This window comes from Dasypus novemcinctus, chromosome 3 (genome assembly GCF_030445035.2).
Source record: "Dasypus novemcinctus isolate mDasNov1 chromosome 3, mDasNov1.1.hap2, whole genome shotgun sequence".
Taxonomy (NCBI): domain Eukaryota; kingdom Metazoa; phylum Chordata; class Mammalia; order Cingulata; family Dasypodidae; genus Dasypus; species Dasypus novemcinctus.
The window spans coordinates 120,819,613-121,920,047 of record NC_080675.1 but is presented as its reverse complement, the minus strand read 5'-3'; the positions used below and the strand labels follow the sequence as shown (position 1 = coordinate 121,920,047).

Genomic DNA, 1,100,435 nt, shown 5'->3' with positions numbered 1-1,100,435 from the left:
GAAACATATTATCAGTTTACTTTGGCCCCATGAGATCCAAATAAGCTCACACACCCATTACAAGATCATCTGATTACAAATGCCAGGATTTATTTTGAACCTGACAATGAAAAGAGTGAGGGGCGGGTGGTGATGGTGGGACTCTAGGGGAATAATAACATTTGAAACCAGGGTTTCTTAACAAGGAGCCCATGAACTTGAATTTAAATTGAAAATGAACAAACAACAAACACATTACTCTTGTAGGGATGTGTTGGTGGGGGTGTGATGTATTTATTAAATAATACATAGTGTAGTGTGGACTTAGTAATGGGTCCATAGTTTTCACTTGACTGGCAAAGGAGTCTATGGAACAAAAAAGGTTCAGAACCCCTGTTTTAAATTTTATAAGAAAGCTATCACATTTTTTGGAAAGAAAAAGCCTTTCTTTTTTTCCTCTAGATTTGGGACTTAAGTTGGTAACTTACATTTTAAAAATCTCAGCCCACATTTTGAGTGATTATAGGGAATTACAAATTCTATTTTTCTGACTTATATCTGTAATATTTGTCTTTCCTATCTGCCTCCGGGTATTTATACCTACAAAGGAAAGAAAGAGAGAGACAGAAAGAAAGAGAGACAGAAAGAAAGGAATGGAGGGAAGGAAGCAGGAACAGATTAAAGGGTTACCAGTTATATGTTTCTAAAGGTGACGTACTCTGAAAATTAAATTTAATCCATCAAAGGAAGAAAATGAGATTGTGTTTAAGACTTACTAGCCAAACTTTCTTCATAGTCCATGTGAGATCAGGAAAAGCTTTCTGGAAAGGGGCCGGCAGCTCTGGCTTCTCATCACAGCAATGTCCCTGCCTTGTGTGAGCTGGGGCGTGCCACCTGACTTCTCTGGGCCTCAGTTTCCTCATCCATCCATGGAGAAATCAAACAGGAACCACTCTAGGTCTCTTTCTAGTTCTCATTCTGTGACCCATTATGGCCATTATTGTCCACTGTGTTCCTTGATTGTGGAGAGAGAGAGAATTAAATGGGTTGCTCTCTTGGTGGTGGTGGTGGGGTGGGGATCTGGCTCTTGTGTGGTTTGTATTTCTCTACAATAGCGCCCCCCCCCCTCCCCATAGGCTGCTGCCCTGGGTCTTCCTCACCTCACGCAAAGGTGCTAAATCCTATGGCCTTGCTTTGCCCGGATGAGTTTAACACACTTGGTTTCTTGCTAATGATTTTCTAAGATTTTATGTCACCCTATCACTTCTTTTCTATTAGTTTAAGAAAACAAAAATACACAGAAACAAAGGTAATGCACTCATACATGCCTGGTAAGGAGAGGGTCATTTCAAAGTCTCCTCTATACTATCCCTGGACACAGAGGAGTCTCCTTGGGCCTCAGCTCTCTCAGATTTTAGTCGAAACAACAGAGCTTGAGCATTTCTATTCATAGTTATAGTGCAATTTTTCAGCGTCTATATCACTTTACCCAATCCATGTTCTTTGAGCCTTACAACAGCTCTTGGTGGGGTCAGGGCATTCGTTTTAGGAAGAGAAGATTGAGGCCTAAAGAAGTGACATGCTTTGCCTGATCTCGCACAGTAAGTGGAAGAGCTAGAAGTCATTCAGCTCTGACACCAAATCCAGAGCTTCTTGCCCACAACTCCCCACTCTACGCCAAGCTCTCCTCTCCTCTTAAACTCTGGATTTCTAAATGGTCCCTCCTCTTTCTAAAACATTCTAGTCAAATTCTCAATTGCAAAGATTCAGGGAGTGAATGCAAATGTGAAAATGTTTTGAAATATATGTGAAGGTGTTCTTTTTCCCTCTCATACAAATAGCCCAAATTCCTTCCCTCCCTTCCTTCCTTTACCTTAGCACTTCATGGAGTTAGATGGACATGGAGTGCAGACAAGGGAAATAAACAAGTCTCAAACTATTTCTCAAAATCACCAGGAAATATAACAAATCAGAAGAGGATGGAATTCTGATTTTTGTGATAAGAAATTGCATAACTGTTAGTGAGAGAGTGAGAGCATGCAATGCCTCTAATTGATATGATGTAATTATATAAGTTAAATCACTCAGAATAATGGTTTTACGTTTTTAAAAAATTAAGCACAAAGTTTCATAGCAGAAGAAGCCAAAACCGATGATGCATTGGGTGTGGACTTTGTGGTTGACTTTTGCAGGCCAGGTCTCAGGTAACCGTGTGGGGCCACAATTTTCCAATTTTTATATTAACATCTGGTGTTAAATATCTGCAGTTTGCTCTACTGTGTCACATTTCATTCCTTAGTGAGAAATCATAAACTTTTGCAATTCTCTAGCATAAGCATTTCACTGAACTGCCTGGAAGCCAGAACAAAATGACCCATGTGTTTTAAAATGCTCATTGCAAAAGATTTGGAGGGCTTTGCAGGCTAGTCTGTAGGTCTGGAACTATGATTTAACCAGGAAAGGGGCCGATCTGTCCTCACATTTCAAAACTTCTTGGAAGATCCATTCCTGTAACTGGTGCAGAATGTGAATCAGCGAATCAGCCTGGAGCTGCACACATAAATGTCCAGAATTCAAGAAATAAAAATGATTGGTTGGCCAGAAATCTTCGGCTATGCCAATTCGGATTCTGGTAAGGGTTATTGGGACAACTTTAAATTACAAACTAGGACCCTGGGATTATATAAAAAAGTCTTAATGATCCAGGATACATGGAGAAATTATGGTTAAATTAATTTGGAAGTAAAGTAATGATCAAGGAGAAATCTTGTCCTTTCACACCTCATTGTTGCAAATATTTCTATACTCCCTGCCTTCTAGGTAAGCGAGAGCTGTGATGACTGAGCGTATGATATTTCTTTGAAGGCTGACAATTTTACTTCTGGCCCCCTTTCCTGAAAATCATTTCTCAGTGTGCCACACTATAAAGATAAATAAGTATAAGGTGATGATCAGAGATTGGACAGAAATTATACTGACTCCAGAACAACCTTAGGAAAGGTTTTGAATAAAATTCCTGTTACCAAACTTTCTTGAGATGATGTCATTTTCTTTAAATGGTGATTGGAAAATCGTAACTTTAAGGGGATATTAAAATTATTTAACAATCAGTTTGGCAGGTGCTCTGAGCAATATGAATGGGCATGAGCCGTTAATGACAGGTACTGCCTTACTGCAGATGCCAGCTGATGCTCAGCTCACATTCTAAGCCATGTAAGAAAACAGCATCTATTTTTCTTTATAAGGTGCTAACTTGGTCTGAATGAGATAAAAACAATAAGATATTTATGCAAGCAATCCATAAGATACCACAGAAGAGGTCAAAATATTTTCTTGGTATTGCTTTGCTACACCAGCTAAATAGTTTGTTTTCTAAAGCCATACATGATGATCTATTTTTAACAACAGGAACACTTTCTATCTGCATAATGTTAATGACAAAATATCTTTAGGTATTGTGAATTGTTTTGTATCTGAATAAATTACTGACATTATGGATTCAAAGATATTTTTTACCAATAAGTAAAGATTTATAAATAATTATGGTTTGAGAGTTTGGGAGATAACACACACCATATCTCATTGATTCTAACATGAAAGATGAACTGTTATTTTATATACTACTTTAAAACAAAATGCAGCAGTTTGACATAATTTATGAATTACAAAAAAGGATTTTATTTATAAACTGGTCTGTTTCTCTGGGTGTGCTCCCTTTTGATTGTATTAATTCACCTGAGATGCCTTTGATTCAATTACCTGTTAAGATTAGGATTTTGATTCAACCACATCAGTAGGGCACAATTCAGATTGAGTCCCTGCCCCCTTGGTGGGCTGATACAAATGGACACTTACTCAAGAAATCACACAGGAAGAGAGAATTCCATAGAAATCGCAGAGGAGAGAACTTTGATCCTGCAGCCCCAGTAAGATAGATGAGCTATTCACCTGATAGTGAAGCTGAGCCCCAAAAGAGAAAAGCCCTATGCCAACCTGTAGCTGAGAGGGGAAGGCTGAACCCTTGCAGAGATTGCCTGCTATCTTGCTTCAACACATGACAATAGACTTTGTTGAGAAAGCAACCTTGCGTTAAACTCTTTAGGACCTTGTAACTGTAAGCCTTTACCCCAAATAAATACACTTTTAAAAGTCAACAAATTTCTGGTACTTTGCATCAGCAACCCTTTAGCTGACTAATACACAAAAAATATTGTGGATTAGAGTTGTCAAGATGCCACAAGATGTAAGACTTTTTTCCTAATTTCAGATATGTTGAAATTTTTGAAATATGGCAAATACTGCATTGTAGGACGCTGAAAAATGACTAGTGAAAAAGTAAAGGCAATGAATGGTGACTACTCTTTAAGATGTTTGATGGTAAAGGAAGATAAGGATAATGGTTTGAAAATTATTAGGGGACAGGAAACATTTTTAATTTTTATGAAAAAACAAAAACACTGCACACGCTGAGCTCTTTTACAGGCCAGCAAAACAGGAGCTTGAGAGAATGCAGTAGCAAGAGGGTGCTCTAGAGGAACTTGCAGAGAGGCTCTTCCCCATGCATTAATGACACCAAGAACAATGAAGATGCTGCTGAAATTGTCTTGGACAGATCCTTCCCCTTCCAGACAACAAAGAATAAATGAGCCTTCAAGACAGCGCCTCAGAACCTCACAGGGTTTGCTCACTACTGAGAGACCTTCACATCCTTCTTAGGACACTGCTGCAGAGCCTGGAGTCCCTGGGATTTAACTGATAACATTTGGGCAAGTTAATTCATCTGCACGTTATTTTTTGCTGTAGAGCACTCACAAAAAAGAGAAAGTTACTTACTGATGAATTCATTTATGAATTTAATAGAGGAAACTAGAGTGGTGTGGTGATTATAGAGTCTGGGATCAGTGGCCTGTTTAGCTCCATGCCCTCAGGGCAACTTCCCTAACAAACAAGTTAAGCTTTACATTTTCCCCCCTTTATTAGAGAAGTTGTGGGTTTATAGAACAATCTTTTATAAAATATAAGATTTCCATTTTGCTGGTGTGAGTCTTTTATGGATCCCAGAAAATCATGTACTTAAAGGGAACCCATTCTTGTGTCTGTAAACCTATTGAAGATGAGACCTTTTGATTAGATAACCTCAGTTAAGGGCACTTGATTAGATTATGGGACCCAGGGTGAGTCTTAATCCTTTACTGGAGTCCTTTATAAACAGAGGACTAAAAAGCCACAGACAGATAGGAAAAAAGCTGCAGAGACAAAGAGAAGACAGGAGACACAAGCCAACACCACCATCGTGTGCTGCCATGTGCCTGATCTCCCACAGCTGAGCTTGGGGAGAAAGTGAGCCTGAGGAGAAGGCAGAGACTGGCAGAGCTGCCATTGTGTCTTGCCACGTGGCCCGAGTGCAAGATTGCCACAGCCTACCTTCCGTAAGACAGCATCTCTGATGATGCCTTGGTTTGGGCATTTTCTCAGCCCCAGAACTCTAAGCTTTTAAGCTAATCAATTCTGTTATATAGCTTCCAGCAGCCTTTATCAAACTAAAACACCGATATACCATTCCACCACCAACACCTTGCCTTGGTATGAAACATTTTTTACAATTGGTGACGGCATATTCTTATAATTATGTTATGAAATATAGTCCATGAAAGATAGAATGAAATAGTCACATTGAATCATTGAAACTTAAACTTCACTGTGTAGTGAAGTTCCATGGATTTGTTTTAAAATATTTTATTCTGTTATCACATATACAGTCCAGCATTTCCCCTTTTAATCATATTCAGATTTATATTTCAGGGCTGTGAGTTATGCTCATAATGTTGTGTTACCATCACCACCATCTATTACCGAAGCGTTCTCATCATTCCAAATAGGAACCTTGTACATTTTAAGCCTTAATGTCCCATTCCCTCTCTCCACCCTGTCACCTGGTAACTGTATCCTATCTAGATTCTGATTCTATGAGTTTGATTTATTCTAATTGTTTCAAATCAGTGAGATCATACAGTATCTGTTCTTTTGTTTCTATCTTATTTCATTCAACATGATGTCTTCAAGGTTCATTCATGTTGTTGCATGTATCAGGACTCATTCCCTTTTACTGCTGAATAATATTCCATTGTATGTATATATACATATAAGCTTTACTTCTGAAGTAATCTGACTGGAACAGTAATATTCACTACCAGGTATGGTTCCTGTGAGGGTCACATGAGACGTTTGTTGCAGAACACTTGTCATAGTGCCTGCCTTATCCGAAATAAACATGAGTTGTTGTTACTAGAAGAGCAATCACAGGTTTGTACCCCAGAAGACTGAATTTTACTTGCCCAAGAGGAGATTTAACAGGTTTTGTTTGGAAAATTTTGGTTCAGAGAGGCTAGATGGAGAGGATTGTTGAGAGAAGAAAGGACTCTGGGGGTTGAGGAGAAGCCCCATTGACTGAGTGCTGGGAAGATTTAGATTTATCAAGGCTACAAGATGAAGGGTTGGTGCATTCCATTAATCAGCAGAACCCTAATCCCACCTGCCTCCCAGTGCCCCAACAGGCAACTCATGGTGGGGCATCTGGATGCCTGGGGAATGATCAGCAAGCACCAAGGACTTCAGTGCAATGACCTCCTTCCCTTAGTTTAGCTGTGACTAGCAGACAGCTGGGAGAACATCTATGCCCTGAAATAGGGAGCCAGGCAGCAGGAGTAGCATTACGGGGCTCTTGGAAACAGTGGCACCCATCTAGGACTATGAATTAGCCTTCCCCTGTTTCCTGGGACCCGGTAAGACTTGAGATTTTTATAGGATCCAAGGGGGTGGAATGAGGAGACTGGAAGTTTAGAGTCAATCTATTTTGATATGGAAAGATAAAGGGACGTGACATTTCCTAACCTATTAAATAATCCCTTGACTTGATATTTTATGTGAAAGTCATCACCATCAGCTCATTTTGAGTAGGAGTTCTAATGAAGTATGTGTGTCCAGTCCAAGTCCAAGGTGACTGTAGGGCTCTTCCCTATCCCCCCACATGCTTATGCCCACATCATGGTGTTATTTCCTTAATCCATCCCTGCCCTTTCCTCCATAAGTGACCTGGGTACCTTCCCTAAAATAGCATCATAGAGTAGTCAGAGGGATTCAGTCAGTTTGCTGCTGAACAGCAGGTCTCACCCATAAATGTGGAAGTGGTTGAGTAAAGTATCTTTCCTCACCCTGGGTACCCTGCAATGGTTCCAAAGAAGAATTCCTTGGGTATCAGGGATGACTTGAGACAGGGTTTGTGGTCACCCCTCGGGCTGAAGTGTGGTTTGCTGGCCTGGCGGGGGAGCAGCCGTAGCAGGCCAAGCCGCTGCCCCCATAATAGGGTGGCTGGTCGGACTCACCGCCACCCCTGAAGGGAGCTCGGCATGGGCGCAGAGTGCCCTCGGGTCTCCCCTTCTCAGCAGCCATGCTTCCGCGGCCGCCCCTCCTCCCGGATGGCGCCACACGATGCCTGTGGGGCGGCACCCTTCTTCTTCTTTCTCCCTGCGCAGGCGCAGGGCAGAAAATTCCAGTCTGCCCTTTTCCCCTCCCCCAACAACAGCAATAGCCAGGCGTGGGTGGGAAACTCAAGTCTGCCCTCTACCCCAGCAACAGCAGCCACCAATCCCTAAACCCTGCCACTTCCCCCAGCAACAGCAACAGCCAATCCCTAATCACCACCCCTCCCCCGTCCAGTAGCGCCCACTGACCTTTCGCCAGCAACCAATCAGAACAGGGCGTGGCTTCGACCAATCAGCCTTCCCCAGCCCCTATAAAACTGTTGCCTCTCCCTCAATAAAGTGGACTTGCGTGTTTACCTTGTCTCCGCGGTAGTTTTTCTGCCATGCGCCCTCCAGTCCTGAGAGCCCCCGACAAGGGCCTGGCCTCCCTTGTCCCCAGTTCGTCGCCTACTTCTCCAGGCGACCCCTTCGTCGCCGGCTTTGTCGGGCGACCCCGTCAGCCGAACCGCGCAACCCCTGTGAGACCGACCCCTCGTCTGCTGCCGGACCGACCCCTCGTCCCAAGTGGGACCGACCCCTCGTCCAAAGCTGGACCGACCCCTCGTCCGCAGCCAGACCCCACCTCTACCGACCGAGCAAGCCGCCGCAAGGGTTGTCAGGTAGGTGGTTTATCTTGGGTAACCACCCTCTCTCTAGTCCTCACTCTTCTCACAACCCCACAGTCGCTTTCCCTCTGGGTTACTCTTCTGAGTCCGCCCCACTGTTCTCCCAGTTATCTGCTATAATCCCTGTAAAAGACTCCAGTTGATGCTCTTGCATTCTAGTAGGAGGCCATTTGTTTTCTACTTCAAGCAAGAATCCTCTTTAATAAGCCTACAGATGGCATTCGACTTCTACTCAAAATGTTCCCAATGATGCCGAGATCATGGGCTCCATTCAGCCCCACTGGTAAGGAAACTCTTCCTAGTCCTGATCCAAGGTATGTTTACCCATAATCACCACCCATTGCCCACTCCTACCTTGGAGAAGAGAATGAATAAGTCTCATCAAATAATTGAAAAAACTTGTTATATCCTCTCTAATCATTTCTTTCCCCAGTTAAATAGCAGCCATTATTGACTGCCTATAGTCTTTAAAGTAGCCTAGATATTGTGAGTTAGAATAGTCCCTGAGCTAAAAAATTTTTATCTTCTTTGGGACCCTTGTCTAGATCTGGAAGAAAGCACCTTGAGGCTGAAAAAATATGAACAAATAGAGACTAAGGAAAAGGTGATAGTGGGAGAAGAGTTTCCAAAGAATGGCAAACTGATGTCCAAAATGTCAAGGGTTTTCTTTCCCTAACATAACTGATTATATATGCCCTGTATATCTTTGGCATAAAAGACTTGAACAAAAAACAGCAACAGTACAAAAAACCTTCCCATGGTAAAGGAGAGACTTGAGGATCATGGGGCATCAGGAAGAGGGAATAGTTGGAAAGAAAGTCATAGAACAGATTGAGTTATAGGGAAAAAGTAAAAGAAAATCTGCAATATGCGTTGTCTGGCCTCTCAGGAAAAGGAGGGTGGTAAAAGGCGGGGAAATGGCTAACATTCAAAAAGTCCATCAGTTACCAGCTGTGGGAGTTTAGCAGAGATAGTTATTCCCGCCAAGCCCATTTCCCCACCTGGAAAATGGGGATCATGGGCTATTCTTTGCAGGTTTGTAAGGTGACATAAGAGAATGATTATAATATGGCAGCTAACATTTTTCAGCCTTTACTATGTGCTGGGTATTGTGCTATGCCTCACATGTGTTATCTAATTCAATCCTTACAGCAACCCAGTGAGGTAGGTATCATTATTTCCCCCATTTTCAAGTGAACTACACAGTGGTTAAATAATGTGCCAAAAGTCATATAATGGAGGAGCTGTGTTTCAAACCCAGGGAGTGTGTTTCCACCATGGCCTGTGCTCTTAACCCCACACCTTTGCACGTGGACACGGAGGTGTCATAGTTCCCAATGGCTTCATTTTTGGACACAAGCGCTCACTCTTTAAGACTCTTCCTTTTATCTGGTTTATTGAGACACTGAACACCCTTCAGTATTTCTAAGCTTTTTTTAAACGTTGTGTTTTTTTTCCTCAACTTTTAGCTTATGGGTTAATATAAATAGGAAAATGAAAGGTGATTTTCCTCAAGTGTTATCTTTCTGCTTCTGTTTAAGGGAAAAAAGAAAGTCAGCACCTACTTAGGGCAAATGCCAGGCATGTGTCAGTTTTCCGTGGAGCCTTGCTTTGGGAGTTCTCCAGATACACATACTGGAATTAATCACAGTAAATTCTAGTATGACGATTGCATTTCCTTATATTTATTTGTACATTTTTCAGCATTCATACTAATTCTATTATGGGCATTAAAGTGTTTTTCAAGCTAGAAGAGATGCTCCAAATTTTGGGGTCAAGAACCAGAACTCTCTGAAAAACAGAAAAATTTGGTCACTTTTGGCTGCTGGCTTCCAGTTTTTGGTGTTGGTCACTGGCAGACAAGCCTTCCATTTTAATCTATCTCAAGGTATTTGATTTTTGTTTTAAATGTGATCATAGGTAATTTGAAAGGATGGATCTTGTGCTAGAAATCTGACTTTGATCCAAAGACCCCTTTATCACATGGAGGATCTCTAATAACAGTATGACTGTGCCATATCAAGAACTTTGTCTCACTCAGCTGGATATCACAAAAGATTTTGCTACAGTCTTCGCAGGTTTTCTTACATTCATCCATCAGCTTTCTGCTGGCCACAAATTATGAGCTGGCATTGCTGAGTTTTGCCTGCCTTCTTTCTCCACACAATCAACTCAGAAAGATGGAGATCTAGCAGGTCACAGGGGTAGGTTATTTATTCTATGACTCCCATAGGTCCACTTGATTGAGGATGGTGCCCTCACCTCAGAAACTGCATCCTTGTCGATGAGAAGATGAGATACACCCCACCAACCTCAGTGAAATAGTTGCCCCCATCTCTGCTTCTGCAATCCCTCATGCATTCCTTTATGTCACACTTATGACATCTGTGCAAATTGTAAATTGACAAGTCTGTCTCCGCTTCTAGACAGAGAAGTCCTTTACGAAAGGACCCATGTCTTACGTGTCAGTTCCAGGGCGTTGCATAGTTCCTGGCAGACAATTTATTGTCACAATATTTTTTTGAAATGAATGAATGGTCATGATTCAGACTTATTGTTGAAATAAAAGTCCTGTTCTGCACAAAGCATTGACGTGGTTTGTTTGGCATCGTTAGACTTGGAATGCACATCTCCCATTTAACCAAGGATGCTTGAATATTGTGTGCTGACCACATCCTGGGAAGAAATTCTATAGTTTCATTGTTTTAATCATCCTGCATGGAGTGAAACCTCACAGGAATTACAGAGCCCTTAAAAATATCTCTTAGACTGAACCTCATTTATGGAAGGTCTATTTTTAAAAAAGTCATTTGGGCTTTAGGCAGTGTTTACTCTCCAACAAAGTATTTTTCTTTAGACTTTTATATTTACATTTTCCCCAGGCTTGGTTGTTTTTACTTGTTTATATTTTATCATTACTTATTGTATCTATGAATGTTGCATTTCTACCTGGGGAAATAAGATGGAATATGAATAAATAAATAAGACAAGACACTCTTTTGTCATTGGCAGATAACTGGGATTCAAATCAGAGATTTTGGGAAGAGGCATTTGGAGGGTGTCTTTCTCCCTTCCAGTGTTCCACTTGTGGTCATGGACAAGCCACTCCATTCACCATTGCTGTTTGCTTATGTTAGTTAATGAGCATTTCTGAAGTAGAGAGTTGGAAATCAATCCTTCAAAGACAGCAAGTAGGAGATTATTTTTTCCAGAGCAGTTACGCAGTCATGGCACTAAAGCAGAACCCCTAGTCATTCCTCCTGAGCAGTTCTTTCCAGCCCTGAAAGAATTGCTAGGGTTGTATTCTTCAGGGCTGTGGGGGGCCAGGATGCCTTGCCAGAAGATTCTTGCTGCTTTTTGGCAAATCAATTAATCAAGCAATAAACTGCATATCTGGAGTCTGAGGGGGATACTGGAGCAGCATAACACATAGTGTAAATCTTCAAGGGACTTCATGTCAGCAAGGAACAGAGCTTGGCACTAGGCAATGGGAGCCATGGAAAGGCTTGGAATCAGAACACCTGGGGTCCTGGTCAGGCTCTGGGATCTTGAGCCTTTTACCTAACTTTTTCAGACTTCATTCCCTTTCTTTTTAAATAAAGCCAATAGTGAGGTCAGAATTAAGTTAAAGAATGAACATCAAAGTAGTTTATAGATTACAAAATAATATATCAATAGTATATGTTATTATAAGGAAATATTGATTATATTTTATGCAATATGACACCTATGGACTTTGGAGACATCTGGAGTCATGTGTCCTTTACCAGCTGTCTGTTTTGGGTACTTGGCATCTATGAGCCTCAGTTTCTTAATCTGAACAATGGGTATATTAATAACAGTATCACAGAGCTCCTGGGAATATTGGTGACAAGATATGAAAAACAGAGTGCCTGGCACGTAGTAAGCACTGAATAAGTAGAAGCTTTCGTGTCATGATTACCACAGCATAACACTAGAAATGGCATATATGTTTTTCTACAGCCTGTGAGTACTGTACGAGTTCAGAGAAGAAGTACATCAGTCATATTTGGAGCTTTCTTAAAAAACTTTATGGAAGAAGACTGACTGGAGATAGGCCTTGAAAAGTGGGTAATAAATAGTAGCATTGACCCCAAATAGTCCTCTGACCACAGACAGGGTAGCTCAGTTAGGATTACATTTGCATTCTTCTTCAACCGTCTAAAATAATACCGAGCATGGGAGATTTGGAGTTATTTATGTATGTGCCTGTCCCCTTGTGAGCTCCTTGGAGGAAGGCATCACAACTTTCTCATCTTTATATTTCTTAAAGTGGTGTCTCTCAACTCCTTGTGATCCATGAGAGCTTTTAAAAATTCTCATGTTGGGCCCCATGCCAGATGCTTTAAATCAGAAGCTCAGGATGTGAGGCCTGGGTATAGGTGTTTCTGCAAAGCATCCCAGGTGTTTATAACATGAATCTCGGTTGAAAACTGTCTTGGTTTTCCTGGCTGCCATGATGAAAACCACATGGGTTGGCTTAAACAATGGGAACTTATTGTCTCATGGTTTTGGAGGCTAGAAGTCCCACATGAAGGCATTGGCAAGGCCATGTTTTCTCTCCAAAATCTGTAGTGTTCTGGCACTGGCTTGCAGCAATTCTTGGGGTTCCTTGGCTTGCATCTTTGGCTCCCATCACATGGAGATCTCTCTCTCCTTGTATCTGCTCTTCCAGTTTTTGCTGACCTGTGGCCTTCTCTGACTTCTGGCTTCCAGTTTCTTTTCCTTATAAGGCCTGCAGTAATATGGATTAAGACTCACCGTGATTCAGCTGGGTATACCTTGACTAACAATAACACCTTCAAAAAATCCTAATTACAAATAAGACAGATTAAGATTATGAGCATGTCTATTTTGGGGTACAAAATTCAGCCTACCACAAGAACCATTGCCTTAAAGTATCAAAGACATATGAGTACATGCAAATTCACTTGTTGGGAGGGCTGTGTGGAATGTATTATGTCTGAAAACATACTGCGATGGGATTGGGAATTGCAGGTTCTAGCTCCAGCTCTGTCTGAACTGTTGTGTATGCCAGTTGAGTTCTTTAGCTTCCCTGGGTTTTGTGTCTTCACCTGCAATTTAGGGAAGTTGAATTTTGTATCTCTTCAAGCCCTGATGGTCTCTGATGTAGCCAAGCAGGCAACATCCCCCCCTCTCTGGTTTGGAAGCCAGGCTTAGCAGTGGAATAATGTAGGCTCCTCTTGCCTCTCCTCATAAATATACTTCTCTCCTCCCCATTCCAGCCCCACTCAGGCATGCATCAGAGGGATCTCCAAGTACATTTGAAGACTGTTTACCTCTTTTCCCGAGAAATGCCATGACATCATCAATCTGTATTTGCTTTATTTCTAATAAAGGAAATGTGCCTTCTTTATTGGAAACACCTTGAGGAAGGAGGCGAGGGCCTCTCCCTGCAGTCTGGCAGTGAGAGTGGAGTTGCCGGCTGTGCCCCACCTGTCCCCATAGCCGAGACAGACACAGTCCCAAATGCTTTCCATACGTAAACCTTTGTGAAGTTTAATGTGGACACATTGCAGATTGGGCTCCAGTTGCTGTTGCTGGCCAAGGTAACTCAAACCACATGCCTGGAGGGGAATCAAGGCAAATGTGTCCCTCCAGAGGCTGAAAGTAAACAAGTGGTACCTTCTCATCCTAGTCATGGATGTCGCTAATGAACCAAGTATTGGCCAAACCTGAAAGTTGTTGCAAAGGTCAGTCCTAAAAACCCCAAAGGACTCAGACTGGGTCACCTGATGCTTCTTAAAATCTGGCCATCCTTTTCCACTCTTAATAAACAACAGAGGAGAGTAGAAATTAGAAGGTAGTGCACATGTGGTGAGGAATTTCATTCATGCAGCCCCTCCAGGGCCAGGAGTTGGAGGCATAGTCAGGTTCTGCACCCCGATCCTCAACCTTCCCTTTACCTCTGAAATGAACTTTAAAAAGCCATGCTGGGTGGAGCTGGGATGCAGGCTGGCTAGACCCACCTATGTGAGAGTTTTGAGGAGGGGCCTTGGCCTCTGGTAGGTTATGGCAGCAGCCATTCTGACAAAAGGCCATCTTGCAAGAACAGCAGTCCAAGATTTCTCTAGAAAACAGTCCTTGGCTATACTTCTCTTCTGATAGTTTGTAAATAATATTTCCTGTTAGGGACCTGTTTTAGTTAGCTAGGTTGCTTGAATGCAATACACAAGAAATGGGCTGGCTTTTACAATGGGGATATATTAACTTAAAAAGCTTACAGTTCTAAGGCCATGAAAATGAACAAATTAAGGCTTTATCAGACGAGGCTTTTCTCCCTGAAGACCAGTTGCCAGCAATCCTGGACTTCTCTGTACTATGGCAAGGTACATCCCATTTATAAAGGATTCCAGTAAGAGAATTAAGACCCATCCTGGGTCAAGCCCAACTGAAGTAATCTAATCAAAAGGCCCTTAACTGAAATAACCTGATAAAAAGATCCCATACAATAGATTTGCACCCACAGGAATAGATTAGCTCTAAGGACATGATTTTTCTAGGGTCCATAAAAGTCTGAAACTACCACAGGACCCCATTCAAACTTTGACTCAGTATGATGTTGTGGAAGGAGACCAGCCTCTGCAGTCAGAATGGAGTCACATTGTTCCTAACTTAGCTAATTGCTTCCACTCCCAACCCAAGTCATTTAACACCCTCTGAACCTCAGCTTCTTCTTTTACAAAATGGGAAGATCTGAGCATTGTGCAAGGATTAGCTCATGTATTTAAGCAGTTAAATGAATGGGCTCTGAAGTCAGGCTGCCTGGGTTTAATCCCCCTTGTGCCACATACCAGCTTTGTGACCTTAGGCAAGTTAGTTGTTCTCTGCCTCAGGTTTCTTACCTGTAAAATGGTGATACTGATAAGACCCACTTCATGTGGTGGCTGTGAGGATTAAATGAGTTAATACATGTAAAGTTTCTGGAATAGTGGCTGCTACATAGCATTCAATAAGAAGAAGAGTTAAGATGTATTGCACATTTTTATAGCCTCAAAGGCAGTGGCTGGCACGTTGTATGCCACAATGACCACTGGTTTACTAGTCTGACTATCAATCCATTCAGCTAAGGGAAGAAACATTGTCCTCAGCTCCCATTTCCTCCCTCATGACCTCCTGACATGATTCAGATGTGACTCCTTTGAGATGTCAACCCGGCCAAGGGGGAAGGAGAAGAACCTGTGGAGCCAAGTGAATAGGAATGTCAGGCTGAGCATTCCAGGCCCCACGGGAGAAGTCACACCCAGGATCCACTGACCTTTCCACAGGAAGAGAGGAAACCATATCAGTCCTCACTTTCTCTGAGCTCTTACTGAGTCATGTTAAGTCATGTTCCTTTGCTCCCAACCCTGTGAAGGAAGATGCCTCTGCCAAAGCCAGAGAGGGTGTGGCTAGGATCTCAGGCCCTGTGCTTTGGCTAGGATGCTCTTGTGGAGCTATCTGGGGGGAAGGGGACCTCTTGCTTCCAGACGTCTCCAAGTCCATCTGCCATCTGGTAGCCATGGAAAAGCCTGGGTACCTCAAAGAGGAATGCCCTCTTCAGGGGTCCAGAGGGTTGAGAGTAAGCAGTCTCACTGTCTGGCTCTTTAGTACAGTTGCTGTCTTTTTCTATAAAATTAATCCATGTCTTATTCCTAGAGAAAGAACCTTAATGCACTTTCATTTATTCTGCATATATTGAAGGCCCACCATGTGCTAGGCACAAGGCTAGTGAACATCCTCAAAGGGTTCACATCAAGGAAAGAAGGGTAGCATGAAATTCTAAATAACTACTAAATAATGTTTTAAGAATGTAATATAAATGGGTTCGAAGTACAATGGGGGTAAAATTAGGAGGAGATCAAACAAGACTCCACAGACTAAATTACATTGTGGTTGATTCCTAGAATCAGACACCTGAACCAAAATTCCACCTCTGCTATTTAGTGATTTTGTAGAAAGTTTCTTAACTTCTGAGCCTTGGTTTTCCCATTTGTGAAATTAGGATAATGACACTTTCTTTGAGGGGTCTATGTAGGATTGTGTGAGATAATGCATATAGAGAGGTATTCCAGGAATAGAGAGCCAGATGGAGGCCATTTTTACCAGTGAAAGTTTGCATGTGCCTAAAAAATCCATGTGGGCATTTTTACAAGATTATAGTGTATTTGTAATTTACTATTCAAGTTTTCTTTTCATGGATGGTTGCATATGAACCTAAAATCCTTAAATCAGGGCTGCTGAAGACCAGCAGAGTTGCCTGAGATTCACTGAAATTCAGAGTATTCTGGGTAAGAGGTGGATCCCCGCACACAGCATGATTAGTAGGACTTTAACTGAGGGACCCAAACAGACCATCTTTACAGGAAATCTTGAAGTTAGGGAGAAGAAGAGAGAGACAGACAGAATCTCTCAGTGGGGTTCAAGGTTACCTTGAATCCATAAACTTTATAATTCCTCCTATGGAAATCTCTGTACTCCCTGTGGGGGAAAGATTCCGGTGCGATGAATATTCCTTTCCCAAATGGTTCAGTAAGTGTTTATTGAGCATCAACTTATGCCAGGCATGTGAATCTCTTGCCATTCTTCTTCATTTCTAAATCAAATAAGCAAACTGGCTGCAAGTTCCCTAAGGAAACAGGGCCTTTGAGCCATTCAGCACTGAGTTCCCCAGAAGTATCCTTGGTTCCTTCCATTGGTTTCAAAACACCTTCTCTCCATTTCTATTTTTTGAGATCTCTTCCCACCCCCTCAAAAATTGTACCACAAGATGTCTTTGAATGGCCTGACAGTGGCTGGCCAAGGAGAGTTTGAAAGCAGTTCAGGGTAACCAAGAATAAGTGAGATTTCCCTCTCAGTTTTCTCTCCTTTCCTCTCAGGGTTATTTAGTACTGAGTTCTCTTTGGGCATTTAGGAATTTGGTCTATTTTCGTTTATGTACACTGTATTATTGTGACTCTAAAATTGTTCTTAATTTTTGTCATGTTGAGTCCGCAACTAGAATGTACACTTTTTGTTGTCAGGGACTATGTCTTCATTCTTTCACATTCCCCATTTCTTTTAAGGGTGTCACCAAAGTAAGACTTAAAAAACAAATCCCTAAAATAGGTCTAAGGACTATAATGATACCAGGAGAATGAGGTTGGAGTGCAAGAACTTTCTGGATATTCCTGACATGCTCATTATTCAAAGTTAGCCTAGAATAAGATAGGATCAGGTCTGGCTCTCGTCTCCTACTACTCTCCTCCTATCTCTTTATCTTCTAGACTCAGTGGCCCCCTTTAAGTACTTCAAAGACTCCACTTGGCACATACTGCTCCCTCTGTCTGGAATGCTTCCCTCATCCCTCCCCCACCCACTTTGCCTAGTTAACTCCTACCCACCCTTGAGAATGTACCTCAGTTAACACTTTCTCAGGGAGCCTTTCCTGATCTCCTTCACTAGGTAGCATCTCTTTACTTTTAATATTCCTATCGCACCATGTATTCTTCTTCAGAGAACCTATTGCTTAACGTGTTGATTTACGTAATTGATCAGTGTCAGCCTCCCTTTCCAGATGGTAAGTCCCATAAAGGCAGACCTCATGTCTATTTTTATTCATCATTACATCTTAGCATATAATATGTAGTCTATAAATCTTTTTTTTTTTTTTTTTTTGAGGTACCAGGAATCGGGGATTGAACCTGGGACCTCATATGTAGGAATCCAGTGCTCAACCAGTGAGCCACATTGACTTCCCTGGGTTGGTTTTTTTGGTCTGTTTTGCTTGTTGTTTGTTTTTGTTTTGTTTTGTTTTTTTCAGTAGGCACTGGGAACCAAACCTGGGACCTACCATGTGAGAGGCAGGCGCTAAACCGCTTGAACCACATCTGCTCCTCTATAAATCTTTTTAATGAACACATTTAATGAATGCTGATGATTATATCAATTCGCAATTATTTAATGAGCATCTAATGTGGGAGGATTGCTGAGACTTATTGAGAATAAATAATGGAAAAATGCTCTGAGCTATAAAGGTGCCAACAGCAGAAATGATGTTGAGTACTGCAGGGCAGAGTGGACTAAGGATCAGGCCCAGAGAATATGGAAAAATATACCAAGAATGTCTATCTGAGAGACCTGATGGAGAAAAGATAGGATGGAGAAAAGATAAGCTCAAAAGGCTTCAACCAAGATGTTGGCCAGGGCTGCAGTCTCATCTGAATGCTCTATTGGGGAAGGATCCATTTCTAAGCACACTTACCTCATTGTTGGCAGGATCCAGTTCCTCATGGGCTGTTGAGCTGAGGGTCTCAGTTTCTTGCTGCTATTGCTGGAGGCTCCTTAGGTTACTCACCATTTGGACCTCTCCATAAGGAAGCTCAAACCATGTCCACTGGCTTCATAAGAGGGAGCAAGTGAGAAAGCAGAGAGCAAGAAAGGGTGTTTCAGCAAGACAGAAGTCATAGCCTTTTGTAAGCTAATCTTGGAATCTCATCATTTTTGCCATATTCTATTACTTAAAAGCAGATTACTAGACAGTCAAAGGCAGAGGATTACACAAAGGTGTGAATATCAGGAGGTGGAGATTATGGGGGTGTATTTTAGAGGCTATTTTTCTCAGTCTGATTGAAATAGTCAATTAGAGCTAGGAAGAAGAGCAGGATTATTATGTTTATATTTCAAGGTTATGACTTGTGTTATGACTAATTAAGCAGGTACGAGAGACAAGGAAACCTGGGAGAGCATGGTTCACCCTCTTGCATATTGTGGAAGTTCAAGTGGAAGGCGGACCACTTTCACAGTGCATCACTTTCGCTTGAATCCTGGTTTAGGAAGTTCCTCCCAGACAGGAGGAGCAAATTATGAGAAATATGGAAATAGATTCAGAGAAGACAGGCCGGATTTTGATACCGGTGCTCTCATAAGATGTGTGCTCTGAAACAGTGAAGACAAATTACCTTGTTCTCAGCCTTCATGAGATTCCTGCCACAATTCAATGCTCACTATCTCCCTGAGCCTTCCAAACCTCTCTTGGAAGCCAAGAGAAGTCTAAGTCAGTGGTCATTTGGATATTTCTGTCATTAGTGACTGTATTTGGTTCATTAACTCTAAACTGAACATATGCTGATTGGGAACACAAAACTGTAACCAAGAGGGATCAAGACAGAACTGGATCACTTCAAACAGACAAGAGAAAGCTCTTGGAGAGAAGCATTGTTATTCTGATGACAATCTTTTTTTTATGCTGATTTATTCTTTCTGTGGAAAGGAATCGTGTGTAAATCTTTCTCCCCTAGCAGTGTTGTGGCTTCCCAGGGTTATCAGAGCTGGATCTAATTCAGATGAAATTTTATGCAGTGCAGCATGCAGGAGAGAATTGTAAACCGACATCAAAGGAGGAATTCAGAACACTTACAGGAAAATTGTGCTTCCTCCGTTTTTCAGCCAGTTGATACATTGGGTCACATCCTAAGGACATGGATTAAACCTTGGAAGATGAGTTTGGGGGTGGGAGTCTGCCCTCTGGCTTTACTGAGGAGTGGGTAGCCTGCAGGTTTTGAGAGGAAGTGAAATAAGATCAAATTTATGGTTCACTTCTCAAATAGTGGAGGATAACCTAGATCAAAGAGAAACAAACAATCCGCAGGAGCTTGCCTCCTCATTTTTGAGCCCAGCAGAATTCCGTTTATATTTTTTACAAGAGAGTAAAACAGTTTAGAACTTGAATGCTGTTCCCCTCTGTGGCGTGGGACTGTGCGGCACTCTCAGGATTGAACACACCAAACTCTTGGGTTCTTTAGAAGCTTTGGATTCTTTGCCCTTCAATCGCTTACCTCAGTCCCTGGGGCTTTTAAGACAAGGGTGTGGTTATGGGGGAAGGTGAATAGGAGCTCTGGGATTTGATTTCAGCTGTGCATCTATTTATAATGCAATCCTGGGCAACTGATTTAACTTCTCCTTTATTGCAGGTTTTCTTTCTGTGTAAAATAGGAAAAATAATAGCTACTCTGCAACCCTCCCAGGGTTACACTGGGGTTTAAATGTGACATTATAGGTAAAAACTTCTTTATAAATATAGTATGTGAGCAATTCCCCATGGTCATTTTTGCTTCACTTATCTTCACCCATGTATTTGTCCAGTCGTTTACTATCTCACCTGCTTTGCTACCCCTCTAATTGGGTATTTTCTCCTTCCATCTCTCATATTCATCCTTACTTTTGCCCACTTACTCCATACCTTATTTATTACCCTTTCTCATTAACCCTCTTATTCTCTTTACCCCTGAGTCTCTTCCAAAAGCTGTCCTGTTCTCCTGGTGAATTCCTGACCTCTATTCCCTTACTCTGTCCTGTGTTCATTTCTCTCTTTCCCAACGTGGTTTCCCATACCCAGTTGGCCAGAGCCATCTGCCCAATCTCACTGGGCTGGGCTGATCCTTGTAGAAGAAGTGTTGATTGTGAGCTGTGCATGAATTTCCTCATCTGAAAAATGAGTATACTCAATAACACACTATGATCCTATGACCTCATACTTCCTTTTTGCTGGTGAAAAGACCTATCAACTATATTTGCTGATAATGCAAGTTTAAGAAATCAAAATAGATAACTATGGAGAATTAAAATATGCAAATACCATTTAATTCATGTAATTATAATTATATTAAAATGGACCCTGTGAGGTAGATACTGTTTGAGGCTCAGATGTAATAAATAAACTTCCCAGGTACCTGTAGCCAGGATTAAAAGGTGCTGTACCTGATTCCTAAAACTAGAGGTAAGTAATACTTCACTTACCTCTGAAAACTGTTAATTTTGTGATGGACTAGAAATCATCTGTCAGAGAATAGTATCTGCAAAGATGAATCATGATCTTGAGAGAACCTTGGTGAGTAAGGAAATTAAGACAGGAGGATCTGTGTCTAGGAACCGGAATGGACAATAGAGAATAAGCTCAATTTGGAATTCGTTTACCTTTCTGCAGGACAAGGCTGCTGGACTTAGCAAAGAAAAATAAATGTTCCAAATATTGCATGCAACATATGTATCCTTAAAAAGAATTTGTCATTTCTCTAAATTTCAGATTTACCTAGGCAACCTGCACTTCATCCAGCAACGCTACTCAGACCCCCAAGCATTTTGCCTTTTCTACTATCACAGTGCTTACTTTGTTTTCCATTGCATTATAGTTAGTTTGTTACATATTTCTAAAGCCCTTAAAATCACATTGTAAGGCTTATGCCCTGAGGGGAGGGGGAAAATGGAAGAGAATGGATGGAAGTGGGAGTAACTGGGGGACAGTAGAATTGTTCCACAAGTTCGTGGGTTGATGATATAAGCCATGTTAAATTTCACCAAAAATTTATAAAAGTGTATAGTCTAAAATGTAAACCATAATGTAACCAAAAAATTAGAAAAGTGTACAGTCTAAAATATAAACCATGATGTAAGCCATAACAGAACCATGGTTAGTAGCTATGTTTCAATATCTGTATATCAGCTGTAGCAAATATAACATCCACATGTAAAAAGATCATTGATAGGGAAGTGGGAAAAAGGTTTGATGTTGGGATATGGGAATCCCCATATTGTATATGTGACTTTACTGTGATCTAAAAATTTTTAGAAGACAAATTAAAAAATAAATCACATTGTAAGGCTTAGGCCTTACAATGATTAGAAACCTAGATGCAATAAAAGAAAAGATTGAGAAATTTGATTACATAAAAATTTTAAAACCCTTGAGTGGCAAAACCACCATAATAAAGTCAAAAGAGACCTAATAAACCGAGAGAAAAATATTTACAAAATACAGTATAAATAATTGGTTAGTATACCTAATTTATAGATTCAACTTTTTTAATTTAAAAATTTATAAAAACATTTAAAAATTGAGTAAACCCACAAAATATTATTGTAAAGTAGGTAAAATACATGGACAATTAACAAAAAGAAAAATAAAAATGGCTCTAAACATGTAAAAAGATATTTAACTTCACTTTTAATATGAGGAATGCAAATTAAAACTACAGCAGAGATATTCTTACCTATCAGATTGGCAAACATTTAAAAACTTGACATTTTACACTTTCAGCATGGCCGCGGGGAAATGGGCACTCATACATTGCTGGAAGAATATAAAATTATATAATCCCATATAAAAGGGAATTTTGCAATATTTAATAAAACTTTATTATGAATTTACCTGATTTGGAGTTCCTACAATCTTAATTCTAGGAATTTACTCTGAAGATATACTACCAACAATATGAAATTACGTATGCACATGGTTATTCTTTGCAGCCTTATTTGTAATTATAAAATATAAGAAGCTATCTAAACATGTAAACATAAGAGCTTAGTTGAAAGATACATACATGTGATGGAGTAGTATGCAGTTGGAAAAAAGGAGGTGATCTCTACAAACTGATATGGAGTAATTTCCAGCAGATAATAGTAAGTGGACAAAGCAAAGAGCACATATAGTATGTCATGGTTTGTGTGAGAAAGATAGGAAAATAGTTTAGACTTTGGAAAGTATGTGAAGTTCTATATATTGAAATTTTCAAATCATATAAGCAAGAGAAACAAACACCTAAAACTGAAAGCACATAGAAACAAATGAACCTAATTATATTTCACTGAAAAGAAATGAAGGAAAGGTAGGAAGGAAGGAAGGAAAGGAGGGTGGGTGGGAAGAAAGAAAAGGGAGAAGGGATTGAGGAGAAAGAAACCAAATACAAGTAACTTATGAATAAAATATTTGACCACCAACCCTCAGTCTTGGTCAAGGTTGGGCATGAAAAATAGTGGGGAGGAGAAAAATTGCAAACAAATCCTGAACTCTTTTTTGGTATGATTTTTATTAGAGCGATATGGGCAAAGAAATTCTGAAACTAATTTAATTGTATTATAGGATTGAGCAAATGAATAAATCAGCTAATGCTGATGAGAGTAAGTGTTCTCTATTTGGAAGAAGGGACGTATAAATATAGCCTGAAAGAAGGCAAGAAAGGATTCCCCCATGAGCATCAGTCAGAACTGGAGATATCTGTGTGAACTGATGATTTCTAAATTATGTATATGCATGTTTTCATTTGTATGCATATTAAATATGTTTGTGTGACTATTTTGTGTGTTTATATGTACAGGTATATTTACATGTAACTATTTCCTTGCTGTGTCTGCTGAAAGGAGTAAGAAACATAAACACTGTAGCAGCAGTGAGCACACTTGAATCCAAATCTGGGTCTCTAATCCCATTCACCACTAAAAGGAACCGGTGCTCTTTGGAGAAATGGTTGATTCCAGTGGTGGGGCAGAGTAGGTAAAAAGATGATCCTGGAATATCTAGAATGTAAGAAAGGCTAAAAAAATTGATGTGGTCAGGTCACAAGGACCAAGATGCCAGTTGCAAAGAGTGTCCACTTGGCCAAATCTGGGATAATTTGAGGATTAAAATAATTAAGTATAGTTATGAAATACAAACCATTAGGAAAAATAAAAAAATTCATGAGGCTATACTGCTAACAAACAGATAAATAAATGTATAAAATATGAGGGAGAATGGATGGTTCTTGCTTTCAGCAGAATCCTGAAAGCTGGCTTGTAAATGCTGAATGGGTATGGGAGTTGGAAAATTATCACCAGGCAAGAATCATTAACAACTGCTAAATCTAGGGGAAAGCTTTGATGAAGAAAATTTTGCATGATCTTAATGATTATTAATTTTAGGGAGAAAATAATGGCAATAACACAGAGGAAAAAATCGGACAACATCTTGTCAGGGTGATCAAAACTAGCATCACCAGTGATGGAGATGAACCCTGCCTGTCTCCGTGTGATATCCTGAGAAGAATGCACCATCATCTACACAGTGTTTTGTCCAAGAATATATAACGTGAATATACCCATGGGGAAATAATTAGACAACTCCAAATGAGGAACTTTCTTTTAACTTAAAAAAGGAGGGGACTGTATTCTGAACAAAATGACCAAGAAAAGCTATGGAAATGTTTCAGATTAAAGGAGACTACAGAGATATGATAGCTAAAAGCATATCTTCCCCAAGATGGATCCTGTACTGGGGGTGGAGGGGTGGGGGGTAGGGGAGAGGGGTTTATCCTAAAGGACATTAATGGGTTGACTGACAAAATGGAAACATAAATTGTAGATTAGATGAAAATATTGTATCAATTTTAAATTTACTGGTGTTTATGCCTATGCTGCGATATAATATATAAGATAATATCCCCCAAATTTGGGAAATCCAGTTAGAACAAATCGTGAAGCAAATGGGATAAAATGTTAACAACAGGTGACTGTGGGTCAAGTGTATGTGTGTATTTTTTAGTACTATGTTTAATTATTGCACAAATTCTGTAAGTTTGAAATTATTTTCACTTGAACGCCACTTTGACCAGGTGATCAAAATTAACATCACTGACGAACAGATGGACATGATGTGCCTCCAGAAGGAATATCACGAGAAAGAGCATCACCTATGCAGTCAAGATTACATTATCTGAATCTAATCATGAGGAAACCTCAAACCAACTCCAAATGAGACATGTTCTACCTAAAAAAGAAGGTTATTTTTATTTACTATAATAAGATTTACACTTTACCAAAAAAGCACTTGGCAGTTGCATGGAGGAATGGGAAGTATTTGACCCCAGGTAGACCAATTTAGTAGGTACTGTGGCAACTCCTGAGAGATAATGAGGGACAGAATTAGACAGGGGTACAGGTATGGAAATAAGTCTTCACATTTGAGAGCAGTTTCAAATGGAGTACCACCCAGCTTGGCCACAAATTCAATTAAGTAATGGGGAATAGGCAAAAAGTAAAACATAACACACAGTTATTAGGTTGGCAAGATTTAGATAGACAGTGAGGACATTTGCTGAGAAAGGAAATCTTGGATCTGGAGGAGAGTAATAGAAAGAAAAGTCATACATTGATGGGGGAAATACTGATCAGAATAAATGTGCTCTTCACTCTGTTACAGCAATGTTTTGGCTCACTGGGTCCCAAGCATTGTGCCACACTGTGTACTTACATTATTTCCATGAGTCTCATTGTGACAAATTTTACAGATGAGAAAAACAAGATTCAGAGACAGAAAAACTTGTCCAGTATCATATAGCTAGCTAATAAATGGTTTTTATATATAGTAAGTTATTTTATCCAAAAATAGTGCTTTTTCCCCACTGTCATGCTGTCTCCCAAAAGTAAAGTATGGTTTCTGAAAAACAAACAAACATCAAACAAAAAACCACCACATAGAGGGTTCTTTTCTTGTCCTTATTCTTCCTAAGGGATGCAGTAAAGGGCTAAAGGTGATAGTGTATTTCCATGGCCAAGATAATAAAATTAAAACCATGATCTAAGCATGATTTTAATTAGTTCTCTTGGGTTTATAAACTATGGGGCCCCAACTGCTTTCAGCCTCCAAGTGGGATTTCCTACCTTTCCCTAGAAGGTGGTTAATTATACAACAGAGAGATCCTGAAGCCAGGAGGTTAGGTTCCATCCCTGACTTTGCAGTTTACTAGCTATAAAATGGTACCTTGCAGGTTTGTTTTAAGGGTGTAAATGAGATAATCTACTTACAAGTACATACAGATGTAGGTGAAAGTATTACTAGTTCGCGCGTACCTTTATGTTCCCCAACTCTTCCCTTGCCAAAGCAATCCCTTAGCTCATTAAAGACAAAACAAATTTTAAAACCAGGTCTATGAAAGCAAAGACCTCAATGAGACCCAGTCACCCTCACTGTTTCCCCCATCGCCACAACCATGTCCAAAATGGTCCAAGGAGTCAATCAACTGCAATTGGGCCAAGAATTCTAAAGCAGCAGAAAGAATAAAAGAGTAGAGGCTTGGCAGTGATTGTCTCAAAGTCCTCCAGTCACCAACCAGGTGAGGTTCATTTGCTTCAAAGGCAGAGGTCCTCTTCTTAGTTCTGTTGGTAACCACCATGTGACCTTATGCCAAAACCACCCTTCCTTGCTCTCAGTTTCATCACCTGTAAATGAGGGTCAGGTGCTATAATTTCTAAGGCAATGCTGACCATGGTCTTGTTCTTTGATAACCTATAGCCTCTTGTTAAAAAATGCAGATTTCCCAGGTCATATCACAGAACTCCCAAATTAGAATTCTTGGGTGAAGGATCTGGGAATTTTTAATTTTATTCCTTCCAAATAAAACTAATTCTATGGTGCAGGGTAGCACTTCTAAAACTTTAGTGAATCGGTTGGAGATCTTATTAAGATGCAGTTTCTGATTCAGGAGGTCTGTAGTGGAGCTTGATATTGTGCCTTACTAATAAGCTCCCAGGTGCTGCTGCTACTGGTCCCTGGGCCATTGATCTGGATTGAATTGTACTCCCCACATGACATGCTCAAGTCCTAAGCTCTGGTCCTGGGAATATGGATTTATTTGTGAATAGGATCTTTGAAGATATTATTAGTTATTACATTGCTAGGTGGACCCAAATCCAATATGACTGGTGTCTTTAAAAGGAAAGGAAATTTGGACATAGAGGGATAGAGAGAGAGATGGTCAGGTGACGGAGGAGGAGACTGAGTTGTACCAAGTCAAGCTAAGGAATGCGATGGATTGCTGGCCACAACCAAAACCCTACAGGATTCAGAGGGAGCCTGGCCCTGCAGACACCTTGATTTGAACTTCTAGCCTCCAGAACTGTGAGACGAATTTCTTTGGTTTAAGCCAACTAGTCTGTGGTACTTTGTTATAGCAACCCTGGCAAACCAAGACAACTAAGGCTTTATGTGATGTACAGCATCATGGTGGGCTAATTTACATTTTGGAATGAAAATGAATTAGGTAATGGCTAAAAGGTAGGAGAAAGACATACATCTGGACAGTGACTCTAGAGAATTGGTTGGCTTGGGTGGAGGCTTAGTTGACACATCCTTGTTAGATTTGCCTGGGTCTCTATAACACAGAGAACACATAAGCTTTGGAGACGGACTTAGTTCAAGTTCAAGCCACCACTTTGTCCTTTCCTAGCCGCGTGATCTGCAGAAAGTGATTTAAACTTTCAGAGGCTGAAGTTCCAAATCTGCAGAACAGTGATTTGCATAATACCCACCCCATCTCATGGAGTTGCCATGAGCATTCAGTGTGATAATGTATACAAAATTTCCAGCCCAGGGCAACATCATTCCCTGCAGATTCTTAAGCCTTTACTACATTCCCTGCAGGGGACTGCTCATTGGAAATGTCAGGCTCCCACATACACCACCACCTGTGGGGTAGCACCAGGAACCTCTTGGCGCATGAGTAATTTATCACAAGGCTGCTCTCCCAGATGTGGAAGGCTCACTGCAACCCTGCTAGAGACAGATGGGAGGGCTGGAGTACAGTCTCTTGACAGCAATGTTCAATGGACACATTTAAAAGGCTTTCACACTTTTCTGGAATCCTCCATGATTAGCTAGGCAGCAAAGGCAGCCACCTGCTGCACCCCACATTGCTAACAAAGAAAACTGCATACACATGTGCCAGCTGTGGACTATGGCACAGCTTCATCCTCTTTTACTGCTTTTTCATTACTCATTTCATGTGGTCATATTCAAAATACCACCTAACTTTTCGTGCCAGTTCCTTTTCATTTCTAAATTTTTTAGACAGGCATTGCCATACTTTCTTTCTCCCAAAATATAATAATTCACTGAACAAGGAATGACTTGCAAATATATGGACTCAATGTGAAAGGTTTTCTACTCTTTTCATAGTCATTCAGAGGGGCAATCACCAAATATTTCTTCAGCAATGCAGTGTACCTAGCAGCACCCCATGTGCCATCGGTGAAGTTGCTTTGTCAAGCAATGGGAAGCAAACCATGAAAATGGTTTTCTTTTTCCTCAGGGCAGCAGTCCTCAACTTTGGCTGTATATTGGAATCACCTGGGAACTTTCATAAAATGACTTGATGCCTGAATCCCAATACCAGAGATTCTGATTTAATTGATCTGGGATGCAATTTAGGCATTGGGATTTTTTTTGGAATATTTATTTTTATTTATTCCTCCCTCCCCATTGTCTGCTCTCTGTGTCCATTTGCTGTGTGTTCTTCCATATCTGCTTGTATTCTCATTAGGTGGTTCTGGGAACAGATCCTGGGAACTTCCGGAGTGGGAGAGAGGCAATTACTCTCTTGTGCCACCTCAGTTCCTCTGTTCTGCTACATCTTCTTTTTTCTCCCCTCTGTGTCTCTTGTTGTGTCATCTTGCTGTGCCAGTTCTCTGTGTCAGCTGGCACTTCTGTGCAGGGGTGGCTTTTCCTGCAGGAGGCAGCATTCCCATGCAGGGTGGCTCACCTGCGCAGGGCTGCATTCCCACATGGGTCAGCACTCTCTGTGAGCCAGCTTGCTATGTGGGCTAGCTTTGCCCTCACCAGGAGGCCCTGGATATTGAACCCTGGACCTCCTATATGGTAGACGGGAGTCAACTTGGTCGAGCCACATACATTTCCCAGCATTGGGAATTTTTAAAGCAACCAAGATTGAGAACCACTGTTTTAGAAATAAAGAAGATCTACACAGAATTTTTTTTCATATTGCCTCAATTTAAAATCACCATTTGGTTTCAAGACCATCCTTTACAAAATCTTTTCACAGAAGTCTTCTCTTCTAAGCCTCAAAACATCCATGTGAAGTAGTATTATTAGTCGCAATTTGTATATTAGAAAATGGGGCTCTGAGAGGTTAAGTAACCTGCCCGATGACAGACAGATGTTAAGAAATAATCCTTGAACTCATGGTCCTGACTCTCACTAATCTTTCCACCACTTTGTATAAAAACTGTCTCTCAAAGTCTGTCATTGAATGACCATTCATTAGAATGCAATACATCTCTACTTTGGATGGTGTGAACTTAAACAGAGCAGAACAAAACCCAAAACCTGATTTTCTTACTGTAAAGTTTAATTAATATTAATAAGGAAAGAGGGGCAGTGCTAATGAGAAGGTGGGGCCTTCCTTGTTTGGTGGCCAATAAATTGACTTGGCATATAGAATGTGTTACATGCCAAGAGACATCCAACACATGGCACTACTTATTGAGGAAGTTGCTGTGAGTACCTGAACCTCATCTCCCAGAGTCTTAAGTCACTTGGGAAATAGACCACAGCATTCTTCCTTCTTGATGAAAGATATTCAGAGTTCCCTGAAAGTTTGCATAGATTCTTGGGACCAAATTCCTGAAGACAGAATTATTGGTTGATTCCTATAAACATTGGGATTAGAGAGAAGGGTGAATTCTCTCCCAAGCTGGTGGAACAGCACATTGATTTGATGCCTCCATGCTGGAGTTATTTTTCACTTGACAGGAAATAATACAAAAATTTTGAAAAGCAATATTAACTCTTTGTGATTACAAGTTACCATTTTATCCATGTCTCCATGGGTGTGTTTTTAGCCCTTCCAGGATGGAAATGGGAAAAATTGGCTGACAAAAATAGATATTTAACAAAGACCCTGAACCTTGTTAGGGAGCCTAAAACTCAGGTATCCTCCATCTTAGACAGATGCCCCAGCTAATGGGAAGATAGTGGTCAAAGGGTGCCTATCAGATCTGTGATTCAGCATGGAACAGTATTTTAGTTTGCTAAAAGCTGCCAAAAGGAATATATCAGAAATGGATTGGCTTTTACAGTGGGGATTTATTAGCTTAAAACCTTACAGTTCTGAGGCTGAGAAAAATGTCCAAATCAAGGCATCTTCAGGTGATGCTCTCTCCCTAGCTGCTTGAGATCCTGCACTCCTATCCCATGGCAGGGTACAATGGCAGTGTCTGCTGTCTCTCCGTTCTCCTATGGGTCTAACTGCTTTCAGCTTCTGGCTTCCTCTGACTTTCTTTCTGCTCCTACAGCTTTTTCTCTCCTGGGTTCTGTTAATTTCAGCTTCTCTATCAGCATCTGGGGGTTTCTCCCTGTCTCTGTAGCTCCTTCTCTCTGTATTCATCTTGTTTGTGAAGGACTCCAATAAGAGGATTAAGACCCACCCTGGGTCATACCCTGCTGAAGTAATCTAATCAAAAGGAAAATCTGCCTGCAATAGATTTACAGCCTCAGGAATGGATTAGCTCTAAGGACATAGTCTTTTCTAGAGTTCAAAAAAATCTCAAACTACCACAGACAGCAATTTAATTAGCACAGGGCTGCTTATAGGATTGGACCAGTTAGGCTTCTAAAGCCATTAGAGCTGCATGAATACATCTAATCAAATCATTGACCATTCTGAAAATAGTTTGTTGAATTAATTCCAGCATACAGTTTCCAACCATTCTTTTCTTTGTCCAAATTTGCATATGTATGGGTAAGTCATAAATGAAGACGATCATGTGCACATTAAACCCACAGATGGCACTTGGACTGTTACAATTACTAAAATCACTCTAAAAGCCCAGGAGTTTTGAACTTGAAAAAAAAAAAATGACCCCGAAGAACCTCTTAACCAAATTTCTACCAAAATTATTCATTAACTAAATATTTAAGTGCAATGGAAACCTGCTTTCTCTTCATAGTTCCTCATTCTCAGACACCCTAGAAACCGGTGTCCAAGTGCAGAGCTCCCACATCCCATTTGAAGCCCAGGAGAAAATGACCCTTTGGCAGAACCAGCTACATAATTTGTGGGGCCCAGTGCAAAATGAAAGCTCAGGGCTCTATATTCAAAAGTATTAAGAGCTTCAAGATGGCAATAGCAGTGAATTAAACCCATCATGGGGTCCTGTGTGACTGCACAGACAGCACACCCATGAAACCAGCCCTATCCTTAGGGAAGTGGGATCCAATAGTGCTCTTCCAGCTGCCATTCTGTCAAGTCATTGTGAACAAGAGGTACTTCATGTTGGGTTACCTGTTGTTATGTAGGCAGGTGGTTCCCTGCTGTCCATGGGACATCAACAGAAGGAAAACATTATGGACAGTAAATGCACCATGTCTGTCAAGAGTAACAGTGGAAAGGCAGAGATTTTATATGACAGTTATAGAACTCTGAAAAAGACATTTGGCTACCAGAGACTAATTGATGCCAACATTTGCTGAGAGCAGCTCAGCAATAGGTCTGCACAAAGGGAAGGTGATGCAGAATTGAAGATATAAATGGACAGAAAGAAAGATACAAGAGAGGAAACAAAGATGGGACCAGGGGGTTCAACTGCTTCTGAAACTGAGAGCTTCAACCCTAGTTTCCACATCCTATTTATTCAGAAACGAACAATCAACTGTTTGCTATCAGAACTGCAACATCATCTACAATAACAGGAAGCAACTGCAAAATCTGCAATAAGGCAACATTTAACAATAACAGGAAGGAACTGCAACATCTACAATAAAGCAGCATTAACAATAACAGGAAGGAACAAATATGGAAACAGGTAAGCCAGTTGCCCACAACAAACATTGAATAGGGTGCAACATTGTACAGAGTAGAGAGGGCCTTGGACATTCCCATCCCTGAACGAGATTATGTGGCAGCATGTGTCGAGATATTGTTCATGTATCTATATCTGTATCATCTATGTACTTAAATCTCTATAGATCTATACTTAAATTTTTAGGTTTTCCAGCTTTCCATCCTATCTACCTAGTTAACAATTGACTTTGTCCTTGTTATTTCAGGGGAGAGATGTAGCAACATAAAAAGAAGAAAGTGTCATAATAGTTATCTTGGATTTATGTACACCAGCCTATGAGCCAGAGAGAGGAGTGGATGTGGGGTATAAAACATGTCTTGGCCAGAGCCATGAAGGCAGCATTTCCACAACCTAGAAAAGCAATTCTCCTGATCTTGAAAAGGATGAATGAGAAGGTCAATGTGTCCCTGATCAAGAGGACATGTACTCCACATCACAGGAAGGGCCTTCTGGGGGGTAGTCTTAGCCCTCCAGAAGAAACCACTTCATAGGTGACAGATTGATGGGAATACAGGCATGGCCTGGGGACAGTTGAACTCTTCCTGCATCCCATGAATAGCACAAGAACACCAGAAAACATGCTGGAAAGGGACAGAGGATGTCTCACTGGCAACTTAGATGGAGGATAAAAGACCACATGATGTGCAGCATGATCCCCACCCCTACCCCGTTCCTACATGCATGGCTTTGTAAAGGATTTTGGAACTGGCGGGGAGGAGATGGGAGCAAGAAAGTGACTGAAGTTAGGTTTCACAATAGCCTGGTGGGATGAGGATTAGGAATAGAAACTAAATTACAAAAAAGAGAATTATTTTTCCCATACACCTGTGTTTATGTACCACGATTCATTCTCATTACTCTGTGATGATGCTATTTCCGGCAATCATCCAATTCCCAGTGCTTTAAGTTGGCTCTCATGGAACAACCTTTTGATCTTTTTTCCTTTATTATAGAAGTTGTGGATTAATAGAAAAACCACACTAAAATACAGAATTCCCATTTATCACCCCACCACAGACTCCTAGCACTGGTGTGGAATATTTGTTAAAGCTGATGATAGCACATTTTTATATTGTATTATTAATTAAAGTCCATGCTTTAGATTAGGGTTCACTGTGTAGTGTAGCTCCATGTACTTTTTAAAAAAAATTACTGTTACCACCTATACAATCTAACATTTTCCCTTTTGATCATATTCAGACATATAGTTCAGTGCTGTTAATTATGTTCACACTATTGTGCTACAATCACCATCATCCATTACCAAAATATTTCCACATAGAAACCTGTATATTGTAAGCCTTAACTTCCCATTCCCTATCCTACCCTGTCCCCTGGTAACCTATATTCCTATATTTTAGATTCTGTCTCAATGAGTTTGCTTATTCTAATTGTTTCAGATCTGTGAAACATACAATATTTGTCCTTTGTGTCTGGTTTATTTCACTCAACATGATGTCTTCAAGGTTCATCCATGTTGTTGCATGTATTGGGACTTCATTCCTTTTTGTGGATGAAAAATATTCCATTGTATTGTATATATCAATTTTATTCATTCATTGTTGATGGACTCTTGGGTTGCTTCTATCTTTTGGCAATTGTTAATAATGCTGGTATGAACATAGATGTGCAAATATCTCTTTTGAGCCCCTACTGTCAGTTTTGGGATTTCTGGGTTATATGGTAGTTCTATAATTAACTTTCTGAGGAACCGCCAAACTGTCTTCAACAGTGGCTGTAACCATTTTACATTGCCACCAGCAGTGAATGAGTGTTCCTATTTTTTCTGCATTCTCTCTAACACTTGTTATTCTTCATTTTTAAATAACAATGTGAAAATGTATCTCATTGTGGTTTTCATTTGCATTTTTCTGATGGCTAATAATGTTGAGCATCTTTTTATGTGCTTTCCTACTATTTGTATATCTTCTTTAGAGAGATGAATACTCAAGTATTTTATCCATTTTTAATTGTTTTTATTTTTGTCACTTTGTTATTAAGTTGAAGGACTTATTTATATTAATATATACTGGATACTAATCCTTTATCAGATGTGAGGTTTCAAATATTTTCTTCCACTGTGTAGGTTGTCTTTTTACCTTCATGATAAAGTCTTTTGAGGAACAAAAGTTTTTATTTTGATGAGGTGCCATTTCTCTAGTTTTTCTTCTGTTGCTTGTGCTTTGACTGTAAAGTCTAAGAAACCATTAGCTAACAAAAGGTCCTGAAGATGCTTCCCTGTGCTTTTTTCTATGACTTTGATAGTTTTAGCTCTATATTTAGATTTTTTACCCATTTTGAAATGGTTTTTGTATATGGTGTGAGGAAGGGGGTCCTGCTCCTTCTTTATTTATTTATTTATTTTTTGCAAATGGTTCAGTTTCCCAACACCGTTTGTTGAAAAGACTGTTCTTTCCCAATTGAGTCATCTTTGCTCCCTTGTTAAATATCAGTTGGCCATAAATGTGAAGGTTAATTTCTGAGATTTCAATTATATTTCATTAGTCTATATGTCTGTCCTTGTTCCAGTATCAAGCTATTTTGATTACTGTAGCTTTGTAATACGTTTTGAGATTGATAAATAAGAGTCCTCCTCCAATTTCATTTTCCTTTTTCAAGATGGCTTTAGCTATTCGGGCCCCTTACCCTGCCATATAAATTTGAGGATTGGTCTTTCCCTTTCTGCAAAGAAGGTTGTTGGAATTTTGATTGGGATTGCACTGAATCTATAAATTTCTTTGGGTGGTATTGATATCTTAATGATATTTAGTCTTCCAATCCATGAACACAATAATCCTTCTATTTATTTGTTCTTATTTAATTTCTTATAGCAATATTTTATAGTTTTCTGTGTACCAGTCCTTTACATCCTTGGATATATTCCTAGATATTTGAGTCTTTTAGTTGGTATTGTGAATGGAATTTTTTTCTTGATTTCTTCTGATTGTTTATTACTGATTCTTGGGTGTTGATCTTGTACCCTGCCCCTTTGCTATATACATTTATTCATTCTAGAAGCTTTGTTGTGGATTTTTCGGGATTTTCTGGATGTAGGATCATATCATCTGAAAATAGGGAAATTTTTACTTCTTCCTTTCCAATTTGGAGGCCTTTTATTAGTTTTTCTTGCTTAATGGCTCTGGCATGAACTTACAGTCCAATTGTGACTAACAGTCATGACAGTGGGCATCCCTGTCTTGTTCCTAATCATAGAGGGAAAGCTTTCAGTCTTTCACCATTAAGCAGGTTGTTAGCTGTGGGCTTTTCATATATGCTCTTTATCATGTTGAGGAAGTTCTTTCTGTTGCTAGTGTTCTAAGTGTTTTCATCAAGAAAGGATGAAGCTTTTTCTGCATTGATTGATATGACCATGTGGTTTTTTCCATTCATTCTGTTAATGTGGTGCATTGCATTAATTGATTTTCTTATGTTGAACCAACCTTACATACCAGGCATAAATCCCACTTGATCATGGTATGCAATTCTTTTAATATGCTGTTGGGTTAGGTTTGCTAGCATTTTTATGATGATTTTTGCTTTTATATTAATAAGAGAGATTGATTTGTAGTTTCCTTTTCTTGTAGTATCTTAATTTGGCTTTTGTAGGGTGATGTTGGCCTTGTAAATGAGTTAGGGAGTGTTTCCTCCTCTTGAATTTTTTTGGAAGAGTTTATGAAGAATTGGACTTAACTCATCTTAAAGTGTTTAGTAGAATTCCTCTGTGAAGCCAGAGTCCTGAGCTTTTCTCTTTTGGGAGGTTATTGATTCAATCTCTTACTACTAATTAGTTTGTTGAGGTCTACTTCTTGCATCAATGAAGGTAGTTTGTGTATTTCTAAGAATTTGTCCATTTTGTCTAGGTTATTTAATTTATTGGCATACAGTTGTTCATAATATCCACTTATAATCCTTTTTATTTCTGGGAAGTTCTGTATTAATGTTCCCATTTTCATTTTGGATTTTTATTTGTATTATCTCTTTTTTTTCAGTCTAGCTAAGGTTTGTCAATATTGTTGATCTTTTCAAAGAAACAAATTTTTGGTTTTGTTGATCGTAATTTTTTTTCTATTTCATTTCTCTCTCTTCTAATCTTTGTTATTTCCCTCATCCTGCTAACTTTGGCTTTAGCTTGCTTTTCTTTTTCTAGTTCTTCTAATTTTGAGGTTAGGTCTGATTTGAAGTGTTTCTTCTTTTTTAAAACTTTATTTTTAGAAAAGTTTTAGGTAAACATTTACATAAAATTTATACTGAAAGTATAGGGAATTCTCTTATAAACACCCACACACATACTTATTCCTATTATTGAACTCTTAGACTAGTGTGGCACACTCGTTACAGTTGATGAATCAATACTGAAGATTTGCAAGCCTGAAGAAGAGGACAATAGGAGTTGTCTGCTACTCTGCTGGGATTCAGCGTTATTTTGACATTTGAACAATCTAAAGGTGTGAGTCTCTCTGAAATATACTTAACTGGTACATAGAAAATTACAGGTTCAAATGAAAGTAGTAAAAGAATCATGACTGGGGAAATAGATTATCAAGTATTCCCAGATAGGGCCCACCAAAGGGGTGTTGATTTCATGGTACTGTGAGCCTTGCCTCTGTGTGCAATGTCCTTAGTGTCCTTGGGAGCATCATTGATTAATTCTTGGTAATAATTCCTTGGTGACAGGGAGGCTGATCCCTGGGAGCCATGTCCCACATCAGGGGAAGGTAGTGAGTTTATTTGTAGGTTTTGGCTTAGAGAGGGGTTACATAGGCATTAATTATAATTAGGCTAAGTTTCATTTTTACAGTAATATGGTTCATACATGCAAGCATTAATATTGAGAACTTGGTGTATAGGCCTGTTTTCTTTTCTTAGGCATGGCTTATATATTCCAGATATTTTTGCCATTTTATTTGAGAAAGTAGTAGGGCTTCCCCAGGATGGCAATTGTTTTTTTTTTTTTCTTAATCATTCTTAATATTTTTTATTGTAAAAGCCATCAGACTTTCAAATGAATTAAAAAACCTTTCCAATATTGTTAATTAAAGTGTTAGGTGGTCATAACCAGGATAAATCAACATTCACTACTCATTTGCCATGTTCAATGAAAAATAGCATTGTTGTATGCTTGGAAAATCTTCAACCTCATTTTCAAGTGAGAGTCCATCATAATTTGTAGGGCATTTTCCCCACACAAATAAAAATCCTATTGTAAAGCTATAATAATTTTATACCAAAGCAATACCTACTTACATGCTTTAGATAGTTCCATGAAAAAATAATTCAATTGCTTCTAATCCCTGATGCGAGGCAGTTCAAAGCACCTGCACAAAACATCCATGTAAACATCAGTACAGTACATCATTTAAATAACACAAGTGACTTTCATACAGCTTGACCTAGACTTAAGGAAAAAAGAATTCCATCAGAGCCACACCTAAAAAGCATTTTAAGCTTTACATAAAAAATTTGCTTCTCTTATTATAAAGAGGAAAACAGGCCATATAACTTGCTGAAAAGAAAAAAAACAAAACACCTCATAAATATTTCATATTGAAAACAACAGCGTGATCCCTGAGTATGTAAGAAATCAAATATTCAGGTTTATTAAGAGTGAATGCAAGGGGAATTGTGAATACCCAGCATTAAAACCCACCAGACTTAGTAGTTCTTGACTACTTATAGCACCATGGAAAATGCATTAGAAAATCACAAAGGTATATACCTCAAACTAACCTTTCTATGAAGTTCACTTAGTCCACAGTAACAGATTCCAATGATGCAGAGAAATAATTTTTTAAAAGATCTGCTTATTAGATTTACTATTATTTTGTTCACTGCTCTGTGGTCCTTTATCTATTGAGAAAACACAACCAGAACAACACAATCATACTCATATCCCATAGAAATATGTTTTAGGTGCCTTTTTCCTCATATATCATCCCACTGTCAACCTTTTAAATGTAAGTATTTAGAGCTATAAATATTTCCTTCGGCAATGCCTTTGCTGCACCTATAAGTAATGGTATGTTGTATTTTCATTTTCATTCACCTGAATATATTTCCTAATTTTGCTTCTAATTTCCCATTAGTTTTTTAAGAGTATGTTGTTTAAATTCCACATATTTGTGAATTTTTCCTTTCTCTCACTGGTATTGATTTCTACTTTCATTCCCTTGTGCTTGGAGAATATATTTTGTATGATATCAGTATTTTTTAATTTATTGAGATTTGTTTTGTGACACAACATATTGTCTATCCTGGAGAATGATCCACGTGTACTTGAGAATAATGTGTATTCTTTTTTTGTTGGGTGCAGTATTCTATAGATGTCAGTTAGGTCTACTTGTTTTAGTGTATCATTTAAGTCCTGTACTTCCTTGTTGATCTTCTGACTAGCTGTTCTATCTATTATTGACAGTGGTGTGTTAAAGTCTCCTACTATTGATGTTGAACTGTCAGTTTTCTCCCTTCAAATCTGCAAGCATTTGCTTTATATATTTTGGGGCTCTGCTGTTAGGTGCATACATATTTATAATAATTACATCTTCTTGTTGAATTGTCCCCTTTATCAGTGTGTATTGTCCATCTTTGTCACTTGTAACTCTTTTTGACTTAAAGTCTATTTTATCTGATCTTAATATAGCTTCTCTAGCTCTCTTTTTGTTAGTACTTGCATGGCATATTTTCTTCCATCCTTTCACTGTCAACTTTTTGTGCCTTTGATTTTAAGGTGAGTCTCTTGCAGATAGTTTGGTCATGCTTTTTATCCATTCTACCAATCTCTGCCTTGTGACTGGAGAGCTTAATTCATTTACATTTATAGTCACTACTGATAATACAGTTCTTTCTTCTGTCTTTTCTATCTAGCCTTTGTAAGTCATATACCTTTCTTGTCCCTGACTTTTATTAAAGACTGCTTTCATATTTATTAGCTTTCTTGTGTTGTAACATATTGGGTGTCTTCTCATTTCTATCTGGATATATTTTTCATCTGTTTTCCTTCTGTTTACCCTAAGGTTAAAATTTATCATCCTAAATATATAACAATTATATTTAGTTTGATATCAACTTAACTTCAATAGCATGTAGGTATATTTTTCCCATACCTCTCTGTCCCACCACTGATACCAAACAATATGATACAATACTACTGGCATTTATAATTACCCAAATGGCTATCTTCACCACAGGTCTTTATTTCTTTATGCTGCTTTGAACCACTCTCCAGTGTCCTTTTGTTTCAGTCTGAAGAACTCCTTTTAACATTGTCTGTCAGACAGATCTAATGGTGATGATCTCCCTCAGCTTTTTTTTTTTTTAATCTGAGAATGTCTTAATCTCTCCCTAATTTTTGAAAGAGAGTCTCACTGGATATAAAATTCTTGGCTGGTAGTTGGTTTCATTCAGCACTTTAAGTTTTTCAACCTGCTATTTTCTTGCCTACTTGTTTTCTGATAAGAAATCAGCACTCAGTGTTATTGGGATTCCCTTGTATGTAACACATTTCTTTTCTCTTGCAGCTTTCAGAACACTTTCCTTCTCCTTTGCATTTGATAGAGTAATCAGTATATGATGATGTGCATTTTTCTTCATGTTTATCCTGCTTGGTGTTCTCTGAGCTTCTTAGATGTCCCTATTCACATCTTTTGCTAAGTTTGGGAAGTTTTCTGTCATTATTTCTTTGACTATTCCTTCTTCTCCTTCCTCTTTTTCTTCTCCTTCTGAGACTTCCATAATGCCTATATTGGTACCCTGAATGGTGTCTCATAGCCATCTTTGGCTATTTTCCTCCTTAGTATTTCTTTTTTCTTTTTGCTCCACAACCTGACTCATTTCAAGTGTCTTGTCTTCACCTTCACTGATTCTTTCTTCTGCCAGTTCCAATCTGTTCTTGAAACCCTCCCAGGTATTTTTCATTTCTGTTATTGTGGTCTTCAACTCTAATAGTTATGTTTAGTTCCTTTTTAAAATTTCTATCTCTTTACTACTTAGAATCTCATATTGTTCATTCATTGTTTTTCTGATATCCTTTTGTCCTTTCTCTGTACTTTCCTGCATCTCCTCAAGCATTTTTAAGATCTTTTTTAAAAAGATTTATTTGATCTTGCCCCCCCCATTGTTTGTGATTTCTGTCTGCTCTCTGAGTCTGTTTGTTGTGTGCTCTCTGTGTCTGCTCATCTTCTTTTTAGGAGGCACTGGGAACTGAACTCAGGACCTCCCATGTGGGACAGAGGTGCCCAATTGTTTGGGCCACTTCTGCTCCCTGAGTGTTGTGTCTCTCATTGTGTTTCCTTGTTGTGTCTCCTCATTGTGTCATCTTATTGTATCAGCTTGCTGTGCTAGCCCATCATGTTAGCTCAATGTCCTGCTTGTCTTCTTTCCGAGGCACAGGGAACCAAACCTGGGACCTCCCACATGGTAGGCAGGTGCCCAACTGCTTAACTCACATCCACTTTCCAAGACCTTTTTTTTTAAAGGCTTTGTTCAGTATGTCCACATTCTCATCTTTGTTGGTGTTTTCTGGATTTTATCCTCTTCCTTTGAATGGGCCATCACTTCCTGTTTGTCTTATATGCTTTTGGTTCATACTATACATGTTAATGTTTTAAAATAGTAACTCTAGGATTTACTCCCTGAGATGTCTGTTTCTTGATTTTGTAACCAGCTGGTGATAAGACAGAGATTTTCTTGAGTTCAGCCTTCCTATCAGGAAGGTCTGCCTAAGGCAATTGTACTGTGTAGGGATTTTCCTGTCTTTCTTAGCCTCTGTTTTGCCCTGGACTTTTGTTTATTAGTTGTGTTGGAGTTCTTATTTTTATAGGTGTTTGGTGGAGTCCTCTGTTTCCTGGGAACCAATCTTCCTCTCCCAGGTATCTGAAGCTGGCAGGTCTTTATTCTAAATTGTCCACTCTATTGTTTTTTACACTCCTTTTGTTGTTTCATGCTGCTTTTGCCTGGAGGGCAAATTCTGGGAGGAGGGTCACTCCAGGCTGGACTTTTCTAATTCAGTCTTTCCCTGACAAAACAAGGACAGGGACCCATGAAGTAGGTACAGACCGGCTCCAAAGTGCCTTGCAGAAAGGGTCAGGAAGGGCATCCAAATCTTCTCAGAGCTGAGTTTTCCTGACCTGCCCCCAAAATCCAGTTCTTCAACTACCTTTCTCCTGCAGTTCTGAGCAAGCCCTGCATCTTCAAATCTCCACTGTGTCTGCCCCTGTCTGGGGTGGAATTGAAACAGTAGCTTCAGAGCCAGGACCCAGTGGTCTGAATTTGCTAATTAAAAGCCATGATCTGGGAAGCAACTATGGCTCAATCAATTGGGCTCCTCTCTACCATATTGGAGGCTCTGGGTTCATGTCCCAGGGCCTCTTTGTGAAGGCAAGCTGGCCCGCACCCATGGAGAGTTGACAGCCTGCACCCACAGAGAACTGGCACAGCAAGATGACGCAACAAAGGGAGACAAACAGACACAGAAGAATGCACAGTGAATGGACACAGAGCAAGCAAGCTGCAAGGTCGGGGGTGGGGGAGGGAAGGATAAATAAATAAATAATAAATCTTAAAAAAAAAAAAGCCATGATCTGTGATCGACCATGCACACCCCTGTTCTTGGGGAAGATGATTTTTATGCCCCTTTCTGTTACCATTAGCTAGCCAGGTACTGGACTCCACAGTGGCCTGGCATAAGAGTACAGGGGGGACACTGGTATCCATTGCATAGAGCAAGCGATTTATAGTTCTTTAACATAATTTATCAGCCTCTTCCTCCTGCTTTTCTCTGGATTCTGTAAGTGTTCTTCTGGTCTCTGGAGTTTTAAAATAGTTGTTTCAGATAGTTCTTCCTTGTTTAATAGTTGTTTTGGTTGAAGGACTGAGCATTGGAGCTCCCTACTCTGTCTTTTCCCCCAGAAGTGTTACCTTTTGATCTTTTAGTTTGTTTTCCAATTTAGACTTTCCCAGTGGGAAGAACTTATTTAGATAGTCAAAAATATTCCTTTTCTCTTGGAAATAAAAGTTCTTGCTATAGGCCTTCCTTTAAGCCAAGCTCAGCAAATAAACTCACTACCTTCCCCCCAATATGGGGCATGACTCCCAAGGATGAGCTTCCCTAGCACTGAGGGATTATTAACTAATGGTAACCAGCAACGTATTCGGAAAGGCCTTAACCAAAAGGGGAAAGAGTAAGTAAAAAATAATTTTATGTCTAAGAGACTTCAAAGTGAGTCAGGTCATTCTGGAGATTATTCATATGGGTGTTTTAGGCAGATTTCACTAACTGCCACAGTAAACAAAGCCTCAAACAAGAGTGTTTCCAAGGGCTCTAGGGACATCCAGACACCAGAGGCAAGCCACACAGCTTCATGAAATCAGGCCCTATTTGGGAATATATGATGATCTATTTCCAATATGACAAGGCTATACTCATTTATAATTCCCCTAATCATTATTTTTCTACTCTTTTTACTTGAACCTATAAGTCTGAATATACTCATTAAATATATCTCTCAGAGACCCACATCTTTGGATTGTTTAAATGTCAATTGAGCTCTGAATCCCAGCAGAGTTGTAGTCAATTCTTACTCTCCAGTTCTGCAAGCTTGCCCTGGACAACAAACAAAAAGATGGTGATGGACAAGTTCCATCCCAAAAAACATAGTGTATCTACAACTGTAAGCAAAGCAATTCCCTCTGTCTGCCCATAATATCTAAGTGCCCTCTCAGCCTGAAGCAGTCAGAATGGACATCATCCCAAATCCCTCAAAACTGAGGAATATGCTATCTTAAAGGGGGATAGTTTATTCCACAGACCAAAGTAGATTTACTATTATTGTAGTTATTATCTTGTGTTAATGGAAGAACTTGTAGCATTGATATAAAGACAGTGGTTGACAGGGGTTCTGAAGGGAGGGAAAGGGATAAATAGGTGGAATACAGGGCATATTTAGGACAGTGAAATTGTTCTGTATGATACTGCAATGACATTATACATTCATCAAAGCCTATAAAACTGCGCAGAACAAAGTGTAAGGCATAATATAAACTGTAGACTTTGGTTAGTAGCAATGCTTCAATATTGGTTTATCAATGTGTGTGTTAACAAATGTACCACACTAATGTAAGATGTTAATAGTAGGGGAAACTATGTGTATGTGTGTGGGGGGGTGGGGTGAGTTATATGGGAATTCTCTATACTTTTGGTATAATTTTCTGTAAATCTAAAACTTCTCTAAAAGCTCTCTCTAGAAATGGACAAAATTGATATAGTTCCAATTTGTAAATAAGTCTCTTGTGAGTTTGGTTAACATGGCTCAGTATCTGGGACCTGGCCATGCTGGATGAACTGTTAAAATGGAGTTTATGAACTTGCTAAATAGAGGGTGCAGATATTCCATGAAGCTATGACTGAAAAGGCTACCTGACCTCTTCCTACTGGTATTTTCTACTGCAAAAATAATATAATAAAAAATATAAAGAAAATTTTAAAAATCTATATTGCATAATGTAGTAGTTAATAGTGTACGTTCTGTCATCAAACTCTCCCAGCTTATCATATCCTGGCTTTGCTAGTTATACTATGATTTTTGGCAAGTTCTAAGAAACCTCTTTTTTTTTTTTTTCAAATTCTATTCAATTTATTTATTTTTTTAAAAGATATTACATTAAAAAAATATGAGGTCCCCATTCGCCCCCACCGCCCCCACCCCGCCACTCCCCCCACAATAACACTCTCCCCCATCATCATGTCACATCCATTGCGTCTGGTGAGTACATCTCCGGGCATCGCTGCACCCAATGTCCCGTATTCCACACCATAGCCCACACTTTCTCACGTTCCATTCAGTGGGCCATGGGAGGACATACAACATCTGGCAATTGTCCCTGGGGCACCACCCAGGACAACTCCAAGTTCCGAGAATGCCTCCACATCTCTTCTCTTAAGAAATCTCTTAGTGATTGCTATAAGGAACAAATGTATTCATACATGTAAAGCATTTTGTTCCTTGCTTAGCATATGTTAAGAACTTTATAAATGTTAGCTACTATTTTTAATTTTATTGTAATTATTGGAAGTGCTCTTTTCCAGCCTATGTTCAGATACATGGGTATCTTTGCATAATGCACATAGTACTTTATATTCTTTCTTTTAATTTAACACTATGTCATAAATATTTTCTGTGTTTTTGTAGAGCCTTTATTATCATTTTTAATGGTTAGCATAATTCAAGTTAGTAAATAGTTGAGCACTTATCTCAAAACCAACTGTGCTATGTTTCAGGGATACCAAATGATGATAAATTAGAAAAATTGGCAAAGGTGATAAACAAGTAACACAACAAAAAATGAAATACAAATGGCAAAAAGAGAAGTTTACCCTCGCAAGAAGTCAGGGAAATGGAAATTAAAGTGCACATTAGATTAAAAGTTTTGATAATATCTACTTTAGGTTAGGATGTGGAAAAATGCTGTTGGAAACGTAAGCTAGCTAAGCCATTTCACTATTAACATTTACAATAGGCAGATCCTTTACACCCAATTATTTCCCTCTTCCATATCTGCCCTCCAGAAATAAAGACTCTTGTGCTCAAGGAAATAGAAACAAGTGTGTTCACTGCAACATATGTGATCATGAAAATTAAGAACTACATAAATACTCATCAGTACTTGGAATTGTTAGCCATTCTGTCTTCCTTTGAGTAGTTGTAGAAATATAGAAAAAATCATGCAGAAAATTCATAATTCCCATATACCATCCCCCTCACACACAGAGCTTTCCCTATTATTAGCATTTTGCATTAGCACGGTAGTTTTGTTACAATTGATAAAACAATATTATTGCAATTATATTATTAACTGTAGTCCATAGTTTATACTAGGGTTCACTGTTTTTGTTCTATAGTTCTAAGTTTTTGAAACATTTTTATTCTGGCATCATATATACACTTTAAATTTCCCATGAGAATCAATTTCAAATATACTGTTCAGTGGTGTTAATTCTACTCACAAGGTTGTGCCACTATCACAACCTTCCATTACCAAAACATTTCCAATAAACTGTGATATATCCATTTAGAAATTAAAATAATTAGTCATGAGTTACTTCTATCAGCAGTAACATGGAAACCTTCCAAGGCATTTTGTTTAGAGAAAAAAAAAACAAAAACAAATAGCAGAAACCAAGTATAGCAAAACAGTATTTTCATAGCACACACAGAAAACCAAATATGTAGTTTTATATATATATGTATATATTTGTTTATATGTATGTATTTGTGTATGTCAGTGTATACGTTTGCTTGTAAATGTATTGAAAAATGTCTGGAGCTGCTAAACCAAAATGTTAACAGTAGCTACCTTTGGTCAGGAAACTAAGCTTGGCCAAGGGGCACTTTATCTTTTTTTTGGTATTTTAAGTGTTCTTTACAATGACAATATTTTAAAGCATTCCTTGTAAAATAAGGTGAAATTTCACAAGTTAAAAGATTAATAAAGCAGGGTTCCTAAATCCCATCATTAGTATTCCATTCAGTAGATATATAACAATTTCCTTAGCTATTGACCTATATTTGACAGTTTAGGTTGTTTCCATTCTGATATATTATAGATCTTTATACACTGAAGCTTCCTTTTCTTCTCTTGACTTATTTCTCTAGAATAAATTCCAAGATGGGATTACTGGATAAAATGGTATCAACATCTTTCTGGCCCATGACATATTTTTCCACATTGCTTTCCAAAAAAGTTGTCCTTCTCCCTGACTGTCATTAGTTCAATAAAAGAAATGAGTGCACTCCCCTACCTCCTGGCACCAATCTCTCTTCTATTGCCATCTCCTGTTTCTCAGAAAAGTGCACTTTTCACCTCAGTTTTCAGTCTGTTTCAGAACTGGCATCACCTAGAGGATCTTTAGCTCATAATCTTCCTCCTGTCTAGCAAATGTATATCCCTGCAAGACAGATATGATTAATATCCCCATTTTACAGTTGAGAGAACTGAGACTCACAGAGGTCAAGTAACTAGCCTAGGGTCTATTTTGACCACTTCCTAGTCACCCTGTTGCTGAGGGAGGGATTTCCACCTTAGGTACAGAGATGGCCAAACACAGGACTGATGAGTTTGGCAACAGTTTTTTGGGGGGAAATTTGGGGGGAAGAGAGGAGAGGACACCACATGCCATGCAGGGCCACACAGGGTTGAACAGCATGAACAACCAGAGACTGTGGGAGGCAGGCTTTATGGTATCAAGAAGGTGAGGCACCCCACAGTTCCCACTGGAGGGTATGATTGGCTTGTTTGAATAATTCCTGGATCTGGAGGAACCTGGAAACCCCCTACTCAGTGATAATCAGTAAAAATACCTGGCCTACTTGATAAGAAGGGTTGTTTGTCTAGAGGGCCTTTATCCTCTGGAGCAGAGTGGGGAGGGAAACTTGTGGTCAGTTTCTTTGAGACCCTCCTGATTTCACCAGATGTCAAGGTAGCACAAAATATTGAACCTTAGCTTTAGTCTTTACACCACAGGTTCCCACAGCTTACAAGTGGTAGAGCCCATACTTCTAATCATGTCTCTATACTCTCTCCTGGCTAGATGTGGTTTTCCATCTGTTTAGTGGAAACACAGCTGAACCCACATATCAGTCTTGTTTACACATAGGTCCGCTTCTGGCATGGCTTTCCTGGCCTTTTGGCACCAGTCCATGCCTGCGTCCTGGTAGTGTCTTCCTGTGCTCTGCCTCCTGACCCAGTTCTCAGGTTGCCAACTCGTGTTTCACCTGCTCAGACTTCATTCCTATCTGTGTCCTCTAGTGTAACCTAAGGTACTAGACGGGTGGTTCTCAATCCTGGCTATGTACTAGAATCACTTAGAGACTTGAGACAAAACAAACCAAACAAGCTGGGGCCTGGACTCTATCCCCAGAAATCCTGATTCAGTTTATCTGGACTGTAGTCAAGGCCTGAGGATTTTTTCCAAGCTCCTTGGGGGATTCCAATTCATATTGAGGGGTGAGAACCTCTGACCCAGATGCTATCCCTGCCTTGACAGCTGCCCTGTCTCCCTTGGCTACTGCTACCACTTGTGGTTTTTTCCCCCATCTACCCCTTCCTCTCACTCTGCTTGCTCAACCCTGTTCCTCTATGCCTTCCCTTGGCTAAAGCACCTTGCTGTTCTTACCCTTGCCTGAAAACACTCTTCTTTCCCTTGTTCTAATCCTGTTGAACTGAAGTGTCACCTCCTCCACACAGCTTACTGTCATCACAACCCACACAAAGTGACTGCTGCTTTTGAACTCCTATTTCAATTATCACCTGCTTCATTCTAGTGAGTTTTCAGGTAGTGATGAAAGTGGTATGTGGATAGGGAGGGGAGTGCTCTTAATAGGGCTAAGAACACAGGATTAAGAAAAAAAAAATAATTAAAAAGAGAACACAAGATTGAGAGCTGGGCAGACCCATGTTTCAAATTCCAGGCTTTCACTTACTTAACTTCTCTGAGCCTCGGTTTTCTCATTGATAAAGATAACCGTAATTATACAAGTATATATATAAAGCAGAGTTTTATGATTGTACAGAAAGCACTTAACAAAGTACTTGCTATATGGTAAAAAAAAAATGATGTTAATTAGAAGTAGAACATAAAATAATAAGACTGATTTCTTTCAATGAAAGTAATGGAAATTAAGAATTTATGCCTCCAAATGAGGAATTTCCCTTAAAAACTCTCCCGTAAATATTTGTTATATGAAGGAATGGAAGATAACCACTTATTCTCTCTTTTCAATGCATATTAACTTTAATCAGATATTTCTTAGATTAAAACTATTGACTATTATTCATGAATATCTTTAATAATCAAGAAATTATAGAAGATTACTGTTGTTAAAGGTGAATCAATAATGAAGATTTTATGGATATATCTCTTTAGAAAAAGTTCTCCCAATTTACACAAATTTTAGTAAACCCACTTACCCAGACTTTTCAGAAATCCTCTTTTAGAATTTCCTACAGAATCAGTTTATGAGTCAGAAAGAAAAAGGACCAGTTACTCTATTCCTTCATTGTTTTGACCAAAAAAGGTAATAACCAGTTTCTTTGCCCACTTTATTCATCAGTTTTGTGCCAAATGAACTTTGCCTTTTTTTAAAAAGTTAAATCTACCCTGAGAGGACAGAGTCTACTACTTAAGAACATGCACAAAAATGTTATGGATTCTGAAGGGAATTTCACGATAGAAGTTCCCCAAAAAGTTCCCCCAGGAGTTTGTAACTACCTTATCTAAAAGCAGGGATTCTTAACCTGCAGTTAACTGGAGTTGGGTAGAAACTTTTATATATTTTCTTGGTTAGAGGGTCTGTAGCTTTCTTATTAATTTCAAAGGGATCTGGGACAAACAGGGGTTATAAATCCTGGTTTAAAAATATTTTGTAGGTGCCAAAGTTCCCAGGAGAGTGCTGTAATGTTACTGTAAGGGTCCATAGTTAAGGGGTAAAACTCGTGCCATCTTTCATATGCAAGAATAACATTTACTGTTATTATAGCACACATTGTTCATTTTAACAAAGGAGGATGGGTTTAAATTAAATTACAAACATTCCCACAACCTATCCTCCCTGGCTTTGCTTGTTGCTGTGTTCATGAAACAACTGCTAGGGTTCTAATGTGGAAAGTGTTTTCTCTCTGAATGAAGAAGGCTGGACTGTCGGGAACTGACACTGTAACTATTTGGTTATGTTAGTGACACATTCTAACACACGGGGTTAACCAAAACAAATCACAATGGAGTTACTACTTGAAAGAACTGAGAAGTAGCATTCTGTTGTTTTTCTTTCAGTTCTAAATTCCTTATTTATTTTAATTGGAGACAGTCCAAAAGAGACCATAGCCATGGTTAAGAAAACAAAATCAGAAAATTGGAACTGGGAGGAGGAACCTTTTACAATTGTATATTTTGCCTGGTGGTATGATAGTAAATGTGCTTTCTTGGGGAGAAAAAGCCCTGACTTATAGTGTTTTCCAATTTCTAAGGTGTAAATATTCCCACCATCATCAATTTCAAGCTACCAATGTGAGGTCACAAAGGTGGATCTGAGAAAAGATGCTTAGAGCTGCTTCTCATGAGCTAGTAGGAACAGACTCCATTGTACGTTATAAACCTGAGACCCAGAAGAGTTTCCAGGGAATGTTCAATTTTACAGCAGTGACCTTTGGAAGAAGTACAGTTTAACAGCAAAAGTAATTAGAAAAGCTTTCTGTTAGATTGAAGGAAATTGAAAGCATAGTTTAAAATATATTCCCCAAACTCCCTGATAAAATTCCTTCTCCTCTACTCCACGTCTCTAAGACTTTTCTCCCACATCGTTCTCTTCTACTATCCCCAATAGTACTACTACTATTCCTATTCCTACTACTATTTCCCCCACTATTCCTCTTCTATTATTCCCTTTAGTACTTTCTTTCTTTCTTCCTTCCTTCCTTCCTTCCTTCCTTCCTTCCTTCCTTCCTTCCTTCCTTCCTTCCTTCCTTCCTTCCTTCCTTCCTTTCTTCCTTCCTTCCTTCCTTCCTTCCTTCCTTCCTTTCTTCCTTCTTTCTTCTTTCTCCCTCTTTCTCTCTCTTTTTTCTCTCTCTTTCTTTCTTTCTTTCTAAAAAAATGTAGATTAACTTACTCTTCTGGCAGGAAAAGTGTTCTTTCTCTTTATGAGCTGATTGGAGGTGGATGGGAGAGGTGGATGGGAGAGGTGGTCTGTTCTTGGAAGGGCAGATGTGGGAGCTGTAGAACATTAATAATCTTTATTCTATCACATGACTTTCCAGTGTTTAAAGAAAGAGTCAAATTTGAGGAGGAAAAGTATAAAAGTAAGACTGTCTTCTTTTAGAGTTTATGGTTTGTGTATCAACACGTCTTTATAAACATTATCCTTTAGAGAAGAAAAAACAGTAAAAATACAAACCGTATCCTGTTATTCCTCTTCCATTTACTTATGGGTATTTCTTCATCTGTTTCTACATTTATAAACCAATTTGATCAAGTCTGAGATAAAAGTTAAAAGCCAGACCAATTTGTTGTTTAACCCAGCTGATTTTATTTTGGCTATCTGGGCAAACGCACAATGTGACCATGAGCAAATCATTTGGCCTTTCTGACCTTGAGTTACATCACCCGACAAACAACAGAATTGAGCAGAATGCTCTTTAAGATGTCCTCTAGCTATAAGAGTTTGTGGTACTTATATTGTATTTAAGAAGCAGTTTCACAGTTTTCCATGTTGTAATGAAATAGACTTTATTCTCTACTCTTAAAATGTTATAAACCAGCTATTTGAATAACTGGACTTATTTTATCTAGCATGACCAGTTAACCAGGACTCTTCTGCCAGTAGAAAAGAGAATTTATTCTTTAGGCTCCAGTTTTCTCTCTCTCTTTTCTTTTTTTTTCCTTTTCTCTGCTGCCTTCCCCAGACTTTGAGACTTCCCAAACTCATCTGGAGGAGGAAACTCCTCTGAGGTTGGAGGAAGTTACTGAGTATGGATCAAGGACCGCCCTGTATTAGTCAGCGAAAGGGGTGCTGATGCAAAATACAAGAAATCTGCTGGCTTTTATAAAGGGTATTTATTCAGGGTAAGCGCTTACAGATACCAGGCCATAAAGCATAGGTTACTTCCCTCACCAAAGTCTATTTCCATGTGTTGGAAGATGGCTGGCAGTGTCTGCCAGGATTCAGACTTCCTGGGTTCCTCTCTTCCCAGGTCTTGCTTCTCTCTGGGCTCAGGTTCTCTGTTTTCTCTACAAGGTCAGCTATAGACTATGAGGCTCTCTACACTTTGCCTTTCTCCACAAGGTCAGCTGTAGACGATTAGGTAAATGGCTCTTTCTCTCTTCCGTGGGGTTTCTGCCATGTCTAAGGAGCCTTCTCTATTCCTCTGTATTCTTCTCCTGGCTCAGGTCCTCTCTTCCTAGGGCTTGCTTCTCTTTCCTCTGTGAGCTTACTTCCTGGGGCTCCAGCTTAAGGCTTCAGCATCAGACTCCAACATCAAAACTCCAGCATCAAAAACCCTCAACTCTGTCCTTTGCCATGCCTTTTATCTGTGAGTCCCCACCCACCAAGGGGTGGGGACTCAACACCCTAATGACTGGCCCAATTAAAGCCCTAAGCATAACTTAATCATGCCCAGGTACAGATCAGATTACAAACATAACCCAATATCTATTCTTGGAATTCATAACCATATCAAACTGTTACACCCCCAGTTGTCTTCAACAATTTGAACTCTAGTCCTAGAACATCTGGCCCTTGATGATTTTTATTTTTTTCAACACACTTGATCCTCTATCTGTTTCCTTCTCTTTCCTTCTGTCCCCACCCCCACTCCCACCCTGATCTCAGGGCTCCTAGTTGTCTAGGGAAAGAATAGAGTGAATGGGCAATAGCCTTTCCATCCTCTTTGGTTTTGATTGCAATCCTTGGTTCTTGCCTATCATTCATCAGATGATACATTTTGCTCAGGAAACCCCTGAAAAATAATTATGGTGAACTCAAAAGCTAACATCTATTGAGTGATTATCATATGCTAGGCACTTTACTTTTAGTCTCTCACAACAACATTCATTCTAGCCCTATCCTACTCATAAGGAAACTGAAGCTTAATGAAGTTAACCCAATGCCAGAGTGAATGATAGAACAGGATAGGATAGACAATTCTAGAACTACCTAATTTTGCTCCCACCACTGACTATTCTATGGTCATATTCAAAGACCTTAAAACAAAGCTATGAGTGAAAAACAGAAGTACAAATAAAAGCCCTCAGATGAGGAGGGTTTGTTGGGAATTGGATTTCACAAGTTCTTCTAGCTAAAGAGACTTGGGCTGCTCAGGTGAGTGACCCACATACAGCTCTGAGGATTGCCTCCACTCCCATGGCTCCTTCAGAGCATCTTACCCTGGGGGACTACAGACTTGGCCCTGGGCTCAGGTTTCTCTGATGATCAGACTCAGCCTGGACATTTAGTGATAAGATTAAAGACTCCCTGCTCCATTATTCTAGCTTCCTCCTCCTACATTACTCATGCAGGTATGTGAAGACTCACCTGGTAAGTAAACTAGACATACCACACCACAAAACTATGCATGCAGGGTCTTCCCTGCTGGGCAGAAGACTGATCTTAGCACAATGAACTAATTTTCACCCTCAAAAGACTTAAAAACCTCAACCCAAGGAAAGGAAAACAAAACAATATTTTGCAGAAAGTACCCAGCCATTTGGGGGTATAAAGGCATACATCTTAAATGGCCCCTCCCTACATTTTTCAGATCTGAGCTAGAGGCTGGGCTATGGGGAAGCCTAAGGAGTTGTCCCTAAGAGTGACTTAACCTTCCCTCTGGACAGCAGCAGGCTTAGAGATAATGAAGTTACAGGGAGAAGCTGAATATCTGCGTTTGGGTCTAGATTTTTTTTTTTTTTTTTAATTAACAAGGAAACAGGATGGCACATGTGAACTGGGGAGGAAGAAACCAAGAAGAAAGAAAAACTATCAAGGGCTTCTTGATTTGTTTTTTTCTGTTTTGTTTGGATGAGTTGTCCTTTCAATGGAGAGACTCAAAGAGAAGGTAAGTTTGGTGCTTCCTTGATTGTATTTTGATTTTGAATGGTGTAATAGGTAAGAGAGGGTCCCAAGTGAGTAAAACCCAGGGTTCTACAGTACCTGAATCTTATCCAATTTAGGGGAGCACTTTTAAGAAAAATAATATGAATAAAAAGTTAGCTGTAAGACCTTGGAAGAATGGCATGCAAGTGAGGAGTTCTGAGATGAAATCTCGTTAGCTTCATAGAAAATCCTTTTAAGGATGAAGCAATTTACAGTTTTCCTTCAACTAGCTGGGAATATAAATACAACACTCTGAGACACTCTGGACTGAGAAACTAAAGGGTCAGGCAGAGAGGCCAAGGGGAGGGCAAGAAGAGGCCAAAAAACACCAAAGAATTACAAGGAGTTTACTAAGTGGTAGTGTGCACTCTTCAGGGAGATTTTACACACCAGGGTCTTCTTTGAGAAAAGGAAGGCCAGAAGTGCCCAGAGCCTCACAGGACCGTATCTATGACTTTCTTGCGTAGACTCTGAAAGGGGAAATAAGGAGCAATAGCTTCACAGCTGAAATTCCTTTCCACTCTCTCTTCTGATTTCTACTAATTTTTTTGTTTTATATTCTTCTTTAGCATGGGCCACACAAACAAACAGCCTGCAACATTCACCCGTACCAACCTCCCTTCTTCCTCTTTTTTTTTTTTTTTGTTAGTTATATCAATTAATTTTTAACCAGCCAAACACTTATATGTCTCAACCTGGGTAGTATAAGACATTTATGAGACATGTAGACCATTTTAAACTTTGAAAACATTTTAATCCCTATCAGATATTTTTACAACTATTTTTAGATACCTTAAAATGTATGGTAAAACTAAACTGGCCATATTCCCTTTAAACTCTGAGGCAATAGGAAAAAGAAAAAAAGCCTGAGATGGTGCCAATTGTCCAGACTGACCAGGGCTGTGGAAAATCCTAATTTGATGGAGTGAGGTTGATTTGGATAGACTCATTACTAGTCACAAGAATCTGAAACTCGTTTAACAGCTGACAGATCACATTTAAATTGGAAAAGACAGATTGTCAGAATCTTTTGTGGTAAAAGCACAATCCAGCAACAAATACTGCATGAGTTAAAGTAGTAGAAAAGATGATACCTTTAGCAGAAGAATTAATGGAACTCACAGAAGAGCCACTAAAAAACAAATATCTAAGCTTTAAAATATTTTACCAGAAAATGAATGACAAAATATACTGCAGATCAAATACAGATGGGTGAAGAAGAGGTTTTGACAACAGCAGTTTGGCAGGGGAATTTGGGAGACATGGTAATAGGATCTTTCTGTCCTGAAGAGGAGCCAGCAGAGGGCAGGAGGCCCAATTTCTCTGAAGATTGGCTCTCCTCTCCTCATAATCAATAAAAAGAATATTGGATGCCAAATCTCTGGTTCTGGTAAGATTGTCCAATGTGCCTTAGGCCAAGATGATTGTGCAGTGGGAATGGAGTATGAGAAAGACAGAAAAGATTTCTGAAGCCTCTTGAAATCCCTGGCCCAGTGCAGGGGAGAGGTCTCTTACAATGTCTTCTTTTGAGCCCCTTTTCCACATGGCCCAAGCAGGGGTGAGCCCAGGTGGGAGAGAGGCATTTTCCCACAAAAGAGCCACATGCAGGGCACCCTCAGCACGAGAAGCTTGAATGTCTCGGTAACTTCAGTCTGAAAGGAGACTTGGTGATCCTGTATGTGTGGTTTTTACGTTTAAAAGATAAAATAAGGAGGAACTTCCTTTTTTCTTTCTTTTTCTTTATATATATCATGTAATTGCTCAACTTCCAGATTTTGAGGTCATGGTTTTACAGAGTATAGGGCTTACCCAGTTCTCTTCCCATCCAGTTTTATGTAGGCACCAGTCTATACCAAGGCAAAGGAGATAGCCTGATCATCCACCCACTCTTTTCATTCATTAAACCTTTATGGATAGTCTTTTAGGCACAAGGTAGTATTTTTAAAACATCCTAAGATACAATTTCTGTCATCAAGGAATGCATGGCCTAGTTCAGATGCTAATACATCTCTATGCTAAAGTTAAATTATTAGGGGTCAAGTGAATGACACTGACCATATCAGGAGATCATAAAGGACTTGGAAAGACCATGAAAACCTTAAAAGGGCAACAGGGATTTAATCTTTAACCTGAAAGGATGGAAAAACTTTGAGTATCTTCCAGGATGGAGGGAAAAGTCTTCTGGGCTAGGCAGTGAATAGAGGCATGTATGTAGGGACTTGGGGAAACCCATTAGGGAGGAAAGTGGGAACTTGCGTGCTGGGGCAGATGAATTGCAAAACTTGTCACAATTATCTGCCCCTCCCTTTGTTCACATACTTTGCAATGTGATTTTGCAGCTTCTGTCATCAAGAGATGGATTCTATTTCCTCAGTCCTCGAATCTGGGCTGGCCTTGTGATTACATCAACCAATGGAATGAGACAGAAAATAGGGTTTTTTTTGTTTTTGTTTTTGTTTTTCTTAAATCATTTTTTCATTTTTCTTTTTTAAAGATACATAGATCACACAAAATGTTATATTAAAAAGTATAAGATGTTCCCATAGACCCCATTCCTCTCACCCCTCACTCCTCCCACATCAACAACTTCTTTCACTAGTGTAGTATATTCATTGAATTTGATTAATACATTTTGGAGCACTGCTACACAGCATGGATTATAGAAAATAGTTTTTAAGCCATGTTATTAACTGACATGAGTGTCAAGCTAAGAAGTTTGGGACCTTTATCCTTTAGGCAATGTAAGGATTTTTAGTAGGATATTGTGACATAATTAAAAAGGTGTTTTAGTAAGTGTTTAGTAAGGTGTTTCCTGTCAAAATTGTAGTAGTGGAGCTTAGTAATAGTTTTAGTCTATTTAATATTAATTTTTATTTTTATCAAAACAATAAATGCATGTAATTAAAAAGGTTAAATAGCACTACAAATTTTATAAAGGAAAAATGGAGCCCCAGGATCTCTTGCTACTCATACCCCACTACTGTGTTTTGAAAGTTTTCTTTTCCAGAATTTATTTTTTTTTATTTCTAAGTGCTATACTTATACTGCTATCTTTACAGTTACTTATTTTAGAAATTATCCATTGATTTCATGTTATGACAGATAAGGATTTTTCTGTCCTTTCCACTTCTCTTCCTTACCCCAAAATGCTTTATTCCAACTTTTCAATTTAATAATTGATATTATCAATTCAATAATATCACCTTTCTTGTTAAATGAATATTCAATATTTATATTATTATATCTTTGTAAATATTATTCACTGCTAGGCCAGTAAAATAATGTGATAATTTTTTTTTAAATTTTCTTTTTCACTGCATCAGTCTTTTACTTGCTTAGTTTTCTATGTCCCCATTATTAATTATTCCCATAATAATAATAATAAGTATGGAAAAAAATGCTTTAAGTTCTATTTTTCACATAGCCAAAAGCATCCATTTATTTTAGTTTTTTCTTAGAATTCTCCATCCTGGAGTCCTGGTACCTTGAACCTGGACTGTTTTTCTTTAGATACAGCCATCATTATAGGGTTTCCTGTGCTGGACTGTGCTTAAGTCTTCTTCTCTCTTATTTTAGTCCCTTACTGGGGGGAGGAGGGGGGCGCATATCCTCCAGTAGCTTCTTGAGAAAGGGAGCTTGCACAGCAGAAATTTCTTCCTTCTTCTTCAAGTGTAATTGTTTGACCAAGAATAGGAAATAATTTCCCCTCAGAATTTCTAATGTTCTTCATTGCTTTCTATCTTTCAAAGTTGCTGTTGAGAATTCTGATGACTTTCTTGTTCACAATCTTAAGCCTGTTGCCCACTTCAGTTACTTTACTGTTGTTTGGTTTTCTTCATTTTGGAAATTTAAGTGTCTGAAATTTTACTATGATATTCCTGTTGGATCTTTATTTCCCCCCCCCCCCCCCGAATCCTTCATAATTGTGGGAAACACAGTGGATTCCTTCAAATTAGAACTTGTATCCTTGTAGGCTGTAAATTTTAAAAAATGTATATCTATTTCTATTCTGCCTTTTTCTCTTTCTGGAGATCCTAATAGTCATATTTGAGCCTCCTGGCTTGATTCTCTTTTTTTTTTTTTTTCTTTTTCCTATTGTACTTTCTGGAAAATACCCTCAACTATATATTCCAATCCTTTATTAATTAAAACATTTATTTTGGTCGAATATTATTTTTCATACTGAGACTTTCTTGTACTCTGATCAACTTTTGTTTTTTCTTAAAATGTTATGTCCTTGTTCTGTGGATACAATATTTTCACTTATCCCTCTAAAGATATTTATTATCATTTCTTAGCATTGTCTCTGCTTCTTTCAAGTTCTTTTTCTTTGTGTTGATTTTGGTCTTTAATTTTCACTTTGAAGCTTATCTCATCATTTTTGACTGTCCATTCATATTTCAGACTGAAACTCTAGAAAGCTAGATGGTGGTTCCTTGTCTCTGTGCAGGGCCTGTCAACTGATCCTTATCCTAGGATGATGAGGCAGCAATCAAACTTATTTTTTTTAGGAACTGCAAATTTGATATCTGTAGGACTTTTTTCTGGGACTTCCAGTCTCTTCAGAGAGGAATCTCTGAATCTGCTGCTGCAGAAAGATACAACTACATGGAATGTTCTAAGATAAGGGTAAATGGAGTCTGGAGGGCATTTACTCAATAGACATATTTTTTGTATAATCCCTTATTTTAAACCCCATGGTACACCTGCCTACTCTGAGCTTGTTGTCTCAGTATTCAGACCCTCCCTTATTTGATTTCTCTGGAAAATAAACCTTTATTTCTTACAGGTTAGAAGAGATATTAATTTGGTTGCACATAATCATTATTTTAAATAAATATGCAAGTAGAATACAGTTAACCCTCTTTGGGAAGCCTCTGTCTTCAATATGTGCCATCTGTTGACAAGACTCACTACTATATCTTGCTCCTAAATAAAAATATTCATCTCTAAAATTTTTTACCAGTAACACTTTAAACTGAAGATTTTGAGGGTTGACAAAGAAGTGAGTTCATATCCCAGACATCCCACAAATTCCCCATTCGATATCTATATTCTTCCAAATTTCCTCCATTATAGAGTGCTGTCTCATCTCCCTTCTCTTGCTTAATTTCAACCTTGCAGACCACACTCACTATCTAGACAATAGGAATTTCCTTAGGATTCAGAGGAAGATGAAAGGGCAGGATAAACTTTTTCCCCCACCACAAAGAATTTAACAACTACTTAAAGCCATACCAATGAGAGTAAATTGAGAGTCAGCAGTAAAGTATTAAATTACAATGCCACATTGTCTCATTGGTAGATTTCTTTTCAGAGAATTGGGAAAGGCCCTTGAGGAGCTAGTGTGGGGTGATGATCCTGGTTATCTTCTTATTTATAGAACACTCCACCTAAATTAAAAGAATATATTTCTCTTAAAGAGCACATGAAACATTTCCCAAGATAGACCATATTATGGGCCATAAAACAAATTTTAATAGATTTTAAAAGATTCAAGCCATTCAAAGCATGTTATCTTACAACCATGGAATTAAACTAGGATTCAATTCCCAAATAATCTCTAGAAAATCCTCAAATATTTGAAATTATATCATACCCATAGAGGGTTGAATAATGTCCCTCCAAAATTAATGTCTACCTGGAACCTTATAATGTGACATTAATTTGGAGTAAGATCTTTATAGATGAAATTATTTAAGAAGCTCAAGATGCTATTATCCTGGATTTAGGATTGACTCGAAATCTTTCCTTTCTTTATTTAAAATTATTTTTTTTTATTTTTAAAGAAGCTTTCAATTACATAAATGTTACATAAGAAATATAGGGGATTCCCATATAATCCACCCCCTTCCTCTCCCACATTTTCCCATATTAACAACATCTTTCATTAGTGTGATACATTTGCTACAATTGATGAACGCATATTAAAGCATTGCTACTAACTGTGGACTATAGTTTGCATTATAGTTTATACCTTGTCACATACAATTTTATAGGTTATGACAAAATGCATAATGGCCTGTATCCATCATTGCAATGTCATGCAGGACAATTCCAATGTCTGAAAAATGCCCTCCTGCTATACCTAGTTAAAGTAGACTTATTATTCTATTATAGACTTAGTATTATTCTAGCAATGGAAGAAATTTTATCATTAATATAAAGGCACTGGACACCAGAGGTTCTGTGGGGAGGGAGAGGGAAAAATAGGTATAACATGGGGGCATTTTTGAGACCCTAAATCTTATAGGAGAAGATACAGATAGAGAAGAAGGCCATTAGAATGTCGAGATAGAGATTGGAATTATACTTCCAGAAACCACCAAAAGCAGGAAGAAGCAAGGGGCCTTGCCAATATATCAAACACCTTGATTTCAGACTTCTGGCCTTTTGAACTGTGAAAGAATATATTGCTGTCATTTTAAACCACCTAGTTTGTGGCAATTTTTTAAGACAGTCCTAGGAAACTAATATAGCATTCTTCTAAATAACCCAATGGATAAAGAAGAAATAAAAGGTATTAGTGTATTAATCAGCCAAAGGGGTACTGATACAAAATATCAGAACTCTGTTGAGTTTTATAAAAGGTTTATTTGGGGCAGAAGCTTACAGTCACAAGGCCATAAAGCTGAAGTTACTTCCTTCACCAAAGTCTGTTGCCACATGTTAGAGCAAGATAGCAGCCTAGGATTCAGGTTTCCTCTTCCTCTTAAAGCTCTGTGGTCCCAGCTTCTTCCTATATCAACTGTAGGATGAGATAAGTCTCGTCTCTCTCCCCAGGCTCACTTCTCTCCAGGCTCAGCTGCTCTGCTCTCTCCACAAGGCCTGCTGTAAACTATCAGGCAAACAGCTAGTCTCTCTTCCTAGGCCTCTTCCATGTCTAATGGAGCCTTCTCTTTTTCCTCATGCATCTGCTTCTTTGTGTATTTACTTCCCAGGGCTCCAGCATTAAAACCCCAAACTCTGTGTTCTCTACCATGTCGTTATCTCTGTGAGTCCCCAATTACCAAGGTGGCAGAAACTCAATGTCCTACTTATTTGGCCCAATCAAAGCCTTAATCATTATTTAATCAAGTAAAAATGAAACTTCTAAATCCAATATCTATTTTTGGAATTCATAAACAATATCAAACGGCTACAGGGAGTAAGAAAATATTTTGAGTCAAATAAAAATAAAAATACAACATAAAATTTGTGGGATGCCACTTAAACAGTATCTGTGAGGATTCATAACATTAAACACACATATTGGAAAAGAAGAAATGTTTCAAATCAAAGACCTTAGCTTGCACCTTAAGAAACTAGTAAAAGAAAAGCAAATTAAACACAAAGTAAGCAGAATAAAAGAAATAATAAATGAAAACCAAAAGCTGGTTCTTTGAGAAGATCAATAAAATTGATAAAATTCTCTTCAGAATGACCAGGCAAAAAAGTAAGGAGACACAAATTAGCAATATCAGGATCAAGAGAGGTGACTCAATTGGATATAGGCATGTTAAATTACATCAAAATTTATAAAATGTTTGGTATAAAATGTAATCCATAATGTAAACCATTGACTATGATTAGTAGCTATGTTTCAATATTTGTATATCAGTTGTAACAAACACACCATCCACAATAAAATGTTATTAGTAGGGGAAGGGGGGAAGGGGGTGGTATGTGGGTATATGGGAGTCCCCTGTATTCAGTACGTGATTTTTCTGTAACCTAAAACTTCTTTGAAGAAAAAATGAGAAAAGTAAGACACTGGGGGAATAAATGGAAGAAAATATCACTGTACTTATAGGACAACAGATCTTACAGTGGTGAAAGACAAAATATTTAAAAAATTAAATAATTTTTCAATATTTTTTACTACCACAAATTTTTAAAATTAAAAAAAATTTGTATTTTATTTCTTATTTTTAAAATTATTGTTATTATGTCATTTTCTTATTAATTGTATTTGGCTATTTTATTGACTTCATTTTTTTGAAGAAGTTTTGGATTGCAGAAGGATTACACCTGGGGCAGGGGAGGATCATTGGAATGGGATGTCAGTGATAGGGATACATGGGAGGAAGCTCACCTGCACAAACATATAAGGCATATAAATGTGTTCAAGTGTTTATGGGACATTGTCATTATGGGTGGATATTCACAAAATAACCAAAAGAATATCCAATTCCAATCCTGGGGAACTCTGCTGTATTCTCTAATGGAACAGCTAGAATACCCAAGCACAAGGGCAATGGCTAGTGAAGGAGAATGGACCATTGACAGACCCTTGATATTGATGACTGTACTTATGAACTTTTATTCTTCAAACTAAAACTTAGCCTAGTATTACAGGGAACCTAAGAGTTGTTCCTGGGAGCCTTCTTGTTGCTCAAATGTGGCCTCTAAGCCCAACTCAGCATATAAGTATATTACCTTCCCTCCAGCATGGTTCATTACTCCCAGGAATGAGCCTCACTGGTACTGAGGGATTACTACCAAGCACAAACTAGCAATGCAACTGGATAAAAGACCTTGACCAAAAGGTAAAGACAAATGAGTTTATATGGCTAAGAGACTTCAAAGTTAAGTCTGGAGGTCATTCCAGAGATTATGCTTAAGCTAGTTTCTGTAAGATTTGCCAAAGTAGATACTACCATAAATAGCTGGGATCCTCAGGGCACTGGAGACATCCAGATGCTATAGTAGGGCTGATAGCTCAGGAGATTGGTGCCTTGCCAGTGGGCCCTACTTTGGAAATTATGCTCCTCATTGTGATGGAGTTAGACTCAGTTATGGTTTCCCTACACATGGCTCTTCTGTCCTTCTATTTGAACCTATAATTAGTACTAGAGTTGTTAGGTATACATTCAAGAGACTTAAATCTTTGGGCTGTCCATCTGCCAGCTGGGCCCTGACTCTCAATGGAGTTGTAATACCTACCCTCCAGTTCATTGGTCTCACCCAGGACAATTAACAAGGAGGTGATGATGGACAAATATCATACCAAGGAATTGAGAGTGTTTACAACTACAAACATGAGACCCCCATCTATCAGCCCTATGGGATCACAATGCCCTCTCAATTAGAGATGGAATGGACATCACCATCCCAGAATCCTCAGGATTGGGTAATGAACTATGGACTAAAGTATACTTACTGGTATTCTAGTATAGGCTTATTGTAATTCTAGCAATGGAAGAAATTATATCATCGATGTGGAGGCAGTGGTCACAGGAGGTTCTGAGGGCAGGGAAAGGGAAAAATATGTAATATAGGGACATTTTCAGGACTTGGGATTGTCCTGAATGACACTGCAATGACAGATACAGGCCATTATATATCTTGCCATAATCTTCAGAATTGGGTGGGAGAGAGTATAAAGAACAATGTAAACCTTAATCCATGCTTGACAATGCTCCAAAATGTGTTCATCAATTGCAATGAATGTACCATACTAATAAGGAACATTGTTAATGTGGGAAAATGTGAGAGGTGTGGGGAGCAGGGCATATGGGAATCCCCTATATTTTTTATGTAGCATTTTTGTAATCTAAGTGCAGCAGTTTGATATTATTGATGAATTCCAAAAAGAAATATTGGATAATGTTTGTAAACGGGTCTTTTCCTCTGGGCATATTAGATTATATTGAATTCATAGGTTTGCTTGATTAAGTAATTTTGTAAACCTCTTGTGCCAGTAGGGCATTGAGTCCCCACCCTTTGGTGGGTAAGGACTCATAGATAAAAGATATGGCAAAGGATGGAGTTGAGGGTTCTTGACATGGGAGTTTTGATGTTGGAGTTTGATGCTGAAGCCTTAAGCTGGAGCCCCAGGAAGTAAGCACACAGAGGAAAGAGAAGGAAGCCTCAGGAAGGGAGGAGCCCAGGAAGCCTGAACCCTTGCAGATGTTGGCAGCCATCTTGCCCCAACACGTGAAAATTGACTTTGGTGAGGGAAGTACCTTATGCTTCATGGCCTGGTAACTGTAAACTCCTACCCTAAATAAATACCCTTTATAAAAACCAACCAATTTTTGGTATTTTGCATCAGCACCCCTTTGGTTGACTAATACACTAAGTAACTTTAAAAAATAAAATAATAAAATACATAATTGAAAAAAATAGTAAAAAACTGGAAACACATCAAATGTTCATAAACTGGGAAATGGATAAACAAACTGATCTATATATACACACAAAAGAATATGACTTGGTACTTAAAAGGAATGAACTATTGATATACATAAGAACATAGATGAATCTAAAATTAATTGTGCTATGGGAAGCGGACTTGGCCCAGTGGATAGGGCATGCGCCTACCACATGGGATGTCCGCAGTTCAAGCCCCAGGCCTCCTTGACCTGTGTAGAGCTGGCCCATGCGCAGTGCTGATGCACACAAGGAGTGCCCTGCCACTCAGGGGCGCCCCCGTGTACGAGACCCCCACGCGCAAGGAGTGCGCCCAGTAGGGAGAGCGGCCCAGGTGCCGTCTGCCCAAGAATGGTGCCACACACACACAGAGCTGACACAGCAAGATTATGCAACAAAAAGAAACACAGATTCCCGTACCGCAGACAACAGACGCGGACAAAAGAAGAACATGTAGCAAATGGACAGAGAGAGCAGACAACTGGGGCGGGGAGGGGTGGGGTGGGGCGGGGTGGAGGGAGGGGAGAGAAACAAATAAAAAAATAAATAAGTAAAATAAAATTAATTGTGCTAGGTGAAAGAAGCAAGACAAAAATTAAAAAATATAGTAATTCCTCCTATATATAAAATTATGTTTATATATTTGTGTAAAATTCTATAAAAAGCAAATTAATCAAAAGTAATAGAGAGCAAACCCATTATTGGCTGGAAATAGGAAGGGGAAACAGAAAAGCTCGAAAGGAGTTCAAAGGGGCCCAAGGAAAATTTAAGGGCTTGTTGGGGATTGACTCATGTCTCCCACAAAAGGCATGTTCAGATCCCAATTCCTGGTCCTGTGGGTGTAAATAGGAGTTGTAAATAGGATTTGTAAATTGAAGATGCTGTTAGTTAAGGTGTGCCCAAATTTAGTGATGGTGGGCCTTAACCCAGTGTTAATGAATTCCTTATAAGCAAAGGAAATTAGACACAGAAAAAGAAGCCACAGTGAGCAGCCTAAAGCTTGAATTCAATAGAAACCAGAAGAGAAAGGAGAAAATGTTGCCATGTTCATTGCCATGTGAAGGAAGAGCCAAGGAACCCCAAAGATTACTGGCCAGCCAGAAGATACCAACCCTGGGAGGAAGCAGATCTTCTAGGCTCTGAAACCATGAGCCGAATAATTTCCTGTTGCTAAGCCAACCCATTGTACAGTGTTTGTTTTAGCAGCTAGGAACTAAAACAGGGGGAGTAATGGATATGTTCAATAACTTGATAGTGGCGATCTTTTTTTCAAGTGTATACACATGTCCAAACTCATCAAATTATATGTTTTAAATACATGCACTTTATTGCACATCAATTATACTTCAATAAAACTGTTAAAAATGTGACAGTTTCATTTTCTTTGGCTTGGAAATCTCTATTCCTCTTTTTCATACCTTTGAAAGAAACATTTGTGTGATATCTCCAGGCAGCCTCTTTCTCTTCACTATATACAAGAAAGAGAAATTCATCACTGTGAAGTCAAATCTGAGAACATCATCTCAAAGGAATGAACACAGTACGTTCAAGGGTTTCAGCCTGACAAACAGAAGTGCATATTGCCTACATGTACACTGGCAGTGGAATTTGCTGAGGTTAATTTTCTAGTAACTAGAGGCCTGGAATTCAGATTGGGCCAGCCATTCAGACTCAAATGAACGTGAGAACCACATTTTTACTTAAAAAAAAAAAAAAGATTCCCAGTCCCCACACCTAGAGATTCTGATTTAGCAAGTCTGAGGTAGAGTTTAGGGAATCTGTATTTAAATCAGAATTAGAAACAACAGCACCTGGCAAACTTAACATGAAAGCATTCTTGCCTCCCTCAGAACCCTCCACCATCTCTCATGCCATGCCACAGTTGTTCATAGTACTTCTGTATTATCCTTTTAATATCTGTAGAATCTGTAGTGATGTTACCTTTCTCATTTCTGGTATTGGTCATTTGTGTCATTTCCTCTCTTACTTGCCTAGTTTCTTTCTGCCTCTGTAAATAGTGCATAATTTAGGACCCAACTATCCTAAACCCTACCTTTTCCTTTGTGACTGATGAGCTATCCTTGCTTCCGTTCTTCCCACCTGTCTCCAACCCCTGTAGTACTTCTTACCCTTAGGTTAAAATAACTTGAAGATCCCAGGTTAATCTCCATTTTATTACTCCATTTGTCTTGACTCCAGGTCAGGAACACAGAAAGAAACCACCCTCTACAGATGAAGTTCCCGGGGTTTCAAAACGAAATTTTGTTTATAGAAAATCAGCTATTCTGCATCACATAAGTCACTGGAGCAGAGTTCCCTTATGCACCACCAGTGTTTCTTCACTTGCTCACTGCATTGCACTCTGCCTTATTGACAACTAATATTATCTTGTTTTGGATTCAGGGAAAATTATTAACGCAAAGAGCAAAGTTGTTTCTTTTTTGCCATCCAAATTTCTGAGGAAAAAATGTTTTAGATAAGCAATTCACTATTGTCTTTAATCTCAGGCTATCAGCTTCAAAGTGTAACATTTAAAAATAATTTTATGTGGTTTCATTATTTTGCCTGCCTTGCATGCACTAAGACTCATTTTAAGATGTCTCTTCTGTTTTTAAGTATTTTTTGTAAGATGGTCAAGTGAGATGTTTATCCTTTGTGATAAAATTCAACCACTGCTTTATAGAAATATCCCAAGCTTTATGATTATTTTATCTGACAGTGGTTACATGAATGCTTTGTTCTTCTTTACATGAAACTTACTAAGGGTCCAGTGTTGATTCCCTCTTTCTTTCTGAAGGAGCACTGCCTGCTCTTCCTCCCACCCCCTTAGTAATTGTTCTTGAAGAAAAAAGATTCTACTTTGAATATCTGATATATTTGTGTGTCTGTCTGTCTGTTTGTGTGTGGTGGTGATTAACACTATTTCTTCTGCATGGTGGTGGGTAAACTTTTCTATTATTTTTGTCAGGTCCATGAAAAAAATGTGTGTTAAATGTAGAACATTTGGATGATATATTAGGAGAGGGAAATAAGTCAATGAAGTCCCAATTACAGGTACATAATTGATTTTCTTTTTCCTGGTTTACAGTTTGAGAGGCAGTACAAAGTAGTGGGTACAGTCAAGAAGCAGTAGTGACAGCAAATGTCTGAAGTTGGAGAGGCTGGTTTCCAAATGCTATTTCCAAGCTATGTGAGCTTGAGAAATCTCTTCATTATTTCATTTACTCATTTGTTCACCCCCACACGTATTTCTTGAGTGCCTTCTGCATGTCAGACATCATGGAAAGCACTGAGAATAGAGGAAAGAACATAGTTCTTGCTCTTATAGAGTATGGATGCTCCTTGCAGACCTTCAGCTATAGGAGTGTAATTGACCGAGGGCCTCAGCTTCTCTGTTCTGAAACCCAGTGCTGCATTTGCACCAAGTCAGACTTCCCATGGGCTGTTCCTTGCCAATGACTGATTGTGGGAGGGACACTGAAGCAAGCCCATTCCTGGAGACATGGGACTCCTCAGATGGGCTTTGGCCTGAGCACCTGGGGATGATGAGCTTGCTGAACATCCCTTAGACTTCACTAGACTTAGTCTGGTTCACTTTAACCCAGCCTTTCTTCCCTGTCTCCTTCACTCAAAGTTAGAGTTGCATCACATTCTGATAGCACTAGCTAATTTATCTGGCTTCCATCCCATTTTCTTTCATAAGCATTTTCCACAAAAATATCCTTGCACATGTAATCCCAACTTGGTGTCTATGTCTCAAAGAACCTAAAAATATGCATTATATATCTCAGTGAAGAAGTTGAAAATAAACAAATAAATAAGAAGGTAATTTCAGATAGTAATAATTGACTTAGGCAGTAAAATAATAAAGTGTGATAAAGAGTGATTGCCAAGGATGGCGGTGGGGGCAGACATTGCTCTTGAGCTTGCATGGGCAGGGAAAACTTCTCTGAGGAGATGGCTTTCCATCTGAGTGCTGAATATTGAGGAGTGAAGATAATGGGAAAGAGCAGTTGGGACAGTGCTGGAACCCAGCAGGACCTGCTTGTTTGAGGAATGGAAAGAAAGGGATTTTAGTAACAAACCTCCTGGAAAGCATTGCAGGACATGAGTTCAGAACGACAGCCTCAAAAGTCCAGGATAAAGGATCTGCATTCACTCGAAGTACAATGAAAAGCCATTGGTAAGCTTAAGCAGAAGGATGACATAATTTGATTTACATTTTTGAAAGATCACCTTGGCTACTAAGAGAGAACAGCCTTAGAGGGGGTAAGAGGAGAAATAGGGAGAGCAATCAGATTACAGAAACCTAGGAGAGAGATGGCACAGGTTTGGTAGGGAGGCTACTGGTGAGAAAATAAGTGCATTCAAGACATAATTTGAAGGCAGATCTGATAAAGCCTGGTTAACTTGATGTGCCATAATTTCATCATTTGTAAAATGGGGATAATAATAGTGCCTATCTTATAGCAAGGGTTAAATGACATATGATGTACAAAATGCTCAGCACAGGACTGGACATACACAGTAAATGTTAGCTACTCTCATTGTGGAAAGAATGCTGTGATGAAAAAGAATAGATCCATGCTTTATTCTAGTTCTGTCATGAACTCAGGGTGTGACCTCAATTTCTTAACCAGTGTGATGTTTGGAGGGGATGGTTATCATAGGGTCACAGACTACTAGAACTGTATGGAACCTTTAGGATTATTGATATCACCCTATCAGTGAGTGAAGGACAGACAGCACAGGAAGGGAACCATGTCCCAGAGGAAATGCTTGGCATAGACTCTGTGGTATCACGAAGCCTTTACCATTATGGACTCCATTATGGACTACCATTACCATTAGGGACTCTAATTGTTCCATAATGTCACTCAACATTATGAAGGTACTTTTGGGTTTTTGTTAGTGTTTGGGTCATTGTTCTCCTTTTCTGATCTTATCTGAGTTTACAGGTTTATCAGGAGCAGACCAGAGAATAATGTGACAAATAAAAAGTTCATTTTCTTTCCTGTTTCTCCATCACCTGTACATGCAGTGATATTCCCATTGACTTCTGCCAGGGGCTTCTACCTGCAGCCAGGTAGAGTGATCAATCTTAATATCACCAAAAATGTGAAACTAAACGTTATGTTCCTCTTTTGTCAAGCATTAAGAAGTACACAGAACCACCTATGAAGCATTATTTTTGTTTTTAAACTTTTATTATAGAAAATTTCAAACATATTCAAAAGTAGAGAGAATAGTATAAATACCTTCACTACCTTCAACAATTATCAATTTATGGACAATTTCCTCAGTGAGTAAATAGCATGGGGAGAAGTGGAACCATATTAGACTGAAAGAAACTTAAGAGGGTGTTCCAGCTTCCTGTAATGTTGAAGTAGGCTGGTTGGACTAACCCTCCCTCAGATAATAATTATAAAATCTGGACGATATATTTTTTAAAATTATGTTAAGGAACTGGAGAATGACCGAAATCAAAACTAGAGTTAAGTCTACCCTTGAAAGAAGAATTTGCAGAGTAGATTTTTAAGTTTTGGGGCTTCTGCTTACACAGTTGCATCAGCAGAAAGCCACCATCTTATTGATATGAGGATTCAGAAAAAGAGTTTGGAGTAGATGGAGCAGAAAGTTAGAGGGATAATCCTGGGAGAAAGGGAAGTACACAAGATAAGAGCCCCAGATATAAACACATATAAATCCTGCCTCAAACTTTGGCTATATTAAACTATGCATGCCTAGGGAAGATCCAGGGGTCCTGGAAAAACAGTAGAAGCTGAATGAACTGAGCTGATTTCATAAGTTGCTTACCACAAGGAATACAAAGTTGGGAGTTAGACTTTGAATTCAGTCAAATCAACTGAATGCTAAAATAAAAATTAATCTTCAGGAGAACCCAACAGAATTCAGGGTCTCTAAAATGCATAGTCATACTGTCCAGTTGCCAATCAAAAATCACTGAACATGTAAAGAAACAGAAAAAAGAAGACCCATATTCAAGTAAAAAAGGATTCAATAGAAATTTACCCTGAGGATATCCAGATGATGGTCATTGCAGACAAAGACTTTAAGATGGTCACAATTTGTCCAAGAACTTAAATGAAAATATATGCACAGTGAAGGAAAAGATGGGGGCATATTTCAACAGAATTAAAGGTAGAAAAAAAGAAAACACTTTCAGTTCTGATATCCTTTCTACCTTTCTAGGCTTGGGTACCTCTTCTAAACACTGAGCTTTAATTTACTCTCACTAGACATTATGGAAACATAATCACTATGGATCATAATAACCTACTTCATTTGAAGTAGGTCTGATCTTAGGGAAGGGGTGGATAACAGTATTGGTGGTGTTTGTGGTAATGGTGGTAGATAGCACTATAATTCTAACTTAATATCAGGATGTAGGAGGTAAATATTCCAATCTTGCTCAGATTAGGTGAGATTATATATATATATATACATATATATATATGTATATATATATATATATATATATATAGTGCTTCCCATGAGCTTTAGTACTTGACAATGTTCTGCATTGTATGTTTCCTCCAAAGTTTCTTGAAGAAGTTACTGATTTCCACAAATAACAATGTCAGAGAATACAAGACTTAGTTCAAAACCCTGACATTCTAACCAGTTCATAGACGTTAGTTACTATCCCAGGAAACTCTAGTTTTTTTCTTCTCTAAAGTGAGGGGAAACTTGGATGAGATTATTTCTTTGTAGCTGCAACATTATATCATTTAATGAATCCCATGCTGGAAATCTCTTATGTTGGCAGGAATAAAACTTCTGCTTATCCCTCAGAGAAGTTTTGAAGAACAAATGAGTCAATATCAATAACAGTAACAAAAGCTTACATTTAATGAGTAGTTACTCTTTTCTCAGGCATAAATCTAAATGTTTTCTTTACATGTATTAATTTATCTAATACTAACAACAATGAGGAAGGTACTACCTTTATTATCTCCATTTTCCAGAGAAATCAGAGGCCCAGAGGTTAAAAGGTTTATCAAGGTTACTAAGGAAGTAGAGATGGGATTCCAACCCTGGCAATCTGAGGTGAATATTTAGGGAATCAAACACTGTTCAAGCCCTGCTGTTGATAATCTAAATTGGTACAACCACTTCTGGAAAACAATATGTCAATTTGGCAATAATCCTATAACTAGATGTTTACTCTTGTGACCTAGAAATTCCTCTCCCAGGTGTGCACCAAGAGAAATTCTTGGACTTGTACAGCAAGAGACATATATAAATAATGTTCAGTGAAGCATTATTTGCAACTGAGAAAAACCAGAAACCTGTCTGGTAAATCAATTGTAGTATGCATATGCTGAAATACTCTATAACAACTAAATAAATATATATCAATATGAATACATCTAAAACTGTCCAGTATGGTAACCAATAGCCAAATGAAGCAATTGAGCACAGAATGTGGGCTAAGGCCACATTTTGAAATGATATTTGGGGTATATCGGGTTAAATAAAATTTACTATTAAAATTAACTTGTTTTATTTTACTTTTTCTTTAGGCGGCAGCTTGGAAATTTTAAATTACATATGTATCTCACATTATTTTTTATTGCATGGCATTGATCTAGAAATAGAATTTGAGTGAAAAAACAAGGTTTTGAAAGATAGATACAGTATGAAAGATTATGTAAACACTACAAAGTATGCATTGTTCATGGAGACATATATGCAATTAAAATACAGAAATATTGACAGATATGGTACTCCTCAAATTCATGATAATGGCTGCCTCTGGAGAAAGAGATAAAGGAATGGAATTGGGGATGGAAAGAACAGGAATTTCAACTTTATTTCTAATGCTCTGTTTTATCTATGTAAACAAAATCTCTTAAGCAAAAATGACTAAATAGTTAACATCTGATCATTTTTGAGAGTGTGTTCTTTGTACTTTTTAGTATTATTTTAAACCTTTCAAGAATAAAAATAAAAGTTTTTTTGGAAGATAATTTCTAAAAATTATTTTTAAAAGAATGACTATTTAAATGATAAAACAGAACAAAAGTTTTAAAATAAGACTAGAACTTCACACATGCATATATGTACAAATACACGTGTTTTCACCAATCCCCTAGTCATTAGGCACTATTTTTAACCATAGACTCCAGGAAAGACCACCTTGAGTATGCACAAGAAAGCATGAAGATTTTGAGGAGAGAGGCTGTTGCACACTGTCGTTTGGCAATTGTGTATATAAAATAATGCATTTTTATTTTAGAAAATTCAGATATTTTTGAAAAGTATAAAGAAAAATATAACAATTTCTGATAAGCCCATCACTAAGAGAAAGTCACTGGATATTTGGGTTTTTTTTTTTTTTTTCAGTTTGTTTGATTGTTTGGATATTTTACTTTTGTTATTATCTGGTAGATATTTTGAAACAAACTCCTGAATGAAATATAATTCTTTTGTATTTGATCAAAAGAATCCTTGCGGGGAGGCTCCAGATTGAGCTTATGATAAGTCTTTCTTTTTTAAAAATAAAAACAAAAATAAATGGCCAATAATTACTGAAACCTGTGCCCTGCATGTTAACCATGGAGCATGCATCATGTAATTTAAACTACTTCTGAGGTAGAAAATATTATGAGTCCCATTTTCAAAAAGAAAAATGAGGCATAGAAAGGTCTACTACATTGCCAAGGATGAATTAGGGGAAGGTGAAACTGGGATTCAAATCCAGAGAGTTAGATGAATCCAGAGCCAACACCCAGTCTTTAAGTCTCTGTGGCACCTCCCCACAGTGAGTCTTTGTTTTTTGTTTGATGGATCTGAGTGTGTTCAGTGAAAGGCATTAGGGGGTAGCACCAGGCACATTCTGCTACCACTGCCTCCCATTCCATAGTCTCTAGAGGCTCCTACACCTTTCTTTCTTTGACCTCAGAATAAAAGGTGCACCTGACCTTTCTAGCGCAGATTCACAGCTCAGATGGGATCAGGCCCAAGGCCAATCTGAACGTGCAATGGAACTCAGCTTGTGAAAATGTCCACTTGATGTTAGGGGAGGGGCAAAGTCATTCACTCAGATGTGCCTTTCGTTGCTATAGATTCAAAACTCTTTCTGCAGCCATTGTCCCACTCATTCATTCCTCAATAGGCTGCAATTGGAACAAAGAATCCTAGAGCCCTGGACTTATCAGTTTCTAAGTATATGTATTTCTTTCTGTGTCTGGGCATATGTCAATAGAAACATGCACCAGGGAAACTTTGTTATGGAAAGATAATTTTTTTTAGGTATTGGGACAGGGATTGAACCCTGGTCCTCATATGTGGGAAGCTGGCACTCAAGCACTGAGCCATATCAGCTCCCCTGAGTTGCTTTTTTCATGCTTATTGTTTTGTTTTGTTTTGTCTTTAGGAATCACTGGGGACTGAACCTGGGACCTTCCATGTGGGAAGCAGGTGCTCAACTGGTCAAGCCACATCTGCTCCCCTGGAAAGATAATTTTATCTAACATTCACTATTTGTTGAACTCTCAGTATGTGCAGATTCTTGGACTCAGTAATTGACATGGTTTACAATGTGTCATCTCATTTAACCTTCACAACTACACTATAAGGAAGGTTCTATTATGATTCCTATTTCAGCGATATGAAAACTGAGGTTTAGAGAGGTCAAGGTATTTGCTAAGGTCATAGAGCTGAGAATGAGGGAGTCGCCTTCACTTTCAAACTGAGAACTACAAACTCTTCAGAGCATACCATTTCTCTGCCCGTTATGGCTCCCCAGCATACGAAGACTTCATTATTTCCCTTTACTAATCAGTGTAATATGACAATGTTTAAGGCCAATTGGGGGAACATATTTGATACAGAATTCCCAAGACACTGATACAGGCAATCAGATGACTCTTATCTTTTATAAGGACATCTTTTCTTTCAGTTTTTCCCACAAGGCTTGCCAAGTTTGGATTAAGTCCCTGCTGCCAACTCCTGGTTCCACCCAGTTGGTGTTCAGGAATGGTTCGTAATCCAAAGAAACAGTGCTTCAAATGGCTTGGTTTTGTATTGCACATTGCAACCCTAGGAGGAAACTTGGGTGGTTACCAGCTTATAAAAACAAGGAAATCAGAACCATGTTTAATAGGAATCAGATCTGCCAGTGATCGAAACCAAAAATTAACCTTTTAAAATACAACGGATGATGAGGGGAAGACAAGAGTTTGGTTGGGGGAAGGATGGATCAGAGTGTGAAGGAAGCTTTAGCCAAAGGATTGATCAACAAACAGACACTGGGCACTTAGCAAACTCTAGTAACTCCGTAAGAGGTGGAGAAGAATATATCTTCAAGTTAATTTTTCATTAATACCTGTCCATTGACAATGGAGGAGCAGTTTGTTATCCCTGGGGGCCTCCACGTTTGAGATGGCATGCTGACTGGAAAGGGCCAAAGGAGGAATGGAAGTTAGTGCACTTGTTGCTGGGACCTGCTGCTCCATTGACTCTAAATCAGCACTCACCTTGGTAAACTTCCTGCTGTATTGTTGGTACAGGTCCCAATGTCTTTGGATTTCATCACTATTCCAGGTTCCCCTAAAGAACTGGGTCTGCATGATATTGTGTGCACATGATGAATGTTGATTAGCCCTGCCGTCCATGATGGAACTGTAGAACACAGTTCCTGAGGTCAGGGAGCTAGTGAATTAATAGGGGGGAGTAACCTCCAATCATATGTTAAATACCTTAATTATTGACACAGAGATGGAATAGGCACAAGAAAAAAGAATAAAATCAAAATAGAAGGGAACAAACTCCTAATTTTCCTACTCTCAAGTCCTCTAACCTAGATCAAGGAATGGGAATTGTGTGGTTAAAAAAACAAAAAACAAAAAGCAACTTTGTCTCAGCTGTATGTGTCTGCGTCAATTCTCTCTCCTGCCAAGGGAAGAGTATTGCAGGGAGAAGAATCATGTATTTTCTCGGAAATGAAGCCAATGCATTATTTTTTTTGACTGAGCTAAGGGAAAGAAGAATTAAAAAACGAAATGACTAGAAAAAAATTGGACAGTAGTGTATTTGAAATTCCTTTGCATACATTTTCCCAGGCTCTAAGAGCAACATTTGTCTGGGGAAGGCAGCCCTGACCTTCCACTCCACGTGCAGGGTTAAAACAAGTTTCCATAGTTATCCAAATATCATAAAAAGCTGTCCTCATTATTCCCACCCTTCACAAATGGGCCTGTAGGAGTGGAACTAAGTAGTCAGTCTGAGGCAGCCCTGCCAGTTAGGATGCTGACCTCTTTCTTGACAGGAAATGTTGGAATTTGCTGTGGCTCCTCCTTTCACAGGCAGAGAGGCAACTTTGTACCTGTACCTCCTCTGAAACTCTGTCTCTAGCAAGGACTCTGAGAATGGAAAGCAAAAAACTAATGACTACAAAATGGGACTATCAGCCAAATCCAGAACTGACTGAGAATACCAGCAACTCCCCTCTGTGACAACATGAACCTCCCAGCAATTAGAAAGTGATTAGACTAAATGGGCCCATATGTTCTGGACTGCTGAGGCCCCTCTGGCTTTACATTTCTAAAATATTTAGTGACTCACTTTAGATGTCAAAATAAATGGCATTTGGGATAAAAAAAAAAAAAAAAAAAGGCGGGGGAAGGGGGGTGACTTTCTTGTACCAGTGCAAGGCTGTATACTACCCAAGACGTTTTCTTGTATGGGGTAGAAGTTTGCACTTTTTTCGTTGTTTGGACTCCCCATCTCATGATCTGCTGTTCGGTGCTGACATTTGTAGCCATTCCTTCCACCTGTGTGCTTGGCATTGCTGCTTCTCCTTGAAAATGTTTGTAAGCACACATACTTTGAGGCTTCAATAACTTTATCCTTCTGCCTTCATTAGTAAGATATACTCTTGGAATTGAGTGGATTTGCTTATTTATTTAATTAGTTTAAATCAGGGGTTATAAAAAGAGGTTCATGAGCTTTAACTGAAATTCAAAAAAATGTTCTTGTGGGGACCTGTTGGTGCAGGTGTGATATATTTACTAAATAATACACAGTATAGTGTGGACTTAGTAAGGGGTCTGTGTTTTTCACCTGACGGCAAAAGGGTCCATGGAACAAAAAAGATTAAGAACCCCTGGTTTAAATAAATGGAAAGAAAATTATCTTTGTTACAGATACATGCTCTCTTTGTTCATCAGTTCTACCCATATATTATTATAAACATTCTACTGGGCTCTTGTATAGTTAAGGAAAATATTGCCTTCAGTGTCAAATTTTTATTTAGCACCAGAAGACTTTCTCTGAGGAGTAATAGGTAAGATGATGGGAAATTTGTTAGGTAAGAACTGGACTCTGGAGTTGGAACAACTGGCGTTCAATTCTCTGCTTTGCCACTTAAATAGCTGAGGATCTGGGGCAAGTTACTTAAAGTCTCTAGGTCTTTTACCTCATCTATAAATGGGCATAACACCAGTACCTCTCTCACAGTTTATTGAGAGACTTATATTATTGCCTCATCCATAATAAGAGCCCAATATTATTATTAATGGTTGGAAATAAAATAAAACATGTGCACTAATCTTGTGGTGTTCAAAGTCTATAAGGGGATGCCAGTCATTTAAATACTTAAATACTGATATCAGGACAAAAGTGATATAATAGGCAGTTTTTTTAAATGTACAGAGAAACAAAGGTCAGGTAGTATTCATTTTGCCAGAAAGGGTCAAGTGGGCTTTAGAAGGATGTGCTATTTGAGCACACCTTGCCAACAAGTGAAGACATCTCATTTTCGGCAGAGGGAATAACAAAGAGAAGAGGCAGAAGAGAATGCAGCCATTTAGAGTGGAGAATCAGTCCACATGAGAAGATCATAATCTTTCTGATTTGGGGGAAGAATTAACTCCTATTAGCTCTTAAGAGACATATTGAATAATCCAGTAGACACAGGGCATGAATTTTCTTTAGACTAAGGACCAGTCTATTGCAGATGATAAATTGGCAGGAAGGGAAGAGAGGGAATCACTGTGGAAGAACTGAGTCAATGAGTACCCACCCAAACTGTTTGCCTGACACAGTGGTTGAGTCAATTTGATTGGGCTTTTGACTCACTGAATTCTCATCCAAAAGCACTGCACCCTAATTTATGCTGTCATCCACTAAATTAGACTAGCCAAGAAAATAGGCTTGTTGGTCATATTTATCTTGCATTTGTTCATTAACAAATTCATTAGTTCACAGAACATCTTATTTGTCACACCAGCCCTCTCAATTTACTCTTTGTTCGGCCTATTCCTCCAGAAAGTTAAAGGCTGACTTGTCCATCATAACTGCTGAACACAGCCTGATTTAATTTTGTTTTTCAATGTGTAACTGACTATTTTCTCTTTGCACATATGTGCAAATATCCATTGAAAACATACAAATACAAGGCTTCCTTTAGGTAGACAGTCACAGAAATGGGAAGACATGGTGAAAATCAACTTGGAGAAAGTCAAAAGAGCTTTCTCTCCCTGCAATGCAGTACAGTGCTCAGTCCTTGAGGGGAGAAGCAAGCTCTAAAAATGTATGAGCTGATGTATGCAGAAAAAGCAAGAAAAGTTTCAAATGAAAGGAGGATTGTGATGGAGCCAAGGTTTTGCACATTTGTTCAGTGTTATTGAAGAACATGTTATAGTCTACTTATTGCTAAGCTTCTTTCTTAAACAATATTTTCTAGTTAAAATAATCTATTTATCAATTATTAGTTTATACCCACTGTGTTGAAGAAAAATACACTATGATTTCAATTTTTTATCATTTATTGGAATTTTATTCCAATATGGTATGGTTTTTTTGACAAATCCTCCATGCACATTTTAAAACATTGTGTATTCTGCAGTTGTTGACTGCATTATTCTACATAAATCAGTTAATGTTAGTTCATTAAAGAGGCTTCTAAATTGATTTTCTTTGGTCTGTACTGAAATGGGAATGTTAAAAACTCTAACCAAGATTGTGAATTTTTTTATCTCTATTTAAATCTGTTAGTATGTGCTTTATAATTGTTAAAGCCATTTTATTAGTTGCATATTAGTTTAAAGTTAAATCTTCCTTTTGAATTGATCCTTTTATGTCACTACTAAATAATAAAGTATTATTACACTTTATACTGACCCATTTTCTAGTTCACTAATCCTTTCGTCTTCTGTGTCTGTTATTAAATCCATTCATTAACTTCTTAATACTGTTATTTTACTTTTTCTAAAATTTCCATTTGATTTTTTTTAATATAGTCCAGTTTTCTGGTGAACATATTAATCACAATTATTTTAAGTGTCTATATTCAATAATTCCACTGTCTAGGTCACCTGTTGGTCTGTTTCTATAATCTGATTTTTTCTCTTGTTCCCAGTCACTCATTCCTTTTTCCTACTATGGCAAATAAAGTCTAATTGAAAGCTGGATTTAATTTATGAAACATTATAGAAATTTTGAATGATGTTATCGCCTTCCATAGAGGATTTAACTATCTTTTAGCAGGCAGATAACATATAGTCAGATCACCTAGGCTAGTTAAGGCTGGTCTTTTTAGTAAGCCCTTATTTTTTAATTATGGTGCTTTTAAGTGTTTCAAACTTGGGGTGTTTAGTTGACTTTTACTACTTAGAGGGCTCTGAACTCAGTTTTTACCTCCAGCACCATAAGTTACCAAAATCTCCGTATCTCTGTTTAGCATTTTAACTTTTTTGTTGTTGCTTTCTGCATTGTTTCTTGGTATCTTACCTTTACACATGAACACCTTAGGTGTCAGAAAATGTATCAAGAAAAATTGTATGCAGAAAGTCAGATTTACTTTTCTTTGGTTTCCTTTTTTCCAGAAACTTGGCCCTGCAAGCTCTGGAATTTTTTTTTTTTTTTTGTCTTTCCAGCTCAGTGAGACGATCACAAGCTCTGGGTCACCACTTTCTATGTACTTCTCATGTACCATGATTTGAATTGGCAATTTCCCTAAGGAAAAAAAGCAGTGGAAAACGTAGGCCTCCCTCAGTGCAGGAACCATCTCTCTGGAATCTTGACCCATGAAATGTTTGCTGCCTTGGTTGCCATGGTAGATTGATTAGTGTACCCCATTTGGATTTGTTCTTAGTCTTGGTCTGCATACTGATGGATGTGGACCTATTGTAAACAGGATCTCTTGAAGATATTACTTTAGTTGACGTGTAGTCCAACTGAATCATTTGGGCTTTAATAAAAATTACCACAGTCCTTTATAAGCTAAATGAATTTCAGACATAGTAGAAACCATGGGAAATAGCCAGAATCTGGAAGTCAATGAAACTTGGAAAAGGAAGAAGATACCTTCATGTGTACCAATTGCCATGTGATGGAAAAGTCAAAAAACCCCTGAGATTGCCTACTAGTTAGAAGATACCAACCCTGGGAGACAGCAAGTCTTCTGGCTTCTGAAACCATAAGCCAATAAATTCCTGTTGTTAAGGGTCCCCAGTGTATGGTATTTGTTTTAGCAGCTTGGAAATTAAGACAGTTTCTTTATCTTTACAAACTACTGTCTTATGGTATTTTATCTAGTTTTATCATTATTCTCAATCACTCTGTCACAGTCAAAAGTAGAAATTCATATTCTCACAGGAAATATTGATTTAGAATTTTAGTACCTTAATTGGAAAGTCACATCATTTCTGTATAAAATCTGGCGTTGATACCTGATCTGAACATAAATGAACCCTAGGATTATTCTTTATCTAAACCTTCCAGATAGATCCCTTCTTTTATCCTTTTATCTTTGAAGCTTTGAGAAGGGTTTTTATTTTAAATGGAATAAGGAAATAGATACTGTCTTTTCAACCACAACCTTACTGTTCCTTTAAAGATGCTTATGTCTCTATTCTTCTACTACAAAGAAGAATTTGATCTTCACCCTTCATCTTGTCTAGATTTTGACAACTAAAAAATGACCAGTTCAGTGCCTAGCACAAGGTAAGTACAAAATGAATTTTGATAATGAGAATAAATGAATAAATTAAATTATTTCATTCTGTGAAGAATGATTGAGACAGCACTTTGATTCTTCCCTTTCATTGTTAAGCCACACCTTATTGTATTTAAAAAATCACCTAAAGCATTTAATAACTTGAGGCTACTTTCCAAGGGTCTATATTTAGTGGGTTCAAGGAACCAATTTCAGAAATTCTAGTCCATTTAAAGGTATGCTGAAAATACATCTATTTACTCTTGGAATCATTTATTAGCTTGTCATGTATGTGCTCATCCAGAAATGATTTCTGACATAATCTTTTATATATATAGTTGGAAATCTTGACTGGTGTACAACTCTTCCACCATATGGATTTTTATTTGGGCATTTAATATAGTTGGTAGGAGATAGCTAGACTGTCCATTGCCTAATCTCATTTTTTAAGGTTTAACTCTCTCTTCGACCAAAGAAATAGGGAGTCATTGAGTTATATAATAAAATTCCTTCAGGGCCTGCTTTGTCATTTTTCTAGATCTTTGCACATTTTCCCTCTATGCCTTGAATTTCCTTATTCCTTTTGCCTGCCTTGTGAGCTACTTCATTCCTTTAAAATGTTATTTCCTTTTTAAAGCTTGTATATATCTTTTGGAGACAGGTCTATTCAAATCCTTTGCCCACTTTCAATTTGGATTTCTTGTTTTGTGACATAATTGTCTTTTTGACAATTGAATATGAATTGTCTTTATATTTTCTGTATCCTAGAACCTTAGAAGATATATGATTTGAAAATATTTTCCCATTGTATGTGTTATCTTTTCACTTACTTGATAGTGTCTTTCAAAGCACAAAAGTTTTTAATTTTGTTTAAGTCCAATTTATCTCTTCTTTCATTGGTTGGTTGTGCTTTGGTATTACATCTAAGAAAACATTGCCTAATCCAAGATCATGAAGGTTTACTCTTATGCTTTCTTCCAATTTTATGGTTGTAGCTCTTACACTTAGATCTTTCATCTATTTTGAGTTAACTCTTATATATGGTATGAAGTAGGGTTGTGGTGGTTTGAAGCTGTATGTGTCCCAGAAAGACAAGTTCTTAACTTTAATATACCCTGTGGGTGTGGACCCATTGTAAGTAGAAGCTTTTGATGTGGCTACTTCGTTAAAGTGTGACCCACTTCATTCAGGATGGGTCTTAATCAACTCTTACTGGAGTCCTTTATAAATGGAATGAGTACAGAGAAAGAGAAAGAAAAGCCATGGAAGGAAGAAACTTAAATCAACAAAAACCTGGAAGAAAAGAAAGAGACTATCAGATGATGCCATGTGCCTTGCAATGTGGCAGAAGAGCCAAGAATTACTGGCAGTCAGTCTTTAGAAAGAAAGCATCGCCTTGATGATGGCTTGATTTGGACATTTTCTTGGCTTCAAACTGTAAGTTAATAAATACCCATTTTTAAGCCAATCCATTTCATGGTATCTGTTTTCAGCAGCCTAGGAAACTAAAACAAGGGTTCAACTTAATATTTTACACATGGATTTCTAGTTGTCCCAGCACCATTTGCTGAAAATACTGTTATTTCCCTAATGAATTATCTTGGCACTTTTGTCAAAAAACAATTGCCCATAAATGCAAAAGTTTATTTCTGGACTTTCCATTCTATTTCATTGATCTATGTGTCTACGTAGCTTTGTAGTACATTTTGAAATTGGAATGTGTGAGACCTCCAACTTTGTTATTTTTCAAGATTGTTTTTGAGATTCTGGGTCTTTTGCATTTCCCTATTTTATCTTTAGGGTTTGCTTGTCAATTTATGTAAAGAAGCCAACTGGGATTTTGGTAGGGATTGAGTTGAATCTGTAGATTAATTTGGGAATTATTGACATTTTAACGATATTAAGTCTTCCAAAACATGAACACAGAATGCCTTTCCATTTACTTAGATCTTCTTTAATTTATTTCAGTGATGCTTTGCTGTTTTCAGTGCAGAATGCTTGCCCTTCTTTGAAATTTATTGTTAAGTTTATCATTCTTTTTGGTGCTATTGTAAATGGATTGTTCTTTGCTAGTGTATAGATACAATTAGGTTTTGTATATTGGTTTTGCATCCTGCAAACTTGGTGGACTGATTTATTAGATCTAATGTTTTTTTGTTTATGTGGATTCCTTAGAATCCCTTAAGAAATCCCTTAAAGTCACTCAGGAATCAAGATCATGTACAAGATCAGGCCATTTGCAAATAGAGATATTTTTACTTCTCCCTTTACAATATGGATCTCCTTTATTTGTTTTCTTGCCTAGTTACCCTACCTAGAATGTTTACAATGTTTAATTGAAGTGTCAAGAGCAAACATCCTTGTCTTTTCTTCACTTTTAGGAAGAAAGATTTCAGTCTGTCACCATTAGTGCAATGTTACTTGGAGTTGATCAAGTTGAGAAAGTTCCCTTTATTCCTAATTTATTGGATGCTTTACCATGAGCACATGTTGGTTTTCGTATTTCTCATTGTTGGGTCTGGTTTTTGAAATCCATTTTGCCAATCTCTTCTTTTAAATTGGAGTGTTTAATCCATTTACATATAATGTAATTCTTGATAAGGTAGAATTTGTGTTTGTCATTTTGCTTTTGTTTTCTATATATCTTATATTGGTTTTGTAACACCATTTCCTTTGTGTTAAATAGATATTTTCTAGTGTACCATTTGATCCACTTACTGTTTCTTTTATCATATTTCTAAGTTATTTTCTTATTGGTTGCCCTAGAGATTACAATGAACATCTTAATTTAGTAACAGTCTAGTTCAGGCTAATACCAAGTTTAATGACAATAGGGTAGAGAAACTTTGTTCCATTTGCCTGTGTTCTCCTATTGTCCTACAAACTACATCTTTATATATTGTATGCTATTAACACAGATTTATAATTATTGCCAATGGAGCTGCCTTTTACATAAGATGGGAAAGAAAAGGAGATATAAACAAAAAATACATTTATACTGTCATTTATAGTTACTGATGCTGTTTATTTACTAATGTGGATTTTAGTTACTGATTCATGTCCTTTAATTTCAGCCTGAAGAATCCTCTTTAGTATTTCTTATAAAGAACATCTAGTAGTGACAAATGCTTTTAATTTCCAGTAGTGAGATGTTTCATATTGGCTGTCCATATTTTTTGCTCAGGTATGGGAGGCATTTTGTCTGCCATTTCCTGTTGTGTAATTAGTTCCTCTGCCTTCTAGGACTTTCAACCATGGTGTTTGGAATCACATACTTTTGGTTGTTATCTTTTTGCCTAATTTGAGCAAATTTGAGAAAGATTAAGTTACTAGACTTTTGGAGGCATACTAACTCTTCCTGGCCACTCAGTCCACACATCAAATGAATTCAAAGTACTTTTTTCATAAGGCAAATATTTATATATTAAATTATGTCACCATTGAAATATTCTCTAATTCTTAAGATGTGATCCCATAAGAAAAAAAAAAAGATCTTTGCATACATTTAAAAATTTCACTTGAGGATCCTTGAAATGCTTTTCATTCTTGTTATTTTGTTGTGATAACTGTGTTCTTCTCTTCTTTATCCTCTCCAAACTTGTTTTAGCTCCTGTGTCACCAAAAAAGTTATTCAATTAAGTTAAATAAATAAAATTATTACTTTGGAGTTTCTTTTAATTGACTAAATGTTCTGCCTTTCAATAGCTATTAAAGCATAGAGTGAACAAAGCCTATCACATTTAATTCACCCATGCAATTAAGAGCATATTGGATAACTATTTACAAAATCTTCTAGGTCACCTTAAGAGCGCAGAAGGACTATCTAACTATTTCTCTGTTAAGTACTTAATTCTTACCTCATCGTCCCCTCATTTTTTTTTTATGGAATTTAACACTGAAATAGCTATATAAGCAATTTTATTTTGAGTATTTAACTCTATTCCAAATTTTTGAAAGAAGCATGGATAACTATATATTGAGGTATTTTTATTATATTTTAATCAAACATTCATTGTGGAATGTCTAGTTTTTTAAAAATACTACTATCTCCTTGTTGAGGAAACTATTCTTTGTTTTGCTTTAAAAGAAAATCAGCTGGATTCACTTCAATAAAGTGTGCTTTCTTAATTGATTTGGAAATTCCTTATAGGTAGTAACTTATTGTAAAAGGTGCTCTTACAGGAAATACTGTTACTCCAACTCTGTTTCTTTAAGGATTTATACTTATTCCATCCAAATAGATAAGACTAAGAGACCCAGACAAACATCTGTGGAACAAATTATTGTCTTCACCTCTTAAATGTGTATGGTCCAAACTGCTAAATAAATGACGTGCAAGTGGAGGACTTGGCCCAGTGGCTAGGGCATCTGTCTACCACATGGGAGGTCCACAGTTCAAACCCCAGGCCTCCTTGACCTGTGTGGAGCTGGCCCATGTGCGGTGCTGATGCACGCAATTTAGTGCCGTGCCACCCAGGGGTGTTCCCCGTGTAGGGGAGCCCCACCCGCAAGGAGTGCACCCCATAAGGAGAGCCACCCAGCGCGAAAGAAAGTGCAGCCTGCCCAGGAATAGTGCCACACACACGGAGAGCTGACACAACAAGATGACACAACAAAAAGAAGCACAGATTTCCATGTCACTGACAACAACAGAAGCGGACAAAGAAGATGCAGCAAATAGACACAGAGAACAGACAACCGGGGTGGGGGGGAGAAGGGGAGAGAAATAAATAAATAAATAAATCTTTAAAATAAATAAATAAATAATGTGCAAAACAGAATTGGTTTGTAGTGAAGATTGCTCTATGCTGTTCATAAAGTCCTCCCCTTTTGATGCTATGAAATCCTAAGGGTTAAATAACCTATATTTTCCAGATCTTGAAACTAGGGTGTTGAGAAATGGAAACCAATTTCATTCTTTTTAAGACAATTTCGATAGGATAGAAAGGAACAGACAAAACAAGCATCCTCTCTCTGTATTTCCTCCAAAGTTCTCACAGAAGTACAACTTAAGATTTGCTACAGTTCATACTCTTTGTAATAAGTATTCAAGTTTTAGTCTTCCTCAAACTGAATAAACATGTGACTGAGTGTGGTGGACAGAAAATTGACCTTGAAAAAAAATCAATGCATTTTATCTACTATGGTTCTTATTTGTTGAGTATTTTCAGCCAGATTAAGTAAATGTCAGGTCTCTCTCAGGACTCTAGGATAAAGAGGAATTTAAAAGCCTCAGGTGCAATCACAAGTTTTGAAATCTATTTCATTTGGGCACCACCAATTGCAGTAGGAACATGGAAACTCTCCCAGCAATTTCCTTCTCTAAGATCCTCAGAATGAAATAGAACATGATGAAGAGATATTAAAATTAGTGTCTTTTTGTATATTACTTTATGCCTTTAAAGCCAGACATAAATGCTGGGTAGGACCTTTCTGATATCTGAAATTTGGATTAGTATTTTTTGAGGGAATGAAGAAAATCTGCCAGCAACTGACCTACAGTTTCTGTGGAGACATTCATACCATATTAGAGAACAGCATGAAACATACCAGACCTATCATCAGAAGAACATAACTCAATTATGATAGTTACTTCCTTGGCTTAGATAGTTTTTTAATTAAATGAAAATATTATGAGTTTGAAATTTAACGTGACCAGTATTCCTAGACATTTTCAAATAATACCAAGAAAAGACTATAAAATTAAATTGTTTAACCAAAATAAGATACTCATCAAAGGAAACTTTTCCAACACAGATTATTAAATCTGTACATTTTTATTTTTCATTGAAAATGAGCTGATCGAGGTGAACCAAATGCTGTTGTTTTTTTAAAATACCTTGAGAAAACATTGCTTGTTCAACTTTGATCTTTACCCAGAATTACAGTTTGACAAAAGACAAGATTATTTGATCATGATCTTATAATTTTAATCAGAATCCTATGAAATATGCAATATAAATCTCTTTTCAGCTATTCTGGAAAGGGTGTAGAAGGATAGAGCAATGCATGATACCTATTTGATTCTCTTGGCTTATGGAGTTCCTGTAACTCACTGTGATGATTATGCTTATAGAGGCTAAAGATGGCAACTATTCTTTCTGCACATTTAATGGCTTCTAGAGCATACTCTAGCAAGAGAATGGGATCTTCATTTTCTGACATGGAAATTAATCATCAGATAAAAGTTGCCAAATAGTATCTGGATTTCAAATAATCATGCATCTCTTCCAAAAATTATTTCTGTTGTCATTGAGAGTTGATTGTTTCTGCAGAAAGCAACCTGTTTTATGTTTTGTGGAGGGTTAAAATCACTGGTTAAATTATTTGAGCAGCCCTGGTCATCAATGCCTTATGTTACCTTTCTCATACTGAGCCCTGCTGAATGTAGAACCAGATTTTTCATGATTTACTCTCATGCAAATACAACCTCAGGCCCAGACTTACTTTCCCCCTCCAGATGAGGAGCATGAAGGGACGACTGAGACAAACTTGCCTCACTTTTGCCTTGGGAGAGTCAGGATATTTTCCTGTGAGCCCTGAGCTGGGGCAGGTCCCACTCAGGGAGTCAATGACAGCAGTGTGCTCTCTGGATGGGAAGGACTGAGTTGTCCATCTATGAAACCCTTCAGCAGCTGAGTGCTCAATGTGTAAGGATTCCTCTTCTGCTCCATTCCCAGCCCTCCCACATAGCTCCAAAGGACTCCATGAAAAAAACCACTCAACTCATTATCATTCAGAAATAGTCACAGTATGAATCAGTTTAAGCTTGGAAATGATTCCAGAGTCATTTGGATCTGGATAAGGAATTCATTAAATGAAAATCTGAACTGGTTCAAATATTGGACCAATTATAGTCTGATGCTAGCTACATGCTGAAATGGTTTTAGATTTGACTCCTTTCAGACACTGAACAATTCAACTCAGTAAAAATATTAAAATATCATTGAAATATTTTAGGCATAACAAAAGGTTTCCCATACCAATCTTCCTCTTCGAACCCTCTATCATGATCTCTCACAGGTCATCATCATGACTGTATTGTCTCAAGGATACCCTGGAGCTAGATTTTTGTCTGTTCTGATCCACTCCCCAGCCACACCCTTCCACTAACAAGACACAAGGAAGCCCCATCATTCATTGACTTACATAAGCATTTCTTAACTGGAAGGCAATTTCTTTCCTTGAGTACTTGTTCACGTATTTGCAGAGGCTGATAGAATTCAAAAGCTTAAAGGGCTACAGGACCAAGAAAAGTCAGGGACTCAACCATTGGAAACCGAGCCACTTCAAGAAGCCCTGCCTTCCTTTTAGGTACAAAGCTGGGAAAGGAATTGCCTCATTTATCTCATATTTGGAAGGTCTTTCGTTTTAATCCGCTTTCTTATTCTTTCTATTCTCAGCTTAGAAGACCAATACATAGACCAGACTAGATATCCTTATGAAAAGCATTTGTAAGGAAAAGCCATTCTGAGGGCTGATCTAGTGTACAATTGCAAGATAGATGAAGACTGCCTAGGGGTGGTAGATGGCCAAGTTGTTTGGCCCCACCCAAGTTTCCATGAGCCACAGTCACTTTGGGTAGAGGCCTGGCCTTTGTATTTTTTTAAAAGTTCTCCAAATGATTCTGAGGTAGCTATATGAACATTTGGGAAATACTGGTATAAGGCACACTCTCTGCTCCATCTCCAACAAACAGGTACCCAGCACCATCTCTGGTTTCCAAGACTTCTCAGACTATGGCATTATATTGTGAAAGACCTCCCTGTCACTCTCCCTAGCACCTCAAATATATATTTATATGTATACACACACACACACACATATACACACTCAAAATTCTCAGCCCTTATCTAATAGTTTGAGCATAAGCCAATGGCACTACTTTATACTAAATTGTTGAATCCTCAATAAGCTTAATGTGTTAAATCCTTCCAGGTATAATTGCAGTTTAAAACAGGGAACCAAGTTTAGGGAAGACAGCAAGGAGAGGCATGTGGGGGAGAGATATTATAGGTTAGGACAGATTTTTCTAAGACCTAATCATACTGTGTAGAGAATGCTTACTCTAGCTATCTGCAACACTGACTCTCACCTTCCAAGTGGACAAGGTGGGCCCCAATCATTCACATTTAGGAAAGCCAGAACTGGCTCACCATAACAATATGAAATACAGAAACAGCTGTTACTCCTAATTAGCTCCATACAGCACCTAGCAGATGGGAGAGAACTCCAGCTGCTAGAACTGCCTAATGGTGCTTTGGCCAGTGGTTATGGCATATTAGCTGGGTTGGTGCCACAGCTGGAGTAGTGTCCTAAAGGTCATGCTTGTCTTTTTTGCTTAGCTTGCTAGCTGCCCCTAACTGCACAGCAAAGCTATGGCTCAGAAGCTCATTGGTTTGTGCAAGATTCAAGTCTCAGTTATCCCAGCACAAAAAACTTATGAATACAACTTTTATTTAATCACTAAGTAAGGAGCAAGAGGGCCCAACAATTTATTTAATTGGAAGGAAAATGGAGTATTCTCTGGGATCCTGAGAACAGTATGTATTTATATTATTGACCAGATTAAACCCACACTTATTTTTGGAACATAATAGAGAAAGCAGCTGCATAATTTGCGAAAAGTGATAGGCAAAACAGAGACCCTGTGTTGAGGAGTCTTCAATCAGGTGCTTCCAGGGACATCTCTCTTCCAAATTCGGAGAACAAGGTCCAGTACTGTTGCCTCTTGACTTGACCTTTCAGCTAAGCTTTCCAATGCCCTTAGTGCTCGTTGAGATACTAGTCTCCCAGGAACTGGATAGAATCCAGAGCTGAACTCATCATGACCACAGGAAATTCAATTTATGCTAATGATTTGTGGTGCTGCCAACCTGAATTAGACCTAAGCCAGAGACTTAGGAGCTAAATGTGCCACATTCTTCCACTGTCCTTCTAGTCACCTCCTTTCTTGATCTTCACTTGATCTTTCCCAGATGGTGATAGCCTATAGAATCCAAAGTCTTCAGCTGGGCTTCAAGATGAGAGAGTTGGGAACCAGTTAAATCTGGTATTCTCTTCCCACTCCTATATCCTGCACACTATCTTTCTCAATCTCTGTTTGCATTCATTTCACTTTCAGCTTATAGTGGTTTCTTCTAAGAAAAGTCAGCAGGAGTCTTCTAAATTCCTTGGACTGACTATAGCTGGTTACCTTATGTCTAGCTCCCTTAAATCTGGGTGGGCATCAGATATGTTTTGGAAGCTACTATATCAGAACCTCTGGGGTGAGGTTGTTTTAAATGTCTTATGTTATTACAACATGATACCCCAGCTTTTCTTCCATTAGGATTGTAGAATTAAGGTTGTCTATTTCAGACTAAGAATGGATTCTAATGGAATACTCTTGATTTCTAATCCCAGATTTGCCATTGAACTTGATATCTGACCTTGCCCAAGTCAGTTAGTCCCCAGAGAGTTCAATTTTCTTATCTATATTAAGGCAGTAATGGTGAGGATGGTGTGATGGTTAGGCTAATGTGTCAGCTCGGCTAGGTAATTGTGCCCAGTTGTTTGGTCAAGCAAGCACTGGGCTAATTGTAATACAAGGGCATTTATGTACTTTAGTCACCATTGACTTTACTGCAGTGGTAAATCATAGACAGCTGATTACAATGACATCAATCAGGGAGATTGTCATCAGCAATGAGTGACACTTTATCCAATCAGTTGAATGACTTAAAAGGAGAAGTGATTCCAGCATTGAGTGAGAATTTCCCAGCTTGTCTTTGAATAGCCAGTGCCTCCCAGAACTCATCAAGGGCCATTATCAGACTTTTATTGGAGCCCCTGGTTGCAGCATGCCTGTAGAACCAGGACTTGTTCATCTCATGTTGCATGCGAGACTCTGATAAAATCTCTTACTATTGAGAGATATCTCTTGTTGGGACTCTGATAAAATCTCTTACTATTGAGAGATATCTCTTGTTGGCTCTGTTTCCCTAGAGAACCCTGACTAATACAGCTTCGTACCAGGAATGGTTCTTGAGGTACAGAGTCTTAAACATGGGATGTCTGGTGGTTCTAGGAGTCTTGCAATTGGTTTTCTACTCTAATTGGACTTAAGTGTACTAATGATGCCACTCCCATTTCCACCCCTTGATTCCTGGACCCATGGATCCTGGTTATAGGAGAAACAACCCCATAGAGAGGATGCTGATTTAGCACATACACAGCCTCCTGGAGAACAATGTGCCAGCCCTGCAAGGTATTGCCACCTAGTTAGCACCATAATTAAGTCTTCAAAAGGCCATGCCACCATTTTATCAATCTAGCTGCTTCAGTGTGAAGGGGAACATGGTAAGACCAGTGAATTCCAAAGGAGTGTGCTTATCTTGCACATCATTTGCTATGAAATGGTTTCTTTGATTGGAAGCAATGCTCTGTGGAATGCCATGGTGATACAAAAGACATTCAGTAAGTCCACTGATGGTAGTTTTGGAAGAAGTGTTGCACGCAGGAAATGCAAAAACATATCTGGAGTATGTGTCTATTCCAGTTAAAACAAATTGCTGCCACTTCCATGGTGGAAGTGGTCCAATGTAGTCAACCTGCCACCAGGTAGAAGGCTGGTCACCTCGAGGAATGGTGCCATACTGGAGACTGAGTGTGGGTCTCTGCTGCTGGCAGATTGGGCGCTCAGTAGTGGCTATAGCCAAGTCAGCTTTGGTGAGGGTGTTGTAGAATTTGAGAGAGGTTCAATTATTTGAGTATAGATAGGCCAGGACTCAGGAATGATTTTGAGAAGGAAAAATGGTTTATTGACGGCCCGCCGGACTCGGGAACTTTCTGTTTCAATACCGAGCCCCAAACAAGATTTTTCAGTCTCTTTTATACAGAGAGGAAAGGCCAAATGGTCCTTTTGTTTCAGTTCTCAATAGGCTTGAATTAGCATATATTTCCACATCTTAGGTAAGCTTTTAGCATGGACTTCAGGCATTCCATAAGCTTTTAGCATATTTGGTTTGCATTTCCCCTGAATACTTAAAGTTTATAGACCTTGCATTGTTAAACTGTTTCCTGCTCACCAAGGGCAGGACTGCAGCCTTTTATCATCCCACACCCACAAGTCACAGATAGTTTAGGTTATCTCTGAAGAGACGAAGAGCCTCTCACCCGTAGCCCACATCAAGGGGAAGTCTGTGTGGCTGAGTCCATGCATAACCTCCATCCTTACCTTCATGGCCACTTTGTTCATGAGCCTATTGGGCAATGACAGGAGTGGCTGGGGAAAGAGCCTGAGCATTAACCACAGAGCAGGTCACCTTACCCACTTCTTTATTAAAATCTTCCTCTGCTAAAGTTACCCTCTGGTGAGCATTCACATGGGACACAAATATTTTCATGGTTTTGTCCCCTCAAAGGGGCCTGTCCATATACCTCTTCCCCAGACCTCTTTGTTGCCAAATTTCCAATCATGTTCTTTCCAATTCCCTGACCATCCAGCCAAACCATTGGCAACAGCCCATGAATTGGTGTACAAACACATCTCTGGCCATTTCTTTTTCCAAGAAAAATGAGCAACCAGGTGCACTGTTCAAAGTTCTGTTCACTGGGAGGATTTGCTCTCACCACTGTCCTTCAGGGGTGTCATAGAAAGGAGCTGCAGTGCTGTAGCTGTCCACTTTTGGGTGGTACCTGCATATCATGCAGAACCATCTGTAAACGAGGCCCAAGTTTTCTCACCTCAGTCAACTGATTATAAAGGACTCCCCAAGAGGAAAAAACTGTGGACTGGGAAAGAGAAGGTAACATGGCAGAGGTGGTGACCATGGCCATTTGGGTTACTTCCTCACGTAACTTACAGGTGCCGTCAGGATCTGCTCAAGCCCTATCTCATATATACTACTTTCACTTTATTATGTAGTGCTGCTGTGCACACCCAACTTTATGGTTTGGTGGGTCAGACAACACCCAGCTCATGATAGGTAACTCAGGCCTCATAGTAATTTTATTGCCCACAGTTAAGCATTCAATTTCTACTAAGGCCCAGTAGCAGGCCAAAAACTGTTCCACAAAAGGAGAGTAGGTATCTGCAGAGCTTTGTTCCAAAATCCTAAGAGTCTGCATTGTGGTTCTCCTATAGGGGCCTGCCAAAGGCTCCAGACAGCATCTCTATTTGCCACTGAAACATCCAGTACCATTGGATCTGCTGGATTCTATGGCCCAAGTGGTAGTGCTGCTTGAACAGCAGCCTGGACCTGTCTTGGAGCCTCCTCTTGCTCCAGTTCCCAATCAAAACTAGCAGCTTTTCTGGTCACCCAGTAAATGCACTGGAGTAGCACATCCAAATGAGGAATGTGTTGTCTCCAAAATTTGAAGAGACCAACTAAGTGTTATGCCTCTCTTTTTTTGGTGTTAAGAGGGGCCAGATGCAACAGCTTATCCTTCACTTTAGAAAAGATATCTCAACATGCTCCACACCACTGGACACCTAGAAATTTTACCAAGTTTTAGTTGGATTTATCTCCCATCCTCTCTCACACAAATGCCTTATTAAGTCTAGTTGCTACTTCTTGCTCACTAGGTCCTATCAACATGATATCATCAATATAATAGACCAGTGTGATGTCTTGCAGGAAGGAGAGATGATCAAGATCCCTGCAGACAATATTATGACACAGGAATAGAGAGTTGTTATACCCCTGAGGCAGGACAGTGAAGTTATACTGCTGGCCTTGCCAGCTGAAAGTAAACTGTTTCTGGTGATCCTTACTAATAGCAATTGGGAAAAGTCATTTGCCAAATCAACAGCTGCATACTAAGTACTGGTACCAGGGGATGTGTTGATTTGCTCAAGCAATGTTACCACATCTGGGAGAGCAGCTGAAATTGGAGTCACCACCTGGTTAAGTTTACAATAATCTACTGTCATTCGCCAAGATCCCTCTGTTTTCTGTACAGGCCAAATAGAAGAGTTGAACGTTGTTAGGTGGAAATATATATATGCATGCCTCTTATTGCTTTTACCTAGAGACTAAGTATGGTTTAAGATAATGTGATGGTTGCTGAGTTGACAAGGGGTGGACTGTGATGGTTAGGTTAATGTGTCAATTTGACCAGGTAATTTTGCCTAGTTGATTGGTCAAGCAGGTGCTGGACTAATTGTAATACAAGGGTATTTATGATCTTTAGTCACCATTGATTTTACTGCAGTGGTAAATCATAGACAGCTTATTACATCAGTCAGGGAGATTGTCATCAGCAATGAGTGATGCTTTAACCAATCAGTTGAATGCCTTAAAAGGGGAAGTAATTCCAGCATTGAGTGAGAATTTCCAGCTCACTTTGGACAGACAGTGTCTCCCTGAAATCATCAAGGACCTTCATTGGACTTTCATTGGAGGCCCTGGTAGAAGCCTGCCTGTGGAACCTGGACTTGTGCATCTCCAAGTTGCGTGAGAGGCTCTGAGAAATATCTCTTACTATTGACAGATATCTCTTGTTGATTCTGTTTCCCTAGAGAATCCTAACTAATACAGATGGTTAGACCATATCAGTAGTATTAAATCTGTTGCCCCAAGATATTCACTTTTGATACTTTTGAAAATTTTGATGTGATGATTCAAGATTGTTTCTCCTCAATTCATCCTCCTTCAGCCCTACCAGTCCCCACAATATTCCTGGGACTTGACACATACTGGGACTAGGATGACAGAAAGGGATTATCTTAGTTGGCCAGGGTTACTATGATATTATGACAAATACCACATACTGGATTGATTTCAAGAACAGTAATTTGTTGTCTCAGTTTTGGAGTCTAGAAGTCCAAAATCAAGCGTTTAGCAAGGTTATGCTTTCTCCAAAGTATGTAGTATTCTGGTGTAGCTTTTCAGAAATCCTCAGGGTCATAGTGATCTGTCTCCTCCTCTGGTTTCTCCTAACTAACTATGTCTGAATTTCCACTTCTTATAAGGATTATAGCCATTCTGAATTAATGCCCACCCTCATTCAATTTGAACTCATCCAACTAGGCTTTTCAAAGATCCTGTGTACAAATAAGTTCACACCCACAGGACAGAGAGTTAGTACTTGAACATATTTTTGTGAAGGACATGATTCAATACATAGCGGAGAAAGACATCCTTTTAGCATGATAATAAGTGGGAGCCACTCTTGCAGGAGGTTAATCTTGTCAGTGTGCAAGATTTTATAGCTATTCATACAATCCAGCTGAAGCTGGACTGGAGAATGAATGACTGTTTCTTCAGAGCTTGTTTTATGTCTCCTCTCACAAGTTCCAGAACTCTCCCAGCACAATAATATAAAGATAAATTATTGAATCTGGATGCAAGGGGGAGAGAGAGTTGCCAAAGTATATAAATTGAAGGGTCTTAGGAGAGGGGAAGAGGAGAAAAGAGGGCCCCAAGGAAAGAGGGTTCTTTGCTGATCAAAAAGGAAAAGGTCACATGGGTGCCAATAGAATTAAGGCTTTGCATACATTGGAGGGACAAGGGATGTTCATTTCCAGAATACAGTGAGAAAAGCCATCCACTGCCCTATGCACTTGCATGGGTTGGAATGTCCCCCACAAATTCAAAGAGCCATCTGTAACAGTCTTCTAAGTACTGTGTAAGTGTGGTAAGACTTTAAGGTCTTTTGATGTTGAAATGTGCAATCCACCCATAAGTGCTAGGTTACACAGGTGATCATTCCTGGAGAGATTCAATATGTCTGGAATGTTGCCCATGCATCTGCACATTTTTATATTTATGCAAGGTGATCTTGATACATGGCCAATACACAGCATGACTTTATTAAGCTAACTTTTATGTTTTCTTTCAACTTGTCTAATTTCTCACCATTCTCCCACCCCCACTGCCCAAGATCTCTCCTACCTTTTCGGGAAAAGTCACCCCTTCTCCAAGTCAGACTCATCCTTCTCCAGGGCAGTGGTTTGGCAAGTAAATCACAGGAGTGCTCAGGATTCATTTCTCAGAACTCTTCTCTCCTTTTTCCCCCTGGGTGATCTCATTCAGTCCTATGATTGAAATACCCTTTTTTTTTTTTTTTTCTGATGATGAGCTTGAAATTTGTGTCTCCAACTCTAACCTCTCCAGAATTTTAAGCTCTCCTATTAACCTATATACTCAACAACTCCACTTGGATGAGAATAGGCATCTCAAACTTAACATCTTCAAAATGAACTTTTTTCCCTCCCCAAGATTGTTCTTTCCACAATTTTCCCCACCTCAATGGGGAATCACTCCATTTGCAGCCTCTCAGAAATAAAGCCTTATCTCATTCTATACTTCCAATACATCAGCAAATCTATCAGCTCTACTTTAAACTATATCCAGAATCTGTCTTCCACTGCTGTCATCCTAGTCTAATCCTCCAGCATCTCTCCCCTCGGCAATAATGATATGACTGAGCTCTCTCCATCTACCTTGCTCCATCAGAGTCTATTTCACACAGCATCCAAAGAAATCATTTCACTGAGCAAATTCCTCCAATATCTTCCCATCTCACTTAGAATAAAATCAAAAGCTCTTCCCACGGCCTCCCTGGAATATAAACTAGGGTTTGTATGACATGTTTCCCTCCTACTTTCTCTCTGACATCATTCAGCTCCTTGCTAACTCTTCTCCAGACACACTGGCTTCCATGTTGTTCCTAAACTTGTCCCGTATGGTCTTGCCTCAGGGCCTTTGCACTTTTGATTCACTCTTCTCTTACTTCATTCAGTTCTTTGTTCAAAAGTTACTTTCTCACAAAGGGCTTCCTTGAACCTTAATCTAAACAGAACCTTACCCCTAATGCCCTTAACTCTTTATTTTTTTGTCTAGCTTTAGTTTTCCTGAAAGAATTTATTACTACCTGACATATTACACACTTAATTATGTGTGCTTGTTTGTTCTCTGTCTCCCCTCATTTGAAATTTTTTTAAAAGATTTTTAAAAATTTATTTCTCTCCCCTTCCCTACCCACCCCCCCCCCCCAGTTGTCTGCTCTCTGTGTTCATTCTCTGTGTGTTCTTCTGTGTCCGCTTGTGTCAGCAGCACCCAGAATCTGTATCTCTTTTTGTTGCATCATCTTGCTGCATCAGCTCTCTGTGTGTGCGGCAACTTTCCTGGGCAGGCTGCACTTTTTTCACACTGGGCAGCTCTTCTTACAAGGCGCACTCCTTGTGCATGGGGCTCCCCTCCATGGGAGTGTGACACCCCTGCGTGGCATGGCACTCCTTGCATGCATCAGCACTACACATGAGCCAGCTCATCACAGGGGTCAGGAGGCCCTGGGTGTGAACCTTGGACCTCCCATATGGTAGGCGGACGCCCTATCCGTTGGGCCAAATCCGCTTCCCTCATTGGAGATTAAGCTTGTAAGAGTAGCTGTGTCCCCAGCATCTATTACACTACCTAGCATATAGCATAGGACTCAACAAATTTTTTTTTAAAATGAATGCTTGAAAGAATGCAGGTGGCATAACAATCAAATGAGAAAATATATATGTAGGGTTTGATACAAGCTTGATACTTATTAGATACTCAGTAATTAGTCATTTCCTATTCACTTCTAGCTTTACCTTCTCCTTAAATATTTATTGAGCTTCTACTCTAAGCCACTCACTCTGCTATATTATGATGATAGGAAAAGTCTCATTTTAAAGGAGTGCATGTTCTAGTCACTACCTGCTAGTGAGAGAAATAAAGCTATGAAGAAATAACCACCAGACAGTGTGTTACAAGTTACAGAAGTGACAGTGTACTATGAGAAGATAGACAAGGGAATGCTTAGGGAAGGCTTCATAGAGCAGTGGCATTTAAACTGGGTCCTGAAGGATAAATAGGGAGTTTTAAACAATAAGGGGGAAGGATATTCTATTTGGAGGGGTCTCCAGGTACAAAAGCATGGAGATATGAAAAAGCACCCATTTCTAGATGCAGTTTCTTAGCTGCTTAGTTTAACATGTTTTTATAATAGCAAAGTGAACTGAAGAGAAAGTGTAGAAATTAAAGTCTTCTTGTTGACATCACTACTTTCTGTTCCTTCAGTTTTCCAGATAATATCTCATTTTTCAGCGTTCTTACACTTTCTACATTTCTTTTTGTTCTAACTACATCTATGGAAGCAGGTATTTCTTCATCGTACAGCTGAGGAAAGCAAGAGATTAAATGGTTTGCTTAAGGTCACATCGCATGTTCATGGCCAATTTAGGGTTAGAACTCAATATTTCTGTCTTGTGGACAGTCTCTGTAAAAAGAAGTAAAAGGCAAAAGGATTGTCTTTTCCAACTAGTTAAATATATTTCTAGAACTGTTTTCTATATCTAAGGATTTTGTGTTGGTTTTTTTTTTTTAATTGACCATGTATGGCTGCTTTTTTTTTTTCTTTTCTTTTCTTTTTTTGAGAAACTACTCTTCTAGGCACTGTACTAGTTTTGTTACATATGTTATTTTATCAGTCTTTCAAACAACCCGCTGGTGATGTTTCCATATTTTACAAATTAAAAAACTGAGGCTTAAAGGGATTTTAAGTGCCTAATTTGTCCAAAGTTACTCAACAAAAGAGAGGCAGCATCAGAATTTGGAATCAAATTTGTTCAATGCCAGTGCCCTTGTTCTTTCAGCTCTGTTGTATTTCCGAAATGAGATGTCTTCTCTAAGTTATCTATATGGTGGGGATTGGCATTTTTGGCCATGCTATGCAGAATTGTTTAGTCATCGGAAATTTCATCTTCCATTGTAATTTTATATTTATACACTCCTCTAGCCAAGTTATGCCACATGTACTCATGTACTATTTTTCTGCTTTCACTGCCCTATGTAAATGTGGCCACATGAATCAGTTTCATGTGTCCAATTATAACACTGCTAAATAGGAAAAAATGACCACAAATAGTAAAGTTAGTCTATTTAATATGGTTAGTCTTTGTAAAACCATAAACAAAATCAGGAAGAAAACATTTTCTAACATTTTTCTGACAGAACTTGTATAATCCAATAATCATAGGAGAAGATGAGGCATTTTCCTAATTTACACATATCTGTTCTTAGACTAAGAAAATATTAAAATCCTATTAACCATGAATCTGCCTCCAAGCAGACCTATTTCCTGTGATGAAGCCCAACTAAGCCCATATTCTTCAAGATTTCTTTCTTGTTCTTAACTTTGGAGATGTAGTGGAGACTTTTCTCCTATTATTCCAACATTGGTAAATAGAGCTGTTGACAGTGTCCATTAGAAAGGAATCAGAAGCACTGTCCTTCTGTAATATACCAAACAGATGCCAATGTTGAGAACTAAGTAGAAGGGCTCAGCCTTGCCCATAGTTGTGACTAAACTGTGGTCACTTTTTTTTATCAGGGTCGTCTTTCTTCACAGTTATTGCCAAGTTTTAAATTCGATCATGGCCATCTTCAGTGCCATCATGAAAACCACCCCAAATCCAGATTCACCATGAGAAGTTTTATGCTAAGCTGTTTGTATTAGTCAGTCAAAAGGGTGCTGATGCAAATACGAGAAATTGGTTGGTTTTTACAAAGGGTATTTATTTGGGGTAGGAGCTTACAGATACCAGGCCATAAAGCATAACTTACTTCCCTCACCAAAATCTATTTTCACATGTTGGAGCAAGATGGCTGCTGATGTCTGAGAGGGCTCAGGCTTCCTGGGTTCCTCTCTTCCCAGGGTTTCCTTCTTCCTGGACTCAGGGTTCCTGTCTTCCTGGTGCTTGCTTCTCTTTCCTCTATGTGCTTAATTCCTGTGGCTCCAGCTTAAGGCTTCTGCATCAGACTCCAACATCAAAAACCCTCAACTCTGTCCTTTGCCATGCCTTTTATCTGTGAGTCCCCACCCACCAAGAGGTGGGAACTCAACACCCTAATGACATGGCCCAATCAAAGACCTACTTAATCACACCCAGGTACAGACCAGATTACAAACATAATCCACCATCTATTTTTGGAATTCATAACCATCTCAAACTGCTACACCGTTCAATGCTGCATAGGAGATCAGTTTGGCTTCAAAAGAACTTCCTCCTCTTCTTCTTTTTCTTTTCTTCCAGAGAACAATAATAGCAACAACCTTTGTTGAGCCCTTAGGATGGACTAAACATTATGCTAAGACTTTACATATATTGAATCATTTAATTTTCACAAAAACCCAATGAAGTAGATATCACTATGCCCCTTCTCTAAGTCAAAATAAATTTATTATTTTTATTTTAAAAGTACACATTATAAAATTCCAAGCATTTGGTGAACTTCATTCTAGGTATCTTCAGACATGCACAAATATATAGGTAGAACTTAAAATGATGGAAATAGTTTTATACATAATGGTCTACATACAAATTTTAATACAATACACTTAAATTGTCAATTTTTCATTGATTTCAAACAGAAAAGGAAACTGAAATAAAAAACAATGAATTGCTGAAGTTCAAGTGAATTTTTGTTCATGACATGCTCTATTTTTGTCTCCTAAGCCCCACTAAGTTTTAAAATAATTATGAAAAGCATTCAAAATATATCATTACAGTTTTAACTATAGGGTTTAACATTACATAATATCGATCAATCCCTTTCTATGAGAGATGAGAAAATTAGCACACTGAAATTTTATTCCTACTTGCCATCTCCCAGTTACTGATTATTGTTAGTGTATGCTACTGTTATATTTTAAAGTTTGTAACAACTGTATTTTTTCTGTAACCATGTTTTCATAATTTTTAGTCAATTCTATATTTAAAACTATTTACTCCATACAACAATTTTTAAAATAATAAACTTTATTTTTAGAGAAGTTTAGATTTACAGAAAAATTACACTGAAAGTATAAGGAGTTCATGTAACACTCCCACACACACATACTAATACACCTAGTTCCCCCTGTTATTAACATTTTACATTAGTGCACACCACAATTTTTAAAACCACAGTTTCTTTATTCCTAAGTTTTTAATTTTAATTCATTTTTTTGGTAGCCTGGTTTCACTTTCAAGAAATTTTGTTTTGTTTTGTTCGTTTTTTCTCAAGAATAAATTATGGATGCTGTAGTCTTTCAGTTTTTGCTTACTTCAGAATCCTGTTGCCTTTATTTTAAAAAATTTATCTGTGCATAAAAGTCTTCAGTTGTACTTCCCTTTGGTTTTGTAGAGAATCTTCCACTATTTTCTGGTATAAGATTTGCTATGTATATATTTGATAAAACCCAATTTTCCCTTTTTTAGTCACAATTTTTTCCTGCTTGGATGCTATATTATTTCTTTTTCCTTAAAAATTCAGTAACTTCTCTAGAATGTGTCATGTTAATCTTTTTGTATTAATTTTGGGGGGGCACAGGGCATTTTTTTCTGTCTGCAGATTCAAATCTTGATTTTAAGAGAGTTTCTTCTACCTTTTTTCAATATTTTTGTTGTTTCTTTCTGTTTATTTTCCTGTTATTTAGGAACAGGAAGAATTTTGTGTAGTTTACATACCTATCACTTTCTCTATAGTATTTTTATATCTTTGCTCTTTTTCACTTTCTCTGTATACTTTTGATAGCCTATTTTCGCTATCCTAGACTTCAGTTTTAATTGTACTTATTCTGTCGTTGTTGTCTCATGGTTTTCCCCTATGCAATAGTTTTACTTTTCTTTTCCAACTTGCTCTACTAGTTTGCTTATCACCATCCATTGTCTTAATACTTTTTCTTTTTATTTCTTATTGATCTTTTTTAAGTTTTAAATTTCTCTGAAATTTTAAGTATTTGTTTAAATTATCTATCCTCTTTTAGTTAATTCTTTTTTCCTTCTTTTTGTTGTCTTTCCTTCCCCTTTTCTCTCCTTTCTGTCTCTTCTGATACGTGTTATTTGCTATTTGATTGAAGCCAGATTATTCTTAAAGAACAGAATGGAAAGAGATGGGATATGGACTTAGGCAGCCCACAGCTTTAATTCCACTTGGTCTGATGAAACTCCTCTCCAGATCTGATTTTCCTTCTCTGCCTGTGTAGTCCATCTCACTTCACTGTTCAATGTCAAGAGATTGAAGTGGTTCATAGGAAATCTTCCTCTCCCTTTTTTGGCCTTCTTTGTCTCCTAATCTTCCTTACCTAAAGGAGAGACTGCAGAAAACAATGAGAATGTCACCATGATTTCTCCTACAGCACTGCGTCCCTGCTATCTTCTTGTGCCAAGCAGGGGTCTCCAGCGGTTATCACCCACTTCTCTTGGGGCTGGCACATGCTTATGGATGCAGTTGCTCTAATCAGAGGAATATTGGGCATTACCTTTGGAACTTTAACACTCAATTTTAAGGAAATCTGTGTCCTGTTTGGAATCTGAGGGCGAAGATATTGGCTGTCAATGCCTTCCCTCATTGTAGCCCACACTTACAAACATTTGGAAAACATACTCATCATTATTTGTAATTTGGCTTTTTCTTGGCACTGATGCACAAAAGCTATGGTGGGTAAAACATCTGGAGGCTTAACATCAATCAAGGCTGTGTCACAAAAGAAGAAGTCACTGTTCGTCACCATCAGGCACTCAGTTTAAAATATGTCATTTTGTTTAAGTCTGTCCTACTGTCCTTGATGAAACAGTAGAAATTATTAATTTTTAAAATCTCAACCTTTGGGTATTATGTCTGACAAATGGGGAGTATATATAAATAAAGCAATTCTGTTGTATACTGACGTACAAAGGTTCTTTTCAAGAGAAAGCACTTGTGTGATAGTTTTAGTTGCAAACTGGACTAGCCTTTTTTCATAAACTAGTGACTGATTTACTGTGATTATTGAGACTTGAGTCTGTTACAGCATTATCTCAGAATGAAGTGAGCCTGTCACATCAAGGAAAACAACTGATGGCAAAATAGAAGTTTTCAAAAGAAAATTAGAACTCTTCGAAGACTGTATCTGTCTCTATGAATTTAATAGCTTCTCATTACTTAAAGACTTTCTGATAGATTTGTGGCAATATTAGGAAATGTAATTTTTTACATTATTTAATAAATTGTGTTAACACTCAGAAGTCTTGCAGAACTCAGAAAACTAATATTTTCCAAAAGACCAATCATGCGTGCTACAAAATCATACATGGGTAAAAACTCCATTCAGAGTCCAAGGGAAACTTATGGATTTTAATGTAACAGAGTGCTACGTTTATTGGTATTGTTTCAGATTCCACATAGTGATCAATCTCTAATTTAAGACACTACCATTTGTTGAGTTTTTGGGATAGTCAAGAAAAATATTTACAGTTATCTGCAAAGTCTTTAAATATACCCGTCATTTTTACAACTGCATATTTGTGTGAGGCCAGATTTTCTTAAAATATGTATATATTTTAGGCAGGCAAGGATGACTTTTTCAGGGGTCTATAGGAGCGGAGAGAGCAGACTTCAATTCTGTTGAAAGTAAAGGAGAGCAAGCTTCTTTTTATTCTAACACTCTTATTCACTTTAATTTTGTGAAAATCAGTATTTCTGTTGAAGACAATATTACAAAAAAGGGGATTTCACTAAAGTGTAAATGGAAGGATCATTAAACATTTTTGTTCTACTTACATGAAGAGGATATTAACAAAGCCAATCATTACTGTTTTACATAACAGTGAAAATTCCCCTCATTCTTCTGTTTGCTCTCTGCCTCCGCCAACCCTATCAGTAATCACATTCAATAGCATGCTGCATTACTCTTCACACATTTTTTCTATGAAAGTTAGTATTTGTTAATATATTACTTTATCTTTTCAAAATGTGCCTATGCTAAATACTCTGTATGAGTTACAATTCACTCTTGTCACTTCACGTTTATATAATATACAGTATATATCGATTTGCCTCTTTTTTTTTTTTAACTTTTTAGTTTAAAATACTTTCAAACTTCCAGGACAGTTACAAAAATAATACAAACCCATAGAGAGAACTCCAGCGTACTCCTACATCCCCAGAGACCCAGATCAATTTTAACATTCTGCCACATTTGCCATATCATTCTATCTACCAATCCATCCATCTTTGCATCTGTCTATTTAGCAAGCCATTTTCTGAACACTTGAGTGTAGGTTCTAAACTTTATGTTCCTTGAACACTTAATGGTATTGTGTACATTTCCTAAGAACAATGATATTCACTTATGTAACCACCCTAAGTGCAATTATCAAGTTCAAGATATAAAGCTAATAATCTATATTCCAACTTTTCATATGTTCCAATAATGTCCTTTTTTAACATAAACAATAAGTGTATAATAGCTGTGAACTTACAAAACAAACATATATAACATCAAACACACTTATATAACATCTCACCCTACCTCCATAACTTGCATTGTTTTTGAAACTTTTTGACTAATAATTAAAGACCATTGTCAAAATATCAATACTAAACAAAGCATTTTCCCCTAACCAGTCCTATTATTATCTTTATAACATTTATATATGAACATACATAAACAATTAAGTACATAGTAAAAGTTGTGAACTTACAAAGCAAACATGTATAATATCATGCAGGGGTCCCATACATCAACCCTTCACCAACACCTTGCATTGTCATGAGATGTTTGTTACAAATTATGAAAGAATATTGTCAAAATCTTACTACTAATCATAGTCCTTATCTTACATTTGGTGTGTTTTTCCCCCAACCCACCCTATTATTATTTTTTAAATATATTTTTTATGAGAGAAGTTGTAAACTTATAAAACAATTATGCACATATGCAGTATTCCCAAACAACACCCCTCCATCAACACACAATGTGATGTGTCATTTGCTACAGATAAAATGGTCCAGAGAGACTAATGAAGCTTCACATCCCTTTCTCCCCAGCCTGGGGTGGGGATGGAGCTACAGGTGTGGGCAGCAATCTATGCAGTGCAGGTCCAAGATGACTGCAATTGCCCTGGTAGACTTCTGATTTTCAGTCTATGCCAGCCAAAGTTACCTGCAGTTACCTGCATAGACTGGTGCAGGGCTCCTCAGCCTCCTCCCCACCAGAGGCAGGGCTGAAGCCTAGTCTAAGGCTGCAGGCTGATCTGCATGAAAGAAACTGGTTCCTGCCAACACTGAGAGTTTCAGTCAGCCCAGCTTCCGCTCAGGCTGGGGGTGGAGTCAGAATGGTGGCTACTGGCCTCTTTCTGACTTGAGCTGGTTCACACTCCAGCTGTTACCAGGGTTATACCTTAGTCAGCCAACTCTACCAATCAGCAGCTGAAATTGGCAGCCAACAGTCTGCTCTTCTCCCATTTCTGAGAAATGGAGCCTCCAACTCCAGGCACAGAATAGCCCCTGGGGCAGCTCGCACTGCCAGAGTAGGATAGTCACCAGCCTCTGAGGCTTGGCCGGTAATGTCCCAGAGAGGCTGGCACAGGTCCCCGCAGGTTCCTCCCTGCTGGAGGTGGCCCTGGGGCCTAGGCTAGACCTGCAATATGATCTGGATGGTAAGTAGCCAGTCCCCACCAGCACTGGGATCCTCAGTCTGCCCCACTTCCCCTAGTGCCAGGCGTGGAGTTGAGATGGTGGTTCCTGGCCTCTTTCTGACTTGGACAGGCTCAAACTCTAGCTGTTCTCAGGATTATACTGTAACCCACTGAATTTACTCATTGATAGCTGAAATTGGTGCCCAACCTTCTCTTCCTTCCCCACTTTGGGGAAGTGGAGCTTTCAATTCCAGCCGCAAAACAGCTCCCAACGTGGCTTGTGCCTCCAGTGGAGGATGGGCACCAGACTCTGCAGTGTGGAGCGCTCTACTTATGAGTCCTCTATGCAAATGGGCAGTCTTCTCCTTCTACTCCTTCATGGTCATTGCAGGATGCTCTTCTGGTCTCCCAGAGCCCCCAAACAGGTGCTTCAGCTAGCTCCAGAGAGCTCTAGGTGTTTGCCAACTGCCCTGTAGCAGGAGCTGACTCTAGGAGCTCCTTACTCCACTGCCATCTCACTGGTCCCTCCCAATAATGTCCTTTTGAGCCTTTTCTCCTCTCTTGTCAGATCTTGTCCAGGATCATGTATTGCATTGAATTGTCATTTTCTCTTTAGGTATTCCTTTTTAAAATTGTGGGAACATATATACAACATAAATTTTTCCGTATAAAGCACTCCTAAGAATACCATTCAATGAGATTAATCACTTTCCACATGTGTGGTTCCCTCACCACCTTTCATTGCTAAAACTTTCCCATCTCCCCAAACAAAAACCCTGTTTTTACTCTCCATTGCATATTAACTCTCCATGCACTCTATCTCTTGTCCCTGACAATCTGTACTATAATTTCTGTTTCTATGAGCTTTCATGTTTTCTGATATTTTCTTTGTAGTAACAATGGGGCTTCTAAGTTAACATGCTAGATCTATAACAACCTTGTTTGCTTTGATACCTCCTTAACTTCAATTTTATGCACAAGCTGTGTTTCTATGCCCATTTATCCCCCACGTTTATGTAATTCTTGTCACAAATAACATCTTTATACATTATGAGTCTAAAACCACTGATTTATCATTACGTTTCAAACATTTGCTCTGTAAGAAGTAAAAGTGAAGCTACAAGCCAAAAATCAAATAATATTGGCATTTATATTTACCCATGTCATCAGTCTTACCAGAGATATTTACTTCTTCATGCCACTTCAGTCTATTGTCTATTGTCTTTTCCTTTCAAACTGTAGAACTATTTTTTGCATCTCTTCTAGAGCAGTCTATGGTGACAAACTACCTCAGCTTTTGTTTATCTGGAAATGTCTTAATATCTCCCTTGTTTTTTAAAGTTTGTCAGATATACAATTTTTGGTTGGCAATTTTTTGCTTTCAGCACTTTAAGTATTGCATCCAACTGCTTTTTTACCTCCATGGCATCTAATGAGAAATTGGCAGGCTCCCTTATACATGACACATTGCTTCTCTCTTGAGGCTTTCAGAATGCTCTTTTTATCTCTGGTTTTCAACATTTGATTATAATATACTGTGGTGTGGGTCTATTTGGATTTATCTTGTTTGGAGTTTGCTGACCATCTTGGATGTGTATATTCCTGTCTTTCATTAACTTTGGGAAATTTTCAGCCATTTTAAAAAATATTATCTTTGCCCCTTTCTCCTTTCTTCTTCATGGACTCCCATAATGTATACATTGATATGCTTGACAATGTCCACAGGTTCCTCAAGCTCTATTTAGTTTTCTTCATTCTTTCTTCTTTCTTTTCCTCAGAGTGGATGCTTTCAATAGTCTTACCATCAGGTTCACTAATTCTTTCTTCTATCAGCTCCAATCGGCTGTTGGACATCTGTAGGGAATTTTTCATTTCTGTTACCCTGGACTTCGGCTCTGGTTGGTTCCTTTTAATAATTTCCACCTCTCTCTATTCATATTCTTTTTGTGTTCATCTATGTTTTTTTCTGACTTCCTTTAGTTCTTTGTCTGTGTCTTCCTTTAGCTCTTTGAATATACTTAGGACCATTTTAAAGTCTTCGTTTGGTATGTCTCAAGTCTTGTCCTCCTCGCTGATGGTCTCTAGTGCTTTAATCATGAAGGCCCTTTGCCTAGGTCATCACTTCCTATTTCTTGGTATGCTGTGTATGTTTTGTGACCTTTTGTCAAAACCTGGACATTTTGATATTTGAATGTGTTAATACTGGAATTTAGGCTCTGAGATGTTTTTTTCTTAAGCTTGTATCCAGCTAGTGTTATGACAGAGTTTTCATTGAATGCCAGGAGTCAAAAAAAAAGGAAGGAAAAAAGAAAAACAATTTTTTTCCAGTCTTTGCGGATTGAACTGTGTTAGTGCTCTCTTTCAAAGCTTATCCATACATTGAGTTTAGAGAATAGTTTCAGGCCAAAATGTAGAGGCCTCCTTGATCCTTTCTGTGCTCACATCTTTTCTTGGGCATGTGCATATGATCCCTGGAATTCTCCCATTAACAAGCATGTAAATATTCCCTCTTACCTAAGAAAAATCTTCCTCATGGTCTTAAGCACTATACTGTATGTCCTACAACCAGCCACACCTTGCCAGGGCAGGTTCTGGGATGGCAAGCCTGCAATGAGTATAATGGTTCCGTCCCTCAGGTTGCCCCAGACAGAATGTGCCAAACATACATGCTCCCAGTATATGCATGAGGGTTACTCAGCTTGCCCTAGAGCTTGGACCAGAGACCATTGCTGGGAGTGCAGACCAGCTCTATGCCAAGCAACAATGGACCTAGGGGGAGCCAGAGCCAGTCAGAGCACCACAATATTCTATTGCTTTTAAGTAGTCTTTTTCTTGATTCAATGCATGCCCTGTTTCTACAAGATTTTAACTCTTTTCTGAAGCTTTGAAAAGATGTTTCTGCCACTTCTTGCTGATTATTCAAAGCTTCTGGGAGGGGTGGGGAGGAGGAGCCCTGAAGCCTCTCATTTCACCCTCTTAATTAACCAAAATAACCTACAGCAAGAGATGGAATATAGATTGAAAATCTAACTGTTTTCTATTAAACAGTGACATGCTTCTCACTAATTTGTTTTGGTTTGGGAAATATGGTTAACTTTATAAAATATTTTATTTATATAAATGTATAATAGGCTTATTATTATCTTAACATAAATTAATAAATAATTATCTTAAATATTTCTTTCAAATTGCTAATATACAAAGTATTATAGATATAGACTCACCAAGCCAAAGCTCTTCTGGGTTCTTAATAATTTTTAAAGGTGTAAAGAAGTCCTTAGACCAAAGAATTTGAGAATCACTGTCTTAGGCGTATAACAGTAAGTGGTCCAGGAGTGCAAAAGTAGGAGAAATATTTGTTCCAGTGTAGGACGTAAGCCTTGTCAGAATGATTGAGATTCAGGTCAGAGAGACAGAGGAGAAAGAGTATAGAAGAAATAGTGTGAGAAAAAGGCATGGTGGTAGGAATAGTCATGGTATGTTTGCAGGATTGTGAGTCAAACAGGCTAACTGTTTTAGAAAGTTTTATATGAGAATGGGAAGATAAAATTGGAAAGGTAATTTGATCTCAGCTTGTGGAGGGTTGAAGATTTGCAGCTTACCTCTATAGGTAATATTTTGCCATGTGTATTAGTTCTATTGCTATCACAACAAATTACTGCTAATTTAGTGGCTTAAACAACACAAATATATTGCCTTGTAGTTCTGTAGGTCAAAAGCCTAACTTGAGTATCAGTATGCAAAAGTCAAGGCATTGGCAGTGCTTTGCTCCTTTCTGGAGCCTGTAGGGAGGATCTGTTTCCTGCTTATTAGGGTTGTTGATAGAATTCAGTTCCTTGTGATTGTAGGACACAGGTTATCCTTTTCTTGCTATCTGTAAGTTGATGGCCCTTCCAAGCTTTTAAAGTCACCACATTCTTTGGCTCAAGACTCTCTTCTTCCGTCTTCAAAGCCAGAAACAGTAGCTAGAGACCTTCTCACACTTCAAATCTTTCTTCCTTCTTCTTTTATCTCACCTGTTTAACCCTTCTTCCATTATCATATTCTCTCTCTCTCTGGCCACAGCAGGAAGAGGTTTTCCACTTTTAAGGACTTATGTGATTGGATTGGACCCACCTTATAATTCATGATGATCTTCCCATCTCAAGGTCCTTAACCATGTCTGCATGTCTACACAGGCTCTTTGGGCATGTAAGGTAACATATTCATAGGCTCTGGGGATTAGAATATGATATCTTTGAGGGTCTATTATACTGCTTACTACTCCATGGGTTATTTTTGAGCAAGCCAGAGGCATAGTGACAGTGGTATTGAGGTTAAAAAAAAAAAAAAAGAAAAGGAAAAAGGAAAAAGAAAATCTCTGAGTATGGAACTTATCTGGTGCCAAATTTGGGGCAAAGCATGCCTCTGTGGAAAAACAACTTTCATGTGTTTTTAGAGCAATGGATATGCTATGTCCAGGGGGACATCTGCTGATACTCTGGCAAGCAGATCACTTTCCCATTGTCCGTCTTGCCCACATTTGTCATCCAGGTCAGCAGATCACTTTCCCATTGTCCGTCTTGCCCGCATTTGTCATCCAGGTCAGCAGATCACTTTCCCATTGTCCGTCTTGCCCACATTTGTCATCCAGGTCACCAAGGAGCAAACATGCACAATTTCCTGAAGCAATTTCTCCTGTTATTTTCCTCTCTCTGAACTGTTCATTGAAAAGCAAGGACAAGGACTTGCCATACTAGATCCTAGAAGCCAACATTTCAGTAGGGCATGAAATTTTCCCCTCTTGGGAACTGGCATTTTAGGGGTTAACTTTCACCTGAAACATTTCATTAAATACTGTGGTTTAGTGACTTGAAGTCAAAGGTAACATTTGAGTGAGTGCTTATTGGTTACCACCAGTACTCTGAAGAGGGAACAATAAATTCAACTGCTATTGAGTAACAATTTATTAGGAAGGCTAAATTATGACAGATTGTTTGGATTAAACAAAAGAACCTACAAGATCGATGTAACTCAACTATTTTCCAACGTAAGCTTCTTTTTGAAAGTAATTTAAATGTTTGTCTGCTGTCCCATCACATTTATGTGTGATATGTTGAGTAATTAAGTAAGGAGGACAGAAAGGGAATCCTTGTGGTATAAATTCCAGTAACAACTGCAGACTCCTCCAAAGGTCACTTATAAATCACAACAAGCCCAAATTCATAAGTGAGCCTCAAACAAAACCAAGTATCCTATAAAAATGAGACAAGATGACAAAGCCAATATTTCCACCCCCTCAACATATTTGAAAAAACAGGATGCTGTTTCTTCAGTCAGGCTAATAACTTACCCAAGGCATTCTTAACTATTGTTGCTGAATATTACACCATAAGAATAAACTTTGGTATTTTGCAACTTGCGTTGTGCAAAGGATATCATCTGTTCAATTTCCTTGGGTATATGAAGCTCACTATTTTTGCCTACACTTCTTTTCTCAGGGAGAAGATGTCAAAGCTAGGACTGCTCTTAATCAGAACAGCCAATATTTGCCCCATCACTTTCTCGCTTCTCTTTTGCAAGATTTTCCTTTCCTGAGGAAGCCGTCAGAACTTTTCTTCCTGGAATCTACCATGGACACTCTTACCTAGAGATCCTTACTCTCCTGGTTCTACTTCATTGACATTTGACTAAAGGGTATTGCCTCCTTTTGGACCCAAGGTGTTTTCCAGCTAATGTGTAATGTAATGGGACAGTTGTGAGAAGGCTAGTCTCCCTTCCAGGCAATGTAACATTTATAGCCTACTAATTACCACCCCTGCCACAGTTTTCTAACTCGTAATTTGGACAGGTTTTGTGAATATGAGTAAGAGATGAGTTGGGTAGTGACCCCCAAGAATGGACAGCCAGGGAAAAGTGCCAAATTTGGTAACCCTGGGCATCTAGCTGGGAGAATGGGCGTACTGTGAAACATGATCCAGAAAGTATGTATGAGGATATTGGAAAGTGTTTCTGAAAGGGAAAATTAAATGTTATAAAGGAAAATTATGATGTCATAGATTTGCCTCTGCTTCTGGCAGAGTGTGGGCTTCTTAGTGTCTACCTTTTGCACTGATGGGGCAGTTATGCACTCTGATAGGGCCAGGCATGTGTTTAAATAGTTTGTGCCCCACCCTGAGAGCCATTTCTGCAAGTAATCGGGCAATTTCATTAATACTCATGGAAGTTCAAAAGGGAGAAACACTGAGCCTTGGGAGATGTGCACTTGTGGCGTACTACATTCAAATCGGCCAAAGAAAACTTCCTGTTACAACCTTAGAATACTTTGCCCAAGATATAGAATGGTCTGTATCTGTCATTGCAGTGTCATTCAGGACAATTCCCAGGTCTCAAAATGCCACCGTATTACACCTATTTTTCCCTCTTCCTCTCCTCAGAACCTCCTGGCCTTTATATATCTTGTTAAAACTCAGAAAATTGTGTGGGAAAAAGTGTAAACTACAATGTAACTATAATCCATACTTAGTAGCAGTGCTCCAAAGTATGTTCATCAATTGTAACAAATGTTTCACGCTAATGAAGGATGTTGTTAATGTGGGGAAATGAGGGGGTTGTGCACATGGGAATGCACTATATTTTTTATGTAATATTTATGTAATTTAAGTATCTTTTTAAAAAAACTAAAAAGTATAAAATGTTGCTATGGGGGAAGTAGTGGGGTGAGGGGGGTGGGGGGTATATGGGTACCTCATATTTTTTGAATGTAATATTTTAAAAAATGAATTAAAAAATAAATAAATAAAAGAATACTTTATCCAGCTATGGAAACCCAGAAATGGCAGATCAGTACCTTAAGAATTAATCTTGTATAGGTTAGTAGAAGACAGGATATACATTGAGAAGGGGGAGCTGGTATTGAATGTATGTAGAATGTTTAATAAAGCTGATTGTAAATATTGGGAATGGGTAGAGTTGATGGTAACACATTATAAGGGGTATAACTAACACTGCTGATGTATAAATGTAATTGTGGCTGAAAGGAGTTGTTTAGAGAGGTTCATGCTAATTGAAAGATGCTAGAAGAAACTCTAGGGACTGTATAAGAGAGTGATTTCCATGGTAGATGAGGATCGTGGTTAATAACACAAATACAAGAATGTTCCTCTGTTACAAGGTGTTAAGAATATGGTGATACATGGGGAAAATACAACTAATGTAACTTATGACCTATTATTAATAATAATATTGCAATATTTTTGTAGCAAAGGCAATGAAGTTACTTTATCAATGCTAAGGGTCAAGACAAGAATATGGGATTTAGTTTTATGAGATGTAAAATGACCAGCTTTTATTTTTTCATTTTCTTGATTAACCAGGAGAAACTTGGTCTTGTCATTTAACCAATTTGTGTTCATTTAGTCATCTTTTGGAATACTGGAGAAACAATTGAGTTTGAGTTTGTTTTTAGGATTAAATATGATAAATGTGCCTGGAAAGGATATGTTTTTTTAAAGTAATGCTTCCATAATTTAAGCTGCCTTTTGTTTATTTTATTTTTTGAGGTCAAAATGAAGTTGTTTTTTTTTTTTTAAAGAGCTAACCTTGTGTTAAAAATGATGTACAGGGTTTGTTCAATAGAGCCATATATCTCTGTTCTTTCCGACAGACATATATGGTTCTGCCTGTGTTCCTTTTTAATGCAAGTGTGCTTTGACTCTTCATATATTAATTCCCTTAGGTGACTTGGAATATGATTTATATATTTATTAGTGTTACACTTTGAGCATCTTAAAATTTTTCATGTAAATTTGTTTATAGAGCATAGTACTGAAGTAAGAGGAGGAAAATTTGGATTCTAATCTGTATTAGTTCAGGTAATGCTATCTACTGTAATAAACAATCCTCAAATCTATACAGGCATAAATCCAATTGAAGTTAATATTTCAATTGATGGGCTTTCTTCTGAGTGGTGATTCAGGGACTCTGTATCCTTCTATCTTTTTGTTTTGCCATATTCAAGATATGACTTCCAAGGTTGCTATTTTATCTGAATCAAACTGTATAAAGAAGAAGTTTTTTTCAGTTTTTAAAATGAGTTTTTTGTTTTTTCTTTATCTTTTTTTAAGGATTGATTTTTAGTTTTTATTTATTTATTTCTAACCCACCCCTCCCCCGCCCCCATTGTTCGGCTCTTTCTGTCTGCTTTCTGTGTCTATTTGTTATGGCCTCATCTTCTTTACAGGGGGCACCAGGAACCAAACCCGGGAACTCCCATGTGGAAGGAAGGTGTCCAATCACTTGAGTCAACTCTGCTCCCTGCTTGTTGTGTCTCTCATTGTGTTTCTTCATTGTATTTCTTCATTGCCTTATCTCACTGTGTCATCTCACTGTACCAGCCTGTTGCATCAGCTCGCTATCTTGCTCATCTTCTTTCGGAGGCATTGGGAACCAAACCTGGGACCTTCCATGTGGTAGGTGGGTGCCCAACCACTTAAGTCTCATCTGCTTCCCTTGAGGTGAGTTTTTATTGTCTGGACCTGAAAAATATGTATATCACTTCAGCTCACCATTCCCTTTGCTAGAACTCAGTATTATGGCCATACCTAACTGCATGTGAGATTGAGAAATTTAATCTAAAATTGTAAGGAAGGAAATGAAATAAGTTGGGTGACCAGCTAGTCAGTCTTTGCCATATTATCCTAATTCTTCCACTATTTGTTTTATCTTTCCTTTTAGATTATTATTTTCTGATAGCAAGGACCATTTCTTTCCCATATTTCCCACTCCTAAAATATTTAAAGAAATGACTTATACACAACAATACATGCTGTAGCAGTTTGATATTATTGATGAATTCCAAAAAGAAATATTGGATTATGTTTGTAATCTGAACTGCACCTGGACATGATTGAGTTATGACAGGGTACAACTCTGCATGGTAAAGAACAGAGTTGAGGTTTTTCTGATGTTGGAGTTTTGATGTTGAAGTTTGATGCTGAAGCTGGAGCCCCAGGGGAAGAGACAGAGCCGTTTGCCTGATAGTCTACAGCTGACCTTGTGGAGGAAACAGAGTTGCTGAGCTCAGAGAAACCCAGAAAGCCTGAACCTCACAGACATCAGCAGCCATCTTGCTCTAACATGTGGAATTAGACTGGTGAGGGAAGTAACTTATGCTTTATGGCCTGGTAACTGTATTTCTACCCCCAAATAAATACCCTTTATAATGCCCAGCAGATTTCTGGTATTTTGCATCAGCACCCCTTTGGCTGACTAATACACATGCTCATTACCTATATGCTTGCCTGATAGACAATAAATGAATAATCAGTGTTGAATATTCACAACTCTGACCTTCCTATAGCCCCAGACATTGGGTGCTGTTCCAGAGGACCGCAAAGTATTTCCTTGAAGGAGTCACAAAGTATCTATCCCAGGATCTCTGTGAATGTGGAAAAGACTAATATTAAAGGAATAGTCAGGTCAGGGGAGCTCAAGAGGAGGAACTGCTGTCAAAAACTGAATATCAAAAGGAAGTCTGATGATAGAATCAGTAACCAATTAGGGCAGGAGGACAAATGCTCCAACACTCTGCTCACTCTGTCAGGCTCTCTGAGAGAACAGCAACTGCTCTAGATGGCCCAGAACAGACCCTGGACCAGGTTTAGAGCTCCAACAACAAACGGAGATCATGAAGGTCATGAGAAAGCAGATCTATGGGAGTGTCAAAGCACGTAGAATTTGCAGCAGATTGCATAGCAATAATAAAACAATGATAGGGCCAACACGAGAGAAGATTTCTTCCAAAAACTACAGGTAATAAATACTAGGGCTAGAATCATGCTGCTCTCTACCTGTCTAGGCTTAGTATCTCTCTTCTGTGCCGAGTCTGTAGACGCCATCTTATCAGGGAAAACTAGTTGGGGAGTCAAGAGGCCTGACTATGTTCCCTCACTAACTAGCTATGTGACTTTGGGCAGGCAGTCTACCTCTCTGGACCCCATTTTCATCATCTTTATAAGAAGTGTTGGGTTAAATAAGTGATGACACATACATGGCCTTGCCCCACCCAAGCATCTATGGCAGACATTGATAATGAATCATCAGTCTTTTTTCTGAGCTTATATCTTATTTCAGGATCATTATCAACATCTCCTCTAGGCAGCCCCTACCAGTCCTCTAGAATTGAAACCTCTCTACCCCCTGAAGCAGATGATCTCCAGACTCTCTTCCAGCTATTTTTAAAATATTTTAATTTTAAATAGGAGATTATTGTGCTGACTTTAGAACAGATATTTCAGCTATAAGAAAGGGCTTGAGCTTATAGTAAAGAATGAGCCTGTGAAGCTGCACAGTCTATAATGCCAAGGGTTTTCTGAATCAGGAATTACAGAAAGAGAAATTCTACAGAAAATCTTGCCTAAGAGTCATTGTTTAAGTGGAAGAAGGGGAAATGTTGGTCCTGTTTTGGGAAATCTATCATTTTTTATAGCTGAAGGGTAAAAATCATTCCATGCACCTCTTTTGGATTCCTCTTAGCTTTTCTACTTCTCTTAGCATTTTCTCTTCTTTTCCTTTAGGTACTATGCAATAGGTGGTTTCCTCCTGTTAGTGTATGATTGTATAAATTTGGGTGTATGTTGGAAAGAATTGGGAGAACACAGATAAAATTAGTCCTTTAAAAGGCACATGGACTTTAAGGCAAAACACAATAAGTATATTGCAGTATATGAAGAATTAGATTAATAATGAAAATATTACTGAATATTTGCTGAATAAATGATCTGAGTTTGCATATAGTATGGACAATAATAATTCACTATTAAGTTTTAATCCATTGCCTCAACCTTCTTTGTCTTTACTTCCTATTTGAAAAATAATTATTCCAACCCCTCTCCAAATCCACTTCATTAAAACATTGTGAGAAATCCTTTGATTTTAAAATAAATCTGGGGAAGCCAATATAGCTCAAGTGATTGGGCTTCCACCTATCACATGGGGTCCTCTGGTTCAGTTCCCAGTGCCTCCTGGAGAAGGCAAGCTGGTGTGATAGGCAGGCCTGGCAAGCTGATTCAACAAGATGGTGTAACAAAAAGAAACAAAGAAGAAAGACAATAAGAGACACAACAACCAGGGAGCTGAGGTTGCTCTGGTGATTGAATGCTTCTCTCCCACATGAGAAATCCCAGGTTCGATTCCCAGCTCCTCCTAAAGAGAAGATGAGCAGACACAGAAAGCACACAGCAAATGGACACAGAGAGCAGACAGCAACCTCAAACAATGGGGGCGAGGGGATAAATAAAATAAAATAAAAAATCTGGAAATTGATTTCAGTTACAATAAAAATTACAGAGCAGGATTATATACAAGGCAAAATGCAAGCATTTGTGTAAGGGAATAAAGAGAAAGTGCATTTCAGTTCAAGAATCAAGATTTTGACTGAAGTTGTAATTAAAGGGTGTCAAAGTTATATTGCAATTAAGAAAACAATTTAGAAAAATTTTTCCAGAAATTTCTTTGTGAATTTTTGTTTTTGTTTTGTGTGCTTCTGAAAATGCAACCATTTACAAACCTCTGGTCAGTCAGACAAAATATATGTGAAATCCTCCAAAATGGGGAAGGACTCAAATTGAAGTAGAGTTGGCAGGACTAGTAAGAATTGAAAGAGGAAAGTCTCACCTTTTCCCCTAACCTACAGTTGTTAAGTGAAAGCTTCCAAATTTTCTAGAGAAAGAAGATGCCACTGACTCACATTCTGTTTGCCATTGAGCCTTGCTCAAAATAAAACATTTTCAAAACGAAAGGAAAAAAATGAAAGAAAGGTGGGGGAAAGCAAGGCCATATCAGTGGAATAACTGCTTAGTGTTGCCTTTGGGAATTCCAGGCCCTGAATCCTCTCCTTACATATTCAATTTCCATTCCCAAAGCATGCTCAAAGGCCTGCCCCCAAAATTCCCTGGTATTTTAGAATCTATAAAACAGATTCTAGAAGAAGGGATATTTGAGAGAAATTCCTCTTTCTGACCCTAGTTCTCATGTAAAGGCCTCCAAATGATTGGAAGAGGAGACTCCTCTCATTGCCAAAGGCGCTCTCCTTTGCTGATTGTGATGTAATCATCCGTAAATGCAATCAACCAACTAATGACTTAAATCCATCTATGAAATACCCCCTCAGTAACAATCAGGCCAGTGCTTGCTTGACCAAAACAAACGGACACCATAACCTAGCCAAGTTGACACATGAAATTAATAATCACAAGTAACAAGGGCCAAATGCCAACTTTCAGGGAAATCTTGGCCAGAAAAAAAGGTCAGGCAGCCCACTGTGGGGCAGTGTCCAGGTGCAGTGACTTGTTTTATAAGGGTAAAGAGTCATGCAACACCATCTGGAGAAGGAAAATATTTCCTTCTTTTCTTTTCTAGGGTCAGTCCACAAAAAGAGACTTAAATGTGGGGATGAATTGATTTTGCTTGGTCAGGCCTAAAATTGGGAAGACAACCAACATGTTGTATGATTTTAGTTACACCAATATCTGTCCATCTGCCCTACTTCATTCCTACTTCCCCCTCCTCAAATATCAATCATATTAACATTTTCTCATTCCTTTTTTTTATTTTTAGTATATTTTTATTAAAGAGTTATGAAACTACAGAACAATCATGCACATGTGTGGAATTCCCATACAACACCCCTCCAACAACACACTACATTGTTGTGGAACATTTGTTACAAATTATGAGATAATACCATCAGACTATTACCTCTAAATAAAGTTTATAACATATATTTGGCATATTTTTCCATACTCTCTTATTATTATTTTTTCTGTATTTATTTTTTTTTAATGTTACGTTAAAAAAATATGAGGTTCCCATATACCTCCCATCCCCCTCACTCCACACTCCCATATCAACATCCTCTTTCATGATCATGGGACATTCATTGCATTTAGTGAATATATTTTTGAGTACTGCTCCACCACATGGATAATGGTTTACATTATAGTTTACACTTTCCCCCAGTCCACCCAGTGGGCCATGGCAGGACATACAAAGTCCAACAACTGTTCCTGCAGTACAACCCAGGACAACTCCAAGTCCTGAAAAGGCTCCCACATTATATCCCTTCTTCCATCTCCCTACCCTCAGCAGCTACCGTAGCCACTTTCTTCACATCAATCCTACATTTTCTTCCATTACTAATCACAATAGTTCCAGACTAGAATATCAGTAAGTCCACTCTAATCTATACTCTATTACTCCATCCTGTGAACCCTGGGATGGTTATGTCCACTCCACCTATATATTGACAGGGAGCTTAGATTCCACCCTCTGTTTTATTGGACTTACCCCAGCCAGCTAACAGGGAGGTGAGGAAGGTCAACCACCACACCAGGGAGTCAAGAGTGCCTACAACTGCAAGCAGGAGAATTGCATTCATTATCCATGTGGAATCTCATTCCTTTTTAAACAGAAAAACATCTCTACTAGTTTTAAAGTGAGTATGTATAATAAAACACATAAAAATATTATCTATTAATTTAACCTCAAATTAGTTAATCAAATTTGCTAATTAGTTCCTGGTCAGGGCATTGACAGATAAAAAACAATTAAATTTTTTTTAAAGATTTATTTTATTTATTTATCACCCCTCCCTTGCCACTTGCTTGCGGTCTGTTCTCTGTGTCCATTCGCTGCACACTCTTCTTTGTCTGCGTCATCTTGCTGCACCAGCACTTCATGTGTGCAGGCCATCAGCTCTCCACGGGCATGTGGGCCATCAGCTCTCCCCAGGCACAGGCCAGCTTGCCTTCACAAGGAGGCCCGAGGATGCAAACCCAGGGCCTCCCATATGGTAGATGGAAACCCAATCGATTGAACCACATCTGCTTCCTAAACACAATTAAATTTTAATGAGGGAGAATAAAGAGGAAAAAGTTTTAAAAATTTAAGTTCTGACCAGATTCTACTATTTTGGAAGCCACTAAAACAGTGATGATTGGAGATGGTGGAGGGAGATTTAGGCATAAAACAAAAATAAGGCAAAAGGAGGCATAGAGAAGAGGTAATCCCTCTCCACTCTGCTGACACTGCTTTTCAGCTCTTGGTAAATTGTGAAAGGAGTGGGGGAATGGCCAGACTTTCTTATTTGTGACCCATGACCATTTCAGCTATTTTGGGGGGCCAGCCAGACCAGTGCCCACATCCTTCTGGACTACTTGGTTGGTCAAGAGGGAGGTTCTGGGGTCAGATTACCTGGGGTCAATTCTAGTTCCCTCTCTACTAACTGCTTGAGCTTGGGAAAGTCACTTAATCCCTGTGTCTTGGTTTCCTCATCCAAAGTAAAATAGGATTGTGGTAAGGATGAAGTGAGACAAGGTATTAGGCCCTTAACAAAGGACCTGGTATGGAATAAACAGTAGACGGAAGTGCACTGTTGATATTGATATCCTATTATTTTCTCTCCTCTTTGTTGAAGAGGCCAATAAAGATTCTCAACTGTTAGCCCCAAAAGACAGGGCTTTTCAGTCCTCTCTTTATTTGACCACTTCATTTTATGTGACCATCTTGACTATCTTCCCCTTGAAATGCATTCATCCTTTGACTTTCAATGGCAATATCCTTGTTAGTTTTATTCCAACATCTTTAGGGATTATTTTGGAATTCTTTGCAGGTTCCACATTTATTTTACTCTTCATACCTAAATGACCACAAAATCCTGTTTATTCTGTATCCCAATTATCTACAGAGGCTTTCCCCCTGGTCTCCAACTCCTTTCTCACTTCTTTGATTCAGCTGACCATTATTTCTTGCCTTCCTCTAACCCATTTTTCACACTGCTATCAGAACAATTTCCATATAACAGAAATATGATAAACGAAACTTCGCTGCCTGGAATATTTCCAGCCTGTGCGGTGGTGATGTCTCAAGAGACACTCATTTTCCCTTTGAGGCATCCTCTTCCTTCTTCCAATTATACCAATGCTCATACCACTCTGTACCAAACTTGGCATAGGTAAATTGGTCAAACTTCCACCTCCTTCACCTTTCATTTCCTGTTCAACAAACATTTATTAGTACCTACTGGTTGAAATCTTTGTATTTTTTCATAAGTCCTCACAAAAATCAGGTGGAGTGATAGGGAGGATGGAAAAAGACACAGAATTAAGGAGCTTCCTAAGGTTATAACCAAATAGATAAAAAATATGGGAGAACAAACAGGTTTCTATTTGCCTTTCTAAGTTGCTTGCCATTAAATCGTAAGATAGCCTTTAATTTTTTTTTTTTTTCAGATGTATCATTCAGGCAATAGGGGTTGAGCCCCTAACATCAGGAATCCTGATTAGAAAACTGGTTTTGCCCTGATGTGACAATAAGCAAGTTACTTATCCTTCCGAGCCTCCATTTCTTCATCCTGAATTAACTTAATTAGCTTGATTATTCTTATAATGATTCCCTTGTGGTAGACAGCATTCTAATATCACCCCTGTGATTCCTGTCCTGCTGGTATCCATGCCTTTGTATGGGAAGTGTGGGAAGACCTGTAACTTGCTTCTAACTGATAGAATATGGCAAAAATGATGGACTATCACTTCTTTGATTATATTGTGTTAGAGGTAAAGGAATTTTGCCAATGTAATTAAAGGTTCCTAGTCAGTTTGCTATTGGGTTAAAAGGGAGATTACCCAGGTGGGCCTGACCTGACGAGGTGAATTCATTAAAAGAGAATTTATTTTTTTTAAAAAGAAGGAAAAGAAAGGTCTTATGTCTTCCCTGAACTCAGAGACTCCAAGCAACACATACTCTCTGTCTCTCTCCTCATGGTACTGAAGAAGCAAACCATCATGAGTTCTACAGATGTAAGGAAATGGATTCTGCCAACATACATGTGACCTTCAAAGAGGATCCCAAGTGCCAGATGAGACTGCACCTCCTTTATTGCAGCCTTGTTGAGACACCTAGAGGGGAAACAGCTTATCTTTGCCCAGTCATGTGATTCATGAAGCCTGAGATAATAAATAAGTGTTGTTTTAAGCTAAGTCTGTGGAAATTTACTAAACATCGAGGTTACTAATACACTTCTTCCCTGTAATATCATCTCCAATTCTTCAAGAACACCACCACCCCCACCCCCCCAGTTCAAAAGGGGCTAGGGAGTTCCAGAAACAAAGAACAGGTTCTGTAGACCAGGTGGAGCTGGTTTGAAAGATATTAAATGATTGGAGCGGGCAGAATACATGGGAGAGTGAAATGGGGTTAGGACTGAAGACACAATATCCTCAGTAGTTTGATTCTTCCATTAACCAGCTGGGACATTAGACACTCACAGCTCCTTTCTGGACTTTGGTTTCCTTGACTGTCACATGAAGAGCTTGGATAGCCATTGGTTTTTTGTTTGTTTGTTTGTTTTATCACCCCCCCCCCCTTGCAGCTTTTTTTGGTGTGTGCTGTCTGCTCTCTCTGTGTCCATTTGCTATACATTCTTCTGTGTCTGCATTTATTTATTTCCCCTCCCCCCTAGTGGCTGCTTGTTGTCTGCTCTCTGTGTCCATTCACTGTGGGCTCTTCTGTGTACTCCCTTATCTCCCTTCTTTTTGTTGCGTCACCTTGCTGAGTTGGGTCTCCATGGTGTCTGCGGGCTGGGCAGCGCTCCGCAGCATGCCGGCGAGCCTGCCTTCGCAAGGAGGTTCTGGGATGCCAACCAAGAGCCTCCCATATGGTAGATGGGAGCTCATCTGATTGAGCCAGAGCCACTTCCTGCCACTGGATTTTTTTTTTTTAAGATTTATTTTATTTATTTCCCTCCCCTTCCCCACCACCCCCCGCCCCGCCCTGCCCTGCCCTGGTTGTCTATTCTCTGTGTCCATTTGCTGTGTCTTCTTTGTCTGCTTCTGTTGTTGTCAGCGGCACGGGAATCTGTGTTTCTTTTTGTTGCGTCATCTTGCTGTGTCAGCTCTCCGTGTGTACAGCGCCATTCCTGGGCAGGCTGAAATTTCTTTCGCGCAGGGCGGCTCTCCTCACGGGGCACACTCCTTGCAAGTGGGGCTCCCTTACGCGGGGACACCCCGGCATGGCACAGTACTCCTTGTGCACATCAGCCCTGCGCATGGGCCAGCTCCACACAGGTCTAGGAGGCCTGGGGTTTAAACCATGAACCTCCCATGTGGTCGATGGATGCCCTATCCTCTGGGCCAGGTCTGCTTCCCATGCCATTGGCTTTTAATATCTTAAAGCATACACTGCCTTTCTCAAGTGAAATATAGAAAACGGAGGGAAAGCAGAACTGTTCTGAGAGGTAGGAAACCAGTATAAAGACTCCTGCAGGGGATGAAAACCCTAAAGTCCCTTCTGGTTCAAGTGTCTTCTGAGGATGCCATGCGTCTCCAGTCAAGTCTGGCAGGGATATGGATTGGGAGAATGTGCACAGATTTAAACACAATGCCAATTTCATAGAGGCCTTACAAATGTGATTGGGCTGGTGGGAAGAGGAGCCCATATAAGAAAGCGAGCCTGCTACTCCTGTAGGGTCTCCAAGGCACACACCAAGAACAGACACAGTTTTCTCACTTCTAGCTACTCCTTTCACTAGGCTTGCAGCTGTTGGTGTCAGCCAGAACATTTTCTAATACTCCAAAAGCTGCTCTACTTCTGTGCCATCCAGAATTTTCTACAACGGGCTGTGCCCCTGACCCTCTGCTTTGTTGGATGGGTTTTAGAGTGTAAACATATCAAGTCGAGGAGTTCCTGGCCCTCCGAATGCAGATTAGGGTGGAACTCAAAGGAAGGCCTTCTGACACTTCTGACTGGGGTTACTCCTGCTCCTGAAAAATGGTTTTATGCCTCTGTGCAAATCCATTATCATTGGACAGTGTGGTCCCGGGCATAATGAGAGTCAGGTGATAGAGGATGATGGGGTGTGAGGTGTTATTTTAGATAGGGCAGTTTGAAAAGGCTTCTGTGAAAAGGTAATATGTGAATATAGACCTGAATAAAGTGAGGGAGTGAGTCATGGAGATTTCTGGAAGTAGAACATTCCAGAGAGAGGCAAGAAAATCTCCAAAACTCTTAAGACTGGAGAATGTTCGAGTCACATAAGGTCGTTGTGATTCAGCCACAGTGAGTAAAGGAGGTGGGTCAGAGGGTTGGCAAGGGCGAGATCATGTGGGCCCAGGTAAGAGACCTCAAGAAGGACTTGGGATTTTTGTCTGAGTGTTTGTTGGTTTTCCTGAGTGATATGGGAAATGAGCAGAGGATTTTGAGCAAGGGGTATTATGATCTGGCATTATTTTTAAAAGTCTCACTCTGGCTGTTTCGTAGAAAGCAGACAGTAGGAAGGAAGTGTGGAAGCAGAGCACAAGTATGACACTATTAAGATAACTAAGGCATAAGCCTAAAGTGGCTTAGACTAGAGTTTCTGGGGAGGTGGTGAGAAATGGTTGGACACTGGATAAACTTTGGAAGTAGAATTTGTTGAAAATTTGTAGGTGTGGGAGAGAGGGGAATCAAGGAAGACCCCAAAGTTTGTAAAGTTTGCAAATGTTTTGTTGCCTTCCCAGCACCATTTTTATGCACAGTCCCTGCCTCCACTGCCTAACTTTGTTTTTCTACCATCTTCTTCAAATCCTAAGGACTCTCACACTTCCCCAAGTATCTCAATATGGTTTCTCTCCCACCCCAGGTCTGTACTTTTTGACACTTCCCCGTTCTCTACTTCTAAATGTCTTTTTAAATTTTAAATTTTTCTATTCTGTGTCCTAGTCTGTGATTCTCTGTGTAGCAACTGACAGGCTTTATTGCTGTTTTGCTAAACTAACTGAGGGCCAATTGCTAATTTTAGAATGGCATATGCTTCTACCACCACCACCCCATACCTATCCATTTTTAATGTAGTACACCTTATCCCACAGTCACAAGGAATGTAGGAATTTTAGGCAACATAAGAGTGAATAGTGAGAGTTATGGGAGATGGGAACCTTTTTTAGCAGAAGCTACTTTATTTCTTTTATCTTCACAGTAACCTACCAGATGAGTAAGTGATGCTATTCTCCTATTACAGAGAGAGGAACTGAGGTTCCAAGAGCCTTGACCAAGAGCATGGCTGGTAAGTAGCAGTGCTGGTATCCATGGTACCCAACCCAAACCTGCCTAGTTCGAGAGTCCACACTCTTCCCTCCACCCCACACCTTGGTGGAGCAGATGATGTGCAATTTATGGACTGCAAGGACACCAAGAAATGGTCTGCTCTCTAGGTATGCCCAATTTCTGTTATTTCTAACCTGCAGGCTGGCAGGAGAGAACTCAGAGTCCACCTTGTAATTACGTTTGTTTCTGATGTCAAGACAGTTTTAGGAGCGACTCTCACTTCAGAGTTATACTCTGCCAATTCACTAAAACTCCATGCCACCTACTTCAGAGTCTAGAAGCCCCACCTATCTTTATGGGCACAAGTTCTAGGACAGTTTCAGTCCCTTGGAAAAAGTTTGTAGTGGATGACAGTAAAATGAAGGTAGAAGTTGAAGATGCAGATTTATTTTTTCACTAGATTTCTGGAAATCTAATACTATCATTTCTTGGGAAAAGCTTGAGACCTACATGCATCAGTCTCACCATGTGCAACTGTACCACATTAAGTCTGTTTTGAATCCCTTTATCCTTCATCTCTGTTTACAGGTTCAAAAATGACCCTGTCAATTGAATAGACCATGTCAGCTTATCTAGGCCTGGAAACAAAAAATCAGACCCATAGTTTCCTGCTGCCCATCTGGATTTCCAAACTGCCTTTTTGCAGTGAACTTTATTTTTCCTGATTAGGAACAGAGACATTACAGGGGAAAGGGGTTTGGGAAAGAGGAAGGAAAGAGTAATAACTCTTATCAAGGCACCTTCTGACCCTAGAATTATGTCATCCAATTAGGATATGGTGATGTAGGTAAGGATAACAATTGTTATTTGTTTTCTTTTCTCAGAAAATCCTTTGTATCACACTTGTTTTTCATATAATAGTAAAGTTTACTTATTAGCTGACATTGCTAGTCCATGTTATTTCTTGGAAAAAGTATACTACCATATATCAGTATTAAACTTTTATGTATTTAAAAGGTGATCTTATATTTTACTAAGAGTAACTTTTAAATTTACATATGCTACCATTAAACTTCAGCAAACAACCAAACAACCAAACAGAATTAGTAGCTATAGCTTGACTAGGGCTTATCACTCATATTAATTAATTTTTAAAAAAATAATAATAGAAAAATATTAATAATAATTTTAAGTTGCAAATAAATCTTCCTAATTATTTTTTGTTTTCCAAGACTGTTTTTTAAAAATCACAAATGAGTACTTAACGATCTTTGCTAATAAGGTGGAAAAATGGCATAGCAAAAGGGAATCAACATATATTAAGAATAATTGATGGGCTAGGCACTTCACTCATAATATCACATTTAACTCTCTGAATGATTAAGTACAATGCCCTGAGAAGCAATAAGATCTTCTGAGTACATTATGTGTTGGAGAATTTGCAACAGTTAATTTTTAAATTTCATTTTGCTCAAATTTAAAATCAATTGCCTACTTGCAATTCTAAGCATACTTAAAGCTTACGGTGGGGCACACTAACCTGAAACAGAACTATCATCATTTTTGCATTTATTCAGTAAATGTTTATTGAGTTACTACTACCTAATAAAACTTAGGGAATACCAAGATGAATCAGATACAGATTCTTAATTCTAGTAAAATTCTAATCAAATTCACCTTGTTTTTAAAATTTTTTAAATTTTTTTTATTTTTAAAGAAGCTTTAGATTACATAAATATTACATAAAAAATAGGGGATTCCCATATATTCCACTCCCTCCCTCCTCACACTTTCCCCCATTAACAACATCTTTCATTAGTGTGTTACATTTGTTACAATAGCTGAAGACATACTGAAGCACTAATAACTATGGACTACATAGTTTCCATTATATTATAGTTTACGCTTTGCTCTACACAATTTTATAGATTTTGACAAAATGTATAATGCCTCATATCTGTCATTGCAATGTCAAGCAGGACAATTCCAATGCCCCCAAAATGCTCCCCCCCCCCCCCCCCCCACCGTGTTGTACCTATTCTTCCTTCTCCCTCCTCTCAGAACCTCTGGTGGCTACTGCCTTTATATCAGTAATACAAGTTCTTCCATTGTTAGAATAATAATAAGACTACTTTATTCCATAGTTGCATTCATCCTTTATGTTTGTCCATTCCTCACTCTTGAGGATTTGGGAATGGTGATGCCCACCCTGTCTCTAATTGAGAGAGGGCTTAGATCCCATGGGCAGATGGGATCTGTCTTGCTTGCAATTGCAGACACTCTCTGCTTCCTGGGATGGGCATTGTCCACCATCATCCCTTTGTTAGTTGTCCTGGGTGAGGTTCAATGAATTGATGAGTAGCTGTTGCAACTCTGCTGAGATTCAGAGCTCAGTCAGTATATGAATAGACCAAAGATCTAACAAGAATATTGCTAATTACAGGTTCAAATAAAAGGGGCAGAGGAGATATGCATAGGGAAATTGTAAATGAGTCTAACTTTGTTCCATTGGGGAGCATATATTCCAAACTAAGGTACACTGACAGGGTGCCAAATTCCTGAGATTGTATACCCTCCCTATCATGTCTAGGTTTCTCTAGAGCCCTCAGGAGCCCCACTGTTTGAAGCACTGTTTACTGTGGCAGTCAATGAGATCCTGCTGAGACATGCACAAGCATAACCTCTGGAATAACATCCTAACTCTCTTTGAACTCTTTTAGCAATAAACACTCATTTGTATTTAATATTTCCCCCTTTTGTCCAAGGCCTTTTTCTAGTCATCACTAGTCGGTGCTTGATAATAATCCCTTGGTGCCAGGAGGCTCATCCCTGGGAGTCATATCCCATGCTGGAGGGAAGGTAGTATGTTTATATGTTGAGTTTGGCTTAGAGAAAGTCCACATTTAAGGAACAAAGAGGCTTTCAGGAGATAACTCTCAGGCAATATATAATTCTAGGCTAAGTTTCAATTTCACTATAAAAGGTTCATCAATATAATCATCAATATCAAGGGCCTGACACAATGATCTGTCCTCCTATACTGGGCACTCCCCATGTGCTCAGGGGATTCTTCCTGCTGTATTAGAAAATGTAGCAGGATTTCCCAGGATGGGAATTCAATATTCTTTCAGTTATTGTATTTGATTCCACCTACTGAGACAATACCCCATGACCTCTTTAACATATTCATATGCCATAGAGGCATGCCCTAGTTTCACCCCTCCCCACACATCCCCCCCATCACCAACACCCCACACTAGTGATCCTAACCTGCCACTGTTGTGGCCCTTCTGTGATCCAAAACCTTTCCAAAAACAAATCCCCCCCAAAAAACAAACAAAAATAAGAATATAAAAATAATAATTAAAAATAACAAATAAAATACAAAAAACAAAATAAAATAATTTTTTTCATAGGTCTTTCATCACTGTAAGATCTATTATCTTTTATGTACAGTAACAATTTCTTCCATATGTTCCTCCTCCAGTGTCTTTTTTTTTCTTTTTGCCTTTTCTTCAAAAAAGCTTTAGGTTATAGAAAAGTCACATAGAAAATATAGGGGATTCCCACTCTCCCACTCTCCCCCATAATAACATTTTACATGTATATGGTACATTTGTTACAATTGATATAGATATATCAAAGCATTGTTACTAACCATGGTCATTGGTTTACATTGTGGTTTACATTTTGCTGGTACACGTTATAGGTTTTGACAAAATTTGAAATGGCCTGTATTCATCATTGCAAGATCATGCAGAACAATTCCAATGCCCTGAAAATGCCCTATGTTCAATAAAATCATTACACAGAGCAAGCTCTTTCATTGAACTTTATATACTTACTTAAAATTTTAATGAGAAATCAGGAGTCAATAATTGCCAAGATCATTTTGCAGGAAAGGAACAAAGTGAGGGAATCCATCTATTAGATTGCAGACTTAGAATACAGATATGTATTGGTACAGGGATAAACAAATAGACCAATAGACCACAATAGGAAGCCAATAGACAGACTTTTACATACATGGAAACCTACATAAAAGCACACATATTATATGCAGATCAATTAGGAAAGAACAGACAATTGAATAAATGGTGGCAGGACAATTATTTATCCAGATGGAAAGAATAAAATGACATTCTTATCTTGCTTCCTCCACAAAAATCACTTTCAGGTGGATTAAAGGCCTCACTGTGAATAAAAAATCTGTAAAAAAAAGAGAGAGAAAAAACAGAAAAAAAGTAAATTTTAAAAAATGAAATACCTTTGTGTTGTCAGATTTTCTTAAAAAAAAATACAACAAAATCCGTAAAGATTATTATTAATTTGTTTAGGATAACATTTGGTTAAATAAAAAGGAAGTTTCTATATGAAAAGATACCATAAACTGTAAAATCACAAACTGGGACTAGCTTGGTATCTGGAGTATATGAAGAATTAATTCCTGCAAATCAGTAAGAAAACAATTCAGTTGAAATTGGACAAAAAGAGAATACCAATAGGTAATAACCTCAGGAAAAGATGTTCAGCAGTGATAATAGCAAATTGAGCCACACACTATTTCACAACTATCAGAGTGACAAAGATTTTAAAATCTGATGATAAAAAATGTTGGCAAGGATGTAGAGCCATGAAAACTGTTTTTTAGTGCAGGTTGAATTCACATAACAACTTCAGAGAACAATTTGGCAATACCTAATATAGCTGAAAATGCCAGTATCTCGTGAACTAGCAATTCCATTGCTAGGTATATAGCTGGAAAAATGCTAACAGATTTGTACAAGAAAACATGTAAAAGAATGTTCTTTATGGCACTGTGTATAACAGCAAAAAATGAGAAATAATCCCAAAGCACATCAACAGGAAAATGGATAAATTGTGGAATACACTACAAAAGTAAAAGTGAATAAACTAAAATGACATCTTTCAATGTGAAGAATTCTTACAAAAATAATATTGAATGAAAAAAGTAAGTTTAAGAATACACACAAAAAGAAAAAAAGAACACACAAAGTATCCTTATGTTTAAATGTATATAAAGTTTACAAAACATGCAAAACAATATTATATGTTGTTATAGATTCATACATATGAATTAAAATAAGAACATTAAATGGAACTATTATACTTCAAATACAGGGTCATTGTTTTCTGAATGGTGAGGATGAGGACATCTTAGTTTGGGTTTCCTGGAAAACAGGGCTAAAATGCTAATATTTGGGCAGTGGACTTGGCCCAGTGGGTGTGCAGCTGGCCCGTGTGTAGTGCTGATGTGCGCAAGGAGTGCCATGACTGGCAGGGGTGTTCCCTCGTAGGGGAGCCCCACATGCAAGGAGTGTGCCCTGTAAGGAGAGCCACCCAGCGTGAAAGAAAGTGCAGCCTGCCCAGGAATGGTGCCGCACGCACGGAAAGCTGACACAACAAGATGACGCAACAAAAAGAAACACAGATTCCCATGCCGCTAACAACAACAGAAGCGGACAAAGAAGACGCAGCAAATAGACACAGAGAACAGACAATTGGGGTGGTGGGGCAGAAGGGGAGAGAAAATAAATAAATAAATAAATATTTTTTAAAATGCTAATATTTATTGGGAGATGCAATCCCAGGGCAGCAAGAATGAGGGAGAACCAAACTGAGTCAGAGAAGGCTGGGAAGTGAAAGCAAAGTGATGTTTTAACTGCACAGGTGGTACAAAAGATGCATGCCTCAGAGCAGTCCATCAGAAAGAGTGAAGGAAAGGAAAGAAATCTTCTGAGTTCTTCCAGTCTTTTTACTTTCACTGGTCAGAGCTTACCCTATGGAAGATAACTCTCCCACAATTCCAGGTTCTGTCACCTGGTTTCTGTGGCAGCTTCTGTGGAATCCATCTCCCATGCCCTGTGGAATGGAGCTTCTTTAAAATCTGGAAGTGGTGAAAGGAACAAGACATTTTCAGGGTTTGCCTGGTGAGCTCTTGGCAATGGAACCTCTGCAGTGGCAATGGCAGCTGAGGTAGGACAAACAGCCACGGGTCTAGGAGACAGGTAAGGAGGAGAAAGCCTGAAGGGCTACATACAAAGTACCAAATACAGGGGGAGATGTGGTTGAGAGGTGTACATAAGGGAATTCAACTGTACTGATAATGTTTTATTGCTTAAACTAGTATCCAGTTCAAAGGGATTAATTTATGGTTTAATTATTAATGAACAATTTTAAATTAATGAACAATTTATAGTCCTTAGTAGGACTGTAGTTGAATATTCCCCCTATTCCTCTTTTGGGGGTGGTAAAGACCCATAGAACTTGTGAGGAAGTACAGATCAATTATATAAAAATAAAGGAGTTACATTTTCTTTCCATGACTGAATGAGCAATAAGATAATCTGCATCCTTCCTACAAATGAGACTTCATGGAGGAGGTGAATTTTGAAATTGGCCTTGAAAGATAAGGAGATGTAACAAAGAGTTGGGAGGAAAAGGAATTTCGTATAGAGTAAACAAACTAAGTAAGAGATATAGAGAACTAGTTCAGGAACAGCAAGCAATTCAGTTTGATAAGAACATTTGCTTTGTGGAGGAGGTTGTGGGATATATGGTTGGAAAGAGACATGAAGCTGGAATTTGAAATGCCTGACTATAGAATGTATATTTAATTGGCAATAGAGAGGTATTGCAACTTCACAGAGTATGGCCAGAACTGTGTTTTAGAAAGATTGATTTGAAAGAATTAATTATCCTTATATATACATACACACACACACATACATACACACAAATAAATCAGAATTAGGTTAGATTGATTAAAGTGGAGAAAAATATTAGGAAATAAGTGACCAATGGAACATCTTTTCTCTGTAGCAGACTTTAGGGAATATCAACATCCTTTTCTCCCTGTGTTCTTAGGTTCACATCTAAACTATATACCCCAGCCTTCCCTTAAGTTTGGTGCAGCCATATGACTGAGTTCTAGTCAATAGAATATGTAAGGAGGCTTCTCTAGGTCTAGTTCATGGCTCCCCCCTTATGATACACATGTTCTCTTTTCCCTTGCTTGCTGGACAGATGAGAAGATCCAATGGTGCTCCCTAAGGCCCTGAAAGATAGAAGAGCCATTAGATGAGGAAGCCTGGGTCCCATAATGACTACATGAAACATAAACTCTACTAGCCTCTCTGTACACCCACACTGGAGTGTGGCATGAACAAGAAACAAGGCTTCATTGTGTTAAATTAACAGTTAGTCTATCCTGACCTCAAATGTACAATCTTCCCTTTTTTTCATTACTAACAAAATTTGAAGCACAGTATCCCTAGGCAATTTTATGAGACTTTTCTTTTAATGATATTTTATGTATATGCTGTATTGAGTGCTGAGAGAACCATTAAACATATAATTAAAGATTCCCTATGGAATTTGAAGCTAAGATTAGTGGATCAAATTATTATCCAAATAGCCTTTTTCTTACTTATTCCCTTTCCCATTCTCCTTGACTATATATTCAAATAAACCAGAAAGCTCACAAAAAGTAGACATGACTATCTTCATTTTCAAATAAAATAATTAGCTATCACTATAAGCAGAAAGTTATGTATTGATTTAGAGTCAATTAGTATGACTACTATAGCTTTAAGAGAGAAATCAGAAAATTCAAGAACAAACCATTCATTCATGTGGATTTTCAGAAATGGGCAGATGCTTTACTTAAGAATGATTGATGACCCTTTTTGAAAAGAGCAAGTTTGGTAAATACATGACTCTTGGTTATCAGCAGTTTGTCTACCAGATTGTGCCTGACTGTCTCACTACTTCTCACTCTTCTCTGATCCTTATCTCATGTCATATTCATTCCTATGCTAAAGGACAAGAGTCAGGGATGGGATAAAGATGATAAGTTCACACATTTCTTAATATCAAAAAAGAGGTGAATTTTCCCTGAATATTTAAAGTTTATAGAGTTTGCATTGCTAAACTGTTTCCTAGGACTGGAGTCGTTGCCATGGTCACCAAGGGCAGGACTGCAGCCTCTTACAGTCCCACACCCACAAGTCAGGACAGACAACTTAGGTTATCTCTGAAGAGACAGAGTCTCCCACCCATAGCCCACATCAATAAATCTTGAAGAAAAGAGACACTTCTCTTTTCTTCAAGAGACACTTCTCTTTTCTTCAAGAAATGCCTTTGCAAGCTAATGACCTCAGGACATTCCCTTGCATTTTCTTCTGGTGAGACAGGATTAATCTCTTCAGGCAAGGGTTGGAAGGCAGTCCTCAGGGCAGACTGGAGACTCAGCAGTGCATGCTGGAGTTTGGCTGGTACAAGCCTCAGGGCTGGGAGGAGGTCCAGACACCCTGGGGCAGGCTGGATGACACAAGGCTGACAAGGTGTTGTCTGGACAGGGCAGGCCTTGACAGGCTTATCTGGTAAAGTCTCAGCAGAATTCAGGGTTCCAATGTCTCCTTCAATATCATCATCATCCCACGTCTCCAGCCCAGTGCTCTGGATTCCATTCTTTTCTAATCGCCTCCACTTTAACTGCAAAAACCCTGAGGGGTTGAGATTTTAGTTCCTTTTGTAACTCCGCTACTCCCTACTCGTACAATGAGAGTCTGAGTTTGGTTCTCAGATATTCCAAGCCTGTGGCTACAGGAGACAAGATTTTCTTTTGGAGCACACATAGAAACTTTTGCATCATCCATTTGATGTTTAAGCTTCAGATTTGAAGGCTTTAACTCATCTCTTTCTTTTGTAACAGTAACCAGAGTATCTAGGAGGAACCATCCAACATCATTATACTGTTTGACTCCACAAAACTCTGTTAAGGTGTTGAAAACACATTCACCCAGATCCTTGCTTCTTATAAGCATGGGATTAGGGGAATCCAGTGATGCTATTTTGAGTATCTTGATTGCCAACTAGTGCCATGGACTGTTAGCAGCCTTTTCACTATTGGAAAGGGAGTCATCAGTACCCTTGAGTCCAATTAGAGTAGAGAGACAATTGCAAAACTCCCAGAACCACCTCAGACATCCCATGTTTAGGGCTTTGTTCCTCAAGAACCACCCCACTCATAGTACCAATCTGTATTCGTCAGGGTTCTCTAGGGAAACAAAATCAATAAGAGATATATGTCAAGAGTATGTGATTCTATAAGAGTCTCCCATACAGCCATGGGGATGCACAAGTCCAGGTTCTGCAGGCAAGCTGCAGCCAGGGGCTCCAATGAAAATCCAGTGAAGGTTCTTGATGAGTTCTGGGAGATGATGGCTGTCCAAAGATGAGCTGGGAAATTCTCTCTCTATCCTGGAATCACTTCCCCTTTTAAGGCATTCAACTGCTTAGGTTAAGCGTCACTCATTGCTGAAGGCAATCTCCCTGCTTAATGTAATTATAACCAGCTATCTATGATTTACCATGACAGTAAAGTCAATGATGACTAAAGTCCATAAATGCCCTTGTATTACAGTTAGCCCAGTGCTTGCTTGACCAAACAACTGGGCACAATAACCTGGCTTAGTTGACACAATAGCCTAACCATCACAGGGAGGGAGTGGGGCATATGGGAATCTCAAGTTCCTTTCAAAGTGAATAAATAGGTATGTTTCAATATTTGTACATCAGTTGTAGCAAAAGTAACATCCATGTATAAAAAGATCATTGCTGGGAAAAGGGAAAGGGGGAGGACATTGGTTATACGGGAGTTTTCTATATTCTGTATGTGACTTTACTGTGACCTAAAATTTTTATGAAGAAATAATTTTAAAAAATGATGTAAGACACTGGGGAAGAAATGGAAGAGACTGCTTTGCCACTGTATATAGGACAACACCTATTACAGTGATGAAAGGGAAAACATCAAAAAAGACATTTTATGATATTTTTCAGTTTTAATACCCTAATTTATTTTTTACTTTATTTTAGTTTTTCTAAATTATTATGTATTTTATTTCTAGTGTTTAAACCTATCATTACTATTTCATTTTCCTATTAATTGAATTTGGCAATATATTTGGCCTCATTTTTTAAGAAGTTCTGGCTCACAAAGGGTTCAGCTATGGCAGGGGACGAGTATTGGTGTGGGTGTCATTGATGGGGATGCATGGGTGGGAGGGAGTTCGCCAGAGCATGCATATAGGGTATATAGATATGATTGGATATTCATTGGATATTGACATAGTCAGTAGAGTTTCACATGGCAACTGAGGGAGTGCTAAGTTCCCATCCTGGGGAGCTCTGTCTCATTCCCCAGTGGAATAGCAACAATCCCCCAACTGCAAGGGCAAAGACCAGTGAAGAAGGATGGTCCAATGAAGCCCTTCATACTGATGACTATGTTTATTAGCCTGTACCCTTGAAATTTCAACTTGAACTAGAGTTGTAGGCCTCCATGTTGCTCAAATTTGACCACTCTCTAAGCCAAACTCAGCATATAAATGCATTACCTTCCCCCCAGCATGGGCCATGATTCCTGAGGATGAGCCTCCCTGGTGCCAAGGGATTACTATCAAGCTCCAGCTGGTGATGCAACTAGAAAAAGACCTTGAACAAAAGGGGGAAACGGTAAAGATAAATGACTTTATATGGCTAAGGGACTTCAAAATGAGTCAGGAGGTCATCAGAGGGGTTGAGCTTACACACATCTCAGCAGGATCTCAGAGACAGTCAAATTAGAAACAACCCCAGGTAGTGGTGATCCTGAGGTGTTGATTTGGCAAATGCTTTTTTCTCAATTACTATTAGTAAGGGCCACCAGAAACAGTTTCCTTCCAACTGGCAAGGCCAGCAGTATACCTTCACTGTCCTGCCTCAGGGGTATATCACCTCTCCAGCCCTATGTCATAATGTGGTCTGCAGGGATCTTGATTATCTCTCTCTCCCACAAGACATCACACTAGTCCATTATATTGATGATATCATGTGATAGGACCTAGTGAGTAAGAAGTAGCAAAGACTCTAGACTTATTATTAAGGCATTTGTGTGAGAGAGGATGGGAGATAAATCCAACTGAAATACAAGGTCCTTCCACCTCAGTGAAATTTCTGAGTGTCCAGTGGTGTGGGGCATGTCCTGATACCCCTTCTAAAGTGAAGCTGTTGCATCTGGCTCCTCCTATGAACAAAAAAGAGGCACAACCCTTAGTTGGTCTCTTTGGATTTTGGAGATAGCCCATTCCTCATTTGGATGTGCTTTTCTGGCCCATTTACCCGATGACCAGAAAAGCTGCTAGTTTTGATTGGGGACTAATATAGGAAGAGGCTCTGCATCAGGCCCAGGATGCTGTGCAAGCTGCACTACCACTTGGGCCATATGATCCAGCAGATCCAATGGTGCTGGAAGTTTCAGTGGCAAATAGAGATGCTGTCTGGAGACTTTGGCAGACCCCTTTAGGAGAATTTTGGAGCAAATCCTGCCATCCTCTGCAGATAACTACTCCCCTTTTGAGAAAAAGCTTTTGGCTTGCTACTGGGCCTTAGTGGAGACTGAACGCTTAACCATGGGCCATCAAGTTACCATGAGACCTGAGTTGCCTGTCATGAGCTGGGTATTGTCAGACCCACCAAACCATAAAGTTCAGCATGCACAGCAGCACTCCATAATAAAGTAGAAGTGGTATATCCAAAATAGGGTGCTAGCAAATCCTGAAGGCACATAAGTTACATGAGGATATAGCCCAAATGCCCATGGTCACCACCCCTGCCATGCTACCTCCCAGCCCACAGCTTTTTCCTCTTGGAGAGCCCCTTACAATCAGTTGACTGAGGAAGAGAAAACTCAGGCCTGGTTTACAGATGGTTCTGCATCATATACAGGTACCACCAGCAAGTAGACAGCTTTCCCCTTTCTGGGACATCCCTGAAGGATAGTGGTGAAGGCAAATCCTTCCAGTGGACAGATGTTCAAGCAGTGTACCTGGCTGTTCATTTTGCTTGGAAGAAGAAATGGCCAGAGGTGCATTTGTACACTGATTCATAGGTTGTTGCCAATGGTTTGGCTGGATGGTCAGGGTCTTGGAAGGAGCATGGTTGGAAAATTGGTGACAAAGAGGTCTGAGGAAGAGGTATGTAGATTGACCTTTTTAAGTGGGCAAAAAACATGAAAATTTTTGTGTCCCACGTGAATGTTCACCAGAGGGTAACTTCAGCAGAGGAAGATTTTAATAATCAAGTACATAAGATGACCTTCTCTGTGGCTAATTGCATAGCCTCTTTCCCCAGTCACTCCTGTCATTGCCCAGTGGGCTCATGAATGAAGTGGCCATGGAGGTAGGAATGGAAATTATGCATGGACTGAGCAACACACACTTCCCCTTATCAAGGTTGACTTGGCTACAGCCACTGCTGAGTGCCCAATCTGCCAGCAGCAGAGACCCACACTCAGCCCCCAATATGGCACCAATTCTCAAGGTGACCAGCCTGCTACCTGGTGGCAGGTTGACTACATTGGATCATTTCCACCATGGAAGTGGCAGTACTTTTTTTTAACTGGAATAGACACATACTTCAGATATGGTTTTGCATTTCCTGCACGCAATGCTTCTTCCAAAACTACCATCCGTGGACTTAACTAAAGTCTTATCTACTGCCATGGCATTCCACACAGCATTGCTTCTGATCAAGGAACCCATTTCACAGCAAATGATGTGCAGGAGGAATGGGCACATGCCTATGGAATTCACTGGTCTTACCATGTTTCCCATCACCCTGAAGCAGCTGGATTGATAAAATGATTGAATGGCCTTTTGAAGACTCAATTACAGTACCAACTAGGTGGCAATACCTTGCAGGTCTAGGGCAATGTTCTCCAGGAGGCTGTGTATGCTTTAAATCAGTGTCCACTCTATGGTGCTGCTTCTCCCATAACCAGGATCCATGGTTCCAGGAATCAAGGGGTTGAAATGAGAGTGGCACCATTCAGTATTACCCCTAGTGACCCACTAGGAAAATTTTTGCTTCCTGTCCCCGCAATCTCAAACTCTGCTGGTGTACAGGTTTTAGTCCCAAAAGGAGGAGTGCTGTCACCAGGGAATACAAGGATGATTCCAGTGAACTGGAAGTTAAAACTGCCACCTGGCCACTTTGGGCTCCTCTAACCTCTGAATCAACAGTCAAAGAAGGGAATTATTGTACTGGCTGGGGTGATTGATCCTGACTATCAAGGGGAAATAGGACCACATCTACTTAATGGGGGTAAGGAAGAGTTTGCCTGGAATACAAGAGATCCTCTAGGGAATCTCCTAGTACTGTCATGTCCTGTGATTAAAGTCAATGGAAAATTGCAAAACCCACTCCAAGCAGGACAAATAATGGCCTGGAATCTTCAGGAGTGAAAATTTGGTTATTACCACCAGGCAAAGAACCATGGCCAGCTCAAGTGCTTGATGAGGGTAACGGAAACACGGAATGGGTAGTGGAAGAAGGTAATTCTAAATATGAACTTTGACCACATGACTAATTACAGAAACAAGGACTATAATGGTCATGAATCTTTTTTCCTTGTTTCATTATGATAATGATTGTATATGTACACAAAATGAATTTCTTTGCCTTCTTCCCCAAACTTTCCCCTTATCATATTATAAGTTATATCTGTTCCATGTCATAATATTTGAGGATGTCAAGTTTGAGAGTGAATATTACCCAGGAACTTGCACCTTAATCTGTATGGAATTAATGCGTTTTCAGTTGTATGCAGGAGAGTTGAACATTGTTAGGCAGAAATACATACATATGCATGTCTGCTATTGTTTTTACTTAGAGACTAAATATGGTTTAAGGTAATGTGTGTGGTTGCCAAATTGACAAGGGGTGGGCTGTGATAGCTAGGCTATTGTGTCAACTCGGTAGGTTATTATACCCAGTTGTTTGGTCAAGCAAGCACTGGGCTAATTGTAATACAAGGGCATTTATGGACTTTAGTCACCATTGACTTTACTATAGTGGTCAATCATAGATAGCTGGTTATAATTACATTAAGCAGGGAGATTGCCTTCAGCAATGAGTGACGCTTGACCTAAGCAGTTGAATGCCTTAAAAGGGGAAGTGATTCCAGGATAGAGAGAGAATTTCCCAGCTCATTTTTGGACAGCCAACATCTCCCAGAACTCAACAAGAACCTTCAATGGACTTTCATTGGAGCCCCTGGTTGCAGTCTGCCTGCAGAACCTGGACTTGTGCATCCCCGTGGCTGCGTGAGAGACTCTTATAGAACTGCAGGCTATTGACAGATATCCCTTGTTGATTCTGTTTCCCTAGTGAACTTTAACTAATACCATCTCCATTCCACACTTTCTCACATGAGCAATATCCTTCATTAGTGTGTTACATTTGTTACAACTGATGAACCCATATTGAAGGATTGCCACTAATCATGGATTATAGTTTACATTACAGTTTACACTCTGTCCTGTGCAATTTTTCAAGTTATGATAAAATGTGTAATGGCCTTTATCCATCATTGCAGCATCATGCAGGACAATTCCAAAGTCCTGAAAATGCACCCATATTACAAGCATATTTTCCTGTTCCTCCCCTCAGAAGCTCCAGTGGCCTCTGTGTTCACATTAATGATAATAGTTCTTCCATTTTTAGAATAACAAAAAGTATGTAGTAGAATTAAAATAGTAAGACTACTTTAGTACATTGTTCACTCCCCAATCTTGAGGATTTGGGGATGGGGATGGCCACTCTGCCTCTAACTGAGAGGGGGCTTAAATTCCATGGGACAGATGGATGGAACTATCTTGCTTGCAGTTGCAGACTCTATTACTTGGGATGGGTGTTGTCCATCATCATCACCTTGTTTCTTGTCCTGGGTGGGTCCAATGACCTGGAAAGTAGGTGCTGCAACTCTGCTGAGATTCAGGGTCCAAAGATTTAAGTCTCTTTGACATATACCTATCAATTATAGTACTAACTATAAGTTCAAATAGAAGGCACAAAAGAGCCATGTGTACAGAAACCATGAATGAGTCCAACATTGCCACACTGAGACACATAAATTCCAACATAACTTTGACAGGCTGCCAAACTCTTGAGCTGTCTTCCCTGCCTATAGTGTCTGGATGTCTCTAGAGCCCTCACTGAGACATCACTGGTGTTTGAGGCACTGTTTACTGTGGCAGTCAGTTAGATCCTGCTGAGACATGCATAAGTGTAACCTCTGGAATGACCTCCCAACTCACTTTGAAATCTCTTAGCCATAAAAACTCATTTGTATTTAATATTTCCCCCTCATGGTCAAGGTCTTTTTTCCAGATGCATTGCTAGTTGACACCTCATAATAATCTCTCAGTGCCAGGAAGGGTCATCCCCAGGAGTCATGTCCCACACATGGGGGAAGGCAGTGTGTTTATATGCTGAGTTTGACTTAGAGAGAGGCCACATTTGAGCAACAAGGAGGCCCTCAAGAGGTAACTCTTAAACAACATATAATATTAGGCTAAGTTTCAATTTCAAATGAAAAGGTTCATAAGTACAATCATCAATATCAAGGGTCCAGCATAATGGTCTGTCCTCCTTCAGTAGGCACTGCCTCTGTACTCAGGGGATTATTGTCCCATTAGAGAATATAGCAGAACTCCCCAGGATGGGGATTCAATATTCTATCAGTTACTGTGTGGATTTCCACCCACCCTGAGAATGTCCTGTGAACACTTGAACACATTCATATGCCTTAGAGGCATGCCCCAGAAGAACCCCCTCCCATGCATCCCCCCATCACCAACACCATACACCAAAGACCCTCCCCTGCCACAGTTGTGACCCTTCTGTGATCCAAAACCTCTGTAAAGATGAAGTAAAAAAAATAGCCAAGTAAAAATAATAAGATAATGAAATAATGATAGTTTAAAAAATAACATAAAATTTTAAAAATAAAAAATTTTTTAAATAATAAAATTTTTTACACATTGTCTTTCATCACTGTAAGATCTCTTGTCTTATATGTATAGTGACATTTTCTTCTGTATATTCCCCATGTCTTACTATTTTTTTCAGTTTATCTTCAAAGAAGTTTTAGGTTGTGTAAAAGTCACATAGAGAATATTAAGGATTCCCATATATCCAATACCCTCTGCTCTCCCCCTTTCCCCCTTTCCCATATTAATAACATTTTACATGTGGATGGTATGGTACATTTTTTACAAGTGATGTACAAATGTTGAAGCCATGCTACTAACCACAGTCAATGGTTTACATTATGATATACATTTAGGACCACATAATTTATAAATTTTGACAAAATTTTAAAAGGTCTGTATCCATTATTACAAGATTATGCAGAACAATTCTAATGCACTAAAAATGCCCTATGGTCCATCTATTCTATTCTTCCCCTCCCCTCCCCTTAGGGCCTGTGGTAACCACTGAATTTCACCATTTGAAGAGTAAAATCCATAGTTACTTGCAATAATATTGAGAGCTTGATATATTGGTCTCTTCTTTTATTAGGCACTGCCTGTGTTCTCAAGAGACTCTTGCCCCTCTATTTGGGAACACAGCATGACTCTCCAGGATGGAAGTTTAATATTTTCTTGTTTATTGTGTGAGTTTCCACCCACTGATATAACACACTATGACAAGATGAACACATAACATATTCCACAGAAGCCTACCCAGGTACATCTTGTATGTCCCCCTCTCCCCCCAACACATCCAAAACCCTACACCAGTAATCCCCTCCTGCCATATTTGTCAAAAGAACATTTCCAAGGTTGTAGTTTTAACCACAGACCTGCAAATCCCCAGAGTTCACCTGCTCTAGATCCACAGGTAGTCCAACCCAACCCCCCACCCTGCCCCATTCACGGAACAGCACCACTGAACCCAATAGCATCACTGAACCACTGTCATGCCCAAACACTGCATGACTACACCCTTCCACTATATCATAGATTTTGCCCACATGGGCATTGACTCACAACGCTGTACTCCCTTTCTGTCTTCTGTAAATCTATCTTCCAGGCTCTAGCTCTGTGAGTCTGCTCAGTTTGTTTAATTCATATCAGTGAAGTCATGTAATATTTGTCCTTCAGTGTCTGGTTTACTTCACTCAACATCAGGTCTTCAAGATACATCCATGTTATTCCATGTGTTAATACTGCATTCTTCTTACAGCTGAGTAATATTCCATTGTATGTATATACTACAATTTGCCTATCCATTCTTCTGTTGATAGACATTTGGGTTGTTTTCAACTTTTGGCAATAGTAAATAATGTTGCTATGAAAGCTGCAGTGGTCAAAACTGTGTGGTATTGGCAATATGGTAGACATACTGACTAATGGAACAGAAATGCGATTCTGATATAGATCCAGAGCTACCACAATTAGCAATTAGGGCAGAATAATTGTTATAAACTTATATAGACCATGTATTAATATGGCCTATGCATGAATTCAAACTTATCTAATTCTATATCCAAGTTTGCCTGGTTCCTGGAAAGCCAATTAAGTGACATAGGCTCTATAGGCTTTGAATATTCAGGAAGGATGCAGAATGAATGTGGATTCGAACTTACATCCAGACAGAATGTGGGCAATACATTAATTCAAGCTTTCCTGGAATGTGAACAATATGTTAATTAAAGCTTACCTGGAATGTGGGCGATATGTTAATTCAAACCTCCTGGTATCCAAACTAACCTATAAAACCCTAAGAAACTAACAAAGGAAGTCCTTTTTGCATAAAAGCACTGCTTGACTCCTCACTCCTACATCCTCTGTATAAAAGGGACCTAGAAATCCAATTCAGAGCTCAGTTTTTAGGACAGAAGTCTGTTGGGCCTGGCTGGCTGTTAATAAATCTTTCTTCTCAGAGATTTCGTGCATCCTGGCCTTCAATACTGTGATCACCCGACTTGTCTCTGCTATAACATCTCTGGGCACTCATCTGGAATTTCTGAGGAGGCCAGAGACGGCAACAGAGATTGCCCCTCTTGGACACCTCTGAGAAGGCCAGGAGGGCACAGGAGAAACCCAGCCCAGGGCACCCCTGGACTCCTTTTAGTCCAGAAAGAGGTTGTAGACTCCACCAGAGCTCTCCTGGAAGAAACCAGAGGCATTGGAGGGTTCAAAAGAGACACTGAGAATGAAGCAAGGAGCTCAGTATGCCAGAAGGGTAAGATCACCAGGGGCATAGTGCAGGAAAAGCTTAATTCTGAAAAGTTAGGAGGGGAACCTGATCTGCTCTTGAGAAGACCCCAGTACTCCTGAGGAGATGAGAGGATACCATCTTCTCTAGATCCGAGAAAGAAGAGGAAAGAGGGTGGTTGTGTGTGTATGATTGTGGGAACTGAGTGAGATGCAGAGACACACTTCTGCAGAGTCCCAATCCGTGGTTCCATGGTGACCTTATCTGGTCAAGGCTGGTCTGGGGGGCCTCCCTGCAAAGGGACCCTCTTCCAAGTTGGGGGCTTATACCAGCCCACTAAGGCTAAAAGGCCCTGTAAGTCCCCATGAGTGGCATAGCTGGAAATGGATGAAGCAAAAATTTAAGTGAGTGTTGTGTAGGGCTGACACAGGGTGGAAACATGGGGGAAACACAAAGTAGGACCCTGTTAGGTTGTATGCTGAAAAACTTTCCCCGAGCACTCCATGGAGTTGTATATGGCATAAAGTTCCAGCCAGGAAAGCTTAGAACATTTTGTGAATTAGAATGGCCAACTTTAGGCATGGACTGACCCCAGGAGGGCACCTTTGACCCTCAGATCATTTGTAAAGTCCACAACGTGGTAACCTGAAAACCAGGGCACCCTGATAGTTCCCATACTTAGATGCCTGGCAGGGCACTGTGAGACAAAGGCCACCCTGGTTAAGGAAATGTATGACTAAAAAGCCAGGATTTGCCTGATGCAAAAGCCAGAGGTGCTGTCCAAGCAACCAAGCCAAACAAGTGCCTTGCAAAGAATCCAAAAGAAGTGAGCCCCAAATCTAGTTCCAACCCACGCATTCTAGAAGGGCCAGAGGAAAATGACCTCCCGCCACCTTATATGGTTGCTTCTACCACACCAGTGCTGAGGAATGGGGATGAGCCCCCTTCCCCAAGCAACATGACCTCGCCATTCCCGGAGCTGCACCTGCCTGCATGCCCCCTGAGCAGAACACCTTGCCTTTTCCGCAACTGTTTTCTCCAAGCAATGCAGACTTTTTGCCCCTACAACCACTGTCTCTGCCAATCTCAGGCCCTGATAGCATAGTGCTGTGCTCCCAGGTAAAAGTGCTGATAATCAATCAGGAAGGACCCCCTGAAAGATGGCAACTCAGATCATAGGGAACCTTGGGGACAGGTGGAGCTGGGAGAAAGACCGCCCTACAGCTACCTCTTCATGAAGCTCGAGCTCCAATTTATTACAATACTGATGGCCAGATCCAAGGAGGAAACAGAACATTTGTGTACCAACCCTTCACTACCACTGACCTCTTTAACTAGAAAAGTCACACCCCACCGTACTCAGAGAAGCCTCAAGTCATGATGGACCAGTTCCAGTCTATCATACAAACCCACAAACCCACCTGGCCTGACTGTAAACAACTTCTCCTGACCTTACTCAACTTTGAGGAGAGAACGCTGAGTCATACAAGCGCTCTACCTTGGCTCAAAGAACACCCACCTGAGGGAATGCTGGACAGAGAACAATATGCCCACACACAGTTCCCAGACAAGGACCCCCAGTGGGATCCCAATGACATTACCTGGCTCAACTGACTAGTCAAAGGGTTCAGAGCTGGGAGTCAAAAGGCAGTAAACATGGCAAAGACCACCCAAGTCCTGCAGACTCTCAAAGAAAGTCCTGCTCAGTTCTATGAGCAACTGTGTGAGGCATTTCGTGTATACATGCTCTTTAACCCAGAGGCTCCTGAAAGTCAAACAATGGTCAATGCGGCATTCATTGCCCAATCACAGACTGACATTCAAAGAGAGCTACAGAAATTAGACAGGTTTGCTGGTATGAACATTTCCCAGCTCATCAAGGTAGCCACCACGGTTTATGTCAACAGTAATGTAGAAACCAGGAGAGAGGAAAGCCAGAAAATGAAAAAGAAAGGAGACCTTCTTACAGCAGCAATAGTCGAAGGAAGCAATCCCATGACAAGGAAAGTAAACTGGGACAACCCTGTCCCAAATCCACTCATTGGACTTATAGGAATAGAGGGCTCTGATGAGGATTATTAGGACAGACTGGGTTCCTATTCTCTCAGCCCCGCAGAGCTTATGGTCGGAGTCCAAATTGGAGGCTGCACCATACATATGATGGTTGACACTGGGGCTCAACACTCTGTAATGTCCAGGCCAGTCAGGCCATTATCAAAAAGACAAGCAGCTATTGTAGGGACAACTGATAAAAGCACCCAAAGGCCCTTTCTCCAAGCTGGAACCTGCAACATTGGGGATAAAGAAGTCACTCATGAGTTCCTGTATCTCCCAGAATGCTCAGTCCCCCTCCTAGGTTGGGACCTGCTGTCTAAACTACAAGCTCAGATTACCTTTGATGCCAAGGGGCAATCCACATTAACACTTGGACCACCAAAGCCTTTGACAGTAGCGTTAAACCTTCCTCTGCAGGAAGAATGGAGACTGTTCTGCCTCAATGAAGCCAGCCACTCTACAGCCACACAGGTCCCCTTTGAAGATGTGCCCAAAGTATGGGCAGAAGGTAACCCAATGGGGATTGCACATGCCATTCCTCCAATTATTGTTGGAATAAAGCCCACAGCCAGCCCAGTGAGCAAAAAGCAATATCCAGTTCCACAAGAAAGAATCCGGTTACATATTTAGAGTTTGCTGAATGAAGGCATACTAAAGTCGCATCAATCTCCATGGAATACCCCACTCTTCCCAGTTAAAATGGCCAATGGGGACTATTGCCAGGTCCAGGACTTGTGAGTGGTCAACTCAGTGGTAGTGACACTATACCCAGTGGTCCCCAACCCTTACACTCTCCCAGCTTCATACTCTCATCAACAGTCTACTTTTCATGCCTGATCTCAAAGACACCTTCTTTCAAATAGCACCACAGAGTCAACCAATCTTTGCCTTGACATAAGACAATCCAAGCTCTGGTGAAAAGCAACAGCTAACCTGGACATGGCTCCCTCAGGGACTCAAAAATACACCCACTATTTTTGGACAAGCCCTGGCCAGTGATCTCAAGTCCTTTAAATCAGAAAACCATAATTGTTTTCTCCTCCAATATGTAGATGACCTCATCCTCAGAAGTCCCACCTACCAAGACTGTGCTAGTGGAACCCATGCCCTCTTAAAACGTCTGCAACAAAAGGGTTATCAGGTATCTAAAAAGAAAGCCCAAAACTGCTTACCTCAGGTCACGTATCTAGGTTATAAAATCGCACAGGGGCTCTGCAAATTAGAAACTGAAAGAAAAGAAGCAATCTGTAGCCTCCCTGAGCCCAGCACTCATTGAAAGTTGTGAGAATTCCTTGGAGCAGCTGGATTCTGCTGCATTTGGATCCCCAATTTTGCAGTCCTCACGTGCCCTTTGTATGAAGCCACAAAGGGGGGAGATTGTTAACCCCTGCTCTGGGAAAGCCCACAGAAAGATGCTTTCACCACTCTCAAGTGGGGTCTGATGGAAGCACCAGACCTTGGGCTTCCAGATCTCAGTAAACCATTCTACCTTTATGTCCATAATCACCAAGGCATCTCAGTAGAAGTACTCACTCTGTACTTGGGTTCCTGGCAAAGACCTGTAGCCTATCTATCCAAACAACTAGATACTGTAGCTCAGGGATGGTCGTCTGCCTGCGAGCTGTAGCTGCTGCAGCAATGCTAACACTAGAAGCCATAAAATTAACTCCTGGGCAACCTGTGATTGCTCAGGTTCCACATGCAGTAGTCACAATCTTAGAAGCCAAAGAAATACACTGGCTTACTAACAGCCACCTGGTTAAATATCAGATCCATAATAGTGAAAATCCATCTGTCCAACTGGCACTCATAAAAAACTCTGAATCCTGCTACCCTGCTAACTATGAGCTGGGGGTTCCAATCCATAACTGCCTAGATACATTGCAAGGGTGTATTCTAGCAGGTCAGACCTCTAAGACCAGCCACTACCAAATCCCAACATGGAGTTCTTCATGGAAGGGAGTAGCTTTGTTCAGGGCATTGACCAGTGAGCAGGATAGGCTGTGTGACCTTCAAAACCACAGTGGAAGCCCAGCATCTCCTGGATAACATATCAGCACAAAAAGCCAAATTCACTGCCCTCACCTGAGCCCTACAACTTGCATCTGGGGCCAAGGTTAACATCTACACAGACTCCAAACATGCCTTCCTTACCCTGCATGCACTTGGAGCATTATACAAACAAAAAAGACTCATTAAATTGGGAGGAAAAGACATTAAATATGGCACCCAGATTCTGGAAATACTAGAAGCAGTTTGGGAGCCCACCAAAGTGGTCGTGATGCACTGCAAGGGACACCAGGACAAGACATAGTCCTGTCACTCAAGGAATTCAGAGGGCAGATGCTGAAGCAAAAAGAGCTACACAGGAGGATTGAGGACCTGGTCACTACCCTCATTCCCCAACCTCTGGATTATCAGCAACTCCAGTATACACTGCCTACTCTCATCCCCCAGCCTCTGAATCACCAGGAGCTGCAATATACTCAAGCTGAGAAGGAGTGGATATTCTCTGAGAGCAGGACACAAGGAGCAAATGGGCAGTGGACATTGCCTAATCACAGAATAGTTGTGCCTCAAATATTAGCTGCAACCATAGTTCAGGACTACCACGAAAACACACAATTAGGAAAAACCCACCTTAAAGAAGTGTTAGGAAGATTCTTCTATATCTCAAATCTAGCTGCTATCACCCATGCTGTGTGCCAGCGGTGTGTGATATGCAAAAAATAACCCTTGCCAGGGACCCACAGGAGCCCCATGAGTCCAACGAAGCAGCAATATGCCTCTTGAAGATCTAGTAGTTGATGTCACTGAGATGTCACAATCTGGAGGCTACAAATACCTCCTCGTCAACGTTTCCAACTTTTCCAGCTGGGTGGAAGCCTTACCCACGTGGACTGAAAAGGCTGAAGAAGGGGTCAAATTTCTCTCAGGGAAATCATTCCTTGATATGGGCTACCCCTCTCAATTGGCTCCAGCAACAGATTGGCCTTCGTTTCTGAAATCACTCAAAAGATTGCACATCCAATGGAAAGGGCACACCACTTACCATCCTCAAAGCTCAGAGAAAGTAAACCAAATGAACCGTACAATAAAGACTTACATTGCCAAGATTTGTCAAGAAACTGGGCTAACATGGGTGCAAGTACTCCTGAGTGCCCTCCTCCAAGTTCAAGCCAGCCCAAGCCGAAAGCTAAACCTAACCCCTTATGCCTCTTTTGGAGGCAACCCCCTGCTTAATCCAAAATATAGAAGGAAACCTCAGAGAAAGAGGAAACTTATCAATAGCTCAGCAAATGATAAGTTTAGGAAAAACCCTCCTACATCACTGGGTCCAAGAAAAGGCCTCCATTACCTTAAGCAGCTCCATACACCTGTACCAACCAGGAGATGCAATCTGGGTCAAACACTTGAAATCAGCTCCCCTAATCCCTCGATGGCATGGACCCTATCTTGTCATTTTATCCACTCCCACTGCAATTGAAGTAGCTGAAATCACCCCATGGATACACCATAGTTGGGTCAAACAAGCTGCCCCAGAGTCCTGGACCAGTATTCCAGACACCCATAACTCAATCAAATTCATCTTGTGAAAGAACAAGATGCTGAACCCTGCTCTGGTCACACCCCAGAAGCTGCCTGGTCCATTCAGGGCTGAGGTTGAGGATGGAACACCGAGTTCTGCTCCAATCACACCCTGGAAGCTGATTGATCTATGCATAGCCAAAGAGTTGGAATCCAGTTTAATCCCAGTTACAATGTCCCTTCGGTTATTTTCCCTACTCCCAGCCCTGACCCTCCCCTGATCCCAGGTCGGCACCACAGTGTGTGAGCCATGTATCCAAGAAGTGTGAATGGGGGCCTATGTCAATACTACATTAATCTATCATAGCCATTACACCTGTAAGGGCCATATAACCACCTGTCATTTCAAGGAATCTCCCATAGTGTCTGTAACATATTTGGCCAAATAACCTGCTTTGACCCCCAGGCCCCAACAGTCTCTCATCAATGGGAAATAAGAGTGTCTAATCAAGACAGAAAGCTACTTAACTCCACCCCAGTCACTAGCTGGAACCAATAAGTGTCCCTCCTATTTGATGCATGTCAGGTCATAGACTCTAGGACACCATGGAACACCAACTATGGAGGGCTCAGTTGGGAGCAGGAATATACTCATAACAATAAGTATTTGTGTGCTCCAGAAATGAAAAGTGCAGCCCAAGGGTAGCCCCCCCAGGTACTGGTACAAATACCTAGGTGCATACTACTGCCCCTACTGGTCCTGTGTCACCTGGGCCTCCTAGGCCATGGATAACAACTAGACAAACAGCCATCCTCACCAAAGGAACAGTCCCAACTAACTGTCAATGTAACCACTTAAACCTCACCATCCTGAACCTGGAATCCTGGCAGGCTCAGGGAGTCCAAATGGGCTCTGCATTGACTGTAAAGGAGTAGACTCAGGAGCCTACATCTGGGTTGGGTTTCGGGAACACCCACTCACAAGTAAAACCCACTCTGTGTTCCACTCCTTCTATGAAGAAATGGAAAGACCTTTTCCATTCTGCAAGTAGCAAAAAACCTCTTTATAAACCTAGCTGAGGTAGTAGGGGCAGCCTTAAGTGTCTCCTCATGCTATGTATGCAGGGGTACTAATATGGGAGACCAGTGACCCTGGGAAACTAAAGAATACAATTACAGTCAACCATATGACAATATTGGCCTCCCAGCCATCCCCTGGGATGGTATGTAGCACCTGCAAACTTCTGTCATAGGAAAATATTGCACTTCAAGGGTAAGCCTAAACTCCTCTATACCTGTTGGAAGCCTAACACATACAGGGGAGGATTCCAAAATCATACCACCAATACAATGAAGCCTTGGGGAACAAGGAATGAATCTAACCTCATTCTCATAAGTTGTACTTTCCCCAAATTAATCACAGTGTTGAACTCTACCACAAAGGGCCCCTTTACTGCCCCAAATGGTCTGTACTGGATTTGTGGGAAAGTTGCATTCTGAGAACTTCGGCGAAACTGGTGTGATACTTGTATGCTCAGTACAATAAAACCCTCCTTCTTCCTCATTCCCTTAGCAGAAGGGAAAGAGCTGAGCCAACCAGTATATCAAAACATAAGAGACAAAAGGGCTGTCACTATTGGGCAGATGAAGAATGGCTCCCTGAGCATATTGTCCAGTACTATGGGCCAGCAGCTTGGGCAGAGGATGGCATGTGGGGTTATTGAGCTCCTAGCTATATGCTAAATTGAATCATCTGCTTACAAGTTGTGGTAGAAATGATAACTAATGAAACCGCCCATGCTCTAACCTTACTAGCCCAACAGCAAACCAAATTCAAAAATGCTATCTAACAAAACCATCTCACCCTAGACTATTATCTCCTGGTAGCTGAAGGGGGAGTTTGCGGAAAGCTCAATCTCTCTAATTGCTGCCTTGAACTAGACAGCACCAGAAAGGTTATCGATGAAATTACAAACAAAATGCTAAAAATTGCTCATGTTCCAGTGCAAACCTGGAATGGTTGGAATTTAAGTAATCCCTTTGGAAATTGGCAGTCAATAGCAGAAAATGTCAAACTTGTAGTGGGAATAATTGTCTTCCTCGTAAGAGGATGCACCATACTCCTTTGCCTCCTCCCTTTCATCATAAGCAGGATACACACCCTAATAAATATTATAGTAAAAACACATAGAGCTGCCCATCTCATGGCTCTATATACATACCAGTCAGTCCAGAAAGACTCTGACAATAGTGATGCCAAAGCTTAACAACCTTAAGCAGGCACCAAAGGGGGGAAATAATATGGCCTGTGCCTGAATTTAAACTTATCTAATTCTATATCCAAGTTTACCTAGTTCCTGGAAAGCAAATTAAGTGATATAGGCTCTATAGGCTTTGAATATTCAGGAGGGGTGCAGAATGAACGGGTATTTGAACTTACATCCAGACAGAATGTGGGCAATATGTTAATTCAAACCTACCTGGTATCCAAACAAACCCCTAAAATCCTAAGAAACTAACAAAGGAAATCCTTTTTGCATAAAAGCACCGCTTGATTCCCCACTCCTATATCCTCTGTATAAAAGGGACCTAGAAATCCTCTTCAGGGCTCAGTTTTTAGGACAGAAGTCCACCAGGCCCAGCCGGCTGTTAATCTTTCTTCTCAGAGATTTCTCAAGTCTTGGCCTTCAATACCATGGTCATCTGATTTCTCTCTGCTATAACAATATGACTGTTGATCCATATATGATCAACTGATATTCAGCAAGGCCACCAAACCCACTTATCTGGGAGAGAATAGCCTCTTCAGCAAACGGTGCTTGTAAAACTGGATATCCATATCCCAAAGAATTGGAGAGAAACACCATCTCAACTTCATCACCATCTCATGCCCTATACAAAAATTAACTCAAGATGGATTGAAAATCTAAATATAAGAGCCAAGACCATAAATATCCTGGAAGATAATGTATGGAAGCATCTACAAGATCTTATAGTAGGAAATGGTTTCATAAATTTTATACCCAAAGCATGAACAACAAAAGGAAAAATAGATAAATGTGACCTCCTCAAAATAAAAACTTTTGCACTTCAAAGGAGTTTTTCAAGAAAGTGAAAAGGGAGCCTACTCACTGCGAGAAAATATTTGGTAACCATCTATTTGATAGGGGCCTAATCCCAGTATATATAAAGAAAATCCTATGTCTTAAAAACAGTAGACAAACAACCCATTTTAGAAAATGGACAAGTGATTTGAATAGACACTTCTCCAAAGAAGAAATACAAATGGTTAAAAAACTCATGAAAAGATGCTCAACATGACTAGCCATTAGAGAAATGCAAATCAAAATTACAGTGCAATATCATCTTATAACCATTAGACTGGCAGCTATTAAACAAAGGTCTGTAAGTGTTGAGAAGCTATGGAGGAAAGTGAACTCTTATCCACTGCTGGTGGGAACGTAGAACAGTGCAATAATTGTGGAGGACAGTTTGGTGGTTCCTCAGGAAGCTAACGAAAGAACTGCAATATGATCCAGCAATCCCACTGCTGGGTATATATCCAGAAAAATTGAAAGCAGGGACATGAACAGATATATGCACATTTTCTTAATATGTTTCCATGTATATTATTTATGTTGTGAATTTTACTTATGATTTCATCTTGATCAAGAAAAACAACTCCTGCCTCAAATGAAATGAAAGTTTTAAATAAGTTATTTGGGGGGAAAAAAGGAAAAGAGGAAAATGGTAAACTATGTCTATAATTCTGTTTACTGTCATGTTTACATTCATTTAAGTAACTTAATACACTAAAATATACATTTATAATTTTCTAATAATTCAACACATAGACATGGGGTTTAACGGTTTTTTCCAGGTCAGTCAGTTTCATTATGCAAGAGCCTCTGGCTTGCAAGATACAGGGCTATGATATCACAAGGAAAAAAAGGCACCAGTTCTGATCTCAAAGGAGGCAATGGAAGCAGGGAAAGATGTTTCTGTCATTAGAAACTTGAATTAGATGCTTGTGCAGGACTTAGTTAGTATGTTGAATTTAAAATATCTGTGGAATCAAATCTGACTCTTCAATGGAAACAACTTTACCATAGAAAGTCCAAATAGTGTCACTGTAGTTTGAATCGAAAGGAAAGTAATAAACAGCATAGAAGAGAAGTGGCAGTGTTTTTTTCAGAGACATTTCGTGTCTGCTCATTTAGTGCTTACAAATGCGAATGAAACATGTTATTTATTCAGAAGAAATGAAGCAGCAAACGAAATACTATCTAAACACATTCCATCACAGAAGGCTCTACATGCTGTTCTCTGTTGTTTGTTTTCGTTTGTTTATTTGTTTTTGAGTAAGATTGCCTTGCTCTAGATAGCCATACCAAGAAATGACCCTAAGAAAATACCCTGGGCTTTATAGCAAGATAGCTGAACAACCAGGATCTAAAAATAGCAGGGCAGCGGGGACTGAAAACATTTTTCAGTATGTTCCCTTGATGAGATGTGAAGACTGATGATGAATTGTTTTTATTATTTTCTCAAATAATTTATTTTCAATTTCAGAATGAGAAATGGCATTTTTTCAGAAAAACAATGTCCTAATGTTGATAAAGAATAGTTTTGAAAGAAAGGAATGCCCCATGAACAATTTAGCAGAGTATTTACTCAACAATTCTTTCATTTTCTATAATTCCCTATGTGACCTCATCTTTATTCAGTTTCCCCATTTTAAAATGGCTCAAACTATTAACTTCCTATTTCCAGAATAGACTTCTCCCTATATATCTATTTATCCCTGCCTTCTTGAATTTCCTGCTGAACATCCCCTAGGCACTTCAAACTCCACTGAATTTATCTTTATCATCTTCATTCTGTTTGTGGTAATTCTGAGAACTTTTGCAATTACCACTGCATTCTATGATAGCTCACCCTTAATCTACCCATAAACAAATCAAAATATCTTTATACCAAGAGAGGCAAACTGCTAATGATAATTTTAGGCTGTGTTCCTCAAAGTGATTTATCTTCCTTGTAACAAAGAAGTATAATCCTCTATAGCCTCTAAAATGTTAAAGAATAGATTGTGCTGGACTTTTCAGATCTGGTTGGTAAAACTCTACCTATGTGTTCATACTATCATCCATTAGAATCAGCTAGGTTGGTAGGTAGAGAATGGTTAGATAGATAGGAGGATTGAGGGACAAAGAGGTATCAATGATTTATAAAATAAAGGAATAAATGGGTGAGTGAGTGTGGGTAGAAAGACACCTAGTATGGAGCAAGCCAATCTCTCTGCTGAGGGTTTTGTGATTTATAAACATGGTTTAAGTTTGAAGAACAACGCTATTTTCAAATATCTCGTTCCATTATGATACCATCTATATCAATTTTAGTATGTGGGAAACATGGTGTAAGGGTATAAAGAAATGGTATTTGGTGCCTGACTTAGTTTCCCTTCTAAGTACCCACCCCACTTAGGCCTGTCCTAGGCATAACCGCAATTACTAAAGCCAGCACCTCTCTATATTTTGGTATGATAAAGGCCACCCCGAGCTTCTCCAAAAGACCCCTGTTAATCTTCTCCAACTGCCCCTTGCAGCTTCTGTCTTTTGTGCCATATAGTTTGAAACCCCCAGTATACACAGGAAAATCCCACCCCTCCCCCTCAAACTCAAAATAAAGGCAAAAGCCCAGGACCCATGTGTGCTCTACCTGCCTCTTCCTCCAAAGAACCCTCAAAGAACCCAGGTTAGATAATTCAGAGTCCCTCCCCCACCCTTATTCTGCCCTCTCCTCCCCCAGGCTTTTTGATCTAATAAAGATATCTTTTCATGTACCCACAGCTGGCTGGCTCTCTGTGTTTGCACCTCATCTCGCAAAAAACCTTCACATAACATCTGAAACACATGGTCACCAAGCTGATGGTTGAAAATGATTAACATCTGTTCTTCCATGCCTATATTAGGGTCTTTTCTATTTTCTTCGAGAGAAAATATATTAAATGTTCAACTGTAAGTCAACTTCAATTTTACAACTTTCCACTTTGGTCTTTTCTCAGTCCCCATCTTTCTTGACCTAATAGCATCGTTCAACAAAGTTGACCACTTTCTTTTTGAATATTTCTTTAGTGGGCTTAGCCATACTACTCTCTCTTAAACCTTCCTTTACGTCACTGCCAATCCCTTTGGTGTTCTTCCACATATACATTGACCTCTAAACATTGCCCTGCCCCAGGACTCAATCTTTGGGTGTCTTTATCTATTTACACTTTCTCTCTTTAGGTAAGTTCATGTGCTCTCATGACTTTAAATACGTTTATATGCCACTGATGCCCAAATTTATGGCTTAGCTTGGACCTCTCATCTGAAGTTCACTCTATCTATTCCAAATCTCCATAAGGATATTTAATATGAATTTAAACTTAATAGCTTCAAAACAGAACTCTTTGTGAAGAAAGCATCTCCTTGATGATGCTTTGACTTGGACATTTTTCTGCCCTCAAAACCATGAGCAAATAAATTCCCATTGTTTAACCTGACCCATCTCATGGTATTTACTTTCAGCAGCCTAGGAAACTGAAACACTCTCCAATAGTTTCCTGTCTTCTCAGTAAAAACCACTGACACACTATACAATCTGGCTGCCTGCTAGCTCTTGACTTCATCTTTTATCACTCTTGTCTTCATTCATTGCTTTTCCTTGAATACATGCCTAGCACTCTGCCATATCAGGGCCTTTGCATTGGCTATTTCCTATACCTGAACTAATCTTTCTCTAATATTTCAAAGTCTTAACTCTTATATCATTCAATTATCTGATCTAATGTCACCTTTTCAGAGAGACTTTCCCTGATCACTTTAATATGAAATAACTACACCTCATTTTCTATCATTAATCTTGGTTGATTTTCCTCCAAGATACTTTATAAGGATATGATGTATACTATATTTATTAGAAAGGAATGTGTCTTGTGTTATAGGACAAGGGAAGAATCTCCTGGGATATTATAACAGTGATGAGGCAGGAAAATAAAAAGGACCAGGAGGAGGCACTAGGGAAGAAAATTGTGGTTTGTGGAAAGGAGTTTCTCTGTGGGTAGAGCCTGGTGCTTTTGGGCAGGCCACTCTCATGGCTTCCGAATTATTTTAGTGACCCCAAGAGGGGTAAGTGGAAAGTTGTGGAGAGATGTGCAGGTTTATATTATTTGTACATGAGATGTCAGAGGTGGAAAATTCAGTCATTCTTAGCATCAGTTTCCTCCAGTATTTACCATTTTGAATGATAGCAATGCTCCAACCACAGATCAGGTATCCAAATGACCCAGGACAATTCCCCGATCAGGATGGCTTTTCCACATAGCCATATTCATATCTTATCATCTCTTTTAGGGCAATAGTTTCTAGGGAGAGCAGTGAGTTGTAAAGGCATATGAGTCCAGGAGCTGACAATTGGGTACCCCATGGCTCACCACTAAATCCCTAGGTCCCCTAAAGCTGCACACCCACTTCTGCAACACACTGGAAGAAACTACTTTGCATCCAGACTGAAATTTAGGGGATTTAAGAAACCACAGAAATAACTTCTTTCTTTCCATTTCTAAAAGTGGAAAAGTGGAAGGTATTTTTAATTTTATTTAATTTTTTTAACAAATCAATTTTATTGATACATATTTAAAAAGCATAAATCCAGCCAAAGTGTATAATCAATGGAATTTGATACAATCATGTATTTGTGCATTCATCACTTCATTCATTATTAGAGCATTTTCATTATTCCAATAATAATGATAAACAAAAAACAAACAGAACTCATCACCTCTCAATCTCTCTATGCTTCCCTTGCCCTACACGGCTGCTATTCTTTTTCCTTTTCTCTAGTATTAATTGTATTATATTTTGCAAAAACAGTCTTATCTATACAATATCACCCATATTTGTGTTTTACATGAGGTTTTACTGTCAAATACAGTACCATGTTACAGTTTTTAGTTTTCCTTCGAGTAATATACATGACTTTAGACTTTCCTTTTCAACCACTGTTATACACACACAATAGCACTACTAGTTACAAACACCATGATATGCTTCCACCATTTCTATTCATTTCTAAAGATTTACAAACAGCTTTGTACCAATTCTGCACAGATTAAACTCCTCAGCTTTCTATTCTCTAGGAGGGTATTTTTAAGGATAAGAAGATTTCTGGTTAAGTGGCTCCTTAACTAAGCCCTACTAATGGTGAGCAGGGCCAGTACTTCCTGTCACAGTCCTCAGACAGGATGGTAAAGGGCAAGCATTTTTTGGTCTCCTCCCTATGAGCCCTTTCCTCAACCTCTCCTTCCCATCCCCAAACAAAAATCAGTGGTCTTGTGCTCTATTCTTTCCACTTGTCATCCTCTCCCTTCCCCCAGCAAAAGCTACTCTAAGAGAGCAATTTAACATCAGTCACTTATCCCTTAAACTTAAGGCTATTTATCTTGTTTCCTTTAACTGTGGGATATGTTTTAGCATACAGCATTGTGAAGGTCACCATGAGCCGTCTGGAGGATGGAAGGAAAAAGTTGGGCGGGGGCGGCGGGGAGAGCATGCTGGGGAAAGCATGAGCCACATGTCAGAACCTTGTTAGCAAAGCAAAACCAGGACAGCGGCTATCTTGAAGCCAGACCAAGAAGCATTCATTTGGAAAAGGGGACAAATGCAAACATAATTTATGGGCAAATCCAAGATCAAAATGGGGAGAGGGTGGCAACGATTTTGTTTTTGGATAAGGCACCAGAAATAGAGTATGTATATAGTTGGCTTGGATGAATTCCCAGACTGGGAAGGTCGTCTTTGAAAAGCTAAAGACCCTTGGGGCATGACTGCCACTTGCACTGTTCTCCACAAAATGAACATTAACTGAGCACTTAATGCTAGACACTGTGCTAAGGGTTTTATTTGCATTATCTCATTGAATTCTTCTAACAACCCTATAATGTAAGGACTATGTTTATCCCTGTAAACATGTTCAAACTCTCAAAATAAAGTGTTGAATCCAAGCTTTGAATCCAGCTCTGATTCTAGAGGCAACACCCACTCTAAACAGCCATATGGCCTCCATATGGAAGAGCACTGGATTAACAAACAGCCTGTTTTTGACGTACAGCAACCATCCTCAGTATCTAAGTGGATACAGTGGATCCTCCCCAAAACTCTCCTGCATGTAAATTTGCTCCCTTGAGACGTTCAATGAGCCTAATGGTTTTGGGTTCTGTGATGATAAGTGATCTGTTTTGAGATCTCAGAAGTTAATGAACTAACCATGGCCTGCAGGATTTGGTATCTGGAATATCAGCTCTGGGATGAATCTAATATGCCTTTTTAATCCAACCCAGATGTGCCCAATGGAGGCAGCCTTAAATAGGTATCATGGTTAAACAAAACAAAACAAAACAAAACATCTATTACAAGGTCATGGATGGTGACAATTATAAATCTTATCAAGTCAGGATTTTTCTCTTCCTCTTTCTTGGCCACAGGTGGCATCTCAAGCAATAGCTGTTCTTTTTTCCTGGCCTCGGTTCTTGACGGGGCAAGCCATTGAGGTTTCAGTTACCCTGAGCTTTAGTAACACCAACTGTTTCTAGTCCAAGAGAAATATAGTGTGGGCCAAACATTTTTTTTTTCATTCTTTTGTAGCCATTTTTTAAAAACCAAAAGAAAAAGGTGAAATTGAATTTCAATACTATATTTAACCAAAAAAATCCATCAAATTATTATTTCTCCAAGTAATCAATATAAAATTATTGAGATTTTCATATTCTTTTTTTTCATACAAAGTCTTTGAAATCTGGTATGTATTTTACACTTCCAGCACATCTAGGTTCTGACTGGCCACTTCAAGTGATTAACAGCCATGTGTGGTAGTGACTGCTATAATGGAAAGCATAATTCCAGCCTTCTGGTGACAGTGGTTTCCTGCTTTGGTTATCTACAGATGGCTTCACCATCATCCCTTGTTTTGCTTTTGTTAGCTACTATATCCCCTGTGTAATTAATATTTTGCATTGAAATTCTCTCTTTCGCAAGTACTTGAACTGGTTTCTGTTTTTTTTTTTTTCATTAAAGACTGACTAAAACAAATGTGTTTTACAACACTAAAGAGGAAATACCAGAGGTTTAGTCATGGGAGGACAGAATGGAGGGCCACAGAAGCAAGTTTTAGCAGTGACCATCAAAACAGTGTCCAAAGGGAGCAATGTATGGCCATCAGGCTTTTAGAATTCTGATTAACAATATTATCAGTCATGCTGGGGAAGGGTGCCTCAAATTCTTTTACCAAGCAAACACTTATCATTCAACTCATACCTCCCCTCCCCCTCTCTTCCCCTTGCACCGTTTTTGCAATTCAATATGTACTAAGAAATCCTCATTACAATTTAGCTTCCCATGTAAATCTGCCGACCAGTAGAGAAACCACTACCAACACAGTCTCAAATACCTGATCTCTCTTTGTGGCCACGCAGGGCACTTGCATTAAGAAGACTCCACCCAGGATCTCCAGCATCTCACCTTTCAGGGCAGACACTGGCAGAAGTCTGCTGTATAACTTCCAGTCAGAAACCTGGAAGTTCTTAACTCTTTATATGTGGGCCTCCACCAACTATTCCTCTGTCAAATAAGAGGAGAAGGATTCTATCCAGCTTCTATATTCATAGAATTTAGAATTTTAGAGAACTGGAAGGAACTACTGATCCAAAACTATATTTTTACAGATAAAGTGAGGCCCACAGGAATTTAAAAATTTGCCTAAGGTCATACAGCAAGTCAATAGCAAACAGAGATTGTGACCCATGTTTCCTGCTTCTTGGAAAAATGTGTCTTTTATATTGTATAACATATTAGATTGTTACCTTAGAGTCTGGAAAAACATCCTCAAACTTGTGCTTGCATTTAGCTCCCCCAAATCAAAAACTCACATACTACTTTGTCCCATCAAAATAGAACGCTTTATTTGGAGCATGATGTGTGGCCTCTATTTGATACCAGAAATCAGATTAAGATGTGAGATGCTCTTTTAATAACATGAGTCTTTGAGCACAGTACACTAGGAGCAAGGTTGGTGAAAATGCATCACTCTCCAGGCATGTGTGATCCACCCTGTCTTTTGCTGGATGATGCTGAGAATGGTAACGCACTTGGAAAATGGAATGAAATCCATCTCATATAACAGACTGCTTTGCTTAGATTTGAAAATAGAATGAAGAAGATTAAAACAAACAAAATGTAGTAGGATTAGCTCAGTCAGTAAATATTTATTGAGAGTCTGTATGGAGCTAGGCAATGAGGAAAACAAAATAAGCAAAAGATTTCAAGATTCTACCCTTATGGGACTAAGATGGTGGTGGAGAAGACACGTGATAAACAAGTGTCAGATTAAAAAACATGATTATAGACAGTGATAAATACAGAAAGAGAATACCATTGCACTGAATTGGATAGGATAACTAGGGAAGGTCTCTCTAAGATGATGATACTTAAGCTGAGCCCTAAATGCCAAAACTTGTGCATGCTGTTAATAGGGGGAAGCATTCTGGGCAGAGAGAACAAGTATAAAAGTCTTAACGCAATAAGTTCTGGGATTTAACTATCCATGAAAAACTGGAAGAATTTGGAATACAGATAATTCAGTTTTGTAGTAAAATAAAATCAGTTGATTCAGATTTTACCATCACCCAGAAGTGAGAGAGTGGACACAATAGTGTGCCTGGCCACAAGAAACTGAGCTCATTTACAGCTCTGGCTCACAGGTGGTTTCCAGAAGTTTCCCATAGAATACCTGAAGGTTGGGACAGAAAACAAATAAAATAAAATAGAAACACCCTGGATAAGAGCACTAAAAACAAAAGGGAATGTTCCCTTTAATAGACTGCAGTAATTTTAGTGAAGAGCTAGAGTGCCTAGAGGGAAACGACACTGATCTCCCAAGCCATCTCCCTCTGATAGATCATTCAGACCTGTTACCTCTAATAGTAATTGGAGAAGGTGACTTCCATTCTTGAGTTGCATGCATGAATCTAAAGGCAAAAAAACAGGGCAGGAGGGGAAAAGTGCCATTCAGTGGTTCCGAATCCCAGCTATATGTCAGAATATACTGGGGGAATTTTATAAAAGCACAGATTTTCAGGCTCCTCCCAGACCGATAAGTCAGAATATCTTGGGATGAGTGTTAGAGAAAAAGCGGTGCTCTGGGACATGGAGGTTGACATAATTGCAAACAAGTTTATTGGGAAGCTATCCCAACAGAGGGGGTCTGAAGAATAGACTTCAGCATGCCTCTGGCAGAGGCAGTCATGAATTTATACAGTATATCTATAGGTAGGAACACACGTAGTGGGTGGGAGGAGGTTGGGGCTTGGATAAGACCCGAGGGCCTATAGGGATGGTGGGCTAGAGGTGGTGAATTCTAGGGATGCAGGAGGGGTTGGTTGTGTTATGTTGCTTCTTTGTCTATTCTTTTGAGGAAATGAACTGTATCTGGACATGTAGGCTCTGGATGGGGGACTGTTCTATGTCATGGGAATAGAAGTCACTATTTGTAAACCTTGTGATCAGTTGATCATTATAAACCTTGTAAGGGAGATATCTCTAACAGTGAGGACCACAAATCTATATATTTCAGAAGTCCCCAAGAAGTTCTTATGCATCCAGCCCTGGAAACCACTGCATGTGCTACTAATAAGTCTGTCTGTCTATCTATCTATCTATCTATCTATCTATCTATCTATCTATCTATCTATCTATCTATCTATCTGTCTATTTATCTATCTATCTATCCATTCTTGATTTTATTAGTCAAGAAAAATCTGAATAGATGAATTGTTGATAAAAATTGTGAGATTCTGTGTTTTTCCAGTTTGTGACTGATTTAAAAGTAAGGTATGTTACATTTGGGTACAGCTAGTAATACTCTGGGCTAATATGGAGGAAATTGTCAACAGATAAATGGATACAAAAAGAAATTCTATCCCCGCCCCCCCCCCACCCCATGGGGGCTCTGGGCCTGTAGGACCATGTTCACCAGCACTGGCTCGAGTGGTCTTTACAAGGCACCACTGTCCAGAGTCTTGTACTAGTCTCCAGTGCCCTTTCCCTTTTACTGATCCTCCTTTGCCACACTGTCAGAAGTTCTTTCAACATGACCTCCAAGCAGTCAAGAATGACTTCCAGATTTGGTGGTTGATGTGTGGAAGAATAATTTGCCTTGATTTGAAATATACTTTCTGCAGTAGTCTTCTTATTTGTAATTTTAGGATATTTGAAAAAAGATATGGCAACAGAAAATTTGCATCATTTTTGCTTGGTTCCTGGGTTTTGTCAGCCTTGTTTGACTTTATCCTCTCTGACGCTATGCAGTATTCATTTGGAATCACTGCAACCAGTAATTTGCCTTCTGGATTCCTGGCACCTGTGTTTGCTCTGTTTGTACCATTTTACTGCTCCATTTCAAGAGTCCAAGTGACACAGATTCTGAGCCAGTTTACCATTACAAACAAGACATTGATTTACATATTGGGTCTACAGCTTTTCATAACTGGTTCCTACATCTGAATTATGGCCATAAGTGGACTTATTTCAACAGCTATGTGTTAAAAGTTCATCCCCTGCTGGACAGCACACTTATTTTCTTGGATACTTGAACCCATCCTCTCATCTTCAGAACCCACCAACAAAACCAGAGTTGGGATGGAAACAACAGTAGACATCCAGAGACAACAAAGAATGGAGCTGCTTGATCATCAGCTCATATACTCTCAGTTTGCACAGGTGGGGCAACGAAGACAGCAGCAGGGAGGAAGGATCAATTCTAATTGTCTTTCCCTCCTTTACGTCAGTGATGAAATATAAACTATCAGGATGTTCGGCAGTCTGAACAACAAGCATGTCCTCTTCTAGAGGTTTCTGAAGAACAGGTTGCCTGACTCATGGAGATGGGATTTTCCAGAGGGGATGCTTTGGAAGCCCTTAAAACTTCAAATAATGACCTCAGTGTGGCCACCAGCTTCCTGCTGCAGCACTGATGGTCCTGAGGCCCTGGCCTGGGGACAGCCAGGTGCTGTGGGGTGACAGTGGGCACAGGCCCCACGTCCAGAGCAGCCCAGGAGGACCAGGCACCCTCTATAGCAACGATGTTCTCCTGAGTACAGGGACCACCCTGTCCAAACTCTAAGATTATTACAGTTAAGGTATCAAAAATGTTTGCCGGTAAATTAGCATGTGTTCTCTATCTTTATTTTTTTAATTGGATATTTTCCTTAATTTGGAGAATTATCACTTATTCCTAATGTGTGTTTAAAATGCATTAAAATCACATATTTCTGTAAGCAATCCAGATGGGAAATCACTACTGTTGTAATATTATTCTTTTTATGATGATTACTATCCTACGTAGTATTTCATCATCACATAATCTTGAAGGGGAAAGGGCAATGTTAGTTCAGAAAGGGCAAGTCAAATTATTTGTTATGGACATTTTTTACCACTATTTTTTTCTCAAATTTGTTATTAGGCCACAGTGGCTGTCCAGTACACAAATTTCACAGGAGATGAGCAATTTCTATCTGCTGTCCACAGAATTAACAAAGTCAGTGTGCTGAGAGAGAAACAAGGAACTAAATCTTGTTCTACTTTATTCCAGCCCATTCCAGTCCAGGAACTTTCCCTCAGCTACTTCTCCCCACTTCTATTAGAAATAATAATAAAGTACCAGTTCTGGGTTCTGGAACACTCCATGAAACTTGAGTTGAGTTAATTTGTCTCAGAATATCCAGAGCAAGCCACTCAAGCTACAGCATGAAAATGGGACACAGGGAACAAACAGAAGAGTGGGCTTCCTGGAACAGTATAAGGGCCCCGGTGGAGTGTTCAGGGGCTGCCCTAGGATGTGCTGACCCCAAGAGGAGAAGAGAAAAGATCTGACCCCACGTTTTGCCTGACTTTTGCCCGACTGCACAGCTGAAGTGCCTGGCCCTCACTGCTCACAGCCACCTCCTATGGACACAGGTTCTCTCTGCCACCTGGGCTCTGATCTTGATCCAAGGGTAAGGTAGAGTTTTGTAGAGTGTGCCCATCAGGGCAAGAAAGGAGAAAGGCAAGAGATAGGCTGAAATGAGCAATAAAAGAGCTAAAGCAAGTTGATTAAGATTTAAAGAAATTATGCAACTAATATGTTCTACAAAATGAGTAGAAATGTATCAGATTGATACAAATTTTGATGTGTGACATATTTACTAAAAAGTTTTTAAAGTGTTCAAAGAAAAAGAAGTTCTAATTCTGAGGAGTTGAGGTGGGTAAATAGTTTATTAATTGTAATACTTTATTAAGTCCAGGGGATAGGAAAGTGTTAGAGCTGAAATAAGTTCAAAAGAAATAAAACCATCCCAGCTGTATTGGATGGGGAATATATCTTCAATAATATTGGTACTCAGGAAAAGAGACACTTTGGCTAAAGATATTCCTAACTTACCAGAATGGCTTCTAAACAGTGGCTGGGAAATATATGAATTTAGATTCCAGGGCATAGATGAATCAGCAGAACACTGAGAAAGAACTTCAGTACACATATTAATATTAATAAATTAGATGTTTTCACCTGCAAAAGAAAACTATAAGTTTTCTAATTCCTCATAATGTGGAATTTCATATTCCACAGAGAATATTCTTTTCTGAATAGGCTAGTTTAACCTAGAGGAGTTTGCAAGCCTGGGTGGGAGGTTTTACAAGAGGGTCCCGTGAATACCAATGGGCTAGAGTTGCAGTGGTGAGTGGGGTGGGAATAGGGTGGAGTTGTTAAATGAAACATTCAAAATTTAGCTTATAAAATACTTAATCTCACATATTTCTAAATACACATGATAATTTAACACCCATGCACTAGTGTTATAGGTGGAGATTTCTCTTGGAAAAGTCATCAGGCAAGAGGGCAGGTCTAATAGGTTATTTCTAAATTATCCACTCCAATGCTCTCCTTGGAGGCAGACAGACAGATCTATATGACTCCCTGGAATATTGTCTTCATCACAGAGGCAGTTTAAAAATATTTGACATTCTCTGTGTTTCTTTTTATATTGTCTCCATTGCTCCTTCATAATATATGAGCACATTCCTCTGAGGACCTTTAGGTTTGAATTCAATCTTTATAACTAATATCTTTTCCATTATTGTATGTTATAGAAATACAATATATCAAATGCTTAATACAATGTCAGATATTGTCAGGGCTGCATAAGCCTTAAGTCATAGTTCACTTATTTCATAAAAATAGCTAGGAAGTCTTTACTTGCTAGTCAGAGAAAGTATTGCCAATTGAAGAAATAAATTCTTGCCAATTTTGTACTAATATTGCTGCCAATTTCATTTTGTTCTTAGACTCATTGAGCATTAGTCAATTTTGAACTTAATCAGCTCATCTTAATCTCATAAAGAGTTTTGGCTGTAGCCATAACATGAGAAAAAAATTCTGGCTTGCGTTGACCATGTATTATACATTCTTTTCTGCCTTTCTTTCTCCAAAATTTGCTGCAATAGACTTCTACACTCCTTGGAGAAACATAGGTAAAATCTTGTGTGTTTTTCCCTGCATGGTTTAGCTTCAAATGTGTGCCAAGCCCCAAACTTAGTCCTGGGATGTCCATAGAAACTCTGGCTTGGTTGAGGAGATAAACATGCAGACAATTTCAGCCGAATGTGTAGTGATAGGATGCTATACCAAGTATTATGGAGAAAGGAAAAGGCCTGGGTTAGGTGAGGGGATTGGTCTGGTGGGGCAAGGAATGCTTGAGTTGGGGATTGAAAATGCGTAGAAGTTGGGTAGGCAGAAAACGATTGTAGCACTTTCCAGGAAGATGAAAAACCTTGGTGTGAAGATGTGCCATGTCAGGTCATGAAGTAAGTGAGGAGTAATGCAAAGAGATGCGGCTGGGTTAGGACTTTATCCTATAAGAAAGGGAACCCTCTGAAGAGCTTCATGTGGTAGTATGAAGGACAAGCTGTCAGAAAGAAAAATATATAGATAGAGACACTAGTCTCAAGTTTTTATCTAAATGCTTTATAAGTATTAACTCATTTAAGTCTTAAAATGTCACTATGAAGCATGTACTATTATTGAACCCATTTTATGGATGAGAAAACTGAGGCACAGAGAGGCTAAGATTTTCTCACAGCTAATAAATGATAAAGTCAAGATTTGAGCCCAGGTAGTTTGGTTCCAGTGTCCTTCCTCCTAACCACTATATTATACTGCCTTTTTTTGTAGATAAGGAGTTCACTTTATGGCTTGAGTAACTAGGTGGATGGTGACACCATTTATGGAGACTGGGAACAAACACAGAAGGAGGAGGAGATTTGTTCTGGACAAGTGGAGCTAATGAGTGCAGTTTTAGAAATGTTGAATTTGAGATTCTTTTGCCTAATATTTTATCGAGGACTGAATCACAACAGACGGTTGTTGACTGTAGCCAATTGTTTCCAGAGCCCTAGACACCAGGCTGAATGTCAATGTCAATGCTGGTCTGAAAGATTTTAGGGATTTAGTGGTTTCAATGGAAGCTGAAAGCAGAGGCACACCATGGACACTGCTGGGACATGTGCACACACACTCTGCTATCTACTACACTACCCAACTCCCTTTAAATCAAGCCCCAACACGAGGCAAATCACTGAGAGCTGTAATATGGTGCAGTTTGGCAGAAATTCAGGAATATGCAGTTCTTTTCTCTTCCTTCCCCTTGCAACTGATGGCAAAAATAAAGAGCTTTCACACTTTATTGAGTACAATTTGAGCAAAGGTCACAGCTCAGGACCACTGAGTTAGGCTCATTGTGACAAAAATGTCAAATGAATAAGTATCTACAAGATTTCACACTTACTCATTTAAAATCAGGCAATGAAAATAGTATCTGCTTAAGAGAACCAAACTCAGTCCAAATTCTACCCAAATCCTCCAATTCAACTTCCACACCTGTCCAAACATATTTGAAAAAGGCAACTCAGGTCTATGATGCTTCATGGTGCCAGGGCTTTTGTCTGTTACCTGCTGTTGGTTTCATTTTTTTTCACTTGCCAAGGTCCAAAATTGGATACAAGACAAAACAAATTTTTGAAGCAGTTTTCAGATCTTTGAATTCCATTTCTTAATGTTATTGCCTCAGGAGAGGAGGAAAATAAACATTTCTCAATTAATAGGTATGACTTGACATTTTGTCCTATCATGCAACTAGAGGGGGAAAGCAAGTTGTTTCGTATTCAGATAAGAATTATTTCGCATGCAGTGGGATATCTGAGAATGTCTCTGAATTCATTCTGTGACTCTAATTCATCAAGACGCATACAGCTCTAAGTTTCCGTGATGTAACAGTTCATTCAATAGTTTGCCCATTGTCCTAGAACGCATTGAGTTCTCCCTTAATTTCTCCCAGAAGTTCACAAGTCAGGAAGTCAGAAAACGACTGCAGACAAACACTCCTAAGGTTTTGGCTAAGTGTGTAGATTACATTAGAGATATCTCTCTCCAAGTACAGACTGTACTCATAACAGAATGAGAAGCACACCAGAGACTCAAAGTAGTCCTTCCAATACCAACACATGGGCTTGTACTAAAATACTATATTGTTAACCTTGGAGTAAGTGAAGAGACTTTTCCTTTTAGGTCTTAATTATGAAAGTTATGAGTTGAATAAAACTTGTAGAGTTAGAAAAAAAAACAACACTGTAAATACAATTTCATCTTTTCCTCTGGACTCATGACCAATGTATCTGCTTGCACACAAGACATCTTCCCCAGATATCATAGATATTTCAATCTCAACATGTCTGACATCTTGTCCACAAGACATGCTCTTCCTCTAGGAGTTTCTACTTTGGTTAATGGCATCATCATGTACACAAACCAGAAATGTAAAAGTTCAACTCCTTCATTTCCCTGGTTTCTCGCACCAATCAACCAGTCCTGGCCTACTGTATGACTTCCAAATCTCTCTCAAGTATATTCTCCCCTCTTCATCACCACTGCCACAACTATTGCCTTATTCCTCTGGACAATTGTAATTGCCTCCAAACTGGTCTCAACTATTTCCATTCTCATCACCCATTCTATCTGTCATTCCTCCACAAAGCCATGGAAGCAAACTTTCTAAGTCACAAACTTATCACTACCCTGTTAAACACTCTTCAGTGGCTTCTAAATTCTTAGATAAGAAAGCCCAAGCTCTCTGGATGGCACCTAAGGCCCTTCAAGACCTGACCCCTCTAAACCATGTCCTCATCTTTCTTTATTCTCCAATAATGAGGTCTTCTGTTCTGGGATTTCCTTATGACTCTGACCATTCCAAAATGTCCCATGTCTCCGCTCTTGTCTAGACTGGGTCAGTTCCTTCATTTGCTATTGTCTGGCTAATACCCAAAGCCTCTAAAGAGCTCTTATGGCTCTAGCACAGGGAATTATCCAAGTCTGCCCCTACCCAGGTTCCTTGGTTCTCATCATGTTATACCCATAGTCTCCCTTTCTGTCAAGCCCCTTTTGCTGTCAATGCAGTTCTACAATCTGGTTAGATTTTTACCTAACGTTTCCTTAAATTAAAAAAAAAAAAAAGTTTTTTTTAAGATAGTTGTTACATAAATGTTACATAAAAATATAGGGGATTCCCATATGCCCCATTCCCCACACCGCCCACATTTACCCACATTAATAACATCTTTCATTAGTGTAGTGCATTCATTGCAATTGATGAACACATTTTGGAGCATTGCCACTAAGCATGGATTATAATCTACATTGTAGTTTACACTCTCTCCCACACAATTCTGTAGGTTATGGCAAGATACATAATGGCCTGTATGTGTTGTTCCAATGTCATTCAGGACAATTCCGAAGTCCCAAAAATGTCCCTGTATTACATCTGCTTTCCCTCTCCCTGACCTCAGAACCTCCAATGGCCACTCCCTCCACATAAATGATATAAGTTCTTTCATTGCTAGATTCACAGTAAGTCTATAATGGAATACCAATAAGTCCACTCTAGTCCATAGTTCATTCTGCATTCCTGAGAATTCTGGCTTGGTGATACTCACTCCACCTCTAACTGAGAGGGGGCTTCAGTGCCATATGGATGGGACTCTCTTGCTTGCAGTTGTAGTCCCTCTCAGTTCCTTGGTATGAAGTTGTCCATCATCACTGACTTGTTAGTTGTCCTGGGTGAGTCAAATGAATGGATGAGTAGGTGTTGCAACTCTGTTGAGGCTCAGGGCCCAGCTGGCACATGGACAGCCCAAAAATTCAGGTCTCTTGGATGTACACCTACCATCTCCAGCACCAACTATAGTTTCAGATAGAAGAGACAGAAGAGCCATATGTAGGGAAATCACAACTAAGTCCAATTCTGTCACACTGAGGAGCACAAACCCCAAAGTAAGACCCACTGGCAAGGCACCAAACTCATGAGCTATCTGCCCTGACCATAGTGCCTGGGTGTCTCCATAGCCCTCAGGAGCCCCACTATTTGGGGTAGTGTCTACTTTGGCAGTCAATGAGATCCTGCTGAGACGTGCATAAGCATAACCTCTTGAATGACCTCCTGACTCACTTTGAAGTCTCTTAGCCATAAAACTCATTTGTCTTTACCTTTTCCCCCATTTGGTCAAGGTCTTTTTTTCACTTGCATTTCTAGTTTTTGCTTGGTAGTAATCTCTCAGTGCCAGCAAGGCTCATCCCTGAGAGTCATGTCCCATGTTGGGGGGAAGTTATTGCATTTATTTGCTGAGTTCAGCTTAGAGGCCACATTTAGCAACAAGGAGGCTTTCAGGACAATTTTAGACAATAAATAATACTAGACTAAGTTTCAATTTCAAGAGTAAAAGTTCGTAAGCACAACCATCAATATCAAAGATCCATCAGTAGACCATCCTCCTTCACTAGCCATTGCCTCTGTACTTGGAAGATTCTTGCTCTTCCATTCGAGAATGTGGCAGCACTCCCAGGATGAGAATTAAATATTCTTTCAGTCTTATTGTGTGAATTTCCACCTACCATGACAATGCCCCGTGAATATTTGAACACATTTACATTCTTTATATATATACCCAGCTGAACCTCCTCCCATGTATCCCCCATCACTGACACCCCACACAAATGATTCTCCCCTGCCACAGTTGTAACCCTTCTGTGATCCAAAGCTTCTTCAAAAATGAAGCCAATAAGATAATCTCCTTAAATTTTATCTCTTGTTTTCTTATACCTGTTTCTAAGAATGTAAATCTGTAGGCAAGTGACAATCCTGTCATACATCTTACTGCAAGCCCTTCATGCTAGATTCCAACCAGGGTGCATCTGGAAAGTACAATGTACATTGTATAATGATGCACTCTGTCTCCTCTACTGATTATGGACACTTTCCATTGTCTTCAAAACTCAACTCAAATGTTACCAACTCTGGGAAACTTTTCCTGTCCTGTCCAGATTAAGTGAATCATTCCCTCCTAGGAGGGAGAGACTAAGACATTCTCAGATAAATAAAAGCTGAAGGAGTTCATCACCACTAGACCTGCCCTACCAGCAATGCTTAAAGGAGTTCTTCAGACTGAAAGGAAAGGACACTAGACAGTGGTTCAAAGCAGCTTAATGAAATAAAGACCTGTGATAGGGAAACAGATGTGGCTTGAGCAATTGGTCTCCTGTCTACCATATAGAGGTCCAGGGTTCGCTGCCCAGAGCCTCCTGGTGAAGGCAAGGTGGCCTGATTGGCAAGCTGGTCCATGTGGAGTGTTGTCCTACATGGAGGGCTGACCTGTCAGAGTGCTGCCCCATGCAGGAGTGCTGCCCTGTGCAGAAGTGCTGGCCCATGTGGAGAGTTGGCACAGCAAGATGATGCAACAAAAAGAGACACAGATAATAAGAGACACAACAGACCAGGGAGCTGAAGTGACGCAAGAGAATGATCACTTTTCTTCCACTCTGGAAGGTCCCAGGATCATTTCCTGGAACTGTCTAATGAGAATAAAAGCAGCCACAGAAGAATACACAGCTAATGGACACAGGGAGCAGAAACAGGGGGAGGGGGAGGACTAAATAAGTAAATCTTAAAAAAAAAAAAACCTGCAATAAAGGTAATCATTTGAGTAATTATAAATGCCTGTATTATTGTAGTGTATGTTTGGCATACAACTCCTCTTCTTACTTTCTACATGTGCTAAAATGTAAATGCATAAAAAGTAATGATAAATCTAAGTTTTTGAACATACAATGTACAAAGATATAAATGGTAAGAAGCACACACAAACATGCAAAGATGGAGGACAAAGGAGTATAGGAAAAGTATATGTGCATGCTATTGACATTAAGTTGGTATAAAACCAAACATTATTGTTGTATATTTAGGATATTAAATTTTAACCCCATGGTAACCACAAAAACAATAGATAAAATATATATATAGAAATAAATGAAAGACACTTAATATGGTGCAACACACAAGAAAACAAATAAATATAAAAGTAAGCATTAATTCAAGTGAGGGACTAAAGAGGCAAAAAACACACAAAGGCTAAATAGCAAAATGGCAGAAGAAAGTCCTGTATATGTTGGTAGCAACTTTATTTTTTGTTTATTTGTTTTGGTTTTGTTTTATTTATTTATTTATTAACTGTCTTTTTTTAAAGATACATAGATCACAAAAAAATGTTACATTAAAAAACATAGGAGGTTCCCATATACGCCACACCCCACCCCTGCTCAACCCACATCAACAACCTCTTTCATCATTGTGGGACATTCATTGCATTTTGTGAATACATTTTGGAGCACTGCTGCACCGCATGGATTATGCTTTACATTGTAGTTTACACTCTCCCCCAGTACATTCAGTGGGTTATGGCAGGATATATAATGTCCAACATCTGTCCCTGCAATATTATTTAGGACAACTCCAAGTCCCAAAAATGTCCCCACATCACATCTCTTCTTCCCTTTCCCTGCCCTCAACAACTACTGTGACCACTTTCTCCACATCAATGTTAAAATTTCTTCCATTACTAGCCACAACAATTCCGTAGTAGAATATCAGTAAGTCCACTCTAATCCATATTTTATTTCTCCATCCTATGGACCCTGGGATGGTGATGTCCACTCCACCTCTATATAGAGTGCGGGCTTAGATTCCATGTGGATGATGGATGCAATTCTCCTGCTTGCAGTTATAGGCACTCTCAGTTCCCTGGTGTGGTGATTGACCATCTTTACCTCCCTGTTAGCTGACCTGGGTAAGTCCAACAAATTGGAGAGTAGGACTTGCAACTCTGCTGAGGCTCAGAGCCCAGCTAGCGCATGGACGTCCAGAGATGCAAGTCTCCTGAGTATACACCAACCCTAGGGCCAACCACAGGTTCAGTAAAAGTGAAAAAAGAGGTATGTGTAGAAAGGTCACATCTGAGTCCAACTCCATCACACTTAGGAACGCAAATTCCAAAGTAGGGCCAACTGATACAGCACTGAGTTCCAGAGCCATCTGCCATGATCATAGAAACTGTGGATCTCTGTTGCCCCCAGGAGCACTAGTACATGGGGTTGTATCTACTTTGGCTGTCTCTGGGGTCCTCCTGAAGTGTAAGGGCAACCCCTCTGATGGCCTCCCAACTCTTTTTTGAAGACTCTCAGCCATATAAACTCATTTGTCTTTGCCATTTCCCCCTTTTATTTGAGGTCAAAAAGCAGTTTTTAATGCATGATCCTACATGCAGCCTGAGATATTCTGCTGGTCTGAGTTGACCCTTTTATTCAAGGTCTTTTTCAAGTTACATCACCACCTGGTACTTAGTAGTAATCCCTTGGCACCTGAGAGGCTCATCCCTGGGAGTCATGTCCCATGCTGGGGGAAAGGTAATGCATTTCCATGCTGAGTTTGGCTTAGAGTGTGGCCACATTTGAGCAACATGGAGGCTCTCAGGAGGTAACTCTTAGGTACCCTGCAGCTCTAGGCCTAGTTCATATTTCAGGCACACAGACTCTTAAGTATAGTCACCAATATCAAGGGCTCATTGTTGGACCATCCTTCTTTGTTGGTCTTTGCCATTGCACTTGGGGGATTGCTGCTGTTCCATTGGGGAATGTGATAGATTTCCCCTGGCTAGGAATTCAGCACTCCCTTAATTGTCACTTGTAAGTGTAACTACTATGAAAATACCCAACATATATCTAAACATTTAATGTACCCTGTATATATGCCCTGAAGAACTTCCTCCCAACCATGTGCCCCCCCATCAATAACACCCCACACCAGTGTTCCTCCCCTGCCATAGTTTAACCTCTCTGTGGTCAAAAATTTCTTCAAAAATGAGGAAGAAAATTGTACAGTCTAAAATATAAACCATAATGTAAACCAAAATGGAATCATGTTTGAAAGCTATGTTTCAATATCTGTACATCAGCTGCAGCAAATATAACATGAACATGTAAAAAGATCATTGCTAGGGAAGGGGGAAAAGGTTTTGATGTCAGATATATGGAAGTCTCCTATATTTTATATGTGAATTACTGTAATCTAAAACTTTTGTGAAGACAAAATTAAAATTAGAAAAAAAGAAAAAAGAAAGGATGTAGACACTGAGGAAGAAATGAAAGAAAGTCCCTTGCCACTGTACATACAGGGCAACACCTATTGCAGTGATGAAAGGCAAAATGTCAAAAAAAGCTTTATAATATTTTTCATTTTTTAGTACCCCAATTTATTTTTACTTTATCTTAGCTTTTCTATATTAGTATATATTCTATTTCTAATCTTTAAACTCATCAGTATATTTCATTTTCCTATTAATTGAATTTGGCAATATACTAGGCTTCATTTTTGTTGGTAGCAACTTTAAATGTAAATGGTTTAACTCGCCAGTCAAAAGGTAGATATCAGAAAAATGGATTTAAAAACTACTACCCAACTATATGCTGTCTGCAAGACATTCACCTTAAACTCAAAAAATGAAAAGACGGCGGGGGGGGGGGCGGGGGTGTGTGGAATGTACCATCCAAGTAGGAACAAAAGAGAGCTGGGGTAGTTATACTAATACAAGACAAAATAGATTTTACGTAAAACACAGCTATAAGGGACAAAGAAGGTCATTATATACTGATAAAAGAGATAATTCAGCAAGAAGATGCAACCATTATAAATACATATGCACCCAGAGCAAAGCTCCAAAATATATGAAGCAAATAATAACAGATTTGAAGGGAGAAATTGATCATTCTCCATTAATAGTAGAAGACTTTAATACAGCACTTTTAACAATGGTTAGATTATCTAGTTAGAAGATCAGTAAGAAAATGCGATTCAAATTATACTTCTAAAACAACTAGAACTAACAGACATTAAAAGAACATTTCACCCAACAAAAACAGAACACATTTTTCTTGAGAGCACATGGATCATTTGTCAGGATTAGGTCACAAAACAAGTCTCGATACATTGAAAAATACTGAAATCATATAGTGTTTATACTTGAACCACAACAAAATGAAGTCGGAAGTCAATAACAATGGGAGAAACAGAAAATCCACAATTATGCCAAAATTAAATGTCATACTCTTAAACAACCAATGGGTTAAAGAGGGAATTAAAGGCAAAATCAGAAATAGCTTGAGGTAAATGAAAATGAAAATACAACATAACAAAACTTATGAGATGCACAAAGGCACTGCTGAAAGGGCGAATTATAGGTCCAAATGGGTACATTAAAAAAGAAGATAGACTTCAAATCAGAGGCCTAACCTCAAAACTGGAAGAACTAGAAAAAGAAAAGCAAGTAGAAGGAAGGAAACACAAATATTAAAGTCAAGATAAATAAATGGAAAACAAATAAACAAACAAAAATCAATAGAGGGAATCATCAAAACCAAGAAGTGTTCTTTTGAAAAGGTAAATAAAGTTGACAAACCTTTATCTGGACTGACAAAGGAGAAAAGAGCACACAAATAACTAAAATCAGAAATGAAAAGGGAGCAATACTACAGACATTCAAATAAAAAGGACTATAAGAGAATACTTTGAACAACAGTGTACCAATATAATAGATAACCTAATAAAATGGACAAATTCTTAGGAACACACAAACTACCTACACTGAATCAAGAAGAAATAGAAAATCACAGCAAACAAATTACTAGTAAAGAGATTGAAACAGCAGGCAATAATCTCCCAATGGAGAAAAGCTTAGGACCAGATACCTTCACAGAGGACTTCTACCAAACATTCCAAGAATACTCAACTTCATTTCTGCTCAAATTCTTCCAAAAAAATTGAAGAGGAGGGAACACTCCTTAATTCATACCATAAGGCCAATATCACCCTCATACCAAAGCCAGATAGATATCAGTAGAAAATAAATATATATATATGGATATAGATGCAAAACTCCTCAACAAAACACTAGCTAACCAATTCCAACAGTATATTTTTAAAAAGTATATACCGTGATCAAGTGGAATTTATCCCAAGTATGCAAGGATGGTTCAACGTAAGAAAATCAATGCAATACCCTACATTAATGGAATAATGGGGGGGGGAGGAACTCCACATGAACATCTCAATTATTGCAGAAAGAGTATTTGGCAAAATCCAACAGAAGACACTTAAAATACTAGCAGAAGAAGGAAACTTCTTCAACATGAGAAAAGGATATATGAAAAGCCACAAAAAGCATCCTACTTAAAGGTGAAAGACAGAAAGCTTTCCCACTAATATCAAGAACAAGACAAGGGGGAAACGGACTTTGGCCCAGTGGTTAGGGCGTCTGTCTACCACATGGGAGGTCCACGGTTCAAACCCCGGGCCTCCTTGACCCATGTGGAGCTGGCCCATGCGCAGTGCTGATGGGCGCTCAAGGAGTGCCGTGCCACATAGGGGTGTCCCCCGCGTAGGGGAGCCCCACGCGCAAGGAGTGCACCCCGTGAGGAGAGCTGCCCAGCGTGAAAGAAAGTGCAGCCTGCCGAGGAATGGCACCGCCCACACTTCCCGTGCCGCTGACGACAACAGAAGCGGACAAAGAAACAAGACGCAGCAAAAAGACACAGAAAACAGACAACCGGGGGAGGGGAGGGGAATTAAATAAATAAATAAATAAATCTTAAAAAAAAAAAAAAGAACAAGACAAGGATGTCAACTGTCATCACTGTAATTCAACATTGTACCAGAAATTCTTGCCAGAGCAACAAGGCAAGAAAAAGGAATAAAAGACATCCAAACTGAAGAGGAAATAAAACTTTCCGTATTGTAGATGATATGTTACTATATATAAAAAATCCTAAAAAGAACACAACAAAATTATGAGAGCTAATAAACAAATTCAGCCAAGTGGTGGGTACAAGAATAACATGCAAAATTCAGTAATGTTTCTATACTTAAGTAATGAACATTCTGAATAGGAAATCAAGGGGAAAAAACCAATTTACAATATAAACTAAAAATTATTTAACGTATTGGAATAAATTTAACCAAGTATGTAAAAGACTTATATATGGAAAACTACAAAACATTGCTAAAAGAAATCAAATATACCCAGATAAATGGAAGGACATTCTATGTTCCTGGATTAGAAAACTAAATATCATTAAGATGTTAATCCTACATAAAGCAATTATAAATTCAATGCAGTTTCCATCAAAATTCCAACAATCTTTTTGCAGAAATGGAAAAGCCAATAATCAAATTTATATAGAAGGATAAGGAAACCCAAATAGCTAAGGCCATCTTGAAAAAGAAGAATGACATTGGAGGACTCACACTTGCCAATATTAAAACTTATTACAAAGCCACCATAATCAAAATAGTGTGATACTGGCAGAATGACAGACATATAAACCAATGGAATTGAACTGAGAACTCAGAAATTAGTCCTTGCATTTATGGCCAAATGATTTTGACAAGGTCGCAAAGACCACACAATTGAGAAAGAATAGTCTATTCAACAGATGGTGCTGGGAAAACTGGGTCTCCATTTGCAAAACTAAAACAAGAAGGAAGACCTCTGTCTCACACCATATACCAAAATCTGTTCAAAATGGATCAAAGAATTAAATATAGAAGATAGAACCATCACACTACTGAAAGAAAATGTGGGAAGCATCTTCAGGACCTTCTGTTAGAAATGGTTCCTTAGACTTTACACTCAAAATACAAGCAATAAAAGAGAAAAATAGATAAATGGACCTCATCAAAATTAAAAAACAGAAAAAAAAAACTTGCATTCCTCAAAGGACTTTATCATGAAGCTAAAAAGGACAACCTACACAACAGGAGAAAATTTGGAAACCACGTATCTGAAAGGTTTAATATTCAGAATATATAAAGAAATCATTTAACTTAACAACAAAAAGATAAACAATCCAATTAAAAAGGGCAAAAGACTTGAATAGACATCTCTCCAAAGAAGATATACATATGAACAGAAAGCACATGAAAAGATGCTCAACATCAACAACCATCAAGGAAATGCAAATCAAAATCACAAACAGAGATCCATGATGATGGGACAGGGAATGGCAGCCTGCACTCCTCTTCCAGAAAGTGCAGGAAGGAACAGGAGTGACTATAAGAATATAAATAAATGGAAACAAGTGTCAAAGAGGACCTTTAACACAAAACAAAATGAAATAAAACTCTTCAGTAGAAAGAGAAGCCGACCAACTGAATAAGTCCATCAAATTAAACAGATGCCTTGATACCAGCCAAACATTACAAGTCATACTAATAAACAGGAAGACATGGCCCAGACTAATGAGCAAATGAAAAAGCAGGAGAAGACACAAAACATGGAACAACTAATCAAGGATGTCCAAACAAATATCATGAATCACTTAATGAAGTGAAATTAGAGATAAAGAATATTAAGAAGACACTAGGGATACGTACAGAAGAAATAATAAACATACATAAAAGAGAATTGATCTGATGGTTATGAAAGGCACAATGCAAGAAATTAAAAATACACTGGAAGCACTTAAGCAGATTTGAACAAGCAGAGGAAAGAATTAGTGACATTGTTGATAAAACACCTGGAATCTCACAGATAGTAGAACAGATAGATTTTTAAAATAGAAAAAAATTAAGCAGGGAATCAGAGAATTGCATGACAGCATGAAATGCACAAACATACACATTATTAGGCTTCTCAAAGGGAGAAGAGATGTGAAAGGGGACAAAAGGCATGTTGGATGAAATAATAGCCCCAAATTTTCCAACTCTTATGAGGGACATGGATGTACATGTCCAGGAAGTGCAGCTCACTCCAAACAGTGTAAATCCCATCAGGCCTACCCCGAGACACATGTTTATCAGACTGTCAAATGCTAAAGAGAGAGAGAGAATTCTGAAAGCAGCAAGAGAAAAGAGATCCATCACATATAAGGGAAACTTGATAAATTTAAGGGCTGATTTTTCATCTGAATCCATAGAGGTGAGAAGGTAGTGGTATGACATAGTTAAGGTGTTAAAAGAAAAAAACTTGCCAGCCAAGAATTCTGCATCCAGCAAATCTGCCATTCAAAAATGAAGGAGAGTTCAAAATAGTCACAAATAAACAGAAATTGAGAGAGTTTGTAAACAAGAGTCCTGACTTTCAAGACAGGCTAAAGGGAATTCTGCAGGTTGAAAGGAAAAAAACAGGACAGAGAGAGTTAGAAGAGAGTATAGAAAGGAAGAGTATTAGTAAGAGTAACTAACAAGGTAAAAAGAGAAATATAAACAAAATATGACATATAAACCTAAAGAAAAAATGGCTAATATAAGTACTGCCTTGGCAGTAATAACACTGAATGTTAATGGATTAAATTCCCCAATCAAAAGATACAGATCAGCAGAAAGGATAAGGAAATAAACTCTATCTATATGCTGTCTACAAGAAACTCATCTTAGACCCAGAGATGCAAGGAGGTTGCAAGTGAAAGGCTGGAAAAAGATTTTACACACAAACAATAATCAAAAAAGATAGGAGTTACTATACTAATATTGGATAAAATAGACTTTAATGCAAAACTTTTGTAAGAGACAAAGAAGGGTGCTTTATATTACTAAAAGGGGTAATCTATCAAGAAGAAATAACAGCCATAGATATTTATGCACCTAACCAGGGTGCCTCAAAATACATGAGAAAAACAATGGCAAAACTAAGAGAAGAAATGGATGTCACTACAATTATAGTGGGGGACTTTAATACACAATTATCACCATTAGACAAAACATCTCAACTTAGGGTTAATCAAGAAATGGAGACTTTGAATAATACATTAGGGGAAGTAGATCTAATAGATATATACAGAACATTACACCCCAATAAACAGGATATACATTCTTCTCACGTGCACATGGGTAATTCTCCAGGATAGACCACATGCTCACTCACAGAACAAGTCTCAATTAATTTAGAAAGATTGAAATTATACAAAGTATTTTTCTCTGACTACAATACAATGGAGCTGAAAATTAATAAGCAGCAGAGAACCAGAATAGGAACAAATATGTGGAAGTTAAACAATGGTTTTAAACAATCAGTGGGTAAAGGAGGAAATTGCAAAATAAATCAGTTGCTACCTCGAAAGTAATGAAAATGACAACACCTATGGGTGTTGTCAAATCAAAACCTAAGGGATGCAGCTAAAGCAGTGCTGAGGGAAATTTATAGCCATAAAAGCCTACATTAAAAAGAACAAAGAGCTAAAATAAATAACCTAATTGCACACATAGAGGAACTAGAAAAAGAACAACAAACTAATCCCAAAGCAAGCAGAAAGAAGGAAGTAAAAGAGATTAGAGCAGAACTATATGAAATTGAGACTAAGAAAACACTATAAAAAATTAACAAAATAAAAATCTGCTTCTTTGAGAAGCTAAAAAAAATGACAAACCCTTAGCTAGACTAACAAAGAAAAAAAGATGATGCAAATAAATAAAATAAAAAACAAGAGAGAGAATATCAACACCAATCCCACAGAACAGAGTATCATAAGAGGATACTTTGAAAAACTGTATGCCAACAATATGGATAACTTAGATGAACTGGGTAAATTTCTAGAAACATACAAGCAACCTACACTAATGAAAGAAGAAAAAAAGGAACTCAACAGACCAATCACAATTAATGATTTTGAACTAGTTACCAAAAACCATCCAACCAAGAAAAGCTCAGGACCAGATGGCTTCACGGGTGAATTCTAGCAGTCATTCTAGAAAGAAAGAACACCAATCTTGCTTAAATTCTTCCAGAAAATAGTAAAGGGAATGTTGCCAAACTCATTCTATGGTGTCAACATCACCTTAGTATCAAAACTGCAGGAAGAGCCACAAGGAAAGAAATATACAGACTAATCTGTCTAGTGAACCTGGATGCTAAAATCCTTAACAAAATACTTGCTAATTATATTCAAGAACACATAAAACGAATTATATACCATGATCAAGTGGGTTTTATCCAATGAATGCAAGGAAAATCAATGAAATATGCCACATTAACAGGTTAAAAGAAATAAATCACATGATCATCTCTATTGACACAGAAAAAGCATTTGACAAGATAAAGCATCCTTTCTTGAAAAAAAAAAAACACTTCAGAAGGTAGGAATAGAAGGAACTTCCTCAATATGGTAAAGGGTATCTATGAAACACCCATGGCTAACATCATATTCAAAGGTAAAATGTTAATAGTTTTCCTTCTAAGATCTTGAACAAGACAAGGATGCTCACTGTCACCAGTCTTATTTAACATTGTATTAGAAACACTTGCTCAAGAGTTGGGCAAGAAAAAGAAACAAAAGGAATCCAAGTTGGAAAGGAAGAAGTAAAACTTTCACTATTTGCAGATGACATGATCCTATATGTAGAAAGCCCTGAAAAATCTACAACAAAGCTTCTAGAATGGAAGAGATCAACACACAAAAATCAGTAGCATTTCTGTATACTATTAATGAGCAATCTGAGGAGGAAATAAAGAAAAAAATTCCATTTAAAAAAGCAACTGAAAGAATCAAATATCTGGGAATAAACTTAACAAAGAATTTAAAGGACCTTGTCACAGAAAACTACACAACATTGTTAAAGGAAATCAATGAATACCTAAATAAATGGAAGACTATTCCATGTTCATGGATTGGAAGACTAAATATCATCCTATCCAAACTGATTTGAAGATTTAACACAATCCCAATAAAAATTACAACAGCATTTTTTACTGAACTGGAAAAGCCAATTATGAAATTTATTTGGAAGGGCAAGGCACCCCAAGTAGTCAAAAACATATTGAAAAAGAGCAAAGAAATTGGAGGAATCACACTACCTGTCTTTTAAGCATACTACAAATCTACAGTGGTCAAACTGCATGGTATAGATACAAGGATAAAAAATACTGATCAATGAAATCAAACTGAGTATTGTGATATAGATCCACACATATACAGCCAACAGATATTCAACAAGGCCACCAAGCCCACTCAACTGGGACAGAATAGCCTCTTCAACAAATGGTGCTGGGAGAACTGGATATCCATATCCAAAAGAATGGGAGAGGATCACCATCTCATGCCCTATGCAAAAATTAATTCATGATGGATCAGAGTCCTAAATATAAGAGCCAAGACCATAAAGACTTTGGAAGATAATGTAGGGAAGTATCTATGAGATCTTGTAGTAGAAAATGATTTCATGAACTTTTCACCCAAAGTGCGTGCAATGAAAGGAAAAATAAATACATGGGACTTCCTCAAAATTAAAAACTTTTATGCTTGAAATGAATTTGTTAAGAAAGTGAAAAGGCAGCCTACTCAGTGGGAGAAAATATTTGAAAACCACTTATCTGATAAAGGTCTAATATCCAGCATATATAAAGAAATCCTACATCTCAAAAATAAAAAGAGGGAAGCAGACTTGGCCAAATGGATAGGGTGTCCACCTACCACATGGAAGGTCCATGGTTCAAACCCTGGGCCTCCTTGACCCCTGTAGAGCTGGCCCACGTACAGTGCTGATGTGCACAAGGAGTGCTGTGCCACACAGGGGTGTCCCCCGTGTAGGGGAGCCCCAGGCGCAAGGAGTGCGTCCCGTAAGGAAAGCTGCCCAGTGTGAAGGAAAGTGCAGCCTGCCCAAGAATGGTGCCACACACATGGAGAACTGACACAACAAGATGACACAACAAAAAGAAACACAGATTCCCGGTGCCACTGGTAAGGATAGAAGCGGTCACAAAAGAACACGTAGTGAATGGACACAGAAGAGCAGACAACTGGTGGGGGGCAGGGTGGGGAAAGGGAGAGAAATAAATAAATAAATAAATCTTTTAAAAAATAAAAAATAAAAATAATAATAAGACAAGCAACCCATTTAAAAATGGACGAAAGATTTGACTAGACACTTTTCCAAAGAGGAAATACAAATGGTGAGAAAGCACATGAAAAGCTATTTATCATCACTTGCTATTAGGGAAATGCAAATCAAAACTATAATGAGATATCATCTTATCCCTATTAGACTGGCTGCTATTAAAAAACAGAAAACTGCAAGTGTTGGAGAGGCTATGGAGGAATGGGAACACTCATCCACTGCTGGTGAGAATGAAGAATGGTGCAGCCATTGTGAAGGATGGTTTGTTGGTTCCTCAGGAAACTAACTGTAGTACTGCCATATAATCCAGCAATCCAACTACCAGGTATATACCCAGAAGGACTGAAAGCAGGAACATGAACAGATATGTGCACATCAATGTTCATAGAGGCACTATTCACTATTGCCAAAAGTTGAAAGCAACCCACGTGTCCATCAGCAGATGAATGGATAAGTGAAATGTGGCATATTCATACATACAACAGAATAGTATTCAACTCTATGATGGAATGAAATATTGACACACCTGACAACGTGGATGAATCTTGAAGACCTTATGTTGAGTGAAGTAAACCAGTCACTAAAAGACAAATTTTCATAATCTCACTGATATGATGTAAGCATAGGTCATATTGAGCAGACTCAGAGATAAAGTCTGGAAGATACCAGAAGACAGAAAGGGAGTACAGAGTTGTGAGTTGATGCTCAATCTGGATAGAATTTATGATAAGGTTGAAGGGGGTGGTTTGGCAGTGGATATGAGTGATGGTGGTGCAGGGATGTGACTGGGGTCAACTGTGCTTGAGGGTAAGTGTTGGGAAGGTTGGATTGGACTATCCAAAGAACTGGGAAGAAGGCTGGAAGAAGGAGTAGGTGAACTCTGGGGAGGTGGAGGTCTGTGGTTGAAAATACAGTTGCAGGAAAGTTCTTTTTGCAAACATGTCAGGGAAAGGTCCCTAGTGCACAGTGTCAGTGGTGGAGGGATATGTGGGAAAGCGTGCACCTGGGGCATGCTTCTACAGAATATGAATGTGCTAATCTTGTCATAGGGTGCCATCTCAGTGGGTGGAGATCTGCACAATAAACACCAATATATTAAATTCCCATCCTGGGAAATCCTGCTACATTCTCAAATACAGAGACCAGAATTGCTCGAATACATAGGCAGTGCCTAATAAAAGAAAAAAGACCAATATATCAAGCCCTCAATATTAATGCACACAACTATAAACCTTATCCTCATAAAATTAAAACTTATCCTAATAATAACTATTGCCTAAGAATTACCTCCTGAAAACCTCCTTTTTATTCAAATGTGTTCTCTCTCTAAGCCAATCTCAACAAATAAATGCACTACCTTCCCCTTGGCATGGGATATGATTCCTGGGGATGAGTCTCCTTGGCACTGAGGGATTAATACCAAGCACCAACCAGCAAAGCATTTGGAAAAAGACCTTGGCCAAAAGGGGGAAACATTAAATACAAGAGGTTTTATGGCTAAGAGATGTCAAAATGAGTTGGGAGGTCACACCAGAGGTTACACTTATGCATGTCTCAGGCATATCTCACTAACTCTCACTGTGAACAAAACCTCAAACAGGGATGCGGTACTCCTGAGGGCTCCAGAGCCATCCAAATGCCATAGGCAAGGCACACAATTCCCTGAAATCAGCACCCTGTCTGTGGGCCTTACCTTGAAATATATGACCATCTATTTCCTCGATGTAAGAGCATTAGACTCATTTATAATTTCCCTACCCATGATTCTTCTACCCTTTTTATTTGGACATATAATTAGCACTATAACCATTAAATATATGTCTCAGAGACTTAAATCTTCCATCTGTTCATATGTCAGTTGAGGCCTGAATCTCAGAAAAGTTGCAGCCAACACTTACCTTCCAGATCATTGAACTCTCTGAGGACAACAAACAAAATCTACAATTGCAAGCAAAGCAATTCCTTCCATCTGCCCCATAAGTTCTAAGCCCCCTTTCAATCTGAGGCAGATGGGGTATCACCATTCCAGAATCCTCAAGGTTGAGGAATAAACAAACATAAGGGGGGAATATGGCCATGGACAAACTAAACTTAGTAATGGAAGAACATGTATCATTGTTGTAAAGATAGCGGATACCAGAGGTTCTCAGGGGAGTGGAAGGAATAAAAGAAGTAGTATAGGGCATTTTCCAGGCACTGGAATTAAGTGTAATATCCACTGTCAACAATAGACCACAGCAATGCTTCAATATTTATTCATCAACTATAACAAATGTACCACACAATAGTAAGATGTTATTTATAGGAAGATGTGGGAGGGGGTTACATGGAAATTCCTCATAATTTCGATGTAACTTTTCTGTAATCTAAAACTTCTGTAAAAATAAAGTTTATACATTAAAAAAAAAACAATTAGATACCATAGCTGCCATAAATTAAAAAAAAAAAAAAGGAAAATACAAGTCTTAAAGATATAGGAACACTTATTCATTGTTCATGGTAATGTATAAGGATGTAGCCACTGTGGAAATAGTGTTAACTCATGAAGTTAAGTATACAATTACCATATAACCTGGCAATCCCACTTCTAAGTATATATCCAAAAGAATTGAAAGTAATAATTTGAACAGGTATTTACACATAGATGTTCATAGCACCATTATTCATGATGGTCAAAAGATGAAAGAAATCTAAGTATCCATCAAATGGTGAATGGATAAACAAAATGTAGTCTATACATACAATGGAACATTATTCAGCCATAAAAAGGAATGAAGTCCTGACACATGACAACAGGTATGAAACTGGAAGATGTCATGTTGAATGAAATAAGCCAGACCCAAAAAGACCAATATTATATGATCTAATTTGAAACCATTAGAATAAGCAAACTCATAGAGTCAGAATCTAGAATATAGGTTACCATGGGTGGGCACAGAGAATGGGAAGTTAATGGTTAGATGTACAGGGTTCCTATTTGGAACAATGAAAATATTTTGGTAATGTATGGTGCTGATGGTAGTGCAACATTGTGAATGCAATTAAGAGCCCTGAAATATATATCTGTATGTGATTAAAACGGTAAATATTAGATTGTATATATGGTAATGGAATAAAATCAAAAGAAAGAAAGAATCCATGGAACTATACTACACAAGTAGTGAACCCTGAGTTAAACCATGGCCATTAATTAATAGTACCATTATAAAAATATCCTAGCGTCAATTTTAACAAATGTTCCACACTAATGCAAGGTGGTGGTGTTGGGATGGTGTATGGGAATCTGTATTTTATGCATGATTGTTCTGTAAAGCTACAACTTTTCTAATTAAAAAAAAATGAAGTTGTCCAATGAATTGATTAGTAACCCTCATTTGTTGAAGTTGTCTCTGATTCATGATAAACTGATGGCCTTACATCCATGTCTTATAAAGCATCTTTGTCCAAATATATCCCAATATCAGAGTTTCCTATGTAAACCAAATCTCAGGGAGTCACATTAGGATTGCCTCTAAGGGTGGTTCTATTCTAGGAGTGTAATAGATCCTAAAATCTGTTTTCTACCCTCATTAGGTCAATCAAGGTCACTTGATAGTCATCAGTCAAGGTCATCTCAGCCTTTTCTCAGTCCTTGTTCTTCTTGCCTGCTTGTGCAATTTGACATTCTTGAGACCTATCCATTTTAAACACATATAAAATATGTTTATTTGGCTTCTTCAATGCTGAGCTATTTAATCCTTTTCCAACATTGCTACTTTTGACACTCTTTTTCTTCCTTCTCTCTGTCCTCTCTCTGCTCCCTTCAGATGGCTGGATAGCACCAAATCAATAACTCCAGCCCCAAGCCTATACCAAGACCCAGTTTGGAATTTCTTTCTGCCTAGCGGATGTTTCTACGCAAATAACTCAATTACTTTAAACACAATATTCTGACAAAACCCAAAAATTGTGTTCCTTTCAAGAATAGATGTGCCTATCTCTGCTCATGATGCAACCATATTTTAGTCATACATAAATTTGATTTATGAACAAAAGTCAGAGCAATATCTTAAATACATTTTCCCCAGTTATCTGGAGAGCAGACAGGGCCAGAGTGTGCACTGTCTTTTTCACAATTTTATTTTACTTTTCAAAATTTCTATCATCAACAAGAGTTAAGCTTATCCAGGAAAATATTCAATTTAATAATTAGTTTAAAAACAATTTTTAAGAAAATATACCTGTTTTATTCTACTTTAAGGGGAAAATGGAAAATCATAAGATACAAGTCATAAAATTTTGTGCTCTTAGTTTTGCAATAGTGTGTTTACACTTTTATGGCAGGCAATTTTCATTATCAGTTAGGAATGACCTTTTAAGTAATGGCCTTTTAGGCTCCAAGATCTTTAATCAATGCCAATTTATAGAGCAAATTTTTCTAAAACAAGGAATTTGAGAGTTCAGTTTTACAAGCGTTTAAAATATAATAACATTTTTCTCTTGAATCAGGACTCACTAAAACAATAAGACTTTCTATCATTTTCTCCATGGTGCCTAACAATATCTTCCAAAGCTTTGTTGCCCTTGCTGGTGGAAGTGTGTGATCAGTTCTTCCACTTCTCCTCCAATCCATTAATATCATATGTGTAAATAAAACTCAAAATCAGCTAAACCTTCCTCATCTCATTGTTTAAACCTTACCCATGAAATGATTCCGATTGTTTCCAGTCAACTGCAAACTCCTTTCTAAATGCCATGTAGAAATCAATGGGGCCAGTTGTTAAAGCTACAAGAAGACCAAGAGACCAGAGAAAGTCTACAGAAAACAGATGGAAAGGAATAAGTTCTTCACAGATTCTCAAAGATGTTTGTGTTTTTGAATAGTTCCATGGAATAAAGCTTTAAATTAGGCAAATTCATGCTTTTAACATTGTAAGTGTACAAGGTCTTAAAATCCTAAGTAAAAATGCCAGGGTAACTGCAGAGGGTGATTATTGGCTTAATACAGAAAAAAATTTTTTTCTCCTTTTTAAAAAAATATTTTGCCTCCTTTTTCCCCCTCTAAAAATAAAAACAAAGGTGTCAAAAAACATGTCAAAGAATGCTGACCTGAAAGAGATAATGGCATTTATGGATTGTCTTTGTTTGATCTTATGGCTTTAATAATATTCAAATGCCCCTTCCCTTCCCTTCCCTTCCCTTCCCTTCCCTTCCCTTCCCTTCCCTTCCCTTCCCTTCCCTTCCCTTCCCTTTCTTTCCCCTCCCTATCCTTCCCCAGCATTACATAACCATTACTCTAATTTATAAATTGACTTATATTTACATTTTATATAAATGGATCATACAATATGTAGTACTTTGTCTAGTTTCTTTTCCTTAGGATAACTTTTTTAGTCTGATATTAACATCTTGTACTATTAACATACATTTGCTAAACTTCAAAGAAAAATGGTCTTAATATGCAATTTTACCCAGGCTGTTTTACTATGCTACACAGGTCCATGTTGTATTTTTTAGCTTTCCTTTTAATAATATACATAACCTTAGGCTTTCCCTTTCATCCACTTTCGTACCCATACTGCTAGTTACAAACATTATGTGAGGCTTTCACTTTTTCTATTCATTTCCAAAGATTAACACACATCCTTTTCACCAATTCTGCACAAGTTAACCCTCTGCTTTCCATTCTCTAACCTCATTCTATTTTCTGGTGACCCATATTCAAGTCATTAACTCCATGAGATTACACAATATATTTAGTGCAATCATATAGTATTTGTCCTTTTGTGTCTGGTTTGCTTCACTCAGCATAGTGTCCTTCAGGTTCATCCATGTTACATGCTTTCTGGCTTAATTTCTTCTTACAACTGCATCCATCATGTGAATATACCACAGTTTGTGGTTCATCAGTTGATGGACACCTGGGTTGTTTCCAACTTTGGCAATCGTGGATAATGCCGCTATGAACATAGGTGTGCAAATGTCTGTTCGTGTCATTGCTCTCAGTACTTCTGGGTATATACTCAGTAGTGATATTGCTAGGTCACATGGCAAATCAATATTCAACTTCTTTAGGAACTGCCAAACAGTCCTCCACAGTGGGTGTATTAATCTGCATTCCTACCAACAGTGAATAATTGTTCTTATCTCTCCACATCCTCTCCAACTTTTGTAGTCCTCTGTCTTTTTAATAGTGGCCATTTTGATAGATGTGAAATGAAATCTCATTGTAATTTTGATTTGCATTTCCCTAATAACTGGTGGTATTGAACATTTTCTCATATATTTTTATTATTTTGCCATTTGTATTTCTTCTTTGGACAAATGCCTATTCAAGTCTTTTGCCCATTTTAAAAATTTTAATCAGTTTATCTTTTTATTGTAGCATCTCTTTATATATCAGGGATATGAAACTCTTATCAGATATGATTTTCAAATATTTTCTCCAATGAGTCAGTTGCTTTTATACCCTTTTGACAAAGTCCAATGAGGTGCAAAAGTGTTTACTTTTAAGGAGGTCCCATTTATCTGTTTTCTCTTTTGTTGAGCTTGCTTTGAGTGTAAGTTCCAAGAAACCACCATCTACCACAAAGTCTTTAAGATGTTTTCCTACACTTTCTTCTAGTAATTTTAAGGTCCTGGTCTTTATATTTAGGTCTTTGATCCATTTTGAGTTGATTCTTGCATAGGGAGTGAGATGGAGGTCCTCTTTCATTCTTTTGGTTATGGAAACCCAGTTCTTCCAGCACCATTTGTTAAAGAAACTGTTTTGTCCTGTCAACATGGACTTAGTAGGTTTGTCAAAAACCAGATGGCCATAGAGGTGAGGGTGTATTTCTGGGCTCTCAATTCTATTCCACTGATCAATGTGTCTATCTTTATGTCAATACCATGTTGTTTTGACCACTGTAGCTTTGTAATGCTTCAAGGTCAGGCAATGAAATTCCTCCCACAGTGCTCTTCTTTTTTAAGATGCTTTTGGCTACTTGGGTGCACTTTCCCTTCCAAATAAATTTACTAATTGCCTTTGCTAATTCCAACAATAGGCTGTTGGAATTTTGATTGGTATTGCATTGAAACCATATATCAGTTTCGGTATGATTGACATCTTTACAATATTTAGTCTTCAATCCATGAACATGGAATATCTTCCCATTTGTTTAAGTCTTCATTAATTTCTTTTGACATTGTTTTGTAGTTTTCAGAATATAGGTCCTGTACATCTTTGATTAAATTGTTTCCTAGGTATTTGAATCTTTTTGTTGATTTTGTAAATGGAATTTTCCCTGATTTCCTCCTCAGATTTTTCAGTACTAGTTTACAGTATTGTAGACTGATTTTTGCATACTGACCTTGTATCTTGCCACTTTACTGAACTTGTTTATTAGCTCAAGTAACTTAGTTCTGGACATTTCAGAATTTTCTAAATATAGGATCATGTCATCTGCAGATAGTGAAAGTTTTACTTCATCTTTTCTTACTTCAATACCTTTTTTTCCCTTGTCTAATTGCTCTAGCTAGAACTTCTAGCACAGTTGAATAACAATGGCGACTGTGAGCATCCTTGTCTTGTTCTCTATCTTAGAGGGAAAGCTGTCAACATTCCCCCATTGAGTATGATGAAGGCTGTGGGTTTTTATCATATTGAGGAATTTTCCTTCTATTCATATCTTTTAAAGTGTTTTTATCAGAAAAGGATACCAGATTTTGTCAAAAGCCTTTTCTGCCTCAATTGAGATGACCATGTGGTTTTTCCCTTCAATTTGTTACTGTGGTGTATTACATTGATATTCTTGTATTGAACCTGCCTTGCACACCAAGAATAAATCTCCCTTGGTCATGATGTATAAGTCTTTTGATATGCTGTTGGATTCAATTTGCAAGTATTTTGTTGGGAATTTTTTCATCTATGTTCATTAGAGAGATTGCTCTGTAATTTTATTTTCTTCTAGTGTCTTTATCTGGCTTTGGTATTAGGGTGATGCTGGCTTCATAAAATGTGTTGGGTAATTTTCCCTCCTCTTCAATTTTTTGGAAGAGTTTAAACAGGATTGGTGGTAATTCTTCTCGAAATGCTTGGTAGAATTCACATGTGAAACCAGCTGGTCCTAGACTTTTTTTTTGAGGGGAGTTTTTTGATGACTGATTCGATCTCTTTAAATGTGATTGGTTTGTTAAGTTCTTATATTTCTTGTAGTATCAGAGTACATTGGTTGTGTATTTCTAGGAATTTGCACATTTCATCTAAGTTGTATAGTTTGTTGGTATACAGTTTCTCATAATATCCTTTTTATTTCTGTGGGGTCAGTCATAACTTCCCCTTTCATTTCTGATTTTATTTTTTGCATATTCCTTCTTTTTTTCTTTGTTAGTCTACCTAGGAGTTTATCAATTTTATTTATCTTCACAAAGAACCAGATTTTGTTTTTTTTAAATTTTCTCTTTTGTTTTTGTTGTTGTTGTTATTGTTCTCAATTTCATTTATTTCTGTTCTAATCTTTATTATTTCTTTCCTTCTGCTGGCTTTGGGAATGGTTTGCTGTTCTTTTTCTATTTTCTCCATCTGGACAGTTAGATTTTTTATTTTGGCTCTTTCTTCTTTTTTAATATAGATGTTTAGGGATATAAATTTTCCTCTCATGATTGCCTTCATTGTATCCCACAAGTTTTGGTAAGTTGTATTCTCGTTTTCATTTGTCTCAGCATATTTACTAATTTCACTTGCAATTTCTTCTTTGACCCACTGATTATTTAAGACTATATTGTTCAGCCTCCACGTATTTGCAAATTAACCCCTTTCCCACCTATTGTTGATTTCCAGCTTCACACACTATGATCTGAGAAAGTTCTTCAAACTTTTTATAGTTATCAAGAGTTGCAATGTGACTTAACATGTGGTCTATCCTGGAGAAATATCTGTGGGTACTTGAGAAAAAAGTATTATCTACTGAGTTTGGGTGTAACATTCTGTATATGCTGTTAGGACTAGTTCATTTATCATATTGTTCATGTTCTCTGTTCCCTTGTTGATTTTCTGCCTATTTGTTCTATCTAATGATGTGAGTATGTGTTGAAGTCTTCAAGTACTATTGTAGAGATATCTTTTTCTCCCTTCTTTTTTGCCAGAGTTTGCCTCATATACTTTGGGGCACCCTGGTTAGATGCATAGATATTTATGACCATTATTTCTTCCTGGTGGATTATCCCTTTTATTAGTAGACAATGGCCTTCTATATCTCTTAGAACTTTTTGCATTATTATCAATTGTACAAATGTACCACACTAATGAAGGATGTTGTTAAAGTGGAGGAAATTGCTAGGGGTAGGGAGTGGGGCATATGGGAATCCCCTTATTTTTTATGTAACAATTATGTAATCTAAGTATCTTTTTATAAAAATTTAAAGGTATATAATATAAGTTTTTTATTTTTTAATTTTTTTAAATTCTTATATTTTTATAATACATATTTTGTCTGTATTTTTCTGATATACCCACCCCTGCTCGTTTTTGGTTACTATGTGCATGGAGTATCATTTTTTTTAATCCATTCTGTAAGCCTATATCTTTTGATCAGGAGTTTAATCCATTCACATTCAATGATATTACTGTAAATGCATTATTTACTTCCACCATTTTATTCTTCAGTTTTCATAAGTCATAGCTTATTTTCATCTGTCTTTTTACTCTTTTGGTTATCCTTTCTGCTATTCTTGTCTTCTATAATCTTCTCCAAGCCTCTCTCTCCTGTCTTTTTCTTTCAGTCTGTAAGACTTCCTTTAATATTTCCTGCAAAGATGGATTCTTTTTTGTGAACTCTCTTGGTTTCCGTTTGTTTGTGAATATTTTAAATTCACCTTCATATTTGAAAAAATTTTTCTGGAGAAAGAATTCTCAGCTGGCAGGTTTTCTCTTTCAGTAGCCTAATTGTATCACACCCATCTTCTCACCTCTTGATTTCTGATGAGAAATCTGCATTAAGTCTTACTGTGTGATCTTTGTATGTGATGGTTTGCTTCTCCCTTGTGGCTCTCAGAATTTTCTCTTTATCTCTGACAGCTGAAATTCTGAGTAGTATGTGTCTTGGAGTAGGTATATTCACATTTATTCTGATTGGGGTATGCTGCTCTTCTGGACATGTAAGCTCATTTCTTTCATAAGAGTTGAGAAATTTTCAGCTTTTATTTCCTCAAATACCTTTCTTCCCATTTTCCCTATTCTTCTCCTTCTGGAACTCCCATGACATATATATTGCTGTATTTTGTATTTTTATTCAACTCCCTGAGACTCTGCTCAATTTTTTTCCCATTCTTTTCTCTTTGTCCATTTCTTTCTTCAATTTTAGCTGTTCTTTCTTCTATATCACTTATTCTTTCTTCTGTCATTTAGAGTCTTCTGTTGTATGCATCTAATGTATTTTTTTTTATCTCACTTATTGTGTCTTTCATTCCCATGGGCTCTGTTAATTTTCTATTCAGGTTTTCAAATTCTTATTTGTGCTTACTCAGTGTATTCTTTTTTATTTATATTTATTTTTAAAGAAGATTTAGATTATATAGATATTACATAAAAAATATATGGGATTCCCTTATACCCCACCACCTCCCCCCTCACACTTTCCCACATTAATAACATCTTTCATTAGTGTGATACATCTGTGGAAATTGATGAGCACATAATGAAGCACTGGTACTAACCATAAACTATAGCTTGCATTATAGTCTACACTATAACCCACAAAATTTTATAGGTTTTAACAAAATGCATAATGGCATTTATCCGTCATGGCAGTGTCATGTAAGACAATTCCAGTGTCCCCCAAATGCCCCATGTTACACCTATTCTTCCCTCTCCCTCTGCTCAGAACCTCTGGTGGTCACTGCCTTTATATCAATGATACAAGTTCTTCTATTGCTAGAATAAGTCTATAATATAATAATAATAGAATATAATAAGTCTACTTTAGTTCACTGTTCATTCCCCACATCTTAAAGATTTTGGGATGGTGATGCCCACTATGTTTTAGATTGAGAGGGGACTTAGAGCCCTCGGGGCAGATGAATGGATCTGTCTTGCTTACAGTTTTAGATACTTTCTGTTTTCTGGGCTGGATATTGTCCATTGTCCTCCTTTTGTTAGTTGTCCTGAGTGAGTTCAATGAACTGGAGAGTAGGTATTGACACTCTGCTGAGATTCAGGGCTCCAATGGCATATGAACAGACTGAAGATTTATGTCTCTGGGACATATAATTAACAATTACAGTGCTAGTTATAGGTTCAAATAAAAGAGGCAGAAAAGCCATGTGCAGGGAAATTATAAATGAGTCTAACTCTGTTATATTGGGGAGAATATATTCCAAAGTAAGGCCCACTGACAGGGTGCCAAATTCCTGATATTCCCTGCCCTGCTTAGAGTGTCCAGATGTCTCTAGAGCTCTCAGGGCCCACACTGTTTTGAGGCACTGTTACTGTGGTAGCCAATGAGACCCTGCTGAGATGTGCATAAACATAACCCTTGGAATAACCTCCCTACTCACTTTGAAATCTCTTAGCCATAAAAACTTATTTGTATTTAATATTTCCCCCTTTGGGTCAAGGTCTTTTTCCAGATGCATTTTTAGTTGGCACATGGTAACAATCCCTGGGTTCCAGGAAGGCTTATCCCTGGGAGTCATGTCCCAGGGCAGGGGGAAATTCATGCATTTATATGTTGCATTTGGCTTAGAGAGAGGCCACATCTGAGCAACAAGGAGGCTTTCAGGAGGTAACTCCTAGGCAATATATAATACTAGGCTAAATTTCAATTTCACTAGAAAAACTCATGAGCATAATCATCAATATCCAGGGCCTGATGTAATGATCTGTCCTCATTTGCTAGGCAATCCTCATGTACTCAGGGGATTCTTCCTGCGCGATTAGAAAATGTAGGAGGACCCCCAGGATGGGAATTCAATATTTTTTCAGTTATTGTGTTTCTCTATCCTCCAAGTCAATACCCTATGAACTCTTGCATGTATTCATCTGCCTTAAAGGCATGCCCCAGGTGCACCCTTCTGCACACATCCCCCATCTCCAACACCCTGAACCAGGAGCCTCCTCTGCCACAGTTGTGACCCTTTTGCAATTCAAAACCTACCCAAAACAAACTGAAAATATAACCAAATAAAAGTAATAAGAAAATAAAATACAAAAATAAAAATAAATTTTTCATTCTTGTGTTTTTCTTCACTGTAAGATCTATATCTTTTAATGTACAGTGACAATTTCTTCCATATGTTCCCTAAGTGTCTTATAGTTTTCACTTTATATTCAAAGGAACTTTATGTTATAGAACAGTCACATAGATAATACAGGGGATTTCCCTATACCCAACACCCTCCCCATCTTCCACTCTCCCCTATTAATAACATTATACGTGTGGATATAACATTTTTTACAATTGATTTACAAATATTGAAGCATTGCTACTAACCATGGTCATTGGTTTACATTATGGTTTACATTTCACACTGTGTACTTTTACAGGTTTTGACAAAATTTTAAATGGTCTGCATCCATTATTGCAAGATCTTGCAGAATAATCCCATTGCTATAAAAATGCCCTGTGTTCCATCTATTCTGTTCCTCTCTCCCTCTCCCTTCAGAACTTATGGTAACCGCTAAAGTTTCAATTTTTGAAGAATAAGGTTCATAGTTACATGCAATAATATTGAGAGCTTTACATATTGATCTGTTTTCTTTTATTATCAGTATTGTCTTGATGTCCTTTATATCTTTAGCCATGTTGTGTTTCAAGTCATTAATCTGATTTTGGAAATTTGTGTGCATCTCATTGATTAGTTGTCTCAAAACCTGTCATTTCCTTTTCTTGGGCTATTTCTTCAATTTTCTTAGTGTGGCTTGTAGTTTTTTGCTGATGTCTATTCACCTGACTAGGGTGGTAATTTATTCATATGCTTGATTTCTCTCTCTTTCATAGGATTTTAGTTGTGGGAGGTTGTGTGTTACAGCTGTTCTTTGATTACTGGTTCAACCTGTTCTGGATATTTAAGATTGTCAGTTAGTTGCTCAAATCTGGTCTCTGGACCCAGGAATGGGCTGCAGATCAGCTCCCTAGGGCATTGGAGAGGGAGGCTGTAAAGGTTGGAAAAAACCTCTTATTTATTTAAATTTCTTCACTGCACTTTCTTAGTATACTAGCAGATGGCAGGCTTTGACACCTTCTCTGTTCAGTTTCTGGTCGGTGTGTTTTTGCTGGATTAGTGTGATAGAGGATCCTGCCTGGAGATCAAGATCCTTGTAATTCAAACTTTCTCAGAGGCAGTTCTCCAACCTTTCTGGCCACCTCCTCCCTTTTCCCAGGGAGGAATTAATCCTACTTCCCTCCATGTCCTCAAAGACCAGTCCCAGTTAGTAGAGAGGAAGCTTGAGAGGATCAGAACTGTTTAGTCCCTTGCTGTCTCCCAAGGCAAACAATGGTGTGACCCCACTCAGCCTGGAAGTGCTCGTGGGACACAGCAGATCAAATTTGTGGGTCAAAAGCTGAGTCTACCTTAGGCTGTGTCCCTCTCTTTCACCTTTCCTGGGAAGGTAGATCCCTGGGGTCTCCTTTGTCTGTAGTCCCCAAGCTCCAAGGCCCAAGAATTCAGTGTCTAAAGGGTGGGGGAGGATGCCGGCATTTGCAGCTGTGGCTTTTATCTCACAGTTTTGCTGTCACAATTCTTTTCCTTTGCCTCTCTCTCTTCTGGGCAGTGTCCAGTTTTCCTCTGGTGTCCTAAACCCTAGAAGACTTTCCCCAGGCCATTTCTACCTGTTTTCTAGCTATATTTCTGGTTCACCATCTTCCCGAAAGTAGGGTCAGAAATTTTTGACTAAGCAAACTTTTCATCCAAGTGTAGCACTATAGAGTGCTTTAGAATGTCAGTTACCATGAGAGAAGGTTGTCCAAGCTAAGTCTGTGGTTTTGAATCCTGCCTGAAATGGAGTTTGGGTTTAGTTGTTTGTTTGTTTATTTGGTGTTCTGTTTTGCAAGGGTCGATCCATATTTTATTTTTAGTCTATGAAAGCATTCAGGCTTGGGAATTTTCTTGCTTTGATCCAAATAGCAGCCATGGCCATTTTACTAAAAGCTGTTGATATTGGACCATCTGAAGCAAGCGCATTAATATTTGGGGCCTAGTTCAAGTATCAGCAGAGCTTTTGATAAAGGCTCCCTACAGCTCCCTACACATTAGTAAACATCTTCTTCCTATTAGTATCCAGAGTATAGCTGAATTATATATTCAAAAAGCTGCACAAGACGTTATTTTTTCATTGTTTGTATTGACACAGGGTTATTCACAAAAAGTGAGTGGCTGAATTACTTGTTTTTAATCCTGATGTTATTCACTCACTTTGATTCATTTGTGAATTACTCAACTATGTTTTGTCAGGCATTTCAAGTTTAAAAGTTGTTGCTTTAAAGTAAAAATGCCTGAAAGAGGCAAAATGTGGAAATGTGCTTTCTTCATAGATGTCAGTTGATGGGGCTTATTTAGCAAACTTTATTCAGAACCAAGAAATATTTGTTACATCCTTCAAATATTTTGTTACTGTAATGTACTGAGTTGGGGAACTAAATACCCCTGTGCAAATGATACTGGTACTTGTTCATTCCATGGAGCATTCGTGTATATGTACGAGTATAGGGTACGTGAGAATGAAATGTTCCAAGGTTCAGGAATTCACGTGGTTGGGATTTTTGCTTGCCTGTTGGTTTGTAGTATGTTTTATTAGTTTGTCATTATCTTGCTTATACCATACCACTTTCCATCTAAAGTAAGGTGGCAAGCAGTAGGAGAGAGGTTAGAAGATAGTGACCTCATTTTAACCTGAAAAATTCAGTTTGGGGAAACTAGGAAGTGTTCATCTCTTGTTAAGCCCAGCAATGACAGAGTCTGCCACTAGCACTTTGACAAGGTAGGGGTTGCCAGATTTATCCAATAAAAATACAGAATGCCCAGTTATGTTTGAATTTCAGATAAACAATGATTAATTTTCAGTATCAGTATATGTCATGCAATATTTGGGAAATACTTATAATAAAGCTTATTCATTGTTTATATGAAATTCAAATTTAACTGGGGTTCCTGTATTTTATCTGGCAACCTTAGTAAGTGGCAGTTAGAACACCTTTCAAGTAGCAAGGAAGGGACTGTATCAATGGTAACTGCTGAAAATCCGCCCACATACCATCTTTAGCACTTATAGCATAAATGACTGATTTCCTGTCTGTATTGAGGGTGGATGTATAAGACCTATTACTTTATCAGTGTAGACTATTCTGTTTTTCACAAATGTAAGTGAAACATAAAAATACAAACCTCATTCTGAAATAAAGCAAATTATTCTGTCTGGGTAAAAACAGTTGCCAAATTGTGGTGTCTTTCCTTTTGAACATACACAAGACTCTTAAAAACATTTTTACTTTTATTCAATTGATTATCATACAAAGTTTAAGAAATCAAACTGAAGTGCAATAATGTAAGGGATAAGAGCTGTCTCCTGCCCTGCCATTCCCATTATGGAATCGCAATCCTCAAAGGCAACCACTTTCACCATATTCTGCTGTTTCTCCTGAGGATTGCTTCCATATTTCTAAATTACATGCATAAACTGCTATTGCCATTTTAGAGAATATCTATTAGACAGTATTTATTTAAGCAAGATCAATAGTTATATAGCTCTTACACAGCTAAGCCTTCCCTCCCTCCCCAATTTCCTTTTCTGACGTCCCATCTATTTTCTCAATATAACATAGTCTTTAGTTGAATAGACTAATAATTACTTTATTATTAAAATATGAATATGGTGTACAGAAGAATCACATTGTGTGCTGTAACACAATTCCTTTCTTGTACAATTTTTGTCTCCCTGGAGTTAATAGTGGCTTAAATTTGCAATGCTTATTTTTCTATGTACTAATTCTAGTTTATTCCCAAATTCTTCCAAAGAGTAGTAAAACCCGTTTCAATATATCAGACATAACAGAAAATATTCCTTTTTTAATTTTTTAATGGAAGCCTACATTTCTGGAGCCCTCTGACCTATTTCTATCTCAACTGGTTATTGTATAGTCCTGCTACTCAGATACTGTCCTAGGAATTTGCTCACAGTCATCTGGGCATTTCTTTGCCTCTTAGCTTGCCAGGATCACTGTAACAAATACCAAATACTGGTTAGCTTAAATAACAGGAATTTATTGTCTTGCAGTTTTAGAAGTTAGAAGTCCAAAATCAAGATGTTGGCAGGGTCATGCTTTCTCGGAAGTCTGTAGTGTTCTTGTTCTGGCCTGCAGGCAATCCACAACTCAATATCTGCCTCTGTCACATGGGCATCTCTTTCCCTCTCTGTCTTCCACTCCTGTAACCAAATTTCCTTGCTTATAAGGACTCTAATCTAATTGGATTAAAGCCCACCCTGATTCAGCTAGGACTTGTCTTCAAATCTCCTATTTAAAATGAATTCATTCACATGACCAGGGTTTAGGACTGGAACATGTCTTTTTTCCATAACATCTCTCTTGTATTGACTCCTTTATTTCCTACACTCCAGGTCTTTCTCTTTCTTGATTTAATCCCTTGTTTTGGTGAAACATTTTTCTTGATTTGGGAGAAAACACTGGAAATCTCATAGACTCCTGAGCACCACAGAGTCACATCAATCATCAAAACCAAACGAACAAACAAACAAAGTCAACATTGATCTTAACATTTTATGAGCTGGAAGAAAATTTTTAAACCACCTTTCATTTTACAAATGAGGAAACTGAAACTGAAAATGGTGAAGTAACTCTCAGTAAAGGTTCCACAGTTATGAGACCCATAAGACAGAATGTAAAGCTTAAGATTTCTGGTGGCTCCATCCATCTCCCTAGATAAAAATAAATATTGTGTTCTTTTGAGAATCCATATACCAAAGTTAAAAGAATCTTAAAGTTGCTATCCATTAAGCAATAAAAGATCTTTATAGCCCCTAAACAGTTATATTCAAGTAAAAGCTTCGTATCCTAGAATTTCTCCCAACACTAAGAACCATTAAGTAAGATTGGGGCTCCATCATCTCCAAGGATTCCTCTATCTAAAGGAAGAAAAGCATGCCATCCACAGCAATAAAAAAGATCTCTACCCCATGTATGAATTATAGAATAAGAATATTTTCTGTTTGGTCTAATGAAAATAATGTAGGATAGGACAATGCTTTTGTAACCCTTTAAATTATATTATGAATTACGCCTGAGTGTAAAAACATGGGCTTTACTTTAAAGTAATAAGAGTTCTTTAACTGTTATGCATTACCACCAAATTGAAGTATCAAAGAATTCTCAAAGTTGTCAAATAAAGCATCCATAATTGATCCACAGGTCTGTATAATGATTTGCACCTAATTAATTAACTAGAAAGGTAGTAGAAACTTCTACTACTATGAAATCTTTTCATCATAGCCTGAAGTTTTTCTGCATCCATGGAATTTTCTAAGCTTCTTAAATCATGTGTCAAAGTTTGTGATATGATGAATGCTATTTGTGACTTTTCTTTAAGCTTAAAAAGAAATAATTACATTTGTGGGCTTCACAATCAGAAAATTCTGGAAAAGGAGAAGGCTCAGAACTGAAGAGAGAAGAGAGAGTTTTTTCCTTTGACCTTTGAGATTATATCATGTTAATTGAATCTGAATTTCTTGTTAATAGCTATTTCATTGGAACATTTCTGGGAACTGAATTAAGTCAAATGTTTATAAAAAAGCAGGTGTTTTCTCTCATGTTTGTATGTCTGTGTGTTTTCGACACCACATCCATTTTCCCTTTTCTTCTCTGAGTAATCCATTCTCATGATGGGCTCCTGATATTTTATTTTGTAAAGCTTGAAGGAGCTTTTAGTGAAAAGTTCATTGTTTAACACTTATTTGTTGAAGAAATAAATTACAAAGAGTTGAAAATTTTAGTTCCCTCCCACTCACCCCATGAACTGTATTTGTAGCTTTGTCAACAATTAGTCATTTGAGCCATTGAATAAATAATTTTTATTTGAGACAACCCCTCATAAATATGGACTAGGGATTTGCAAAGTCTATGCCTAAATTTTTAAAAACTAAGAAAAATAGGTTTTATCCTTACTTTTATTTTAAACATTTTTGGTGCTCTTCATTTCTTTGTGTAGCCTGGAAGGAAAGCAGGTAGGAAATGAGAAAAAAAAAAAAAACATAAGAGAAGGCAGAAAGAGAATAGAGAGAAGTCTGTCAGGCAGCCTCTACTATGCTAGGATTTCTTTTCAGCTGCCCTGGACTATCTGTTGGTGAATATTTAAAACTCCTCTGTAAGTTTTCAACTCTTCTGATCCATGTGAAAGAACATTGACAATACAGACCCAGTGAGAAAGCAGACCAGTTCTAAGCATCTGGGAATGAGGTAGTGTGGGGTTGGGGAGAAGAACAACATTGTGAGGCTTCTGAGACAGACAAAGTTTTCCTTGAGTCCATCAGATAAATTAGCCATGCACAAGAGCTGGCCAGATTTAGCAACCAACCAACTAGCCTTTCTTTACATGGCTGGAAATCCATTTTCAGAAGTTAGAATAATACAGTGTGGGCAAAAAGCTAAAACCAAAGAGTAAATTGGGTGTGGTCTTTAGCACAACCAACAATGAATGGGACCAATCTTTGGTGTTACTGATGACTTGATAGCCACAGGTAAATCCTGTGAATTATCCTGAAGGGAGTGTCACAGTGAAATGTTCCTCAAGAGCATATTTGCTCCAATTAATTAGAATACAACAGGATGATTCAAGTTCAGTTTTCCTCTATGCTTTCCATTAAATACTAAACCTCTTCTGGAGATCCTAAGTCTCAAGTGGCTCAACTATAATCCCTTTATTTCTTCAGAAAACAGCCTTTAAGGATTAATCAGTCCTCTGATGTGTGTGGGTATAGTGCAGAGCAGCCAATAAAGTCCAAAGAAAGTTAATTTTTCCCCATTATCAGTATTTTATGATTCTCAAGTTCCATGATAATTCTTCTACTCATCTCCATTTTTAGTTCTACTGTTCAAGCTAAGGAATTAAAAGTACTTGTGTATACTTTTGGGGATTGTTGATGTACTGTTTCTGGAATCTTCTTGTGAACTAAATTTTCTTAGGTTGCTATGTCATCCTGAAAAATAAATAAGATGTGATTACAATCTGGCATTTCTACAGAGCTGATGGCTAGAAGTACTGTTGCTCCATTTAGTTTGATTTTAGTCTGAGCTTCTTCTGTCAGAAAACTCTGTCACAGATATAAAAATATGCTCTCAACTCACTGTGTATTACCTTGCACCTTCATTCTAGCATGTTTTAATAATGCACAACACATTTTCTGCCCTTTTGGATGGTGCCCAAGCATTCTGACTTGTTGTAAATAAGTCTAGATCAGGCTTCTTGCAGGAAATATCTTTGTAATCAGCTCTCTTATTCTGGGCTGGGATCAAGGCAGTATGAAAGCTATTAGGAAAGAAAAGAATAACAAGCTGATCAGATATTCTCTTCCTTTTGTAAGAATAGACTTGCGAAACTAAAGTTTAGTTGAAGTCATAGAGGACCAATATCAGCCAACCTAAGGCTTTAATATTTTCAAAAGTCAAAACACCAGAACCAAAATAGGTAGTACTCCAAGACTTGCTCTCCATTTTCCTTCACCCATAGGTGAATATAGCAAGACAGAATTTTGTTTTTTATTTGTTCATTTGTTTTGTTTTCTCTTTATTTTCTTTCTGGCCAATATACATTCAGAGTCCCCCCACTACCTTCTTGGGGCAAGGCAGTCATCAAGCTGGGATTATTAGAAGTGGTCCTCTAAAAAGAAGAAAAATAAAGTATTAGCAGAATGTCAGAAAAGGGTCATGTTTTTCCTCATGTGGGTCACTTTAGGCAGTGTGAAAACTCTTAATTGTTCTCAAGATTATTTTGAAAATGCTTGATCCTGATGACTAAATCTATGGGGAAATGAAAAACTATGAGACAGCCTATTCATATTTCGGCTCACTCTTCCTGCCCTCATCTCACTCAGCTGCATCCAAGGGGAAAATGTGATAAATAACAGGGAACCTAGGCCAAAGGCTGAGGAAATTGTTTAAGAGTCCTGAGGTAGAAACAGGTGGATTTAAGAGAATGAGGGATCTATGTAGGAGGGTAAGAAGAGATTCTTCATAGGAGAGGGGTTTCCACGTGACTAGAAGAAGGGAAACCACCTGGACAACCCCTAGAGGTGGAATGGAAGCCCATCACCCCTGAGGTGATGCTGGGAGACACCAAATAGAGAGCACGAGTCACTCCTCTTCTACACTAAGTCTGCATTCTAAATAAATGGCAATTGGTGATGTGAGGTTGAAGATCTATTTCCCAGCTGGATTCTCTGTGTAAAGTTTTTGGTTTGCTTTTTGTTTTTGAAAGAGTACTCTGTCTTGCCTTCTGACATTAAGAGGTTATATAGGAACTGAAAAAAGAAACAATAGAATTAGAAATTCTAGGAAGAATAATGGATGCATCCAGGCTGAGGATCCAAACGCAAAAGAATTTTGTCCCCCAACTTACCACACCCATCTCTTGCCATGCAGGGTTTGTGTCAAAGAAGTCACTTTAGTGAAATCAATGGTCAGACTAATTATTTAACACTCTTGACCAGGCAATTCATTTTCAACAGCTAATTTATAATATCCATGTTCATAATGAGCACAGGGAGCCAAACTACTCATAAATGAGAAAAAGGGAGATAACAAAGGAAAGATAGGAACAGAGGAATTTTTCTTTTGAAAAAAATCATCATTGCCACTGTCATGTCATTGCTGGAGGAAAAAACTGTCCTCTCTGGCTTCTTGCAGCTAAGGAGTAGAAGTTAGTTTTCGGTTATTCTTAAACTTATTTAAAAGTATATGCTTCCAGGGTAACTGATTATATATGAGAGCTTTATTATTAATTATAGCAATATTATTAATGTTCCTGGGATACCACGTCAGTTGGGCAGGAGCTGAGTAGCTCTGTTTCCCATGTCCCTCTCAATGGAGCCATTATCCATTTCTCATTTCAATCCTAGAACAGAAGGAGGATAGTTAGCCCACCTCTATTTTATAACTGTAAACTACTATCTGACAGCCATCCTATAAACTCATGCTCTATGTCACATAGTGGAACCATTCCAGAAACTGAAGAAATAATAGTAAGAATAAAGTCATCCCCACAATTTATTTAAACAAGCAGCTGTATGTGCCTTACAGATGGTTGGTCATCATGTCCTTTTCAGTTTGGTAAGTACAGATTTTCTACTGCATGCTGAGCACTGTGCCCAGTACTATTAGGTACACGGTGGCTTGCCTTTAAGGAGCTCAAATCATGTGGCAGGAATGGAGGAGGAGTAACGGGAAATAAACACAAATGGTTGTAATATAAGACATAATGTGATATGTACCATAAAATGACATATCAAGAAAGACACATGTAAAGATAATATATTATTGAAGTGACATAGAATTGAATCATCTCAAATTTATTTTCTCAATATTTTGTAATATATATCTATATATGTTGTTTTAGTTTCCTAGGTGCTAAAACAAATACCATTCAATGGGTTGGCTTAACAACTGGAATTTATTGGCTCATGGTTTCAGAGGTTAGAAGGCTTGCTTTCTTCCAGGCTCAGTATCTTTTGACTGGCTGGCAAAATTCCTTGACTTTTCTGTTACATGACAATGCAATTGGTAGCATCTTCTCCTTTCCCTTTCACGTTCTGTTGACATCTAGTTTCTGGCTGATCCCTGTGGCTTCTCTTCAGTTTCCAGTTTCCTGTGTTTTTAAGGACTTTAGCCATATTGGATTAAGGTTCACCTTAACTAATAGCATCTTCAGAGGTCTTCTTTACAAATGGGTTCACACCCATAGAACTGGGGGTGGAAACTGAACATGCCTTTTGTGGGAGATATGATTCAATCCCCAACATATATCTATAGAGAGATAAATATATATGTAAGACATGCCATCTAAGCTTATAACTTCCTTCTTCTTTATGAGTTGGTTTTGATGTACAAGAAAATAAGTTCTTTTAATTGTTAACACAAGTTTTTCTTTAGACCCCATGTTCATTTAGAGAAATCTAGGGAGTAAAAAATCTAAATAAATTCATACGGCTTAGTTTTCTCAGTCACAGGCCAGTCCCTCTTCCACCTTGGTAACATTCTCTATTCTCAGTTCCTTCATTCCTATGGCTCCCATTATAAAAAAAAAAAATAGATTTTGTGTTAGATCACATTACAGTTTTGACCTTCTACCAACAGATTTCTACTTAACATTTTCTTGAGAAAGGGAGCTTTCTCATATATCAACATTAGCCAACATGAAGCTACCTTGACCCCCAGCAGTTGGTACTTTTAGGATCTTACCAGAACTGATTGGAATATTTAGGAAGTATTCAGATATCAATCTGTCTGACAGTGACCTTGGTAGAGAGTAAATAAAAGCACTGAACTCTCCCCAGACCCCAACTCTAACAATAAGGAAGGTGCTTCTAATGCTTGGCTTTGGCATTCCTATAACTTACATTCCAATATATTAAGAGCTACAAATTTTTCATTTAATTATAAGCATGTTTGGGGGCATGTGTGCATTTAGAAAGCAAATGCTGTATCCAATGTAAAGTTCCCTAGAAGCAGAGCCTGAGATGGGGATTCTTGATTAAGTGATGTATTGGAGGAATGACCTCCAGTGAAGACGAGTGAGGGAAGCTATATAAGGCAGAGTGACAAAGTAGAAGCAATAATATTTAATGGGTAAGATGGTTCCTGTTTGACTAAGAACAATTCTCAGGAAAAAGAAACAGGAGTGAGTTGAGTTATTAACATCCGGAGGATGGTTGTACTGGGTGATAGAGGGTGCTAACAGCATCTCCTACATGGTACTGTTTCTAAAGGTGGTCAATCTTGGGTAAGAGAGCATAAACTGTGGGTATCAGATGTCTTTAAAATCTTGTCAAAATTATTGCACTGTGATTCAAATATACAATAAATTATCCTGGAAATGTGTTTGTCTATTGAAATTTTGCTTCAAAATGAATTAATTGGCTTTATGCCACCTCAAAAAAGTCTAATATGGTCTATAGGCTCTACTCAATGAACAGATACTGAACTTATCAACATTTTATATATATAAATAGGATGTCTAATATTTTACAGGGAAGAGCATGGAGGCTTCCTGGAGTTTTTCCATAGATATGATAGGGGTATACCTTTTGATTATTTGATTATTGAGGCTCACTTATGATAATGGTCTGAGATGTTTTACAAATATGGTGTATTATTATGACATTAATGGATGGATGGAGAGAGAGAGAGAGAGAGATGATGGATGATCAGTTATGGGAAAGGAATGGATAAAAAATGTTTCTCTATGTTTATGGTTTATGTTTTTTTAATGCTGTATATTGTCTTAAAGCTAGCTCATCTCAACAGTTTTTTGTTTTGTTTTGTTTTGGCTAAACATAGTTAAGGTAATCAGGTCCAACCTTGCTTTTTGAAAATGTAATTTAGGTAAATATTTCAACATCAGTGAGGGACCAGTAGTTTGAGCCAAAAACCTTGGCATCATTGTTGATGCCACTTATTCTCTCCTATCCCAAATCCAATTTGCCAGAAAATTCTGTTGGCTCAACCTATAAAATATATGCATAATTCACACATTTCTCACTGCTTTACATTTAACACCTTGGTACAAGACACTCTCATCTCTCAACTGGATATTTGCAGAAGTGTCTTTACCCATTCACCCCAACAGTGTATTCTCAACAGAGTAGCCAGAGTAATTCTTCTAAAACTTGTCAGATCATGCCATTCCTCCACTGGAAACCTCCAAGTGGCTCCCCCATTACACTCGAGTATAAGCCAAGCTCCTTATAGTGGTCTCAAGGTCTTCATGATCCCCATAACCTCCCTGACCTCTTCCTCTTTCTCCCTCCACTCATTGCTCTTCCCAAGATACACCCAGCACCACAACTGTAATGGACGACTATGAAAGTTGTCCAGGTTGTATACTAGCCAATGCTAGGGAGCATCATTCACATTTCTAGTCATTGTAGATGTGCTTGTATTTATTACCACAAATTTCTGGCAAGAGGCAATGAAGTGGGAAGTGGACATGGCTCAACTGATAGAGTGTCCATCTACCATATAGAGGGTCCAGGGTTCATTCCCCAGGACCTCCTGGCCCACACATAGTGCTGCCATGTGCAAGGAGTGCCGTGTCACACAGGGCACCCCCATGTAGGGGTGCCCCATGTGCAAGGTGTGTGTCCCGCAAAGAGAGCCACCCCATGTGAAAAAAGCACAGCCCACCCATGAGTGGCGCCGCACACACAGAGAGCTGATGCAGCAAGATGATGCAATGAAAAAGAGATGCAGTTTCCTAGTGCCATCTGATAATGCAAACAGATGCAGAAGAACACACAGCAAATGGACACAGAGAGCAGACAATGGGGGGAAGGGGAGAGAATTAATGAAATAAATCTTTGAAAAAACAAAAAGGCAATGAAGTGTCTGGGAAAGGGAAGGCTATTCGGACCAGCAGCAAAGGCTACCAAGCATGGTTCCACTTTAAGGATTTTGCAAAATAGTTTCTTCAGTCTGGAAATGTACATTAGGAAACTTCCTAGTCTCCTTTATGTATTTGTTTGAATATCGTTGCCTCAAGGCCTTCTCTAATCCTTCTATTTAATATTGCAACATAGACCATACATCAACACACATACACATTCCTGAAATCGCTTAGTCTGCCCTATTTTTTTAGCATAGCATTTGTTCCTGTCTATTATGATTTATTTTTTACTTGTTAATTATGTTCTGTTTATTGTCTGTCTCCCCAACTAGAACATAACCCACAAGAGCAAAGATTTTATCAATTTTATTCACATATGAATCCTAAGCCCCTAGAATAGTGCTTTCCATATAGTAATTTTTATATAATGAATGAATAAAAGATTAATGATTAAGACATTACCTTACCTAACCTCTCTGGGTCTCTTTTCATCTTATAATGTTGAACTGAGGATTCAGTGGAATCATAATAGTAAAGTACTTAGAACTTGTCTAGCACATAATAATAATAATAATAAAGCTTTTTTGATATCCTTTCTCTCTTTGAGTGTGTGTGAAAAGCAAGTGAAGGTTCCCAGAAAAAAAATGCCCAGTGTGCTCAGAGTCACATTTTCAAGACCAAGAAATCACATTTATTGTGAGGTTTGAAGAGTGGAACTTTTGAACTCCTGATACAAGCCACTCTCATGGTAGAAAGAGACCATTGTATACAGATATACGCATACTATCTTTCTCTCCCTCTTTCTTTGTCTTTTGGCAAAAGTCTTCTGTGTTAGCTTCATCCTCAAGCAAAGTTCTTATCTGAGGCAGCAAAGAGGGCAAGAATGGTTAATATTAAATCAGATAAAGTAGAATTTTAAAAGAGCATTAAATTGACAAATAGTACAATCCACCAAGAAGATATAGCAAGCATGAATATTTCTGTATCAAACAATATAACAAAAATATGTAGAGCAAGTAACCAAAAAAAAGGGAATTATAAAATACAATCTTCATAGTAGTCTTTAACACATTCTTTTCAGAAACTGATGGATCAAGCAAACAGGAAAAAGCAATATTATTGAAGATGTAAATGAAAAAATAAGCTATGATAGATAGATACATAGAACAGAGAATAGACTACTCAAATTCTCTTGGAACATTTAGGCCATAAGGTAAATCATAATAATTCTCCAAAGAAGAAATCTTTCAGACCACATTCTCTGACCAAAATGTAGCAAAACTGGAAATTAATGATAAAAGGACAGGTCAAAATGTTGACTTTGGAATTTCAATAGCAAACAAACACTGTACTTCTTGGGGTACAGAGAAAACCAAATTGTTTATAGTCTGTTTATAAATAAGACATTAAAATGTATGGATTTTGCATGTTTGTTGTATATGTGATCATTCTTGCTTTATTTGAGTTATTTTTTTTAGTTCAAGTCAGTCCATTCCTTAGATATCAAACTTTGGGGACTGTACTTGGAGCTAGTTACTAAGGCATAATAAGTTTGGCAAGGGGCACAAGTGGAGGGTAACAGCACCTCAGTGTAGATATCCAGAGTCTGATTTGGACGAGACACATTTGCCAGTCCTTTTTTCCCCTCTCCTCCCTGCAGCAATTCATAGTCACCAACTAAGCACAGTTACAGGATACCACTTTCATTTTCTCTGTTTTGAAGTTTTTCATTAATTTCCACAGCAAAATGGTGTGGGGCAGGAAAAGAGAGACAGTGTGCTTAGCCCAGGTAGGTGAAGAATAAAACTCTCTTCGTCAGGGAAAAAAGATGAAGTGGCTCAGCTGATCAAGGTAGGTGGGCAGCACCTTGGGAAGACTTTGGTCTTGAGATGTGAGAGGGAAGAGAATGCAAACCCTAAGGCTGCTGAAATGCATTCACACCAGAAGCCTGCATATTCTGAATCATCTGCTCAGAGGATGCAGGTTTCAGTTCTGTGAAGTGATGCCAGAAGTTAGGAAGGTACAGACACAGAATCATTGAGAAAGCCTATCTACTACTTCCAAAAATAATACCCTAATTTATTTGGCCCTAGATAGCCTTCCTCAGTGTCTCCCAGCAATTGTGAAGTGTTTTACAACTACAAGAACTAAGTTTTTTTAATATACTTTTTTATTTTTTAAAGATACTTAGATTACCTAAATGTTACATTAAAAATGTAGGGGATTCTCATATGCCCCACTCTTTACCCCTCCCACACATTAACAACATCCTTCATTAGTGTGGTACATTTGTTACAATTAATGGACACATATTGGAGTATTGCCACTAAGTGTGGATTATAGTTTACATTATAGCTTAATCCCTCTCCCACACAATTTTTAAGTTATGGCAAGATACATAATGGCCTGTATCTGTCATTGCAACATCAGTTAGGACAATTCCAATGTCCCAAAAATGCCCCCATATTACAACTATTTTTCCTTCTCCCTCCCCTCAGAAGATCCAGTGGCCACTGCTTCCACATCAATAATAAAAGTTGTTCCATTACTAGAATAACAATAAGTCTATAGTAGAATAACAGTAAGTCCACTCTACTCCATTGTTCATCTCTCATTCTTAAGGATTCTGGGATAGTGATGCTCTCTCCACCTCTAATTGAGAGGGGGCTTAGATCCCATGGGGCAGATGGATGGGACCATCTTGCTTGCAGCTGTGGACTCTCTCTATTCCTAGGGATGGTCGTATTCTATCATCACTTCCTTATTCATTTTCCTGGGTGAGCCCAATGAACTGGAGAGCAGGTGTTGCAACTCCATTGAGGCTCAGGGCCCAACTGGCATCTGGAAAGCCCAAAGATTTAAGTCTCTTGCGCATAAACCTACCAACTCTAGTACTATCTATAGGCACAAAAATAAGGGGCAGAAGAGCGATGTGTATGGAAACCACAACTGAGTCCAATGCTGTGACACTGGGGAGCATAAATTCCAAAGTAGGGTCCACTGGCCAGGTGCCAAACTCCTGTCTATAGTGTCTGAATGTCTCCAGAGCCCTCAGGAGATATTTGAGGCAATATTTACTAAAACCATGAGATTCTCACCCCTGTGGCTGGAAACAGTGGGTGACTAAGTCCCACTCTCAAGGCAAGAGTCATCCATGAACCCCCCTGACTCCCACCAGCCACCGAGTGGGGAGGAGTGTTCTTGGGGAGGAAGAGGGTTCTGATGAAGGGTGGAGAGGAGTTTGCTTTCTGTGGGTTTGGTTACTTGGGCCCCTTCTGAACTTTGGGGAGCATACCGTTGGCACCCAGGTGGCCCTGGGAAGAGGAAAGATGGGAATCTGCTCAGGCAGCCTGATGCACCCAGCTACCCTGGGAGAGAGGAACTTGGTTGGGGAGAGGGTGGAGACAACTCTCCTAAGGGAGGCTGGAGATAGGAAACCTCAATAAGCTTTCAAGGCCTACTTAGGGCTCCTTGGGAGGAGCAGGAGGGATCTGGAAGAGGGTTGAAAATGGTTTCTTTGCAGTGAGTTTGGTCACCAAGGTCCCCTTTGAATCTCAGAAGGGACCTCGACCTGCCCTGGGAGAGAAAGCAATTAGAATAGAAAGGGGGCAGGGACAGACAGGCAGGCCTATGGCCAGCAAAGATTCTAACCTGCCCAAGGGAAAGTGGACTGACGGCTCAGAAAGTGGGCTAATGGCTCAGAAAGACTAACTGACCCAAGGAGAAAGTTAAGCTCAGTGGAGCAGTTCCTGCCTTGAATATGCAAGGTCCCTGGTTTGATTCCTGACTCTTCTTAGAGAAGTGATCCACCCGGTTATCAGACATCCAGGTGATACTTTAGGACAGGGAACATATAGACATTCTTCTTGTATTTGCTTTTCTTAGATCTCTTATTTTTCTTAAAAAGTTTCCTTTTTTAAAATTTAACTTAGTTTACTCACTAAAACCCGGTTCAAAACCTGCAGAGGGCAGGCTGTAGGGTAAAATTGATTGATAAACTCCGGCAGCTTAAGAAGCTCCTTAGGGGCCTAAGAGGGAAGGCTTTTTTCCCATGGCTTTTGTTTGTTTGCTTGTTTGTTTGTTTTTTGTTCTTTTTTTTCTTTTTGTATCCTCTTTATCCTCCCCCCCCCCCATTTTTAAATTAGTTGCAGGTGTCTTGTTTGTTGTGTTTCCTCTTCCTTTGTTTCCCATTTTTTTGTTTACCAATTTTGTCTACCTATGCTATTTCTTTTCCTTCCTTCATCTTTCTGTCTTCTGCTTTCTGTTTTTCTTACCTTCCACCTCTTTTTGTTTGGTCTTCAATTTTTCTAGTCTTTATTTCTCTTTCCTTTTTTCTGTTTTCTTTCTTTTATTACTTTTTTTCTATTTGTCTTTTCTTTTTCCCTCTCTTCTCATCATTCTGGCCTTTTAATTCATTCTATATATTTTTCTCTATTCAGTTTTTCATCTCATTGTTTGTATTCTATTTTTTTTCCTCTGCACTTCTTACTCAAGTTAATTATACATTTTCCTAGGTCTTATAGGGTTTTCTACCTTTTACTATTATTACTACTATTATTCTTTTTCTCCTCTTACTTCTTTCCTTTACTCTGACCTCTGGCCCTAATTTTTTTTCAAAGAAACATAGACAACAGCAAGGAAACAGAATAAGAGAAATGAAATGTCAAAGTGAAAACTTACCACATGCAAAAAACAACATCAAAATAAAGCCCTAGATTAGAAAGAGAACTGAACAACTGAATAAACCCATCAAGATAAACTGATGCCTAAACAACAACAAAAAATTACAACCCAAAATAAGAAACAGGAAGACATGGTCCAGTCTAATGAACCAACTTAAAAACAGGAGGAGATGCAGAACATGGAATAACCAATCCATGTTGTTCCAACATGGAACATGTCCAAACAAATATCATGAATCAACTTAATGAAATGAAGGAAGAGATTAAGTACATTAGGAAGACACTCAGAGAACACACTGAAGAAATTATAAACATATGCAAAAAGATAATGGATATGATGGTGATGAATGGCACAATACAAGAAATCAAAAATATATTGGAAGCACATAACAACAGATTTGAACATGCAATGGAAAGAATCAGTGATGTGGATGATAGTACAACTGAAATCAAACAGATAGATAAAAAGATAGAAAAAATCCAGCAAGAACTCAGAGATTTTAATGACAACATGAAATGCACATCCCAGAGGGAAAAGAGAAGGGAAAGGGGACAGAAAGTGTGTTGGAGGAAATAATGACTGAAAACTACCCAACCCTATTGAAGGACATAGATATATATGTCCATGAAGCACAGCATACCCGAAACAGTATAAATCCTAACAGGCCGACTTCAAGACATATAATTGTCAAATTTTCCAATGCTCAGGAAAAGAGAGAATACTGAAAGCAAGAGAAAAGAGAACCATCATATACAAGGGACGTTTGATAAGATTAAATGCTGATTTCTCATCTAAAACCATGGAGGCAAGAAGGCAGTGGCATTACATAGTCAAGGTGCTAAAAGAAAAAACTTCCAGCCAAGAATTCTCTATCCAGCAAAACTGGCATTCAAAATTGAGGGAAATTTCAAAACATCCACAGATAAACAGAAATTAAGAGACTATGTCAAAAAGAAGCCTGCACTTCACGAAATACTAAAGGGAGTTTTGCAGGTTTAAAGGAAAACACAGGAGACAGAGAGTTGGAGGAGAGTAAAGGACAACTAAAAAGATAAGAAGAGAAATAAAAACAACATGTGGCATACATAAATCTAAAGAAAATAGGGCTAATGTAAGTAATTTCTTGAGAGTAATAACATTGAATGTTAATGGATTAAATTCATCAGTCAAGACATACAGATTAGCAGAATGGATAAGGGAATATGACCCATATATATATGCTATCTACAAGAAACCCACCTTAGACCCAGGGATGCAAGGAGGCTGAAGCAAATGGTTGGAAAACAATTCTACAAGTAAATAATAACCAAAAAAGGACAGGAGTAGCTGTACTAATACCTGACAAAATAAACTTTAAATGCAAAACTATTGTAAGAGACAAAAACAGACACTATATTTTTTTTTAAGAAGGGCAATCTATCAAGAAGAAAAAACAATCATAAACATTTATGTACCTAACCAGGGTGTCTCAAAATACATGAGGCAAACATTGGAAAAACTAAGTGGAGAAATAGATGCCTCTACAGTTAGAATGGGGGACTTTAATACACATTTATCACCATTAGACAGAACATCTTGACAGAGAATCAATAAAGGAGCAAAATCTTTGAATAATACATTAAAGATCTGAACCTAATAGACATATACAGAACATTACACCCAAATACAGTGGGATATACATTCTTATTGAGTGCACATGAATCATTCTCCAGGATAGACCACATGGTAGGCCATAAAACAATTCTCAAAGCAATCAAAAAGATTGAAATTACACAAAGTAATTTCTCTGACTGCAATGAAATGAAGCTGGAAATCAGTAAAGGGCAGAGAACCAGATTAGGCACAAGGATATGGAATTTGAACATCACACTCTTGGACAAACATTAGGTCAGGGAGGAAATTGCAAAAGAAATAAATAACTACCTTTGTATCAGTCAGGGTTCTCTGGGGAAACAGAATCAATAGGAGATATCTGTTAGTGTGTGACTTTATAAGGGTCTCTCACGTGACTGTGGGGATGCACAGGTTCAGGTTCTGCAGGCAGACTGAAAGCCAGGACTCTGATGAAAGTCCAGTGAAGGTCCCTGATCAGTTTCTGAGAGACATTGTCTGTCCAAAGACAAAGTGGAAAATTCTCTCTGAATGCTGAAATCATTCCCCTTTTAAGGCATTCAACTGATTGGATAAACTGTCACACATTGCTGACTGCAATCTCCCTGATTGATGTAGATGTAATCAGCTATCCATGCAGTAAACTCACTGGTGACTACGGTCCATAAATGTCCTTGTATTACAATTAGCCAAGTGCTTGCTTGACCAAACAATTGGGCTTGATTACCTGGATGAGTTCATACATTAGCCTAAACACCACAACCTTGAAATGAATGAAAATGACAATAAAGTGTATCAAAACCTATGGGATGCAGCAAAAGCTGTACTGAGAGGGAAATTCTTAGCCATAAATACCTATGTTAAAAAAGAAGAAAATATTAAAAAATCAAAGACCTAACTGCACACCTGGAGGAATTAGAAAAAGAACAACAAATTAAGCCCAAAGGAAAGAGAAAGAAGGAAATAACAAAGATAAGAGCAGAACTAAATGAAATTGAAATAAGAAAGCACTAAAAAAATAACAAAACCTGGTTCTTTGAGAAGATCAATAAAATTGACAAACCCTCAGCTAGACTAACAAAGAAAAAAAGAGAGAAGATGCAACTACATCTTCACTATCACCACTGACCCCCACAGAAATAAAGAGCATCATAAGAGGACACTGGAAAACTATATGCAAACAAGATGAATAATTTAGAGGAAATGGACAAATTTCTAGAAACACAAAAGCAGCCTACATTGACAAAAAAAGAAATCGATGAACTCAACAGACCAATCACAAGCAACAAGGTTAAATTAGTCATCAAAATCTCCCAACTATGAAGAGCCAAGAACCAGATGCTTCACAGATGAAGTCTACCACACATTCTGGAAAGAAATAACACCAATCCCACTTCAACTCTTACAAAAAAATAGAAGTGGAAAAAATATTGCCTAACTCATTCTATGATACCAACATAACCCCAAGACCAAAGCCAAACAAAGACACCATAAGAAAGGAAAACTATAGACCAGTCTCTCTAATGAACCTAGATGCTAAAATCCTCAACAAAATACTTGCTAATTGTATTCAACAACACATCAAACAAATTATACAACATGACCAAGTGGGTTTCAGCCCTAGTATGCAAGAATTGTTCAACATAAGAAAATCAATCAATGTAATACCACATAAACAGATGGAAAGAAAAAAATCAAATGATCATCTCTACAGATGCAGAAAAAGCATTTGACAAAATACAACACCCTTTCCTGATAAAAACACTAGAAAAGATCAGAATAGAAGGAAACTTGCTCAACATGATAAAGGGTATATATGAAAAACCCACAGCTAACATCATATTCAATGGAGAAATCCTAAAAGCTTTCCCTCTAAGATTGGGAACAAGACAAGGATGCCCACTTCCATTGCTCCTACTTAACATTGTGTTAGAAGTACTTGTTCAAGCATCTAGGGAAGAAAAAGATATGAAAGTCATCCAAATTGGAAAGGAAGAAGTAAAAATTTCACTATTTGCAGATGACATGATCCTATACATAGAAAGCCCTGTGAAGTCTACCACAAAGCTTCTAGAGCTTATAATAAGTTCAATAAAGTCAGTTTATAAGATCAAGGTGCAAAAATCAGTACCATTTCTGTACACCAATAATGAGCAATCTGAGGAAGAAATCAAGAAAAAAAATTTTCATTTACAATAGCAACCAAAGAATCAAATACCTAGGAATAAGTTTAACTAAAGATGTAAATAACTTATACAGAGGAAACTACAAAATATTGTTAAAGGAAATCAAAGAAGAGTTAAATAAATGGAAGAATATTCCCTGTTCATGGAGAGAAAAACTAAACATCATTAAGATGTCTATCCTACCCAAGCTCATCTACAAATTTAACACAATCTCAATAAAAATCACCACAGCATTTTTTACTGAAGTGGAAAAACTCACAATGAAATTTATCTGGAAGGGCAAGTTGCCCCGAATAGCCAAAGACATACTGAGAAAGAAAAATGAAATTGGAGGAATTACACTACCTGGCTTTAAAACATACAGTCAACTCATATTCGACAAGGGCACCAAACCCACTCAACTGGGAAAGAATGGCCTCTTCAACAAATGGTGTTGGAGAACTGAATATCCAAATCCTAAAGAATGAGAGGGGAACACCATCTCACACCTTATACAGAAATTAACTCAAGATGGATCAAAGATCTAAATACAAGAGCCAAGACCATATAGACTTCGGAAGATAATGTAGGGAAGCATCTACAGGATCTTGTAATCGGAAAGTGTTTCATAAACTTCATACACAAAGCAAGAGCATGAAAGAAAAAATAGATAAATGAGACTGCCTCAAAATTAAAAATGTTTGCACCTCAAAGGAGTTTGTTAAGAAAGTGAAAAGGCAGCCTATTCAATGGGAGAAAATATTTTGTAACCCTTTATCTGATAGGAGACTAATATCCTGCCTATATAACGAAATCCTACACCTCAAAAATAAAAAGACAAACAACCCATTTAAAAAATGGGCAAGTGATTTGAACAGACACTTCTCCAAAGAAGTAAAATAAATGGCTAAAAAGCACATGAAAAGATGGTCAACGTCACTAGCTACTAGGGAAATTCAAATCAAAACTACAATGAGATATCACCTTACACCCATTAGACTAGTGGCTATTAAAAAACAACAGAGGACTACAAGTGTTGGAGAGGATGTGGAGCAATGGGAACCCTCATGCACTGCTGGTGAGAATGTATTAATAGAATGGTGTAACCATTGTGGAGGATAGTATGGTGGTTCCTCAGAAAACTAACTATAGAACTGTCATATGATCCAGCAATTCCACTGCTGGGAATATATCCAGAAGAATTGAAAGCAAAGACATGAACAGATGTATGCGCACCAATGTTCACAGTGGTATTATCCACTATTAACAAAAGTTGGAATCAACCCAAATGCCTATTAATAGATGAATGGATAAACAAATTATGGTATATACATACAATGGAATATTACTCGGCTGTAAGAAGGAATACAGTATTAGCACATGGGATAACATGGATGAATCTTGAGGACCTTATATTGAGTGAAGCAAGCCTGGCACTGAAGGACAAATATTATATGACCTCACAGATACGAATTAAGCAAATCAAGCAGACTAGACTCTGGAAGATAGGTTTACAGGAAATAGAAATGGAGAAGGCTGTGAGCCAATGTTCATGTGGGCAAAATCTATGATAAGGTGGAAGTGTGTAGTTATGCAGTGTAGGGGCCTGACAGTGGTGCAGTGATACTTATGGTAGGCACTCCAGCACCATGCGGAAGACCATATGGACAGCAGGTGGGAGTTTTGTGGCACCTGGGCAGCAGGCATCATCTCCATGTTCTGGCTCATATCCAGCCAGCCCGCCTGTCATACAGCAGACAACAACACCCATGTTTGTGGCTCACCCACCAAAGACCTAGTGGTTCCTCTGCTCAGAGGCCTACTTGAAATACATTCAGGGTCGCAGTGCTGAGTCCAACAGCATTAGCAACTGTGACCAGACCCTGAGAGTATGAAGATGCAACATCCATTTATCAAAAGAACAGGAGAACAGCTTCCCCTCTCACTGACTGAAAAGTAAAGGGGCACACAGCACCTGGCAGATGCTCTCTGGTGCCTTCAGGATCTAATGCTCCAAGACCCCCTCAATATTCACCGAGCACACAACCTAGAAAACGTTTAATCACATTAATTACATTTCTTTCATAGAAGTATAAAGAGTTTTGTGGAACAGTAGTCATTTTAGTTACAGGGGTGGAGGGAAGGAACAAAGGAAAATAAAGTGCCCTCTCCCTCCAGGTGTCTGGGAGGGGCACTCACTGCAGAAGGATGCACAGCACTGACTTCAGATCTCTGCAGCAAGCCTCCTCCAAGTTAATACAGCAAATTGACCTGTGTCTGCCAAACATCTACAACCTAAATAACATCCTTGCAAAGAAAGTACTTCACTTCACCTGTAGGCAACAGCTTTTGTGGAAAGAGACTTAAGATATTCAGGCACATGAAGCAGATATGCCTATACTTACATCACAAGTCCATTTTTATACCAATCTTTTAATAAGCTATTTCAATTTGGTTTTGTTATATTAAATTGACTTTATCAAATATACAAAGAATTTTTTGCATATGCTTCCTTCATCTGAAAACAAGTTTCATAATTGGTTGTATATGTAGATTTGGAGTTTTATCTTTTTACTGTTGCCATGGAACTGAAACCTTCAAAAGTTTTGTCTTGACTTGGGATTTTTAGTTTAGTTTTGTTTTTTTATAAAATCACAAAATGGGGGTGGGAGGGACACACAGGAATTTACAGATTCGTTTGTTGACAATGAAATGTGAAATTGGTCCTAATTTACATCTTAGAGAGGGAAGTATAGGCATATCTGTTTCATGTGCCTGAATATCTTAGGCCTCTTTCCACAAAAGCTGTTGCCTACAGGTGAAGTGAAGTACTTTCTTTGCAAGGATGTTATTTAGGTTGTAGATGTTTGGCAGACACAGGTCAATTTGCTGTATTAACTTGGAGGAGGCTTGCTGCAGAGATCTGAAGTCAGTGCTGTGCATCCTTCTGCAGTGAGTGCCCCTCCCAGACACCTGGAGAGAGAGGGCACTTTTTCTTGTACTGCATTAGGTATCTGTGGTTTCAATTATTTTTCCAGAAGATATGCCCAACCCTGAATTATTTTTAGTCTTGGCAGGTGAGTTTAAGGGTACTTTTGATCTCTTTATAATAAGTTCACAATTTATGCCCATACATGTTAGATAGTTTAAAGTTTTAAACTTGATAATTTGAAAAGCATTGACATTCATCTTGAAGAAAGCATTGAATTGCACATATGGAGGCAATTTATTTTTAAAACAACACCTAACCTAAGATTGGGAAAGTAATGTGTAGCTGGATATAAACTGCATTAAATTTGAAAGGATAGGTTGCCTGCATATGCAAATATATTTTTTACTCTTAATTTCCTCCTCATGAGATGTCACTTTTTGTTTTCTTCCAAACTTCAGGGTTATAATTCTCAACGAGAAATCAAGACTTTCTAAACCATTTTTTATTTAGCTTATACTTAGGAGCTAAGAATCATAACTTCAGAAAATGCTCACTAAAAAGACCATTACAGATCCCAAACACTTAGGTTTGGTGACCTTATCTGTCCATATGACCCTAAAGTAAACATTTGGAGACAGTGCATGATGCTTACTTACTCAAGTAGGAAGTGTCAAACATAAAACATTATTTCACTTGGGTATGTTTTTGAAACCTGCTTTATTGTAACAGAGGGTTGCCATCGTGGTTGGAGCTTCTGTTGCTGTTTTAAGTGACTCTCAGAGGATACTTTTTTCTTTAATCTGGTATGAATCAATACCCAGAAGTTTAATTACTATCCTTACTAAATCACGAGAACAAGGACTGTAGAATGGAAAAGGGTCTCTTGTATCTAGACAATTTAAATACATGAGGCCCTTGTAACTTAATTGCTTGTAGTTAGCCATTGGATTTCAATTTGCATCAAGTATTTTAAATAAGTTTGAATTGTTAAAATGTATTACAGTAATATTTCAGTACCTTAAACTGAATCAGACAAAGAAATCCTCTGGTTCCTAGTTATTTGAGTCTGAATCAACATGGACTGTCACTGTATAATACAATCAGATTCTTATGCTTTTAGACATCTTTGAATTATACCAAAAAACCTGAAATTTAATTTTGGCTAAGTTATTTATTTCATACATTCGTTTCATTTCCTTTTTTAAGGTCTTGAGGTGATTCTTTGGGGAGCCTCTAAAAACTGTTCACTGTGGGCTACCTGGGGCATTAGAAGCTGACTCACTCCTCCTTTAGGCTGTTCTCCAGCACCATGAGGGGCTGTAGGAATCAGAGACGCAGCCAGAGCCTTCCCAAGGCAGTGCAGCGCAGGGCCACTAAAAAGGCCCTGAGCAAGTGTTTTTGCTTTAAAGAATCCTTATTTATTTGAGAATCACATCTTTCTGTATATTAACTCAGAGAACATCAATTAATATTTAGGATGTAAGATTTGAGGTCAGTCGTCTAGAATTCCATCCCTAACTCTAAAAATAGAAAAACAAAGTCCTGGTTTAAGAAAGTATAAGTAAACTATACATCTTTTCTTCATGAGTTTTAGGACCTGTAGTGATGTGGTTTAGAAAGTATAATGGCCTAAATGTTTTAAAAATGTAAGTTCATAAGTTCATGTGGAGAAGACTTGTTTATGTTGTGGGAAAACCTATAGGTTTATAATAATATGTTTGTCAACCAACTGATTAAAAAAAGCCTTTAATTGCTTTCCTTTTTTCTTTACCCACCCTTCCCTTCTATGAGGAAGAATTGGGGGTTGGGGGGTGGGGGAGGGAAGACACGCTTATTTGTGTAAAATCTCCAAATTGGTGTTGATTTTTCAGCTTGAACATTTTCAGTCCTGATTAAAAATTGATTTATTCTAATTTCTGTATCAAAAAAAAATGGCTTAAGTTAGGAAGTGGCTGTGGCTCAAGCAAATGAGCTCCCAATTACCATATGGAGGACCCAGTTTTGATCCCCATGGGCCTCCTTGTTAAAAATGGAAAAAGGCGTCCCAGACATATGTGAAGAGGCAGTGGCAAGAAGAGGCAGAGACCCATGTGGCAAAGCGAACCACCAAAAAGACGCTGATGCAACCAGATAGAGAAAAAATGTATGTGTCATGTTTGTTCATCTAAAGCTTTTAATCCAAATAAAAATGGAGTTGGCAAAGTGAAAAAAAAAAGCGTCCTCTTATTGCCTGCACCTGAGGCAGTCTGCTCCCACAGCATCCCTTCCTGGGGAAGTCCCTTCCCAGTTCTCACATAGATACCAAAAACTCACAGTAGGGAGACCCCAGAACACACTGTCCACTTTCACCAAACACTCCTCTAAGAGCTGCAAGTTTCATTGCTATTTGAGGAAATCTGAGTAGCCAACTCTTGGCTGCTTGCAGGTTATCAGGGAGGAATGCGTATTGCTTCTGAGTAGGAGGTTAGTCAGGTTTAGTTAAGCAGGTTAAGAAGGTTAATCAAGTTAGTGAAAAGAATTTAACCAAGACGGCTTTAATCAAGGTCAACAGAGTCCAGTTGAAGTTTTCTCTCAATAAACAGTATTTTCTTGATTTGATTTCACTAAAGAGGGAAGTAGACCCAATGATTGTTGACTTTAATGCATTATACTGACTTATATGAATGGAAAATCTCCCTCCTAGAATCAACAGACCTGGATACAGATCCTAACCTCACCACTGACATTTTCTATTATTTTAAAAAATTATTAAATAAGTATATACTCCAGCTTCTTCCCTGACTTGCCCAAAGGGTTGTTCCGTAACAATATGAAGATGATTGAAGAAAAGATGAGCAGTGTGGTGACAATAGCTGGACAGAACCTTGCCAGCCTTATTGCTACCAGGTCGATCCTGATTTAGCTGAGTCACACCTTAACTGATGTAGCCTCGTCAAAAAGTCTTATATACAAGCATTTACACCCTCAGGAACGGATTAAGTTTTAGAACATGTTTTTCTAAGGTGCATAGTTCCAAACCACCACAGAGTACACAGCCGAGAATGCTTCAGAATCTCAAAGGAGATAAAAACAGAAATACTGTCTGAGCGTAAGGTGAAGGGTGGTGGTTGATGAGGCTAAGGCAGAAAGTTGGGATCATATCACAGATGGACTTCATCCTCTGAAGTGTTTTAAGTATAGAATCAATATGGTTAGATCTGCAGCTTAATGATTTGGTTAGATCTGCAGCTTAATGATTTGCTTTCTTCTAGGAAGAAAGGCTCAATTAGAGAGGGTGGTAATGAAAGCAAGAAGATAAGAAATCATGTTCTCAGTGTAAAACTATGTCAAGCTTTTAGTCTTATGCACAATCTCATTCTCATTCTCATTCATTCTCCAACTCACTTCACCTCTGTTTTCATTGCTGCCTTTCTCCCTCCATATCCCTCTATCCCTTCCTCATATTTTATATAACACTATAGATATTTTAGGACAAATTGTAAAAATATCTTACATCATTCCACAGCCAATATACCAAACTCCAAAAACGTCTTAGTAAAAAATGAGAGGTTAATACAACCCAATAAAATCATGTGTCATGTTAATTTTCTCTATTATTTTAAGTGTCTTGAGAAGTTATCTGTTAAAGAGTAGACTTGTCATCTGGTAGCCACTTTGTTGGCTCTGCTTAAATGATGGCAGAGTTGGCAGCAGAATCAAATATGGTATCCACATTATAATAAACAGAAAAGAAAAAAGGTTTCTCATTAGTAGTGATATGTGCGTGACATTTACCCTGCCACAGAGCGCATGGTTAGCCTTCATTCCTTAATGACCAGCTCTAACCTGTCACTAGTTAGCCACATGGACTGACACAGATCATTCCTTTGTTCACTCTGTATGAATAAACTGGCTCCTTTGTTTCCTGCTCCCATCTGGAAGGCATAAGATTTATAGGGGAAGGGAGGAGACTATTTATAGTGGTGGAGCCAGCTCCATGTCTAGACTTACAGATGAGCTACAGCCTAACCAATTAGGGTAGCAAGAATTTGAGGACATTGTGAAGATGGCCAGAGGATTCCCAGGTGGACAGGTATAAATGAATCTGGTGGGGAGAAATATGTACTTACAACATGAAGCATCTCCCCTTAAGAAGTGTATATGGATCTCAGGAGAGGAAGGAATGAGGAATATTTAAAAATATGTATCTAAAACGATTATTTTTAAAGTTTCTTCAAGTCAAGTGTTTCATTTATTTTGAAAATTTGAATGTAATAAAAATAAAGTGTGGGATATTTGTGTTTGCCGAAAAGAGACATGGAATTTTTTTTTTAAGACTGGGAAATACTGTTAACTGTTCCTCTAATTCACAATGAATGGAAGGAAGCATGGAAGAGTGCTCAGCTAGAAGGATATAAACCCTCAATTTCAAAATCTGTTGCAGTAGCTTAGTAGATTTCTTTCCTTTTCTGTGTCTCAGTCTTTCCCTCCTTAGATAAGAAGAAGTAGTGTTTTAAATCTAAAAGGAAATGAATCCAGCTATTATCCTCTAAAAGAGACAATCAGAAGGGCATGCCTTTGAAAACTGATATACCAGGAAACATACAAGGCAAAATTGTATATTTCCTTAGTTGATATTTTTCCCTTTTAGCAAAAAATAAAATTTACTTAAGGCATTAAAGTGAACTTATGATCAAGAATTGTGTTGTAGAATCCTAAGAGACTTTTATAAGTAGTAATGTGTCATAGTAACATAATGGAAAGAGTACCAGCTTTGCATTCAGAAAAGTCTGTGTTCAAAATCCAACTTAAACTTCCAGTTCTAGACATGATACAATAAACTCACTGTGTTCTATCTCCCCCACTAATTATAGTTTAAAATTTAGGAGAGAATTTAAAAAGCAACTTCCTAAGGAATTTGAAAAGTGAACAATAGCAGGTGGACTGGGCAGGGAAGTTAAAAGAATAACTTATATAGCAATAAGTTTAGTCATGTTAAATTTTTTCCTTTATCTCCTAGTTTTGACTCAAGGATGGCCCAAGTCATGAAACTGCACAGAAGGTACACACAGCAGAAGTACTGAGAGAAATTCCTTTTTCATGGCCAGATGATTGGGAATAGGAGCCATCATGAGCTAGCAAATGTGAGGGGGAGCCCTACGTTTTATCTCTACTTTTTTTCTCCTGGTCCTGTGCTGAGGTCAGTCCAAAAAGTAGATCTACACTGATATTCCTGTGGCAATAGCAAGAGCATCCAGAACCCCAAGAGGAGACCCATCTCTTGCCAGAGGAAACAAGAAAAAGGCCCAAAGAGTGTAGGGTTAATCATTTTATTTTCTCTGTCTCTCTTTTCTTTCATGGCTTTGCCCCAAATGCGATAATAGCAGAAATTTGATTTTATAATCAGAAGACTATGCAAAAGTGGCCCCTGGAAGCTGTAGAGTATGGAGAAAATCATGTGGAGGAAAGAGATGATGAAAGGAATTACCCAAATCTGTATATCAACTGATACATGTCCCAGGCTCACCCCTGAGCTGTACATGCATGAAACAGACATAAGAAGCACAGCAAAGACTTTGAAAACTAAATTCCAGCATAAACACTACTGCCTAAGTCCCAACTAACCTTAAGTTGCATGTGCAAAGCATTGACCCAAACAGCATAAAAAGACTTTGAAACTAAACTGATATTAAAAACACCTCCATAAGAGGCAAGACAAGGCAGAATTGAGAGTCTGAATCTAATTGGGTTGATTGTTAGAGGGAAAAAAAAAATTACAAGAGGAACTTGAAGCCAACCAAAATCTCACAACATAATATACAGGATACAATAAAAAATTACTCAATATATAGAAACCAGAATATGACCAATTCTCAAAGGAAAAGAAAGAAGATGCAAATACTGAGATGACACAAATATTGGCATTATCAGAAAAGACCTAAAGTTCCTATTATTAGCAAGCTCCATGAAGTAAAGGTGGTTAACACTCTTAAAAATAAAAAAAAAAAGATAAGCAATATCAGCAAAGAAATAAAACTATAAGAACCAAGTAAAAATTTTATAACTGAAAAATACAATATCTGTAATAAAAATGTACTGAATGGGCTCAATCATAGAATGGACACAACAGATGAAAGTGTTGGTGAACTTGAATATAAGTCAATAAAAAATTATCTAATCTGAAGAACAGAAAGGAAAAAAAAGATTGAGTCTTAGGAACTTGTGGAACAATAGCAAAAGGTCTGATACCATGCCTGAATTCCAAAAGGAGAGAAGAGATAGGTGTAGGAAAAAAATGTTTGAAATAGTAATATCTGAAAACATCCCAATTTGGTGAAAAATACACGTTTAAAAACCCAATAAGTCAAACAATTCCCAAACAGAATAAGCCCAAAGAAAACCATTTCTAGACATTTCCTAAGTAAACTTCTGGAAACCAAACATAAAAAAAAAAATATTTAAAGCAGTTAAAGAAAAAAATACTTTACCTGTGGGAGAATTATGATTTGAAGATTGCAGATTTTTCATCAGAAACCATGGAGGCCAGGAGATAATGAAACATCTTTCAAGTAGTCAAAGAAAAGGACAATTCTCCCAGAATTCCATATCCAGCAAAATGCCTCAGTAATGAAGACAAAATAAAGCCATTATTAGATGAAAAATAGCTAGGAGGACTAAATGCCAGGATACCTGATTTTAAAAGACAAGCTAAAGGAATTTCTTTTGAAGGATAATGATACTATTCCTGGACCTTTAAGAATGAAGACTAAAAGAAATGGTAAACATCTGTATAAATATAATTGAATATTTTTTCTCTTAATTTCTTTTAAGTATGAATGATGGTTGAAAACAAATATAACATCAGTGAGGTTTTCATTGCATTTATTATATACGACAATTATAAAAAAAAGTTTGTAAAGTTTCCATATTTCACTTGAATACATGAACTTCAACAATTCACTTATTTTAAAACAGAAATCTCTCCAAAACTGTGTTATATGTACAATAAAGAGACATAGCCAAAAAAGTCAAGGGTTAAGTTAAAATAGAAAATAAAAAGTTTCCAAGTTTTATCAGACAGAAGAAAAGGGGTGGGGGCAGAGGAACAAAACAAAAACAAGCAAAAAAGAGGGTACCAAAAACCCCAACTATCAGAGCCCTAAATTTAGCCATATTAGTAATTATACTAAGTGAATGGTCTAAACATACCAATCAAAAGGCAGAGATAGTTAGATTTTCTAATGACAAAGCCCAACTCTATTTTGTATTTAAGAACCATACTTTAAATGTAATGCTTTAGATAGGTTAAAAGCAAAAGGGTGAAAACATTATACATACAAACATGAATCAAATCAACAGAAGGTAAAGTGGATATTTTAATATCACACAAAATACTCTTCACTGAGTATTCTACTGAGAGGAAACTCTAAACAACAACAGCACAACATGCTTTTTTTCCAAGCTCAGATGGAAAATTTGTGAAGAATGAACATATCCTGGGCCATAAAGCAAATCTTAATAAATTAAAAATAATTGAAATCAAACAAGGTATGTTCACTGATAAAAAGGAATTAAACTAGGAATTAATAAGCTCTCTGGAAAATCCCAAACATACATTCTTCTAAGTAACATACTTCTACATAACCCATAAGTCAGGGAAATCAGAAATGATTTTGAACTGATTGAAAACGAATGAACTTGCAGCATGTCAAAATTTGTGGATGCAGCTAAAGCAGAAGAAAATTTATAGTATTAAATGCTTATATAGGAAAAGAAGTCTTTCAAATCAATAAACTATATTTTAATCTTAAAAAATAGGAAAAAGCAAATTAAATTCAAAGCAAGCAGAAGAAAGGAAACGGTATATTGAAGAGCAGAAAGCAATAAAATTAATAAAAGAAAAAAATGGAGAAAATCAAGGAAACAAAAAGCTTGCTCTTTGAAAAGATTTGTTAAATTGATAAACTCTATCTAAATTAATCAAGAAAAAATAGAAGACACAAATTGACAATATTAGGAATGAAAAACAGGACATGACTAAAGACACTGTAGACATTTAAAAGGATAACAGGGCATATTACAAGCAACACAATGTCCATAAATTCTACAAGTCAGGTGAATTAGACAAATTACTTAAAATATATAAACTGCCAAAAATCACTCAAGAAAAAATATTTAAACTAAATTTTCTTTTATCTATTAAATAACTGAATTTTAGTTAGGGACTTCTCAAAAAGGAAAATACCAGGCCCATATGGTTTCACTGGCTAATTCTGCCAAACATTTAAGAAAGAAAGAAAATAAGACACACAATCTCTTCTAGAAAATAGAAGAGGAAAGAACACTTCCCATATCATTTTAGAAGGCCAGCACTACTCTTATACCAAAGTAGAGAAAGATAGTACAAGAAAACTATGGACTAATATACATCACAAATAGATGCAGAAATCCTTAACAAAATATCGGCAAATCAAATCCAGCAATATATAGAAAAAATGTTATGTAACAGCTAAGTGCAGTCTATCCTGGCATCCAAGACAGGTCCAACATTACAAAATCAATCAATGTTTATCACTGTATCAAGAGACTAAAGAAGAAAAACTTCATTATCATCTCATGCTATTGAAACAGCATTTGATAAAGTTGAAAATCCATTCACGATTTAAAAAATAAAGCTCTTGGCAAACTAGGAACAGAAGGGAAGTTCCTTAACCTCATAATGGGTAACACATGTGTGTGCACACAAACACAGAACTTAAAGCTGCCATCATAAATAATAGTTAAGGTCTGAATTATTTTCCCTAAGACTGGAAACAAGGCAAGGATGTCCACCCTTACTCACCTAGCCAACATCATACTGGAAGTTGTAGCCAGTTCAGTGGGGCAAAAAATAAAAATAAAAGGCATACTGATAGGAAAGAAAAAAGCCAAAACTGTCTCTATTCACAGATGATGTGATTATCTGTATAGAAAATCCCAAGAAAGCTAACAAAAAGCTCATATAACTAATAAGTGAGTTTAGCAAATTCACAGGATACAAAATTGATATACAAAATATCAATTGCATTTCTATATACCATAAACATTTGGAAATCAAAATTTTAAAAAACAGTCCCAAGCATTGTGGATATATATCTGGTATACAGTGGATGTTCAATAAGTGTTGGAGAGGATGTGGAGAAATAAAAGCACTCATTAATTGCTGGTGGCAATGTAAAATGGTACAGACGCTGTGAAAGACAATTTAGCAGTTCGTCAGAAAGTTAAGTATAGAATTAAAACATGACCCAGCAATCCCACTACTAGGTATATGCCCAAAAGAATTGAAAGCGGGTCTCCAAAAGATAAATATCTTGAATAGATATTTGCACACCAATATTCATAGAGTCATTATTCACAATTGCCAAAAGATAGAAGCAACCCAAGTGTCCATCAAATGATTAATGGATAAACAAAATGTGGTATATACATACAATGGAATATTTTTCAGCTAGAAAAAGGAATGAAGTCCTGACACATGCAACAACATGGATGAACCTTGAGAAGACATCATGTTGAGTGAAATAAGCCAGACACAAAAGGGCAAATATTGTATGAGCTCACTGATACGAAATAATTAGAATAAGCAAACTCACAGAGTCAGAATATAGAATATAGGTTACCAGGGGATAGGGTGGGCATAGGGAATGGGAGTTACAGCTTAAAATGTACAGGGTTCCTATTTGGAATGATGGAAATATTTTGGTAATGGATGGTGGTGATGATAGCACAACATTTTCAGCGTAGTTAACAGCACTAAAATATATACCTGAATGTGGTTAAAAGGGGAAATATTAGATTGTATATATGGTGACAGAATAAAAATTTTTAAATAATTCATGGAACTGCACTACACAGTGAACCCTAAGTTTAAATCATGGACTATAGTTAATGGTACAATTATTAAAAGGTGCTTTATCAATTCTAATAAATGTTCCACACCAATGCAGAGTTTTAATAGGGTGGTATGTGGGAATCCTGTCCTGTATTTTATGCATGATTGGTCTGTAAACCCACAATTTTTCCAATAAAGAAAAAAAATTAAAACAACAACAGCAACAGAAACAGTACCTAGAACAGTAGATATATCTGGGATATAGTGGATGCTTAATAAATATTTTTGAATGAATAGGTGTGCAATTTAAATTTCAAAAGTATTCTATTTTTGTTTTTTCAAAAAATTTGTATTTGAAGTTATGTTCTTCTGGGTGTTATTGGCATGGTCTAAGACTACCAGTCCTTGGGGAGAAAAGTATTGTCTGATGGAGCCTTAATGTGGACATTTTCACAGGCTCAGAATTGTAAGCTTTTAACCTAACAAATTCCCATAGTAAAAGCCAACTCATTTCTGGTATATTGCTCCCAGCAGTTTTTAACAAACTAAAACAGTGAGAAAGGAGAAATTTTCCAGGGAATTATTTTGGGAATGGTTTTTCTCATTTAAAATATATTGTCCATCTTCTGCTGCTGAATAATGCCATGCCTGGATGTGATACTCACAACTTTGGCAGCCATATTATAACCATGAAGTGGGCTAGCATAAGAAAGAAATCAACCTCCGAGAATGGCAAAATGGAATAATCTGGGTTCTTTGTGCTGTTACTGAGCCCCTCAACTCAAGACTTTTTTATGTAAGTAATAAACTGTCCTTACTGATTAAACAATTCTGAGTTTGGTTTTTGTCACTTGCATCCAAAAGTATCCTACTTGATTCAGTGACTTACATCTCACAGAAAATTCCTCCCTAAGAAGAAAAATGGACACATTATTACATAAAGTGAAAAGCTCTGGACTTTTAAAATTGTAGTCTGTTAATCCCAATCAGGGAAAATTTTCCCTTAGTAAAACCGAGTAATTTCTAGGTTGATCCATGTAAATAGGGTTACATATTTCTGTCCATACTCAAAAGAGATGTTTTGTCTCATTTGTCTCAAATGATAGGGCAGAGGATTTCAAGTTTTAAGTCTATCAAAAGAGCAAGAATGCACTCTATATTTAAGAAAATGTTATTGTTCGTGAAAATTACTGAAACTTGGTTTAAATTGTAGATTATAGATTATTCTAGGTATTGTTTCATAATGTATGTGAAAAATCATAAGCAGTCAACGACTTCAACATGCTAAACTGTCCTGATAACAATAAACATATATTGTGCCTTTGGTCATGAAATAGTAAAAAGCCAGCAATTGATTGCATGAATCTGAGATATACAGGTAGTTAAGACTACCTTCTTTCAATTCTGTGGACAATTCTGGCAAAATCATTTGTTTTAAAAATTGCAAGTGGACAGAGTCCTGGGACTGACACGCAAAGAGAAATATATAGTCTGAATAATCATATTAAGTAGGAAGTTTAGAAAATTTAAAAATTATAAATGGCATGCCTTTGGGGGGTGGAATGGTTAGAAATCCTGAATATAATAAACACAATTACTACTTATAAACATAGTATTTCAATTTTTTTTCATAATATTTTTGGTGGTAGTGGTTGTGTAATACATATTTTAATAACAGTTGTTCAATATAATAAAATACCAGCTGGTCAAAGATTATCAATTCAAAGGAAAACTAATATGGCAGAGGACATTTATTTCTTCCTTTTGTGAGAAATATAAAAATATGCTTCTTGAAAAATTAAAATAAAAAAGAAAAACTAGTGATGAATAGTAACTGCTCCCTAACAGAGAATGACCTAAGTGTGGAGAAAAACCTGAAGCATTAAACAGTCTAGAATGATGCTTGTTTTGGAAAAATTACTTTGGATAAGAAAGGAGAAGTTTTCTGTAGATAAGAATATAGTAGAATTTAAAGCTCATTTTAGAGAACAGTAAGCCCATAGATTGAGATCTAGAAAAAGAGATTTTAAAGTATGTAGGTAGAAAAAGGAGCTGTTCTTTATCTGAATTCACCTGCCCCTTAAAGATTCTAATTGGTTATTGTTTACTTATGGTCAGTTGTTCACCAATTCACAAAACTTCATATATATAATGATATACCTGCTATTTCATGATTTTAAGGAAATTAAATTTGAAATACCAAATATTTCTTATTAGTCCTAACATAAAGAAATTAAAGGAGATTTGTGGCAATTGGTAAGCCTCAATAAGCAATATGCTACTCATTATTTATATGTGTACATTACGTTTAAAAAAACCCCAATGTCAGCAACTTTGAAAAAAAAATGGGCAAACCTTGAGTTTTTGCATATATAGTAAAAGTTGTATGTATGATTACTTTCACAAAACAACAGAATTATTGACAGGATAACGAAAAAACATTAGTCAACTACCTGGTTGCATAATGTAGAAGTTATGTGGTATCTAGTTTAACCATTTTTAGTTGCTGCTTCAAGTGGTGTTACCAGGGGTTGTTCTTATGGCTGCATTTGGCGTGTGGCTAAGCTGAGCTAGGAGGTTCAAGATGGCCCTGCTTGCTCTTCTGGAGCTTTGGTGGTACTGGCTAGGGTACTTCAGATCTTCCTTATGCAGTCGCTCTCTCCATGTAGTGTCTTCAAGGGAGTTGCCACATGGTCCCTCTCTCCAGCAGAACAGCCTGGACTTCTGAAGATACCATGTTCCAGCTTTAAATATCTTTGGACATTGATTCCATCTGGGAAGTAAAATTAATTTACTTTTGGAATAGCTTCTTAACTCCCTTTGTTAAAATAGAGGTGCCCAGACTTAAATTTAGAAAACGATTTTAATCTGACAAAAGTATTTTCTAAAAGTAACCGAGACTTCTTCTGTTTTTTAAATACAAACAAAACAAAACATGTTTTCTGGGAAATCTGCCTTGGAAGGAAAAAAAAAAAGAAATTGTTCCCTAGGATTCTTGTTAAAAATTAGGCTTCCTTCTTCATTCGGGTTATTTCCTTCTTTCCTACCTTCTTCCCTCCCTCCCTCTCTATATCCCTTCATTAATTCTTCCCTACCTTGGTTTCTTCTTTTCTTTCCTTTCCAGATAGTGACTTAAAATGGGAAGTTATTGCATGTTAAAAGTATTAAAGTTTTCTCTAGTTGCGTTTCCTAAAATGTTTGTGAAATACTCGCGTGAGAAACTAGCAGGGAATGTACAACAATGATTTTGGCAGTAAATGAGTACTGTGGCTAATAATATAAATACAGGAATGTTCTACTAAAAGGTGTTAAGAATGTAGAGATACATGGAAAAATATAACTAACAACATTATAATGTTTTGTAGCAAAAGCAAAGTTGGTACTATATTAATGCTAAAAGTCATAAAAAGAAAATGGGATTTGGTTTTCTGCGATGTGAACTTGGTTAAGCATTTTTTTCTCTTCTTTATTTTTTTCACTAATAAGGAGACCTTGACTATGTTATTTAACTAATATATGTTCATCTGTACATCTTTCCAAACACTAGAGGAATAACTGAATTAGTTGGAATTAGATGAGATAAAGTGCCTGGACAGAACTTTTTAGGAGTAATCCTTTCATAACTTGTTGAGCTGCCTTTTTCTATTTTATTTTTTTTAATTTGAAATAAAGTTATTTTAAAAAAGAAACTAACAAGGTAAAAGGTTACAATAACAAACATTTAATAGTGAAAAAGAGAAGGAAATATTTATCGCAGTGGAAAAAATCCTCTGTAAATAAAGATTAAAGGTTAGGTAATTTTCTCTGAGAATGAGTGAAAACTAGAATTGTTTTTGCCTTACAAACCATTTACTCAGTCTTTAAAAGCTCTGAAAGCAGAAAAAACATTCATTTTTCTGACTCAGGCTGTTTATAAAATTTCAACATATCTGATCAATTAAAAAAGAAAGAATAGTCATCAATAATTAGGAAATTTGATTCAGTAATTTAGATTCCTCTTGAGTATTAACAAGGATATACATCTGTTAAATCATTACCCTGACAATAGATTATAAACATTAAATTATTAGTGTCTGTATTAGTCAGCCAAAGGGGTGCTGATGCAAAATACCAGAAATTGGTTGGTTTTTATAAAGGGTATTTATTTTGGGGTAGGAGCTTACAGATACCAGGCCATAAAGCATAAGTTACTTCCCTCACCAAAGTCTATTTGGAGCAAGATGGCTGCCAACATCTGCAATGGTTCAGGCTTCCTGGGTTCCTACGTTCCTGGGGCTTGCTTTACTCTGGGTTCAAGGTTCCTTTCTTCCTGGGGCTGGCTTCTCTTTCTTCTGTGAGCTTACTGCCCAGGGTTCCAGCTTAAGTCTTCAGCATCAAACTCCAACATCAAAAATCCAACGTCAGAAACCTCTTAACTCTGGTCTTCACCATGCCTTTTATCTGAGTCACCACCCCTTGGTGGGTGGGGACTCAATGCCCTAATCATGCCCAGGTACAGATCAGATTACAAGCATAATCCAATATTCCTTTTTGGAATTCATCAATAATATTAAATTGCTACACCTAACTCACCCAGCATGCTCTTGAAATTCATTTCTGCAGCATAGCCAAGAACCTAAATAAAATCCAGTAACACTAGTGTGAACTAAAAGAGAGGCAGTTCAAAATGAAAAGAGATGTCTAGACAGATGACTCTCTCTAGTTCATTTCTTGTTTCTTTTCCTTAATCCTTCCTTGACAAAGATTGCTGTATCAGTTATCTATTGCTATGTAATAAACTACCCCAAAACTTAACAGCTTAAAGTATTGATTTTTTTAAATTTCCCATATTTCTGTGGATTGACTGGTGGTTCTTCTGCTCTAAATGGTGTCATCTGGGTTGATTCATGTGGCTGCATTCAGATGGTGACTAAACTGAGCTAGAGGATCCAGGAAGACTCCTCTCATTTTTCTGGTACCTTCGTGCTAGTGACTGGAGTATCTTAGTTCTCCCCTATTGGCCTTTATCTCCAGGAACCCTCCACAATCCACATCTAATAAGATGATCTGGAATTCTTTCATGGTGGCTCAGGAATCCAAGTCAGTGAAAGCAAACACTGACATAGTATTAATCAAAGTAAGTTGTAAGGCCAGCCAACATCGAAGGGGAAGGAAAACAGACTTTGAAGCGGGGTGTGATATGCATTGCGGTGTGTGTATAGGTAGGGAAGAAATTTTTGTGTGTGGGGGGCATACTTGAAGACTACCATATTCTGTCCTCTGGTAATAATTCTTATCTTACCCATGAGCCAAAATACACTCACCCTCTACCCTAAAAAATTTTATCCCATTATGGCATAAGCTTGAATTCAGTAAATTATCATCTAAATCTGATCCAGATATGGATATTGATCTGATCAGATATTGTTCCTCAGGTGCAGCTGCTTGGGAACATCTTTCAGTCCAGGTTTTCCAGGATAGGAAAACCACAGAGACACTGCCATTCAAAAACGGGGGGTGGAGGGTGGGGGTGGGGAGGGAAATAAAAGATACATATCTAAAATTCTGGTCAGGACCACCTATCACAAACACAGGGGATATTCCTTGATTGTAGTCTATTTTATTTGTCTGCAAGGGGGTCACTAATCCATTGTTTTCTTGTTTTTTGGCTCTTCCCTCTGGGTTTTGGTCTCCACCCTCAAGTTATCCTTCCTTTTCCATAAGAAACGGGAAGTGTTGGGTTGGACACATTTCCTCTAAATTCTGCTTTAAAATTGAACGTTCTTTCCTTAACATATTTCTCTCTCTTTTTACATTGTCATTAACAGCTTTCCACTCTGCCTGGAAAATTCATTAATAGGTCTACATGTACACAAGGCTTATTTTTTATCTTCCATGTTACAGTAGGTAAAAGTATTTCCAAGCATTCTGTCACAACTTAACTCAGGTCCTTAGGTTTTTCGGCATTTAATAACAATTCTTTCTCGCCTTTCTACCCTCTACTAAGAGTTTGTTCACTATTGTTCAAGCCTGAGAATAGCATTGTACATGCCTCTTGGTATTCCAACAAATGACCACGAATTTAGCAGCTTACACAGCAGAAGTTTATCTTATAGTTCTGTAGGTTTAAGTCCAGCTCGGACCTCACTGGCTAAAGTCAATGGAGGCTATAGGGAAGGTTATGTTTCCTTGTCTTTTTCATCCTCTAGAGCCTCCTTCATTCCTTGGTTCATAGTTCCCTTTTCCATCTACAAAGCCAGCAGCAGCAGAACAAATCCTTCTCATATTGCCTCACTCTGACTGCTTCTACTGCCTTCCTCTTCCACTTTTAAGGAAGATTGTAATTACATTGGGTCTACTGGGATAAACCAGGATAATCTTCCCATCTCAAGGTCCTTAACTTAATCACATATGCAAATTCCCTTTTACCAGGGAAGGTAACCTATATCCATAGGTTCTGAGGATTAGGAGGTAGATATCTTTGCAGAGCCATTATTCTGCCCGCTACACTGCCTTTTCAACCACCACTAGTAGTCTCTTTGCTGCTCTTCCAATCTCTTACCTCTACCTAGTACTAAAGCCAATACCACATGTTTTAACTCTGTTACAGTAGCATGCAACTCCTGATACCAATTTCTGAATCTATTGCCGAATTAAAAATCCACTCCAAAGCTTAATAATGACTTATTATTTTCCACAATTCTCTGGGTTGACTGCTTATTTTGCTCCCCATTGTGAGCTAGGGTTCCTTCCGCAGCTGTAGTCAGCTGACCTCAGTCACCAGAAGTCAGAAGGGTATTACCTCAAGCAAAGTGCTCTCTTCAGTTGTTAAGGAAGACTCTGAAGATGCTGACAATTATTGGCTGCTGAACTTATTCATTGCAGCTCCGCAGCAAGTCCTTTCTTGAAGGTGAATTTGGGAGGTATAACTCTTTACTTATCACAGTACACTCCTTGCTTTGCTTGGATCTATTTTTCCATATACAGTTGGGGAGTAGCTCTTCCAGGATTCAAAAGGCCTCTTTCCCTAATGGAAATTTAGAAGATGGAAGTTAGTGGGACAAATTATAATCCCTGTTGTTGCAGTCAGGTTTTGTAATGAAAGAAGGATATATGAAAGGTTTAGGTTTGAGACCTTTTATGTCTTTATTCTGTACTCACATTTAATTGATTATTTGCCTAGAAATAGGAAGCAGTAAATTGTTTTCCCTTAGAATTCTGAAGGTATCACTCCATTGTCTTCTAGTTTACAATGTTTTATTTGAAAAGTGCAATGATATCCTGAATCTCAGTCTTTGTATATGACCTATTTCTTCTTTGGAAACTTTTAACATTTTCTATCGTAGTGTTCTTAAATTCCTTAATTATGAGCCTTTGTTTTTCATTCTAAAGATTTGTTTCCTTCAATTTTAGCAATTAAAAATATAATAATTTTCCTCAATTCTCACTCCTTAATTCCTATTATTCAGATGTAGAAATACTGAATTGGTCTTCAATCATATCTTTTTTTTTCTACTTCCTGTTTCTTTGACTTTCTGAAAGATTTCCTCAATTAATTTCAGGCAAGGTTTATAAATGAATCCAATAAAGAACTACTTTTCTTTTTAAGCTGACTTTTAGAAAGAAAGTCAAAATAAAGTACTTTAATGTTGTTTGACTAGATGGTTAATTCATTTGTTATGGTGGCCAAATCACCAAATAAAAATACTGAGGCATTGAGAGTAAATTAATCAGCAAAGTATTAGTGTGAACATTACATCACAGGTGACTGGATTTTCTCTAACAAACACAACTTTTTATAATAAATATGCAATGTGATAGATACTCTTTCCTGCAACTAACATATGAAATAAGATTGCAGGGAAGTAGATGTGGCTCAAGCAATTGGGCTCCCGTCTACCATATAAGAGGTCCAGGGTTTGATACCTGGGGTCTCCTGGAGAAGGCAAGTTGGCTTGCACAGAGAGCTGGCCAACATGGAGTGCTGGCCCATGCAGAGTGCTGACCCATGCAGAAGTACAGGCTCATGCAAGAGGGCTGGCCTGCATGGAGTGCTGGCCTGCGCAGAAAGCTGGTGCAGCAAGATGATACAATGAAAAGAGCCACAGAGGAGAGACAATAAGAGACACAGCAGACCAGGGAGCTGAGGTGGCACAAGAGATTGAATGCCTCTCTCCCACTTTGGAAGGTCCCAGGATCAGTATCCAGTGCTGTCTAAAGAGAAGACAAGCAGACACAGAAGAACACACAGTGAATGGACACAAAGAGCAGACAATGATGGTAGGGGGAAATAAATAAAATAAATAAATTTTTTTAAAAAAGATTGCAGTGATCACAGTCTCAAGGTTCATGAGTATATTCTACAGGGGAATTAGTTAATAAGGATATTTCATTGTTAAAATAATTTGCAGAAAAGAGCTTTGGCCCTTCTAGGTAATTCAGCCAGACACTCAGTTTCATGATGAAAATATGTGGTATATGGATAGACTTATATTCAGTGTATAAATAAAATTTCATTCCACCAAGCAAATGTTCTTTACTTTTTGAGAATTAATGGTAAGTGGTATATAAATAATATTCACCCACTTATCTTTACAATAAAGGGTAATGACTAATCTGATACTTAGAAACTTGGAAAGTTCTATTATCAGCAACTGTCGGTCCTGACAGTTTTTAAATTAAATACAATGGTAGCATGTAGCCTGTGGTTTCAATCACAACTTTTAACCAAGTTTGGACTAAAAAGTATTTGGAATTTAGAAATTTTCCATTTTTATACTGTACTTTATCATCCAATTCTTGTACTTAATTTTTATTTCAGCCATCACATTTGCAGTTTCCAGGATTTCTTTTGTTTATTGCTTCTTCTTTTTTCATACTACCACCTTCTCGTTTTGTGGATCCAATATATTTTCTCTTTTTCTGAGGATATTTGGTTTCCTTATTTTCTTTTATTCTCTATTTGCTTCAGATTTTTTCCCCATTAATTAGATAGCTCTTTTTTATTTAGATGTTGTCAGCAAGTGTTGAGTGATACCTGGCTGTTATGAATGGATAGTGATTTGAGGCTGGTGGGCTTCAAGGTAGGCAGATCAAGTGCTTAGCTGAACTTCATTAGGGTCTTTTAATTGTATTTGGGGCAAAAATTTTGTAAAATTACCACTTGTGGTAACATGCAAGAAAGAAAATGTAGTTCATGCACTCACGGTATTGGGTGAGATTTTGAGGCAGAAATTTGAAAGCATAAGCTGGGTGCCATTAGTTGCAATTAGTAAGGTATGGTAGCAGTTTGATATAGTTATGAATTCCAAAAATAGATATTGGATTATGTTTGTAAACTGATCTGTACCTGGGAATGATTAAATTATGATTAGGGCTTTGATTGGGCCATGTCAGTAGGGCATTGAGTCCCCGCCCCTTGATGGGAGGGACTCACAGATAAAAAGGCATGGCAAAGGACAGAGTTGGAGCTTTTTGATACTGGAGGATTTTGATGTTGGAGTTTGATGCTGACATCTTAAGCTGAAGCCCTGCGAAGTAAGCACACAGAGGAAAGAGAAGCAAGTCCCAGGAAGAGGGGAACCCTGAGCCCAGAGAGAAGCAAGCCCTGGGAAGACAGGAACCCTGAGCCTGGAAAGAAGCAAACCCTGGAAAGACAGGAACCCAGGAAACCTGATCCCTGGCAGACATCAGTAGCCATCTTGCTCCAACATGTGGAAAGACTTTGGTGAGGGAAGTAACCTATGCTTTATGGCCAGTATCTGTACACTCCTACTCCAAATACCCTTTATAAAAACTAACCAATTTCCGTTATTTTGCATCTACACCCCTTTGGCTGACTAATACAGGTACTATAAGAAATAAGCTCAAAAATAAGGATGTGGGTATGCAAATGGAATTGAAGGGGAATACGGTATAGACTATAGGATGTGTAGGGATGGAAAATAAAACTGCTTCTTGCCAAATCAAATGTGTGATCACTAAACACTGCCTTAGGACAAAGACCAAATCCAGGGCACTGCCATTACCATGGCCTTAAGGAAAAGACCAAATAAAGGGTGTAGCCATTATACTCTTTTTAAGATCTCTGAAAGGATTAAGGGAGTGCCTTGCAGCTTGAACAAAGGGTTTTAGAAAGATTAAGGGAATGAGAATCTTGATATACTTGTGTCTACAAAGTCACAGGTACTTTGAGCATTTCAGACTGAATTAGTAACTGTTTCTCTGAATCTCTTCACTGTAGCCTTCCAGACCTTTACTACCTCCAGAATCTCCCATATTTGTGTAAGCCCTAATTCCTAGATTAAACTTTCTTCTTCATGTAATACTAGAAGAGTCTGAGACAAAGATTAAATCTTACTACTACATTATGAAATGTAATCCAGGCCAGCAAGAATGAGAATGGAAGTGATGCTAGCTAGGAGGAGAATTCATTGAAGTTGATAAATTACTGTATTGTGCTTACTGCTGTTTCATGAAAAGTCATGAAGAGACACTGCTACTCACTTGGTAAGTACACTTAGCAACATGGTACATCTCTGGACCACTAAATGAAAAACTATGTCCCTAAATGGGCTATCATAATAAGGGAGAGTCTTTTAATCAGTTTGCCAAACAGGTAATTAACTCTATTGCATCACATAGTCCTTCTGACACTAACCAGAGAAGTCCTGTGACATGATATGCCCTAGATTCCAGAAGTGGTGGCACCAGCCATTCTGTGCATGTGGCTTGTTGGCCTCATGCAGGAAAATCATGCAAGCCTGCAAGTAGCCTGTCACTAGGCAAGCAGTTTTCAGGAAACAGTGAGGTTGAGAATCTGAGAAAGTGCTTAAGGAAGTAATGTCTGATACTGCATTCAAAGATGAGTTCTCCATTGTCAGAATAATGCTGCAAAACAGCTATAAAATTTCAGTGGCATAACAAAAATAAGTGTCCATTGCTTACACATCTGGAATCAGGTAGCTGTGAACTAGGTGGCTCTGCTCATCTTGGCTGGGATTCTCTACAAATCTGGGGTCAGCTGGCTATCAGCCAATCTAGATCAGATTCGGCTAGGGTGACTGAGGCAATGTGGCTGTTTTGTGAATGTCTCATCCTACAGAAGGCCAGGAGAGAAAAACATGTTCTTATGGCAAGAAGAGAAACACAAGAGTAAATAGAAATATACTAGATCTTTGGAAATTAACATAGTCCCGAATCAGAATGAGAGGGTACTTGAAAGGAACATGATAAAGGACCATGCACAGAGGGAGGCGGTAAGGAATTAGGGCCAATTCTGTAGTCTATATACCAAAGACAAATTAGACATGCACGGTCAATTCGTTGTTCTAACAGGTGTTATCTTCTTTTGGGAAGAACTTTTGAGATTTTAGGGTCTTAAATAAAGTATAGGTCATCTCTCTTACACCAACTGTGAGATGGGAGCAAACGATAGAACTTTTTCTTCTCTTTTAACTATTTTCTTTATGTGGTTTATAAAGCCAGTTAAATGGCAATAGATTTTGGCTCAGGGAAGTCCAAATTTAACCCTGAGAAATCCAACTGTGGCCCAGTATAAATCAATTCAGGCCTTCCTGTTTCCAAAGCCACATTCTAAACATGAAGAAATCCATTTTAATTCCCCTTTTGTAAAATAACTGTTATTAATAAATAGACAAGTCATTTCATTTGGCTGAGACTATGAGGTTAATAATGTTTACATCTTATATAATCCACTTCTTTTTATGAATAGCATAGTAAAATGTAACCTCACTGAACTAAATCAGAAGTCCCAGATTCCAGAACAGGTTCTGCCCCTTTCTAATTATATGACTTATGAGCAAGCTACTTAACTGCTTTAGACTTCAGTTGACACATTTGTCAGATTGCTCTAAATTACAGTATTCCAAAGTATGTGCTGTAAAACACTATTTCCATAGGATGCTAATAGCTGTTACATATTCAATAAATTCAAGACACACTAGTGTAAATAAACTTGAAAATGTTTATTTCAGGACTTTTCAGTCTTTAATATGCTAATGTGCCTTTTGAAGGGCCAAGAGGGAAATAGAATATGCAGCAAACTAATTTCATCAAGAATGCCACCCTCCCTCCCCCCCAATAAAACATATTATATGCTCCAGAGAAATAAATATCACAATTTTATTTTCCTCTCATCCTCCAATCTCCTGCTGGTGTTTCTCATTTGTTGAATTCAACCAGAATTCAGAAGGTAACTGAGCCTTCCTCATAAAAGCAGAGGGAAGAATGGAGAAGAGTGGAGGGTGGACCCAGAGGGGCAAACAGAAGCCATACAAAACAGTAGGGCTCCATGCAAGTGCAACTAGATCTGGGTGATTAAATTAAATCAAGTCCTCAGGACTCAGACTCTTTTCCTGTTTCTGTACTCTGCTTTCTAACTCAGGGTCTTGCCTCCTGGTAGCAAAGACGATTACCATAGCAGCTCTCAGCTACTATGGAAAGTCTTAGATACATTAACTTGTTGATCCTCATAATCATCCTATAAATTAACTACTATATTACCTCCACTTTACAGATAAGGAAAACTGTCATATGACTTGTAAGTGGAAAAGGAAAAGCTGGGATTTAGGATCCAGTTTGTCGTGCTTGCATCTGTGCTTTTAACCAACACACCATACTGCCTTTGGAAAAAATAACCCTATCTTCTCAAGCACTCATATCAATGCTCTTGGGACATGTACTCATCCTGGATCTATCACTGTGTACTTGGGGATTGGGGCACTCAGCTCTCTAAACTGGGTTATATAACCACCTACCCCATGGCAGTACCCCATGACTGCTAGCAATTCCCACACCAAAAAAAAAGTGCCAGGCAGATGTAAAAAGTAACAAATGTCCATCACAAGCTGTGTGGACTTATGGGAATAGCACTAGAGACTGGAGCTATAAATTCTAGTTCTGCCTACATTTACCACTCATCTCAAGCAAATCACTTGCTACTACTTTTTTGGAAAGGAGATTCTGACTCCATCTATTCCAAAGGTGGTGGTGAATATAGGGTGAAAAGATATAAATTATCACTACAATGAAAGTAATTACATAAATATAACATGCTATTACATTAAAATGTAATAATGAAATCGATATATTCTAATTTAGAGCAAATAAACTCTGAAATGTATTTTTCAGACAATACTATCTCTGAAAAACTCCCTTAGATATAACTTCCTTTAAAAAATATGAAATAAAATGAATGAAATCAGTATATTTTTCAAGTGGTCTTATAGACATTATATATTATTATTGCCCAAGAATAAACAAAGCACAATTAAATGTTTTTTTTTTATTTTTGGCAAAATAAATCAACACAAATGTCTTATTAAAAATTAATGGATACATTTTTTTGTTTCCTTGTCTGCAGGACATTTGGCATTCTTTATCAACTGGTACATAAAAGAATAGAAAAATAAAAGATTGTCATATTGTCCTTTGTATTTCTCTTTTAGTATATCAGTATGGTAGTCTACTAGAAAGTAGTAAATGGCTTCAATTGTGGAAAGGAAGGTATCTGGCTTTCCTCTTTGATGGCGCCAAAAGCAAGTTTTTCTTGTTTTCAACTCAACTTGTAACAACCCTGACAAAAAAAAAAAAAAGACATATGAATATTTCCTCTTAATCTCAGGGTATGACACAATGAGAATGATTTCTCTTAATTAATTTAAGGATTTTTATGAGCACAGATATGTTCCTTCAATCCTAATTCCAAACAGAATATTTTCTTAAATGCATTAAGGTATACCCAAGAAGCAATATAAGACAATGAAATGTTAAAAATGACAGTTACATCTAAGTCTTGGACCTTGTAGCAAGGGGTTAAAAGCAGTTAATATTTAAGATAATCATTTCTTTCTATCTATTACCAGTGTTATTGTTATTTTAATTTGTGACAGGACTAAATTCACCAATTTCCACAAGGGTACAAACTCAAATCTTTGCTAAACTGACTTTTATAACATCATTCTGAAACTCATTGAGAGAGACAAGCAGGTTAATGGCCATCAATATCAATAAAAGTTTACTTCTAGATTATCAGTTTTAGGCTCTTTTTTCATGAACAATGTACCTAGAGCTGTTTCTTTAATGTTCTGCCACATCTATGCAGCAGAGCCTCAGTGACGCATTGAGCAAGAATGTTTTGCTCTTGCACACTTAAAAGAGGAATTGATTCATGAAATCACAGAACAGTGCTCTCATCTCTCATAATTCAGAGGTCAGCATACAAACCCAGAACACTTTTAGCACCTCAGAATAGTACTTGAACTCATATTACTTAGATTGCCATACTTTACCTTGGCATATTTTATTTTTTAAAGTGGGAAATAAAAGTGAGAAGGTAGGATCAAAGGTGGTCCACAGACCCAAATTAGGAACCTATGAGTCATCAATGATTTCTTCTTAGCACACCCCATTTTTACTAAGAAGGTACTAAAATCTATTGATGCACTCAGAAATGCAGCAGAAAAGACAATGAATGAACAATACAAAAAGTATTAAGATATTAAGAGATAGCGGTTATATGCAGAGGGATGCACGTGGGGCATGTCTCTAAGGCAGAGAACAAGTTCAAGTGTTCATGTGGCATTGTCTTGGGAGGCAGAAAACGACACAACATACAAGAGAAAATTAAATTCCCATAAGAGTACTGCTACATTCTCTAACAGAGCAGCAAGAATCCCGAGTACATGGACAGTGCCTAGTGAAGGAAGACAGACCAATGTACCAGGCCCTTTTTTTTTCCTTTATTTTCTTTTAAATGTTCATTCAAAAAATATGAGGTCCCCATATACCCCTCACCCCACCCCTCCCCCATCAACAAACCCTTCCATCATTGTGGCACATCCACTGTACCTGGCGAATACATTTTGGGAGAACTGCTGCAGCACATGGACAGTGGTCCACATTGTAGTCCACACTATCCCCCAGTCCACCCAGTGGGCCACGACAGGACACATAATGTCCATCATCCATCCCTGAAGCACCACCTAGGTCAACTCCGAATCCTGAAAATGCCCCCACACCATATCTCTTCTTCCCTCTCCTGACCATCAGCAGTCACCGTGGCCACCCTCTCCATATCACTACTACAATTCCTTCCCTTACTAATCACAATAGTTCTCCAGCAGAACACCAGTAAGTCCACTCTAAACCATACTCTATTCCTTCACCTTGTGGACCTAGGATGGCTATGTCGAGTCCCCCTCTACATCAAGAGGGGGTTTAGATTCCACATGGATGATGGATGCAATTCTCCTGCTTGCAGCTATAGGCACTCTTGGCTCCCTGGTGTGGTGGTTGACCCTCTTCACCTCCCTGTCAGCTGGCCAGGGTAAGTCCAAGAAACCAGAGGGTAGGAGCTGCAAGTCTGCTGAGGCCCAGGGCCTGGCTGTCACACAGACAGTTCAGAGATTCAGGTCTCCTGAGTATACACAAACTCAAAAGCCAACCACAGGTCCAGACAGAAGAGGTATGTGTAGAAAGATTATATCTGAGTCCAACTCCATCACACAAAGGAACACACACTCCAAAGTTGGGCCAAATCGCATGGCCCTGAACTCCAGAGCCATCTGCCTTGACCATAGAACCTGTGGGTGGCTGCAGCCCTCAGGAGAACCAGTATCTGGCTTTCCATCTACCTTGGCTGTCTCTGGTACCCTGCTGAGGCATCTATGTGGTGTATTACATTAATTGATTTTCTTATGTTGAATCATCCTTGCATACCAGGAATGAACCCCACTTGGGGTTTGTTTAATGTGTTGTGTGTGGGGTGTGTTTAATGTGTTAAACAACACATTTGTTTAATGTGTTGTTGAATATGATTAGCAAGTATTTTGCTGAGGATTTCCGCATCAAGGTTCATTAGAGAGATTGGTCTGTAATTTTCCTTTCTTGTGGTGTCTTTGTTTGGCTTTGCTACTAGAGTAATGTTGACATCACAGAATGAGTTAGGCAATGTTCCTTCTGTTTCAATTTTTTGGAAGAGTTTAAGCAAGACTGATGTTCATTCTTTCTGGAATGTTTTGCAGAATTCACCTGTAGAGCTGTCTAGCCCAGGGCTCTTTTAAGTAGGGAGGTTTTTAATGACTGATTCTATCTCTTTACTTGTGATTGGTTTGTTGAGATCGTCAACTTCTTCTTTTGTCAATGTAGGCTGCTTATGTGTTTCTAGGAATTTGTCCATTTCCTCTAAATTGTTTTTATTTTTGGAATACAGGTTTTCAAAGTATTCTCTTATGACAGTCTTTATTTCTGTGGGATCAGTGGTGATATCTCCTTTCTCCTTTCTTATTTTGTGTATTTGCAGCTTCTCTTTTTTTCTTTGTTAATCTAGCTAAGGGTTTGTCAATTTTATTGATTTTCTCAAAGAACCAGCTCTTTGTTTTGTTTATTTTTGCAAGTGCCTTCTTATTTTCTATTTCATTTAGTTCTGCTCTGATCTTTGTTATTTCGTTCTTTCTTCTTCCTTTGGGTTTACTTTGTTGTTTTTTGACTAATTCCTCCAAGTGTACAGTTAGGTCTTCAATTTCAGCTCTTTCTTCTTTTTTGATGTATGAATTTATGGCTATAAATTTCCCTGTCAGTACTTCTTTTGCTGCATCCCATTAAGTTTGGATATGTTGTATTATTATTTTATTAGTTTCAAGGTAGTTATTAATTTCTTATGAGATTTCCTCCTTGACCCACTGTTTTTCTAAGAGTGTATTGTTTAACTTCCAAATCTTGGTGCCAAATCTGGGTCGCTGGCCCTTGCAGATTTCCAGCTTCTTTCCACTGTGGTCAGAGAAATTATTTTGTATGATTTCTATCTTTCTGAATTCATTGAGAATTTTTCTGTGGCCTAACATGTGGTCTATCTTGGAGAATGATCTGTATACACTTGAGAAGAATGTATATCCTGCTGTATTTGGGTGTAATGTTCTGTATATGTCGATTAGGTACAACTCCTCTAATTTATTGTTCAAAGTCTTTGTTTCTTTATTGATTCTCTTTTGAGATGTTCTGTCCAAAGTTGATAGTGGTGTAATAAAGTCCCCCACTATAATTGTAGAGGCACCTGTTCCTTCATTTAGTTTTTCCAGTGTTTGCCTCACATATTTGCAAGCACCCTTGTTAGGAGCATAAATGTTTATGATTGTTCTTTCTTCCTGATTATCCCTTTCACTAATATGTAGTGTCCATCTTTGTCTCTCACAATTGTTTTGCATTTAAAGTCTATTTTGTCTGCTATTAATATAGCTACTCCTGCCCTTTTTTGGTTATTGTTTGCTTGTAAGATTGTTTTCCAGCCATTCACTTTCAACCTCCTTGAATCCCTGGGTCTAAGATGTGTTTCTTGCAGACAGCATATAGATGGGTCATATTTCCTTATCCAATCTTCCAGTCTGAGTCCTTTGACAGGTGATTTTAATCCACTGACATTCAGTGTTATTACTTTCAAGGAATTACTTATATTAGCCATATTTTCTTTGGATTTGTGTTTGTCATATTCTGTTTGATTTTCTTTTTCTGTTTTTGTCTTTTTAGTTGCTCTTACACTCTCCTCCAACTCTGTCTCTCTTGTTTTTTTCTTTCTTCCTGCAGAACTCTCTTTAGTATTTCTTGAAGGGCAAGATTCTTGTTGGCATACTCTCTTAGTTTCTGTTTATCTGTGAATATTTTGAACTCCCCATCATTTTTGAATGCTAACTTTGCTGGCTAGAGAATTCTTGGTTGGAAATTTTTTTCTTTTAGTACCTTGACTATGTTGTGCCACTGTCTTCTTGTCTCCATGGTTTCAGATGAGAAATCAGCATTTAATCTTATGAAGCCTCCTTTGTATGTGGTGGTTCTCTTTTCTTTTGCTGCTTTTAGTATTTTCTCTGTCTTGAGCATTGGATAACTTGACAAGTATATGTCTTGGGGTGGGCCTGTTGGGATTTATGTTTGGGGTGTGTTGTGCTTCCTGGACATGTACATCCATCTCCCTCAATAGGTTTGGGAAGTTTTCAGCCATTATTTCCTCCAACACCCCTTCTGTCCCCTTTCCCTTCTCTTCTCCTTCTGGGATGCCTATAATATGTATGTTTGCAGGTTTTGCATTGTCATTCAGGTCCCTAAGTCCCTGTTGGATTTTTTCTATCTTTTTATCAACCAGTTCTACTATCTGTTTGATTTCAGATGTACTGTCTTCCACGTCACTTAATCTCTCCTCTGCTTCTTCCAGTCTGCTTTCATTTGCTAAGAGTGTATTTTTGATTTCTTGAATTGTGCTGTTGTTCATCACCATCATATCCATTATATTTTTGTGTATGATTGCAATTTCTTCTGTATTCTCTCCAATTGTTTTCTTCATATTCTTAATCTCTTCCTTCACCTCATCAAATTGGTCCCTAATATATGTTTTGGGATCTTTAATTACTTGTTCAATGTTCTGTTCCTCTTCCCGGTTTTTAGTTTGTTCACTGAATTGGGGCATGTTTTCCTGATTATTGGTTTGGTTTGTAGTTTTTTGTTGCTGTCTGGTCATCATTTTATCTTGACAGGTTTATAGCCAGTTGCTTAGCTTCTTTGTCTAGTTTGGAGTTTAGTTGTTGTTTCTGTGTGTGTGTTAAGTCTTCTCTTTGTCACTGTGTTCTTCTTATTCAATTTCCTTGATGTTGTCTAAGTTCACCTGAAGGAAAATATTGGAGCCAGAGAAAGCAAAAGGAATAAGAAAAGAAAATGAATAATAGTAGTATTGATAGTAAATATTAACAGAAGAACCATGTGAGATATAGGAGAATGGATATTAGACTCATATAAGGTATGTAGAGTTAAAACAGTAACAAAAGTAGAGTACCTAAAAATCTGAATATGGGGAGGAATACAGTGTGAATTAAAAGGCCTGAGTGTTCAGGAGAGAGGGAAAGAGAAAAGAGAGGACAATAATATAAAGAGTGAATATAAGGCAGAAAACGGAACAAAGGTATTAGTAATAAAAAGTAAAAAAAAAAAATAGGGGGGCAAACAGAGAGGTATGATGTAAGAGAAACAATCAATGATGGAGGATAGAAAGATGTAGAGGAAAGGGAATAGCATTGGTGGCCAAATCAATACACACAGAAAAGAGGAAATGAAGGATGAGGAAATACAGCAAATGTGAAGCTCTCCCTGCAGCACCTAATGTAAGAAGAATAAGAAAGCAGAGAAAGAAAGAGCAAAATAAAAAGGGACAAAAGGGAGTGGGGAAGTAGCAGGAAAAAGAAAAGGAGAAAGAAAGAAAAGAGAAAGGAAAAAGGGCCTTGAGGGGATAAAGAGGAAGGAAAAACAAAGAAAAACCAACCAAATACTAGGGAAAGTTTCAAGCAAGGAATCCTGTTTGTAGTTAAATAAAACGCTTAAGGATCTGACGTTTCCCCTTTTCTCCCTTCCTCACTTCCCTCTCTCCCAGGCAGCAGGAAAGCTTCCTGAAAGGTCCGGTAGGAGATTCAAGTGGGTCCTTGTTGAATCAGCTCCACACAGAAAACAATGACTCAATTTCCAGAGAGAGAGCACCCACACCTCACCAGGAACCCCAAGTATGCTATTGGAAGCTTGGAAAGCACTCCTACAGTCCCTCTCCTTTAGGTATGCTATGAGAGGTCTAGTTGATTTTCTGACTCCACCTTCTCCCAGGCCAAGTTTCCTATCCCAGGGTATTTAGGTGAATCAGGCTTTCTCAGCAGATTTGCCACTCCTTTCTTCCCAGACTCTCCCCAAACCAGCCAGTATTCTCCTCCCAGCGCAAAAAGAGAAAAAGAGAAAAGAAAAAAAAGGGGGGGGGGTGGGAAACATCAGAAAATCGAACCCACACTAGCCAGGGCCCCTACTGTACCCCCCACCAAATCCTTCCCACTCACAGAGTCAGTCCAAAACCGGAGGGCTAGGGCAATCCCAGACCTCCAGGAGCACTGGACTTGGGAAAGGGAAGTCTGGGACTCTGCAGACCATGCATCCAGGGACCACGGGGCCCAGGAACGCCACCGCACAACCGACAGATCTCAGGAAACACCGCAGCCGCCAGCCCCAGAGGGAAGGGTCCCACCAGTCCACAGCTTCTGACCTCTGTACTTGTAAGATGCAATTCTACCTTTAGCAAGCACCATCTCCGCCATTCTCTCTCCAAATTGATGTACACACACCCTCCGCCCTGCAAGCCTCCAAGACAGCCTGCTCCGGCAAGACTCCAACCCCACTAGGCCGCCTCTTCGCAGGAGAGACTGTAAGATGCACTCACTCAGATGCCATCTTACCCCGCCTCCCTGAGCCAGGCCCTCGATACATCATGACTGTACTCATGAACCTTATCTTGTGAAATTTAAACTTAGCTTAGTATTATATATTGCCTAAGAGCTACCTCCTGAAAACCTCCTTGTTGCTCAAACATGGCCTTTCTCTAAGTCAAACTTGGCATATAAATGCACTACCTTCAGGTTTCTGACTCCTGGGGATGAGATCCCAGGGCCCTGAGGGATTATTACCAAGTGATGCATTTGGAAAAAGACCTTGACCAAAAGGGGGAAATATTAAACACATATGAGTTTCTATGGCTAAGAGATTTCAAAGTGAGTCAGGATGTTACTCCAGAGGTTACGCTTATGGATGTCTTAGCAGGATCTAATTAACTGCCACAGTAAACAGAGCCTCAAAAACCAGGGCTCCTGAGGGCCCTAGAGACATCTAAACTCTATAAGCAGAGCAGACAATCTCAGTAATTTGGCATCCTGTCAGGGCCTTACTTTGGGATATATATTCCCCTATGTGTCAGAGTTAGACTCATTTATAATTTCCCTTCTCCTGGCTCTTCTGCCCCCTTTTATTTGAACCTGTAACTAGCACTATACTTGTTAATTATATGTCCCAGAGACTTAAATCTTTGGTCTATTCATACACTGGTTGAGTCCTGAATTTCAGCAGAGTTATAACACCTACACTCCAGTTCACTGGACTCACCCAGAACAACGAAAGGATGATCACTGACAATGCTCACCCCCAAAATCAGAGAGTATCTACAACTGCAAGCAAGACAGTTCCATCCATCTGCCCCATGGGCTCTAAGCCTCTCAATCAGAAACACAGTAGGAATCACCATCCCCAAATTCTCAAGGTTGAGGAATGAACAAAGATAAGGGGCAAATGCAACTATGGACTAAAATTGATTTATTAGTCTAGCAATGGAAGAACTTGTATCATTGATATAAAGGCAGTGGCCATGAGAGGTTCTGAGGGAAGGGAGAAGGAAGAATAGGTGTAACATGGAGGCATTTTTGGTACATAGGAATTGTCCTCCATGACACTGTAATGCTGGATACAGGCCATTATACATTTTGTCAAAACATAAACAACTGTATAGGTAAAGTGTAAACTATTATGTAAACTATAGCCCATGGTTAGTAGCAATGTTTCAATATGCGTTCTTCTATTGTAACAAATTACCCCACTAATGAAAGATGTTGTTAATGGAGGAAAGTGTGGGAAGGGGAGGGGCTTGAGTATAAGGGAATCCCCTATAAATATATTTTTAAGATATTTTTAGATATTTTTATCTTTGTTTTTTAAGATACATAGATCACACACAATGTTACAATAAAAATATGAGGTTCCCATATACCCTACTCCCCACATCCCTGACCCCTCCCACATCAACAACTTCTTTCTTTAGTGTGGTACATTCACTGCATTTGATGAATACATTTTGGAGCGCTGCATTTTTTATGTAACACTTATGTAATCTAAAGCTTCTTTAAAAATAAAAATTTAAAAATTTAAAAAATAAGGAAAGGAGAAAAAGCATGGACAGTAAAGTCAAAGCATAAACAAAGGAGCAGAAATAAATCTACATATTTAAATAATTCCAACACAAATAAATGGACCGAGTTTATCTATTCAGAAAAAAATATTTTCTGACTGGATAAATACATAAAATTCAGCAGTGTTTACAAGAGACATATCTAAAATTAAGGACTCAAAGCTGAAGGGAATTGGCCCAGTGGTTAGGGCGTCTGTCTACCACATGGGAGGTCCGTGGTTCAAACCCAGGGCCTCCTTGGCCCGTTTGGAGTTGGCCTATGTGCAGTGCTGATGCATGCAAGGAGTGCCGTGCCACGCAGGGGTGCCCCCGCATAGGGGAGCCCCACGCGCAAGAAGTGCGTAAGGAGAGCCACCCAGCACAAAAGAAAGTGCAGCCTGCCCAGGAATGGCGCTGCCCACATGGAGAGCTGACAGAGCAAGATGATGCAAGGAAAAGAAACAGATTCCCGTGCTGCTGACGACAACAGAAGTGGACAAAGAAGAACACGCAGCAAATAGACACAGAGAACAGACAACAGGGGTGGGTGAGGAAGGGGAGAGAAATAAATAAATAAATAAATAAATCTTTTAAAAAAAAGAAAAGATCAGCAAATACTAACAGCAAGAAAGCTAGTGTAGCTATGCTAATATTAGACAAATAGACTTTAGCCATTTTAATAGTATTTTATTACTGTAAAGAAAGTCAATATACAATGATAAAAGGAGCAATTCACCAAGAAGAGATAATAATTCTGAACTTATATTTAACCAATAATGCATTAAAATATTTAAGGCAAATATTAAAAGAAATTAAAAGGGGAAATTAACAAACCAAGAAATAATTTGGGACATCTGTACCAGTCATTAAATAGGTCAAGCAAACAAAAATTAGAAGACTTGAACAATCCAACTAACAAATTTGAAGCTAATGGGCATAACCTGTGTCTAGCACACATTAATAAAGACTGAATACATATTGGACCATCAAAAGAAAAATCTCAAAAATTACCAAAGAATAGATTATGTATTATTCACAATCTGATCACAGAGCATTAAATTTAGAAATCAATAACAAAATCTTCATATGTTTTGGAATATAAAAAATGTTTCCAGATGACCTGGTTATGAAAACAATAATACTTATAATAAAACAATAGAGAATAATAAAGAAAATACTATGCTAAAAACATAGGGGATGCATATAAATCTGTACTCAGAGGAAAAAATTTATAGTGTTAAAATGTTCATAATAGAAAAAAAGGACAGAAACTTAACTAAATATCAAATTCAAGACATAAAAGAACAATAGAATAACCCCAAATAAATTAGAAACAATAAAGAACAAAAGTTAATGAAATACAAAATGTAGCAAAAAATGGAGAACATCGACCAAATCAAAAGCTGGTTTGATTTGGTTGCCTAATTAAACAGTTGTCTAATTTTGACAACTGTTGGGAAGGTTAATCAAGAAAAAAGAGGTACAAATAACTATATCAGGAATAGAAAGTGTGGCATAACTATACATTCAGCAGATATTTGAAAAATAATGAGAATACCATAAACATATGTATGCCATTAACTTTAAAATTTAGTCAAAACAGAACAATTTCCAGAAAAATATTACTTCCCAAAATTAATACAAGAAATAGAGCACTTAAGTGGACCTATAGTCTTTAAAGAGATTGCATCACCACTTTACCATGTAAATGGTTTTACATGAAAATTCTAACAAACTTTTAAGGTACAAATTAATCTCAATTCATTACAAGTATTCTGGAGAACAGAAAAATGTCACTGAAATCTTGATACCAAAGTAAGAAAAAGGCAGTGAGAAATTATAGGCCACTTTCACTTATTAACACAGATGAAACAATCCTAAGTGAACCGATTAGTGAACTAAATCAGACCACATGTAAAAATAATACTTTACAAAAAATTGCATTTATTTCAGAAATGTCAAGATGGTATAGCATCAGATGAGCCAGCTATTGAAGTAAATCACAACATTGATAGATTAAATTAAAATTATATAACCATCTCAATAGATACAGAAAAAGCACACAAAAAGTTCAGTACCATTCAACATGACTTTAAGCACACAGAGCATGTTATATATCTTTGTATATATACGTAACATGTAACTATGTTTATATCAACATAAACTTGATAAAGGATGCACCCAAATCCCAGTAAGTATCATACTTAATAGTAAAATGTCAGAAACATTTTCTTTAAAATGAATAAAAAGAAAAGGATGCCTCCATAAGCATTTCCATTGTATCTTACACTGAAGGTCTTAGCTAGTCCAATAAGATGAAAAAGAAAGAGGAGGAAGTTAGGGAGGGAGGGAAGTGAAGAGAAGAAATATAAAGTGTTGGAAAGGAAATCCCAAATTATAATTATTTGCAGGTGTTAATGATTATCCACAGACAATCTAAGAGACTCTACAAACAGCTATTAGAACTAACAGCTGCTGGATAAAGTATTATCATACAAAAATCAAGTTTGTTCTTCAATGCCAGTAATAATTTTAAAATGTAGTTTTAACAATAATATCATTTAGAGTAAATAAATAAGATACCTAAGAATAAATCAAACAGAACATGCATATGACCTATATTCATAAATTAAAAACTTTTAATTTAAAGAACCTTAAATAAATGGAATGAAAACCATATTTATGCTCAATATCATAGAGGTAACATTTCCTCCAAATCAATATATACACAAAAATTCCAATCAAAATTCCTAAAGGTTTTTAGGGACAAGATGCTCCTAAAAATCCCATGGGAGAATGGGAAAGCATTTGGCTTAGAACAACCAAGAAAATTATAAATTAGAACAAAGTATATATGGGCAAGGGATGGGGAGTAGTAAGAGACTCACCCTCCTAGAAGTCAAAACTAATTATAAAGCTAAGGTATTAAACTATTTCAAAATTGGCTCCGAGACTAATAAAACAACGGAACAGAAGAAACAGATCAAAATCATTGAAAACTTGGTATCTAGAGGAAAAAGATGGACTGGACACTTAATAAATGGTATCAGCACCACTCTTTATCAATTAAAAATAAACATTTTACTTTATTATTTATTATAATAAAATTATATGTTAAATTATAAAGTTATTTATACTCCATAATCATTTACACACATACCTAGACACGCATACCAATTCCAGATAGATTAAAGACCTAAATTTGAAAAGAAGAACTTAATGAGTTTTAGAAGAAAACTTAAGAAAATATCTTGTATGATCTTAGGGTAGGGAAGGATTTATAAAACAAGGGAAAAAAGCAAAAATCATAACAAGAAAGACTGATACATTTGACTACATTTAAATTAGATACTTTAGTATAAACATGATCACAGGAAAATGATAAAGGTTAGCAGACTTGGCCCAATGGATAGGGCGTCTGTCTACCACATGGGAGGTCCACGGTTCAAACCCCAGGCCTCCTTGACCCATGTGGAGCTGGCCCACGTGCAGTGCTGATGCGGTGCAAGGAGTGCCGTGCCACGCAGGGGTGCCCCCCACGTAGGGAGCCCCATGCGCAAGGAGTGCGCCCCGTAAGGAGAGACACTCAATGCAAAAGGAAATGCAGCCTGCCCAGGAATGGCGCCGCACACATGGAGAGTTGACACAGCAAGATGACGCAACAAAAAGAAAACACAGATTCCCGTGCCGCTGACAACAGAAGCAGACGAAAAGAAGAACATGCAGCAAATGGACACAGAGAACAGACAACTGGCGCAGGAAGGGGGGGTGGGGAGAGAAATAAAATAAATGTAAAAAAAAAAAGAAGAAAAATGATAAAATACCCTAGAAAGTAAAAAATACCCATTTTAATAAGAGTTAAATAATTATCATGTTTTATTCATTAAGAAAACATATGACTTTATGAGTAATATTCTATATAAACAATTCTTATAACTATACATATCTCTTCCCACTCAGTCAAGTCTGAGATACCCCGGTTGTTAATCATAGAAAAAGACAAATGTATTAGGAAGTGCTATATTGAACGTGACCCTGGGAGGTAGAGTCTCTCTAGAAATATAGATTTTTATAAACTTGCATCATGCCTAATTCATACTCATACAATTACAATTACAATTACCTTAAATCAAAGCAAATATTAGAGGGCCTACTATGAGAAAGTCCAGAAATTCAATATAGAGACAAACTTAACTATATATCAAATTGATAACATAAGCAAGCAAAGAAAATATTTAAGGTATTTTTGTTCAACACAGCATTGTGTAGGATATAGCCTAAGTAGGTCTACTGTTATTAATATTAATATTATTGAATTAGAATTAATAATTATCAATAATCAGAATTTGCATTGAATTCTGAATCTATTTTATGTCTATCATAAGGCAAAACAATAAATAAATGTATTAACATTATTAGGAGCAACACTTTTCACTCTAAAAGAAACATACAAATCAAAATAAAATGAAAAGAAAATCTCCGTAAAGTTATATGTGAATTGGACCTATCAATGTGAATTCATGGTATTTACTTATTTTTCTTGGTTCTGTCCACTGAGAGTCTAGAAGGAATGACATCCAAGTAGTAATGAATTTATCAGATCTGGGTTTCTAATAATATTCCCCACAAGAGGAACCAAAGCTCTTTAGAACAATGATTGATTTCAGGTCTAGGGCAGGACAAAAAATTTAAGTGGAACTTGGGACATCTGTTGTATCAGAGATTAATGAGGCCATGTCAAAAAGCACTTCAAGAGGATCCTACTAGCAAAACTTGAGATCATTTGAGCATCAAAAAGAATACCAACAGTGATAGACTGTAACATATTGAATTTTTAAAAGCCATGAGACCACAGTGATATCAAAGTGGGAGATGGGGGAGGATGAGAGAATAAAAGGAAGGGGTGAAGAAAAGTTCTTCTTTACATAAAATGCCAGCGAACAAATGTAGAAGAAATAACAAAACTAGAAAATCACCATTTTGCAAACCTCAATGTATTTAGGCAAAGGTCATCAATGGATATTAAAGCCACTCACTGAAAGGCTGCTAGGTAACCCCACCCAGTATCAAAAGCATCACCACAGATTACTTACTCATTACGAAGAAGAAAACAAACCTTTATAATACAGAAACCTAGTCATGAAAAAGTAATCAAGTCAATAATGAATCAAAACATTATATACCTCCTGATTTGATGCAATAAGTATACAACTTTACCAAATGAATAGAGTAACCATATAACATATCAGCTAAACAGGTTCGTATCTGAGACTGAAAGGACATGCTATTAATAATTAAACCAACAGGTATAGACTATAATTGTCATGGACAACCCTGGATATATCCTGGTCAAAAACATTTATGCTGAATCTAACACAGATGAAACATTTAGACAATCAACCTGTCCTCTTCAAGAAAGTCTAACACAGGCAGACTGTTCTAGATTGAAAGAGAGTTCAGAGACCTAACAGCCAAGTGTGAGGGCTTTAAATGCTGCATTGGGGGGGAAAAGTTACAAAAGATATTTTGAGGACAATTAGGGAAATCTGAATATGGACTACATATTAGATGATAAATTGTGAATTTTCTTAGGAGTGATAATAGTTTTTCATTATTATGCAGGAGAATGTCTTTATTCTTAGCAAATGTATATTTAAGTATTTAAGAGTGAAGCCTCCAACTTACTTTCAAATAGTTCAACCAAAAAATGTATAAGGGCAAATACACACAAAAAACTAATGTGGCAAAATGTTAATGATGGGTGAATCTAGGGGAAAGGCCCATGAGTATTCAATACAACTCTCCTTAAATTTACCTGTTTGTTTAAAGTTTTGTAAAATGAAAGTTGGTGGGGAGGGGGAAAAACAAGCAAAAAAATCCCAACTTGTTTCTTACCTTGAAGTCGCTCATCAGTGAATATTTTGTTTGTTTGGTTCCAGGTGCTATCTATAAATATAATTTTTTTCAGTGTTATGCCTTTCCATTTACTGTCATTCAAATCACAGCCCTCTTCTCCTTCAGCTTTCTTGCGTTTAATAGATGGCTTGTCAGGGTCATCATTTTTACCTCTAATATTATCCTGAATCCTTTTTTGCAGATGTAAAGAAATGTCTTTTATTGAAACAGACTTAGGACCAGGAAAAACAAGTGCAACCTAAAGGAAAGAAATTTGTGTTAGCTATGTGCTTTTATGATCTTTAAAATGAATAAATACTAATGACTTAAAACTTTAAGAAAAAATTATGCTTACTATCTGAGAAATAAGCATTAGGCTTTATTGTATATGCTACTCTAATATGTATGGTTAAATCACAAGTAAAGAGATAGAATTATTCATTAAAAAGCTCCCAACTAAGAAGAGCCCTGGGCCAGATGGATTCACAGATGAATTCTACAAAACATTCCGGAAAGAACTAATGCCAATCTTGCTGAAACTCTTCCAAAAAACTGAAACAGAAGGAAGATTGCCTAACTCATTCTATGATGCCACCATTACCCTAGTACCAAAGGCAAAGACACCACAGGAAAGGAAAATGACAGACCAATTTCTCTAATGAACCTAGACGTAAAAATCCTCAACAAAACACTTGCTAATCGTATTCAACAGCACATTAAACGAATTATACACAATGACCAAGTGGGATTCATTCCGGGTATGCAAGGATGGTTCAGCATAAGAAAATCAATCAATGTAATACACCATATAAATAGACTGAAGGAAAAAAATCACATGATCGTATCTATAGACACAAGAAAAGCATTTGACAAATTACAGCACCCTTTTTTGATAAAAACACTGCAAAAGATCAGAATACAAGGAAATTTTCTGAACATGATAAAGGGTATATATGAAAAAGCGACATCTAATATCATTTACAATGGTGAAATCCTAAAATCTTTCCCTCTAAGATCAGGAACAAGACAAGGATGCCCATGATCACCCCTCCTATTTAACATAGTCTTACAAGTACTTGCTCGAGCACTGAGGCAAGAACCAGACATAAAAGGCATCCAAATTGGACAGGAAGAAGTCAAACTTTCACTATTTGCAGATGATGTGATCCTATACATAGGAAACCCTGAGAAGTCTACAACAAAGCTTCTAGAACTTATAAATGAGTTCAGTAAAGTTGCAGGTTACAAGATAAATGCACAAAACTCAGTAGCATCTCTGTACACCAATAATAAGCAATCTGAGGAGGAAATCAGGAATCAAATACCATTCACAATAGTAAATAAAAAAAATCAAATACATAGGAATAAATTTAACAAAGAGGTAAAAGACTTATGCACAGAAAACTACACAATACTGTACAAGGAAATCAAAGAAGACCTAAATAAATGGAAGAATATCCCTGTTCATGGATAAGAAGACTAAATATTATTAAGATGTCTATCCTACCAAAACTGATTTACACATTCAAATGCAATCAACACAGCATTCTTTAATGAACTAGAGAAACTATGAAATTTATTTGGAAAGGAAAGAGCCCTAAATAGCCAAAGACATATTGAAAAAGAAAAATGAAATTGGAGGAATCACACTGACTCCAAAACATACTACAAAGCTACAGTAGTGAAAACAGCATGGTTTTGGCACAAGGACAGACACACTGACCAGTGGAACCAAACTGAGAGTTCTGATATAGATCCTCATATATACAGCCATATGGTATTTGACAAGGCCACCAAACCCTCTCAACTGGAAGAGAATGGTCTTTTCAACAAATGGTGCCTGGAGAACTGGATATGCATATGTAAAAGAATGAAAGAGGACTACCAACTAACACCTTATACAAAAATCAAGTCAAGATGGATCAAAGACCTAAATATAAGATCCATGACCATAAAGACTTTGGAAAGCAATGTAGGGAACCATCTACAGGATCTTATTCAAGGAAATGCTTCATGAACTTCACACCAAAAGCACGAGCAGCAAAAGAACAACTAGATAAATGGGACTTCCTCAAAATTAAAGCCTTCTGCACCTCAAAGGAGTTTGTCAAGAAAGTGAAAAGAGAGCCTACACAATGGGAGAAAATATTTGGTAACCATATATCTGATAGGAGACTTATATCCTGCATATATAAAGAACTGCTATATCTTGAAAATAAAAAGACAAATAGCCTATTTAAAAAAAGGGAAAAAGATTTGAACAGATGCTTCTCCAAAGAAGATATACAAATGGCTAAAAAACACATGAAAAAATGCTCCAAATCTCTAGCTATTAGAGAAATGCAAATCAAAACTACAATGAGATACCATCTTACTCCCATAAGATTTTGGCAGCTATGAAAAAAACAGAAGACTACAAGTGCTGGAGAGGATGTGGAGGAATGGGAACACTCATCCACTGCTGGTGGGAATGCAGAAGGATCCAGCCATTCTGGAGGACAGTTTGGCAGTTTCTCAAAAAATAGCTATAGATTTGCCATATGACCCAGTAATTCCACTGCTGGGTATATGCCCAGTAGAACTGAAAACAAGGACACAAACCTATACATGCACACCAATGTTCATAGCAGCATTGTTCACTATTGCCAAAAGTTGGAATCAACCCAAATGCCCAGCAACAGATGAATGGACAAATAAAATGTGGTATATACATACAATAGAATACTACTCAGCTATAAGAACGAATACACTATGAACACATGTGATAACATGGATGAATCTTGAGAACCTTATGTTGGGTGAAGCAACCCAGACATTGAAGGACAAATACTACATGACTTCAATGATATGAAATAAGTAAAACAATCTGCCTCAGAGAGCTAGAGACTGGATGATAGGCTTAAAGGAATTTGGGGGGTAGGGGAAGGATGCAAACTGACACCTACCTGGATGAAATCTATGATATGCTGGAGGTAAATATTTGTACAGGAAAGGGATAAAATGGAGACATAGGATACCTTTGGGTGGGGTTTTGTGGCTTGAGGGGGGCTGGGGATGGGAGGATGGGTAATATGGCCCAAGAAATTGGGGGGAGTGTAGGGGAACATATGAACATAGGAGATTGTCAGGTACGTGGTTGAGAGTATAATGTTGAGAAAACTTTTTCAAAAATATAATAAGAAAGGTTACCTGTTTAAGATGCTTAAAGAGGAGAATCTGACACAGGACAGGCTTCTAGGGAATGTGTGAGTGCTCATTTTGTGATAGTGGGTTATATCATTGGATGGAGACCCATACAATGCGAGTGAAGATATACCCACATCCTGGGGAGGACTGATGTTCTCAAATAGAGGGAATTGTATCTCTCGAGAGAAATGGTGGCTCCCAATGCATTAGGGCAGTTGAGCATGTCAAGCCCTCAACATTTTGCAAGTATCTCTGAACATGGCCCTTCAAGCAATGAACACTGATTGTCACTGTGGGCCCTGAGGGGAGCAGGATAGAGGTATTGAATAGATGGAATCAATGTAACTGTGGGGCAATGGAAGTGTTCCATAAGGTTATACAAGGATGGATACAGGACATGTTAAATAAAACAAAAAATGTATAGGGGCCATAGGCTAAAATGTAAATTATAATGTAAAACATAAGATAACTAAAAATTCAGAAAATTGTATACCTAAAATGTAAGTCATAATGTAAACCCAAGTGTAAACTTGTTTGAAAGCTATTGTCTCAATATCTTTGTATCAGTTGCAGTAAATATAGTATGAACATGTAAAAAGATTATTACTGGGAAAGGGATAAAGTGCCTTATGTTGGATATGTGGGAGTACCATATATTATAAATATGAATTACTGTGATCTACTTTTCTGAAAACAAGCTTAATAGTTAGAGAAAAAAAAAGAAAGGACATAGACACTGAGGAAGAGATGGAAGAAGCTGCCTTGCCAATGTGCGTACAGGGAAACACTTATTACAGTGATGGAAGGTAAAACATCAAAAACAAAACTTTTTAATTTTTTAATTTTTTGATACCGCAGTTTATTTTTACTTTTTCTAAATTAGTATGTATTCTGTATCTAACCTTTAAACCCATCACTATATTCCATGTTACTATTAACGGAACCTAGCAAAATATCAGGCTTCATTTTCAAAGAAGTTTTGGATTACAGAGAGGTTCAACAATGGCAGGGGAGAATACTGGTGTGGGATGTTATTGACAGAGGTACATGGTTGGGAGGGAGTTCTCCAGGGCATATATACAGGGTACATAGAAATGTTTGGATATTTTCATAGTGTTTACAATTAAAAATGACAACTGAGGGAGTGCTGAGTTCCTAGCCAGGGGAGCTCTAACACATTCCCTAATGGAACAGCAACAATCCCCCAAGTGCAATGGCAAAGACCAAAAAAGAAGGATGGTCCAACAATGAGCCCTTGATACTAAGGACTATGCCTGTGAGCCTCTGCACCTAAAATAAGAACTAGGCCTGGAGCTGCAGGGTGCCTAAGAGTTACCTCCTGAGAGCCTCCATGTTGCTCAAATGTGGCCACTCTCTAAGCAAAACTCAGCAAGTAAATGCATTCCCTCCTCCCTGCCCCCGCCCCGTGTGGGACATGACTCCCGGAGAAAAGCCTCCCTGGCGCCGACAGATTACTACCAAGTACCAGCTGATGATGTAACTAGAAAACGACCTTGAATAAAAAGGTCAACTCAGACCAGCAGAATATCTCAGCCTACATGTAATATCAGGAGTTATTACATGTAATATCAGGAGTTAAAAATACTTTTTGACCTTGAATAAATAAAAGGGGGAAATGGAAAGGACAAATGAGTATATATGGCTATGAGTCTCCAAAAAAGAGCCGGGAAGTCATCAGAGGGGTCGCCCTTATGTACACTTCAGCAGAGACAACTAAAGTAGATACAACCCCAGGTATTGGTTCTTCTGAGGGCTACACAGGTTCTATGGTCATGGCAGATGGCTGTGGAGTTCAGTGCCTTGTCAGTTGGCCCCACTTTGGAGTTTGTGTTCCTGAGTGTGATGGAGTTGGACACAGATGTGATCTTTGTTCACAAGCCTCTCCTGTTACTTTTACTGGACCTGTGGTTGGCACTGGGGTTTAGTGTATACTCAGGGGACCTGAATCTCTGGACTGTCCATGTGATAGCCAGGCCCTGAGCCTCAACAGACTTGCAACTCGTACACTCTGGTTTATTGGACTTACTCCAGTCAGCTAACATGGAGGTGAAGGTCAACCACCAGACCCGGGAGCCAAGATTGCCTACAACTGAAAGCAAGAGAATTGCATCCATCACCCATGTGGAATCTAAGCCCCCTCTCAATATAGATGTGGAGTGGACATAACCATTCCAGGGTCCACAGGATGGGGAATAGAGTATGGACTAGAGTGGACTTAGTGATATTCTATTCATTAACTATTGTGATTAGTAATTGAAGAAAACGTAGCATTGACTTGGAGAAAGTGGCCATGGTAGCTGCTGAGAGTAGGGAGTGGGAAGAAATGTGATGTGGGGACATTTTCAGGACTTGGAGCTGTCCTGGGTGGTACTGCAGGGACAGTTACCTGACATTATATGTCCTTCCATGGCCCACTGGGTGGACTGGGGGAGAGTGTAAACTATAATGTGGACCATTGACCATGTGGTGTAGCAGTGCTCAGAGATGTATTCACCAAGTGCAATGAATGTCCCATGATGATGGAGGAGGTTGTTGTTATGGGAGGAGTGGGGCGAGGGGGTGGGGGGTATATGGGAACCTCATATTTTTTTAATGTAACATTAAAAAAAATAAAGACAAAAAAAATTGAAAAAAATAAAATAAAAATAGACACAAAGACTTAAAAAAGTTTGAAGGTATTTCAAAATAAAAGTTAAAAAAATTAATAATCCTAGTAAAAGTCTGAATGCGCAATTACTGAAATATATCCTTATATTTTCAAATTTTCTGTAATTGATGACATTGCCATGTTTCTTTTAAAAATAAATGCGTTATTACTTTAAAAAAAATGTATGGTTAAGTTTTTGGTTCTTTTCTAGTATTTTATAATCTTAATATACTAACTGAAAGTATTACTTCAAAATAAGTTATTCACTGATTAATAGAGCCAAGTTAATCACACCCTGAATTAAAAGCTAAATTATATAATATCTCACAAGATAAAGTATAAAGTACATGATACTTTCTGAAAAAACTACTGAAAACAGCTCAATTCAATACTATTTTCACATACATTATAAGCAAAGATAAGACAAAGAATATTCAATGTTGGTGAGGACATGGTATAATGGGCCTTTAATACCAGTAGGTATAATGCTTCATGAAAGAAATTTGTCAGTTTAAATGAAGAGTATTAAATGTTCGTACCCTTTCAATTCTGGGAATTTATCTTAATAAAATAATCCTAAATACATACACACACATATACACATACAATGCCTGAGAATATTTGTTGAAATACTATTACAGTGAAAACTGAAATTAAAAATCTAATATTCAAGGAAAATTAAATAAAGATGGTACCTCCTTTCTTTACAAGTGTTTTTACTGAGAATGATACATACCTAACCAGAGAAGGAAAAAAATATATTTGTAGATCCAAAATACTCAAATATTATATATACAACTCTGTATAGATTAAAAATACACACACACACACACACACACACACACACACATACATATACACACTGGAAAGGAAAAACTTACCAAGTTCTTTCTGTAACAAATGAATTAATATTTAAACTTGTTCCTAGATTACAGCAACAAATGGTCAAGAGACCTAAAAGAGTTCATTTAAATGCTTCTTAAAAAGTACCCAGGGCCTAAATTTTTGACAAAAGTGTGTAACATTTACTTTTCAGCAAGAAGACTAGTAATAATAGCTCCCTGATGTGACAATTTCAACTCAGTGAAAACTAATTAAGAATGTAGAAATGAGCAAGGACAGCAGTAAGGAGCAAAGGGAAATATTACAAAGGCCATGTACTGAAGCTCTTAATTTACTGGGAATTCCTGAAATCCCTTCTAACTCAGTCTTTCTTTTCTTTTGGAAATACTCTAACAAGACCTATAATCTGTTTTTCCAGGCTGGATCAGATTCAACCATCTATTTGTCATAGAGGCAAGAGAACAGACAGGGGAGAAAATAAAAGGCAAAATAATGTTGGCAAAGAGTAAAAATCTGAAGAAATATAGCAGAAAAACTTAAAAGGCAGAAAGACAAACTCAAAAAAGCATGAGTCCAGGACCAGTTGACCCTGAAGACCTCAATGAAATACACTATACATTGTTAAATGCAATGTAAGAATAATACCAGGTCATTAAGAAAAAACATTAAATTATGTTCAAGTAAGTTCAGGAAGGCAACGGAATTAAAATTCATTTTTAGATTTAATGTGAAGAGTTGTGAAAAATAAGTTGCCTACTTCATGGTCTTTATCTTCATATTCTGGAATACAAGGATATGTGTAAATATTTACAAATTCAGGTGCTAAGAGTTTTGCATGTATAGCAGTGCTTTTGCCATCTGTTTCATTTGGATGTTTAATGATGTCAATCTTCAATGGAAGCTAAAAAAAAAGACAAAATGAACAAAACAAATGTAAAAATTCTAATTTTCATGTTAAAAAATATTCTTTAAAGTTTAAATTGCAAGCTCACAATAATTTCTTATATATATATACTTAAGGATTGAAAGCCATACTTTTCTAGAGCAGAATATTAAGAATAGTGAGAAGTCATAGAGCAAACCCACATTTCTTTCTCTACTTTATTAATCATGTAATAGAACAATTATTTTCAACTGATTCAATGTAGAATATGCTCTTAAAGGAAAAACTCCAATGTCACTTTCATTCAAATTACACTATTGTTGAATCCAGTTCCTCACATTCCACTGTCTGTACCAAAAACATTTTATATAACTCCTATAAACTTGGTTTGTTGATTTTACACTATTTTTAAAAGAAATAAAGGCACAAAAACATTACATCTAAAATTCAAGTTAAAGTTTTGCTCCTTGTACATTCTTTAAGGTCAAAGATATTATTCTTTGGTGTGAACACTGTTGATTCTCAGCAGTGGCCTTTAACAGTACAAATGAAATAAGAATTATCGATTGGAAAAACAGTAACATAATAATAGGTCTACGAAGTACAATCTTTACATCAAAAATTACTCTACTTGAAATCATCTTGCCTAAGTATTTTTCTCTTAAAGTCTCATCACTTATTTGTTAAGGATTACGCCTAACTTCTGCAGAAAAAATACTCCCTTGTATTCCTTGAGTTAGATTTTTCTCTTATTTCATTTTGACTTGCATGACTCTCTATATAATGACTATAGAAGTCATGCATTCAGCCATGATTATGAAAATTACAGCCAAGTTTTATCTCCCCCACTACATATAAAAAGTCCTTCATTTGGTGGGTTCTTCATTTCAGACTCCAACTGATTTATTTGTTACATACATACTTCCATCATCTCTAACTCCAAACCCCACCCTAAGCAGGCAGGATTCTAGGTATTTATCCTGGGGTACAAACTATTTTTTTTTTAACAGTTTTATTAAGGAGATAAAATTTATATATTAAGCTGCAAACATTTAAAGAATACAGTCTAATAAATTTTAACATGTTTCATCTGTGAAGTCATCACCACAGTCAAGATAAAGAATATATCTGTCACCTCCCAAAATTTTCTTATGCTTCCGTCCTTCCCCTCTTCCTATCAACTACCACATCTAATGCTCAGGCAACCTTTGATCTGCTATCACTACATATTGGTTTATATTTTCTAGAATTTTATATAAGTGGAATATACCATTTTGTACCTTCTTTGTTTGGCTTCTTTCATACAGCTTCAGATTGACCCATGTTGTTGAATGTGTCATTAGTTCTAGAACTATTTCAAAAGGAAAGGAGCAGCTGCTGCAGGCTACTAAAAATGCCTATTTCATATATTTTATCTATTTCTGTATTATTATGTAGGAAGAGGACAATAAAAACAATATACCCCAGGACTGTAGCCCACAAATATGTACCCCAAATAGTTTCCAATTAGGGTCATATATCATGTTTCCTATTCCCCCCCACTGATAACACACAAGGTTTAGGCCTAATGATCATTTCTAAATTAGGGCCAGTTGCTTCAAAGTATCAAACCAACATCTAGTTATAGGAAATTTACTATTTAAGTAGGCAGTTCAGATATGATTTTACATCAGTCTATTTCTGGCTGAATTCTACATCAGACTTTCCTCGTGATGCTCAGTCTTAGTTGACTACATTCCCTCTCCCCAGGGTCTCTCAGGACCAGGTCAGCATTATCTTAGCCCAGGGAAGGTAGGAAAGAAGAAAGAAGTAAAAGAGAGCAGATCATGACAAAATATTCTTTACTAGTAAACCGACTCTTCTATGGCTGCTGAAAGTGTTGCAAATTCCTAAAGTGGATCACCAACATTTTGTATAAGCTAGTTATATTGAAGAATATCACTTATATCAAGAATACATGTCTGAGTGTTATTAAGGTATTTTACAAATCATATACCTAGTCTGTATGTAAAATTATGTGATGGAAAAAAAAACTGTATGGACTAAAATCTACATGTATAAGACAATTATGCAAAACTTTTGCTCAAGAAGTTTTTCCTGGTACCCAATTCAGGTATCCTTAGTTCTCCGGGAGCAAGCCTGAGACTTCTCATACAGAAGCAGAGAAACAGAGCAAATCATAAAAATACATGTCTCTATTCTAGTTTATACATTTTACAGAAATATGCTTCTTAAATAATGACAGTATATAGAGTAATACAACAACATTGACGAGATGGCAGTTTGAGTAAAGGTGTTCTGTAACACTTATGTTTTCTATAGGATATTTACCACAAATCTTTTTGCCCAAATTTATCAAAATGCCATTAGCAGGAAGCCTTATCCTATCAATTTTTTTGTTCAAAGAGAACAAAGGGAGCCTTTTTTAAAAATGAAGCTTTCATTTACTTTGTTTTCTCTCTCCCTGTTTAAAAAAACTTCACGTTTCTTTATCTTTCATGGCTTTGAAAAATCCTACCTTGCATTCAAATATAGAGATTTATGAATTAGTTCCCTAAGACTAAAATTTAAAGCTTGGGAGGAGTTACTCATGAAGTTATCCTCCCTTCACAAGCAGACTATCTAAGAGCAGATGTCAAATGATTTGTTAACAGTAAAAATTAGGCAGGAATTAGAAAGGAAATTTTATAGAGTTTTCATTACTATTAAAATATATTAGCATATCAAATTTTATACATGGTGATTAAAACAAACACTTGAGAAAAATTTGCACAGTTCAATAAGCTTTTTAGAGCTGATCAAATACTTGGCATGGTATTTTGAGTCATTTATATTAAATAGTGAACATCAGATCACTGATATGAAAAATCTTATTAAATATCTAGGAAACTATCAGTTCTGTCAATATATTACTGACTTTTATTATTCTGATCTGTGTTCCTTTTTTTTTTCTTTTTAAGACCCCCATCTATTTATTTATTTCTCTCCCCTTTCTCCCCACCCTGGTTGTCCGCTCAGTGTGTCCACCCCCTGCGTCCTCTTTGTCCACTTCTATTGCTGCCAGCAGCACGGGAACCTGTGCTTCCCTTGGTTGTGTCATCCTGTTGTCAGCTCTCCGCGTGCACAGCACCATTCCTGGGCAGTCTGCACCCTCTTTTGTGCTGGGTGGCTCTCCCCACGGGGCGCACCCCCTGTGCATGGGGCTCCCCCACGCAGGGGACACCCCTGCGCAGCAAGGCACTCCTCGCATGCATAAGTACCACACATGGGCCAGCTCCACACGGATCAAGGAGGCCCCGGGCCGAACCGCGGACCTCCCACGTGGCAGACGGATGTCCCAACCACTGGGCCAAGTGCCCTGTGTTCCTTTTTGAACACACCTTAAGATAAAACTTATAATGGGATACTTTCTTCATGTGACTATGATATAGACTGAAGATAGAATAATTCTTCAAAAATTATACTTTGAAATGTAACATTGCTATAATAGGAAACATATATATATATATTATCCTTAAGCCCTCAATTTATAGAGAAACTGTGAAGCTTATATTAAATTCCATGCTTCCTTATTTTGTCCAATGAACTTTCCATTAGACTAGCCAATTCGGAATTGTGATGTTAGAGCCCTGAGAAGACCATGGACTTGCCAAGATGACATATGGCAAACAACAAAATACGAATATAAAAAGTACATTTCTTACTTCAAATTTAAATGAACCTCAAAATCACCAGGTTAAATTTTTTAAATACAGTTACAACTTATTTTTTAACAGCAAGTTCTAAAAGACCACGTGTAGAGTTTAGTCTCTCTAAAGTCTTTATGGGCAGTCAAATGTTATATATTATTTTATTTACTCCAGGTAAGTGTTAGATATATTAACATATATGCAATAAATTCTTTTTGATTGGGTAGACATGATAGGCTATTGAATTTTTATCTACCTAAAAGTAGTCTTGGTAAGCAACAAAAAGTAAGCAATCAATTTAATCAATTTTTAAATCTGACTTAAAAACATTATGATTATAACAAGTGTAGGTCTCACTCTTTAAATTTTAGTTTAGTTTAGTCACTGACATCTGATCCATTTCTACACATAACTTGGGGCTAGTCTCAAAAGCCTAGGCAAAAATATCCCTATTTCTATTAGGATAGTGGTTTCTCAAAGAGCAGTCCAGGAACCTGAGGTAGTTTTTGAAGGCCCTTTAGGTAGTTTATGAACTTGTCTCTTGTAGTATTCAAGTTTAAACCATTCTTTTTTTTCTCTATATCATAAATAAATTATAATTGCTAATTAAAATGATTTCATTAAAAACAATACAAAGTGTTCTGGCAACATTTCCCTTTTTACAGACAAGAAAAACAAAAAGTTTAAAAGTCTGTAGAATTAAATTTTCCATAATACAATTAATTTTCAAAATGAAATTATTATGCTTGTCAGTTAGGGCAAACATATGAGGCATTTTTCTAAAAGACTATTTTCCTACTTTCAAACAATTTCTTACCAACCTTCACAAGTGGAATCTGCTCAATAGGTACATTTTCAACTGGGACATAACATGTATAGCAGTAGAACATTCTTGAACCACCACATTTGAGACACTTTGATCTCCCACTTTGTTGAGCTTTTTGAAGAACTTGTTGAGATGCTAAGCATAAATTTTGAAGGGGATCTTCTGAAGCTGTGGAAGTAGTTTGTGACTGTTTTATTTCCACAAAGTTTGAATTATTTTCTTCATGTTCCTTGAGAAATATAGGTGGATTGAGAGACATTTTCCATTCAAACCAAAGTTTGACATCTATTTCTAAAATGTATATAAGGGTTCTGCAAGAAAAAAAGGGGGGGGGGAAGCAAAATAAAAACCAGAAAATATTTTATTCACTGTTCTTGCAAAGAAAATTACTCAATTTAAATCACAATTGTGTGCCATTTTTAGGCTATATTAACAAATATTAATTACAACTTTAAAACCATTAAATTTGGCATGCTTTAAAAAATGAAATTAAAAAGCAAACTAAAAAACACCAAGTTATAGTTATTCTTTTGGGCAATAAAAAATAGGTGGTAACAAAAAAATTATTTCAAAGACAAGTTTAGGTAATTACAATGCATTTTTACATCAGGTACTGACAATGCCTTTTTTGTTCCAGAGGTGACAATGTTATTTTATATTAAGAATGTAATGGTTTCATATTAGTATCAGTCAGGAATGCAATCAACTCTGTAAACTGTCTTGAAATTTATATTACTTGGCATAAAATCTCAATCTGAACTGTAACGAAAATATAAGTTGCCAGTGAAATTAGTAAAACTTAGTTACACATACTCTAAAAGATGCATTCCTCTCAAACTTACACCAAAGATACAGACACATGCTAACCTAACTAAACACTCACCTAGCAATGATAATTTGTAAAATACCCCATAAGGTGAAATACCTACTCAGAAAAATAGTCTGATCATAAATATTAAATTTTCGCAAAGTAACATTAACGTCCACTCACTCTAAGAATTCATACTGCTTTTTAAAATATACATCATTCAGATTCTTCAGTATTAGAGATAAAATAGTAAAATAACTTTCCCACTTAATATTTTCTTCAAGGAAGGATAATGGCTGCCAAAATTGTTTTTCATATACCCCGAGAGCAAAATATCTTTCAAGGTCTAGAGACTGGGTCCTTTTCATTTGTTATGCATTCCACAGTTGTAAAATAATTTTCATATTATGAAGGTTTATGACATTGTGGTGTATAACTATGGGGCTTCAGGCACTTTGCATACAAACACTGACAGAAATGCTGCGACTGCAAAAGGAAACTTTCTGTGGTCTCACAAATATAGAAAGTGAACAAAAAGTCCAGTGGAACATAAAATAGAATATAAATTGCTAAGAAGAAGTTATTGATACTAATTTAATTACTCATCAGGAGCTTTTTTAGATTATAAATGCCAGTGATCTTGAAGTCCAAATAAAGAGACAAAAAGAAAAGCATGCAGGTCATTGAAGGAAAGTAAAATGTACTTGCCAATTTACCCAAGGGGAATAACAAAATACAGTAAATATTTTTGGTGTGTACTGATTAGACACAAGTTTAAATTCTGAGTTGCTCAAAGACACCACTGATATTTAAGGACGGTCCAATCTTTTCCGCCTGCCTTACAAATGGAAAACATTACCTACTTCTAACCCTCACTTCAAGTTAATGCCTAGAAAATGGCATCTACCTTTGTAAATATGCTCTCAACCACTAGGAGAGTGCAGGATATAGCTGCAATCTTTTGTTGAGTCTCAGATCATTTTAGGAATTGCACTTAAGTCTTGGACTTTTTCTCTAGAAAATAAATAGAGAAACACAGTATTTTGCACACAATTTCAGGGGGTTTCCAGATCTTCTATACCCCACCTACGGATCCAGGAAAACAACACTTGACAAAGAGAAAAAGTTCATTTTAAGAACAGAAACAGCTTTAAGAGTTTGGGAAGAGATCCTATTAGTCCCCAGAAATGGGAGCTACAGATTCCGTGTTAGCCAACAAAACGTCAACTGTCACAAACCAATAGAGGTCTAATCCATGCACTTGGTAATCTAAGTTTCACCTAAATTCTCTGGGTTTGGGTTTCTTCTGGTGCTACCTGAGGTTCTTACAGAGAACCATTTTTAGACTATATAAGTCCTGAATTATCTAGACCATGGGACTCATCCTAAAAGAGAAATTGGATTCGACTAATTCAACCTGATTCCACTTCCCTGGAATACCCTAGTAGCTACTCAGTGGATTAGCATGTGCCACCAAAGGGCACAGCCCAGTGGGGCTGAAGAATGCAGTTCCTAGGGTTATCAGGAAAGTCAACTCTCTGGCATTCAATGGAAAAAAGTATGGGCAATATCATGCAGGACAAATCCAATGTCCTAAAAATGCCTTCATATTACATCTATTCTTCCCTCTCCCATTCCTCAGAACCTCTGATAGCCACTGCCTTTACATCAGGCTATTGTATATTTTGTCATAACTCACAAAATTGTGTGGGACAAAGTGTATACTATAATGTAAACTGTAGGCCATGGTTAGCAGCAATGCTTCATTATGGGTTCATCAATTGTAATAAATATACCACACTAATGAAGGATGGTGTCAATGTGGAAACGTGTGCGAGTGGGAGGGAGTAGAGCATATGGGAATCCCTTATATTTTTTACTAACATTTATGTAATCTAAAGCTTCTTTAAAAATTAAAAGAAAATTAATTATATAAAAAAAATTACTGGCAAATTTCTGGAGTTATTCTAGGGCCTTTAAAGTGCATGCCTCATGAGATGCCTCAGGAATTTCCCCCTATATTTCACTGGCCTGCTGTCAATAAATAAATTGATATTAGCAAAGCCTTATATAAATGTTCTTCCTCTGCACAAATCAAACAACACAAGTACCAGGAGAGAGTGAAAGGGAAATATTTATGACTCCCTCCCCAGCCTCACCTACACACTGTCACTTATGGCTTAGGATGTCAGACATGAGGCCAGTGGTTGCACATCATGGGCAGCTCTCTCCAAAGGTCTCTGAAACCATATGACCACAGCATCTGTCCTGACCTAGCCAAAAGCCCGTCACTAATGTGACACACCGTTTGTGAATTTTGATTATTCAAAAACTTTATAACATACCTGTTAACATCAAATATGTGTAGGGAAATACTGCAACCATGCACACTGAGGTCATGAGAGTTAAAAAAAAAAAATAGAAAACCTCAAAAAACTTATTCCTAAGGAACTAACAGATACTTTTACTTCTATGGTGCATCCATCATTCTGCCACTCAGGCTGAAAACTACTCACTCAACAAGTTGCATCAATTCTACCTTGCATATAATCCTCTATTTTCAGTCTGAGTCAGGACTCATTAAATTCCTTATCAACTCATAGATGTACTACAGCAATACCTTATACCTCTTTACCTTTGAGTACTCATTGATTTCATGCTTGACAAGGAAAATGTACTTTAGTTTGGATTTAGTTTGGAGATAACTTTTAGTGAAGTTATCCCTCCTATCAGACAGTCAACTCTGCAAGAGCAGATTTCTTTATTGATATCACCTATCCTTATCTTATGCACTAGGAAGAATTCATCAAATACTTCTTAACCAAATCAAAACTCTTCTGAAAACAGGCAATCCAGAAGGCATATCGCTAAGCAAGTATCTGACAAACTAGCTTTATGGGCCATTGGCAACAGCCAAGCTCACAAGACACCTTGGCAGAACTTTTGCGAAACAGTAAAGTAAATGGCTCCAAGCTGCAAATAGGTAGATTCACTTCCCAATGGAACATTACCTAAGACTCCCATCCTGTATGTAGTGTAGACCAATTCAGTATGATATAATACTCACTTCAATTTTCTTTTTGCAGTTATTTTTAGTAATCTGATCACATAATAAGGGTCCAACATTCAGTTTTTTAAATCCAAGGTACCATCCTTTTTTATAGAGGACTAAAGGCCCCTCCCAAACCCCAACCACGTGGTAGGCAGAAGGCCCTGCCTCCTGCTTCAGCTTTCTTCCTTCTTTTTTTTTTTTTAAGTATATTGGGGTTAGTAGGAAGTAGTCCTTATACGTTGCGATTTTAAACCAAGTAGCGATTTTGTCATCCAAAAGCGTGAATATGGTACCCAAAAGAGTAAATTACTTTCCTTACTGTCCTACACGCCCAAGAAGTAATTCAGACATAAGAAACAATCTCCCTTGCTGTTACGTAACCATAATCTTAATATTTTCAATAGCGTGATTCCCAACCCCCCGCAAACGGCATACCAAAAAATAAAGACAGGGATTCTCAGGGGATTGACTTTACCAGGATAGACGTTCCTATGGGTGGAAAGTACCGAAAACAGTTGTTAGAGAAAAAAAAAAAAAGAAGAAAAATCTAAGTTCCTCCCCACCCGCCCCCAAACGCAAACGCCCGCGCTGGGACCGAGGTCCTAACCGGCACGCCCTCCGAGATAGCCCTGACGAAGAGCAGACTCTCCACGACCGCACAGCTCTGTCCGGGCCTACTGTCCCCAGAAAGGAGCCGACTGGCGCGAGGGAACAGTAAACTCGGACCTGCGCAGCCCGAGGGTAGTCACACAGCTCCCCGCGTCTTCCGTTCCGCCCGAGCTCGAGGACCGCGCCGAACAGCGTTCGCTCAAGGACCCGGCGGAGCGCTTTTCCGGTGACACCGGAGGGAGGAGCCCGACCGTTGCTAGGACAGTTGCTAGGGATGGGCGCGGCGAAGGCTTCGCGGCAAAGGTGAGGGCTGGTCTACAGCCCAGCGAAATTAGACACTATGTCCTGCTGCAGCGTCTTCACAACGCCGGTGGCATTGCCCTTCTCCTGAGGCTGTGGAGCGGATAGTGGCCCAACAGTCCTGCTAATCCCACGCTTAATGTACTGCCAAGACTGGCTGAGACCACTTATCTGCCAAGTGGTTCTTAAACTGTGTTCTCAGGTGTAGTTGCAGTGAGTTATGAAGAAATACTGATTTCACAGAGCACTTTTTCCTTTTACCAATCCCCAAAATAATTTAATCGTGAGAACTTGGTTCTGATACTCTTTTGTGGCTGTATCTGGAGACGCATTTCTTACGCTATATAGTAATGAAAGGTGTTAGAAAAATAATTTGTACCTTAATGATTTGGTTTGCTTAAAATCTGCACATGCACATAGAGTGGAACTATATAAGCTCTTTCAAGTTTGAAATTAAGCATAAAATGAAGATTAAACCATATCTCCTGCTTCCACCCAAAAGAAAACCCAAACTGGAGGAGTTCATATTCACAACTGTGAGATTTAGGAACACAATTAGCATATATTGAGTAATGTATTGATTGAGTACTATGAATTTAGCAAGTGAGAGATAAAGGACAGAACCTTGACGTACAGGAACTTGCAATATCAAGTTGAGCATGGGTAGTGCTGAAAATATATGACATAAATTGTAGGAATTTCAAAAGAGCTCAGAAGGGAGTGGTCAATGAAGGCTTAATGGCTAAATTTGGGTAAGTACTTCAAGAATGGTTATAGTTTAGGCCAGTTTGTTTGCTTTTGTTTTCAGCTGGAAATGGGATTGTGTGGGACCATTGATGGAGGTCTTGGCCCATTTGTAACAGGGAAATTTGTTCAAAACTAAATTTTAAAAAATGAAATAGTATTGAGAGGATATATGAGTGCATGGTACTTGGTAAGGTCAAGTGTTGTTTGATGGAGCTTCTAATTATGTATGTGTATGTATGTATGTATATATTGTACCAAGTCATGATTGTAAAATATATTTCTTACTGTATAATACTCTTTAAAAATTTGAAAGCCAGTGATTTAGGGGGGATGATGAGCTTTCTGAAAGGGTGGGCATAGTAGCAATAGCAAAGATGCTAAACCCGAAATCAGTAATCTACAACCATCTTATTTTTTAACTTAATTTTTAATTTTATCAAAGTAGTTAAGGTGCACAGATTGAGGAAAATGGTATTTATTAGTTAGGGTGAGTGTTCAGTTACTATTGCTATGTAATAAATTACACCAAAATATGGCTCAGAAAATAACCATTTTATTACAGTCTAAATTGTGTGGTCAGTAATTCAGGAAGAGCATAGGAGGACAGCTTTTCTCTGGGAGCTCAGCTGGGTAGATAATGAATGCTAGCATTCCTAACTCTGGCCTCTCCATGTGGCCTGGGCTTCCTCACACTTCGGCTGCAGGATAGTTGTACTTCTTAGTTTAGCCCTAGGACTCCAAAGTGTTGCCAGGAACAAGGCAGAAACTGCATGTCCTTTTTTGTCCTAGCCTCAAAAAGTGATACAGGGTCACTTCCCTCATTTTTTGGGTACAAGTGAGCCACAATGCCTGACCAGATTCAAAGCAAGGGGGCCTAAATCCCACTTATCAAAGGATTGTCAAAGAATTTACCAGGTGGCCATTTTTGTATAGCCACCACAGTGAATTTGCTGCTGTAACAGAAAACTCCCAACATTTGAGTGGTTTAGTGCAATAAACGTTAATTTCTCCCACAAAATCCAGTGTACATGTCAGATGGCCCTTCTCCATATGTTAGACTCAAGGACCCAGGTTTGTTCTCATGTTTAGTGGTCCTGCCATCCCCAGGGACTTGGGATCCACTGCTTATCTTACAATGAAAAAAGTTGGTTAATCACATAAGCAGTTTGAGGGGTTAACTCTAAAAATGGCACATATCACTTTGCCTGCATTTCATTGGCCACAATTTGGTTCCAAAGCCCCCAATTTAATTTCACGGGAGTCCGGGAAATTAATGTAGAAGAACACATACATATTGGTGAGCACTAACAGTTTGCCATATTCTAGATTTTTAACCAGAACCTTGTGGTCCCCAATCCTCCAATCTCTACTCTCAATCCTTTTCTCTAAAGAAAATTCTTTAAAGTCGTTTCAATATTTTTTCTATTTATTCCATATTACTGAAAATATATAAATTGCAATTTCTTGATTTTTAAATTTCATACCTTAACTGTTGACTTTCTCCTGTGGAAGACAATGATGTAGCTCTTTTACAGTAACACCACCAAGTACAGGAACATTCTCTGTCTCCCTACCCTCCACACTGTTCTTATTCCCTTCTCTCTCAATGTAGTGATACCACTATTTTCTATTAAATCAACATTCAGTGTTATCACTATTATGTCTAGGTAAATATCATTCAAGCCTAAGCTAAATAATAGGTTATGATAACTTTAACTTTTTAATACAACCTTTTGTTTTCCTTTATAATATTTTAATGTACCTAATAATATATCCCCAAACACTCTGTCAAAGTGATAAAGATAACAGTCAAACATATCAATTAATTTAGAAGATCTGTCTTTTTTTTCCTTCCAGATGTTCCTTTTAGAGCATTACAACCTATAGTACATATAGGATTGATGGCTATCAACAATCCATACTACTCTCCTGTGTTGGCTCTCATTTCCTTTTACTTTGTTTAATCCTTTGTTTTTATGAAACATACCCTCTAGTACCTTCCTGAAAAAGGTAAATGGGAATGTGGTAGACAGAATAATGGCTCTCCAAAGATGTCCATATCCTAATCCCTGAAACTTGTGAATATATTTCTTTATATGGCAAATGGAACTTTCCATATATCTTTTAATAAAGGATCTTGAAATGGGGAGATTATTCTGAATTATCTGGAAGGGCTCCATATAATCACAAGGGTCCTTATCAGAGGGAGATAGGAGGTCAGAAAGAGAAAGAGAGGTCACATGGCTGGCTTTGAAGTTAGAGGAAAGGTCCATGAGCCAAGGAATGTAGGTAGCTGCTAAGACAAGGAAACATTCTCCCCTAAAGCTTCCAGAACAAATACAGCCCTGCATACCCATTTTAAACTACTGACCTCCTCTATATTTGGTTATTAAAGCCACTAAGTTTGTGGTATTTTATTAACAGTAGCAACACGAAATGAATACAGGGAGACATTATAAAAATGTTAGTGTCTTGATCTGAAAAATGTCTTTATTCTATCCATACGATTAATGGTTAGTCTGTATTTAAAATTCGAGGTTGAAAATGATTTTCCTGGGATAATCCTCTAAATTCTAATATTGTTTTTAACATTTTGTTTTCCTTTCAGAAGATTTCTTCAGGCTTTTTTTCCACAAACTCTTGTTGAATTCCTACCTTATAACATTATAACATTATATTTGCGTTTTGCATTTTTTTCCTTATTCTCTATTCCTTTATTTATAACATGCTGTTTTGGTTACAGGCACGCATTATTATTATTATTTTTTTAAGATTTATTTATTATTTCCCTCCCCTTCCCTGCCCCCCCCCCAAGTTGTCTGCTCTTTGTGTCCATTTTCTGTGTGTTCTTCTGTGTCCACTTGTGTTCTTGTCAGTGGCACCTGGAATCTGTGTCTCTTTTTGTTGTGTCATCTTGCTGTGCCAGCTCTCTGTGTGTGTGATGCCATTCCTATGCAGACTGTGCTTTTTTCATGGTGGGCAGCCCTCCTTACAGGGCACACACCTTGTGTATGTGACTCCCCTACCAAGGGACACCCCTGCGTGGCAAGGCACCCCTTGCGCACATCAGCACTGCACGTGGGCCAGCTCATCACATGGGTCAGGAGGCCCTGGGTTTGAACCTGGACCTCCCATGTGGTAGGTGGACGCCCTATCCGTTGGGCCAAATCCACTTCCCTTAAAGACTTTCTGATGTTTTCTTCTGTTCCTCACATTGTCTTTCTTCCCAGATTTTATTTTTATTTATTTTTGGATCTCTGTGTTTTTTAAATTTTCATTTTCTGTTATGGTCATTCTTAAATGTCTTAGAAATGCTTGAATTTCTATTCCTATTGAAGAATAAGGATTAAAATGGTGATAGAAAGCTCAGTATCTTTACAGAGATTATCAGGCAGTGGACTTCACAGTCGGGTCAATTTTTCCATTGAACAATTCTCAAATATCAATAGAAGAAAAGGAACTAATGAATATAAGAGCAGACATCAATGAGATTGTAAACCAATGTCTGCTAGAGAAAAGCAACAAGGCCAGAATTTGGTTCTTTGAAAAGATTAATATAGTTGTTCAACCCTAAATAGACTGACCAAGATAAAAACAGAAAACTCAAAGTGCAAATACCATGAAATAAAAAGGGGACATTATCATAATTCCTACAGCTATTAAATATAAGATGATATTAAGAACAAATATTTTTGCCAATATATTTGACATTTTTTATTTTCTTTGAAAAACGCAATTGACCAAGACTGATGTAAGAAGAAATAGAATATCTGAATGATCTTATAGAAACTCTGAGAAATTATATCCTTCATTCAAAACTTCCCCATAAAGTTAATTCCAGGTCCAGCATCACCAGTAAAGTCCACCAGATATTTAATGAAGAAATAGTACTGATCTTTCAGATTCCAAATTCCTCCAGAGAATAAAGAACAGGAGCATTTTCCAACTCATTTTTCTGAAGCAGAATAACCTTAATTCCAAATCCTGACAAGGACATCCTTCTGGAGTCTCAAAAGGAAGGGGGGGGGGGGGCGGGCAGAAGGAAAAAAAATATTTGAAAAAAGAGTAATTGATAGTTACCCAAATTTATTGAAAACTATAAATGTATAGATTCAGAAAGCTGAACAAACCCAAACAGGATTAAGAAAGAAATGAAAAAGGAAAGGAAGGAAATAAGCAAGGGAGCAGCAAGTGTGGCTCAAGCAATTGGGCTCCCATCTACCATATAGGAGGTCCAGGGTTCAATTCCTGGGGCCTCCTTGTGAAGGCCCATGTTGCAAGCTGGCTCGAGGTGAGTCCTGTCCTGGGTGGAGTATTGGCCTGCACAGAGTGCTGGCCCATATGGAGAGCTGGTGCAGCAAAATGACGCAACAGAAAGAGACACAGAGGAGAGACAAGAAGAGACGCAGCAGACCAGGGAGCTGAGGTGGTGCAAGAGATTGAGCACTCTCTCCTACTCCAGAAGGTCCCAAGATAATTTCCCCGTGCTACCTTAAGAGAAGCAGGCAGAGATTAACACACAGCAAATGGGCACAGAAAGCAGACAGCAAGTGCAAAACACTGAAGGGGAGATAGAAATAAATAAAAATCTTTTAAAGAAAAAGAAATAAGGAAGGAAAAAGGAAGCATGATAGATAAGAGAAAGGAAACCCTTTTACTGCTGAAAACAAGAGATTAAGAGACTATCTTATAAGCAGACCAGAGAAAAAAGACACATAACATATAGTTTAGAAAGTATTGGAAGCAGATGTGGCTCAAGTGATTGGGCTCCCATCTACCATATGGGAGGTCCTGGGTTCTATTTTGGGGGCCTCCTGGTGAAGGCAAGCTGGCCCATGCCACGGAGAGCTGGTGGTCTGTGCCACAGAGAGCTGGCACAGCAACAAAGGGAGATGCAGAGGATAGTTAGAAACACAGCATACTGGGGAGTTGAGGTGGCTTAAGCAATTGCATGTCTCTCTCCCACCCTGGAGGTCCCAGGATTGGTTCTCCGTGTCTCCTAAAGAGGAAAAAAAAAAAAAAAAATGAGAAGAAAAGACAAGCAGACATGGAAGAACACACAGCAAATGGGACACCGAGAACAGACAGCAAATGCAAACAACAATGGGGCTGGGTTGGGGGGAAGGTGTTCCCTGCTCCTCTATTTTCTGCAGGAGTGTGTTTAGGATTGGTACAATCTCTTCCTTAATTCTTGGATAGAATTTATTAGTGAAGACATTTGGGCCTGGAGTTTTCTTTATAAGAAGTTTTTTCATTACAAATTCAATTTCTTTAATTGGCATGTAGTATTTATCTTAGGTCGTTACCTAAGAGAAATGAAAATGTGTCCATAAAAAGACTTACATGCAATTTTCATAGCAGCTTATTTTCATAATAGCTCAAATCTGGATACAACCTGAATATATTTACACAGAAACCCAGTGGAACAGTACTTAACATTAGTATGCGATGAACTACTGATAGCCTGCACTATCTTGGATGATTCTCAAAACACTTTTGTTTCTTTTGAGCAACATGAGTACATAATGCATGATTCCATTGATATGAAATTCCAGAACAAGCAATTATAATCTATAGTGAACTAATCTATAGTTAAAGAAGCAGTTCAGCATTCGTTTAGTGCCAGGTAGCCATGTGTATATGTGTGGAGTGGGGCAATGACCTCAAACAGGCCCAGGGAAACATTTTTGGGAGTGCTCTAAATATTCCACATTTTAATTGCAAGGGAGGTTACATAAATGTATATATTTGTCAAAATTCTTTGAACTGTCAAAATGACAATTATTATAAAACAGCAAGTAAATTATTGCCTCAATAAATTTGACTTAGACAAATCATTTCTATTTACCAGCAAATAACAGGAGAAATTGGCATTTAAAAAAATACCATTTTCAGTTAAAACATTTAAAAAATGCCATATGATAGAAACAAAACTCATAAGATACCCTGGGATGAATATAATGAAAGGTTGTTCAAAATGTCTTTAGAGAAAACTAACAAAACAGTACTGCTTTCATGGATTCAAATATTTAATATTTTAAAGATGTTGATTACCCAAATTGAACAGTATATGTTATCTAATTCCAATCAAAATTTCAATAGATTTTTGCAGAACTTGACAATTAGATTTCTAAAAGGTAAATGTAAAAGAATTAAAATAGTAATGATCATCTTGAAGAGAAAAAGCAACCTTGGAGGATGTAAGCCATCACATATCAAGATTTATTGCAAAGGTACAGTAATTGAAACAGTATAGTATTTGCAAAAGTACACAGAATTAGCCTCAGGAACAGAACTGAGTGTCCAGAAACAGACCATCTTTATACTCACTTGAATTTATGGCTAGGTGCCATTGAAATGCAGCTGGAAAATACAGTCCTTTAATTAATTGGGTCAATTGGAAATTTAAATGGAAACAATGACCTGTAATTTCTTACCTCACCCTAAACACAAACATCAATTCAAGATAGATCATAGACTTAAATATGATAGGTAAACATGGTCAGAGTTTGGCAATTAGAAGGTAAAATGGAATACCGTGTTTTTTACTTGGGGTAGGCAAATATTTCTTAAATAAGATGAAAACATACCTTAAATGTGCATTGGTTATATGATGAATAATTTTGTAAAAAAGTTAATCCATACTCTTAAATTTTGTGTGACTTAGTATCTGTGTGTTTTACTTTAATAAAAAGGCCAAGAAACACAAATAAATCAATGCGCAATCATATGTGCTTTGGGAAAAACAAGATGTAATAAACATAAGTGATTAGTATGAGTAGTGGTAGGGCTATAAAGAAAGTTATAAATCAAAAAGATGTTTAAAAAATGATTTTTGGAGATGGATATGGGAGATAATGGAGGAAGGAAGATAATTCAGACTTAAAACCTGGATGATTGCGAAAACCCTGACATTAAAATCAAGAAGAATATATTTATAGAGTAAGGGCATTTCAAAGGATTTCATAAATGTGTTTTAAAGTAATAGGTTTGATGTGAAAATGTTGTTATGTGAAATGTTTATGCTGAGGTCTTCCTTGAATCTTTTGACTGTAATGGCTGATTACATGTGTTACCTTGGCTAGGTTATGGTGTCCCAATTGTTTAGTCAAGCAAGCACTGGCCTGATTGTTACTGTGAAGGTAGTTCATAGATGGAATAGCATCTATAGTCAGTTGATTGCATCTACAGTAAACAAAGGAGCTTGCTCTCCGCAGTGAGGAAAGACTTCTTATCCAATCACTAAGCTCTTAAAGCAGAACTGAGGATTTCAGTGGTCAGAAAGAAAAATGTCTGCTTCCTCCACAGCCAGCCAGCTTCTCCTAGGAAATACAACTTCACTTTCATCTGTGCTTCCAACTTGCAACCTGTCTTTCAAAGTCTGGATGTGTTAGATTTCAGAATCACCTTTTTTGAAGTTTCCAGTTTGCAGTGTGCCCTACAGAATTAGCATTTATTAGTGCCCATGGTCATGTAAGCCTATTCCTATAACAAATCTTTTAACATCATATGTATATCCTTTTGGTTCTGTTTCTCTGGAGAACCTGACTAAATACAGATTTTGGTACCAAGAGGGGGGAAGTAGAGTAGGAAAATGGGAGGAAGATTTTCAAGGCTTCCTTATTTCCTTATTGGGTTCCAGATTTCCTGGATGATTTTCCTACGCTAGTTCTTTCTCTGCTATATTTATTTAATATCTCTTTAGTTAGATGGTAAAACATTCAACATTGTTATGTCTTCAAAATGAATTGACCCTTTCTCATTATGAAATATCCTTATTTATGTCTATTAATATTCCTGGTCTTGAAGGGTACCTTTTCTGATATGAATTTAGGCACATCAGATTTCTTAGATTAGTGTATGCATGGTTCCAGAATTTCCTGTTGTTTCTATTTTAGAGTTTTTTATTTTTCTCCTAAAATACCTATCTTTCACTCATTATGATTCACCTTATCTTGTAGCATCTCTAACATATTGATAATAATGATTTTAAAGTTCTTGTCTGCTAATTATAGTAACTTGGGTCTCAGTGAATTGGTTTTTGTTGTCTAGGTTTTCTCTTGATTATGGGTCCCATTTTTCTTCTTTGTATGTCTTATAATTTTTATTGTATATTAAAAATTATGTATAAAAATTGTGAAGGCTTTTCCTTTCTTTGGCACTTTAGCTTGAGATGGTGATCTTTTAGAATCTTCCTAGAGTTGGGGTGAGCTTTAGGGTTGGTTGCAGCTTTAGTTAGATTGAATTAACATGTGATGATCCCAGCTTCCAACCTCCTCTTTCATAACTACCTCGTGTATCTTGTCACTATTTGAGCTGGGAGGAGTTTGGATTGCATTTTTAGATATTTTTAATTCACCATTGATGTCAGCTCTGGTGGGGCACTGGAATCCAAGCACTATGAGAATGTGTTGGCCTATATAATTACTCTGTGCCTTCCAGCCCTTCCAACACTGCTATTTTCTTGGAAAAAATTCAGGATTGAAGTTTGGGGGTGTGAAGAGATTGTTTAGCTGAGTCATCTGTTTTTGCATTTGTGTGTTTTTCAGACTCCAGTTTGTCTGCCCAGCTTATGCTGATGCCTAAAGCCCAGTTGATTTCTCTTCATCTCAAAGTTACTGCACCATGGCAGGCCACCTCTTCCATCCACAGACACGCAGACCAAAAAGGTCTGGTCAGGTGAGGAAACTGCCACAGCTTTATGATCACCTATGAAGGCAAATTTATTTATATTCAGCATATATTTTAAACAATGTTAAAATAATGAAATATTTTGTTCAATTGCAAATGTGTATTCTTTTTTAAAAACATGGCCTTGTGATTTTATAATCGTGACCATTTTAGCTATTTATATGAGATGTGTGTTTAATAAATTAAATGTAATAAAATCTTTTCAGCCATGTCCTCATCAGACCATTGGAGTATTAAATTCTGAATTCCTCTTATTTTTACTTCTTTTTCACTGGTTTTTCATTCCCTAGAAATGCTTTTATCATTTTCCCTTATACCTACACATTTCTCCCACACTCTTGTAATTTTTTCATTAATTCATTCACATCGCAAGTACTTATTATGCCTTGACTGTGAGCTAACACTGTGTGAAATTTTGACATTTCAGCAGTGATTGCACCATACTTTGTGTCCTCATAGAGGCATGAATCTGCTGTGTGTAACCATTGAGAAACTTTTTGGGGACCAAGGAAGGCTTCCTAGAAAAAGTGACTTTTATTTTGATATTTGAAGTGAGAGTAAAGTAAGGCCAAAAAAGGACTGGAGAGAGAGAGTATGGGAGAGGGAGCTTTCTAGACAGAAAGAAGAATGCATGGAAAGTCTCTAATGCAAAGAAGAGCAAGGTGTGGTCTCAGAATTAATTTGTCTAATGGAAAAATACATTTTCAGTTCAGGAAGAACCTATTAATAAAATGGGATTATCACTTATTAGACTGAGATATAAAAGTATTTAAATTATTTTAATCATTTCCCTGTGTAGCTTTTCAAAACACTTCATAAGAAAGAAAAGAATTTATTCTATTTTTTGGCTCTGGATTTATTGTAGATATCATCCAATAGCCCAATATATCTTGTAAGAATTTGAAATGAGGACATTCAGCAGGATGTGGTGCTTTTCTAGGAGCAGTGTATAAGAGGGAAACCTTTTTACAAAATTTAGTTTGGTGGCTCAGAATTTAAATATATATCTCTGATTGTTTTAAAAGTACGGTGACTTTGAAAGCAAATTCTTTTACAATATCTAATAGCTCTGAAAATTATAACTTAAGTCCAATATCACATTTTATTTAAGTAAATTATGTGAATAACCATTATAAAAGATCTGAATTTATGTTAATAAGCAATGCTGGTTTCATTACATTAGAAAATGCAAGAACCTCCAAAGACCCTTGAAGAATTCTTAAAGTCTCAAAATTGGGTGAGTAGAGCAACCTATTTTATATGCCAATACTTGTTTTTAAAAATATCAGTTATGGAAATGTGCTAGGCTTAGGAAAAGACTTTGAGAATAGAGATTTGAAAAATGCATCTCAATGTGGGAAGTTTATAAATGTTTATTTCCTTTTAGTAGATTCTATTTTGTGGACAAATTCCATCTTGTCAACATTCTATTCTCTTTTTTTATATTTTAAAAATTTGAATCCTATATCCTATCAGAAGAATCACACTGCCATCTCTATATGACTTTGCTAATACTATAATATTTGTCTTAAATATTTATACTTTAAAGAATATATGAGGGAAGTGGACTTGGCCCAGTGGATAGGGCGTCCGTCTACCACATGGGAGTTCTGCGGTTCAAACCCCAGGCCTCCTTGACCTGTGTGGAGCTGGCCCACGCGCAGTGCTGATGCACACAAGGAGTGCCATGCCACACAGGGGTGTCCCCTGCATAGGGGAGCCCCACGCGCAAGGAGTGTGCCCCGTAAGGAGAGCCGCCCAGAGCAAAAGAAATTTCAGCCTGCCCAGGAATGGCGCTGCACACATGGAGAGCTGATGCAGCAAAATAACAGTAACAAAAAGAGACACAGATTCCCATGCCGCTGACAACAGCAGAAGCAGACAAAAAGAGCACGCAGCAAATGGACACAGAGAACAGACAACCGGGGTGGACGGGGAAGGGGAGAGAAATAAGTAAAATAAATCTTAAAATAGAAACAAAGAATATTTGACAGTTATGGTGACTTAACTCATTTATCCATGCATCACAGACAAGATTCACAAGTAATTTGTAGTAGTATTCTATCAGTGTTCCTGGATTGTTGAATCAAAGTCAAATATTCAAAATGTGTTTTCATGTTGTAAGCTCCATTTGTCATTGTTATCTATAACTAAAGACTTCTGGAGTTATTTGGCTATGCAGGAGTTTTCCCTTGAGTTCATGTACTTGCAGGTCTGAAGGTCAGGTTTGTTTTGCATTGAGTTTAAGTAAAGGCTTGGAAAAGACATCAATGTAGAAGGGAGAGAAAAGGAGACCTTTTCTTTTTTATGAGACATGTATATATGTGTATTTTTAGTGGATTGGAATTGAACTAATTTGCATCTACTTATACGTATGTTTGAATATATACAGAAATTGCTATGACTCAACTACTGACAATGTGATTTCAGAAATACTTATTTTTAAAAATCTATTTTATGTTGTTATATTTGTTTAAATAAATTTTTTTTCTCCCTTCAATGTTCTGGGAAAGGATTGAGTTCTCTTTAGGAACAAACAGAAAATGAAAACATTCCTAATTCACAAAAATTTATTTCAGTCACTGTTCAGAACCAAATATTCTGAAGTAGTTTTAGGATAAGCTTTTTACAACTATATTTTGAGTTAAATAATGATGGAAATGTTGGAAATGTCCTGTAGCCTAATGACAATATTTGAGGTCTTTTTTTTAATATCAAGGGCAAAAGATTACAGTTAAAATTAAGCCAAACTCAACAATTATGGAGGCCTTTGGTCCAAGACATCATACATGTTTGAGGACCTTCACTTTCAGATGAAAAAAATTAATTATTTAAAGTGTAAAATACATAATTCTGTTTAATTTGTGAATGATACTGGTGAAATAAAGATCAGAGTTTATTCCAGCCTGTCACCAAAGTCAAATCAAAATCACAACACGTCTTTTTAATGGTATGTTAGTAGCACCACATTTGTATGCAAAGGACAACAGCTGTATTTTATAGCCTTCAATTTTTATCACATAGCATTTGATAAAACTGCATATCCAGTTATACCATATTTATTATTTACATACTTATGCCATTTTTCACTTACAGTTTTATCTGTGGATCTTTTCTTATTGCCTGGATTTCCCCAAACGGAAGACCCCTGCCCTCATGTAGCTGCCATTCTTTTAGAAATTAGGTATATAATAAATGAATAAAACAAAATGAATAACGCAAAAGAGAAAGTGAAAATATATCCTAGATATCTTTTGACTTCCTGGAAAGCCTATCTATTTCATTTTCTTCTTTACTTCTAAAATATAAAGTAAGAGGTAAATACCTGCATAGTAGTGTAGTAGTTAAGAATAGAGGCTCTACTGTCAGGTTGCCTGGGTTCAACTCCCAGCTCTCTTACCCACTAGCATTTAGAACAGTTCCTGGCATCTAAATACTCACTAAATGTTAGCTGTGGGTTTCTCTTTACCTTGTACTTTAGCCTTCCTCTAAAGCCTTTACTTTTCAGCCAGTTCCTACCATTTCTATTATCTTTCCCTTCTCCCTATCTCTTGTTCTGTGTCCCTTGGCTGCTAATTGACTATCTGCTTTCCTTTCCTAAGTCTGCTACAAAGTTTATTTTTCAGATGATATTATATTCAAGGGATGTGAGATTGAAGGCAAAATTTAAAAAATGAAGGGGCAAAAATAAAAAGGATGAGGGTACAAGATTATCACTTGGTATCTATTTAATAACATAGCCACGAAGAATCCAGTAAAAGGATCAGGACTTATTTTAATATTACCTTCTTTGTATTAATAGCTTTGGAACACCAATTCATCCTTTAATTACCTTAGTGTAATATAAGTAATTAGAGAAGATAGAGTATTTTCAGGCTTGCAGAATTTCAGGATACTTTAATCACTTCATAGTACATTTCAGTATCACGGGAACAAGGATTGTGATATCTCAAGTCCAGGATACAGGGTGTGTTTTCATAAAGGTTGATACGTATTGTGAAATCTTTTCCCATTACATTTTGCCTCTCTCCCAAATCCCATAGCATTGGTAACATAAGACCCATAAGAATTGTGTTTTCAGGTGCACGTGTCATTCCAGATCAGTGTGTTTTATATTAACGAATTTTATCCTGTGATCTTATCTTGTGAGATCTTTGTTATTTTTTACCTATGATACCTAGCATTTATTGCTGGAAAACTTTCCCAGATGGTTATGTGTATCATTTAAGATATATGTTTGTAAGATTTGGGAGAAGGTGCTTACATATCCAAGTAATTTTTTTTTTCCTAATGGCTGAGAGGGCTAGATCCCTCTGGGGAAGATTTCCAGCATTAAAAGCTAGGTATTATTCAGGTACCTGTTAATCATTAGAAAACACAAATCATAAATAAGGACGTGTATGATGATTTTTAGAAGCTATTAAAGGAATAAAAAAGAGAAGCAGAATATAGACTGAAATTCCTAATCTGCAGATTTCAGATTTCTTCTTATTTAGCTGTATCTTCAGTATATCTTTCCCCAATTCCATTGAAGAGTTTCATCCTATTCAAGTCTCCTAAGACTCCAGAAAATATTCTGTCACTCATAAACTTTTGGTCATTTTTTGGATAACTTCCTTTGTTTTGCTATTATTTGGTTATATTGAAAGTATAATCTTGTACATAGTTTTACAAATATTATAATGTTGTGATTCCCCTCTACTCCCCTCCCTTCCACTCCCTGAACAAGGTAGTCCTAAAGCCATTCAGTGGGGTAAAACAATGTGGGTGTTCATGTCTGGAGAGAGGAGCACAATGGCCTAGAGTAGGCTGTCTAAACCCAACCTTAGTAAGGATGGTATCCTTGTTACACCACAGGATGTCAGAGTCTGATGTGATAAGGAAGGTATCCACATGTGATGGTATAGGGGAGAGGTGAGTTGTGGCCTTGTGTGGGAAGTCAGAGCCCAAGTGGGGGTGTAGGGTGTCTCTTCAGATTGGGCAACTTCGCCTGGGGTGTTGGAGCCTAAGAAGGATGAGAAGGGCATCTACACAAGGGGCAGGGTAGCAGTGGAGATGAGAGATAGGTTGCATAAAAGAAGTGATCAAATAAGTAAATATATTAAAGATAATGGGGGAAGCAATGTGGCTCAACTGATATAGCATCCGCCTACCATATAGGAGGTCCAGTTTTCACTACCCATGTGGTGAGCTGGCCCATGCACAGTGCGGCCGGGTGCAAGGAGTGACATGCCACGCAGGGGTGTCCCCTGTGTAGGGGAGCCCCATGTGCAAGCAGTGCGCCCTGCGCAAAGACAACGCAGCCATCCCAGGAATGGTGCTGCGCACATGGAGAGCTGATGCAGCAAGATTACACAACTAAAAAAGAGACACAGACCCCCAGTGCCACTGACAAGAATGCAAACGGACACAGAAGAACACACAACAAATGAGCACAGAGAGCAGACAATGGGGGGGCGGTTAATCTTTAAAAATAAATAAAGATATTGGAAGCTAGTTTTTATGCTGCTGGAGATTGAGATGGTAATTATAATATGGAAAGAGAGGAAACTACCATGTTTGAAATTAGAATTATAGTATCAGTATGACTCATGGTTTTAGATACATATAAAATATATAAATATAGATATAGGTATAGGTTCATAGAAAAATGTACCTCCAAATCTTAGTTTCTAAAGACCATTTTTCCACTAAAATGAACAAGAATTTATTGAAGAAATGGCTGATTCCAGGACTGGGACAGGAAATATACAAGATGAGCCTTGGAGCACCTGGCTATTGCTAGAAAGCAAGGAAATAGTCAGAGAATATGGGGGTATCAAAAAGACAAAAAGACAACCTGAAATGGCTCCCAGTGTCCAAATTGGGAATATTTTGTGCATCAGAATAAGTGATAATAGTACCAGATTATAAACCACTGAATAAAATAGGAAACTATAGATCCATACTAATATAAATAAAAATTAATAAATTGAAAATTTGAAAGGAAACAGAATATTTACAGTTTCAAAATAACTCTGCCTACAAAATATTTATTAATTACAAAGAGATAAAAGTAATTTTTCAGTGGAAAAGTCTAGCAAACAGCACCTTAATCAGGCGATCAAAGTTAACTTTGTTAATAATGGGTCAAATTTAAATTGTGTACCACAAGATAGAATACAATGAGAAGAACACAGAATCACTAGTATGATATTCCTGACCCCCAAAATATATAACCTGAATTTAATATTCAGAAAATGTTACATATCCAGTTGAGGAACATTCTACAAAACAACTGGCCTGTGATCCTCTGAAGTGTGAACATCATAAAAGTCAAGAAAACACTGAGAAACTGTTGTAGACTGAAGGGGATTAAAGAGAATAACACTTAAATGCAATATGTGATTCTGAACTACATCCTTTTGCTATAAAGGGCATTATTGATTTAAGATGGAACTTGAATAGAATTTGAAGATTAGATAGCATCAATGCTAATTTCTTGATTCTAATGGCTATATTGTGGTTATAAAGGAGAATGTTTTTGGTTTTAGGAAATACATGCTAAAGTGTTAAAGGGTGATTGAACATCAAGTAGGCAGCTTATTCTTATAAAGCACTTAAAACTTTTGCAAAGTTTGTGATTTTTTCAAAATTTTAAGAAACAATAAATCTGTGAAATAAAACCTCAATTTTAGCTCATTGGGTTTGAACTCTACTCTTTAAATTCATTGAAAATGATTTAAATTGTATTCTCTTTCATATTTATGTAGGATTATTGGCCAAGGGAAATCCATTTGGATTTTGATGCTAAATGGGAATATATTCTGAAAAAATGTAAAGAAGATTGTTCATTTATGTCAATTTATACACATCTATGGGTAAATGTTCCTCGAGTATATGATTCAGCCATTACCATGGACTCAAGATTAAAGGAATGTTCATTTCTTTTGGAAAACCATGCCTCCAGATTATTTCAGTGGGACAACATGATTTCCAGGACAGGTAAACCTTATTATTATTATTTTTTACTGGCAAAGGGGAATTATGATTTCAGATGGAATTAAGGGTGCTAAGCAGCTGACCTTAAGATAGGCTTTTTGCCTTAAATTTAGCATTCTCTGATATTAAAAGTATGTTTCCTGGTTTCTTTATATGAGTAATGTATGTGTGTCTGTCTGACTCTGTGTATTCTCATAAAATATTATAAAATATCTTAAATATCTTTTTAAAATATCTTAAAACAAGAATATAAGAATAAATTTGTTCTGTTTTAAACCTTTTCATTTCAAAATGGTCCAATACAAATTTTTAGTTCAACATGTGGATTCCAGTAGAGTGCTACTAGGTGCTAATGTGTTTGGTTTTTTGTTTGTTCACCCCTGAATTGCTTAGATTTTAATGGCTGTAAGGCTCTAGTTGTCCTTGGGATAAATTTTTTTGAACATTGAGAGCATTTCATTATTAGAGTACACCAAGTCCTTGGAGATGAGGGATGGTTCTTTCCTGCCAGGACTTTTGGCTTTTATATCTGATCATAGACTTCCTGCATTTGCCTTGTAGATTAGAGATTCAACTAGACTTGGGACTGTGTCCTTCACAGATCCCTTGAATCATACCTCAGAGTGGGCAGAAGAGACCCTCAACTTCTTTGTCATCACTCTCAGTTACATTCAATTACATTCAGTTTCATTCAGGTACATTCAGTTTCATTCTGAGAGTTGAGGCAGTTGTAAAATCAAAATGCAAGCAAAAAGTAAGGTTATGTTTTTCTGAGGCAACATCCCAAGGAGGAGATTTGGGGGCAAAAATTAAAAACAAGTGTATGTAGTGAACAACTATTATTTTTAGGTCTGCCAATCCTCTTGAATAGGCATTCTCCAATTGGGGAAATTCTCTCATAATGAGTTATGCTTTCCCAACCTATATATGTTGACCCTCTGGCAGCTAAGATTCAGGCATTTGATCTGGGTTCATTTGGTCAGATTCACACAGGAGACTGTGATTTGGATGTGGAATGAGCTCTGTGTGAAACTTGAATTTTTGACTGGGGAGGTAACAAGAGTCATGGCATTTGGAGGCAACAGTGGCCGCGAATGTGCTTCCCAGTGAGTACAAGTCACGTTCCTACTGCACAAATAATATTGTGTGGCAGTGAAGATAGCAGTTTCCACTAATATATAGAGGGCAACAATAGCAGTTTTTTGTTGTTGTTTTGTTTTTTCATCTAGTCCTCTCTATGATGTAGTTTTGGGTATTTCCTGGAGGCTTGGCCTCTATCCTGGTGTTTCAACTTTCCCATAATTTGAGGAGCTACCCAGCACCTTTGCATAAAATTCTTTCAGCTTATCCATTTGCAACTAAGAATCCTGTATACTATTCAAAGATGTAAAAGAGTTTAGAACTCCTTATAGATAGCTTTCTTTTATACCCCAGAATAATTAATCTAAGACCATTTAGCTATTACAGGTGTTTTTACTAGGTATGTCCAAATCCCCAAGGCACAGTAGAAGTTAATATGCCGCTTACAGTTAGAGCACAAAACCATAATTTAGGGTCCTCAGGCTTGAAATAGAAAGCTAGCAATATAAAGCATCAGAAGACACCCAAAATTCATTCTGTGGTAGAAAGTGGTTGCTATATCCAATTTCTAAAGGAAATAATAAGATGGCGGGGGGGGGGGAGCGGGGGGGAAGTCCAGCATCATTGGAGCAAAGTTGGTGTTTCTGCTCAGCAGTGTTTGCAGTGGTGTTCTCATGGAACCTATGCTGTGGTGTGATTTCGATTATTGCTCCTGGATGCATAGACTGCCAGATCCTCTGAACTTTCTGAAAATCCCATACCCTTTTCTTTTTAAATTAGTGGGAATTTTCTATTACTTCCAACTAAAACCCCTTCCAAATACAAGAGGGATGTACCTTAAATTTTAAAAGATAATGCCAAATTGCTTTTTTAAAAGTTGCATAAGCTTATAATTCTATTAATAGTTTATGAATACCTGTTTCCCTACTAACAAATACTGGTTTTATCAATTGTGCCAGTTATTAAGCTAATGATCTCTCAGCTCCAAACCTACTCTTCTCTATTCTGCTTTGTGATGCTTGAGGTTGGGACTCTGCAAACTACCCTTTTCCTTTGTTAACTGTATCCTGTAAGGTCTTGCCAATAGTTAGCAATAGAGGGTAACTGGAAGACAGGAAGAGAGTAGAAATTTATTCCTTCCAAATTTGTTTGCTTTTCCCATCAGAATTTAGCAATAACCTTTCATTTTGGCCACAGTAGTTGGTCCAGTCTCAAGCTTATTTTTTAGCAGTTCCAGAAACAACCTCACTTGCCACCAAAGTACTATCATCCTCCAACAGAATCTCCCCTCATTAGAGGTCTGAACCTCAGTTCCTCTGTGCTGTCTCATCCAGCTCCTAAAATATCAATACCAGTTGAGGATCCCCTCCTGGGAGATCTGAGTCTTAGCTCCATCAAGTCTTCTAAGTTCCAATAACTCCTATCTCTCCCTTGTTCCCCTACCACTGGGGGGAGTTAGCTGCTTCATGTAGTTACTATTTCTGTGTAACTGCAATGTCCCCTTTTCAATTATCAGTTTTCTAATATTGTTTTACCAATTCCATACATTTAGTTGTCTCTGTTGAAATGACTGGTGAGCTTTTGATTTAATCGCTAAACCCTGACCCATCAATGTTTTTAATCTCTGCCAAACTAAGAGATAATTTTATTTTATTGTTATTATAACAATTAGCTCTTTTTTGCTTAGGTGATAAACATATTTTCTGTAATTTATTTGCAATGTTATTCTGTGAATTATGTTTATATATCCTTGTCCATTCTTTTTTCTTGAGTTGTTTCTTTTATTGATTTAAAAGTAATCTTTGTGTTTTATTGGTCTACTTAACCTCTAGTATCTTACCTGCTTCTTAAGCTTCTAGATCTCTAAATATTTTTGGGTGGCTATGATGTTGATACAGGAAACTGTTGCTTTGGTGTATTTCATGGGGAAGAGAAAAATCAGAAGCTTTAATACAGGGCATGCAAAATTAAAAGAGCACTCAAAAAAGAATATATCGGTTTGAAATATTTGAAAAATATTTCTGAAGAGTCTTTAATTTGGACCTACTTCGAAGAACTCGGGGTTAACTTAAATGTTACCTCTTCTATGAAGACTTATTTGGTCTCCCAAGGTGCTATCAATCTTTCCTTCTCCCTTATTCCTATAGTACATCCGTGAATACATTATACTTAAATAATTAGGTACATGTTTTTATTGTTGCTCCTTCAAGAATGGAATCAAGTCCTATTAATATTTGTATTCCCAAGGCCTTACATAATGCTTGGCCTAATCCTTGATGGATATTAGCCACTAAATAAATGAAATTAGTGTTCAGTATTGAATAACTGAGTGAGTGAAAGGCATATCTAGAAGTAGCAATGATTTTTATTTTTCAGTATTTATACAACATTTTTCTTGTATAATTCTATTGATTACCACTTCCACATAGTTTGAAATACCAGTAGTGATTTCTATGTATTAAATAATTTTGATTATTTATTTAGATATTTAATATTCTCTTTTGGGGCTTCAATTTTTCAAAATCTTAGACATCTTTAAAACACTAATATTAAATTCACTAATACTTTAAAATTTTCTTATTGAATTTTTAATAATTTTGTATTTTAAAATATTTTTTCTAAATTGTACAAGCTATTTATACCTAACATCTTTCTGTAAAAGAATAAAATAAGCAGAGCAAAATGTGACTGTCTGCCTCCATACCTTCCTACTGCTCTAAAAAAATAATGGTTTTTATGCACACACATATATATGTATAAATTGTCCTCAAAATGTAATGTCACAGCTTGGATTCAAGTCTAAGTTATATGACAAATGACTCCAAAGCCCCCATAGTCTTTTATGGGGCCATGATACACAGTTCTGTACTTTACTGAATTTCATATGACCATGAAACAACCAAATATAAGTGGCTAAGCTATTTGAAAAATGTGGACTCAGTCAGTGGGTAGGGACTAAGGTAAAATTTTAGGTAGAGGTGTTAAGTACCACAGACACGTTAGTTGGAACATGACATTTCAGGAAAAAAATATGTTGATTAGTATTATTTCCAGTTATTCTTTAAATTACTATGTGTATCTAATATTATGCTTATCAAAATAGCTAATTAACTTCATTTAATAGATTTTATATAATTTCTTTAAAGTTTTTAAGTGTTTATTTTTGAAGGATATACATGGGTATGTTGTGAATTCTCATTTTTTTAAAGGTTGTTATGGATATTCAGATAAACATAAAGCATTTCTGAAGAAGAGCTATAGGAAAAAGAAAATAATGGTATGATATTTATATTTTCATCTTCCTTGAAATATTATATTTTCACAGAATATAGAATCACTTTAATTCCACAGATAAGCACTAGTAATATATTTTTAATTTCCTTTTGGTTTTTTAATCAATTATCCATCCATCTATCTATATCTATCATCTGTCTATATCTAGTCTATTGATCTAATCTCTAATTCTGTGTTTTTAAAATAGCTAGGCTCATGTACTTTTTTTCTCATTACTTATTAGGTACAGGTCCCTTATCCACTTCCTTTAAAAAAATAATTAACAGTTCTAATGATCTTTAGAACTAATTTGTCAATTTTTAAAAAATATTTTTAAGATTTTGTTTATAGTTATTAATATAATGTATTTTTGAATTACTTTCAGATACTAAGCTCTTTTCAAAAATACATTCTAAATGTATATAATATTAAACTATCTCATGTCACCAGTAGTCCAGCCACCTCATTTAATGTTATTTTTTAAATTTCAAAGTAACTTTTATTATTTTTTCTGATTATTAAAGACTAAGCTAATCATTTTAGAAAATTAAAAGAAATAGATGAGCACAAATGATAAAGGATAACAATCCTGATTGTTTTGTTTATAGATAAATTGCATGTATATCTCACTCGATAATTGTCATTTTTACATCATTTTAAACTTTTTAGAAAACTCAATTAAATTATAATATTTTTTCTAATTCATTAACTGGTTTAGAAAAGGAGAGAATAAGTCCATTGTGATGACAGCAGAAGCTACTTTTATCCTTTAATCTATAAATGTGGCAGAGTACATTGATAGCTTTTCAGAAGTTGAACTATCCTTATATTCTCTGGATATACTTTTTGTTCATTATGTAATTTTTAATACATTAGATTTCATTTGCTGTTGTTTTATTTGGATTTTTGCATCTATGTTTGATAAGATATGATTATCTTTTCCTGTATTATCTTCGGTTTTAGTATCAAAATAATACTAACCTCGGAAAATGAGTTAGCTTCATCTTTTTTTCTAGTCTCTAAACAGTTTGCTGAATATAGGAATATCATTTGTTCTTTGAGAGTTAGGTAAAACTTACCTGTAAACCTTTACTGATTTATTTATTGTAAAGTGGAATGGGTAGGTTGATAGAAAAACTTTGGAAATTAACTAATTTCTTATATATCAGCTTGGGTGGACTTAAATGTAACATTGAATGAAACAAAGTAAAGTTACCGAGTAGTATGTATAGTTGATACCATTTCTTTACATTTTAAGAACTCTCAAAAATCTTTATATTTTTCACATATTTGTATGTCTGTCTCTCTATCTATATCTTTATATGTAGAATTATTTTTAATGGAATGGAAGGTTTGCAAACCACACAAATGATAGTGACTAATTCAAGAAAGGGAAACACAGGAATTGAACTAAAGACTGTGGTAAAAGAAAGCTAAACTTCCTATTTTGTTATATACATACTTCATATTTTATTTTAAAAATATAGTCTTGAGGCAAATTCTAAAATATCAGCAATCATCCATGAGAACACTGGTAGTATCATATTATTCACTGTAATTTTCTATATATTTTTTAATTTTCAAAAGAATTTTTAAAATTCTGACCATTGGATTTTTTTTTTTTTTTGAAGAAGTGATTTCCCATTATTTTCTATTAAATACGTTGTCCACTGTAAATTTTCTAGAAATCCCCCAAGGGGTTTCTTCCTCTTTTTTTTTTCCATATCAAACATACAATTTATTACATTGCTAGAGTAACAATAGTTCTATAGTAGAATACCAGTAAATCCACTCTAATCCATATTTTACTGCTCCATCCTGAGGACCCTGGGATGGCCATTTCCACTCCACCTCTAAATTGGGAGGGGACTTAGATCCCATATGGCTGATGGATGGGATTCTCCTGCTTGCAGTTGTAGACTCTCTCAGTTCCCTGGTGTGGTGGTTGACCATCCTTACCTCCCTGTTAGCTGACCTGGGTAAATCCAACAAACCAGAAAGTAGGTGTTACAACTCTGCTGAAGCTCAGGGCCCTACTGGCACATGGACAGTCCAGAGATTCAAGTCTCCTGAGCATACACCGACCCCAGCACCAACCATAGGTTCAGTAAAAGTGACAGAAGAAGCATGTGTAGAGAGGTCACATCTGAGTCTAACTCCATCACACTTAGGAGCACAAATTCCAAAGAAGGGCTCACTGGCAAGGCACTGAACTCCAGAGCCATCTGCCATGGGTGTCTCCATAGCCCTCAGGAGCACCCCTACCTGGGGGACTGTCTACTTTGGCTTGACCATTGGATTTTATCAGATGCCTTTTCAGGATCTATTGAAATGAACTTCAGGTGAATTATTCTAACATGTTTTAGAAATTATTCTTATTCTGGAATATGTTTTCTTGGAATTTTTTGATCAGGATTGATCCAAGAGCAGTCCTTAATAAGCATTCTGAACACTAAACTTTGCCTCAGGTCTATTAACCACATAACCCAAACTGCAATAAGTAGTTTTTTTTATATTTATTTTTAGTCCTGATTTCTTTTTGTTTTGTTTGCTTATATACCTGACTCCTCTCTTGACTATGACTAATTTGAGGGAAAGGACTGTCTTTGTATTCCAAGCATTTATCAGAGCATTTAGGCCTCAGTGGGACATAATTATTTATATAAGTTAGGTAACTGAACACGTTTATGAAATATAAAAACATTCCTTAATTTAATATTTTAAAGATTTCTTTTTAAATGTTTTCCAGCTTTCAGATGAAATGGAGACAAAGAAGAATATAGAGGTATTTAAAATTTCTGTTCTGTCAGATTGTGTATCAAAGGTATTGCTGGGTAAAAGGTATCTCCTGAGTGAAAAACAAAGCTGCAATAATATAGATGTAGATATAGACAGGGACCCCAGGGGAGAGAGACTTGGGAACAAGTATGGAAGCTTTTTTTTTTCTTTCTGCCTAGTATATTTCTTTCTGTGTAGTCTTGCTGAAATTCTTGATCATTTTATTATAGGTCAACTTTAGTTCTCAAGTGTGACTTTGTTTTGTTTTTGGGTTTGGTGTGTGAATAAACCAGGTTCCTTAATTTCAGAGAAGCAGGAAATCTGAAGATTTTTCTTATGTGGGATAAATATTTTTCATTTAATTTAGTAAAAATAAGTAAAATGATTATTTCTTTTAGTGAATGATAATTAAATATTTATTGTCCAAGGTCATATGCGACTACTAATCTGAGAAGCATGAAATAATTACTGTTTTATGATATTTCCCTCTTTCTAGGGTTGCATCTTCTCAGGATTCAAAGCAAATGAGCTTACTCACCTACCTAGACATTTGGATGCTGAACAAATTTATCTTTTTATTTTAAAAGCCCATAACTTTAATGTACGTAAACATTTTATTTTTATTATTTGATAAACTTGGAGAATAAGGCTTATTGTATCTGAACTTTATTTAAAGCAATGGCAAATGAGGTGTTCAACAAGGTTTGATTAAACCTTTGGGCATTAAACCTGACAACAAGAAAGATCAATAATATCTATTAATAAGACCCTGATTACCTGAAGAGAATGTATTAGACTCTGCTACTACCAGAAGTCTGAGGTTGCTAGTGTGTATTGTCTTGGTATGTGACTGTAATAGGTACTTTTCCCTTCATGTTCTGCTCTGTCAGCTCGGTATGTTTTAACCTGCTCATTTTGTCCCTGAAATAACATAAGAGCCTTTCCTCACATCCCCATTGGGTGCTCCTTTTGAGACTCCAAGTGTCCTGGGGAATTCCTGAGTAGTGTCCTTAGAGGGTAAATAAGTGATGAAAAACTGTAGGCAGGCATAGAAAGGTAACTAGATCATAGGGCAGTGATTGCTAAGGATAGTGGGCTGGGAGAGGGGCAGAGCAAATGAGTAAGTAATAGTGATTTGCCACTCACTTGAATGATAGCTATTCAAGTAGCAAGGTTTCTGAAGTCTTGAATAATGCTCCTTGTACCCCCTCCAGGCAGACTTCCTTTCAGACTGCTCTCTGAGATGGAGTCCTAGGTTTCCTTGTCCTTATTGGGATCTGTTCCTCACCTCTCTGTTCCCCATCCTTCTTTTCCTTCATTCTCCCCTGCCTTCCTGTGATGCTTTTTATCCTCAAGACAGAAACCCTGTTGTTTGCTTTTTTCCTACTCTACTCCTCTATAGTTCAAAGGAAGGGATATATGATCAACCATTAAATCAGGATGAATCAGTTCCAGTCATTATTTTCTGTCCCTCTACTCCTCTTATCATGGTGTAGTGTCCTAAGAAGTAGAGTCTGGTTGAACTGATTTGGGTCTCGTGCTTGCCCCTCAGTTAGGGAATTGCAGAACACCTCAATTGACAGCTCCACATAGAATGTTTCAGTAATGGCACTCTTTCTTTTTTTTTACACATTAATTTAAAATGTTTTTCAATTACCTTGTACATTTTATGGGATTTGGTGAGAGGGAGGGCTTAGTTTGCCATCTTGACACAGTCATCTGATCTCAATTTTGTAGAGAAAAATTACAGATTTATGAAGATAAAAAGCGTGGAAAATGCTCATTATAATTATGCCTGAGTCATGAGCAATATTTATTCCTTTCTCTGATTATTTCTAGTTTTCCAGAATTTCCACAGGGAAAAAGTGTTATAGTTATAAAAATTAATTAATACAAATTATTGTTAAAATAATTTTGAGTGTTCTAGACAGTCTGTTTTTTTCTTTCTAATTCAAACATCATTCTGTGTTCTAAGATGAAACAGTATTTTAACCATGGATATAATATACACCCAACAAATACCATGAGGCGATTATATAGATGAGGCATAGAAGTACAGATATGAGCAAATTTGACTATAGGTAACTCAGAAGATGTTGGTGGTGTAGAAGTAGGAACAGAGGGGCGTATGACAAGCAGCTGGGTTTAGAATATTTTGAGTTTGTGTATGAATGATGTATCTGGGCATTGTGATACCACTGACTAATAAATGCTCCTGAGTAAAAGTTTTATTGAATTGACTTGAATGTAAAACAGCCTATATTATGGATATACCTGAGCCACAAGCATAGAGATATAGGCAAATAAAAATTCACAAGAACATTAGCAATAATTTGTCCAACCTAGACTCAATGTTAGGAAATAATGTTCCAAGTCAGACAATCTATAGATCTTAAGTGATGTTTATATGTACTTGTATCAAAAAAGTATCAAAAGGGGGGGGGACCGTTAGTTTTTTAATCAGCTTTTTAATTTTTGGTGGTCAATTTCCCATAATTCTGGGAGAGTACACTTGTTTTGACTAAATATAGATATATTTAGAAGAATTTAGAATTTTCCTGAAAAAAAGCCTTGGCATTACTAAACATAAGTGAAACTGAGAATTAAAGCAATCAAGCTATTAGTTTACACAAAAAAATCTTTATTTGAAATTTCCAAATAATGTAAATAATATTATTCAGTTTCCCCCCTGTATTTCAATTATCTAATTTTCACTGTATGTTTATGTACCTTATATATGTTCTTTGTAATTAAAATGTATTAAATCTAAATTGAAGCTATTACCAATGCACTACGTACTATACTTAGTGTCCCATGAAGTGTCACCCAGGATACCTGATAAATAATTTTCTTGGTATAAAAGTTTGCATGATGTCCTTTCTGCAAACTTGTACTTGAGGAACAGGAACTCAAACATATTGGATTTCATTTAGCAGAATCGTGAACTATACTGGATCTGGTATTTTTAAAAATGTAGTGAATAAAAAGATAAAATGATCAATTGAATATGCCCATGTAAGAATAGACTAATAGCCTCTAGTAGTCATGGTAAACAAACTTAACCTATGTGCCAATTTTATCAGTTGTTTGCGTAGGGAGAGCACTATGTTTAGACAGATTCTAGGTCACCAACAGGTTCAATGAAATACAATTCCATGATTGATTATTGATTTGTCTCTTCAGTGTGAAAGGGTAGAAATTGTGGCATGTATCTTACATTTTTGCTATTCTTTGTCTATCCTACACTGTCATTTCAATAGCTACTAGTCAAATATGGTTATTGAGTATATGAACTGTGGCTATTGTGATTGAGGAACTAAATTTTTTATTTAGTTTTATTTTATTTAAGTATAAATTTAGAAACTAATACTTGATTCAGCTATTGTAAGACCTTTAAGTATGATTCAAGCAAACATTTTATGAAATCTTAATACTCACCTAGTACTTCTGATGAAAATTTATTGTTCAAATTGAAATGTTCTGTAAGTACAAAACACATATAGCACATTTCTAAGACTTAGCACCAAAGAAGATTGTAAAATACTAATAATTTTATATTTATTATATGTTGAAATGACCCGATTTTTAAAATATTGGGTTCAATAAAATATTATTAAAATGAATTTCACCTCACTTTTTACTTATTTAATGAGGCTACTAGAAAATTTAAAATTACCTATGTGGCTTGTGTTAAATTTCTATTGGACAGCATTCGTCTATAACTATTGAATACCATACTCTTAATAAAGCCTATTTACATTAACATTTTATAATATATTTTAATTTTATCCCCATGTTTTTCCCCCCATAGGAAAAACTTTTTAAAATCTGGAGGACCCATTTTCTCTCAGAAGCCTCTATTGCACTTTTGCATGATTCCTTTTGGTGGTGGTTTCTCCATAAATTTAAGGTATAATGATAATTTTAAAATGCCTTTTTTTAAAAGTTGGTTTGCAGCATAATTAGTCATTCAGTAGAGAAAGTGCTAGTGTAAAAATATTTTTCTGGATCCTTTCATAGAGATTAGTTTTTGAGTATTTCACATATGTTAGAAATCCTGTGTGAAGTCTAGAGTTCTTCCAAAGGAGTTAAGACTTTAATATGGAATTCAAAGATCCTGGATCTTTCATTAGTCAGAAAAAGATTACTGAAATGAGATGTTGTGGTGAATAATAAGTTTGTAGCTTTACTCATTATTATCATGTGCTGGTAAACACTAAACAGAAAACACACGCAAATCAGTGACAATTATACAAGGAGTCCACAAACTGGATAGAAGTCTTCAGTTGATTCAGAAAGGTCAGAACTTTGATTAGGGATTGAAAAGAAAAAGCAGGGGTGGGAGAGGTATCAGGGAAACAACATCTGAAAGAAAAGAAACATGGTAATGGTAAGAGAAGGGAAATGAGCAACAAAAATGTCTTAAGTTTGCGAATAATTGAGCCTAGAAAAGTAAAGTATACCAGTGATGGCTGTGTACCCTCTGGATCAGGGAAGGCTGGAAACCGAAGTAAACCAGGAGATCACAGTGTAAGTATCAAAGGGTATACCACCCCATTAAGGAAGTCTGAAGATGAACTCAACACTCTAGCTTTCTAATTACCCACAAATTACCCACAGGAAATTGCTTACAGATTTCCCAAGAAATTTCAGATCATGAATAGGTGATACCAATTTTGTATACAAGCCATTGAGTTAGTGCTTAATGTTAGAATCATTAATGTAATTCTAGTCTAGAGTATTTGTCCTGTATTTCTGATATTGTTAGGAGTTGAAAGAGGCTGTAAGAAGTGGTATATCAACTCCACAAAAGTAAGTACCTATGGAAATTTATGAAAGGATTCTCAATCAGGAGGGTTTCATTAACTTAAAATTCTTTATCTTCATCTGGATCCTGAAGAATTGCTTTCCCACAGTAAAAGGGAAACATTATTTTGCCACTTAAATCAATTAGAACCATATATAACAAGTTTTTGAAGGAAACACAATCTAGCAATATCCCTAGTAACTCTCCTATTAGGCCATAATAACATCTTGTTATCTTGAACAAACATATTTAACACGAAAATATTTTTTATCTTCTATATTTTTAGAATTGTCCTTGTAGTCATGAGGGATTGGAACTTCTTTATCTTTAATAAAAATATTCTCTAGAAACTACTGGCTTCTTGAGACAAATTTAATAATTTAGTAATTTTTAAATGTTAAAATTTAATGGTATTTCCAGTATCACTTATGATTTTTTATATTTTTTGAGTAGCAATATTTGATTCAGCTGCATCAGTATTCTAGGGAATGGAACCAAGGGGACAACTCAGTATTCCGGATCAAATTAAAGCTGAACCTCCAGAGCTAGGAGGTACTTTTCTATGATGTAACCAGAACAGTTCCTCTTTCATCCGTTTTGTTCATTGCATTTCACCTGAGATTTCATTTCATAAATTTCACCATTGATTTTATTTTTCATTATTGAAAAATAATATTTTGAAGCCACTGAATTAGATAGATGACATGACCTGTTAGGTCCCCAACACGCCAAATAAATGTGGTGGGATGCAACACATTGTTATCAGCATTGTGTGGGAATAGTGCTTTCCCTGGAATATTTCAGTTTGTGAGGCAAGCTCCTTTTCCAAGATGTGCTACTTTCTCAGATAAATAAAAAGAACAAGTTCTATTTATACATCCACTTTGTAAAAAATAGTTACCATACTGATTCTTTTCATAATGCCATAGAAATCAGCAGTGATTTTATAATATGAATATAATAAAACCATGAGCTACTTGCACAATTTAATTACCAGTATACAATTTTCACATTGTATAATATGAATAAATATACAATCATCTTGAAGTATAGCATGCCTCAACATACTGGCTTCAAAATTGATTTCAATTGCTTTATGGTCAATATAAAAGCAAATTTCTTTTACTTATGACTTGGAAGATAGTGGTAGCTTGATACAATAGGAAGAATATTGGACTGGAATCCAGAAAATCAAGGTTTAAAATCTGGCTTCTCCATTAGTTAGTGTGAAACTTTGGACAAGTCAAAAAATCTCTTTGAGTTTTGCATTTCTCATCTGAAAAAAAGGTAGAAAATAACATATACCCTGCTTTTTTCCTTAGAGTTTTTGTATGTACCAAAGTGACATGAATATCAAGATACCTTGTGAACCATGAAATATATAAATAGTATATGGTACTCAATTAAACAAAGAGATCTAGCTTTTAAAAATAAGTTTATCCACTTAGTATCTATTTGTTCTTGAAGGTATTGACTTCTCTAAGTCTCTCATAAAATTAAAAAACTACCTACCTTATATGTTTGCTGGATGAATTAAATGAGAAAATGAATGCCAAGTTATTTGTTTACATGTAGCCAGATATAGAGAAGTGTTCAGTAGATGCATTTATTATATTATTGTTATTATTATTGTTACTGTTATTACCGTGGAGAAAGCACAATGTTCCTAAAATTTCTGGACAAAGTATAGGCTAATTAATGACAAAACTTTCCCTGACTTTATTTGACTAGAATCTAATCATTTAAACATGGACTATTCTAAAAATGTATAAAGAGTTGGGCCAAGCATCAAGGAAGATCCTTAACACAAAGTCAGTCAACAATTAAACCGTAGACAAAAGGGATAAACTTACCTTCAGAGTAAACTCATGAAGATGTTCAGATGCCTAGACATTGCAAAAAATTACAAACTATATTAAGAAACAGGAAGATATGGCTTAGTCAAGGGAACAAATAAAAATTCAGAGAAGGCACCAAATGTAGAACAGTTAAAGAAGTTCAAACAACTCTCTAAAATCAAATTCAAGGAGAGGAGGAGAATATGCATAAAGAGATAAAGGATTGTGTGAATATGGAATATGAAAGTGTTCATCTTGTCATAATGTATTATCTCAGTGGCTGGAGACCCACATGACAGACAAGAAAATATTAAACTCCCATTCTGGGGAGTCATGCTGTGTTCTTGGTTGGAGGGGCAAGAACCTCAAGAACATAGGCAGTCCATAATAAAAGCAAACAGACTGATATTTTAAACACTCAGTATTATTACATGTAACATGAACCTTATTCTTCAATATTGAAACTTAGTGGTTACCATAGATTCCAAGGGGAGAGCGAGGGAAGTATAGAATAGATGGAACATAGGGCATTTTTAGGGCATTGGAATTGTTCTGCCCCATCTTGCAATAATGGACAGGCCATTTTAAATTTTCATCAAATCCTTTAAAAGTGTATGGTCCAAAATGTAAACCATAATGTAAACCATTGAGCATGGTTAGTAGAATTGCTTCAATATTTGTACATTGATAGTAACATATGTACCATCCACATGTAAAATGTTAATAAGGGAGAGTGAGAGATAAGGAGGGCATTGGGTATATGGGAATCCCCTATATTTTCTATATGACTTTTCTGTAACCTAAAACTTCTCTGAAGTTAAAGAAAAAAAATAAGACTCTGGGAGAACATATGGAAGGAAATGTCAGTATACATAAAAGCCTATACAGTGAATAAAACAAGGAATAAACAATTTTTTCATTTTTTATTTTTTTTTTTAGTATTTTTATTTTCATATTAATTTTATTTGATTATTTTTTGCTTTGTTTTGGGGGTTTTAGGTTGCAGAAGTGTCACAGCTGTGTCAGGGGAGAGTCACTGGTGTGGGGTGTCAGTGATGGGATGCATAGGAAGGGGTGCACCTGGAGCATGCCTCTAAGTCATATAAATATGTTCAGGTGTTCATGGGATGTTGTCTCAGTGGGTGGAGACCCACACAATAATTGAAAGAATATTAAATTCTCATCCTAAGGAGTCCTGCAACACTCTCTAATAGCAGCAAGAATCCCCTGAGTACATGGGCATTGCCTAGTGAAGGAGAGCAGACCATTACATCAGACCCTTGATACTGATGATTGTACTCATGAACCTTTTCTTGTGAAATTAAAAGTTAGCCTAGTATTATATATTGCCTAAGAGCTACCTCCTGAGTGCCTCCTTGTTGCTCAAATGTGACCTCTCTCTAAGCCAACTCAGCATATAAATGCACTATTTTCCCCCTGGCATGCGAGATGTCTCCCAGGGATTAACCTCCCTGGCAATGAGGGGGATTATTACCAAGTGCTGACTAGTGATGCATCTGGGAAAAAACCTTGAACAAAAGGGGAAAATATTAAATACAAATCAGTTTTTATGGCTAAGAGATTTCAAAGTGTTTTGGGAGGTCATTCCATAGGTTATGCTTATGCACATCTCAACAGGCTCTCATTGACTGCCATAGTAAACAGTACCTCAAACAGCAGGGCTCCTGGGGGCTCTAGAAAGATATAGATACATAAGAAGGCAGACAATCTCAAGAATTCACCACCTTGTCAGCGGGCCTTGCTTTGGAATATATGCTCCCCAATCTAATAGTTAGACACATTTATACTTTCCCTACACATGGCTGTTCTGCCCCTTTTATTTGAGCATATAATTAGCACTAGTTAATTATATGTCCCAGAGACTTAAATCTTCAGTCTATTCATATGCCAGTTGAACCCTGAATCTCAGCAGTGTTGCAACACCTATTCTCAAGTTCATTGCACTCACCCAAGACAACTAACAAAAGCATGATGATGAACAATGCCCATCCCAAAAAACAGAGTGTCTGTAACTGCCAGCAAGACAGTTCCATCCATCTGCCCATGGGATCTAAACCTCCCCTTAATCAGAAACAGAATGGGCATTACCATCCCAAAATCCTCAAATTGGGGAATGAACAATGGACTAAAGTAGACTTACTATTATTCTTGTATTCTATTATAGACTTATTATTCTAGCAATGGAAGAACTTGTATCATTAGTGTGAATCATTTATGTATCATTAATATGATGGGAAGGAGAGGGAAGAATAGGTGTAATACAGAAGCATCTTGGAGACATTGAAATTATCCTTCATGACATTGCAATAATGGATACAGGTCATTATATATTATATCTAAACCTATAAAATTGTGTGGGGCAAAGTGGAAACTATAATGTAAATTATAGTCCATGGATAGTAGCAGTGCTTCAATATATGTTCATCAATTTTAACAAATGTAGCACAGTAATGAAAGATTTTAATGTGGAAAGTATGGTAGGGGAAGGGAATCCCTATATTTTAGATGTAACATTTATGTAATCTAAATCTTTTTTTTAAATCTTTAAAAAAAACAAAACCTGTGAGCCAATAAAATCTTGCTTTGAAGCCACACACACAAAAAGAGGGCAATGTAGTGGGAGCCACTGTGGCTCAGTGGTTGACTGCCAGCTTCCCACTTATGAGGTCCAGGCTTCAATCCCCAGCCCCCCTACAAAAAAAGAAGAAAAAGGACAATGTGTGAGCATAAAGAAGAATTTGATAGTATAAAAAGAAACATAATAGAAATGATGGGGATGAAAGGCTCAATACTAGGGATTAAAAATACACTAGAGGGAAGCGAACTTGGCCCAATGGATAGGGCATCTGCCCACCACATGGGATGTCCACGGTTCAAACCCCAGCCCTTGACCCATGTGGAGCTGGCCCATGTGCTGTGCTGATGCATGGAGTGCTGTGCCACGCAGGGGTGTCCCCTGCATAGGGGAGCCCACGTGCAAGGAGTGCACCCCATAAGGAGAGCTGCCCAGTGTGAAAGAAAGTGCAGCCTGCCCAGGAATGGTGCCACACACATGGAGAGAAGACACAGCAAGATGACACAACATAAAGAAATACAGATTCCTGGTGCCACTGATAAGGATAGAAGCAGTCACAGAAGAATACACAGCGAATGGACACAGAGAACAGATAACAGAGGGGCTGGGGGGGAGGGGAAAGAAATAAATAAAAATAAATAAATCTTTTTAAAAATGCACTAGAGTTACACAACCACAGATTTGGGGCAGAAAGAATCAGTGAACTAGAAGACAGGACAATCAAAATCATACAGTCGGAATAACAAATAGAGAAAAGAGTAGGAAAAAACTGAGCAGTGTCTCAGGGATTTGAGTGACACCAAAAGTGCAAAAATGTTGTGGATGTCCCAGAAGAAGAGAATGGAAAGGGAGCAGAAAGAATATTTGAGGAAACAATGACCAAATATTTCCCAACTCTCGAAAGACATAAGAAGTACAACAAATGCCATACAGAATAAAACCTAATAGACCTACTCCAAGACACTAACCAGAATGTCAAGTGCTAAAGATAGAGAATTTTTTTTTTTTTAGTTTGGCCAGTAATTTAATTTATTAAGGTAGGGAGGGAAGAGAAATGGGAGAAAATAACAGATCATGGGTCCCAAGTAGTGAGGAAAGGTTGAAAATTGATAAAGGAGGCTGATTTACAGACTACAATTCCCCATTATAGATTATAAATGCACAGGTTTTACTTGTGTGGTGACCATGGCAGGGAAAAAACTGTGATAGCTGGGCACAGAAAGCAGGAACAGGCACCTGTACCCGCACCAGGACAGGGCAAAGGCAAGAGAGCAGGAAGTCTTCATGCTTGCTTTTGTATATGTGTGTGTATGAAATTTTTTTTTTTGCTGTTTCAAAAGAAGTTTTATTTTTGTATTATCTTTTTTTAAAGATACATAAATCACACAAAATGTTACTTTAAAAAATATAAGAGGTTCCCATATACCCCACTCCCCACACCCCTACTCCTCCTATATCAACACCTTCATTGATTGCATTTGATGAATACATTTTGGAGCATTGCTACACAGCATGGATTATAGTTTTTGTTTTAGTTTATACTTTCCCAGTCCATTCAATGGGTTATGGCAGGATATATAATACCTTCATCTGTCCCTGCAATATCATTGAGGACAACTCCAAGTCCTGAAAATGCCCCAATATCATAACTCTTTCCCTCTCCCTGCCTTCAGCAACTCCTGTGATCACTGTCTTCACATCAATGATATAATTTCTTCCATTGCTAGAGTCACAGTAATTCTATAGTAGGACACCAGTAAGTCCACTCTAATCCATATTTTATTACTCCATCCTGAGGACCCTGGGATGGTGATGTCCACTCCACCTCTAAATTGAGAGGCAGCTTAGATCCCACATGGCTGATGGATAGAATTCTCCTGCTTGCAGTTTTAGACTTTCTTGTTTCGCTGGAGTGGTTGATAATCTTCACCTGCCTGTTAGCTGACCTGGGTAAGTCCAATGAATCAGAGAGTAGGTTTTGCAACTCTTCTGAGGCTCAGAACCCAGCTGCCACATAGATAGGCCATAGATTAAAGTCTCCTGAGCATACACCAACCCCAGTGCCAACCACAGGTTCAGTAAAAGTGGCAGAAGAGGCATGCCTACAGTGGTCATATCTGAGTCCAATTCCAACACACTCAGGAGCACAAATTCCAAAGTAGGGCCCACTGGCAAAGCACTGAACTCCAGAGCCATCTGCCATGACTGTAGGACCCAGATGTCTCTGTAGCCCTCAGGAGCACCACTACCTGGGGTTGTATCTACTTTGGCTCTCTCTGAGATCCTGCTGAGATGTGCATAAGCATGACCCCTCTGATTATCTCCCAATTCATTTTGAAGTCTCTTAGCCATATAAACTCATTTGTCTTTGCTATTTCCCCCTTTTATTCAAGGTCTTTTTCTAGTTGCATCACCAGCTGGTGCTTGGTAGTAATCAGCACCAGGGAGGCTTATCCCTGGGAGTCATGTCCCATGCTAGGGGAAAGATAAGGCATTTACATGCTTAATTTGGCTTAGAGAGTGGCCACATTTGAGCAACAAGGAGGATTCTGAAAGAAGCAAGAGTAAAGAGATTCATCACATAAAAGGGGTCCTCAATAAGACTAAGTACCAATCTCTCATCAGAAACCATGGAGGTGAGAAGGCAATGGTATGATATATTTAAGGTAATGAAAGAGAAAAACGTCTAGCCTAAAATTCTTGATTCAGCAAAACTGTCCTTCAAAAATGAGGAAGAGTTTAAAATAGTCACAGATAAACAGAAACTGAGTTTTTGAACAGGAGACCTACCCTACAAGAATTACTAAAGGGAGTTCTGCAGGTTGGAAGGAAAAGACAGGAGAAAGTGGCTTGGAATAGTGCGAAGAAATGAAGACTATCAGTAAGGGTAAATAAAAGATAAATAGAAAACACAATAATATTGTATTCTCAATATGCAACTCTATTCTTTAATTCCTTTAAGAGTCAGAATATAATTAATCAAGAAAACAGTATATTTCCTGATAATGTACATGCAAAATATAAAGTGATAAAGTGGGACAAAATCAACATGAAGGGGAAAAATAAGGATATGGGAACAAAGAAGGTGTATGGTATTGAATCAAGGTTAGTATCTTCAAACTAGTAGGTTATAGATGTAGGTTGTGTAATATAAATCCCAGGGTAACCACAAAGAAAGTACTATAAAAATATATAGTAATAGGATAGAAGAAGGGATCAGTAAGATATATCACAAGACATCAACTGTACAGAAAAGGAGATTGCAGTAAAGGAAAAGACAAAAAAAGGATATGACATATAAAAACCAAAGGACAAAATGGTTGAAGTAGGTAATGCTTTTACAGTATAATACTGAATGTTAATGGAGTAATCTCCCCAATCAAAAGACACAGAGGGCAAAATGGATTTTCAAAAGCATGATCTAACTATATGCTGTTTACAGAAGAGTTACCTTAAACATAAAGACACAAATTACTTGAAAGTCAATGATGGAAAAAAATATTCCATGCAAATAGTAACTAAAAATGAGTTGGTGTAGCTATACTAAAATCAGACAAAATAGACTTTAAGTCAAAATGTGTTATAATAGACAAAGGAGAAGACTATATATTAATAAAATGAACAATCCACCAAGGAAAATAATACCATAAATATTTATGTACCTAGCAATGGTGCCCCAAAACACAATGAAAACACTCATAAAACTGAAGGGAGAGGGAAGCAGTTGTGGTTCAACTGATAGAGCATTTGCCTACCATATGGATGGTACAGGGTTCAATACCCAGTGCCTTCTGACCTATGTGGTGAGCTGGCCCACACACAGTGCTGCCACGCATAAGGAGTGCAATGCCACACAGGGGTGTCCCCCATGTAGGGATGCCCCACATGCAAGGAGTGCACCCCAGAAGGAGAGCTGCCCCACACACAAAAAAGCACAGCCCACCCAGGAGTGATGCTACATGCAGAGAGAGCTGACTCAGGAAGATGATGCAACAAAAAAAGTGACACAGTTTCCCAGTGCCACATGACAAGAATGCAAGTGGACACAGAAAAACAAACAGCAAATGGACACAGAGAGCAGACAACAGGGGAAAGGAGAGAGAAATAAATAAAATGAATCTTTAAAAAAATGGAAGGGAGAAACAGATAACTCTACAATAATAGTTGGAGACTTTAATACACCACTCTCATCGATAGATAGAACATATAGACACAAAATCAATACGGAAACAGATAATTTGAATAATATCATTACTGAACTAGCCCTAACAGACATGTATAGAACATTGCAACCCCATACAGCAAGACATGCATTCTTCTCAAGTGCACTTGGATCAATCTTCAGGAGAGATCACATTTGGGATCACAAAACAAGTCTCAGTATATTTAAAAAGATTAAAATTATACAGAGCATCTTCTCTGACCATAATGGAAGAAAGCTGGAAATCAATAACAGGTGGAGAACTGGAAAATCCACAAATAGATGGAAGCCGAATAACATACTCTAAAACAATCAGTGAGTCGAAGAAGAAATTGCAAGGCTAATCAGTAAATAACTATCTAGAGACAGATGAAAACAGGAACACAATGTATTAAAACATGGGATGCAGCAAACGAAGTGCTGTGAGGGAAATTTACTGCATTAAATGCTTACATTAAAAAAAAAGACAGAGCTAAAATCAGAAAGACCTAACGACACACCTAGAGGAACTAGAAGAAAAGAACACCAACTAATCTCAAAGCAAGCAGAAGGAGAGAAATAAAGATTAGTGCAGAAATAAATGAAAATTAAAATTTTAAAATGGAGAATTAACAAAACCAAGAGTTGGTTATTTGAAATGATCAATAAAATTGACAAATCCTTAGTTAGAATGACCAAAAAAGAGAGGAGACACAAATAAATAAAATTAGAAATGAGAGGGGGAAGATTTCTACTAACCCCACAAAAATAAATAGGATCAAAAGAGAATACTATGAACAATTGTATGCTAACAAATTAGACAACCTAGATGAAATGAACAAATTCCTGGAAACACGTGAACAACTTACACTGACTCTAGAAGAAATAGAAGTCCACAAAAGATAAATTACAAATAAAGAGATTGAGTAAGTCATCAAAAACCTTCCAACAAAGGAAAGCCCAGGACCAGACTAACTTTACAGGTGAATTCTACCAGTCATGCCAAGAAGAATTAATACTAATCCTGCTCAAACTCTTCAAAATAATTGAAGAAGAGGGAACATTACCTAACTCATTCTTTGAGGCCAACATCACCCTAATACCAAGGTCAGATAAAGATACAACAAGAAAAGAAAATTACAGACCAATTTCTGTCATGAATATAGATGCAAAATTCTTCAATGAGATACCTGCCAATTGAATGCATTATATGGCATGATCAAGTGGGTGTTATACCAGGTGTGCAAGGGTAGTTCTACATAAGAAAATCAATTAATGTCATACACATTAACAAAATGAAGAGAAAAAAGCACATGATCATCCCCATTGATGAACAAAAGGCATTTTACAAAATCCAGCATCCTTTCTTGATAAAAAGCACATACAGCCCTGCTATTTGAGGTAATATTTACTTTGGCAGTCAGTGAGTTCCTGCTGAGATGTGTATAAGCATAACTTCTGAAATGATCTCCAAACTCACTTTGAAGTCTCTTAGCCATATAAACTCATTTCTTTACTTTTTCCCCCCTTTCGGTCAAGGTCTTTTTCCAATTGTATTGCTAGTTGGTGATTGATAGTAATCCTTCAGTGCCAGGGAAGCTCATCCCTGGGAATCATGTCCCATGCTAGGGGAAAGGTAATGTATTTATATGCTGAGTTTGGCTTAGAGACAGTCCACATTTGAAAAACAAGGAGGGTCTCAGGAGGTAACATTTAGACACTCTATAATAGAATGATAAGTTTCAATTTCAAAAGTAAAGGTTCATAAGTAAAGTCATCACAATCAAGGGCCTATCAGTGGTATAGCCTCCTTCGCTAGTCACTGCCCCTGCATACAGGGGATTCCTACTGTCCCATTAAAGAATGTGGCAGAGCTCTCCATGATGGGAACTTGATATTTCTTTAGTTATTTTGTGGATTTCCCCCCATCACAACAATGCCTCATGAATATTTGAACACATTCATATGCCTTATAGGTATGTCCCAGGTGAACCTCCTCCCACACATCCCCCATCTCCAACATCCCACACCAATGATACTCCCCTACCATGGCTGCAACCCTTCTGTGATCCAAAACCTCCTTAAAATTGAAGCCAATAAAATAACTAAATACAATTAATAGAAAAATAATATAATGATGGTTTTTAAAATAATAAAATACAAAAAAATTTTTAAAGTTTGAAATAATTAAAAATATTAAATTAATTTTTAAACATTATATCTTTCATCAGTGTAAGATCTGCTGTCCTGTATGCACAGTGACACCAGCCTCCATTTATTTGCCCAGTGTGCTATTTCTTCATCTTGTCTTCAAAGAAGCCTTAGGTCACAGAAAAGTCACATACAGAGTATACGTGATTCCCATATATGAACATCCTCTCCCCTTTACCCCTTTCCCCTATTAATAATATTTTATGTGTGGATAGTATATTTATTACAATTGATGTACAGATACTGAAACACAGCTACTAACTGTGGTCAGTGATTTACATGTGGTTTACATTTTGGATCATACACTTTTATAGATTTTGATGAAGTTTGACGTGTCTGTATCCATCCTTGCAGGATCATGTAGAGCATTTCCATCACCCCCAAAATGTCCTGTGTTCCATCTATTCTATTCCTTCCTTCTCCCATTGGTACCCATGGTAATCAGCAAGATTAATTCATTGAAGGGCCAGATTTATATTCAATGCAACAACATTGAAGACTTGACATACTGGCCTGTCCTCCAACTAGGCATGGCCCATGCTCCCAAGAGACTCCTGCCCCTCTACTTGAAACCATAGCACGACTCCCCAGGATGGGAGTTCAACACTTCCCCACCCATTATGTGAGTCTCCAACCCCTGCTACAACACACCATGACAAGATGAATGCTACACACTCCCCAGAAGCCTACCCCAGGTACAATCTTCCCTGAGTGCCCCACACATCCAACACCCTAAACCGGTAACCCTCCCCTGCCATACCTACCAAAAGAACATTCCCAACATTGCTGTCTGAACCACACATCTGCAAATCCCCAGAGTTCACCCACTCCTCACCCAACCCTTGCCCCATTTCCATGGGCAGTCCAACCCACCCTCCCCACCCTAATCTCCCTCACAGACCAGCACAGCATAGCCCAATAGCATCACTGCACCACTGTTATGCCCATCCACTGCACAACTACACTCCTCCACCTCATCATAGATCTGCACATTTGGGCATTGACTCATAACCTTCTTCTCCCTCCCTGTCTCCCATAAACCCATCCTCCAGACTCTGGCTCTGTGAGCCTGCTCAATTTGCTTAATTCATATCAGTAAGGTCATGTAATATTTGTCCTTCAGTGCCTGGCTTGCTTCACTCAATATAAAGTCTTCAAGATTTGTCCATGTTGTCCTATGTTTAATACTGCATTCCATCTTACAGCTGTGTAATATTCCATTGTTATGTATGTACCACAATTTGTTTATCCACTCATCTTTTGGACATTTGGATTGTTTCCAACTATTGGCAATAGTGAATTATGCCACTATGAACATTAGTGTGCTTATATCTGTTTGCATCCCTGCTTTCAATTCTTCTGGGTATATACCCAGTGGTGGGATTGCTGGATCATATGGCAGTTGTATAGTTAGCTTCCTGAGGAACCACCAAACTGTCCTCCATAATGGCTGCAGCATTCCGGATTTCCACCAGCAGTAGATAAGTGTTCCCATTCCTCTACATCCTCTCCAATCTTATAGTCCTCTGTTTTTTTAAATAGCCACCTGTCTAGTGAAAGATGATATCTCATTGTAGTTTTGATTTACATTTCCCTAATAGCTAGTGATGTTGAACATCTTTTCATGTGCTTTTTAGTCATTTTTATTTCTTTGGAGAAGTGACTATTTAAACATTTTTAAATTTTTTTTTACCAAATCAAGTTTTTATTTATTTTTTTACAAAAATTTTTCTTATTTTTTACCAAATTAAGTGTTTATTCATATTAATAAAGCGTAAATCCATCCAAAGTGTATAGACTATGGTATTCAGTGTAATCACACAATTGTGCATTCATCACTTCAGTCATTCATAGACCACTTTCATTATTCCAATAATAATACTAATAATAAACAAAAACCAGACAAAACTCATCACCACTCCGTCTCTCTCTGTTTCTCCTTCCATATATAGCTATTATTGTTTTTCCTTCTCTCTAGTGTATGTGTATTTATATTTCCTACAAACAGTCGTATATATGTAATATCACCTTTATTTGTGTTTTACATGAGGTTTTACTATCTATACAGTCCCATGTTACAGTTTTTAGCTTTCATTCTAAAAATGTACTTGACTTTAGATTTTCCTTTCCACAACTGTCATACCAATACAATAGCATTGCTGGTTACAAACACATGATATGTTTTCCTATTAATTTCCAAAGATTCCCATACAACCTTTTTACCAATTCTGCACAGATTAACCCTCAGCTTTCCATTCTGTAACCCTCCTATTTTCTGGTGACCTATATTCTAATTATTATTTTTTAAATCATTTTTCTCTCTTTTTTAAAGATACATAGATCACACAAAATGTTACATTAAAAAATATAAGAGGTTCCCATAGACCCCATTCCCCACACCTCCCACTCCTCCCACATCAAAAACTTATTTCATTAGTGTGGTACATTCATTGCATTTGATGAATACATTTTGGAGCACTGCTACACAGCATGGATTATAGTTTACACTGTAGTTTACACTCTCTCCAGTCCATTCAATGGGTTATGGCAGGATATATAATGTCCTGCATCTGTCCCTGCAATATCATAGAGGACAACTCCGACTTCCAAAAATGTCCCCATATCACATCTCTTTTTCCCTCTCCCTGCCTTCAGCAACTCCCGTGGCCACTGTCTCCACATCAATAGTATAATCTCTTGCATTGCTAGAGTCACAGTAATTCTATTGTAGAATACCAGTAAGTCAACTCTATATTTGATTCCTCCATTCTGAGGACCCTGGAATGGCAATGTCCACTCCACCTCTAAATGGAGAGGGGTCTTAGATCCCATGTAGCTAATAGATGGTATTCTCCTGCTTGCTGCTGTAGACTCTCTTGGTTTCTTACTGTGGTGGCTGACCATCCTCACCTCCTTGTTAGCTGATCTAGGTAAATCCAATGAACTGGAGAGTAGGTGTTGCAACTCTGCTGAGGCTCAGACTTGCCCAGTTTTTAAATGAGTTGTCTTTTTATTTTCAAGGTGTAGGATTCCTTTATATATGCTGGATATTAGGCCCCTATCAGATATATTGTTACCAATATTTTCTCCCATTGAATAAGCTGCCTTTTCACTTTCCCGACAAACTCCTTTGAGGTGGAAAAGTTTTTAATTTTGAGGAGGTCCCGTTTATTTTTTCTTTTGTTGCTCATGCTTTGGGTGTAAACTTCATAAAGCCACTTTCTAATACAAGATCCTGTAGATGCTTCCCTACATTATCTTCTAGGAGGTTTATGGTATTGACTCTTATATTTATATCTTTGATCCATCTTGAGTTAATTTTTATATAAGGTAGGAGGTGATATTCTCTCATCCTTTTGGGTATGGATATCCAGTTCTCCAAGCACCATTTGTTGAAGAGGCCATTCTTTCCCAGTTCAGTGGGCTTAGTGGTCTTGTTGAATATCAGGTAACTGTATATGTGAGGATCTATGTCAGAACTCTTAATTCAGTTCCATTGTTCGGTATGTCTATCCTTGTGCCAATACCATGCAATTTTGACCACAGTAACCTTGTAGTGTTTTAAAGTCAGGTACTGTGATTCCTCTGATTTCATTTTTTTTTTCAATATATATTTGGCTATTCAGGGCCCCTTGCCCTTCCAAGTAAATTTCATAGTTAGCTTTTCCAATTCAGTAAAAAAATGCTGTGGTAATTTTTATTGGGATTGCATTAAATCTGTAGATTAGTTTGGGTAGGATCAACATCTTAATGATATTTAGTCTTCTTATGTATGAACAAGGAATATTCTTCCATTTATTTAAGTCTTCTTTGATTTCCTTTAACAGCATTGTGTAGTTTTCTGAGTATATGGAGTCATCTCGATGCTACAGGTGGTGCAGACAGCTCAGGAGTTTGGCACCCTGCCAGCGGGCTCTACTTTGGAGTTTGCACTCCCAAGTATGATAGAGTTGGACTCAATTGCATTTTCCCTGTGCACGGCTCTGCTGCCCTTTTGTTTGAGCTGATAGTTGGCACTACAGTTAATAGTTGTATGTTCAGGAGACTTAAATATTTGGGACTTGGCCCAGTGGTTAGGGCGTACGTCTACCACATGGGAGGTCCGCAGTTCAAACCCTGGGCCTCTTTGACCCGTGTGGAGCTGGCCCATGCGCAGTGCTGATGCACACAAGGAGTGCCCTGCCACGCAGAGGTGTCCCCCCGCGGAGGGGAGCCCACATGCAAGGAGTGCGCCCCATAAGGAGAGCCGCCTAGCGTGAAAGAAAGTGCAGCCTGCCCAGGAATGGTGCCACACACACGGAGAGCTGACACACAAGATAACGCAACAAAAAGAGACACAGATTCCTGTGCCGCTGACAACAACAGAGGCAGACAAAGAAGATGCAGCAAATAGACACAGAAAACAGACAACCTGGGGTGGGGGGTGGGGTGGGGAGAGAAATAAATAAATAAATAAATCTTTAAAAAAAAATATTCGGGTGTGTGTCCATGTGCCAGATGGGCTATGAATCTCAATGGACTTCAGAACCTATTCTCCAGTTCATTTGACTCACCCAGGACAACTAACAAGGAGATGATGACTGTCAGTGACCATCTCAAGGAGCAGAGAGAGTCTTCAGGAGTTAGCAGGAGAGTCCTGTCCCATCTGCCCATGGGATCTAAGCCCCCTCTCAATAGGAGGTGGAGTGGGCATCACCATTGCAGAGTCCTCAGGATTGGTGAGTGGATGATGGACTACATTAGACTTACAGTTTTTCTACTGTAGACTTGTGATCCTAGCAATGGAAGAACTTTTATCATGGATGTGGAGGCAGGGGCCACTGGAGTTCCTGAGGGGATGGAGGGAGAAAGATAGGTGTAATTTGGGGGCATTTTCGGGACTTTGGAATTATCCTGAATGACATTGCAATGACAGATGCTGGCCATTGCGTATCTTGTAATAACTTGCAAAAATGTGCGGGAGAGAATGTAAACTACAATGTAAACTATAGTCATTGCTTAGTGGCAATGCTCCAAGATGTATTCATCAACTGTGGCAGATGTGCCATGCTAATGAAGGATGTTGTTAATGTGGGAGGGAGTTGGAGGGATGAGGAGCAGGGCATATGGGAATCCCCTATATTTTTTGTGTAACATTTATATAATCTAAGTTTCTTTTAAAAAATAAAAAAGTAAAAAAACAAAAACAAAAATAAGAATAGAAGGAAACTTCCTAGTGTGATAAAAAGCATATATGAGGAACCCAAAACTAGCACCATACTCAATGCTGAAAGACTGAAAGCTTTCCCTCTAAGATCTGAAAGAAGACAAGAATGCCCAATGTCACCACTGTTACTCAGTTTTGTACTGGAAATTCTAGCGTGATTCTTTTCTTAGGCAAGAAAAAGAAATAAAAGGCATCCAAATTGGAAAGGAAGAAATATAACTTTCAATATTTGCAGATGACGTGACCCTATATGTAGAAAGTCCCAAAAGCTACAACAAAGCTACCAAAACTAGTAAATTAATTCAGGAACGTGGCAAGGTACAAGAGCAACACACAAAAGTCAGTAGTGTTTCTATACACTGGTAGCAAACAATCTGAAGTGGAAATTAAGAATAAAATTCCATTTACAGTAACAACTAAAAGAATCAAATATCTAGGAATAAGTTTAACCAAGAATGTAAAGGATTGTGCACAGAGAACTATAAAACATTGCTAAAATAAATCAGAGAAGACCTAAATAAATGGAAGGACATTGGGTGTTCATGGATTGGAAGATTAAGTATCATTAAGATGTCAATTCTACCCCAAACTGATTTACAGATTCAATGCAATCTCAGTAAAAATTCCAACAGCCTTCTTCAAAGAAATGAAAAAGCCAATTATCAAATTTATTTGGAATGGTAAGGGGCCCTGAATAGCAAAAAATAACTTATTAAAAAAGAACAAAATTAGAGGACTCTCACTGACTTTTAAGCATATTAGTTTGCTACAGCAGTAAAAACATCATGGTACTGACACAAAGGTAGACATATTGACCAATGGACTCAAACTGAAAGTTCCCAAAATACACCCTCACATCTATGGTCAATGTGAAAAGACAGCCTATTCAATGGGAAAAATATTTGGAAACCACATTTTGGATAAAGGTTTGAATTCCATGTTACATAAAGAGATCATAAGACTCAAGGATAGAAAGACAAGCAACCCAATCCAAAAATGGGCAAAATATTTGAATAGACATTTTTCTAAAGAGGAAATGCAAATGGCTAAAAAATCACCATCACTAGCTGTTAGGTAAATGCAGATCAAGTGTATTTGGCTCAACTGCTAGAGCATACACCTACCATATATGGGAGGTCCAATGTTCAAACCCAGAGCCTTCTGACCCATGTGATGAGCTGGCCCACACTCAGTGCTGATGCATGCAAGGAGTGCTGTGCCATGCAGGAGTGTCCCCCGTGTATGGGAGCCCCATGCACAAGGAGTGTGCCCTGCAAGGAGAGCTGCCCCACGTGAAAAAAAAGCACAGACTGCCCGGGAGTGGCACCATACACACAGACAGATGACAAAGCAAGATGATCCAACAAAAGAGACATGGATTCCCAGTGCCGCTGGCAAGAATGCAAGCAGACACAGGAAAACACACAGCAAATGGACTCAGCAGACAATGGCAGGGGGCGGTGGGGAGGGAGGGGGCATACAGGGAGAGAAATAAATTTAAAAATAAATCTTTAAAACAACAACAACAACAACAATGAACTATCATTTCTTGCTTTATAGAATGGCCATTGTTAAAAAAACACAGAAAACTACAAGTGCTATATACAGGATGTGGCAAAATAGGAACACTCCTTCACAGTTGGTGAGAATGTAAAATGGTGTACCCTGTATTTTGGCAGATCCTCAGGAAGCTAAACATAGAACTGCCATATGATCTGGAAATCCCATTACTAGGAATATATTCAGAAGAACTGAAAGCAAGGACATGAACAGACATTTTCACACCAGTGATCACAGCAGCATTATTCTCAACTGCTAAAAGATGGAAACAACCAAAGTATCCATCAACTGATGATTGGATAAACAAAACATTGAATATACATATGAAGGAATATTACTGAGCTATAAGAAGCAATAAAGTCAGGAAGCATATGACAACATGGATGAACCTTGAGGACATTATGTTGTGTGAACAAATCAGACACAAAAGGACAAATATTGTATGGTCTCACTAATATGAATGTAATGCAATGAATAAACTCCTGAGTTATAAGCTATAGAGTATAGGTTGCTAGGAGATAGTATGTGGGTTTAGAAAGGGGAGCTGTTGATGAATGTATATAGAATGTTTAATAAGGGGGTTTGTAAATATGGGGAAACAGTTGATGGTAACATTATAATGAGTATAAGCAACACTGCTGATCTATAAATGTGATTGTGGCTGATAGGGGTCATCTAGGGAGGTTAATATCAATTCAAAGAAAGCTAGAGGGTAAGCTGGGGACTGAATAACAGTGGTTTGGATGGTGGATGATGATTGTGGTTAATAGTACAAATATAAGAATATTCCTCTAATACAACGTATTAAGAATAAGGAGAAACAAAGGAAAAATAAACTATTGTCACATATAGACTAGAGTTAACAGTAATATTTTAATTTTTTTGCAGCAAAGGCAAAGAAGGTACTATATCAATAATGGCAGATATAAGGGGATATGGGATGTATTAGTCAGCCAAAGGGTGCTGATGCAAAATACCAGAAATTGGTTGGTTTTATAAAGGGTATTTATTTGGGGTAGGAGCTTACAGATACAGGCCATAAAGCATAAGTTATTTCCCTCACCAAAGTCTATTTTCATGTGTTGGAACAAGATGGCTGCCAACATCTGTGAGAGTTCAGGCTTCCTGAGTTCCTCCCTTCCAGGATCTTGCTTCTCTCTGGGCTCAGAATTCCTCTCTTCCTGGGGCTTGCTTCTTCCTGGGCTCAGGGTTCCTCTCTTCCTGGGGCTTGCTTCTCTTTCCTCTGTGTGCTTACTTCCTACGGCTCCAGCTTAAGGCTTCAGCATCAAACTCCAACATCAAAAACCCTCAACTCTGTTCTTTGCCATGCCCTAATCATAACTTAATCACATCTAGGTAACGACCAGATTACAAACATAATCCAATATCTATTTTTGGAATTCATAACCATATCAAACTGCTACATGGGATTTTTACTTTTGGAGTAATGAAAATGTTCTCAAATTGACTGAGGTGATGACAGCATAACTCTATGGTGAAACTGAAAGGCACTGAGTGTACACTTTGGATGGATTGTACAAGGCATGGGACCATATAGCACAGTGAACACAGTGGTGGATGGTGGACTGTGGTTAACCATACAAATATGAGAATATTTTCTTAGAACTATAACACAATACAAATACTTGATGTTAATAGTAGGATGGTCTTAGGAAAAATAAACCGAATGTAAGCTATGGATTACAATTACCAGTAATGCTATGATAATGTTCTTTCACCATTTGTAAGAAGTGTTCCAAAACAATGTAAAGTGCTGGTGTTGTGTGATGTATAGGAATCCCGTACAGTAGCATGATTGTTTTGTAAACTCACAACTTCTCTAATAAAAAAAAAATCAGTTACTGCGTTTTTTCTGGGTCTAGATAGTGCCTCACAGTTCTCCAGGTGCTTTTCACATTTCACCCATTGTGAGAACATTAAAACAATCAGAATTTTTAAAAAGCATGGTACTGGTACAAGAAAAGATATATTGACCAATGGATTTAAGTTGAGAGTTCAGAAATAAATGCTCACATCTATGGGCAACTGATTTTTGACAAGGCTGCCATATCCACTCTTTAGGGAAAGAATAGTCTTTTCAACAAATGGTGCTGGGAGAAATGGATATCCACATGCAAAAGAATGAAAGAGGACCCCAGTCTCACACCATATACAAAAAGTAATTCAAAATAGATCAAATACCTAAATATAAAAACCAGAACTATAAAACTCCTAGATGAAAACATAGGGAAGCATCTTCAGGAACTTGTGATGGGCAATATTTCTTAGACTTTACACCCAAAACACAAGCTATGAAAGAATAAATAGTTAAATGGTACCTCCTCAAAATTAAAGCTTTTGTGTCTCTTAGGACTTTGTCACAAAAATGAAAAGGCAACTTACTCAATGGAAGAAAATATTTGGAAACCAATGACTTGTTAAGGGCTTAATATCCAGAATATATAAAGAAATCTTACAACTCAACATTAGAAAGACAGCCCAATTTAAAAATTGGCAAAAAACTTCAATAGACATCTCTCCAAAGAGATATAAAAAATGAATTAAAAGTAGATGAAAATATGCTCAACATCACTAGCTAATAAAGAAATGCAAATCAAAACCACAATGAGATATAATTTCACACCCAGTAAAATGACTACTATTTTAAAAAACAGAAAATTAGAAGTGTTGACAAGGATATGGAGGAATAGTTTCTCTCCTTCATTGCTGGTGGAAATATGAAATGCTGCAGCTGCTGTGGAAGATAGTTTGGCAGTTCCTCAGGAAGCTAAATATAGGATTACCATATGACCATGCAATCCCACTGCTGGTATACACACAGAAGAACTGAAGAAAGGGCCTCAAACAGATATTTGCACACTGCCGTTCATAGCAGCATTATTCACAACTGCCAAAAGATGGAAGCAACCCAAGTGTCCTTCAACCCATGAGTAGTTAAACAAAATATGGTATATATATACATTATGGGATATTTTTCACCCATAAAAAAGAATGAAGTCCTGATCTATGTGACAACATGGATGAACCTTGAGAAGATTAGGTTCAAAGAAATAAGCCAGGCCAAAAAGGACAAATATTGTATGATCCAATAACATGAACTAATACAATGACTAAGGATTTGAACATACATTTCTCCAAAGATACACAACTGACCAATACACACATGAAAAAGGAATCAACATCATTAGTATCATTAGCATCATTCCCTAACATCGTTAGGGAAATGCAAATAAAAACTATGGTGAGATGCCACCTTATACCTATTAGAATGGCTATTATTTTTTTAATGGAAAATATGTGTTGATGAGGTTGCAGTGAAATAGAAACACCTTGTACTTTGTTGGTGGGAATGTAAAATGGTGCAGCCACTGTGGAAAATGGTTCAGCACTTCCTCAAAAAACATAGAACTGCCGTGTGACCCAGAAATCCAATTCTAGGCTTTTACCCATAGAATTGAAAGCAGGCACTTAAATAGATATTTGTATACCACTCTTCATAGAAGCATTAATTACAATTGCCAAAAGTTGGAAGCACCCAAGTGTCCATCATCAGATGAATGGATAAACAAAATGTAGTATATATATATATACATACAATGGAATGTGACTCAGTTGTGAAAAGAAATTAAGTTCTGATAAATGTTATATCATGGATGAACCTTGATGATTTCAGCTTGAGTGAAAAAGGCCAGAAACAATGGACAGATATTATATGATTCCACTTTTATGAAATAACTAGAACACGCAGATTTATGGAGACAAAAAAGTAGGTTACAAGTTATCAGGGGCAGGACGGAGGGGGAATGGGGTGTTAATTCATAATAGGGACACAGTCTGTGCTTGGGATGATGGAATATATTTGGTAATGGATGCTGGTGATGGTATAGCAACACTATTAATGTGATTATTACCTCTGACTTGTATGCTTGGGGTGGTTGAGATGAGAAATTTTATGTTTGCATATGTTACCAGACAAAAAAAGAAAGACTAAAGAGAAAATTACAGTATGATCCTAGTCTGGCTCTAATAATGGAGGAGAAAATGTCCAAAAGGACACTTTTGGGACAATTGAAAAGAACTGACGTATAAACTGTATGCTATATTATACCACTATTATTTCTTGAACTTGGTAATTGTACTTAATGTGATTACATAAGTGAATATTCTTTTTTTAAAAAAATACACATGGAAATTTTAAGTGGTTAAGGAGTATAATGTATTTAGTCTCAAATATTTAGAAGGTGGATGGATAGATAGAGAGAGAGAGAGATAGAATATATAAAATGTAGCAAAATTTTGAAAGTTGATCTGGGTATATGGGTAGAGGATATATTGGAGCTCTCTGGTTTTTTTTTTTATTATTACTTTTTCAATTTTCCTTTTATTTCAAAATAAAAAGTTTTTTTAGAAATTGACAAGCTCATTCTAATATTATTATGGAAAAGTAATAGAACAAAAATAGTCCAAGCCATTTTGAAAAAGAACTAATTGAAGAACTCACAGTATTTGATCTCAAGGCTTAATATAAAAATAAAATTATTAAAATTTGGTATGCATGAAAGAATGAATATATAGCTCATTGGAACAGAATATAAAGCCCTGAAATAAATGCACACACATATGGTCATTTATTTTTTAGAAAGGCACAAGGACAATTTATTGGGGAAACTATAGACTATTAACAATCTATGCTGGATCCATTGGCTCCCCATGTAGAGAAAGAACAGAAAAAAAAAGATTGGGGAGAGAGGAGACTGAAAGGGAGAGAGGGGCAGGAGAGAGTGAGAAGGAGAGGAAAAGAGAAAGAGATAGATATAGATGGAAGGAAGAAAGGAAAGAAGGAGAGAGGGAGGGAGGGGAAGGAAGGAAGGATGGATGGAAGGGATGGAGGGAGGAAGGAAGGATGGATGGAAGGGATGGAGGGAGGGAGGAAGGAAGGAAGGAAGGAAGGAAGGAAGGAAGGAAGGAAGGAAGGAAGGAAGGAAGGAAGGAAGGAAGGAAGGAAGGAAGGAAGGAAGGAAGGAAGGAAGGAAGGAAATTTAAGATTAAATTAATAAAAGTAAAAGAAATTAAAGAAAGAAAAATAAGTGCACTTTGCTAGCAGATTAGCTACATCTGAAGAGATAATTAGAGTATTGGAAAATAGGGCCTGAAAAAGTGATAACATAATTGGCAAAGAGAAAGACAGGAAATATGAAAGGAAATGTAAGAAATGGAGGGTAAAATGAGAATGTTTAACATGAGCCTGATTACAGTAATAGAAGAGAATAGACAGAATGTGAAAGAAACAGTACTGGAAGCATATTGGCTAAAACTTTTCAGACATGATGAATGTCTGTGTTTTCAAGGAGCCCAACAAATCCCAACCAAAATAAAAACTCTAGTCTGTAGCTAGACACAGCATTTGAGTAAATCAGAAAAGACAAGAGATCATCTTAAAGGAACAATTAGACTGATAGATGACATCTCAGTGACAAAAACAGAAGCAGAATTACAATGGAGTGATACTTTGTGTTCTGAGAAACGAACATATCAATCTAAAATTTTATATTCCATGAACAAGAGTGGAAAAAGGCAGTTGTAGAGAAACAAAATCAGGAAATTTGCCATTTGCAGATTCTCTATAAAGGAAGTTTTACAAGTTTGTTTTAGGCAGAAATTAAATTATTTTAAATGTAAGGACTGAGATGTATAAAGGGCTTAAGATGTTAGGATTGATAAATATTTGGTAAGTCTGAATACATGATGACCATATAAAAGAGAATAATGTCTTCTGAGGATAAGAAAAATAAACAATACAATCCCGATAAAAATTCCAATACCCTTCTTTGTAGAACTGGAAAAGCCAATTATCAAATTTATCTGGAAGGATAAGGGTTCCCAAATAGCAAATATATATATATATATCTTAAAGGAGAAGAATGGAGTTGGAGAACTCTTATTTCCAGACTTTAAAGCACACTGTTTAGCTACAGTGGTTAAAACAGCATGACACTGGCACAAAAATGGACAGATTGACCAATGGAATTGAACTGAGAGTTCAGAAATAGACCAGTGATCTAATAAATCTATGATCAAGTTATTTTTTACAGGGAAGCGGACTTGGACGAATGGATAGGGTGTCCACCTACCACATGCGAGGTCCATGCTTCAAACCCTGGGCCTCCTTGACCGGTGTGGAGCTGGCCCATGCGCAGTGCTGCTGCGTGCAAGGAGTGCCGTGCCACGCAGGGGTGTCCCCCACGTAGGGGAACCCCACGTGCAAAGAGTGTGCCCTGTAAGGAGAGCCACCCAGCGCGAAAGAAAGTGCAGCCTGCCCAAGAATGGCACCGCACACACGGAAAGCTGACACAACAAGATGACGCAACAAAAGAAACACAGATTCCCAGTGCTGCTGATAAGGATAGAAGCAGTCACAGAAGAACACACAGAGAATGGACACGGAGAGCAGACAACTGGGGGGAGGGGGGGAAGAGAAATAAATAAAAAATAAATCTTTTAAAAAAAAGGTATTTTTTACAAAGTTGTCAAACCCACTCAGCTGGGTCAAAACAGCCTGTTCAACGAATGGTACTTGGAAAACTGTATATCCATACTTAAAAGAAAGAAAGAGAAACTTTATCAAAAATTAATTCAAAATGCATCGAGGACATAAATATAAAAACTAGAACCATAAAACACTATGATTAAATGTAGGGAAACATCTTCAAAATGTTGTCATCAGTAATGGTTTCTTGGACCTTACACCAAAAGTACAAGCAACAAAAGAAAATATAAATAAATGGGACAGCCTCAAAATTAAATCCTTCTGTATTTCAAACGATTTTGGTTTTGAAACAAATGGAACTCAATGGAAAAAAGATTCAGAAATCATAAATCTGATAGGAGATTGATCTCCCTGTTATATGAAGACATCATACAACTTAATGGCAAAACAATAAGTAACCCAATTTAAAAATGGGCAAAAGAATTGAATAGACATTTTTCCAAAAGGGAAAAATGACCAAAAGACACAAAGTTGTTCAACTATTAGGGAAATGCAGATCAAAACTACAATGAGGTATCATCTCACACCATACAGATGGCCATATAAAAACACAGAAAACAGTAATTGCTGGATAGGATGTGGAGAAATAGGAACACTCCTTCACTGTTGGTGGGAGTGTTAAATGGTGTAGCCTCTGTAGAAGATAATTTGGTGGTACTTCAGGAATCTATATGTACATCTGCCATATAATCAAACAATCTTGCTGTTAGGAATACATTCAGAAGAACTGAAAGCAAGGACGTGAACAGATATTTGCACACCAATGTTCATAGCGGCATTATTCATACTTGTTAAAAGATGGAAACAATGTAAGTGTCCGTGAATGAAAGGAAAAACAGAATGTAGTATATTCATACGATGGGATATTATTCAGCTGTAATAAGAAATCAGTTGGGGAAGTACATGAAAACATGGAGGAACCTTGAGTATATTATGTTGAATGAAATAAGCCAGACACAAAAATATTAATATTATGGTCTCGCTGATATGAATCAAATATGATGAATAGACTTATAAAGTTGAGCTATTAAGTGTACATTGGTGGGAGATAGAATGTGGGATTAGAAGGGGGAGACGATGCTGGATGTACAATGTCTAATAGGGTGAAATGTAAATATGTGGTAATGGTTGGGCTTGATGGTAGCACATTATAATGAATATAAAAGCTGGAAAATAATACAGGGAATGTATAACAACAATTTTAGCAGTAGGTGAGGATTGTGGTTAATAATATAAATACAAGAATGTTCTACCACAAGGTGTTAAGAATGTGGTGATACCTGGAAAAATAAAAATGTAATTTGTAGACTATAGTTAACCACAACATTGCAATGTTTTTGTAACAAATGCAAAATTGGTACTATATTAATGCTAAAGGTTAAAAAAGAAAAAAGAATATGGGGTTTCGTTTTATGAAATGTGAGTAAAATTAAGCATTTTTTCTCTTCTTCATTTTTTCTTCATTAATAAAGAGACCTTGACTATGGCATTTAATTCATCTGTGTTCATCTATTTATCTTTATGACCACTAGAGGAACAATTGAGTTAGTAGTTGGCATTAGATGAGATAAAAGTGAGTGGACAGAACTTTTTAAGAGCAATACTTCCATAAGTTGTTGAGCTGTCCTTTTCTGTTATTTTATTTTTTTTAATTTGAGATAACGTTATTAAAGAAAGAAAAATAAATACATAAAAGAAAATGGTACCAAAAGAGGGATGACACATTATATTATGAAAGTAAAAATATTGATGAACTTTGGACTAGGATGAATTAATTTTGTATGTTCAGTTTCCAGGGTTATCCCTAAAAGAATAGAAGTCAATTTTCTACTTCCAAAAAAAGTAAAAAAGTAAATTGATTGATGAAAAAATTTAATTGATGAAAATATCAAGGAGAGAAAACATGGAACAAATAAAACACATAAAATATGGTGGTAGTAATAAATCCAGCTAAATTTTGATTACAATAAATGTAATTATCCAAGTAAAATACAACAATTGTCACACGGGGGAAAACACCTATATGAGGTTTCCAGAAGTCAGATAAAATGTAAGGATATGGAAATATTCAAAGTTAAAGGTTGGATAAAGATATGCCAAACAAATACTTACCATACAATAACTGGTATAAATATCTATCAAACAAAATATAATTAAAGTGGAAAGAAATTGTTATAAAGAAGGCAATTGCATAAATTATAATATAATAATATAATAGAAAACCATTCTCATAATTATAAAAAGTATATTTCTAAACTTGTATGTACTAAAATATAGCCTCAAAATATGGAATGCTAAATTGACAGACTCACTAGGAAACAGAAAAATCTACCATAAAAATGGGAGTCTTTAACATAGCTCTCTCGTTATTTGATAGAGTGAGCAAAAATAAAAATCATAAGGATCTAGAAAGTTTGACTGCATGAATATTGATCTAATGGATACATAGGTAACACAAACACCCAACAACTGTAGAATTATATTTTCTTTCAAGCATATACAGAATACTTACAAAAAATGGCCATATCATTTGTGAATCTCTCTCCTGTGTAAATATGTATGGTGTGGACACAAGATTGATTCTTAATTCAAACATATCTTGGAACTTCCTGTCTTGGGTAAATTCATTTTCTCTTCTTCTTGCATGTTAAGTATAGATCTGTAGTGAAAAATGCTAACTTTCTTGAATAGTAAATTTCTTTTTGCTCTGACTTTTTAACATTATTCAAAATATTATTTTATCTGTATAAAGGGAATATAATTATATACCCCTTATAGAGTTGTGTGAGAATTAACTGAGAATACACACACACACACACACACGTACACAAACATTATTATCTATCCATTCCTTCTTACAACATACTTTCTTTGCTTCCAGTTTAGCTACCATTTTATTTACTAGTTCTGGTTATGGCTGTCTAACCCAAAAAAAACTACTTTAATTTCATACTGAGTTACTCATAATGAAAGAGTTGAAATGGTTAAAAAACAGTAGAAAGTAACTAAGCCAGTGATTGCCTTATGCATGCCAACTATTCTTCAAGAAACTTGATTAATTCAATAAACATTTGAGTGCTGTGTAACAGATTCTATCCTGAGTGCTTGAAATAACAGTCAAACAAAGCATGATCCCTGCCCTTATTTCATGTTACTACACTCCTTTAAGGTGTGTCTATATTTACTACTAATGGCATATAGTAAATATATTGGAACTTAAGTCACCCTGAGCAGCACAATAATGAATAATGGAGCCAGCATTCAATTCAGGTCTGCATGATGCCAAAACACATGCTCTTTCCATTTTATCAACTGATCTCACTTGTGAGGTTAAATTACTGATCTTTATTAGGCAAGAAAAATTCCAATTTTAAATTGTAGTATTAATAAGTTTTAATTTTATACTTTTTTTCTTTAGCCTGACAGAGAAAATCAAGATTTCTTGTTTGATAGAATTGCAGAAAGTTATGTGACACTTTTCATGAGCATACCCCTAAGTCGAAAGGATGCATTCTTTCAGGTAAACATATAGAAATTACATTTGTGCTAATTATTTTAGAGCTAATAAAATAGAAAACTCAATTTTATGTAAGCATATATGAAAATATATTTTGTTCCTTTTGAAAACAAAACTGCCTGATAAAAGTAATGGTTATATTTTAAAAGTTATGCTTTTTCCCTAGATTGTACTGCCTTGTCTAGTGGTCCTACACAGTCTTCTTAGTGATGTAGATATTTTGTTTCCATATTATTAATTTGAAAACAGTTGAGTTATTGTGTGCAGGTTCTTGTCTTTTTTATTTACCTATAAAATTATTTGTTATTTTTCTTTTACTTTATAATTTATCTTTTGATCCATTTAAGATGACTTACAAGTTTATGTTTTACCTAAGGACTAAGTACCTGCTACAGTAAATAACAGTGCGGAAATTTATGAATCAAGTGTATTTTACCCTTTTATTGTTATACTAACTAATGGTTAGGATTGATTTGTGGTCTTGAATAATGTGAAATGAAGATGTATAGAAATTTCATTAGGTTTTTTTTTTTAAGATTTATTTTTTATTTATTTCTCTCCCCTTCCCCCTGCCCCCAGCTGTCTGCTGTCTGTGTCCATTCACTGTGTGCTCCTCTGTGACCGCTTCTATCCTTAGCAGCAGCACCAGGATTCTGTGTTTCTTTTTGTTGCGTCATCTTGTGTCAGCTCTCAATGTGTGTGGCGCCATTCTTGGGCAGGCAGCACTTTCTTTCGCGCTGGGCAGCTCTCCTTATGGGGTGCACTCCTTGTGTGTGGGGCTCCCCTATGCAGGGGACACCCCCGCATGGCAGGGCACTCCCCGCATGCACCAGCACCGTCATGGGCCAGCTCCACACATGTCAAGGAGGCCCAGGGTTTGAAGCGTAGACCTCCTATGTGGTAGGCAGACGCCCTATCCATTGGGCCAAGTCTGCTTCCCTCATTAGGTATTTTTAAGTTTAAACATCTAGCATTTCAGATCAGAAGCCACATTTAAATACTTCGTTGCATTAGCATCTGTAAATCAGAATTACATAAGTATTTAGTCAGTAAATGCTTGCACAGGTAAAACAAAACAAAATATTTAATGTCCTTTACAATGATAATGTAAACAAACCTAAATTCACAAATTTGCCAGTTACTTATGTACAGCCCTGACCTACTTTACTTATTCACAAACACATATATAAAAAATGTGGTAGAAGGAAAATAGAGGACTGAGAATAAGGAGATGGCTTCATGTCTGGGATCTGCTATTAATTACCTGGGTAATCTTGGCAAATCACTCAACCTATCCGGTTCCACAGCTGGTTCTCTGTCAAACGAAGATTTTAAGTTAAATCTGTGATTCTTAAATTGTTGTCTTGTAGAATAATCATATTCTAAGAGATAGACTAGGGTTTTCACACAATGATATTTTCCAGGCACAGTTTGACAGTTGATCTCCTTTTCCCTTAATCTTCTGAAGGTGAGATAGTTTCAGAAAACTTTTAGAAGTTCCCATTGTTCATCTTATTAAACATTTTAATTTTGATCATTGCTATGATTTTACATATCACAAATATAACGTGATAGTTTCTGGTAGTGAAAATGTTCATAGTTCATTCAATACAATTAAATATAATATAGCAATATATTTAAGAATTCTCTACTCCTCTTTCAAAAAAACAAACAAACAAACAAAAAAAAACGACAAGTTTCTTCAAAGGAAACAGTCCCTACCAGCAAGTCTGGGCACTACTGGATTAGGTGACTATTAGTTTCTTATTTCTGCTTTAACAATTTATTACAAACTCTGTCCCTTAAAACAGTAGAAATTTATTTTCTTGTAGTTCTGGAGGCCAGAAATCCAAGATGAGTCTTAGAGGGCTAAAATCAAGATGTCAGCCTGGCTGGTTTCTTCTGGAGGCTGCAGGGGAGAATTTGTTCATTGCCTCTTCCAGCTTCTGCTGGCTGCTGGCATATCTTGGCTTGTGGCCACATCACTCCAGTCTTTGCTTCTGTGGTCACATTGCCTTCTCCTCAGCCTGCTTTTTATAAAGATCCACATAATTATTTCTGGGACCCACCAGATAATACAGGATAATCTCCCAATCTCAAATTCCTAAACTTAATCACATCTGTAGTGTCCCTTTTTCTGTATAAACTAACATTCACAGATTCCAGGGATTAAGATGTGAATATCTTTGGGGCCGTTATTCAACTTGACATAATGACTTCTAGGGTCCCTTCCCAATTCTGAAATTTTACATTATTTAGGACTTAGTGTATGACTGTAACTCATTATTTGAATTCAGAGTACCAAAATAGTGGATATGAATTGTTAAAAGATTTAAATATAAACATACAATATCTTTCTGTGTTTAGTTAGCCCTGAGAAAAATTTAGTAGTTTTAGAGATTTTTAAGGCAAATAGAATCCTGGCAGTGCCATATATATTATATTAGTTCAATTAAACAAACTTCACTTATTCAAAAATTGCTTTTTATGATCATGACCCATATGCATCTCTTTCTGAAAAAGGGTAACACAATCAAACTTAAATGAAATAAATGAATAATCATCAAACATCAATTTAATTGTTAATTTCATCTTTTATCCTAAAATTTTTTGCCCAAATGCTATCAGATAACCAAATTGACTGGCTCAGTTTTCAACTCTTTGCTCATATTCCTCAAGTAGATGTAATAAAGATGTAATAAAATGGCCAAAAGCAAGCTATTGGAGAAAAAGACCATGTATATTTCACAAACAATAATCTCTTTGGTAGTTTAGATGTAATATAAAATATAAAATTATTTTAATGACTCTGTTTTGGGTAGGTGTATCCTGATTGTTTGACACAAGCTATCTATGCAACGTTCCAGGAAGCATTTCCAGAATCCAGTAACCTCTTTAATGATGAATTTAAAGAAGATCTAGGGAATAACATTTTTCTTTGGTTGTCAGGTATGAATATATCATTTAAGTATTTGTCATTATTTAATTATCTAAAACTTTTGGATTGCAGTATTTTTTTCACCAGTCAAATAATAGGTAGTTCATTGCTTTGCAAAACATGCCATTTTGATGCCTATATTTTAAAATAATATTTTTTCTGAAAATTTTATTTTTTCAAAATTAATTAGTAAGGGAGAAGTCAAATAATTTTATAGGCAATGCAATTATTGTAGAAAACTGAATTACAACAGAAATAAAGTCACACCACATGTATTTTATATTTGGAAGATAAATATTTTAAGCTGTTGTTGAACTAATACTTATATTTTGTAGCAAATAATATTGGGTGGAGTAAATTATGGAACTAACTGAGTTCCTCATAGAACATACAATCAATTATTAATCAAGGAAAAATAATTTGACACTGCATGTGTGTAGGTGGGTTTGGTAGGACTGAAAGGCTGAAGGGAAATAAAATTCTTTCCTATAGAATTTAGCTAGATATTTGATACTTGGTTAAATTTAAAATATAAATATACAGTTTCATATTCATAGAATGACCTCACTAAATTTTTTCTAAGTCTGGTATGGACTATCAGAAGCTATTGTGTGTTTTCAAGTTGTTCTATAAATCCTTTAGTCAAAATATTAGCTTATTTTGGAACTTCTTTTTGTCAATTCTTAGTAGCCAAACTATTACTAAAAGAAAATATTTCATATTTTAGGGAGGGAGGCTTTGAGTGGTACAAACTGAAAAACAATGCTGAAGAAACCTCCCCAACTCCAAACACACAAACAAGAATATCCTGTAATTATATAGGAAAATCTAACTAATTCAAATAAAAGAAACAAAAGAGCATGGCATTCATACAAAGATACTATAAGAAAAAAATTTGGTTAAGAACAGAACAACTTTTCTTCAAACCATAAAATTCAATGGAAATAAGTTACCAGAAACAAATGAAAATTTTTACCCAACAACAAAAAATTGGAAAAGCAGATAAAAGTTATAGCGTAGCCTCCTAAGAAAAACTTCTTAAAATACAAATAGGAAGTATGAAAATTCAACTATATGCTGTATATAAAAAACTCACTTCAAATATAATGTCATATGTAGGTTAAAAGTAAAAGGATGATGCATTTATCAAAATCCATAGAAATTTACATTACAAAAAGTGAACGTTAGGGAAGCGGACTTGGCCCAATGGATAGGGCATCACCCTACCACATGCGAGGTCCGCGGTTCAAACCCTGGGCCTCCTTGACCTGTGTGGAGCTGGCCCACGTGCAGTGCTGATGTGCGCAAGGAGTGCCGTGCCACGCAGGGGTGTCCCATACGTAGGGGAGCCCCACGCGCAAGGAGTGCGTGTCGTAAGGAGAACCGCCCAACGTGAAAGAAAGTGCAGCCTCCCCAACAAGTCGCCTCACACTCGGGGAGCTGACACAACAAAAAGAAACACAGATTCCCAGTGCCGCTGATAAGGATAGAAGTGGTCACAGAAGAACACACAGTGAATGGACACAGAAAGCAGACAATGGGGAGGGAAAGGGAGAGAAATTTTTAAAAAAGAAAATGAACTTTATTGTATGCAAATTTTAGAAAATCAACCAGTAGGTAGGGAATCCCAGGATAGATTGCCGAGTGAAATTAAGTAATTTAAATGTCTTGTAACATGTATAACATCACTGAAAGGGGTAGAAGAACAAAAAGAGCTAACTTAAGTAACTTTGAAAATGGTGTTTTGACTAGAAATTGAAGACGGACGATAAAATAAACTGTATAAACACTGTACTGTAGTTGGTTTTCATACTGGGCATGGATTAACAATTCTAAATTTGCTTCAAATTCAAACTGGAGTTGAACAAATAATTAAATGGATGGTGGATGGTGATTTCTCACTGTTGGGCAACAAAATGAGAGATAGGTAGGGAGGAAGGCCAGAATGAACCATGTGGTACTGCATTAGAGTTGGAGACATCAATATGAACTCATATTTAGTGTAATACATATACAGATGGGTAGATATAAATATAATTATGTCTAGGCTAGTACGCATACATATAGTTCCAACTACAAGTGGCCAATCTCTAACCAATAGATTTAAAAGACTGTATGATTTATATCTCAGAAGTTTTGTAAAGCAACATTTTGGTTAGCATAAGTTGCATATTTTTGTCATAAGAATTTGTGGTTATAGCTGTGTAACTCTGTGATCTTAAAAAGATTCTTTACTTTCTTGGATCTATTTATTCTGTAAAATTATTCAGATTAAACTATGAAATGGTTTTCTTTTTTCCCCATGAATTCTAATTTTTATATTGATGATTATTGATTACTTTTATAATTAGGCAAAAACCAATAAACACTATTTTTAAAAAGATACATAATACTTCTGCATTTTGTATTACTGCAGAACAATTTATAATTCTCTTTTCCATAGTTTATTTTGCCAATCTTTCCCCTCCCAAGGAATCATTTTGTTTATCAATTTTAGTAGTTAGAATATTCTAATATATTAATTTTTATTTTATTGTCCTTATTTTAGTTATCTGTTTTGCTGTTACTTTTAGACTTAAAGAACTGAAAGTTTGAAAGTTTTGTGCATTTTTTAAAAATTTTTCTTGCTTAGTAATAGAAGCTTTTAATGCTATGGATTTATCTCTGAGTAAACCTTTAAGCATATCTCTTGAGGTTTAACAGTAATGTTCTAATTACAGGCATCCTTCATTATCTGAATCTAATCCATTCCTGAAAATGTACTGAATAGCGAATTTTCAGGTAGTGGGAACTTACATTCCATAGTTTAATTGGGAAGAATGATAATGTGAAATTGAAACAATCAATTTCCCTAAATATCATTGAAACAACTAAATATCTATATAATAACTCACTGAAGATTTCTTCATAATAAGTCATTTAACACACTTATTACCTACCTATATGTTTAACCATTAATGAACTTATTAGTGGAAGTGTTTGGGGCCAGTATGCAACAACATAGCACAGTATTGACCACAAATTATATTTGCCACCTTAATGCAGTGAGGAAGAGCTAAAATGTAAATGAACAATGAAATAATATGTTAAATATATTCAAGATACGATCTAAATTGAACTAGGATTTTTAGTGCCTTTGGGTGCATGACAGAAGAAAACACCAAAACCTTGGAGTACTAAATCTACATGCTAAAGACAGGGAAGATGACAGCAATAATGCACAACACTTTTATTTATTTATTCATTTTTTAAAGATTTATTTATTTATTTATTTATCTCCCCCCCCCCCCCCACTCCAGTTGTCTGTTCTCTGTGTCTATTTGCTGGGTCTTCTTTGTCTGCTTCTGTTGTTGTCAGCGGCTCGGGAATCTGTTTCTTTTTGTTGTGTCAGCTCTCCGTGTGTGCAGCACCATTTCTGGGCAGGCTGCACTTTTCTTTCGTGCTGGGCAGCTTTCCTTACAGGGTGCACTCCTTGCACGTGGGGCACCCCTACATGGGGACACCCCTGCGTGGCACGGCACTCCTTGCGCGCATCAGCACTGCACGTGGGCCAGCTCCATACAGGCCAAGGAGGCCCAAGGTTTGCACCGCGGACCTCCCATGTGGTAGACGGACACCCTAAACACTGGGCCAAGTCCGCCGCCCCACAACACTTTCAAACCACAAGACTTGATCCTGTTTGGAGAAGAACTGAGATATAACTGCAGCACTAACTATATGACTCACCCAGGCTCCCAAGCAATTTAGATGCTTTTAACAATGAATCAGTTTTTGTTGGTTTTTAACTCAGAAAGGGAATTTTTATTTTAAATTTTTGCAAATTGTTACAGACACTTCAAATCATGACAAGTTCTGATAGTGAGGGATATCTGTTTTCTTATTCCTTAAATATGTTATTATTGATGTTTTCATTTTCTATGATTTATTTTTTAAATTCTTTAATGAGGTCTAAAATGCATACATTACAGTATACAACTCTTAAGTGTTCATCTTGATTATTTATGTATATGTATTTTACATTTATATACATTAACCGTATATATCAAGATATAGAACATTTCCTGCTTGTAGCTGCAATTTTAATTTCCTATTTCAGCTAAGAGTCTTATTAATGGCAAAGTCTTTGTGTTTATACATTATTTGGTAATGGCTACTTTTTTGCATTATTTTACACACTGTGGCCTATGTCATATTTGTATTTTGAAATTTATTGAGGTTACTCTTATTATATAATAATACATAGTCAAATATTATAAATTGTATCTAGTGACTTTTTAAAAAGCCTGTATTCTAAGAGTGATTGCATGGAATACCATACATTTGTGTTTCTATGAGATCTTTGTATGTCCAGTAGTTTCCATATGTGTTGTCTTTAATCAATAAAACCCTCTTTTTTCCTATTAAAAATAATGAGTTTACAAAAGCAAGAAAGAGCAATATTCTTTTTGTCTAATATAAATCTTTACCTGATGCAGTTTAGATACATTTCTTACTCATTTCTTACTCTTACTGTTTGCAATGAAGAATTGTTAGGTATTTTAACTGCTACATATTTAATACTGGCTCAATTTTATAGCCCAAGAATAGGCTAATAGACAAATGGAAAAGAAGATCCAGAAACAGACTCATATGTATAGTCACTTGATTACAGTGAAAGCACCACCATACAGAGGTTGGAGGAAGTATGGTGCTGGGGAGAATAAATGCTACTGGATCAGTTGGATATCAACATGGAAAAAATGAACCTTGTTCCCCCACCCCCACTTCATAGCATAAACTGGTTAGATGAACCTATAAAGTTTCCAGGAGCAAAATATTGGCAAATCTCTTCATGACTTGGAGCAGGCAAAGATTTCTTAAATGGCACACTAATTCTAAAAGAAAATATTGATATATTTGACTTCATTAAAATTAGGACCTTTTCAAAAGACACCAGGAAGAGAGTGAAAAGGGCAAGCAATAGAGTTATCGAAAACATATATCAAATAAAGCATTTGTATTTAGCATATATACAGAATTTCTACATATCAATAAGAAAAATATTACAATTTTTAAAAATACACAAAAATCTGAATGAGTACTTCACAAAATATGATATCCAATTGGGAAATAAGCATATAAGAAGGTGCACATCATTAGTTACCAGGGAAAGGTAAATTAAAGCTACAATGGTATGCTATGCATCATCTATAAGGGCTAAAATTTAAAAGGTGACAATATCAAATGGTAGCATACCTTTGCAGCAATTGAAACTATCCAAAGCTGGTAAGGCTGTACAAGGATAATCACTTTGGGAAACTGGCAATGCCTATTAATTCTATGTATTCACCTGCTCAGAAATCCCATTCCTGGATATATATTCCAAATGCATGAACATATGTCCATCAAAAAGACATGTACAGGGGAGTGGACGTGGCTCAAGCAGTTGAATGCCTGTTTCCCACATAGGAGGTCCTGGGTTCATTTCTCAGTGCCTCCTAAACAACAACAACAACAGAAAAAAAAAAAAAAAACAAGCAAACTAATGAGAAAGCCCGCTCAGGAGGGCAGATGTGGCTAAGTGGTTGAGCGACAGCTTTCCACATACAAAGTCCCAGATTCAATCCCCGACCTGGGTACCTCAAAAAAAAAAAAAAAGACATGTACAACAATATTCTCAGAACTTTATTTATAATAGTCGAAATTGTAAACAAACCAAGTGTCCATCAACAGTACAATGGATATATAAATCATGATGTATTTGTAAAACAGACTACGACAGCCTTGTGCTGTCTAATTCAGTAGCCACTAGCCACATGTGGCCATAAACGTTTAAATTAATTAAAAGTAAATAAAAGTAAAAATTCAGTTCCTTAGTCGCACTGTCACATTTAAAATATTCAGTAGCCACATGTTTTGAAGAGCACAGATATAGAACATTTCCATCATCACAGAAAGTATTGTTGCATAGCACGGTAATAAAGAATAGTTATGTTATGTAAGTTATATAGTAACATGGACATACATTACACTGGATGTCCATTACACTGGAAAGAAGGCAGGCATAAATTTATATGTATTATTTAATTTATATTGAGCTCAAGAAGACAAGCTGAGGTCATAGAAATATGAAGAATGACTTTCTCTGGGGCAATGGCTCTGACTGAGAAGGATATAATTAATCTTTCTGAGGTGATAAGAAAACATATTATATCTTTCTTTTTTAAGGAGGTACCAAAGATTGACCCCAGGACCTCATACATGGGAAGCAGGTGCTCAACCACGAACTACATTTGTTCCCCAATAAGTGTTGGGTTTTTTCATTTATTTGTTTGTTTTGCTTGTTGAGCTATGTCTGCTTCCCAATATATTGTATCTTGATCTGAGTGATGACCCCTTGGATGTATATCATTGAGCTGTATATTTAAAGAACTGTGCACTTTACTGTATGTGTTATACCTCAGTGAAGAGAAAAAGTAAAATAAAATTTATGGAAAGAACAAAAGACCATGAATAGTTAGTAAATATTTTTTAAAATGAGAAACACAGGGGATTTACACTAAAGGTGCTTAGACGTATTACAAAGGCATACATAGAAAACAGTATGCTACTGGTGCAAGAACTAAAATGCTAATTAAGCGGAAGAATAAACTCAGAGGAAAATTGGTATATATATATGGAAGCAATATATGTAAGATATTGCTTTAAATCAATGGGAAAAGGAAAGATTGGTTGATGATGTTAGAAAAATTGACTCACTTATGGAGAAAAATATAGCTGTATCCCACAACACTATATACAAAGAAGTTCTCCAAATTGATTAAAAGTATAAATGAAGAAGATAAAACTATAACTTTATTGAAGAAAATGGAGAAAAGTATCTTTGTGACCTAGGATATGAGAAGGAACTTCATTTTTTAAAAATAACATAAAAAAATCACCCATGAATGTTAATTGTATTCCATCAAAATTACGGATTTTTGTTCAACAAAAGATACCATTTACAAAGTTCTTAATAAATAGAATTTGTTTTTTTTAATTCATTTTTTAAAAATATTACATTCAAAAAATATGAGGTCCCCATTCATTCCCGCCGCCCCCACCCCACCACTCCCCCCACAGCAACACTCTCCCCATCATCATGACACATCCATTGCATTTGGTGAGTACATCTCTGGGCATCGCTGCACCTCATGGTCAGTGGTCCTCATGGTCAGAGTCCATACTCTCCCACGTTCCATCCAGTGGGCCATGGGAGGATCTACAGTGTTCAGTAATTGTCCCTGCAGCACCACCCAGAACAACTCCAAGTCCCCAAAATACCTCCACATCTCATCTCTTTCTCCCATTCCCTACACCCAGCAGCCACCATGGCCACTTTTTCCACACCAATGCCACTTTTTCTCGATTACTAATCACAATAGTTCATGAATAGACTATCAGTAAGTCCACTGTAATCCTTATTGTATTCCTCCTTCCTGTGGACCTTGGATTGGTTGTGTCCATTCCACATCTCTTTCAAGAGGGGACTTAGATTACACATGGATACTGGATGCAATCCTCCTGCTTTCAGTTGTAGGCACTCTTGGCTCCATGGTGTGGTGGTTGACATTCTTCAACTCCATCTTAGCTGAGTGGGGTAAGTCCAATAAACCAGAGTGTATGAGCTGAAGTCTGTTGAGGCTCAGGGCCTGGCTATCATATTGTCAGTCCAGAGATTCAGATCCCCTAGATATATCTTAAACCCCAGCACCAACTACAATTCCAGTAAAGTAACAGGAAAGGCTTGTGAAAAGAGATCACATCTGAGTCCAGCTCCATCATGCAGAAACACCAGCTCCAAAGAAGGGCCAACTGACATGGCAGTGAACTCCATCTTCCATGACCATAAAACCTGTTGGTCTCTGTAGCCCTCAGAAGAACCAATACTTGGGGTTGTATCTCCTTTATCTGTCTCTGAGACTCTGCTCAGGTGTGCATAAGGGCAATCCTTCTGACAACCTCCAGACTCTTTTTGAGAGACTCATAGTCATATAAACTCATTTGTCCTTTCCATTTCCCCCTTAATTTAGGTCAAAAAGCATTTTTAACTCCTGTTATTATATGTAGACAGGGATATTCTGCTGGTCCACGTTGAACCTTTTATTCAAGGTCATTTTCTAGTTACGTCATCAGCTGGTACTTGGTAGTGATCCCTCAGTGCCAGGGAGGCTCATCCCCTGGTGTCATGTCCCACGCTGGGGGGGAAGGCAGTGCATTTACATGCTGAGTTTGGCTTCGAGACTGGCCACATTTGAGTAACACGGAGGCCGTCAGGAGGGAACTCCTAGGCACAGTGCTGCTCTAGGCCTTGTTCTTATTTCAGGTGTATAGGCTCACAAGCATAGTCATTAGTATCAGGGGCTCACTGTTGGACCCTCATTCCTTCCTGGTCCTTGCCATTGCATCCGGGGGACTGCTGCTGCTCCTCTAGGGACCACGACAGAGCCCCCCTGGCCAGGAACCTAGCACCCCCCCCAGCTGTTGTTTTTAATTGTTTCCACTATGAGTATAACCAAACACTTCCATGCACCCCAGACACAAGTCCATATAACTCCCTGTCAACCATATGTCCCCTGTCAATAACATCCCATACCAGTATTCCTCCACTGCCATTGTTGAACCACTCTGTGATCCAAACTTCCTGAAAAGTGAAGCCCAATATAATGCCAGGTTCCCTTAATAGTAAAATGGAATATAATGATGAGTTTAAAGGTTAGATATAGAATACATATTGATTTGGAAAAATTCTACATCCTACTTTTTTCTTTTCTTTTTTCCTAATTATTAAACTTCTCTTCACAAGAGCTATAGATCACAGTAATTCATATATACAATATATAGTACTCCCACATATCCAATATAAAAATCCAAAATAAAATCTTTTCCCTTCCACAGCAATAATCTTTTAACATATTCATACCATATTTACTGAAACTGATGTACAGATATTGAGACAGTAGCTTTCAAACAAGGTAACATTTGTGTTTACATTGTGGTTTATACTTTAGGCTATACAATTTTCTAAATTTTTCATTATCCTATGTTTTACATTATGATTTACATTATTAGTCTGTCGGCCCCTATGTTTTTGGTGTAATATTACATGCTTTATATCCATCCTTGTGTACTGTTGTGAAACACTTCTATTGCCCTCACAGTTACATTGGTTCCATCTATTCAATATCTATTTCCCCCTTCCCTTGGGGCCCACAGTGACAGTCAATCTTCATTTCATGAGGAACCATGTTCAGAGATACTTACAACAGTGTTGAGGGCTTGACTTGCTCAGCTGCCCTAATGCCCTGGGAGCCGCTATTTCTCTTGAGAGATACAGTTCCCTCTATTTGATGGCATTAGTCCTCCCCAGGATGTGGGTATACCTTCACTCTCATTATATGGGTCTCTACCCAATGGTATAACCCACTCTGGCAAAATGAGCATTCACATATTCCCTAGAAGTCTGTCCTACATCAGATTATCCCCTTTAAGTATCTTAAACAAGTAACTTTCCTAATTATATTTTGAAAAGGTTTTCTCAGCATTATACTCTCAACCAACACCTGACAATCTCCTATGTTCGTATGTTGCCCCACCCTCCCCCCAATTTCTTGGGCAATATTACCCATCTGCCCATCCCTAGCCCCCCTCAAGCCCACAAATCCCCACCCAAAGGTAACCCTATGCCCCCATTTTATCCCTTCCTTATACACATACTTACCTCCAGCTTTTCATAGATTTCATTCATATAGATGTCAGCTTATATCCTTCCTCTACCCCCCGATGTCCTGTAAGCCTATCTTCCAGTCTCTAGCTCTCTGAGGCAACTTGGTTTACTTATTTCATATCATTGAGGTCATGTAGTATTTGTCCTTCAATGCCTGGGTTGCTTCACTCAACAAAAGGTTCTCAAGATTCATCCATGTTATCACGTGTGTTTGTAGTGTATTTGTTCTTAAAGCCAAGTAGTATTCCTTTTTATGTATATACCACATTTTATTGATCCATTCATCTGTTGATGGGCATTTGGGTTGATTCCAACTTTTGGCGATAGTGAACAATGCCTCTATGAACATTGGTGTGCATATATCGGTTTGTGTCCTTGTTTTCAGTTCTGCTGGGTATATACCCAGCACTGGAATTGCTGGGTCATTTGGCAAATCTATGGTTAGTTTTTTGAGAAACCACCAAACTGTCCTACAGAATGGTTGGATCCTTCTGCATTCCCACCAGCAGTGGATGAGTGTTCCCCTTTCTTCACATCCTCTCCAGCATTTGTATTCTGTTTTTTTCATAGCTGCCAATCTTATGGGAGTAAGATGGTGTCTCATTGTAGTTTTGATTTGCATTTCCCTAATAACTAAAGATTGGGAGCGTTTTTTCATGTGCTTTTTAGCCATTTGTATTTCTTCTTTGGAGAAGTATCTGTTTAAATCTTTTTCCCATTTTTTAAATGGGTTGTTTATCTTTTTATTTTCAAGATATAGGAGTTCTTTATATATGCAAGTTATAGGTCTCTTATCAGATATATGGTTGCCATATATTTTCTCCCATTGTGTAGGCTCCCTTTTTACTTTCTTGACAAACTCCTTTGAGGTGCAGAAGGCTTTAATTTTGAGGAAGTCCCATTTATCTATTAGTTCATTTGCTGTTTGTGCTTTTGGTGTGATGTTCATGAAGCCATTTCCTATTACAAGGTCTTGTAGATGTTTCCCTACACTGCTTTCCAAAGTCTTTATGGTCTTGGCTCTTATATTTAGGTCTTTGATCCATCTTGAGTTGATCTTTGTATAAGGTGTGAGATGGTAATCTTCTTTCATTCTTCTACATATGGCTATCCAGTTCTCCAGGCACCATTTGTTGAATAGGCCATTCTCTCCCAGTTGAGAGGGTTTGGTGGCTTTATCAAATATTATATGGCTATTTTTATAAGGTTCTATATCAGAACTTTTAATTCGATTCCATTGGTCTGAGTGTCTCTCCTTATGCCAATACCATGCTGTTTTCACTACTGTAGCTTTGTAGTATGTTTTGAAGTCAGGTAGTGTGGTTCCTCCAATTTCATTTTTCTTTTTCAATATGTCTTTGGCTATTCGGGGCCTCTTTCCTTTCCAAATAAATTTCATAGTTAGTTTTTCTAGTTCCTTAAAGAAGGCTGTGTTGATTTTTATTGGGATTGCGTTGAATGTGTAGATCAGTTTTGGTAGGATAGACATCTTAATAATATTTAGTCTTCCTATCCATGAACAGGGAATATTCTTCTATTTATTTAGGTCTTCTTTGATTTCCTTGAACAGTCTTGTGTAGTTCTCAGTGTATAAGTTTTTTACATCTTTAGTTAAATTTATTCCTAAATATTTGATTTTTTATTTACTATTGTAAATGGTATTTGCTTCTTTTTTTTTATTGATTTTGTAAAAATATTACATTAAAAAAATATGAGGTCCCATTCAACCCTACCACCCCCACCCCACCACTCCCCCCCCAGCAACCCTCACTCCCATCATCATGACTCATCCATTGCACCTGGTAAGTACATCTCTGGGCATCTCTGCACCCCATGGTCAATGGTCTACATCATGGCCCATACTCTCCCACATTCCATCCAGTGGGCCCTGGGAGGATTTACAATGTCTGGTGATTGCCCCTGAAGCACCATCCAGGGCAACTCTAAGTCCCAAAGGCGCCTCCACCTCTCATCTCTTCCTGCCATTCCCCATACCCATCAGCCACCATGTCCACTTTTCCCACTCCAATGCCACCTTTTCTCTGTAGACCTTGGATTGGTTATGTCCGTTGCACCTCTATGTCAAGAGGAGGCTCAGATTCCACATGGATACTGGATGCAATCCTCTTGCTTTCAGTTGTAGGCCCTCTAGACTCCATGGTGTGGTGGTTGTCCTTCTTCAACTCCATCTTAGCTGAGTGAGGTGAGTCCAATAAATCAGATTGTAGGAGCTGAAGTCTGTTGGGGCTCAGGGCCTGGCTATCATATTGTCAGTCCAGAGATTCAAATCCCCTAAATATATCTTAAACCACAACACCAACTACAATTCCAGTAAAGTAGCATGAAAGTCTTGTGCAAAGAGATCCCATCTGAGTCCAGCTCCATCACGCAGGAACACCAGCTCCAAAGAAGGGCCATCTGATATGGCAGTAAACCCCATCTGCCATGACCATAGAACCTGTGGGTCTCTTTAGCCCTCAAAGGAACGAATACCTGGGGTTGTATCTACTTTATCTGTCTCTTAGACTCTGCTCAGTTGTGCTTAAGGGCAATCCTTCTGAAAGCCTCCAGACTCTTTTTTAGAGACTCGTAGCCATATAAACTCATTTCTCCTTTCCATTTCCCCATTACATTAGGTCAAACAGCATTTTAAAGTCATGTTATTATATGCAGACAGGGATATTCTGCTGATCCGCATTGAACCTTCAATTCAAGGTCATTTTCCAGTTGCATCATCAGTTGGTACTTGGTAGTGATCCCTCGGTGCCAGGGAAGCTCATCCCCGGGTGTCATGTCCCATGCTGGGGGGAAGGCATTGCATTTACATACTGAGTTTGGCTTCAAGATTGGCCACATTTGAGTAACATGAAGGCTGTCAGGAGGAAATTCCCAGGCACAGTGCTGCTCTAGGCCTTGTTCTTATTTCAGGCATATAGGTTCACAAGCATAGTCATTAGTATCATGCTCTCACTGTTGGACCCTCATTCCTTCCTGGTCCTTACCATTGCACCTGGGGGACTGCCGCTGCTCCCCTAGGGGCCATGACAGAGCACCCCCTGCCAGGAACCCAGTACCCCCCCCAGCTTTAGTTTTTAGTTGTTGCCACTATGAGTATATCCAAACATTACCATGCACCCTGGACATATGCCCTGTATAGCTCCTTGTCAGCCCTATATCACCTGTCAATAGTGTCCTATACCAGTATTCCTCCGCCGCCACTGCCGAACCACTCTGTGATCCAAAACCTCCCGAAAATTGAAGCCCAATATAATGTCAGGATCCCTTACTAGCAAAATGGGATAAGGCGATGGGATTAAAGGTCAGATACAGAATACGTGTTGACTTGGAAAAATTCTACATCCTATCTTTTTCTTTTTTTTTTTTCCTAGTTATTGAACTTCTTTTCACAAGAGCCCTAGACCACAGCAATTCATATATACAATATAAAGTACTCCCACACATCCACCATAGAACCTTTTCCCTTCCACAATGATATTATTATAACTTATTCATATCATATTTACTTAAAGTGATGTACAGACTCTGAGACAATAGCTTTCAAACAAGGCGACATCCGCGCTTACATTGTGGTCCATACTTTAGGATATACAGTTTTCTAAATTTTTAGTTATCCTATGTTTTACATTATGGTTTACATTATTAGTCTGTCATCCCCTATATGTTTATGGTGTAATATTACATGTTTTATATCCATCCCTGTGCACTCTCGCAAAACTCCTCTCTTACCCCACATTTACTTTGCTTCCACACTTTTAACATCCATTTTCCCATCCCCTTGGTGCCCACAGTGACAGCCAACCTCCATTTCCCAAGGAGCCACGTCCAGAGACACTTGCAACAGTGTTCAGGGCCCAACTTGCTCAACTGCCCCAATGCCCTGGGAGCCACCCTTTCTCTCGAGAGATACGGTTCCCTTTATTTGATGGCATTAGTCCTCCCCAGGATGTGGGTCCACCCCCACTCTCACTACTTGGGTCTCTACCCAATGGTACCACCCACTCTGGCAAAATGAGCATTCAGACATTTCCCAGGAGCCCGTCCCGCATCAGACCATCCCCTCTGAGCATCCTAAACAAGTAACCCTCTAATTATGTTTTGATACGATTTTCTCAGCATTTTACTCTCAACCAACACCTGACACTCTCCTATGTTTGTATGCTACCCCTCCCTCCCCCCACTTTTTGGGCAATATTACCCATCCGCCCATCCCCAGCCCCCCTCAAACCCGCAAAGCCGCACCCAAAGGCAACCCCTTGCCCCCATTTTATCTCTTCTTTGTGTTCATACTTACCACCAGCTCATCATAAATTCCACCCCTGCAGACGTTGGCTCAAATCCTTCCTCCACCCCCCGATTTCCTGTAAGCCTATCGTTCAGTCTCTAGCTCTCTGAGGCAGCTTGCTTATTTCATATCATTGAGGTCATGTAGTATTTGTCCTTCAATGCCTGGGTTGCTTCACTCAACATAAGATTCTCAAGATTCATCCATGTTATCACGTGTGTTTGTAGTGTATTTGTTCTTACAGCTGAGTAGTATTCCATTGTGTGTATATACCACATTTTATTGATCCACTCATCTGTTGATGGGCATTTGGGTTGATTCCAACTTTTGGCGATAGTGAACAATGCTGCTATGAACATTGGTGTACATGTATCGGTTTGTGTCCTTGTATATACCCAGCAGTGGTATTGCTGGGTCATATGGCAAATCTATAGTTAGTTTTTTGAGAAACTGCCAAACTGTCCTCCAGAATGGTTGAATCCTTCTGCATTCCCACCAGCAGTGGATGAGTGTTCCCCTTTCTTCACATCCTCTCCAGCATTTGTATTCTTCTGTTTTTCTCATAGCTGCCAATCTTATGGGAGTAAGGTGGTATCTCATTGTAGTTTTGATTTGCATTTCCCTGATAGCTAGAGATTTGGAGCATTTTTTCATGTGCTTTTTAGCCATTTGTATTTCTTCTTTAGAGAAGTGTCTATTTAAATCTTTTTCCCATTTTTTAAATGGGTTGTTTATCTTTTTATTTTCAAGATATAGGAGTTCTTTATATATGCAAGTTATAAGTTTCTTATCAGATATATGGTTGCCAAATATTTTCTCCCACTGTGTGGGCTCCCTTTTTACTTTCTTGACAAACTCCTTTGAGGTGCAGAAGGCTTTAATTTTGAGGAAGTCCCATTTATCTATTAGTTCATTTGCTGCTCGTGCTTTTGGTGTTATATTCATGAATCCATTTCCTATTACAAGGTCCTGTAGATGTTTCCCTACACTGCTTTCCAAGGTTTTTATGGTCTTGGCTCTTATATTTAGGTCTTTGATCCATCTTGAGTTGATCTTTGTATAAGGTGTGAGATGGTAATCCTCTTTCATTCTTCGACATATAGCTATCCAGTTCTCCAGGCACCATTTGTTGAATAGGCCACTCTCTCCCAGTTGAGAGGGTTTGGTGGCTTTATCAAATATTGTATGGCTATATATGTGAGGTTCTATATCAGAGCTTTCAATTCAATTCCATTGGTCTGTGTGTCTCTCCTTATGCCAATGCCATGATGTTTTCACTACTGTAGCTTTGTAGTATGTTTTGAAGTCTGGTAGTGTGATTCCTCCAATTTCGTTTTTCTTTTTCAATATGTCTTTGGCTATTCGAGGCCTCTTTCCTTTCCAAATAAATTTCATAGTTAGTTTTTCTAGTTCCTTAAAGAAGGCTGTGTTGATTTTATTGGGATTGCATTGAATGTGTAGATCAGTTTTGGTAGGATAGACATCTTAATAATATTCAGTCTTCCTATCCATGAACAAGGAATATTCTTCCATTTATTTAGGTCTTCTTTGATTTCTTTGAACAGTCTTGTATAGTTCTCAGTGTATAAGTTTTTTACCTCTTTAGTTAAATTTATTCCTAAGTATTTGATTTTTTTATTTACTATTGTGAATGGTATTTGTTTCTTGATTTCCTCCTGATCTTGCTCATTATTGGTGTACAGAAATGCTACTGATTTTTGCACATTGATCTTAAAACCTGCGACTTTACTAAACTCATTTATGAGTTCTAGAAGCTTTGTTGTAGATACCTCAGGGTTTTCTATGTATAGGATCATGTCATCTGCAAATAATGAAATTTTGAGTTCTTCCTTTCCAATTTTAATGCCTTTTATATCTGGTTCTTGCCTCAGTGCTTGAGCAAGTACTTCTAAGACAATGTTAAATAGAAGAGGAGAGAGTGGGCATCCTTGTCTTGTTCCTGACTTTAGATGGAAGGATTTTAGGATTTCTCCATTGTAAATGATGTTGTCTGTAGGTTTTTCATATATACTCTTTATCATGTTCAAAAAATTTCCTTGTGTTCCAATCTTTTGGAGTGTTTTTATCAAGAAATTGTGCTGTATTTTGTCAAATGCTTTTTCTGCATCTGTTTTTTCCTTCGATCTGTTTATATGGTGTATTACATTGATTGATTTTCTTATGTTGAACCATCCTTGCATACCTGGAATGAATCCCACTTGGTCGTGGTGTATAATTCATTTAATGTGTTGTTGAATATGATTAGCAAGTATTTTGTTAAGTATTTTTGCATCTAGGTTCATTAGAGAAATTGGTCTGTCGTTTTCCTTTCCTGTGGTGTCTTTGTTTGGCTTTGGTACTAGGGTAATTTTGGCATCATAGAATGAGTTAGGCAATGTTCCTTCTGCTTGGTTTTTTTGTAAGAGTTTCAGCAGGATTGGTGTTAGTTCTTTCCAGAATGCTTTGTAGAATTCACCTGTGAAGCCGTCTGACCCAGGGCTCTTCTTACGTGGGAGGTTTTTAATGACTGATTCTATCTCTTTACTTGTGATTGGTTTGTTGAGATCATCAATTTCTTCTTTCATCAATATAGGCTGCTTATGTGTTTCTAGGAATTTGTTCATTTCCTCTGAATTGTCATTCTTGTTGGAATATAGTTTTTCAAAGTATCCTCTTATGATAGTTTTTATTTCTGTGGGGTCAGTGGTGATATCTCCTTTCTCATTTCTTATTTTGTGTATTTGCATCTTCTCTCTTTTTTTCTATGTTAGTCTTGCTAAAGGTTTGTCAATTTTATTGATCTTCTCAAAAAACCAACTCTTGCTCTTGTTTATCTTTTCAAGTGCTTTTTTATTTTCTATTTCATTTAGTTCTGCTCTCATCTTTGTTCTTTCTTCCTTTCTTCTTCCTGTGGGGTTACTTTGTTGTTTTTTTACTAATTCCTCCAAATGTGCAGTTAGTTCTTCAATTTTTGCTCTTTCTTCTTTTTTGATGTATGAATTTATGGCTATAAACTTCCCTCTCAGTACTGCTTTTGCTGCATCCCATAAGTTTTGGTATGTTGTGTTATCATTATCATTTGTTTCAAGGTAGTTATTGATTTCTTTTGAGATTTCCTCTTTGACCCACTGTATTTCTAAGAGTGTGCTGTTTAATTTCCATAGCTTGGTGTGAAATCTGGGCCTCTGGCCCTTGCAGATTTCCAGCTTCACTCCACTGTGGTCAGAGATATTATTTTGTATGATTTCGATCTTTCTGAATTCATTAAGCCTTTCTTTGTGGCCTAGCATATGCTCTATCTTGGAGAATGATCCATGTGCACTTGAGAAAAATGTATATCCTGTTGTATTTGGGTGTAATGATCGTATATGCCAATTAGATCCAGCTCCTCTAATATACTATTCAAATATTTTTTTCTTTAGTGATTCTCTTTTGAGATGTTCTGTCCAGAGTTGATAGTGGTGTATTAAAATCTCCCACTATAATTGTAGATGCATCTATTCTTTCACTTAGTTTTTCCAGTGTTTGCCTCACGTATTTAGAGGTGCCTTGTTAGCATAAATATTTATGATTGTTCATTCTTCTTGAGAGATTGTCTGTTTCACTAATATGTAGTATCCTTCTTGTCTCTCACAATTGTTTTGCATTTAAAGTCTATTTTGTCTGATATTAATATAGCTACTGCTGCCTTTTTTTGGCTATTGTTTGCTTGTAAGATTGTTTTCCAACCATTCACTTTCAGCCTCCATGAGTCCCTGGGTCTAAGATGTGTCTCTTGTAGACAGCATATAGATGGGTCATATTTCCTTATCCAATGTCCCAGTCTGAATCTTTTGATAGGTGAGTTTAATCTGTTGACATTCTGTGTTATTACTTTCAAGGAATTATTTATGTTAGCCATATTTTGATTGGACTTGTGTTTGTCATATTTTGTTTGTTTGTTTTTTCTTCTCTTTTTGTCTTTTTGTTGCTCTTACACTCCCCTCCAACTCTGTCTCTCCTCTTTTTTCCTTTCTTCCTGCAGAACTCCCTTTAGAATTTCTTGAAGGGGAGGTTTCTTGTTGGCATACTCTTTCAATTTCTGTTTATCTGTGAATATTTGGAACTCTCCATCATTTTTGAATGCTAGTTTAGCTGGATAGAGTATTCTTGGTTGGAAATTTTTTTCTTTTAGTACCTTGACTATATCATACCACTGCCTTTTTGCCTCCATGGTTTCAGATGAGAAATCAGCACTTAATCTTATGGAGCCTCCCTTGTATGTTATGGTTTTCTTTTCTCTTGCTGCTTTAGAATTTTCTCTGTCTTGAGCGTTGGATAATTTGGCAAGTATATATCTTGGGGTGGGCCTGTTGGGGTTTATGATGTTTGGGGTGCATTGTGCTTCTTGGATATGCACATCTGTCTCTCTCAGTAAATTTGGGAAGTTTTCAGTCATTATTTCCTGCAACACCCCTTCTGACCCCTTTCCCTTCTCTTCTCCTTCTGGGATGCCTATAATATGTATGTTTGTTTGTTTTGCATTGTCATTCAGGTCCCTAAGTCCTAGCTGGATTTTTTCTATCTTTTTATCAATCAATTCTACTATCTGTTTGATTTCCGATGTACTGTCTTCCACATCACTAATTCTCTCTTCTGCCTCTTCTAATCTGCTGCTATTTGCTGCGAGTGTATTTTTGATTTCTTGAACTGTGGTGTTCATTCCCATCATATCTGTTATCTTTTGCATATGTCTGCAATTTCCTCTCCAAGTGTTTTCTTCATATTGTTAAACTCTTCCTTTACTTCATTAAGTTTGTCTCTGATATATGTTCTGAGATCTTTAATTACTTGTCCGAAGTTCTGCTCCCCTTCCTGGTTTTTAGTTTGTTCATTGGATTCAGCCATGTTTTCCTGATTACTGGTTTGGTTTGTAGTTTTTTGTTGCTGTCTGGTCATCATTTTATCTTGACAGGTTTAATCAGTTCCTTAGCTTCTTTGTCTAGTCTTGGGGATTAATTAGCTGTTGTTCTTGCGTAAGTGTTATATCTTCTCTTTGTCACTTTGTTCTTCTTATTCTAGTTTCTTGTTGCTGGCTGAGTTCACTTTTACACGAATCTTCTCTGTCACCGTCCCACCAAATCGATGTCCAGACACCTCCTGCCCTGCAAAATCCTGAAACAGCCTGGTCCTGAAGAATTTCCAATGCTGCCCAGCCGCTTCTTTGCAGGAGAGACTATAAGGTGCACTCACTCAGACACCATCTTGCCCCATCCTCCAATAAATAGAATTTGAGAAGATGTTTGCTGTATCTTCAATTTATGAAATTAAAATACAGACTGTACAACCAATTCATGAAAATAAATTAGAAAATTATAGTAACTAATAAAAATAGGCAAAAGATATGAACAGGCAATACAGAAAAGGAGACTCAAAAAGTGGATAAATGTGAGAGGATATGTTCAGATTCATTAATCAGAGAAATTAAAATTCAAACAACAAAGAAATCCCTTTTTAGCTATTATATTGGTGAAAATTTAAAAGATGGATAATGTCAAAAGTTAAAATGTTTAAAAAGTTATGGGAGACATCCTATTGCATAACTGGTGGGTATACAATGTGCTACAGACATTCTGGAGAGTAATCTGGCTCTGCTTCCTGAAATTATTTATATACATACCCAGTAATCCTGCACCTGGGTATAATTATCACAAAGAAATCCTCACATAGATCCATAAGGACATATTTACATGGATATTCTTTGCAGTATTATAAGTGAAAGTGTGGTATCTGTCCCTGGAAAAGTGGATCTAGATAGGCACATATGAATACTCTGCAACAGTAGAAAAAAGCAAATTAGAAGTATATATAGGGAAGCGGACTTGGCCCAGTGGATAGGGCATCTATCTGTCTACCACATGGGAGGTCCACAGTTCAGACCCCAGGCCTCCATGACCTGTGTGGAGCAGGTCCATGCGCAGTGCTGATGCACGCAAGGAGTGCTGTGCCACACAGGGGTGCCCCCATGTAGGAGAGCCCCACACTCAAGGAGTGCACCTGGTAAGGAAGAGCCACCCAGCACAAAAGAAAGTTCAGCCTGCCCAGGAATGGTACCACACACACACACAGAGCTGACACAACAAGATGACACAACAAAAAGAAACAGAATCCCATGCCACTGACAACAACAGAAGTGGACAAAAGAGGAACACACAGCAAATGGACACAGAGAACAGACAACTGGGGTGGAGGGAGAGGGGAAGGGAAGAGAAATTAAAAAAATAAATCATAAAAAACAGTATACATAGCAACATGGTTAGATCTTAAAAAGTACAAAAGGAAATGTGAGGTCTATAACAAAATAGCCACTTACATAAGTTTAAAATGTAATGTAAATGCACAATAAAAATAATACTTATTTAGTAAGAACACATAAAAATTGCCCATTAAGCACAACTAAAATCATCTCCTCTGCAGGGGGAAGGGAGATACTAGACTGAAAAATGTAAGAACTATTTAGAATTCAGTGGTTAATGTATATAGCTAAAAAACTAAATTAGAGAGCTACAAAATAAACTTCAAGAAAACATCAGGAAGAGATTTTTTAAAAGAATGAGAGAACATTAATAGACATGGATGATGCATTTAGATGTGATAATATCTTATTAATAGCAGTTCCAGAAAAAATGTAAGTTAAGGGAAACAAATATTTGAATTTCACAGAATTAAAGAAAGATCTAATACTGATGACTATGTTTATGAGCCTGTTTGCCTGAAATTTAAACTAGGCCGAGAGCTGCAGGGTGCCTAAGAATTACCTCCTGAGAGCCTCCACATTGCCCAAATGTGGCCACTCTTTAAGCCAAACTCAGCATGTAAATGCATTACATTCGCCCCAGTGTGGGACTTGACTCTCAGGGGTGAGCCTCCCTGGTGCCGAGGGATTACTACCAATCACTAACTGGTGAGGAAACTAAAAAAAGACCTTGAACAAAAGGGGGAAATGGTAAATACAAATGAGATTATATGGCTAAGAGTCTTCAAAAAAAGAGTCTGGAGGTTATCAGAGGGGTCACGCTTACACACACCTCAGGAGGATCCCAGAGACAGCCAAAGTAGATACAACCCGAGGTACTGGTGCTTCTGAGGGCTATGGAGACACACAGGTTCTACAGTCATGGCAGATGGCTCTGGAGTTCAGTGCCTTGACAGTGGGCCCTACTTTGGAATTTTGTGCTCCTGAGTGTGATAGAGTTGGACTCAGATGTGACCTTTCTACACATGCCTCTTCTGTCACTTTTACTGAACCTGTGGTTGGTGCTAGGGTTGGAGTATACCCAGGACACTTGAATCTCTGGACTGGCCATGTGCCAGCTGAGCCCTGAACCTCAGCAGAATTGCAACTCCTACTTTCTGGTTCGATGGACTTATCCAGGTCAGCTAACATAAAGGTAAGAATAGTCTACCACCACACCAGGGAACTGAGAGTGCCTACAACTCCAAGCAGAAGAATAGCATCCATCAACCTTGTGCAATCTAAGCCCCCTCTTGATACAGAGGTGGAGTGGACATCACTATCCCAGGATCCACAGGATGGAGGAATAAAATATGGATTAGAATGAACCTACTGGTATTCTCTTATAGAACTATTGTGATTAGTAATGGAAGAAACCATAGCATTGATGTGGAGAAAGTGGCCACAGTAGTTGCTGAGGGCAGGGAGAGGGGAGATGTGATGTAGGGGCATTTTTGGGACTTGGAATTGTCCTAAATGATATTGTAGGGACAGATGCTGGACATTATATATCCTGCCATAACCCACTGAATGTACTAGGGGAGAGTGTAAACTACAATGTAAACTATAATCCATGCAGTGCGGCAGTGCTCCAAAATGTATTCACCAAATACAAGGAATGTGCCATAATGATGAAAGAGGTTGTTGATGTGGGAGGAGTGGGGGGGGGGGTGGGGTATATGTGGGAAATGCTTGTAACATTTTCTGTGTTCTATGTATCTTCAAAAAAATACAATAAAAAAAAATAAGTGCTCAAAGAAAAGACTAAGACCTCAAATTATTGAAAGGGCCCATGATGCTTCATAGAGGAGAGATTAGAAAATATACAGGAACACATTATAGTGAAATGAAAAACATTTATTCACTTATTCAGGAAAGTTAGTATTGTGTAAATTAACACAAAATCTGTAGTTATACTACTTATTCAAAACTAGGCACCACCATTACTCCCTTTCTGTGTGACTTTGAACAAATTTTTAACTTTTTGGCAGCTAAGCTTTATTATTTGTGAAGTGTGAATAATAAAAATACATATCCCAGGTGTTATATGTTCTAGCACAGAAAAATTGCTAAGTGAGTGTCAGCTATTTTTAGTCAACAAATATATTAGTGGGTGACATCTATTTGTCTGACATTTTTTTGGAATACAGCAGTTTTAAAAAGGCATATTCCTGTAGATTCATATTGAGGAACAGAGAAACAGAGAGTAAACAAATGAACAAGCAATATATAGCATAGATAATGCTATGGAGAAAAACAAAATAGTGAAGGAGGCAAGAATGTATTTTGTATAGAAAGTGGTATTTTTTCTTTAATATTTTTATTATCCAATTCAGATAGCTTTTAATTGAAAGTACTACACAAATATTCATTTATTAACATCTATAAATGGGAAATATTTGTAAAATTTAATACAAATGCTTAATATCTTAAGTCTATCATCTGAATTATTCAATCAGCTCAATTAACTTCCCAAATACCAGGAGTTATCATTATAAACAAATGGCATCTTTTATGTAATCGTTCTCAATATTTATCTTGAGGATATATAAATTACAGATTCTTAGTTTGATGCAGGTTAAATTAAGTCATAATCACTGTAAGTTTATGGCTTTTGTCAGTGTCTGTACAGGTTTACTCTGAATTATGTTATTTCTTCTAGAACAATTCCTTCATTCCCCAGATCTCAGACATTTCTCCAAAATATATACAGAAATATAGACCAACATAAAGAATGAGTGTTGGTGATGGTTACAACTTACCTACTAGGCAAAACCTAAAGCAAGTGGATTGCTTACAGACGTTACATCAAGATACTATTGAAAACAATGCCATATGCTCAAGAGTAGAAGCCCAAACAAAATTGCAAGTGATTGCAGAACAGTATTTTAGTTAGAACTACTTCCAGTAGTTATTCTTTCAGCGTATACTTGCTGATAATATATATTTTCTTCACCTGAAAATGTCTGGATTTCCTCCTCCATTCTTGAAGGATATTATCACAGGCTGTAGAAGTCTGGGTTGACAGTACTTTTCTTTTAGCATTTGAAAAGTATTATTCAACTTCTTTCTGGCCTCCATTTTTTCTGATGAGAAAGTCATTGTAATTCAAATTGTTTTTTCTTCCCTAAATAATGTGCTATTTTCTCTCTCCCTGTTTTCAAGATTTTTCTTTGTCTTTAGATTTTAGAAGTTTGAATATTTTGCATCTCAGCATGGATTTCTTTTGATTTGTCCTGTGTGAGATTCACTCAGTTACTTAAACATGTAGGTCTGTGTCTTTTACAAAATTTGAAAAGTTTTCAGGCATTGTTTCTTTCAATAATTTTTTTTAGCCTGCTCTCTCTTCTCCTTCTGGGACTCCAATTATACATATTTTAAATACTTAACTATAGTCCCTGAGGGCTGTGAAGCTCTGCTTGTTTTTTTGTTTTTTGTTTTTTGTTTTATTTATTTCTCTCCCTTTCCCCCCCTACCCCAGTTGTCTGTTCTCTGTGTCTATTTGCTGTATCTTCTTTGTCCGCTTCTGTTGTCGTCAGTGGTGTGGGAATCTGTGTTTCTTTTTGTTGCATCATCTTGTGTCAGCTCTCCGTGTGTGCGGCGCCATTTCTGGGCAGGCTGCACTTTCTTTCGCGCTGGGCGGCTTTCATTACAGGGTGCACTCCTTGCGTGTGGGGCTCCCCTACACGGGGGACACCCCTGCGTGGCAGGGCACTCCTTGTGCGCATCAGCCCTGTGCATGGGCCAGCTGCACATGGGTCAAGGAAGCCCAGGGTTTGAACCGTGGACCTCCCATGTGGTAGATGGATGCCCTAACCTCTGGGCCAAGTCCACCACCTCTGCTTGGTTTTTTTGATCTATTTTTTCTCTATTGTTCTGATTGGGTAATCTCTATTATTGTATTGTCTAGTTCACTTATTCTTTCTTCTTTACCCTCCATTCTACTGTTGAACATATCCATTGAGTTTTCTATTTTGTTTATTGTATATTTCCCTTCTGAAATTTCCATTCGGTTCTTCTTTATATCTTATGTTTCTTTGCTAAGACTTTCTTTTATTTCATTTGTTTTAAATATGTTCATAATTGCTCATTAGACATTTTTATGATGACAGTTTTTTGTTTTTTTTTAAAAATATGGAACGCTTCATGAATTTGCATGTCATCCTTGCATCCATGCTAATCTTCTCTGTGTTGTTCCAGTTTTAGTATATGTGCTGCTGAAGTGAGCACTGATGGCAGTTTTAAATCCAGATAATTCTAACATTTGTTTTATCTAGGTGTTGGTATTTGTTGTCTTCCTCATTCAAGTTGAAATTTTCCTGATCCTATATATGAAAATTAAAACCTGGACATTTTGGGAAATATGTCATAAGACTCTGAATATTATCTAAATCTTACATTTAGACACTGCTCCAGTGAGGAAATGGGGATGCTTCCAGGTAGAGGGTAGAAGACCAGATTCCCCACTTGGCCTCCATCAACATATAGGAGGAGGTGGAGTGTTTACTCCAGCTCCCCACAAGGCCTCCCCTAACAATATCCAGGCTGTGAGGGGCAGCATTATCTTGTTACTGCTCACCAGGTGGCCATCATCCTGCAGAGGGAGTGACTTTGTTATGTCTGAGCATCAAAGTCCTGATGTTCCACTAGGTCTTCTCTGATAAAACCTTGGTAGGGGAGAGAAGACAGATTAAGGCACCACTGAAACCTGTATAATGGTGGAAGTATAAGTCTAGGCTTCTCACTCAGCTTTTTCTGATGGTTATGGAGATGGAGCTGCATTTTTTCTGTGGTATTTGACTGAAGTAGAACACTTATTGTCTAAAGTTTTCTGTCTTGCTAGATTATTCATGCTTATGTCCTTTGGCTAGAAAGAGCAAGGATTTCTTTGTTTAAAATCTGTCCTGTTGTCATTTCTGGGTTTCTGGCCTCTCTGACACCCAGTTTGCGATACATGAGTCTGAAAGAAAACCCTGGGAGCACACTGTTGTTCTCTTCTTTGGACCCTGAAGTCCCAAACCAATCTCTCTTCTTATCTTCACCTTTCAAAGTCTTCTTGTGTTTGTTTTATATATACCTCCAGTGAAGGTTGTGCTATTTTATATGGGATTACTAGAAAGTACTTTATGGGAAGGAAGTGAGAGAGTTAACTATGTGGATATCTAGGATGAAAACTTTCTAAATTGAAGCAACAGCTTATCTATCTATCTATCTATTTACTCCAAAATGAAAATGCATGCTTATTGTGTTTGAGAAAGAGCATGGAAACCACTTGGATAAAGTGGAGTGAGAGAGGTCTTGAGAAGTAGAGACATGAAGTGAAATACAGCAGCAGGAAGAATGTAGGGCTTTATTGCAATTTTCACCATGAGTGAGATGGCAAGACTGGATAATTTCTAGAACAGAGTGCTCAGAATCTGAAATATATTTGTAAAGGATCACTCTAGCTATTGGGATAGGAATAAATTGTAGAAAGGACAAAGGTAGAAGCAGAGAATGCAGTTGAATATAATTGTAGTAATCCAACTGAGATGATGGTAGATTAAACTAGGTTGGTGAGAAGGAGGAACTGGGATGTTATTAGATAAGTATTGTGGCAGAGTCATTGGATTTACTGATGCATTACTAGGAATGTTTTGAGAGAAAGGAAAGTGTCAGGAATGATGCCAAGATTGTTTGTCTGAGCTTTTAGACAACTACTGAAATGTGAAATACTGTAAGAGAAGAGGTTTTGATGGTGGGATCTTAGGCAATCAGGAGTTCAAGATGTATCATTCAGGAGTTTAAGATGTAACATTCATCAGTATTTTCAATTTAACATAATCTCAAAATTTTATTGGTTATACAAAATGAGGTGAGAAGATGGTGTCAGACTAGCAGGCAGGGCTCAATTCTCTCACAAAAGCAATGAAGAAAGAGCCAAAAGCTGTCTGAAAGACTTGATTTGGGCATCAGTAGACCAGGTCAGTGCTACACGACTTCCAGGACGGTGAGAGACAGAGAGACAAAGAATCTGAAACAACAAATCTGAATTACCAAACCCGTGCAGCAGACAGGAAGGACTCCCTTCCCCCACCCCCAAGCTGTTTAGCCAGGATAAGACCCCTGGTTCACTGCAGCTGACTGAGAGGGTAATAAATGTCTTCCTCCCTGTTAGTGGTTACAAGGGAAAAGGAAGGAGATAGTAGGGGTTTTTCTTCAGGGAATTCAGCCAGAAGAGGCTGCTTTGAATCTCATTTCTGCCCAGACCAAAAAAGAGGAAAACAGAGATTGAAACACATCCTTGAAAAGGTGTGCTGACAAGCAGCATCTGCTGGCTGGTCTGGAAATTGCATGAACAAAACCGCTTTTGGTCCTATCTGTACTGAAACTCATGGATGCACCCCATTAGTGAGTCCCTGGCCCAATCTTGATAACATAAGCTGGGGCATTTTTAAAGACTTAGAATAAGTTGGACCAATTATCAATGAAGAGTTGTGGGGGGAAAAAACAGTAGGCAGGAGAGAAAAACTGGATATCAGAGTAAACTCACCAAAATATTCAAATGCCTAGACATCAGCAAAAAATTACAAGCAATACTAGGAAACAGGAATAGATGGCCCAGCCAAATGAACAAAGCAAATATCCTGAAGAGATATAGGATTTAAGACAATTAATCAATGGTAATCACACAACTCTTCTAAATCAATTTAAAGAATTGAAAGAAAATGACTAAAAAGACAAAGGATATTAAGAAGACACTGAGTGAGCATAAGGAAGCAGATGTGAATCAAGCCATCAAGCAACTGTCTCTCACATGGGAGGCCTCAGGTTCTGTCCCTGGTGCCTCACCAAAACAAAGAAATAAACAGCAAACCAATGAAAAAACCAACTCAGGGCAGCCAGTGTAGTTCAGTGGTTGAATGCCACCTTCCCATATACAAGGTCTGGGGTTCAATCCCCTGCCCCAGTACCTCCAAAAAGGGGGGGGGGGGAAAGAGCAAAGAAAAGTAACAGACTTTATGGGACTGAAAGACATGATGGATGTGACCTAAAAAACTACATTAGAGGCACATAAGAGCAGATTTGAATTGCTTGAAGAAAGAATTAATGATTTCAAAGACAGAACATCTCAACTGGAAAAGAAAGAACAGAAAGAGAAGAGAATGGAAAAAATGAAACAGGGTCTCAGGGAATTGAATGAAAACATGAAATACACAAACATATGCATTATTGGTGTCCCAGAAGGAGAAGAAAATGGAAAAGGAGCAGAAAGAATATTTGAGGAAATAATGACCAAAAACTTCTCAACTTTTATGAAAGACATAAATATGAATATCCAGGAAGGACAATGCAACTCAAACATAATAAATCTAAATAGATGTGCCCCCAAGACACCTACTATTTAGAATAATAAATATCAGAGATAAGAGAGGATTCTGAAAGCAGCAAGATAAAAGCAAAGAAGTATATACAAGGGAACCTCAATAAGATTCAATGCCAACCTCTCATCAGAAACTATGGAGAAAAGAAAAAGATGGTATGTATTTAAGGTACTGAAAGAGAAAAACTGCAAACCAATAATTCTGTATCCAGTAAAATGTCCTTCAAAGATGAGGCTGAGTTCAAAGTATTCACAGACAAAGGAAATCCAATAGAATATGTTTCCGAAAGACCAGATTTACAAGAGATATTAAAGGGAGTGCTTTAGCCTGAAAGGAAAAAAACAAGGGCGAGAGACTTGGAGATGAATATAGAAATGAAGTTTATTAGGAAGGGCAAATTAAAGGGTAAAAGAGACAGACAGGGAAGCAGACTTGGCCCAATGGATGGGAGGTCTGTGGTTCGGACCCCAGGCCTCCTTGACCCATGTGGAGCTGGCCCATGTGCAGTGCTGATATATGCAGGGAATGCCCTGCCACGCAGGGGTGTCCCCCGCGTAGGGGAACCCCACGTGCAAGGAGCGCGCCCCATAAGGAGAGCCACCCAGCATGAAAGAGAGCGCAGCCTGCCCAGGAATGGCACTGCACACACAGAGAGCTGATACAGCAAGATGACACAACAGAGGGAGACACAGATTCCTGGTGCCACAGATAAGGATAGACGCAGTCACAGAAGAACACACAGCAAATGGACACAGAGAGTAGACAATGGGAGGGAGGGGAAGGGGAGAGAAATAAATAAAAAAAATAAAAAGACAATAGTATAATATGACACATGCCTTTACAGTAATAACATTGAATGTTAATGGCTTGAACTCCCCGATCGAAAGACATAGACTGATAAAATGGATAAAAAATCCATTATAGGCCATTTATATGTTGTCTAGAGAGACTCACCTCAGATGTAAGGACACAACCAGGTTAAAGAGGAAAGGTTGGAAAAAGATATTCCATGCCAGTATTAGCCAAAAATGTGCTGAAGTAGTGATAGTAATATCAGACATATTAGATTTTAAAGGCAAAACTTGTTAGAAGGGTTGAAGAGGGTCATTATATATTAATAAAATTGGCAATTCATCAAGAAGAAATAACTATGCTAAATATTTATGCATCCAGCCTGAGTGGATGCATAAATATACCACTCTCAGTATTGGATAAGAATCTAGAGAGAAGATTAATAAAGAAACAGAGAGCTTGGTTAATACGATAAATGAACAAGACCTAACAAATGTCTATAGAGCATTGTACACCAAAACAGCAGGACATGCATTATTTTCAAGTGCTCATGGATCCTTCTCCAAGATAGACCATATGTTGGGTCACAAGACAAGTCTCAATAAATTTTAAAAAGATTGAAACTATATAAAACATTTTCTCTGATCATAATGGAATGAAGCTGGAAATCAATAATGGATGAAAAAGGGAAAATTCATAAATGTATGGAGATTAAACAAAACACTTAAATACTTAGTGGGTTGAAGAAGAAATTATCATAGAATTCAGCAAATATCTTGAGATGAATGAAAATGAGAACACAGCATATCAAAACCTCTGGGATATCACAAAGGCAGTACTGAAAGGGAAATTTATAGCCCTTAATGCAGACAGTAAAGAAGAGAGCACTAAAATTGAAGATCTAACTGAACATCTGGAGGAACTAGAAAAAGAACAGCAAACTAATCCCAAACCATACCAAAGGAAAGAAATAGTAAAGATCAGAGCAGAAATAAATGAAATTGAGAACAACAACAAAAAAAGTGAATCAACAAAACCAAAAGTTGGTTGAGAGCAACAAAACTGACAAATCCTTAGCTAGACTGACAGAGAAAAAAAGAAGACACAAATAAATAAAATAAAAATGAGAGGAGGGACATTACCACTGGCCCCACAAAAATAAGAGAAATCCTAAAAGGATATTATGAACATATATGCCAAAAAACTAGAGAATGTAGACAAAATGGACAAATTCCTGGTAACACACAAACCACCTACACTGACCTTGAGAGAAATAGAAGATCATAACAAAACAATCACAAGTGAAGAGATTGAAATTGTCATCAAAAACCTCCCAAAGATGAAAAGCCAGATAGCTCTGCAGGTGAATTCTACCAATCATTTAAAGACAATCTAATACCAACCTTGCTCAAGCTCTTAAAATAAATTGAACTGGAAAGATTGCTACCAAACTCATTCCATGAAGTCAACATCACCCTAATACCAAAACCAGATATAGATATTAAAAAGAAAAGAAAATTATGGAAACCAGATATAGATATTTTTTAAAAAAAGAAAATTATGGACAAATATCTCTAATGAATATAGATGAAAAAATCCTCAACAAAATACCTGCAAACCGAATTCAAAAGCACATTAAAAGAATTGTACACCACAATCAAGTGGGTTTTATCCCAGGTGTGCAAGGGTAGTTCAACACAGGAAAATCAATTGGTGTAATAAACTACATTGATTAAGAAAAATCACATGAGCCTTTTGATGGATGCAGAAAAAGCATTTGGCAAAATCAAACATCATTTCTAATTAAAAACACTCCAGAGATAGGAATATAAGGAAGCCTTTTCAATGTGGAAAATGGATATATGAAAAACCTACAGCTATCATTACTCAACGGTGAAAGACTGAAAGCTTTCCTGCTGAGGTCAGGAACAAGACAAGGATGCCCATTGTCACCACTGTTATTAAATATTGTGCTGAAAGCTTTAGCTAGAGCAATTAGGCTAGACAAAAAAAGAAAGGGCACCCAAAAAGGAAAGAAAGAAGTAAAACTTGCACTATTTCGTGATGGTATGATCCTTTACCTAGAAAATCTTGAAAAATCCATAAAACTACTCGAATGATTAGACAAGTTCAGCAAAGTGGTGGGATACAAGATTAATACGCAAAAATCAATAGTGTTTCTATACACTATTGATGTGCAATCTGAAGAGCAAACCAGAAAAAATTTCCAATTAAAATAGCAACCAAAAGATCAAATATTTAGAAATAAACTTAATCTAAAATATAAAGGACCTATATGCAGAAAACTATAAAACATTGCTAAAAGAAACCAAAGAAGATTTAAATAAATAGAAGGACTTTCTGTGTTCATGAAATACTAAATATCATTAAGATGTCAGTTCTACCCAAACAGAGTTATAGGTTCAACACAATCCCAATAAAAATCCCAACAGCATTGTGGCTTTTTAAAAAGATTTATTTTATTTATTCTTCCCCCCCGCCCCAACCACCTGCACTTGTTGTCTGCTCTCTGTGTCCATTTGCTGTGCATTCTGTGTCTGCTTGTCTTCTTTTATTGTCTTTTCTTTAGGAGGCACCAGGAACTGATCCTGGGACCTCTGACATGGGAGAGAGGCATTCAATCGTTTGAGCCACCTCAGCTCCCAGGTCTGTCATGTCTCTCATTGTCTTTCCTCTGGGGCCCTTTTTGTTGAGTTATCTTCTTGCATCACCTCATGGTGGTGAGCCAGCTCTCCATGGCGTGGGCCAGCTAGCCTTCACCAGGAGGCCCCAGAAACCAAACCCAGGACCCCTATATGATAGACAGGAGCCAATTGCTTGAACCACATCCACTTCCCCAAACATTTGCAGAAATGGAAAAGCCAATCACCAAATTTATTTGGAAGAGTAAGGGGCCCCAAATACCCAAAAAATGTCTTGAAAAAGATACTTCCTGACTTTAAAGCATATGATTTAGCTACAGTGGTTTAAAAAAACAACAGCAGCAGCAGCAGCATGGAACTGGCATAAAGACAGATTAATCAATGGGGTCAATTTGAGAACTCAGAAAAATACCCTCACTTCTATAGTCAAGTGATTTTTGACAAGGATGGTGAATCCACCCAGCTGGGGCAAAACAGTCTATTCAACAAATGGTGCTGGGAGAATAGGATGCCATATCCATAAGAAAGAAAGAACACCCTTATCTCACACCTTTTACAAAAATTCACTCAAAATGGATCAAGGACCTAAATATAAAAGTGACAACCATAAAACTCCTTGAAGAAAATGTAGGAAAACATCTTCAAGATCTTGTGGTAGGTGGTAGTATCTTAAACCTTACACCCAAAGCATGAACAACAAAGGGAAAATTTTAGATAAATGGGACCCCCTCAAAATTAAAGATTTTTGCACTTCAAAGGACTTTGTCAAAAGATCAAAAAGACAGCCAGGGAAGCAGACTTGCCCAGTGGTTAGGGCATCCATCTACCACATGGGAGGTCCGCAGTTCAAACCCCGGGCCTCCTTGACCCGTGTGGAGCTGGCACATGCGCAGTGCTGATGCGCGCAAGGAGTGCCGTGCCACACAGCGGTGTCCCCCACATAGGGGAGCCCCACGCGCAAGGAGTGTGCCCTGTAAGGAGAGCCGCCCAGCAGGAAAGAAAGTGCAGCCTGCCCAGGAATGGCACCACCCACATGGAGATCTGACACAACAAGATGATGCAACAAAAGAGATGCAGATTCCCATGCCGCTGACAACAACAGAAGTGGACAAAGAAGATGCAGCAAATAGACACAGAACAACCAGGACGCGGGGTGGGGGGGGGGTGGGGAATAAATAAATAATAAAACAATTAAAAAAATAAAAAAGGCCGCCAGCTCAATAGGAGAAAATATTTGGCAATCACATTTCCAATAATGGTTTAATATCTATGACATATAAAAAGGCTAAATGACTCAACAATGAAAGACAAAGTACCCAATTAGCAAATGAGCAAAAGACTTGAAAAGACAATTGTTCAAAGAAGAAATACGAATGGCTAAAAAACACACGAAAAAAAGTTCAACATCACTAGTGATTAAGGAAATATACATTAAAAATACAATGAGATATCATTTCACACCTATTAGACTGGCTGCTACTAAAAAGTCAGGAAACTGTAAATGTTGGAGAGGATGTGGAGAGATGGGAATGCTTATTCACTGTTGGCGGGAATGTAGAAAGGTACAACCCTGTGCGGGACTGTTTGGCAGCTCCTAAAGAAGTTGAATATAGATTTTCCACATGACTCAGCAATACCACTACTAGGTATATATCCTGAAGAACTGAGAGCAGTGACATGAGCAAACATCTGCACACCGATGTTCATAGTGGCTTTATTCATGATTGCCAAAGTTGGAAACAACTCAGGTGTCCATCCACCGATGAATGGATAAACAAACTGTAGTATATTCGCATGATGGAATATTATGCATCTGTAAGAAGAAATGAAATCTTAAAACATATGACAACATGGATAAACCTGGAGGACATTATGTTGAGTGAAGAAAGGCACGCACAAAAGGACAAATACTGTATAATTCCACTTCTATGAACCAAACATATTTTGTAATCTCATGGAGATAATAACTTGACTATAGGTCACTAGAAAATAGGAGGAGGTTAGAGAAGGGTAAACCTTATGCAGAATTGGTTAAAAGGATGTGTGTTAATCTTTAGAAATGAATAGAAAAGGTGAAAGCCCAACATAAGGTTTGTAACTAGCAGTACTATTATGTGGGTATGAAAGTGGTTTAAAGGAAAAGTCTAAGGTCCTGTATATTATTAAAAGGAAAGCTAAAAAATGTAACATAGTAATGTATAGCATAATAAAACTGCATGTGAAATATGAATATAGGTAAAATGTATGTAAAACAGTTTTTCTTTGAAGCTGAGCAAATGTATGTTAACACTACAAGATGTTAATATCAGACAAAAAACCCACATTATGCTGAGTGAAAGAAACCAGACACAAAGTGCTACATATTGTGTGATTCCATTTACATAAATCAATTTATAAAGATGAAATTAGATTAGTGGTTATGTAGTGTTGTGGGAAACTGGCTTACCTGTTCCTTATTGTAAATGTTACACCTGTTCTATTGTAGATGTTGCAATTGTTCTCTATTATTGTAGATGATGTTGCAGTTCTAACAGCAAACAGCTGCTTGGTAGTTTCCAATAAATACGATATAGAAACTAGGGTCGAGGCTCTCAGTTCCAGAAGCTGTGAGTGTCCTGGTCCCATCTTTATCTCCTTTCTTAAGTCTGTCTCTTTGTCTTTCATAAAGTTTTGCATTGCCTTCCCTTCAAGCCACCCTATTGTAAACTGATTGCAGCGACTGGTGCCCAGTGTGGGGCCCAATGGGAAGAAGGCTTGCAGCAACTGAGACCCAAAGGGAAGAAGGATTGCCTGGAGCGAAACTGAAGTTGGTGTAATGGCGCAGAGACCCGAGTGGTTTTGAAAGCCTTCAATGTCCTCAAGGGTTTGCTTTTATTCCCCAGGAGACAGAGAACGTCCTGTGTGGGTACCAGCTCATTGGATAAAGCCATACCATGAATGCCAAGAGATGATGAACATTCCTGTGGAACCCAGAACCTCTGATCATGCAGATGGGGAGACAGATGCTGGAAACTGCATGACTGGGTCTCATTCTGAAGACTAGAATGGTTTTACATCAAAGTATCTAAACTACAAAACTTGTTCAAGCATGGCATCATAAAGCAAGTATGGCTTGGGGACAGAAAGAGATTAAGAAGGAAATTGAGAGGAGGAAAACTGGAAAAGAAATGTTGAATTATAAAAGGAAGCAATGAAGAAATTCTAGATTAATAGATTTGGAACCGCTTTTGTGTTTGTTCAGTGTCAGTGTGTGTGTTGTAATTGTATTGGTGTGGGGGGGGGGAAGGAGAAAAGTGAGAAAGAGAAAGAGAAAGGAAAGAAAGAAAAGATATAGAAAGAGAAAAATGAAGGAAAAAGAGAAAAAAAGGATGAGAAAGGGAGAAAAGAGAGGGAAAAAGAGAAAGAATGAGGAAAAAAGAGAAAGTAAAAGAGGAAAAAGAGAAAGAAGTAGGAAAAAACAAAGAGAAAGAAAAAGAAAGAGAAGAAAAAAGAAAAAAGGAAGAGAAAAAAGGAAGGATAAAATGAAAGATGTAAAAGTTAAGTGAATATTGAAAAAGGTAAAAAGTTTGTGGGAATGCTAACTGAAATTTAATAAGGTGTGTTTTGTCCTAAAATAAAATGGTTACTTTTATAAAATCAAAAATGGAGATAGTGGGACAGAATTAGTATGCATATAGCAAGTTGTAGAAGTATTGTGGTAGCATTCAGTGAGGTAATGTGTTTTGTAAAAGTAAAACAACCCTGAATGAATACAAAAAGTGCAAAAACTGTGTGAAAAGATCAGCAATGGACTTTTGCAATTCTTCAAGGCTTTCTGCCCTGACCTGATGACAATGAATCTGGTTGCACAGAAGAAACCTGTGGCAGTGACCCTACTAAGAAACATCAGAGACAATGGTATTTGGAGGGCCTGGAATAGGCAAACAATTGGGACAAGCTGTAGGGTCCCTGCCATTCTATCAAATTATTAAATATTTGGTTGGATAAGACAAAACTATACTCTCTGCTGTAATTGATAAAGTACAGTGTTTTCTCATGTTAATAGAATTTGTAATATTGTTGGAATACTGAAAATCTTATCCCTCACTGAGATGTGTTAATTGGGAAAGATCCTTCATGGGAGTAGGAGGACAGACCTCCAGCAGGCTGCTTTAAAAAAAAAAAAAAAAGAGGGAGAAGGTAGATATTGACTTAGCCTGTGAATTGGATGTGGCCCCAGGTGCAGTGAAGATGCTAAGAGTATTATACAAACCGGGGAAAATAAGATCATTTTTGATGGATTACTGGCCTATATAGCCTTGTTGGTTGGGAATCTTAAACCCATGGGAAATGGAAGTTTATTCATTAAACGTCTGCTAGTTGGAAGTCTTATTTATTGTTGTATAATCTATGGTAGTTATGGATTATGTATAAAATGCTTGAATATTAATCCGAACTTTAATAATGTAACATTGTGTACTTAAGTGATTTGATGAACTGTAAGATATATAAATATATATGTACCTTGTTGAATATATAAATCACTTGTTCTAAGTTTGAACAATCCTGGGACTAAATATATTGAGAAAAAATTTAATGAGTATTGTTCAAACCTAAAAGTGAAAATATCATGCAGGAAGCTTTGTTAATCAGTGAAACATCATTTGCCTAGGCTTAGCAAAAACAAAAAGGGGGAAATGTTGGAAACTGGCTTACCTGTTCCTTATTGTAAATGTTACACCTGTTCTATTGTAGATGTTGTAGTTGTTCCCTATTATTGTAGATGATGTTGCAGATCTAATAGCAAACAGCTGCTTGGGTAGTTTCCAATAAATACGATGTGGAAACTAGGGTTGAGGCACTCAGTTCCAGGAGCTATGAGTCTCCTGGTCCCATCTTTTTCTCCTCTCTTATGTCTGCCTATTTGTCTTTTATTTCATGATGTTTTGCATTGCCTTCCCTTCGAACCAACCCTATTGTGAGCTGATTGCAGCAATGTAAAACTGGGAGAGGATTGCTAAGGGGTGTGGAGTTTTTCTTTTTGGAGTAATGAAATTGTTCTAAAATATTTGTGGTGATGAATGCACAACACTGTGATTATACTAAAAGCCATTGATTACACTTTAGATAGATCATATGGTATGTGAATGTATCTCAAGAAAACTGTTTTATAAATAATTGTGCAAGAATAGCCAGAAATAGCAGCTATATACAGCATAGGAAGCATAGAAAGATTGAGAGGTAAAGAATTTTCTTGATAAATCTTTTTTTATTTATTATTATTGAAATAATGAAAATGCTCTAATAATAGTTGAAGTGATAAATCCACAACTATGTGATTATACCAAATACCAATGATTGTACACTTTGAATTGTATGCTTTATTAATATGTATCAATAAAATTGATACATTAAAAAAATGAGATGGTTCTGCTCTAAATTGTTTCAACACTATAGACAAATTACAAGCAAAAAAACAGCATATGATAAAAGCATTTGAAGAGGAAGAGGAAATGGATTGAGAATTCTTAAGGTAATCTTCAAAAGCCTGACAAGAATATGAATAGTTTTTGATGGAACAGCAGAACTACACTAGATGAATGGATGCCAAACTGATAATTGGGCAAGGAGCTAGACATATCATGTTTGTTCCCGTGAGAAGCGGGTCCAATTTACATTATACTGAACAGCAAGCAAATGTAAAATAAATCTACATTTATATACAAAATGCCATTTAAGCCTTAAAAATCCTTATGTAGTGTGGCAGTTTGATATTTATGATTTCTAGAAAGTAAAAAAAATTATGTTTGTAAACTGGTCTGTTCCTCTGGGCATGATAACCCTTTGATTGTATTAGATTCAGCTGAGATGTCTATGTTAAAATTAGGGCTTTGATTCAATTGCATCATTAGAGTGTGGCTTTAAATCATATTACCTAGCTACAGTGGTAAAAACAGCATGGAACTGGCATAAAGATAGACACATAAGGGGAAGCAGACTCGGCCAATGGATAGGGCCTCCACCTACCACATAGGAGGTCCATGGTTCAAACCCAGGCCTCCTTGGAGCTGGCCCATGTGCAGTGCTGATGCGTGCAAGGAGTGCCCTGCCACGCAGGGGTGTCCCCCACGTGGGGGAGAGAAATAAATAAAAAATAAATCTTTAAAAAAAAAATAGACACATAAACTAATGGAACCAAATTGATGGTTCAGAAACAGAGACCATTACATCTATCGTCAAGTGATCGTCAAACCTACCCAGCTGGAGCAGAACAGTTTATTCAATAAATGGTGCTGGGAGAACTGGATATCCATAGCCAAAAGAAAGAGGGGCCCCTATCACACACCTTATAAAATTTTAAATCAAAATGGATCAAAGACCTAAATATAAATGCTAGAACCATAAAACTCCTAGAAGAAAATGTAGGGAAACATCTTCAAGACCTGGTGGAGGAGGCGGTTTCTTAAACCTTTCACTGAAATTACAAGCAATGAAAGAAAACATGGTTAAATGGGACCTCCTCAAACTTAAACACTGCTTCAAAGGACCTTGTCAAGAAGGTGAAAAAGCAACCTACTTACTTGGAGAAAATATTTGGAAATCCTATGTCCAATAGGGTTTGGTTTCCATGCTACATAAAGATATCATTCAAACAAAAATAAAAGTGCAAGCAATCCATTTAAAAAATAGGCAAAAGACCTAGACATTTCTCCCAAGAGGAAATACAAATGGTAGTAAAGCACATGAAAAAGTGTTCAATATCACTAGCTATTAGGGAAATGCAAATAAAAACTACAATGAAATATCATTTCACACCACTTACAATGGCCGTTATTTTTTTAAAAAACTGAAAACAAGTGCTGGAGAGGATGTGAAGAAATAAGACACTCCTTCACTGTTTGTGGGAAGGTGGAATGGCGCAGCCTCTATTGAAGGCAGCTTGGTAGATCCTCAGGAAGCTAAATATAGAACTACTGTATAATCCAGCAATCCCTTTACTAGGAATATATCCAGAAGAACTGAAAACAGTGACATGAACAGACGTTTGCTCATAGATGTTTGTCAGCATTATTCACAATTGCCAAAAGATTGAAGCAGTTCAAGTGTCCATCAAATGATGAAGGGATAAACAAAATGTGGTATATACATATGATGGAATACTATGCTACTATAGAAAGAAATGAACTTGGGACATATATGGATGAAACTTGAGGACATTATATTGAGTGAAATAAGCCAGACACAAAAGGACAAATATTGTAATGTCTTATTAAAGCCTGGAATAGGATGAGGACCAAGAAGGGATACTGATGCATAATGTATGTAGAATTTTCAATTAGCTTGACCGTAAAAGTGTGGAAATGAATAGAGTTGATGGTAACACATTATAGTGAGTATAACTAACACAGTTGGTTTATAAATGGGATTGTGGCTGAAAGGGGTACTCTAGGGATAAGGGGTACTTTAGGGATGTAAGTGTCAATTGAAAGAAAGCTGAAGAATAATCTGGAGACTGAATAACAACATAGTGAACCCAGAGGTAAATGAGGATTTTATTTAATAATACAAATACAAGAATGTTCTTCTATGAATTAGAACAAATGTATGTCATTGTTATTAAGTGATAAGAATATAGTGATGCATGGGGAAAATACAATTAATGTAACTTATGAACTATAGACAACAGCAATATTGTAATCTTGCATCAATATCAAAGCAAGTACTATCAACACTAAAGGTCAATAATAGGAGCGTATGTAATTTTTTTCTTTTGGACTAAGGAAAATGTTCCAAGGTTTACTGGGATGATGATTGCAGAACTGTATGATGGAAGTGAGAGCCTCTGAGTGTACACTTTGGATAGAATGTCCAAATCATAGGACAGAAGAACACAGTGAACCATGTTGTAGAAGTTAGACTGTGGTTAACAGTACAAATATGAGAGTATTCTCTCATGAACTATAATAAATGTACAATATTAATACATAGTGTTAATAGGGTGTGTATGGGAAAAAATATACCAAGGGTAATGTATAGATAACAGTGATAATATTTTGATCATGTTCTTTCATAATCTGTTACAAATATTCCATAACAATGTAAAGTTTTGATGTAGGGGTGATGTACGGGAATTCTACACATTATGCATGATCGTTTTGTAAGCTCACAACTTCTTTAATTAAAAAAAAAGAGAGAAGAAGATGCATGCCCCAGCATATTATTGTAAAATCTCAGAATCCTGAGAAAAAAGAACAAAGAGAAAATACTAAAAACTTCCAGGGAACAGGATACATAACAAATGATCAAGAAACAGATTATCAGCCTTCTCATCAGCAACTTTGAAAGTTAGAAACAATGGAACAATGTATTTTAAATTCTAAGGAAAAGCTGTTTACAATTTAGAACCCTATATTTTACCACATCATCAAGTTAGTGGAAGGGGTAAATAAAGACATTTTCATATATGCAAGGCTCAAAAAGTACCTGGCATATATTTTTTCACATAAAGCTATTGGAGGAGATAGACCATCAAAATAAGAATTAAACTAAGGAGGAAAGAGGATAGCATCCAAGACAAGGAGAGTGGTAAATCCCCAAAATATTGGTGAAGGAATTTTACCAGATGACAGCTGTGCACCAAGTCTAATGAAAAATTCATTCAGATTAGAGCTCATCAGAAGACTTTGGAAAAGCTGGGCATTTATAATTTGTAATGGGAAATCGTAGCCTGTAAATCAGTCTGCTTTATCACTTTTCAACCCCTTTCTCTGTACCTGGGACACATGATCTGTTATTTTCTACCATTTCTCTTCCCTCCCTACCTTAATAAATTACTGGCCTAACTCACCCGACCTTCTCTTGAAATTCATTTCTGCAGCATAGTTAAGAACCTAGACAAAATCCGGTTACATTTTTAAACTTTAAGTTTATGGGTTTATATAGTTACAATAATGTAAATACTGATCAATTCATCCAATGAAAATTATACTGCTTTTGAGATTATGTAAAGGATAGAAAATGAGTGTTTGTGGTGTCAACAAGGAAATAAACTAAGCTACAAGGCAACAAAGGCATTTATCTGAGGTCTTAGAGGATCACAGATTCAGACAGCAACCCAAATAGTGTCTTTCCTTGGCATTTCCAGACAAGGGTTTTTTAAAGAAAAAGTTTAGATAAATTGTTTGTGGTTGGTGGATATTTGGGGTATTCCAGTTGTCCTTCAGATTAGATAGCCAACTGAGTTCTTTTCTGTTTTATTTTATATGTCTGGATGTCCTTGGGGTTTTAAGGAACACTGCCACTGTGGTTTTGCATACTTTGGCAGTTTGAAATATCTGGCTGATGTTTGCCTAAGAGTGGTGTTCAGAATGACTTTCCAACTCCATTTTAAATTTCTTAGCCATAGTAAATAACTCTATTTGTTTTATTTCTTTTTACAGTTCTGTTGGTGGTAGAGAAGGAGTGAGCGATTGCTAAATTTTCATCTTCCCTAGGGGGAAGTCAATAAATAATGCCTAAATTTAAATCATCAAGAAGTAACAATATAGCCTCTTTTTTTTGTAGGATATAGATGCATATACTATCCATATGTGAAAGTTGTTTCTGGGATTCAAGATATCATGTTGGACTTAGGAAACTATTGTGTTTTGTAATATTTGACCCTTTAAATTATGTCTGTATAAATTTAATGAAATAAGAATATTTCTTTATATTCTAATTGAATATTAAAATAGTCAATTAACAGGTAATTTCAAAGGTATTTTTGGGGTTCAACTACTTTGATTTGTATGCTATTTGTTTCTAACTCCTGTATAGTAAAAATTTCCTAGGAAACCCTGGAATAGATCCTTCCAAAGTTTAATTTTCTAAAAATTGTCAATAGTAAAGATATAAAGCCCTTCATTTGAGGGTTGTGGCCCTATATTAGTTCTATTCTTTGGAACAATTCCAGCTTAGTGATTAATTTGAATTTGTTATTTGTATATCATATTGGAATGCAGTCACAATTCAGTGGTTAATTTGGAAAAGAAGCAACAGGGAAACTAACTTATTTTAAGTGTTTATGGACCATGCACTATGCTAAATAATTTCACATCTGACTTGAGGGAAGGCAGAGACTATGTTGAATTGAATTTTGTGTCCCTTGTGTCAAGCACATCATTTAGTACATAGTAAGCCTTCAAAAACATTTGTTGAATGAATCAATGGGTTATTTCTCTTTATACATCAGTACCAAGTAGGGTAATCCTCAAAAATGTAAAGATTGTTCAATTGTAGACAATATATCAATAAGCACTCAAATAAATCAAACTAAATGCTTCTTAATATTTTATCTAGTTTAAATAGTGGCTAATTATATCTGAAAACATTTAGAAAATTCTAATTTGAGAGCTCAATATAGCAAATAACCCTTATTGAACACTTGCTACTGAAAAAATATTAGTTCTATTTATGACTATGTCAATATATAGTAATAGTGGTAATAATATTAAATCATATTTGTGTAGTGCTTTGCCATTACTGAACACTTTAACATGTTATTTCAATTGCTTTCATAACAACTGTATGAAGTACACAAAGGAATTTTTATTATTCTAATTTTTATTGCTGAGGACGTTGATGTTGAGAGGTTAAATGACGTATCCCAACTCTATATAGCTTAAAGCAACAATGACTTTTTTAATGAAATTTATTTTTATTACTTTTTGGGTAATATAAGTGATTGATATATGTTGTAAAAATTTTTGAAGAGACAGATAGGCAATTAAATAGAAAAATCAATAGGGAAGTGACTGTGACTCAACCAGTTGGGCACCTGCCTACCACACAGGTCTTGGGTTCAGGTTCTGGTGCCTCCTAAAAGAAGACAAGCAGACACACTCCCACTGCAATGAGCAGATGCCACAAGTCAGCAGATGCTGCAGCCCTCAGGGAGCTGATGTGGCTCAGGCTGTTGTTCACTCACCTCTCATATGAGAGGTCCTGGTGTCTCCTAGAGAAAGCAATGCAAACAATGAGCAGAAAGACAAGAGAACCATCTGGGGGAGGGAAGGGATAATTAAAGAAAAATTAAGTAAATAAAGAAATCTTTAAAAAAAAAAACCACAATAATCACTTATACTCAGAGACCCAGGTAAAATTGTTACTCACATAAAAACAGGGGTTTCTTTCTATGTTAATACATATTTACAAGACTATTTTAATGTCTACTTAATATTCACTGTATGGATGTAATATTGTTAGATATTTAAGTCCTTGCCAAGTTTTTGCAATGATTAATTTCTTCTTATGACCATTCATGAACTTGGCTAATTTCTTTTTGATAAATCATATCTTCGTTTTGTACTCAGCTCTTCTGACCATAATTACTTAAAAAGCACAGGTTCTGAGTCAGAAGATAACATTGAGTTTTGGCTGTTTTCTAATTCACTGTTTTACATTATAAGATGATAACACCTGTATATTGAAGTACTCTCTCTTGAACTTGAGGCTGAAAGTCCTTACAAGTCTCTTGTTCATAATCCTAATTTCTTTGACTAAATGTACATTTTATTTTAACAGGTTTAAAACCTCAGAAAGGCTTTTGGAACCACTGGAAACTGAAAGGACTCACCAAAACAACCATACACGGTAGCAAAAAAGTACCTCGAAAATCTGAAAAGGAAATTATTGTAAGCAGTCAAGAACGCATAATGGGTAGTAAGTAAATTCTCTGTAACCTACAGAAAGAAATAGCCAAAATCAATGGTATTAGGTTATTTATTAGCCATAATTTTCTAAATATTTTTCCTTTGGTAGAGATTTTTAAATACTTGATTTATAAATTGGTGTTATAGTAGTTTGAATGTTGCATCACATTTTATTTTTTCATTGTAGAGTGATACGTGCTTAAGTTATTGTTTCCATTTGCATGTTATTGTATTTTTAAAATTGATTTTTAGGAATTCTTTTTATGTATACTGCAAATATTACTCTCACTTTTAGATGTTTTGCTAACTGGTTCATAATGTGTCTTGCCATAGATAAAGTTAAAATTTTTTATTCAGTAAATTATTTTTTTTAGTGTTTCAGTCTTTTGGCATGTCAGGACTTTCTTACATTAGATTATTAAAATATCTACTTGGGAAACGGACTTTGGCCCAGTGGTTAGGGCGTCCGTCTACCATATGGGAGGTCCGCGGTTCAAACCCCGGGCCTCCTTGACCCGTGTGGAGCTGGCCCACGCGCAGCGCTGATGCGCGCAAGGAGTGCCGTGCCACGCAAGGGTGTCCCCCGCGTGGGGGAGCCCCACGCGCAAGGAGTGCGCCCGTGAGGAGAGCCGCCCAGCGTGAAAAGAAAGAGCAGCCTGCCCAGGAATGGCGCCGCCCACACTTCCCGTGCTGCTGACGACAACAGAAGCGGACAAAGAAACAAGACGCAGCAAATAGACACCAAGAACAGACAACCAGGGGAGGGGGGGAAATTAAATAAATAAATAAATCTTTAAAAAATATATATATATATCTACCTGTATTTTTATCTAGTGCTCTTTAAATTTTCCATGCTTGATTTAATCAATCTGGAATTTATTTTGTTATAAGGAGGGTGATTAGATTCAAGTATGTTTTTTCCAAGTATTACATTTAATCCAAGTAGATTAAATAGCCTATTTATAGACTATTTGAAATATTAATTCCCTTGGATAAAATATTTTTGTGTTCTCTCCTGTTCCCTTGAGCTACATGCCAAATTTCTCACCAGGACCAAACTTCTCAATTACTCTACATTAATAAACTCTACAAGGCAAGTTTATTTCTTTCTTTTCCATGCTGTATCTCCAATTCCTAACATAGATATGATGCTCATGTCTCATTTCTGAATCTCTGGGAGAAGAGTGAGACCAGGGCTCAGATATTTTGAAGTTCCCCAGACAATTTCAAAGTTAAGAACTACAAATGTAGAGGAAAATGTCTTTACAAATTACTCCTAGAAATAGGCTAAGAAATAAGAGGAACTAACCTACTCAGCCTACTCTTCTGGAAGCTGGTCTTTAGTTGATTTCTGATTTTAAAATTCATTAATTATTGCTCTTTGGATTTCTGTACTTTGAACTTAGGGAATCTCTGTTTGAGCTATGATTTTCACCACCTTTGTCCCCATAAATATAATCCTATATGATTTCTATCCTTTAGTACTTACTTGTTATTTCTTGTTTGCTAATGACATCCTTTGCGATTTTCCAGAATGTCGTTTGTATATTTTATTTTGGGAGACTTTTCAAGGGATTGTGAATGGAAAGGGAGGTAGTCCACTATCTTGTTCCATTCTTGCATATCTGTTTTCACTTCTTGCCCTCATGTGTGAATAAAAACTTGGCTGAATATAAAGGAATTTTACAGAGATTTTTATTTGGTTAAAATTTTAACTTAAAAAAAGTGAAAAGAATACTACAAGGAACTCCCATATATCATTTTCCCACTGTTTCAGTCTTCAGGGATGTCAAAAGCAATATACCAGAGATGTACCAGGCTTTTACAATGGGGATTTATTATCTTACAGGCTTACAGTTTTGAGGCTATGAAAAGTGTCCATACATGGCATCATCAGGCAACACTTTCTCCCAAAAGACTGGATGCCAGGAATCCTGGACTCCTCTGTCACATGGCAAGGCACATGGTGGCATCTGCTGGTTCCCTCCCTTCTCTTCTGTGTTTCACTGCTTTCAGCTTCTAGCTTCCTTGGCTTTCTCTCTCTCTTCATCTGAATTTCATTCTTTTATAAAGGACTCCAATAAGAGGATTAAGACCCACCCTGGGCCATACCATATTGAAGTAACCTAATCAAAATGTCCTTAACTGAAGTAATCTAATCAGAATGTCCTACCCACAATAAGTGTATACCCACAGGAATGGGTTAGCTTTAAGAACATAATTTTCTGAAGTCCATATAGCTTTAAACCTCCATGCCCACATTCACTAGTTGTTTATATTTTTTGCCCTTTGCTTATCATTCTCTATTCTTTTTTTGTGTAAGCATTTACAAGTCACAAATTTCCATAAGCACTGCTTTAGGTGCACTCCACACACTTAGTTATGTTGTATTTTCATTAACATTTAATTCAAACTATTTTCTTATTCCCAATTTAATTTCTCCTTTATATAGAAGTGTGTTGTTTAGTTTCCAAATATTGGTGACATTTCTTGATATCTTATTGCTACCAATTTCTAACTTAAAACTATTTTGGTCCAAGAAAATACTCTGTAAGATCTTTTAAAATATATTGGGACTTGTTTATGGTCTATATGGTGAATGTGCCATGTGCACTTGAGAAAAAAAGTATATTCTGAAGTTTTATAATTCTCATGTAAATCAAAGTGGTTGATAGTTTTATTCATATCTTCTATATTAGGGGTGAGCAAACTACAGCTTTTGGAACAAATCTGGTCTGCAGTATGTTTTTTGTTTTGTTTTTGTTTTTAATATTTATGGTCTTTATTGAATAATCTTTTCTTTCTTTGGTTAAAGTCAATAAAAAGTCATCTCTAAACTTTTCAGTCAAAGTAGAAACATTTCATTAAAATACAAGGTCATCAAGCTGTTTTGTTTTAATTAGAGAAGTTGTGGGTTTTCAGAACAATCACAAATAAAATACAGGATCTCCTATATCACCCTATTATTAACACCTTGCATTGGTGTGGAACATGTGTTCAATTGATGACAGTACATTTTTATAATTGTACTGTTAACTATGGTTTAACTTAGGGTTCACTGTGTAGTGTGGTTCCATTAATTTTTTTAAAACTTTTTGTTCTATTACCATATATGCAACCTAACATTTCCCCTTTTAACCCATATCAGATATATATTTCAGTGCCGTTAATTATGCTCACAATGTTGTGCTACCATCACCATCGTCTATTACCAAGACATTTCCGTTGTTCCAAATAGGAACCCTGTACATTTTAAGCCTGACTTCCCCTTTTCAGGGAGGGGGGGGGGTCAATTACACAATTTTAAATCTAGACTGAGGAAGCTAAGTGCTGCCCCAATAGAAACCCCGTTTTTTTTATTCTCCCTTTATTTTATTTTAAATGTTACATTAAAAAAATATAAGAGGTTCCCCACATATCCCCCATCACCCTCACGCCACTCCTCCCACATCTACAACCTCTTTCATCATCATGGGGCATTCATTGCATTTGGTGAATACATTTTGGAGCACTGCTGCACCACATGGATAATGGTTTACATTGTAGTTTGTACTCTCCCCCAGTCCACCCAGTGGGGCATGGCAGGACATACAGTGTCCAGCATCTGTCCCTGCAGTGCCACCCAAGACAACTCCAAGTCCTGAAAATGCCCCCCACATCATGTCTCTTCTTCCCTCTCCCTACCCTCAGCAGCTACCATGGCCACTTCCTACACATCAATGCTACAATTTCTTCTACTACTAATCACAATAGTTCTATAGTAAAATATCTGTAAGTTCACTCTAATCCATACTCTATTCCTCCATCCTGTGGACCATGGGATGGTGATGTCCACTCCACCTCTATATCAAGAGGGGGCTTAGATTCTGCATGGATGATGGATGCAATTCTCCTACTTGCAGTTGTAAGCACTCTTGGCTCCCGGGTGTGGTGGTTGACCTTCATCACCTCCCTGTTAGCTGACCAGGGTAAGTCCAATAAACCAGAGGGTAGGAATTGCAAGTCTGCTGAGGCTCAGGGCCTGGCTGTCACATGGACAGTCCAGAGATTCAGGTCTCCTGAGTATACACCAACCTCAGCACCAACCACAGGTGGAGTAAAAGCTAAAGAGGCATGTGTAGAAAGGTCATATCTGAGTCCAACCCCATCACGCTCAGGAACACAAACTCCAAAGAGGGCCAACTGACATGGTGCTGAACTCCAGAGGCATGTCCCATGACCATGGAACCTGTGGGTCTCTTTAGCTCTCAGGAGAACCAGTACCTGGGCTTCTATCTACTTTGGCTGTCTCTGGGACCCTGCTGAGGCATGCGTAAGCATGACCCCTCTGATGACCTCCCGACTCCTTTTTGGAGACTCACAGCCATATAAACTCATTTGTCCTTTCCATTTCCCCCTTTTATTCAAGGTCAAAAAGCAGTTTTTAACACCTGATATTACATGAAGGCTGAGATATTCTGCTGGTTTGAGTTGACCCTTTTATTACATCATCAGCTCGTGTTTGGTAGTAATCCCTCAGTGTCAGGGAGGCTCATCCCTGGGAGCCATGTCCCATGCTGGGGAGAAGATAATGCATTTACATGCTGAGTTTGGCTTAGAGAGTGACCATATCTGAGCAATGTGGAGGCTCTCAGGAGGTGACTCTTAGGCACCCTGCAGCTCTAGAACTACTTCATATTTCAGGCACACAGGCTTTTAAGCAGAGTCATCCATATCAAGGGCTCATTGTTGGATCATCCTTCTTTTTTGGTCTTTGCCATTGCACTTGGGGGATTGTTGCTGTTCCATTGGGGAATGTGATAGATCTCCCCTGGCTAGGAACTCAGCACTCCTTCAGTAGTCGTTTTTAACTGTAACCATTATGAGAATATCCAAACATTTTTATGTACCTGTATACATGCCCTGGAGAATTCCCTCCTAACCATGTGCCCCCCATCGATAACACCCCACACCAGTGTTCCTCCCTGACATAGTTGAACCTCTTTGTGGTCCAAAACTTCTTCAAAAATGAAACATAATTTATTGCCATGTTCCATTGATAGTAAAATGGAATATAGTGATGGGTTTAAAGGTTAGCTATAGAATACATACCAATTTAGAAAAATTAAAGTAAAAATAAATTGGGGTATCAGAAAATGAAAAAATGAAAAAGCTTTGTTTTTGAAAATTTGCCTTTCATTGCTGCAATAGGTATTTCCCTGTATCTACAGTGGCAAGGCAATTGCTTTCATTTCTTCCTCAGTGTCTACATCTTTTCTTTTCCTTTTTTTTCTTCTAATTATTAGTTTTGTCTTCACAAAAGTTTTAGATCACAGTAATTCACATATATAATATAGGGTACTACCACATATCCAACATCAAACACTTTGTCCCTTCCCCCAGCAATGATATTTTTACTTGTTCATATTATATTTGCTGCAGATGATGTACAGATATTGAAACATAGCTTTCAATCAAGGTTCCATTTTGGTTTACATTATGGCCATTTTTAAATGTGGCCCATGAGCTAAGAATGGTTCTTATATTCTTAAAGGATTGTAAAAAGTGACAACAAAACCAAACATAACAAAGAATAATATAACACAAAACTACATATATCCTGCAAAACACAAAATATTGACTATTTGGACTTTTACAGGAAAAAATGTTCCAGCCCCAGTTCTATATCCTTACTGATATTTTGTTTAATTCTTCTCTTGATTACTGAGAGGGAATATTAGATTTTCCAACTACAATTGCAGAATTGTCTATTTCTCCCTTAATTCTGGTGATTTTTGTTTTATATACTTTACATTATTAGGCACATACACATTTTAATGTTTTTCCTTTAATTATTTTGAAATTTCTTTTTTAATCTCTGATATTGTCCCTTGTCTTGAATTCTATTTTGTCTGATATTAATGTAATCACTTCAGATATCATATGCATGTGGTTTGCATTGTTTTCCTATCATTTTATTTACAACTTGTTTGTGTTATGTTTAAAGTGTAGTTCTTTTTTTTAAAGATTTATTTATTTATTTCTCCCCCCTCCCTCTATTGTCTACTGTCTGTATCCACTCACTATCTTTTCTTCTGCATCTGCTTGTATTCTCATTGGAGGCTCTGGGAACCGATCCTGAAACATTCCAGAGTGAGAGAGAGACGATCATTCTCTTGCACCACCTCAGCTCCCTGATCTGCTGTGTCTCTCATTATCTTTCCTCTGTGTCTCTTTTTGTTGTGTCATCTTGCCATGCCAGCTTTCCATGTGGGCCAGCACTCCTGCATGGGGCAACACTCCTGCGTGGGGCAGTACTCCACATGGGCCAGCTTGCCACACAGCCCAGCTTGCCTTCACCAGGAGACCCTGGTAGATGGGAGCCCAATTGCTTGAATAACATCTGCCTCCCATAAAGTGTAGTTCTTGAGAGCAATCTACATTTGGATTTTGCTTTTTTATTCTGTCTGACAGTTTCTTTCTTTTCATTGGAGTGCTTACTTAATTTAATGCAATTACTGATATAGTTGGTTTTATTTCTACCATATTTCTATTTGCTTTCAATTTTTCCCATCTATTTTTTGTTTCTATATTTCCACTTTTCTATCTTTTTCAGTTAATCAAATATTTTACTATTCTATTTTAATTCCTCTATGGGCTATTTAGCTATACCTCTTTGTATTTTTTGAGGTTGCTTTAATGATTACCAAATGAATCTTTAAATTATCAAAATGATACTTAAATTTAATATTGTCCTACTTCACTAAGAATGTAGAAACTTGGAGCAGTATAGTTACATTTACTCTCCCCTTATCCTTTGTGCTATTATCATTATATATATTATATCTATATAAATAATAAACCTAGTTTATATAATGTTATTTTTTCTATAAATGATAACTTGGCTTTTTCAGCTTTATTGTGGACTAATTGAGGCACAATATACGTATTTTAAATGTAAAACTTGATGAGTTCTGACATGTTTATAAACTTGTAAAGCCATCATAGCTCTAAAGATAGGGAATTTATCCATAACTTCCGAAGTTTCCTCATTTTGTTTCCATTCCTTTTTGTCACTTTTTGTCACTCCTTGTTGTCCCAACCCCAATTCCTAGGTAACAACTGATATGCTTTCTGTCACTAGAGGTTGGTTTGCATTTTCTAGAATTTTATTTAGATGGAAGCATAGCATATGTGCTCTCTTTTCATCTGGCATTTTTCATTCTATGTAATTATTTTGAGATTAATTCATGTAGTTGCATGTATTAATAGTTTGTTATTTTGTATTGCTGAGTGTAGTCCATAGTAAGAATAAATATACAATTCATTTATCCATTCACCAGCTGATGGACATTTGCATTGTTTCCAGTATTTGACTATTAACAATTAAGAAACTATGAATACTCATGTGCATGTCTTTGTATGGATATGTGATTTCATCTCTCTTTAGTAAATATCTAATAGTAGGTGGCATGATAGGTGTACAGTAGGTGTATGCTCAACTTTTTAAGAGCCTGCCATACTCTTACCTGAATTGGTTGCATGGTTTTACATTCTTACCAATATATGAGTTCTAGTTACTCCACATCCTTGCTAACACTTGATATGGTTTCTTTAATTTTATCCATTCTTCACTTTTATCCATGTAGTTGTATCTAATTGGATTTTTACATGAATTTCTCTAATGACTAATGATGAACTTCTTTCCAAATGCTTATTTCCCATCTTTTTATTTTCTTTTGTGAAGCATCTGTTCAAATATTTTTGCCTTTTTTAATTGAGTTGTCTTATTGAGATTTTAGAGTTTTTTAACTATATACTAGATACAAATTATTTATTGGATATATGTTTTGCAAGTATTTTTCCAGTCTGTGGCTCACCCTTTCATTTTCATATCAGTGTGTTTCAAAGAGCAAAATTTATTATTTGGTGAAATTCAATTTATCAAAATTTAAAAATATAGCCTGTGCTCTTTTGTGTTGTATTGAAGGATATTTTGTCAAACCCTATTTCACTAGGATTATCTCTGTTTTCTACTAGAAATGTTATAGTGGATTACTTTATATTTTACAGTTTTAGCTCTTACATTTAGGACTCTAAATTTGAGTAATGTATGTAAATTATGTGAAGTAAGATAATGATTATTTCTTTACATACTGTTACAGCATGATTTGTTGAAAAGATTATCTTCTCCCCATTGAATTGTCTTAGAACCTTTGTCAAAAACTCTATAGAGACAGAATTAGATTAGTGGTTATTTTAGGACTGGGGAAGGATAGAGAGATTGAGAGGTGACTGCTAAGGGGTATGGGGTTTTTCTTTTTAGAGTAATGAAAATGTTCTACAATTGGTTGTGGTGATGAATGCACAACTCTGATTATACCAAGAGCAAGTGACTGTACACTTTGGATGGACTGCTTGATGTGTGAATATGTCTCAATAAAACTTCTTAAAAAAGAACTCAATTGACCATATTTGTGGGTCTCTTTTTGTATTCCCTGATGCCAATACCAAACTATTTTGATTACTGTAGTTTTATAATAGGTCTTGAAGATGTTCTACAAAATTATTTTGGCTATTCTAGATTCATTGAATTTTCATATAAACTTTAAAATTTGCTTGTCAATTTTTAAAATACATTCTCTGGGATTTTTAAATTGTGATTATTTGAATATATAGCTCAATATAGAGAAAATGGACATCCTAATGATGTTGAGTTTTCCAATCCATGAACATAGTATAACTCTGCATCTATTTATTACTTCTTTAATTTCTTTCAGCAATGTTTTCTATTTTTATTGCACATGTATTTCATGTCTCTGTTAAATCCTGCTTTACAAAATATTTTAAATATCTGATTGTTCATTGCTAGCCCTTAGAAAACAATTTTTAAATATTGATTTCATAGCCTATAATCTTACCAAACTTATTTATTAGTTCTAGTAGCCTTTTTATAGATTTGTAAAGATTTTCTTCATGGATAATCATGTCACCTGAGAATGAAGAACATTTTACTTCTTCATTTCTAATCTATATGCTTTTATTTATTTTTCTGGCCTATGCCCAGGACTTCCAGAAAATGTTGAATATTCATAGTGAGAGTGGACATCTTGCCACATTCCTTATCTTTTAAAAACATTAGGTCATTTACTTTTAAGTAGTTTTTTGGCTGTAGGATTTTTCAGACTAAGGTAGTTCCATTCTCATCCTAGTTTACTGAAGTTTTTGTTTTTTAATCATGAATAGATGTAGGATTTTGACAAATGCTTTTTAGCACCTATTGGAAAGAACAGGATTTTTCTTCTTTAGTCATTTAATGTGATGAATTACACCAATTAATTTTTCAAATGTCAACTCAACTTTGCATTCCTGGGATAAATCCCATTTGGCCATGTTATATTAACTTCACATATACTTCTAGATTCAGTTTGCTAAAATTTTGTTGTCTTTTCCTGTAATATCATCTCATTTTAATATGTAATGACTCCTCCTCTTAGTTTTCCTAAAAGAGTTTCTGTAGAATTGGTTTTATTTCTTCTTTACATATTTGATAGAATTCAACAGTGAAACCCTCTGAGCTTGGAATTTTCTCTATGAGAAGAAGTTGATCTACAAATTTGACTTCTTTAAAGGATATGCGGCTTTTTGGGTGATCAGTTTCTTCTTGAGTTTTATGTGGATTTTTATTGTATTCTTTTCATTACATTTGAGTTTTTTCTGGATGTAATACAGTTATTTAGAAATATTTTGATTAATTTGAAGCTTATTTTGAAGTTTCATTAGGTGAGACCAGAGCGGCCTTTTGTCTAGATCTCACTCACCTCACCCACTGAGGCAATACCTTTCTTTGTACTCTACCCCATACCCTCCCTATGCGAGCCTCAGTCATTTTTCTGCCTGTTCTTTCTTATAGTTCCTTATGGCCTCAGTTCCAGATTCAAGGATAACACTTTGCATATCTCCAGAGTGCTCTCTCTTATAGCTTGCTCCTCTCCCATATTTTAACCTTTGAATTTCAGCATGCTTTGCCCTTCCTGAATTCTAAACTTAATTTCCTCAATTCATTCAGATCATGGGTTCAGTTTGGGTTGCCACTCCATGTATTGAGACCTGAAAATTCTCTTTTTGCCATAAACTGGGACAATGAAAGCACTCACCTCATTTGTTTCTCTTTCCTTTGTGATCAGTCTTTGGTGGCTGTTGTCCAATAAGTGAAAATTATTGTGCCATATATTTTGTCTAGTTTCCCACTTGTTTAAGACAGAAGAGTAAACTTTGGTCGTTGTTACTCATCATAGTTAAAAGTAGAAGGGATGACATGTATTTTAAAGAGATTTAAAAACTTTTTAAAAAGGTTCTTCTATATTTATTCACATATTTGCCATTCCTGTGTATTCATTTCTTGTTGTAAATAGTAGTTTCTATCTAATGTTATTTTCCTTCCACATGAAAACTTCCTTTTAGCAGTTCTTTTAGTTCAGATCTGCTGGCAATGAATTATTTCAAGTTGGTTTATCTAAAATACCTTTTTTTTGCCTTTATTTAGAAGGATATTTTTCCTGGATATAGACTTCTGTATTGACTTTTATTTTCTTTTAATATTTTAAAGACATTTTTCCATTGTTTTCTGATTTGTCTTTTTTCTGATGACTAGTGTTGGAGATTTGGGCCCGAAGGGTATCGGGAATGAAAGAAAGAGAAAGAAAGAGAGAGAGCTGGGATCAGGGGGCCTGCAAGTAGAGACTCATCAGACAACTTTTTGTTTACAAGGGGCTCTATATATACCCCAGTCTACATGAGAAGCAGCAACATGCAGTTAACTATCAGCATTACTCATAGTCTAAGGAATTCAAAAAATCTTATCTCAAGGTACAAAGTCTAAATGTTCTATTTACTACAAAAGGTATGTGCTCATCTTTTCTTTCACCCTTTAACAGCTTCATCCTGTTTGCCAGGAATTCTTTTTTTTTTAAAGATTTATTTATTTATTTATTTCTCTCCCCTTCCCTCCCCCCCCCCCCCCACCGAGGTTGTTTGTTCTCTGTGTCTATTTGCTGCATCTTCTTCTTTGTCCATTTCTGTTGTTGTCAGCAGCATGGGAATCTGTGTTTCTTTTGTTGCATCATCTTGTTGTGTCAGCTGTCTGTGTGTGCAGTGCCATTCCTGGGCAGGCTGCACTTTCCTTCATGCTGGACAGCTCTCCTTATGGGGTGCACTCCTTGTGCATGGGGCTCCCTATGTGGGGACACCCCAGTGTGGCATTCCTTAGGTTGCAAGTGTAGCCATGGAAACAGCACATCTCTCCTTGAGAGACCACTGTGCCTCAGTTTCCAACATTTCCCCCTTTTTGTTTTAGTCAAGGTGATCGTGCCTGTCTTAGGTTGCTCTCCTCTCAAGAGTCTTACCTGTCATTGACTACCAGCCAAATTCTTCGACTTGGGGAAATTATTGAAGTGCTTTTGCATGTCCCATGGCTGTCATGCTTTGTGATTTTCTTCGAAAGCACTGTCCAGCACAGGCGAGAATCATGAGCAATAGAACAAATATGATTAGCCCTATTCCTAAAGCTGATAGGAAATGCTGTGATTTCCACCAATTAACTGGGTTCAATTTTGTAATATGTGAAATCATATCTGAGAAAATATCCTTATCATTTGCTACATGAATTTGATTATGATGCATCTCTAATATTTTCCTTTGTAATTCAATTATTTCCAGAGAGATATTACTTTTATGACCTAATAAATTATTCTTAATTTTTTCCATACTGATGAATTATATGCAAGCAGAGTTATACAGAAATTACTTTCATTCCAATCACACCTCAACTCCCTTAACAAATTTAATATGTAACAGCTGATTCCAAATTGATTATTTAACTCGATTATTTAACTGTTCATATATATGCTCTTGACTATTCCACAAATCACCAGCACCTTTATGCCAATCATGCACTCATTGTTGTGCTTGTACTTTCATGTAAAGCCACCATAGCAGTAGCAGCAGCTGCAATGATCCCAGTCAGTCCCAAAATGCTTATAATAAGCACTCTAATAAAGCATTTAGTCCATTTCAAGAATTCTTATGCAGCAATAGTTGACTTTCAGGAGACAACTGCCAGATCCACATCATTCTCACAGGTATCTAGATGCCTTTTCTTCTTCTGATCGTCGCTATTGTTTCTCCATCCTGCAACACACTTTCTGATAGACATATATACAATGCACCATTTTCATAAAACAATGAGTCATTCCTAATCATTATCTTACCAATTATGAAAACAAATGGCTCTCTAACACAGGCTTTAAAATGATATGTTTGATTAAGCGTCAAATATCGTCCTGTCTTATTTATATTTCCCAACCATTCATAAGTAAGGGCAATTCCAAGAAATATTTTCCACCAATTCTTTTGTAGGTTATGACTATGAGTGTCATTAGCCCAAGGGGCCAGTATCCATTTTCCTTTGTAATATTAGCAGTTCCTGCCACAATAGCATAAGGAGAGGACACACAGGCCCAAAGTCCATAGGCAGACACAACCTGCAAGTTCACAGTTCCAGGATTTATAAAGTTAACGTGATGTGTGGCAGCAATTGCCACAGGTCTCAGTGAAGTATTTTAACCTCCAGCCATATTTCCATTTTTCCCCCTTTTTGTTTTTGTAAAGTAATAAATACAGCTCGAGTGGTTTTTTGTTGTATATTACTCCCAGAGGGTTTGAATCGTATTTCTGAGGGCTCATTCCTCTCAAGAGTAGGAGGGATCTGATGTCACAGTCATTGAAGTAAGCATAGAAGGAAGTTATGGGGGATGTCTATGAGCTGTTGGTGAGTAACAGGCAGCCAGAACTGCTGGGTTAGGCACCACAAGGTTTGGTACTCACGATGTTTGCCTTTCAGTGGAGCCATTTTTGCCTTTTCTCAGGTTTCAGTGGTAGGGCCCTGGATCTTCACAAAGGCATCTGCGTCAACAGTCCTAAAAGGGATGTTAGTGGGGTGGGCAGGGACATGACACACAGTCACCTGTTGCTATTAGCAGATATCCTGGATGCTTTTTCATAATCTGAGGGTGATTTACAACAGTCCCTCATTTCTGCCTTGCTTTTAGTATTTGCCATCCTCCCCTGGATAGGGATGGCAGTCTTTAGAGTGACCAGACACTTTTGGGTTAAGTCTTTCACGTTTAGCCGGACCTCCCATGCTGCACACAATTGCTTTTTTATATTTTGCTTTTGACCTTTTTTCAGAATTGTGATTAAAATCCAAGGGGTACTTGTTTAGAATTTTGCTTTTGCCACAAACTCCACCCAAAGCTAATATTGGTGCTTGCCACATCCAATTCATAGGCTAAGTTAATGTCCACAATCTACCTTCCTTTTATTATTACTTAAAGCAGCTTGCTGGAGGTTTTCCTACTTCCATGAAGGACTTTTCCCAATTAATACATACAATGGTTTTAATATTTGAGCTAAATGAGGGATGAAAGATTTTTAGCACTTCAACAATATCACAAACTCTATTAACAGGAGAAAACATTGCACTTTATTAATTAAAACAGAGGGCATAATTTTATCCCACCCAACCAAACAACATTTAGGAATTTAATAGAGCAGCAGGGACTTTGCAGCTTGTCCCAATTGTTTGCCTAGTTCAGGCTCTTAAGATAAGATACTATTGCCTCTGATGTTTTTTTTCATTCTGAAAAAAGGATTACTGGTTAACGTAATGTCATCAGTAGCATTTCAGCCACCGATTTTTTTCTATGCAGTCATATTATTATCACCATGCCAGTACAGATGGCTGGCCTATGCACACAGCCTTGGGGAGGCACTGCAAAAATCTGTTGTTGATTTTTTTACAGGTAGGAGAATGCAGGCTGGCTTGACTTGCCTAAGGAAATACTAAAAAAGTCTTAGCAAGTTTTAAAACAAAGTGATAGTGACATTGTTGGATATTAGTTTTTTGCAACAAACTAGCAATATTTGGGACTGCTGCATACTACAATGGTGTTACTTTAATTTACGATAAGAGGTTGTTTCTGTGACACACTTTTATATTAATTAAAATCATAATTAACCATATTGTATATTTGTTTAATATTATGTTGAAATATTGGCAAATTTATACACTCTTAAGCATTCATATGAAACTTTTACTCATACAACTTTAATTAACAGAGGGTTAAAAAATCCTGTTAATTTTATAACACCTTTAAACACCTTCCACTTAACGTATAATATACTAAATGATCTCAACTATTTAAATTTTCTTTCATGGTAAAAGAACAAATTTCTTATAATTAGTTTGAAATAAAACTGCTTTTCAGGATTTGATTTTTAGAAAGCAGGTTTGAACATTATGTTCCTTTAAAAGAGATAAGACCTTTTCTTCTTCAAACACTGAGGAAATGATGAGGTTAAAGCACATGAAGCTATTTTGATAAAATAGACTTTCTTTGTATACTGACTATTTAGGATAGAAACTTTTACCAAAACAGACTAATGACTTGAGAGACTTTGAAAAAACAAAATTTTTAACTTTGCATTAGTATACTACTTGATATTAAAGCTTTTAAAACTTTATAGATAGACCCATCAAATTTTATTTAACTTTAACCTATAAAATTTTTTATTCACGAACCTTTTACACTTTCTGTATTTATTCAGGTTTAGTCCCACATTTTACCTTTTCTTAGTAACCAATTATTTTATTTGCTTTTGGTCATTTTCTGGTACATTCAAATGGTTGTGTTTTTTAAAAATATTGTGTCAAGTGTTTGTAATTTTTGTGTGTAAGATAGTTAGAATTTAAATATTTCATTTAAATATTTCTTCCTTTAAATAAATAATAAAAATATTTAAATAAATAGAAATATTTAAATAAATATAAACACATTAAATACTGAGTTAACTTTCCAATTTAAATGTCAATAACCTGTTTCCTTTAAAACTATTCTTATTATTTTCTATTATTTAATCTAGTACAGAAGTCTAAAGCCAGTCTATATTTTTCTTCTTTTACAGTTTATTTTGAGGGTTTTGTTTTAACTTTTTTTAAAATTAATTAATTTATTTATTTCTCTTCCCTTCCCCTCCCCCACCCCAGTTGTCTGTTCTCTGTGTCTATTTATTGCTGTCTTCTTTTGTCCGCTTCTGTTGTTGTCAGTGGCACGGGAATCTGTGTTTCTCTTTGTTGCGTCATCTTTTTGTGTCAGCTCTCTGTGTGTGCGGCGCCATTCCTGGGCAGGCTGCACTTTCTTTCGAGCTGGGTGGCTCTCCTTACAGGGCTCACTCCTTGCGCGTGGGGCTCCCCTATGCGGGGGACACCCCTGCGTGGCACGGCACTCCTTGCACGCATCAGCATTGCACATGGGCCAGCTCCACACTGGTCAAGGAGGCCCTGGGTTTGAACTGAGGACCTCCCATGTGGTAGACAGACGCCCTAACCACTGGGCCCAGTCCACCACCTGTTTTAACTTTTTTATTAAGATGTTTCCAAGATTTTTATATTTGACTTTAAAATGTTTAAATGTCACTGTAATGTATCCTGACAATTACAGTTTTCATAATTTTTTTCCAATGCTAGAATTTATTTAGAATTATTGGATCTCCCCAGGCTCTGCACAGACCTGATAAAGTTCTTAGCTAAATATTTGAGATATAGAAACACACATGACCATACGAAGAGGAAGTAGATGTGCCAGTATTTCATAGATTTAAGTAAAAACACGATTGAATGCCTCCCCTGACATTGAATAAATAAAATCTATAGGGAAAGGTCTCATCCTGTTTTCACTTAGTGTACATTGACATACTAAAAGTTATCTTCTGCTGCAGCATGATTATTGAATATATTTAGGGATCAATTGGGGGGATGAAAAGAACACCAGCTCTACTCATTTGGTAAACACTGAAATGGCCCTGGGGGTTGGGGTGAAAGCAAGAAATGGAAGTCCCTAGGAAAGATCATAGTATTCTATATCATATTTTAGTCCCGACAGGGGCTTGCCAATTTACCAGGTGTCCCTGGACCGTAGAGGCAAAAATGACCTGAAATAATCCGATCTTTTCATTGAATTTCCAACTGAACATTTCATTTCATTGAAAATATTTCTTTTCCAAGTAAGTTTCTGCCAGTGGAGATGGGAGTCAGTCAAAATCTTCTCCTATGTACTTTCCCATTTGATTATGTGATCATCAAAGGCTTTTTAAAGAATTCAATCTTATTTCACTAGCTTCAGATATAATAGCACTTTTTATATTTATTTTCTAGTGCTGATGCAATAGTGATATTAATAACAAACAAAATAGATTTTAAATGCAAAACAGTTATAAGAGATGAAAATGGTCATTATATATTAATAAAAGGGACAAGAAGAAATAACAATCATAAATATTTATGCACCTAACCTGGGTGCTGCAAAATATATGAGACATACACTGGCAAAACTGAAGGGAGAAATGGATGAATCTACAATAATAGTGGGAGGCTTCAATACTTCACTCCCAGCATTGGACAGAACGTTTGGAGAGAGGATCAATAAAGAAACTGAGAGCTTAAATAATAAGGTAAATGAACTAGACCTAACAGACTTACATAGAACATTACACCCCAAAACAGCCACACTACACATTCCTCTCATGTGCTTATGGATCTTTCTTTAGGATACACTATATGTTGGGTTACAAGACAGGCCTCAATAAATGTAAAAAGATTGAAATCATATAAAGCACTTTCTCTGATCATAATGGAATGTTGTTGAAAATCAATAAAGGTGGAAAAAAGAAAAACTTACAAATATAAGGGGATTAAAAAACACAAATAATCAGTGGGTCAAAGAAGAAATTGCAAGAGGAATCAGTAAATATCTTGAGACAAATTAAAATGAGAACACAGAATATCAGAACAAATGGGATACAGCAAAGGCAGTGCTGAAAAAGAAACATATAGCCTTCAATACTTACATTAAAAAAGAAGAGCTAAAATCGAAGACCTAATTGCACACCTGGAGGAACTAGAACAAGAACAATAAACTATGCCCAAAGCAAGCAGAAGGAGTGAAATAACAAAGACTAGAGGAGAAATAAATGAAAATGAGAGCAAAAAACAATCAACAAAACCAAAAGTTGGTTTCTTAAGAAGATCAACAAAATTGACAAATCCTTAACTAGACTGACAAAAAAAGAGAAAATACAAATAAAATCACTAATGAGAGGGGGGACATTACCAATGACCCCACAGAAATAGAAGAGATCATAAGATGATACTGTGAACAATTGCACACAACAAACTAGACAACATAGATGAAATGGACAAATTCCTAGAAACACATGAACAAACTACACTGACCCTAGAAGAAATAGCACATGGCAACAAATCAACCACAAGAGATTGAAATAGTCATAAAAACCTCCCAAAAATGGACCAGATTCCTTCACAGGTAAATTCCACCAATCATTCAAAAAAGATCTAATACTAATTTTGCTCAAACTCTTCCAAAAAAATTGAACAGGAAGGAACACTACCAAACTCATTCTATTAAGCCAACATCATCCTATTATGTAAGCCAGCCAAAGATACTATGAAAAAAGAAAATTAAAGACCAATTCCTCTAATGAAAATAGATGAAAAGACCCTCAACAAAATACCTGCTAACCAATCCAAAAGCACACTGAAAGAATTATACACCACAGACAAGTGGGTTTTATCCCATGCATGCAAGGGTGGTTCAACATAAGAAAATTAACTAATATAATAAACCACATTAATAAATTAAAGAAGAAAATAACCTGATCATCTCAATTGATGCAGAAAAGGCATATTATAATATACAGATGCTTTCTTCATAAAAAAAATACTCTGAAAAATAAGAATAGAAGAAAACTTTCTCAACATGGTAAAGTGCATATATGATAAACCACAGCTAACATTGTACTCAATGGTGAAAGACTGAAAAGTTTCCCAATGAAATTGTGACTAAAATAAGAATGCCCACTATCACCACTGATATTCAGTATTGTGCTAGAAGTTCTAGTTAGAGACAGTAGGCAGAAAAAGAAATAAAAGGCACACAAATAGGAAAGGAAGAAGTAAAACTTTTGCTATTAGCTGGTGTTATGATCCTATACTTGGAAAACCCTGAAAAATCCACAACAAAGATAATAGAACTAATAGAAAAGTTCAGCAAAGTGGTGGGATACAAGATTAAAATGCACAAATCAGCATTTCTATATGCTACTAATGAGTAATCTGAGGAGGAAGTCAGAAAAATACCTTTTGCAATAGAGACCAAAATAATAAAATATTTAGAAATAAATTCAATCCAGGATATAAAGCACCTGTATTCAGAAATCTACAAAGCAGTGCTAAAAGAAACCAAAGAAGACCCAAATAAATGTTCATGGATTGGAAGACTAAATATTGCTAAAATTTCATGTCTACCTAACCTGAATTGTAGATTCACTGCAATTCCAATAAAATTTCCAACAGCCTTTTTTTTTTTACAAAAATTGAGAAGCCCATTATCAGATTTATTTGAAAGGGTAAGGGGCCCTGAATAGCCAAAAATGTCTTTAAAAAGAAGAAAGAAGTAGGAGGACTCTCACTTTCTGACTTTAAAGCATTTTACTTAGCTTCAGTGGTAAACAAACAAAAAACAGCATGGTACTGACATAAAGATATATATATATATTGATCAATGGAAGAGAATCAGAATTCAGAAACAGACCCTCACGTCTGTTGGCAAGCAATTTTTGACAAGACTGTCAAACCACCCAGCTTGGTCAGAACAGTCTGTTCAGCAAATGGTGCTGGGGGAACTGGATATCCATCCTAAAGTAAGAAGAAAGACCCCCTATTTAATACTTTATACAAAAATTAACTTAAAATGCATCAAGGACCAAAATATAAAAGCTAGAACCATAAAACTCCTAGAAGAAAATGTAAGGAAACATCAACCTGTTGGTAGGTGGCGGCTTCTTAAACCTTACACTCAAAGCATGAGCAAAGAAAGAAAGAAATAGATAAATGAGACCTTCTCAAATGCAAATGACTTTGTTAAGAAGTGAAAAGGCAGCCTCATTGGGAGAAAAGTTTTGGAAACCACATATCCAATAAGGGCTTGACTTCCATGTTACAAATAGAGATCATGCAATTGAATGATAAAAAGACAAGCAACCTAATCAAAATGTGAGCAAAAGACTTGAACAAAAATTTTTCCAAAGGAGAAATATAAATGACCAAAAAACACATGAAAAGATGGTCAACATCACTAGCTAGTTGGGAAATGCAGATCAAAACTACAATGAGATATCATTTCATACCTTACAGAATGATCATTTCAAAAAAACAAAATTATGAGTGCTGGACAGGATGTGGAGAAGTAGGAACACTCCTTCACTGCTGGTGAAAATATAAAAGGGTGCAGCCTCTTTGGAGGACTGTTTGGTGGTTCTTAGGAAGCTATATGTAAAACTGGCATATGATCTAGCAATCCTGTTACTAGAAATATATTCAGAAGAAGTGAAAGCAAGGGCCTGAAAGACATTTGCAAACTGATATTCATAACAACATTATTCAACAAAATGTGGTATATACGTATGCTGGATACTATTCTGCTGTAAGAAAAAATGAACTTGGGAGGCATGTGACAATATGGATGAACCTTGAGAATATTATGTTAAGTGAAATAAGCCAGATACAAAAGAAAAAATATTGTATGGTCCCACTAATATGAACTAAGTAAGATGAGTAAACAATGTAGATAAACTACAGAGCACAGGTTACTAGGAGATAGGAAGTGGGTTGAGAAGGGTGAACTGATGATGAATGTATGTAAGATGTTTAATAAGGGAGACTGTAAATGTGGGAAATGGTTAGAGTTGATGGTAACACATAAGCATCGCTGCTGATTTGTAAATGTGATTGTGGCTGAAAGGGGTAGTCTAGGGAGGTTAATGTCAATTGAAAGAAAGCTAGAGGATAACCTAGAGATTATATAATAGTGATTTTGGTGGTGGATGATGGATTGTGCTTAATAGTACAAATACAAGAAATTTACTCTAAACAAGTTGTTAAGAATATGGAGATAAATGCAAAAATACAACAAATGTAATTAATAAATGGACTAGCGTTAACAGTAATATTGTAATATTTTTGCAGTAATGGCCAAGAAGGCACTATATCAGTGCTAATGGTCAATAATGGGGGAGTGGATGTAAGAGGAAAAATTAAAAATGTACATTAAAATTTAGTCTTATTTCACTGGTTGCAGATATAATATCAATTTTTATATTTACTTTCAGGTGCTGATACAGTTTTTGTATCTATATGTTTTATAGTTACCTAATCGAGAGTTGAAGATAGGTCAAAAGTACCTATGATTATTCCATCACTTTACATAGAAACCTCTTAAAAATTTTTATTATTTTATTCAAACACACAGGAAGATATAGAAAATAATATCTCCTACATTTAAAAGATATATACATTTGCCATCATTACTTCAGATTTTTCTTTTCCAGGTCTTTTGTACCACACAGAAATCCCATCCCCTCCCTTATTCTCTCTCCAGTGATAATTATTATATTGAAATTGGTGGAAATCCTTGCTATCTATAATAAATAATATTCTTTTATGTGATTTTACGTAATAATATCTAACCATATGAAACTGCCCTTGATTAAAATTTAATAATTTATGCTCAATTTTGAGGAATCTACTGTTTGAAGCATCTGCTTGATAAACTGTATTTTAACTTATTAGAGCCTTATTGGGTAATATTCTCATGTGTTAGATGACTTTTATTATTATGCTCATTCTGTAAATGGGGAAATGAAGCACAGATTATGTAATTTGTTCAAGATCACATACCTGATAAGAAATGGAATATGAACTCAAATCCAGGAAATTTTGGTTTTAGATTCTAAACTCTTAACCACTTCACATATTGCCTCTCAGTTGTTTAATTTTATAGACTTGTAAGTATATTAGGGTTCAAAATTACCAGCACAGGATAAGTAGGAAGTTCCACTTACTATGAAACAAAATAATCATACACAATAATTCTTTTGATGTTCTCACCCTACTTCTTCCTCTCAATTCCCCACAATTCCCTTATTGTCCTCCTTCCTGCACTAAAGGAGATCATGGCCAACATCTTTCTAATGCCATCTCTCTGGAAAGTGCTCTAATTTTGCATCTTCATCCATATCCTCTTCTTATAAAAGTAAACTTAGCATATACATTGTTTTGCATAGAGTTTCTCTAAACTGGCAAGGAAAAAGTAACATTAAGGTTTTATTACCAATTAAACTTTAACTGCTTTAAAAGAAGGAAAAGAAACTAATTTTTTTATCCTCTCCTATGTCTTTGGTGATGTGTTAATTGCTTTTATGAATGATTTAGTTAATTCTGAACAACTTGAAGAAGAAGGTATTATTATCCTTATATTGTAGAGAGAAATATGAAGGTTCAAAGCAGTTAGATAATGGAAAGCAGATTTGGCTCAATGGATAGAGCGTCCACCTACCACATGGGAGGTCCAGGGTTCAAACCCAGAGCCTCCTGACCCGTGTGATGAGCTGGCCCATGCACAGTGCTGATGCACACCAAGGAGTGCTGTGCCATGTAGGGGTGTCCTCCACATAGAGGAGCCCCACATGCAAGGAGAGCACCCCATAAGGAGAGCCACCTAGCTCAAAAAAAGTGCAGCCTGCCCAGGAGTGGCACCACACACACAGAGAGCTGACGCAGCAAGATGACGCAGCAAAATGTGACAGATTACCGGTGCCACTGACAAGAATACAAGCAGACACAGAAGAACACACACCGAATGGACACAGAAAGCAGACAACGGGGGGGGGGGGGGGAGGGGAGGGGAGAGAAATAAATATAAAATAAATCTTTAAAAAAAAACAAAGAGTTTAGATAATGAAGAGTAAGGTCAACAATTGTACTTTGAACTACTATACCACTTTTTCAAAATGGAGGCTGCATTTTAGCTGAGAATAATTCCGTATAACTAAAGAAATTAAATCTCAATTAATGGAATTCTAAATCATTGGGGAAAATATTTTTTTATGATGGGTATAGTTTTTTATAGGTAACCTGTGATTAAACCAACACTTCTTGCTCTGTACTACCTGTAAGTCCACATTTGCCATTTGCAGTGTTCAACTCAACGGCTCTCTCTCTCCCCCCTTCTGTTTTGGTCTTTTGTACTGTCAATATTTCTTACTACTCCTTATTGTTACCTTCTGCTTCTTGTTTACATATAAGAGAGCAGAATGTTAGTGATCAATGTTTCCTCTAGGCTGAAAAAATAACTTTTCATAGAAAAAAATACAGTATAATAAAACAACATTTTCTACTTGTTCATACATAGCTGAAATAAACCATTATCCCCTTAGCCAAAATTTTAAAGTAAGTCACTTTTGGAGAACATTCAATTTTTTTCCCATCTCTGAATGTATCTACCACTTCTCTAGCTAGCTGTGCCTTCATTCCTTTTAGGAGTCAGGTCTTGTTTCAGTTTCTAAAGGCTGCCAATGCAATATACCAGAAATGTGTTGGCCTCTATAATAGGAATTTATTACTTTCAAAGTTTGCAGTTCTGAGGCTATGAAAATGTCCATTCAAGGAATCTTTAGAGCTACTGTCTCACCAAAGGGTGGCTGCTGGCGATCCTGGACTCCTGCCACGTGGCAAGACACAATGACAGTTCTGTGGTGCAGGTCTCTGCCTCCTTCTCCAGGCTTACTTATTCCCCCAGCTCTGCTGCGTGTGGTCAGGCATTTGGCTTGTCTCTCCCCTCTCCTCTGTACCCACCTTTTAGCTTCTTGGGGGTTTCTCTGCCCCTGCCACATTTTCTCTGTCTCTGCATTCAGTCCTCCGTTTATAAATGACCAAAACTCACCTAGTTCATGCCTCACTGAAACAGTCCAGTCAAAGACCCCCCAACGGAATCCAATCCACTCTAAGTGTCCCACACCCACAGGTATGATTAGCGCCAAAAACATGATCTTTTCTGGGGTCTACAAAAAACTTCAAACTATCACAGGTCTCATACTCTCTAATCCCAGCAATTTCATCATGCACAGTTTCTGAAGTCCCAAATCCTGGAGTTGCTAGGGGGGAAAAAAAGATTTTATTTCACCTGAATGAAAGTTTTTCTGTACTTGGTCAGTCCATTATATAATTCTTTGCTATTCAAAATGTAGTCGCCAGACTACCAATTTCACTATCAACTGCAAACTTATTAGAAATGCAGACTCTCAGGCTCCACCTAAATCCCTTGGATTAAAATTTGCATTTTAATTAGTTTTCCATGTGATTCATTTATACATTAATGTCTGAGACTCATGAATTTTTGTATTCTTTTTGAGGATCAAATTTTAATAGTTGAGAATGAAGGAGGAAATATTTTTGTGGAAGGGTCAGAGGGAAACAGGAAACTGGAAAAAAACAGTACTTTTTTCTCAGTCTTTTATATGGACGCTTCTAGAAATAGCAAGTAGTGGTTTCAGGAATTGGGAAACCTATCCTCTGAGTCCAAAGTGGTTCAGCGACACAATAACAGCAAAAATCTGAAATTTCCAAACCTCTGAAAGAACCTGAAGCCTCCATGGATGCATACTGGCCAACTACACACCACTGTTTTTGTAGAGGAAATTAACAGGACAATTATACCATATTCAAAAACACAAGGTTTGCTTAAAGAGATGTTTTGGTTTTTTTCCTCTGAAGTCTTGATGGGTAAAGTTCTGCTTAGATTGTGATGAGTTGACAATCTGTTTAAGGGAGTTTGTTTGAATCTATGTGTTGCTTTATTTGAATTTTGAGCCTCTTGTATTATTATAACACTATAATACTCTCAAAGCATTCTTCTGAGTTTTTATGTTTGTTAGTGGTCAGTAACAAGAGGCTTTCCTCTACACAGTGATTCAGGGAGCAAAGATACTTACATCTATTAAAATACTGTCTATCATTGTGTAGAACCGAGAATAAAAAAAAAAGGAGAAAGCACACACTCTTCTTTTGTTGTTTGTTTGTTTGTTTTTAAGGTAGATAAGATGAATTTTATTCTGGAAAATAGTCAATGAGATTTACACATATGGGAGGCATTAAAAATTGGTGCAAGGAGACACTTGAAGACTTGTTCTAGAAGGAGTGTGTTGGAGACTAATGGTTTTGCCCTTACCTTGTGATAAGGGAGTAGGCACCATGAAATTCTAGGCAGAAAGCACACTTTGATCTGTATACAATTCACCTCAGCAAGTATTTACTTAACATGTAGTATTTATTCATCACCATGTTGGATCTGTGAGCAGGCAGAAAGTAAGATCTTTGTCTCATAGGAGCTGACAGTGTTTCCCAGTTGAGCACATGTGAGCATGCAGGGGGAAACTCACCCTCTACTAATCATTGGAGCCAGCACCGGCCAGTGCTAGTGGGGTTGACAGCAAGTAATACTGGGATTCAGATATGGGAGAGAACTATGCTCACTAGTGTGCTTACAGTCAACTCAGGGAGAGGAAGGGCTGAAGGATAAGAAGTGAAGTGGAACCTTTGGATCTGGTGCCAGGCCAGAAAGAAGGTGCCAGAAATGGGAGCTTGGATGTGAGAAATATCTCACAAAGAAGTTGCTGTTCACAGGTCACATCACCATCACACCACTGTGTGCCCATCTGCCAGACCAGAGTTCAACATGGTTCTTGATGTTTCTGGCCCCTGGTTATCTGTAATCCCACCCTCCTCTGGTTCTTCATTCTCATTCTTGCCCAGTCAGTATTTCTAAATCATAAATTCAATCATGTAATTCCTTTAAGACCCTTCCTGGGAAGCTGCTATCTAGTGATAACTCTATCCTATGAAGGAGTAGGACAAATTTTGGGGTACAGCTAAATGTCTCTGCCAGTTATTCAGTGAAAGTATAATACATTAATCTTTATGTAATAATGGATTGCTTTTACTAAGACCAAGCCCCAAGAATTTTGGAATCAAAAGACTAAAAATTTATTTGCATGTGTGTGTGTTGGGGTAAGAGCAATTTTTGTTTCTGTAGATTTGGAGCTTCAAATTCACCTTTGGGGTTATGCTGTTACATTATTTAAAAGGAAAAACCTTATTAATGGACATTTTGTTTATAAAAAGGTAAAGCAAAGAAACCATAACGCTCCAAACTGCTATGCATAATAATACGAGGTGCATTTTTACAAATTATGTTTTTTTAGATAACTAGCCTCAGACTAAATCTGAGGAAGAAGTCTTATATTTCTTTTCTTATAGACTGAGAAATTAGGGGCTATGGCAGTTTGTGATTATTTATGAATACCAAAAAAGAGAAATTATGTTTGTAAACTAATCTATTCCTCTGGGTGTGATATCCTTTGATTGTATTAGATTCAGCTGAGGGGTCTTTGATTCAATTATGTTAAGATTAGGGCTTTGATTCAACCAGTCAGTAGGGTATAACTCAGGATGATTCCCCACCTCCTTCATGGGCTATATAAACAGATACTCAAGAAAGCAAAGGGAAGGGTCATTTCAGTCCTGCCATGTGTCAGAAAGGAGAAGGCTAAAACAGCTAAAGCCCAAGGAAGAAATGAGCCATTCACTTGAGAGTTTGTAGCTGAAGAGAACAGAGATGCTGAGCAACTGAGAATGCCCGGAGAGAATGAGACTTATGCCAGATACTGTTATAGGAAGCCCTGAGAAACCAAGCAGAGATCACCCACTGTCTTGTTTCAACATGTGGCAACTAGTTTGGTGAGAAAGAATTAATACTTCTTATGGTACTCTGAGTTGGACTTTCCACAGCCCTGGGACTGTAAGCTTTTACCCCAAATAAAAGCCACCAGATTTCTGATACTTTGCATCAGCACCCTTTAGGTGACTAATACAGGGCCCAATATGCCAAGAATGAGATGTGTGCTAAAAATTGTCAGGTGAAAAGAGAAAGAGGTGCCCTATGCAACTAAGCCTAGTGCTACATGGTACCTAAGAGTTACCTCCTGAGAGCCTCCGTGTTGCTCAAATGTGGCCACTCTCTAAGCCAAACTCAGCATGTAAATGCATTACCTTCCCCTCACCATGGGATATGGCTTCCTGGGATGAGCCTCCCTGGCACTGGGGGATTACTACCATTCACTAACCGGTGATTCAACTAGAAAAAGACCTTGAATAAAAGGCAGAAATGGTAAAGACAAATGAGATTACATGGCTAAAAGTCTTCAAAAAAAAGTCAGGATGTCATTAGCAGGATCACGCTTAAGCACACCTCAGGAGGATCCCAGAGATAGCCAAAGTAGATGCAACCTAAGATACTGGTGCTCCTGAGGGCGACAGAGACACACAGGTTCTATGGTCATGGTAGATGACTCTGGAGTTCAGTGCCTTATCAGTGGGCTCTACTTTGGAATTTGTGTTCCTGAGTATGATGGAGTTGGACTCACATGTAAACTTTCTACACATGCCTCTTCTGTCACTTTTACTGAACCTATGGTTGGTGCTGGGTTGGTGTATACAAAGGAGGCTTGAATCTCTGGACTGGCCATGTGCCACCTGGGACCTGAGCCTCAGCAAAGTTGCAACTCCTACTCTCCAGTTCTTTGGACTTACCCAGGTCAGCTAACAAGGAGGTGAAGATGGTCAACCACTACACCAGGGAACTGAGAGTGCTTACAACTCCAAGCAGGAGAATAGCATCCATCAGCCATGTGGGATCTAAGCCCCCTCTTGATATAGAGGTGGAGTAGACATCACCATCTCAGGGTCCACAGGATGGAGGAATAAAATATGGATTAGAGTGAACTTATTGGTATTCTACTATAGAACTCTTATGACTAGTAATGGAAGAAACTGTAACATTGATCTGTAGAAAGTGGCCACAGTAGTTGCTGAGGGCAGAGAGAGGGAAAAAGAGATATGATATGGGGACATTTTTGGGACTTGGAGTTGTCCTAAATAATATTGCAGGGACTGATGCTGGACATTATATATCCTGCCATAACCCACTGAAAGTACTGGGGGATTGTAAACTACAATGTAAACTATAATCCATACAGTGCAACAGTGCTCCAAAATGTATTCACCAAATGCAACGAATGTGCCACAATGATGAAAGAAGTTGTTGATGTGGGAAGAGTGAGGGGTGGGAGTACGGTATATGGGAATCTCATAATTTTTAATGTAACATTTTTTGTGATCTATGTATCTTCAAAAAAAAACAAATTAGAAAAATTTTTTAAAAAAAGAGAGATGCCTTATAGGAGTAGTCCTCAAAGTGAGTCTGAGGACTCCTGTGGGTCTATAAGACCCTTTCAGGGAGTCCACAAAAAATGATAAAATTATTTTCACAATAATACTATGTTATTTGCATTTTTCACTATATTAATATTTGCACTGATGCTGTAAAAATAACAGTGAGTGTTATGAATTAAATTGCATACCCCAAAGCATGTGTTGTAGTTCTAATCCCAGAAACCTCAGAATGTGACCTTATTTGGAAATTGGGTTAGTGCAGATGGAATTAGACAAGTTATAATGAGGTCAGACTAGAAAAGGGTGGGCCACTAATCCAAGGTAAGTATCCTTATAAAAATAGGACATTTAGGCACAGAGTGAGAGAACAGCAGGTGATTAATAAGACAGATAATGCCATTGATTGCCAGCAAACCTCCTGAAGCTAGAAGAGGCTTCAAAGAATTCTCTATAGGTTTTAGAGGAAGGATGGCCCTGCTCATACCTTGATTTTGAGCTTCTAACCACCAAAACTGGGAGACAATACATTTCTGCTTTTTAAAGTTTGCAGTACTTTGTTATATAAACCCTAGGAAACTAAGACATTGACTAAAATGGCATCTCAGCACAAATCAAGGCGGTAGCTACAAGCTTTACCAGTAATGCATACCATGTGCTCACAGTTTTTTAAAGAAGTTTCATTTAACTGGCATTGGTGTGGAGAAAGTGGCTATGGTGGCTGCTGGGGGTAGGGAATGGGAGGAAGAGATGAGATGTGGGGGCGTTTTCGGGACTTGAAGTTGTTCTGGGTGGTGCTGCAGAGACAGTTACCGGACATTGTATGTCCTCCCATGACCCACGGGGTGGAATGTGGGAGAGTGTGGTCTATGATGTGAACCATTGACCATGAGGTGCAGCGGTGCTCAGAGATGTATTCACCAAATGCAATGGATATCTCATGATGATGGAGGAGATTGTTATGGGGGGAGGAGTGGGGAGAGGGGGGTGGGGGATATATGGGGACCTCATTTTTTTTTATGTAATATTTTTTAAAAAAGACCAAAAAAAAAGTTTCATTTAAGAATGTCCTTCACAAAGCAGTAAAAAGCATTAACTTGATTCATTCTTGATCCTTGAATAAATGTTTTTAACATTTTATGTGACAAAAGGGGAAATATGCATAAAACACTTTTGCTATATTCTCAAGTATGATTTTATCTCAAAAGAAAAGCACTTGTTTGATTTATGACCTTAATTAGCTGTTTTGCCATAGAACATTATGTTTACTTGAAAGAATGACTGACAGGAAAATTATGATTATTCAGACTTGGTATTTGGCAAACATTTTTCCTAAAAATTAGTGAAATGAGTCTGTCATACCAAGGAAAACAACTAACCGTATTGTGGCCAATAATAAAACTCAAGCTATCGAACAAAAATTTTAGATAATTTATATCTTCCACCATAATCTTGACAGCTTTCCAATGCTTAAAGACTTTCTAATGAGATCACAAATGTTGGCACATTTTTTATGCAATTTCAAAATATCACAGTTGATACTATGTATAAAAATAATATACAACATTTATATTGTATAAAAATGTGTCAACATTGAGATTTGTATAACTCACTAAACCAATATTTTCCTAATGACCAATACATTATGCTAAAAACAATCATACGTGGGTTTAAAAAAAGCTGAAGTATAAGATGGACCAATGGATTTTAATGTAATATAAAATACATTGATGTGTTTCTAGGTTCCATATTGCAACCCACCTTTAAGAAACACCATGCCAAGCTTTTCATACAATAATCACAATTATATGAGAGACTTTTAAAATACTCTTGCCTCCTCCAGTTACATATCTAAGGGAAGCCAGATTTTCTTTACATACTTCAATCTAAGAAGCCTATTAGAATAAATGCAGAGGCATGTATTAGAACCCAGCTATCATCTATTAAGCTAACATTAAAGAAATTTTTAAAATGTGAAACAGTTATTTTTTCATAACTTTTTCTTGAAAATATATTTTTTTATAAAAGATTGTTTATCTTAACATTAAATGGGTTTATTTTATTTTCAAATGAATTAATATTTTAAATATTTCTCAGTATTAAAATCTAATATAGAAAATATTAAAGCATATAATAACCCACAAAAACAAAAGTTCTTTGGTGTCCTCAATGATTCTTCAGAACGTGAAGGGTTTCTGAGACCAAAAAGTTTGCAGACCACTGCCCTACAGGAAATTGCTGCAGAGCACCTTGGCTCATAGCATCTGACAGCAACCATATCCTACTTTTAGTTTTACTGTTCCTGTGTTGCTTATCCCCAAGCTGTACTCAGTCATCACTGAATTCCCTAAATGTAAGACACAGATTATTCATTGGGGCTAAATGTATATTTTGATTTGTAACTTTTTTCTGCAGTGTTTAGTGCTTCTTCAGTTTTGATATATTTAGCTTGCACTTAAAAGACTTGAATGTTGCCGCGCAGGTCATGTAACTCCTCTGAGCTTTATTTTTTCAGCTGTAAAAGGCTATTATAATAGATTTCTACGTTCCTTTTTCTGAAAATTTTGTTTGTTTTAATTTTTATTAGAGAAGTTACAAGCTTATTAAACAACCATGCATAACACGCAGAATTCCCATACATTACCCCACCACTAAAATCTTGCATTGTTGTGGAACATTTGTTAAAAATTATGCAAGAACATAATAAAAATATTACTGCTAACTATGGTCCAAAGACTTTCCCTAACATTTTGTTAGTTACATGACCTCTTTTCATAGGTGTTGAGTATTCCAAAGAAGTTGTAGGCAACTGAGGTAGAACTAGTGACAGGGACAGGTGGATTAGCATCCTTGATTTTAGAACTCTTTAACCTCTTTAACTATATTGTGGGGGGGGGGGGGTATGTGTCTGTGTGTATTAAACCTTAACCTGTGTGCTGAATAAAGGTCAAGAGCAGAACCAGAGTGAAACATGAGTATATAAACACATATGTGCATATATCTGACTTTGAAGGAATAGAATAATATGTTCTTTGTATATACTGCTGTGTCGGAATTGCTTCTTCCAACCTAAAATATACTTAAAATATAATTTCTTCTTCTTGAAATATGAGATGTTCATTGTCATGTGTGGTTAACTTCTCCAGAATTTTAATGAAAAGAACTTTGTTTTTAATGAAATAAACAGACAGCAGGCAGTTAAAATTTGCCTATCAAACAAAATGGCATAATATATCTCTTTTTATGACAGGAGTGTATGCACTTATAAAATTTAGTTATCTGGAATTACTCAAGTCCTATAAGCCAGTTCTCCTGCCATGTGTATTATTAGATTATTTACTAAATAATAAAGTGTTATAATACTGTGTATATTTATATGTTATATATTGTATGTAATATATAATAGAAATACTACTTTAATAATTTTAGATATTATATTATATATACTAAAATATATTAAAAACTAAAATTTTAATGTTCATTTCTCTTATTATGGAACAACACCATGTAAGCTTTTAAATGCAGATCATTTTACAGAACTATTTTTACACCTCTCATCCAATTTTTAAACTCAGTTTTTCCTGTTTATCTAGACTTTAAGGTTAAACATTAGCACAACCCATGATTTCTTTATAAGCTAAAGTTTAAACAACAGCAATTTTTTAAAAAACCAACACATTATTTTCAACTAACATGACACTTTTAAGTACCTATGTACATTGTACTGTATTTGCAGTTGGGGGAAGAAAAAAATTACACAAGTATCAGATGATATATAGAAATTACATATTATAGAAATATTCCAAATTATAATCAGATGAATTAGGAATTGATATCTTATAAAAAGAACTACTTGATCCTTTATTTGTGCCTATGTCATTTTGCTACTTTTTCACTGTTGACATCACTTAGACAATACAAAAGAACCCTTAGAACTTGGAAATAAGGTAGCTCTCTAAGAATTAAGTTAGTGAAATTTCCATCCACATTATGTTTTTCATTTTGCATCATGGAAAATAAATCAAGAAATTTGCGTGGTTAAAGAGTGAGGAACCCTCAAACACAGTAATAAGATTGTCACAGACACAAACTACCAAAGTGAAAATCTTATTGGTTGTGTTTTATAATATGTGACTAAAGACTGTGTGGGCAGAAGTGAGAATAAGCATAGAATAGAGAAAACCTAAAGTACAAGAAATTGGTGTTTTTGTAGAACTACACAGATTTGCTTGTTGTGGACTAGGCTTCACATTAGTTTGGATAATATCTTTCAAAACCATTTCACCTCCCTTTGCTTTGATTCCATGCTCATTAAGCACCTTTCAAATTAGTAATTTAGCTTCCAAGATAATTTTCCGTGACCTGCCAAAAGATGACCTTCAACCATCTCCCTTAGTTAGATATATTGATCAGTTGATTGGTAGCAATGGCCAGAGGTGCTGGATAGCAAGAAAATGCAGTGGGGTTCTATTATATTATGAAGTGAATTATTAGCATACTATATTGAGTGACATGAAATTGCCATCTTATGGGGAAGTGAATGACAGGAAAGTGAATTATATGAACACTTCTGGGAGATTTAGTCCCCATTACATACATAACAAGGTGGTACATTTTATTCATTTGAAACAACCACATTTGTGTCATGCTTAGATATTAGGAAAAAAAACTTTGTAAAGAGGTATGCTTATCATTCTGTCACTGAACTGAAATTGGTTTATTCATTCATTCAACAAATCAGTTCAGTTTATCTGAAGCAGAAATTACTAGAGGCAAAAACTGGTAAGAATGCTTAAATGGTAACTTCAACAAATTCCTAGCGTCTCATTGTGGACTAAGAAAGAATAAAACTGAAATGCCAGGAATGAAAAAAACACTGAAACAGAAATGAAAAATGCCTTTGATAGACTCAACGATAGATTGGACACAATTAAGGAAAGAATCAGCAATCTTGAAAACATGTCAGTAAAAAAAAAAAAGATTGTAAAGGACTCCACAGATATATAAATTTACCTTTGCATAGACAAAGATAAGATCATTTATGTAGGCATGGTGACTTGATTTCTGGAAATATATTTGTGCATACAATTTATTATACAACTTATCAATAGATTATTTGTTTAAATCAGTTAGTCAGCAAGTACTTTTTGAGATTCTATTTCCTTAACCAGATTCCATGGGGAATTTATAAAGAGGAATATCCTTTTTTATTTTATTACATTTACCATATATTTATCATACAGTGCCTGACATACACATTATAGATTCTCAATATATGCTTGTTTACCTGAAGTAGATGAAGACATATATTCATAAATCATTATGAGTGTAAATACATATATATGTCTACATGTGTGTATATGTTTATAATCAATTCCTAGATGGATGTCATAGACTAGTGCAATAGGATTCAGAAAAGGAAAAATAAATGTTAGGCAGGGATAAGTTTGAGAATAGCTTATCAAAGAGCTGGGTCTTGAGTTTTGTCCTTGAGAGCAGAGCAGGGTGTGGGTTAATAATAAGATGTAAAGACATTCTACATGGTAGGGATAATAGAGACAAAACTCAGGGATAAAATCAAGCATAATCTGTGTAAAACATTATAAACACAATGGACTAAGGAAACTATATGTTTATGTTGAACAGTGAGACAACTGGACAGATGAGAAAGAGCCAGTTGGTTGACAACTGTGGGTGCTAGTTAAGGAATTTAGAATAAACTCAAGATACAAAAGGAGCCAAAATAAGTTCTACAGTAGGGAATTGACATAGTCCAGGGGTCAGTTTAAGAAGATTATGGAATGAGGCAGCATCTGAAATGGGGAGAAACTTGAAATAGAAGAATGATTAGGGAGCTTTTGCTAAAATCTAGACATGAGGAATAAGGTTGTAGAAGCACCAAGAAAGAGATGACTCTGAAAGGATGTTGATAAAGAAGAGGTTAGCTTGTCTTCATGATTTTGGAGATGGTCAAAAGGAAGGAGAAGCAAGAAGAGTGAAGTTGACTAAATTTGAGGATGAAAATTAAAATGTTTAATCCTATGTACTGCTGGTCAGTGTATAAACTGGAAAAAAAATCCTGAAAATAAGTTTTTCAATTTTTATTTTTAAAAAGGTTTTCTTTTTTGGCCTAATAATTCTATTTCTTGTCATGTATCTTAAGAAAACAATCAAAATGTAAAGAAGTATATACAAAAATTTTCATATTTATATTAGTGAAAATTTGAAACAATTGAAATAACCAACACAAGGAGATTGATTAAATAAAGAATAGTAAAGTAGAAACCCTCTTATCTAACCTAGTAAGATCCATTAATCAATTAATGAATAGAAAAATTTTGTTAAAGTGAGAATCATTAAAATGATATATAAAAAGTTGTAAATATTTTACTTACCTCAAACATAGGCATGTATATTCATGTGTCAATTTTTGATGCAGGTCTACAGCCTTCCCCTGAGTATGATTCTAATAATTATATTGAATTTCAGTTTCATTTTCTCTAAAGTGAACTGAGAATTCAATGATATTTGCCAAACAATCTTGAGTTCATAATTCTTCTAGATAATTACTTTTTTCCTTTCACACCTAATTCAACAGCAAAGTTTTAAATAACTCACTTTTATCAAGTTTTTTTTCATGGCATTCACCTTACTTTTCATGAAACAGTCCCTTTTCGGTATACTTTGCAACCATCTGCAGTTTAAACACAAGAGAAAATGTTGGCAATATTATATGACCCTAATATAGCAGGATTCAAAAAGATATTTTTTCTAGGAAAACAATTGGTAGGAAACAATGAAAATGTTTATAGTGGTTATCACTGGTTAGTGAAATTGTAAATGATTTTATTTTCCTTTTATATTTTAAATGACAAAAATGTAATTCTATTTTAAAAATATATGACCCAATATAATACTCAAGTGCTATCTTCCCAGCCCATTGGTTTTCAGACTTTTTAGGTAAAACAACATTTTAGAAATGAAAACTCACATGCTCAATATTCTAAATGTAAAGCAGAACATTTTATTAGTATGAATTTATTTTATATTTTCAACTTTTCCTTAGTAAAAACCAACATTAACTTAATAAAAATTAATCTTTAAAAAAATCAACATGACATTGTCATGAGAAAGCATATTTAACATTTAGTTATTATCACACAACTAAGTCCACATGAGCATGTGAAAAGCAGATATATCTGAGACTTGCTGGACACTAGTGTGGTATATTAGCAAACTTTTTTAAATTAAATTTTACTTAACTTATATTGTACGTGCTTAACTTTATATGCCAGGGTAGAGTTTGAGTTTTCCTAATTGAATGAAGTTCAAACACTTGTATAGATAAGGCGGGGAAACCTTTATTTCTAGGTCTATGATAATATTAATTAATTAAAATTGTGGCATGTATTCCCTTTTATTGTGGTTTATAAATAGTTTAAATGCTTATTTTAAAACTGTTTGCAAAAATGTTTATAAAAATCATGAATTAATTCAGAGGAACCTTAAGAGTCCATAGAATACAGTTCTGAAACCATGGCTCTGGACTATTTATTTTTTCCTTTCCTTGATAATGAACTGTCCTTTTCCCTTTCCAATATCATTGCTTAGCCAGAATATTTTTTCATTATATTGGCTGAAGCAAGCATTCAAGAAATATTTACTGAGTGAATAGCCTTGTTCAGATCCTACCTCCTACATAAAACTCCACTAACTATCCTGGTAGAAGCAATCCCTCTGTTTTCTCAACCTCACATTATGTGTTGGTGAGAGTCATCTGAATTAAAAGTATTGCTTTATTTCATTATCAGTGTTGTCAAGTGTTTCATTGCATTCATACATCATAATTTATTTATCCATTTTCTTGTTGATGGGCATTTAGATTTTTACCCTAAATTTTACTATTATAAACAATGCTGCTTATAGGCTACTCTTAAGGATTTGGCTTCTATTCTGAGTGACTTAGAAAGCATAACAGAGTTTTGAACAGAGGAATTGCATAATCCGAATTATATTTTAACAGAATCATTCTGGGTGCACTTTTTGAGAATGGAATATAAAGGGGCATGGGCATTTTGTGCACTTTGTATTCTATAATCATTCCAATGCAGAAAGAAACAAATGTAGCTCCCGTTCTAGCACTGGCATTTCCTTTTAGCCCCGGCTGTGAATAAAAGAAATATGGAGGCATCTAAAAAAGCCGGTATCCCAGAATCAGAAGCACTCTTGACTTTAGGATCATATTAGAAAACATGAAATTAGGTGGGAAGCAAAATGAGTCTTTTCACAGCATTCAAAGGAAAGACAAAGATGAAGAAACATGTAATTCTGAGAGAGGTTTCTTTCATTTAGCTAATTGGTTCTCAATCATGGAAACACATTGGAAACTCTCAGGGATTTTGAAAATACCCTTGTGTTGAACATACCCCAGATATTCTGATGTAGTTGATTTGGTATTGGGTTTAGGCCTCATTATTTAAAAAACAAAAACAAAACAAAGCAGGTTATTCTAATGTTGATCCAATGTTGAAATCAATTGTTTTCAAGTCTTTTTTAGATCTTATCCTCAGATGGTTTGAGCAACTTTTAACTCATTGCCTGTACAATCTAGGGCAAAACACTATGGCCCAGTGGAATTTTTATTCTCATCTATGAATTTATTCTCCTGAGGCAGGCCAATGGATCAGAGGATTATCTTTAGGATAGGTCTGATGGCAAGGTCATTTCCTTCATGTGGAAATAAAGTGATATTGTTAGTTTAGCAGCTATATTAGAAATTCTACGGAGGCACACCTCAGGCTTATAGGCAGTCAAAAGACTGCATTTAAAACCTTTTTAAAATTATCCTGTGTGAGAATGGTCTATACGGTATCTCTGAGGAAGGACCAAAAATATTGCCACAAAGGATGTATGTCTAGTGCATCTCTTTCCCTGCTGAAATGGTTCACCACTGCAATTATGACTTACTCTTTTTAGGTCCTATAGAACCCCATCTTGTGGCTGTGGCTTTAAAAACATCCAGTTTATGATTTGTAGTAGGCAGCCTTTAAGATGGCCCCAATGAGCATGGCTTCCTAGTATTCACACCCTTGTCTAATCCATCCCAAAAATGTGGCAGAAGTGCTGGGATACCACTTTCAGGACTAGCTTATGAATGACTGTGACTTTCTTTTTGGAGACTCTCACATACGTTGTCTGATTCCTTGCTCTGGGGGAAACAAATTGCCCTAGTGAGTATCCTTACAGAGAGGCCCACAGGACGGGGACCTGAAGTGGTGGTATCTCCGGCCAGCAGCCAGTAGGGACCTGAGGTGGATCCTTCTCCCAGTTGAGCATTAAGATGACTGCAGCCCTAAGAGACAACCTGATTGCAACCTCATGAAAGACTGAGCCAGAGGCACCTAGCTAAACTGCATCCAGGTTTCTGATCCACATAAACTGTGAGATTATAAATATTTGTTGCTTTAAGATACTAAATTTAGGAGTAATATGTCAGGTAGGATTTGTCAAGAGAAGGGCCTGTCATCTTCAAGCTAAATGGTACTATTCATTTCACATTTCTGTTTTTAGGATATAGTACTAATGTTATGAGAGAAAATAAATTTTGTAGGTTCTCATGATTCCAACAATAAAGGTTTGGAAAATGAAACCACATAATGATTAAAAAGGAAAAGGAAAATGTGAGAGGTATCTTCTCAGAAAAAAGTAAATGCCTACCTCCTTGAGAGGTGTAGTTTGAGAAGGAAAGAATCAGGGATTGTTGGAAACAGACTGGGACTTTATAATTTCTTTCTTCTTTTCAAGTTCCTTCAACTCAGGAGAAAGTAAATTCTCTCGACAAACCATTCAAAGTTGGAGCATGAATGGGAGCATATGTGGGTCTGAAACACAAGTCACCTTTACTGAAATCAACACCTTTATTGAATAAATTTATCTCTAAGAGATGAAAACTCTGAGAGATCATCTCCAGTATTCCTCCCTACTGTCATTAAGTTGAATTTATAGTCAACAACTCAAATATCTTCACCTTGATCATTTATATTATGGTTTATCTATACCGAAATGTTTTAGTTCACTAGTTGCATCATTTTTAATTACTTCTTTTGTTAACATTTTATATTCTTTCATTTATTTCATTTATTTTTTTCCTTTCTAACTGTTGAAAGCCTATTTATTTAACCAATTTTCTCTTTCAAAGAACATTTTTGAGAGAGTTACTCTACTTATATAGGTGTTTTTGCATAATGCTTTTCATTCCACGTAAAGGGGAATACAATAGATTTGAAAAGGAACCAGGATTGGAAATTGCATTATTCCTTTGCTCCTTTGGAGTCAAGTCATTGTAGTATAGATTAATCATTGTGTGTGAAGTGAATTGTCAGAACATAGGTGACCTTTCTAGGTAAATGTAAAACCACATCTCAAGAGAAATGATTATAAAAGGAGACCACTAGCTAATAATTTCAGTAATCTAGAAGTAGGAAACACTTGGTAAGGGACATAATCTCCTTTCACAGCTGATATCTAACCAGCTTTGTGACCTCAATTTCCTCATCTGCAAATAGTGGGAAAGACTAAGGTCCCTTACAGTTTTAAGATTCTAGAATTCTAATCATGTGTGACTAATACCAATTTTATTTTCTAAATTTGCATGGTAAATGCAAAGGTAAATAATTAAAGACAAATGATTTTAGAAAGATCTTGTGGATGACCTGTAGAATTTGGGAATGAATTTACTGCCAAAGATTGATTTTGATTAATTCAGCATTGCTGTGTATTTTGATATTTATAACTCCATAGACTCTATTTGGCTCTAATATGGATCTTGTATCTTATATGTATAAACATTATTTCTATTTAAATTTATGTGTAATCATGTTTCTCCCTGATTTTTTTTGTTGTTGTTACAATTGATGAAAGCACATTTTTATAATTATACTAATAACTTTAGTCTATGGTTTAACTTAGAATTCACTGTCTGTGTTGTACTGTCCCACAGATTTTTTTATTCTGTTACTATCTATAACAAATTTCCATTTTTAACCGCATTCATATATATAATTCAGTGCTGTCAATTATGTCCACAGTATCATGCCACCACCATCCATTACCAAAAATGTTTAAATAAAGCTTAGTCTCATTATTAATTTTCTTTGTTATTTAAACTTTGGGTGAGTTCATATAAAAATTGACTATGGACAGATACTGTGACAGGCTAAGGAAACAAGTATGAAAAACATATGTTTTTCTCTGCCATGGAAATCTTCACAATGCTCCAGTCACAGAATGCTGATTGCAGATCCTAGGCTGGGAAGGTGCCCATGAATCAAGTGTTAGTTCAGAATATCATTCATTGAATCCCCCCAGAGTATAACAGAGGAAGGGCAGTTCTTTCTAGCTTCCTGTAGTCTGGTCATGTAGGTGAGCCACAAGAATATCAAATAAGTCCATAGTTTCTGTTGACTAAGCCTTTTCCTAGAACTCTTACCTATAAATATATTGCCAGATAATTTTTATGTAAAATAAAGGAACTTAGATGACAAATATACTGAAATTAAAAGCATAAAGGTTAGCATACCTATGGTTTAATTTAGATAAATGTTGGCCTCTATTGGAAAACATATAAAATGCTACAGAGTTCTGCCAATGGAAGAATTGTGAAGTGGAAGTTCAACTTTCTAATAAGCTCATTATTTAGAGCCTGACATCAAGCCTTCAGGGACCCAGAACCTCAACTATATTTTTTGCTCTAATCATCAAAAAGGAAAACAACTTTCATTGCTACTATCTTGTAGGATGGTAGAGATTTATAGAGATCAGAAAAATGTCTAACTTACACATATTTTCAAATACTTTTCTACTCATAAACTCAATATCATAACTTTACAATCCTATAAATTCTTTTATCTGCTATGATTTCACTTATATGATCCAATTTAATTGGTGAGAGTATGTCGCAAAACAGTTTTCATATTTTTGCATTGTTCCCTGAAAGACATCTATTGTGACCATTGCTGCAGGTTATCATTTTTGTCTGCCATCCAAGATTTGCTGGCCCAAGTACTGTGTACTAGGCTTGGTGTTGGTCATGGGGTGGCAGGGGGACTTGTAGTTGAGCCAGACGATTTTGTTATTCCTTTAAAATTAAAAGCATATGAAACAGATACAACGTATTAAGGTTATTTTTTATAAATAACATAAATTTAAATAACAAAACAATAAAGTTCAAATACAACTTAAAATAAAGTTTAATGCTGTAACCACAGAAAAATAGCATGATTATTTGCAGGAAGAACATTATAACATTATTAAAAGCCATATTCTCAAATATGAATTATACAAAAGATAATGTTAGTTGAAAAAACCTTAAAGATTTCTGTAATTTACTTTTAGGGTTTATAAAATGTCATTTTGTGGCAAGTGAGATGAAATACAGTATTATCATTATTACTATTTATATACAAGATTTTTGAAAATATCCTTTTAGCAATACCCTTTCCATATGAGCAGCATTAGAAATTTTGTTCTTTTTAATAGGTATAAGCATGCTCTACTCCAATAGTTTTTATAAAACTATCAATTTGATTCATTTCAATAACAGAAATTTGAGAATATTCCTTTTTTTCTGATTAGAATTTGAATGGATGGTAATGTTTCACTACAAAGCATTTCGAATGCTACTCATCTTCCCTAGCTAATTGACTTGATTATCTGACAAACTATCCCAGCAGCCTTTAAGTCTGACATATCTTATATAACATCATCTGCATTATTTTTATAGCAGCCATTTTATAAGCAGATAGGAATATTTAAATAATCATTACCAGATAATCAAATCTAACATTCTTAATTTAAAAAAAAATCATTACTATTACTAACACCATGATTGTACAGCCAGCTTTACAATTTTTTACAACTTTTAGTTACTAAATTTGATTTTTGTGTATATTTTTCAAACCTTTCTTTAATGTAGTCTCTTAAAATAAACAAGTGCGCAAGTCCAGCTTGATCAGTTTTTCAGTAGTTTTCCAGCCTTTCTTGGTAACTTTAAAAAAAAAAGAAAGAAAGAAAAGGAAAAAAGGAAGAAAACAGTCCACTTAAAGAAATCTCCCTGCTGGAACTGGTTTCTTATGTACCATATATGATTACGATATTGGTAAAGGAAGAAAATGGACTGTTTTTTGTTCTTTCTTCGTTTTTTTCCCTCTTACAGGAAACCCCTTTTGATTTAATGCAACAAACATTTCTCCTCCATTGTGTGTCCATTTAGCTGAAGCATATGTGTTGTAATGGTTTTCCAGAATTAATTCTTTGAAGTTGCAATCATCATTACATTCTTTCTGTTACAAATAAACAAACAAATAATATATTACAAACAAACAAACAAAACGATTTTTAGAAGGGCTTAATTAGACAAAGAATAAACAGGGAACATTGGTAATATTAAAACATATGCTTTTTTAAAAAAAATTCAAGTTGAGTGAGTCTAATGCCATTTATTAGATATAGGTATAAAATATTTGCAAAATTGATATTTAAAATTTTTTAAAGATTAAATGATACTCATTTTGTTATGTAGCATAGTGTCAAATATGTTGCTTTTTGGCAGTCACGTTCTACTGTTCTTTTGGTATTAGAAGCCATTTCCCCTACTTAGCAGCTCTCACATCGCTTTTCCCAAACCACTCATTCCCTACCCAATGCAAATTTGGTCTAGTTAGCAGAGCCTCTGCTCTCCTCAGATGTGGAACATATTTCACAAATTTTCTTCACTTATTACTTACTGCCTTTGATAGTAATGGAAAATAAAATGTTAATTTGATTATCTATCAAACCATTCATTCATTCATTAACTCAATTAAACATATATTATGTCATTAGTCTGGCAGGCTTTGTGCTCGGGAATGTGTGTGGGAATGCAAAAGAAATCCAGTTATATTTTATTATAGTAGTATAAACTGTTACATATTTTGCATGGTAATAAAGTGGGGTAATATGAATGCTTACATTTCAAAATCCTTGATTGTGAGATGAACTGAACATTTTAGGATTTTTTTTTCAAAAATTTTCATGTCAGTAGTGTTCAAAGTGGCAGAACTTTAACAAAAAGAGCTTTATACTGACAAACGGAAAGTTTAGATTTTAATAATCTAAAATGCACATGGAATTTTAGAGCTGGAAGGATCCTTATAGGTCAGCTAATCCAACTCACTTTACAGGTGAAGAAACCAAAGTTCAGGGAGGTTAAGCAATTTGGCCATGGTCACAAAGAAAATTTTTTTTCTTTATGCTGTGTAGAAAAGATTTTAATGAAATAATTAAAATATATATTGGGAGATAAATTAATTTCATTTTTACTTTCCAGAAAGGCAAATATCTTTGACAAAAATAAACTGAAAAAATTAAGATTAAGCTACCAATTATAAATACCTTTGCATAGAGTTTTCCTTCCTTGTTCATTGCAAGATAGTATTCACTCTCCACCCCTTTGATTGCCACAATTCCAACTGCCACTGTCTTGATTTCCATGATATCTGCAAGGAATCACAGAAAGATATGTAATACATACACTCAGCTTTTCAGATTATCCAACAATGGTTATATGGTCATTATTTATGCTTCATTTGGAAGCTGCTAAAATTATTTTTACTCATTCTGACACTCACTACCCATAACACATATAAACACCAGTGTAGTCCTTATTAAATATGAGGAAGGAAACTATCAATTTTTTAATAGAAAAAGATATCTGGATTCAAAAAATAGTTGCATATTCAAATTTAGCTTTTTATCCTCTAGAATTATATTTCTAATTTACAAAAATAATATTTATTGACGTCATGCCATATGCCAAGGATTGCTCCAGTGATCTTATATAATAGTAACTCTTTTAATCATCACCACAGCCTTTGAGGCAGGTACTGTTGTTACATATTATAAGAATCCACTATCTACTACCAGGTCTTGAAGATATTTTCCCTACAATTTCTTCTAGAAGCTTTATGGTACTTTTATTTTTAGGTTTTTGATCCATTTTGAGTTAATTTTTGGATAAGGTGTGAGATAGGGGTCCTCTTTCCTTCTTTTGGTTATGGATATCCAGTTCTTTCAGCACCATTTGTTGAATGGACTGTTCTGCCTGACCTGAGTGGGTTTAATAGGCTAGTCAAAAATCACTTGACCATACATGTGAGGGTCTGTTTCTGAACCATCAGTTTGGTTCCATTCATCTACGTGCCTCTTTATGCCAGTACCATGCTGTTTTTACCACTATAGCTAGGTAATATGATTAAAAGTCTGTAGATGAGAGTTTGCTTTTGCTTTTCCTTTTTAAGATGTTTCTGGCTATTCAGGACCCCTTACCTTTCCAAATAAATTTGATAATCATGCTTTCATTTAAAAAAAAAAAAAGGCTGGTGGAATTTTTATTGGGATTGCAATGAATCTGTATATCAATTTGAGTAGAATTGACTCTTAATGATATTTAGTCTTCCAATCTGTGAGCATGGAATGTTCTTCCAATAATTTAGGCCTCTTCAAAATTTCTTTTAACAAAGAGTTGCAGTTTTCTGAATACTGTTGCTTTACATTGTTGGTTAAGTTTATTCCTGGCTATTTGGGTTTCATCTGTCATATTTTATTTTCACCATTCTTTTGACACTTTTAATTACTTTTATTGATAGAATTTTCATTTTTAGATTCTCTTCCAGGCCTCTCTCTCCTGTCTTTTCTTTTCAGGCTCTAGCACACCCTTTAGTCTTTCCTGAACATCTGGCCTCATGGTTAGAAATTCTCTCAGTTTTTGTTTATCTGTGAATATTTTGCCCTCATTTCTGAAAGGCAGTCTTGCTGGATATAAGATTCTTGGCTGAATTTTTTCTCTTGTGTATCTTAAATATATCATACCACACTCTTCTTGCCTTCATGGTTTCTGGTGAGAAATCAGGACTTAATCTTATTAGGTATCCCTTATATGTTAGGCATTGCTTTTCTCTTGCTGTTGTCAGAATTCTCTGTCTTGGCATTTGACATTCTGATTAGTATGTGTCTCGGAGTTGGTCTATTCAGATTTTTTTCAGATGGGAGTATGTTGTGCTTCTTGGACATGGATATCTATGTCCTTCAATAGGGTTGGGAAATTTTCTACCATTATTTATTCACATATTCCTCCTGCCCCTTTTCCCTTCTCCTCTCCTCTGGGACACCAATGATGCATATGTTTCCATGTCTTTTGCTGTCATTTAGTCCCCTGAGACCTTGTTCAATTTTTTCCATTCTTTTCTTCATCTGTTCTTTTGTATGTTCACTTTCAGAGGCCATTTCTTCAAGCTCACCAATCCTTTCTTCTGCCTCCTCAAATCTGCTATTATATGATTTCAGTGTTTCTTAAATTTAATTTATTGTACCTTTCATTCCCATAAGATCTGCTATTTTTCTGTGTATGCTTTCAAATTATTCTTTGTGCTCATCCAATGTCTTCTTAATATCCTTAATCTCTTTAGCCATCTCACTGAATTTATTAAGAAGATTTGTTTGAACATCTATGATAAGTTGTCTCAACTCCTTTATGTCATCCAGTTGCTTATCTTGTTCCTTTTAACTGGGCCATATCTTCCTGTTTCTTGGTGTGGATTGTAATTTTTTGTTGGCATCTTGTCATCTGGATTGCTAGAGTATTTTTCCTAGGTGCAGTTTTTCTCTTTAGTTTAGGGCTTCTTGCTCTTTCTCCCTCTAGTTGTGCAGTATGAGCCAAGGATGTAGTTGGTACTATAAGCTGTGGAGGCTCAAGCTTCCCAGGGACTTATGTAGTTTCTCCCAACCTTCTCCTTTGCCAGGGGTAGGAACAGAGTCACAGCTGTGTGGAATAATCCAAGTTGTGCAGGCCTAGCCTGTGGTTTCCAAGAGAGACTGATGAAGCTTCATGCCCCTTTCTGCCCTGCCTAGGGCGGGGATAGAGGTGCAGGTGTGGGCAGCAATCTGTGCAGTACAGGTCCAAGATGACCACAGTTGCCCTGGTAGACTTCTGACCATTCAGTCTGTGCCAGCCGAATGTACCTACAGTTACCTGGATAGGCTGATGCAGGGCCCGCCAGTCTCCTCCCTGTCAGAGGTGGGGTTGAAGCCTAGGCTAGGGCTGCAGGCTGATCTGGGTTAAAGAGACAAGTTCCTACCATCACTGTGATTCTTGGTTCTCTGGGCTTACCCTCATGCTGCAGTTTGAGCCAAAATGGTGGCCTCTGGTCTCTTTCCAACATGGACAGTCTCAAACTCTAGCTGTTCCAAGGGCCACACTTCAGCCAGCTGAATTCACCTCTCAGTAGCCAAAATCAGTGGCGAACCATCTCGTCCTCCCCCATTTTTGGTAAATGGAGCCCCAATTCCAGCCACAGAACACCTCCTGGGGCAACCTGTGCCACCAAAGTGGGAGAATCCCCAGCCTCCACAGGTTGGCTGGTAATTTCCTGGAAAGGCTGGCACAGGTCCCCCCAGCTTCCTCCATGTTGGAGTTGGGGTTGGGACTTAAGCTGGAGCTGCAATCTGATCTGGATGGAAAGAAACTGGTCTGTACCAGCACTGTGATTTTCAGTCCGCCCTGTTTCTTCACATCATGCCAGGCAAGGAGTTAAGATGGCAGCTACCAGCCTCTTTCTGACTTGGACAGGTTCAAACTTTAGCTGTTCTCAGAATTATACTTTAGCACACTGAATTTACTCATTAGTAGCTAAAGTTGTTGCCCAACTGTCTCTTCCTCCCTCATTTTTGGGAAGTGGAGCTTTAAATTCCAACCACAGAACAGCTCCTGAGGTGGCTTGTGCCTCCAGTGGAGGATGGGCACTGGCCTCCATGGCATGAAAGGCTCTATTTATGAATCTTCTCTGCAGATGAGCAGTCTCCTCCTTCCATTCCTTCAGGGATGTTGCAGGATGTTCTTCTGGTCTCCTGGAGCCCCAAAACAGGTGCATCAGCTAGCTACAGATGGCTCTGGGTATTTACTAGCTTCCCTGTAGCAGAAGCTGACTCTAGGAGTTCCTTACTCTGCCATCATCTTGCTGGTTGTCCTCTGTTGTACCTTTTTTCGGTATTTCCTAGGTATAGGATCATATCATTTATGAACAGCAGAAGTTTTACTTCTTTCTTTACAATATGGATGCCATTTATTTCTTTTTATTGCCTGATTGCTCTAGCTAGAACCACTAGCACTGTATTGAACAACAGTGGTGACAGTGAACACCCTTGTCTTAATCTTTACCTCAATGGGAAAGCTTTCAGTCTTTCACTACTGGGTAAAATGTTACCTGTAGGTTTTTCATAAATGGCCTTTATAATGTTGGGAAAGTTTATTTCAGTTCCTATCTTTTGCAGTAATTTTATCAAGAAAAGATGCTGTATTTTGTCAAATGTCTTTTCTGTGTCAATCAACGGGATCATATTATTTTTCTTCTTTGATTTATTAATGTGGTGTATTACACTGATTGATTTTCTTGTGTGGAAACACCCTTGCATGTCTGGTGTAAACCCACTTGATCATGATGAGTAATTCTTTTAATGTGTTGTTGGATTCAATTAGCAAGTCTTTTGTTGAGGATGTTTGCATCCACGTTCATTAGGGAAATGGGTCTCTAATTTTCTTTTTTCATAATATCTTTATTTGACCTTGATATTAGAGTGATATTAGCTTCATAGAATGAGTTTGGTAGCGCTCCTTGTTCAATGCTTTGGAAGAGTTTTGTAAGATTGGTGTTAAATATTCTTTGAATATTTTGTACAACTCACCAGTGAAACTATCTGGTTCTGGGCTTTATATTATGGGGAGTTGTTTGGTGAGTATTTCAATCCCTTTACTTATGATTGGTTTGTTGAAGTCTTCTAGGGTCAGTATAGGTTGTTCATATATGCCTAGAAATTTTTCCATTTCATCTACATTGTCTAGTTTGTTGGCATTAATTTGTTTATAGTATCCTCTTATGAGCTATTTTATTTCTGTGGGGTCAGTAGTAACGTACTACTGAAAAAAATGTTCTCATTTTTTATTTTATTTATTTCCATCTTTTCTCTTTTTTCTTTGTCAGTCTAGGTAAGGGTTTGTCCACTTTGTTAATCTTGAAGAGCCAACTTTTGGTTAATTTTCTATTGTATTTTTGTTCTCAATTTCATTCATTCATACTCTGATCTTTGTTATTTCATTCCTTCTGCTTGCTTTGGGGACAGTTTTCTGGTCTTTTTACAGTTCCTTCAGCTGTGAAATTAGGTCATTGATTTTAGCTCTGTCTTCTTTTTTAACATAATCATTGAGAGCTATAAATTTCCCTCTCAACACTGCCTTCACTGCATCCCATGGGTTCTAATATGTTGTGTTCTCATTTTCATTCATCAAGATGTTTATGATTTCTCTTGCAATTTCTTTGACCCACTGATTCTTTTAAGAGTGTATTGTTTGATCTCCATATATTTGTGAATTTTTCCCTTTTTTTGTTGCGGATTTCCAGCTTTACTCCATTATGATCAGTGAAAGTGCTCTGTAAAATTTCAATCTCATTGGATTTATTGAGATAACCTTTGTGACTCAACGTATGGTCTATTCTTGAGAATGGCCCATGAGCACTTGAGAAGAATGTGTATCCTACTGTTTTTGGCTGCACATTTCTTTATAAGTCTATTAGGATTAGACAATTAATCATCTTATTCATGCTCTGTTTCTTTATTGATCCTCTGACAAGATGTTCTGTCCAATGCTGGTAGTGGTGTATTGAAGTCTCCCACTATTATTGTAAAGACATCTATTTGTCTCTTCAGTTTTTCCAGTGTTTGCCTCATGTAATTTGGGCAGCCTGTTAGATGCATATACATTTATGGTTATTTCATCCTCAATTGCCCCCTTTTATTAGTATATATATAATGGCATTCCTTGTTTCTAATAGCAATTTTGCTTTTGACATCTATTTCATCCAATATAAGTAGAGCTACTCCAACTTTTTGTTGTTGTTGTTGTTACTGCCTGAGTTGAATATCTTTTAATAGCCTTTTGCTTTCAATCTATTTGTATCCTTGGGTCTAAGGTGAGTCTCTTGTAGACAGATAGAGATGTCTTATATTGTCTTATCCATTCCACCACTCTGTGTCTTTTGATTGGGGAGTTTAATCCATTAACATTCAATTTTATTACTGTAAAGCCAGTTCTTACTTCACCCATTTGATCTTTGGGTTTTATCTATAATATGTTATTTTCACATTCTCTTTACACTTTTAGTTACTTTTACTGCTATAATCTTCATTTCTAGACTCTCTTCCAAGTCTCTCTCACCTGTCTTTTCTAGTCAGGCTGTAGCACTCCCTTTAGTATTTCCTGCAAAGCTGGTCTCTTGGTTACAAACCTTCTCAGTTTGTGTTTATATGTAGAATATTCTAAACTTGCTCTTCATTTTTGAGACAGTCTTGTTAGATATAAGAGTCTTGGCAGGCAGTTTTTCCCTTGAAATATCTTAATTATATCATGCCACTGCCTTCTTGCCGCCATAGTTTCTAAAGAGAAATCAACACTTAATCTTAGTGTGTATCCCTTGTATGTGATTCATCTCTTTTTGCTTACTGCTATCCATGTTCTCTTTTTTGCACTTGACATATTCATTGGTAAGTGTCTCAGAGTAAGTCTATTTGGATTTATTTGGTTGTGATGGCATCTGTAATGTTTGCTGGTTTTTCTTTTACAGATAGTCTACAAAATACATCTGTTGGATCATATAGTTATTAATTATGATATGTGGAAAACTTACCCTTCAGTTCTGATCATGACATTATATTCATATTTTCCCACCCTTAAATCCTTTTGCTCTGTCCCCTGTTTTTCCACTGCCCACTTTTTACTTTGTAATTTGTACTTTGAAATTCAATAGTTGAGAGACATTGGTTAATCTTATCCTTCCATATATTAGGATTAAAGATACAAAATATTCTTCTACATTTTAGGATTAAAGATACAAAAAAATTCTTAAACTAGGATGAGGATAAACTTGAAAATGGCCAGGTTCCTGATTCAGTAATATTCTGACATTAAAACAAAAAAATGTCTTTCACATGGGAAAATCTGAAAGACAAATGCTTAAAATTTAATGATAAATCAGTGGTTCTGGATTCATAATGTAATTGTGACAGGAAATACATAAAGGCATGGAGATATAGGAATATAGTCTCTGTATGCTACTGAAGTTGTTATCAAAGCAAGCAAGATTGTTATATTGTCATATGTCCCAATAATGTCCTTTTCAGACTTTTCTCCTCCTTTGTTAGGTCCCATTCAGGATCATGTATTGCATTTGCTGGTCATTGTCTCTTTAGTTGCTCTTTCTTTTTTTTTTTTTTTTAAGTGTGGGAATATATTTATAACATAAATTTTACCTTCTCAATCACTCCCAAGTATACACTTCAGTGGAAACAATTACATTCACAATATTGCAGTATGCTAAAAACCTTCCATGACTAAAACTTTCCCATCTTCTCAAACAGAAACCCTATACCCCTTATGCATTAACTCCCCATTCTCCCTGCCCCCAACAACCTGTATTTTAATTTCTGTCTCTGTGAGCTTGCATATTCTGTAAAATTTACTTTTTAGTTAATGTGGGACTTAAATTCAACAGACTTAAAAGTCAATTTGTTGGGGCTAAGACCCTGTTATACCCAGGCTAGCCCTTCCCCATTCCATCTCCAGCTCAGCCAAGAGCTGGCCAGTGCTCCATTGTGGGTCCCTGGTCCCAGACCCAGAGTGAGCAGAGTAATCCTCTACATACTATGAGCATGTATGTCTAGTGGCAAACTGGTGGACTGAACCAGGATACTCACTGCAGGCTTGCTATCCCAGAATTTGCCTTGTATGTGAAAGGCAACTCACAAAGCTCTTCTGTAGAACACTTTTGGAGGACAGTCAAGTTGTGGCTCCCTGGGGCAAGGGATTTCCAGCTGTCAGACATACAGGACAGTGCCTAGGACTCTGAGGTGAAGAGAGGACATTTCTATCCATGTAAAATTCCTAGGGCCACATACCTATGCCCAAGATAAGAAGTATCCTTAAGTAGAGTGGATGTAGCTAAAGTGGTTGAGTACCTGCTTTCCATATACGAGGTCCCCGGTTCAGTCTCCCATGCACAGAAAAGATCAGCAAAGCCCCTATCCTTTGGCCTGAAACTATTCTATAAACTCATTGTATGGACAAGCCCTGAAGGAGAGTACTCACACAGGTCAATCTGCAAAGACTAGGAAAACTATTTTCTTAATTCTTTCTTTTCATTCTGTTTTTTTCCTGAATTTAAGGAAAGAAAGCTCTGTCATAACACTAGCTGGATACAAGCTTAAGGAATAAACACCTCAGTGTAAATTCCAGTGATAACACATTAAAATAACAAAATGCCCAGGTTTCAATGAAAGATTACAAAACATACAAAGAAACAGGAAGTGGTTGCCCAGGCAAAGGAGAAGATTAAGACATTAGAAACGATCAATGAGGTAGATGGATGTATTTTAAAAAAGCACCAAAAGAGCTGAAAGACTACACTAACCAATTTAATATTTCCTAGAGAGATTCAATAGCAGATTGGCTTAAGTGATAAGTGATAAGGCCTCCGTCTATCATATAGGAGGACCCGGGTTCAGTCCCTGGGGCCTCCTGGTGAAAAAAAAGAAGAGAAAGTGTGCCTGCATGGCGAGCCAGTGCCCATGTGGTGAGCCAAGTGCCCATGAGGTGAGCTGAGTGCCTGCGTGACAAGCTGAGTGTCCATGTGAGTGACCACGTGATGAGCCAAGTGTCCGCATGGAGAACTGGGTGCTCACGTGAGTGCCCGTGTGGTGAGCCAGTGCCCATGCAATGAGTCAGTGCCCACGTAGCAAGCTGGGTGCCCTCACAGCAAGCTGAAGACCTGTGCAAGCTGAAGTCACACTGCAAGATGATGACACAACGAAAGAGAGACAAAGGGGAGAGTCAAGGTGAAGTGCAGCAGAGACCAGGAACTGAGGTGGCACAATTGATAGGGAACCTCTCTCCACATCAGAGGTCCCCAGGATTGAATCCCAGTGAATCCTAGAGGAGAAAATGAGAAGACAAAAAGAGAAGAAGATAAAAAAAAAATAATAATAAATAAATCTTTTTTTAAAAATAGATTGGAGCTGATAGAAGAATCATTATCATTGAAGATAAGGCAACTGAAATCATCTAGTCTGAGAAGCAGAAAGAAGAAAGAATGTAGAAAAGTGAACAGAGCCTGAGGAACTTGTGGAGAACCATAAAGTGTACCATTATACACATGATGGAAGTCCCAGAAGGAGAAGAAAGAGCAAAGGGAAAATAGAGAAGCCACATGAAGAAATACAGACCTCCAGTAAAGGTAAAATCATGGGTAAATATAAATTTTTGTTTTGTAACACCACTTTTTACTTCATACAGGATCTGAAAGACAAATGCCTAAAATTTAATGATAAATCAGTGGCTCTGGACTCATAATGTAAAAACATGTAATTTGTGACAAGAAATACATAAAGGTGAGGAGGTATAGGAACATAGTTTGTATATGCTATTGAAGTTAAGTTGTTATCAAAGCAAACAAGATTGTTATAGATATAAGATGTTAAATTTAAGTTCCATGTTAACTACAAAGTAAATATTAGAGAAGATGCAAGCTCATAGAGATAGAAATTAGAATACAGGTTGTTGGGGGCAGGGGAAATGGGGAGTTAAAACATAAGGAGTATAGGATTTCTCTTTGAGAAGATGGGGAAGTTTTAGTATAGAAGGTTTTGAGGGTACTACAACATTGTGAATATAATTTTTCCCACTGAAGCACATACTTAAGAGTGATTGAGAAGGTAAAGTAATGTCGTAAATATATTTCCACAATCAAAAAAAGAAAAAAAGAAAGAGCAACTAAAGAGACAATGACCATTGAATGCAATACGTGATCCTGAATGGGATCTAACAAAGGAGGAGAAAAGGCTAAAAAGGACATTATAGGGACATATTAAAATAAGTGGAATATGTTTGTAAGCTTTATATCAATGTTAAATTTCTTAAACTGGTTAATTGTACTTAGGTGGTTATATTAGTGATTATGCTTGGTCTTTGCAAAATACATGGCGGTATTAAGTTTTTAGGGAGCATGATGTATAAAACCTGTATTCACGTGTTCAGAAAATGGACTGATAGAGGGATGGGCAGACAGAATAGATGGATAGATAGATGGATCAATAAAATGATAGAATGATATTGCAAATGTGTCAAAAGAATAAAATCAGTGAATATGGGTATTTGGGGGATTGAGATATGTTAGGCTTCTCTGTATGAGGTTTCTATTATTTTTGTAACTGTCCTGTAAGTTTGAAAGTATTTCAGAATAAAAAGTTAAAAACAATTACATGAATCCTTTCATTTATATTTTCTTAAAAGTCAATTTTTGGGGAGAATATTAAGCAGTATTGGCAGAATAAATACCCCATCAACCCTTATTTTCTAGACTGCTTTGCCCTATATGCTTTATTCCTCTTTTTATTCATGTAAATCCCAAGAAAGAAGAAATAAAATTTACCAATCTATTTTCATGTGCAGAGCAGGGAGGGATATTTCTTTCAATATTCACAAAGATCTATAGAAGTAGTGAACTATATAAGATTATGAAACCCTGCCCTCCAAAACAGAAGCCAGAGTGTTGCTCAGAAATATAAAAATGTATAATGCATAACTATTACATTAGCTACCAAAATGATTGAAATGTACTTGGTCTTTTTATCTGTGGTATATCTGTTGTTTCATATAAAGCAATATAACAGCTTGCCTTTTTTATGGATATGTATTTCTGTTAAAGGAATTTATGTGTATTAGTAATATTCACAATAAAGTTATCTGCCAAATGTAGGGCATATGGCATGGGTATATCAGATTAACATAATGTCTGGTATGTTTAATGATAGAGTTCAAAAGAGAAAGAAATACAAGGTAACACAACAGAATATGAAAAATGAGACAATTATTTCAAGCAAATTGGCCATTTATCCTTGTCTTCACTAATAGTGTCAGTTCATTATTTAGGATGTCAGCCTTCCCAAATTAGTACTATGCCCTAAGTGGCTTCTCTGTTTCTTTTTCCTGTGGTTCAGTCATTCATGAAGTTATCTAAACCTTCTGTCTATTTACTGTCTAATCTTATTTCACAAGTAGGAATGGAAGTGAGGACTCTCTGTATAAATTACAGCTATTTGTTAAAAAATCCTCCAACATTTACTTCCAGATCATGTGTGAACCCCTAATGTCGTTGAGACTCCTTTGTTCTTATTACCAATAACATTTATGATGTTAAAGTATTTTAACTTTGCTGTTTGCAAAATTATTTTTCAGTTTCTCATAACGCTCAAATCCTGACCTCTTAGCCTCTTGAATATTTCTTTTCTCTAAGCCTTTTAAGCTTTATATTTAAAAGATTGGAATGGATGTATATTAGTATAGCTTGCTAACATGATCATCAAACATTATTTTAGAGTTTAAAAAAATTGGAGGCAGTGGTTTGATGGCTTTTTGCTCAGTCAGAACATTTAATGTTGTCCTCTGTCAAATGCACCTTTTGGGCATATTAAAACTGAAAACTTGTACCAAGAAAAAAATTGATACTAAATAACTTTTATGATTTTTTATTAAACCTAGATTGATTAGCAGAAAATCTTAACCATTCAATGTTTATATTACCTTTAAAGCTATAGATTCTGTAGAAGTTTAATATGGTTCACGAATTCCAAAAATAGATATTGGATTATGTTTATAAACTATTTGAGAAGATGGGAAAGTTTTAGTATAGAAGGTTTTGAGGGTACTGCAACATTGTGAATGTAATTTTTCCCACTGAAGCACATACTTAAGAGTGATTGAGAAGGTAAAGTTATGTCGTAAATATATTTCCACAATCAAAATTAAATTATGGGCATAATTAAATTATGATTAGGGCTTTGATTGGGCCACATCAGTAGGGTGTTGAGTCCCTTTCCTTGTTGGGTGGGGATTCACGGATAAAGAACATGGCAAAGGACAGAGTTGGAGTTCTTGTGATGTTGGAATTTTGGTGCTGGAGTTTTGATATGGAGCCTGGGGAAGTAAAGACACAGAGATGGCAGAAATCTTTTTATCCTCCTCATTATTTTTGGCATGTCTCTAATACTGCACCAGAGCAAAATTATTGGGATAATATTATATATACAATGAACTTTCAGTAGACAACTCTTTTGTCTATTGAGAATGTGAATTTTCTTGTGCTGCCAGTTATAAAATTTTTTATTAAAATGTCCATATTTCTGTTGTGTTTGTATTTATCTAAGACATAATTGCCTGAATTATCCAATTAGTGGTTCTCAAAGAATGGTCCATAGACCCTTAGTTGTCTCCAGCACCCTTTCAGAGTTTCTGTGGCATCAGATCTGTTTTTGTTAGACTGCTAAGTTTGATTTTTTTACTTTGTTGACATATGCCCTGGTCACAAAAAGCAATGGTGGGCTAGTATTCATTACATTCTTCACTGCCATGCCGTAAAAGTAGGGTGCCACTTCCACTTACGACTATCCTTGATAAAGTATTAAAAATTATTAATTTTATTACATCTCTGCTATTTAGTACACACCTTTTTAATATTCTGCGTGGCAAAATAGAAACTACACATAAAGAATTTCTGCTATATATTGAAGCACAATGCATGTGGGCTGTTTTTTCAAGCTGCAAACTGAACAAGCTGCTTTTTTCAAGGACACAATTTTTATTTGAAAAAACTGACAAAAAACTTTGATTATTCATATATATGAATTTGGCAAACATTTTCTGTAAAATGAGAAGAGCGAATCTGTCATATAAGGGAAACAATCAACAGTATTTCTTGTCAGTTATGAAATTAGAGCCTTCAAGCAAAAAGTAAATTTTTAAAATTTGTGTCAGTTGCAATGAACTTGCAAGCTTCCCAATACATAAAGACTTTTCTGATGAGAATGGTAATGGTATTAATAAATGTGATTTTTAAAATATTGCATAATGAAATGTGTCAACATTTAGGGACTTTGTGTAACTGATTGAACCAATATTTTCCAAATTACCAATGCATGATGCTAAAAAATCATACATAAGTTTTTTAAAAATCAGTTCAAGAGAGACCAATAGATTTTAATGTAGCTGGATATGAAAAGTTCATTGACGTGATTCCACATTGCAACTAACCTTTAGGAAACTATCAAGATTTGGTGCAATATTAATTTTCTGAAAAGACTATTACAATACTCTTCTTTTTCTAACTACACATCTTTATATACACATATACACATCGTCATATACTTCAATCAAAGCAATATAGTACAACAGATTAATGTGAAAATCTAGCTATTTTCTATTATGCTAGAAACTGAAGAGATTTTCAAATATATATTATAAAGCAATGTACTTATTTCATTAAATTTCTTTGTCTTGGAAGATATAGCTATTTTTCATAAGAAAGTTATTTGCAAAAATATAAAGCAATATAACTCTTCTCACTATGTTTTTGGAAAATACAGTTATTTTCATAAAATGTTATTTATATTTACTTGCAATGAGTTATTATTCTGATTTCTAAATGGATTAATAAGTAAATGCCTCCACATAAATTTCTAATACAGTAAACATCAATAGGTACAACCCACATAAATAAATACTCTTTGGAGTCCTCAATGACTTTTTGTTTTTTAATCCTCCCTCCCCCACAGCTTGCTTGCTGTCTGCTCTCTGTGTCCATTCACTGTGCGTTCTTCCGTGTGTATTGTTTTTTATTTATCTCCCCCCCCCCTTACAGCTTGTTTGTTGTTTTGCTCTCTGTGTCCATTTGCTGCGCACTCTTCTGTGTTTTCACTTGTCTCCCTTTTTGTTGTGTTACCTTGCTGAGTCGGCTCTCTGCATTGCTTGCGGGGCCAACGGCATTCCGGGACATGTGCGCGAGCCGCCTTTGCAAGGTGGCCCCAGGGTGCAAACCCAGGGCCTCCCATATGGTAGATGGGAGCCCAACTGATTGAGCCAGGCTGCCTGCCCCTCAATGACTTTTGACTGTAAAGGGACACCAAGAATAAGAGGTTTGAAAATAGCTTTTATAAATTAATTCCATTTTTCATGGTCTGTGTAGTTGCAGGTTGACCGTACTTTGTAAATCATGCCTTATATTTGTGGACTGACTATCTTTGGCTATTTTGTAAACCTCTATATGCATGGGTTTATAAATAGATACTCCATGACTTATGCATACAGAAATGTTCAATGTTCTCCAAAATATCTGGATAATTCTTAATATTTCAAAATATCAAGTTGCAAATTATAATTACATTATATAAGCAAACCACGTAAAAAATATGTGATTGATCAACTTGGTTTCTAGTTGAATGTTAGTATGGCTTTAATTAAAGAATTAGGCTATGATATGTATTTGAACTGCTATGATTTTCATTTACTGATACAATTATAAGGATAGGAAAATTTTTTTTCTAAACAAGTACCAGTTTTCAAAATAAAATCCTGTACTTCAGTTCTATATTTTTGACATAATTTGCATTTAATTTTGTTCCAATTATTATTGAATATTTATGTATGTTCACTATTGTAAATTCAAAATAATTGCATCTAAAGGGGGCAGACTCTTGATTCTATCTCCTTCTGCCTCTCTTGGACTTCTTTGGTACCTCCCTTCCTTTCCTTTTGGTTACAGGAATCCCCTTTCCGAAGTTATTTCTCAACCAGGGCTGTTTTAAGATCTTCATAAGGCCCCAGATACTATTTTTGAGACCTTAACCCTACATGGATCAAATATATTAAAATACATCCATAATTCTCATTAGATATATATTTTATAAAAAATTTAATGTTTTGTAAATTTTCCTTCTGAAATTATTTGGCTTAAAGTAACTCATTGAATTTACCATTGGCTATATTTTTTTTGCAGATATTGTTTATTCCCAGACATTCTTGCAAAGTGAAATATAATATCAAACGGTTTTCAAATATTTTAGAATTTAATAAATATGAAATTCACATAATGATATGTTTTATATACTAAATATTTGTCAATCTTCACTTTTCAAATTTTTACTGCCAATATCTTAGTTTTAAATTGTAAATATATATTAGTAAGCCCTAGAAAATTTCCTAGGATAAATTGGATAAAATATTCTTGTGCTTAGCCCTGAAATCATTTCAAAGGACTAATCATGGTTTCTTTATACTAACACCTAAATCTGTCTATTCACTTCAATTTATATCCTAATTTATATAGCCTAAGTCTGTTCATTTTTCCTCAATTTAACTCTTGCAGTCTAACTTTTAATCTTGTTATTGATTTTCTCTCATCAAGGTCATCAATAACTTTCCAATTGCCAAATCCCCTTTCATCATTGCATTCCTTCACATTCTTACGTTTCCCTTATTTTATTCCAAGTTCCCACTTGTTTCTCTAACCCTGCACTGCTGGCCATTAATTTTAGTAAAAAAAAATGATTATTTTTGTGTGTCCATATATATATAGATCTTTTCTCTGATAATTTATTACATTATTTTATGCTTTAAAGTCTTTTTTTCCATCCTGTCAAAAAATGTTTTATTCTCGTTTTTATAGTTTGAATTTTTTTCTGCTGTTTACAAGTATGTTTCTGAGTTGCAAAGATTATTTCACCTTCCCCAAGTTTTTAGAATTTCCTGTATTCCCCTTATTCAATCTTGGCTACCACAACCAGGCAGACAGGAAGTGCAAGGACCTTTTTTACTTGTATTTGTAATGGAAAACTTAGCAGCAGACATTACCTGCTCCAGTTTGTCAGAGATGCAATTTACTTTGAATTTTTAATATATATTTTTTTAAATTCATCTGGAATTAATTTCGGGATATGGTGTATAATGTGATTCTAAACTGATATTTTATTGCTGCAAATGGCTAACTAGCTTTTTCAATATTATGTATTAAATATTCTATTCCTTTTTTATTGATTTATGATGCCTTTCTTTTCCTTTTATCTTTATATTAACTATCTTGTTTTATCCTATTATTTGTCTGTCTCTCTGTCACTAATTCTGAAGGTGCTCATTTCATTTATAGATAACTCTGATAATGGTTGTTACAAATTGCTTTTGGATACCTCCTCTGAAGCTATACAGAATAAATCAATGTCTTTTCCACATACTAGCCCTTTTCAGAGAAGAAACATTGATCTTATCTGTCAGGCAAAGCACCAGTTGATTGTTCAGCTTTGCCTCTTAGGGCATGGATTCCAGGCTTTTCGCTAGCTATGCTATTTTCTTAAATCTAGTTTCTTGGGAGCGAATGTGGCTCAAGCAGTTGAGGACCTGCCTCCCGTATGGGAGATCCAGGGTTCGGTTCCCGGTGCCTCCTGAAAAAACAAAAACATATAACAAGCAAAACAAATGGATAAAACTAACTCAGGAAAGCTGATGTTGCTCAGTGATTGAGCACCAGCCTTCCACTTATGAGATCCTGGGTTCAATCCCTCCCCTGGTATCTCAAAAAAAGCAAAAAACAAAAAAGTAATCTCTTAGTGAAAACTGAACTGAGGTAGATATAGCTAGATAACCTAAAACAGATTAGTGTTCATTGTCTTCCTTGATATAGACTATAAACCTATTTCACAGCAATACAAACTCACCATTTTCCTTAAGAATATTTTAAATCAATTCATTATTTTGAAGTTTGGATATAATAAAAAGTGCACCTATCAAAAAGAAATTTTATTCTATTACAGATTAGTATGTGTTTCAAGGTTGTATGATAAAATTTGTTTTAATATAATAAATTGTGTTTTTAGACCTAAAGACAAATGTCAATTATCCCCTTTTAACAAATGATGAATGCTTCTTCGTTTTCTTTAAATTAATTATGTAAGAAAAAAGGCATGAATTGTCAACAAGTAAATTTCAAAATGATCCTATGTGGTGTTGCAGAATTGCAAGTGTGTTAAAATGTAAATTGAAATTTAAATGTCATAGCATCAAAAACAACATTCTTTCCTGCCCTGCTCTGATTATTAGAATCCTTCTATTTTATGTTTTAAAATAAATTAGTACATTTATTTTTACAATGTCATTTGGTTTCTAAATGATGAAATAAGAGAAATAGTTTTGTTTTGCTATTTGCAAGCAGAATTCTACAAATAAAATATTGCAAGTATAAATAAACTTTATACCACCCCAAAAGTGAAGCTAACTTGAACATGATTGTCATAATGTTTTCTGCAATAAACAGAATTATTTAACAAATGTTAATTGAGAGTGTCTACTATATAGGAACAAAAACACCACCTGTGCTTGTGTTTCTTTCATTTTCCTGTTCAGAACATCAGTGTCACTAGAAATATATTCTGTGCTTCTTCTGGCACTGTCATTTATTCTTACATGTGTCAGCATTCAGTTAGCTTGATGAATCTTTACGGGCTATCCTTTACATCTTGATACAAATGTCAGGAAGACCCTATGCCCCTAGTAAGCTATGTCAAGCCTGCTTTCAACTGCTCCAACAAACAGACTCACTTCAGCTAGCTTTTATGAATGCTTTATTGTTTTATAAAGCATAAAGCATGAAATGCTGTTGCCACTCTTCCAGAAGGACCAGATTCACCATTTTTTTGTTAGAACATCATGACTGTTCATTTGTGCATAAAGCAAAAAATATATTGGGCACTTAACTATGTTCAGCACTCTGTGTGTCTGTTTTCTTTCCCCTTTTATCAATTTATTCCATTTGTCATAATCTTAATGATGATATGGATTCTCTAGACTACTTAGATTTTTTTCCTTCTTAGTTTCATCCTAAATTAGTTTTTCGACCCTCTCCAAAAATACTTCATCTTTTCTAATAACCTGTAGCATAGAAAAGAATATCCCACACCTTTTCAAAAGGATATGCAAAGCAAATATGTTCTAAGTCACTGCAGTAGTTTCCTTGGTGTCCTTAAATCCTAGACTTTCAGTACGCTGCAGAATTTCTAGAAGCATTTCTTTTTATTCTTTCTGGCCAGTCCCCTAGTCATTACCTCTATACTTCACTAATCTTTTTTGACCACCCTAATATTAAACCTAGCTTCTTTCTGCAAAAATGATAACGAGCAAATATTCTACATATACTTATAGCAATGATACAAATCATTTCAGATGCAATTACTCATTCCCCTTGCTACGCCGATTTCCTCAACTTCCAGGCCCCTAAGTAATAGATGTTGTGGCCAAGTCTTCAGGAATTGGGGAAGTCAAGGATCATTTCAAGGCTGGATGACTGTGAGAATAAGAAAGAATGAAAAATAGAGGGTTGCTATTTTTATTGAGATGGGAATGCTAATGTGTTCCTCATCATATATATTGAGTTTAAGGTAATGACAGTTTTCTATACCTGTTCTAAATTTCACATAAGCCTATCACCTTTTGATATAAATCCACATTGAAATTCTAGCTGTGCTATATATGTTAGAGTAATGATTTTTTGTTGGCAATAAAAAAGAATTTTGGTTAGTGCCCAAAATATGCCCAATGTTCCCAGTGTTTAAGAGGAATATCTGTAGGTATCACCTTAACCCTGCTTCCCTCTTAAATAATTCAGACAATCTATAATCTTATCCCAGAGTTTCATCATTTTCCATGCTCCATTTGTAGTACTGAAGTGCTCAAAAGGTGGAGCAAACTCAGATTGCCCCATTTTGACTTGGGTTGCATTAAACTTTACTGATGGGAATGATGTTAAGAAACATATGGAAGCGTCATTACTATTTTTATCTAATGTCTGCCTCTCTTGATAAGATGGAATCATTGAATTTCCAATTGTACTATGAAAGTGAAAATTCTTTGGTTTGATGCTCTAGAATTTTAAAAGATTAAAAGATATTGGCAATATATTTCAGCCAGTAGTGTCTCTGTCACATGATTGCTTTTATAAATCACTTGAGAATGTATCTCTTCATTGTGACCAAGATCTTGGTAGTTAAGATTAGCTTATTCACTAATGGCAGTAGTTGTTGCAAATGAGGCCTTAGGCTACTAGTAGCCTGCCTCTTAGTAAAGTAAGGATATTTAAGAAAATAATTTCTTGAGTTCTTATTGATACCCAAAAATTTTGGTTTAGAAAGAAAATTGCTTTTTCCATTCTGATTTTAAGAAAGGGAATAAAAGTTGTGCTATTAAATGCCAAAATATTTTGATAGTCTGTGATTTTTAGAATGAAACAATAATACTTATAAGTCATATATAGTTTATTACAACCTAATATAAAATATTTTGATAATTAAACTAATTTTCATGCTGTAAACCCTTGGACAGAAACAGAATTACTTTTAATTTTAAGAGTATCCCTGGAAGCAACAGCAATAAATTGAGGAGAAGAAACACATTTTTTAGTAACAGTTTCATAGATAGATGGTATTCAGTGAAATGAATATGCTTATCTCTAGCAAAGAATGGATTCTTTAAAGCAAATCTGTTTGAAAGCAAAGTGATATAGGTCTCATACAAATCATTATAGAGAAAATTTTTGCAAGAAATATACCATCTTAAATTTATTTTAGTCTGAATTTATTTAAATTTATTTTTAAGATAGCTTAGCTTATGAGTCATTTTCTTTTAAACAACTTTTATTTAGGCATAATTACTGGTATCAAATACAACTGGAAAGTCCTGCAACAAGGGAACTGATTTCACACCATCATCATTGGAAAATAAATCAGTTGTAGTTCTAATCAATCTTATGTCTATTTTATAATGATGTCAAAAACCGTTTAAATGACTCCTCAGGTTAAGTAAAAAGAACAATGCCATTTATTCAGGGACCTATAAAGAAAATCTTTATAAAGTTCATCAGAATGTGGTACAGTGATGGTAATGTCTTTTTAAAGAACTTAAGTTGCAACAACTTGTTTTAGCTGGGTTAGAAGTGTGCTAGAATTAGAAACAAACTGTTCAGTTGTACAATAAATAAAATAATTACAATGGCATGCCATGAGGAATGCCATGGAAACATCATTGAAATGTATTGTTCAGACACATTTCTGTAAATATGCCAATTTACTAACAGCTTCTGTTATCATTTATGGCTTCCCTGGAACACAAGAGGATGAGTTCTCTCCTTTGGGCCAGGAAAGATATATTCCCTGAATCAGATAGCTTGAAATATTCTTTGTTATCCTGTGATCTCTATAAATTCTAAATTTTATTCAGAAAGAATTTTTTAATCTGTTCAAGTAGCCTATTTACATCTGCTAAATGCAACACTTTACTATTATCTAAAAATGGTTCCAAAATTAGCAAAATAGGTACAGGTAGTATAATCCCAGAATATACAAGAAAAATATACGATTTTTATGTAAATTAAAAATAATTGAAGTCATTTCTTCTCACCACCTAGAAAATCACTCCTGTTTTCTGGATTTTCCTAAAGTCTAAAATATCTTAAATAGGAAAACAAACTTTTCATTACATAAGATTAGAGATAAGGGTCAAAATACAAATATACCCAGGAGAGGTAACACCTGGACATAAATTTATATGATGAAATCTTATCTGAGAGCAGAATTTGATAGGGCTAGAAAGGAGTACACGAAAGGCACCAAGAGTGAATCTTAAAGGGGAGAATGGTCATATATGAAACAAGTTATAGAAACTCAACATTTTCTTACAACAGCTCTAGGAGTCAAGGCATCTTATGCTAAACTTCATGTAATTCATAAGACTACCAGCATAAACGGTAAACAATACACCCACTTCATTCCTCTATTTTAACAATGTGCCCTGTGAAATTTTGCTGTCTGGTGAATATGTAATGTAATCTTTCTTTTTTTCTCCTTTAACTTGTGTATATATGTTCGGCCACCCAGGAATCAAGATAACTTTAAACACTTTGGTATCAGATCATGCTGGTCATCAGCAATAAGGAAATTTAAGTGTAAGTTAAAGTTATTTTGACTTTCTTAGGAATTTTAAGACAGACGTTCTTTGCTAACAGCCTTAAGAATGTGTTCTGATGCAGAGTAGTTATATTTTCCACTGAAATGAAAGTGAAAGGAAAAAGATGAAGGAAAAAAAGTCTGAATTTACAAAGGGAGATACTTAATTAAGAAAAATAACTTCAAGAAACCCCAAGTTCTTTCCAGAAACTAACACAATTGTTCTCTTTCTATATTATCAACTGTGTTTCTGTCACTTCTCTTCTGTTTCCATTGCCATCACGTTAGTCCAGGTCTTCATTATCTTGTACCCTAACTATTTCAATAGTATCTTAACTAAATCCCTGCCTCCAGCCTCTCTGACTTTATATCTATTCTTAAAGTATTGATAAAGCATATGTTATAAAAGTTACACTTCTACTCCAAAACTTTAAATGAAACTCCCCATTAAAAAACAAAGCCAAATCTTTTTTACTTGAAATTCAGAGCACTCCCAAATCTGACTCCAGCCATCCTTTACAATTTTTTACCATTATTCCTCTACAGTCTACATGAGGGTTTGGCTCCAAATAAACAGATTCACTTAATGTCTTCCTCTTCCATACAAAATGCCAGGCACTTTCTCTGCTTCCCACTAGTTCACCTAATTACACAGAATTCTCTATTTCAGTGGTTCGCAAACGTTGCCTCCACTGCCAGGTGCCACATCTCAGTGAGTCTGATCTAGTAGCTCTGAAGCGAAGCTTGGGAATCAGGATTTAACAGCTTCTACTTTCCTGAGTAACACTTTTCTTTCAAAGTCAAATGAAAATTGAAATTTCTTCATAATATTTATCCAGTTTTCTAATCTGTTGTCATCTTTTTTAGTTTCAGCACATACTGCTATAATATTAATTAACACCAACTTATTGTTACTTATAAATTTAACCTCTTTCTTCATCTAAATTATAAACTATTTTGAAGAGGCTATCTTATGCCTTTGGGCATCCCCCAGTATTTAGTATAGAAACTTGTACGTGGCAGGCTTTTGTTAAATGTTGAAGTAGATAGGATGATTCATATATACATACTCACTAGTGTGTTATATTATAAATAGCAAATGAGAGATATAAATTATTTCAGGATTAAAGAATTAGTGCATGTCCTAATCAAAAGATCAGAAGAAAAACTAAGGTAAAAAGAACCAATTAACCATAAGTATTTGTTAAATTTCCTTCTAATTTTCATTACATTTTTGAAGTTTATCTAGTTATATAAGAAGCATGAAATTCCATAGTGGATTCAAAAAATAGTTCATCTCAGATTGTATTTCACGATGCCAACTCAAAAAGGTTACAAGAACTCCAAACATCCTTAGTTTTCTAACCAATTATAGGTTTTTCTTTTTTGGTTTTGGCTAATCCTCTCTTGGACTTATTTATATTTTTAGCATGTATCACTTATCTGGGTAACAACTTCCATATGTTTCCTGTTTACTATGTAATATAGCACATCTATTTATCTCTCTTGCTCCAGCACATTCAGACTTTAAGAAGTACACACTAGTTCTAATATTTCATGAATTGATTTACAAGTCCCTGTTCTTCTTATCCATGTTGTTATGATTTGTAAATATTGAATGTAGTCTACCTTAACGTTCAGTTTAATAAACATTTATTATTCTAGATGAGAGTCCAATTTTTTAGCCTATATTATTACATTTCACATCATTAGATTCATTCACTCTAATTCTAGGATGCTTCCATTTTGCTGTGTAGTCTTATTAAAATGCTAAGCAAAGAGAACTGCATCTGTATTCCAGATGCAGATATACCATGCTGTTTACACAGAGATATTATAATGTGTGCTGCTTTGTGTCTTACATTCTTCCTGATGATGCTTATTACTTTATTGGTCTTTTGACTACAACTGCACATTAAGATAGCATCTTTCGGGAAAGATCCAAAGTGATTTCTTGGTGCATTTTCCATGAGAAAGTTTTTGTTCAAGAGTGTTTTATCTTATTAGTATAACCTAAATTTTATCCCAAAATATATTACATTAAAACTCATCTGTCAGTTTTCTGCCTATCTATATACAAATGTTTTATCTTCTAGCTTGTTATCATCTTTAGCTTATCATTTCACTAATTTAAACACATCAGCATAATCTGAAAACCTGACATTTTTACTGTACATTCTCACTTTCAGATTATTTCTAAGAATGTCAACTAAGCTAGGTCATTTTATACTGAATCCTGAAGAATCTCAATGTTACCCATTTTCATTAAGAAATTTTTTTTGAACTGATTCCTTATTCCTTTTCTTCATCCATTCATTCTCACTTTAGGATAATGGAGTAGGGCTGTGGTTGGGGGACAGACATTGTTGGGCAAAGAACAAACTTCTTGGAAAGGTCATCAGAATCACTGGGGTTTTTTCAAACTACACCTACTCAATAGGAATTCTGATATTTCCCATCCCAGAAAAGCCATCCCCTGCCCAACCCATCCTCATGGGACTTAATGCTGTAGTTAACTAATACATACATATATATATATATATATATATACACACACACACTAATATAAACATTCTCTATAAAACAGGTATTTGGGGTGGAAAAATTAACAGTTTATTCTAAGACAGGTTTTTAAGAAGTGTCTCACCTCCTCAATAGAAATTATCAGCTTTGTTCTAGGATCACGGTTTGGCAAGAGACATGACCAATGAAGAGATGATAACATTGGTCTGGGATGAGCCACTGCCTACAGACCTCAAGGACAGTTTATGCCTTGAACCACATCCTGGATTTGTTCCCTGTACATGTATAAGGTCATTTTTTTTTTAAAGCACAAAATGATAATTAATGAATGGTGCTTCTCTCCACCAAAATTGGGTATCATTGTTTTATATAAATTTGGAAAGGTTTTACTCTAAATAGTTGGTTTTACCATAGTTGTATTTCTCACACTGAACTGGAAAGGTATTCCTGAAAAGAAGAGTAATATAGAAAAAAATAAAAGCGGTGAAAAAGAAATGCTTCTGAAAATGAAAGGTAGATCTACTTATTATGGATGAAGCATAAGGTGTATGAAAAAAATTATAAGCTGTACAGCACTATATAAATGTTAGTTACATATCCCCCAAACTATGAGCTGACATAAGAGCAAAATTTGTTAAATGATAGGGAAAAAAAGGAAAAGCACTTAACACCTGATGAAATGCAAGTTCTTTTTTAAAAATCACTTTTCACTTTTCTATCTCAAGAAAAAAAAAAGAAAACAGCACTACAATGTAGTAGTCCATTCAGAAAATGCATTGAATAGATTTATTGATTATGGGTGTTACGATTCTGAGTTTTGATCTGTTGTGGGCATCAAGTGGTTGTACTGTCCCTCCAGAGAGCACCTAATGCAGAAAGCCCATTGGGAACCTTTATGGTCAAAGTGGCCAGATTCCTCAGTCCAGCAGAACTTATACCCACATCCCAAGTGTAGTAGAGTAGGAGAAACACTTAAATACTTATACAGTCTCTCTCCTGGACAGAGATTGGAAGCAATTTGAAGCTTTCCAGGAAACTCATAAAATATTCTGTAATGTCTGTGTTCATACCACCAAAGAAGGAAGAGATAAAATCAAGTATTAATTATATGAGAGTAGTCTTTTTTAAAAAACACAGATTAAGGCTATTCAAAGGAATTTTCTTATTGGTGTGGACAGCAGATTAGTATTTTTGTAGTTAGTGGTAAATTTTTATCAAAAACCTAAATAAAAACATAAAGTATGTTTTATAATTGAACAGGGGATGCTGAGAAGCCTAGAAGAAATAAACAAAACACTTGTTCAGGGAAAACATAATTTGAACTTATCTGCAAGACATATTTTTGTCTACAAATTAAATTTGTAAAATAGTTTCCAAAATGCAATAATTTAGAAACTTTAAAAGTATACACAACTGTAACTAATCCCATTGTTTTTATGAAATAGTATATCATAAAATTGATTCTGAGTTTTGTCGTCTGATGTATCACATTTTCACTTTGCATGAGACTCAGAAAATATGGGAACATAAAGTTCACTCTGATTCCTATAAAGTCAAGAGTTTGGCAACAGTAAAAAGCAATTTCTAGTCACTGTTCTTAAAGAGATTCTTCTAACGTGTATTATCTTAAAATGAAATGTGTTGCATCCTAAATTGAGAAAGAGGGAACAGGAAAATCTTGGATGGAATGCTATCCCAATATAATTGAAACCGTTAAATGATAATTAATTAGAAGCACAAGTTAACTAGGCTGGAAGTGCATGTTTTTGAGTTTAAATGACTCTTAGGGATGTCTCAAAGTCAAGCAATAGCTTATTTATGGATTATGACTATCTAAATGTACTATATTTTTAATTCTTTTGTCTCAGAGAGTCAATAGTTTATGTTGGTAATTACAAATGCCTTGATTTATCTACTTTATGAAGCTGAAACCCTACCTTCGGCACCTTTAATTAAGTTATCAGGGAAATTTTACAAATGTCATCTCATTTGTTCTCCCCAATACTTTTGCTATGATTAAATATTGTGCTTAATGGAAAAACCAATATCAATTAAGAAAGTCTGCCTAACCAAAGACAAGACAAGTAACCTCAGTAATAGGTTTAATATATTTGATGTGAACATTTATACATATATATATATTACTGCATTATTTTAGTTGATAAATGACATAGATTGTTAGATATTAGGTTATTTTTATTATTAGATTTTATTTTACTATGGCAAATCCTTTCCAAACATTACATCACTTAATTGAAGATACACTGCATCATGCATTCTCTTAATTTTAAATTGTAAAATAAATAAAGCCTCAAGACCTGTCTTGTACTTTCTAAATACTGAATTACTACTACAATGGAAATCTATTGGTCATCGGTTCTTTGGGACCACTTTGAAGATTTTGCTTTAACAGTATGTTAGTTTTTTTCTTTTTTTGGAGGTACTGGGGCTGGGGATTGAACCCAGGATCTGGTACGTGTGAGGCCAGCATTCAACCACTGGAGAAACCCCAGATATTCTCCAGGGGCCTTATCATTGAGCCCTTTCGGGGGATTGATGGGTAGAGTAATCAATCAAAAGAGCCAACAGCTGCGACTCCTCCCCTATAATTAGCAAAGGGGGAGAATAAGTAATGGTTTAAAAAGCAAGGGCCAGGAAACGGACTTGGCCCAGTGGTTAGGGCGTCCGTCTACCATACGGGAGGTCCGCGGTTCAAACCCCGGGCCTCCTTGACCAGTGTGGAGTTGGCCCATGCGCAGTGCTGATGCACGCAAGGAGTGCCCTGCCACGCAAGGGTGTCCCCCGCGTAGGGGAGCCCCACGTGCAAGGAGTGCACCCCATAAGGAGAGCCACCCAGCGCGAAAGAAAGTGCAGCCTGCCCAGGAATGGCGCCGCCCACACTTCCTGTGCCGCTGATGACAACAGAAGCGGGCAAAGAAACAAGACGCAGCAAATAGACACACAGAACAGACAAGGGGGGGGGGATTAAATAAATAAAATCTTTTAAAAAAGCAAGGGCCAAAGCAAAACAACCCCTGCTCGCCTTCTTCACCCCTATTCTGGCCTTCTTCCCCATCCCACCACCACCATCACCACTCACCACTCACCCCCACCCCGCCTCCTCAACACACAAGTAAATCCGGGGATTTATAATCTGTAATGAGGGATTGTTGTCTGTAAATCAGCCCTCTTTATCACTTTTCAGCCGCTTTCTCTCTACCTGGGACCCTTGATCTGTTATTTTCTCCCATTTCTCTTCTCACCATTCCTTAATAAATTACTTGCCTACTAAAAAATAAGTAAAAAAGATTCTGCTTTGCGACCACAGTAACTTTGTGGACTAATTTTCCAGGTCTGCACTTTGTGGTGTCTTTCTTCTTTATAAACGGAAATGGAAACATTTCTGTTGTTTGAGGTATGTAGCAATACATTCATTGTAAAAGAAGGCTATTGCTGTAGTTTTTTTTAAAAGAAAAATGAATTATATTTTGCCAAATGTCAAGTTTAGTACTCTTAAGTTTCCTGTTTTACTTAATGCATCATAATTTTTTCAAATCATACAGCTTTGAAATTCCTGGGGTTTTTTAATCCTTATCTTCCTCATCTAATTAACACTTCCTATGAATTCCGTCTACAGGGTAATTTGCACATGGAACCCATTTTTTCCCCATTTCTATTATCAACACCATTGTTGCCTCAACTGGAATATTCCAGTATTAATTGAACTCTCTCTGTTACTTATGTATATCCCCTCTCCAATCTATCCAATAAACTGCTTCCAGCTTTCCTGAAGAAAAAATACTTTTTAAAAGACTTTTATCCCCAATGTTCATGAAATGAAACCCAAATCCCTTGCCTTATATTACAGAGTCTTCATATTTTGGCAACATTGTATAGTAGTAAAAATATATTGGCTTAAGGCATGGCTTTAAATTTAGATTCCTCTACTCACTATCTCTGTGACCTTGGCTAGGTGACTAATTTCTCCTAAGCCTGAGTTTCCTTCTCTGTAATATGAGGGTGATAGTATCATTTTTAAATATTAAATTAGATTGCATGTATAATGCAATTAACATAGTATCAAACATATTGTAGGAACAGTTAACTATCCTTTTTCACCCCTGGTCCTCTGTCAACATCCTGTTATTCAGAGCTATGCTCAAGTGCCTTCATTGATCCCCCATTTTTCCCTTTTCAGGAGTCTCTAAAATACATCACTCATTCTCATAAGAAAAAACACATCCTGTCTAGTTTTTTAGTTACTCATGTAGTTATGTCATCTCACTTTATAGAGCATTACCTTCTTTAAAAGGGAGAGGCCAAAAACATAATCCTTAAGTAGACTTCTTTTTAACACATGTATCTACCTCAATGCTTGCCTGTAATAGAAATATTCTATTTACTGAATGAATGGAAATATAATTTTTGAGAAATTTTACCTCAACCAAATATGTTACCCACATGAAATGTAATTATAGCAATTTTAATTGTCAGCCTGTCATATAAGACACCACCCAGCTGCTTTCTCTTTCCATTCTTTCAACTTCTAAATGTAGCTGTCTACTTCTTATTTCTTCCACAAGGGTGCTATTATCATTATCAAACACATTATGGGAAATAGGGTAATAATTCATATCTTATAGTTAACAGGTAAAAAATGAAACTCTGAAGAATTAACTTTGAAAGTATAGCATATCTAAAATAACTGGGGAAATTTCCATAAAATATGTTCAATCCAAATAGAATTTGTTAATTCAGAGTCTAGACATACTTAAAAAGTTTAGAATGTCTCCTAAGGGGAGGGGGGATATGATGAGACCCTTTACTAAGGCAATGTCAATGGGCCTGGATTGGTGGTGGTAGTGGAAGAAGAGAAGAAAGGGAAACAAATTAGCCTCTACTGAAAGTCACCTAACACTTATGTATACATTATACAGTTTAAACCTTATATGACCCATTTTACAAGTGCAAAAATTGACAGCCAGGGACATTAAATTTCTTGCTCTAAATTGTACATTAACTAAGGGACAAAGAAGGATTTCAACCCAAGGCCTGTGTCACTAAAGAACCTACATCTTTTCTATTATACCATACTGCCTCTCAACCATATCAACTTCCTAGCAATTTGAGGATCCAATTTGAGAGTTACTTAAGTAATAGCATAAATGATAGGACTCAGTAACTGAAAATAGGAGTTAGAGGAGATGGAGGAATGCAAGACTTCCAGCTTAGTCAACTGAGTGGTTGGTGGCATAACTCATATGTGAGGAATATAGGACAAGAGCAGGACTGAGAGGAAAGATCGTGAGTTCATTTGGGAACACTTTGAATTTAAAGTTCCTGGAGGCAGACAGGAGAGTTATCCAGTGACTATTAGATACATGGACCAAGAGCTCAAGACAAAGCTGAGGAATTAAATTCCAGATTTCAGAATAATCAACATGAATCATAATTGAAGTCAGGGATGTAGATATAATTACTCTGTGACTATATGAACAGAAAAAGACAATTATTTTGTAGAGAATATAAAATAGGGACTAAACATGGCTAAAACTTTTCATTGACCCCAAGGGAATATTTTAGGATGATTATCCAAGATTGTTTTTAAAAACTACATTTCCACAGTTTTAAGAGAAAGGAGAAAAGTCATTTTTATATTATTAGCATAATTTTTAAACAGAGTTAAGTTTTAAAAATTTAGGCACTCTGGAAACAAAACCAGCTTACAGTGATGAAAATCCTGACTATGGAATAATTTAGAATAATTAAAGAAATTTAGATTTTTCATTTTTTCATACCATAATAAGTAAGGTATATAATAAACATATCTTGAGTGCTTATATGTACCATGCCTTGTGCTATGCTTTATATACATTCATTATTTTAATAGATTCCAACTCAATAAATTCAATATTATTATCTCTGTTACTCTAGTGAAGAAAGTAAGATTCAGAGAGATTAAGTAATTTGCCCAAGGCTAATAGGACTTGTGCTAAACCTTGCATTCAAATCTAAGCTACGGTCTCTCTATTAGACTTCCTGAAAGGTCACATCCAGGAGAGGTACCTTTAAGTAACTTCCTTAAATGAAGGAAGGATAACTTGTAACTGCATAAAAATTTTATATAAACCTTTTCTTAAAGTGCCAGAAAAAAATTACATAGTTTTTCTAGTAGCTTTTTACTTATTAATTTATTTTAAAAACATCCTTTTTCACAGAAAATATAAAGGTAAATGTCAGTAAGGATTCATTTTAATTTTCACAAATATGAGTTAGATAAAATAACTGAGACTTAAAAATCTGTTTGGTTTTATTAAATCACATTTTAAATCTACGTCAAGTAGTGAAATAGGATATCTTATTGAAAGTTTTTCCAAATTTGCTTTTTTTCTTTAGTTATTAAACCCAGTCTTTCAATTTGAGAGGATCCTGGATCCTCAAACCATGAGTTGTAATTGGAAAAACCATATGTAAATTAAGTCATTGCCTAAGAGATTTCAAAATTTGCATGGGTTTTTTCTCCTAGACAAAGGATTTACTTAAAATCTTTTATTAAATATATAAGTATTACTTGAAAAAATTAGTCAGCAAGTACTTCAAAATAACAATTAGGACTATCGATCCCTAAGAAAGCCTTTAAAATTAGGGATATATTTCATGATTTCAGACATACTTAAAAATTAGAATTAGGTTACATTTATGATGTATTGCATTTCAGTTACTAAAAAATATCAATATAAATTAATCTCTTGGATAGTCCATGCAGATAAAGATAAATTGAAGAAGAATCATACTGTGTTTGGAAAAAAATGACAATATAAAGAATAAAATTTCAGCAAATTTAAGATTTCATAATTTAAACCCATTGTTGATGACATAATCTGATATATGCATAGTTATAGATTTGTTTACAATTATATTTTATAGTTAAACATATAGTTATAAATTGGAACTTTGAAATTTTTATTAAAAATACTGTGATCCATAACTATTTTAAGAAATAATGATTATTTTCAACAAGTTTTGATAGTTATCAAATTTTTTGTAAAAAATAATTGGAATCTAAATTGCTGAGAATTAAATGACAGTATTATTCATTTCATATTCTTAATTAATGTTTACTTCTATAGAAAGGAAATCCTACAGATTATTGTTTTCTGATATAGTTTTTCTAGATGTTGGGATTACATCTGACTCTTAAAATTTAGTTGGATTAAATTGTCTCTTAAAAAACTGTTTTGTAGAAACTAAGCATTTCCTTCTCCACCCCCGCCACCCTTCCCCAGCCACACGCAGATGGCACTGACCAGGGCAGTATATTATCCTGGTCTATTTAAAGGAGTTAATTAGTTGTGGGTATGCTAAGTACATCTTTAGATTCGTTGTGTTTTCCAAACAGGTCCACATTGCATGTGGAAAAAAAATAACTAGGTAGCTAAATTCTCCAATTGCCTCTAATAGATTTTACGGGAAAATAGGATGAGAATGATTTTTAAATATGCTGTCATAACAAGTTAAATTTTATTGTTTTTATAGAATTGGATTTAAATTAATTGAAATCCTGTGGTGTGGGAATCAAGAGGAATTAAGAAAGCTTTCCTTCTCCAAAATATCTCTGTTCCTTAAACACACACTTGCCTGCTACAGCTCCTGAAATTTTACCATTCCCCTACCTTAAGCATCATATCTCCAGGGACACACAACTGAAGAGCAAATACTCCTAGGAAAGTTTACACATTGATCTATCACATCAATTTATAAAATTGAACTCTGACAACACAGTTGGTTGGGAGGAGAGGCATGAAAAAAATGGCATTCAGGAAAGTTTTTAGGGGCAGGGTAAGGGATCAGTAACAACAATCAGAGACCTAGGCCCAGAGCAGGCAAAGGCAGAATAAAGATTCCAAGATATGGAGGAAAGGGATGGCTCATAATGACAGAAAACTGCTGAAAGACAAGGAGGAGGGTAATGAACATACACTTCTCCTACCAGTTCTGAGTCTTGACATATACACTACATTCACTTTCTACCATTCTAATTCCATTATGATAAATTTCTCTAAAAAAGCACGTTTTCCTATAACTTTATGTATCTAATTTGTTTCTTTGTCCTGTGGACTTACATAACCTTGGTGCATGCATTGCTGATCACTCCTCATGGATCCATGCTACTGCATTTGTAGGAATGTGCAATGTCATGATCTACTTTGTGATGAACATGACGTCCTCTTTTCATAAGCCTGTAGCGTGTTGCCTCCAAATGCTTCTAAAAGCCTGCTTCCCAAGTAAAAAATTATAACATTAGAAATGCACAGCATTACAGTATCTCTAAAGTTTAGTAATCCCTTTTGAATATCTGACTGCTTTCTTTTTTGACATACAACTTTATTTTTTATAATTGACTGGAATGTTGAGCTGAAGCCAATAAGATAAAATTTAAGAAAGAGAATGGTAAGGTGTTAAAATAAATATGGTTCAAAACATCAATTGCACAAGTACAGAATTTAGGAGACCTGAATTGACAACAATTCATTTGAAAGAGACCTGGAGCTTTCAATAGACAAGTTTAAGAAGACTGTACCCAACTTTTGCCACATCTACTCCAAACTATATTAATGGCAAGCTCAGGCAGCCTTAATAAAAGTAGAATGTGGGGAGCAGATGTAGTTCAAGTGGTTGAGTGGTAAGAGGTCTTGGGTTCAATCCTCAGTACCTCCTAAAAATAAAACAAGCAAAAAAACCAACTCTCATTGGGGAGCAGATGTAGCTCAGTGGTTGAGCCCTTGCTTCCCGTGTATGAGGTCCTGGGTTTAATCTCTGGTACCTCAAAAAAAAAAGTATAATGTATAATCCTGTTGTTCCTGGCTCTACTCTTCTTAGTTTGAAGCATTTGGTACTGGGTACCTTTATATAGTCTCTATAGAGGACTGGGGGTTGGTGAGAGATTGGGAAATCATATTTCAGGGTAACAGTTGAAGGAATTTACATTGTTTAGCCTAAAAAATACAAGATCAAATAGAAAGTACAACAATCTTTATATACTAAAATGAATCTTATATGGAAATGATTTACAGAAATAGGAGTAAATATATTTACTAATTCATTGTTTTATTTTAGATTATATATAAATTGATGCTATGATTTTTATATTCCATACAGAAATAAGTATTAGGAGTCCAATATGAGACAGTGTAGGTAGAAACTAAGTAGCAAGAAAAACCTGGATTTGGTAATGTAGACTGAGACAGCACTAGAAAGATTAAGCAATTCTCTGCAGATTAGAGGTATTCAAATCTCTATTCAAGTCGCTGATCTATTGACAGGCCAGCATTTAAAATAACCAAAGAACACTTAAAATTGTTGCAGAACCATAAGATTTTAGAGCTGAAAGAGATTCTAAAAATCACCTGGTTTAATCTTACAAGGAAATGAGTGTAAGAAAACTTAAACAACTTGCAAAGTTCATAATTCAAATCACAGGTAGATCAGGAACCAGAACTCTGGCCTACTGATTGTTGTCAAGTTTGTTCATTACACTAGCTAAGTAATTATTTAAATGGTATTAGGGGAATACTTTGCATTATATAACATATTAATTATAGAAATTCCTCACTTATTTTGAAATCACTGACCTAACATCTCAACTGAACCATGAAAAGTCAAAAAGTAAGCGGAAAGACCTCTAAAGCACAAAAATAAGATGCCCCTAAAACCTTACTTACTAAACTCATTAACTCTATTCATATTGGAAACTTCACTGGGGTCATTTATTCAGACACTAAGTCAATTCAAAGTTACTAATCCTTCTGAACCTTTATTTCCTCATTTGTAAAGGAAAAATAATGCCTGCTTCATTGCTGATCTAACCTTTAGAGATGACATGATAAGGACCACTCACTATGAAACTGTCTGAGATTGAGCCAACTCATCGTTGCTTTGATTTAATTTTCTAATAATAATCTTATTATAATAGCCTTAAGACCAGTACCATTTAATTGAATGTAATTAGATCCAAGAAATAAAACCTTTTGATGTGTTTAAGCATACACTTCAATGTTATTTCCTTGTCTACCCACTTCATATCCTAAAACATTTTATTTTACATTTATACTACAGAATAAAATCTGTCACTATTTCAACCAAATTTGGTGTCTTGTATTTTCAAGACCTTTGATAGTAGCACATTTTACAGAAACGTTTAAAATGTTCAAGAGAATAAATACTGGACTGAATTGCTGGATTGTGGGCTTCCATAATTATGGGCTTCTTGGTTTTCTCACTGTTTTTGGAGGGACCATAAATTCTGATGAGGGAGAGAGGATACTACAAGGAAAAATAAAACAGTATACATGGTTCTCATCAGTGAGTTTCCTACCATCCCAACAGTGCCACTGCCTGCCCCAACACTGCCCTAAATTCCTTACAGCAAGAGTGATTATGCATCCTCATTTGCCCAGAATGGTCTTAGTTTATGCCAGCTATCCTGATGTAATTATAACAGCATCCTCTTTTACTCTCAAAAGTGTTCCAGTATGGATGATAAAGTATATGCAGAATGTGCTGTAAATGGTTAGTAGCTGACTCTCAGGGGGAAATGTGCATATATATATATGCATATAAAAGTTTATTATAAATTTTTTAAAATAGAGGATGCATAGCACACAATTCACATAAAAAATAAAATATGCAATACTCACAAATTCTTTTGTTGATTTTTATTTTTTCCTGAAGTCAAAACAGTTGCAGCTGAGGAACAAATGTAATTCTGATCTAAATATTGGTTGATATTTTCATTTATGTCAATAGATAAGATGAAAGTGAATTAATGAAGATGTGTTATGGAACTTTACTCATTTGTCATTGATGTGACTATTAATATGGAAGAATATTTTCTCTTTTTTGTTCTATTTAAAATATAAGGGCTGTAGATACAAAATGTAAATTTAATCTGTATGATTAGCATTTTCTCAATCTCTTAAGCCTGGACAATCAACAAAACTATAAATCAAGCCCTGATTTATAGTGTTTCCTGATTTCCGTAGTATAAAATTTCTCATGATGGCTGGTTTTAAGCTACCAAAAAGACATTACAGAACAGAGTTTGGAAGAAATACACAGTAGCACACTATGAAATAATATTTCTACCACACAGATATATTAGATGTAAATAACCTCAAGAGCATAGATGACAGTAAAAGAATTTGGAAATGAGGAGTTTTGATTGTTATATTTTCTTTTTATATAATCTATTTAATTAAAGTTTCTATAATTAAATGTTTAATAATGGCTGTGTTTAACAATCTATTCACAAAATTTCTGAAAATTTAACAATTGACTCTCATGCCAACTCTAGCACAGCACTGAATATGGTCACTCTTCTTACAACTGATCCCCTCTATTCATTTTTTCATTGAGCAAATATTTTTAAGCACTTAATATGTGCCAGGAACTGTGCTAGTTTTGGGGGGTGCAAAAAGCAGTGTTCAAGATAGAAACTACTTCTGTTTTCACACAGCTTGTTGCGGTTCTATCTGCCTTTGACATCTCCAGTCTCTTTTCCTAATATAATTGATAGATGGCAAGGGCTGAGTAGGAATATAGGTGCCATCTAGGAACACAACCAGATAATCATTTTTAAAAGAAGAAAAGCAAAGGGTGGAGGATCTGAATTGTCTGGTCTAAGTAGCAACAAATTAGAAATGGATTTTCAATGGTGAATGCTTAAATAACTGTGCTAGTGGGTTTCCTTTGTGCAGCTTTATAATTTTAAGCAATTATAAAGGACAATTGATAAGGTAATTAGTGAGTAAACCATGCAAAGCATTAGCCTAATAACTGAGGTGGGAGGTGAGGTGTACAGAAAGCAGAGGTGGTGAGAAAGAAGTGAGAGAAGAGTTGATATAATAGATGAAAAGAAGTTTAACATTTCAAACTCCTGGTCTAAAGTCTAGAATACAATAATGTAAGAAAATAATAATAGCGATGCCTTATATTTGTATACTATTTTATAGTTTTCATGTTGTTACCCTCACATGGTAGGTACTACAGAATGTGAAATGGTAGACTAAAATGGCCAAGGGGACAAGGTAAATTATGTAAAGCACCCATCACTGTGCCTGGCACATAGTGAACACTCAATAAAAAGATGTTTCTTATTTCCCTATTTATCTGTTTGTTTTTTAATTAATGCATTAATTCTGTTCACTTTATTTTACTTAAGTGACTGTAAAACAAAACATTCATTTAGGGAATTTTATGCAACCCAAATGTTATATGGATGCTATTTCAATTAAGTGTTTGGATTTATGACATAGATGGCTTTATTTGTGATCTTGTTTTCCTAAATATATGAACAGTGGGCTTTCACATTATAAATACTCTGTAGCAATAATCTCCCCTCTCTGATAACCATTTTACTTGTAAAAGACACATCCATTTTTTAACATTTGGCGGGGGGGGGGGGACAAAAGAAGAAATGATTCAAATAGCAAGAACATATAAATAGAAGTTTGTTAATCAGATAAGCATTGGGCTTTACAAACCACAGTAATAATGCATATTGCAAACACAGTGGGTATAACTGGAAAATGCTGAACTGAAAACCAGATTTCAATTCTAGTCCCAACCAATTCTGCCACTCATTTCCTGATGTGATTTTGAAAAGTTATTTTACTTTTTTGTGACACTTTCCTCATCAATAAAATGAGCAGGATGGACTAGACCAGTGATTCGTAAACTTTCCTTTAAAATGCAGATACCTTTAAGAATCTGACGAAAACTTTGAATTCTCTCCCCAATATTTTTGTGTATAATTTTCTCTTACCAATTTCCCTTAGGGCCATTTGCAAATCCCATGACAAGATCTCTGGACTAGATGAATGCAACAGTTCCTTCTAACCCTTTAACTCCAAAATGGAATTGTCTTTTTTATCATACAATCAGCATCCTTTTTAAGCAGGCAAATAATCCAATTTCCTTCTCATTGTCAACAAAGTGGTGTATTAAAATGTGACATAAAGCTTCCCATCTGGGAGTTTGTAAGAGAAGAGATCTATATGCCTCCTAAGAAGACCGTAAGTCAGTTTGGCAGCTCCTATAAGGAGAGCTATCTATTCCTCAGGCTAATTTCACAATCTTATTTTCTCCTCCTCTATTGTTGCCTTAACTTAATCTTTGTTTACACTTTGATCCCAAATTCGACTAAAAGTTCTTCAGATATAGAAACCATATGTGGTAAGATCTTCAGAACCTGTGAGATAATGTTTGTTGTTTTAAACTGCTAAATATTTTGGATAATTTGTTATGCAGCAGTAGATAATATAATTTTTTTTCTTTTCTTCTCATGCTGCTTAGTACAATTGGCAACATTTTACAGATGAAATCTATTCAAGCAATCTGATTGAACCACCTCATTTTACATTAAAAAAAAATCTGAGTCTGAAAATGGTTATGTACTTGCCCAGGGTCATTCAGTTAATTTCTGAAATAAAAAAGATTGAAATCCAGGTCCCATAATATTTAGTACAGTATATTTCCCTATCTCTATGTTGCCTCTCACTTTCTAATCAATTCAATCTACTCCAAAGTGGCAAATAATATGTATTAATGTTTACACTAAAAAGTGCTATTAGTCTGATAAACTAAGACTGATAAATCATTGGTGAATTGTCCAAGCCTACTTTTTCTGCATTTTCTCTTCTCCAATTGACAATCTAGTCCATTCATAAACACTGTATCAGAGAGGAGATGGAACAGACTAATGAAGATTAATATAAGTTTATTTTGCTATTTGTGAGTAGTTCTGGTAAGAAGCTTTGGCAAGAAAAGAATTTAACTTTTTAATAAAACAAGTGTTTGGATTCTTAACAGATATTAATCATTCAGGTCATTTTTTTAATGTGAATAAATCACTACTTTTGTTTGGTTTTTGCTTTTATTCTTCTTCTCTAGTAACTCCCTATCACCTATGGGGAAAAGCCCATGTTTTCTAAAATGGGAAACAACTTTCCAAGATATTAGACTTTACTGCAGTCTTATTTCTCTCTACTCTCTACCTTCAACTTGATACTCCAAAAACACTAATTCCTATACACACCTACTGACTCACCACTCAGCTTTTCTTCATGTATTATTTTCCCAAAAGGGATACCCTTTCTTCCCAACTCCATTCCCCATTCTCTATACCTAATTCACTCCTACTAGCTCTTGCAGATGTGCTTTAGGAATCTTTCTTTGTCTCTCCCAAATTCTAATAAGTGCCCTGTTCTGTGGTCCTCTAACACTCTGAACCTATCTTTATTGCAGCACTTATCACAATGTGTTAAAATGGATTCTTTTGTGTTGGTCTCCCCAAGTAGAATGAAATTTTTCAGATAGTAGGTCTTTGTACTCCTCTTTGTATCTACAATCCATAACACACCATATGTGCTTAATAAAAAATGCAAGAACTCATTTCTTGTTACTGGAAAGAGCCACTGCAAGTTTAAAAATACAAACCTTCCAGGATATTTTTAAGACATTGAAAGACCCTGAGATCAATCAAGTCAAAATGTAAATGTTCAGTTTTCAGAAAAACATGGAGAAACAGAGTTATAATATGATTACCCAGAGTCACAAAAAAAATTATTTGAGAAAATAGAATTCCAGATATACTTGTCTTTGCACTAATTCACGATTTTTATTACTATTCTTTTGCCTCTTTCTTTTATTTGGGCAGAATCCTAAGAGGATTAGAAAAAAAAAAATGAGAATATGTAGTAATCGTAGACAAAAGAAAGATCAATTTGCCAGTAAACTATTTCTTTTTCAAGTTATTTTTCAGAAGTGCTTGTTAGAACAAACTCTTTGCTATTTCTTTTATTTGTTTTTGTGTTTGTTTTTGGATTTAGTGACCTTTAGAGAAGGAAACTATCTGACTGTACTCCTGAGACTGACTGATTTATTCTCTAAAATTAAATTGTATTTATGTATGTATTCCGTAATTGTACAGACCTTTAACTAATGAATAGAAGTATAAATACTTCTAATCAGTATCAGAAATGTGTTTAAAATACAACCAAATTAAATTTTGCAGCATCTTTAAGAGTTTGTGAACAAACTAAACTGAAAGTTTCTATGCCAACTCGAGGAATGACAGATGGAGATGTTTTGTACAAGGAAAGTTGGAGTAAAGTTTTTTTTTAATAAGGAGAAGATAATGCCAAATACTAATTAGGTCATATTGCAGAGAAGAAAGTTTCAGCTGTTTATAGTTATTCAGATACAAGTTATCCCACTGCATGGTGCAGTGTGTAAGGCCTCAGTAATGCCTATGATGGTATATAGTGACAAATGGTAATAACAAAAACTATGCTCTAGAGTAAAACCTACTTAGGTTCACATCCCAACTTTGATGGTTCCTGGATGTGTGAACTAGAGCAAATTATTTAACTCTCTGAGCCAAGTTTCCCTTATCTACAAAATAAGAATAACTGATGATTTTATGGGAATGTTTTGATATTTAAATTAGATAACTTATATAAAGCACAGTGCCCAAACATATAGTAATTACTCAATAAATTTAACTTGTTGTTGTAGTTGCTTTTGTTGTTATCTTGAAATATTAATGAACTGTGTTCTCTCTGAGAAAAAAATGGTAATTTAAAATTTCTTTTTTCTTTCACTTCAGAGTCTTTTAGTGACTTGTGTTGGTTATGAATAAACACTGGAGTTTTTTTTTCCCCAGACCTAAGGGTGTGAGACCCACCCAAGTCAGAAGCATTTATTGAGCACCCACTGTGTGCAAGTCGCTGTGTGAGGTGCTGGGAGAAAGTCCAGATTTGTAATACACATTACAATTCACAAACACTATCATAAACATAATTTTTAAAACTGCACAAGTCCCTGGTGAGGAAACTGAAGGTAAATCATCTTTGTTTTGCCTTAGAAGAGTTGACATGAGGCAGCTGTGCTGCTTTCTCTGAACTCTGGCTTTGCCCCCACCGGCTCTGTGACCTGGAAGCTTCAGCATCCTGGTTTACACGATGGGGGATTGACTCTGCAACCTGCATCCTTCTTAAAGTGCCCCCACCTGAAACCTCCACTTGCCAGACTAGAGGTGTGCAGGTTCAGTGAAGCTGAGGGGAGGCAGGCTGGTCTAGGGACACTGCCTCATCTCCGCATCCACAGAGCATCTCACAGGCCTGCAGGAATCGCTGTGTGAGCAAACAGTGGGCAGCTTGGGTGGGGGCAGTGTCCAGGAATCCCAGCTGTTCAAGACCACATGGGCAGAGGTCAGTCCTTGGGGATGAGCCAGACCCAAGGGGCAGGCTCCCCGGGTAGTGGGCAGGCTGGGCAGCTGGGAAGCCACTTCTGAGAGCACTGTCACCCCCAGGAGAACAGGACCAAAGCAGGACATCCAGGCATGGCTGCTCTCACCACTGCCCTCACAGTGTCCTCCAGCGAGCACCACCCACCCTTCAACATGTTTATTAAGCCCTACTATGTGCCAGACCCTGTCCTTGGCCCTGGAGAAAGAGCAATGGCTAAAAATCCCCGCCTTTGTGGCCTGCTGAGGGACAATAAACAAGAAAATGTAAATTTTCTTATATAAAGCATGTAAGAGGATGATAAGGGTCACTGGTTGGCAAGGCTGGTTTGAGGGAGCAGGTGCTTTCCTAATTAGGGTGGCCAGGGAAGGCCCCACTGAGAAGGTAACATTGGACCAAAGACCTGAATGAAGAGAGGGAATGAGCCTTGTGGAAATCTGGGAAAGTGTTTTCTAGGCAGAGGGAATGGCCAGGCAAAGGCCCTGGGGCAGGAGCATGCCTGGTACACTGGAGGAACAGCAAGGAGGCCAGAGTGGTTCAGGCAGGGTGGAGGGGGGTGGAGGAGCAAGTGTGAAGTTAAGAGAGGTGGCAAAAGCCTTTGCTTTGTCTTTTTTTTTTTCATAAATATTTAAGTGTATATTCATACATGAACATACATAAATAATAAGTGTACAGTAAAAGTTGTGAACTTTGCTTTATCTTTACTCCGCTACTGAACTCAGTTTTCTCCATGGCTAACCCTGTCTCCCCTGGGAAGCAGCCTTCCCTGGAGAAGCCTCCTCTCATCATTGCCTGTGACCAGACTCAGCTGCCCCTGGATCTTTTAAAGCTATATTCTTTCATGAACTTCTTGCTCTTTAATATGTAACAATGTTGATCATACAGTGAACTCATCAGGCCTACTATTCAAGAATCTATTTTTGTAGATATTAACTAACCAACCAAATATTTACAGAAAAGAATCAATCATTGCATGCAGAAGTTTTTTATATGATCATTTGAATCATCCACTAATTTTCAACACCAGTCTTTCTTAATTGAAATGACCAACAACTAAATAGGAGGCAAACCAGACTTAAGTGTAATTTTAAAATGGAACCTATATGCCAGAAAACGTAACAAGCAGGCTGATCTCTCCTGAGGGTTTTTTTCTTTTTTTCCTTTCCTGAAATGGACTAAGAGAATGATTGCTTGCTTATCGCAAAGGGATGTTTCGAGAATGAAATGAAGTATTCTGAACCAATTCAACTGTAATATATATTTTTAAAGAATTACATTTCAATTATCTACTTAGCCACTCAATAAAAATGCTCCCAGTTGTACACTATGTGGTTTTGCATAGGCTGAATTAGAATACCTATGACAACAATAACAAGCAAAATTTATTCCTACACAATGCAGTAATATTTTTTTGAAGGTCAGTAAAAAATTTATTGGGAAATGGGGGAAAAGAACAGAGCTTGCTGAGAAATGGGAGAGAAAGACAGAAATACACACTGAGATTTGGTGCAGGCTCCTCTAGGCAGAGAGAGGGAGCTCTGACTTGTGTGGTTACCTTTTTCCCTTTTCTTTTTTTTTTTTTCTTTTTCTTTTTTTTTCTCTCTTATTTTTTTAAATGTTACATTCAAAAAATATAAGAGGACCCCATATACACACCCCCCTCACCCCACTCCTCCCACATCAACAACCTCTTCCATCAATGTGGGACATTCATTGCATTTGGTGAATACATTTTGGAGCACTGCTGCACCACATGGATAATGGTTTACATTGTAGTTTACACTCTCCCCCAGTCCACCCAGTGGGCCATGGCAGGACGTACAGTGTCCAGCATCTGTCCCTGCAGTACCACCCAGGACAACTCCAAGTCCTGAAAATGCCCCCACATTATATCTCTTCTTCCCTCTCCCTACCCTCAGCAGATACCTTGGCCACTTTCTCTACATCAATTCTATAATTTCTTCCATTACTAATCACAATAGTTCCATAGTAGAATATCAGTAAGTCCACTCTAGTCCATACTCTATTCCTCCATCCTGTGGACCCTGGGATGGTGATGTCCACTTCACCTCTATATTGAGAGGGGGCTTAGATTCCACATGGATGATGGATGCAATTCTCCTGCTTGCAGCTATAGTCACTCTTGGCTCCCTGGTGTGGTGGTTGACCTTCTTCACCTCCCTGTTAGCTGGCCGGGATAAGTCCAATAAACCAGAGGGTAGGAGTTGCAAGTCAGCTGAGGCTCAGGGCCTGGCTGTCACATGGACAGTCCAGAGATTCAGGTCTCCTGAGTATACACCAACCCCAGTGCCAACTACAGGCCCAATAAAAGTGACAGAAGAGGCATGTGTAGAAAGGTCACATCTGAGTCCAACTCCATCACACTCAGGAACACAAACTCCAAAGTAGAGGCCAACTGACATGGCACTGAACTCCAGAGCCATCTGCATTGTGTGGTTACCTTTTAAACTATTAATTATTCCCCTTGCTAATGCAAAGGAGAGGGGCCCTGCCGTTATTGCCCAGCCCAACAATGGTGAGAGCAAATGGGGAGGACTATTTGGAATATCTGAGGCCAAGGGGAGATTCTGGAAAGAGGTGAGGGTCAAGGTCTCAACGGGGCCTCATGGCTATGTTGTCTTTTGGCCATGTTATGCCACATCTTTTCCTCGTTAACTGCCTTAATTCCCTCCTCTGAGAGTTCAGGCCCTTATTCTTAAGGGAAAGCTGAGTGGTAACAGTCATTCTTCAGTAGTTACTTCCCACAGTGCAGTAATTTTGATAGTAATGTTAACATGATTGCTTGATAAACTATTAAATGGTACTTTAAAGCATCAGAAATTTTATGTCCAAGTACAACTTAACAACGATATATAGATTTAAGCTCAACTTCTTTAGAATTGAATTATTATTCAATATCTGATCAACTTTAAGCCAGCTAACAGAAAATTTAAAGGCTGAATTTGGCCAAAATTTCTTCAAAATCAACAGCACATCTGTGTTTCTATTAAGCATCCAACATTATTCTATAATGCATTATTTGCACAGGAAAGGCGGCAAGTCCAATTTCTCAGAAATGTAGACACCTCAAGACATTTAGCTATATGGGAAAATACCCATGCTCCTGCCTATTTACATGAATTAGAGAGAGTAAAATTACATACTCTCCTTTTCTTGAGTATTCTAATTATGTGGCTATAAGAGGAGATCCAACTTTAATATTAACAAAAGTATATCATCTTAAAGTCTGTGACAGCCTCCATAATTTTGTCCTTATAGACTAAACATAAGCTTCAAAACCATTGTGGCTTGCACTCTTTAGAAATTGCTATGGAAAAAATCCTCCATAATGATAATAAAGCTTTTATAGTGAGTATTTGTGAACAGCTGACTAAAGCAGGTTATTGACTGAATAAGAAAAGTTTGTAAAGTTATCCAGAAAAAATATATATTATCCCAATTAGCAGAACTTTAATTATGCCTTTAAAGGAAATGCCACCCTTTAAAGGAAATAGCCAAATTTTAGTAAACAGCAGGCAGGCAAAGTCAGAAAATTAACAAAGAGAAATGCTTTCTCATTTTGTTAATGTTTAAAAATGTTTTAATATTTTTTTTAAATGTTGGTAAGTTTAACATTGGCACCTAGAAAGATGTTAGAATTACTTTCCATTTCCTAATCCTTTCACTACACTCTCTTATTACCAAGCATCTATATAAAATATTTCCTCCCCAGGGAATATACTGGCTCTCTCACTTATATGCTTTTCATCCTTTAGGTCTCAGCTGAGATGTCATTACCTCCTGAGAGGTCTTCCATGACCCCCTTCCGCAAGTCAGGCTATGTGCTCTAAACTTGCTGCTCTGTGTTGCATCTTCCACCCACAGCTAGATTGTTAATTCTCTGAGCACATAGACTGTGGAATTGTTCACTACTGTATCCCCAGTTTGGCATATGGAAGGTATTAATGACTATTTGTTGAATGAATGAAAGGATGAAAAAAAGGTCACCAGTCTTTCAAAGTTTTGTATAATGTCCTCATTATTCATGCCAACAAAGGTGGAAATGTCTACTGTCTATAGGTGATCTCCCCATCCACCTCAATGTGCCTCTGTATGAACCAGGCCTGTGGTCAGAAGTATGGTAAGAGATATCCAAAGATTCTCACCAATAGTGAGAATCACACTACTGGTACTAAAACAAATTAAGAGAGTAGATTCACCAGCTTTCCCCTTTTTCCCAGCTCTCTCTCCCTGACCATATGACCTCTCCTCCCTTTAATACAGGTTCACCATGGTCCAGGTCAGTCTTGCTAGTAGAGTGGCCCTTGCCCCAAAATATCAACCCAGTGTTAGTTTTCTATTATATAACCATGAAATTCTTAAAGACTTTTCCTCTCTCTCTGTACAGATAATGTCTTTTAATGCAGATATTCCTTAAGCTAATATGGAATTATTACCTTTTGATAAGCAGGGATTAGTTTGCTGTCAGATAAGAATAAGAATGGGTGCTGAGGAGAGCCTCAGCTCTTTCAGATTGGTCTTCACCATGCCCTGCCCATCTCCCTTTCAGTCACTGGTGGTACCTGCAACTGCTTAGATAGTTGGCCTCTGCAATTAAACAACTTTTCTACTAATTCCTTGAAATCACATAAAAAAATCTTAAATTGGTTCTGGAAGCAATACCTTTTTTGTTCATAATAGTGAGAGGTAAGTGAGTTATACTTCTCTTTATTTCAGCAAAGCTTTTAATATTGTCTGCATTAAATTCTCATGATAATGTAGTAATCCAAAGTTCTTGCCTATAACTAACCACAGATTTGTAACAACTTAAGGGAGAAATATATTGAATGATTTCTGTTCTTTCTCCTTTCTTCCACCTCTTGTGCAATTGGCTAGTTGCTGCTTCTTCTCCAAATGGAAGATAAAAAGAAGGGTAAGATATATTCAAAGAGCTAACATTCTGGTGAAGTTGCCAAATGCAAACAGAAAGTACCATAGATAAGGCAGATGTATTTTCTACCCATACAGGGTAGAAAAGCAATTGGGACTTTGAAGCCCTGTCCCTGTTTAAAACCTCTATCCCAATCACACTGGCTCCATCTCTGTTTAAAAATCTCAGTTAAGTGACCTCTTCAGAGAATATTGATGTGAATTTATTAAATTTGCAATCCTCCTTTCATGTTTTGCTAAATTCCAAATTTATCCAGTAAGCGAAATTTATTCTTTATTGATATAATTGAAATAACTGCAGATTTTACTGAAAACTACTCTTTTGAAAAGTAAAACAAAGTTTATTGCAATAAGTATATAAGATAGCATTTTTTCAATTATGATGGGACATTTCCCAAATGTTTTGGGAAACATGTTTAGGTTAGTGCATGGGAAATGTTTCTGGTCATTTTATATATTGCCCAAATAACAGTTGTTAGACCTCATTTTAAATTAGGTGAATGGTCTTCTAAAGCAGATCAGAACTCCAAACCAGGCTTAAATTTTACTGTTAATCTCTAGATTACAGCACATCATCCATGCCATATTTGAGTGTCCCAAAGTCAGTCCTTATTTAGGTGCAAGTGCTTGGTCCAATGTCATTCTTAAAATATTAGTTCAGATAACTTTATAGCCGTTTTATTTGAACCAAACAGTCAAGTAGAAGCTTTGTTTTGTTTAGTTCCTGAATACACCAAATACAGATCCCAAGGCAATAGCTCCCAAATAGCAGTTTAATGAAATTTAAATGTGCTACCAAATTGTGTGTGTGTGTGTCATCAAAAAAGGCAATGCTGTATCATCTTATCCTAAAGCATTGCCATTCATATCAGTGTAGTATAGGTTCAGATAAATCCTGCTGTAAAAGCTTGTTCAACTTTTTAACCTAATATTTTATAATCTGTTAGCCACAGAAATCACACTGCAGGAAAAACCATAACATCTTAAAGGATGTTAGTGTTCTAAGAAAGACAGTTTGGAAAATTCTCCCTTGAGAAAAATCTGCAGGTTAACTTAATTCTGAATTTGGTGTCAAATCTTTTTATTAACGTTATCTAAATTACATCTAAAGGGAAACGGACTTGGCCCAGTGGTTAGGGCGTTTGTCTATCACATGGGAGGTCCACGGTTCAAACCCGGGCCTCCTTGACCCGTGTGGAGCTGGCCCATGCGCAGCGCTGATGCGCGCAAGGAGTGCCCTGCCACGCAGGGGTGTCCCCGCGTAGGGGAGTCCCACGCGCAAGGAGTGCGCCCCATAAGGAGAGCCGCCCAGCGCGAAAGAAAGTGCAGCCTGCCTAAGAATGGCGCCACCCACATGGAGAGCTGACACAACAAGATGATACAACAAAAAGAGATACAGATTCCTGTGCCGCTAACAACAACAGAAGCAGACAAAGAAACAAGATGCAGCAAGTGGACACAGAGAACAGACAACTGGGGTGGGGGGGAGGGGAGAGAAATAAACAAATCTTTAAAAATAAATAAATAAATAAATTACATCTAAAGTTCAAACAGGCAGATTAAATGGAAAATATTACAATAGCTTTTAACAGAACATGATAAATACGGTATTTAAAGATGTAAAATATGCCTTGTTTCTCTACTCTTATGTAGGTTTCATAATAATCATAAATAAACAAAGATTATTATAGTCTTGAATGTCAAATTAATGGCTATGTTCAAACTTTGTTTGAATGACACATGCAATAATCTATTATCACCCTCTGTGCCCTATTATATCAATTTCTAATTAAGTCCAACATTCAGCATTTTATTGATTTCATGTGTTTTATTTTGCGCTCAGAAATCCTCTCTCTGTTATCTTGTCAGTCCACTGCATTCCACTGTCCTTATTCCTTAAGTGCATCAAAAAAGTTAGGGGAGCTATATTTTATGAGATTCCCTTATATTTTCCCCTCTGAGAATGGTGTCTGCCAAAAAAGCAAAGGAATTTTTTGTTTATTTGTTTTGCTTTTAGGAGGTATTGGGGATCAAATCCAGGACCTAATACACGGGGAGCAGGTGCTCAATCACTACATCTGCTTCCCCAAAAAGGCAAGGTTTTATCTCTCTCCTTTCCCACTCTAATCCCTTTGTCTTTATAAATTACTAAGTAAACCCATTCACACACCTAGCTAAATAATTCTAATGGCATTTTCTTTTTTAGTGAATGAGTTTAGTATGGATTCTCTACCTAAGTCAGGTACGGATATAATCTCAAATGCAGATATGAATCTTGGTCTGGAAATAGTTCAGTGGCTCTTTTTTTTCACTCAACCATTAAGCCACATTGGCTCCCCAAGTTGGTTTCCTCATTTGCTTGTTATTTGTTTTTGTTTTTAGGAGGCACTGGGAACCGAACCTGGGACTTCCCATGTGGGAAGCAGGCACTCAACCCCCTGTGCCACATCCCTTCTCTTTAGTGGCTCTTTAACATGGATTTCTGAACCTTGTTAAAAGCAGATTTTTATTTTCCAACCTCTTGCAAGTAGAAAGATTAGATATGGTTGAGGAATTCATGTGGAAACCCATTTTATTTAGCAAAAAATTTTCTCCAAATTAAGTATACACAATTCCATCCTTTTCTTTTATGTGCTATATATAAAATTGAAATATAGAAAAGTATTCTATTCCAGTAGTAGTACTAAGGGAAGTTATTATGCTACCAAAAATTATTTGACACAAAGAGAGAAAATTAGGATCCTTAGAAAATAAAGAAAACTTTGCCTTAATACTGGGTATTAATTCCAGATTTACAAAGAGAATCAACCTCTTGCTTCATAGCCATTGAGCTAATCTCAATAGACTCTCTAGACTTGGGATTTCTTCCTCCCTGGGTTTTCTAGACCAGAGTCTGCCACTTCAAATCATTGCCTTTGAACTTTGTGGGGTGGCTATTAGAGGGAAGACCCTAATCTTGGGACATCTGTGATCAGAATCATAAATGGGTCATTAAGTTTTGCTAAGCTGGCATTGATGCCTGTACTCCAGGTCCCCTGCTGCAGCATCCCTTGAAAGTATCAGAAGAAATGTAGTCCTTTCTGTCATTCTGAGAGTGGAACCTGTTTTTCCCTGTAGAGAATTCATCCATGAAAACAACCTTCTTAGATAGTAGCTATAGAGTTATCATCATATGTATTTCCTGGCCAGTTCATCAAATGTTGGAGCTACCAAGATTTGTCAAGGAGGTCAGATGGGCCCAAAAGAACTCCCTTAATGCATAATTCAGGGAACCATTTCTGATCAAGCTCATTTCAAAATCCTCCAGGATGCAAGTTAACTAGGAGGCTTCTTAGAGTTCCAATACATGCACAACACTTGAGGAGGTCCAAGCTGAATTAGAACATAGTCTTCTTAAGTTTTCAACCTTGACTGCACATTAGAATCATTGGAGATCTTTAACAATTACTGATGCCAGGATCCTCCCCACCTTCATGAGATTCTGATTTAAACTGAGTTGTGGTTTCCCCAGTAATTCTAATGTGGTCCCCTTAGGCCAGTAGTTCTCAGCCTTGGCAGCCCATTGGAATCATCTGAGGAGGTTAAAATTTATAATGCCCAAGATGCACCTAGATCAATTTAATGAGAATCTCTGTAGGTGAAACCTGGCATCCGTATTTTTTTTAAAGTTCCCCAAATGATTGCAATATTTAGCCAAAGTTGAGAACTAGACAAATCTAGAAAAGGCAGACCCTTCCATATATATAAAAGCTGGCTTCTTGCATTCCCTCCAATTCACTTGGGTCTATGAATGCCCTAAAACTATAGGCTGAAGAATACCCACCATTCAACTGCAGTAGAAGGAAAAATACATGAGCAGATGCATTCTAAAGCTCTGCATCCTTCCTCCCTGCCACTTTTTTCAAATAGGAAAGAAAACAAATTGCTTACTGAGAGTATGATTGTGCCTAAACTGTGCATTTCTTTCTGTGTCCTCACAACTGATTAGAAACAATAATCATAAATAAGAACATTTCTCTATACTTCTCACCAACTTTAGTTTGTAAAATGTTATGTAATTTGTACCCATTTCTAACAAATACACTTTAAAACTGTCCTGTGATTGATAATGAAGATTCACTCCTGATTCAGGCTAGTTTGGAGGACAGAATTAAGATTCAGGAGAATGTTCAACTATTGACCATTAACCAATGCTAACATGAGGACAGCCAATAGAATTACATGTACTTAGGTTGGAACTTTTAACTAAGTATTCTGGATGGATGTAGAAAAGAAAGTAATGGTCAGTTCAGATGAGGATTTACAAGAGAAGTAAGAGATGTACCTGTAACAATCAATGAAGTGTTTGAGCACTGAATAAGTGTCGGGCACTGTGTTAGCTAGAAAAGCAGAGAAAGACTATAAAATGAAAAACAATCCTTAATATAGGATTTTAAAAATAGCCAGTATTTCTGGATCTGTTCCCCACACAATTTATCCATCCTCCATAATTGCAAGCCTTGACAGCTTATTTCAGACAATGAGCTCACCAGTTCTACAGGTTTCCATCTTTGCAAAAATATCTAGGATTTGTGTTCAACTCCAAAGATATATTTCTTGTCTATTTTTTCCCCAAGGTGATAAAGTGAATTCTCATTCACCTAGATAACTTGCTAAGAACCAGTTGAAACATAAGCAAGCTTACCATCTCCATATTCAGAGGTGATATGTGTATTTACTACCTATTAGCTGAGATTATTGTCGAGTAGGAGCCTATCCAAAGAATTGTTGACAATTAAGTCTCTGAAGGTTTTGTGGCCAAAGTCATATCCAACAACACTGTGTTTATTTTCTTTTTGCCAATTGTTAGGCCATATCCTGTCACAGTCTAACAATCCAAAAGAGAATATTGCCAAATCATTGGCAAGTTTTCAAGATGGCTAACCCTTTTCTTGTTATGGAACTTACAATGCAGAATTACAACCAAATGAGGCATATTTCTTGTATCAGTGGTTTATGACAATTAAGGGTTTCTTCTTAAAAGAATGAGCAGTACTGACCATTGTTAGGAAGACCACAATTTTTTAGTAATTGGATGCTGAAAGCAAGAATACTATCCCGAAGGTTTGGGTTCTCTGTTCCACATTTGTCTTTCTGGGTGGTTGTCGGTTGCCCAGTACACTGCTGCTGTCTCTCACTCAGCACCTCAATTCCCAGCTTAAACAGCAGTGTTATTTCTGTCAAGTGTGGAGTGATTGCCTCTGTCTGCTGATGGCTGCCTGGTCCAACAGTTCTCTAAATTCACCCACTGGCTTTGTCCTCAAGGGAAGAGCTCTGACAACAGAAGAAGAAGTTATTGACTATTCATCACCAGCCCATTCTTTTGTAGAGAGCATGAATATTTCTTTCATTTTGAATGTACGCTTTGGAGTGACACTTTATGCTTTTATCACCATTATTATTAGTTAGGTTAGGTTCCAGCTTCATTACATAGAAACCTACTACAAGGCTAAATTTGGAACCACCAGAGAACAAGCTGAGAGGAGAGGCTTTCTTCCTCCTGGGTAAAATTGGTGTACAGTCCTTAGGACCGGTTCTCTAGGAAGGGCTCCTCCTCTTCCCTGAAGAGTCAGAAATACGGTCGGGTTTATCCTGGTCTCTCATGAGTTCCCAGATTTCATAGTTAGGTCTTGCTTACATGTCTACTAATAGAAGTCTTATTTTTGTTGGTTTCCTTGGAGCACTCTTTCTACAATTTTATCTATTCCGTTTGCAAGTTTCTAATCTAAATATAAAATATTCCTAAAAGTAACACTGTAATTAAGGTAAAAAATGAAGTGAGATCCACACAACCCAGGGTAACTTAAGTCATTTCTAAAATTCCCTAAAGACATGAGACCCCCACATCCCCACTACTCTCCTCTTCTATCTTCATCAACCTACCCAGCCCAACAACTTCTAAAAACAGAATTACGTACCCAGTTTTTTTCACTTCTCCTACTAGCACCAATTCATATCCTACCAATGTTATATAAACAACATTCCTACGCAGGAGCAGTGCTTCTGCTGGTAAAGTAAACAGTCTTGTAAGACCCATTAACAGCCTCAGGTCACTCTTCCTTTCATTCAAAGCAAAGGCATGAGGATGAACTAGGGACTTTCCTGTGATATTAAAAGAACGATTACTATGGTTCGCCCTTCCAGCATCTAACTTTTCTTGCAAAAGTTTATCTAAGACCTTAAAATCTATGTCATCATAAAAGACCTCCAATGAAAAATAGTTCCCAACCTGTTAGCAAATTTAATGTTATCAGAACGTTGAAAATGAAATTCAGAGTTTGCATTTAAATCTAGTAGACAACCCATTTACTTTCTACTCTCATTTTAATAAAAATATGAAGGAAGCATCATTTGTTCATTCATTTGGTCAATGAATGATTGTGAAATATAAATAATTTTCAAATTTTATAATTTCTATTTTCATCTTTGATATTTTCAAAACAAATTTTGCTGCACACATTCTTTGTACCTGGGTTTGCTAATAAAGTAGCTTGGATAAAAGCAGCCCCATGACTGCCGTAAAAGGGTAAATGATAGGTTTCAACCTCACATATGTCAATTTGTACTTTTTTTATGTATGGGACATTTACTCTTAAAAATTAGTAAAGATGCCCCTTAAATATTAGGAAAGGTTATCAGAATTCTCTTTTAATGATATTCTCCATATAGTCTTCTTTGCAGTATAGCCTTCTGTACATTAGGATTTCCTATAGACAAAAATGACCTCTCCTCTTTTAACTATGGAGAGGCCTGTTTGACTCCTTCTTCACGCAGGACAGTTTGACTATTTTAGGGTTTACTTAAGGGATCCCAATGCAAGTTTTCCTTGGCAGGAGAGTTTGTTACTCCAAAAAACCATTCCATATACAGTCTATGAAAAACCTTAGAAAAGAGAAGATTATTTGCATAAGAGCTATCAAGTCTTTCTACTACATTGATACTGTGACATTCTAATTTATAATGATATAAGATAACTTCCCTTTTTTTTTCCTGTAGAATTAGTGTTTCAGGAGAAATGGTATACCACATTGGCTTCATGGTTACTTAAGGTTAGCACTAAATTGTGTTTCAAAGTATAAACTAACTAGAATTTTGTGTGTGTGTACAAATACTTGAGTTTCATGGTTTTAAGAAATTTTATCCCAAATGAAATAAAATTACATCTGTGAATTTATTCCACTTATAAATATTTGATCCAAAATAATTATGCACATAATTCACTTTCACTGGATTTTTTATCTAATTTTTCACTTTGTCAATATTCAATAAAGCATTCAAAAAGAATTAGCATATAGAAAGTTCTACAGTGTTTATGTTTGATAACAAACTTACTACTACAATTTGAAATTAGTTTTGACAGTTCATTTTATCATTGAGATAATATTCACTTTCACCTCATTAAATGGGTGTGATAATTATAAAATGAGTCTTTGGTTTGTTCACCTTTATGTTATATATTGAGATTAAGAATAGAATATAAGAACTGAAATGTATCTTGGAGATTATCTGTACCTATCCCACGTTTCACATATAAAATAATTGACACTTGAGAATACTAAAAAAATTGTCCCTAAATCACTCACAAACAAGGGATCAGACCTATGTGTCTCCACTCCCACCACAGCACTGCCCTCTGTGCTGGGTTCCATTTTCCATTCTAAATCTCTATGATTTTTAAATAAACTGATTATTAGCCAAATTTTGTTGCTCATATAGGAGTTGATATCCACAAAACTTCCTTCTAAATATTTATTTACTTAACTAAACTTGCTATGACCAGAACAAGCTTCTAGGGCTAACATGATACCTTTATTAATAAAAGCAATAATAAAACCATAACTAACAATAATCCCATTAAAATGGCGTTAACATTCTCCCTACCGCACTTAAAAAGATTCTCTCATTTTCACATAAAATAACCCCCAAATCCCCATTTATTGGTTAATTAGTTTAGAAGATTAAAAGCCATTCATAAACAGGTACAAAAATTTTAAGTCTTCGCTGCAAGCCTGGCACTCTTAGGTACATGTTTATACCATCATGCTCATGTATTCTTTTTCAGTTGAATTTGACATGTACAAAATCATGAAATGATGTAACAATAGCATTGTCCAAGTGTTAGTAATGCAAACAAAATTTCTTTTCACTTAGAGATTTTTAAATCCTTAACATATATGCTGAGGTTAGTGGTATATTGTCACTCAAATAAACTTAATACTGTTGTAACTAGTTATTAATCTGAACTGCTGACTGGAAAAGCCAGTCCTGATATTTTAACATGAAAATAGTAACTGATACTTGGGAAAAGATAAGGATTTAGAAGTAAAAATTATCATATTAACATGTCTTCCAATTCTCTTTTATTTTCTCACATTTATATTTCTCTTAAGACAACATAGAACTTTTATGGCATAATGTATTTAGATCAAGGAAATGTTTTCTGCCTAGATAATCAAGCAGTCTAATACAAGCGCATTATAACATGAACTGATGAGGATAGAGCAAATACCCTTCTGTTTAATAACTACTCACTGGACACATTTTTGAGCACAGCTTAAGTACAACATCATGAAAATATTCTTTCACAGGAAATCAGATTAATAAAAAATAACATTTTGCTTAACCTGTGAGCATTTTGAGCTTAGGACATGGAGTTATATTTTCAAATCAACTTGCTTTATCAATACACCTATAAGATTAGAAGATTTTCCCTGTTCCAAGAGATATTTTTAGGGACAAAGTTCAACTGTCTCAATTTAGAGAAGTTTGATTTTTAGCTTAATGTTTTTTCTTTTAAAAAATAAAGGTAACTGAGAAAGCATCTCACCTGTAAATTGATTCTTTCACAGATTTTTAAGGTTCATAAGCAGTGCTTGAAATAAAAAACATTACTTACTGTAATTGTTCTTCATCTCTTGGGTCCCTTTTACTTTGCCTCGTTTATCAATCCTCAGATACCACTGTGTTCGACAGAATAGTCTTCTCACTCTTATATCCCCTCCTTCCATGTAATCATAACTTCTTGTATGTCGCTCTGGGCTGGAACAGTTCACATTTGTAGCCATTTGCTCTGGAGTCATGTCATTGCAAGCTAAAGATATAGTGCCCACTAGACAGATAACGTGAAAGAATGATCTGTAGAGCAAAGTTGGCAGGATCCATGTCAGTATCCATTTGTGCATTATAGTGTAGTGCTCCGGGTGTTCATGAATAACATAATGAAAACTGAATCTTGAGTTGATTGTTTCTCTTAGGTCATTGACCGCTTCCTATCTGTGAGGTGTAGATTGACTTAGGAAAAAGCCGCTGCTCTTTTCAAATTGTTAGCCTTATATTTTTGTTCCTGATAGCAAACAGGAGTCCTTCTTAAATAAATGTCTGTTGGTTTATCTTGATTAAAAAAACAGGTTGTAATCAACGCAGTTGCTGTGACGCTCTTTACTACTTGACTTCTGTTTACAATGAGAGATTTGGAAGGGGGAGGGAAGGAGAGAGGGAGATGAAAAATTGCATACATGTCAATGGGTAAATTTTATTATAATACGCAGCGCAGATTATACCGTGACGGTACATTTAAAACAGCTTTCACAGAGGATGTCAACACATTTAACATTCTGTGTATTAATTTTTTAAAGTTCGTCATTTGTAGAGACAAATCAGAATATGATTGTACTTTTCATTCCAATTGCTATTTTGTAAGAAGAAACACCCTACAATTAGAGCTATTAATTTAAATTTGTTTCTAAAATTAAAATTAGCAAAATGTAAATGCTTTCCCTAGATTTCTTGATGACATGCTCTTTACATTTGTGGTTAACCAATTCTCTTCTCTTGAAATGTTCACATTTCTCAAGTTAGATGTCAGAATTGCTCTGGAGAACTTCTTGTAAGTTCTACAGCATACTTGCTATTGATATATTTACGTATCTCAAAAATCTGATAACTTTACTTTTCCCTTCAGTACTAAAACCAGAGAAAGACATAAACTGTGAGAAAACATTCATCATTATTTTTAAAGACAAATAACAGTAACTTACTTGTTCTCTTGATAACAGCTGGATACACAAGAATTCCATGTCTGTTGTCTGCCTTGTGCAACTTGAGCCTCTCTACTGTAGCTACAAACTATTTCTCAGCTGAAAAAGTTTCCAGCAGAATCATAATTGTTTCCATAAATCAACAGGCAAGAGGATTTTCTGTGTGTGTAAGAGCGTGTGTGCTTGTGTGTGTATGTGTGGAGCCTTTTATTCAGGGCTTTTCGATAAATACCTTTGCTGACCTCATTGGAAGCAATTAAAACTTAACCAGTGAGCTGTTAGTTGAATACAGCAGCAAGAATAAAAGGAGTCTTGTATAGAATGAAACGGTCATCAGAGGGCGCTGTGAACATGTTTTATACTTAAATCTACAAGAGGGTACCTACTCTGCAGAAACCGATCGCTGATTCTGAAGTAGTTGAATGAGAGTAAGGGTTTTATGTTTGTTTTTTAACAACATAGCAGTTGTATATACTTTGAAACATATTCCTTTTAGCATATGCATGAAGTTCTTTTGTAATAGAAAATCTTTTCCATGGCCTTTATGCAAGCATGCATTTCTACTATTGTTACTCCTTTGTGCTCAGAATGTTAGAAAAAGCTATTAATATACATTAACTCATATCTTATGTGTTAAATCACAACATAGCTGACTTTAAGGGTTTATATCTTCATGCAGAGATATTTCACCATTGCATGTAACTTTTACATCATATTTCTAGACTAAAAGTGAAAAGACCTTGGTTCTTGTTTGAGTTGGTCCACTAGTTATCAATAAGGCCTTGGGCAAGTCACTTGAAGTCCCTGAATCTCAGCATTTGTAAAATTAGTGTGTGTGACTTGTGACTTATTGTACTTACTAACACAAGGACGAGAATGCATTAATTTTAAACAACTATTATTCTTAAAAATTAAAAATAAAAATGGTTTTAAATTAAGTAGCAATGTCTGACTCTTGTCTCAATAAGAACATCAGCACAACAAATAAATATTAATTTAGGGATGGAAATATAAGCACTGTAGCTAATGTAAATAGGAGAAAGCTAACTTACTTTCCAACATGGGTTATTCTTACCTTTACTTACTGTTCTAGCTTATATAGAGTAGTGTTCAAGTTTTATTAGGTATTTGATGCAGAATAATTGTCTTGTTAACGTAGGTCAAAATTCAGGCATTTATATTAAAATTCTCTTTCAACTATATATTCCCAACACATGTGTGCACACGCATGTGCACACACTTACACACACACACCCTTCTGCACCTCAAGTGCACTACTTAACCACCAGGTGGTGCATGTAGACCAAATAGGAAAAGGAAATTAAGTCAATTCCTTTGAAGTACAGCTTTTGGTGATTTCCCTTGTATCTTTGCTTTTGGAGAACAAAACCAAGAACACATAATAGTTAAAAAGTACCCAATTACTCCTTAGGTGCTGGATATTGAAAGTTCCAACTTTATTAGAGCAGGGGAAAGTGGGCCCTTCTATGATTCCATCTATTGAAAGTTAGATGACTTGCAAAACATTTTATCACGTATTTCTCTTAAAAAAAGGAAAAGTCGGAGGAAGAAAGGAGGGGTTGGGATGGGGAAGAATGTTCTGAATCATACCCCAATAGCTTTGAAGACAACAATGATGAGCAGGGTCAGAACTCTTAGGACTTGGATATTCCCTCTCAAAAAATTAAAATTAATCATTCACAACATAATGCTGCTCAAGAGCTACTAAAGCCATCTGTTGCACACTTATCCAAGATTCTAAACGAAGAAAGCAAGAGATTAAAAGTCAATACTGCTAGTAAAAATGCTTAAATAAAAGAAATAATTAGTCCATCAGCCGAGTAAAGGATGCTTAGTGCTTCCTTAAAATTTTGTTGTATAGGATTAAAGTTGAAAACAAAGCAAAAGTAAGAATTTTTATCTATGCATCTTGAGTGCATTAGATTCCATTATACCTCATGATTTGGGTGTATGATTCTAATAATATTAATGGATTCATAAATCTCATCAAGGGCACTATGTACTACTTAATATTTTGTTATGTTTCCTTATTGGAGAATAATTAATTAAAGACAGGCCCATGACCTGTTTCACTAGCACTACAGCTGCTATAGAGAACACCGCTTCAACTTCACTTATGCTCTTGATATACTTCAAGAGGGAATCTCCAGGGACTAACGGTAACTTCAGGTGTCTCCAGATAAAATAACCTGCTGTTTTTTGAGTTTTGTTTCTATTAAATTCTTAGCAGTAATAGCATTGACAACTATTTATTTACTGCTCTTGTGTAATACTCATTATAATTACAAACTAAGCAAAGAAATACTTTGAAGAATTCTTTCTTTTGTTGTCCTAGATTATCTTCATTTGCAATTGGAATATCTGCCATCTCTTTGGCTTTAGATTTCTAAAGCAAAGGATTCCTGCATCATTCCTAAAAAGTTACTTTTTGTTTGTTTTATTTCCTTTGGGAACAAAGATTAGCTCCTGGGATTCTTCATAAAGAAACAATGCTTAATACTTATTTTTGTTTGATTTAGGGATAGAATTTATGAACACAATACAGAGAATCTATTTCAATGAATATCATGAAGTCATAGGAAGTTGCTAAAGCAATGACTCTACCCAGTTTTGCATAAGCAACCTCTATTCTATCCCTTATCCCATTAAGAGATAAATGATAGAAAATAACTTTTGTTTAATGAGTTTTACTTTTCAATAATTAATTTTAAACCCATGCCTCATTCATTGTTGTGTATAATATAATCAATAGAAGGGAAGGGTATTAAACATTTTCATTATTTATATCCATACATTCTATATTGTTCTTCATCTTCCAAGGCCCCACTCCCTCCCAAAAATATATTCATTCTTATTAGTTTCTTGCGTCTCCTTCCAGTGTTTCCTTATACATATATGGGCAAATGGAACATGTATGTGTGTTGGTATGTATATTTAACTTTTCTCCTTTTTCCACAAAAGGTAACATACCATGCACGGTGTTCTGCATTTTGCCTTTCTCCCTTAATATGGATAAAAAATCTTTCCACCTCAGAATTTCGGAGTTCCATGTCTTCTTTTTTTATAGCTGCTTTCTTTCTTTTTTTTTTTTTTTACAGCTGTATTATATTTCACTGAATAGATATGTCATAATGTATTTCACCAGACCCCTACTGATGAACATTTCATTTTCTCTTGTCTTTTTCTGCTACAAAAATATAGGCTGCAATGAGTAAAATTATGAATATGTTATTTTGTACTGTGCAAGTATATGTGTAGAATCAATTCGCAGAAGTGGAATTCTGGGTCAAATGCTATGTGTATTTATTATTTTGATAGATATTGACAACTTATCCTCCATGGAGGTTGTACAAGTGTTACAATCCTACCAGCAGTGAATGAGAGTGACTATTTGTCCAAAAGATATATTGTCACACTTTTGGGGTTTTGCTAATCCAACACGTGAAAATGGATTTCATTGTAATTACCTTTTGCATTTCTCTTCTTGTGAGAGAAAGCGACCATCACTGTTAAGTACTCTAAAGCAGATAGTGCCATGAGTATTTATAATAGGGGGTTAGTAAGGAAGGTTTCTCTGCAAAAGTTCCAGTGAGCTACAATTTGAGGATGAGTGAGAGCTAACCAGGTGAAGTGGTACCTGTGCATGTACAAAAGTCCTGTGTTGAGAGAGAACATGTCCTTTTCAGAAACTGAAACACTAGTGTGGCCCTAGCAGAGAGAAGGACAGGGGCAGTAGTAGTACATGAAGAGGCTAGAGAGAGAAGCAGGGTCTAGACTGCGCAGAACAGTCGGTCGTGGGTAGGAGTCTGGTCTTTATTCTAAGAGAGCAAAAAGGGGCCATTATAATATATTAATCAGAGGAGTGGCATGATAGATTTGCACTCCCAGCCTCTGTTCTTGTGAAACTTATTTAATTCCTACTGGCAAAATAAGTTTATGAAATATTAAATTGTGTTCATTTATGTTCATTTTTCTGTTCTCCTTTTTTTCAAAAAGATAGCCCAACTTAGTAATTGGAAAGCAAAGTCAGGGAAAAAGTCATATGTGCTTTCTGACTTGGGTAAAGCCTGAATTCATTTGAAACAGTTGTATCAAGTGTCCTGAAAAGAAGGAAAGCATAAGAGTGTCTGTATCCCCTGGACTAGAAGTACAGATAGAAGTATATAGGACTCAAGCTCCTATATTTCTGGTAGCACCCCAGCACACAGGAGAGAAAGCAAATCTTCATATAATGACAATTGCATGTATCTAAACAGATAGGCCCATAAACTCCCCTTAAAAATATTTGTCATATTTCAAAAGTAATCTGGAATCAGCAGGAAGCCCAGACCTGAGGGCATGGTGTGAGCAGAGCCAGTGAACATCCCAGAAGTAACCAAGGTATGCAAATGACTTAACTGTCAGAGGCCTCCACCTTGGGCCTGCGTAAAACCCTAGAACCTTAACACCATCTTGAAGGGATAAGAGGGAAACACGAGAATAAGAATAACTGAGATTAAATTTTCCACCAACCAAGGAGGGTCATTTTCTCAAAATTGAAGCTAGGTTGATTTGTAAATATAAATTTATTTGTTACTTCCTGCACTTCTAAGATTGTGGTCCAAGATTTATTTCCACTAAATTTCCACAAATATCTTCATTTTATGAGTTTATCTTCATCTTTTCTTCTATCAGCCCCATTCTACAAATTTAGCCTCAACTCTGGACCACGCCATACAAACAAGCTTACCTCCTTGATGCATCCATTTAACAAATATTTATTGAATGACTAATTTGATGCCAGATGCTGTGCTAGCCTTTTGGAGATACAATGGTGAACATGCTGGAAGTGATCTCTACCCTTACTAAGTATGCATTCCAGTGAGAAAACAAGCAGAAACAAGAAGATCACACTGTGGGTGGGAGATAAGGAGGGATATATTAGGATACAAAAAAAATTAAAAGGTGTTGAAGAACATAATACAGGACTAGAAGAATTGACTTTACGTTGGAAGGGCCTAACTGAGGAGGTGAAATTTAAGCTTCCTGGAACAGGTAAGACTTTGGTGTGCTCTAAGAATCAAAAAAAGGCCAACATGATTGAAGCCCTTGAACAATAGGAAAAGTAAGGAGAGATGAATGAAGCTATAGAGATAGGAAGGGCCAGATCATAAACAACCTTGTAGGTTATGGTAATAAGAGTTTGGATTTATTCTAAGCATAATGAGAAGCTAGAATGCAGACATGTCTACTCCAGACCTGATGGACCTGATCAAAGACATCATTTTAAACTCTGGGGTAAGTTCCTAAGAGTAATTGACTCAGCACCTATAAATCTTCAGTTATATAAACTGTACTCACTCTTGGCATAGTGCCCTAACATTTTAAAACTAACTGTATATTCCATGCAAAGTCTGAGTCATATGCTCAAAATTGTAGTGAGCCTATGACTCAACTTTCTAAATATCTTAGTTTAAAAGTGTTACTTCACTCCATGTATCTAAGCCTATAAAAATGTGTTGACTTTTTTCTTTTATTTCAAAAGAAAAGATATTTCTAATGTGCTCAATAAAATCTTGGGAGGTAGATTAATATCATGACTAATTTAACTTTTGCTGTCAGTCACCTTCATACAGGCAATAAATAAATAAATAAATAATTTTTTTAAAATGTCTCATTTAATTTGATATTTATAAAAAGCTATCTAAATGTTCACCTAAAATTAAAGTCATTTGAATTATATTATTCATTTACTGAATTGTAGTACAACTTTAGACTGGAACACAAGATCTCTAACTGGGATTACTGGTTCTTTTTTTCCATTTGGACATTTCTATATAATAAAGGGATTATTTTAAATTCATTCTTGATTGCCTTGATTCCCTTAAATTAATGCTTACCTTCAAGAAAGAATCCATCACCTTGATTTAATGGTATACATTTGTACAGCCTAATCCCACACTAAAAGTTGAAAACTATTATAATAAAGTAATGAAAAACTGTTGTTTCAACCTTAGGAGAACATTCATGAAAAAACACAAAGACCCTGCGCAATTAGGGCTATTAAATTGTTTGAATAAACTGCCATTCTTTGGTTCCATATTCATTGCCTGCATAAAAAGGCAGCAAAAGGAGGGGTGAAACAAGCAATAGAAATTAAAAAAACAAGAACAAAAACCTGTTTCACAGATATCAATGTGGGTTTTTTTGTTTGTTTTTTTTAAATTTTTTTATTTAATTCATTTTTTAAAAAAATATTACATTAAAAAACATGAGGTCCCATTCAACCCCACCGCCCCCACCCCCCACTCCCCCCACAGCAACATTCTCTCCCGTCATCATGACACATCCATTGCACCTGGTAAGTACATCTCTGGGCATCGCTGCACCCCATAGTCAATGGTCCACGTCATAGCCCACACTCTCCCACGTTCCGTCCAGTGGGTCCTGGGGGGATCTACAATGTCCCGTAGTTGTCTGTGAAGCACCACCCAGGACAACTACAAGTCCCAAAAACACCTCCCCATTTCATCTCTTCCTCCCATTCCCCATACCCAGCAGCCACCATGGCCACCCTTCCCACACCAATGCCACATTTTCTCTGTGGACATTGGATTGGTTGTGTCCATTGCACATCTATGTCAAGTGGGGGCTTAGATTCCACATGGATACTGGATGCAATCCTCCTGCTTTCAGTTGTAGGCACTCTAGGCTCCATGGTGTGGTGGCTGACGTTCTTCAACTCCATGTTAGCTAAGTGGGGTAAGTCCAATAAATCAGAGTGTAGGAGCTGAAGTCTGTTGAGGCTCAGGGCCTGGCTATCATATTGTCAGTCCAGAGATTCAAATCCCCTAAATATATTTTAAACACCAACACCAACTACAATTCCAGTAAAGTAGCATGAAAGTCTTGTGAAAAGAGATCCCATCTGAGTCCAGTTCCATCACGCAGAAACACCAGCTCCAAAGAAGGGCCATCTGACATGGCAATGAACTCCATCTGCCATGACCATAGAACCTGTGGGTCTCTTTAGCCCTCAAAAGAACCAATACATGGGGTTGTATCTACTTTATCTGTCTCTGAGACTCTGCTCAGGTGTGCATAAGGGCAATCCTTCTGACAACCTCCAGACTCTTTTTTAGAGACTCGTAGCCATATAAACTCATTTCTCCTTTCCATTTCCCTCTCAATGTGTTAATAGCAAACCTGTCTTAATTTTCAGTTTGTGGCATTGGTGTGGAAAAAGTGGCCATGGTGGCTGCTGGGTGCAGGGAATGGGAGGAAGAGATGAGATGTGGAGGCATTTTCAGGACTTGGAGTTGTCCTGGGTGGTGCTGTAAGGACAATTACCGGACATTGTAGATCCTCCCATGGCCCACTGGATGGAACGTGGGAGAGTATGGGCTATGACGTGGACCATTGACCATGAGGTGTAGCGATGCCCAGAGATGTACTCACCAAATGCAATGGATGTGTCATGATGATGGGGGAGAGTGTTACTGTGGGGGGAGTGGCGGGGTGGGGGCGGTGGGGGTGAATGGGAACCTCATATTTTTTTAATGTAATATTTTTTAAAAATGAATAAAAATATATAAAAAAAAGAATTACCATTGTTCAACCTAAAGAACAGAGAAATGATTTACATATACTCTTCGTGTTAGCAACATGAAAGCAAGGAGAATTTCAAATTGAATTTAATTAATATAGCACTTCATCACTATAAGGTATTAGGGCATTTGCTCTAGGAACCAGTGCATTTTCTATACTGAATAGCCATAATTGGAGCCATATTGAAAGATTGAGCAAGGAAAAAAATTAATGAAGAAAGTTTTAGTCTCTCCTTTTTGTTTTCCATGTATTGTATAAGCTTTGCTTCTCAAGCTGCCTATTTGATTTAAAAAAATCATCTTGTCAAACACTTTCTTTTTCCTATCTCAGTCTCTGAAAAGCCAAACCAGTAAAAAGCCGTAGCAAAGGAGTCAGTTAAGTAAGTCCAAGGAGTTAATTTCCATTGTGTTTATTTATCCATTCTATTTCAAGTTTTCAAAATAATTTTTTCACTGCTTATTGCAATACTTGTAGATAAATATACTAAAAGTGAGTCAATTAGCACCTTATTCCACCCTTCTTATTTAGTATAGGTAATTTTTTTCCAGGACATTGTGATTTGCTAAAGGACAGGTACTATTTTCTATTTATCTTTGAATAGCCAAAGTCTATCTGAGTTTCTTAGTATATGTGGGGTAGAATAATATGAATTTGAAAGCCCAAGGGTTTTTCTATTTTAGGAACTTATAGGTAATGCATAAAAAGGAAAATTAACTGATTTTAGTGGTATATACAGGGGGAAAAAAAAGTGGTATTTGCAAGATGTAGTGTAAAGAGCGTTTTACCAAGAGGCAGGCATTCCCAGTTAGGGTTCCAGTTCCAGTACTAAATATATGACCTAAACTCTGTGCCCTTATTTTGTTAATTATTAAATGAGGAATAACTAAGATCCCTTCCATTCCTAAAATTCTCTTTCAGTGACATTTATAAAATATCCTTCCATTTTTAAAATTCTCATTTATAGATTTATTTAAAAAGTTACTAGGGGGAAATGGATTTGGCCCAATAGATAGAGCATCCGCCTACCACATTGGAGGTCTAAGGTTCAAAACCAAGGTCTCCTGACCCATGTGATGAGCTGGCCCACGTGCAGTGCTGATGTGAGCAAGGAGTGCTGTGCCACACAGGGGTGTTCCCCACATAGGGGAGCCCCACGCACAAAGAGTGCACCCTATAAGGAGAGCCGCCAAGCGCGAAAAAAGTGCAGTCTGCCACACACAGAGAGCTGACGCAGCAAGATGATACAACAAAAACTAAACACAGATTCCGGGTGCCACTGACAAGATTACAAGGGGACACAAGAAGAACACACAGCGAATGGACACAGAGAGCAGACAACTGGGGGTGGGGTGAGGAAGGGGAGAGAAATAAATAAAAAATAAATAAATAAATCTTTTTTTAAAGAAGTTACCAGGAAAACGTTAAGATAATTTCCTCTTCTTTCATACTTGTTTTAAAACTTCTATTACATTTTACTATTTCCATAATACATGGAATAAAAACAATGAATATATGTGTGGCACATTGTATGATGAACAGTATTTTCTTTTGGTACATGACACATATAATGGAGACTATCTAAAACAAATCCAAGAAGACCCAGCCAGACCATACTACTCCATTCTAAAGGCTGGACTCTGTAGTCAGGACCAAAGGAAAACCTAAAAATCTTTTCCCCTAAAGTTACCAGTCTAGGGAAGTAGAATTGGCCCAGTGGTTAGGGTGTCCATCTACCACATGGGAGGTTCAAACCCTGGGCCTCCTTGACCCATGTGGAGCTGGCCCATGCACAGTGCTGATGCAAACAAGGAGTGCCATGCCACGAAGGAGTGTCCCCCGTGTAGGGGAGTCCCACGCACAAGGAGTGTGCCCCGTAAGGAGAGCTGCCCAGCAGGAAAGAAAGTACAGCCTGCCCAGGAATGGTGCCACACACACGGAAAACTGACACAACAAGATGACGCAGCAAAAAGAAACACAGTGGTGCTGGGGTTTAATATATACCCAGGGGACCTGAATCTCTGGACTGACCATGTGATAGCTAGGCCCTGAGTCTCAACAGACTTCAGCTCCTACACTCTGGTTTATTGAACATACCCGACTCAGCTAACATGGAGGTGAAGTAGGTCAACCACCACACCAGGGAGCCAAGAGTGCCTACAACTGAAAGCAGGAGAACTGCATCCAGCATCCATGTGGAATCTAAGCCCCCTCTTGATATAGATGTGGAGTGGAAACAAACATTCCAAGGTCCACAGGATGGAGGAATAGAGTATGGATTAGAGTGGACTTACTGATATTCTATTCATGAACTATTGTGATTAGTAATTGAAGAAAATGTGGCATTAGTGTAGAGAAAGTGGCCATGGTGTCTGCTGGGGGTAAGGAATGGGAGGAAGAGATGAGATGTGGGGGTGTTTTGGGGACTTGGAGTTGTCCTGGGTGGTGCTGCAGGGACAGTTACCGGACGTTGTATGTCCTCCCATGGCCCACTGGGTGAAATGTGGGAGAGTGTGGGTTATGATGGGGACCATCGACCATGAGGTGCTCAGAGATGTATTCACCAAATGCAATGACTGTCTCTTGATGATGGAGGAGATTGTTGTTATGGGGGGAGGAGTGGGGTGAGGGGGGTGGGGGGTATATGGGGACCTCATATTTTTTAATGTAATATTAAAAAAATAAATAAAGACAAAAAAAAGAAAAGAAACACAGATTCCCATGCCGCTGACAACAACAGAAGTGGACAAAGAAGATGCAGCAAATAGACAAAGAGAACAGATAACCAGGGTAGGGGGAAAGAGGAGAGAAATAAATAAATAAATCTTTAAAAAAAATAAAGTTACCAGTCTAGAATCTCTTTAATAGGATATCTCTGCTTAGATTGGATGTCTCCTAAAATAGGCTTAGATCTATACTCCTGCTATGAACTTCTCTGTTCTGTGACATTCTCATATCTTTATTACCATAACCTCTACCAGACACTTGCCCTTTCTCAGTTGTGAATAAACATCTGTCCTCTAGGATCCTCAATACTCCCACAACTATATAAAGTCCTCCACATGCTTCCACTGTGGTTCCATTGAAGGCTATCTCACTAGGTTTGGAGTGAATGGTGATTCATATCCCTCCTTCCATTTCGAAGTAGGGGAGTAAACTTACAGATCTCTCTTTCAATGTCCTCTCCCTCCTCTCTCCCCTCTTTCTCTCTCTTCCCTTTCATAACTTCAATCTGGATAAGGACCCAAGAGGTAGTAACCAAGTATCAGATATTTCCTTTAAAATTTTACATATTGAGTTTTCAATGGTGCAATAAAGTCTTTGGTCCTCTTATTCTCTCTGTTGACACAGCTAATTACTTCAAATCAAGTTACTATGCATTCAGGTAATAAGCAATGTGATAGAGATACACTGTTCAATGAGATAATCAAGGCCGCTGACTTCCTGGAGCTTAAAATTATGGAAAGGGGGACATAATAACCACACAAAAATAACTGATGATATTGCAGGAAAAACTAGAGAGGAGCAAATAACAGAAAGAAGGGGATAACTGGTATCTGATCACAAAAGATTTTCTGAGGTGGTGACATTTAAGCGGTGATCTGAACAATAAGAGGAAACCAGAGGGGAGATAGAGCATTCCAGGCAAAAGAACAGGGAGAACAAAAGTTCTGAGTCGAGAATGAGCTTGGCGTGTTCTAGAAATGAAAAGATGGCCGTCTAACCTAGCTTAATGAGCAAGAGAAAAGTTAAGTGATATAAGATCCAAGTATGTGGGGCCTTGATAGCTATGGTAAAGACTTTGGATTTTTCTTTCCTAGATGCTTTCTTTATTTAAAAAAATTTTAAATAGGGAAGTTGTAGTTTTACAGAAAAATCATATTAAAATACAACATTCCCAAATTACTCCCCATTATTAACACTTTGCATTTGAACAGTGTACCTTTGTTACAGCTGATGAAAGAATATTAAAATTGTACACGTGACTATAGTCCACAATGTACATTAGAGTGCATGTTTCCCATATACAAGACTTTGGATTTTATCCTCAATATAATGGGTTACAGTCAGTGAGTAACATGGTCACTCTGAAATATTTATGGAGAATGGTTTGGAGGATGGCAAAAGTTGGAGTAAGGTGACTTGTTAGGAGACTATGGCTACAATCCAACTTGGTAATGATGACAATTGAGACTAGGATAATGGCAAGTGAGATGCAGTAGGCAGATATATGTTGGAGACAAGGCTTGATGAGACATTCAATATTAGAGACAAGGAGAAGTCAAGGTTAAATTCTAGATGTCTGTCATTTGTAACTAGTGAAAATACATAAATGAATGAATAAATAAGTAGTACCATTTGTCGAACTAAGGAAGGCTGGAAAAGGACCAGGATTGGAGGAGAAAACAAGTAACTAGAAAGTTCTCAAAGTTTGGGTAAGAGGGATGATTGTAACCTAGACCCCAGCTCATTGTACTAGACGGATCTTCCTCCCATGAAATGGGAACCAGGAAGCATTTCCAAATCAATTACCACAAAAATGTGGAAGCAGAAACAAACACTTTTTAAGGAAATCTGGTGTAAAGAAAGCTGTTTTTCAGGCAGTTTTTTTTCTAAATGTGAATGAGCATTTGCAAATTTTATTATTTTTTTGGCTTGACAATCTAGGTGCATGTCATTTGAGTATCTTTGTAGCTCTTTACAAGGGGCTTTTACATTCATTGTCTTTTTTTTAAGTGATTTTTTAAAATATTTTTTTATCTTTTTTTAAAGATACATAGATCACACAAACTGTTACATTAAATAATATGAGGTTTCTGTATACCCCACTCCCCACACCTCCCACTCCTCCCACACCAACCACTTCTTTCATTAATGTGGTACTCTCATTGCATTTGATGAATACATATTGGAGCACTGCTACGCAGCATGGATTATGGTTTACACTGTAGTTTATACTCTCTCCCAGTCCATTCAGTGGGTTATGGCAGATATATAATGTCCTGCATCTGTCCCTGCAATATCATTGAAGACAACTCCAAGTCCCAGAAATGCCCCCATATCACACCTCTTCTTCCTTTTCCCTGCCCTCAGAAACTCCCATGGCCACTGTCTCCATATCAATGATATAATTTCTTCCACTGCTAGAGTCACAATAATTCTATAGTAGAATGTCAATAAGTCCACTCTAGTCCATATTTTATTCCTCCATCCTGCAGTTTTAAATACGTATTTTGATGAAAAGTTTAAAGACCTTATTCTCCCTCATTTCTCTAATTAAGAATGTCTCTGACAACCAGAATATTATAGGTCTAAATATTATAATAGATGAACTATATCAAAGGTCAAACTGTTATGAGACCTTATAGTAAAAACCTAAAACAGTTTATTCTTTGATTTCAGTTATATGGGTTTTAAAGTTTTCAAAATACAGATTAATATATGGTACGTAGTGTTCAGTCAACTCTTGTGCCTGAGAAAGAAATTTTGTAAAAACAACAATGTTCTCATTCTATAAAGAAATCAATACTTACTACCTACCCTGCCTTATTTTATCTAAAAGAACATTACTTGATGTTCAGGTCTATAGAAAGAAAATATGCTAGTAGAGAAACGTAGTAATATAGAAGTTTAAATCAGTATATAAATAACACCATAGTGGATTATACAACAAAAAGAATATGTCAAAGGCTAAAATCTTGTCTTTCTAATGCCAAGAAAAATTGATTAATTTGGTGGAAAAGATGCAGCATATCAGTCATATGATAGTGGACAGAATAACAACAATATAAAACTGACTGATTTCTTGCTTTTTAATAGAATTTTTTTGGCTGCACACTGCACATGATTATAGCTTTGATTTCCTAAGTTAAGTAGGTTGGAAGTTGGAAACATTGTATCGTGAGTTTAGAAAGTTGCTGAATTACTAAAACTGTAGCATATTTTAAAAATGAAATGCAGTGTATTAATACCACACACTGTATGTGTAATAAATCCAACTGTCACCTAGCTTATTTGAATCAATAAGAAGAATATGGAAATAGCTTATCAGTTTGTATGCAACTGAACAGTCAAAAGTACTGAAGGATATTTGAAAATCACTTTCTCTCTTGAATATTTTTAAATTCCCCATAATAATTGATTTGTTCTATTAATTTGGATCACTTGGAAGTGTCTGTAAAGCAAAAGGACAAGCTTCAATCTGAACTCTATTTGATGTTTATAAATTCTGAATTAAAGAGATTCCAAATAAGGAAGAGATGGATGTGGAGGCATTTTCGGGACTTGGAGTTGTCCTGGGTGGTGCTGTAGGGACAATTACCGGACATTGTAGATCCTCCCATGGCCCACTGGATGGAACGTGGGAGAGTATGGGCTATGATGTGGACCATTGACCATGAGATGCAGCGATGCCCAGAGATGTACTCACCAAATGCAATGGATGTGTCATGATGATGGGGGAGAGTGTTGCTGTGGGGGGAGTGGTGGGGTGGGGGCGGCGGGGGTGAATGGGGTGAAAATACATTCATATTTTTTGAATGTAATATTTTTTTTTAAATGAAAAAAAATTAAATTAAATCTAAAAAACATGGTACTGAATAAAACCTGTGAAAAACAGAAGGAGTAAAATACCATTTATATAAATCACACACATTCTACATATTTTACAAGAGCCTGTCTGTATTCAGATGTTGGGGAAGGGAAAAGTGAATGGATATGGGAAATGAAGGGGAATAAAACTAATATTTAAAAAAAAAAAGATTCCAAATAAATGAAGTATTACTATATTTTAAGTTATCCTAAAATAAAATGGTTTATTAGGTAACATAAATTTTGTTATTTTTACTTTGGATAAATAAAATTGAAGAGGATATTTATAGTTCTTAGTATACCTAAAGGGATGAGGAAAAGACTAATTGTTAAATGGTAATAGAGTTATGATGTGCTCCTTAGCTCTCGATTGCCTTCTATTTTTTTCAACAATTTCTATTTTTTTTTAATTTCTCTCCCCTTCCCACCCCAACCCCAGTTGTCTGCTTTCTGTGTCCATTCGCTGTATGTTCTTCTGTGTCTGCTTGTATTCTTGTCAGCATCACCAGGAATCTGTGTCTCTTTTTGTTGCATCATCTTGCTGTGTCAGCTCTCCGTGTGTGTGGCGCCACTCTTGGGCAGGCTCTGCTTCTTTTGCATGGGGCTGCTCTCTTTAAAGGGAGCACTCCTTGCGCGTGGGGCTCCTCTAGTGGGGGACACCCCTGCATGACATGGCACTCCTTGTGCGCATCATCACTGCACATGGGCCAGCTCACTACAGAGGTCAGGAGGCCCTGGGTTTGAACCCTGGACCTCCCATATGGTAGGTAGATGCTCTATCAGTTGAGCCAAATCCACTTCCCTTGATTGCCTTCTTTATACCTTCCATTCTATTTCATTTCACTTGGGATGGTGACATATGTAGTAACAAACATACTTTATTTCTAATATAATAAATTATAAAACCAGGGAGAAATTTTAAAAACCATCAAAAGCATTATTGTTCTTTTAATCCCTCAAAAACAGTGGGAGAGAACGATGAAATATATACAATTTCTGAATTACTTTACCACACCAAGGACATGTCGTATATTAGATTTAAAAAGAAAATTTTTTCCTTTTCTTTGAATAATGTGCCTCATCTTAGTAGTATTTAATCTGTTCCTTTTAAACAGAGATTATCTTGTCCCTGTTTTTAACCACCTTGATTTACTGGTAAAATTGAATTATCTATTTCCTTAGTGGTACTATTTACAAAGATTTGGGGATTTTTTTGTTGTTGTTGTTCATTTTGAATTGTGAAGCTGTTTCTTATTCTCTCCTATCCATCGTCTTTTCCTTTCCTTTCTGCATTTTTCTCCTCTACTTTGTGTGTGTCTCCCTCTCTCTCTCTCTCTCTCTCTCACACACACACACACACACACACACACACACACACACACACACACAGTTTTTCGGTGATACACATGCTTCAAGTTTCAAGACCTCCTTAGGTCATTCTTATGTTAATTTTCTACTTGTTTATCATTTTTCAATCTAGTCTTGAAAACACATCTGGTTTCTATTCTAATCAGTGCTCCTTTGAGAATAACTTCATATTATAGAAGACAAACAATTTTCAAATAATAATCCATAATGATGCAACTGCTGGTAATTTTAAACTTTTATCCAATAATTTAAAAAGAGCTATTCATGCAGTCTAACTTTGCAGGCTTTTTTTTTTTTAAGATAAATTTTATGGAGGTGAGGTTTGTAAGGATAATCATTTTAAAGCAAGTTAATATTTAGAAGTCTATTTTTTTCAAAGTTAGAAATCTTGGAAACTAAACATGGAAAATGACTCACTCTTCTCCTAAGCCATACACTTTTGAGAATTCACAAGTTAAGTGACACCATACAAAGTGTTATAGAAATGGGAATATAGCAATGCCTATTTACTAAACAAAAAAAAAAAAAAACAGGAAGATAAAAAAATTGGAACCATTAAGAAACAGCAAATAGAGACTGAGTGAGAAAATGATTGGCAACTACTTACAAAACATAGAGCTGGGTGCATTATGACAGGATATGATGATTAGAGACAATGTAGAGCAAACTGGTTTGTGGAGGGCTTTCAGGATTTAGATGATATGTTTTCAATTCGACATACCTGAAATTGAATTATTGTTCTCTTTCTTAATAATTGTGTAATGTAAGCACATTACTTAACTTCTTTAAGCTGATAATATAAAAAAAGAATATTAATAATGCTTACCTAACTTATGGGTTGTTGTAAAAACAAAATAGTAAGTGGCACATAGCAATAGCTCAAAAATGGGTAGAGCACCTTCTTTTGGAAAAGCCTAAAGGATTGGGTGCCTTAGAAAATCTGAAGTAGAAGTAAAGTTTTTGAAATAAGATGATTAGTGGCAGCATTATAAGTATGATTCAGCAAGAACTCTTGAGGGCAAATAAGCCTAAAAGAAAATGAGAGCAAGGAGATGATTAGGGCCTGGATGAGCCTTATAAACAGTAAAAGCAGAGATGAATATAGTAGGAAAAGCAGAAAGAGACTAATTTGCTGACCTCTGTCTCTATTTTATATATCAAGTGCCTACATAGCACTCACTGCACGTCAGGAAATTTTCTATGCTCATTATAAAATTAAATAATGTATTTCTCATATGTTTGTACTATTTTTATCCTCATTTTGCCCTAATGATGAAACTAGTTTTAGGTCTAGTTTCCCAGAACAGATAGAAAAGGAGAGTGAAACTTAAGTTAACTTTAGTCCTCCATAAGAGACACTGAAAAAAAATTTAAAAGGAAGATAGTTCTGTCAGGAGGAAAACAACAACAATAGTAATTGCAACAATAAGGTTGATTGAGCCCTGTGCCAGGCCCTAGAGGAACAAGGCACAAGAGGATTTAAGCAGCTTTCCCAGATAATGGTGTTTGTAATTGGCAGGGTTGGGTTATTTATACAGACAGCCTAAACTTGAATCTGCACTCTTAATCATCACTGCTTTCAATATAGGATTTATTTTCATAAGGGACTGGGAGGAGGGTGCCCCTGATTCACCTTTTCCATGTATGCAGAATCTTAGAGATGCGTAGAGAACCCAAAAGAAACCCTTCAATTATGGGAAGAAACTTGCTGAGGGAAAAACTCCTACCTAACTCTAGAGGAATCACCTATATACTAAAATATTAAACCTAGTCTTTAATTTATATGTATGAACCAAATTTAATAAACATTTGGCGAAAACATGAAAGAAATGGATCAAGGTAAAAGCACCAAAAATTGATCAATGAGAAAGAGATAATCCAGGAAATATAAAATATCTTTATCAAATTTTAACTAGTATCTCTATACTCATACATTTAACAAATATTCATTCAACACCACTGTGTATCAGATTCACATAAAGAACTTGAAAGGCTCACAAACTACAGACCCTCTCTGAAAGAAATGCTACCATAAAATTAAAAATACTTTCAAGAGCAAGATGGTGGGATACAAAATAACTGGTGAACTACTACTCAACAATAAAAAGAAACCTATTACTGACATACACAGCATATGGATGAATCTCAAAGGCATTATGCTCAGTAAAAGAAGCTAGATCCACAACACTGCATACCATATGGTTCCATTTATATAACATCCTGGATAAGGCAAAAACTACAGTTACAGAAAACATTTCAGTGGTCACCCAGGTCTGCAGTGAGGGTGGGGTAGATTACACTGGGACATAGGGGATTATTTGGGTGATGAAACTGTCCTATATCTTGACTATGGTAATGTTTTTGTCAAGACTCACAGAGTTATACACCAAAAAAGTTTAAACTTATCGTATGTAAATTATACCTAATATATTCATAAGTATGTACATGCATGCATATGTATATACATAAATCCATGCAATAAGGGGGAATAAACAATGTAAAGCAAAGAAGCCAGTTAAATGTATATTTAAATGTCAGTGCTAAAATTTTTTTAAGTAACATTAAACTAAAATCCCAAATGATGACAACATTGGCAGTGGTAAGAATTTGAAGGTTAGGAATAGGAAAAAATAAAGTTTGCTGAGGTTCTTGCTTTATTTAGGGGAAGAATAGCAATATAAATATAGTCTAGATATTGTTAAAATTGTGCTTAAATGTTTTTAGTTTACCCCTCGAAAAATATAATGGGATTCATAACTTTCAAAGCAGATGAAGAAAATAGGAATAGAAAACAATCTAATAAGAAAAGAAAATAGAAATGACAGAAAAATGTAGTTAAAGGAATGGGACAAAATGAAAATAAGAGAGCAAAAATAATTTCAAACTCATTAGAATAAATGTGAATGTGTTACATTTTTTAACTAAAAGATGGACCTAAAGATATCATGCAAATTAAACACACATATGCAAACAAATATCCAGCTATACGCTGTTTACAAAAGACAGGCCTAAAATTAAATAACATAGAGAATGATCATCTTAATAGATTGAAAAAGAAATTATAATTGACATGGCTTTAACATTCATTCTTTATAAAAAGGAAACAAACTTACTTTGGTAAGACTAATAGGAAAACTTCTTTAATTTGGCACAGGGCAACTACAACAAATCTGCAGAATATCATACTTGATGAAATTAAAAGGTGATCCACTGATCAATCTTTCCTGAGGCTTGGTTGTGATTTTCCCGTCCATCACACTTTGAGACTCTTTGCTAATTTGGCTTTTGTCCATGAGTACATTCAAAAGCATTTTTGCATTGCTCTTAAGCAATGGCAAAATGCTTCCACATCCCTCATTGCTGTTCTGTAGCATAAATCAGATGCATTCTTCAGGAATGAAGAGTTTATGTTTTCTGAGTAAAAAAATAGCACTTTAAAATATGATTTAAGATTCTAAATCCAGGTGGGGCTGTCAGAATAGATCATTGTTTACTGACTACAGAGAAAATTAAAGGATCAAAGAATCAGCTCAGGTAAATTTTTAGTTCAGATATTTCTTTCCTTTGGCTCTTTTAGGGTACATGGAAGGGAAAAGGGAGGTCATAGCAGCAGGGATTAAAGAAAGGAAACAACATATATTGAGAACCACCTATTTACCAGGCACTTCATGAAGTACTTCACAAACATCATCTTGTATATCCCTCCAGCAATCCTGAGACTGGTATAGATGTTACCATTGTACAGCTGAGGATGAGTTCAAAGTCACATCATTAGAGAAGAGTCATTCCAGCTCTGTGTTCTCTATTCCTTTGCTACTCAAAAGATTTCCACAGACCAGTAGCACCATCAACACCTGGGATGTTATTAGGCCTCACCCCAGACCTACCAAATAAAAAGCTGCAGTTTAAAAATTCCCAGGTATTTCGTATGTCTTTTGATGTTTAAGGAACAATGATTTCTGCTCTTCTGTTCTTTCCCGTGGGCTTCTTACTACATACTATAGTGGTACTTGGAGTTGTCCTGAGTGCTATTGCAGGGACAGATGCAGGACATTATATATCCTGCCGTAACCCACTGAACGGCCTGGGAGAGAGTGTAAAGTTGATTCTTAAACCATGCTGTAGTAGCACTCAGTCTTTATCCCTGAGGAAGTATCATTAAGAACAGATCTACTCAAGGTACTAATTTAGAACGTCCATAAATTTTATTTAGTGTCTTGTGGTTTTGCAAATGAAGCTTCTGATGGTGTGCCTTCTCTTGTCATGATTGATTTGTTTAAGTTTGGATTCAGTGAGTCTTAGCAATCAGGATAGGAGCTTACTGGTAGCCAGATCAAAGAAATTGGTATTAGCAGCCTCCTAAGAGCCAATTCTTTTTCTAATCATACATTTTAATTATTAATTTCACTTAGAGCTTGATTTAATTAAAAGCAGAACCAAATTTTGCAAATTTTACCTTGGAATATGGACTTATTTTAAGGCTTATTGTTAGTGGAAAATACTGAGAATCCACCCAATAAAGAAGTTTGAGAGCCTATAATTAATTTTTTATATAATGGAATAAAATGCTATTACAGAAGTATGACGTACAGTAAACATTCTAATGGAAAGATTTTGGTGAAAGGGTGGGGAACTGACACTGCATCACTAGGACTCTGCTAGCATTTTTCCCATTAGAGCGCAATGGCTCCAAACAATGAGGAAATGATATGAGTGAACCATAGCACCCTTCACTTAATATTTGCACTAAGAGAAAACCAAAATGAGCTCTTGCAAAAGTTTTCTCCCCACTACTTTTGACCCCTCTACCCTCATTTTGAAAAAAACATATTTATTTCACATAACACATACATAACACGGACATCCTGAAAATGTGATTTCTTTCATTATTTCAGCTTTGAATTTTCAAATAAGAAATACTTCAATTTATTCCTCTATGGTATCAGTTATCATCTATGCATTCCTTGGCTTCTTTCCTCCATCAGTTTGATGATGGTAGAATTGGTCCATTCAGTTCCTATTAAAATTGACTGCACTTGGATTGGATGTGGCTCAAGCAGTTGAGTGCCCACCTCCCACATGGGAGGTCCTGGGGTCCATTCCTTATGCCTCCTAAAGAAAAAATAAACAGACAACAAGCAAAAACAATGAGCAGACAGCTAGTGCAAACAATGAGCAAAAACAATGAGGAAACAGATGAGGAAGCCATCTTGGCAGGGGTGGGGGGGTGGTTTGGGGACCAAGAAGAAAAAAAAATTGACTGCACTGGGCTGACAGAAGTTTGGAGCCTGTAGCAAACATTCTTAAATTGTTAGATGACAATTAGAAAAAGAAAAGTTGCTCTCAACTTTCAATAGACTATAAAGTTGCCTTTGTCCTTTATAAACAATCCTTAGGAAAATGAAGTTTATGAAAATTTGAAATAATTAGGCTACTCAACAACTTTATGATTTAAGTGATAAAACCACAGCACTTACAACATTGTTAAGCAACCACTTATAGTATGTAAATAAATTCATAATTACCCACCAATTATTTCCATCATCCTCAAAATCTGAGTTCAATGCATTATTTCCTCATGATCTATTTTAAAAATCTGCTCCATCTAAATCACTTATGCTCTTCTTCGCATTTTTAAAGTAAGAAGATGCCCTTTGCTGCAACTAGGGTGTTCTTCTCATGAGCCTGCTCAAATGTCTTGTTGCCCAACTCCACCTCTGCACATACTGTTGGCCTGAATTCTTTCTCCATGTCTGATCCCCTAAAATCCTATGAGTTTTTAAGATACTGAGCCATTTCTGACCATCTCATCCCATAGTCTCTGTCTTACCCAAGAACTTTTATTTATGGTACACTCTATTTGCTCCTTCATCTCATGTTAACTTTGTAACAGATGTTGAATTTTCCACAAGTATGACCTTTATTATATATGTTTTATCAATCTACTTAATTATAATTGGCTGCTAAAGCCAGAGACTGCATCCTCTACTTCTTTTGAAACTTTCAGGGTTTTTTGCACAATAGCTATATAAGAAATATTTCTTGAGGGAAAGCATGAAAAACTGAAGAAACCGAAAATAGCAGAGTTATGCTCAAGAAATCACTTTTGTGATTTTTCTCAGTTAATAGAGATATATTAATTTGACCTACTTCATTAAACACGTATTAAAATAATATAATTTTAATTGTAATTATTTTATTTAATTAATTTAATTAATACAATTTATATTTTCAACTATGATTTACTACAATTTAAATAATGTAATTTAAAATTTTATAGTTTATAATATAATCTAAAATATAATTAAAATTGTAATTAATATTATTTAAAATATAATTTACTATATTATAATTTAAAATAACTTTCATACAATTTGAACACATTTTTAACAACCTCATCTTTACCAATGAAGAAATTGATACTGAAGTAGAAATTGGGTTGCTGGAGATTACTTTTGCTAGACTTGGTCCACAGATTCGGATGGCTGCAAGTTTTCTATCTGCCAAAGCAAAAGGAATGGTAACATCACTTACATAATTGGCAGTATCTATAAAATAAAAACATGTAACTTTTTTTGTGGACTTCTGTATCAATCAGAATAGGCTAGATATTGCAGTGGTACCAAACCAACAAAATCTTAATGGCTTATACTAACAAAAGGTTGTTTCTCCTTCACACTATGTGTCCATTGCAGATGGGTTAGGCCTCTGCTAACCCACCTAGTACTTCAGTGACCCAGGCTGAGGGAAGCTCCATCTCATTCACTACAATCACAATGTAAAAGGGAAGCGAATTAGGTGAATTGCACATTGGTTCTTAAAGGACATCGTTTTTGCTGACACCTCATTATTTTTTGCCCATTGCAAGCTTCATGGCCAGATTGATCTGCCAAGAGGATAAAAGTGTACAGTCCTACCATGTACCTGGAAAGAAAAGGTGAATATTTCTTAACAGTCCAGTTGATTACCATGCTTTCCGTAGAAAAGCTCTACATAAAGTAATGAACTATATTAACCTAGAAAAATACACATTAAATACAGAGAGAGCTGAGTCTGTAACATTCCACTGTGTTGACTATTATCAGTCACAGTAGAGCAGTTTTAAATGATAAATTATAACAGTTTCTTTATAATTTGATTGGTAGAAATGGCATCAGGCCATCTAGTTAATATGACTTTTTAAGTAATTTGGCAGGTAGGAAACCCAAAAACACATTTTTCCAATATTTTGCAATTCCCAATTGACCTGCAACTGAGAGTCACTACGTTCTTTTGGCACTTTCATCTTTTCTTCTTCAGTAATGCTGTCATATGTATTGATTGCAATTATCTAAGAATATGTCTCAGACCCACCCTCACCCCCACCACAGATAATGAGTTCTGTCTTCTTCATTCTTATATCTCAGGCCTTGAGAGCACATAGTTGACATTCAGTAGATATGAATTGAATGAATATTGATAGAATTACTGATAAATTGAATGAATATTGATAGAATTACTGATAATAGCAGTTTTTTGCTGATAGTGCCCCAAGTAAATTAACCTTGAGAAACTGAGAAGTTAAAGGAAGTTTCTTGGTCAAAGTTCCTTTGATTATAATACAAATCCACTCAAACTGTGTTATAGGATATTAAAATGCAACTGTTTCTTAGTTTTTTCAGAATTCACAAAGGCTGATGACAAATCAATAGGTGACAAGAACTCCACTTTCTAATGAGAGATCCTAGACCAATTTGCAGGACTTTAGATCACCTCTAGCGTATTAAAGATGGGAGTGGGAGTGTTGATAAAGAATTCCTTGGGGGAAGTGGACTTGGCCCAATGGATAGGGCATCCACCTACCACATGGGAGGTCCACAGGCCTCCTCGACCCATGTGGAGCTGGCCCATGCGCAGTGCTGATGCGCACAAGGAGTGCCGTGCCATGCAGGGGTGTTCCCCGTGTGGGGGAGCCCCCGTGCAAGGAGTGCGCCCCATAAGGAGAGCCATCCAGCGCGAAAGAAAGTACAGCCTGCCCAAGAATGGTGCCGCACACACAGAGAGCTGACACAGCAAGATGATGCAACAAAAAAAAAAACAGATTCTCGGTGCCACTGATAAGGATAGAAGCGGTCACAGAAGAACACATAGTGAATGAACACAGAGAGCAGACAACTGGGGAGGGGGGGGCGGGGAAGGGGAGAGAAATAAATAAAAAATAAATCTTTAAAAAAAAATTCCTTGGGTAGAAAGGAGTTGAGTATTTCTCTCCTCAAGCCCAGTGACAAAGTGGTTGAGAAGTTAAAAATTCCATGAAACAGAAATTTCTGGAGAAGAGTTGTTGCCCTTCTTTCAATGCCAGGTGTCTCCTAGAGTTTGGGGAGTATGACAACTAGCAGGGAAGGCTGTAGCCCATCCACGGCACACGTGATTACATGTGAGTCTCAACAACATTGTGCTTTGTCTTTCTTTCCGTTAAAAAAAAAAAAAGATAGACCAGTGGTGATTTAATTTCTTTGTTTACTGGTGAAATTGAACATTTTCCCTGAAAGGATACTTGTCAGGTTTTTTTCTCTTTTATGGATTCACCAAACTTTTGTTTCGTTTGTCATTCTATTGGAAATATTTTCTGCAGTTTTTCATTTTTGCTTAACAAGAGTACTTTTTGCTTAATAAGAGTTTTGAAATTTTATGTAAAAAAATTTTTTTTCTATAATCATATCTTTTGTAGCCTTCTTGACTACCTATACCTATTTTTTCATTTATACTTCTGCATTTTTCCCATATTTATCTCTTCAATCCAACAACAGTCTATTTTTGTTGGAATGCCTGATTACATAATAGTGGGACACTTCAAAATGCTGGAACTAAATTGTTCTTTCCTGTTAATTATGCTCAGTATGTATGTAGGATTGTTATTTTTAAAAAGGTTTTGAAATTCATTGTCATTGTGGTAAAGATATCTTCAAAACCTTTATCAACTACCTTTTCTCTATAAGACCTCCATAAAATGAGAGCACCATCTGACCCCAATGCCAAAAAGAACTGGAATCTTCCCAGAAATTCTCTATCTTGTGGGCATTGTGATATGTGGAATGAATAAGATGTTCTTGTTTAAGTTGCCTGTTAAAAACAATTTGCATTTTGAGAAAGTATTCCTGGACCACCTTATTCCCACCATTTTTTTCTCAGTTCTTGCCCTCTACTTTTAATGCATGCTACTTTGAAGTATTTATGTACCTTTGTAAGTGAACTTGAATCATTTCTACATCAAGAGGGGAGAGTAAGGGAAAAAAAATTAATTTCAAGAAGTGATAAGAGGTAAAGATCTAACTTACTTTTTTCTAAGAGATAACGTTCTCCTTTGATGTTATTCAATTATTTATATTTTCATAATGATTAGGAATATCACATCTATTATTAAATTAATGCTTGTATCAAATGATAATTTATTTTATTCAGGTCTAAAGAGTTCTTTCCTTAACTTTATGTTGGCACCATATTTTTTAAATCATTATTGCCTTATCCATTTTGATATCTGAAAGTGAAATTGTTCCTTCATCTTTTTCACTATTTCATGCCTATTTTGCCCACAACAGATATTTTATATATCCTTTACAATAAGTTTTCCCTGTTCCCCTTCCCCCAAAGAAATTAATGCAGGATTTGTTTTGAATTTTTGTAATTCATAAATTATTTGAGGGAGAATTTATAACTTTGTGATATTTATTCCCCACATTCAGAAATATAAGATGTCTCTTTAGTTCGTAATTTACCCATCTAGGTCTTATGCATTTCTTAAGTTGTTTCTTCCTATATATTTTATATTTTTTTAAGTTAGAAATGAGATTTTAAAAATTTTATTGTCTGGTTGGTTAATCACTGACATTGAGAATAGCCATATATTTTTTTTAAGACTTATTTTTTATTTATTTCTCTCCCCTACTCCCCTCCCACTTGCCTGTTGTCTTCTCTCTGTGTCCATTCACTGTGTTCTTCTATGTCTGCGTATATTCTTGTCAGCAGCACTGGGAATCTGTGTCTCTTTTTATTGTGTCATCTTGCTGCGTTAGCTCTCCGTGTGTGCGGTGCCTCTCCTGGGCAGGCTGCGCTTTTTTCACATGGGCTGGCTCTCCTTGTGGGACACACTCCTTGCACGTGGGGATCTTCTACGTGGGGGACACCCCTGTGTGACATGGCACTCCTTGTGTGCATCAGCACCACACATGGGCTGGCTCACCACACAGGCCAGGAGGCCCTGGGTTTGAACCTTAGACCTCCCATATGGTAGGTGGATGCTCTACCAGTTGAGTCAAATCCACTTCCCCATAGATTTTAACATATTTGTATTTACATAACTAAACTTTCTCAATAATGCTCCTTACATTGGTTATCTTGCATTTTCTAGGAAGACAACAGTATTATTTGTAAAATATAAATATATATTAGTAATGTTGTCTTCATCATCCCAATATTTACAGTTCTTATGACTTTTTCTTGGTTCACTGAATTTCAGGTTAGAATTTTCAGAACGGTGTTCAATAACAGTTGTGACAGTGAAAATATCTACTAGGATTTCAATTGTCTGCAAATACAGAATACTTTATATTTATCACGAACAAGTAAGAAGTTAATTTTTCTCACATACTAAGAAATGTAAAGATAGGCATCACTACTCAAGGATGTGACCAAGGAATCATATTTCTTATATATTCTGCATCAGAAGCTTACCATATGACATTTATCCTCAATGTAACAAGATAGTTGCTGTACATCTAGGCATTTTATCCACATATCACACAGGGCAAAGGTGCAAGGACACCAAAAAAACTGCAAAAGTCTTTTCCTTCTCAGGTTTTGCCTTTTTATTCAGATAAACTTTCCCCAGAAGCTTCACATGGCCCAAATTGAGCTTCAGAGGAGATAAGAAACTGAAGTATTTGGCTAAAGTAAAAAAAGACAAATGGAAGAGGTTTAAGTAAATGTTGAACAAGCCAATTTACATGCCTACTTCAGGGAGAATCCAACTTTTGCCCCTGACATATGGGAACAGTTCAAATTGTTATTTCAAGTAGGATTTTGAATTTTTATCTCAAGATAGATATTCTTTATCATGTTAAAGAAGTAGCCTTATTTTCCTGATTTGTTTAGCATTTTATTTGGACTGGATACAGAATTTTATTGAACACATATTTTTAATCAGTGTGATGAATTTCATAAATAGCTATTCTAATATTAAAGAAAAATGAAAGCAGAAAGAAAGAAATAATAAAGATTGGAGAAGAAATAAATTAAATAGAGAATAGGAAAATGATAGAAATTATTGATGAAACTATATTTGGTGTATTCAAAAGTTCTACAAAATTGACAAACATTTAGCTAAATTAATCAAGAAAAAAATCAAATTATTAAAACCAGGAATGAAAGAGGGTCATCACTACCAATCCTACCAAATAAAAATGACTATAACACCATAAACAACTGTATGTCAACAAACTAGAAAATTGAGATGAAATGGAAAAATTACAAGACATAAACTACCAAACTGGCTCAAAAAGTAATAGGAGGGAAGCGGACACAGCTCAACTGATAGAGCATCCGTCTACCATATGGAGGGTCCAAGGTTTGATCCCCAGGACCTCCTGACCCGTGTGGTAAGCTGGCCCACACTCAGTGCTGCCGTGCACAAGGGGTCCCGCACACAAAGGGTGCCCACGCACGAGGAGTGCTCCCTATAAAGAGAGCTGCCCTTCGTGAAAAAAACACAGCCCACCCAGGAGTGGCACCGCACACACAGACAGCTGATGCAGCAAGATGATGCAACAACAACAAAAAAGGGCCGCTGGATAATGGAAGCAGACACAAAAGAACACACAGTGAATGGACACAGAGAGCAGACAATGGGGGGAAGGGGAGAGAAATAAATAAAATGAATCTTTTAAAAAAAAAAGAAAAAGAAGTAATAGGAAATCTGAATAAGACCATAACAAGTAAAGAGATTGAATTATGAAATCAAAAACTTCCCAGGTCTAGATGGCCACACTGGTGTACAAATTTTACAAGTACTTCTGAAAAAATAAAAACACGTCTGAACTTATCATATAAAGCCAATATTATCCTGATACCAAAACCAGACAACATCACAAGAAAAGGATACTACAGTCCAATATATCTTATGAATATAGACATAAAAATACTCAACAAAACCCTACCCCAGTGAAGATGATGGAGTGAGAAGCTTGAGGGAATCTTCTCCCAACTGAAGCTTTGAACAACCAGCAAGAACTGGCAGAAACGTCGTTTTCAAATCTCCAGAAAACAGTGAAAGGGCTGTAGGAACAGAGTGAGTGCTAAATTAAGAAAAAAGCACAGTATGTTCCAATTTTTGCTTCTGAACTCATTTAGTGGTTTGTTTTTTAATGTTTTCCATTCCATAGGAAAGATTTTAAATGGATCAATAGTTTCCTTCACTAACACCTTTGATCAGGTCTTAAGCTTAAAAGCTATTCTATTTTACAATATGTTTGCATTATTTCCCTCCACAGAGTTTTATTTTATAAATACACCAGTTCTTTATTTTAGTTGTCACTTTGATCCTCACACAAAAATCTTAGAAATAGTTAAAAACTAATCACTTGTGCCTTGCATCTATTACTTGTCTAAACAATGATTTAGTCCTTGAAGATACAGCTGTAATTCATATTAAGTAATGATATGAAGAAGTAAATCTCCCAAATACCAAAATATATAAATTTACAATATGAAATATTTCTTGGAAAACAAATGTGATGTGAATCAATCTTTTATCATAGCATAAGATCTTCATGTTCTTGGATATTAAATTTAGTTCAGAGTCGGTAAAACTAAAGAATGCTACTATAACCTAACATGTACAGAGCATTTCATAATTAATAAAGTATATTTATAAACACTTAAACACTATAACCTCTTTGTAAGCTATTCACAATTATATAGTATATATATATATATAACCTATAGTATATATATATATATATACATATATAAGGGTAATAGCACATTACCCCAAGAAGGAATTTACTTTTCCTTTTGAGCTATGTGAATAGTACTTAATGCTTCAATTTAGAACATGAATTACATACAGAAAGATGGGAAGATGACTCAGTAGGTAAATAGTTAGACATGTAGTTTGTCTCAGATATAATATATATTGAAAACAATGACTGGACCTGCAGATGGAAAGATTGGAGGGATTTGACAAAGTGTGTATGTAAGGATCTGAAAAAATCTGGGAAACATGGTAGAGAATATACATACACAAGACAGTAAGAAGATACCTGTAGATGTGCAATAATTTCTTTGAAATAAGCTTATCATTTTACTATATTACCGCAACAAAATTATATTCATATTTCATTTCTTATTTACCTAGTGGCTACCTGTGCTTTCTCTTTTCTTTATTTCCCCTTGCATTCTAGTACTAGATGAAAGTTTCTTACAGTTTTTTTTTTTTTTTTTGAGGTGCCAGGGGCCAGGGATTAAACCCAGGACCTTGTAGGCAGGAAGCCAGTGCTCAACCAACGAGCCACACTGGATTCCCTGAGTTGGTTTTTTCATTTGTTTTGCTTGTTGTTTTTTTCTGGGTTTTACAGGAGGCATGGGGAGCCAAACCTCAAACCTCCCACACCACTTGAGCCACATTCCCTCCCACTTACAGTCATTTTTTAAAATTTTTTAGTACACCTACCATACCTGATTTTTATTTGGGGGTGGGGGGATTTGCAAAGTTTTTCTTTGGCACTTTTTCTCATAAAATTTCTTTACCATATGTTTGTCATTTATGTCTTATTTTTTTTGTGCCTTGCACTTTCTCCTAGCTTAGGTCCTTTGCCTGATATTAATAAACACTATCTGATGACAATAATTCTGCAACAAAGATTAAGTGATTTAAAAAGGACAGTGTTTATTGTGGGTATATTGGACATGAAGTAGAGTTCCCTTTAATATAAAACTGTATCTGTTCATGGAGTATATATTAAGTGTCTTTCAAAAATGAAGGTGTATTCATGTGCTGTGCTGATGTGCGCAAGGAGTGTTGTGCCACGCAGGGGTGTCCCCCGCATAGGGGAGCCCACGTGCAAGGAGTGCGCCCTGTAAGGAGAGCTGCCCAGTGTGAAAGAAAGTGCAGCCTGCCCCGGAATGGTGCTGCACACACAGAGAGCTGACACAACAAGATGACGCAACAAAAAAGAAATGCAGATTCCCATGCTGCTGATAACAACAGAAGCAGACAAAGAAGACGCAGCAAATAAACACAGAGAACAGACAACCAGGTTGGGGGTAGAAGGGGAGAGAAATAAATAAATAAATCTTTTTTAAAAATGAGGGTGTATTTAGAATATTCACAGGTAAACAGAAAATGAGAGAGATTGTAAACAAGAGACTGGCTCTGCAGGAAATAATAATAGGAGTGCTGCAGCCTGAAAATACAAGACAGGAGAAAGAGACTTGAAAGAGGGTCTAGAAATGAAGATTATAACAGGAAAAGTAAGTAAAAATGTAAAAAGAGTTGTGAATGCAAAATATGACAGATAAAACACAAAGATCAAAATGGGTGAAATAAGACCTGCCTTTTCAGTAGTAACATGAATGTTAATGGATTAAATTCTCCAATCAAAAGACACAACCTGGGAGAATGAATAAGAAAATACAAATCATCTATATGGTGTCTACAAGAGACTCACCTTAGACCCAAGGATACAAACAGACTGAAATGAAAAGCTGGAAAAAGATATTCTATGCATGCAGCAACAAAAGAAAAGCTGGAGTAGCTATATTTATATCAGATGAAATAGACATTAAAAGCAAATCCATTATTGGAGACAAGAAAGGTTAAAAAACAGATCTCGATAAATTTAAAAAGATTGAAATGATAAAAAGCCTTTTCTCTGATCACAATGGAATATAGCTAGAAATCTGCAACAGGAAGAAAAAGGAAAAATTCACAAATATATGGAGATTAAACAACACAATATTAAATAATCAGTGGATCAAAGAAGAAATTGCAAGAGAAATCAATAAAAATCTCAAGATGAATGAAAGTGAGAATACAACATATCAGAACCTATAGGATGCAACTAAAGCAGTGCTGGGAGGGACATTTATTGCCATGAATGCTTACATTAAAAAAGAAGAAAGAATTTCAGGAAAATGGTGCTGGAGTAGGCAGGCAGGGCTCAACTGTCTTACAGAAACAAAAGAGAAAGAGCCAAAAGCTGCCTGAGGGAACTGCTTTGGGGGTCATCATAACAGGACAGTGCTAGACAACTCCCAGGAGGCTGAGGGAAGGAGAGAGATGAAGAACCCAAAACAACAAATATACTTTACCAAACCCCACAGTGGATGGAAAGTACTTCCCTCCTCTGTGCCCCAAGATGATAAGCCAGAGTAAAATCCCTGACTCATTGCAGCAAGCTGAGAGGGGAACAGACATTTTCCTCCCTGTCAACTGTTACAAGGGAAAAGGGAGGGGAAGATGAGGGGTTTTCCTCAATGAATTAAGCCAGCAACACCTGCTTTGAATCTTGGCTCTGGCCAGAACAAAATACAGGAAAGTGGAAATTGAAACATCTCTATGGAAAGGTGCCCTGATGAACACCATCTGCTAGCCAGTCTCAAAACTGCATGGACAAAAACTGCTTTGAGATGTCTCTTTATGCTAATTCCTGGGAGAAAATCTGTACCCCACTAGTGAGTCTCTGGCCTGATTTTGATAACTTAAGCTGGGCAATTTTTTCTTTGGCAAGGGAGTAAAAAGTTCAAATGTTTGTTGGATATTGTCATAGTGGGTAGTATTACACATGACAACTGAGAGAGGGCTGAGTTCCCATCCTAGGGAGTTCTGCCACATTCTGCAATGGAACAGCAACAATCCCCCAAGTGCAAAGGCAAGGAGAAGGAAGGTTCAGTGATGGACCCTTGATAATGATGACTATGCTTATGAGCCTTTGTGCTTGAAATTTCAACTAGGCCTACAGCTGCAGGGTGCCTAAGAGTTACCTCCTGAGAGTCTCCATGTTGCTTAAATGTGGCCACTCTCTAAGCCAAACTCAGTATGTAAATGCATTACCTTTCCCCCAGTGTGGGAACATGACTCCTGGGGATGAGCCTCTCTGGCACTGAGGGATTACTAACAAGCACCAGCTGGTGATGCAACTAGAAAAAGACCTTGAATAAAAGGGGGATATAGTAAAGACAAATGATGTTATATGTCTAAGAGACTTTAAAATGAGTCAGGAGGTCATCAGAGGGGTTGCGCTTACACATGGCTCAGCAGGATCCTAGAGACAGTGAAAGTAGATACAACCCCAGGTAGAAGTGCTCCTGAGGGCTTTGGAGACACCCAAGTTCTGTGGTCATGGCAGATGGCTCTGGAGTTCAGTGCCTTCACAGTGGGCTCTACTTTAGAATTTGTGTGCCTGAGTATGATGGAGTTGGACTCAGATGTGACTGCTCTGTGCATGCCTCTTTTCTCACTTTTACTGTATCTGTGGTTGGTGCTGGGGTTGGTGTATGCTCAGGAGACTTTAATCTCTGGACTGGCCATGTGCCAGCTGGGCCCTGAGCCTCAGCAGAGTTGCAACACCTACTCTCTGGTTTGTTGAACTTACCCAGGTCAGCTAACAGGGAGGAGAGGATGGTCAACCACCACACCAGGGAACTGAGAGTCTACAACCACAAGCAAGAGAATCCCATCCATCATTCAGGATCTAAGCTCCCTCTCAATTTAGAGGTGGAGTGGACAACACCACCACAGGGCCCTCAGGATGGAGGAATAAAGTATGAATTAGAGTAGACTTACTGGTATTCTATTAAAGAATTATTGTGACTCTAACAGTGGAAGAAATTGAAAGTGGAGACAGTGACCACAGAGTTGCAGGGAGAGGGAAGAAGAGATGTGATGTGGGGGCATTTTGGGGACTTGGAGTTGTCCTGAATGACACTGCAGGGACAGATGCAGGACATTATATATCCTGCCATAACCCACTGAATGGACTGGGGGAGAGTGTAAATTACAATGTAAACTATAATCCATGCTGTGTAGCAATGCTCAAAAAAGTATTCATCAAATGCAATGAATGTGCCACAATGATGCAAAAGGTTGTTGATGTGGGAGGAGTGGGGAGTGTTGATACAAAATGTATCATTTTGTATGATCTATGTATCTTTTTAAATAAAAGGGGGAAAAAAAACTTTTCCTACTCCCCCTTCCTAATGTTGGGGAGGTGCCCCAAGCTGGGCAATTTTAAAGACTTAGAATGAGTTAACCAAATATCAAAGAAGAGCTGTGGAAAAACAAAACAATAGGCAAGAGAGAGAAATTGGTCATCAGAGTCAATTCACTAACATATTCAGATGCCTAGACATCAGCAAAAAATTGCAAGCCATACTAGAAAACAGGAAGAGATGGCTGAACCAAAGGAACAAACCAAATATCCTTAAGAGATACAGGATTTAAGACAATTAATCATGATAATCACACAATTCTCCTAAATTACTTTGAATAATTGAAAGATATGACTAAAGAGGTAGAGGATATTAAGACACTGGGCAAGCATAAAAAACAAATTAAAAACCTGCAAATAAAATCATAGCAGAGTTTCTGGGAATGAAAGACACTATGTATGAGATTTTTACATTAAAGTCACATGAGCAGATTTGAATTGCATGCAGACAGAATTAGTGGTTTTGAAGACAATATCTGAACTGGAAAAGACAGGAGAACAAAAAGAGAGAAGAATGGAAAAAATGGAACAGGGTCTCAGGGAATTGAATGCACAGACGTGTGCATTATTGTTGTCCCAAAGGAGAAGAGAACAGAAAAGGGGCAGAAAGAATATTTGAAGAAATAATAACTAAAACCTTCCCAACACTTACGAAAGACAAAAATATCAATATCCAACACACCCAAACAGAATAAATCCAAATAGACCTGCCACAGACAACTACTATTCAGAATGACAAATATCAGAGATAAAGAAATATTCTGAAAGCAGCAAGATAAAAGCAAAGTATCACATACAAATGACCTCAGTAAGAATAAGTGCTGCCCTCACATCAGAAACCATGGAGGTGAGAAGAAACTGGTATGATGTATTTAATGTACAGAAAGAGTAAAACTGCCAGCCAAGAATTCTATATCTGGCAAAACTGCCCTTCAAATATGAAGGTGAGTTCAAAGACTAAACGAGAAACAAAAACTGATAGAATATGTTACCAAAAGACCAGAATTATAAGGTATACTAAAGGAAGTGCTGCAGCCTGAAAGGAAAAAACAAGGACAAAAGACTTGGAGATGAGTGTAGAAATGAAGATTTTTAGGAAGAGTAAATTAAAGGGTAAAAATATAAACAATAGTACAATATGACAACAGAAAGCCAAAGGACCAAATGGATGAAAAAAGCAATGCCATTATTGTAATAAGAGTGAATATTACTGGCTTAACTCACCTATCAAAAGACATAAAATGATAGGATGGATTTTAAAAATGAGTCATCTGTATTTTGTCTACGAGATACTCACCTAAGATGTAAGGACACAACCAGGTTAAAAGTGAAAGGTTCAGGGAAGTGGCTGTGGCTCAAGCAATTGAGCTCCCATTTACCATATGGAGGACCCAGTTTCAATGCCTAGCATCTCCTGGTAAAAAAGAAAAAAAGTCATCCCAGACCTGCATGGTGAGACACAGGCTCCCTCCTCCACATGGTGAAACAATGCACACACACAAAAAAAGGTAATGCCACGATCAGATTTAATTTTTAAGTGAAAGGTTGGGGAAGCAGATGTGGCTCAACCAGTTGGGCACCAGCCTACCACAAGGGAGGTCCCAGGTTCGGATCCCAGTGCCTCCTAAAAGAAGACAAGCAGACACATCCACTGAGGCAAAGAGCTAGATACCACCCCCACTGCAAAGAAGCTAGACATCACCTCTGCCACAGCAAGCCAGACGGTGCCCCACTGCAATGAGCTAGACACTACCCCTGTTGCAATGAGTAGATGCCACAAGCCAGCAGGCACCACAGCCCATGGTGAGTGGATGTGGCTCGGGCCATTGGGCACTTTCCCCCATGTGGGAAGTCCCAGTCTTGGTTCACAGTGCCTCCTGGGGAAGGTGAGCAAAACAATGAATGGACAGATGAGAGAACCATCAGGTGGTGGGGAGTAAATAAAGAAAAATAATTAAGTAAGTAAGTAAATAAATAAATAAATAAAAGTGAAAGGTTGGAAAAGATATTCCATGCAAATGGCAATCAAAAAAGTGCTGGGGTAGTGATACTAATATCAGACAAAATAATTTTTTTTTTTTTTGAGGTACCTAGGACTAGGGATTGAACCTGGAACCTCATGTGTGGAAAGCTGGCATTGACCACTGAGTGCCACACTGGCTTCTCTTAGTTGGTTTTTCTGTTTTGCTTGTTGTTCATTTTTGGTTTTTTTTTCAGGGAGCACCAGGAACCAAAACCAGGTCCTCCCATGAGGGAGGTGAGTGCTCAACCATTTGAGCCACATCTGCTCACATAAAATAGATTTTTTTTTTAGATTTATTTTTTATTTATTTCTCTCCCCACCCCCCACCCCCCGACCCCCGCCACCAGCTGTCTGCTTTCTGTGTCCATTCACTGTGTGTTCTTCTGTGTCTCCTTACATTCTTGATATCAGCACCAGGAATCTGTGTCTCATTTTGTTGCATCATCTTGCTGTGTCAGTTCTCCGTGTGTGTGGCACCACTCCTGGGCAGGCTGCTCTTTTTTTGTGTGTGTGCTGGGTGTATCTCCTTATGGGGTGCACTTCTTGGACATGGGACTCCCCTATGTGGGGGGCACCCCTGCGTGGCACAGCACTCCTTGCGTGAATCAGCACTGTGTGTGGTCCAGCTCACCACATGGGCCAGGAGGCCCTGGATTTGAACCCTGAACCTCTCATGTGGTAGACAGACGCTCTATCCATTGAGCCAAATCTGCTTCCCCAAAATAGATCTTTTTGTCTTTATTTATTTTTTTAATGTAATATACCCGCCACCTCCCTCACCCTACTCCTCCCTCCATAACAACAGTCTCCTCCATCATCAGGAGACGTTCATTGCATTTGGTGAATACATCTCTGAGCGCCACTGCACCTCATGGTCAATGGTCCATGTCATAGCCCACGCTCTCTCACAGTCCACCCAGTGGGCCATGGGAGGACATACAATGTCCAGTAACTGTCCCTGCAGCACGACCCAGGACAACTCCCAAGTCCTGAAAATGCCTCCACATCTCATCTCTTCCTCCCACTCCCTACCCCCAACAGCCACCATGGCCACTTTCTCTACACTAATGCCACATTTTCTTCAATTACTAATCACAATAGTTCATGAATAGAATATCAGTAAGTCCACTCTAATCCATACTCTATTCCTCCATCCTGTGACCCTTGGAATGGTTGTGTCCACTCCACATCTATATTAAGAGGGGGCTTAGATTCCACATGGATGCTGGATGCAATCCTCCTGCTTTCAGTTGTAGGCACTCTTGGCTCCCTGGTGTGGTGTTTGACCTTCTTCACCTCCATGTTAGCTGAGTGGGGTAAGTCCAATAAACCAGAGTGTAGGAGCTGAAGTCTGTTGAGGCTAGGGCCTGGCTATCACATGGTCCAGAGATTCAGGCCCCCTGGGTGTACATTAAACCCCAGCACCAACTACAGTTCCGGTAAAAGTAACAGGAGAGGCTTGTGAACAAAGATCACATCTGAGTCCAGCTTCATCACACAGAAACACAAATTCCAAAGTAGGGTCAACTGACATGGCACTGAACTCCATCTGCCATGACCATAGAACCTGTGGGTCTCTGTAGCCCTCAGAAGAACCAGTACCTGGGGCTGTATCTACTTTATCTGTCTCTGGGACTCTGCTGAGGTGTGCATAAGGGCAACCCCTCTGATAACCTCCCAGCTCTTTTTGGAGGCTCATAGCCATATAAACACATTTGTCCTTTCCATTTCCCCCTTTTATTCAGATCAAAAAGCATTTTTAACTCCTGGTATTATATGTAGATTGAGATATTCTGCTGGTCCAAGTTGACCCTTTTATTCAAGGTCATTTTCTAGTTACATCATCAGTTGGTACTTGGTCGTAATCCCTCGGCAACAGGGAGGCTCACCCCCGGGAGTCATTTCCATGCTGGGGGGAAGGCAATGCATTTACATGCTGAGTTTGGCTTAGAGAGTGGCCACATTTGAGCAACACAGAGGCTCTCAGGAGGTAACTCTTAGGCACCCTGCAGCTATAGGCCTTGTTCTTATTTCAGGTGCACAGGCTCACAAGCATAGTCATTAGTATCAAGGGCTCATTGTTGGACCTTCATTCTTTTTTGGTCTTTGCCATTGCACTTGGGGGATTGTTGCTGTTCCTTTAGGGACTATGATAGAGCTCCCCTGGCTAGGAACTCAGCACTCCCTCAGTTGTTGTTTTTAATTGTATCCACTATGAAAATATCCAAACATTTTTATGTACCCTGGATAAATGCCCTGTAAAACTCCCTGCCAACCATGTGTCCCCTGTCAATAACATCCCACACCAGTATTCCTCCCCTGCCATTGTTGAACCTCTCTGTGATCCAAAATTTCTTGAAAAGTGAAACCCAATATATTGCCAGGTTCCATTAATAGTAAAATGGAATATAGTGATGAGTTTAAAGGTTAGATATAGAATACATATTAATTTAGAAAAATTAAGGTAAAAATAAATTGGGGTATCAAAAAATTTTTTAAATGCAAAAGCTTTGTTTTTGATGTTTTGCCTTCCATCACTGCAATAAGTGTTGCCCTGTATGAAAATTGGAAAGACAACTACTTCCTTCTTTTCCTCAGTGTCTATGTCCTATCTTTTTCTTTTCTTTTTTCTAATTATTAAGCTTATCTTCACAAAAGTTTTAGATCACAGTAATTCATATATACAATATACAGTACTCCCACGTATCCAACATAAAACCCTTTTCCCTTCCACAGCAATAATCTTTTTACATATTCATACTATATTTACTGAAACTAATGTACAGATATTGAGACAATAGCTTTCAAACAAGGTAACATTTGTGTTTACATTGTGGTTTATATTTTAGACTATACAAATTTTCTAAATTTTTAGTTATCTTATGTTTTACATTATGATTTACAATTTAGCCTATCAGCCCCTATATATTTTTGGTGTAATTTTACATGTCTAATATCCATCCTTATGTACTCTTGTGGAACACTTCTATGGTCCACACAATTACATTAGTTCCATCTATTCAATACCTCTTTCCCCCTCCCCTCGGGGCCCACAATGACAGTCAATCTTCATTGCTTGAAGGGCCATGTTCAGAGATACTTGCAATAGTGTTGAGGGCTTGACATGCTCGGCTGCCCTAATGCACTGGGAGCCACCATTTCTCTTGAGAGATACAATTCCCTCTATTTGATGGCATCAGTCCTCCCCAGGATGTGGGTATACCTTCACTCTCATTATATGGGTCTCTATTCAATGATATAACCCACTATGGCAAAATGAGCATTCACATATTACCTAGGAGACTGTCCTGCATCAGATTATCCCCTTTAAGCATCTTAAACAGGTAACCTTCCTTATTATATTTTTGAAAAAGTTTTCTCAGCATTATACTCTCAACCAAATACCTGACAATCTCCTATGTTCATATGTTGCCCCACCCTCCCCCCAATTTCTTGGGCAATATTACCCATCCTCCCATCCCTAGCCCCCCTCAAGCCCGCAAAGCCCCACCCAGAGGTAACCCTATGCCCCCATTTTTATCCCTTCCTTGTACAAATACTTACATCCAGCTTAAAAATAGATTTTTTTTAAGATTTATTTTTCTCCCCTCCTCCCCCAGTTGTCTGCTCTCTGTTTCCATTCGCTGTGTGTTCTTCTATGACTGCTTCTATCCTTATCAGTGGCACCGGAAATCTGTGTTTCTTTTGTTGCATCATCTTGTTGTGTCAGCTCTCTGTGTGTGTGGCACCATTCTTGGGCAGGCTGCACATTCTTTTGTGCTGGACAGCTCTCCTTATGGGGTGCACTCCTTGCGCGTGGGGCTCCCCTATGCAGGGGACACCCTTGCCTGGCATGGCACTCCTTGCATGCATCAGCACTGCACATGGGCCAGCTCCACATGGGTCAAGGAGGCCCGGGGTTTGAACTGCGGACCTCCCATGTGGTAGGTGGATGCCCTATCCATTGGGCCAAGTTCGCTTCCCCAAAACAGATTTTAAATGCAAACCTGTTATAAGGGATCAAGAAGGTCATTATAGATTAATAAAAGATTATTTCAAAGACGAAATAGCAATACTAATTATTTATGCACCTAACCTGAGTGCCCTAAGATACATGAGACACACACTGGCAAAACAGAAGGGAGAAATAGATGGCTCTAAAAAAATAGTTGGAGACTTCAATACCCTAGTCTAAGTATTGGACAGAACATCTGGAAGGAGGATAAATAAAGAAACAGAGAGCTTGAATAATAAGATAAGTGAACTAGACCTAACAGACATCTATAGAGCACTGCACCCCAAACAGCAGGATATACATTCTTTTCAAGTGCTCACGGATCTTTCTCCAAGATAGACCATACATTGTGACACAAAACAAGTCCCAAATAAATTTTAAAAGTTTGAAATTATTCAGCATTTTCTTGGATCATAATGGAATTAAACTAGAAATCAATAATGGTTGAAGGGAAGTGGACTTGGCCCAGGGGATAGGGCATCCGTCTACCACATGGGAGGTCTGCAGTTCAAGCCCCGGGCCTCCTTGACCCGTGTGGAGCTGGCCCATGTGCAGTGCTGATGCGTGCAAGGAGTGCCGTGCCACGCAGGGGTGCCCCCCACATAGGGGAGCCCCATGTGCAAGGAGTGCACCCCATAAGGAGAGCTGCCCAGCACGAAAGAAAGTTCAGCCTGCCCAGGAATGGTGCCGCACACACGGAGAGCTGACACAGCAAGATGACGCAACAACAACAACAAAAAAGAAACACAGATTCCCATGCCACTGACAACAACAGAAGCAGACAAAAAAAAGAACACGCAGCAAATGGACGCAGAACAGATAACTGAGGTGGGGAAAAGGGAGAGAAATAAATAAATCTTTAAAAAAATAATGATTGGAAAAGGGAAAAGTCATAAATACTAATACTAAAGCCAGGGAAAGATATTACCCCCCCCAAAAAAAAAGTACAGACCCATTCCCCTAATGAATACAGATGCAAAAATCCTCAGCAATACACTTGCTAATCAAATACAACAATACATCGAAAGAAGTAGTCATCATGATCAAATGTGTTTTATCATGCAACGGTGGTTCCACACAAGAAAATCAATCAGCATAATACACTGCATTAGTAAATCCAAGAAGAAAAAATCACATGATCATCTTGATTAATGCAGAAAAGCCATTTGAAAAAATCCAGCATACTTTCCTGATTAAAAAAAAAATCACTAGAAAAGATAGGAATCAAAGGAAACTTTCTCAACATGACAAAAGGCAAATATTAAAAGCCCATAGTTAACATTGTACACAATGGTGAAAGATTGAAACCTTTCCCTTTGAGATCAGGAACAAGACAAGGATGCCCCCTGTTACCACTGGTATTCAATATTGTGCTAGAAGTTCTACCTGGAGCAATCAGACAAGGAAAATAAATAAAAGGCATCCAAATTGGAAAAGAAGAAGTAAAACTTTCACCATTTGCAGATGATATGAACCTATACCTAGAGAACCCAAAAAAATCTACAATAAAGATACTAGAGCTAATAAATTTATTCAGTAGACTGGCAGTATACAGTATTTTTTTAAAGATTTATTTATTTTATTTATTTCTCTTCCCCACCCCCAATTATTTGTTCTCTGTGTCTATTTGCTGTGTGTTCTTCTTTGTCCGTTTCTGTTGTCAGCGGCACGGGAATCTATGTTTCCTTTTGTTGCATCATCTTGTTGTGTCAGCTCTCCGTGTGTATGGCACCATTCCTGGGCAGGTTGCACTTTCTTCATGCTGGGCGGCTCTCCTTATGGGGTGCACTCTGCACGTGGGGCTCTCCTATGCGGGGGACACCCCTGCATGGCAGGGCACTCCTTAACGCACCAGCTCTGCACATGAGCCAGCTCCACACAGGTCAGGGAGGCCTGGGGTTTTAACCGCGGACCTCCCATGTGGTAGACGAACGCCCTAACCACTGGTCCAAGTCCACTTCCTAGTATACAGTATTAATACCAAAAAAATCAGTAGTTTTTCTATACACTAGTAATGAACAATCTGAGGAGGAAGTCAGGAATAGCAACAAAAAGAATCAGATATTTAGGAATAAACTTAACCAAGGGTGAAAAGCACTTGCATTCAGGAAACTACAGTGCATTGCTAAAAGAAATCAAAGAAGCCCTAAATAAATGTAAGAACATTCCATGTTTATGGATGGGAATACTAAATATCATTAATATGTCACTTCTACCCAAATCGATACACAAATACAATGCAATTCCAACAAAATTTTCAACAGCTTTTTTTAAAGAAATGGAAAACCCAATTATCAAATTCCTTTGGAAAGGTAAGGGGGCACAAATAGGCAGAAATCTCTTAAAAGGGAAGAACAAAGTTGGAGGACTCTCATTCTGGACTTTTAAAATCATAATACCTAGCTACAGTGGGTTAAAAAAAAAAGGCATGGTACTGGCATAAAGATAGACAAATAGAACAATGGAACTGAATTGATGGTTCAGAAACAGACCCTCACATCTATGGTCAAGTGATTTATGACAAGGCTGTCAACCCCAACTGGGGCAGAAGAGTCTATTCAACAAACGATGCTGGGAGAACTGGATATCCATATCCAGAAGAAAGAAAGAGGTCCCCTACCTCACACCTTATACAAAAGTTAACTCAAATGGATCAAAGACCTAAACATAAAAGTGAGAACCACAAAACTCCGAAAATGTAGGGAAACGCCTTCAAGACCTGGTGGTAGGTGATCTTACACCAAAAACACGAGCAATGCAAGAAAAAATGGTTAAATGGGACCTCCTCAAACCTCAACACTTTTATGCTTCAAATGACTTTGTCAAGAGGTTGAAATGCCATCCCACTCAATGGGAGAAAATATTTGGAAACCACATGTATAATAAGGGTTTAATTTCCATGCTAACTAAAGAGATCATACAACTCAACATCAAAAGAGCAGAAATCAGATGCAAAAAAATGGGCAAAAGACTTAAATATTTCTCTTAAGAGCAAATACAAATGGTCAAAAATCACATGAAAAAAATGTTCAATATCACTAGCTATTAGGGAAATGCAAATGAAAACTACAATGAAATATCATGTCACACCTCATAGAATGGCTATTAAAAAACAACAACAACAACCAGAAAACAAGAGCTAGAGAGGATGTGGCAAAATAGGAATATTCATTCACCACTGGTGGGAATGTAGAATGGTGCAGCCTCTGTGGAGGACAGTTTGGTGGTTCCTCAGGAAGCTAAATATAAAACTTACGTATAATTTGGCAATCCCTCTACCAGGAATATATCCAGAAGAAATGAAAACAGTGATGTGAACAGACATTTGCAAGCAGATGTTCATAGCAGCATTATTCATAATTGCCAAAATGGAAACAAACCAAGTGTCCATCAACCAATGAATGGATAAACAAAATGTGGTATAAACAAATGATGGAATACTATCCTGCTGTAAGAAAAAATGAAATTGGGACACATATGATAACAGGGATGAATCTTGAAGACATTTTGCTAAGTGAAATAAGCCAGACACAAAAGGACAAATATTGTATGGGCTCACAAATATGAACTAAATACGAAAACTAAACACATAGAATTAAAGTCTAGGCTTTAGGTTACTAGGAGATAGGATGAGGACTAAGGGGTACCGATGCTTAATGTATTAGAATTTTCAATTAGCTTGACTGTAAAAGTGCGGAAATGAATAGAATTTATGATAACACATTATAGTGAGTATAACTAATACGGCTGGTTTATAAATGGGGTTATGGCTGAAAGGGGTAGTCTAAGGATGTAAATGTCAATTGAAAGAAAGCTAAAGAATAATTTAGGGACTAAATAATATAGTGAGCCCAGAGATGTAGGAGGATTGTGGTTAATAATACAAATGCAAGAATGTTTTTCTATGCGGTAGAACAAATATATGTCACTATTACAGGGAGGTAAGATAGTGATGTATGGGAAAAATACAATTAATGTAACTTACGGACTATAGTTAATAGTCATATTGTAATATTCTTGCATCATTGTCAAACAAGGTACTATATCAATGCTAAGGGTCAATAATAGGGAGGTATATAATTTTTTCTTTTGGACTAAGGAAAACATTCAGAGGTTTACTGGGGAGATGACTGCAGAACTCTGTGATGAAAGTGAGCGCCACTGAGTATACATTTTGGATAGAAAGTACAAGGAACAGGACTGTATATTACAGTGAACAATGTGATGGAAGATAGACTGTGGTTAACAGGACAGTGAGTGTTCTCTCATGCGGTATAACGAAGGCACAATACTAATACATAGTGTTAATAATAAGTGGTGTATGGACAAAATATACCAAGTACACACTATGGACCATAGTGGCAATAATCTGATCATAATCTGTAACAAATGTTCCACAACAGCATAAGGTTTTTTTGGAGACATGATATACAGGAATTCTGCACATAATGCATGATTGTTTTATAAGCTCACAACTTCTCTAATGAAAAAGGAAAAAGGAAAAAAAATTCAATCCAGTGTCTTTCCTCCATTCAAGAGGTTTGCCAACAACATCACAACCCCTAGAGTTAATCAGTCTCCTTGGTAACTGATAATTTCAGGTTCTAGAACAACCTTTCAGATCACCTTTTTTCACTGCTCTATGTTAATATGGCCTTTATAATATAGAGTTTGTACTTTTAGGCTGAATGACATGGCTGGTTAAATCATACAGTTTATTCCTCTTAGTCAAGCCAAGATTTTTTTAGTACTCTCATGCATATTTATGGTGGTTTAAAGGAAAGATCAACAAGTCTTTCTTTTGTGGCTGTCTTGTCAGAATACAGAAAAGGTGGACTCTGACATGCAAAGGCCTAAGCATCCTGCTGCATTTAATTAGAGGGACATGGGAAGAGCTCTGGACTTAGGAGCAAAAAACCTAAGTTTGTAGATTCTCTCTCTACTCCTTAATAGATGGTGACTTTAAGCAGTCATAGAATTTCCTGCATTTTCATTTTCTCATCTGGAAATTGTGGGAAATGTTGCTCAGCTTACATAATTGCTTGTGAGGATGACATGAGATAATGTTAGTAAATAAATTTTACAAGCTCTGAAGTCCTCTATTTAATAATAATATGTGGTGGAATATTTATCATTTCCTCTGACTGGGACAAGCTATAATATCTCACCCTCTTCCATCTGTCTCTACCTTTTCGCATGTTTAGGAACCATTGCTAGAAGGAGTAAGAGCTAACATGACTTTTTGTGAAAAACAAAAATACATAATTTAAGAAAATATTGTATTTTCTTTTTTAGCCATAGACTTCAATATAACGAAAATTTTAAAGAATCCCAGAGCATATATGGCACCCACACCCAAGGAAGAATCAAGATTACCAAAACTGAAAACAAAGGTTTGGAGTCTAGTAATTACTCTCAAATGTTCTTGCTTATTTACTTTACGATGTATTTAATTTAATTTAATTGATCCAGTTTCACATAGGCAGTGTTGGTAATTACATTCTTGACATATAATTTGTGAAAAAATGTAATGATTTATTTTGTGTAGTTTTAATCTTTATATTTAAATGTTTTATTTTATTATGATAATATCCCTATCTCTAATGAAAACAAAAATCATAACATTTATATTTTCCTCACAACACTTCTGCTTCTTCTTGGATTGACATAGAAAGATTCTTCCTAGGTATTTTCACATGACTCTGGTCTCATCACCATCAATCAAAATTGCAGAAAAACCTTAAATGTCATATCAGAAGTGGCTGTCCTGCCCCCATCTCAAGCCACAGCCCTGGAATAACTGATCACATTTAGATACTATTACTCTCAAGTCTTGAAAGTTTAGCTTCTACACATTCCTGATGGTGTACTCTAAGTAGAGATCCCATATACTTGCCACCTTATATTTCTTTATTTTTTTTATTTTTTTATTTCTCTCCCCTTCCACGCCCCCCTCCCCCCGTTGTCTGCTCTCTGTGTGCATTCGCTGTGCGTTCTTCTGTGTCCACTTACATTTCTTGTCAGTGGCACCAGGAATCTGTGTCTCTTTTTGTTGCATGATCTTGCTGCGTCAGCTCTCCATGTGTGCAGCGCCACTCCTGGGCAGGCTGCACTTTTTCTGTACTGGGCGGCTCTCTTTTTGGGGCGCATTACTTGCGTGTGGGGCTCTCCTATGCATGGCATGGTACTCCTTACGCACATCAGCACTGTGCATGGGCCAGCTCATTACACAGGCCAGGAGACCCTCAGTTTGAACCCTGGACCTTCCATGTGGTAGGTAAACACTCTATCCATTGAGCCAAATCCACTTCCCTACCTTATATTTTTTTAGTTGAGGTTTGAAGAGCTTAATTGACTTGAAATTCTGGACTTGCTCTCTTAACTTTTAAGACAACTAGGCTTTAAATCTGTTACAGTGTTTATTATTAAAATTTTATCTGAATTATCTAGTTGGGTCTAAATATTGTTTAAATTATAAATTTAAATTTATACATTATGTCTATGTAAAAACCATTTTATGTAATGGTTGGTATTCAGGTATTTCCTGGTCTTTAATAATGCAGGTATATTAGAATCTCTTCCTATCTTATTCTACCCTTCACAATTCTGCCAAGATGGTTTGTGAATACTTAGGATAGAAAGTGGTGATTTGTAGGAGTCAGTCTGGAATCTATGACAGTGTCACACTATTTCCTTTTTGAGAAGGATTGTTAGATTTATAAATCAGGGAAATGTAATAGCAATTTTATATCTGGGCTTCAGCAAGCACTAAAAATGAATTCTTGTACCTTGTTTACAAATTGAAAAAATATGGATAGATGGGTTTGAAACTGACTGAACAATCTTTTTCAGAAGACACTGTTAAAGAATATAAAACAAATTGGAGATATGTCTTTGGTAGTACATCATATTGCTGCTCCATTGGCCCTGTCCCATACATACTGTTTTATCAACTACTGAGTAAAGATGTGGTTGCCACTTTTATTAGATAAAAATGTATAAGCCATAAAGTTTGGAAGAATCACAAATATGTTGGATGACCAAAAGCTCACAACAGACTAGAGTGATAGGCTTGATCTGAGAAGGTGAACTTTCACTGGGAAAAAAGTGTAAAGGACCAAAGTTAAACTGTAGATTGACCAAGTCTTAGCTTGGAAGCAGTATGCCTGAAAAGATTTAGGAATCATTTTAACAGTAAGTTCTGTATATGTCAATGGCAAAATATGGTTGATCCCAAAGTCTACTTCAATCTCAGGTTATTTATATATATAATACACACTTAGTGGCAATGCTCCAATATGTATTCATCAATTGTAACAAATGTACCACACTAATAAACGATGTTGTTAATGTGGAAAAGTATGGGAGGGGTAGGGAGTGAGGCATATGGGAATCCCCTACATTTTTAATGTAATGTTTATGTAATCTAAGTATGCTTTTAAAAATAAAAATTAAAAAATTTAAAAAATTTTAAAAAGTAGATAGATGGGGTGTACTCTGTGCTGGTCAGACAATTATCAGTGTTCATTCTGGAGCCCTGTATCATAAAAGGGCCCACCAAAAAAATGTTCTGGGCAGAAAGTAATCCGTTTTATGAAAGACTCTTAAACAATATTACTTGAGCAGTGGTAAATAAATTAGTAAATAAAGATATTTCCTCTGGGAAAGAAAAGATTCTGGAAGCCGTAGTAATTGTTTTCAAATATGTAGAGCGCTACTGTAGAAAAGAGGAATTATTTGGACTTTTTTTCTGTATGGCTTTAAAAAGGATAAAGTGAAAGCTCTGAGGAGACTGATTTTAGCTTAATATAAAAAGAATTTTCTAAGCATCTGAGTTGTCTAACTTCTGAATTAGTTCCCGTGGGTTCCCTGCCACTAAAAGTATATGAGCATTGGCAGGACACACACTCAAACCTCAAAAATCAAATAGTTTAGCTTTCTAGGGCTTGTCAGCAATTATCCTGTAATAAATTAGCAGAAAAATTGGGCACCAAAAACATCCGCTGAACTTTCTATTTCATTCCGTGTGACTTTTCCAAGGTTTGCAGGTTTGCTCAGTTCTTTAGATTTATTGCTAAGATGAATTTTGACTATAAAAGTCTTGTTTTATGAAATCTTAACTGCTTTGACAAGTTAAATATTTGGAATTAACAGAAGCAGTAGGGCTTCTATTAATTTTAGCTATTTGGAGTGTCCCTAGCAAGAGATCTTTGGGCAATTTGGGACTTTCTGCTTTAAAGCATTTGAGAAAATGGCTAAGCTGCCATGAGACAATGGTTTCTCGTTTAATACCGAATTCTACTCATGCCTGGTCAGACAACCCTTAAAAAGCTTGGATCTTCCTAGAGGATACAGGAGCTGGGAAAGTGGTTTCATTAACTTATGTGAAAACTGCAGAAAAGGAAAAGAAATTTCTGTTTCTAGAATTTTGGTAAGATTACAAGACCTAAGGCTAAAGCAAGAAAAAGATTACAAGATGTCTCCCTAAACAGGCGAGGTTGTTTCCATTGAATTTGGACTGGTTTTACACGCAGTTTAAAGACCAAACTGGATATAACCTGATGGGAATCGCCATGGGAGATTAAGATGAAGGAAATGATACACATCATAGAATACAGATCTGATACTGACATTAAGTTTTCACCATCAAAGAATTGCTTTTGGTTATGATAGTACCACAGTTTGACATAATGCTGGAGCAACTTTATAAATACACAGAGTATTTATAAAGACATGTCTAAGGAAAAATGGCCATCAGGAAAAGAAGCCCAAGGGACTCTCTGTATCTATAAAAGCATTTGAGAATAGTCTTATTTCCCCACAGGAAGTAGAATCAATAACATATCTAGATATTATAAAAGTCAAAGGACTTAAAATATGAGTAGCTGTTATACTATCTTTTCCCCCATAAGAAGTGAGTAATACAATCTTGGAGCAATTATATTTATAACTGTTGTTTCCTGGACATAGAATTCTTGCTTGACATGGTTTTTTTTTTCCTTTAGGCACTTTGAATGATGTCTCACTACCTTCTGGCCCCCATTTTCCTACTGAAAGTCAGTTGTTAGTCTTATTGAAGTCCCTTTGTATGTGATGAGCTGTTTTCCTCTTGCTGCTTTCAAAACTTTTTCTTTGTATTTGGTTTTCAAAACCTTGACTATGATTTGTCTAGGTGTATATCTCTTTAAATTAATCCTACTTGGAGTTCACTCAACTCCTAGGGTATTTTTTGTTTGTTTCTTTGTTTGTTTGTGAAAATTTGGAAAGTTTTTGACCATTATTTATACATTTATTTTTTCCTGTCCCTTTCTCTCTTCATTCTTTTTTTCTGTTCTTTAGACTGGATAGTCTCTATTGACCTGTTTCCAAGTATGCTGATAAATCAAAAGGCAAGGAAAGTCTTTCTGCACAGACTCATAAACTCCTACTTTAGTAAATTCCTTTAATTAATACAATGCTTTGTATAATTTTATTTCAATATATTAAGTAGTAATTTTATTTACAGTTATAATGCACTTATATTTCATTTATAATTTTTCAAGAATACACAGAGGTAAAAATGAACTTAATGCATTTCTTCTCTTTACAGTCCCATTATAGTAGCCCTGGTCCAGAGTTTAACCGTGTTCTCTTCAGTTTTGGAGGTCAGAGTCCACTGATTTTATACTATCTTAAGATGCATGAGCTAGCTGGTATTTCTAAAGCCCCAAAACAAACCAAGACTAAACTCACTGAAATATTCCGAGAACCATATCCTTTTTTAAGCTTCTCTTTAATAAGTTCTGTTTCTAAAATATTCAAAACTTTTTATTAAAAGAATTGAATGCATTTTTTATCAATGCAAATTAACTTAGCATTTATTTATGTTCAAAACTTTTGTAACAAGTTTAGCTAAAGTATTTTCTCTTTTAGATCTAAGGCTGTACTTTGCATGTAAAAATAAAGTAAAATAACCCAGAAATTTAAAAAATGTATATATTTAGCTCTCTTTTAAAACACTGTATTTACAACTTTACCATCTAATGCTCAGTTTCAAAGATCTATCAGAATTGTGAGTCATGGGCCTCCTAGGCTTCTCCAAAGGAAAATTTCACACATGTTTAACTGTGGAATCCTTTGTTTAAATTATAATTTATCAGAAAACTCAATATGTAAAATAAATAAAAGTAGAGTTTCTTTGTTTACAGTAGGGGAGAAGAGCCCAGAGTTCTGTCTACTTGTACTATCATGCACCCTCTGCAAACCCTCATCACAGTTCAGACCTCACTGGGGAGGTGGATGAACCCACAAGAGATTTAACTAACAGTGGTCTCCAAACAGGAGTGTGCACAGCCCTGGGTGGGAAAACAATTAGTAGAGTGTGTGTATAAATATATATAATTATAATAATAATTATTAAAAATAATAAGGCAGTTGAGCTTTACTAATATTTAGTAAATGGGTGCCCTACCTCAGTCAATATTTCAATCCGCACTCTTGTATGTTGGGGGATGTTCATTACATCTTTGCTCTTCTTTTGTTTTCTGAGTATCATAACATTGTGATACATGCTATATTGTTGTTTTCTTTGGTTGGTTAATGGGATTTATAGATATATCACCTAATTTTAATTAAACTAATGTTCACTCATGACTGACAGCTTGAAAGGGCTTCTGAAAAGAAATGTGGATTAATGATAATATTTATAATGCAAGAATAAAAGAAAAATGGCAGAATGCTATTTCCCCTAATCTTTGAAGGAACTCTTTTTCCAGTCACACTAAGTGGATGAAATGATAACTCAATTATTTCTGACGAGATGTAAGCTAAAAAATTTCAAAAGACTATTTGAGTATATACCAACCCTAGCACCAACCACAGGTTCAATAAAGATGACAGAAGAGGCATGTGTAGAAAGGTCACATCTGAGTCCAACTCCATCACATTCAGGAACACAAATTCAAAAGTAGGGCCCAGTGACATGGCACTGAACTCTAGAGCCATCTGCCATGACCATAGAATCTGTGGAACTTGAATCTCTGGACTGTCCAAGTGCCAGCTGGGCCCTGAGCCTCAGCAGAGTCACAACTCCTACCCTTTGGTTTGTTGGACTTACCCAGGTCAGCTAAAGGGAGGTGAAGATGATCAATGAACACACCAGGGAACTGAGAGTGCCTACAACTGCAAGCATGAGAATTGCATCCATCATCCATATGGAATCTAAGCCGCCTTTTGATATAGAGGTGGAGTGGCCATCACCATCCCAGGGTCCAGGATGGAGGAATAAAATATGGATTAGAGTGGACTTACTGGTATTCTACTATGGAATTATTCTGACTAGTAATGGAAGAAATTGTAGCACTGATGTGGAGAAAGTGGACAGTAGTTCCTGAGGGCACGGAGAGGGAAGAAGAGATGTGATATGGGGGCATTTTTGGGACTTGGAATTGTCCTAAATGATATTGCAGGGTCAGATGCTAAACATTATATATCCTCACTGAATGAACTGGGGGAGAGTGTAAACTACAATATAAACTATAATCAATGTGGGGCAGCTATGCTCCAAATATAGTCACCAAATGCAATGAATGTGCCACAATGATGAAAGAGGTTGTTGATGTGGGAGGAGTGGGGTGAGGGGAGATGGGAGGTATATGGGAACCTCTTATATTTTTTAAATGTAACATTTTTTGTGATCTATGTATCTTCAAAAACAATTTTAAAAATTGATGGGGGTGGGGGGTGGGGAGTGGGGTATATGGGAATCTCTTACAGTTTTTAATGTAGCATTTTGTGTGATCTATTAACTTTTTAAAAAGATAATTAAAAAGTAAAATAAAAAATAAAGACTATTTGAAATATGGATTGATATCACTATTATAAGCAATTAATCTATCCCCAAGTGTATGCTGTACTTTACAATATTTTATAATAGTATTATAATAATTAGGAAAACATTTAAAAATAGCCTGTCCAGAACATCAATACAATTATCTACAATTTGAGATTAAAAAGCTTTTCTGTGCCATTAATAAATGAAATAAATTAAAAATTTTTAAAGATTTATTTTATTTATTTATTTCTCCATCATCATTTTGTACTTGCTGTCTTCTCTCTGTTTGCCTTCTTTTTAGGAGGCACCAGGAATCAAACCCAGGACCTCCCACGTAGGAGGGAGGCACACAATCACTTGAGCCCCCTCTGTAACTGGATTTTGTCTAGGTTCTTGACTTGCTACAGAAATGAATTTCAAGAGTACATCAGGTTAGTTAGGCCAGTAATTTATTAAGGGAGGAAGGGAAGAAAAATGGGAGAAAATAACAGATCATGGGTCCTAGGTAGAGAGGAAGGGGCTGAAAAGTGATAAAGTGGGTTGATTTACAGACTACAATTTCCCATTATAGATTATAAATCCCCAGGTATACTTGCATATTGATCCAGGCAGGGATAAAGAAGGCCAGAATAGGGGCCCAAAGGCAAGGGAGAGAGATTCAGCCTTCGTGCTTGCTTTTTGAACCATTAATTATTCTGCCCCTTTGCTAATGGCATAGGAGGAGTCCCCACTGTTTGCTGTTTTGATTGATTACCCCACCCATCAATCCTCCAGGAGGGCCCAATAATAAGGCCCCTGGAGAATATCCAGGGCTTCTCCTGGCTTCTAGAAGAAATCTCATTCCGAACTGGATTTCTCAAGAGGGTCTTCCAGCAGCCATCTTGGGAGTACCAAATGACATGTGGACTTCTTGCCAGGCTCCAGATCCATCTATTGATTCCCTATCTTACTAGCCTGCTTAACTTCTACTCCCAAGATTTATTTTTAAGATATGTTTTTCATTTCACTCTTTTGGGTTTCTAGTTGCATATCTTCAATAATGTGCCTAATATACTTTAATACATATTAATTTATATATTATCTTAAAATGTAAAATTATGCATATATGGGGCATGCTCAAATATCTTTGACTAATGGAATGCACAATTACAAAATGTGAACACCACTACTCTAGCAGATTCTCAGTACTCTTCTCATTATACTCATTCACTTCCACTTCAGTCAATACAATTCAAGAGCCTCAGTGACTATAAGCACATGGAATTATCTTGGATGGTCCTGGAAGATGAGGAGAGAGGCAAACTTTAGGGTTAAATCAGTCTGTTCTCAAACTTGTAACTTAAGTAATGCTGCAAGAATTTTCATCCATCTTGGATAAAAAAATTTTTTTTAAGTTTAGCAGTGGATTTTGACTAGCCCTTGATACCTAAAATATTTCATAATAGATTATTTTTATATAGATTATTTTTATTTTTAACTAATTTTCATTGTGAGTAAACACAGTTTACTGTGTTTACCCTTTCTGATGAATTTGTTCAATGGCTGTGCAAAGATTCATACCACTAGATTACTGAGAATGTGGAAAGAATGTGAGTGTGGGAATACAGCAGAGTCTTTGGTTTCCTCAGCCATGGCTGTTTTCCTGTTATGATGATCCAGGCTAGCAATGTGATATCAATGGCTGGTGGCAGAACCCAATACTATTTTCTCCAAGATGTTGATTAACTGCTAATGAAATTTGCATTCATATTTCCCGTAATTACCTTTGATGGCCTATGATCGTTGAATTTATCTCTAACTCAGTCAAATTTTACTATTCATCCTTAGAACATGTTTTATTTAGTTATTTAGTTAGTTTTCTCTATTCTTATTGGAGTCCTGTGACTTTCCTGAAGTGAAGAGACAACACTTTAGAATGAGTGCAGCTATACATAATGAGGGAAGGGGAGAAAACAGAAAAGGCAGAGAAGGAAATATATATTATATATTATAGATATATAATAATATTTAAAAAGACAAATATAATTCATCACATTTGAGGTAGGCAGACTCTAATCTGGTTCCCAATGATGCTCATTTTCTGGTATTCCTGCCCTTGTAGAATCATTTCCCTTTGAGTGTGGGATAAACCTAGTGAATTGCTTCTAAGACATAGAACGTGGCAAACATAATGGATGTCACTTCTTGATTCCATTACAACAAGCCTGACATCCATCTTGCTGGCCTTCCCTTGCTTACTCAGAGTTCTCAATCAAGGCAAAGCCAGGTGCCAAGTTGTAAGCTGCATTATGGAGATGCCCACTTAGCAAGGGAGGGAGAAATCCTCCAGCCAACAGCCAGTGTGAAGCTGAGGCCCTCATGCCAATAGATTACAAGGAACTGAATTCTGCCAACAACCACACAAGTGATCTTGGAAGTGATGCTTCCCTAGTTGAGTTCTGGGATGACTGCAGCCTCTGTCCAAATTGATTAGAGTCTGTGAGAGCTAAGCAGTGCTTGGATTTCTAAGCCACAGAAACTATGCAAAAATAAATGTTTGTCATTTAAAGCTAAGTTTTGGGGTAATTTGTTATGCAGGAATATATAACCAATACAATATTTGAACAAAATTCTGATTTAGATGATTCCCTTCATTACTTCTGTAGCCTCCATATATACTAATCCAAATATATGGCACACTATATTGTAGCCATTTGTTTGTTTCTAGTTTACTTGTTTCTCACTCAACAGAGAAAAAAAGAATTATTTGCCTTTGTATCTCTGATACCTAAGAAACTTTATCTAGATAAAATAGGCATTAAGTAAATTTCTGATGGGTGGATATACCACGGTTTTGTTAATGGATCCAGTGGTCAGTGTCTAGGTTCTTGGCTTTATCTCAAGAAATAATTCAAAGATGAGCCACAAATTAATTGGAAGACCAAGAATGTATTGGGGGGGGGGGGGTCGGGGTAAAGCAGGAGAACAGAAGTACACACCCTCAGACATGGGGCAGGCATTCTAAAGGGAGAGAAATGCAAAGTTCTGCCCTGGGGACTTCTGTTTTATGGGGATATAGGACTCCAGGGCCTGTACTGATTGACATATTTGAGACAAAGCAGGGGAACTCTATTGGGTGATCTAATTCTCTTAGAAAGTTAGAGGTTGCTATCCAGTGGTGATTGGCTTCTGGCTGCAGGGCACGTTGGCTGGTGGTAATTAGTCTCTGGTCACTGTCCACAAAGTGTGAGGTAAAGTGGGTGGGTGGTGATGGTGGTGCCCCCCCACTCCTTCCCTTTTCTTTCCATGTAATGTGTTGCTGGCTGCCTTCTGGTAATGCAGCTGCTGGGTGTGTGCTGTGTGCTGTAAGTGTCAGGGTGTTTGTGCTGTAAATTGCTCCTTCCTAACTTATCTGTGTGACTCAGCAGGGTAATGTTTGTAAACAGGGCTTTGCCTCAGTTTCTCTTATTAGGTTTTCTGCCCCTTCCTCCTTAGGTCCCTATTCTATTCTGCCTCAATTCTAACTGAGGGAGTTGTACACCCTTAAACTTAAGAGAGAGTTGAAGGTAAGGGTCATTTTTCTGTATCTGCTTCCTGCTGGTTAGGGATTGCAGTCCCTGCTTGACAGGGTGTAAAACTCTCTTAATATACCACTGGGGCTAGGAGGAGGGATACTTGCTCTAGTGGCTGGGATTGGGTGATATTCATTCACGAGTAAAGACTTGTCTTTGTGTTGGAATGGATTAATCCTGGAAGAGATAAATTGAATTAGAAGCTTAAAAAATAGCTCTTATGCTCTTATACTAAGAGCATAAGAGGGATAGTTGAGAGGAGGCCTAGGCAGGTGTGGTGATTAGGCTAATGTATCAACTTGGCCAGGTAATTGTGCCCAGTTATCAAGCAAGCACTGGCTTAATTGTGATACAAGGACAATTGTGTGTTTTAGTCATCAGTGAGTTGGCCAGGGAGATTGCCATCAGCAATGAGTGACACTTTATCCAATTAGTTGGATGCCTAAAAAGGGAAAGTGATTTCAGCATTCAGAGAGAATTTACCAGCTCATCTTTTTACAGCCAATTTCTCCCAGAAACTCATCAAGGACCTTCACTGGACTTTCATCCGAGCCCCTGGTTTGCAGCCTCCCTGCGAAACCTGGACTTTTTCATCCCCGTGGTCACATGAGAGAATCTTAGAAATCTCACACTATTGATTCTGTTATCCAAAATAACTGTAATACAGAGGGTTATAAACTAAGGAGAGTGAGAGGTACAAGGACAGAGAGAATGGAGTGCTGCTGGCAGCATTTTTAGTTTGGTTGTCTTGTCTAGAGTCCTTCAGTTTTGAAGTACTACAGCTGCTTAAGAGTTGAGCTGGGTTTGAACAAGTTCTATGCTATAGCACCAATAAGGAGTCTCACAGATTTCAGGCTGTGAAGGTGTTGTTATTAGGTACTTAGCTTTTGCTTTTTGAAGAGATGTTTCAGGCTGTCCAATGACTGATGCTTGTATGACTTGGCAGGTTTTTCAGATGATGGCATTTCCTTGAACAGCAGGCTTTACTCAGGATAAATGCACCTAGCTGGCAATCTCTTTAATGGCCAACAGCCCATTTGATTGTGTACAGCTGCCTTGGTGGCAGCCTATTGAGGAAGACATTGGATGTGTTTATTTGAAGCAGGAAGATTAGCCTAAAGATGAAAACATAGTGTTTAGTTAGTACCCAGAGTAGGAGGCTTTCTCTAGTAAGTAAAATGACAGTTGAAGTTTCTCTCATAGGCTTTAAGACATGGGCCAAGCTCAAGGTTTGCAATACCACACATGTTGTTTCTCCATCGAAGCAGGCTTTAATGCCAATTGTGTACATTCTGTTTACCTTACTATGGTAATTATTGCTTCACTTAGAATGTCCTTCACACAGCTAGTATGCTGCAGTACTTTTGGCCCTGGGAGGGAAACTCCAATGGTTTACTGGCTTGGTGCTTAACACTCTTTGGCACCATGAAACATAGCCAGTCTAGAGGCAATGTTAAGCCATTGCTGGCTGGTAGGCCACAGGAGTTTGAAGCAGCAAAATAGTTTTATTTACTTCAGGAGCAGAACCAGAGGTAGCAGACACCTCTATTACTTTAGGGGTTATAGTGACTGTTTTATCCAATAACTCAAATGGAGAAACACCATGCATGGTACTGGGGACCTGCCTTAAATGCTCCAGAGTGTGGCCTTATGGATATATTTACTGCTATAAGAGCCATTTATGGCTGGAGTTGAGAACAGACCTTATAATTTTGTATGATATAAACTAGGTTAGAATACTTTATAGGAGTACCTTAGTTAAGCACAATTCCTTGGCAGCCCCTTGATGGTCACTCTTTTTGTATTGCCACAAAGATGCACTTTTTTTCTGCAGGGGTGGGGTAGATTATTCAGATAGACCATTTGTCTAGACCATTTGTCTCTTGATTCCCAGGCAGAGAGGTTGTTTCTGTAACATATAACATTTTAAAAATAATTAAAACCATGGTTAATAGCATTATACTGTTATTATGAAGAAAACATTGTTAAATGTCTAGGAACATGTTTGAAATATTTATATGAACATTTTACCTGTACAACTTTGATTAACAGAAGGTTAGACAATTCCTTCAAATTTTTATAACACTTTCTAAACACTTTTCATTCAACTGATAGCATATTAAATGAACTTCACTATTTTTATTATCTTACTTTTTTACAAGGCGAAATAACAAATGCTTTGCAATAGTTTGAAATAAAAAGGATACCTTTGTGGGTTTGACTTGGAGAAAGCAAAGTGTTAAAAGTTGTTAGGTTTGAAGACTTGTTTTCTTACACAATCAAAGGACATGGTAAAGATATCATACAAGTACAAGACGCTATTTAGATAAAACAGATTTTCTGCTTTATATACTGATTGTTCAGGGAAAAAATTTGATATAGCCTCCTAAAACAGATGGAAGCTTTAAGGAACTTTGTCACTTTTACAGAGAGAGAACCAAATTTTAGTTTTGCATTAATATACTACTTGATACTAATGTTTGTAAAGCTTTGCAAATAGACCTATTAAATTTTACCCAACTTTGACCACAAAGATTCCTTTCCTGTGAACTTTCTGTACTTTCTGTATTCATTCAGATTTCATTCTGCATTTTTATTTTTCTTAATAGCCAGTTGTATTATTTTAGGACAAAATTACTTTTAATTTTCTTAATAAAAAGTAAAAACACATTTTATATACCTTGCATACTTAAAATGATTTTGTAAACTGCCTCCAAGCAAACCTCTTACAACATATCATTATTATTAACATTAACAAACTTGTCAGGGAAGAGGACTTGGCTCAATGGATAGAGCATCTGCCTACCACATGGGATGTCCATGGTTCAAACCCAGGGCCTCCCTGACCCATGTGGAGCTAGCCCATGTGCAGTGCTGATGCACGCAAGGAGTGCCGTGACATGCAGGGGTGTCCCCCATGTAGGGGAGCCCCACGTGCAAGAAGTGTGCCCCACAAGGAGAGCTGCCCTGCACAAAAGAAAGTTCAGTCTGACCAGGGGTGGCTCTGCACACATGGAGAGCTGATGCAGCGAGATGATGCAACAAAAAAAGACACAGATTCCCAGTGCTGCTGACAAGAATACAAGCAGACAGAGAAGAACATACAGCGAATGGACACAGAGAACAGACAACTGGGGGGGGTGGGGAGGGAAGAGAAAGAAATAAAAATAAATCTTTTAAAAAAACTTGTCAGATTAAGGACTTAATTTGATTATATGCAAACATAACTTTTCTCATTTTGAATACTTAGTAGCATGCATCACTAGAGCATTGATAGTGCATAGGAAATAGTTTACAGAAATATGTGCTTTTTTTAGTTTACTACTTTATTAGTACTTTAATGAGATATATTATAAAGCGTTTACAAGGACAAATTTCTGAAACAGTTCTCTAGGGGCAGGGGAGGCTACTGTTATCAGGGCTAAGGCATTGTTGAATTGCAGACTTACAAAGCAGTCAGCATTTTTCTCTATATATATATATTTGTTTTCTTTAATAAAATTTCAAAATTGTGAATAAGTTAAAAACATACTGCCAGATTTTGAAAGACACCATAATTGTTTGATTTGTTTTAATCATAATTTAGAAAAATAGTGTCATAGATTTAAGGCCTTTTTCTTTACTCAAATGTAATGATTGGATTAGTAATTACTCTCATTTTAAGGCTGTTAAAAGTTTAAATTGGGAAATTGCAGGATGAACAATGACTCTTAAATTTCTGGCCTAGTAGATAAGAGTTTTAAGCTAAACTTGTCTTTCCTTATCTTGTCACACCCAGCTCTTCCCCCATAGTTCCTGCATAGAGAAGGACGCCCTGGGTGGGGAGTTGGGTAAATCAAGGAGCTTAGGAAGAACTTTTTTTCCTTTCCCAATAGATTAAAAAAATTTTTTTTTAATTTTTGCAAAAGAGCAACAATTTAACCATTTTAATGGTTTGTCTTCTGAAATTAGTTTTTTTAAATTTTTTTATTAAATTGCCTTTTTTAAAAAAAAGATACAGAGATCACAAAAAATATTACATTAAAAAAATATATAAGAGGTTCCCATATACACCCCCCCACACTCCTCCCACATCAACAACATTTTTCATTAATGTGGCATATTCATTGCATTTGGTGAATACATTTTGGATCACTGCTGCACCTCATGGATTATAGTTTACATTGTAGTTTACACTATCCCCCAGTACATTCAGTGGGTTATGGCAGGATATAGAATGTCCAACAACTGTCCCTGCAATATCATTTAGGACAACTCCAAGACCCGAAAATGCCCCTACATCACATCTCTTCTTCCTTCTCCCTGCTCTCAGCAACTACCTACTTAGATTTCTATATGACCTTTTTATCTCTTAGCTTCTCAAATTTGGACTCCAGGAATACAAATTTACATATAAGCACTTATTTTAACTTTTAGCAATTTGACTAGAACTTTTTTAAGGGTTTTCATTTGTTAATTTAATATTACCATTCTGAGGTGTGAAAATATGCACTGAGGAAGTAGGCAGACACAAATGGAGAGTTAGGCACAGAAACAAAACTTACTAACATTACTTAAAATTTTCATTTTTATTACAAGGTAAGTTTAACTGTAAAAGAGCATTATATTTTAAAGATCTCTTTGAAGTCTATATTTGATTATTTTAACCTGCACTGTGATCATGCGGTTTTGTACAAGAATTTTGTTCTTTTTAGTTAGTGGCTGTATTAATCAGCCAAAGGGTGCTGGTGCAAAGTACCAGAAATCTGTTGGATTTTACAAAGGGTATTTATTTGGGGTAAAAGCTTACAGTTACAAGGCCCTAAAGAGTCCAACCCAAGGTGCCATAAGAGGTACTTCCTCACCCAAAGTATGTTGCCACCTGTTGAAACAAGATGGAAAGCGATGTCTGTGAGGGTTCAGCCTTCCCCTTTCCTCTTAGGGCTCCATGGTCCCAGCTTCTTCCAATCTCAGCTTCAGTTTGCATAGGGCTTAGCTCTCTTCCCAGGACTCATTTCTTTCTGGGCTCAGCTGCTCTGGTCTCTTCACAGGGTCAGCTGTAAACTATCAGGCAAATGGCTCACCTCTCTCCCCAGGGCCTCTGCTGTGTCTATGGAGCTGTCTCTCTTCTTCTATGTATCTACTTTATGTATCTTGTGTTCTTGGTTAAGTGCCCATCTATATAACCCACAAAGGGGACAGGGACTCAAACTGAGTAACCTTAATAATATGGTAGAATCAAAGCCCTAATCTTAATTTAATCAAATGCATCTCAGCTGAATCTAATTCAAAGGGTATCACACCCAGAGGAACAGAACAGTTTATAAATGTAATCTAATCTCTTTTTGGAATTCATAAACAATATCAAACTGCCACAGTGGCTCATAACCAAATTGTTCTTCAATGATTTAAAATATAATTTACAGCATTTTTTTAGAGCTATGTTTATTTCCCATTTCAACTTTGACAGACCTTGAATGAGCAACGCAAACTGTAGTATATACTAACTGAGGTTATCAAAGTGTCAAGGAAAATTGTATTTTTCCCATGACTTGCTGCTTTTGTAGGATCACCTATGCTTGGGGTGGGAGGCTCCCCATACCTCAATCCTCAGAGATAACAAGACTCCAGTGGCCACTGGACTGGAAGAGTGGATGTCCAACCCCAAGGGGCAAGGATTTTACTGGGCAGCATTTTCCTCAAAGGTTATGTGGTTCCTCCAGGCTTTTGCTCTGAGAATGTAAATTGGAGTTTACTCCAAGATAGTAATGAGAGCAAGTAGGATTATTAACACTAGTGGAAGGATGGGAGACAGGGCTTTTTCAAATTTGTTTTCTCCCAGCCAAAGGGCGGGGCCCTAGGGAACAAAAGTTGCCATGGATTCAAACTCAGAAGAATAATTACCATACAAAGTTCTGAAATACCCACAATCAAAGGCAAACTCAGTTTAAAATTACCAACAAAATAATGAGACTAGGCTAAATCCACCCAGTTATAGCAATTTCAGATGTTATTCTTTTGCTACATTATTATATAAAGGTATCTATATAATGATCTTGTCTTAACTCTTAGTTTTTAGTAAATTTTCACTTGAAAACAAACAGGCAACTTTTTTTAAATTAAGCAACTAAAACTATTTTATTAGTAATAGTAATGTTGCTAAGTTTACCCACTTTTCCAACAGTTGAATTCCATGTAGTTTATTTTATTTATTTATTTTTTTAAAGATTTATTGTTTTTATTTATTTAATTCCCCTCCCCTCCCCCGGTTGTCTGTTCTCTGTGTCCATTGCTGCGTCTTGATTCTTTGTCTGCTTCTGTTGTCCTCAGCGGCACGGGAAGTGTGGGCGGCGCCATTCCTCGGCAGGCTGTTCCCTCCTTCACGCTGGGCTGGGCGGCTCTCCTTACGGGTGCACTCCTTGCGCGTGGGGCTCCCCTACGCAGGGGACACCCCTGTGTGGCACGGCACTCTTTGCGCGCATCAGCACTGCGCATGGGCCAGCTCCACACGGGTCAAGGAGGCCCGGGGTTTGAACTGCGGACCTCCCATGTGGTAGACGGACGCCCTAACCACTGGGCCAAAGTCCGTTTCCCTCCATGTAGTTTCTTTTATACATTAAATCTAATTGCAAGATAAAATTGAAATTTAAAGGCTCATTTTTAGGTTCTCTTTCACTGTTATTCAGTTTGTAACAGACAAATCCCAAATTTGATTTATGACTTCCTAGGCATGAGCAGACTGACAAAATTAAAGTAAGCACAGATTAGAACAGGGTAAAGAATTTTACACACTTACTTAGCATGGGGAAAGACCCAAATTTAGAACGACCTTCCTACAAAGCTTCCTGTGTTCACCCATGGCAGAAACCTTATTCCAAAACCCTCAGCTTCACTCCTCCAGGAGAATCCCTGGGCAGTTGCTAGGCACAGAGCTGGGGGGCTCAGGGAAACCCCAACCCTGAGGAAACACAAATTGGAGCTACATTTTCATTACTGGCCTCTCAGAACAGTTAAAATTCTGTGGGCGGCCTTTAACAGCTTCCTCACTGAGGTTACACTGCAAATGGCCTAGATTTAGATCTCCTGATTCATTGCCCCTATCAGGCAAGACTGGGATGGAGTGGCAGATCAGGATTGGGCAAGTGGCTTCTACGTTAATTAAGAAATTAATGATTTTACCTGCCAAAGGTCGAGGGTCACCTGAGGCTCCTCCAGGTCAGTGGTTTGCAGTGTTGACCAGGAAGCCAATCCAGGCCCAGGCCCCTGATATCCTACCCTGGAGCAAGGTCCTGATGGGTCCTGGTGGCAAAGCAGTTTGGGGCTAGGGGCCCACTTCTCCAAACTTGAAGCAGATTCCTGCTGACATGGAAGCCTGAATTCTGGGTGGCCCTGAAGGGGTGCCCTTAACAAGGTGAGCTTATCTCCAGGCATTTTGCTTGCCCCTCCTTACCTGCTTTCTCTCAGTGGCAGCAGGGTGTGGTTTCAATTTTTGAAAACTGCGAAGGCTGTTTTTAAAAGGTAGTTAATGAGTTTGGGAACCCAGGGGAAGTTTTGTAGCATCCTATAGACATCTGAGGCAGACTGGCTAATAAAGTGAGTTTTTTGGAGGATCTGTCCTTTTCTAGAGTGAAGTTCTTTTTCTTCTGACTCTGATTAATTTTCCTCAGCTTATTATAATTGACCAGTTTAGTAGTGCATCTCCTCTTCCCTTTTAGGAGACGTGACCACATGATCTCTGACCCTTAGATCTATCTGTTCTCGCCTTCTTTCATATACAGGTTTAATTAGAATTCAAGTTACTATACAGAGGCTACTCTTGACTGTCCCCTTAATTTGTACTGCAGCCATTTGGTACGGCAGGAAAGGATCCGTTTTTCTATAACCCCCTGGCGGACAGGATACCTAGTTTTTGAGAATGCACCCAAGTTGGGAATCTGCTAGTATGCTAGAGACCATGCCCATTGTTTTAGGAATAAATGAAGAAGAGTTTGTCAGTCAATTTGGCATCCTAGACTCCACGTTGATGGCTGAACTCTTGCCCTGCTCCAAACCAAAGCCCCTAGGTTGCCTAGGTCCTGCGGGGATGTTTAGAGCCCTTAGTCCCTGGCTGTACAAAACCGAACCCCCAAGTTGCTTAGGTCTTGGGAGCCATTTAGAGTCACTGCTCTGTGGTTCCCAGTGTCCCAAGGGCAGAACCCAGGCTCCCAGGTATCCCCATGATACCTGGTAACGATGCCCCCAAGCTGAAACTTTTCCCCAAAAGGAGGGTGGTCTCCCCCAGCAGGTTTTAATCTACTCTCTCGAGTAGTAAAATTTTGATCCTTGTCTAAATGGCTAGAGATTGCAGGTCAGGGACCTAGCCTGTAAGGGAACACAACTCTTCCATAGATCCTTTTCTACACTGCACTAGATCCTTAAGATAATCAGGACATAAGTTATACCTAGAGATGGGACCCAAAATTGGAGGGGCAGTTAAGAAAGTAGCCTAAGATTGGTTTCATGATGAGAGAAATTTCTTGGGCTCCCATGCTCCCACTGAACTCCTCAACTTGGGGAATGTCCCCAGTGAGGTTTCAAGGACGTGTCACCCATTGCCCAGAACCTTCTTGATCTACACAGCATGGAGGCTAGCCCCCACCACCTCTGAAGAGGCAGCCAGAGGACTCTTGGGTAAACAAATGTTATGAACTTTATGAGCAGGGCTAGAGACCCACATGGAAATGGAGACATAGATAGATGATAGATAGATAGATAGATAGATAGATAGATAGATAGATAGATAGATAGATAGATAGATAGATATCCAGACACACATAGACGGACTTTGGTTAGAAGCCAAAAACTCATCAGTCTTGTTGGACAGAAGAGGGGGTTACCAGAGATGATTATCTTCTGATTGGCTTGCCATAAATTGGACAGATTATGCCACTGCCTAATGTGGTTGCTATAAATTGTGCAGCACATATATGCTCAACAGTACATGATGGCCTTGACAACATGCTTTCTAGGGGAAATATGATGTATATTGGGAAACCTGTGTCCTGCAGTGGAGTTAGGATGTGTCTGTTCTCTCCTTTGCAGCTTTGCAATCCCATTCATCTCTACCTTTGGCTCTTCCCTGGGCTTTCCCCTCCTACCAACATCCTTATTTTGGATTGTAGACCTGTTGACTGCTCTAAATTTTATTATTTGCCATGTATTTCAAACCTTGCTTACAAAGGTCGTGATTCTGCCCTATTACCTGGCTATGCCTTTGGTACTTGGTTCCAGACTCTAGGCTGTTTCTTCTGGCTCGTTTAGTAAACATTTGCTGAAAATCTACTAAGTGTTGGGTACTGTGCTATGTAATGAGGATATGACTATAGGCTCTGTCTTCAAGTAACTCATTGTCCAATGTTTTCCCCTTACCGCAGCTTGTCAGCTCCACCCAAGACACAGTCTTTTTCTGGCCTTTCTTCCATGCTTGCCTGAACAACTCCTCTTTTCTCTCGTCCATGTCTAAAAGCTGCAGCTCAGTGGCCTTGGCCTTAATGAAAGGTGACACCAGCAAAGGTCTAAGGAAGCACAGAATCTACAGATAAAGGCATATAATTTTTACTTGTTCTGGAAGCAAGCATAACATTTAAAAACATAACTCAAATGTATGGAGTGTTAAACAAAGATATCTTAAACAGAATCTTAGTCTGGAAGGAAATGGAGAAAGGGCTCATCAGGTTGCCTTCTCTATAAAACTAGCCCCAAAGAGGAATTCTTGCTACAATTCCATGTAATTACATTTGTCTACATAATCCAGTAGATAATCTGCGATGTGGGAAAATCTCAGAAACAGGAGGCAAAACAAACAAAACAACAACAAAAAAGAGATCAAAGCACAGAAATGCACTGGGGCAAAAGAACATTTGTCAGTGTCAATTTTGGTAACCATTAGCAGTTACAATGAGGAAACAACTCACTGTATCTTTGGTTCCTACAACCCCAGAGGGCATTGTTAGGAAAGAAAAAGATATATCATCCTGGAACAAATGAAAGAAGTTTCTCAAGTTTTAGGGATTATAGAAGAGAATAGGAGTAGGAGGGCTCACTAAGGCCAGACAACTGGATCATGAAAAACCAAATCACTGCCCTTGTGGGGATTCTCAACATAAGTTATTTTAAGAGATGGACCATTTGTTCTTACATTGTAGGCTTGTTTTTGTGGAACTTGCTCATAATAGACAGTTATTTCCTTTTCCTCATTACTTTTATAACCCTGGTAGTTGTCTAGTTTTAACTAGATAGAGAGATGGTTTAGAAAACAAAGGTTAGTACATGAGCCAGTCAATGATACTTTTACAACATTAAGTAAAATGGTGATACATGCTGTTTAAACAAGATTTAAAGAAATATAAAAACATACATATAGTTAGGAATTTATCATGATTTTCATCTTTCTAGAGCTACACTATCCAATAAAGTAGCCATTAGCCATGCATGGCTATTAAAATTTAATTTGATAATATTAAAAATAAGCAAAAATTTAGTTCATCCATCACACTAGGCCACATTTCACTAGCTATATGTGACTAGTTACTACAATATTGAAAATCACATAGAACATTTCTATCATCAAGAAACATTCAAGGGATAGTACTGTTGAGTAAGAAAAAAAGTCTAATCTATTTCATAGAACTTGAGATGACAGTTTGGGAAGTTACACAGCCAACATGTATAGAGCTTTCTTTTGTCTTGCCACTTGCAGTCTTCTAATTTTAGAAGTTAAGGGCTTATGGGTTTTCACATTACAAGCATACTTTGTTTTATTGAGTTTTGCTTTATTGTGTTTCATAGATATTGCATTTTTTACATATTGAAGGTTTGTGGCAGCCCTGTGTTGAGCAAGTCTATTGGTACCAGTAATCTACATAAAGATAGCTGTTGTCACTTCTTATTCCTACTAGCTCCTTAAAGGCATATATATGTTTTATTCACTTTTGTGTCTAAATGCTTAGTAAAAACCCTGATAAGTTTGTTGAATGCTTTTAATTAAATATATGTTAAAATTTCCAGTTTTTCCTGAAGTTTGTAGATTATTCTATAGATCTGCTGCTAATTATATATCAAATATGAAACTTAGTAAAACAGTAACCCTATTTTACCCATAATAATCATTTGGTTAATTATAAATGCCAACATTATTGTATTGTATTGTTTGGTATTTAACTCCAATTCTTACTTCCTACAGGTACTAAAATGCAAATGCATAAAAAGGAATGATAAATCTATGTTTTTAGAGATAAAATGTACAAAGATATATATGGTAACAAGTACAAAAAAATGGTGGGTCAACAAAGGGCTATAGGAAAAGTATACGTGCATACCTTTGAAGTTAAGTTGGTATCAAACCAAATATAATATATAATTTTTATACATTTAAGATGTTAAAGTTTAACCCTATGGTAATTACAAGGAAAACAGATGAAAAGCATATCCTGATAGAAATGAGAAAGCACTCTATATGGTACAACACAAGAAAGAAAATAAATATAAAAGCAGGCTTTAAGAGAAGTGAGGAACCAAAAAGGTGTAAGCCTTATAAAGACTACCTAGCAAAATGGCAGAATAAAGTCCTATATTATCCATAGAGACTTTAAATGTAAATGAATTAAACTCCCCAGTCAGAAGGCAGAGATTGGCAGAATGGATAAAAAAGCATGAACTAACTATATGCTGTCTATGAGATAATCACCTTAAAGTAAAAAATACAAGTAGGATGATGATGAAAGGACGAAACAAAATATACCATGCAGGTAGTAAGCAAATGAAAGCAGGGGTGGCCATACTAATATTGGATAAATTAGACTTTAAGTCAAAAACAGTTATGAGGGACAAAGATGGCCATTATATATTGATAAAGGAGACAATTCACCAAGAAGATATAACAATTATAAATATATATATGCACCTAACAGCAAAATATATGAAGCGAATACTCACAGACTTAAAGGGATAAATTGACGGTTCTACATTATTAGTAGGAGACTTTAACACAGTATCCTCAATAATGGATAGAACATCTAGTCAGAAGATCAGTAAGGAACTACAGGACCTGAATGATACACTAAACCAACTAGACGTGACAAACAAATAGAGAATACTGCATCTAATGAAAACAAAATACACATTCTTCTCAAGTGCATGTGGATCATCCTCCAGGATAGACCATATGTTGGGTCACAAAATAAGTCTCAATAAATAAAAGAAATATTGAAATCATACAATGTATATTTTCTGAGAACAATGGAATGAAGCTAGAAATCAATAACAGATAGAGACATGGAAAATTCACAAATACATGGAAATTAATATATTTTTAAACAAACAATGGGCTAAAGAGGAAATCAGAAGTGAAATTAGGAAATATCTTGAAGTGAATGAAAATGAAAATACAACATATCAAAACTTATGGAATGCAGCAAAGGCAGTGCTGAGAGAGAAATTTATGCTTATATTAAAAAAGAAGAAAGACTTCAAATCAGAGACCTAACCTCAAAATTGGAAGAAGTAGGAAAAAAGAGAGCAAAGTAAACCCAAAGCAAGCAGAAGGTAGGAAATAAATATTTAGAGCAGGGATAAATGAAATAGAAAACAAAACAAAATAAAAACAATAGAGAGAATCAACAAAACCAAAAATTGTTTGAAAAGATCATTAAAATTAACAAAGCTTTTTAACAAAGAAAAAAAAAGAATACAATGAACAAAATCAGAAATTAAAAGGGGGACATGATTACTGACCCCACTGAAATAAAAAAAAAGTACTGACTGTAAGAGGATATTATGAACAACTATATGCCAATACTAGATAACCCAGATGAAATGGACAAATCCTTAAAAATACACAAACTACCTACATTGACTCAAGAAGAAATAGAAGATCTCAACATGCCAATTACTAATAAAGAGTTTGAATCAATAATCAAAAACTGCCCAGCAAAGAAAAGCCTAGGACCACATAGCTTCACAGGGGAATTCTACCCAACATTCCAAGAAGACTTAACTCCAGGTCTGCTTAGACTCTTCCAAACAATTGAAGAAGAGGCAACACTACCTAACTCATTCTGTGAGACCATCACCCTCATACTAAAGCCAGATAATGTTACCACAAGAAAAGAAAACTACAGATCAATATATCTTATGAACAGAGAAGAAAAAATTCTCAACAAAAATACTAGTGAACCAAATTCATTAGCATATTAAAAGAATTATACACCATGATCAAGTGGGATTTATCGCTGATATAAAGGTGTTTCAACATAAGAAAGTCAATTAATGTAATATACCACATTAACAAAATGAAGGAAAAAATAAATGATCATCTCAATGCAGAAAAGGCATTTGACAAAATACAGTACCCTTTCTTAATTTAAAAAAAAAGCACTTAGAACACTAGCAATACAAGGGAACTTCCTCAACTTGATAAAGAGCTAACATCCTACTTAATGGTGAAAGACTGAAAGCTTTCCCTCTAAGATCAGGAACAAGTCAAGGATGTCCACTATACACTGTTATTCAACATTGTACTGGGAAATTCTTGCCAGAGCAATTAGGCAAGAAAAAGAAACAAAAGCCACCCAAATTGGAAAGAAGTAAAACTTTCCCTGTTTGCAGTTGATATATTATACACAGAAAATCTAGACAATTTCACAACGAAGTTCCTAGAGCTAATAAAAGAATTCAGCAAAGTAGCATGGTACATGATCGATCCCCCAAAATCAGTAGTGTTTCTATACATAATCAATGAACAATCAGAAGAATGAATCAGGAGGGGGAAATCTATTCACAATAGCAACTAAAAGAATCAAATATTTAAGAATATAACAAAGGATGTAAAGAACTGGTACACAGAAAACTACAAAACATTGCTGAATGAAATTAAAGAAGAACTAAATAAGCGGAAGGACATTCTGTGTTCATGGGCTGGAAGACGAAATATTGTTAAGATGTCAAAACTACTCGAAACAATTTCTAGATTAATTGCAATCCCAATCAAAATTCAACAACCTTCTTTGCAGAAATGGAAAAGCCCAATCGTCAAATTTATATGGAAGGCTAAGGGGCCCCAAAGAGCTAATGCCTGGGAAATGGACTTGGCCCAGTGGTTAGGGCGTCCGTCCAGCACATGGGAGGTCCGTGGTTCAAACCCCGGGCCTCCTTGACCTGTGTGCAGCTGGCACATGCACAGTGCTGATGAGTGCAAGGAGTGCCACCCCATGCAGGGGTGTCCCCCGTGTAAGTCCCCCGTGTAGGGGAGCCCCACGCGCAAAGAGTGCGCCCCATAAGGAGAGCCGCCCAGCATGAAAGAAAGTGCAGCCTGCCCAGGAATGGCGCCGCACACATGGAGAACTGACACAACAAGATGACGCAACAAAAAGAAACACAGATTCCCATGCTGCTGACAACAACAGAAGCGGACAGAAAAGACGCAGCAAGTGAACACAGAGAACAGACAACTGGGGTGGGGGGTGGGGAGGTGAGGAGGGGAGAGAAATAAATAAAATAAATAAATCTTTCAAAAAAAAAAAGGACTTTAATCAATAGTAAAATTATTAAAATTTGCTATCAATTGTAACAAATGTTCCACACCATTGCAAGGTGCCAGTGGTGGGGTGGTATATGAGAATCCTGTAGGATTGTTCTTTAAACCCACAATTTCTCTATTAAAGAAAAATATTTTAAAATGTTGTGAAGAATGAAATCTCGAAGCCAGTTTTGGAAGTAAACAATGAAGTTTTATTTTGAAAGTATGCCACTCAGACTTGATTCATATCAAATGAAAAGTACAATTCATATGGACACTTATTCCATTCATGTCATTTAGACTGAATACAGTGTGATCAGATCTCTTAAATGTTATGTCATTTCCCGAAGACCACGTTATGTTTCTGAACATAAGTTGCCAAAACAATCAATTGAAAATAGGAAATTGCAGTTGATAAACTGGCAATTCAATAACAGTGACTATTTGACTATAACCCACATCACTATAGGGTTTTACTCCTGGAGTAAAGTGAGCTGCCTTCAGGGAACACTGAAAACAGGGCACAAATCCAGAGATAAGGTCTCCCTAGGAAGAGACTTTCTGAGATGGAATTCTTCCAGGCAATAAATAGGACTGTTTTGGGCAGAGCTATTTTCCTGTAAGTGAAGATACCAGTCACCATCTCATATTGCTCAACAGCCTCAAACAGAATTCTAGAAATACTGTATCTAAGATCATGCTGTCTCATATGTTGGCTGTCCAATAAATGTTAATTTCTTTCATCTCCTGCTCTCCCAACTACTGCCCCTCAAATACACTACTACCTCAAATACAGTATCTTCAAGGGTTCTTAGCCAACTTTACCCACACACAATGTTTGATATACTAACCAAGAAATATTTGATAAACTGATACAAAGCTTTCCTGGGCCCAGGCTTTGAATGGTGGGGAGGAGAAATGTGCTATCAGTCTTATGAGCAGACATTGATTGGACATGGGATGATTTATGTGGTAGGCCTCTCTGCCCAAAAACATCACCTCCACTACCTGGCTTGGAATTGTTCTGTTAGAAATTCCTTAGAGTCTATATTATTCCAGTCTTTCTCCCTGTTATTTGCTTCTCATTCAGGCTAATGCTGTGCCTACACATACATGCCCTACAAAAATTGCTATCCATCTGTGGCAATTTGATATTCTTGATGAATTCCAAAAAGAAATACTAATTGTGTTGGTAAACTGGTCTGTTCCTCTGGGCTAGTGAGACCCTTAGATTGTATTGAATTCAGAGGTTTCCCTTTTACTTGATTAAATTATGACTAGGGCTTTGATTGGGCCACATTAGTAGGACCAAAGGGGTGGGGACTCAAAGAGAAAATGATAAGGCAGAGGAGACTGAGTTTTGATCCTGGAGTCTGGGAAGTAAGAACACAGAGAAGGCTCCATTAGACACAGGAGAGGCTCTGGGAAGACATACAAGCCACTCACCTGACAGTTTACAGCTGGCCTTGTGGAGCGAGAAGAGCAGCTGAGCCCAGAGAGAAATGAGCCCTGGGAGAGAGATGAGACTTGTCCCAGCCTGTGGCTGAGACTGGAAGAAGCTGGGACCACAGAGCCTTGGGAGGAGGAGGAAGCCAACCCTTGCAGACATCACCCACTATCTTGCATCAACATGTGGCAACAGACTCTGGGTGAGAAAGTACCTCTTATGGTACCTTGAGTTGGACTCTTTAGGGCCTTATGACTAAGCTTCTACCCCAAAAAATACCCTTTATAAAAACCAACCAATTTCCGGTATTTTGCATCAGCACCCCTTTGGCTGACTAATATACCATCAATTTTAAAAGAGCAGATTAGCAGGGTTCAACTTTTCAAGTCACTCTGTTATCACATTGTCCTATTTTATATCCCTCACAGTACTCACCACTTTTAAATTATCATATTGGTTTGCTTATCTTCTGCCCCTGATATGTATGCACTCATGTGCACACATTCTCAACTATGAGTCATGTGAGAGTGGAGACCTTGTATATTTGTTCACTAGTAAATCTCAAGGGTCCAGATGCTCAATAAGTATTTATTGAATAAGTCGCCCCACCCTGTTTGATGACCCTTTTTTGGTCTTCAAATACCTTTATGACTCATTCAACATGCAGGGAATTTTGATCCTATTCAGTACAATACAATCATCCAGACCCTTTCAAACTATATGCTTGGTAGCATGTAGTCTGCTATCACTACACTTTCCTCTAGAGCCAATGATGCTGTTAAGGAGCCTGCTTTAAACAGGTTCTGTGGCAGGGCATGAGAATTGTTAACTTCTGACATCACTGAGAATGTACTCCTTAGTGCACAGAAAAGCAGGTGTTCTTTTCCTTGATTCTAAGACCTTGACATTCAAAATATAAATTATTGAAGATACTTCCTGAATAGTTTAAAGTATAATAGGAAAGACATATCTGATTCCAGTTTATTGTGAGAATCTTTATGGACCTGTGGTGGTTACAAGTTGTGTTTACAAAACTTAAAACATATTCTTAAATCTAATCCATTATTGTAGGTATGAACCCAGTGTAAGAAGGACATTTTGATGAGGTAACTTCAGTTGGGATGTGACCAACCTTAATCAGGATGGGTCTTAATTCTACTACTAGAATCCTTTATAAGCAGAATGAAATTCAGACATAGAGAAATTCACAGGAAGCAAGAAGCTGAATATCAACAGAACCCAGAAGAAAAGGGAGAGACCAGGAGACACCTCCATGTGACTTGACAGGTGACAAACTAAGGGCAAGGATCACCAACAGCCAGCCCCAGAATGCCACAGTCAGGAAAAATATATTGTCATGATGATACCTTCGTTTAGACTTTTTTCTCAGCCTCAAACCATGAGCAAATAAATTCCCATTATTTAACCCAAACTATTTCATGGTATTTATTTGAGCAGCCTAGGAAACCAAAACACTTTTTCTTCTGATTATCTCAATTGAGATGCACTTCTCAGGAAATAAAGGCCATAAGGTTAATTGCCTACATGGTCCTGTTTCCAGGAACCAAATCCACTGGGTCTCTCCTAACATTCTTACACAAGATAAATAAGATTAAAACAAGCATCAAGAACAGCCTTGAAACAAAATAAATTTTTAAATGGGAAAACCGCTTTCAAAGAAAGATAGGGATAATGTTTTTGGGGTGGAGAGTGAGACTGTAGGAGGACAGTCTCATCCCTGTACCTTGGTGATGGCAGAGGTGTAAGTGCTCCTAGTGTATCAGTGAGGCTAAGGTACTCTTTTAACACAAGCTGAAGGGGCTTCTGCCTTTAATCACTTGTTTATTTGCCAACTGCTTCTCCAAAAGGGAAGTATCTTCTTTGCCAGATGCAGGCATGGATTAAGACCAGGGATAGGAACACAGTCATAGGCTGTACTTCTGGACAAGAGCCCAGACTCAGTAACAGCACACTTGCACTTTCTGCTCACCACAGTTCTTCTGTGCAATGAGCAGAAGCCAGGTTAACTGAGGCAGGCAATGCATGCTGCCAATTACTCCAGAGCCTCTGGGGGTCAAGAGACATGTGGGCATCCTTTTTTTTTTTTTTTTTTTTTTTTTTTTTCAGTTTCTCAGTATATGTAAACATGAAGAAATGCCTAAATAGGATTACAAAAGTTTTGGTAAATGTTTACTATTGACATTTAACAAATTACTGATTTTAAGACACACAGCAAATAAAACACAAAGAAGATAATTAGAGCACTTATGAAACTATTAAGTCATAGCTCACTACAAATGGTAAGGTCCAGATAATGCAACACAAGCGTAAAGTGGTTTGATGAGTGCCATCTTCTTTCACTTCTTTCATTGTAACTCTGGACTTAATACTCACCTTTCATGACTGGAAAGCCCGAGCCAAATGGCCCTCTTGGTCCACCTGTGAAGTGCTGCGGTATTTTTTACTTCTCTCAAATATTCCTAATGGGAAATCTTTCCTTAATTATAAGCCTAGCACACCACCTGCTCCAACTTACCGTGATATTATAAAGGAAGCAAAAAGACAATTTGCAAAGAACCAGAAGGATTTTAGGATGTAAGTTCATGCCATATTATTGTTAATTATAAAACCCTAAACTTTTTTAGACCTGTTAGTGACTAGAAATCACCTAATTTCCATATTTTAGTGATGAAGAGAGTCATTTCCAAGCATCTTACTCAGGGATGCTGTTCAAGTAAGTATCAAGGGTATATTGTGCCCACAGAGCCATGGAGTGTCAGGAATTGAAGGAAGGAAGGAAACTTTGCTGAGGTATGGTTGGGGAGATGCACCCCAAGACGGAAAGACCAACAAAGAGCTCCAGGAAAGAAAGATTAGAGTATCACCCATTTACAAAGACCAGCCCTGAAAGAATAGAGAGGTTGCCTGCAATAGAAGATTCCTAGAGCTGGGGTAGCAGCTGAGGTGGTATTAAGGAAAGCAAGACAGGGAAGTATTTTCTGAAATGTCGTCTTGGGAAAACATTTTCAATTTTTTTGAGTTTAATGATTGCTCATGGCATCTTATATGCTAGGTATTCTTATATGCTAGGAGGTCAGGAATGGGTTAACAAGAAGATATCCATCAATTTTAAAAGAACATATTAGTAGGGTTCAATTTTTCTGTCCATGATATCAAGGTAACTACCTAGGGCTTTTATTGTCTTGGGGAGGATAAAAGATGGGCACCTTCCCCTTTGGGTACCTGTTGCCACTTAGGAAACAAATCAAAGGGAGGTAAATGGGAGAACTGCCTGCTAGGTCTTGTCTAGGAGGCAGAACAGGAATCTGAGCTAGTCCCCATGTCCTTTCCCTCTGGCCCTCCAACCACCCCCCTGCTGCCACACACACACACACACACACACACACACACACACACACACACAGAGTCCCCAGATCTCCTAGGCTTAGTAGGAAGAACAAGGCTGATACCCTTGATAGAAGGCCCATTGTAGAAGCAACAAAGGGAGTCTAGGCTCTACTCAACTGTCGTGGATGATATGTTTGACACGAGTTTTATAAGGGGATGTGCTGGGGGATTTCTCACACAAAGTAGTGCAGAGGGAAGGAACACTGAAGAACTGGTTCATAAAAGTCTCTTACTAATGTGTAGAAATTGCTGATATATTCTTTCCCAATTAGGACTGATTGCTTTATTTTAAAATTTAACTTCATACTTTGATTTTATAGAGAAAAGCACAGAATTAATGAAGAAATAAAAGTCCTCAGACAGCAACAGAAAAGAATTGACAAGGAGTTTGATAGGTTTGTCTCTTAATACAACTTTGTAGAGCTTAAAAACATTTCAATCAGATATTTGTTATATAAAATCACAATTGGTTTCTTATATAAAAAGACATCAACACAATTATCTGCAAAGAAATTTTCTACTCAATAGTTCATCTGGAGTAAAACTTTCACTTCCTTTGTCCACAAAATCACCTCCTCTGATAATTTAATGAATTGCTAACATTATCATCATTTACTCTTACTCCTCTGGTCATAGTTCTTCAGCTCAAGACCTTTTAAAAGTAACTTAGAGAGCAGATGTGACTCAACCAGTTGAGTTTCTGCTTCCCACATGGGAGGTCCCAGGTTCAGTTCCCGGTGCCTCCTGAAAAAAACAAAAAACAAAAAACAAAGAACAAGCAAAAGAAATGAAAAAAACCAACTCAGGGAAGCCAGTGTGGCTCAGTGTTTGAGCACCAGCTTTCCACACCCAAGGTCCCAGGTTCAATCCCTGGCCACCAGTACCTCAAAACAAAAGAACAACAAAAACTTATAACTATGCCCTGCCCTACAGAACATGTAACCTATAAATGACAACCTATTTAGCTGGTGTCTCCTATCTGTTTGTTCCCCTTCTACCCCTGCTGTTTCCCCTACACATACAAATATCTTTCCCCAATGAAGTAAGGAAAATAGACTTCATTTATTTTATAAATTAGACTGTAAAAGAGAAAACAATAATATAATATAATGAGATTAACCCACTTCTTCAAACCTACTCATACATGTGAGAGTGAGTATCAGACAAGTATGGCTCTTCAAACAAGCCCTCTTGGGAGAATACAACTTAGTGCCAGTCGTGATGCACACTTCTAATTACCATATTGGAATGTGCAAAGTCAGTTTCCCAGACACATTAGAAAATCCAATCCATTAATTATAATCTTACCGCAGTTTTCACTAAAAATCTTATCACCCAGCTTTTCCCTTTGCAACACCTAAGTTATATGATTCCAAGTAACTTTCACAAGTTTCCAAAAATCAGATTCACAAAGGACAAATTTCTCACCACTGAGGATATGTAGTGAATGTAGGACGGTTCTTAAAACAACTCTCAAGAAGCTTCTCAATATGTTTTATGTAATGGCATTGTTGAAGAAAGTGAAGGAGAAAATATCCATGTAGATATATACATAAATCCCAAGAGCCTGTTCAATTTATAGGCACAGCTTATTAGTATCTATCTGTAAACTTTAAAAAAGGAACACCCATCAAGAAGAAAGACATCAAGAAGGGAAATTAGATACTGGTGATGGTTGTACAACTTTGTGAATATACTAAAAATCACTGAATTGTACATTTTTATGATATATTGACATATATCAGTAAAGCTGTTATTAAACTTTTTAAAAACAAGAAAGAGGGGACTGTAAATTAAAAGAGGGAGTTGGAAGAAAGGGTTCATTTTAACAGTCAAGTGAAGCAAAGTCTAAGAGTAACTTGTAACTCAAGGAGATTCTAAGAGGGTATTATTGAGAAAGGGCATCAGAGATGTTTTGAAGTATGCTTAAATAAGAGTAAGAGATACAAACTCTAAGAGCCAGATTTGAGACAAATAGGGCAGGACAGATGTGAGATGGAGAGGGTAATAAAAACTGAGAGGAAAACCCAGGCTGAAGAGATAAAATACAAGGAAATACAGCAGGGAATGCATAGGGGGACATTTGTGAGTCTTCAAGAAGAAGAGGTCCCAGCTAGGCAGCTCTACTGTGTCCTGAAGTATACCCCAGACAACAGGTCAAGGAAATCTACAGTAGATTTGGGGGTTGGCTAATCTAAACTATTAGATGGCATTTAAGGTTTTCAGAAACTTTCCTTCCTATGATATCAGGAAAGAAAAATAATTTTTAAAAATTTCACTTGAAAATTGCGTTTTAAAAATTGAAACCAATAGCCTTAACCTTTTTCTTGTTTTTCTCTCATCTGTCATCTCTTTTCTCCCCTTCTTTACTTAGCCTACTTCTGCCCTCATCCTTGGATCTTGGGAAAGACTCCTGAATTCAACCAATCAACTCGTTCATAAATATTTCTTGAAGTTCAAATCCTCTGTTCCTTATTAATGATATGACTGGGGTGGTTTCTTAACCTATCTAAGCCCATTTCCTCATTTATAAAGCAGGATAATAATAGTAACTTTTTTTGTGATGGTAATTGAATTAGTCCATATAAAGTATTTGGCAAATGCCCAGCATACTGAACACTTTAAGTGTTGATTATTAGTTGGTGTCAATATAAAGACAATAGTTTGGTTACCAATTTTCTTTATTCCATGATTAGACTCCAAGCAAAGGCTGCCAAGAAACCTTACGACGTTATACTTGACTTTGAGAAGTTCCTACATAGACTGGTATGTTTCCTTTTTAAAATTAATTGGGAATTTTCTCACTAGCTTCTCTTATATAGACTGTACAATATTTAATAAGCAACATATGGTTTCATATTCAAATTACAGTGGCAGTACAGAAAACTTTCTTGTTATTTAATTATGCACATGGACATTTAAGACAATCTCTGTTTTGTCTGAGAAATAACCTCACAACTCCTTATCCCCATTCCTTGTTTCTAGCCAAGGACAGTTTATGCAAATGAAACCTCCAAAGGCAGTTAGAATCATAAGTTAAGAGAAAACTGTTGGTATTTGAAATAATATTTATTTTCTGTTAATAATTCAACACAAGTATATTGATCAGGAAGAAGAGACCCTTTGCTTTCAGCATGTCAGGCTTTCACTCAAAGGCCTAGCAGAGTCCCCATTGGCAACTGTATAAGATCAAAAATAGAGTCACATAATCAAATTCCTTCATGGGCCAGAAATATGAGAAAGGAGTGAAGCAAGCACCTGAGTGTTTAATATGGGAGAAATAAGACTATGCTTTACTCCCATGAAAAAAAAATTCTTTCTCCCATTTTTATTGAACCTATCTTTCTTATTATTGCTAAAAGGTATGGGTACAGAGAAACAGTTAATGTAAAAAAAAACTACAGAGCAAGTGTGCCGCTGGTAAATGGCAACTAACACTTGGCTTCAGTATCAGGGAAACTAGAGGAAGTTGTGGGAGCTGTAGCACACAGGACAGCCCATGCCTCATCTAAGCAAGGCAGCTACTAGCCCAGCTCTAGTTCACTGTTGTCAAGCAGGAATGTAGACCAAAGTGTTAGCAGATCTTTCAACCCAAGTCATCCAGATTTTTCTGTAAAGTCCCCTGATTTTGACCTCAAGTTTTTAAACATCTGTGGATCAAACTAAATGCATCTACAGATCAAATGTGGCCCATGGGTTGCTGGTTTGCAAATTTTGGTCTAAAATCCTGCCTAGATTTGGAGCTCTTCAAAACCTGGTTCCTGCCCCTTCATTCCCACTGTTTCATTTATAAAACAGGTTAATGATAGTACCCACTGAGCTTCCTGCACATACTATTTGTCTATACTACTATCATCCGCAATGTCCCTTCTTCCCACCATCTTCCATATTCTACTCATTCTTCCTCATATCCTTTCCAGACATATCTGGTATCTCTCATAACTTTTAGAACAACACTTGGTGATGGATGGATTAAGGAATAGTTCTTTTCTTCAAGCCAGAAGTCAAAACAAATACAGAGTAGACCCCTGGCTTAGAATGACTATGTCCCCCAAAGCAGAGTGCACCCTGGAAATTTTTACTCATGTATTACAAAGAAGAAATCACATGGGGAAAATTAAAATGGAATAGCTAAGCAATGGCAAGTGCCTTTTTTAAAAAATAGCAATCCAGGTATCTTTAAAGAATGCATACTTACCTCAAATCATTTCTTGAAAAAGGCAAGGTATTAAAAACCAAAGGATTATAAATTTTAAAAAAGCAGGTTTTATTAAAGTATCTTTAGTAAAGAAACTTTATTAAAGATTAAAGTATCTTTGATTTAAGTTGCTCTATGAAGTGATAGAAAGCTTTGGCCAAAAGAATTTCAAGTGATTTAAATATCACATGATTTTTTTTTTTAAAGTAAAGAAAATGGAACATTAAATGAGTCTAGGATTTTCTTTCTATATTCATCTTTTGAAAAAATAATTAAGTGACCTTTCCCATCTTGACAATTGGGGGAGTCTCAGATTCAAATGTATAATGTCCAAGAAAATATATGAAACCTTAATCATGTGTTATTTTAACAGCGTATTGAGGCTCAGGTTGGGAGAGAATTTATGACATCACTATCATCATCAACAACAACAGAAGACTACAGCTTTGAAGAAGAAGAACATCAGGAGAAACAAGAACTAAACTCTATTTAAGAATAATGCATACAATTCAATTTTTACAGCGTTGTACAGTTTAATTGTAGCACTGTGTTCAAGTCCAGTACATGAGAATTAGTCAGTATTTATGTTTTACCATTCATCTTTAAAATGCTCAAATCAATAAATCTCAGTAAATCATCCTTAAAAGACCTGTCCAGGCATAATCTTGGCTTTTATTGGTACAAAACATATTTTAAGATGGAAACATAATCATTATGAAGCACAGAGTGCTTTCAAACATTTCTTTGGAAATATATTTTGTTAATACCAACTGTTCATTATAATTCAAAACAGAAAGAAGATTAATTTACTGTAGCATAGGAAGTCCTGCCAGGTCCTAAATGCCCTAAATAGTTTCCCTGAGATTTTTTTACATTGTTTAGGCCTCAAGGAAAACCAAGGCCCCACCTCCAGGCTTGGTAACAAACAAACTCTGCTTCTCTTGTGCTAAGCTTCTAGTGTTCCTCTGGTAATAAGCTTCGTACACATCTGCTAGGAAGCTGGACAACTTATCAGCAGGTACTATTGATACTGTGCAGCCTCCCCATCCTGCTCCAGTAAGTCGTGACCCTTGAGCACCAAACTTCCTAAAAAGGAAAAAGAAGAAAGAAAAGAAAATCAAAACCTGTAAATGAAAACGAGAGTGATTTGCCTCGTGCTTATAGATCATGTAGCCTACCAAGTTCTAAGAAGAGAATACGTGTTTTGGTGTTGTCAAACATTTTAGGACATTAAGAAATTCATGCTGTTTCAGAAGGTAATTTGAAAGTTAATTCTATCTAATGCTAGGCTCTAGTTTTGGCTGTAAATGTTCAAAGTCAGCTGTAATCACTCCCTTGTAGTCTTGATTCCATGAAGAAGCAACTTGAAGAGCTGTGAATCCAGAAGAGGGAGTAGAAAGAAAATAGGGAATGGGCGTGATCAACATTATGAATCAAAATATCACTCCAAATGAGGGCAAATCAGCTTTAAAATGCTGTCTTAAATAAATGGGGCTTCATCTTAGCTGTGTTCTTATGGCTTGGGTTTTTTCACATAAAAGAATCAATCCTCTAGAACAGATAGCCTAGATTTGTGCTGAATAAATTTATCAACAATTAACATTTTATTGAATTCTAGGTCAGTTTATTTGTTTAATCCCTAATGGAAAATTATGAAAACATTTCCACAAAGAGATTGGTGGCCCCCACAGGTCCACCCATGTTCCTGTGTCTTTTGGAGCTGGTCTGACAATTGGACTCAGAATTTACCATCAGACAAGAGCAGTATGGTTGGTATGGATATTGCTATATAAACTACCATACAGCAAGAGATAATTTTAGTTGCCATCAACCAGGCAGTTTCAAATTTAAGATAATAACCAAAGTGAAAGAAACTACACAAAGTACAAGGATCATCCATTTATGGATGATGCAATTTACACTCACAATGAAATTTAACATGTATTTCCAATTCCTGTTAATAAAATTTACTCTAAATTAGTAGCAGATTTAAAATTCCTTAATTAATTTAGCACAAACTTGTTTCTTTTTCTCCATCTAAATGGACTTCTTTACTTCCTGGAACATATCAATAGACAATTACTTCTACCATTTAGGACATCAAAATTATTGCACATGAGTAATTCATTTTTCCCCTTAATGATTTTCTCAATTGATTTCCTTTCATCATCTGTTTTATTCATTAAAATACACTTTTCAAATGAAAAGAGATGATTGAGGAAGAAAACAAATACGTTTGCACAACAAGATTACTCATCTCTTCCTGTCCTTCAGACATTCATCTTATGGCCCAGTTGCTGAACTGAACTCAAATTCCTACCATCTAGGCTAGAAAGTCTCCTTGACCTTGGAACCCGAGGATTATTCTGAATTCCTAGGTTGACAAAGGACCTGTTTGTAGTTTGGTGATTTAAAAAAAAAAGTTGTCATATGCATTCACATCAAACTCTGTCTTGCATTGTGGATGGTGGGAAAAGTGAGGTGTCAAGAACCAGCAAGATGGCATCAGAGTAAGGAGCTCCTAGAGTCAGCTCCTGCTACAGGGCAGTTAGTAAACACCCAGAGCTCTCTGGAGCTAGCTGAAGCACCTGTTTGGGGGCTCCAGGAGGCTAGAAGAGCATCCTGCAACATACTTGAAGGAATGGAAGGAGGAGACTGCCCACCTGCAGAGAAGACTCGTAAGTAGAGTGCTCCAAGTCGCAGAGGCTGGTGCCCATCCTCCACTGGAGGCACAAGCCACCTCGAGAGCTGTTCTGTGACTGGAATTGAAATCTCCACTTTCCAAAAACAGGGGAGGAAGAGACGGTTGGGCACCAATTTCAGCTACTTATAAGTAAAGTCAGCGGGATAAAGTATAATCCTGAGAATAGCTAAAGCTTGAGCCTGTCCAAGACAGAAAGAGGCCAGTAGCTGCCATCTTAGCTCCTCGCATGGCACGAGGGGAAGTGGGGCACACTGAAAATCACAGTGCTGGTGGGGACCGACTTCTTTCCAACCAGATCAGACTGCAGTTTTAGCCTAGGCCCCAGTGCCACCTTAAGCAGGGAGGAACCTGGGGGGACCTGCACCAGCCTCTCCAGGAAATTACAGACCAAGCCGGTAATAGGATTGGTTGGGGAAAAATACTTTGGTTAGTAGTAATATTTTGACAATGCTCTTTAATCATTAGTTAAAAAGGTTTAACAATAATGCAAGTTGTTGGTGGTAGAGTAAGTTATGAGAGTCCTGTATGATGTTATATATGTTTGTTTTGTAAGTTCACAACTATTACTATACACTTATTGTTTATGTATGTTTATGCATGAGTGATATACTTCAATAAATTATTTTTTTTTTAAAAAGTGAAGTGTCATTAAAGCTTCTCTGGAAGACTTTAAAACCTGGGCATCAAAGTCAACCATGGCATGGTCTAGAGAAATGTGTCCTCTTACTCGATTTCCTAAGACCCAAACTATGCCATTTTGCTAAACTCAGATCTACTGGGTCGTTAAAGGTCTTCAGTGGATTTCCGGAACATTTTCTTTACACTTTCTCATTTGAACAGTTTTCAAAGGCTGTTTTCAAACTTGAACCTAGAGCAAACTGAGAGTGTTCTTTCTAAGCTGACTATAAAAACTATAGTAATTGTGCCAGGAGACCTAATTTCCTGAGATTGCTGAAGTTTCCAGAGAGCAGAAGCTAGAAGTCTTCCTAGGTAAATACATTTACTTCTGAACTTCCAGAGCTGCTTGTTTTGACACCGCTCTGCCTGCTACAGATGAAAACAGTCTGGATCACTTCATACCACATGGTATGAAACCATCAGAGCTCAAATTTCATCAAGAGAGGCCAATAAATGCTATTATAAATAGCCCTCAACACTTGTGATAAAAAATCGGGAGATTGCCTGCCCCAGCAGATGATCAGTAGTAGTTTGTGCAGTCTCTCTCTCTTTCTCTCTCTCTCTCTCACACACACACACACACACATGCACACAGAGTGAGGGGGGGAGGGGGGTCCTGTCTGCAGTGGATCCCACTGGTGCTTAATATGCCCTTTGGCATGAGCCATAGAAATGCTGAGAGATCCAAAAATTAGAATATGGATATAAGTTTTAAATTAAGGAAGAATAGTAGATGAACAAAGGATGTTCAGTGAACTTTTTAAATTTGCTTTTTTTTTCTAGGGGAACAAGAAAACATTAAAAACATATCACCTGAGTTATTGGGCATCAGAGAGGCAATATGAGAGTTATGAAAACCAAAACCGTAAAATCCCCCCAATTCCACTTAAATGATTTAGACAACCTGCTTGGGAATAATGTGGAAGGGTTGGCCAAGGCAATAAAAGAAGACTCTGCTTTATAAAGTATGAGCTACAAAACACAAGCTAGGGCAGATGAGAGATGAAGATTATAAGGAATGTGCTCTTTGATCCTTTTATCACTAAAAAACATAACTGTCTAGGTACCCAGTATAGCCTGGACTAAAATTTCCTCCTTTCAAATGAAAAGATTTGACCATAAAGCCCCTACCAAAGAGCAAAGGCACAGGACTCTGAGGAGGGTGAAGAGAGCATTCACAGTAAGACCCAGATTTGCTACAAATTAAAGAAAAAGAAAAAGTAAGGAATTGTGCCTTGTATTTCAATTCAATTTCATTTATTTCAAAATAAATAAATATTTATATATTGTTCCAGTGGATATCAAATTAATCATTTCAGGAAATCTTGAATTTTCGGACAGGTTATATCTACCTCTTTAACCCTAGAAACAACATAATTCCAGGCACTTGGTAGGTTCTAATAAATGGCTTGCTGGACTATTATATTTGTTTAAATATATCATAATCTATACCATGTATTTAGATATAAACAGAAGTATATTCTTTATCTAGAAGAACTTCTAGCTTCTACTTTCTGGAAACTGGAAGGAACCTCAGGAAAAGAGATCTTTCAGCAAAATTGCTGTTTTTTTAACAGTAGTTTAGAAACAGGACTTTGAGACTGCTTTAGATTCAAGAAATCACACATGCCTTGCGATACTATTCTAATGAGAAAGAATAAAAAGATATGCCTAGAAGTCAATTTAAGAAGTATAAACCATTAAAACCCAGTGACTACCAATTAGTTTGGGTCTGGCAAAAGTCATATTTTCTTCATTCTATTATCTTTGGTAATGGGTAGAAGAGAGAAACTCAAAGAAAACCCCTAAGGGTAGATGATATGGCTCGCTCCCTTTTTCCTGGCAGGGCATATAAATTAGTACATAAGGTCCTGAGAAAAAAAGCATACACATATGGATTTGCAGTTTATTCTTCTTCATTCTGGCCTGGTCAGGAGAATGGCTGTAAAAAGCTGACCAGCACAGCCATGGAATAAAGTTGTGGAAAGACTTCTGAGGAAAACAGAGCAAATTAACTTGTGTAACTTTTGTTGGTCCATTAAAATTTGTCATTTTTCTTCCTTAATAGCTTGAGCAATAATGTAGCAATGAATCCTCTTTAATTTCAACAAGTGTCAAAATGGAAATAAAAGGCATTGACTATCTTTTTCTTAAGTAAAACCAGGGAACCAATAACAAATGAGTTTTCCCAAATATAATTGCCTTGGGTTCAAAATTGTTTTGTGCTCTTCAATAAATTCTACTTTAAAATTTAGCCCTTTATTAAAATTTTGCATTTTTATTCATTTAAAGGAGTTATTTTATAAATGGTCAAGCATCATCTTTTTCTTTCATTATTGTATTTTGTCTCACATAATTGAAAGTTTTCTAATATTAATTTAATAAAAAATGAACAACCTAACTACATAAGTGTAGTTTCCTTCTTTCTCGTTAGTCCCTTTTGATTCTAAACTGATGTTCACTGGAAGAAAGTAAAAGGACCAACTGAAAAAAATGGCAAGTATTGGTGATCTTTATTATTATTTTTTATCCCCTTCTTCTCTCCACTTGGGTCACAATGTGGTTGCCTATGCTTTGTCCTAGGCCAAAATTACAGGACAATGACCTAAAGATGTCTTTCTAATATGGTCTAGTTCAGATCAAATTGAAATTTTAGCTTGTACAGAATCCTCTTAGTATTCTAGGCATTAGATTCCCTCATTTGCTCAATTAGTTCTCTTTCATCAAAATTGTTGCCAAGCAGACCTTCAGGAAAACTAAAGGAATTTTTAAGTGCCACAAGTTGGGAGGGTATCCAGATTGTCTTCAGTGGTGTTCCTCCCCAAACCCATTTCTGCTTCCCTCCTCCCTCCTTTGGTCTCCCTAAGGCAACCAACCTTCCCTGGTTGCATACCTTCCCCATTGGTGCTAACATTTTTTTAGGGGGTAGGGGTGTGTAGAAGTGGTGGTGGTTCTTAAGCAAGGTGGTACTCTATCAGAGATTGAGTTTGTGGCAGAAGTGATTCACTCTAGGCCTTGCCAGGACCTTTCCCAGCACATCCAACACTTTCTCTGCCTAGCCCCATGAGAGAGTCAGTCACAAGGCTTCAGAAGGAAATAATGGTTAAGTATATCTCCATTTTTCACTTGAACTTTTCCCCATGTTTACCATCTGCTGCTCTTCTACTATCTGTCTTTGCCTACTTTTTAACCATCCCTGTTCTTATTACCACTTCCCTCTGCATTGTTCTGCACTCCCCCCCTTATCAATTTTCATATATCTAAATAAAAGAAAGTGCCACAGCTTTTGAAAGAGGGGTTAGACTTCAATTTTACATGGGACACAAATACCCTATTGAAAAGCATTTGTTGACTGAAGGAAGGAATGACATCAATGACTGTATCTACTTAATTTTCCCTGGGCTACCCTCCTCTGAGGTTTCTCTGCCACTCAAGACCTTTCACAGTAACCAACAACCAACTGGAAATTTTAGCTAGAAATTTAGAACAATTTTATCTGCTGATCATAATGACAGCAAAGAAAAAATCATTCTATAAGACGCTTAGAGATATTGGACAGTTCCAGGAAAATGGCATCAGAGCAGGTAGGCAGGGCTCAGTACTCTTGAAAAACAGTGGAGAGGGGAAGAAACTATACAAAGGAGTTGCTTTGGGGATCTGCAGATGAGGAGAGTGCTGAGCATTGTCTGGGAGGTAGTGGGGACAGAGAGATGAAGAGGCCAGAAAGAAAACCATGAGTTACTTGCCCCTACAGCACCCTCAGGGCAAGCAGCCTTAGGAAAACCAGTGGCCAAAAGAGAGGGGAACAGGCATATTCCTCTCAGGGAAGAGGGAGGATGCAGTGGCAGGTTGAGTGTGGTTTCTTTTTGGTGAGTTTAAGCATCAGGGGCCCACTTTGAATTGCAGCTCTAACTGGCTTGGAAACACAAGCCAATAGAGGTTAAAAGAATCACCTCCATGGAAAAGCTCACCAAAGAGTGCCATCTGCTAGTAAGTCAAGAAAGTAACAGAAAACAAGAATTTTTAGAGTCTCTCTTGTCCCTATACCAGGCCCCCCGGGATCCAGTCTATGCCCCATTAGAGGGTCCCTGGTCCTGTTCTGATGACAGGATCATTTTAAAGTTTTAGAAAATGACCCACATTCAAATATAATGATATCTCAGTAATAGCCAAAAGAGAAAGCCGTGTGTGGCAAAAAAGAACATTGGCTTGGGAGCCATACTTTCCCACTAACTCATTGTGTGAACTTGTTCAAATCATTCAACTTTTTAGTGTCTTTTCTGGTCTCTAAGGTCCCTTCCTATTGTAACATCTTATGGTGCTGTAAGGTAATTATGATCCAGAAATGTGAAGTCTGGCTTCTAAAATGTGACCTTTAGAGAAAAAAGGAAATTTTTTTTCAGGCCAAAAACCCAGGAGTCATGTTGATTCCTCTTTCACCCAAAGAGTAAATGTCTTCACTCTTTCTTCAATGTATACCTGGCATCCAATCACTCAACACCTCCACTGCCACCTTTCTCTCCTCAAAGCTGGAGTTCTTACAATGGCCTACAAGGCCCATGTGATATGCTCTCTACTACCTCTCTAACTTTATCACCTACTACTCTCTACTTCTTTCACTGCCCTAAAGCCACACTGGTCTTTTGCTGCTCCTCACACATGACAGTCATGTACCCACCTCAGGGCTTATATACGTGCTGAGTTCTCTGCATGTGATGTTTTCCCTCCAGGTATCAGCAAAGTTCATTTCTTTACTTCTTCCATATCTCTGTTCAAATATCATCTCCTCAGGCCTTCTCCCACCACCTCATATAAAGATTACCCTCCCAACCTCGACACTCAGTCCCTTCTCATTTTCTTCATAGCTCTTTTCCTCTATACTGTAGCCTCTATAAGAGCAAGGGCTGATTGACCATCCCAGGAAGAGAACGTTCATTAGAGAATTCCAGGAGGCTATCCAATGTGCCTCCACTGCTTTTTAGCCACTACCTTCAAATTATTCCATTATCTTCCAGGAAAAGATGCTTCTTTCTGATTTCCACACACTCATTCTCATTTCCTCTTACCAAAACAGAACAATATTTGCCCACTTACTGGACCCTTGATATTCTCAGGACAGAATACTTATAATGAAACAAGCTCTGTAAGGCTTTTTGGCAATTAATGAACAATGACATCAGCAGAGTGATTTTCATCAGTGCTATGGTCCTGCCTCTCAGTAAGTTGGGTTATTTATGCCATGTATGATCATTTGAGCTATTTATTTTAAACCTTTCAGGCCGGGGGTGTGGCAAGGGGTGAGGTAAGCCACAGGCACCAAGTAACCAACTATATTTTCATTACTAATTGCACGCAGTATTATATTATCTTCTTTCAGTGGAAACAATATCTAGCCATTTGAGCATTCTACCAATTTCCCTTTCAGTTCTCCCAAGGTCAATGGGATTCCTCTGAATAAAGGGACTAATCTGCCTCTATTACCCCTATTCTCTAGCATTATAAGGAGGTTGTTCCCAGGATTTGTGAAATAATTCCCTCTTTACCCTGTCTCATATGACCATTTATAATTTTGATTTTCTTCAGTCCTTATATCCACAAACTGCCTAACCTAAACCTGAAATGCATGAAATGCCATCTGTCAGCATCTTCTCTCTACATACTGCTTTCAGGTTTGAGGCCTCCTTTCAGTTTTCTTCCTTCTTTTGAATAGAATTATTAAACTTAGAACACCAGATGAGAGTTGTTGACAGAGCAGTAATTTAGTGGGTACCATTAATTTTAATATGTAAGATGACCCTGGTAAATTTCCTATAAAACCCACCATCACCACTTAGATACAATGAAAAACAGGCAGAAACTGACAGAATCAACTTTCCCAAAACTCTGGAAAATGATGGAGGCTAGAAAACAACATAAGGAACACAGAATCAGGGGGGGAAAAAAAAGCCAAAAATTAGAAACAGTAGGAGAGCCATGGGACAAGTTTTCCTATTTGGGTCCCTTCCCCTCCCTCAGTTGCATGTCAGTTTGTGTGACCTACAGTGGTGGCTCGGTGGTTCATGAACATTTCAAGTGTAGGACCCTGGGGCCTGATTACTGGGAGCAACTGAACAAAATATTGGATGTCTTTGTATATGGAGCCCAAATGTGACTGGGTCCAATAACCCAGAATTTACCTGAATGGAAAAGCTGTGCAGAAAAGGGGAGTGGAGTTAAGGAGCACAGCCTACTATGGAATGTGCAGAGAAGTGGAACAGAGGCATGGAGAAAAGCCAGTGCTGAAAACAGGAGCAAAAACAATGAATGAAGTACAAGAGAGGAGCTGAGCTGACCGTAGTTGCAAAGAGCATAATCCAGATCTCTGGGAGGACAATTAGGTACATGCCCAGGACAAGACACAGGCTGAGAGAGATCTGAGAACAACTTAAATGTTCAACATGGATTATTCTAAAGGTTCAGTATAAACTGGACTAAACACTGAAAAAGAACCTTAACACAGAGCTAAGCTACACTAAAACCCTCCATGAGAGAATCTCACACCCAGAGTTAGAGTTAGCACATCAAAATATTCAAACACCAAGATTTCAACAAAAGATTACAGACATACAAAAAACACAAAGAAAACATGAAGAGATGTGATATTCAAAGGAACAAAATAAAACAACAGTGAAAGAACAGACATTGGAACAACTAATCAAAGATAAGTTAACTCTTTTAAGTAAGTTCAATGAGCCTGTAAAGGAAAACATGGACACAGAAGTAAGGGAAATCAAGAAGATGATAAAAGGAAAACGGACTTTGGCCCAGTGGTTAGGGCGTCCGTCTACCATATGGGAGGTCCGTGGTTCAAACCCCGGGCCTCCTTGACCCGTGTGGAGCTGGCCATGCGCAGTGCTGATGCGTGCAAGGAGTGCCGTGCCACGCAAGGGTGTCCCCCGCATGGGGGGAGCCCCACATGCAAGGAGTGCGCCCGTGAGGAGAGCCGCCCAGCGTGAAAAGGAAGTGCAGCCTGCCCAGGAATGGCGCCGCCCACACTTCCCGTGCTGCTGATGACAACAGAAGCGGACAAAGAAACAAGACGCAGCAAATAGACACCAAGAACAGACAACCGGGGCGGGGGGGAAATTAAAATAAATAAATAAATCTTTAAAAAAAAAAAAAAAGAAGAAGAAGATGATAAAAGAACATAAGGAGGAATAGATATTTTTAAAAAGAACCCCAACAGAAAGTTGGATTAAAAATACAATAACAGAAGTAAAAAATACACTAGAAGTGTTCAACAGTGCATTTGAACAGGCAGAAGAAAGAAACAGCAAACTAAAAGACTGGAAAATTTAAATTGTTCAGTCTGAAGAGGAGAAATAAACAAAGAACAGAAAAGTGACCAGAGACTAGAGGGGCCTGTGGGACAGCATTAAGTGTACCAATATACACATTATGGGAATCCTAGAAGGAGAAGAAAAAGGGGAAGTGAAAGACTATTTGAAGAGATAAGATGGAAAACTTCCAAAAATTGATGAAAGAAACGAATATACCCAAGAAACTCAACAAACTCCAAAAAGATTAAACCCAAACAGGCACACACTAAGACACATCATAATCAAACTGTTGAATGACAAAGATAATGAGGGAATTCTGGCACACACTAAGACACATCATAATCAAACTGTTGAATGACAAAGATAATGAGGGAATTCTGAAAGCAGCAAGAGATAAGTGATTCACTGTGTATAAGGGGTCCTCAGTAAGATTAAGTGCCAATTTCTAATCCAAAACCACAGGAGCAAGAAGGCAGTGGGATGACATTTACAGTACTGAGGGAAAAACTGCCAGCCAAGAACTGTATATTGGGCAAAACTGAACTTCAAAATGAGGGAGAGTTTAAGACATAAACAAAAAGCTGAGGAGTTCATCACTAATAGACCTGCCCTATAAAAAGAAAAAAAAAAATAGACCTGTCCTTCCAGTTGAAAGGAAAGGACACTAGACAGTAACTAGGAGCCATATAAAGTAATAAAAATCTATGATAAAGGTAACTGCATGGGCAAACACAAATGCCAGTCTTATGGTAGTCTCAGTATATATCTCTAGTTTTTATTTATTGATTTATTTTAAAGATTTATTTATATCTCTCCTTTTTCCCCCTATTGTCTGCTCTCTGTGTCCATTCACTGTGTGTTGTTCTGCCTCTGCTTGCATCATCCGGTGGCACTGGGAAACTGGGTCTCTTTTTTGTTGTGTCATCTTGCTGCATCAGCTTTGCATGTGTGTGGCACCACTCCTAGGTGGGCTACACTTTTTGAACATGGGGTGGCTCTCCTTGTGGGGCACGTTTCTTCTGCGTGGGGCACCCCTGCATGGCATGGCACTCCTTGCACGCAGCAGCACTGCACGTGGGACAACCCACCACACAGGTCAGGAGGCCCTGGGTATCAAACCCTGGACCCTCCTTATGGTAGGTGGATACTCTATCAGTTGAGCCATGTCCGCTTCCCTTATTTATTTTTTATAAGATCAAAAATACAAATGCATAAGAAATAATAATATTTTATGTTATTGAGCATACAAAATATAAAGAGGTAAAGTGACAAGAATAACAAAGTAGGGGAGGAAAAGTATAGGAGCAGAGATTACATATGCTATTGAAGTTAAGTTGGTATCATTTCAAACTAATCTGTTATAAATTTAAGATATTACTACAAACCCCATGGCAACCACAAAGAAAATGAATAAAATGTATAAAGAGAAGGAAATGAGAAAGGGATCAATTAGTTTCACTATGAAAGATCAGTTATATACAAAATAAAGCAGTGTTGGAGCAAATCAGGGACAAAAAAGGTATAAGGTATCCAAGAAACAAATGCCAAAATGGTTGAAGTAAGTCCTGCCTTATCAGTAATTACTTTGATTGTAAACAGATTAAACTCTCCAATCAATAGACATAGATTTGCAAAATGGATAAAAAACATGATCCAACTATACAATATTTATAAGAGACTCATCTTAGACACAAAGACACAAAGGAATTGAAAGTGAATGGATGGGGAAAATATTCCATAAAAATAGCCAAATGAGAGCTTGGATGGCTATTTCAATATTGGACAAAATAGACTTTAATTCAAAGTCTGTTACAGTTCTACAATAGTAGTTGAAGACTTCAATACACCACTTTCAATACTGGAAAGAACATCTAAACAGAAGATCAATAAAGAAAAGAGGACTTGAACAATACCATAAACAAATTAAACCTAACAGACATATAGAGAACACTCCACCCAACAAGAGCAGAATATACACATTCTTCTCAAGAACATGGATCATTCTCCAGGATACACCACATGTTAGGCCACAAAACCAGTTTCAATAAATTTTAAAAGATTGAAATCATGCAAAGTATCTCCTCCACCCACAATGGAATGAAGCTAGTAATGAATAACAGAAGGAAAACTGGAAAAATCACAAATATGTGAAAATTAAATACCACACTCTTAAACAACCATAGGGTCAAAGAAAATCAAAAAGGAAATTAAAAAATATCTTGACGTGATTGAAAATTAAAATACAATATACTAAAACTAGGGGATGCAACAAAGGCAGTGCTTAGAGGGAACTTTTTACCTAAGAATGCCATATTTTAAAAAGAACAATCTCAAATCAGTAACTTTACATCTTGAAAAATTAGAAAAAAGAAAAGAGCAAAGTAAACCTAAAGTTAGTAGGAGGGAAATAATAAAGATCAAAGTGGAGATAAATGAAATAGACAATAAAAAAAACAATTGAGATAACAAATGAGACCAAAAGTTGGTTCTTTCGAAAGATCAAGGAAAAAATGGCAAACCTTTGGCTAGACTGACAAAGAAAAAAAGAGAGAAACACAAATAAATATAACCCAAAATGAGGACATTACCACTGATCTTGCAGCAACATAAAGAAGTATTAAAGATACTGAGAACTATACCACATATAATTAGATAATCTAGAGGAAATGGAAAAATTCCTAGAAACATGAGTCAAGAAGAAATAGAAGGTAACAAGAGATAAATAACAAGTAAAGAATTGAATCAGTAATCAAAAGTCTCCCAACAAAGAAAAGTCCAGGGCCTGGCAGCTTCACTGGTGAATTATACCAAACATTCAAAGAAGAAATAACACCAATCCTTCTCAAACACTTCCAGAAAATTAAAGAGGAAGGGCTACTTCCTAATTCATTCTATGGGACTAGCATTCCTCTGATGCCAAAGGCAGATAAAGACATCACAAGAAAACAACAAAACAATTTCACTTATGAATATAAATGCAAAAATCAACAACAAAATACTAGCAAACCAAATCACACAACATTTAAAGATTTTTACACCATGACCAAGTGGGTTTTATCCCAGGAATGCAAAAGCGATAAAAACAAAACAAACAACACACACACACTCAGAAAACTAGGAATAGAAGGGAAATTCCTCAGCATGGTAAAAAGCACATATGAAAAACTCACAATGAACATTTTTTAAGACATGGTGCTACTCAAAGTGATTTACAGATTGAATGCTAATCCTATCAAAATCCCCACAGCCTTTTTGCAGAAATGGAAAAGCCAATCCTCAAATTCACATGGAATCACAAGGGGGTCAAAATATTAATAGCTAAGTCAATACTGCAAAAGAAGAACAAAGTTGAAGGTCTTACATTTCCTGATTTCAAAGCTTACAACAAAGCCACAGTAATATATCTGATACGGGTCTAATATCCAGAATACTTAAAAGCACTACAATTACACAACAAAACGACAAGTAACCCAACTTAAAAATGGGCAAAAGACTTTAATAGGCATTTCTCCAAAGAAGATAGATACACAAATGGCCATTAAGCAGTAAAAAGATGCTCAACGTCATTGGACATCAGGGAAATGAGAATCAAAACCACAATGAAGTACAATTTCACATATTAGGATGACTATTATTAAAAAACAAAACAAAATAAAGTGCTGGCAAGGATGCAGAGAAATTGGAATAAATGCAGTATACACACACAATGGAATATTATTCAGCTGTAAAAAGGAATGACATTCTGAGGCATGCTACAGCATCAATGAATACTGAAGATATCATGCAGAATGAAACAGGCCAGACATAAAAAGATAAATACTGTACTCTATTTCTTATATGAAATATATATACAATAAGCAAATTCACAGACAGTGAATTCACAGATTACAGATTGTCAGGAAATGGGGAATGAGGAGAAGGTACAGAGATTCTGTTTGAGGTGATAAAAATGTTGGGGTAGGCAGCGGACTTGGCCCAGTGGTTAGGGCTTCCATCTACCACATGGGAGGTCCGCGGTTCAAACCCCCGGACTCCTTGACCCGTGTGGAGCTGGCCCATGCGCAGCGCTGATGCGCGCAAGAAGTGCCCTGCCACGCAGGGGTGTCCCCCCAATAGGGGATCCCCACGCGCAAGGAGTGCACCCCGTAAGGAGAGCCGCCCAGTGCGAAACAAAGTACAGCCTGCCCAGGAATGGTGCTGCCCACACGGAGAGCTGACACAACAAGATGACGCAACCAAAAGAAACTACAGATTCCTGTGCCGCTGACGACAACAGAAGCGGACAAAGAAGATGCAGCAAATAGACACAGAGAACCGACAACTGGGGTGGGGGTGGGTGGGGGTGGGTGGGGGGAGAAATAAATAAATAAATAAATAAATCTTTTTAAAAAAATGTTGGGGTAATGGAGGTTGATGATGGTAGCACAATATTGAGAACTGTACACTTGAGTGGTTAAAATGGGAAATTTTGGGTTGTATTTATGTTGCCACAATAAATAAAGTTTAAAAAGTATTTATCATAAGGAAAAAATCACTGAGCCCATGCATGAAAACAGCTACCTCTCTGACAGGCCTAATCATCCAAAGATGGAAAATTCTTTATGATTTGAACGGCTGACTCCAAACCTGGATGCTCATAAAGCCAGGCAGCCAAGTCTAGAATCTTCCATCCTACAGATATGTTCAGCTCTTTGTCATGGGAGATCCCTCATTTAGGTCATGGGGAAGGATTTTTTTTCACATAGAAGATTATGAAAATATTGCAATTTTTTCCATTTATTTTAAACAGCATTCTTGAGCAGCCCCTCCCCGCCCTCTCTCCCCCACCCCCACGCTGTTCTCAGTCTCACCGACAGATGTCCACCAGCTGATCCAGCTCAGGGCAGCTGCACTCGTACATGTCCCGGCAGCTCACATGGCTCTGGTTCATTAACTCCCCCAGCAGCTGGACCACATTGTCAGGTGCATCTTCGCATATCTTCTTAAACTGGAGTACTCGAGCTGCCTCGCTGTACACGTGCTTCGCCCGCTGGTAGAGCTTGAAGACGAGCACTTCAGAAGGAAGGGAAAGGTAACAAGATTAGAAATAGTGACCGGGCAAACCAGTACAAAGAAAAATACAGTTATTGAGAACTTCCAGTTCTGTCTTCACTATAATTACCTTCGACTTTAAATTGAAGTCTTTATAGTCTAAATTGGTTTGTTTTCAAGTCAGCTTTACTTTTTTCTTGATAGTGAATAGGGTTTTTAAAGTATACTTTCTTCCCTTCATTTTCAGCACACCCAGACATGGGCTTGCATATGTGTGCAAACTAATACATCCCAAAGGAAAGGAGAGGTAGCATTTATTGAGCATTCCCCTGTATCAGGCACTTTAAAAGCATGGTCTCATGTAATTCTCATCACAAAACAGGGGAAAGGTGGTGTGGTCCCTGTTCAACAGATACATGAATGCGGCTCAGCAAAGCCTGAGGTCACATATCCAGGAGGTGGCAGAGGCAGATAGATCAGGGATGTGGGGCCCCAGAGTCACATTCTTTGCACTGTGCTCCAAAGAAAGGACCACTGGAAATGCTTAGTAATGTTCATAATTCTGTTCATAAAATTGTATCCTAGAGAAAAAGATAAGCACAGTGATTCATATATACAAGAATATCTACTGCAGTACTATTTATAATAGCAGAAAAGAAACAACCCAATTGTCTCATAATAAGGGTTTTTAAAAAATTATGCTATACCCATTTTAAAAATTACTGGTACTAAAACTCAGATTCTACGACAATTTACTACATGGGAAACTTCTCATGATATAGTAAGTGAAAAAACAAGATCTAAAACTACATGTATAATATATTCAAATTAAGCATACGTAGGCATATATTTATGTACATTTTCTTAGGGAATAAAAAAAACAATAAGAAAGCACCATAATGTTAACAGGAGTTATATCTGTAGTACATTATGGGTGATTTTATTTTCCTTTTGACACATTTCTGTATTTTCCAGATTATCCACAAGACTAACTTCAGTTACAGAAGCAAGTCCTACTGCAAAGGCTATGTCTATAATGTTCAGACATTCCCTTGACTATCAAGGCCTTTTCACCTATGTCAGACAGTAGCTGAGCTGGCATGCTGGGTCTGGGAAATTTGGGGAAAATACATGGAAATTACCTGGCCAGGACTGGGAATCCAGAGACCTAACATTTCTTCTTAGCTCTGTGTCAACTAGTTTACCTAAGTTGCTACTGCTACAGGGCTCCATTTCCTCTTCTTAAAATGAGGCTGAGAATTACTTCTATCCCCTTAAACTATCCCCCCAAAGTGTCATATTTTGTAAAGACAATGCTAATTGCGACTGTTGTCTTCCATTTACACCCCACTTCCACTCTTAGGTCTCCAAATTGGAGAAAGAGGGAGGATCAGCAGGAGGGGAGAGGGAAGTGGAGAGGAAGGCAGAGGATTCATTCTCTGGCTCCTTTCTTGCAGAGCCACCTGTACTAACTGCGTGCTTCCCCTGAAGGACACTAATAACACCTTTTGTTTTTTCATTTTATTATTATTATTTTTTAAGATACACAGATCACACAAAATGTTACATTAAAAAATATAAGAGGTTCCCGTATACCCTATTCTCCACACCCCCCACTCCTCCCACATTGACAACTTCTTGCATAAGTGTGGTACATTCATTGCATTTGATGAGCACATTTTGGGGCCCTGCTACACAGCATGGATTATAGTTTGTGTTGTAGTTTACACTCTCTCCCAGTCCATTCAGTGGGTTATAGCAGGATATATAATATCCCACATCTGTCCCTGCATATAACATTGAGGACAACTCCAAGTCCCGAAAATGTCCCAATATCACACCTTTTTTTCTTCCCCCTGCCTTCAGCAACTCCCATGGTCACTGTCTCCACATCAATGATATAATTTCTTCCATTGCTAGAGTCACAATAATTCTATAGCAGAATACCAGTAAGTCCACTCTAATCCATATTTTATTCCTCTATCCTGTGGACCATGGGATGGTGATGACCACTCCACCTCTAAATCGAGAGGGGGCTTAGATCCCACATGGCTGATGGCTGGAATTCTCTTGCTTGCAGCTGTAGACTCTCTTGGTTTCCTGGTGTGGTGGTTGGCCATCCTCACCTCCCTGTTAGCTGACCTGTGTAAGTCCCATGAACCGGAGAATAGGTGTTCCAACTCTGCTGAGACTCAGGGCCTAGCTGGCACATGGAAAGTTCAGATTCAAGTCTCCTGAGCATACCCCAACCACAGGTTCAGTAAAAGTGACAGAAGAAGCATGCATAGAGAGGTCACATCTGAGTCCAACTCCATCACACTTAGGAGTACAAATTCCAATGTAGGGCCCACTGACAAGGCACTAAACTCCAGAGCCATCTGTCATGACCATAGGACCTGGGTGTCTCCATAGCCCTCAGGAGCACCCCTACCTGGGGTTGTACCTACTTTGGCTGTCTCTGAGATCCTGCAGAGATGTATGGAAGCGTGACCCCTCTGATGACCTCCAGATATGACTCTCTACTGGGTCTGCTGCAGCTTCCTCTCCCCTAGGCCATTGCTACTTTTTCAGAAGTACTTTCCTTCTTCTACTTTTGAATGAATAAATTCTATCAAAGTTTTTTCCCCCTCAACAGCATGGTTCTCATAACTTCAGGAGATGGAGAGAAAGGCTGTCAATGAAGAAAGTTAATTGCCATGTTAAGATTTGTGTAAAAGCTTAGTAATTGTAAGCATTAGGTCATCTTTCCTGTAAATTAATAATGAAGAATTAAAGGTTTTCTTTCAAATATTCTAACAGTATTCTTTAAAAATATTTTTTATTGAAGTATATCATTCATACATGAACATACATAAACAATAAGTATATAGTAAAAGTTGTGAACTTACAAAATAAGCAAGTATAAACATCATACAGGGGTCCCATACACTACCCCTCCACCAACACCTTGCATTGTTGTGAATCATTTGTTACACATTATGCAAGAGCATTGTCAGAATATTACTATTAACTATAGTCCATATCTTATATTTGGTGTATTTTTCCCCCAACCCACCCTATTTTTTTTAATCAATTTTATTGATATATACTAATGAAGCATACAATTTATCCAAAAACACATGGTATTATCACACAGTTGAGCAATCATCACTTCAATCATTATTAAAGCATTTTTAGTATTTCAATAATAATACTAATAAAAACCAGACAAATGAACAAGAAAATTCCTCATCGCTCAGTCTCTCTGTTTCCCCTGCTGTACATAGCTGCTATTTCTAGCTATTCTAGCACAATTATTTTTTTGTTTGTTAAGCAGTTTTATTGAGATATACTCACATACCATATGATCTTTCCAAAATGTGTAAGTGGCTCTTTTAAAAGCTGTTAAAAAGACCTTTATTATAAAATTGTAAAATAAATAGAAAAAATAGATTGAAAGAAATTACAAATTTTAAAAGAGAGTGCAAGGCCAGCTTAGATTTAAAAATTATTCAGTGCAACTAGCAAATTGTTCCTGTGATCAGTATTCTGTAACTTTCTTCATAAAAAATAAACACTTGCTTTTAATTGAGGAGGACTGAAAAAGACATGTATTTTTGGATACTTCATTTTTCTTTAACCCTTTTTTATGCATACTCGTTAATTAAAATAATCCATCTGTATCAATAATGATTTAGCATGACTACTGTTTAAAAAGATTTTGAGTTTTTCTGCATCATAAAATTATGAGTTGGCATATTGTTATCTGCTGTAATTCATTGCAATAAGATGTGAAGAATCCCAAATAGGAATTTGATTATCCAGAAAGAATTATGGCCTATATGGAAACTAAATAACTAAACCAATAATTATTTCATTATTAGAAATTATATCCAATAGTTCTGTAATATAAAAATTATAATTATGTTATAATTTCTCTTATATTAGAATTATTTACATTTATAAATGTTTGTTGCTATACTATTTCTTTTTTTTTTTAAGATTTATTTTTTTAATTTATTTCTCTCCCCTTCCCTGCCACCCCAGTTGTCTGCTCTCTGTGTCCATTCACTGTGTGTTCTCTGTTCACATGTATTCTTGTCAGCGGCACCCGGAATCTGTGTCTCTTTTTGTTGCAACATCTTGCTGCGTCAGCTCTCCGTGTGCGGCCCCACTCCTGGGCAGGCTGCACTTTTACTGAGCTGGGCAGCTCTCCTTACAGGGTGCACTCTTTGCACTTGGGGCTCCCCTACGCGGGGGACACCTCTGCGTGGCACAGCACTCCTTGTGCGCATCAGCACTGTGCGTGGGCCAGCTCCACACGGGTCAGGAGGCCCTGGGTTTGAACCTTGGACCTTTCATGCGGTAGGCGGATGCCCTATCCATTGGGCCAAATCCACTTCCAACTATTTCTTATGATTGGTTATATTAAATGTAATCTAACAGTCATATCAAGTACATTAAACTTACAGTTAACTGCTTGCATCAATGAAATAATGCAAATTCATGTGATTTTCCCATTCTCTTTCAAGAGGACATATTCAGTCATGAAATTTAATTGGTTCTTCTATTCCAATAGGTCTTGTTATCATCCTTTCCTTCTATTTCTACTGTCATTAGCCAAATCTGTGATTTTAATCCCTTTCCAATCTGGACTGCTTTGCAGGGACATCCCATTTGATGCTCATCACGTCTTGGTCTCTTCTCCTGACCCTCATCCTCAAGGCCAACACTGTAAGAATAAGCTCCTAAAGCACAGCCATACTCATGATACTACCCAAAACCTTTACTCTTTCCTCCAGCATTTACCAGGTGGTATCCAAATTCCTGCACTCACCATACGTAGTCCCAATAGGGACTCTTTCCTTTAGCCAAACTGGCTGATTTGTAGTTATCCAAACACTCTTCGCTTCTGGGTATACTCTTTAGCTCCATACAGAAATAGCACCTTTTCCTTTTTCTCCCTGGCAGAATTTTACCTTTTCCTAAAAGTTTCTGTTTTAATGGTAAATTATCCAGGAAGCCATGATGGCCCCATCTGGAAATGATCTCTTGACTTTGAACTTGTACCACACTTGCAGTCCATGGCACGTATTTGGTGCTTATCATATACTCTCTATAGTAGCTCTTCTTCCTATCTCCCCAGTTTTGCAAACTGCTACAGACAGAATCCAGGTCTTCTCTTCATGAATCCCACCACAGCAATCTCTCTCACACAGCATCTCAAACAGTGTCTTTCTAGATTGGAGCTCAGTGGGTATTCACTGTTGAGTATGATAAGATTAGGACTTTATTTTTAACCCCAATTCAAAATCAAAAAACCTCCATCTAGGTAATGTTTTTGTTGTTTTTGTTGTAGTTTTAAGTAAAACTATAGTGTGTTTGGTAACTTACAATTTGGCAAATTGTCAAGGCTGAGGAAAGTGGACAGTAAGATTGCTTTTGCTATTGAATATGCAATTGCAGACCCTAAGTGTAAATGAAAAATAAGAAAAAAGAGAACTTACAAGTTAAATATAGGTGGGGGTTAAAGCACAATATGTATTGGTCGGTCATGCAAGTCAGCCCACACTGTAACATGAATTTATTATTTCTACCAATCAGTTTAGTTGAAATGGGAATATGATTTAAGCATTTGGGTATCAAAATACCTAAGGGTAAAAAGTCTTATCAATACCATACACTGGCATGTCAAGAACATACTGTCTACATAAAACATCATCGTGGGTATGACAATGACAACTCAAAACTCTAAGTGGGGAAGGAAAGAAGAAGGTGTTTATGTGCTTAAGATGGTGCCAACCAGCATATACATGATGAAAGAAACAAATATGACTTTGGTAATATAACTTGATAGTTCTTTTTTTAAAATTTGAGGTTGAAGCAAAATGTTCAAAATACCAGCCTCCAGATTCCATATGTTTCAGTTTTAGTTTCTTTTTAAAATTTTTATTAGAGAAGTTTACAGAAAAGGTTTACAGAAAAATTATGTTGAGCATGCAGAGTTTCCATATACCCCTTCCCTCAAACACAGTTTTCCCTACTATTAACCCTTTGTATCAATGTGTTACCTTTGTTATCATTGATGAAACAATATTATAATAATTATACTATTAACTATAATCCATAGTTTACAATAGGGTTTACTCTTTGTGTTATACAGACCTATTGGTTTTTTAATTTTGCTATTCTAGTAACATATATACAACCTAAAATACCCCCTTTCAACCACATTCAAATATATAATTCAGTGATGTTAACTGCATTCACAATGTTGTACTACCATTACCAGCACTCTCACCAAAACTTTTCCATCATCACAAACATAAAATTTTGTACCAATTAAATATTAACTCCCCTTATCCTACTCCCACCCCAGCCCCAGTAACCTGTAATCTGTATTCTAGCTTCTGACTCTATAAATTTACTTATTCATTGCATGTATATACCACATTTTGTTTAGCTATTCATCTGTTGATGGACACTTGGGTTGCTTCCACCTTTTGGCAATTGTGAATACTGGGGCTAAGATTGCCAGTGTACAAATAACTGTTCGAGTTCCTATTTTCTGTTCTTTGGAGTAGATTCCTAGAAATGGGATTGTCAGCTCATATGGTAATTCCATACTCAACTTTCTGAGGAACTGTCAAACTTTTCTACAGTAGCTGTAGCATTTTACGCTTCCACTAACAATGAATGAGTGTTTCTATTTCTCCACAATCTCTCCAACACTTTTTATTTTCATTTTTTTAATAGTAGCCATTCTAGCAGGTGTGAAATGGAGGCTCATTGTGGCTTTGATTTGAAATGGCTAAAGATATTAACCATCTTTTCATGTGCATATTGGCCATTTATTTATCATCTTTGGAGAAATAGTTATTCAAATCTTTTGCCCATTTTTAAAATTGGGTTGTTTGTCTTTTGTTGTTGGGCTGTAGGATTTCTTTATATATTCTAGATATTAAGCCCTTATTAAAGGGAAGTAGATTTGACCCAATGGATAGGGTGTCTGCCTACCACATGGGAGGTCCAAGGTTCAAACCCAGGGCCTCCTGACCCATATGATGGGCTGGCCCACGCGCAGTGCTGATGTGCGCAAGGAGTGCCATGCCACGCAGGGGTGTCCCCTGTGTAGGGGAGCCCCACACACAAGGAGTGCGCCCTGTAAGGAGAGCTGCCCAGCGCAGTAAAAGTGCAGCCTGCCCAGGAGTGGGACCGCACACACGGAGAGCTGACGCAGCAAGATGACGCAACAACAAAAAAAGAGACACAGATTCCTGGTGCCGCTGACAAGAATGAAAGCAGACACAAAAGAACACACAACAAATGGACACCAAGAGCAGACAATGGGGGGGAGGGAGAAGGGGAGAGAAATAAATTTATTTTAAAAATCTAAAAAAAAAAAGCCTTTATTACATATGTGGTTTCCAAATATTTTATCTATAGGTTGTCTTGATACTTTCATGATGAAATCCTTTGAGGCCACAAAAGTTTTTAATTTTAATGAAGCCCCATTTATCTATTTTTATTTTTGTTGCTCACACTTTTGGTATAAAGTCTAAGAAACCATTGCCTATCACAAGGCCATGAAGATGCTTTCCTATGTTTTCTTTCAGGATTTTTATGGTTTGGATTCTTACATTTAGGTCTTTGATCCATTCTGAGTTCAATTTTGTATGTGGTGTGAGGTAGGAGTCCACCTGCATTCTTTTTTTTATTTTATTGAAGTGTATCATTTATATATGTTCAAACAATAAAGGTATAGTAAAAGTTGCAAATTCACAAAATACACATGCATGTCATCATACAGGACTCCTATACATCACCCCACCAACACCTTGCATTGTTGTGAAATATTTGTTATAAACTATGAAAGAGCATCCGCAAAATATTATTATTAACTATAGCCCATATCTTACATTTCCACCTTCATTCTTTTGTGTATGGATATTCAGTTGTCCCCACACCATTTGTTGAAGAGACTATTCTTTCCCCAATGAGTGGACTTGGCACCCTTGTCAAAAATCAGTTGGTGACAGGGAAGATTTATTTCTGAACTCTCAATTTGATTTTGTTGGTCTGTATGTCTTTCCTCATGCCAGTACCATGCTGTTTTGATTACTGTAATTTTGTAATAAATTTTAAAATAAAGTGTGAGTCTTTCAACTTCATTCTTCTTTTCAAGATGGTTTTGGCTATTCAGGGTCCCTTACCCTTCCACATAAATGTGATAATTGACTTTCCATTTCTGCAAAGAAGACTGTTGGGATTTTGACTGAGATTGCATTAAATCTATAAATCACTATGGGGAGAACTGGCATCTTAACAATAGTTAGTCTTCTGATCCATAAACATAGAACGCCCTTCCATTTATTTGTCTTCTGACTTCTTTTAGCAATGTTTTGTACTTTTTCATGTATAAGTTCTTTACATCCTTGGCTAAATTTATTCCTAGATATTTGGTTCCTTTAGTTGCTATTGTAAATAATTTTTTCTTGACTTCCTCTAAAGATTATTCAGTTCTAGTGTATAGAAACCCTACCAATTTTGGGGTGTTGATCTGGTACCCCTGCCACTTTGCTGAATTTATTTATTAACTCTAGGAGCTCTGTTGTGGATTTTTTAGGATTTTCTGTATATGGGATCCTGTTACCTGCAAAAAGGGAAAGTTTTACTTCTTCCTTTCCAATTTGGATGCCTTTTATTTTTCTTGCCTAGTTGCTCTAGGTAGAACTTCTAGTACAATGTTGAATAACAGTGGTGACATAGGGCATTCTTGTTCTGATCTTAGTGGGGAAACATCCAGTCTTTCACCATGAGGCATGATGTGAGCAGTAGGGATTTAATACATGCCCTTTATCACATTAAGGAACTTTCTCAGTTCTACTTTTAATCTACTTTACCTTCCATAATAGGCCAAATTACAAAATCAGACTATGGAGGGACAGGAGACAGAGGGAAAGAGTATTGTTTCATTTTTACTGTAATGTTCCATGGATGAAGAAAGTGCCCAGTTTCCAAGTCTTCTGCTATTTATGGATGCACCAAAAAAGGCACAATAAAGCAATATCCACTATAATCATAAAGCTACATTATTTAGCTGACAAATCACATGCTCTAGTGTGCAAAGACTTTTTATAGCTTTGAATTATAAAAATTTTCAAACAAAGAGAAATTGGAGAAAATACTATAATAAACCCCATATGCCCATCACCTAAATCACCTAATATTTTGTCTTATTTGCTTCAGTTGATATTTTCCTGAAATATTTTAATATAAATTATAGATGTGACATTTCAACCCCAAATATTTGAGTATAAAATAGGATATTTTCTTAAATAACCACCATATCATTATCATACCTAACAAAATTACCAATGACTCCTTAGTATCTTCTCATAACCAGTCCATATTTAAATCTCCCCAGTTATTCACTAGTTTAAATTTCAGTTGATTTAAACCAGGATTCAAAGTCCATACATTATGTTTAGTTTTTATGTCTATTAAATCTTTTATAATCAAGAATTTACAGTGATTTTGATACTCAAAAGCACTTTTAGGGTCATATCCTATAATAATATTTAATAGAGTCAATTAGGAGGCATATACTTTGGTTTTCCTTTAAGACTACATATTCCTTTAGTATTAAATATTTTCCTTTAGGATTAAATATGCTAAAGTAAAAACTGTCCAGAAAGATGTTTTATATTAAACCTTAGGGCTGTTTTGATTTGTGACAAGAAACATTCAGAATGTGCCAAGCAGATTATCAGAACCTCACAAACCTGGCACCTTCGTATATGTATTCTCTATTTGCAGAGTAAGTGTTTTCACAGCAAGACTGGTGAATAGGTAGTCAATAGAGGACTCTTGTAGGGCATTCTGAAGGTGTGTGAGAGAGTGCCATGTCTCACACTTCCTGAACGGTAGTAATTCAGACAACAAGGAAAAGGGCAGAAAAGGCATCTGTTTTCAATTGTGACATAAAAATCTTGCCAAAAATTGCAACAGATTTGGAGACCACCCTTTGGGAGGGAAAGCAGTTCTTCATTGGCTGGATATCATAAATGCTCTCTGGGGCCAGCATTCTGGCTTATTAGGTGCTGGCAAATCATCAGGTCTCTGCTGTGCAGATATGAAAAAGAAAAATCCAAGAAAATCTGAAATTTTGTCCATAACAGCTTTCTTCCCTGTCCAGTTAACTCTATAACTGGATGCTCCATCTGTCTATAAATTTTTGCCCTCCTTGAGAGCAATTATTATGTTAAAGGATGAAGGAAGCTGTTTCTTACTGTGTTCATGGCATGCATAATTACTTCCAAGGCAAATTTAATTTAGAATGTAACACTAGATGCCATTTTCTGACAATACTATAGTATCCTATCCATGGTCAATCCAAGGCTTCAAAGCAGGATATACTATGCACACGTTGGAACGCTGACCTTTCTCCATTATTAATATTGGATAATTACTGAATCTAATCCAGAAATCATGACACAGATATTGAAATCTAAATGTTCATGGCCATATACAATTAAACTGCAAAAAAAAAAAAAAAAAAAACATTTCATGTTGTTGAATAATTTTCATTTGTATAATAAATTCTACTGGCTAGCTCTAAAATTTTCTTCCTTCTTATTTCACCTCTCATCACCTACCCCTCCTCCAATTACACTGGCCTCCTCAATGTGCCTCTAGTAAACACAGTGGACACTTGTCTCAGGACCATTACAGAAGCTATTGTATTGGCCTGCAATGCACTTCCTCATAATCTTCATGTGCCTTATCATTCAGGTTTCAGATGTCACAGCCTTAGGAAAACCTTCCTTCGACTCCAATCTCTTTTCCACCCAGCCCTTATCACCATCCAATATTTTATTGTGTGTTTATTTGTTCATTGGTTGTGGTTATCGCTCACCACTACAAAGCCATCTCTCGGAGAACAAAGGCCTTGTCTCAATTTTTCACCACTATATCCCCAGCAACTAAAGTAGGACCTGGCACATAGTAGGGATCTCTATAAATGTTTGTCAAATGAATGGTGGTCCTTTTCTTTGTAACAAAATAGCACCAAAACTCTATGAGTTTGCTTATTATAATTACACAAATACTGTAGGGAATATGGAGAAGACATACTATTTTGGCAATTTGGCTTAGTATCATCACCAAAAAGTAAGAAAAGTTTGCTAAAATAAGGTCTGGAGGCAATTTGTAAACTCCAAATACCCAATACTGTGATATTGGGTATTTATCACAGATGACTGAGAATTGTTTATATTGTATTTTGCTTCACAGATATGGAGAAAAAAAAGAGATGTCTAAAACACACAAAATGTGTTTCAAATAAAATAGAAGAAATAGAAAATAGATACTCATAACCAAGTAAAAATAAACTTTTTTTTCTTTTAGACAATCTTTATAACAAAGAGATGCCTCCCAACTCCTGCCTTAAAAAGATGGCTATATAGCATATGATCAGAACCCATTTCTAATCCAGGGATGTAAATCAGAGCATACACAATTGGTTACTTATTGTATCTTTGGTGGGAAAGAATAAGGAACAGCCTATGACTGATGAAACACACAGGGTACCCATCTTCCTCATAAAAGCTCTGAAAGGCAGCAAGTCAATAGTAGATGAAAACATGTCTATTCAATCACTGAAGAAACTCCACTGATTTGATTTTAAGTTCTGCATCCAGGAGCTGAAGGCCTCTTCTTTCTTACCTCATCTACTACTAAGTATGATGCCCAAAGCATGAATAAACAAAATGAAGTATATACATATGATGGAATATTATTCAGTTATAAAAAAGAATGAAGTAGTGATGCATGCAATAACGAAGATGAACTTTGAGGACATTATGTTGAGTGAAATAAGTCAGACGCAAAAGGACAAATATTTTATGATCTAATTATAATAAGCAAACTCACAGAACTGAAATCTAGAATACAGGTTACTAGGAAACAAATTGGGGTTATAGAGAATGGAAAGTTGATGCTTAAATTGTATGGAATTTTTATTTTGGTTGATGGTAAAGATTTGGAAATGGATGGTGGTGATGGTAGCACATTATTGTGAATGCAGTGAACTGTACAGGTGACTGGTTAAAAAGAGGAAATTTTAGGATATATATACTACTAGAATAAAAACTAAAAGATAAAACATAGGACTGTACAACACAGTGAACCCTGGTTGGACTATAGTAAATAGTACAAGTATAAGAATGTTCATTCATAAATTATAACAAATGTACAATACCAATACAAGATGGTAATAATTGGGTGATATGTGGGAAAAAATACACCTAATATAAATAATGGACAATAAATAGAATTATTTTAATAATAACTTTTCATCAATTGTAACAAAGGTAACTACTGTTAAAAGTAGTTAAAAGCAGTACAATTATTTTTTAAATGTCCTATCATCAAAAATAACTAATGTTCCACACCAGTAAAGGTGTTGGTGATGGGATGGTGTACATGAATCCTGTATTTTATGCATGATTGTTTTGTAAACTCACAACTTCTCTAATGAAAAAAAAAGTTGGAAATAATCCAGATGTCCATCAACTGGTGAATGGACAAATCAAATGTGGTATATCCAATCACATGGAATGTGATTAAAAAGGAATGAAACAGTGATACATGCAATAACATAGATGAACTTTAAGAAAATTAAGCTAAGTGAAAGAAGCCAGAGATCAGATCCCAAGTCTACAGAAACAAAGTAGTTTAGTGGTTAACTGGAGGCAATGAGGTGGAGGAAGGGAGTGACTGCAAATGGGCACAAGGGATCTTTTTTGGGTGAGGTGTTATAAAATTGGATAGTGGTGATGGCTGTATAACTAAGTTTACTAAAGTGAGTGCAAGTTATGGCATGTAAATTGTACTTCAAAAAAACTATTGAAATTTTTTTAAAAGCAAAAAAATATATATGGGCAAAAAAAAATGAATAAGATATGCTCTTTTCTCTCAAAAAGTAATAGTCTACCAAGAGGAACAGTTAAAAAAATAAATAAATGGCAAGAAGTGCTAAGGCAGCTTCTCACAGCTATAGTTGAGACTCACACCAAAGGCTAACTTGATGTGGGCTGTTGGCAGTGCTGAAATTAGATGGACAAGGGGATGGGGCACGGTGAACATGAGCATCTGCTATGGAGGATCAGAACAGGCTTTATGGAGGAGATAACAGCAACTGAGTCTTAAAAGATGAGTAGGAATTCAGGAAGACAACTAAAACGTAGGACAGGAGCAAAGAAAAACATTGGGAATGCTAAGGCAGACATCATCTCATGCTCAAAGACAAAGAGATTAAAAACTATGAGGTGCTTTTAAGAACTTACAGTTTTTTGTTGTTGTTGTTTTTGTTTTTGTTTTTAACCCGTAATATTTTAATGGGACTGGAGCACGAAATGGGAATGAAGAACATGAGCAGCAGGGAACATTATGAGAGAAAATCAAAGCATTAGGCAGGGGCCAGCTGGTAAGGGGCCTTGTATGTAATGCTAAGTCATTTACTTCATATCCTTCAGATATATGGTTCTTGGCCTTTTTAGAACTATAATACCTTTTGAGAATATAACAAAAGCTATAATCCCTCTCTCCTCATATGGATGCAGAGATTTGGAAAATTCTGCATATAGTATAACTGTAATAGATTGAATTATGTACCCAAACAAAGACATGTTCTTAATCTTAATCTGCATTCCTATGGATTTGACCCTATTTGTAAATAAAACCCTCTGACCTACTGATAGTCTATTTATGAACTATTGTGATTAGTAATCGAAGAAAATGTGTCATTCGTGTGGAGAAAGTGGCCACGGTGGCTGCTGGGTGTGGGGAATGGGAGGAAGAGATGAGATGTGGAGGCATTTTCGGGACTTGGAGTTGTCCTGGGTGATGCTGCAAGGACAGTTACCGGACATTATATGTCCTCCCATGGCCCACTGGATGAAACGTGAGAGAGTGTGGGCTATATGATGTGGATCATTGACCATGAGGCGCAGCGGTGCTCAGAGATGTATTCACCAAATGCAATGAATGTCTCATGATGATGGAGGAGATTGTTGCTATGGGGAGAGGAGTGGGGTGAAGGGAATGGGGGGTATATGGGGACCTCATTTTTTTTTAATGTAATATTAAAAAAATAAATAAAGACCAAAAAAAATCCTCTGAAGATGTATTATCAGTTAAGGCGTGGTCTCCTTTGTGAATAGGATCTTCTAAGATCCAATTTAGGTGTGGCCCAACTAAATGAGGGAGGGTCATAATCCATATGACTGGAGGCCTTATTAAGAGAGGAAATTTGGACACAGCCACAGAAGGCAGAAGCCAGGGGAAACAGGAAGAGAAGACACAAGGACAGAAAGACCATGTGACAAGTGGCAGAGATGCAAGCCAAGGACCCAAGGATTGTGGCAAGCCAGCACTAGAATGCTACAGACTTTAAGGAGACTTCTAGCCACCAAAACTGTGAACCAATAAGTTAATTTAAGTCAACCCGTTATGTGATATTTGGCCTAGTAGCTCTGGCACACTAAGACAATAACATACACACAAATTCTATAAAGCCCTCCTTGAATCCAGGTTAAGAATTCCAGCTTGAAATAAGAAATCATTACAGTTTTTAAGCAATTACATCAGTTAGGATTCTTGTTTGTAAAATAACAGAAACCTATACTGGGTAACTTAAGCCAAAAAAAGGAACTTGTTTCAAAGTTAATAAGGAGCTCACAAAATCTAATAGAATGTGAGAAAACCTGACAGAAAGTGGTCAGAAACCAAGGGAAGCAAGCAGTGAGGAACACTGCCAAAGTTAAGCCACAAGAATAGTCTGGATATGACCTTGGACTCTAGTCAGAACTTTTTCACCTGCCCCTATGCCTGTTTGACATATCCTCAAGACTCAAATCCCCAGGCATAAGCATATCCTAGGGCAAAATGAGCCAAGGACTTCTGTGTGGTGATTTGAAATTTTATGTGCCCCCAGAAAAGCATGTTCTTAAAGTTAATTCATTCCTGTTGTAAGCAGGATTTTTGCTGAGGCTACTTTGGTTAAGGTATGACCAATCTCATTCAGGATGGGTCTTAATCCTCTTACTGAGTCCTTTATAAACAGAGTGAATGGAGAGAGAGAAAGAGAAAAAGCCATGGAAGCACGAAGTTGAAAGCAACGAAACCCTTGGAAGAGAAGGGAGAGACCAGCAGATGCTGCCATGTGACTGTTATGTAGCAGAGAACCAAAGATCAAAGGCAGCTTGCCTTTGGGGAGAAAGCATTGCCTTGACAATGCCTTGATTTGGACATTTTCATGGTTTCAAACTCTAAGCTAATAAATTCTTATTGTTTAAAGACAACCCATTTCATGGTATCTGCTTTGATCAGCCTAGCAAATTAAAACACCTTGTTCATGCCCAGAGTAACTGGAAAAGGTAACTCTGACTTATCAGCTTCTATAATAGGAGGCAAGATCCTCCCTCTCACCAAAGTACATACCAGTAGGGGATTTCCCTAAAATATGAAAGGGGCATAGATTCTAAGTAGCCAAGACTATGGTACCTGCCAACTATGGCAGTGAAATACCATAGGTAAATTGGCATTTGAGTCTTTTCATCTCCAGACTAACTGCCCAGCTTCCTCACGATCTGATTTCAAAATTCCTTCACCTGACTCTCCACTGAATATACTTTATTCTGTGTATGCCTTTCCAAGAACTGAATGCAGTCCTCTGCAGGCAGTTTGATGAGTGCAAAGTAGAGCTGGACCATCATCTCCCTCATTCTAAATACAGTGAGTTTATTCAAATAGCCTAATAATATCACTAAGTTGCATAAAGGCTGTATGGATAAGGAAGAATGCAGAGCATTAGTTTTCATCTAACAAGCTAAAGAGAGATGAATATCTGAAGATCCAGACTTAGTGCAGATGATTTCCTCTTAGAATAATTATCAAAATAAAATAAATAAATATGTTGACCTGGGAGAATTCAAAATCTTTATCATTTAAGTGTATATTGGTCTTTCTAAGACTCTCATATCCCAAAAACTCTGTCCCACTGTTTGGATAAAGAGCATTAGCTATCTTTTTACAATCAGGGAGCTGCCCACTACCGGTAAATTCTCTGCAAAACAGAAAACTCTATTGGGCTAAATCAAGAGTTTAATTTCCAAGAACAGCAATCCAGAGGTAGGTGGGGAAAACCACTTCAGAATTCACCCCAGAGTCTGTTTTCCTATGCAACAAAGTTATAATAAGTCCCTGCTCTGAGGCATAGAATCTCTGAACTATTTATGCAATATAATAGAAAAAACACTATATAGTCCTCATAAAGTTGAACTGTGGTTTCAAATTTATTTTTCCTATAATAATATTTTTCATAAATGTGAAGTTTCTGAAATGGTCCAACCCACAAAAATTAAACTGCTATTTTCAGCCACATTAGTATCCCATTCCTGTGCTGCAAAAAGACCAAATTAAATTAGCATTTTGTATTTAAAAGGAAAAAAGTCTTTACCTGCTTTTAAAAGCAAAACCACTGATGAAAAAAAAAAAATATATATATATACACTTTCAACACAAATCTCATTAATCCATGGAAAACTACATTCCAAGAGGCATTTGTGAATATTTTCAAATCCACAGCAAAATGCCATCTTGTACATGGAAGGTAACAGCACCCCACATGTTTATAACTTTGCATTCTCAAATTTCTAAGAGCAGCAAGGGCCAGCACCATCTGTATCTTAACAAATTCTGTCGTCCCTCCAACCTATGTATTATACTCTGGTAATATACTAACCTCCCTTTAATAACTGAGGATCATTCGCATGACATATCAGACCCCACAGCTCCCTTCTTTTTCATTCTATCCACCCCATTTTAGTGCAGATTTTTATCATCCCATGTCTAAACAATTGCTTGAGCTTTCTAACTGGTCTCCCTCACTCTTTCAATCAACCTCTACACAGTTGCCCTACTAAAGTTCCCAAATCACCATTTTGATTGTGGCATTTCTACATATTTCCTGGCATATTTTCCCACTGCCAATAAGTGAAAGCCCCCACATTCCAACCCATCAAGACACAGTGACACCCATGAATGCACCCTATCCTTTCCTACCTCCTGTGGTGTTTTTGTGCCACCTCCATACTTGGGGTGTCCTGTTCCATCACTGCCTGTCCACTGGCAGCATTGAGTCCAGAAGCTGAGACCCTGGCATCAGCATCCTACCTAGACTGAGTCCACAAACCCTACATCTCTTTCAAGAACGGCCCAAATGTCACCACCTCCATGAACTCCATGAAGGTCTCCAAGAACATTCCAGTCAGAAGTTATCCATACCTCCCACATCAGCATACCTTTTTTTTTTTTTTTTTTTTTTTTTCATTTTGGCACATTCATTGCATTTGGTGAATACATTTTGGAGGAGCACTGCTGCACCGCATGGATAATAGTTTACATTGTAGTTTACACTCTCCCCTAGTACATTCAGTGGGATATGGCAGGATATATAATGTCCTGCATCTGTCCCTGCAATATCATTTAGGACAACTCTAAGTCCTGAAAATGCCCCCACATCACATCTCTTCTTCCCTATCCCTGCCCTCAGTGACTACCATGGCCACTTTCTCCACAGCAATCCTACAGTTTCTTCCATTACTAGTCATAATAGTTCTATAGTAGAATACCAGTAATTCCACTCTAATCCATATTTTATTCCTCCATCCTGTGGGCCCTGGGATGGTAATGTCAACTCTACCTCTATATCGAGAGGGGGCTTATATACCATATGGTTGATGGATGTGATTCTCCTGCTTCCAGTTATAGGCACTTTTGGTTCCCTGGTGTGTTGGTTGACCATCCTCACCTCCCTGTTAGCTGACCTGGGCAAGTCTATCGAACTAGAGAGTAGGAGCTGCAATTCTGCTGAGGCTCAGAGCCCAGCTGGCACATGGGCAGTCCAGAGATTCAAGTCTCCTGAGTATACACCAACCCCAGCACCAACCACAGATTCAGTAAAAGTGACAGAAGAGGTCACATCTGAATCCAACTCCATCACATTCAGGAACACAAATTCCAAAGTAGGGCCCACTGACAAGGCACTGAACTCCAGAACCAACTGCCATGACCACAGAACCTATGTGTCTCCGTAGCCCTCAGGAGCACGAGTACATGGGGCTGTACCTACTTTGGCTGTCTCTGTAATCCTGCTGAGGCATGTGTAAGCACAACCCCTCTGATGACCTCCAGACTCTTTTTTGAAGACTCTTAGCCATATAAACTCTTTTTTAATGACTATGTAGCCCTTTTTTATTTGTAAGTTAAATATTTTTTTAAGATTTATTTATTTATTTCTCTCCCCTTTCCCCTCCCTACCCCCCACCGTGGTTGTCTGTTCTCTGTGTCTATTTGCTGCGTCTTCTTTGTCCACTTCTGTTGTTGTCAGCGGCACGGGAATCTGTATTTCTTTTTGTTGCGTCATCTTGTTGTGTCAGCTCTCTGTGTGGGCGGCACCATTCCTGGGCAGGCTGCACTTTCTTTCGCGCTGGGCGGCTCTACTTACGGGGCACACTCCTTGCACGTGGGGCTCCCCTACGCGGGGGACACCCCTGAGTGGCAGGGCACTCCTTGCACGCATCAGCGCTGTGCATGGGCCAGCTCCACACGGGTCAAGGAGGCCCAGGGTTTGAACCGTGGACCTCCCATGTGGTAGACAAACGCCCTAACCACTGGGCCAAGTCCGCCGCCTATGTAGCCCTTTTTAATTACAGTTATTATATACTAGGAGGACAGGCCATGCCTCTTCATCGCTCCAGACCCCTTAAAACCTCTAGACTGTCTTGAACAGAGCAGGTTCTTTATAAATGTCATCTCTTTGCTCCTATCCCATCAGCAGGGGAAAATTCTGAAGATGCTCCCTGAATGAGTCACAATTTTATGTCTCCTTCTCTTTCTTGAGCGAACTACTTTCCCACTACTTTACCACCACTTCCCTGAAACTCTGCTCTTAGAAAAAGTGAAAGGAGGAGACAATCTCAAGCCATCTGAAAAGGAGCCTGAGAAGTTGGGAAGGAGCCTTGGTCAGTGCAGAACTAAATGAAAGACTGTGGCAATAATGGGCACACTGGCTGAGGTCTGTCCTGTCCTGGTAATTTTACATAAAAGAGAATGAGTTTCTGTCTTAGCTTTCTCCTATTAATTGAATTACAAAGGAAAAGAAGGCAAAGGAATAAAAGGAATGAAGGAGAAGCAAAGGAAAAATGGGTGCTTAACTAAAAAATAAGTTTATTTCTATCAGAACATTTTAAGAATTATTTTGTTGTCATCCCACAAAATGCTAAATTACAAGAGGGCAAAAACTATGCTAACCTTACAGATCGCTAATGCACAGTACCAAGCACAGTGGTAGAATAGTTGGACCTTAATCAGATGTTTGTTGTATAAGAAAAAAAATTAACTTTTAGTTACTTATTTTATCTCCCAGTGTGGTAAAAAAAAAAAAATAAAGTAGTTGTTTAACAGTTTACAGCAATAGTTTAAGCAATAGTGTGAAGATGTGTTATCTGCTATATAAAAAGTCCCAAATAGATTACATAGGCTGCTTCCCAGATTTTACTTTTGAAAGGCAAACAATGGAATGGACCAGGAAGCGTGATCTGGGCACTGGGCAAGGGATAGACTGAAGAAGCAGTTCTGATTCATATGCTAAACATGATCCTTCTCTTAATTAAGAGAAGGATCACATTTCTTCTTGAAAGAAGATATACCTACATTATACCTAGAGTTTCAAAAATTTAATTTTGGCAATTAGAGATGATAAAAATGTTTTACTTTCACAAACATCTAATGAGATGTCCCTATTCTCCAGGTGCTTACAGTGTAACTGGTAATATCAGATAAATGAGCATGCTTTTATTTCACAAAAGTCCATGATTACCTATGTGTGGATGGAGCTCTCTGGGAGCCAGGGTGGAAAGTAAGTGCACACGGGCATGCGTTTGTTTGTGGTTTCTCTGCATAGTGTTTATGTGACTCTCTGTAAACGTGCTCTGTGAACATATCAATCTTTCCCTTTTATCAGATTCTTTTCCCTTTCTCTTTTTCCCATATAACTCCCTTTTTATCATCATCCTCTTTGTCCCCTTTCCCTTGTACGGATAAAATACAGAAATAAAGCCTGAATCTTGCTATTTCTTATATTAAATTTAATTATATATTCCCTGTTTGGGGAACATTTTATATTTTTTCATTAAAAGACTAAATTATATTGCTCTTCTATGTAGGTGGTCTCTGGTCTTACTTGCTGTTGCATCAGTGGCTTGAGAGAATAAAGGCTTGGAGAAGAAAGGCTTCCCAACACTGCAGAGGCCCTAATGAACTGAGAGTGTTAATTCTTGTAGTTTCTCCCACTCCACTCCCTCCTAAAGAGTACTAAGAACTATCGTCCTCAAAACCTTTTTTTAAAGTTTATTCAATGTACCCTGAAACATAGACTGGTGCCCTGTCATATTTCATATGGAAACCTGCAGCATGAGTAGCGTCAAATGAAATCTGTGGGTAAAAGTATGAATGCCTACAAAGATAAAATGAAGCATTATTTTTATTGTTGTTACTCTTAATATGTGGCGATAACCTGCTAAAAGTCACTAGATCCATTCACAGTTACTTTTTTCTTACTCAATATGGAAACAAATGGCACAGTAGGTAGGAAGAGGTATATAATTTCTAATTTAAAGGTTCTTATTATAAACTTTCTTCCACCTGAAACTGGGCACTTCAAAAAAGAAAGAAAGTAATAGGAAGTGAAGAACTAACATCAAACATCAGCGGATGTTTTCCTGGGTCATGTCCTAAGACTAGGATGAAGGCCCCTGAAAAAAGGCCATGTGAATTCTATAAGACTGGAAAGAAAGTGACTATGGAGGTTTTCATCAGACAAAGCACAGACAAAATGCCAGCATAAGAGAAATGTGTGACATAAAAAGAGGTCACAGCATGTATCATTCTTGAGTGAAAATAACTTGGAATTTGGTGAAGAACAATACTCATTGTCCCACATATCTGGAAAGCAATGTCAAATTAAGATTTTTATATGAGAAAGTAAATCAATTCTAATTGGTATCCCTGAGATTTGGTGGGATGATACTCATAGCTACATAGCCCAGGGAAGTGTGGATGCCATTAGGACTCTTCTCAAGTATCTTAGTTGTCCTCACACACATTAAGACGGCACTCCCCCATCTCCTTAGAAGTTTGTCATGGCCACATGACTTGCTTTGACCAATCACATGAGTCAACTCCCTGGAAGACTTTAAGAGCCAGGGAGCCATTAGCAACCTTCCCTTCCTCCTGCCACAGTGACTGTGGACAAATAAGTTGAGATGCAGCCTCCCTGAGCCTATTTCCCTGAGTGTGTCAGATGAACTACTGCTGATCTGTGTTGGCATTAAGAGTAAGCAATTAATAAACTTATGTTGGGTCAAGACACTGGATTTGGGGATCCCTTGTTACTGAAGCACAATCAGCTAGAAATGCATCAATCTAGGAGAGAATCACTTTGAGCAAAATAAGCAGATTTAACTGTAAGAAAAAAAAAAGCAGCTTTGTATACAAAGAAGATATTTACTTATATGAAAACCTAAAAATGAAACAACAAAAAAAATGAAAGCAAAAGTAGCAAAAAAAGAAAAATAGGATGGCAAGATTGTGGCCTCTTAGGTAACCAAAGACTATTTTCCTAATCTGACCCAACAAAGGGGCAACAAAGAAGACAACAAGACTTTGGCTCTCCTCATAGCTGCAGAAGCCTCATTCTACTCAAAACAGAGTGTGAGACAAATTTGTAGCTCATCTCTCAAAAGGTAGAGATGCATCCATGATAAAATCAAACAAAGGGAATACAGAGTAATGTCAGTTATCTATCCTAGACTTAAGAAAATTAAGCATCTACAAAGTTTTCGAATTATCCTTTTCCTTCCCTTTTCTTCTCCTGAGACAGCCATGGCACATACTGTCTAAGAGGCAGTTGGCACTAAGGAGGTAGGCAGGGACTGAAGGGTCAGGATCAAGGAGGCTGGCAAAGCTGAGACCAAGGTGACAGGACTGAAATGCCTGAAGGGTACAGAGGGTGGGACATAATGCCAAGGCTAAAGAGGCAGTAGGGGCCAGCAGACCCAGGAACAAGGAAGCATCTGAGACCGAGAAATCAGGTGTTTATAGGGATAATGACCAAATAAGTAAATATGCTGAGAATGATGGCAGCATATACTCTTTATGTCCGAAATGTCTGTGTCACAGGCAGTGCCTGAGTTTAGTCACCCATCTGCTGGCTCACTCTGTTGGCATGGAGCAGCAGCCAGGCCACAGAGCCCCCAGGTCCTACTAGATTTTCCTTCAGCTTCTCTGACTTTTGGGCTAGGTGGATGTTTAGCTTTTCCTGCAGTCCTCGCACATCATCAAAGCTGAATGCTTGGAGGTGGTAAGAGTCTGACACAGGGGCCAGTCCATACTCATGGGTTCCAGCTTGTCCCTGTTCTACCCCACTTCACATCCATCTTCATTTCCTGGCCACCTGCCCTGTGGACATCAGCTCCAACAACAGAAGCCAAGATCAGTCTATGTTCTGTTCAGCCAGCTTCTATGTTCTGTTCAGCCAGCTTTCACAATTGTACCTGGCCAAATCTATAAAATAAATCCTTTTCTCTGATAGAATCCTGGCTAATACAAGCCCAAATCACACAGTGGTTAAGTCTGTAGTTGGAGGGTTCTTGATTCAGACTACCTTGTTGGAATCACTCTGTGCCTCCTATAAAATAGCAAAATATCTCAGCTTAACTCATGGGATGTTCCCAGTAGCAAAATCATCTGAAGCCAAACTATCCCTCTAAATTAAATCTATATAGCCTGTGCTATATTTCACTTATGTACAATTGAAATGTTTTAAGGAACAGCCCATTTGTGAATTCAAAATCTTAGAGGGGCATAGAGAGGCAAGTTAGAATGTTCTGTTGACTGGAAAACCTTGGTATTAAGCTTTTTTTTTTAAGAATGAAAAAGGAATATTCATTATTATGAATTAACAGTTATGTCAATAAATACAAACCTAATTAGAAATAAAATGGTCAAATGTACTTGCTTTACTCTTTTAAAGAGAATTTATAGCAAAGCAAACAAACAAAAACAACTTCCACCAAAAAATTATTTATTCCCTAGAAGCTGCCTAACTTTGGAGTTTGACTCTCACATCTCAATAGTGTGACTAGACTGGAGTGGGGCGGGGGAAGAGGATAGATGAATGAATATTTGACTTAGTGTCTGAATGCATTTATGACACAGTTTATAGCCTTGGAAAGCACTGTTTCATGCAGGTCTTCTAACCATAAGCACAGTGACACATTCAGAAAGAATCACATCTTCTACAGGGTTAGGAGAAACTTTGCTTTAAAGTCCTAGACCAACCAAAGCAAAAAGCCTGGAGCTCAGAATGGACCTAGGCAAAGACATAAAAAGATTTTGAGCCCTAAAGTTAAAGCTGAATGCTGAGAGAATTCAGCTGGAAATTTGGCTGAAGTGAGGTGGCTGGATTTAGAGAGAAAATCAAGTGACAATCTAGGATATTCCAGAATTCTATAGACTAATCTATGTTCAGAGATTTTTAAAATTTATTCATTCTAAAAGCAAAAGGGAAAACCTTCAAGGATAATAGAATTATAAAATGAATTCTTCATTCGATATATATTTATTGAGAGCAAACAAAACACAAGTAAATTATAACAAAGAGATGTGAGTAGGGCAGGAGGACAGTTATTTAAACAGATACATAAGACTAAGCATGTATCATTTGTACAAAAAAGCAGAGTTGCTATTCTTTGGAGGGAAGAAAAGTTAAATATATTTAACAATACATGCAAAGATGCTTGTCCTATACTTAATAACATATCCTTAGTGCTTTCCAAGGTTTTCTGGGAAATTAACTTATTCCAAAAATGCCAGAAGACGAAGGGGAGGAAAGACAGGCAGATGCAGAGAGAAATAAACCTGGATACAGAGAAAGAGAGTAGGCCGTGGGTTGAGAAGGACAAGGAAAAGATAATTGAGCTTTTAAGATAGATAGGAACACCACTTCAGAAAAGGGGAGAGGTCCATTCAGAAAGGGGCGGTGGTGTTTATGATTAAAGGCCCAGAGGCAAGATCAAGCTTGCAATTAATATGTGGAACGGCCAAGCCAAGTCAAAACTGTCCACGTAGGGATATATAGTCTCAAAAGGGAAAGAAGCCACTGTGGAGACTGTTTGGCAGTTCTCAAGGAAGTTGAATATAGACTTGCCACAGGACCTAGCAATACCATTGCTAGGTATATACCCAGAAGTACTGAGAGCAGTGACACGAATATACATCTGCACACCAATGTTCATAACAGCATTATTCACAATAGCCAAAAGTTGGAGACAATCCAGGTGTCCATCAACTGATCAACGGATAAACAAATTGTGTAGTATACATATGATGGACTATTATGCAGTGGTAAGAAGAAAAGAAATGGTGAAACACACAACAACATGGATGAACCTGAAGGACATTATGTTGAGTGAAGCAAGTCAGACACAAAAGGACAAATACTGTATGACTTTCCTATTATGAACTAAACATATCCTGTGAAATATAAATATATTATGTGAAATATAAATATGGATAAAACTGCATATATAAGACCATTTTCCTTGAAGCTGAACAAATGTAGGATAATACTATAAAATGTTAATCAGACAAAAAACCATTATACTAAGTGAAGGAGACCAGACACTGAGTACTACATATTGTATGATTCCATTTATATAAAATGTAAATATAAATCAATTTATAAAGATGAAATGGAGTAATGAAATTGTTGTAAAATTTTTGAGATTTTGACTGTACAACATTGTGATTATACTAAAAGTCATTGATTATACAGTTTGGATAGATTATATGGTATGTGAATATATCTCAATAAATCTTCTTAATAAACAAATAAGTAACTGTGCAAGAATAGCCAGAAATAGCAGCTATGTTCAGCAAGGGAAACAAGAATTGAGAGGTAAGGAATTTTCTTGTTCACTGTCTGGTTTTTGGTTATTATTATTATTATAGAAATAAGGAAAATGCTTTAATAATTATTAAAGTGATGAACACTCAACTATGTGATTATACCAAATACCATTAATTTTACACTTTGGATAAACAGTATGCTTTATTAATATGTATCAATAAAATTGATTTTAAAAAAAGGCAAAGATGACAGAACAGAGTTAAGGCTAGACTGAGAAGAAAATAACATCCATGTTAAGAAATTTGGGCAATGAGTTCATGGTGAGCCTCTGAATGGTTCTGAACTAAGTAGCACCATGAAAAGAAGACTTTATGAAGATCATGTGACAGGGAAGTCTCAACTTCTATTATGAGTTAAATTCTCACCTCTTTGCAAATAATCCCAGCATCTAGTCATATAGTTTTTTCTACAATTTTATTTAGATGACCTGCCATCACATCACACAAACTCAATACGAGATATATAAAAATAAATGTATCATTTTGCCCTCCCCCAACCATTTCGCACACTATAATTCCCTAACTATCCCAGCTACCCATGCCATAGCTCAGGCTTCCTTACCTTCTCTTTTTTCTTCCCTTCCATCCTTTCTGCCTGCCTTCCATTCCTAGTTACAGGCAATCACCAATTCCAACTGAGTTCTCATTTACAGAGTCTTAAGAATCTACCCATTGTGCTCTATCCACCAGGAATTCCCTATTTCAGGCTCCCATTATGCAGTGTAGAGGATAGCAACAGTCTTCTAATTGGCATACCTTTCACCATTTTTTTTAGTGTCCAACTCACAGTGCATACCACACCTCTTGGCATATGTTCTTCAATACTCCACAGTACCTCTATTTCTTTGCTCAAGCTCTACTCTCGTCTTTTCAGCCCATAAATTCCTTTCAAGACTCAGCTGAAATTCACGTCACCTTCTCCAGCATCTAGTTACTCTCTCCTCCATATTCCCAGAGTTTTTGATAAATACTTTTACTACAGCAGGTATTATCCACTGTGAGAGTTTTGTGGCACACTCCCCCATGAGATACTAAGTGACTGCTTGGCTTTGTATCCCAGAATCCAGCATAATATCCAGCTCAGGAAGTCAATACGTATTTGCTGAATTGAAGAAATCGGGCAATGTCTTACGTAAAAGGCTGTGCCAGAAGCTCTCCCTATCCAATGCCCTACCCAATTTATTCATTCAACATACATTTTATTAACTTCCCTATTACCTATAAGACACAAAAACATACAAAATGTTTAACAAGGTCTTTAGTGATCTGGGCCTGATCTACAAACTCAGGCTGATATCATATCACTTGCCCCTGTGCACATTATTTTCAAGAAACACTCAACTATTTGTACAGTTCTAATCCTCTCTTGCTCCTCTGTGTCTCCATACTTGCTGTTTTGGCAGCCTGGAATTCTTTCTTACTGCTTGTCTGCCTAGAAAATTCCTATTTATTCTATAACTTCTGGTTAGTTGCTATGGCCTCAGTAATGCTAGATCTTGCTTTTTTGTTTTCTGCTTTCCCTAGACCAAGTACTCTTCCAACACCACGCTCATCACTGTGCTAGAGCAGCTTTTTCTTTATCTGTTTCTACTGCTAGTCTGTAAACTCCTTGAGGATAAAATAGAACACTCTCATATTTATCTCCATGTTCCCAGTAACTAGATGGGGAGGAGGAGAGGGAAGGAGGTACTGACATTTCTGTCCTTCTCCAACATCAGGCATTATTCTTAGGACATTTCACATGTTACTTCTTTAAGATAGGTTTTCCAATTTGCCTGTTTTCAGGACAATACTGAGGCAACAGAAAGATTAAGAATGTGCCTGCTGTCACAAATCTCGTAAATGAAGGAGCTAAGATTCTAACCTAGGCAGTCTGCCTACAGAGTCTGCACTTTGGTGTGCTGCCTATCTGACAATGCTGGAAACCAAAACTCAGTCCCTGCCCTCAGGTGATTTAATATATTGCAAATTTGTCAGTAGTTGCAGCCTTTAAGAAATTACTTTGCAGGTAAATCCACTGTAGCTGCTCAATAACCAGCTGTAGAACTGAACTGAAAGGAAAGGAAAAGGGGCTGTGAGGTAATGGTATGGCTGATTTTCACTCTGTCTCAGTTGGATCTTATCTAGATGGCATTTCATCCTTTTCTCTAATACTGACTTCCCACAATAGATAATATTTACTCTCTAAGAATACTTTTTACTCCGAAACTCTGTTCTGTGCCTCCAACCTGTTCCTGGTCTTCATCTCAGGTTTCTGATGTTATAAATATAAAAAAATTACTTGAAAGCAATTGGCAAATAGAAAGAAGCTTCACATTAAAGTGGGCTACAATTTTCAACCTAAGCTGGGAAGACTTCCTGATGTCCAGAGAATTATTATGCAGTAGTTATGAAACACCACCCTAATACAGATTTTTTATATAAGTAATATAATAACCTGAAAAGTGGGGAGGGAAAAAATGAAAAAAAAGAGATGCTTATTGAGTTATGAATGTCTTGAGGGCAGGAACCATATCTTATCCACCTTGCCTAGGTGGAATACCTGATATAGAGCAGACCAGAATGTTGCTGAATGAAAGAATGAATGAATGGGTGAGTGAATTTATGAAGCCAAGGATCTAGATAATTAAGTTTCCCAAAAGATAAATGTTCTCTAAATTCCCTTGAGCATGCTTCAAAATCAGTAAGATTCATTGGGAACGGCGATATGAGATCACTTTCTCTAGCATACTTACCATCTTGAGTGTTTGGACTCAGAATTTCAGTCCGGAGCTTCTCCTGGCTAATGCCCAGACACCTGCAGATCTCCTCAGGGCTATAGGGCTCAGGGTGAAGGGCATCCTCTATGATCAACAGCATTTCTTCCAGACTGACCCCTAGTTTGGCCTGTACCTCCTCCAGCTGCAGTAGTTCATCCCATTGTAGGCCTTTGTTCTTAGCCAGGAGCTGCAAATTCAAACCAAGATAGTGGTCAGTTTTCATTTCAGAAATTGATATATACTATTTTTAATTAGCCAAATTAAACTTTACACTGGTTTTTAAAATTTTATTTATTCATTTCTTAAAAAAATATTATATTCAAAAAATATGAGGTCCCATTCACCCCCACCTCCCCCACCCCACCACTCCCCCCACAATAACACTCTCCCCCATCATCATGACACATCCATTGCATCTCGTGAGTACATCTCTGGGCATCGCTGTACCCCATGGTCTATGGTCCACACCACTGCCCACACTCTCCCATGTTCCATCCAGTGGGCTATGGGAGGACATAGAATGTCTGGCAATTGTCCCTGCAGCACCACTCAGGACAACTCCAAGTCCCAAAAATGCCTCCACATCTCATCTCTTCCTCCCATTCCCTGCCCCCAGCAGCCACCATGGCCACTTTTTCCACACCAATGCCACATTTTCTCAATTATTAACCACAATAGTTCATGAATAGAATATCATTAAGTCCACTCTATTCCTTACTGTATTCCTCCTTCCTGTGGACCTTGGCTTGGTTGTTTACACTGTTTTGTGGATTTTTGTCCCCCACTCAATCTACCCAAATTTTTCACCATTGCTTGGAAATGTACATTGCATTCAGATGTTTGTAATTAAATATGCCTATGTGACACTCACAGACTAGTCAAGTATTTGTCCTTCATTTAAAACAAACAAACAAACAAATCCCCCATTGAATTTTTTTGCCTGTCTCCACTTTACCTCAGGATTTTTTCTTTGAATAATTTTGTTTTTTTATCCTGATGCAGTTCATCCCTACCACACCCCACTCTATAAAATCCACAGAAAATTACTCAAATACCATGTGACCTAGGTCTGAGGTGGACACTGTATGACTGATTTCATTAGAATCCTGTTTACTCCATGCTTCTTTAAAAATGGCTAATGAATTTAAGCATCTGGACATTTGGAGTTAAGTTCCAGATTTTAAATGAAAACCTCATCGGTGATCTTACAAAAAAATCATTTCAATAGGTAGTAGTAGAAATGCTTTTCACTATCTTCAAGAAAAGAGTTTGTCTTCCACTTACATCCTGAAGGGCCCCTCTATCTGATGGAGTTGCTTAAGGACAAACCATATCTTAATAGCCAGCACTACTCATGGGAACCTCGATCCAGAAAATGTTTCTCTCATTCTCCCCAAACCACTTATTGAGCCCTTCAGAGAAACTGACAATCAAAACAGAGATGATTTCTCTCACTCTGAGGTCTACAGAATTCGTTTCCTGGGGGTGGGGACAGCAGGTGTAGACAGTACCAACAGCCCAAAGGGACAAGCAAGAAGGGAGAGAAGTCTTCAAGAAAATGTGTATCTGATTTACTCTTCTATTATACTGATGATTTGATTTTCTCTCTTTTTGACAGGAAAGAGGATTTACCAAAAGACCATTTTACTTTGGTTAGGGCCACTCACTTCTGAAGAATGTTAATAGGAGAAGTTCTTATATGAGTTAATCCTCTTTTAAAAGAGGATTTTAAGGCAGAACTGGGAAAAGAGACAATAGAATTATTTTTTTCTATTGAATTATTTCACAGAACATGGTGTCATTTTTAAAGCAGGGACATGAGCTAAGACCCTTCTGAACATGTTTGCTTAGTGTTTTTGTTTTATTATGTGTTTATTATGAATGCTGGGTTGATAGTTTCACAGACTTACGCATTCATTATTTTATTTCATTTATTTTCTGTGTTCCGATTTATTCCAAAAAAAAAAATTGAGAAAACTTATAAGTATACACAGGCTACAGAATTTATGTTATGTGGGAAAGAGGGGACATCAAGGATCTCTTAGAATGAAGAAGAGATGTGGAGGCATTCTCGGGACTTGGAGTTGTCCTGGGTGGTGCCCCAGGGACGGTTGCCGGATGTTGTGTGTCCTCCCATGGCCCACTGGATGGAGAGTGGGAAAGTGTGGGCTATGGTGTGGAACACGGGATATGGGGTGCAGCGATGCCTGGAGATGTACTCGCCAGATACGATGGATGTGACATGATGATGGGGGAGAGTGTTGTTGTTGGGGGAGTGGTGGGGTGGGGGCGGTGAGGGCGAATGGGGACCTCATATTTTTTTTAATGTAATATCTTTTTAAAAAATGAATAAATTGAGTAGAATTTGGGGAAAAAAAAGAAGTCACTACTATATAATTTTGTTAGTAGATTAAATCTGATGATTGCTGAGCAAATAAAAATGTTTTTAATTTAAATTTCTACCGTACAGCCAAGAACACAAAGGATAAATAGGGAAGTGGATGACAGATCACAGGATGCATGAAGTCTAATTGAAATGACATAAAAGATCATGCTTCTTGAAACTTCACACAGTCTATGTATACTAGGCTTAATTAGCTATATACTGCTATATTTAGAGGTCGTGATTATGGTATGGGTTTTTTCCTTCTTTATTTTCTTTTAAATGTTGCATTCAGAGAATATGGGGTTCCCATGTATCCCCCGCCCCACCCACCCCACCCCACTCGCATCAGCAACTTCTTCCATCATCACAGCACATCCACTGCACCTGGCGAGTACATTCTGGAGCACTGCTGCACCACATGGACAGTACAGACATGTAACATATTCCATTGCAAAGAAAGTTTTTATGATGATTACAGCCAACAGACATGACAAAAAACATCTAAATGTGTTTTGCTTGAGGGATAATATATTGTGTAGCAATTCAGTCATGATGACCAGATTTATAATGAGTATATTAAGTGCACCTTAAGAGGAGAGGGTATGAAAGACTATTAGAACTTAGAAATAATTTTTGTTAATTTAATTTTTAACTCAGGAAGGAAGTGTGCTGAAATGAAAACAGTTAAAGCTCTGCTTCTATCACACCCTAATGCTTTAGGATCCTCATTAATGAGACATAATCTTTTATCTTGGTAACATTCTCAGTAAAATTGAGGTAACCAGGCACATTCATTCCCTTGGGGCAACATAACATTGTTGTTGGTTTTTTGTTTTTTCTCTCTAAACTCTGGGTTAATGGCCCATAGCAAAAATGTGCATAATTTCATTGAAAATATTCAGAAGTTTCAAAAAAAAAGGATCTCTTAGAATGATGTTTTCTAGCAACACAAATATAGAATCCAACTGAAATAAACAATGAAGCTAACAGAAATAATTAACATTTGTATAATGCTGGATGGGCTAAAATGTACTTTTTATTTCTTTTAATCTTCAACAACCCTGTGAGATAAGTATTAATATTCCCCTTTAAGAAAAGAGAAAAAGTGGCTGTCCCAAAGTCACCTAATTAGTATGAAACAAGGTTGGACATGGACCCTAGGTCTTATATAGCTTTTTTCTTTCTTGCTTCCCCAGGGGCACATTCTCATTGATGTATGGGTGATATCTATGTCATAATGTTTGCATTAATCACCACTCGACTCTTAGAAATGGAGGCTAAGATTTGTGCTAGAAGTAAACATTCCAGTGACTTTAAAAACCTTGGTAGATGGGCTTCTTCTGGGAACAAACAAACAAACAAAAACTGGAAAAGTATCAGAGAACTGCCATAAGTGATTAGAGATGTCTCTTCATAAGAACCTTTCCATCAACAATGAACTTCAATTTCTCTCCCCTGGCCTCACATTGCCCCAGGCACTTGATCCAAGGTAAAAGAGCAAGTGATCACTGTATAGATAGAAAGTCTACAAGGAATACCTTCAACCTACAAGGTTCAGTTTACAAAGGCAGCTTCCCTGTGTGCCTGTGTGCTTTGCTTCTGTAGGCAGAGGCACTAAAATACAGAAATTAACATTAGCATTCACTCTGGCAATAACCCTGTTCACTGTTAGCACAACTATGCACTTAGCCTTCATCTGGAAGGTCCACACAGCCAATTTGGCATGTTCTTCAATTAAGAATGAAATCTGCCACATGCCCTCAATGACAGCTGCTTTGCCCAGGAGCAGTTAAACAGTTTACTGCATTGAGGGAGTAAAATAGGAAAACTATTTAAACTTTGAAATTTGGCTCGGAAAACAGAAATGAGTGGGTAAGTTCTCTGTTGCTCAGAGACAAAACTTCCTGAGGAAATTTGCGACTATGACCCTGATGACTGGCTTATTCACATTTGTAAAGTGGAGCTATGAGTCAGGGCTACAGACCATTTCATCACAAGTTCCTCAGTCTGTAGCAGGGGAAATAGGAAAAGTGGTTCTTTGTCAACATTCACTATTTTATTTACACCACTGCAAACATTATTACTCATGTCACACCACCTGTGGGAGACTCCTGAGCTCCACTCCCTACCTGATGGACAAGAAAGTAGGTAACAAGTGCTTTGCCCAAAGTCACAGAAGGAAGCACTGATAAATAGTGCTATGATCCTGTCTGAGGATGGCTTCTCCCAGAAGCAGACCTCAACAAATTGAGGAAAGTAGTGTGTTGGAGAGGGTGATCTCAAGAAGCACTGGTAAGGGAATGGAAAGTGAGACAGGAAGAGAAACCAACACAAGGTGTATTGAAAAGGATAAACGAGGCTGGCCCTGCTGGGGCCTCTGGGAGCTGCAGAATATAAACCTCAGATGTGTTCCATGGGCAAGAAGGCTGGGATATTTATCCACCAGCTCTTACCTATCATTGGTTGAGGGTTATTCCCAAGGGTATTGACTCCTAGCACTTCCAGGCTGCCCCAGGGGCAGAGTGAGCCTATCCTCAGGAAAAGCCCTCAGTCATTTGCAGAAAGAGGGTATGGAATAGAGACTGCCAAGATGATATGGGGAGAAGGAGACAAACAGTATCTGTTATCAACCCTAACTCAGGGGCCCACCTAGCACAATCAACCTCTCATTGACTCCTGCAGTGCATTTAGAAGAATTAACAAAGCAATGGAAAGAGTATCAAGTCTTCTCCCCACCAGGTTAACAAAGGATAAAATTTCTAATCCCTTCTCTGAGTTACCTCTAAAAACAATTCATTCCTACAAGTTGTTTTCCACACACAAAAAATCAGCCAAGTTGTTACTTCTGGTTATAGAAATCATGCAAACTTATTATAAAAATTTACAACAATGCATAAGAGTTCAAAGTATAAGAAAAAATACAAATTAAAAAATCTGAAATTATCCCAGCGAGATAACAGCCATTTTGGTAATCATACTTTCATACATTTCTTTATGCATACCTACATGAATATAATTTGATATAAACGGAATTATAGCATAGCTATTTCTACGGTGATTTTGTTTTTTTGTTTTTTGTATTGTTTTGCTTTGTACTTCTTCCCTTCACCTCCCTTCCAACTACACTAGAACCCTTCCCCAAATATTCTGAAGCCATCAATGACTTCATTGTCTTTGTTTCACTCATAACCATTCACCATGTTGATCTTCCCCAGTCTTGAATCATCCCCATATCTGAGTTCTCCATATTAAGTTTGTACGCCACAGAACAAATCTGAAGAAATCTACACAATTTTGCAGAATGGGCCTACTACAATCCTCCCTGAACTCTCAGCACAGCCTCTCTCTTTTCTAAGGCAACCCAACCGTTGTGCCTGGATTCCAGTTAATACTTACCACCTGTGGAGTACAATGGAAAGAACACCCTCTAAAACAGATCTGGGGGGCTTTTGGGGAACCTCGTCTATTTTTTTAATGTAACATTTTTTGTGATTTATGTATCTTCAAAAAAATACAATTTAAAAATGAATGGGGTGGGGGGTGGGGAGACAGGTATATGGGAACTTCTTGTGTTTTTTAATGTAATTTAAAAAAAAAACAGATCTGGACTCTTGAATTTGCTTAAAACAAGTCAAAACCTACCTTGGTCTGAAATTATCAGTATATAAAATTATCAGTATATAATAAGGGCTACTTCTTAGACTATTGTGAAAATTAAATAAGATAATAAAAACCTACCACTGTGACTGGGCCCAAAAAGACATGTTGTGAGGGTCAAGTTTCCTTCCTTTCTCACATTCTTATGCCTCTCTAGCTTGTTCTCTCTTATCTGAGACCTTTTCCTATGCCTTCAACCATAAACATATGTTTTCTGTCTGAAAAGTCCTTATTCCCAGAACTACTGCTCTCCATTTCTCCTTCACTTTTACTGTGCAACAACTAGAGTCAGTGGTCAATACTAACCTCTTCCAGGCCCTCACTAACCATTCTAACAATTGAAAATGACCTCTCAAAGATCCTTTCTTAATCTCCAAAAGCCACTTCCAAAGCCATTAGTCTAATCCTTAAGAAATCAGTGGCTCCTGACCCTCTTCAGTCCCCACCTTCAAACTCCCCATTTTCTGGCTTCTGTGGTATTGAATTTTCTTGGTTTCTCTCTTACCTCTCTAATTCTTATTCCATTTCCTTCCATAACTCTTTTTTTCCTTTCATTATTTAATTGAAGCTATCTCCCAAGCTAAAGCCATGGCCCTCTAATCGTTTCCTTAGCAACCTGAACTTAGCTCTTGGCCTCAACTAGTTCAACTAGTATCTCAAAACATTATATCTGGAGGCTAAAGCTCTAGTCATGAGATACATTGGCAGATGCAAATTTCTAACCACCTATAAGAAAATTCTATGGGGATTTTCCTTCCACTGTCTAATCACCTTCCATCCTACCATCTCTAATCTTTTCAATGAACTATATTTTCCATCATAGTCTTGAAACTGCATTGGCCCAACACTTCCTTCATCATTTAGGCTTGAAACTGCATTGACTCAACACTTCCCTCATTCATGTACTTCTCTATGTAATAAATGTTTACTTTTACTGAGTACCTACTGCTTCCCAGGCCCTAGGCAGACCACAGTGAATAAGGCACATATGGCTCCTGATTGTGTGAAACTCATCATCTAGTAAGAGAGACAGATTAAATAATAATTATTTAATAAAATACTTAATCCAATTGTAATAAACCACTATAATGGAAAAATACATGATGTGGTAAGAGCATATAAAAAGGTATTTAACCTAATCGGGAGGCAAGGACAGCGTTGGTGGTCAGGGAAAACTTTTTGAAGTAATGACGTAAGTGCGAAAAGGAAGAAAGAAATCCAATCATAGAGAACCTTCTACCCAACCCTTCACCAGGTCCAGTCATAGTTTCTCTACTACCCCTCCCTTTTTAGCCCATCCTCACGGACATTTCAGACCCAATTCTCTTCAATCAAGGCAAAAATCCTGTTGCCAGATTAATAATTTCTAAAATACCTTGATATAAAAATTAATGGCTTTCGACTGCTTCCCGGACCAAACCTGGCTAACCCTTAGCACAGCACTGAAGGTCTTGCCACAGTCTTATTCCACTAAACATATCACCCTTAGGCCCCATTATGTACATCCTCTGCTATCCAGCTGGACTCACCATTCTCTGAATATTCCTGACTAGATAGAGTCTTGGCAGAGTACCCTTCACTAAATCAACAGGCTGAGGGAAACTTGCAACATTGTTGGACGTTTGGTTTTACTCTGTCCAAATTCAAGGAAACTGCCAAAGCCCTGAGAATATTAGGCCAACATTCTATCACCGGACAGAGAAAAGTTCCACATTAACCACTAAGTGGCAGGAGCTGAAAAATGGATGCATGTTGGCCCCAGCCAGGCCCTATAAAGAACTGTAATATAAATTTTCCTTGAAGTGTCAAAAACCACATGAAACTCTCTCCTCCATTGTTCACATGGAGATCTGGGTATGCAAAAAGCAATGACATAATTTCTCTTCACCTCTTGACTTCCCATAACACTTATTATAGGAACCACATATTTTATCCTCAATATAATTAGGGGATATTCTCTTTTATAGACATAAAACATTTCTGGAAAATTTTAAGCCCCTAAATTTTTTTCAGAGAGGAGAGCAGAGATAGGAGAATAAAATTGTGGAAAATAAAAATATATGTAAAATACTAAAATTGTTGGACCCATTAAAGATCCCTGGTCACTTTTTTCACTTAGGAACATAAAAGTGTGCTTCCCATAAAAATATTATTTGGGTAAGTAATAATTATAAATTTCTATTGAGTTTGCTTTGAAGTGTTTTTACTTTCAGTTCAAATGGTTCTACAAGTCCCTATTAATGAATCTGTATCATTTGGATTTTTCCAGCTTCCCTGGGAGACTGGTAGAGAGGAAGAAAGAGAGACAGAGACAGAAAGATATACGGAAGGGGGGTAAAAGGGAGGGAGGAAGGAAGGAAGGAAGGAAGGGGGAAAAAGAGAAAAAAAGAAACTTCAGTATAGAAAAGGCTATCATATTAAAGGAAAACAAAAAAAAATTTGCTTTCATGGGTTTTGTGTATTTCCCTGTGCTAAGTAGATAACAAGACATACTTGTGTTCAAAAAAGAAGCTTGGTGGGATAGGAGGAAAGGAAAAATAAGTATTATTAATTATAACTTTACCATGTAAAACTCAATCTAAGCAGTCTCATTTCTAAGCCATCCTGATTAGCCATTTCTCCACTCTATTTAATTTTTACTATTGGAAAATAGAAAGTTTGTCCAGATTGAAACAGCTTCCTATCTCTTTTACATGAGAATTTATTTCCTGATTTAATGAGCCCATTTCCAAACAAAACTTAAATTCTTTCACGTGATGCCAAAAAAAGAAAAATGGAGCCATATTGAAAGAAAAATATGCTTAGCAGAATCTCAGACTATCTTCTTGGCAAAATCATATTCCTAAAATCAAGGTCTATGTGTACAATCTATACTAGAAGCTTTATCCTTTTTTCCCCTTTTTGTATGGACCCTTAGATTCCAATAAAATTCTCTTCACTTTCATATTTTAAAATAGAAAAATTCAGAATATGTAAACAATCAATTTTACTTAAGCCAACTGCAAGGAGTGTGTGACAAAAATCCAAATTAAGATGTCAATTTTGGTGACCAAAGTACCTATAAAATGGAATTATGTAGCTAAACTCAGAAGACAGCCTAAAGAACAATAGGTTCTAGAGTGGATAAGAACTTTAGCCACTACTGCTTCCTAAGTCTCTTTTCAACAGACTCTCAATGGATATTTCCCCTATTCTGACAACTCTCACTACAGAGATTTAGCACAATTTTATTCCTCATTTTCTTCTTGCATCTTTGAGGAGAGCTGTCACAACCAACATTTTATGTTTCACATGTGCTTTAGCTCACTTATTGGTATGGCAGAGACATCTGATTTCATGACAAAACTATGAAAACAATGCTGTGTATATATATAAGGTCTCTTGAGGAAGGCAACACTTACTCATAGGCCTCAAGATAAAAAGTTAACAAGAGTAAGCCCTCAAACAAACAAGATACTAACTTCTTCCATCTTATGAAAAAGGTGTGCTCTAAAGAAACAAAAGTTCTTGATATTGAAAATTAACCCTTGATACTGAAATTTTTACTTTATTGTGTCCTTTTCTGCATATTACACTGATCAAATTTAATGTTAAGATATTTCTTTTTCGTAATTTTCAGGAATTATCTTAAGGAATAAAACACAAATTTAAAACATTTAAACAACCATTTTCAAAGATGCATAACCCCAAAATTTTCCAGAAAAAAAAATGTTTCTTTATCTCACTCTACATATCTCTACTCTTCTCAAATTTTCCTACTTAAGGAGGCTGGAGTTAAAGAGAGAAGGAGTAAGTCACAAGGGATAATTACACTTCACAATATCTAATACAGTATTAGGCACACAATAGGCACTTATAAAAATTGTGAAATGGAGCCAAATGAAAAGGACAAAATAAATGACACAGGAATAGTCACTCATTTATCCAATAAATGTTTATCCCATGCCTACTTCAGACTTAGCACTAGGTCAGACAGCTGGATTATAAGAGTTAACAAGATAAGATACAGTCTTGGCTCACAGAAAAACTCTAATTCAGAAGGGAAGATACACATTAAATAAATAATCATAATAAGTATCATAACAGAGAAGTGCAAGTCCTGTGAAATATGAAGGGCACCCCACCTTAGTGTGCGGGGATGGATGGGAGGGGGAGGGCAAGGAAAATTTCCCTGAGTGATATTTAGAGACATTACACATGTGAAATCTCTGAGCTGAGAACTAGCATCATGGCTGATGTGTATGAGAACAAGTATCATGGCTAGAGTATAATGGGGGTAAAGGGTGCTAAAGATGAAGAGGATCAAGAACAGGCACCAGATCCTGCAGGGTTATCCAGGTGGTGGGAAAGACTTTTTTACTTTATTTCAATGAAATGGGAAGCTTTTGATACAGATGTTAAATTCAGGGGGACTACCTGATCAGATTTAAATGTCTAAACCATTGTTCTAACAGCTATTTAAATAATGACTGGGAAAGAGACAAGCATCATTTGAAGAACAGTAAGAAGGCCAATGTAATAGTTGATAAATAATGGGGGGGGGGAGGGATGAAAAATAAAGGCTTGTGAAGGGAAGATTGCCTTCAGTTTTAACAGGCTCAGTTTGTGAGTCTATGATTGATTCATGTAGAGATGTTCAAGAAGGAGTTGGATATAAAATGAGTTGGAGCTCAGCAGAGAAGGCCTGTGCTGAAAATATTCATTAGTAACTTATCAGCATAGAGACAGGAATTGAGGCTGTGAGAGGGCATGAGATCAATAGAACGAGTGATGCGAAAGAAGAGAAGGATTAGGACAATGCCTTGAAGAACTCCGATATTTAAAGGTCTGGTGGAAAAGAATGAATCCCACCATTTCCCCCTTTCTTAAAAACAAACAAACAAACAAACTCTCTCTCTCTCTCTCTCTCTCTCTCTCTCTATATATATATATATATACATATATATATGAAGGAACAGTCAGAAAAATAGAGGGGAAAAAAAACAGGAAGTGAGCTGTAATAGAAACAAAAGGAAGAGAATGTTTCAAGATAAGGAATTAAAGATGATAAGGAATAAGATGAAGACACAATGGATGAGACTAAAAATACATTAGAGGCACATAAGAGCAGATTTGAATTGGCTGAGAAATGGATAAGTGAATTAGAGGACAGAGATACCTGAACTTGAACAGAAGAGAAAAGGAGGGGGGAAAATGAACAGAGACTCAGGGAATTGAATGATAATGCAAAATGTACAAACACTATATATGGGTGTCCTGGAAGGAGAAGAGAATGGAAAAGGGGGTTAAAAGAATATTTGAGGAAATGATATCTGATAATTACCCAATCCTTAGGAAAGATATAAATATCAATATGCAAGAAGGTCAATGTACTCTAAACAGAATGAATCCACATTGAACTACTCTGAGACACGTACTATTCAGAATCTCAAATGCCAGAGATAAAGAGAATTCTGAAAGCAGCAAGAGAAAAGCAACTCATCACATACAAGTGATGCTAAATAAAATTAAGTACCAATCTTTCATCAAAAAAACATGGAGGTGGGAGTGGATATGGTTCAAGCCATTCAGTGCCTGCTTCCCACAGGGGAGGTCCCAGGTTCAGTTCCTGATGTCTTCTGAAAAAACAAAAATAAACAACAAGCAAACAAATGAAAAAACCAAATCAGGGAAGCCAATGTGGCTCAAGCCACCAGCACCTAAAAAATAAATAAATAAATAGCCATGGAAGTGAAAAGGCAGTGGTATGATAAATTTAAGATACTGAAAGAAAAAAAAAAACTGCCAGGCAAAACTGTCTTAAAAATAGGGTGAATTTAAAGTCTTCACAGATAAAACAGGAACTGAGAGAGTTCATCACCGAGAGACTGGATTTACAAGAAATATTAAAGGGACTACCACAGCATGAAGGGAAAAGACAGGAGATGGACGCTTGGAAAAGAGTGTAGAAACGAAGAGTATAAATAAGGGAAACTAAAAGATAAAAAGACAGATAATAGTAAGCTATGCCAAAGGATAAAATGGATGAAGTAAGTAATAAATTGAATATTATGAATTCAACTCCACAATCAAAAGATGAAGACTGGCAGGATGGATAAAAAATATGAGTATCTATATGTTGCTTATAAGAGATTCATCGTAGAAGCAAGGACACAAATCAGCTGAAAGTGAAAGGTTGGAAAAAGACATTCGATGCAAAAAGTAACCAAAAAAGAGCTGGAGTAGCTAAACTAGTAATGGACAAAATAAATTTTAAATGCAAAACTGTTAGAAGAGACAAAGAAAGACATTATATAGTAATAAAAGGGGCAATTCACCAAGACAAAATAAGAAAACTAAATATTTATGCATCTAACCAGTATATCCCAAATTACATGAGGCAAACACTGGTAAAACTTGTGAGAAATAGATGTCTCTACAATAAGAGATGGAAACTTCAACACACCACACTAATCAACAGATAGACCACCTGAACAGAGGATTAATAAGGACACAGACAACTTGAATAATATGATAAATAAAATAGACCTAACAGACATATATAAAACATTGTATTGCAAAACAGCAGGCTATACATTTTTCTCAAGTACATATGGATCTTTCTCTAGGACTAACCATATGTTAGGTCAGAAAAAAGTCTCAATAAATTAAAAAGTGATCATTTCTCTGATCATAATGGAATAAAGCTGGAAATTAATAACTGGTGGAGAAAAGGAAAATTCATAAATATATGCAGATTAAACAACATACTTTTAAACAATAAGAGGGTCAAAAAATATTCCAAGGGAAATCAGTAAATATCTTGAGACAAATGAAAATGAGAGCACAGTATACCAACATCTATCAGATAAAGTGGAGGCAGCAGTGAGGGAAATTTATAGCCCTAAAGGCTTACATTTTTAAAAAAAAAAAAAAAAAGGGAGAAAGGGCTAAAATCAAAGACCTAACTGCAAAGGAACTAGAACTAGAATTGGAAACTAGAACAAGGAAAAAACAAACAAAACAAACAAACAGCAAACTAATCCCAGAGCAAGCAGAAGAAAATAAATAACAAAGATGAGAACAGAAATAAATGAAATCGAAAACAATTGAATCAACAAAACCAAAGTTGGGTCTTCAAGAAGATCAACAAAATAGAAAAACTCTCAGCCAGACTGACAAAGAAAAGAGAGAAGGTAGAAATAAATAAAATCAGAAATAAGAGAGAGGGGACATTGCTACTGACCCCACAAAAATAAAAGAAGGTCATAAAAGGATATTATGAACAATTACATGCCAACAAAGTAGACAATTTAGATGAAATGGACAAATTCCTAATATACACAAACAACCCACACCTACCCCAGAAGAAACAGAAGATTTTAACAAATCAATCAAAAGAGACAGAAGGAGTCATCCAAAACCTCCCAAAAATGAAAAGCCCAAGACCCAATGGCTTCACAGGTATATTCAACAAATCATTCAAAGAAGATTTAACACTAATCTTGTTCAAACTCTTCCAGAAAATTGAGCAGGAAGGAATGCTACCAAACTCATTCTATGACACCAATGTCACCATTATAGTAAATCTAGATAAATATACAATGAAAAAAGAAAATTATAGAAAAATTTCTCTAATGAATATAGATGCAAAAATTCTCAACAAAATTACCTGCTAATTGAATGCAAGAGCATATTAAAAGAATTATACATTGTGAGCAAGTGGGTTTTATCCCAAGTATGCAAGGGTAGTCAACACACACAAAAAAAACAATTAGTGTAATACACCATATTAATAAATTGAAGAAGAAAAATCACATGACCATCTCAAATGATGCAGAAAAGGCACTGAGAAAATACAGCATCCTTTCTTGATTGAAAAAAAAAAAATACCACTCTGAAACATGGCAATGGGAGGAAACTTTCTCAAATCCTAAAGGGTATATATAAAGAAAACCCACAGTTAAAATTGTACTCAATGGTAAAAGACTAGAAGCTATCCTGCTGAGATAGGGAACAAGACAAGGATGCCCACTGTTAACACTGTTATTGAATACTGTGCTACTCTACCTAGAGCAATTAGGCAAGGAAAGGAAATAAAAGGAAAGGACAAAATGAAATTTTCACTATTCACTGACAATATGAACCTGTACCTACAAAATCCTGAAAAATTGAAAACAAAATTTCTAGAGTAAAGAAATAACTTCAGCAAAGTGGTTGGATACAAAATTAATATGTTAAAATAAGTAGCATTTCTATACAACTAGTGAGCCACCTGAGGAGGAAGTGAGAACAAAAAATTCCATTTACAATCACAACTAAAAGAATCAAATATTTAGGAATAAACTTAGCTAAGGACATAAAGGACCTGTATTCAGAAAACTAAAAAATATTGCTAAAAGACTTAGGTCTTCTAAAGAAGACCTAAATAAATGGAAGGACACTCCATGTTCATGGATTGGAAGGATCATTAAGATGTCAATTCTATGCAAATGGATTTACAGATTCAACACAATCCAAATAAAACTTCCAACAGCCATTTTTGCAGAAATGGAAAAGCCAATTATTAAATTTATTTGGAAGGGTAAGGGACCCTAAATAGCCAAAAATATTTTTTAAAAGAAGAATGAAGTTGGAAGAGTCTCACTTTCTGACTTTAAAGTATATTACTTAGCTTCAGTGGTAAAAACAAAACAAAGCAAAAAACAAAAAACAGTGTGGTACTGGCATAAAGATTGACCTACTGATGAAGGGAAATGAATGTTCAAAAATATACCCTCACATCTACAGTCACGTGAATTTTCAAAATAATATTTTATTGAAGTATATCATTCATATATAAATATACATAAACAATAAGTATATAGTAAAAGTTGTAAATTTATAAACCACACATGCATATCATCATGCAGGGCTCCCATACAACTCCCTACCACCAAACACCTTGCATTGTTGTGAAACATGTGTCACAAAAGATAAAAGAGCATTGTCAAAATATTACTACTAACTATAGCCCATATCTTACATTTGGTTTATTTTTCCCCAACCCACCCAATTATTAACACCCTGTATTAGTATTATATAATTGTTATAGTTCAATAGAGAATGTTCTCATATTTGTTCATCTTCCACCACTAGAACCCCTATGTTATACAGTCCCATGTACAGTCAAGTGTTTTTTGTAAGTCTGCCAAAACCACCTAGCTGGGACAACAGTCTGTTCAACAACTGGTGCTGGAAAAACTGGATATCCAAATCCAAAATTTTAATTTATATAAAAATTAACTCAAAATGGATCAAAGGTTAGAACCATAAAATTCCTAGAAGTAAATATAGGGAAACATCTTCAAGATTTTGGGGTAGGTGGTGGTTTCTTAAACCTTACACTCAAAGCATGAGCAACAAAAGAAAAAGGGATAAATGGGACCTTCTCAAAATTAAATCCTTTTTTATTAAAACTTCAAAGTACTTTGTCAAGAAGGTAAAAAGGCAGCCTCCTCAATGGGAGAAAATATTTGGAAACCACATATCCAATAAGGGTATGTGTCTATACATATTTTTCCAAAGAAGAATTAGAAATGGTCAGAAAGCACTTGAAAATATGTTGACTATCACTAGCTATTAGGGAAATGTAAATCAAAACTACAATGAGATATCATCTCACACCTCATAAAATGGTCATTATTAAAAAACAGAAAAAACAAATGCTGGAGAGTATGTGGAGAAATAGGAGCACTCTTTCACTGTTGGGGGGAATGTAGAATGGTGCAGCCTCTATAAAGGACAGTTTGGTGGTTCCTCAGGAAGCTAAACATAGAATGGCCATATGATCCAGCAATCCCACTGCTAGGAATATACTCAGAAGAACTGAAAGCAGGGAGGTGAACTGACATTTACACACCAATGTTCAAAGTGGCATTATTCATAACTGCTAAAAGGTGGAAATAACCCAAATGACCATCAACTGATGAATGGATAAACAAAATATGGTATATACATATGATGGGATACTACACAGCTGTAAGAAGAAATGAAATTGGGACATATATCAGATTATGGATGAACCTCGAGGACATTATGCTGAGTGAAATAAGCCAAACACAAAAGAACAAATATGGTACAGTCTTACTAATATGAACTAAATACAGTGAGTAAAATCATGGAGTTAAAATCTAAAGTACAGGTTTCTAGGAGACAGAATGACAGTTGAGAAGGGGGAGCTGATGCTTAATGTAGATAGAATTTTTAATAAGGTTGATTGTAAATGTGTAGAAATGGATAGAGTTGATGGTAATAGATAACTAGCACTGCTGATTTATAAATGTGATTGTGGCTGAAAGGGACAGTCTAAGGCCATAAATGTCAATAGAAAGAAAGAGGATAATCTAGGGACTATATAACCTAGTGAACTCGGTTGTGGATAAGGATTGTGGTTAATAGTACAAATACAAGAATGTTCTTCTATGAACAAGTACAAACGTACATCACTATTACAAGGTGTTAAGGATATGGTGTTTCATGGGGAAAACACAATTTATTTAACTTATTGAATATAGTTAACAGTAATATTGTAACATTTTTGCATCAATGGCAAAGAATATAATATATCAAGGCTAAGGGTCAACAATAGTAGGGTATAAGGAGTCATGGGAGTTTTCTTTTTGGAGTAATGAAAATGTCTAAAATTGACTAAGGTGATGAAATCCCAACTCTGATGAAACTGGGAGTCACCAATGGTACATTTTGGATGGACTGTGCTAGGCATGGGACTGTATAGTATAGTGAACTCTGTAGTAGATGATAGACTGTGGTTTAAGTACATATATGAAAATGTTTTCTCATTTAGTATGATAAATGTACAATACTAATATATGGTGTTAGTAATAGGTGGTTTGGGGGGAAATACACCAAATGTAAGCTACAGACTATAGTTAGCAATAACAATTAGATGATGTTTTTTCACCATTTGTAAAAACAATGTGTCACAACAAAGCAAGATGTTTGTGGTAGGGTGATGTTTGAGAATTCTGAATGGTATGCATGATTCTATTGTAAACTCACAACTTCTCTAATATAAAAATAAAAGATTTTTAAAAAGATGCATACAGCAATATTTTGGGTAGTTTAATTGTGAGAATGAGAAAAATAGAAATAAAATAGTACTTGGAAAGAAATGTGAAGTGTAGGGAACACTTCCTCAACCAGGATCAATTCTCAGTTCCAAGCCTCAGTTCTCTCAAATGTTCTATTCATACCATGTGCCATTCTGGGTCTTCTATAACATTTAACTTCTGAGTCACTGTTTGGAGAATGTGATCACATACTGTCTTATTTTCTTTAACCATTTCCCATTTTATAGCCCCCTTAACTCCAACATTCTATTCTCTACTCCTGTGTCCTCTATCCTTTTATATATGTTTATGCTCTTAGATAGCCAACAACTACTCAATGAACACTCCTAGACAGATGGATCAGGGGTTGAAACTGCCATTATTTTCGTTGAGAAATTAGACCAACTATGGTAACTTCCTATCAATTGTCCCTAACTCCCATCTTTCTCCACCCACAGACCTATCCCATAGCCTGTGATTCATAGATATAGGATGCCCTTTTCCCCACAAATGCCACCTCAGAAGATTCAACTCTGTAATTAATACAGCTTCCAAATACCTAGACTTAGAAGGGTCCATCTCTTAGTTTATCTCCTGAGTTTGGAATCATATTGCTTTTTATCCAAAGATCTATTGCTGCAGTCAGAATGTTACCCTAAAATTTGGGGAAATAAAGAAAGTGAAAGGAAACAAAGAGAATAAAGATAAGTGAAGTTGATAAAAATATCCAAAAGATAGTAATAGAAGGAAGCTATCTAAATACGGTAAAGTGCATACATCAAAAACCTACAGCTAGCATTGTACTCAATGGTGAAAAACAGAAAGCTTTCCGACTGAGATCAGGAACAAGACAAGGATGCCCACTGTCATCATTGTTATTCAATATTGTGCTGGAAGTTCTAGCTAGAGCAATTGGGCTAGATAAAGAAATAAAAGGCATGCAAATAAGAATGGAAGCAAGTGAAAGTTTCCACAGTCACTGATGATTTGCTCCTATATCAAGAAAATCCTGAAAAATCTACAACAAAGCTACTAGAATTAATGGACAATTCAGTAAAATGGCGGGATACAAGATTAAAACTAAAAATCAATAATGTTTTTATATACTACTGATGTGCAATCTGAAGAGCAAACCAGAAAAAAAATTCCTTTTATAATACTGACTAAAAAAGTCAGTATTTAGGAATAAACTTAACCAAGAACATAAAGGACCTGTATTCAGAAAATTACAAAATATTGCTAAAAGAAACCAAAGAGGACTTAAATAAATGTAACATCATTCCATGTTCATGGATTAGAAGACTAAATATTGATAAGATGTCAATTCTACCAAAATTGATTTACAGATTCAAAGGAATCCCAATAAAAATCACAATAGCCTTTTTTGAAGAAATGGAAAAGCCAATTATCAAATTTATTTGGAAGGGTAAGTGGCCCAGAATAGCCAAAAATGTCTTTAAAAATTTTTTTTAAAAAAGAGCAAAGTTGTAGGACTATCAATTTCTGACTTTAAAGCATATTACTTAACTACAGTGGTAAAAACAGCATGTTACTGGCATAAAGACAGACAGATTGACCAATGGAATCAAACTGAGGACTCAGAGATAGACCCTCACATCTACAGTCAAGGGATATTTTACATGGCCAGTAAGCCCACCCAGCTGGGCCATAACAGTCTATTCAACAAATGGTGCTGGGAGACCTGGATAGCCACATCCAAAAGAAAGAAAAGGACCCTTATCTCACACCTTATACAAAAATTAACTCAAAATGGATCAAGGACTTAAATATTAAAATGACAAACACAAAACACCTAGAAGAAAATGTAGGAAAACATCTTCAAGATCTTATGGTAGGTGATAGTTCCTTATACCTTCCACCCAAAGCACTAGCAACAAAATAAAAAAATAGATAAATGAACATCCTCAAAATTAAACACTTTTGCACCCCAAAGGACTTTGTAAAAAAGGTGAAAAGGAAACCAACTCAATGGGAGAAAATATTTGGAAATCACATATCTGATAAGGGTTTAATATCCATGATATATAAAGAGATACTACAACTCAACAATAAAAAACAACCTACTCAATTAACAAATGGGCAAAAGACTTGAAAAGACAATTGTCCAAAGAAGAAATACAAATGGCATAAGAAATACATTTTTAAAAAATGTTCACCATCACAAGCAATTAGGGAAATGCAAATCGAAACTACAGTGAAATATCATTTCACACCTATTAGACTGCTAACTATTAAAAAGTCAGAAAGCTGTAAATGTTGGAGAGGATGAGGAGAGATAGGAATGCTTATTCACTATTAGTGGGAATGTAGAATGGTACAGCCACTGTAAAGGATTGTCTGGCAGTTCCTAAGGTAGTTGAACATGGACTAGCCATGTGACTGGGAAGAGGAACCCAAAAAAACTGAGAACAGTGACATGAATAGACATCTGCACCAATATTCATAGTGGCATTATTCACAATTGCCAAAAGATGGAAACAACCCAGGTTTCCATCAACTGATGAGTAGATTAAACAAATTGTAGTATATATATACGATGAATATTATGTAGCAGTAAAAGAAATAAAGTCATAAAACATATGACAACATGGATGAACCTGAAAGAATTATGTTGAGTGAAGCAAGCCAGACACAAAAGGACAAATACTGTATGACTGCACTATTATGAACTAAATATATTGTGCAAACTCATGGAGTTAATAGTTAGAATATAGGTCAAAGAAAATAAGAGGATAGAGAATTAAAAGCCGATAGTTAATCTGTGCAGAACTAGTTAAAAAAAGGGGGAGGGGTTGTTTGTAAATCTTTGGAAATGAACGGAAATAGAGAAAATCATGGTGTTTGTGACTAGCAGAGCTATTATATGGGTATGACAGTGGTTGAATGGGAAAGTCTAAGGACATGTATATTATGAGAAGAAAAGCTGAAAATGTCACATGGGACTACATATTAATGAAACCTCATGTAAATTATGGACATGGGTGATATTGTATACATAAGACTTTTTTCAATTTTTTAAAATTTATTGAAGTATATCACTCATACATAAACATAAATAAATAAGTGTATAGTCATAGTTGTGAACTTACAAAATAAACATATATAACATCACACAGTACTCTTATACCTCACCCTACCACCAATACCTTCCATTATTGTGAAACTTTTTAAATTAATGATTAAAGAGTATCCTCGGCAGCGAACTTGGCCCAGTGGTTAGGGCGTCCGTCTACCACATGGGAGGTCCGCGGTTCAAACCCTGGGCCTCCTTGACCCGTGTGCAGCTGGCCCATGCGCAGTGCTGATGCGCATAAGGAGTGCCGTGACACGCAGGGGTGTCCCCCACGTAGGGGAGCCCCATGCGCAGGAAGTGTGCCCCGTAAAGAGAGCCGCCCAGCGCAAAAGAAAAGTGCAGCCTGCCCAGGAATGGCGCCACACACACGGAGAGCTGACACAAGATGACGCAACAAAAAGAAACACAGATTCCCAAGCTGCTGACAACAACAGAAGCAGACAAAGAAGACGCAGCAAATAGACACAGAGAACAGACAACCGGGGTGGGGGGGGAGGAGAGAGAAATTAAAAAAAAAAAAAGATAGAAAAATCTGAGTTGAGTAAAGTTTGACTTTAAAAAAAAAAAAAAGAGTATCCTCAAAATATTACTACTAACCAAAATATTTCCCCTACTCACTCTATTGTTATTATTATATCATTTATACATGAACATACATAAACAATAACTGTAGAGTAAAAAATGAGAACTTACAAAGCAAACATGCATAACACACATAGGGGTCCCATACATAAACCCTCTGTGAACACCTTGCATTGTTGTGAGACATTTGTTACAAATTATGAAAGAATATTGTCAAAATCTTACTATTAACTATAGTCCTTATTAGAGGTTTGCAATAATTAACAAGCTGTAGCTCAGTTTTCCCTGATATGCATTGGAAAAAGGCTAACCCCATTCCCCATAAGCCTACATGTTTAAGGGTTTGGCACTTCCCCACAGGTTAAATTAAAAAACCACATAGACACAGGAGTAAAGGGAAATGAAAACCTTCCCTACCTACATATCACAGGGAAATAAAACTCCTACAGAACAAAGAAACATCTGCTCCTTCAGCATTCCAAGAAACCATAACTCCCTAAACCACTATCTTCTAGTCACTGTCAGGAAAAGTTTTCATCTCCAGGGCTTCCTATTGGCCCCTGCACTTCACTCAGACCCTCAACCCCCTCCCACCAACTATCATTCCCCCGCCTAGGAAAGTTTTGTATAAATCCAAATCCCCCCCTTCCAGGGGCAGGCTGAAGTCTCTCTTCAGACCCCGTCCATTGGGAGAGCTTCTCAATAAATCTTTCTTTGTCTATAGTCATATCAGTCTCATGTCCCAGTAAGCACCATATTTTCTCCAACAGTCCTTATCTTATATTTGGTGTGTTTTTCCCCAACCCACCCTATTATTATTTTTTACATATATTTTTATGACAGAAGTTGTAAACTTACAAAACAATCATTCACATGTGCAGAATTCCCATACAACACCCCTATATCAACACACCACACTGTGGTAGAACATAGTTACAGATTATGAGATAATATCAGACTATTACCACTATCCATGGTCCATCTTATACATTTGGCACACTTTTTCCATACCCCCCCCCATTATCAACGCAGTACATCTTTGGCATAGACGCATGAATATTACATTATTACCCTTAACCACAGTCCATAGGTCTCTCAAGTTGTATATTTACCATACTTCTCCACATTCCCATCTCCCTGCATAGCGATGTACATCTGGTTTAGTTCACAAAGGATACTCGTGCCTCTATACCATCAATCACAATTCTCATCCACCTCTGAGTTTATTGTGTTATTCATTCTCTAGCTTTCTGCCAATTGGTATTTATAGCCCTAGACTATGCTTTTCAGTCACATTCCCATTTATAAACCCACTGTTACTCACTATACTGTGTTACCATTTATTCTATACATTTCTGCACTTTTACAGTAAAGTTAATTAAAACTTCTACATATATTAAACATCAGTGGTCCATCTCAGTCCTCCTCTTATCTCCTTTAAGAATCTACCACCTACCACCAAGTCTTGAAGATATTTCCCTACATTTCTTCTAGAAGCTTTATGGTTCTTGCTTTTATTTTTAGGTTTTTGATGGATTTTGAGTTAATTTTTTAATAAGGTGTGAGATAGGGGTCCTCTTTCCTTCTTTTGGCTATGGATATCCAGTTCTTTCACACTATTTGTTCAATGGAGTATTCTGCCTGATCTGGGTGGGTTTAACAGGCTAGTCAAAAATCACTTGGCCATAGATGTAAGGGCCTATTTCTGAACCACCAATTCCATTGCATTGGGCTATGTGTCTGTCTTTTTTCCAGTACTATGCTGTTTTTACCACTATAGCTAAATAACATGATTTAAAGTCCAGAAGTGAGAGTCTTCCAACTTGACTTTTCCTTTTTAAGATGTTTCTGGCTATTCAGGACCCCTTACCCTTCCAAATAAGTTTGATAACTGTGTTTTCCATTTATTTTAAAAATGCTGGTGGAATTTTTATCAGGATTGCATTGAATCTGTATATCAATTAGAGTAGAAGTGATATCTTAATGATATTTAGTCTTCTAATACATGGGCATGGAATACTCTTCCAATTATTTAGGTCTTTTATGATTTCTTTTAGCAATGAGTGGTAGTTTCCTGGATAAAAGTGTTTTACATAATTGGTTAAGTTCATTCCTAAATATTTGGGTTTTATCTATCATATTTTATTTACTCCACTGTTTTGACAATTTTAGTTACTTTTATTGACATAATTTTCATTTCCAAACACTCTTCCAGGCCCCTCGCTCCTGTCTTTTCAGGCTGTAGTACATCCTTAGTATTTCCTGCAAAGCCAGTCTCTTGGTTACAAACTCTCTCAATTTCTGTTTCTCCGTAAATATTCTAAACTAACCCTCATTTTTGAAAGACAAATCTTGCTGGATATAAGATTCATGGCTGGAAGTTTTTCTCTTGCAGTGTCTTAAATATATTATATCATTGTCTTCTTGCCTCCATGATTTCTGACGAGAAATTGGCACTTAATCTTATTGGGTAACCCTTATGTGTTATGCATTGTTTTTCTCTTTTCTCTTGCTGCTCCAGAATTCTCTTTGTCTGTGACATTTGATATTCTGATTAGTTTGTGTCTCAGGGTTGGTGTATTCAGATTTATTTGGATGTGAGTACATTGTGCTTCTTGGACATGGATATCTATTTCCTTCGATAAGGTTGGGAAATTTTCTACAATTATTTCTTAAATATTCCTTCTGTCCCTTTTCCCTTCTCTTCTCCTTCTGAGACAAATACGTTTGCATGTCTCTTGATGTCGTTTATTTCCCTGAGACCTTGTTCAATTTCTTCTATTCTTTTCTTCATCTGTTCTTTTGTATGTTCACTCTCAGAGGCCATTTCTTCAAGCTCACCAATCCTTTCTTCTGCCTCCTTAAATCTGCTATTATATGACTCCATTGTATTTTTTATCTTTTTTTAAAAGATACATAAATCACAAAAAATATTACATTAAAAAATATAAGAGGTTCCCATATACCTCACTGCCCACAACCCCCATACTTCCCACATTGACAACCTCTTTCCTTGGTGTGGTACATTCATTGCATTTCATGAGTACATTTTGGAGCATTGCTACACAGCATAGATTATAGTTTATGTTGTAGTTTACACTCTTTCCCAGTCCATTCAGTGAGTTATGGCAGGATATATACTGTCCTGCATCTGTCACTGCAATATCATTGAGGACAACTCCTAGTCCTTAAAATGTCCCAATATCACACCTCTTTTCCCTCTCCCTGCCTCAGCAACTCCCATGGCCACTGTCTCCATATCAGTGATATAATTTCTTCCATTGCTAGAGTCACAATAATTCTATAGCCAGTGTATTTTTATTTCATCTATTGCATCTTTCATTCCCATAAGATCTGCTATTTTTCTATGTATGCTTTCAAATTATCTTTGTGTTCATCCAATGTCTTCTGAATATCCTTAATCTCCTTAGCCATCTCACTGAATTTATTAAGGAGATTTGTTTGAACATCTATGATTAGTCGTCCCAAATCCTTTATGGCATCTGGAGGAGTATCTTATTCCTTTAACTGGGCCATATCTTCCTTTTTCTTGGTGTGGATTGTAATTTTTTTATTGGTACCTTGGCATCTGGCTTACTAGATGTATTTATTCTGGGTGCAGTTTCTCTTTAGTTTAGGGTTTTCTTGCCCTTTCTCCCTTTCTGGTTGTGTAGTAGAAGCCAAGGATATAGTTGGTGCTGTAAGCTATAGAAGCTCAAGCTGCCCTCATTGCCCCAGGAGCCAATGAAGTTTCTCTCAACTTTCTCCTTTGCAAAGGGTAGGGACAGAGCCACAGCCATGTTTAATAATCCAAGTCCTGCAGGTCTAGACTGTAGTTGCCCAGAGAGACTAATGAAGCTTCATACCCCTTTCTCCCTTACTGGATAGGGGTCAGAATTGCAGGTGTGGGCAGCAATCTATGCCGTGCAGGTCCAAAATGGCCACAGTGCCCAGTAGACTTCCAACTATTCAGTCCATGCCAGCCAAATGTACCTGCAGCTACCCAGACAGGCTGGTGCAGGGCCCACCAGCTTCCTCCCTGCTTGAGATGGGGCTGAATCCTAGGACAAGGCTACAGGCCAATGTCAGTGAAAGAATCTGGTCCCTACTGTCATTGTGATTTTCAGTTGACCCAGCTTCCCCTCTTGCTGTGGGCAGAGTTAAAATGGCACCTACTAGCCTCTTTCTGTCTTGGACAGGTTCAGACTTTAGCTGTTCTTAGGATTATACTTTAGGCAGCCGAATTTACTAATCAGTAGCTGAAATATGTGGCCAACTGATTCTTCCTCCCCTGTGTTTGGGAAATGGTGCTTCCACTTCAAGCCACAGAATAGCTCCTGAGTAGGATGATCACTGGCTTCTGCGGTATAGCCTGCATTTTCCCAGAGAGGCGGCACAGGTCCCCCTAGTTTCCTCCCTGCTTGAGGTGGGGTTGGGGCTTATGCTAGAGTTGTAGTCTTATCTGGATGGAAAGAAGCCAATCCATACAGCACTGTGCTTTTCAGTCAGCCCTGTTTCCCCTCATGCCAGGGCAGAGTTAAAATGGTAGCTACCAGCCTCTTTCTGACTTGGACAGGTCCAAACTTTAGCTATTCTTAGGATTATACTTTAGCCCGCTGAATTTACTAATCAGTAGCTGAGGCTGGTGCCCAACCGTCTCTTCCTCCCCCGTTTTTGGGAAGCAGAGCTTCCAATTCCAGCCATAGAATAGCTCCTGAGAAGGCTTGTGCTGCCAGTGGAGGATGGAGCCTATGGGGCATGGAATGCTCTACTTACGAATCTTCTCTGCAGATGGGTAGTCTCCTCCTTCCATTCTTTCAAGGATGTTGCAGGATGCTCTTCTGGTCTCCTGGAGACCCCAAACAGGTGCTTTAGATAGCTCTGTGTGAATACTAACTGCCCTGTAGCACAAGCTGACTCCAGAAGGTCCTTACTCTGACGCCATCTTGCTGGGTGTCCCACATATATAAGACTTTTTACAAAATATAAATACAAATAAACTAGAGAGAAGGAAACACATAGCAGCTATGTATTGCAGGGAAAGCACAGGAAGAATGAGAGGTGATGAGTTTTTGTGTTTTGAATGTTTGTGGTTTTTGGTTTTTTTAAAATATTACTATTATTACTGAAATAATGAAAATGCTCTAAAAATGATTGAAATGAGGAATGCACAACTATGTGATTATATCAAATACCACTGATTGTACACTTTAGATGGATTTATGCTTTATTAATATGTATCACTAAAATTGATTTATTAAAACAAAAAGATAGTTATCAAATTTCACTGGTTTACCAATTTCATACCTTTGCAGCCAGCCGACACTCCATCACCCTGACATTGAAATGAGAAGTTGCTGCCTTATTCATTTCCACACAACTGTTGGCAATCACAAATACTGCCCCACTCGGGAGTTTTACATTGGTTGCTCTCAGAGGACTAAATTCTATCAACTTGGCCTATGGGAAGGAAAATGACAGGTGAGATATATTTTATTAAAACTAAGAAAAGTTTTATATATTTATGCATTTATTTACCTTAACAGATTATTTCTCAAGAAATTCATTTACTCATTCATTCATTCATTTGTTTGTTCACTCAAATATTATTTATTTAATGTCAGGCACTATACTAGGCAGCAGAGATACAACAGTGAACAAGACACTGTCCCTGTCCTCATATCATCTGTAGACTTGTAGGAAAGACAGTCAAGTAGACAGACAAATATATGTCCTTGTGTTACAATGGTAGGCAAAACACAGGTTCTATATAAACACATAGTTGAAGCACTGGACCCAATATATAGCCTAGAATAGGCTCCTTTGAAAAAAGGGAAATGTAAATTGAGTCTGAAAGGATGGGCAGGGCAGACAGAGGATTTCTTTCCCCAAATAGGGTGTTAGGTAGAGGGAACAGCATATGCAAATCCAGAGACGGGAAAACATCCTGTGAGTGTTAATGGTGCTTTGGGTAATGAAATTTGACTAGAGCTTAGAGTTTGAGGAGTGAGGAGTGAGGAGTGAGGAGAGGTTAGGATGGATGGGGTAAAGCTGGGATCTGATCATGAGTGCCTTGCAAGCCCAAAGAATTTGGACTTTGTTCAGTTCCATAGCTAACTTATATAAACATCAGGACTCTTGCCATCATGTATGCTTGTCAGGTCCCATCTAAAACACCCATGGTATGTTTTTAGTATTAAACCAAATTTCTTCACATCTCATATCTTTGGCTTAGGGGAATCAACAACAACTATTCTTAATAAGAAGGAATCCAGGTATTCTTGAAAAATAGCCACGCCTGTAAGAATGATAAAAAACTAAGAAAAGACATTGAAGAAATATCTACTACTATTTTGGAAATGGAAAGTTTATGGGCAACAACCAAAACCTTTGCCAAGGGGAAGTAATATTTTACTAAGGAATTTATTCCCGGCTTAATGTCAACATTCTTTTTGCCACCACCATAGCCCCAAAAGTGTTTACAGAGAAAAATGATACCAAAGAGTAAATTATGAAAAGAGAGATTGCAAATACATGTGGTAAAAGAACTAACATTTGGGTTTAAAACCAACAAGAGATTATGAAAATGCCATGCAATGAAGTGATTTGGGATAGCAGTAGGAAAAGAAGACACTGACAACTATGAAATTGAGAAATCTTATCCTAAAAATGAAGAGAAATGGCAGGGAAGGTTGGGAGCAACACTAAGAATATGAATAAAATAGACTGAAGTATGATTCTGGAAGCTTAAGGGAGAGGTAATCAACATGAAGCAGTAGGTGAAATGATGATAGCCTTGAGCTACAAAGCTGGTGGGAAAACATTATCAGTGGAGCCTAATAAAGTAGGCTGCCCTTAGCCAAACATGCTCAAGATCTTAAGACCTTTCTTTGCATGTGAATTTTTCCTAGTTGAGATTACCAAATAGCTCAATGTCACGTACAGTTCCTTCTTCTGCAAGAAATGATATGGACTGGTCCATGCCTCCTCCTTCAGTGCCAATATAACGCTCACTCTTGGCACAGATTTCTGCAAGTTCCACCTGGAAAAGTAAAAACTGATTTGAATCGTTGAGTACATTCATAATCTATTTCTCATCCATTTCTTACCCCAGGCATGACAAATAGGTTTTAATTCTAGTTCCAACTCTGATCCATTGATATTAGTTGCCTGGAGCATTGTGTTATCAAGGATTCCAAGACTGCAGTTGAGCCCAACAGGAAAACAAACCAAGAAAGGACTCTACAGTGCAAGCAGTTTCTCCCATCTTTCTCCCCACAGCCACAGTGGGGATCATTCCAACTTTATTTTCCAATCCAAAAGTCATACTGTCTCTCTGGCACTTTCCTTAAAGAACTGGTGCTATATCATCAGACCTATCCTCCTCCAACCAAGATGAAGATGAAGATGCCCAATAGATAACACATTCTAATTCAAAATGAAAATTTCAATATAAAAAACTAGAAGAAAATAAGAATGTATTTTTAAGATCAGTTACATTCTTTAATTGTACCCAAACTCTTCCAAAAATATCATTTTTATCCGTTTAAGAATCTCCAAAATGGGAAACGGACTTGGCCCAGTGGTTAGGGTGTCCATCTACCACATGGGGGGTCCGCGGTTCAAACCCCGGGCCTCCTTGACCCGTGTGGAGCTGGCCCATGCACAGCGCTCATGCGCGCAAGGAGTGCCGTGCCACGCAGGGGTGTCCCCCGCATGGGGGAGGCCCATGCGCAAGGAATGTGCCCCGTAAGGAGAGCTGTCCAGCGCAAAAGAAAGTGCAGCCTGCCCAGGAATGGCACCACACACATGGAGAGCTGACATAACAAGATGACGCAACAAAAAGAAACAAAGATTCCTGTGCTGCTGACAACAACAGAAGTGGACAAAGAACAGAGAACAGACAACCGGGGCGGGGGGAGAAGAGAGAAATAAACAAACAAACAAACAAATAAATAAATAAAAAGAATCTCCAAAGACTGTTGATTAGTGAGCAAGTCACTGGGCTGGACAATCAAATCTTCCTCCTTAAGAGAGTCTTTCTCAAATACTCTTCCTACCTGGTGTCCCCTCTCTCTGGACTCCCACAATGCTTATGGTTAGTGTTGCTCATTTACTCCACTATTCATCCCTCTAGCCATTCATTCATTTTTTTCTTTTTTCTAAAACTTGATTCAGGCTCTTTTTTCTCACCTAGTTCACTGGAAGATCCTTCTAGAGTAATCATTCTGAAACACATATAATCATCTCTTGCCTCCTTGGCTGCCACCACTTTAATATTCATACTTCTCAGCATAGTACATAAGGTCTTTTTTTTTCCTTTCCCCTTCCTCCACCCCCGTTGTCTGCTCTCTGTGTCTATTCGCTGTGTGTTCTTTGTCCTATTGCATTCTTGTCAGCAGCACCAGGAATCTGTATCTCTTTTTGTTGTGTCATCTTGCTACATCAGCTCTCCATGTGTGCGGCGCCACCCCTGGGCAGGCTGCACTTTTTTCGCACGGGGCGACTCTCCTTGAGGGGCACACTCCTTGCATGTGGGGCTCCCCTACATGGGGTTACCCCTGTGTGGCATGGCACTCCTTGCACTTGTCAGCGTTGCGCATGGGCCAGCTCACCTCATGGGTCGGGAGGCCCTGGATTTGAACCCCGGGCCTCCCATATGGTAGGAAGATGCTCTATCAGTTGAGACACATCTGCTTCCCAGTACATAAGAACTTTAATGACATGTGTCTTGTTCACTTCTCCAGCCTGCTCTCCCTCCATTACCCTACGTAAACCCTAAGTTCCAGTCATCGGGAATACTGAACAAATGCTGTTTTTCTTTATCCCCAAGTCCTCCCACATCTCAGTGCCTTTACAAATAGGATTTTCTGTCTTCTCTTCTCAATACTCTTCTCTCCAGCATCCTCACTATTCATTTATGATCAATTCAAGCATCACCTCCTTATGGAAGCTGCACCACCCAAATAGACATATACTACATAACTCCTCCTCTACAGTCTCATATTAGTCTTTTTATAACTCTATTGTCATTTATCACAGTATACTTTAAGTGTGAGTTTTGTTTTTCTCCTAACCTACCTGTCTATAAGAGCCCATGCAATGCCTATTCCAGAACCTATCCCATTGTTGCCATGTAACTAATATTAGCTGAATCACAGTGTTTTATAATGTTCTTTAATCATATTATGTTTCAATCATATCTGTTTTCCTGAGAAAACTGTCAGTTCTGTGACATACTGGGTTTCTTTTGTGTTTCCTCCTCCCATCATGTCAGGAACATAGTAAATACTCAAGAAACACCTGTTGCTTCTACTTTCTGAGAATAGCTGGCCAAATACCATCTGACAGATTCTGTAAGTGGCATATTCCTTATTGGCCATGTGGATACACCAACATTAATTTTGCCTTGTGACAAGAGGTAAAGTAGGGATTTTGATATAATGGGCATTGCACATAACCTGTGTAACACACGGAGATAGTGACTTCTCCATAACAGGCACATTAAAAATAAATTAGGGGAGGGAAGCAGCTGTGGCTCAATCAGTTGGGCTCCCATCTGCCGTATAGGAGGCCCTGGGTTTTTATCCCAGGGCCTCCTTGTGAAGGTAGGCTCACCCGCAGGTGCCGCGGAGAGCTGCCTGGCCCTCAAGCACCACGGAGCACCGCCCGGCCCGCAGACGCCACAGAGCGCCACCTGGCCTACAAGCACAACAGAGAGGTGACTCAGCAAGGTGATGCAACCAAAAAGGGAGACAAGCAAAAACAAAGAATAGCGTACAGTGAATGGACACAGAGAGCACACAGCAAGCAAGCCACAAGGAAGGAGGGGAAATAAAATAAACAAATACAGACACAGAGGAACACACAGCGAATGGACACAGAGCAAAAAAAAAGAGCCACAAGGGGGAGGGAATTAAAAAAAATAAACTAGGGGAGCATGTATGGTTCAATGGTGTACGGTCTGCTTCACATGTATGTGGTCCCGGGTTCAATCCCCAGTCCTCATTAAAAAATAGAAAAAAATTAAAGGTATATGAATAAATTAGCACACAGAGGTGGATGAGGCATTTTCTCTTTTGTGAGCATTATCTCTTTTAAGTCCCCAAACAATCCTCTGTTTATCCCCATTATCCAGATAAGGAAAATGGGGTTTGGAGACATTTAACCAGATATGGAAGAGCCACAATTTGAGCCTCCTCTGTCTGACTTCAAAGCCTGTTTTCTTTTTACACTGGACTTAACTACTCTCCCCAAAATGGTGCTAACATAGCCTATTTCTCCACTACCTCAAAGGAATGTAAAAGGACAAAGGAGATCACTAAAAATTTAAATATCCTATCTCTTAAGTTGAAAACGTCAAAGGCTTGAGAAGTTCATGCTTACTAATTTTTTTCCAATCTCTTGATGTTTGGCAACAACTGTGTACTTTAATATATACAGGATATTAATTCTCCCAAATAATCTATCTGGACAAAATCCACAGTGAAATCCAGAAGTCCCTAGCACATCTGTGTCAAGGATATTCTACCTGCAGAACATTCTTATGCGTCACTGCTACCTTGCATGAGGAATTCCCAGTCCCATGACTGAAAATCTCAATCCCAATTCCCAATCCCATGACTGAAAAAACAATATTCAATCGTTTTAAATATAGGAAAACAAGATGAAAATTGAGATAAGAAAGTTGAAAGATGAAAGAAAGGATGGCTCACTTTCCTATCCCCCAGAATGCATATAGAATTAAGCAGTAAAAGTAGTAGAAAGAACCCAGTATCAGACAGCTCCACTGCAGATGTCCACTTGCACAGACCATTTTACATGCAAATACTTTAGTTCAAGGTTTACCTCCCCCCATGCCAAGATAGCTCCCTAGTCTGTTTGTTGTTGTTTTTGTTCATTGTCTGCTGGTTGTATTTTGCTCATTGTCTGCCGTTGTCTATTTTTTCTTTAGGAGGCATCAGGAACTGAGCCCGGGACCTGCCATGTGGGAAGTGGGCGCTCAAATCCTTGAGCCACGTCCACTCCCCATATCTTTTGTTGTTGGTGATGTATCCAAACATCACACTTTATTTGCTCAAAACAGACAGTAAATTTCCAAAACCATTATGATCATCAATACTGGTATGCAGGCGGCAGACTTAGCCCAGTGGTTAGGGCATCCATCTACCACATGGGAGGTCCGCGGTTCAAACCCCGGGCCTCCTTGACTTGTGTGGAGCCGGATCACGTGCAGTGCTGATGTGCGCAAGGAGTGCCATGCCATGCAGCAGTGTCCCCCGCATAGGGAGCCCCACGCGCAAGGAGTGTACCCCGTAAGGAGAGCCACCCAGCGGGAAAGAAAGTGTAGCCTGCCCAGGAATGGCGCTGCCCACACGGAGAAGTGACACAACAAGATGACACAACAAAAAAAGAAACATGGATTCCCATGCCGCTGACAACAACAGAAGCAGACAAAGAAGACACAGCAAATAGACACAGAGAACAGACAACCGGGGTGGGGGGGAAGGGGAGAGAAATAAATAAATAAATAAATCTTTTAAAAAATGCTGGTATGCATGGAAGTTTTCAAGTTCTTTCTTTTATTTTTATTTTTTTATATATTTTGCTCCCTATATCTTGATTTAAGCCCTCACTCTCCTGCCTACTAGACCTGTGACCTTAGATTGCTTAATTTTTCTAAACCTCTATTTCTTCATATAATATTAATAATAAAATAATTTTAGCAGGTAAGATTTACTGAGCACTTACCATGTGCTGGGTACTATTCTAATTGTTTCACATAAATTTATTATTTACTTCTCATAACAACCCTATGAGATATAAATCCCCCCAACTCCATTTTACATATGAAGACACTGAGTAAGTTTATTAGCTGAGATGAGGCTAGTAATTAGTAGAGCTGAAATTCAAACTTGAATATTTAACTCCAGGACCCATACTCATTCACCATTACCATATTACCTCCCATACATAATGTGGGGGAAAAAAATACCTGCACTCCCAGCCATGGACTTACTGTGAATTATAATGAATTAAATAAAGATACCTCATAAGCTCTAAAGCACTACATAATTTTTAATTTAATTATTTTTACATAATGAATAAGAAATCATTTGGTTTACACAAGAAAGTAGTTAAGTCCCAAGCCCACTCTAAAGACAGATTATAATTACTCTGCAATACAAGATCTTTTTTTTTTTAACAAATCAATTTTACTGATACATATTAATAAGAATATAATTCATTCAAAGTGTATAATCAATGGTATCTGGTATAATCACAAAGCTGTGTATTCATCATTTCAATCATTATTAGAATATTTTCTTTATTTCAATAATAATAATAAAAAAACAAACAAGAAAATTCCTCACCTATCGATCTCTCTTTCACTTGCTGTATATAGCTGCTAGAGGATCTTTTTAAAAGTGTTCAGGGAAAGACAGAACTTAAAAAATTCTGGATTTCCCTAGGACAGGCAATTCAACAATAGGAAGTAATAAAGCCTAAGGCAAACCAGAGAGTGTTTGCCAGTCTAAAAGCATTTTTGTCCACTGGGCAGGAAAGAGGATGGGGGCCCTGACAGCCAAATAGAGCATGGCTGTAGTTAAAAATTAAACTAGAAGCCCACCAGTTTGCTTGCCCTCAGGCCCCAGTGGCCTAACGACCCTAACCCTCCATTCCCCCCAGAACTTCTCTCATTTCATTACCTTTCTAAAAGTTAAAAGCCTAAATCCTAAATGGTTATGAAATATGAAGAACTAGAAACAAAAAATTTAAAAATCTCAAATCCTGTTTAAGGGAAAACTTGGATGCTTCTGATAAAAGCAAAATCAGAGCTGGGTCCACAGCCTAAGCTGGAGGTGGCATGCCTTGAAATCAGAAACTCACAAAACACCATGACATAAATGGAAGCAGAGAATGCCAGTCATTCTGGGAGATGTAAGGGAGACATGTGAGTCTGCCCACGCCTTTTCTGTCTTTTGGGGCACTGGAAATAGAACCATGCTATGTTCTCCAAGCACTATATTCAGACAGAGTGACTTGCAAAAGCATTAAATCAACACGGCACAGCTACTAGATAGATTTCAAGAAGATAAGAAGGTGCTATCAAAACACAGGAACAAATGTGTATGGAAAAGAAGCCTGTTGGAAGTTAGCTTTATGGAAAGTTCAAGATGAATTCAGGGACCCAATTCTATTTCCCTGACACCCAATGGATTCTGAGGTCCACCCACTCCTATTTCCCCTCTCTCCAAATGCTCATGCGCAGGGGCATGCACACATACACACAGCCTAAGAACCCTTACACAAGAACAGCAAAGCTCTAACAAAGAAAGGGTTCACTCCCCTCCCCACCAATGTACTTTTTTTTCCTATCATATACACTTGACCACTTCAAGAACACCAAGTATCTTGAGACTAGTCACTCATGGCACTGAGCATTCTAAGTGCTCTTTTGAAACATTAATGTCAGAGAATCATAAGGGAAGACAATTTTGACCACATGCAAAACTTTTCCAAAGTCAGTGGACAATAAGCTAAGTTTCTATTCTGACTCCTACCCTCTGGGAGATTTGGAGAAACCTGGCATTATTCATAGACCTTCTTTTAAAGACAGTTAATGAGGCTAAGTTAGTCCTAGTATGATTATTTTCTTGATGCAGCCTAGGAAAGAAACTAGAAGTCAATGAGCTCCCTAAATTAAACAGCCTACCCATCTGCTGGCAGTGGGGCTATGGTAGAGGAGAAATACAGGGTTAACTTTAATGGTCACTGAGAAGGGCTAAAGATTCATGAATGTATTGCCTAGCTAAATCCGGATGATTATAAAAATAACAATAATACAAAAAGACATCTTAGTACAGTGAAATATAACCCTATGTGTAGCAGTTTTAATAATGAGATTGTTAAAACACAAAATAAATACATAGGAACATTAATCACTTTGAGTCACTCAAACATGCCTATGGAAAGCCTAGCTCATCAGACCACAAGACACTAACCAAGCACCATCATCTAACTATTGTCAGCCACCCTAAGTGCAAGTCAAGAGGAAAGAAATAAACAGCCTTATTCATTCCTTTAGAAAGCACCCTAAAGATAACAAGTGGACAGGTCATTATCTGCCCTCAAGGAGCTCAGGATATTGATACTGTCTTCAGGTAAAGGAGTTTTATCAAAAGAAAAGGTAAAATCAGCGTGCCAGACAGCTTCTAATTGCCCCTCCGGAAGTTCTCTCCACTGATTTTCCTCCTGTTCTCTGCTAGGAGGCCCAGTATGTACCACATCACCAGGCTCTTATGTACTCTGCTTTCCTATCGGGTTTGGTCAACCATCAAAGAGTTTGTAGTAATTACGAGGGTGCATCACAAAAGAACAAAAGTGGACTTCATCTGTCGACATTGGCAAAACACAATCTACGGAACCTGGAGAAGGCTTGTACTTGAGAAATATGGCTCTTAAAATTACTGAGGACTCCTGGAGGGCAGAAGCCCAGTCTTTGAGTTGGCTCCCTCCAACCAGACAACTGAGAGTTTTCCCTAGCCTTACTGATAGGCAATCTGAGTTGCAAAGTGACCTGAATTCTGAGAGGAGGCATTCAGCAAGACAGGAACACAGCAATTTATATAAAACGATTTGGACTTCCAAGCCCATGGAGATCCTAAGGAAAAGTCTATGACAGGTTTCTTCCAGCCTCAAAAATCCCCACTTGTACTGGATGAAGAGAAACCTTCTTTACCCATCATAACATAAAAGTTTTTATATTTCTCCAAATGATGATCCTGGACATGCAAATGCAGGTAGCCTTGGATGTGGGTGGCAGGGGGAGCGGAGGGGAGTTACATATTAACATGAATCTAACTGGTAATAATGAGATTCAAAGTAAGGCAAGAGTACAGTACACTCTTGGCTACTCCAAGTGTGGGTCTTAGACATAGCACTGGTGTCACCTGGAAGCTGGTTAGAAATGCAGCATTTCAGGTCCCACCTGCTGAATTTATAGTCTGTATCTTATCAAGATCCCCAAGTGATTTTTATGCACATAAATTGGAAAGTATGCCTCTAAATGATCTCTTAAACTGTGAGACTTTCTTAATAAATTAAGCAGACAGGGAAGAATCAAAAGAAGGGAAAGATGCTAACAAATGTCAAATGCCTTCTAAGGGCCAGATACTATGCAGAATAATTTATAGACACTAACTTATTTCATCTCCAAAACTATTCTGAAATATCAAAATCATAATCATTATTTCATGGAGAAAGAAACTGAGTCTCCAAAAGGTAAAAAAAACTAACCTAAATTTACATAGCTAAGATTCAAAGTAAGACTGACTTGACTCCAAAGCCATCCAGGCCACCTTGTTCCTCCAGCCTCAGGGCACAACTGAGGCTATGCCCGGACACTGGTCTGGGTAAGCAGATGGAGCATGATCTTTGCATACCTGAACTGAACCTCCCTTTCATTAGATGGGACAATGGTGTTTAGTTTACACAAACTCTTGGATGCAGAAGTTTCTAAGCAATCACAACTTTAATCCATTTGCTACCTAGGTTTAAAAAAAAAAAAAATCACCCTATCTGGATCTTTGGGTGGTTGTTGGAGGGCTAGAGGGCTTTCTCATTATCCATCTCCAAACACAATCCCCAAATACCTCTTCCTCCCAAACAAACAGCTCATCATCCCATGTCCCAAAATGGTCTCAATATGACACCTTGGTATGGCTTTTGTAGCCCAATAATAATAATGGCACCTAACACATTGACTCAGACACTATTCTAAGCACTTTTCATGTAATATCTAATTTAATTCTCACATCTATGAGGAAGGTTTTATTACTGAATGCATTTTATAATGAAGAAACTAAAACATAGAGAGGTTAAGTAAATTGCCCACAATAATTTGGGTAGTAAGCGGTGCAGCCAAACTTCAAACTCAGTCTTGGCTCTATGCTTTTAACCACAGTACTATATTTTGATTCCAAGGGAAGAGAGGTTTCAGGAATGGACCACAAACCCAAAATTCAGGAGGCCCAAAAACCCTTCCGTGCAAATTTTTATGTCTTACTACTACAACTAATACAATTCCTTTCATTGTCTAAATTCTTAAAAAAACAAACAAACAAAAAAACCAGAAAAGAAAGAAAAGAAAAAAACAAAACCAGCAAACACATACCAAGGTAACTATTATTGGGAAATGGGGAGGAGGAGAAAGAATATCCAAAAAGAGTTGTGGCAAGACAGCAGGAGGCAGTAGCCTGGCCAGACTGATAGAATCAGACAAGGCTATGACCCAAGTCACTGCTACTAAATACCAAAGGGGCCTCCAATGCCTGTGGTAAAGGCTGGTGTCACTCCCTTGGCTGGCAGACTGCTTATTTTGGCTCTAACCTTCCAAAAATGTTAAATAATGATGATTATAATGGATGGGCAGCAGGCCTGCAATCTCTGTGGTTTGGCAAGTGAGTCCTGGAACTGCACGTCCCTTCCAGTGGTCAGAGGGACCCTCCCATTCCCCCAGGGGAGGGTTCCTCGTACTGTGTTATAAGCAGTCCTGCTTCACCCTTGAAGTACAAACTGCAGGAACTCTGAATGTAAACCAATCTGTATTCTCAGGAAGAAGGCAAAGAAGAAAAGAGCATTAGATTATTATTATTCCCACAGCTAAGAATAATTGTTAGAATTAACACTAGTTAACTTTCCTAAAATGATTTTAAATGCAAAAAATCATCCCAAATCAAAGAGAAAAAAAAAATAACTTAGATGAATCATGGTGTAAATCAACCAAATCTATTATTCATTGTAAGTACTTGCCTGGTAAAAAGGGTTCCATATGTACAATATTCAATTTACAAAAACTTTGACAAAAAGTAGGAAGAATGTTTAGGGTCAGGAAATGGTGGCGGGTAGTTAAAGAGCTGTAGCAATAAAATAAATATACTAAGATGTGTTCAAATGTTATGCCAAGGGCATCTGCTGAAGGTCATTATAAGAAATAGTCATGCGGAGTAGGTGTAGCTCAGTGGTTGAGTGTCTGGTTCCCACATTCAAGGTCTCAGTTTCAATCCACAGATCCACGGTACTCCCCAAACCCGCCCCCCCCCCCCAAAACACACACACACACACACACACACACACACACACAAGAAATAGTCATGAGAACACTAATTTGCATTTGTTTTCAGAATCTTCCAAAAATCATTTCCATTATGTTTTGTGTGCTCTAAAGAATCTATGTGAGAAGCATTTTTCAGAGTTTAGCACCCCCAAGAAATATATCACCTCTTCTGAAGAAATGAAATATTTCCTCTATTCTGATCATAAGACCTCTGTAACTTACTATGTTTCCTTTTTATCTTGGCTTCCAGGAATCTCAAAGTAAATATGATTAAATAAAACAATGATGTTAAAAGTCCATTGGCTGGTTTTCATTCTTCTTTCCATTGTCCTGGATTTCTATTTCTAAATTTTCAACCCTGTTGAATAAATGTTCTTAGTTGTATAATTCCTAGACTGCTTTCAAAATAAAGTATATACGTACATGATACAGATAAAAGAAAAAATTGAGACATAATAGGCTTCAGGTGGAATAGCCATATTAAGAGGGGCAATGATATAAAAGAGTACTGTCTAAGAAGGGGGAGTAAGAATGGTGAGGAGGTCTACTAACCTTATTATATGATGAATATTTAAAAGAACAGGAGGGGGACTTCCAGGAGATGGCAGACTAAAAAGGCATGGGACTCTCTTTTTTCCTAGAAAAGTAGCTAGAGGACAAGCAGAAACAGCCTGGAAAAAAATCTTCTAGGGCTTAGGACACCAGGGGAAGGTTGGACACTGCCCGAGAGAGAGAGGCAAAGGAAAAGAATCACAACAGCAAAACTGTGAGTTAAAAGTGGCAGCTGCATCTGCCAGCATCCTCCCCCACCCTATAGACATATTGAATAATCAGGTCTGACAGGCAACAGACAAAGCCGGGAGGGGCAGGGATCTACCTTCCCAAGAAAGGGAAGAAAGGGACACAACCTAAAGCTGGACTCAGCTTTTGACCTGCAAATTTGGTCCCATGCCATTGTTTGCCTTGGGAGCCATCAAGGGTCTAAAGAGATCCAACCCTTTCAGTCTCCCTCTCTACTAAACGGGCCCGGTTGCTGAAGACTCAAAAGGGAGTGGAATTTATTCCCTACCCATGAAAAGGGAGGTAGCTGCCACCAAAGGTTGAAGAATCATCTCTGAGAAAGTTTAAATTACGAGGCTCTTAGCCTCTAGGCAGGATCCTCTATAACTTTGATACTGTTGTGTTGTAGCAAACACACTGCAACCAGGCTTTGAACTGAGAGGGTTGCCAAAGAGCATCATCTGCTGGTGGGCCAAGGAAGTATACATGTGGAAATTAAAAGTAAATAAGCAAGAGGATTTTTCAGGCTTTCCCGCTTCCTTCCCTAAGGACCTTGGAAGCCAGTCTGCAACCCATGACTGCGTCAAGGACCCAGATTTAAGCAACCAACAGGGACAACCCTAAAGATCCACATCAAGTTAACCAAGAATCAAGGAACAGTAGTAACACACAGCCTCCTGCCACTAAATCCCTATGAAAGAGAGAAATTAAGCATCTCAGTAAACTCACCATCTTAATCAGATGCCTAGACATCAGCAAAAAAATGACAAGCCATACTAAGAAAATGAAAGAAATAGCCCAAGAAAAGGAATATATCAAAGCCCTAGAAGAGACAAAGGATTTGAGACAACTAATTAATGAGATGCACACAAATTTCCAAAATGAAATGACTGAGTTGGAAGACAATATGGCTAAAGAGATAAACAACATCAAGAAGACATTGAGCAAGCACAAAGAAGAAAATGAAAACCTGAATAGAAAAGTAGCAGAGTTCATGGGAATGAAAGACACAATAGGTGGGGTCAAAAATATTTTAGAGACATACAACAGCAGATTCAAAATGATAGAAGAAAGAAAAAGTGATACCAAAGACAAAACAGCTGAAATTGAAAAGAGAAAAGAATGGAAAAATCTGAGCAGGGGCTCAGGGAATTGACTGATAACATGAAACATAACAGCATACTTGTCATGGGTGTTCCAAGAGAAGAAAAGGGAAAGGTGGCAGAAAGAGTATTTGAGGAAATAATAACTGAAAATTTCCCAATTAATATGAAGGAAATGAACTTATATATATGCCCAAGAAGCATAGTGTACCCCAATCAGAATAAATTCAAATAGACCTACTCCAAGACACACACTACTCAGAATGTCAAATGTCAAAAATAAAGAGAAAATTCTGAAAGCATCAAGGGATACAAGGGATGCCCAGTAAGACACAGTGCAGATTTCTCATCAGAAACCATGGAGGTGAGAAAACAGTGGTATGATATAATTAAGATACTGAAAGAGAAAAATTGCCAGCCAAGAATTCTTTATTTGGCAAAATTTTCCTTCAAATATGAAGGTCAGTTTATAATAGTCATAAAGAAACAGAAACTAAGCGAGTTTGTAAAAAAGAATCCATCTTTGCCAGAACTATTAAAGGGAGCCTTACAGCCTGAAAGAAAAAGACAGGAGAGAGAGGCTTGGAGAAGAGTGTAGAAGGCAAGAATAGCAGGAAGGATAACTAAGAGAGTAAAAAGACAGGCAAAAATAAGATATGGCATATGAAAACCTAAGATTAAAATGGTAGAAGTAAATGCAGTTACAGTAATATCATTAAATGTGAATGGAGTAAACTCCCCATTCAAAATTTATAGGCTGACAGAACGGATTAAAAAAAAACATGAGCCATCCATATGCTGCCTACAAGAGACTCACCTTAAACCCAGGGATATAAACCAACTGAAAGTGAAAGGTTGGATAAAGATATTCCACGCAAACAATAACCAGAAAAGAGCAGGGACAGCTAAACTAATATTGGACAAAGCAGATTTTAAATTTCAAAAGTTATGAGACACAGAAGGCCATTATATAATAAAGGGACAATCCTCCATAAAGAAATAACAGTCATAAATATCTAACACAACACTTACATCATTGATAGAACAACTAGACAGAAGATCAACAAGGAAACAGAAGACTTGAACAATATGATAAATGAGCTAGACTGTTAGACATATGCAGAACATTGCACCCAAACTCAGCAGGTTATATAGTCTTCTCAAATGCTCCTGGATCTTGCTCCAGGATATACCACATGTTGGGTCATAAAGCAGGTCTCAATAAATATAAAAAGACTGAAATTATGCAAACTACCTTCTCAGATCATAATGGAGTGAAACTACAAGAAAAGAAAATTACAGACCAATTTCCCTAATGAACACAGATGTAAAAATCCTCAACAAAATACTTGCAAATAGAATCCAACAGCAGATCAAAAGACTTTGACAGAATGTCCAAGTGGGATTTAATCCTGGTATGCAAGGATGGTTCAACATAAGAAAATCAATTAATGTGATACACCACATTAACAAATTGAAGGGGGAAAAAACAACCTGATCTACTCAATTGATGAAGAAAAGGCATTCAACAAAATCCAGCATCCTTTCTTGATAAAAATACTTTGAAAGACAGACATAGAAGGAAAATTCCACAATATGATAAAAAGTCATGTTTGAAAAACCCACAGCCGAGAAGCAGATTTGGCCCAATGGATAAGGCATGCGCCTACCACATGGAAGGTCCGCGGTTCAAACCCCAGGCCTCCTTGACCCGTGTGGAGCTGGCCCATGCGCAGTGCTGATGCGTGCAAGGAGTGCCCTGCCACACAGGGGTGCCACCCGCATAGGGGAGTCCCACACGCAAGGAGTGCACCCCATAAGGAGAGCCGCCCAGCGTGAAAGAAAGTGCAGCCTGCCCAAGAATGGCACTGCACACATGGAGAGCTGACACAACAAGATGATGCAACAAAAAGAAACACAGAATCCCGGTGCCAATGATAAGGATAGAAGCGGTCACAGAAGAACACAGCAAAGGGACAGAGAGAACAGACAGCTGGGGGAGTGAAGGGGAGAGAAATAAATAAACAAATAAATAAATCTTAAAAAAAAAAATCCCACAGCCAACATTGTACTCAATGGGGAAAGGTTGAAAGCTTTCCCTCTAAGATCAGGAACAAGACAAGGATGCCCACTATCACCATTGTTATTCAACATTGTGCTAGAAGTTCTAGTTAGAGCAATTAGACAAGAAAAAACAATAATAATAAAAGGCATCCAAATAGGAAAAGAAGTAAAACTCTCACTACTTGCAGATGACATAATTCTATATTTAGAAAATTCTGAAATGTCTGCTATCTGATCATTCTACCCTTTCATCCCACATTTCCATTTTCCCATAGTTGGTTCTTTACTCCTCTCTATAAATGTTTTGCCTAACACTTGAGATGCTTGCAGACTGTACAGCCAGAGCATTCCCCCTATTTCAATAGTCTCTCTGATTCTATAGTAAAACTTCCTTTCCCCTCTTGCAATAATCATTTTGAATAAAATCTCTTTACCAAGTCCAGATGTGCTCTTTATTTGACAGGCATCAACCTCATAAGCAAAGGACAACACAGTTTATTATTTCTTTCCTGTTAACATCTCTAACTAGATGACTAGAGAATCCTAAAAGATCAAATGACTTTCCTGACTTCTATCAACACTACCTACCCGGGAAGAAAAGAAAGTTAATACACACATGAAAGCATGCATATGACAGGCTACACTCTTAAGTCCACCTGTTCCCTGAAGAAGCTCTGGTTTACACTCATCATTTATCTAGACAGGCTGCAGTAGCATTTTATAGTTTTATGTATCACTGATCAACCTCTTCTCATCTAACATAAAGCTTTAAAAAATCAAGACTGTGTAGCATAAACCTCATAAAAGGTTACAATAATTAGAGTTACTGAGACATATAAATATTTGTTAGTCAAACCAAATTCATGTTGTCTGGTATTTTCTTTGGAATCTGCCCATGTCATTACACTGAAACGTGATATACACAAACCTTGAGTGACTGCAAGTGAAATAATGTGACCCTATATACACAGTGACAGTTTAAAATGACATTTGCTTTAGTTATTTTTATGTTAGATATCTCAAACAGTTTATTCTAAGCTTGGTACATTTTGTTTCCTAAACAAAACAATGAAAGAGAACATAAAATTACTTACATAGTAGTGCAAAAATGAAGGATTTTAATTCCTTGACAAAGTTGAGAATTCGTGATTTTTAATCACCAGTGTTTTCATTCATTCAACAAATATGCATTGAGTTCTGTGTTTCTTATTAAAATATACAATAAAAAATCAACCAGATATGTTAAAGTATTTATTTCCTCTTTTAATGGATGTTTTTCCTAAGTATTAGTCTTTTATTAACCAAAAACTCAACTTTATAAAAGGGAATCTGTATCAGATGCTTAAAATAAGGCATTCTTATGGGTAAGCAGTAGGCCCCTACTTATCTATGTAATTTTAACAATTTTTAAGAATAATCATGTGAGGTGATTCATGGAAAAGTCCAGTCAAAAAAAAATTAATCTCAAAATAATAGTGAGGTAACAATCTTGCAAATCCAAATTGAGGAAATTCAACAACAAAAATTTGTCTTGCCTTCTTCAAAAACATCAATGTCATGAAAGACAAAAAAGGTTAAGGAACTGTTTTAGAATAAAGAAAACAATACATTCTGTATCAGGGGCAAAAATTAAGAGGAGAAGAAGAAAGGAAGAAATAAAGAGAAAAAGATGGGAAGAGAAAAACAGAAGAAAAAAATCAGGTAAAAGGTTGTAAAAGATATTATTGGTGAAATTGGGAAATTTCAATATGATTGCATGTTAGATAGTATTGTATCAATGTTAAATTTTCCAAGTATGACAGTTATATAATGATTATGTTAAAGAATATCTTGTGCTTAGAAAATAAATGCTGAAGTATTTAGGGGGATTATACCTACAACTAACTCTCAAGCGGTTCTGAAAAAATAAAAAAATAAAACAAATGTGACAAAATGTTTATGTCAATGTAGGTAAAAGATATATGTTCATTGCATTATTCTTGCAACTTTTCTGTAGGCTTGAAACTTTTTCATAATAAGTTGGAAAAACTTTTAAAGTAGTATATTAAGAATGCATTTAATTTTAAATCTATATAAATATTTCATTAACAATGTATGATATGTTATATTGTTATACAAAAAAGTTGAAGCAAATAAGTAATGAGAGCTTTACAATAGAAAGGCATTAAATAGATCCAAATTGTTGAGGTTAAAAACCAGGAGTAAATAAATGCAATATATATATATATATTTTTTAAGATTTATTTATTTATTTCTCTTCCCTTCCGCCCCCCCAGCCCAGTTGTCTGTTCTCTGTGTCCACTTGCTGTGTCTTCTTTGTCCGCCTCTGTTGTTGTGAGCAGAAAGGGAATCTGTGTTTTTGTTGCGTCATCTTGTTGTGTCAGCTCTCTGTGGGTGCGGCACCATTCCTGGGCAGGCTGCACTTTCTTTCGCGCTGGGTGGCTCTCCTTATGGGGCGCACTCCTTGCACGCTGGGCTCCCCTAAGCAGGGACACCCCTACGTGGCAGGGCACTCCTTGCGTGCATCAGCACTGTGCATGGGCCAGCTCCACACAGGTCAAGGAGGCCCGGGGTTTGAACTGCGGACCTCCCATGTGGTAGACGGATGCCCTAACCACTGGGCCAAGTCCGCCACCAACAAAATATATTTTTATTTTTTTATTTTATTTTATTTTTTTTTTAAGTAAAATTAGCTTTTTTTTTTTTTTTTTAATTTTTTTTTTTTTTATTGACTTTGTAATAATATTACATTAAAAATATATATGTGAGGTCCCATTCAACCCCACCCCCCCCAGCCCCCCTCTCCCCCCCCCCCCCAACAACACTCGTTCCCATCATCATGACACATCCATTGGATTTGGTAAGTACATCTTTGGGCACCTCTGCACCTCATATACATTGGTTCACATCATGGCCCATACTCTCCTCTATTCCATCATGTAGGCCCTGTGAAGATTTACAATGTCCGGTGATTACCTCTGAAGCACCATCCAGGGCAGCTCCATGTCCCGAAGACGCCTCCACCTCTCATCTCTTCCTGCCTTTCCCCATACCCTTTGTCCATTATGTCCACTTTTCCCAATCCAATGCCACCTCTTCTATGTGGACACTGGATTGGTTGTGTCCATTGCACCTTTATGTCAAGAGGAGGCTCAGATTCCACCTGGATGCTGGATGCAATCCTCCCATTTTCAGTTGTAATCACTCTAGGCTCCATGGTGTGGTGGTTGTCCTTCTTCACCTCCATCTTAGCTGAGTGTGGTAAGTCCAATAAATCAGATTGTAGGTGCTGGAGTCTGTTGAGGCTCAGGATCTGGCTATCACATTGTCAGTCCAGAGATTCAAATCCCCTAAATATATCTTAAACCCCAACATTAACTGCACCTCCAGCACATTAGCATGAAAGTCTTATGAAGGGAGATCCCATCTGAGTCCAGATTCATCACACATAAACACCATTTCCAAAGAGGGGCCATCTGCCCTGGTAGTTAACCCCATCGGCCATGACCATAACTCCCATGGGTCTCTTTAGCCCTCAAAGGAACCAATATCTGGGGGTTGTATCTGCTTTATCTGTCTCTCTGACTCTGCTCAGTTGTGCATGAGGGCAAACCTTCTGCCAGCCTCCAGACTCTTTTTTAGAAACTCGTAGCCATATAAACTCATTTCTCCTTTCCATTTCCCCCTTACTTTAGGTCAAACAGCATTTTAAAGTCATGGTATTTTATGTAGACATGGATATTCTGCTGATCCGCATTGAACCTTCCGTATAAGGTCATTTTCCAGTTGCATCATCAGTTGGTAGTTGATAGTGGTCCCTCGTTGCCAGGGAGGCTCATCCCCGGGTGTCATGTCCCACGCTGGGGGGAAGGCATTGCATTTACATGCTGAGTTTGGCTTCGAGACTGGCCACATTTGAGTAACATGAAGGCTGACAGAAGGAAATTCCCAGGCACAAAGTTGCTCTAGGCCTTGTTATTATTTTGGGTTTATCAGCTCACAAGCATAGTCATTAGTATCAGGGGCTCACTGTTGAACCCTCACTCCCTCCCGGTCCCCACCACTGTACCTGGGAGACTGTCGCTGCTCCCCTAGGGACCACGACAGAGCACCACTGGCCAGGAACCCAGTACCACCCCTACTGTGGTTTTTAATTGTTGCCACTATGAGTATATCCAAACATTACCATGCACCCTGGACATATGTTCTGTACAGCTCCCTGTCAGTCATATATCACCTGTCATTGGTATCCCATACCAGTATCCCTCCATTGCCATTGTTGAAACACTCTGTGATCCAGAACTCCCCGAAATTTGAAGCCCAATATAATGTCATGGTCCCTAACTAGGGAATGGCATATAGCGATGAGTTTAAAGGATAGATAAAGAACTTAGATAAAGAATGTTGACTTGAAAAAATTCCACATCCTATTTTTTTTTCTTTTTTTTCTTTTTTTTTTTTTTTTTTCCCCCCCCCCCCCCTAATTATTCAGCTTTTCTTCACAGGAGTCCTAGACCACAGCAATGTATATATATAATATACAGCACTCCCACACATCCACCAGAAAACCTTTTCCCTTCCACAGTGATACTCTTACGCCCTATTCATATCATATTTACTTAAAGTGATGTACAGAGTCTGAGACATTAGCTTTCTAACAAGGTGACATCTGTGTTTACATTATGGTGCATACTTTAGGATACACAGTTCTTTACATTTTTAGTTATCCTATGTTTTACATTATGGTTTACATTATCAGTCTGTCATCTCCTATATGTTATGGTGTAATATTACATGTTTTATATCCATCCTTGTGTACTTTCGAGAAACTCCTCTCTTACCCCCCATTTACTTTGGTTCCACACATTTAACGTCCATTTTCCCTTCCACCTTGGTGCCCTCAGTGATAGCCAACCTCCGTTTCCTGAGGAGCCACTTCCAGAGATAGATGGAATAGTGTTCAGGGCCTAACTTGCTCAACTGCCCCAATGCCCTGGGAGCCACCCTTTCTCTCGAGGGATACAGTTCCCTCTATTGGATGGCATTAGTCCTCCCCAGGATGTGGGTCCACCCCCACTCTCACTACTTGGGTTTCTACCCCATGGTGTCACCCACTCTGGCAGAATGAGCATTTAGACATTCCCCAGGAGCCCGTCCTGCATCAGACCCTCCCCTCCGAGCATTCTAAACAGGTAACCCTCTTTATTATATTTTGATATGATTTTCTCGGCATTTTACTCTCCACCAACACCTGACCCTCTCCTGGTTCGTATGCTACCCCTCCCTCCCCCCACTTTTGGGCAACGTTACCCACCCGTCCCTCCCCAGCCACCCTCAAACCCGCAAAGCCCCAAGCAAAGGCAACCCCTTGCCCCCCTTTTATCTCTTCTTTGTGTTCATACTTACCACCATCTCGTCTTAAATTCCACCCCTGCAGACATCGGCTCATATCCTTCCTCCACCCTCCGATTTCCTGCAAGCCTATCGTTCAGTCTCTTGCTATCTAGGGCAGCTTGTTTATTTCATATCATTGAGGTCATGTAGTATTTGTCCTTCAATGTCTGGGTTGCTTCACTCAACATAAGGTTCTCAAGATTCATCCATGTTATCACATGTGTTTGTAGTGTGTTTGTTCTTACAGCCGAGTAGTATTCCATTGTGTGTATATACCACATTTTATTGATCCACTCGTCTGTTGATGGGCATTTGGGTTGATTCCAACTTTTGGCAATAGTGAACAATGCTGCTATGAACATTGGTGTACATATATTGGTTTGTGTTCTTGTTTTCAGTTCTGCTGGGTATATTCCCAGCAGTGGTATTGCTGGGTCATATGGCAAATCTATGGCTAGTTTTTTGAGAAACCGCCATACTGTTCTCCAGAATGGTTGGATCCTTCTGCATTCCCACCAGCAGTGGATGAGTGTTCCCCTTCCTTCACATCCTCTCCAGCACTTGTATTCTTCTGTTTTTTTCATAGCTGCCAATCTTATGGGTGTAAGATGGTATCTCATTGTGGTTTTGATTTGCATTTCCCTGATAGCTAGAGATTTGGAACATTTTTTCATGTGCGTTCTTGCCATTTGTATTTCTTCTTCGGAGAAGTGTCTGTTTAAGTCTTTTTCCCATTTTTTAAATGGATTGTTTATCTTTTTATTTTCAAGATGTAGGAGTTCTTTATATATGCAAGTTATAAGTTTCTTATCAGATATATGATTGCCAAATATTTTCTCCCACTGTGTGGGCTCCCTTTTTACTTTCTTGACAAACTCCTTTGAGGTGCAGAAGGCTTTAATTTTGAGGAAGTCCCATTTATCTATTAGTTCTTTTGCTGCTCGTGCTTTTGGTGAGATATTCATAAATCCATTACCTATTACAAGGTCCTGTAGATGTTTCCCTACACTGCTTTCTAAGGTTTTTATGGTCTTGGCTCTTATATTTAGGTCTTTGATCCATCTTGAGTTGATCTTTGTATAAGGTGTGAGATGGTAATCCTCTTTCATTCTTCTACATATGGCTATCCAGTTCTCCAGACACCATTTGTTGAATAGGCCACTCTCTCCCAGTTGAGAGGGTTTGGTGGCTTTATCGAATATTATGTGGTTGTATATGTGAGGTTCTATATCAGAGCTTTCAATTCGATTCCATTGGTCTATATGTCTCTCCTTATGCCAATACCATGCTGTTTTCACCACCGTAGCTTTATAGTATGTTTTGAAGTCAGGTAGTGTGATTCCTCCAATTTCGTTTTTCTTTTTCAGTATGTCTTTGGCTATTCGGGGTCTCTTTCCTTTCCAAATAAATTTCATAGTTAGTTTTTCTAGTTCCTTAAAGAAGGCTGCATTGATTTTTATTGGGATTGCATTGAATGTGTAGATCAATTTTGGTAGGATAGACATCTTAATAATGTTCAGTCTTCCTATCCATGAACAAGGAATAGTCTTCCATTTATTTAGGTCTTCTTTGATTTCCTTGAACAATCTTGTATAGTTCTCAGTGTATAAGTTCTTTACCTCTTTAGTTAAATTTATTCCTAAGTATTTGATTTTTTTATTTACTATTGTGAATGGTATTTGTTTCTTGATTTCCTCCTGATCTTGCTCATTATTGGTGTACAGAAATGCTACTGATTTTTGCGCATTGATCTTATAACCTGCGACTTTACTAAACTCATTTATGAGTTCTAGAATCTTCGTTGTAGATCTCTCAGGGTTTTCTATGTATAGGATCATGTCATCTGCAAATAATGAAATTTTGACTTCTTCCTTTCCAATTTGAATGCCTTTTATTTCTGGTTCTTGCCTCAGTGCTCGAGCAAGTACTTCTAAGACAATGTTAAATAGGAGCGGCGACAGTGGGCATCCTTGTCTTGTTCCTGAGTTTAGAGGGAAGGAGTCTAGGATTTCTCCATTGTAAACAATATTGGCTTTAGGTTTTTCATATATACTCTTTATCATGTTCAAAAAATTTCCTTGTATTCCAATCATTTGGAGTGTTTTTATCAAGAAAGGGTGCTGTATTTTGTCAAATGCTTTTTCTGCATCAATAGATATAATCATGTGATTTTTTTCCTTCAATCTGTTTATATGGTGTATTACGTTGATTGATTTTCTTATGTTGAACCATCCTTGCATACCTGGGATGAATCCCACTTGGTCGTGGTGTATAATTCGTTTAATGTGTTGTTGAATACGATTAGCAAGTATTTTGTTAAGTATTTTTGCGTCTAGGTTCATTAGAGAAATTGGTCTGTAATTTTCCTTTCTTGTGATGTCTTTGTTTGGCTTTGGTACTAGGGTAATGTTGGCATCATAGAAGGAGTTGGGTAATGTTCTTTCTGTTTCGATGGTTTGGAATAGTTTTAGCAGGATTGGTGTCAGTTCTTTCCGGAATGTTTTATAGAATTCACCTGTGAAGCCATCTGGCCCTGGGCTCTTCTTAGTTGGGAGATTTTTAATAACTGATTCTATCTCTCTGCTTGTGATTGGTTTGTTAAGATCATCAATTTCTTCTTTTGTCAATATGGGCTGTTTATGTGTTTCTAGGAATTTGTCCATTTCCTCTAGATTGTCATTTTTGTTGGAATATAGTTTTTCAAAATATCCTCTTATGATAGTCTTTATTTCTGTGGGGTCAGTGGTGATATCGCCTTTCTCATTTCTTATTTTGTGTATTTGCATCTTCTCTCTTTTTTTCTTTGTTAGTGTTGCTAAAGGTTTGTCAATTTTGTTAATCTTCTCAAAAAACCAGCTCTTGGTCTTGTTTATCTGTTCAAGTGCTTTCTTATTTTCTATTTCATTTAGTTCTGCTCTTATCTTTGTTATTTCCTTCCTTCTTCTTCCTGTTGGGTTACTTTGTTGTTGTTTTTCTAATTCCTTCAAATGTGCAGTTAGTTCTTCAATTTTTGCTCTTTCTTCTTTTTTGATATATGAATTTATGGCTATAAACTTCCCTCTCAGTACTGCTTTTGCTGCATCCCATAAATTTTGGTATGTTGTGTTATCATTATCATTTGTTTCAAGGTAGTCATTGATTTCTTTTGAGATTTCCTCTTTGACCCACTGTTTTTCTAAGAGTGTGTTGTTTAATTTCCAAATCGTGGTGTGAAATCTGGGCTTCTTTCCCTTGCAAATCTCCAGCTTGACTCCACTGTGGTCAGAGATAATGTTTTGTATGATTTCAATCTTTCTGAATTCGTTCAGCCTTTCTTTGTGGCCTAGCATATGATCTATCTTGGAGAATGATCCATGTGCGCTTGAGAAAAATGTATATCCTGCTGTGTTTGGGTGTAGCGATCTATATATGTCTATTAGATCGAGCTCCTCTAATATACTATTCAGATGTTTTGTTTCTTTGGTGATTCTCTTTTGAGATGTTCTGTCCAGAGTTGATAGTGGTGTATTAAAATCCCCCACTATAATTGTAGATGTATCTATTCTTTCACTTAGTTTTTCCAGCGTTTGCCTGACGTATTTAGAGGCACCCTTTTTAGGGGCATAGATATTTATGATTGTTCGATCTTCTTGACAGATTTTCCCTTTGACTAAAATGTAGTATCCTTCTTTGTCTCTCACAATTGTTTCACATTTAAAGTCTATTTTGTCTGATATTAATATAGCTACTCCTGCCTTTTTTTGGTTATTGTTAGCTTGTATGATTGTTTTCCAGCCTTTCACTTTCAATCTCCATGCGTCTCTGGGTCTAAGATGTGTCTCTTGTAGACAGCATATGGATGGGTCATATTTCCTTATCCAGTGTCCCAGTCTGAATCTTTTGATAGGTGAGTTTAATCCATTGACATTCAGTGTTATTACTATCAAGGAATTATTTGTGTTAGCCATATTTTGATTGGATTTGTGTTTGTCATATTTTGTTTGTATATTTTTTTTTGTCTTTTTTGTTGTTGTTGTTGGTCTTATACTCTCCTCCAACTTTGCCTTTCCTGTTTTTTCCTTTCTTCCTGCAGAACTCCCTTTAGAATTTCTTGAAGGGGAGGTTTCTTGTTGGTATACTCTTTCAGTTTCTGTTTATCTGCGAATATTTTGAACTCTCCATCATGTTTGAATGCTAGTTTAGCTGGATAGAGTATTCTTGGTTGGAAATTTTTTTCCTTTAGTACCTTGACTATATCATACCATTGTCTTCTTGCCTCCATGGTTTCAGAAGAGAAATCAGCACTTAATCTAATTGAGCTTCCCTTGTATGTGATGGTTTTCTTTTCTCTTGCTGCTTTTAGGATTTTCTCTTTGTCTTGAGCATTGGATAATTTGACAAGTATATGTCTTGGGGTGGGCCTGTTGGGGTTTATGACTTGTGGAGTGCGCTGTGCTTCTTGGATATGTACATCTGTCTCTTTCAGTAGATTTGGGAAGTTTTCAGCCATTATTTCCTGCAACACTCTTTCTGACCCCTTTCCCTTCTCTTCACCTTCTGGAATGCCTATAATACGTATGTTTGAGCGTTTTGCATTGTCATTCAGGTCCCTAAATCCTAATTGGATTTTTTCTATCTTCTTATTGACCCCTTCTACTATCTGTTTGATTTCTGATGTACTGTCTTCCACATCACTAATTCTCTGCTCTGTCTCTTCTAGTCTGCTGATATTTGCTGCAAGTGTATTTTTGATTTCTTGAACTGTGGTGTTCATTCCCATCATATCTGTTATGTTTTTGCGTATGTCTGCAATTTCCCCTCCAAGTGATGTCTTCATGTTGTTAACCTCTTTCATTACTGCATCAAATTTGTCGGTGATAAATGTTCTGAGATCTTTCATTGCTTGTGCCAAGTTTTGCTCCCCTTCGTGATTATTGGTTTGTTGATTGGATTCAGCCATGTTTTCCTGATTATTGGTTTGGTTCGTAGATTTTTGTTGCTTTCTGGTCATCTCTTTATTTTGACGAATTTAATCAGTTCCTTAGCTTCTTTGTCTGCTCTTGGAGGTTAATTAGTTGTTATTTTTGCACAGGTGTTATATCTTCTCTTTGTCACTTTTTTCTTCTTATTCTAGTTACTTGTTGTTGGTTAAGTTCACTTTAGAGGAAAGTATTAGTGTTGGGGAAAGGCAATTGTGTAAGCAAGGGAAGAGTGTAAAGTTGTATTGGTGATGTATGTTAATAAAGCAGGAATATGAGATCTGGAAGGATGGAGGTTAGATTCATGTAGATTGTATAGAGTTATAGCTGTAGGTAGAGTACCTTTTATGAAGTTGATGACTGAATTTGGGAGGAATATGGTATGAACTACACAGCTATTGTTTTCATGAGAGAGGGAAAAAGAAAAGAAAGGTAATAGTTTCAAGAGTGGATAATAGACAGAAAACAGAACAAAGGTATTAGAAATTAAGAGTTAGACACTTTGTGGATCAAAGAACGGGAGGTGGGGGGTGGAATATAGGAGAGACAGTAGATGATAGTGGATATCAAGATGCAGGGGAAGGGGGATAGTGTAGGTAGCCTAAATCAGTTCACACAGAAATGAGGCAGTGGAGGATGGGAAAACCCAGCAAATGTGAGGTGTTCCCTGTAGCACCTATTGTGTACTTGAATTAAAGTAAAAATAAGTGGAAGATGAGGGACAAGAGGGAAAGAGAAAACCGAAAAAAAAAAAAAAAAAAAAAAAAACTTCCCTCCAAATCGATGTCCAGACACCTCCGGACCAGCAAAAATCCCGAAACAATCCGGTCCCAAAGAGTCTCCAACGCCGCCCAGCCGATTCCCTGCAGAAGACTCTAACAGGGATGTTCACTCAGCCGCCATCTTGCCCCCTCCTCAACAAAATATATTTTTAAATCTATTTTCACATTATCCTGCATTAAAACATAGTAAGTTTCTGTGAATTATTCCCAAAGGATGTTTACATTTTTTAAAAATTCTGATAAATTTTGCACTTTATCATCAATTCTTTTCCTAACCATAAGCAATCTTATTTGTAGAATTAAAATATTTTTAAAACCTGACAACAATTAAAATATTTTAAGTCATGAAAATAAACATAAGTGGAACTTAAATAAAGAAAATAAAAAAGGAGAAGCAGGGGAGGTCTCAAGTTTGATTCTCAGTGCCTCCTAAAGAAGATGAACAAGACAGTGAGCTGATGTGAGGGACTGGAGTGGTGTGCTGATGCAACAAGATGACAACACAACAAGGAATCACAATGAGACACAACAAGCAGGGAGCAGAGGTGGCTCAAGTGATTGGGCACAGACTGAATAGTCAGATACCTGGGGCTCCAATAGGACAGGATAGGAGCTATGTTTCCCTGGTCTCTCTGGGCAACTGCAGGTGCTTTGGGCCCACAAGAACTGGTTTATTGAGTGCCCTTGATTCCATCTCCAACCTTCCACTCTCACAGGATAGGAGGAAACTGGTGTTTCTTCAATCTCTCTGGGAAACTGCAGGTACCTTCATCCCACAATACTCAGACACCTGTAATTCCATCTCCACCTCCCAAGCAGGATAGGAGGGGAATTATGTTTCTTCAACCTCTCCAGGCAACTGCAGGCACTTTTGACCTGCATGAACTAGTTTTCTGAGCACTTTCAATTCCATCTCCACCAACCCCCCCCCCCCCCCCCATAGGACAGATGAGGGCTGGTGTTTACTCAACATCTTAGGGCAATCACAGGCATGTTTGGCCTGCATGACTTGACGTTGGGTACCTGTGACTCCACCCTCATCCCTGGTATGGCAAGAGCAGGGTGGTGTCTCCCCATCCTCTCTGGGTAACTGCAGGTTCTTTTGGCCCACACAGAGAGAATAGTTGGACAACTGTAGCTCCATCTATGCCCCAAGTAGGATAGGAGGGGAGTCATATTTCCTCAGCCTTTCTGGACAATGGTAGGCACAGTCGAACTACATGGACTAGACTGTCGGGTACCTGTGAATCCACCCCCACCTCACAATAGGGTAAGAGGGGGCTAGTATTTCCTCAGCCTCTCTAGGCAACAGCAGGTACTTTCAGCCTACAGGGAATGAACAGTTGAGTGCCTTGGATCAACTATTACCCCCTATCAGGATAGGAGGGGGGGTAGGGTTTCCTCAGCCTTTCTCAGCAATGGCAGGTACTTTTGGCCTGCAGAGACTGGACCACTAGGCACCTATGGATCCACCCCATTCCCTAAGAGGATAGGTGTTTCCTCAGCTTCTCTAGGCAATGGCAGGTATTTTCAGCCTACAAGGACTGAACTGTTGAGTGGCTGTGGATCCACTCCTAGCCCCCAATAGGATAGGAAGGGGATGGTGGTTCCTCAGTTCCTCTGGGCAATGGCAGGCACTTTCAGCCTACATAGACTGAACTGTCGGATGCCTGTGGTATCATCTCTACCCTATAAAGGGCAGAAAGGACAATACTCCCTCAGTCTCTCAAGGCAGCTGCAGGCACATTTGGCCTACACAGATTAGATTGTTGGGCACTCCAGAGGGTACATCCCACCCCTAGCAGGGGAGGAGGGGGACTGATGCTACATCAGTCTACCTGGGCAAATGGTCATTTTGGACCCACAAGACATAGACTGCTGCCCACACATGCAGCTCCATTCCCACCCCAGGAAAGGGAGGAAGGGGCATGAAGCTTCATCACTCTCTCCAGGCAACAACAAATAGAATAGGCCTGCATGACTGTTAACATGGCTGAGGCTCTGTCCCTACCCCTGATAGAATTAAAAGGTAGGAGAAGCTTCATCAGTTTCTGGGGCAACATAGACAGCTTCAGCCTTAACAGCTTACATTACCAAATACATCCCTGGTTCCATTACAGAACAACAAGGAGAAAGGACAAGAAAGCCCTAAACTAAAAAGAGAAATTTTACCCAGAATAAATACTTCTAGTAAGCCAGATGCCAAGACACCAAAAAAAATAAATAAAAAGACAATCCATACCAAGAAACAGGATATGATAGGCCCAATCAAAAGAACAAGATAAGCCTCCAGATGACATAAAGGAGTTGAGACAATGAATCATAGATGTTCAAACAAATCTCCTTAATAAATTCAATGGATGGCTAAAGAGATTAAGGCTATTAAGAAGATACTGGGTAAGCACAAAGAAGAATTTGAAAGCATACAGAGAAAAATAGCAAATCTTATGGGAATGAAAGACACAATAAATGAAATTTAAAATACACTGGAGGCATATAACAGCAGACTTGAGGGGGAAAAAAGAAAGGATTGTTGAGCTTTAAGACACAGTCTCTGAAAGTGAACATACAAAAGAACAAATGAAGAAAAGAATGGAAAAAAATTGAACAGGGTGTCAGGGAGATAAATGATGGCAAGAGACATGCAAACATATGTGTTGTGGGTATTTCAGAAAGAGAAGAGTAAGGAAAAGGGACATAAGGAATATTTGAAGAAATATTGGTAGAAAATTTCCCAACCCTACTGAAGAACATAGATGTCCACATCCAAGAAGCAAAAATATACTCTCATCCAAATAAATCAGAATGTCAAATGCCAAAGACAAAGAGAGAATTTAGAGAGCAGCAGGAAAAGTGATGCATAACATACAAGGGTTGCCCAATAAGATACAATTTCTCATCAGAAACCATGGAGGCATGAAGGCAGTGATATAATATATTTAAGATACTGCAAGAGAAAAACTTCCAGCTAAGAATCTTATATCTGGCAAGTCATTCAAAAATGAGTGAGAGTTTAGAATATTCACAGATAAACAGAAACTAAGAGTTTGTAATGAAGAAACTGGCTTTGCAGGAAATACTAAAAGGAGTGCTACAGCTTGAAAAGAAAAGAGAGGAGAGAGAGGCTGGGAAGAGAGTCTAGAAATGAAGATTATATCAGTAAAAGTAACTCAAAGTGTCAAAAGAGTGATGAAAATAAATTATGACAGATAAAACCCACAGGTCAAATGGGTGAAATAAGAACTGCCTTTACAGTAATAACATTGAATGTTAATGGCTTAAACTCCCCAATCAAAAGACACAATTGGTGGAATGGATAATATACACCTTCTACATGCTGTCTAAAAGAGACTCACCTTAGACCAAGGATACCAACAGATTGAAAGGGAAAGGCTGGTGAAAGGTATTCTATGCATGAAGTAACCGAAAAAGAGCTGGAGTAGCTATAGTTATATTGGATGACATAGACTTTAAAAGCTAAATTGTTATAAGAGACAAGGAAGGACATTATATATTAATAAAAGGGGCAATTCACCAGGAGGAAATAACAATCATAAATGCATAGGCACCTAACCAGAATGCCCCAAATTACATGAAGAAAACACTAGCAAAACTGAAGGGACAAACAGACATCTCTACAATAATAGATGCAGACTTCAATATATCACTCTCAGCATTGGATAGAACATCTGAGCAGAGGATCAATAAAGAAACAGAGAACTTGAATAATATGATAAATGGACTAAACCTGGTAGACATATACAGTGCACTGCACCCCAAAACAGCAGGATGCACATTCTTCTCAAGTGCTCATGGATCTTTCTCTATTGGGTCACAAAGCAGGTCTCAATAAAATCAACAAGATTGTAATTATACAAAGCACTTTCTCTGGTCATAGTGGAATAAAGCTGGAAAACAACAACAGGTGGGAAAAAGGTAAAATTCACAAATATATGGAGATTAAACAAAACTATTAAATAATCAGTGGATCAAAGAAGAAATTGCAAGAGAAATCAATAAATATCTTGAGATGAATGAAAACAAGAACACAACATATCAGAACATATGAGATGCAACAAAGGCAGTGCTGATAGGGAAATTTATAGTCCTCAATGCTTACATTAAAAAAGAAGAGCTAAAATCACTGACCTACCTACAGAGTTGAAAGAACTGGAAAAAGATCTGCAAACTATTTCCAAAGCCAGCAGATGGAATACAATAACAAAGATCAGAACAGAAATAAATGATATTGAAACAAAATACAAAGAGAGAATCAACAAAACCAAAAGTAGGTTCTTTTTTTTTTTATTGACTTTGTAATAATGTTACATTAAAAATATATATGTGAGGTCCCATTCAACCCCACCCCCCCACCCCCCCCTCTCCCCCCCCCCCCAACAACACTCATTCCCATCATTAAGACACATCCATTGGATTTGGTAAGTACATCTTTGGGCACCTCTGCACCTCATAGACAATGGTCCACATCATGGCCCATACTCTCCTCCATTCCATCCAGTGGGCCCTGTGAGGATTTACAATGTCCGGTGATTACCTCTGAAGCACCATCCAGGGCAGCTCCATGTCCCAAAGACGCCTCCACCTCTCATCTCTTCCTGCCTTTCCCCATACCCATCGTCCACCATGTCCACAAAAGTAGGTTCTTTGAGAAGATTAACAAAATTGACAAACCCTAAGCAAGACTAACAAAGGAAAAAAGAGCAGATGTAAATAAATGAAATAAAATATGAAAATGGGGACATTATTACTGACCCCATGGACATAAAAGAGATCATAAGAAAATACTATGAACAACTGTGTATTAGTTAGGGTTCTCTTAGGGAAACAGAATCAATAGGAGATATCTATAAATAGTATGAAATTTTCAAAAATTCTCTCACATGACCATGGGGATGCACAAGTCCAAATTCCACAGGCAGGCTGCAAACCAGGGGCTCCAATGGAGGTACTTGCTGAGTTCCCAACAGATGTTGGCTGTCCAAAGTAGAGCTGAAAATTCTCTCTGAATGCTGAAATCACTTCCCCCTTTGAGGCACTCAACCAACTGAATAAAACATCACTCACTGCTGATGGCAAACTCCTTGGCTGATTACAGATGTAATCAGCCATCTATGCAATGAACTCCCTACATGCTCATGTTATTAGCTACCCACAATAATACTCAATTTTACCAATAATTGGTGCTTGTTTTAATTGGAATTTTCACTTCCATACTTCTCTTAATTCTTTGTATTAATCATATAAACTAAAGCAGTCTCTCTTCAACTCATTCTCCATCATCACCAGGCATCATTCTACTTATAGAAATTAACCCTGTTTGAAATTATCTTGCTCATTTACTTGTTTCTTACATCTCTCTCTGTTATCTAGAATATAAGCCCTTGTCTTCCTTACTGCTTTTGCCCCAATTCTAGAATAGTGCTTGGCTCAGTAAACATTGTTGTTAAAGGAGTGAAAAGTAAAGTTCTTTTTAGTGTCCTAATTTATTTGGGGTTCATGGTCATTAGTAAAAAAAACAGAAAAGAATAAGTGCTACAGAAGATGTGGAGAAATAGGAACACTCCTTCACTGATAATGGTAATATAAAATGGAATTTTGCCTTTGAGGAAGACAGGTTGGCAGTTCCTCAGGAAGCTAAATATAGAACTGCTATGTGATCCAGCAATCCCTCTACTAGGAATACATCCAGAAGAACTGGAAACTGTGACGCAAACAGATATTTGCACAAGAACGTTCATGGGAGCGTTATTCACAATTGCCAAAAGATGGAAACAACCCAAGGTCCATCAACCAATGAATCAATAAACAAAATATGGTATATACATACAATGGAATACTATGCTGCTGTAAGAAGAAATGAAGTTGGGACATATATGATAACATGGATAAACTTTGAGGACATTATGCTAAGTGAAATAAGCCAGACACAGAAGGACAAATATTACATGGTCTCAATAATATGAAGTAAATACAAAGGATAAATATATGGAATTAAAACCTAGAGCATAGGTTACTAGGAGATAGGATGAGGACTGAGAAGGAGTACTGATGCTTAATGTATAAAGAATTTTCAATTAGCTTTACTGTAAATATGTGGAAATGGACAGAGTTGATGGTAACACATTATAGGGAGTATAACTAACACAGCTTGTCTATAAATGGGATTGTGGCTAAAAGGGGTAGTCCAGGGATATAAATGTCAATTGAAGGAAAGCTAGAGAATAATCTAGGGACTGAATAATACAGTGAACCTAGAGGTAGATGAGAATTGTGGTTAATAGTACAAATGCAAGAATGTCCTTCTGTGAATTAGAATGGTTGTACGCACTATTGCAAGGTGGTGGGAATGTGGAGAAGCATGGGAAAAACACAATTAATGTAACCTATGGACTATAGTTAACAGCAATACTGTAATATTATTGCATCAATGCCAAAGATGTTACTAATAGGGGTATGAAAAAATATGTCAAATGTACGCTAAGGATCATAGTTAGTGGTAATAGTCTAATGATATTATCTCATAATGTAACAAATATTCCACAACGGTGTGGTGTATTAGTGAAGGGGTGTTGTATGGGAATTCCAGACATGTGCATGATTGTTGTGTAAGTTCACAAAGTCTTTAATAGAAATATATGAATAAATAAGTTAATAGCCTGCCATGAGGAAAAAAAATTAATAAAAAGGAGCATTTTCATCTCTTTCAGTGTGCATATAGAGTCCTTATTGGTTGAATTTTTATATACATTTTACAAGGCAATAACACAATTTTATCAGAAGGAAAATTAATCAGGTATTCTATGGATGGCCTTGTTACCAAGGGAATCATAACCAATTTACCTTCCCTGTAATTTACTTAAATTGTAGGAGATATGGGCTTTGATGACCACACATAAAGGTCAACAGTGCTCTGCTTCCCTTGATTTAAGCAAACACAGTCAAAATTAACTGGTTAATAGCTAGAAATTTCTTCTTATGCGGGATGTTACCCAAGATCTTTGAAACAATTATATTTTATTTGCATGTTTAAAAGAATTAAATCAGCATTTTGATCAAAGAGTAACCTGGGTGGCACTCATTAAAATTTGCCATTTGAAAGCGATACCAAAAAACCAACCTTCTTGTATGCTGTTCTTAGTAAGACTAAAATGGCGCTTACATAAAGCAGGACACCCAGGTGTTAACAGAGCAACCTGAGGTTCTAGAAAATGAATTTTAAGATCTTGCTCTTTTCTTTACAAGAAATGAAAATGAAATGAAATCTCTGCTTCTGCTCCTGCTATTGCTCCAAAGAAATTATGATATTTCTTGGGAAAAAGTTTAATTACAGTGTAAATTATTTTAATATGTTTAATTACCAACCTAACAGTGTGAATAGCCTACACATGTGGAATGACACTTTAGTGAATGTTATCCTTGCTACTCAGATATCCAGGAAAAAAATCCTTCCAGCTCTGAAAAGTTTTATTTTTGAAAAGATTTTTTTTTCTATTCTTTTTTTTAATAATTTTTTTTAAAAGGAGCCTTAGATTATATACATGTCACATCAAAATATAGGTGGAAAGCGGACTTGGCCCAATGGATAGGGTGTCCGTCTACCACATGGGAGGTCCGCGGTTCAAACCCCCAGCCTCCTTGACCCATGTGGAGCTGGCCCACGCGCAGTGCTGACGTGCGCAAGGAGTGATGTGCCGCGTAGGGGTGCCCCCTGGGTAGGGGAGCCCCACACTCAAGGAATGCGCCCCGTAAGGAGAGCCACCCAGCACGAAAAGAAAGTTCAGCCTGCCCAGGAATGGTGCCACACACACAGAGAGCTGACGCAGCAAGATGACGCAAGAAAAAAAGAGACACAGATTCCCATGCCACTGACAACAACAGAAGTGGACAAAAGAAGAACATGCAGCAAAATGGACACAGAGAACAGACAATGGGGAAGGGGGGAGAAGGGAGAAATAAATAAAATAAGTCTTTAAAAAAAAAGAAAAGAAAATATAGGGGATTCCCATATACCACCCTCCCACACACACACACACACACACAAACTTTTCCCCCATTAACAACATCTTTCATTAGTGTGGTACATTTGTTACAATTGATGAACACATATGGAAGCACTGCTACTAACCATGGTCTATAGTTTATATTATGTTTTATCCTTTGCACCACATAATTTTATAGATTTTTAAAAATACGTATAATGGCTGTTATCCACCATTGTAATATCATGCAGAATGATTCCAATGTCTTGAAAAGATTTATTTTTTAGGGAATTTAACCAAAACAATAATAGGAACTCTAGCTTTTACATTCTTTATTTTAGTTATTTAATGTGGGATCTCTTGTCATATAACAGAGAAATAACTAGAAAAATATGAATAGTGAGTTAAGGGTGAAAAACAAATAAATTATATCATACTGCACAAGAGAACAGGATTTGGAACTCTGAGCAATTGGCAATATTTACACAACTAACTGTAACCTACGTCAAAGATGTGGACTTTTTTATAGATATGCTAAAAAAAAGTAGTCTTCTCAACCTAATGAAGACTCCAGTTTTACAGAAAGATATGATCTTTAAAATATTAAGCAAAAATTTGACTGGAAAACCCAATGAGCACAGTCTTTCTTCTCTAATTTTATTTTTTCCCTGAATGTTAATGCTGTACCCTAACAATGACCATCTATGATTCCCTAGGCAGAGTGAGAGAAATAGTAATTCTCATCTCCACCTAGAACTCCCATGAAAACTGGGAAAGGAGACATGACAAAGCAAACAGTTTGTAAATTTAATAGAAGATCTGAATCCACAAATGGAGAAGGCCTCCCTGAGGCTGCTCATTTCCACTGACTATTTTCACCTAACCTCAGACATCCCATAGGAGACCAGTCAAGGCTGGCAGAAAAGCCCACCTGCCAGGATCTTGGAGTATCCCATTCTACCACCAACTCTCTGCCTTAAAAGATGGCAGCAGATCAGCAGAATCAAGGAGACTGCACCAAAGGGTATCATCACTTCTCTGGAGAGAAAACCTTTACAAGTCAGCAAGTTGGGCCTTAATTAGAGAGGAAAAATTCAAAATAGCTAACAGTTAAATGTTCAGCAATATACTTCTACTTAATGTCACTCCCTACATGCTCATGTTATTAGCTACCCACAATAATATTCAATGTTAACAATAATTGGTGCTTGTTTTAATTGGAATTTTCACTTCCATACTTCTCTTATTTCTTTGTATTAATGACATAAACTAAAGCAGTCTCTCTTCAACTCATTCTCCATCATCACCAGGCATCATTCTACTTATAGAAATTAACCCTATGTGAAATTATCTTGCTCATTTACTTGTTTCTTACATCTCTCTCCGTCATCTAGAATATAAACCCTTTCTTCCTTACTGCTTCTGCCCCAATTCTAGAACAGTGCAACAGAAAACAATGAATAAACAATTTGAGAATCTTAATAGAGAGAAATTTTAAGAAGGAACCAAAGAGAACTACTGGAGTTGAAAACCACAATAACTGGAATGAAAAATGCCCAGAAAGGTTTCAACAGCAGATTGGAGGTGGCAGATAAAGAATCTGTGAACCCAAATACAAGACAATTGAAATGAGTCGGACTGAGGAACGGAGAAAAAAAAGACTTAGAAAATGTTAAAATAGCCTAAGAGACCTGTGGAACACCATCAGCATACCAATATATGCATTATGGGAGTCCCAGAGGTAGAAGGAGGAGAGAAAGCAGCAGAAGGAATATTCAAAGAAATAATGACAATTTCCCAAGCATGGCAAAAGATGTGAATATGCACATCCAAGAAGGCCAGAGAACACCAAACAGGATAAAATTGAAGAGAAATATGCCCAGGTATATGATAGTCAAACAGTCAAGTAGAGAGTTCTGAAAACTGCAAGAGAAAAGCAACGTATTATGTACAAGGGAGTCTCAATTAGATTAAGTGCCAACTTCTTAACAAAAACCATGGAGGCAAAGAAGAAGTGGGTTGAAATACTTAAAAGTGCTAAGAAAAACAATAGTCAACCAAGAACTATATATCCAGAGAGACACTCCTAGATAAACAAAAGCTGAGGGAGTTCACCACTAGACCTGTCCAAAGCAGCATAAAGAAATAAAGGTGTCTGACAAAGGTAATCATTTGGGTAATTATAAATGCCAGTACTATCATATTGTATTTGGGGGTTTGTAACTCCACCTCTTACTTCTTACAGGTACTAAAAAGAATATACATATAAGGTAATGAAAAATCAATGGATTTGAGCATACAATGTACAAAGACATAATTTGTAACAAATAGCAAAAAAAAAAAAAAACGGGATGGAGGGTATAGAAACAGTGTATGTGTGTACTATTGAAGTTGAGATGCTATCAAATTAAAATTTCTTGTTATATATTTAGGATGTTAAATCTTAAACCTATGGTAACCACAAAAACCACAAAGAACAGATAGGAAAAATATATGCAGAACAAAACAAGAAGGGACTTAAAATGATACAATAAAAAAAATCAAATAAATATAAAAGTAGGTATTAACAGAAGAAATGAGGGTCAAAAGGTGTTAGACTAGCAAAATGACAGAAGAAAGTACTGCATTATCAGTAGGGACTTTATGTGAATGAATTAAACTCTCCAGTAAAGGCGTAGATTGGCAGAATTGATTAAAAAAACATGATCCAATCATATGCTGATTATAAGAGAGTCACCTTAAATTCAAAGACTTAAGCAAAGAATGGGCAAATATATACCATGCAAGTAGTAACAAAAACAAAAACAAACAGACAAAAAAAAAAAAACGAGGGAAGCTATGTTAATATGACATAAGACAGACTAAGTCAAAAACTGTTCCAAGAGACAAATAAGGTCATTAAATACTGTTAAAATGGTCATTTTAACTAGAAGACCTAAGAATAATATATTTCCATCTAATAGCAGATCTTCAAAATATACAAAATAAATATTGACAGATTTGAAGGAAGAAATAGATGGTACCACTTTAATAGAATGAGACTTTAATATACCACTTTTGATAATGGTTAGACTATCTAGATAGAAGATCAGCAAGGAAATACAATTGAATGATACTCTAAACCAACTAGACCCAACAGACATGCATAGAACAGTTCACCCAACAGCAGTAGAACACATATTTTCCTTTAGCTCACATGGATCATTCCAAGGATAGACAATAAGTTAGGTCAAAACACAAGTCTCAATAAACTCAAAAGGATTAAAATCATACCACGTATCTTCTCCAACCACAATGGAATTAAACTAGAAATCAATAACAGAGGGAGAAATGGAAAACTCACAAATATGTGAAAATTAAACAATGCAGTCTTAATCAATGGGTCAAAAAAGTCACAAGGGAAATTAGGAAATACTTTGAGGTGAATGAAAATGAAAAGACAACATACTAAAATGTATTGGATGCAGCACAGGTGATACTGAAGGGGAAATTTATACTGCTAAATGGTTACATTGAAAAGGAAGAAAGATTCAAAACAGGGGGACATAGAAAAAGAAGAGCTAATTAAACCCAAAGCAAGTAGGAGGAATAAAATTACAAAGATTAGAGCAAAAATAAATGAAATAAAGAAAAAAAAACCAATAGACTCAACAACATGAAGAGTTAGTTATTTTAAAAGATCAGTAAAATTGAAAACCTTAAGCAAGATTGACAAAGGAAAAAAGAGAGGACATAAATAAATAAAATCAGACATGATAAAGACGGGGCATTACAAGTGACTTCACAGAAAAAAATAAAGAATATAAGAATACTATTAACAACTGTATGCCAACAAATTAGAAAACCTGTATGAAATGGATAAATTCCTACAAACACTTGTACTACCTACAATGACTCAAGTAGAAATAGAAGATCTCAACAAATGACAAACTAATAAAGAGACTGAATCAGTAATCAAGAACCTCCCAAGAAAGAAAATCTTAGAACAAAAGGGCTTCACAGGGAATTATATCAAAATTTCCAAGAATTAACTCTTCCAAAAAATTAAAAAGGAAGGAACACTTCCAACATCACCCTCAAATGAAAGCCAGATAAAGATAAAAGAAAATTATAGACCAATATCTCTAAGAACAGAGATGCAGAACTCCTCAACAAAATACCAGCAATTTGAATCCAACAGCATATAAAAGAGAATTATACACCATGGTCAAGTGGGATTTATCCCATATATGAAAGGGTGGTTCAACATAAGAAAATCAACTGATGTAATAAACCACATTAACAGAATAAAAAAAAAAAAAATCACATGATCATTTCACTTGGTCCAGAAAAGGCATTTGACAAAATTCAACATTTATAAAAACAATCAGAAATTGGCATGGAGAGAAATTCACTAAACATGATAAAGGACATATATGAAAAACCCACAGCTAACATCATACTTAACAGTGAAAAACTAAAAGCTTTTTCTCTAAGAGCTGAACAAAAAGGCTCAATATCACCACTGTTATTCGGCATTATACAGGAAGTTCTAGCCAGAGCAATTAGACAAGAAAAAGAAATAAAAGACATCCACATGGGAAAGAAAGAAGTAAAACCTTTCCTATTTGCAGATGACAGAATCCCAGTGTGGCAGTTTGATGTTATTTATGAATTTTTTAAAAAAGATATTTGATTATGTTTGTAAACTGGTCTGTTCCTCTGGGTGTGATGCCCTTTGACTGCACTAGATTCAGCTGAGATTAAATTATGCTAAAATTAGGGCTTTGATTCAATCACATCATTAGAGTATGACTCAGCATTGAATCCCAGCCCCCTTGGGCTGATAAAACAGACTCTCACACAAAAGTAGACATACAGAAGCAGATATGCAAAAAGTGAGTGTTACATAGACAAGGCCCCAGGAAGAGAGATGTACATGATAGTCTACAGTTGAGGTTGTGAAGAGAACAGAGCAGGTGAGTCCAGAAAGAAATGAGCCCTCGGGAGAGATGAGACTTAAGCCATCTTACAGCTGAGATCAGAAGAAGCAGACACCAGAGAGCCTTAAGAGGAAGGAGGAAGAACAAACCTTAACAGACATTGCCCGCCATCTTGTGTCAACACATGGCAACAGACTTTGGGTAAGAATGTTCCTTTTATGGTACCTTGAGTTAAACTCTTTAGGGCCTTGCAACTGTAAGCCTCTACACCAAATAATTACCCTTTATAAAAGACAAAAGAGTTCTGGTACTTTGCATCAGCACCCATTTGGCTGACTAATACAGAAGTTAGTACCAAGAATGGGGTAGTGCTTTTGCAAACACCAAAGTGCTGAAACAGTTTTATAAATGGGTAAGGAGTATTTTTTGGAGAAATTGTGAGGTGCTTGATGGAAAAGGCCTAGATTGCTCTGAAAAGACTGTTGGTAGTAAAATGGAGCCTAAAGTTATTTTTGATAAGGACCTAGAAGGAAATAATTGTGAGATGCTTGGTAGAAAAGACCTAGAGTGCTTGAAGAGATGGTTGGTAGGAATAGGGATGCCAAAAAAAACTTTTTATGAGGCTTTAGAAGTAAATCATGAAACTATTATCGGAAACTGGAGGAAAGGTAATCCATGTTTCGAAGTTGCAGAGAACTTAGCAAAATTAACTCCTGATGTTTTATGGAAAACAGAATTTGAAAATGGCAAGCCTGGGCATTTTTACCTGAAAAACTTTCCAAAGTAAACTTGAAGAATGCTGCTTGGATTCTCCTTGCAGTTTATAGTAAAATGCTAGATGAGAGATAAGCTGAGAACTGAATTGTTGGGCACAACAAAAACAAACTGATTCCAGAAATTCCAAGCTTCTGGCAATCAAGTCCCCAGACAACAGTGCCCCATTTGAGGAATTAACTAAACTTGGAACTTGTAAGTCAGAATTGAAAATGCAGTTATCGAGGAAAGATTCATGTAAAGTTTTACTGTCTGATGGCTTGGATCCCTTCTTCCTGCATGTTTAAGAAGCTTTTTGAGAGAGCTGTATGAACAGAATCACTGTCACCCTGGACAAAAAGAGGGGAGATGGAAGGGTAAATGGCTTTAAGAGGACAACCATGGAAGCTGAGATCTGGAATTAAGATATCTCCTTGAACCAAGAGAAGAACCCCATAGATGTGTACAGAGAGGGTGAGTTTGCTCTGGCATTTGAAGAGGGTGGATGACCCAGCCTGCTCTTCAAGGAGAGTTTTGCTACTCCAGGTTTCTGAGAGGGTGGGGCTCATTCCCCAAGGGTTGGGGAAAGTAAGGTCAACACTCCATAGGTCTGAGAGGGGTGGGCCTGCCCCTATAGATTAGGGAAGACCAGGACACCAACTCATCGCTCTGAGAGGGTTGGGCCTGCAAGCCAGAGAGTAGGGAGAATGTTGCCTGCCCCTCACTGTACAAAGCGGGTTGAGACTCTACCCCATATATTGGGTAAAGTGTGGCCATCACCCCAATATTCTTGGAGGGTGAGGTCTGGAGCTCAATCACCACCCAGATGCTTAATGAGGGTGGAAACAAGAAAATGGCCACTGGGTAAGCCTGTGGAAAGGATGGGTCCCCATGAGGCCCCAGGGAAAAGAAACCACCATCTTCAGAATGACTCTCAGACTTTGAAATCTAATGAAGTATGCCCTGCTGGTTTACGGAACTGTAGGGGACCAATGACTCATGTTTCCCTCCTAATTTCTCCTTATGGTAATGCAAATGTTTATTCTTTGTCTGTACCTTTGTATATTAGAAGCAGATAAATTATTTTCTAAGTTTCAGACATCTACAACCAGAAGGGACTTTGCCCCAAGACAAACTGTATTTCTATAAACTGATGGTGATGTGAATTTGTACTTAGCATTATTACTGATTTAAGGTGGTTTTTAAAAAAATATTGTAGTGTCTTCTTTAGAATTCAGAGGGTGGAGTGTAGCAATTTGATATTATTTATGAATTCCAGAAAAAAAAAAAGATATTTACTTATGACTGTAAACTGGTCTGTTCCTCTGGGCATGATGCCCTTTGACTGCATTAGATTCAACTGAGATGAAATTTTTTTTAAATTAAGGCTTTGATTCAACCACATCATTAGAGTGCAACTCAGCATTGAGTCCCAGCCCCCTTGGGCTGATAAAACAGACTCTCACACAGAAGCAGATATGCAAGAAGAGAGAGTGCTCCATAGACAAGGCCCCAGGAAAAAAAATGAGCCTGACAGTCTACAGCTGACCTTGTGAAGAGACCAGAGAAGCTGAGCCCAGAAAGAAAGAAGCCCCAGGGAGAGAAATGAACCTTATGCCAGCCAACAGCTGAGAAAGGAAGGGGCTGCACCACAGAGCCTTAAGAGGAAAGAGGAAGGCCGAACCCTCACAGACATTGCCTGCCATCTTGCATCAACATGTGGTGATAGACTTTGGGTGAGAATGTACCCTTTATGGTACCGTGAGTTGGACTCTTTAGGGCCTTTTAATTGTGAGCTTCTACCCCAAATAAATATCCTTTATAAAAGCCAAAAGAGTTCTGGCACTTTGAAACTGCACCCCTTTGGATGACTAATACACCCATATATAGAAAATCCTGAAAAATCCACAAGAAAGCTCCCAGGACTAAGAAATGAATTCAACAAAGTGGCAGGGTATCAAATAAACATGCAAAAATTGATAGTGTTTCTGATTGAACAATATGAAGAAGAAATCAAGAAAAAAAATTCTATTTATAATAGCAATTAAAGAAATCAAATATCTAAGAATAAATTTGACAAAGGATGTAAGGGACTTAAACATGGAAAACTGCAAAACATTCCTAAATGAAATCAAAGAACACCTAAATAAATGGAAGGACATTCCAAGTTCATGTCTTGGAAGACTAAATGTTGCTAAAATATCAATTCTATCCAAAGTGATTTACAGATTCAATTCAGTCCCAATCATAATCCCTACAGTCTTCTTGAGAAGATATTAAAGACAACTGGGGATGTCCAGGAAGATGGTGTCAAAGTAGGCAGAGCTCAACTCTCTCACAAAAAAAGCAATGGAGAAAGGGTAAAAACCTACCCAAGGGAGTTGCTTAGGGGATCTGCAGAACAGGAAAGTGCTACCCATCATCCAGGAGGGAGTGGGACAGAGAGACAAAGAGGCCAAAGGAAAACCATGAGTTACCCCTGTGGCTGGGAGGACAAATGCACTCCAACCTCAAGAAAAATAGGTTCAGGAAAAAAAACCCTGACTTACTGCCAACTGAGAGGGAAAGAATATTCCCTAGGAGGAAGAGGAGTCTGGTGGAGGGTAGAATATGGTTACTTTTCAGTGAGTTTGGCCAGATGAGCCCCCTTTGAATCTCAAAAAAGACCCCATCCAGCACTGAAGTGCTGGGAGAGGAGAGGGGGATCTAATCAGGCAGGCTGTCACACCCAGCCACTCTGGGAGAGAGAGGAACTAGGTCAGTGAGGGGGCAGAGATAGGCACCCAAACAGCTCAGCTCTGGCAAACTGTTAGAAGCCCAGCTAACCTGAGGGAATCAGGGTGGGAAGAGCCAGATAAGCTTTCAGAAGCCTAGTTAACCTGCAGAGTGGGTGTAGCTCAGTGTAGGGCTTCCTGCCTTGCAGATATGAGGTCCCTGGTTTGATTCCTGGTAACTCCTAAGAGAAGGGGTCCAGAGAGTGACCTATTGAGTTATCAGGTACCAATCTGGCACCTTAAGATGGGAAACATATAAACTGAGGGGTTTTTTTTCGTTTGTTTGTCTTAGATTTTTTTATCTATTATTTTTATAAGTTCTTTTTTTTTTTTTTTTCTCCTTTATTTTATTCCCTAAAACTGCACACCTCAACTGCAGAGGACAGGCTACAGGGTGACTGACTGATGGCACTGGCAGGCTGTGACGCTCCCTAGGGGTGTATGAGGGAAGGCTGTTTACCCTGGATTGTTGTTTTGTTTCTTGTTTTTTGTCTTTTCCCTTTCTTTGTTTCTTTTGTTTCTTTTTTTCTTTTACTTATCTTTACTACCTACTTTATTACTCTACTTTCATTCATGTGGCAGTTTGATATCATTGATGAATTCCAAAAAGAAATACTGATTATGTTTGTAAACTGGTCTGTTCCTCTGGGCTAGTGATACCTTAGATTGTATTGAATTCAGAAGTTTCACTTTTACTTGATTACATTATGATTATGGCTTTGATTGGGCCACATCAGTAGGACGGCAAGTCCCCATTCCCTCGGTGGGTGGGGACTCACAGAGAAAACAAGGCAGAGGAGACAGAGTTTAATGTTGGAGCTCCAGGAAATAAATATATAAAGAAGCAGATACATCAGGGAAGAGAGAAGGCTCCATTAGACATGGCAGAGGTCCCAGAAAGACAAGGCCCAATCTAATGAACAAACTAAAAAACAGGAGGAGATGCAGAATGTGGAACAACTAATCAAGGATGTCCAAACAAAGAATATGAATCAACTTAATGAAGAGAAAGAAGAGATAAAGGGTATTAAGAAGGCACTGGGGGAACATACTAAAGAAATTGTAATCCTACATAAAAAGATAACAGATCTGATAATGATGAATGGCACAATGCAAGAAATCAAAAATATGCTGGAAGCACATAGCAGATTTGAACAGGCAAAGGAAGGAATAAGTGGTGTTGAAGATAGTACATCTGAAATCAGATAGATAAAAAGATAGAAAAATCCAGCAGGGACTCAGGGATTGAATGACAACATGAAACACACAAACATACACATTATATGGCATCCCAGAGGGAGAAGAGAAGGGAAAGGGGAAGGAAGGAGTGTTGGAGGAAATAAAGGCTAAAAATTTCCCAACCACTTTTGAGGGAAAAATGGATGTACATGTCCAGGAAGTGTAGTGCACCCCAAACAGTATAAATCCTAACAGGCCTATCCAAGACATATACTTATCAACTTGTCCAATGCTCAAGACAAAAAGAGAATACTGAAAGCAGCAAAAGAGATATATCACATACAAGGGAGGCATGATAAGATTAAGTGCTGATTTCTCACATGAAACCAAGAAGGCAAGAAGGCAGTGGTATGACATAGTTCATTTGCTTAAAAAAACCAAACCTGTCAAACAAGAATTCTGAAGCAGATTTGGTCCAATGGATAGGGCATCTGCCAACCATATGGGAGGTCCAAGATCCAAACCCAGGGCCTCGTGACCCATGTGATGAGCTGGACCATGCACAGTGCTGATGCGCACAAGGAGTGCTGTGCCATGCGGGGGTGTGCCCCGCATAAGGGAGCCCCATGCACAAGGAGTGCGCCCCGTAAGGAGAGCTGCCCTGCACAAAAAAAGTGCAGCCTGCCCAGGAAGGGTGCCACACACACAGAGAGCTGACACAGCAAGATGACACAAGAAAATGAGACACAGATTCCGGGTGCCACTGACAAGAACAGAAGCAGACACAGAAGATCACACGGCAAATGGACACAGAAAGCAGACAACTGGGGGTGGGGGGTAAGGGAAGAGAAATGAATAAAAAATAAATCTTTAAAATATATATATATTTAGAGAGAAACAGAAATTAAGGAGTGTTTGTCAACAAGAAATCTGTCCTTCAAGAAATACTAAAGGGAGTTCTCCAGGTTGAAAGGAAAGAGAGAGGGTTAAAGTAGAGGAGAGTAGAAAGGAAGACTATTGGTAAGAATAACTAAAAAGATAAAAAGAGAAATAAAAACAACATGTGACATATATTAACCTAAAGAAAATATTGCTAATATAAGTAATGCCTTGAAACTAATAACATTGAATGTTAATGGATTAAACTCTCCAATCAAGAGAAACAGATTGGCAGAATGGATAAGGAAATAAGACTATTTCCTATTTCCTATCCACAAGAAACTCACCGTAGACCCAGGAATGCAAGGAGGTTACAAGTGAATGGTTGAAAAATTATTTTATATGCAAACAATAACCAAAAAGGGGGCAGGAGTAACTATACTTGGACAAAATAGACATTAAATGCAAAATTATTTTAAGAAACAGAAAAGGACACTATATATTAATAAAAGGGGTAATCTATCAAGAAGAAAGAACAATCATAAACATTTATGTACCTAACCAGGGCACCTTAAAATACATGAGGCAAACACTGAAAAAATTAAGTGGAGAAACAGATACCTCTACAATTATAGTGGGGGACTCTAATACACCATTATCACCATTAGACAGAATATCTCGACAGAGGATCAATAAAGAAACAGAGACCTTGAATATTATGCTAGAGGATCTAGACCTAATAGACATATACAGAATATTATACCCAAATATAGTAGGATATTCATTCTTCTCGCGTGCACATGAATCATTCTCCAGGATAGACCACATGCTAGGCCAGAGAACAACTTTCAATGAATTCAGAAAGATTGAAATTATACAAAGTAATTTCTCTGACCTCAATGAGATGAAGCTAGAAATCAGTAAGGGGCAGAGAACCAGATTAGGCACAAATATATGGACTTTAAATAACACTCTTAGACAATCAGTGGGTCAAGGAGGAAATTGCAAAAGAAATCAGTAACTATCAATACCTCAAAGTGACTGAAAATGACAATACAATATATCAAAACCTATGGAATGCAGCAAAAACAGTTATGAGAGGGAAATTTACAGCCATAAATGCCTATATTTAAAAAGAAGAAAGAGCTAAAACCAAAGATCTAACTGTACACCTGGAAGAATTAGAAAAATAACAACAACTAAATCTGAAAGCAAGTATAAAGAAAGAAATAACAAAGATTAGAGCAGAGCTAAATGAAATTGAAAATAAGAAAGCACTAGAGGGAAGCAGATGTGGCTCAAGTGATTGGGCTCCCACCTACCATAAGGGAAGTCCCCAGTTTGGTTCCTGGTGCCTTCTGGAGAAGTTGTATAGGACAGCAAGCTGGCAAGACAGGCAGGCACAGTAAGCTGATGCCAACAAGATGACACAACAAAGGAGACACAAAGAGGAAAGACAATGAGAGACACAACAAAGCAGGGAGATGACATGGCTAAAGTGATTGAGTACCTATTTCCCACATGGGAGGTCCCAGGTACAGTTCCTAGTGCCTCCTAAAGAGAAGACAAGCAGACACAGAGAGCACACAGCAAATGGACACAGAAAGAGAGCAGACAGCGGGTGCAGACAGCGAGTACAGACAACAAAAGCAGAGTGGATAAAAAAAATAAATCTTAAAAAAAAAAAAGAAAGCACTAGAAAAAATTAACAAAACCAAAAGCTTGTTCTTGAGAAGATTAAACTAGGATGAAATGGATAAACTTCTAGAAACACACAAGTAGGCTACACTGATGAGAGAAGAAACTGATGAACTCAACAGACCAGTCACAAGTAACAAGATTGAATTAGTCATCAAAAACCTCCCAACTAAGAAAAGCCCAGGACCAGATGGCTTCACAGGTGAATTCTACCAGTCATTCCAGAAAGACCTAACACTAATCATACTCAAACTCTTCCAAAAAGTAGAAGTGGATGGAATGCTGCCTAACTCATTTTATGATGCCAACATCACCCTGATACCAAAACCACATGAAGACACCACAAATAAAGAAATACACAGACCAATCTCTCTAATGAACAACACTTTTTAAAAATGAGAGATTTAAATAAACATTTCTCCAAAAAAGAAATATAAATGGCTAAAAAGCACATGAAAAGATGCTCAACATCACTAGCTATTAGGGAAATGCAAATCGAAACTACGATAGATATTATCTTACACCCAATTAGACTCGTGGCTATTAAAAAAACTGTTGGAGGAAGTGGATGTGGCTCAACTGATAGAGCATCTGCCTACCATATAGGGGTTCCTGGCCCATGTGGTGAGCTGGCCCATGTGCAGTGCGCAAGGAGTGCCATGCCGCACAGAGGTGCTTCCTGTGTAGGGGAGCCCCAAGTGCAAGGAGTGCACCCCACAAGGAGAGCCGCCCTGCATGAAAAATGCAGCCCACCCAGGAGTGGTGCCACACACATGGAGAGCTGATGCAGCAAGATGATGCAACAAAAAGAGACAAAGATTCCTGGTGCCTCCTGACAAGAATGCAAGCAGACACAGAAGAATACACAGTGAATGGACAGAAAGAGCAGATAACAGGGGAGAGGGGGGACGAAGAGTAGAAAAATAAAAATAAATCTTAAAAAAAAAAAACTGTTGGAGATGATGTGGAGGAAAGGGAACACTTATCCACTGCTGATGGGAATGTAGAATGCTGCAACCATTGTGGAGGACAGTTGGGCAGTTCCTCAGGAAGCTAACTATAGAACTGCCATATAATCCAGCAACCCCACTGCTGGTTATATACCCAGAAAAACTGAAAGCAGGGACACAAAAAGATATACAAACTCCAATGTTCATAGTGGCATTATTTACTAATGCCAAAAGTTGGAAGCAACCCGAATGTCCATCAACAAATGAATGGATAAGCAAACTGTGGTATATACCTACAATAGAATATTACTCAGCTGTAAGAAGGAATGCAGTAGTAACACACAGCATAACATAGATGAATCCTGAAGACCTTATGTTGAGTGAAGTAAGCCAGGCACTGAAGGACAAATATTATATGACCTCACTATGACTTAAATAAACTGAGAAGACTCACAGAGCTAGAGTATAAAAGATATATTTACAGGAGTAAAAAAGGGAGTAGAGAGTGGTGAGCCAAAGCCCATATGGACAAAATCTATGATAAGGTAGAAGAAGGTTGTTGGGCAGTGGATGGGCATGGGAGTGAGGCAGTAATGTGATTGGGCTTGACGGTACTGGTCTGTGAAGGGGAGTAAAGTGGGAGTGTTGGGTTAAACTATCCATGTAACTGAGGGAGGGTTGGGGGAAGGAACAGGTGAACTCTGGGGATTTGCAGGTCTGTGGTTAAACTACAATGTTGGAAATCTTCTTTCAGCAAATATGGCAGGGGAGGGTTCCTGGTGTAAAGCATTGGGTGGGGGGTGGATTTACAGGATAGGGCGCACCTGGGGCAGGCTTCTGTGGAATATGTAAGTGATCATCTTGTCATAGTGTGTTATGTCAGCAGATGAATTAACAAAGGGGATAAAGGACCTGTATTCAGAAAACTACAAAACATTGCTAAAAGAATCCAAAGACCTAAATAAATAAAGAATATTCTGTATTCATGGATTGGATCATCAAGATGTCAATTCTACCTAAACTGAGGTACAGATTCAATGTAATCCCAGTAAAAATTCCAACAGTCTTTTTTGCAGAAAAGGAAAAGCCAATTACCAAATTTATTTGGAAGACTAAGGGGCCCTAAATAACCAAAAATGTCTTTAAAAAGAACGAGGTTGGAGGACTCTCACTTCCTGACTTTAACACATATTACTTAGCTATAGTGGTAAAAAGTGTGGTAGTGACAGAAAGACAGACATATAGACCAATAGAACCAAATTGAGAATTCAGAAATAGCCCCTTAAATTTGCAGTCAAGTGATCTCTGACAAGGCAATCAAACCACACAACTGGGTCAGGACAGTCTTAAACAAATGATGCTAGAAGAACTGGATATCCGTAGCTAAAATAAAGAAAGAAGACCCCTTTCTCAACCTTATTTAAAATTAACTCAAAATGGGTAAAGGACCTAAATATAAAAAGCTAGAACCATAAAACTCCTAGAAGAAAATGTAGGGTAACAGGGTAACACCTTCAAGATCTTGTAGTAGGTGGTGGTTTCTTAAACCTTACACCCAAAGCATAAGCAATGAAATAAAAGATAAATGGGCTCATCTCAAAATTAAACACTTTTGTGCTTCAAATGACTTTGTTAAAAAGGTGAAAAGGTAGCCTACTCATGGGGAGAAAATTTTTGGAAACCACTTATCCAACGATGATTTGATCTACATGTTATAGAAAGAGATCATAAAACTTGATAAAAAGACAAGCAATCCAACTTAAAGTGGGCCAAAGACTTGAAGAAAAATTTTTCCAAAGAAGAAATGCAAGTGACCAAAAAGCACATGAAAAGATGTTCAATATCACTGGCTCTCAGAGAAATGCAGATCAAAACTACAATGAAATATCATTTCATGCCTTAAGAATGGTCATTATTAAAAAGGTGGCAAACTACAAGTGCTGGACAGGATGTGGAGAAGTAAAAATACTCCTCCACTGTTGGAGGGAATGTAAAATTGTGCAGAATCTCCAGAAGACAGTTTGCTGGTTCCTTGGGATCTTAAATATAGAACTGCCATATGATCCAGCAATCTCTCCACTAGAAAGATATCCAGAAGAACTGAAAAGGGTGACATAAGCATATATTTGCACACCAATATTCACAGTGGCATTATACACAATTGCCAAAGGATGGAAACAACCCAAGTGTCCATCAACCAATGAATGGATAAACAAAATGTGATACATACAGATGATGGAATACAATTCAGCTGTAAGAAGAAATGAAATTCAGATGCATATGACAACATGGATGGACCTTGAGGGCATTATGTTGAGTCAAATAAGCCAGACACAAAAAGACAAATATTGTATGGTCTCACTAACATGAAGTAAATACAATGTTTAAACTCATGAAGTTAAACTATAAAGTACAGATTAGTAGGAGACAGAATGTGATGCTGATTGTACATAGAATGTTTAATAAAGGAGGTTGTAAATGTGGGGAAATGGTTAGAGTTGATGGTAACTAATTATAGTGAGTATAATTAACACTGCTGATTTATAAATGTGATTGTTGCTGAAAGAGATATTCTAGGGAGGGTAATGTCAATTGAAAGAAAGCTACAAGATAATCTAGGGACTGTATAATGGAGTGAACATGGTAGTAGATGAGGATTATGGTTAATAGTACAAATACAAGAAGTTCCTCTATTATAAGTTGTTAAGAATGTAGAGATACATGGGAAAAATACAACTAATGTAATATATACACTATAATTAACAGTAATATTGCAATATTTTTACAGCACTGGAAAGAAGGTACTATACCAATGTTAAGGGTCAAAAATGGAGGAGTGTAAGGGGTATGGAATTTTTCCTTTTGGCTAACGAAAACATTCCGAAATGAACTAGGCTGGTGACAACACAACTCTGTGATGAAACCAAGAGTCAAAGAATGTATACTGTGGATGGATTAAACCAGGCAGGGGACCATACAACACAGTAAACCCTATGGTGAATGATGGACCAAGGTTAACAGTACAAATATGAGAATATTTTCTCATGAACTATAACAATATACAATGCTAATACATGGTATTAATAATAGGGTGATTTGTGGGGAAAATACACCAAATACAAGGTATGGACTATAGACAAATGTTCTTTCATCATTTGTAATAAATGTGTCACAACAATGTAAGGTGTTGATGGTAGGGCAATGCATGGGAATCCTGTATGGTATGCATGATTATTTTGTTAACTCACAACTTCTCAAATAAAAAAATTAAAAATTAAAAAAAATTTTTAAATCTAAACTGAACAGAAAAGGGGGTAGGGGGACAAAAAAGCTTCCAGTGAAACTAGCCTAGTCATTTCCAAGGACCCAGAACTCCTCAGCTGCAGAGAAAATTCACCTTCTTTTAACTGGAATGAGAATTTTGTTTTTAGTATTTTCATCATCATCATTATAATGACAACAATGATCATTAGGACCTATTATGAGTTAGGCATTTTTCTTTATACACATTGCTCTAATCCATACAATAACCCTACTGGGTAAATATTATTATTGCAATTTTATAGACAAAAGGACAGGTTCAGAGGAATTTACTCATGTGCCCAAGGTCACAAAACTCTTAAGGAAATGAGTTAGGATTCCAAGATCTGTTTGACTCTAAGAGTTCAAAGAGCTCTTTCTACCGTACCATGTTATACATTTCTGAGCTGAAATCATCTTCTTTCAACTCCATTCTTCAGCCAATGATCAGGCCAATCCTATCTCCAGAGCTCTTACCAGTTCCGTTACTATTAATATTAAGAAATGATGTCCATTCATCCAAATTCTAAACAATCTCCAATAGCACTTCCAAAGCATCTGGTATATTCATTAACAAAGGAAATTTTAATTTGTAAAATGTTGGTTTTCCATAGTCATTCATTTTGGGTATATCTGGATAAAATATTATCAAATTATTTTATATGCCTATGCCTTTATTTTTCACTGCCTGTTGGCTTCATTAAAATCTTCCTTAAACATATTATTTTTCTAGTTCCACTCAGTATTTTCACTTAGGATTTGGCTCCTGTCTTTTGATTTTATAATCATTAAAGGCCTTAGAAAAATTGATCTGGAAAAAGTCACAATAGCCGTGCTAAAAAGCGTCCAAACTTATAAGTGTTCAGACTTAATAACTGCTAAATGTGTTTAAGAGAATGAGCTACTAAAAATTTAATAGGAAAAAATAATCGAAAGAGAAAATTAAAATGGCCTCTAAAAACTAATCCTAAAAATTAAATTTGAGAAACCAAAAAACTTGATAAATGAGATTTTCTTCTGAATTTTTATTAGTAGTTTCAAAGATAGTAAATTAAACACAATCATCTCAAAGGTTGTGGGTATCTGCAAATTAGGTCAATGCACTTAGTTTTTTTTTTGCTTTTGTTTTTGTTTTTTTTAAAGATTTATTTATTTATTTAACCCTCCCCCGGTTGTCTGTTCTCTGTGTCTATTTGCTGCGTCTTGTTTCTTTGTCCCCTTCTGTTGTCATCAGTGGCACGGGAAGTGTGGGTGGCGCCATTCCTGGGCAGGCTGCGCTTTCTTTCGCGCTGGGCGGCTCTCCTTATGGGCGCACTCCTTGCGCGTGGGGCTCCTCTATGCGGGGGGACACCCCTGCGTGGGGAGGCACTCCTTGCGCGCATCAGCACTGCGCATGGGCCAGCTCCACATGGGTCAAGGCGGTTTGAACCACGGACCTCCCATGTGGTAGACAGATGCCCTAACCACTGGGCCAAGTCCGTTTCCCTGAACTTAGTTTTAATAGCAGGAAATATGCTGTGCAGCTTTGAAATGCTTCACATTGAGTTATGGTGTATCTGAAACTGTCCTTAGAGCCATAGGAAACTGGATTTCACTCTCAGTCTTGCCCTCACTTTTTTCTTTGTTCTTCTTTTCTTTTTCTTTTCTGTTTATTCATATTTGATTAAAATTAAGAGCACACTATGCAGGAGTAAAAATTGGTGTGCTCAAGTTCTTGGTTGCCCCAGTACCTTCATCTAGTGGTCACTGAGATTATAGAGCTTATTTTATCAAATAAATTGCTGATTGCCAAGTTTATTAAGCAAAATAATCATGGACAAAATAAACAGAAGGTAGCAGATAATTTCCTGGGGATAGAACTGTCCCTCAGCAATACAAGGAGAATCATGCTACATCCTTACACTATACCAAGTATCTAAAACGACAGTGCTCCTGTAGTTTTAAAGCTTGGATAAAGCTTCCGAGTGTTACAACCCAATAATGATGTTCGTGTCACTAAGATCTAGAATCTTGAAAAATCCGTTAGAAGGTTTAAATATCATATAACCATGAGTACAGTTATTATTATATAAACTCTTCAAAAAATTACAGTCTTAAGAATTGCTCTTGGGAAGTGGATTTGGCCCAATGAATAGGGCGTCCGCCTACCACATGGGGGGTTCAAGGTTCAAACCCAGGGCCTCCTGACCTGTGTGATGAGCTGGCCCACATGCAGTGCTGATGCGCGCAAGGAGTGCCATGCCATAGGGTAGCCCCACGTGCAAGGAGTGTGCCCCATAAGGAGAGTTGCCCAGTGCAAAAAAAGTGCAGCCTGCTCAGGAATGGCGCTGCACACACAGAAAGCTGACACAGCAAGATGACGCAACAAAATGAGACACGGCTTCCCAGTGCTGCTGAGAAGAATGCAAGCAGACACAGAACACAGAGCGAATGGACACAGAGCAGACAACTGGGGGGTGGAGGGGGGGGCGGGGAAGGGGAAAGAAATAAATAAAAAATAAATCTTTTTTTAAAAAAAGAATTGTTCTACCTCTTAGATCACAGACTTAACTGCTGAAAGGGACCTTAAAGATTTAGTACTCTAAATTTATTTTACTAATGAGAAAACTGAGACCAAGAGACAGTAAGCCTTCTTTTCAATTATAAAACTGGAAAGTAGCAGACGAGAATGCAGAACCAGGTCTGTTTTTCTTTTCAATTATAAAACTGGAAAGTAGCAGACCAGAATGCAGAACCAGGTCTGTTTTTCAGTTTCACACTCTCATGGTAAAAACAAATGCCTTCTCCAAGGAAGCAAATGCTTTCTTTGAGCAAAGCATTTTATGTGTTTCTTTAATTCATCCAACTATAGTACTAATTAATGATAAGGGAGAAAATGGCTGTTTTACAGATCATGGGGGTAATGATAATTTAATCTAAGTCAATTAAGTGCCTATTTTATATCAGGCATTGTAAAGATACCCGTTAGAAAATGATACTATCTTCCATTTATTCAGGGAGAAAAGCTTTAAGGTTATTTACTATTTGCCAAATTGGCTGAATTTCTTTTATTATTAACAGATTTACATGTCTTTCAAGGCTAACAAGTTATCTCCATTGTTGATTAGCAATACCTAACCCAAGCCCTAAAAGGCCTAAATGAGACTGAGTCCTCCAGATAGTTTTGTGCTGTTGCTTTTTTTCTTTGGTATTGTTATATCTTTTTTTTTTTATTAACCCCCTCCCCCCACGGCTTGCTTGCTGTCTGCTTTCTGTGTCCATTTGCTGCATGTTCTTTTGTGTGTCTGCTTGTCTCCCTTTGTTACATCATCTTGCTATGCCAACTCTCCACAGGCGCGGGCCATCAGTTCTCTGTAGGTGCAGGCCAGCTTGCCTTCACAAGGAGGTCCTAGGACACGAACCCAGGGCCTCCCATATGGTAGACTGGAGCCCAATTGATTGAGCCACAGCCGCTTGTTATAGCTTAAGCAGGGAAGGGTGGCATTAACACCTTATAAAAGTGAAATCTGCTGTATCTCTTTGATATAATGTAGAGTCCCAAGTAAACAATCCTATAACTAGACTCTGGTCTAAAAAGCTGGCAGTAGTACTTTACATACTTGAGTGGCCTGGCATATAAGTCATTGTAAAGTTCTTTGAAAATTTCCAAGTGCTAAACAAATGCTAATTTGCATTATTCATGATTCAAAAGTGTGTGTCTTCAATAAAGATGGACGGTCCAACGATGAGCCCTTGATACTGATGGCTCCAATTATAAGCCTGTGTGCCTGAAATATGAACTAGGCCTATAAGTGTGGGATATAACCTCCTGAGAGCCTCCATGTTGCTCAAATGTGGCCACTCTCTAAGCCAAACTCAGCACGTAGATGCATTGCCTTCCCCCCAGTGTGGGACATGACTCCCGGGGATAAGCCTCCCTGGCACCGAGGGACTACTACCAAGCACCAGCTGAGGATGTAACTACAAAAAGACCATGAACAAAGAGGTCATCTCAGACCAGCAGAATATCTCAGTCTGCATGTAATATCAGGTGTTAAAAACTGTTTTTTGACTTTGGATAAAAAGGGGGAAATGGAAAGGACAAGTGAGTTTATATGGCTAAGAGTCTCCAAAAAAAGAGTTTGGAGGTCATCAGGAGGTGGTCCTTATGCATGCCTCAGCAGGGTACCAGAGACAGCCAAGGTAGATAGAAACCCAGGTGCTAGTTCTCCAGAGGGCTGTAGCGACCCACAGGTTCTATGGTCAAGGCAGATGGCTCTGGAGTTCAGGGCCATGCCAGGTGGCCCAACTTTGGAATTTGTGTTCCTGAGTGTGATGGAGTTGGACTCAGATATAACCTTTCTACACATGCCTCTTCCGTTACTTTTACAAGACGTGTGGTTGGTGTTTGGGTTGGTGTATACTCAGGAGACCTGAATCTCTGAACTGTCCATGTGATGGCCAGGCCCTGGGCCTCAGCAGACTTGCAGCTCCTACCCTCTGGTTTCTTGAACTTAGCCTGGCCAGCTGACAGGGAGCCAAGAATGCCTACAGCTGCAAGCAGGAGAATTGCATCCATCACCCATGTGGAATCTAAACCCCCTCTTGATGTAGAGGGGGACTGGACATAGCCATCCCAGGTCCACAAGATGGAGAAATAGAGTATGGATTAGAGTGAACTTACTGGTGTTCTGCTGGGGAACTATTGTGATTAGTAAGGGAAGAAATTGTAGTAGTGATGTGGAGAGGGTGGCCACAGTGGCTGCTGATGGTCGGGAGAGGGAAGAAGAGATATGGTGTGGGGGCATTTTCAGGATTTGGAGTTGTCCTAGGTGGTGCTGCAGGGATGGATGCTGGATGTTGTGTGTCCTGTCATGGCCCACTGGGTGGACTGGGGGAGAGTGTGAACTACACTGTGGACCACTGTCCATGTGCTACAGTGGTTCTCCAGAATGTATTCACTGGGTACAGTGGATATGCCACAATGATGGAAGAGTTTGTTGATGGGGGAGGGGTGGCATGGGTGGAGTGAGGGGTATATGGGGACGTTATATTTTTTTAATGTAACATTTAAAAGAAAATAAAGAAGAAAAAAATATATAAGTGTATATCTTGCGGCACAATTGCTATTAGGAAAATATTCCTGCTTACAACAAATCAGTTGCATTTTCAGTTCCTCTGAGTAAGCTACTGAAGATATGAGGTCAAACATGGTAAACCAGAAAGCCATGGGGTTTATTAAAGGGAGAAGATGGCTTATTACTGAAAAATCCTAAATAAAACCCCTGATTCTGTCAGGCTATTTTGTGTCCATGTACTTTACTTCAAAATAAAATGAACCAAGGACGTATTTTCAACTCAAGAAGATAATATTGAACGCACATATAATAATCCCATCCTAATAGGCTAAAGTGACTTCAGAATTAATAGTTTAAAAGAAGTCAACAGCAAATTGGCTTGGAAGTGGAGGGAATATTTGCAACATATAATAGATAAACAGTTAATATATAAAGCATTTTTATAAAGCAATCAGAAGATGATGAGCAAACACTCCAGGAGAAAATGAACTGAGTGGAGTATACAGCCATCACCAAAAAATGCGAGTGATCAATAATAAAAGACATAGAAAAGAACACACAGTGTGAATGGACACAGAGAGCAGACAATGGGAGGAAGGTGAGAGAAGTAAATAAATAAATCTTTAAAAAAAAAAAAAAGAATATGTAATCCGAAGATATATATATTTTTGGCCTAGAATCATAAATCATTTCATTATGTAAGGGTGAGCTATAACTACCAATTAATAGTGCCCCAGTATTGGTCTCAGTCTAAACAGAACTTTCAACATCCTCTTGCTGTAAAATAAATGCTACACTGTTGTTGTGCCAAGAAAAAAAAAATACATCAAATAAATGATAAGCATCTCTGATTATGCTAGGGAGATAAATTATCCTTGTGTTTTCACTTTTTAGGTACTTTTATTGCATACAATAAATGTATTAGGTAAGAGCTATATGCGATATGATATACTAAATACCTACCTGCATTATTCAGGTTAATTCTTTAAATATTGGATAATATTTAACTTACTGCCAGATACAAGTCAAAGTTTGAAGACCTCAAAACACAGTGACCTAATAATGATAAGGATATAAGGATCACAAAAAAACAATCTCCAAAATCGGAGGCATGCATATTTGGAGCAATAGTGACATATTTGACAAAACCAGGAAGGGTTAAGTGTTAGCACTGTTCCCTACTTGGTCTTGAATGCCTTAGATTATGGTAAAGGTAAACATGTATTTAGCCTAGGAAAGGAAATGGGGGGGAAAAATTGACCTAACAGCCTCTGCAAAGCAAGTTTTCTAATCTGTAATCAATATCTTAGTGACATCATCCAAGTGAATCCAAATTACTAAAAATCATTAAATAAATGATTCAGTCTCCATTCCTACTCCTAAAAAAGAATACAAACACCGTCCCACATAACTGAGAGAAACTGTGTTCTTTTTTATTGGTAAAGCTATGCAAGTAGTTTATATTTATACACATGCTGCCCAGTGCTAACACTTAACCCTTCCTGGTTTTGTACCAGTAAGCACATGGCTTTGGTCCATGTTAACACTTAATTAAGAGATTCTTTTCAAAGCTGTATTCTGGATTTACCATCTTCTTAAAGACAGGGTTGCTACTGTTTATTAATAATCAACATCTGGTAGGAATGCTTTAAGTGGGCGGCAGACTTGGCCCAGTGGTTAGGGCATCCGCCTACCACATGGGAGGTCCACGGTTCAAAGCCCTCGCCTCCCTGACCTGTGTGGAGCTGGCCCACGTGCAGTGCTGATGCGCGCAAGGAGTGCCCTGCCACGCAGGGGTGTCCCCACATAGGGGAGCCCCACGCGCAAGGAGTGCACTGCGTAAGGAGAGCTGCCCAGCGCAAAAGTGCAGCCTGCCCAGGAACGGTGCTGCACCCATGGAGAGCTGACACAGCAAGATGACAGCAACAAAAAGAAACACAGATTCCCGTGCCACTGACAACAACAGAAGCGGACAAAGAAGAAGTGGGGCGGGGGGGAGGGGAGAGAAATAAATAAATAAATAAATCTTATTTTTTAAAAAAAAGGAATGCTTTAAGTTACTATTTTCCTTAACCATTGTATGGATGAACTTTTTGTTATTCTACGCAAACTGAGACAACTTCCTTGCATGGATTTCTAAACATAATTAATGATAGTGCAAATTGGTTTCTGATTTTCCTTATACCATATAGCAAAATGCTTTAAAACATACAAGTCAGTTTAAACATTTACATAATTGTGAGATGTTTTGCATTTTATAATGTGGACCATGACTGTGAAGCACAAAGTCTCATTCTGAAGGACAAAAAATATTTAATTTAAATTCAACTATATGCAAAGAAAAATACAGCCTTAAACCTTCTCAAAGAACCAACTCTTACAAACGCAGGAAGGGAAAAGGTACCCTGCACAGTATGGACTGCAAACTTCAAAAGCACTCTTCTGAAAAGAGTATCAACCCCTGTCTGTACAAATAATTTGCCTCAGAAATTAAGTTACCTAAATCTAAATCTGTTCAGGGACTTAAGGAACTAGAAAACAACGCTGTAGTCAAGTAAGTTTTTAAAAGGAATTTCATGAGGCTGCATAAAAATTTCTAAGGCTTGGCTAACACATATAAATTTATAAGTCTGGCTCAGATAACTGTTTTAGTACACTTATGGGTTCACTCTGCCTGAAATGACCTTGGGCCCCTCCTAGTACATTGTTTCAAGACAGTCTTCCCTTTCTTTAAAATTTTCTTAGAACCCACCACTTATTGGAAATCTTCCCTGTTTAACTTCACCAAAGACTCATACTGTCAACCCTATTCCCCAGTTACATACAAAATACCTCACAATTTCCATGAGATAGATGCCTAATTAATAAGCCTTTTGTTAGTACCCCACTAGGTAAATTTAAATTCCATAGGGTAATGGCCATTTTTTTCCTTACACTTAGAACAAAATCCAAAGAAGACTCTACACAGAGTGGCCACTGACCATGCACTTAGCTCACCTGATTATACTATGCCTCTTGCCCACTGAACTCCAGCCACACTAGCCTCTGCTATTCCTGGTCTATGCCCAAAATACTTTCATCTTAGGTTTTTTTTCTCTTGCTATTTCTTCTGCCTTTGATGCCCTGAATATTTAAGCAGTTGACTCCCTCAGGTCTCATTCAAATGCTCCCTCCTTCGAGAAGACTTCTTTCTAAAATAGTTTCCTGTGCCAAAGATACCTACACACAGAATGCTCCCTTACCCCAGCTCCCTCCATGCTGGTCATTTCAACATTCATCAGCCAAGGTAATAGGGGGTTCTTCTTTTTAGACTTCAGTATGAAGGATGCAGCTCAGCCCTACACTCCTCTACTATATCCCCTAGATACTCCAAAGTGGGTAAACTGAATATCATTTGCTCAGTCCACCATCTCATGAATTCAAAATCTACACCCCTGCAGAAGGAACAATTTATCAATAGAAGCCAGCCTAACACACCTTACCATCCAACACTAGCTTTTAGAGTTGCTCCTGTTGTCCAAGCCAGCCAGCTATCTCTAATGTAAGAGTCTTAAGAGGTACTTAACTCCTTTCCTCTTGGACTCCAAGGATAACTTCAAATACAAACAGAAACTGGACACAAGTCTAGAGCAACCTGAATCCTGAGTTAACAAAGTACAGGCATACCCTACAGAATACTTCACCAATGAACAGGTTCCTGGTGGAACACTTCTTGGTTTTTGATACTCAAACTTCAAAGAAAGTATTTATCTCTCAGTACTACACTTTTTGGCAGGTGTTTATACAGGAAAAAATATATTTATATCCAAAAACCTCAAAACAAAATGTTCAACAAAATATTGTGCATAGTGGGATACCGGGTGTTAACAGAGAGGATATTCAGCATATTACTACATGTAAAGTAAACTGTTTGTTAACAACCACTTAATTGTTTGAGGATCAAGAAACTAATTTCCCACAATGTTGTAAAAACACAGTAAAAATTCCAATACATAAATAACATGGAAGCAGGATATTAGTTAAAGGTTTTGAATCGATATATAATTCCTTATAATTTTTCCTTCTTAAAATAATAATAGACCCCTGCTTAGTGTTTTTGCACAGAACATCTGATTTTTTAAATAGACTACTACTAAGTGGAAGATGCCTGTATTTTCTTGGATCCTTTTACCCAAAACCCATCAACAAGCCTCTCCCTAGACCTTTCCAATTTGATTATGTTCCAGCAACTCATCTGGTCTCAACTGCTAGCCTTAACTCATTGAATCCTTTGGTGCCTCTTCATCTTGAGTCCACAGTCCCCCCAACTGCCATCATTGCTGTTGTCCACTACCTCTTTTTTCTTTCACTCCGTTCACACTCTCTCTATCCTTCTCTTTATTTTCAGTTACTTTTTACTTCATCAAAGAGATACATGTACATAATCTGAAAGGTCAAATGGAGCTAAAAGGCTTATAACAAATGAAAGCAACCTTTAGCCCTCACACCTTCATTCCCAGCCCCAGTACAGGGTCCCCCAAAGTCAAATGATTTCAACCCTTAGCTCTTGCCTCAAACTACCAAAATAATCTTAGTAAAATACTATCTCCTAGTTATTCCACTTTAAACTTCATCTATTGTCTTCCCATTATAGTAAATGAGAAATTTCAGCTCTCTTATACTACCTTCCTCTCCTCAGCTACACTCTTTCTCAATAGTTATGTCAAAATTTTTTATTAAATCTATAACCAGTATGTTAATTATGAAGTCTATTTTTTACTCTTGAGCCAAATAATGCAAAATGATTCCTTTTCTTTCTTGTACCATTTTCCCCTGTATTTAATAATTGTCTCATTCCACCATTTGCTTAGTTTTATTTTGATATCTAAGTCTTCCCACACTCTACAAGTACTTTAACATCTCTCCAATCCATTTTTCCACTAGTGAAGTATGTCTGGTTCATCAGTTCCTTATTTTCCTGATAGATTTATCAGTCCATTTTTTTCCTTCCCTATTCTAGTGTTAATCTGTACTGATTATTTCCTAGGTGGAAAAATGGATGTTATGCTGAGATTTTCATTTTCAAGTATCCTATAAATATATCTACTTCTCTCTCCTGTGCTGGTTTTCTCATTTTCTGGTGCCCATTTCATCATCTTTCTTGGATTACTTTCTGGTTTTTATGGATTACATCCACTAGGATGCACAGGAGGTAGATTGTTTTAGACTTCGCATATTTGAAAATGCCTTTATTCTCTCTTCATACTTGATCAATTTATTTAAACAGAGATTTTAGGCTAAAAATTAATTCCTATTTAATAGATTTAATGAAGGCATTACTCTATTACCTTCTAGCTTCCAATGCTCTTTATGAGAAATTTATTTTCATTTTTGAACCTTTGATTGAGATCTCTCTCTCTTTCCCTTTCTCTTATCCTCTCAATCAGCTTTTAGTATCTTTTCTATAACACTGTAGTTTGAAATTTCCAGATGATTTACTTTGTTTGGGTCTTTTTTCATTTATTATTATGAACAATCTGAGAAATTCATGTTTTCAGTATGAAGAAGTATTCTTTTTTAAAAAAATAGTTTTCTAATCACTCTTTCCATGTTTCTACTTTCTAGTTAGATATTGAATCTCTGGGATTGATCCATAAAATTTTCCTGTCTTTCTCTTATTGTCCATTTCTTTTTTTTTTTTTTTCCTTACTTTATCAGAGTTCATCCAACCCTTTTTTTTTTTCATTATTTTTTAGGAGTTACCAGGGTTTGAACCCAGTACCTCGTACATGGGAAGAAGGCACTCAACCACTTGAGCTACAGCTATTCCCTCCAATCCATTAAATGAATTTTTTGTTTTAGCTATATTTTTTAAATCCAAAAGCCCTTGCTTATTGTTTCCTTCTTTTTAAAATAAAATAACATTCTGTTCTTTTTTCAAGGATGTAATACTTTCTATTTATCTGTTTCTTTTTGTGTGTGTTTGCTTGGTCTCTCTGCTTTATCTTGGAGGCTTTCCTCCAAATTCTGATTATTCTTAGATGTCCTATGATCTTTAAGAGTAAGACAATAAAATGTTAATTAGAAGTTTTGTAAATTGAACTTCTAAAAGAGTCATAGAATAGCTGATCAATTTTGGGTGGAGAGGCTCACCAAATGTCTTTATCAGTGGGTCTTTTCTCAGTTCTATTTCTCCTAAGAAAGGATCCAACATCCTGGAGGAACATGGAGTGGCGAGGCTGCCAAATGTGGTAGAAAAAGGAAGCTGGGATTTTTACTGCTCAGATGGAGAATGTCCTTTAAGTCACATTCTCAATTCTTTTTGTCATCCTGCCTTTTTTCAGTGTTGAGGATCCCAAAAATCCAGGATTGTTGTTTAGAAACTCCTGCAAAGGTGAGGAAAATGGTTCTGATTCTGCCAAGTAATATCTGGATCTGAGGGTCTAAATGCATTTCATACTTTAAAATAAATTCCTGCCCACCATAACACCCTGCCTTCTCAGGTGCCTCTAATTCCTAAGCCTTTCCAAAGAGGCTGTGGGATGAGTCAGTTTGCTTCCCATCTGCATCTCTCTCCACAGGGATTTGACTCTGACCTTTCTCCACTGTACTAAGTCATGTATCGTACCATTCTTGCATCCACTTCCCATCTTTGTAACTTGTGGTTTGGGATTATTTATGTCTCCTTGATTCACCAGAGATGGGACTTGGTCTTCCTGTTCTTGCTTTCTCTGTTGTTTGGAGATAATTTTGAGAAAAGAAGATTGAGTGAGAAGTAGAGAAAAAGTCTTCCCTTTTTTTATAGGTCTTTTATCATACCACATTCTCTTCTACCATTCCTATTATGTTTCATAATATTTGGCTTCTAGACTTTCTGTGTGACTAGCCATCTTGTTTTCCTGGGTTCAGACTTGCAACATTTATTTATTAATGAATTAACAAGTTCTACATCCTGCCACGCAGGGGTGTCCCCCACATAGGGGAGCCCCACACAAGGAGTGTGCCCCGTAAGGAGAGCAGACCAGCATGAAAGAAAGTGCAGCCCACCCAAGAACGGCGCCACACACACGGAGAGCTGACACAACAAGATGACACAACAAAAAGAAACACAGATTCCCGAGCCGCTGACAACAGAAGCGGACAAAGAAACAAGACGCAGCAAATAGATACAGAGAACAGATAACTGGGGGATGGGGGGTGGGGGGGGTGAGATAAATAAATAAATAAATCTAAAAAAAAAAAAAAGGTTCTACATCCAGTTCATCCCATTTGCAGTAAATGCTGTCTGCAACTGAATAGGGGTATACCTAATGTACATATAAATGGGAGGAGATTTTTCATCAATTGGTGAGGAATTACTCACCACTCACTTGTGGGACTCAGTTTCCTAACCAAATGGGCTGGTTATTCTGTTTGCCCTCCTGCACCTCCATTCTCATACCTCTCCGAACCCCAGGTGTAGCAGTTTGGCATTATTTATGAATCCCAAAAATAGATATTGGATTATGTCGGTTTTATCCTCCCCCTCCCCCTCTCCTTCCTCCTCCGTGCTGTGTTTGCTGTCTGGGTGCATTCACTGTATGATCTTCTGTACTTATTTTTCTTCTTTGTCTTCTCTTCTTGTCTTTCTCCTCTAGGATTCACCAGGATTAGATTCTGGGGACCTCTGATGTGGAAAGAGGTTCTCTGTCAATTGCACCACTTCAGTTCCTGGTCTCTGCTGCACTTCACCTTGACTCTCCCCTTCATCTTTCTGTCATTGCATCATTATCTTGCTTTGCAGCATTTGCGAAGGCACTGGCTCACCACATGGGCACTTGGCTTGCTGCACGGGTACTCGGCTCACCATGTGGGCACTGGCTCACTGCGTGGGTACTGGCTCATCACGCAGGTACTCGCATGGGCACTCAGCTCACTGCACCAGCATTCAGCTCACCAGGCAGGCATGCACGTGGGCACTCGCCTCGCAGACGGGCACTCAGCCCACCAAGTGGGAACTTGGCTCATGGCGCAGGCACTTGGCATGCCATGCAGGCACTGACTCACTGTGCAGGCACACTTTCTCTTCTTTTTCACCAGGAGGCACCAGAGATCAAACCCAGGTCCTTCCATATGGTAGGCCTTATCACTTGAGCCACATATGCTTCCCTGGATTATACCCGTAAACTGGTTTGTTCCTACGGGCATGAAGATTATACTGGATTCCGAGGTTTCACTTTTACTTGATTAAATAAAGATTAAGGCTTTGATTAGGCAATTTCACTAGGACATTGAGTCCCACCCCCTTGGTGGGTGGGAACTCACAGAGAAAACTACACAGTAGAACAGAAGAGTTAATTGGACTTTTAAAGCTGGAGGGTTTTTTGTGTTTTTTTTTATGTATTATATTTTTTTACTGTCTTTTTAAAAAACATTACATTAAAAAACAAGAGGTTACCATATACCCCACTTCCCACCCCACCTTCACTCCTCCCACATCAACATCCCCTTTCATCAGTAAGGCACATTCATTGCATTTGGTGAATACACCCTGGAGCACTGCCAAACTGCATGGACCATAGTTTACATTATAGTTCACACTCTGCCCCAGTCCATCCAGTGGGTTATGGCAGGATTAACAATGTCCTGCATCTGTCCCTGCAATAACATTCAGGACAACTCCGAGTCCCAAAAATGCCCCATATCACACCTCTTCCTCCCTTTCCCTGCCCTCTGCAACTCCTGTGGCCACTGTCTCCACATCAACGATGCAATTTCTTCCATTGCTAGAGTCTCAACAGTACATACAGTATGTAGTAGAATACCAGCAAGTCCACTCCAATCCATATTATATTCTTCCATCTTGTGGACCCTGGGATGGTGATATCCATTCCAGCTCTAAATCAAGAGGGGGCTTAGATCCCACATGGCCAATGGATGGATTTCTCCTGCTTGCAGTTGTAGACACTCTTGGTTCCCTGGTGTGGTGGTTCACCATTCTCACCTCCCTATCAGCTAACCTGGGTACATCTAATGTACCTAAGAATAGGTGTTGCAGCTCTGCTGAAGCAGGGCCCAGCTGGCACATGGACAGCCCAGAGATTCAAGTCTCCTGAGCATACACCAACCCCAGTGCCAATCACAGGATCAGTAAAAGTGGCAGAAGAGGCATGTGTAGAGAGGTCACATCTGAGTCCAACTCCATCACAATCAGGAGCACAAATTCCAAAGTAGGGCCCACTGGCAAGGCAGTGAACTCCAGAGCAATCTGTCATGACCATAGAACCTGTGAGTCTCCATAGTCTCAGGAGCACCAGGACCTGGAGTTATATCTACTTTGGTTACCTCTGGGATCCTGCTGAGACATGTGTAAGCACAACCCCTCTGATAACTTCCTGACTCATTTTGAAGTCTCTTAGCCATATAAACTCATTTGTCTTTACCATTTCCCCCTTTTATTCAAGGTCTTTTTCTAGTTGCATCATCAGCTGGTGATGGTAGTAACCCCTTAGCACCAGGAAGGCTCATCCCTGGGAGTCAAGTCCCATGCTGGGGGGAAAATAATGAATTTACATGATGAGTTTGCCTTAGAGAGTGGCCATGTTTGAGCAACATGGGGGCTCCCAGGAGGTCAAGCTTGGTTGTCAGTGTGAGCCCTCAGAGGAGGGGGAGAGAGGAATAGAATGGATGGAAGTGGAGGTAACTGGGGGTGAGGGGCGGGGGGAAGAGACAATAGAAGTGTTCCACAAGTTCATGCAATCTTGGATATAGGGTATGTTAAATTTCACCAAAAATTTATAAAAGTGTATAGTCTAAAATGTAAACCATAATGTAACCAAAAATTTAGAAAAGTATACAGTCTAAAATAAAAATCATAATGTAAATCAAAATGGAACCATAGTTGGTAACTATGTTTCAATATCCATACATCAGCTGTAGCGAATATAACAACCACATGTAAGAAGATCATTGCTGGGGAAGTGGGAAAAAGGTTTGATGTTGGGTATATGAGAGTCCCCTATACTGTATATGTGATCTAAAACTTTTTAGAAGACAAAATTTTTTTTAAAAAAGGATGTAGACACTGAGGAAGGATTGGTGGAGATTGCCTTGCCACTGTACATGCAAGGCAACACCTAGTACTGTGATAAAGGTTAAACATCAAAAACAAAGTTTTATGGTATTTTTCATTTTTAATACCCCAATTTATTTTTTACTTTATTTTAGTTTTTCTAAATTATTATGTATTCTATTTCTAACCTTTAAACCTATCAATACTATTTCATATTCCTACTAATTGAATTTGGAAATGTATTAGGCTTCATTTTTGAAAAAGTTTTGGATCACAGAGGGGTTCAACTATGGCAGAGGTAGAGCACTGATATGGGGTGTCGTTGATGGAGGATGCATGGGAGGGAGGAAGTTCTCCAGGGCATGAATATAGGGTACATAAATATGTCCGGATGTTGGTTAGGTATTGTCATAATGGATAGATTTACACATGACAACTGAGGGAGTACTGAGTTCCCATCCTGGGGAGCTCTGTCGCATTCCCCAATGGAACAGCAACAATCCCCCAAATGCAAGGACAAAGATCAATGAAGAAGGATGGTCCAATGATGGGCCCTTGATACTGATGACTATGCTTATGAGTCTGTGTGCTTGAAATTTCAACTAGGCCTAGAGCTGCAGGCCTAAGAGTTACCTCCTGAGAGCCTCCATGTTGATGCTGGCGTTTTAATGCTGGAGCCTGGGAAGTAAGCACATGGAAAAGCAGAGAGAAGGCTCGACTAGACATGGCAGAGGCCCTGGGAAGAGAGATGAGCCATTTTCCTCTCTATGGCTGGTCTTGGGGAGATAGCAGAGCAGCTGAACCCGGGGAGAGGCAAGTGCTGAGAAGAGAAGAATGCAGGAAGCCTGAATCCTTATAGACATCGGCAGCCATCTTGCTCCAACACATGGCAATAGACTTTGGTGAGGGAGGTAACTTGCACTTTATGGCCTGGTAACTGTAATTTCTACCCCAAATAAATACCTTTTATTAAAACCAACCAATTTCTGGTATTATACATTAGCACCCCTTTTGGCTGACTAATACACCAAGAGACTGGCCTCTTTGGAAAACTCCTCTTTCCAATCCTCACTCACTATCATCTTTACCACCCTCATCCCACCCACCTCATTCTTTCCCTGCCTTGTTGCATTTCTGGTGATGTTACAGACTTTAGTCTCCCGCTGCTAAACCAAATACAATACAATGGGTTGGCTTAACAATAGGAATTTATTAGCTAGCCATTTCAGAGGCTAGAAGGCTTGCCTCTGCCTGAGGTCAGTATCTTCTTGCTGGCTGCCAATCTTTGGGGTTCCCTGGTTTTCCCACCACATGGCAATGCACATAGTGGCAGCATCTTCTCCTTTCTCTTATAGTTTCTATTGACTTTCAGCTTCTGGCTGCTACCCATGGTTTTTCTCTCTGTGGCCTTCTCTATAAGGTCTCTAATAATAGGATTAAGACCATCTTGATTCAGTTGGACAACACCTTAACTGAATTAACCTTATTAAAGGGTTCTATTTACAATGGATTCACATCCTCAGGAATGGATTAAGATTAAGACATGTTTTTCTGGGGTATGTAACTCCAAGCCACCACAGTCTAGACCCCAAAAAGACATGTTCTTCCTACATGCAAAATACATTCATTCTATTGCAACTTCCTAAAAGTCTTAAGCCATTCAGAAAAATGTTAAGCCCAAAGACTCATTAAAACCATTTATGGCTGTGGTCTGTCCTAGAGCAAAATTCCTCTGTCTGATGGACCTGTGAAACCTAGAAAATAATTTTCTCCATATACAATGGTAAGACAGGTATAGGGTAAATATTTCCATTCCAGAAGGGAGAAATTGGAAGAAAAACAAGGGTCATGGGCCCAAACAAGTCCAAAACCCAGCAGAGAAAACTCTGTTAGATTTCAAGATCTGAGAGGGATCTATGGATCAACACTTTGTCCTCTGGGCCTAATGGAATGGCAGCACAATTCTTCCAAGTACCTGCACAGTGGCCATGCTCTCCCCAAACACTAGGGTAAAGGGCCCACCATCTTTGAGCCCTGGGGTGGTGGCATTGTCCATGAACAGGAGGATGCAAGACCTGCTCCCTCCAGGCACCAGGGCAGATGGCCTGACCTCTCCACATGTAGAGACAAACCTCTCCTTTCCATATACATGGGTGAGCTTGCTCTCTTGACCCAAGGAGATCTTTTCAGTCCAGATCTCTGTTTCCATGGTTCTGCCCTTAAAGACATTCTTCCTTCATTTTATCCCTTCTCTGACCCTTTTAGTACAGGCTGGCAGTGGTTACACTCATACAAATTTTGGAAAAACCACGTTGGTTTCGCACACAGAGTTCATGCTGGTCCAAATCATTAAACAACAGAACTTCCCACATATCTTTCTTGGATATCTGTATTTCCAATCCTGACTTCCACTGAAATGGAGGACTGGATCCATATTCAGTCACACTGTCTTTAGCAAAGGGTTGTTCAGTTAAACTCTCATGTGGAACCCTGTCCTCTGGGGATTTACTTCCCAAAAGTTCAGGGAGGTCCCTGATAGAATCACTTCTGTCCCTACTCTCAGAGCATGCTACCTAGATAGGCTGATAATTTTCAAAATTATCAATTTCTTTTTCCTTTATGCTTAAGAGTTTAATTTTCAGCTTACCCCTTTCTTCTTACACTTTACTATAAGCTGCATGGAGAAAACAGGATGCATCTTCCACACCTAGTTTGGAAATCTCCTCAGCTAAATATGTAAGTTCATTTTAACTTCAGCTTTCAGTTTCTGCCTTCCATCCAACATCAGAACACAACTTTGCCAAGTTCTCTGTCATTTATAATAAGGATTGCCTTTCTTCTAGTTTCTAATACATTCATCATTTCCTTCTAAGGCCTCATCGGAATTACCTTTAATGTCCACATTTCTACCGAAAGTCTTCAAAGTAATCTATGCTTCTGCTATTAAGCATCACTAGTCTTCCAACTTCTACCCATTATCCAATTCCAAAGCCATTTCCACATTTTAAGGTATTTGTCACAGAAGCAGCCCACTTTCTGGTACCAAAAACTGTTTTAGTTTCCCAGCTGCTAAAACAAATACAATACAATGGGTTGACTTAGCAACAGGAATTTATTAGCTAGCTGTTTCAGAGGCTAGAAGGCTTGCTTCCTCCCAGTATCAGTATCTTCTGGCTGGCCAGCAATCTTTGAGGTTCCTTGGCTTTCCCATCATGTGGCAATGCACATGGTGGCATTTTCTCCTTTCTCTTCCAGGTTCCATTGACTTGCAGCTTCTGGCTGTTCCCCATGACTTCTTCCTCTGTGGCCTTCTCAATAAGGCCTCCAGTAATAGGATTAGGACTCAACTGATTCAATTGAGTCAAACATTAACAGAAGTAGCCTCATCAAATGTTCTATTTACAATGGGCTCATTCGCACAGGATTAAAATTAAGAATATGTTTTTACTAAGGTATATAACTCCAAGCCACAGCATTACACTATAGCCATAGCCTAAAGTATAATGGCTTCTGGCTTCACTATTCGTACATGGTTCCCCTGGCCTTGTCCATGCCTCTGTAAATAGTCCCTTTATTCTGTTCTCATCTGTTAAATGTGTCATTAGTTTCCTACCAGGATACTGATAAGTCAGCAGAAAAAGGATTTTGAACTAGTTCATCTCTAAAGTCTCTTGAGTTCTTGTGCTCTATAATTTTTACAAGAGTCACATATATTATTAGCTTAATTAAAGACACTGAGCAAATTAGGGGCTCCCTTTTAGTCTAGGCTTCAGTCTCACTACAGCAGACTCCAAACAGTCATGTTAAGTGCTTAGAAAATAAAAGCATTATCAGCACAATTTAGACTCACAAGGAAAGCCAGGATATTCATATCATTCCTTTAAGCTCTAGACATTGAAGTCAGATAATTCTGATAATTGCTATTTTTTACTTCGAAAATACATAGAGATGGCCAGAATTAATTCCAAAGATTCCAGTGTTTCTGTTTTTTTTTAACCTTCCTTTCTTCTTTCCCTTTAGGTATTTCATATCATCAGAAGGGACAGAAAATTGCAAAAAAATGAAGTTTTTCCAATTTTCCCACTAAAAAAGAAATGAATTCCTTGACTTCACACCCCTGCCCAGCACCAATGTCTCCTTTTCTGAGCATAGCCAGACTTTTTGTATTTAATGACCTTTTCTACTTTTTTTTCACCTCTCACAGACCTCTCAACCCAATTGTTTTAAACTGCTCTTGCCAAAGTTTAGTTCACCTTCCTTGTTGCTAAATCCCATGGGTACTTCTCTAGCCTCATCTTACAAAACTTCTCAGCAGTATTTGACACCACTACCACTGTTTCTTTGAAACATTCTTTCCCTGGTCTTGGCTTTTGCCTCGCCTTTCTAGATTTTCTGCTACCTATCTAACCATTCAGTCTTTTCAGAGGACATATCTTCCTCCGCCCCGCCCTCAAATGTTCATATTTGTCAGGGATCTATCCAAGTCTTTCTTATCTTTCCACCTACACTCCACCCTTGGATGTTCTTATCTACTCCTATGGTAAAAAAAAATTTAAAAAAAAAAAAAACAGTTATATACTAATGATTCTCAAATCAACCATCTCAGGTCCAGATCTCCCTCCTGACCTTCAAAGAATATTTTTAGTAACTAAATACTAGATAACTCCACTAATATGTCCACAGATTCCTTACACTCAGCTTTCCCTCAAATAAATCTATTTTCCCATCTATATTCCTCATTCAAACAAATTACACCAAGTCAGAGATCTGGCAATAATCCTTTTGTCTTCACTGCCTTCCTCCCCCATACCCAATCAATGAACAATGCTATTGATTCTGGCTGGGATGTACTTTGAATCTATCACCCAGTTTTCTCCATCCTCACTGCACACTTCCCAAGATCAAATAATCTCCCTAATGCTAATATTGTTATACTTAACTCCAGACTTCATAAAACCAAGTAGTCTTTCTAAAATGCAGATATGATCATGTCACCCACTTCCTCAAACCCTGCGATAGTTTTCCACTGCTATCAAGACAAAGCCTAAGTTCTTTAATATGGTTAAAAAGCCCAGCATCTGGTCTCCTACTCCATCATCCAAATTACTCCAGCCATAATAAAAGTATCTTAGTTCTTCCAACAAACCATGATCACTCTTACCTCTAGATATTTTCACACAATGTTCCTTCTACCTGATACATGTTCATCAGGTGTTTTCAGTGTTATCATGATATCAGTGTTACTTGACTAATATCTACGAATACTTCAATCCTTAGTGTCTCAGATTAGATGCTGTTTTAGTTTCCTAGGCTGCTGAAAGCAGATACCATAAAATGGGTTAGCTTTAAACAATGGAAATTGATTAGCTTACAGTTGAGGCTATAAGAATGTCCAACTCAAGGTATCATCAAGGTGATCCCTTCTTCCTGAAGACATGCTGCCAGCAATCCTTGGGTCTTCTGCCACATGGCAAGGCATATGGCAACATCTGCTGGTCTCTTTCTTCTCTTCCAGGTTTCATTACTTCAGCTCCTTGATTCCATGGCTTTTTCTCTCTCTATCTCTGAATTGATCCAATGTATAAAAGACTCTAGTAAGAGGATTAAGACCAACCCTGAAGTAGCTTCATCAAAAGATCCTACTTCCAGTAGGTCCATACTCACAAGAATGGATGAACTTTAAGAACATGCATTTCTGGGGTACATACAGTTCCAAACTACACATATCCTATGCTCTTTAAATCTGGGTTATATCTTATATTAGTCAGTCTCCAGGGAAACAGAAACAACAGGAAAAAAAATAGATTATTTATATATGTATATTATTAAATTTATTATAGGAATTGGCTTATGCAACTGTGGGGATGGGCAAGTTCCAATTCAGTAAGGCAGGCTCCAAGCTGGGGAATCCACTATATACTCCTCATCACACTCTTTTATAGTTGCCTATTCACTTGTTTCCATTCCCCTTTCAGATCATAAAGTGATGGTTAAAACTATATTTATTATATCTCCAAAGCCTAGACATGGCCCAGCACAAAGTAGCCACTAAATAAATAATGGTTGAATAGTTGAATGATGAACAAATGAATGAATCAAAAAATGAATGAACCATCAGATTTAAAGTAATACAAGGGAGAGCACATTTTACATATAGACTTCCTTTCCCCTGCTTTCTCTCCTCTCAAAAAATTAACAATAATAAGTTAACTACCATTCCCTCAAATAAGCCATCACTTACAAAGTGGTAACTAATGTATACTTAAACCTAAAGAGAATAAGTCTATCTGAACCTTTGCTTTCTCCTTCATTTCTCCCATTTACATGTAAAATTTCCAAACAAAAAGTTTAAACATGCTTAATAGAGACTAAGCATGATGTTCAGTCTCTGTTCCCAAACCATTTGTAAACTTGATAGTGTATATACATGGGGTAAAAAGAACCACTGACAAGGTTTTATTTGAACCAGAATTCTACAGCATTAAAGTTGAGCACACCTGCCCTAAACTTCAAAGTCAGAGATTTATGTGAACTTGTAAAGGCAAGGCTTTCTGACCTCTTATAGGATTTATGTTTTCTTTAAATAAGCATTTCCTCTTTGTAATGCAATATGTTTTTTAAGTTTATTTCAGTAACTAACCTGCTGGCATAAATATGCTGTCCAGTTCCTTTATTGCCTAATCTTTACCCTTCTGATTCACTGCTTGTCAAATATTTAATTTAATATTTTGGGTGAAAATAAGCAGGCCCAACTATTAGATCTAAAATTTCTTGCTGTAAATTTAACTAATGGAGTGATTAGAAAAAATATCCAGGGAAGTGGATGTGGCTCAACTGATAGAGCGTCCGTCTACCATATAGGAGGTCCAGGGTTCAAACCCAGGGCCTCCTGGCCCATGTGGTGAGCTTGCCCACATGCAGTGCTGCCACATGCAAGGAGTGCCATGCCACAGAGGTGTCCCCTGCATAGGGGAGCCCTACACGCAAGAAGCGCACCCCACATTGAGCCTCCCCATGTGAAAAAAAGTGCAGTCCGCCTGGAGTGGCACCACACATGCAGAGATCTGATGCAGCATGATGACACAACAAAAAGAGACACAGATTCCCAGTGCAGCCGAGAATGCAAGAGGACACAGAAGAACACACAGCGAATGGACACAAAGAGAGCAGATGATTGGGGGGGGGGGGGGAGGTTGCAGGGTAAGGGGAGAGAAATAAAATAAATCTTTAAAAAGAAAAAGAGAAAATATCCATGTTTATTAGTCAGCCAAAGGGATGCTGATGCAAAATATCAGAAATTGGTTGGTTTTTAAAAAGGGTATTTATTTGGGGTAGAAGCTTACAGCTACCAGGTCATAAAGCATAAATTACTTCACTCACCAAAGTCTATTTTCACATGTTGGAGCAGGATGGCTGCCGACATCTGTGAAGGTTCAGGATCCATGGGTTCCTCCCTTCCAGGGTCTTGCTTCCCTTTCCTCTGTGTGCTTACTTCCTGGGGCTCCAGCTTAAGGCTTTAGCATCAAACTCCAACATCAAAACTCTAACCCTCCAACTCTATTCTTTGCCATGCCTTTTATCTGTGAATCCCCACCAAAGGGTAGGGACTCAATGCCCTACTGGCACAAGAGGTTTACATAATTACCTAATCAAGTAAACCTAGGAATCCAATATAATCTAATATGCCAGAGGAAAAGGTCAGTTTACAAGCATAATCTAATATTTCATTTTGGAATTCATCAATAATACCAAACCACTATACCATGCATTCTGACGCATGCTTAATTCAAGAGCATTTTAATACATTTACAAACAAACCTGGTCACTGTTGGAAGGTATCAGCTACCTTATAGTGATTTAATGAAAGCAGAATTTGCTAATTAAAAATGCTTGCCCACTTGAGCAGTCCTTTAAGGTAAGTCAATCAAAGGAAAACATTCTGATTTTGAAAAATGGATACTAATGTCTTTAGAAACTAGGGAGAGACAGACAGACATAGAGAAAAAAGGAAGCCACCATATTGATCCTGCCATGTAAGAGAAAGGACTTCAGTTTCATCCACAGATGAGCTTCAAGGAGAGAAATCCCCCCTCCTCCAAGAGACTCACAGAGTGGAGGCCCACAGAGATATGCAATATATGCCTGATTGCTTGCAGTTGAACTCAGGAAGAAAGCAGAGGGGAAGGCAGAGATCAGCAACCATCTTGCTTCACCACTTGGCAGCTGAGAAAGCACCTCTGATGGTGCGCCAACTCAGACATTTCATGACCTCAAAACCATAAGCTTTTACTCCAAATAAATCTCCTTTATAAATGTCAACCCATTTCTGGTACTTTGCACGGCAGTTCTTTGGCAAACTAAACCAACATCTTAGTTTAGTCTTTCCATCCATAAACAAGGAATGTCCTTCCATATATTGCCCTTTACTGCTCACAACCATGGGCCAGTTATGCTTCTCCAAGCACTCTCACTGAAAGCCTAATGGTTTAGCCTCCAGCTTTGACAAGTTTTTTAAGTTCCGCATAGAAAAATCATATCTCAAGAAACCATAATTTTTATTCAATTACAGCTGAAAAAAGGGGATATTCAGGGGGCAGTATCTTCTATCAGTGATACATCAACAGACATTGAGAATGCCCCAAAGAGCATTGTTGTGCCAGGGGAAACAGGCATGAAAATAGTTTCATCAATGCTGTAAGAAAAGCCGAACTTGAAAGAAAAGGTGTGGCGCCCATCAGGGTGGTAAAGACAACTTGCAAGACAGCATCATCCCAACACCTGATGTTTCCTAATGTGACTTTCATGGGACCTTCCTGGCATTGGGACCACTAACTTCTAGGCAAAACAGTTTCTGAAGAAAGTGAAATTTGGCAAGTATGACTTCTTTATCATCATTTCTGCTACACACTTCAAAGAAAATGATGCACAGTTAGCCACTGCTAGAACTAGAAAAAATGAGGAAAAATTCTACTTTGTTCAAACCAAAACAGACCTTGATTTACAAGATGAAAAAAAAAAAATGTGTAAACCCAGCAGCTTCAATAAGGACAGAATCCTGCAAAACATTCAAAACCACTGTCAGGAAAACCTGCAGAAAGTCAATGTGAGGGAGCCTCAAGTTTTCTTAGTCTCCAGCACTGATGTGTCTGACTATATTTTCCAAAGATGAACACCACCCTTCTAGAGGAGTTCCCAGCTCACAAGCACTACATCTTCATGCTCTCCCTTACCAGTTTTACTTAAGCCACTATTGACAGGAAGGAGTCCCTGAAACAGAAGGTCTGGCTGGAGACTCTAAAGGCTGGAGCCTCAGCCACTATCCTATTCATGGACTTCATTAATGACAGTGATATGGAAATACTGGAAGAGACCCTCTATAGTTCTTACTTTGGGCTGGATGATGTGTCCCCTAGAAATTATGGCAAAGGATTTGGACATTTCAGTGGACTCAAGACATGCATTAAGTCTCTCCATTTTCTGTCTGAAAAATGAAGATGAGTTCTTAGGGGAAAAACTGTTAAAAGGTGGGCAAAAGTGTGCTCAGTTACTGGGCGACCCATTGCCACTGATCTTTATTTTAGAAAGACCTTATACTTGCAATATCACTTCCTTGATACAGTAGCAAGTGACGCTAAAAGTCTCCTTAAAAAAGAAGAGCTTTTCATATCAAAGGTAGACTCCATGCAGGTCTAACAACTCTACAGAATGGGAAAAATGAGGCACCCAGATCTAATCACTTCCTCAGTGTTGGCATGGCCTTGGAAACTGGACTGATGGAAAAGAATTCCTCTAAAGATTATTAGATCAGAGTCCACTTCAGTGATTTTCACTTGACAAAATGTACCATCAGTAATAAAGGCTCACTTAGACCAGCTCTCCCAGAGAAATTAGAAGAAGGGAATCTAAAATTCTATCCTGAGAAGTGACAACATTTCATAGTAACACTGTACACTGTGGCCAGAACTAGTCTTATTGCTATTATAATAATGAAAAAAATTGCTGTGCTCAATATCTGGCATCCAGTAGGTACTCAATAAATGTTTGATGTGTGGAAAAAAAGAAAAAAAATAAGGATATTATGAGGCTCACAACATACAAAGTCAGTTACCTTGGATAGGTTCATTCCCAGCACTGTGAGTGTTACCAAACCAGCACAACAGACCAAAGCACTGGAACTGGAGAGGCCAGAACTTGGTGGGATGTTTCCATCTACCAGACAATTCATACCAGTCAGGTTACTAAGACCAAAGTGCTCCTAAGATTAAAGGAGAAAACAGCACCAGTAACTTTAGTATTGGATTCAGGGAATAGGAGAAACATTCTTTCATTCTCATATCAATAGACTTATTATACTATTTATAGAAACTATTTGTGCAATTCAATTTAGTTGAGACCATACCAGCCTTTTTTTTTAAATGGCTCTTGGCTACAGGATAAGGTAACCTAAGAATACCTTTTATGTCTTCAGCAGAAAGCTACTGACCTATTTCCTAAACTTGCCTTGAAAGTTCTTTTGCTTGAATAGCAATTCATTTGAATAAATATGGAAGAAAATATAAAAGAATTATAATTTAATTTCTCAAGTAGCAAGTCAAGAAATACACAATTATTAGCAATGAAGTTTAAATCTCTATGTCGCACACCCCAATACTCTGTTATCATAAAAGTCTAACCCTAACAATGGCTTGTTTCCATGGACTCTTCCTTCAGAAGATTCTCTGAAGAAATAAGTGCCAAACTTTCTCAGTTCTGTTTTACTTATGGAAAAACCTAGGCACCAAGAAATTAAGAGACTTTCCCAGGATCACACTTCAAATAAATAAGGAGCTGGGAGTAGGGCCCTAGTCTCAGATTCCTGGTTAAAAACTTCTCTACTGCAGTTAAAACTTGGGCCAGCATACTGTCCCCTGTGATTAAATGTAAGTCAGTTTTATGAGAAAATCCAGATTTTTACTAGAGTTTATAGATAAATTTAGCCATTTGATAACTTTATTGACTGCCAAGTTAGAATATGCCATAAATGAGAATGCAAATTCTAAATGAAGCTAAGAAACTCTATTTCTACAAAGAGGAAAGCCCAAAGAATCAGATTCTGATTTAAGATGGAGAGCTCTACCTTACTTAAGATGCTACCATATTATAACCTTTGCAGTTTAGAATTAAAAATAAATCCAAGGCCACCTCCTCCTCAAAAGAAAGTACTGTGTTTACAAATTACTCAAAAGATTTAAGACAAAAGTATGAAATAATATTATATTACATAATTACATATTTCATCATATGTATTATTATTCTAGGGAGAAGTTTCAATAAGCTAGCTAAAATAGCTAAAGTAACAACAAAACTCTGCAAATTAGGGTTCTTTTTCTTTTTTTTTTTTTTTTTTTCTTATTTTGTCCTTTCCTCCTAGCTGGCAAAATTCCTGCAGCACAATAGAAGAGATTGAGTTGTATGTTTTTTTCTTGACTTCAAGTCATTTAAAAATTTTCTTTCCAGAAATACAAACAAAAATTATAAGCTGAAACACTGCTGCTGCCAATACCCTTTCATGAAGAATATTGAGCAGCTTGTTTAAAAAAAAAAAAAAAATGCTTGGATACTATATATTTAACCATAAACTGATCCACAGGGTATCTTGAATGTGAATCATACTTACAAATTCATCATGCAATGTTTAAATTAAAATGTACAACCAATTCAAAAACATAAATGAGTTTTGCCAAATCTTGTAATAGCTCTATCCCAAAAGGATAACATGTTCAATTTAATATAAACAGATTATCCTCTGGAATTTTCTACTATTTGAATCTCAAGGTTTCCAAACAGGCTAACATTTAAATTTCTTTAAATAAATAAATAAATAAATTTCTTTTAGTCCCAAGGTTCATTGCACAAACCTGCTTTTGCTTATGAGTTAAAAGGGGATGGGCTTAAGAGCTACAATGCTAAAAAATTTTAAAAAAAAAAGAGCTACAATGCTCAAAAATAACATAGAGCAACATGCATTATTTAGATCACTTTACCCATATTTTATAAAGAGGTATTTTGTTTAAGGATGATTGATTGTATTTGCCAGGCAAATGTCTCCAAATACTATAATTTCTACTAACGCATATGACAAGCCAGATTATTTGAAGATTTAAAACCTGCCAGTAAGTTACTACCATGTGTGCAAAAAGAAAAAAAAATTACAAAAGAAAGAAATTAATATGGGAACTCTAAACCAGAAGAACATGGTTAGAAAACAGAGCTACTCATCAGAAGTAGACTTGATGATTTCTGTATAAACCACTGAGTCCTAGGCTACTTACAACAAAATTTCAGATAGGACCACCAGGCAGTAGAGAGCATAGCTCACTAAAATATGGGGATTTTGTTGTATTGGCTTACAAAGTCAAAAGTCACCTCTTACTGTCCTTTACTTAAAATTCCACAAGAGCTTCTACATCTAAAAAAATTACTGAAATATAAAAGTGGCTTTAGAAACAGCAAATAATTTTCATCTTGTCCTTCATGCATTGTTAATTATGAAAGAAAGTGGAAATATTTCATTTTTGTGTTCTGATATATGACATTAGAAAAGCTTAAGGTTGTTATTCAATGTTTCTAGAAAAATGCATATACTAATAAATTTCACTATCATTTTTAAAATAAAATTCCAACTGAAGTAGTCATAATAATAATAATTATAATTACCATTTATTAAATGCTTACTATGTATCAAGCACTGTGTAATCCTTGCAACAACTCTTTTGGGAAGTAGCACAACCACCATTTTAAAGATAACAAATATGATATTTAAGAGGTTAGATTAACACAGTTGGGCAGAGTCCAAATTCAAATCTGAGACTCTCTGAAATTAAATTCCATTACAGTGTAGTCCTATCTATCCCAGAACAATATGTAATTAATAATAGTCAAATATATCCTTCAAATGAAAATTTGAGCAAAGAGTGAAAAAAACAAATAGATGTTTGTCAGATGCACCTGACTCATGAACCACCAGCTAAATGAAAGACCACTACTGCCCCGTAGGAACACCACCCAGAAACAGCCAGACTTTCTTCATTCCCTAAGACATATAAATTAGCAAAATAGGGCAGAAATAACAATTAGTATTGAAAGAAGGAAACATATGATACAGTAAATAAAATAAATTTGACATAATCCACACTGTAATTTCAACACTAGTAAGTGCCTTTTAAACAGATTTACCTGAATTCCTTTAAATCCACAAAGGAAATAGTTGTGCCAGAGATGCTTGGTTTTGTCAATGTGAAAGTTATTAGCACTAGTACTGAAGTCTCTACAAAAACAAAAGACAGCATTTAAGTCTGTAGGACCTGTCCTGCAAAATCAGCAGCTGACTGCTGCCATCTTGTGCCAAGATGCTGATACTGACATCTTTTCCATTAACTTTCAGTAACATACTTCACAGTCTACCGCAAAGAACATTTCAGGTATTAAAAGTTATGATAAAAAGTTGTAGTGACCTTAATGACAAAACTACGTCCAACTGACCCTTTCAATTTCCTGAAATAAACAGGAACGAATTTATTTTAGCATAACATACAACAATTTTCTTTCATGTTGGTCCATGTTAAGCTGGTATAAATCAAAAGGATGCTTATTCTCTGGGCCTGCTGTTTGGCATATGCCTAACTATAACAGGAGTACTCAAAGTCGTCTTTCCCCACACTCTCTGTCATCCATCCAATTTTACCATCTTCATTGTTTAAGACAAAAGAAGGAACTAAATAATTATTCTAATAGATTATAATCAATAAACTCTATACTGATAAAAATTAATAAATGAATAAATAGCTAAATGAAGGAAAAGGGAAAGCACTTATTTATGTTACAATGCCAGCTAATAGATTTAGAAGAAATGATAGAAATTGAAAATCACTATTTAGTAAACTCCACAATAATAACTGTTTCAAGAAAGAATCATCAGTGGATATTAAAATGGCTGGTATAAGATTGATGAGAAAAACAATATTTACATATATCCACAGGATTTCACCACAAGATACTTATTACTTGTCAATGGAAAAATTAGTAATGTTATGGTAGAGAAATTTGGTAGATACCAAATGACCAAAGTTAACATCATCAATAAAGGGACATCACCTGCCTCCTGATATAAGGCACTGAGGATACATCACTTCTACATTATTGTTAAAAGGGAATAACTGGAATATAATCATGATGGAACATTAGATAAACCCAAATTAAGGAATATTCTACAAAAGAACTAACAAGTAATCTTGAAAAGTTCTGAGGTCATGAAAAACAAAGAAAGACTGAAGAGCTGTGCCAGATTAAAGGAGACATAACAACTAAATATAATCTGGATTGCATTCTGGATGAGAAAAATTACATTAATGGGGAAACTAGCAAAATTTGAATAAATTCACTAAATTAGATAATAGTACCATAGCAATGTTAATTTCCTGATTTTAATCATTGTTCTAGGTTAAAATTTAGAGCACCTAGGAGTCAAAAAAGATGTTAAAATTAGGATATCTAGGAAAAGGTATGTGAGAATTTTTTTGTATGTTTTTGTGAGTTCTTACAAGTCAAAAGTTATTTCAAAATGAAAAATAGGGGAAACAGATGTGATTCAACCAATTGAGCTCCCATCTACCATATAGAAAGTCCAGGATTTGATGCCCAGGGCCTCCTGGTGAGGGTAAGCTGGTTCACATGGCGAGCTGGCCCATGCAGAGTGCCAGCCCATGCAGGAATGCCACCCTGCGTGGGAATGATGCCCAGCATGGGAAAGCCACCCCACACAGGAGTGCTGGCCAATGCAGAGAGCTGGCACAGCAAGATGATGCAACAAGAAACACAGAGGAGGGAAATGGACTTGGCCCAGTGGTTAGGGTGTCCGTCTACCACATGGGAGGTCCGCAGTTCAAACCCCAGGCCTCCTTGACCCGTGTGCAGCTGGCCCATGCGCAGTGCTGATGCGCACAAGGAGTGCCCTGCCATGCAGGGGTGTCCCCCACGCAGGGGAGCCCCACGCGCAAGGAGTGCACCCCGTAAGGAGAGCCGCCCAGCGCAAAAGAAAGTGCAGCCTGCCCAGGAATTGCGCCGCCCACACTTCCCGTGCCGCTGACGACAACAGAAGTGGACAAAGAAACAAGACGCAGCAAATAGACACAGAGAACAGACAACCAGGGGAGGGGGGAAATTAAATAAATAAATAAATCTTTAAAAAAAAAAAAAGAAACACAGAGGAGAGAAAATAAGAAGACGTAGCACAACAGTGAGTTGAGGTGGCACAAGAGAGTAATCACGTCTCTCCTACTACAGAAGGTCCCAGGATCGGTTCCCAGAGCCGCCTAAGGAAAATACAAGCAGACACAGAAAAACACACACCAAATGGACACAGAGAACAGACAAAAGGGGGAATGGGGGGAACAGGAGAATGGGGGGTGGAGAAATAAATAAAAATTAAAAATCTTTTACTAAACACCCACTATGTGCCAATCATTATAGAAGATGCCTTACACCCAATTTTTTTTAATAACATGGATACATTGTCCCCAACAACAAATATTTAATGACTACCTAAGTGTGCAAGGCATTCAAGAGAAAGCAAAGAAAAAAGGCTTGGGGCTCTTGTAGAGTTTGTAAAATGTAGCAGAAAAGACATGAACACAAAGCACTCTCAGACAGTACTGCCATGTGACAGTGTGTAATACAGGATGGGATATGAGGCTAAGAGGGAGTCTGTTTTGGTTTGCCAAAGGACTGCCAATGCAAAGTACCAGAAATCTGTTGTCTTTTATAAAGGATATTTATTCTGGGTAAAAGCTTACAGTTTCAAAGCCATGAAAAGTCCAAACCAAAGCACCATCAGAGATGCTTTCTTACCAAAGCCAGTTGCCACATATTGAAGCAAGATGGCAGGTAATCTCTGCCTGGTCTTTCCTTCCCCTCCAAGCTTTCTCTCTCAGGCTTTCTTCCTGATTTCAGCTGCAAGCTGGCATAGGGCTTGTCTCTTAGGGCTTACTATATCAGTCTCAGTTTTTCCACTCTCTTCCTAACTTCAGCTGTAAGCTATCAGGCAAATGGCTAGTCTCTCCCCCAGGCCTCAGCTGTTTGAGCATTCTCCTTTCTGATATGTGGCAGGATCAAAATGGCACAACTCTCTCTTCATATGTCTGTCTGAAAGTCAGTTAACATCAGGCCCAACAAGGGGGTGGGGACACAACCAGTCAAGAGCCTCAGTGATGTAGACCAATAGAAAGCCCAAAATCAATCTTTACAGGTAATCTAATCAAAGTCCCCTCAGCTGAATTTAATGCCACCCAAGGATATCACACCCAGAGGAATATATTAGTTTACAAACATCATCCTTCTCTTTTTGGGAGTCATAAAATAATTTCAAACTGCCACAGTCATTTCTATAGTCAGCATTAGATGGAGAGGGAAAGGTTTTCCTGAAGGCTTAGAGATATACGCAATCTGACTCCAGTTCACAAGCTCTTTACTATCACCCATAGAAATGAAAATACATGCTTACAATCAACAAGGGGTGACCATATTTGGAAAATAGATATGGCTGTTAGCAAAACTGAGTCTTATTCCAGCTCTAAGCACAGATCTTAAAAATCACCTCAAAGAAAAGAAAACCAGGACAAGGGGTTTATGGGGGATAGGGTGGTATATTTGAAAAAAATTGAAATCAGTACAAATGTAGTTAACTTGGTGAGAAACATGAAGGAATAAACTGAAAAGTACTAGCTCCTACAGAACTAGAGGGACTGCTCAAGTATGTCACTGAATAAACTGCCCTCCGTTATTTCATCTTTGTTCTTACCAGCATCCCTATCTTGCCCATCTGCCTAGCCTTCCTGAGGTTCAAAATCAGGCACTCACTTTCCTGTCAACCCTCAATCCTGCATGACATCACCAATATGCTTTCTCCACACTGCTCCTATATTACAGAATGTTATGAAAAAAGTCCTGAAAATGAGCAGACATGACTTACTACAGTGCTACCTTCTACTTACACACTTTGTTCATTAACTTGTTTTTCCAACAAATAGCTGCCCAATTTCTACCCTGTGCATGTCTCAGGCACTGGGCTAGACCGTTTACAATAAAATTGTATCAAAAAATATGAATTAGAATAAATCTGACAAAAGATTTGTAAGACATAGTGACGGTTTGAAGTACTTCTATGAATTCCCAAAAGAAAAAGATTTTGTTTAACTAATCCATTCTTATGGGTATTAGACCCTTTTGATTGGACATCAGTGAGGCGTAACTCAGGTAGAGTCTCTGCCCTCTTGATGGTTCTTATATAAACAGAGACACAGAGAGACAAAGAAAAAGGGAATGCTGCCATTTTTTATTCTGCCATAAGAGAGAAGACTCAAGGATCACTAGCAGCCAAAGATGAAGCATAAAGTCCCTGTGGCAGTTTGAGGTTATTTATGAATCCCCAAAAGAGAGATTATGTTTGTGAACTAATCTATTCCTCTGGGTGTGAGATCCTTTGATTGTATTAGATTCAACTGAGACGTCTTTGACTAAATTATGTTAAGATTAGGGTTTTGATTTGACCAGTCAGTAGGTCATGACTCTGGTTGAGGCTCCACCCCCTTGGTTTGCTGATATAAATGGATACTCACTCAAGAAGACAAACAAGAAGAGAGAGACACAGAAGAGGAGAGAACTTGGTCATTTCGGTTCTGCCATGTGACAGAAAGGAGAAGGCTCAAACAGCTAAAGCCCCAGGAAGAGAGATGAACCATTTACCTGACAGTTTGTAGATGAAGAGAACAGAGCAGCTCAGAGCTGATAAGACCTGGAAGGAAATGAGTCATATGCCAGACTGATTTTGGAAGTCTTAAGAGACAAGCCCTATGCCAGCCTACAGCTGAGAGGGGAAGAAGCTGTGCCCACAGAGCCTTAAGGGGATGAAGGAAGGAGAGACCAAGCAGAGATCGCCTACCATCTTGCTTCAACATCTTGCTTCAACATGTGGCAACTGACTTTGGTGAGAAAGCAACCTTGAGTTGGACTATTTAGGGCCTTGTAACTGTAAGATTTTACCCCAAATAAATAACTTTTATAAAAGTCAACAGATTTATGGTACTTTGCATCAGCACCCCTTTGGCTGACAAATACAGTCCCCAAGAGACTGGGCCCACAAAGCCTAGAAGATGAACCCAGTCTGAAGCAATAAGCCATATGTCTGATAGCTCAAACCTAAACTCAGGAAGAAAGTGGAGCAGCCAAGACTGAGAGAAGAGGCCCAGAAAGGGAGAAGCCTACACCTGATTGCTCATAGCTAAGCTCCAGGAGATGGTAGATTCTTAAGGGGAACCTCAGCAAAGATCAGAGGCCATCTTGCTTCACCATGTGGCAGGACCCAAGGATCACCAGTAGCTAAGTTTGGTAAGAAAGCATCTCGGCTGATGCCTTGATTTGAACATTTCATGGCCTCAGAATTGTAAGCTTTTGTCCTAAGTAAAATTCCCATTATAAAAGCCAACCCATTTTTGGTACTTTGCATCGGTAGACCTGTGGCAGACAAAGACACAGAATGTACACAGAAAACTATAAAACACTACAGGGAGAAACTGAAAAAACTAAATAAATGGAGAGATATACCATGTTCATGAATCAGAGGATTTGACACTGTTAAGATGCTAATTCTCCCCAAATTGATATATACATTCACTACAATCCCAATCAAAATCCTACCAAGCTTTTTCAGAGAACTTGACTAGTTGATCCCAAAATTTATATGAAAATGCAAAGGGCATAGATAGCCAAAACAATTTTGAGTAAGATGAACAAAGCTAGAGGACCTACAATACCTGATTTCAGGGTTTATTATAAAGCTACCATTATGAAGATTGTATGGTATTGGTATAAAGTTAGACAAAGAGATCAATGGAACAGAATAGAGTCCAGAAGTAGACAAACACATATATCGCCAATTGGTTTTCAACAAAGGTGCCAAGATAATTCAGTAGGGCAAAACATCTTTTTCAGATGTGTGTGGAATGGAGAGCCATATACAAAAAAAGTAAACTTAAACCCTTACCTCATAATACATATAAAAATTAACTCAAAATGAATCATAGACCTAAATATTAAAGCCAAAACTGTAAAACTTCTAGAAGAAAATTCTAGTGATCTTGGATTTGGCAAAGATTTCTTAAATACCATACAAACAGCATAAGCTGCCAAAGAAAAAATTTATTAAGCTGAACTTCCTCAAAACTAAAAACTTTAACCCTTCAAAAGGCACTGTAAAGAAAATGAAAACTCAAGTTACAAACTGGAAGAAAATATTTTCGAAAGACTTGTATCTAGATTATGTAAGGAAGTCTCACAACCAAATAATAGAAGACAAACAACCCAATTTAAAAATGGGCAAAAATTTTGAACAGACCCTTCAACAAAAAAGATATCTAGATGGAAAATAAGTATGGAAATATGTTCAGCACCATTATTTGTTAGAGAAATGAAAATTTAAAACTATAAGATACTATTCACAATTATGTTAGGGGGATGGTTAAAATTAAAACACTGACCATATCAGATTTAGCAAGGATGTGGAACAATAGCAATTTTCACACACTGATGATAATGTAAAATAGTACAATCACTTTAGAAAGCAGGCAGTTTCTTTAAAAGGTAAACAGATCTATGATATGACCCAAACATTCCACTCCTAGGTATTTACCTAAGAGAAATGACGCATATGTCCACATATAAATTTATAAACAAATGTTCACAGTAGTATTATTTATAATAGCCAAAAACTGGAAAGAACTAAAATATTCATCAACAGGTAAATAGACTTTTTTAAACAGTAGTATATTCATGCAAAGAATACTCCACATCATATGAACAATTCTGGAAGACAAATTGCAGATTTCCTAGAAGTCCTGGTAGAATCAAGTCCCTTGCATACTGCAGGGACCTTGGTAATTCACCACTGCTTTCTTCAGTCTCCATGTTCCTTTACTACTGTGTCTTGGGATCTTCATACAAATCTATCTCAGACTCTGTTTTGGTGGAAAATGAAACTAAAACCATGTTTACTTATCTGTTGTGAATAAACCATATTCACTTAACTATTAACAACAGTTAAGTGAATTTGTTTAAATAAATATAACAAAATACTGCATATCTACTTTAATACTTAAAAAGAGCAACAGTATTTGAGATAATGAAAAGTTTAAAGGGCCCAAAATACATGCAAGATATATTCTCTACCATGAAAAATAAAAATATAGATATTTTATATAGAAAAAAATGATCTTATAAGGTCTACACAAAAGTAAGGATTTTCTGTATCTTGTACAGCCTGGTATAAAGTCTGATAAAAACATGCATAATATATTTGCTTAATGAACAAATATCATTACAGGCAAACCATCCAGTGAAAAGTAAGTCAAAACTAAAACAATATGAAAATTTTATGCCAAAATCTTTTTTGTAATTAGCAAATCTAATCCACTATAGCACATTATAAGCAAGTGAGGCTTTTTCCTGGTATGCATTGAACATTAGAAAATCCATCAATGTAATTCAGTATAATTAAAAACAATAACAAAAAAAAAAACCCCTGATCTTCAATACTGAAAAGAAATTCAATAAAATCCAATAACCATTAATGAATTAAAAAAAAAAAAATCTTAGCAAACTAAGAATTTTTTAAAACTTACCTAACTTGGCAAAACATATGTATCCGAAACTTATATCTACTAAGCACCAAACCCTATGCTGATGCTAGAGTGTTGAAGAAGTGAGGCAATGGTACCTGAAATCACAGAGCTTACAATCCACATGGAGATTCAAATAAGTCAACAGATAGTGATACTACAGCATGATAAGATACTATACCAAGAGGATTATAGGGTGACATAGTAACATAGGAAAGGAATCAGACCTAACTTTCTTGGACATAGTTACTTCAATAGATAATACCTTGCAGGCAAGAACAGAGTTACTTTCATCTTTGTATCTCTTAGTACCTAAAGCAATGTCTATACCACATGGTAAGTCTTCAGTAAATGAACAAAATGAACAAACATCAAATAGTGACCTTAGATTCTTTTGGAAGTCAGGTACAAATTTCAATAAATTAAAAGATTATATATTAATTTTATGTCTACTAAAGAGTTTATTTCAGATATAAACATAATGCCACACACACACACATACACACATACACAGTGCACAAATACGCACACAGTAGCAATCTGATATACTCACGGGTATAAAGGGTTTGTATTGGCCAGTTGGATAGTGTGTGTTTTCACAGGTTCTACAGCTATCAGCATATCTTGTTCTACAGCCATAGGAAGAACAGAATAGCCACAGTAATCTATATGCTCTCCTAGAAAGAAAAAAAAAGAAACTATATTTTTATCATTAGTAGCATATTAAACAAAAAAACTTAAAATAAATCAACATTCAGGAAAAACTTGACCAAAAGCCAGGTTTTACCAGAAAATAAAAATACTATGGGCATAGAGTGATTCAGTTTTCTTTTTTATCAGACATCTTATGCAGTAACTTCTGCTAGCTATAAGTATATTATTTGTTAGTTTCTGTAAATTTTTGGTCTTCTTTAATCTTCACACAAGTTTTTTTTTTTCACTTTCTAATTTATCATACTCATTTACAAATATTTATACTTCCCTAGTCGCATGACTATCAAGAAAATTATCTTTCTCTGCTGTTCCTCTGTATTCACTTTTTAAATATTATCAACGAAGCACTTAGCATATATTCCCTTATATTAATTTATTTGAATCCTACTCTCTTCTTTACTAGCCAATAAGCTCACTGAGGGCAGACTTTTGCTTTATTTTTGTAGCCTCCCAGCCCAAACCAAATGCCTAGCAAATCAAACTAGGACTAAGTTGCAGGGTATATGCTAGTCATAGCTAGAAAAAGAATATTTAATCTGCACTGATTTATGTACAATCAGCAAATAAATGAAACAAAGGTCTCTTCTCTTTTTTCATTCTAATTCCTCTCTCTATGAATCACCAACAAGATTTTTTTCCTATTACACCATAAGTTTTCCCCAGATTACAATTTAAATTCAAGATTGTTAAGCTTCTTTATTTTCTTTTTTTAATGATACATAAATCACACACAATGTTATATTAAAAAATATAAGAGGTCCCCATATATTCCATTCCCTGCAAAATAACAATTCAAGAAAAATGGGCTACACAAGTTTATTTACATTTTCCCAGGAGAGATTTTTATATCAGATTGTTCCTACTGCAAACATTGGTCAACTAGGACACACAAAATACATAGAAGACACTTTAACTGTATAATTACATTTTAAATCAATATGGTTCTACATATTAGAGCTAAATATTCTATTTCTACATAGATGTGTTCTTTAAAAATTTTTTTATGGATAGACAATGACAAATGGAGAAGTGGTTTTTAAAGTTGACTTTCTCCCCCAACTTCCTTCAAAAAGACAATAATACAGAACAGTTTATTCACATTATTCAGATGGGAGTACATTGTGCTTCTTGACATATATATGTATGTCCTTCAATAGGTTGGGAAATTTTCTACCATTATTTCTTCATATATTCCTTCTGCTCCTTTTCCCTTCTCTTCTTCTTCTGGGATACCCATGACACATATATTAGCACATCTCTTGCTGTCGTTTAGTTCCCTGAAACCTTGTTCAACTTTTTCCACTCTTCTTTTCATCTGTTCTTTTGTATGTTTGCTTTCAGAGGCCATTTCTTCAAGCTCACCAATCCTTTCTTTTGCCTCCTTAAATCTGCTATTACATGATTCCAGTGTTTTGTTTTGTTTTTTTAAATAAATCTGTCCTTTGACTGAGGTACTCTTGGAATTTATTTTTTTTTTCAACCACCTCCCCCCCAAACCTGCTGTTTTTGCTCTCTATGGCCATTCGCTATGTGATCTTATGTATCTATTTCTCTTTCTGTCTTCTCTTGTTTTTCTCTTCTAGGATTCTCCAGGATTCGATCCTGGAAACCTCCAAAATAGAGAGATGTTCCCTGTCACTTGTGCCACCTCAGTTACTGATTTCTATTGCATATCGCCTTGACTTTCCCCTTTGTCTCTTTTTGTTGTGTCATCATCTTGCTGCATGGCTCACTGCATGGACACTGACTTGCCATGCGAGTCTCCACATGGGCACTGGCCTGCCATGCAGGTCACCACATGAGTACTAGCTCACCATGTGGGCACTGGCTCACCGTGTGGGCCTGGCTTGCTGCATGGACACACCTTTACCAGGAGGCCCTGGGGATTGAACCTGGGTCCTCCCATATAATGACGGAAGCCCAACCACTTGAGCCACATCCACTTCCCCCAATGTATTTTTTTTAAAGATTTATTTTACTTATTTATTTCTCCTTCACCCCCGTTGTCTGCTCTCTATGTCCATTCACTGTGTATTCTTCTGTGTCCACTTGCATTCTTGTCATGCAGCACCAGGGAAAATGTGTTGCTTTTTTTTAGTTGCATCATCTTGCTATGTCGGCTCTCTATGTGCGGTGCCACTCCAGGACAGGCTACACTTCTTTATGCAGGGTTGCTCTCCTTGCACATGGGGCACCCCTACACAGGGCACACCCCTGCGTGGCACAGCACTCCTTGCACACAGCAGCACTGCACAGGGGCCAGCTCACCACACAGGTCAGGAGGCCCTAGGTATTGAACCCTGGACCCTCCGTATGGTAGGCAGATGCTCTACCAGTTGAGCCACAACCGCTTCCCCCCTCAGTGTATTTTTAATTTCATTTGTTGTGTTGCACCTTTCATTCCCATAAGATCTGCTATTCTTCAATGTATGCTTTCAAATTCTTCTTTGTGCTCATCCAGTGTCTTCTTAATATCCTTAATCTCTTTAGCCATCTCACTGAATTTATTAAGGAAATTGGTTTGAACATCTATTAGCTATCTCAACTCCTTTATGTCAACTGTAGGCTTATCTTGTTCCTTTAACTGGGCCATAGCTTCCTGTTTCTTGACATGGATTATAATTTTTTGTTGGTGTCTTGGCATCTGGCTTACTAGATGTATTTATTCTGGGTGCAGTTTCTCTCCTTAGTCTAGGGTTTTCTTGCCCCTTTTCACTTGCTGATTGTGTAGTAGGAGCCAAAGATGTACTTAGTGCTGTAAGCTGTGGAGGCTCAAGCTGCCCTCATTGCCCCAGGGACCAATGAAGCCTCTCCCAACTTTCTCATTTGCAAGGGGTCAGGACAGAGCCACAGCCATGTATAATAATCCAAGTCATGCAGGCCTAGACTGTAGTTGACCAGAGAGACTAATGAAGCTTCACATCCCTTTCTCTCCTGCCTGGGGCAAGGATGGAGCTGCAGATGTGGGCAGCAATCTATGCCATGCAGGACCAAAATGACTGCACCACCCTGGTAGACTTCCGGCTATTCAGTCGGTGCCAGCAAAATGTACCTTCAGTTGCCCAGAAAGGCTGGTGCAGGGCCCACCAGCTTCCTCCCTGCTAGAAATGGGGCTAAAGCCAAGGCTAGAGCTGAAGGACGATCTGGGTGAAAGAAACCTTTCCCTATGGTCACTGTGATTTTCAGTCAGCCCAGCTTCCCCTCAGGGTGGTGGCAGAGTCAAAATGGCAGCTACCAGCCTTTTCCTACTTGGACAGAATCAAGCTTTGGCTGTTCTTAGGATTATACTTTAGCCTGCTGAATTTACTAATCAGTAGCTGAAGTTGGTGTCCAACCATCTCTTCCTTCCCCGTTGTTGGGAAGTGGAGCTTCCGATTCCAGTCCGGAAATAGATCTAGAGGTAGCTTGTGCGTCCACTGGAGGATAGGCACCAGCCTCCAGGGCGTGGAGTGCTCTAACTACAAATCTTCTCTGCAGATGGGCAGTCTCCTTTTTCTGTTCTTTCAGGGATGTTGCAGGATGCTCTTTGGGTCTCCTGGATAGATCAACTCCAAGATACATACTAATCAGAATGTCAAATGCCAAAGACAAAGAGAGAATTCTGAAAGCAGCAAGAGAAAAGCAATGCATCATATATATGGGATACCTGATGAGATTAAGTACCAATTTCTTATCAGAAACCATGAAGGCAAGAAGATAACAGTATGGTATATTTAAGACAATACAAGACAAAAACTTCCAGTCAAGAATCTTACATGTAGCAAGATTGTCTTTCAAAATTAAAGGCAAGTTTAGAATATTCATAGATAAACAGAAACTGACAGAGTTTGTAACCAAGAGTGTGGCTTCGCAGGGAATATTAAAGGGTGTACTACAGCCTGAAAAGAAAATACAGGAGAGAGAGGCCTGGAAGGGAGTGCAGAAATGAAGACTATATCAAGAAAAGTAACTAAAGAGTGGTGAAAATAAAATATGACAGATAAAACCCAAATATTCAGGAATAAACTTAATCAATGATATAAAGCACTTGTATTCAAAAAACTACAACTCATTGTTAAAAGAAATCAAAAAAGACCTAAATAATTGAAAGAGCATGCTCACAGATTGGAAGACTAAATATCATTAAGATGTCAATTCTACTCAAACTGATATACAGATTCGATGCAATCCCAATAAAAATTCCACCAGCATTTTTAAACTAAACGGAAAACGTGATTATTAAATTTATTTGGAAGGGTATGGGGTCTTGAATAGCCAGAAACATCTTAAAAAGGAAAAGCAAGTTGGAGAACCCTTATTTCCAGACTTTAAAGCATATTACCTAGCTACAATGGTAAAAAGAGCACGGTACTGGCATAAAGGCAGATATATAGACCAATGGAACCAAACAGATGGTTCAGAAACAAACCCTCACATCTATGGTCAAGTGATTTTTGACTAGCCTGACAAACCTATCCAGCTTAGGCAGAACCATCCATTCAATAAATGGTGCTGAGAGAACTGGATATCCTTAGCCAAAAGAAGGAAAAAGGACCCCTAGCTCACATCTTATCCAAAAATTAACTCAAAATGGATCAAGAACCTAAAAATAAAAGCAAGAATCATAAAGTTTCTAGAAGAAAATGTAGGAAAATATCTTCAAAACCTGGTGGTAGATGGTGGATTCTTAAAGAAGATAAGAGGAGGACTGAGATGGACTGATTGTTTAATGTATGTAGACGTTTTAGTTAGCTTTACTATAAAAGTACAGAAATATACAGTTGATGGTAACACATTATTGTGAGTAACAGATGGTTTATAAATGGGAATGTGGCTGAAAATGGTGGTCTAGGGATGTAAAAGCCAATTGACAGAAAGCTAGAAATCTTGGGACTGAATTTCACGGTAAACCCAGAGATGGATGAGAATTGTGACTGATAGTACAGATTTAAGAGTGTCCTTTGTGAACAAGAGCAGATGTACATCACCATGCAGGGAGGTGAGAACATAGAGAGGCATGGGAAAAATACAACTGAGGTGACTTATGGACTGTGGTTAAAAGTAATAATGTAATATTCATGCATCTATGCCAAAAATGTACTGTGTCGGAAAGCGGACTTGGCCCAGTGGATAGGGCATCCGTCTACCACATGGGAGGTCCGCGGTTCAAATCCCAGGCCTCCTTGACCTGTGTGGAGCTGGCCCATGCGCAGTGCTGATGCGCACAAGGAGTGCCGTGCTACGCAGGGGTGTCCCCCGCATAGGAGAGCCCCACGCACAAGGAGTGCACCCTGTAAGGAGAGCCGCCCAGTGTGAAAGAAAGTGCAGCCTGCCCAGGAATGGCGCCATACACATGGAGAGTTGATGCAGCAAGATGACGCAACAAAAAGAAACACAGATTCCCATGCTGCTGACAACAACAGAAGCAGACAAAAAAAGAACACGCAGCAAATGGACACAGAGAACAGACAACTGAGGTGGGGGGAGAAATAGATAAAAAATAAATAAATCTTTAAAAAAAAAAAGATGTACTGTGTTGATAATGGGGGAATATGGAAAAACTGTGCCAAATGTACGCTATGGACTTGGTAATAATCTGATATTATCTCATAATCTATAACAAATGTTCTACCAAATTCTGCACATGTGCATGATTGTTTTGTAAGTTTACAACTTCTGTCATGAAAATATATTTTAAAAATAACAATAGGAAGGGTTCAGGGGGAAAATACACCAAATATAAGATAAGGACTATAGTTAGTAGTAAGATTTTGGCAGTATTCTTTCATAATTTGTAACAAATGTCTCACAATAATGCAAGGTGTTGGTGCTAGGTTGATGAATGGACCCCTGTATGATGTTACGCATGTTTGCTTTGTAAGTTCACAACTTTTACTATATACTTATTATGTATGTTCACGTATAAATGATATAAAATAATAATAATAATAGGGTAAGTTGAGGGGAAAATACTTTGGTTAGTAGTAATAATTTGACAATGCTCTTTAATCATTGGTTAAAAATGTTTTACAACAATGAAAGGTATTGGTGGTAAGGTGAGGTATGAGAACCCTATATGATGCTATGTATGTTTGTTTTGTAAGTTCACAACTATTACTATATACTTATTGTTTATGTATGTTTAGTATGACTAATATACTTCAATAAATTTTTTTAAAAATACAGAACAGTCATTCTCAAGCAGAAAACACATATTCAAAAAAACGGAATTTCCAAGAAGGAGCACTCAAATTCTGTTGGGAAGATTACAACATAGATAAGACAGCTTTCTGAGAATAACAAGTATTCCTTCTGTCAAATTGATAGAAACACCCTAGGTGAGGGCCAGAGAAGAAACAGGAACTGCTGGCTGAGGGAGACCCTGGGACCTAGGCAGATTCATTTTCCTAACCTTACTGATAGCCAAAGCAAATATTTAGACCAGCTAGCATATGTAATAGTATGATCTGGGATGGTGGAAATGTTCTATATCTGTATGTCTAATAGGTAACCATTAGCCATATATAGCTACTGAACACTGAAATGTGACTGGTTAAACTGTGAAACTGAACTTTTTATTTTATTTCATTTCAATTAATTTAAACTTAAATAGTCACATGTGGCTAGTAGCTTCTGCATGAGACAGTACAGATTTGGATGATTTATATCCTTAGCAAAAGCAAAATAACTCTATTCAGCGTCTTCAAAGAAGGAACAGTAAATGAAATCATGAGCAATGCCCTCAATAGTATCTCCACAATAATCTCAATAATGTGTCTTGTATAATTATATCTAGTTAGCAACAAAGTACAACTTAGTGAAAGGAATTCTGTATGTGAAGTATATATATTTCTGAAATCAAGATTGATCCAGTATAAACCTAGAAGCTATCAAAATAGGTTCTACGTGTGGGAGCAGATGTGACTCAAGTCACTGAGTGCCTGCTTCCCACATGGGAGGTCCCAGGTTTGGTTCCCCGTGCCTTCTAAAATAACAAGCAAACAAACAATCAAGCAAACAAAGAAACCAACTCAGGGGAGGCTGGTGTGGCTCAGTGGTTGAGCACCAGTTCCCCACATACAAGGGTTGGGGGTTCAATTCCTGGCCCCAGTATCTCAAAAAAAAAAAAAAAAAAGATTCACTGTGTTCTCAAAACAATGCACAATAAATACCATTTATCTCCACAAGACTTCTGCTGAGACTTTTATAGGTAACAATGATTTTTATCAAACTTAGAAATATTTTTAAGTACAATATCCTTTTGAGAAAAATGAGCAACTTATCAAATCCTATAGAAAGGGCAAATTCTCCTACCTACTTCTTGACATCTTAAAGCAAAACAAAAACCTCAGCAGAAATAAACCAATAATACTGTCCTCACCTAATATATCTCTTCTTTATCAAAGTATTGGCTCTAATAGCAAAATAATGGAAATAACTTTATGTAAAAGAAAATTATTTTAATATAGAATGTCAACTCAGTAAGCTATTACTAATATTAAATTATTATAAATACTATGCATACAAATGGGGAAATATTTATGATATAGTCCATGAAAAAGCAGAATAAAAATTGTATGCAATCTAATTACAAGTTTATCAGTGGTTATATATATGGACATGGATGGTAGAGTAAGGTAGTAAAAAGCAAAACAACTCACAAACAAAAGAAAAGATATATATTAAGTGCAATGGCAAAGATCAACAAGGAAGGATGGTCCAATAATGAGTCCTTGATACTGATGACTATGCTTTAGGAGCCTGTGTGCCTGAAAAATGAGCTAGGTCTAGAGCTGTAGGGTGCCTAAGAGTTACCTCCAGAGAGTCTCCATGTTGCTCAAATGTGACCACTCTCTAAGCCAAACTCAGTATGTAAATGCATTACCTTCCCCCCAATGTGGGACATGACTCCTGGGGATGAGCTGAGGGATTACTACCAATCACTAACTGGAGAAGCAACTAGAAAAAGACCTCGAATAAAAGGGTCAACTCAGATGAGCAGAATATCTCAGCCTACATGTTGGATCAAGTGTTAAAAACTGCTCTTTGACCTTGAATAAAAGGGGAAAATGGCAAAGACAAATGACTTGATAGGGCTGAGAGTCTTCCAAAAAAAATTAGGAGGTCATCAGAGGAGTTGCGCTTACACACACCTCAGCAGGACCCCAGAAAAAGCCAAAATAGATATAAGCCTAGGTACTGTTTCTCCTGAAGGCTATGGATATCCACAGGGTACATAATCATGGCAGATGGATTTGGAGCTCTGTGCCATGTCAGAGGGCCCTACTTTGGAATTTGTACTCCTGAGTGTGATGGAGCTGGACTCAGATGTGACTTTTATACACATGCCTCTTCTGTTACTTTTACTGAGCTTGTGGTTGGTGCTAGGGATGGTCCATACTCAGGAGACTTGAATCTCTGAACTGCCCATGTGCCAGATGGGCCCTGAGCCTCAGCAGAGTGGTGACTCCTACTCTCTGATTCGTTGGTGTTACCCAGGTCAGCTAACAGGGAGGTAAAGATGGTCAACCACCATACCAGGGAATCAAGAGTGCCTACAACTGTAAGCAAAGGAATTGCATCCATCATTCATGTGGAATCTAAGCCCCCTCTTGATATAAGAGGTGGAGTGGACATCACCATCCCAGGGTCCACAGAATGGAGGAATAAAATATGGACTAGAGTGAACTTATTGATATTCTACTATAAAACTTTTGTGAAGAGTAATAGAAGAAATTTTAGCATTGAGGTGGAGAAAGTGGCCACAGTAGTTGCTGAGGGCAGGGAAAGGGTAGAAGAGATGTGATGTGGGAGCATTTTTGGGATTTTGAGTTGCCTTAATGATGTTGCAGGGTCAGATGCTGGACTTTATATATCCTGCCATAACCCACTGAATGTACTGGGGGAGAGTGCGAACTACAGGGTAAACTATTATCTGTGTAGTACAGCAGTGCCCCAAAATGTCGCACTCATCAACTGTGATGAGGGTGCTGCAATGATGAGGGAGGTTGTTGGTGTGGGAGGAATGGGGTGGGAGGGTGAGGGGTATACAGGAACCTCTTATATTTTTTAGAGTTAACAGTTTTTTGTGATGTATGTATCTTCAAAAAAATATAACTTACAAAAATGATGTGGTGGGGAGTGGGGAATGGGTTATATGGGAACCTCTTATTTTTTTGTTTTTTTATGTTCTTTAATGTAACATTTCCTTGTGATCTATTAATTAAAAATTTAAAAAAACAAACATAATAGTCAAATACACATATTTTTTTAAAAAAGAAATTAAATGGATGCCTGTTGGAAAAAAAAAAAAAAGATATGTACATAGAAGATCCTCAAAATCTGAACCACACTTGAAAAAGCTAGGAATGATGTGCTTTCCCAGTGCTTTTATAACCCAAGGGGTAAATGTAAAACCACCAAAATTACTCACCACAGTCAAAATATTTAACCTGTAGCACACAAAAATTATCTTCATCTTCCACAAATTATCAATCAGGTTTCAATGAAGTTACAGATTTTTAAAAATTAATGTACAATGTAAAATGTTATTAATAGGTGAAAGGGGAAAAGGGGGAGGATGTTGGGGATATGGGAATCCCATATATTCTATACATGACTTTTCTAAAACCTAAAACTTCTTTGAAGACAAAACGAAAAAAATAAGACACTGGGGGAATAAAAGGAAGAAAATGTCAGTGTACATACAAGACAACAGATCTTACAGTGATGAAAGACATAATGCCAAATTTTTTTATTTTACTTTTTATTTTTATTATAATTTCAAATTCTTTTTAATGTTTTATATTTTATTTGTCATTTTTAAAACTATTATTATTTCATTTTCTTAATGAGTTAGTTATTTTGTTGGCTTCATTTTTGAAGAAATTTGGATCACAGAAGAGTTACAACTGTTGCAGGGGAGGACCGTTGGTGCGGGGTGTCAGTGATGGGGGATGCATAGGAGGAGGTTCATCTGGGGAATACCTACAAGGCATATGAATGAGTTTAAGTGTTCATGGAGCATTGTCACAGTGGGTGGAGATCCACACAATAACAAAAAGAATATCCAATTCCTATCCTGGGGAGTTCTGTCACATTCTCTAATGGGACAGCAAGAATCCCCTGAGTACAAGGGCAGTGACTAGTGAAGGAGGATGGACCATTGACGGGCCCTTGATGTTGATGACTGTACTTATGAGCTTTTTCTTTTGAAACTGAAACTTAGTCTAGTATCATAGGTTACCTAAGAGTTGCCTCCTGGTGGCAGACTTGGCCCAGTGGTTAGGGTGTCCGTCTACCACATGGGAGGTCCACAGTTCAAACCCCAGGCCTCTTTGACCCGTGTGGAGCTGGCCCACGTGCAGTGCTGATGCGCACAAGGAGTGCCCTGCCATGCAGGGGTGGCCCTTGTAGGGGAGCCCCACGCGCAAGGAGTGCGCCCTGTAGGAAGTACCCACTAGTAACACAACTGGAAAAAGACCTTGACCAAAAGGGGGAAAGGGTAAAGACAAACGAGTTTATATGACTAAGAGACTTCAAAGTGAGCCGGGAGGTCATTCCAGAGGTTATGCTTATGCACGTCTCAGCAAGATCTCATTGACTGCCATGGTAAATATTGCCTCAAATAGTGGGGCTCCTGAGAACTCCGGAGACATCCAGACACTATAGGCATGGTTGACAGCTCAGGAGTTTTGTTATCCTGCCAGTGGGCCCTACTTTGGAATTTATGCTCCCCAGTGTGACAAGTAGGACTCATTTGTGGTTTTCCTACACATGGCTCTTCTGCCCTTAATAACTGAACCTATAGTTAGTATTAGAGTTGATAGGTTTATGTCCAAGAGACTTAAATCTTTGGGCTTCCTATATGCCAGTCAGGCCCTGACTCTCAACAGAGTTGCAACACTCTCCAGTTCATTGGACTCACCCAGGACAACTAACAAGGAAATAATGACGGACAATGACAATTCCAAGGAACAGAGACTCTACAACTGCAAGCAAGATAGTCCCAGGCATCTGCCCCAGGGGATCAAAGCCCCTTCTCAGTTAGAGCAGAGTGGGCATCACCATCCCAGAATCCTCAGGATTGGGGAATGAACAATGGACTGTAGTAGACTTACTGTCATTCTATTATAGGCTTATTGTTATTCTAGCAATGGAAGAACTTTTAACACTGATGTGGAGGCAGTGGCCACCGGAGGTTCTGAGGGGAGGGAGAGGGAAAAATTAGGTGTACAATGGGGGCATTTTTGGGACATTGGAATTGTCCTAGATAATGTTGCAATGAGAGATACTGGCCATTATATATCTTGTCATAAATTAGAAAATTGTGTGGGAGAGAGTTTAAACTATAATGTAAACTATAATCCACACTTAGTGGCAATGCTCCAATATGTGTTCATCAATTGTAACAAAGATACCACACTAATGAAGGATGCTGTTATGTGGGAAGGTGTGGGAGGGGTAGGGAATGGGGCATATGGGAATCCCCTACATTTTTTATGTAACATTTATGTAATCTAAGTATATTTAAAAGGTAAAAAATAAAATTAAAAAAAAAATGAATGTATGAAAGGTTGAAAACATGGATTGGGAAAGATGACAGTAAAATGTGTTCTGTATGGAAAAGTATAACTCTTTTTTTTTTTTTTCAGGAAGTACTGGGGATTGAACCCAGGACCTTATACATGGAAAGCAGGCACTCAACCACTGAGCCACATCTGCTCCCCTTTCTCTTTATTAAGAGAGATATGTGAAATATCCTATTTTTCCAACTCTGCTAAGAAAAATTAACAAAGAAATATATTAGTAAGAGTTTGTATTTTACAAAAGAAGAAGGAGAAAATTAAGAGACTTTTGAAATACCTATTATGTTGACTCTTCCTGGTGCTCGAACATAAAACTTGGGAATGGATCCAAACTTAGAATAAAATATCTCCTTCAGCTTCAACAATCTGAAAATGAGAATCAAATATTCCAAGAGTATTATTTAATAGAAAATTCATTATACACACACATTTAATATGTTGTCATAAACTTTTTCTAAATTTTTTTTAAAATCTTTACATACTTGGAAACCTCAGAAAGAAATAATATTGTAGTCTCCTAAATGACACAGGAATATAACTGAGCACACTAAAGCACAAAAAAAGTTAAGATTGATGTACCCAACACACTAAGCTATTTCATTCAATTATGAAAAATGTAACTTTCTGTATAATTTTTCAACAACATTCAGATAAAAATCTCTTTATATTAAAGAACTATCATGTGATAGTCAAATGTAAACTAGATTGAATATCAGGAGACCAAATTTCTGATTTTAATTGGGTCAAAGTTTGGCAATTCATTTGCTATTGTCTCTCTCCTGTAAAATTAGGGAAGTTGAAATGGATATTCCTCACAGGTCTCTTCCAGACCCAAAATTCTTAATATACATTTAATACTTTTTATACTATTCTATCATCTTGAGAACTTCTGTGAACACCCCCTGCCCCCACTGTTTTCAGTCCTACCTCATAATGTATCTGAGATAATACCAGGGTAATAAATGCTTATTAAAGCCTATTGTATCTTTTTTTAAGATTTATTTTAATTTATTTCTCTCCCCATCCCCCTCCTCCACCCCAGTTGTCTGTTCTCTGTGTCCATCTGCTGTGTGTTCTTCTGTGTCTGCTTCTATTCTTGTCAGTGGTACCTGGAATCTGTGTCTCTTTTTGCTGTGTCATCTTGCTGTGTCAGCTCTCCATGTGTGTGGCTGCCACTCCTGGGCAGGCTGAACTTTCTTTCACACTGGGCGACTCTCCTTATGAGGCGCACTCCTAGCACATGGGGCTCCCCTACACGGCAGTCACCCCTGCGTAGCATAGCACTCCTTGCACACATCAGCACTGTGCGTGGATCAGCTCCACATGGGTCAAGGAGGCCCTGGGTTTGAACCATGGACCTCCCATGTGGTAGGGGGATGCTCTATCTGTTGACTCAAGTTCATTTCCCCCTATTGTATCTTTATACTCACTCATTAATTGACTTTAAGGATTGCAAGAAACAGTAAATCACACTTACACACACATACACACACAAAAGATTTTTTTTAAAAAGGAAAGCTATTAAATGTTAGTAAGATATGTTGAATTTTGTTGGAAATTATTTGCGTTGACCACCTGGGAACAGAAATATTCATCAGAAACTCTCTATATCACGGTTTGACTCTGTTCCTTCCTCCCTCATTCTTCCCAACCTGCCAAAAACATCATTACTATTTCTCTCTGGTCAGTGTACTTTACATTGCAACTGCCTCTGTTATGCTCTTAGTTTCTGCTCCTTCATAAATTCAGATTTCATAACTTCAGTTTTCATGACACTATGGTTTCAATTCTTCAAGACTTATCAGAGCCTGTGTCCTATACTATCTGATTAAGTCTCTATATCCCTTAGCTCAAATTCTCAAATGAGATAATTGATTATCATATTTACAGTCATGAATCTATCCTGGTCTGACCATTTGAGGCCAAGAGTCAAAAAGGCCACTCTTTTTGGTTACAAGTATTGTCACTTGGATTCACTCCTTCAGTAAAGGTTAGAATGACAACAGCAGATGTGGACAGGGAGGCAATAATTTATATCTCTAGCACATAATTCCAGACACATATAGTGGACTCACATGTAGCTATAAATAATGGTGGCTACCTAAATCTGAGTCTTTCCATATATTCTCCAAAAAACAATTTAAGGAGAGTATATTATAGAAATGGCAGAGTAAAGAACTCCATGATACAGTTCCTCCACTGAAACTACAATAAGTTGGCAAATAGTGACAGAATCAACTTTTTGGTACTCTGAAATCTAATAAAAAATATTATAGCCATCAGGAGAGTACTAATGAAGAAAGGGGCTGTGAAATTTCAGCACATAAGGAAGCCTCTGTCAGATCTCTGTCTGACTGCTGAGATAAAGATTTCAGTGACCACACATGAAAAGAAACACAGTTTTTGCAAAAGTGATTTAGAAATGGAAATGGACAGCCCTCAAAAATCGACAATGGGAAGCACAGGGCAAAAGGGAGAATCTGATTTCCAGAGTTACCACATTATCATATTCAAAATGTCCAGTTTTGACCCCAAAAAATACAAAACACACAGAGAAACAAGAAAGTATGGTCCATTCACAGGGGAAAAAAGGAATTAACAGAAATCATTCCTGAGAAAGCCTTGGATGCACTAGACAAAAACTTTTTTTTTTTTTTTTAGGTACTGGCAGAAGGGATTGAACCTGGAACCTCATTAGAAGCCAATGCTTAACTGCTGAGCCACACTGACTCCTCTGTGTTGGTTTTTGCATTTGTTTGCTTGCTGTTTGTTTTCTTTTTTTTTTTTTTTATTTTAAGGAGGCATGGGGAACTGAAGCCAGGACCTCCCATGTGCAAAGCAGGCACTCAACTGCTTGAGCCATACCCATTCCCCAAAGACTTTTTAAAAATGGTCTTAAATATACTCAAGATGCTAAAGGAAACCATAGACAAAGGGAACCAGAGGAAGAATTATGAACAAATTGAGAATATCAACAAAAAGACAGAAATTATAAAAATTACTAAACAGAAATTTTGGAGCTGACAAATATAAAAGCAGAAATGAAAATTTCACTAGAGATGTTCAATAGCAGATTTCATCAAGCAGAAGAAAGAATCAGTAAACTTAGAGATAAGACAACTGAGATCATCCAGTCTGAGAAGCAGAAGGGAAAAAAAATTAAGAAAACCTACCAGAGCCTAAAAGATCCATGGGACACCCTAAGTGTACCAACAGGCAAATTTTGGAATCCAAGAAGGTAAAGAGAGAAAGGGGCAAAAGAATATTTAAAGAAATAATGATCAACAACTTCCCAAATTTGATGAAGGACATGCACCTACACTTCTAAGAGGCTCAACATACCCCAAGTAGAGTAAACTCAAAGAGATCCACACAAAGACACATGATAACCAAATTGCTGGAAAACAAAGAAAAAGAGAGAATTCTGAAAGCAACAAGACAGAAGAAAGGCACCTTAATAAAATTAGCAGTCAATTTCTCTTTAGAGACTATGGAGGCCAGAAGGCAGATGACATAATTAAAATGCCAATAAAAAGAAAACTATCAATCAAGAATTCTACAGGTTGCAAAACAAGCCTTTATAAATGAAAAAGAAATTAAGATATTCCCAGACAAACAAAAACTGAGGAGGCCATAACTAGTAGATCTGCCCTATAAGAAATAATAAAGGGAGTCCTTCAAGCTGATATGAAAGGACATTAGACAGTAACTCAAAACTGTAAAAAGATGAGAAACGGACTTTGGCCCAGTGGTTAGGGCATCCGTCTACCACATGGGAGGTCCGCGGTTCAAACCCCGGGCCTCCTTGACCCGTGTGGAGCTGGCCCACGTGCAGTGCTGATGCGCGCAAGGAGTGCCGTGCCACGCAAGGGTGTCCCCTGCGTGGGGGAGCCCCACGCGCAAGGAGTGCGCCCGTGAGGAAAGCCGCCCAGCGTGAAAAGAAAGTGCAGCCTGCCCAGGAATGGCGCCACCCACACTTCCCGTGCCGCTGACGACAACAGAAGCGGACAAAGAAACAAGACGCAGCAAATAGACACCAAGAACAGACAACCAGGGGAGGGGGGGGAATTAAATAAATAAATAAATCTTTAAAAAAAAAAAAAAAACTGTAAAAAGAAATAAAGAAATCCAGGAATGGTAACTATATGGGTATTGGTTTTAATGCTTCTATTCTTTACTATATGATTTAAAAGACAAAAAAGATGCAAATTGACAATAACAGCATAATGGGAAATTAACAACTACACATAAACAGCTAAGGGAAGAAACAACAACAGAAATTAGAAAATAGTAGAGATTAAAAAAAAAAAAAAACCTACCCAAACTAATAGGATACAACAAAGGCAACGTCAGAGGAGAATTTATAGCTGTAAATGCTTACAGTCAAAAATAAGGTCCCAAATAAATAACCTGAAGTAACACATGTAGGAACTAGAAAAAGAAGAATACCCAAAGTGAGCAGAAGATAAGAAACAATAAAGATTATTATTAGTAGAGAAAATAAAGAGAGAAAAGAAAAGCAATACTAAGAACCAACAAATAGAAAAGTTGGTTCTTTTAAAAGATCAATAAAACTCACAAACCTTTAGCAAGACTAATGAACAAAAAAAGAGAGAGAGGATACAATTAACAAAATCAGAAAAGAGGGTGGGAACATTATTACTGACCTCACAGAAATAAAACTGAGTCTGATAGTACGAGGGAAGCGGACTTGGCACAATGGATAGGGCATCCGCCCAGCACATGGGAGGTCCACGGTTCAAACCCCAGGCCTCCCTGACCCATGTGGAACTGGCCCATGTGCAATACTGATATGCGCAAGCGCCCTGCCATGCAGGGATGTCCCCCACATAGGGGAGCCCCACGCACAAGGAGTGCATCCCGTAAGGAGAGCCACCCAGCGCAAAAGAAAGTGCAGCCTGCCCAGGAATGGTGCCACACACACGGAGAGCTGACATAGCAAGATGACACAACAAAAAAAGAAACAGATTCCCGGTGCCACTGATAAGGATAGAAGCGGTCACAGAAGAACACACAGTGAATGGACACAGAAAGCAGACAACCAGGGGGTGGGTGGGGGAGAGAAGATAAATAAATAAAAAATAAATCTTTAAAAAAAAAAAGAAGCTAGTATGAAAAATTTTATGCCAACAAACTAGATCACTTACATGACATGGACAAAATTCCTAGACACACACAAATTACCTAAATTGAGTCAAGAAGATATAGATCTCAACAGACCAATAACAACTAAAAACTAATAAAAAACCTCCCAACAAAGAAAAGCCCAGGACCAGATGGCTTCTCTGGTCATTTAAACCAATCATTCAAAGATAATTAAGAACAATCCTACTTGAACTCTTCCCAAAAATTGAAGAGGAATGAGCACTTCCTAACTCACTCTATAAGGCCAGTATCACCCAAAATGCTTTGGAAGTTTCCTTCCACTATTTCTTTGAATATTCCTTCTGCCCCTTTCTCCCTCTTCTCCTTCTGGGACTCCCATAATAGGACTTTCAGATGAAAATAATCAATCAGGGAAACGGACTTTGGCCCAGTGGTTAGGGCGTCCGTCTACCATATGGGAGGTCCGCGGTTCAAACCCCGGGCCTCCTTGACCCGTGTGGAGCTGGCCAGGCGCAGTGCTGATGCGCGCAAGGAGTGCCGTGCCACGCAAGGGTGTCCCCTGCGTGGGGGAGCCCCACGCGCAAGGAGTGCGCCCGTGAGGAAACCCGCCCAGCGTGAAAAGAAAGAGCAGCCTGCCCAGAAATGGCGCCACCCACACTTCCCGTGCCGCTGACAACAACGGAAGCGGACAAAGAAACAAGACGCAGCAAATAGACACCAAGAACACACAACCAGGGGAGGGGGGGGGGGAATTAAATAAATAAATAAATCTTTAAAAAAAAAAAAGAAAGAAAGAAAATAATCAATCAATGCCTACCAACATCACTATCTCCACTTGCCTTTGTTTAAGTCCCATAAAAACCTAAGTTCTTTCAACTCTGGAAAACAGATTTTAGCTTTTTGCTCCTGTCTCCTTACTGGCAGCTGCATAATAAACCTCTTTCTCTCTTTGAAATCCTGGTGGTTCCTGTACACATTGGGCAGTGAGCCCAATTTGTCTAGCAACAATTTGGCAACCCAAACAGAACAAGGAGGTCTGTAAGGAGTCTGACTGCCTGAAGTAGTGGAGCATGGTGATGGAGCCTGGGTGGCCACCTAGATGGATTAGTCTAAAGGCTTAGTGACCAGGTTGCTTCTGTCCTGCCAATGCCCAGGCTCTTCAGCACATCTGAAGTTTCAGAGAAAGAAACACCTCTAGATCTAGACATCTGACTAGGTGAGTAGGTAATCAAGGCAAAAGTAGATTGGGAAGAAAGTTTGGGGTCTGACTCCATAGACCAGTGTTAATGTCCCTAAAATCCTGCTTCCCAGATGATCTCCCTTGCTCTCACCATTGCATCTTTCATTTTGGGTACCAGTTGTATTTGTATGAGGTTAGAGTCCTTGAGCAGGCTGCAGTCAATATTGTAAATTGTAATTACTGTGTTGTATTGTGTGCACTGTGAATTTTAATCCTTGTCGCTTTTAATTGGGATATATTTACCACAACTAGTGTAAAAAAATGGGAACTGCTAGTAACATTCCAGAGTACAACCCATTAGGTTGCATTCTAAAAAATTGGGAATTGTTTGGGTATAAGCCTATGAGAAACCATAAAGTCATATTTTTTTGTAATACATTATGACTACAATATGATTTGGATTCAGGATAAAAATGGCCTGAGAATGGTTCTTTATGAACGGTTCTATAAATATTAAGACTATACCACAGAATTATTTTGTAAAAGAGGAAAAATGAGATGAGATTATGTATGTTCATTCATTTTCCTTTCACAACAAAAGGTGCTGTAGAAAAGAAAAACGTAAGATTCTCACCTTGAAAGAGAAAAAGAAAGTCCCCCTTCTGATTCAGATTTGGAGACCTGCTAGACATTCTATTGAATTCTCCTCCTGTACCACCATCTTATGTTCAAGAAGCCACAGGTCCACCTGTTCAGGAGGTGTCCTCTGAAGTGCCCCTGAACCCCCCTCTCCAGAGGCAAGGGGGCAAGAAGTAGAATGGTTGCTCCTTCCTATACCTGCCAGGGTACTCAGTGTGGCCTGGAAAGCTCCACTGGACCTGTTTAATCAGAAAAACAGCCCTGCCTATAGGGAGGATCCCAAGAAAATGAAATTTGATTGATTCAATACTTGCAACTGATAATCCCAATTGGGCTGATACACAAGCTCTACTGAATACCTTCCTAACAGGTAAAGAGAGGAGGATGACAACAGAAAAGGCAAAACAAGAAGCCAATAAGAAATAATGGAACCATCCCAATAATCTGAAATATACTGGGGCAAACTTAGCAGTGCCTGTAGCAGATGTGAATTTAACCCAAACGAGGTAGGGGACCAAGCCAAGTTGGGCCATTATAAAAAATGAATTATTGCAGGTCTGCAGAATGAAGCCCCTACACTAAGAAACTTACAAAAAGTCCAGGAGATAACACGGCAAGTTAAAGAAAGCCCTTCAGCTTTTCTTGAAAGGGGTATTCAGTACCTATTGGCAATATATTGACATAGATCCTAAAAATGAAGAAAATGCAAACCTAATAAATATGACATTTATAAGCCAGTTACCCAGACAAACAAAAAAAATTATAGAAGTTAGACAGCGGACTCAGGCTGCTCATCTCAAAATTTATTGAGATTACTTTTAAAGTCTACAACAATAGGGACCAAGCCAAAGAAGACTGATATCTGAAGAGACAAGGAGCACTTATCAGGGCCATGACAAACTGAGAGGCAGAGTATCAGGAAAATAAGATCCCAGGGCCTCCTACGTGCGACAAAAAGCACTCCCAAGAACTGGGGACCAACCAGTGTTCATACTGCAAGGAGAAGGCATTGGAAGAGGGATTGTTCCAGCTTCCCCGAGGGTCAACCATCAAGGAAAGTTGGGCGGCACAAATTCCAAGTGCCCCAACAGGAAACCACAGACAGCAACTTGGAATGAAGGAAGCCAGGGGCTCTTCTAAGAAAAATGCCTCTCCTTCCAATCTCCCGCCAGGAACCTTTGATAAACAGGCAGGTGGGAAAACAATTGACTTTCTTGTTGACACAGAAGCAACATACTCAATGTTAAATGAAAAACCCAATGTGATCTCTAACCAATCATTTGCTATAACTGGAGTATGGTAAGAGGATTAGCTCAAGAGCCTTTAAATCAGACTGCTGAATGTAAAAATGCCTTCCAAATTATAAAAGAAAAACTTATGAGAGCTCTGGTCCCTAGACTCTAAAACTCAAGAAAGCCCTTTGATCTTTTATTCATGAAAGATAGGAAATTGGACTTGATGTTCTCACCCAGAAATTAGGGAACATCAGGTGTCCAGTAGCTTACTTCATCTGGATTTCACCAAATACCCCTTAAAAGATCCAAACTTAGATATGTATACTGATGGAAGTAGTTTCATGAAACAAGGACTTCCGAAGGCTGGATACTCTGTGGTGACTCTCCAAAAGATGCTAGAAAGTGAAGTCCTCCTGCCATGCATGTCTACACAACAAGCAGAACTCATTGTGCAGCCAAGGGATTTACACTTAGAAAAGGGACAGTTAATTAATATATATACTGATTCCAAATATGCATTCAACATGGGTTCATGCTCATGGAGAAATCTGAAAGAAAAGAGGACTATTAACATGAGAGAGAAAAGAAATTAAACATACAGACATAATTCTAGCCCTGTTAAAAGCAATAAAATTACCTGAAGAAGTAGTTATAATGCCCTGCTATAGTCATCAGAAGGGAGTAACAGACTTAATAAGAGAGACTAAGATTGCAGATATGGAAGCCAAGACAGAAGCCATGCTAAAAACTCTAAAGTCATGCCTGCTACTAGCCCTCATACTAGACATAGAACAAAAAACTTCTCTCCCCAATATTCAACTTGACCAAATAAAAGCAAATGAATAGGGCTTCCCTTTAGAAGAGAAAGAAGTCAATCATCGACCTGACTTTCCTTATAATGACACTTTTCTCCCCAATATTCAACTTATAACCTAGTAAGAGCAAATGAATGGAGCATCACCTTAGAAGAGACAGAAACCAAAAATCTGACTTTTCTTATAATGAAACCAAGGAAGGATGGTATTATAATAAAGATGGAGTAATTCTAATCCCAGAATATGTAATCTCAGAACACTACTTCTATCAGAGCACACATTTCAGAAGAGATGCTACTTATTAATGGCTAAAAGGCTGCATTATAGGACCATTTATAACTAAAGCTGATTCAAGCACCTGGCCAATCTGGTATCACAGATTGGTTACTGTGTGCATCAGGCAGTAAGCCCAATTTGGCCAGCAAAAGTCCATACTGATAAAAATAAAAGGAGGAAAAGGAAAAGTACTTCCTTATAGTAGAATTACAACCAATAAATGTAAAAGATATGATGGAATTAGAAAAATCACCACTTGACAACCATTATAGTAATAATTGATTAAGGCAAGAATCATCAATTGGTGCTAAAAGTAGTGGATGAATGTTTGATAAGAACTGGGATATTAACATATTCACAAAGTACCTCACCAAAAATACCTGTTAATTACAAAAAAGAAAATAGTAATCTTACAGTGAAAAACTAGGCAGATGCCTCCTTAACCAAGTGACCCAAGTTAACATCATTGGTAATGGGACAAACAGACAACATGTGCCTCTGATATGATGTACTGAGAACATGAAATCAGTTTCCTGGTATTCCTACCAAAAAATACATAACCTGAATCTAATCATGAATATTAGATAAACTCTTTTTAAAAAGAATAATTTTTTAAAGTGTAATCATGCCTCTTATGCTGCATTCAGAAAATTACAATTAGGGTTTTAAATACACTAGATGAGAAAAGGGGGAGAGGAGGCTGAAGGGTAATCAAGCCGCAGATCTTAAGGGGATTATATGCCACACTGAGGAACCTGGCCTTTAACACATAGGCAATGGATGTGGACAAATGGTTAAGGATGGAGTGACACTGTCAATTTTGCATTTTAAAAAGCTCACTGGGAAGAGTATTGAAGATGAATTGTAGGAAGGCAACACAGAAACAAAGAAATCTAATAGGAGACCACTGTAATAAACCTAGAAAAAAAATGCTGAATGGAAAGATAAACAGAAAAGGAGAGTTAGAGAAAGCTTTCCAATGAAGCAATAGTTAAACTGAATTTTAAAGGTTGATGTCAGTCAACTGGGGTAGGGTAAAGCATTCTAGACAAATGGAATGAAAAGGCTCAGCATGTGGCATGTGGAAAATTACAAGTAATTAGGATTTTAAAAACAATAGATGAGAAAAGGGGGAGAGAAGCTAGAGAAGGGTGAAAATTAAATTAAGGTAATAGTAAAGAATTCTAGAATTGGTAGCTAATTAGATGTAGGAAAGAGGAGGAAGAGTTAGCTCCCAATTTTCAGCTTAGAGCTCTCTGTGTAGAGGGCTAATGTTTCTGCCTATGAAAATTTTATACAGATGAAGTTCAATCTGAACTTGATCCTTATTAATTTACTTCTACAAGCCCAACAAAGACAAACAAGGTGAAGTGCCAGTAGCAGAATCAGAGTGAGTCTCCTAAACTGTTTTTATAAAATGATTTTGATTTTTATAAAATGATCAAAAATCAAGCTTTGTAAAAGAAACAAAAAAGAAAATCAAACGTCTTGACATTTTTCCAAACTACCTTGGAAAGGCAGTCTAGTGTCTTATTACAGCTGCTCCATTCCCTAGAGGCTTATAACAGCTTTACCTTTAAAATGCATGGAAGCTATAAAAGGAAACATGGAAAATATTTTTCTTTAATAAAGAACTGCTGTGTACAGTGCTTCTCTAAACTTTATGCCTAATCCTCTAATAATGAAGTAGTATGGGGAGTAGCTACACTTTTACCAGTCTGGGTTAGTCACCAGCAAATCTCTGTCTCTTAAAATGTAGTTACCGAAAGTTTTCCCAGTCCCCCAAAAGATTTTAATGAGCATTGTCAATATTGAGGGGAAAATGCTCTTACAAAGATCACATTGTTAAAGGGGAATTCGCCCAAGTATCTCTTGACCCAAATATCTCACTATGGTGCTCTGAATGCTCTTTTGACTTAAGGGTTTCTGTTTTTTGGGGTTTTTTTTTAACAGCAGCATTAATAAAAGAACATAAGAAACAAAATAATGATTGTAACAAATAAAATGGATTTACTGTAAGGACTGATAATCAGAGCATCATAGAATTACGATGTGGTTCACACAGGGATTGATCAAAGATGAATTAAACTGTCAGGAGAAAAAGACATGTATTTTCAATTGTACTTTGTGACCATGGGCAAGTCTCCTACTTGGTCTGTGGTTCTGTTTTTTCTTCAATGTCAGTATACCCAGTTTTGACATTATAGAAAAGTTTAATTTTTAATATGAAGTTAGTATTAATTGGTTACTGGTAAGTATTTTTATGGTAATTCATAGCACCTGCTCTATACCTCATTTTCCTCATCTCCAAATTAAGGATAATAATAAAACTCACCACAAAGGAGTGTTTTGAGAGTTAAATAGGTACTCAATAATTATTGGTTATTAATATTTTACTATAATATTTGAGAACTTATTATATTAAAACGGCACTTCAAAGTATGGATAATTGTCACTGAGGAGAAAGGGGGATTTGAATTCCTACTCTGCTTCTTTCATCACAATAAATTCCTCCTAGATCAGAAATTCAAATACAAAAATGAAATAGGGGAGCAGATGTGGCTAAGGCAGTTGGGTGCCTGCCTCTGGCATGGGAGATCCTGAATTCCCAGTGCCTCCTAAAGAAGACAAACAAACAATGAGCAAAAAACAATAAGGAGATGAGAAAAAAAATGAGCAAAAACACTGAGCAAGAGAATGAGCAAACAATAAGCAGACAATGAGAAAAAAACAAAACAAGCAAGGAGCAGATATGGCTCAAGCAGTTGGGTGCCTCCCTCCACATGGGAAGTCCTGGGTTTGGTTCCTGTTGCCTCTTAAAGAAGGAAACAAGTGGACATATCAGAGATAAAGAGAAGATTCTGAAAGCAGCAAGAGAAAACAAAGCATCACATACAAGGCAACCTCAATAAAATTAAGTGCTGATCTCTCATCAGAGACCATGGAGGCGAGAAGAAACTGGTATAACATATTTAAAGTACTGAGAGGGAAGCGGACTTGGCCCAGTGGTTAGGGCGTCCATCTATCACATGGGAGGTCCATGGATCAAACCCCAGGCCTCCTTGACCTGTGTGGAGCTGGCCCATGTGCAGTGCTGATGCACGCAAGGAGTGCCATGCCACGCAGGGGTGTCCCCCACGTAGGGAAGTCCCACGCCCAAGGAGTGCGCCCCATAAGGAGAGCTACCCAGTGTGAAAGAAAGTATAGCCTGCCTAAGAATGGTGCCGCCCACACAGAGAGCTGACATAACAAGATCACACAACAAAAAGAAACACAGATTCCCGTGCTGCTGACAACAACAGAAGGGGACAAAGAAGACGCAGCAAATAGACACAGAGAACAGACAACCAGGGCAGGGGGGTGGGGAGGAGGGGAAATAAATAAATAAATAAATAAATAAATCTTTTTTTAAAAATGAAAAAATAAAGTACTGAGAGAGAAAAACTGCAAGCCAAGAATTCTGCATCCATACAGGCCCTTGTATATCCTGCCATAGCCTATAGAATTGAGTGGGAGAGAGTGTAAACTACAACGTAAACTATAATCCATGCTTAGTGGCAATGCTCTAAAATGTGTTCATCAATTGCAATAAATGTTCCACATTAATGAAAAGAGAGGTTAATTTGGGGGCAAGTGGAAGGTGTGGGGAGCGGGGCATGTGGGAATCCCTTACATTTTTTCTATAACATTCTATATAATCTAAGTATCTTTTAAAAATAAATAAAAAATTCATTTAAAAAAAAGAATTCTGTATCCACCAAAATTTTTAAAAAAGAATTCTGCATCCAGCAAAACTGTCCTTCAAAAATGAGTTTAAGGGAAGCGGATGTGGTCAAACTGATAGGGTGTCTGCCTACCACATGGGAGGTCTATGGTTCAAACCCAGGGCCTCCCAACCTGTGTGATGAGCTGGCCCATGCACAGTGCTGATGCACGCAAGGAGTACTGTGCCATGCAGAGGTGTCCCCAGCGTAGGGGAGCCCCATGCACAAGGAGTGCACCCCGTAAGGAGAGCTGCCCAGCGCAAAAGAAGTGCGGTCTGCCTAGGAATGGCATCGCACACACAGAGAGCTGATGCAACAAAATGACGCAACAACAACAAAAAACAGACACAGATTCCAGGTGCCACTGACAAGAGCACAAGCAGACACGAGTACAAGCAGACACAGAAGAACACACAGCGAATAGACACAGAGAGCAGACAATTGGGGGGAGGGGGCCGGGGAAGGGGAGAGAAATACATTTTTAAAAATTTTTAATTAAAAAAAATGAGTTTAAAGTCTTCACTAACAAAAACGGAGTATGTTACCAAAAGATAAGATTTATAAGATGGGGAGTGCCGCAGCCTGAAAGGGAAAAAAATGGGTGAGAGACTTGGAGAAAAGTGTAGAAATGAAGATTACGAGGAAAGGTAGCTTAAAGGGTAAAAAGATAGACAATAGTAAGATATGACAACAGAAAACCAAAGGGTAAAATGGCTGAACTAAGTAACCCCATTACAGTAATAACATGGAATGTTAATAGCTTGAACTTCACAATCAAAAGACATAGACTGACAGAATGGATAAAAATGTATGAGCTATGGAGGCTGGCGGACTTGGCCCAGTGGTTAGGGCATCCGTCTACCACATGGGAGGTCCACGGTTCAAACCCCGGGCCTCCTTGACCCATGTGGAGTTGGCCCATGCGCAGTGCTGATGCGCGCAAGGAGTGCCATGCCATGCAGGGGTGTCCCCACGTAGGAGAGCCCCACACACAAGGAGTGCACCCCGTAAGGAGAGCCGCCCAGCGAGAAAGAAAGTGCAGCCTGCCCAGGAATGGTGCCACGCACATGGACAGCTGACACAACAAGATGACACAACAAAAAAATAAACACAGATTCCCGTGCCGCTGACAACAACAGAAGCGGAAAAGAAGACACAGCAAATAGACACAGATAACAGAAAACGGGGTGAGGGGGGAGGAATAGAGAAATAAATAAATAGATCTTTAAAAAAAGAAAAAGAAAAATGTATGAGCTATCTATATGTTGTCTACAAGAGACCCACCTCAGATATGAGAACACAACCAGGTTGAAAGTGAAAGGCTGGAAATAGATATTACATGCAAATAATAACCAAAAAAGATCTGGAATAACGATGCAAATTTTAGAAAAATAGAGTTTAAAGGCAAAACTGTTATAAGAGATTAAAAAAAAAAAAGGTCATTATATATTAATAAAAGGGGTAATTCCCCAATAAGAACTAAAAAATATTTATGCACCTAACCTGGGTGCCCCAAGATACATGAGGCACACTGGCAAAACTGAAGGAAGAAATAGATGTCTCTACAATAATAGTTGAAGGCTTCAATATACCACTCTCAGTATTGGGTAGAACATCTTGACAGAGGATAAATAAAATAACAAAATGCTTGAATACTATGATAAAAGAATTAGACCTAACAGACATTTATAGAATATTACACCCCAAAACAGTAGAATATACATTATTTTCAAGTGCTTATGGATCCATCCCCAGGATAGATCATATGTTGAATCACAAGGGAAGTCTCAATAAATTTTAAAATACTGAAATAATAGAAAACACTCTCTGTGATTGTAATGGAATGAAGCTGGAAATCAGTAATGATGGAAAAAAGGGAAAATTCATAAATACATGGAGATTAAACAACACACTCTTAAATAATCAGTGGGTCAAAGAAGAAATTGCAAGAATTTCAGTAAATATCTTAAGCAAATGAATATAAGAACACAACATATCAAAAACTATGGAACACTGGCAAGGCAGTGCTTAGAGCAAAATTTATAGCCCTTGATGCTTATGTTAAAAAAAAGAAGAGTGCGCTAAAATTGAAGATCTAACTGTACACCTGGAGGAACTAGAAAAAAACCAGTAAACATATCTCAAATAAAGCTGAAGGAAAGAAATAGTAAAGAAAGAGCAGAAATAAATGAAATGTAGAACAAAAAAAAAGAGGGAGGGAGAGAATCAAGAAAACCAAAAGTTGGTTCTTTGAGAAGACCAACAAAATTGACAAACCCTTAGATGGACTGACAAAGGAAAAAAGAGAGAAGACGCAAATAAATAAAATTAGAAATGAGGGGGGGACATTAACACTGACCCCGCAGAAATAAGAGAGATCATAAGAGAATACTTTGAACAACTGTATACTAAAAAACCAGACAATGTAGATGAGATTGACAAATTCCTAGAAACACAAGAACAACCTACACTAACTCTAGAAGAAATAGAAGACCTCAACAAACCAATCACAAGAAAAGAGACTGAAAGTCATCAAAAACTTCCCAAAGACAGTCAGACTAGACAGCTTCACAAATGAATTCTACTAATCATTCAGAGATGATCTAATACCAACGCTGCTCAAGCTCTTTCAAAAAATTGAACAGAAAAGAACACTACCAAACTCATTCTATAAAGCCAACATCACCCAAATACCAAAACCAAAACAGATACTATGAAAAAAGAATACTACAGACCAATTTCTTGCGACGGCTTGCTCGGTCGGTAGAGGTGGGGTCTGGCTGCGGACGAGGGGTCGGTCCAGCTCTGGACGAGGGGTCGGTCCCGCTTGGGACGAGGGGTCGGTCCGGCAGCAGACGAGGGATCGGTCTCACAAGGGGTTGCGCGGTTCGGCTGACGGGGTCGCCCGGCGAAGCCGGCGACGAAGGGGTCGCCCGGAGAAGCAGGCGACGAACTGGGGACAAGGGAGGCCAGGCCCTTGTCGGGGGCTCTCAGGACTGGAGGGCGCACGGCAGAAGAACTACCGCAGAGACAAGGTAAACACGCAAGTCCACTTTACTGAGGGAGAGGCAACAGTTTTATAGGGGCTGGGGAAGGCTGATTGGTCGAAGCCACGCCCTGTTCTGATTGGTTGCCGGCGAAAGGTCAGTGGGCGGTACTGGATGGGGGAGGGGTGGTGGTTAGGGATTGGCTGTCGCTGTTGCTGAGGGAAGGGGCAGGGTTTAGGGATTGGTGGCTGCTGTTGCTGGGGTGGAGGGCAGACTTGAGTTTCCCGCCCACGCCTGGCTGTTGCTGCTGTTGGGGGAAGGGAAAAGGGCAGACTGGATTTTTCCGCCCACGCCTGGCTGTTGCTGCTGTCGGGGGAGGGGAAAAGGGCAGACTGGAATTTTCCGCCCTGCGCCTGCGCAGGGAGAAAGAAGAAGAAGGGTGCCGCCCCACAGGCATCGTGTGGCGCCATCCGGGAGGAGGGGCGGCCGCGGAAGCATGGCTGCCGAGAAGGGGAGACCCGAGGGCACTCTGCGCCCATGCCGAGCTCCCTTCAGGGGTGGCGGTGAGTCCAACCAGCCACCCTATTATGGGGGCAGCGGCTTGGCCTACCGCAGCCGCTCCCCCGCCGGGCCAGCAAACCACTCTTCAGCCCGAGCGGTGACCGCAATTTCGCTCATGAATATAGAAGCAAAAATCCTCAACAAAATCCTTGCAAACCAAATCAAAAAGCACATTAAAGAATTATAAACCATGATGCAGTGCATTTTATCCCAGGTATGCAAGGACAGCTCAACACAAAAAAATCAATTAGTATAATAAACCACATTAATAAACTAAAGAAGAAAAAATCTCATGATACTCTCGATTGATGCAGAAAAGGCATTTGACAAAAAAGAGCATCCTTTCTTGATAAAAACACTCCAAAAGATAGGAATAGAAGGAAGACTTTTCAACATGGTAAAGTACATATATGAAAAAGCTACAGCTATCATTGTACTCAATGTTTCGGCTGAAAATTTTCCCACTGACGTCAGAAACAAAACAAGGATGCCCACTGTCACCACTGTTTTAGAAGTTTTAGTTAGAGCAATTAGGCTAGATGGATAAATAAAAGGTACCCAAATAGGGAAGGAAGAAGTAAAACTTCCACAATTCGCTAATATGATCCTACATCTAAAAAATAAAAAATTTATAAAGTTGGATGCCTCTCACTTCCTGACTTTAAAGCATATTACTTAGCTACAGTAGTGAAAACAGCACGATACTGGCATAAAGACAAATTGGCCAATGGAACTGAATGGAGAACTCAAATAGACTCTCACATCTACAGTTAAGTAATTTTTGAAAACGTTGTCAAGCCCATCCAGCTGGGCCAGAATAGTCTGTTCAACAAACGGAGCTGGGAGAACTGGATAGCCATATACAAAAGAAAGAAGGAGGACCCCTATCTCACACCTTATATAATAATTAACTCAAAATGGGTCAAGGACCTAAATATGAAGGCAACAACCATAAAACTTTTAGAAGAAAATGTAGGAAAACATCTTTAAGATATAAGTGGTAGTTTCTTAAACCTAACACCCAAAGCACAAGCAACAAAAGAAAAAACATAGATAAATGGGAGGGACCTCCTCAAAATTAAACACTTTTGCACCTCAAAGGACTTGTCAAAAAGGTGAAAAGGCAGGTGACTCAATGAGAGAAAATATTTAGAAATCACAAATCTGATAAGGATTTAATATCCATGATATAGTAATATAAACAGATCTCACAACTCAACAATAAAAAGACAAACAACCCGATTAAAAAACGGGCAAAAGAGGGAACAGATGTGGCTCAAACAGTTGAGCTCCCTCCTCTCCCACATGGGAGGTTCCAGGTTTGGTTCCCCATGCCTCCTGAAAAAACAAAAAAAAAAAAAAAAAAAGAACAAGCACAACAAATGAAAAAAAAACAACTCAGGGAAACCAATGTGGCTCAGTGGTTGAGCAGTTTCTTCCTACATATGAGGTACCGGGTTCAGTTCCCAGTACCTCAAAAAATAAAATAAAATAAAATAATGGGCAAAAGACTTGGATATTTATACAAAGAAGAAACACAAATGGCAAAAAAAAAAAAAAAAAAAAACCATGAAAAAAATGTTCAATATCACTAGCAATTAAAAAATGCAAATCCAAACTATAATGATATATCATGTCAACCTATTATACTGGTCACTATTAAAAAGTCAGAAAACTCTAAGTGTTGGAGAGATACGAACACTTATTCATTGTTGGTGGGAATGTAGAATTGTACAGCTACTATGGAAGACTGTTTGGCAGTTTCTAAGGTAGTTGAATATAGGTTTGTCATGTGACCTGGCAATACCACTACCAGGTACATAACCAGGAGAACTGAGAGCCATGACACAAACAGACATTTGCACATCAATGTTCACAGCAGCATTATTCATGATTTCCAAAAGAAGGAAACAATCCAGGTGTCCATCAACTGATGAATGGATAAACAAATTGTTGTATATACACATGATGGACTATTATGCAGCATTAAGAAGAAATGAAGTCGTGAAGCATATGACAACATGGATGAACCCAGAGGACATTATGTTGGGTGAAGCAAGCCAGTCGCAAGAGGACAAATACTGTGTAACTATGCTATTATCAATTAAATATATTGTTTAAACTCATGGAGTTAATAATTAGAAATATAGGTCACCCAAAAATAGAAATGAGGGTAGAGAATGGAAAGCTGAGGGTTAATCTGTGCAGAACTGGTTTTAAAAAAGGTTGCTTGTAAATCCTTGGAAATCAATACAAATGGTGAAAGCACATCATAGTGTCTGTAACTAACAGAGCTATTATATGGGTATGACATAGTGTTTCCAACTAACAGCTATTATATAGATATGGGTTGAAAGGGAAAGTCTAAAGACATGTAAATTATGAGAAGGAAAGCTAAAAATGTAACAAGGGATTTTATAACTTCATGTGAAATATGAATATGGGTAATATTGCATATATATGACTTTTTACAAAACAGGAATAAACTAGAGAGACGGAAACAATGCAGCCATGTACACCAGAGGAAGCATAGAGAGACTGAGAGGTGATGACTTTTTGTTGTTGTCTGTTATTATTTATTATGATTATTATTACTGGAATGATGAAAATGCTCTAATAATGATTGAAGTGATGAATGCACAACTATGTGATTATACCAAATACCACTGCTTTTACACTTTGGATGGATTTATCCTTTTTAATATGTATCAATAAAATTGATTTGCTAAGAAATGTTACAAGAGATAAAGAGGGACACTTTATAATGATAAAAGAGTCAACTTACCAGGGAGAACAATTATAAACATATCTGCACCTAACAAGAGAGCACCAAAATATATGAAGCCAAAGCTGAAAAAAGAAAAATATATAATTCAACAATAATAAAAAAAAATTCAACAATATCCATTTCAATAATGGATAGAACAACTAGACAGAAGACTAACAAGGAAATAGAACCCTTGAAAAACACTATAAACCAAGTAGAACTAGCAGTCATCTAAAGAACATCCTACCCAACAAGAGCAGATTCTTCTCAAATATACATAGAACATTCTCCAGGATATACTATATATTAGGCCAAAAAAAAGAAACAACAACAACAAAAGAAAAAATCCTCAATAAATGTAAAAGGACTGAAATAATACAAAGTACATACTCCAACCACAATGGACTGAAATTAGGAATGAGTTAAAAGAAAGAAATTTGGGAAACTCACAAATATGTGGAAATGAAACAAAACATTTCTAAATAAATAATAGGTCAAAGAAGAAATTTAAAGAAAATTAAAAATACTTTGAAATGAATAAAAATGAAGACACAACATACCAAGACTTATGGAAACAGCTAAAGTAATGATTAGAGGAAATTTGTAGTTGTAAATGCCAATGCTGAAAAAAGAAAAATCTCAAATCAATAACCTAATCTTTCACATTAATACACTGGCAAATAAGACCAAACTAAACACACTAAACCAAACACAAGGAAGTAAATAATAAAGGTTAGAGCTGAAATTAATGAAATAGAGAATAGAAAAATAGAGAAAATAAATGAAACCAAAATTTGGTTCTTTGGAAAGATCAACAAAATTGGCTAAGCTTCTGAAAGACTAAGAGAAAAAAGAAGTCTCAAATTACTACAATCAGAAATGAAAGAGGAACTATTACCACTGACCTTGCACAAATAAAATGATTATGAAGGAATACTCTGAACAACTGTATTCCAATGTATTAGATGAAATGAACAAATTCCTAGAAAGAGACACATTATTTAAACTGACTCAGGAAGAAACAGAAATTCTGATTATACCTGTAACAAATAAAAGATTGAATTAGTAATTTTTAAAACTGCCCAATAAGAAAATCCCAGGCTCAGATGGATTTAGAGACTATATTATCTAGAATTAACTAAAAATTAACCCTTCTAAAATGAATAAGTGGTGGCTAAAATAAATTTCTGCAAACAAAAAAATTGCTTGAAGCTAATTCTTGTATTGCCCATATCAGTGAAAAACAAGAAAATGGCACAGTATGTATTTATCAGACTTTTATTATAATCACATCATATGCCACATATATTGCATGATCAGCCATGAACAGCAGAAACATTGAATATTAATTTTTTAATGATTTAACTGCATTAGATTGGGGGGAAAATAATATGAAGTCTCAAGAAGACTTCTCTTCCAAATGGGAATTTAAGAGTATAATTTAGAAATATAGAGACAGAGACCAGAAGAAACAATTAAAGAGGAATTAAAAGTAGTTTTCTCTGGGAAGCGATTGGAAATCAAAGATTAGGAGTTAGTGAGGACTGAAGAGTCTCTACATAAGACTTGCAATATTATTAGACATTTTGTTTTATTCTAATGTTTTTTAAATATTGAAAATAACTTCAAAATATAATTTTCTAACCTGTTTAAAATTTTTCCACCCAAAAGACTTCAGTGGGGTTTGAATCCATTTGTTAACAATACAAAAATGCAACACATTCCAACTAGCTTATAAGAACACCAACATCATTTTACCAGCCAAAAATTGGGATTGAAAAATGAGCATCATAACTTACTACGTGCATCAGCAATGCACATCTACAATTTGAATCTATGTATCTTTGTGAGGTGTCTTCTTTTTGGCCATTAAAACCAAGGTCATAAAAATAAACTAAAATATATGTTGATCATTATGATTAAAATCATATAAAATGGAATCAGAAGAAATGTATATGTGAACACCTTCCGTTCTCTGTAAAAACTAAACTACAAGGGACCATGTTACTTTCATGTAACAAATTTCTCATGAATCTTATTTGAATCCGGTCTTTAACAAAGTCTTAATTCATGCCAAGAGTACTGCAAAAGGACCTCCAGAGAATAATATTAAGACACCGAGAGACATTCAGAAGTAGTCCGAAGCTGTGCTGGTCTCCGATAATAAATAAAATACTGCTTCTTTCTGGCAACTAAAGATACACCGTGTGCAGGCTTAAAGGTGAAACAGCATTTGTTGCAGACTGTCACATGATAGTAATAAAGCAGGAAGTAGTGAGAGCTTGAGAACTTGGTGTAAGAGAAGGTAGCCAAAAAAAAAAAAAAAAAGAAGTAAATGTTGGAAAGCAGCAGAGAAAGAAGAGAAAGAAGTCAACCAAAGAGAAACTGTTGGGCTAATTAACAGGTGAAAGACTTCACTCTAGGAGATTCATCTTACATGCCATTGCAAAGTATCTCCAAGAAGCTCTTAAATGAAAACATCCTTGGCTTGGTATCACTAAACTATTAATTATTCCGTAGCTAGGTACTGGCAGCAGAATGATTTCCTAAGTGGCAGTTTTAAGAGTCAGTGATTTTTTTTTAAGAGGGTGCAAAGACCAAGAATTTTGTTTCATTATTTTAAATAAATATTTATAAAGGGAATTTTAAAAGCACGATCAGCTGGCAGCTAACAAAGAAAAAGAGGTCATCATTGATTTGGACATTTCAGGTCAAGCCCAGTAGAAAGACTGTACTATTCTCAGCAGGAAAGGGGAAAGCAGGATCTGCAAGGATGCAGCAAACACTCAACCCTTAGGAGCAGTCAAGGTTAAAGTTGTCTGCGCAGTGGTCTTGCAAGCCCAGCCACGTGGCCTCATAGAATCCCTTACAGTTCTGTCTGCTCGCAGGTGCAGAGGCAGCACCCCAAGGTAGCAGCCAAAAACCGTGGACCCTAACTGCGCCCAGCCAACCCGACCAATCCCAAAAAGCAGCGTCTCTTCTCCCCCACCTCGGATATTCTGCCACCTGGACCCAAAGCGTGGCAGGGTACTCCGCAGCCATATTTAGCCAGATCGTTTTCTCTTCTGCAGTTTCAACTGGCAATAGCAAAGCTCCGGAGGCAATCACGAGACATCTGAGGCGGGGGCCTCTTTCTTCCGGGTGACACTAGCTCCCACCCTGCGGAAATCCTGCAGCTTCCTGAATCTGCTGATTCCAGTCTGTATGTCCCGCCTCCAGCTCCTCCTCTCCAGGATCCAGGACCTTGTGACTACTCAGCGACTGTCAGAGGCAGCAACCTTATTGCTGTGCTTATTACCTGGTACCCTTCGCACATCTTTGTCGTCTATCTCAGGCTACCTTTTCCCACTTCTCCCTTAGCGCCACGGAGGGAAGGTTGCTTTTGTTGTTGGTATAGTTGTTGTTAGGGCCAGCAGCAAACAACAATAAAATGCTTAAAATAGCTATTGCTTCTTACTGATTGTGGATTATTTTTTCTATCAGGCAGCATAAAATTAACGCAGCACTTGATTGAAATGTATTTGCATTTGTATCCAGAATAGAGGCATGTGGCAGTCTTTCTAGAACACAATTCATAGTGAAAAGAAGGAAATGGATTTCAATCTGCAAGAATCCTTAATACCCAGTTCAACCCCTTAAATATTCAATTACCTAAAGAAATCTCAGGTACCTTATCTAAACAAATACACAACTCCAACCTTTCTTTTCTTCATAATTCCCCTATTTATTTTCTTAGGTATTTATTGTCTGTCTGATCACCTCCACCATCACTACCACTAGAAGGTAAGCTCCTTGAGGGCAGCAGCCACATATGCCCAGCACCTAGAAGAATGCCTGGCAGATAAGTCTTTAATAAATAGGTAAGACGAACTGAATAAAAGGTAAAGTGACATGCCTAAGATCTCACCGCTAATAGGAATCAAAATGCTAATTAAAATTCAGGTTTATTAAACTCTAAAATCGACTGCATTTAGTACTTCAGAATGCTGAGATTAAACCAGGGAAGTCAGCTGGCAAAACATTTATTACAAAGTTTCCTAGTTGAAAAGGTTTGGGTCAACAGCCCAGCACAGTAGGAATAGTAGCATAACTCAGACGCAAGAAGTTGCCCCTAGAATCTGTGTGTGTGTGTCTGTGTGTATGTGTAAGAGAGGGAGGGAGGAAGGGGGAAAGAGGAGGGGGGAATCCAAAGTGTGAATTGACAATATCAAAGGGTTGCTAAGAGTAGAAGCCCCTTAGTATCCCCTTGGGTTGTTACAATAATTGGCACACCATGGAAACAAAGTTACTCTTGTCTCAAGGCTGCTTTCTATTATTTTAAACGACTCCTTATCATTTTCAAATGAAGCAATTTTATCTTTTATTTTGTAACTCACTTCCTGGTATGATGTATATTATGGTTTACTCTTGGATATGGGTAGGCATAAATGACTTCTTATAAATAATTTTTAATGAGGAAGGACCTGAGTAATATATATCTATAAATTTTAGAATCATCAGTAAATATAGAAAAGGACAGAATCATTTTTTAAAAATACACATTTGTTTCTAATACATCATTCTATTTTACATTAATGGAAATGTTTTTGTATTCCAAAGTTTGGAAGCTTTGCAAATTTTTTTTAAAAAGTCCAAAATAAACTCTTATGGAGTATGAAAAATGAACACGACTATGTAAATTGTTTCATAAAGGAATACTTCCTACTGAATGTGTATTTAATGACCAAACATTAAACTCTGACAAATAAAACCTGATGGCAAATCATAAATTTGGATCTTGGAAACATTTCTGTTGCAGTCTTAACAAAACTGATGCAAACTGATAGCATTTAGAAGAGGGGAGTACCTTAAAAACAATTAGTGAAACTCCCTTTTTTAAAAAATGATTGGCCCAAAATAAAAGAGAAAGGGCTAGAATTAAAACTACTAGTCTGGGGTCCATAGTACTTCTAAATGTGTGACCTTTGATGAGATTCCAGTACAGGTGTTCAAAAAACAAATGATTGAAACAATTATTCTTATACCAAAATTAAAATGTATATATTGTAATTTTTAAAAACTTTTTCTTAAAATAACCTGTTCTCAAACTACCAGAGGACCCCAAGTAGTCAACAACAACAACAAAAACCCACAAAACTAATAGTCCTTTCTTATACTATCTTTCTTATCCCAGGCCCCTTATTAAATAAGCACTTTACATATTTGTTCTTTTTTTAAAGATTTATTATATATATATATTTCTCTCCCCTTCACCCCTCCATTGTCTGCTGTCTGTGTCCATTTGCTGTGTGTTCTTCTGCATCCGCTCACATTATCCAACAGCACTGGGAAACTGCATCTATTCTTTGTTGCATTATCTTGCTGCATCAGCTCTTCATGTGTGTGGTGCCACTCCTGGGTAGGCTGCACTTTTTTCATGTGGGGCGGCTCTCCTTGTGGGGCACACTCCTTGTGCAAGGGGCACCCCTATACAGGGGCGCCCCTGAATGGCAGCACTGCACATGCGCCAGCTCATCACATGGGTCAGAAGGCCCTGGGTTTGAACCCTGGACCATCCATATGGTTGACAGACGCTCTATCAGTTGAGCCACATCCACTTCCCTACATATATTATCTCTTTAAATCTTGACAGTCCTAGGGGGTAGAAAAATACTCTTTTTGTCAATTTTAAGAATTATTCCTCTGGCTCACTAGACATTTGTGACAGTGGAAATGTTTACATCTTACAGTATTTTTATTTTCACAAATCTTGAAACTCTCAATTCTTTATTTCTTGCATGTGGGCACATTTTCAAAAAGTTTAAAGCCTAAATTATAAGCTAATTTCATGATAAACTCTTATGCAGAAATCTAAGCAATAAAAAAGAAATTGTTTCCCTTCAAAGGATATTCTCTCTGTTCAGAGAAATTACAATAAAACAAACAAAAATAAACAAAAAGTAAAATGAAACAAAACAAAAATTTGATCTAAGGGCCAAATAAAAGTATGTGTATCACACAGACCTGGCTAACTCCTACATATGTTTAGGTACCAGCTTAGAAATCACTTCTTCTGGGAAGTTTGCCATGTTCCTTGTGCCCCTTCCACCTTCAGAACTAAATCTCTGAGCACACTCTACTTGCCCAGACTTAGCAATTATTACATCAGTATTTAATAACCTGTTGTGTTCTTGTCTATCTATTCTAGAGCCTTGCTACTCAAAGTGTGGTTTGTGGTCACCAGTCCAGCTGTATCAACACCCCTGGGAGCGTAGTAGAAATGCAGACTTGAAGCCCAGCCCTATCAAGTTAGAATGTATAAGGCAAGTTAAATATGTAATTTTTACATTTCTCAAAGCCACTCTAAAAAAGAGTAAAACAAGTGAAATTAATTTAAATATGTTTAACCCAATATATCCAAAATTTCATTTCAAAATGTGTCAATTGGGGAAGCAGACTTGGACCAATGGACAGAGTGTCCACCTACCACATGGGAGGTCTGCAGTTCAAACCCAGGGCCTCTTTGACCCGTGTGGAGCTGATCCATGCACAGTACTGATGCATGCAAGGAGTGCCCTGCCATGCAGGGGTGTCCCCTGCATAGGGGGGTGCCCCATGCGCAAGGAGTACGTCCCGTAAGGAGAGTCGCCCAGCACAAAAGAAAGTGCAGCCTGCCCAGGAATGGTGCCACACACACAGAGAGCTGACACAACAAGATGATGCAATAAAAAGAAACAGATTCCTGGTGCTGCTGATAAGGATAGAAGCAGTCACAGAAGAACAAGCAGCGAATGGACACAGAGAGCAGACAACTGGGGGGGGGGGGGGGAAGGGAAGAGAAATAATTAAAAATAAATCTTAAAAAAAAAATGTATCAATTGGCAACAGATGTGGCTTAAGCAGTTGAGCTCCCACATCTCATATGGGAGGTCCCAGGTTGGTTCCTGGTGCCTCCTAAAGAAAAAACAAAAAGATAATGAGCAGACAATGAGCACAAACAAATGCGCAAACAATGAGCAAAAACAATGAACAAAAACAATGAGCAAACAAATGAGGGAGTCATGGAGGGATGTAATCAATATAAAAAATTACTGAGGGAAGCAGATTTGGCTCTACTGATACAGCGTCCACCTACCACATGGGAGGTCCAGGGTTCAAACCCAGGGCCTCCTGACCTGTGTGATGAGCTGGCCCACACGCGGTGCTGATGTGTGCAAGGAGTGCCATGCCATCCCCCGTGTAGGGGAGCCCCATGTGCAAGGAGTGCACCCTGTAAGGAGAGCCACCCTGTGTGGAAAAAAAAGTGCAGTCTGCCCAGGAGTGGCACTGCACACACAGAGAGCTGACGCAGCAAGACAATGCAACAAAAAAGAGATGCAGTTTCCCAGTGCCACTGACAAGAATACAAACAGACACAGAAGAACACACAGCAAATGGACACAGAGAGCAGACAATGATGGGGGAAGGGGGAGAAATAAATAAAAAATAAACCTTTAAAAAAATTACTGAGATTTTAATTTTTTTCACAATAAATCTTTGAAATCCAATGTGTATTTTACACATACAGTACATCTCTATTCAGAATAGAAGTGATTCACTGCCATACTGGTCAACACAGGTATAGAGTATAAGCTCCTTGAAGGTATGAACTACTTTACTCTGGTTTAACAGAATCTGACTCTGTGTCCAACAGGCACTCAGTGGATGTTTAATGAAGGAATAAATGAATAAACTGAGATTAGATTGGTTCAAACACTTTAGAGAAAATAGCTACTTCACTGAGTTGTGAAAATTTTTAAACCATCCCAACTCTTACCTCCAGTCACTTTTCATCCTCTTGAACCTGGTTTATGGATTTATAGCTATCTGAAATTAATTATTTATTAAGTTTTTGTTTATTACCTCTCCTCCACTAGAATTTATAGTCCTTGTTTAATCCTTTGGTCTATCACTATTCATTCATTGAACAAATATTTGGTTCAAGCAGATGAGCTCCCACCTACCACATGGGAGATCCTGGATTTGGTTCCCAGTGCCCCCTAAAGAAGACAGAAAGACAGTGAGCTGACACAATATGCTGACACAACAAGATGATGAAACAAAGAGATCAAGGAGGAAAACACAGTAAGAGTCATGACAAAGCAGGGAATAAAGATGGCTCAAGTGATTAGGCGCCTCCCTCTCACATGGGAGGTCCCTGGTTTGGTTCCAGGGCTTCCTAAAAAGACAAGCACACAACAAACAGACACAGCAAGTGCAAACAATAAGGAGGGAGGGGACAAATAAATAAATAAATTTTTTTAAAAAAACAATGTATTGCGTAGCACTATCCCAAACACTGGGGATACAAAAAATCAAATAAAAAATTCCTGCTATCACTGCAATTAATATTAGTTTATTTCTAAAAAGACGCAAACACTGTGTGCAGTACACTTAACATTGTTAAAATGAAATCTAATAAACAATTGGCTTAATCTGATTTTGAAGTTAAAAGTTTGCATTTCAGGGACACGGACTTGGCCCAGTGGTTAGGGCATCCATCTACCACATGGGAGGTCCATGGTTCAAATCCCGGGTCTCCTTGACCCGTGTGGAGCTGGCCCATGTGCAGTGCTGATGCACGCAAGGAGTGCCATGCCACATAGGGGTGTCCCCTGAGTAGGGGAGCCCCACGCGCAAGGAGTGCGCCCCATAAGGAGAGCCGCCCAGCGCAAAAGAAAGTGCAGCCTGCCTAAGATTGGCGCCACCCACACGGAGAGCTGACACAACAAGATGACGCAGCAAAAAGAAACACAGATTCCCATGCCACTGACAACAACAGAAGCGGACAAAGAAGACGATGCAGCAAATAGACACAGAGAACAGACAACTGGGGCAGGGGAAGGGGAAGGGGAGAGAAATAGATAAATAAAATAAGCCTTCAAAAAAAACAAGTTTGCATTTCAAGTTCATCGTATACAAGAGGCCATGGGAGCCAAACAGCACACTAGTTGCTCCAATTTAAAACTATATGCTGATTTGTCTTTTTTTTCTTTTTTTGACCCAGAAACTAAATATAGTGCCACAGATGTTCATATTTGACAATACCAATATTTGCCATAATATCCAATATTGTCTATAAGAAGTTTATTATTATAATCTTAAGCAATTATTTCTTTTTCTTTTTTTTTGATATACATTTGCAAGAGATCTCTGGTGACTGACACAATTCAAAGATTTTCCAGGAAAACAATAAGATAGCAATAACAATCTATATCATCAAACATTATCTTCTATAGAGATAACACAGTTTTAAAAGTTTTGATTCTCAGATCAGGCAAAAAAAAAATCTAAGTCATATAACAGCAATAATAGTACTAATAACTCACCCAGAATCCAGAGCTCCAAGCATTTAAACTAAATACTTAGTTGGGGGAGGGAGGAGTAGAGAAAAGGTAAGTAGAGATTCTGAAAAATAGGCAAAAACTGGGAGGAATGGTGAAATGGTCTAGTTAAAATGTCAAACAGTAGTCTCAAGCAGATTCTATTAAATAGAAATCTGGAGGTCTTCAAAAGGGAAAGGAGGTAGTATAGGGGAAGTGGCAAAGGAAGTGCAGCTACAGCATTCCTATGCACAAATTGTCAATTAAGGACTGTCTGTACTACTTTATTCCACAGGGGGAATCACTTAAGATTAAAGAAATTTATGGATTTCACTAAATGAAAGAAACAAATTAAATTACAGTATAACTGTGTCAGTCCACTGCTTTGCTCCCAAACCATACAATTTACTGAAAAGTGGGTTAGTTTCACAAAATTAGGGAGGTAAGGTACATTTTCGGTGGAAATAAAAACGGGTGGGCACTGGAGATAGCAAAATAGCAAATAATAAAATGGTGTAATTGCATCACAAAAAATAGATGCCCCATCTCAAAAAACACAGTATCTATAACTGTAAGCAAGACAGTTCCATCCACCTACTCCATGGACTCTAAGCCCCCTCTCACTCAGAAACGGAGTGGGCATCATTATCCCCATATCCTCAAGATTGAGGAATAAACAAACACAGGGGGGGAAAGCAATTATGAACTAAGGTAGATTTATTTATTATTATTCTAGCAATGGAAGAATTTGTAACAATGATATAAAAGCAGAGGTTACCAAAGGTACTGAGAGGAGGAGGAGGTGGGAAGAATAGGTGTAACATGGGCATTTTCAGGACAATGGAATTGTTCTTTCTGCATGACAATGCAATGACAGATGCAGGCTACTATACATTTTGTCAAAACTTATAAAATTGGGGAAGCAGATGTGGCTCAAGCAATTGGGCTCCCATCTACCATATAGGAAGTCCAGGGTTCGATGCCCAAGGCCTCCTAGTAAAGGCAAGCTGGCCCATATGGCAAGCTGGCCATCACAGAGTGCTGGCCTGCATAGAGTATGTGCAGAAGTGCTGCCCCGCACAGGAGTGCTGGCCCATGCGGAGAGCTGGCACAGCAAGATGACGCAACAAAAAGAGACACAGAGGAGAAATAATGAGACGTAGCAGGCCAGGGAGCTGAGGTGGTACAAGAAAATGATCACCTCTCTATCACTCCGCAAAGTCCCAGGATCGGTTTCCTGAGCCAGCTAATAAGAATACAAGCAGACACAGAAGAATACACCGTGAATGGACACAGAGAGCAGACAATGGAGGGAGGGGGAGAAATAAATAAATAATTTTTTTAAAAACCTATAAAATTGTGCAGTGCAAAGTGTAAACTATAATGTAAGCTATAGACCATGGTTAGTAGCAATGCTTCAATATTGTACCACACCAATAAATGAAGGATGTTGTTAATGGGGAAAAGTATGGGAGGGGAAAAAATCCCCCCTATATTTTCAATGTAACATTTTCATAATCTAAAGTTTCTCCAAAATAAAACATTTCCATTAAAAAAATGCATATTTACAAGGTAAATAGTTAATGTAAGGAATGTACACTTAGCATTCCTTGCCTAATCACCTCTGTTTGCATCTTCCTCCCAAGGCTCCCTTTGTTGTGTCTCTCATTGTCTTTCCTCTTTGTGTCTCCTTGTTGCATCATCATCTTGTTGCCTCAGCTTACCATGCCAGCCTGTCACACCAGCTCACTGTCTTGCTCTGGGAGGCAACAGGAACCGAATCCAGGATCTCCCATATGGTAGGCAGGAGCTCAGTCACTTGAGCCACATTTGCTTCCCTCATCCACCTATTTTAAATCACAAATTTCTCATCTATTATAGCAATCCTATGAGATAGGTTTATTATCCCCATTTTTCAGATAAGGAAACAGGGGCTCAATGAAGTTAAAGTAACCTTACAAGGTCACATAACTAATTAGTTACAAACTGGGATTTGAACCTGTGCTTTTCTCTAACCATTACACTAGACTGTGAACTGTTTTGCTCTATTTTCTGATGTATCCCATCTCCTTCATAGCCCCAAACCTAAAAAGTTCTGCTGGACTGTGGAGTCTCCCAAAGTTTGTGCTAGGTGCAGAGCAGTGGGATGGGGATATGATAATAAGTAAGAAAGATTCAGTCTGCCCACCCTGCCCTGCTCCCTCCAACTCTCTTGATCTTGGCAATAATGGGTCAGAAGAAGGAAGAGCAAGAGAAGGGAGCAGGGACTCTAAGCTAGGAAGCAGGACACTCTGACCCTGGGTTTTTGGTCATCTTGACTCTTCAGTCCTGTCTCTTCACCTTATTCTTTGGTATGTATTTGTGGGGTAGAAGACAGGGCCCAGGGACTGCAGGATTTTTATATGGTAGGACGCAGGGGTGATGGGTCCTGTGGCAGGTTCCTGGTACTCAGGAGGCAAATCCATCAGCAGGCTCCATGTGCAGGACGCGGCCTAGAATCCACCGACTTTTCCTCCCTGACATTGGACACACTATCTGCCCCTTCCCTCCCCTCCCCCCACCATGGGACGGTCATATTTTCACTTCAGGGGCTTTGGGTTGTTGTGGCTACTCTGTCAGGGCTGATGAAGCACAGAAGCCCCAGATGCTCCACCCCATGGCACAGACTTCCAAAAATTTCCAGAGTTCAACTGCTTCTCAACACTGCCACCAGTATTCCAAGCAACTGCCATCTCCCACTTATATTATTGCAGTGGCCATCTATGGTCTCCGTTAGCCATCCTTGCCCTTAATAGTCTATTCCCTGCACAGCAGCCAGAGCAACCACATTAAGGCTTCAGTCAGGTCATGATACTCCTCTGCTCCATCCCTACAGTGGCCTCCCCTTTCCCCCGTCAGAGTGAAAGCCAAAGTTTTGACAAAGGTCTCTAAGGCCCTACAAAATCCGCACATTCTTGTTCTCCTCACACCACCACCCCCACGATCCCTCTCCAACTACTCTCTCCTTGCAGGCTGGGGGTGGGGGTGCTAAAAAAAATCACTAAATCATTATATTGATGCCTTTACATTATAAAATTGAAAAAGGTTAATACCAGAAATTATTCATTAGCACCTTGACATTATAAAAATATTAGAATTTCCGTCTAAGGTGACTGCCTGCCTTTGCTTGCGCAACCAAATAAACTTTTTCTCTCTTTGAAACTCCAGTGTTTCAGGAATTAGCTTCAAATACACATCAAGAAGAAAGAACCCTCTTTTTTTGCTCAGTGTCAGGAAATAAAATTTGGATAAGTCACTTAGGTTGGGTGGTAAAGTCATGGAAAATGTTCCAGCAAAAATAGATGGTCAGGGAAGCAGCTGTGGCTCAATCAATTGGGCTCCTGTCTACCATATGTGAAGGCAACCTGGCCTACACCCATGCAGAGCTGACGGCCCATGCCCGCAGAGAGCTGGCACAGCAAGATGATGCAACAAAGGGAGACAAGTAGACACAGAAGAAGGTGCAGCAAAAGGACACAGAGAGCAGACAGCAAGCAAGCCGCAAGGGGGGAGAGGAGGATAAAAAAATAAATAAAAAGCTCACCCCAACCTGCAAAAAAAAAAATAGATGGTCACTGTATTAGTCAGCCAAAGGGGTGCTGATGCAAAATACCAGAAATCTTCTGGGTGTTATAAAGGATATTTATTTGGGGTAGGAGCTTACAGATATCAGGCCATTAAGCATAAGTTAATTCCCTCACCAGTCTATTTTGAGTGCTGGAGCAAGATGGCTGCTGATGTCTGCAAGGGTTAGGTTTCCTGGGTTTCTCCCTTCCTTGGGCTTGCTTCTGTTTCCTCTGTGAGCTTACTTTCCAGGGCTCTGGCTTAAGGCTTCAGCATCAAACTCCAATGTCAAAACTCTAACATCAAAAATCCTAAACTCTGTTCTTTGCCATGCCTTTTATCTGAGTCCCCACCCAATGCCCTAATCATAACTCAATCATGCCCAGATACAGATCAGATTACACACATAATCCAATATTTCTTTTTGGAATTCATCAATAATATCAAACTGCTACAGTCACCAATCTGCCTTTGAAGGAGAGAGAAATCCTCCTCTGGGAGAAGTATATCATTTATGCTACAGCTGAACTGCATGAGATAAGGTAGTGTTGTTAAATCTCCATTTGACTCCTGGATCCACTCTCCACCCTCCTCTTTGAGCCTGGAGACTGATCTCCATGGACTGCACCTGCACCTGCACCGTAGCCTCTGCCTTCTCGTTGGGTTTGGTCAATAGGAAGCACCAGCAGATGAGAGGGCAAAAGAACAGAGGTTGGGGTATTTATCCCTCCTCCCACTTCTCAGCCCACCTCTGCCATAGTTTTGGCAATGGCTGTGTTTCTCCATTAACACAGCTGCTGTTGGGAGGTCCATCTTCCATGGCTCTCACTCTTGCTGAAGTGTGATAAGACCATTTCTTCCCTTTTTTCCTTCAGGCCTTCAGGGGTGGTAATGACTTCCAGCCTATTGCTTGTGTCTGGGTGCTTCAGCTTCCATGCTGGTTCCCTTAACCTTGCCTTAGTCTCTGTAAATAGTACCTCCATTAAACTCCTTTCATTAAAACCCCAGAGTACGCCATGAGTTTCTTGCCCAGACCTTAACTAATACAAAGGGAGTCTCCTTTTCTGTCCCTCCAATACACAGTGCTTAGCCTCTCTAAATAAATACAGCAAATTTTTTTAAAGTTGATCAGTTTGAAAGGATACCAAATCATTAGCCTCTTTGGAGTAACCATATGTGTCAGTACAGGGTAATGAAGTCATGAATGCTGGACTTTTCTTAAATAAATCACATATTCATTGAGTATTTTCTATACGCAAGGCACAATGCTGACTTTCAGGGGATTCAGAGTTGTGTTGTCAAGGAGCTTTTCATTTAATAAAGAGTAAGTACCAAAAAATCATAATACAAAGTTATATAAAATTACTAAAAAAGCAGTCTAAAAAGGTCAAATTATGTTGGCACTCAAATGATCAACTGATTTTTGACAAAGGTACCAAGGCAATCCAATAGCGAAAGGACCTTTTCAAGAAATGTTTGAACAATTTGTTTAACCATACGCAAAAAAAAAAAAAAGGAACCTCCACACTTACCTCACACTAAATACAAAATGAAACTTGAAATGGATCAAAGACCTAAATGTAAGAGCTAAAACTATAGAAAACTTTTAGAAGCATGAGAGAAAATATTAGTGACCTTGGGTATGGCCAAGACTTCTTAAATACAACACAAAAAGGCATGAACCATAAAGGAAAACAGAAATAAATTGGACTTCACCAAAATGAAAAGTTTTTTTGTTGTTTTGGGGTTTTTTTTTTTGTTTTTTGTTTTTGGCACTCTACAAAAGACACTGTTATACGTCTTTTGCATATTAGGAGATACATGATGACACTGTGATTCCATTTATTTAAAATGTAAAAGGAAATCAATTTATAAAGATGAAATTAGAGGTTATATAGGGCTGGAGAAGGATAGAGAGATTGAGAGGTGACTGCTAAAGGGTGTGGAGTTTTTTTTTTTTTAGAGTAATACAATTGTTTTAAAATTTTTTTGTGGTGATGAATGCACAACATTGTGATTATACTAAAAGCCACTGATTATACACTTTGGGTAGAGGGTACAGTATATGAATATATCCCAATAAAACCGCTTAAAAATAAATAAATGTAGAAGAATAGTCAGAAATAGTAGCTATGTACAGCAGGGGAAGCATAGAGAGATTGAGAAGTGAAGAATTTTGTGTTTTTGTTATTATTATTGAAATAATGAAAATGCTCTAATAATGATTGAAGTGATAAACGCACAACTATGTGATTACAGCAAAAACTAAAGGTGTACACTTTGGATAAACTGCATGCTTCATTAACATGTATCAGTAAAAGTGATTTGTTTGAAAAAAAAAAAGACATTGCTATATGAAAAGGCAAGTCACAGACTAAGAGAAAATAGTACAAACCCTGTATCTTATAAAGGAATTGTACATAAACACATAAACAACTCTTACAATTCAATAATAAGACAACCCAATTTTAAAAAATTAGACAATAGAAGACATGCTTCATGGAAGAAGATACATGGATGACAAAAAAGCACATGAAAAAATGCTCATTATTCATTAAGGAGATACAAGTTAAAACCACAATGAGATACTCCCAGTACACAATGAGATATTCCCACTAGAGTGACTAAAATTTAAAAGATTGATCATACCAAGTGTTGGCAAGGATGTGGAACAACTAGAATGCTGATACAATACTGGTGGAAATATAAAATGGCAAAACCAATAAGGAAAACAATTTGAGAGTTTCTTAAAAAGTTAAGAATACACCTATCATATGACACAACTGTTTCATTACTAGGTATTTACCTGTATTCACATCTATTGCTGTGAATACAAACTCGCAGCATAAAACAACACACATTTATTATCTCACAGTTTCTGTAGTTCAGGAGTCAGGGCATAGCTTAGCTGGGTCCTCTACTTCAGAATCTCACAAAGTCTTATCTGAGGCTTGAGTAGGGAAGGATCTGCCTCCAAGATTGTGTGTTAGCAGCATTCAGTAACTTGTGAGTTGACAGCTTAAGGACCTTAGTTTCTTGCTGGCTGTTTGTTGGATGCCACCCTCAGTTCTTTGCCACATGGTCCTTCCCAACATGGACACTTGCTTCCTCAAAGCCAACAAAAGAGAAGGAATCTCTCCTAGCAAGAGGGGCTTACAATCTTGTATAATTTAATCACATACACATAATCATGTACATCACCGTTTGCCATAACTTCCCCATATTCAAGGAAAGGATAATCCAAGAGCATGAATAATGGAGCCACCACACTACCTAAGAGAAATGAAAGCATATGCCCACACAAAAACTTACAAACAAATATTCTTGGCAGCTTTATTTCTATGAGTCAAAAATTGAAAGGAGGCAGCAGGGAAGGGGACTTGGCCCAGTGGTTAGGGCGTCCGTCTACCACATGGGAGGTCCGCAATTCAAACCCAGGGCTTCCTCGACCCGTGTGGAGCTGGCCCATGCGCAGTGCTGATGCAAGCAAGGAGTGCCGTGCCACGCAGGGGTGTCCCCCACATAGGGGAGCCCCACGCACAAGGAGTGCGCCCCATAAGGAGAGCCGCCCAGCACGAAAGGAAGTGCAGCCTGCCCAGGAGTGGCGCAGCACAAACGGAGAGCTGACACAGCAAGATGATGCAACAAAAAGAGACAACAGAAGCGGGCAAAGAAGAACATGCAGCAAATGGACACAGAGAACAGACAACTGGGGCGGGGGGAGGAGGGAAGAGAAAGAAAATAAATAAATAAATCTTAAAAAGAAAAAGAAAAAAAAAAGAAAGGAGGCAGCAGACTTGGCCCAGTGGTTAGGGCGTCCGTCTACCACATGGGAGGTCCGCAGTTCAAACCCCGGGCCTCCTTGACCCATGCAGAGCTGGCCCAGGCGCAGTGCTTATGCGCACGAGTGCTCTGCCATGCAGGGGTGTCCCCCGCGTAGGGGGACCCCACGCACAAGGAGTGCGCCCCGTAAGGAGAGCCGCCCAGCGCGAAAGAAAGGTCAGCCTGCCCAGGAATGGTGCCGCACACACGGAGAACTGACACAACAAAATGACGCAACAAAAAAGAAAGAAACACAGATTCCCGTGCTGCTAACAACAGAAGCAGACAAAGAAGACGCAGCAAATAGACAAAGAGAACAGACAACCGGGGTGGGGGTGGGGAAGGGGAGAGAAATAAATAAATCTTTAAAAAAAAAAAAGAAAAGGAAAAAAAAAAAGAACCCTCAAATATCCATTAACAGGTAAATGGATAAATTGTTGTATATCTACATAGCGGAACATTCAGTAATAAAAAGAAACAGGGGAGTGGATATAGCTCAAGTGGTTGAGCAGCTGCTTCTGATGTACAAGGTCCTGCGTTGGATCCCCAGTACCTCCTAAAAACAAAACAAACAAACAAAAAAAACAACTCTGGTGTTGGGGAGGATGGATGTAGCTCAGTGGTTGAGCACCCGCTTCCCATGTATGAGGTCCTGGGTTCAATCCCTGTTACCTACTAAAAAAGAAAAACAATTGACACATGTAGCAATATGAACGAATCTCAAAATAATTATACTGAGTGGAAGAAGTCGGGCAAAATTAGCTTTATATGAATGTCTCCATTTACATAAAATTCCAAAAAATGCAAACTAAACAATAGTGACGAAAAGTAGATCAGTGGTTACCTGGAACAATAGAGGAGGGAAAGAATAATTAATTATCAAGCAGCAATGAGGAAAGTAGGAATGCTGAATTTTTTCATTATCTTGATTGTGATGATGATTTCATGGGTATATACATATGTCAAAAGTCATTGAATTGTGCATCTTAATATGTGAAGTTTGATATACCTCAATACAGTCATTAAATGAGGCCTCATTAAAAACTGTTTTTAAAATATTTTTTAAAAATATTTCAGCCACTTTCAGCCAGTGTACCACATCACACTAATGCATCTTGTTAAAATAAATATTTTTACAATTACTTACCATTGAATAAAATTGATGTCAAGAAAAATAAAAGCAGTATCATAGCTGCATAAAATATTCAGGATAGGCTATGTAAACGAAGTGACATTTAAGTGGATTTTTATAGACGAAAAATATTTTTTTTTTCAAAAAAAGAATTTGATGAGTAGAGATAGGGATGAGGGCATTCTCTGCACAGAAATACTAATTCATTAATGTTTTTATTCAACAAGACCTTCTCAATTGCTCTTACCGTAATAAATTTAATTTGGGAGTGGCCAAGAAGACTCAAAATTTATCGCAGTGCTCCTGTTGCTCCTAGCCAAAAACTAAACTGAAACACATCTTTTACCTCAGTAGAAGTAAAGAATTACATTAAACAACAGCAAACTATGTAACTAAAGTCTATGTAAATCAACATTCAGTTTTATATATGTGATCAGCAGAACAGGAAATCAATTTCAGAATTTCTATCTCGAGTAAAAAGCAAAAAAACTGTAGATGTAATTACTCTGAGCAAATAAGCCTTTAATTATTCTGGGATTCTGTTTTCTCTTTTAAGGAATTATGGATTACAGGTAGAGTAACCTTCTGACTTACTGCCCAAAATGTGAGAGTGATAGTGCCATTTATTATGCCAGGACAACAGTAGTAAACCAGGTTTGTCCCAGGCAAAAGAGCTGTATTGTCATCCCAGTTACAGGGAAGTTCTGTTTCCTTAGTTTTAAGGTTAAAACCCAGATCCCTGAGCTCCACCCAAGACCTATTGAATCAGAATCTCTGGTGGAATTTGGGAAGTTATAAGCTAATGAATTGCCATCATCAGGAAGCTATGGACTCTAAAAGATATTATTAAAGATTCTTAACATTTAAAATGCTATGTCTAATAGAGAAATTCTGAACAAGGACTGGAGATTAGATGATATTAGGGAATTATTAATTTCCTTATGTGTTTTAATGATATTGTGACTACATAGGAGAATTCCTTATTTTTAGGACATACGTGTAGATGCATTTAGGGGTGGTATGTCATGATATCCACACCTTACTTTAAAGTTTTTAATTGAGTCAGTGAAAATACATACACACATAATTAAATAAAGCAGATAGTGGGTATACAGGTGAAGACTGTATGATTCTTTTCCATTTTTCTGTATGTTGGAATTTTCCATAATAAAGTATTGAGAGGAAAAGACTCTATAAAGGGGGAAAAGTGCATTTATAGGTGACACAGTATTGTTATAAATATAACGATGACAAAAAGTTGTCAAATGAAGTGATTACTAAAAAAACCAAGCCTGTAATTGCCCTTATTGGACTTTTTCCTAAGGAAAAATAAAGTGATAAAGATATTCACTGCAGTTTTGTTTAAAATAAAATTTAAAATATTATTTTTGCAACATTCTAAATACATAATAATGGCATGCTTAAATAAATTAGTGCATTGTTACATTCAAAGGAAGGGTTTTTATGCAACCATTAAAATAATCACTGTCAAGAATATATTGTACACATAGTCCTAAATTGCTACATAGTAGGTGCAAAAGAGAATCCAATATTATATCCATACCATAGCTACATAAAATTCGGATGGACCGAACTTATGTTAATTTGATTTCAAGGGCCCCAAAGGTCAGTTCATAATTCGTTAAACAACTGAATAAAATTTAATGAGCCTCGATTGATTGATGACTACCTAAATTGTAATATCCACGGAATCATTTGCCAATTACATATATTAAAAACTACACGTAAATGTGTTGCTTGAAAGGTCTCAAACAGCAAAGGAACACCCTAAGTAATGTGTGGGCTAAATGCATAGATAATGGCATAAATAATACTACCTGTCACATATTATGGGCATAGATCACGGCATAAATAATACTACCTGTCGTATGTTACCGGCTTGTCAGCCATTTCTCCGCGAAACGCTTCTGGTGTTAGGTAGCCCCTTACTTTCACCATAATTATATGCTTCCAGTGTCCCAGGCAAGGGAAGAAACTGCTCTAAGAGAGAGCGAGGTTTCCGGGGCCCCTCAACGGAGGCCCGCAGCACTGGCACAAGTCAGCCGATTCCCCAGTTGCTAGGCTTAGTTGCTAAGGCACCAACCGTGTCGCAGGAAGAGGGGGCGGTGCGCTCCCTTTTGGCGTCGTAGCGAGTCCTCTCCAGGTCGAGCGCATTTGTTCCGGAAGGAAACATTCAGCTCCCTTAAGAGCGACGGGAAAACGAAGAAAAGCTGGGAGTGACGCCTCTGCGCCGCGGAGGATTGTGGGAGGAGGTTGTCTCCAATTTCTCCTCCCCCTCCCCCTTTCCCGGCCAAGATGTCTGACATGGAGGATGATTTCATGTGCGATGATGAGGAGGACTACGACCTGGTGAGGCACAGGGAACGGAATTCTGGCGCTGGAGGTGGTGTCTGGCTTTCTGAGTCGGAGATGGGGGCAGCTGGGGCCTCTCCCCGTAAAGCATGTGTTCCTTTCAGCCTCTCCTAGTGCAGTGACAGGACGGGTTTACCTCCTCCACGATCCCGCACTGGGCCGGGGCCTTGCTTTTCCAGCATGAGGGAGAGTTAAGGAGGCAGCGAAGGGGTTGCCGAGCAGTGCGCTCCAAGTCCGAATGCCTTTTCAGTTTACACGGACGCCACTGGCCCTGGCGTCTGGTTCTCGGTCCCGCCACTACCTGCTCTTCCTCTGCGCGAGCCGCGTTGGGGACGGTGCAGCGGTCTAGGCCTCAGCATTACCTTTTCGGGCCTAGGATTCCGGGCCCCTCTTAACACTTGAACTGAGCAGGTGCGAGATGCTGGGAGAAGGGACAGAAAATTATGGGAGCCTACTGCGCCTAGGCCTAACGGCGAAACGCGACTTGTTAGTCTCCTTGAGACATAGCTTAAAGTCTTGTCCAGGGCCAGTAGTTTGAAGTAAAGGTGCGATGGAGAGTTCAGAGCAAAGACAGCTGAAAAAAGAAACTAGTTGCACTAATTGTTCTATTCTTTAAAGAGAAAAACTAGGGAAGAGATTTTGCTTTGTTGTGTGTGTGTTTTGGGGGAGGTTTGGGGTGTTAGGAAGGTGGATCCAATGGCTTTTTCCTTGACTTAGAAAATTTTCCAGTTTTCGAAGTTGAAAATACCAACTGCATAGAAATTAACGAATTTTTCTAGCTGAATGCTGCGTTTGAAAGTATCAAGGTTAAATTTATGAACGGATTTACAGCTTCAAAAAATACTAACGTTTCTGGCCGCTATTTAAAAAGATTATCTGTTGGAACTAAGAAAAATTAACTGAACCAAGTATTAGAGTCAGCTTTGCTTTGTGTTTTGGGAACGTTTTGTGCATGGCTCTTGTATGTTACGGTGATGCTGCATTATCGTAAAGTTGTGAAGTAGCCGCTTAGGGAACTCGTGGCACATCTTATATTTTAAGTACTACAAATTCTCAATGCATGATTCTCAAATATATAACTTCCTTGTATAAGTATAAGCCATAAGTTATTTCCTGTTTATCTTTCCATTTTAAAAGAAGGGACCTTTTGCACTGTAATTAACTTGAAGATCATCATTAAGATTTTATGTAGGTATGACAGTGACAGTCTTATTGTCCCCATAAAGTACTCAATTTTTGTGAGAATCTTAATCGAACATAAAGTGTTTTAACTTGGCTACTTTTCTCTAGCCTTTTAGGGCTAAACTAGATGTGCAATATAATAAAGTTGAATATGTAGTTTTATCTTTTTTTTGTTTCTGAACAAAACGTAAGATATTACTCTGCTATGTAATTAAGTGAAATTTATTTTCAGGATTCCTTAAATAGAGTGTGTGTCTGTCTGTGTCTGTTTGTGTCCCTGTGCTCCTTTCTCTCACACTACTCTGGATTTCCAATCAAAAAAGTGAAAATTTTATGTTTCACCTAATAACAGTTAAACTCTTTAGATACCATAGAATTTAATTAGTAATTTGTTTTGACTTTCTTAGCCAATTTTCTTCAATCATGCTTTTTTTTTTTAAAAAAAAAAAAAAAGAAGGTTGAGGAGACTGAGTGCCAATTCATGCTTCAAGTTGCCAAAAGAGAAGTGATATTGTTGTTTTTAACAGTACTGTAGCCTGGCTCTTTTTCCATTTCTTAGGATTTAACGAGTCTGTAAAATTGACTTGCAGTTTGAGAGACTTCTATTTTTTTTTTTAATGTATTGTTTGTTGGAAATTTTGTCATCACTTCATTAAAGTCAAGATGTTAACAAAAGTCAAGAGTATTTTTGATGTCAGTGATATTCAGCATATCTTTTATAGGTCGTCCATTAATAAATGTTAATACCCTAAAACACTTTTTGTCCTTGCCCAATTTAGTGGAAGCAGGTATTCATTTCTACCTATCTCTAAAATTATACTGTTTGTATCCAAGATAGTAAATAATCATTTGTGCCCAAGATCTAAAAGAAAAGAGAACAGATTTGATAAATAATAAGAAGCAAATGTAGAAGAAATTCAGTATACTTGACTTGACGTTTATTCCTAAGATCTGTTTGATTTTTTATTAGAGGCAGAAGCAGGCATTTTCTAAGCAGAGTGATCTATGTAGAAGTAAATAAAGAGATAGGAGATGGTACTGGTAAATGACATTTAATCAATGTTATATATTACAGATTTTCAAGTTATTCACTGACGTAATTTTACTAAATAACTCAAATGCCATTCATTAGTTAAGTTGATAATGCCATTGAAAGTTAACTCTTAGAATTCCACAGTCCTACCATCCTAACATGAAGTTACTTAATATTTCTAATAGTCTTCTTAGAAAGGATTTAAGATAGATTGACTTCAAACCAAAAAAAATATTCTTCGGAAGGTCTGTTAATCCTTGTGTATTGACCAAGCTATGAGCCTCATTGTATTCCAGACTCAGAGTTGGTATAGTGAATGAATGTTTGCTAGTGTGGTTTTTTGCCTTGGCTTATTATAGTCAATAGTTATTGGGAAGCGGACTTGGCCCAGTGCATAGGGCGTCCATCTACCACATGGGAGGTCCGCGGTTCAAACCCGGGGCCTCCGTTACCCGTGTGGAGCTGGCCCACGCACAGTGCTGATGCGCATAAGGAGTGCCGTGCTACGCAGGGGTGCCCCCACGTAGGGAAGCCCCATGCGCAAGGAGTGCATCCTGTAAGGAGAGCCGCCCAGCGAGAAAGAAAGTGCAGCCTGCCCAGGAATGGTGCGGCACACGCGGAGAGCTGACACAGCAAGATGACGCAACAAAAAGAGACACAGATTCCCATGCCGCTGACAATAGAAGCAGACAAAAGAAGAACACTCAGCAAATAGACACAGAGAACAGACAACTGGGGCAGGGGGTAGGAGGAAGGGGAGAGAAACAAACAAAAAATAAATCTTTAAAAAAAATAGTTATTATAGTTTTAATGCCCTAAAAATGTTCTATTTTGTCTACTATTTTGGTGGAGGAGGAAGATGAGTCTCTGATTTTGGCCACAAAATCTTCTGTAAAAGATTTGAAATCTCTTTGTCACTATTTTAACAAAATCAACAGAGAAATGATGTGTTGGACTTTGTTTCCCATGTTATAAAGAACCTTCCATGGCTTAACAATTCAAAAATGACACTTCTTTCTTTTTTTGAAATTTATTTATTTCTCCCCTCCCCCAGTTGTTTGCACTTGCCGTATCTGTTCATCTTCTTTATTTCTTTTTAGGAGGCACTGGGAACCAAACCTGGGGCCTCCATTGTGGGAGGAAGATGCCTAATCACTCGAGCCATCTCCATTCCCTATTTTGTTGTGTCTTTTCATTATGTTTTTCTTCTTGTGCCTCTTGTGTCATCAGGTTGCTTCAGTTTGCTGTCCTTCTAGTCTTCTTTAGGAGACACCGGGGACTTCTGCTCCCTGCTCTCTCATGTTTTTTTCTTCTTGTGTCTCTTGTTGCATCAGCTTGCTTGTCCTGCCTGTTGCACTAGCTCGCTGTCTTTTTTAGGAGACACCAGGAACCAAATGACGGACTTGCCATGTGGTAGCCAAGATCCTAGTCACTCAAGCCACATCCGCTTCCCAACACTTTCATTTTTAAAAAGAGTTTTGAGTTGATGTGAATAGAACCTCGTGAGCCCATTTGATGAAGTGGTAGATGAAATAATGTGGGACAAGGACAAAAGAATAGCTTTTAGGGATTTGTGTGTGCAGTATAAAAAGCTTATTCATTGTGCAGATAAGGAGCTTGGAGCTTTTAATTTATTTTCCTCTGAGGCTATTGTCCCTATACCTTACTCCTTGACAAACGAAATGTTGGGGATCTTCAAAAAGAGATTTCAAACAGTAGACTTTTATAAAGGTCTGGGCCACTGTTTCCTGTGCTGCACACACATTTGGAATTCTGAATGTAGTCTTCACTGGGATGAGGCTTGATTGTACAGTTGAGGCTTTTAAACAACATGTTTCCACTTGGGCATTATATACTTAAAAATAGTCATCTGGGATGTTCATCATCATTATTTTTTACAATTTTAAATAATTAGGAAAAAAACTAAATGATCAGTAGTAAGAGAGTACTAATTCTAATCAAGAGGATGATTAGATAAATTATAGTTTAGCCATGGCATGGAAAGCTATGCCAGCATTTCATACTGTTCTTCTAAGGGATATTCAGTGACATGAAAAAATAATTTTTTTGAAAGCAGTTTTATTGAGATATATTCACATACCATACAGTCTGTATACTTATCTCACATACGATAGTCTATCCAAAGTGTACAATCAATGGCTTTTAGAATAATCAATGTTGTGCACTCATCACCACAGAAATTTTTAGAACAATTTCATTATTCAAAAGAAAAAACCTCTGAAAAAGTACTTTTGATAAATTATATCAGTCAGAACTCTTGGTTATAAGTGACTGATATACAAGTAAAACTAGCTTCAATGAAAAAGAGAATAGAACTACTTATATCACTGGGAAAGGCAATAATGGCTTGTGGTTTCATAGGTACAAATGATAGTGTCAGGTCTTTGTTTCAGCCTCTCTGCCTTGGGCTGCTTTCCTCACTGTGTTGGCCTAATTGTTTTCTTACTAGTATCTTAACCTCAAAGGCAAGAGAATTCTTGTTAGTTCTAACATGGAAATCCCAGGAAGTACTTATGTTGACCCAGTAATTAGATCTATGTGGCAGGCCACTCACTGTAGAGATGGGTTGCTGGCCCTTCTCTGTGGGAGGCACACTGTAATTGAAAAACCTTATCAAGACCACATAGAGAAAGGGAAGGGTCCATCACCTATGCTGGGCACACATGAATCCACTACAAATATTAAGCTTTTTTTTTTTAGGAGGTACGGGGGATTAAACCCATGACCTTGTACATGTGAAGCAGACACTCAGCCACTGAGCTATACCCACAAATGTTGAGTTTAAAAAATAATCTAGACTAATGTAATCTGTATTATACCAACTTCATTGGGTGGAAAGAATTTTTAAAATCTAGAACTAAATTATAGGTGATTTTTAATTTAGTTTTTAAAACTTACTTCTTTCAAATTTTTCACAGAAAGCCTATTTTACTTTTTTTTATTTTTTATTTATTTATTTTTTTTGAGGTACCAGGGCTGGGGATTGAGGCCAGGACCTTGTCTGTGGGAAGCCACCGCTCAACTGCTTGAGCCACATCTGCTCCCCTAAATTACTTTTATTGCTGGCATAGGGATGTGGATTGCAGTTTGCAAATGATGAGCAAAAGTGTTACCTTGGCCTTGGGAGGCCAAACAGTGATTGTCATTGCTCAAAATTTATTTACCACAGAGTTCCTCTTGAAAAATTTTCTTCAGAACCTGAAGTGTTTTTAACTTAGCTTTATAAATAGGTAAAACATTCATGTGGCTCAAAAATCAGAAGATATGAAAATGTATACATGAAGAGTTTTCCTTCCGTTCTTTTTCCCCATATGCCCAGTTCCTACCCCTCCTGATGAGAATCAAAAATACATTCCTATTCTCCCTCCCCCCCTTTTATTTTTTATCAGAGTAGCATATTATATATATATATGTTCTACACTTTGCTTTTTAATTTAATTTCTTTTAGAGGTTATTCCATTAATTTTGAAGAGAATTTTTACAGCTGCATTGATTTTATGAATATATCATACTTTATTTAACCAATTCCCTGTTGTTAGACATTTATGTGTTTTCTATCTTTTGCTGTTATAAACAATGTGCAGGGTTTTTTTTTTCTTAATAACTTCAGCTGTAGCCAGGCTTTGTCCTTTGGGTAGGTTTAGCTGAAAAATATATTCAGAATCAGGTATGATGAAATAAATTGGGCTGTCAAAATGGATGATGCTGTTTTAAGTTAGAAACTCCTAACTCTAATGGGATTAGTTTTCTTGAGAATTTTGGAAGCCTTATTAATCATCTGTGGCAATATCATTGGAACAATTTTACTACCTTTTACCACTACTACTTCAAAGAAAAATATTGATTTATAATATTAGTTTTGATAAGTACTTGAGTGACTTACCTAAATTTATAGCACAAGTTAATGGAAGAGTCAGAACTAGAACCCAAGTCTAATGACTTATATGGTGTTTGTCCTTGGGAAATTTAATTTGAAGACTGAATGTTTAGGACAATAAAGAATGTTCTGATTTACACCATAGCCAACAAATTACGATCTGTTAATTCGAGTGTAATGTTTAAAAGTTCAGGAAACTTTGTTAAACCACAAATGGCTATACAGAATTGGGTTATATCTGGTTATTGGGACATGCCCAACATCTGGTACAGTTGTCTAGGCATGGTCAAGTCTCAGGAAGCTTTTGTTAATGGTGACTCTTATTCTCCCAGAGCACATTTCTTAGGATCTCTATTGGCAACAGACACAGGAGTAAGTAGATGAATTATGGAACTGACCCCATTCAGTAGTGGCTCCATTCCAAAATATATTTGAAATTGTTCCCAGCTGTTGTATATTGTGTTATTTCAGAACACACTTCAAAACACTTTTTGTTTCAATTAAGCAAACATTGGTCAAGCATTTTCTATATCCCTAGGGCTGGGGATACCAAGGTGAATAAGGGAAATTTTCTGCTTTTGAGAAGATCACAGTGGGGCAGATAAAGAGGGATGGGAACAGCACACACAGTTCTGTGTTAGAGAAGTGAATAACTTAGGAGAACATTTATTTTGCTAAGAAGAGTTGGAGAAAAAAATAACAAGAAAGGTGATCTTTTCAGGTAATCCTTGATGAATATATTTCTGAGAACTGTTAGGATTGGGGGCATGGTAGGAGAAAAGTGGGAAAGTTGTTAGAAGGGGAAATGGTTTCGAATTCCTAGCAAAGAGAACAGTTTATGCAAAACCCCAGAGATTTGTGTAGCATATCTGGAGAAAGTATGGAAAGTATAGTATAGTATTGCTTAGGGGAAATATCAGGACATGAGTTACAAAAGTAGTTTGGAACTATTATTCAACTTTTGTGGGTTTTTTTTTTTTTTAATCCCTTCTACAGTATTCAAGTATTTGTTTTTCATATATTGTTTAAACTCTTTGGGTTTTTTTTTTTAAGATGTATTTTATTTATTTCTCCCCACACCCCCATCCCCCTGCCTGTTCCCTCTGTTGTCTGTTCTCTGTGTCCATTCACTGTGTGTTCTTCTGTGTCTGCTTGTATTCTTATTAGGTGGCTCCTGGAACCAATCCTGGTACCTCCCATAGTGGGAGAGAGGCGATTACTGTCTCAGGCCACCACGGCTCCCTGTTCTGCTCGGTCTTCTTACTTTCTCTTCTCGCTGCGCCAGCTCTCTGCATCAGCCAGTACTCCTGCGTGGGGTGGCTTTCCTACTCAGGGCAGCACTCCTGTGTGGGGCTGCATTCCCGCATTGGCCGGCACTCTGCATGGACCAACTTGCCCTCACCCGGAGGCCCTGGGCATCAAACCCTGAACCTCCTATGTGGTAGACAGGAGCCCAATTGGATGAGCCACATCCATTTCCCAACTCTTTGTTTTTTAAGGCATTCTTAATATAATGATTAAAATTCATTTTCTCTTTCTACTAAAACCATTTTGTTTAAACTTTTACAAAGTTTAGTTTTCTCTTGTTCATTTGATAATTCACATACCTCAGGCTAGCTTCTCCTCCTATATTCCCTGTTCTGATTAATGGCACCATATGTGACCAAGCCAGAATTTGGGTGTCATTATAGACAACTTTATTTCCCTTTATCTTGTGCGTATTTGGTTGGTCCCACTGATTTTACATCCTAACATCGTTTACCATCTTCTGTATTTATTCCATTCCCTTCCCTTCTTTTTCTCCCCATTTTATTACTTAGGATAAGCCCTCCCATCATCTTTTCACCAGATTCTTGTCAGAATACCCAATGAGCTACCTTAATTGCTGCCTGTCTATCCAATATGAGTTCGTCGATCATCAGTCCTTTCAAATCCAAATAAGGCTATTCATGGTTCTTCCAAATGTGTAAGGCTATTTCAGACTTCCGTGCTTTTACACACATTAATTGCACTGGTTTTTTAAAAGATTTATTTATTTATTTTCCCCTCCTTTCCCCCTGCCCCATTGCCCACATCCACCCACTGCATGATTCTCCATATCTACCTCTCCCCTTGTCCTCTCCTCTCATCCGCTCCCCCACCGAGGGACCCACCAGGACTCAATGTGGAGAGAGGTTCCTGCCAGCCTTACCACCCCAGTTCCTGGTCTCCCCTGCACCTTATCCTGACCCCTCCTTTCTCTTTTTGTTGTCTCATCATCTCACTGCATGACTCACCCTTGCGGGCACTGGCTCACTGCATGAGCATTCAGCTCACAACACGGGCACTGGCTTGCCCCACAGGCACTGACCCACCCTGCAGACACTGGGCCACTGCACAGACACGTTTCTTCTTCCTCCTTTCCACCAGGAGGACCAGTGATCGAACTGGTTCCCACCACATGGCAGGCAGAAGCCCCATAACCAGAGCCATATCCGCTTCCCTAATTGCTTTGTTTTAAATGCCCTTCCTCATTCCTGGCAACTCCTACTGTACTTCCAGATTTGTTCCAAGAATATTCTTCCTCAAACTCACTGAAAAGTAGTTGATTACTCCTTTTTTGGCTGCTACTTTATCTACTGTTTGTCTGTATTGTTTTCATTGTGTTATATTGCAGTTTTGTTTGCATATCTGTCTCTTAATAGAGGGGAGGTTAATTTGCATTTGTGTGAACAACAGTCAGTTGCTAGTATATACTGAAGATCATTATTTAGAGTATAAATAGTATAAATAATAGAAGACTAATCTATACAACAGGAGTAGTCTTCTAAAGACTTTTCAGAATATCATCAGTGTTAAAAACCATGGCATTGTAATAACCAAAGAATGGTTTTCTGTAGTACACAACTTGTATTGATGGTGATTAACTAAACTGCAAATGACAGTTGGTGATGGTGGCTAATTAAAGCCATATAAATATGATGTTGCAGATCATAACAAGGCCTGTTTATAAGTAACCAGTTGGTTACATACAATTGTACCAGTTCTCATTTATTTAGACATTTTAGCAATAACATTTAAGAGTTGGATTGCAACTATACAAAAATGTTATATATTCCATTTCTTAATGCATATAATATGAAAAAAACAAAAGAATATATTCAGAGAATGTTGAGGGCTAGAGCGTTTAATCTTAATCATTGTTTTCTGTTGGACTTAAAGCATGTGAAGTTTAAAAATATTGATCTGGAGCCTGTCAGATCCTAGTTTTGTTTATAGCCATTGTTGTACTATAATAGATGCTCAGTGATTGAATGACAAGGCACTGTGTCAGACATGGCAAGAAATGTAGAAGTTCCTGTTTTCAACAGTATTATAATTGATTCAGTAATTTCCAGATAATTGAAGTTAATTCCTAAAATATTTTCTGTTTCCCGTTTGCTGGCATCCCCACATTCTACTAATGTCTTATGTACCTCTCTCTACTTTTACTCCCCTCTCCTCATAGCCTGGCCTAGTTGTTTCCTTTAATCTGATGTGGGCCAAGGAATTAAAAATAAATGGGCTTTAAATGAGAGTCCAAATTTTAGACTTTATGATAAATGTAAATTGGAAATTTTTTTATTTTACCTCCAGGTTCAGGGCTACATTCCTGAAGGTTTGGGTAGCAGAAAAGCCAGCTTCTGATCAAACAAGCTATACCTATACCTTAATGAACAACTTTAAGTGAAATTTTGAGCCTTTTTAAAAACTTATTTTCTGTTAAATCCTATATTTTTTTAGAAATGTTTATATTTGTTCCAAGTTAACTAGACAGAGAAGAACTGTTTTCCTAAGGTGTAGAATAGATTTTATAGCTATGACACTCTATCCCAGAACACTCACAGAAGTTGGTCTTCTCTGAGCCTTTAAAATGAGATATAAAATGATATGCAGAATTTAACCAGATGAAGAGTGGTGGGAAGAAAAGGATATAGCTTGGAAAGGTGGGAAATAGTTTGCCAATTGTGAAGTAAGACCAGAGTGGCTGCACAACATGAATGAAGGAGAGCTTAATAGGAGATGGGACTCAGTTAGGAGTCATATTTTGATTATTTTAAGAGCAATGGAAGCCATTTTTGAGAAAAGGAATGAGATAATTAAGATTTTATAAAGATTATTTTGCCTTTGTAGCGTGAGAAGATTGAAGCTTGACTGGTTCAAAGAAGAATGGGAAGGCTATTGTAGTCAGCAGAAAAGTGAAAGTGGTTTGGTAGGTGAAGATAGCAGCAGGGGAGAGGGTAGAAATAGATAAATCTGAAATTTATTCTGGAGATAGAATCAGTAGGACCTTTTTTTAATTCTTAATTTTTCTTTTTAAAGAAGCTTTAAAGTATATAAATGTTACATAAAAAATATAGGGGATTCCCGTATGCCCCGCTCCACCCACACACACACACCCTCAACATCCCTCATTGGTACATTTGCCACAATTGATGAACATATATTGAAGCATTGCTACCAACAGTGGACTACAGTTTACTTTATAGTTTAAACTCTGTCCTGCACAATTTTATAGGTTATAGCAAAATATATAATGGCCTGTATCTATCATTGCGATATCATGCAGGATAATTCCAATATCCTGAAAATTCCCCCTTATTACACCTATTCTTCCCTCCCCCTCTCCTCCTAACCTCTGGTGGCCACTGCCTTTATAACAATGGTAAAAGTTCTCCCATTGCTAGAATAATAATACATCTGCTTTAGTCCATTGTTCATTCCCCAATCTTGAGGATTTGGGAATGGTGATGCCCACTCTGTTTCTAATTGAAAGGGAACTTAGGTCCCATGGGGCAGATGGATGGAAATATCTTGCTTGCAATTGTAGACACTCTCTGTTCCTTGGGATGGATGTTGTCCATGGTCATCATCATGTTAGTTTTCCTGGGTGAATTCAATGAACTGGAGAATAGGTGTTGCACCTCTGTTGAGATTCAGGACTCAACTGGCTCATGAACGGACCAAAGATTTAAGTCTCTGGGACTTATATTTAACAAGTATAGTGCTAATTATAGGTTCAAATAAAAGTGGCAGAAGAGCCATGTGTAGGGCAACTATAAATGAGTCTTAACATTGTTAAACTGGGAGCTTAAATTCCAAAATAAGGTCCACTGACAAGGTGCTGAATTCCTGAGTATTTCTGCCCTGCTCATAGTATATAGATGTCTCTAAAGCCTTCATGAGCCCCACTGTTTGAGGCACTTTTTACTGTGGCAGTCATTAAGATCCTGCTGAGACATGCATAAGCATAACCTCCAGAATGACCTCCCAACTCACTTTGAAATCTCTTAGCCATAAAAACTCATTTGTAGGGAAGGGGTATGGCTCAACCAGTTGAATGTTCGCCTACTACGTGGGAGGTCCTGGGTTTGGGTCCCGGTTCCTTCTAAAGAAGATGAGCAGATCCTGTACCTGCAGCAATGAGGTAGATGCCCCCACCATGAGCTAGATGGTGCATGTGTTGCAACGAGCTGGATGTTGCAGCATATGGGGAGCAGATGTGGCTTAGGCCATTGAGCATTCGCCTCCCATATAGGAGGTCCTGGCTTCAGTTCCCAGTCCTACCTGGAGAAGGCAAGGAAACAATGAGACAGAACTGAGAAAACCATCTGGTGGAGGGGGGATAAATAATAATAATAAAAGTAATTAAATCTTTTTTTTAAAACTCACTTGTATTTAATATTTTCCCCTTTTTGTCAAGGTTTTTTTTTTTTTCAAATGTAGTGCTAGTTGGAGTTTGGTAATCCCTTGATGCCAGGGAGGCTCATCCCTGGGAGTCATCTCCCATGTCAGGCGGGAGGGGGAAGGTAGTACGTTTATATGCTGAGTGTGGCTTAGAGAGAGAGCTACATTTGAGCAACAAGGAGGCTGACAGGAGGTAACTCTTAGGCAATATATAATACTAGACTAAGTTTCAATTTCAAAAGAAAAAGTTCATAAGTAGTCATATCAAGGGCCTGACATAATGGTCTGTCTTCCTTCACCTAGGCACTGCTCTTGTACTCAGGGGATTCTTGCTGCTCTACCAGAGAACGTAGCAGGACTCCCCCAGATGGGAATTGGTTATTGTGAGTCTCCACCCACTGAGGCAATGTCCCGTGACCACTTGAACATATTCATATGCCTTAGAGGCATGTCCCAGGTGCACCCCTCCCCACACATCCCCCCATTACCAACACCCCGTACCAGTGATCCTCCTCTGCCTCAGTTGTGACCATTCTGTGATCCAAAACTTCTCCAAAAATGAAACCAACACAATAACCAAATAAAATTAATAAGAAAATGAAATAATAGTTTTTAAAAAATACAGAAATATTTTTAATTGAAAAAAAATTTTAAATTTTTATACATCGTGTCTTTCATCCCTGAAAAATATCTCTTATCTTGTTTATCCAGTGACATTTTCGTCCAAATATTCCTCCACTGTCTTATTTTTTCCATTTTATCTTCAAAGAAGCTTTAGGTTACAGAAAAGTTATGTATAAAATATAGAGGATTCCCATATACCCCACACCCTTCCCCTTTTCCACTCTCCCCTATTAATATCATTTCACATGTGAATGGTACATTGTTACAATTGCTGTACAAATATTGAAGCATTGCTACTAACCATGGTCAGTGGTTTACATTATGGTTTACATTTTCTACCATATACTTTTATAGGTTTGGCAGTGCTTGTCTTTGAGGAGGAGTAGGGTGGGGGTGTTGGGTTGGAATATCCATGGAACTAGGGGGAGGTTTGAAGGAAGGAACAGGTGAACTTTGGAGATTTGCAGGTCTTTGGTTAAAAATACAATGGTGGGAATGTTCTTTTGGCAGATATGGCAGGGAGGATTACTGGGGTAGGGCAGCAAATAATATATGGAATAGGACACAACTGGGGCATGCTTCTGTGGAATATGTAAGCGTTCATCTTGTCATAGTGTGTTATCTTGGTGGGTAGAAACGCACACAATAAACAAGAAATTATTAAAGTCTCATCCAGGGGAGTCCTGCTGTGTTCTCAGTCAGAGGGACAAGAATCCCTCGAGAACACAGGAAGTGCCCAATAAAAGAAAACAGACCAATATGTCAAGCCCTTAGTATTATTGCAAGTAACTGTGAATCTTATTCTTCAAGAATTGAAATTTAGTGGTTCCATTGGTTTGGAGGGGAGAAGAAGGGAAGAATAGAGTAGATGGAACATAGGGTACTTTGGGGGCATGTGGAGTTGTTCTACATTTTAAATTTCTCCAGTAGGACTTTTTTACATTCCATTAGTCGGACTGCCTTTGGTTCTTCAGTTACCTCTCGTTTATCCTATTTTTGCATGTGCTTTTTTCTTTCCCCTTTCCCATTTTGTCTAGCAGGCAGACTCCCATTTATTTTTAAAAACCTACCTCAGAAGCTGTCACTATCACAGCATCATTTGATGTATAGTTCTTGAATTTTATTCATTCTTAATATTTTTTTTTAATAGGAGGTACGAAGTATTGAAGCTAGGACCTTATACGTGGGAATCAGGCACTCAACCACTGAACTATACTTGCTCCCCAATTCTTTAATTTTGCAGTTTCATTACAGTAAAACCTAGATTACATGGGTTAAGAAGTGAATGATTATAAAATTTATGTACCACTCACAGCTTGATCTCATCACTAAAAGTAGTATTCCAAGGAACTTTCATTTGTTAAACGTGCTTCAAGGAGTGCCAGCACTTCCTGTCCTCACACAGGAAATAATTAGCCTCTAGAGGGCATATGTTACCGAGCCACTATTTCAGTTCTTACTATGGCCAGACAGAACTTGTTTTACATCCTACATCCCCTTCCATCTAATGGTTATAGGGAAAAAATTTATCTTGCATTAATGTATCTTTGAAATTTCTGACACTAGTTACACTCATTGTACCTTCATTCGTACACGTGTGAAGCATTACAGACGTTTCCCTAAATACCTCTGTAAAAGAAATTTATAAACTAATTTGGATTTAGAAATAATTCTGTAATACTGTTCTTGTCTTTTTGTGTTTACTTCCATATTTTAAACTCTTGTTTATACTGCTCCACAAAATATTTGTTTCGTTCCAAATTTCCCTTCTGCCTTATTGTTCCAATACTGTTTTTCACCAAGAACTGAATTCGTGTGATGGAAGCTCATAAAATTATATAAATCCATTTAATTTTTTTATTTGTTCTAAAACCACATTAATAGCTATTACTATAACTGAACAGCTGTTGAGTAATGTAGAATGCAGATAACACAAATATTCTTAACATAATTATATTTAGAAATATAGCATTATATAATATGTAGATCATCAACCCTAGGTAGTATGGCCATGTTAGAATAATGACGTTTAGATTTAGGAAGAAAAGGAAATTACAGAATCAAAGATGAATACTTAGAACATACTTGCAATAAGTTTTTGCCAGGTTCCATGACCAGCAGTAGGTTAACCACCAAAGAATTGAGGGGTCATTAGCCAGTATTAGTTCTTTGCTTTATGCTTTGGTATTATTGATCCTATAGAAACTGTAGTTTTAATCTAAAAGAAATAAATTATTCTGTTCTATGCATTTGATTTGAGCTTTTTTCCCCTTTTAAAAATGATTGTTGGGAAGCAAATATAGCTCAAGGGGTTGAGTGCCTGCTTCTCACACGTGAGGTCCCAAGTTTGGTTCCTGATGCCTCCTAAAAAAAATGGCAAGCCACAAGCAAACAAACAGGAAAACCAACTCAGGGTTGCAGATGTGGCTCAGTGGTTGAGCACTGGCTTCCCATATATAAGTTCCCGGGTTCAATTCCTGGCCCTGGTACCTCAAAGAAAAAAAAAAAAAGATTAAATAGCAGCAGCCATTATGTATTCAAGACATGTATTCAATGTTTTGTATAAACATACAGGTTTGTTTTGGTTTTTTTCGTATTAACAGCATTCACTTTTTACAATGCAATGTGTGCATTTCTTACTTTCATTTTCATTTTTCTTTCTTTCCAAAACACAGGAATATTCTGAAGATAGTAACTCTGAACCAAATGTGGATTTGGAAAATCAGTACTATAATTCCAAAGCATTGAAAGAAGATGACCCAAAAGCAGCATTAAGCAGTTTCCAAAAGGTTCATATTTTTTCTAGTTCATTCTTTATCTTAAAGTTTTGTTTTTTAATGATGTCTTAAATAAGTCCCTAGTGATTTTATCCCAGAAATGTGTTTTGAGGACTCTAAGGTAAGTTTGCATTAGGAAACACAAGCAAATACTTTAAAAGGGTCATCCTGTTGATATTTTTCAGTTAAGCTATCTATGGAGCAGATCTGTTGTCTTGAAAAGCTGGCAGATTAACCAAAGTGATAAGCAGTAGATATCACTGCAATTCTATTTGTACTTTTCGGGACAGATCATATAACAATAGGTGTGTTTTACTATTGTTGTTGTTATTATTATTTATTATTCTAAATACCTTGGTTTCATGGTACACTTTTAGGTTTTTACCACCAAGCAGTTATTCAGGGAGGTGGGGAGTACTTCAGAAACTGTATTGTAATCAAGAAGTAATTCATACTTTATCTGAAAGAACTTCAAAACAAGCTTGCTTGTCGTTACATATTTTGAGGTGTTTGTTTTTTTTAAGCCTTTTAAGGGAGCATGTGTAGCTCAGTGGTTGAGTGCTTCCCATGTATGAGATCCTAGGTTCAATCCTCACTAGCTCCTAAAAGAAAAAACATTTAAAACTGAAATTAAGAAATGTTGGCATTCTTGGGGGAAATGTATATGATGTAAAATTAATTCAAAACATAGATACTATGTGTCATTAGAAAATAATGTAGTATTAAGTTGGTCTAAAAATGTCCTCCTTTTTTTTAGGTTTTGGAACTTGAAGGTGAAAAAGGAGAATGGGGATTTAAAGCACTGAAACAAATGATTAAGATTAACTTTAAGTTGGTAAGATTTTTTTTGTTTTTTTGTGACAGTTTTTTTTTTGTGTCTTAAAATCTATGCATATGCCTTACATAAACGTTATATATGGTACACTTTCCATGATAAGCTATGAAACTTAGCTCACAGAAGGCCTTGGTTTCATTATGTAATGCAAATGCTCAGAGATACACCTGGGAGAAAAGAAGCAACAGCTTTTTGTTTATTTCAGTTACTTCTGGATATATTTCAAATAATACTGATGATTTAGTGTTCAAAAAGCTTGTATAAACAAATTCAGAGTAAAGTTAGTTGAAGTATTAATAATACAATTTAATTATTTTTTGGTAACATATTCTATCAGTTTTTTTGTCCGTGAAAACTTTGAACTCACCCTCATTTTTGAAGGACAGCTTTTCCGGATACAGAATTCTTGGCTGGCAGTTTTTCTCTTTCAGTACCTTAAATACATCATGCCAGGTTCTTCTAACCTCCAGGGTTTCTGATGAGAGTTGGTACTTAATCTTATTGAGGTTCCCTTGTATGTGATGCTTTACTTTTCTCTTACTGCTTTCAGAATCCTCTCTTTATCTCTGATATTTGTCATTCTGCATAGTAGGTGTCTCGGAGTAGGTCTGTTTGGATTTATTCTGTTCGGGGTGCGTTATCCTTCAAGGATATTGATATCTATGTCCTTCATAAGGGTTGGGAAGTTTTCAGTCCTTATTTCCTCAAATATTCTTTCTATCCCTTTTTCATTCTCTTCTTCTGGCACACAAGTAATGTGAATGTTTGTGCATTTTGCATTGTCATTCAGTTTCCTGAGACTCCATTCCATTTTTTCAATTCACTTCTCTTTCTGTTCCCATCTTTTCCAGTTCAGAAATTCTGTCTTCGAAAACACTAATTCTGTCTTCAAGCAATTCATATCTGCTCTTATGTGCCTCTAATGTATTTTTTTAAAAGATTATTTATTTATTTCTCTCCCCCTCCCCCCCCCCACTCCAGTTGTCTGTTCTCTGTGTCTATTTGCTGTGTCTTCTTCTTTTTCCACTTCTGTTGTTGTCAGCGGCACGGGAATCTGTGTTTCTTTTTGTTGTGTCACCTTGTGTCAGCTCTCCGTGTGGGTGGCACCATTCTTAGGCAGGCTGCACTTTCTTTTGCGCTGGGCGGATCTCCTTACAGAGTGCACTCCTTGCGTGTGGGGCTCCCTTATGCGGGGGATACCCCTGCATGGCACAGCACTCTGCACGCACATCAGCTCTGCGCATGGGCCAGCTGCACACGGGTCAGAGAGGCCCAGGGTTTGAACCGCGGACCTCCCATGTGGTAGATGGACTCCCTAACCACTGGGCCAAGTCCACTTCCCCCTCTAATCTCATCCATCATGTCTTTCATTCCATAAGGTCTGTTACTACTTTTCTTTGCAGGCTTTCAAACTGTTCTCTCCCAGTGTCTTCTTATTATTCTTTATTTCTTTAGTCATGTTTTCTTTAAATTTTCTGAAGTGATTTAGAAGAGTTGTATGGTTATCACTGATTAATTGTATTAAATCCTGTATCTCTTCAGGATATTTGGTTTGTTCTTTTGGCTGGGCCACCTTTTCCTGTTTCCTAGTATGGCTTGTAATTTTTTGCTGATGTCTAGGTATCTGAATATGTTGGTGTATTTACGCTAATGGCTAATTTCTCTCTTGCCTATTTTTTTTTTCCACAGCTCTTCCTTGATATTTGGTTCAACTTATTCTCAGTCTTTAAAATTTCCCAGGTTAAGTTGTCAAAGTCTAGCCAGGGACTCACTAGTGGGCACAGATTTTCTCCCAGGAGTTGGATTCAGAGAGCTCCAACAATTTTTGTCCATGCAGTTTCCAGACCAGCCAGCAGATGGCACTAGTCTACACACCTTTCCAAGGAGATGTTTCAGTCTTGGCTTTCCTGTATTGAATCTCCAGATCAGAGATTCAGAGCGGGCTCTGCTGGCCAAATTCACTGAAGAGAAAAGCACCCTGACCCTTTTCCCTTTTCCTCCCTTTTCCCTTGAAACTGTTGACAGGGAGGAAGATGCCTGTTTCCCTCTCAGTCAGCTACAGTGAGCCAGGGGTTTTACCCCAGCTTAATACCTTGGGGATGGGAGAGGGAAGCCCTTCCCAGCCATCTCAGGGGCTTGGTAACTCACATTTATCATTTCGGCTTCTTGGTTTCTCTGTCTATTACCCTCCTGGGAGTTTTGTAGCACAGTCCTGGTCTGCTGACCTCCAAAGCAGGTCCCTCAGACACCTTTTTACTTTTTCTCCATTGTTTTTGTTCGAGCATTCAGCTCTGCTGTTAGTCCATCACCGTCTTCCCACAATTCTCTAATTAGGTAGGTAAAATTCTCATGGCAGGGAAGCAGATTTAACTCAACGAATAGAGTGTCCACCTACCACATGGGAGTTCCAGGGTTCAAGCCCAGGGCCTCCTGACCCATGTGATGAGCTGGCCCATGCACAGTGCTGATGGCGCAAGGAGTGCTGTGCTACACAGGGGTGTCCCCTGCATAGGGGAGTCCCATGTGCAAGGAGTGTGCCCCATAAGGAGAGCTGCCTAGCGCAAAAAAATTGCAGCCTGCCCAGTAGTGGCGCCACACACATGGAGAGCTTACTCAGCAAGATGATGCAACAAAAAGAGACACAGATTCCCGGTGCCACTGGCAAGAATACAAGCAGACACAGAAGAACACACAGCAAATGGACACAGAGAGCAGATAACGGGGTGGGGGTGGGGGGGGTGGACGGGACAGGAGAGAAATAAATCTTTTAAAAAAAACCACAAACCTCATGGCAGCAAATGTCATTATATCTCATTCTCTAAAACAGTTCTAGTGATATTTCCATATTTAGCTTGTTTTGTAGTTAAAACTACAGTTAAGTATATTCAATTAAAAATTCGGGGGGAAGCGGATGTGGCTCAAGTGATAAGGCCTCCTCCTACCATATGGGAGGATCCAGGATCGATCCCTGGGACCTCCTGGTGAAAAAGAAGAGAAAGCATGCCTGCACGGTGAACTGAGTACCCGCCAAGTGGCCACGTGGTGAGCCAAGTGCCCATGTGAGTACCTGCGTAGTGAGCCAGTGCCCACGCAGTGAGCCAGTGTCTGCACAAGTGAGCCACACAGCAAGACGATGATGCAACAAAAGAGAGACAAAGGAGAGAGTCAAAGTGAAGCACAGCAGAGACCAAGAACTGAGGTGGCACAATTGACAGGGAACCTCTGTCCATATCAGAGATCTCCGGGATCAAATCCCTCTGAATCCTAGAGAAGAAAGATGAGAAGAGAAGACAGAAATAGATACAGAAGATCACAGAGCAAATGGACACAGACAGTAAAAACAGCAGGGCAGGGGCAGGAGAGGAGAAAAAAATTCTTTTTAAAAAACTTTTTAATAGGGAAGCAGGTATAGCTCAGTGGTTTGAGCATCTGCTTCCCATGTATGAGGTCCCAAGTTTAATCATCAGTACCTGCTTTAAAAGAAAAAAATTTTTAATAGATAACTGTTGGAGATTTCACTATTAGTATTTTTTTTTTAGCTTTTCTTTTTTTTTTTTATTGACTTTGTAATAATATTACATTAAAAATATATATGTGAGGTCCCATTCAACCCCACCCCCCACCCCACCTCTCCCCCCCCCCCAGCAACTATTAGTATTTTATTGCTTTGGTTCTTTAATGTTTCCTGTAATAACCCAGAATAATACAAATAATCTTGCAAGGAATAGCAACATTAGACTAATAGCAACATAGAGCCTTAGCTGGAAGGACTTTTATTTACAAAAGGCTAAGTATCTGAGATTGAAGAGATTTTTCCACTTCGGGTTTTATGTAGAGCCATCTATTAATAGGGAGAAAAGAAGCATATAGTCTTTGCTGGATAACTATGGATTAAAGGGTAAATCATCAGGAGAGGACAAAACTGATAATCTGCATAACTGATAACAAAAGCGTTTTTTAAAAGTTGGAATTTTTTTAAATACCCCTTTCTTTTGAATTTTAGCTTTTTTTGGTGAATGACTATTTTTAGTAGTATTTATGATTTTAATAAATGTGTTCTGTAATGAGCAGTTTCTAAAATTTGGAAAATCTATAAATTGTATATTTTCCATAGGCTAACTTCATAAATCTGGTTCATATGTCTGAGTAGTCTCATCATTTCAAATTTAAGATAAAATGTTTGTAGTATTCCTAATATGTATTTCTTCTTATTATAACAAATTATTTTTCAGTTATGTAGTTATATGTGCTATAGTCATCATCATGTATACATATTTTTTATATAATCATGTATCTATAATGTATTTATTTTGACATTTTAGTTTTTCTCCCCTCATAGACAAACTTTCCTGAAATGATGAACAGATATAAACAGCTATTGACCTATATTCGGAGTGCAGTCACAAGAAATTATTCTGAAAAATCCATTAATTCTATTCTTGATTATATCTCTACTTCTAAACAGGTTAGATTCAGTTTTTTCCTCTTGGTACTTATTATTGTGTTCATTGTTTATTCTGGGAGATTTTTAAAAAGAAAAAAAATGCCTAGAGGTTGTATTTAAGCAGTTATGCTAGTTATAAGTGTGCTTTAAAAAAATAATATGTAGTATTTTCTTGATTATTGTACTAATTATGTGATACTTAAAGGTATTGACGCCAGCTTAATCTCTTGATATAATATCTTTAGATACTAAAATATCTGCAAACAACTTGTGAAGGCTTATATTCAAGTCCCATACAGTTATTATCACAGTTCTTTTTAATAAATGTCATCATCATTTCAACTATCCAGCCTGAGCTATTACTTAACACTGAATCACAGATTATTATTTGTATATATAGATTAGATTAAAGTAAGATCCTTGAGATGAAGAGCCTGTATTCATATCACTTAGTGCTTGGCTTTAACTCATTGGGTGTTCAGTAATTGCATCTAGAATGCATGAGTGGGTGGATGGATGATGAAAAAAAGGGCTGATGATGAAAGAAACTAAAATGGGCAGTGTGAGTGATAGTGCTTTTATTCTTTCAGATTTTAATTACTAAGAAAAGCAATGTTCATTTTATATTTGATTTTTTTTGCTGAGATAATTTTTAACTGAATTGTTTGCTCATATTCTTTTAATCAATATAGTCCTAAATTTCAGTATTTTTACTATTTAAGAATTTTGATACTTTTTATACTTATTAATAAGAATGTTCATATCATAATCAGCCTCTTTCATTCCCTGACTTTTCTACTAAATGTCATTCTACTAAATGTCATTTTTATTTCTTGAGGCAGTTTATTTTTATTCCTCAAATATAAAATGTATGTAATGGGGATAGAAGAAGGTAAACTTGCATGTTTTATTAGAACATTAGCACTTAATGGCTCTAATTCTAGAGTTAAGTTATATAGGTTATATATCATGGGGATTTTTTTGTGTGGGGGTGGAATGTTTTTCGAGGTTTACAAATTTAGTTTTAGCAAGTATTTTTATTACCCTGTTTATAAATGTTAAGCCAGTGATTGGGTTAGGGTGGGTGGCATAAATGATTTTAAAACTTTAAAGATGCATGCTATTTATATGTAAGCTTTTTGTCTTTAAAATAGATTTTGGGGGCGTGATACTCAATTTCTTCAGTATGCCATCAGCAGTCATGAATAAATAAGTCAACCTTTTCCTGAAAGTTTCCAGTTTTCCTATTCTCATGGCCCTCTTACTTCTTGATCCTATTAAGTAGAGATCTAGAGAAACAAATATACAAGCAAAAGCAGAGCCAGACCAGAAATGGAGAGGAGTAAGGGGAACCTTACCATACTGCAAAACAAGTAGCGATTTCCATAAAAAATATTCAGATTGATGAATTGGTGGTAGTTAGACAGCTACAATTATACTAGACTTTTCCACTCCACCTCACTCCAAAATGACTTGAAAATTGTCCAGTTAATTTATTTATTGTATTTGTAGAATTTTGGGGATGGAGCTTGTTCTTTTTTTTCTTTAGCAACTTAGTATTTGCCACACCGTAGTCACTAAATAAAAACTGAATGAATAATGTATACACTATTAATAACAATACAAGTCTGTGCATATTATTTACTTCTGTTAATATAAAATGAATTATTTGATTGGGAAGGACAAATTTATACTATTAGAACTCTAGACCTTATGGCAGTATTGTTGATATGGGAAAATGTTTTCTGAGGTTTTTTTTTAACTCACATAAAAACAGATCTTAACGCTTACCTTTTTTGTAAATGTGGTATGTATTGTGCTTAAATTTTGTTGATTTTGTGGCCTATAGAAGACATTTGATATGATGCAGATAGTGTATCTTATGTGTATTAAAGTTCAAAGATGCACTTTTAGTTTGCTCAAATTAACTTTATTAACAGGTACAAATTTGCTGTTTACAATTATAGAATTCTGATTTTTTATGTCAGATGGATTTACTGCAGGAATTCTATGAAACAACACTGGAAGCTTTGAAAGATGCTAAGAATGATAGACTGTGGTTTAAGACAAACACAAAGGTAACAATTACAGCTACTTAAAATTTTTTTCTTTTGAAAACTGGGTGGGGTATCCTTAATAAACTCTCTTAAAGATGCACACCTTTCTTTTGATATCTTTTTATTTTAATAAGTTTACTTTCTTTACAGCTTGGAAAATTATATTTAGAACGAGAGGAATATGGAAAGCTTCAAAAAATTTTACGCCAGTTACATCAGTCCTGCCAGGTAGCATTTTCTTATTTTTTTCTAAATATTTTGTTCTTTATAATAAAGAAGTCTAGAAATAATTGTGTTCAAAATATTGTATAGTAGTTTTTGTTCAAGCATCGTCTCAAAGTAAAATTTGGAAAATAAGTTACAAAAATGCCATTTTTTTTCTGCATGTTAAATTTCTTCTTGTTTTTTTTTTTAATTTTTTTTTTCTTATTTTCCCATGTCTTTTACTTTTAAAAAAAATTAATAGACTATTTTTAGAGTAGTTTTAGGGTTCACAGAAAACTGAGCCCATAGTACTTGGAGTTCCCACACATACCTTTACTCCTCTACTCACGGTCTTTAGCCTTTAAAATTTTAGAGCTAGGTATCTTTTGATTTGGGTTTAGTAGTTTTCCCTTCCATATCTAATTAGTGTTTGCTAGTGCAGAAAAAATAATTCTGACATGTTCAACTTGTATCCTACACCCTACTGAATTATCTTGGTAACCTCAGCACTGTTACTAATCTGGACTCTGTTGCATGAACAAGATAGGAAGCGACCTGCTCTCTTGCAGGTTATAATGTTGATGGGGTAGACGGAAAAACAATCAGAAGACAGAAAAACATCTTATGCTATTGAAGAGATATGACAGATAAAGGCCTACGTGAGACGAAGCAGGCAGATGTTTTATTATTTATCCTTTGTGAAATAAGGCAAATATTAATAAAATAGGCCATTTGTTAATACTTATTAAGAGTATGCCTTTCCTGTTTAGTTACTCACCCCATGGAAATATAGCAAGGATATAAGCATATATAATAAAGTTTTTTTATAATTAAACTTACAATGTATGAATTCTCTATAGTAGGACTGTCCAGTAAAACTTTATGTAGTGCTGGAAATGTTTTTTATCTGTGCTACCAAGTATGATAGCACTTCTACATGTGACTGTCCAGCCCTCAAAATGTTGGCTAGTTTGGCTAAGGAGCTAAATTTTACATTTTATTTAGTTTAATTAATTTAAATTTGAAAAGGTATATGGATTGGACAGCATAGTTCTATAACAGTTTTTAAGAGTAGGCTGTAATTTTGTGTTTACTTTTTTTGTATGGATCGAACAAATTTTTGATATGTTTAAATTTCATGTAGAAATAGTTTTATATATTTTAAAGCTCTTGTAATACCATGTACTATGATTTTAATTTTATCTATACCATTTCTATGAATAGGGAAAAATTGATAAGGAAACTGTCCTAAACTAATCATTTGCAGTTATTTTCATTTAATGGTTTTGCTTTATGAAGCAGATTAATCATTTATAAATTGTTTTTTAGTCATTCTTGCAACATTTTGATCTGACTCATAAGCAAAACTGTTAGTTTAGTTCCGTATGAAATGGAAATCATAGAGGAGACATTTGTGAATGAAGGAGGTCTTTCAGCGTGTAAAAAGGAAATATGAAAAAGCCCTCAAAAGAAATTTGCTTATTTAGGAATATAAAGGAAGTGCCATCAGGATTGTAAATAGCATTATTATACATAGTTTTTTGATATGATGGTATATGTTCAGTCAGAGATGTTTGATAATCTGGATGTTCAGTTTGTCTTGCAGCATATCATGCATTTTACTCTGGTTGTGATTCATTAGTTTATAACTAAAACAGAGATTTTAAGTCAGTAGATCCAGTAAATAACAATAAGTTTTGGCTTGATGTATGCCAGTGCTAGATATTTATGGATGTCTAATTGCTGACCATTTACTATTTTCCATGGCCTATGTTTTGTGGACTGTTGGTCATCTTTCAAAGTCAGGTTCAAATGTCATCATCTCTGTGATTCCTTTGACATTCCTCAGGAGAATTAGTCCCTGTGTCTTGTGTTCTTCTAGGCATTTGGTTCATACTTCAACTAGAATAATTATAAAAATTTGTATTCTAACTTTGTTAACAAATTAGTCTTCTACTAGACTGAACTTTTGGAAGCCAGAAACCTTGGCTTATTTAGCTTTGTATTTCCCAAAGATAGACATAGTACCTGACACACGGAATGCACTCAAGAAATGTTTTTTGATTAAATAAATGGATCTGAAGTGTTTTTGAAGGTTTGGGGAAGACCATAAATAATTTCCCAGGTAAAAACAAACATCGCAGCATTTTATACATACTGAAAAACCCTGGCCACATTTTCCTTATCCAATGACTAGAATATAGATAAGATGTGGTGAGTTCCTTTTTAGGCATTAAAGGTAGTGTTCTTAGTACTCTTGGTCCCAATTAAAATTTGTAATCCATTTTTACACAGAAATAATACTACAAATGTAAGGGTACTACAAATAAAAATTACTTGTGTTAGTATTCTCTCTCATTTACATTGTGGATTAGTAAGTTTTATCGGACCATTATATCAACCTAAAATATTTTTTCAGTGGAAAAAAAATTTACTTTCCATTCAACTGACTTTAAATGAGCTATATAACTATTATACTTGCAATAAAACCTATAATACTGTCTATGTGTTTATTTATTAAATAAGGTTGTCTAAATTCTATCTTGACTAAAGTTAAGAATTTGTATTCCTAGACTGATGATGGAGAAGATGATCTGAAAAAAGGTACACAGTTATTAGAAATATATGCTTTGGAAATTCAAATGTACACTGCACAGAAAAATAACAAAAAACTTAAAGCACTCTATGAACAGTCACTTCACATCAAGTCTGCCATCCCTCATCCACTGATCATGGGAGTCATCAGAGGCAAGTTTGGTTTTGTAAGGGTGGGCTATGAAATGGAAAGATATCAAGGTGTTATTGCAGATGATTAATTGAAACACCGAAAGTAACTGAAATAATTCTCATTTGATCTTTTTCAAGTAGTAGTCTTATTGTTATTACAGAACTGAAAATGTTCTGATTTCTCATACTTTATTCCTTACAGAATGTGGTGGTAAAATGCACTTGAGAGAAGGTGAATTTGAGAAGGCACACACTGATTTTTTTGAAGCCTTCAAGAATTATGATGAATCGGGGAGTCCCAGACGAACCACTTGCTTAAAATATTTGGTCTTAGCAAATATGCTAATGAAATCGGGAATAAATCCATTTGACTCACAGGAGGTATGCGTGTGCTTTAATTGTCAATTTCTTTACCAGCTATCATTTATGGAAATAAATGTTAGTCTTTATATATATATACATAGTTACTATTTATTTTACTGTGTTTAGGCCAAGCCGTACAAAAATGACCCAGAAATTCTAGCAATGACGAATTTAGTAAGGTAAGAGTCTATATTTCAGTTAAAGTAAATTTCCTTGAAGCAATTCATAAAGGATACATATATACACATAAACATACTCATTTATTTTTACATATTGAAACTAAAAGAAAACTTCCAAATACAGTTAATACTCGGCATTCTTTTGGACTTTGGTTTAAAATATATTGTTTGTGAAATTTTTATCTTCTGAAGTAAGTTATTTTGCTGTTTCTGTTAGTCACAAGATTTTATGAAGTATCTGCTCCTTTGTGTTATTATCCTTGTATATTTGTGTTTGTATGTTATTTTTCCATGCAAAACTGATTGTAGATGCTTTAAAGCATCCTTTCACAGTGTTTTACTGTTTCTGCTTTCTTAATCCAAAATGAGATTTATGAATTGGTCCACATAAACCAAGAATTTTCAGTAGCACAAAATTATTGCATAAACATATTTCTCTACTTATATATTTTCTCAGTGACAAGATGAAATATTTTTAAAACATGTACCCCAGATAATTTTCTGAGGTGGAGTAGGGGCTCAGAAGGCTCATATTGGTGAGAAACTAAACAATATTGAAGGCTTCTGTGAGGAAGATACAGGTAATGAAAATTAGCAACTTGAAGGACCCACCGTGATAAATTAATATTGAAATAGTTTAGAAGATAGAACCAAACAAAAACTCGAGAAGGCCTATGTTGTTGTTTTTAACATGGATTAACCTATATTTTTTTCCCTTTATTTTTGTTTTTTTACACTTTTTTTATTAAAGTTAATAAATCACAAAGAATGTTAGATTAAAAAACATACGAGGTTCCCGTATAACCTACTCCCCACCCCCATCATTTTCGTAAATTGTATTTTGAAGATATATACGTCACAAAAAATGTTTCATTAAAAAACATAAGAAGTTCCCTTATACCCCTCCCACCCCACTCCTCCACACCAGCAACCTCCTCCATCATTGTGACACACTCATCGCACTCAGTGAACACGCTTTGGGGCACTGCTGTACTACATGGATAATAGTTTACCCTGTAGTTCACACTCTCCCCCAGTACATTCAGTTGGTTATGGCAGGATATATAAAGTCCAGCATCTGACCCTGCAATATCATTTAGGACAACGCAAAGTCTCAGAAATGCCCCTACATCATATCTCTTCCCTCTCCCTGCCCTCAACAACTACTGTGGCCACTTTCTCAACCTCATTACTACCATTTCTTCTATTACTAGTCATAATAGTTTTATAGTAGAATATCAGTAAGTCCACTCTAATCCATGTTTTATTCCTCCATTCTGTGGACCCTGGGATGGTGATGTCCACTCCACCTCCATATCAAGAGGGGGCTTAGATTCCACATGGATGATGAATGCAATTCTTCTGCTTGCAGTTGTAGGCACTCTTGATTCCCTGGTGTGGTGGTTGACCATCTTCACCTCCCTATTAGCTGACCTGGGTAAGTCTAGCGAACCAGACAGTAGGAATTGCAACTCTGCTGAGGCACAGGGCCCAGCTGGCACATGGGCAGTCCAGAGACTCAAGTCCTCTGAGTATACCCCATCCCTAGCATCAACCACAGGTTCAGTGAAAGTGACAGAAGAGGCATGTATAGAAAGGTCATGTCTGAGTCCAGCTCCATCACACTCAGGTACAAATTCCAAAGTAGGGCCCTCTGACATGGCATAGAACTCCAAATCCATCTGCCATTACTGTATATGCTGTGGGTCTCCATAGCCTTCAGGAGAAACAGTACCTAGGGTTGTATCTACTTTGGTTTTTTCTGGGGTCCTGCTAAGGCATGCATAAGCGCAACCCCACTGATGACCTCCTGACTCTTTTTTGAAGACTCTTAGCCATATACACTCATTTGTCTTTGCCATTTCCCCTTTTATTAAAGGTCAGAAAGCAGTTTCTAACACATGATCCTACATGTAGGCTGAGATATTCTGCTGGTCTGCTTTGACCTTTTTATTCAAGGTCTCTTGTTACATCACCAGTTAGTGATTGGTAGTAATTCCTCGGTGCCAGGGAGGTTCATCCCCAGGAGTCATGTCCCATGCTGGGGGGAAGGTAATGTTTAGAGTTTGGCTTAGAGAGTGGCCACATTTGAGCAACATGGAGGCTCTCAGGAGGTAACTCTTAGGCACCCTGAAGCTCTAGGCCTAGTTCATATTTCAGGTACACAGGCTCATAAGCATAGTCATCAGTATCAAGGGCTCATTATTGGACCATCCTTCCTTGTTGGTCTTTACCATTGCACTTGGGGGATTATTGATCTTCTATTGGGGAATGTGACAGCGCTCCCATGGGTAGGAACTCAGCACTCCCTCAGTTGACATTTGTAACTGTACCTACTATGAAAATACCCAGCATATATCAGGACATTTTTATGTCCCCTGTATACATGCCCTGAAGAACTCCCTCCCACCAATGTGCCCCCATCAATAACACCCCACACCAATGTTCCTCCTCTGCCGTAGGTGAACCTCTGTGTGGTCCAAAACTTCTTCAACAATGAAGCCTAATACATTGCTAAGTTCAGTTAATAGGAAATGGAAATATAGTGATGGGCTTAAAGTTTAGAAGTAGAATGCATACTAATTTAGAAATACTAAAGTAAAAATAAGTTGGTGTATTAAAAGAATGAAATATTATAGGGAAACGGACTTTGGCCCAGTGGTTAGGGCATCCGTCTACCATATGGGAGGTCCGCGGTTCAAACCCCGGGCCTCCTTGACCCGTGTGGAGCTGGCCATGCGCAGTGCTGATGCGCGCAAGGAGTGCCGTGCCACACAAGGGTGTCCCCCGCGTAGGGGAGCCCCACGCGCAAGGAGTGCGCCCGTGAGGAAAGCTGCCCAGCGTGAAAAGAAAGAGCAGCCTGCCCAGGAATGGCACCGCCCACACTTCCCATGCCGCTGACAACAACAGAAGCGAACAAAGAAACAAGACGCAGCAAATAGACACCAAGAACAGACAACCAGGGGAGGGGGGGAAATTAAATAAATAAATAAATCTTTAAAAAAAAAATATTATAAAGCTTTGTTTAATGTTTTTTAGGCACTTCCTTTCATTTCTTCCTCAGTGTCTACATCCTTTTTTTTTTTTCTAATTTTTAATTTTGTCTTCAAAAAAGTTTTAGATCACAGTAATTCACATATACAATAGAGGGGACTCCCATATATCCAACATCACCCTTTTCACCTTTCCCCAGCAATGATCTTTTTACATGTTCATGTTATATTTGCTGCAGCTGGTGTACAAATTTTGAAACATAGCTATCAATCATGGTTCCACTTTGGTTTACATTATGGTTTCTATTTTAGACTATACACATTTTTAAATTTTTAATTTCCTTATGTTTTACATTATGGTTTACCTTTCAGCTTTTAGGCTTTTATACACTTTTGGTGTAAGTGAACATGTCCTATATCTATTATTACATGATCTTGTGGAGCACTTCCATTTCCCCCCAGTTGCCCTGTTTCCATCTATTATATACCTCTCTCCCTCTCCCCTCAGGGCCCACAGTGACAATCAATCTTCACTACTTGAGGGACCAGATTCACAGATCCTTGGAACAATGCTGAGGTCTTGACATACTAGACTGCCCTAACCAATTGGGAGCTACCGATTCTCTCAAGAGACACAATTCCTTGTGTTTGAGAACATCAGGTCTCCCCAGGATGTGGGTACACCTTCACACTCATTGTACGGGTCTCCACCCAATGATAAAACACACTATGACAAATGAGCACTCAGAGACACTCCCTAGAAGCCTGCCTCTCTACCAGATACCCCCCCCCTTAAGCATCTTAAACACATAATCCTTCCTTATTATGTTTTCTAAAGAGTTTTCTCAACATTATAGTTTCAACTATATACCTGACAGTCTCCCATATTCAACTGTTCCCCACAACCTTTCCCCCAATTCCTTGGGCCATCTGACCTATCCTCCCAACACTAGTCCCTCTCAAGCCCACAAAGCCCCACCCAAAGGTATCCGCATGCCCCTTTCTTATCCCTTTCCTGTACAAATACTTAACTCCAGTTTATCATAAACTTTACCCATATATGCGTCAGCTTGCAACTTTCCCCTCCGCCCCCAAACTCCTTTAAGCCTATCTTCCAGTCTCTTAACTCTCTGAGATAGCTTGGTTTGCTCGTTTCAAATTAGAGACGTAATGGAGTATTTGTCCTTCAATGTCTGGCTTGCTTCACACAACATAAGGTCCTCAAGATTCATCCATGTTATCACATGTGTTTGTACTGTACTCCTTACAGCTGAGTAGTATTCCATTGTATGTATATACCACATTTTATATATCCATTTATTGATGGGCATTTGGGTTGATTCCAACTTTTAGCAATAGTGAATAATGCTGCTATGAACATTGGTGTACATATATCGGTTTGTATCCTTATTTTCAGTTCTTCTGGATATATACCCAGCAGTAGAATTGCCAGGTCATATGGCAAATCTATAGCTAACATTTTGAGTAACTGCCAAACTGTCCTCCAGAATGACTGGATCTTCTACATTCCCACCAGCAGTGGATGAGTGTTCCCATTCCTCCACATCTCTCCAGCACTTGTAGTCTTCTGTTTTTTTGGTATCTGCCCGTCTTATGGGAGTAAGATGGCATCTCATTGTAGTTTTGATTTGCATTTCCCTAATAGTGGTTTTGAGCATTTTTTCATGTGCTTTTTAGCCATTTGTATTTCTTTGGAGAAGCGTCAGTTCAAATCTTAGACATAAAAGGCCTGTTTTGTTTTTTTTTTTAACAAGTCAGCAAGAAAACTTTACTTCATGCCAAAGGAAGGCCAGGAATAAGTGGAACCCTAGGCTTTAATGGACTTACTTTGTAAAAAGTACAACTTTGTTCAAGTTCTTTGTTTTAGATTGTACAGCCTAGTTTACCAATATGGGTATAGAGACTTAGGGCAGGTTATTTGCGGATATATGTAGATAATTTATATAACCAAACTGTCTCTTAGTAGGCTTTTTCAATTACAAAAATGTAGTGGTAGACTATGAATTATGAAAAACTAAGAATTACCTACATATAAATTTTATATATTTGGAGGAAATAGCTTATTTCATATTGTTTAAGTTCCTGTGTAAAATGTTCTCATTTACTTTGTTTTTAATTGGCATTAGATTTTGTAAGTTTATAAGCTTTATGTTTTAAGGAAATCATAATTTTAGCTGTGAAAAATAGAAATCAGTGTATATTAGGGGAACTAAGAACCCTAAATTCTATTCTAAGAAATAAATATCTTCTGTATTGTTTACTTTTTGTCTGTTTTAATATATTTGTTGAATTAAGTGGATTTTAGTTATGAAAGGAGACTTCTCCATTTATTTCAAACTATATTTCATCTATATTTAGCCATATTAAATGATGATTTGTTAGAGATTAACTTCATAATTCTTTTTTTTAAATTGCTTATAAAGTTAAATTATTAAGCAGAAACTTAAACTTTTAAGACTCTTAAAGAAATATTGAGGAAAAATTCCTAGACATTAAATGTTTTATCTAAATTAGTTAAATATATTAAAATGGATTAAAAGACTATATCCAATCTTTTTAAAAATAATAGCCATATTTATATATTTTACAAATATTCCAGTTAAGCCTCTACAGTGGAACTCAGAAACTTCTTTTTCATGGTAAATTTTGACTCAAGTAGCCCACAATTTTATATAAGATTTAAAAAAACAAACAAAAAACATACTTTGTAGTGGACAAGTGTCTCCTAGTTAAAATATATGTGTATGCAAATGTTTTCACTACTTGAATATATCCTCCTATAATATAGTAATGTATTTGGGATAGGTAAAAAAGTAATGCTTCCTAATTTTATCTTCCTAGTCAGTTGCCATCAGACTAGAGGAAAATAATTCCTGTTGAAGCTCTTGAATCACCTGTCCCTAAAATGAAGTTACATTGCGGCCCAACAGATGGAAGCACAACAGAGGGTGCACAGAATGGCTGATATGTCTTACATATAAAGCAGACAGTGGTGCCATATCCAGAAGGTTGGCTTCTTCCTTCTCAGCACCTTTAGTAATTCCCATAGTGCCTTACAGAATTCATTTCAAGAGTCGATAGCAGACAGTTCAGAGAAATGTGAACATAAATCAGCCTTTGGCCTTCTGCAGCAGGGTATCCCATCTGTCTCTAGTTGTGAGTGTACCCCATTTGGCACTTTCTGCCAGTGATGTTTCCACTATATAGCTCAGTTGAATTTTAGGGCTAGAGAGACTTCAGAATCAAATGTTCCCTTTGAAAAGTTTTGGGTTGCTGGTTGCTTTTTAGAAGACAAAAATTAGGAAGCTGAATTTTCTGAATAGCCTTCAGTGAAAGATATACTTTCTTATTAGAAAGATAAGACCAGACTCCTCTATACAGTAATGTGCATGAACCTGGTTTCTTTTTTTGAGAACAACTAGGGATTAAATGCACAATTTAATTTGAAAACATCAAACATTAAATAGTTACACTATCAACTCTTAATAAAATTAAGATTTTGAGATGATTTTAATTAGCTATATATAAATATGGTAGATAACCCCAAAAGATTTATTTAATCTTCTTTCCTTTAAAAAGCCAAATGCCTTAAAAAGGAAGTTCATCTTATTTGCAGAGAGAGATGTGTGTGTATTTAACTGATTTCCATGCCTTCTTTCTTCATATAAATTAGCCAGACTAATGTAACTTAGATTTTTTCACATAAAAATTGAGAAACAGGCTCCTTGGATTATCTGATTCAGTACATGACTTCATGTTTGACAAAATTTATGCTTTTCTTTTTCTGTTAGTGCCTATCAGAATAATGACATCACTGAATTTGAAAAGATTCTGAAAACAAATCACAGCAACATCATGGATGATCCTTTCATAAGGGAACATATTGAAGGTATGTACTTTCTGCTAAATAAATTATATTACTTTCTTTGCGACAGTCAAATAAATCCTTAATGGAACTTGCTGTTTTTCTTTTGTTTATTACAAAGTATAGAAATGTTTCTAAATGCTGTCATGGAATAGAATCTTACCATGGAATAGAATACTTCATTATAAAGCTATTTTAAAGAAATCATTAGCCAATTACACATTAGTACTATAATCAAGTTCATAAATGATGTCAGTTTCATTTAAGGTGGCTGTCCCTTTTACCTTTTTATATATAGTTGTATGTTTATTACTGTTCCTGTGCTTCAAAATTAATTTTTAGAGTATTTTTGATAGTTAACAAAAGCTTTGATAATCATCCCTTTGTTCTGGGGCCTGTTATACCCTAATGTTCCCGCCTATTATGGGACTATTTAAGGGTTTTTAAATGACTGTTTGGAACAGTTCATTTAAACATTTAAATTCCATCAGGAAAATCCGAAGAATACTTTGGAAGGAATGTTCTGTTGTTTCCCACCTTCTGTTCTCTTTCTTTCAATAGACATTTTTTAAGTTTCTTATATGCCCTTTGTGGATATAGGAAAAAGTAGAAGCCTTGCCCAGTCTCATAAACAACAACAACAAAAAACTCTTCTACGTGAAGAAAGTGGGGTGGGCAGGGGGAAGGGTTGTGGAAGCATTATATAAAATAAAATATAGGGTTTGAAGAGACTTATAGAACAAGGAAATTGTCTAGTTTAAATCAGAGTTTTTTGAAAGATAACTGTTTAGGATATGATGGGCCATGTAGTATATTGAGAAGGCAAGAGCATCTGTTAGGTAGTTTCAGCATGAGCAAAATCAGAGAGGTAGGAACAAGAAATAATTATAGGAGAGAGGCAGTCTAATGCTTGTTACATACATTATATCCTTCCAATCAGAAGAATGTACTTTGAGAAGATAAATGATAAAAGTAGTTAATTACTATGATTTAGAAGTGCATAATGATTCATAAACATAACATAGAGAAAGCGGATATGGCTCAAGCAGTTGGGCAACCACCTACCACATGGGAGGTCCTGGGCTCAGTTCCTGGTGCTTCCTAAAGAAGAAAAGTAAGACAGCCAGCTGATGCGACAGGCTGGCACAGCAAGCTGACAGAACAAGATGACACAACAAGGAGACATAACAAGGAAATATAATGAGAGACACAACAAGCAGTGAGCAAAGGTAGCTCAAGTGATTGGGTACCTCCCTCCCACATGGGAGGTCCCAGGTTCAGTTCCTGGGCCTTCCTAAAAAGAAAAGCAGACACAGAGAACAGACAGTGAGTGCAAACAACAAGGAGGGGAGAAATAAATAAGTCTTTGGGGGAAAAAAACAGCTTACAGGGGAGTGGATGTAGCTCAGGCAGGTTCAGTTTCAGGTGCCTCCTAGAAAAAATCCAACTTAGGGGAGCCAGAGTGGCTCAGTGGTTAAGCACTGGCTTCCCACATACGAGGTCCTGGTACCTCAAAGAAAGAAAAAAAAAGAGTATACAAATTATTAAAATGTTAACCTATTATTTTAATTTTTGTCTTTTCTTCCAGAGCTTTTGCGAAACATCAGAACACAAGTGCTCATAAAATTAATTAAGCCTTACACGAGAATACATATTCCTTTTATTTCTAAGGTACTTATATTAATTTTTTAAATTATATTTTGTAATTATAAATGTAATATACGTACCTTCTATTTAAAAGAGTAACTCTTCTTAATGTATTATAATATTACATTTTTAAAATTAAGCATAACTTAAGGTTTTCATTTTAATGTGAATTTTTCTGTTTTCCTTGCATAAATTAGGTTAACAGTAAAACTCTTTCAATATTTTAAAATAGAGAAATTGGAAACAACTAAATTTCTTTTTAAAGAGTCCTTTGGCCTAAGAATTGTGGAAGGGAAAGAGTGGCTAAAATATATGATTGATGAAGGGTTAATCTTAAGCATAGTAAAATTATGGGGAGGAAAGAATATACTTCAAAAAGTGACAAAGTTAAATCTTTATCAGGCTTATGTTCTAGAGATATTTTAATGTTTTTGTTTTTGTTTTGCCTGATATTAACATCTTGTAACATTAACATACATTTGTTCACTTTAAAAGAAAAAGTCTTATATATGCAGTATTAACCTATATTCATATTTCAGCTGAGGTTTTACTATGCTGTACAGTCCCATGTCAAATTTTTTAGCTTTCCTTCTAGTAATATACATGACCTTAGACTTTCCCTTTCATCCGCTGTCATACTTATATAATAGCACTGCTAGTTACAAATTCTATATTGTGCTTTCATGTTTTCTATTCATTTCCAAAGATTAACAAAACTTTTTGCCACTTCTGCACAAGTTAACCCTTAGCTTTCCATTCTCTAACCTTATTCTCAGATATTTTGAAGTGATAATATGTATTTAAAACCTTCTCTTCATTAATTTTCCTTTAAGTGGTGGAAGTAAATGTAAAATCAAAATAACTATATAAAAATCATGAAATCTTTCTAATGTAAATTAGAATTATAATGAGTCTTTTGTCTTAGGAGTTAAACATAGATGTAGCTGATGTGGAGAGCTTGCTGGTGCAGTGCATATTGGATAAGTAAGTTCTTTGCTATTTTTTATCACAAAATGTTCAGGACCGTATTTTAAATGGTGTTGATGAAAGTAGCAGTTGAATTCTTGATTTTCAAATAAAGGACCCACTGGCTATGATTTTTTATGATAAAAGTTGTGTGTGTGTATGATGTTTTAAATAAATGAATAAGCATATAAAACACATAATCAAGAAAAGTTTTGAATAGATTTTCAAAAGGATTTCTCATTGAGAATATGACCCATAATATAGCTAGAGAATTATTTAATGAATAGTTTTTCTTTACGGTGTTAAGTACAGGATATGTGGTACGTAACAGTTTTGGAATTATTTCTGAAAACTTCACAAGTGACCTTTGTTCTTGATTAGCTGAGTTAAGTCTATGCTTATTGGTTCATTTGGTGAAATTGATGAAAGGTAGCTGAAATCTGGTTTCTGTCTAGTGTTTGTATAAGGAAATGAGTGTTGTAAGTAGTACTGGATTCACTCATTTAGTATAGGCAACAGTTTTCCTTTTTTCATACTTATTGATATTATGAATATTTTATGAAATAGTATAGAAAATTAGCTTAGTGAAGGTGGTTTGTAGACACATCTTCTTTTATTTTTTCCAGCACTATTCATGGCCGAATTGATCAAGTCAACCAACTCCTCGAACTGGATCATCAGAAGAGGGGTGGTGCACGATATACTGCACTAGATAAATGGACCAACCAACTAAATTCTCTCAACCAGGCTGTAGTCAGTAAACTGGCTTAACAGAAAAGCTTTTACAGACATACTTAAGGCAACAGTGCAGAGATGTAATCCTTAAAAGAACTGGGAATGGCAAAACTACTGTCGGTTGATGTGTCCTGAAAATTATTGGAGTTATGGCAGAAGTGCTTTTTTGATCAACTGGTTTGTGTTTTGCTGCTGCATTTATCCCAAGAAAAACAGCTTTAATCTCCAGAAGAAAACCAAAATGCCATGGGATTTATGCTGTATTGACATCTTGCCCTAAACATACAGCATCATAGTAATTTGTCATGGGCAACATGACCAGAGAGAAGATTTTTGTCATGATTTTAAATACACTGACACGCTACTGTTGGTTAAATTTAAACGTGTTTTACCTGCAGAAATTCTCTCACAAATAACCTGCAATAACTTGAAATGCATACCCTTTTGAACACTTCCTTTTTCTCATGTATAAACTAAAATGTTTGCTGCATTTTGCAAAATGTCAATTCTCCAAAAATGTGTCCGTATATTTCTGTACCTGCAGTGTAGTAAAGGTTTAGATGAAACCCCATAATTATAGTGGCATACTGTCACTTAGGTTTCAAGCAGCAAAATAAACAGTGCAGCTCAGAAATTGTAGTTTGGTTCTTGATGTGTTTTTATTATATTTGGGGTTTTTGCTTTGTTTTTTAGTACCTTAGAAATTTCAGATTATTTTATCTTCTGTTAATGATTTTAAAAAATCTGAGGGTAAATAAGTTGGATTTGCTTTCAGGTTTTTGAAAGTAGTCTTTATTAATAAAGTAGGGAGAACTAATTTCTAACAGAACACTTGTATAGTACTGACTTTGACAGTGATGCTATAAAGGAATAAAATTCTTTTTTTTTAAGAATGATATTCCTTTTTAAAGGAATAAATTTTCACTATCAGAGTGTTCACTTTAAACAAATATGTCAGAACATAGACAGCTAAATGAATGTTACCCATAGTGATTATGCTGGAAGGTTATTTCCTAATTCCAGCAATCTACCATTGCCCAAAACCTCTTAGGTTTGGCTCTTTTAGAATTGCATTCAGAGCTAATTTGTCTCACACACTGTTAACTATATGAGTACACATTGTCTGTTTAAAAATATATATATATATAACAACCTTGAATGACCTTAACCATTATTTGGCACCAAATAACTTTTGACAATTTCCAAAAATTAGGTCTATCTTTGAGGCAATAAGAAAGCAAACAGCTGATTTTGAAGGCAATCCCAGAAGAGTTTTAAAGATATTTTGAGCAATGGCAGCATAGAAAAATGAACTGTGGCCTTCCAAGGTGACTGTCACCTTAAAGGAAACTCAGCTCATTTGAATGTATTGAGTTTTGGATGTATTCGTTTCATTTTTCAAAAGTTCACATTATTTTATAGCGTCAAAAAAGAACTAAGATTAAGATAATTTTTTTGTTTTTTTTAATTGCGCGTTATTATGTAAAAATTGAGTGGTAGTTCAGGAGGAAACTGTTGTAACCGAAGAGTGACAACCAAGAATTTTTGATCATTAAATCAGATTTTATAAGTAGTGGAAGGAGCATGGACTTAAAACAAGGCATGCTTTTTCGGTTTTGTCAAAATTTTACAAAAATATGTGATATATATTTATATTAAACTATATAATCCATAGATTTAGGAAAGCAATCAGTTAATGTCTTTAGCAGATTAAAGCAGTATTAACTACAGGTACAAGTTGGAAATTGTAGAAGACTGAAAGAAAACGAAAGACAAAATTTATGTCTTTGGTAGGGAATAAAAAAATTTAAGATATTATAAAAATTACGTGTATTTTCTTCTCTTTTACATAAATCATTTGTGAAAATTGTGCTAATTTTTTTTACAGGAATCATATTAGGGTTTATTTTTCAGTATAATTTGGAGGCCCTTTGTTACCCAAATAAAAATGACAAGTATCTGTGCCTGTATTAGAATATGTATGCATGTGATAACTATGGATAGCTAAAACTCTGCATAACTGACTTGATGGAATTAGATTTCAAAAGATTTGAATGATGTGATTTAACTCTTAAAATACTCTCCACCTCTTAAAATGTTTGGTTTTCCTGTGATATCATATCTGTGTGCAATAATGCATCTCCCAATTTCTAGAGACAAAGAATGCACTTGTTATTCTTAGGAAAACTGGGCTAAATATATATTACTATTCAAAGCTATACCATAATCTTTAATTTTCATGTAATTGTAAATGTATCAACATAGGTTTTGTTTTCTATAATCCTCCCCCATACAAGTTTGTTCATTTTTAAGTCACTTGTCTTAGAGCACAAACTTTTGATACACGTAATAGTCTGACTAACTTAAACAGTTTAATATTTTTTACCCTTTAGACATTTCTCTGTATTTTTGTGCAACCATTTGTGAGATGTGATTTAGAAATTTCTTATCAAAATATAACTGAATTTAAGAGAAGTAAAAAATTCATCAAATTCCTACCATTTATCTATTGATTAAATTTTTTTCCTCATTTGTGGAAACTATACAGATAATTGACATCATATTGTGATGTATTCATCTTGTTTTTCTTTTTACTCCTAAGCCTGGTTAAACTCACTCCATGGCAAGCTTTGACAGCCACAGATTCATGATAGTCTACTATAAGTGCTGAGTTTCCATTACTCATTCTTATTCTTACTTTAATTTAAAGTTGTTGATTAAACATCCTTTTTTTTTTAGTATGTATGTACTATTCCTTTCATTCCATTGCCCCTTCTAGCTAAGAATCAAGAAGGTTGTTAGATTTTCAAGACTACTGGGCATTTGATTTCACAATTATAAGTGTGAAGTGAAGCCTACTTTAAATGAGCCACACTATGGGTGATATATTTAGTACTGCTTATTACCTTATGATAAGAGAATTTTGTCCCAGAGTGGAAAAACTGCTATTCTTGATACATAAAATGACCACAATGGTAGAAATTAAAAAAAAAAAAAAAAAACTCTTTCAATCAGTAGTCTTTACAATTCTTCAATAAACACAGGTAAGTATACTACTTTGAGGTAGGGGAAAGTCTAATCAGCATATGAAGCAGCTTATGTTGATATAGAACAAGTCAGATTGGTCCATAAGGTAAAAGGGTATTTGCCTATAGATTGCTCTTAACTTCTTTAAGAGTCTCAAAGATACCTCACAACCAAGGGTTATGATATTGATGATGATCATCATGATTTTAGTTGCTGTTTTAAATAAACCTGGGAAGTTTTCATATGGTTCAGGTTTTTAAAGTAAAGCACATATAAAACTAATAAGCTGGGAGTTATATTCTTTATAAGGAATTTTTTACTATAAAAATATATAGCATTTCTAAGGAAATAAACATCATTTTCAATTAAGATAGATAATGAAATGAAGAATTGACTTTTAAGTATTTTTGTTTCAGTGTTAAAGAACACCATCCAGGTACTTAGAACAAGGGACCAGGTGTCAGATCTCAGACCTTGAAGGTTCAAGGCCTTTGGTTTTCATTTGTGTTACCATAATAAAACATTTCCAACTTTTTTTTCTTTTATTTGGAGGTTTTATTGTTTTTATTTGTTGTCTATCTTTGCTTTTTTTTCATTTGGCATTATATATTTGCTTTGGTCCATTTTAAGTAGAAATTTGTAAGAACTTTAATGTAAGCGTATCAGAGTTTCTCCTTATTCAACGCTAAATTTTACCATGTTTCTTCTAGGTACAGTGTGTGTCATTGATGACTTAGGTTTACCAGTGGTTCCAAATTTTATTTACTCTTTGAATCATTAAGTGAGATTTGAAAGGATATACATTTTGTAATTTCTGGGAAAGCACTAATTAAGTTAGAATTTTAATGCCATTTGGAGGATTTATGTTTTATTACGCTAAAGACAAAACTATATTCAACTGTCAATCATTGGTTCTAAATATTTCTCAAAAGTAAAATTCAGTATCACTTACTTTTGAATGATGAATACGTTTGTTTAATTCAGGTAATATCCCAGAGGAAACCAGTATGTGGTTCTCTGAATTTTTGCTTTTTTAGTGTCATGTATTACCTAAAAACCTGGAATAGTTAAAAATCAGTCTTATGCCATCAACTCTTTTGACATCAAAGGTAGATGTCAGCTCTACCTTAAAACCCTGTAGCAGTCAAGAAAATATTTCTTATATATATTATCTTAATATTTGTGAATCAACTTGGTTTCATCTTGGCAAAAATTTTAACCTTTGGTCAGGATTTCCATCTAACTGGCCAGCCAGGGCTATTTTTGTGGGCATATGTGTTTATGTATATGTGAATGAGCATACTTACAGGAGCACAAAATTCACTCCCCAACTTAAAACTCTAACCATGTAATTGAACTGGTTAGTGAGTTTATGTGAATTCGGCAATTAGAAAAACAACTTCTAGCAGTTTTAATCATTTCATGAAGTTGTCAAGTTTTGTCACACTTAATTTTATTGTATTATTAGCATAATAGTGCTGAGTATTGAATATCCAATTATTGTTACAATGTTCACCTATACCCTCCTACTGAACTACAACAATACCGCATCTATTTTATGCATCTATTTTAAAAAGGGTGTTAGGGATAATTAAAATAAATTTTCGTTATATTTTAAACAGAATGAAACAATAATGGATAATGCAAATTTTTTATTTTGCCATGTGTTATAATTGGTTCCATTATGAGTTTTCTCAAATTGTTTTGCTTAAGGTGTTATTAAAACTTACAAATTCCTTGAGCAAGCTCACACTAAACAGGTGGTAGAAAGTAGGTGTCTAGGAGTATATCAGAGGATGTCTACCTAGAATTGGAAGTCCCACAGGTTAATACTGAAGAATTGACTAGTATGTGCAGAATGAGTCACAAGATGCTAGAAGTGTTAGGTACCCCCAAAATTTCTGACTCATCTCAAAGTACAGGTTCTTTATGGTAATGAAAATTAACATCTACCTTTTAAGAAAAACGTACTGTCTAAATAATGACCACAATGGCATCAAAACAGTGCAATTTTTATGCACGTTCAGGTCATTCAATAATGTATACTTATGTAAGATTATTTTTAAGTGTTTTAAGAATGTTTCTCAGAAAATGGTACTGAAAATCTTGTTCCTTTGGACTGAAATACCAGAGTTTAAGCATTCTCCACTTGTAAGATTATCTCATTTTGCTCTGAAACATCTGTGGAGTAGACCTGACCTGAATGCTGTTTATCTGTCCTAGAACAGCTCATGTCACAAACTAATTTCTCTTAGGGATTCTTTCAGTATAAAATTAAGCATTGAATTTTCATTAAACATTCAATTAAACATTGAAATTAAGCCAAAGAAAAGAGTGGAGGAAGAAATGTATTCTCTTAAGTCCTTATTATGGTGCTTTAAAGTGAACCATGTAAGGGTTGCGACATCTAAGAAATCACTTGTGAATTTATTATAAATTCAAAGATAAGATAATGTTTTCTGGTGTAACCTTCAACACAGTGAAATGGGCCAACCCTTATCTCAACAATGATAATGCAATGATAAGCTTTTGAAAGAAAGAACTTTCAGACTGATAGCCGTGGAACCAAGGTTCCAATATAAATATCTAAAACTAGTGTCCTTTCTTTACATATTGAAAATCTTTTGGCATTCCAAATTGTGAGAGAAGGGGAAGAGTAATACAGATTAGCTACATTCTTTTTCAGCTATATTTCAAGCAGTGGTGGTGGGTGGTATATTGATAGCATTAGCCCAGCAAGTAACTATGTAGGCAATATACCTCTAACACCTTGATGTGCGTTTTTGTTGTATGTACGTAATCATTTTATGTTCCTACCTCTTTTAATTTTAGAGTAATGGCTGAAAATTTATTATTTTCTCCCTAGAAACCTAATACTAAGTTTTGTGTTATAATTGATCCTCTGTAGGTTAGCGGGCTTCAACTAAAGAAAGATGACCTATCTCAGGACATGTTTAAAGTGAATTATATTGTGAGTGAATATAGGATCTAAGCCTTACTTTTTTGGGTAGGATAGGGCCAGTTTTTAGAACTTGGTTACTCTGCTTTCTGATTGTCTTCTCCAAGAGGCCATTAGGGAAGAAATCCGAAAGAACTAGTATACTAGTGCCCTTTCTCTAAACCCTTCATCTGTTTAATGAATAGATAATTGTTGAGTGTCAATCACGTGCAACCGTTCTAAGGGTGAAGTATGCAATATGGAACAAATTGTCCCTGTTTTCAAAGAGAAGCAGATAATTTGTAACAGATTTGCACCGTTTGTTGAATAGACTGTTTTGTCCCAGTTAAAATGGATTTGGTAGGTTTGTCAAAAACCAGTTGGCCATAGAGTAAGGCTTTATTTCTGGACTCTCAGATCTCTTCCACTAATGGATGTGTTTGTCTTTATGCCAGTACCATGCTGTTTTGACCACCATAGCTTCATAATGTTTCAAGGTCAGGCAGTGAAATTCCTCCCATAGCAGTCTTCTTTTTTACGATGCTTTTGGCTACTTGGGTGCACTTTCCCTTCCAAATGAATTTGGTAATCGCCTTTTCTATTTCTGTAGAGTAGGCTGTTGGAATTTTGATTAGTATTGCATTGAATCTATAAATCAGTTTATATAAGATTGACATCTTAACAATATCTATTCTTCCAATCCATGAACACAGAATGTCTTTCCATTTGTTGAGGTCTTCCTTGATTTCTTTTAGTATTGTTTTGTAGTTTTCTAAATATAGGTCCTGGACATCTTTGGTTAAATTGATTCCTAAGTATTTGAGTCTTTTTGCTGGTATTATAAATGGAATTTTCCTCCTGATTTCCTCCACAAATTGTTCAATGCTAGTGTACAGAAACATTACTGATTTTTGTGTGTTGATCCTTGTATCCTGCCACTTTAATGAACTCATTTATCAGTTCAAGTAGCTTTCTTATAGATGTTTCAGAATTTTCTAAATATAGGGTCATGTCATTTGTGAATAGTGAGAGTTTTACTTCCTCTTTTCCTATTCCTTTTTTTTTTTTTTCTTGTCTAATTACTCTAGCTAGAACTTCTAACACAGTGTTGAATAACAATGGTGACAGTGGACATCCTTGTCTTGTTCCTGATCTTAGAGAGGAAGCTTTCCATCTTTCCCCATTGAGTATTATGTTGGCTGAGGGTTTTCATATGTGCCCTTTATCATATTGATCATACTGGGGAATTTTCCTTCTCTTCCTATTTTTCAAAGTGTTTTTATCAAGAAGGATGCTGGATTTTGTCAAATGCCTTTTCCGCACTGATTGAGATGATCATATGGGTTTTTGCCTTCAGTTTGTTAATGTGGTATAATATGTTATTGATTTTCTTGTGTTGAACCACCCTTGCATACCAGGAATAAATTCCACTTGGTCATGATGTATAACTCATTTGATATGCTGTTTGATTCTATTTGCAAGGGTTTTGTTTGTTTGTTTTGAGAATTTTTGCATCTATGTTCATTAAAGAATTTGGCCTATAATTTTCTTTTCTTGTATCTTTATTGGGTTTTGGCATTAGGGTGATGTTGGCTTCATAAAATGTGTCAGATAATCTTCCCTCTTCTTCAGCTTTTTGGAAGAGTTTAAACAGGATTGGTGTTCATTATTCTCACAATGCTTTGTAGAATTCACCTGTGAAGCCATCTGGTCCTGGATTTTTCTTTGTTGGGAGATTTTTCGTGACCATTTCAATCTTTTAAGATGTGAATGGTTTGTTGAGTTCTTGTATTTCTTGTACAGTCAGTGAGGGTGGTTTGTGCATTTCTAGGAATTGTTCCATTTCATCTAGGTTGTCTAGTTTGTTGGCATACAGTTTCTCATAATATCCTCTTATGGTCGTTTTTATTTCTGTGGGATCAGTCATAACTTCCCCCCTTTCATTTCTGATTTTATTTATTTGCGTCTCTCTTGTTTAATTTTGTTAATCTAGCTAAGTGTTTGTCAGTTTTATTGATCTTCTCAAAGAACAAGCTTTTGGTTTTGTTGTTTTCTCTGTTTTGTTGTTCTCAATCTCATTTATTTCTGTTCTAATCTTTATTATTTCTTCTACTTCCTTTGGAATTGGTTTGCCATTCTTATTCTAGTTCCTCTAGTTGTTTGGTCAGATTTTTTATTTTAGGCCTTTCTTCTTTTTCAATATAGGCATAGGGCTATAAGCATCCCATAATTTTTTTTGCTGCTGTTTTTGTTTTTGAGGTCCTGGGGCTGGGGATTGAACCCTGGACCTTGTATGTGGAAGCCAGTGCTCAACCACTGAGCCACATCAGCTCCCCTGAGTTGGTTTGTTCGTTTGCTTGTTGTTTTTTTGTTTTGTTTTCAGGAGGCACCGGCGGCTGAACCTGGGGCCTCCCATATGAGAAGCATGCATTCAACTGCTTGAGCCACATTTGCTCCCCCCATAACTTTTTATAAGTAGCATCCTAGATTTCATTCCTCTCAATATATTCGCTAATTTCTGTTACAATTTCTTCTTTGGTCCACTGACTGTTTAGGAGTATATTGTTCAGCCTTCACACATTTGCTAATTTTCCCCTTTCCTACCTATTGATTTCCAGTTTTATTCTATTATGATGTGAGAAAGTGCTTTGTATGATTTCAATCATTTTATATTTATTGAGAACTGCCTTGTTACACAACATGGTCTATCCTGGAAAAAGATCAATGAGCATTTGAGAAGAATGTATAACCTGCTGATTTGGAATGCAATGTTCTGTATATGTCTGTTAGGTCTAGCTAAGTTATCATATAGTTCATGTTCTTCGTTTCCTTGTTGATCCGTCTCATTCTATCTAATGCTGTAAGTGGTGTATTGAAGTTGCCAAATAGAGATGTCTTTTTCTCCCTTCAGTTTTTTGTTTGTTTGTTGTTGTTTTTCTGTGTGTGTAGCAGATTCATTGCATTTGATGAATATATTTTGGAGCACTGCTACACAGCATGGATTATGGTTTACATTGTAGTTTATACTCTCTCCCAGTCCATTCAGTGGGTTATGGCAGGATATATCGTGTCTTGCATATGTCCCTGCAATATCATTCAGGACAACTTCCAAGTCCCGAAAATGCCCCCATATCACACTTCTTCTTCCCTTTCCCTGCCCTCAGCAACTCCTGTAGCCACTGTCTCCACATCAATGATACAGTTTCTTCCATTCCTAGAGTCACAATAATTCTATAGTAGAATACCAGTAAGTCAACTCTAATCCGTATTTTATTCCTCCATCCTGAGGCCCCTGGGATGTTCTCCCTTCAGTTTTGCCAGTTTGCCTCATGTATTTTAGGGCACCCTGCTTAGTTGCGTAGATATTTATGACTTATTTTTTCCTGGTGGATTGTCCATTTTATTAATATATAATGACTTTCTGTATCTCATAACTTTTTTACATGTAAACATGGTCCAATGTTAGTATAGCTACCTCTGCTCTTTAGTTTCTGTTTCCTGGGAGTATCATTTTCCAACCTTTCACTTTCAGCCAATTTTTATCCCTGGGTCTAAGATGTGTCTCTTTTAGGCAGCATATGGATGGCTAATGATTTTGTTATTCTTTCTGTAAGCCTATGTCTTTTGATTGGGAAGTTCAATCCATTCACATTCAATGATATTACTGTAAACATATTATTTTCTTCCACCATTTTACTCAAACTTCATATATCATATCTTATTTTCATCTGTCTTCTTACTCATTTAGTTATCCTTTCTGCCAGTCTTGCCTTCTACGCTCTTCTCCAAGCCTCTCTCTCCTGTCTTTTTCTTTTGGGCTGTAAGCCTCCCATTAATAGTTCTGCAAAGGCAGATTCTTTTTTATGAACTCTCTTAGTTTCTGTTTATTTTTAAATATCTAATGCTCATCTTCATACTTGAAGGACAATTTTGCTGAATAAAGAATTCTCAGCTGGCAGTTATTCTCTTTCAGTATCCTAATTATATCATACTGCTGCTTTTTCACTTCCATGGTTTCTGGTGAGAAATCTGCACTAAGTCTTACTGAGTGATTCTTGTATGTGATGGTTTGCTTCTCCCTTGCTGCTCTCAGAATTTCCTCTTTATCTTTGACATTTGATATTCTGAATAGTATATGTCTTGGAGTAGGTCTGTTTGGGTTTATTCTGATTGGAGTATGCTGAGCTTCTTGGACATGTCATTTCATTACTTTCATGATAGTTGGGAAATTTTCAGCCATTATTTCCTCAATGCTCTTTCTGCCCCTTTTCCCTTCTCTTCTTCTGGAACTCATGCCATGTGTGTTGTGTTTCATGTTATCATTCAACTCTCTGAGTCTCTGCTCAATTTTTTCCATTCTTTCTCTCTCTCCAATTTCAGCTGTTCTGTCTTCTGTATCCCTTAGTCTTTCTTCTATCATTTTGATTGTGCTGTTTTTTTTTGAAGTACCAGGGGCTGGAGATTGAACCCACGACCTTGCATGTGGGAAGCCAGTGTACCACTACTGAGACACATAGGCTTTCTTGAGTTGGTTTTCTCATTTATTTTTCTCGTTGCTTGTTAGGACCTCCAGTGTGGGAGGTATGTGTTCAACCACTTGAGCCACATCCACTCTCTCTTGTGTTTCATTTTGTTTTCTAAGATTTATTTTATCCCTTCCCCCTTCCCCCCGCTGCCATTGTTTGTGCTTGCTGTCTGCTCTCTGTTCATCTTTTTTTAGGAGGCACTGGGAACCAAACCCAGGACCTCCCATGTAGGAAGAGAGGCACCCAATCACTTGAGCCACCTCTGCTCCCTGCTTATTGGGTCTCTAATTGTGTTTTTTCCCTGTGTCTCTTTGTTGCATCATCTCATTGCATCAGCCCACTGTGCCAGCCTGTCACATCAGGTCACTGTCTTGCTTGTCTTCTTTAGAAGTATCGGGAACCAAACCCAGTTCCAATGTGTTAGGTGGGCACCCAGCTGCTTGAGCTTCCCTGATCTTACCTATCTTGTCTTTCATTCTCATAAACTCTATTATTTTTCTATTCAGGTTTTCAAGTTCTTCCTTGTGCCTACCCAGTGTCTTGTCCTTTATCTCTCTTTTTTTAAAGATTTATTTTTTTATTTATTTCTCTCTCCCCACCCCATTATCTGCTCTCTGTGTCCATTTGCTGTGTTGTTCTGTGTCCGCTTGGATTCTTGTCAGTGGCACGGGGAATCTGTCTCTCTTTTGGTTGCGTCATCTTGCCACGTCAGCTCTCTGTGTGTGCGTCGCCACATCTGGGCGGGCTACACTTCCTTCACTCAGGGTGGCTCTCCTTACGGGGACCATTCCTTGCGCATGTGGCTCCTCTGTGTGGGGGACACCCCCACGTGGCAGGGCACTCCTTGCGCTCATCAGCACTGCAAGTGGGCCAGCTCATCACATGGGTCAGGAGGCCCTGGGGTATGAACCCTGGACCTCCCATGTGTTAGGTGGACCCTCTATCTGTTGAGCCAAATCCACTTCCCAGTCCTTTATATCTTAGCCATATTTTTTTAAATTTCTCTCCCCTTCCCACCCCCCCACCCCCACCCAGTTGTCTGCCCTCTTTATCCATTTGCTGTGTCTTCTTCTGTTACCGCTTCTATCCTTATCAGTGGCACCAGGAATCTGTTTCTTTTTGTTGCATCATCTTGTGTGAGCTCTCCGTGTGTGCGGTGCCATTCTTGGGCAGGCTGCACTTTCTTTCGCGCTGGGCGGCTCTCCTTATGGGGCACACTCCTTGCACATGGGGCTCCCCTACACGGGAGACACTCCTTGCACACATCAGCACTGTGCATGGGCCAGCTCCACACGGGTCAAGGAGGCCCGGGGTTTGAACCGCAGACTTCCCATATGGTAGGCAGACGCCCTATCCATTGGGCCAAGTCTGCTTCCCTTAGCCATATTACCTTAAACTTGGATTTTGGAGATTTGTATAAACCTCTTTAATTAGTTATCCCAAATTATGGGTCTCATCTGGGCCTTTGATATAGTCCTTTGCTTGGGCCATTTCTTTCATTTTCTTAGTATGGCTTATAGTTTTTTGCTGATATCTAGGTGTCTGATTATGATGGTGAGTTTACTCAAATGCTCAATTTCTCTCTTGCACAGGGATTTAGTAGCAGGAAGCTGTGTGTTATTGCCATTCTTTGATTCTTGATTTAACCTGTCCTAGTCTGTATGACTGTCCCTGTTAATTGCTCAAATCTGGGCCATGGACCCAGTAATGGGTTGCAGAACCGCTTCCAAGGGAGGCTTTAAAGACCAGGAAAAGACTCACTTATTTACTTTTATTTTTTTTTTAAGATTTATTTTTATTTATGCCCCCCCCCATTGTTTTCACTCTGTCTGCTCTCTGTGTCTATTTGCTGTGTGCTTGTCTTATCTTTAGGAGGCACCGAGAACCAAACCTGGGACCTCCCATATGGGAGAAAGGTACTCAATCACTTGAACCACTTCAGCTCCCTTCTTTGTTGTGTCTCTCATTGTCTTTCCTCTTTTTGTCTCCTTGTTGTATCATCTTGTTGCATTAACTTAGCACGCCTACCTATCATGCCAGCTCACTGTCTTGTTCATCTTCTCCAGGGGGCATTAGGAACCAAACTGGGACCTCCCATGTAGTAGGTGGGAGCTCAATCTCTTGAGCCACATCAGCTTCCCCTTATTTACTTTTAATTACCACGTGTGCACTTCCTTGTTCCACCAGCAGATGGGGCAGTGTGGCAGCTCTCTGAGTTCAAAGGCTAGTCACATTGCGTTAGCTGCAACACGGACTGCAATAATGTGGCAGACGATCCTGCCTGGATGATATGCAGAGCCTGGCAATTCAAACTTTCTCAGAGGCTGTTTTCCAACCTTTTCAGGCAGCCCCCTCCCTTTTCATGGGTAGGAAATAATTCCATTCCCCTCTGCATCCTAGACAACCAGTCTTGGTCAGTAGGGAGCATCAGATCTCTTTAGTCCAGCTGCGACTACCAAGGCAAACAATGGCATGGCCCTATGCAGCCTAAAAGTGCTTGTGAGACACAGCAGACCAAACTTGTTTGTCAAAACCTGAATGAGCCTTAGGCTGTGTCCCTATCTCTCCCATTCCCTGGGGAGGCAAATCCCTGTGGCTCCCTCTGTCCACAGCTGCCAGCCAGAGACCAGAGGACTCAAAACTGTCTTTTCATAGGGTGTGTGGAAGGGCACCAGCAGGTGCAGCTGCAGCTGTAACTCAAGTTTTGCCACCGAGATTCTTTTCCTGTCCCCCTTTCTCTTCTGGGTGGTGTCCAGCCTTCCCCTGGTGTCCTTAATTTGAGAACATTTTTCCCCAGGCCATTTCTGCCTGTTCTCTATTTTTCTGGGAGAGAAGTGAGGCCTATGTCTCTCTAATATGCCATATTCTCAGAAGTCTGCCTATCTATTATTGAAAATTATCTTGAAGCTTCTATTAATGTAGAACTGCTATTTCTTCCTTCAAATTTGTCAGTATTTGCTTTATGTATTTTTGGGCTCTGCCATTAGTTGCATATATATTTATATTTGTTATGTCTTCTTGCTGAATAGATCTTTATCAGTATATACTGACCTTTTTCGTCCCTTTTATCAGTTTTTTACTTAAAGTCAAATTAATCTGATATTAGTATAGCTACCCCAGCTCTCTCTTGGCTACAATTTGCATGGTATGTTTTTCCCATACTTTCACTTTCAATCTTCTTATGACTTTGAATGTAAGGTGAGCTACTTGTAAATAGCATATTTTTGGGTCATGCTTTTTTCATCCATTCTGCCAATTTCTACCTGTAAAGGCAGAGTTAATCCATTTACATATAAAATATGTATTGATAATGCAGGGCTTTCTTCTGCCATTTTGTTATTTGGTCTTTTAAATTTTATACTTTTTTTGTCCCTCAATTCTTCCATTTATGCCTATTTTTTATTTTTTGTTGTGTACAATTTTGAGTCCCTTCTCATTTCCCTATGTAAATATTTTTCAGATATTTTCTTTGTTATTACCAATGGGCTTAAATTTAACATCTTAAATCCATAACAATCATGTTTGATTTGATAATTTAACTTCAGTAATATGCACAAATACTGTTCCTATATCTCTGTCCCCCATCTATTTTTTGTTATAAATTATATCTTTATTCATTATATATCCAAACCATACCTTTATCATTACTTTTATACATTTGCATTTTATAACCTGCAAGAAATAACAGGTGGAGTTACACACCAAAAAAATATAATAGTACTGGCACTTATGATTACCCATATAGTTACCATTACTTGGGGTCTTTCTTTGTGCCACTTTGATCCACTGTGTAGTGCTTTTTTCTATCTGTAGAATTCCCTTTAACATTTCTTGTAGTATGGGTCTAGTCATGACAAGCTCCCTCAACTTTTGTTTATCTGGGAATGTCTCCATCTCCCTCTCATTTTTGAAAGACAGCCTTTCCAGATAAAAAATTCTTAACTGGCAATTGTTTTCTTTTAACACTTAAATATTTCAACCCACTTCCTTCTTGCCTCCATGGTTTCTGATGAGAAATCAGCACAATCTTATTTGGGATCCTTTGTAATTACACATTGCTTTTCTCTTGCAGCTGTCAGAACTCTCTCCTTGTCCTCGAAATTTGACAGTTTGCTTCTATTTTTCGGTGTGTTTTTCTTTGAGTTCATACTGTTTGGGTATTTGTAGGGCTTCTTGAATGGTATATTCATGTTTTCATTACAACTGGGAAGTTTTCTTCCATTACTATTTTTTAATATTCCTTCAGGTCCTTTCTCCCTTTTGCTTCTTTCACTCCCATATCACATATATTGGTATGCTTGATGGTGTCTCACAAATCTCTTAAGTTCTCTTCACTTTGTTTCATTCAGCTCCTCAGCCTGCATCATTTTAGTTATCTTGCCTTCAGGTAAACTGAGTCTTCTTCTGCCATCTCCAATCTGCTGTTGATACCCCCTAGAGAATTTTTCATTTCAGTTATTGTGGCCATCAACTTCAGCATTTTTGTTTGGTTCCTTTTACATTTTTTCTTTCTTTATTGAGAGTCTCATGTTGTTCATTCCTTATTTTCCTTACATCCTTCAGTTCTTTCTCCATGTTTTCCTTTATCTCTTTGATCATACCAAAGATCACTCTTTGTCTTGTAATCTTTTGTGAATTTTAATATTTTAATATCTTAACTCTGGAGTTTAGTCCCTGAGCTGTCAGTTCCTTACGTTCATGTCCTGGTAATTACATGACAGAGATGAATTTTCTTGCTTGTCTGTTTTTTGTTTATTATTATTATTATTGAAATAATGAAAATGGTCTATATAATGATTGGCATGAGGAATGCACAATTGTGTGATTGTACCAAATGCCACAGATCATACACTTTGGTTTATTAATATGTATCAATAAAATTGATTTGCTAGAAGGAGGAAAAGGAGGGGAAGGGGAAGGGGAGGGGGAAATGATCAGCCCAAGATGAAAGTGAAGTGCAGGGTCCTCTCCATCTTTTCCATGCCTGTGTCTTGTCCTGGGATTGTGCTGGCTCTTTGCCTTAGGAATTTCCCTTTTATAGGAATCTGAATATCCCCTCCAATCCCTAAGAAATAGACTTTACCCACTCTCATGAATGCAACTGTATGTCTTAAAGCTGGAAAGTTTTGACTTAATTGTTCCTTATGCCATTTAACTGCTTGCAGGCTGCTTCTGTGTGTAGGGCAAGTTCTGGTAGGGCAGGCCAGAGATGAGTTTCCTGATTCAATATTTCAGACTGCCACCTGATAGACTGACACTGATGCACAGGCACCTCAGTATGCACATAGTGGTTACTCTGCTCCCTGGGCCAGGGCCCCAGAATGAGAGCACAGGCTGGCTCCACCCTATGCTGTGTGTGTGTTGGGGGGGGGGGGGGCGGCAAAAAAAAAGGGACCAGTAAGGGTGCTGCAAGCTTCTCTACCATTTCTAAATTGTGTTTTATTGATTTGGCATCCATCCAGTTACTGCATCCCTTTAAGTATTTCCCAGTTTTAAGGAAGATTCTGTGGAGAAATTGCATGCTGTAGAATCTTATACTGTCATCTTGGTCAGCCCTAAAATGTCTTTGATTCTCCCTTCACTAATATGTTATTGAAGCCATCCATTAAGTTATTAATTTAGGTAATTTTTCATTTATAGAATTTCTTTTTTCATATTTTCTAAGTCATTTTTATAGTTTGAAAAGATATTTTTAAGGCTGTGTTACTAGCATCTACCTAGAGATAAAAAATATATTTTGGGAGCATTCAGATTTGTAAGGATACCGCTGACTTTCCTTAAAATTAGACCAATAGTAGTATAATGTTAAATTATTGGAGTAATTTTTTACTTGGGAAATGAACCATTACCAACAAAGCAAGAGAAGCTAATTAAGAATATTAGAGGGAAGTGGATGTGGCTCAAGCAATTGGGCTCCTGTCTACCATATAGGCAGCCCAGGGCTTGATACCCAGGGCCTCCTGGTGAAGGCAAGCTGGCCCACGCAGAGTGCTGCCCCATGCAGGAGTGCTTTCCCATGCAGGGGTGCTGGCCCACACAGAGAGCTGGCACAGCAAGATGACACAACTAAAAGAGACACAGAGGAGTGATAATAAGAGATGCAGCAGACCAGGGAGCTGAGGTGGTACAAGAGAATGATCACCTCTCTCCCACTCCAGAAGGTCCCGGGATTGGTTCACGGAGCCGCCCAATCAGAATACAAGAAAACACAGAAAAACACACAGCAAATTGACACAGAAAGCAGACAATGGAGGGAGGGGGAGAAATAAATAAGTAAATAAATAAATCTTTTAAAAAACAAGAATATTAGAGGGTGCAGGTGTAGTTTAGTGATTGAGTGCCTGCTTTCCATGTATGAGGTCCTGGGTTCAATTCCCAGCACCTCCAAAAAAAAAAAAAAAATACTAGAGATACAGAAATACAGGATATAGGGGGAAAGCAGCAAATTTAAGGGAAATAAATAGTTTCTGGAAAAGTTTTATTATGGTGACCAGATTCCAGACAACATTCACACTTAATTCACACACACACAAATTCATTTTACATTGCACAGTTACTATGCATACTAACAGGCAATGTTGTTTTTTACTGGCCATCTACTCATGAGTACTGCATTTAAAAATTTATGTCTTCGAGTTAATTCCTACATCCAAAGACAAAAAGTAACTTGGATGCTTGAGATGCACACATCTCAAGTAAAGCACACATAAGCTCTACTCAACCCACTGACGGTAATTTGAGGCTGTGTGTACCCCAGAAAATCATGTTCTCAAATTTAATCCATTCCTGTGGATGTAAACCCATTGTAAGTAGGACCTTCTGATGAGGATATTTCATTCAAGGTGTGGCCCACCTCATTTAGGATGGGTCTTAATCCTATTGGAGGAGAATGAAATTCAGACAGAAAAAAAAGCCAGAGGGAGCAGTCAGAAGTTGAATGTCAATGGAAACCAGAAAAGAAGGGAGAGACCAGGAGATGCCACCATATGCCTTGCCATGTGACAAACTAGGGGCCCAGAGTCTCTCTTTGGAGAGAAAGCATCACCTTGATGTTGAACTTTTTCCTAATCGCAAACCATGAGCAAACAAATATCCATTATTTAACCTGACCCGTTTTATGGTATTTGCTTGAGCAGCCCAGGAAACTAAAGCACCACTCAACTCACTAAAACTGAAAAAGCATTTCTCAAATGTCCTTACCCAGTATACTTTGTTATTGAGCCTTGTTCCATTCATGTTCTCTCCAAACCAGAATATATCAAAATTTAACAGAGGTCTATGACGAGTTCCATCAACTCTTCACCTGTAAAAGTTTCGAGGATACATTTCTAAGGCCTGGTTTAGTTTACCTCACCTCATTTCTCTCTCCTGAGACAACACTGATAAGTTTTCTATTCTTCTCCAACTTTGGCTTTATCTCTCTTCTCTCCATCCATTTCCCAGGAATTTCTTTTTCTACTTATCCCTAATAGGAGAGACCAAACATTTTACTATTGAAGAAAAAGTTCGTAGAATTATATCGACATGCTTTAATCTCCTGTCAAGGAACTCAAGATGAGGAGAGATTTTATAACTTCAAATATGTTGCTACAGTACTATACAGGGTTTGAATAATATTCACTGCTGATAATAGTTTAAAATTCTCAACAAATTGACTCAACTTTGTGTGGAACCCTACCACCAACTAGTCCCAGCTCCCTAAAGCCTCACTTCCCCAATATAATGCAACTTCCACATTATGCTGAGCAAACCCAAGTAAAAGAACATCCCCATTTGTCCCTATTTGTTTCTTTCCCTTCTCTGGTAAAATATTCCCTTGCCAGAACCCCTTTCTTTAGCAGAATCACCAGCTTACTCTTCTTGTTTCCTGACTGTCCATTGGCCAAGCTTGGGGTCTGCCATCCTTACCATTATTATAGCTTTTCTGTTTATAAAAAACTGAGCAGATATTAATAATTTTACTAGTCAGAAACCTGGAGTATACATTGTGAGAAAATTTATCCAAACAGTTCAATCACCTTCACGTGAGTCTTATATTTTGTATTTTCCTCCAGGTACTTGTTGATAATACTCATGCCAGGGACAAAAATAACAGCAAATTTTCTCTTTCCTGAGGCTTTGAACCAATACATTTAAGGGTTTCATTTTTTATAGTCTTCTTATCAGGGAGATCAAGCCCAGAGAAATAGATTGTAGGCTGGTTTTGGAATATACTGGGAAATACAAGTGAGACCTATAGATTTACAGTGATAGGGGTGAGTTTTTTATATTTTCTGTTTAATCTCCTTTGCAGAAGTTCTGTCCTCATTCAGTCCAGATCACACAAATAGGAGACGGTTCAGCAACACTGCCTTGTAAAGTAAAAGGGAGTTCATATAAATATAACCTGTGCATGAATTCAAAATTATCTAATTCTGTGTCCAAGCATGCCTAGAAATCCAATTAAGCAATATAGGCCCTTTAGACTTTGAATATTCAGAAAGGATGTGTATTCAAGGTTGCATCCAAATAGAATATGGGCGATATGTTAATTCAAAATCTATCTGATACTCAGGCAAACAATTAACTAACAAAGATAGTTGTTTTCTTTCATAAAAGCACCATTTGATTCCCCACCCTGTATAAAAGGAACTTGAAAATCTTGTTCGGGGCTCAGGTTTGGAACACAAAGCTCCTGAGTCTGGTCGGCCATCAATAAATAATTTTTCCTTCCCAAAAATTATTCCTGAGTCCTGGCCTTTCTATATGCAAATAATTAAACCTCTCGACTTCAACAATATTGGTCGAGTGGCCTCTTATTGTAACCCTAAACAAAGTGAAGCTTCCTGACCCATAAACTCTTCTCATGCTACCCATACATATGCTCACTTACTAAACTCCCCTTTTAGTTTAACATGTGGTCATTATCCATAGAGCAGTTTAAAATGAGGATCGTGTAAGGTAAGGAGCTACAATTTTCTGGATCATTTTATTTTGTAGGGCGAACTATTTACTGAAGACATTTGTAGAGGGTATATCTACCTGCCAACCTTAGAAGGACTGTCTAAGAGTGGCATTTTCTTGTCTTCTTTTCTTGAACTTTATTAAATTTTAGAATGCTTATTCTGACCTTAATTTGGACTTTGCTTGTAATACAATTTGGAGGTTTTTAGGAGAGCTCTAAGTGCATTCATTCTCTAGTTTAGATCACATATCATTAAACCCCCGTATCAAGAGACTTCTTCCCAGGAGATTTTCATTTTTCTTTCAGTTAAATGTCCACTTTTGTATAATAATGCAGAATACTTGGTTATATGCAACTTGTTTGTCTATTCTGACATAATGTCCAGGAATTGGGGTGAAGGTGCAGAATAAAAATCAAGTACTTAGAAATGTGCTTTTAAGACACAGGAGATCTGTTACCCTATGGGATATCTACAGCCTTTAGAGTTAAAATTCTTTAAAAAAAATTTTTTTTTTTAAATCTGATTCAGTGAAGGAAAAGTGCTGAGCAGAATTGAGTGAAGCAGTAAAGATGCATCCAGGTGGACAACAAAGTGATCCCTAATTTATCAACAAGAATTGTGGCTGGAACCTGCAAGTCTCAAAAGTTTCTTCTGGATTGAACTTGGATTGTATTATTTCAGGGAAACCTCCATGTGTACAGAGTAATTCTTGAAGTTCTTGGAGTAATTATTATCGGAAATTCCTTGCTCTTAACGTGAATTGGACTGTAAGTAACTGCCAGAATATTTTAGGAGGTATGCACACACACTTAAATATGTTTATTTTGTCTTTTATCTTGAAAGACAAACAATTTAAGGTAACAATTTTTTTTATCTCTTTTTCCTAAATTATGCCTAGAGCACTGAGAGCTACTCTTAATCTGGCAGTATAAATTTTTTTCTGTGTGTATTTTCATATGATTTAGAAAATTACTGTGGAACTAAAACATGCTAAAAAAAGGAAATCCAAGTGGGCTCAGAAGTATTTAGTGAAAAGTAAAATAACCCTGACCTTAAATATAATCACTATTTATAGATTTTTGTATTTCATTCAGAAATTATCCTTGCTGTTAAAACCATCTAACTTTTACATAAAAGGAGTCTGACTAAATGTTCCGACACTTGCCCCATCTCTAACGTGTATATTTTAAGCCAACATAAAAAGGCACAGCAAGGCAGTGCCCACCATGCAGTTTGACATTTCACAGAGTTATTTTCTTTTGTTCTTGACTGTAACATAAAGAGCCGTTAAAGTGACCTTTTGTTTGGTATGTATGGCAGGAACACAAGAGTTTTACAATAAACAATATCTCCCAATAATGACTCATTATTTGGAGGGAAAAAAAAATCCAGCAAATATCTTGGGGAAAATGTCATCATGCTCTTGGTGGTCAGCAAACTTGGAGTGGGACGCCTTTCTAGTTCTACTGCATTCCATATTCTGTCTCACTCACAAAGAATGGGATTGTGTGAAAATTCGTTTAACCAGTGGGATGTTTAACTAAAATATTTTTGACCAAGATATTCTTACTAGTCTCAAGATCTATAAGCTAATTCGATTTGGAAAAAAAAAAAGCTCCACAGAAGATTTAATGTTTTTTTCATTTTAGCACTGCAAACTTCCTCACACTGTGGGTTCACCTCAATCAGCATATAGGCAGTGTTAGCTAAAACAGTCTATTGCTTGTCCAGCCTTCCATTTGTCTCTTGTCAATTCCTCTCCTAGAAAGGCCTATCCTCATTCAGCCCAGACCACCCTAAAGAAGAGGGGTCAGCAGACACTGCCCATCAATGCAAAAACGGGAAGTTCATGTTGGCCAGGCGATCTCTCTTTCTATAAAACTGAACAAAGATGATGCATCAACTCTATGCCAGCTATGCCTGATTAGTATGACATATATCTGTAGAAGAGTGAAAAATGAGCATAAATTGGTTAGCAGAAGAGGCTGAAGAGAAACTCGTCACATCTGGTGATGAATCCTCTCCTGGGTTTCAGCAGTTTCGACTCTAGACTTTCTTCTTAGCTGCTCCACTTTTGACGCTTACTCCTACCTACCCAGTCTTTCTTTCACCAGCTTATATTGTAAGTTTATTCTTTGTCTTCTGCATTTGCATCCTTGAATTACTATTTCACAGATGAGTACAGGTACGTGCAAGCAGGTATGGGTGAGCAGGAGTACATAAGTGGAGTGCCTGTGTATGGATGGTTAAATGGTGTATTTATGTGCCTTTGATACAGATATATGCTCAATAGCTATGATGAACTAATAGAAATAAAGATGCAAAATTCCTTTTCTATAATAAAAATGTGGTAGTAAGTCTAGGGGATTCCTCTTAGCCTTTCTTCCCCTGACTAGCTAACCTCTCTATGCCCTAGTCAAGGTTTGCAACATCCTTACAGTCTAACTTACAAATTAGACCCCTAGACTTTTCTCTTTCAATTCATCCAGCATTAGATGAGAACTTGCAGTAAATCCCTTTCATTCTGACTCCATGCTCCTTAATGCCCTCTACCAAATTCAATCCCATTATAATTACTTAGTCTCATCTCCAACCTTGGTATTCTTTGCACTAGTCAAGTGTGACTCTTCAATGTTCCCTGAATACCTGTCTTTTTTTCCATGGTGGTCTCCCTTTTAAAATACACCCCTGCCAATCACTTCTCACCACCTCCATTGTAACCATCCTGGTTCAACTCCCCACCTTCACCTGAGATTATTTCAACAGCTTCTTGATTGGTCTCCCTGCTTTCACCTTTTAGTTAATCCTAAGTCTACACCTAGCATAGCTGCCACAGTGATTCTGTTCAAACATGCCCAATTATCTCACTCCTCTGTGCAAAACCTTCCCATGGATTCACATCTCACTCAGGGTAGAAGACCAAGTCCTTATAATGGACTCGAGGGCCCTTCCCAAACTGTTCCCATTGCCTTTTGATCTGATCACCTGCTACTTACTCCCTTGATCACTTTACCCAGTCACACTATTCTCCTTGCAGTTTCTCAAACTTATCAGGCATAACCCTTCCTGGGCATTTGCTGTTTCCTCTGCTTGGAAAACTTTATTTCCGTTGTATAGCCACAAGGCTGATTCTTTCACTTCCTTCAGGTCTTTCATCATATATATTATCTTCTAAGAAAGATGGCCCCTCTTAATTTGCACACACACCCAACTCCTTAGTCTACTTCCCTGCTTTAGTTTTCCGCTGTCACCATCTAACATACTATATATTTTACTTATTTTTGTTTATTGTCACACCCTCCTAGAATGTAAGCTCTCTGAAGGTAGGGCTTTTTATCTACTTTGTTCATTGCTTCATCTCCAGTGACTAGATCACTGCCTGACACATAGTAAATGCTCAATATGAAATTAAATGAATGCATGCATCCTGGGGCCTCTAGGCCTTTTCCTGTCTGATTTAATTTTTCCAGTACACCAACCCAAACCAACTACTGTCACCCCCACTCTGCAGCATCTTTAATTGTTCTCTGTTTAAATGGTGTTTAGTTTTGTCTTCCCACACTATTAAGTTTCTTTAGGATGAAGACAGCATAGGATTTCTGTTCTATAATTCACAGTACCTAGCAGAGTGCTGGACATGTAGTCAATATTCATTAGATTCTTGATTATTAGATTTTATCTAAAGTGAACCAGAGTCTTTCAAGTTGAGGCTCCTTAGTGGATTGTTATTTAAAAATTCCAAAGGTGCCAAGCAAGTGCCAAGGGCAAAAGATACACTTCCTTCTTGAGTTTTCAAATTCTTCTGTGATAGAAATTTCCACAGCCCAGAAATACCAAGTGGAGTGTCCATTATTTATTGGGAGCTTAAGGAAATAAGACTTCTATATAGGCTGCTAAGAAATCTTCAGTAATTTCTAAGACAACGTCTTGAGGGAATATAAGAATGGTTATAACTTTTATAATAGTCTACCCCTCAATACCAGCTAAATCTGCTGAATAGAGAATGGAAGAGGCAAACCCAGATGCCCATATATAAATGCAAAGAGGTGGATTTTAAATCCTGGAGTTGAATTTATATAAGTTATTACAGACACTTTGGAAAACAGCTTAGCAGCTTCTCAAAAAGTTAAACATAGAAGTACCACATGACCCAGCAATTCCACTCCTAGGTATCTACCCAAGAGAAATGAAAATGTATCTCCATAAAGACTTGCATGTAAATGTTCTTAGCAGCATTATTTATAAAAGTCTCAAACTAGAAACAACCTAAAGTCTATCAGCTAATGAGTGGCTGGAAAAAATGTAGTATATCAATACAATGGAATATTAAGCAATAAAAGGCAATGAACTATAGGCTTATGCTACATGAACGAACCTCAAAAACTTACTTATAGTAAGTAGAAAAAAACAAACACAGCAAGTACATATCATATGATTGTATTCGTATGAAATATCCAGATAAGGCAAATTTATAGACACAGGAAGTGGATTAGTGGTTTGTTGGTTCTGTGGGTGGTAATGGAGATAAACTATAGATGGGCATGAGGGATGCCAGTGGGAGATGAAAATGTTCTGAAACTGATTTATGGTGATGCTTGCACCAGCTGATAAGGTTCATCAAAATCATTGAATTGTTCACTTGAAATGTGTGAAATGAATTCAATATGTAAAATACACCTTCGTAAAGATGTTTAATCAAAAGTTAATGTACCTTTTTCTGACTGTAAAAAGAATGCCTACTTGTTTTAGAAACTACAGAAAAACATAAAAAAGAAAATGATCGGTACCTATCCAGAGATAACATTTTGCTTATTTCCTTCTGGCCTTTTTTTTCATTTATCTGTGTGTTTTACATAGTTGAGATCATTATATGCAATTTTATCCTGATTTATTGACATTTATATTATAAACATTATATATTATAAACATTTCATCTCTATTAAAATCTTTTAATAACTATCAGCATCAGTAACTGAATAATATTTAACCATGTGGATATATAATAATTCATTCAATGTACACCCCATCCCCCCACCCCCATTGCTGGATATTGCAATTTTTTAATTAACACATGCTGAAATATCTTTGTAAAAAAAAAAAATCACTAAGGCATATTTTACAGTCTAGTTTATCCTCAATTTTCAGTATATCTTACAAGGCTTGAAGTTGGAACATAATCTTTGAAGTATAGGCTTACCTTCATCCACTGGTGAAATAAGCCCTGCTTAAGTACAGAGAATCGCTCATGATTTCAAAATAGGACATGGGTGACAACAGAATGGGATTGATCAGCTAGGCCTCCCTGTCCCGAGGAGAGGGCCAATTAGGTGTCAGGGGCTGGGATCTGCACCCCGAGAATGAGTCCTCCAGTGCAGCATGAGGTCAGGAGCAGGCCAAAAGCCCTAGGGCCGGCAGATAGGGCAACTCCTGAAGTTAGTGAGTTATGTGTTGTCAGAAGCCATCTGAGGTTTGGAAGCCCAGAGGTATCCAAGGAGAAAGAAGTCATCAGTTCTCCTACCTCTAGACAGAAATGAAGGTAGGTCCAAACAGAAGAAGCAGTTAGAACCTGGAAGCCAGCCTGGCCCTAGGACAATGACTGTTGCTATCTGCTCTCTTATATACTGACCTAAAGGGACCTGGGCATGCCAGCATATGGGAACCTATTGAACTCTCTTACCTATCCAGGGGTAGGAGACCTGGAGTTATGGGGTGTAATTAACTGACAGGTCTTGATTTGGGAAACATCAAGTTAAATAAATAATTGTAAACCTAATAATGAATGGAAAGTGATTTCAAATGCAATATGAAATAAAGTATTTCCTTTTTCATTACTCAAAGACATTGACCATGATTAGGCTATTCTCCCCATATTCAAAACCTCTATACCATCTGCCTACCAGTGAACCTAAAGTTTTAACACTAAAGATCGATTGATTCCTCTGTGTTACTTCATTGCTTCATCCAACCTCTCAAAGTACCCTGCCTGGGAAACCCAACCCAGAGGAACAGTGGTTAAAAAAATGGTGCCACTTCCCATTGGTGGGTTTGTGCACAACCATTAAAGACTATGTGAAAGATGGAAAAATCAATGCTTGGACTCAAGATACTATGCCATTACAACACAAAAGGAAATCCTATGCATAGAAAAAAAATAAGCTCAGAAGAAATTAAATTAAAATACTAAGAGCAGTATGAGAGGAAAGTGAGAAAGAAAGTAATATTTCTCTGATGATTTGTTTTCTAATGTTTCCCTGCCTGTCAAGAGATAACATTCTATGGCTTTAAATTATCAGTTACTCTGGGAGAGACAACACCTCAAGTTTTACTCCAAGAACTTGGTATGGAACTGCTTTTTTCTGTGATGATAGGAGTCCTGAGAAATATGAAAACTCAAGGTTCTGTAGGGCTAGAAAGAGAAGAAAATTATAGCAGAGGGAGGAGAAAGGAGGAAAGCATATAAAGTTTTCTTTTAATCCTGTTTGGAAGTTTTTGTTTTTTTAACCCTGTGCAAAAAAAAAAAAAGTCTAATTGAGATTACAACTATATAGGACAATCTGATTTGTCTTCTCTTACCTTGGCCTCTTATATTTAAAAATATTTTCTTTGTGAAGCTACCAAATACTGGCCACCATTCTTATTCCTCTTAAAGAGATGTCTTGTACCAGGTAAGCCCAGCTGAGGCTCTAAAGCAAACCCAGCCTTACTCTCAAGAGAGTAGTATCAAGTATCCTGTCCTCCTCTCTCCTCATGATTCCTTTGAAACAACCCTGCTACAAGTCTGGATTTCTCTTCCCAGGGCTGCCTGGATTCAGAGAGGAACCAGGTTCAGGCCTGCCCCACTGGAGCCAGGCCAGATTTCAGCACATAGGGTGGGAGACCCAGGTGGCTCAGTGTTTGGGAAGACCTGGCTAGCTAAATGATCATTCTGCATTCCAGTTTTCAGGGGTATGCCACCAATCCTCCTCAAAACCAACAAGCATGCATGAGGCACTAAATCCATAGACATAACAAGGATTATGGTCCCAAGGATTGTTATCAGGTTTATTAACTATCAACACACTGTTCATTTGAAAGGCAGGACTGGAAGAGATACTGGTATCTGTGGTATCAGGGTGTGATCCTGAGAATGAAGCATTAGCTCAGGGAAGACTAAAGAGGGCCTGCATGGTAGAGGGAAATAGTGGCATTGTGCCTGAGGAAGGCCTAGATTACTTTCACAAGAGCCGAGCTGGTGAGCTAGTAGACATCCTCAGGAAGAGAAGGTGGCCAGTACCTTTGTAGTTTCCTTTCTCTATTCTGGTGGACATGAGGCCCAGAGTTGCAAAATGTTCTACAACTTAAGCAATATTTTTTTCCAGCACACTAGAGGTGTGTGCTGCAGTTCAAATAAAAATCAAACCAACAAAATCAAAACTTTTCTTCTGTTTTCTGTTTGAGGATCAATAGGGTTGTGAACTCTGCTGAGAGTTTTAGCATATTTGTCTGATATTTTGTTAAGTTTTAAGTATGCAGAGATAACTGTTGAGTTATCCATGACTAAACAGAGTTGTTTTCATGTGAAAAGCAAGGAATCATCATTGAAAAGCATTTTACTTTTTTTTTAAGATTTATTTTATTTATTTGTTTCTCCTTCCCCCTCATTGTTTGCACTCGCTATCTGCTCTCTAAGTCTGTTCGTTGTGTGCTTGTCTTCTTTTTAGGAAGCACCGGGACCAAACCGAACCCAGGACCTCCCATGTAGGAGGGAGACACCTAATTGCTTGAGCCACCTCTGCTCCCTGCTTGTTGTGTCTCTCATTGTGTTTCCTCATTGTATCATCTTGTTGCACCAGCTCTCCATGCCAGCATATTGCATCAGCTTGCTGCCTTACTCGTCTTCTTTAGGAGGTACCAGGAACTGAACTGGGACCTCCCATGTGGTTGGTGGGTGCCCATCTGCTTGAGTCACATCCACTTCCCAAAAAGCATTTTATTTTTTAATGAGGTATACCAACTCTCCACAGAAGGTGCAACTCAATAAATTAAAGAAAATTACTAGATGAGGTTTTTATTTTAAAGCTTGATATAGCCTATTTTAAATTAAATTTGTTTTTACTGGAAAATTGAGATTTTTTTCATTGTTCTGACTAACCAAGCTAGTGTATTAAAGTTACAAGAAAAGAAATTATCTCTAATTCATGAGCTTAATCTGATTTTTCAGGAAATATTTTTACACAGTACAACGTCTGTGATTGTTTAAATTATCTTATTAGAATGAAAACAGGTTTCAAATATTTAAAAACATATGTATATATATTGCTGTTATAGTTACAAAAGAAATATGTATCATTTAAAAGTAAAATTTAAATAATTCTAATGGTCCACATGAGAAATTTTAAAGATGGAGGAAATAAATTTATCTGCATTTAATCTAAATTTAGATTCAGAAAAGAGAAGATTTACGGAGGGGAAAATAGCTATTTTCAAATATTTAAAGCATATTTGGGAAAAAGGAATTGATCCTGTTTGGTGATGGCCTGGATAGTAGAAATAAGAGACCAGTGGAAGGTAGATACTGAAACATAATGAAAAGTAATTTCCTTCAATTACAGTGGAAGGCAGAGGAATAAGGTGCAAATGGTGAGTTCCTGCTTAAGAGGTTTTTAAGCAGCAGTAGTACAACCCTTTATCTAAATCCTCATGATTTAGGAAAATAAGCAAACCATTACAGTCTCCCACTGTCCCAACTCTGCTTCAGAAAGCCTAATTGCTAGCTTGCACACAAGAGGCCCTCAATAAATATTTTTTGAGTAAGTAAACACTTCAATATAGTGTAAGGCTTTTTGCTACTTATGGGTAAAATTATGGAGATATAATAAATTAAAATCAAAATATGTAGTTATCTGATAAAAGCCATTGTAACAAAAACCTTTAAACTGATTAAACCTTTAAAATCCATTTTAGCTTTTTAAGCATTTCTTTTTACATTGAAAAAAATTGACTTTTCTTTATCTACATTGCTTTGAACTTTAGTCTGTGTCGGTATCATTAAATGAAATATATGCCTGCTGGACTGCATAAGAGTCTATTTGTTTCACACCATTTTCAGTTTTAGCTCATCTAGTAACCAATCCTATCCAGAGCAGCACATGACACAATTTAAAATACTTTGCAGGAAGCAGATGTGGCTCAAGTGCTAGGACTTCCGCCTACCATGTGGGAGGACCTACGTTCGATCCCTGGGACCTCCTGGTGAAAGAGAAAAAGAGAATGCATACCTGTGTGGTGAGCCAATGCCAGCACAAGTGAGTCATGCAGCAAGATGATGATGCAACAGAAGGGAGAGGAAGGGGAGAGTCAAGGTGAAGCACAGTAGAAACCAGGAACTGAGGTGGTACAGCTGACAGGGAACCTCTCTCCACATCAGAAATCCATAGGATCGAATCCCAGTGAATCCTAGAGGAAAAAAAGTGAAAAGGAGAAGACAAAAAAAAAAAAAAAAGAAAGAAATAGATATAGAAGATCACACAGCAAATGGACACAGACAGCAAAAACAGTGGGGTGGGGACGGGGGCAGGAGAAAATAAATAAAATCTTTAATAAAATAAATATGATACTTTTGCTACTGGAAGAAACATAACTACATTGTTATGTACATCCAGACAGTACATTATCTGTCTGGATTTTAAAAGCAACCCATTTCCCCCTGATTATGAAGGAGGTAAAAGTAATACAAATTCACTTAATTAATTGATTTTTAAAAATAAAGTAATATAAGAAAAAATGGAAAGAAATAGAGGTCTGGAATCTCTCTGTTCAGAGGTCATTACTGTATGTATGTATATTTCCTAAACAAACGAAACAGGCATCGTGCTGCACATTCCGTTCTGATTTCTGCTTTTTTCACCTAATGTTATATTGTGATTAGGTCTTTGACATTTTGTAAAAAGAATTCTTTTCTGTTTTTTTTAGTGGTCTGCCTAATAGAATTAGCGTATTCCTGATTTTATCCCACATGCTACAACTTTAAATAAAAATTTTTGAAGGCACTTGATTGTTATTGTTTAAAATTTATAGACTAAGGTATTTGCAAATTCCTTGAAGTAGAATTTAAGAAAATCTTCAGTGTTTCGTAAGTCACATCCTATTCAATGTCCTATTTTCATTCTTTTTTCCAGAGCAGACAAATTCCCCAGAGCACTGCAGCATTCCAGAGCATCCTCCTTTTTATTTAATTATTTTGGAGGATGAAAAGCTTTTTCATAGCACCCCCACAAAGTCTGTTATACCACGCACCACAAAAAGTCACACAGAGCATTCAGCCCCACACAATGCCTGGGATTGTAACCCTCTTCCTCAGCTTCTGGTCCCTCTGCCCTTCAGGGACTGTAAATTGTACACGGTATCTCTTCTGAACATAGGTTTAACACTAACCACCCAGCGACCACACCCCTCTTCTACCTGTCTCAAAGTGTTCGGAAGTTGTTTCTCAGTATAAGCACTCAAGTGTGGAAGCCAGAAGATTAAGCCTTCTTTAATCACACATGAACTGATTCTGTGTGAGATCTCCTTTGAGATCAAAGGAGAGGCCATGCAAGCAAATAATTGTCAACTACCATGAAGCCAAAGCCATCCATTTTGGAGACTACCTCTCAAACTATAACAGCCTCCAACTTAATGACTCCATTTAGCAAGTGATTTCATTCAGATATTTTTGCAAGCAATTTAATTCAGAAGCTTTGCCAGGAGGTAGAGAGCTCAAAGTAAGACTTTATATGGGTGTTTACAGAACATTGTTATTTTGTATTCATTTTTGTGATTTTGGTGAAATGTACCTAAAAATGTTTCTCACTGAAGCCACTGAGTGTATCCTTTGAATGCACTGTAAAAAGCACGGGACTGTCTAACATAGGGAATCCAGTGGCAGAGGATGGACTGTGGTTAACAGAACAAATATGAGAATGTTCTCTCATTAAGGAGAAAAAATATATAATACTGATATAGGGTGTTAATAATCGGGTGGGGGAAGCGGACTTGGCCCAGTGGTTAGGGCGTCCGTCTACCACATGGGAGGTCCACAGTTCAAACCCCGGGCCTCCTTGACCCGTGTGGAGCTGGCCCATGCTCGGTGCTGATGCACTCAAGGAGTGCCCTGCCATGCAGGGGTGTCCCCCACATAGGGGAGCCCCACGTGCAAGAAGCGTACCCCGTAAGGAGAGCCGCCCACCACGAAAGAAAGTGCAGCCTGCCCAGGAATGGCACTGCCCACACGGAGAGCTGACACAACAAGATGACAACAAAAAGAAACACAGATTCCTGGTGCCACTGATAAGGATAGAAGTGGTCACAGAAGAACACACAGCTAATGGACACAGAGAGCAGACAATGGGGGGAAGGGGAAGGGGAGAGAAATAAATAAATAAACAAATCTTAAAAAAAAATAATCGGGTAGGTTGGGGGAAAATACATCAAATGTAACATATTGTCTATAGTTAGTAGTAATATTTTGACAATGCTCTTTCATAGTTCATAACAAATGTTTCCCAACAGTGCAAGTTGTTCTTGGTCGGGTGTTGTATGGGAGCTCTGTATGATGATATGCATGTTTGTTTTGTAAGTTCATAACTTTTACTGTATACTTATTGTTTATAAATGTCCGTGTATGAATTAAATAAATAAAATTTTATTTTAAAAATTCACTTGACTGTAGATGTGAGGGTATATTTATGAATATTCAGTTCAATTCCATTGGTCACTTATTGTTATGTATGTTCATGTATGAATGATTTACTTCCATAAAATTTTATTTTTAAAAATGTTTCTCACCAATGTTACTTTCACTGTGCTGTCATGGCATAGAATGTTAGGTCTTGGATTGCTGATATGTCCCAGTGTTGACTGTGGGAGATTCCCTACCTACTACATTTGTCCAAAGTGAGGTGTCTACCTTCCAGGCAGTTCTGAGCAGCTGTGCTTCACCTGAATAGGTGATCAGGTTCTATCTTGTAACTGCCCATGTTCCCTCACTGTGTTGGCCACCAGAAACATCAGACCCAAGTTTGTGGCCCACTTCTACCAACTGTATAGGACCACAGGCATGTGTACTAATTTCATGTTTGGGCTTCCCTTGTTTGTTTTTGTTGTTGTTGTTGTTTGTTTGTTTGTTTTAACTATATTTCTTTGCTCTTTGTTACAACTCTGTCTTGGGTATTTTATGTATTTTTGTAAGCTGCCTACAATTATTTTTGGAGATGAGTAAATAAGTATATATATAGTAATATATATACAAATTTTAAAATAAATCTATCATTCTATACTGAGTTCAAAGAATTCTGACATTGTTCTTATCTAGATGAACCATTCTTATTCATGGGCATTTATTTAAAAGTTATGTAGACTTCTGCTTTCTGGAAGTTTACAATATATAAAAGTCCACCATCAATTATCAGTTCCCCTTCCCTGTTTTTTGTATAAAGGAGACAATTGGTAGAGGTCCCATAAAAGGAAAAAAAGAGAGTATTAGGCATATAAACTTGAACTCATTTGAATTTATTCATAAATATGTCATGTCTCTTTATAAAGTATATACACTTGATTTTTTAAACTAGGATTCTATTATTCTGGGTGAATGGCTAGAATCTTACTCAACTAGAGACTAAACAAAACTGGCACACAATATTTAATAAATAAAGGTATTGAATTATCTTTTTTTTTCAAAAAAGTGATTTTTCAAAAAATTTCTCTCCCTTTCACTCCTCCTCCCTGTTGTCTGCTCTCTGTGCCCATTAGCTATGTGTTCTGTGTCCGCCTGCATTTTTGTCAGTGGCACTGGGAATCTGTGTCTCTTTTTGTTGTGTCACCTTGCTGCATCACCTCTCCTCTTGTGTGGCACCACTCCTAGGCAGGCTGCGTTTTTTTCACATGGGGCAGCTCTCCTTGCCAGGTGTACTCCTTGCACATGGGACTCTCCTATGCAGGGGACACCCCTGTGTGGCACTGCACTCCTTGCGTGCATCAGCATGCGCGTGGGCCAGCTCACCACATAGGCCAGGAGGCCCTGGGTTTGATCCCTGGACCTCCTACATGGCAGGCAAATGCTCTATGAGTTGAGCCAAATCCACTTCCCAGATATTGGATTATCTTAAATGCACACAGGAACACAGGTTATGTCCTATATGCAATTTAATCTCCTCAGATCACTTTGTCCTTTAGTTGTCCAGATCTTTTTGAGTATTATTTTGTTTGGTGGGTGGTTTAAAAAATTTAGATTTCCTTTTGGTTAGGAGATGACCGACATAGAGGTAAGGGAAGACTAAGGAACCATTGCTACCTGGTGGTAGAATAAAGGAACTGTGAGGAGTTCATCAAAATCAGGCAAATTTATTATGGAAAGAAACACTTTTGTAAGATAAATTTGCTACCAAATGTATCATTGAAGAGAAATACCTGTGACCAGATCAACAGAAGAGTATTACTGAAGACTATCTAAAACTATAGTTATCTTTTTCTTATATAGAAGCTTACTTTTAAAAATAGCATTGTATAACTGTATTATATATATTATCTATAATGATTGTATAACATATATTTCTATGTACATAAATATATCCTTAGCATATCCTTACATCTTTATTTCAGCTCCTAGTTCTCAGCTCCCACTGTCTTGCTGATGAGACCCTGGCAAGTTTGTATTTAAATATGGGGGCATTTTGGGGACATTGGAATTGTCCTGCATGACATTGCAATGATGGACACAGACCATTATACATTTTGTCATAACCTACAAAACTGTGCAGGAGTGTAAACTATAATGGAAACTATAGACCATGGTTCATAGCAATGCTTCAATATGTGTTCATCAATTCTAACAAATGTACTACACTAATGAAGGAGGTTGTTACTGTGAGAAAGTATGGCAGGGAGAGAGGGTGGGGCATGTGGGAATCCGCTATATTTTTTTATGTAACATTTATGTAATCTAAAGCTTCTTTAAAAATCAAAATAATCACTTCTCAGCCTTTTGGCTAAGATCAAGTGTTGTATTTGTTCTTATCCATTTAATATCTGATATGTCCCCTATCTGAGGACAGCATATTAAATTGATTTTTGGAACAGGTAGGTAGAAAAGAGGCTTGCTCCATCCATCCCACGCATCAGCCTGGTATTGCAGTACTTCAGGAATGGTGCACTTCACTTTTAGGGACTTTAGTGGAGTTGGAGTTGGCCAGGGAGGCTGGGGACAGACTTTGACTCTGGCCTCCCTGCCAAGGTTTTGGTTTTTATTTTTTTTTTTATTTGAACTTTAATCATGTAATAAATTTGCTAGTGACAAACCGGCAAAAATTTTTTTAAATAATTTTTAAAATAAATAAATAAAATTATATATTGACTCTCATCAACTGCTCTGAGATTTTAATAAAGTCTTCAAACACTTTTGATAGTTGGTATCTGGATTTAACTGGATGGATTAAGATTGCAATATTCTTAGTTGTCATCCATGCTTTCTGTTCTCTACCAGATTATCCTTTTGGGGAGAGCAAACCATTACTGTTTGTTGACAAATACTATTTGAATAATAGCTTAATAGCTTTTCTTGTGATTTCTCTGATCCAGGTCCTTTAGCTTTTCCCCTCAGTTCTTGTTTAGATTTGCAAGTTCTAGGTCAGTTGTGTAATTTAACATTAAGCAATTTTTTTCTTTCACAAAATAAAGTGTCTGTAATCTTACATGATTACCTATTACAAACTTTGCTAAAGTTGAAACAAACATCTTCATAAAATGTTTAAAGTGCAATGCTCAGTCTTCATCATGCCTTCTAGCATAATCTAATTTTATTACAATCTACATTTATGTTACAAAATCTCAATTGCTATTTCACTCTCAAGAGCCTCCAGTTGTTCTTTCATTTACAGATCCTGCATTTATTTTTTAATAAAAGGGCAGCATTTTGTTGGCTCTAATTAGTTTGGCTCAGCCTATTAGATGCATTAACAATAGACTAATTGTCAGTGAAATTAACTTTTTTTTTTTGGTCCCCCTCTCCGCACCTCCAATTTCTAGCTCAGTATAGTGGTAAGAACAGGCTCTGCTGACTTGAAACAAATTATTTCATCTTTCTGAGACTCAATTTTCTCTTTTGCAAAATGAGCATACACATATCCTAGGGTTGCTGGGCAATATGGTTCAAATTTCTCCAACAGAATAGGCATCCCATAAATGTGAATGTCCTTGCTTTCAAGTAAGGAGTTCGTAGGAAATTGTACCAGCAAAGCAAAGTTACTGGAAAGCAAGAAATCACTTTGGGTTTCTTTTGTACAGGCTTTAGCACACAATACATGCTGTTGCTGTTTCTCAATTACTCTCCCAAATAACTCAAAATTTTGAAGAAGGAAGTCCAAAAAGAAGCTTGAGGAAAAAAAAAAAACAGTTTTTCAATTTGTCCTCTCATTTAGTGTTAACCTCTGACTTGACATTAAATAATGATAAATTCATTCTCAAAGCACTTTGCACCTTTCCTTTATATCCATTATCATACTTAGAACTAAATGCCTTGGGCCCAGACGGCTTCTGAGCTCTTTCTTGAAGGGAGGTACTGTGCCTGTCTTGGTCACTATTATATTCCATATTTGACAAATATTAAGTGATCTCAAAAATGTTTGAGGAGTTAATGAGTGAACATAGTCATTTGTCTGTCTTTTCAAAGCAGTGCTTCTGAAAGGCTGTATATGAATTCACTATAAATCCATTCTTTCTTTTCAGAATAACTCATGGTGAACTTAGTACTAATGCTTTAGTCCCATATTGTATTGACCTTCACTTGCCACTGTCTCCTTACAAAAATCTGTTTCTTTCACATTGTTCTTGCTTCTGCTTTGTAAATAAATGCGTTCATAATTTAGGAATATGGGCTAAGAGGGAGAGGCTTCTACTTGAGGAAATGCTATGGCAGACTCATTTTATTAAATCAAGAATCTTATGGCATATAAAAAATTGGTCCTCATTTTTGTGTAGCAGTGTTAGATTTTCACCTTTTGCAACTTTATAAAAAACATACACCGACATATGCTCAGTACACTCAGTAAGCATTCTTAGGACATTTTCTTAAAAAAGCAAAACGGATCTTTAGAAAAATTCCATTTTAGTTTTGTTCTTGTTCTAAGAAAAATAAAATCTACTTTTGCTACAACTATTCTCAACACTTTCCATTCATTTTTAAAGTAATAATACATCAGTAAAGGTATTTTAAAAATCTACCACTGGAAAGGGGGGAAGGATTTATTATTTCAGGAAAGCTGGGGACTAGAAATGGAAAGAATGTATAATGGATTGCAATTCTTCGACTGCTGTTTTCCTGGGTGGAGAGGAGGCACGGATGGGGATGGGAAGTCTTTCTCTGAGTTATTGTGATAGGATCTTTTGACAAAGGCAGCCCTTTTTTATTGTTTTTCAGGCCCTTGTGGGTTGGGATAAGGAACACACACAAACTAAACCCTTGAGCTAGAACTTTTTATATTTCAAACAAATTTCTGAATAATAGCTTTGTGAAACACAATTTGAAAAAGGCTCTTGCAAATCTGACTCTGAGCAGTTCCCAGTTTACCGCAGCCCTTAAGGTTCTCTGTGCACTTAAGAATTACTATGGGGTTTGTGATGAATACACATTCAGTAGGTGTGGGGCTGAGCTTAGGCACTGCACGTTTAACCAGCAGGCTCTGGGAGAGCTTTATGAAGGTGGTCAAGAAATGCTATTTCAAGATAGAAGTGGGCAACTGAATATCAACAGACTTCTCTACTTTTCCTGTTTTTCCTTTTCTCTTTCCAGTTAATTCATACCTCAGGTTACCTTCCCAGAAATTCTTCATCTGCTCCACACAAGGATAGCCTATCCACTAAGGTCCATAATAGTTTGTAGTGTCCGACTCACGTCCCATTTCCTGGCCCCTCAATTGCATCCTCCTGTGCTTCCTTTTTTTTTTTTTTTTTTTTTTTAGCCTACTTGCTCATGATGGCCATATGCGTCCACAGGCTCACGTGTGTTGTATCCTGGACTTCTGTTAATCACAATGACTATCAAGAATCATCAAGAGTGAGGTAAACCTGGAACAATGATGCAAACTGCCCACTGGGTGGACTGTGGGAGAGTGTGGGCTATGGTGTGGACCATTGACCACGAGGTGCAGCAATGCTCAGAGATGTATTCACCAAGTGCAATGAATGTCTCATGATGATGAAGGAGGTTGTTGTTATGAGGGAAGGAGTGGGGTGAGGGGGGTGGGGGGTTTATGGGAACCTCATATTTTTTTAATGTAACATTAAAAAAATAAAGACAAAAAATTAAAAAAAAAAAAAAGTCACTCAAAAGCAGATTTTAGCCAAGGAAAAAAACTTCCTAATAACTAAAGTTGATGCCTTGCAAAGTCATAAAATTTCAATCACTTGGAAAATTCAAACAGGATGGATAGTTTCCTATTCGAATTTGGAAGAGGAAAATTTTCTATTCGTGGGGGATTAGAATTCATTCATTCATTCATTTACTCATTCTTCAGTTAACATTAATGGAGCACATACTGTGAGGTCAATGCCCCAAATAACAGGGATAAATGAAATAAACATGTTTCATGTTTTAGAGGAGTTCAAAGTCTAGCAGGGAAGTGGACATGTGAGTAAATATATTGCAATATAGTGTATGTGTAACAACAGTGTAAGAATAGAAGAGTGCACACAGAGGAATTATAGCCCACAGTCAGCTGTGAGATATCTGAGTGAGATTCTAACCTACAGACCTCCAGCTGCCCCAGTTGACACTGAGTGGAGCAGCAATAAGCTCTCCCCACCCCCAAGGCCCACCCAAGTTGCAGATTCATGAGCAAAATAAATATTGTCATTGTTTTAAGCACTAAGCTTTAAGATGGTTTGTTCTGGAGCAAAAGATAATCAGAACAGGGATGAAAAGAATTTACCCATGGAAGAGCATTTTTAAACTTAAATCTGACCATATCGCTCACTACTTAAAAGTCTTTCAATGGCTTCCCACAGCTCTTAGGTTATAGCTCTAACCCTAATTATGGCTTCAAAGACATATGTGGTCTGCCCTCTGCCCATCTATCTGGTCTTATTGCTCCAACTAGCCTGGCCTTCCTGTAACTACTCTCTTTTCTGCCTTGTGGTCCTGATATATGCCATTCCTTCTGATCGAAAGTCTCTGAAGAGCTTCTGTGTTGGGTTAACCCTTCCCTGTCCTTCAGGTGTCACCTAGAGTTTTATTTCTCAGCAAAGATCCTGTGTTCCAAAGCACTTCTCAGAATGCTAAAAAATAATAATAAGTGTGTATAATTGTCTGTTTAATGTCTGCCTTCACAAAGCTAGGGACGATTTCTTCACAGCCATATCCCCAATACTAAGCCCGTAGGAAGTCAATGAGTGTCAGTGACTCATTTCAGTGTGCTACCCTCAGGCTCCTAATATTATCTCTTTCTGGGACTAAATGCCAAGAAACATTTTTTTCGAGGCTGAAGACACCATCCTTCTCCTCAAAGAGTTCATCATCAACCAGTGCAGGATTCTGAAGCAAAATCAAAATAAGTAATAGCTGTAAAGTGAGACAAGCTCCAGGTTTCAGCATGGTGAAAGAGTCAACCCCCAATAGGGGTAGAAAAAGGATAAGTTAAGGAAGCCTTCCTGAAGGAGCTGGCATCTCAACTGAGATTTAAAAACTAGTAGGATTTAGTCAGTTGGAGATGTCCGGGAAAGTCTTCTTAAACAAAAGAAACAACATGAGCAGTTACATATATTTTTAAAAATAATAAGTGTTTGAGTCATTCGTGTGTTTTTTTAATCCAGTAACTGGGTTAAATGCTTGACATATTTTATTGCATTTAACCTTCACAACAATCTTGTCATAAAGTACTTTCAACTGAGACATAGAGAAGTAACTAAGCTAGCAAGACACAAACTGGGGTTTGAATGCTGTGACTCTAGGGTAGATAGCTTTAGCTGTTCCACTCTAAGCCAGAATCTCCAGAATTTGCCATAATCCAGGTGAACATAACAGAGACATGCCCTATGACAGTGGCAGAGGGATTCAGAGAAGCGGACAGATTTGAGCACTATTGGAAAATCAAAGTAAAAGGGCTTGGTGACTAATCAAAAGAAATGAGAGAGCAAAGAAGAGAGTAGGAGAAGCAGATGTGGCTCAAGCAACTGAGCTCCCACCTACCAGATGGGAAGTTCCATGTTCGGTTCCCGGTGCCTCCTAAAGAAGACGAGCAAGACAGAGAGCTGATGCAATAGGCAGGCACAGCGGCATGGCGAGCTGAGGCAACAAGATGATGCAACAAGATGATGCAATAAGGAACGCAAGGAAAACATGATGAGAAACATGACAAAGCAGGGAGCAGAAGTGGCTCAAGCTATTAGGCACCACCCAGTTTAGAAAGAAGACCAATTCGTAACCACCAGACACAGCAAGTGCAAACAACAAGGGGGTGGGGAGAAATAAATTTGAAAAATAAATCTTAAAAAAAAAGAAGTGAGTAGCAGTCAGGGTGCTTTGAGTCACAAAAAAAATAGAGGACTCAATAAAAAATGACATAAACCAGAGGCAAAGACACTGTGGGGAAGGTCTGGGGGTTCCAAGGATCTGCTAGTTTCCATCCATTAAGGATCAGCTAGTTTCCATCTTTCCCATCCTTAGCATGCTGGTGCTATACTCCTTATGGTCTCAGATTGTCTGCTGAAGTTTCTGGTGTCACACATGACAGTTTCACCCCTAAGGTTTTCCAGGCAAGAGTATAGCAGGGCCCACTAACCGTGCTCATCCTTCCCAACAGCACTCACCATGCTGCATCATCCACCGTTGGGAACATGCAGGCGTGTAGGCACTCCGATGCACGTTCACCCTAGCAAAGGTCACCCCTGGGGTCTAGGGAAGAGTCTCCCAGCATCTGGGAAGAGGTCCTTTCTGGCCCTGGGAAGATCTCAAGACAGTGTGGATGGGAATTAGTGATCCTAGGTACTCAGGGAGTGGTGTGGGTGGCAGCAGCAGGCCCTTTGCTTCCTGGACACCATCCCCTTACAAGAAGGGACGGTACCAGAGTAGCGCCAGAGAGTCTTTCTGTACATCTCTTGGTAACTTCTTAAAACCTCCCTCCCCACCCCCTCGCCCCAGCTGGCTTCCCTTCAGGTCTCCACAGGGTCTCTGCACTGAGGTGGAGTCTACAACTGCAAAGAATGATGGAAAAGCAAATGTCACACCTTTTCAGGCTCTGCAGTGGGAGAGGCAATGAAGATGAATGGGTGATGGAGGATAAGATGGTTGTTGGGTAGCAGCTAACCATGACTGCTGTAGAAAGTCAAAAGTAAGGCCCAGCAGTTATTAAATTAAAATAAAAATACACTTACCATGCCACCCAGACATTCCCCTCCTAGACATTTACCCAGGAGAAATGAAAGCATAGATCCATTAAAAAACCTATACATGAATGCTTGTAGCAGCTTTATTTGTAATAGTCCAAAACTGGAAACAACCCAAATGTCCATCAATTGTTCAACGGATGAACAAATCGTGGTATAGCCACACAATGGCATGCTACTTACTAATAAAAAAATGAACTATTAATACACACAATATGGATGGATCACAAAATAATTATGATGAGTGAAAGAAAAGACAGAAAAGAATATGTGCTGTGTGATTCCATTTATATAAAATTCCAGGAATTGAAAAATAATTTGTATGACAGAAAGATCAGTAAATATGTGTAGTTTATTCAGGTGTGGCAACTACAACTTCAAAAAACTGTTTTAAAAGGCACTGCTTTGATTTCTTGTTTGGGTAATTGGTGGTTCATGGAAACGGAGAACCACAGGTTTTGTAGGAAGACACTGAGTTCTGTTTGGAACATGCTGAGTTTGAGACACTCATGGAACAGCCAAGTAGAGATGTCAGTGAGTTCTTGGATAGAAGAATCTCAATGAGGAGAAATATCTGGACCGTAACTGTTTTTTAAGCAGATGAAATAGGCACATTGAATTTTTCTACATCAACCATTAAGGTTCTTTGATAACAGAGGCTAGATTTGAGTAGTTTGAAGAGTGAGGAAGAAGCAAAAAAATGAAGAGAGGAAAAGAGGGAACTCATTTGATAAGTTTGGCTACTCTGGAGAAGCAAAAAATAGGGCAATAGTTGCAGGTAGTGTCCGAGCTGAGGGAAGTGTCTGTGTTTGATTTTTTTAAAATTTAGTTCTTTATTCTGAAACAATTTCAAATTTACAGGACACTTGTAAAAATTAAACAAAGCTCATACAGAGAATGCCAACATACCTCCACCCTACCTCAAGATACCCAGATGTGCTGATTTTAACATTTTGCCCCCTTTGCCATTATTCTACATCTATCTATCTATCTATCTATCTATCTATCTATCTATCTATCTATCTATCTATCTATAATCTTTCTACCTTCAGGACATTTGGAGCAGGTTGTTCATATCATACTTCTTGAGCACATAATACTTCCACATATGCACATTTCCTATGAACAAGGATATTCACTCATGTAATCACCTTTAGTAAAACTATTGAGTTTGAGATATTTAATGTTGATAGAAAACCTAAATTCTATACTGCATTTTTTCTTGTGTAATGTCCTTTCGAGCTTTTTCTCCTATCTTGTATCTCACCCAGTTTAGTGTGTTGAATTTAATTGTCTTTATCTCTTTAGTTTCTCTTATTTGTGAAAACATACATACAATATGAATCTCCCCATCCCAACTCCACCCAAACATGTCATTCAGTGGGGCCAATCACATTCACAATGTTGCAGTACCCTCACCATCATCCATTAGTAGAACTTTTCTTTTACCCCAAACAGAAATCCTATACTACTTTCGCATTAACGCCCCTGGTAGCCTGTACTCTACTTTCGGCTTCTGTGAGTTTGCATATTCTCTGGGTAACCATGGGGCTTACATTTAACATCCTATATCTACACCAATCTCATTTGCTTTGATACCAACTTAACACTTTAGTAGCATGCATAAACCATGCTCTTATGCCCCCCAGTCGCCATCTTTACGTAGTTCTTATCACAAATTGCCCGTTATGTCTACAAAACCCTAGATTTATCATTACATTTTATGCATTTGCTTTTTAGATCCTATAGGAAGTAAATTGTGGAGTTCAAATTAAAAAATACAATAGCGCTAGTATTTATAATTACTCATGTCATTATCTTTACCAGAGATCTTTATTTCCTCGTGTGACTTCAGTCAATTGTCTAGCATCCTTTTCTTTCAACCTGCAGAACTCCCTTTAGCATCTCTTGTCGGGCTGGTCTAGTGTTGACAAACTGCCTCAGCTTTTGTTTATCTGGGAATGTCCTAATTCCTCCCTCATTTTTGAAAGACAGTTTTCCCATATTTAGAATTCTTGCTTGGCAAGAATTTTGCTTTCAGCACTTTAAACATATCATCCCACTGCCTTTTTGCCTCCATGGCTCTTATGTGTTGCAATAATGGGGACAGAGTCATGATTACAGCAGAGACTTGGGACAGGACATAATTAAGAGAGTATGTTTACTCTTAGACTAGAGTCCCCCAAAAACCTGCAAAGAGTTTAAATTGATAAAGTTTGTGAGAGAGGCTAATATCCTTGACAGCAACCAGCGAGGATATCCTGGCCAATAAATGTCTAGTTCCATACAATAAGGAACATTACCATTAGGTTGCCATCTATACCTTAAAGCCACATGGCATGTGTGGCCAAACATTGCATCAAGATGTAGGAAGTACCCATGGCAACCGCACTTTCTATTTATATTAATAAATTAGCACAAGTTCCAAGTCAGTAACTTATTCTGAAATGTATTGCCTCATGATGCAAAAAAATTGTTTTCCAGTAACACTATGACTCAGCTTTTCATGAGGAAAAAATGGAATATAAGGAGTACCTGTCCTATAAATTCCTCTGGAGCTGGGTACTCCCATATGTGCTCCAAAAGCCCTCTGTGTTTAATTATATTTTAATGTTTGACCATTTATCTTTTCTTCCAGTAGAATATGAGCAGCTTGCAGTCAGGGTCTGGTCTTTCATTGGGCCCAGGCATGTTGTACATCCTTATTAGAGGATTTATATTCAGAATCAGCACATCAAGGAGTACATGTGTTTTATAGTAAGCAAAGGAAACAGGCATCAATGTCTTTCACTATAAAATAACAGGGTTGAACTGCATGACTTCCGAGATCTGCAGATGTTGGGGGAATCCTCTGTCTTAAAAACTTGATACTTTGAAATGATTTGGAACTTGGTGAAGTTTTCCCAAGAATCCATCCACTATTGACTCAAGTACTTCGTTAACAGAGGGAAGAACATGAAATTATGTAGACCAGGGTACCATTAAGCATTGGGAACTTCCAAGACATTAGAGATGATGAGGTGCTGAGATGATTATTTGAGAGTCTTAAGTTTCATCTTCAATAAGTCACTCACAACGTTGAGCTAGATAAAGATTTATTATAGCAAACTTCATTCTCTGAAATTACAAATAACATGGTTTTAACTAACTACAGAAACTTAATGAGGGATCTACTTAAGTTTCCTATTTATATTATATTGGATCTATAGTTCCAAAAATCTCATTTTCCCAGTAGGCTTTAAATAATGATGATGATGATAATAGCGAACACTCACTGTGTTCTTACTTTGTTCCAGGTAGTCTTCTTAGCTATTTGAGGGTATTAACTCATCTAATTCTCATAATAACCCTATGAGGTGGGGACTATTATTATTCCCAGTTTTCACATAAGAAAAATGAGGCACAAGAAAGTGAGTTGTCTTGCCCACGTTCACTCAACAGAGAAGTCATGGCAGAGTAGGACTCAAACTCCATTCTGGCCAATTCAAAGCCTTTCCCCATTGTTAATGGCCCTGAGGGCACAACTGATGCAGCCTGTGGTAGTTCATGCAATTGTTTTGAAGAGACTGTTTGATAAGATAACCAAGCTCTTTATATGGTTTTCTTTTTAAAGAAAAAATATACCTGTTCAGTTTTCAAGTGAATAAGTGCAATGATGAGGTCTAATTGGTGAGCCACTCCCTTGAGGGATGAGCTGCTAAATAGACTTTGCCCACGCAAAGGGAACAAAGCTGTAAATACTTTGGGAAATCTGACTTCTTCCGTAGGCTTCCTACCGGCATGAATGCTGTACACCCAGTTCCCTATTTTCGTTCCCAGAGGCTTTACTTCTAGAAAGGAGCTCTGTGAACTCTAAAAAGTTGAAGAAGTCCTAACTTATTCAGTAATCTGGCAAAACACCTCAAAAGAAAATAGTATGAGTTTTAAAAGCTATGATTGAGAAAAGATTCCATTTTTGCGTGTATGGCTCTTTACTAATCCAGTTATACACTCTGCAGTATCCTGAGGCATATAATCCAGATCGTCTGATGTCTGGTGATGTGCCCTTATGGCATAAATTCTGGGCTTTGATCCAGCAGAATTTTCATGAATCCATGCTCCAGATCTTGAAATTGTGACTCATCACATCCTCAAGAAAGTGTTAATATGCCTGAAACTGAGCTGCAGTTATTATGGAGCATGTATTCCTTGTGCTCAGCTGTTGGCCAGAGTTTCTACCTAGATTATGAACAATCTTTAAATTAGCACACAGTTTCTCAGAGAGAGAGAGAAAGAGAGAAAGAGGGAGGGAAGGAGGGAGGGAGGGAGGTGGGGTGGAAAAGATATTGTTACTTTCTTGCTCACCAATATATCTTCCAAGACCTAAAAGAGAGGCACACAGTAAGTCTTAAATATGTGATGAATGAATGAATGAATGAATGAACAGTCTAACACTCTTACCAGTAGTGCTAAAGAATGAATTTTAACTACCTAATGTCCAATTTTCCATATAATTACATTGTATCTTTTCCTTCTGAATATAATATATATCCCTCAGAATATACTTTCTCTTGGCAGTAAAAAAGATAGAATATGTTAATGATTTTGAAACTAACTCCAACAGCTAACTGATCCCATCAACAATTTCAGATCATAAAGATACAAAAACACCATCCTAGATCTCAGAAAGAACAACGATAATAGTACCAAATAGTACCATAGTATGTGAATGTCCTTCCTCTGCAGCCGTGGAATTGCAAAACATTACACATCATACAGGTCAAAGGCTGTCACAGGGTCCTGGGTGGGGCAGCCAAGGATTCAGGACTAAATTACACCACTGAAAACTAGATAATGCTATCATAGTCAGGACCTGACCTTAGTGAGAATAAGGGCATATTGCTCTGGACTTAAATATCTAGCTCAATTTATTTCTCAGTATAACAATATTAGTAATGAGTCGCACTCGAGACCTGAGACTTTCAGCTCTTCTAGTGTTGCATCCTTCCAAGCAAAGCTTTTTACAGGGTGAGAAAATGGGCCCAGAAAGCAAAAAGGTAAATGATGGAGAGATGGAAAGGGATTGGCAAAAATGGGAAGGAAGAGCAGGAGAGCAAGAAAGGGCTATTGGATGAAGTGGGGTGGAGATTTGGGGAAGGGCAGGTGGGTGTGGAATTTTATCAGAGCATTCTTCCCCTCACCTTACCCCTAGCCCTGTTGATGGCCCTGGCACAGCAGGCATCTTTGGTAACTGTTATTTTGAGAAAAGGGGAGCTTCATGCCATGGCGGGTCTCCCAGGACATCTCTTCTGTCTCCTCAGTTCTCTTGGCTCTCCCCTCGCTCTTATTTTTTCTCTCCTTTCTTTGCTTTCCTTCTGCCTATTCTTCATCCTTCTGCTTTCCGGCCCACACACCCACTGGTTTTTTGGTTGTTTCTTTTTTTCATCATTTGGATTAAACACATTTATTCCCCGCGAAGAAGTCAAAAGATTTTCTGGTGCCGTGGGAAAATATATTAACAGGCCTCAGGACATTTCATGACCCAAGAACAGCTTTGCTAGAGCTGCCAACACTTTTTTCTGATGCCAGTTGATTGGAACACCCAAAGCCATTTCCTCTAGCTGTGATCTGGTGTGTGAACTTGACAGAAGGCCCTTTCCCCTAGAGCCTTAGTTCCTCTTTCTGTCCCAACCCAGGTTTGAAATTGTTTTCTATGTCAGGACATTTCAGGCTGGAATGAGGAGCCAATAGCATGACACAGCCATGGTCAGAACAAAAACGACGAGATCCAGCATTTAGGAGGCATGTTCCAGCTCGGGACCTAACAGATGAGTTCCAAGGCAAACTGTAAAGTGTCTCCTGCATTATTCTCATCATCAGGAAAGAGTCTCCTTAAGTGCTTGGCTTGTTGTGTTCAACTTCTAGCTCTACCACTTTTTAACTGTACGAGGATCTTGTGTAAACTGATGAATATATGGAAAAAAAGATAATAATTTCTACCTCAAGGATTGTTGTGAAGATTAAATGAGATACTTTCTATTTCTGTCACAGTCAATGTAAACTGTTGTTATTATTACGCAGTCAGAGGTCATTGTGAATAGTCTTGAGAGTTTATTGTTCATAACTGCCAGAGGTTGCAGTTCCTCTTGTTTCTCTTTCAGAGACCTTGACTAGTTAAAAGCCTGTGACTTTTAACATGTCAGGACTTAACATAGCTGGGAATCTAGAGAGTTTATGGTTAGCTTGTGGGTGAACAGCCTGTTACATGTAAGTGTGAAGAAAGAGGGCAGGGCAGACAGAATCAACAAGCCTGAGATTGCTGTAGGAGTGCGCTTCCTCAAGATTTCTGCCAATTCAGATTGTGGAAGGGCTAGGGAAGAGGCTGGTGTTTAATAAGAAAGTGAGACAATAAAAACATCTTATTGAGTGTGAATACAGCTCAGTGGTTGAGTGCCTGCCTCCCATGTACAAGCTCCCAGGTTCAATCCCTGGTGCCTCCTAAAAAAATGAACAAAACAACAACAAACCCACCTAATCTATATGGTTTCTTCTTGACTTATGATGTTGATTGGGTTAGAGGATAAAAGAACCACAGAATAGTGGCAGTGCTTTCCCTGTAACTCCAACACAGTCCAGATATTTATATAATACTTATTACCTTCTGCCCACAGGCCCAGATAATGTAGGGTCTATCTAGATTTTGGAAAGGGAGTATGGACTTGATGCAATCATCAATATCAAGATTCCAGCTGTTTTTTAAAGAAAGAAATAATGTTTGAGGTCTTAGGGGAAACTCTGAAGTGTTCTGGGCTCAGTGATAGTTCTTTGGACCAGCTGGGTCATGGGGCAAGGCCAAACAAGGTATACCTTAGGTTCAGTCATGGGCCACATCTCTCAGATCCTCTTGAGCTCCCAAATCTCATTTATATAGGTCCCAGAGTGATTTCTTCCTACCGCATTTCTAAAGAGTAGGCAGATACTCCGTTGTACAGTAAGCCTGAGAGCCACGAGATCATACTCAGATACAAACTGTGTCATATAGATGTCTACGCATATAGATAAAGACTAGGAAGGAAAAGAGTCATGTTAGAAAGGTGAGTTGGAGTTGGTAGGTGATTTTCTCTCTTTTCCTTTTTTTAAAAATTCCTCATGTCTATGACGCTATTTATGCAAGAAATTTAAAACTCAAGAAAAAACAAAACAAAATAGATTCTGTCATATATAAAATATACTTCTTTTGACTGTGTTCTTTGGAGCAGGAAGTCTTTCAGAGATGTTTTCCCTGCTACCTTTAGTTATTTGCTAGCACTTCTTATTTTCCCCTCTGGCACTGATGTTATATGTCTTGCTAAGTCAAGTTGGTTAGAAGCCTGAGGGGAACTTGGTGATAAATCAAGGCAAACAGGAGGTATATATCCACAGATCAAGCTTCATAAATTCCTGGTTCCCAAAAGCAGGCCCTGCTGATAAAGCAAGATCCTGTTGCTTCAACACGCACAGGGAGTGCGCCCCCGTAGGGAGAGCCGCCCAGCGCTAAAGAAAGTGCAGCCTGCCCAAGAATGGTACTGCACACATGGAGAGCTGACACAGCAAGTGACGCAACAAAAAGAAACACAGATTCCGGGTGCCGCTGATAAGGATGGAAGTGGTCACAGAGGAACACGCAGCGAATGGACATAGAGAGCAGACAACTGGGGGTGGGGAAGAGGAGAGAAATTTTAAAAAATAATAAATCTTAAAAAAAAAAAAAAGACATTACCAAAAGAACCTAGGCTTGGAGAGCTGTGACTGTGAATCACTGACCTGAAAATTTTAGATAGCTTGTTAACAAGGGTATTTACAAATCAGGGCAAAAATACATTGAAGGAGATTTTTCAACTTCAGATTATGTAGCTTTTCTAAATAAGGGGAAGTGTCAGAGATTTACTGTTTTCATTATCGTAAGATAGGTCTTCTAAGGAAATACTGGAAATTTGGAATAGCTCATGAAAACCATGTGAAGGACATCATAATAAATCTAGGAAGTTATTTCCTGTTTTTATCCTGCTTGGCCTGAAGACCTCACTGCTATTAAATAAATCCCATGTCCAGTTTTTATCTGGTTCTGAGAGTCCAGTTATACAATAACTCATTCCTTTTCAACTCTCACCTATTCTAGATTATTCACAAGGAAATTTATTGGTTCTTGCTTTCTTGTGGTTGATCTTACTGTTAGTACAAATTATTTTTGGATGTTATCATCTTCTGTATTTTTTTATTCATGTGCAATCTATATCCTTACTGGAATTAGGAGGCTGCATTTAAAACCAGCAGTTATCTACCTCCCTCCCTTCCTCTGGTGAATGCAGCTATAAAGGCAGGCTCGTTTGTTCATTCCACAAACATTGCTGAGCAACTCTACTCTCAAGGAGTGTACATTCTGTGAAGTAAATAATTACACGGATAATTACACACAATACACAAATAATTTAAAGCAGGAGGTGGCACAACAAGCTAGAGTAATTTTGAGGGGGATTCGTTTCATCCAGGAACTGGAGGAAATTATTTTAAAGATAGGAAGAGCATTCTAAATTGGAGGAACTACATGAGCAAATGCATGGAGATAGAAAAGCACATGGTAAATTTAGAGTAGGTAGTGAGCCATCATAGAAGTTTTTAGGCTGAGGAAGGTACATGCTCAGAGCTTCCATTTGGAGAAGCAACAGCAGATATTAACTGAGGGTTTGCTGTGGGCTAGATTGTATTGCAAGTTCTGGGAATACCCAGCAGCTGACAAAAACAAACAAACACATTCCTTCTCCTTACGGCGCTTTCATCCCAGTAAAAAATGGCAGTCAATAAGCCAAGTATATAGTACTCTAGCTGGTGGTAAGTACTATGGAGAAAATAAAGCCAGAAGGGGGAAAGGATGTGTGTTTGTGTGTGTGTGTGTATGCACACATGCACACATGCTATTTTAAAGAGGATGGTCAAGGAAGACTTTACTCGAAAGTCACATTCCAGCAAAGGCCTAAAGCAAGGCTTGAGCCACGTGAACTATCTCAGGGAAGAGTTTCAGGCAGTGAAAACAGTAAGGGCAAAGGTTCTAAGGTGGGAATATGCTAGGAATGATCCAGAAACAAAAAGGAAGCCAGTGTGGCTGGAGGCCTGTGGGTAAGGAAGAGAAGCCAGAGGCATGGCAGGGGCCAGATCATTGGGGGTGGGGGTGGGGACCCTCACTAGCCATTTTAAAGATGTTAGTTTTACTGTGAGATGGGAAACTCCACTTGAGGGTTTGAAGAAGGAGTGACATGATCTGACAAGATTTTATAGCTGACTGGCTGATTAGGAGATTATTCATTTCAGACATTCTGTTTTAGTCTGAAAGACCTGAGCATCTTAGTTTGAAAAACACCCCAGGTTGAGAACCACTGCACTAGAGCTTGTAATGTGTTCTCACTTTCATTACCTCAACTTGAGCTTATGAAGAACCCTATGCAATATGCAGTCGAGGAATCTAAGGCCCAAGGAGGCTTAAGTGACTTTCAAGGGCATGTGGTCTGCAGAGAGCAGAGCTGGGATTTAAATCCAAGTTGTCAACTCTTAGTCCAGTACTCTTTTCATCATACCACTGGTACTATAAATGGGACCTTTTTTCCCCATCAGTTTGTCACTAATACATAGGAATCTTGCAGGATTTATCTTATGTCCTAAAACATGTTGGTATTACCTTTAGTACTTTTTAGTTAGTACTATCTTTATTTATATTTGGTAACATGGTCTTTCATCTTAACCAACCTCTTACCACTAGATCTTATTACCATCCTGCCTAAAATAAGGGATTTTCTCAAATTCAGCTGTGTTCTGGCCTGGGTATTTGGCATTTGACTAAAGTCTGCTTTTCAGCTTTACATCAGCTTTGGTCTTTGGAAGGCCAAATTGTCAAATGCCTGTTTTCACTTTCTGGCAATCCTAAACTGGTGTGGCCCTTGATCTGGTGATCTTATTGGTTAGACATCATATCTAATCAGCAAATCTCTGCAAGTTATAAAAACAAGGCACATCAGTCAGAGTTATTGTTAATGTTTGAATATTCACTTTCAAATATAGGCAAGCATTTGAATGTATCTCCTTATGTTGAAATTCTAACAGTTTGATAGAGTAAATTACAGCAATAACAGTGGGTGTGGAAGTTTTTAGTTTTATGTAAAAAATTACCAGAGCTTCCAAATAGTTAAATAGGAAAATAATTGAAAGTTAATACAATTAAGAAGAAAGTTTGGCTAGATAACATTAGGAAGAAAATTATATCTTTTGAACTACCAATATTTATGTAGTATAATAATAAAAGGTATGCAGAAATAAACAGATATTAAAATGTAAAGTCTGAGAATAAAAACCTTATGTCTGCATCTGAAAATATTCAGAATGCATCTTCTTCAAGCAGAGCACAAGCTTAGTTTCTAAGGGGCTTCAATGAAATTAACTCACCTCTATCAGCCCAATCTTCAAGTTTAGGAATTGAAGAGGAAATAAAACTTTACTGTAGTCACTTTCCATTAGAAAAGAAGACAACCTTTTTAACAGATGGCAACATAATCACCAGAAGTACCCTATACTGGCAGAGCTAGCCAAAAATTGTCTTGTTCCTCATCTGACCTTAGTTGAAAATGGGCTTTTACTTAAAATCACAATGTACAATATTGTAACTGAAGGAACATGTAAGAACTAACAATGCTGAGAAATTGTTCTTGCCTTAATCAGACTTCTAAAATTTAATTACTACAAATTTTTAATAATAAAATTACAAAAATAATTCAATTCTTATATAACCTTTAAGATTTGTTTTTCTATCTATTACTTTTGATACCCAACTCTCCAGCATTAGACCAAAATGTGATTTCAGTGTACCTCTTCAAAATCCTCCAAATGGTTTTTGGGCTTAAAATTCAGTGCAAACTCTTTACCAATGCCTACAAGCTCCTACATGGTCCAGTGTGGCTCTAGTCTTCATTCCATCCATTGCTCATACCATCTCCCCCCACACATTCTCTTGGCCCCTTCCTTTTTGTTCCTCCAATGCCAAGATTTTTCCCTCCCAGGGCTTTTATTTTGTCTTCCCCCACTTTTTCATGTTCTTCAAGTCTCAGCCAAGTTATCACTTCCTCAGAGATGAATCCACCCTTGCCAGAGCTACTATGACAAATACCACACAAATTGTATCACAGTTTTGGAGGCCAAAAAGTCCAAAGTCATGGTGTTGGCAAGACCATGTTTTCTCCAATACCTGTGGTGTTCTGGTGAAGGCATCCTGGCAATCATCCGTCACTTAATGACTTGTACCCTTGTGCTCCCCCTCTGGTTCCTCTTACTACCTTGTGGAATTTTCTTTGCTTTTAAGAACTTCAGCCATATTATATTAAGGCCCACCTTCAGTCATTTGGGCCACACTTTAACTAAGATGTTTGAAGGTCCTATTTACAAATGGGTTCACATCCACAGAACCATGGGTTAGGACTCAGATGTGCTTTTTGTGGTGGACATGATTTAATCCCCACCACCACCTAATGTAGACCCCTCCCTCCTTCATTTGCTTTTAGTCATGTTGGCATATTTATTTCCTTCACAACACTCCTCTTATAAGCTCATTGTCTGTCTCTCAGACTAAATTGTAAATTCCACAAGAGCAGGAACTTTTTCTGTCTTGTCCACTGTTACTTTGTTATATCCTCACTACCTAGGCCCCATGCCTGGCACATAAAAGGTGCTCCAAAAATATTTCTTAAATAAACAAACATGTAATATAAGGCAGGTGTTAGTCCACTCTTGTAAGACATGCTAAGAAATTGTGTTATCAGCATTACTCATCACTCACCTCCAGCCTACTGAGGGTGGAGGAGGAGTGAGGGACTCATGACTCACGATGGTTTTGCTTTGGACATAGCTGGTACCTACCCACACCTCCCATAATGATAAAGACAAAGTGATTTTTCCCTTTAATCTCAAGCTGGATGAGACAAGCTTTCAGGGGAAAATATTGAGAACTTGATACATGACCCCTGGAGTTTGGGGAAATTCAGGAACCTGGAGTCTTGTACTTTCCTGAGAAAACTAAAGATGGAGTAGAAAGAAAACAGCCCTGGAAACAAAGCTGTACTTTCACCAACTATGGATATATGAGATTTTCCCAGGAGAAGGTGTACTGATGTCTGTAATTTACTTTGAAAAATAAGATGGGTTAATAGAGCATGGATGGATACATATGTGATAAAGCAAGTATAGGAAAATGTTCCCAGGGATCAGTGGGAAGGAATTTTGCTTGGAATCCATTATAAAAAGGATTCCAGCTAAGATCAAGCAGAGGCTGAGCCCTTGGAAACTCAAGGGCTGAGGGCTAGGGTCATAAGTGGTTGGACTTCGTGCATGTCATAGAAGCTCTGCCAACCTCCCCCTTACACCCTCATATCTTCTTCCCCAGGGCTCAAAGAGGGAGGTGTCTAAAGCTTAACCCCAGAGTGGTTAAGGTGAAGAGGTAGAACTGTATAAGGAAGAAAACAAAACAGACGTGGACTACGCCCTGTCCTGGACTGTCGCCTCCTCCATGTAGGCTTCCAGCCTGAAGCAGGACTGAGCTGGGGAAAAGAAGAAGCTTTAACTTGGAAGCAAGTTTGTGTGACCTTTATGAGATTTCATCTGGGGCAGAAAAAGAGAGTTTAAAGGAACAATGGAGTAAAAATTAATAATAATCGAATCCTGTTCATTCAGTAGAAGGTGCATGCCTGGCAAAACCCAATTCTGCATGAAAAAAATCCTGAGTTAATTTTATATTATATGTTCACTTATTCAACAAAAATATTTGAGTACCTGTTATGTGCCAAGCATTGGTCTAGGTACTGAGGATATAACCATGAACAAGACCATTTCATACAAGTAGAGAGTTCTAAAGTTCACTGGGGGAAAGAGGGAGTGAAGTGATGGTAGCATTCTATATCTTGATAGAGATTTGGGTTACAGAGGTGTATGCATTTGGGTTATAGATGTGAGTGCATTTGATAAAACTGGAGTTCATTATTTGTTTACATTTTTTTCTTTCAGTGTAAAATTTACATATAATGGCATGTACAAATCTTAAATATATGTATGCTGAGGATTGATAGATGCATAATCATTAAAACTCTGTCTCCGCCCACTGTCAGCAGAAAACTTGATAAAATAGAAGCCATTAGATAGGCATTCCCTTAACTATCAATATCAAACCCTTCTGCAATCACACCCATCCTTTCCTCTTTTCCTTCCATTATGAGGGGTAGTTATGTTCTCTCTCTGACCATACGCCAGTGTCTTCCCCTGGTTTTGGATCCCATCTCCTCCAGCTCAGAGGCCTTGTTCTATTGGATTATCCCTTGTATCCTCAACTCTCAGCCTAAGGCATAAACTTAACTACAATGCTAGATTCTTTCTCTTACCTCACAGTTCTCTGTCTTCTTGGAATAACTTCCCTGCTTCTTCTCCTCAATCTATTGTAACTCCTACCTACCCTTCAGGTCTCTGCTTAGATGCTATTTACTAAGATATGCCTTTTCTGACCTTCCATTCCCACACCATGTTAGAACCTATTGGACTTCCTTTTTCATAACACTCATCATCTAACTTGTAATTACATGTTCTATGTACATCTTGCCCTCTAGACAAATATGGTCTGTGCCCTCATAGTTTCCTGTTAACCACTGTAGCTCCAATACTTAGCACAGTACCTGACTCATTAAATATTTGTTAATGAATTAAATAATTAAAGGGTATAATCTGTAAAATACAGTATTTTTAAACTCTTTTCCTTCAAGATTTTAACTTTTTATTCTAAAAGCTATTGCCATCCTTTCTAAGATGAGTAAAAAGAATAATGTATCTCTATCGGTTCTTGCATTTTAAACAAATGACTAGTATGTAACGGATGCTCAACAGGAGCTATTTAACTAAAAAAATCCTACAGTGTGGAAAGATCCTTAGAGATCTTATATAGCAGTTTCCTCAGATCATTCCTCAGAAGAAGGCAGAAAAACCAAAGTGCTGCAGTATTTTTATGACTGCATTATTACCTTTCAGGTGTGTGGCAAACTGCAGACAATTAAAAGCCGATAAAAAGTAAACTAGAGTTTTCCAGTAATTATAATGTTAGCACTTGGCTTTAAACAGTAGTCTCTCACATCCTATTCATGTATTCACTCACAAACTATTTCTTTTGGCCAGACAGCACTTTACAGCTTTATCCACAGGGAAAATTCTGCGTGAACCTTCAAGCCAGGCTTCGACATGGCATCCTTAGGAGCTGTCCAACAAAAGTTTACTTTCTCCTCCCTGCGACTTTTAAGCCTTGTATATACTTCTGTTGTTACATTTTTCACAGACACTCTGATTATTTGACTAGCTCTCTCTTCACTCTTAAATTGTGATCTACTTGAGGGCAGGAGCATGTCTCAGGCACTGCATCCTTATAGTCAACAACTGGTTCCTTCTATTTGTTTACTGTATTAGTTTCCTAGGGCTGCTGTAATAGATTACCACAAACTTGATGGCTTAAAATGAAACAAATTTATTTGCTTACAGTTCTAGGGGCCAGAACTCTGAAAGCATTGGGCTGAAATCAAAGTATCAGCAGAGGTGTTACACTACCTCCAGAGTTTCTAAGCAAGTATGGCTTTCCTTGCCTTTTCCAGCTTCTAGAGCTGCATTCCTTGCATTCTTTGACTTGTGGCCCCTTCCTTCATCATAAAGACCAGGAGTGCCTTTTTCTTCCTTGTCAAATCTTCCTCTTTGGTTCTAGCTTTTATATTTAGGTCTTTGATGCAATTTGGGTTAATTTTTGTATAAGGTGTGAGGTAGGGGTCCTTTTTCTTTCTTTTGGCTATGTATATCCAGTTCCCCCAGCACCGTTTGTTGATTTGACTGTTCTGTTCTGCTGGGATGGGGTGGGTTGACAGACTTGTCAAGTATCACTTGCCTATAGATGTCAAGTGATATCGGGTCTGTTTATGAACCATTAATTCGGTTCCTATGATCTGTGTGTCTGTCTTTATGCCATTACCATGCTGTTTTTACCACTGTAGCTAGGTAATATGCTTTAAAGTCAGGAAGTGAGAGTCCTCCAAAAATATTTTTCCTTTTTAAGATATTTCTGGCTATTCAGGGCCCCTTACCCTCTCAAATAAATTTAATAATTGTGTTTTCCATTTCTTTTTTAAAATGCCCCTGGCATTTTTATTGGGATTGCATTGAATCTGTATGTTATTTTGGGTAAAATTGACATCTTAGTGATATTTAGTTTTCTAAATCATGAGCTTGGAATGTTCTTCTATTCATTCAAGTCTTTTAGAAATTTCTTTTAGCAACACATTGTAGTTTTCTAAATGCAAGTGCTTTAATTCCCCGATTAAGTTCATTCCTAAATATCTGATTGTTTTTGGTTGCTATTGTAAATGGATTTTTTTTCCTGACTGCCTCCTCAGGTAGCATATTACTAGTTGTATTAGTCAGCCAAACAGGTACTGATACAAAATACCAGAAATCAGTTGGTTTTTATAAAGGGTATTTATTTGGGGTAGGAGCTTAAAGATACCAGGCCATAAAGCATTAGTTACTTCCTTTACCAAAGTCTCCTCTATTTCCACATGTTGAAGCAAGACCACTGCCGACATCTGTGAAGGTTCAGGTTTCGTGGGTTCCTCCCTTCCTGGGGCTTGCTTCTCTTTCCTCTGTGTGCTTACTTCCTGGGGCTCCAACTTAAGGCTTCAGCATCAAACTCCAACATCAAAACTCCAACATCAAAAACCCTCCAATTCTGCTCTTTGCCATGCCTTTTATCTGGGAGTCCCCACCCACCAAAGGGTGGGGACTCAATGCCCTACTGGGACAAGAGGTTTACATAATTAGTTAAGCAAGTAAACCTATGAATCCAATATAATCTAATATGCCCAGAGGAAAAGATCAGTTTACAAACATAATTCAATATTTCTTTTTGGAATTCATTAATAATATCAAACTGCTACACTAATGTATAGAAACACTACTGATTTTTGCATCCTCATCTTGTATCCTATCACTCTGCTGAAATTGTTTATTAGGTCTATCAGCTTTGTTGTAGGTTTTTCAGGACTTTCTAGGTATAGGATCATATCATCTGTGAATAGAGAAAGTTTTACTGCTTCCTTTCCAATTTATATGCCTTTTATTCTTTTTCTTGTCTGATTGCTCTGGCTAGAACATCTAGCATTATATTGAACAACAGTGATGGCACTGGGCATCCTTGTCTTTTTCCTGATCTCAAAGCGAAAGCTTTCAGTCTTTCACCACTGGTACAATATTAGCTATGGATTTTTCATATATGGTCTTTATCATGTTGAGAAAGTTTCCTTCAATTCCTATCTTTCGGTGTTTTTATCCAGAAAGTATGCTGGATTTTGTCAAATGCCTTTTCTGCATCAATCAATAGGATCATGTGATTTTTCTTTCTATTAATGTGGTGCATTACACTGATTGATTTTCTTGTGTTGAACCACCCTTGCATGCCTGGTATAAACCCACTTCTTTATAATGAATAAATCTTTTAATATTGGATTCGATTAGCAAGTATTTTGTTGAGGATTTTTGCATCCATATTCATTAGGGAAATAGGTCTGTAACTTTCTTTTTTCATAATATCTTCATCTGGCTTTGGTATTAGGGTAATACTGACTTCATAAAATGAGTTTAGTAGTGTTCCTTCTTGTTCAATATTTTGGAAGTGTTTGAGTAAGATTGGTATTAAATCTTCTTTAATGCTTGGTAGAAGTCACCTGTGAAATCATCTCGTCCTGAGCTTTTCATTTTGGGGAGTTGTTTGATGACTGCTTCAAACTCTTTACGTGTGATTAGTTTGTTGAGGTCTTCTAGTTTCTTCTAGGGTCAATGTGGTTGTCATATATTCCTAGGAATTTTTCCATTTCATCTACTTTGTCTAGTTTATTGGCCTACAGTGATCATAGTACCCTCTATGATTGCTTGTATTTCTGCAGGATCAGTAGTAATGTCCCCATTTTCATTTTTTATTGTCTATATTTGCATCTTTTTCTTTGTCAGTCTAGCTAAGGGTTTGTCGATTTTGTTAGTCTTCCTGAACAACCAACTTTTGGTTTTGTTAATTCTCTCTACTGTTTTCTTGTTCTCAATGTCATTTATTTCTGCTCTGATCTTTGTTATTTTATTCTTTCTACTTGCTTTGGGAATAGTTTGCCGTTCTTTTTCTAGTTCCTCCAGTTGTGTGCTCAGGTCATATGTTATAGCTCTTTCTTCTTTTTTAATGTAAGCATTGAGGGCTATAAGTTTCCCTCTCAGCATTGCCTTTGCTGCATACCATAGGTTCTGATATGTTGTGTTCTCATTTTCATTCTTCTTGAGGTATTTCTTGATTTCTCTCACAATTTCTTCTTTAACCCATTGATTATTTAAGACTGTGTTGTTAAACTCCGTATATTTGTGAATTTTCCCTTTTTCCTCCCATTGTTGATTTCTAACTTTATTCCATTATGATCAGGGAAAGTGCTTTGTATAATTTTGATCTTGTTGAATTTATTGAGATGTGCTTTGTGACCCAAAATATGGTCCATCCTGGAGAAAGATCCATGAGTAGTTGAGAAGAACACATATCCTGCTGTTTTGGGGTGCAATGTTCTATATGTCTGTTAGGTTTAGTCCATTTATCATATTATTCAAACACTCTGTTTCTCTATATTGATCCTCTACCCAGATATTCTATCCAATGCTGAAAATGGTGTATTGAAATCTCCAACTATTATTGTAAAGGTATCCTTGTCTCCCTTCAGTTTTGCCAGTGTTTGCCTCATGTAATTTGGGGTACCCTGATTAGGTGCATATACATACATAATTGTTATTTTTTCATTGTGAATCGGCCCTTTTATTTATTTTAAAGATTTATTATTTATTTCTCTCCCCTTTCCCCCCCTCCCCAGTTGTCTGCTCTCTGTGTCTATTCGCTGTGTGTTCTTCTGTGACCGCTTCTATCCTTATCAGCGGCACCAGGAATCTGTGTTTCTTTTTGTTGTCATCTTGTGTCAGCTCTCTGTGTGTGTTGCCATTTTTGGGTAGGCAGCACTTTCTTTTGTGCTGGGCGGGTCTCCTTATGGAGTACACTCCTTACGTGTGGGGCTCCCCTACACGGGGGACACCCCTGCGTGGCAGGGCACTCCTTGCGCACATCAGCACTGCACATGGGCCAGCTGCACAAAGGTCAAGGAGGCCCAGGGTTTGAACCGTGGACCTCCCATGTGGTAGGTGGACACCCTATCCATTGGGCCAAGTCCACTTCCCGGCCCTTTTATTAATATATAATGTCCTTCTTTGTCTCTAATAACAGTTTTGCTTTTAAAGTCTATTTAAGTCTATTTGGATTTCCAGGGTTGGTTTCTTTCTTTCTTTTTTTTTTTTTTTTTTTTTTTTTTGGCTACTGCGTGCATGAACTATCTTTTTCTAACCTTTCACTTTCAATCTATTGGTATCCTTAGCTCTAAGGTGAATCTTTTTTAGACAGCATATAGAAGGCTTGTGTTTTCTTATCTACTCTATCAGCCTGTGTCTTTTGATTGGGAAGTTTAATCCATTATCATTCAGTGTTATTACTGTAAAGGCAGTTTGTGACAATTTGAGATTAATTGTGAATTCCAAAAAGAGAGATTACGTTTGTAAACTGGTCTGTTTCTCTGGGAAAAAGAAGGCTGAACATCAATACATGGCAAATAGCTGTGGGTGAGAAAGTACCTCTCACGGTACCTTCAGTTGGACTCTTTGAGACCTTGTTACTGTAAGCTCTTACCTCAAATAAATATCCTTTATAAAAGCCAAAAGATTTCTGGTACTTTGCATCAGCACCCCTTTGGGTGACACAGTTCTTACTTCACCCATTTTGACCTTTAGGTTTTACCTTTCATATTTAATTTTCACCACTCCTTTTATACTTTCAGTTACTTTTGCTGATATAATCTTCATTTCTAGACTCTTTTCCAAGACTCTCTCTCCTATCTGTTCTATTCAGTCTGTAGTACTCCCTTTAGTATTTCCTGCAAAGCTGGTCTCTTGGTTGCAAACTCTCTCAGTGTCTGTTTATCTGTGAATCTTCTAAACTCACCCTCAGTTTTGAAAGATAATATTGCTGAATGTAAGATTATTAGCTGGCAGTTTTTCTCAAGCAGTATCTTAAATATATCATACCATGCCTTGCCTCCATGATTTCTGATGACAGTCAGCACTTTATCTTATTGAATATCTCTTGTATGTGAGCATTGCTTTTCTCTTGCTGATCTCAGAATTCTCTGTTTGGCATTTGACATTCCAATTAGTATACACCTTGGAATAGATCTATGGGAGTATGTTGTGCTTCTTGGACATGGATATCTGTGTCCTTCAATTGGGTTAGGAAATTTTCTACCATTATATCTTCACATATTCCATCACTTTTCCCTTCTCTTCTCCTTCTGGAACAACCATGATACATATGTTTTCATGTCTCTTGCCATCATTTAGTTCCTTGAGACCCTGTTCAATTATTTTCCATTCTTTTTCTGCACCTGGCGGCTCTCCTTACCAGGCTCACTCCTTATGCATTGGGCTCCCCTATGCAGGGGACACCCCTGCGTGGCACGGCACTCCTCGTGCACTCAGCCCTGAGCATGGGCCAGCTAATCACACAGGTCAGGAGGCCCTGAGTTTGAATCCTGGACCTCCCATGTGGTAGGTGGATGCTCTATCTGCTGAGCCAAATCCACTTCCCCCCAGTGTCTTCTTAATATCTTTAATCTCTTTAGCCATCTCATTGAATTTATTAAGGAGATTTATTTGAACATCTATGATCATTTGTCTCAACTCCTTTATGTCATCTGGAGGCTTATCTTTTTCCTTTGGCACATATCTGCCTGTTTCTTTGTATGGATTGTAATTTTTTGTTGGTTACTTGGCATGAGGCTTACTATTAATAGATATATTAATGGTTTCTCTCTTTAGTTTAGAGCTTTTTTGCCCTTTCTCATTTGCTGGTTGTGTAGTAGTGTTACCAGATTTTATCTAGGTTCTTGGCTACGCTGCAGAAATGAGTTTCAAGAGCACAACAGGTGAGTTAGGTTAGTAATTTATTCAGGTAGGGAGGGAAGAGAAATAGTAGAAAATAACAGAGCAGGGGTCCCAGGTAGAGAGGAAGGGGATGAAAAGGGATAAAGAGGGCTGATTTACAAGCTACAATTCCCCATTATAGATTATAAATCCCCAGGTTTACTTGTGTGGCCACTATGGCAGAGGAAAAATGGCGTGGGCAGTGCACAGAGGGCAGGAACGAGTCCAGAAGCAAGAGAGCAGGGTAAGAGCGCACTCAGGCCTTGCAGTTTGCTTTATAAACTATTAATTATTCCACCCCTTTGCTAATAGCAGGGGAGGGGTTCCCGCTGTTTGCTGTTTTGATTGATTACCCCACCCATCAATCCCCTAGTGAGGACCCAGTGATAAAGTCCCTAGGGAATATACAGGGTTTTTCCTTGCTCCCAAAAGAAGTCTTTATTCGGGACAGCAGAATCTTGGGGGTGGGGGTCTTCCAGCAGCCATCTTGGGGGTTACTGATGTCCACATGGACTTTTTGCCAGGTTCCAGATCCATCTATTAATTCCCTATCTTACTAGCCTGCTTCAGTAGGAGCCGAGGAAATATTTGGTACAGTAAGCTGTGGAGGATGAAGCTGCCTGTGTTGCCCAGAACCTGATGAAGCTTCTCCCACTTTTCTCCTCTGCCAGGGGTAGGGACAGAGCCACAGCCATGTGTAGTAATCCAAGTCATGCAGACCAAGACCGTCTGTAGTTGCCTGTAGAGACTCTTGAAGCTTTATGCTCCTTCTCCTGTTGCCTTAGTGGGGATGGAGCTGTAGGTGTGGGCAGCAAATTAAGCCTTGTGGTTCCAAACTGGCCACAGTTGCCCAGGTAGAGTGACATCACACTTGTCCCCCTCCCCCCCGACAGGGGTAGGGATGGCCCCTCCAGAGTGCCCAACAATCAGTTGCCCTGAGAGGCTGAGGGGTACTGTCCCCTCTGGCCTTTAAGGGGTGGGGATGGGACCACAAGCGCCCAGCCCAACAAACCAGTCTGTGTGAGTTAAAAGTACTTGAAGTTGCCCAGAGGGTTGACAGAACACAGCCCCCTCCTATCCTATTGGAGTGTGGGGATGGAGCCAAAGATGTCTGGGCCAAAAGTACCTGCAGTTGCCCAGAAGCTGGGGAAACACCAACCCCTCTGTCCTATTAGGGGTGGGGGTGGAGCCACAGGTTCCCAACAGACTAATTCATGCAGACCGAAAGTGCCCTCAGTTGTCCAGAGATGCTGAGGAAACACAGCTCCCCTCTTACCTTATTAGGGGGTGGGAATGGAGTGACAGGTATGTGACCATCCAGTCTGGGCCAGCCCAAAGTGCCTGCAGATGCCCAGAGAGGTTGGTGTAGGTCCCCCTAGCTTCCTCCCTGCCAGGTGTGAGGCTGGAGTCTAGGATGGGGCTGCAATCCGATCTGGGTGGAAGGAAGCTGTTCCCTGCCATCACTATGATTTTCCATCATTCCTGCTTTCCCTCATGCCTGGGGCAGAGTTAAAATGGCAGCTACCAGTCTATTTCCAAGTTGGACAGGTCCACACTTGAGCTGTTCTTGGGATTATACTTTAGCCAGCCAAATTTATTAATCAGTACTGAAATTGTACCTGACTGTCTCTTCCTCCCCTGTTTTTGGGATACAGAGCTTCCAGCTCCAGTCACATAATAGCAACCCAGCCGGCTTGCGCTACCAGTGAAAGATGGGCACCGGCCTCCATGGTGTCGAGTGCTATACTCACGAATCTTCACTGAAGATGAGGAGTTTCCTCCTTCCATTCTTCCAAGGATGTTGTAGGATGCTATTTTGTTTTCCTGACCCTTCTCTCCTCCATACAGGTGTTTTAGATAGCTCTTGGTGCTTACTAACTGCCTTGTAGGGTGAACTGACTCTTGGAGCTCCTTACTCTTCTGCCATCTTGTCCCCCTCCCCTATAATCTATTTTTTGGAAAGGAATTACTCAGTTCAGCGACACTCAAAGGGGAGAGGAATAGTAAGCTTCACTTCCTGGAAAGGGAATTCTTCTGTAAGGAAGATTTGTCCCTTCCCTGTTATTTATTAAATAAGTTATTTAGTCAATCATGGGTTGTTTATTTATATCCAGTCCCGCTTTTTTAAATGTTGACATTTATTTCCAAAAACAAGTATTCAATTTTTAACCTAAGAAAATATACCAGCTACTTATTTAGCATAACACCCTATTAGGAAAACTCTAAAGGACCCCTTGGTGTTGGGAAAATACTGATGAATGAAATAATATAATATTTCTGTGAAGTTATATTCAGTGTTGCATAATGGTGTGGTACAAAGGTGGGAGAGGTGCTGATCCACTTGCTGCACCCTTTTCTAGCTTTATTCTTACTCTAACCAGGTGTTACAGTGAAAGTCCAAAATGAGGGAATAGGGTGTGGTGGGTGGGGGAAGAAATAATCTCAAAGGCATGGTGGTGGTGTCTTTTTATTTGCAAAGACCACCAGTGGGAAGACAATCTGAAAATCCAGATTTCTTTTTATCTTTCACAGTTGTGGAGGATGATCATCTGTTAGTTCACATAACTGCACATTATAAATAGCTTAGTTTTTCTGAGCAACTCTAAATTCATTCACCATTCACTTAATCCCTAATAGAAGTGTATTATGCACTACAAACACTAACATTACTAAGTCCTCGAATTGCTCATATGTGACATTTACACATATATATGCAATTCAAACACATATATATGTCTGAGTATATATATACGTATACACATACATATATATATATTCAAGTTGGACGAAGAGTTAAACTAAATAGAAGAGAGATCTCTATATGCAAGTATAAATGTTTTCCCTTATAAACTGTTTCTCTTGCCAGCCATGATGTAAGCCTTTTTAGATACAATATAGCTCTTTTCACGAGGACAAAATATCACCATAAATACTGTCAAGGGCTTATTCATGGAGTCCTATTCTAATAAAATCAGGCGAACAACCTACACTGACTGTTAAAGGAATTCATCTTTACTGACATCTCCTAAAGCACGACAAAGCAAACTTCTTAAAATCCTCTTTCCCTTTCCCAGCTGTGGATATCCACGCTGGCAAAAACAGCCGCTTCTAATTGTCTTCCATCACTCAAATATAGTTTAGCTCAGATGGTGTTTTATTTTTCTTCCTTACCCTGCAGTTGGCCAGCAAGCAAGAACTCTTTGGAGGAGGTGTGTGTATGAGGAGAGGTACCGAGGGAATTTCTGTCATGCTTAACATCTGCCCTAATGAAGACAAAAAGAACATTCAATAAGTCTATGGGAAAAAGCAACATTCCAAAATATATATGTGTTAGGTAGTGTCATACATACCCTGGGTAGAATCAAGGATTCTGAGAAGGGTGAGATTAGCCTGGATGAGAGCCTGGAGGTAGGCATGCTCCTAAACCATTAATTAACTAATGAGTAAATATTGTGGAGCTTCCTGACCGGGTTTCTTTCTGTTGGCCGCTCTGTGGTTGGCCGCTCTGTGGTATTTTCCTTTAGAGTCAAGGGTTTTATCTGGATAACATAAGGAAGGATCATACGTACACCGGGCACCTAAAAGCGCTTCAAACATCATTAAAAGGTGGTATCGGATCATGAGGAGGTCTCCGACGGCTGGAACCCAAGCGGCCCGACACTCCTCCTATATAACAACAGTCCAGGGGGCGATAAAGTCCCGCGCGAAGCGCAGTGTGGTTGGCAGCATCCTGCTCCTGAGCATCTTGACCTGGTCCCAGTTCCAAGTTGGCCAGTCCTGGCCCACGGTACCCTCTCTTCCTGTCCCTAGCCATCACCCCGCCCACTGCTTCTCTCCGCCGCCTCCCTCCTCCTTTTCTTTCCGTGCGCCTCCATTTTCGATTACGCCTCCCGCCCAATCGGGCCCTCCTCGGCTTCCGTCCCAGATGATCCCTCCCCGAAGCCACTACCACCTCCTCCATCTCTCGGAGCAGGAGCCGCCTCCTCCGCCAGTGGCGTAGCCGGACTTGGTGTTTGGGCCAGCCAGATAGGGGCGGAGGCCCGGAGCTTGGTCTGGACTCGAGCGGGGGGCCATGGAGAAAGCGGCCCGAAGTGCTCCCCACGCCCACTAACGCGAGCCCGCTGCAGCTGCAGGCGCCATGGACCGATCCCCTACAGACCAGGTACACGGGCTCGGGCTGGGCCGGTGGGGCGGGGGGCTGGGTGCAGCTGCATCCGCACGGGCCCGGCCTGGGTATCCCAAAGAGGAGCCTGGGAGGCCGGAACCCTCGAGTTCCTGCGGGGTGCAGATCCCTCTTCCCCTGGAGACTGGCTGCGTCTCGCTCTCCTGCATTGTTCCTCAGCTGCTGCCTCCCGCGGGGGCGCTTTCCAGCTCTGACTACCCCTTGGGCTGTGGGACTCCTCCCCGGTTTGGCGAAAGGGGTCAGAAGGCTCGAAGATGTCCATGTTTTCCTGTGAGGGTTACTTCCCTGGACTCCCCACTCCCTTTCAGTTCTGGAATGTGTTTTGAAGGTGGAAGGGCTTTTGAAGGAGGCTCTCCCAAAACGCCCGTCAGCGAACGTGCGGTAACTACAGGTGAGGGAGGGTCATGGGCTTTTTAAAAGATTTACGTTTAGTCGAGGGAAGCGTTGGTTTTTGGAGGTGTTCTTAAGATATGAAATGCTGCAGTCAGTTTTCCCTTTCCCCTGCATCCAGTAATTTTGCAAAAATTCTAATTAGTGTTTTTTTAAAATCTAACATTTTCAGAGTGTTGGATCCGAAGGAGGAGTTGATTTCCAAGCCCGTTTTCATATTCGATAGATAGTCCCAATAGTGTTCGGTTTTGTTTGTTTGCTTTTAATTGCATTAAATTATTGATTATCCATACTAGTAGGTGTTGGTAGGGGGATAAATACAATGTAATAAACAATCTAAAACAGTAGTTTTTTTCCCCCAAAGTTTCAGTGTTTTCCGCTTTTCAAACTTCTGCCCAAACGACTTAATGGTAGAAAATTTGATGAAGTTGAAATTTACTCAGTCTTCCCTTAGTCTTTTGAAGGCCTTGCTTAGAGGCACTAGACAAATAGATGAAGGAAGAGGCTAGTTATTTGCTGAATTATTTTACAAATGGAATATTAGTGTCTGAACAAATTAGACAAGATTTCCAAAATTTTATTTGTAAATAGTAGCTTTTCAGCATCAGTTTTGATTCAATTAGAAATTGGGCTCTTTAGCAGGCAAAGCCATCGTCCTCGTTTGTATATTTGTTTTTGTACAGGCCTTAAAACTTTAAAAAACTTTTTGTGAATATGACTCTGGAAACATGAGTTTTATAAAATGATACATGGACTCGTATCACGGAGCCTCTTGGCAAATATATACAGGTTTTTCTATGACCAGAATATTTTGCATACTGCCTGTATCCACTTTAATTACCAATTTTTGTAGATATCAGTCTAAGATACCTAAAATTTCAAAGCCTGACAAAAACATAGGAAATTTCCTTAAATGACTTCCTTGTATATGTGTCACTAATGAAAGGATTAAACAGTTTTATCCTTCACCAGGATGCCAGAACTGTAACCAGTAATGCTACCATATGTATACTTATGGTTCCTTTCATCCTAGAGGAAGTGTAACTATTTAGATGGTAACTTTTTTTTTTTTTTATTGACTTTGTAATAATATTACATTAAAAATATATATGTGAGGTCCCATTCAACCCCACCCTCCCACCCCTTCTCTCCCCCCCCCAACAACACTCGTTCCCATCATCATGACACATCCATTGGATTTGGTAAGTACATCTTTGGGCACCTCTGCACCTCATAGACAATGGTTCACATCATGGCCCATACTCTCCTCCATTCCATCCAGTGGGCCCTGTGAGGATTTACAATGTCCGGTGATTACCTCTGAAGCACCATCCAGGGCAGCTCCATGTCCCAAAGACGCCTCCACCTCTCATCTCTTCCTGCCTTTCCCCATACCCATCGTCCACCATGTCCCCTTTTCCCAATCCAATGCCACCTCTTCTATGTGGACATTGGATTGGTTGTGTCCATTGCACCTCTATGTCAAGAGGAGGCTCAGATTCCACATGGATGCTGGATGCAATCCTCCCATTTTCAGTTGTAATCACATAGCTATTTGTGTGCGATTATCTTTCTAAGGTCAAGTGCTATGAGGAAATTTAAACTAGTGAGCCCCTTCCTCTTTGATTCCACATCTTTCCAAAGTCCAAACTGATGAAAACCTCATGAAAATTTTGGCATTAGGAAGAATCATGAAAGAAGGTTTCCACTGAAAAAATTTTTTTCCTGCTGCTTCCGCAGCTTAAATCTAAATGAGAGGAGAATAATTTGAACTTCCTCTCTGCCCTTCCTCCATATGTAAGGACACTGAGATCCAGAAAGTGATGGGACTTTGCCTAGTTCATGCTTAGCTATTTTATTCAGGGGTCTACGGCTGACCTGGAAAGAGTGTGCTTTTATATATGCATTTTTCTTTGGGGTAGGGGTACAATAATTCATTATTTTCACCATATTATCAAAGGGGTCCATGAAAGGGGTCCATGAATGAAAAAAGGCTAAGAGCCATTAACTTACTGGTAGATTAGGGGCTAGAACAGAGATTTCTCAACTTTGGGAAGTTCTTAATTCTTTCCCCTATACTGTAGAGTAATGTGATGGCATTGAGTAATGTAATGGCAAAAGTATAATATACTTTTACATTTCTACCTGAGTGACTTTAGGTAGGTAAAGATCATTAAAAAGTATATGTATTAAGTACTGAATTTCCATTTTCCCCCACAAAATGTTTTTTTCTTTTTAAAAAGTGTTGGCTTACATTCTGAATTTCTAGAAATGCCTACAGCATTAAAATCTACTCATTATAATATTGAAGTGGTTAGCAATTCATAGACGTGATTTTCTTTAAAAAAATCCTACTTAATACAAACTCTGAACATCTCATTTTAACATAATTAAATCTTTGTGTATTGTACAAAGTGTAAAAAGTACATTACTGGGACTACAGTGCTAGGTGGATAATCTTAATTGCAATAATGACTCTTTGAAAGAATGTTACATACCAGAAGAGAATCTGGAGAATATTCTCTTTTAGCAAACCTTTGTTATATCAAAGCACACAGCTTAATTTTAACGGCCTGAGTTAAGGGTTCTAAAAACAGATTGCTTTTACATATTATAATGCATTTTTGTCTCTAAAAAAAAGCTGGTGTAAGATATGAAGAATAAATCATGGAGTTCATTTTATTTAAAAAGGCTTAGTGTTTCTATCTTTAGGTAATTGAGGACAGTGTTTTGAACTTAAAAACCAGTGGTCTTGGAACCAACAACACTTGAGGTTTACAGTCTCTTTGTATTAATGCAAATCCACAGATTAAACATTGGCTTAATATTTGCTACATTAATAGTAGATAGATTTTTTAGAAGAACTTGCAGAATTATTCATTACTAGTGTCATTCTTAGAAAAGTAAGCATGTAATGAATACATATGACATTCATGTAATGTGCTATTTACCAATGAGGGTATAAAATTATCTGACTTTTAAGCGTTTTCCTTAAAGAAATAATCTATAAACTTCAAATAATATTATTACTCCAAACTAAATATATTCTAAATAAGTTACTATAAAAATGTTTATTGTTCAGTAGTACTTATAGTTGGCCTTTATATATGGATATAAATAAATGATCTGTCTTATCAAATTTTAAAAATAATATTTTATAATCAAGAAAGTTAATATTGCTCATTTGGAGAAAATACCATTTGGAAACTTGAAAAGGCATTTTCTCTAAACCTTAGATCAGAGAGGAAATAAGAAGTAGAATTGTAAGTTATTGAAAAAGTAATAACAGTGGAAGCTGATGTGGCTCAAGTGATTGAGTTCCAGCCTACCACATGGCAAGTTCTGGGTTTGGTTCCTGGTCCTTCCTGGAGAAGATAAGCCAGACAGTGAGCTGGCTGATGGACTGGCACGGTGAGCTGATGCAACAAGATGATGCAATAAGGAGACACAGAGAGGAAACACAATGAGAGACAACAAAGCAGGGAGCAGAGGTAGCTCAAATGATTGAGCACCACTCTCCCACATGGGAGGACCCAGGTTCGGTTCCTGGTGCCTCCTAAAGAAGAGATGAGCAGACAGAAAGAGCACACAGTGAATGGACACAGAGAGCAGACAGTGAGTGCAAACAACGAGGTAGGGGGTGTAAATAAATAAAATCTTTTTTTAAAAAAGACCCTTTTAGGAAAAAAAAAAGTAGTAATTAAATAACACATGGAAACCGATAGGATATGGTTGAAACTGTACTTGGAGGTAAATTCATCATAAATGCTTTCATTATTTAAACAATTTAGGTTGAAAATAAATATTAAGCATTTGAGGAAAGAAGTTATTGGGAAAAACCCCATCAAAGCAGGAGAGAAAATAAATATAAAAATAAATTAATAAATTAGATGATCTAAAAACTGGTACTAAGTCTAAAAAGATTGTTTTTAGAAAAGTTCCATCAGATTTTAACAGGATTAGAGTTGGTTGTTTTAAGAAAAGGTGGAGCAATGTATGAATATCTCAAAGCAAGTGGGCAGAGTCAAAGTCATTTACTTAGATTTTTTTTCCCTCAATATTGTTTGAAGTCTTGCAAAACTTCTACATAAAGACACTGCTGTTTGTTTTGGCAAGTGATTTACTTTCAGTATAAGCCATCCCAGTCAAGGAACAAGAAAGCCAGCAGGTATCTTTTAAACAGTAACCATATTTTCTTTCAGAAGATGTTTATTTTCTCTTTGGCCATGGGATATAAAATATCTTAATGTTTGGTATATAATATTTTCATCTCGATGAAGTAACACTATGGAAGGTTCTCAGTAATTTTTTTCTGTGGGGTTGTGGTACACACTGAAATTTCACTGTGTGAGAGTGCCTTATGTTCTACTTCAATTTTGATTTTAAGTTGGTGTCATTTTTCTCTTAATATGGGAAAATTGTTTGCACTGTTCTGGAGGCTCCATCTTAGAGGAGTTAATTATACATTCTTTGCTGTTGTGTGTTTAATAGTAATGTTTGCCAGTTTTTCCTAAACCCAAACCTGCTTTTTCCAGGATGTGTGCTCAATATATTAATTGAATTATATAGGCTTTCAATTACTTGAATGCATTTGTTTAATATATTATTGATAAGGTTTTGTTTGTTTGTTTTACTGTGTTTTTATAGTTTCATGTTCTGATAAATTTCTTGGCTTTTCTAAATTATTCACGTTAAGTAAGTTTTATTACTGACATTTGCTTTGATATATACAAGCTTAAAGATGAGCACGAAATTGCTTAAATGTTTTTTCAAATACAGTTTTCTAGATGATTGTTATAGTTTTTCATTAGCTTGGTAAATTCTGGAATGATTTCTGAAAAATAAAGATACTTATGCTATGTAGATCGTTTTTTTTTTTTCCCCCTTATCTGAAGCAAATTATAGTACAGAAATAGACTTTCTTCATTGTACTTTAGAATTTCATGTATTTATACTTTCTTTACTTTAAGGAGAAAGCCCCTTGCTGTAAAATTTCTGATATCTGAAAAATAGATTTTGGCAAAAGTAGAGTGACTCAACACAGAAATTCAAACCTAGGAATAAAATTGTATGAAATAACTATTCTAGGTAATTTTCCATACATTTTTCTGTCTACTAGGCATGACTTTTCTCTTTGATTTCTGTACTAATATAATTGAAGTACTGCCAGAATCTGTTGCTTACTTGTCATCTTGTCTCTGGGCTTTTTTATGTGGGCTTTTAAGAATAATTCAGTTACTTAACATTGCTTTTCAGGTCTGAGAACGGCAGATGCTGCATTTTGATGTATAATACTGAAGCCCCCAAAGTCACAATAAGCAACTTTTAAAGCTATACAGAGCTGTAACTATTAAGTTTTCCAGTCTGTTCCTACTAGTGACATCTTCCGTTTGTGCAGCTGTTGACTACAGCAGCTTCTCTTTTTTTTTTTTTACTAAAAACAATGAACCATGTCAGTGTTTTTGAGTTTTATTGTTGAACTCTGATATCTAGAATTGCATTTAGAATAGAAACCAATAAAAAATGTTATATTTAAGGTATATACTTTGTATACGTTTAGATGTTAGTTCTAAATTATGTGTGACATCTCTTGAACAATAGATTGTCTAAGTTCATAAAACTCTTATAACAAAGTATAAACAAAACTGGATATAAAAAGCTCCTCCCAACTTTGGACCATGAGTAAGAATTTGAATTTATTGTTTCCACGATAATTTATCAGTATTTTTTGGAGGGGGTCAGGAAAAGTGTTATTTTTAAATTACCTTATTTCTTTATGATTATGTTAGTATTGTTCCTTTTTTCATTTTAGCTTGAGAATTTGATGTACCCATATTCCTTGGTTTAAAAAAAATAACCTAATGTCTAGCTGTCCAGATTTATAATACTGGTTCAGAGAGTTCTCTTGTGTTCAAAATGACTTTCTGATTTTTAAAAAAAATCCTAAACATTATATTTTTAGTGTAGTTGAAATATGACTTGTTTTCCTTCTTATGACTGTATGAACTATATAAAGTGAGTTTCCATTTTACATTATTGTTGAAAATAAGTTCTTTTTTCTCCTTGGATACATTTATTAGATTGATGTTTTATACCTTATGTCAGTAAATTTTGGGTTCTAGTGACTACCACAGAGTGAAAATTACTAATATTATTAGCATTTAAAAATGATTTTGTTCAAGAAACCAACTTTAGTTCACAAGTATTTGCAAATGTTGCTACTATATCTACTTCAGATTTTGGTTAATAGTACAACTGTAGGCTTCAAATTTAAATGAGATAGGGAAGAAGGATATTGAACTAATATTGCTATATAGTTCAGATTTTCCCCTTCTCCTTTATAAGCATTTTTTAATATACGTAGTGTACTCTTAATATAATTTAATTTTTCTGAATAAAAGCTATATTTTGAGCAAATCAAGCCTGTCTTTAGACTTTCTTGGATTTATTACTGATTACCTTTGTGAAAAACATGCCTGAAATTTAATTCTAGGAGGTATGCTTTGGTGGGAGCATCTAATAAAATACCACTCTAGTGGGCTTGTTGGAAAAAGTTCCGGTTAGGACCATTGCTTTGAGGTAATAGATTTGAGTGGTTAAAATATTGGCTCGTTTTTTACTTTCTGATTTCACTGAAAATTGTGTTTAGGTAATTAATATCTTTTTAGATTAAAATATTTATGTGGGTTTTTAAAAATGTATTTTTACTATTTTTTTATCTCCCCCACCATGGCCACCCCACCCTGTGCAATGTCTTACTACATGCTAAAAAACAAACATCAAACCCCTAAAACGATAGTGAAGTTTGGAAGAGCTTATTTTATGATATGGTTTTAAATTCATAACCTAAACTCATTTATGTTCAAATTCAAACTCAGTCCAAGTTATGAATGAATGCATCCCCCAACCTGCCTTGCCAGAACCTTTTTTACTTTTCCCCACCCACCAGGGCTCAAATGTTAAATCTGTTTCAGTCCCTTCCCTTCCCAGTTACTCCTGGAAATCTGTGGTTCCCACCTTGAATGCTTGCTCAGTGCCAGCCGGGGGTCCTGGCACCAGCCTTTCGCAGAGCTGCCCAGAGCAGAATCAGGGGCCTTATCTGCAGTACTACCCTTCCCGAGGCCAGATGGCTGCTACCTGGCTCACCTGCTGCCCAGGGGTCCCCATCCTGGCTTTGGTGCAAGTGCATATTGAACAGGGGTTCCTGGTGGTCCCACTGAGGCAACCAGGACTGGTCACTGCAAGACTGCTACCTGAGACTCTTAAGTAGAGGACAGTTTGCAGCAGTTTAACTGAGTGGGAATATCAGGTTGTCTGTTAACAAATGTTGTCTTAGTTACTAGAATGATGGGCTGTTTAATATACTCTGCTGTATGTATAAGAAGCATTTTTTTTTAAGGCCAGTAAAAAGAATTTATTGGGAAATGGGGGAAAAGAACAGAGCTTGCTGAGAAATGGGAAAGAAAGAGGGAAATACACACCAAGATTTGATGCTGGCATCTATAGTCAGAGCTTTATGTGGTTTTTTAACATTCTGCTTTTATTTTCGCAGAATATACTTATAGATCCTCTATTTTTTAAAATTTAAAGTCGTTGTCATCTAATGAATACAAAAACAAATTTATAACCCATCTCTCAAGTCAAGATATAGCACTCTACCAGGCATCCCAGAAACTCTAGGTACCTCCTCCCAAACGCAACTCCCTCTTTTCTGTCCAAGAGTAACTCCTAGCTTGACATTTATGAATCTTATTTTTCTTTATAATAGTTTTGTCACTCACATTTGCACCCCTAAATATTAAAGTTTATTTTTTTTAAATATCTGGATTTCTTATAAGGAAAGATTTAAAGATAAGCTAAAATGGAGTATGTATTAGGAATTACTTTAGTTCGAATTGATTGTTGGGAAACTGAAGTACTTATTTTTTCCCCAGTTTAACTGTGAATCAGAAGTTTTTTCCCTCTTATGTTAAGTATTTTTTCTTTCATGTTAGACATTTTCCTTCCTTTTGATTTAATTATATTAATCTAATTTCCTGAAATGAACAGAAACAGACTATTTAAGATTGCTTACCAAATACAAAGTTCTTTCAGAACTCGGTTTCGTGATTTCCCCCTCCAACAAAATTAGTTTAGAAGACATTGTTTTGTTTAAAGAGTTACTTACTGCTTCATACTGCTAGCTTTATTTTTGGACTCTGACTGTTTTAACAGTTTTCATTATGTAAAAAATGGTTTCATTAAGATGGCTTTGTTTAAATAAACTCGATCTTTATTTTCAATCAGCGTTGTTGTTCCTTTTGAATGTTTTGTGAATACTGAGAAGAGGCTTAATTCTTTTGTAAAGACTGATCCCTTTTGGTAAATTGTGAATTTACATTATTTAAGTTTTTTGCTCATTTGTTAACACGTTTCACCTTCTCTTTGAAGAATGTCAAGCTGTCAGCTGAAGTAGAACCATTTATTCCCCAGAAGAAGAATCCTGATACTTTTATGATCCCTGTGGTACTCCCGAATGATAATGGAAGTGTTTCTGGTGTAGAACCAACTCCGATTCCCAGTTACCTGATCACTTGTTATCCATTTGTGCAGGAAAACCAGTCAAATAGGTAATTTGTTTATTACATTTTTCTTTTTGGGGGGAAGGGGCAAATATAGAAGTTGGCAAAGCACACCTTTTTTTGTTACTTTTAAACATTAACCATTTCTCTGTTTATTTTTTAAGAGAAGTAAAACCATGTGATGTAGAGATTTGAAAATTATTAACATGGATTATTTTCTCATTTTAAGAGGGAACAGAGTTCTTTGTACACGAATTCTATGTTAAATAGATGAAATTTGTTTGAAATAAATTGACCTGGGGGGAAGGAGTGAAATATTCTTAAAGAGGTGACCAGAAACCCTTTTAAGATCAGACAGCTAATCTCATAGTTTGCTGAGACAAACTATGTCCCTCGCATGGTAATAAAATACCAAGGGATAGTCCTTAACTTAGAAGCCTTCATGATAAGTTAGCATCTAGATTACTTTAGCTTTTGTATACTAGTCACAAGGTAATTGAGCAGAATGCTTGCAGCTTAGATAATATGTGGCCTATTAGTTAGAATGTAACTTGTGATAGTCATGATAACCTTTCTAACTGTGCTGAGACTGAGTGATTGACACTTCATTGGTATATTTCATTGTCTTGTACAAAAGCACTTTCAGTCTTTTTCAAGTTATGACACACACAGGAGATTGTACTTCTCTAGCACTTTGGCATCAGTGGAGGAGGCAGTTCATGATGAGGTGGCCATAGAACTGTTCCCAGCCATCTCTGAATACTAACTAATATTTCCACAGCCAAGACACATTCTTTGAGAAATTCTGAATGTATGCAGTATGAGGCTACTAAACGGTCCTTTCAAATGTTAAATATTGAAGTTAATATTCTGAGACATTTAATAAAGACTCCTGGAGTTTGGACAGACAGTAGAAACTAAGGGATCCTTCTCAATAGATGTTTAGCATTACATGTCCTATATTGGACTTGGTTTTAAGTGATCTGTAAACTAAATTTAATAATAACTATTTCTGTGTTTGACAAAATGGTGATATGATGATAGTTGATTTTTTTTCTTATCAAATAATCTTTGATAATTCATTACTAAACCAGCCTGCAGATTATTTTTTAAATTTTATTTATGTTTTGAAAATCCCATCCCCCATTCGCCCCCATTGTCTCCTGCTCTCTGTGCCCATTAGCTGTGTGTTCTTCTATGTCTACTTGTATTCTCATTAGGCGGCTTTGGGAACTGATCCTGGGACGTTCCAGAGTGGGAAAGAGGCGATTACTGTCTTTTGCCACTTCATCTCTCTGTTCTGCTGTGTTGTCTTATTTTCTCTCCTCTGTGTCTCCTGTTGTGTCATCTCACTGCTCCAGCTCTCTGCATCGGCTGGCACTTCTACCTTGGGCAGCTTTCCCGCATGGGGCATTCCCACGCAGGGCAGCAGTCCTGCATGGGGCTGCAGTCATGCGTGGGCTGGCACTCTGCATGGGCCAGCTCACTGCGTGGGCCAGCTTGCCCTCACCAGGAGGCCCTGGGCATTAAACACTGGACCTCCTGTATGGTAGCCAGGAGCCCAGTTGGTTAAACCACATCCGTTTCCCTAGATTATTTTAAAATATTTTTGGAATTATGATAATGAACGCTTTTTTCCATTTTGTTTTGTCATAGGAGTAGTGAGAAAAAGCTCTATGTTCCAGCTCCCCACTTCCTGGGACCATTGGCTTATCAATAGAAACCTTCAATGAGGGGCATTTCTGGGATGGGGGAGGTTTGCTGGTGCTTTATAACAGTGCACTAGAGGAAGCTCTAATGCTGGGGATAAGATGTAGTGGGTACGCTTGCCTTTTTCTTCTCTTTCTTCCTTTGGACCTGGAGCCTGCTTCCATTACCAAGGAGGAGAGCCAGGAAATGTGCTGGACTTGGCCAAGTGATTAGGGGAGTATTGGAGAAGAGTAAAAGGCCCTGGTACTGAGTTGAAGAATGAGAGGTGGAGGTCTCAGATGACCTTATATAATGATCACCTTATACAGTGGTCACCTTACCCTGTTTTTTGCAAGATACTGTCACAGTTGTTGGCATTAGAGAACTTTGGATGCCATTGATGGCATATCCAGCAGCTAGGCTTGTAGCTTTTAGGCAGAAATATTTTGAGGAGATTGAGGGAAAAGTTACAAAGGAGGAATGATAGGAATTAAAAAATTTTTGGAATGCAGTAGATCAGGTTGGATTCCCATATATTGTCATTTGAATTGTTTTTACATATGCATAGTGACATTTACTTATTGCAAAGAAATTTATAAGGTGATAATTTTGTCCACATCCCAGAATTATTATTAAGTTGCTGTTTTGTACTGTTTTTTTTTTTTCTTTTATTAAAATGAGTTGCAGTTTTGCAATACCATTATTTTTGGACTTGTCAACAGATTTGTTCTTTTTTTTATTTGGTTTTGCAGACAATTTCCATTATATAACAATGATATACGATGGCAACAGCCCAATCCAAACCCTGCTGGACCATACCTCGCTTACCCCATTATATCTACTCAGCCACCTGTTTCTCCCGAGTATACATATTATCAGCTGATGCCAGCACCATGTGCCCAAGTTATGGGTTTCTATCATCCTTTTCCTACACCTTACTCCAATACCTTTCAGTCCACAAATACTGTAAGTACTGTAACCGCAGAATGCACTGAGCGTCCAAATCAGCTGGGACAGATCTTCCCATTGTCCAGTCATCGAAGCAGGAACAGTAACAGAGGCCCAGTTGTACCAAAAGTAAGTGACTGATTTTGGTTGGCTTTTTGTTTGATATTTCTGTTGTTAATACTAGTATAAGCAATTTGCTGTTTGCGTTGATTGACCTTTAATGCCGAATTTACTATAAACATTGTGTTCACTATTATAAAATAGTCAAGGGTATATCATTTATAAAATAATTTTCCCTGTTTTTTATTGTTCCTCATTCTTGATTGCTGACATGATTTACAGTCATCTTGAAGTTCCTTCATAGAGTTTTTTTGTTTTTTTTAACAAAATAAATTTTATTGGTACATATTAATAAAGCATAAATCCATCCAAAGTGCACAGTCAGTGGTATTTGGTGTAATCACATAATTGTGCATTCATCACTTCAGTCATTCTTAGGGCACTTTCATTATTCCAATAATAACAATAATAAATAAAAACAAACAGCCAAAACCCATCACCTCTGATCTCTCTGTGCTTCCCCTGCCATATAAAGCTGCTATTCTTTTTTCCTTCTTTCTGGTATATTTATATTTTTATTTTGTTAAAATGGTCTTATATGAATCCTTTATAGAGTTTTATGTAAACATAATACATGGGTATTTCCAGACTATTTTAATTTAGTGATAAAAATTGAACGGTGACACCATCATTATCTAATAAATGGTTAGTAGGTATCCGGTGCTAGCAGTGTTGAATATTAGTGGGCTCTTAAATGGCCAAAACACACCAAGACACTTCAGTTTTCAGAAGTCTACCATAGATACTATAGAAAAGAATACTTGTGATTCATTAGATTCCTTCAACTTCATTTTCTCTGTTCAGTGAATTTTTAGTAGGAATAGCACCTTGTTGCTCCAAGTGTGCTTTTCTATTATATGAACTCAGCGTCTCCCAGGGCTGAAGAAAATGAAAAATGTGTGAAATCATTTTTATTTAGGACCAGCCTTTTGATAAAGTGAAAAACAAAGAAACAAAGGCCTTGAAATCACAAAAGAATTAGGGTTTATTCCAGGTAACTTTTCATTGAGTAAATGTTGTGCCTTTAATATCAAAGCTAGGAAGAAAAACCATTTCTGCTTGGCACTTTTGAACTGATAGAAGGCAGAATGCCTTCTAAGTCTTATCTTATGCGATGTCAAATTGATGCTTTTCCTAGATTCCATTAGACCCAGGTTCTTTAGTGAAAAGGCTTTGCTATCTCCTGGTATACTTTTTACAAATTAAAATACAAACAAGCATCAGAAGTTGCTTTGAAAAGCTTTTGGTCTTTGTTTATGGAAACACTCTGGGAAAGAGAGAATACTTTTGAGACCTCTAAGAAGGAAAAGAAGTGTTGGAAATAAGATAATATTTAACATCTAGATTTGGAAGGAATAATATCTGAGCCCTTGAATTTAGGAAGTTAGATTCAGAGTTCTGTTGTATAAATTGCTATTAAGTGATGAAAACACTTTTTTTTTTAATATGTTACTATGACTATCTTTTTTTTTTTCTCAAGATTTATTATTTATTTATTTCTCTCCCCTTCCCCCCCCATCCCGGTTGTCTGTTCTCTGTGTCTATTTGCTGCATTTTCTTTGTCTGCTTCTGTTGTTGTCAGTGGCACAGGAATCTGTGTTTCTTTTTGTTGCGTCATCTTGTTGTGTCAGCTCTCTGTGTGTGTGGCACCACTCCTGGGCAGACTGCACTTTCTTTCACGCTGGGTGGCTCTCCTTACGGGGCACACTCCTTGCGCGTGGGGCTCCCCTACGCGGGGGACACCCCTGCGTGGCACGGCACTCCTTGCGCGCATCAACACTGCACATGGGCCAGCTGCACACAGGTCAGGTAGGCCCGGGGTTTGAACCGCGGACCTCCCATGTGATAGACAGACGCCCTAACCACTGGGCCAAGTCCACTTCCCAAAACACTTTTTTTAAGAAGGTACCAGGGATTGGACCTGGGATCTATACATGGGAAGCAGGCACTCAAACCAAGGAGCTACACCCCCTCCCCCAAAACACATTTTTAAAAGTGAAGAAAGGGATCAACTTTTTTACATTTTCTTTATAAACTTTGAAGTACATGTTTCTGTTGCAGTTCATTGCTATCACAAGCTAACTTTAAGCCTTGGGGTAGGTGCCACCTTTTTACTACTTTTTTTAATAAAAATTTGTGGGATGCGGATTTGGCCCAATGAATAGGGCGTCTGCCTACTACATGGGAGGTCTGCGGTTCAAACCCGGGGCCTCCTTGACCCGTGTGGAGCTGGCCCATGTGCAGTGCTGATGCACGCAAGGAGTGCCATGCCACGCAGGGGCGTCCCCCGCGTACGGGAGCACTATACGCAAGGAGTGCGCCCCATAAGGAGAACCGCCCAGTGCAAAAGAAAGCGCAGCCTGCCCAAGAATGGCGCTGCACACACGGAGAGCTGACACAACAAGATGACACAACAAAAAGAAACAGATTCCGGGTGCCGCTGATAAGTGTAGAGGTGGTCACAGAAGAACACACAGCAAATGGACACAGAGAGCTGACAATTGGGGGAAGGGAAGGGAGAGAAATAAAAAATAAATCTTTTTAAAAAGTAAGAATTTGCAATCTTTCATATGACATGATTATACTCTTGATTATTGATTTATTTATTGAGAAAATGAAAATGCAAGTAACATTAAAAGTGAATTCATATTTTTTATTGTTGATGGTTATTTGGAAAATAGTATATAAATATATATATGATATATTATTTAACCCATTTTTCTTGGCTGCAGATAATGTCATGGAACCCTTACAACATAACCCTGTTGCCCATGAGTTGGGAGTCATTAATCTAAAACACATATTTAGGTGTATTTTATAATGCATATGTTTTATAATGTTTAGTGTATTGAGTAGGATCTTAATTTTTTTTCTTTTAGCTAAATCAGCAACAGCTTTTACAGCCACATATAAAAAACAAAAGGCCTCTGGTGAAAAATGTAGCTACTCAGAAAGAGACAAATGCAGCAGGTCCTGATAATCGATCAAAAATTGTGCTTCTGGTAGATGCTTCACAGCAAACTGGTAAGGCAAGGGTTCTCACTTACTTTTCACTGATTTTGTTTCTGTTTTCATACATTGACTTTATAGTTGTGGATTGTGTCTCTTTTCAGGATTCTAGACTTAAAAAATTCTTCCATTTGTCTGTCAGTCTGTGAAGATAAAACAGTCTGTGTCCTTAATGTTCTTTCTACTTGCTTATTGTCTTACGTACAATTTTGAGCAGGGTTTGAGGTTTCCTTATCTTATTAGAGTAGTAGAGCAGTTCAGAAATCAGAGGTGGAATTTTGTAAACATTTTAGAAACTGGATTTAAACTCTTTATAAAACATCGTACAACCAATGATATCTTTATAAGAAAGAGCTTAGAAAGTGTGCTATATTTTAGCATAGATCTGAGCCAAACCCATGAGTGACACCAATATCCTGTCAAACAAGTAAAAATTTGGACTAGTTGAATACTATTTTGTCACACATTTTTTAGACTTGTTTATAAACATTAAGTAGAAAGCTTTATCCTGGTAATAGATGAAAAATAATATTTTTAGATATTCTAGCTGTTTTGTAGTTTATATCACAAAATTCCAATTTATGTCTCTGATCGCTGTTTAATCTCTATGGAATAGATGTCTACATTCTCACCATTTTTGTTGACTCTAGTAGAAAATCCTCATTTGTGATCCAAGATCAAGAATTAGATTTATTCAAAGGCACAATTGCTTTTTATCCCTCTATAACCTCCATTAAATGAGGTCAATGTTGAAATGAATAAGGTAGCTTATCTTCCTTTCATTTGGGCTGTACCTTTTCTTTTGGACATCTGCTCTTTTACAATTGTTTAGATATATTAGTTGCAGGGAAAGTGCCTGGGAATCAGTTAAAAAATAATCTTGCTGTTATTGCTATCATTATGTGATTTGTAGGGCATAAAGCAACAAGATTAACAAACTGACAAGTTCCTGGAATGGCTATGGGAAAGAATCATGATGTAATAATATATTACAAGGTTTTCTATGTTTTGGTTGTTCCTAGTCATAGTCAATCCATTTCTGCATATTTTCAAACCTGGAAATGCTTTTAAAAATTATCCTTACCTCTTTAGTTTGCTCATTAAGATGATGATTAGGATAACCTTCAGAAGTATAAGAATTAGAAAATGAAAAAGGCATAATTTGACTGGAAGATTTTACATTTTACCAATATTTTAATTCTTTAGTTTTCATATTCTGAGGATTAATTTGTATTAATCAAAGATAATATTAAATATTATAGTTTAAAAAGAATGTATGTTTTGATATTAAATAATTAGAATAGCCAAACTTATAGAGCCAGAATCTAGACTCTAGAATTTAGATTACCAGGGGTGTTGGGGGTACATAGGTAAGTTAATGCTTAAATTTTACAAAGTTAATCATGTTTTAGTGTGCCACCAATAAACAAAATTAGAAAGTTGTAAAACTTTATTATGGGACATTAAAAAGCCCTAAGTATCATGTCCATGTGGGAAGATTTGGCAATTCGAATGTCAGTTTGTCCTGTATATTAGTCTATAGATTTAATGCAATTCTGGTCAAAATTCTAAAATGAATTCTTTGTGGGACTTAACAGACTAATTCTAAGATCAAGGCACAGTGGTCTGAGAAGAGCCAACACATTCCTGGAAAAGAACTTAAAAAGCCTTAAGCTTAAGAATCTTAAAGAAACATCTTAATTCCTATTGGCTTATAATATTAGTGCATTATACAAAAATAGAGCAGACAACCCAGAAACAGACCTACATGTGTGTGAGAACACATGTGGAAAATGACAGATCCTTAACTTTTACCCTTTGCAAATCTGATTTAAATGGTTGAAAATATTGTCAGATAGGTTTATGACAGCAAGGAGGAGAACTATTTCTAAAATTAAGGATTTCCATTTATCAAAAAGGAGAGAATTAACAAGCCACAAACTTAGAAAAGGTTTTGCCCTGCATATTCCGACAAAGGATTAGTATGAGAACATATGAAGAAGTCATATGAATCAATGTTCAATCCCACCCCCCCTACCCTTATGGCTTCTAGTACACAGTGCCAAGGACTGAAACCTGTAGGGTAAAACTTCTTGGGAAAACAATTTGGCAGGGCTATAGGAATCTTTGTATCATTAACCCAGTCACCCCACTCTTGTTAATGTATCCAAGTGAAATCTTCCCCTTGTAAGAAAAAGGACTTTTTGATTAAAGATGCACATTACAGCCATCTAACAAAAACACCGAAAACTTAGTGTTTAGTAGCAGGTAGTGAGTCAAGAAAATTACAGGACATCCACTCAGCAGGATAGTATGGAGCTGTTACACATTGTAATCATGATGATTTGTCATAACATATGATATAATATTACATTACGCAGAGCAGAACACAAAATTGTACCGATACCTTATAAAAATTAGTATGGGCAGAAATATGGGAAAAGGGAATCTGATGATATGTTTGGTTGGAAGAAGATTATAAGAGATTATGTTTTTTGACTTAATTAGTATGGTTGCAATTTATGAAATAGAAACATAAGGAATAAACAACCAGGTAAAAAACTGGGCAGAAGTCAAACAATCCAAAAGGAAAATTAAGTATTTCACAGGAAGGGAAGCATTAATGGCTAAAAATATCAGAAAGATGCTTAGTCTCATTATTAAGCAGGAAAATACAAACAAAAGCCCACAGTGAGCCCTTTTTATACTCAAAAATTGATAGGCAAAAATTGTTGCCTAGCAGGCAGTTTGAAGTATTTGTCCCAGTAGTATACCTTAGAGGAATTTTACATGTGCATTTTGTACATTCATTTGTAAGTACAAAAATGTTCACAGAAGTGTTGTTAATAATAGACACCAAAACCAACCCAGGTATCCCATCAGTGGTACAAAGGTTAAATAAATACATTATGGTATATTCATACAAAGGCAATCTAGATTCCATTGACCTTAATGGATTACAGCAACATGCATCAGAATCTTAAAACCAGTGTTGAAAGGGGAGAAATCAAATCATAGAAGAATATGCAGAGGAAGAAGAGGGTACAGAGGTGGAGGGGAGTGCTCAGTGTGCTTCAAAGGATTAGTGATGTTCTCATTCTTAAATGGGTGGTAGGAATTTAGGTTTTTGTTTCATTGTATCAACTATAAATTTATTTTATTCTCCTTTAATAAAAACATGTTATAAACAATTTGTCAGAAATATCCTACCTTTTAATGATCTTTTCAAAAAGTTTTTACATATTTCTCCATTTACAAAGTTAGATGTTTATTTTCTTGCAACCTTTGTTAGTGATAACAAGAGTATATAAATTTGGTCACCATAAAGAATATATAAATTTGGTCACCATAAATCTACCTTGCCTTGTAGATTTCCCGTCAGATATTGCTAACAAGTCTCTTTCGGAGAGCACTGCCACAATGCTCTGGAAGTCAAAAGGCAGAAGGAGAAGAGCATCCCACCCCACAGCTGAATCCTCTAGTGAGCAGGGGGCTAGTGAAGCTGACATTGACAGTGATAGTGGTTACTGCAGCCCCAAACACAGCAATAACCAGCCTGCAGCAGGGGCTTTGAGAAACCCTGATTCTGGGACCATGAGTGTATGTAACATCTTGATTCCTTTATCAGTTATTTATGTCAGTATTACCTTTGTGTCCTCTCTTAAAGCTTAAATAGCTATTTTTAAAAGTAATTCCTATAATAATAAGTTGGTTTAAAATGCCTTTTGTATACTATATTATTAACATGAAAAGTATTAATTTTTTCTAAGATTATAATAGTAAACACACTAACACTAAAGTATGAAAAATTTTGTTACGTACATAGTGTTGACTCCTACTTAGAAAATAATTGTCTTTTCTCTTTTTTCAGCATGTGGAGTCATCTATATGTTCAGGTACTTTTTTCCTGCATAATGTTTTTGCTTTACTTATTATATCTTCTTGCTTGTTCATATCAGAGATTTGCTTTTAAGCATGAAACTTGAATATACTGCAAAAAATTTGGGAATCTTCCAAAGAGATTCAGCTTAATTTGAAATTACAGCTTTGCTTATCAAATTGAGAAAATGCCAACTGAAGGTATTCTGCAAGATGACACTGGTATTAATGAAAACTGTAATACCACTTAAAAGTTGTTAGCAAATATTCCACTATTACATTTATAGTGACTGAATTTTAGTACAAGTTAAGGGGTAATCTTTTTGGTTTTGGCACCACTTGAAAGTAAATATATTTTTAAATCACATTTGTTGCAGGTGGTGTAAATTGGTCCAATGTAACTTGTCAGGGAACTCAGAAAAAACCTTGGTTGGAAAAAAATCAGACGTTTTCTAAAGGTGGAAGGCAAATGGAACAAAGAAATAATTCACAGGTAATTTGAATTAGGTTGGAGAAATTAGGTGTGAGATGATTTGGGGGAATTCTTATAAATTTGTTATAAGCATGGTATAGTAATTATGAGATACAGAGTCCCTAATTTTTGGAGAGCCATATTAAATTATTTAGCAGTAAAGTATGATATCTGTAACTTTAAAATTATTTAGCAAATAACTAATGATACAAAAATGGCAAAATGTTGAATCTAGATATATGGGTGTATATTGTACCATTTTCCTGCTTTTCTGCCTCTTTGAACATCTGAAAAATTTATAAAGGGTGCCTGCCAACCCTACTTGATCTGCCATGTCTTTTCCCTATCTATATAAAAATACCTTAAGCATTTTAATGCTTTAAATAGTGATTTTTGAACTTTGGTATTATAGCTTTGTCCATGTGTCTTTACTTGACTGTAACTACTGCAAGCCAGTAGCAGTGCCATGGTGATGGCTGCCTCATACGGTAATGTAGCCAGACCAGGCAGCTCCCTGGCCTTGGGGAAAGAGTTCCAGCTGTAATACAACAGAGAGCTTTACACATTGCTATCAGCTTCTGGTACCTATGTTTTCCTATATTGGTTGTCTCTGAAATCAGGGAGTTGTTTACTTGGTATGTATTTTTCCTTTTCCTTTTTTAGATGGGCTTCCTGGATTTCTTAAATCTAGTTAAGGTGTAAAAGTTATCATATGAGTAGGTTTGCAGATTCAAACTAGAACCAAGTTACTAATGGATAAAATAGGTCAAATATTTGTGTTCCTTCGCCTCCTTGAAATGAAGTATTTCAGATGTACTAAGGCATGAATTAGACTGTCAGGTAAACAAGCAGAATAATGCCCTCTTCCCTATAGTTATTACAAAAATGAGTCATCATTGTTTGTGTTAGGCTTGTGAGACAGTGTAGCTTCATTTGATTAAAAACAAATGAGCTAAAACAGGAATCATTTATGTAGATTTGATAAACAAAATCTAGCAATGTTTACTTAAGTGCTGAAATTTTGTGCTGAGGTTGTAAGTACTAGTCCTACCAAGTTTACAGTCTTAAGTACTGTTGCTTTTGGTATCTGTCAGTAGCTCACTGGAGAGGAAATAGTATAGAGATGGAAAAACATTTTAACTCTGCCTCAAAACTAATGAGGAATGGTAGAAGGAAAAAAAAAAAAAGAAACAAATGCATATGGTATGTTAAGTTTGTTTTGTATCCCTCTGTATTAGTCAGCGAAAGGGATGTTGATGCAAAACACCAGACATTGGTTGGTTTTTATAAAGGGTATTTATTTGGGATAGAAGCTTCTAGTAACCAGGCCATAAAGCATAAGTTACTTCCCTCACCAAAGTCTTTTGCCACGTGTTGTAGCAAGATGGCTGCCGACGTCTGCCAGGGTTCAGACTTCCTCGGTTCCTCTCTTCTTAGGGCTTGCTTCCCTCCAGACTCAGGGTTCTTCTCTTCCCAGGGATTGTTTCTCTTTCCTCACAACCCAGCTCCTCTGTGTGCTTACTTCCTGGACCTCCAGCTCAAGATTTCAGCCTCAATAACTCCTAACATCAAAACTCTAACTTCAAAACTCCAACTCTCTTCTTTTGCCATATCTTTTATCTGTGAGTCTCCACCCACCAAGGGTTGGGGACTCAACACCCTACTGACTTGGCCCAATCAAAGCCCTAATCATAATTTTTTTTTTAAAGTTTCTCTCCCCTTCCCTGCCCCGCCTCCCCCAGTTGTCTGCTCTCTATGTCCATTCGCTGTGTGTTCTTCTGTATCCGCCTGTATTTTTGTCAGCGGCACCAGGAATATGTGTCTCTTTTTGATGTGTCATTTAATTAACTAAAAATGAAACTTCAGACAGACCAGTTTATAAACATAATCCAATATCTATTTTGGAATTCATACCTATATCAAGCTGCTACACCCTCTTCATCCAAAAGAAGAACTGGAGCCAGATATTGAACAATGTATTTGTTTTCTGATGCTTTGTTATACTTACACTTTTCTTAAATATTTGTTTGATTTTTGACAATGCAGAATCTTTCTTTCTTCTTTTAAGACAAAGTATTTCTCCCTCTTGCAATTTCTAAGATTGCTTTTAGGCTTAAAAAGTCTTTTAGAAATCAAATGTTCACCTGTATTACATTACCTTTTTGTAGTATAATGTTTCAGGACTTTAAAATCTAGATTTATTTTGATGCATGGTTGATGTACCAAGATGTACATTTTCAAAGACATTAATCAGTGGTCCTAAGCTTGGAATCCAATTTTTCCTCACTGATTTATACTGCCATTTTAATCATTTGCTAATTTCTTATGTCCTAAGTGCTGTTTCTGGGCTATTTGATTAATTCCATTTGTGGTATTTTTACATGCTGTTTTAATGACAGTGATTTTTAACATCTTTAAATTTTATACTCTTAATGTATCTTTAATTTTAATGATGGAAAGAATCTGAAAACTTAAGTCTTTTAAAATGTTTGTATTTTGTGACTAGGTTGAAAAATAGAAGCTGAGAAAAGGTATACAATGAAAAATCTGATTTTCACGTCTGTCTTCCCTTCTGCTCTCTTTTACCCTATACCCTTCCCACTTTTTGAGTATTCTGTCAGATTTCTTCATGTCATTGTAAGTAAATACAAATACGTTATCTGGCATTTTTATCCTTAAATGAGAAGAAGCATATATACTTTGTTTTGTGCTCTGCTTTTTTCACTTAATGTGTCCTGGAGATATTTCTGTATAACTATGTAGAGAGCTTCCTCACTTTTATTTCTAACAACTGCCTATTATTTCATTGTGTTGGTATACTGTTAATAATTTCTGTAGTACTGTTCATGGGAGCCTGAGTTTCTTGGCAAACTTTTGCTATTCAGACATGCTATGATGTCATTTAGTATATGTGTGTGTTTAACAGTAGAATAAATTCCTGGATGAGGGATTACTGAATCAAAAGGTAAATAGACCTATTATTTTGGTAAATATCACCAAATTATACTAATTTGCATACTCAGCAATATGAAAATGCTTATTTCCTATTTCCATTTCAGAGAGTGTCTGAAATTGTGTGTTTTCAGATTTTTGGATATGTGCCAATTAGGTGAAAATGGTTTCTTAATGTAGTTGAGCATCTTTCCATATGTTTACAGGCCATTTGTATTTCCTTTTCTGTGAACTTATCTAGTCATATCCTTAGCCCATTTTTGAATGTTGAGCTATTTCTTTTCTTTTGTTTATTTTTAATCAATTTTATCAAGTTCTTATTACATTCTTAAAATTTCAGTTGCAAATGGTTAATTTTTATTTTTTTGTTTTGCTGCTGCTGCTTTTCATATTGCTTTGCAGATGTTTATTTTATTTTTAAAATAGCATTAAGAAGTTCATTTTTATAAATTTACTTTGTTGTGTTTTTTTTTAATGGTTTCTGGATTATGATTTAAAATCATAGTTAGAAAAAGCCTTGCAAATTTATGTAAAGTGATTTGCCTTTGATGTATTCTAGTGTGTTTATGTTCTCAGTTTTTACATTTAAGTTTTTAATCCATTTGGAGTTTTCCAGCTGTATGGTGTAAGATATGGGTCCTCCTTTTTATTTTCCAGGTGGCTACCTAAATCTCCCTAAATGAGTTATTGAAAATACCTCTTTCTCACTGATTTGATGTAATCACTTTTAGCACTTATTAAATTCCCATATAGGAATTTATTTCTGGACTTTATATTTTATTATACTGGTCATTAAATTAACTTATAAATTTAGGGAGAGTTATGTCTTCCTAGGCAAAAATAGTTTATCTTCCTACTTTTGAGTCATCTTTCTATTTTTGAGTCCTCTTTTTCTGTCTTTCAGAAGTGATAGGAAGTTTTCTTAAAATAAGTTTGCAGATATTCTTGATGTGTCAATTTCTGGTATTTTCCTCTTTTTTTGTTACTGTAAATGAGGTATAAGAAATTAAATCTTTTAAAATTAATATTTTACTAAACATTAAAAATCATATATATTTGAAGCTTTGGCTTCTGCTTTTTTCTATTCTGTGTGCCCACTTTCTATCAACAACAGTTTTTTTTCATAAAACTCAATTAAAAGTATTTGAATGTGATGGTTATTTTTTCATTCCAGGAAGTCATTGAAATACTTCTATAGTTGGGCCTCATGAAATTTGCTGGGACCATGGTTTGAGAGTTTTAATTGTGGAGCTTTATGTCTCCAAGTGTAAGAATCAAGTTACATGTTTTTAAAGAAAACAGTTTTTTTTTTTTAACAATATAATACATGTATACTAACTCTGGTTCACAACAACAAGGCTAACTTTTTTTTTTTTTTGTCTTTATTTTTTTAATATTACATTCAAAAAGTATGAGGTTCCCATATACCACCCCCCCCACCCCTCTCACCCAGGGCTAACTTTTTGATGTGATTATAATTCTGTTTGAAGTACAGGTTTGCACATACTTTTTTGTGGTAGTGACTGTACAAAGAAGAAAAGTTGTATTCAAGAATTGTTCTGTTCTTTCTTTTCTTTATCTTGACTCTTGATTATTAATACTCATTTCAGTGTTAATAATTTATGTGAATTAGGTTGTTTCTTCAATCCCTGGACATTGTAAATTGCATTTGTTTTACCACTGGTGTTTTGTGAGTCTCCTCTTTTCATGAGCAAATTTTAAAATATTTTATTATGAAAATTTGTAAACATGCAGTCAAGTTGAAAGAATTTTCTAGTGAAAACCCATATAGCTACCAGCTAGATGTTCTTTTTATCAATTTCAATAGATATGCTTTATCACATACGTATTTATCTGTACATCTCTATCCATGTTGATGAGCCTAGTTTACAATAACGTAAATATTTAAACTCAAAAAATTTTTAAACATTTTAAAATTGTTTTTATTTTTAAAGAGACTTTAGATTACATAAACGATACATTAAGAAATACATGTGATTCCCACATACCCCACCCCCTCCCACTGGCATAGTTTCCTTATTAACAACATCTTTAGTGTGGTACATTTGTTAGAATTGATAAACACATATTGAAGCATTGCTACTAACCATGGTCAGTAGTTTACATTATAGTTTACCCTTTGTGCTGCACATTTTTATAAGTTTTGACAAAATGTGTAAAGCCCTCTGTCATTGCAATGCCATTCAAAACAATTCCGATGTCCCAAAAATGTCCCATGTTATATCTGTTCTTTCCTCGCTTTCCCCTCAGAACACCTGGTGGCCACTGCATTTACACCAATGTTACAAATTCTTCTGTTGTTAGAATAATAGTAATTCTACTTTAGTCCATAGTTGTATTCCTACCTTATGTTTGTTCATTCCTCAATCTTGAGGGTTTTAGAATGGTAATGCCTACTCTCTTTCTGATTGAGGAAGGCCTTAGAACCCATGGGGCAAATGGATGGAACTGTCTTGCTTGCAATTATAGATACTCTGTTTTTTTGGGGGGATGGGTGTTATCCATTATCATCATTTTGCTAGTTGTCCTGGGCAAGTCTGAGTGGGTGTTGACTGCAATTCTGCTGAGATTCAGGGCTCAGTCAGCATATGAACAGCCAGAAGATTTGTCTCTGGGACATATATTTAATGGGTATAGTGGTAATTATAGGTTCAAAAAAAAGGGGCAGTAGCGCCTACATTGGGGAACATATATTCCAGTGTAAGTCCCATTGACAGGGGGAGGGGTGCTGAATTCCTGAGATTGTCTGCCCTGCCTGTAGTGTCTAGATGTCTCTAGAGCCTTCAGGAACTCTCCTGATTAAGGCACAGTTTACTGTGGCATTCAGTGAGATCCTCCTGAGATGTACATAAGCATAACCTCTGGAATGACCTGACTCAACTTTGAAATCTCTTAGCTATAAAAACTCATTTGTATTTAATATTTCCCTCTTTTGGTCAAGGTCTTTTCCCAAATGCATCACTAGCTGGTGATTGGTAATAATCCCTCAGTGACATGGATGCTCATTCCTGGGAATTATGCCACATATGATGGGAGTGGGGTAGATAGTTTATATGCTGAGTTTGGCTTAGAGAGAGGCCACGTTTAAGCCTCTAAACCTAAGAGTTAGGCAATATATAATATTAAGCTAAGTTTCAATTTCACAAGAACAGGGTTCATAAATATAAGCATCAGTATGAAGGGCCTAGCATCATGGTCTGTCCTCCTTCACTAGGCACTTCGGAATCTAGAGATTCTTGCCACTCTATTAGAGAATTTAGTAGGACTTCCCAGGATGAGACTTCAGTTTTCTTTCTTATTTTGTGGGTCTCCACCCACTGAAACAACACCCCATGACCACTCGAACATACTCATATTCCATATAGGCATGCCCCAGGTGCACCCATCCCCACAGATCTTGCATCACCAATACCCCACATCAGTGATCCTCCCCTGCCACACTTGGAGCCCTTACGCAATCCAAAACCTCCCAAAAACAAAGCCAAAAAAAAAAGACAAAAATAAATAAAAAAATAAAAAATAAAATTTCTTTATTGTGTCTTTCATCACCATAAAATATGTATTCTTTTATGTACAGCAACAATTTCTACTGTATGTTCCTCCAGTGTCTTATTTTTTTTCACTTTATTTTCAAAGAAGCTTTAGGTTACAGAAAAGTCTCACAAAATACAGGGAATTCCCCTGTACCCCACCTCCTCCATTCTCACATTTTTCCCCATTGATAACAACTTATATGAGTTTGGTACATTTTTATAATTGATGAACAAATACTGAAGCATTGCTACTAACCATAATCAGTGGCTTACAGTATGTATTGCATTATGCACCGTACACTTTTATAGGTTTTGACAAAAGTTATAATGGCCTGTTATCTGTCAATGCCAGATTATACAGAACAATTCCAATGCCCTGTGTTCCGTCTATTCTATTTTTCCTTCCTCCTCCCCTTGGAACCTGTGGTAATCACTACATTTCAATTTTTAAGAATAAGATTCATAGTTAACATGCATTAATATTGAATACTTGACATAATTGGTCCTTTTCTTTTATTAGGCACTGCCTCTGTACTTGAGAGATTCTTGTCCTTCTAATTGAGAATATACCAGTACTCCCTGAGATAGGTGTTTAATATTTTGTTTATTGTGAGAGTTTCCACCCACTGAGATAACACACTATGACAGGATGAATATTTTCATATTCCACAGACACATGCCCCAGGTATGCCCTATCCCACATATCCCCCAACTGCTGATGCCCTGCACCAGTAACCCCTCCCTGCCATATTTGCCAAAAGAACGTTTCTGTCATTGTAGTTTTAACCACGTACCTACAGATCCCCAGCATTCACCTATTTCTTCCTCCAGCCCTCTCTCCAGTTTCATACATAGGCCTACCCTACCCCATCTCCCTACTCCCCCCTCACATTCTAGCACCATCGACCCTCTCACATCTTTGCACCAATATTACCCCCATCCTCTGCCCAACCACTCCCTTCTACTTTATCATTGATTTTGCCCATATTGAGCATTAGCTCACCACACTCCACTCCCTTTCTGTGTCCTGATAACCTGTCTTCCAGCTTCTAGCTCTGTATGAGTGCTCAATTTGCTTAAGTCATTTCAGTGAGATATGTAATATTTACCCTTCAGTAACTGGCTTGTTTCACTCAACATAAGGTCTTTAAGATTCATTCATGTTGTCCCATGTGTTAATACTGCACTCCTCCTTACATCTGAGTAATAGTTCATTTTATGTATATACCACAATTTGCTTATCATTCATCTGTTGATGGACATGTGGGTTGTTTCCAGCTTTTGGCAATAGTGAACAATGCTACTATGAACATTGGTGTGGTTATATCTGTTCATGTCCCTGCTTTCTGTTCTTCTGGGTATATACTCAGCAGTGGGATTGCTGAATCCTATGGCAGTTCTATAGTTAGCTCTCTGAGTAACCACCAAACTGTCCTCCACAGTGGCTGCACCATTCTTCATTCCCACCAGCATTGGATTAGTATTCTGTTTTCTCCACATTTTTTCCAACACTTGTAGTTCACTTTTTTTTTTGATAGTCACCAGTCTAATAGGTATAAGGTGATATCTCATTGTAGTTTTGATTTGCATTTTCTTAATAGTTAGTGATGTTGAGCATCTTTTCATGTGTTTTTCAGCCATTTGTATTTCTTCTTTGGAAAAGTGTCTGTTCAGATCTCTCACCCATTTTTTAAATGGGCTGTCTATCTTTAAGATGTAGGATTTCTTTACATATGCTGGCTGGTAGACCCTTATTGGCTAAAAGGTTACCAAGTATTTTCTCCAATTGAGTAGGCTGCTTTTCACTTTCTTGACAAACTCCTTGGAAGTGCAGAAGTTTTTAATTTTTGTAAATTTTTCTTTTGTTGCTCCCACTTCGGGGGTAAAATCTATGAAACCATTTCCTACTACCAGGTCTTGTAGATGCTTCCCTACATTAACTTCTAGGAGCTTTATGGTCTTGGCTCTTATATTCAGATATATGATCCATCTTGAGTTAATTTTTGTTTATGGCGCGAGATGGTGTTCCTCTCATTCTTTTGGATATGGATATCCAGTTTATCCAGTTCTCCAAGCACCATTTATTGAAGAGGCCATTCTGTCCCAATTGAGTGGGCTTGGTGGCCTTGTCGAATATCAGTTGACCATATATGCGAGGATCTGTATCAGAACTCTCAATTTGGTAAAACCAATAAACTTTTGGGTAGCTGGAAAATTATTTGGTATCCTAACAAGTGCTTAAAGGTTATAGGAATTAATCCACTGAAAATTGTGGTTATTGTGCATTTTCTAAGGAAAGAAGCCAGACTATCCTCTTGTCTTGTAGAGCCAGTATAAAAGTTGTATTTCTTATCAGCAAGTCTTTTAAAGTAAGAAGGACCAGAGGCTGCTTGGTAAATGTCAGTTGGTTCCAGGTCTTTGTGCATTTACATTCTATTTGGTATCCAAGACCTGTGTACCAGCTCCTCTCTGGGTCTGCCTCAAGTTCTGTGTGTTAGAATTTTGGGGTAGCTGGTAATGAAGATTGCGTATTTCAAGTCGTTTAAGTGTCCTGGTTAAAGGAGACATTTAATGTTAACTGCTTTATATATTTAAAAGAGGAAACTTGAAATGTCTTAAGATTCTTAGAATGTTTAGTATGTTTTTCCTAGCTTATATAACAGTTGAGCATTTTGCCAAATTGTTAATAAGATAATAATTTATCTGTTTGAGTGAAAATTAATACTCTTAAATATATCTCTTTACTTGGAAATAGAATTTTTATTAAACAGTTAGGAATTCTTTTTTTTTTTTAAAGCAAAACTGCAGATAAGACATAGCTTAATTAAAAACATAATGTGCATTATCACCTTTTCATGTTTTCCATATTGTATTTAATTACCTTATTTATCAAAATCTTTGACCTTTTAAAATAATTGTTTTTTGTGAAACTTCGACCTGTACACTTTTGTCTTTGTTCCTGTATGTTATATACTTCAATAAAACGTTTACTTAAAAATAATAAGGAATGTTCCCTTCTAACATCCTCTGTGGTTTACTTAAGGTTGGATTCAGATGCCGAGGACATAGTACTTCTTCAGAAAGAAGACAGAATTTACAAAAGAAACAAGATAATAAGCAATTAAACTCCAGTCAATCCCACAGAGGCGACCCAAATTCTGAGTCTTTATATTTTGAGGTATTTTTAAACTCTCATTGTAAAATGTTATAGCAAATATTACCATTTGTAAACATATAAGGACTTTTTATGTCTTAATATGTGACTCTGCTTTATAAATTATTTGAAAGTACTGACTCATTTATTTGTTTTGATTATATATACTTAGTAAACTATTAACTTCCTTATTGTTTATAAGATTTTGTCATGTGTCTCCATCGTTTTTAGGTGTTAACATGTTGGGGTAGAACTTGATTTCAAGTGGACTTCACCTAATATTTAAATTTCTTTTAATGTTTTTTGTTATTCTTGTCATTGAGAGGTTTTTCAGATTTGAGTAGTTCAACTAGGTAATTAGTGCTGCCAGCCAGGAGAGTCTTGGGGAAGAAGGGAAAAAAGGCTATTTTACTTGCTTTAATAGGCAGACACTTTATATCCTAATTACAATATTTTTATTGTTTATTCACTGAACTGGTTCTTATTGGGGGCCTGTTATGTGTGTAAACTAAGGTGCTTTGAATGATATATTAATAAGGAAATAGAAAAAAAATTACCCTTAGGGAATTTGCTGTGTAGTAGAGGAATACAGACATGTACATGCTAAATACTTGGTTGATTGAAGTTGAGTTGAAAGGAAAGAAAGGTCCTTTTGGGATTGGAGCAGGGTAGGGATAACATTAGGGATGGTTTTTAAAAAATTAGTGAAATTTGGATGTGTCAAGATAATGAATAACATCACAGGCAACTCATTTGATTGTTTTGGTGGGATCACAGATTCTATAAAATGGATTAATAGATCGAGATTAAATTGGAAAGCTTGCTTGGGGCCAGAGGATAGAGATAAGTAATATGTTGTCTAAACTTAGTAATTGGCCCAAAGAACTTGGAAGTGTGCATCAGTTAACATTCTCTCAAGATCCAGACAGGCTAATTTTATTATTCGCACTTAACCATATGATTATTGCCATAATTACATTTAGTTAAAGATATTAGGTATAATTTCATGGGCATAGTAGTTAAGAAGTTTGAATAGAACAGATTTAAAAAAATTTTTTTTAACTTTTATCCTTACTGATGAAAGTTGTGAACAGTAGTGTGAGGCAGGAAATGTATTAATAAAAAGTTGTGTGTAGTAATGTGGGGCAGGGAATGTATTAATAAAATGCATTTTAAGCACCAATTTAAAGTGTTTGTAAAGACTGACCAAATGATCAGACTTGACATCACCAAGAATGGGATGGCCTATATAGATGTTTGTATGGAATATTTGTAAATAAAAATTAATAAGTCAAAAAAGAACAAAAGCAACTTTCTGAGATGACAAACAAAATATCAGGAAACCAGTTTTAAAAGGAATGTTTCCAGATTATCCAAAATGTTGTAAAATCCTATTTCACTTTCTTTTCATTTGCCTATCTTAGTGGAATTATTAATAATAATGGAATAGTAGATGTAGAAATCCAAAGGATGAACATGTGTGAATATGCTCCCATTCTTGAACAATTAAATTAGCTGTGTTTTTGCATGTGGAAAGTGAGATTTCCTTTTTAAGACTGATTTTAAGTAGTTCAATCTTAAAATAAAAAATTTTCTCCATTTTCCATTATTCTTGAGCATTTAAAAAAGTAGTTTTCCCCATGGGATCTAAGTCCCCTCTCAGTTGGTGGTAGAGTAGGTATCACCATCTTAGAATGCTCAGGATTGGGGAATGAATGATCGACTACAGTAGACTTACTGTTATTCTGCTATATAGAATTATCATGATTCTAGCAATGAAAGAACTTTTGTCATTGATGTGGAGACAGTGGCCACTGGAGGTTCCGGGGGAAGGGAGAGGGAAAAATAGGTGTAATATGGGGGCATTTTCTGGATTTGGGAATCATCCTGAATGACATTGCAAAGACAGATGCAGGCCATTGTATATCTTGTAGTAATTTACAAAATTGTGCGGGAGAGAGTGTGAACTATTAATACAATGTAAACTATAATCCCCACTTAGTGGCAGTGCTCCAAAATGTGTTCATCAATTGTAACAAATGTACTATACCAATGAAAGATGTTGTTAAAGTGGGGCAGCATGGGAGGGGTAGGGGGTGGGGCATATGGGAATCCCCTGTATTTTTAAGTAACATTTATGTAATCTAAGTATCTTTAAAAAATATATAAAAGTATTAAAAAAAATAAAAAGTTTTTCTTTAGGTAATTATTTTTAACTGTTTTGTTTAAAATGTGAATTCTTTTCAGGATGAAGATGGGCTTCAAGAACTAAATGAGAATGGAAATGCTAAAGATGAGAATCTTCAACAGAAACTTTCTTCAAAAGTAGTAAGTGACTTTTATTTGTTTATTTTTTTTTAAGATTTATTTTATTTATTTCTCTCCCCTTCTCCCCTCTGCCCCGTTGTCTGCCCTGTTGTATTCACTGTGTGTTCTTCTGTGTCTGCTTGCATTCCTGTCAGTGGCACCAGGAATCTGTGTCTCTTTTTGTTGCATCATCTTGCTGCATTAGCTTTCTGTGTGTGCGGCGCCATTCCTGGACGGGCTGTGCTTTTTTCGTGCGGGTTGGCTCTCCTTGAGAGGTGCACTCCTTGCGCGTGGGGGACCCCTACGTGGGGGGCACCCCTGCATTGCATGGCACTCCTTGCACGCGGCAGCACTGCGCGTGGACCAGCTCACCACACAGGCCAGGAGGCCCTGGGTATCGAACCCTGGACCTTCTATGTGGTAGGTGGACACTCTGTCAGTTGAGCCACATCTGCTTCCTGTAAGTGATTTTTAAAATTGACAAACTTAATAGAACTTTTTCCCCAACTATGGCTATGTTGAAAAGAAATATTAAATATGAATACTAAGTACACATAGGGGAAACAGCATTGATCTGATAGTTCAGAGCCTCTAGAATGAGCAACTTTGGGTATGTTATCAAACTGCTAACCAAGACATTTTAATGTTTAAAAATAATAGGTGGAGATTGAATATAGCTAAACTTACTAATTGGGTGATTTCCAATATTGTTGGATCAAAAGAGATAAAATGTAAGATGATGGATTATGTAATAAAATTCCATAAGTTTTGAATATGTTTTTGACAATAAAGCAGGTCATTGTGTAGATTGGAGAAGTGTTTACCCATCTTTATTTATAGTAGACTATCCTATAATGTAAATAATATTCTTTTTCCACAAGTCTATGGCCTAATATATTTCTGCCATATTATATTATCTTAAACTTTTGCAACATTAGAAATTGGTGTCATTAAGTAATTAAAATTAAAGGGGAGTAGTTTGGGTAGGTTGGTCAAAGATAGAATTCAATCAATGTAATACTTTTCAAACATATTTTTAATTTAATCATAAAGCAAATACATCTCCTAAGAAAAAAATGGTATTTTCCATGAACTTCACAGTTCTATCATTATACCTGAGAAAATATCATTAGTTAAAATCATTTAACATACATTCCACACCGAAATTTCCCCATTTGTTGCAAAACTTTGCTTTGGAGCTATTTTGTTTTGTTTTCAATCCAAGATCCAGACAAGAATCACTCAATTGCATCATACTATTTTGTCTCTTCATTATTTCCAGTGGAGAACTGCTCCACTGTCTCAGTCTGTTCTTTATGATGTTGAATCCTATGAATAATGTAGGCTAGTTAGCCTGTAGAACATTTTGCATTCTGGATTGTCTTTCCTCATGATTAGAAGACGCCAAATATTTCCAACAAGAACACCATATTGGTGGATAATGCCAGGTCGTTCTACTGTTGGCAATGCCAAGTTTGACCATTTGGTCAGAAAATAAAATTTTTTTCAGTTTTTTAAATTATGCTAACTGCTTCCTGTGGATAGTCAGTTACACTAAAGCCTATCTCTTCTCTGTCGTGCATTTTAATGTCTCAGGTACTCCTCTGTGACTTTTATGGACTCTGTAATGATGTTTTTCTTTGGTTATTATAGTTGGATGATTTACCTGAAAACTCACCAATTAATATAGTTCAGACTCCAATTCCTATTACAACCTCTGTTCCCAAACGTGCAAAAAGTCAGAAGAAGAAGGCTCTAGCTGCAGCCCTTGCCACAGCTCAGGAGTATTCAGAAATAAGTATGGAGCAAAAAAAACTACAGGTATATATTCATTTTCATTAATAAATGTAATCGTTTATTTGCTAGGTTTGGGAGGATGGACAAAAGAATAACAGGTATAATCATCTTAAGTTATCATGCTTTTATATTACAATGAGAAAATAAATGTTTTTGTGTTTACTTTGCAGGAAGCTTTATCAAAAGCAGCTGGAAAAAAGAATAAAACACCTATGCAGCTGGATTTGGGGGACATGCTAGCTGCATTGGAAAAACAACAACAAGCTATGAAAGCACGGCAAATTACTAATACCAGACCTCTGTCATATACAGGTGATATCATTAGATTGACCAAATTGTTGTTTGTTTTTGGCAGTGCTTTTTGGATTGGCATTAATAAAAAGTTATGGTTTTTATATATTTTTAAAATTCATCTCACACCACAAAACTTGAAATTATCCATGTTCTTTCCTTTTTCCTTAACCCCTGTATTAAGTCCTTGAGCACATTCTAATTTACCTTTAAAACTTATCTAGAGGATTGTATAAGGTAGGAAACCATATAACATAGTGAACCCCATGGTGGATGATGGACTGTGGTTACCAGCATGAATACGAGACAATTCTTTCTGGAGCTATAACAAATATACAGTGCTAATATATAGTGTTAATAATAGGATGGTTTGTGAAGAAAATACACCAAATATAAGCTATACAGTATAGATAACAGTCATATTATTTGTACATATCATTTGTAACAAATAAGTCAGAACATTGTAAGGTGCTGGTGGTAGGGTGATGTATGGGAATCCTGTATCGTATGTATGATTGTTTTGTAAACGCAAAACTTCCCTAGTTAAAAAAAAAAAAAAACTTAAAAAAAAATCTAGAAACTATTCACCAACTCTTCCCTTGGCCCCCTTCATCTCACTATATTATAGCAACTTCCTAACTACTACCTACTTTCCCTTTCCCCCATGCCCAGTCTATTTTGGAAAGAGTGATCTTTTAAAAATACAAACTGGATCATTTCACTCCATGCTCAGACCTCTTCAGGGGTTCTTCATCTCAGCTAGAATAAAGCCAAAGTCCTTTCTAGGCCTTATCTTATCTGACCCCATTTCTTCACTGCCTTCATCACCATTCTCTCCTGACATACTCTGTTCTAGCTCCATTATCCTCCTTGCTCATACTCACATATACCAAACATGCTCTTAGCTCAGTTTCTTTATGCTTAATAGTCCCTTTTTCTGGAACACCCTTTCATTGTAGTCTGTGCACTCATGTTCTTCAGGTCTCTGCTCAAATGTCAGTTGGTGCATTTTCACTCATGCCCTTAAGGTCTCTGCTCCATTGTCAGTTGGTGGTGCATTTATTGCATTTTCAAGCAGTAAACTTGCTTTTTTCTTCTTTCAAGAATGAAATAAAATCACAAGTAATTTGTCTCTCATAACTGTTCATTTATCCAATTTAAAATCAAATGGTAGAAATAGAAACCTTTTAAGATCAAAGTATGTACCTATGTGTCTTTGTGCATGAGAAAATGATCTGGCTTCCTACTGAAATAGCAGTTTCTATTTTAACAAACTTTATCAAATTTAGCACTCACCAGCTCTGATGTGCTCCCTTGTTTATTTTCATAGTCTTTGTTTAGAGGGTGAGATATCAGTCTAAAGCGCTGATGCTTAGAGGCAGAACTGAATTTTCTGTTTTTTTCTGTTCTATGTTAATGGCAAAATGATAAGCAACAGTATATAACTTTAGGCCTGTGTGCTAAATGTTTTAATCTCTAGCATGCATTATGAACCTTGGCTTTGAGTAGCTATTAGTAAAAATAATATTTAATGTGTACTAAGATTTAAAGTTTCATGTTGTTTAAATGGAGAGAGTGCTAATAATATCTCACTAAAAGTAAAGGACCAAAGGGAATGATACTGAGAGCAGTATTCTGAGATGGAGGCAGTGTGGTCTACCGGTTAAAAGCCAGGGCTCGAGTCAGATTGCCTGCATTTAGTCCTGTCTTTCCACATATTTCATTTGTAATTTACTTAACCTTCCTGAATGTCAATTTCCTTACATTAAAATGAAGATGATGAGAGTACATACTTCAGGATTGTTTTAAGCATTAAAGAAGATAAGACATACAAGGTGCTTAGAAGAGTGTCTAAAGTATAATCACTCAATGAATGGTAACTAATATTACTATGAAGAAGAGATTAAGCTGTGATACTTGAAATGGCTTATTGTTACAAGCTTGATTCATTTAGCAAATATTACTATATACAAATATAAATACCTACGTACAAATCATGGTATCATGAACTGTTAGTATTACAGATATGATTAAGATATAATTGTGACCCTGAAGTTTATAGTCTAGTAAGGAAGAAAGACATATAACTAATAAAAAGCAGTATCTTAGTAAAGATACAAGCAAAGTTCCATGAACTTGGCAAAATAGAGTGTTTTCTGCCAACAGGGAGGTATGGAAAGGTGTTATAAATTATTTTTAAAGATTTATTCATTTATTTTTTTATCCCCCCCCCCCCCCCAGTTGTCTGCTCTCTCTGTCCTTTGCTGTGTGTGTTCTTCTGGGTCTGCTTGGATTCTTGTCAGTGGCACCAGAATCTGTGTCTCTTTTTGTTGTGTCATCTTGATGCGTCAGCTCTCCGTGTGTGCAGTGCCATTCCTGGACAGGCTGCGCTTTTTTCGCGAAGGGCAGCTCTCATTACAGGGTGCACTCCTTGGCATGTGGGGCTCCCCTGCGTGGCATGGCGTCAGCCATGCGTGTGGGCCAGCTCACCACATGGGTCAGGAGGCCCTGGGTTTGAACCCTGGACTTTCCATGTGGTAGGTGGATGCTCTATCAATTGAACCAAATTTGTTTCCCTATAAATTATTCTTAAAGATGGCATGCATACTGGGCTTTGAAAGGGGAATAGGATTCTTGACAGACATGAAATTAACTTCCAAGCTATCACATGTGTTTAAATTAGAAAGCATAGGATGAGACTGGTAGGAATGAAAAAGAATTGTAAGAATTGATATGGTTTTATTAACTTATGGAATGCGGAAGCAAGTTGCAGATGACTCTGCGCTCTCTGGCTTGGATAATTGGTAGTGTTAAGGGCTATGAGGATACTGAAGAATTTAAGGATCATGGAAGAATTCTGAAGGAAAGAACAAGCTCTGGGCCTATTACATTTGAAATTTCATGAGGATTATTCTTATGGTTGTTATTTAGTATATAGTTATGAGTGTGTGATTTAGGTTAGAAGTCAGTTTCAAATAGAGGTGATTATCAAACCTGCAGAAATATGTAATATTGCCAGGGAAAGAAAATTCAGGAAAAAAAGGTTCAGGGATAAAAGCCTTGGAGAATGCTCAGATATAAAGGTCAGAAGAAAGAAGAACCAGAAAAATAATTTGGAGAGAAAGGAAGAGAAGTAGGAGAGTCTAATGTCACAGAAGGCAAGGATAGAATTTTGAGGAAGAGGAGGTCTTTGGTGCCAAATGCTGGAAAAAAGCTAGAATAGGATCAAGACTCAGAACATTATATTTGGCAATTGTAATGTTTTTGGTGATCTTGGCAGTAGGAGTCCAAAAGAGTGAATAGGGCAGAGGTCAGGTTGTAATGATTTGGGAATCAATAATAAGAAAGACGGTTTTGATGTTTAACAGGAGGAAGCAGATGTGGCTCAAGTGATTGAGTGCTACTCTCCCACATGGGAGGTCCCAGATTTGTTTCCTGGTGCCCCCTAAAGATGAGACAAGCAGACACGGAGAACAGACAGCAAGCACAAACAATGAACGGGTGGGTGGGTAGGTGGGAGATAAATAAATCTTTTTAAAAAAGGTTTAACAGGGAACTGAAGGGGAGTGATGGTATCTTAGCTTGAAGGAAGCCTATCAAGGGGAGGGTTTTGTTGGTTTGCCTTTTTCCTTCTTGCTTTTAGATAGAGGTGATTTTAGCTTATTGTAGAGGGTTAGGGAAAGTATTCAGATTAAGGTGAAACTTGAAAAATGGAAGGGGAAAGGAATGAAGCAAAATCCTAGAGGAACTGAGATGGGATTAGGAACAGAGGTGATTTTGAGCATTGGACAGGATTTAGGATACCTGCTACCTCACTCTGGTGATTTATAAGTTTATATTGGATAGCACCTTCTCAGAGAAGAAGAATGAAAGCTTTGCTGGAGTGAGAATGATTGAGATTGGAGGCTTAGGGATGTTAAAGGATAAGGGGTAGATGGTGGAGAATAATGATGTCAACTGGTCATAAAAGAATTGCTGAGTAGTAGTGAGTGCAGCTGAGAAAAAATAATTGTTTTAGTTTCCTAGGCTGCTTAGAGCAGATACCATGAAGTGGGTTGACGTAAACAATTGGAATTTGTTAGCTTATAGTTTGAAGCCAAGAAAATGTCCAAATGAAGGCGATGCTTTCTTCCCGAAGACTGGCTGCTGCTGATCCTTGGCTCCTCTGCCACATGACAGAGCACATGGCAGTGTCTGCTGGTCTCTCCCTTCTCTTTCAGGTTTTATTACTTTCAGCTTCTAGCTTCTGTGGCTTTTCTTTCTCTGTATTCATTCCATTTATAAAGGACTCCACTAGTAGAATTAAATCCTATCCCGAATGAGGTGGGTGAAACCTTAACTGAAATAGCTTCATCAAAAAATACAACTTAAAATGGTTACACCCCACAGGAATGTATTAGATTTAAGAATATGCTTTTCTGGGTTGCATATAGCTTCAAATACCACCACAATAAACATCATTCTTTATTGACAGACTGAAATGAGTGTTGGAGTGAGAAACTACATGTATTGAGAGAATAGCAGATTTTAAGAGGAATAAGGAGAAGTGCATAGTTTTGAAATTTCGGTGGCAGAATGGTTCTGACTGAAGAAGAGTTGCAATGAATTACTGTGCTTGAGAGTTGCTGTAGTAGAGTGGAATGTCTTTTTAATCTTATGGAGGCTAAAAAAAGATGATAAAAGTTGTATTTGAGGGGCACTACATGGCTATGTATTGCTCCTACTATTCAGATGACTATTTCTTCCACAGGAAGAGGATGTTCTTGTTTTTGTAGATTTATCACTGGAAAATCTGAAAGTATGTGGAATTGGTTGTAATAGCAAAACTAATGTTCTTATTTGTTTTTTAGTGGTCACTGCAGCTTCTTTTCACACTAAAGACTCTACTAACAGAAAATCTTTAACCAAAAGTCAGCCCTTTTTAACGTCTTTTAGTTCTTTGGACATTCCTTCTTCCAAAGCAAAAAAAGGGAAAGAGAAGGAAATTGCAAAACTAAAGCGACCTACGGCACTTAAAAAGGTAAATCTAAATCTGAGAATGTTTATTTTACAAGAAAAATAATGGCTAAAAGTGTTTTGCAAAAGTAGTTGTGGCATTTTAGCTAACAACTGATTGTTAAGTCTTCATAGATGTGCATCTTTATGGTGACTAGTTAATTTGAGGTTGGGAATATCTTTAGCAGCATGGCTATCTTTCTGGAAGTATCCAGACCCTGGAGAATGAATTCTTTCTATAAAGTTTTAAAAAAAAGTTGGACCCCTTGGAATCAGAAGCCTGGATTCTAGCACTAATTTCAGTGCTTATTATATAGCTTTAGGCAAACTTTACCCTCATCCTCTTCATTTATAAGTTGGGGATAGTGTTTGCTCTGCTTAATTTTTATTATTAAGAGGATTAGAATGAGGTAATCTTTGTCTAAATAGTTGAAAACTGCAAAATGTAAATCAAATGTAACCATATGATTAGTTAACAGACTTCTCATTTTATTCCTTTTTGGGGAAACTTGAGTTTGTCACTTTGTCACCCATGATTTAAAGGATGGTGCGGATCTGATTTGATAGCTGAGTATTCGATAACATGATTTCCTCAATTTATTTCAGATAGAGTGTTTTACCTTATAGCACCTAAAGTTACATTCACCTTTTTCCTGGCCAGGGTTTGTTTTCAAGGGAACTGCTCTTACTGTGTAGTAGTGATTTGTAATTGTAATTATTGTAATTATTCAGTATATACTCAGTAATTAAAGACTCTTAATGACTTTCAGGTTATTTTGAAAGAAAGAGAGGAAAAGAAGGGTCGTTTAACAGTGGACCACAATCTTTTGGGATCTGAGGAACCAATAGAAATGCACTTAGATTTTACTGATGATTTGGTGCAGGAGATTGTTTCTCAGGAAGGTAAGAACTTTCTTTTTTCCTCTCCTCTCATGGAATGGTCCAGAGCACTTTAATGGATAGATCTTTATCTGCTAGGTTTCTAATTGGAGGATGTACTCCATATTTTATATAAATTTCTTTATTTTTGAGAGTAATTTCTTTTGAAGATTCTGCTTGTAGGAAGATCATTAGAAAAAGGGTGGGGGTCAGGGTTATACAATACATTTCTGACATTTTTGTGGCTTAAATCCTGAATTTGTTGTAAACTCAAATTTATGAAGGCCACTGATATATGAGATCTCCTTTGTCACAGTTCTTTTCATGTTGTCTTCTTTTATGTCTGGAACACTTACTATTATCTTTCTTTTCTTTATGTGGTTATTTTTCATTAAGTCATTTTGATTGTTTTTCTTTCTTTCTTTCATGGAATATATCATACTGAGGTAACGAATCTCAAAGCCTGTTGCAGTGCAGAGTCCAGTAGGTCAACAAGACTCAGTCGCATGCAATAGCCATTTGGTACCTCAGCAAAATTGTAGATTTCTTCTAAAATTTATACCATCATGGAAGATAGATTCTAAGAGAGACGTGGCTAGGTACCTTCTCCTGCGGGCATATTTTGTTCCTCAACTTTTTGTAGCACATTTTTATCTGGTTTATACATAGATTGAATGGTAATGTTCCATTGTTCTTAGAAAAATCATTTACTCCTAAGGATTGTTCAATTAGTGTATATTTTATTAGTATTACCTTTTACTCCCAATTTAACAGGATTCCCTGTATATTTAGTTATATTAATCCATGTATTCATTCCAGCAAATATTTATTGAACACCTGTATGTGTACTTTAATAACTGAGGTTGGGGGTGGGCCAGGGTATGTAATAAAGATACATAGTAGACTGAACCTGCTATCAGAGTGTACAGTTTAGGAAAAAGATAAGATATGTGTGTAACTTTGCCAATGACTGGATATGCAAATATCAACTCATTTCTTGAGTTTACCTGTTTAGGAAAGAGGCAGTAGAGTCAAGAGATAGCATCTAAAAATGTGACTCCCTGAGCACAAAGCAAAGACTAAATGAGAAAGAAATTGATGTGGTGCCTGGAGAATCAGGAGCACTGTGGAGAGAATGAGTGAGGTATACCTCACTTGCCACATCTGTACATAGTAAAGAAAATATATGATTTATGGGAAATAGGTGGAGAAACAGAGGTGAAGGAGATAGGTCATAATGATCTGGAAAGAGGGGCAGAAGTTAATACCTTTGTGTTTAATTCAAATGCTCTAGGAATACATGTTTTGGATAATTTGACCTTCCTTTCATCTTCTCGAAGGAGTTTATTTTAATAGATTATAGGAAGACTTCATTTTTAAAGTGTGCAAATTCTTTATTTGTGATGTGAAGAATGTCGAACATGATAGCTTCTGGAGAAGCTATAGTGACCTGAAAGACAACTGCCATTCTCAGTTGTTGTTTGTTTGTTTATTATTGTGTGTGTGTGTTTTTTGTTAGTTGTATTAATCAATATGCAGCTTTTTGCATTTGATATTTCTTAATTCTTTTCCCTCCCCCTGCATCTCCCCAGATACTGGACTGAGTATGCCCAGTGATACTTCACTCTCTCCAGCAAGTCAGAACTCTCCGTATTGTATGACGCCTGTGTCACAAGGCTCTCCTGCTAGTTCCGGAATAGGCAGTCCAATGGCATCTTCAACAATAACCAAAATCCACAGCAAAAGATTTAGAGAGTAAGTTTTATTCTTGTTATTGAGTTTGAATTGTTTAAGTATCTTAATTGTAGTTCTGAATTTATAACTGATTGTTATTCTGTGGGTTGAGCAAAATACTAAAGATCTTTCATTTTTTCTTTCAGATTTTGTTAAACAGCTGGTTTTATTATATTTAAAGTATTTGCCTTCTGTCACTTGTCACTGTTCATATGAAAGTAATTTGATAGGAAATATATTCTCTATGCATCAGATAGAGTGTGTATCTTGGGAAATCTAGGCTCTTATACCAAATATAAAAAATGCCACATAATGAGTTTTTCCTCTCCAAATGCCTTTATTTTTTTCATATTGTTAACCTTCAAGAAACCTCTCTAACCAATTAGTAACAAGTTTCTTGGACCCTGTTAAATGAAATGAACATGTTACATAAAACTATTTGTTTTTAAGCAAATATTTCTCTTCTAAAGTTGAGATTACTTAGGGGGTAACATAATATATTCTATTTGTAGGTAATCTAACTCACAATTATTGCTGTGAAGGATTTTAGGATTTTTTTTTCTTTCCCCTTCCTGCCCCTGCCCCAGTTGTCTGCTTTCTGTGTCCGTTTTTTGTGTATTCTTCTATGTCCACTTGTATTCTTGTCAGCGGCCCCGGGAATCTGTGTCCTGTTTCTTGGCATCATCTTGCTGCATCAGCTCTCTGTGTGTGCGTCGCCATTCCTGGGCAGGCTGCACTTTTTTCATGCTGGGCAGCTCTCCTCACGGGGCGCACTCCTGTGTGTGGGGCTCCTCTACATGGGGGACACCCCTGCATGGCACTGCACTCCCTCTTTGCATCAGCACTGCCCATGGGCCAGCTCATCACACAGATCAGGAGCCCTGGTTTTGAACCTTGATCTTCCATGTGGTAGGTGTACACCTTATATTTTGGGCCAAGTTCACTTCCCAATTTTTAGGATTTTTAACATTAGTGTAGATGAATTAATTTTACCTTTAGAAATGACATCTGAAAGAATCCCAGAGTGAAAGTATAATCTGTGTCTTAACCACATTGTTTTGTTCTGTTTCTTTTCCTTATACCATTGTTTTTTGACCAAATATTTCTTGCCTTAATTTGTGGAAAGTCAATTAAATATCACATAACAGATGTGGAGCAAAGGAAACACTTGGGAAATAAAATGTTGCACATACATGAATAAACAGCTTGAAAGAAAATAGGAAAAAGGAAAGAAGAAAATTATATTTCTGATCTTTAATCACATTCTTTAGTTTTGCATATTTTAATATTCTTCATTTCCTCAGTCTATCCAGTTAAACCTTCTCTTATGAGGTAGTGTGATACTTGTAGTTATTTAAACATTTTCCTTATAAGCATAAAAAAATTCCTCAGCCAGGTTTTTTTGCTCTAAGGTTGGACAGGCCTAGAATTTTCCACTATATAATGGACCTTAGAAGCAGAAATTAGCCTGTCTGGTTATTCTTAGATTAGGAATTACACTAGTTCTCCATGGTAAAGACCTGCTTGTGGAAGAGATGAGGGATGTAAACTAGAAAAGATGGAAAGAGTATATAATAGGAGTAAGTAAACTTGGATGACTTTGTTATCCCTTAAATAATGTACTGTAGTGGCATCACACTTCTTTTCTGTTTTTCTCATAATCATACATGATTTCACAAAGAGCCTTATTTTGTGCTATTGCCTTGTCTGATACAAAGGCCTGTGACCTTTACCTCAACCCCTCTTTGGTTTTGGCTTCAGTTTAATTATTGAGTTCATCCTCCATAGTTTAGAATTTCAGAGCCAGAGGGCTCATTGAGGCCATCTTGTCTGACTCCTTATTTTTATTGATGAGTAAATTAATGCCCAGAGATTATCCCTTATCTAAGCTTGGAGGATGAACTGTTAATATTAGGGCTTTCAGTTAGCTCCTATGAAATTATATTTTGTTTTTACTAGAAGCATCTTTGGTTTATCCTCAGGGGTTTAATAACTGGGAATTTGAATAATTTTCCCTGGGTTTACTCTGGTCTTTATATAAAAGCCAATATGTTGAAATTCAGAAACAATGTTTGGTTTCTGAATTGACTGAAAGGTTTCAGCAGTTTTAAAGATGTGATTTTTCATGAAAACCTTTTACTGGATGCATTTTTTTCCTAAAGATATTTTCCTAAAATAATTTATAATGACAGGAAAATAAATCAAGAACAGAGTTAACTATTTTTGTTTGCCTTCACAGGTATTGTAACCAGGTTCTTTGTAAAGAGATTGATGAATGTGTAACTCTTCTTCTCCAAGAGCTTGTCAGTTTCCAGGAACGCATTTACCAAAAAGATCCTGTAAGAGCAAAAGCAAGGAGACGGCTAGTTATGGGTTTAAGGGAGGTTACAAAACATATGAAATTAAACAAGATTAAGTGTGTAATAATTTCTCCAAACTGTGAAAAAATCCAGTCAAAAGGTATGAACATTTTACTTTTGAAGTATTTTGATAGACATTTAGTATAATTATAGGACATATGATGTATTTTAAAGTGGAAGCCATGTGTCTTATTCAACTGAATTTAGGTATAAAACAAAAATATTGACTATGAGGGAAGAAAATGTGACTTTCAATATTTGAAGTAATATAATTGAGATTATATTTTTAGATAATTCTTATTTATGAACTCTAATGAAAGATTTAGTTTGGGCCCACCAAGTATCCTCTCTGTCATTATCAGAGTGGGGACAAGTAAGGGTACATTTTTTTACCTCTGCAAATTTGTTTTGCTTTTTCATATTTTATATGACCTTCCTTTGTTCCTCTTTTCTTAAAAATAATTAGAAAAAAGATAAAGGTCTCTTCTCCTGCTTATGATAGAGATATGTTTCTCAGTTATTAGCAGTTATGTTCAGAGGCTCTTGGGTGAGCTGGCACGAGTCATTTGTACCATGTGATGCACCTTTATTTGTCTCTTGATGGAGAAGTCACTTGAGATGACTGGAGCAGACAGATGATGAATCAATAGCAGTAGTAGGCATATCCATGGGGGAGAAACACCAATAAGAACATTACTGTATTATCTACCTCATTGAATTATAATAGGTTACTGCTCGAGCTGAGAGATCAGAAAATGTAGTCAGCTACTTTTAACAATTGTAATTCTTTTAATTGAGATATATTCACATACCATACAATCTATCCAAAGTGTAGAGTCATTGGCTTTTAATATAATCACAGTGTTGTGCATTCATTACCACAAAAAATTTTAGAACGGTTTTATTACTCCAAAAAGAAAAGCTCCACACCCCTTAGCAGTCATCTCTAAATAATCCCTCTTCCTTGCCCAGCCCCCCACACACACACACATAACCACTAATCTAATTCATTTCTTTCTTTCTTTCTTTTTTTGTCTTCATTTTTGAGGGGCTAAGATTGAACCGGGACCTTGCCTTGTATGTGGCACATTGGCTTCTCTGAGTTGTTTTTTGTTTTTTGTTTTTTTTTTCATTTGTTTGCTTGCTTGTTTGTTTTTTATTTTTTGTTTTTAGGAGGCACCAGGGACTGAACCCAGGACCTCTCATGTGGAAAGTAGGTGCTCAACCGCTTGAGCCACATCAGCTCCCCTCATTTCTTTTTATTAAGTCCTTATTAAATTGAAATATGGTTCCTGCTATGTGAATCCCTGTGTGAGAGAAAAAAAAATACCTATTTTGAAAGAATTTGGGGTTTAATTGGGAAGAAAGAACAACTTAAGTACACATATCCAAAGGTACAAGTTCAAGTAGGAGAATGTGTGGAACAGTTTAACTGCTGGAAGCACTCAGAATCTTTCCGATTCTCTACTTTATACTTTAACTATTGGATGCTAAGTTACCTCCATTTTGGAAATGATTATATAAAAACTTCTGCATGTGATGACTTTTTCAGGTGGCCTGGATGAGGCTCTCTATAATGTTATAGCCATGGCACGGGAACAAGAAATTCCTTTTGTGTTTGCTCTTGGAAGAAAAGCTCTAGGACGCTGTGTGAACAAGCTGGTTCCTGTTAGTGTAGTGGGAATCTTCAACTACTTTGGTGCTGAGGTAAGAATTCAGAAGACATACTCCCTCATTTCCCTTTTGCTCCCCAAATAGCACATTTTCTATTAATACATGCCAAGTGTTATGTTTAAGCATTTGGAGAAGATGATGACTCTCAGATAATGAATGGAAATGTTTTTTGTTTTACATTATTTTTTTTAAATTTTTTTGTTTTGATGACATTTTATTTCAAGAAATTCATGTACTTATTACCTCCACAAAGCACATTTATTAAGTTAAAGGAAGAGTATATATTAAGTCCCGCCAGAATATAGTAGGCCCATAGTTGTGTCTGTTGTTGCATCAGGTTAAGAAAATAGCTTTTTATATTGCATTTCAACTGCAGTAAGACCATTCTGAGAAGAAAAAAGTATCTTTGAATCAAAACTCTATATGAGAGGGTTTTAGAGGCAGTTTCCTCAAACAGATGCTTTATTCTTTTTTAAAGCTATCCCTTGATGCACAGAATGTTTTCCAGCTCCAGGAATAGGAACCACAGCCAGAGGCATGGGGATTTTAAAATCACACTTCAGAGAGGCACAGACTTCTTGCCATTTTATGTAATATCAAATTAACTGTCCCTTTGGATGACAAGGAGCAGCATGGTTGGCACTGAAAATCCCCACAGCTCAGGACAGTGTCAAAATTTTGATCCTGGTTCCAGCGCTTTTGGTGGCAAGCAGTGCATTCAGGTTACCAGCACCAAAGTGTGTAAATACTAGGTAAAAATTTCTTTCCATGTCTAGTAAGTTCACCTGGCACACTTTCTATAATAAGGGTCAAGACATCCAAGGGAAAAGCAGCAGCTATCACTCAAATCCACAGTGACAAGGTAGTTGGAGAAACATTCCACCAGCCCCATGCATCATCAGCTTACTTCTAGACCTTCTCTCCTCTTCTTAGAAACTAAAGAACTACAAAGTAGAGCGTCAGACAATAGGCAGTACTCCATGTAGAAGAGTTAACATGCATGATGAAACATGCAAATAACAAAGTTCTCTTAATACCTTTCCCCCATAATAAAGTAATTTTACTAAAAGCATAATTTAAAGTATGTGTCAAAAGCTGAGTATAAAATCAAAGCTGTAAGTTGGAAGGCTCTCTTGAAGAATCATCCCAGAATCAGTCATGATTTATTGATGGAAACTTCAGTTCAGCAATTTCAGAGTCAGAGGAGCTACTTGCACTTCTGTCACCATACGTGACCCTGGGCAAGAGCCTTTCTGGAGGTGCGTATATATATACAGAGGAGGCCAAAATATGGCAGAGAAGCCTTGATAGGTCTGGATGGGAATTCAGGGTGATGTGGAACCCCAACAATAAAGGATGATTTTCTGACTCCACGATTTTCTGTTCGCCTTCAACATCTTGGCCAACAGATTTCAAGTCTTGCTCTCCAGACACTTTTTCAAGACTGGATTCACCTCACATCTGTGGTGGTGCTTCTCTTTAAGTAGTCTGGATCTCTGCAGAGTTTTTTTGTGATGGAGTTCTTGATCTGGAACAGGGTTATCCTCTTGCCTAGCCTCATGGTTCCACCCATCTGCCTAGGATTGTGTGTTCTGGCATATCTATGATCATGGGATAACTTGACTTCAGGTCATATTTTGTAGAATTGGTATCTTGCCATTCCAGCACATTTCTTGAAAATTCAGCCACTGCCAACTACATTCCTAAGCACACATCCATGAAAAGCTTTTTCTGTTTCCAAGCCTAGGCAATTGTATGGCCTTTTCCTTCTGTTCCTAGAACACCACACCCTCCTGGAACAAGCATGTCTATAAGCACTGCAGAGCTTCTGCCAAATTTCGTCGTATTGGACAGGCTGTTCTTGTAAGGTGCTCAGCTCCAAGCCTTTAGAATCTGTATACTTTATTTCTAATTTGTGGTTGATGGCCAATGCAGAATGCTCCACAGCTTTAATGACAGAGGAATACAAGTCTGAGAACTTGGAGTATATTTTTACAAGGGCAGTAGAGCACGTTTCCAGCAAGCGATCATATCTGTCAGCCATCTCTTTCTATCATCAGCATTTTTTGTTTAAGAATTTATTTTTATTTATTTCTCTCCCCTCCCCGCCCCCAACCCAGTTGTCTGTTCTCTGTGTCCATTAGCTGTGTGTTCTTCTGTGTCCGCTTCTATTCTTGTCAACGGCACCGGGAATTTGTGTCTCTTTTTTTGTTGTTGCATCATCTTGCTGCATCAGCTCTCTGTGTGTGCGGCACCACTCCTGGGTAGGCTGGACTTATTTCGTGCTGGGCAGCTCTCCTTACGGGGCACACTCCTTGTGCGTGGGGCTCCCCTACGCGGGGGACACCCCTGCGTGGCACGGCACTCCTTGCGCGCATCAGCACTGCACGTGGGCCAACTCCACACGGGCCAAGGAGGCCCTAGTTGCATCAGCATTTTTTGTGGCTGCCTTTCCGTAGGAAGGTCAAGTCGTCAAAGAAAATAATCTACAATCCCTTGCTCCTCTAATAGCAAGTGAACTCGGTAGATGGAGGAGACATCATGGACACAGATAACTTGTTCAGGTTGAGTATGGCAGAACATTGATATTTTCTTCTGTTTCACTGTTGTGTACAGAGGATTTGAAGACCAGCACACAACTGGATCCAGGAAAAGTTCCCAAAAACTGTTCTGGGTTGGTTTACTCTTCTGCTTTTCTTTTGAACTTGACTGAGGAACTAGACTGATGTGAATATTACAGAAATTCTCTTTTGACTTTGAACTGGACCTAATGGAAAGTCTCAATAAAGGGCTCACTTTCTATATCTCCCACTGCTCCACTGAGTTCAGTAAAATACACTTACGGTTCTAGGCCATCTTCATCTACAGGTATTAACACCTGTCTCATTACCCACTCCTGGATTGCATCTGTGATGTGAGGGGCAACTTGGAAGGTATTCCCTAAGTAATCACCTTTATGTGCCTTGTGAATGCCCTACTGGTATATCCTCAGAGTGGTTAGATTATTGTCCTTGGTGAGATGAATGGCAAGGAACCAGTCATAGTTACCCAGGTAAGTCTACTTCCCCACTATCATCCAGCACAAAAATTACACCATGCTCATAAGGAGAGAATGTTCCTGTATCCATGTTAATGTATTGGTCAAATTTAATTGAAGTTACATGTAATCCATGACTTCAGTATTGTACCCACTCTGCTGGCAATGATTCCTTTTCCAATTCCTGATTTAATGCCACCAGTAACTGCAATGTACTTAATTTTACATCTTGACCTAACACTGGCTCCAAATCCTTCTGTCATCTGAAGGACTCAGTGGGTGATGCAGGCAACAAGCCCTGGACAGCCAGTGAACCTGAATGGAAAATTCTTGAATTAGTATTACTCTTCTTTTTTTTCCTTTTTCCTGTAGTGGTGAAAACATTTACATAGGTTAATTCTACAACCTTTTGAAAAGGTTTTAGTTCATATTTCTGCCGAAGTGTTTTTTTTTCCTTCTGTGCTCAGCTGTGGAGATTTTGATTAATTTATCTGCTAGGCAAAGATATCTAATATACAATAAATAATTTTCTTCAGTCAATATGATGGGTATATTTTCTGCTGCTAGGAGTCAAGAGAAAAAGAACCTTTAATTGGAAATTTTCCTTTACAAGATGAAATTCCTAAACTAGCAGATAGAATAGTTCTGTACCTGTAATGCCCTTATCTCCCTCTCACAGTCTGCTAACAAAACAGAACTTGCCCTTAGGAACTGATAATGCAAGGATTATTCATTTAGAGTGATACTTACCACTGATAGTGGTTTTTTCTATTGTGATAACATATTTGTGTATATATATATATGACTTAAAACTTGCCATTTTAACAGTCTCTGAGAGTACAATTCATTGGCACTGATTACTTTTCTACAGTGTTGTACTATGATCATCACCTTCCATTACTAAAACTTTTTTATCACCCAAAACATGAACTCTTTATCCATTAAGCAATTAACTACCCATCCTCTCTTCCCCCAGCCCCTGGTAACTTCTAATCTACTTTTTACCTCTATGAATTTGCTTATTTTTAATATTTCATGTAAGTGAAATCATGCATTATTTGTCCTTGTGCATATATCTTATTTTACATAGCATAGTATTTTCAAGGTACATCCATGTTGTAACACGTATTGAAATGTCATTCCTTTTTACAGCTGAATTCTATTCTATTCATAGGTATATCACATTTTGTTTGTTCATTCATTCATTTGATAGACACTTAGGTTGTCTCCACCTTTTGGCTATTGTGAACAATGCTGCTATGAACACTGGTGTATGCGTATCTGTTTGAGTCCCTGCTGTCAGCTACTTGGAGTATGTATCTAAGGGTGGAATTGCTGACTCATACGGTAATTCTGTGTTTAACTTTCACAGTGTTCTCCACAATGGACACACCATTTTACGTTGCACCAGCAATGCCCAAGGGTTCCTCTCTCTCCATGTCTCACTAACACTTTTTATTTTGTGTTGTTTTTAATTTAAAACAATCCTAGAACCAGCAAGATGGCTATGGAGTAAGGAGCTCCTAGAGTCAGCAAGTGCTACAGGGCAGTTAGGTTTACCCAGAGCTATCTGGATCTAGCTGAAGCACCTGTTTGGGGGTCCAGGAGACTAGAAGAGCATCCTGCAACATCCTTGAAGGAATGGAAGGAGGAAACTGCTCATCTGCAGAGAAGATTCATAAGTAGAATGCTCTACGCCACAGAGGCCAGTGCCCATCCTCCACTGGAGACACAAGCCGCCTTGGGAGCTGTTCGGCAGCTGGAATTGAAAGCTCCACTTCCCAAAAATGGGGCAGGAAGAGATGGTTGGGCACCAACTTCAGCTACTGATGAGTAAATTCAGCGGGCTAACGTATAATCCTAAGGCTAAAGTTTGAGCCTGTCCAAGTCAGAAAGAGGCCGTAGCCACCATCTTAACTCCATACCTGGCATGAGGAAGTGGGGCTGACTGAAAATCACAGTGCTGGTAGTGATTGACTTCTTTCCATCCAGATCAGATGGCAGCTCTAGCCAAGACCCCAGCCCCACTTCTGGGAAGGGAGGAAGCTGGTGGGACCTGCACCAGCCTCTCCAGGAAATTACCAGCCAAGCTGCAGAGGCTAGTGATTATCCTACTCCGGCAGTGCAAGCTGCCCCAGGAGCTATTCTGTGGCTGGAATTGGAAGTTCCATTTCCCAAGAATGGGAGGAAGAGACAGTTGGCCACTGATTTCAGCTACTGATTAGTAGGCTCAGCTGGCTAAGGTATAACCCTAGGAACAGCTGAAGTTTTAAACTGTCCAAGTCAAAAAGAGGCCAGTGGCTGCCATTTTGACTCTGCCCCCAGCATGAGGGGATGCCCGGCTGACTAAAAATCACGGTGACTGTAGGAACCGGTTTGTTTCTCCCAGATTGGCCTGCAGCCCTTGCTTAGGCTTCAGCCCCACCTCTGGCAGAGAGGAGGCTGGCGGCCCTGCATCAGCCTATCCAGGTAACTGCAGGTACCTTTGGCTGGTGCAGATTGAATAGTGGGAAGTCTGTCAGGACAACTGTGGTCATTTTGGACCTGCACAACATAGATTGCTGCCAACACCTGCATCTCCATCCCTGCCCCAGGCAGGAGAGAAAGGGACATGAAGCTTTATCAGTCTCTTTGGGCAACTACAGTCTAGGCCTGCACAACTTGGATTATTCCACACAGCTATGACCCTTTCCCTACCCTTGACGAAGATGAAAGTTGGGAGAAACTTCATGGGTCCCTGGGGCAATCAGGGCAGCTTGAGCCTCCACAGCTTATAGCACCAACTACATCCTTGGCTCCTGTTATACAACCAGCAAGGGAGAAAGGGCAGGAAGCCCTCAACTAAAGAGAAAACCTGCACCCATAATAAATACTCCAGTAAGTCAAATACCAAGACACCAACAACAAAAAAATTTATAATCCACACCAAGAAACAGGAAGATATGGCCCAGTTAAAGGAACAAGGATGACATAAAGGAGTTGAGACAACTAATCATAGATGTTCAAACAAATCTTGATAAATTCAGAGAGATGGCTAAAGAGATTAAGGATATTAAGGAGACATCGGATGAGCACAAAGTAGAATTTGAAAGCATACATAGAAAAATAGCAGCTCTTATGGGAATGAAAGGTGCAATCAGTGAAAATTTTAAAACCTTGGAATCATATAATAGCAGATTTGAGGAGGCAGAAGAAAGGATTGGTGAGCTTGAAGAAATGGCCTCTGAAAGTGAACACACAAAAGAACAGATGAAGAATTGAAAAAATTGAACAAGGTCTCGCGGAACTAAATGACAGCAAAAACATGCAAACGTACGTGTCATGGGTGTCCCAGAAGGAGAAGAGAAGGGAAAAGGCAGAAGGGGTATTTGTAGAAATAATGGTAGAAAATTTTCCCATATCCATGTCCAAGAAGCACAACCTACTCCTATCCAGAAAAACCCAAATAGACAACTCCGAGACACATACCTATCAGAATATCAGATGCCAAGGACAGAGAGAATTCTGACAACAGCTAGAGAAAGTGCATTACATAGAAGGGATACCCAGTAAGATTAAGTGCTGATTTCTCACCAGACACCATGGACGCAAGAAGACAGTGGTATGATATATTTACGATACAAGAGAAAAATTTTCAGTCAAGAATCTTATATCCGGCATGATTGTTTTTCAAAAATGGGGGCGAGTTTAGAATATTCACAGATAAACAGAAACTGAGAGAGTTTCTAACCAAGAGACCAGATTTTTAGGAAATACTAAAGGGTGTGCTACAGTCTGAAAAGAAAAGGCAGGAGAGAGAGGCCTAGAAATGAAGATTATATCAATAAAAGTAACTAAAAGTGTCAAAAGAGTGGTGAAAGTAAAATATGACAGATAAAATTCAAATAGGAATAAACTTAACCAACAATGTAAAGCACTTGTATTCAGAAAACTGCAACTCATTGTTAAAAGAAACCAAAAAAGGTCTAAATAACTGGAAGAACATTCCATGCTCATGGATTGGAAGACTAAATTTAATTAAGGTGTCAATTCTACTCAAACTGATACACAGACCCAATGCAATCCCGATAAAAATTCCACCAGCATTTTTTAAAAATTGAAAACATGATTATCAAATTTATTTCAAAGGGTGAGGGGTCCTGAATAGCCAAAAACATCTAAAGGAAAAGCAAACCCTCTTCTTCAGACTTTAAATCCTATTACCTATAGTGGTAAAAACAGCATGGTACTGGCATAAAGACAGACACAATAGACCAGTGGAACCAAATTTATGGGTCAGAAACAGACCCTCACATTTATGGTCAAGTAATTTTTGGCTAGCCTGTCAAACTCACACAGCTCAGGCAGAACAATCCATTCAACAAATGGAGCTGAAAGAATTGAATATCCATAGCTGAAAGAAGGAAAGAGGACCCCTATCTCACACCTTATCCAAAAATTAACTCAAAATGGATCAAAAACCTAAAAATAAAAGCAAGAACCATAAAACTTATAGATGAAATTATAGGAAAATATCTTCAAGACCTTGTGGTAGGGAAGTGGTTGTGGCTCAATTGATAGAGCATCTGCCTACCACATGGGAGGTCCAGGGTTTGGTGCCCAGGGCCTCCTCACCCGTGTGGTGAGCTGGCCAACACACAGTGCTGCTGTGCAAGGAGTGCCATGCCATGCAGCAGTGTCCCCCGTGTAGTGGTGCCCCACGCTCAAGAAAAGTGCAGCCCACCTAGGAGTGGCACTGCATACATGGAGAGCTGACTCAGCAAGATGACACAACAAAAAAGTGGCACAGTTTCCCAGTGCTGCATGACGAGAATGCAGGCGGACACAGAAGAACACACAGCGAATGGGCACAGAGAGCAGACAAAGGGGGCGAAGGGGAGAGAAATAAATAAAAATAAATAAAAAATAAAAATAAAAAAAGACCTGGTGGTAGGTGGTGGATTCTTATAAAGGATATAAGAGGAGGACTGAGTGGACTGCTGATATTTAATGTATACTGAAGTTTTAATTAGCTTTACTATAAAGGTGTGAAAATGTATAGAGGGTGGTAACAAATAGTAACAGCTGGTTTATAAATGGGCATGTGGCTGAAAATGGTAGTCTAGGTATGTAAATGACAATTGACAGAATGCTAGAGAATAATCTAGGAACCGAATCGCACAGTAAACCAAGAGGTGAATGAGAATTGTGGTTGATGGTACTGATCCAAGAGTGTCCTTTGTGAGCTAGAGCAAATGTACATCACTACTGCAGGGTTTGGGAGTGTGGAGAAGCATAGGAAAAATACCACTGGAGAGACCTATGGGCTGTGGTTAGCAGTAATAATATCATATTCTTGTATCTATGCCAAAGATGAACTGTGTTGATAATGGGGCAGTATATGGTAAATGTGTGCCAAATGTACACTATGGGCATGTAACAATCAGATGATATTATGTGTAACAAATGTTCCCCCACAGTGTGTTATGGTAATAGAGGGGTGTTGTTTGGGAATGCTGCACATGTGCATGATTGTTTTATAAATTTACAACTTATGTCATAAAATATATATTTAAAAAATAGTAATAGGGTGGGTTGGGGGAAAAATACACCAAATGTAAGATAAGGACTATAATTAGTAGTAAGATTTTGACAGTATTTTGTAATTTGCAACACACATCTTACAACAATGTGAGGTATTGGTGGAAGGTTGATGTATGGGACCCCTGTATGATTTATGCATGTTTGCTTTGTAAGTTCACCACTTTTACCATACACTTATTGTTTTTGTATGTTCATATATAAATGATATAAAGATAATAATAGGGTGGATTGGGGAAAAATCTTTGGTTAGTAGTAATATTTTGACAATGCTCTTTAATGTTTAGTTTAAAATGTTTCACAATAATGCAAGATATTGGTGGTAGGATGAGTTATGAGAATCCTCTGAGGTATATATGTTTGTTTTGTAAGTTCATAACTGTTACTATACACTTATTGTTTATGTATGTAAAACTAATGTTAATCTCAAAATCACATATCAATATGCCTATTTCTTTTTATTGGTTTCACTTAAATGTATGATTCATTAAAGGCTACCAACAAATATTTATTAAATCTGTTACATGTAATACATTAGAAGCTATTTTAGCAGAATCTTGCTCTACCCTCACCCTCTTAAAAATAAATAAATCCTGATGCTACTTGTAGTTAGCACCCAGCCCTCTTAAATTAAAATTCAACACAATTAGCAACATTTATTGTATTTGGTACTTTAAATAAGTTAAACTTCAGCCTTCTTACTATGCAAAATGGGCAAAGCATGCCATTTATGTTTTTCCTTCTTGAGATTTGTTTTCAGAAACATACTCCACATTGATCTGACACTTTTTGACATGCTGCTATTTTAAATCTGAATTCCATTTTGATTATTCCAAGTTTATACTAAAATGACAGTGCTTTGGTAAGAGGAAAAATAATCACGTTGTACTTTTTCTGCCATTGTCTGAAAACAAAATTTTATGTATTCTTACAAATACCCAGGTCATATTTACCAGTTGAGATTCTGTACTTACTGTGTGGGTGTTTTGCATTCAGATACTAAAATAAGGCATTAACATGAGTAGAAAGTTGTCGAATTTTGACATAAGAACCACTAAAGTATTGTTGTATGATTGCCCTTCTGGTGGCTTTGGAAACTTCCTTGGGGGCGAGGGGAGATGGCCATCATTAGCCATCATTTTTATTAAAATATAACTTTAATGTAAATTTTGCCATTTTAGTAACATGGGTATGCTCGTGCAAATTCTCTTACAGGTGTGTTTTTCTATTATAAGTGGTTAAAACGGGGGGGTGGGGGTATCTGGGGACCTCATATTGTTTTAATGTAATATTAAAAAAATGAATTAAAAAAAAAATCCACCACCAAAAAAATAAATAAAATAAGTGGTTAAAACTATCTAAACTTTATGTGTTAATTCCATTTAAGTAAATGTTATTTTTGTATTTTATAACCTGAAAATACAGATGTACACATGAAGATATTCAGAAATTAAAATTAAAATCTTAAGATATGTAAAAAAAATTTTCATTTTTGTTATAAATTTCACTGATGGAAGGACTTCTGGATATTGAGCTCCACATTCTACTTCTAGTTTGCATATTCTGTTTGTATAATTTTCCTTTGGCCCAGTATTATCATGCTTGTCTATCATGTGTTATATTTTCTTCAAGGCCCTAGCAATCCCTACAGCCACTGATTTGTTGTTGTCTTTCAGTTATTTAAATAAGCAGAAATTACAGGGAACTTTACTGTGGAGAATCCATCGTCTCCTAAAGCCCTAGACTCCAGTCACTCTGAACACATTCGTTTCCTATATTCTAATATAAATAAGTCTATTTACTACTCCCTGAACAGGCTTTGTACTTTATTCTCTCCATGCCTTTTTATGGTTTTGCGTGCTTTACTAAGAATATCCTAATATCACCACTGAAAATTGTACCTAGTCTTCAATGCCTATACCTCTTGTCATCTTTCTTCATGAATTTTTCACTGATGTCCAGCATTTAAATTTGAGGTCCACTTCAAAAGCCACAGCACATTATTCCTCTGAGGCATTTAGTGTATTATGTCTTGAATTATAGCTGTCTCCTGTCTTCTTCCAGCCACATGGAAGGTTCCTTGAAAGCAGATTTGCTATTCCAGTCTTCTTTGTACCCTCCATAGTGCACAACACAAAGAATATTGAATTAATAGACTCTGCAAGAACTTGTAATATCTATCACATTTAGTAACTGGTATTTGAACATAGAACTTTTCTCAGAACTTGAGAGACTTAAATAAATAATATATGTAATTAAAGTATTTTATAAAATTCTGTGGTTTGCATACCATTTGCATTTTGTGCTCATTGAAAGTATACCTGACCCTGAAACAGTAGCCATATTGTTAATTAATAAGAATCAAAGTTAAAATAAAGATTAGACTAATTAAAATATTTATTTGTTTTCAGAGTCTGTTTAATAAGTTAGTAGAACTCACTGAGGAAGCCAGGAAAGCATATAAAGATATGGTTGCCGCTATGGAACAAGAACAGGCTGAGGAAGCCTTAAAGAATGTGAAAAAGGTACCACACCACATGGGACATTCTCGGAATCCGTCTGCAGCAAGTGCAATTTCTTTCTGCAGTGTTATTTCTGAACCCATCTCTGAAGTAAATGAAAAAGAATATGGTAAGTTGTTATATACTATTTTTAGTGATTTAAACTTTGGAAATAACTTTTCATGCAGCTTTTTGTTTTCATTTATATTTTTGATTATTCAAATTTTGCTTAAAAGTTTGATTTAAAATTATATAAGACATGTAAGTTAAAAATTGTGAGATTGTGGAACAGGTGTAGCTCAGTGGTTGAGTTTGTGCTTCGCTTAACAGAGGTCCTGGGTTCAATCTACAGTACCTCCCTTTAAAAAAAAATTGGGAGAATATTTGGGACTGAGACTTCTGTGAGACTCTGAAATTTGGTCTCAGTTCCAAAATCTAATTAATTTTGCTAAGCAATCAAATAGAGTTGCTTGAAGCTAAAAATTAAAGAAAATTATCAGATAAATAAGATAAACTTCATATCTGAGATAATTGAGTTGGGGCATGTGTGCATTTCTTTCATAAGGGCTGCTTTGGAGAGACTGGCTAATAAATTCCTAAGGGAATTTTTAAAAAACAGTGTACCACACCTATGAACTATGACTAGAAAGCTTTATTCTAATACTTCATACTGAGTTATTAAAATTTTGCATTTACTAAGTGAACTAAAGATCAGAATACTAGTCAGTCTAATAGTTTCCTTGCCTTGTTTCTGTAGTACTTTGAAAACTTAGATTCTCCTCTTGATCTAGTTTCTGATTTGTTCCCCCCCCCCTTTTTTTTTTTTTTAAATAATGTTGCCACCTCCTTCAACTGGGCCCGTTAATTGTTCTTTCTTCTCTTCTCTTCTGTTTTTAATCTCTCTGGGAGTTTACCAAATAGATGATTGCCACCCAAAATTTAACATGTAGAAAACTGGGTCCATCATCTCCTCCCCTTATTTCCACAGTTCCTTTCCTAGTATCTCTGTGATTGTATTTACATCTTTGTAATGCTTTTTTTTTTTAATATAATTTTTTTTAATTAGAGGAGTTGTGAGCTTACAAATCATTCCCCATCAAAATCTTGCCTTGTTGTGGAACATTGTTACAAATTATGAAAAAATATCATCATTAAAATATTACTGCTAACTATAGTCCATAGATTATTTATATTTAGTGTATTTTTTCCATAAGCCACCCTATTATTAATACCATGCAATAGTATTGTACATTTATAGTTCATGAGCAAAATGTTCTCATATTTATATTGTTAATCACAGTCTGTCATCCATCACATGGCTCACTTTGTTGATATAGTCCAATTTGCCTTGTACAGTTCATCCAAAGTATGCACTCTGGCTCTCAGTTTCATCATAGCATTGTCCTCTCATTGCCTCAGTAAATTTTAGAACCTTTTCCTTAGTCCAATAGAAAAATATCCCATACCCCTTATACCCCCTATTGTTGATCCTTAGCATTGACATAGTACCTTCTTTGCCATTGATGCAAGAATATTACAGTATTACTATTAACTGTAGTCTGTAAGTTGCATTAATTGTACGTTTCCCATGTATCGCCATATTTGTAACACCTTGTAATAATGACATACATTTGTTCTAGTTCATAGAACATTCTTGTATTGTACTGCTAACCACAATCCTCATCTACCACTGAGTTCTCTGTTATACAGTTCCTAAATTATTCTCTGGCTTTCTTTCAATTGAAGTTTATGTCCCTAGACTACTCTTTCAGCCACAATCACATTTATAAATTAGCAGTGTTAAATATACTCACTAAAATATGTTCCCATGAATTCCATCCATTTCTACATAGGTACAATCAACCTTTCTAAAAATTCTACATACCTTAAGCATCAGCTCCTCCTTCTCAACCCCCATCTATCTCCTAGTACCTATGCTCTAGATTTAATCTCCATGAGTTTACTCATCGTATTTAGTTCATATTAGTGAGACCATACAATGTTTGTTCTTTTGTGTCTGCCTTATTTCATTCAACATATTGTCCTCAAGGTTCTCCATGTTGTCATATGCATCCCAATTTCATTTCTACTGAAACAGCTCAGTAGTATTCCCTTGTCTGTATATTCATCAGTTGATGGGCACTTGGGTTGTTTCCAATTTTGGGCAATTACATATAATGCATTTGATAAAGCTTTAGATTGGAGGTAATTAAGTAATTATTGTAGTCCTTTGGAAACTGTTAGTCAAGGGTAGTTGATAATTGCTTAGAGGTAGACATGTTTATTTTGCTGAAGTGGTATTTAGTTGAAAATAAAAAAGGTAAAGAGAAAGTGACAACATTTGTCAAATGATATTTTCTCTATAAAGTTTAAAGTGTTAAAAGATTAAAGTCTTGGCTTTTTCATACTCTGCCTGAGGGGTTTAGGCATAGTTGATTAATCTCTGGACCTTAGATTTCTCTTAGTAAAATGAGGAGTGTTGAACTAAGTGATATAAGGTTTCATTGAAAGATAATATTAAGTCTGCTATAACAGTTAAATCATAGGGAGAGATCTTGACAGAACCTTAAAGATTCTAGCCTAATGAGCTCATTTATCATAGTGCCAAGGAATTAGGTGAAAATAACCATAAATAGCATTGGGAGAAAGTACAATGTTATTTTATCTGTGTCAGATATAGTTGGCTGTAAGCATAAAACCTACTAATTGTGGCATAAGAAATATAGATATTTAATTATTTCACATATGAGGTCAGTTCAGGGCTAAAAGCAACTGAGGACTGATACAGTCACTCAACAATGTTATCAGGGATCCTAGAACTTCTCTTTGCTCTTTCATTCTCTCAGTTTGTGGATTTTTGTTCTTGTGCTTTTCATCTCGTGTTCATAAATGGCTGCTATAGCCCTGGCATCATAAATGCAAAAACAGTAGGTTCAGGTAATGTACTCCTTTTATCAGTGAAGAACAAATTTTTCAGAAGACTTATTTTTTGTTTTCCCAGAATTGATCACATGACTGCTCTTAGTACAAGTGAGACTTGGAAACTAGAGTATATAGCAGAGAGCATAGGCATAGAATAGCTGTGTTTGGTTAAGAGCTGTTTTTAAATCCTGGTTTAAATTTCCAAATTGTATTCTTTTGATTGTACTGTTTAAAAAAAAAAAAATGGGAAAGGGCTACTAGACATTGATAGACTAGAAAAACTTCTATTGATAATCCGGTCTCAGTGTCCTTGTGTACACCTTATTTCTGTGCTTATGTTTGCCCTTCCACCTGAGCTGAATCTCAATTCTGTCACACTTATCTGAAACGTATAGTTCTAAACATAAATCCCAAATAAACTAAGTTATTTGAGGAATTTGGCATTTGGGCACTTGATAAATAATGTGTTTTTAAAACATGTTAGGTACTTTTCTAAGCCCTTCACATTTATTTATTCATTAATCTTAACAGCCCCATGAGATAAGAAATATTATACCCCATTTTACAGGTAAGGAAACTTAGGTAAAGAGAGGTAAATAACTTGCCCAAAGTTTGGCTCCAGAACTTGCTCTCTTAACCAGTGTGATATATGTATTCTTTGTCTGTTAAATGAATTCCCTGAAGCACTCAGTACAGTAGGACCACACAGTAGGTATTCAGTAACCTCTTCAGTACCTTATGAGGAAAGGACAACCTTAATGTGTAGTTCATCCATCCTGAGTTTCTTGCTCATTCTTTGCCACCATCCCTTCCTCTCAAACATTTGTTTGTTCCTCTACTATATACCATTATCTATTGTATACCACCTGGCAGGAAAAACACACACTTCTTTCTCTGAAAAAACCCCTAGTGATTTGAAAATTTGAAAGGCAATTTTTGTAAAAAGCTGATAAAACAAGGAAAGCCTTGAAGGTGTTAACAGGCAAAGAAGAGCATTACTGAATAAGCTACTTTAAAATAAATAATTCAGATATACAGTAGATTTAAATCAGTGCCATTTCCAGATTTGTTGAAACTGATCCTCTCTTTAACCTGCTTCCTAGTTACTTCTTCAAAAGTGGGCTTCTAGATGTTCTTCTCTGACTTCAGACTGTGTTTACTTCAGTCCCACCTCCCTGCATATTTTCTCCTGTCCTCTAGAGAAAAATGGTACTTTCATACTTTCTTTCTTGTTGTCATGTTGATGTATTGGTGTGCTCATCAGTTGATCAAGCTTCCCCTATTACTTTAAGGTAGGACCCTTGGTGCCAGGTTCCTTTGTGTATATGTGACTTCAGTGGGCACTTTGATCATTACGACAGGTCTCTGGGTGACTAATTGCAGAGTCCCTTGTCTCTGTTGTTAAGCCACATGTGTCTCCTTCCTTTCTAAAGGATCTGTCTGGCTTTCAGGTCACCTGCAGAATAGATGACTGCCCAGTACTGAGCCTCTCAAGACTGTGAAGTCATCCTGGCTAATTTTATTGACTTTCTCTTTTCCTGTTCTTTTGATTCATTCCACTGCTCATTGTCAAGGGAGGGACGGGACTTTTTCCAAGATCCCATAAGTGAATTCTGATAGTATGTTGGAAGGGTGAAAAATAGGAAGTACATGCAACTGTCCATCTAAAAATTATTTTAATTTTTACACTTTTTAAGAGTTACTTTTTCATATAAATAAATATATATGTGGAATTTTTCATTTAATAGACTGAACCCACCCCACTCCCACCATTATTATATGCCAAACATGGGGACACAGAAATGAGCTGGAGCAGGAGTGAGGAGGGATGAGGTGGTAGAATAGCAAACACAAAAACAAGTACTTTTGAACTGTATGTACAGACAGTGCTATGGGACTTCAGGTTAGTAAATGCCTTTCTTAGGAAAGTCAGGAAAGGAACTCACGTTTAAAATGGTGGTCATCAAGGATGAGAGGGAGTCTGAAAGGTCAAGGAGGAAAATTCATCCCATACAGATAGACTAGCTTATGCAAAGACGAGGGGTTGTAAACAAAAAGGGTATGACTTCTGGGAGCAGTGAGGATTCAGTGTGATGTTGGACTTGGAATACATGGTTAGGAGTCAGAATGAAGTGACACTAAAAAGATAAGACAATGGACATATCACAAAGGGCTTGATTGCACCAAGCTAAGGAGTTTTATCATGCCCTAGGATAATGGAAAGCCAGTTAAATAGTCCAGTCTACAAGGCCAATTAGGAAAATATCACAGATATACAGTGTGACAAGGTCTGAGCTGAGGCAGTACTCATAGGAATGGGGAGAAGGGACCATATTCCATAGTTGTGAACTAGAAAATGATGTGACATAGTGATGAGTTCAGTGGGATGAAGGGAGTTAGTAAAGGAGAAAGCAAAGTTTCTTCTGTTTTGAGACTGTAAATTATATGTCATTAACTGAGATGAGAATATAGGAAGAGGAGTAGATTTTGATTGTAGGGTGTGGGGGTCAGAATGGTGAGGACCTGTTCTATACTTGAAGTAGCTGCAAGAAAGAAAGATTTTTTCCAAACCATGTGCCCTGACTTCAAGTGCCCAAAATCTGGTCTGAAATATAGTAAATGGATGATAATCAAGTTGAATATATTGACATAAGTAAGTATGTCATTGTGGGCTTGCTTGTGTGACTACAACTTAATAAGATAATACAACCTATAAAATGTAAAATGGCATCTACAATGCAAATTGAAGGGAATTTTTATTTAAAAAGAGAAAGCAGTGGGAGAGCTATACCTCACCTTCTGATTCCTGGTACATTTTCTGCTCTATAAACTGACTTCCTATCACTAAAATATAATTTTATGTTATCACTACTATATTATATTACTGTTTTTTGTGGGGTTTTTTGCCTTCTGTGCTATTTGGTAAGTACCCAGAGTTAGCCAAACTGTGAGGGTAAGGGCATAGCGCTTCAGACTGCCACGTCTGCCCTAGACTTCTTATTCCAACTGCATGGAGTTAGGGACCCAACTGCAAAGTTAGAGGAAAGAGTCCTCACAAGCTACTTCTGACACTAATTGCAAATTCTGGAGTTCCCCAAAACCACCTTCAGATTCAGTATTTCACTAGAAAAACTCACAGATGTGATTTACTACAGGGAAAGGATACAAGAAATTGAGCCAAAGGAAGAAAAGAGGTGCTGCATAGGGCAAAGTCTGGGAGGGTTCCAAATGTGAAGCTTCTGTTTTGTCCTCAGGACACATTATCCTCTGCTTTGATGCAGAAATGTGTGTGGTGTTTGCCAACCTAGAATGCTCAAGCTCAGTATCCAGAGTTTTTATTGGTCCTTTGTTAGTAGGCATGAGCGATCAATTAATTGCCCACCTACTCCAACTCAGTTTCTGAGGGGCCCTCCCTCCTTCTAGAGGTTGGGCTGATATCATTTGGCCCAGGGGGCTCACCTTGAGTCACCTGGTTAGTGTAAACTGTCAGGTGTGTCTGAGGCGCCCAGCATGATGAACAGAGAATCCTATCACTCCAGAAATTCCAAGGGGTTAGTGGTTACCTCTTAATAACAGGGGTCAAAGATAAGACATTTTTGGGGGACAAGTCAAATTCCTTACTACATAGTAAGCAAGCTGCATATATTATAAAACACAATTTCACAAATAATAGAAATGCATGGATGGTTTCTTATAAATGGGAACTCAAGTCCCAATATAGGCCAGAAGACCTGTATATTATATATTAGATAGACCTATATATTAGATAACTTGCAGAGAGAAGACAGTACGAATCTGTCAAATCAGAACTATTGTGCTAGACATCTCAGTCTGCTCTTTGTGAGTTCTGGGTCCTTAAGCCTAGTACACCTCTAGGCCACAATAAAAATTAGTCAAATCTGTGGTTTTTGAAAGTATATGGGTTTTATATATCTCTCAATGAGCTCTTGTTGGCATAAGGTCTTTTGTCTTCTGAGGCATTAATATATTTTTGCCTCATGTTTTTACCTTGAATACATTTTTGAGAGTTGTTTTCCCTTTATAATTTTTAAACTAGTACTAGAATAAACTGACTTCATAGTTTTTCCAATCACTTGCTGAGCCAAAAAAATTCTGCATTTTATTCTTCTCTCATACTTACAGTTTTTAAGAATTGCATGATTCTGTTTTTTAAAAAATCTGTTTTCTATTTGCAGAAACAAATTGGAGAAACATGGTGGAAACTTCAGATGGACTGGAAACCTCAGAAAATGAGAGAGAGGTTTCCTGTAAGCACAGTACATCTGAAAAACCCAGGAAACTTCCATTCACTACAACCTCTGTTGGTAAGCAGTCATCCATAGTGGCTATAGGCAATACTACCTCAGCTACAGATCCTGGGAAATCTACAGCAAGTGATAAAGAGGAAGTGAAGCCAGATGACTTGGAATGGGCTTCACAGCAGAGTACAGAGACTGGCTCTTTGGATGGCAGTTGCCGAGATCTTTTGAATTCCTCTATTACCAGCACCACCAGCACTCTTGTACCTGGCATGCTTGAAGAAGAGGATGATGAAGATGAGGAAGAGGAGGAGGATTATACTCATGAACCTATATCTGTGGAAGTGCAGCTCAACAGTAGAATTGAGTCTTGGGTCTCAGAGACCCAAAGAACTATGGAAACCCTGCAGCTTGGAAAAACCCTTAATGGTTCTGAGGAAGATAATGCAGAACAAAGTGGAGAAGAAGAAGCAGAGGTGCCTGAGCCTCTGGAGCCAGGAATGGACAGTGAGACATGGACTACTGACCCACAAGCAAGTCATGAGCACCAGAAGCCCAGCAACTGCAGCTCACTGAATAAAGAACACTCTGATTCTAATTATGTACCCAAAAATATATAACTCAGGAAACATCAGCTCTCTATCTTCAGCTGTGTTAAGGGTTGCAGCCATTACCTTTTCTGCTTCATCTCAACATTTTGCACTGTTCAGTATTTAATACATGTATTTCATTTCTGACTGAAATAATTTTGTAACTTTCTTTTCTTGTTTTGTTCTATAGCTTAGCTTTTAATTAGCATCTAAGTCTTCTTAAGAACTGTGTGGAAAATTCAGAACCAGTTCAGCTTATTATGTAATGGAAAATAATGGTTTTTAAAAAAGAACAAGTTTTAAAGAAAACAAATTTAAATTACCTATTTAGACTCATTTTTAAAGTTAAAGATCAAGGTTCTATGGATAGGAGCATTTACCAGAGTACATAAAGACTATGCCTCCTTCACTCTAATTTATGTGACCAGAAAATTGTGCTTCTTTAAAAATGATCTCAAGGTAGTATCAGAGAACAAGATAAATGTTTGAGAGTAACTAAGTCCACAAGGTGTTTTCTGTTAAAAATAGATGCAACTTTTGTTTAGCTCACAAATGCTGATTTTAGAAGTCACTGGTCATTGTGAAAGATGGGCTAAAACAGGCTAACAAAGGAAACCAACTATAATAATAGGTTATAGCTGGCCTTATTTGTAGAAAGTGATAGATGTTGTCTATGATAGGAAAAAGTCCCCTGATGGCACCTTCCAGGTACATCTAACATTTGTTTCTTACTTACCTCAGGAATGTCCTTGTATATAGATTTAGGCAGACTTTGACAGGTGAATAACTGTAGCTGATTGTATGATTGCAGCACTTACATGTAAACTATCCAGAAACAAAGCTCTTATACTAGTGTGTTCTCTTGCATGCTTCTGACCCATGATCCACTTAATTTGAGATATGGATCTGGTTGGGTATTGAAACTCATCCTTTTTAAAATGTATATTTTGTGCTTAGCCTTGAGCACCTTCCATATAATAGTGACCATAGTTACCGGCAAGAGGTCAGTGAAACAAGCTTTACACAACTTACACATATATCCTGAGACTTCAAGGCTTGAAAGGAAGTTTTAGAAGAAAAGAGAAAGTTGTTTTAATTGTGTTGAATCTATTAGGTGATTTATAGTATACAGGTATGTGCAGGTATTAATTCTTGATCACTATTATTTATCTCTGTCCTCTAGGAATGTGTATACCTTCTTGGGAGAAATTAAACTTGCTGAGCTAAATATTTTATTTACTTGTCAGTCACCAGCTGGACTGTAGTGACCTACAATTTATGTAATGGTGGGCAGTTACAAATACCTATTTTTCTGTTTCCCCTCCAACTCCCCCATCCCCCCAAGAAATCTGACACACATGCACACCAGCCCCTCACATACAAGCTCCCATAAGCACACAGAAAACTGAGGAGGTGAGGGGCAGGGCATTTCCCCTGCTTTGGTTATATGGGCTTTGTCTTACAGAAGGAAAGGAAAATTGGGCAGATTATTTACCGAATACATGGGGACTACTGTATTAGTTTTGGTGTTTTTTAATGCTGGCATTTAATTACTAGAGAAATCAGATTCTTGGTTGATGATTTTAGATTTGTGAATCATGAAGGTGTGGGAGCATTGCTGTGTAGGAAATGTCATTGTTATTAGTGTGCTAAAATACTATCCTGTCTAAACTGTTCTCCAGATAGACTTCTTAGGCACTAAGTATCCAATACTTAAAGGAACGCAGCTTGTAAGGAATGAAGCCTCTGAAATAGTAATCATGGATATGTATGTGGCAGATCTTACTGTCTCTACACATTTGGAAGCATTAGTTGGTTTGAAGAAATGATAGAGGTTTTGAACTACTGACAGTCTTAATAGTGAGTTGAAAATCTTTTCATACTTTTTATGGTGTAAATTTCCTTTGCCTCAATGTCAGTGATTCAAATAACTCTTGATCTTGAGATTATAGCTTTTCAAAGGTTTCTTATATTTTATATCTCTTCTGAACATGAATTGTCATTTTAGATTTTTTGACATTTGTATCAAAAGAGAAGTTCCGGAAATTCTCAGAACTCCAATAATTTAAAATTTTGCTATATAGAATTCAGAAGTGTTCAATTATATGTTCAATAAACACTCACACATGCAGTAACACTTTTGCCAGCAAACCCAAGGGACCACAGCCTTTTTTATATAGGAGACAGGTCACCTCTAGAGGACAAAATTTGATAAAGGAAATGCTACTGTGTTGAGTGTGCTTTAAGTATTAATGTGTTTAAAAATTTGTTCCCTTTAGGTAAATTTTGGAATTTGTATATATTAGAAGCCACCTGTTTGGATGGGGTATGAAAGTTAGGAAAGTGGTGTTTTCTTTTGTTTTTCTCTTGGAAGAGAGGGTAGGGTAGCTTTTTGGAAACCTAGAAAAAGACCTTATTGGAAGAGTCAAGTTTCATCATCACAAAAAATAAAAAAATAATAATTCTTCTCTTAGTTTGTAGAGGTGGTTTTACTGGCAATAACTAATATTAGATTTATATTTCAGTATATAAGTATATGAATTACAATATGAATTACACCCCCCAAAACTAGATTTCTGCTTGAGTAGGTTTGTTTGCTGTAAGATTACTTCTCAAAAGATAAATGTTCATATTAGCTTAATTTTTTATTTAAATATGTTTGTAAATGATGTAATATATTTCTTTTGACTAAACATGGAAAATATTGAAAAGTTTTTAAGGGCTTTGGTTGGAGGTCATTTTTGCAGAGAAGGTATTTTATATGCTTCCAGTATTTGGAAAAGTAGTCAAAAGAAATTCATATAGTTTAATTAAATATTGAGAAATTAATATCCAAATAATGCACTTGTCTTATTTCTTAAGCTCTGGGGGAGGTGGGTGGGGTGGGAATTGTAATGTGCAAATGAGTAGTGAACTCTACATTCATTTTTCAACTCTTTAATATAAAGCTGTTAAATTTTAACACACTTTAAATATATATTAAGAAGTATTACTGTTTAAGCTGCTGTTTGCTTAAAACAAAAAAAAGTAATTTTAAGTATTTTGTGTATATTGTGCCAACATCTTAGACCATTAATGCATTAAAATTTAATTATATTGTACTGATTAAAAATTTTTTCTGTGAAATGATTTATTTACAAACGTTTTCTTCTACCCTTACCCCTTCCAACCCTGACGTATATAACAGAAGCAACCAAAATGTTTTCCTATTCTGAAATCTGAATCCAAATCAATGATAAAAATTTAAACTTTGTTGGCATATCACATCCTCAAAGTATTTGCATTATTTTGTAATTTAATTTCTAAATGTATCACATAAATTTATAATTTAATGTTTTAATTGTAATGCTCTAATAAAAAGCAAAATTAATATGAATTATATAATGTACGGAGGGATTTTCATCTTGTTCTTTGCTGTATGAAGGATAATTGTTACCACATTTTGGGGGTAATAATGGCTTTTTTGCACTATGTAAATACTAGGAATTCTTCTGTAACTAATAAAATGATTATTGAATATAGTCTTGTCATTCCAGAATACCTCTTTAAAGAATTTATGACTTGCCCATCTTGTGTGGTAGAAAAGATCCAGCTTGTGATATTATTCATTGCTTGCATGGTTTGCCAAAGAGGTTGTAAAACTGTGTAGGAGTTACTAATAAACATCTCCATCTGGGGCGGTCAGTGTGATCTGTGGCATGGGCCTAGTCATCTAGCCAGAGGATTCTGGCGTTAGGAGAAAGTTCCTACAGATTCCTTCTTTTTGTGATAGCTACTCTGTGCCAGTAATTGATGGAAGCCATTTCCCAATATTAAAACATTTAATCCTCATAACAACCCTATGAGTAGATACTATTATTTCTCAAGTTTCAGAAGATAAGTAACTTGTCCAAGGTTACATATCTGTAGATGGCAGAACTGGGATTCAAACCAGGTCAGGCCGATTGAAGTGCTATTTTTTAAACCTTTATTTTGAAATAATTTCAAACTTTGCATTACAAGACAGTTACAAAAATAATTAGCATACAGAGAACTCTTCTACTCACCTCCCCTCATATTCCCCCTATCCACCAATTTTAATGTTTTGCCACATTTGTGGTATTCTATCCATCCATCCGTTCAATCTTCTGAACATTTGAGAGTAGGCAGTATACATCATGTTTCTTAAACACTTAGTACTTCCATGTATATTTCTTAAGAACAAGAATATTCACTTATGTGTAACTGCTTAAATGGCAGTTACCAAGTTAAAAAAAATTAACTTCAATATAAAGCTTATATCTACATTCCGTTTTTTCCCTGTGTCCTGATAAGTCCTTTTAAGCCTTTTCTTCATTATTAAATCCCATCCAGGGTCATGTGTTGCATTTAATTGTCTTTGTCTCTTATGTTTGCTCTTTTTTTTTTTTTTTTTTTAATTGTGGGAACATATCTACCTTTCCTATCTCAACCTCTCCAAAGCATACTACTCAGTAGGATTAATCACTTTCACAATATTGTGGTACCCTCACCACCATCCATTACTAGAACTTTCTGTTATCCCAACAGAAGCCTTACATTGATTATGCATTAACTCCCCATTCCCCTGGCTCTGGTAACTTGTACTGTACATTTTGTCTCTGCATTTGCATGTTCTCTGATACTTTCTTTGTAGTTAACCATGGTGCTTAAATATAACATCCTAAATATGTAAGTCTCATTTGGTTTAATACCAATTTAACTTCAGTAGCATACACTATAACTCTGTACCCTATACTGTTACACCCCTCTGTTGCTCCACCTTCATGTAGTTCTTGTCACAAATTACATATTTATTCATTGAGTCCAGAAGCAATGATTTATCATTACGTTTTATGCATTTGTCTTTTAGATCCTGTAGGAAGTAAAAAGAGTTACCAACCAAAAACAATAGTATTGGCGTTTATGTTTACCCATATTTTTGCCTTTACCAGAAGTCTTTATTTCTTTGTGTGGATTTGATATTTTGTCTAGAGTCCTATCCTTTTAACCTGCAGAATGCCCTTTAACGTTTCTTGAAGAGGCAGCCTGGTGGTGACACAGTCCCTCAGTTTTTATTTATCTGGGAATGTCTTAATCTCATCATTTTTCAAAGACAGTTTTGTCGGATAATTCTTGGTTGGCAATTTTTTTCTTTCAGCATTTTAGATATGTCATACTTCTTGCCTACTTACCTCCATGGTTTCTGATGAGAAATCAACATAATCTTGAGGCTTTCTTGTATGTGATGTATTGCTCCTGCAGCTTTCAGAATCCTCTCTATCTTTGGCATTTGACAGTTTATAATACGTTGTGATTTGGGTATATTTGGATTTATCCTATTTGGATTTGTTGGTGTTTTGAATATGTATATTCGTGTATTTCATTAACTTTGAGAATTTTTCAGCCATTACTTCTTCAAATATGTTCTCTGATCTTTCTTCTTCTCTTGGGACTCACACAATGTTTATATTGGTACACTCGATGGTGTCCTGCAGGTTCCTCAGGCTCTGTTCACTTTTCTTCATTTTTCTTTCTGTTCCTCTGAATGATTTCAATTTTCTTATCAAGTTCCCTGATTCCTCCTTCTGTGACCTCCAGTGTGCTGTTGAACTCCTTTAGGAAGTTTTCTGTTACTGTGGTCTTTAGCTCTCTTTGGTTCCTTTACATAATTTCTTTTTCCTTATTGATATTCACTTTGGGTTCATCTCATGTTTTCCTAATTCTCTTTAGTTGTTTGTCCATATTTTCCTTTAGTTCTTTTAGCATTTTTTAGAATATTTTTAAAAAGTCTTGTTTCCAGGTCTCATCCTCCTCAATGATGGTTTCTAATGCTTTAATATTCTCCTCTACCTTCAGCCATCACTTCTTGTTTCTTTTGTTGAAATCTGGTCATTTTTATATTTTAATGTATCACTGGAATTTTGGTTCCAAGGCAACTGTTCCTTAAGCTTGTATCTAGCTTAGTGGTATGAGAGTTTTCCTTCTCGCAGGAGCTAACTTCCTCCCCCTTTACCACCCACACCTTCACCCTAAAAAAAGAAAACACCTTTCCCAGTCTTTGCAGATTGGCCTGAGTAAGTGCACTCCTTCAGAATTTACCCATACAATGACTTTAGGGATTATTTCTGGGCAAATGCAGAGTGTCCTCTCTAGTCTTGTCCTAGGCATACACGTGTGGCCCTAGGAATTCCCCCATTTACATAGATCCAAATCTCTGCCCTTCCCTAGGAAACAGTTTCCTCATGGTCCCAGGTGAATTGTATGTCCCACAGCCAGCAAATCTTTGCCGACACAACTGCAATTTGACTCTTCTGCAGTTTCTATTGGAGAGTTCTGTGAGCTGCTTTCTACATGCAGGACAAGTTCTGGGATGGTAAGCCTGCAACAAGTGTCCTGGTTCAGTCTTTCATTCTGCCACCAGACAAATTGGTCCAGACATACATTCTCCTAGAATGTGCATGAGGGTTACTCTGCTCCCTGTGGAACTGGGAGTGCTGGCCACATCCACACTGAGCTGATGGGGAGATAGGTAGCAGCCAGCCTGGGCACCAGGAGATTCTACCTTTTAAGTTGCTTTTTTCTTGATTTGGTGCTCACCCTGTTACTGCAGTTCTTTAACTGTTTTCAAGAGCTTTGATAAAAATGTTTCTGTCACATTTTGCTGGTCAAGGCTTCTGGGGAATAAGGGACAGAACCTGGAGCTTTTCACTCTGCCATCTTGATCAGGCCGACCCCAAAGTCCATGCTTTTAATCACTATGCTTTTTTTTTTTGAGTCTACTCGATCTCTGAGCCAACAATTCCCATTCTAGGAAATCATCCTGCAGGAAGAGTCTCCCACGCATACAATGGCTTTCGTGTTTCTTTGGCAGCAAAACATCCTGAGCCTGCCTCCCCAAAGAAGACTAATCCCATCCACATGTGCCTTTGCTGCAAGGGAGTACTCTGCAGTCTTTAAAGAGATGAGGCAGGCTTTAGGACAGAGTAATCTCCATGGCAAATGGAGAAAGCAAGGTACAGCACGTGGGAGCCCCATATGCTAACATCCATGTGAAGGGCGGTCCTCCACCCCCACGCATGTGTGCACACAGCGAGCTCTACAGGCAGAGGCAAGAACCTAGGCCCAGTGGTTGCTGCTGGTGAGAGGAAGCGGAGGTCAGGGTGCAAGAGACCTGATTCACTGTGTACCCATCTATGCTAAGGTCTTCACCTTAGGGATGCGTTACTTTTTCAAAATATAAGACCATTTTTAAAAGTGAAAAACAACAAAACAAAAAATCACTATGCTTTGTTGTGTCTCAGCACTAAGTGCTCAGAGTGTGCAAACCAAGAGTATTTTTCCCTCACCTTATTCCTACAGTTGTCTTCTGAAACATGAAATGCGCCAGGACTGGTTGCTTTAGAGAATGGATTATTGGGACTGACCTGGTCACTCTTTCCCTAGAGTAATCTCAGAACTTGTCACTCAAAATATAATGTAGGGATTCTGGAGAGAGTAGATTCCATTTCTTACAAAATCGTAAGATCACTAACTTTCACAATGAAAAGAAATGAAACTTTTGGTGATCACAGAGAAAAAGGAGGAATGACTCATCAAATTGTATCGTTTATTTCCCTTTCGATCAACATTTGTACCCCGCCAGTTATTCTCCTAACAGAGATCAGTTTTTCTGCCAACTGACCAGAAGAGGGTGTGCAAGGCACTTGAAACAGTCAAAGGCTACCGTGATACTAATTTTTTAAAGGGAGGAGAGGGGGAAGGCTGAAGTAAAACCTTGATATAAAAGTTGCTTAATTCTGAGGGTTTGTGGATTACAGGTCCAAAGCATGTTCCACTAGACTTCCCAGCAATTCAGTGGTTGGGGAAATGGGAGATGTTTCAATTCTGGACCCAATCCCTATTCCTGCCCACACCATTTCTCTCTTTTTGACACCTGGAGTAATTATTTGGCATCCTTTTGATGAGTAAAGAGACATTTGCCCATGCACAAATGGGCTGGACAGCTATGCTGCATTGGCCTGACTGTGCCTGTATCCAAGGTTCCAGTCTGGAAGCAGAGGGTTAGAGCAAGTAAAGTGTGGGGTTCCCAACAGAGCATGGTGTCCTTTATCCAGTTGCTTTGGAACCAGAGAATGGAATTGCGAGTTGGTAAGCTGTGGAGTAATATAGGTTTCTGTGGAAGGATTGAGTGCTTTGTCTCAGGTAGCCTCAGTCTTGGCCATGGCCTTGAATTACCCAGAAGGAACAGGTATTAACCACAGCTTTCACATCATGGGACTCTGATTTGAGGCAGTGGAGGTGACTGCACCCTTGTCTACCAGGGGAAGAATGATGCGTGTAAAAGTGGTACCTACTTAAATGTACACAGATGCTTAGGTTATTGTTTTCATCTGTGGCTTCACATTCTTTATTTACCCAAGTTGGAGCACTTTCATGGCTTTGTAAACCCTTAGCTTGAGAATGAGATAATGAATTGAAATTTGATTAGTTAATTTTGGTTTTTAGCTCTGGTTAAGGAAGAATGGGAAAAAATTTGAAAATATTGGTTTCTGAACAATAGGAAAAAGTTAGAGGTCATCGTTCCTGTCCTTATTCCTTTTCCTTGCTTCTCCCTCCCTAAAGTCAATTTTTGAAGGCAAATGATGAGTTTCTAGCTAATACTACAACATTTGTAATTGGGAAGGTGAGAAAGCTCTAGATTCCTACTTTAGAAATATTAAAATGCAATGCTGTCCATGAAGAAAGGCCCAACTATTTATTTAATTTTACTTTCCTTAATATTTAAAAGGCTTCATTTCAACCATTTAATAACCTTTAAGATTAGGAGTTGGCAAACCATGGCCTATGTACCAAATTCAGCCAAAAGCCTATTATATAGTTTTATTGGCATATAGCCTGCACAGTTGTCTACATATTGTTTATGGTTGCGTTTGTGCTATAATGGTTGAATAGTTATGAAAGAGCTCACATGACCTGCAAAGACTGAAATAGTTACTGTCTGGTCCTTTACAGAAAAAATTTTGCCAACCCCTAAAATTTAGATGATGTCAACAGCATTTCATACTGGTGAGATTTTTTTCCCAACCTTCCATTTATTTCTAGAGATGTTACATCTGTTGTGGAATTATATATTAAAAATCTCATTAAGTTCTATCCAAGACAGAAGACCTGTGGATGCATGGGAGGAATACCATCAGGACAAAGCCTGATTGCTTTGTACCAAGACTCAAGAGACCTGGATTCTCGTTCTCCATTCTCTGCTTACTCTGGAACATTGGACATGTCCCTTGACATGGCTCTCAGTTTCATCCTCTGTTAATGAGTGATGCACTGAATAAGTCAGTTAGAGGATCCCTGAAACTTTACTCCTTCTTGGGGAAACAGTAAGGATCTCCTTCAGTTAAGGCTGGTCATGAGTTGGACCAGAGCTGGGCACTTGACTAAGACCACTATAACCATAGACTGCCTAGTACCTTCAAGGTGGCCTGTTACCCAGAACCAGCTGTGATAATTAAACCAATCACCCTACTTCCCTCAAAAATATGAACTGGAGGCCATAAAAAGGGGAAATGGAGTAGGTATGCAGAGAACATAGAAAGTTCATGAGAACAAGAGACAAGGAGCTGTTCTCTACCATGACAGCTTTGCAGTCTCAGACCATGCTTGCCTCTTTATTCAACACTGTTTTTTCTTAATTGTGACCAGTTTCTTTCAGTTTTGGGCAAGCCACATAGTCTTAAATAGATGATATGTGAGGTCCCTTCCAACATGATTGGTCATGAGTTTCTGTGTCTTTGAGAACTCAATGCCTTCATGGTGGTCTGTGACAAGTACGAATGCTGTGGCAGGATAGGAGACCAGGAGCATGTAGAATGGTCTTAGGACCACATTGGGGGTGCCTACAGCTGCAACATGAGCTGGGTAGGCATACTTCCTCTGGACAGGTCTGTGAAGGTATTTAACTTTCAGCAGCATCTCCAAAAACCACTGCAACATTATTCCCAACATGGTACGTCCAGAACCAACTGGCTCAAAAGCTTGGAGTCATCCTTGACTCCATTCTTTCTTGACAATCCATATCCAATCTGTGAGGAAGTCCTGTTAGTTTCACTTCAAAGCATATCCAGAATCCAAAGACTTTTTACTATGCCCACTGCCATCACCATCTCTTCCTCTGGTCTTCCTGCTTCCACTTTTGCCTTCCTTTGTTCTCAATACAGCAGCAATAATGATCCTATTAAAAACCTAAGATAAATCATGCCACTCCACTGCTGTAAACCCTCCAGTGACTCCCATGTCACCCAGAGTATAAGCCTTCTACTTTATAAGGTCCACATGCATGTGTGTACATGTAGAGTTACTTCTCTGACCTCATCTTCTACTACACTCGCCATCCCCCACCCTTGCTCTTTCCTCTATAGCCACACTGACCTCCTTTCTGGATTTGGAACATGCCAAGCAGGCTACTGCCTCAAGACCTTTGCCATCTGTGTTCCCTCTGCTGGAAAGTTCTTCCCCACCTCTTGCACCTCCTTCAGGTCTTAGCTCAAATGTACCTTCACACTGAGGCCTTGTCCAACAACCCAAGCAAAATTGCAGCACCCCTTCATCACTACGGGGAATAAAGTGGAGATTAACCCCTGGAGGTTAATGGATACTAAGTAATCCAAAGCCCCCCTAAATTGTCTTGCTACTAGCTGGTATGCCAGCCCCTCTCCTGGACTATACAGTGAGGCCTTTCCCAACTTTAAATCACATTATTAGGGAAGCAGACTTGGCCCAGTGGATAGGGCATCCATCTACCACATGGGAGGTCCGCGGTTCAAACCCCAGGCCTCCCTGACCCGTGTGGAGCTGGCGCACGTGCCGTGCTGATGCACGCAAGGAGTGCCATTCCACCCAGGGGTGCCCTCCATGTAGGTGAGCCCCGTGCACAAGGAGTGCGCCCCATAAGGAGAGCCGCCCAGTGTGAAAGAAAGTGCAGCCTGCCTATGAATGGTGCCGCACACAAAGAGAGTAGATGCAGCAAGATGATGCAACAAAAAGAAACACAGATTCCCGTGCTGCTGACAACAACAGAAACAGACGAAAAGAACACGCAGCAAATGGACACAGAGAACAGACAACTGGGGTGGGAGGGAAGGGGAAGGGGAGAGAAATAAATAAAAAATAAATCTTTAAAAAAAAATAAATCACATTGTTAAACCATCCAGTGTGACTCCATGCCCCTGGCAAACAGACACTCCTATCAGGCATGACATTCCAACAGTTTAGAGATTACTTCCCAGAAGCCAAGGGTAAAGGCCAGACCCCTTTTTGGGCAAAGTTGAATTCTTTCCTGCACATTTATTTATCCTGTTTATTGTCTCCCACCACCCCCACTAGAATGTAAGCTCTGTGAAGGCAGGGACTTTGAACTGTTTTGTTACTGCTTTATCTTCAGTGTCTAGCACAATGCCTGACACAGTAAGTCTTTGTTGAATGAATGAGAGCAGGCTAAAGTAAGAGAATTGGAATTTGCAATGCAGGCATGCCCTGTGCAGCACATTACCCTCATACCTGGGTACCCCATTTTCTCACATTTGTTCACAGTTTGAGGCTGGAGGAAAAACTAATCTGAATCACAGATAGAAAGCATCCTCCACTGCCCATTGTCTCTTTAGTTTTTTTCCTTTTCTTTTTCTTAAATGTTGGAACATATATATAACCTAATGCAGTGCTTCTAGAGTTTCTTTGTATTTAATGGTCCAATATTACTCAGACTTCAGAACATACAGTAATTTTAGTAACTATTTAATGATTCCTATTTCGAGGTAGGTGGCAAATATGTGAGATACTTTTGTAAGATTAGTGAAAAGGGGACAAGAATGCACAAGCACCTTTTACCTTATCTATATTTTACTTTTTCTTTTTTTAACTTTTTCTTTTGAAATACTTTCAAATTACAAGACAGTTAACAAAAATAAGACAAATCCCATATAGAGAATTCCAACATATTTCTACCCTCCCAGGTACCCAAATCCACCAATTTTAACATTTTGTCACATTTGCTGTATCATTCCATCTATCCATCCACCTAAATGTCTATATAGTTTTCAATCTATTTTCTGAACACTTGAATGTAGGTTGTCTACATCATGCTCCTTAAGCACATAATACTGCCATGTACATTTCCTAAGAACAAGGATATTCACTTACATAATCACGTTAAGTGCAGTTATCAAGTTAAAAAAACTTTAACATTGATATAAAGTTTGCAGTCTATGTTCCAACCATGTTCTAATAATGTCCCTTTGAACCTTTTTTCCTTCCTTGTTAGATCTGGTCCAGGATCATGTATTGCATTTCATTGTCATTGTCTCTTTAGTTACTTTCCTTTTTTTTTCTCAAATGATGGAACATATATACAAGATAAACTTCTCCATCTCAAGCACACTCAAGCATACCATTCAATGGGATTAATCACATTCACAATATTGCAGCACCCGCACCAACTTCCTTTATGAAAACTTACTCATCTCCCCAAATAAAAAACCCTATACCCATTGTGCATTAACTTCCCATTCCCCCTGCTCTCTCCCCATCCCTTTACTCTAATTTCTGTGTCTATGAGCTTGCATATTCTCTTTGTAGTTACTATGGAGCTTAAATTTAATATCCTAAATCAATAACAATCTTGTTTGCTTTGATACCAACTTAACTTCAATAGTATACATATTTTGTTCCAATTCCCTTCTGCCCCATCTTTATGTAGTTCTTGTCACAAATTACATATTTATACATTATGAGCCCAAAACCACTGATTTTCATTACATTTTATGCACTTGCTTTTTAGATCCTGTAGGAAATAAAATGTAGAATTACAAACCAAAAAATACAATAGTACTGGCATTGTACCCTTACCAGATATCTTTATTTCTTGTTGACTTTGATCTATTGTCTATTGTATTTTCCTTTCAACCTGCAGAATTCTGTTTAGCATCTCTTGTAGGCCCAGTCTAGTGGTGACAATCTCCTTCAGCTTTTATCTCAGAATATCTTAATCTCTCTTTCATTTTTGAAAGGGAGTTTCAGCAAATATAGTGTTCTTTGTTGAAATATTTATTTTGCTTTCAGCACTTTAAAATATGTCATCTCACTGCCTTCCTGCCTCCATTCTTTTCAGTGAGAAATCAGCACTTAATCTTATTAAGGTTCCCTTGTACGTGACATGTTGCTTCTCTCTTTTTACTTTCAGATGTCACTCTTTATTTTTGGCATTTGACAGTTTGATTTAATATGCCATGGCATGGTTCTATTTGTGTTTGTCCTGTTTGGAGTTCATTGAGCATCTTGGATTTGTATATTCATATTTCATTAAATTTGGGAAGTTTTCAGTCATTATTTCTTTGAATATTTTCTCTTTCTCTCTTTTATTCCTGGGACTCCCACAAAGCATATAATGGTACAGTTGATGGTACCCCACAGATTCCTTGGGCTCTGTTGACTTTTCTCCATTCTTTTCTCTTTTTGTTCCTCAGACCGAATTATTTCAATTGCCTTATCTTCAAGTTCACTAATTCCTTCTTCTGCAAGCTCCAATTTGCTGTTCAACTTCTCTAGGTAGTTTTTAATTTCTGTTACTGTGGTTTTCAGTTCTATTCAGTTCCTTTCTATAAATTCCATTTCTCTCTTGATACCCTTTTTGGGTTCATCTATCATTTTCTTGACTTCCTTTAATTATTTGTTCATATTTTCCTTTAACTCCTTGAGAATATTTAGGACCATTTAAAAAAAATGTCTTTGTTTGGAATATCCAAGGTTTGATCCTTTTTATCAGTGGTTTCAAATGCTTAAATCTTCTTTGCCTGGGCCATCACTTCCTTTTTCTATGTTTTGTGACCTTTCATTGAAAAATGGACATCTTGATATTTTAACATTTTATCACTGGAATTTAGACTCTGAGCTGTCTGTTTCTTAAGCTTGTATCCAGCTAGTTTTATGACAGAACCTTCCTTGATTGCTAAGAGCTAACAAAAAAAAAAAAAAAAAAGAAGAAGAAGGAAAAAAAGAAGTCTGCAGATTAACCAGTGCAAGTGCTATACTTCAAATTGCACCCATAAAAAGAGTATAGAGAATAGTTCCAGGTAGAAGCAAGGGGGCCTCCTTAATCCTTTCTTGTCTTGGCAATCTGTGTTTGCCCTAGGAATTCTCCCATTTACTGGGACAAGAATATACCCCCTTCCCTAGGAAAAGCTTTCTCACGGTCCTGGGCACTGCACTGTATATCCTAGAGCCAGCAATCCCTTGCCCCAGACAGCATGACTTGACTGCTTTCCCATGGCATCCTGTAAGAGTTCAGTGAATCACCTTATATATGCAGGACAAGTTCTGGGATGGTGGACCCCTCAGGGTACCACCAGATAGATTAAGACCGACAAACATGCTCCTACTATGTGCACAAGAGTTCCTTTGCTTCCTCTGAAACTAGGGCCAGGGATCTGCACTGGGAGTGCAGGCTGCCCTGCACCCTACCAGCTGAATGGTTGAGGAGGGGATGGCCAGGGCAACCAGAAGAACCTATCGTTTTTAGTAGTTGTTTTCTTGATTCAGCACCTGCCCTGTTACTACAGTCCTTTAGCTGTTTTCTGGAGTTTTGAGAAAGTTGTTTCTGCTATTTCTTGCTGATGGTTGAGCGCTTCTGTGGTAGACAGAGCCAGAAGCATCTCACTCTGCCATCTTGACGGGAATGCTTTACTTTTAAGCTGTGTGATCAATATAAGAGAGTTTTTCTCTAATATGCTCTATACCTTTCAATATGCTTGAAATATTTAATAAGAATAGCCAAAAGGAATGAGGCAATTAAAGTGCAACTTTTACGTATTTCATGACTGACTCACTGAACTTTGCCATGTCTGACTTTAATATTAATACATTGGCAAAGCAAGTTAGCAGTAGAAATAGTATAGAAGCCAGGATTAACCCAATCTTGGTTGATTTAGCAAATAGTTACTATTTGTTAAATGGACAGTTATTTTATCTTCTTCCCTTGAACCTGTCTCCCTTCATCTTTCACCTGATCTAACCATTCCCTCCCTGCCCCCCACCCCCACCCCCAGTAATGAGAAATGTGGATAGCACCTATGACTTCCCCATCTGCTCTCTAGCTGGAGCAAGGTGCTTTAATCTTCATAGAAAGATAGAAAGAAAATTGTGTTGGCAACCTACTTATCTGGTTTCTGTAGCAACCAGAACAGTATTTAAAGTGACGGCATCCTTTGCTCAGAATAGAAATTGAGTAAGCTTTATCAGATTGCCTCAAGTCTGCTCAGGGCTGCTTTGTTTCTTCAAAGAATATTCCTCACATGGCTATTCATAATAGCAAACTTCTAAAGGTGTACCTACCTGTAATACAATCAAAGCAAAATCTCTGGACCCATATCCATAGCCAGCTTCGTTCTTGCCAGCTTATAGTGGCCCTTATCTCTAATCCCTGAAAGTATTGACTAAACTACCTCTTTTAATTCCAGAATTTAAGAAATTATTTCCATCTCCTTGTAACTTTTGCAGCAATTTAGATATGCCATCACCAGTTTCCATGAAATCTGAGCAAGAATCAAGACAAAGAAGCTGTCTAAGCATTTAGGAAATACATACAGAAAAAAAAGAAAAGAAAAATATTTAAAGGAAATTACCATTAAAGAACTATAGTCAGATACCTATTGTTTTGTCTTCTTAGTGTGTCCCATCTTTGGGGAACTGCTCCTCCTCAACCACCAGCAATCTAATGTCTTCATTGCAACAAGAAAAGCCAGCTAATTGATCCTGAAATGGCTTATTGGTCTGGGCATGGGAACTTGACCCAGGCTGGGCCAATAGGTCTCTTCCTTTGGATTTTTGGACTTGGAGCTGAGAAAGATTGACTCTGTTGGTCTTGGGTGTATGATTTATAAGACAGGAAACTTCAGAGTCATTAGTGGCCATGAAACAGCAAAAGTTTGGGTCAAACAATGATAAAAGATTGCTTTAATATCAGATTTTTTAGGGTTTCCAAAATCTCATGGATTTTGACTCTCAAAGAGGGAAAGACTTACAATATGGCAGGCAGCATTTCCTCAACATGGTGGGTCATGGAACCTGGAGCTCCCCAGATTTCCTTGGCCACCTATGAACATCCTGGGGAATTAGTTTTTCAAGTAATGTATATCAAGTCATGTTACCTTAAAATATTAAGGTCCAGGAGGATGGGACATGTAAGGAAGCCTGGAGTGTTCTAATTCATTGGTTCTCAAATGGGGCCATTTTCCCCCTCAGAGACATTTGACTATGTCTGGAATAATTTCTGGTTGCCACAAATGGAGAGGGGACTACTACTGGTATCTAATGGGTAGAGCCCAGAGATGCTGCTAAATATCATCCAATATACAGACAGCCTCCCACATCAAAGAACTATCTGGCTCCAAATATCAATAGTACAGAGTCTGAGCAACTTTAACACCAGGATCCTGGAAAAAATAGTCCAGTTTAAGTTCAGGGTCCCAAGTGTAAGGGCATGAGTTTCCATGGTGTAATGAAATGTCCTTGACCTCTGCTTCTGGCCCATATTTAGATATTTGAAAGTTCCAGAATGAACTTAGCCAGATGCATCCAGATTTTCTAGATAAAAGAGGCCTTTTTTTTTCCTTCTTCAGTTCCTGGGGGAAGAGAATAAGGACTGTTTGACCCAGAGTTTCTGATCACATGCCAGTGACTCCTCCCATGTCTCCCACTTATTTTCTCCCATCACATAGGGAGGCGTGTGAGTAGCAAAAGGGCAAGGAGGCTTTTCTGGCAAGAACTGCAGAAGAAAGCTGCAAGAAAAGCATGAATTCAAGTATTAACAGAAGGTCAGGGGAATAAGATGGTTTGCCCTGACCACATGATTGAATCAAGCAAGCATTGAGAGGGGTGAGTTTTATAAGACACCATGAAGCAAAATCCAGCCACCTGCCCTGCTGAGTGACATCCCCAAGGCAGATGAGTAAAAATCTGCATTCTACTCTAATCAACTTCCCATGGAATGGCTGCCTCAGAACCAAGCCTATGGAATAACTACTGGACAGGGGCTTGGAAATGCCTGAGCAGTTCCTATGTTTCTGGAGAGGAAAAGGGAGCACAGAGCTCCTTCCTACAAAGCATTAGCTCTCTTCATAGGATTAATGACCATCCTGGTTTGCTCAGGACTGAGAGGGGGTTCCCAGGATGTGGGACTTTCAATTTTAAAATCAAGACAGTACTGGGCAAAATGAGAAGAGTTGATCATCCTGCTCTTCAAAGACATAGTGAGACTTATTTAATCACAAAATATGTTTACCCTTTATTATATTTTAATTTACTAGTGTTTATTAATGCTGATTAGGTGCCTGTGATGGAGTGAGGAGCCATGGCATTTTTAACAGGAGTACAGGCAGTTCCCAACTCATTCTCAGCTGTGTGCTGAAAGTAAGCTGTTTGCTAGGAACTCAGAACATTTCCTCAGGGACACTATGTTAAAATGCTGATTATATTCCCAAGCTAACCTCCAGGTTAAATATAAGCTACATGGTAGTCAAAATGATAGGAAAACACCCCACAACCATAAGAAACAATTCTGCTACAAAAATAGTATTGCAGATGCATGGTTGAAACCAGTGGGGTGATAAAAAAAATAGTATTGCAGATGTATGGTTGAAACCAGTGGGGTGATTTCTCCCTGTTTCTAGAAGAAAAAGTATATAACTCAGGATAATAGGGCACAACGACAATTTCCTGGCCCCTTCTACTAACACAGGTGAATGAACACATACACACATGCATGTGCACACATGTGCACACGGTCTGTTTCTTACCCAAACTCCCACCAGAGTGGAGCAGTGGGAGAATCAAGATTTCCTGGTATAATATCAAGCCAGAGGCACATTCCCCTGCTGGAGTGTTCATGACTCAGGATAGACTGTCTCCTATCTGTCTCATCTCTCCAGATGCTGATGGCAGGGATGAGAAAACAGCACACTCCCCTGAGCCTGTTGAGAGAGACATAAGGCAAACAGCAGTATGAGCTGAATACAAGGCAGAGTTTCCAGGGCATAGGATCTTTGGTATGGAAAGAAGCGTAGAGATAATGATTCAGTTCAGTCCGCTCATTTACCAATGAGAAAACTGAGGCCCAGGGAAGTGAAGGGACCTGCCCAAAGTCAGTTTTTTTGAGACATATTAAGTGTTAGAACCTAGGTCTCCAATTCCCAGACTGTGCGCTTGCCACTCCATTCTGTACCTCAGAAACTGGAAAAGCTCCTGGGATCTCCCCCACCTCCAATTCTCCTTCTGAAAATAGGTTAAAGAAGGATTTGTTTTCTGGCCAAAATAGCTATGCTTGCTGAGCAGAGCAAGCATAGCCGTAGGACTCCTGCGGCAGAGATTCCCCGACTTTGCCATGCCATCACACACACAGGCTCTGCCATTTCCCTGCACTTGACATCCTCCTCCTTTTGAGCAAGAAGCAGCAGCAGCAGCACCACCAGCCATCAACAAACTTCTTCCATCAATACTGTGCTTACCTCCACCAGTTTAAGGGAGGCCGCCTCACTTCTGGCCATCTTCTTACCCCTGCAAACATTCTTAAAACCCATGAGGCGTTAGGTCACTCCCTGTAGGTAATTCTGGTGCTTCATGCTGCTTTATCTACAGATATTTGGTAAGTATTCATACCTCTTTTCTAACCCGGAAATGCCAGTTATCTTTCCCAAGGCACCATGCTGCTGTTTACAAGGTCCTCAGACTGCCAGAGCAGATGCATTGAGGAGTCAACCTTAAGATGATGCATTTTGGGTATGCAACTGGGATATAATAATGGATTGTCTATGTAGGGTTCTTTGCATCTTCCAAAATGCTTTTGTATACATGGTCTCATTTGACCCTGTGACAGAGATAGGGCAGCTATTATTATACCCATTTCATGGATAAAGAAATTGCAAATAGGTTATTTCTTAAATTTACTCAGTGATAAGCTTGGGTCTCCCGGATCTGGTATGTTTCCCACCAAAAATATGGTGGTCTTAATTGTTTTTTAATAGGAAGAATCTACACATAGTTCAGAACAGAAAAGGTACAAAAAGATGTACAGTGAAAATAAGTCCTCCTTGTCCCTCATCTCTCCTTCCCAAAGGCAGTTCTCCAGAGGTACAGGCTTCCAGAGCTGTTCCATGCACATACCAGGATATATGTGTATATAAATAACATGTATGTATAAACACAAATGAAAATATAGTTTGTATTCACTGAAACATATGTATTTTCCACTTCTGCCTTCCAAAAGGATCAGTATTGCTCATTAGTAGGAACAGGGTAGTATATCTTACAGTGAAGTACATGCACTCCCGATTTAGGTCAGAATCAGCATCAGTCAAAGACACGTTGTGTAACCTTTCTGGGCATCAGTTTTCTCATCTGACAAATGGCCATAGTAATCCCTAGCACATAAATGTGGCAATGTCAGTAACATGTTTGACACTTTGTGTGGCAGATTGAGTTATGTACCCCAGGAAAAGCATGTTCTTTTTTTTTTTTTTTTTTTTTAATTTTTTTATTTTTTATTGACTTTGTAATAATATTACATTAAAAATATATATGTGAGGTCCCATTCAACCCCATCCCCCCACCACCCTCTCCCCCCCCCCCAACAACACTCGTTCCCATCATCATGACACATCCATTGGATTTTGTAAGTACATCTTTGGGCACCTCTGCACCTCATATACATTGGTTCACATCATACATGTTCTTAATCTTAATTCCATTCTTTTAGGTGTGAACTGGTTGTAAATAGGACCTTCTCAAGATGTTATTTTCAGTTAACATATGGCCAGCTGAATGAGAACGGGTCTTTTTCTTTTTCTTAATCCCAAATTTATTTTTTTAAAAATATACCAAGTATAAAGCAGTCACATGCTACATTAAGGAAATTTTCTGAAGAATTATTATTCAAAATTCACATAATTTCTCTTAGAAATAAGCACAAAGTAAGGAATATGACAACTCAGAGCCAGTAGATTATTGACTTCTCATTCAAGAGGAAGCATTAAATGGAAATTAGAGGTAATGCTGAGAAAATACAAGTACATTAATTGCCCAGAAGATGAATCTTAATCTGGATCACTGGAGTCTTTTACAGGCAGAAGAAATTTAGACATAGTTGAGAGAAAGCCACGGGAGCGGAGGAAGCCGGAAGTCAGCATGAATCTGGAAGAGAATGGTGAGAACATTTAACGTGAGGCAGAGATACAAGCCACAGAATTGCAAGGATCGTCAGCATCGGCACCAGAATGTTACAAACTTTGGGGAGAAAGCATCGCCTTGCCAATACCTAGATTTAGGACTTCTCCTAGCCTCAAAACAGTGAGCCAATAAATTCCTGTTGTTTAAGCAACCAGGAAACTAGGACACATGGTAAGTATATTCAATAAATGATGGGTATTTGCTGTGTGCCTATTGTCCCCGTCTCCTTCCCGCCCAGTATTGGCAGCCGGCGCTGCCCCTCCTTCTCCCCTTCTCCGTCTTCCGCCTAGCCATTATCTAGACAGCCCACACTTTCCCCTTCCCCTCCCTTGCTCCTAACCTCTTAGCCAGCTTACTGTCCAGTAACCGCCTACTGTCCAGTAACCGCCTACTGTCCAGTAACCGTCTACGCAAGCAACAGCACCCGCTGGCACCAATCAAGTCCTTTTACGTATCCCTAGACCCTATAAAACCATGTCCCCTTCAACAATAAAGCAGACTTGTGCCCAGACCTTGTCTCCGTGGTGTTCTTGCTTGCACCGCGCGTCCCCTGTGCCTGAGCGGAGAGAGCGAGGGCCCAAAGGCTTCGTGCCGAACCCCCTCCTCTCCTTCGACCATGAGGCAGCCCCCGTCCGGAGAGCCCGCCGGGCCAACCGCCGACCCTCCCGGAGGCCCGCCGCTGCCCGCACCTATTATGTGCCAGGAGCTGTTCTTGGTGCCAGAGAAATGAGATGAATAAAGCAAGGTGTTTGCCCTTAAGAAGCTTACAATTTAGAATAGGAGAAGGAGATTGAAGCAAACAATTTATAGTACTGCAGGACGGGTGGGAGGGAATTAATATAGAGGGTAAGGGTATAGACTCTGGATTCAGACATTCTTGGGTTCAAATCCCATCACAACTTGATCTAGAACAAGGTCCTTAACTTGTCCTTAGCTGCAGTGTCTTCATCTGTGAAATATATAGAGTTGTTATTAGGATTAAGCGAAATACATGCAAAGCACTTAAAACAGTGCCTGGCACAAAAGAGACATTCAATAAAGGGTAATTTTAATAATGACAAGATAAAAAAAATTCTGTCATATTAATCAATGTGACAATAGGGATATGTACAAATTGCCAAGGTAGGACCAGGGAGAAGGCTAGTTTCACCATGACACGAGATCAGTGATGGTAGCCCCCTTGCATTGGGGATTACCACGTGCCAGTTCAAGTAGTTGGCACTTCACATGCATCCCCTCACTTAATGCTTACAAACTCCTTTTGAAGAAGGTATTACTCCCTTTTTGTAGAAGAGGAAACCAAGGCTCAGGCAGGCATGGGAATACTTTTCTCATCCTCCTTTCATCCTCTGGTTCCCTGAGTAAGAGAGACACTATAACCAGGACGTCAGGGACCTGGGGTACACCCTTCACAACATTCACTCAAGCATTCATGGGCTTGCTCTTCAGATGTGTACTGAGCCCTGCTGTGTACTAGCCACTATGCTGGGTCCTAGGTGAGAGCAGGGAACAAGATGGAAGCCCAGTCCTTAAGACTTCAAAGCCTCAATGCACATCCGACTATTCACACACAGCTGTGAGAGGAAGAGAAGGAGATGCGCCTAACTGGGGACCTAACCTCGTTCAGGAGGATTTGGGGCTCCATCTCCACCTCCTCTCACCTCTCCAAAATCCAAGGTTGGGGGTGGTGAAGATGGAAGACAGGGAGAGTCTAGGAGCAGAGGGAGTAATCGGACATCTTACTGAACAGAGGGGAAAAGTTCCTCTCATTGTGGCCTCTCGTCACAGCAGCTGTAATAGGCACTGGCTGTGAGCAGCTCTGGCCTAAGCCAGACAGCACCTCTCACAACCAGGTGGCTGAGGTGGGTGTTGAAAGTCTCTTGGTGACAAAATACTAGAGGGTGTAACCTTTATTGTTATTGTGATCACTGCATGTTGAACTTAGAATACCTTCCAGTTCACATCCAACATTTCATTTTATTTCATTTTATTTGGTAGTAAAATTGGATACAATTGAGGTGTGTGGGTGTGAAGGCTGGAAATTGCTCTTTATCACTGCTACTCCTCACTCTACCTCAATTTGAAGTAGACTAGGTAGGCTTTATCAACCCCATTTTATAGTTAAGGAAACAGGCTGTGAAAATTCAGTGATTTGCCCAAGGTCACAGAGATGTCGTGGCTGAGTCAGAGGTTTAGTCTGTAGATTTTCAGTGTTAACGTGCAGTGGTGCTGTGTTTTGACCCCTTGTCAAACTCTGCCCAGGCTCCACATCCTGTACAGAAGAGTCCCTTAGCTCCACATTCTTTACCGGGGAGAGCTAGACTGTCCCACAGCCCACTAGTCCTGAAGAAGTAAGGTCTTTGTTGTCAGGTCTGGCCTTTCCTCCTTCCCTCATGCCAGAGACACCTGTCCACCTTTGGCTCCTATGACCTAAACCTCTACCCTTGAGTGTTTTTTCTTAGGGATCAAGCCTAGGTGATTTACCCAGTGATTCTTTCTAGCATTCTCCCCAATTAACTGCTTAAGCCCACTCATCTCTTCATTCTTTCTTTCTCAGCTCAGTTCCTTCACTTATGACAACTTAGCTGCCCTCTGTTATTCTGTTTCTTACCAGCCTATCTCTGGCCCATTAAATATCATCAGGGAAGCGGATTTGGCCCAGTGGTTGGGCCATCCGTCTACCACATGGGAGGTCCATGGTTCAAACCCAGGGCCTCCTTGACCCATGCGGAGCTGGCCCATGTGCAGAGCTGGTGCGCGCAAGGAGTGCCCTGCCACACAGGGGTGTCCCCAGCATAGGGGAGCCCCATGCGCAAGGAGTGTGCCCTGTAAGGAGAGCTGCCCAGTGCGAAAGAAAGTGCAGCCTGCCCAGGAATGGCGCCGCACACACAGAGAACTGACACAACAAGACAATGCAACAGAAAGAAACACAGATTCCCATGCTGCTGACAACAACAGAAGCAGACAAAGAAGACAACGCAGCAAATAGACACAGAGAACAGACAACCAGGGTGGGGGCAGGGGAAGGGGAGAGAAATAAATAAATCTTAAAAAATAAAAATAAAATAAATATTATCATCATAAGGCAGAAAGTATCTTATCTTTTTTGAGTCTCTTACCCTTGCCTATTAATTACTCAATTTTGGTGGAGCCAAGGGCACGTGTATAGACATACCTGTTCAGAGTCTTAGCTCTACCATCTACTAGCAGTAGGCCTTGATCAGGTCATAGAATTGTTGGAAAGTAAATGAATTCATGAACATGAAAAAGATGTGCCAATTATGAAGTGCTAATCGAATGATCTGAACTATTGTAGCTGCTCTTGGTGGTGGTGGTGGTATTTGAGTGCTTGAGAAGTGCCTTCACTGAATTGCACGTTGACATTAAGCCATCACTGAGGAGCATTATGAAAGCCAGCCCTGTGAAACATACTCTGTTATTAAAGAAAACATTGCCGATGTTCACAGAAGTGCAAAGTTCATTTCCACAAAAACTTTCTAAAGATATTTGAAAGAGAAACAGATTTGTTGTCTTAAGTGAATACCATGAATTATGAAAATGATCATGTTTCTCTTTCTCTTGGCAGCTTGAGATCTCAGAATTAAGTTGTCAGCCTACTTTTAGCAAGTTTACTTCCCTTCTGCCAAACACTCAATATACTGTCACTCCATGCTTCATCTTAATTTCCATCCTATATTTTGCTTTATTTGGTTCTTAAATGTATTTTTGTATTTATTTCACAAGGTAATGCATTAATGCATTCATATTGTAAAGATGAAAAAAACTCAGAATTACACAAAGCAAAACTTGAATATTCATTTATTATTTATATTATGGTGCTTTTATATTTAAAAGTAGCTTCAAATTATTTGGAATAATATTAGGAATAATCAAGTTAAAAAAAATAAATAGCTTTATTTCCAGGCTTACTTCTGTGCTAAGAACTTTCACATGTGCTTTCTCTTTTATTCTCTTTAATTCTCGTGACAATGTTAAGGCAGACATCATATGCCCATTTTACAGGTGAGACTGTTGAATGAGGTTATTAGTTTTCCAAAGTAATGGATAGTAAGTGGCAAAGCTAGGAATGAAACTCAGGTCTGTGATTCAAAGTTTGTGTGTTTGTTCTTTTCTTTAACTATCTTGCTTCTCTACAATAAAAAATAGGATTATAAAATTTATGTACAATTCGTATGGGGAGGAGCTTCTAAATTGCTCTTCATCCCAGCTACTCCTCACTCTACCCAAGCCATTGCAATTATTTAGGCAATTCTGCAAAAATATTCTCCTTAAGTGCCAACAGAGACCTTACTCAAGATGGCTGACCTATCTTAACCTTGTGCCAACTTTAGGAAAAAAGTTTAGCAAAGGTCAAGTGTAAGGATGTCTTTTAACCACTCACCTCTAGTCTCCTCCCTTGGCCCCCATCAACGGGATTCAGCTATCAGGCAGGAATACAGCATGGCCTCTCTTTGATGAAGAGGCAGGGGCAGATCTGATGGAAAGAAATTCGCCCACCTCCTCCCACCCCCGACCCCACCGCAGCAAGGCCAAGTTCATATTTCTATGTAACATGTGTGCCTGGACCCCTTCTGGACTACCAGTTCCAGTAATTTGTACTGGCTTCCCCTTCCTCTTGGGCTCTGGCCAGAGGACACAGTTATTGACATAAACACTGACCGCGGTCCCAGCTAGCAGGCAAGCACATTTCTATTTTCATCTGAATTCCCAGCATCTTGGGGAGAGAACTTGGCCATTCCTATCGACCAGACCCCTGACGGGGGAGGAGAGCCTGCAGGCTCCTTCTGTAACCTTCCTATGACTTGGACCCAGAAGACAAAGGTGAACTTGAACGCTGTGGGAGACACAGCTTCCCTTTATGCTCCCACCAGGCCCCGAGGCTTCGTTCTCCCCAGCACTGAGGTCCTTTTGTCCTGACGGGGCACCCGCGGCCTGACTGCCCACACTGTTAAAGTGCAGTCTCAGCGCCCTCTCCCCCGCCCCCTGAGTCGCTCTGCCTGGAGAGGGCCTTTTGAATTTCTGGGACGCACACTGGTCCTTTCTTCTTGGGGCGCCTGCAGCTTTGATGCTGCGCGCCTGGCAGCCTGGCGCTCCGCTGGTCTTTTTCAGGGAGGCCGTGCGAAAGCGCGGGCGAGGCGCGCTTCCAGCGCCCAGGCTCCTCGGGACAGGACCGCGGGGCGGGGGAGGTGGGTGGGATGAGGGTGCCTCTCTCCCGTTGCCGGCGGGCAGCAGCTCCTTCCCGCCTCACCACGGAGTAGTTCGGCCTGCCTGGGGGTGGAGCCCCGCTCATTCTATATTTAATTCGGGAACCCCCATCATCCAGCCTGCGTTTCAGATCTGAAAAATAGGCGCCCCTTTGACCCAGCAATGCTACCTCTAAGAACTCATGTAAGAAGATAATTACGGATCCATGAGAGGCTTAAAATTTTTCCCACCAAAATTTTGTTATAAAAAATTTCAAACATACAGAAAAGTTGCAAGAATTCTGTATGCAAGGATTTAACTCCAAGAGCTATCCCTGTCCTGTAATGTGTGTGTGTAAGTATAATCCTCCCCTACGATTTGTTAAGTTATGGTACATTTGCACAATGGTATTACATAGCCATTAAAATAACATCATATATTTAGTGACATGGAAAAATGTAAGTGAAAAATAAAGTGAAAAAAGCTTTTATGCAACCACTAAGGCATATGAATGTGTTCAAGTGTTCATAGGGCATTGTAACAGTGGATGGAGATCCACACAATAACTGAAAGGCTATTGAATTCCCATCCTGGGGAGTTCTGCCTCATGCTTTAATGGGACAGCAAGAATCTCCCATGTACAGGGGTAGTGCCTAATGAAGGAAGATAGATCATTGCAACAAGCTCTTGATATTGATGACTGTACTTATAAACCTTTTCTTTTGAAATTGAAACTCAGCCTACTATTATAGGTTACTAAGAGTTGCCTCCTGAAAGCCTCCTTGTTGCTCAAATGTGGCTTCTCTCAAAGCCAAACCAAGCATATAAATGCATTACACCACACCACCGCCACACCACCCCCTCTCACCCTCCACCCACCTCCAGTTTGGGACATGACTCCAGGGGATGAGCCTCCCTGGCACCAAGGGATTATTACCAAGTGCCAACCAGCAATGCACCTGGAAAAAGAACTTGACCCAAAGGGGGAAAGGGTAAATTCAAATGAGTTTTTATGGCTAAGAGATTTCAAAGTGAGTCAGGAGGTCATTCCAGAAGTTACACTTACACACACCTCAGTAGGATCTCATTGACTGCCACAGTAAATGTTGCCTCAAATAGTGGGGCTCCTGAGGGCTCTAAAGACTTCCATACATTATAGGCAGGGCTGACAGCTCAGGAGTTTGGTGCCCTGCCAGTAGGCTCTACTTTGGAATTCTTGCTCCCCAGTGTGACAGAATTGGACTCATTCACAGTTTCCTTTCACATGGCTCTTCTGCCCCCTCTATTTGAACCTGTACTTAGTAATAGAGTTGATAGGTATATATCCAAGAGACTTAAATCTTTGGGCTGTCCACGTGCCAGCTGGGCCCTAAATATCAACAGAGTTGCAACACCTACTCTCCAGTTCAATGAACTCACCCAGGACAACTAACAAGGAGATGATAATGGACATGCCTATCCCAAGGAACAGAGAAATTGTGCAACTGCAAGCAAAATCGTCTCATCCATGGGCTCCAAGCCCCATCTCAATAAGTAGTGGAGAAGGCATCGCCATTCAAAAATCCTCAGGATTGGGGAATGAGCAATAGACTAGAGTGACTTACTGTTACTCTATTATAGATTTAATGTTATTCTAACAATGGAAGTACTTTTATCATTGATATAAATGCAGCGGCCACCGAAGATTTTGAGGAGAGGAAGAGGGAAAAACAGATGTAATATGGGGGCATTTTGGGGAATTGGAATTGTCCTGAATGATGTTGCAATGATGGATTCAGGCCATTATATATTTTGTAATAACTTAAAAAATTGTGTGGGTGAGAGATTAAACTATAATGTAAATTCTAATCCACACTTAGTTGCAGTGCTCCAATATATGTTCATCAATTGTAACAAATGTACCACACTGATAAAGGATGTTGTTAATGTGGGAAAGTGTGGGAGAGTTAGGGAGTGGTGCATATGGGAATCCTCTATATTTTTGACATAACATTTATGTAATCTAAAGTATTTTAAAAAAATAAAAAAAAGAAAACTGGATACACAATATTATGTCATGTTTTGTTTTTAAAATAGTAGTCATTTTTGTGTATGAAAAACACCACACTACCCTGAGATTATTTATTTAAATATTAACAATGATTGTGTCTAAATTAGGATATGGATGAATTTACTTTTCTTCTCTAGTTTATTTATATTTTCTTCAATGAAATACTTTTAAGTAAAGTGAAATATGTGATTTTAAACATTTTTAAAATGCCTGTTCAGCTCAAGAGGTTGATGGATTATTCTAGCACTATTTATCCTTTCAGAAGTCCTGGGCTGCCCTGGTCTTTCCTGTCCCAGCTTCCCATGCAAGCCTGTATGTGTGAGCTTCCTTACCCTTTAGAGCTTCCAAGTCTGAGCATCAGATCCTCTCTTCCCTCCTGTTCCTGTTATCCTTCAGCAAACCGATCTTCCTTCCTCTCATCACTTGCTCTCAGGCCAGCAAGATTCCTTAGCCTCTAAAAAGGGAAGTCCTTATCAGACTATTCACTTTTGTCACTGGAAGCAAGAGTCTTGCCTGGTGAAATTCCTTCCTTAAAAGCGAAGGCCAGGGCTTGACCCAGAGGAGATGGACTGCGGAGTTCCCTCTATTTGTGAGAGGTCTGGTCCCCAGTAAAACTCCCAAGGGAGATAGATGCTGCTATAGTGGGGGTTCTTTGGGAATGTTTAGAAACAGCTGGATAATATTTTCATCACCATGCAAGCAATGGCACTTTCAGAAACAACGGTAAATATAGCTCACTTTGTGTACATATTTTTAGTTCACAGAGCAAATCTACATGCATGCTCTCTTAACAGTGGTTCCCCAGAGCAGTATCAAAATTATTTGGAGATGGGTATAGGACTGCCAATTTGTATTTGCTAATTAAAGCCTTTTAAAAAACCATCTACTACTTACGATTACCATTATTTCATAACGGAAGGGACATTTTACCACACACATGTAATTGGAAAGACAATCTCAAAAGTCTTTAAATTTAGCTTTATAAAACTCTTACTATATTGTCCACTCCCTTGCCCCTCTCCTGCTTACTTGATAAATTATTATCATTTCTATTTAAGCTAGTGAAAACTTTCTCACACACCAGCACTAATTTGGGTCCAACATTTGGGAACCATATTAATAATTACCTACTTGCAGGTAAGGAAACTGGGTTCAGAGACCATCACCTGATAAGTGGTTGAATTAGGATTCAATTTCAAGTCTGTCTGCTCCAGAATCTGTGGTTTTCCCCTATTCCAGATGACCTTTTTTGTAAGCAGGCTGCCTTTGTGATTCTGTCAGGACCTGTCCATTGACAGTTGACAGGAAAATAGAATTGATTTGCTTTTCAAGGACTTGACTAAATTTGGATCACCAGAGTAAAACCAGTGCATCAAATTTATCTTTATCTTTGACCCAAAGATCACTGAGCTCATCAGATTGCATTAGCGTTTCAGGGATTTCCTCCCTAATTTCATTATTTGCTTTACAAGGAACGCCATCTTATGGATGATTCCAAAGAGAGGAGTATACGTAAATTGGTGGAAGAGAATTCTGTTCTACCCATATGCATCTACTGACTGGTGCCTGAAATTTCTCCATTTGGGTTTCCTCCTTTAATGTATTTAAAAAATCATCAAACACTTGAGAATAAGACAAAAAAGTGGACAGCATAAACATGTAATAATGGAACATTGTTCCATAAGCGCAACAAAACTTTAATAACCCAGGGATTATTCTTTTGACTATTAATTAAGAGTTTAGATGCTGAAGTTACATTGTAGTTAACTACAAGTTAACTTGTGAACCTGGTCTGGAATAGAGGCAAATACTTTCTGTCCAATAGAAAACATTACCCCAAAGGTTATGGTTTTATTGCCCTGTAGAAAATTAGCCAGTTTTGTCTCTCATTTGGCAAACTTATATTAGAATGCCTTTCCTAGTGGACTATACTTCTGGTTTGTTCTCTCTTTGATGACTTGGATAAAATCTATATAAAGGTAGTCTCCATAACACGACTTTAAAATGCTATTAATCATTTGCCTCTTGCTATGAATGAAGTGGTGACTGGGAACAGATTTTAAGAAATTAAAGGTGCAATATTTGGGGTATGAAGCATATGAGGTGGGAAACAGATATGGCTCAACTGGTAGAGTGTCCACCTACCATATGGGAGGTCCAGGGTTCAAACCCAGAGCCTCCTGACCCATGTGATGAGCTGGTCCATACTCAGTGCTGATGCACACAAGGAGTGCCATGCCCCACACGCAAGTAGTGCACCCTGCAAGGATTGCCGCCCCACGTGAAAAAAGCACAGCCTGCCCAGGAGTGGCACTACACACACGGAGAGCTGACACAGCAAGGTGACACAGCAAAAAAGAGATGCAGATTCCCGGTCCCACTGAGGGTGCAAACAGACACAGAAGAACACACAGTGAATGGACACTGAAAGCAGACAATGGGAGGAGAAATGAATAAAAATAAATCTTTAACAACAACAAAAAAAGAATATGAGGGAAGGGAGTGTAGTGAGAGAGAGGATGTAGGGGGTGTGGGGGTGGATTAGCCAAATTTCTTAGGAAAGTTGTACCAGAATGCCTTCATTTTTACACATAATTCCTCTGTCTTGGGGCAGTGACCAGTAACACAGTTTGCTAGAAATAAGATTTACAGCGAGTAATGACTGGAGAAGACAAGGGGGCTAGCCAGGAATTTTATCCTGTAAATTATGGAAGTCACCAGAGATTTTAATTCAGGAACTGATGTGATCATATTTTTTAATTAGAGTATATAGTAAATGATGACGAGAGCTTGACCTGTAGTGTTGTGAATGGAAAAGTGAGGACAAAATCAAAAGGCAGTTCAGAGGTAGTCTGGACAGGTTTGATGAGTGTCCAGATGTGGTGCATGAGGATAGGGAGGAGTTCAAGATGACTGCTGAATGGATGGCAGGGTGGCAATGCTATTAGTGAACACAAGGTGCACAGAGGAGCAAGATGCCAAGGAAGAAAGCTGTTTTAAACCTGTTGAGTTCGAAGAAGATCAGAAATTTGAATTTAGATTTAAGACATTGAAGCTAGAAAGAAAAATTGGGGGTCAGCAGTATACTGATGACAAATGGAGGCTATGGAAATGCATATGATTGTTGAGGTGAAACACGTCATTGGGCAACTTTCCCATAACATCACTGAATGGCAGGGTTCACCAGAAGGCACCTTCTGCAATAACAGTATATGACTGCATTTTCCTAGCCATGAACATCCACTGCCCAGCACCTTAACAAAGAGTATCTGTTGTTCATACCCATTTAACTATTGTAGAAATGGAGGCTCAGGAATACAAGCAAATTCTTAGGTTTGTGTTACAGGACTAGAAGATCAGACTCAAAAAACCTCCTAGATTAAATCCTGCAGCCCTGAAGAGTACAGATGACTTGACTAAAACTTTACATCCCCTATTTCTTCCCCTCTACAGACAAGCCTGACAAGAGTGGTGCTGAATTTGGAATGAATTACCTGCACTGTTTTGTGTCTCCCTAGCCCCACATTATGTAGTCCTTTTATTGTATCTTCATGCCCCACTGTAGGGTCAGCCTTATCCCAGGCTGTATAAAAGTAGGGTCAAGTGTCATTAATTCCTTTGAACCCATCACCCAGCTTCAACAATTATCAACATGTTGCCCATCTTATTTTATTTGTGCCCCATTTTCCCTCTGTATATTATTTCTCCTTTATAGATTATTTTAAAGTAAATTTTAGTCATCACATTACTTCAGTATGTACCTCTGAAAGATAGGACTCTTTTTTTTTCTTTTTAACATAATACAGGGAAAAATTTAAGGTGCTCTGGATAAGAATATATTGACCTCAGTATCCATTCAGACTTGATGGTTAGTTCTCAGCTTCCCTTGGGTCTCTGATTCAGTAATAATGACTTCCTTGTAGTGTGTCCTACTACACGTCACATACTCATTTCATCCTTACAGCAATGCTATAAAGTAGACATTATTATTCTTATTGCATAGATGAGGAGAAACTAAGACTCACAAAGGTGAAATAACTTGCCAAAATGACATAGATGTTACGAAAGGATGACTCAGAGACAAAAGCATTTAAAAAAGAAAAATTGTTTACCTTGAAGGAAGTTCTGCAAGGGAGTCCAGGAGTTAGAAAGATAGGCTCTAGCTCTTTCTTTCTCGTTCTCTCTCTCTCTCTCACACACACATACACACACACACACACACACACATAGACCCACAAAAACAAAAACAAACAAACAAAAAATGCCAATGGATATTTAAAGAAAAAACCCACAAGATTACCAAGGTTACTGAGTTTGCAGTTAGTCTATTTATGGTGGGAAAATAGCAATTATCGCCCCTGATTATCATATCTGCACAGGTCATCACATATCTCCAGTCATCAATACTGCAAAAGTTGTTTGGTTAAGTAGTCTAAGTCACAAGAAAGTGACTTATTTGGGGGACTAGAATTAGATAGGGCAAATCTTTTTTCTTATGTATATGGGTTATGTATGTATGTATTTGGATGGTTGTTGTTGTTTTATCTCAGGGTGCAAAATGCTGCTTTCCCCCTGACTCCTAGTGCCAGGTGTATGTATTATTTTCCATTGCTGCAATAAAAAAAGTACCACAAATTTAGCAGCTTAGACAACAAATGTGTTATGTTAACTTTCTATAGGTCAGTCTTTTCTCTAGCTGCCAAGATTCCCACATGCAAAATACATTCAGCTACCTATTACAGCATCAACTTAAAGTCCAAAAATCTCAGCTAATTCTCATTAACTCAAAAGCCCCAAATCTCATTATCTAAGTCACCTAAATTAAGTATGGCTCTGGGGCACAATTCCTCTCCATCTGTGGATCTACGAAAATAAAGAAACAAGCTACCTGCTCCCAAAATATAATGGTAGGGCAGGCATTGGATAACAGTTATAGACATTCCAGTTCATAAAGGGAGAAAATGGAAAACCAAAAAAAAAATCACTTGTATCAAGTTATTTCAAAATCCAGCCAGGGAAACTCCATTACGTTTCAAGACCTGGGAATAAATGTTATGGTTCTCAGCTCGACCCTCTGAGCTCAAGGCTCTGCCTTCTGAGTCATTCTTCCTTTTTTGTGAGAGATAGTACATGTCTGCAGCTGAGTAGTTTTATCAGCCTGTTTCCTGCCTTCAGAATTTTGGGGGTTCAATGGCCTTCTTTCATTTCATTCTCTCTTTCTCTTTAGGTCCAGTGAAGCTGGGCAAAGAGAAAAAGGGGGTTGGAAAGGAGGATTTGATTAGCTAACTCATAGTGGCAGAATTTCAGTCTGTCCAGGATGCTGTCTTTTTCCCTTTCTAATCCACAATTTAAATTGGAATGCTGCTCCTGAATCAGACACTTCCCAATATCTGTGCTCTGGCTATCTGTCCAACACCCACTCACTCCTTCTTGTGAGATATCCCTGACCCCAATTAATTACCCAGGCTCCTCTCTGCAGCTGCACTTCCTGTCACTGCTTGCTGCTGGCTCCTGGAAGCACCTGACCAGCTTTTAGAGGCCCGGAGACTCCACTAGTCACACTGGCTGCACAGAGCCAAGCTTCTACTAAGACAGTACCTGCTTTTATGGGTCATTTTTAAGTTTCTGTGTGTGTGTGCGCACAGAAGAAGGTGGAAAATAGGTCACACCAATCAAGGACATTTTCATTCCATGCCCGTTTTAAATTTTTATCTAGGTAGAAGCTGTGCCACATATTACTGAAGCAAAGACTACGGTTGTCTACCACAAAATCCATTCTCTTCTTCCTCAGTAACAGAACTGTGATTTTGTGTGCAGCAGCCATGTATACAGACAAAAGACCTCATCATTCTCAGATGAAGACAACTTCCTCTTCTTTTACAGCTAGATGTGACCTGGTGACTAAATTCTGGCTAAATGAGATGTAAGTGGAAACATCGTGTGGGTCTTCCAGGATGTTTCTTTAAAGAGAAAGGGCAGGGCGGCAGACTTGGCCCAGTGGTTAGGGCGTCCATCTACCACATCTACCACATCTACCACATCTACCACATGGGAGGTCTGCGGTTCAAACCCCGGGCCTCCTTGATCCGTGTGCAGCTGGCCCATGCACAGTGCTGATGCATGCAAGGAGTGCCGCACCACGCAGGGGTGTCCCCCGCGTAGGGGAGCCCCACGCACAAGGAGTGCGCCCCATAAGGAGAGCCGCCCAGCACAAAAAAAGAAAGGGGCAACCTGACCAAGAATGGTGCCTCAGGCAGGGAGAACTGACGCAGCAAGATGACTCAACAAAAAGAGACACAGATACCCGAGCCGCTGACAACAACAGAAGCGGACAAAGAAGACACAGCAAATAGACACAGAGAACAGAAAATCGGGGTGGGGGCGGGGGAAGGGGAGAGAAATAAATAAATAAATCTTTAAAAAATAAGTAAATAAATAAAGAGAAGGGTGTGTCCTTCTTTGTCCACTCCTCCATTTTTTTCTGCCTGAAGTGCAAATGACTGGAGCTCCATCGGCCATTTTGGACTATGAAGAGATAGGCCAAACCTTAGGTCTGTCACTAGTCAGACTTTTCCACCTCTGGGGAGATAAAATTCTTATTTACACCACTGTTCTTTTGGATTTTTGTGCTACTTGCAACTGAAACTGACCGTAAAAAATTCATCTACTTTTTCTCTGCATGATGTTTTATACTTTGCATCGTACTTCCAGATACATTATCTCATATTCAATAAGTAGAAAATACCTAATTTCCGGTGCTATTTCTAGTTAGTCCTGGTTCTAGGAGAGCCAGTTAGGCCAATAATAACTTTTGTTGGAAAACAGAAACATTTGATTCAGGACAAAGGGAGATGTTTCCAGGGTTAATGACAACACTGCAAGAAACGGTCTACCTCCATTTTTGTGGGACTGGGCCCTGACTCTCAAGGACTCAACTCTTTCTCACTATTTCATTTCCCCACCCTTAACTGATCCCTCAAGAACTTTATATAAATATTGTCTTGTGGATTTTTTTTTTTTCACAAACAGAGCTTTGCCAGTGTGTTCATTCCTCACTAATGGGCTGTCAGAATCATCCCGGGTATCATTCAGTGAAAATTCTTGAGGAGTAGGTCTGCTTTGAGATGGAAATGGTAATGGTGAGCTGTAGTAAGAGTGCTATAGAGCTCTGATGTCATCTGCTTCACTTTTTCCCCAAGAAGCAGTTGGTGCACAATCCCCCAGACTTATTTCTGCCTCATTCTGCCCTCTACCTCCTCACACCCTCCTCCAACCCAAATCCCACATTGGATTGTCTTAAAAAGCTGGACAGGAAATTTTAGCAGGACTTGGCTAATTCTAGCATGGACCAGCCTTACTCAGCTCTTCCTTGAATCTACCAGCTCTACCCAAGATACTCAGCCAGAGTGGGCTGCTGCTTGAGAAGCCAGTATGTTGGTTCATAGCAGGCACCTTTACCAGGGATCTCAAAGGAAAGAAGGCATGTGGCAGTGGTCAAAGCAAAACCCTACTCTCCAATGATAGCAATGAGAGGGTTTATGGTTCTGTAATGGTTTAATTGTAATAATGTTTTTTTCTTATCTATTATCTACTAGCACTCCTGTGAAGTGTCCAGGGTGAATTTTATGGGTATAATTTCCAAGGGTGAGGTAGGAGCAAGAACTAGCTTTTAGTGAGCTCTTGCTAGGAGATAGACAATTACATACACTGATTTACTTCACGTGATTTAGGGCATGAGAATGGAATTCAGACCTGCTGGTTGCTGCTGTGTGGCTTGGATAAACCACTAAAGCTCTCTGAGCCTTGATTGCCTCTTTTGCAACATGGAGATGATAATTGGCACCTGCCACATAGAGTTACTATGATTAAATGTGAAGTGCTTAGTTGAGTTCCTGTTCTAGAGTAAGTGCTCAAGAGATATTAATTTTACTATTGCACCCGTTTTACAGATGTGTAAACTAGAGGCTCAGAGAGTTTCAGTAACTTGCTCAGAGTTCCAAAGCTGGTTCTGTTAACACCCAAGCTAATGCCTTTTTCTACTACCTTATGCTATTAAGTGCACAGAGCTTGTGGGTAGTGGCCTTGAGACATCTAGTCTAGTATTGTTTTCATTCTTGAGGACTTATTTTTGGGCTAACTACACTTTTCCCTGGAAGTTGTTGTGGAGGAGCAGATAGAGAAGGGTAAAATGGGAAGTGGGAAAATATCTGTCAGGCCCCTCTCTGACTGATCTGTGAGGATAGGTTCAGGAGTAGGTTTCCCAACAATTCTAGAAGCTCTAAGAAATCCCCAGCTCTCAGATCTGCTCAACCACTTCTAGGGAACTTCGAGATGCCTATAGCCCTCCACAGAGCCTGGAATCTGGACTTGAGCTCCTCTGGTCCCCTGGGAGGCAGTAGAGTACAGTGACTACCAGTTCAGGCTTTCCAGTGAGGCTGAGCTGCTGGAGGAATCCTGGCATATCATTCTCCTTGGCCAAGTTCACTGAACTTGCCCTGCATCTCATTTCCACATCTGTAAGAGATGATGTAAATTGTCTCGGCCTCCACGACCTGCTGGGATGATTGAATGACAATGTATGTGATGTCTGGCATTGCATAAATAGTAGCTCTTATTAGTATTATTTTCTTCACTCCTGTTTGAAGAGGATGTTTTGATGTCCTGGAAAAAGCAAACCATCCATCTTTTCCACCCACCTACCTAGAATGGAAGCCCAGTCACTGAGCTTTCTTTTGGGCTATTGGGGTAGCTTTCTAGCCCATGCCTTTGGGCTGAGAAAACCACCCGGTTGGGCCAGCTGAGCCACTGAGACTGCCTGCCCACTCCTAAGCTGCAGATGGGGGTCTCTTTTCACCTTCATGAAAGGCCCTGATGAAGCTGCCTAGAAGAGCCAACGTTTCCAGGGTTCCCAAGAACAGAGAAGTGGCCCACAGAAGCCACAGCTGCTTTCTTACCTTTCTTCCCACCTAGCCCTCCAGGACTCCCTTCTTCTAAGGAATGGCGGTCATCTGAGCCCCTGGGGTCTGTGCCCAGCACAGTGCCTACGTGAGCGAGTTGGCTCCCCTCAGCACTCAGTCCCCTAGTCATGAAGACCCCGACAAGGACTCACATCACTGGCTGACTGCTCTCGGGCCCCTCCCTTCTCCAGGACCACTGGGTTGGAAGGAGGTTGTTTCTTTGGGCAATGTTAGCTTTTCAGTTCTTCCCACTTGGTGCTAATTTTCTTTTTAATTACCCATAATGGAGTAGACTCTACAGTGTGAAGGATAAGAGCACCATGGTCAGTGTGGAACAGACCTAGTTCAAATGGCCTCTCTTTATACTGCCAGGTACGTGCTCATTGGAATGGGCACTGTGCCAAGCGCTTTACATGGATGAGGGTTATCTCACAAACCCCATACCATCTTCTTTAGATAGCGGCTCCTAATACATGAGGAAATTCAGGCTCAGAGAGGTAAAGTAACTTTCCCAAAGTAGCACTGCAGAGGGTCTGTGGCAGCAAGGAAGGGACACTGGGAAGGGGAAGAGAAAGGAGAGGAAGAAAGAAAGAGAAGAAGGAGGAATACAAGGTAGAATATTGGTAACTTTGCAATCTTGTCCAGGTCCTGCCCCCTCAGCCCTAGAGCTGTGGGGTCCAACTGATTTAGGCCACTCCCTTTGGGTTTGCTAGGAGGTGCAGGGCCGGAAAAGGGAGTTAGCAAGGATTGAGGGAAGGTTTACTAGGATGCGGAAAGGTCTTCTCCCCCCCACCCAAATCACACCATCCTAACAGGTTTGGCAGACAGGATGTGAAAAAGTACATTATTTCTGAGGGGGAGCAGGAAGCTAGAGGAGATGTGTTTTCCATTGGTGACGCTCAAACATTTAATTCAGAAGTCGTGTTTGGATCCCAAGGGGCCTCGGGCCACTGAAGTCATGAATACTCATGAGCCTAATTCAACCTTGTGGTTCCCTCATTCCTGTGGTTACCAGCTCATTTTAATTTTTAATTGAATGGGTAATTTCAGACAGAAGAGCCTCGGCCCACTGAGAACGACATTTTAGCAATTTCCTTTTCTCCATTGCTAAAAGTACCTGCATTTCCCTTCCCTGGCTCCATTTCTGGCTTCCTGTGTGCTAAACCTCTTGCAGTTGTCATCATGTCTCCAGAATGCATTTGATAGGTACAGGAAGTTGTACTAGACCGGAGATGGAACCAACAATCAATAGAAAAGGAACTATGTTTCTAAGAAAGATGCATCACAGCTTCCCACAGGAGTTGTGTATCATGTGTTTTAATATCTGTGGAACAATGGATCTAATTTTCACCTCCTCAGCTTGTCTTTCCCAGCCATATCAATAAGAAAGAAAATATATCTTTTAACCTGCTACTACCCATAGTAATTTAGAGTAAAGACTGTGTTTCATTTTAACCCATTCATCAGATATCACAAAATAAAATGCATCCCCTCTCTCCCCACCCCCACCCACCCGGTTTTATTTCTCATGGCTACTAGTTTAGTATATTTATGGTGCATGAGTCATCAAGCTGCCTCCTGATTGGATAAAAACCAAACACCCCTGAGACCATCAGTCAATTACAGCTATTCTCAGCCTCATTCACAGATTTATTAGCTTGCACACACAGAGAGAAATTCATTCAGTAAAGTTCATTCATAAAAATTTCAACACTTTGCTTTTCATCGGTATATCTCAGCCTTTTGCTGCTGCAAACAGGCTCCTGAGAGGCGCTCCGCGTGGAGCCCTGGACAGAGAGAAGCTCTGAGCGAGGGTGGGGAGGTTGGGCAGGCTGGGAGGGGATCCGAGGAACACGGAGGGGATGGCAAGTGTGTGAAACAATGCAGAGCAGCTCGGTCACTAGTACTCTTGGCTTGTGGCCCAGAACAATGCAAGACAAGATCTTTCAAGAGAAGGCAGTCATCAGAAGCAACGAACCCAGGCAGAAGGGCCTTTGGCACATATATACTTTTTAAAAATTATTTTTCAAATGAACAATCGCTGGAACAAATAAAGGGTTAAATAGGCCAGTCATTGCCCCGCCCTATGGGAGCCACAGGGAGCAGGTTTGAAAGTTCCTGTGTGCAGAAGGGGAGGCTGGGGGGCGGGGGCGCTAAATATTTCTGTTCTTTCTGCAAGGCTAGCTATGCTGCGGGACCGGCTGGCTGGTGCTCGGTCGTGTTCTGTGTGGAAGGCTTGGCCGTGAGCGATCCCCGGGGCCGGGAGCGTCCCTCGGTCCCGGCTTTCCCAGCAAGGAATCCAGGACTAGAACACCAGGAGCTGCTGCTGCCTGAGCCAGGCAGGGGCCGAAATCAGAGCTGGGGAGGCGTTTTTCTTCGGGGATGCCACCATTAAGGGACCAGGAGCCGAGGCAGGCTTCCTGAGAGGCGACAGCGAGGAGTTGGAGAGGTGGCTGCCGCGAGGCGCACGGGATGGTGAGGCGTTTGATTTCCGTACAGCTTATCTACCAGACGAGAAGGCGATTTATGCAACAGTATCCTGTTTCAGCACTGCCAAGGCTATGCGAGAACGCGGCCAGGACAGCCTGGCAGGACTCGTGCTGTATGTAGGACTCTTCGGGCACCCCGGGATGCTGCACAGGGCCAAGTACAGCCGCTTTCGGAACGAGTCCATCACGTCCTTGGACGAAGCCAGCCCCGGAGGCTCAGTCGGGGCCAAGGGCTCGCCGCAGCCTGCCTACCCCGCCCTGGCTCCTCACCTGCCGCCTGAAGATGCCACCTTGGCCTCCCAGGAGAGCCCCACCCCGCTGTGCACCTTGATCCCCCGCATGGCGAGCGTGAAGCTGGCCAACCCAGCCACCTTGCTGAGCCTGAAAAACTTTTGCCTGGGTACCAAAGAGGTCCCCCGGCTGAAGCTCCAGGAAAGCCAGGACCCACCTCCCAGCAGCCCCGTTTCCCCCGAAACCAGTCTAAATAGGGCCAGGTCTGCTCCTCCGCTCCAGCCAGACCTGGTGGGGCACAGAGCGCACGTCCTAACTCAGGGTGCCTGCCCGCTTCCTGGCCCGGGGGAGCCAACCCCTGGGAGCAATCAGGACAGGCACTTTCTCCAGCACCTGTTGGGGATGGGCATGAACTACTATGTGAGGGTAAGTCCATTTCCCTCTCTGCATGCCTTCTTTAGGCTTGTGGGGAAAGAGGGAATCTTTTCTGCTTTCTTCAAGGCCTGCACATCACCTGACTGGGTTCTAGATTTGGACAACACATTGTGCAACTAGACAAAGGGGCAGGGAGCTAGGTTTTCAGATTTCCCTGCAAATATCTGGCTTGTACTGATATTTGTTCAAGGGCATGGACTGGTGCTAACTTGTAGGTAGTTGCCAGGTGTAGGGGGCAACTTCCAAATAGAGACAACCGAAATGGCACCTTCTTGTCCCCATTTGACCTAGCATCCTGGCTAAGAAGAGACAAGAATTCTAAATCTGATTAGTGATTGAGACCCGGTAGATTATACTGGTCGTTATATGTCAGATTAAAACAGTAGAGATTTCTGTGCTAGAGGAATAGATGGTGTGTAAGGGGCTTGAATTATTATTATTATTATTATTATTACTTTTAGGAGGTACCAGGGATTGAACCTTGGATCTCGTACATTGGAAGCAGGCACTCCACCACTGAGCTATACCTGCTCCCCAAACTTGAATTATTTTAAAAAATGTAATTCAGCATTTAACAAGCATTTTTAAAATAATGGCTGAGTCTTTAACCTTGTGCTAGGAGTTGGTCTTAGCTCTTCAGTGCACATGCATTGCCCCTATTGCCGGTGCTGTGCTTGGGCCTTGCCCATGGGATATGTGCAAAACCAAGGTCTTGTTGGCCTTGGATCTGTCCTTGACCCATCCAGATCTGGATAAAAGAATAGAAGATTCCTTTTGGGGCTCACATTTAAATTGGGGAAACCAATGAATATATGTGAAATAATAAGAGAACAATAATTAGCAATAGATATCTAGTGTGAGAATGCTGAGGAAATTCAGAAAAAGGGAAAACTTATGGTCTGGAGCCCATTCACATGTGAAAGCTTCAGGAGAAAGTACATCTGGGAAGAGATATCAGATCTGGATTGGCAGAAAGAAGATTACTGGAGTGGCAAGAGCACCAGGAAAGTCCAAGAGGTATGATTCCCTGTGTAAATGCAGGGGAGCACATCATAAACTAGGCTTACTTGAAGGGTAGGGGGAATGTTGAAGAGAAAGCAGCTAGATATAGTTGGTGTTCAATGTGAGTTAAATAAAGACTAATAAAGAACATGGGTAGCTGGAGGCAGAAGGAGTAGTTGATTGAAGCTCACTGAAGCCAAATGAAGAGTTTGTAAACACTCTTATTGGTAAATGAGAACCCTCATAAATTCTGAGGCAAAATGTGACCTAATTTAAGAGGTTTTAAAATGATGAATCTGTTGATTTATTTGAGAAGGATTGAAGTAGGGAAAAATTAGAGACTGGGAGGCCAGTGAGAAACATATTCTGGGAGTTTAGACATGAGGTGATGAAAACATGGATTAAGGTGCAGATGAGGTAAAGGAGATGAATTCAAAAGAGTACTTGCGAGAAGTGACAGCAGTCTTCTGTGGTTAATCAGATGATATGAGATAATAATACAAATAATAAGATAGCGAAAACTTATTGAGCAATGGGTAGACTGATGAGTTTGTTGCTGCCTAGGGAAGTTGGGATGGAGTATTGAGGAAGGGTTGTGAGGAATGAAAGATAACTCCAAATTTAAGTCCACGAATAAGATGAGTGGTACTGATGATAGAAACAAAATGAGCTAGGAAGGGAGACTCATGCCAAGTTTGCTTTTGACATACTAAGTTCAAAGTAATGATATCTAAGCGGCACTAATCTGTAGGTAAGTGGTCGTATAAGTCTAGCACTTTGTCTGAGAAGTCTTATCTGAAAGTATAAATTTGAGAGATAGTCCAATAACTGTATCATAAATGGACAATTATGATCTCAAGGAAGTCCAAATAATGAACTCCAGAATGGTGATGGAGATAGCAAGCTTGAGGCAGCCTTGGAAAAGGGATTTCTAAAATCTCTAAGGAAGGTAAAATTATGGGATGCTCAGTGCTTGTCCTCACCCACAGTGTTGTGGCTCATCATGGAAATAGTTTCATGCATCTACTAAAAGTTCACAGGCACATTTCTCATTTGTCAAATTTAAGTGTCTGCGAGGACCCAAAGGGGAAAAGAGTGACTTTCCAAACATACGTTCTCTGTCCCTGCTTTCCCATCACCTAGACATCCTCTATCCTCTGCTTGCCTTTCCTTCCCTCTTTTACCTCCTTCCACCTTCCCATACCAATACACCCGTACAATTTTAAATATAAAATGAATTGCTACATGGTTTCCATTTTCCCTGGGGAGCTTCTTCACCAGAATTTTATATTTTAATGAGGACACCATTTGTATTTTCATGGTGATGATAATTGACCCCTGGAAAAGTGTTGGCGCCAAGAACCAAGTGGACCTCATTATTTTGCCAATGGACAGTGACATGATACACCAGTTAAGTGTCTCTCGTAGGAAGTCAAAGTACCTGGATGATCTCACTTTATTAATTTCTAAAGAATCCTAACTTTGAAAAATGGAGGAAACTCAGAAGTTATCAAATTCAATGTTTCTTTGGGAAACTGAGGCCCAGAGAGAGATTTTTGAAGGAGATACAGGTGAGTCAAAAGCAGAGATAGATCTAGAACTCAGGTCTCCCTGTGCCATCCCTTGCTCTTTTCACCACAGTTTTCCATTCTGGTTGAGACTGTTCTTCAGAATTCTTTGAGATGTGAACCAATTTTTAAAAATGGAGTATCAATCTATTAATTTACAGTAAAAATATCACGCCACGTGAACCAAAAGTTTGAGCCCTGCATTCCCATCTGTAAGAAAAGGCATATAGGGAGATGTAAATCAAAGGTTGCTTGATGTTAATGGAATCAGAGCAGAGAAGTGAGATAGATGTTCCTAATGACTAGTGGACATAGTGCTAGTGAACATATGGGCAAATTTTGTAGGCATAGGGCCTTACATCTACTTTTTTATTTTTATCATGTTACTGCTCCCCAACCTGCCTAAACATGTATTTATTAATTCATTCACTCCTTCATTCAACTAATATATATTGTGAACCAATTAAGCAATAGGAACTCCTTAGGCAGTGGGAGGTTGGGGTGGGGGATATATCAGCGAAAAAAACAGATCAGGTCTAAGCACTCATGGAACTTACATTCTAGAGAGTGGAGATAGTCCCTAACTGAATTTTTAAAAGTAAATATGTGTCAGATGATGATATGAGCTGTGGAGAGCAATAAAGCAGAGTAACTGGGAAAGGCAGTTGCTTGGGTATGGATGGAGGGTGTTGTATTCCTTTTGGGTAGCATATGACATTATTATAGCTCTTCTATACTTTGTTTTCTTGCTTCTTTTCTTTTTGCAATAGAGACTGTACTTTCTATTTACCCTAGGTAGAGTTGACTTTGGGTTAAATATCCTTTTGTAAAATGACTCTTCTCTTGGCCATATTTTTAGAATTATACAGTTGAAAAGACTTTATGAATCCTGACTACCTATTTCTAAGTAATTTTCTTTTCAAGTCCAGATCTTGACCCACCTGGAGGTCTCTTGAGGGAGGTGGGCTGGCAAACTTTTCTTTGAGAGATACTGAGTCAGGAATGGGATAGCCAAGCCTTAGGCAGGCAAGGTAGTGAGGTGGGTGAAGTCTGTTAAATGGTGCCAAATGTAAGACTAAGTCTCATTTCTTTGAGGTTTTCCCAAGCTGCTTAATCCATCAACAGACATTCACTGAAGGGCTCTGAGGTGCCCAGCGTAGCGCAGTGGTAAGTAGAAATTATACAACATGGCCAGTGCTCTTATCTCTAAATGAGAGGCTTGGCCTGTCTGGCCTTGAAGGTCCCTTCCAGCAACAGAACTTGATGGGTCTAGGGTTCCTTTCTCTAGATGGAGGTGCTAAATGTTAGTTTACTTTCCTGCCTCCACCTCTTAAATTCCTCACAATTTTGTTCAAAACTAAATAAAGCAGAGGCTAACCACAGCTAATCCTCACAGCAACCTTCTGAGGAAGGCTGCATTCTCCAAGTGAAGACACCATACTTTGCAACTAATAAGCAGCAAAGTGAGGAATCAAATCCAGGGTTGTCTTCTTCCAATGCTCTTCTTCCTGCCCCATCACCACCCTGCTCCATCACTGTACCTGAAGTAGGACAGCCTTGGAAATTTGTGACTGCTATATCATAGATGAAGAATTATGTTGTACAGGATAGATTTATTATGGTACCACCCCTGGAACTTGCCTGCCTGCATTCATCTGCGTGATTCCAGTTTGCTTACTTCAGCCCAACCAAACCCAACCACTTCCCTCAGACAGCGCTTAGTCCCCTGCAACAATTATTGCAATGTGCTTGCCCAAACAGGCATTCTTGGGTATTGGGTTCATTAGCTTTGTATGCAACTATGAATTTGAGGATTTTTTTTTTTTACTCCCTTTGTAAATCTCACACCATACTCTTATTGTCCCCTGTCTGATGTTGTATCTCATTCCTGAGCCAATAATCTAGGTTTACCTGTCTCTAGACTAGCTGTAGTCCACCACAATGTTAAGTTTGCCCCAAGTACTTTTTCCGCAGGAGAGCACAGGTCTAGGAGTTAGGAGACCTGGGTTAAAATAATGGCTTGGACACTAACCAGATGTATGACCTTAAATGGGTCACTTCACCTCTCTGAGCCTCAATTTCTCATATTTACTAAAACTGACAACTTGGGATAGTTATTTCTTTCTTGGAGAACATGTGGAAATAGATTCCACTAGAACTTAGGAAAATCCTGGCAGGTTTGACCTGTTCTTCCTATCATTCTCTTTAGACCCTCATGCATTTCTTGATCTTCCCAGTCATTTCCCAACCCGGACCACTAGAACATGCACTGGAAGAGTCTCAGATCACAAGTTCAAACCCTTCACTTTACAGTTAAAGGGAGAGGCCAAGAGAGGTAAAGTGACTTGTCCCAAGCCACACAGCTTCTTAGTGGCAGAGCCCAGACAAGGATTCTCTGTTCTGTGCACTTTTATTTTCTATCCCCATATTGCTCCATCATCCCTCCCTGAACTAATCAGCAGTATACAAAACCTCTATACTTGATTAAAATGCCATGTGGTTTTTAAAAAAGACCATTAGGGAAAATGTTTTCTAATAAGAAAATTAGATAAAATAGCAACAAGAAGGAAAAAGAGAACCAGAAATAGTGGCAAGGAGCCCAAAGTACACTTGCTTTGCCAATTTCTACCTTTTGTATAAGGATCTCCTTATTGCTGGTAACATGTCTATGATGAACCAGGTCTTGTTCAACCTACATAGGCTGGCTCCCATTTCATTCATCTTCCAAAAAACTTCGGGGATAATTCTCCAATATTATTTCTCTTCTTCTATTTTTATATTACTCTAAACTCAGTACTATGTCATTACATGGATTGAATGAACCAATCTTGTTTCCCAAGGTAATAGTTCCATTACTAGGTGTCCAATCTAAAGAATGCCCATCCTCTTGCCTGCCACCAGCAGCTGGGATATGAGGTAGCTATGGTTTCTTTCCCCTCTCCTAGAAGATAAAAACTTTCTATCTTAGGGAGGTCTGGTCACTGTTGCATTTAAATATCAAGATCGTGGTGACCAAAAGACGTAGGTCTCAATACTGCCCACAAATAGTCATTTCATGAAAAGATTGCTTCTGAAACAGAGGAGTTTTGCAGGGGGTATTGGGAAAAGTCAAAAGGCTTCAAAGAACTGGATTTTTGGTGAAGAATATTGATTGGGGTCATTATATGAAATTATTATTAATATCATAACAATGATAACAAAGTACAGATTTGCAACTATAAATTCAAGTATACAAGAAATGTTAAAAATTTTTTTAATGTCACATGAAATCCAGCTCCAAGTCCTCATCCCCTTTGACTGGCAATAACTTCAGTTTCTGGTCATTATTGCTCCTCCAGTCTCTAACCAGGATCATATAGTTTATCAGGAGATTTATTTTGTGACTCCAAATTGGTGGGGGGGCGGGGGGTGTCTTTAATCTTCAGTTCCTTGTTTTTACCTAATATTCCCATAAAGACAGGAGGCAATGCTTCCAGACCTCCACTTGGGCACCAGAATATTTATCTGTCTGGGAGTTCCTTGCTGAGCATCTAGCGTCCTTAGGTACTCTCCAGCCATTGCCCAGCCAGGACGTAGGGTTAGAGTCAGTAATGCTCAGAGACCTGCCAATGTCATCTGCTGGTATCCTCTTCCCATTTTTTTCTCTTGAATAACAGAGAGGGTAGATGGCTTAAGCAAACCGATGGGAAATCCAGAAGCAACCAACAATCAAAGGAATGATGATCAAAGGAGGGTGCAGAAAGACAATGCCCACCTATGGAGAACAGTGCAGATAAAGACATTTAAAGCTGGGGAAAGATTGAGATGAAATGGAAGAGTGCTGTTTTCATTTGTTGGAGTCAGACACTGGAAGTCAAGAATTTTGATGGAAAATGTGGCTGAAGGCAGTTCTTGGAAGGAGCTGGAAATTATATTGCCTATGGGAGGTTGTTGGAGGGAGGGAGAGGGAGACAGAAAGTTAGAGAGAAGAATGCACAGTATAGGCAGTGTCCAGAGGAATCTGGAACACAGAGGTCATAAATTGACAGTTTAGTGACATGTTTTCTGTTTCATGTTTTGTTAGAAAAACAACAACAATTTTTTAATTAGTTGCTAACATTTATAAACCAAGACAGTGCACATAGAACTTAGGATTTCTGGCTTCTTACATGGCAGCAGCATTACCCATTTTCACCATTTACATCACTTGTTTGGTCTCCAAAGGCATCTGGGTTTACAGACCCGCCTGTGGTGTCAGAAGGAAAGGAAATTTTATCCCTTTGTCTTTCATTTTCCAATTGAGAATATGTGGGAAAGGGAGAAAGACCGAGTTCTTCTTGGGCAAACATACCAGGGCTTCTTTCTTTTATGCAAAGGGACAAAGAGTCCTGGGGGCTGGATGAGACCCAAGAGAGGGTTCTTGTCTTCCCAACTCAAAACCTTTTCCCATCGTAACAAAGTTGCAAAGAATTTTTAAAGATAGAGGAACGCCAGGACTAGTACAGGTTGTGCCCGTTTTGTGAAGAGGTTATGAGTCAAAACTTCATTTGTAAATTCTTTGAGACAATGACTTTCCCAGAGAAATGATGTTAAAAGGTTAATAAGTTGCCTCATAAGGTTAGGGAGTGAAGTAAATGAGAAAATATATGTAAAAAGCTTAGCAGAGCCTGTACTAGAGGGAGGAGAATAGACTTTTAAAGGTCCAGGGGTACCTATGGGCAAAAAAAGTCTTTATAATGTAACAACATTTTTTTAAAAACCTTTTTATTGTAGTAATATATATACAGCTCAAAATTTCCTATTTTAGCCACTCTTAAACATACAATTCAGTGGTATTACATTTACAATATCGTGTTACCATCACTAACATCCACTACCCCAACTTTTTCACTGCTTCACAGCGAAACTCTGCATCCATTCAGCATTTACTCCCTCTAGCCCTCCTACCCCAGCCACTGGTAACTTATAATCTATATCAGTCTTGCTGATACAAAGAAGAGGTGCTGCTTTCTACCCTGGGGCTCTGCATCTGAGGCCGATACCCAGGTGAAAACAAAAGTTGAAAATATGTTTGAGGATCATCTTCCTCATCCCTAGGTGCTATGATTTCATCCAAGTCCATAAATATTAGGGCCCCAGGGACCACGACCTCTCCAGGCTGATTTAGTCTTAACCCTTGTCAATAAACCAGGCCCATTCAATGGACTGACATTTATTGCATTAGAAGAATGTTTAGCCAAGAACATACTGGCACTGTGCCCCCAAAGTCCACTTAGAGATGGGTAGCCTCACACACCTAGGTCCCAGGGTAATCTACAATTTTCCCTGTAGGATAGATGTAGGTCTGCATACCATTTACCCACAAGCATATGTGTCCCTGCCTGGGGAAGCAAAAGTCATGTTAACTTCAAAAATTGCAAATCAGTTTAAGATCAATGCAGAAATAAAGTAGCATTTTTTTCCTAAAATTTGACACCCTTATCTATTTTCAGTCCTTGAAAAGCATGCTAAAACCATAGATCAGCAAATTGTACTGCTTTATTTCTACAAGTACAGACAGGTTTACTCTAATATTTGTGCTTTGACAGCAACAAGGGGCTGTTTGGGAAACTCTTTCCCTTTTCTCACCCTAAAACAGATGTTTGCTGGAAATCACTCCATATACTCTCCACCACACAAAACGTCTATGACACAGGCAATACCTACTGATTTATATGGCTCTGGAGTAAAAAATGTAAGGCTTATGACAATCACCTTGGCAGGGAATTGAAAGATATATCCATCATACATGCCACACACACACAAATGATTAATGGTCAAGGTAGGGAGTTCTATGTTTTGGGACTATCAGATAAATTACGGCCCCCTCTGACTTGGGCCAGTTAGTGATATCAGAGGCTATGGAAGGCAGAGCTTATGGAACACCAGAAACAAATAGACAACTTAAACAGACAATAGGGGCTTTATTCACTCCCATCCAAGTAGGAGTGAAGATCATACGTTGCTCATGCTTCCATGTGGTTTTATTGTGGTCATAGGTGCTGGTAAGGTCATTTCAGTATTTGAGAATAAGGAGACAAATGGGTGCTGGTTAGGTCATTTCAATAGCTGAGAACCAGGAAACAAAAATATGTAGGGGTGAATATTATCCTGAAGATTATGGGGCTATTTATGATCCAAGGGATGCAAACTGGGGGAAAGAACTCTCAAAAGGCAATGGTCACTAGAGGTTCTGAGGGGAAGGAGAGGGAAGAATAGGTGTAACATGGGGCATTTTGGGGACATTGGAATTGTCCTGCATGACATTGCAGTGATGGATACAGGCCATTATACATTTTGTCAAAACCTATAAAATTGTGCAGGAGTGTAAACTATAATGTAAACTATAGACCATGGTTAATAGCAATGCTTCAGTATGTGTCCATCAGTTGTAAAAACTGTACCACACTAATGAGAGATGTTGTTAATGGGGGAAAGTGTGGGAGGGGGAGAAGGTTGGGTATATGGGAGTTATATATTTATATATGTGTGTGTGTGTGTGTGTGTGTGTGTGCTTTCTGCCCTAGGGCAGAAATATATATATATATATATATATATATATATATATATATATATATATTTTTTTTTTAGGAGGTACCAGGGATTGAACCCAATACATGGGAAGCATGTACTCAACCACTGAGCTACATCGGCTCCAAATCCCCTATATTTTTGATGTAATATTTATATAATCTAAAGCTTCCTTAAAAAAAGAAAAACAAGGAAGTGGATGTGGCTCAAGTGATAGAGCTTCCACCTACCACATGGGAGGACCTGGGTTTAATCCCTAGGGTCTCCTGGTGAAAAAGAAGAGAAAGTGTGCCCACAGGGCAAGCCAGTGCTTGCATGAGTGCCTGCGTGGTAATCCAGTGCCCCATGCAAGTGAGTCACACAGCAAGATGAAGAGGCAACAAAAAAGAGAAGAAAGGGAGAGTCAAAGTGCAGTGCAGCAGAAACCAGGAACTGAGGTGGCACAATTGACAGGGAACCTCTCTCCCCATCAGAGGTCTCCAGGATCAAATCCCAGAGAGAAAATGAGAAGAGAAGACAACACAGACAGCAAAAACAGCAGGGCAGGAGGCAGAGAAGGGGGAAAATAAATAAATAAATAAATCTTTTAAAAAATTAAAGAGAAAGAAAAAAAAAGAAGGGGTGCTGCATTTTGTTACATGCCTTTTCTGTGCCAGTTGAAATGATCATGTGAACTTTTTCCCCTTTCATTCTATAATGATTAACTGATTTTCTTATGTTGACCCACTCTTACATACCTGAGATAAATCCCAGTAGATCATGATGTGTAATTCTTTTAATGTGCTCTTGAATTCAGTTTACTAGAATTTTTTTTTTCTTTTTGAGGATTTTTGCATCTGTAGTCCTTTCTTATAGTATCTTTATCTGGCTTTGGTGTGAGTGTGATGTTGGCCTGTCTTAGTTTGCCAAAAGGTTGGCAATGCAAAGTACCAGAAATATGTTGGTTTTTATAAAGGGTATTTATTTGAGGTAAAAGCTCACAGTTCCAAGGCTGTGAAAAGTCCACCCCAAGGCACCACAAGAGGTGCTTTCTCACCAAAGTCAGCTGTCACATGTTGAAGCAAGATGGTGGGTGATCTCTGCCTGGGCTTCCCCTCTGAGTATCCTCTCATGCTCAGCTGCTCCTTTTTCTTCCCAATTTCAGATGTAAGCTGGCATAAGGTTTGCCTCTTTCCAGGAGTCCTATACCAGTCTCAGCTGTTCAACTCTCTTCCCAAGTTTAGCTGTAAGCTGTCCGACATATAGCAGGGCTGGTCTTTTGAGCTGCTCCATGGGCCAAACCTCTTGGGGGCTTTATGCTTAAGCAATCCCTTCTCTCACACTGTAGAAACGAATATGCTGGCTCCCTTTTTCCTCTGTCTAAGTGAATCTTTCTCTGTTTCCATATATATCAGACACAGCAAGGGGGTGGAGACTCAACTTGAGTCACTCCTTGCTAACTTATCCAATCGAAAGCCCTAAAGAGGTCTTATTAAGTAATCTAATCAAAGTCCCATCAGCTGAATTTAATGCAATCAAAGGGTATCATTCCCAGAGGAATAGATTAGTTTACAAACATAATCTTTTTTTTTTTTTTTGATTCATAAAATAATGTCAAATTGCCACAGCCTCATAGAATGAAGTGGACAGTGTTCCTTTCTCTTTAAGTTTTGGAAGAGTTTGAGCAGGATTGGTGTTAATTCTTCTTGGAATGTTTGGTGAAATTCCCCTGGGAAGCCCTTTGGTCCTGGGCTTTTCTTTCTTGGGAAAATTTTGATTACTGATTCAATCTCTTTATTAGTTATTAATTTGTTGAGGTCTTCTTTTTCTTCTTGAGTCAGTGTAGGTAGTTTGTGTGTTTCTAGGAATTTGTCCATTTCATCTAAGTTATCTAATTTGTGGGTGCACAGTTGTTCAATGTATCCTCTTACAGTATTTTTTATTGGTGGGGTCAGTAGTAACATCCCTGCTTTCATTTCTAATTTTAGTCATTTCTGTTTTCTCTTTCTTCATCAGTCTTGCTAAAGGTTTTTTAATTTTATTGATCTTTTCAAAGAACCCAACTTTTGATTTTGTTGATTCTCTCTATTGTTTTTTAATTCTCTATTTTGTTTATATCTGCTCTAATCTCTGTTATTTACTTTCCTTCTTTGTATTGGTTTTTTTTTTTTTTAAGATTTATTATTATTTTTATTTATTTATTTATATCTCTCCCGCCACCCTGTTGTCTGCTCTCTGTGTTCATTCGTTGGGTGTTCTTCTGTGTCTGCTTGGATTCTTGTCAGCAGCACCAGAATCTGTGTCTCTTTTGGTTGCATCATCTTGCTGCATCAGCTCTCCATGTGTGCAGGGCCACACCTGGGCAAGCTGTGCTTTCTTCGTGCAGGGTGGCTCTCCTTATGGGGTGCACTCCTTGCACGTGGGGCTTCTCTATGTGAGGGACATCCCTGTGTGGCAGGGCACTCCTTGTGTGCATTAGCACTGCACATGGGCCAGCTTACCACATGGGTCAGGAGGCCTGGGTTTGAACCCTGGAACTCCCATATGGTAGGTGGATGCTCTATCAGTTGAGCCATATCTGCTTCCCTGTGTTGGGATTTGTTTGCTCTTCTTTTTTTTTTTTTTTACTTCTTCCAGAGAGAAGTTTCCCAAGTCAGTCTTCCCCAGTTGGAACAAGGCCAGTGACCCACAAAGGGCCACAGGCTAGCTCCAAACCGCCCTGGAAAGGGGATGAGGGAGGGTCCAGAAAGGGCTCCAGGAGCTTCTTCTGTGGTTCTCCAAAGCTTTTTTTTATTGACCTACCCAGTGCAAATGTAACCCTTCAACTATCCTCTGCAGCCCTGAAAAAGCGTATCATCTTTAAGTCTCCTCTGTTGCCTTTCTCTGGGGTGGGTTGGAACAATGGCCACCCTCAGAGCTGGACCCCCATTGAGTCAAAGTAGCTAATCAAAAACTGTGATCAGCAATCAGCCCATGCCCACTCTTGATTGTGAAGTGGATTTTATGTTCATTTCTGACATGGATAAGCTATGCCAGGGGACGGACCCCACTGCTGCTTGCCATGAGAGTGGGAGCTGGGCAATGGTAACTGCCACATGGAGAAAGTAATTTCCTGGTGTAATTTACTAGCGTCCTCCTCCTCCTCTTCCCTGGATGCTCATACTGTTCTCCTAGACTCTGGAGTTTAGAAATAATTGATTCAGACAGTTCCTTCCTGTTTAATAATTGTTCTGGTGGAGGGACTGATTCCTGGAGCTTCCTATTCTACCATCTTCCCACAATCTTCTGCCCTTTGTGATTTTGATACACAGAAAATTTCAGGACCTCTTCTGTGTCCAATAGTGCAGTGGTTCTCAATGGGAGATGATTTTGCCCTTCAGGGGATATTTGGCAGTGCCAAGAGACATTCTTGACTGACGTGACTTAGGGTGGGGGGAGTGCTACTGGCCTTCACTGATCTGAGGCCAGGGATGTTGCTAGAATTCCTACAATGTGAAGGACATTCTCCTCACAACAATGAATTGTTAGGCCTAAAGTGTCAATAGTGCCAAGGATGGGAAACACTGAATCAGTGTGGTGAAGTATGTAAAACTAGGATATGGATTAGGAGGTAATGAAAGAATGAAAGAATAAAGTAATTTGATTCCCGTAAATCTAGCTTAAGCTACTTACTGTTTTCTTGGGTTTTCTTCTTTCTCCACTTTTAAATCCATAGATTCTCTTATTAGTACAGTTCATTCTCCAACCCCTAAACTATACTCCTATGTCTTCTACCACAGGATTTTAAATGTTGGAGATAGGAGTGAGGAAAAGGAGCTATTCATTGCTACCAGTCACTTGTAGATCAGGTCTGTCTGTATTAGCAGTGGAGTCTACCTTAATTCAGGTAGGACTCTGGGCAAAATGGGTATTTAAGGACTAGCTTGGTATCCTAATCATTATGATACCTTCATTTCCATAAGGAAATGCATTAGGAGTTTTAATAACTAACTTACATGTAAACATTAAGACAGAGCCTGTCTTGGGGTTGGAAACTTCCTCTAGTCAGAGGAGAAGTACCAGAGAGCAAGAGATTTGAAGAGAAAGCCCATGTGCTAAGGACAATCCTAGAAATTTTTTCCTCAATGTCATCAGAGAATAATTTATGTGAATCATTCACTGAGAAATGGTAAAATGCATAATGCAAACTTAAACTTTTTTTTTTTGGCCTCGTGTCAACTCTAGGTTCTTAAAAGCTCATTGCCCCTCCTCCTCCTCTCCTCTCAGCATGGTTCCTTTAACTCTGGACACAAAATTCCTAATGATTTATGTGACTACAAAGTTTTGTTTCTTCATACCTTAAGCTATTCAAGGTCATAGAGTTCGTCAGCGGCAGAGCAAGGACTAAAATTCACGTCTTCTGACCCCCAGGCCAGTGGTCTTTCCACTACATCAGATGAATAAGACATAATTCTTGCCTTGAGGAGGTTATAGTATGAAAGAAGAGCAATGATATTATGCGAATTACTGTGATAATTACAACTTATATGTAAGTGATAAAAGTAAAGCATAATGGGAGTTCAGGGAAGAAAGAGGACTCCTTCTATTTAAAATTATGAGAGAAGACTTCTTGAATGAGGTGGCATCTTAACTGAGTCTTGACAAATGGGTAGAGTTTCAATAGGCAGAGATAAAGAGAGAGCATTCTAGACAAGGAGAATGACAGGGGTGAAGGTATGGAGGTGGAAAGTGGAAGATGTATTTAGGGAACAATGAGTGATTTCGTTGGATAGAGCATGAGGCATATGTAGGAGATTAGAGTGAAAATAAATTAGACAGTTGCTATAAAAAAGTTTTATAGGATCTGAAATGTTGGGTTTCCCAACAGAAAGCCCCCCCCATTGGAGTTTTCAAAAGAGAGGAATGGCAAACTCAGAGGTATGTTTTAGGAATAATATACAGACAGCAATGCTTGGAGAGGATCCAAGAGAAGGGACACTGGAGAAAGGGGGGACAAGGTGAGAAACACAGTGGAAACAAACTCAGTGGCAAAAGAACTGAAGGGAAAGATGGAAAATCCAATGGAGGAAGAATGGACCAGCTTCTTGCCTACTGGGAAATGGAGAGCCTGAGTAACTGGGACAGACAGGGAAGTGAGGAGACAGGAAGCTTTGGGGATTGGGAGTGAGTTCCATTTTGCATATGGTGCATTCAAGCTGACTTCCAAGCATCAAGGTAGAAATCTCCAGCAGGAAATAGAATAGTTAGAACTGAGGAGAAATTATTTAATGTTTGTTGTTGTCACTGAAGCTCAGGGACTGGAAAAGGCTGCCAAAAAGGAGAATGTAGAGCAGGACGAGAAGTGGCCTTCAGGAGTGCCACATTTAAGCATTTTGTGGAAAAAAAGGCATTGGTGACCAAAATGGCAGGATTGAGATGGGCCAACATAATCTAAGGAGAAGGAGAGAGTTTCAAGGAGAAAGGTTGGTTGGAACAATGTCAGAACCTGTGGAGGATTCAAGGAAGATGAGAATTTAGATACAAATATAGGGTTTAGCCTTTTATCTTCCTACTTTTCTCTTCTCAGATATTCAATTCAGTGGTCCCTAACAAAACATACCAGTGGATACCTGACATGCCCACTGTCTGCTCTCTACCCTCTCAGGGGATGGTACCTCTCGGTTGTCTAAGACACAAGTCTGAGAGTCATTCTAGACCACTCACTCTCTCTGATCCCACACGGCCTTCAGTTATCGTGTTCTATCAATTCCCCCTTTATGACATTTCACATATATACCTATTGTTCTCCATCCCCACTGCAGTTTCCAAGGTGGGGACTATAGAATGCACGATTCTAAAACTATTAGATCAGCTTCTTATGGAGTGAGTATTTTTGAAACATACTTTAGGAAACCCTGCTGTTGTGGCTTTCAAATGAAATTAGGAGATGCTTAATCATAATACAATGTAAATAATGATATATGCTTATTGAAAATAGATAAGTTAGTGTAGTGAACTCTAAGGAGTATAGATGACTCCTAGTTTGGTGTTCAGGGAAGACTTTCAGAGGATATGGCATTTGAGAGAGTCCCTATAAGTTGGCTAAAAGTTTAACCACAGGGATGTAGTGCAAAAGATTATTCTAGATAAAGGGGACATAAGTGTGGAAAACATAGATTTTATATTGGAGAGAGCATTGATTTAATTTACCTACAGAAGAGGCTGCCTGAAGAAGATTGGTGGACAATAATGCTGAGATTTGAGCCAGATTATAGTAGGTCTTTAATATCAGGAAGAGGTGTTTAGATATTAGAGCAACAGGAATGACATGATCATGAGAATTCATCTGAACTAGAGAAGTGAGTGAGTGGAGTCAGAAAAACCCTATTAAAGGCTAATTACAGCAGTAGTAAAGGTGAGAGGTGCCTTAGTTTTATTAGGATCATGATGGGAGGAATGGGCTAAAGAAGCAATTGGTAGCTAAAGATTACATGAAGTGCGCAAAGGGAAAGAGCAGAATCCAGTGCACTGTGCCAGAGATTTTGAGAAAGAGTGTTTGGGATTGTGGTGAGTGGGGAGAATCAAGGAAAAGGCACAGGAGGAGAGGCAGTGCTGAGACGAAAGGCAAGAGGTTCATTTTCTGACATATTGAACTTGGGGTTGCGAAGTGACATCTAGAATAGAGGGAGGTGCCCAGGAGGCAGGCAGAGTTGGGAAGAGTGTCAGTCCTGGTGTGCACTTGTGGGTCAAGTTAAGAGATCAGACTACTTTATCTGAGACGTGCCTTATTAGGCCAGAAGGATTTTAGGTGATATTCAGATGGTAAAGAATAGAGTTTCTATTGATTGATTGATTGATTTCTCTCCCCTTTGCCCCTGCCCCCCTGTTGTCTGTTCTCTGTGTCCATTCACTGGTGTTCTTCTGTATCTGCTTGCATTCTTGTCAGTGGCACTGGGAATCTGTGTCTCTTTTCTTTTTTCTTTTTTGTCTTTATTTATTTTTTTAATGTTACATTTAAAAAATATGAGGTCCCCATATACCCCACCTCTCTCACCTGACTCCTTTCCCCATAACAACAACCTCCTCCATCATCATGAGACATTCACTGCACTTGGTGAATACATCTCTGAGCACCACTGCACCTCATGGTCAATGGTCCACAGCATAGCCCACACTCTCCCACAATCCACCCAGTGGGCCATGGGAGGACATACAATGTCTGGTAACTGTCCCTGCAGCACCACCCAGGACAACTCCAACTACTGTGTCTCTTTTTGTTGCATCATCTTGCTGCATCAGCTTTCCGTGTGTGTGGTGCCACTCCTGGGCAGGCTGGGCTTTTTTCAAGTCAGGCAGCTCTCCTTGCAGGGCGCACTCCTTGCATGTGGGGCTCCCCTACGCAGGGGACACCCCTGCATGGCAGGGCATTCCTTGCACAAGGCAGCACTGCACATGGGCCAACTCATCACATGGGTCAGGAGGCCATATGGTAGGTGGACCTCCTATATGGTAGGTGGATGCTCTATTAATTAAGCCAAATCTGCTTCCTGAGTTTCTTAATATTACAGGGTAGAAGTCCTCTACTCTGATCCTATTAAGACTTGTTCTTGTTGAAGGAGAATTAATTTAAAAACAATTTAAAATTGTAATTTAAAAACAATTTAATTGCCTTTGTGTTGTAGGGTCAAGACTCATCCTTTGAATTTTTTTTTTTTTAAGATTTATTTATTTAATCCATACCCCCCCCCCCCCGTTGTCTGTTTTCTGTGTCTATTTGTTGCGTCGTTTCTTTGTCCGCTTCTGTTGTCATCAGCAGCACCATTCCTGGGCAGGCTGCACTTTCTTTCGCCCTAGGCGGCTCTCCTTATGGGTGCACTCCTGGCGGGTGGGGCTGCACTCCTGGCAGGTGGGGCTCCCCTACACGGGGGACACCCCTGCGTGGCAGGGCACTCCTTGCGCGCATCAGCACTGCACATGGGCCAGCTCCACAGGTCAAGGAGGCCCGGGGTTTGAACCGTGGACCTCCCATGTGGTAGACGGACGCCCTAACCACTGGGCCAAGTCCGTTTCCCTCATCCTTTGAATTTTATGGATACAATGATTAATACCTCCTTTCATCATTCTTACATAAATCACACCTATAGTGCCTTATCTATGATTCCCCAGTTTGGTTTCTTGTGGAGTGAGAATTTAAAGACATCTTCAAAGCAATCTGAGTGCAGAACCATTCGAGTGTTTTTAATTTTTTAGAGTTGTCATCCATAATTGTCTTTAATATTATTTTTTTCTGCCCCTGAGATTGCTCCCTTGTCTGTTTGCTCTTTAGTTTTGCTCTTTGCCTGCTCATTGTTTTTGCTCATCATCTGTTTCTTCTTTAGGAAGCATTGGGAACTGAACCCGGGACCTCCCATGTGGGAGATCAGTGCCCAACTGCTTGAGCCACATCAGCTCCCTGATTTTTTTTTAAAGATTTATGTATTTTCTTTATTTTTCTTTATCCCCCCTCCCCCACATGATTCTTTCAACTGTCTGCTCATTGTTAGCTCGCCTTCTCCAGGAGGCACCGGGAACTGAATGCAGGACTTCCCACATGAGAGGTGAGTGCCCAATGGCTTGAGTCATACCGCTCCCCTCAGGCTGTGGTGTCTGCTAGCTTGCTAGCTTGTCTGCTCTTTGTGGGGAGGGCAACATCTAGCTCACTATGGCGGGGGAGTGGGTGAGGGGGCGTGTACCTCGTTTGTGACGGGGAGGCATCTAGCTTGTTGCAGCAGGGATGGCATCTGCTTGTCTTCCTTTAGGAGGCACTGGGACCCAAACCTGGGACCTCCCATGTGGTAGGTGGGTGCCCAACTGCTCCCCCTTCCACACCACTTGTTTTTACTGGCTGTCCACTTGTTGTTTACTCATTGTCTGTTCATTGATTTTTCTCATCTGTTCATTGTTTTTGCTCATTTTCTGCTTATTGTTTTTTTGCTCAATGTCTGCTCACTGTTTGTTTGTCTTCTTTAGGAGGCATCAGGAACTGAACCTGGTTCCTCCCATGTGGGAGGAACCTAATATTATTTTAATATTATTTAATATTATTTCTAAAGGAACTTGCCTTCAAAGAGTCTTTCCAAAGCTTTTGATTTTTTTTATCCCCCCCCCCACCTTGCAGCTTGCTTGCTGTCTGCTCTCTGTGTCCATTTGCTGTGCGTTCTTCTGTGTTTTTACATGTCTCCCTTTTTGTTGCATCACCTTACTGAGTCAGCTCTCCACAGACTTGTGGGCCGGGGGCTGTCCGCAGCATGCAGGTGAGCCTGCCTTCACAAGGAGGCCCAGGACGAGAACCCAGGGCCTCCTGTATGGTAGACGGGAGCCCAACTGATTTAGCCATAGCTGCTTCCCTTTTGATTTAATTTTAATAGAAATGACTATCCTCTTTATGCACACTTATATTTTATCAGTTTGTTTAATATCTACTTAAATTAAGTGGTTTTAATAGCAATTACACCTGCCAAAAACATGTGTGGGAACAAACACAGCAAGGCTCTTGGTAATCCCACAATTCAAACGGCAGTAGCAGAAAGAGTGGACAGACAGACCAGTAGCCTGCTGGCTGCAAGCAAGTTGTTTGAGTTGAGGACAGTTAGTAGAGTTTCTGTTGTGGTACTGTGTGTCAAAGATTCAGCAACTTCATTTATTGATATATCTCAAAATGCATTTCTTATTTTTGTCACCACTTTTCCATGCTTTGCTGCAGAGCTGTAACCGGTGAGCACGTTTTACATTTCTTTTCCTGCTAAACTTGGCAACATCTTGCCCTTGAAGAGCAGACAACATTTAATGAATACTGTCGGACTTAACTCTCCAAATGGTTTCTGTTCTGGGAAAGTGAGAGAGAGTGCCCCAAGGCAACCCAGAAAATAGAAGTTACAGCTAGGAATACGGCAGATATCCTGACTGCCCATGCAGAATTCTATCCAAGACCCTCTTTTCAGGAGATGAAACTGAATCAGCAAAAGGAAGGATATCTCTAGGGATGAAGGATTAAATTTAGAAACTCATCTACTGGCCCTAAGCCTTTCCCTTTTATAAAGAAATCCCAAACAAGTGACGTTCAATTTCTCCCCAACTGTTATCAGGCTTTTTACCAGCTTGTGACTAAATGAAAACCCTCTGGGTTTTGTTATTTTCCTGGTGTTCCCAGGAACTCAAAGACCTCCCCAGTTCTCACAAATAAGGAAGCGGACTTGGCCCAGTGGTTAGGGCGTCCGTCTACCACATGGGAGGTCCACAGTTCAAACCCCAGCCCTCCTTGACCCATGTCGAGCTGGCCCATTCGCAGAGCTGATGCGAGCAAGGAGTGCCCTGCCACGCAGGGGTGTCCCCCGCGAAGGGGAGCCTCATGCGCAAGGAGTGCGTCCCCTTGCGCCCTGTAAGGAGAGCCACCCAGCGCAAAAGAAAGTGCAGCCTGCTCAAGAATGGTGCCACACACACGGAGAGCTGACACAAGATGATGCAACAAAAAGAATCACAGATTCCCGTGCCACGGTCAAAGAAGACACAGCAAATAGACACAGAGAACAGACAACCGGGGTGGAGGGGGAGTGGAGAGAAATAAATAAATAAGTCTTTTTAAAAAAAGAAAAGGAAAAAGAAATGAGTATTATTAAAAGACAACAACAACAACAACAAAACAAATAAGGCTGTTCTCTCATTTTTGGTTTTTTAAAAAACAGTAATGAGAACTGTTTTCTGCATTCTTTTTGTTTAACCTAGTTTATCCTTTACCATGTTTTCTGAAATGTCAAAAGTCATACATGCTCATTTTGGGAAAAATTCAGACGGTAAAAAGTAAAAGTCCCTTCTCTAGGGTAATAGCCACAATTAAAGTTTTCTTTGTTTCATTCAGACACTCTTCTAAGCATTATATATTTATAGATACACACAAATATAACTGTTGACTCAGATAAAGATTATACTGTACACACTGTTCTGCAATGTGCTTTTATCTCTCTGGGTAATAGATTGGGGCATCCCTCATGTCAGCACATGCTGATCCCCCAGTGGCAGCTGAGTGTTCCAGAGGGTAAGCCACACTCTTAGCCATTTCTCTATTGAGAGACAATTCCCTGACTTCTTACCCTGGTGAGAAGACCCCCTTCTTCCCTGTACTGTTTCAGTTTACTGTCTCCTCTCTGCTGTTATCCTCACCTCCACAAAGCTGCTTCTCCAAGCATGGCCCAGTATAAGGAGTACCCATCTCAGTCTAGGAGCATGCCATTGCACTTACTTTGTAGCTAGAGATGTTCAGATCCATCAAAACAGACCATTTCTCCCAAGGAAAGTTAAAGAGCCTTAACTAAGTTTAGGAGTTTGATATTGTTAATGAAGTTCAAAAATAGATATTGGAAGTGTTTGTAAACTTATCTGTTCCTCTGGGTATATTAGATTGTATTAAATTTAGAGGTTTCACTTTTACTTGATTAAATTATGATTAGGGCTCTGATTCAGCCATGTCAGTAGGACATTGAGTCACCAAGGGGGTGGGGACTCACAGAGAAAACAACACAGCAGAGGAGAGAGTTTAGTTTTTGATGCTGGAACCCTGGGAAGCAAACACACAGAGAAGCAAGTACATGAGGGAAGAGAGAAGGCTCCATTAGACGTGGCAGAGGCCCCAGGAAGAGAGACAAGCCATTCACCTGATAGTTTATAGCTGGCCTTGTGGAGAGAGCAAAGCAGCTGAGCCAGGAGAGAAATGAGTCCCAGGGGAGAAATGAGTCCCAGGGGAGAGACAAGCCTTATGCTAACCCACAGCTGAGAAGGGAAGGAGCTGGGACCATGGAGCCTTAGGAGGAAGAGGAAGGCTGAACCCTTGTAGACATTGGTAGCCATCTTGCTCTAACACGTGGCAGCAGACTTTGGTGAGGGAAGTAACTTAAACTTTATGACCTTGTGACTATAAGCTTCTACCCCAAGTAAATACCCTTTATAAAACCCAACAGACTTCTGGTATTTTCTATCAGCACCCCTTTGGCTGGCTAATACACTAAGATTTGCCACCCTGCTCACAACAACAACTCAACCCTGTGTACACGTGTGTGTTTATGTGTGTGTGTGTGTGGGTGGGTAGGTGTGTGGTTGATGCCTGCAAATGTGAATATTCTGTGGTTTCAGAAAGCAAAAGTTATATTTTTGCCTAATATCTTTCTAGTAGAGAGTGGCACTGGACCAAAAACTTACAAACAATACCATTAAAAAAAATAAATTCTAGTGTGCATATTTTTATTGATTCACTCTATTATACAGACTAGCTTATTTAGGGCTAAAAAGGATGACATCTTTTTAGGTTCTTGATTTCTCTTTTAACATTCCACTCATCTTCTAGAAGCCAAAACTAATCATGTGTAATTATCCTTAAATAGATGAGAGAAGGTGCAAGTGTAGGGGGAGCTCTCTGGACCGGCAGGGCTGTCTGTCTGCCCACTGACCCTGTGGCTTTGTACAGACAGTACAGGTACTTCAGCCTGGAAAGGAACCTGCAGTGTTTGGGATGGAGGAGAACCCAGATTAGATGCCAACCTGTTTTTTATACTGGGTTTCCTTTCATTTCTGAAATGATGTTTGATACTTATTCTGGTCAAATAAAGAAGTACTTGGAAAGATTTTTTATTTGAAAGGAAAGATCTTGGAAGTTCTGAAAGTTTGAAATAAATGCCTAAACCTTTTCAGAGTAGCTTTAGCTTCCCCCTACCCCATCCCCCAAGATATACATTATAGATAGGTGGCTCACAGGAAATAATACATCCCTGTCAACATAACGCTAATTTCTAGGAACCTAAGTTATTTCAAGTAGCTCTCACTCTCTTTTTAAAATTTTTACTGTGGTAACATCTATAGAGCACAAAATTTCCCATTTTAACCACTATCGTGTGTACAATTCAGTGATATTAATTATATTAACAATATTTTGTTGCCATTACCACCATCCACAACCCAAATTACCCCAAATGGAAACTATTTACTCAACAAGCAGTAACCCCCATTCCCCAACCCTAGCCCATCTAACCTGTTAAGTCACTTTCTGTCTTTATGTATTTTCTGTTATAGATATCTCATATACATGGAATCATAAAATATTTGTCCTTTTGTGTCTGACTTATTTCAGACAACATGCTGTCTTCAAGGTTCATCCATGTTGTAGCATGTATCATAACTTCATTCCTTTCTATGGCTTAATAATATTCCATTGTGTATATATATATATACTAAATTTTATTTATCCATTTTTCTGTTGATGGACACTTAGGTTGCTTCCATCCTTTGGCTACTATGAACAATGCTGCTATAAACATTGGTGTGCAAATATCTGCTTGAGTCCCTATTTTCAGTTCTTTGGAGTGTATAACTAGAAGTGGAATTGCCTAGAAAATATGGTAATTCTATTAATACCTTAAACTTTCAGAGGAAATACCAAACTTTTTCACAGAAGCTACACCATTTTACATTCCCATCAACAATGCATGAGGGTTCCCATTTCTCTGCATCCTCACCACTTATTTTCTATTTTTAAATAATTGTCATCCTAGTGGTATCCCATGGTTTTCATTTGTATTACCTAGAGGCTAACGATGTTGAGCATGCTTTCATGTACTTATTGGCCTTTTGTATATCTTCTTTGGATAAAAGTATATTCTAGTCCTTTGCCCATTTTTAATTGGGTTGTTTGTCTTTTTGTTGTTAAGTTGTAGGATTTCTTTATATATCCTAGATATTAAACCCTTATCAGATATATGGTTACCAAAATTTGTCTCCCATTTTGTAGGCTGTCTTTTAACTTCCTTGGTAATATCCTTTGATGCACAAAAGTTTTTAATTTTGATGAAGTCTCATTTATTTATTTTTTCTTTTGTTTCTCATGCTTTTGATGTCATATCTAAAATCCATTTCCTAATACAAGGCCCTGACAATGTCCCCCTAAATTTCCTCCTAGGAGTTTTATGATTTTTAGCTCATATTTAGATCATTGGTCCATACTGAGTTAATTTTTGCATAGGATGTGAGGTAGGGATCCATTTCATTATTTTGCATGTAGACATAGAGTTTTTTCAGCTCCATTTGTTGAAGAGATTATTTTTCCCCATTGAGTGGATTTCATGACCTTGTCAAAAATCAAACAGCCATAGATTGTAGGTTTATTTCTGAACTCTCAATTTTATTCTACCCATCTGTCTGTCCTTATGCCAGTACCACATTGTTTTGATTACTTTAGCTTTGTGGAAATTTTGAAATTAGGAAGTGTGAGTTCTCCAACTTTGTTTTTTTTTCAAGATAGTTTTGGCTATAGGGGCCCCTTGCTGTTCCACATGAATTTGATGGTTGGCTTTTTCATTTCTGCAAAAAATAAAAAAACTGCTGAAATTTTGATAGGCATTATGTCAAATATGTAAATCGCTTTGTGTAGTATTGAGATCTTAACAATATTCTCTTCCGATCCATGAATGCCGTTGTGTTTCCATTTATTTAGGTATTTAATTTCTTTCAGCAGTATCTTACAGTTTTCATTGTACAAGTCTTTTAAATATTGGTTAAATTTATTCCTAGATATTTTATTCACTTAGATACTATTTTCAAGTATCTTTTCTTAACACCTTCAAATACAGAAGTATGTTTTTAAAAAACATGTTAATAGATCTGGAGTTAATAGATCTGCTGTTCACTTAAATTCTTTATTTTTAATGGCAAGCAGCACTAAGTTGCAAAGTTCTGTGAAAATAAAAGCTATGACTTCAAGCCTGTTATTACTATGCTTAGTTCAATGATAGAAGTGTTCTGTGGAAGTAGGAGTGTTCAGAATGCATTGCCCAGAGAGCAAGAATAATAATGAGAGTGAGGAGGTGGAGACAACCATTCAGGGAACCTAACGCAAAACAAGTGGAAGGGAGTCTGGCCTGGAATGTGTGGTGAAGTTCTAAATCTTCCTTCCGAAATGTTAAGAATCAGATTTCCTTACTAGGATATCACCTACGAAAGGAAGGAGAATAGGAGGAGGAGAGGAAAGGGGGTGGAGACGGAGCAGAGGGAGGATGTCGACATTGCTGTGGGAGGCCCTTGGGCCCCAGGCAGGAGTGAGTATTGATCTTGGAGGCCTCCGGGGAGCATGATGTGCACACTCACGAGTCGGTTCTCTACTTATGATTTACACCACGCCAACTTCCACGAAGGTTTGGAGGTGGCTCACCGGCAAGTGAGTTAATGCTTCCTACACACACTGAGGACTCTGAGAAGTGAAAGAGCAGAAACTCTGTGAGTCAAAGCCCAACTGTGGCAGTGAGTTAAGAGGCTGCTGCTGCTTCTGAATAACTTGCCCACAGACTCTGTCGACACTCGCCATAGACATCTTGTCATAGCAAAGTCTCATTTACTTGATATCACCAGGCGTCATCCAATCTTCCACATAACTGAAGTTCTCCACTTTAGATGGCAAACCTCTAAAATATTAAATATTTTAAATGGAAACCTCTGTATAATGAAGAATGTTTCTCTTTATAGTTGGTTGAAACTGATTGAATTGGGTGAGGGGCACAGGCAAATGTCAAAGTTTTTTTCCCCTAGACCTATGTTTATTTGTTTTTTAATAAATAATTCATGAATCATAAAATTACCCTTTAAGTGTACAATTGAGTGGTTTTTAGTATATCCACGGATTTGTGCAACTATTACCACTGATTTTAGAACATTTCATCACCTGACCAGAAACCCGTACCCATTAGTAGTCATTCTCCATTTTCCTTACTCCCAGCCTCTGGCAAGCACTGCCATACTTTCTTTCTCTATGGGTTTGCCTACTCTAAGTATTTCATATAAATGGAATCATAATATGTGCGACTGGCTTCCTTCACTTAGCATAATGCTTCCAGTGTTGTAGCATGTAGTGGTATTTCATGCCTTTTTATGGCCAAATAATATTCCATTGTATGGATCTACCACACATTTTGTTTATCCACTCATCAGCTGATGGACATTTGGGTTGTTTCAACACTTTGGGGCTATTATGAATAATGCCATTATGAACATTTGTGTCCAGGTTTTCATATGAAAATATGCTTTCAGTTCTCTTGGGTACATACCTAGGAGTTAATACTAATTGAATTTAACCTTGATCTTTTTGTGGGGGGATATGGAGCCTTCATTATAACAGTCATTGTGCTGTGTTGGGACCCAGGATTGCCCTCAGGAGTTAATGGAGTATGATGAGTGTGACTGGTTGCTTGTCCCTGATCTCAGATCCCCAAATGCCTGAGCTTTTTCAATTTGTTCAGCCTTCTGTTCAGTGAGCTGTCATTTTTTTGCTTTTGATGAGGAACTTATCTCTAGGAGTTCCCAACACTCCAAATTTGGCTTCTGATCTCCCAAGGGGACTGTCTGGAAGTCCCGCCAATGACTTACTCTTACATCTTGTAGGGGGTATTCAGGGCAATGGTTGGAGGTTCAGGGTGTGGTTGGGGGCTTGGTTAGGAAAGAAGCTGCTTGTCTTCGGTGAGAATCTCAAACTTGAACCACACTTATTATTAGCTGTAATGAACTGGCTGCTCCCTGTCCCTAGAATCTTGCTTCAGTTTTCCTGTCTTTTTGATTACCTATATTGAAACATAAATCCCTGTAGAAAGTAATTACTTAATGCAATTACCGCTAGTACCAATACTTTTCTTCATGTTAATGGACTTTGAGGGAAAATAAAAATCTTCCTCGGAAACTTTTTTCCCCCTCTTCAGCTAAAAAAAGCTGAAAGATTTTTTTTACAAAAAGAGTACAAGCTATAAAATAAGCAAATTGCATCTGAGGTATTAACTTGCATTCCGAAGATGTACATTTCAGTAATAAAAGGGCATTATTTGAATTTGATTCACAAGTCTTTGTTAGAATTTGTTAGGAACTTGGAGTCTGGGATAGAACAAAGGGTTTAACAAATTTTTATGCTTGCGTAGAGTTCCTTGATGCTGTGTGGCTTTGGAGAAGTGACTTAAATGCTTCATAAATAAGGGGTTGGGGCATATAGTCACTCCCAAGAGAGAGGTTTTGAGTGTAGGGTTTTAGTTTTTTTTAAAACACTGACTAGCAAGGTTACCTCTAACTCTGATCATACACCCCTGAGATTTAATCCTGAAGCAAACCAATGATTTGCTGAACTTAAAGGATCATGCTGCTGCCCACCATAACTGCATTTCCACTTACACAAACTTAGGCTCAGCTCCAATTATTTAGAAGAATATTTAAGAATCCCCTAAATGGTATCTGGATATACCAAAAGGACAAATGTGTCTTCCAACTTTGAAATTTACTTGATTTGGACACTTGGGAGAATCTGACTCATCATTAAATTAATTTCTTTGAATCAGGCTGTACATATTTCATGAATATTCTCCACTCCTGCCTCCTTAAGGACTGTGATCTGATCAGGATCTCCCCTCTCTCTTATTGTGCCAACCTTTCCATCATAAGAATATATCTAAGTCTGTGCCATCCTTAAAATAGGTCCCTCCCCTTAACTTATCCTTCCTCTTCTGTTAAAATATAAATTTCTCAAAACTAGAACAAAAACAAATAAACTTCGCTCACAGGTTTACTGTCTCACTTCTATATTACCCTCTAAATCTCCTGCCATCTGGCTTCTAATTCTACTACTCTGCTGTTAGTGCTGCACTGAAGCCAACAGTTGCCAAATTCCAGGACATCCCAGTTCTTAGCCTATTGACTCTCTCTGCTGCCTTGAATTCAGGGTTCACTCTTCATGAAACTCCATGCACTCTTTTTTTTTTTTTTTCCCCTTCTCTTCTCGTTTTCTCCTCTAGGATTCAATCCTGGGGACCTCTGATGTGGAAAGAGGTTCCCTGTCACTTGCACCATCTCAGTTCCTGGTTTCAGTTGCACCTCGCCTTGACTCTCCCCTTCGTCTCTCTTATTATGTCACCATCTTGCTGCACAGCTCACCTGGCTCGTGGGCACTGGCTCTCCATGCAGTCACGCCTTTACCAGGAAGTCCCAGGGATCGAACCTGGGTCTTCCCATATGGTAGATAGAAGCCCAATCACTTGAGCCATTTCCACTTCCCTCCACACACTCTTTTTTAAAATTTCCCCTCCCCTTCCCCCTCCCTGTACCCCTCCCCCATCTACTGTTTTTGCTGTCTGTGTCCACTTGCTGTGTGATCTTCTGTATCCATTTCTCTTTTTGTCTTCTCTTTTCTTCTCATCTTTCTCCTCTAGGGTTCACTGGGATTCAATCCCAGGGACCTCTCATGTGGAGCCTCCATGCACTCTTGACTTCCATCATGTCATATTCCTGATTTCCTGTACATTTCTAACTTCTGTTTTGTATCTTTTGTTGACTCTTCTCTCCCTCTCCTTTAAGTGCTGAGTGATATTACACAAGCCACTTACTTTTTTTAAAAATTTATGAACAATGGGGTTGCAATGGATAATCTTTAACATCCTTCAAGCGCTAGTAGACTTTTAGTCATGCTTTTACTTTTTATTTTTTATTTTTTTTTAAAGATTTATTTTTATTTATTTAATTCCCCTCCCCTCCCCCGGTTGTCTGTTTTCTGTGTCTTTTTGCTGCGTCTTGTTTCTTTGTCCGCTTCTGTTGTCGTCAGCGGCACGGGAAGTGTGGGCGGCACCATTCCTCAGCAGGCTGCTCCCTTCTTCGCGCTGGGCGGCTCTCCTTATGGGTGCACTCCTTGCGCATGAGGCTCCCCTACACGGGGGACACCCTTGCGTGGCACGGCACTCCTTGCGCGCATCAGCACTGCGCATGGCCAGCTCCACACGGGTCAAGGAGGCCCGGGGTTTGAACCGCGGACCTCCCATGTGGTAGACGGACGCCCTAACCACTGGGCCAAAGTCCGTTTCCCTAGTCATGCTTTTAAGAGTCATAATTCACTCATTTGAGCTAAAAAGAATTCTTATATTTCATGTAAAAAAAAAGTTTAATGAGAGGTGATTAACATTTGAGCTGCAATTCTGCAAAGGTGTATTGTTGGCTGCTTCTTTTTAGAGAAATCATAAAAGCTGAAAGCTAGTACAGGATCATTCAGCAGTTTATAAGCAGGCAGGAGACTGACTAATGCTAACTGTGGTTTCACTATGCTGGAACAACTGACAGTTCACACGGTACTTCATTGCTGGGACTTTGAGGGAGGGTGGGTGAATGAGGTTCTTTGGCTACCATGGTCTCCAGACATGTCCAACTTTTTTTTCCTGTTAACTTTAATGCAAGTTTTATTTAAGAGATAATAGTCAAGAAGAGTTAACTTCTAACAAAGGAAAATCTTACCAGTAATCCACCCTACAGCAAAAGGTGGAACTGGATACCATTTACAACACACAAATAAATTCCATCTTTACATTTTTGCATAAAGCTGTATTCACTTCTGTGAGAGTGCCATTTCTTAACTTCTGCTAATAAGGCTATGTGAGTTGTGTTCAGAAATGCTGACAGCAAACACACACATACACACACACAAAAAGTGCCTAGGATTTTCACTCCAGGCTGAGTACTAAGTGCCTACATGTAACTTAAAGACTGTATGTTTCTTCATGAATTCAATTTGAATTGCCTCCATTATGTTTATCTACCATAATTATTTTTACAAATGATTACCTTAATGTTTATTATGACTTTATAATACCCTTCAATTATACTTTAATATTTAACATGGTAGTTTGAAAAATAAATATTCAAGGCATCAGTTTAAAATTTCCCTTCAATGTAATCCACAAAGTTGATAACAAATGTTGAGTACTACCCCCAAATAAATGTAACTTTCTTCTAAAAATTACTTGTTACAATACAGATCACATTCTATTCCATAATTTGAATAAAGAATCTGTTTGGGTTTTTTTTGGTAATAAAGCAAGGGTTTAGGATGATTCATTTCTTGGAAAATCTTAATGAGTTACTCAGTGAAGAAGTTAATCATTGCTGGAGTCAAAACACTCAAAAATTATTGTGGCATTGACCAAGTTGGTTTTTTATTTGTTTGTTTGTTGTTAGTTTGTTTATTTGGTGATTATTGCATTAAGTTGGTAATACTGTAAAACACTGGTGATATTATAGTCCTGGAGCACTGGGAATATTGCTGTTATCATCTGGTCCTCCTACTGGGGACATCATGTTTGACCCAACAAGGCAATATCTGATAACTAAAATGTTGCTCTTTTCCAGTTGGCCTTTTGCAGTAACAATTAAATGGTATCCTTAGTTTTTAATAATAATTTAGTTATATATACTGCTATCCAAGATATCAGATTGCTTCCTAAGAGCAGAATTTAATATTATCAGTAGAGGCAGGAGCACAAGTTTAAGGGTCTTTGAGTCTTTAAAGGGATATGGGTTCAGACACCACTGGGAAAAAGGGAATAGAAGAGAGAAGTTGATGGAGTTGCTAAATCTTGTCTACCTTGTGGTAGTACTTGAGGATACTCTCATTTGTGAATGTACAGAGTTCCTCCAAAAAGTATTTAATTCATTTCAACAACTCTAGGCCCTGGGCATTCAAGGGTGAGTCAGATTTGTATGATTTGAGGGTGTAGGGTATAATTTATTTAATATTTTTCAAAGAGCTCAGAAATGAGAAACAGGATCATAAAACCCCAAAGATGTAGCATTTTAAGTGGCTTGTGGGTTATTAGGAGAGACTATACACACATTGTCCCTATTAGTTTAGATTGAATTCCCACCTTAATTGGACAAGGAAACATTATCATTTGTAGGCCATTTGCCTAAGTCATTCTGCAAATGTGTTGCCTTGGCTGTGGTAGTAACCATATTAAAACCACTGCCAACAAGATGGTATACAAATTGTGCCGTTGAGGCAATAGATAGAGCCCTATGCCATCATCTTTTTTTTGTTGTTATAATAATTTTATTTTATTATTATTTTTAATTTTTTTGTCTTAATTTATTTTTTAAATGTTACGTTAAAAAAATATGAGGTTCCCCCTATACGCCCCACCCCCCTCACCCCACTCTTCCCATAACAACAACCTCCTCCATTATCATGGGACATTCATTGCACTTGGCAAATACATCTCTGAGCACTACTGCACCACATGGTCAATGGTCCACATTAGAGTTTACACTCTCCCCCAGTCCACCCACTGGGCCATGGGAGGACATACAATGTCCAGTAACTGTCCCTGCAGTACCACCCAGGACAACTTCAAGTCCTGAAAATGCCCCCACATCACATCTCTTCTTCCCACTCCCTACCCTCAGCAGCTACAATGGCCACTTTCTCCATGTCAATGCTACATTTTCTTTGATTACTAATCACAATAGTTCATGAATAGAATATCAGTAAGTTCACTCTAGTCCATACTCTATTCCTCCATCCTGTAGACCCTCACTTTGTTCAGAGTGACTTTCTCACTGCTTGCCCATGGTGGAAAGGAAAATGTACTTATCATCACAATCATCTTGGACCATGATTCACATTTCTTCAACACCTTCTGTTGAATCATAGCAAGGCTGGCAGGAGGTGTTACCTGTGCCATTGCTGCCAGACAAGTATGTAAAGCAAAAATGGATGTTTAAAGAAAAGGTAGCTATCCAGAAGCAATACCTGGCCTATCTTAGAAGGAAGCAGATAAGGTGGTAATCGCCATGAACTGTGATTAAGAACAAAGGTTTAGAACTCCTTTCTCACTTCCTCACCTAAAATTTCTTCTCCTCATTGACAAACAAAACCCCATCATTGTTTAATCATTCCGTTAGGCTGAGAATTGCCTTCATTCCCTTGCTCTCCTGCCCCAGCGTTCCCCTGAATAATAGAGTACATTCTCACCAGCTTCCTACTTCACCACAAAATCCCCTTTGTTTTAGTTTGTTGCTGGTATCTAAGATGGTGAATGACAGAAATATAACAAACATGTTAGAAATTACAAAGTAATTCAGAAGCCTTCCAAAGATATTGTTCTGGCCTGTAGTTCTCAAATCTCTGTATTCCTCATTTATTCCCGAGGATAGAGAAGTCAAACCTTCACCGGCTTCGGTCTCTTCTTCCCCTCTGCTCATTTTAAAGGTACAACTCAATAGGTGCTGCATTCATCCTTCCAACCACCATTTATTGGGTACGCACCATGTGCCAGGCCCTGGACCAGGTGCTAGAAATCCAGCGGTGATTGAAGTCCTTACACTTAGGGCGCTTACAGCCAAGGGAAGAAAGACGGGTAATAAACAGGCAAGTAATTAAGTAGACCTGACAATTAACGACTGGAATGAGTAAGTTCAATAGGGATGAAAAAATGGGATGTGATGAAGGATGACTGCTGCTGGAGGTGACTTGTGAACTGAAACCCAAAGGATGAGAAGAAGGCAGTCCTGCAGAGGAATGAGGGAAGAGCTATGCAGATTGAAGAGCAAGTGCAAAGGCCCTGAGTCTGGAAAGAGTTTATTATATTCCAGGAATAGAAAGGAGGTCAATGTGGCAGCACAGTGCATCAGGAGAGAGTGACACAAATGTGGTTGAAGGAGTGGGCAGAGCCAGAGAACACAAGGTCTAGCTGTCTATGGTAATAAATTTATTTTGATAATAAATGCCTGGGGTTTTAAGCAGTGAAGTGACACAATCCAATTTGCATTTTCGAAAAATCGCTTGGGCAGAGTATGAAAAATGTAGGTGCTTGCTGCACTGATGGACCAGTTGGTATCTCCTTGCCTGAAATGAATGATTGACAGAGCTGATGAGAAAGATGGCATCCATCTCTGCACAGGCAGGGCCACAGGGAAGAATTAGAGGGATAGCCTAGCCCTATCCCCCAACCTGTGTGGGGAGTCAGTTCTTTTCCGGGTGAGGGGTGCAGGAACTAGGGGAGCAGGAGCTAACTTCCAGAGCTGAAGGCACTGAAAGGCAGGAAAACCCAGAGCAGTCAGTGAGCATATGAGTCTTTTCAGTTCACTTAGAGCCAACCTCAGTATGGATTCTGGACCCCTGGAATCTCCCTTCCTAGCAATTCTGAGATAGGCTTCCTAAGGCAGTTCCCTAAATAAATTCTAACTTTCCTTTCCTAATAAGACTTTTGATTTATTATAACAGAAATTCCTAGACACCACCGACTTCCCTGCAGTACCCAAGCTCTGGGAAGTTAAGTGTGTCTGGGACAGAATAAAACATCCAAAATTTTTCTCTGTTCATACTGGAGACACCAAGAAGAGTGTGACGAACAGGAGTTTGGCAGAGAATCAGCAGGCAGTTGATGGAACCAGCACGTTTTCCCCAACACTGGCCTGTAGGCAACACTCCATTCACTCTACTTAAGCTGCAGAGTTTGTTCATGAATACTACACGATGTGTCTGCGGAGGCGGCCCAAGCTCCTGCCATCTTTCCAGTGTTTTTGCCATTTCCAAGCAGAAGGAGGCTGCAAGCCTTCCAAAGGAAATTTGAACAGGAAGCATATCATTTCCAAGGAACTGACAGATCACTTTCAATCAGACCTCTTGGCTCTCATAGCATTTCCAAGGCAATTCTCAGAGAAACACTCTCCTTAGTCAACTAAGGCTCTGCTAAGAGGATTAACTCCCACGGCTCACCTTGCAAAGCTACATGGAAGACTACTAAGTCTACATCCCTAGGCCTACTTCCTCTACACTATTCCAGAAGCCAATTTTCAACTTCCAGCTTGTAATTTCCTGGATACCCAACCAGTGTCTTTCAGTCAACAGGTCCCAAACCAATTCATCATCCTGCTCTCTCCTGGCTCTCTTGTTTCTTTAATGGCGTTACTGCTCTCTCCATTACCCTGGCTGGAAACTTCTGAGTCATCTTTGACTCATCCTTCTCTCTCATTCTCTGTATCAAATCAATTGCCAAATCATGTAGGATCTATTTCTGTGATATCACTTCACTCTGTCCCCTCCTTCCTGTTGCCACCATTCCTCCTCAGTGTGGGCTGTTGTTATTTCCTCTCTCGAGAGCATTTTAACCTGTCTCCTATTAGCCCACCTTTGTATTGCTTCTGACTTAGGCCTCCTAGAACACAGATCCGATCAATCACCCACCTACCAGCACCTTCCATTGGTCTCCACTGCTGCCACATTAAATATAAACCATCTTCCTGCCGCATTAAATATAAACCTAGCTTCCTGTTCAAATACCTTTTCCAATACTTCTTGTTTGAGTTCAATTTACTAATGTAAGACATGATTTTTCCCTCTCTCTTGAATCTCCTTAATAAATGATCTTGTAGAGTTGCTAAAGTACTAAATCTTGTATTATACACACTTATATACTTGCTTTATTTCCTTAGAAGATTTGACATTCCTTGAGAACAGAGACTGTATTTTTTTTTTCACATTTCTTCTTGCTCCCTCCAATATTTGAGCACTTGTATATAGCAGGCACTATTCTAAGTACTTTGTGTGAAATAATTTAACTCTCACAACATGCTAATTTTATTTCCTTTTTAACAATGACAAAATTTGAGTAACTTATCCAAGATTCCAAAACTAGTAAGTGGCAGATCCAGGATTCAAATTCATGTGTTCTAGCTCCAGAGCTCACACGGAACTACCAAACTCATATTCAAACTTGCTACTCTTGCATTCCTGATATCATAGTTTGGAGTCAGTAGATGTCTTATATAACTGAGTTGAAGCTTAAGTCTTTTGTCTCATTGATGGTCAGAAATTTTAAGCTGAGTTTTCAAATGTAACTTGGATTTGGAAGCTGATTTAGGTGTTTCCCAGGAAATCACTATAAAGCTGTGAGACATCTATATGGTATTTTTTCTCTACTTGTACTTTTCTTTTCTTGTTCCAGTACATGGGCTGTATTGAAGTGCTGCAATCAATGAGGTCACTGGATTTTGGAATGAGAACCCAAGTTACAAGGTAAGAGAACAAAAATGGGAGGGGCTTTGAGGGCCATAGCTTAAAGTTGCAATACTTTTTTACACATAGGAATTGAGAGCAAGCCTTCCAAGTCAGTAAGCATTTTTATTCATATGGCTGGAAGGCAGAACATGGCCCAGTGACTGTGGACGAGGGGCTTATCTCATTGTGGGCAAGATTTTCCACTTTCACTGAGAGCAAACTCGGGGAGCATCTGCATTCCATATGAGCTCAATAAGATTATGCTGTCGGGAAAACAGCTGGTTTCCCAGGTACCAAAAGTATTTAAAATCATGCTTAGGAATAGGGACATTATAGAACTTTAGAGCTGTCAAGGAAATAGCTGAAAATAAGAGCGGAAAGAACTTTCAACTTCAGAAAGTATAATCTTTCATCCTCTATGGCATCTCTGACATGAGAACCTGCTTGCTCCTTGTCCCAGTCTCACTCCTGTAGGTAAGGTGAGCTGGATGGAAGAATTGAATCAGGGGAGTTTTATCAAGGGGGCCTAGGCAACTTAGGGGAAGAGCCAGAATCACTGACATGCAGAGCTCAAGTCAGAAGTAGAAATATAAAACACAGTTCATTAAGGCAAGTACAAGGCAAGGATGGAAAGAGGGAAGAATAGATTACTGAGACTGGTAAGTGGGAAAATTGGAGGCAAGGAGGATGAGGTGAAAGGACTGCATTACTATGAGTGATTCAGAACAAAGACTTGGGAATCTGTTTTATGTGGTGTCCAGGTGTGTCTCAGGGCCACCTGGTCCAAAGGTGACTATCCTCATGATGAAGTTAACTAATGCTATCCCCTGGAAACTTAAGCCCAGAAAAAGTGCCCTGCAGTCCAAAAGATTTGGGAAAAGGAATGATATTGTTTTTTTAGAAGAGCTGCATTTTACAGTAGTATATTAAAGACCCTAAGAGGTCCTGGGCTGTAATTTAGAAGTCTCTAACTTTATTTAAAAAATTTCTAAACTTTTTTGGTCCCAGAATTCTTTTTTTGTATAATATAAATGAACATCCCATGTATCCCTAGGATTCCACAAAATGCACTTTAGGGAATGCTGATCTAGATTCTTTTCCTTATGATGCATCAAAATCTGTTGTTCCAAACTTTTTGGCTTTCCTCCTGGAGCCACAATAAATATAACACTATTTTTTTTTGAATTCTCAGTACCTACTTCAGTCCCTGACACACAGAAGAGGTTCAATGGATATTTATTGAATAAATGCATAGTTCCACCTGAATATATTTCCAATATTTTGAGACAGCTGCAAAGTTTACTTCATCTCCCATTTAAGTCTTCACTTTCACATTCTCAACACCTTCCATTATCCCTCAAGAGACATGGTTTCTAGACTGTTCCTACCTTGTTATCCCTTTTCTGGACATATCTTGGGCCTTATTTCATCCTTATGATCCTTATCCTGGAGAAAGCCCTTTCTCCAATCCTGAGCAGGTGCCGGTGGAAGCACAGGATTGGGATGTGTCACTACCTAACTTGAGGATGACTTCTTTTCTCTTAATTAATTAGTTAGTTAATTCATTCATACATTCATTGACTGACACCCATTCATTCAAATATTTATTGAGTGCCCATTAAGTACCTGAGACTGTTGAGGAATTTAAAACTCAGCAGTGATGAAGACAAAGCCCCTGGCCTCATGGAACTTACATTCTAGCTGGGAAAATAGACCATGGCAAGTAAACAAATAAATATATATTATATTTTCAGGTGGTAATAACTGCTATTACCATAACAATAAAGCAAGGTAAGAGGATAGAGATGTAGGAGGTGGGCTTTTATTTTATTTTTTTGTGGTTTATATTTTATTTTATTATTTTTTTAATTCATTTTTAAAAAATATTACATTCAAAAAATATGAGGTCCCCATTCACCCCCACCCCACCACTCCCCCCACAGCAACACTCTCCCCCATCATCATGACACATCCATTGCATTTGGTGAGTACATCTCTGGGCATCGCTGCACCTCATGGCCAATGGTCCACATCATAGCCCATACTCTCCCACATTCCACCCAGTGGGCCATGGGAGGATCTACAATGTCTGGTAATTGTCCCTGCAGCACCACCCAGGCCAACATGAAGTCCCGAAAATGCCTCCACATCTCATCTCTTCCTCCCATTCCCTGCACCCAGCAGTCACCATGGCCACTTTTTCCACACCAATGCCACATTTTCTCGATTACTAACCACAATAGTTCATGAATAGAATATCAGTAAGTCCACTCTCATCCTTACTGTATTCCTCCTTCCTGTGGGCCTTGGATTGGTTGTGTCCATTCCACATCTATGTCAAGAGGGGGCTTAGATTCCACATGGATACTGGATGCAATCCTCCTGCTTTCAGTTGTAGGCGCTCTTGGCTCCATAGTGTGTTGGTTGACATTCTTCAACTCCATGTTAGCTGAGTGGGGTAAGTCCAATAAACAAGAGTGTATGAGCTGAAGTCTGTTGAGGCTCAGGGCCTGGCTATCATATTGTCAGTCCAGAGATTCAGATCCCCTAGATATATCTTAAACTCCAGCACCAACTACAATTCCAGTAAAGTAACAGGAAAGGCTTGTGAAAAGAGATCACATCTGAGTCCAGCTCCATCACGCAGAAACACCAACTCCAAGGAAGGACCAATTGACATGGCAGTGAACTCCATCTGCCATGGCCATAAAACCTGTGGGTCTCTGTAGCCCTCAGAAGGACCAATACCTGGGGTTGTATCTACTTTATCTGTCTCTGAGACTCTGCTCAGGTGTGCATAAGGGCAATCCTTCTGACAACCTCCAGACTCTTTTTTAGAGACTCATAGCCATATAAACTCATTTGTCCTTTCCATTTCCCCCTTAATTTACGTCAAAAAGCATTTTTAACTCCTGTTATTATATGTAGACAGGGATATTCTGCTGGTCCGGTTGAATCTTTAATTCAAGGTCATTTTCTAGTTACGTCATCAGCTGGTACTTGGTAGTGATCCCTCGGTGCCAGGGAGGCTCATCCCCAGGTGTCATGTACCATGCTGGGGGGAAGGCAGTGCATTTACATGCTGAGTTTGGCTTCGAGACTGGCCACATTTGAGTAACACGGAGGCTATCAGGAGGGAACTCTTAGGCACAGTGCTGCTCTAGGCCTTGTTCTTATTTCAGGCGTATAGGCTCACAAGTATAGTCATTAGTATATGGGGCTCACTGTTGGACCCTCATTCCTTCCTGGTCCTTGCCATTGCACCAAGGGGACTGTCACTGCTCCCCTAGGGACCATGACAGAGCCCCCCCTGGCCAGGAACCCAGCACCCCCCCCAGCTGTTGTTTTTAATTGTTTCCACTATGAGTATATCCAAATATTTCCATGCACCCTGGACAAAAGCCCTGTATAACTCCCTGTCAACCATATGTCCCCTGTCAATAACATCCCATACCAGTATTCCTCTGCTGCCATTGTTGAACCACTCTGTGATCCAAAACTTCCTAAAAACTGAAGCCCAATATAATGCCAAGTTCCCATAATAGTAAAATGGAATATAGCGATGAGTTTAAAGGTTAGATATAGAATACATATCGATTTGGAAAAATTCTGCATCCTATCTTTTTCTTTTCTTTTTTCCTAATTATTAAGCTTCTCTTCACAAGAGCTATAGATCACATTAATTCATATATACAATATACAATACTCCCACATATCCAATATAAAACCTTTTCTCTTCCACAGTGATAATCTTTTAACATATTCATACCATATTTACTGAAACTGATGTACAGATATTGAGACAGTAGCTTTCAAACAAGGTAACATTTGTGTTTACATTGTGGTTTTTATTTAGGCTATACAATTTTCTAAATTTTTAGTTATCCTATTTTTTACATTATGATTTACATTATTAGTCTGTTGGCCCCTATATGTTTTTGGTATAATAGTACATGTTTTATATCCATCCTTGGGTACTCTTGTGAAACACTTCTATTGCCCTCACAGTTACGTTGGTTCCATCTATTCAATATCTATTTCCCCCTCCCCTTGGGGCCCACAATGACAGTCAATCTTCATTTCTTGAGGAGCCATGTTCAGAGATACTTGCAGCAGTATTGAGGGCTTGACTTACTCAACTGCCATAATGCCCTGGGAGCCACCATTTCTCTTGAGAGATACAGTTCCCTCTATTTGATGGCATCAGTCCTCTCCAGGATGTGGGTCTACCTTCACTCTCATTATATGGGTCTCTACCCAATGGTATAACCCACTCTGGCAAAATGAGCATTCACATATTCCCTAGAGTCTGTTCTACATCAGATTATCCCCTTTAAACATCTTAAACAGGTAACTTACCTAATTATATTTTGAAAAGGTTTTCTCAGCGTTATACTCTCAACCAACACCTGACAATCTCCTATGTTCGTATATTGCCCCACCCTCCCCCCAATTTCTTGGGCAATATTACCCATCCGCCCATCCCTAGCCCCCCTCAAGCCCGCAAAGCCCCGCCCAAAGGTAACCCTATGCCCCCATTTTATCCCTTCCTTGTATACATACTTACCTCCAGCTTATCATAGATTTCACCCATGTAGATGTCAGCTTACATCCTTCTTCATACCCTGATTTCCTGTAAGCCTATCTTCCAGTCACTAGCTCTCTGAGGCAGCTTGGTTTACTTATTTCATATCACTGAGGTCATGTAGTATTTGTCCTTCAGTGCCTGGGTTGCTTCACTCAACATAAGGTTCTCAAGGTTCATCCATGCTAGCATGTGTGTTTGTGGAGGTGGGCTTTTAAATTTAATTTTGTTTTCTAACTATGAAAACATTGCATGTCTATTTAGAACATTTGGAAAATACAGAAAAGAATGAAAAAGAAAATCACCATAATTGCACCTAGAGATAATGTCTATACACATTTGGTATTTTGGAATCTCTTTCCAGTTTCTTTTTCTATACGTGAGCTTATGGTGATTTTTAAAGAAAATCTGAATATAATTATATTGTTTTGTAATCCCTTCTCTCAGCTTAAACATTTTCCTATTGCTGAATATGCTAAAACATTTCCAATGACTATATAACATTTTCCTATTTTTCATTATTATTAGTGATACTGTGATGAACATTCTTTCTATATCTGTTGATTATTTCCCTAGGACAAATCCTAGAATAGGGATCACTAGGTCAAACAATATGAACATTTTAAGGTTTTAGATGTGTATTGCTAGACTGCTCTTAAGAAGACCATACTAGTTAATGCTTCTGCCTCTCAGCCATGTTATCTTTTCTTTGTATCTATTTTTTAAAAATTTTTATAAATTTGAAAGTTTATATTTTCCTATCACTTGGTAAATAGTAAAAGACTATTTTTTGTCCCTGTCATGAGGATTCAGCTTATGAACTAATGTACACCTCCAAAGGAAGGTGTATGGCATGGTATCTGGAGGTTATTCTTTGCAGATATATCTGTACATGATTTCAGGCATGGCAGATTATGTTCTGGGCAGATTTTTATCTCTGAGGATTTTAGATTTAGTGGTCCTTTAAGTATTGAATTCCTTGCTGACATTTCAAAGAAAATTCAGTATGCAAAAAAATTATTTTCATATTTTCTTTTGAAGGAGCTCACATACCACTGATAGTAAGGGTGATCTTTGAAATGCATCTTTGAAACTCTATGTCATGCAGGATATCTTATAAGTGGATGTAAACATAGGTGTTAGTGCACAAAATAAATCCCCGCATTCTTTAACTTGATGGGAACATTTTATTTGAGTCAGGATCTTTCCTTTAGGCCTTCCTCCTATTGTGATTGGCACATTCAATAAAACATGAATCTCAAAGCCATGTGAGTGTCGCTACACCTGAGCAGATCGTTTCATTTTTCTCATGTCACCAGGATAAGAAAATGCTTTGTTATCATTACAATCTCTACTTCCAACCCTACTTCTCAAATATTTACTCTTTTTTTTGACTTTTATTTTTCCCTTCTTTTTCTCATTCTCCTTTCTTCCCTCAACCTCAATGCATCTTTGACATTTGAATATCAACTTCATTCAAGTTGTTTTATTATCAGTTGTCTTGTATGCTATCATTAAAACATTACTGTTGAATTAGATTTCAAAATTTTTTATTTAAAAATGTCATATATTTGTGAAGTTTCTTCATTTATCTCACAGTCTTACTTAATTAAAAAAAAAAAATTTCAACCTGGCCCAGTAAGGATTCCAAAAGGAAGAAGATTTATTTTGTGTGAACACATTTGTAGTCTTGGCAGCTATCCCCAGACATTTACCATCAAGCATAAGATAACTCAGGTGGGAATGCTGATAAATTAGTATAGCTAATTGCCACTGCAGATACAAATAATTGGAAGCTGATATCTTACCCATGGTAAATGGCTTACCATCTTTATAGTAGCTAACACATTATTCCAAATAAAGAGGGAAACAGCACCATGAAATTCCTGGTAATATAGAAGGAGCCACAGTTAAGATAGAGCAATAAGGTCAACATTGGAAACAGGAAAAAGAACAGAATTCTTACTGTCTTTGTAAGGGAACTTCCTTCCAAATGACTCAAAACTGCTTTGGGAAGCTGAATCCACAGGACCTAGAACACAGACAGTACTCAAAGACAGGGATAAAGAAAAGAACAAGAGGCCATTCACTTCCTCAGTAATTCTTGGAATATACCCATTCCAGGGCTCTCATCACGCTTCTCCACCCTCATCTGCCCAGACTCCAGATTTAGTCTGGAAGGAGCCTGTTGGGTGGCTTTTGCTGTTGTTCCTCCATGAGTCCTCACCCAGGCATTTATTCCCTTGACTGATTCAAGACCAGACCTCAATTTTTAGTAGTAGAGTATTCATGTAAAAGGACAAAGGAGTAGGCTTTTTCTCATAGCAAAGAGAAAGAAGCTCCTGAGGAAGATTAATACTCATAGCCACGGTTGTCTTCAGAATGTCTAGAAAAACATCAAAAGGAAATACTGAGAATGGGAAAAGAGAACATCATGCTGTGGATGATGTAGCCATTTGTTCTCTCCTAGAAAAATGCTGTCATCATGATTTTTAAGACACATCTAAAGAAACAAGCAAAAAAATTCCATTTGCTCTAATTCTGCAAACTCTCACATAAAAAGAAGCCAGAACCCCAGAACCTAAAGCCCCACTTCGCTCCCTTGAATATGCAAAGAAGAAAAAAGCATCTTCCCTTTCCTCCCAAGGATACCTCCTTTTTCATATCTAGGTCGAACCTGCCTCAGATACCCAGGAGGGAGAGGACCTGCCAGAGTAAACTCCCAAACTAGAGCTGATGGGCAGGGCTTGGCTCTCAACCCTCGGAGACAGAATTTCATGTTTTGATCCCCAAGGAAATTGGAGAGGGGACTTCTAGTTCATCACGATCCTACCTACCATAGTTAATTTACTCAGAGGAGCAGGGCACACTGTTGTAGAAGGGACGTCTGGATCATTATTTTACTACTCTGTCCTCTCCCGGTATTTATTGCCTTACGTTTGTCATTCATACTTGGTTAATAAAATCAGCCAGGCTAAGAGCAAGGCGCCTCGCACAGCGCAGGATCTGCCCTGGTGGGGCTCCGGGTACTGTGGGAAGGGAAGAAGCAAGGGCAAGGGGGTTGACTTCATTGGAGTGATAGCCACGCCGGGTCTGGGAATGAGAATGAAGGGCTGTTAGAGGACATGCAGCCGTACCCTGTAGGAACTCTGACTTGAGATTCATTTCCTCTAGCTGATCATAAGGGCCTGCACATTGTAGTTTATATATCGCCCCATTCCTTTCATTTTTGGGGTGGGGGGAGGGCGGTGAGTCTGAACAGTGTTGTATTTTTAGCTGCTGCTGTAGACAGCAAGCAGGCTGTTTGGGTGATTTGGTACCAGGTAAAGCAACAAGGAAGCAGAGATCATAATTCTGAGGATATTGTAATTGGACTAACTTCCTGTTCGTAATGTTTTAGTTCCTGAGCAGTGATTCTGCAAATTTAATTCACTATCTTGACATTTTGATTCTTTGGCTTCAACAGGACATTGAAGGCAGTTCTTTGGAGACACATGCATACTTCTGTGGTGCGTGTGGGTGTGTGTTTGTGCACACATTAGCATCCAGCAGATGCAAAGCAGATCCAAGATGCAGCTGAACACTTACATAAGGGCCTGGTAAAAATACTGCCTGTGGTTTTTAAGAAATGTGAACATTAGGAGGAAAACTATTCTGTAGAGGTCAAATATCGGTGTGTTAGGTGGCTAAATTAAGAAATCTGTAGGTTTGAAAACAGGCTGACATATAACTAAATTTCTGAGCATTGTAAAAATAGGATTAGTTACAGCCATGCATTGATAAATGTATTCATCTCTGTGTAGAATTTGGACTAATTGCACAGCTCCTAGTATGTGGATTCTGTGTTGATGTGTGATTACGCCGTGGATTTAGGAATAAGATTGCACCCCACATGGCACATATCAAATAATAAAATAAAGACCACCAGAGGGCAGATAAAAGACTGTCAATTAACTTGCCAGACAGAGGAACATTCCCGAGTGACAAAACTTACGAACAGGTGTGCTAAGAACTAAAAAAATCAGTTCTAGTTCATGGTGATCATGCTTAGTATTAAAAATTCCCACTCTGGTTAGGATGGAGAATATATGATTGGTTAAACAAGTTTCATTGTTCAATGTCAGGAGAGTGTCTCAAGTCCTGAGTAAGGTTCTGGAGTCCCAGGTCAGAGTTCATGCCCTTTATCAGCTGGTCAGAACCAGTTACAATAAAACATAATTTTTGAATTTGGTATCTCTAGGCAAGTACTGCTGTAAGTAAAAACATTTCCTTTCACCTTTATATAGATGTCAGGAAGCCCCTCCCAGATGTGGGGGTGTTGTGTGTGTGTGTGTGTGTGTGTGTGAGAGAGAGAGAGAGAGAGAGAAAGAACAGAGTCCACCTCTTCTAGTTTCAAGTTTCCCTGCTCCACCCATTCCACACAACTATTTAAGGTTAACTTTCAGATATTTGGGGTTAAATAGCATATTAAATTTCTTTAAGAAGTCTTTAAAGATCTTGTAATTAAAAATAAAACAAAACAAACATGTTTCCAGACTTTGGGGAAAGGGTTCTAATAGCATAAAAGAGTCAAATTCAGAGAGAGGGCGTATGGAAATCAACTGCATCTTTTTGTTCAGAGTCATTATTATCACAATGCCTTTCATCTAGTAGGTACACTGTTAATATTTGTGTGAATGAACAGGTACAAGAGCAAGAAGTATAGTAATTAGATGAGTTTCATTTTTTCAGTATTCAGTGTTTCCTAAATTAACATTATTTGTAGGAAAGTGGGCAAAGCCAATTAGAGAAGGGTAAGTGAAATTTCAGGGGTTGAGTTTTCGGCAGGTCTTAGAGCAAATGTAGGAAGGCACACATGGTGGCTTCTTGTAATGTGCTGGGAGGGCAAACCAACCAAAAACCACTCAAGCAGAGTGGGCTGCCGTAGGAAAAGAGGAGAAAAAGTGGCTAACAATAGCTAATGTTTGTTTAGAACCACACAGAGATTTTGCATCTGTGTTCTCTCTTTTTTTTTTAAGATTTATTTTATTTATTTCTCACCCCTTTCCGCCCATTGTCTGCTCTCTGTGTCCATTTGTTGTGTGTTCTTTTTTATCTGCTTGCATTAGCCAGTGGCACTGGGAAACTGCATCTCTTTTTTGTTGCGTCGTCTTGCTGTGTTCACAGCACCACTCCTGGGCGGGCTGCGCTTTTTTCACACAGGGCGGCTCTCTTTGTGGGGCACATACCTTATGCATGGGGCACCGCTACTGGGGGCAGGCACTCCTTACGTGAGGCAGCACTTCGCATGGGCCAGCTTACCACATGGGTCAGGAGGCCCCGGGATTGAACCCTGGACACTCCATATGGTAGGCGGATGCTCGATCAGTTGAGCCATGTCTGCTTCCCTTTTCTTTTGAATGACACAAGCACCCTCCGAGGAAGGTACTATAATTCCCCATTTTAGAGCAAGGAAAGTTGAAGCTCAGAGAAGTGATCAGCTGTTTTGCTGGGGATTAAACCCAGGCAGTCTCACTCCAAATCCTTTCCTTACAGAACATAATGTTTCCTAGTGATGTTGCTTTGGTTCAAAACGAAAAAGCTATTCTCGTAGCCTTGAATAGACTAAGATGGTAATAGATGACTTGGGAAGAAAGGCAGGCCTGAGCCTTCGTTAAAAATCTCTTGCCAGTGAGACAAAACCATCACCAAGATGATCGTGATCATCAACAGGAAGTTTCTGTGGATCATCCATATTCTCAACATTTTTCACTATTTTTTTCTGATTATAAAAAAGTAAATTTGTCTTATTATGGAAATTGGAAAGTAGGGTAAAATAAAAGGAAAAATGGACAAATCACTGGAGAAAACCAACAGTACAATTTGATATGTGACTTTTCAAATCATATGTTTCAAAACTAAACTGAGATTATATGGTTCATATTAATTTGTAATGTGTTTTTTGTTATTTATTGTGCACATTTTCTAAGTCATTAAATATGAGCAGTAATAGCTTCGACCTGCACTTTAAGGTGGGAGAAGTAATTTCAAGTGTGTCTACTAGCCAGAGGTGTATTTATTAAGAGTCCACTTGGCTTTAAGTTACAGAGACCGACTCAGCCCAGTTTAAGCATAAACGGGAATTTATTGAAAGGCTATTGGGTCCCTCCGGGAACTCGAGGAGAAGTGAACAATCACATCAACAGAAGGACAGGGCTCAAGGCCCCTCCCAAGGCCTCAGCAGCAGGAGAGTAGAGCCTCCCCTATCTGGTTCTCTCAGCATTGTGTCAAATTCCCAGGGAAGACTTGGATTGGGACCTATCCCCGTAGCAGTCAGTCATTTTTGGCCAGGTCAGAGTCACGTTGTGGCAAAACGGTAGCTCCCATGTTAATTGTATATCGGGAAGGGCAGTGATGGGAGGAAGAAGAAGAGGAGGAGGAAAGAAAGAGAAGGAAGGTTATAGAATGGATGGGGTAGAGGCAGTAAAAAATAGATTTCCATCACAAAGCGAAGACACTAGATGAAAATTTTCTTGGATGCTTTTTTTTTTTTTTAAAGAAAGACAGTTAGGGACTATTTAAATTAGCCCTAAAATGCTCCATGAAAATCTAAGAAAGTTTGTAAGATTATTAATCAACTGTTGAATATTTTTCTAATCGATGTATTAATTTTAGAACATATTTCAATAGAGCAATATTTTTATGTCTTGGTTGAACAATTCAAGATATTTTAAGACTTTATGGGAAGCGGACTTGGCCCAATGGATAGGGCATCCGTCTACCACCTGGGAGGTCCGTGGTTCAAACCCCGGGCCTCCTTGACCCATGTGGAGTTGGCCCACGCACAGTGCTGATGCACTCAAGGAGTGCCGTGCTGCGTAGGGGAGCCCCATGCGCAAGGAGTGTGCCCCGTAGGAGAGCCACCCAGCACGAAAGAAAGTGCAGCCTGCCCAAGAATGGCGCCACACACACAGAGAGCTGACACAACAAGATGACGCAACAAAAAGAAATACAGATTACCGTGCTGCTGACAACAACAGAAGTGGACAAAGAACACACAGCAAATGGACATAGAGAACAGACAACTGGGGGCAGGGGGGGGCGAAGGGGAGAGAAATAAATAAAAAATAAATCTTAAAAAAAAAAAAGACTTTATGTGTAGATACTGTATACTACATAATTATGCCCTTTTGTAGGATTTAGGACACTGCTTTTGTGTTTTAGATATTTATAGAGGTTTCTAAAATGGTCATATCTTTCCTTCTATGATGGGCTGTTCATCATATCTGATATTTTTTTTGCCAAGGAGGTCAGGAATGAACCTCCCAATTATAGCATCTTTTCCATGGAAAATATGATGTACTTTAAGAAGTGGTTTCTAAAATTATATTGTAGCTAAAAGCAGGGCCTACTCATATACATTTGAATCTATAGACACAGATGTACAGATATTATCACACACACACCCTCAAACAGGTGATATGCACACATTCACTGACTGAAACAAGAATGTTAGATTTCTATCCAGTCTAAGTATGCATGGTAGTTGATGGCTTCAAGTGTTTGCAGGAAAAAAATTAATTTAAATCTTAAAAAACGCATGTGTGTCAGAGCACATGCATGTGGGGAAACTCTAGTATTTTTAACACTGATTGCTGAATGGAATAGATTTCTTTCAGTGATTTCTTTCCAGGCCTTCCTTACCCCTCAGAGCCAGATGAAAATGCACTCGTAACTCTGTTCTGGGGCACCTATCTGGTTTCCTTTAGAAGTCAATACTGAATGTGTATAGTCTGCCAAGCAGTCTCAATAAGACTTTTTCCAAATGGTCTCCAGGAGGAAGAGACCGTATTTCTCATTTTGATTGTGATAGACACAGTGGCCAGCCCCTAGTCTGAAGCATTTTACAAAGCAAGTACGAGGGACCTTTCGATCCATTGTTCCAGAAAGCACCAATGCCGCATTTGCATGGGGGCCTCCTGAGAAAGCTCAGGGTGTGCTCCAGACTGTGTGTATTTGGCCTGGAAAGCACTGGGTCCCCTAAGGCCTCATTTCAATAGAGTAATCAGAAGGTCTCCCTGTCTATCACTTTTGAGCTTTGAGGTTTTCCCTTGAAACCTAGTTCACACGGCAAGCAGATTTCAGAGCCACAGAGCCTAGGACATAGCTGTAGTGATTGAGAGAGGTTTTAGAATTTCTCTGGCCTAGACCACAGATCTTGAGATGACCCAGAGACCCTGAAGGTTCCATAGTTACTATTGGTAGTCAAACAGAAGCAAAAAGACCTAGATCATCCACAAACAAGGATCTGGCATCCTGAACCAGACCAAGTGTGAAATGTGGTGTATAAAGTGGGTGATTAAGTTGGACCTGTTTTGGTTTTTAAAATATGAACTGGGACTCCTTTTTTTTTCTCTCTTTATTTTTTTTTTAAATGTTACATTCAAAAAATATAAGAGGTGGCCATATACCCTCCACTCCCCTCACTGTGACTCTTTTAAGTGACTATACCGTATGGCATATCACCTGACCCTTTAACCCCGAAAGACTTGCCTTCATAGCATTTTGAATAGTTTCTCTAAAACAGAATTGTTTTGGAAAAAGTCCAGATAATTCCAAGGTAAAAGACAACAATCTTTTGCATTTATAAATTCCAGTGTCTTTTCTAGAGGTGGAAGACATAACTACTTACAAGGTAATAAACCATCCATCTGTGGGTGTAGGTATTTGCATTTTAAAATACATGATTATATTACAGGAAATCATTGTGGGGTAAGAGCAAATCAGCACTTTATTTCATTTTCACTCATGAGGAAAGATTTTTGAGGGAAGTGTGGTGCTGGGGACAGGATGGTCTTTCACCTCATTCCAGTACAATCCCTGGGTCTACATTTACCTCAGCGCCAAAGGGCAGAATCAAGGAGTACACAGTACAACCCATGTCCTAGGATTGCTGAGAGGGGTAGAATTGCAAATGCACTTTAGAAACAGATTTTAAACGTAATTCAGGTTGAACAGTGTGCGATAAGTCAGGAAGAGGATAAATGCTGTGGGCAGCATTGAAAGGTTTTACTTGAACATCCTGGACCTGAAATGCCTCATTCTGAAATGAAAGGATATATTTTATGGGCCAAGTCTACCCTCCAACAGTACATAGGCGATGCTCCTTGATAATAGTACAAAAGGAGTTTGAAGATTTCCATTTTCACCTGGTCTGCGGGCATTGACTGCATTCATTGTATGCTTATCAGCATGGAGCAGGATCATGTTCTAAAGTGCCCTGTCTGAGGGCCTGCATAAATTCTTAGGTGTCTTTAATTTCACCAGGCTGAATAAAACACATAGATCACTGAACCTTGATGTTCTGAAGGCAGATTCTGAAAAAGATCGTACTAGCTTCCCACAGCAATCAGAACGACATAATACCACACTCAAGTCGAGTCTGAATTACTCACAAGTCTCTTCATTTATCAAGAAAAAGACAGTTTGAGACATTCAGGTGACAACTTGTCCCTCAGACATCGTTAACTGATTTCTTTAAAGATTCACGTTGGTGGTAGAAAGTAGGGAAAAGTCCCTTGGGAAATCCAGGTAAATTTGTTTCGTCCAAGTATTTTTGAGTTGTAGTGTGTGGTTAAAATGTATTATTCTGATTTCTATTTGCCTGGACTCTTTCAAAGAGAGAGTGAGAGAGAGAGAGAGAATATGTGTGTATGTGTTGTGAAGTGGGGAGAGTTCTTTCATCTTTCCACTGGGCCGTTTGCCTGGTCTCATGTTACACAATAAATGCTCCACTTTTTCTTGGATTGTGATATTGCCTTCCAAAATTTGAAAAAAGGGAGGGGGTGGTATGTGGGGAAGAGAGACTAGGCAACATTTCTCCCAAAGGAGCTTAACTCTTTAAGGGTTAAAGACACAGAAAAATTATAATTTAGTACTGTAGTGGCTAAGGCTTGATGAAGAAGGGCTTTGTTTGGATGATTGGTTTGGACTCTGTTAAGACAGACAAAATATCTTTTTTTGGTTTTCTGGCGTAGGCAGGGCTTTATATGCTTAACAGCAAATCTTCTACTGCATTCTCCTTCTCTTACATCAGCCCATTTCTCCCTTTCCATCTCAAAAACAATGAACAAAGTGTCCACTGTTGATAATGTGGGGTGTTTCTAGCTCTTTCTAGTATAGGCTCCCAGGATGAAAATCTTTTCTTTAGCCATCTAAACTCTGAAAATCCTGCTTCTCTAAGAGAGAATGCATGCTGAATTTTGCTAGCTCGGGTATGTCACGGCAAGTCAGCTCTGAAAGGGTAAGCAGAAATGCAGGCTTCTGGGGCCTCTAGGCTGGCAGGGACTCCCTCGATCCTGTGGGGAGTCGCTATTTCCGGCTCTCTGCTTAGTTTTCTTTTTCCACAGCATTTGTAAAGTCTACCCTTTAGGCCAGAGGGTGTGGTTGAAACTCCAGAAAAGGACTGAAAGTACTATTTGTTCTTGCAAATGTTACAGTTAATCTCTCCATCCCAGTCTGAGGGGAAGAAAAAGATCTTTGTGAAGAAAAGCAACAAAATGCAGGCATGTATCTGTCTGCCCTGGCTGGGATTTCAGGAGATTTGTTAATGCTGATATCAGCAAAGAAAGCAAATTTGAGTGCTTATCTGAAGTAGCGACTCTTAATCCAGGATCTCTGGATTCCCAAGAGCTCCAAAGATGGTTTTCTAGGGGTTTGTGGATCCTATAAAATTGAATAGAAAAGTTTGTACATAAAGGTTTTTTATTGGAGAGTGGTCCCATGGCTCTCTTTAGAGACTCAAGTCCAAAATATTAATAACTACTTTTTTTAGGAGGTACCAGGCATTGAACCTAGGACCTTGTACATGGGAAGCAGGCACTCAACCAGTTGAGCTACATCGATTCCCCAATAGCTACTTTTTAAAAATTTCTCTCCCCTGCCGTTGTCTGCTTTCTGTGTCCGTTTGCTGTGTGTTCTTCTCTGTCTGCTTGCATTCTTGTCAGCAGCACCAGGAATCTGTGTCTCTTTTTGTTGCATCATCTTGCTGTGTCAGCTCTCTGTGTGTGATGCGTCACTCCAGGGCAGACTGTGCTTTCTTCGTGCAGGGCAGTTCTCCTTGTGGGGATGCACTCCTTGCGCTTGGGGCTCCCCTACGTGGGGGACACCCCTGTGTGGCACAGCACTCCTTGCGCGCATCAGCACTGTGCGTGGGCCAGTTCACCACATGGGTCAGAAGACCCTGGGTTTGAACCCTGGACCTCCCATATGGTAGGCAGAAGCTCTATCAGTTGAGCCAAATCCTCCGCACCCCCTCCCCAATAGCTATTTTTTAAAAACAAATCTGTAAGGACAAGATTTCCCCTTTTTTCTTTTGAGCAGAGCTGTTTGGCAAGAGAGCTTCAAAATCTATGAAGCCTCAGTCTCCTCCCCTGGCTTTAAAATTCTGTGTGTGAGAGTGAATGCACACATACATGTGCTTGCCATGCAGGTGGATCACACTGGCTCTGAGGGCTCTTTTCTTCCATCAGAGGATAACAGGTAATGTGCAGAAAGCAAAAGGTTAGGAAAGGGCTAGGGACAATGTATTAGCATTTTCCAGAATTGGTCCCTGCCACTTTGCTCTATTCTCTGGGCAGTTTATTCAAGTCACATTGATAAAGGATTTGCCGTAAAGTAGCCCCTCACTATGTTGGGGGAGGGATCGGGGGAAGGAGCACCAGTATACTATTTCCCTTGTCCCTAGCGCCTAAGACTCCCTCCATGTCATCCAATTGGCAATATCATCCCTCCCGGTTAAGTCCCACCCTGGGTGAGTGTGGGTTTTGAAGTTGGACCTGGATTTGCATTCTGTCTCTCCCACTATCGGCTGCATTATTTGGAGGCAGCTATTTAAATTCCTTGAATTTAGATTTCCTAATGTGTAAAATGGGGATAAAATATCTACTTTGAAATGATAGTTGAAGACTAAATGAGATGATGCTGGTCCTGGCCATAGAGAGAGCTAATTAAACAGGCACTACTCCTTCACTGACACCCGTGTTCCTGGCTACAACAAGGTATATCATGCTGGCTTGTAAAGGAGGGATTTCTGATGTGAAAGCATTTCTTTTTTTCTTTTATGAAATTTTGGGAATGGAAGTAGGCAAGTCGACCAAAAATTGAAATTTTAAATCTGGAAATAGTGGCTATAAAGATGGAGGAATTGAAAGCTAAGCTAGGACAGAACCAGGGAGAGAAATAAAGAACATATGTTGTTATTTGTGACATGAACACCACCCCATCTCTCTGTGGGTGCTGGCAAGAGAGAGAAGAGGCGTGTCACCTCTCCACTGGGGCATCTTTGATGTTCTTTCAATCTCAACAAGCACCTTTCCCTCACATTCTGCTGAGGAAACTTATTTTTCATTGTTTGGAATATTTTAAAAGATTATCCAATAAACTGTATAATGAAGGTAAAAGATGACATCTAAAATCAGTTAGAATAAGAAATAGGACATAAATCACACACACACACACTCCTAAAACCAAGTCACTGTTTATAAGCTTTTTCTACCTCACTGAATTTTATGTAACTGCTACCAATGTGTATATACTATTCCATGCTCTACTTTCCCCTGCATTTTTATAGTTGTCATGGTTAAAATTCTAAGTGGCAATCTTTACTTTAATAGGATCTATCTTTATAGCACAATGAAATTTTCAGTTGTTTTAGTTTTTTTTTTTAACTTTTAAAAAAAATTTATTGAAATATATCACTCATACATAAACATACATAAAGAGTAAGTGTATAATAGTTGTGAACTTACAAAACAAACATATATAACATCAAACAAACATATATAACATCTCACCCTACCACCAATAACTTGCATTGTTTTTAAACCTTTTTAACTAATGATTAAAGAACATTGTCAAAATACTACTACTAAGCAAAGTAGTTTCCCCTAATCAATCCAATTGTTTTTACCTTTATATCATTTATATATGAACATACATAAACAATTAAGTGTATAGTAAAAGTTGTGAACTTAACAAAGCAAACATGCATAACATCATATTGGGGTCCCATACATCAACCATCCACTAACACCATTCATTGTCATGAGACATTTGTTACAAACTATGAAAGAACACTGTCAAAATCTTACTACTAATCATAGTCCTTATCTTACATTTGGTGTGTTTTTTCCCCAACCCACCCTATTATTATTTTTTAAAATACATTTTTTCATGACAGAAGTTGTACACTTGTAAAACAGTCATGCACATGTGCAGAATTCCCAAACAACACCCCTCCATCAACACACCAAAATGTGGTGTGTCATTTGCTACAGAAAAAATAATATCATCTGATTGTTACCATGTCCATAGTGTACATTTGGCTCACATTTTCCATACTGCCTCAGTATCAACACAGTACATCTTTCGCATAGATGCAAGAAGGTTATATTATTACTACTAACCACAGTCCATAGGTCACTCCAGCTGTATTTTTCCCATGCTTCTCCATATTCTCATCACCCTGCAGCAATGACATACATTTGTTCTAGCTAACAAAGGACACTCTTGCATCTGAATCATCAACCACAATTCTCACCCACATCTTGGTTTACTGTGCTATCCAGTTCCTAGATTATTCTCAAGCATTCTGTCAATTGGCATTTACATAACTAGACTACCATTTTCAGTCACATCCCCATTTATAAACTAGCTGTTATTCACTGTGTGTTACCATCCACTCTATACATTTCCACATTTTTATGGTAAAGCTAACTAAAACTTTTACAGACATTAAACATCAGTAGTCCACTCAGTTCTTCTCTTATCTCCTTTAAGAATCCACCACCTACCACCAGGTCTTGAAGATATTTTCCAATAATTTCTTCTAGAAGTTTTATGGTTCTTGCTTCTATTTTTAGTTTTTTGATCCATTTTGAGTTAATTTTTGGAAAAGGTATGAGATAGGGGTTATCCTTCTTTCAGGTATGGATGTCTAATTCTTTCAGCACCATTTGTTGAATGGATTGTTTTGCCTGAGCTGTGTGAGTTTGACAGGCTAGTCAAAAATCACTTGATCATACCTGTGAGGGTCTGTTTCTGACCCATAAATTTGGTTCCATTGGTCTATTGTGTCTGTCTTTAGGCCAGTACCATGTTGTTTTTACTGCTATAGGTAGGTATTATGATTTAAAGTCTGGAAATGAGGGTTTGCTTTTCCTTTTTATGTTTGTGGCTATTCAGGACTCTTTACCCTTCCAAATAAATTTAATGATCATGTTTTCAATTTAAAAAAATGGTAGAAATTTTGTCAGGATTGCATTGAATCTGTATATCAATTTGAGTAGCATTGACATCTTAATGATATTTAGTCTTCCAATTCATGAGCATGGAATGTTCTTCCAGTTATTTAAGACTTTTTAAAATTTGTTTTAACATTGAGTTTCAGTTTTCTGAACACAAGTACTTTACATCATTGGTTAAGTTTATTCCTAACTATTTGAGTTTTATCTGTCATATTTTATTTTCACCACTCTTTTGACACTTTTATTTCCTTTTATTGATATAATCTTCATTTCTAGACTCTCTTCCAGTCTCTCTCTCCTGCCTTTTCTTTTCAGGCTCTAGTATACCCTTTAGTATTTCCTGAAAATCTGGTCTCTTGCTTAGAAATTCTCTCAGTTTCTGTTTATCTGTGAAAATTCTAATTTCACCCTCATTTTTGAAAGACAAGCTTGCTGGATATAAGATTCTTGGCTGCAAGTTTTTCTCTTGTAGTATCTTAAATATATCAGACCGCTGTCTTCTTGCCTCCATGGTTTCTGGTGAGAAATCAGCACTTAATCTTATTGGATATCCTTTATATGTTATGCATTGCTTTTCTCTCACTGCTCTCAGAATTCTCTCTTTGTCTTTCACCATTGACATTCTGATGAGTATGTGTCTTGGAGTTGGTCTATTTGGATTTTTTTGGACGGGAGTATGCTGTGCTTCTTGGACAGGGATATCTATGTCCTTCAATAGGGTTGGGAAATTTTCTACCATTATTTCTTTAAATATTCCTTCTGCCCCTTTTCCCTTCTCTTCCCCTTCAGGGACACCTGTAACATGCATGTTTGCATGCCTTTTACTGTCATTTAGTTTCCTGAGACCTTGTTCAATTTTTTTCATTCTTTTCTTCATTTCTTTTGTATGTTCACTTTCAGGGGCCATTTCTTCAAGCTCACCAATCCTTTCTTCTGCCTCCTCAAATCTGCTATTATATGATTCCAATGTTTTTTTAATTTCATTGATTGCGCCTTTCATTCCCATAAGAGCTGCTATTTTTCTATGTATGCTTTCAAATTCTTCTTTGTGCTCATCCAATGTCTTCTTAATATCCTTAATCTCTTTAGCTGTCTCATTGAATTTATTAAGGAGATTTGTTTGAACATCTGTAATTAGTTGTCTCAACTTCTTTGTGTCATCTGGAGGCTTATCTTGTTCCTTTAACTGGGCCATAGCTTCCTGTTTCTTGGTGTGGATTGTAACTTTTTGTTGGTGTCTTCACATTTGACTTCCTAGAGTATTTATTCTGGATGCAGTTTTTCTCTTTAATTTAGGGCTTCCTATCATTTCTCCCTTGCTGGTTGTGCAGTAGGAGCCAGACATGTAGTTGGTGCTGTAAGCTGTGGAGGCTCAAGCTGCCCTCATTGCACCAAGAACCAATGAAGCTTCCAACTTTTTCCTTTGCTAGGGGTAGGGACAAAGTCACAGCTATGTGGAATAATCTACGTGCAGGCCTAGACTGTAGTTGCCCAGATAGACTGATGAAGTTTCACATCCCTTTCTCCCCTGCCTGGGGCAGGGATGGAGCTGCAGATGTGGGCAGCAATCTATGCAGTGCAGGTCCAAGATGACCGCAGTTGCCCTGGTAGACTTCTGATTTTCAGTCTATGGCAGCCAAAGTTACCTGCAGTTACCTATATAGGCTGGTGCAGCGCTCCTCAGCTTCCTCCCTGCCAGAGGTGGGACTGAAGCCTAGGCTAGGGCTGCAGGCTGATCTGCGTGAAAGAAACTGATTACTGCCCACACTGACACTGAGAGTTTCAGTCAGTCCCTCAGGCTGGGGGCAGAGTCAGAATGGCAGCTACTGGCCTCTTTCTGACTTGGGCTGGTTCACATCCCCCTGTTCCCAGGGTTATCTCTTAGCCAGCCAAATCTCCCAATCAGTAGCTGAAATTGGCAGCCAACCATTTCCATCTACCCTGTTTCCGGGAAATGGAGCTTCCAATATTCATCACAGAGCAGCTCCTGGGGTGGCTCATGCTGCCAGAGTAGGATAATCACTGACCTCTGCAGCTTGGCAGGCAATTTTCCAGAGAGGCTGGCACAGGGTCCTGCAGCTTCCTCCCTGCTGGAGGTGGCACTGGGGCCTAGGCACTGGGGCCTAGGCTAGATCTACAATATGATCTGGATGGGAAGAAGCCAGTCCCCACCAGCAATGGGATTTTCAGTCCGCCCCGCTCCCCCTTGTGCAAGGCACAGAGTTAAGATGGCAGCTCCCAGGCTCTTTCTAACCTGGACAGGCTCAAACCTTAGCTGTTCTCAGGATTACACTGTAGCCCAATGAGTTTCCTCATCAATAGCTGAAATTGGTGCCCAAATGTCTCTTCCTTCCCCGTTTTGGGGAAGTGGAGCTTTCGATTCCAGCAGCGGAGCAGCTCCCAAGGCGGCTTGTGCCTCCAGTGGAGGATGGGGACTGACCTCCGCGGCGTGGAGCACTCTACTTACCAATCTTCTCTGCAGACTGGCATCTCCTCCTTCCACTCCTTCAAAGATGTTGTAGGATGCTCTTCAAGTATTCTGGAGCCCCCAAACAGGTGCTTCCACTAGCTCCAGAGAGCTCTGGGTGTTTGCTAACTGCCCTGTAGCAGGAGCTGATTCTAGGTGCTCCTTATTCCGCCGCCATCTTGCTGGTTTTCTCTGTGTTAGGTTTTTGACTCTCAAATGTTTCTTTTATGTATCTACACAATACTATTTTGATACAAGTCTACCTCCCTTGTCAAAAGCACTGACAAATTTTATGCCATTGGTCATCTTTTACCAAATTGCTCTTTAAAAGAATTTATTAATACAAATTAGCCCTTAGCAATGGATACATATACCTGAAGCCAAATTTTTCCCATCTTTCCCAACACTGGATTTTGTGTTTTCTTTTTTCTTTACTAACTTAATGAGAATGAAGTATGTGGTAGTTTTAATTTTCAATGTAAAAATAATGAATATGACTATTTTCCCATTTTATAAAACTCAACTATTTCTATCTCCTTTTGTGTGAATCATCTATTTCAGGGGTTGGCAAATTATACCTAATGGACCAAATCTGGCCAGCTGCTAATTTTTGTAAATAAAGTTTTATTGGAATACAGCCATGCCCCTTTGTTTACAAATCATCTGCCTGCTTTCAGGCTACAATGGCAGAGTTGAGTAGCTTCAACAGAGACAAGTCTAAAACGTTTACTAATTGGCACTTTATAGAAAAAATATCCCATCTCTTAGCTCTCATTCACACTTTATGCTCCAACAGTATCCAAGTGCCTGTGGTTCACTTGTTTGGTGAAGTACTTAACATTGCATATGCTCTTCCCTCTGTCCGGAACTTCCGATCTCCACTGTGCCAGGAACGTTCATCCTTCCAAACCCTCCTTGAAAGGTGCCCATGCTATAAAGCATTCCCTTCAGTTCTAACTTACTCCTTTATGTTTTGTTGGATGGTATGGACTGTTGGTGGGAGAATCAAGAAAACAATGCCTGAGAAAATACTTGTAAAACTACAACGTGCTATATAAAAATAACAACTTCTACTTTGTTTTCTTCTAATATTATTATTCTTATTGTACTTGGCAGCATCAAGCATCATTTCTGCTTTTATTTCAAACAATTTATATTGAGCTTTTTCGACCAATGTGTCCTATTTGACTCTCGTGAGTAAAGGATCTGCCCTTTCTTGCAATATCTCTTTACTGAGTACAGAAGCTATATTGGGGCATCTGGCCTAGTTACTTTGGCAGTCCCAGAGGCCCAATTGGATCAATCATATGAGTCTCCTCAATTATTGAATAATCATTAAGATGACTCAAAGCATCAATCAATCAACCAAACAAAAGAGCTCAGTCTTCTGTGTTGTCCTTCTCTTTGACTCCACAGAGGCAAAGATTAGCATCCTAGGAAACAATAAATATAAAATCCTGAGAGACTATTCAGAATCAAAGAACCATTCTATCCTTTGGTTGCAAGTAATTATGCACAAATCAGATGAGATAGTATACCTTGGAGAAGAATTTTATTTATCCAGAAAAAAAAGGGAATCTGAACTAAAACACATAAGCCCAAATGATGCCTAAAATCTTTGAGGACTCTCCTGCTTATCTTCCCAAATTGCCTACTAGAAGAACACTGCTCTGCACTTCAATCTTTCATACCATCTAAATTGGATCTGCCTTCCTCTGTCTGACCTCCCCCCCACTTCCTTCAGGAATCAGACACATCTCATAGAAAATATTTACATGAAATATAAGATACATAAAAACTGTGACTGGATGTTGCATGTGAGTCCATGTGTGTGTGTGTGTATGTGTATAGTGCATTAATACAGTTTAGAAATTTAAACAATGGTCTCAGGAGGATCCAGGAAGGAGGTTAGGTATTTCCATTTGCCTTGTGAAAAGTTTAATATGTGTTGAAAGCCACAAAGCTAAGGTTCAGATTACTCAGAGTGAAAGCTTGGGAGGTTATGAATGCTCAGGGTCCCAGAGATCAAAGCTCTTAGTTATAACTGCATTGCTGGAGATCAGGGCGCCAGAATGTTCACCACTTCCATTAAGGAGCAACTGCTTATTTTAGCCATGCTTTTTCCTCTCAGGAAGTGCAATATGTAGTAAGGGCAGAAAAATAAGCAAAGGAGGAAATTTGTTATTGATTTTCTTTTCTTCTGTGAAATTACATGAAAGCTCAATGGCTTCTAGTCAATAAGGCTCCATTTGAGACCACCTTGAAGTTCAATTCTCTCCTGATCCTTTTAAACTTCCTCTAGTGTCGGGTTCTATTGTATTTAATTGACTTTGGTTCTGAGATACCATGAACCTTTTTATTCATGACACTACAGAGAGGATTTTGCTAAAAGTGAAACTGTCAAGTATTTTCAAACAATAGAGATTTGCCCCTTTCTGATAAAAAATAACGTAAAATAAAAAACAAATCTGAAAAGCCAAGGGTAAAAATAAATTAGTAATCTAAATAAGTAGTAGGACTCCTTATTATAAAACAATGTTTCAGTATTGATACTTTGCTAGTTGTTCTAGTTTGCTGGGGCTGCTATCACAAATACCACACATTGGTTAGTTAAACAACAGGAATTTATTGGCTGGCAGTTTGGATGCTAGAAGTCCAAAATCAAGGTGTTGGCAGGCTGTGCCTTCTCCAAGTTCTGCCATGTTCTGGTGATGGCTTAATGGCAGTTAGTCTCTGCCTCTGTTACATGGCAAGTTGTCTCTTTCTTTCTCTTTCTGTGACCTCTGTTCCCTTGTCTAACTTCCTTTTGTATATAAAGACTCCTGTCATATTGAATTAAGCCCTACCCTGATTCAACTTGGCCTCTTCCAAGTACCATCTTTGAAGATCCTATGTACAAATGAGTTCACATCCACAGAACCGGGAGTTAGGACTCCAACAAGTCTTTGTGAGAGACATGATACCATCTACTGCACTAGGTTTCCTGGGTTTGAACTGCAACAAGGCTAAACACAGCATTTTCTCTTGGCGTGGCTTATCTCAGACTCATCATTATACATGTATACATTTTGGTCATGATGATTCTAATGTTCATGGAACGTTTACTGTGTCCTAGATAGAATGCTAAGTCTTTATACGGTTTCTGTTCTATAGGGAAGCAATAAGTCGCCTGTGTGATGGTGTCCCTGGAGCAAATGGAGCCATTAAAAAGCAAAAGGTAAATATTGAGTGGTCTTATTGTTTTATGTTTCCCTCACTATGGGAAAATAATATGAAAATAGTTATTAGTTCATTCCACCATATGACCCTAGGTCCAGGTTGGCCTTTATTAGGTGGCAGGATATCAGAGCTGCATTCAAAGTTGATCTTGTCCCTCAAGTTTCTCTGACTCTCCTTGACACTGTCTGAAATGATGATGCCTGGATTGACAGAGTGGAGGAAGGTCCTGGCCTTCAAGTCAAGACACGTGGATTTGAGGCATAGATCTTTATTTACCTTTGAACTTGTTATCTCATTTCTCTAGGATTCTGTTTTGTTACTGTGAAGTTAGAGTTGAATTAGATGACCAGTTTGGTCCCCTCCAATTTCAATATGCATATATTCTGCATTTTAACATTTTAGACTTTTAAAACTCTCTTTTCAAATTGCGACATAGATGGGTAGAAGGACCTTACCATGCTGAAAGATGTTAAACTGACAGATTTAAATCCTGCCTCAGCTACCTACTAACCTTGTGATCTTGGGAAAATCACTTAACCTCTTGAGTTGTTGGTTTTCTGGTCTGCAAAATGGGGGAAAATAGCACTGACTTTAAAGATTGTGTAAGAATTAAATGAAATGATATCTAAAAAATACCTAACACGGTGTTTGGCATATATTAGGCTTTCAACAATAATGGTAGCTACTATTATTGCTATTAAGTTATTAACCCCAGAATGTTTCATTGCTTTTAGAAGTCCAAAGGGGAGGTGCAAAGGCTCTGAAGACAACTCTGTATGTCATGTAGACTGTGTAAGAGGGAAGGAGTTTTAGAGACTTTCTAGTTCAACCCTCTCATTTTGCCAACTACTAAACCAAGGCTCAGAGACAAGATGGGATTTTCCTTGAGTCACTAAGAAAATTAAGGTTAAACTACCTCTAGATGACAGGTCTTCAGATTCCCAGCTCTGCGCTATATTTCTATGTTGTCTTGCCTCTTTTTTTTTGTTTTTCTTCATCATTTTACATAGAGCTGACCCCAGTGTCACCGAAAGTGACTCAGATGAGCCACATGATGTGGCAAAACTCTGACAAATGACTCTTGAATTCTATTAAGAGCTCCCTATTACTAGTTTCTTTGACAGAGCCCATGGCCCCAAAGCGGCAACCTCTAGCCTCCTCCTATTTCTCATAACTTCTGAGAATAGCATGCTTCAACTGGATGATCCCAACAAATAGACCCATTCATTTAAGACTTTCATTTTAGGGGTAGGGGGTCCACTCCTACAACACAACTAAACAAATGAGGTTAACATCTCTAGAAAGTACAATACAAAAGAAAATTCTGTGTTAATTTCCTTTTGATGGGTATCATTTATTGAGTACTTACTACATGTCTGGGACTCTCCCAAGTACTTTATATTTTTTATACTCTTCACCAAAAACCTCACAGCAGATCCTATTGTGTAGCTCCATTATACATATGAGGAAACTGGGGCCCCAGCAGGGTAAGTAATTTGCCCCAAGTCACCCACTCAATAAGCAGAGAAGCCATGGTCCAGCCCAAGCTGAGTCGCTTAGGGACTCACCACTCTTAATCAGATGTTATCTGCCTCTCTGGCCTGGCGTTTTCCCCTGGGTAATGGAGCCAAAACCTATTTAAGGTCAGTTGAGTGTGGTCTGGTTTTCCCTTTGATTTCGTTAGGTTTGTGGGCTATTTTAACAAAGACAGTTTGGAGAATTTAGGATTTGGCCACTTATGTGGTATCCCATGGCTTTGAAGTCTAAAAGCTAACGAATTGGGGGTTCCCTGACAGACTATGTGATACAAAGTTTTCTTGTTTATAAAGTGGATAATCACTCCTGCCAGACCTGACTGCGCTCTAGTCAAAGTTGTGAAGTGTCCCATCCTCAGCCTTTCCTTTTTGTTCTGGTCTCCTCCTACCCTTGTGGAGAGCTCTCCCAAGGGCCAGGGCCTGTACAGTTTATCCTCTCCCTCTTTTTCAAAGAGGAAGGAATGCTGTAGCAAAATTGGCCTAAATTCACTTAACAAGTGCTAATTACAATCAGTGCAATTTGTTAGCACTTTACCCCATACGATGTATTTTCATATGCTTTTTCATTGAATTCAATTCTTATAAACCACCCATGACTAGAAGTGGAAGAAATGAAATAATTATTCTTACTTAGTAAAATAAGACACTGAGAGGGATTCAGAAAGTTTCCTAAGGACCCTCAGCTAGTTAGTGGCATACCTGGACTTGAATCCAAGTCATTTAACTGCAAAGCCTGTATGTTTTCCACTTGGCTGTCTGTGCTTGCCTGAAATTCATATGCTTTCTCACTCTTGGTCATTTAGATGTTAAGTCATTTATAATAATTGAATGAATAACTTCATCTCCTACACAATGAATACATTTTACGTGTTTCTCCCAAGGCTAAGGTTATCATGAAGATCAAATTAAGATAATATACTTAAAGGTTCTTTAAAAATAAAGTGCTTTTCAAGTGTGAGATATTATTATTACTTAATTGGTATTTAATTTAATTTAATTTTTAAAACTAGCATGGAAAGAAAGCTCTAGAGAAGCAAATGAATGATTTACTAATTAAATGCAATAACTGTTGGGAACACAAAATCTCTGAATTGTGTGGCCATCTTGCTCAGGGTCAAATGAAGAGCAAAGAAAAGTAGACCGAGTCAAACTTGTGATAGCAATACCTAAAATGTTTGGGGCCTTTAGTCACATTGTTTGCCCTACATTTTAGAATGTGCTTGGAATTAAAAATAAAACTATGCTTTGAATTTCAAAAACAATGTGATTCCATAAGGAATTAAATGAAAGTTATATAAGAGCAAAATAATGAAAGAAACTATGTTTTCATTGACTGCCTCAAATTATTCATTCATATGTTAAAGAATCACCCACTTTCTACCCACTTCCATCCTCAACAGATCTGCTTTCCAGCACAGGATTTTGGGACTTAATCCAAACATCACAGTATTTAAATCTCTCAGGTGATTTCTTAGAACTTAGACTCCTAGTGCTGGAGATGCCCAAAATAATAAAACTAATAACAGCAGTAGCAGCTTTCATTTATCCAGCCCAAGTACTTTGCTAGTGTGCTTTCTATTCATTATCTAATTTAATCTTCACAACAGCCCCCTAGGAGATGGCTATTTTTTTAAATTCATGTTTTTCAGAAAAGGAAATTGAGAGTTGGAAAGGTTAAGTTATTAGTCCAAGGTTATACAGCTGGTAAGTTGCCCTTCTGCCTGAGAAAATCAGTCAACCCAATTATCTCTCATCCCTCTTTTGCCACCTACTTCCCCATTTATGACTTCAATGCCTTTATAATTCCTGGGCACCCGAACTCTCATGATTCTTTCTTCACCCCCAGACCTCCTCTACCTGAGAAATGCCTGGTTCATTTTTTAAACTTTCATCAAAACATACCCTTTTCCTTGGGAGCTCCCTCTAACTTTCCATAAGTCAATTCTAGTAAGCCATCTTTTTAGTCAGTTAATGTGGCACAGGCTAACCCCTTCCTAGTAATATTTGTTCATTTTAACAACAGGGATCTTCTGGAAACAATAATTTAACCTCAAAGAATGGCTGATGGTAGAATTTCAGGCATTCATTGTGGTTATCTGAGGGTGGATTTTATCTGGTAGAGAGGCCTTTTTAACTCTGACGAGGGGAAGATGAGGGAGGAACAAAGGATGATTTCAATAAAGGAAGCATATATTTAAGCAGACAGTGTTCATCAGTGCCTTCATTAGTTGATTATCAACTTGGATTTGTGATGCTGAAAAGTACTTGAGAGTTCAGCTGATCTAAATTCTTAACAGAAGTTCCTCTTACAGTAGTTCCCTTCTCCCAATTGGGAAGAGGGAGAATGTCTTAGAAAAGTTCTAAGGACTCCAATTTCACTACTTACTAGAGGACTTGCTGCATTCCAATTTTTAAAAAGCTTTTATTTAAAACGTCATTCCATATCATTTGATTTATATATAGTGAAGTAGAGAGTAATGAGTATGTGTTTTGACCTTTTAATAAAACATTTAAATACCACTAACATTCATTTAGTAACAAAATCCATAACTTAGAGTGTTACTTTGTTATTTTTAAAGACTCCAGTGAAGTTTCTATCAACAGTACTTGGCAAAAGTAATCTTCAGTTTTCGGGAATGAATATAAAACTGACCATCTCAATGGGCAGCCTCACATTGATGAATCTTGACAACCAACAGGTAAGATGTCATTTATAACTTGAACACCACACTTATTTTTCTAGAAAAACCTGAGGATAATAAAGAAAATAAAGTTTCAGACAGAATGAGCCTAAAATTTAATAAGGCACAAATATTTATGCCTAACAATACTTAGAACAATTGCATTATTAACCCATTATTGGGGTGTCTTACTGCCTGCCTGTGTGTCCCTACATAATTGACTTAGTATCAAGAACTAGCATACAAAGTACATAGCAAATACCATTTGGCAGCTGAATCAGTCATTCATTCCTTTCCATCAACCTTCACAAAGGGAAAGAAATTCCAATATCAGAACTAACAGACTATGTATACTCAACTGGGTGCAGATGATGGGCAAGGGGGAGGGCTAATGTTAGGGTTAATGTTCTAGTAATTGAGATTTAAACAGAAATCACTTCCTTCCTGTTCTTGTGGTTGAAAAGCTTTCTAAAATGTTATTATTATATGGTGTGAGATAGGTATCTAACTTCATTCTTTTGTATGTGAATATCTAGCTTTCCCAGCACCATTTGTGGAAGAGACTCTTCTTTCCCCATTGCATGTACTTATCAAAAATCAACTGGCCGTAGATGTGTGTGTCTATTTCTGGACTTTCAATTCTGTTCCATTGGTCTATTTGTCTATCTTTATGTTACTGCAACATTTTGATAACTGTAGCTTTGTGGTAGAAGTGAAATTGGGGACTCAAAAATGAATCAACTAAAAATGAATCAAGGACTTCAATATAAGAGCTAAAAGAATGTTTAAAAGATAACATAGAGGCAAATCTTCACAACCTGGAATTTGGCAATGGGTTCCCAGCTATGACATTCAAAGCAAGAACAACAAAACTAACAGAAAAATTTTATTTTATCAAAATTAAAATCTTTTATGTATCAAAGGAATATATCAAGAACATGAAAAGACAACCTACAGGATGGAGAAAGAATTGCAAACCATATATTGAATAAGGGCTTAATAATCAGAATATATAAAGAATTTTACAGTTGAGCAACAAAACACAAACGAACCAATTTTTAAAATGGGCAAAGGACTTGAAAGGACATTTCTCCAAATAAAATATGCCAATAAGCACATGAAAAGATGCTCAAAATCATTAGCCATTAGAGAAACACAAATCAAAAGCCTAATGAGATACCACCTCATACCCACAAGGATGACTGTTATTTTTTAAAAAACAAAAACCTAGAAAATATCAAATTTGGGGGAGTGGATGTGGCTTAAGCAGTTGAGTGCCTGCTTTATACATGGGAGGTCCGGGGTTTGGTTCCTGGTGCCTCCTAAAAACAAACAAACAACAAGCAAACAAAGGAAGACATCAGCTCAGGGGAGCTGATGTAGCTCAGTGGTTGAGTGCTGGCTTCCCACATACAAGGTCCCAGGTTCAATCTCTGGCCATGAAACCTCAAAATAAATAAATAAATAACAAATGTTGAAGAGGATGCAGACATTGTTTGTGGAAATGTAAAATGGTGCAGCCACTGTGGAAAGCAATATGGCAGTTCTTCAAAAAGTTAAATATGGTAATTCTATATGACCCAGCAATTCCATTCCTAGGTGCCTACCCCAAAAAAGTGAAAACAACATCTCAAATAAATATGTACTTGTACACCTATATTTATGGCAGCATTATTCACAATATAGCCAACAGGTGGAAACAACTCAAGTGTTCATCAACAAATGAGTGGATAAACAAAATGTGGTACAGACACACAATGGAGTATTAGTCAGTCATAAGAAAGAATGAAGTTGTGAAACATGCTGCAACATGGAAGAACCCTGAAAACATTATACTCAGTAAAATAAGCAAGGCATATAAGGACAGATATTGTAAGAGATGACTAGAAATAGCAAATTCGCAGGAATAGAAAGTAGATTAGAGGTTACTAGGGGACAAGGGAAGGGGGCAGAGGGAAGTGTTTTTTGAAGGAAAAAAAAAAAACTTTATCCCCCCCCCAAAAAAAAATACTGTAAAATGATACATTATGAAAAACGAAAATAGTAAAGGTACAGAAGATTGGAACAGCACAATAAATGCTTGCAGTAACACTATGGACATATGCAATCCTGTAACTAATGATTAGAGAAAATACACTTTTTTTTTTAAGATTTATTTTATTTCTCCCCCTCCCCTTGTTGTTGGTGCTTGCTGTCTACTTTCTCTGTCTGTTCATTGTGTGAATATCTTCTTCTTAGGAGGCACCAGGAACCGAACCTGGGACGTCCATGTTGTAAGGAACTGCCCAATTGCTTGAGCCACCTCCTCTTCCTTCTTGTTTTGTCTCTTCGTTGTGTCATCTCATTGCCCCACCTTACCTTGACAGCTCACTTTCTTGTCATCTTTAGGAGGCACTAGGAACCAAACCCAGGACCTCCCATATGGTAGGCAGGAGCCCAGCTGTTTGAGCCACATATACTTCCTTGGAGATAATACACTCTTTAAAAGTACAAAGAGAATTTATGAAAACTAGTATGAGGTCATAAAACAATGTTACTGCATAAACACAATATTTCTTCTTTGGTGATTTATGATACTCTGGTGTATTTTACGAACCTTATTTCTCACAGAACAGTGTTGCTGAAGCAGTTGAAAAGATGCATGTGCATTGAACTAAATGTGCACCTAAACTAGGACACTCTTTATTACTTGCTTTTGATTTTAATTTGCTTTTGATTTTTTAAACTAAATTTCTTATATCAGTTTACTTATGTGTTTTATAGTCTGAATTTTTTCTTTGTCTGATATGTATTGATTCAAGGGCTCTTGATATTTAAGATTTTTTTGCATGGAGTGTTGTTGATCAAGACCACATGGAAGGTTTAATGTGCACTTGGCAATGAGAAAACACTAAAAGGCTGTGAGATATATATAGAAACAAAACCTTGGCTTTGCCACTTAGTAGCAAGATACCCTACTATGCTCTGAGCTTCAGTTTTCTTCATCACTAAAATGAGGTTTATAGTACTTATTCATAGAGTTTCTGAGAGGATGACTTTAACACCAGTATGTATCTCACACAGTTATTTAGAGGATTAAGTGATATACTAGATGTAAATCACTTAGCATAGTGCCTGCCATGTGGTTACTATTACTAGATACGTGGTAACTATTATTAACTCAAATATCTTTCTTGGTGACCTTTTCATGTACTCAGTAATTAACAAGGAAAGCATGTTATATAAAATTGTAAAATTGTCAGAAACATATAAATATAGTCATATACAGTTTGACTTCTATTTGTTTTTTTTTTTTTACCAAAAACTTCACTTAAAGATTCACTTTGTATTCTGAATTCAAAATCAGAATAAAACACATAACTTATACAGTAGTATAAAATATCTTAGGAGGAAAATTTTTAATATAAGACAGTTCAGAATAGATTTCTATCTTCTTCAGTCCTGATTGATTATCCAAGAGTGATGACATTATTGGTATAAAGACAGCATAATAATTTTGGCTGTACTTGGAAGATGCAACATATCTGGGTGGAAGGTGAAATATTCATTCATTCAGAATCTTGCCCTCAATATACCTTTAGATTTAAATTTTATTTTTAGTTTTCACCCAGCTGTATGGCATCAGAAGGCTCAATGCTTTTAATTATGAGTTCTCATTGAGTATAGGAGTCCTGGGTAGTCTGTCAGAGTTTTGCAGGGGAGTAAGAGTAGGCAAAGCTGGAGCCATCATGGTAACAGCCTTAGGTGCAGAATCTAATCAGCATTTTTAAAAAGTGCCTTTTTCCATGAGGTGACTGAAGTGAAAGGAAGACTAGGGTTGTGGTGTGTATGCTAGGACTAGGAAGTATAGTGTGTTCTTATTATCAGCATCTCTTTCCCCTCCACTATGCTTCTTCAGGTCACTGCAAGTAGAGGTAGTATTGCCACACACCCACAATCTTTAAGGCAGAATAGAGGTAGGGACAGTGGCATGGGTAGCATCCACTACCAGTAGCTACAGCAATGGAGTGCTTTTGGGAGTGATTCATCTTTTCTTCACTGGTGTAATGGAATGGGTTGTGTTCAGCTGGAAGTGTGGTCCAAAGTTAGGGTTTCCTTAATTTGACTCAGGGATTGATTTGAAAAAATTATTGTGGACTATTCTGCAGGAATAACGGCTGGGAGGAAAAGAGATGTGCCACTCTGAATGCTTCCACTCAAGCTTTGTATGTGCCATCTAAAGAGCAAATGTTTGAGATGAAGGCAGCAGAGAAGGGATCTTATGGCTGTAGCATGAAAAAAGGATTTATTAAATCCCTTCTTAAAAAAAGCTACCCCCTTGAAGTTCTAAGATAAATACCAGGAAATAGTAATACCTTTTCTTCCCACTTAACTTTTAAGAAACACTTTGGACTGAAAACCTAACATTCAAGTTTATGGATTTACTCATAGATAATAGAACATTTATAGGTCAGAAGGTACACATTTATCTTCAGCCATGAGGACATCAAGAATATAGCCATTCACTCCCAGAAAATGTTTCACAGACATGCCAAGGCAGAAAATACAATTATATTAAACACTTAATGCTTGCCATTTTTAAAAATCACCATATTTTGGAGTGGGAAAGTATTTTGGTAAAGCAAATTATAGGAATGTCTTATAGTCTGTCTTAAAATTCAAGCAATAGGCTTTCTTGGCATCCTTTAAGATGGCATTTTAGGGCTTTAAGCAACAATATTAAATGTCTCAATAGCTTTCATTCTAATTTTTTACTCACTTCTATTATCTTCCAATCCAACAGCTGCAAATTGAGAAGGGTAATAGAGATAAAGAACAGGCAGAAAATAAAGACATCCTTTAGTCTCCATGAAGGGAGGCAACTTCAAATATTTACAAAGGCTAGGCAGGTAATGCCAGCTTTCCAGGCACAAGCAGCAGCAGTGGTGCAAGCACAATGATAAGCGGTGGTAACCTGGGGAAAATGGCAAACAGAATACCTTCTCTACCTGAAGATGAATCAGATGCTTTTTTGCTATGTAGGACTGTAGATGAAGTGCCAGATTTTCTTTTACAAAAAAACGGAAATCTGGATTTTTAGCTGCTATCTCTAGATGAGATGCGGGTCTCTAAGAAACTAAAAATTAGAAGTGGGAACCTAACAAAATGAATCTGTGTGCCATCTGTGGCCTGAGGGGCAGCCAATGTTGTCCATTTCAACTAAGCTTTTATAATACCAATTGATAGATCCAGAAAATCCTCCTCCAATCACAACTATGTACTCATAAGCTTCAAGTTCCCTCTCCCCACGTATCCTACCAAAAAAAAAATTCACTTTTTCCCCCAGAACTTTTCTTTGGTTCCCAGTAATAACACTGGTACATATAGCTTACCATGTGCCAAACACTACTCTAAAAGACACACCACACATATATCTTTATTTAAGTTTCACAATTTAAAAGGTACATCTGATTAATATTCCTCTTTTCAGTTAAGGTCCCTGAGACAGAAAGGTTAAGTAGTTTACCCAGTTACAGAGCTAGGAAGGGATGAAGCCCAGATTTGAACAAGGATTCCAGTATGTGGTAACTGTAAAATTTTTTAAGAAGTGGTTCTATCCTTCTAAAAGGGGTGTTAAAATGTTACCATTTTCCATCTTCAGTAAGCACTAACAAGCATTAACTTCAGTGATTTCTCAGGTTACTTCTTATTTTGAAAACCAACTAACCATCAGTCAGTTGCAGAGCCAAGGTCTTTTTCCTTAAGAGAAGTTTTTAAACTCAACAGGGAGTGCAGTTTTCTTTCCACTCCCCTTGTTCCCTGCTTAGTCCCAGAAACAGAATCACAACCTCCTAGTTTGTAGACCTGTGTTTTTTTCCTGAGCTGATTTTTCCCACTATATTTAACTGGAGATAAATACAACTGGCCAGTTTGTTGTATACTGACATTCTTTTTTCAGAGTAATTATCTATCCAGACTCATTTGACTGACGTTATAAGCTATTTGAGAAAGCAATGGAAGAGGTAAGGTATAGGAAAGGCACTAGGATTAAGATATTTGTCAACATTTTCACCTCCTATCTAGTTTTTCTCCCATCTCCCATCACCCCCTCACCAAGCTAGTATTTGAGAGATTATGAGTCATCACTGGGATTTAATGGCCACAGGGTGTAAATTTTATAGAAAAAAAAACTCCTTCCCCAAAGGACAGGATGACTATTACATAGATAAGGCTCTGAGTTGTCTTGTTGTATTGAATGTGTCCTACACTGCCACAATAGGCAGAAATATCTGGTACTTTTACTCGTCATGATAAAACCTGCCTACTTACAATTCAGTTTTATTGGGTGCAGCCTTCTGACATCTTACCTATTTTCCTTATAGAACTTCAGCACCTTAACATATTACACATAGCAACACACTCATTGACAGAGCAGGTTTTCCTAGGTTGGCAAAAATCATGTTGAAACTGGATCACACTTTCCCATATAAATACTGGTTAAATTTCAGTCTTAAAAAAGTAGTTGTAATAATATGTACAATAAAAAGTAGTATACAGAGAAAGTCTGTGCAATACTAACAGTCAAACAAAAGACACAGAACAAGAAATTTTATTATCTTGAATGCTGGTGCATAACGAATAACAAGCTTAATTAGAGGAGACAGAGGGAAACAAAAGATACTGAAGTGGATTTCTGGGCAGGTTTAAAATTGTTAAAGGTTGATGGCAAAATTGTTCATAAAGTCTTTTTTCCTAGTTCAAGATGTAGTTTTACTTTTACGTGACAATTTTCACTAACACTTCTTATGAAATTCAACTAGTCCTTTGCCTGTCAAGTTAAATGAATAATAGGGAGCAAAACAGAAAATTTCCCTAATATATAAGGATGTTCAGAAATAGTTTTTCTTGGTACTTTCACATACATTTTAGTGTTTATATTTGAAACATTAAGGGCATCTTAATTTTTAATTGGTCTTAACATAAAAAATGATCATGACAATGGATACTCCTCAATTATTGATCACAGTAGCTTTATACAGAATCAAAATACATGTATAACAAAATTTCAAATGCTCTTGGAAACACATTTTAAGATATAGCACAAGTGATGTATATTTCTTTTTGGGTTTGCTCATCCTGTTGGGATACTGACAACTCTTACACAAATAGTTTATCCTTTGATAACTATAGCTTGAATAAATCACAAAGTTGGAATTTTCAAAATTTTCTCAATATGCTTCCAGTCCAAGTAATTCAGACATCTTGTGTTGGACATTTTGCTTTTTTTTTTTTTTCTCATTACACAGTTAATTCTCAGTGGGCTCTCTGTCGGCAGTTTGTCTTGGTCATGACCTATTCTTGCAAAACCATTCTTTATGGTGAAACGGATAGGAAAGACTTCCCCATGCAAGGAAAATAATCTGGATCAATAACAAAGTCAAAGATATTGGTGTACCAGGACATTCTTGAAAAGAGGTTTCAACAGTCCTCAAATCCTTTTCTTTCAACTGTACAGTCACTGCTCTATTATGCAAAACAAAAACAATTTTTTTTTGGAAGATCAAGTTTTTCACATGTACGGAATTATTTGGAATGAACCCAAAAGATAGTGGAATGTTGGGTCTCTCCTCAAGTAGTTTCCTCCTCTTCTAAGAGCTTTTAACTACTCTCTATCGATAATCTCATCACAGCCGAGTTCTTCGGTCAGACGATTGACAACCATAAGTGAAAAAAGCTCTTCGATAAAAGCCAACTGATCAAACGGGGTCTTCTCATAATGCATCTGAAACCCGCCATCTAGGGCTGCTTCTCTTGCTCTGGATGTTCTCAGAAACATCTTGTTGGCTTCTTCAAGGGCCGCTGACACTCTGTAGCCTGCACCACTGAGGTGCTCCTCTTCAGGATAGTCGTAGTCGTCGTCCCAGTCATCAAATTCCTCGCCCTCGTCCTCGCTGTCGAAGTCTGGGGCTGCGATCTGGCCTGGCTGTTCCCCACGGTTAGGACCGTTCGCTAGGCCCCCTTTGCCCTCAGGCTCCGCCATTGGCTGGGCCTCCTCCTGCTCCATTGGGCCTTCCTCCTCAAGCTGTGACGGCTCCCCGTTGCGGGAGGAGCTCGGGGATGGCTCCCGGCTCCCGCTGCCTACCTCCATCTGCGGAAGGCCGCTCTCGCCAGGCATTACATCCATCTGCAGGTCACTGCTCTCTTCATACAGCTCGGAAAGCACCGACATTTCCGACATGTTACCAGCTGCTGGACTGCTTGCAAAGCGTTTGCAAGATCGGAGAGACGCGGCGGTGCGATAGTGCGCGTGCGCAAACGCTGTGCGCTTGCGTAACCCTGTGCGCGTGCGTGACCCCCAGACACCGCCTCCCGCTTGGCTTCTGTAGGAGCTGTTCGCTCTTCTCCGGAGAACGTTGTAGTATTCTGTGGGCTACATTTCATTCGATTGGAACTTCATTCTTAGAGACTGTACATGCAAGAGCGTTACCTAGTCTCTATCTTAACCGCCCTGCTGCGTATGCTCCTATAACTTGAAAGTACCCCATACGTTCAAATTGATCCTTTTTTTTTTTTTTTTTTAAAGATTTATTTATTTATTTAATTTCCCCCCCTCCCCTGGTTGTCTGTTCTTGGTGTCTTTTTGCTGCGTCTTGTTTCTTTGTCCACTTCTGTTGTCAGCGGCACGGGAAGTGTGGGCAGCGCCATTCCTGGGCAGGCTGCTCTTTCTTTTCACGCTGGGCGGCTCTCCTCACGGGCGCACTCCTTGCGCGTGGGGCTCCCCCACGCGGGGGACACCCTTGCGTGGCAAGGCACTCCTTGCGCGCATCAGCACTGCGCATGGCCAGCTCCACACGGGTCAAGGAGGCCCGGGGTTTGAACCGCGGACCTCCCACATGGTAGACGGATGCCCTAACCACTGGGCCAAAGTCCGTTTCCCTCAAATTGATCCTTTTCCATCTTCCCCTCCCTTTTCCATTCTCCACCTCTTCATCTCCCTTCCCTTCATCCTCTTCGCTTCTCTCCCCTTCCCTCCTGCTCTTCTCTCTTTTCCCCCGCCTCCCCTAGACAATCGCATCTGCTCCAAAGTTTTAACTACAGTCTATGCACTGATAACTTCCAAATCTACATCTCCAAACTAGGCAATTTTCTCGACCACTGATTAATCTGTTAAAAACTGATCTATCTTAATGAGGTTATGATGTTAAATTCACAAATAATACGTGATATCTCTTTGCATTTACATAGATATTTTTGTCCTCGTAAAAATGTTATTTTGTGGTTTATTCTTTTACATATTTTATATAACTGTCTTCAACTTAAAGGAAAAAAAACTGTTTTGAAGATTTAACCTTGTTTGTATGCATTGACATATTTTATGTTTTCACAGCATTCCACTGTATAGATATACTGTACATATATACTGTACTGACCTAATCATGGACAAATAATTTCCAAATTTTTGTTTTATGAATTATGATAAGTGAACATCCTCATGTGCCAATGTTTCGCTAGAGTAAATACCTAGAAGCAGGATGGTACCTTATGCATACTATTGTAAGAACTTGCTGGATCCTCTAGGTTCTTGGCTATGTCCCATAAAAGAATTTAAGAACATGCCAGTTTAATTAGGCCAGTAAAAAGTTTATTGAGAGAAAAAAGTACACACCGGAGACATGGATGTGGGTAATTTCCAGGCAAAGAGGTGCCGCTAAGGGGTGGGGGTTGGGAGTTGCCATTCCTATATTAAAGGCGGTCTTCCCTCTTCCTTTTCCTAACATGGGGAAGGGACCCAGCTCTTTGCTGTTTTGGTTGGTTGCCTTTTGATCCTCACTTTTTAGCTCTCAGAGGACCAATGGGGAAGCATTTCTATTTGGAGTTATCCAGGACCAATGGTGAGACCTGTCTGGAGTTACCCCAGTTTTCCTCTTGAGCCTGGGAATTCCAAATGGGACCTTGTGACCAGGGGTACTTTCAGCGGGGTCTTTCCAGCTTTGTTCTTAGTAGCAGCCATCCCTCAGGGGGTTTCCGGGCAGGTTCTCAGGGCCATGTTCACTGTTGGGTTTCAGCTGTCTTCCCTTCCCTCTTTGCCTATACTAACCTGCCTCAATACTTAAGTCTTAAATGCTGTCAAATCATTCTCCAAAGTTGTGGTACAAATTTATGCTCTAATCAATAGTGTTTCAGAATATCCACACCCGCGCTACACATGATTTTGTTGAATTTTAATAATTTTATCAGTTTGATTGTATCTTGTTTTGTTTTTCATGACTTCGATTTCTTGGAGATTGAATATCTTTCAACACGTTTATTGAACATTTCTATTCCTTCTATGAACTGTTTTTTTTTTCTTATTGATTTATAGGAATTCTTTATAGATTCTCTATATGAATACTTGGTTTTACATGTTGTAAATATATTCTCCCTGCCATATGTGGTTTGTCCTGGTTAAGAGGTCTTTTCTCATATATATGGTCTGTTCCTGCCCCTCCGTTGTTTGCACTCACTGTCTGCTCTCTGCCTTTGTTTGTGGTCTGCTTGTCTTCTTTTTAGGAGGCACCAGAAATTGAACCTGGGACCTCCCATGTGGGAGGAAGGCACCCAATCACTTGAGCCACCTCTGTTCCCTGCTTTTTGTGTCTGTCATTGTATCTCCTGGTTGTGTCATCTCATTGCACTAGCTGACTGTGCCAGTCTGTCACATCAGCTTGTTGCATCAGCTCGCTGTCATGCTTGTCCTCCCTAGGAGGCACTGGGAACTGAACCTGGGACCTCCCATATGGTAGGCAGGTGCCCAACTGCTTGAGCCACATCCTTTTCCCTCTCATAGATGTTTTGTTTTGTTTTTTTAAAGATTTATTTATTTATCCCCCCCTCCGCCCCCAGTTGTCTGCTCTCTGTGTGTTCTTCTGTAACTGCTTCTATCCTTATCAGTGGCACCGGGAATCTGTGTTTCTTTTTTGTCACATTATCTTGTTGTGTCAGCTCTCCGTGTGTGAGGCACCATTCTTGGGCAGGCTGCACTTTCTTTCGCTCTGGGCGGCTCTCCTTACGTGGCACACTCCTTGTGAGTGGGGCTCCACTATGCAGGGGACACCCCTGCGTGGCAGGGCACTCCCTGCGCGCATCAGCACTGTGCATGGGCCAGCTCCACATGGGTCAAGGAGGCCCAGGGTTTGAACCGTGGACCTCTCATGTGGTAGGCAGATGCCCTATCCATTGGGCCAAGTCCGCTTCCTTCATAGATGTTTTAAAATTGGTTTTCATGTAGTCAAATTTGATGTTTTGTTCTTTTAAAAATTGCTTTTACTCTTCTCGCACATTTATTCTTCCTTCTGAATTTTAGAACTATGTAGTTTGAAAAGATCCATGAATGACATTGGTGGAATTTTTTTATAATTGCATGCTGTTTATTGATTAATTTGTGGAGAATTGACATCTTTACAATATTGTCTTCTCATCCCTAAAGATGAAATGTATCTTTCTCATTTTTCTGTTCTTATTATTCCTTCAATGAAGATTTCCAAAAAGTCTTACATTATTCTTATCAATTTTATTCTTAGGTACTCTTGTAAAATACAACTTTTCCCCTAATACCATATCTATTTGGCTATTACTGATACATGGGAATGACACTGATCTTTGTATGTTGATATTCTTGTTTTAGTAAGCATTCTTTTTACTAAAATATATATATATATATATATACGTGTGTAGATATGTACTTATATATGATATAAATATAGAAAAGTGCACAGATTATAAATATGCAACTTGATTATCACAAAATATTTGTGTAACCACTTACCAGATAAGAATACTGTTTCTAGCATCCCAGAAAACCTGTGCCCTCTTTCCTTGCCCCAGAGGTAACCACTACTGTATTTTGAAAACGACAAAATAATTTTGCCTGTTTTTGAGCTTTTCATAAATTAAATCATGCAAGGGTATATTCCTTATGTCTGTCTCCTTGTGCTTAAAAACATGTGACTGCATGACATCAATGCCATGTAGGAGTCTATTGTTTGAATATCACAGTCATTGGGATTGTTCCCAGTTTGGAGCTATTATGAATAGAGCAGTTATTAACTTTCTTGAGCATGTTTTCTTGGTGCACATTTATACACAATTCTGTTGAATATACATCTAAGTGTGGAATTGCTTGGTCATCTTATATAAGCAGTTTTAATAGATACTGTCAAACAGTTCTCCAAAGTGCTTGCACCAATTTACCCAGCAGCATGTTAGAAGTCTAGTTATACTGCATTCTGTCCAACACATGCATCCTGACACAATACATTTAAATATAATTTTAGCTATTCTGGTGATAAAAACTCATTACAGTTTTCATTTGCATTTTCCTGATGACTCTTAAGGGAAAATACCTTTGCATAATTTCATCATTGTATTAAATCTCTTCTTTTGAGTGAATGTTGATGTCTTTTGTCCACTTTTTGTTTTTGTTTTTGGCACCCAGTCAGGGACTTGAATTGCCCACTGTTAAAATTCTGTTGTCTGTCTATCATTCTAATTTGTAAGACTTCTTTATATATTCTGGATACAAGTTATTTGTTAGTTATTTTGTGAACATCGCTCATTCTGTGGCTTGCCTTTTCATTCTCTTAATGGCATCAATTGTTGAATGGCAATTCCTAATTTTAATGTAGGAATTTATCCATTTTTCCTTTATGGCTGGTGCTCTTTTTATTCATTTTTAAGTTTTTAAGTTTTTGCCTATCCCAAGGTCCTAAAGGTGGTCTTCAGTATTACCTTCTAGAAGTGTTGCTCTAACTTTCACAATTAGATCTAGCAGTCTACCTAGGATTGGTTTTTAGGTATGGTATAAATTAAGAGGTCAAGATTAATTTTTTTCTATGTGGGTACTAAATTGACCCAGTACCAGTTTTTGAAAAGACCATTTTTTCCTACTGTTCTGCTGTGCCTTTTGTGATAAGTATTCATATACGTGTTGATCTGTTTCTATAGTCTCTATTCAGTTTCACTTGTTTATTCTATTCTTGAACTAATATTACATTGTCTTAATCAGTCTAGCTTTTTAAGAAGCCTTGATAAACTATTAGTGCTAGTTCTCCATCTTTTTTCTTCTTGTCAAGATAGTCTTGGCCACTTGCATATAAACTTTAGAATCAACTTGTCAATTTTCAGACCAAAATATTTTGATTGAGATTTCATTGAATCTATCAATTGATTTGGGGGGAAGGGTCATCCTTACATTATTATTAATTTATCTAATCCATGAACATGACAATTCTCCATCTCTTTAATTTCTCAATGTTTTTCAGTTTTAGTGTAGATTTATTCTTTATAAATATGCTATTATAAATTGTTTCCATTTTTAAAATATTATTTGATGCTGGTGTATAGAAATATAATTTGTTGTATATTAACTTTGTAAGCATGACTTTGTCAAATTATCCTATTAATCATTTATGTATAGATTTTTTTGCTCATATTATCTATGAATAGGGATAATTTTCTTTCTTTCCCATCCTTATTACTTTCTTTTCCATATTTTATGCAATGGCTAGAATCCCCACTCTAACTTTGGAATGGGCATCCTTCTCTCATTCCTGATTTCAGGGAGAGATCTACATTTACTTTAAACTCTGCAAAAAATATTTTTATGCAGTAAATTTTTATTTAGATTTACTCACATATTTACCCTTTACTTTTCATTCTTTCTTGTGTTCATGCTTCATCTAGCATAATTTCCCTTCTGCCTGAGAATTCCCTTTAGTATTTACTTTAGCATAGGTCTGCTGGTAATTAATTCTTTTACCTTGTGTTTGTCTGGAATATATTTTAATTTCATTTTTGAAGAATACTTTCTCTGGATATGGAATCCTAGGAGGACAATTTCAGCACTTTGAAAATATCATGTTAATGTCTTTTGACTTAAATTTTTTCTTCTGTTGAAAAACCTGTCAATCTTATTGTTGATTCTCTGAATATAATGTCGTTTTCTCTAGCTTATTCTAAGAAGTAAAAAATAATGTAAAAAAAAGTAAAAGATAATTTACTTTTGCTTCTGGTCAGAAGGTAGGGTAGGGGTAAAGAAATGTAATCTAGTCAGTGATTGAACTGATTCGAATGTAGGCTTCATACTTTGTGAGGATTGGTCAAGTTCTTGTTCACTCCCATGTCTAGGGGTAGTTTTCAGGTACCCCAGCTGAAGGTGGGGTACTTGCCAGGGTGCTTCTAGGCCTTGAGCTCTAATTTTTGTCCCTCCAAAGTCTTGTAAGGCTGCCAGAAGCTCATGGCAATTTCTCTCCCTCTTAGATGCCACTTGTGAATTGGCAAATGCCTTAAAGGAAAAGGCAACGTTTAATATCAGGCTCATCTCTTTGCACTTCCCTTCTTTCCATTATGTTGGCCTCTCAGGTCCTCAAACCCTTACTCACTCTCTGATGCCTTTAAGCAGATGTGCATTGTTATTTTTTTAATAATTTGTTAGTTGGGTCACTTTTCTCTTTGTTTTGATTTTAGTTATATATTTGAACTGTCTATAGAAATGACAGTTTTATCTCTTTTTTAGTCTAAAACTCTATAAATATTTTCTTGTGTTATTAAGTAGTAGAAATATAGTGAGACTTTCTGACTTTAAAGGTAATGTTTTTAATGCTTTACTATTAAATGAGCTATCTGGTGGATACCCTTTGTCAGTTAAGAATGTCCTTTTCTCTTCTTGGTTTGTTAAGAATTTCTCTCATGAATGGGGTTGAATTTAAACAGATGCTTTGTTGACATCTATTGAGATGATCATATGCTTTTTTTTTCCCCTTTTATTATAATGAATGACATTAATAGATTTTTTTCCCCCCTAATAGTACACCAGCCTTGTATTTCTGGAATAAGTCCTACTTGTATTTAATTTTCTTACATTATATTAGGATATTTTGTAATTATGTTTATGAATGAGACTAACCCATAGTTGTTATTTCTTTTGCACTCCTTGTCAAGTTTCAGTATTAGGGTTATGCTATAATCATACAAATCTATTGTGTTGCTTTTCTTCTTTTTCTTTGCTCTGGAGCATTGTATGTAAATGGGAATTATCTGTTCTTTAAATATTTGGTGGAACTTTTCTATAACAACATCTGGGTATGCCCTTTCCTGGAGTAAATCTTTGATATCAGTTTAGTTAATACAAGAGTTATTGATATGTTTACATGTTTTCCTTTTTGGGCCTATTTCTGAAAAGTACATTTTTCTAGAATTGTCCATTTCATTTGGTTTTCAAATTTATTGCTACAAAGCCTCACACAGTATTATATTTACATAGCATCTGCTTTCTTGAAGAGAAGTTTTCTAATCAAATTATTAATCCACATTTACCACTCTTATTTCTGTTTTGTGGGTTCATTCTAAGTAAGAGGCAGGGGTTTAGCTTGCCTAACTGACATCTGTCAAAAGGTGGTCTTTACTGGTTTGTCAAGAAACACTCTGGAAATTTCTTAAAGTAGTGAACAAATCTGGATGGTCCAATGCATTTGGATGAATAAATATTTTTTTTAAGAAGCAGTGTCAACAAGCATGGAAAGAATTTTCTATGAGCAGTTATAGAAGGGTGATCCTGTCAGGGCTGTCCTTGATAACTTATCATCAGGTACTGTGTATTGAATCTTTGAACACTAGTGCTTGTAAAAAGGATAAGCCAGTTAGGGTTTAAAGGAAACTTTAAAAGAGTATAAAAAATACACCTCTGCATATTGGTCATTATACTGTATTTTCTAAGCAAGCAATCCTATAATCCCAAATAAAAGAAAATCTTCTTGGCTAACTAATACAGTTCACTTAGATTGTCCTGATTCAAACTTCAAGTCTTAATCTCAGTGCCTTAATCAAGATTCTTTTGATAGTGAATGGCTGAAACCCTAGTCAAACTAACTTAAACAAAAATGAATAAACTATTAAAATTAAGTAAAAATTAAAAAAGAAGGGGGGAAGTTTTTTGGTTCAAGTGATGGAACAAATGTTACCCTGAGACTTTATTCTGTTTTTAACTCTCAGCTCTGATTTTCTGCAGAAGGAAAGCTTCGTTTTCCAGCAGACTTTTTCCATATGGCAGCAAAAGATGGCCTCCAGAAGCTGTAGGCTTACATGGTTCTTAATTTCAGAAAGAGATGCTTTCTCTGCTATTATCCTTCTCAGTTCCTCCCAGAAGATGTTGGTTGGCTTTGCTGTATCCAGAGGGATTTTCTGGTTGCTTAGACCAGATTTTGTAGCCAGCCATGTGGGGGAAGGGTAGTGAACGGGGCATGTCAAACCCACCTGACCCTCATGGTCTAAATAGGCTTATTATAGAATTGGGGTGGGTGGTACCTATAGGGATGCTTAGCAGGCAAAATCTAAACAAACTAATGTATGCCCATTCCTTTTAGACTGTATATAACTAGGACTAATAATTAATTTGTATCATCATGCATATTTAATTTGTTTGTTTTCCAGATTATTGCAAATCATCATATGCAGTCTATTTCATTTGCCTCTGGAGGAGATCCTGTAAGTATGGATTAATAAAAGTTCTTTTTGTAAGTTTTAGAAGAATTTTCATGTAAAGCATACAAGCTAGTGCATGTCTTTTCCATATACCTTGCTACAATTTACAAATACTACATATAGCATATAGTTAAAATTTGGTTTTGGCAAAATACTCTGTCACTGATCTAAAAATTTTGGGGTTAGCAGATGAGCTAACAATAGTCTGATTTGTCATAGCCATGGTGTTACCATTGGAGAAGCTTCTTGTCAATCACTTTTAAGTTATGGAAAGCAAATGTGTCAAACATGTACTAACAGTACTCTCTCTATTCTCAGCACAGAGTACTAGGAAGACCCTATTAATCAATTGGACTTGGTATGAGGGAAGCCTGTGTGCCATCCTGGCTGTCAACAAGGGCTACTCCTGAAGGAAAAGCTCAGTTGGTTCCTGGGAAGAACCTGCAGTTCCTTTTTTACCAGGGGTTCATGTGGTACTCATTCAATTTGTGTGGGACAGAATGGGTACTCTCCCAGACTACGTTGCAGGATAGAGTGTCATTCTCTGACTCTACTGCATCTGTTCTATATACCTAAGCAAAGGAGAGGGAATTGTAGCTAGGGAACCTACAACTGAACAAGAACAAGTTGATTTAAACCAAGACACCAGAAGGAGGGTTTTGCTCCTTTGTGATAGCCTGGGTCTTTTTCTTGTACCTGTAAACATATGGAAGGCTAGAAAGGAAGATGGCAAAGTGCATCTTTCAGAATGATTGAACCTCAGTAACATCAAAAAAACATATGGTGAACATATACAGAACTTGCTCTTACTGAGAATGTGTTAACTTGTTTTTGCAAAGCATGTATTATTTTTTTTTAAAGATTTATTATTTCTTTATTTCTCTCCCCTTCCTCCCCCCTCCCCAGTTGTCTGCTCTCTGTCCATTCGCTGTGTGTTCTTCTGTGACCCCTTCTACCCTTATCAGCGGCACCGGGAATCTGTGTTTCCTTTTTGTTGCGTCATCTTGTTGTGTCAGCTCTCCGTGTGTGCGGCACCATTCCCGGGCAGGCTACACTTTCTTTCACGCTGGGCGGCTCTCCTTACAGAGTGCACTCCTTGCGTGTGGGGCTCGCCTGCGCGGGGGACACCCCTACGTGGCACGGCACTCCTTGAGCGTATCAGCACTGCGCATGGGCCAGCTCCACACGGGTCAAGGAGGCCCAGGGTTTGAACCGTGGACCTCCCATGTGTTAGGCGGACGCACTATCCATTGGGCCAAGTCTGCTTCCCCAAAGCATGTATTATTAAAGATTATACCCTTCAGAAGAAAGGAAATGAAATTGAGTTTTACAATTGATGTTTTCTATCCACTTTCAGTTTCTCATTTTCAAGTGAAGAATGAAATTATGGCACGTAAATGATAGGACACATAATCCAGAAACCCAAAAGCAGTATGGACAGGTGGTTAAAACAACCATGTAGCTGGTATTATCACGAAGCTTTGATTTGTTTTAAACTTTATGCTAAATATTTTAAAGGAAAAAAATTGTCTATCCTTAAAGGAAATAACATTCCGAAGTTACTTTGTGTAATCATTGCTTCATTTACTGGCATCTAAAATATTTAAGTAAGTTTTTCCACTTCGGTCTTGGTGTAACTTTGTTTTGTGTGAAATTTATGGCTAAGTGCTATCTAAATGCATTCTTTAAAATAGTTCAATAATTGCTTATCTTCACATTGGCTAATAGGGACTTAAAGTATCTAAGCATGTCAAACCTAGGCAACCTCCACATGAAGCACACAGGAAAAGCAGCTTTTTATAGGATTTCAAATCATTGTTATTTTATTAGTGGATGCTCAATTTTCCCTTTGGGTTTCACCACTTTCTCACCTTTCAGCCTTGGGTATAGTTATTTTCAAATGAAAATATTAGTTCCATGATGCCACCATTTAAAAATAAACCAAAGTTTAAGAGCCCCACCCTTTTCTCCAAGAGACTCCAGAGAGTGCACAGATGACTAGTTATGGATTCACTGGGCAGCAGGAGGCATCCAAAGTGGCTACTTCTTAGCTGCTGCACTGTCAGCCTAAGCACCCAGAACTATACTGGATCTGAACTCAGATCCATTCGGCCTTGTAATCTGACCTCAGAAGCAACACCAAGGGATATGTTGGGTAGCAGAGAGGGCCAACAGAATCCAACCTGAAAATACCAGCCTTTGTCTTCTCTCTTCCTAACCCATTATAGTTTATTTTTCCATGAAGAAACTCAAATACTTTCCTTAAGATGTGTAAATGATTTCTATTAGTCTAATGTGAAAAGTAGTTATTGGTGTTTGCCCTGAATTTTCACTTTTCAGGTTTCAAGCTTTGCCATCATTTTGGGATAGATGAGCAAATCCTCCCTCACTTACTTCAGGCATGCCCTTCACAATTTCCATCATATTTCTCCTGAATCCTAACTCTTTCCAGACTGTCTTCATGTGCCTGCCGTTTAGTTCTTTCAACTCACCAAAGCATTGACACCACTAAAAACAAAAAAAAAGTGAAGAATTTTATAGCCACTGTGGAAAAGTTTATACCTGTTGAGTTGAATGGGACCCTTGTACTCTCTGCAGCTGGGGAGAACCCTTCCTGAATTCAATTTAAAATAGCAGTCAGGAGCCATATAAACAAAGGAATTAGAAATCCCCTGAGTGTATTACCCTCAGGTCAGGAGGCAGTATGGTATAGGGCCAGGCTTTGGAGTCAAGTAGACTTGACTGACTTCACCTCTCTAAGCTTCAGGGTCTATAAAATGGGAATGACCACTCTTGCCTCACAGTGTTATGAGAATTAAGTGAAGTCAAGTGCTTAGCACATGCCGGGCACATAGTGATAAATAGTAACTGTAGCCAGATTTTCTCTAGATTCTTGGCTAAGCTAAAAGAAACGAATTTTGAGAGCAAGCCAGGTTAATTAGGCCAGTAATTTATTAAGGTAGGGAGGGAAGAGAATTAGGAGAAAATAACAGATTGTGGGTCCCAGATAGAGAGGAAGGGGCTAAAGAGGGCGGATTTACAGACTACAATTCCCCTTTACAGATTACAAATGCCCAGGTTTTACTTACATGCTCATCATGGCAGGGGTTGGGGGGGACAGCAAAAGCAGGGTGCAGAAGGAAAGAACAGGGCACCGAAAGCAAACGCAGGAACAGGCACAAGGACAGGGTGCGTTCGCCTTCCCGCTTGTCTTTTAAAGCATTAATTATTCCACCCCTTTGCTAATGGCAGGGGAGGAGTTGCAGCTGTTTGCTGTTTTGAATGATTACCCCACACTTCAATCCCCTGGTAGGGCCCAATGATAAGGTCCCTGTAGGATATCTGGGGCTTCTCCTGGCTTCTGGAGGAAATCTCATTCTGAATGGGAGTTCTCATGAGGGTCTTCCAGCAGCCATCTTGGGGGTATTGATATTCACGTGGGTTTTTCTGTCAGCCTCCAGATCTGTCTATTGATTTCCTATTTTACTAGCCTGCTTTAGTAACCATCACCACTATTTATATATCTATATCTATATATCTATATCTATATTTATATCTATCTATCTATCTATCTATCTATCTATCTATCTATCTATCTATCTATCTATCTATCTATCTATCTATCTATAGCTATCTAAAAGCCTAGGTTACTCCCTGAGATCATTTACAACTTCACAGCTAACTGGGCACAGCGGGTAGGAAATCAAGTTAACAAAGTCCCTGTGGCCCAATGTAGTAACCTTCATCCCATCAAATTGTCTCCAACTCCTGACTGTTGCTCCCTCTCATCTTTACTGTCTTTACTGTCTGAAAAACAGTTTACTTGTTTTCCTTCTATCAACACTGAAGATGGTTCTTGGTAATGCTTCTGTATCTAGAAATGCTTTCTCCATTTCAAAAATGCATTGTGTGTATGTCAAAATTAAATAGATTTTCTTGTTTTCCCTGCTATTAGTGCTTTTCTTTTAATATTCTATAAATTCTCTCAGATATTTACATGCACAGAATTTTAGACCTGTAATAGTGTTGGAGACTATTTTGAAGATGATGAAACTGAGGTCTGCAAAGGTCCGATGGCCTCTTTCCCAGCATCTACTATGCCAGACAGCATTGCTGGCATCTCACCACCTCTTCATCTTTGAAAAGAATGGCCGAGTCCCCTGCAGTTGTGGCTGTGCTTCTGAGTTAATATAAAGCAAAGCATGTAGATATGACCCTGTTTATTTAGAAGACAATTCAAACCTCTTTTTTTTGCACAAGAGAAACTTACTTAGGTGTATGTTATTTTTTAAAATAACCAAAGACAAGTTATGCTGACCCTGAGATCCACTTCCTATATGATTCACTGTGGGTTATTAAGTGATTGTCCTTGAGGTATTACTAACATGTACTTTTATTTCCTGCCAGTGGATTGCATCTTCCCTCTAGAGAGTCATACTTCTAATCTGCAAATGGCATTGTGTATTTTTTTCCTAAGACCTGAGATAACAAAAAGCATCTTTAATTATTAAAATCTTATCATTCATAAGCTTATTGTTTTCAATAAAAGTTGAAATACCAAGTGGCTTTTTGTTTTTACAAAGTCAGCAGTGCATCTTCTTGAACTCTTTTACGTGTTTCATGGGCACATTTCCCCCCCCCACACACACACCCCAGTTGTCTGTTTTCTGTGTCTATTTGCTGTGTGTTCTTCTTTGTCCGCTTCTGTTGTTGTCAGCAGCACAGGAGTCTGTGTTTCTTTTTGTTGCGTCATCTTGTTGTGTCAGCTCTCCGTGTGGGCGGTGCCATTCTTGGGCAGGCTGCACTTTCTTTCGTGCTGGGTGGCTCTCCTTACAGGGTGCACTCCTTGCACGTGGGGCTCCCCTACGCAGGGGACATCCCTGCGTGGCATGGCACTCCTTGTGCGCATCAGCACTGCGTATGGGCCAGCTCCACACGGGTCAAGGAGGCCTGAGATTTGAACCACGGACCTCCCATGTGGTAGACAGATGCCCTAATCACTGGGCCAAGTCCGCTTCTCCTATGGGCACATTAAAAAAAAGATTTTTTCTTTCTATATTTTGATCAAATAAATGCCTTGTATTTTTGCTTTATTATTCCTTTCAGGTTGACCAACACAAAGCTCAACATGTCTCTTTACTCAGCTTTTTTTCCTGATGTGTCTGGTATCTAGATGAACAAAAGTGAAAGCATGGTGCCACATCCTAATTTATGACATCTTTGTGATCATATCACCCCTGGTATTTCTACTTTCAACACATGAGTCATAGGATCTAACCATTTTTTTAAGAATGTATACTCCAACATCCTCTATCCATATTCTCCTTTATTTTCAGTTACATGCTTTGCCCCCACATTTTTTTATATTCAAAATCTTTCCTCAAGGAGCAGAGAATGGGACTCCACAATGATTAGACTGTAGAGTATACATTTGTTTATGTTCCTTCCTAGGATGCTTTCCTAATTCTTTTAAACAGAAACTTTAGTCTTTAAGTCCTTGCCTCAGTACTATGTCCAAAATGTACTCTTATCTTTCAATAGTACAATCCATTCATTTTAAACAAAATCATTTTCCCTTTTTTGTAGGATACTACAGACTATGTTGCCTACGTAGCTAAAGATCCAGTTAATCAAAGAGGTATGGAAAAAAATCTAGATTGTCTTAAAAGTGCGTATGTACCAACTTCAGAAAGTAATAAGCAGTTGTTTTCAATATACAGATTGATGAGGATCACTAGGATGCTATATTGGGTTCTTGAAATATTGTGTGAATTTTATTTTGGAATAAATAGTTCTGCTAGCAGAGCAAAGAAGAAAAAAAAATATATATAGGTGGGGTTTAAGTCATTTGGGAAGCCCACGAATCACAGAAGTCATCTATTTGCAGATGACAACAAGAACCTGCTTTGCCAAATGCGTTGGACTTAGACTCAAGCCAGTGAGGTTATTTGCCTCCATTGGTCTTGTCATGTATATGCATGTGTGTATGTTGATTATGTTGAGACTGTGTACTTGCTGTTCAGGAGCATGAACACACTGAGTCACTTTGAGTATTGGCTTCTTCTTATCTTTTGGATTTCAGCTCGAATGTCTCTTCTTCAGAGAAATCTTCTTTAACTGATAGCACCTCATATCTCCAGTAGCATACCCTCCCTACATGCTCCATCATAATACCTTCTTTACTTCTTAAATAACATTTAACCCACATTTTTATTATTTTGATTTACTTATTTGTTGACATGTTTAATGTTTGTCCTTTCCATTAGGTTGGAAGTTTCATGAGGACAGGAACCTACTGATCTTGTTCACTGTTATTTCCCAAGCATTCACCACAGTACCTAGCATATAGGTGATGCTCACTAACTACTTTGTTGAATGACTGAGTGAATGGAAGCATGAGTTGATTAGTTTTTCCATCTCAGGATTTAATAAGGTTGCTCAAGAAACTCATATCCCATCCACTCTTTGGGTCAAGGGTCTGAGGTTCCTCAGGTCATTGGACCTCTCCAGGCAGATATGATTAGTATTGTTTTCCATTCCTAACTCTGGGACATGCAGATTCTCCTTAGGACAAGTGTTAAGTTGGTTCTGCTTCTTCACTAAAAGCTTTTAGCTGGGCAGCATCCTCTGCCATCCCAGGATTGGAGTTTGCCCCCAAAACATTTGTGAAGTGTACATGTAGTAGAATTTAGAAATTCAAGGAGCTATGAGACAGAGGTGGAAGTGTACATGGCAGGGTGGAGAGCAAATGAATGTAGTACACTGGAATGCAATCATGCTTGGAGAAAAAGTCTAAAAGGCATCTAGGGGACAGAGTAGAAAGGGATGATAAATAGGGACCTAATCCTGTGGGAAAATGGATGGAGATGGCTGTTTACAAAGCAGGGCTTTAGAAAGATTGACTGGCAGCAAGATGCGGTACCTGGATTCATGGAGAAACATAAGGCAGTAAGATCCATTAGGAAGCTACTGCAACTATCAGAAATGAAGAGATGAGCATCAGATACTGGCACAGAGTCTGTCACAGTATATGCTCAGTAAATATTTGCCAAAAGAACATGGCCTCAATGAGATGGGAAGAAGGAAGGAACAGATGACAAACACTGTATATAACACTCCATTAAAATCAACCCACTCTAAACTAAATAATGAAGAATGGACAACAGTCAATGATTGGGCAGGAGAGACAGGAAATAGTGAAGGAGGAATGGGGGAATGAAGGAACAAAATACAATAAAGGTTACCAGAAAAGAGACCCCTCTCTTAATCATCACCACCTGAGCTTCCCTAAATAAACACTTGCTATTTTTGGTAGGCCTTTCAACAGGAAAGCCTGTTCTCTTAACATGAACAGGACAGGGTGAAAGGAAGAAAAACCACATCAGGAAATCTAGATGTTTAGTAACTTTGCCATCAGTTACTAAATATCTCTGGGCATGTCATGGCACTTTAGTAAGTGGTGGTGAGGATTTCAAAGGAGGAATGTAGGCTGCTGAGGGCAATGGCCCAGCAGGATCCACTTGCTAGCAAATGTTCCCATTGCTTAAGTGAAAATGGGAGCCAGAGAAAATGATGATGATGCACGTTCACTTTGAAAGCTCCTGTTCTGGTTCCTGAATAGTTTGTTTGAGCTGCTTGGAGGCAATCCGTGAGGATCCTGGCATGAGGATTCTGAAAAGGGATTTATAAGAACTGTTGAGTGAAGTCATTGATGGGATTTGAGGGCTAAGAAGAGTATGAACTCAGAATTAGACCTTACAGAGGTTGCAGTTTTTTCTTTCTTTAACCCTCAACCTGTGTATAGGAAATAAGCTAGAAACTGGAGTCACACAGACTGAGTTGAAATCACAATTCTTCCACCAGTTCACCATATGACCTTAGGCAAGTGGTTTCACATCCTTGAACTTCAATTTCTTTACCTTTTAAATGAGAATAAAATCAGGTATGAGAGAATACATGGAAAGCATCATTTCATTTTCTCTCTCATCTTTCTTCCTTCTTTAGGGGAAAGGGTTTATTGAGTAGATATACATGCCATAGAAATACAGGATAATTTTCTTGGATTAAAAATTTTGTAATTTCCCAGCATGTATTCTTCCTTTCACTGCCTCCTCAACCCCTCTCTTATTTATCTTGGTTATAAAAGTCTTTGTGAAGGAGCAGATATGGCCCAAGCAGTTGAGTGCCTGCCTCCAACATGGGAAGTCCTGAGTTCAGTTTCCAATGCCTCCTGAAAAAAAAACAACAACAAGAAAAACAAATGAAAAAACCAACGCAGGGAAGCTGATGTGGCTCAGTGGTTGAGTACTGGTCCCTTATAGGAGGTCCCAGGTTCATTACCTGGCCCGCAGTACCTCAAAAAAAAAAAAAATGAGAAACCATCCTGTTCTCACTCCTCTAGTGTTAAATCTTTTCCCCTCACCTGAGCCCCTGAACTTTAAGAGGTACTGACATAGCATACAAGTCCACAAATAACCATTAATTGCATACCAATATGCAAGGGACTGAGTTAATCATTGTGGAAGAAAAATAATTCCTGGCCACCATGGGCTTACCATTTAGTGGGAGATACAAACATAATCCACAAGATGGGAACAGAAAATGAGGGGTGCCAGCCAGAGGAGAGGCTCCGTCAGGATTTGTGGAGTAAAGGGAATAAAGGCCTAGGCAAAAAAGCAGTGTAACGTGCGCTTAGGGCTGTGTGTTTGGATGCTGTGTGTGTATGTGTATGTAAGGGTAAGGGTGCAGAGAAGGAAAAGAGTAGCAGTAGGTGAGCCCTGGCTGAAAAGGTTGGCCAAAAACAGATAGCAGAGGGCCTTGAATGCTGGCCGAAGCTCCACTGCAAACCATCGAATATTTTGAGCATTATAAGAATTATTCTGGCTTCTGCCATTCTACTGAAATTGTAGAATGGTAATTTTTCTTTCAGTTGTCTGTAGAAGTGATACTTGAGCCTGGAAAAGCAGCCTGGAATTGTAGAGTCCAGGTTGGGGGACATCTTATTAGTACTGGGCAGAGGTGGTAATGAGCTAAACTGTACTGGAAAAGAGAAAGGGGCAGTTTGGACTAAATTTGTGAACTGTCAGTATTGGTGACTGTTTAGATATGAGGGTGGAGGGAGAAGTAAGAATCAAAAGATCCTGAGGATTTAATGAGATATCATATGCACAGCTAGTATCTCAATGCTGGGCTCATGTAATGGAAGATATTATTATTATTATCCTGCGAGGTTTGGTGAGTATTGGTGCCACTGAAAAAACAGGGATTTTTACCAATAGGAAAAAGACAACCCAGTGGAGACATGGAGCAAAGAACACAGTTACCATTTATTGCATGCTCACCATATGCCAGGCATTGTCAGGAGAACTTTCACACGTTATCACATTTCATTCTCACAACAACACTATGATGTAGAAGTAATATTATTTCATTTTTTTTAATAAAAGAAAACACTGGAGTTGAGAACAGTAAGGTCGTTTTCCTAAGGTCACACAGCCAAATAAGTTGGTGAGATGGACTGATCACAGGTTCTGAGCTCACCTTTACAAAAAAACATTACAAAGCACCAAGAAAATTTTCAAAATTGAAAACATGTTTAACCCTAGTACCAATCAAAAAAACAGAAATTATAATGAGACACTGTATTTAATCTTCAAACTTCAAACATTAAAAAAGGTACAATGCCCAGAGTAGGGGAGGGTTTAGGGTAATGGTCACTCTTGGACACTGCTGGTAGGAGAGTAGATTGATCCAAACTTTGTAGAGAGCAATTTGGCAGTTTGCATCAAAAGTCTTAAAAATTTATATACATTTGATCCAGCAGTTTCGCTTCTAAGGAAATATTTAGGACACACACAAAGATCATTGTCATATATTATTTATATAATAGGAAAAAAATAGAATGTATTAATAAATTGCAAATTATTTAAATCAACTCACAGAATTTAGTAGTAGGCAGTAATTTTAAATAGTGTAGAAGAATAAGTAATGGCATGGGTAAACTATTCACAATGTAATTAAGTACAAAATGAAGATTATAAAACAAAGTATATTGTATGATCCTAGGTAATTTTTTGGAGGTAGATTTACATAGAAAAAAGATTGGAAAGACACATATCAAAATGACTACTGTGTTTTTCCCAGGATAGTGAGATTATGTGCAATTTTTATTTCCTCTTGGTGCCGTTTTATTGTTTAAAACTTCTACAATTAATGTAATTATTACATTTGTAAAAAGAAAAAAGTTCTTCAAAAAATAATGAAGCCAAGAAAATGACTTAATAAAATAACTTGGATCATCCAGGAGAAAGTTGCAGGTAGGAAAAGCCCAGGGACTGCCTCTTGAGAAAGAGAGAGAGAGAGACAGGGGAGAGGTGGGGGTGGGGGAAGCAAGCGAGAGAATAAGGCCAAGGCTGCAGATACAAGTTTGGAAAAATGCTACATGCAACTTCTAAGCCCAAAGAGTAACCGAGAGTAGCACAGGGACCCAGAAAAAAAGAGGGCCAAGGATTTCAGGAAATGGGAGAAATCAGAGGAGACCACAAAGAATCAGGAGCAGTCAGACACAGGGGTGAATCGGGAGATGAGTATCACCAAAGATAGAGAAAGAGCAAGTTTCTCTGGGAGAAGACATCCCTGAATGTCTCATACTGAGAAGGAGTTAAGGGGAATGAAGGTGGGGCCATGCCATTCAGTTCCGCAATTGACAGGCCCTTGATCACCTTGGAAAGCACAACCTCAGTAGACTGCTTAAGCTGGCGTCAGACTGCAGGGCTATAGAGGAGAGCATGACTGGCAGGAAGTGGAGGCAGACAGCTGAGATCAGCCTTCATGTTAATAATCCTGAGTGCTCCCACTGTCTCCCGTTTGCTTTATCACTTTTAATATTAGTGTGTTCAAGTCAGGGCAGTTGCCACTTTTTTTTCCATCTTGGCTGGGACCATTTAGTGAACTCCTCATTTTCTACAAACCCCTTCTGTAGAAAGCATTATGTTCCAGTAAAAATGTTTCAGATGTACTTAGTGACTAATAAAGGTTTCTCCTGTAATTGCTGTAAAGGAGGAAATCTGTATTCTCTTTACTGCTTACTCCAAATATGTAACAGTTCCAGAAAGTTTAAATATTTTCTTTGAATCTAGGCAGTGAAGAAGCCCAAGTTTACCTGGATTACTTGATATAGGAAAGTCATGATCCTGAGTCTATAAAAAATTAAAGAGAGAGAGATAGAATCTATTTAAATTAACTTGTTTGTTCATGTTTATATCTATAGTTAAAAATTACATGCACAAGTGATGTTAGTTTTCTGTGGACTGACTGCTGCCTTGCTTTTGGGATTATTTCTTCCGAAAATGTGGAGGATTCCCTGCCTCGGTCCCACAGCACCATCTGGTGGTTTATCTGAGAAACCGAACTTTTGAATTTCCAGTTTTCTAGTAACAAAGCAAACAGGTATATTAAAAACATTCAATGGACTGGGAGAGAGTGTGAACTACAACATAAACTATAATCCATGCTATGTAGCAATGCTCCAGAAAGTACTCATCAAATGCAATGAATGTACCACACTAATGAAAGAAGTTGTCAATGTGGGAGGAGTGGGGGTGTGGGAAGTGGGGTATATGGGAACCTCTTTTTTTTTTTTTTTAAGATTTATTTATTTATTTTTCCCCTTCCCCTCCTCCCACCCAGCGGGTTTTGCTGTCTGGTTGTCTTCTCTTCTCATTTTTCTCTCCTCTCGGATTTACCAGGATTCAATCCTGGAGATTCCTGACTGGGGAGAGGTCTCTGTCAATTGCACCACCTCAGTTCCTTATCTCTGCTGCTCTTCAACTCTCCCCTTCATCGCTGTTTTGTTATGTCATCATCTTGCTGTGTGACTCACTTGTGTGGGCACTGGCTCACCACAAGGGCACTTGCACTCAGCACATGGGCGCTGGCTCAGCACACAGCACTTGCACAGGCACTGGCTCACCGTGTAGACATAATTTCTCTTCTTCTTTTTCACCAGGAGGCCTCAGGGATCGAACCCAGGTCCTCCCATATGGTAGGCGGAAGCTCTATCACTTGAGCCACATCCGCTTCCCTCTTACGTTTTTTAATGTAACATTTTGTGTGATCCATGTATCTATTTTAAAAAAAGAGAATAAAAAAATTTAAAAATTTAAACAAAAACAAAACAAATATAAAACTAGTAAGAAGGTACTGTTCCCCTTTTTTTTGTCTTTATTTTTTTAATATTACATTTAAAAAATATGAGATCCCCATATACCCCTCACCCCCCTCACCCCACTCCTCCCCCCATAACAACAATCTCCTCCATCATCATGAGACATTCATTGCATTTGGTGAATACATCTCTGAGCACCGCTGCACCTCATGGTCAATGGTCCACATCATAGCCCACACTCTCCCACGTTCCACCCAGTGGTCCATGGGAGGACATACAATGTCTGGTAACTGTCCCTGCAGCATCACCCAGGACAACTCCAAGTCCCGAAAACGCCTCCACATCTCCTCTCTTCCTCCCATTCCCTACCCCCAGCAGCCACCATGGCCACTTTCTCCACACCAATGCCACATTTTCTTCGATTACTAATCACAATAGTTCATGAATAGATTATCAGTAAGTCCATTCTAATCCATACTCTATTCCTCCATTCTGTGGACCTTGGGATGGTTGTGTCCACTCCACATTTATATCAAGAGGGGGCTTAGCTTCCACATGGATGATGGATGCAATTCTCCTGCTTTCAGTTGTAGGCACCTTTGACTCCCTGGTGTGGTGGTTGACCTTCTTCACCTCCATGTTAGCTGACTGGGGTAAGTCCAATAAACCAGAGTGTAGGAGCTGAAGTCTGTTGAGGCTCAGGGCCTGGCTATCACATGGTCAGTCCAGAGATTCAGGTCCCCTGGGTGTATGTTAAACCCCAGCACCAACTACAGTTCCAGTAAAAGTAACAGGAGAGGCTTCTGAACAAAGATCACATCTGAGTCCAGCTCCATCCCACAGAAACACAAACTCCAAAATAGGGCCGACTGACATGGCACTGAACTCCATCTGCCATGACCATAGAACCTGTGGGTCTCTGTAGCCCTCAGAAGAACCAATACCTGGGGTTCTGTTCTCCATTTTTATCTTTAAATTGTTCTCAGCCTCTTGTCCATGGCTATACTATTAGGTAACCAAATGAAAAAGATGGGAGAATATGAATCTAAGTTTCTTTGAGATCCTACTTAACACAAAACCTGATGCCCAAGGGTAGACTATGGGTTTATTTGGTTATAAAGGGGAGTAAAAAGAACTCCTATTTGCATCTGATTCCAAAGTGCACATCAAAGCTCAAGCCTCCATAGCAAAGTTGTTATATCACTGGAAAGTCACACTCTTTTTTGGGAATTAGAATGTTTTATACATTTGTCTTTCTCCCTTTCCATTAGGTGAAGTTTGGGCAATTCTTGGTCAAGCTAGGTCCTTAACTGGGCTTTTGGAGATGGTTCTAATACTGGGGAATGGGCATATTTGTATGTGATTCACAATCTTAGCCCATTACCAACCTAAAAATGAGCCAAGACCACCATGTCTGCGAGTGGGAACAATAGCAGCATTAAATGTGTGTTCCCTGAAGGTGGTGAGACTGGCTTGCTCTGGGCAGAACATCTGTACAGGGTCAGACTTTGTGTCCAATATCACTTCTTTCATGGAGGTAGGCACCACTGTTGGGTTTTTTCCCTGCTTCTTCTTCTGAAAAAAAAAAAAAAGAAATATAATAGTACAAGGTTATCCAAAGCAAAAAAGAGAATTATGTTGGTAGCATCAATCCAGGAACAGGATAAAACCTCAAAGCAGGTATTCGTGCACAGAATCAGAAGAGTCAGAATAAGTGAAACATTTAAGAAGTGTTTTAGAAGTGATAGAAGTTGGTTGATGGGTAGGTTGGTGGGTTTGATTGATTAATTCATTACTGAGTACCCACATGCATTGACCTGGTCCTCAAAAGCTTTAAGCTCCTGTGGCAGAGGAAGGATAGGATTTGAATAAAGCACAAAGGGACTGCAAAGAACACCCAGTGCTTTCTCTTGGTGAGGACCTTGACCAAGGTCAACACAAATTGTGACAACTCTGGAACTTGAACTTGGATCTGAATCTTTTCACAGAGTTCTTCCTACCATACCTTTTTAAACATCTTTCCTCTTTCATCCCTCCCACTGGAAGTTCAATTGAACTTTTCTTCATTTTCTTCTTCTTATTGCTTGAATGCCCTGCGTCTCTCATCATTATTTCCCATCTTTATTGCTCCTAGACATCTCAGATTCTTCAGCAGAAGACTAAAAAAATTTTTTAAAATTACCTCCATTTTGGTATTATTTCTCACTTGATTTTATTTTTAATTGGATCAGGAATTTATGAGATTAAAAACAAAATTATTTAAGTGAGCCACCTTTTTTTTTTTTTTTTTTTTTAATTTTTTTATTTTTTATTGACTTTGTAATAATATTACATTAAAAATATATATGTGAGGTCCCATTCAACCCCACCCCCCCACCCCCCCTCTCCCCCCCCCCCCCAACAACACTCGTTCCCATCATCATGACACATCCATTGGATTTGGTAAGTACATCTTTGGGCACCTCTGCACCTCATATACATTGGTTCACATCATGACCCATACTCTCCTCTATTCCATCATGTAGGCCCTGTGAGGATTTACAATGTCCGGTGATTACCTCTGAAGCACCATCCAGGGCAGCTCCATGTCCCGAAGACGCCTCCACCTCTCATCTCTTCCTGCCTTTCCCCATACCCTTTGTCCATTATGTCCACTTTTCCCAATCCAATGCCACCTCTTCTATGTGGACACTGGATTGGTTGTGTCCATTGCACCTTTATGTCAAGAGGAGGCTCAGATTCCACCTGGATGCTGGATGCAATCCTCCCATTTTCAGTTGTAATCACTCTAGGCTCCATGGTGTGGTGGTTGTCCTTCACCTCCATCTTAGCTGAGTGTGGTAAGTCCAATAAATCAGATTGTAGGTGCTGGAGTCTGTTGAGAGCCACCTTTTTTTTTAACCATAATTCAATACAGCTTCTCTTGGTTCAGCTGGAGGACTTGTCTCCAACCAAGGACACTTTGCAGGTTATGAGGATCTGAGGCCTGACTAGGAAGGAGGAAATTATTTCATGAGGACCCAAGCAATCATTCATATCACCCAATAGCTATATAAGTGCCTACTGTGGGGTCTCCCTGCGGGTCTCACTTAATACAATTGAAGGCTATTTTTCCCAGCAGAATTATTGATGTGATTCAGGAAAATCGTTGTTCATTTAATAGGTATTTTTTAAACACCTTCTATGTATTGGCTACTGAGTAGGGCTACTATAGAAAAACAAAAAGGGGCAATATAAATTGTCAGTCTAAAGAGAGATCCTTTTAATATTGCGAAAAGGGCAATATAAAATGTCAGTTACTAAAGATAGTAAACTTATGCCCTTTCTTAATTGGGTTTTCAAAACTGGAATTAGCTTCTAGGTCTGTTTCACAATCCAAGGAGCTTCTTTAGAGGGATAGTCTTATAAGAAGTAGCAATCATAACTTCTTTGTAGATTCAACAACTTAATATTGTTTGTTTAGTAATACTGTCCACCAACACCACTACACATGCATTCTCACCCATATACACACAAAAACCACCCCCCCAAATTGTTCAGAGACATATATCCTTTAAATAAAAAGTCATATTAATACTGGAATGAAAATTCTTGGAGGTTCCTTGAAAAAATTATCAACACAAGGCTGAGAAACACTGTTATGGGTTTTACTAAGCACAGTTACTAGTTCTACTACAACCTACTTTTGGAGGTGCTACAAATTCTGCCAGATGTGAATGAACTGCCTTTTCCCTTAAATAAATATGTAATCATTTCCAAGACAATGCAAAGCTAAAATCATATTTTCAAGTCACAACACAGTTAAGTCATTCTCTCACTTCTCTTCGAATATCACTTTAGTAATGTGTTCCAATGTTAGTTTCAGAATTCTAAGACCCAAGAAGTCTAATTCCCCATATGCTCAATAAAGCCCATAGCCCTTTAGTCTTCCATTCTCAGAGAATAGCAATTTTTATTAATTAAATTGTATACATTAAACTGTTTTCAAGTCTTTCGTCTTCCCTCAATTTTACAGGCTATGCAAACCAATCTTATTCCTTTTTTATTCCTCATGAGACTTAGCGCCTTATCTTTATATCATCCTTAGGACTCTTTCTAAGTCATTCTTATGAAACTTCAATTTCAACTAAACTTTCATACTGCTGTAAGAAGGGCACCGTACTCTAACCAAGGCAAGAATGATGTTAAATATGGTGGGGAGATTAATTTATAGCCCTTAACATAAGCTCCTATTCTTATATAGCAGCAGCAGATTTGCTAGCCCATTTCATTTTGATAGTCTGTGAGCCACCCTTCCCAACTTATTTTTCTATTTTGTATGTAAAAACTAGCCTCTTCCTAGTAACAGCTTCTTTAAGAAAGTGTCTAATAGAATTTTTAATAGCTTCTGGTAATGACACCTTCACAAAATTTTAATTTTTATTCTTAAGTAGATGTTTAAAGACGTGGATTACCATACTTATCACTGATTTTAGTAGCAATGACCAGGTAGAGGGGCAGCTAGGGGAGTGGGATTCTAAAGCCCTTAGCCTCACCTCTCCCCAATTTTTTTCAATCCTCTATAATGTACTCTGCTAAGACAAGCCCTCCAACCCTTTCTTCCCATCAGATTACTGCCTTAAGCTTCTCCTATATTGAATTGTAGAGCTAGCACTGGACATTTGTCACATTATTACTAATGTTCTATCAACTCATAAAAATGTGGGCTCAAAATATCTGCCTTGATCAAAATTTGTGTTTTGAGATATTTGGATGTAAATCATGGATGTTTGTTCTCTTTGATTCATATGAAACATGGAGTATTCTTTATATCATTTCAGAGCTGAAGAGAATTTGTAAACCTTCTCCCTTTTATTCAGTAGCCAGTTCAGGTTCTGAAAGTATTTGGATTTTATATAGATTTCTCTTACCAAAAAATGTATTATAATATTATTTCTCACTTGTCCTCTTGCAGCCTGCCACATATTGGAATGCCACGGTGGAATGGCTCAAGATGTCATAAGTACCATAGGGCAGGCTTTTGAACTCCGGTTTAAACAGTACTTGAAAAATCCTTCTTTGAATACCTCTTGTGAAAGGTCAGCCAAGAGTTCTACAATTATTTGATTTGTTGTATTTCATTTTCTTTCTAAATTAATTTGTTGTTTATAAATTGACTAATGAAATTAGTAATTTTTCTTATGCACGAGCATTGTTTCAGTATTAAAAAGTTGTCAAATTTTCTATTTTTCTTCTGTTCAGATAAGTCTAGCTATTTTCTTTTGCTTTGTGACAAGACTAAAGGAGACACTAAAGAGTGAGATGGGATCAGCCCCAATTCCTAATGTTCTACAGAGTGATAAATGAATGAATTAGCATTATAAAATAATAAACATCTACAAATTTCTCAGGTTTATTTAAGCCCCACATCCCTTAATGTCAGTTTAAAAAATCAAGAACGAAGAGCAAAATAATAATCAAATACCTATAACAGAACTTCCTGTGAGGCTATTTTATTTTGCAATGTAAATAGATCAGCTTCAAATAAACGGGGGCAGGGTTGGAACATGATGTGACCCGAGAATCTGGTTGGTACAAAAGTCCAGCATGAAAGCTGAACCCTTTCAGGCCTGTCAGACTCCACCACATGTGGGACAGGAGCAGTAAGGCCTCTGGCTCGCAGTTCATGCCCACCTGAGAAACTAAACTTTTGGGTACTTTTGAATGCATTTTTTCCTTTTTTTTTTTTTTTTAAAGATTTATTTATTTATTTAATTCCTCCTTCCCCCAGTTATCTGTTCTCTGTGTCTATTTGCTGCGTCTTGTTTCTTTGTCCTCTTCTGTTGTCATCAGTGGCACGGGAAGTGTGGGCGGCGCCATTCCTGGGCGGGCTGCACTTTCTTTCGCGCTGGGCGGCTCTCCTTATGGGTGCACTCCTTGCGCGTGGGGCTCCCCTATGGGGGGGACACCCCTGCGTGCGAGGGCACTCCTTGCGTGCATCAGCACTGCGCATGGGCCAGCTCCACATGGGTCAAGGAGACCTGGGGTTTGAACTGCGGACCTCCCATGTGGTAGACGGACGCCCTAACCACTGGGCCAAGTCCGTTTCCCCATTTTTTCCTTATTTGTCACTTTGTTTATCAACAAACACTGGGTTTGAAGGTCTCCTTTTAAGAGGTGGTCTAGGGTAAAGGAGGGGGATTAAGCTTGGTATTGAATTTTTCCCAGGATATCTTAGTGCCATCATTTTGTTGACATGTAATGAACCCAGCAGAACTGTATGGATTGTCAGTTTAATCCGAAAAAACTTGATTTATTCTGTTTCATAAGAAACTTTTACTAATTCCAATTTGGAAGAAAAGTCTATTTGTGTCTTTTTGCCCCATTTCAATTTTTAAAACAATTGCATGTTTACATAAATCTACCCACTTGCCACATATGGTTCTAATATTTCTTTATGAATCCCATACACTCCTCCAGATTTGTGCCTACTAGATAGCTGGCCATAGCTCCCTTATTTATTTATTTATTTTTCATCTTAGTTTAACAAAACTAGATCAGGCCCTCTACCCAAAGAGCAGTATCTAAATTTTCTTTGAGCAAAACATTTCCAAAGTGGGACAGTCAAAGCATGCTGGGGATATTCAGGAAAACTTTGTGTTTTATGATTCTGTGACAAAATGCCTTACATTTAGGGAGATCATATATTTTTAACATTGTGGTGAGACTAAAGTATCACACTTGGCACTTTGTGTTGGCTTACCCCATTTTAATTGTATAAGGAAAGCTAAACAACTCAACCATCTGGTTCCTTCCATCCAGATGTTTGACATCACTTAAGCATGGCTATAAACTTAAAACATGAATGCAAAGTTTCTCGGGATAATTTGCATTGTTCTGATCCTTCTGCAACCTCCACAGCATTTGAATTCCCACCCAGCCCGTTGGGGATTCTTTTTTCTTTTACAGTGAGGAGGCGCATTTTGATGGCAATGCAGGGGAGAAAGAAGATCATGAGTATTACAATGAAATCCCAGGGAAGCAGCCACCTGCCGGTGGTATTTCGGATGTGCGGATGAAAGGTCAAGCCCCAGAGCAAATGGCTTACTGCCCCATACGGTGTGAAAAGTTGTGCTATATGGTAAGTAATGTTTATTTTGGAACCAACATTGCTATTCTATCCTTATCACTTGAGTTCTTAATGTGAGGGTTTCCAAATACTAGTTTAGAGAGTCTCATCTTCCTCAAATATGGGGCCAGAGAGTGAATCCTTATTGGAATTTGTACTTGATCATTTTCACTCTTAATCCCCCAGCCCCAGCTTAAGCACATGACTTCCCTGGAAGACTGGGGCCATCCAAGTAGTCATCCTTCTCCATCTCCAAATTTTCCCATGTATTCCTTGCTTCTTTCCCTTGGCTACTGTCTCCAAAGCTAATCTTTTCTCTTGTGTTCCTGATCCCATCCCCTCCTGCCTTTCTATGTCCTTTCTATCCATCAACTTCTGTCTCAGACGTCATTCTCTCACTGCCTACTGGTCTTTTCCCTTTTGTTTGCAAATAAACTTGGACTCCCCAAACCCAACTAAAAATGTCCCACTTCCTTCTCATCTTCCTTTAGTCTGCAAATATCTAGAAAGCATTGTCTGTATCTTCTGCTTTCACTAGCACACTACACTTCCCTTAAGCTCAGTGCCCTGAATCTGTCTACAGCATTTGATACCTGTTGACTGCCTCTTCTTTTTTGAGGACTTTTCCCTTAGCCACCAAACTATTTCTATTATATTTTGTGATTCTTATCCTGCATCTCTAGTTGGTGCTTTTCTTTAACCAACATTTTATTATGAATATTTTCAAACATACAGAAAAGTTGAAAAAATTGTATAGGGACTACACCTTTTCTCACCATCTAGGTTCTACATTTAATATCTTACTATATTTGCTTTATCACATATCTAGCCATCTATCATCCCTCTATCCATCAGTCCATATTATTTTTTATGCATCTAAAAGTAAGTTGCATTTTTTCTTTTTATATTATGTTTTTGTCATTCCCCTCCCCCACAAACCCAGCCTTAAATGTTCCCCAAGGCTCTACCTTTGGTCCTCACCTCTTCTCTGACATGCCACCTGAGGACACACTCCTCCAGCTACTCTGTATTCAGCATTTACCTAACTCTCCAGCTGTAGTGCCTCATTGTATTTCATTCCTGATTTATATCCAATTTCACCATTTTCTTCTTGACTCCAAACCAAATTTCTCATGATCTGTTCATGTTTATTAATGACATTGCCATTCTTTCACTAATCCAAACTCTTTTGTTTCTTTCACATGCTATATCCCCTGCCAGCTCACTCTTCAAAATCTATGATTCTACCATAAAAAATACCTTTTGAATTCACCCTATCTTTTTTCCATTCTGACTGCCACTTTCTAAGTTGCGATTCTCACTTGTCTAGGTGATTCTAAAAGTCTGCATCCAGTTTGTCTCCGCCCCCCTTCTGTTTCCAGTCTCTGTCTCAAATCTCATTCCCTCTAACCTTCCTGCACACTGTTGCCAGATTAATCTTTCTAAAGCATAGACACTGGCCTTCTTTTTCAAAAGCATCAGTGGATCTCCATTCCATTATCAAAGAGATTTTTTATATATAGGGATGATTAAATTAGATATTTTCCCTAAGGATGAAAGGCAGGTATCAGTTCAGTAGGGCTCCAATCTGCCAATGCAAAGTTAGAGGTTTGCTACCTGGTTAGTATTTAAACAGGCATCCTGGAAATCATACTTTCTGGGTGATACATGGATTGAATCCTGGGATGTGACCTTCCAAGCAGAGGTGGAAGCAATAATTCTCAGAAGCCTTACAATGGGAGTTTTTACAAACCCACCGCTCCAGCTCCAAAGCAAGGCACTGTGACAGGACTGTAAGGTGCCCATCCAAAATCTGGGTGTCCTTTTCTTACCTGTCAGGCACTTACATGTGAACTGCTCTGATATATTCTGCTGAGAGTATTATTAGTGCTTTTCTCTTTAAGCTTCTGAGCATGTGCTATCTTTGTAAATTTCTGCAATTTCTTGTTCATACAGCCTGGAAACTCCAAGTGCAGCAGTGTGTATGAGAACTGTTTAGAACAAAGCAGGGCAATAGGTAGGTACAACTGCTCTCCCCCATATGCCTCTCTTATTCCATTTTAGTCATATGGACACATATGGTTCTTGCTCTGACATGTGTCATGAAACAGTCAGGTGTATATGACTAAACAGTAATTCTTCAGCTGCAGGCTTCCCAAAGAAGCCCCAAAATGCCCCGTGTGTCTCTCGGAAAGCTCTTGGTTCTCCTTTGCTCTTGTATGCTCATACACTGATGGTTTTCCTTTGTGGGGTCTTTCACTACTTTGACATCATGAAAGCTCTTTCGCTGGAAAGGTGCTATCCCTGCTTAGATCTGAAAAGCATTCCCATTCAAACATCAGACAGTAAACTAACACGAAATTAGATGCCTGTCAAATCCATAAGGATTAAGAGAAAACCTTTATTCCAGCTTGACAAAGAGCTCTAAAGGATATCTGAAATGTGAGAGTCCCAATTAGAGTCTCACCCACTCTATACTTACCAGGGCATTAATTGTCCTATTACTGTATGTGATAATTGTTTTGGAGTACTTTTCCACATCACAAATGTAGAACATTAACTGTTAGATTGGAAATATATTTCCATAAAATTAAGTCATACTGCTTGCAAGTCATTTCATTCTTACAAATTGTTGGAGGTTTCTATGTCATGGGAAGGAACATTTTGCAGCTTTAGACGGGGAGGTGATGAATACTATAAATAATGCAGTGTAGAACAGAGTTGGATAATGAAATTTAAGGACTAAAATGAATAAGAACTTGCCACCTAGAAAGTAGTCACTTCCAAGGATACTTTCATATTTCTTATGGAGTTATGCCCATGTTTCCTATTAATTTGATTACTTCTTATATAGTGGGGGGAATATAGGAGGTTTTATTATTCTTGGTATAGCTGTGATTACCACCCTCTTCCACCCTGAAAAAAGAATAGGAGCAGTGAGCTAAGGCAGTATTTTAAATTCTTTAAAAATGTGGCTCCTTCTGATAGAAATGAAAAATCCATGCTATTCTTTAAAGTTATTTAAAAGTTCAAAAAATAATTTTTAATAACATGACTAAAACAAATTAAAGTAATGGTAAGTGGGAATGTTCTTTTTAGGGCTATGCTTCCTAGGAACCATAATTCCTCTCTCCTTTTTCTTACCCTAAAAAATCCCTAACTTAAGAATTTAGTAGTAACATACCACACATACCCTGTGGTATTGTAACCATTTTCTACCCGTGCTGAAGCTCACTTGGAAATATTTCCATGTGGTATATTATCTTGTTCATGTGTTCTTTAGTTTTTCAACAATTTCCTCAATGACTACTTACTAAGGACCTCTGCCAGGCACTAGGGAAAAAGACATACTGCACGTAGTGTGCAGCTTATCCAGAAAGACATACGTAAAACAAATTCTTACAAACATGTTTCAAAAGGGAAAAGTCTAAGATGTTATGGGAATGAAAAAAAGGGAAACCTACCTTAATCTAGGGTATCATAGAGGGTCTCCCTAAGGAATTAACAGCTAAACCAAGGAATGAATGGGAATTATCCAGGCACAGAGAAGAAAGTGAAACAGAGACGGAGAGAGAGACAGAGTATGAATGAGTGCTAGAACTCATAGGGCACAGGGAGCAGTTCCAAAATCATTGGTGCAAAGAGTATACAGGGAAAGGAGTGAGAGATGAACCTTGGACCTAGGACAGAGTCTTAAGAACCTCAAAAGTTTTAGCCTTCCCAAATGCCTCCCTTCTCAGCTTTTCTCCCTCCTCTCTGGTAAGCAGTCTTTGCTGCCCTGTCCTCCAGTCTTAAGTCACCTAACTTCTGAGGGGAACTCACTGGAGTCCAGGTAGGATGAAAATTCTCCATGTTCCTAGAAATATGTTAAATGTGCTAAATCATAGCACTACTATTAGAGATAAAGAGGCCTGATCTCTCTCCATCCCACTCACCCAAGAGATCTCACCTTGATTTTTACTTAATTTTTCTTTTAAGAGAAGCATGAAATACAGGATTCCCATATACTACTCCACCACCAACACCTTGCATTGTTGTGGAACACCTGTAACAATTGATGATAGCATTTTTGTCATTATACTATTAACTAAAATCCATAATTTAACTAAAGTCCATGATTTAAAGGGTTCACTGTGTACTATATCATCCTCATTTTTACTTTACATTTTTAAAGCCCAGATTTTGAAGGTATAGAATGAATGTGGAGGTGGCATTTAACATCATTCAAGAATTTTCTTTTTGCAAGCGTAGGTTTGTTAGAGAATTCAGTTTATTTTGCTCCAGTTTATCTTAGTTTTATGTCTTCTTTAAACCAGCACCAGTGTAACGCCCCATTCTTACAAGGCTTATACTTCCCCTAAGCCAGTATAAGCAGATCCAAACTCATTAACAGAACTTATTTGTTTCAAGCCTGGAGTATATTTTTCTGTAGAATTAATTTTAGCCACAATGGCTAACTCCTAGACAAGCACACCATAATCTACTTTTCTATTTAGCATGTATGGGTGCTGAAATTTGTATTTTGTAATGACAAATACAGTAATAGGAAATCCTTCTGCAGGTGTCCTGTTCTTCAGTTACACTGTAATTGCAGGATAGTCTGGGACCAAAACATAATCAGCATCCTACCTCTGTAACAGCGGTTCTGATTTAATGATTCATAACAGGGAACCTTTCAGAATCTTGTGGAGGTAAGTGATGGTGTTTATAGTTTGGAAAAAAATCCTCCAGCTGGATGCCTTCTGCCTTATAAATCAGTGAACTTCAACATTATTTTCTGAGAAGAGTGGAGGAACAGAATGCTAGGAAGCCATCTCCTCTAAACTTCAGCCACTAAAACCATGTAGGTATAAAAGGACTCAACCCCTGCTCCAGGGGCCATGGCAAGTAAGGTCCGTTCTGTTGTGGCAGGAAGGAGTTTCCAGTACAGTGGCCTCTCATCCACAGGCATCCATAAATCAGGTGTTCCTGTCTTGGGGCCTGCCTGTGTCTGCTTGAGAATATGTTTGAAAAGTATTCTGAAATTCTTGACTAATGAGCAAATTAATATCCGTTGCCAGAATAGCAAAAGTTTTTGTGGCTTTTCCCTGAGATTCATACATGAGCATTGAACGACACCTATACAAATATTTTCAATAAGCTTTGGCTCTTTCCTCTTAAGACATTTATTTATTCAAATATTGACTTAAACTTGAATCCCAGTGTATTATAAACACTGAAATAGGCTTCTGGCTGTTGAAAGAGTTAATTGTAATTATCACTAGATGTATAAAAGATCCCTATCCTTAATAGTAAATCCACTTACGGAAAAAAGTAATTAGCAAAATACCATAATGTTCCCCCAAACTTCAAGTTAAAATGGAAATGTTGATACTTTTAATGAGAAAGACATTAAAATTTCCCCAAACCCTAAGGGTTTGCACTTAAAATTTTGGGTACTTACAGTGTATACACTGTCTATATATGTATTTATTTTTAGCCACAAATCTTCTCTTAGGCAGGTTGGATAGGTTCTCAGAGTAATACTTGGCAGAAAGAACTTTTAGAATGCATAATGGCTGGCATGTGTGGTTAAGTTCTTGCCAACCACTCATTTTAGCCTAAAATGATTTAAATTTGGGTTCAGGGTAGGATATCTTTTTTTTTTCCCCTGACTTAAGGTGATATCATTGACTTAAATATAATGGTACATTTGATGAAAAGGGGTGGCACTTTTCAGGACATACTGGGCAGAGACACAGTCAGCTTTGTGAAATCATTCGTGGGATGGTAAACCTGATGTGATCACCTCATATTAATGCTCCCAGAAGGGAAGATGAGTCAGTGTCCTGTGCTGATGGTTGATTCAGGGTCTTCAGAACATGGTGACATCAACTGTGCTAGGAAACAATGAGGGGGACCTTCTGGGGAAGATGGCAGAGTAGGAAACTCCAAGACTCAGCCCTTCACCAAAACAACTATTAAACAGAGAATTGTCTGAAACAGCTATTTTGAAACTCCAGAGACCAGAAGAACACTACTGTACAGCACACAGGAAAGAGCATCATGAAGAGATTGAGAAATTACAGTAAAGACTTGTAAATTGCTCTCTCTGCATGGGGGCTTCTGGCATCTATTACCCACTATTGCAGTTGGATGCCATGCAGTCCAGCCCCTGACTAGCTTGCTGGTGACAGAGAGGGACATAAAAATCCTCTTCCCCAAGAACAGGGGTGGTCATGGCCAATCACAGATCATGACTTTTGATTAGCAAATTCAGATGATTGGGTGCTGGCTCTGAGGGCAGCTATTGTTTCAGTCCACCCTGGACAAAGGTGGTGGCAGCCATTGTTTCAACCCTTCTGAGATAGGGGCAGATATGGTAGAGATTTAAAACTCCTCAGGGCTGCTGGAACACTTAGCTGAAGGACTTCATTCACTGGGCAGACCAGGAAAACTCAGCTATGGGGAGCCATTGGAGAGGATTTTGGCGCCGTTCCTGATCCCCTCCCCAGGACACTTCGGATCCAGTCTGCATCCTCTTCATAGGTCCCTAGCACTGTTTCGTCTGGGAAAGACTGAGTTCGGAAAGTCCTCTATGGGGTGACCCTTCTCCCAGAATTTGTCCTCCAGGCAAAAGCAGCTTGAGAAAATGAAGGGAGTGTAAAAATTATAGAGGCAGACAGTCAGGGACAAAGGCCTACCAGCTTCAAATATCTAGGAGAAGGATATCTATCTCCTAGAAAACAGGGGGGGAAACCAAACTCATATAAACAGGAGAACTCCAAAACAACTAACAAGCAAAAGCCCAGGACAACACAGAGTCCCAGAAAACAGAGAAAACCTTGCACACTGCATTCTCCTTGGGCAGGCCTTCCTGATAGGAGGACTGAAGCTCAAGAAAATCTCTGTCTTATCACCAGCTGGTTATAAAACCAAGAAAGACATCCCAGGTTGTAAATCCCAGAGTTAAGATTTAAAAATACTAAAATGTACACTGTACAACAAAAGAGTACAAGACAGAGTCCCAGTAACATGGCATCAGAGTAAGCAGGCAGGGCTCAACTCTCACAAAAACAATGGAGAAAGAACCAAAGCTGTCCGAGGGTTCTGCTTTTGGGGTCAGCAGACCAGGACAGTGCCGCACAATTCCCAGGTGGATGAGGGACAGAGGTGAAGAACCCAAAACAACAAATGTGAATTTCTAACCCCCACCCTAAAGACATTCAGCCAGGATAAAACCCCTGGTTCCCTGCAGCTGACTGAGAGGGGAACAAATGTCTTCTTCCCTTTCAGCTGTTAAAAGGGAAAAGGATGGGGAAATCAGAAGGCTTCTTTTCAGTGAATTTGGCCAGCAGAGCCTGATTTGACTCTTGGTTTTGGCAAGATCAGAAAGACTGGAGGCAGAGATTGAAAGAAACACCTCCATGGAAAGGCTCCCCAATGAGCACCATCTGCTGGCCAGCCAGGAAATTGCAAGGAGAAAAACTGCTGTTAGGTTTCTCTTCAGCCCCACCCCTGGGAGAAAATCATTAGTAAGTCCCTGGCCCAACTTTGATGACTTAAGTTGGGCAATTTTAAAAACTTATAATAAGTTGAACTAAAAATCAAAGAAAAGCTGTGGAAAAAAAGCAAACAAACAACAAACACTAGACAACAGAGAGGAATTGGCCATCAGTGTAAATTTACCAACATATTCAGATACCCAGACATCAGCAAAAAATTACAAGCTATACTAGTAAACAGGAAGAGATGGCCCTGCCAAAGGAACAAACCAAATATTCTGATGAGACACAAGGTTTAAGACAACTAATAATGGTAGTCACCCAAATTTCTTAAATAAATTCAAAGAATCAAAGATAAATATGAATAAAGAGATAAAGAAGATGCTGGCTGAGCATAAACACCAATTTGAAAGCCTACGGAGAACAGTACAAGAGTTTGTGGGAATGAAGGACACAATGGATGAGATTTAAAATACATTAGAAGCACTTACATTAGAAGTAAGTGCAGATTTGAATTGCTTAAAGACAAATTTTGAGGACAGAAAATCTAAACTGGAAAACACAGTAGAACAGAAAGAGAAAAGAATGGAAAAAATGTAAGAGGGTCTCAGGGAATTGAATGACAAAGGGAAATGCACAAACATTGCATTACCTGTGTCCCAGAAGGAGAAGACAGTGGAGGGGAACAGAAAGAATATTTGAGGAAATAATGACCAAAAACTTCCCAAACTTTCTGAAAGACAAAAATATCAATATCCAGGAAGGACAACACACCCTAAACAAAATAAATATGAATAGATCTTCTCTGAGACACCTACTATTCAGAATAACAAATATCAGAGATAAAGAGAGTATTCTGAAAATAGCAAGAGAAAAACAAAGCATCACATACACGGGAACCTCAATAAGATTGAGTGCTGATCTCTCCTCAGAAACCATGGAGGCAAGAAGAAAGTGGGATGATGTATTTAAGGTACTGAAAGAGGAAAACTATCAGCCAAGAATTCTGTATCTGGAAAAACTGTCCTTCAAAATTGAAAGTGAGTTTAAGGTCTTCATAGACCAACAAAAACTGAGAAAATATGTTTCCAGAAGAATTACAAAAGACACCAAAGGGAGTGCTTCAGCCTGAAAGGAAAAACCAGGGCAAAGACTTGGAGAAGAGTATAGAGAGTATAGAAATGAAGGTTATTAGGAAAGGTAAATTAAATGGTAAAAAGACAGATACTAGTAAGATACAACAATGGAAAGCCAGAGGACAAAATGGAAGAAGTAGGTAATGCCTTTACTGTAGTAACATTGAATGTTAATGGCTTGAATGCCCTGATGAAAAGACATAGACTGATAGAATGGATAAAAAATATGAGCCATCTATACACTGTCTACAAGAGACTCACCTCAGATGTAAGGATACAACCAGGTTGAAAGTGAAAGTTTGGGAAAAGATATCCATCGAAATAGTAATCAATAAAAGTCCTGGAGTAGTGATACCAATATCAGAAGAAATAGATTTTAAATGCAAAACTGTTGTAAGGGAAGAAGAAGGCCACTATATATTAATAATAGGGGCAATTCACCAAGAAGAAATACCTATAATAAAGATTTATGCACCTAACCTGCATGCCTCAAGATACCTGAGGTATACACTGGCAAAATTGAAGAGATAAATAGATGTATTTTACAATATTAGTTGGAGATTTCAATACACCACTGTCAGTATTGGATAGAATATCTGAACAGAGGATAAATAAGGACACAGAGATCTTGAATAATAGGATAAATGAACTAGACCTAACAGACATCTACAGAACATTACACCCCAAAATAGCAGGATATACATTCCTTTCAAGCACTCATGGATCCTTCTCCAGGACAGACCATATCTTGGGTCACAAGTCAGGTCTCAATAAACTTAAAAAGATTGAAATTATACAAAACACTTTCTCTGATCATAACAGAACATAGTTGGAAATCAATAATGGATGGAAAGAGGGAAAATATATAAATACATGGATATTAAACAACAAACTCTTAATCAGTGTGAAAGAAGAAATTGCAAGAGAATTCAGTAAATATCTTGAGACAAATGAAAATGGGAACACAATATATCAAAACCTATGGGACACCACAAAGGCAGTGCTGAGGGAAATATGTAGTCCTCTATGCTTAGATTAAAAAGAACAAAGAACTAAAATTGAAGATGTAACTGCACACCTGAATGAACTAGAAAAAGAACAGCAAACTAATCCTAAACCAAACAAAAGGAGAGAAATAGTAAAAATCAGAACAGAAATAAATGAAATTGAGAACAAAAAACAATAATGAGAATCAACAAAACCAAAGGTTTCTCATTCAAGAAGATCAATAAAATCAACAAACCCTTAGCTAGTCTAACCAAGAAAAAAAGAGAGAAGACACAAATAAAATCAGGAATAAGAGGAGGTACATTGCCACTGGCTCCATAGTAATGAGAGATCATAAGAAGATACTTTAAACAACTTTGTGCCAAAAACTACACAATGTAGAAAAGTTGGACAAGTTCCTAGAAACACATGGACAAACTACACTGACCCTAGAAGAAATAGAATACCTCAACAAACCAATCACAAGAGATCGAAACAGTCATCAAAAACTTCCCAAAGATGAAAAGGCCAGGACTAGATGGCTTCACAGGTGAAATCCAACAATCATTCAAAGATGATCTAATATCAATCTTGCTCAAGCTCTTCCAAAAAATAGAACAGGAAAGAATGCTATCAAACTTATTCTATGAGGCCAAAATCTCCCTAATACCAAAACCAGATAAAGATACATGAAAAAAGAAAATTACAGACCAGTATCTGTAATGAACATAGATTTAAAAATCCTCAGCAAAATATTGCAAACTGAATCCAAAGATAATTAAAAGAATTATACCCTACAATCAAGTGGGTTTTATCCCAGGCATGCAAGAGTGATTCAAAACAAGAAAATCAATTATTCTAAAAAGCCACATTAATAAATTGAAGAAGAAAAATCACATCATGCTCTCAATTGATGCAAAAAAGGCATTTGAAAATACAACATCCTTTCTTGATAAAAACACTACAATAGACACTAGGAATAGAAATGAATTTTCTCAAAATGGTAAAGTGCATATATGATAAACCTACAGCTAGCATTGTACTCAAGAGTAAAAGAATGAAAGCTCTCCCATGAGGTCAGGAACAAGACAAGTATACCCACTGTCACCTCTGCAATTCAATATTCTGCTGGAAGTTTGCGCTAGAGCATTAGACTACATAAAGAAATAAAAGACACCCAAATAGGAAAGAAAGAAGTAAAGCTTTCACTGTTTGCTGATGATATGACCCTCTATCTAGAAAATCCTGAAAAATTCACAACAAAGCTAGTAGAATTAACAGATGAGTTCAGCAAAGTGGTGGGATACAAAATTAATACACAAAAATCAGTAGCATTTCTACACACTACTGGAGTGTCATCTGAAGAGGAAATCAGAAAATAATTCCACTTATAATAGCAACTAAAACAATCAAATATTTAGAAATAACTTTAATCAAGGATATAAAGGACCTGTATTGAGAAAACTACAAAACATTGGTAAAATAAGCCAAAGAAGACTTATATTCTATGTTCATGGACTGGAAGACTGAATATTTTTAAGACATCAATTCTGCTCAAACTGATCTACAGATTCAATGCAACACCAATAAAAATCCCAACAGCATTTTTTACACAAATGATAAAGCCAATTATCAAATTTATTTGAAGGGTAAAGAGCCCCAAATAGCCAAAAATGTTTAAAAAAGAATAACAAAGTTGGAGAACTCTCACTTCCTGATGTTAAGCATGTTACTTAGCTACAGTAGTAAGACCAGCATGGTACTGGCATAAAGACAGAGATATTGATGAATGAAAGCAAATCAAGAACTCAGAAATAGACCTTCATATCTACAGGTCAAGTGATTTTTGACGAGGCTATCAAGTCCTCCCAGCTGGGCCAGAACAGTCTATTCAACAAATGGTGCTAGGAGAACTGAATATCCATATCCAAAAGAAAGAAAGAGGACCCTATATTGCACCTTATACAAAAATTAACTCATAATGGATCAAAGACCTAAATATAAAAGGGACAACCATAAAACTCCTGGAAGAAAATATAGTAAAATATCATCAGGATCTTGTAGTAGGTGGTAGTTTCTTAAAATCTTATATCCAAGGCATGAGCAACAAAAGAAAAAATAGATAAATGAATCCTCAAAATGTTTTGCACCCCAAAGGACTTGTCAAAGATATAAAAAGGCAGCTGACTCAATGGGAGAAAATATTTGGAAATTACATATCTGAAAAGGGTTTAATATCCATGATACATAAAGGGATACTACAACTCAACAATAAAAAGACAAATGGTCCAATTAAAAAGTAGTCAAAAGAGTTGAATAGACATTTGTCCAAAATAGAAATACGAATGGCAAAAAAACACATGAAAAAATGTTCAACAGTATTAGCAATTAGGGAAATGCAAATCAGAACTACAATAAGATATCATCTCACACCTATTAGAATCGCTACTATTAAAAAGTAAAAAAAAAGAACTACGTGTTGGAGAGAATGAGGAGAAATGGGAACACTTATTCACTCTTGGTGGGAATATAAAATGATACAGCCACTGTGGAGAACTGTTTGGCAGTTCCTAAGGAAGTTGAATAGAGACTTGCCATATGACCTGGTAATACTACTTCTAGGTATATACCCAGAAGAACTGAGAGCAGTTGACACAAACAGACATCTGCACACAAATATTCATAGCACTGATATTCATGATTGCCAAAAGATGGAAACAGCCTAGGTGTCCATCAACCAATGAATGAATAAACAAATTATGGTGTATACACATGATGGAATATTATGCAGAGTTAAGAAGAAATGAAGTAGTGCAGCATATGACAACATGGATGAACCTGTAGGGCATTATGTTGAAAAGCCAGACACAAAAGTACAAATACTGTATGAGTGTGCTATTATGAACTAAATATATTGTGAAAACTCATGGAATTAATAATTAAAATATAGGTCACTAGATATAGAATGAGGGTAGAGAATGAAAAACTGACAATTAATACATGCAGAATTAGTAAAAAAGTTGTTTGTAAATCTTTGGAAATGAATAGAAAAGGTGAAAGCACATCATAATGTTTGTAATGAGTAACATGTTATATGGGTATTATAGTAATTGAAAGGGAACATCTAAAGACATGATATTAATAGACAGAAAACTAAAAAATGTAACACGGGACTGTACAATGTAGTGAAACTTCATACAAAATATGAATATGGGTGATAGTTCATATATGATTGTGTTTAAAAATATAAATACAAATAAACTAGAGAGACAGAAATAGAATAGTGGCAATGTACAGCAAGGGAAGCACAGAGAGATTGAGAGGTGATGAGTTTTTTTGTTTGTTTAATATTATTGGAATGATAGAAATGCTCTAATAATGATTGAAGTGATGAATGCACACTATGTGATTATACCAAATACCATGGATTTTACACTTTGAACAAATTGTATGCTTTATTAATATGTTTCAAAAAATTGAAATTTGCTATAAAAAGATTTAAAACTCTTTAAAAAAAAGAACTAAGAAGAAAGAAAAACTGAAGGAGTCACTGAAACATCCATATTGCCTCAGAACCCTTCATGATGAGGAGCTACTTTCAAACCTGAACCAAAAAACAAACAAACACAAACAAACAAGAAAAACTCCTTTTTACATTCTTCTGGACTTTTTGTGTGTGAGATTGTCCTGTAGTAAAGTTTAATAATGGTCTGTAAAAAAAAAAAAAAAAAAAAAGAGTATAAACCAAAGAAACAGGAAATTATGGTCCATCCAAAGGAAGAAAATAAAAATACATAAAACATCAACGAAGAAGGTGAGAATGTGGACGTACCAAGCAAAACCTTTTAAAAATGATCTAAAAATGCTCAAGGAGATGAAGGAAATTAAAGGGTACTAGGAAATCAATGAGTGAACAATATGAGAGTCTAAGTAAAGAGAAAGAAATTTTGAAAAAGAACCAAACAGACCTAGTGGAATTGAAGAACACAATAACTGAAATGAAAAATGCCCAGGAAGGTTTCAAGAAAAGATTGGAGCTGGCAGAAGAAAGAATAAGTGAATTCAAAGTGGTATTTGAAATGAGTTAGGCTGTGGAGCAGAAGGAGAAAGAAATATTAAAAGTGAAAATAGCCTAAGACAGCTATGGAAACCATCGACTGACAAATATACACATTATGGGAGTACCAGAAGGAGAAGAAACAGAGAAAGTAGCACAAGGACCAGTCAAAGAAATAATGACAGAGAATTTTCCAACCTTAGCAAAAGATGTGAATATGCACATCCAAGAAGCTCAGAGAACACCAAACAGGATAAAAATGTAGAATAATACACTCCATCATATATTGATTACACTATCAAATGCAAAAGACAAGGAGAAATTCTGAAAACTGCAAGAGAGAACCAGGTATGTTATTTACAAGAAGTAATATTAGAACTGAGTGCCAGTTTTTCATCAGAAACCATGGAGGCAAGAAGGCAGTGGGTTAAAATACTTAAAGTGCTGAAGGAAAACAACAGCCAGTCAAGAATCTTATATCTGGCAAGATTCTCTTTCAAAAATGAGGGAAAGATAAAGACATTCTCAGATAAGTAAAAGCTGAGGGTCATCACCACTAGACCTGCCCTACAAGTAATGCTAAAGGGAGTTCTTCAGACTGGACGTAAAGTACAGTAGCCAGTGGTTCAAAGCAACATAAAGAAATAAAGACTTGTGATATTTATTTGGTGTTTGGATCTATGTACCCCAGAAAAAAACTGTTAAATATAGCCATTTGGATAATAATAAATGCTAGTATTATTGTAGTATATTGTTTGGTATATAATTCCACTTTTTACTTATTACTGGTGCTAAAATGCAAGTGCATAAAAAGTGATGATAAATCTTACTTTTTTATCATTAATGTCATACAATGTCAAAGATATAAATGGTAACAAGTACCAAAAATAGTGGGGAGACAGAATGGCATAGGAAAAGTATATGTGCGTACTATTGAAGTTAAACTGGCATCAAACCAAATATGATTTTATATATTTAGGATGGTAAATTTTAACTCTATGGTAATCATGAAGAAAATAGATTGAAAATATATTCATATAGAAATAAGAAGGCTTTCAATATAGTATAACACAAAAAAGCAAATAAATATAAATGTAGGCTTTAACAGAAGTGAGGGACAAAAGAGGCATAAAACTTACAAGTCTAACTAGCAAAATGACAGAATAAAGTCTCATATTATCAGTACAGACTTTAAATGTAAATGGATTAAACTCTCTAGTCAGTAGACTAGATAAAAAGCATGACCCACATATATGCTGTTTGCAAGAGACTCACCTTAAATTCAATGATATAAGTAGGTTGATAGAGAAAATATGGAGGAAAATATACCATGCAAGTAATAATAAAAAATGAGCTGAGGTGGCTATACTAATATCAGATAAAATAGACTTTAAGTAAAAGCCAGTTATAATGTACAAAGATTGTCATTATATACTGATAAAGGGGAAAATTCAATAGGAAGATGTAGTAATTATAAATATTTATGCACCTTACAGGAGAATCCCAAAATGTATGAAGTAATTACTTAGAGACTTGAAGGGAAAAGTTAATGGTTCTATATTAATAGTAGGAGACTTTAACATGCTACTCTCAATAATGGATAGAACATCTAGTCAGAAGATCAATAAGGAAGTCCAAGACTTGAATGATGCTCTTAAACCAACTAGACCTAACAGGGATATATAACACACTTCACCCAACAAAAACAGAATGCACTTTAATCTCAAGTACAAATGGACCATTCTCCAGGATAGACAATATAATGGGTCACAGAACAAGTATAAAAAATTTCAAAAATATTAAAATCATCTGATGTGTATTCTCCAAACATAACAGAATTAACCTAGAAATCAATAACAGAGGGAGACAAGGAGAATTCACAAATATGTGTAAATCAATCAACATACTCTTAAACAACCAGTGGGTTAAAGAGGAAGCAGAAGTGAATTAGGAGATATCTTGAGGCGAATAAAAAAGAAAATACAACATATGAAAACTTATGGGATACAGTGAACAAAGTGCTGAAAGAGAAATTTATAGCTCTATATGCTTACATTAAAAAAGAATGACTTCAAATCAGAGACCTAAGCTCAAAAAATTGGAAAAAGTAGAAAAAGAAGGGCAAATTAAATCCAATGTAAGCAGAAGGAAGGATATGACAAATCAGAGCAGAAATAAATGAAGTAGAAAAAAACAGCAACAATAGAATCAACAAAACCAAAAGTTGTTCTTTGAAAAGATCATTAAAATTACAAAACTGTCACTAAACTAACAGAAAAAAGAGAGAGGATACAAATAACAAAAACCAGAAATGAAAAGGGAGCCATTACTACTGACCCCACTGAAATAAACAGGACTATAAGAGAATTCTATAAACTGTGTGCCAATAAATTAGATAACCTAGATGAAAGGGACAAATTCTTAGAAACTAACAAATTGCCTACATTGACTAAAGAAGAAATAGAAGATCTCAACAAACCAATTGCTAGTAAAGAGATTGAATCAGTGATCAAAATACTCCTAATAAAATCCCAGGACCAGATGGCTTCACAAGGGAATTCTACCAAATATTCCAAGAAGACAACTCCAATTCTGCTCAAACTCTTCCAAAAAAATTGAAGAGGAGAGAACATTCCCTAATTCATCTATGAGGCCAACATCACCCTCATACCAAAACCAGATAAAGATACCACAAGAAAAGAAAACTACAGAACAATATCTCTTATGATTATAGTTGCAAAAATCCTCAACAAATTCCTAGCAAACTGAATCCAACAGCATCTTAAAAGAATAATACACCATGATCAACTGAGATTTATCCCTGGTTGCAAGGTTGGTTCAACATAAGAAAATAAATTAATGTAATATACATTAACAAATGAAGGGGGGAAAAACACATGCTCATCCCAGTTGATGTAGAAAGGACATTTGAGAAAATGCAGCAACCTTTCTTGATAAAATACTTAGAACATAGGAGTAGAAGGAAAGTTCCTCAATATAATAAAAGGCATATATGGAGAGCCCACAGCTAACATCCTGATTAATAGTGAAAGACTGAAAGCTTTCCTTCTTAGATCAGGAACATGACAAGGATGTCCACTGTTACCTCTGTTTATCAACATTGTACTGGAAGTTGTTGCAAGAGCAGTTAGGCAAGAAAAATTAAATAAAAGGTATCCAAATTGAAAACAAAGAAGCAAAACTTTCTCTATTTGCAGATGATAAGATCCTATATACAGAAAATCCTAAAAGCCCCACAACAAAACTTCTAAGTCAATAAATGAATTCAGCAAAGTGGCAGGATACAAGATCAACACCTTAAATCAGTAGTATTTTTATAAATAGGCAATGAACAAGCAGAACAAGAAATCAAGAAAAACATTCCATTCACAACATCAACTAAAAGAATCAAATATCTAGGAATAGGGAAGTGGATGTGGCTCAAGCAATTGGGCTCCCATCTACCATATGGGAGGCTCCAGTTTAATTCCCAGGGCCTCCTGGTGAAGGCAAGCTGGCCCATACCACGGAGAGCTGGCATCCAATGCTGCAGAGAGCTGGTGCAGCAAGGTGATGCAACAAAAAAAGGAGACACAGAGAAGAGAGAAGCAGCAGATCAGGGAGATGAGGTGGCTCGGGCAATTGAGTGCCTCTCTCCCACATCAGAGGTCCCAGAATCAGTTCCTGGTGCCCCCTAAAGAGAAAGATGAGAAGAAAAAAGACAGGGAGACAAGGAAGAACACACAGCGAATGGACACAGAGAGCAGACAGCGAGCACAAACAACAAGGGGAGGGGGGAGGAAAATATCTAGGAATAAAACTAACCAAGGATGTAAAGAATAAAACTAAGGATGTAAAGGACAGAAAAGCATAAAAAAAAAAAGAAAAGCATAAAACATTGCTAAAAGAAATTAAAGCCAACCTAAATAAATGGAAAGATATTCTGTGTTTATCTATTGGAAAACTAAATATCATTAATATACCAATATTACCCAAAGAAATTTATAGATTCAATGAAATTCCATTCAAAATTCCAAAGAGCCTCCACTGCAGAAATGGAGAAGCCAGTCGTCAAATTTATATGGAAGGGTAAGGGACCCTGAATAGCTAAACCATCTTGAAAAAGAAGAATGAAGTTGTAGCACTCACACTTCCTGATCTTAAAACTTATTACAAAGCCACAGTATCCCAAACAGCATAGTACTGGCACAAGGACAGACATCAAGCAATGGAATCAAATTTAGGGCACAGAAATCAATGCTTACCTTGATGGCCAACTTTTTTTTTTGACAAGGTGGCAAAGATCACTCAATTGGGAAGGAACAATCTCTTAAACAAATGGTGCTGGGAAAACTGGATCTCCATTTGGAAGGAGAAGGAAGGAAAAGAAGGAGAAGGAATGAGAGCCCCTAACTCATACCATATACAAAATACAAAAATCCACTCAAAACTGATCAAAGACATAAATGTGGGCAGTGGATGTGGCTCAAGTGATTGGGCTTCTGCCTACCACATGGGAGGTCCCAAGTTCATTTGGGACCTCCTGGAGAAGGCAAGCTGATGCAACAAGATGATACAACAGAGACACAAAGAGGAAAGACAGTGAGAGACACAACAAACCAGGGAGCTGAGGTGGCTCAAGTGATTGAGTGCCTCTCTCCCATATGGCAGGTCTTAGGTTCAGTTCCTGGTGCCTCCTAAAAAGATGAGCAGATATAGAGAACACACAGCAAATGGACACAGAGAGCAGACAGCAGCCTCAAACAATGAGGAGGGGTGGGGTGAAATAAATAAATAAAATAAATCTTAAAAAAAAGAAAAAGATCTAAATACAGGGTTAGAACTATCAAACTCCTGGAAGAAAACATAGTGAAACATCTTCAGGACCTTGTATTTGACAATGGTTTCTTACAGTTTGCACCCAAAACACAAGTAACAAAAAAAATAGATAAATGGAACCTTGCCAAAATTTAAATCTTTTGTTCTTCAAGGACCTTATCATGAAAGTAAAATGAAAATCTACACAATGGTAGAAAATATTTGGAAACCAAATATTTGATAAAGGCTTAATATCCAGAATATTTAATGAAACCCTTCCATTTAACAACAGAAAGACAAACAACCCATTTAAAAAATGAACAAAAGAAATCTCTCCAAGGAAGATAAACAAATGGCCAGAAAGCACATGAAAAGATGCTCAATATCATTAGCCATCATGGAAAGATAAATCAGGACCACAATGAGATACCATTTCATACCCATTAGAATGGCTGCCATTTAAAAAAAAAAAAGGAAAATAACTGTGCTGGAGAGGATGTGGAGAAATAGAAATATTCATAGCTGGTGGCAATGTAAAATAGTCAGGTGCTGTGGAAGACAGTTTGGCAATTCCTCAGAAAGCTAAGTATAGAACCACCATATGACCTGGCAAATTGACTACTAGATATCCACCCAAAAATTTGAGAGCAGGTACTCAAGCAGAAATTTGGACACCTATATGCATAGCGTCATTATTCACAATTGCCAAAAGAGGGAAGCAACCCAAGTGTCCATTAACTGATGAATGGATAAATAAAAATGTGGTGTATACATACAATAGAATATTATTCAGCATAAAAAGGAGTGAAGTACTGATATATGCAACAACATGGATGAACCTTGAAGCCATCATCATGTTGTGTGAAATAAGCCAGACACAAAAGGTCAAATATTGTATGTTCCCATGGTTTCAAAACAGAAGAAGCTACCTCAGAAGGTCAGAATCTAGCTTATAGGTTACCAGAGGATGCGGTCGTCATAGGGAATCGACAGTTAAGTCTTAGAATTTACAGAGTTCCTATTTGGAATGATAGAAATGCTTTAGTAATGGATGGTGGTGATCATAGCATAACACTTTGAATGCAATTAACAGCAATGAAATATGTATATAAATATGATTAAAAGGGGAAATGTTAGATTGTATATATGGTATAATTTTTTAAAAATTAATAATACATGGGACTATACTACACAGTTAACCCTAAGTTAAACCCTAGACTTTAGTTAATAGTATAATTATTAAAATGTGCTTTTATGAATTGTTACAAAGGTTCCACACAAATGCAAGGTATTGGTGGTGCGGTGGTATATAGGAATCCTGTATTTCATGCAAAATTGTTCTATAAACCCACAACTTCTCTAAAAAGAAAAAATAAAACAATGAAAAATATGCTAGGAAAGAAAAACTGGGTAAACATTTCATCCATCCTTGAGCCAACAAATATTTTCCCTTTGAGCACCTGCTTCATACTAGGCACTGAAAATGCAGATTATGCAAAGGTAAATGAGTTCTAGTCTCAAGAACTCTAGGATCTGGCAGTTTCCAGGGAAAGACAGACAAGCAAACAGATAATTACAGTATATTATGGATATGGCACCTTACCCAGCCTGAGGGAGGGAAAAATTCAGGGGAAGGCTTCCTGAAGGATGTGGCTCAGAGCAGAATCTTAAAGGACAATTAAGATTTCGGTAAAGAAAGGGTGGAGGAACAGACTATTGCAGCAAGCTAAGCTTCATGTGCAGGGACCCAGCATCAGTGAGTGAATAATCAACTAAACCAGCAGTGGGAGCAATTTAGTAAGAGTCTGTTATGAGGCAGGAACTATGCTCAATAACTCACAAACATTTCCTTTAATCCTCAAAATTATATTATAAGCTAGACATCCTCATTTTATAGATAAGAAAACTGAAACAAAGAGGTTAAGTAATTGCCCCAGACTATACAGAGAGTAAGAGGTTCTCAGGGATTTGGGCTCTGGTCCATTTGAATTTAGAAGCAGAGCTCTTAGCCACTTTCAGACACTTTGCTCGCACTCTACTTTATGTAAATGTCATGAGCAGGCTCTCCCAAATAAATGCTTAGTAAATTACTGATAAGTTATCCATACAGAGATTAGTATATAATGCATCTGTTATAAAACACATGCAAAAAATATAGAATTTTAAAGTTTGAGTTAAACGTTTTCTTTAATTTCTTATTAATGATGAGGGCTGAATACTATCATCAGATAATATCTTAAGGCACAATATACATTTAGGACAGTTATTTATAAAGATTATAGATATAATCCATATTTCAAATAATCTTGATAATTTTAATTTCTGGAGGGCCAAACTTTTTAAATCTTATTTATAAGTTCATAATGCAACTAAGGAAGGGCATGTATTAATTAAGAGTAATAGATTAACTTCAATCTACAATTTCTTTGCAGTGATCTTTTTAGTCATTTGTCCATTTGTAAAAGTAAGTTTAGTTTAAACTAGATAATATAATCCATAAACCCACTTAAACAAGCAAATAGAAATTGTAATATGTTGCAAAGTATAAGAAACAGGTGAGGTACCCTGTTGACCCCTCCCTCTGTCGAAATCCCCCTCCTCACTCAGGATATCCTCCATACTGAGTATGACACATGACAAGATGACACATCATGCCTGACACATAGACCAAGGGGTAAAGATGGGGCAGGAAGTAAGAATGTAGTCTTTGACTGGGATCCTTTGACTTGGTGTTTCTCTTAGGTTTCTATACTATGTGTTATAAGAATCATAGCACTCTTCACCATAATGTGAATTCCAATATGATGTTTTTTCTTCTTGGGCCACATCGAAGGGGTTTATTGACTGAAGTAATAGAAGGACTGATGCTTTACCATACTGTGATGGAATGTCACTGCTTCAGGCACAGCCTCATATTGGCACATGTGGCCAGAACTATAAATATACTGGTTTAAACAGAGAAGCAAAAAGATTCTGTTCCAGGATTCTTAGGACAGAAGCATCTAGAAGGTATTAGGTACTTCACGCCATCAGTGAAGCATGGTGCTAATGTCCATTCCACAGATGTTTGTCGGTGTCCTATTAAGTGCCTGATGTGTGCTACAAGCAGGGGTTGGAGCCATGAACAAGACAGATAGAATCCCTGCCTTCATGGAATACACAGTCCAAATGCAGTCCAGACAGTGGAGAAGTGTTAACATAAATAGAATCAATTACTCTTTTGATTCGGGCTGTGAAGGTGAAGTACAAAGTACTGTGTGCAAGCAGGGAAACCTCACCTCATGACAGGGAAAGTGTCCCTGAGAGAGATGTCTAAACTGATCCCTGAAGGATAAGAGTGATAGAGAAGGGGAGGGAAGAGCATTTCCAGTAGGGAGGATGGCCTTTACAGTGGAGATACAATGCAGGAAAGCCAGCGACCAGGGCCAGGAATTGGGGAGGAGAGAGGCGCAAAGGAAGCGGAGATGGAACAGGTTCTTGCAGCCTTGTTAAAGAGTTTGGACTTTATCTGAGGAGCCAAGGGAAGTAATTGAAGAGGTTTTTTTTTTATTCTTATTTTTCTACCCTTCCTCCCTCCACCCCGGTTGTCTATTCTCTGTGTCTATTTGCTGCGTCTCCTTTGTCCGCTTCTGTTGTTGTCAGCAGCACGGGAATCTGTGTTTCTTTTTGTTGCGTCATCTTGTTGTGTCAGCTCTTCGTGTCTGTGGCGCCATTCCTGGGCAGGCTGCACTTTCTTTCGCGCTGGGCAGCTCTCCTTACTGGTGCACTCCTTGTGCGTGGGGCTCCCCTACGCGGGGACACCCCTGCATGGCACGGCACTCCTTGCGCGCATCAGCACTGCGCGTGGGCCAGCTCCACACGGGTCAAGGAGGCCCAGGGTTTGAACCACGGACCTCCCGTGTGGTAGACAGATGCCCTAACCACTGGGCCAAGTCCGCTTCCCTGAAGAGGTTTTAAACCTCCAAGAAATATGATCAGCTTTGAAGTTTTAAAAAGATACTTTAATAAAGAAAAATTTTTTTAAAACATAATAAGTAAAAAGGGACTTTGGCTACAGTGTGGACAGAACAAAGGGGAGGGAGAAGACAACTGAGGGTTGAGTCTTTTCCATTAAATAACAGAATTAAACATCAGCAGTCGGTGCATGGATGAGCTTGGTGAAACAAAACTTTGGGTGTAGAGACAAGACAGATTTACAAATCTTAAGAATTTTAAATTAAGCAATGAGGTTTTTTAGTTTTAATTAGAGAATTTGTAGGTTTACAGAAAAATCATGTAGAAATTTGTGTTCTCATTTACACATACACACACATACCCTTATTGTTAACACTTGGTGTTAGTGTGGTAACTTTGTTACAATAAATGAAATAATAGTATAATTGTACTATTACTTAGAGTCCATAGTTTGCATTAGGGTGCATTTTTCCCATATACCACCCTATTATTACTACTTTCCATTAGTATGGTACATTTGTTATGAATCATGAAAGCGCATTTTAAAAATTGTACTATTTACTGTAGTCCTTCTTTTACAATAGAGTTCACTGTGTTGTACAGACCTATGTTTTTTTATCTTTTAATTTTTATTCTAATAACATATACATTAGTAACATTAACATTTTAAGAATTTTAAGTTAACTAATGAGTTTTTGAAAAGGAATTTAAAAGAAGGATATTCGAATTCAGTAAGGCACACACATTTTTCTGACTCCTGAATGGCAGTGCTTTGTGTGGGTTTGTGCTGTTTGCTGAGTCAGCCAGCCTCCTTCCTTCCCTGGCTGCTGTGTGTTTGGATCTTCCTACTTGTCTCCTGTCAGTTTTGGAAGCAGTGGGTTAGCTCGAGGCAGGACAGGTCGGGGAAGTTAGGCCAACAAGAGATTGGCTTTCCCTCAAAGGCCAGTCTTTATCTTGTTTTTATAAGCCAGACCTAAAAGTCAGTGTTCATTGCTTGTTTGGGATGGAGATGGCTTTTAGCTTCCTATCCATTTTAGATTCAAACATGATTGGTTGGTTGATTAATAGATCTGTATTTTTCAAAGTATTTATTTTTGAAAAGCAAAAATATAATACATGATCACTACTTACCACTACAGGTAATGTCCACGATAGAGGGGTGCAGTCCCATAGAAACGCCTCATTAATGAAGAGCACATGTCGTGTGGATCTCTTCGACGATCCCTGCTACATTAATACTCAGGCTCTTCAAAGTGCACTTGGGTCTTCTCGAAACCAAAGCTCAACTCAACCACTTGGAAGCCCGTGGCACCCTGGAAGTAAGTAGTTGCTTGCCATCTGTATTAGTTTCCGTGAGTTGTTGGTGACAAATTGCCACAAACTGGGAGTCTTAAATAAAAAATGTGTTGTTTCACAATTCTGGAGTCCAGAAGTCTTAAATCAAGGTGTTGGCAGAGTTGGTTCCTTCTGGAGGCGCTGAGAGAGAATCTATCCTATGCCCTCTTCTGGCTTCTGGTGCCTGTTGACAATTCTTGGTGTTCCTTGGCCTGTAGATGCATCACTTCAATCTCTGCTTCCATTTTCTCATAGCCTTCTCCCCTGTGTCTCTCTTTCCTATCTTCCTCTCCTTTCTCTTAACAGTGACACCAGTCTTTAGATTTAGGGCCCACCCTAAATCCAGGATGACCTCACTGAGAGATTCTTAACTCAATTACATCGGCAAAGACCTTATTTCCAAATAAGGTCACACTCCCAGGGACCAGGGGTTAGGAACTGGACAGATCTTTTGGAGGTCACTATTCATCCCACTATATCATCTCTCATTTTAAAGAAAGTATTTCATTTTCAGGGGTCTAGATGGATTTCATTTTATCCCAATCCCTCAACTCAGTATAGATTAGAACTTTGTGGAGATGTTCTGAATTTCAAGGTTTTAGTACTCAGATTTTGAATAATCCTTTCAAATACTTCAAATTTAATCCCAACTTTTGGTTTCTGCATTGTGTTTTTGCTGAAAGAAGAGCTATACAAGCCAGGATATAATTTTGAGCTTGTATGCATGAGAAACAGTAAAACTAATCCTGTTCTATTTAGTGATGGTGTTAATTTTATTTTAAAAACCCTTGAGAAGTCTATATACAAACTAAAATAAGATGGCTCCTTTCTTTAAGCATATACTTTGGGTAAAATACAGTAAGACAATCATCGATTTCCTGCCAAATTGCTTCCTGTGGTAAATGCATAAATAGGAACATAAATTTAAAAAGTCAAACAACCCCAAAGCCCACAATCAACTGAAAATCAAGTGATTTTCAGTTGCTTTTCATGCAAATGTTGCAGTTTGTTGGGCTCATAGATTCGCTTGGAATCAAGTTTGGTTTGCTTTAAAGATGGAGAGCCAGTCACTGAGAAAGTCCTTTCACTAGCCCAGGAAGTCACTGTCTCCAGAAGAGTTGCCAAGGGCAACTCTCCAGCTGAGTGTGGCTGCAATGGCAAGACAACATTTATAAGGAGATTTTGCTGAGCCTGTGTTTCACCAGACCACCTAAACTCTCTAGACTAAAAAAAAAATGTCCTTGTGGCAGCTGGGTGTAACTGCTCCACCTCTCCCACCACGCCCCCCCCCCCCCCCCCCAGTTTTCTGCTCTCTGTGTTTGTTGTTCTGTGTCCACTTGTATTCTTGTCAGTGGCACCGGGAATCTTTGTCTTTTTTTATTGTGTCATCTTGCTGCATCAGCTCTCTGTGTGTGGCGCCACCCTGGGCAGGCTGCACTTTTTTCACGCTGGGCGGCTCTCCTTATGGAGTGCACTCCTTGCGCATGGGGCTCCCCTATGCAGGTCCCCTGTGTGGCACGGCACTCCTTGTGCACATCAGCACTGCACATGGGCCAGCTCATCACATGGGTCAGGAGGCCCTGGGTTTGAACCCTGGACCTCCCATGTGGTAGGCAGACACTCTATCTGCTGAGCCAAATCCACTTCCCATGCTCCACCTTTTCACCAGCTTTCTAAGACTGCTCTTGGTACCCAATCCAGTCAGGTTGGTTCCTCTTGAAGCAGACACTGAGACAGAGTTTGGCATGCAAGATTTTTATTGGGATAATATCAGAAAGTGAGGGAGAGTAAGCAGGATTGGGCAGAGGGAGAAGTTAAACTACAATGCATGCCTGACAAAGCCCTGGCCAATCCTACAGAAAGCATATGTGGCCCTTCAGAGTTGTCCCACATTGGACCCAAATGGTTGGGCCTTTATAACCCAGTTTATGTCAATCTTTGGATGTGGTGGTACTAGGATGGACAAGCCCTTAGGCAAGTAGAGGCAGACCATGAAGGGCAGTCAGTTGGAGGGTGGCTGCTAATACCTTGGGCAACTGGTTCTTCCTTGAAGAGAGATCTTAGTAGCTATCTCTATGTCTACCGTAGATGGCATCTTGTACCATGGGTGATGGAATATGAAACTAATTCATGTTTCTTCAGTAAACTTACTAAACTATTTGGTGTAAAGTATCCTGTGAGAATAAGGTAGTATTTGTTAGAGTGACAGATTTTTAAAAGTTTCTGACCTTGGGTTTTAAAAGAAACTTTCCAAGAGTGTATACTTGATAGCTTCCATTTCATAGACTTTGCAAAGCAATAACAGTATTTTAAAAAACTTATTTAGTGGGTGGCCCAAATTAGATAATCTAGGAATATTCTTTGATTATCAAGTCTAGTTCCATTATACACAAGTCTTCACTGTTAAAAATCTTTATAACACAATCAAAGAAACTGCCTTTCGTCACAGACAATTCAATAATATAAAAAGGTAAAATTAATTTATAACAAAATTCCTACCATCAATTGTAGCCAAAATTGTAAAGTCAAAATGTGTTTTCACTGATGTCAGTCTTCTCTTTTTTTTCACCCTTGCTTCCTCTCCTTGCCTTCTTGGCAAAAAGTTTAATATTTAGGTCCATGGTTCTTTTACACTTTTTTTTCAATTAGTATTTAATATACCGTAGCCCTCCTGGGCCTCTTGCTAGCTCCCTGAAGATTAATTTCAACCTGCTATTGCACCCTCCAATAAGTTTAAATCCAAGTCCAAAAGAACTGGTAAATAGTGTTGCTTAAGAAAATTTAGTAAAAAGATGTTGGAGAAGTAATTTTATACGTACTTTTCTGCAAAATGTTCTAAATACGTCTTGAACCATCACTCCCTCCTCCATGTTCCCTCCTATCTCTTTCCTTTAGTCCTCCCTCAAAAATCCTCATTAGCCTCTTTAGGCATACTAAGCCTCCTTACCTAGACAAAAAGTTTTTTTTTTTTTTAAAGATTTATTTATTTATTTAATTCCCCACCCCCACCCCGGTTGTCTGGGTTGTCTGTTCTCTGTGTCTGTTTGCTGTGTCTTGTTTCTTTGTCCGCTTCTGTTTTCGTCAGCGGCACGGGAAGTGTGGGCGGCGCCATTCCTGGGCAGGCTGCACTTTCTTTCACGCTGGGCGGCTCTCCTTACGGGGCGCACTCCTTGCGTGTGGGGCTCCCCTACGCAGGGGACATCCCTGCGTGGCGCAGCACTCCTTGCGCGCATCAGCACTGCTCATGGGCCAGCTCCACATGGGTCAAGGAGGCCCAGGGTTTGAACCGCGGACCTCCCATGTGGTAGACGGACGCCCTAACCACTGGGCCAAGTCCGTTTCCCAAGACAAAAAGTTTTGATCAGTTCAGTAAAACAAAGCAAAACAAAACAAATCCAAAGACATGAACCTAATATATCTCAAGCATGCCATCAAGTATCTTTAGTTTGTCTTACTATAGTCAACATAGGAAAAGTTCTGACACAACCTTCATTCTTATTAAACATGGCAGAAGGAAATCATTAGTTCTGGTACTGTCTAATTCTTCTATCAGTTTATTATTAGTTTAGTCTAAGCTACCATAACAAAGAAACCCCCAAAATAGAATGGTGTAAAAAGAATGAAAGTTTATTTTTTTTACCTAGTAGTCCAGATGTTGGTGGTACAGGGTTGATAGGGCATCTTTCCTATTCTCAACACCTGGCTTCCACCTCTGATTCAAGGTGGCAATTCGGGCTTTTACCATCACATCTGTATTTAGCCACTGGATAGAGAGAAAGGTATTCCTTTAAAAGACATAACCTAGAAGTGGAAGATATCCTTTCTTTTCACCTTTTATTGGCGGAACTTAGACAGGTAGCTACATCTATCTTCAAGGGAGGCTAGAAAAGTTAATTCTAGATGGATAGACACAGGCCCAGCTAAAACTTAGGTGTTCTACAATGTAATGAAAAATAATGTAATAAAAGAGAGACTAGACATTGGTAAACAACTAACTGTGTATATCTTTCTGTCACCTGAATATCTATGAGCCCTTCTTTTCACATGTATCTGTACTTTTCCCAAATACCCTACATAATTAGAGCCATCCAGCTCAAAGTCCATAATATCTGGGTAATGTGCAGTTCTCCACCAGGATGAGATGGAGACCCTTACTATCTGTCAAGTTGTCCATCCCATTCAACACCCAAAACTAGTCATGGAACAGGCCTAGGATAACTGCAATAAAAATTTACATCCACAAAGGGAGGATGTGTGTATTAGTCAGCTAAAGGGGTGCTGATGCAAAGTACCAGAAATCTTTTGGCTTTTATAAAGGGTATTTATTTGACATAGAAGCTTACAGTTACAAGGCCCTAAAAAATCCAGTTCAAAGTTATTTCCTCACCAAGCTCTGTTGCCATGTGTTGAAGGAAGATGGTGGGTGATATCTGCGAGGTGTCAGCCTTCCTCTCCCTCTTAAGGGTCCGTGGGTCCAGCTTCTTCCTATTTCAGCTGTAGGCTGGCATAAGGCTCATCTCTCTTCCCAGGGCTCCTTTTTTCCCAGGCTCAGCTGCTCTGGTCTCTTCACAAGGTCAGCTGTAAACTATCAGGTGAATGGCTCAATTCTCCTTGGGACTCCAGTGTCAAAACCACGTTCTCTCCTCTGCCATGTCTTTTTCTGCTTATCTACTTCTTCTGTGTTCTCCCTGAGCAAGTGTCCATATGTATAACCCAAAGAGGTGGGGCAGAGACTTAAACAAAGTCACCTTAATGATATGGTCTTAATCTTAACATAGCCTTAATCTTAACATAATTTAATCAAAGTCATCTCAGCTGAATCTAATACAATAAAATGAATACATTCATTCATTCAAACTGTAAACAGACCAGTTTACAAACATTATATCTTTTTTTGGAATTCATAAATGATATCAAACTGCTACAATGTGAAAAACACATCAGTACCTGGCCCATCGTGATTACCAAATCCTGCTGGACAGTAATTGTGAAGAGTCCCTGAGCTGGAAGTGAAGAAAGTTATTTGGTTGGACCCTGATTGAACTTTATAAGACAAATTTCCTGGTCCATTGTCTTCTCTGGGACTGAACTGTGACCTCTGGGTTGTTCTGGCCTATTATCCTTTATGCCTTTCTTGGGGGTTTTACCACTTTTACAGCCTATTTCCTGTTGGTGTAGGCTTAAGAGGTTGGGGTTTGCTTTAAGGGCCAAAATGCCATACCCTTTTGCAAGACAGGATTGCCATTTCTTTGGCAATGCAATTTCCTCAAAAACTTAGTAGGAGTCTACCCTATTAGCTTTAGTCAATTCTTCATGAAGTTTTTCAAAATATTCCAGTTAACTTAGTGTCAGTTCTTCATGAAATTTTTCATAATATTCCTTTATTGTCTTTTATTGCCTGGAGTATCTGTAATGATGCCTCTTCTCTCATTCCTGATATTGGTAATTTCTGTATTCTCTCTTTTTTTCTTGATAAGTCCTCTTTGAGGTTTATTAATTTTATTGATCTTTCCAAAGTACTAAGCTTTTGGTTTCATTGATTTTCTCTATTGCTTTTTGTTTTTTGTTTCTATTTGATATCCACATACATCTTTATTATGTCCTTCTTTCTACTCTTTTTGGATTAAATTTGTTTGTTTTATTATCTAGCTTTTCTTAAATCTTCTATTGACTTTATAGTTTTATTTTCATAACAAAATCTTTATTCCACTCGAAGTTTACATCTTATATAAATATGAGGTAGGGGTCTAACTTAATTTTATATGTGTGAGTCAGTTTTCAAAGCACCATTGATTAAATAATCTTCTCTATCTTTAATGCTACTCTCAATTATACTAGATTCCTCCTATATACATGAATCCATTTCTGGGCTCTTTATTATATTTCACTTTTTATAGCAGTATATTAATTACTGTATACTAATTACTGTGGCTTTATAGTATGTCTTACACACACATACATACAGCTACCCATCAGAAGCATGCAGCACTAAGGTCAGATCCAAGTATTGTTCATCAAATCTGGACATATTTATTCAGGTTTTTCCTTGTAGAAGAGACTATTTCCAACCATTAGATGTAGAATACAGCTATTTTTAAAAGATATATTTTGTAAATGCTGTATCATAACTGTGTTATGCAAAGAGAAGTTCTTATGTAGTACAAAACTATAACATTAACAGGAAAGTTTGATTATGTCTACAGGACATTGGTTGCCTATACCAATGACATTGTGGGATTGGTCATGTATAAGTTATAAAACTGAGTCAAGAGAATTTCTCATTGGTGAAAGAACTCTTATATGAGGAAATGGAACACTCCTTTGTTTTTAAGAAGAGGAAGACTGGTTTCTATGGTTATTTCCCCAGTAGCATTGCCATATTAAACATATAACTCTTACCTGGCTTCCTGAGAATTTATGTTATTACTTCTGGAGATGCTGTCTATCATTCTAATAGCCTTGTCTGTCTACTAGGGACCTTTTTGGGTACTACAGAAGTAAGTAGTAGACCAGTTTTTTAAAAAGCAGTTTTATTGAGATATTTTCACATACCATATAATCTATCCAAAGTGTAAAATCAATAGCTTTTAGTATAATCATAGTGTTGTGCATTCATCACCACAAAAAATTTTAGAACAATTTCATTACTCCAAAAAGAAAAATTCCACACCCCTTAGCAGTCACCTTTCAATCATGTAGACCAATTTTTTTTAAGAATTATTTTTTATTTATTTCTCTCTCCTCTCCCCCGTTGTCTGCTCTCTGTGTCCATTCGCTGTGTGTTCTTCTGCATCTGCTTGCATTATCCAGTGGTACTAGGAAACTGCGTCTCTTTTTTGTTGCATCATCTTGCTGTGTCAGCTCTCCGTGTGTGCACCGCCACTCCTGGGCAGGCTACACTTTTTACACACAGGGTGGCTCTCCTTGTGGGGCGCACTCCTTGCGTGTGGGGCACCCCTACACAGGGGCGCCCCTGCGTGGCACAGCACTCCTTGCATGCGGGTGCCCATGGCCAGCTCACCACACGGACCAAGAGGCCCTGGGGATCAAACCCTGGACCCTCCATAGGGTAGATGGACGCTTCCCATAGACCAATTTTGAAAACTGAAATATTCTTACAACCAAAGCAAGGACCTTACAGTGTGATAATTAAGAACTTGTTTTTTGAATTCAGATAGATCTAATGCCAAATCCTAGATCCACAATTTATTGGGAATGTGACTTTGGGTAAGTCACTTAACATTTTTAAAGTCCATTTGCTTGTATGTCTAATTTTGAGAGTTAAAGGAGATAATGATGTAAAACATCAAGCAGTGCCTGCCATATTCAATAAATGGGAACTTACATAATAATTATCACTATGATTATCAAAAGTATTACTGATCTGTCTAGATGTACCTTCTCCTCTTCAGTGCTCTCAGCTGTGGACAGCACTTATTCTATAGAGCCTTGAGGACCTGCCTCAGACTATACCTGCCTGATATTTTGCCTTCTTTTGCCTGGTCAACTCTGTTTTGTCCAGGTGGGTGACTGAAACCAACAACAGAGTGGACATTTAATAGGAATGCTACAAAGTATAGTATAAGTTTGAAGGTATGAATGAATGAATGAGGAGGTAGCTTGGTGATGTATCTTTTTTGTGTCCTGACTTCAGAGGCACCAGAAACCGTTCAGCCAGGTGCCATGGCCCAGGCTGCCAGCTCACAATCTTTACCACACATTAAGCAGCAGCTGCGGAATGAAGACTGCTACCATGGCAAGCTGAGCAGGAAGGCAGCAGAGAGCCTCTTGGTAAAGGATGGGGACTTTTTGGTTCGAGAAAGTTCAACATCCCCTGGCCAGTATGTGCTGAGTGGACTACAGGGAGGCCAGGCAAAACACCTTCTCCTCGTGGATCCTGAAGGCAAGGTATTAATATCCTTGGCCCTTATTACAGGCTTCACACAGAATGTTGTTCTATTAAGGATACTTTGATGACTGATTCAAATCCTAGTGGTTACTTTTTCTTAATGCTTCCAGCTAGAGCAGGAAGTTCTAAGTAGAGGGTAGTGGAGGAGTTGGGATGGGAAGCCACCCTGGAGTATCAGGTGGAGGACAGCATCTTTCTGCCCTTCTCAATTCAATTGAACACATTGAAGGAGAACCTACTACATGGGAAGTACAGGGATGCACAGTTCACTATTGCTCAATATTATGTCCATAGTCTTTTCTCTCAGGGTACTTATAATTCTGTAAAACAGATGCTTGAATAATTGTAATGTAAGGCTGAACAAGAGGAGAGTGTTTCAACCAAAGCACATGGTGTTTCTCAGGATAAAGAGGTTACTCTGGTTGAGACAAACTGAAAAGGCTTCTTGCAAGGTTCGACATATAAGAAGAATCTTGAAAAAAGATAGATTTTCAAAAGTGGGGTATTTAGAAATAAGGAAATACATGAGCAGCAGAGCAGTAGAATGGTATTAAGCTGATAGAATATTAGTATGGATGAATGGAGCATAGGTTGCCTGTTGATAGAAAATGATCGTGGAAAGGTAGATTGGAACCATTATGTGGTATGGGAATATAGACCAAAATGCCTAATTTGCCACCAGTATGACTGGACCAGGCCACTAATGTAATTGAGTAAAGCTGGGCAAGTGATGGGGTGAGCACAAGGCGCAGTGATCAGTGATGAACTAGGAAGTACATGTTCTGTCTAAGAGATATAGTCAGCTCCTGCCAATTGTGGAGCTTGCTCAGCTCCTGCCATTTGTTGCCCTATAGAGTAGAAGCCCAGTGGGAACAGATTTGATTTTTCCAAAGATGCAACAAAATCAGAGTTTTATATGAAATCTTCTCCATTTTTATTTCAGAGCACTTAGAAGCACTGTATAAATTAACTCCCCCACTCTCCAGCAAACTGAAATACCTCTGAAGGGTAGGCACCCAGAGAGTGGCCAGTTTACAGTCTGTGCCCTAGGAAGATTAATTTGACATTTGTGTGCAGGACCAATCAGAGAGAGAGAAAGACATGGGACAGAGAAAACAGTTAGGGGCTTTTAGGTATATAGCAATAAAGACCTGAAGCAGAATGGAGGCAGGAGAAATACAAATGGGAGGGTAGAGTGAGCTGGAATTAAGAACACAGACTGGCAGGACTAGTCAGCTGCTTTGACATGGGTTTGGGGTGTAATGAAGGAGATAAAAATGTCTTCAAGGTCTGGAGACATATTATGTCTTTTCCCTCTAACTACTTGAGTGTTTATTTCCTAAGAATAAAGATATTTTCTTAAGTAGCCATGGTACAGAGATCAAAATCAGGAAATTTAACATTAATACAATACCATTTTCTAATCCATAGTTAATTATCCTAATAGTGTGTGTGTGTTTAACATGCTAATAAGCAATAGGTGGACAGAACTCAAAGAATCCCTTGTTGGAGAGTCAGCAGAATTACCTAATGAGGTGCTTCCTGACTACACCCATTCCCGCTCCTGGACTATTCCCAGCTACTCTCCAAACAGGAGCACATGCATGGCCAGGCTGATGAGTCAGTGGAGTCACTGTGGATAATAATGTCCTTCTGCTGATGCACAGGGAGAGGACATAGTAATACCAGGGAGAGAAGTCCATAGAAGTCATGGCCTAGGGAAACTGAGTTCCTTTGGCATGTAGATAGGAATTCCAGGTAACAAACATGAATCATGTACTATGGAAGTCTACAGAAAGGAGACATGAATTCCAATTAGAGGGGTCTGAGGAGGTGTCTTGAAGGAGATAGGATTTGTGTTGAGGCTCCAAGGTGAGGTTGGACTTCTCTAGAAGGGCCTACTTCCTACAGAGGTAATAGATTATAAAAGCACTTTGCTTGGTGGAATATCCATTGTAATTTTGGGATTCATGCTTGTACACAAACCAGTTAAATATTTAAAGATGTGGTGACTTGAGAGAATATATCAAATAACATAGCAAAGAGGCTGATTATAAATTTGACTTGAGTGACAAGTGCTTGTCATTCTCCTAACTGATATGGACAATAGCTTTAAAAAGGTAATGAATGAGGAATGAGAAAACTGTTTATTAAGGGAAATAGAATTGAAAAGCACTTTTCAGCAAAATATCTGCTTTAAGGACATGTCTGTTTTTTCCCTCACTGATTGTTTACTAGTTGTTTAAAAAATATATATATCATATAATACTAATAATAAATTATTATTTAACCTAAATGCATTTGTACTTCCTTTTCAAGGTGAGGACCAAGGATCATGTATTTGATAATGTCTGTCACCTTATCAGATACCACATGGATAATAGTTTGCCCATCATCTCTTCTGGAAGTGAAGTAAGCCTTAAACAACCAGTGAGAAAAGATAATAATCCTGGACTTTTGCACTCCAGCAAATGATACTATTGAAGCACCATCACACTGATATTTCAAGCAACTCCGTTTTGTGTTAGTACACAAAGATAATTTGAACTTTGATTCTCTCCTTTACCTTAGGAGACAAAGATAATTTGAACTTTGTAGATAAAATAGAGCTCAAACTGTGAAGTGCATCTTTCTAAACCATCGTGAACTAGGTCCTTTATAAAGCAAAGAACCAACAAAAGTTGATCTCAAGAAAGTGAAAATCAGAGAAGGGGAAGAAAAATCTCCATTTGAAAAGACATGATACATACGCACGGATGTCACTTTTTAAGGTCATATTGCATTGAGAGCAAGCTAAAAGCACAATTAAACCTTCATATGCTAAAGACTACTTGAATGAACTGCTGGGGCAGTGGTATGTGCCTTTCAACTTGATAATTTGGGGACATTTTCATACTGGGGTGATTAGTTCTAAGTGTCTTTATGTTCCACAAGTACAGAACCATTTGCCAAAAGGATAAGTTTTTTCTTGATACAAAAAATAAGAAGCAATTTGCTTGGTAGTTATTGGCTTTATTACATCTTCTGTTTGGTAGCACTTTTATTACAATGTTAAAATAAAATTGACATTGAATATGGACTGTGTCTAAGCCAATGGAATCAAATCGAAAGCCACTGAAAGCCTTGGACTGTTTTCTTGGTCCTTCTCATTTGCTGTTAAAGGGTTGGGGCCCAAATTCTCTGGCCTGGCATTTTTCAGTGTGTTTGTCTCAGCATGTGACACAATGAAGATGCCAAGTCTATTAGTCATTTCTGATTTCATCATATTCCTGCCTGCCCTCCTCCCCTGCTCCACCTTTACTGAAAAAAAAAAAAAAAATAGGCTCACCTGTTCATGGGGTTAGAGATGGCAGACAAAACCAGTGTTTTTCATATTCAATACCAAATTTGTTCCATTCTTAAAGTACTAAATTTATTTGAAAGTATAGGCAAATATCCTTTTGACTGGTTGTACTGAGTCACCATCCTTCACCTTACATGTGTCTTTAGTACCTTTTCTAGAAATGATCAAAACGGAGAAAGAAGAAAACTTACTGAACGGAACGGCTGGAAGGTTTGCTGCATGTTGATCCAGCCATAAACCAATGGTGTAATCAATTAAGCATTGTCTAGAGAAAAGCACTGGGCTGGGGCTCAGTAGGCTCAGGTTCTGGGTCTCACCAATGTGACCCTCTCTGGACTCCAGTTTCCTCATCTATAAAACAAGAGAAGCAGGGCTAAGGCAAATTCAGTGGTCCTTTCCTAACACATTATGAGTCTTTGAAAAGCAAGTTTCCTTTTATGAGGGATCGGTATTAATAACCAGTCTGGAGGGTTAAGGTGAGAAATTCAGTTTTTTCCCCTTAATTTGTGTCTATGCTCACAGAATGAATGACACAACTGATACCAACAGTCAGATAGTTTAGATCCTTTCCATTTAAACATTGGAATTTTGGAATAATATAGGTATTGATGATTGAAGTGGATGTTTTGACTGGCACTAAACTGCTTCAGTATTCTACATGCCTTTGCCTGTGGAGTTATGGCCAGACTATAGAGTGTTTTGTCGTTGTTTTTTTACCTGAGTTACCTGGACAATTGCCTTAACTCTTAACTTCGTTTTGGCTATGTAGATACAACTTGATCTCTGTTATCATGATACACTTATTAAGTATTAAATAAAATATTGGAAACTGCTTTGGATAGAAGTCAAGCACACTGAACTCTAATATTTTTATGTAAAGGTTTATAATTTTATTTTACTTTTACTGCCACTGGTTTCTTAGAGATATTTGTTTCCTTTTATGCAACTAGGAAATAATGTATTTTCATCAGCTTTGCGTATACCTTAGTTCTTAATAGCTGCCCTAAAGAGGGAAGTAGAATGAGTATAGATATAGCAGAGACAGAGCAGGGCGGTGGTCTCAAGTCTGACTGAGATCTATAATTCCAATTAACTGGGTAGCAAGAGTTCCTGATACAAATAGCTGCAGAGTATAGGCGATATGAGCAGTGCACACGGATAATTGGTATTTAACATTAACGGTATAGTAGTTGGATGAGCAAATGCTTTATTTACAAATACCACACACATTGTTAAAACAAAACAAAAAAAGAAATGTCTGGTTGCATGCTATGTTTATCTCACATGCTTATATTCATCTATCTTAAAGTGGAAATTCCGTTTGCCTATAAATACCTGTAAATGACTTAAAAAAAATAAATGATTATTGCTTTGTGACAGTAGGCAGTATATGTCTGATGTTTGGGATCCGGGAAATTTATCATTATAAACTGTATAAAGGTGCTGATAGGAAATCGATGGCTCACTCAAATTGGGTAATCTAAGGAGAGTTTAATAAAAGAACTATTTACCAAGGTGTGAGCAGAGTGTAGGGAAACCACCAGGGAGAGGGATAAGGAGAGGGAGAGGTCACAGAATTGGGAGAGAGGTGTGTGGAGGCGGTGCCTTTTAGGAGCTGTTGCCTGCGGTGAAGAGTGTCTTTGTTTCGTAAGGCAGCTGTAACAAAGTGCCACTAGCTGTGTGACTGGAAACAACGGGAATATGTTATCTCCTAACTCTGGAGGCCAGGAGTCTGAAATCAAGGTGTGATCATGGTCATCCTTCCTGTGAAGACTGTAGGAAAGAATCTCTTCTATGCTCCAGTCTGGGCTTCTGGCTGTGGTTTGTCAACAATTCATTGTGTTCTCTGCTTTGGTGTCCCATGTATTTTCTACTCTGCCTCTCTGACTCCCCATCTGTGTTTGAATTTCCTCTCCTTATAAGGATGCCAGTTATATTGGATTAAGAGCCCACCCTACTCTAGTATGACCTCATTTTAACTTAACCAATTCCATCAGTAATGACCTTATTCCCAAATAGAGATGTCAACATATCTATTTGGGGGGTGGGGATGCATAGTTCAATCCATAACCAGGGGGACTTGACTAGCCCTGGCATTTCCACAGGGAGGAGGCTGGGGGTACTAATAACCTGACTTCTTTTCTACACTCTCTGATTTCCTGCCTGGGTGCTCCACTGGACCAGTCAACTGGCAGCTGGAGAGCAAGGTTCCTCCTTGATACAGTCCTGAAGGTCAGCTTCCTGGGCATGGAGCAGGATGGCAAATTCTGGAAGAGGGGTCCTGGAAGGCTGAATGGAGCATATTCATTACAGAGGACTTTGGAGATATTCAAACTTCTAAAAGCATTAGAGAGCATTTGCATTAGCCTGTAAGGTGAAGATAACTTGCAAAGGAATATGTACAGATTTTCAGTCAAATATGAATCCCAGCAAAAATGCATCTTTTTGTTATTATTAAGAACCACGTGATTACACTTACCTGGCAGGGGAGATACCATGATCACAAAGGTGGTTTTCCCAGGGTGAGGCTTATCCATTGCTCTCCGGATGTGCTGACCCCTGCGATTTCTCCAAATGTGGGAAACTCGACTGCATAATTTGTGGTAGTAGGGGACTGCGTTCGCACTCTCCCCCAGAAAAAAAAAAAAGGACCAAATAGGCTATGATTTTGAAGTGTTGACTATTTTGGTCAAGAGCAACTTCAAACATATTTCAGTCTTACAATGATATCTTTCTTTAATCCTTCGTCTTCATGTTTCTTACAAGTTTTTCTACTAGTTTTGTCATTTTCTTACTTCTAATTATATATGGAAAAATATTGAATCTGACTCTGCTATCTTAAATGATTGGAATTATAGATCCAGATAGATTACAGTATGAGATCTTTTTTGGGGGGGGCCCAGGGCTGGGGCTAAACCTGGGACCTCCTATGTGGGAAGCTGGCATTCAACCACTGAGTCACATGGGCATCTCTAAGTTGGTTTTTCATTTGTTTGCTTGTTGTTTGTTTTTAGGAGGCACTGGGAACTGAACCCGGGGACTTCCCATGTGGGAAGCAGGTGCTCAACCGCTTGAGCCACATCTGGTCCCTGAGATCATATTTTAATATGTCAAACACATATGCAAAATATATCATCTGCATATGTGGAAAGTATTTAAATATCCATATATTAGGGTTAAAAATGAATTGTTGGGAAGCGGATGTGGCTCAACCAGTTGGTCACCTGCCTACCTCACGGGAGGTCCTGAAACCAGCAGCTGCCACAAGCTTGTGGGGAGCAGATATGGCTCAGGCCATTGGGCACTCGCCTGTCATGTGGGAGATCCCAGGTTTGGTTCCTGGTGCCTCCTGGAGAAGGTGAGCAAACAATAAGCAGACAGATGAGAGAACCATCTGGGCGGGGTGGGGTGGATAAATAAAGAAAAATAATATAAATAAAATAAAACTTAAAAAAAAAAGAATTGTTATTTTAACCTCCTGGAGCCTCTTGTCTTAGACCTGATAAAGAAAGTTTCTTTCCCTAGTTGGTATGTTCCTCCTTGCTCTGGGTATAGGCAGTTAAATCTGTCTATAGTTTGCCATAGTCATACTAACGGGACTAACACACTTGCTAATGAGGGCTTTGGAGGAACAGACATGGATGAGCCTGTCTTTTTCTGCCTGCTCTCCAGTCCCAGATCCTTGTCAGCACCCTGATCTTGATTCCTCTTCTTTGACTTAGTTATGATGATTTTAGAGCCTCCTGGAAATTGTTCCAGCCTAAAGCTGGTTATTTCCTTCCATGGCACTTGGCTTTTTAGGCTTTTCAGAAGGGGATCAGGTAGTCTTTGGTGAACAGGAGAGTGCTGATTATTCTCCTTTTGCTTATTCAGATCTATTTTCCGCCCTTTCTGTCCAGCTCTCTGCCTCAGTATTTGGTCTCTATGGACTGCATTGTAGATGTGTCTGGATTTGACCAATCCCCCTACCCCCAACTCTCACCTATTATCCCAGCTGAGCCATGGTTTTGGCAGTGGTTGTGAAGGGCAGATCAAGGTTTTGTGAGGTCTGAAGTGTGTATAATTTGTAGGGTAACTTTTAATAATAAGAATGAAAATATGAATACAACATTTTAAATGTACATGTGTGGTGGGAATATTCCTAGAAGCATTCTGACTCAGGACAGAAAAAATTACCTGTGATTGCAAACTACACAGGTAATTTTACTGAATCCAAACTAAACATATTGCCAGCTGTGGCAGTTTGATATTATTTATGAATTCCAAAAAGAGATAAAGATTATATTTGTAAACTGGTCGGTTCCTCTGTGTGCGATAATCCTTTGATTGTATTAGATTCAGCTGAGATGTCTGATTAAATTATGTTAAGAATAGGGCTTTGATTCAACCATGTCATTAACATGTATCTCAGCATTGAGTCCCAGCTCCCTTCGTAGGCTGATAAAACAGACTCTCACAGGGAAGTAGATACAGGGAGAAGATATGCAGAGAGGGCAGAGGCCCTGGGAAGAGAGATGAATCATCACCTGATAGTTTACAGCTGACCTTGTAAAGAGACCAGAGCAGCTGAGCCCAGAAAGAAATGAGTACTAGGAAGAGAGACAAGCCCTATGCCAATCTGCATCTGAGACTGAAAGAAGCTGGGCCTACAGAACCTTAAGAGGAAAGAGGAAGGCTGAATCCTTGCAGATTTTGCCCACCATCTTGCTTCAACATGTGGCAACAGAATTTGGGTGAGGAAGTACCTTTTATGTTACCTTGATCTGGATGCTTTTTTTAATAAAGATTTATTTATTTATTTCTCCCCCTGCCCTGCCCCGTTGTCCACTCTCTGTGTCCATTTGCTGTGTGTTCTTCTGTGTCTGCTTGTATTCTCATCAAGAGGCACTGGGGATCTGTGTCTCTTTTTGTTGCATCATCTTGCTGTGTCAGCTCTCCGTGTGTGTGGCACCCCTCCTGGGCAGGCTGTGGTTTCATGCGGGGCCGCTCTCCTTGCGCAGGAGCCACTCCTTGCACAGGGGCACCCTTACACGGGGGCATCCCTGCAGGGACCAGCACTCCTTGCGCGCAGCAGCCCTTTGCTTGGGCCAGCTCACACCATGAGCCAGGAAGCCCTGGGTATCGAACCCTTGCTCCTCCTATATGGTAGGCAGATGCTCTATCTGTTGAGCCATGTCTGCTTCCCTGATTTGGACTCTTTAGGGCCTTGTAACGGTAAGCTTTTACCCTAAATAAATACCCTTTAAAAAACCAACAGATTTCTGGTAATTTGCATTAGCACCCCTTTGACTGACTTAAATACCAGCCAACTCAATGTCCCATTAGCTGGATCCTAAAATATCCACGGCTATTCCAGTGTCATCCAACATAAAGTGTGATGGTGGGAAAAGTTAGAGTGGAGGCAGTGATCTTAACCAATTGGGTTTAAATTATCTTATTTTTTCAAAGTGGAAAAAAAAGTCCCTATAAACACATTACCCATGCAAGTGTTGGGCCCTAAAGCTAAACTTCATCAGCTTTGAGGAAATTCTACCTCTGGTGGCTGTTCCTCAACCTAAAACCATAGCTCCTTTTAGATGGAATCTCTCTCACACCTATAACTTGCCCTGATAACTCCGTGCTTCCCAGCCTCTTCAGGTCTAGAGTTTGTAACAGCTTCCTGCTGTGCTAATCTCTATGTCTTTACCATTGCTAATTCGGATCCTTATTCTGCTCACAGACTGTAAATGCTCCCTTCATTTGCCTCTCTTCAGTTACCCATTTGAAAACATGTACCTGTTTGTTTGTTTGTTTGTTTCTGGACCTCAATTGATACAGAGAGGGAGAGTGACAAAGCTGAGAAGCCAGAGTGTGATGATCTGGCCTCTTTAGCTCCCAGGCACCTGATGGCTAGCCATTATCAAGCTTTCACAGGGGTGCCAAGCAGGAAATAACTGTGGGATGGAAGAATGCTTACCAGGGAGCAGAGAGCAGAGCACTGTTAAGCTGGCATGAATTGGTCTCACCTAGTTTAGGATAAGACACTAATGTCATGAAGTTTAAACACGTGAGATTATTTTAGGGCTATGATTTGGGGATGGGCCCAACACTTTAATAAGCTTCTTCTGACTCTGCTGTTTGTTCCAGAGAATAACTTCCAAGGACATAGAGCTAAAGATAAAGAAACATCAGAGAGATGTTTAGGCATGGGGCATTTTTGGAACATGGGAATTGTTCTGCATGATATTGCAACGATGGATACAGGTCATGATACATTTTGTCAAAGCCTATAAAATTGTGTGGTGGAAAGTGTAAGCCATCATGTAAACTGTAGACCACGATTAGTAGCAATGCTTCAATATTTTTCAACCGTTGTAACAAATGTTCCACACTAATGAAACATATTGTTAATGGGGGAAAGTGTGACAGAGGAAGGGGGTGGGGTATATGGGAATCCCCTATATTTTTTATGTAACTTTTTTTAAAAAAATTATTTATTTATTTGTTTACCTCCTTCCCTTCTCCCTCCCCCTGCCCTGCCCTTTTTGCTGTGTCCATTCGCTATGTGATCTTCTGTATCTATTTCTCTTTTTGTCTTCTCATTTTTTCTCCTCTAGGATTCACTGGGGTTTGATCCTGGGGACCTCTGATGTGGATAGAGTTTCCCTGTCAGCTGTGCCACCTCAGTTCCTGGTCTCTGCTGTGCTTCACCTTGATTCTTCCCTTCAACTCTCTTTTGTTGCATCATCGTCTTGCTGCTTGACTCACATGTGCAGGCACTGGCTCTCCACACAGGCACCGGCTCTCCACACGGGCACCCTTTCTCTTCTTCTTTTTCACCAGGAGGCCTCAGGGATCCAACCCAGATCCTCCCATATAGTAGGCGGAAGCCCTATCACTTGAAGCACATCTCCGCTTCCTGATGTAACTTTTATGTAACCAAAAACTTCTTTAATAATAAAGAATAAAAGAAAAAGAAAAAGAAAAAGAAAGATGTTTAGGGACAACATTTTCTTTGGGGCCCGAAGAGCTTTATCCAAATTCAGTCAGGCCTAATTAGATTTTTCTCTGGGGTCTTCATGATCTGCTAATTAGTTGGCCTGAGTATAGACCCACATCCATATAATTAAAGATGTAAAAATCCTTAACAGAATATTAGCAAATAGTATTCATCAGTATATGAAAAGATTTGTACAACATGATCAAGTGGAATTTATTCCATGATTCAAAACTGGTTCAATATTCAAAAAGCAATCAATGTAATCCATCATATTAGCAGGCTAAGGAAGAAAAATTACATGATCACATCAACCAATGCAGAAAAGGCATTCGACAAAATTCAATACTCATTAATGATAAAAGCTCCCAGAAAACTAGGGAAACTAGGAAGAAAAATAGGGATAACTACTTCAACTTGATAAAGAGTATCTATAAAGAACATACAGAAAACATGATACTTAGTAGTAATAGCCTGAATGCTTTCCCTCTAAGATCAGGAAGAAGGCAAAGATGTCTGCTCTCATCATTCTTATTTAACATAGTACTGGAAGTTCTAGCCAGTGCAATAACATAAGGAAAGGAAATAAAAGCATACAGATAAGAAATGAAATAAAACTGTTCCTATTTGCTGATGGCATGAAATAATATGAATACATAGAAAATCACAAGAAATCTACAAAAAAATGTCTTAATAAATGAGTTTAGCAAGGTTGTAGGATGCAAAATAAACATACAAAATTCAATTTTATGTCTATATAAACATAACAATATATAAACATAAGTGATGAACATGTGAACATCAAAATTAAAAATACAATACAATTTGCAGTTATTCACTGCAGAGTTACTACAGCTTTGGTGTAAATCCAACAGAACATGTACAGGACTTGTATGCTGAAAACTACAAAATGCTGATGGAAGAAAGCAGAGAAGATCTAAATAAATAGACATGCAACATTTGTGTTTTGAATGATTTAACATAGTAAAGATGTTAATTCTTGCCAAGTGGTATACAGACTTTTTTTTAAGGTTTATTTTATTTATTTCTCCCCACCCACTCATTGTTTGCACTTGCTGGGTCTGTTTGTCTTCCTTGTTTCCTTAGGAGGAACTGGGAACCAAACCTGGGACCTCTAATGTGGGAGTGTGGAAGGGAGGCGCTTAATCACTGGAGCCACCTCTACTCCCTGCTTTGTTGTATCTCTCATTAAGTTTTTCTTGTGTCTCTTGTTGTGTCATCTTTTTGCATCATCTTGTGCCAGTTTGCTGCACCTGCCCATTGTACCAGCTTGCTGTCTTCTTTAGGAGGCATCAAACCAGAGACCTCCTGTTTGGTAGACAGGAGCTTGATCACTTGAGCCACATCCACTTCCTGGTATACAGATTTAATGCAATTCTTATCAATATCCCAGCAAGATTTTTGTAGTATAGACAAGATTATTCTAAAATTTATGTGGAAATAGCTAAAACAATTTTGAAAAAGAGGAATATAATAGGCGGAATTGGTCTGCTTGATTTCAGTACTTATTTTATACTTACAGAAATCAATCCTGTGTGGCATTGGAAGAAAAACACAAAGATCAATGGAATAGAAAAGAGAATCCAGAGATAGACCCACACAAATATGCCCAACTGAATTTTGACAAAGTTATCAGATCAAGTCAATGAACTAAAGATAGCCTTTTCAACAAATAGTGTTGGAGCAACTGGACATTCATAGCAAAAAAAATGAGCCTCAACCTCACACCTCATACAAAAGTAACTTAAAATGGATCACAGACTTAAGTAAAGCATAAAACTATAAAATGTTTAGGAAAAAAATTAGAGGAAATCTTCAGTATATACGGCTAGGAAAGGAATTCTTAGGCTTGACACCAAAAGTATGGCCAAAAGAGGAATATTTGATCAATTGGCCTTCAAAATTAAAAATTTTGCTCTGTGAAAGACTCTGTTAAGAGAATGAAAAGACAAGCTACAGAGTGGGAGAAAATATTTGCAAATTACATAGCTAACAAAGGATTAGTTATTTAGATATATAAAGAACTTTCAAAGCTCATCAGTAAAAGAAACAACCATCTAATTGTAAAATAGGCAAAAGACTTGAAGAGACATTTCGTCAAGGAGGATCTACATGTGGCAATAAGCACATGAAGATTTGTTTAAGCCATTAGCCACTAGAGAAATGCAAATTAAAACCACAATGAGATCTCACCTATCAGAATGGGTAAAATGAAAATAATAATGACAACACCAAATGCTGGCTAAGAGGTGGAGAAAGGAGATCATACATGGTGGAAATGTAAGATGTCACAGTCACTCTGGAAAACAGCTTGGCAGTTTCTTAAAAAAACTAAGCATGCAACTAACATTCAACCTAGCATTTACACCTGTGGGCATTTTCTCAGAGAAATTAAAACTTAAGCTCATGCAAAAACGTGTGCATGCATGTTTGTAGCAGCTTTAGTCATAATGACCCAAAACTGAAACAATCCAGATGTCCTTCAACTGGTGAATGGTTAAACAAACTGTGGTCATCCATACTGTGGAATACTATTCAGCAATAAAAAAGAACTGATAAACTCGACTACTTGATGAATATCTAGAGAATTGTGCTGAGTGAAAAAAAGTCAACCCTAAAAGGATATACACTATAAAATTGCATTTATATCTTGAAATTATAAAATCACAGAAAAGAAGAACAGATTAATGGTTGTTAGAGGTGAAGGAGTTTGGGGAGTGGGTAGGAAACTGGGTGTGATTATGAAAGGGCAGCATGAGGGATCCT

At 37.9% G+C, this 1,100,435-nt stretch overlaps 8 protein-coding genes, 2 long non-coding RNA genes, 3 other non-coding genes and 2 pseudogenes across 30 annotated transcripts; 7 read left to right on the top strand and 8 right to left on the bottom strand.

Annotated features, from left to right (window-relative positions):
* Nucleotides 1-158,484: 158,484 nt before the first annotated feature.
* LOC101431637 (ubiquitin-associated domain-containing protein 2-like) lies at nucleotides 158,485-159,492 on the top strand (annotated as a pseudogene).
* A 78,395-nt stretch (nucleotides 159,493-237,887) lies between these two features.
* DTWD1 (DTW domain containing 1) lies at nucleotides 237,888-269,088 on the bottom strand. Of its 14 annotated transcripts, XM_012530364.4 has the most exons (8): nucleotides 268,859-268,971; nucleotides 268,687-268,740; nucleotides 267,545-267,589; nucleotides 266,107-266,213; nucleotides 264,387-264,702; nucleotides 259,751-259,894; nucleotides 252,297-252,555; nucleotides 237,888-238,193 (listed from the first exon to the last, which is right to left on the bottom strand). In XM_012530364.4, exons 5-8 carry the CDS (start codon nucleotides 264,648-264,650, stop codon nucleotides 237,946-237,948), a joined length of 915 nt encoding a protein of 304 aa, XP_012385818.1. In that variant the 5' UTR covers nucleotides 264,651-264,702; nucleotides 266,107-266,213; nucleotides 267,545-267,589; nucleotides 268,687-268,740; nucleotides 268,859-268,971; the 3' UTR covers nucleotides 237,888-237,945. The 14 variants fall into 14 exon arrangements, with proteins under 14 accessions (XP_012385818.1, XP_004471844.1, XP_071070294.1 ...); XM_004471787.5 differs by lacking the exon at nucleotides 266,107-266,213 and having other exon boundaries at nucleotides 268,859-269,030; XM_071214193.1 differs by lacking the exons at nucleotides 266,107-266,213; nucleotides 268,859-268,971 and adding an exon at nucleotides 268,978-269,005.
* A 42-nt stretch (nucleotides 269,089-269,130) lies between these two features.
* FAM227B (family with sequence similarity 227 member B) lies at nucleotides 269,131-545,272 on the top strand. The gene is made up of 17 exons (XM_058294176.2): nucleotides 269,131-269,912; nucleotides 278,457-278,586; nucleotides 279,782-279,835; nucleotides 285,351-285,582; nucleotides 289,869-289,936; nucleotides 292,682-292,717; nucleotides 293,207-293,311; nucleotides 296,522-296,620; nucleotides 325,095-325,196; nucleotides 328,016-328,142; nucleotides 370,814-370,951; nucleotides 511,126-511,223; nucleotides 515,420-515,582; nucleotides 539,693-539,768; nucleotides 540,902-540,976; nucleotides 543,278-543,347; nucleotides 545,153-545,272. Exons 2-17 carry the CDS (start codon nucleotides 278,533-278,535, stop codon nucleotides 545,270-545,272), a joined length of 1,617 nt encoding a protein of 538 aa, XP_058150159.1. The 5' UTR covers nucleotides 269,131-269,912; nucleotides 278,457-278,532.
* Nucleotides 352,582-352,683, bottom strand: LOC111758719 (U6 spliceosomal RNA). Its single transcript, XR_002792899.2, has one exon. It is a non-coding gene; the product is annotated as a U6 spliceosomal RNA (small nuclear RNA).
* On the bottom strand, nucleotides 410,410-467,197 carry FGF7 (fibroblast growth factor 7). The gene is made up of 4 exons (XM_004471790.5): nucleotides 466,986-467,197; nucleotides 465,845-466,400; nucleotides 412,610-412,713; nucleotides 410,410-411,519 (listed from the first exon to the last, which is right to left on the bottom strand). Exons 2-4 carry the CDS (start codon nucleotides 466,128-466,130, stop codon nucleotides 411,325-411,327), a joined length of 585 nt encoding a protein of 194 aa, XP_004471847.1. The 5' UTR covers nucleotides 466,131-466,400; nucleotides 466,986-467,197; the 3' UTR covers nucleotides 410,410-411,324.
* Nucleotides 484,434-502,815, bottom strand: LOC131278001 (uncharacterized). Its single transcript, XR_009185096.2, has 4 exons — nucleotides 501,090-502,815; nucleotides 494,741-494,858; nucleotides 493,260-493,472; nucleotides 484,434-487,661 (listed from the first exon to the last, which is right to left on the bottom strand). It is a non-coding gene; the product is annotated as an uncharacterized lncRNA (long non-coding RNA).
* On the bottom strand, nucleotides 522,042-526,981 carry LOC131278000 (uncharacterized). Its single transcript, XR_009185095.1, has 3 exons — nucleotides 526,775-526,981; nucleotides 522,947-523,102; nucleotides 522,042-522,308 (listed from the first exon to the last, which is right to left on the bottom strand). It is a non-coding gene; the product is annotated as an uncharacterized lncRNA (long non-coding RNA).
* On the bottom strand, nucleotides 543,245-753,390 carry GALK2 (galactokinase 2). 3 transcript variants are annotated; one of them, XM_058294170.2, is made up of 10 exons: nucleotides 753,235-753,390; nucleotides 714,159-714,247; nucleotides 702,154-702,277; nucleotides 694,111-694,201; nucleotides 691,004-691,150; nucleotides 616,097-616,195; nucleotides 614,461-614,613; nucleotides 588,321-588,531; nucleotides 560,331-560,532; nucleotides 543,245-545,865 (listed from the first exon to the last, which is right to left on the bottom strand). In XM_058294170.2, exons 1-10 carry the CDS (start codon nucleotides 753,303-753,305, stop codon nucleotides 545,658-545,660), a joined length of 1,395 nt encoding a protein of 464 aa, XP_058150153.1. In that variant the 5' UTR covers nucleotides 753,306-753,390; the 3' UTR covers nucleotides 543,245-545,657. The 3 variants fall into 3 exon arrangements, with proteins under 3 accessions (XP_058150153.1, XP_004471846.1, XP_058150154.1); XM_004471789.5 differs by having other exon boundaries at nucleotides 753,013-753,370; XM_058294171.2 differs by lacking the exon at nucleotides 753,235-753,390 and adding an exon at nucleotides 736,222-736,656.
* Nucleotides 753,391-753,423: 33 nt separating this feature from the next.
* Nucleotides 753,424-792,500, top strand: COPS2 (COP9 signalosome subunit 2). 2 transcript variants are annotated; one of them, XM_012530358.4, is made up of 13 exons: nucleotides 753,424-753,500; nucleotides 768,622-768,735; nucleotides 769,481-769,558; nucleotides 773,898-774,023; nucleotides 775,991-776,080; nucleotides 776,210-776,287; nucleotides 778,837-779,011; nucleotides 779,193-779,371; nucleotides 779,480-779,532; nucleotides 786,338-786,435; nucleotides 788,000-788,082; nucleotides 788,984-789,042; nucleotides 789,651-792,500. In XM_012530358.4, exons 1-13 carry the CDS (start codon nucleotides 753,447-753,449, stop codon nucleotides 789,793-789,795), a joined length of 1,332 nt encoding a protein of 443 aa, XP_012385812.2. In that variant the 5' UTR covers nucleotides 753,424-753,446; the 3' UTR covers nucleotides 789,796-792,500. The 2 variants fall into 2 exon arrangements, with proteins under 2 accessions (XP_012385812.2, XP_004471848.2); XM_004471791.4 differs by having other exon boundaries at nucleotides 775,970-776,080.
* A 30,678-nt stretch (nucleotides 792,501-823,178) lies between these two features.
* LOC111758718 (U2 spliceosomal RNA) lies at nucleotides 823,179-823,368 on the top strand. Its single transcript, XR_002792898.1, has one exon. It is a non-coding gene; the product is annotated as a U2 spliceosomal RNA (small nuclear RNA).
* Nucleotides 823,369-853,398: 30,030 nt separating this feature from the next.
* SECISBP2L (SECIS binding protein 2 like) lies at nucleotides 853,399-921,053 on the top strand. The gene is made up of 18 exons (XM_004471793.4): nucleotides 853,399-853,857; nucleotides 862,699-862,877; nucleotides 865,271-865,595; nucleotides 868,466-868,610; nucleotides 871,966-872,195; nucleotides 872,467-872,491; nucleotides 872,852-872,967; nucleotides 882,496-882,630; nucleotides 884,854-884,934; nucleotides 886,567-886,734; nucleotides 886,881-887,022; nucleotides 891,852-892,021; nucleotides 892,767-892,899; nucleotides 894,468-894,630; nucleotides 896,849-897,069; nucleotides 898,522-898,676; nucleotides 909,672-909,891; nucleotides 916,880-921,053. The coding sequence occupies exons 1-18, from the start codon at nucleotides 853,834-853,836 to the stop codon at nucleotides 917,560-917,562; spliced, it is 3,315 nt and encodes a 1,104-aa protein (XP_004471850.1). The 5' UTR covers nucleotides 853,399-853,833; the 3' UTR covers nucleotides 917,563-921,053.
* Nucleotides 899,866-901,943, bottom strand: LOC139438194 (CTP synthase 1 pseudogene; annotated as a pseudogene).
* A 34,602-nt stretch (nucleotides 921,054-955,655) lies between the features above and the next one.
* On the top strand, nucleotides 955,656-1,092,051 carry SHC4 (SHC adaptor protein 4). 2 transcript variants are annotated; one of them, XM_058294167.1, is made up of 13 exons: nucleotides 955,656-957,161; nucleotides 991,054-991,124; nucleotides 1,015,597-1,015,660; nucleotides 1,019,777-1,019,896; nucleotides 1,036,325-1,036,378; nucleotides 1,041,962-1,042,013; nucleotides 1,049,129-1,049,194; nucleotides 1,053,496-1,053,619; nucleotides 1,055,490-1,055,661; nucleotides 1,057,606-1,057,666; nucleotides 1,079,225-1,079,404; nucleotides 1,087,075-1,087,328; nucleotides 1,089,649-1,092,051. In XM_058294167.1, exons 1-13 carry the CDS (start codon nucleotides 956,577-956,579, stop codon nucleotides 1,089,802-1,089,804), a joined length of 1,959 nt encoding a protein of 652 aa, XP_058150150.1. In that variant the 5' UTR covers nucleotides 955,656-956,576; the 3' UTR covers nucleotides 1,089,805-1,092,051. The 2 variants fall into 2 exon arrangements, with proteins under 2 accessions (XP_058150150.1, XP_058150151.1); XM_058294168.1 differs by lacking the exon at nucleotides 1,049,129-1,049,194.
* Nucleotides 1,026,452-1,028,170, bottom strand: EID1 (EP300 interacting inhibitor of differentiation 1). The gene has a single exon (XM_004448073.5). The coding sequence runs from the start codon at nucleotides 1,028,094-1,028,096 to the stop codon at nucleotides 1,027,521-1,027,523; it is 576 nt and encodes a 191-aa protein (XP_004448130.1). The 5' UTR covers nucleotides 1,028,097-1,028,170; the 3' UTR covers nucleotides 1,026,452-1,027,520.
* Nucleotides 1,092,052-1,093,143: 1,092 nt separating the features above from the next.
* Nucleotides 1,093,144-1,093,307, top strand: LOC111765791 (U1 spliceosomal RNA). The gene has a single exon (XR_002798020.1). It is a non-coding gene; the product is annotated as a U1 spliceosomal RNA (small nuclear RNA).
* Nucleotides 1,093,308-1,100,435: the final 7,128 nt, after the last annotated feature.

Bases quoted from the DNA above. Each gene is read 5' to 3' on its own strand.
- SECISBP2L (XM_004471793.4), top strand. From the start codon at position 853,834: ATGGACCGATCCCCTACAGACCAG. The intron at 887,023-891,851 runs GTGATATCATTA...TTTGTTTTTTAG, and splicing joins CAGACCTCTGTCATATACAG to TGGTCACTGCAGCTTCTTTT. The intron at 909,892-916,879 runs GTAAGTTGTTAT...TTCTATTTGCAG, and splicing joins AGTAAATGAAAAAGAATATG to AAACAAATTGGAGAAACATG.
- COPS2 (XM_004471791.4), top strand. From the start codon at position 753,447: ATGTCTGACATGGAGGATGATTTCATGTGCGATGATGAGGAGGACTAC. The intron at 768,736-769,480 runs GTTCATATTTTT...CCTTTTTTTTAG, and splicing joins CATTAAGCAGTTTCCAAAAG to GTTTTGGAACTTGAAGGTGA. The intron at 779,372-779,479 runs GTATGCGTGTGC...TACTGTGTTTAG, and splicing joins ATCCATTTGACTCACAGGAG to GCCAAGCCGTACAAAAATGA.
- EID1 (XM_004448073.5), bottom strand. From the start codon at position 1,028,096: ATGTCGGAAATGTCGGTGCTTTCCGAGCTGTATGAAGAGAGCAGTGAC.
- FGF7 (XM_004471790.5), bottom strand. From the start codon at position 466,130: ATGCACAAATGGATACTGACATGGATCCTGCCAACTTTGCTCTACAGA. The intron at 412,714-465,844 runs GTAAGTAATGTT...GATTCCTTGCAG, and splicing joins AGAGATGAAGAACAATTACA to ATATCATGGAAATCAAGACA. The intron at 411,520-412,609 runs GTATTTATAATT...TATTTGTAACAG, and splicing joins AAGGAAAACTCTATGCAAAG to AAAGAATGTAATGATGATTG.
- DTWD1 (XM_012530366.4), bottom strand. From the start codon at position 264,650: ATGTCTCTCAATCCACCTATATTTCTCAAGGAACATGAAGAAAATAAT. The intron at 259,895-264,386 runs GTTGGTAAGAAA...CTTTTTTTTTAG, and splicing joins AGCAGATTCCACTTGTGAAG to CTTCCATTGAAGATTGACAT. The intron at 238,194-252,296 runs GTAAGAAACAAG...TTTTTTTGTCAG, and splicing joins CACTGATGAGCGACTTCAAG to GGTTGTTACAAGTTGAGTTG.
- FAM227B (XM_058294176.2), top strand. From the start codon at position 278,533: ATGGCAGGCCACCTCTTCCATCCACAGACACGCAGACCAAAAAGGTCT. The intron at 292,718-293,206 runs GTATTTAAAATT...CCCTCTTTCTAG, and splicing joins AGACAAAGAAGAATATAGAG to GGTTGCATCTTCTCAGGATT. The intron at 293,312-296,521 runs GTACGTAAACAT...TTCCCCCCATAG, and splicing joins TAAAAGCCCATAACTTTAAT to GAAAAACTTTTTAAAATCTG.
- GALK2 (XM_004471789.5), bottom strand. From the start codon at position 753,089: ATGGTGAAAGTAAGGGGCTACCTAACACCAGAAGCGTTTCGCGGAGAA. The intron at 702,278-714,158 runs GTATTTCAAAAG...TTTTCTTTCTAG, and splicing joins AGGAAGAGTCAACATAATAG to GAGAGCATATAGATTACTGT. The intron at 694,202-702,153 runs GTGAGTATATCA...TTGTTTTTGTAG, and splicing joins AATACAAACCCTTTATACCC to AGACTTCAGTACTAGTGCTA.
- SHC4 (XM_058294167.1), top strand. From the start codon at position 956,577: ATGCGAGAACGCGGCCAGGACAGCCTGGCAGGACTCGTGCTGTATGTA. The intron at 1,015,661-1,019,776 runs GTAAATATTGAG...TTATTTTTAAAG, and splicing joins GAGCCATTAAAAAGCAAAAG to ACTCCAGTGAAGTTTCTATC. The intron at 1,019,897-1,036,324 runs GTAAGATGTCAT...TTTGTTTTCCAG, and splicing joins TGAATCTTGACAACCAACAG to ATTATTGCAAATCATCATAT.